This window comes from Ammospiza caudacuta, chromosome 4, assembly GCF_027887145.1.
Source record: "Ammospiza caudacuta isolate bAmmCau1 chromosome 4, bAmmCau1.pri, whole genome shotgun sequence".
NCBI lineage: Eukaryota > Metazoa > Chordata > Aves > Passeriformes > Passerellidae > Ammospiza > Ammospiza caudacuta.
This window is the reverse complement of record NC_080596.1, coordinates 60,474,274-61,617,791: the sequence shown is the minus strand read 5'-3', so window position 1 is coordinate 61,617,791 and position 1,143,518 is coordinate 60,474,274. Positions and strand designations below refer to the sequence as shown.

Here is a 1,143,518-nt window from a genome sequence, read left to right as displayed (position 1 = left end):
TAGAGCTGATTAATACATATTAACGCGATCTGCACTGCGATCTGGGGTAGGCGCTAGTGTGAGACTCCCCTAGGCAATGCCATCGGTGTGATCGGACACTGATCTCCCTGGTGGCAGGGACCGGACCCGAGGCAATGGCCTGAGGTTGTGTCGGGGAGGTTTAGGTGGGGTGTTAGAAAATGTTCTTCTCCCAGAGATGGGTACTGGCACAGGCTCCCCAGGGAAACAGCCACAGCCTGACAGAGATCAGGAAGAGTTTGGGCACACGCTGTGACTCTTGGAGTGTCCTGTGTGGGACCAGGAGTTGGACTCGATGATCCTTGTGGGTCCCTTCCAACGCAGAGTATTCTGTGTTTCTGTGATTCTGTGTATGTCCCATGATCACCTCTCCCTGTGTAGGCAGAGCAGCCTTGTTAGACCTGGGGTGTGCAGCGATGGTTTCCTCTGCAGAAGAGAAAGCTGAATTCCCAGGACCCCCAGGCTGCTGCCATCCTGCACTGGGACAGTGTCACATCAGTACCTGCAAGGTGTAGCACAATGTTTGTAATCTGATTCCAGAATAAACTTTGTGAAATGACCTTTGTTATAGATGCTATAACTTTATTATAATGTTCTGTACAGTGGCCTAGCTACATGAGATTACGTGGCACCGTGGGGAAAGCTTTTGACCAAATAACCTGTGGTGTTATTCATATAAATATTCTTATGCATACATATGTGCTGCCCAATGCTCCAGTATCCAGCAGACACCATGTAGTTTTTAACTGTCCTTTCACTGACCAGAAGCATGTTTATTCCCTGACACAGTCTCCAAAGAACACAATTTCAAAATGCTACTGCACCCCAGCAGACTGAAACTTAATCAACCAGAACTATTTTTCCCATCTATTCCAGGGTATCAGGCTTTCTTCTCATGTTGATTACTGCTCTGCTTTCAGTTCAGTTCCCATCAATTCAGCCTTAGCTGCATATTAGTGGTTCCCTCACAGTCATATTGTAATTAGCATTCATTCATACTTTGTTATTATTGTTCTATTTTAAATTGTGTTTTTATTGTGGTATGGATACATATTTCTAATTAAAGGAATAAACTGGTTTAAGTCTCTGTCCTCGGTGCTGGATTTACCACGAGAATATATTTATGGCATTAAATAAGTGGACAATGAAGGAGATTAGAGTTGTCATTCCAGGAATGCCAGCAGTACTTGATTGAACCCTGAGCCAAATGCTTTCTCTTTCAAGATTAAGAAATTCAGTATAATGATACTTCAGCAAAGGACATGTTTAATAAAGCTATGTGAAACACACACGTAGTAAATCAGATCCTTTCAGGTATGTTCCCAATATTGATGGATTTTCTTTTCCTTGCATTACCAAAACCTGAGCAGTCACATTTAATAAACTTTCAGGAGTGACTTGATCATGCTGACATCCTCAGTCTTAAACTTCTTGAAAACACTTCTGAGACATGTTCATGAATGCTACCTGTTAAGGTAATTTTCATGTGCTGTGGTTCTGCCATCCTTATCATAATTATTAACTCATTCCACGTGCACATTCTTTCACAGGCACTTGCACAGGTCAGTTTTTTTCAGTAGAAATAAGAAGGACACATCTTGGCCCATAGTAGTATGCTGCTGAAAGTGTAGGTGATAGCATTAACCTGTGGTTTTGTGCACATTCAACTGTATGGTTTGTTCCAATATTTAATGAAGCGAAGATTTACACTCCCTTAAGGTATTCTCACTGAAGTGGCCATTGGATAAGAATCTGCAGAGTTTTTCTATTAGAGTGCTGTTTTTATTATATTTAAACTGTAGAAATATGAAAGCTATTTTGAAATTTTGAACTTCACCTTCCCTTCCTTCTTTTAGAAAAAAACCAATGTTTTGGTGCCTGTGTCAAGTAATAGTTTAATTATTTTCTAATGAGATTTAAATTCTTTACAATAACTGGAATGCTCTATAGGTGTTTTGACCAAAAAAGGAATCTACAGTTCATTAAAGCAGAGTAAATTTTAACAGACATACTATATTTTACCTCCTAATTTTGCAAAGGTTTATACACACATTAAACTACTTTGAATACTTCCACTGAGGTCAATGGAACCTCACAAGGCACACACATAACTCTTTTACTAGATCAGGACCTTAGCTGGAAATTCTTTGGGCACAAGATCACGTCTTTATTTCTACTTTTACTTATTTATTTGTGCTTTATGCATGTGACCAATAGTTACTGAAAAACACCCCGAAACAGTAATAGTAATATTACACAACCAATTTTGAACCTCAACAGTCTTAAAACTTCCATTCCAGCCCAAGGAAATAAACAGAGACACATTTTAGGAGAAACAGAGTATTAAAATTCCATAAAGCTGATCTCATCTGTCAGAAATAGACTGAACAGTTAATCTGGCAAAAGAAAAACTTAAAGTGCCTTTTTAATGTGAAAGAAGGTTGCTCAAATGGACTGACTCATTAGGTATATAATACCCAGGGCCTCTGCTGTAGAGATAGATAGCTTTGGAGATTACAACTGCTTTAAAATCAGCTGCTAAGAACTGGTGCCCAGAGCTTTCATGCGAACTTGATCCCAGCTTCCTGTGTACAGTAACTGCATCTCCTCACTAGGCATTTGCACTTCCACAGCCACCTTCTTTTAAAAGCTTAGAGCTTACTTTGGAGCAGATATGTTTCAATAGTACATACTGGAGCTTCCTGTAATTGCTAAAAACACTCACCTTGAAATTTAAGATTTTAGGGTTGGAGTAAAATTCCAAAAACACTCACAAAGCACTACAGACCCACCTGGAGCAATGCAGGTAAATTGGTGAGACCACATGCACTGTGCACTCTGTTGTGCCCCAGCAGGAGCATGTCTGGAAGAGAAGAAATTAGGACATTGCAAACTACAACAGTTTTGTGTTCATTGTAAGGACAGCAAACTGATTATCAGGTCTTGGTATACCTTTCTGCTTAATAGGCAGTCTTAGGAAAATCTGCCAGTGAAAAGGAGTTCATGTTTCCCTGTGATTATCAATCAATGTGCCTGTTAAAGAGGGGCTGATGGGGTTGTCTCAGAGACAGGTAACTCCTCAAATTGTAATTTCCTTTGGTGTGAAAGACAGACAAAAGGGAAAAAGCTCCTGAACTTCCTCCCAATGTTACAAAGGTCCTAATTTGGCCCAGGCAATAGAAAACTACATGTGGTCCATTTTATTTTTTTTTTCTGGCATAAACCCAGTAACTTTCTTTATTAGATGCCAGTGTTGCAAACTGAAGAGAATATAATGAGGAAGGCAATTTGTTCACAGTGCACATTTGTAACCAAGACAAATCAGAAAGGGAGAAACTCCATTTGATGTCAGCTTGAACTTTTAAGCCAGTAGTGTACATACTTACTGGCTTACACTCAAAGTAAATACAACTTTGTTGATGTGCAGAGAAATTTTCTTCAGTGTTTAAAAGTGGGGCTGGAAGACAGTACAACCTGTACAAGGAAGTATGATCACTTAATTGAAACAGAGTTTTGTGGAAAGAATGGATGTTAACTGCAACTTGTGTTGTCTGTGGCCACAAATATTGGCTGCTAGAAACCAGTTCAACTGGCAGAAGAGTGATCTTCCATTGATTCCCTGTTAACAACATGGAAAAGTGATGGTAGGGTGGCCCTTACCAAAGGATGGGTAAAACAAAAATGCAAAAAGGGTAGAAAAATTAAAATGTAGAAAGAACCTATTTAAAGAATTATTGTAAAGGAGACCAGGGGAGGAAAAGGATAGCTTCTCTGAAGTTACTTACAGACAATGATAGGGGAAAGGATGTTATGAAATCTGGATCTTTTTTTTTAATTTTCTCATAAGAAACTCAAATCCTAATGTGTACATAACAAACCATCCAACATGATGGTTGGATGGGCATTGAATTGATGTTATTTTATGTGCTTTGAAAGAGGAAAAATTAAATTAGAATTTTAATTCTGTTTCAATTGATGTAAACAGCAGTGACCAAAAGATATGTCAGGGAAACAATGTCTTAATGCCTGAGTGCTTACCACATTTGCAGGGTCAGAAATAACAATAAGCCAAACCAAAGAAATTTCCAGTGCTGGGATTTGAGTCAGGCCCAGCATACGTCACTAGAAATCCTACAAGGTCTTTGCCAAACCCACAAAGGACTGGAGTGATTCCATAGCTCCATTTGGACATTTCTGAGGTTAGGCAATGGCTCACTATCTGCTGGATATCATGCAGATTAGCAGGAGTGGCTTGTCACAGTCGCCTGTACAGTAGCTGAAGGCAGCACCATTTTACACCAGTAAAGGCACCAAATTAATTGACATGGCAGTACTCAGAATTAAGTTATCCTTAGTTCTACTACTTATAACTTTAAGCTTCTGTATGTTCTCCAGATATTTCCCTGGTTTTGTTACAACAAAGCTCCCTGACCCTTTCCATGGCTCAGTTGCCCAAATCACTGCTGTGGGTAGTACAAGGGAAGGGGTGGGAACAAATAACTTGTGAAGAAGGTGTAGGAAGGCTCTGCAACAGTCTCAGCTCAGACTGGTTTATTCTGTCAGTGAACAAGCACTAAACACAAACCAGCAGAAATAAACCAGGCAGAGGAGCCTTACAGAGAATAATTTTATTCTTATTTGTTTAGTAACTCCACAAAGTCAGTGGAAGAGGCATGGAAATAAAGTGTTTTACTCTATTTTTGTTTATCTTGGTGGAAGCAGGAGTTGGAGTAGATGTAAATAGGTGTTAGAGCATTTTTGGCAGGTTTGTAGCCTGCATAACAGCTCTGTATAGAGATCCTGAGCTGGCTCCAAGCAGGCTGCCATGTCCACAGCATACTGGATTCAGTGCCCTGGCTGGCTTCTGCCAAAGTGTAATCATATCCCTTTTCAGCTTAGATTTATACAAAGGCATTATTATTGCAATATGGAATGTACCTTACCTGACAGGGTCTTTTCATGTTGATGACTGAGTCAGTGACCTGGTTTTCCTGGTCATTTTGTCTTTTCCAGCTGATGAACCTGCTGTTTAGAGGAGAAATTGTTTTTGTTAGTCCCTAGAGGAAAATAAGGAAGTAATTTATATTCTTTAACTCTAAACAATCTCAGAGTTTTACAGTCTCAGCTCATTGTCTAGTCACCTCTACAGCCAGCAGCCCTTTAGGTACATGTGCCATTCATTCTAAGGGACATCTGTGGTGGGTGAGAGGAATCTTATTCTTCCAGTGCCTGTTTTCACAACCAGGTTTAGATCAGACCTTTAGCTCAGACTGGGCATCCTTGGGGATTAGAATAGTATAATTTTTCGTATAATGATGATTCCTGTGATAAAAATATAATATACCAAAATGAAATGATTCAATACTTCCTTGAGAACACTGGAGGGAGCTCACAGAAAGAGACAGGAAAGAAAAAGAGAAAAGGTGGCAAGAAAGAGAAGTTGTTTCTGTTCTGTGAAAAGTTCAGACTTAAAAGATTGCATTTCATTTCAATACATGTACAAATGTAGGAAAGAGGTATTTTTGCTTATATTAAATTCTGGTGATTTTTCTCTGTATTTGTATCCTGGCATCATTGTAACTTTCTATTTTGAACACATTTACTCAGAAAACATGCTTAAGAGGCCTTTTCTTTTTCATTTAAATTATGTTTATTTGAGTTCTCTTGTTTCTGTTCACTTGGCTTCATGCTCTGCAGTCTGATATTTAATCTAAAATGAGGGAGAGGGACTTTGGCAGACTGTAGTTATACATCCCCTAGGAAAATACCATCATCTTCAGTGAACACAATATAATGAGGAGGTGTCCTATTACATAATTGAGGAGGCATTGTCTTTTATATGCATTCTGGTTCATTTTTCACACTAAATTAATCTTAATAAACATCTGCTTTGAGTAAAGAGAGTTTTGTGATATTTCAACCATGACCTCTCTGGAAGTCTAAATGATTTTGCTTTATGTTTCAGACTGGAGTATTCTTTTGAAACATTTCCCTTTACTATATGATAATCAGTGTGTTAACATGAGCTGATTAATCCCATCAGTCAACACTGATACCATGGCTCTTGTGCCCTTTCCCTAATAGACTTCTGCTTGCAAAATCACTGGCTTCCTAAATGAATTCAGGGCAATCTTGCAAAATATGGAGGTCAAATTTGATGATCACAATGGTCCACTCTGGCATATAATCTATGAATCTGTAACTCAAACTGTAAGAACTACAAATAACTGTACCATAGCAGTAAATTAAGAAATAAAACTATCTGTTTTTAAGAGAGATCTTCATATATTAATGAAAAAAGTTACATAAACTGGTTGTCTGAAATAGCTGGAACAAGGATTTGGTGGCTCTGTAGCACTTCCAGATCTATTTTACTGTGTTTCAATTGCTCATCAGCTTGCTCTCGTTTTTAATATTTGTTTTATAACAGTTTTTGATACAGTTACTAGGATAAGAAATTAAAGATGGATTTTAGCTTTTTAAAGAAAGGCTCTCTTTCATTTCAGATGACAGACTGAATTGAGGCCTATGAATAATGCTTGTGTTGACCTGCCAGAATATGTCTTCACAGCAATGAATTCTCAAATACCCAGGCTGAGCTTATTCATTTTGAAGTCAATGGGAGGGAAGGCAATACAGCCCAGTGCTGAATCAGGCTGCATTTTAGCATAACAGCAATCATATAGTGGGGTTTCTAAAAAATAAGAAAATACTTTGCAAAAGCCACATTTGGTTTTCTGTGCATGATTTTTGCTGTAGAGTTTATCTGTTCAAAATCCTGCCATACTGCCATACAGCATGTGTTCAATAAAAATGTTCAAAATGTATTGCAGAGTTCCAGAGCTACAGTTCTGTCCTGTCCTATGAGTTTGTAAGATTGGACAGAGTTGCAGCTCAGGGAAGAACTGAACTGAATGAATATGGGGTATGGAGACATTTCCGAGAAAAGTAGGAAGTGGGTTTGGTAATTTATTCGGTAACACACTAAGAATCTGGTCCAATTAAAATAATGGGCAAAGTTTACACTGGCTCAGAGGGAATAAATACAAAGCAAACAATTTTAAAAGCAAGCTTCTTACTCCAGAGATACATCTCAGATGAGACAAAAGTAGTGTGCCATTCCTTTTCGTCATTACCAGTTTCATGGCTGTTTATAACAGGATTGAGACTGGGAAAAGGATTGTAGACCATCATGTCTTGGCTAAATTTCATCTCCAGTAGCTGTTTAACTACCTTCATTTCAATCTGTGGTTTCCATTATTTATAGCGGTGCTAGATTTTACTACCCCTGCTGCATTTTCCTCAAAATGTACTTGCCTTCCACTAACAGGTGACTGGCTCCTGGTATGTTTTGCTGCCTCATGGAAAGGTTTATGGCATTTTGTAGGTATCTGTGAAACACTTAGAGCTACTTGTTTGAAAAAGACCTTGGAGATGCTAGTTTAAATTCATAATCTCTGGAAATCCCAATATGTAAATCAAAGGATTAAAGCAAAAACATAGTTTCTTTTTCCACATTTCCCCTGACTCTGTTTTATTAAAGGTTACTATTTATCGTGCTGTTTCTGTTTCTTGGGCGGCTCGCTGGCAGAGCCCCGGCAGGCTGGGGACAGGGCGGGAGGAGCCGGGAGCGCTTCCAGCGGCTCCGGGGCGCTGACAGAGCCGGCCCCGCTGCCCCGGGCTCTCATCGCCGCTGTGGGGCTGCCCAGAGCCGGGGCGGATCGCCTTGCACCTCCTGCAGCTTCATGTTTCCATCGCATTGGCTTGCTCACGAGTGCCAGCATATCTAATGCAGCGAGGGTGCGTAACCAGAGGCGACCCGGAGGTCAGGACTGCCTTTTCCAGCAGTGACCCCATGCAGGGGTGATGGAAGGAGAGAGAAACCATACCTGTGCAATGACTGCTGATCCTGGATGCCCTTGTTTCTGGGTGTCTAATTTGAGATATTTTTTTAGAACATGTGAAGATAAAAATCCTCTGATAATCAGACATCTCTATGGTTCTCAAATCTAGCTCACACACACACACACATATGCACACACACACACAATTTCTGAAAATCTTGGCTACAATTATTTTCCTTAGGGCTTTATCTCTAGAGAAATCTTTCAGACACGGATTATTTTCTTGTCACCTGTTTGGAGCTGAGCATCAAAACCCTCTTCTTTATGACTATGAAACCCTCTTCTTTATGACTATGCGACGCTATAATACAAATATGAGATAACAAAATAACTCTAAATTCATATTCTAAGGTTAGTATCAAAAGAGTGGATTTCAAAGATACATTAAAAGTCCTATTTTTTTGTTTTAAAACTTTTAGAAAAGTTTCTATTTTTTTAAAACAAAAAAATGGGAGTTTTAAAAGAATAGTTAGAAAAGAATATTTAGAAAGATATACCTTGCAGTGTCTCATGTCATGTGAATTTTAACATCTCTGCCTGTAATCCAAACTTTGAATTGAGATTGCGTGGGTATCAGCCATCATGCATCACCAAACCCATTATTCAGTTCATTGTCTCCTTTCCTTTCCAATTCATAATTGCTTGCAACACACATGCTTAAACTTGCAACTGTAATTCATTTGTCAGCACATTTCCATTAACTAATCACAAATTATCAGCTTCAGTTCTATAGGTCTGACTACAGGGAAGTTTTCCCTTAGTCCAACACACCTTAGAGATCAAATGGAGATTTTGAATGTGATAACAAGTGATAAAATATGTAATGATGGCAATATTTTGTGCTTGAAAGAGTATTTTTAGACTTCTATGCTTGTGAATGCATTTGTGTAGAACTAAATTACTATGAAACCATGTATGGTGTGCATATAGTCCAATGCATATGTCTATGGAATTATACAGTGATTTTATAAAACATGTTTAGCAACTTTATTGCTTAACAATTCACTTCAATCGTATAAACTATAAAGGTGTAAGTGAAGAGAATTTAAAAGGAATATTTTCTGTAGGAGAATTATAACTGTGGATTAGAATTTTCCTTGGAGAAGGATATTACTTAAGGGTGGTCTTTCCCAGCTGATTCACCAGGTGAGAAGGAACATGAGGTTCCTCCACAGCTCAAAACCACTTCCCAAAAGTTCTGATGTAGCATTGTTAGAGAAGTCTGGTTCTCTGGGGTGCTTTGAGAGCAGAGATGAACGGGCTGTAGGGAATGAGCCCACAGCTTCAATGCATGGAAAACTCTTGTGTTATTCCCAGCTGCCACTGAGGGAGCTGAGCAGAGCTGGGTTTGTTTGACTGCCGCAGGAGTGAGAGCAGGGCACTGGCAGGCACTCGTGTGTTTCCAGCTTTGTGAATTCAGGAACCTTAAACAACCTGTGTGATCACGGGCAGCTTGTGAGTGCTGAGGGACACATGCCTCAAAGCCCACTTACTAATTCCGTGAAGTATTTTCTTTCTCATGCTCTCTAGTAAAAGAAATTAAATTCTTCAGGTGCATTCAGTTTCAAATAGTGTTAGGTTGGGCTAATTGCTGATATTAGTTATAGCAGAGAGCTTAAAGACATAGGTTTTCATGTCAGCATGCAGCAAGTATTACCAGACATCGCTTACTGGAGAATGCTGTCTCAAAACAAAACTTCAAATCAGAAAACTATAAAGTCTTTCCACAGACACGTGTGTTATATTCATGCAAAAACTACACAAAATAAAAAGACTGTTTTTTCCTGTACTTTCAGATCCAAAAGATTGTACTTTTCTTACTGACTTGAAGAAAGGGCGCCAGGCAGATATAGACCTAGAAAAAATACAAAAATATCATTGGTTTTATTTGAAAGATGCCTCGTTCTGTAGTTTTTGAAATGACAGCAATAATCTTGCTCTTAGTATCAAAAGGTGGGTTTACTTCTATGAAAATTTCTGTTTCTCATTTGCTTTATTTCCTTATTTACATGATAGGTTTTACAAGTGAAATTGTTGACTACAAAATATTAAAACTTGACAACTTCTAATTAAAACAGTGTAAATCTTGAACACTCTTGTTCAGCTTTTTCACCACCTTTCCCCAAGTGACTACAGATTTGCCCCCAAAAGAATTTTAGGTTGTTACATCCAAATTGTTAAGCATGCTAACTCATTCATACATGTTTTTTCACATATATTTCCTTTATACTTAGAAGTCAAATCGGTGTAATCCTGCAGATTCCCAGTCCTTGTGAGTTGATTTTGAAGCAATGTCATTGGTCAGCTCTTGTCAAAATTTAGCTAAATTCCCAAAGGATTGTCAAATCAACGCAACCCTTTTACCTATTAGCACAAACATGGTCATAGACTATTTGTTCACACTTGACTGAATTTATGACAGTTTAACTATTTTAAATAGAAAATGTCTTTATGATAACATTACTGCATTCAGATTAAGGGATTATAGCAATTTAATTTGTCTTTTTGTTTGTTTATTTGTTTGTTGCTAGCTTTTTACAAATTATTGATTTGGTCAAATTGTTGGGCGCAAAAAATGCTGTAGATCAGGCCTCAGATCATGCTCTTATTAGCAAACCAAACACTGGTTTTGTTTTTGTTGCTGACGTTGTTTGTTTTCATTGCTGTCTGAATGAGCCTTTTATGGTCTCTGGCTCTGCCTGGCTGACTGCACCCGATTGTATTTAATTACATTTACTCAGTAGTTTTAGCCGGGATCCCCGGCCATTACCTATCAAGTCCGATCGCTATTATTTAAATCCAACGACTCGGAATCAGAGAATTTATCTTTTACACAGTTTTTGCCTAAACATCCAGCATAAACACGCCGGGATCTGGAGGACTTGTTCTGACTGCGCTGATTAAAGGCAAAGAGCAAGATGGATGGAGTCAGTTGTGATCAGCAGGCTGCAGCGTCCTGCTGCGCCCCAGTCTCTGCCATTGTGCGCGGCTCTGGGTACCAGACTCGCCATGGTCCTCTCAGGTCTAAAAGGAAAGCTGGCTTTGTTTGCCTGTAAGCATCTGCAAACTGTTCTGACACATGATCTACCCTCTCAGCAAGGCCACTCATTAGGCTGATTATCACTTCAAAGTTTGTATTATCATCCATCTCTAAAGGCAATTAGGAATGGGTGGCTTTGAGTATCAGACACTGGGTGACACTAAGTGACTCATCTTTATTGATTCTTTTGTGAGCAGAGACAGTGATTGAGATGATAGGATTGCAGCCTACCTGCCCCTTTGACTGGTAAATACTGAAGAAAAACGGTGTGTAATTAACTGACAGTTAATATAGGTTCTGTTTAGTGTTCAGAAAGCACAATAGTGGAAGCTGCCCAAAAGGAACAAAGTAATGAAACTCCTTTGACAACTTAAACTCTAAAGCCAACTGTGTAATTATCTGACAGTTAAAGGGGGGAGGGGAGGGCCGGGCTCAGTATTTATGAGACCAAAGGAATTCCTGCGCCCGAACAATGGGGACAGATACTGACAATAATCATAACAGCTATACAAAATATTTGTTTGTGCAAGCCTGCCTTTCAAGTGAATAATGATCGGTTTAGGGGTCAGAGGAAGCTTTGCCGTTTTGGATCTCCCGATTCCCGGGGCCAGTGCGTGGGGCTGGAGGTGGAGCTGGGGTTGGAGATGGGGATAGAGCTGGAGCTGGAGTTGGGGCTGGAGATGGGGATAGAGCTGGGGCTGGGGCTGGAGGTGGGGCTGGAGATGGGGACGGAACTGGGGCTGGGGATGGAGCTGGGGCTGGGAATGGGGATGGAGCTGGGGATGGAGCTGAGGCTGAGCCGGGGATGGAACTGGGGATGGAGCTGGGGCTGAGCTGAGGATGGAGCTGAGGATGGAGCTTGGGCTGGAGCTGGGAATGGAGCTTGGGCTGGGCTCAGTGCTGCCAGGGCGGTGGGACAGAAATCAGATTAACAAACTACTGCTGGGAAAGTCAGACTGGCACAAAAGGGCCAGAGCCTGGGCTGCATGAAGAATTGTATTGGCAAAACTTCACCCTGGCTGGCATTCATGTGTCATGTTGTCCCAGTAACAAACTCTTCACTTTTCCAGCACAGTTATAAACATTCCTGTTTACACAGTGGCACAAACCTGTCAGAACAAGCCTTCTGTCCATTACCACCAAGGCAATCTAGGTCTCACTCACTGGTCCTCTGCTGCAACACAATAAACTATTCTTATGAATTCATTCCCACCATGTAATGTTCTGGCATCATTTTGAAATCTGCATGAGGATCACAGTAAACAAGGAAGAAAATATCCAATTTATGTTCAAGTTTGACCCATATTGTTTTGGAAAAGGAAATACTCTGTCGTTTTCCTCCTGGAGGTGTCAAGGAGAGAGCCACTGACTCTTAAATTTCTCAAAGAGGGAGCTCAGTTACTGCAACAAGCCCTCTGGTTGTATTGAAGTCCTAAAGAGATGACCATGGTGTTGGAAATGTCAGAGTAGATCCTTTCAGTTTTTAGGGTGGCAATTTTTGGACTGAAGGCTGTGTAATATTACTTGTGATTTCATCACCCTGCGATTATGGGGACTTCTGTTTTAATATTGTATAAATTGTCAATGCATAAGTAATGCTTTATGGTTTTTTGTCAGCTGAGAACCACAAAGGATATGTCAGACTAAGTAAGCCTAAGAATGTCTCCATGAGATAGGCAAAAAAAGGAAACATGACAGCTCTGCAGATTTAAAAGGTATATGCATATACAGCATATAAATGAAGGTGAAGTAGCTTGAAAGAACACTGCTACATGTTTTTCTTTCCTCTTGTCTTCTGTTAATTTCCCATTGACCTTTCCTTTCTACAGAGTAAGGCTTTGGGGACACATAGCAATGATTGCCAGGGCTTCTCATTTGGGCTGCCTCTGATGTAAATGATTTCCCAACAGATAGCACTGATCACATCTTGTTGGACATGCTCACAGCAGGGAAGAAAAATGATCTGTGGAGTTTGTGTGGTTCAGGGAAGGCCCAGGCAAGGAAAGGATTAGGACATAGGGAGCTGTGAGGTTAGGCATGGGAGGGAAGGTAACTTGATGGGATTCAGTTCAATGGGGTGGTCAAAGCTTCAAGCAGCATCTGTAACTTGTGGCAGTGGGAGACGAGCAAATCTGTGTGGACAGAGGCATGTACAGGTTATCTACTTTTTGTCATCATGGTAAATAATGAGCTGAATATGGTATGGCTGGAAAATCTCTAGATGTGTCAGCAGAGGATTAGGCAAACACAAGCAAAATATTGCAACTGTACATGGTCTTTCTGAAACTGCTGCAGAAAGAGAATATTGTACTAAGTTTGGATACTCGTTTTGCCAAAGGAGAGTACTGGCAAGGTAGTAGTACAGAAAACAGCTATAAAGATGTGTGAATGACTAAAAATCCTAATTATTTAATTTATCTAAAAGAAGCTTAAGACCAGTCAAAATCATCAATTTAGTTGAGATATTTTAATCTCTCAGACAAATACTTAACAAGAATCAACATCTGGAAACTGAAAGTGTCCAAGTCCAGACAAAAGAATAAATCCTACATTTAAAAAAATGTACCATTGAAAGATGTTACACAAGAGTGCAAGGTTACATAGGAGTGGTGTGGCTTGGGTTTTGGTTTTAAATCAACAAGTCTGGAATAATTAAGAAATAGGCCAGAGGGAATGGAAGAAGAGTGCCACTATAAAATTATCCAGCTTGTAGGATGATGAAGGGGCATTGACTAGATAACTGTGTTTTCCCTTCAGCATTTATTTTTTATGAGAGTGAAGTAAAGAGGAGCTGAGGAGGGAGTGAGAAGTGGAAAGATGCATTTCTAGCAGCTTGCAGATTCTGCTGAAGCACGACAGATCTCTGGAATCCTGGCCCTGACGCTGTTGGCCTGCTGTGCCTTTGGCATGTCATGATGTCTTGCAAGGATTTTAATTCCCCAGGAATCCTGTGATTATCTTATCTACTTGAAATGAAGTCGTAAGAGTGCTGCTTCTGAAAAAAAACAGTTGAACTCTCACAAACAGGTTTTATTGCAATACAAAAAGAGAACAAATCCAAAGAACTTTAACGTGGTTAGTGTCTCACTTCCAAATCATATGCCAGTCACATTTCTGAGTCTTCTTGCAAAAAATTTAGGATCAATTTGAAAGACTTGCACTGATACAGCAATTAAAATTAATCAGCTGAGAAATGCAGAGCATTACAGAAAGTAGTAGCAGGCAGAAGAATTGTCAGCAGGCAACAGTGTGACAAAGGAACCGACTATGTTAACTTTAATTGTGTTAGATTATTCTATTATTCACAAGATATTTTCTTATTACAATACTGAGACATTTCAAATTCACATAATCTAAGGAATTTCCTTTGGACATGCTGTTATAGCTACCCTTTTCCACAAAGTGCATAGAAAAATCAGACAAGAGGAAGAGAAAGCTTCGAGCACGATGTTTGGTAATTCATTTTGACCTTCGCTACTCATTTGTAAGTGCGGTCTACTTTCTCTCTCACTTTTACCTTCTTTCCAATTTACTCTGATCCAAACAAATTATACACGAACAGTCAGTTTCATTCGCTGAGATACTTAGCAAACAATCAACTGACGAACAAGATAAGGGCAGAAAAAGAAAGCTAAGCTTTTGTTTAGATAGTGGGATCACAGATAAAGACTAAGCAGGCCTGCATAAACTCAAGAAGCAGTGATATTATCTTTGAAGTTGTGGCACTGTGCTTGCTCTTACTTGCTCATGAAGGCTAATTTAAAAATAATTGGAAATGTACACAGTCCAAATTTTATTTTCCCTTTTGGTTGAGAGAAAGGTTTATTATTTGCTTTTGAGTCTTTGTGGCTTTAGTCTGGAAAAAAGCAAAGTGAAAGGATCAACGCCTGCCCCCCCCAAATCATCACCTAAACTGACAGGACAAGAGGAAACAGAAAGAAAAAAAACCCCAAAATGTTACAGTGTAGAAACCACTCTTCTCACTGGGACTCAGTTTTATTAGTGACGTTGGAGAGCTGGTACCATGACTATAAATGTGTAGCAATTGTGCGGAAAAAAACAACACCATAGGAAAAATGCTTTGCTTTTGAGTCAAATATTTCAAAGTACTTCATGAACATTAGCAAAATAAGCTTATAACTGCCCTGTGGAGTAGGCAGGAAAGATTAAGCCCCCCTCACGGATGGGCAAACTGAGTTCCAGAGAGCTCAGGTGAGTGGCCTGAGGTGAAGCAGCAGGTCCTGCAGGGTGGGGAGTGGAGCCCTGACCTCCTGACACAGCCTCTGTGCCCTAAGCACAGGACCTGTAAAAGTCCTTCTGCAATTGTCATGTCAAGTAATAGTCTCTAGATGAAACCCCCAGGAGACTGCAGGCTCTGCAGACATTTCTTTGGCACTTTTCACTGGCACTGCAGTCATACAGTCTCGCTTTGGGAAAGCATGGCCTCATTTAAAATACATTGAAAACTTTAATTATTCATATATTATGTGAGGCAATACATATATACAGTTAGAATCCAACCAAATATTTAACTAGATGAAAGAAACAAATATTTAGTTTTGCTGAATATGAGCTTCACTAGCAGGTTTTGCTAAGATGTATTTGAATGTTGTTCTAACATATATACAATATGTATTTGCAAAAAGTGTTGCTGGAATATATGTTTTGTTATAAATTTGTCCTCAAATGATATTTAAATATTAATCTAAGGTTTTTTTTTGAAAATATGAGCAACTTCAAACTTGATCCTGCAGGTTCTCCATGTCAGAAAAACAGGCTTTTTGTAAAGTTTTATTGAGATGGCTTTGTGTATCTGAGGAGTTGTTTCTTTCCTTTAGTTTGTGTCATACAGAAGCTTTAAACCATCACTTCTGCAATTATCACTGTGCAATGAGAAAGCTGAATTTACCTACAGACAATCTAAAGAGTGGATACACATGCCTAGAACTCTACTGATTGAAGCCTTATGCTCCTGCAAAGAAACAGCTCCAGCCAAGGCACTGTGTGTGGACACAGGTGTTCACACGGTATTTAAACATCCATGAAAAGTGATGTTGTGCTTGTCTGCTCTTTTGCCTCCTCAGAAGATCAAAGCAGAAGCAAAAGTAAAACTTTCCCAATGTTTTGTGCCGCAAAACTCAAGGATGGAAAGGTGAAATTTGGCTGCTGGGGAGCAGAAGGGTGTGATTGATCAATATAACACAAAAACAGAGAGGCAAGGAAAAGGAAACGTTTAAGATATTATGAGGGGAATAAGGTGTGAATGTGGTGCAGTGGAATGAGAGAAACTAACAAAAAGATTCTATGTTAGGTAAAGACTATAACAGCCATGTTTTAAACAGGCAGGTTTAAAAGATGGGGACAGGAAAGGCAGAGAAGGAGAATCAGCTGAAAGTTAGAAGGAGGTGAAGGGAAATCTGAGCCATCAGAAAAATTCACACTGTGGAAATATTACAGGGAAAGCAGTAATTTATTTTATCTGTAGTTTGGAATTTTGGAACAAAGGACAGGGATGAACTGAGGAAGAAATGAAATTCCAAAGGAAAGAAAAAGTTCCTAAATCAGATCTAGATCTGGCTCCAGGTTTCACACATCCTCTGGAGTTTTGCTGAGCTTACAAAGGGAGGAGCCATTAAAGACTGGATTCAGATTCAGTCACACTGAAGATACAAGGTTTTGGTTTGATACCATCTTAAAAGAAAACCCCATATAAAACAGCTAGGAGTTAGCTCTCTATAGAGGTTAAAATATAGAGTATTATGGTGATTGATATTTGTTTGGGAGTCAAATTTGTTCTGCATGAAAAAGCCAGGGAAAGGGTTCCTCTTCTCTGATTCACTGAACAGAAGGTAATTGAAAGATCTCTTTATGGCAGGATTTACAACCCCCAGCCTCAGTCGTTTTGAGTCAAATAATAATGCATTTGCATCGTAAGTGTATCTAATTTGAATCTCACTTCCTGCCTAAACACTTTGAAAAGATGCATGCCTTGAGGTGTCTGCCTGAATAAAATTCCTGTGGAACTAAGGCTAACAAATAAAGTATGTCGTGGTGTGTTAGAATCTGCTCTGCCCTGGAGAATAGCTCCCCTGATAAACTGTCTGATTTATAATGACAACTGCTCCCACTGTTGTATACAAGTATACCTTACAGTAATGGGGAATTAAAGAGGCTTTCATGTGAAGCAAATATTTAGCTTTGAAGTCAGTGGGAGCTGAGAGAGCCCAGCACCTCACAGGATTAGTCCCTTGGGAATTAACCTTTTCACCTTACTATAGAAGAAGGATGAAATTTTAAGACAGGATTTTAATGGTGTGAGCCTACAAAGTAATAGGAAGGATGAGAATTCATAACAGTGAATTACCTTCAGCTGACACTGGATAGATCTATAAGACTACATGACTTTCTCAGCACCTTATCCCTGCTAAGACTTACACAGAATTAGTTTTCGTGGAAAATGTAGCCTATGGTCCTTTGTCATAAGCTTGATCACATAATATAAGAGCTTCAGGAGGGGACTTCGTGTTGTTAAAGTTGCTGTATTAACTCATCAGCACCACATCAACTGTGCAGAAGAAAGAGCAGTTTTTATGTTTTCCTGTGAGAAACTTTCCATCTGCTTTTTAGCTTCTGTTCAGTGTTTGAATTAGCAAAAGTGACCATGGAAATCCAACTCATTCTGCAGTTTCTGGGTCAAAAGTGAACACATTTTTTTCCAGGTATTTTTTTGTTGATGATGATATTAAAAGTGACTTTTAAATTGGCTGTTGTGAAACAAACAGAATCTGCCATTAAGGGAAAAGACAAACTGCTTATAATTAGTTCTGGCAGCTGGAGGATGGCACTCCTGCTGTTTCTGCTGCTGGCACTGTCAAGTACATCATGTCACAATGCATGAATTATCTGAGGTCAGCTCTTCAACACACCCAAATTGCTACCAATTATTAATTAATTAGTATCATTATGGGACTGCCTTAAGGACCTTATCAGTCCCCTTGAAACAAATAAAGTGACTAGAAAAGAAAAGGCAGTAGATGTGATTAGTGGTGAGTAAAAAAGTAATTCTACGGAAAATATCACATGAGTCTAATCTTGCAAGATACTTACTGATCCCCACCTGACCTCCAATGCCCTCCTCATCATGTGCAATGCATTTGAATTACATGGCAATATAAATCACCTGTTACACGTTAATGGCTTTTTCATTGCTAAAATATTTAAATGTTACTGTTCAGCTGTGTTCTTTTATCTTGCTTTACCTGCTCTTCCTCTGAAAGTTTCCCCATACCAGGAGCTGTGTCTCATAAGAGGTGTAGTTATGGTGCTAAATGGTGCTATAGCTAATATTTTGTTATCTGTCTTCTGAAATAACCTGAAGAACTTAATACTGCAAAGCTTCTAGTGCAATGCAAAAGTTAAATAACTTAGAATGGGGTTTAAAAGAAAAAAATGCAATGAGAGGGGAAGAAAGATGCAGTTTATTATCTGGTGATTACAGGTTAAGAATGGGTGAGAAGAAAGTTGCTAATTCTACCTGAGTGCCACTTATGAAGTAAAATCCCCTATTTATGGAAAAAAGCCTCCCCATCAGCATATACTGCAGTCATTGTAACTGTACACAAATCAATACACAAATCAATACACTAATCAATACACAAATCAATACACTAATCAATACACAAATCAATACATACCTAGAGCACATGCCTTCTGCCATGACACTGGGTTGGGCAGAGTGAAGGATGTGCAAACTTTGTCAGATTGTGATAGCTTGGTATCATCCAAGTGTTTCAGACTTCTCCAGGCATTGTAAAGTGCTAATTATAAAACTTCTAAAAATATGAGGTGATGATCACTAAAAATATAGTGAGTCAGGCAATATGGGCCCACAGAAATGCAGAGACTGTGGCTATATGCTGATTGTATTCTCCTTCTCTGCAGAAAAATCTGTCTGATAAAATGTCCATCAATTGACATAAAGGAAGATGAAAACATACTTGATTGATGGACATTAGTAAGGAGTCAGCAGACAGTTCTTTAGCTCAAGTAAGAGTTAAATGTGTTTTTAGGAGATGAACATCAGGATTTTTTCCTGAAAGTATGCTGTAGTCTAAGCCACAGGAAGCAGACATTTGTGACTTTTTCATTTTCCTGGAGTTCATCACTGGAATATCAGTGAACCAGCATTTCAGATAAACTCAGCACCCACCTAGAAGGAAAGTTTACCTACCAGGTAAGTGAGACTTACATTTCAAATGTTCTTGGCACAGAGCAGATCCCGTATTAGAGCTTATGGGGAGGGATTTTCTGTTAAGTGGTGCTGAATTATTGAAGATCAGGCACTTATTTTGGCACAGAAAGAATTCACATCTTCCTAAGAGCCTCAATTCTGCATAAGGGAATAAGCTGTTAAGAAATGAGAGCAATGCAGTCAGTGACTGTCATCTCTGTTTTTAGGTATTCTTTTTGTGTGTTTTGCCACAAAATTTTAATGACTACCCTGTGCTATTCTGTTTTAAATACTTTTCATAACATTTCTAGGAAATACGTAAGGCAAAAGAGCTAATCTCAGATACAAGTGATTTAAATCACGGGTGTTCATTATTGTCTCAAAGCTGTCTCAGCAAGGCTTTTAAAAATGTATTGCCAGTATTATATGTAATTGCTGTAATTGTATTTTGGGTCCATAATGAATGAGGAGGTTTATCAACATACTCTTTCTTCAAATGCACCACAATCATGATGAATATAGTAATAAGCAAAGAATGCCAAAGAAGAAAGGAGAAGAGAGTTCTGGAGACAATAAGAGAGAAAAAAAAGGAATTTTTCCAACTGAGAAAAGGCTATTTCTTGTGTGGATTACAGTTTTCAAAAATTTGGTCTGCTTTGTCATGTCCTTGAAAATGTGGCAGTTCTAATGCATGCAATAGTGAAAATATCAATTTTACTATTTATTCCCTCCATCCCCAAATCTACCTCCTTTGTCAGTTAATAATTTAATTATTACTTTTTGACTTGAATGACATTTTTGCTTAGGTAGGATAGTAAGGATTGAGTCAGGACTTCAGCATCTGGCCTGCTAAAGAGAGTAAATAAAAGGGCCTAATACATAATTTTGCCATTCTTCTATCCAGTTTTGCTTTTCCAGTTTTCAATTTAATTGCTATTCAGTCATGGATGCATTTTCAGGGAGGAGTTAAATTTACAAATGTGTGATTTGACCTGACTATTAGGAATTATATCACTTGAGACATTCAGCACAAAGAAATGTCCCAGTGGCTCCAGTTACTGCCTTGCAAAACAACATTTTCTATAACAAATTAATTAATTACTCTAAAGAACAGAGTTTCTATACTGCATTTGAATTTCTTCTGAAATGCATGTGTGAGAAGTTCAGAAGGTATCCTCCATCAGCAAAATTGCGCTGTCGTTCGTTCATATATACATATTAGACAAAAAAAGAGTAGATGTTTCTTAGAATTGGTGACATCAGGCTTGAAACAACAATGTCAACACAGTCTTCCCAAATGACCTGATCTCCTCTAGGGTGATGTGTCTCTAAATCTACTTTTTCCAATACTTTCAGTGGAAGAACACATTCTATTGTGAGTTTGCCCACAACACAAAAGAGTTTTCTACAAGCACTTGTTGCCCAAAAGCATTTTAAAGCGACTTTCATTATGTTGTGACAAACATCACAAGAGAATGAAGAGTTTTTTGGTAATTTCTGTAGAATCTGGACATTCATAATAAACTGTTCTAAACAGACTACCATCTTTGCCTTGTGTTGTTATATTACTGACAGTGGAAAAAACTCTATTAGCCTTTCCTGTGAATTAGAATTCCTTTTCCTCAGGTTCTCACTGTTTAGCTCCCTGAAGAAAGCACTTAATCTTTGTGCCCACTTTTGGGAGATGTTTCTGGAACAGCCTTTGGACACCGGTGTGATGCAGAATCTGCCAGCCTGCGCCTCACAGTGCCCATGTTTGGATGGGCACACTCAGGGCACTGGGATCCATGGCCAATTCCTTCAGACAGAGGTAGACTAAGGAAGAAATCTTTTGACATGCCTGTGGTTTTGATGTGACACATCAGGCATGCTTTGTCTTCTACAGCACTGTGTACATTGTACCACAAGTAACAGACCCAGACATGAGCGGTAACCTGCTACTGATAAGACCAGTATTAAATTACTTTCAGAGAAGACAGAAACATACTTCAAGTCCTGATTTATTTTTTTCCTGCATCTGTTGCAGTGAAGCCAGCTTATCAGAACCAGTATAAGGTCTTTTTCCTCAAGGCAAGAGCTTTCACATTATCCACAACTGAGTAGAAATTAAAAATATGGGATAACTTTCAGGAATAGTAACTAGTAGGCAAAACAGCTTTTTTTTTTTTTTCCAGATTATTTTTTTACCTCTATCAGGACTATGTCAAGCAGTTTGAGGCCTCAAATTACATTTCATGAAGTTGGTTTCTGAAAGACAGTAGGAATGGAAATATTGCCATGACCTCTGCTCATTATAAAGGGAAATGTTTTGCATTTGAACATTCTCTTTCAGTACTGTGAGCCCAGCTAACCCTCTGTGAGCTCCTGAGAACCAGACTATGAACCAGCCAGAAAACAGCTATAAAAAAAAGTAACATGGATGTCTCTGTTTTCCATTTTCCTTTAACTCAAGTGGAAGATAATAATAAGAAAATTGGATTAAAAAACATTTTGGTCTCAGTTCTGTCATTTGGGCTCCTTGTACAGGCATACACTAAATTGTAGCTTCCCCAAAATCTTCACAGACCACAGTCACCCTACAGAAGGTCATGAAACAATTCTGAGGCAGCAGACTAGGGTCAGAAATGTGCACTTTAGGGTGTGTATGGTCAGGTTTGTCTCAGCTCTATGTAGCCTTTTTATATTAGAGCCTTTTACACTAGAGTCTTTCCATGTCAGTGTGCATGGCCACACTGGGTAGAAGGCGTCCCTACAGCTGCTCCTGTGGGCTCAGTGCTCTCACAGAGGAGGCCTAAAATGGTACCAGCACGCTGACACCTGGAACTTTAATTCTTTAAGGCCTTTCAAACTCATTTTTGGGTGTCTCCAGCCAAAGAGAGTGATAAAAAGGATCTGCAACTGTGACCCAACTGCTGCACAGAGACAAAACACATCTGTGTTCTCCCTTTCAAATTAAGAAGGTTAATTTGGAAGGAAAATCACGGAGTCTAGAAATATGTGTCAAATAGTTATGAAGATACAAGGATTTATTAATAGAACTGGCTCATTTTCTTACCATGAAGTTTCTTCTTATCAGAAAGTGACATTTTTTTGATCAGTCTGGTATATTTTAATGAGAAAATGGTTGATTTAAAGTTTTTTATATTTCAATTAGAAATGTTTTACATCTTCTTTAGGAAAAAAATTAAACCCCAGTGTTATTTCCTGAAAAAATAAATATGTTGCTACTGCCTAGCAATGTATAGATTTTTTCCCCTGTAAATGCAGGAATACTGTGTTGACAACCTCCCTATAAACATTTATCCTTCTCTTATTTATACTGTCACACAAAAGTATTGGGACTGACAACTCTTAAATCTGAAAAGGGTTCAACAATGCAGGCTCAGACACATTTTTGAAATGCCAAGAAGATGAAATGCAGCCACATCCTGTTGAGCATCTCTGGGTAGTAATGACACTGTGCAAAACTTTGAGACAATGTGTCCCAATTAATTTACCTCTTTGGCCAGGTCCCCTTTGTTTGGTGCAAGTTGCCATATGGAACATCTAAACTCTTGCCTGACCGTGAGTGGAGAAGTTGCTAGATATGCTCCTGTTATTTAATTCACATGTAATTCTGAATATTTTTTGAGAAGGTTCTTTCAGGTCCTACCCATTACTAAAATGCATCTCTCAGTCATCAAGTTCCAAATAATTATCTATTGACAATAAAATGTAATGCATTTTACTGATGTGGGTGAACCAGAATAGTCTAAATAAGAATGTCTGGTGTTGGTGTTGGTTTTCTTTTTCCACAAAGCCAAACTGAATCAACTATTTTCTAAAGAAAATAAATACATGATAATGGTTTGCCACCAGAGATTTTCTTAGAGGATTTTTAAAGTCCTTTGAATTTTCACTTGTCCCATTTCTCCATGACTGGAGATTTGTCTTTTGACTAGTGTTCTGTCAGCCTTGTCCCCATCTCACCACAGTGCCAAACAATCTGTAAGTCACGCGAGAGCAAACCTGTTTGAGCCCCAGGGCCTGGTGGCCTCCCAGCTGAAGTCATGAGAGTCTGCTAATTGATTTCAAAGGGAGCTGGATGAAATCCCAGTGTCAGAGAGAACTGTTTGGAGAGTTTTGGGGGGATACGGTCTGGGTAAGCAGCTAAACATTTGATTCATTATCTGAACCCAATTGAATTGCCAATGCAGAAGGTTCATCCATCATTTCTTTCTGCTATCCAAGTTCAGAGCTCAGGGATTTATCTGCTCCTCTTTCATCAGTGAATCACATAACTAACATGATTATTTCAAGCTATGCAGAAGCAGAACACTCCCTAGTGCTTCAGTGAAGTCACTTGGAATACAGTGGATAGAGGATACTGTTAAAGGGGTTCTGAGCACATCTGACATAAAAGGAGCCACTGGCTTTTCCTCTGATTTAGCTGAACAGTCTGTGCTGTGTAATATCACCCCAGCAGTCTTGGCCAAGTATTTAGGCAAGGAGCTTCAGACAATCCCTAGTCTGGATCCCTTGGAGTCTTGAAAAGTTCAGGCTACGAAGTTTTTCCTTCAGCGTTTATACACAAGAGTTTTTCTAGCAAAGGAAATTCTGAATCCTATTGTTCTAGTTTTAGGAGCTAGATGAAGGAAGGACTACATTTAAATTCCACACTTGGTACTTTCTGATGAACTTTATGTGTTTGAAGCAGTTTAGATCACCTTTAACCACAACAGTATAATGCACAAGGATGCTGTTTCAGCTTCAGGGCTCAGGAGTCTTTGGGGACTGGGGGGTCTGGAGTTTTTTAGGTTGGACAAACCAACAATCTAGTGAGGCCAGAGTCCCCCATCCCCTGCCTCCCTACCTTCAAAGCATCTGTGGTGCTCTCACACTGCAATTTCCTCCTCCATAATCTGACAATGACAGTGTAGCCATGGGACTTTTTCTTTCTTTTCTTTCTCCGTTCTTGATGCTTCTTTCAGCTTTAAGGCTGCTACACTGTTGTCAGAAGTCTGGCTTCAATGGTCTGAAGGGAGACAGATACTGATAAATTTCCTTTTGATCTCTACTCTGCAAAACCACTCAGTCAGGAAAAAATAGAAGGGTCTGTGTGCGTAGGGGTTGGAGGATGTGAAAGGCAAAAAGCACCCTCTCATGCCAGAGTGAGTATAACTCCCACTTCACATTGGGTCTGAAAGATGGATATAAAGAGTTTTGTATACATTTTGCAAATCAGCACAATGCACTGTAAGAAAATGAAGCCAATGAGTAAAATGGGGATAATGATACTGATCTCCTTTCTAAAGTGCTCTGAGATCAGTTGATGAAAAGGACAGTACTAGGTATTATTATAGGTAGATCATTGCAATTGCTTTTCTCAAAACCCTTATCTTTTTGTTGCATACTCACCAAGATCAGTGTTGAAAGGTTGCAGTTTATAACAACTACTTTGTTATACTATAAATAAGGCTGAAAAAAAACTTTTTTATGGGCCTGCAGAAGTTTGCACATATAATTTGAGGATGCATATATAGAGCTGTAGCAGGTGTCACCCAACTTTCTGTATTTGCCCCTGTGTAAGGCTGGATGGATGTCGCAGACATTTTTTCACAGAAATCCTTTCTTTCAGATTTCTGCATTTTCTGGGAAGGAAGAGCCTCAGAAAGAGAATGTAAACAATTGTTATCAGCTGCTGTGGAATGCAATAGGATGCACCTATTTTGACCTGTGATTGGTTCATGTTCCCATGTTTATAATTAAGGGCCAATCACAGGAACAAGTTGGGGACAGAGTCCCTGGACACAACTTTGTTATAGATTCTTTCTTTCTATTCTTAGCTAGGAAGCCTCTGCAAACTTCTCTCTTTATTCTATTTAGCATAGTCATAATGTATTATATATCATATATCAATGAATCCAGCCTTCTGATCAAGAAACAAGATTCTCGTCTCTCTCTCACCTCCAGCGACCCACTCAGGACGCTGTAATAGGTGGAGACAATGCCCCAGTGATCTGAACACTGTCAGGTGAAGAACACAGAATATAAACCACAAAATGTTAACTGTGATTCTGCCTAGACAAGCTGCCATGAGCTTGGTGGGCACAATCCAGTGGGAGCCACACCACTGCTTTAGGGAGCCCTGCTCCCAAAACTCCCTTGTGACTGCTGAGACACCGTGTGGCACTGACACAAACCAGGTCTCTGACTAGAGCAGGCTTGGAGGAGCCCATCCCTGAAGCAGGGCAGGGCACACTGCTGTCTGCTGGGTCTGTGGAGGCCAATTCCTATGTTCCTAACATACAGGAACACAGTATGCTCCTGTACCCAGTGGAATGCAGCATTGGTAGAACTGACCCTTGTTTGTCAGATTTAGCAGAGGTGTAAAACTTGTAGATGAATAAAAAGGCCAAAATTACAATGCTACAGTAGATTACTAATGAAGCAAATGGTGTTTTAACATGAACTAAGACCCAAGGAAATTGCACAAAATATTGATACAAATCCCAAATTAGCTTTTTTACCCCACAGCTACTGGGAGACAGTAATTGCATGCAGGGTATGTACAGAAGATTATCCAAACAAATTTAGAATTGAAAGTACAAATCAATAACTAAGGCAATTTAAAAGGATTCTTCCTGACAGAAATACATTATGCATTCTTTAGCATGTCACAATATATTAGACTTTACAACATAGCTTTTAGTTAAAATGTGCTAATAAAAAAGTATTGCAAAATACTATTATGGGATGTGTGAGTGAAACTAACAGAGCCCTTACACATGGTTTGGCAAGGGCTGTACTACATTATTTACAGTTTATAATGAATTCTGTGACGTGCCTTTTAGTCACAACGCCACAGAATCACGTGACATAACCATGTAGCCACAAATGATTCTTCCAAATGCACACAAGCAGCAAAGCCTAAAGCTACATGCAAAGGTTCTGGCTGGGTTTCTGATAGGTTCTGAAATGGAGCTCAGTGAGTGCTAGCAAAAGACTTCTACTACTTTTGCTTCTCTTACTACATAAAAAATATTTCTCTTACAGCTTTAAAATGAAGATATCTCAATATCTCAACGTAAATGTTGCATTTCCAGTCATCTGTGAAAAATCCTTTATGTTTTTGAGTGAAACAGTTTTTCCAGATATTTACAAAGCAAAAATACAAACCCAGTTTTATTATATGTTGGGATTTTGCAGACCATGAAGCAAAAATCCATCGTCAAAGCATCTGCATGTAATTATTGAAAGAAACCTCAGTTTAATTGATGCATTCTTTTCATAGAGATGAACTTGCTGCTTATTTATAATATTTGTAAGAGGTCATTCAAGCCCTCCATGTAGGCAAGCAGGAGTTTCCAGATTCAAAACAGAAATCCAAATAAAAATAGTGAAGCAGTTTTGCTTAGCTTGGAACATGCAAGGAAATATATGTGTATGTAGAAGAGACTTCAAATTAAGAAGTGGAGTAAAGCTCAGTAATAACTGAATACATAAAAAGAATTAATGCTCATTTATGCCTTAGGAAAAGTCCACAGAGTGTATTATTGCTTGGGTACTGACTTGGAGATGCAAAATTTCTAGCAGCTTAAATCCTGATATTTTCAAGAAAAAAGTAATTTATTTCTCAGAAATAAACCTTTCCAGAAATAAAGAAAAATAAACATCAAAGAATACTTACTACCCCATCAATTTCTCAATCCCCTGGGAATAACCTATGAGATCTCAAAATATGGTTAATTGGTCAGATCAAAAAGAGTAACCATATGTTTCTCACTATTGCTAATTACAAAGAAGACTAAATTACTGAAAAAGGCCTTAAATTTCAACAATTCCAATAAAAATAAGAGCTGGTTTATTGACAATTATGTGCTTTTAGGTACAGCTGAAATTCAGTTAAGCCTTTAAAGTATGGCTGTTACTAACAAAATCAAGTGGTGCCTTAGTCATGGACTCCACTGTGGGAAGAGTTCTGTGAAGTTTGGATAAACCCCACAGTCCTGCCTCAAAAATCATCTAAGGATAAGACAAAGGAACTGATGCAGACAAATGAGTTCAGGGAAACTAGGCAATACCAAATTATTTTATCAAAAGTAGTGATAAAGGTCTCTGCAGGGCAGTAATCTAGCATTTGCCTAATCATCCCCAGAGATCAAGGCGAGAGGATTCTGACTGTAAAGCAACCACATCCTGTCAATGTTTGTCAATAGCTCCTCCCAAACATAACAAACAAAGCTGGAAGAGGAATGTAGATCCTTGTTTCAGAATTAGTGAGTATAAGCTGCAGAGAGCACCATTATGTTTCTGTTAATATCTGTGAGCCAATAATGGAAACTGAGGGAGAGATACTAAGCAGAATAAGGATACATCATCTAAAAGTTTAAAGACCTTGTCAATCAATGTTTTGTTAGAATTTGGCCCTGGATGGAACCAGAGGAGAGAAGCTCAATTTTTCATTCAGTGAACCTGTAAAGCAGGAGGTAAATAGGGCACTGGCTGGAGAGACAAGGGCAGGGAGGTGACTGTGGGGTAAAGTGTAGTGAGATTGTACTGAAAGGGGAAAGTGCCAAAAGCCACTGGAAGAGTAAAGGTTAAAATGGAAGAGTGAGATGAACAGCTATAAAAAAATGTAACATGGATGTCTCTGTTTTCCATTTTCCTTTAACTGAAGTGGAAGATGATGGGATTGCTGTGGAAAGCAGAGTTGTGAGAAGTGCTACAGCATCTCTGCCTCAAAGGTAAAGGAAAGTTGTGGAGAAGTGAAAGCAAGACAAAGCAGAAGCCTTTGCTGATTTCCTCCCCATAGATTTTAGTGAGATGCCACCTGAGTGGAGAGATGAGTGGATACAGGAAGATGGGGAGCTTAAAGAGTAAGTCAGAGATGTGGAAAAAATTGCTGTAATTAAGCAGATTTGCTCTGAACAGTGTTACTTAGGAAAATGGCAAAACTGGGAGAGAAAACACATCTATGACACAGGAAAGCTTCCAAATCCCCAAGTCACCCTGTGCTGTGCAAGATCAAGAAGAGAGGGAAAGAACATTGAGAGTGAGTTAGAGTTCTGCTGTCAGGGAAGGGATAGAAACAAAATGAAGAGTGGAAGACAGGGAATAACAGAGGCAGGAGTTATCAGATCAGAGGGAGAAGGGACCGGACTGTGAGCAGAGAGCTGTGAGTTTGCTAGTCAGGTTTACAGATTGTTCTGGCCTCAGCTCAAGTGTTTTATTTCTGTGCAGCTAATGACAAAGTCCTATCAATGCAACCCATCAGACCTTTAATTATCTTTCCCTGAACACCAAGTCCCAGGCATGATTTCTGTGCCACCTTTAGGAGGTCAAAGTTAAAGAACAATAGTTTGGTAAATGGCCATTTGACACTGTTTGCCTGGTCCAAAAATGTATCAAGTATTACAGTCGAGCTTAAATTTGGAAGAAAAATTCTTTCTTACATCAAAACTTTATAGAAGCACAGCAAAGCAAACATGCTTTAATAATAAACAGATAATTAAAACCACTTGAAACACATGTATGTGTTTTATTAGTGACTAAAATCAATGGCATGTTGCAATTTAGTTATGCAGGCTGATTTAGTATCATGTTATGTACCAGTTACATAGACATGTGCTATTGGCTTAGTCATAAAAGTGTGGAATGCACCACTAACAAATTCAATTTTTTGCCCTTAACTACTCACAAAACTCCTCTTCTTCTAAAGGGAAACCACACAACATCTCTTATAAAGGGTTCAGTCAAAAGGAAAGCCAAAATAAAGACAGTCCTTAACAGCCCACTGGACCCTCACTAAAACTATGTATTTTGGGGGAAAAAACAAAGAAAAGGAAAAGTAGTTACCAAAGTTCACCCCCATCCTTAGAAGAAACTGCTGTTCTTAACAGAGTTCAAATATTGCAATGGGATATCCATGTCATTTGGAAAAGCTGAATGTGTGAGTGTCTAAGAAAATGCTGACAGTTACTTTTCCTGTCATTCTGGTTAAAGAAGCAAAGCACGTGGCTGGCTCAAACAGTATATTAAGGATTTTGCTCTTTAGCTTTGTATTGGAAAGTGTATTTTCAAGTAACACATTTATTAGGGCAGGCATCTGAAGAAATAGGTCTTCCTTTGGAATGCAATGTCAGTAATGCCAAGAAAATTAAAGCTGAGGTATTTTTACAGACACAAGCCCAAGTGCCCAGCCTTGGCATGCTGCCCTAGGAATCCTTCAGCTGCCTGATGGGAATTGTAGCTTGAGTGACTCAAGCCTGGTACTCCTTCACTGGCTGAACATCCTTTATAAATGTCCTTGAATGCCCTGTGTCAGACAGTCCCTCTTGCACAGCAGCCAGAAAGGAGATGTGACCTTGCTGCATCAGGGATCCAGCTTCAGAGGAGAAAAAGGCCTCTGAATTTTAACCCTACTGAAGCATTATGGCAAATGTATGCTAACATTAAATTGATCCTGAAATAAAATATATAGCTAGAAGAGACCTTCTAAGTGTCTGTATACTGTTCCAACAGCATTTTATATAAAAACATTGACTGGCCCATTGTACTTCAGACATGATCAAACACTTAGATTAAATCAGATTCTTAATTCTACAATGATTGCACACTGGTCACTGGCCTTATCTTTCCCTGTAGACCACTTTTCCCCATGGGGGAAATCAAGCTGTAAGTTTATGAGCACTGTGTGAAACAAAAATGACTTTTATTTTGCTTTAAGAAATCCAATGGCTGTGAGAAATAAATTGCCCAGGAAGAGAACACCATGGAAACTATTCATCCAACTGATGCTGGCTTTTGGTGGAAAGTAATCCAGTGCTACCCACTACCCATGCATTTGGAGATCTATGGTGTCATCAGTTATTAAAATTTGCTCTGAGACTGGCCTACATACTCCATCTAATTCTAACCCTCACCGTGCAAAAGTCTGCATTGACCTGAGAAATGTCAGACCTGCTCTCTTATATTATTTATGATAAATAAGCTTATTTTAGTAACGGTTTGCACCAATGCAACTACATAAATGTTTAAATATTGTAATAAATTTAAATATATGTAGTTAATTTCTGATATAGGTAAGGCATTATCCTTACTCAAATCCACTTAAATTGGGATTCCTCAGACACATATAGGTGGTATTTCTGAAGAACCTTATAAATCATGCTTGCTCTGATGTGGATGATATGGACAGCTTCCCTGTAAGTATAACCTCTGTGGAGGCACAGTGTATTAATTAGAGCATAAGGAGAGTCAAAAATTAAAATATTTTGATTTAATGTATTCTAATGTGTGAGATGTGCTAACAAGGCAGTGTGTAAATAAAGCATATTTAGCATTTCCCTGTGCAAAATGCCTGAAGTTGATCTCACAGGAAGGTTGTGAGGAAGGGGCTGTAGCATTCCTGGGGAAAAGGAATAACATGAGTTGTTAGAACTGAGTTATAAACATTGTATTGCTGGTTTATTGCTTATTTAGGTGAAGGAAGGAGTGCCTCTAAGCACTAAAAAAAATTTGGCAGTCCCCTGTGAAGAAGTTGGAGTGTGACCTGTGTAGTACTGGCTCCTTTCAAAGCACAAGAATTATTGTTCTCTTTTTAAAGGGTTTTGTCCTTGAAATGATCATGTTTCAGGGGATGCCAGCAGTAACATAACTACAGCAACAATGACAAATCCTGATCAGTCCTTTTTTAAAGCTGTAAACAAATGTGTTACAATGAAAGTTATTTTAATGAGCTTCAGAAATTTATTGAGCCTAGAGGATTGGTCAAGTTACGCTTGTCATTTAGTTTGGTGTTTGGTTCCCAAATAATGGAATATGCTTAGAAGTTTTTCTTAGGCAGCTTTTAGTCAAATTTTAAGCATTTTGCAGTGCAGCAGCCATGGAAAGGATTGAATCCTGGAATATCTCACCTTTCTGCTCTTCAAGCCTTTCACTGTCAGCTTCTGAGACGTAAGGAACAACACTTCTTATCTCACAGCAGAAGAAAATGAGACAAACAGTAGTTAGGATCTAAGCCTGTGTTAGGAGAAGCCTTCATCATGGACTGTGTGAGAGGCAGAGGACGGGAATCTGGGGCAGTGGAGGTGGTTCCTCCAGCTCAAGCCACACCTACTGTGCATTATCTCATCTCTCTGCCAGCAGCAAGATGGGGGAAGAGTAACAAAAGCACTCTTTAGCCTGCACCAAACGACACCAAAACACCTACACTCACAGTTTAATTTAACTCTTTCTGAAGTAAAAGGAACATGATTCTTTCCTCCATCAGAGCTGTGGGGCAGTAATTTCCAGCCAAAAAGGAGTAGTCACAGTTTCAGCATGTCCTGCTGTAACTGTGCCTGCCTCAGGCTCCTGAATCCCACAAGAATGGCTCCATCTGCTTCATTTGAGGTGCATCTTCTCAGCCTTTATATAGGAACTGCTTTAAAAAATAAAGTTACTAGATATAAATCCTGAACTGTTTTCTCTCATATCCCTGATACCGACTAATGTGGGTTACTCTCCTCCTTATTGTGGACAAGAATCGCACCTTCATTAGAACTGGCGCAAATATCCCACTGAGAAGTTTTCATTTTGATTGGCATTGATGAAAATTACATGACAGGAGGTCCCTGATGAACTGTAGTTGTCACCTTTGCTTCAGAGGCACTGAGGATTCATGACTGAAAAGCAGACCAGCTCATAGGCTGCCTTCAGGATGTTGCCAGATGATAATTTTTTAAATTACTTCTGTAACATAAAAGGAGCTGGACTTCACACTCATGCACAGTGTACCTTCTGCGAAATTAACCCAGTGGTAAATAAGTTTCTATTAATTAATAAGGCATAAAACTCCCAAGCTATCTCAAGTGGTACACTATAGATCTTATACATTTCATAGAATACTTGGGGCTTACTTTTATGTAAAAAGCCTTGTGAACCTAAAGTGATGAGCAACAATATGAACTGGGTGTGAGTTTGGGAATCAGAGCACCGAAGATGGAACAGTTTTACACTAACAACATGAGGGAACAATCAAACACTGCAAAGCTTGGAGGGTTAACTTGAGTTGAAACTTGGATAGATTTGAAAAGGACTTTAAAATTATGAACTCTAGTAGTAGGTTTTGAAAAAACAGTAATTCCCCAATACTTGTGGCATAGAAATGAAAATACAGAAAATCTTTAAATGGGAAAAATAATAGACAGTATCAAATTAAAATGAAATTTATTCTACAACTCATGGCTACTATTCTTCAAAAATACTTTCAAAGATTCTACAAGTTAGGGTAACATCCACTGGTATTTGAATCAAAGTACATTTTAGTAATAATGTACATGTGTATAACCATCATAGTAAAAGAAGTTTATTTGAAAACACTGATTAACAGTTGAAGATCTGAAGGGCCACAGCGGCTGATACAGTTTTGTTTATATTTCACGCCAAAGAAAATTTGTTAGACTTAGTTGCCATGTTTTTTGCATCTGGATTTTATGATGTTTGTCTTTTTAATGGCTGTATATAGAACTGATTCCAGTACTTGAGATTCTGTCTAAATGTAATTAACTTAAGTGCTTAGAAGATGAAAGTTTATTTGCTTTATACTGGATTAAAGTGTAAGTAGCAAAGGTAGCTTGAACAGATTGTGTAAGTTACCTCCAGCTATTCAAGTTTCAGAGATCCACATGCCAGCAAAGGACAGTGGTGGCCAGAAAGTCTCAGGATGTTTGAAATTATTAAATTTGCTCTAAGAAAACTTCAAACATGTTCATGGACTAAAAAGGTTAAATGAAACCACAGCTTGTATAATGATTTTTCTGATCATATTTCTTCTCAGAAATGTTATCACATATCCACATCATGCATTGGTGCTTCCAGTCTGAGCAGCATTATAACTGCATAAACTTACTGCCAGATTTCTCTCACCTTCTGCAATGAAGAATGCAGCATAATTCTCACCATCATAAGAGTTGAAGGGTAAGAAGAGGGAAATGCTCAGGCAATTACTGGTATTAAATTCCAGTGATATATATGTACTATTAGAAAACAGGAAAGCAGACATAACTAAAATGATGGTTGAAACACAGACTTTGGCAACCTAATTTTGCTTTTTATGAATCATATGTTAAAGTGCTAAATGAAAATAAGATTAAAATGATCAAATGCCAAAGCAGTTCCACATGGCAGAGATCACTGTTGATCATGATCATTAGATATGGAAAATATGCAATAAGATAAACCCCAACCTTGTAGGCAGAGACTACTGGCAGATAGAACACTTATCTTTTCAAGAGATAAATATGCATGCTTGGATGTTAGTCTTTATTTAAAAAAAGCAAATTACATTAGCTTTAACATTCATGTAAAACACATAGTGTTTGATTTCTCTATAGTGCTAATAAATCTTGGCTGATTTATAACTTTTGATTTGTTTTCTCCCCACTTTGGTATTGGATTTTTACATCATACCAAATGACAAGTGATGTGACTACTAGAATCTTCTGGTTTGTTCTCCTTCTGATTGTCTACATAGACTTCTTATTTCCATTGAGGTATGATGCTGCTATTGCTCAAGGGCAAGAATTTGCTAATCACAAACATTTTTAAACAAACCACATTTCAATTTTTGATGAGTGTGATGCACATACTAGACAAGATTCTATTGATGATACAAGTCAGAAGATCAGTTTTTTAGCTCTTAAAGCAACATCCAGCATATATTTTTATCAAAAACAATGATATTATGATGAGATTTTAACAATGAAAATAATAAAACATGTCAACATGACATTAAGATACATTAAAGTGTATTTTTACATGACTAAATTTTTATGGAATGGTGTGTAATTGTAGCTGCCATGTGTAAGAATGTGGTAGTATCAGTCTTGGTTTCTTTAGCTGTATCAGAAAATACAGTTCCTCTTCTTTGACATCCTTAGATTATATCTGTAGCAATAAATAAAACAGGCCCCATGGTTAAGTGTTGTGACACTGCTCACATCTTCATGGTTGAATTCTCTTGGTATCAGGAAGCCAAATCCAGGCTCTGCCTTGATAATGTTCATTGCCTCAGATGCAATTTGGGAGATTAGGGGGTTTTTTTTGGCACAGACTAAAATTGTCCCAGGGATTGTGCTAAAAGTTTAACATCATGGCTGATCACATAGATCTGCAGCCTGGGCTTGTGTTTGTTCACAAACACAGCTATAATTCTGTAGTTTTCATTGTAAAAAGAATGGATACTTAAATATTTGTCAATCCTTTGTACTCTGAGGGTTCAGCAGAGTCAATGGAGATAGTAATATAATTATGTAAAAATGAAGAAATATAATGTTAATTCTCTGGGTGTTACACTGCACTGCAGATGAAGAGGTGTGAATATCCAGGTTGCTTCTAATTTTTCTCCACATTTTGTATTTTAGAGCTATTTTAGGGTGTTTTCTCAGAAGATGAAAGAGGCTGGGTAGTATCTTGCATCTTTTCTGTGGCAACTATGGACTGTGTACTTCTCTGTTAAATTAATGGCACCAGGGCAACCTCATTAACCACTTTCAAGCTCCATGTTTTCCCAAGAACCGTTTCACAATGAAAACCATGAAAGCTCATGAAGATGAAAGGCCCCACAACATTATTGTTTCATTTGTGAAAAATGGGAAGATGCTCGGCTAATGGAAGCTAAAAGTAACTCATTGCATGAAGTACCTTTCAGTGGTTTATGCGGTAGAGAATCTGCAGGTAAACTCCAAGTGTTGTATGTTACCCCTCTCTCCAGCTGCTGTAGAAAACAGACAGAATAACCTGAGACCAAGCATTTTTTAGAATGTGACCACATCACTGACATGGTGCTGAGCCTGGGTTCTGCTGAAAGCTGTGAGAGTGAGCACTGCACATCCCCAGGTTGCTCTAAGACATAAAAAAGAAAATCAGAGTTTCCTGTCTCATGGGCAGGATGAAGGAGTTAATAGTAAGCATAATTAGTAAAAATGCTAGTGATAAAATCCTCACCTTGTGGGAATCAATGGGAAACACCTGCTTTAAGGGTCAGAATTTCATCTTAGATATTTTTTTCCACTAAGACATTTCTATATCTTATTTTTTGTTCACAACAATTACTGATTTCCTGCTCTATTTTCTGAACAATTCTATAATGAAACAACTACTGTTCTCGTTATCTTCACCCTTGGAAAGTATTTTCATATTTTTAAAAAATGCAGGAGTTTTTTTCAGTATTGGCATATGCTTTTTTTCACAACAGGTTGTCACAGGAAGCAAAAACAAAGAAGTGTTAAGAGAACTGTATGCAAGGATCCCCCTTTAAAATGCCGAGTGATGATTATTATATTTACTAGATGGACTTAATTTTCAGGTTTTGGAAGGCAGACATCTGGCTGAAAATTAGAGGTCTGTTTTGTCTGCAAGCAACAACTAGAAGTGAGGAAGGTGCAGCAGACTGGAAGGTGAAGCCTCTCTGTCCCCTGAAGAGGTGGAAATTGCAAGATATGACATAGATGACTAGCAGGAAAGTCCTGAGAAGGTGCAAAGTAAGAAAAAAAACCCTTTTACATTAAGGAGCTCCCATATGTGTGCCTCATGAAAGAAGGAAGAAATACATGGTGTAAAAATCTATTATACAAAACAAACACAAAAATATATCATGGAGCTGTTGGCTTATAAGCCATATTTTGTGTACAGCTGAGTCCCCTGAGTATTCATGTTATACTGTGGATTTATGCACAGCATTTTTTTTAGCAGAGCAGAGTCTGTCTGGGCTGGTAAAAATGGCATTTTTTTTTACACAACACATATAATATATCCTTTCAGAAGTTAATTAAAGACACATTTTATTTGAATCAACAGATCAAAACCAGAAACCATATTCAGAATGTTGTGTAATATTGATTGATATTCAGAATAATGATTATAGCAGTATAGAAAACATTTGCTGAAAATGGTCTTAGAAGAACAGAATCCTAGAGTTGTAAAATGGTTGGGGTTGGAAGAGACTGTGAGATCAAATAGTTCCAATTTTCTGCCATGGGCAGGGAGAGTTCCCACTATCCCAGGCTGCTCAGAGCCCCATCCAGCCTGGCCTTGAGCACTGCCAGGGATGGGGCAGCCACAGCAGCTGCTGCAGAGAGGATGACCCCTAAAAGCATAAACCAGGCAACATTCACAAAAAGATGTAACAAAATTACAGCAGATGGTATTGCATGTACAGATGGTGTTTCTTCCTTTGTGTTTCAGAAATACACCTGATATCCATTGTGGCCTGGGTGTACTCTCACATCTCATGTTTGCTTTGAGGTGATGTAGGAATGAACTAATGAACTACCAAAGGGAGCTTTTTCTGCTCATAACTTGACATTTCCTCCTGTGCCAGATCTAGCAATTGGATAACTATCCAATGATCTAGACCAGGGAACTGACATACCTGAATTTCAATTTACTTATAAGAATTCAAAAAGTGAAGGTTTTTTAATTTGTGTTTTTGTTTGTTTGTTTTTGTTTTTGTTTTTTTTTTTTTTTTTTTTGGTTTTTTTTTTTTTTTTTTTTTTTTTTGGTTTTTTTTTTTTTGGTTTTTTTTGGTTTTTTTTGTCCAGTGGTTTGGGTTTACTGGTGCTGCAAAGCCCTTTTGCTGTACATGAGGTGCCTGGCCCAGGTATACTTAAATGCAATGTCAGCGCAGAGGATCATGTGAGAACATATTATTAGCAGCATGGAGATCTCCTATCAGATGAAATGAAAGCATTTGTAAGACTGAGATCTGAGGTTTGTTGTACTCAAAGCTCTGCATCCTCTGGAATGACTGGTCACATTCCCTTCCTGAATGTTTGCTTTTTCCCCTTCCTTTGTGACAGCTCTAGCAGAGTAGAAAATGGTCCAATGAACTGACAGAAGAGAATTTTATTTTTCTTTTCTTTTGGTGGATTACTTTTCCACTGGAACAGCATTTTAACCAATGTTCTGCTAACTCACACATAGTTCACTTGGTGGTTAGGTCCAAGCAAGTGAGATGGCAGGGAACGTATAAAAGAACCACTGCAAGATTAGAATAACCAACCCTATTTGAGGGTTGCAAGTGCAATTTCATGACATTAGATGTAACTTCAAACTACACAAGAATAATCAAACTCTCTTTCAACTCACAGTGAATAAGTACATGTCCTTTAATTTCAGCCTTATGTTGTTGCTTCCTGCCAATTTAGACAAACATCTTACTCAAATTATTTCTTCTAGATAATGTTGAAATAGTAGAACATATTCAAATAAATCCCTGATGATTCTACCACCCATCCTTACGTATATATTGCAGTAATTGCTCTTAAATATGAGAGCTGTTAACACTGGGAATTCCTGATTTCTTTTCTTTACAACAGCAACTGAAGACTCTAATCAAGCAAACAGGCTAGATGCTGCATGAGTAGGCAGTTTATGGAGTTTACCATGAAGATAAGATTGAGTAAAACAGCAGATTATATGGTCCCTTAAGACTGCAGTCTTTCAAGTCCTTTCTTCTTCTCAAAACATGTTTGCAAAAGCTGTGAATCCTCATTACATGAGGTAGAGAGACTACAAAACCATTTACTGATCTACAAGGAACAGAAGACTAAAATATCATATTTTGGGGAAGAAAAGTTTTCTGTTGAAGAATTTTTCTGCAGAAGAGCTTCAGTCTACCAGGGATAATGTCTTTACAAAGAGAAAGGTTTTCACTAGTATTAAAAAAATCAATTATATTATAATCCCCAAACTGGATTATGCTAATTTGTCTTTGTTTTTCCCATTTGGTGTTCACCAGGTAAGTCCTCATATACATATGTATTGGTTGCTCAGCCTTATCTGAGAAGTGGTAATTCACTACTGAAAGCAGAAAGGAACACATTCTTAAAGTACTTGCTTAACCTGATACTACCTTAAATTCTAAGAGTAATTTAGACTGTCAAGTTTGACTTGGCTTTGAAAACACAATCTTCATACAAAAATGGTTTGAGAGATGCCAATTTTCAGATAGTAGCTGCTCAGCTGAGAAATTTAGCATGTTCTGTGGTGTCTACAAGGCTGTTTAAGACAAAATCAAATTGAGAGGCCAGTTGACATCTCTGCTAAGGAGGAAGCTTTAAACTTGCCCATTTGTTATTTGAAATAGGATAAATTCTCCATACAGTCATAGCTACAGTGGAGAGATGAAGGAGGAAACTCCTGTGTGTGACCTCTCAGCAGTTTGGTCTTACACAAAATCTCAGCTCCCAAAAGCCTGGGCCATGGCTCTGCTCCACTGCCGCTGGAGCTGCTGCAGCCCCATGAGATCAGCGTTCTGCTGCAGCCTGTCCTTGCCCCCCTCAGCCATTTGTGTGTGTCTCTAGCTTAATCATCTCACAGCCTGCATCTGGTAGCAAAGAACATCAGCAGGGTTATTTTGAAGTCAGAGCATTTGTTGAAAAGAAAAGCCAGGTAGGAGAGACCATGCAGAGCTGCCCTCACAGACACAGCACTCCAGGAGCACCCTGGAGTGTTCTGCAGGCTGAGAGAAGTGGAAGGAACAGCCCATACTCCATGGTGATTTAGGAGAGCATAGCCATGGATTCATAGTGGTGCAGCTGGAACTGTAATAAAGCATCCAAGGCAGATGGAATGTATGGCATAAAATGACTGCAGTTTTTCTCTGGCCATGCAGGAAGTCTGGGTAATTGTCCAGACTAGACTGCTCACCTTAAGGCAGCTGTATTTAGGTAAGATAAATCCCATCCGCAGTTTCTCCATGGAGCTGAGTGAGGTTGCTAAGCTGGGGGTAAACTCAGTGCTTTTGAAGTGAGAAGAAAAGCTGCTGAGTCCATGAGCTTCAACTAAATAAAACAAACACAATTATCCAATGACTACTCCAGTCTGTACTGCATAGTAACCAAATGATAGTTATATGTGTAAAATAGCTAACAACTGTGTAGCTAGTAAGTAAAACAAGCTCGGCCACCACTTCAGAAAAATTATTGTATTACTGTCTGCTTCTTAGCTTAACTTGAATACTCATATTCTTGCCTTCTAGGGGTATATTTTAAGCTTTACTATCACTCTGAGAGCTTTCCCAGCGACTAGAAGTAACTGTGAGCTTCATGGAAAATATGTATTTATAAACAAAGTATTAATTTTAATACTCTTTTGTGAATGTCTGAATAATTATCCTGAACGGACTAGAAACTGCCAGAAGGCAGGGCCAGTCTTGGTCTCAGACAGGGCTTTGTTGCAGCACAGAGTATTGGATAGTCTCAGATTTTGGGTATAATCACGTGTTCAACCATATTGTGTGCCTCTGTGGGCATTCAATAAAAAATGCCCCAAAAACTGATGCTCAGTGTCCTGTCAGAGGAAGCAATAAACACATCGTGGAAGACTCTTGCAGAAACTTTAGGTGTAGGTGATATCCTAACTTAGAGCAAACTATGTTTACATAATCAGAAAAGAAAGGTTTCAAGTATTTTTTAGTTGTCAAAAAGTGCTGAAGGGAAGACAAAATGAGTGCCACAAACAGAGCAAATTGTTACTCATATAGTCATTGTTCTTCCTATTATGCAATTGCTTGTAACATGCTTCTGCCAAAATTAGATATTTCCCATATAGTGCAGTGAACTGTGTTTCCTTATTTAGAGCTTGACTGATTTTTCCCATCCCCCCTATAATGCTGAGATACTGCTTGGCTTTCTTTTTTGTTTAGTCCTCATTCACCAAAGCATTAAAGCAGGCATCACAATCAACTTCATATCAGGATGTAGATGGTGCCATTTGTCTAAATTTCAGTGGATTGAGGTTGAATTTCCCCTTTCCAAGCAATGGGAGCACAGAGAGTAAGGTGCCATTATCACCTGGTGGCATGGACTGAACCATACTGCACTGCCAACTGCATTGAAAGAGATTATGACAAAAAGGAAATCTGTATAAATGTTCTTGCTAGTAGCTGTCATTTTCATCTTCATTTTCTTCAAAGGGAGGCAGTGTTCTGTTGTATCAACTACTACCACAGCTCACCTGGCAGATCTGACTGCAGGGCTGCAATCACCCCTCTTGGCTGCAGCATCACCTGGGGCACTGAGTGAGTTAAACCTTAGCTTTTCATGTTTTCCTGCATTGACTGTGACTCCACAAATGCAGGAATTGCCACTGCCCAACATGTCTAGATTGCCAGATTTTGGTATAAAAACAAAAGTTTATCTGCAGCAGTTTTATGCATAAATGATTTGTCCTAAAAGTCCCACCTTTAATTTAATTTCTGCCTTTTCAAAGTGCAGTGCTTGGTCATTAGTAATTCAGCATCAATAGCAAGCAAGGATAGCACTCATGATTGTGACATGCAAAACACTCACTCTTAGTGTTTCCTGTGGATGATCCCATTCTTTAAACAGCAGCCCACTGATTTGTGGGTATCTTAGCTTTCAACCACATTCCAAACCTCAGGCTGTTGGTAACCTTTTATCTCTGCTCTTATCAGCATTTACTACTGAGTGGCTTGAAGAAATAGATATCACAATCAAAGGGTGGTGCTTCGCCCTAGATATTGATCAAAGGCATTTATTGACAGACCAATTTGTAGCAACATATGAAAAACTAACCTATTTACACCAGAGACAAGGTAATTCCAAGATAAAGATGTATAAACTGCAATGTTGCCTGCTAGAACTTACTTTTTGTGTTCTGCTATGACACTTTTGTGTTCTGCTTTAAGAACTGCACCTAGTGCAATACACCCTGGTATCAAATTCCAATAACATTGTAATACTAGGAAACATGTACAAAAATTAAATAATGTGAAAAACTGTTGAGATTTTTATTTAAAAGCAAATACATGAAGATATAACTACTGAGCTATAAAGTTAATACATTTCCTTGTGTTTCCTACTGCTAGTGTATTAAATTAAATCGAAGCAAAGTATTTTTCAACATGCTGTATAAATCTCTTGAAAAATTAGTTTTTCCATTGATGTAGGCTGATAGCTACTAATTTTATAAATTAATTACTTGGTATACCCTTATAAAAAACTAAATTAAGATGGCATTGGACCCAAGAAAACAATTAATTCAAGGAAAAATATTTTTCAGATTTGTTTCAATTGCATCAAATTCAAAGCTGGAAAACATGATTAAACTTAAAAATTACACACTCATTAAGGTGCTCAGCAAAGATTAAAGCTCTCACACATCTTTAACTCTGTGGTAATTATATTAATATAATGAAAGTGTTTAATATTTATAATTAATTTTTAAAAGAAGATGAGATTCTCCAATCCTATGTTTTTACTACTTGTGGTATCAGGGAAGGGCAGAGTTAAAGTTAGGTGCCAGACTGCCCTAATCTTAATATGTTTGGATTACCATTATGTGTAACCAGACTCAAAAAAAACACTGACACCGATACTAAATTTCTTGTAGGACCAACCAGTTTTAAACAAATTATGTCTAAATTAAGAAAATGCATTCACCAGGGGACTTAAAAAGGCTGACCCTGTGCTCCAAAATTGTTCTGTGAGTACAGGGTGGATTTGCTGGGTAATCCACTCTCTGCTTTGTGCTCTCAGTAACACCGAGCCCTTGTGGCAGAGGCACAGGTATCTCCTCTGCAGGGGGAACAGCATCAGCCTGCCCTGGCCTGGCTGAGATACTGCCCGTGGACACACACAGGGGGAATGCAGGGAGCTGAGGATCACCAAAGTGTGTCTGCCTCCTTCAGGGACTCTAGGCCGGGCCTGTGAGCAGAGACACTCCTTTGTCTAGAGGTCGTACGTTCTACACAGAATAACTTAAAAAATGCCGGGTAAAGGGAGGATTCCAGTTATGAGTAGAAAAGTTGCCCATTTTTTAAAAGCTTGAAGAGTTCACAGGTTGGGCCAGTTGCTGCCACGGTGGAGTTCTAACTGTTTGTTGTTGTGATCACCTGTTGTTAATAGTTTTTCATTAACTACCTGTGGTTGATGGTTGGGAATTCCCCTTTTTGTCCAGTAACAGCCTGCTGCTTCCTGGAGGATGGCACCAAGATGGTGAAGGGACAATGAAGTTGGCATGCAAATGAGGAAACTCCTCACCAAACCTAGGAAAAACCCCTAAAAACAACAAGCCAACATGCAATTAAGGGATCAAAGTGATGTCTAGACGTGAGGAACAGAATCCAGTGTCCGCTAAGACCCTTCTTACCCTCACCCTAACCCCAAAGATGTCAGCTAGACAGAGGAGACACTGAATGTCAAACCAAATAACAGGGACTCTACTGATTCTCTCCTGAGGACAGAATCCCCAGCTCTGGCCACAGACCAGTGGGCACAGCTGCACTTTTCTTCCTCCTCCTCCGAGTCTCTCCTGGGAGCAGCGGTGGTGTGAGCGCAGACCCGTCGGTTCTCCCACCTAAACTGATTTTTAATAAACACATTAAAAGGGAGAAAGATCTCTTGCCCTATTTATTTCAATTCCCATCAGCCCTTCATGCAGGGAAGCCTTCAGGACTCCTCTGCCTCCAGTCCTTCCCTGTGTCCTTTGGTTTAAGGGCCCATATGTGTTCAGCATGGCTGGTGGTGTGAAGGGCAGTTTAGCAACATTAAACTAGGCCAGAATGGCACAGGAAACACCTTCTGCAAGGCAAAGCTTTCTGAGGGCAAGCCTCTGGCTGCCTATGCAAAGAAAAAAGTCTGTGTGATACCCACCCAGCAAGCTGCAATATGAGGGCTTTGCAGCCATTCAAACACCTGCAAGAGAAGCAGTTCCTTAATACTAGTATTTATAAATTATTTTAACTGAGTCTGTTGGCATTATTGCGTGCTGCTGGCTCTTTCCCAAATGCCAGGGACTGTTTGTTCCATTGGCAAAATGTATAGCAGAGAGAATAACTTCCTCCCCAGTCAGCTTCCACAAAACCCCGCTGAAGCGATGTCCAGCCTCCCCGTGCTCTTGTTGCATTATACTCTGGATCTCATTTTGTTTCTTTCTGGCTTAATGCTTTTGTTTTGCACTTTCATTTAAAATGCAGTGCACTTCCAAACAGCATTTCCTTACAGCCCAACTAGTTTTAAAACTTGACAGAAGTTGTGCTTCTACTCCATTCTGCCAAAGACTAAAAGCAGTGTGAGAATGAAATTAAATCTCTGGATAAAGAGGGAGCTTACAAGGCAATATAAAATGGAGAAAATATGGACAGATGATCACAAGATAAAATCTCTTCCTAACTCCTTACCAGTTGGCAGTTTTTACAGTAATTACAGTGTTATAGAAATTCCTGATTTAAACTTTTCACCGAAGATTAAAACCCCAGTTTGCACTGACTTATGAAAATAATTTCAGTTGTTATTAGCAGACTTTAATTGCACCAATATGCTTTTCACTGCTTAAAAAGGCCTTTGTTCTTTACAAATAGTGATACAAAGGTAACAGCAGTACTTCAGGGGCTTTTATTGCTTGGATGCAAAATAGAAGTCCTTAAGCTTTAAAAATCTCTTCTCTCAGAGATACCATCTTTTGCCTGGAGGTAAAGGAATTAGGGGATATTTACATGATTTAAGGCTAATTTTATAGCATATTATGTTCCCTCTCTGCCATGGAATCAAATACTAGAGGATTTGATTTTCAAAAAATGTAAATATGGGTAAAATGTAATAAAACTATTGTTTGTATGGGAAAACTCCATGCTAATCTGCAATAAATATGCAATATTGGAATTGTGTAACTTGGTGGTCAGGAACAGGAAAAACAATAGCTGTGGGAAGATAAGTACACATGGTAATGCATGTGTAATTCATGTTAGATACTTGGAACAAAGTCAGAAATTACATTTTAGCTTTGAAACTTTGTTGTTTAGGTGACAGAGAAAAATAAAACAGTCATAAAAACATTTAATAGATATTAACGAGGCATTAGTAAAACCTCATAAATATAGCAGTTTTATTAAAACCACTGAACTCATAATTTCTAAAGACAGTTACAAAATCAAGTATTTCACCTATGAATTTCAAGAATACTCAGCAACATTTTGGTGATGGGCAATGTTCAGTCAGTACAGAGTTGAACAGTTGTTGCTTTTCTCTGAAGATAATGTTTAGCTTGAGGCAATTGTGGAGAAAGGCCAGGCTGCCAATGCATGGAACTGCTGGGAGATGTGGAGGGGAAAATGAGGCAATCTTCTAAAAAAGAAAAAAAAAGTCACAGATCTTTGAGAATATGATAAATGTGATAAATATTTGGAGCAGTGAGAGAGAGAGAGATGTGTTGAGAGAACTATTGAACAAGGAACTGTGGGAGGTCTGAGAAGAGCCAAATGCAGTGAATGGAGTGAAATCCCAGTGACCTGAGTGGGCAGAGTATGTGGTTAGGATGATGGAAGACAGACCAGAGAGGCTTATTTTGGACAGCCATCATTAGGAGTTTCAATCCTCAGGCCAATGAAGAACGTGGAAAGATAATATTGAGTAAGACCTAATTGCTCGTAATATGAATCACCATCAAAGGCAGAAATATGGATTTGGCTACACGAGGTAGGAGAAAATCCGCCAGACATTCTTGGGTCCACAGAGCTGGGGGATAATAGCACACAGATTCTAGGTTATTTCATGTGATTTCTCCCATCTTTAGCTCTGGAATAAATTCACAGAGAAATGATTGCCTTCATTCTTGCTGGAACTTCTCAGAGATCTTTCTTAAAGAAAGTTTTAAGGAAGGCAGCAATAAAATGGCTAGTGGTTCTCTATTCAGAGCCATGAACTCTTCCATGAGTGCTTAGGAATGATGCAGGAAGGGGATTTCATGTAGAGACAGAAAGGGGTCATTTTGTGCAAGAGTATAAATAGCAAAAGGATGCCAGAGCTTTCAAATTGCATTAAAACTGTTACCAATATTCTGGATAAGAAGAATCATATAAGTGACCATGTACCTCAACAGGGAAAACTCAAGTCTGAGTCTTTCAAAACTCTACTATTAGTAGTAGGGTTTTGCCTTTTTTCCCTTTTTTTTTTTTTTTTTTTTTTTTCTAATACAGTGGGGCAGACCACATTTGCAGAGGAATTCATATAAGTGAGGATTTCTAAGAACTAAGACTGGTCTGAGAATCTTGACAAAAGGCAGAAATATGTCTTATTTGTCCTTAGTTGAAATAGTCATTGAAATGAATGGAGAATTAATGAAAAATCTGCCAAGGCCTGCTGGAATTGTCTAAAACATGTCTGCCCTTGTATTCATTTTCTCAGAATTTCATCACAAGCAGATATTCTTCAAATAGTTAGAAGCTGAAAAATGATATGACATCTTGCAACAGATAACATGGAGTAGTTTATTGATTTCAGTTTAGATTTGACTGTCCAGTAGTGAGTCTCCCAATGTGTGGTTGTCCCTTATTTGTTCCAACCAATCTCCTATTTCTGTCAGGTACTTCTATGATGAAGTAAAGTATTTAGTCACTTCTGTGACAGAAAATGTTACAAAAGTAATATTTTATTGCCAAAAACAGTTGCACCCACTTTGTCAAATGAGAGTAGCGCATGACCAATAGTGCCACCAGCATCTAAATCAGCAAGTTTGCATCAGAGTAGTTTGTGGGGTCAGATTTTAAATAAACCTCAAATATGCAAGCTATAAACACCCATGCCAAAGCAGCTCTTACTTTTGCTTTAAAATTCTTGTACTTAATATTAATGCTTTCAAGCCACAGGCAGTAAACCTTTAACAAAATATACTGCACTTTCTGAGTGGTCAGATTTCCAGGCAAAATATAAAGTTGACACTATTCATACCAAATTTCTAGGCTGAGGTTGAAACAGCAACAGAACCTGTTACATATACTCCTTTTCTTTAGAAGCTTCACTAGCACATGGGCTTTTCTATGAACACTACCCTTAAAATCCTGTAATCTATGCTTGCTGTCCAACAAAATATCCTTTCACATTTGTTTACTTTGGGCTTCTACAATAACTTTTTTGTAAAATATAGAATGCACTCGAAAATGCAAGTGTCTTGTGTTTCCAAAGAGCAGCTGAGATTTCTCTGCAAGGAAAAGCATTTTTAGAACCTCAGGATACCTTCTACCTTTGTGGTAGGTGAGGTGACTTTATAACAGCAATGCATTTTTGCACATTGCAAGTTGATTTTTTACAAAAATCTTTACATGGTATTTGACTTTGTCTATACATTCAAAATTGGGATATGTTTTAAAGTCTTTTAGGTGTCACTAAGCATTGCTGTAAGGGGCTTGTCAACTAAAAAGCAGATTTCTCTTCTCCTACTGCCGACTGCCAAGCAAAATGTGCCGTTTTCAGAACAAACACAAGAGGGGGCGTTTAGATGATGTTGTGTCTGTTCTTTAAATGCTGCTCTATAATTTCTGTGTAAAACACTGGCCATGAGTCATGTACTTCTGGCTTTTGACTCATTCTTACTGAGTTCCTACCAGTGTCATCTCATAACTCCTCAGCTGAATGATGCTGGTTTTGCTTTGATGCATGATACTCTAGTTAATTTCCTGTACAAGAAAGCTGACACAAGGCAATGTATATTTAATTTTACTTCACACCCACACTCACACTGCAGACACGTGCACCAGATCTTCATAAGGTGTGAGAGAAGGCTCCTAATTTCACAGGCCACAAATGAGATCAAACTAGCAGTTAAATCATTCCACACCCCATTTACAGTCACTGTTCAATTTTTCCTCAACTACTTTCCTTCTGTGACCCACAAGCCCCACACTCCCACCTCAGCTCAGAGCCACCACCATGCAGCCTTGTACTTTAAACAACATTTATGGGTTGTAAGTTCCTACATTACAGTGATTATTCTAGGGTTGGTGTGGCTTTCATGAATTACACTTTAAGCAATTCGGTGTGTGGTTTTCTGTTGGGATGTGGAAGAAAGTGAGATACAGTGAAAAATGGTAGCTTCAAGTTGTGTTTTTCTAATATTCATGAAAATGTCTCAATAGCTGATCTATGATTGATTTTTTTCTACACTTGTATTTTTTTATGAAGGATTTGCAGAATTAGAATTTGCCAAAGTGCTTTGGTGTGTTACACTTATGGCTGCTGTGGCCAGGATGTGAGTGGGGATATATGGGTTGTAGGAGAGGTAACAGAATCCAAGGAGAGGGTCCAATTCATAGAGTATGGCTGGAGAGAACAGAACTACTTCTTGTCCTTTCATGGAGTGTAAACTCCAGCCATGGTAGCTAAATTTTACTCAAGGGGTTTTGCTGTCCTTGGGTTTTCTTGAGAGGGAAAACTTGATTATTTTAAAAGTGATGCAGCTCTGCTGACAGATGAACTATTCTCTAAGTCAGTGCTTTTGGAATTGTCTCCATCACCAGGTGTTCTTGAAAATGCCCCCAGGTCTGCTTTCTTTCATTCTCCCTATAATTTTGAAAGTATAAGGAATATCTGCATTTTCATACTAGGAGATATTGCTATTGCTTGTTGCAAGCCAGACCATGGCTCTGGCCCACTGTGAGATACAGGATAAGAGAGGACTGTGCACTGACCTGCAGTTGGGTAGTTTGCTATTTTGTGGAGCTCTTAACTTTAAAGTGACCTTACTTAATAAATGTATTTGTTCACTGGGTAGCAGGAAGCACCAGCCTACACAAACAACCCAGGTCTCCTCAGAAGGGGTGGGAGTGGAAGGATATATTTGTGTGTACTGTGCAAGAAATTCATGCTCATGACCAATTTAGCTTCCTGCACTGGTGTATTCCCAACTTGGGCTGAGCACAGCGCTGAGATGTGCACACTCTCTTGCTGCCATGCAGTGTTTTACACCTTTGGGTACCCTTCAGATGCACACAGGGGGGACCAGGATTGTTCAAGAGCAGCCACAGATAGTAAGATGAGACTAGTAAAGAAATTGGCAGTATGAATATTTGTAAGGAACTGGTCAGGCATGAAAATGAAAAAGAAGAGTAATGAGCAGGTGGACAGACTGCACTGAGGAAGCTCACTTCAAAATTAGTCAAGTTATTGCAATTGAATGCAGAGATTAATCATGAATGCACTGGGCTTTTATTTAGTAGAACAAAAGCAGGTAAAGGAAGCAGCCTCAGGATGCTGGAATTTTGCTCTAAAGTCTGCAATGGTATATGATCATAGCTATTATAGCTTTTCCTTCAAAACATTTATCCTCTTTTGGTGTTAGAATCAGGAATCTTGACCTGACTCACTACAGTTGCTACTGTGCAATATCAGTTTCTCTAAAATTATTTTAAAAAATCAAAATGTCCTGTTTGCCTTCATAATGGATAAACTGTGATGCAATGAGATGCGTGGATATCTCTGTACACATGACTTAGAGACAAAATAGTCTAAAGTCTCTTCACTGAATAAGTTTTTAAAGTAGTGCTTTTTAGAGCCAAAGAAATCAGAATACACAAATTATTCATAAAATTACTCTGAAATTCCTTATGCCTCCATTTATATTTTATAACGTGACACGGAGAGAAGCACCTCTAATTGGCAATTGTCTGATTCCCCTCATCAAATACAACCTTTGGCTGATTCTGATATCGTGATATCAGAATACTCTCACAGTTTTAAATATTTCCCCCCAAATAAAGACTCTCCAAAACAAAAATCCAAGTCCTTGTAGTAGGCCCAAATACTTTAGTTTTCATGTAGACTGATGGTTTCTTACACTATTCTACCCCCTTTAACCACTTGCACACTTACCTTGAAAATTCAGGTTTCCAACTCGTAGCTGAACATAGGATGTCTATTAAATACATCACCTGCTTAAAAAATGATGGATTTTGTCAGCAGCTTCTCTGTGTACTTGATAGCTGTTTCTACTTCTGAATTACTTCTTCTGATCTCATGGTAGCTTGTGGTCCTGAATTTCATCCCCTCTTTGCCTTGAACATTTTTTGGGTGAAAAGGAATTATTAAATTGCTGTCCAACATGTTCTCAAAGTCACTACAATTTGTCTTTAGATCTGTTTTTAAGAGCTACAGGAGTGTCACCCAGAAAGGATGCTTCACTAGTAGTGAGAGTGGGCATAAGCAGTAACAGCCAAAGAACCTTTTCAGTACAACAGGGAAATTTTAACAAGGGTCACCTGAGATCCTTCCTTTGCTCCTTTTTCAAAGCTCTCTGTGTTAAGCATTTTGCCTAAACATGTGTTTTCTTTTGGGTAAAGGCATAGCTTTGTCTAAAGGGTAAGGCTCTGGTAAAGCCTGGAGTGACCTGAAATGATGACATGATGCTTGCCGAGCATTCAGAGCAGACAGTTCTGAACAAAGCAGACATTTGAGGAAACAGCATGTGCCGTGAATCTTTGGGCTGCTAAGTATAATAACAAGCACTGCAGGCAAAGCTGGTAGAATAGGAAAATAAATTAATCTGTCCTCAGCCTAGTCTGGAGGAGGCTCAGCTGTGGAGCTCTGCAGGCACAGCCTCTCTGTGGCAGCTGATGGTGAAGTTGTCACACTGAAGGGACTGCAGCTGTGCTGAGACACTTACCAGACTGCAAGCTCCCCACAGGAGTTGTTCTAGTCTGTGAAATGTCTCTAGTTGTATTTCCTATGGTCAGATTCTGAGTGGGGGATATTTCTTAATCATGATTTTTTCCCCCAAGTTCACAGCCAGCAAATTCCTCATTCACATTGACATGAAACATGCCTTCCCATGGTGGATATTCATTCAGATCAGCCTAGAGGAACATGGTCTTCAGCTGGAAAAAACACACTTAAATTTCTTTGAAGTACTACAGGCTGAAAAATTATTTTCCTTTGATTACATAAAATTATCTCCTCTCACAGCTAAATAGCAGAGGAAGCTTTGGACTGTGGAGGTGCTGTTGGAACCAAGTCTGATGTTTGGACAATTTCTTCTGCTTATTTAGTAATAGACACAGTTGAATCAGTTCTTTACCTCATTAACCCTCCTTTGACAAAATTTACTTCACATACTCTGCTTAGTGTTGTGCTTTGTCCCTCTTATAAACTTTTATTTCAGACTCATCACGGGTTTTATGAGTGTGGAACATTAAAGCAAGCACATTTACAGTGTCTTGCTCCCATTGAGACCCTGCTGGCCTTAGTTTTCATATGTCCACTCCTGACTTCCTCTCAATGTCTCATAAGGCTGGATAGTAGATTCTTTTGAAACTCTTCTTTTACAGAGGAGAAGCAGGCTAGATGATCTATGAAACCTATCTCTACTTCAAAATATATCTTCACTTGAAAGTCTGTGCACTTCTGGACATTTTCCCAAGAATGTTTTTGATTTGTTCATGAGTGTTGTGCATTACAAACAAGTACACAATGTCAGTAAGCAATTTTTCCAATTAAATCCATGGAATTGTTTGGTGTATAGGAAATTATAACCAATTTTTTTGTTGGTTTGCTCGCCAGGGTCAACGTAGTGAAGATGGACATTTTTCTTCTGCATACTATATCTGTGTAATCCTGAGTTCTATCAGCTATGACAGAATGGTATTGTCAACCACAATTAATTTCCTTTACAATAGTGGGGATAACTTCACGGCTCATTAGACTGATGATTTCATTTGGAATTGTTGGACTTGTGTAATCTTGTTTTCTCTTCAGCTAGCTTCCCAGGGTCTCATTGTCATTGCTGTGAAGCTTCAGTAATTCAATAAAATTCTCCTCATCAATCTGATGGCCATGAATTACCAAGGCTTTTCTACTCCAGTAATGTACAGTGAGTACTATTTTGTACAGTGAGCAAAACTGATTTCCCAGCTAATATTTTAGCTTTCTTTATCCTTAAGACATGCTGGAAAATGTGGTATTTGATATTCCAAGCAAATAAAAACGATTTGGTAACAACTTAAACAAACTTTGGCTGGGAAGCATAGACATATAGTGGAACTTTGGCACAGAAGTGAATTTCTTTTCCTCCCCCCACCACTGCTGGCTCCATTCCTTCTGCTGCTGCTTTAGGTAAAGCTTTGTGTCAAGTGGTGCAGCTGTGACATCAGAGGTAAGGCACCCACTGCTCAGCTAACCCCTTATGGATGCTGAATTTGTGATATCACAGCAAAGGACATAACAGTTGTGGAGCTGTGCAAACCACTGAGGAATAAATATAAAAGTATTTTGAATATTTTTTGTAAGATAATGGTTACAGCCACTTCTGGTGATCAGAACTTTGAAGACTTTTTGCTTGCCTAAGTCTGTCAAGATACAATATTGTAATATTATTCTGGAGCTGTAGCAGAAAACAATAATTTCATGAATGACATTAAAGTGGTTTGCATTCAGATGTTTCCATCTCCAAGAAAACGGCATCAAAGATAAAGGGAAGAGTGAGGAAAAGGGAGAACCAGAAGAGACAATTTTCAAAATAAAGAATGGAAAATCACATATATACTGTTGTTCACTGCTGTTAGACATTCAGCTGAGAGGATATGTGAGTTTTTATTTCACAGCTCTCATCAGAAACACTGAACTGCAGCTGGTACATGGAGCTAAAAGCCTGTCATGCATACTTTTGTTAGGAATGGTAGGTCTGCTAATATGTGTAGATTTTAAATTAGAAGTGGAGAATAACACTTGCATTAGCTCTTTCATTTATGTCTCAGTTCTATGACTGGCCATTAATTTATGATTATCACAGAAACTTTTAACAAAGATAAATAAATCCAAGATTAAAAATATTTAGATATTGTAGTGAGGGGCTGCCTTGCATGTTTGGGGACAAGTTTAAAACCAACACCTCATTTCACTGTCACTTGTGAAGAGCAGAATAAAATAAATGCTTAATTACAAAAAGATTGATTTGACAATATTCGAACTAAAACATCTTCTTATATTATATGAGTTGTACAGGATTATGAAAATAATTTAAATCTGGTATGTTTCATGTTCTGACAAAACTGTATCCTAACATCACCTGTCTTTCACTGTCATATTTAAATACTGGAGAGTTTCCAGGAGAAGCTGGTCAAAAAAGAAATAATGATTGAGAAGTGAGAAGGGTTTGGGCCATACACTTTAAGCTTTTATGTCATAGAGCAGATCCTGAAAATATAGTCTATAATGCATAAAAAAACAACACTATACAGACATGATCTCTAGAGTATTTTGACATTGTGCTGTGTTGAGTAATTGTGACTAACTCTCAAATTTATACACTAAACATATAAATATATTACTGTATTTTCATATTTAATGCATATTTTAAAACCTGACTACAATAATAATAATGTTTATTGAGAATAAACATTCTATTTATAGAGCTTATTGGTAAATAAATTCTAAATATATAAAAATCCAACAAACCATAGAGTATAATTAGTAGATTTCGGTGTAATTGTAGCACTTCTTTACATATATCAGCAAAACTGACATCATTTAAATATTATTTTGAGCCATATCCAGTGTATACAGTGGCACCAGCAACATGGCACCATCAAGTTTATTACAGCACCTGAATTCTTCCAAACTCATTATTCCTGCCCCAAAAACCATGAGTACACAGTGAATGGCTTTATCTTCACCAAGACACAAATGGACAGCACAGAGCTGACTGGGTTAATGGAGGCAGGTTAATGATATCTACACAACACCAATATCTGCTCAGTGCTGTATGATGTGGTCTATGACCATTAATTGCAATATTCTACATGAAGGTGTGTACAAAATGCTCCCATGGAAGCTAAAAAGAGTTTGGGAGTTATAGCACATCCTAAGGATGGCTGGCCAGAAGAATGTAAAAGGCCTTTTTCAATTATTTATTTATTGCCCAGTAAATTGCTGGTATTTTAAATGTAAATACCCAAAGAAATTCTTCCCTTTATGTTTCATTGTGTGACAAATCCATCCCAGGCTTTTTATTTTTCATAGCAGGGAAGAGACTGAGATTTAGTGAAGAAGGTTTATATGCCAAAATATAGCCAAAAATGTAGGGGTTTATTTGCATTAGATCTTTTGTTGGAGCTGTCTTCTAATCATGCTCCAACACAGTATGTTTTATCTACTGAAAATCCAAGTATTTGACGGCACAAGACTTCTCAAAGGGCAGTGCAGGTCACTTGTGTTTCCCCACAGAAAACTGTATTTAAGGCAATACCCAACACTAATTTCTGGGTGAAGTTTAAATGTTTTTGACTTATAAAGCCTGTAGTGCTTAGTTTGTGATGGCTTGAGAAGCTGCCTCCTTGTTGTCCGTGCATAGTCTCACTCAATTGCCTGCTACCCACAGGGAAGAGAAGAGCTCTCCTATTTCTGAGCACCTTGACTTTCCATTCAACAATCAACCTGCTGGCTGCAAAAATCTCTTTGGCTGCTGCCTGTTCCTCTCTCAGTGCAAGCATGACCGTCATAAGTAATGACTTGTGCCTCCAGGGAAGCCCTCTAGGCTGTAGATGAGCAGCCCCTTGAGAACAGAGCTCCTTTCCTGTTAGCTGTGGGAAGCAATGCTCTGGGTGTGGTGGGAAGCTGAGCAGGATGACCCTCAGGTTGGGCTTGAAGGAAGATTGAGAAAAATTTGAACATGTTTACAGAAAATTTGAGCATGCTTACAGAAAATTTGAACATGCTTACAGAAAATTTCTCCCCAAGAAGGGAGAGATCATTGAAGTGCTTATTTGGGATTTGTACAACACAGTTCACAGGATGAGAGGTGGTGAGACTGGGTACTGCACAGGAATTATATGAGTGATGCAGTATGTTACAAAGGAAGGCCTTTGTAACTGAGGTAAAGCACCTATCTTGGATCTTTTAGGGATATGGGAACCAACTGAGAGATGCCATGGGATATGTAGTGTGATCAGTGTGACAAACAGGAACTTCTTGTGCCAACATCTATAAGGCAAAACTCTATCTGTTACAGTAAAAATAATCCAGATGTTACATAAGAACTTGGATGAGAAGTTATCAGTGTAGTTGTGTCTAAGAGGCAGCTGAGATGTGTAATGGTGGGTAGTTCACACTGGGATAGTGTGAGCCACACCTGCTCTATCACTGGCCTTGGACCAAGCTCCAGCAAAATCCATCTTTCTACAGCTGTTAATAACAGAACTGGGACACAGACTGTGGGTTCCAAGCTATACATACACAGGCATTGCCTTAGTGGGTCTTCTGTAACTATTGAAACAAAATGTGATACAGTGGAGCATTTCAGCAGAGACATCATTGCTATTAGCCACAATTTGTAATTCCCATAGCCCTACCAGAGGCATTTGTACTGGTTTTTGGAAAATTTACATCCACCAGGGAACAAGTAAACAGCACAAGTCAGCCTGTGCAGTAAGAGATAAAATTCCAAGGCTTGGAAGAGGTCTTTGATGTTCTACATGAATAGAGTATATGTGGAGACCAAATACATACTCTCCAAATTTGATTCAATAAAACTGAAACTCTCTGCCTTGCCCTTGGCCTCGGAGTACACCCCACATTAAAACCATTCAATAAAATTTGATATGTTGCCAACTGTTGCCTGCCTGAAGATTAAACTACTTAAGTTTTCAATTACCTATGATATAATACAACAAAGACACACAAGTAATGTCCTTAACCCTCTGGCTGAGCAATCAAAAAAAAAAAAAAGGCTATTTACACTAGAGAAAAGCCTGAATAAAGAGATGGGCTTTACACTGTGCCCCAAAGGTCCACAGAGAGGGACTTGGACTATACATGCAGCTTTCTAGTATAACTATGTCACTTTGGGGACTGATTTTAAACATATATAACCCTTGACACATGCACTTCTAACAGTGTGAAGAGGCTTGATCTTATTAGATCAGGCCCCAGATCAATTTCAGTGCAAGTGTATCTTGCTGATGAATGAACATGAAGAGCCTTGTCTGCAGTGTATTCTGTTGCAGAGATACCTGGGCTAGTTCCACCTTACAGAAGTCAACAATTGTGGCTTTGTTTGGACGGCACTGAGCAATCCTCGGGGTATTTACAGTAGGGCAACCACAGAACTGTGGTAACGTGGCTCTGGTGCTCCTGGGCTTTAACATTTGCTTAAAACCATTGCTGCCCTGTGCTCTGTGGACAAATCTGCACACTCAGAATTGATTGGTTCATCGTTACTGTTGTTCTGACTTACAGAATACAGACTCAACCACACATTCCCATTGTAGGATCCCTGTAGATCTGATCCTTAAAGTAATGAGTATAGTTTTCTTTCTGTTTCTCCGTACTGACTCCAAGGGAGGGCTGGATGATTTGTTCAGCTGGAAAATTTCACATTGTAGATATATTATTTCAGATGAATCCTATTTTTGGTGGTTTGAGTGTAAGAGTAATAAAGTAAAAATTGGACCTTAATTTCAAAATAGCTATATATCTATCACTAGGACAGCATTATTAAGTAAACAGAGCTAATTAATCAGTGCTACCACTTCCACATGCAGAAGATGCAGCTCCAGCTGCTGTTGTAATATGGGCATGAAAACTACAGCTGGGAAGTCTGGTGTGAATTTGATATCTTCATCTGCAGTTGAAATGCAACTAAATCCCTTGTTCTCAGCTGTCCTCAAAAGGCTTGCAGCAGTGCATGAGAGAAAGTGTGTCTCAGGTAAAGTCTCAGACCAGGTAAGGCTCCCAAATAGAAAGGAGCATGGTGATTTGCCTGTGGAGGGATGCAGTAACTAATGCCCCAGTGCAGTGTTTCCTCTGGCCAGGCTGACTGAAGGAGAGGGTCACTGCATCTGCACCAGCTGGAGCTTCTGGGGAGGCACTCTCAGGAGCATAATACAGTTAGCAAGCAGCACGGTAATCTAATCAGTGAATGGGAAAAGCATGACTGTAGGCAAAATGTGGCAGAATGCTAAGAACTTATAGTTAAAAGGGAAAACAAAGTAGACTTCCCTCGGTATCTTTGAACCTGCATTGTTTTTAATCTGTTTCCAGGGGTTGTAATTAATTTGATTGCTATGTAACAAATCTGGCTGCCAGACATCTTGGTATCATATCAACAGAAATCTTGAGTAGCATTGTATCTCACCAGTTGTAAACTGCTGCATTGTAAATTGCTGCTTCAATGTGGGTTGAAGGAGTGTGCAAAAACCTCTGGTCCTGTCTGCAGCCAACTCTAATCTGCAGCTCCTTGCTTTGGTAAGGATCCTAAAAGCAGCTCCTGCTGCAGTTATGCACTGGGACTGAACTTTGTACATTTTCTAAGCCACAACTAGTTTCTATTTAAGATGTCTGAAGTAGCAAGCTGACATCCCAAGGAAAAAGACCAGCCTTTTATGCAGTGGAGAAGCAACTACAACTGCAGAGTATGCTGATTTTCTTGAACAGTCCTTTTAAATGGCTCTGGTATGAGAACACCTGAATACTTAAACATAGACCATGACACTAAAATATGATATGAAATTACAGTAGATGAAAAATTGATTTATTAATTATATTAACTAAGATGTCTTCTCCTTGGGAAGCTATAAAATATCTTGTGTGAAGATGGTAGACTCTGCCCTTAAGGGCTCTTATTTAGCTTTTATCACATCAGGTCTAAGAGGAAAACCAACATTGACAATAATGTACTCTGTGTGTCACACATGAAATCCCATTATCCATCTCTCCAGTTATAGAGTGATTTATAGCAAATCAGAACTTCTTCTAAAGGACCAACTCCATGCTTGATTACACTGGTGAAAATTTGGAATTATTGCCTTAAGAGCAGAGAAACTTGAATGAATGGAATTTTGCACATACAAAATGTGTTTTGGCCCATTACCTTTTTGTAGCAAAAGGAAGTTTCATATAATTTCCATGTAAATTTCTAAATAGTTCTATAGATTTCAAAGGAGGACAGTATTTGGTATGTATTGGATCAAACTGGTGGTATAAACTACTTAGGTCAAAGGCAACGCTAACAATTGCTTTAAAGAAAAGTAAAAGAAACTGTGCAAAGAAGAGGTATGGAATAACCTGCCACAAGGGTAGAGGCATGGGGAAATATAGGAAAGGACTATATATATAAAATGAAAGAGAATAATGCAGAAAATGCATGCAATGAAATTAACTCCCTTTTCTAAAGTTGGTAGAAAATGCATCTCTGCTGTATAAAATATCAAGGGTTATCTCTTTTATTAAATATTTAGAGTAAAAATCTCTATCTAAAAAATGCAGGGTACTTCTTTTGCATCCAATGAATATTCATTGGGAAGTTCATTGGTGGGTGCCTATTCAAAACTGAAAGATCAAAAGGGAACTGTGTCAATTTTGTCCTTTTCTGGGTTGACTGCTATTTTTTGATGTAATAAATTGCCAATTTTAGAAGGGTAAAGAACAGAAATGGAAAGGAGTATGCCTTTCAGGAGACTTTTGACTGTGCCGTTATGAATAGTCCCCAAACAAACAGCAAGGCATTCACACAGCAGATAGACATCCAATTGTTAGCCATGCAAATAGCCATATCCAATGGTCAGACAGCTGTTAGCTGGCTCTCAGAATGATTGGTAACCAGACTGTTGTAGAACTTACTCCTGTCTACAGGCTGCTGGGTCTCATCTTTTTCTAAAATCTTATTAATAAATTGAACACGTTTTATGGGATCGCTGATGTCTATTGCCTCCCTTCTCACTGTTTCTCTCAGCAACGAGTAGGAGACAAAACAAAATAAAAGAACAAATGGGAAAAACAGGTTTATGGGCTATCTTTATAGACCAGGGTTTTATCCTCATAGGGATATTGTAGGTAAAATAAAAGCCTTTTTTGTGCAACCACTGCAACACTTTCATATTTGTAAGTGCAAGTATGTCATGCAGGCACACACAAACACACAGAGACACAGTCACACATGCTTGTTATACACTAATACAGCTTTTTCTTGGCCTCAAAGTCATATTCTGAAAATGCATACACCAGGAGAAAATTTAGACTTTTAAAAGTTATTGAAAACAGACATTATTACATAGTAAGTCTTTAATAGGTGCGTTTCTAGAACAGGTAATTGTTGCACTCTTTTGGTTGTGGATAGTTTTTCATGTCTTGATTAAGTTTTACATGTTGCAACAAAAAACTGTCTATTAAATTAACTAAAATACTTCAGATTAATTGAAAACAATGTGGAAGTTGAAAGCTCACTACACATGATGCTCCTGGCAGTGCCCAGGACTGCCCAATAGTGGTAGGTGGACTGTCCATGCTGTTTGCAGGATTTGATCCATAGGCCAAATGGTGGCTGATAGCAGGAGGAGGAGGAGGGTTTCTCTCATTTTAATTCAGAAATTTCAGATGTTTTGGTAAATGATACCCATTTAATAAAATTGTGGTGTCTGCATTTAGGCAATGCAGTTCATGGCTTCTTCCACCCATTCTTTTAGACTCTCATGACCTTCCTATTTCCCAGATGAGGCCTTCATGTGCTGCCTCTTCAGTCTGGTTTGCATTGCATGGGAGTGCTGGTGTCCCTTGAGTTCTCATATTGCCACCTCCCCTTCCTGCACTGGCAAACCCCAAACGTGTTGGCTGAACTCCATTAATTCCCCAAAGACCCTAATGTGTGTCTGCAATGTGTCACCTCCTCAGGCCTCTCGCTTCTGGAGGAGCAATGCATATTTTCCTGAAAAAGCTCTTGTGGAGCCAAGACAGCCTCAGTAAAATGTAGCTCCTTGGTTCTGTACTGAATGTTGTAATGATATCATAGCTGAAACCCACAGCCCTCAGCAGGAGCCACAACACAAGGGTTAGTGGTGACATGGGTGTGTTAAATTAAATTTCCTTTTCTTCATAAAACAATCTGAGCCCCTGCTCTCTGCTACCTGAGCACTTGAACTGCAAAGTTTTAAACTGAGATGGAACCCTGCTGAGCATCTTTTAAAACTGCTGATTTATATGAAAAATGGAAGCAAAAAGAGAGAGCATAATTAAATAATGTTCAGAGTCAGGATACTCAGTTTAGAAGATATAAATCAAGGTTTTAATCCTGCAAATGATTACTGAAGATGGTGTTTAGATTCAGAATTAATCAGACAGTAAGATTATGCAGATACATAATCCCATTACATCATGTTTCTTACCTACAGGGTTATGCTGTCTCTTTATTTATATATATTTTTTCTGTTTCTCCTCATATTTTTCTGGCCCAATAACATTTTAATTATGCCAAAGAAATAGAAACAGAAACAGACAAATAGAAGACACACACATATACAGCCATCTCATGCCCTTCACGAGGCTTTGTTTAACCACCAAAGGACATAATTCAGTGGGACAACAGAGTTTCTTTCTGGAGGGTAGGCAAGTCAGCATTTTTTCTGCATCTGAATGAATATTCAAACCAGACCATGTTCATGGCCTCTCAAATCTCCCATTGGAATGTAAACAGGATTGAAGGACTTATGTGTATGGGTACTGCATTACATGTCATCATGATACCTGAGTCCATTTGAGGATGACTCTCTGGGTAGCTGTTTTCCATATCTAAAATTAGGACAATTACTGTGCTGTAGCCCACAGAGGTGTTCAAGGTTAAGGATCATGACAGTAACAGAATGATAAAAATGAGGTCTAAGATTACACATCATTCTCCTAAAAATATGAGCAGTCAAAACACAATTCAGAAGAACTGAATTAGCTGACATTTGTAGCTGAACTACTTCTTTCTGAACATCATGGATGTATGCATTTATGAGCTTTTTGGTGAGAATTCCAAACATATTTGGAGACTAATAGATTTTCCCTCTCACCTAATACACGGAACTAATTGTCAGTGTTCATCTTCTATTTTCCATAATGATTTGGAACCTAGAAAATGCTTCCTCAATTTCAGTTACCTAAATATATCCATTAATCAAAGACCTCTAGCTGGTGTTTTCCAGGCCCTCCAGATTTCTTGACTCTGTATCTTTTATGAATCACCTCAAAACCTGCTTTAATACTCGCTACAAACTATCTGCTTTTCCTGTTGCCGGATGTGAATTCATTAGGTGAAAGTTACCATGAAACAATTTAATGGGAGCTTCCATCTCATTGTTTTTTACTAAGTATTATTTATGCATCCAGTGCCCCAGGTGTCTATGGACCTTAACAGGCAATTTAAAAAATAGGCCATAGCCCAATTAACTAAAACAGTAACTATTAAAAAAAGGTGCAAGCATTTGGGAAAAGGGCGAGATGACAGGAATTATTGCACGATTGAAAGGTCACAAATGTGCTTACTGTTAGAGGCAAAACTTGCCTGTTTACACAAAACTGAAATGGAAAAGCTGGAACAAAGACAAGTGCCTAGCACAGGGTGCCTAACTGGAAGCTGAGGGCTTTGGAGAGAGATCTGAAAAAGGGAGAATCATTGTGCAGGGATAAGAAGCATGAAGCAAACAAAGGCATGTGTCCTTTGTGAAACAAAGAGGGCAACGGAAGTAGAATCTGTCGGGCTGCAGGGAGGAAACAGGGTAAGTCAATAGGGGGGCTGGGGCAAACCTTTCCTTGGAAAGTGAGGATGGGAGACTGTTTGCTAACACTCCTTGCTGTGCTTGAAGCTGCACACTACACAGAGGACATTGCCCAAGGCACAAAAGAATTTGCTATCTGAAAAGCTGGTAGTTTAGTTTTACCCACTGTGGTTCTTGCAAGTTCCTGTGCCAAGCTGCAGTTATGCCAAAGCTTAAGAACAGCCTGACTTCCAGTGTAAGAAATGGATGGACTACCAAGGTGAGATCTAGACTGCAATTCACTAATTTCTTCACTGCAGTGACTATGCTTAGAAATTAAAGATTTTGCATAGAATTTATTACCCTTCTGCTTTACTTAGATAGGGCTCCCACAAAGCCACCTTTTCTCTTGACTGAAGAGGCACAAGAGTGAGGATTCAGTGCTGCTTTCCTGAACAACCCAGCACTTTGAATTTTAAAGTTGCAGCTTGTCCAAATATTTCTCTCAGTTTATTGTGCAGATTTTCTTTTTATGCAAATTACAGATTCACTGACATGGGGAATTTACACAACTCTCTATTCCAAATGTCTTAGTAGCAAGGGCAGAGATGGTGTCAGGTCTTCAGCTACTGGAAGTTAAAAGTACTTCTCTTTACTGTAATTACCTTGCTGAACAGGAGTTGAAAATGTGATTTTTACCTTGATTTTCTAGAATACGGCATTTTATTAGTCTTGCGTGTATTTTCTATAATGATATCTTGATTCTGAATTTTAGTTGAAACATCAACACTGAAGACAAAGTTCAATTACTGCATCAACTAATCTAAACTGAGAAAGACCATTAAGGTTACATTTTCTCACAGTGGCAAAACATCGTAAATATCCCTGTTGCTGCATCTATGCTGCCTATTCCTTCAATTATGTTTCCTCATATTCATAAGGACTGTAATATTTGTTTCAGTTAAACTGACAATGGAAAAACAAAGCAGTTCCTTGATTTTGGCTGCATACACTAGTAAGTAAGATACATTCCCTGACAAACAGGTTTGAAGGATGCAGGTGTAGGCTGATCCTTCATGACAATGGTGCTGCTTCTACAATCTGTGTCCAGAAGTAGGTGCCTGCAGGCCAGTATCCCTGCTTGACTTCCTGGATGCAAGGAAAAGCAAGCCAGCCATCTCCTTTATTTTAAATATACCTCTTTTTCTAAGTAGAACCATTAGTTTTTATCGATAGCACTAATGCTTTGCATTTAGACCAAATTACAATAAGAAAGGAGATGCTTAAGGGTAACTGGGTGATGAAAGGACTACATTAGAGTACAAGTCCAAGGGCTGCTGTTTCCTATTTGTAATGCTGAATCCACATGCAAGTCATATTTAAGCTATAAACAGTGGCGCCTAGGGAGTATGCACTCAGATTGCCTTGAGAAACTAAATACTTTTATCAAATCACCAGATGGACTTCTGCTCAAAAAACACTCTTGAACAACGTGCCTTTTCTATATTCACCTTTAGATAATCAAGCTCTCAGCCGACCTATACAACTTAATTACCATGTTGCTCTGATCTTTCATAATTTTACATAGAGATGTCTAATACACATAATTTCAGACCACAGATAATTTCACACACCATACATAATTTCAGCTAGCCTCCATTGATCTCCCTTGTTTTAATAATCACAGATATTGTAGAGTTTCAATATCTTCAACTTCTTACTCAGAGAGCTGTGAGACTATACCATCCATTTTCTTTCAAGACAGAAAATCTCATTTGCAGTTGGGCAAGTTTTATCATTTGATGCTATGAAGTTTTAGCCTCCAGAAGAACATCGTTTGGGCAGCGGTTTTGAGGAAATGTCAGAATAAAGAGAGGTCCCTGTTAAAGGGAGCAAACACATACATAGGGTGATTTTCATCATGGCAGTAGAAAGAGGCAGGTTTTTGATTCTCAGGATGTCTCAACGAGGCAATGGTCTGTTTGGGTGAAACAATTTCCATCGTGGTAGGAGGAGCACAGATAAACATGAAGATGTTATTGAATAGACTTCAAACCATAGCAGCTGCATGGAGTTCTGTTAACTCAGATGTCATTTCTTGCAAAGTAAAAGGAAAGATATGGTTTTCTGAAACAAGAGAAGAAGAATAGTAAGGATACATGAGTTTAATTACCTCCATGTCTGTATGTATATTTGAGGAATATGTCAAATGATCAAGAGGAATGATACAGCATCTGACAATAATTATGGCTTTGGGGGCATAATGAAAATTCTGGTGGGTGGATTGTGAAGTGAAATTTAACTTCAGCTATAAGAAAGAAATCTACAGAAAGATGAGATGCTCTTAGTGTCATAACTAAAACAAGCTCACAGCTATAATCTGACAATGCAAGTTGAATATAAGATATACAGCGGAATGTAAAGCTGAAAATAATCAGCAATAACTGTAAAATCTGGAGGCATCTGAAAACTGAACACTCTGTATATCCTTAGTAAATGTTGTATACCTCTTGTATGCTATTTTTGCAGCAGTATCCAGGGCCATGTGGCCACAGCCAAAGCCAAAACAATTTAATTATCAAGGCAGTTACAAAATCACTAAATCTGAACTGAAGAATGAATGTGTATAAGATCTGAGCTACTGTAAGCTTCAACAAATGTGACTCTCCTTGAACACGAAAAATTTGAAAATAGTAATTATCTAAGGTCAGATACAGATAAATATGGACAGTGATAGGAAGAAGAGGGATTGGGAAGGAGAAGTAAGTGCAGTCTAACAGGAGGCAATTAAAAACCTACAGATGGGAAGACAAAGTTTTTTTTAGAGGTATTCAGAAGAAAATACTTATCTTTTGCAAATATATGAGGAATGTTTCTATCTAAATGAAGAGAGGATAGGAATTGGTGATAATCTTCCCTACATCAGCAATGAAAGTCAGCTCCCTTGATAGATAATAAGAATAAAACCTACTGAGAATGGAAGTGCCATGAATTTTTAATTATACCTTGAAAATAATAAAGAAAACATTAAAAAAATTGAAAAAAATGTGGCAATAAAACTGCCAACATTACCCTAACTTTGCGCACTTTAACCCAGTGATAAAAATAACATGGATTTGGACAGAGTTTGGGTTAGGTTAGTGCTGAATTTTTCAATAAAATTCCTCTCTCAGAGGATAGCTGAACTATCAACCACAATTGCTTGGGGAAGAGTAATTCCTGCCAGATGAGTTTATTTGTTTTAAGCTTTTTTTCTTTATGGGAAAGCATAACAAAATTAGCAGCTGATGAGAAAAGGGGGGGAGGATGCTGTTGTCTCGGTCAGGGCAGCTCCCCAGTCACGGTCAGCTCGGTTTGGCAGGGAGAGCTCAGGGCTCCTCTGGCTGTGAGCGAGTCAGACAGGGGATTTACCTGGAGCAGGGCACATGGTGGCCTGGCAGAGGGACAGGGGGACAGTTCTGAAGCCAGCTGATCTTCCTGACATTTACTCACACACAGAATGGAGATTTCAGCACAGTTCTGCCTTGATGCCAAGGCTTTGTGCCGCACCTGCCCTGCTGTGGGCGCTTGTCAGGACCCAGAACATCCCTCTGGCTGTCCAGGATGGCCAAGACCCCTGCCAGGGGGCTCAGAGACCCTGGCACAGAGCCCAAAACATCTGTGGCTTTGATTATGACCCATGGAGCAAGTTACCAACCTTAGATGAAGATCTGCAAGCCATGACAAATTAAGTAGAATGATGGTGAATTTATCACAGGGTGAAAAAGTAGATTTTGGGGTTTTTGGCATGGAGGTTCAGGAGGCAAGATGGAGGAATCTGGGCATGTCCAGCCTTTCTCCTTCTTCTTCTTGGCCTCCATCTTCTGCTGTGATGTTGGTACTTACAGATTGGTTTAGAGTACAAGCTCACTGTCTGACATAGGTGATAGGTATTGGAAAGTAGTTATAAACATTGTATATGTAGTTTTTAGTATAAAGATATAACACTGCCCTGGGGGCAGGCAGAGTGCCTGGAACTATCTTGCTGAGCAGACCTCAGCAGGGCAGGAGAAATAATTTTATGCATAAGATACAATAAAGAACCTTGAGACCTAGAAATGAAGAGGCCTGACTCCTTCTTCGACCGCCAGGCTGGGAAAAGAGACTTTCCAACTTTTCTCGGGGTCACTCTGAGCAGCGAGAGATCCCGACAGGCACTTACCAACCTGCACTGAGTGCTGATGCTACTGCCAAAGGACTACATGCTGCTGGAGACTGAAAGGCTAGAAACAAAGCAAAACACCCATTTGCCATGAGAATGTGATATTGCCATCCAGTAATATGGGCATACCCAATTCTTATACTTGTTGGGAGCTCTGCTTTGAAAGGGGCAGTGCTGAGACTGTGGGTAGAAATAATACTGGACATCTCATCTGAGTTTCTAAGGCCGTATGTCAGCCAAAAGAAGAAATAATTAAATTAAGTCTTAAACTGTTAGAGAAATAACAATACTTGATAAAGAGTACAACAATAAGCCCCTATGTGATTATAAGACTATTAAACTCAATGAAACTCTGTTGTCAAAAAGATGCATCACCTGCATAGAGCACAAAGAAAAGAAGAATGATAGCTGAAGTAGAGCCATCTAGGCTACGTTTTACAGAATATAAACGTGCCAAGGAAATTAAATTTTTTATACTGGCATGCCAGAGATCAGGTATCTTAGAGAAATAATTGTGAAGTAAGGATTATTTAGCAATTTTGTTATTGTATTTGTTTATTTTTGTTAATTGTCTTTTTACCTAACAAGATAGTTTAAGATTCCAATTCAATTGAAAAAAAAAACCAAAACCTAAAACATTCCCTTGGAATAAAGAAAAGGTAAAATGTTCTAGAATATACCATGCTTAATGCCAAGGATGCAGTTAAGTCAAGAATGAACAGTTTTCTTTTTGATGATGAAATGAGAAAGGGAATTCCCTCATCTTTACCGTTGAGCTTGAGTAAATTCACATTCTCCGGGGTTTTTTCTGCTTGTTGCCTTCGTTTTGTCTGCTGAAAAGGGCAAAAAGGCACAAGCATTCCCTGGGCAGTAGGAGTTATCCCTGAATGTTATTGGGATACAAGATTTTTCCAGGACTTGATAAGCTGAGGGCCTTTACACATGACAGTAGCTGGTTCAAGTCACTGAGAGAATCTCAAAGGGTGTCTCTGTACTGCTTTAGCTGTGCCCAGATTTTCACCCATTGTGGGTTCAGTTGTATCCATACTGCTTAATCCATCCCTGAATCCACAATTTGCCAAGAGTTTCTCTGCTTGGCAAATTTTCTTTCTTGCTCCAGGTCTGAGCCAAAGTGTGAGACAACTCCTAGGAGCAGTATGGATGGCTGGGGAATTTAGTCCTGCATGCAGGCTTGAGCCATAACCCAGCAAGGCTGTATAGATTTACCTATAAAGATCAGGATTATGGTGTCAGTGAGCAGCTGGGGATGCTGGGCCAAATGACCTCATAGAGGACTGAGTCCTCACACCACAGACTCATAAATAATTGCCAATATTGTACAGAACACACAAACAGAGCAAGCTTTTTCCCACATGTATTTATGCCTTAGCCATGACAGGAATGGCTTAGTGACTACTGAAGGCAAGACTGTCAGTCAGATTTAATTTTCCCTCATCTCATCACCCACTAATTAGGAGTATTCCCTGTTCTTGGGATTTTTATCATGGCCATGATATTTGATACTTCTCTGCAAAACCCCTGTTTTGGAATCATGTGATTACATCAGACAAAAAATTTCCAGACCTTAAAACTGGGTTTGTGGTGTTTTGTTTTTAAAAAGAAAAGCTATAAACCAAAACAACAAATAAAAAGCCCCAAATTCTTAGTTTTCTAAGCATCATTATTTCTGTGGCCTGACATGACTTTAACATCTGAGGTTTACAATATGAAGTTAATGTCATGTAAAAAACAAACAAACAAGATGACTTTGTCCCCCAAGGAACCCAAACAAATTACTCTACAATTTGGTAACCACCAACAGAGTTTTGATCTGAAACAAGGACTTCCAGTCTATTCTTTTCCCCTTCTATTTCTAATTAACTCTTCTCTTAAAACTGTTTCCTTCTTAAAACAGTTCTCAAAATAATCCAGTCTTGTTGATGTTGTGTGGTATTTTCCATGAAAACAAAATTTCAATACAGACTAATGTTAAAAAGGGTAATTTAAAATATTTTATGGTGAGAAATATTTGAAACTTTTCTTGTTGGCTAGGAATATGCAGTTTCTAAGCCAAGGGTCCATTCTGGATTATGTAGTCAAACTCACTAATATGAAAGATGTGAAGGTCTTTGGGAAAACCATAGCCTATCATGTTGTTTTCTGAACAGACTGTCACTCTTCTTTGTTGCACAATTACTTTCAGTGATTCACCTTTTTAATGAGAGTAGAAGGGAAATAGCAAAGAAAACATTTCTCTAAAATGTTTTCAGAAAGGCCCACTGGAATTTGAAATGGGTCTTATTTGGTGTACTTTGCATAATTTGTTACACTAAATATGAAACAGATTTCAACTGCAGCTGCAGTGCATGTGTTATTGAGAAAAACTTGGGTCTCCCAGAACACAACCATTGGCTCATTCAGGGTTAGTCAGAGCTGTATCTCTGGGCAGAATGACACTGAGTAGAACGTGATGGCACCATCCACCGAGGATTCACACAGCATTTCCTCTCCCTCTCCTTTGTTTTTGGGAAACTGCATCGTTACTTCATGTTAAAAGTACTGAAGGAGCAATCAGCTGATAATTTACTGATCTGTCAGATCAGCATTATGATTATCCCAGGGGGACCTGTGCAGTGAGATAAACACACACCTTGTCCTGTGCAGGGGATTTCCCTGGTTATATCCAGCCACAACCACTGCTCCATCACTGCAGAGCTCCTCTGTAGCCAAGAAATGCCATGTGAACTTCAGTTTGAGCCAGTGAAATGGCTTCAATTAGGCATTACACGTCTCAGGTGCAAATGGTGACTTGCAGTGTGTCTGTTGTCTTTGTCAATGTGGTTTGAATTTATGACTCTAACAAGAAAAGTAACCAGAAATTGAATTGCTGGGTTGATGACAGCTTCCCAACATTCAGTGCTTGCCTCCTGAAGTGGAGGGTGATCATTGGTGACTGCAAGCACAACCCTGAGATAACAATCACAGCTGCTTCATGAGTGCATATATAATTATACACAGACACACACACACACACACATATATACATATATATATGCATGACCATATCAGCAATTTCACCTGAACAGTGAAAACCATAATCACACACGAGCTGTGATTGAAACAATTCTCTTATTACAAATATAGATTTAATTAAATAACAATAAAAAGAAGAGAACATTTGTAATGAAGCTATTATGAAAGAGGCATATTTTATCTCTGTGTTTTAATCTCAACAGTAGAATTCAGTAACAGATCAAGATGAATCTGCTCTATACTACCCCAAGGTAAGCACATGATAAAAGAAGTAGACTCATGAAACTTCTCACTGTTAAGGTGTCAGATATTTCATGCTACAAAAGCCTAACTTTAGTTGTCCAAATAATTATTATTTGGCTTAAGGTTAATTTTCAAGCAAAGTCTCCCTGTGATTTTCTCTGCAACAGCTCTTGTTCCATTACAGAGACCAATGCTCCTGTGCACAGGAGGTACAGAGGAATAATTAATACAATCATTTTCTAGATTCAAGAAATGCTACAGATAAAAATTTTACAATGGTTGACTCAAGCTTGAGGCATGGTTTCATAACTGCTTCATTTGTGTCCTTTAACTTCTATAAATTTAGTAGTTAAAGTCTGCAAAAAGTCTTGTTCTGAATGGATTTCTAGAGAGTCCTTTCTTTGATCTACTACTATGACACAGCTTGGGGTTTCACAGTACTTGAACCTACAGTCTTCCTTGTGTAAAAGGTGAAACTCAGCAGTTGGAACTAGTTATTGGTGACTGGTTAGTTAAGAATTGGCTAGCCCATAGGAAAGGACATATTGTTTTTGTTGACAAGGGTCCACTTTGTGAAGCATGAACTGGCATGCAGCTTGGGATGTAAATCCAAGAGCAGAAGCTTTTGTGGAACTTTGCTATGCCTTTTTCTTTGGTGTTTTGGGGCAAATAAGCATTCTGCTTTCTGAGAAATACTTAGGTAAGGCCTGATCTTAAACCAAAGGAATTCAATAATAATACTCCTGAGCAAAATCAAAATTTTAATTTCCAAGCCAAACCACTGATTTCCGGAAACACCTTCATCTCTTCTCCTGCTGGCAGTTGTTCCTCTTTAACCTCCCTTTATCCTTAAACAATCACAAACAGTTTCAGTCAGCATTATGGAAAATGACCTAGCCATTGCCAGGCAGGACCAGGTGACATGCAAAGCAGGATTCAGTCACCGAGATCCTAAGATCCCTAGTGGCTCTAGCAGAAAGGAAGCATTTCAAATGTTAGATCTTCAGGAAAATAATGAGGATGTAGTTCCTACATGCAACTACCCACATATAGTTGCAATCTTCCCACATCTAATGACAGAACTTGTCAAGTGTCAAGAGGGAAGACCTGTGAAGAAAGAGAGTAAAGCACTCACATGATCGTTGCATAATTATTCTCCATTTAAAAACTAGGTCTTTGATTCTTATTTGTGATTATTTTTCATGTTTTTCACATGTGAAGTATCTTTGATCAGTGGTCCTTATAAGAGCACAAGTCAGAACTTGGAACACTGGAAGTCTTTGAGGAAGGAAGGATGAGGTGATGAGAAACAAAAGGATTTATGAGACTCTTAAGGCCAGATGTCTGTCACATCATGCTAGTCCCCGGTGCCATGAAAATAGCAGGGCTCTAACTGGCTAGGGAGAGAAAAAGACTCAATAAGTAAAAAAATAGAAATATTGCCTTCTAAATGCAATTAAAAATTTTCTTCCAAGGCATAGAATACAACACAGATCTAGAGATTTACAGTATCATGCAAATGTAAATGTTTATATTTGCAAGCAATAAAGTCTGCTTTTCTCTTTGTTTTTCTTAGTTAAAACTTACAAGCTGCCGTGTGGCTGAGCATTTCCTGTCTGCCATTCCCAAATAGTTTTTAGTTGCCCAGGGGAAAGAGCCAAATCTACCTCATTTGGGCTGCTCTGTTATTATGGTAGAATCACCTGTCATATTTGTTCTTTGCAAAAGAACTGAAGGCAGTGTTATGTCTAGTGAATGCATGATAAAAATAACTGATTTTAAAGACATTAACATCTCAGCATATTCCTCTGACTTGGTACCTGTCTAGAAAATAGGTGGATAATTTAATCAAGTTTGCCATCTATGTAGTAAAAAGTAGGAGAAAATTGTAGAAAATGAATGATTCCTTCTTAAAATAGCTAGGGTGACTGACCTGCTGCAAATGCTCATCCATTTCAATTGATTCTATTATCATCATGATTAAGTACCTAACATTTAATCCCAAACTCAAAGAGCTCTTGATTACTAATAAACAGAATTATGTCCATGATGTGGAGAATGGGCAGATCACTGGTTTGAGCAGAGAGTTTCTGCTAAAGACAGTGCCTTCACTGACTTCAAAATCATCATGTGCCTTCTAGTTTTATTAGCAAGTATGAGGTATAAGGACAATCAAGAAGAACAAATGTCACAGAATTGTGTGTCTGCAGTTATAATCGGTAATATTTTCACTTGAAGTCAATGGAAGTGCATTCCTCAAAACCTTGTGGAAGCAAAGAGGAATTAAGAAGTGGGATCTGATCCAAAACTCTCTGAAACCCATGGAGACTTTTCTCTGATCCACTGAACCTTGGATCAAGCTCCCAGCTCCTTGGAAAACAGCAGCAGTCCTGCTTCTTAGCTGCCAACATTTCTGCAGTAGTTGCACTCCACTGCACCTGGCAGGGCATTGAAAGTAATGCTGCTCTGCTGAATTTATCTGTCCAAAACAAATCCACCATTTCCTTGGATATTTTCCTCTCTCTTTACCATATAAAAAGAGAGCCAGTCAGCAACTGTGACTATGACATGTCTTTTTGTCTGTCTCTTTCATGTTCCTAACATCATGTGTCACTATGCAGTAGAAATGATTAATCTGCCATTCTAAATGAGGGGCAATGATTTAGACCTTCCTTGTGGTTTTAGTATCCAGGGATCAGTTCACCTCTTCTAGCTTTAAGAGTTTATAAAATGAAATAAGATAGTGTCTGTATGAACAGGAGTTTTGCATTTCCTTTGCATTTATATTTAGGATTGGTCTCCTCTTTTTGCATCAAATTTATCATTGCCTTATTTCATGACTTTACTGTAAAGCTTGGAGTTCAAAAAACAGAAAACTTTATTTTAAAATTGGTGTTGACCTAGTTTGAGCTCAATGAGCACGCTAAAATATGTCATAATGTGTAAAGCTGGCAACAGCTATAGGAACAAATAAAACATTTTTTTTCACTTAAGGCTTGGAGAAGAGAATAAAAGACAAAAAGAGCTAGAAATTTCAATGGTTTAATGTTGTTTCAATGCTGAGTTTAAGTATAAAGGAATCTCTGAGGCTCTTCAGGATGTGCCAGCAGGTCAAAGCACTTTCCAGTTTGCTCTAACTACTTCTTAATAAAGTGGAACTGTTTGAGGATTTGACAAGTCCCATGGGTCAGGAAACACATATTAAACAGCCTTAGAGAATTTTTCTCTTTCAGTATTGAACCAATATTGTATGACATAAAGAGTGGTCCTCCATTCTCCTCTCTGCCTTACAGAGATCTCTTTCAATGTCTGTTCTGAGGGTGAGGGTAGAAGGACATTCCATTTTTAACAAAAATCCCACTCAGTTCCAAATTGAGAGGGGGGGAAAAAAAAGAAAGACCATCTGTAAGGAAAGAGAGTTAAAAAAAGAGGAAGGGAAGAGAAATAGAAAAGAGCAGGAATATTGAAAGAACAAGGATAGAAATCAAGTGAAGGAAAAAAAATTTTCCTCTTTCTTGCTTTCAGTATTAGTTTCTCCCTTCATTTTCTTTCATTCTCCAGTTGCATTGTTTCATCTTTTGGAATCTCTTTTCCTGCTCTGTAATCTCTCACTTTTTTCTATTAATTACTCATTTTACATAAATATCCTAAAACAACTGTATATGATGTTTTAAATACTTGCTATTTAAATGCAAAGACACCAACATGATGTTTATATTGTTTTCATGGGAGAGAAGATATTTTCCAATTTTCTATCCTCTCTACCTGCAAAAGGCAGCAGAGATCTACTAGGCTGTCATCTGAAGAACTTCGTCTCATCTCCAAGCCTGTGTGTCTCTCAACAATCATCTCAGCAGCTACAAAGCACCATCATTTGACCAAACTCTCATACACAGAGGTAAGGTAAAAACACAGACAGAGAAGTTTACTATCACCAGTACAAGTATTTACTTTATAAAGTAGCTGGGTAAGTGGAATCATTCCTCTTGCGTGTCATGTCCATTTTTCTCAACCATCTTATTTTGTTTACATTCAATATTTTATGTTTGTTCCCTTTTTCTCTCTTTTGCTATCAACATCTTTCCATTATGTTCTTACTGATTTTAACATTTCAAGAGATTCTTCTTCCTCTAAAATAAAAAGAATTCTCTTCCTATCAGTGTCTTTCTAGTCCATTTTCTCCAACACCCTCATCAAATAGCCCAGACATCAAATGAAATTATTTTGAAGTCATTTTGCTTTGCTGGTCACTAAGAAAATCTTAATTTCTGAACCAAAGTGGTTTCTATGCAGCTATGTGTCCTTTACCATTTGGCCAAACCTATTGCTTTGTTATATATACAGAATCATAGAATCAGTAAGGTCAGAAAAGACCTCCAGGATCATGGAGTCCAAACTTTGAAGACAACCCTGGCAGCTAAACCATGGCACTAAATGCCAATTATGTCCATATGTATAATTACATTCACAGGCCCTGCGCTCATTCCTTTCCCTAAATTCTGAAGCAAGAGTTTGTATGTCAAGAGGACTAGAACCAGATGAGTGTTGGAGTGGATGATCTAAATTCTTTCAGTTTTAAAATCTGTGAGTAAGTTGCCACAGATAGGGAAAAAATCCATTAATTTACTCTTTTGTTTTGTTTTTATTGCTGGAAAAGGCCGAATGTAGACATGTAGAGTACACATGTAAGATTATTTGTTGAGCTAGATTTAAAATAGATGTATTTTAAGAGGCATTCTTAGAAGGATCTTGAAAGCACTGATAGCTCATAGTTCTTTCAATTTTTACCCTGTGATATTTTGAATAATTTTATATTGCAAAGTAGCTGATTTTGGCTCATGCAACACTTTTTTAATATCATCAACTCCTGGAAAACAATGTCTTGTTTTGAAACCACTTTTTGTCCATTGGATGTAAACCTTGCTAAATTGCACAGTAAATGAGCTATTTCCATTGGAAAATCATAACTGCCTAAAGACTGAACTATATCATTATGTAATCTCTTTCAGTCTGTGTGCTGCAACTCTGCTAGTGTTAGTCTGCTTTTCCTTTTTTCACTATCAACATCAAAGATTTCCGTCTGAGGCTTGGTACATGGACCGGAATTTGGCCATTCAGGTTATGTTTCTGTTAATTTGTACTATTTCAGGCAATAAATTACTTCTGCAATTGATTAAAGGCTCAAGATCAGGGATCCATCCAATCTTCAATGCAATTAATTGTATGCAAGGCAGAACACAATGAAGGGTGCTCACAACTACATAAGATAGTTATATGATGAGTACTTAGAAAGTTTAATTGTTGTTTTCTGGTTAGGCTTTATGCTCTGTACAGCTTTGCATCAGATTCTAGGGGCAGAACATAGCTTAGTTCTGCTAAAATAAATGGTGTCAATGGTGTTACACATGAATAATCCACTAAGAACATGGCAAAGTAACTTTTAAAGGTATCATTCCACTCCTATGACTTCTATGGATGAATCCATTGGCATGATTACATATTGTGTGAATCATGATGGATTTACACCATCATTCCATTGAGCAGTCCTTTCTATGGGAACTCAATGCAACCGAAATAGCACAAATTACACTCATCCTGAATGACTATAAAGCTTGCGGTTTCATAACACAAGCAATTTTGAATTAACTAAGGAATAGGCAGAATGAATATATTGGCATCAGTTTTGTCATCTAAATCATGATGTTATCAGTTTGATTTAAATAATTATCAAGTACTTGCACAGGACATCTTAATCATGTCCCTTCTTGTGACATATCAGAGAATTGGGAAAAAAACAAACTAGTATTTTCATTAATTGGCTGTCAGATCAATGTGTTTCAATCAAAATCATCAAACAGTAATGCAATAGCTCTCTGTTGATATGATAGAGAGGAAACCATTATGGAAAAACCACAACAAAACCACAGAGAGACTTTTACGTGTGGTGTTATATCACAGACTGCTAACAATCCTATTAACAGATGATCTCACAAATAGCCTGCTCAGACCATACAAAACTTTATCCAATATACAAACACCTTAGACTGATCTAGGTAATTTTTTGACTTTTCATCTTTTCCCAAATTAACTAATTATTAGAAATTACCATTTAGCAAGACATCAGCTGCTGAGTGAGAGCCTTATGCTCACTTATTTTACTGTACTCAAGCCACTGAGTTTTTTCTGCTAAAGATGTCACTATTAAATGCAACTGTTCTTTATCTTTCTGAAAACAAAATCATTACCCCCATAAGAATGTAACTTCATGCTTCTCCCAATGTCACAAACAATCTCTTTTTCACACTTTTTTGAGCCTGACTCCCCAGTTCCTGACAGTCTGCTCTTACATCTCCCAAAGTAAGCTGCAAATATAACCCCAGAAAGCAATATTTTATTTTGACCTGTTCCTCTTTTCCTTTGGAAAAAACCTGAAGAACAGACAAGCAAGTGTAATATATTACCTCTGGTGGCTTAGCTGGACAGCAGCAGGGGCTTGTAATAAGGATGTGGTAATACACCACAAGGAATCTGTAGACTCATAAAACTTGACCTTATAAATCTCTGTGTTTATCAATTCCATACAGCAGCCACTCCCTGTGGTGGAAGTCTCAGACCAATAAACCTGCAGTTGATAACCATACAATTTATCCTCAATTTTTCCCTCCTGGCCAGCTAATCATGCTGCATTAATAATGCCTGTAAAAAATTGAAATGTCACCTTAAAATAAAGATACCATCTGATTCTTGTCATTACTTTGCATATAATTAATAAATTGAGCAAAAAACTTTACAGTGATAACCAGGAGTCTTACATTTTTTCTTGTTCATACTTCTTTGTTTAAAGTTCCTACTCTCTCACCTGAAAACTGCTTTCATGGTTTTGTTGGTTTGGGTTTTATGTTGGGGTTTTTTTTTGTATTTGTTTTTGGTTTTGTTTGTTTTTTGTATGTGTTTGTTTTTGGTTATTTTTTTAATTCATGTAGTAAATTACTCCCTTCTCTAGACAGTAAACCCTTCAACCACAAGAAAAGGTATTTCCACTTCAGGCACCTCTACATTGCTCTGCTGGGCAGAGATGTGTCATGGACACCCAGCTTCTGGGAGCTCACTTCATGTAGAGGGGACACAGATTTCATGCTAGATGATAGTCTGATTTTCTTTTCAACACAGTGTTTCTAAACCTGATTTACCTTTGCCTGTTAAAAGTGCCGGAACAAACACAATAATTCATTAATCTCATGCCTGTTTCCTCCACACAGCACTTCACACTCTGGATATACTTAGTGATGAGCAGCAAGAACGATTTCAGATTCATTCTGATTTTCAGTAAGAAAATTGATTTATAATACCCCCCCTCCCCCAAAAAAAAGACAAAATAAATTTAAGGTATCCTCTTTCATTCTCTGATGCAGTGTTTTTATCTTGGATGGAATGGCTGCATATCTCCACTTGATAGCTGACTCCAAAGAATATGGCAAAGTAAAATCAATGACAAAGTGAAAACTTTGCCCAACTGTGAGCAAATTAATTAGCGCTCTGCAAGGCAAAGTAGGAGAGGGTTAATCCTTAGAAGTTTCTAGGATAGGATTTAGAGAAGATAATAGAGCCACCAGCCACCAAAAGCTACTCAAAACTGCATGCTGTGCATTAAATATGAAATCTGAGGTCATCTACAGATTTAGCCTTACTGCATTTTGCAGGAAAATAGAGTTTATTCTTTGAAAACTGTGGCCAGAAGTATAAATCTGAACTAGATGCACGTTTGATCACCATGTCATCATGAGGCAGATCCCAGTTCATTTGACAATATCCCATATTTCCTGCCTCAGGAATATGTAGCCAAGGAAAAAACAGAAATGTTTGTTGCCCCACCAGCACTCCAGTGCACTTGAAGAAGAGAAAGGAAGTACTGCTGCACTGAACAGTAAAGAAATATAATTTATTTTCTCCAAGAAGTAACAGAGGAGAAAGAATGGAGAATAATTGGTCAAGAGATAAAACTTTGCTGTGACTTTGGTTACAGATGCATTCTTACATCTACTCTTGTTAAAAGTAAGACACAGCTCATAAATAAAAATCCAGAGAAATCAGTATATTTAGGGCTTGATTTTGTATTTAAGGAAACTTTGTTCTACATGCATGAACAAAGGCACATCAGACCAATAGTCACTTGGATTGCCAAAACATTAAACAAGACAATGCATTTGGAAGAAAATGTTTTGAGGGAAAACAAAAGGAAAAAAATAATTAAAATCCAAACATGATTGAATTTGTTCTCAGTTTATCCTGTTTGTTTTTGCTCAGGAAGAAAAACCCTTCTGTTTTCAGAAAATCAGTTCATCTTAAATATGTAGTCACCAGAAAGAACAACAAAAGGAGTAATAATGACAGCTTAACATAAGAGCTTTTTTTCCAGAGTTATCTTTTCACTAAAGGCAATGTAGAAAAACAAAACTAGGAAGACTCCTTTTTCCTACAGCTGGGCCATTTTAATATTTTTTTTCCAGGGCATACTTCCCTTCAATATGAATTTTTAGCAAGGATGCAATTATATTCTAATATTTTAATAATTTGTTAATCTAAAAATGTGTTTTAAATATATATTAAAAAATTCACAATTCTGCTTGCAAAAAGCAATGTTGTAATACCCTGGCTGCCTCAGTTACTGGCAATTATGCCAACAGACTTTACCACAGGCTAAAATTTTTCTCAAAGACTTTTCAGATACAGCACCATATGTAGCATAAAATGATTGATAGAAGTAGCAATTTTGATGGATCTCACAAATTATTTTGTTGTACAGCATGTACTGCATTTCAGACAAAAATGCTTGCTAGATTTTAAAAATATATTAATTCTATTCTATTCTATTCTATTCTATTCTATTCTATTCTATTCTATTCTATTCTGTTCTGTTCTGTTCTATTCTATTCTATTCTATTCTATTCTATTCTATTCTGTTCTATTTTGCCCTTTATCAAGATCAACACAAAAATAAGCCAGTATTTGAAATGTTTATTGAAGTTAGTATAGTTTTTTATTGCATATATGTATGTATAAAGGAAATGCTAAATTGCAAACTAGATCTGATTCTGCAGTGACCACTAACCACAGAAGTTACATCTCCTTTCTTTTATAGAAAGTTGATCTGCCAGTCCTTCAGGAAGTAATCATGCCTCATCAAACCAGTTCCAGGGAAGAATTTCATGTCCAATTATTTGAATGACTAGGATTACATATGTAAGATCCTCAAATTCAAATGCTTGCCACCATCATATAATTTTTGCCAGTCAATACACTCAAAATATGTCTATATCATATAAGGGAGAGCAGTGAAAAGATTCTGTGAGTACTACCAGCCAGCTCACCTACAAGGATTATTTTCCTTAGCAAAGTGCCTGGCAAATTGGGTAAGATGGTTTTTGTACCCAAGCTGGTTTATGCAGAAAGAGCCCAGGATCAGCCCACAGTGCTCAGCAGACATTGCAGAGCCCAGGTGAGCTGCCACTGATCCACCTCTGGCACCTCTGCATCACCTTGTGCTCAGACTGAGGCACCATAACCACTCAAGTATTTAAGCAGTCCTACTCTTTGGCAGGGTTTATGCCCTCCTGAATCACACTTTCCTCTCATGTGCACTTCTGCAAAGGCAGTCAGTGTGGAGTGCTGCCCCTGCCCTGAGAGCAGCTCCTGCAGGTCCTCAGGAGAGCTCAGGAGTGATCAGGTTAATTAGTTCCCACAGAGGGAAGAGGCAGAGGAAGGAATCTGGAAAGGACTCTTTCCTGAAGAGCCCCATACCATTGTAGCTGCAGCCTCATTTTCAGACAGCCCCTGTCTTAGTTTTTGCTCTGGAACCTCTCCAGTCCCCTGAACTCCACCAGGGCCTGTCTACAGAGGAAAACCACCGAAATAGTTATTTATGGTGAAATAGCCACTCAGGGATAGTCTGTTCTTGAAGAAAAGTGATTTAATCCTGCAACAATCACTACTTTTCCAAATGAGAGTCACCATTCTAGAAAGACACCACTTATCCCAGGAGAGAGTTCACATGGGAAATAATTTCACTATAAACAGTGATCAATAGATCATATGAGCAACCTCAAAATGTCACATCTAGAGAAATAAATGCCACCTCTAAAGGATTTGGAGATTTTTTTTCCTTGACATTCAGTTCATATTTTGATTTCTGCATTAGATGCTTCCTTAACAGATCTTGTAGTAAGGTTGGGACATAATGATGTGAATTTTTTTTGTGTAGTAAATTTTAAAAATCCTACTCAAAAGTGAAAGTGTTCAGGATTTTGTTTCTTTTTCCAGAGCAACTGGCCTATTCTCCACAAGTGAGAAGAAGGTTAAGCTTTCCTTGTCCATCATGATTCCTGAGTCGATTGGTACATGTGTGAGGTTCTGTTTCTTACAAAGGACACCATGAAATATGAAAATCATTCAGTGTAGACCAAGTTGCACAGGCACAAGGAAGCAGAGCTGCCTGGTAGAGGGATCAGTGGGCTGATGTTCTGTTTCTGATGTTCTGAAAACACTACTTCATTGAGTGCTGCGTAATAATTGCATTTGTAACATACTGAAAGACCTCATGTGGGATGAACAAGCTTGGTGTATCTCTGCAATTTGTATATTCAGCAAGTCTTAAACACAATATACATTAACTATTTTTAGGTCTGATTGTCTTTCCCTATGTCTGTATTCATTTCCCTATGTCAGTATTCATTCCCTATGTCTGAATACAGACAGGTATTCATGAATACATGTCTGTATTAACTGGCAAGTGCTTCAAGGTACCCTGAGCCTTCTCAGAGCAGAACACTTGGTTCATTCATGTCTGTGTGATGGAGATTATAGAAAGTCTTGACATTCACAAGTAATAACAACAGCAGAATCACTGTTTGTACAATCTCTTGGTTACCAGTTATAGTAAATACTATTTCCAAGTTATTTTGTTGATAAAATTACAGATTTGTAGGGAAAATAATCAACTGATTATTAATTTCAGGGTTCATTGGCTTCTGTGGTTGGGTGGGATAACAGCCTTGAACATAACTCCTTGTCACTGTTGTACAGAACTGGGATGTAATGATGCCTCAGGTTTTAGCTTTTACATTTTTCAGATTCTGTACTGCTTCAGTGTGTAGTTCTGAGCTTCTTATTAGGGGATAGTGAGCTCTCTTTACAGAGTAGGTAGACAAAACAAATTCCTCCTCTAGCGGGAGACAAAGGACAAATGATCCAAATCTCAAGCTGAGCAACATAAACAACAGTGGACTGAGGAGAGAGAAACAAGAAGGATGGGATTTCATAAGCTAAAGCTGTAATTGGACAATTAACTCCAATATGCAAATGGACCAGAACTTGAAAAAGTGTGAGACCCCATGACCAGGTGTCCATTTTGTGACCCTTTTGGGTTCACCTTGGGTGTAGCCCTGGTTGGGCTCTTGTGCTGCCCAAGGTGTATCCATTGAGGCTTTCTAATAAATACCCACTTTATTCCTTAGCTCTGCCTAGCCTCTGTTCTAGGTCAGCCTTCACAAGGCATCACTAGGTCAGCAGAGGATTTAATTATCTGTGAGGACCTGCTTTGGACCTCCGTGAAGAGAACAGAAAAGTCTTCTAAAAGTTAAACACATCCTTAGGAGACCAGCCTTCTAAATAGATGCTAATTCTGAGTTCCTTTATTAGTCTGTGGATAATCTGCAGAAAGGGGAACTATGCCACTTACCTGCATGAGGGGCAAGGTGGGAGAGACAAAATTGTTCTCTCCTTCTCCCTGGGAGGAATGAGGCAGTGGGGGAACATCCAACACCTGCTGCAGGCACGGGGAGGGGGCAGTGGCAGAGCAAGGGCTGCGTCTGCAGCTGGCACAGAGGAGCAGATCCCAGCACAGACAGCTTTGGCACGTTCTGGCCAGAGGATGAAGGGACTCTCCACATCCATATCCTAGAAGAGTGCACAGAGCTCTCAAACCTGCCTTTCTGTTAGCAGGCACGTTGGCTTGCTCTACAAGGTAAAAGTGCTGGCACTGCACTGTGCAAAATCTCCATGTTTTCTTCAGAGTTTCCTCTACAAAATGTAGAGAAAATGTGTAATTTTTTACTGAAACAGTTCTAAGGAAAGTGAATTGGTTTCTTTATTAGCACCAGGCTACAGAAGAATAATGTGTCAAAATGAAGGAGGCTGGGCACATTTGATGAAGGAAAGTATTTGTTTTGGGTGAATGTGAAGTCCTAATTTATTCAGCATATTTTTTGGGTCTTGCTCTTTATCCCTTTTTAATTAACTCATCTCTAAGCTTTAAATCTTGTACAAAAATATTTTATTGGAATTTCATTACCATTGTTTTCCTTGGGAAGGCAGCTTATAATCTTCATGATATTATTGTAAAGCCATTACTAAGCAACATGCTTTGGCATTTGTATAAGCCTTTGTCCACCTCCTTCCCTCTACCCAAATGCACACATTTGCATTTACTGTTAAAATATTATGGATGCTGACACCAGTTTAGCCCCAAGACCTGGTGTTAGACTGTCTCTAATTGATTTAATTATTCATAATTGCTCAGCTGGGGCTTATGTGTACTTCAGCATGATTAAGGAAGAACATACAAGTCTGCAGCTAATGATGTGTTCCATCATAATTTACAACCGTGAAGTCGCTAGAGCTAAATTGCATAGACATTGTAAATTTCTAATCCTGTTTAAAATGTTTTTTCAGATCTTGCCAAAAAAAAAAAAAAAGTAGAAGAAAGAAATAACCCAACCACACTTCTGATGTTTTTCATAAATGAGTTTCAAGGAAGGATTGAAACTAGTATGCTGTCTTTTGGTTTCTTTAAAATTATCAATAAAATCAGATCAACAGATACGAGTCCACTGCAAATGTGATGTAAATGTAGTGCACTTTTTTTGCTGCCTCCTTTCTAAGTGGACTTGCTCATCTCTCCTTTCTACTTGCTCAGCTTATGCTAATGAAATGAAATGAAATTTTCTTTGAAAAAATGTAATTTGTGATTATTAAAAAATAAAAGTCACTTCTGTCAATATGATGCATGAAAATGATCACACAGTGGCTTCCTTAATTGTCACCAAACATGTTTCTGTAATTAGTTCAAGACAAGCAATTCTGACAATACCATGTAGATTTTATGAGGCAACATCCCTGAATACTCTTACTGAGGGATGGTGCTTTTCTTGTCTTTCAGCAGTTCCTTACAGATGGTGAACACCATTGGGAAAAAAACCTCAAAACAACACAATAGCAAAAAAACTGAAAATGAGCAGAATTTCCAGTGTAACTGGCTAACTTCAGACAGGGTCTCTTTCTCTGCTTCTGATTGGGAGAAAAAAAAACCCTTATATTTTTCATGAGAGGAAAACAGAGTTGCAGTATCCTGTGAATGATAAATATTTCTGAGATTTCTGTAGCCTTACCATTGTTAGCATGGAGTTCAGCATTTCTTAAAAGTTCATTCAAACTTGGGCCATAACCAGAAAGAGAGAAAGCACAGTTTACAGGATTATATTCAGTTTAATCTTACATTAAATGGCAGGAAATGCAAACTAGAAACTGCAGCATCACTGCTGCGGTAGAAGGGCAGTGTGTCTTTGTGCGGAGCAAGTCTCAATTGCTGCTAACATGGCATTAACTGTCTGCAGTATTTTGGATGCTTCTGAACAAAGAAGGTTACAAAAAAGAAGGTTCTCCCCCAAGTCCTTGTTCCTAACACCCACTTTTCTGTTTTGGACCTTGGAGAGACACAACATCCAGCATTTAGGACTGCAATGCATTATCAGAAGGATGTAATTACAATTATTTATTTAAGCTGGTTCTGAACCAGAGAATCTTGATATGAAGCTGGAGCCAGTAAAGGCTTGAAAAACTACTGACAATAAGCAATTCTTCATGGAACAAAACTATTACAATAGAGGGTCTTTGATCTTGCCTGTCTCCTGTTGCCAATTGAACTTTGTCACCATGCACTGTCATCCACAAGGGAGCATTTTGAATTAAGCAGTCTACAGCAATTTAGTCTGTTCCAGCTTTGAAGTGCCAACATCAGTCAGGCTAGTACTAACTTTTTTCATTAAATTTTTTTTGAGTTCTCTTAGGAGTTTAGCAGTCCTGGCACTTAGATAACTAAAGTCAAGGAACCAAGGCACTAAGACTTCAAAAGCAAGAGGGGCCCCTAAAATACAAATGTGAACAATCATTAGGCTCTAATGGTGCACTTCATTAATGTCCACTTCAAAGCAAAAGTTTACTGACTTTGGGATTGACTAATTTACACATTGTGGGAAATTGCTGCCAGCCATGCATGTAACCACTAAATGTTTCTGGAATAAATAGAAACGCCCTCTTCCTTCAGAAATCAGGAACTGCAAACTGAGCCTTTAATTGCAAGATGGCCTTTCGTTTGAATGGGAATGGAAAACCTGTCTAGCACGTAAATCACTAAAGCTGTGTGTAGTTATCATACAGACACACAGATGTCAATCAGCAGCCTTTTGCAATTTTCTTTCCTTCCCCCACACTCTACAACCAAATAGGAATATTACAGCATAGTCTGGTTCATTTATTTAGTCTTTGCAAATTCTCATTTTACTTTGCAACTAGAGGAAGTAAGCAAAAATAAGTAAGTAAAGTTCTAAGTAAAACTGGTTACTACAACTGAGGCCGAGTGTCTTTGGGAGCAGGGAAAGAGCTGTAGTATTTAAAATCTTAGTGTTAACTCCTGTGTGAGTAAACAAGGTACCACTATGCCAACAAACTGCATTCACATTCAAAAGTGTACTGGTCCAGTTATATAAATTAAAAAAAAAATCATAAACTACACACCAGAGTTAAAATAATAACTCAGATAATCAGAATAGAAGCCTACCATGCTCAGAACATCTACAATACATGAACTGTCCAAGCAATACCCTTGTGCACAGATGCCTAAGATGAGGTGGGCCTGTTTGTAAAAGAACTGAGCACATGCAACTGTTCTTACCCTGTCAGTAAAGATTGCCTGCACTGCAAAATGTGGTTGTGTTTGAATGGAATTGTGATAGCTGAGTGAGAGGACGGGAGGCCAGTCACAAGTTAGAGGTCAATGGAAGCCAGGAAAAATTGTGTTCAGCTGATGCTATGGTGAAAATAATTTGTCCTTGTCTAAACACTAACCACTAGGAGATGGTAACATCCTGCCATCTAACTAGATTGCTTCCAATCTCGTTCCAGCACAATAAAATCTTTTATCTAGACAAGCCTCACAGTGACTGTAAAATCTCAGCCACTTTGAAAAGCCAAGATGTTGGCTCTTAATGCCTAAAAAAAGACTAAAAACCATTTTTCTTTAAACAGATCTGTATAGGATTGCCAGAAATCCACACTTTAGTGGGAAGTTTTTCAAAAAGAAAATTATTTTGGATATGCATTGGGCAAAATATGGAGAAATGGTTGCCAGGGATTATGACAAAAAATAGGAAAAATAGTTATAATGTCTCTGCTTTATATTTCGGCTAACTTTCTTAATTTTTAGCAATTACCTCCTTGTTGCAACATTTTAATAAAAGTCTGTGCCTTCATGCCTAGTAGGGAAGCTAACTTGCCATGGGCAAGAGTGGCCTTAAAAAAAAAAAATAAAGGGGGGGGGGGGAAAAACCACTTAGCAAACCACAAATTTCAGAGACCTAGTCACATCTGTGTTTTATCAGCTTTTTCCGGATAGTATTACACCAAACAATTGTCTGCAGATCGGTAGACAGCTGAGACTTTAAAGTGCTGAATTACTGAGAAAATGCTAGAGATAAAAAACAGCACATGTATCCTATCAGTGTAATGAAACCAACCTGCTGCTAGCGCCATCGTGCCTTAGTTCTAAGTACCCTGTAGAGGAACGGAAGGCTTTTATTTAACTCTTAAGAGGAAAGCAAGGGAAAGAAGAGTAAAGGTCATCTAATACCCGCCTTAATCACAAAACTGCAATGCTCTCAGATATATGAAGGGAGGAATGCTTGGTGTTCAAAATAAAACATCAAGTGCAGACAACAGGAGTGGGCCTGATCGCAGCGGGGGCAGCATTTCCTGCTGGGAATTCCCAAGACTTCGGCTGGTGTCAAGTGGAGTTACGGACACAGAGCATGGTAAAAAGCTGAAACTAAAATACCTGGACACTGAGGCACTGCCACATAAAGGCTGATTCAATCTAGCAGAAAACTCTCCAACAGAAGATAGATTCACTGAATCAGCCAGGAGGTACACTGGAAATGAATAATGGATATTTCCTGAATGGAGCATGGTTGTTAGGCATCGTAGCTACTACTCAATGACAGATGTACAAGTTGAAGTTATGTTTAGAACAAAAAAATATTCCACAGTGTTATTTGGTTTCTTGGGGATTTTGTTGGTTTTTTTTTTTAATATTGTGTTAAGTTTGCATGGCATTATAGATGCCAGGTTTACTTGGCAGATCATGATACTCAGGTGTTTGAGTTGAAAAACTCAGAAGGTACTTGACTTTCTGAGTCAAGTGATGAATTTGGTGGTATGAATGCAGTGATAAAACTTCAAGGATGGGGGCAGTTATTGTTCTTTGGGGTTCTTTTACTCCTTAAAAAAAGGAGAATCAATTGGATTTTGTGATTTGCTTCATAAAAGTTCAAATTTTAGTCTGTTGGCTTCTATTGGAATAAGAGCTTGCCTAAAATGACTGCATAACACTGGAAAAAACTTTAGTTTTACTGATCTTATACTTCCACTTAAGCAAAGCCCAGAAATTCCAATGAGAACTGATCTGTTGTACCAGACACTGTATAACAGAAACTAAACGTGGCCTCTTCCACAAAGAAACTGTAGAAAAAACCCAAAAGGTAATGAGTGAGGAAAAAAAGAGGTTGTCAATATAAACCTTTTTGTATTCATATACATTTTAATCAGGTTTTGATTAAATGTATGAAAGTAGTCTTTCTCCACTAGTCCCTCAGGCTCCAAATGACTCTCAATTAGCCATTTAAAGTTAGCTAATTTTTGTCTGTTTTGTGGTAGAACCATAGAAGAGACACATGAAAGAGGAAGAATATTTACTTCAGGCAAGAAATTCCTAGCTCTAGGAGCAGTGCAGAGAGAAATACAAAGGCAACAGTGACTTTTGTGAGAATATGGCAGCTGAAGTGGGCAGCGTGGGGAAGGTGTCAAAGATGAGAGTGGACAACCAGAAAAAAGCAAAAATATTATATTTTCTTATTAAAAAGTGACTGTAAAGCTTTTGCAGTAAAACATCTGAACATACCATCAATGCCACCACTGGACCAAAGGCCTACTATTTCAGTTGCATGAGTGTCTTCAGCTGAACTTTCTTACAGGAACACCATTTTTGTGTATATATGTATATATCTATATCATCCACATCTATATTCTTGCAACTGGGCATATCATGGACACACACTTGAACTACACTTGAACATGTGGCATAAAAGAAAAGATGCATTTCCAGTTAGTTCCATTTTAATTCACTCAATTATTCAATCAAGTGCAATATAAATTCACCTTATTGTCACCTAATTTAATACATTCTCCAGGGAAATATAGTGGAGAACAGAGTATCTTGTAATTTATTTTTAAAGCTCCTTAATTAAATGCCCAAATCCCCCAAAATTACATGGAAGTATATAAAATGGACTTTTATACACCAAAATTCTTACTAAGAATTGGATTATGAGATTAAGATGTAATGCATAAATTAATTCTAATGAATTACTGGGCTCAGTCCATCCTGGGTGTTCTCTTCCACAAGCCTGCAAGGACATTTCTACAATCCACTCCATAGGTTACTGTTAATCAACCAAGAGGTAAACAGAACTACTTACAAATGTTGAGCCAGATAGATATTCTCTGTTAAGAGAACAGAACATTTAGATATATAAAGACTATCCAAATATTAAAAGATCAGAGCAAATTTCAAACAGCTTTATGAACAGAATATGACTGGAGTCACCCGGTATATTATGGTTTTAGGGAATTTAAGTGATGAAATTAGTCCCATCAATACACAAATATAGAAGATTTTCTTTTGTTTACAAAGATAAGATTTCAAAAGTTTCCAAGCAATAGCGCATGTCATTCACTTATTATTCCAATTTCTTTCTTCTTTAATGTTGATTGATTTGAAGATTGTCTTTAATTTAAAAGCTGTTTTCATTTTAGTTTTCATCTTTCTGTCATGTTCTAAATGAGATGAAATTGAATTACCCTCAAGTATAAACAAAAGAGTTTTGATTTTCTTATTTGCTTTATCCCCCAAAGACTGCAAAGATTGCATATACGCATCTTTTAATTTCCCCCACCTCTAATCTAGAGACCGCTCACCATGAGCCGATGAAAATTCTGTAATATCAGTCATTTCTTACACTTTGTGCATCAAAATGACAATATTTCTTGCCTCTCACGAAACATCTATGGCTTACATATTTACAGTTGAATTACATTGCATCACAGTCTGTGTGCAGTGGGACTCTGCACCATGTGATATTTTTCTCCTTCTGACATGCAGAGGCTGTTCCTTCATTCAATTGGTGTAACTCAGGATTTATCCGTGAATTAGCTTAAATGTACATTGTTAAGGTTACTGGGCCAAAGAGTTGATCCACATCCTTTTGTCTGGATGGTTTGTGGCTCTACAGAGGATATTATTTTATTATTAATCAGTGTATAACATAGGAAAATGTAACTCCGTGGCCAAACGTGAATGAGATCCTTCTCTACAGATTTCATGGTTTCCTTTTTAAAGCAAAAGAAAGAAGGAAGAAATACAATTTTAAAAGCAAATTTTACTGACTTGTTTTTCCCATTTTTCTTTTTTTTTTTTTTGTTAGTTTAGTTGGTTGGTTTTTGGTTTTGGGTTTTTTTAAACAGAATAACTATGAGTGATGTGAAATATGAGAAAGCAAATTTTGGGAATTCTTAGATAAGGAGTAGGTCATGTCCAGCAAAGGGAAATATAATCATGCATGTGCACTTTTCCCAACTTCACAACAGGCTCTGTCATGGGAGATGATCAGAATGTTTGTACTTAATACACGAGGGTAAGTACTTTTAACCCAATCTCTTTTGGGGTCAGTGTCCCATGATTCTCTGTAACTGTCCCTGTTTTTGTGTTTTGTTACCCAGTTAATTTCACTGCCAAAACTCAGCTGCAGCTGCCTGGCCACTCTCCAAAGCTGTGCCAATCTCAGCATTACATTACCTCTGCATATGGCAGGGACTGGTCAGCTCTTTGATTTTATGGTATTTTCTTCCATCAGTCACATTGGCTGAACAGAGAAGTGCTTGGGTTTCTGCAAAAACAAATGCATATTAGTAGCTTCTGCCTAACAGAGTCAGACCCTGACTCAAGTAGTTTAATTTAAATGTTGGCTTGAAAAAAGAAAAGAAAGAAAAGGAAAGAAAATTTCAAATAAACCAAACATTTTAGTAGTTTTAAAGGTCAGTGCAAACCCATATGGATCAATATAAAGGTACTGTAGGTCAGCACTTCTGCATTTATAGACTTGAAAATATGTTTTACACACTACTGAAATACCTCAGTCATTCCTATTCTACATTTGAAGCAAACCTAGGAAAATATACATCAGCAAATAAGACTCAAGACACATGGCTCTTTCAAATATTTAGTTCATACAAAAACAATTGAAAATTCTCTGATTAGCACCTTTAACTTATGCACAGGGAGTAGATCCCAGCAATGATTTAGAGGGTCTGGCTCAATCACTGCACTGATGACATGCATTAGTTGTTACTTCAGCAAATTATTTCTCCTCCAAGCCAATTAATTCTATCCTGGTTGAATAGCATACACTGGCTGTCAAAAGCTTTTACAGTAGTTTTTCCCTTTTCAAATCATGCAAAGAGTCAAAATTAATCTGCAGGATTTTGAAGTTCCCATGTAAAATATGAATGATTTTATTCATTTTTCAGGCCTATGTTGACCAAGTACTGACCTAATGGTTTCTTGTTGGAATTTAGCTCAATTTTTTCCAGTGGAGGAAATATCCAAATATGTGTTCGCTTGTTTTCAGGATACATTATTTATGGGATTCATAGCCATTGATTCTGGAATACACTTTTATCCTCAAATGCTTCTACCTCTAAATGGAAGAGGTAGTCTAGAAAGCACAGAAGAGATTACTTATTGTCAAGGCTGTGAAAGTAAAAATTATTTTACAAAGAGTAATGTATATACATTATCTCCTACTGTACCATAATCCCTGTAAACAGAAATAGAAGGAATTTCTCTTTGATTGAAATGAAACCAAGGAACCCAAATAAACCATTCACAGTTCAGAGTGCTGTTCTATTCTACGATCAGTGCAGTACCATCAGGGAAAATGTTTCTGGAGCTTAATTCCCTGCCCATTTCAAAGACCTAAATGACAGAGAATTACAAACAGCAGGAGGAATGAAAATGAGGTAGTGGTGGCTTAAGTGACATGGTGTTACAGGGTGCACAAAGTCTCCGAGTCTAAGCATAACTATTTATGGGCTAAAACCCACACAAAGTAGTGGCTTCCATTGAGCATTAATAAGTATTGCAACAATGCAACAACTCTGAAGAGAAATTGCATAAGATAGGAAAGAATGTAATCAGTACTCTCCACCAAAGCTAGGAAGAAAATCTTACATAAGTAAACAATGAGGATAAACTCAGTAAATCGGGGTAAAATCTGCCTTTCTGTCCTGTTACATTGTTTGCAGAAGATATGAGCATTGCCATTGTTTTTAAATTCAAATATTATCAATCAAATAGGTGGTTTTTTCCTTATCCTTCAAAATAATTCAATTTTTTTCCAGATTTCCTGTAATGTGCCCAATGTGAATGACATTACCTTAATTTATCAAAAGCTCTAAGTACATTAGGTGAAAGGAAGAAGACAGCATCTTTACCAAAGTATTTAGGAACATTTTTTACAAACTGTTTGATATCACCAGTAAAGGGCTGGGATATTAGGACCGATCATAAAAATTAACAACTAATCTAGTTTTAGTACTGCCTCAAAAAATGAAACACTGGATTATGAACTCCATGCATTTACACTGAGGACTGCAGGAATCTATATCAATAGCTAATGCTGCCTCTCTGCATGTATACAGGGTCAGCACTGTCAGAAATATACTCAAATAAGATATTCTGTAGTTCTCAATACAGATACAGGTATGTTCTTTATAGTTCTATAATCATATGATTTTTAATTTTAAATGGTTAATGCTGCTTTTAACTTGTGTGATAACAAACACGCTTTTCATTGGTTTTCATAAGATTTTATCTTTTAAGATACTCTCACCTCCACAAAGTCCAGGATGAAAATGAGATAAGCATATTACAGGAAAGAAGGTAATAAAATTAGAGAATATACCAAATCTTTATCTTATAGTAATGGTAGTTACATTGAAATCCTTTCTGTGAGCAACCTGTGTTAAAATGAAGCAATATTTAAGGAAAGGACTGTAACTACAGGGATCTTTCTTGATTTTCTTGCTAATATCTGTTATCCTCTCTCCAATATCTTGCCTGCCATTTTATTATCAGCTAAATTGTTCCTGAGCTTTCTGGCATTGACTTAATTCTTCATTTTCACAACTATTTTTCAGATATTTTCCCTCAAACAGTCTTCTGGTTATTCCTTGAAAGCTGCTGTTCCCTTGAAATTGTAAATTGGTGGCAATTGACAAATCAAACCTTTGCAAACAATTGACTCTTGTAAGGTGTCAAATACAAATTTTAAATGTTGTCCCCTTCAATAATTTCATCCTGAATTAATGTGGAAGAAACCCTGCTTGAGGAATCCACAGCATTCACAAGTTTAAACCAAAAAGCCTTTTTTCAGGGAAATACTTAATTCAAGCACCTGAGCAAATATGGATGCCTACATTTCCTCCTCTGCAGCCAGCTCTGCACTATAAAGTTATGTTTTTTTAGTTTTTGCAGCAGTAACAAGGCCTCCTTCTGCTCAGTGGACATCAGTTGTGAATTAAAACATTGAAAGTAAGCAGCCTGCCAGTTTCACAGACCTTAACACATCACTCTCCATGACAACATGGAACTCAGAGGAAGGAAGACTGTTCCTGGGGGAAAGCTGAGAAGTGCAAACAATTTTTTTACCTTTTTTTTTTTCTTAATCTGGGATGTGGTGTTTGTTTTCGTTAGCTGAAAACTACTGTTTGAAGTCCATTTGTGTTGGTAGATTACTTTATCTACTCTTCCTCAGGGAACAAACACTACACTATCACTTTGTATACACTACACTGATAGTGCCTTTACATTGAGCATGGAATTGTAAGCCACTGTGTTCAAGTGCTTTATTTTCCCCTAGAAACACTAGAGGAATTTTTCCTGCAAATGGAGGAGAGCCTTGCTCTATTGTTTTTTCCTTTAAAATTTTGAGTTTCCATATTGAGGGCCCAAGGAGGCTTTTAAATATGCAGAGAATTTAAACATGCAAGAAGAAAAGGGGTAAGAAAAAAATTATTCAAATAACAGTAGAAAGCAAGATTTTCTAAATTACCACCGTTGAGATTTTCTAAACTATGCTGTAAAATGTGCCTTGACAGAAAGTTATAAGAGCACCACAGAAAAACTCCCTGTTGGGAAGCTAAAAATGTTAAAAAATGCATAACATTTTCAGGAGCAATGAAGTTGCATAAGAGCCTAAGTCCCCACAGCTGCCAAAACCATTGAAATATCCTTGAAAGTTGTACAGCAACTGCACCCAGGTAACTCCTTTCACAAGGAAGGGACTTTATCCTTTTTAAAGCATGAAGTGGTTCTCCAGGATAGCTTCAGCCACACTTTCCTCCTTGAGTGTTGATGTGTATGCTCAGGTACTCCTCCTAGTCCCAAAGAATGATCTTATTGTACCCTCTGTTGATGTTGCCAGACTTTACACATGAAAATAATAACATCAGAATTTGTAATATCTCACTTCCAATGGGAGGGAAGAAGGAGTTTCCCATTCTTGCTGTGCTGGCAAGCAGACAGACACCTCCATCTCTGTGCATTCCACTGGAATGGCCGCTGTCTAGTTCAGCTGCAGTTCAGATTCAGGGAGCAGGAGAAAAGGGGAGGAAAGATCAAGATATTTAAAGCTTGACAGGACAGACACGAACAAGGCAATAGGAACAGCAAGCACAGAGTAGCCCAGGTGTGGATTGGTGGTGGGAGGATTCCTTCCATAGAAGGGAAGACCCTGATTCGCACTGTGCAGCTGCTGCTGCAAAGATGTGCAGGGTCACAACCCAGGCTGAGGCATCAGGCCCTACCTCCCCTTGTCCAGGATACATAAAGTCCAAGTCAGGATAACACTTTAGAGAACTCAGGTTACTTTACAAATGTCCTCAGTTTCCCCAGTTGTAAGTGATGAAAAAGAAGTAGAGCCACATCCCATCTGCTTTTGGTAAGGGACATGGGATTTGGGATTGTATTATAGGAACTCCCGCCTCATGCTGGGCACCTAGCAGCCTCTACATGCAACTGAACATCATCCTCAGGAGTGAAATAGGACATTTTTTCACTGTCCAAGACAATATAAGTTAAAAAACAGCACAAGACAAACAGGGATGAAATGTATCAATGCATCTATTTTCATATGTGGTAGCTTTGGATACCTGTTGCGCAATTTAAGCAAAGCTTGAATCTGTGCTTGAGACCACACCTGTGTGTCTTGAAGTTATCACCATCCCAGTCATTATTTTGAAACAAAGAACAGATTTGCCCAAACCTGTAATGTGGAGGGACCTGGACCATGAATGACATTTGCTTTTGTGGCACCAACGTGTGGCTGTGGTCAGAAAAGTTGATGTGGGCCAAGACATGAAGTGGCAAGAGGAAGCATGGTGGCTGCAGGACTCAGAAAACTAAGGGTGCCAGTGAATGTTGAGAAGACCCTGTGAAGACGTCCTACACCCTTGTGACTGAGTCCAAAAAGCTGGGCTAGGTGCAAGCTGTAACCAGCTCTGCAAACGGCTCTGCTAGAACAGCACAGAACCTGGTGCTCACAAGTGCTTGGGAAGGCAGCTTTGCTAAAAGACTGTACTTCTACCACATTTCTGACATCACCATAGAGAAACACCTTTTTTTATCAGGTTTAACATATACAGCTGTCATAACATCTGAATTTATTATCAATAATGTAATTTAATTATTCCAGTAGTAAATTTTTAAGTATCTCTTTGCACAAGAGATCTCAAAACATCTTGAACGATAATATTCCTGTTTTACAGGTGCAGAAGCTGAAGTACACAATAATTAAAGTGGTCTCATCCATAAAGGTAGTGGTTCAGTCATGAAAATTATCCATGCTGCATCCCATCACAGAAGAAATTAAAGCAAGCCTCTAATTTCCTGTAGAAAAATGTTAGTCAGGTATGGAACTTAATCTTTTTTTACTAGAAATCAACTTTTAAATCAAATAAAATCAAATCTAGGTTTCTTCAATAATTTCCACAGGTGTAATAGTTTTAGCAGGTTTCATTTTGTAATAGTACAAGATTTCAGAGGCAAGAAAAGGGTAAATCAAATACAGAGCAAACTATCTACCAGGATATTAGAAATTTGCTAAAATTTATTTAACGGTTTTAGTTAGTTCTTGTTTCTTGGGGTTTTTTTTTTGGTTCTTTTAAAACGTTTTTTACATCCCTTTTCATTATAATACAAATTAGGTCATTTTAGGTCTCATCTTTGTAGAGAATACAGTTTTACTTCTGAGTGGAGTTGTTGAACAGGACTGGCTGCTAGAGGAGAGAATGAACTGCTGAGCCTTTTCAAGGTTTAGCACCTCCCTAGTGGCTTCTCTCTAGCTCTGCTTCCTGCAAGAATGAGAATAAGGGAGAAAGTAGTGACACAGGGAAGTACACATTTTTGTGAGACAAAAGCCATATCAACCTGTTGGGAGCTCCTAGAAGCCGCTTTTTACTACTGCAGAAACTCCAAGACTAAAAATGCTTTTGAGGTGAAGAATTATATTCAATACAGGTCCAATGGTCCAATAAATTTGTATTTACACCTAAAGAAGTCAATTCTGCCTTGCACTGCATCTCACTATATTCATATTGCTCCAATGGTGCTGGAGTGAAATTAGAGGGAGCTGAAATTGCAGGGTAACATGTCTGCTTGAATGGCAATATGTGTGCAGAAAGGATCAGATGTCCTGTTATATGACAGAAACACACCAGCACAAATCTCCACAACCCCAAACACAGTGATTATTTTTCTCTCAATACAGAGATGTCAGTCATCAATGTAAGCACTGCCCATGATCTTCAAAGAAGACAGAAATGTTTCTCACCAATTTGGGAGTTACCTGAGTTCTGGAAATTCAAGTGCCCTTACTTCAGCTTTACAGGCCTGTAACTGGACTCTGAATGTCAGCCTGAGTAATTTTCCTCCTGCCCTGTTTAACAAGCTGGCAGTAAATGCTTTGGTTTTTGTTTGTAGTAATCTACTGTAACAAGAATCTTTTCGCCCATTAGGATTTCCGGAGGGATTTTTGTCTGATCATTTTCATGCAAAGACCACTAAAATTTGCAGCAAAATGGGGAGTTTTTTTCCAACATAAATCTATTACATTGATCATCCCGCCTTTTAAAAATATTGATCCATACACTTTCTGGACATAAATGTTCACAGTGAATATCTTCTCTGTCAGCCTGTACATATAGGTCATATAACTAATTTTTTTTCAGAAACTGGATTAAAGCACTTGAAAGCAGAAAAGCTTGTATCATACAAGAGGACTCCTAGTAAGGTCCATGATCTCCTTTTGTAGGCCACAGCAAAATACACATAAAATATAACGTGTGATAAGTCACCCTAATATTCCTGATCTCATGACTTGCTGGCTGTTCCTTTCTCCTGGAGGATGATAGCTAGCTATCTCATCAAAATGCATAAGCAGTGTCTGTTCCTTCCACCCCCAGACCCATTCATTTTCCACTCAGAATCTCTGCTTGGGGTAGTATAATTGATTTTGACATAATTTACTGCTTACTTGGTAATGCAGCATTGCAGTCTCTGATAAAAACCGTATCAAGTCACAGCACCGGTCTGGAGCTTGAAAGGGAGGCAGTGTAATCACTTTCTTACCCTAATGCACCTCCATCTCATTTCTGCTGGGCAAAGAGCTGCAAAGTGATCACTGGTAAATGACTGGCTCCAAGAGAGGGTCTGTCACTTCTCTGCCTGACCACTTCTCTTTGTCTCTCTGCTTTATTTCAGGAGAAGGCAGCAGGGGAACTTTTCATTGCTGGATGGTCATGGAAATAAAAGACAATGGTTATACTTGCCAATCATCAGACATCTACCTCTAGTGCAAAGCAGATACCTGCTCCTGAATTGCTGTGGAAAGGAGAGGTATGGGAGAAGCATGTGAAAGAGCAAGTGCTGAAGGGGGAATATTTTGCACTGAGACCTTTGTTATTTAACACTTCTAAATATTTCTTACTGTTCTCAGTGCCACCTGAGTTTGGCAATGAAGCACGGGGACCACCACCTCTCACAAAGCCCCTGTACCACTGCAGGATGTGGGAACTGTGTGCAACAGCTCCTCCCTCACCCCTGACATTGCCTCAGCACTCCCACTTTGCCAGGGTGCCCAGAGCAGCCCTGGGACACAGCAGATGGAACCAGGCTGATCACAGCTTCTTGGGTCAGCTGAGGGCAGCCCTGTGCTCCCTGGGGTTGTGCTCTGTCTGCAGAGCCAGCCAGGCTCAGCTGCTCTCTTTGTGAGCGCATGAAGCTCTGGAAGCTCAGGAAGTTCTTCCTCCACCTCTGCTGCCTTCTCAGAGCCATCTCCTCCAGGGGCCAGGCTTCTTGCTGGAGAGCTCTCTGGGAATGGCTGCTCTCCTTGCCCTCCCCCTGCGTGGCACAGGTGGGCAGGTTCTCCCCTCAGCTCTGCATCCCTGGCCATGGTTTCTAAAGGGACAGAACAGCGGGGTCCCCAAATGGTTGCCATCCCCTGGCACACCCTGTCAGGGCTGGGATGGCTCTGTCTCCCTGCTGGGAACTCACCTGGGCTCAACAGCCTCTGCTGCAGGAGGAGGAAGCAGAGACCCAGGGAAGGGCAGAAACATCACTGGGCCGGCACAGGCCTCATCCAGCACACTGGGTGAACTGGTAGGGAGGTCAGGGATGAGAATGGGAAAGAACTATTTTATTCCAGTGCCTGGTTTGCCCAGGCTTGTTATTGTTTGCAGTGATTTATGCATCATTTGCATATGTGGCTAAGTGGGTTATGCAGTTCAGAGTGCCCAATTTCAGTGAGCGTCAGGCAGCCTGTGTCCTGGGATGCAAATGTCTGTCCCTTATCTGGGGACAGCCGGTCAGTTATCGTCTCCTGGCCACTCCTGCCACATGGCCAGATATGGCTTGCAGATCTGGGGAACTGCTGAGCCCTGTCCCTGCCAGCTGGATGTGTACAGGGCTTTACTGCCAGACCTCAGGCCTATGGGCATGCCATGAAAACAAAGGACAGGGAAAGTATCACTTTTTAAAAAAGATCTTACATTTCCTACTACAGCAGTTATTTTTGAAATGGGCAACAGTAAACACATTATCAAAGGTAACCTCATTTTGTTAAAAATTGAGATTTTTTATTAAATAATTAAGCTTTGGGAATGAGGTTTTAGAGTCACTTTTAAAGGCACAAAGTATTTTTCTTGCCATTGAGAAGACTGATTGATATATATTGTTTTTAAAAGTAATCGCTCAAATAGTCTATTAAAAAAAAAATCCTTCCCCACAGTATCATCCACTCAAACTCACTAATTGCAGTGATTCTCCCCACTCATCCACACCCTGTACTTATCTTTCGGTGAGTAAAATCTGATCTAAATGAGCCAGATGAGCCCAGTCCTGCAGACACTGAACGCCACTGATGACCAGCACTGAAGCTGGAGACACATGTGGGGGAAGTTGTGCGAGCACAGGCAAGGCTGCAATTTCTGATGGCCATGAACACAGGCACTGTACCAGAGGTGCTGGGTCTAACTGTTCTTCTGTCCTTGGTAAATATCTGAATTAAAGTAATGGGACTTTCTCACCCTGCAATAAATTGCTTAGAAACTGCATTTCACAATTGGATATCCAAAGTTTAACAGAGAAGGAGCTCCATGTGACTGTAGACAGGTAAGCACTCATGCCAGCTGGTTTTTACATGCTGGCAATCTAATCCAGACCAGCTGTATTCTTTTGATGTTGTAAAGCAGTTTACTTTTACTTTGACAACAAGCTACTACTGCAGGAAGGGACAAGACTGAAAACAGTGTTTATAGGGCATAAAACAGTAAAATAATAAGTATTATACAGCAGGTAATATTTTTAAAAATACATAAAGATAATGAAACAAATATTTGTTACAGCTGAAAATCAAAAAGTCAAGACACTTTACTTAACATGTACTTTTCTGTTACCCACTGAAAAATTTCTACTTGTAGACATAGCTCAAAAAATATGGGAAAACTTTGCCTATTTAAAGACATAATATTTTCCCTGGCTTTGGTCAGTACATCATTTCTATTCCTACCTGGGGAAAGAAACCCCAAGCACCCTGACAGACTAGTGGCAATCCTGAAGAAGCCAGAAAGCCAAGACCAAAACTCTTCCCCAGCTTACCCTGAGGGACTTAACAAAGCACCTCAAATGTTGGATATAATTACCCACTCTCTTAAGCCACCTTTGAGGCATATGCCAGAAGCATGCCAAAGAAGAACAAGGTGAATTCATGATGATTTTAGCCCTGCTTAGGACATCTTCATGAATCATCCTAAAGGTCATAGAATTTCTACTGACTTTTTTTACCTGAAAATGTTTTGTTTGTATTGCTTTGCTTTGGTTTTGTTTCCTTAAATTTTTGCCTTTCTTGCACATTTAACATAGAGATCAGGGCATATGTTTATCAATTTATTTTAACAAAAACCTGAACTCTTGATAATTTTTGCATTTGTCTAATATATTATAACAAGCTTGGATATTTTATTTCTCCTGAGACCTTAAAAGCACTAAATGATGGTAAAAATCTATGCTTGGGAATCTAATAAAAGGGAGACTTGTGTTTCGTGGTCTGGAGTGGAGGTGACAAGCAAAAGAATACCTGTCAAAGAGTACACAGGAGTTCAATGGATTGGACTGTGCTCCTTTGTATGCTCAGGTTCTAGCCTGGAGTTACTCATGTGCTTGATATTAAGCACACGCAGCAGCCTGTGCAGGACTGGAATCTATTATTGCCATGTTGACATACATTTGTTAAGGGTTTGATTCTGCTAACATTTCTATTGGCAACACAGGGAGATGCAGTCAGGTCCTGCAGTTCAGAGGGAGATGGAAGAGATTTCAGGGAGCTGCTAATACACTCAACTTTAGAGGCCATTCACAGTAAACCACATTTTAAATACATTTCCATGGTCATGTTTATTTCTAAAATACCTAAAGACCTCAATCAAGTTGTAGATTAAAGAGATATAAAAGTACCCATCCTAAGAACAAACCATTTGAAAAGATTTATTAACGGTTATTTATATATTTAAGTCTAGTTCTTGTAAGATCTCAGTATTGTGAATAAGTGGTTTAAAAACTGTTCCTTACTTATTGGCCTTTCAGCTACAAATACATATTTGGACTCTGCATTTTTTTGGTAGCTTTGAAATAGTTTTCCATATTTTTTTTTGGTCTGGATTGAGGCCTAACTACCCAAATTTTTGTCCAAAGAGTTTTGAGAAACACAGATTTCCTACCATATCTTCATTATGGCAGCTGCTGTTATTTAACTGATAACATTCTGGTAATTTAAAAAAACTTCAACCAGGAGCATAAACCCATACTTGTCTACTTTGTATTGGAACTTGAGCATTTTTTTCCTGGAGCGTTTGAACTATGTGCTCAGGCAATCTTAACCTTCTGGTTTAAATCCAAATGTACCAGCTGTGGGAAACACCATTTACACATCCATTACCCCTGGAGGATTTAATGTGCCGTTTCCATCAGAGTTAGACTTTTAGAAGCTGAACTTGAATTGCTTTCTTGGGCAATGAACTTGCACAAATTGCATTTATGAACTGAAGACCACAGTGGCTTTATTCGTTGTATCTTCTCATTTCAATACAATTCCCCTGTAGGGGAATGTAATGAAATATGATGGATGAAAGTGACAGAGTCAGTTTTCTTTCCCTGCACTGGAATCTGTTGCAGGGACAGGACACTGCCTCTGTCTTCTTCTCCATTTGCCCTCACATAGCTTTTGCTGAGTGAGCCGGCTGGCTTAAAGCAGTGTAGCACAAAGTTACAAAGAAAACAGCTTTTCTGGGGAAAATCATTACTGACTTAGGTACTAAAGTGGCTAATATTTTACTTAGGTACTAAAGTGGCTGATACTGCTAAAGTGGCTAATATTACTTATGTGGCTAATACTGCTAAAGTTGCTGATATTGCTAATGTGGCTAATGTTGCTAATGTGGCTGATATTACTAATGTGGCTAATACTGCTGAAGTGGCTAATATTACTAATGTGGCTAATGTTGCTGATGTGGCAAGGTAAAGCTCTCAAACTGCCTCTTCTGCAAGTCATGGTACAATGCTTCACCCACTTGGTCAGCAGCACCAAGGCTGCCCAGCCAAATACAGATGTGCAGAAAAACTGATATTCTGCATTTTCAGTAGGGTTGGCCAAACTTTTGAAATAGGTGCTATATTTCTAGAAAAAATCGCTTAGCAAACAAATATTTTTCTTGTGGAAAATCCTTGAAGAAAACTTTGGGGTTAGACACCCTTTGCTTGAGAGTGTATGGTCTGCTTATAAAGATTACCTTCACCCTCAAACTTCAAAATGCAGGAATTCTCAGTGCCTCCAATAGAGATTATACCTGTCTCTTCCTTTGAGCTTCAGCTGGGTGTGGTGATGAGCTGGAGCCTTTACACCATCCCTACCTGCACCACTTCCACATGGTTTACCACACAATTGAGCCCTGCAGCAGCATCTTCTCAAGACTGTGGTAAATCCTTAATTTCCTTCAAAATTTGTCATTCTTGAGAAGTCAATAATAAAAGCTAAAAAAAGCTAACTCAATGTCAGTTTGCTTTTGATTCTCTGCCAGGTAAGTATTATAGGTTTGACTATTCCTGCCAGAAAAGTTTTATGCAAGGAAAGTTGTTCCTCTTTGCAACCCTCCCTGTTTCCCATGCACCAAATTGTGATTGCTTTGGTCATTATTACAGTAGAAGAGGCAATCAAGGCCTATAATCTCTTTTCAGGAGCATTCTCCTAATATTCTTTTGTTTGGGAGGCAGGACAAATCTGAATAATTTTTTAAACTCCTTTTTCTTTGCTATATCTATCTGGCCATTGTGCTGGGAATCATAATGTAGACAGATTGCTTGTGGGAAAGGAATTGAATTCCTTAGATGTCTGCACAAGACAGAGCTAGAGAAAACCTTTATAATATCAAGTGTTATGGACAAATTATTTTCTGACATGATCTATTTGTAGAAACATCTCATATTGGCCAAGAAATTTTGTTTAGAGAAGGATAGTTGCTCGTCTTATCATGTGCTTCAGCTATCCTTGGCCCCACTTTTCTGCTGATTTGTTTCTTATCAATAACAGCTACATTGCATCATGTCTCAAGTGTCTGAGTTAAGGGCATGTGATTCTGGAATCCTACATTCATGGAATGGTTTCATTTGGAAGGCACCTTGAATATCATCCCCCCATGCCACAGGCAGGAGCACCTTCCACTAGACCAGAGTGTTGAAAGCCCCATCCAACCTGGTCTTCAACAATTCCAGGGATGGGGCATCCCCAATGTCCTTGGGCCACAGGTACCAGTGCCTCATCACACTCACAATGAAAATTTCTTTATAATATATCTTCTTTCTAAACCTGACCTGATAGTGTCCAGACAGCTCGTGAATATCTCCAGTGAGATATTGTCCGCATGGATGACTGGACAATCTGTCCCAGTCATCCATGCAGAATCACAGATGGGTCAGGCTGGAAGGGAGCACAGAGGATCATCTGATCAATACACCCTGCTCAGGCAGGGTCACCTGAGGCACATGGCGCAGGATTGTGTCCAGGGGGATCCATTCCTAAGGTCTCCTCTTGAAGAAATTGTCTTTTCTCGAGGCTGAACAGACACAGCTCCCTCAGCCTTTCCTCTCAAGAGAAATGTCCTAATCATGTTTGTCACTCAACCTAAAGAGATCTAATCCTCTTTGCCACTCCCCACTGGACCTGCTGCAGGAGCTCCATGTCTTTTGTGCTGAGGAGCTCAGAACTGGGCACAGCAGCCCCAGTGAGGCCCTACCAGGGCAGGGTAGGGGCAGGATCCTCTCCCATGACCAGCAGGGTCACTGCTCTTCTGAACACACCCCGTGGTACTTGAGCATCACTTGATGAGCCATAAGATACCAGCCCAACTCTGTCTGTGCTCCTTCATGAATCTGTGCAATTCAATACAGCAAAACAAAGCTATTAAAGCTTTTTATTTCCAGGGTCTATTAATTAGGTTCACCACAGCACTGAAGCAGATTCACAGATTTTGGAGTTGCTTCATTGTCAGTGAGCTTAAACATATCTGGCCAAAAATGTCAGGCCTATCAGCCACAAGCCACAGGTACCTCTCGGGCTTTTGTTTTGCATTAGTTTGTGGGGAATTGTGGTCATGAATGTATTTCAAATGTTAAAATACCTAGCTCATCCAATTCCTCCTTAAAGTGAGTTGAGAATTTTGATACCAAATGTATCATTTTTACTGGTATTAGCTGTAGGGTGCTATGATTCTCCTTCTTTGATATCTAATTTTATTTGTGAATAGTTTATTAACTCTACTGAAGAATTAAAGTAATGCTGAAAAGTGTTAATTCCCATGGGTAACAGCCCCTAACTATCTGCCTGAAAACACCTACCCGCATTTTAAATGAAGGCTTTGCAACAGGCGTTCACAGAGCATCAATAACTCAGAGTCCTGCTGGAAAACTCTTTCTCAATGTTCTTGCTGTTTAACTTGAAATTTGGGGACCTTTTTATTTTGATTTTTTTTAAATTTTGGGACAATTTTACATTTCAGATGCATGTCTTCAGAATTTCAGAAGATATGCATCTGAAATGTAAAGTTATTGGGAACTGTGGTCTGAACATAAGTATGCAGACATGACCATGAGAATGAAAGTATAATCTTTCCCCCTGTGTTGCTTTTTCCTCCAAATTCTGTTTGCAAAATGAAATAGAGACTTCATTCTGTTTCCCAGTCCTTTGAATGTGATATTCCAGAGATTTATTAGGAGCAAGTGTTAAATATTTTAGCCTCTTTATCTTGTTGCTACATCAATAATTTACTCACTCTAATATTATGACTAGATATTTGCTAAACTCTCTAACTTATCTAGTGATGAAAAAGTTGTTCCTAATAACCACAGTGCAGTTCAAGTACATGGCATGAATTTTTTTCTCATTTTTGTTCCAGATTTTGACCTTGTTACTTTCACTTACAGAATGTCAAGTAGTGTTGCCTTCTGCCAGGTCTTGTGCAGCACAATGTAGCCCATTGCCACCTGGCAGCTCACCTTTCTCACTAGTATTTATTCAGTGATTCTAAAGTAAATTTTACAGCACAAACTGATGTCAAACATATGATTTATGTTTTGCCTGGCACCATCTTTTAAGAAACCTGATTAATTTCACAGAATTTCCAAGATCCAAGTCTTGGAAAGCAGCTGAATTTCTTTTGAGGGTCTCATTTAAATTACAAGAAGAATAACAGTATTTGGTGTCTGCAGTTACTATTTGCTTAGTGGGAGTCTACCTGTGTGTTTACTTATTATCAATAAACACATTAGTCAGTTGTGAAAGGCATAGTTTTACTTTTAAAAAATATTTATTAAAATTAATGGTCACAAGTAAGGCTGGGACTGTGGAGGTATGTCGAAATATATTACCTTAGAATGCTAATCATTCTACTTTTAATGTCTGCTGAAACTATTGTTACAAAAAGTGCCTTTGAGTATTAAAACTGCCTCCAAAAAACTTAAATTTGAGGCTCTGCTGAGGTCCAGCCAAGACAGTGTCAAGTTCCAAACCATGGAACTCTGTGGTTATATGTAGCAGTTATGTACATAACTATTTAAAAACTACTCTATTACTTGTATGCAGGTGAAACAATTAGGTTGACATATAGAGTTTTATGAGCAGCAACATGTTCCATTTAGTGGTTAATCTATGGCTTCTTTCTTCTTCCAAGTATAAAGTCCTAGCTCTAGAGGACAGCAATTTCTGTGCTGAGCATGAAGATTGCCTCTTACCTCAAGCTGATAGAATCTTGTTTATTACTGCAGGCCTGTGATCTTGGTTAGCTGCAGAGTGATTCTCTGTAGAAATACAGACAATGCATCACTATCTTCTTCTTTGGGAGACACATACTCCAGTCCTGTGATCATCAGTGATATCAGTAGCAGACCACCCCAGCAAGTGGAAAATCCCTTCTCCTCTCTTTATAGTTGTCAAGTTTCCTCAGCTGGGCTCAGCTCAGTTACACTCGTTCAGAGATTAGCAAAAATTTTCTTCTTTGCAGGGAGAAAACCCAAGCAGTCATTTGCTGAAGTCACAAGCTACATTTAATTTCCTCAAGTAACATTATTTAAATGCTGTGGAAATTTACATTTACCAAAAAAAAGAAATTAAAAATCAGAAGACAGGCTCCTTATATGTTGCGTAGCATACACAACTTCTAGTGTAGCATACAGTCACCATTTTGTCCCTATTGTTTTTAGTCCATCCATCTGCCACATGCCTTTATTTGTAATTCCTCTCCTGAATGATGAATCAACACAGCATCAGGTTAATATCAGTATTATGACTGGTTTTTGAGCAGAACAGTTAACCTAGTGCACAGCTTCGTGAACTCTTTTCAGTAGGGGGAGGGATAATTGACTTTAGCATATCTGATGCAATCCTATTCCTTTACAATATACAAAGTCCTGTTTCCCTAAGCACAGAAGAAATCAAAGAAGAGACAAATTTTTCACAGATAGCTCTAAATGTCTATGATCCAGCCGCTGGCTAAGAAGTACTCTCATATTTTTACATTGCCTCTGTGGTTACATCTGGTATCTTCTTCTTGCCTTTTCTTTCACCTTCACCAGCCAATCTGGGTCTCACACCTTGCAATGTATATACATATTAATGTTATTTCTCCCACATACACACTTACAACCATCTTTGCTTTGCCTTTTGATCTGTGTTTATGTCTAATGCACAAAAAACAGTAGTTTTACCTCTTTGCTTCTAAAGAACAGCTGAGTGACTGTCTTCAGCTGTGCTAAATGATGGAATTTGGCACTCTAAATTTCATCTACATAACTTCCAGTGTCTACTAAATTGCAAGGCAAGTAAGAAATACTAGGTTTTGGGTATTAAGTAACAATTTGGTAGCTTTGTGGAAGAAAGTGATGTCTGTTGGCAAGGAGTGTCCAAAGCCCAGTCAATACAGCTGAAGTGATCAGATCTGCAGATGCCTGATTAGTTTCAGGCCAATCTTTACTAAATTCTAAAGTCTGTGTTTACCCTTGCAGTTTAAAAGTAGTAGCCTTTACCCTAATTTTTACCAAAAGAACTTTGAATGGCATTTGAAATACTATTTCTTCAGGCAGTAACTGAGTCTAGAGAAGTTTACTCAATGTTCAAAATGTGAACTCTGATTCATAATCTATTTGTCTTTTTTTCTTCCACTGGCATTATGTTTTACAACAGGGAATCATATGAGGTTGGGAAAGCATATTTGGTAACATGAAGCCAACATAGATCCAAAATATGTAAAGAGTGTGTTCTACCCCCATTGTGAAGGGTCAGTTTAGAAGTGTGTTGAAAGATTCCACATTATGGAACTGGTCAATAAAACCAAAACATTTCAACTTTCTTCCAGTTCCATGATTTATTTCTCAGAAATTATTTCTAGCTGTGATATTTTCTTTATATTTTATTTGACCACAGTTGTTCAGCTTGTCCTTGTAAAATAGTTTGTGGATCTGGATCTGCCTTTCATCATACAGACCTTGACATGCTTCCAAAGAAATACATGGATTCATATTTAATGGGGTTAGAAATGTCAACCCACTCATGTAGCCATGTAAGCACTGTACTTGAGCATTTACAGTTGTGAGGATATATTATAAACCAGAACCTTTTTAGAGAAATTTTGTCACAATTGAAGAAGAATTGTCACAATTTTAGGAAAAAACATACTGATTCCTTTCAAATATCCTATGAAAAGACTTATTTTGAAACTCTTTCTTGAAGGTCACCCCAGAGATTACTGCCCCTTTCATAACCACCACAGCGGGCTGTGGAGGAAATTGAGTGATTGATAGACAGATGGACAATTTTGCAGAGTATTGTGTGAGTTTTTAAGGCCATTGCTCTCTAATCTGAAAGTTTCTAAACAAAAAAAAAGGCAGTATCACATGACCCAGCCACAAGTATTCTCTCAGCCAAAGAAAATTTACATCTTATAGACCATACAGCCTTGTCCTCAGGGTGACCTTGATGTTTAGAGATGAGAAAAAATCCAGTGATGTGGAATGTATAACCAGGGGACAAAGGATTTAGAACAAAAAACCCCTAAAATCTATATATTTTAACAAACACTCAAAAAATGTCTTGGCTACATGCCAGTTGTACAACAATACAGAATGTCACTCTTTTTCTCTTCTCTAACTAGGTTGGTGGCTGTCTCATGTTGGGATTATTTTTTTCTTCTGTGAGGTCTGCATAGGGTTTTAAAGTGTGACTACATTCTCTCATTCTGAAACCTTCTTTCTGATCATCTCTTCCTCTGCCCCTACCATCCAATGACAAGGATGTTGTCTGATTCAAACTGGAAAGTCATTTCCACTGAGGATTTTCCAGTCATGGTCTTTGTGATGACAAACTTACTAACAAACAATTTGATGCTTACATCTGAGTTCTCCAAAATTATTAGGGCAGAGATAGCCATTCAAGAGCCTAATTCCTTATTGTCTTCTTTCCTTAGCCAAGGAGTGATTAAATGTTAAAAATGTTTTCTTCTCAGTACAGATCTTTGTGACTGTGTTCTACACTTGGGAAGGAGGATCATCTGACAAACTGCAGCCACACCACTGTGCTGGGCCCAGCAATCACACAGAAATCTTTGCAGGAGCAGTGCTTCATGTGGGCTGAAAAGCAACCAGATGATAGAGATCATTCAGTTTGCATTTGATCACCCTAGGAAGGCATCCATGGTCAGATAAGAGATGTTGGCCTGACATGCAAAAGTAAAACTTTGTAGTGGCTTGGTGATGGGGACAAATATGAACATTTGATGGTATAAACAGTCCAGCAATAAAATCAGAGAGATGTGGGCTGTTTAGGGGATGTATGTCCAAACCACAGGTGGGAGACATACATACTGCTTTCATATAGCTTGCTCTTGCAGAGAAGACTTAAATCCCACAGGGTCAGAGCACTTATCTTGGATTTAGAGTCTTGGATACGTACTCCTTGTTACGATATGAGACACCTCACTTTGCATCCCTCCACTTCAGTTCCATGATTTTTAAATAGGGGAAATTTAGTGCTATTCTTTCAGATTGTAATAACAGGGATCATCCAGACAGTTTTAATAGAAATCACTGAAAACCTGTATAAGAAAGTAAGGAATTAGATTCTGGGTTTTTCATCTTCAGGGGCAGAATTTCATTCCCCACAGAGAATTGAAGCCTGAGAAATCCTTTAGACTGTGAGAAATAATTGAATGAAAAAGCAGAGATTATGTTACTGCCCTTGATTGAGTGGCCATAGCTGCCATTTCCAATTCACATTCAAAAGTGCTTTGTAAGATATTCTACTACTTTTGGATAGGAAATGTGCAGTTGTTCCCAGCTTGTGTGTTCCATAAAGTCTTTACTACCTTTTCTTTTTGAAACATAACTCTCCACAATAGATGTTGTGTTTGATGCTCCAATATTGCACTTTCAGATTGCCCAGAAATTGCAGCTGTTGCAGTGTCTGGTCATGGAGTGCAGCTTCACACAAAGTGTGCTGCTGCTGCTTGCTGTGATGTTTATCAGCTCTCAAGTTTTAAAGTCTGTGTTTTTCCAGTAAAGCCTGGAGTAACTTTGACTTGGGCTGCTCTTACACACCGAGAACCTAATCCTCCAAAGTTTTTTGTGCTTAGTTTCCTTTGAAATCACAAGAACTTAGAAATACATTTGAGAATCAGGACCATTTTTTTTTAATCAAAGTTTCTGTGAATAGGATTTTTACACAAGGGAAATAGGAATATAAATCTAATTGAATACCATGAGTCTTGGACTTTTAACTCTTTTAGATTACTCCTTAGGATAGAATTTCCAAAATACTTGAGTTTTTGGCAGTTTGTAATAATTTATTACATTTATTAAGAAGCTGCTGGATGTTCAACATAGATGAAACTCAGGCCATGGCATGGATATATTAAAAAACTTCTCTCTATAGTTGATGTTCTTGGTGTCTCTTCTCACATGATACCATGATTAATTACTCCTATAAAACCGTGCCTTGAATTACAGGCTTTAAAAACCTGTTTAATCCTCTCTCCAAGTGATCCTTGAACTATTCAGAAGGGTATGGTTCCATTGTTAGCAGGGAAAGAAGTGTCCCTTTATTATTATATTATTGTATAATAAATTATTATTATAATAAATAATTATAATTTATTATATATCTATCTTATTATTATTTTATATATATATCTTATATATATGTGTTATATATCACATATGCTATATATAAAAAACATATATGTTTTATATATATTTACATAAATATATATATATAATATATATATATTTACATAAATTGCATGTATATAATGGAAGGACACTCTGGGCAGATGGGTCCTGATTTTGGAACTTGCATTTACTGCATTCAAAGAACATCAGACACATCCTTCCTTGGGGCTTTTCTTGTTGCAGAATAGATTAGAAACAGGGTGAGGAAGGGGAAAGGAATGAGATCTTGTTTTGACCAATTTTAGTGCTCAGAATCAGAGGCAGACATGAGGCAGCACTGGCGACATGAGTGAGAGGTTTTGGGGAAGGAGGATTGCCTCTATTCACATCACAAGTCTGGATCACTACTGGCACCCACAAGTTCTGGCACAATTGGAAAACTCTTGAGCTCTAAATGTCACTGTTCCAGAAGCTTCTCCTCTTCATTTACCTACTGACTCTCATTAGCTCACTGCTCCTGTTGCCTGGTAATCCTTTCAACAGCTGTATTGCCTTATTTTAAAGCTTAACTTGTTGTGTTATTGAACACACTCATTAATTTCCCTGCCAACTCACAGTTTGCTGTCTCTCAACTTCTCACTGAGCCATTGACCATATCCTTCTATCACTTTCTGTCAGATTCACTACTTCCTTCAGTTATAACTAACTCTCTTGTCTATCCCTTTCTACTCTTCTGTGTCCCTGCTATGTGGTTATTTTTTTAACTAGGTGGTTTATTTTTTGTACCACTTGACAGAGCTCTCTTTTGCTTTCTCTCAACTTTTTGATTTCACATCATCATCCCCTTATATGGTGGTTTTCTACTGCCCTTATTGTGGTAAATACTTAAAAAATTTGGTTTTGCCCGTTGCTTTCACCAATATCCTCAATCACTTTTCATCTATACTTAGCCTGTGTCTCCATTTAAATATAATATATTAAAACCTGTCGCTTGTTTTTGTCACAGATAATGACCACTATGTTATTGTTGTCACTATAAAAATGGAGGCCAACTGGAATTTAATTTCCTTTCTGGAAAGCCATTCTTGACTTCAATTTTTCATCTTTCACATTTCAAAAACCTTATTCTGCTTTCTCTGAAATTTTGTCTTTTCTTCTTCCAAAATCAACCAGAGGAACCTCATAACCGTAATCTTCTCATCTATGGCTTCCTTGGTGTCTACATCATCCTCCCACATCTGCCCAGGTGGTTTCTTTATAGCTGTAGATATGTTTAGCATTACATTCTGAGCATTTTGTCTCTCCCTTTGAATTCTCCTTCTCCTCCCATGTGTTATATACAACTTAATTACACTGCTCATGATCAGCTCTGGTGGCAGCTCAGCCTCAGTTCAGTATTGCCTGTGCTTCTTTCCTTCAATAGCATCATTTATGCACAGACCACATTGAACAGCTCAAAACTTGCTGCTTCTGGCAGGCCCAGGGGGAAACTGTGACTGGCAACTAAGGAGGTCCTCAGGAGAGACTGAAGATTTATTTTAGTCGTGCTACTCCTCATTATTTATTCTAGGTGGTTGTTGAATCCTGCCTTGATAGATAATGGGATCTTTGTCACAAGGTTTTCATTTATTTGGTTTTGTTTGCATCTTGGCATGATGGCTCTATTTTTCCTGAGTAACAACATGGGAACTATCATAGTATCAACCCTCGCTTTTTCCTTAAAATACAGATTCTTCTATCAGGGTGGAAAATAAGATGCCCGAAAGTCAATCACTTCACTTATTGTGAAGAATGTTTAGCAACAACAAAGTTTAAACTATGGCAAATCACTGCTTTTGTTTCTTATGCATATATCTGGTGCAATCCTTGAAAGCCTTCATAAAGAGGATAAACTTTTCCTAATCAGCAAAACATAGCTTTAGTTCTTAGACATTTAGTTTCTTAATCTATAAATCCATTCTCATTGATCAAAGTAATGGAAAATCATTCTCCAGAACATTTAGAAACTTTGAGAGAAAAAAAATTCATTACAGACTTTCTCCTGAATGAAACATTCTTTAAACATTGCAACTTAATCAGAAGCTTGTTATATTATATCCTGCAACATAATATCAGAAAAACAGAAGTTTTGCTTCATTGTAGTAGGAAATTTTGACTACTTCAGTAAATTCCCATGAAGGAGTATAATTCATCCAAGAAAATATGTCAGATGTAAAAAGTGCCATCAGTGAATCCTTGGCCAATCATTTGACATCATGGTTTTTGGCTAACTGCCCAAAGCTGTGCATTATATATAGCAATTCTCCAAACCATACTTTTTCATTCTTTTCCTTTTTTCCCTGAGTTTTGCATATGTAATTCTGATGTAATCCAGTCAAGTTATTTCCCATTAGATTAACCCACATACTCAAATTGTATTTCTCAGTTTCCAATATAAACACCCAGCTTTGCAGCCTGTACATTTAGCAGAACAAGGAATCCCAGTGGTGCCAATGCAAGTAAAACCCACTGAAAAGGTATATGGATGGCAGAATCAAGACCTCATAAAGTTGAAGACAACTACAGAGTTAACTAATCCCTGTGCTTGCTCTCTGCAGAGTTTAGAATCCTCCTGAGCAATCCCTCCGTATTGTAATACGCAATTCATTATAGAGACTCAAAGTTGGATTATTTTCCAGCCTTTCTTTTTCTTTAGCCCTAACAGGATTTGAATCTGCATTTCATTTCTCACTCATATCTTTCCTGCTTGCTTTCAGATTGCCCATTTGTTCTCTTTCACAAATGGATCTTTGGGTAAACATTTTGTATGTGGGATGGGTCGCCATGTTAAAAAGATTATCTCACCGTGGAGCCCATCAGCATTTAGCAACAACAGCACTTATATTTTTCTCAGGTTGCCTTTATCTCTTAATCATTATTAGCTGACCAAGATTTATGACATCTTCTTCATCTAGAGATAAAATCAATTAGTTGAAAAATCTTTAGCTTGTTAGCTACAGTCAGAACATTAACTGTGAACTTGGATGTGCATAATTGTATTTTCCAGTTCAGTGAGCATGTGCTCAGGAAAACAGCCCCAACCCCCAGCAGGGAATGGTCAGCTGGTCCCAGCCTATTCAGGACTCTTGGTGCCAGCTAGCTGTCAAAGAGGGAGGGATGGGCCCTAAGGAACCCAAAGGATTTTCCCGACCCTCTTGGGTAATTTACACCAATCTTAAACATGTATGTTTGTCTGAAGTCTCTTTTATCAGCGTGGTAATCCCATTACTGACAAATGAAGATGTAATCACAGTTTATTCAAATAGTTTGAAAGCTTTATCCCCTTTAGAGAGAAAGGAGAAAGTACAATTGGCTGCAACTGACTTCTTAAACTCCTACTGGGACACTAGCAAAGCAAAAATGATTTTTAAGTACATCATCAGCACTTGAGTGTAGGATGACAAGTATAGCCTACAGGGTCCCTGAAGTAAGGAATCTGTTCTTGCTTATGGGATTTACATCACACTCAGCACTGTTACTGCTAATTTGAATCAGTGATAGAGCAACAATGTGTCCTTGGTTGGTCCTACAGTGCTGTTTCCTACTGATGCCACCCCTGCTTATCTCCATCAGTAGTTGTGAGGGTAGAGATGCTGGCTGAGCTGTGTCTCCATCCCCAGGGTTACCACTTCTAATACGCAGAGATCCTCACCTTGGGAAATCTACACCAAGAACCAGAAAAATATTGTGAAAAATCTGGAGTAGACAACCTTGTGCATTTTCAAGGGGAGTATTGACAACTGTCACAATGTTTATCCATCATCCTTGTTTGTAGCAAAGGGGAAAAGTCTTGGTGCAGAAGTGAAGCCCTGAGCACTAACAGCCCTACTGAACTCTTCTAAGGTGATAAAATGCCAAAGAGGATCCTTGTGAGGCCCTAGAAACTCCTTGTTAAATCTTCTTTGTGTGTGGAACACCTTCCTTGTCTCAGGTATAATCCCTTCACACTGCTCTGATACATTAATATAAAGGTTATAAAAATAATCTGAAACTTATGTCTCCCTCTTGCTCCCCCCAGGTAACATCAAACTTCTAGTAATAGTTTTAGTAATTTACGATTAAATATACACTCAGATAGCCTAAACAGTTAAAATGAAAAAAAAAGTTTAGATTATTTTATCTTATGAACAAGAAAGAGAAGCCTGTAACATTCCAAGTGCCAAATATAATGCTATCTTTAAAGAGTTTGTATATAATGCAAATTCCTTTATTAGGTAGATATCTTTCCTGTGAATTTCTTGACTTTTTAATGAAATTTGATCTCACTGATAAACAGAATATCATGTCTGCAGTTTTCAGTATAGGACTGAAGTGCAGGAGGTTTACAATTCCATTAGCTTAACATGAGTCCGTTGAAAGTAAACTGCTTCTTCCTTTAGAAATCATTATTTTTATTTCTTTTTATTATGACAGCTCCCCAACATAGACTAGGAATTAATTGCATGAATACATAATGAGGGAACATTTCTGCTTTGAAGCATATATAGTTTAAATAGACTGAAATTGAGAAGAGAGAGACTTGGAGCAGCTTGCCATGCACCATACAGCAATTTAGTTTTGTAGCTGGGAGTAGTCTTCTAGAGCTCCATAGGATCATTTTCACTTAATAAAACCCAGCACTTCTAGTACAGTGGAACTTGCTTCTTTTTGCTGAGCCTTTACTTTTGCTGGAACAACTTTTCTTGTGACCACACAGTGAACCAGAGTTGAGAGAGGGTAGGAGTAACACTGCTAGAAAAAAAAAAAAAAAAAAGGAAAAAAAATTAAAAATCAATTTTCAGTTGGATCAGTTCCCCACTCTGAGTCATTGTTCAGCTGTACAAACTCTCATGTTGGCACAATGGAAGGAGTGATAAAGGCATGGAATGCCAGGACAAGGGAAGAGGATGCTCCACAGTGAGAATGGATGCTCCAGCAGTGTCAGCACCAGTGTTTGTTTCCCCAGCCTCGTGCAGCTGAAATGGTGGCCTGTGGTTCCTCATGAGTTTCACCTCAATTTCACACTGCACTGGGCTGCTTTGGTACTGGCAATGGCATCTTCTCTTGGCTCTGCACTGCATGCACAGGAATGAGCTTAGAAGGAAATGTTCAGGTGTGTGAGCAATGTCCTCCCCTGAAGGACCTGCAGCTGGAAACTCTGACTAATACAAGAGTCACAGAATCTGGGAGTAAGAGACCTCCACAGAGGTTTCTTCTGACACGGTTCATAAAAGCAACAGATTTTTTTTTTCTGTCTGTGGGGAGTATTCAGAGTCCAGAGGTACCAGGAGTCGTTGTCCAACTTCTATTTTGCTTTGTGGTTTATTTGGTTGGGTTCTCTGTTTCACTTGTGTGGGGGGATAGATTTCAACAGGTATTCGGAATACCAAACAACATCTGGTTGTAGATTGGTTTTCGTATGATGGAAAAGTCATTAAAACCAGCCAGTTGTGCTGAAGATATGGCTAATCCTTATTGCAGTTGTTCTTTGAGAGGATTTTAGTTCATACCAGGAAAATTCTGCCTGTTACTGATCATTTAGCAACGTGTCCAAAAATACTTGTAAAAGTGATCTGGTAAGGAAATTTTTGTGAGTCATTAACTAAAATTTGTAATTTCATTATATTTCATTATATACCCTAAAGAGTAACTTAAAAAAAAAAAAAAGTTAGAATAACCTCTGCTTGTTGGATGTTTCCAATTAAATATGAACATAAGCACTTCTTGCCCACTTTCTGCTTGATGCATCATGTCAGACTGTGTTTTGGCCCTGAGTGCATTTTCCTGCTCTCTGGGCAAAAAAAGGATATTTCCAAATTCTTCTTTTTCAACTGGGAGTTCCCTTCCAAAGCTATTGGATCTGCAGATTGAGACATGAAGCAGAGATCCAGCAGCAAGAGGTCCAGAATAGCACTGAGGCTGTGAAGGAGAAGCTTGTGCTGAAGCAGGACAAGCAAAACACAGGGCACAGCTCAGTGCAGTCACCTGTCAGACTGAATGTGAGGCGATGTGCAAGAAGCGACTGGCCCCATTTGAGTTTTAAAGTTGGATTCCAAAGCCCACTGCAATTTCTCAGTGCTCTTTGGATTAACTGTACTTGCACTTCAAAATATTTTCTTACACTTTCAGTAAACAACTTTACATTTTGAGGAATGTCTGTGTGTCTGGATCTTGTAGGTATTTATTGGTCCAAGTTACCGATCCCATCTTGAGCAGCAGCCTCCAGCATTACAGTTCCCTTCTTTTTTGTAGCGAGGCCCATTTGACCTCATAGTGTGATGGCACTTCCCTGTAAATGAATTACAGACAGATCTAAGCATCAGGAAAATCCAGTCTAGAGTCAGAGTATTGGCTTTATAATATTTGTACATTATGCTGCCGGAATATAACAGAAAATATCAATTTTTTCACTCTGTGATTTTTATGTTTGCTCCCTGATGTGTAATAATCACCTGGTGACTTAATGCTCACCCCAAAGTACATGTTAGGAATTCCAGGTAGAGACTTTTGCATTCCTTTCATCATATGCATACAAAAATCAATCTATTGTTTAATTTATTGCTGAACCATAATTTGATAGTAATTTATAAAGCAATTTAAATTTTTGTTTTCAAATAGAAGATGTCTTTTTCAGTCATTATTCTTTTCATTAAAATATATTATTTTGGCAAACATTCTAAGTGTTCTGGACTTGAGCATATATTTTTCAGAAAAAGGTTCACTTTGGTAGAAAGACATTTAATTTTAAATGTATATCCTTTTTAATACTTGTGAAAGGCAAAAAATATGAAAAAATTATATTTAATATGAAAGCATTTCCTGTTAAAAAAAATGGTACGTTGAAAAAAAATGCAACTTTTTGGGGGGAGTACTAAGTTTAAGTTAAATTGCTAAATTAATATATATTTGCCAAAGTAAAATGAAATTTTGAAAGTTTGAAAATACTGAAATGTACAATTTCAACAGTTCTCAAGCAAAGATACTTAATGATTTTATATTGAAATTACTTTATTTCTCTTTTAGTTAGCATACATAGACTGTATTTGACAAGTCATAATTGAAAAGAATAAAATTACTTACTTTTAATGCTGTGACCATAATAAAATTTTTAAGGATTTTATTTATGCATTTTGCTTCAATTTGTAGGACTTTCTGGGCAATCATGAAGGGAATTTACTGAAAATCTTATAAAATGGAAATTTTATCTTCTCTTTGATTCTAATGTTTACCTTTTCCTGCTACCACAGGGCTCAGAGGTCTGTCAAGTCCTGCACATGCAACCAGCCCAGTGTGGCTGTGACATTTCAGCTTTGCAGTTGATAACATACAGGCCACAATATCCATTAATATATCTACACTCACGCTGCCTGTAATGACTGCATTTAGGGACTCAGAAATGTAGAAATTTGTTCATGAGCAAGCTCATTAGTATACAAAGTTGCATGGAGGTTCAATCATGGAATCACAGAATGGTTTGGGTTGGAAGGCACCTGCAAGGTGATCTAGTTCCAAACCCCCTACCATGGGACATCTTCCTTTAGACCAAGCGCTCAAAGTCCCATCCACCCTGACCTTAAATGTTTTAAATGTTCTTTCTTTTATAAGTAATCAGCTCATGATGACTTAGAAAACCCATATATTTAGCTGTTGCGCTTCATGATACTCTCTTCTGCTCAGTACAGTTAATATTGCTACCAGGCTTAACTTTGCTTGAAAAGTTGATGATGGGCATCCAATTAAGTATGAAATAATGAAGCTTATTGTAAATGTTGAGAAACACGCTGACTCAGTTGATGGGATAATGTGCTCTAGCTGTATATAGTAGAACTTAAATTAATCCATTTTTACAATGTTGGATTATTGTTCCCTCCCCCTATGAACTATGCCATCAAATAAGAAAAATGTTATAAGCAGTGCAATTCCAATTTCCTAAATGAATATTTTCATTTTTTCACAACTTGCTACTTTTAAAATATTTACTAGAAAAATAGAGACTTTGTAATAGTAAATCTGAGATATAGTGAGTGAATTCCAGTTTGTATCTAAATGCCTCCCTGTTCAAAGCTGGAATGCAAAGGAGCCACATGTTGCCAATCCCTAAGCCTGCAAAGCAAGGAAGTGCTCAATTACGACTTTCTGGTTGTTCCTCTGTGTAAGTATCTTCTGTTTTAAGGCTCCTCAAAAGTTTTCCTTAATCTTTTGCATAAGCCTTATGACCTTCCTTGAAAATAAAGGGTATATTTGCTTCTCCAATCTAGGCAGCAGGGGTAAACGTGTCTGAATAGGTACAAAACCTGGTAATTCAGCTGTTGTTTTGCAGCCTTTTGAAGGGACGTGGAACAGAGTACCTGAAGTGTGCTGGGGAACCTGGAATCTGCAGGAGGGTGGGATCCTTGCTGACAGTCTGACATTCCTGGTGTGAGTGGGAAAACACCAAGTCCAGTTTTTCCTTCCTGTTTCTTATGATAGGACATGCATGGCTGTGGCTGTGCTGCTTTGGGCCATGAGCTCCTGACATGTTTTGCAGCATTCACAACTGTGTTTAGTCATTAGAATAAATACTGGGGCAGTAACGTGGCACACCACATTGTTAACTCTGCTTTGGGGAACACACCAGGTAGTTCTCAGTCTTACAAGCAGAGAATTCTGCAGCAATGCTGTTTCTAAAAGCACCTACAAACAAGATTGGGCAGCAGTGTTTGCAAGAATACAAGCCTGTTCCAACATTTTAGCTATATTTAATTTCTTGTATTTTATGGATCAGTTAAGAAGGGTACAGTGAAAGAAACCAGAATAAAACAATCAAGCTGGGAAAATGGTCTGTATTAAAACATTTTTTGTGTGTTTGGATATAGGATAGACCTTTTCTAGGCAAGAGGGAAAAATAACACTAACCCTGGAGATAGAAATATGCTATGGAATGGTAATATTAAAGATTTTCTGTGAGGAAAAAAAAGAGAGAAAAAAATATATAGATTATAGTTCATCAAGAAATCTGGAAGTTATCATGATTTAATAATGAAAGAGGAAAACTTGACACTGTGACCTAAAGGCCAAGAGTTTACACGGACCTAAGGAAAAATAAAAAAAATCTTTTCTTTCTCCCCTCCTGCAAGTGCAGAAATAGTGATTCTCCTGGGACAAAGGCAATGCCTTTATCTCCACGTTCTTCTCTTCCCCATCTAGATCTACCCCATCTAGATTGGCCACACCTGCCAATCAGCTGGGCCATGCAGGAGAGAAGCCACAGCATCATGTTCAAAGCAGAATCCCATCCCAAAGTTTTCCTTGTCACTGCACATCACTGAAGCCTCTGCTGTGTCCTCACCTTGTGACATGTGTGTCCCCTGGTACATCATCCAGTATGTCACTGGCTCATGCACCAGGATAGAAGAAATTTCAGCACTGAATAAAATTAATTTTTCAAGGCTAAGGTGCTAAATTCAGGAATTAGTAAAAATTGCCCATCTTGCAGTGGATTACAGCTTACAATGAAGATGCTGCAGCATCTATCTTAAATAGGTTGAGGAGTGCTTGGAAATGTATGGAAGGTTTTACTGGTATCCAGCATCACCTAAATATGGTGAAGACTTTGTAGCCTCCAGATTTTAGGTGTTTGGTGCCCAGGATGGAGTCTAGGCTTCATGAACTCAGCATGTAACCTGCCCATGAAGTCTCTCTGGACAATTAGGCAGCTCCTGTTCAGTCACCAGGCTGTAGATGTGTTCTCTCTGACTTTAGATGACTCTGACTGGAGTGTGCCACCTCAGTCCAGCAGCCACACAACCACCCCAGCACAGCACAGGGCTTGAGCTAATAAAGCTTCCAGACAGCACCACACAGAACAGGCAAAGCAAGGCCACATCTGCCTACAGCCAGCTGTGTGGCTCAAACTGTGAATGGATGGAACACTAAAGGAAAATTATGAGGTGAGGGAAAAGAGAGAAGAGGGAGGCACTGCTTTCACCTTGCTCTGAAGCGTAAATACTCTGCTGAGTACATTAATTTTACTAAGCATAAAATTCTGTGCTTGCATTTATAGAGAAGTGATTAAAGATCCACATTTCAAAAGTCAGTCCTGAGATAAGGGCTTGTTTTGGCTCAGAAGCCTCAGGCTTCTGTTTTGAAATGTGGCCAAATAAAGAAACACAAGTACCCCCCTCTGTTGATCTGCGCTGCAGTCAGCAAAGGATGCAAGATTAATGGGGCTGGAAATCAAGCACAAAAGGAATCCTCACCCTGTAATAATGGTTTGGGCACTCAGCAGGGATTGGAGAGACTTAGGTTCAGTGTTTGATGTTCTATAGTCTTGCATCCCTGGCTGGGTACTCATACTACCAGGCTGCTACACAGGCTGGAGGAGAGGAGAGGTGGGAGTGGAACCCACCTATCTACCCTCATCTAATTTTGTTTTTAAATTAAATTCTTCTATTGATGTCTGATCCATTTATTCTGAGAATGTCTAAGAAATCAGGCCCTGTGTCTTCACACAGGGAGAATTTATAGATCTGATAATCAGAGAACTTAGCAGGATGGAAAAATGAAGCAAGTGTTTTTGATTGTGACTTTATTGTCAGACACCTCAGTCCTGCTTCCATTCTGACTTAGGTACCTAAGATCTTTAATGGAGTTTTTTTTGTCTTGGTTTGTTTCTGTTTTTTTTTTTTTTAAATCATTGTTCCAAATTAATTAAATTATAGAAATTAAGTTTTTGACCAGTTCATTTGGAAGGCTGTGTTCATTGAAGCATTGGTCAGATTTCAAATACCATATCACATAAAAAGCAACAGAATCTTTTGGGAAATGAACACTAAAAGGAGAAAAATAATTTTTTCTTTTTTGGCTGCTTTTGGACTCAGCTATTGAATAATTTCTTTCAGAGGCTTCAAAGAAGGAGGTTTTGGGCTTTGCATTTGTACTCAGTGTGTGTTGGATCCAACCTTTATACTAACTGGTGTAAATCAGGAGCAGTTCCAATGAAATCAGTAGTTACACAATTGTAAAATCAGTTAGCGATCGTGGTCTGGCTACATAGACCTGTGGCATTAATCAGTTTTAAAGATCTGGTCCCTAAGTACTTAATTTCTAGGAAACAGCACAATGTGACATTACAAGGATCCTATTTAGAGACACACACTCTGTAGATCAAAGCAGGAACTACTGGAAATGCTTTCTGAAGGTATGTGTAACTATAAAATGTTTTGAGTGGCTGCCAGTATTTTGTAATCAGTGTTGTAAAGTTTTGTGATACTCTTGATGTCTGCAGATGTTATGTGGCCCGTGGCACAGAGCTGATGTTCTGAATTACCAATTATATACCTAATGGAGCCCTGAGAACTAACTCCTGCCCTCCTCTGGGTACTGAGGCAGTCTTCAAACACTGGCAAAGGACTGATGCTATAAATAAAACTCTGTCTCCATAGTGACAGGCAGTTCAGTGCTCAGCTTTCAACACTTTAAAAAGGTAATTACTGTCTTTTTTCTTTATATTTTTCTATTCTTGGTTTATAACAGCAGTAATAACCTCCTGAGTTGGGCATTTCCTGGCAATTAATGACTGACAGTGTTAAGAACACTTGGCTTTACCTCAAGCCTTCAAATCCTCCAGCCGGTCATTAACTGCCAGGAAATGCCCTTCCCCATAGTCATTATTGCTTAATTATGTAAACCTGGATTAGAAATTTAATTAGATTACTTTAACATTCTCTTATTCTCTCTCCACTTTCTTTGTCCATGTCCCAAGAACCAGAATTTGCCACAGTTGTTAGTTGGCACTGCTGATGTTTGCTGCAAAATGGTGCCAGTATAGCCCAGGCTACCCAGAGTCTCTGTGAAACAAGACTGATTCCCTTTTTAGGCCTTGGTTGATAGAATTAATCTGCATACCTGTTTGTGAATAATACATTGGATTAGGTTGGAAAGAACCTCCAAGTCCAATTTGGTACTGCTTTTTGGTGGTGGCCAAGAAGAGTTCCCATTGGGAGCTCACCAGTTTGAGGAATGAAGGAGAGCTTGTGATGGAGGGCAATGAATCTCTGCCTTAGCTTCCCAGCTCCAACTGTGCCTGCTGGAAGAAAGAATGTTCCAGGTACAGCTACGTGTTTCCCATTTCTCTTAAAAGTCCAAGCATAGAACTGCTGTAGCAAGTGCCTAAAGACAGGATTAGTGTCTGGCTCATTTCTAACCAGACAGCTGCTGAAGCTACTTTCACAGGTCTGTGTCCTCCACCTGAACATGGGGCCAGTAATAGTAATATAATAGCAGTATCCAAAGAAAGGTGCCAAATATATCTGTTTCTCCCTATTTAACATGCCCTTTATTTATTAATTGTTCTTAAAGTTCTCCTGCACAGCACAGTTGCTGTAATACTGACCCCATCATGCTACAAACAAGTTGTCTTTCAGAAGGCACCCCCTCTGTAGCCTCAGGGCCCCTGACCCACGTGGGTACTTGCACCACATTATTGTCACCATCAGTGTCTCATCAGTACATTGATAAAATCACCTGTCTATATTATTCTAATATATCTATCATTCTAATATATATCTTATATATTATTCTAATATATCTAATAACCCTATATTATGTCATTTTAGTCACAGAATATTTAATTGGCTAGAAAACAGAAATAAATACTAATATTTGCCATTTTCTTATCTTTGAATGAACCAGTGGCCAACCCCTAAAAACTGTAGCTGTGATTCTGAGAGATCTTCTGAAGTATGAATTTGCTTCTGACTTCCATGCAAGCTATTTGGCACACTTTTAATTTTAGAACCCCTTCCCCTTTTTAAAGAGTCTACAATTTCATAGAAAGTCCATTGAAACGCATATCTGTTAGAAAGGTTAACTATGGATGGTAAATCCAAAATATTTGCTTATTCTTTTAACTGAGCTATCAAATGATAATATTTCTTTTTGTGTAACATATTATAGTTACAGGGGTGTGTATATTTGTATTCTGTAATATTTTGGTGGTAAGTAACTAAATAAAGAAATAAAGGTAAGGCCTGACTGTTGTGCAGGTAGAGAAGCCTTTTACTCCTCAGTAAAAGAGGTAGACAAGGTAACTGATTTCTCTCTGCCTTTTTAAAAGCACATTAAGTGGAAAATGTGGTGTAAAATGGACTCCTAGTCCTTTACTTTTATGCTAGTGAAGAAATGGAGCAAGTACTCTAAGCTGAATACTTGCTGTTTGTGGTGGTGTTGTTTTTCTTTGTGTTCCCTGCCCAACCCTGCTTTTCTCCAAACCTGCCCTGCAGAGATCTAAAGCTGCGCTTGAGAGGAACCCCATTCATTTGCAGGGAACTGCAGGTACACAAAGCCAGGGACTCTCCACCCATCCAGCTATTTCTGGGAAAGCAATATAGAAAAAAACAGTGGCTTTAAGGGAGATCTTCTGGAATTCACTTATGATCACAGTGAATTGGTTCAATCTATGCTATTAAAATATATGAAAGAAATAAGGAAATATTCCTTCTTTTCTTAAGGTAGGGTGAACCAGAGGTTGGAATTAAAATCTGGAGGATGATAGATGTTTGTTCATATTTTGGCTCTACTAGTTACTTGATGCTTCGGTTCTGTGCCTCAGTTTCCCAAATATATGATTGCAGTTTCTTCCTGTGTAACAGTGATGTTGATATGTCCTGACAAACAGCACTAAATATGTGTTAATTGCAGAAATCTGACCAACTCAGCAAAAGGAATGAGAAGACAGAGAAAAACCTCACTTATTTTACACACCAAGAGGCAATACTTCATAACTGACAGCAGCTCAAGAGTTGACACCTTAGAAATACAAGCTCATCATCTTCATTGCAATGGTGTATATTTTTCAATTTGAAAGTTTCCTAAAGCAGCAGCACAAAAATGTGCAGTAACTCTTCTTATTATGGCTTTTATATACTTTATCTTAGTTCTTAAAGAAAATATTAATCCATGCACTTTAATTAGTGTATTTTGTGAAGCTTGAGTGGCTAAGAATGTTCAGTAAAAAGAAGGAAACTGAATAGTTAATACTAACAGGTCATTGCCAGGCATATCAGACTAGACAGACAAATTCAATTGCTAATGAGATTGCTAGTCTAACTTGCCACTTCAGAATTTAGAGTGAATAGCAAAGAATAGGGCTACAAGAAAAAGCTCTGAAATGTATTACAGAAAATGAAGGTTTCTTGATGAATGACATTCATAGGAAAAAAAAAGCTATAAATATTTAGAAATAGTTTTGCTTTCTATAGTGAAAGACTACTTTTTCCCTGTTTCCCTGGACAGGTTTTGAGTTCAATGGGAGCAAAGCATTGTTGATTTAGCCAGGATTACAAGACTGATCCTCACATTACACAACAGACTTTATCCACCTCAGGAATCACTTCAGACTCTCTGTTTCTGTGAGATTCAGTGAAGAATCAAAAGGCTATTAACTGCTGTAATTTATATAATCTACCTCTCTTGTGTTGCAAAAAAATGCATTCAGATAAGACAATTTAAGCATTTCTTTGCACAGAGAAGTATTGTCAGCATAAATTATATTGCTTTAGCTGAGTTGGTATTGCACCAATTAAACACATTCATGCTGTTGTGGCAATGTCCACAGAGCACTCTGCCATGATCCTTTCATTGCAGACAAGGTGCCTGAGCCCTGCTGGCATTCTGGCATTTCTCAGAGTTCATTGTGCTGTGGATAGTTTTGGTGATATACTGTGGGATACCTCTCTGTGTCTGAAGAAATGATGGTTGCAGTGGCCACTTGCTGATCTAAATCCATTTTTGGAATGTTATTCTGATTCCAAGTTGTCCTTCACTTGCATGGATGAAACACAGAAAAACACAACACTTGTCCTTTATCTCACAGGAAATTGAGCTCCTTCATCAGAAAGCTGAAATGTTCCTGGGTAGTCTAATCTCTCAATCACTCTTGAGATTCTGATAGTTTTAAAATTTTAAACTTTTGTTTTGCCTTCATTCCTGTGGTGTTTGATGTCCTCCACTGGCAAGCCCAGGTGCAACCACGATGAAGCCATGGAGCCTGGTTTCATGCCCTCTCCATAAAGAGGTATGAAGTATGTGCTCCCAATATGTGGAGCTAACCACAGAGCAGCAAGACCCCTGGAACAGCTTCTTCAACTTTGTTTATAAATGTCTGACTTGTATACTTTGGAAGAAAATTGGGAAAATATTTTATAGGATCCTAATTTTTTTAAAAAATTAAGTAACACTTTGAGTCAATTTTTCATTTTCTTATTTTCACTAGATAAGAGCAGACAGATTTCTGCAGTAGTTTATATGTGTTTTTCATCACGTCTTCATGGAAATGTTATTTAGTTTGTAGTTTTAGGGTCGTTTGGTTTTTTTTTTCCCAAAACCACCTCTAATTCTTGGCAAGCGTGTAACAGACATGGAATCTACAGTTTAAGCACCACCTTGAACTGCCAAAAAAGATTCAGGACTAACACTGACCTCTGTGTCTCTGAAATAAAAGAAAGCTTCCTATCTGTTGCCCTCCCTTTCAGCGTGAAGGAAGTTTTCTGTGAGATTCAGGAGAATGAATGGCTGATTGCACGAGGAGCAGCGCATGTGAGCAGGGCTGTGAGCTCCACAGGCAGGCACTGAGGGACACAGCCTGCCATGAATGGGGAGGGAGCAGCAATGCGCCAGCTGATTAAACTGATAGGAGCCAAACAGAGCTGTGGAGCCTTTGATGAGTGTCAGAGGTCACCTCCATACAGTTCCCCGAGTCCCCAGGACACACAACCTCGCTGACCCAGTCACTGGATCAGACAAGAGCGCTGAGACTTCATCAGCAAGCAACAACCTCACAGATTTAGGTAACTGATAGACTGCCAAGCACATGCTGTAAAAGCAGAAGCTGCTTGTTAAGAAGAAAAAACTGGGGGGGAGAGAGAGAGAAAGTGTTCCAAAAATGTGTTTTTCTTTGTCTCGACACCAGTACCAGGATGTATGAGACACTCAGCGTAAACACCATTGGCATAAAGATACCTAAGCTGCTGCAAATTGTTGAGGTCTGTACTGGTGCTAATTCTTCATCTGTTAAAGAATTTATGGAATTTTAGGTATTTCTTTAGCTGTCTGGGGGGTTTCAGTATTTACATACCATTTTTAAATGAATGAGGTATCAACTTTAAAATACAGTCAGCTGCATTGTAGGCACTCTCCCACCCTTTTATCCTTATTTTGTAGGGCTGGTTTGCTTTGGTTTTGGCAGCATGTTGCAAAAGAGACAAAAATCTACATCCAAGCAAATGTTTTAAGAGGTGGCAGCTTAGATTGCTAAAGCAATATGTCTCTAATATTATAGACTGTGCCAAGCTACTGAACTCCATCAGTCAGAATGGTTAGTCATTTTGAACCCAAAATTAATGTGGCTACACTGCTTTTCTGTGACACTTATGCATAGCATAAACACTCTTTGAGGCTTCAGTAAGTAACCTTGGTATGTGAGCCTTCCCATGTGTGTATGCAACATTCAGTGAAGTGTTCAGCTCTTTGGGCTGGTTTTGACATGACCATAATAATAAATAAAACTGATATCGGAAGTTCAGTATGGTAAAAGTGATAGAAAAGCAATAGCAACTCACCTTGAGCATTACATCCAACTCTGGGGTACCCAGCAAAGGAGAACATTGACCTGTTGGAGCAAGTGCAGAGGAGGCCACCAGGATGATCAGAGGGATGGAGCACCTCTCCTGAGAGGAAAAACTGGGAGAATTGGGATTTTCCGGGCTGGAGAAGAGAAGGTTTTGGGGTATCCTAATTGCAACCTTTCAGTACCTGAAGGAATACTACAAAAAGATGGAGAGGGACTTTTTTAAAAGGGCATGTAGTGACAGAACAAGGAGAAATGGCTTCAAACTGAGTAAGAGTAATAGGTTTAGATTAGATATTGGCAAGAAATTCTTCACTGTGAGAGTGGTGAGACAGTGGAACATGTTGTCCAGGAAGGCTGAGGTTGTGGATGCCCCATCCCTGGAAGTGTTCAGTGCCAGACTGGATGAAGCTCTGAGAAACCTGGCCCAGTGAAAGGTGTTCCTGCCCACTGCAGGGGAGTTGGAACTAAGTCATCTTCCAGGTCCCTTCTAAACCAGGCCATTCAATGATTCTGTGACCCTTATTTTTTTTTAGAAGCAGCTGGTATATTTCACTGAGGTGTACTCTGTATAGATAAAAATGTCAAGGGCTATGTGAGATGTCCTAGGGTGTTCAAGACTATCACATGAAGCTGGCAGATATAACATGGCACCTGGGTGAGACCCACAGCCACTCAGGTGCCACGAGCTGCCTCCCTCTCCCCTGTGAGCGGACATGCTGCAAAACAAATGTGAGGGGAAAGCCATTCAGGCAGGTTTGGGTCTTGCTGAAAGATAGCACAGTATCAAGAGGCAGGACTTATTTGCTGGACGCAGGACTGAGCTGACACCTCTGAAGATCTTCCAGAGTGCAGCTGGCTCCCCTGCCAGTCTGGCTGGCAACTGTTAGCATGTGGCAATGTGGCTGGAGCCCAAGAGGAAAAGATCAGCCCAGGCTCTGCTTCACCTTGTGTGTTGTCACCAGAATTATGTTCATGTGGCAGACTGTGGTCCTGAGCGAGACAGGAGGAACTGGACTTGCAAAACCTCAGCTGGAGTTTGTAAGGGTCTGTTGCAAGAAAGCAAAAATTCTGATATATAAATGAAAAATGGCTAAAACAGGCGTGGAAAGAAAATGAATGTGATCCTTTTTACACGTGCTCTTTATATTATAAGACACCATGTAAAAGGAAAATATGAAAAGGGTTACAAGTGACATTAAATGTACAGATGAGATACAGAACTTACCCTGCACAGTCCTCCCATTCACCATCACAGATAAAGTGATTTTTCAGGAGCTTATGTGGTGTGCTTAGTTAAACAAATTTCCTTAGAGACATAACTGACTGTTTTTAAGCTGAGCACTCACAGTAACAATTACCTGAGTTCTCAATGTCCATGAGCCTCAATAAACAGCCTATGGATTTATGTCTTAGTGAGAACCAACCTATTAGTTTCAGCCATAAATCTCTTGTGCCTTGTGTGCAAAGTGAATTTTAATAAAAATCATATAAGGAGCCAGACTTGCTAGGCAGGGTTTCACATGGCTGCCAACATTTGAAAACAATTAATAGAGACCTTTTGGGGGAGGGTAAATGGAACCATGTCTTTAGCTCCTGTTGAAATACAGTGGACTCAGTGAACTTGCCTGAAGGACAGAATAGAGAGGGTTTTTTCCCTATTAAAAAAAGGAAAAAAGAAATGGAGGCCATCACTTCTAAATAAGGGCAGATGAATGGAAAGGGTCATTCCTCTGAGTTTGGAATTCTTATCCTCTCTGACACCCTGCTGCCAGGGAAATGACAATAAGTATCTTAAAATTAAGAGCAAAATAAAATAAATATCCATTTGCACTCCCTGGTCTGGAAATAGATTCCTGCCCCTGGTGAGCAGAGGTGGTGTATGTGTTGAGTTTCCAAACCCTTGCCTTTGGTGCTCCTTGTGCACTCCCTGTCTGAGGGTACAGGGAGTGGAGCACAAAAGACAAAGCCAAGAGTCACTGCTCATTTTTATTCTGGTGGTCATGTTGGTTTTATAAGCAAATACTTCAGGCATAGAAAAATAAATTTGAAAAGTTCAAAGATAAAAGGTTAGGGCCCATGGTTCAGATGCTTTGTACAGTCTCCACAGTGGTGAGGGTGGAAAGGTTGCTCCGAAGGGGAGGTCAGGGGTTTCTGTAACACACAAGGAGCCTCCCAGGGTCGTGGTGTTGTGTCTGCCCAGCCTGTGCAGGACTAGTTCAGCTGGTGTAAATTAACCCAGCTCACAGGCTGTGATATACTGCTATGATACACTGAGGAATGGATGCCTTATCACCAGGCTGGTGAAGGAGCCCAGGATTGAAAGGTGCTGTTTATACCCAGTTTAACCAAACACAGCTGAGGGCAGGACCACTTCATGTACAACACCAATAAATATGGAGACTTGGTCCAGGTAGGGAACTCTGGTGGTGATAAGGGGGTAGCTACACTCTACCTGGCTGCTTTTCAGAAACATATGGCATATGTTTTGAGTTACTGACATGGCATGTACCAGTACTACATATATACTGTGTATACTGTGCTGCTATTCACATACTCAGGTTTAAATCCAGGCTGGAATGGTTATAATGAAAATAATCTTGTAATTGCAGATAGAGTCAATCTTTTCCCTTTGGAAGTTTTTGATGGAAGAAAATAATTGGCATTGGTTTTATGGCCAATTTTCTCAAGCAGTCAAGGTGTGGGTCCCCTTATCCTTATGTATCATTCATGTACACATATATAATTCACATATACGTATATCATTCATATATACTTATTCATATATGCATTTACTCTGAAGCTTGGGAAAATTATTCAGGATAAAAAGTTTAAACTCAAACAGATTGAATTTCATCCAATGATCAAACACAGAGAGCTAAATTCAGCTAATGTGCCACTGTGCCTGCAGGTATTGGTAGCCAAAAAGTGCCTGGAGTTTAGGTAGTCCCACCCAGAATATGGTAAGAAAGAAGCTGCTTTGCTCCCCAGATAACTCTTCTGCCACACTTTCCTGTTCTTCAAAAACAGGACAGGGTATTTGGTTGATTTTATATTTTCCAAGTTGCAATGAAGATGTCTTCACATCTTAAGGCAGTTTGAGGATTAATTTGACATTAATTTGACAGAAAATTTTTACCCCTTCTAGGAAGTATTAAATAATAGCTTCTGTCTTCAGATCTGGATACTCTTAGCTGATTTGAATTATTTCTTGCCAAGTGTATGAAGTGAAGCTCAGTCTAGACTGTAGTGGTGGACAAAGGGAAGACAGTGGGAGCAGAATGGTCAAGAGCAATAGAAAAGTTTGAGAGTTGAGCATTGAATCTAATTTCTGCCTCAGTACAGAGTTTGCTCAGTTCTCTAGCATATTCCTATTAAAATGTTGATCAAGAAAAAAGTGAGGTCTTTCCATCTACTTCTGTGGTCTTTTGGAGTTCAATCTTTTGCTATATTGCGGTAAATGCTCAGGTATGAGCTGAGACAACCTTCATTTTTTTTGCCTCTGGAGATTCTAAGGAGACTGCTCAAATTACCCAAGAGAGTTGTGGTAGTGTATTGTTTTCTTGGATTTAACTTTGTGTAATTACATACAGGTAATCCTGGTTTATTTCTGTTATCCCTTAATTGAGCTATAAGATTTTTTTTAAGCTTAAAAAATGCTACAGGCATTTTAGGGGCTCTAAATGAAAATGCAACAAACTGAAAAAACCCCTCCCCAGTTAATGCTATTGACCAGTAATCTGCCAAATTTAATTGCAAAAGAAGGATTTTTTTTTTTAATTACAAAATCCCAAAGAGATCCTTCAAAACACCTATGTGGATTTTATTAATTTTATTCCAACTGCCCTGGAGCGCTGTATCTTTATTTTCTCACTCTCAGCCTGTGGTATGCTTTTTATGACTAAAGTATCAAGACCCTGCAAACAGAGGTCCATAACAGAAACCCTGGTAGATCTTTAGCTGCATGGGTGGGCACAGCCCTGGCTATAATGTCTTTAGAAGCCTTACTCACCTTGTCACTGCTTGTGACAGTGGCACCTGTTAGCAGGGCTGCTGCAGCCTCTCGCTGGTCCCATTATGAACCTCTCTCTTCATGAGTTCATTTCTTGCTTAATGAGTTTCCTCACACTTGAAACTTGGCTAAAGGAAACTTTGCTGGGAACAATTATTAGTAATATTCTTATATAAATTCCCTTTTAAAAATCTTTCTGTTGTTTTTAAATTAAAAGAGAAAGAACTTTGTAGGGTTCAGATGCCTACTCCCTCCATATACTGCTGGGTCTGGTGGTTCTACTTAGAGTTGGATGCCAGCCAGAAATTACCAGATCTGATTGTCGTGTGAGTGACACAGCACAAAACCACTGAGCTGCTGTCAAGGGGTGATGACAAACTGCATGGAAGATCTTTTGCTCTTGTCTATTTGGATAATTCCAGTTCCTAGAAAGAGACCAGACCTTAGGCAAGGTGTTTTGGAAATAATATATCCAGGAATGTAAAGGTTGAGGGAAGACAGAGCGCAACAGCAGAAGGTTCACTACCTCAGAAGTGAGTGGTGCACCCTGAGTTGTTAGAGGAAAGTAACTTCAAGCAGCCCAAGGGCTGTAAACTCTGCCTGTGGTGCCCAGCAGGTGCCCGTGCTTTCACTGCATGGCTTACACCAAGCAGGGCCAAGCACTAAGTGTGTGCTGCTTTCCCATCACACATTACTCAAGGCTTGCTGATCTGTTTTCCCCCGGCTGTTCCCACACATCCTTATCAGAGGCTGAGTTTCCAGGAGCCCTCTTCTCCAGCCAAAGCACTGATTTCCTTTCCTGCCCTTGCACTCAGCCCTGGGGAGGTGCTGCCTGGTTCCCTGATTCCCCAGCTCCCTTGTTCCCTGGCTGCATATGATGCTGACAAAACTCCTGCATCCAGCGTTTCTCATGCTCTTATTGAAGGAAGGTATTCTCACTTTCCCTTCCAAAAAGCTGGGCAGGTGAAGATTGTCCTGTTCAATTGGTGATTGATGTAGAGTGTTTGGGAGTACTTGGGAAAACAGTACCTCCTGCTTCTGTTCCAAATAATTTTGAACTACAGAATACGCATGATGCTGAAATATTTAGCAATAGTGACCTGCCCTTCATTCCAGACAGGAAGAAATATGTAAATTAGAAGATTCCTACAAATACACAAGGGCAGGGTCCCCACCAAGGAATTTTGGACAAAGATACTTTGCTGAAATAAAAAATAGCCTCTGTTTGAATGGGGTATGCAAAAAAATCTTGGACATTGCTTTTTTTATACACAGGATTTGGTTAGTAAATAGATCTTGTGAGGATATGGGTGAATTTTATCCTTTTTAACAGCACAAGCTTTTTTTTTTTTAATTAAAAAGACCACTTACACTTTTACAGTAGTGGATGTGACCATTTTCTCAACAGTATTTCAGTTTATACATTTTCTGGTCCATAGCTACTGGACATGCTTTTGTCTCTGACCCATCTTTCCTTGATGCAGGTGCACCATCAGGCACAGCTTCAGCTCTCACTGGGCAGGAGCAGGGTCATCATTTGGATGCTTGGGCAGGGAATGTGGAGCAGCTCACACACACCCCTCCCAAACTCACACTGTGACCAGAGATCCCTGCCCTGGGGACATGTCCAGACCATACTCTAACACAGTGTGTCATGCTGGGACCCTGCCTGCCTGGCCAAGGACAGGTCTTAGAACCCACAAATTCTCCCATCACCTCCTCATACCCAAACTATGGACCTACAGCCCCCCAGCTTGCCCCTCAGCAGCAATGAGAAACTCGCCTTTCTTTCCTTTGCTTTTCATGCTCACCCCTAACATGCTGTGCATTGAGTGCAGCCTTTGAGAAAGGAAGGAAACTCAGTTTTCCTGGCTTTCATCTTGTCTAGAAAGAAGGTGGGTATTACTCAAATTTTTTATTCCATATTCTTTCCCATCCTCCTTCACCCTTCCTGTTCACTGTTCACTGTAAAATAGAAAAAAGCCAAAAACAAAACAAAGAACCAGCAGGCTGGCCTCACCTCACATGTGCCCTTTCAAATAAGCTGCTTCTCTGCCTTTGTTTTCCCATTGCTAAAATGAAGATTATGCTCATCATGGGGAAAACTGTAGTCTACATCCAGAGGACTTTGCTGATTTTTGCCTGCTGATGTCCTGGTCCCAAGGTAAATTGTGTATTACCTTTTTCTTGACAGAAAGGGGCTGAATTCTACAGTGCTGCCTAGAAGAATGATCAGCATTTTATAAAATCTCTACCAAATGGGGTCCTCTTCCTCTTACCCAGACATCTCTCCTGTTTCAGACACCTCTCCTGTTCCATGTTAAGGATATGGACTTCCTCAGACACGCTGATTTACAGTTCACTCTGCTAAAGGAAAGGAATCAGGCCCAGAGACTTCAGATTATGCTATTTTTAACCACCAACAATTAGATGTTATGCAGTTAACTAACAACAGGGTGGAAAAAACTAAGAGGAATTGTAAATATATCCTAATAATTGTATTGGAGCATAGGATTTATAATTACTAAATGTGTGATAACTGCTTCCTAAATGCCCATGCTCTTTAAACAACCTAATTTATAATTTAAAAAGCTGACAACTCTTAAAGTGTTTTATTTTATCTTGTCTGAAATAATTGAAGAGTAAGTTATTGAAAACCTTTATTTTTCATTAGCCTTAAATTCAACTACAATTAATGTGCCCAATTTGATTATAAACTGCACAAATTAAACAATAAAGAGCTGTCTAATGAGAAATTAATTATGAGGAACAGAAGAGGAGCTGGGCTGGATAAAAGCAATAAGTTATGGCCTATGGCAGGATGTGTCAGGTTTTAAAGGAGACAAAGGGCTTTTTCCTCAATGTGTGCCAGTGCTGATAGGGCTCATCACAGATCAGTAGATCCAGAAGCCATAACAGCACGGTAATTGAAACTGCCAAAATCAATAGTGCTGACAACCTTAATTAAATTAAATATGTCTCTGATGAGCTCAAACAGCATGGCAGCGGACCACTTGACCCTTTCTGGGAGCCCCAGCTGATAGAGTGCAGCATGCAGGATGATGGATTTCACCCCCAGGACCACTGGAGCCCTGGTGCTGCTGGAGGAAATTGCTCCGAGAGCGACGGAGTCCCCGGAGCAACTGGGGCTGGGCCAGCAAAGGGCAGCCCCGAGTTTGTCCCTGCTCTGGCCCTGCTTTGCCCACAAAGCACAGGGGCTGCTTTGCTGAGCACAGCCTGGGGAGCCCTGTCACTGTGTCAGCTTTCTGCCCTCCTCCCAGCAGAAATAACAGTTTTGTTTGCTAACAGGCAAACAACTCCATCGCAGCTGCCTGGCTGAGAAGCGGTTCTGAGTTTTTATTACAAGCAGCATAGTCAGGAAACCCACTTGGAATTGGGTTTGATTCAACCTGGGTTTCTAAGTTTTATCTTTTAAAATTAAGAGATTGGGCTGATATATCCTGGAATTATCCGAAAGATCATCATGGGATTCTAAGAGAGAAAAAAAAACAACTATAAATGGGCAGGAGACAAAGAAAAATTCTTGCTGCTCAAACCACAGGGCTGGAATCTCAGTTCGGCTTTACAGTCAGCAGTTGTTTTTCTCACTAGGAAATTGCATGAGTAAATATTTTTGAAGAGTGCTGTTCTCTTGAGCATGTAGTGCTCACTTCCTAAACAACATGAAATAATTGTACCTTTAAGTTTTCAAAATGTTTATGTCAGCATTAACAAACTGTTCCTTCATTATAGGCCTGTCAAAGATCAGAGGCTTAGATTATTGAAGTAGATTCCTTTCAAATGCTGAAGTTGTTGCTGTGACAACTGGGGGAGAGAAGAGATTGTTTGAGGTGGACAAACTGTGGGTTTTCCATACCAAAAGGTTTTAAATAATCCGCCTCTCTGTTTAGAAAAAATACCTCAGTCACAGTAAACACCCTCCAGCTAAGCACAAAGGTCTCAGAAAGGTAAAGAATTACATCTAAAAACCTATGGGTTTAAATCATGCTGTTGAGGTGCATATATAAAAATTACATTAATCTTAAATAAATGTGATCCACAAATTGTAGTTCTGTTCCAGGTATAACATTTTATGAAAGACACCTATTCAATATATGTTGGAGCAGTGCTATTCTGCTAGGAACTTCGGGCAGAAATTTATGATACTGGAAAAATTACCCAAAAGATGATATCCCTGAATCACGAGCAGGCCCTCCCTCCCTCGCAGGGCCGTTTATGGCATTGCTAATTTAAATGTGCTTCTGTGTCAGGCAAACTGTTTTATAGCAGTCTCTAATCCAGCCTCTAAAACTTCATAATCCACTGCATAAGAAAGCAGTTTGCAGAGAGTGGAAGGAGAGGTAGAGTTTGGATTTTGGAACTCTCAGTCCTTTTTCCCCTTTTCCCTTTTTTTTTTTCTTTTTTTGGTGGTTCTCCTTCCCCTTCTTCTTGTCATTCCCTTTCCATTCCTCCTCCCCTTAACCTTCCATTCCCCTTTCCTTTTTTAACTTGAAGTTAAATAAAAATAAAAATTGCCTTTTTATGTTCTAAGTACTGTGTATTGTTTTCATTATTATTAGTGGAGAATTATGACACTGTTGGGGTCAGATAGATGCCAGACTTGCCATAAAAATCTGTAGGGGCTGGTGCAAATTCTGCCTCTAAATGCTATTTGCCTTTCAGTGACAGCATCAAATAATAGCAAATTATTAGTAAAAAAATATATTAGTTACATTATCAGAAGTAAAAAATGCTTTTACAGTCATTTCTCCTTACAGCAGGATGAAGAACCTTTATGCCTGTGATGGAGCAGTTAATATTACTGGGAAGAGAATGGAGAAAAGGGCTTATAGAGCAAAAGAGACTTCCCAGAGAGTGAAAACTCCTCACGTAAAGAACTAGAGCTGTGATTGCATCCCTAGAAGAGCAGAATGGAAAAGAGAATTTTTCCAATGGTCTGACAGCCCAGAAAGCTGCTCACCCTCAGCAGAGAGCCAGTGTGAGGCCCAAAAGCCACTGAAGGACAGCTCCTCCTCTGTCACCCTCCACAGCAGGGCTGTTTTTCTGGCCAGCTGACTGATTATCTGCCTGTTGCCTGAAATGTCCTGCCAGCTCCATCCAATCCCTTAGAGCTCTCTCCATCTTCTCTCTTTTCCTTGTTTAACTCTCTTTTTGCCTCTTTTTTCCTGTTGTACCTGAGCCCCAACAGGTGCTTTTCCCCACCACTCCAGTGGTGAGCACAGCTTTAGGGATGCTGCTGTTGGGCTGCAGCGTGGCAGGGGGATGTGGGGGAGCAAATGCAGCCAGCACAACCCTCATTCCCCAGTGCTACTGGTGTTAGAAACCAACAGACTTTTACTGCCTGAAAAACAATTTACTGAGCCTGCACCCTTGGGATACTCTGCTTTTGTCACACTGATAATGCTTGGGAGGAGGGAGAGGAGCTGAGCCCACCAGTGCCTGTTCAGGGAGTCCTTCTGCAAGGAGACAGGAGCCTGAGGCTCGGTGGAATGAGCAGAAGGATTGTGTCCCCTGCTCCAGCATGATCCCTGTTTCACCTGATCCCACCATGTCAGTAAGTGCCTCAGCAACCCTCCCTTGGACACTGAGAGGATTGGGAAGAGAAGGTTGTTGGATATTTCTGGAAGGAGTCATGATAATGAAAGTCTCAAAGCTTGGATCAGAGAGCAGTGTCAAATTTGCATTTTTCTGGAAAGTCTGGGTGACAAAACATGAACTTAAAACTTAAATCCTTAAGGTTTTGTTCTTTTAGTATCTCTTGACCAGTACATCTGCAGCAAGCCAAACATTCAAGCTCACTCTGGTTGGGAAAACAGTTTAAAATAAGTGATTCTTAATCTGCTTATTCAAGATAGAGATACACTCTGGAGCCAAACTTTTCTGAATGTTCTGTTATTTTTGGCCAACCATACTATATCTCTCTAATCTTAAAGAACCCAAAGCATTTACTTGTTGCCAAAGAAACATTTCATGTTTAGGAGAGGTCTGTTTAGCTGCAGGCACCTTCGTCATTCAGTTTTCAACCCTCAGTTCTGTCTGGGGCAGCTGAGCTCCGAGTGACAATGGAGGCTGGCCCTTGCCACCAGGACTGGAGTGTAAAAACCCTCTGCTTGAAAGCAAAAAAAAGAAGAGCAGCATAAAGGTTTTGAATTGACTCTCAGTTTGCACATTCTACTAATAATTTGGTCTTTATCTCTTACATTGTTCTCCGTACTCCGAAGCTTCAGAATTATCTTGAGTGATGTGTCTGAGCTAGTCTTGTGTCACCAGCCTTTGCAGTGGGGAAGAAAACTGTGATAGCAAGACAGATAGCTGGGAAGGAGCAATTTGTATAAGGAGGAGAGTCACATTGATCATGTCATAGCATCACTACCAGTCACATGGACACTTCAGCTCGAAGTAGAAAAGATTCATTTCCACAAAAAGATCCTTGGCTTGAATAGCCAAAGAGTGAAAGCCATGCAAAGTAGTTTCCAAGAAGTACAGTTTCAAAGAAAAAGAAAGGAAAGAAGAAAATATTAAGGAGTGTATGGAATATCTTCTGCAAAGTGTATGTTGGGGTGGGTTTTCTGGGTGGCTGGAAAAGGAGACACTGTAAGGATGGTGGATCCTGGTCATGGTACTAGCACAAGTGCGGGTGTATTGCTGCACACCTCCTTTCATAAGTATTCCAGTTGCAGCTGGCCTTGCCAAAGTCACTTCATGGTCCCCAAAACTCATCTCTGCCTGGATATCAGCAAAATGTGAGCAGCTGCTGGCAGCTGCTCTTAGCTCTACTGATTTCAATCACTGTGTGTTGGCTGTACTTACCTTACTCATGAGTCTCATATCTAATTGTATGTATCCTATGTTCTACTAATCTATATTCTATATTCTATAATTTGTATTCTATATTCTACTTGTACAGGAACAAGTTCCTGAGTTACTGAGTTTCAAATCAGAGCCTTTTATATGCAGGCAGTGTTTAGATGCATTCATGTTTTGGGTGTAGCTGCACAAAAAGCAAAAACTTCTGTACTGGGCCTGATCATCAAATATGATGATCCATTAGCATTCCACTCTGAGCAAAATATGGTGGGAAATACAGCTTTAGGTGCTGAAGGCAAGTTGTGTAGTTGGAAGGGTGATCTCACAGTCTTGCACAGTTGAAAGAGGTGCTTCTGCATCACACACTGGATGTCATCAGGCTGAATCCATTTTCAGTATAGTCACAACTCCTTTGCACACTTCTAGCAGTTTGCATTCCTTTTGTGTACCAATATTAACAAAGTTTTTTTCCTGAAAAAATTCATATTTACTATATTTTGCTGAAGAATGTTATGATGTTGGATTATTTATTGTTTTGTTGAATAATGATGGAATGCAAAATTTTTTCCAAAGTTCTGAACTGAAATTTTTTTAATGCTTCTTCCTTTTTCTGCTTTGAAACTGCTAAATAGAAATGGCAGGAGTATTAATTGTCTTCTGCTAGTGCTAAGATATGCTTTTGTTTCACTCTCCCTAAATTAAGCTTGTTATTGTCTTTAGTTTTGTCTAAATATAGACACAGTGAAATAATGTCACTTTTGTCCTTCCATTTATTTTGATTTAAATTCTAGAAACTTTTGATACCTTGATACTATCTTTAGACAACACTGAAATGTAATGAACTGTGAATGCCCTAAAGCACAGACCTTCAAAATTTAGAATAACAAGAGTTCACACTGAAGGACATTTTATTGCCTTATTATTATACTATTATGGGAAACAGTCTTAGGAGAAATGGGAATATTAAGAAATTATTGTTCATTTGAGTCATAGGTCAAATCATGGACCTTATTGAAAATGCATAGAAATTATCTTTACAGCTTCTAGAAGGTTAGATGGAGTTCAAGGCCAAGCATTCATACAAGTAAGAAAGGTCAAATTATACATATGATAATACTTGGTGACAACAAAGCCAAAGGTCAAGTCTGAGGCATTATTGTGGCACATACAGAGAAAATTGCCATTCAGATATCATATGGCATTCCTGCTGGCTCCAGGGTCAGATTCTCATCTTGGTTCTGCTGCTGCAAAACGAAAGATTCCAGCTAAGCACCTGTGCATTTGAAAGACTGGGTTTATTCTTGAATATTTAGCTTTAGTTCAATGAAGTCTCCAGTAGAGAAAGTAAATAAGTTCCCCTTGATATTTTGCCATTATCATATTTTAAGATGTGTAGACTTCTTTTCAATAGATAAATTGGCTCCAAGGATTTCCACTTTGTTATTGCAATATTTATGTGTCCTGAATTCCTAGACAAAAAATAACCAAAGCACAGTCTTGCAAAATCTATATAGTGAATAATTGGGAGTTAGAATAACTCCCAATAGTGAGTAATTATAGTTAGAATAATTGGGAGAAAGTAAAGAAAGTATTATTTACTTTTTGTTGCACATTTTAGTAAATTAGGTTTTTTTTAGATATACTGTGAAAATGTTTTTGTCTGCTATCAGCATGAAACTTTTAAGTACAATAATTTTAAAAAGGTTTAATTTAGAGTTTGCTGTCTTGGATAAGTAGAAGAATGAATGAATGAATGAACGAATGAATGAATGAATGAATGAATGATTGTTTTTTCAAAGAATATGTTTTTCTAAGTTGCTTACAATCCCTTGAAAATGGGCCACTTAAGAAATTAGTTGTAGAATATGAGGAAAAAGAATCAGTTTTTAAAACAAACTTTTTTTGTTGTTGTTGCTGTAAAAGCTTTGTGTTGGCCCAGATCAAATAAAATGGTCTTCCACAAATCAACAGGAGAAAAATGTTACTGATACATCAGAGAAATGACTGTTTGGAGCATACTCAAGCAGTGGGATAACCTGTATATTTACTCTAATACACTGTTCTTGGTAATTGGAAGCAATATAACATTATCCCTACTGATACAGCTAATAAAGACCCAGAACAGTAATACAATGAAAAAAATATTTCTCTGCGTTGATTCTGTTTCATCATGTTCTGTATATGGTACCAGAATGTAAATGGTTAATAATAGTTATAATACAATGCAAAGAAATATTTCTGTTAAATGGAAACTGATTTCATACTAATCAGCTCATCATTTATTCAAATGTATTTCACATTAAACTGGGGAAAGCTTCAATCAGAACTAAAGACAGAAAAATTCCATTGCAAGACAAATGCGGCATTTTACTTCATGCTTGTTTGAGCGTAAACTGTTACCATTTAAAATTGCAACACAGAGCTGAATATTTAGAATCACTAAAAAAATTGTGTCTGCTATACACTTCATGGGGAAAACTATGGATGCAGAAAAAATTAAGCTACTATTTTTAGTATATCCATATACACACACCTGCACAAACCTATGCACATGTTATGGTTTTGGCCTGGCAAAGCCAGAGCCCCCATGAGTACACCTTCTCTCCGGTGTCTGCCGTGAGATGTGACCAGGAATAAGCAAAGCAGGCTCCAGCTTAAACATAAAGAAAAGTTTATTAACTAAACTACACACAAACAATTACTAAACTACACACAAAAGAAAAAAAGAAAACACGAGGAAAATGAAAACCTCACAAAAACACTCTCCCCCTTCTCCCCCCTAAATTCCCAATACAATACATCCTCCAAAATCACCAGTTCTGGGTCCAACACCACCCTTTAGATTGCTCAAACTTTCAGCTCCTCAAGAGGAGAGGGAGTCCTTCCGTGTGTCGTGGTGGCCTTTTCTGTCCTTGTTCCGGTGCTCTCACCACCGAACAGGGATCAGGACTGCTTCCAGGGTTGTCTTTTTAAGGATGCTTTGTCCAGTTCCAGAAAAGCACAGTATCTCACCTTTGGGACATCTGTCCGCCCCCATATTTTATATACCCCCTGGGGCCGAGGGGTACCCACACTGAATCTTCTTTGGCTCTGGGACATTTCTCCCCCTGGACTCAGTCTCTGTATCACACAGAAACATGGCTCTGTCCATGGCTACACGAAAGAGTCCAGCATAAAATGCCACTCCATCTTCTCCATCTTTCCAACATCTCTCACTCTCTCTCTCTCTGGTCCAGACCCCCATCACTCGTTCATGTCCTTCGTCCTCCTCCACTCTTATCACTCGTCTCCCATCTCTGTCCAGGCCCAGGCCTATCACATGGCTGCCCCTCCCCTGCCCAGCAGCAGCGGCTGGACGGGGAGATCCGACCTCCGTCTCTCGAAGTCCCAAGAGAGCCTCCCAAGCCCGAAGCTCTGCTTTTAACCCCTGGGTGTTCTCGGAGGTGTGTCCAAAATCCCACTGGCTACACCAGGTGCCAATATCAAAATCCAAGCACCCATTGGTTTGACCACAACATCCCAGAATTCCCACTTCTTCCTGGTCAAACCACCACAGCACATTATGTCAAAACCTGTTTGAGTGGCTTGTGTTCGTTTTAGTCATTGTATTTACAGTAAAATATGGTTGATGAGAAATAGAAGGACATTTCCTAAAAATTGAAAAAAAATTAGCATTAATGGAGTTGAATCTGACATTGTGAGTGGCTTTAGCAGTACCCATCACTGAATTTTTCAGCAGACCAGTCCATCTTGTTTGATATTTAGCTGCAGTATCAGTTGAGTTGTATGAGAATGGACCTTCTGTTCCACTGTCTATGAATATTTTTCCAATCCACCAACTGAATCCTCTATTCTTGTGGTGCTGTATAATTATCCAAGGACAATGATGATACAACACCACCCAGCAATTCTGCTACAGGGTGCCATCAGGAACCTTACCAACAGCATTCAAATCGCATGGGATGGTCACTCTTTGAGTAGGAGTGCAACTTTTACATCCAATGCTTAGAGCATCTTTGGGGAGGGAATTGGTACTACTCAAGTAAAACCAATATAACTCTGTAGAGACTTTAATCCTGCCATGTGAAGGAAGATTCACAGAAGAAGTAGTTTGTCACAAAGATGAGTTCAAGCATTCTGCATCTGAAGAAGTCATATTTTATTTGCCTAACACACTGGCCAGCTCTGCTGTTTGTACCCTGAATCTTTTTTAAACCTCACTATTGCTATTGATATCAGCCTCACATTATGTCAGCCTCACATTATGATACTCTCTATTGATAGAGAAAATCATATTCTGTATTGATATTCTCTATTGATAGAGAATATCAACCTCACAATAAATGTTAGAAACTATGATGTAATTAAAGCGTCAAGCTTCAGAAACATTATTTCATGATCTCTATATGAAGGAACACTTGCTGACTGATCTCCCAGTGCTTTAGATTGACAACACTATGTCAGCCTGTCTGCAGTCATTGCAGTCTGTTACACCTCCAGCTTTGATTTGCCTTAGTCCAGTTTCAAATACTGAGCTGACCTAGTGAGTTACTTGAGCCATGGCTCTGTATTTGTAGTGTGTTGGTACAAATGACTCAGTACCTGACCATCTTCTCCTCTGGTTGTTGAAGAAAAACCCCAGCCACCGTCTGGTGGTGTTGGCATGCACAAAGATCACAAGCACTTGGGATTTGAAAGTTATTAGTTATCTCAACCATGTTTCATTTCCCTGAAGGAACATAATTTGGATATGATTATCTATTCAACTTCTCCAAATGTAACTCAGGTTTAAACCGGGCGTTTCTCCAGGATTCTCCCTTAATTCCAGACCTGAAACGGGACTCGTTGCCGCTGGCTGTTGAGCAGTGTGAGCATCCTTCTCCCTCTCAGCCTGTCTGGCAGGAGAGGGAGATCAGAGGTGCAAACCAGCGCGAATGACCCCGCTTGTCCCTTGTGCCAGAGCAGCAGTCCCCTCTCAGGGACAGCCGGGATGTCGCTGCCGTCCGGGGCAGCCGAATGCCCGCGGGGCCGGGTCCCTCGGGGTCCCCGTGCTCGGGGCCGGGTCCCTCGGGGTCCCCGTGCTCGGGGCCGGGTCCCTCGGGGTCCCCGTGCTCGGGGCCGGGTCCCTCGGGGTCCCTGTGCTCGGGGCCGGCTCCGGCGGAGCTTCCCTTTCATCGGCGGTGCCGCTGCCCGGCCCACGCAGCCCCGCTCCCGCCGCCGCGCTGCCGCAGCTGTTTGTGCAGCTGTGCGCCCGGCCAGATGGGAGAAGCGATTCTGGCTGGAAAGAAAAACACGTTGCTTTTTGGAGGGTGTTTTAACTGTCTTTTTCCAGCCAGATCGGTTCCCTGCTCCGGTTCGCCGTGCAGGCACGGAGCAGTGCCTGGGCAGCTGCAGGACAGAAGGATGGGTGAGTCAAAAGCCTCTGCCCTGAGTGCTTTGAACCACTGGGGACAACACTCAAGGGACTGACCCTGCCCTTTGATAAGCGTTTAAACCGACGCTTAGGGAAAGCAATTTGCCTCCTGATTTCTCTTTCTTTCCCGTATGAGCATTTCCAGCTTCTGCTGTCATCAATGCATGGAGCTGCTCCTCCAGCCAAGCAGGCAAAAGGAAAATCAAGCTGGCTAACAGGTGGAAGTGAAAAGACAACTTTTCAAAGTCCGCCCTTATCCCATGGGAGGACTTCCTCTGCTAGGACAGCTACCCTAATCCTCTTCCTTGTCAGAGCAGCGCAAGCACTTTCCCCAACAGCAGGGAGGGCAGCCCAGGAAAGTTGAGAAAGCATTAGGTCTCTGCCTGCTGTTCCCTACCAGATGTGTTGCTCACCAGAAATGATGGAGATTACTAAAAACGGTGAATATACTTCCACTGATGGCTATAATTCAGCATTTTTACAGATTTTTCCACTTTTTTCCTTTTTTTTTCAAGACTTGGGACACTGATAAAAAGCGTTACCTCAGTCCTCTTGTGTTTAAGGCCATCAGAATCTGAGAAGAGCTGGTGGTGTGTGAAGAGCATTTTTGTGCCAACATGGACCATGAGTGTCAGCCACAATGCCATGGTCACCTGCCACCACAGTGTGGGACAGCCCTTCCCATGGTGAGTGACAGTCCTCTGTGAGGGATGAGCTGTGACCTGCAGCAGGAGCACCATGGCTCACTCATGCACTGGGCACAGTCAAGGCCAGTGTCAGACTGTCCTCTGCACACTGCTGCCCTACTAAATTTTCTGTTTTTTCTAAAACTGGAAGTATCAGTTTCAGAAATAATGTTGTTGGGCATTGGTCATAAAGAATATCCTCTCCCAAATCAGACTAGCTACTTATTTCACCACCAGCCCCATGTTTCTGTGCCTGGTTACATTGCTCTAAAAGCCCAGGGAGAAAACTGGGCTTTGTTTGACCCTGCCCATGGCCAGGAAGCTGTGGGTGATGTTTCATATTACAGACTTGTTCAATGGCAGTGAAATCAGCTAAAATTATTGCAGGGTTTAAAACAGGTTTAAATTAAATCCAAGTCAAACACAGAAGGAGCTTTGCTTCTCTTCTCATATCTGACATAATTATAGTTATAAAATAATTACAAAATCATCATGTGCTACCAGACCTCCTTACCCAATATTTAGCATTTTCAGCCTCCTTTGAAGCCAGTGACACAAAAACATCCCGGGTGGGGGCTGGGATGTTGGCCTGAGATCTGTAGTGATTTAGGCTTTCTGCACTCTTCAAGGCTAGGTAAGAAATACCTTACAGAGACCTCAGTATTGAGGAGATATTAAACACTTGCTGCCAGAAACTTTATTCTCTATAGTATGGATCAAGTCAAGTTCCCAAAATAAAAGTGCCCCCAAAATCACTCATGTGTTGCAGAAATGAAAAGGTTGGTTTCAAACAGCAAATAGCAGATCTTATGTAAAAGTAACAGAGAGGGGGGAAAAAAGTGTATTTTTTTTCCTGACTACTCTCATTTATTTCATGTGAAGAATTAAAATTTTGCTCATACTTTAACTCAATTTTACCTCTTTCTAACAGTAATAAACATTCAGTAAATACATCTGAAAGCTCTCTCCATCTTTCTTTATATGAGTATTTTGAAAGGGGCTTATCCTATATCTAGCAAATTCTAATCCCTATGAGCTAAACTTTGGAAGCGAGCAAGGAATGCAGGTAGAAAGCTTTTCTCTTTCAAAGGCAAGGGTAATAGCACGTCCTTTCTATTCCAAAGTCAGAGTGAAGACAAGTTCCTCTTGATGAAAGCGCCACAGTTAATCCGTCTCAGGACTGGTGTCTCCATGCAGCACCCTGGGGAACTAGAATAAAAAGAAGTGGCTTTTGCCTGGTGAGCTGTAGAGTTACAGTGCAGGAAAATCCTTGTTGTACAGTATGCTATATTGTTTCCCTAATGTATTTTCTCTGTGCTCTGAATGAAGCGTTTATATGCAGGGAAATTGGCTTTGAGGCAGGGATGAAATCGTAATGGTGACAATGATCTGCCTTGCAGCAGAACGAGCCATCAGCTGATGGATCATGTTAAACCACAGAGGATGCCATCCCACAACTCCTTCCCATGGCAGCAAAGCCATAAACATTGAAAGCTGCTCTGTTAACATCCAAGAGCTGCCTCCTAGAAAGGAGCATAATTCCAACACATTTATTAAAGAGTCAGCTTCCATTCTTGTTGATTAATTGTGATCATTTATTGAAGAGTCTGAGGCTTTTTTTTTCTGATCTGTATTTAAATATATTCCAAAATGCTTCCAGCCCCCATATATTTCAGTTCTTTCCATTTTTGAAAATGTCCAGGATGGAAAAAAGACAAGGTTGTTTTCTTTGGTGGAAGTTGTCTGATAGTGAATTTTCTTCCTTTTTTCCCTGTTACATATTTCAAAGAAGCTGCTTTTGAGGGTGTGATCTGGCATATTTACACAGTTCTGAACATGAAAGCTCTGTATTAATGGTGGACTTATAGAATGGTTTGGTTTGGAAGGGACCTTTAAAGACCATCCAGTTCCAGTCCCCTGCCATGGAAGTGATATGAACTGAGTGATGCAGAGCTCCAAAAGTTCCTTAGTCGACACACACAGGACCATGGTACAAGCAACTTGTGCTGACACACATCACAGGAGAGTTGCCTTTCACTGATTTTATCATTTTATTACACAATGTTATAATTCCTCTAAACCTCAAATCAAAGCTGACATTCTGTTGTGATTTTTTGTTGTTTGTTATTTGCTATTACAGAGCCGTTCACATGTAAGGAGTGAGACAGAACTACAGTTTTAAAAGACATAATTGCCACAAGGTATTTGTGTGGTCAGAGAATAAACAATAGCCAGGCTGTTTCTCCCAACTTCAGAAAAACATTTTCTTTGAATACCCCCTTTTGCTTTCTGAAGAGTCACCATTATATCTAAACCCAGACCATACACAAAAAGCTGAGCGCCAGATGATGAAAGATGTTCACAGTGCAGCTCTTGGCGACCAGTGGGAGAGTACTTCATCAGTGTTCATTGTTAAATCAGCCTCATCTGGCCTTGCAAATGGTATGATAGGGTTTCCAGTCAGCTGATGCCATGTATAATCACACTTCATGCAGGGCTCAAACTGTCAATACAAACTGAGCCCTTCCATGGCACAGACGGCACACAAAACCCCAAATTAATAGTCACATTTGACTAACCATCCTTAAATCAATTCACATTTTAAAAAGTGCTTGTGAGAACATCAATACAGTATAAGCAGGCCCACATTTCTGCATGCTGAAGGCTTATGGAAAGGCTGCTGTTTGCCTTATCACTTGATGATTCAAAAAGCAACAGTTGCTGGCCAATCTTATCTACCTTTCCATCCTCTTTAAGAACGTAAGTTTCCAGCTTTCCCATCAAATTGCAAGACTAGAATTCATTCTGACAGCAGAGAAAGTTTAGTGGCTTAATTTGTTCTTAAAAATGGGAAATTTCCTCATGTTCTGGGTCTGTCTTAGTAAACCTGGCTCCATCTCAGAAATATCAATGTTCTCTATTTTGAAAACCTCATCACATTCACCATTCAAAAGAGCAGTCTGTGTGATGGGTGGCGAAATCAGCTGCTCTTGCATTTCATTATTATAATAGAGCTGTTAAATCAATTCCTTTCTCTTCAAAGCTTTTTCTATCCTCTTGAGCTGAAACTTTCTGGAAAAAATGTTACAATTCCATTTATAGATGCCAATGAGCTGCTGTAATATACAATGCATTTCTTTTAATCACATACATTATCCTGAGGGCATGTTTGTTCTAACTCTCACCTGACAATTACTTGCTATACATTTATTGTTTTAGTAATTGTGTCCTCTTTATCTTATTATGCTTGTTATTCCAGACTAATTCTCAGCTGGTGTAAGTACATTTAGGGTGAGCAGTTAATAATGTTTTAGGATCAAGACCCTAGTGTTTCCAAGGATCTAAAAATGATGGGAAATATAAAATATGAAAATAATATAAATAAAATATAAAAAGTACCTACTGGTTTTGCTGAAGATATATCCTAACTTTTTCTAAGGTGCTCAGGCCTGAGAGTATTTGATAATCCCCTCACACAGCTTCCAAAGCTAGGCAAATATTCATAGTTATGTCATGTGAATAATTTAATTAATTAAATATTGTAAATCGCATATTTGAAAGGAGTAAATAATTTTGGTTTTATTATTTGCCTAATATTTAAGATTCCCCAAAATAGGAAGATATTACCTTAGAGATCAAGTCTCAATACTTCAAGCTCAAGCCTATTAATTTCCTTCTATTCTGCAAATGGGAATTGCTGTGAGAACAAAAAATTGGCTTGAACTGACTTCTACATTCTGGCATGTGTTATGAAAGCACTGTCTTATTCCATTTTTATCAACTATTTTTGGTTAAAAAGCAACTATTTGACTGATAATTAGCACGCCTGTGTCTTTACAGAGTCTCAGTCTTGAAGCAATATATGAAATGTCAAGGAGCTTAAGGCAAAGGTTAAAGATTCTTGGTGCCTTTCGGTTAAAACAGTGTCAGAATAAGTTTTGTATCTTTCTGAAGAGGAGGTTTCTACTTCTTTCAGTGCAGCTGTTTGATTTTCTTTTTTTTTCCATCATGACTCTGCATGCATTAGTCTCCTACAGGGCAAATTGCTTTATTTAACATGCCACAGAAAGCTACTGCTGTTGCATCAGGGAGATGGAATGCTTCTCTTAAACTGTAATGCCAATAATTGCCTTTGGACTTCCACACAAAGAAAGTTTTGGTCTTCAAACTGTCTGGAAGGGTTTGTCTGTAATTGCTGTAATGTACAATCACTCCTAGAATGAAAAGGAAAATGACATATATTTAGAAAGTTAAATAAGAACAGTGCAAACAAGCAAAGCTATTATCCGAGACAGTGAATGAGCCCCATGTTCTGAGCTGAGCCTCAGAAATTGTTTTATTGCACATGGTGAGCAGACACACTGTTAATATAAAAGTATAATAGAAGCAGTTGGAGTAACCACAAGAACACCCTCTGAAGCATCCATGTTTGGTTAAACATATTTGTCTGAATTCATACCAGGCAGCTGGGCTGACAGATTATTTATGTCTGCATTCTCCCCCTCCACACTGATTCACAGCAGAATAGGTATGTCCCATCTGCACATTGAGATCTTAATGTGGGATCATCTGGGATCTTAAAAAGCAAAATAATGAACATTTTCAAAGTTTCAAAATAGTTGAAACACTAAATTCCCTTTCTGAGACCTACTTTAGCCAAATCTCTTAATGTTTGTGAAGCTCATCATGGCTTTGACCTACTTCCCAGCACAGTCAGTCGTGGCTATGCCACTGACCTGCAACCCCAAAAACCTGCTGGTTTTCAGCTGTCTGAAATGCCAGAATAAGAAAGGCAGAGAAAGCAGTTTCTGGTATGGATGTAAGACAACAGTGACCTAAAATGTTCTCTATGGCTTAACAGGATTTATTTTCCCTTCCTCCAAGCAGTGGGAAGCTGGATTACTGGTCAGCCACAGTGTAGGGTAGACCTTAGCAGGCTCAATCTGCTGGAGTTAAAACCTGGGGAGGATGGAGACTTTCCTCTTGATACTATGTAGATGCAAGAATAAATATAAACTCCAAAAGGCAGAAGGAACAATTCACCATTTTAAATTGAAAATTTCACAGGCCATGGAAAGGATTGTTAAAACTCTCTGCAAAATAACCTTCTGGGCAGGGTACAAAATTCTAGATCAGATGTTTGCAGCAGCTTCTCCTATCTTCTGGTCTTCTACCCACACACTAATTATTGTCTTGTCATTCTATTCATTGCTAAGAAAAATAATGACTCTGTTGTCATAAATGACAAGCTATCTTCAAATATGGAATAATTGAGTGAAGCATATGAATTCCAAGATCGAGATCAATCATGTCTTTTCATGAAAAATATTCTTAGCATTAAAACTAAAGAGAGAAAAAAAAATATCCACAATCTGTCAACAAATTTCTGGTAGTGTCAAGGTACTTCTGAGTTTTTCTTCTGTGCCCCCTTCCAAACCTTTTCTATTTTTTTTTAATGGCTAATATTGCCTCAATTGTGTGTAATTCAGACTAGCTAATGAACAACTGTCTGCTAAGTAACCTTTTATTTCTTTAAATTTTCTGGGTTTGCTAAATCAAAACATTAAAAACAAAATATAGTCCTTATATATCTAGAAACAAATGGCACTTGCACCTATAAAAGAGTATTTTTTACTGGTCCTTCTGCAAGTGTATGATGGGGATTCATGTTGCAAAAAAGATTCTCAAAGCCACAGTATACAATATAGCTGCACCTTCATTTGAGATTATTAAAGACATCACAATAATCTGTATAAAAGTATTTTGGTCCTCAGTTTGAGGAGCTGCTGCCCCAGTAGTTTACATAGGAAAGTTACAACTCAAAAATACATTTACGGAAATGCTGTAGTTCATATCTATACGCATTCTTGAAATCATGACTTATCTAGGTCAGAAGCAAATGTTTTTTCTCCTTGCTTGGATGAAGCCTGTCCCACTGCACAGCAGTCCTGCAAAAGGATATGGAGTAGCAGGTGAAAAGTATTTTGGTAGTTCAGCTCTCCCTATTCCCATTTTGCAGTCCTCCTCCCCAGTACCCTCCATTGTCCAGTCCTGCTCTCCTGACACATCCCAGCATCCTCAGCCCCACAGCCAGAGGAGACCTTTGACCTCTGCCAGTGTTTATTGATAACAATCCAAGTGTTTTGGCAACTGATAAGGTCCATTGTGGTTTTTGTGGGTCCTACTGCAGGTAACTCTTGCAGTTTTGTCTTGCCAAGAATCCATGAGGTACAGGGTCAGATGGCAGATGGTGGCTTTGAAATATGTTGTTTTTTCAGCACCTTAAAACATGAGTTTCTGTGTGATCTCTGATAGAGGGACCATTCCAACAGCCTATGTTTGGTGTTTCATTACTGTAAGGACACTGAAATTGAAACATGTTGTGCTCCTTAATGATTTGAATGGTGAAAGATGTGCATAGAAATGTCAGCTATGCAGCAGAAGGAAGTGTCTAAGTTGTTGTGAATTTAATCAGAGGAGAATTAAGGATTTTAATTTAAAATTTCTCTTGGCATGAAGAAAAAAACGATTAAAACCTGCAATTTGTTCAAAGAGAAAACTGAGTTTAGTTTTTTTAGCTACTCATATTTTAAAAAGTGACAAGTGTTAGAGAATAGGTGTGAACAGGAAAAACAATCTGATATTTTTGAATTAGAGGGGAGTTTGACTGAATAAAAATAATCAAATTTGATAGCATTTGATTTTGTCTTATCTAGGTGTGCATTTTCCAGCAAAAAAATCTTTCAGACAGCAACTAGATCAGAGGGCTCAAAGGACTATTACCATATGTGATTCTTTCCAGCTCAGTTTCCTAATAAAAAAATAAATCAGTACCATCTAAATTTCCCTTTTCCTCTTTCTCCATGAAAGAAAACCTACAGCATATCCATATGAATCTCATATTGGTTTTTTTCCAGTGTTCTGCTGAGCCCATCCTAGCCCTGTCACAAACCCTCTTTGTCTGTCTACCACCTTCATTCCTTCAAACCATGCATCCCAATTTTCTCCAAATCCTTCCTCCCTTTTCCTAGTCACTCTGCTTCTCCATTCAAGCAGGGCATTTGGGAGAGTAGAAGAACAGAAGACAGGAAGGCAAACTTGGAAAACTGGAAACAATATACACATACAGCTGTTCCAAAAGGGCCACATTTTCATTTGGTTTAAAATGGGAAATGTCTGATCACACAATAAAATTAACAATAATTTAGAAGTTTTTCTACCACAATTCCAGCTGGCTCCCACATGGGAGGTGGACTGCATGTGTGTATGCAAGAAAGAAGAGATCTGGTACAACAAAGATTGTTGGTGCTTGTCTCTGAAACACAGGAAAAGTCTTATGCTGACAACATAGAATACTGAGCTTAGATTTTATCTGAGAATCCTACCTTCAAATAGGATTTTTTTGTCCTTCCTGCCATGGAAGAACAAAATATCAAACCAGAATAGAAAGCTCAAGGCCTAGTATGTATCTTTAGTCCCTCCTGGAAGGATGTCTCGGTGCATCCTGACTTGTGATGCTGTGGCTGACATGAAATCAGCTGCTGGGCATGGGCATGGGTATATTCACCTGCTGGCTTGGCTAAATGTCTGTATCTCACACGAGCTGTGATTGCCTGTGTAGCCGGGCTTGCAGCACCCAGTGGAGAGGAGAGCAGACTCGCTCTAGGCTTGAGTTGGAATAAGTCACAGTGTGGACCTAAAAACCCTTAACAGAGACCATACAGTGACAATGATTTCTGAAATTTGTGTGTTCCAAAAACACATTTTCACTTCTGCTTGCCTCTTTTGATTTGCTAAAAAATCTCAAGCCCTTTTAATTATTTATTATTTATTTAATTGTTTTTTCTACAAAATATTCAACATTTTGCAAGACTGCACCCATATTTGAAATTTTTCTCCCCATTAGGCCCCCTTCCCCCCCGCCCCCATAAATTGACACAGATCAAAGCTGATGAAAGAGTAGCAGTGGTAGTTCCACTGCTTGGTTAGGCACTCTGATCTGCTAAATTTTAGATGTAGAGCAAAGGAATCTAAAAAAAAAAAAAAATATTCCAAAGAGTAGTTCTCAGGCAGCTCTTTTGTGTGGGGATCATATACTTGACACCATGCCTTATGTGGAATGCACATCAAATCACCTGGAGACTCCACATCAATGGTAGTTATGTGCATGCATGTACCACAAAGAGAATAGACCTTTAAACCGGTTGGGTGCATGAGACAAAAAAAAAAAAAGTCTAAAGAGTATAAATCTGGAGGACTGTATCAACTTCTTTGATTTACTTCTCTGCTCTGCCTTATACCTTTTTTTTCATTGTTGTGTTTTAGTGTTTTAATAGACAGATAAAAAAAAAAAAAAAAAAAAGCCTTTCCCATTGCAGCCACTGCTTTATTTTATAAGGTTCTCTCCTTAATCTAACACATCTGTGTTATCTGAGCCGAGTGTGCCCATAGGATAGAGGGACAGATCCTCACCTCCCATGCATTCAGCTTGTAGACTTCAAGGGGGTTACATTAACTGCAAGGAGTCCATGACTTGCTCTTGCTTGTTGTTGAACTCTTAAGTGTTACCATATTTTTCTTTAACTGTTACTGAAGCCCATACCAAGTATCCCTCAGATAAAATTATTTCCTCTGTGCTGAACTGATTTTTGCTCCGGGCTGGCATTTTCTAATTTCAGGGAGGTTTTGCTATCACAGACAGGACCAAAACAAGCCTCTTATAGGAGTCAATGGACTTTGAGTCAATGGACTTCAATATTTAGAACAGAGTTTTTCACCTCAGAACTGAGTCCCAGGTTAAAGGTGCATCTGTCTCTTTCAGTCTAGAAATGTCAGACATGTTATAATCGAAACTGAAATAAAACAAACAAACAAAAAAATAGGAAACTGCCTGGTTTTGTTCCAGGATGAAGTGGTAAAAACTGAGTTTACCTTCCAGTTCATGCTCCCTGATCCTGCATATTCCTTCTTTGATGTGAATAAGTGCAATGGACCTGCTCACTAAAACCTCAGCGAAGCCAAACTTGTGCCAGGCTGCCTAGCTGCTGTGGCATCTCCTAAAGAGAAATTTCTAACCACATCAAGGAGGAATATTCCACAAGATTCCCTGTGGCATTAGAAACCAGACTCTGCTACTGCTGAATATGGCCTCCCCTCTCTGGGACTCTCCATCTTTTCCTCCCAATCCTCCTACCCCATATTTTTTTCTGACATGCAAAGAAATTAGGACAATAAGCAAAGACAACCAGTTCCAAAAATCATGCACTAAGCCCCAGTTTTCATCCCACATACTCAGCAGAATCTGTGGGATCACAGCCCATGTGTTTGCAGCACACCATGATGGCCTGGTTGGGAGCAAATGCCCAGCAAAGGACACTGTGCAGACAGAGTGAGGATAAGGTCCTCTGCTGCCACAGGACATATGCCTTCAAACAAGCCACTGCTCTCAAATGATGCGAGAAGTAAAGCAAAAGTTATGAGGCCTGCAGTAAATGTATGTTTCTACAGAAGTAACACATACATTGTATGCTGAATATTACAACCTGTTTAATGATTACTGTTAACCCAGTTGACAGGCACACCAAGCACAGAAAATGTACATAGGTGCTAAAAGAAGGAGGAAAAGTGATGGATAAGTCAGTGCAGGGTGTGAATTACATTGTAATAGATTATCTGTTGCCATTAGCTCAGATGTCTACTAAGCCCTTTCATGGATCTGCAAGCTATGGTGCATCCCATGAGATTTTTTAGGACATGCGTAAGAAGCAGAAGTGACTCCATATCCAAACACAGCTGACAGTTGTTACAGGGTTTTCCCTTTAAGGCTGCTGTAAAGGGCAGGGGGAAGGTTCATCTGTGGAGGGCTAGCGCCTCTTCACCTCTCATACCTTATGGAGGAGTGCAGGAAGCCCTGCAAACCCAGCTCCTGGTGTAAATGCTGAGAACACCTGAATAATTCACAAGTGCCATCTGTGTGGATGCTCCTGGTAGGTTGTGGTTGCTTTGGGCAGTAGGATAAGTGCTCAGTGACAGACCCAAAGTTCACTGGTGTTGAGACATGAGGAGCAGAAGGGTGGACAGGCTCAAGCACCTCAGCATACACCATCTGAGTGCACCCTGTAACAGCAAAGCCAGGCCTCAGTCTGCACTTGGAGAAAGGCACAATGCTGGAGTGAGTGTCAACAAGACTTACACAGATGGGACTAGAGACTGCAAACAAGGGCAGATAGATGGAGAAACAACTCCATCCAAGTGTTTCTTTACTTAAAGAAAACATGAGAAAGGGTTTCATCTCCTTACAGGAGGAAAGATCATTCACCACTTAATTTAGAAGTGCTAGTTGTATAGAACGACACAAAAAAGCTGAGAACAGAGAGTTATGCTGGAATTAAAACAGGCTTCTTACTGCTCAGGTAATTAACTGCTAAAACAATCTCTGACTTTCAGTGATGACTTCTTATATTTCCAGCTTAAGAGCAGCTACCTTTTTGGAAGCCATCTTTTATCCAAGTACACACCTTTGAACACAATGCTATTATGACTGGATAAAATGCAAAGGCCTGTTATGTATATAGGAGATCATTTTAAGGAATGTGATGTTTCCATCAGTCCTTATACACTATAAATGAACCCAGAAACTTCTCAGGGTGATGACAGGTGTGAAGACTGCAACTCCCAAAGTGCAATTCTCCATTTCAAGCGATGCAACCAGAATTCGGTGATCAAGCCTACAGTTGCATGGTTTCACTACGTTCTGCAAGGCAACATCATCTGCAAGATGGTCTCTTACATGTGAATCAAGAGCAGCCCTTGGTCCCTGGAGCTTTACCAGCTCAACCCTCCTTTAACCAAAGCCTGACTCTGGGTTGGGATAAACACCTGGCTTTGTGTGGAGTGGCCTTGGCTCTGTATGGAGTACTCTCAGTTATTCAGTCCCCCCTGATCCAGGCAGGAACTCAGAGTGCTCTGTGTTTAAGGATTGCAGCCTGCAGGAGAGATTTTTGTTTCATTTTCTATTTTATGCTTCAGTAATTGAGTATGTTCAACACTTCCCATAAAGATACCTGAAAAATGTTATTGCAAGCTATTCTTTAAATAGCACCCTGCCCTTACAGTGCTGAGCCAGGGAATGCTTCCCACCTGGTTCCAACATCCTTGTATCTGGAGAAGCCTCTGACTGGTTTGGCTACTCATATCTCTGACTTTACAGTCTGCTTCAACTTGTTCACAAGTTCCTTCCTCTCTCTGTAAGAAATTTGTCTTTCTCAAGTCTGCAAACTGATAGCACTGCTAAATAAAAGACTGAGCACTATGGCTCTTTTCAGCCATAACTTGATTTAAAGAATCACAGAGAAGCACACTGGAAGACCTAGTCAGCACTGTATGTCAGTCTTCCCAAATACAACAAAAACATAAACAAAATCAGATCAAAGCAAAAAGAGGTAATCTTCTTTATCAAATATAATTACTAAATATAGTTCTATTTCAAGAAAAAGTGAATTTTATTGCATCTTTACAATTGAGAATAAAAAGGAGTAAAAAAATGGTAAAAAGAAGGAAATTGGTAGAAAATATGATTTTTCAAAAGCAGTAACTTATTGTACATAATTTGGTTTTCTCAGTGTCTTACCAGTTCTGCATATGCCTTAACAGACAACCAATTTTGTCAAGTTACTAAAGACAGAATTATTGCAGATGCTTAGCAAGGGAAAGCATAAGAATACTTAAAATCCTCAAGACCTATTTTATATATTCAACTATAGTTGAGTTTTATATACTCAACTCAACTCTAATAACGTTATCAATGATTTCAATGAAACCTACTCCTATGAAATTATCAAAAAGTTGAAAAAATCCTTTACTGGGTGGGGAGTGGGATGCAGAGAGACCAGGCTGGGACAGGGGTTTCTGTGGGGCAGGGTGAGTACCAGTTTGGGAGCAGGGCCAGTCTGGGGGGCAGAGCTGGGGGAGGCTGCAGGGAGATGCCAGGTGCATTTCATGGCCAGAGGGCAGAGTCCTCAGCTGCAGGGGACATCCCTTTCTCACCCTCTCCCTGCCTTGCCTGACTGGGAGCTGGCTGGGGGTGGCCACCATCACCCATCTCAGGGCTTTCAAGGAGAAAACGCTTTTTGAACTCCTCCAAGATGACAGAAAAGTCTCACGGTGCCTGTTCAAACAAGTGTGTCTGAACAGGAAAATCCAACAGACAGGGAGCTACTTCAGTTTCTCCACTTTTACGATATTTGAAATGATAAGCAAGGATATATTTTCACATAATTGGACTGTGTCAGTGTACCAGCCATTTGATCAGATAGGGGCTCTCTATGTAGTCTCACATCTGAAGGCTAGTAAACTACAAATTAAGGCAGGCTTTAGATTTTGTCTATGAAGTAGCCAAATAAATTGAATTTTATTTCTAAAGGTCATAAAGAGGGCGGGGGGAAATACAAAAATAAAGGCAGAATAACTGGATAGCAGGATAACTGAATCTGAAAAAATAAATGAATAAATCTTTGGAAAGGTCTCAATCATGCGTGAAAACCCATAAGTATTGGAAAGATACCAATCAGCATCTTTGGATCTGGCAGGGAGATTTGAGAGCCCAGTTTTCATCACTCTAAAAGAGGTCTGCAGAAAGGGAGGCCTAGTGGGGCAAGGGAAATATAATGCTCCATGGGTCCAAAGCTTTTGGTTTTGTTCTGTTTGTTGGTAATTTATCATTTTATTTGGCATTTGCCTTTGCAACAATGTCTTGGGGAGGGTGAGACACCCTGGCACAACTTGCACAGGCCAGCTGGGTGAGGGCCAGAGAGCGTTGCTCACTCCCCTCCATCCCTCCATCACACCCCATTTGCTCCAGCATCTCAGGCCTGGAGACAGCCAGCCTGCATTTCCTCCTGCTCCCTAGTCCACACATCTCCCTGGAGAGTGCCCCCAAAGCAGGAAAAGCTCCCCTGCCCACCCACCAGCCCTGGGGGAAAATTTCCCAAAGGTCTGAGCACTGCAAACTCCCTTTCCTCTACGTGAGCACTGCCTAAGCCTACCCCTCCTGCAAATACAAGTCTGGTCCCCCCAGCCTTGTGCTCTAGACAGATTCCCAGGCTCCAGACAAAAAGGCCAGGGGGACTCCAGGGGACCCAGCTGGCTCCCAGCCAGCACTGCTGAAAGGGGATCACAAGAAGCCAGATTTATTCCTAAGAACAAAGCTTCCGGTGACTTTCCAAGATGCTCGTGCTACTCCTTTCCCCCTTTTTTCCTTCTCCTCCTTCCCTCCCACCCTTATTTTTCAAACTTTCTGCTGGAATAGAGGTGTTCCCTGTCACTATCAGTGAATGTACTGCTTCCATTTCTTGCCGAGTCTGTGTACACTCCTGTGGCATTTCTTTTTCAGTCCCTGGATTTATACGTCACTGGCATTTAGCTACTCGTGTTAGCTAGAGAGAAGGATTGAATTTACCTGTGAGGCTGCTGCACATGATTTTTTTCTGTAAATAGCTACTGCTGGGTCATGTGAGCTGTGAATTGCCCCCAGATTGAAGCCCCCATGACCACATGACCACAGTGTGGGAGTCAGGATGTGCAGTGTGTGTGTGTGTGTGTGTGTGTGTGTGTGTGTGTGTGTGTGTGCTTCTATGTCACCTATTGCCAGGGTTTGCAGCTGCACTTAGTAACTAGTAAAGGTTGGACTCTGATGGGAGATTTCTGCATAAAAAAGGTGATATGACTTGCAAAATAGCAGCAGCAAACCTCAGGGAGATAACTAATTCCGTGTGTTGAACGTGTCCCTGCTCTGCCTGCTGTCAGAGCCTCCTCCTTGTGTCTCTGTGTTATCTTAAGATTGCTTCAGAAGTAAAAATCAAACAGACCTAAATCCATCCAGGGGTAATCAGACCATTAACAGCAGGGGACAGACTGCACCTGGTGCCACTCCAAACCAGCCAAGCTCAGACCCAATGGCAGGACACCATCCCACTCCTCAGTGTGGTCTGTGCTGCTGGCAGGGTGGTGGGCAGCAGCTGGTGTGCTGCTCTGGGCACCCCACAGCCACCCATGGCCTGGGCTTGTCCTGCAGGGACTGGAGGGTACGTGGAGGCTGTTGTACCTTAAAGCCACGGATTGCAAGAAGTCTGACACTGTTTGAGAGGCTGAAATAAGTCCAGCTTTGAGAAACACAAAAAACCCCAGATGTTGAAAAGCAAAGTGACCCAACACCAAAAGAGACCCCACGCTCTCTACATAAATAATGTCAAAAGCACTCACACTGACAATAACATGAAGGCAGCACAAGACAGACCAATATCTAGAAAGGTTCTCTTCTGTTCCAAAAGCTAATCAGCCCAGAAGTGGGCAAGCCAAGAACATTTTAGATTATGTTTGTGGTTGATGGAAAGTCTAGAGGAACATAAGCTTTCTAAAAGCTGTGTTTCCCTACAAAATAGTTGGGATTTATTTTATTCCTCCTCTGGCAGTGAATTGGTTTGGATGTATTGATTTATTAGAATGATGTAGCTCCCAGTATCATATCTAGCCGTCAGCTGCCACTAAGCAAAATGATGTGGTGAGGTTACATCACTAAAATAAGGCAGTTCTGGAGGTTCTAAGCTGGGGTTGCATATCATGAGGACTTTCAAATACTTGAGGATGACTTTGATATTTGCAGGAGTGTGATGATGTTTTGTTTTTCAGTTGACAGAGTCTGGAAAATACCTGACACCAGTTACTCTGCTGTTTAGCTGTAGTTTCCTTTACACAAAAAATTAAAATCCTTCTATATGTATTTGCACAAATATATGTTTCCCTGAGGGGAAGGTTTTGGCTTAAGGCAATCTCTTTTGAAGCATCTTAGCAGAGGAAGAAAATAAACATTTTCCCCTAACTTATTCCTTGTGAGTTTAGAGGGATATTCTTGGGCCTGGGATTTTACCGATGCAAATTAAAGGTGGGGGAAGAAGCAGTCTGGCTTGGGATGCTGTGTGACACCAGCAGGAAGGTGGAAAAGGGGTGCTGGGAAGAAGAGATCTGCCAAGCTCCACTGCTGTGCCTCAGGCTGAGCCAGTGTCTGCCTGTGGGGCCGTGGCTCACGGCTCTCCTACAGCTCTGCAGCTGGAGGCAGCAGCTGGAGGAGAAATTCTTCTGCACAGGCAGCCCTGACACACACAGGCATTGCTTTCACTTCATTTTCCATTCTACAGACATTCTTTCCTCAGGAGCTGACTATTATAGAGCTGAAATGTACTTCCTTCTGAAAAGTGGGTTTGTTTTGTGTTTGGTCTCCCCTTCTTCTCCCTCCACTTGCACACACCTCTCTAGTGGGATCAGGCTTAGATGAGGATTGCAGAGTTTTTCAAAATGTGGTGACATGCATTTCTACTGTGCTGTATGTTTTCATGTGGTCCTTTGTGTCACATATTTTCCAGTAATTTAGAGAGATGTAAGAAATAGCTTTTACACAATAGACAAAGAAGTGGGAGGATTATTTCAAAGTCTTGCAACTTTGGGGTATTTCATCTTCTTCAAAAGGCGAGAGAAAAAAAACCTGTCCTTGTGAGCAAATGATTAGAAGAAGACTGGGAATACAATAATTACCCCAAATGGAAACCCAGACCTCAGACAAACAATACAGCTTTTGTAAACTGGCTCCGCCTGTAAAAAATGTAGGAAATCTCATAACTAGAACTGTTGAATCCCTTTCTTATGCAACAATATGTAAAAGACGCCTGAGAAATGAGGACTAAATATGGAAATGCTATAAAATAACATGATAATGGACTTGCTCTGAGCATTGGAGACTCCCTTGGCAGTACTGGCATGGATTCCTTCAACCACAAACTATTTTCTCATCTTAAAGAATTTGGGACAAATTACATGTTGTGATATTCCACCAATAAACAAGGACATGAAGACAAATAAACTGGGACTCTTCATAATCCACCTTGATGGTTGTGGAATTCGGGGGGACCAAAGCAATCGGAAGAGAGAGTGCAGTTTTGAATGAATGTCCTTTATGACAGAGCAGAGAGAAGATCATTTATATCCTTCATATTTTATACTTTTGCCTCTAAGAAATAAAGGGCTAGCAGAGCTCTGACTATCATTCACTCATAATAATCGCATTCAATATAGTGATTCACAGTGAATCATGTAATAAGCTTTCCATTTTGCACATGGGGAGAAGAAGGAGACACAGTTAAACTTTGTTTAGTTCGCATTCACATCGCCAGCCTCTATACCTTGAACTGCTTTACCGGTTTGGAACATTATTTTTTAAATTGTATTTATAATTTTTCTTCCCTTCAGTTATGCCCCAACAGTAAAAATTCCTGAAAGGAATGCTGACAGGCTAATTGTACAGCTAATAATTTTCCTTCGGCAGCGATTCGTGCGAGCACGACTCTGCACTAGCGGCTTCCCGGGGCCGCGCCGTGCCGCGCTGGGCAAAGGCTCCCGGCCCGCCCTGCGCCCGCGGCGGCCCCGCCGAGCGCCCGGCCCGGCCCGGCCCTGCGGAGCCCCGCGGAGCGCCCCGGGCCCAGCGCGGCTGTGGCGGGGAGCGGCTCTGCGGCTCCGGAGAACGGGCAGAAACTGCTTTTTGGCATTTCGGCCTAAACCCCAGCCACAGCCACCGGCCCTGGGCAGGGGGCAACAGCCCACTCTGCCCACCCCACTTGCGGGTTTGAGTCAGGATCAGGAGGGCCCTGGGCCGTGCTCTCCTGGAGGTGTTACTGCAGAGCCCCCTCACACACCCGGGCGGGCTCGGTGTTACTGCAGAGCCCTCTCTGCACACCCGGGCGGGCTCGGTGTTACTGCAGAGCCCCCTCACACACCCGGGCGGGCTCGGTGTTGCTGCAGAGCCCTCTCTGCACACCCGGGCGGGCTCGGTGTTACTGCAGAGCCCCCCTCATACACGGGCGGGCTCCGTGTTACTGCAGAGCCCCCTCACACACCCCGGCGGGCTCGGTGTTACTGCAGAGCCCTCTCACACACCCCGGCGGGCTCGGTGTTACTGCAGAGCTCCCTCACACACCCCGGCGGGCTCGGTGTTACTGCAGAGTCCCCTCTGCACACATTGAACGCAATGCCCTCGGGGCTCTCGACAGCGATCTTGCCATCTGCAAGCGCTTCAGCTAAAAATCGAGGCGAGGGCCGGGTAAAGCCCTGGGGCTGGAGGAGGCGCTGAGTCGGCAGGGAGGTCTGCACTGGGGCTGGAGACAGCGAATCCACTAGTGCGCCCCATCAGCGACTGCTCCTGCAGAACTCCGTGAGACATAGCAGGAACCACCCCGAAAAGCCAACGAGAGAAAGGTACCGAGTGGGGAAAGGCTCGGAGAGCACCAGCATCCCGGAGCAAGCCGCCGACGTGAGGCAGGTCGGCGATGGCTGGCAGGGGCAGAGGTGATGCCACACAGGCGCCGGCCCCAAACGCACCTGGAGGACGGTGCTCTTCTCCAGCAGAGTCGACACCTTTGCAAGAGCTTTAAAAGAATATATTAAATTAAATAGGGGTGTTGTCACTGAAGGGAAACCAGTGCCTTAGCCATGGGGCTTTCACCAAGGCAGCCAAGTTCCCTTTTGGACAGAGCAGAGTCTCGAAGTCTGCTTGACATCTTGAAGCTTAAATAACCGTAAGGCATTGTTACTCCCTGGCAGCAAAGTGCCTCGTTACGCCTGATTGAGCTAATTGCTTTGAAATATGATATATTATCTATAATTATAGAGATCTTAGCGGAGACGGCCAGCCTTTTCTTTCATCTTTTCCAAGTGCATCATAATGTCGCGATCAAATTAATTTAGGCCACTTGAAATAGTGCCTTCCTTTCAGCCCGACTCCTCCGACCCTCAAAGAGCCGGGGACGCCTCGGCGACTGGAGTTTGGCCATCCAAACAGCTCCTGGTGACCTCCCGAGGACCAGCCCAGGTCCCTGAAGCCTTGGAAGTAGTTTGGATTATGTTTAATCTGGACAGAAAGGATTAGGGAGAGAGAGAGAGGAAGAGAAAATGAAAATAAAGGGGGAGACGGAGTTGGGAAAGACAAAAAGCAAAGAACTGAGGTGTTTTCGCCTTTTGCCGACACTCGGAAACCAGCGACGGAATTAGGGAGGGCTTTGAGTACTTGAAGGGCTTTGAGGGCTTGTAAAGCCCGCGGGACATTTTAGCACTTGCGACAGTTCTGGCTCTCTGCCCCCAGGGCTGAGTCTCGCAGAGATGAAGCAAGGCGGCTGAAGGGCGCGCAGGGGGCGCGCAGGGAGCGCGCAGGGAGCGCGCAGGCGGTGCCCGGCGCGGCTGAACCGCCCCGGAGCTGCCCGTCCCCAGAGCCGGCCCGTGTCCTGCCGGACCGTCTGGTCTCCGAAGAGCTGCTGTCTCGGGAGAAATAAAGTAGAAACAAGGGAAACAACAACACCCCTCTCCTTTCTGAGTTCTGCCTTTAAGTCAAAGATAACGTTTACAAAAGTCAGACAATGCCCTGAATTGGCTTAGCTCTGCCTCCTGTCCTTTCTCCCCATCCCCCACGCACTCCTCCCAGCCCTTGTTGTATTCCCACCGAAATAAAATGCTATGGGTAATGGCTTTGCCTAGCACATTCATTATACTGAAACGGGACTGTTTAAGATGCTAATTGCCCAATATTGTTATCTAGCACAACTGCCTTCGGGGAAACGCCACGGCTCCCAATAAACACACCGGACTGGAACAAGCACCAATAAAGTCACCTATTTCCCTCTGCCCTTTCACTTCGATTTTTCTTGCAGCCCAGGGCGGAACATAAGAGAGGCACCTAAAAGCAAACCAGAGTATCAGCAACATGAAACAGGTATTAAAAATTTCCTAAAATCCGGTGGTGTTTTGGTCACCTAAACTGCAGCGAGCAAGGGAGGAAGAGTTTGGAAACTAAAAATTTCCCTCTGAACACAGAAGTCAATCTTGAGGGACATTTCGTTTTATAAATTTATTTTCTCCATTCCAAACTTAAAACTTGTAGATTTCATTAAGAAAGAAGGTAAATAAAAATGAGCAAGAAACGAAAGAAACTTTACTGGCATTTCGTTTCCAGCCAAACAGATGAAAAGCCAGCATGTAAATTAGAATCAAGTCCTTGCTGTAGTGATTGCTACAGTGATTGAAATACCAGCGAGTATGACAGAAATGTAAACACAAAGCGCTCATTGCTGAGAGATAAATAAAGAGCTAATTATCTCATTCTGTCAACTCTAAATGAGAGCGGGATCGCGCTCCCGGTATGGGACGCACACGCATCTCTTCAAACCTTAGCAACATCCCATTGCTCAAATCATTGTGCAAAAGAAAAGTGAGGAAGGGAGAAAAACCCAGCAGCTATAATTTTAATTTCCATATTGCCATCAAACAACCAGATTGAACTCAGCCCAGGGGCTTCCTCGAGGTCTAATAAATATATCACTTCTTCTTTTGCGTGGTGAAGTTAGGAATCAGGGGGAAAATAATAATAATTTAAAAACTCAAACAAAACAAGATCCTACCTGTAGGATCGGGTGGAGGGGACACCGTGACACGGGAAAACACGATGCATCGATATGTGTGCGTGTTTTCTTAGTCGGGGTGGGGGTGCATCTTCGAGACGAGTACCGGGCTTTGGGAAAATGTCCTGTGATTGGTAGAGCAAACTAATTTTGTCGGGCTGAATGTGCCGATGTCCCAGGGCTAAGGCGCCTTGCTCCCTTGATGCGGGTTAACGTCCTCAATAGTCCCCCTCCAGCTGAAGCCTTTGATCAGACCGCTGCTGGCGCCTAAAAACAACATCACTTGTCTGCCTATTAGAGGCACTGACTAATCGTGACAGATTGTTTATTCTCGCAATTAGCAATGCAGCCGCTTCTCCGAGCACCCCCACCCCCTCTCTCCGACGCGGCCCGACCCGGCACCCCGGCCCGATGGGGCGCGGGGGAGGCTGCGGGCAGCGCCGGCACCGGCACCGGCAGCGGCACCGGCGGGGCCCGGAGCCGGCCTGGGTTGGGCGGCGGCGCCGCTGCTCCCGCCGGGCAGGAGCGATCAGCGGGCGGCACGGAGCAGGAGGGCAGCTGGAGGTACCAGCGTGAGCTATATGTCTGTGCGAAGCGCGTTCACCTTCATGTACAGGAATCTGCGGGAGCAGCCCGCAAACCGCCTCCAGATCACCTCCACGGGTGAGAGGGACCCTCCGTGAGCCCAGCACACGCGGGACGGGGTGCGATGTATGTGCGGGACGCAGGAAACACCCCGCTAGGGCATGTGCTCACGCGTGTGTGAGATAAGTGTGTGGAACTGCGCGCAGGACAATTCATTTCAGTCAGATCCTGTTGCTTATCAGTTAGTAAAATGTCTATTATATCAATTCATTTCATAATCTATATGTTTCTAATCTACCATCTTTATAGGGTCCAGTTAAAAGGAAAGGGAATTCGCTGTCCCTCCCCGTTTAGATAATTGCCCTTAAATGACTGCAAGAGGCTCTTGTGTTCCGAGGAGATTAGAGCCCTGCAGCTATCAATAAACTTTTCTCAGCGAGCGGCCAATCCCGTTATTAGAGAGCGGCTCCGTTTTACTGCACATCCGTCCTGGGCGCGGGGATAAGAGATCGTAAAACGAATTAACAAAACAAAATAGCCGGGACTTTAAGGGCTCAGGGGCTTATATGTTCCTTTTTAAGTGAACGAACATTTCGTTATCTGCAGACACGCACACATCTATGCCATAAGAAGTCGCTCAATTTATGCGTTGTGTATGTGGGTACGGATATAAACGCGGTCACATCGAACACACTGCAGGGCCGGCGATCGTGTAAAAACCAAACCAACCAACCAACTAAACTAACAAAACCCCAAACAAAATAAAACAACAACAACAAAAAAAAAAAACCAACAAACAACCCCCCCAAAAAAAACTCAAAACGACAGCGGAACGGGTAGGGTCTTCTTCCCTTTGAGAGGTCACACTCGGGACAGCCCGGTATTTGCTAGTTTTGAAGAAGAACGGGCTCGGGCTCCCTCCCTTGTTCTTTACGAACAGAAAGGCCGGCATCTTTGCCCGAGTTTTGAGCCTTCCCATCTCCGCAGCGGAGGACTGCGCCGGCTCCCTTCTCTCCGTCCCGAGTCGAGAGCCGGGGCGTGGAGCGGGCCCGGGGGACGCGGAGCGGAACAGAGGGCTGAGGGGAGGGGCGGGGCGCGCGGGACGTTCCGACGGCAGTCCCGGCCCCGCCCCCCCGCGCGCCGCCGGGGCCGCAACCAATGGGGCGGTGTGGCCCCGCCCCCCGCGCGCCGGTTGGGCGGAGCCGCCCGCGCGCCGCTTTATGAGGCGGTGCCGGCGGCGCGGGGCTGGAGCGTGCTGTCGGCTGCCTGCGTCCCCCGGCCCCATGAGCGGCGGTGCCGATCGCTCCCGCCCGGCGCTGCGGTGGCATCGGTCGGCTGCCCCTGCATGGCCCCGGCTGTGGATATGACCGCCGCGCCCACCGGGGTCCGCAGCGACGAGCTGCCCGCATCCGCCTTCAGCAGTCCCGGCGGCGGCGCGCTCCCCGTCGTGGCGGCGATGGGCGGGGAGGAGGAAAGCGACAAGCCCAAGGTTTCCCCATCCCTCCTGCCGTTCAGCGTGGAGGCGCTCATGGCCGACCACAGGAAGCCGGGAGGCAGGGACGGACCCGAGGGCGCTGGGGCGGCCTCCCGCGCCAGTCTCAGCCCTCGGCTGGGCGCGCTGTCGGCGGAGGCGCCGCCTTCCCCGCTGCCCCTCGGCGGGCACTTCTCCGTCGGGGGGCTGGTCAAACTGCCCGAGGACACGCTCGTCAAGGCGGAGAGCCCCGAGAAGCAGGAGCGGAGCCCCTGGATGCAAACCCCACGGTTCTCGCCGCCTCCCCCGAGTAAGTAATGGGATGGGAACTCTGCGGGCTGGCTGCGACATTCCGCGGGGCCGGGCGGACCGAGGGCAAAGCTGCGCGGGTGACCGGGGTTTTCCTGTCGCTTTCGCCCTGCCTGCCTCTCCCGGTATATTTTTCCGTGCTGTTCGCACTTTTCTGGGCCACTTCGATCCGTCCAAAGTACTGGACGGATTCGAGAGTGTAGGATGGCTGCGAGCGCACAGGAAGAGCGGCCGTGCCAGGCTGACATCTCGTGCCAAATGTTAACGGGGGGGGGGGTTAGAAGAAAAAGCAACGCGGTCAGCCTGTTAATTTAACCTGGGGCTCGAACTAGCTATGTAAATTTCGACTCAACATCACTGAGCCTCTCGTCAGAAAGTGGCTCAAGTAATTCCTTAAGGATGCGCACAGACCGGGTTCTTAGAAGCGGCAGCTTTGCGGGCTTCAGCCCCACCGGGTGGTGTCTTAAATGGTGCACGTCCGAACACCGAAGAGTCATAATCAGTGATGTTTTCCTGCTTTAATGCAGAGAAAGTTAAATTAATACGAAAACAGCGTGAGAGCCGAGATCAGAGAAGGCCGGTAATTTCCAGTGGCTGCGCCGAGCCCGGGTCTGGGCAGTATGGGCCGGGTGCCCTCGGCCTGGCCGCGCTCCCTTCCTGCCAGGGATCCCGTGCAAAGGGATGACCTCGGTCTGAGGATCTCCAAGCGTTTGGGGTGCCCTTAGCAAAGCTGCAAACAGAGCTGCTTTCTCTGTCCCTTGGAAAACGGCAGGTTTTCCGACAGGACTTGTGTAGAGCAAAGCAGTGGTTTAATTTATTTAAATTGCGAAGTTAAATTTGCTGTTGCTAAGTAAACCGGGACAGATGGATGTTGGAGACCCTTAGAAATGTTAAATAAGAGAGGAGCAGGCCAGTGAAGAGTGGTAGATACAGCATGAGTGTCAATTCAGACCTCGTAATTAATTACATGCTTAATCCGGTTCCCAGGGGCCTAATGAAGAGGGTGTGAGACTGAGAAGCCAGCCCGTTTTATTTTTTTTCCTGTAATCCAATAAAAAAAACAGGAGTTTTTTCCTTCTTTTTGGAAGGCCATTCCCTTTATTTGCGTCTCCTGTGCATGAGCCAAGGTAGCCGTGAAGGCAGGAGGTGCAGGGTTTGTGGGTGTCTGATTCCTGCCCGTTGCCGGGCATTTTCAATGGAGTCAGAGCTTCCTGATGTGAAGCACAGCTCTCTTTTTTAGAAAGGGAGACGGCAATTTTCAGTGTGTCCCAGGCAACCCTGGTGATTTGGGGCACCTTACTTGAAGTGGGACCCTACCTCTCCCTTTCTCCACCTCAGCTTTGACAAGGGAGGGGGCTCTGCAGGCTGTGGGGTTTGGCCGCTGCTAACCGAGGTGTCTCCTTTCCCCTCTTCCCCGGCTGCTCCCGGGCACAGGACGGCTGAGCCCGCCCGCCTGCACCCTGCGCAAGCACAAGACAAACAGGAAGCCCCGGACACCCTTCACCACGGCGCAGCTGCTGGCCCTCGAGAGGAAGTTTCGGCAGAAGCAGTACCTGTCCATCGCCGAGCGCGCCGAGTTCTCCAGCTCGCTCAGCCTCACCGAGACCCAGGTGAAGATCTGGTTCCAGAACCGTCGCGCCAAGGCCAAGAGGCTTCAGGAGGCTGAGCTGGAGAAGCTGAAGATGGCAGCCAAGCCCATGCTCCCGCCTGCTGCTTTTGGCATCTCCTTCCCACTGGGCGGCCCGGCCGTGGCCGGTGCATCCCTGTACGGTGCCTCCAGCCCTTTTCAGCGGGCAGGGCTGCCCGTGGCTCCTGTGGGACTGTACACAGCACATGTGGGATACAGCATGTACCACCTCACATAGAGCCTGAGCCGAGCCCAGCCCTGCTGTCTGCTCCCGCTGGCTCCATACAAACTCCCTCCCTGCTCCTCTGGCTCTTTTCTGTGGACTTCCCCGTGGAGCCTATGGCAGAGACTCCTCCAGTTTGGCTCTGCTTGACCTCTCTGCTTCCCCCTCTGATGCTGAGCCCTTATCCCAGCACTGTTCTGGTCTCCTCAGCAGTCCTGGGGAGCTGGCAGACACCTGAGGCATTGCCCCAGCTTTTTCCAGATGCAGCGTGGTGATGGGCCGAATGTGTCCTGCTTTACTGGGTCCAGCTGGCAGCCTGCAGAGAGCCCCCTGACGCAGGGGAAGGAACTGTGGAAGAGATGGAAAAAGGGGACTGAAAGACAGGACATTTCTCTTACTTTCTGCAAGGCTGAGGTCAAGAGACAGAAGTGTACAACAGCCTTTCCCATTCCCGTGTAACAGTGTTGTCTGTTACCTTCTTTGCTCCTTCACCAGCTCCTTTGGAAGGGGCTCTGTGTACTATGTAATATACTGTATATTTGAAATTTTATTATCATTTATATTATAGCTATATTTGTTAAATAAATTAATTTTAAGCTACTGTTTGCAATTTATTTGCTCTTTGCCCTCTGGGGTGTGACAGAAGAAGATACTGAATGTGTGTTAGGGGATGAGAGATACTGAATGTGTATTAGGGGATGAGAGAGGGACCGGCTCTAAGCAGCCGTTTTCCCTCTTCTCCAGGAGACTTCAGCCTTGGATGGTGAGACAGCAGCTGAGTTTTCAATTTTCTGTGTATCCCGGAGCTACCCGGTCCTCACAGCTGTTTGAGGTTTTCTCCTTTCCCCCACTGCTCCTGGCCAGCAGTTCCCTCCGCATTCCTGCCCCGAAGGTGCATGTGATCGCTGCTGCTTCCCCCAGCGGCGCCGGGACCGGCCGTGTTTCCTTGGCCCTAGGAAAGAGAAAAGTTGTTCCTCTCCCTGCCCGGTCCCTGTGCCTGGGAGGGTCCCGGCCGCAGACCCTCTAGCCGTGAAGACTGGGGAGGGCCTGACGTGTCCCACGCCTCAGTGCCGAGCGTGGTGCGAGAGAAGGGGCTTTCCCCAGAGCTCCATTTGCCGGCCGATGTGACTCGGAGGGACGGAGTACCGGGATTTGGGGCGGTGGGGACGAGAGGGGCTGTCGCGGTTCGGCTGGTGCTGAAGATGGGGATAAAGGACGCTAATGGCGAGGCAGTGTCAGCACCGGAGCCGATGGGGCGTGGGGACCATGGCGCTGGGCAGGAGTGCGGGCCCGGCGGCACCCGCGGGACCGACGGTCGGGACCGCTCGGCGCCGTGTCTCCTGCTCACCCTCGGGTTTTCGAACACCCGCCGTTCTCAGCGGCTGGCTCCGCTAGAAACTCGTCCCGGCCGACCACGGCCCCGAGGAAGCCGCTGGCGACGTCTGAGAGCCCCGCGGAGGAAACCGGCGGACACGCAGCCCCGGCTCCGCGCCTGCCGCTCCCGCCAGCACCGGCGCCGCCGCCTCGCCGCGTCCCCGCCAGCTGCGCCCTGAGCCCCCTCAGTGCGCCGCTCCACCCGCTTTGGTTTGACGAATCCCTCGGGTAAGGGAGAGAGTTGGTTTCCTCATTTTCTTTTTTTTTTTTTTCCTTTTCCTTTTATTTTTTTTTCGTGCTTTATCTTTGTGCTCAAGGAATAGTCGCTGAGAAATCGGGACTCTATTTTTCTTTCTGTCTTTCCCCCTACCCCCCACCCCGCTGCTTTCATTTCCAGCAATTTAAAACGTTAAGGTTGAAGCAAAGTTAGAAGGAAAATAATTGCTGTAATGAGGCTCGGCAATCTTCTGCAGGCACTGTGGCTCCAGCGAGACTGTAGCTGGGGGCGAGGCAGGACTTTTATCATCTCCTAAGTATCAATGATGCTTTCAATAACTCAGCGAAACAACATACCTGAACACAGTCACTTTCTCCAGAGCTCGCTGCTCTAATCCCCCTTCTCTTCTCTCGCTCGGCTCTGGCCGCCCAGTCATTTTTGAGCTGGGGTGAGTTTGGGGCTTTTGTGGTTGTTTGTTTTCTTTTCTTGCCCTTTTTTTTTTTTCCCTGTACTTTTTTCCTAACCCTTTTCTTTTCCTATCATTTCTTTTCTCTGTGCAAATGACAGTGTCTGTGATCCCGACCCCAGCGCCCAACGCCGCGCCGGAGCGGGAAAGCTCTGTGCCGACTTTTTCCCACGTTGTGTCTCTGGCAGAAAAAGGCTGGGTATCTCCAGCTTATCTCTTTCTCTAACTTAGCCTCTGCGCGATTAGACAGCGGGTTTGGGGAGATCTAATCGCTCAGGAGGCCGGGTTTATCCTGTAAAGATGCCCTTAAAATCCGAGAGATTTTAAACAGGGAGGACAGCCTGGAGCTGCCTCCCCACAAGCGCTGCTCCCCTTTGCTGGCACCTTTGGGCGCTGCGGCTCGAGACTCCGGGCAAAGCAGCGGCACCCTTTAATCTCTCTAATCTCTCCGCTTTGTCTCTGTTTGCTTTGCTTTATTTTTTTTTTTTTTTTTTTTTTTTTTTTTTTTTTTTTTTACATTTTGTTAACTCGGGGTGGATATTCGAAGCGCAGGATTCCTATTGAACATGTCTTTGCTTTAAGTTTTCCCCCTGACCCTTGGGCTAAAGTCCTTGGTTGCTCAATTAAACCCAGATGAGAACAATTAATAACTAAGTAATGACAATAAGTTGGGAATCACACGGATGAACGCTCCATGTGAATAGGAAAAGCTCACACAAAAGAGCAAAAAGGATTTGTCGGCTCTTTTTAAGGGGGAATTGGCTTTTCTTTTTTCTTGCCTCTGGCTTACCAGCAAATAAAACTCACTTTTGTGTCTTTGTCGCCTTAAGGATCTCAGTGGGCAGTTGGAAGTGAGAATGGCTGTTTTCCTTTCAACTTGAGGGTGCTGGCGCCACGCAGCCCCAAGGATAGAGAGTAGCCAAAGCAAAGTTTCCTAATAACTCCCCTCTCCCCCGCCACCCCTCCCCAGCCACGGCGGTACCCCCCTCCCCTCCATGCATATCTCCACATGCACTCCTAGAGAGCCTCGGCAGACAGACGAGAGAAAGCGGAGGGGCCCCGAGCACATCCACGTCCCACCACGGGCTCTCAGCCGTGGGAAAGCGATGGTGCCTTGGTGCGACGCTTTCCACGGGGCGCAGCAAATACAGCTCACAGTAGCCAGAGCACGGAGAGGAAGCAAGCACGCGCAGAAACACATACAAATAAAAGCTATTTTTTCTACTCTTATTCCCACAAAGGAGCGGAACGGCTCCGTTACCCGCGCACGGGTGCAGCGCCCGGGCGCATCTTCCCGACACCGGCTCCAGAGCCCCGGCTGGGAGAGCGGCGGGATCGCGCCCGGCTCCGGTTGTGCCAGAAGGGCAGAGTGGCACACAGCGAGGGCCGGGAGCTTAAAAAGCACGGAAAGGATCCCCTTCAGTTTTAGCTACAGAGAAGGTGACTACCGGGTAAACCTGCTGCGCAAATCGTTGGTTAAACCGTACATTTGTCATCTGCTCTGAATTTCTTGTGGTTTGGGGGTTTCTTTCCGAATTCGCTCTTTCACTTGAAACACGAATTCGTGCCCCGTTGAATATTTTATCGAATGTTTTCCGTAGTGTTCAAGTAAAGTGGGAGCTTAAAATCTTGCTTTCTAAAGTTAGGGCAGGCTAAATTCAGCAAGTGAGTTAGGCGCAGCAGCAGCCTCCTGCTGCTCAGGATTGTGCCTGAGAACAGAATCTTAAGAAATCAGAGGCAAAACAGGGAAGCTGCCTAACTTAGCCATTGTAAAGGCCCGGGGAAGGGGAGGGGGCTGAGTACTTCTCAGTAGTGCTTATAAGCTTAAATCCAGGCTCATCATTTTGTGTGAATCTCCTGGGTCACATCAGACCTTTTTCCTAAAAATCTGGGAAGTGAAAGGTCCGTTGAACAAACTGGCTGGACACCTTCAGGAAGAAGTGGGATGTTTGGCACTAACTCCTTGGTACTGCCTGAATTTAAGTAAACAGATGAACTCAGATATTCTATATGCAAAGTGAAAATACCAATCACCAACTTATTAGAGACTCAGAGGTAATTGCTCTTTATCTCTTGTAATGATACATCTGATTTTATATTAGACACGGAGGTGGCCAGAGAGAGCAAGAAATGTGGCTACATAAGCAGTCTTGAGACCAGGACACTCCTCAGAGCAGTCATGGGGCTGTCCAAATTAAATCCAGCGGCATGGTGACTGGTGAGTAAGTCTCCCACTGCTTGGAATATAATATTCTGTACCCAAAGAGCTCCTGGATGCAATGAGGTAGTTCACTCACTCTGCATCGAACTGTGAGTGAATCTGTGGCAGAAAGAGATACCTTCTTCCTGTCTTTCATAGTTCTGGCCCCCACTATATAGCTATATCTATTTATATCCATATTATCTATATCTAAATGTATATCTGTATAATCTATACATATGTATCTGTAGTAGAATATATATATATTCTCACCCAAGGAGTATGTGAACCTCTGAAATTTTATTTTATTAGCTTTTAACTCTCTACACACCTTATGTGAAGCACAGTGGTGTCTGTCCCTGGCTGAGCAATCTGTTCCACAGCAGGGAGCCTAAAAATGAGGCATTGCGATAATGGGCATTGCAACACAGCTCCTTGGGGCTGGCCCGAGGCCCCTTCTGCAACACGGACCCATTGTCTGTCCAGCTATGTGGCAGGAGAAGCTGGAGGCAGAACCAGAAGCAACAGCTCTGACTCATTTAACTACTGAGTTGTAAATTTTAACATGGAGCACAGAGAGATGTGGCAGTGATTTGCTTACAGCAGTAAACCGATCGACATTAACTCTGCTCCATTGTACTTCTTCATCTCAGAGATCTTTTATCCCTCCAGTGGGATCCGGTTCCCACCCTGCAGTGATTAAAGGGAAAGCGAGGAGGCAGCTACCTGGACCCAGTCTCCCTCGTGCGACCAGGAATGTGCAATAAAACCCCGAGCAAAGCTGTTTTCATCTGGAAGTGGCGCTGCTGGGGATCCCCCTGCTCTGGAGCCGAGCTCCGGCTCACCCTGCGCTGCTGCCCGGGGTGCGATGGAGTCCCCATGGCCCACAACCCGTTCTGACTGCGATGTGAACAGCACCCTCTGCTTTTCTTCTAGCTCAGCAGAGAAAGAAATCTCCTGCGTGTGTCACAGAGCCACCAGAGCTACCCACTTCAATAGTACAGGCCTTGCCAGTGAGCCGTGAGACAAACCTTGGGGAGAGAGTTTTGTAAGAGCACAGTTTAAAATCCGAGATTGATTGTACATCTATGGTCCATTCTCATCAAAGCTGGGGCAGACAATGGGGTCACAGTAATTAGCATCCGACAGACCTGAGGTTCAGACAGGCACAAAAAGATGCAGCCCAAACTAAATATTAATTTCAGCCTAATTGAGCAATGCTTTTGTTGTGTTTGTATCGGGCACACAGCAACAGGCAGGGTGGGTGTGCATGTGATGTATATCAGAGAAAGAGGCACCTCATAACATCAAACACATTCCAGACCTTCTGACCACCACTGTCACTGCCCAGTGCAAGGGTACAAAGAGGAGAAGCACTCAGGTGAGGCAGTATTTAAAGGTTTTTCTAGAATTCAGGTTCCATTTGCATGTCAGAGAGAAAGGAAGTGGCAGCGTGAGGGAAAGAGATCTGGTGGCAAAGGATGGCAAAAATGTTAGCTGGAAGAATTCGGGTGGTGTGGGGAGGTCTCAGGAATGGAGCAAAAGAGAATTATTTCCAAAAAGACAAGCTGGAGGGAAGGAGCAACTTTCTTTTGATGCAATGTTTTGTGTGCATTGGGCATTATTATGCAAATATCAGCTAAGACAAACACCGAAGTAAGGATGCTTTAAAACTGGAGGGGTGATTGACTTACATTACACTGCATTTAGATGTAAGGCAATGGCCCTGTTCCCATTTACATCAGCAAGGGAGGCTCTGAGACTTGCCCTGCATTATGGCAAGCTTGTGTGCATTAGTCCTGGGAAGCATCTGCTCCTCACACTGTACTCACTAAAAGCCATAAATGCTTTTCTAAACCTCATAATGAGCTTTGGACTTACTGTGAAAACTGAGTCTGTGGTACACCACAAGAAGAGACAGTGGGATGTTGTAGATATTGTCAGTCTGACCAAAATTTTCTTTCTGTGACATTGTCAATCTTCTCTTTCGGTAGGAGGCTACATAAATAATACACACTAAATTCTATTTGCAAAACACAGTACATATGGCATGGGACTGGAATAAACATAGAAACAGGATTCAGTGGTTTTCAAAACAATTTAGAACTTTAAGCATTAATTGCCTCTCATTAAGGCTGTAGGCACCCACCTGAATATGCAGACTATATGTTACTGAGCAGAGATGTTCTCTGTTGCCTCTTATCAGGGAACCCAAACTCCAGTACCCTGTGAGATGCCCATCAGCTGAGACCCTACAGAGCCAGAAAGCAGCATGACGACTCCATATCAGTGATCATATCAGATATCACTGATATAAATAATAATCCAAATGTGAACTTACTTTAGTGATTAGCACAGCCACATTCTTTTTAAATACAGCTTAAGTGTTAACAGCATGTACAAAATCTACATTCAGAAAAATTAGTAATTAATTTGTAACTCAGCTTTTAAATTTATAGGTTACTCAAAGGAGGATTGGCAGTCAAAAGATTCTTCAAGACTAATTTCTTAAAATTACTTTACCACAACTACTTTTCTGTCAAGTGTGATACTTGAATTAGGATGAATTTAATGGCCTTAATAGCTCAGAGTTCAAATGTAGATCTTCAGATAGTGCTCCCTTTAGTTCAAGAAGACCTGTGCAAACATGTTAATTTTCCCTCTAAATAATTGCAAATTTCAAGTACATACTCAAATAAATCCATCTCGAAACATGTGGAAAGCACATAGAAAGTTGTAGAGAATGTTAAATAAAATGAGAAAGCTGAGATGGATTTGTAATCCTAAATTATTCTTACTCTCTAAAACAGCAGGCTGAATTTCTCCAAATGTGATTTTTTTACCCTTCCTCAAAGATGGCTTTAATACTAGCCAAGTTTGAAGTTGCTAATGACATTTATTTCTGAGCTATGTATGCATGAGAATTTCACTTTGCATAGTTGGAGACTGTGATCTTTTTCAAGCTTGCATAATGTTTAACATGACTGAATCAATTTTCAAAACGAAGAAACATGAAAACGTTGAAAAATGCCCAGAACTAGAATGGGCATTTCCATTCCATAAGGAATTTGTTTGGAAAAAATTATAGAGTTGTTGGAATTAGAATCTAAGTTTATCTTAAGTTTGCTGGAAGGGAAAGTTATATTATACGAGAGAATTAGCCATTGGTTTCAGACTGATCCAAAGCCCAATAAAGTCAGTGGCATCTTTCCATGGACTAACTAAGAGGCTTTGGGGCTGACTCATACACTGCAGAGCTCCTCAGAAGATAATAGTCCTGCATTGCTTATGTGAAAGTTAAATATAGCCCAATGTTTGTAAGTGTGTGTATGTATTACGATTAATTTAAACCCCTGGTTGAGATTGGGTTACAGTTTCCATTTCATGCATATGCATGTGTTTGTGTTTGTATGCGTGCACATGCAAAGACAGACATCTGTGTAAGCACACACACAGGGCTAGTGCCTCAGAGATGATTGAATCAAGAAAATGTACACGATGGCAAATTCCAGCCTTTACTACGGCAGATATCACCGCTGCCATGCACACACTTTGACAGATATGAACATATGCTTTCAAAACCAGCAGCATCTGTTTACACTGAACTGCAATAAAAACTGAAGGCGGCATCAGTTAGTATTAGAATTTTATCTTTTCAATGTCCAGAAACAGTTTCTGTGCCTTTGATGTAAGCTGTCAAGCACTACTGGAAAATTGCATCTCTCCGATTACTGCATTCAGGGCAGAGGAAAGGACACGAGTGCCTTGCAGCGTTTGTCGGCAGGGACCCTGCAGGGGCTTGCTTTTTGGGTACTGATAAGCAAAGTTAGCTCGCATTCAAAGAACAGTCGAGAAATTCTTGCGTAAAGGGGGAAATAACACACAAGGGGCACTATTTTGGATGATGCAGTAGAAACCTTTTCTCTGTTGCAGGTATGATTAACCCTTACTTTTACTGGCTGCTCCCTTCAGATGAAACTTCCTTGTGTTTAGCCCGAATATAAACTCAGTGGCAGCAGCACCGCTGATTATTCAGGTATGTGCACGTTCAGACCTGTTACGAGCACCTGATTACCTGCGAAGTGGTTGTAATGTGCCTGAAGATGTGGCTTCACATTTCCATGCTTTTAGAGGTGGTATTAGCTTATCTGTTCCTCGTTATCCCTATTCCCCGTTTCTTCCATTGCCCATAGCCCCATTCCCCTCGGCTATGTGTCACAAAACATGCCATGGCATTTTTAAGCCTGCATCAGTTGCCTGATGAGATTTAGAGCTGCGACCTTTGCTGATGGTTGCGCTGACAAAAAGGGTGTGGCAAGGGAGAAGTGGTTAGAAAGTCATAGCACACTGAACTCTGTAAGGTGACAATGACACCAGGGAAACTGTGGCACTTGCCCCATCACAAAACTCTGTGTTGATATGAAGAGGAATTTTTATTTTAAATTTTAATTGCAAATGAGAAGGAAGGGCTCATTAAGGTTTTTTTGTGGTTTTTTTTTTTTTTTTTTTTTTTTACCTTCTGTGTAAACAGAAAGGAAGCATTTGTATACTTTAGATATTATATATCTGAACAAAAGACCCAGTCACCAGCTGTGCATCCCGAGCATGCACCAGGAAGAAATGCTGGCAAAATAGCTTCACCTTTTGTAGTATTCCTACCACACTGGGGCAGCACCCAGCCTGGAAGGACTTTCAGGAGATGTGCAGGATATAAGACAGCAAAATTCAGCCAGAGAGGAGAGCAAACTCAGAGAAATGTGAACGGCAAAAAGCAATGCAAAAGAAAAACAGGCAATTAGCATGCAGTAGAACAAAAGTGAATGTCATGTCTGTAAAGAGAGCAAACACAGCCTCTTCCGTGTAGGGATTGCCAAAGTACAGCTGGGGGCAGGGAGGTGGACCGGTAGAAACACACCCCTAAAGATGCATTTTAGAGTGAGCAGCAGCAAGAGCACTGCAGAAGACATATGGTGCATTGTATTGTGGTTGGCAGCAGCAGTTATTTCATAGGGGCAAGGTAAGTGCAGGAACATAAACATTTGCAAGCCATCTATTTTACTGGCAATTCATAAGGAGAACTTGCAGAATGTTTAATGCTTCCACAGCCAGGCCCAGGGGGACTGAAGGTATTCACACACATTTTAATAAGGTGGACAGGCCAAAAATGAAATTATCCAGTCTCTCCCAGTTGTAAGGTTTTGGCTTTGTGGGAGAGCTGATAGCCATTTGGATTCTGCTTGTCCTGGGGCACAGGTAAGCCCCAGGTGCCTACATCTTGGAGAGAAATTTGGCATGCTTGCTGCTGTCTAGAACCAGCTGGTGCTCCTGTGCTCGAATACACAGCTTCCTGAAGGCATAACAGCACTTCCTAACAAGCAGAAACTCAGCAGCTACATGATGGTCTCTCTCAAGGAAGCGCAGCTCACAGAGAGGGTGTGAAGCTACTCAAACAACACTCCACTGCTGGGAAGTGCTGCCCTGCACATCAGACAGGTCAGTGGGCATCACTCGCTTAAAAATTTACAGCTGGAACAGAACACAGCAGCCTAGCTCAGAGCAAGCAGGGCTGCCCTCCACAAGGAGTTCAAAGCCAACACTCCCACCTCCCAGGGCAGTGGCCTTTTCCCCCTGAAGCCCCCTTCTCCTGTGGGAGCCATGTCCCTGTGCAGCACTCAGGGTACAGACAAGGGTTTCCCAGGAAGAATAAGGAACAGGAGGAACCTGGCTCAGCTTTAATGTTCTGGCTAGCAATTACCTGATAGAAAATGCATAGGTAATTTCTGTGTCAGGGCCCCGAGTGCAGCAGAAGGCTTTTTTAATCTTTAGAGATGCCTGCTTTTCACTTACAGACCACACTGAGCATCTGTAAAGCATCTGCCTTAGGTGCTCTAAAACACATTGAGAGACCAAAATAATTTCTCTTTAGACAACACCTTCATCCAGTGTCCAAAGATGGTAGTTGAGAGCAACTCCCTTTTATTTTGTCTGCATATGTCCTGTGTATACCTATTGCATCTATGAAACACCTAAATTAGAGAGACACTCAGACATGAAGAGAGTTACACTGTGTTCCTTTCACTTCTCCATTTCATTACATCTCTCCATTCATTATCCATCAGTTATGGGTGGGTCCTGAATATCTTCCAACCCATAATTGTGTTTGTGCACTTATTGTAGAATATATAGTTGTTAGAACATGCAATAGCATGTAATTGCTTTTTACTATGTATTCATTTGCCTTTTCTTCTAGATGGGAATTTGTAGAGGTGTTATACTTGGCTCCTGTCCTGCAAACAGTTGTGCCCACGAAAAACTTTACCCACACTAGGAGCTCCATGGATCACAGCTTCTCTCTCACCCACTGAATTATATGAAGTTACTCATGCAGCTAAATTACTCATAAGCATATGTGTTTGCTGGATCAGGGCTTCTCCGTGTAAGAGTGATTTTTATAATTAATTTAAGACACCTATACATTTATTTTTAGATAAAGGAAATAAAGAAAGGGGTAATAAACTTTGGAGCTGGACTTAGTGCAATAAAATGCATCTTGGTTTATTAATTAGTGTCTGTTTTTTTAATTTGACACTCTAAAACCAAAATAACTTGGCATACTACTAAACCATTTTATAAAACAATGTATTTAATACTTAATAATTTTATACAGTAAGGCAACTTGATTAGGGTTTCTTTAAACAGCATAACAAGGTAAGAACATTTTATTAAATGCTATATCAACAGAAGCTGCCATTTTTTGTTGCCTGTTGGCCTACTTAGACTTTGATCCCCAAACCTTTTCTAATTGGGCATCCTGCCTTGAATGCAGAGGACCTTAGAACAATGAATGGTCAGGACTTTGGATCTGAAGATCCACAAGGCTTAAAGTGCTGGCTTAAAGTAATTTTCTCTTTTCCTTTTCACTAAAATCATCTGTAACTCTCTTTGGATGGAACGCTAGTTCAAGCACCTGTAAAAACCTGTGACTGTTTGTTTGTAAAATCCTGTCACATAATTTGTTTTCTGGGTGGGAACAGCTTACCTTTTCAAAAGAGACCTCTGATCATTTTGTTTGAACCTCTACACCATTTTCCTTTCCATCATGAAATTGTAAAACAAACATTTCTACACATGTCTAGCTATCAGAAGGAGCAGAACTGTAAATATCCAAGCTGTGGAGCTTTTCTTTGCTGTGGGTCAAACAGTTTAGCATCCTCACAGAGGCAGATGGATGTTTTACTGTGAATCACAGTCCGGGTCCAGAGGACAGTTCTTGGTGATCTAATGACCTGTGAGTTCACTGCATCTCTCCTCTCCTGACCCTTGTCCTGATCCATGCCTCGTCTCGCTCCTCACCACCATCTCTTCCTGATCTTGGGCATTGCTCTTGGCTGCGTGTATGTGCTGGTTTAGTTTGGTTCTCCTTGGGGAGTTTTGCTGTCAAACTGGCCATGGGCATTGCCTGTTAAATAAGTGCATGTTCCCCTCTGCAGCCCAGCTCTGGTGAGGTTTGCAGAGAGCAGCCATGGCACTTGTCCAGCCACCCCCTCTGCTCACAGCTCATGGGCACCTCTCTGCCTGTGTGCCCAGCCTTACCATGTCCCTGTGCTGTGCTGTGTGCACTAACCAAGGCTGCACCCTCGACTAGAATGCACCTCCTGTCCCTGGCTTGTTGACCATTTTCTCTCCAGTTCTTCCTCTTCTCACGACCTTGTTCTTCTGCTGTCTGAATGCATCCACATGCAGGTGGCATTTGCCTCTGTCAGGGTGCAATTGGTGCTGCGGTGGCATGGCTGCTGCAGCTCCAGGCTTGGCCATCTGCCTCCTGCACCTGCTTGTCCTCAACCAGGCACCCCTCAGTTCTGCAGCATCCCTTGCTGTGCCAGATCAGACCTCCCTTAGCCATTCCAACCCTGGTAATGCCTGCTCCCATTTCAGCTCCTTTTCCTTTTCCTTTTCCTTTTCCTTTTCCTTTTCCTTTTCCTTTTCCTTTTCCTTTTCCTTTTCCTTTTCCTTTCCCTTCTCCTTTTCCTTTTCCTTTCCCTTCCCTTCCCTTCCCTTCCCTTCCCTTCCCTTCCCTTCCCTTCCCTTCCCTTCCCTTCCCTTCCCTTCCCTTCCCTTCCCTTCCCTTCCCTTCCCTTCCCTTCCCTTCCCTTCCCTTCCCTTCCCTTCCCTTCCCTTCCCTTCCCTTCCCTTCCCTTCCCTTCCCTTCCCTTCCCTTCCCTTCCCTTCCCTTCCCTTCCCTTCCCTTCCCTTCCCTTCCCTTCCCTTCCCTTCCCCTTAAAAGCACACTTCTGTCCCCAAAACTGACATTCCAGGACTGGCTTGCTCTCCTTTGCTGCCAGCTCTCATGTCTCACCAGTGTCCCAGACTCTCAAACACCTGGCATGGATTTCACTGGGGTTGTTTGGGAAAGAAGCTGGCCTAGGAGCCCTGCAGGAAAATCAGATGGAAACAAATGTTCACAGCTTTCTAGAAATTGGTGTCAGCTCCCTGATACAGAGAGTTTTACAGCTCTATAAATCAGGCTGAAAATGTAACCAGAAGCCCTGTTAGCTTTCTGTTTCTTTTAGCACATCCGTTTCTTGTAAAATTCCGATTAGAGGGACTGGTCTCTGTAGAAATCATTCACTCCAAACCCAACAGGGCTATAAATCAAAGCACTACAAATCACCACAATTTGCAGATTTTGGGTTTCATCATTTTATTGCTTTTGAAGAAGTTATATAAATGTTCTTGGAGAATACTGACTCCTGCATCCCCTGTCATATCTGGGATGAGAAAGAAAATGAAAGGATTTTTTGAAAACCAGGTATCTCATTTATACTGTTAGTCCTAACCTGTTTCTCTAAGGAACCAAGTCCAGAGTGCTTTCTCATGTGAAGAATCTCACCAAAATTTGTGAGATTGCTTTCATAACTTGGAGCTAGAGAAATAATATCTTTTTTTTCAGAAAGAAGTAAAAAGACAGTAGAATTTTACAAGAGTCTCTGTGTGGAAAAAATAAAAAAGATTCAGCGATGATTGGATGCGTAGCACCATTTATGATTCCCTGTCCCAGCCTGGGTTTGGCTGTACAGGATGATGATTATCTGCTCCAGCAGGCAAAGATTTCATCACCTCCCAGTATGAATGACAAAACTGTTCCCAACAAATGTTGCCCTCCCAGTGACAGTAAATCCAATCTAGGCTTGCAGACTCCAGATATCTCTGAGCTGAGTCACACTGGTCTGCTGCAATGCATCAGAGCCCACATTGACCACAGCTGTGATTTGCACATCTGGAGAAGGGTTTCCAGACCAGGCTCTCTCATGACTCAGGTTCTGTGCAGCACTTTGAAGGGCTCCTCAAAGTGGAAATCCTGCAAGGATCTCTCACTTTTACCTATCTACTTTCCTGAAGTCCAGGGGCTTCCACAGACTTGGAGTTTCTTAACACAACAGAAGTTGGAGCTTGGAGCTTCTTAACACAACAGGTTTCTTTTCACCACCCAGTTCACCTTATTAGTCACAAAGTTCTGGGAACATCTGCAGATTCCAAAGGCTGGGGAAAAAACCATACAAGGAAAAATATCTTTGGTCGCAGAGTGAAAGCATGAAATTATTCCTTTAGATTTATTATTACAAGAACAATATGTAATTTATCAGGAATAAATTTAATTCCTGTGGAGTTTTAATTGTACTGTTGGTCTCTGAGAGCTGCAATAGGGACCAGATGCCCACTGAACAAGTTGCTATACAGCACAAGATGCTATACAGCACAGAAAGAAAAAAATTGTCCTTTCCCATGAAGGCTCAGAAGCCTTTGCATTGCCTTTATTGGAACAGTGCATGTTTTGATTTCTCATTATTATATGGAGATGACTTATACTGTAAGGAGAGCATTTTCCAAGGCCCAGAGAATTGGGAGGCATTTGATTCCCTTGACATTCAATGGGATTCTTAATAGCTATTTGCATATGGTACCTTTGAAAAGAACTGCACAGGCATCTAAGTGGTATGATCACATTTTTTGAAAACTCATTTAAATACTGGAAAATACTCATAGAAATACGACATATATTTCAAAATCACTGGTTTTGACACACTAAACCTTTTAATTCAGCCTAGTGCTTAAACAGATCCATCATTTTTATTACATAGCCTATAAAGCCAATTAAAGTAATTAAATGGAAATTGGAGAGTATTTTAAAGGCTGGTTTAAGATTCCTCTTTGAGCACTGGAGCTTAGTGTTACAGTAGGACACCATCTGCTGTCCAAGCAGGGTCTGACTGCACTGCCTCAGCAGCCACATCCCAGCCATAAAAACAGCATGCACTGCATTATCTTAATAAAGCTTTTGCTAACCAAATTCTCTGTCAGATTTGTGAGTCTGTGTTGTATTTTATTTAGGAAATATGTTCAAATTTGATCTTTTTCACCCCCTTATGTGGTACAAATACATAAAATGAGGATTTCTTTGCAAAAATTATGTTTGCAGTAAAAATGTTGTGCAGGTACACAGGGTGTTGAGAAATAAATGCTGTAAAAGGAAATAAAACAAAAAACTTCAGATCTTGCATTTTAAAATAAGTTGTGTGGCCATCACTGGTTGTTATGCTGTAAGGCTAGCAAGGGTGCAAGCTATTTATCAGTGACTATAAACTGAAGGTGCTCTTCCCATTCCTGCCCAGCTCTCAGGGGACATGTGAGACCTTGCTGGCATAGCTGCCAAGTACAGTTAATTTTAATGGAGATTCCCACACTGTGGCCACCTTACATCTGGAAACTGAGCTGAGACCATCTACTTGTTTTGTACTGGTCACTGAAGTGATAGCCAGCTGGCAAAGTTTTTGGGTTACTGTCAACATGCAGAATTTCTGAGGTGACCTTGCTGTGGGAAATTCCATATTGCTTTACATGTCTTCTGCATGTAGTAAATAAGTCTTAGGCTTTGAAAGTAGATTCTCAGGCTAAATTATACTGGTTGACAATCTATAAAACTTGTTTCTTTGCTTACACAATTGTATGTCCTCATTTCTTCTCTACATTTCCTTCTAGAAAGACAGAAATTTTCTATAAAATTATTCCTGTTTTTCTTCATTTCAGAATTGTTTTTCTGCTCATGTTGCTCCAAATGCTAACACTTCTGTGGAAGAAAAAGCTTGGATTGTTGTATTTTATCATAAATACAATGTAGTAGAGATATCAGAGCAACTGGTTGCAGTTGGAGTCCGTATAGACAATCTATGGCCAGGAATCAGAGCAAGATATGCAGGAAAATGTTGTTGGTATCACTGTATGTAGGCTAGGGGCTCCAACAGTGTCTGTAAGAGATCATATTCCTCAAATTCCTCTCTTAGGCCTAGCCTACATAATTAGAGCTTTGGGTTGGCTAAGGTGACAAAGTTGGGAATAAAATTGCCTTTAATTCCTCAATTAAGCCAATGGGCAATTAGTGAATGATTTTCCTGCAGCTCTCTGGAGGGTCCTATATTTCTGTATTGCCTGTATAGGACCTCAGTTAGATGATTCAGTTAGAGAGGGTGAATTTAGGTCTCAGTGTGCAGTGAGACATAGACACATATGAGACTTTAAAAAGTCAAAATCAATATTGAAATGAATATTTTGCCTGTTTTGGGAATCCTCTGGATATTTTACATTTATAAAACACTGTTATGGAACAAAAGGCTTGGCCAATGTGCAAATCACCTCTTCCATTTTCACATCTGTCTCCAGCAAGAGTGGCATATACAAAATGGGTCATGGACCAGCAGTTTATCAGAACTAAGCACTGCCACTCCCAATCCCTTTAAGTTATGGAGTTATAACTTGAAGTTCTATAAAGTTATGGATCATATACTACTCTTTCGCTGACAACAAAAAGAGAAGCTCTGTAAATCACAATAAAGTCAGTTCTGGAGGACGGAGTTCAATAAAATGATTGGATTCTTCTAATATTTACTATTTGCTCAATTTCACCATTGAAATAATTGTTCCTAGTAGAGGGCTTCTTCCTGATGGATTACCTGTTATATCTGTGTTACATTAACAGACTTGGGTGCAATAGTCCAACACATAAGCTTCCTGTGTAAGTAATTTACCATCTGCCTGCCTTTCCCAGTCTGGAATTGAGGAGATGGGTTCTGGAAGATGTCCTTGGAGCCTCAAACATGTCAAGTGTTCCTCAGTGAGGAAGGGAAAAAGTGCTCCTCTGTCTGCTAAAATAAATGATGAGCATACATTTCATCGTTTAGTGGGCTATTGGGGAAAAATGTCTGATGGTAAAGACTAAAAAAAGACAAAAACAAATTACTAAGGAAATTAAGTAATGTCCATAACTAGAAATTCCTTCAGGACAGGGGAACCAGCACCTATCATGAGTTGATTTAAATTTGCTTCTGCATTTGAAAGGGGGAAAGGAGAGTGAACTAAATAACTTTTTAAGTTTCTTTTAATTTTTAGTGATCCTCAGATGATTCCTCTATGGTGACATTATCCAAGATGAGTGGAAGGAGAGGAGGACACTGTGCAGAGGCTGCCCCTTGCTTCTGCCTTTCCATGGGCCTCTCTCTGGAGTCTCCTGGTGTCTGCAGCTGTGAGAGCTCCAGAGGGAGCATCAAGCTGGGGGCTTGTCATCACGGGAAGGCTTCAGCAGTTGTTCCTGCAGCATGGCTCCAGTGTAACTGTGCTCTTGCACTGCTGTCTGGGGAGATGCTTGCCCTGTGATAAGAGTCAGTTTCTTTTGGCTTTGAAACCACTTAAATTCCAAAGTGACATTGGAGCACAGTGCTGTTCTGAACAGAGCCAGGGGTCTGCATGGGTCCAGCAACAACTGTGGGATTTGGCTCTTGTCACATCTCGTGGCTGTTGGCATTTTGCAGCTCTGGCATTTCACTCTTGGGTCAATGGCAGCTTTCAGCACAGGGCCCTGCTTTTGCCCCTCAGCTCTCACAGCATAACATAACACAGTCAGTCCTGGAAAAAAAGGCCCTTCCACAGTGCTGTGAAGCAATACAGCAATAGATGGCATCAGATAAAGGTATGGCTCTGAGTTCCTTCCTCAGTCCCCTTGTGCACACCCAGGCCATCACAGGGCTATCCCAGTGCCAGCAGCCCCTCAGACACCTCCCAGCTCTCCTCTCCATCTCCAGGGGAGCACAGGGAGTGTTCACACCCTCCAGGATTCACGCAGGAGGGTTGTCCTTGAGGCCTACCTGACACATTTTTACTTTGCTCCACTCTCTGATTCCTCTTGCTCCATCCTCACGGATTCCCTCCTGTGTTCCCCAGCCCGCAGCTTATTTTGAAGATTTAGCTGGAACTTCTGCAGTGCACTCGTTTCATATCAACCCTCCCTGTAGGGAGGAAGTCAGGTGATGAAGTCTAATGAATTCTGTCATTCTAGTGCTGTACAGCAAATGACACCTCTGCCATCCGTGTTAGAAGCAGCCCAGTTACCTTTACTGATGGTAAATCTCACAGATGAGGAATATGAATAACAAAAAGCAGGAATGGCCATGGAGTTTGAGCTTTGAGGATGATGTTTCCTCAGCAGGCATGCCTGACCACACAGTGCCTGAGCCCACAGCGAGGGCCCCCCACCTGGGCTCGTTACCATCACCAAGCACACACAAAGCTCAGAACCCACAGCCTCATTCTGCACAGCATCCACTACAGGTTATGTGAAATATTAAAATATGTAATTTTAAATGCATGCTTTTTATTGCTTTATAACTAAGAAACCAGATCTTTTCCCACTGACTTTCTCTGCAACTTTTCCCTGTTCTCATATCCCATGTGGCTCTTAAGTGAGCAAAGGCACCAGTATTAAAGTTTATAAGATATTTATATAAATCAGATGGTTGGTGAGTATTAAATCTGATTTTTCTCAATAACCCGAGGGGGAATATTAAAATATTAAGATTGTTTGAATTTTTAAAACACAATTGAGCTTTTGAATAGTTTAGTCCAAAGCCTCAACTCTTGTACTCAAATGTAAACTGGCTGAGGACAGAGCCCTTGAAGTTTTAATCTTGTTATTCACATCCAGTGAGACAAAAGGCAGGCTTAGTGGAAAGCCTATTCTCAAAAATCACAAACAGGCTAATAGGGAAAAAATAATTTTAACTTCTGTTTCCAGCATATGATTTTCATCTTGAGAAGAGCACATATTTAGTTATAAATAACTGATGGCATAATACAAAAATTACCATCAAAATTGCCTCATGGCATTGCTGGCTTAGGAACCATCTTTACTTTTGTATTCAACAACTTCAATAAAATTATGAGATTTTCCCATTTCAACAAACCTTCTCTCAGGCTCTTGGTATAGTACTTTTCATGATTTCCTCCTGATTCCATTTTCTGTCTTTGTCTGACTGTGTTGTGAACCAACATTTTTCATTGTGGATCAGTACAGCCAAAGTCTTCTTTTTGTTTTTTTTTTTTTTTTTTTTTTTTTTGGTTTTTTTTTTTTTTTTTTTTTTTTTTTTTTTAATACCAAATAACAGTTGCATTTTGGAGGACACATTATTGCTCCTGACTTGTGCAAGGGCATGCAGAAGGCAGCTGGATGACAGGGAGCTGTGTAGGCAAAAGAAATGTTTGCTCTTTGCTTTAGGCTCTGATTAGGTCAATTCTTGTGGCAAAGTTTTTCCCCCAAACCCACAATTACTGCTAGGCTGAGTTTTCTGGAAAAAGAGATTTCTTTGCGTGCTGTCTGACCATCCCATTGCAGGAGTGATGGGTGTTGGTATGTGTAGGTAAGCAAGGCAGGTTGCAAAAAGAATGTACTTAGATTCTATACTGCTATACTTAGTTTTTTCCACAGATGAGAAATCAGCCTCTGGCCCATATGTTTGTGCAGAGAAACAGATATACTGCTGTGGGAAATGAATACTGGGATCAGAAGAAGCAGGAAAGCATATACTGAGAAAGGTGACATTTTTGTTACAGTTGTGTTTCTTAATCTTTGTGCTTCAGGCTTCATTTCATACTTCATTTTACAAAATGAAAACCAAACATAGTAAGGATGAAAAGGACTTGAGTTCTTTGCATTTTTGAGCTGCTACTTAAATTAGTTCTTGTTATAACTTTTAAGAACTATATTTTAAGAATGTAGAGAACCAAAAAAAATAAACAAATACACTTTAAATCAAATAATTGCAATATTATTCCTGGTATTTACAATATCTTGACTTTAAATTTTATGCTAGAACAGCTGCAGAATTTTTGGGGTAAAGAGTAGTCAAATGGCTGAACAACTCACAAGAAGTTGTCTTCCTAAATAACAGATTTTTAAAAATAACCTCAGAACACATGAAATAAGGCTTAAATGCCATTATGACAAAAGACACTTAAGTGACTGATAATCATCCTGTACATATGTGCACTCCCCATGTTTACATGACAGGCAGATCTAGACTTGCTTCAATAACCTTTTCAGCATATTTTTGAATACTGTTAATGCTATGAAAATTGTTAAATATGTAAATAAAAAATCCCCTGTAACCAAAAAGGGTATGTCCTAATCATCATTATTGTTGGCCCTTGTCAAAACTCCCATCTTGTTAAAGTAGATAAGTGATTTTTAAAATTAGAGTTGAAAGAAACCTAATAAATTCTTTTGTTCATCATGACAAACTGGATATGCTGCCATTATATTTTATCTAGAAGAAAATGTTAATTCACTAGTTCATAACAGGTACTCTTTTTCCAGCCTGAAATGATGTTCTTTTCTCTAATGCTTTTAGTAACACTGTTGAGATCACAGTCTGATTTGATCACCTGGAAGGTGTTCTCAAGACACATTCTTAATAATACCCCTAATTATAATTATAGACCTCCCTAGATTACTTTTAAAACAAGATTTGGGCCTTCATGGTGATGAATAAGGAAGATCTTGTACAGAAGTTATTTGGCTCCCAGAGGTCTGTGTTTGAGAGCAGGTATGGCTACAAGCCCTCAGCGTGACTCTGAAGAGCTCATTGAATTTACCTGGTCTCTAGTTGGTTGTGTGGAGTCTCTAATTCTTTACCATGTAAAATCTGTTAAAATCTGATTCTTCATCCCCAAGAAGATGACTACTACAAAATAATTCTGTCTGAGCACAAAAGGTCTCCTTTCCTTCCCAAAGAAAGCAGGAAAGTTTGTTCATTCACAGTATGGATCTCTTCAGGGCTAAAAGAGGAAATGAAGTGATGGGAATTACATTAATTGTGTAGATTGAATCTAATATTTTGTTTCTAAAAGCCCAGGAAAAATTTTGGAAAAATGGTGTGTCTTATGCTCACAAAGATTTATAATTCTGTTTCCTCAGAAGAGGAATTCCTATCAGCACCATATTTACATTTGTAAAGAGACATGTGTGAACACCTGGGACAGTTTTTGATCTGTGCAGGACCTTGAACTGGCCCTGATGAATGACAGTTCATTCACCATCCCTTTGACAAAGAGATTCTAATTTCAGCTGAAATTCATATAGTCATAGAATGATTTGAGTTGGAACAAACCTTCAAGATGTTCTAGATCCTCAAGGTCCAGCACCCTGCCGTGAGCAGGAACACCATCCACTCAGGCAGGTTGCTCAGGACCTCATCCAGCCTGGCTTGGACACTTCCTGGGACGGGGATTCTACAACATCTCTGGGCAGCCTGCTCCAGTGCCTCACCATCCTTGAAGAATTTCCTACCTGTGTGTGCTAAAGAATATTAATGGATTAAAATGTCAGTGGCACACCATGTAATGATTTCTTCACAAACCTTAATCCTATACCACTAAACAGCAATTCAGTGGAATTGTTTTATATCATCAAACATTAACTTACTGCCAGTTTCCCAAGACAAAAAAAGGCTGTCATGATGGGCACTACTACAGACACAGACTATATGAACATGAAAAAGTATGGGGATAATTAAGCTACATTGGTGTTTTATCACTTTTTACTGGTGCTACCAGAATCAGCAGAAACTATTTTGCGAAAAGAAAGACTGAATAATTTTATGCTTTTCTGAAATTTAGGGTGTGTTAATTTTCATTTATGTCACTGTGGCTCTTGGCTTCTCTTTATTATTATATATTTAAGATTGTCATCACTGTCAGAGTAAACAAGTGACCCAATTCAGCTTGATCTTCACCTTTCACCCACGTAAAATTTCAAAAGGAGACTCATTGTTTTTGCATGTGTCGTAACCCTGTAATTATGTAGAAATTCGGTAGCAAATTACTTCCATGGCTTTTCCCCTCCATTCTCAGCAGTTGAAAGCATTCCTTCAAGAGACATTAAATAGTCTCAATTTCCCTGTTCTTCTGAGAATACCATACTAATGAAAATATACACTAAAGATTTTTTTTCTGAGAGAGAATATCTGTTAAAGTCAGTAGAAGTAAATAGCTGCACATTAATAGTTACAATTTAACATGAATTCCTTTTATTTCTCAACACCTTATTGATGTTGGAAAGGTGCACACTGGGGAACATCTCATAACTTTGAAGAAGACCCTGCAGGCACAAAAAGTGTCTAACCATGCATTACAGTAGTTTTTCTAGGTTCCTAGAGCCAAATTGTCATATATTGTAGTCGCTGTCATAGTGTGGGGAAATAGTGGGGAAAAAATAGTTGACCAAATTACAGAACATGTCAACATATGTCTTGTGAAATAAGTGGTGTGATAAAATGCTAGGAACTTGATTCCTGTCTCTACCATATTCTATCAACCACCAAAAGAAATTAACCTAACCTTGAATGTATAGGTTGGGAAATACTGTCACTGGTTATCCATATTGTGACATGGCTGTTCTGGCAATATGTGTAGAACAGGCTGTTGTCCAGCCTCTCAAACCAACTGCTAAAACACATAGTGGGCTCTGTGATATTTGTTGTCTCACTGAGCCTCAAGTAGCTGACTTGTGAATGCATAATCAGTATGACATTTTGGAAGGCTGCTTTTATTTGCAATATGTTTTCCTATACTTGCCAGTTCTGAAGATGAAAGACAAGCTGACAGTATTTTAGATAATAAGCTCTTTGATCAGAAAATATATGAAACAACCTTTTTCTCCTGACATGTTTTTGGTGAATTTGTCTGAATACCATAAACTGTGTATCTAAGAAACAGGCTTCAAGCAATTCCTTTGAGTTCCTGCTCTGTTAATAAAACCTACTTCTATTGACAGAATTGAAGCAAGTTAGCCAAATACTGGAAAGCTAGGATGACAGCTGATGTTCCTCTTTTCATAAATCTACAAGTTCAAGTCATTTTGCAGCGGGGCAGACAGAATAATCTGGAGTCTGACATTGTTCATGCGTTGGTTAGGCCTAGGAATACTGATCTAGAAACTTTGTGTTAGGGTTCTCTGACTTAACTGGTTTGAATCCAAAGAAGCAACATTAGAGGAGATAAATTATATAAACAAGGTCTGTCATACCTTATTGAATAGAATGTCCATTGTGTTCTACTAAATGTTAATATTTCTCTTACATTACACTGGAAGACTTTGCAGTTTTTAACAGCACTAGGCTTTGTCTTAGCTGACATGGCTGAACTTTAAGATTTCTGTTCTACTGCTGCCAAGAAGGGACTGTTTTAGAGCAAGCTATATTTCAAGTAATTGCTTTCTGATGAGGTATAATAATGGGATTATGCAATACAGGTAATTCAGATTCAGGCTGAATTAGCCTGAATGCCTTAGCCTTTTAAAACTAGCCTAATTAAACTCTATATAAAAACAACACCAGCAGAATTTCTTGAGTTGATCTCTCTTCTCGTACCTTTCATTTATATGCAATTAATTATATTGTGTTCACATACTGGCAGGAAAAAGTGTGCCATTTCAAGAATTCCAGCTGATCCAAAAGTATTCTCCAGCTTTCAAAAGTGCCAATGGGTTCTTGTTGCACCACTGACAGCAGAGAGGCTCTCTATCAGAAGCGCTGGTTTGCAAAGCTGTGAGGAAAAAGAGGTTGCAAGGAACCTTCCCTTCCTGAGAAATATTCTGCATGATGCTAATGAATGAGAAAAAATAAATAACTATGAAGAAGGAAGAAATGGGCAGAGGACCCAGCTCCAGGCTTTGATTGATAATCATAATTTTTTAGCCCTGTAGATGTTTCTTGGTGCTGCCTGACTTTGGCTCCTGATCCTCACCACACCCCTGGTTCTGTGACCATGGCACTGCTGGCAGTGGGGTACCTGCCCTGCTCGTGCCCGTAGCGCCACATGGATTTTATTACATTGAAACACAGTCATGTTCAATCCCTGCATGACCTGGGGCTCCGGTACTGGCTCCCAGACTGCTGCAGGGAGCACTCCTGACCTGAGATATTCCCATAAAAGTGCTTTGTTAGTAAAACAGACAGCAGTAAACCTCCACCCAGTCCCTGATCAGCCTGGGGATAGGACAGTCAGTAGGCTAAGCTGAAAACCATGGACTCTGGAATAATGTAAGCTTTTAGTTTTTTTCTTTCAGGATTATACAGACTGTTCAGTTGAAGGTTGAACTTGAAAGTCCATGATTTTAAGTAGGTTACAGTGCAAGCATGGATTTAATAAGGATGGCTAGGGGACTTTAAAATTCCTTAGATGTAAGGAGTGCTTGTAGGCTTGACTAGATGTAAGATCTGCTTGTGTTTCCTCAACCTCTCCACATTCCCCACCCATATGAAGATCACTTCTGCTCTTGTAATGGGACTCAGTCATCCCCAGAGATTAGGTTTAGGCTGTGTAGTTTTTTTGGCTGCAATTTCCTTGATGTCTCTACAAAATTCAGAGCCTTGGTTGTTTGTTCTTCCATGTCAGGTGTTTTCACTCTTCCCCATTCATTTGGTTTTGCAGAGCTCAGATGCATCAAATTCAAATCAGTCATGTGTAGCATTTTAGTATTATAAAGTTACCTAATTAACTTAAGAGAGATGCTAGAATCCAAAAATGCATATTTTGGCAAGGGTTAAAACTTAATCTCAAAAGCTACATGCCAATTCAAAGTGTATTTGTGTGCAGATTTATCTGAGAGTGGCTTGGCACTGAAGGATTTTCCATTGGCGCTAAAAGAGCCACTGCATGCCAAGAAAGTAAATATCAAACAGAAATGTGCCAGTATTTCCTGCCAGTCTCACATTTTTGAAACTTTTTCCATCCTCCATGCCATTGATTTTTGATATGCTCCCAGGCTTCCTAGGGAAAGGCTTTTCAGTTTCACCCCAGGATGCTGAAAGTCTTCTAATTTGAATACTAAAAATGTTAAATGAAAAAAGACCCCTCCCCCTTCTGACACCCCCAGGAAAAATCCCAGAATCTTTTCCTGTGAAATGTTGGAAGACTTCAAGGAGTTTTTCATCCATCCAAAATACACAGCAAATAGAATGTGACATTTTATCCAACATGTGCACAAACAAGTTGGTAAAGCCTCTCCGCCTCTTTTTGGGATCTCTCAACCATACACTTCTGATTGTATTGCATTACTGATTCCTGTGTCTCAGTTTCCCACATTTGGCATTTTGATTTTTTTTGTTACTCATTCCTACCCTTGGAGCTTTCTCCCTGCTCCTGCATGCCAAGTTCCACCTTTGAAACTCTGTCCTTTGAAGGCTCTTTCACAAGTTGTCCTTCCACCACTGACCACTCACTCCTGGGGCTGGACTACATTCCGAGAGTGCCTGTATTGCATTCTCAGACCAGGAGTTCTCTAGTCCTGGAAGCAGATGGCATTGATCAACCACCCAATCATTACAATTGTTGCAGGACACCCCTCAGTCACAATGGGATCGTGTTTAACATGTCCTGTACCAAAACGGCAATAAAAGTGACCAGACTTTACTTCTTGGCTAATTCATTGGATGAAAAGAGGAAATGTCATAAGCCACAATTTAACATGTTTTATAAAGCCTAGACTATTCTGTTTCTGTTTCTAGTTTGTTTGCTAGCCATAATAACATTTTTTTCACTATTGTTGATAATACTGTGTACAAAACTCCTATATTTCTTAGCAACCTTCTTGGCTTGCCTAACTGCCGGGTTCAAACATCTGTCAGATAGATTTTCTAGATTCTGGACATGGCACAACATGGAAAAATGCAGTGAAAATCAAAAATACTTTTGCTTTATTAATAAGGAACTTTGAAAAACATATTGCTTGAATTTGATGCTAGTATGAAGTGGTTTTGCCTCTTAAAAATTATTTGGTTCATTACAATTTGTTAAGTTCTCTGGTAACCAATAGAGCCTAAAGATGGGATGAGTTTCTTTAAATTGTTGTGTGATGGAGGCAGAAGTAATAACTGCTGTCATCATCCCTGAAGACCCTTCTCACCTGGCATCCCTATTGCCACAGGAAACATAATCAGAAATAATTCTCGTATGATGCAGGAAATTATTATTATTTAGAAGCAACTTACACATAAATAGAGAGAGCTCCAGCTCCAGAGATGCTGGAGCTGAGCAATAGGAAATGCCCAGCTTGGGAACCTCAATAGAGCACAGGGTTGAATGGAGGCTCTGTGTGTGCACATCTATCTGCACAACCACATGTACACATTTGAATTTACTAAGAGAAAGAAAGAGACAGGAAGGGTGTTGTGCAGTAGAAGCTGAAAAGAATTTTTAAAATTTAAAAACCCAACCGAAACAAATGAAATTATATGCATAAGTCTGTGTTGATACTAGGAAAATAGTATATGCACAAACAATACAAATCAGATTGAGGGTTCACTTTGTGTATACATTTTATAAATTAAAGACAGCATTCTGCTCCTGGGTCTGAACTGTAGATCTTGATTGCACATTCTTTTCTGCAGTGAACTCACATCACACAGGGGCAGGGGGCTGCACAGAGGGGTGGTGGCAGGGAAATGCCCTGCTACATCTGGAGGAAAAATGCTGCCTGAAATCCGGGGTGCTGCAGAGTACTCCTCAGGTCGTGGCATTGTGTGGCCTGAGATGGGGCTGGGCATGGTCCCTGTGTGGGGCTGGGCATGGTCCCTGTGTGGGGTTGGCCATGGTCTGTGTGTGGGGCTGGCCATGGTCCCTGTGTGGGGCTGGCCATGGTCCCTGTGTGGGGTTGGCCATGGTCTGTGTGTGGGGCTGGGCATGGTCCCTGTGTGGGGCTGGGCATGGTCCCTGTGTGGGGTTGGGCATGGTCCCTGTGTGGGGCTGGCCATGGTCCCTGTGTGGGGCTGGGCATGGTCCCTGTGTGGGGCTGGGCATGGTCTGTGTGTGGGGCTGGGCATGGTCTGTGTGGAGCTGGCCATGGTCCCTGTGTGGGGTTGGGCATGGTCCCTGTGTGGGGCTGAGCATGGTCTGTGTGTGGGGCTGGCCATGGTCCCTGTGTGGGGTTGGGCATGGTCTGTGTATGGGGCTGGCCATGGTCCCTGTGTGGGGTTGGGCATGGTCTGTGTGTGGGGCTGGCTATGGTCTGTGTGAGGGGCTGGGCATGGTCTGTGTGTGGGGCTGGGCATGGTCTGTGTGTGGGGCTGAGCATAGTCCCTGTGTAGGGCTGGGCATGGTCTCTGTGTGTGGGGCTGAGCATGGTCCCTGTGTAGGGCTGGGCATGGTCCCTGTGTGGAGCTGGGCATGGTCTGTGTGTGGGGCTGGGCATGGTCTGTGTGAGGGGCTGGGCATGGTCCCTGTGTGGGGCTAGCCATGGTCTGTGTGTGGGGCTGGCTATGGTCTGTGTGTGGGGCTGAGCATGGTCCCTGTGTAGGGCTGGGCATGGTCTGTGTGTGGGGCTGGCTATGGCCTGTGTGTGGGGCTGGGCATGGTCCCTGTGTAGGGCTGGGCATGGTCTCTGTGTGGGGCTGGGCATGGCCTGTTTGAGGGGCTGGGCATGGTCTGTGTGTGAGGCTGGGCATGGTCCCTGTGTGGGGCTGGCCATGGTCTGTGTGTGGGGCTGGGCATGGTCCCTGTGTAGGGCTGAGCATGGTCCCTGTGTGGGGCTGGCCATGGTCTCTGTGTGTGGGGCTGAGCATGGTCCCTGTGTAGGGCTGGCCATGGTCCCTGTGTAGGGCTGGGCATGGTCTGTGTGTGGGGCTGGGCATGGCCTGTTTGAGGGGCTGGGCATGGTCTGTGTGTGAGGCTGGGCATGGTCCCTGTGTGGGGCTGGCCATGGTCTGTGTGTGGGGCTGGCCATGGTCCCTGCGTGCTCCTGGCGCTGAAGGTGCTGCTCAGGTCAGGCCTTGCCTCTCAGAGGGTGCATGGCCAGATGCCATGGCTTGGGGCGGTTTGGGAATGCCAAAGTGCATCTCTGGGACTGCTAAAGAGCCACAGTCATTGGCCTCTTTCAGTGACCACTTACCCCGGAATACTTGAAGGCTCTGCGATCAGCTAAGTCTGTGAAAATAAGGCAATAAATGAAATGAAATAAAATGAAATAAAATGAAATGAAATAAAATGAAATAAAATGAAATAAAATAAAGTAAAATGAAGTAAAATAAAATATACCCCAGACTACTATTTTTACAAGCTTCTGGAGTGAGAAATGAGTAAAGTCTTTCTACTAGAACAGTCATATCTTTTTAATCTGTGCCCCTGGAAGAAGGCAAATTGAAAGACTGAAAGACTCCTTTTACTCTTGTGTTCTTTGTTGATTTTTATATAAAATTTCACCCCAAAATATTATCCAAGTACAAATCAGTGTTGGTGAATTAATTGTTTTTCTTAACTGTCCCACTGGGGACCTCCATCATTAGAAATCATCATCATAAAACTACTTTAGTTCAAATCCTTACCCTAAAAAGTCAGAACTGCTGTAAGCCACGTTTTATATATAGTGATTCCTTAGCCTTGCCTAAAATGGGAGCAAAGAGACTCACTGAAAGGCCAGGTCTCAGTGATGAATTTAATTTTTTTTAAAGCTATGTAATACGGAATAACAGCATGGAAAGAACCCCACCAACCATAAAAGGAAAAGAACCTGCAGCAAACCCCTTGACACAGGCACAGGGTGGTGTCACTGCACCTTGCCTGTGTGAGGCAGCTCTGCAGCTGGGCTCTCAGGGAGCCCTCTCCTCTCCTGTGATGCGCTGTGTTTTCACTATGGCTTTTAGAATGTAGGTGAGCAAAAAAGACAACAGCCCAAAGCCAGTCTGAGCTGCATCAGCTCAGGGTCTGTAGCAACTTACCCACACTGAGTTAATGCTGCTGACTGTGCCCATGAGAAAGCCCTTGGGGAGGCTTCTCTCCTAAAGGTAGATAGAGGAGAAAATCTGTGAGGAAACAGGCAGATTAATCCATGTATAAGCAATGTGTTCTCTCTTTTCCAATGGGTGCAACAAACTGATCAGGCATAGATTAAGCTTCTCCTCAACAGGAGACTATAGTAAAGAAAAGAAGAAATAGTTTTTTTGTTTTTTTTAAAAGTGATATTTTATATAAAAAATTGCAGGAAAACAATTATGCTGGTTTATATTCTGTTGGAATCATTCACTTGCTGCTACCCAGCTTGTTAACATAATTGGGCACACTGTAACTTATGGTCAGCCTCTGCTGCCAACCTCTGTTCTGTAATACATTAGTTTCAAGTTGCTGCCACAACATATTACTCATTAAAACTAGAGATCTTCTTAATTTTATTGGAGAAAAAGTACCCATGCTTATGAACTATAAAAGTTTTGAAGCCTTTATTCAAAATGGACTGAGATAAAGAGAAGTCATGCTGCGAGAGATGGCGATGGAAAGCAAAACCCTGTCTTCCCTCATTAAGGGACAGTGTTGCTGTGTGAGTGGCAATATTTTGGTCCCAGGCAGCATTTTGGTTCCAGAAATAGTGAACTCAGGCTGTCATGCTCAAACAGCCTCAGATAGTTATCAAGCAGACTGCTCTTGGGTGTAAAAGCTTTTCACATCAGAAGAGTTTCTGTGATTCAAACAGGTGTAGGTAGCCCCTGCCATGGTTTTGAATGTTTATATAAGAATCAGATGGGTTAATGCTCCATTTCCAGTCAAATATTGAGGGGCAGCCTCTGTCTGGGCCCTAGATTATATGTTAGGATGGACCTATGAATAGCATCACAGAAAGGTGTTTTATTCATGCAGGTGCTCAGGAAAGGATACAGTGCATGGCTGGAGCTGAGGAACGTGTCTCCAATGGTGCCTTTGAACAGGGGACCCCTGGCAGCCCTGCTGGCCCCAACCTTCCAAATCCATCATGCTGTATCAATTACTGCTCTTTAGCAGCTTCTGGACTACTCTGTTCCCAGGGGAAATGGGGGATAGTGCACTGTGTGGATACATCCCCAACCAGGGACCTTGGGGAGAAACCAGCAGGGTAAGTCCCATGCTCAGCATGAGAATTCACAGCTCTGATTATAGACTCTGTCTATAAGACAGACTGCTCTGGTTAAACACAGCTTTTCTCTTGGGCCTTGTAAATCTAGAAGTGCTGTTTCTGTTAAGAAATATTGAAGTCAGACACCTTCTCACCAGGACTAACTTGCTGGGAAAATTGAAGCTTGAGCTACCAGGAAAGATCTTTTGTCAAAACCTGGAAGAAAATGAGAGGGAGGCTGGAAGAACAGAGCTGGTACCTAGCAGAAAAAGCTATTAAGTGTCAGAGTCTGGGGCCATGGGCAGCTGCTCTCTGCTAACACTTTCTAGTTACGTCCTTGCTTTGGAGTTCAAAGGGGTAATTTAAAAAGATTTCTTAACAGCTTCTAGTTAAATATAAGCTAAAGCACTTTGCTTGCCCTTCTTCTCATTAAGTTACGATGCAAGGGTGATGATTTGGGGTGTTGGAATTAATTGCCACTGTGCACTCTCACTTTGTCCATGGTGAGTTAGTTTCCTAATATCAAACCAGGAGGAAAAAAAATGCTCATTTCAGCCACTGCTCACTTATATGAGCATGTCAGGAGGCAGGAGCCTATGTCTGCTGCTGGTTTTTCCTGCAGTAGCCTTTTGGAGAGCTATGGGAACTCCTGGGCAGCTGAAGCACTGCTCAGCACAAAGCTTTGCAATAGGACATTAAAAGGAGTTACCAATATCATAGAAGAAGAAAAAAATTCACTCATAAATCCACTTCAACACAAACTCAAGAAGTCATGGAGCTAGTTTATCCCACTAGATTTCCCTACAATGCTCACCCCTTTATGCTTGACAGTTACAGGGGTGGTAAGAAACAGCTGGGAAGGTGGCAATAGATCAATCTGACTGGTTTTACTCCAGAATTTTCATGAGGAAGTAGGGAAAGATTCAGGTCTCTACTAATTTGCTTATATATGCAATTTTATGGGTGCAGCTGCTAAAGTGAGATACTTCACAAGTCTGAAACCTCAGAAGACTTAGAGATCAGACATTTCATTTGGAATCAAACATCTATGAGGCAGAAATCCATATTCAAAGGCTTTAAAGCACTTTCTCTATGTTGTAGTAATGAACAGGAGAGCAAGCAGAGGGAAAATCAATCTGGGACCATGCCTGTGTTAAGCCAGGTGTTGATAGGAAACTGTGTAAATTTCCCCTCATATTTCCATAGCTAAAATACAACTTTATGTGAAAAATTGTGTATTAAATTATACCACCTTGTGTGGTCATATGGATTGTTATTATTATTATTATTATTAGTGTGTCTGTTGTGTTGCGGGGTTGCTTCTGTTTAGGTATATTTGTTTATGTATGTAAGGTATATGTATGTATGTAAGAACTTTGTCCCAGAATTAGGGTCCCACTGAACAGGGTAATGTATCAGCAAGAACACAACCTTTGCTGGCTGGGTACATCTTGTTAGCTGAGACAGCACTTGGCGCATTATGAGCTAACACCACTCAGTCATGTTATTTGTCCTACTGTAAATCACTCAGTGAGGTCAGAACAGCAGAACTCTGTGGACATGGATTCACAATTAAGTGTGATACAGGAAAAATGGGATAACAAATGGGAGTTCATCATGGGAGCTGCTGTAGCTCAGGGGTGTTCAGTCATGTGCTGTACCCTACTGTGTACTGTCTGCATTTTTTCTCTGTCTGTACTGCTTAACACCTTCCTACAGTATGTGTTGAAATTCAGGACAGTCCAAGGCAAACTTAGAGGTGTTGATACCCAAAAGCAAAGCAGTGTCATTCAAAACAAAAAGAATCTACACATCTTTAGCTGAATGGGAAATACTTGGAACAACACTGGCTTGAACTCTTAGGAAGAAGGAAAAAAGAAATATTATTGATCTGGAAAAAAAAAAGAAAGAAACTATCTGGCACTTCTTTCTCATTGCACACAAAAATAAGTCACAAAACTTGAAAAAACTTCAAAATATGTGAGCTTTTATTGTGGAAAAGACAGCACGTACTTCGATGTTTCAGGAACTTTGGTCTTCTCTTCAGTAAAACATTGTTAGCTTTGCCCTGTAGAAAATTTGGAACCCAGTCTGTCTCTGCATAATGATCTGTTATAGAGGGTTGCAGAATGCCAGAGTGCTTCTATTTTAGTACTTAATGCAAAGACTTCTCTTTCCAGCTAGAAAAGACCTTTGAATTTCTAACGAATGTCTCAGATGATCTGCGAACTAGTGGGTGTGTTAGTAATCACTTGAGTTTTTACAAGTGGAACAATTCTTTTAGCCAAACTGGATGAGGGATGAAGGGGAGGTGAAAAACCTTCTTAATCCCCTCACATTTATTCCCACCAAGAAAAGAGAGGGAAAATCTAATTTCCTAATCTCCCCCACCCTAGCCCCATGGAAGAAAGACAGAGATAAACAGGAACAGAAAGATCAAAAGTCTCTGAAGAAGTATTAAACAGTGATGCTGAAAATTTTTAGATGTTTCGTTCTTTGACTCATGGAAAAGAGCCAGAAAGACATGACCAGCCAGGTAAGTGACCACTGGATTTCAGGTACCCTCAAAAAGTCAAAACTCATTTCTTCTTCATCTCAGTATGGGTCCACCTTCCCTTGGCATTTCCATTCTGGCTTTGCCTTCCACACGTTCTCCCTTACCCACTGCAGGAAAGTCTGTACACCAAGAGGTTGTACCATGAAACAGAGTCTCATAAGGAGCTGGCATGAGAGATTTCTGCAGGAACAGCTGTCATTAACAGCAGCAATGTTGAAGACCCAAGGCAGCCTTTCTGTAGCAAACGAGATTTTTTAAAAAAATCTACAATTGAAAATGTTTTACTGTGTCTGGGAATAGTGAGATGTGGCTGCTACCAAGGTTGAAAAGCCAGACACTGCTGTTAAAATACTTTTAAGATTAGAAGTCCAAGAAGAGCACACACAAGTTTAGGCAACATTGAAATATAGATCTAATTTTTACTTTTCAGATAATAAAAGAAATTGTAAAAATGTTATTTCACAAGGAAAGAATGATCATTAATCACTTTGGCATTATCCAGACAGTAATTATACCCTAGCTATGCAAGGTAATTATAATTACACCAGGGGAAAGGTGTCTGTCAAAGCCATAATAACTGGCTCTCTGTTACACAGCTGTCCATCTCCATAAAACATAGCAGAAAGTACAAATACTTGTCCAGTTGACTTCTCTCTGTGGGGAAAGGGGAACAGCAAGAGGCAGGTCCTCACTGAGAAGGGGACAGAAAAAACCTCATGTGATACCTGCCTGGAGCAAAGCAGATTCTTTGATGCCCAAACTGCTGAGTTTTAGAACATAATAGGAAACAACAGATTTTGAGGCTGCAGTCATGGCTCAGGAGCACTTCTCTTGCTCAGAATGTTCTCAAGCTTTTTCTCAGTCAGAAAGCAGAGCCACACACATTTTTAAGGAAGGAAGGCTGAAACTGAAGAACAAATTTTAATGATAAAAGGTGGTCACATGTCAAATCCCCAGGCCCTCAGAGCACAGGGGCTCTGCTTCTCTTTTAAAATACTTCCCTAGTGTGGCTCTGGTGCAATGTGTCCTCTATGAGGTCTGGAGAGATCTTCAGGAAGGCTGCAGCATCCCTGTGACACTGCAGGAACTATTGGCACATTCCTGTGTGCCACAGGCCTCTCTCTGCAAGGTGGCTCATCGGCTTTTTGGGTGCCTAAAAGCTGAGATTCTTTTCTGAACTTACAAGGTCAGTCTTGTGCTACCTTACAGGACATCACTGGCTGGAGGTAAATAAATAAAATAAATACTGTATCTTAGGGAAAACACAATTCTTAGCAGTTCTCCCACCCTGTCCTCTGTCTCTTCCTGAGCTGAAGTCTGTTCTGGGGTGTGACCTAAAACTCTATAATAAAAACATGTATTACTACTGGCAAATTCCCTGTGAACAATCATAAGGATTGTGGGTGATTTTAGGCTTGTACTAGCAATGGGAGCTACTAGCAGAATTCAGTGACTGTTAAACCTTTCAAGCTTCATTATTTGCTGACCTGAATACATTTCTTTCCAGGCAATTAAAATTCTGCTGTAGAAACGGTTTCAAGTACCCCACTTCACCGTGATTTTTATTTGAATGGTCATGTTTGCAAAATACAAATGAAACCAGAAATATATATAACATATATAATATATAACCTTTGTAAAGCCACTAAGAAAAAGTACTATACAACAAAAGTGTCAGGCATTTTTAGTTGAGGAATATTATCAATTCCACAGCTGAATGAGTCTTCCAGAGAAGTTGCAATTATTTGGATTTGTGATGTTGCATTGGCTTAGCTTGTTCTATTGCATCTTGCTGTTTGTTTTCCACTTATCTTGAGAGTTTTGGTTTACAGCAATACTGGTAGAAGTAAAGAAAAAGTTAAGAATTCTTAAATGAATGGAGGTTTCCAACAAGATCTGCAGCAGACACATTTCTGTGGCCATAATGAAATTTCTCTGCAGTCTCTGCTCCTGTGTATGGGTGTTAAGATACCTGATTCAGGAGGGGTAGTTTTGCCAAATGTCTTGAGCACTGTTTCTAAGGCTGATGGCATTGGGTATTTTTCTAAGTTCATAAAACTGAAGAAATATTACAGCAGATTTGCAGTTTCTCTAAACTAAGTGGTTAACTCATTGTCCTGTTATTCACCAAGATTCAACAAGATAAACCTTTCTTGACATTACAGAAATCCAAGGACCAGCTCAAAACTAATAAACATATCCATCTTTAAATCAAAGATTGATCTGCTTTTTCTTTACCTAAGAATATTTGAGTACTTGGGGCTGACTGTACAACCTAAGTTACCAGAGGGAATGAAGAGGGAATAGCTGGGGGTACAAATTAAGCAAACGATAGCTTGGAGGCGAAGCACAATTTAAGATATATTTGCATCAAGGGTTCTGCATAAGGCAGCTGTTGAGCCTGGGAGACATCTATTTCTCCCTGAGGAAGAACATCTCCCAGGGTTTCCCAGGGGCAATGTGGCTCTGTGAGCCCTTGATGATGAGGATGGAGAGCTGGGGACAGCAGCGCTGACCACATTTGTGTCCTGTGTGATTTGAACCTGGTCAGTATTTTAAGCGTTTCTCAGTTCTCCATAATAACAGCAACAGCAGTGAGAGAGATTACCCCTTTAGCAATTTCTGGAGAAGGAAAGACATTTCCCTCTTTTGCTTCTGCACAGTGATAATCCTTTTTCATTTCTAATATATTCCTCTTTGTGTATTAAATTGAATAATGAGTGACAAACGATGGTAGACACATCTACTATGGAGATTAATAACATTATTAATAGTTTTTAGAATGACACCTTTGCATTCAAAACAGTTTATTATGTTAACGTGCCATGTCATGTTCCTTTCACTATTGTGCTCAGGCCTTCTTTCTCTTTATCTCTCAGTGTTTTTCACAACCTGTGAATTGCCCTAAGTAAGGCTTTGATCTTGCAAATGTGTGCAGATTATTTACCTAAAACGAGCCATCCTCTTACATCCAATTAGACTATTCTTTGGAGAAATTCTTTCCTAAGTATTTGCTGATCAACGTTTTAAATCTGCGCTGGAGGAAGGACAATGTCTCGCTATGTGTTTGCAAACCGAGTTGGATCCGGTTTCTGATTTTGTGTTTGTGACATATGCACAAATATGTATATACTAATATAATATACACATAATTAGTATATACTATATTCATAATAGTATATACTAATGATAAAATATCTGCCCATCCAATTGGCAGATATTCTAAAGTAGAATCTTTTTAAAAAAGGTTTTATGTAATCGCAGAACACACCTGATGTTTGCATTAACAAAATTAAGCATTTGCCTATATAAAATAAATAGTTACATTGGTCATAAAACCAAAGGCATGGATTGTCTTGAGGGGCTCTGCATAGGCTGATTCACTGTGAGTAAGCATCCCCTGCTGGTTTTCACCACGACTTTCCTTTGCTGGCAAATATACAAGATTTTCTTTGTCTCTTTGTTTCAAAGTTCACCATTTCCACTACTCACTGCTCACCCCTCACATACTGTCCCTCAATTCTAGTAGACAAGGTCCCTTATCTTTTTCCCTCTTTCCATTGCAGCTAGTGACAACCTCCAGGGGAAAACAATTAGCAGGTACAAGTCTGAGAAATTTGTGTATTTGCTTGGTGCCTTTATGGGTGCTAAAAGTGTGGCTGGAATGAAGTGCACCCTTTGCTGCTTACCTTTTCTACCCTTGCTGGATGTTTCTTGGCTCAGCAAAAGCAGCTGATGGGGACACAACAAATTTGTATTTGGAAGAACATAACTAATAGCAGCAAAACTTTCGTTCAGAGATCTGCCTTCAGTTTGTAACTAAGTGGAAACCAAGCACTCATGGAGGTGCTTATCAATATTTCTAAACTTATTTAGAAGCAATTTTTTCCAGTGTTGCTGTCCTGTGGAATGGGTTGTGTGAGGGAGAGATAAGAATGATCCTAGACAAAATTTCCTCGTGTTTACTTTAGGTGGTTATGACTCACAGGACGAGCACAGGTGATGCAGCTGTGCCTGCTCAGTCAGCTTTGGAAATAACCATTATTATTTATTGAATGATGGAAGTGCCCTGCTTCCCCTGTCATGGCTCAGCGCTCCACTGTGCTGGCTGCTGCACAAATACCCAACAAAGACTTGTTCCTTGCCTCAGGAGTTTCTTCCACAAATAATAACAAATAGATGTGAGTTATCTCCCTTACTATTGAAAACAATTTCACCTTTCACCAGCTGTCTCCTGTCACACACATTTGCTGGGGCCTCCATGGACCTACAAGCACTGGATTTTTGGAAAATACTCTAAGCATGCACAACACCTAACTAACAATTTCTTAGCAGACAGCTAATTTCAACTGTAAAATATTTGGAAAGTATTCAGCCAGGCTGCAGACCAGGTGCAGTGTGCAGACACAGGCACCCAGTCCATCCTTTCTGGGAGCCGTGGGTGTGAGCTGCAGCTCGTGGCACTTCCTGAAGGATCTCAAGGGGGAATATAAAAAACAGTCCAAGTATTCATACCAAGAGCTTTGTTTTCAGTTTCACTGCAATAACAATTAGCAGCTAGTTGGCTTTTGGCCACTGAAAATTATATAGCCAACTGGCAAAAAGCAAAATTTTTTCCTGGCTTGATGCTTGCAAGCTGGGTGGCATAGGAGGACTTTGGGAGTATATATAACACCAACCTCTGCAGAATTATGCAAGAACTAGTCAAAAGTGCTTTCTTCACACAGCCAAGGGCTAATTGCCAACCAGCTTCATTGACCTTCATCAAAACTGAGCTTTGTTGAACAGTGACATTTGCCACAGTCTTTCTTTTCTTGCCTGTTTTTCTCATGTTGCCTTTCTCTCTCTCTCAAGTTGGGTTTTATTTTGTTCCACGTGTATACACAAAACTCTTCCTGCTCTGAGAAAATTTTCAGGTAGATGCAAACCCCCAGCACCAGGGCACATTTTAACAGGATCTGGTTATGATGCCCACGGCCGGCGCTCTGGGGGATACAGAGGGAATTCCCTGGGCCCTGCAGTTCCCCTGTGCTGGCCACAGAGAGCTGAGAAGAGCTCACAGCTGGATCCTTCCCCCCGCAGGACTATCAGGTCCTCGGAGAAGCTGCTTTGATGGCAGCTGTCTCCTTGTGCAGTTGTACCTGTTTGCCCAGATTTCCCCTCCCCGGGGCGAGGCTGCCTCATTATCAGGCTGGCAGGTTTCAATCCATCATCCTCGGTTCCAGGCTGAGAGCTGAGAACACGTAACAAGCAAATAGAAGTTTACGACATTATAATTGCAAATATTTTCTGCTTTGTTTTCATCTCAAGAAGGAGAATTTTGGAATGAAAGGAGATCAGAGGCTTGCCAGTGCGTGAAGTTTTATGGGCTTAAGTCCCAAAATTATAGCACCAGTCAGTTAGGAGCTACCTCAGTGCTTTGAATGCTGCTTAAAACCAAAGAAAATTCCAAATAAAAATAATCTATTTCTTTAGTAAATAGCTAGTACTAGAATAGACCATATCAGAATTGCCATTATTAACATCCTTGTAAAATGCAGAAGCGACAGAAATTAAAACTATATGGAATCTATCCTTCAGTAGAAATGTGAACATTTACATATGTGTCTAAAATAACAGTCAAAAATTTGTTAAGTCAAACACTCAAAAATGAAAAAAGTCAGGTTGCCCATGACCCTCTAAGTATTCTCTAACTTTTTAAAATTCACTTAACTGTAAATAAAATAGCTCAGAGCTAGTTTCAGCAACCCCTGAGGCAGATTGAGTTGCAAGCTATACTGCTTTTGTCACAATTTTCTGTTTTCCTTTGAATTCCACAGCTCACATATTAAAGTACTGTGTAAGAACTTCAGCTGTCTTTTTTCTCCTCCTATTGAATATGGATAAAATTTTTGGAGTTTGAACCCAAAAGTCTTTAAAATGCACAGGTTCATTACTTCAAACCCCTTTCTTACTTATAAGCCAATATTTGAGGCACAGCTTTCACCTTTTAAAGATGAATATCACCTTAAGCACTGTGAAAATTAGATAGTAAATGCAGCAGGCACTATGTAGGCGCCAGAATAGAAGTGCTGGTTTTTCACACCAGTTTTTCAGTGTGGTGAGAATTTGTAACTTCCATTAACTCAGTAAGCTCATAAAGGAAGCTTGAAACTATGTTTTTTGTTTTAATGGAATACAGGTTGGTATCTTTATGTGGCAAGGTACATTAAATCTATTTAACACTGAGGCATTTTTAGCACTGAGATATCAAGACAGCTAACTGGAGAGTGGTAACCTTGTGAAAATACACCAATATTTGCAGCAAGGGCAGATACAGTAAGGTCAGGATGGGAGCTCAAATGTCCTGAGGCAGTAAACAAGGCTGCTTGCTATCGATTCAAGCTAAAACTTCCATGTTTTTATCACTAGTCCATGAGGTGAAACTTTGCAAACTGCCAAGTCAAATCTTTTCAAAGAAGCAACAAGTTAAGTTCAGAGGAACACAAATGATATTTATGTTAAATGCCTGATAGCTTCAGTAACCTCAGAATAACTTAGTTTGCATTCTGGGATCACTTTTCTGCAAGGGGGCAAAGTTGCAAACAGTATAAATTAAAAGTGGTAAAAATATTTATTGGCAACCTAAGTTTTTAGGAGCACAGTTTTATATGTCTCTGTTTGCATAGCTTCAGCATAAATGGGGCAATATTAATACCACAAGAAGGTCTGTTTGCATGCTGCTCCAAGAATTTTCATGCAAAGGAAAAATGCTTGCCTTTGCCATTATTCTTTATGACCAGAAATCCTGGTTAGCTTAAAAAATAAAGGTTTTTTTGAAAATGTGTTTTTTTTTTTTGGTTTTTTTTTTTTTTTTTTGAGGTCATGGAAAGGAAAGATAATTACTTGGAACATCTGCTAAAGCTTCATATTAGGATAATCACATGAATCCTCTTTATGTCTATAAGGGACATCATTCCTGAGCTCATTCTTTTTGTGGGACAGCACTTACCAAGTGTTACTATAAAACCAAAGCAAATTCCAAAAAAAAATAATCAGTGCAGCTGTGGGGCTCCTCTGGGCAGGAGAGGGATGGGGCTGTCTCCTGTTTGGACACAAAGCATGCATTTGTCCTTGACCAGCTAGAAACAGCCTATCCACCTCAGTCAGTCCCTGTCTTGCATCTTTCTCCCAGATCCACTTTTCCTCAATGGTGTTCACCTCTTCAGCCAAACCCAGCTGGCAGAAAGCAGCACCCACCAGGCTCTGCCACCTTGTACCAAGCTGCGCACAGGGGCTGCTTGCACTGAGCCAGCTTCCAACTCCAACTCTTCAGCAACACCTAAGTTCAGACTATGTGAAAGCAGGCAGAGATATTTGCAAACTTTTGGTGGGAGTTCTCCTTCCTGTGCAGTACCAGTACAAAGAAATGTACAACAAAACAGGGCTGCTGGGTCAGGAAATTGTAATTTTTGCCCCTCCACATCAGCATCTGCTCAGAAGTTGAAAGGATGGAAGAAGACTTACTGGCCCTTCTAACAGGCATGGTATTATCCACTCCCACAAGTGTTACCCAGTTTTCTGACATAAGACTGTCACTACTTAGCCAGAAAATATCATGGTTTGGCTTTGCTAAGTGCTGAGAACACATCACTCAATGATGCATCCAGACGAGCCTGTTGCAGCACTGATAATGACACACATGCAGCTGCACTGGCTGCTTTCAAACTTTCACCTCACCCATTTCACTGGCACTAAAAAAATGTATTTCTTCAGAATACACCATCATGTGACCCGAAAATAAAACTGTTCCGTTAAATGGCATTAGGATGTTCTTGGGGTAAAAGGTTGTGACACACCTGAGAGAGAGAAGGCAGAAAGAACAGCTGATGACAGGAAGAAAAAATGGGGGTGAAAGCACAAAGGTAAAACAGAAGGTGGAGAAATTCTGGAGCAAAGGTGATACAATACCAGTGGCTGAGAAACAAAAGCAGGAAAAGTCTTCGGAGGAAATGTCTTTGAGATCAGCCTTGCTTTGAGTTAATTCAATGTGTATGGTGGGCTGAGAGCCACAGCTAGGCTGTGATACTGCCACTGTGCAGATGGACTCAGAAAAGGAAATTGTATTGTAATCTACTCTGTATTGTCAGAGTAGATCTACCATGAAGTCCCAGTCAACCCCAAATCCATCACTCCTTGTCCTCTACATGTCCTCATGGTGAGCCAGGGAGGCAACACAAACGGCGTAGATACTTTGTTTTTGGAGCCCCTGTGTCTGAAATAAGGACAGGGAAAGGGGTGTTAATTAAGAAACTAAAAATATAAAAGCATCTGTCTGGAAGGTTGTCTGCTTTTTGACTAGATAAAATGTATAATGGCCAAGGTTACAGAGCAATTTAGTGTGTAGGTGGAGGGTTGATGTTTTGCTTTTTGCCCTCTTTACTGTGTCGTGGCCAAGAAGTGAGATGATGGATTTTCCTGAGCAGTGGAGACTGTGAAAGACTGGACCATTAAAGATTAATGACTCATTTACCCATTTGTGGAGGTTCCAAGGTGCTTAACTGAGGCCAGGTTTGCATCCCTCCAAGGAGGAGGTGAGTTTTTGGGTGTGTAATGACTGGTCTGCATAAGGCAGAGGGGTGAACTATCCCCACCTGGATGCTGCAAACTTATTTGGCTTTGAGGTTGATAAGGAGCGAGGGGAAGGTGCTTTTATCACGCTAATTGCTCTGCTTTGCACACTCACTGGGCTGAACACACCCCGGGAAGGTCTGATGGGGCATTGCAGGCTCAGCTGTGCTGAAGTGAGGGAGGCTGAGAAGGTGTCAGAAAGCACCAAAGAGCCCCCAGGCACCCCCTGACTCATTTCTGGAGCCTGCCACCACAGGACTGAAGGCTCCCCCCCAGGTGCCTTCCTGGGGGCTCCCAGCCAGCCTGAGCCATATTTTAGCCCATCGGACTTTGTGTTTTGGGGGTTTTTTCTAATTCCAACAGATGAAGATGGATAAAAACCATCACTTTGACCAGTGGACATCTAAACTGCAACAACCAAGCCTCATCAAAGATGCACTGGTGGTGATTATGTATCTTTCTACTCTTCCCCTTTCTTTCTTTTCTCTATCTTAAGTAATATTTTCATGCTTTCATATTCCTATATTACTGCAGATAATGCTAACTAAAACAGCTACATTCCTGCTTTCTATTGCAACCCTACATATACATTTTTACAAAAACCCATCTTTGGGCGTCTTTCCTCTCTAGTCCACCCCAAGGGAGCCTCTGATCCACAGCATGATGAAAAGCCTTAAAGCTACCTCTGACCTGGCTGCCAGGACCTTTGCTGGAGAAAACAGAGCTCAGATGCTAAAGAAATCATGCTGTGTGTCTATCCAGCTGTTTCTGTGTTATAGCAGCCATTTAATTCACTTCAGTTTTAAGGGTTTTAGGAGTGAAATTGCACAGGAAAAAATGGCATGGGAAGGATTATAGTTCTGACCAGTGAAGTTAACCTGTCATTACTCATACCCAAATAAATCAGACTGTTTTTCTATTGGTCACAAAAAGTAAACTGTACCTACGATGCAGTTACTTTAGCTGTCTTAATGTGATCTGTGTGGATTTTTCTTAGAACTTAGAAAAAAAAAGTGACCCCGTTTTGCTTTGGTCAAGATAAATCAATAGCCTTGAAATTTGGAAACAATATATATTCGACCACACAAACTAATAAGGCACCAGTGTTTTAGCAGACATTATAAAACATAAAATTAGATGGAAAATTGCCTTAAGCCCCTGTAAATTAAAATTGCTCTTTTTATAGCAAAAATGAACCTTATATAGCAACAAACAATTTTGTGATCTTCATTTAACTAGCCAATTTCATATGGCAAAGAGTATTTATTCATCCTGCTCCAGTGACCTAACCAGCAATTTACAACGTGATGCCTTGCATATTTTCACAGCACTGTAAAAAAATGGGGTTCTGTAGATTTATTTGATCCCTGTTGAAAAATTATTTTTTACCTCCTCCTAACCAGTGTAAACTGGAAATTGTTCTTAATGTAATTCTTTTGCTTACCATGCACTCATTAATCAGGAAACTAATTAGAGCCAGTTTGCTTACTCCAATTTGAAAAAGTGAAAGTAACATATGTTGACAGTTAATTTGGATTTTTTTTGTTAACAAGCACACAAGTTTTTATAATGAAATAATATTTGATATTGATACAGAAGAACATGGCCTAATAAATTGCAACAGGCTGGGAAAATGCAGTATGTTAATCACTATGGGAATAATAACATAGATCATTTAGTGCTCCAGCTTTTCTGTTGACAATTTTCCATTTTAGCTATTTTTATATGGTATTACAGTGACTTGATTTGGAACTTCTCAAACACACGTCAATACAAGTTTGCAGCATTTTGGAAGTTTGTACAGGCCCAGTGTGATTTCTGAGACCGATTTACAAGAAAAATATTATGCATCTAGACTCCATTTCAAAAACTTCTGTTGTCTTGGCTTTTTAAGAATGTCAATATGAATAAAAGAGTGCCAGTGACAGCCTGCAAGGGTCTCAGTTAAAGCTCACTTTGAAGCCCACCCAGGTCATTTGCAGGCTTTGTCCTGAGCTGCTTTGTCACCAGGGCAGGTGACTGTCAACAGCATCATGAGCAACCCCATCTGAGCCATCTGTGAGCCAGGCACTGACCTCGACCCAGCCGTGTGGGAGCTTTTTTGAAGTACAGATGTCCCAACATGTAAAATCTTCAGCCTAGTGACAGCAGCATTGGTGACCTCACCCAGAGAAATCGATCACCCCTCTGGAGGTCTCAAGGAATTCTAGACTTTATTCACAGCTCCCTGCCAGTGCCTAGAAAACATAAACCAAGTAGGGGGAAGTGTGCTACAATGGCAACTGGTAGAGCTGTAAGAAGCAGAGACACTCTTGAGCGCAGCAGCTTCTCAGCTGCTTGACTTACAGTAATTACCTTTTCCTTAAGAACATTGCTTCTATCCTCAGACCATCAGAGCCACACCACTGTGCTGATTGTTGGTCCAGCTGGGCATCAGAACACTTTGAGCACGGGTAGGTCCTTTGTGGTTTATTCAAAAATAATTTTTTGAAGTGCTTCTCCAAGCTGAGCCAGCCTTTGGTTTCCTGCCCACAACACGCTGGATAATGTGCATGGGCTCCCCTCTTGTGCCCCACACTCACACTCATGGCTCTGACACGCTGCAGTGATGGGAGCCATGGGCCCTGCTGAAGTACAAAAGGCAGACTGACCAAAAGCTCTCCACACAGGTATTTTCCAAAGAACAAAGGAAGTTTCAATGTAGACAGATGGGGGTCGGTCTCTTCCCCCGCGCAGCACTGACAGAACCAGAGGACACAGTCTCAAGCTATGTCAGGGGAGGTACATGTTGGATATTAGGAAGAAATTTTTCACTAAAAGAATAATTAAGTACTGGAACGCTCTTTCTAGGAAGGTGGTAGAATCACCATCTCTGGATGTGTTTAAAGAAAGACTGGACATGGCACTGGGTGCTACAGTCTAGTTGAGGTGTTAGGGCATGGATTGGACTTGTTGATCTTAGACGTGTCTTCCAACCTCATTATTCTGTGATTCTGTGTGATTCTGTGATCTGCAGGAAGAATAAAAACCCCAAAATCTTCAAGCACTTGAGACATCCCCACACCAATGTTGGAAGGATGATGTGTTCATGGCAGACTCCTCTGCCTGGCTGTGGTGGGGTGGGTAAGAGGAGAAGGCCATGGAGGAGGGATCCCAGAGGCTTCACACTGTGGGCATCACACCCAGCAGGCAGGTGAGTGTTGGAAAGCCAGGCAACCCCGATGAGGGAGAATGATGACTCCATCTTATCAGAAGGCTAATTAATAACTTTATCACACTATATTAGTTTATACAATATTACACTATATTACATTACATCTAAATTGAATCTGCACAAACACCCAATTGCACACACTGCACAGAATCTCATGACTGTCCCCTGACAGTTCTGACAGACACGCACACACTTCGCCCTGATAGGCCAAGAAAACAAAACACCCTCACTTTGGGTAAACAACCTCCATATTGCATTCTACTTTTGCACAAACACAGGAGCAGCAAATGAGATAAGAATTGTTTTGATCATTCTTTTCTTTGCTTCTCTCAGGTTCAGAGAATGTGAATCCCACAGGTGGGGGCAGCAAGAGAGGAGGAGGTACAAGAGCCACTTTTGGCCTCACTTGGGTAGGAGATGAAGCTCTTCCCAAGGCAGTGAGGCAATTGGGGTTCCTCCTTAAGCAGAGCCTCTGTGACTTGGTGCTCACACCATGCCCTTCCAGCCCTGTCCAGGACACATGCACGGACTTAACCAGCTGGGGTTTGGGATGGCTGCTTTAAAAGGCATAACTCCATTTCATTGTATGTTAAAAAAATGGAGCTGTTCCCACTTGATCCAATAGGCCTAGGATAACACATGAGGCAGAGGTATAAACGTGCTACCAAATTAATAAATTATTCAGCACAGGTATTTTTAAAAGTACGTTTTTCAAAAAAATATTTTAAAATGTGGAAAATGGAAATTTGCAGTTAAATTTTGCTTAAAAGGAACAAACATTTGAGTTTATCTTTTTTATCTTTCTTGTAAAACTCTAAGATGCTATCTGGAGGAGGCCTGGAATTGGGAAAGAAATGCATCAGGAAAAATGATACTTCCTAGAGAAATAGAGGAAAAAAGAATCTTTGAATCCATAATGAAGACTTAATCAGAAAAATGTGGTGATTTTTTTTCCAATTGGAGTTTTTCAACAACTTTAATTTTGACAAGCAGCCACTAGAGGTCAGTTGTGCTTTTATTTTAGCAAAATTATTTCCATGTTCCATTCTGTTTCATTCTATTATTGCTGTATTTTTTTGGTCAAAGTTAAACTCACAAACAAAATAATGACTGCCCTTCACTTTTGTAAATAAATCCCAGAGTCTACCATGTGAAGGAAATGATAGCAGGAGAATATTGTAGTCAAACAAGTTACTTTTACAGAGGTACTTTTCAACATTATGGTGGAAAATCTTCACAGCACAGTATGGCACACTGATGTAACTGTTGATCAACTGGCAGATATTAGCACAGATCCATTCACTTCAAACACAGGGCAGTAGCTGAAACTTTAACATGCAACACCAGTTTACTCTCTGCCAAGGATTTTGGTCTCTTTGGGGGTGACCTGGTTCTCTGAGAAATCTTCAAATTTCGGATCTTTATATTCTTCCTTTAATTCTTAATTAGTTGATGTTTTGAATGACCAGGTTTGAACATTTTAGGGCTTTCAGTTCAAACAAGATAAATTAATCCCCTTGCCTGCATTTCAAAGTCCAAGTGATTTTTCAGCTGTTCCACATGAATCCACAAACTGCCCATGCTTCCTCCCCCTCCACAAAGTCTCCCTTGCATTCAGAGGCATGCAAGATTCCTTTCTTACTGAGTGGGAAATCAAGCCAGTACTGGGATGCTGGAGTGCTATCTATGTGGTTCTCTCCATTACTGCTTGTAAAGATTTATCTTTTTAGCTGTCCATGCTGAAATCTCTTTTGAGTGCGTGCATGGCAGGGGAGCAAGTCACGAGTTTCTAATGAGCTGGCATGTTTTTCAAAGGATGGAAATACTGCTTCCTCTCTAGCTGGGAAACGTGGGTTTTTACTTTGGAGCAGCATCAGAGGGACCCCACACTGTACCATGCAGCACTACTCTAACTGACAATAGAATTTTGACTAAACTCTGTAAAATAAATTTTTACCATAACGTACTTTAGTCCTGAGCTCTTTAGTGTTAAGCACAGCAAGACTATGACTCAGCAAGGATTTAATGACGGCCCCCCTGGGAAGGGCAGGCAGGCAAGCCTGATACTGATTCATTTCCACTGGACATTGCTGTGTAACATCTTGCAGACAAAACTAGGGTGAATTACTGTACTTAAGATGGTTTGTGTAATTTATTCATTGCTCAGATGCATTACTCTGAATCTGTTCCCTGGCAGTTTTCCCAGGGAATTGGGCATGGCAGTAATTAGGATAACAGCACGTGCTCTCCTGCCTTTTTAGGCCAGAGAATTACCTGCCATTGCTGCCTTAATCCTCTGCTTTCCTACACTGGATGACAGATCCATGTTTCACAATGTGCACATGTAATTTAGAGGCTCCAAAGGATAAGTCTTCAGCAGGACAAATATGTGTAACATGCCAGCAAAGGGAGCAATAGCACCATATGCTCTTTCCATTTCAAATAATTCAACTGTGGTGAAGGTTTTGACTCCCTCAGCTTGCACTACTCAGTGTGTGGGGCCAGAGCTGATTGACTTGTTCATCAGTGACTTGGATGAAGGGGCAAATGCCTCCTCAGAAAGGTCACTGATGGCACAAAGCTCGGAGGAGCTTGGGCTGATTGCCCTGAGTGCTGTGCAGCCCTTCAGAAGGATCTGGGCAGGCTGGAAAAGTAGGCAGATGTGAACCACCTGAAATCCAACAAAGGCAAAGGCAGGGTCCTGCACCTGGGGAAGAATAACCCCAGGCACCAGCTGGGGGCAGCCTGATGGAGAGCATCTCTGCCAAGAAGGACCTGGGCAACCTGGTAGACAGCAAGCTGCACCAGTGTTTTCAGCAAAAGATCCAATCTAAAAAGGGCAATTAACAGCAAAATTGATTTTTTTTTTGTCTCAAAATCCTGAAGGGAGAACATAAAAGTCCTGGGAAAGCAGAAAAAAAGAAAATGAATCATTCCCTTTTCTGCCTCCTCTGTGCCCCTATGTGCAATGCTGCATCCAAAGACAATACACTAAACCAGATCCAAGCTGTTTTAATGCTTTTATGAAATTATTTTGTGACAAAAATTCAGGCCCAAGACTGGTGGTGTTTCAAGTGTGTGTGTTTTCCACATACCTGGATTCATATTGAGTTTTAAGAAGAAATGGGGCTCTGTTCAGCCCAGATACCCTGTAAGTACAGTGGTAAAATCATATGGTATGGAGCGCATTATTGTGGTGTGGTCAGCAGCAGCTTCAGCTGATAAAAGCTCAGGGACCAGGCTGTCTCTAGTTAAGGAGTGTCTGATCAAAGGGATCCTGTCACAATCACACAGTGCCACTGCAGCAGGGGTTGGAAAGTGTGAGTTGGAGGAAGGAGTAAGATATAGGTTGTTTTTTACCAGATAAGTTTGGTAGGACCCACAGTATCATCCATTAAAGCAAATGTGCTTTCACAACTCCTGTCTGAGCTTTTCTGGCAACTTTTTTCAAACTTCAAGGAGCTGAGCTTTCCCAGCCAGAGCTGCTTTCCACTCATATTGTCCCCTTCAGTCTTTGCTCAGGGCTGCTTTCCCATTTCCATTGGGTATGGCTGTGATGTAAGGTGAAAGGGCTGTAATTTGTTTGCCTCCAGAACAATCACTCTGCTGCTCATTATCTAACAGATGTTCATCCCAGACCTCAAATGTTTTTCTTCTGCTTAATCATTTCTCATGGCAGATTCAGTATCACAGAGCAGCTCATCTTCAGATGCACATTTTCAGCAGACAGATTAAGACATACTAGATTTCCAAACTATTTTCCTACCCAAGCATTGAAGCATGCAAAAGAAAGCAGCTTCTTTAGCTTCCCAGTGAAGCTACCCAGGGCAGGTTGGGCTACTCTCAGTCCACATCTCCCCTCTTCTTTTGTCATTCATTAAACTTTTTGTTTCATTTTGTTTTGAAGAGGTGGTGGTGGGTGCACTACAGATACCTGGCACCCAGAAAGTGGAGGGAGTTTTGTGGAGAAGTTCAGAGGAACTGAGGATATTGAGGGAAAATAGTTGTTCAAACAGGATTAGGCTCCACAAATTCAATTGTTTCATGAAACCATTTCTAAGCCATAATTACATCCTCATCATTTTCTATTACAGAGCAGGAGAAAGAAGAGCTTGTACAGAGTGATGGCTCATGCAGTATATTTAATACCCAAGGAAAAAGCAGAAATCTGTACTGAGGTTGTGGGATAATGTCTCCCTAGTGATTAGTGGCTGTTACAGTAGCAGATCAGGAGCCTGAACCCGTGTTTGAGAAATAACAGGGATCCAAATTTATGACAGATAATTCAATTTAAGAAGTCCTCATCTTTAAGACCTGACTACTAACTTAGCTCAATTAATGTCTTCTGCTTTTCAGAATATGTATGTGGGATGACTTGTCCACAGGCAACCCAATTGTTCTTGTCAGTTCAATAAAGATGAGGACCTCAAAGTGTATCACTTCATGATTATTAGCCACTGTTTTCTCCCTCTCTGAACTAGAGCCCAGAGGGGCTGTTCAGACACTCTTGCTGCTGGCAGTGCTTAGGCCCTGCAGTCACAGAGCAGAAACCATCTCCTCTGACACTAATTTTTTCTACTCTGAGGGTGACTGTGGACTGGCACAGAGTTGTTGTGGAATTCCTGTCCTTATTCAAAAGCCAGGACTGGTCCTTGACAACTGGCTGGCCCTGCTTGACCAGAGAGCTTGAATGTGGTGATTTCCAGAGGTTCCTTCTAACCTTAGCCACTCTTTTGTTCTTCTCCTCCAACACAGTTGTTCCCTCAGGGAGCAATAACTAAGGCAGAGATAACTGTAATTTCTCTTCTACAATACAACATCCCTTCCGAAGGGAAGGTAAGTTATCTTTTTAAACAACCCTTTTGTTTTCATCTTCCTTAATCATATGGGGCTAGACTCACCCATTGGTCTAAAAGAAAATAATTCCTTCACAAACAGTGAAATGTAGAGTATATGAAGCACGCTTTAGAATGGGTCTGTTTCAAGAAGTACATGCTTTTCACGTGTGCTGGCTATTTAAGGGGAATGAATATTTATAGGGTCATGGATTCTCTTGTCATAGCAGAGGCTTTTGCACTCTAAACATCTCTGCTATGACAAGAGAATCCCTGACCCTGTAAGTGGGGTGAGATCTGCTGGCCCTTCCTCCCCGACCATGTGCAGCTGCACCACTAGATAGCAGTGTGCAGCAATGAATGCTGGCTCCAGAGGGGCCCTGGAGTGCTGGCTGAACAAACACAGCCCCTGCTCCCAAACTCAGGGCAGACACGGGGAAAATGGCAGAAGGAGAAAGCAGAGAAAAGAATTCCCTATTACTTTAAAATCTCAGATGTTTCTCTCCTGTCTCAGTTTTTCGTTCATAAATGTTCCCTGCACTTGCTGAGAAACAAAGTACTCTCAAAATCAACCCACAAGGTAAAGGTAAAACTAAGTGTGTTTTGTTCTTTTCTTTTTCTTTTGGTGTAGAGAGGCTGCTCAGGTAGATCAGTATTTGCCCCAAAGGACACATGAGAGTTAACACTGATGCTGAATCCTAAAATGGTTTAGTGAAAGAAGGTGTTGATGCTGGAGATGGCAGAAACTTCAAAGGCTGCTGGTGGTGGCTGTGGCTGTTGCCAACATTGCTGCTATGCCCTGACATCTGCTGTGGCCCTGCTTCACTGTTTCCTCTGTCATAATCCCTTAAAGCTTGGTCCCCAGTGGAGAGAATGTAGCTGGGGTTTTTCACATAAATACAGTGACTTGCATCAGATGTGCATCTATCTTAATTTACATGTGACTAATTCATCTCATGTGACTAATTCATCTTGGCTAGGGATCAGGTTAGATTGATTGGTGAAATTTGTTTGTGTAGTGAAAATTGAGTGAGGATTTGAATTCAAAATGAAGTCAGTCTGTCAAAAGCTGCCAGACAGGGCAGCAACTAGTAAACAGCAGGACTGGTGAGTTGAAAAGCATGTCTTAAATCTAAGGAGGAAGACAAAGTGTGGTGCATGTAAGCTGATTATGTGTCTTTTTACAGAGGAAAAAAATTCTGTGTAAAGCTTGGAGGAAATAATTCAGAACTGTGCATGTGTTTTAAGTGCTCTTCCTGAGGGTAACCTTGTACAATACCTGATATTTACTGCCTTGCTGTCATCTTAAAACCAAAAAATGTGGTTAACATGTTTTCTCTTAAATGCTCTCTTTCTTTTCAGAAATTTTGTATTTCTGCAGAGCTCTCTGCCCTGTAAGTCATGTGTTTCGAGAGGTGTTGAAATTAGGAAGGACAAAAAAACCATGGAAGATGTGGGAATAAGTTGAGATATGGCTCTGCTTCGGATGTGTAGTGACATTGTAATGATCACCAAATTTCCTGGGAGGTGTCCCTTTCCCCCTGCTCCCTCTCCTGGGGGAATCCCTGTGTCCTTCCAGACACCCCAGAGACTGCAGCACATTCCTGTTCCTGTTCCTGTTCCACCCTGTCCTTGTGGCTGATCCTGGCAGTCCATGGAAGGGCAGGGCTGGATGTGATGCAGATCCTGAGTTACAGTTTTACATCTCCTGCTTGTCTGTCAGTGTGTCCTGAGATTCTTACCTCTGTCAGGTGCCAGAGTGGGTAACCCTGCTCACTCACAGCACACGAGGGCACTGCTGGAGATCTTCCCTTGCCGCAGTGATGAGAACGTCCATCATACTGAGGCTGGGTGGATTCTGTAGTCCTTTGCTAAGAAATACATTACTCCATTCTTTTTCATAAGATTTTAGGTAATGGTTATGATGCTGAATTGATTTTTGCCTTTTTCCTTTATATATTCTTTATATTCTTCATACATTTATATTTGTAGCTCTGTAGCTCATTATTGCATAACTACATAGATTTGTAGCCAGCATTTCTCTTACTCTATTGGACAGAAAGACAAATACATTCCCTAGAGCACCAAGCCCCTGGGTTAAGTTTTCTGGGAATGAAGGTTAAAACCATCTTCTTGAGACACTTCTTCACAAGCAAAGTTTAGTTTATGAATTTACTATCTAAAGGGGGAGTTTCAGAAAATGGTCAAACCAGGAGAATTATCTAATTACCCCTGTCTCTGATTGGTGATCCTTGTCAGTTATGCTAATTTGCTAAACATATTAAACGGTGCCCACTTTATGTCATGGTGTGCATCCTCATTGCTTTTCAGCGGTGTTCCAGGACGTTGTGCACCATAAAGATCCTTATAAAGGTAACTGCATGTTATCACCCAGCTGTGTCTGGCTCATGATTTTTAGGACCAGGGAAAAACGCATCTGTTATAAGAAACATTTTCCTCTTTTATCTCCTCTCTGAGTGAAAAAGCTTTGATGGAAAAAATGCGAGGTTTTAGCATTTCTAGCATGTTTTATAGAATACATAGATCCCACATGGATTATATTGTTAATTTCTCTAAGTATCCCTAAATTTGGCAGTGAGTTTAATAACTTTGTCAATGGAGATTTTGTAGACTTTTGGAGGAGGAACCACCAGGTTGCCCTGAGCTGGACTTAGACCCACACCACACAGTTCACATTCTTTATCTCTGTATGAACATGTCCAAGCTCTTGTTAGATGCTGTTCCAAAAGATAACAGTCCATGTATGTCCTGGCCCTGACAAGATTTTAGCAGTCATCATGTAAGAGTCCTCCTTGTTTCTTGCTGTTTGCAGGGTGAGGAAGGACAGGGAAGTTGCTCCCCAGAAGGGACACTAAGGGTGGCTGGTGAGGGCTCCAGGTTCCAGCAGGTGTTGCTCAGGAGTGGGCAATGTAAAATCCTTCTTCACTGAGAGACACCAAAATTTGTGCCTTGCACAAGAATGCCTCCTTCTGTTCCAAGGAGGAGAGTGGTAGGAGCTGGAGGGTGAGGATGCAACTCTCCATGGATAGGCCAGGTTTTCTCTGGTTTTGGAACTGATAGAATCCTTCCCACAGGGGGGAAATCCTGATTAATACTTATTTTCTTGCATAGTTCTGAGCTTACCATCACAGGGAAGCAGGTGGAGTCTCCAGTTCCTAAAGATATCATCTCACATTATCTGCAGACTCAAGGAGATATCTTGGTACTGTATAGTAGAGGTGGCCTTTGAGTCCTAGTAAAATATCTGTATTGTATTTGAATATCTGTATATAGGCCTTGCCCTGATAAGCCCCGGTTGTTCTGGAAGGGCTGCAGCTGTGATGTCCTTAATTGGGCTGCAGCTATAGCTAGTGAAGATAACTGAGATAAAAGGGGGTGGGCTTGGCCAGTCAGGGAGAGCCTGGAAGGAGCTCTGGCCAAGAAGAAGCAACAAACAGAAGAAGTCTGTGCTGTGAAGAACTGCCCCCAAGAAATATCGTCGAGAAGGTATGGGACTCTAGAAATATGAATACAGCCAGTGGTGACCCCGACGTGATAGGGGATAGGGCAGCCGAGAGCTGTGGCAGCCTGAGAGCTGGGACTCTAGAAATATAACAACAACAATAGAAGGCAGGACAGCTGGGAGCTGTGGCAGCCTGAGAGCTGTGGAGGTTAAGACAGCCAAGAGCTGTGAAGAATATGGCCTTTGAGCAAGGAGCCATCTGTGTTGTATGTGGCCTTTGAGTCACGGGAAAATGTGTGTATTGTAATATGGCCTTTGAGTCACAAGTAAAATATATGTATTGAGTTGGGGAAATATAGGTGGCCTTTGAGTCACAGTGAAAGATACGTATTGTAGAATATGTAAATATGTCTATGTAAAATCTGTTCCTGTAAGTAAATGAAAAGGCGGAACTATAGTAGAGGTGGCCTTTGAGTCCTAGTAAAATATCTGTATTGTATTTGAATATCTGTATATAGGCCTTGCCCTGATAAGCCCTAGTTGTTCTTGATGGGCTGCAGCTATAGCTAGTGAAGATAACTGAGATAAAAGGGGGTGGGCTTGGCCGGTCAGGGAGAGCTTGGAAGGAGCCCTGACTAAGAGCAGCAACAAGCAGAAGAAGAAGTCTATGCTGTGAAGTACTGCTCCCAAGAAATACCATTGAGAAGGTACGGGACTCTAGAAATATGAATACAACAGTACTGCTTAGCCTTTTACACTTTTGCTGGGTACAAAGATACTAAGATCTGGGATCTTGAGCCCATGTCTGTATTGCTGATGGTTTAACCTCTGTATGAGTTGCTGCATTACCATGTTTTCACTCTGGTCATAGTAATATGATTTCTAGCTAAGCAAGGATGAAAATGGGTTTTCCTATATTTTAACAAGTGGCATTAGGGGAAAAATATGTAGGGACACCTCAAAATCCCACAGTGCCCTCAGATCTATGGTTGTTGAACATCCTGGTCTTTGGCTCATTGGAGATCCTGGCTGGCACGAGGAAAGGGTAGCAGCTGATGACAGGCAAAGCAGAAGTCAGATGAGGTTTGATGTTGTGACCCTGGTGGATTTTTTAAAAAAACAAGGATTTAATCTCTGTGCAGCCAGGAAAATTGAACCCTTATGGAAAAAACTTCTTGTACTCACACAGAACACTATCAGGCTGCCTTTCTGTTTTCTGCACTAAAGTATGACTTGTAAAACAGACTACATCTGGGTGGGACTGCTGTGGAATAAAGTGGTTGCTTGTTTCTGAAAAAGGCAGGAGAGGGATTGCAGGTCTGAATGAAGCAGCTTTGAGAAGAAATATTTCTCATAGATATTTCTGTGAGATGGATTTCTCTCCCACCCCACAGAGAAAGGACACCTGGCTGCTGCAGGATGCACTAACTGCATTGACTCAGTCATGTTGAAAACTGGGGATAGAGGCAGAGTCTCTGTTGTTACTTGTGGTCACCCTTCTGCCTGGGAGAGGAATTAATGACAGACCTTCTGTTTAGCATGTTCTCAGTAAGAGCAGCTTATTTATTTCACTTTAAGTTCCTTTTAGCCTTATGTAGTTTATGCCTGTCAGGATAAATCTGAAGTGCTGTTCCAAAGGTCATTTAATACCAAAGACATGAGATATACTTGTGTTTGGACAGCATGGAACAGCTTCATGAATTCAGGTCGACTCTTCTCAGGAGCATCTGTCTTCTTAGATTGCTGCTGCCCCAGTGCATCAAGGAAGAGGAATTTCCTTAATGACTGAAGCAAAACTGTGTCATTGCTTTGTGGAGAACACTTGCTGCTCTCAGCCCCATTATGGGCTCCTGATAGCTCTGGGGACAGTTATATGACATAGAAGCACCAGAAAAATCCTGCAGTTTTAAATTTATATCTTTCATATTTTTCCTCCTTCTCAGTCCTGAATCATCCCTATGGATGACAAAGGATTTGTTGTAGTACTGATCCTAGAGCTTGGCAGAAGTACAAGGTGATAGTGATCCCTGCTACCTCTGCACAGGGCCAGGTTATCCAGCCCCTCCATCCTTGTCCTGGGGGTACAGGCAGTCCCATCAACACTGCCTAGCATGGGAAGAAGGAGGGAATTCCCTGCTTCCATAATTTTCCAGTTATGGAGTTCACTTCTATTGTGCTTGTATAGACAGTTGTGATGTTTAAGCTGAGCTTTGACTATTTGAACAAAAGTATAGAGGGAAAGCCCCTTGGGCCAGACCTTTCCTCCATAGGCAGAGGAATGGACTTTTGTCTCCAGCTGCCTTCACAAGCCCTGACATCTGGCACATAAGATAAGACCTGATTCCTGAGATGGGAACAGTTTGTATTATCAAATGCAATGCCATTAATGCCAAAAGAAATAAAGAATGATAGACTGGCCCTAAGACAGCAAAAGGCATTTTATGTCTAAGCATCTGCCACACTAAAATCAACAGACATGGAAGTGTCAAAGGGAGAAATACAAGGCTGTTTGAGCATTAAGTGGTTGTTTCTGTGTCTGGAGGTCTCTTCTATTTGCAGCATTGTGGATGGCTGTTCCTCTAAAGCGCAGGTTGAGAATTACCACCAAATGAAAGAGACCAGACCAGATGGACTAAAACTTAAACCAGTGTTTTAAATGTTTTGGTTGAGGTTTCCTAGGGTTGCTAATAAACAGTAGCCACAACAGCGACTCTGTTACTTAAGAACTGTTCACTTGTGTTTAATTTGGGCCTCAAATATGTATCTGCTTTTCTACTGACATATTATCCTCAAACAAATTTGTAAACTTTGTTTGATGAGGTGAGTTCCACTTTTCATTACTGGCAGTCTGCACATAGTACACATGGTAGCAAAGCCAATGTGCTGGCTGAAGTACTATTTTAAGTAGTTCTCTGGGTTTTTTTTCTTGCTTGGCTTGATGAATGAGCTATTGAGGAGAAAGGAAGTGAAAAACATGGGCAGACAAAACAGAAATTTGTTTGACTGTTTATTAGCTTTCTGTAGTGAGTTCATTACAGTTCGACTGATATGGAAGGGAGGACATCCTTGGGGAAAAATTTAGTCATAGCTATCAGGAATTTAGGTGGGATTCATGCAGATATGATCTGATCCACATCTTCTGCCTCAGGGGTTGCACAACTGCAAAAGTATCTAAATTCATACCTTCCTGGCCTGGTTAATTTAGTTACCCTCTGGAAATTCTCTTCCATGGAGAAAAACATGCTCAAAACAAAACCAAACCCTGCTACGAGATGAGAAGGCCAAAACTAAGAATTCTTCCTAAACAAGTGGTGTCAAACACCTAAAATGTGGAACAGTTAATGACTCAGTGACTTAAATTACTTTATCAACATTGGGCCCATTTCAAAGAAAAATAAATTACATTCTGAATGCAGAATTACTTCAAAATTTGTCACAAAAATATTGGTTGATTTGTTTCTCATGGGACTTTCCAGTTATTATCTAATGCTTTTAAAGTCTTTGGCTCAAGAAGTTCTGAAAAGCAGAACTCTCTTTGTTGCATGTACCAGAGAGAATAACCCCTACCCTTTTGGAACATGCTTTCTGTTCCTGTAGAGGCAGGAGGAAGATGAGTGGTGTTGTTCTTGTCCCTTGATCTCATGGATTTCTCTGTACAACCCTGGTGGGGTCTGTCTTTAGGTCTTGTTTTACCCAGGGGTTCTGTACCCTCAGGATCCATCTGGGCAGGATGGAGGCATGACAATGGCTTGTCTGTGAGAAAGACCTGCCGAGTGGGTGCAGCTTGGACACATAAAGCTGAGACATGAAAGTGCTTGGAGAGCAGGAGATGTGCTGTAAAAGGAAGGTACACTGTGGGTATGTGTGCACCAGCTTTGGCAAGCAGCCCGAGGGTGCTCTGCCAGAGTGGCACAATTGTCCTGACTGCACATCCTCATCTCCATTTGCTCAGCCTCAGTCAAGTCTCAATCTATTTTACCTTTCACTGGGGCTTGCTGCTGCCTCCTAAGTGCAGTTCCACATTTCCTGAGTAGAGGAAATGATCATGAATCATGATTTCCCAGCAGCTCATCCCAGTCTAGGTTGGACTCTTCTGCCCTCCACAGCTGTGTGATTCTGCCTCCTACCCTGCCACTACGACAGGCAATGGTGGGGTAAGGCAGTGCAGTAAAGGAGTTGTCTGAAAATCAACATCTTTTGTAAAGGATGGGGTGGGTGTGTGTGTCCAAGAGGAAAGCAGGAGTATAGCAGCCTCACTAGATCTGCTGAGACTGTTTTGAAACCTCTCATTTGTCTGAAATAGATGGAGAACATGGCTGCAGGGTATTTCTGCCTGCTCTGGCATGGTTGCAGGAGGAGTTGTGTACACCAATACAATTCTGACACCTAACCCCGGGGGAGAAGAAAGTAAGGATCATGTCAGTAGAACAGGTATGTAAGGTGAGACAGATGACTTACCTTAGAGATTGCTTTTTCAGTGCTTAACTCACTGCATCTGTCTCTAAAGCATGTGATAGGGAGGGGAAATGACTTAGGCAGCTAGCTGCTAGCCAGGAGGGTAGCCCCTGAATGAATCAAATATGGTTCAGCTTCTTGTTAAACACTGACCAGGTGGTGCAAAGTGCTGCCCTATAAATCCTTTCCCACAACAAAATCAACTCCAAGTGGAAGTATGTGTTTGTGAAAGGGGAAAATTGACAAGTCTGGTGCTCAGCTCCTGAATGGATGGGAAGCACAGGAGGCAGGGGATTAACACGTGGCTGTGTCAGCACCCACAGGGCTGCTGTCAATGAACCATGGGTGAAATGATGTGCTCCACCTGGTACCAGCAAGTAACCAGCCACTAGTCATATTCACCTCATATTCACTTGGATTTTAATAGCCCAGCATCTGTGCTGCCACCTTATTCCCCAGAGCCTGACAAGGAGTTCAATTAGTGCACGTCGTAAAACAAGGCAAGGCACCATGTCTGAGCTTCATACAGCATTCTTGCTCTAAGGTCTCAGAGTGGACTCACATTCCTGTGGGGAATGTACTCCATAAAGGCTTCTGGAAAGCTTTTCTCAGCTGTGAGGCTGTGAATCAGTCTGTGCTTCCTCTGGGTAAGGAAGCAGCTTCTCTTGCATGGTTACATTGCACCTCTGAGGAGGATTTTAGGAGTGCAATTTGCCACAATTCACAAAGTGGGGCCGTGTGGACTTGAGCAGTACTTTCCTCTATCCCATCTAGGAAATCCTCATTCCTGCATTGCTTATCAAACAGATCAGATACCTCAGCTTTCCAAAACTGAAGAGCCAGCTGCCCATGTGAGCATCAAGGAGATATTAAATCCTGACACAAAGCTGAGAGTATTGCACCTGAAATAACGTATCCATCCTTTGTGGCTGCATTTAATCAATCTCCTTTTGTCCCCCACAGAAGGAAGAATAAAGAAATTTATATCTGCTAAAGCTTTAACAAGCAGATTTATTGAGAAAAGAGGACAATATTAGAGTCACCACATAAACACTCCCATTGCCCACCCTAATATTCTTGCTGGGGCAAAACAGATCCTTGAGAGAGGGAGAGGAAACAGCAGGGAGCCAAACATAGGTGCTTCACTTGTGTCTGGCTGCCTGTGCTGCCACAAGATGGAACAAGTCACTGGGTTTGAAGGAAAAAATGCTGGAGCTTTTTATATAAGATCAAGTTTTCAATGGTATGTGCTACTGGTTGAAGATCTGAAATCCTAATTCCAAGGGAGCAGGAGTAAGTGACCTCTTTTACTTCACTGAGGCCTAAATATCGCCCCAACATTCACAAATATTGGAGAACTGCATTATTGTGAAGACACTGCCCTATTTCCATACATTTCAAATAGAAGAGCTGAGGAGTTCTTGATGCTAAAGGTCTGCATAGCACTGATTTCCCTTGAATCCTGATGCTGATTTCAGCCAGATATAAACTTTATAATACAATTTTGAGTATTAGAAAGTAGGAATTATTTACTGCAGCATGCTGATCACTCAGAGGATCCTTCCTCTAATTGAGTGCCCCAAGCATCAGGTAAACAGAGTTTTGATCATACACACTGATTACATGTCTATGCCCACTTAATTGATGTTTATATATTACTTTATTTTACACACTTATGCCCCTTATTGGAAGTCCTTATTTCATTCTTTGGGATCTGTCTTCAAAGTCTGGTGCTCTTTTTAGGTGGCTGTTCCTTGACCTCAACTTTTGAGTAAGCACAACATGGTGTTTTGTATAACTTCTGCTTTGTCAGCCTGGCAGAGCTGAGCTGGCATCCTGCTTGCGTTTTGCATGACTCCTCTTTGCCTGAGTTACATCCTTTATCTGCTGCTCCAAGGCTGTTCTGCTCTACTGTCCTTATCATCCTGCTCCAAACAAAGAAGTTCAGGGAAAGCTCAAATCCTTGCAATTTCAAAGAACTTTCTTCATCGATTGAAAAGTTAAGCTGTAAGAGGTGTGGGACAAGTACTGAGAACACAGACCTCTGAGCATCTTCAAAGATCAATTCAATAGGATGTAGTCATCAAACTGAAAAAATAAACACTCTTATGACTGAGAATGGAGTAGAATTCGTCTTTTATTTTTTTTCTTCATAATCTGAAGCCATCTTATGAATTGTGTAGTGCAGAAAGAACTGGATGTTCTTTGCAAGAGCTGGGTTAAACCTCAAAACAAGACTGGCTTGTGAATACAGCTAAAACAACTATTTCAGGTTTAATGGGATTCATTGTGTGTTTTCACATTTCTTTCTGGCCTGAATCCATTTTGAGAAAATGCAGTCTGAACCTAGTGATAACAGAAGGAAATAAATCTATTTTAATTAAAAATAGAATCACAATCCCCTAAAGCAAGATAATAAGCTATTCTCTTGCACTGAAAATAAGCTGGCCAGATTTCTGAATGACAAATCTAGGGTATTGTGAAGCAGGTGCTATGATGTCTTATCAGAAATTGGAGGAAGAATGTTACACTGACAAGAGAAAAATAATTTTTATGGTTTTACATACAAGTAAGTACTAACTGAACACAGCGTGGCTGTATGGTAAATAATTACATGTTTCTCTGATTGTAAAATCTAAGGGGAACAATAAGAAATTCCAGTTTCCACAGAAGTCTATCTGAACAGCTATAGAAGCGTAGCTTATTTAGAGATGTATTATTATTAATGTGTTTGATATAATATGCCAAATAAAAATCACTGTGAAAGCCACCCATGGTGTTATGTAATTTGGTGTGGTGGGAGTGTTGACAATGTATCCCAAGATAGAATCCCTCCACTCTTAAAACTCCATTAAGCAGGAAGGGATGTGGCTATTGTCCAGATCTGATTTTTCCATATCAGTGTTTTGTAAATTATCCTACTTGTAGCTCAAATGTTTTTGTGTCTGCACAGGATATTTCTGCAGGGAATGCTCTTTTCAGAAAACTGTGGTGTGTGCTGGTTTTGGCTGGGATAGAATTAATTTTCTTCACAGCAGCTAGTGTGTGGCTGTGTTTTGGATTTGTGATGGAAAGAGTGTTGGTGACACAGGGGTGCTGTAGCTGCTGCTGGGCAGTGCTTACACAGAGCCAAGGCCTTTCCCGCCCCCCATGAGGAGCTGGGGGCGCACAGGGGGCTGGGAGGGGACACAGCCAGGGCAGCTGACCCCAACTGACCACAGGGATATTCCAGACCATATGGTCAGCAATAAACTGGGGGGTGAAGTGGGAAGGGGGATGTTTGCGTCTCGGGGTCTCTAGCTGGTCAGAGTGACCCTGGGATATTTTAAAAAGTCTCTTTTCCCAGCCTGGCAGTTGAAGAAGGAGTCTGAGCTCTTCATTTCTTGATCTCAAGGTTGTTTATCTTATCTATAAATTTTTGTCTCCTGACCTGCTGAGGTCTGCTCAGCAAGACAGTCAGAGGCACTCTGCCTGTCCCTGGGGCAGTTTTATTTTTTATACTAAAAACTACATATACAATGTTTACAATTACTTTCCAATACCTATCACCTATGTTTGACAGTGATCTTCTACTCTAAACCAATCTGTAATTGCCAACATCACAGCAGAAGATGGAGGCTGAGAAGAAGAAGAAGAAAGGCTGCATACACCCAGATTCCTCCATCTTGCCTCCTGAACCCCCATTCTAAACAACTGCAAAATCTATTTTTTCACCCTGTGACAACTTCACTATCATTCTGCTTAAACTGTCATGGCTTGCAGATCTTCGTCTAAGGTTGGTAATTTGCTCCATGGGTCATAATCAAAACCACAGGCATTTTGGGCTCTGTGCCAGGGCTTCAGAGCCCCCTGGCAGGGGTCTTGGCTGCTCAGGACAGCCAGAGGGATGTCCTGAATTCCAACATTTGGGGTGATGGCTTTTGTCTTCCTAAGTCATTGTTATGTGTGATGGAGCCCTTCTTTCCCATTCATGAACACCAGCCTGCCCTTGGGATCAGAGGATGGACTCATTGTTTTGCTTTCCTTGCATTCAAAGCTTTTGCTTTCCTATTAAACTGCTTTTATCTCAACCCACCAGTTTTCTCCCTCTGTTGGATCTCTCCTCCATCCCAGAGGGGGGAAGTGAGCGAGTGGCTGTGTGGGGCTTTGTTGCCAGTTGGGGTTAAATCATGACAATATATATGAACTATGACAATATATATAAATCATGACGGGGAAATCTTGCCAACTCACATGCTGAATAGGCAGGTAGGTGTAGGGAGATCTGTTCAACATCCTTCCTGCCTATCTACTGCTGGTGTTGTCACAACAGAACAAAGCGACCATGTGGTTTTACTCTTTCCACCCTCAAACTCTGCCAACTTGTATTACATCCAGAGCTGCTCCTTGACTGCCTTCAGCAGCTGGTGGAAGTGGGAATGCAGATGTGTCAGGGTTGTTTGTGTTTGCTCTGGATCTGGTGGGCATTTGTACATGTACAGAAATGTGGTTGGTGGGAAATCCCACCAAAATCAGTTGGATGCATGTGATTAAAATCCATCACAAGCACAAATTCTCTCCCTTGGGACTGACACCGACTGATAAAAAAAATGCATCAGTTCCATTACTACTAAATATCAGCATACAGAAGTTCTCCTTCTGGCATTCCTGGAGAGCTGGATAGTGCCTCTGTATTTGTTATTATTGTCCCTGGAGCATGGTTTCTCCTGCAGAGCCTGCATGGGTTGTGCAGCAAAGAGGAGAAATGTGGGGCTGGGATGGGGAGGTGCAGGACACTTGCACAGGATGCTCTTCCCTCCATCCTTGGAAGGAGAGATAAAATAGCTTCAAGCCCTACAAGACCTGAGTGACAGCTGAGCATGCCAAACACTTACAAACATGTGTGTCCTGCCTCTCCTCTCTGCAGGGGTAGTGGGAAGTTTTGGTTCTCTCTATCAGTAGCGATTCCCTCGGCAGAAAAGGGATGACTAGAAAGTCAGGGAACAGATGGAGGATTTCTCCCCACCATCCCTGGTGGCTGTGAACTAGCAGGAATTTGTGGCTGGATCTAAAATTAGCTCCAAGCAAGCCTGGAAGGGAAATACTGTTGAGAGTTGCATTTTTTATATGAATGGGTTTTTTAAAGATTTCATTCATAAAACATGAGGCAAAAGACAATGCTTTATGGGACCATGGAAGTGGAGTCATCACATTCTAAGTGATTAAAGAACAGAATTTTTTGCATCAATTACTGTAAAAAATGTGGTTTTGCCTACATCCATGGGAGGTGCTTGAGGTAAGGAAGAAGAATTTTAAGGCTTTACAGCAACAGGGAGCAAAGCTGATATGGTCTATGAAGAGATATGGAAGGGGAATGGCGTGGCATTTGGAGGTAGAAGGACACTTTTGCCCAGTTTGAGCAGGACTGAGTCCTCAAAGGCTATTCAGGATCTGACTCATATCCACAAGAGTTTCTCCTCAGATCTTGCTGGCCTGAGTCAGTGCCACAGGAGGAGGCCAATGCTGGTCCATAGAGCCCATAAATGCCACTAAGAGCATCTTCTGCTTTCTCCACACACCAGGCAGAGAAGATTTGCAGACCCATTCCATGCAGGCCTGTCCATTTTCTGAGTTTAAGCCTGTCATGTTGGACAGATGATTGTTGGAATTGGTTCCCATCTCTCCTAATTTTTATTTTTAGAAAAGCCTTCCCTCTTCTCAATCTCAAGTTTTATCTCTATCATCCATTGCTTAGCACAAGGGTATTTCTAACACAACCTGCTCTGCTTTGCTTTGTCCAGCATTCGTCACTCTGAGCTACCCATAAATTATGGGTATTTTCCTTTTTCTGTCAGATCAGTGTATGTCAAAAAGTTTCACAAATGCAGCAAGTGAAGTCCTTAATGAGTGTCTGATTTCACAAGATCAGTAATTGGAATGGGATAGTTCAAATCACACTTTGGTATAAGAATGAAAAGGAAGCTTTAAGAGGCAGAACTACAGTAATTCAATAATCACTCTCTTTCCTAGAGTAGGATTTTCTATCTTGTCACTAATGTGCTGCCTCCAAAGCAGAATTAATCTCATCTTTATCTCAAGCCAAAACCAATTAGTGGAGGCAAGAGTAATAGTTTAACAGGGGGCCTGTGTGGTTCACAGGATTCTGTGAACTGTTCTCACTTCAGTTGTTGCAACTTAAATTTTGCAGAGTTTATCCTTAATAATTAGATTTGACAGAACTTCAAGTTACTTAGTGTTACATGGGTCAATTTGTTGGATTATAGGTCAAATATTTTTTCTTTCCTTTTTTTTTTTTTTTTGTTTTTGTTGCAGTTTGCTTGCTTTGTTTTGCTTCATTTTACTTTGTTTTGATTTGCTTTGTTTTAATGGAGCTTCTAATTCTCTCCATCTAAGCCATGATATTGCCAGGCTCATTTAGACTTTGACCTGGTCTTACTGTGGAGCTTTCAACATTGAACACCAGACTCAAAGCAAACAGGAGCACTCCAAGTTTTGTGGGTATAAACATGATGGCCACAGGAGGACAGCTCTGAAATGAACTAAACAAGGTGGAGTTGCCCCCTGGCTGTGACTTTTCATTGGCCTGTGCAGGTCTTGCCTCCTGTGATGCTGAATAAAACACATTTCTTTTCTGTTTTCTCTGCTGTGATAAGGCTTTATTTTCCTCTGTGGTGTCTACCACAGGAAAAAAAAAAAACCTGTATGAATCCTGGCTCATTGAGATGATTTGATGTTATGTTTATGGTTAAAGTAACAAACGGCAGGTTTTGGAGGAAAAAAAAATTAAAATGTACATATATGTAAGTATGCAATGTGTTCCTTGCAAAAGTTGGGCATTTATCAGCATCAATTAACTGAAACAAGTTTCTAGAATGGGGGAAGGTTGAAGAGGGAGCAAAAACTGTTACCCTTGTTCTTTAACAGCATTGAATTACCCTGTTCTTCTGGATGTGACCACACAAAGCTAGAATTTCTACTTTTCAGAAATCAAAGCTGTCTCAGAAATTTCTGAAATTGAAGCAAATATATCTTTTAGCTTTTTTTCTAGATATGTTATTTAGACCACAAGTAAATTTCATAGGCACAGCAGGACTCATCTCTGTTGGTGATTGCAGAAACTGTTTTATTTAGTAACAGTTGTGCAAACACCTTATTTCTTGCCTACACTTTTTTGCCTCAATGGTAGGAGACATAATAGTGTCTAAATCTTTTAAAGCTTTTTCTATTCTTTTACAGTGGGTATCAATTCTATCCACACTTTCCTGACAGCTTCTATTACTGTGATACAACTCTTGAGATGCTTGTACCAATCTTGCTCAAGGTATTTGTGTGTTTAACCTTTGGAAAGTTTAGTGTTGGGGTACTGGGTAACTTTTCAGAATAATCTCTTGAATTCAAAGGGATTGCTAAAAAGACGTTTTTCATGCCCATATATCTGCAAAGTATGTTCAGTTGCATGATTCCTCTAATTTATTGGTCTACAAGGTACTTCTAGAATTCATAAATGTTGACTTATTAATAGCTCCCTGGATGATCTCAACATTTATGTACTTGGAGAAAAGAGACTTTGATTTCCCTAGATACAAAAGGATTCATATCATTCAGGAGAATATGTTATGTAACCTTGCTATTGTTATTCTCTTACTGGAACAGCATAAAGCATTAGTTTTAATAAGAAGATTATGTAAAATAGGCCCACCTTATTTTGATGCATTGCCTGAGAACACATTTTCCTACAAAACTCTTCCAGTAATATCCAGTTAGAAGTTCATTCTATGCTGTGTTTTAAAATCCATTCCAAATAAGCAGAACATTTAAGTATAGGTTTAATTAATAACTGTCTATCTAATTTGTTGTGCTGAGCCCACAGTCCTTAAACAAGGTAGTAACTTGTCACCAAGGTGAGAATTGGTGGCAAGTGTTTTTGGTGGGCAATCCAGCCCTTGTGCTCACTATGGAACCACTTCAACACACTGTTCCTTTTATTGAGGGAAAGATACAGTGTGAGCTTTAGGGCCATCAGAAGGTTTTTCACATCTCTTCACATCATCCTATGCTGTCAAGAGGTGGTGATGGCTCTGCCTTTGATATCTTAAATCTCTTCTTTGTCAAGACTTGATTAGGAATTTAATTAAAAAGGGAGAGAAAAGGAAATAGTGTGTCCTCCCTAGAGGAATATTTCTAACACTGAGTATATGGTCAGAGAAAAGAAGGGAAAGGGAAGTGATGGAGCATGGCAAGGCAGCAACTCATGGAAGGAGCCCTATCAAGTGCTACTCACCTCTCTGCTCTTGAAGAGTAATTGTGGGTTTTTTCAGTTTGTTTTTCCATTCTCAAGGAAGATTTCTGTCCTCCAAACAAAGACATCATTCAGGTCTCCCCACCCTCTTCTCTTCTATGACAGAAGCAACTGTTTCTGCTATTCCAAGCTGGACTTAACAGAAAGGTATTTGCAAGTGTAAAAATTAGCAAAGAGTTCTTGTAAATGGAAAATCCCACATGAGCTGTTTAAATAGATTAGACTGCTGCAACTGTTCTTCTGACCAAGTCTATATTTAGTCCTTCTGTCAGAGAAACTAATAGTTTGAAGGAAAAGGTTCTAAGAAGAAAAGCTGCACTGGTGGAGTCTATTATATAAACTACCTTTTAATGGAGTCCTTTCTCTGCTGAGAACAGAATAAACCTTTCAGATAGTTTTGGTAAAGCTGCACTAACCCATATTCCTCAGAGACGTTCATCAGGAGCATGGGCCTGCAAAAACACATGGATGTCATTGCTGAATCACAGAAAGGTGCAGATTTGGGGAAAGTCTAATTCACCCCACATGCTCAAAGTAGAATCAGCTAGAAGAGGTTTCTGAGGGCCCTGCCCAGTTACACTTCAAATATCCACAGAGACAGAAACTCTTCAGTCTCTCTGGTCAGCCTGTCCCAGTGTCTGGCCACCCTCAGTAGGAGCGAGTGGGGGAAGCAGAGGGGAAGGGTCGCTTTCATCAGGCTGTTGGCAGCACTCCTTCCATTGCAGCCACAGCTGGGAATTGTTGGTGTGTGTATTTAATCTGGTGTCCAGCAGCATTTCCATGTCCTCTTCTACAAAGCTTCTTTCTAGACTCTTGGTCTCTGCTCATGTGCCTGGGGTTGCTTCTCTCCAGGTGTGGACCTTGTACAACAGACCAAAACTGTTGGCCCCAGCATCAACCCTTGAGGTATGTCACTAGTGGCCAGCCTCTAGCAGGACTTCATTCTGCCAATAACAGCCCTTTGAACCTGACAATTTATCCACTTTTCAATCTATCTTATTGTTTATTTTTCTAGGCTGTATGCCAGCTTGTTTTTGATGATATTAGGGGAAAGCCTTTTTGAGGTTGAGGTAAACAGAATCCTCTGTTTTCATCTCACCCACTGTTCTCATCAGCTGGTTGTAGAAGTCTGTCAGGCTGGTTAAACTTGATTTTCCCCTTCATTAATCCCAACCAACCATATCACCTACTTTCCCATTACATGTTTGGAAATAGTTTTCATGAGCACTTGCTCAGGGATGGAGGTTATGTTGACTGTTGACCAACCTGTAATTCCACAAATTCTTTTTGCCTATTAAAAGATACAATTTTTGCTTTCTTCTGGTCCTTGGAGACCTCCCACAAACACCATTACTTTACAAAGATAACTGAGAGTGGCCTTGCAATGACACTAACCCTCAGCACTCACAAGTGCAACCCATCACGCTGCACAGACTTAGGTCGGTCCAGATCATCTAAATGTTCCCCACATAACTCCTGTATCCCCAGAGTAAGTCTTCTTTGCTTAGGATGTTCCTAATGGTCTCTGGGGCCTGACATTTCTGAAGTCTGATCTTACCAGAGAAGATGAAAAAGGCAGTGAGCACCTTTGCTCCAGCTTTGCCTCCTGCTGTTCCTGCAGTGACCCCATGCTGCTGTAGAATGTAGCTCCATGGACTGTAGGGACCCTTACAATCCCTTGCCAGATTCAGGACGAGCTTTGTCTTGCCCAGCCCTGTCTCTGACTGCTCAGACAGTGCCTCTATATTCCTCCTCAGTCTTCTGACCCCAATGTCACCTCATGTGAGCTTTATTTTTATGTTTGAGTTTTGACAGGGTCTTCGTGGTCACCCATGCAGGCCTTTAGGTGCTCTTGCTTTAACATGGATGAAGATCCCCTCTTTGAAAAGTGTGGAGCACAGGGAATGTAATTTCAAGGGGAATAGATTTACAGTCTGCAACTTCCATTACATAATAGGATACTAATAAATCACATTTTTGGGATTTTATTTATGGGAATTGACTGAAAGGATAAATGAACTCAGCTTTTATGAGATTCTCTGTTTTCTGCACATTTGGGACAAATTTATCTCTTGGAGTTCATGTGTCTTCCAGCAAAGAGAAATGAAATATGGCAATAAACTTTCCATGCTCCAGACTTACAGAGACAAACCCGATCCTCATGCTTTCTTTTATTACAACAATCTTCCTCCAATTTGTCCAAAGCTATCTTCAGCATCAAGTAGCATCAGAATCTGTCTGGCTATTGTTAATAATAAACCCTGAGTCAGCTGTAGAGAGGCAGATTTCAAAATCAATGATGCTAAGTGGAGTGAAGAAGGCAAAAACAGCCCATGTAAGCAGCTATCTGACTTTGCAATCTGACTTGGTGAATTGAGTCATAAATTAACAAATGAAAAGCAAAAATGGTGAAATGCCAAAATCCTGATTGTAAAACCTGTTTGAACTGACCAGCATACTGGTTTTTAAGGGTGAGCTCAAGCTAAGGAAAAAAAACAGAGTTGAAAGGTGTGAGTTATTATTGCTAACCTCACTGTTTTCACTGCAAATGTGCTGTTAAAACTTATGCAGCACTCAGTTTCAAGAGTTGGTAGGAGTGTTTCTGCTGTGTTTTTTTCTTTTGAGTCCAGCTCAATGACTCAGATGCTGAGACACGGCATCCATTTTCCAGACTGAACAGGCAATGAACAAAGGTTACTTACAATTCAACATATTGACTGACTTCAAGTAGCAGTAGTAGAAAGCTATAAAGATTTTTTTAACAAATCTTTGACCATTGCAGACCCTTTGTGCTCCTTGCTTAAGTTTTAGCATAGTGCCAGCTCATGAAGGGTTTGTGTGATGGAGAAAGAACAGGATGTTTGTGGGTACATCCCCTCCTGGGGGTCTTCTTGATGTTTGTGGGTACATCCCCTCCTGGGGGTCTTCTTTTAGGTCCCACAGCAGCTGCAGTATGGCAGAACATCCCTTTAACTACACTGCATATTTGTGTAAGATCCTGGTATTGATTGCTCTGCACAGTTCATAAAAGGATATATTACTGCCTGCTAGAGCTTCCTGTTTACTGGGATCCAGTACTTGATCTGATCTCTACCCTAAATTCCCAATAACATATCATTACAGTCACTACAAATCACACTTAAAATATTAGTGCTAACTTACAGTAACATAGTTAACACCTCTTGTATGTGTTGATTCCTTTCCCTCATTTTTTAAGAGGATTTGTCAACCCTGATCCTGACTGGACTCCTGACTTTCACCCGCTGTACAGTGGCATTGTATGAAATTGCATTTGATTGCCCAGGTAAAAGAGAGAAGAGGTGTGGGGCTCTCTTGGTGTCTGACTCCAAACGTGCCACGTGTATGGAGACACATTATATGGTTTCAGTGGTGGGGGCTGCGGAATTGGCTTTTGAAGGCATTAATAATGAATTACTGTGCTTTTAGTGATCCAGCTTAAACAGTTTGTTATTGTTCTTCAGGATTTCAACATTTTTTAAGGAATCCAAGGCTGTTCTGAGATTGTTGTTTGCTGCTGAATTCTGGACTTTGTTCTTTGCAAAAGGCAATTTGTAAAGTGCATTTTGCTGTGACCATCAGGTCTTTGTTTTTCAGTAGCATGAGTCCCATGCAAGTCCCTGTGAGAGTATTACAGAGAATAGGCTGACCTTTCTTTGGCTTGAAAATAGTTTTAACAAGGACGAAATTTTTCTTCAGACTGGTTCTGGCACATATAATAATACATTTTAAATTTGGACCACAAACCTAGCTTTGATCAAAAGCTTGCCAAGAACAATAAAATAGCAATTTGTTTGATTGCCATGTAAAATACTGGTTGTGAGCCACACCCAGATGGTGTGAGGATATACTGGAGTTACTGCTCAGAGTGCTGGAGGAGAAAGCTCAAAAGGCATCTGTTTAATTTTTGTCACTGTCATCAATTTGCTGTCTGATTCTAGGCTAGCTGTTTGTGCTACAGTGTTCATGCACACATCCTCAAACCCACATTTAAATAACAAAATAAGCTGTCTGTTTAAAAGCCTCAATGCCTCAACTTAATAATCTTTTTCTGAGCTGTGAGAGGTATTATGAAATGTAATTAATGTAAATAAAACACTTCATGATCTTTTCTTCACCTGTCTACACTTCTATCCAGATTTTTATGCCATGCTGATAAAAAATTCTAAGTTGAAAGCAATTACTGTGTGAATGAAGAGATAACTGAGAAAGCCTAATAGTATAATTATCCTTATCAATAGATTTTTTTTGAAAGCAACTTTTTGTTGTCCTCCTTTGAAGACAGTGATGATTAGAAATGATTTTATTTGCATAATTTCTCTTCTGCATCAGCCTGCTTTATGAGGACATAAGTGATAAAATGCTATTACAGGAGACTGGAGCAAGACTGATGAATTTGCATTGATTGAAGAAAACAGTTTTGTGAAAATTTAAGTATCTTTCTTTGAAAAAACCAAGGAGGCAGGATATTATTTCCTAGTTTTTCTTCATTCCCATCCCCACTGTGTGCTCTCTGTTCAGCCAAAATGACAAAATGACCTTTAGGATCACGTGAAAATTTTTGACTCTGCAGGTCATGGCAAAATAACAAGGTTTATGTCAAGTTTGTTTCAGGCAGCTGGATCAGCCCATTTGTCCCCACAAGTGCTGAGCAGTGAGTGGGGTGTGGGAGAGGGGGAAGATGTGGCTCTGACCTTCTGTGTGCTCCTTGTGGCCATGGTGGAAGCTTGCCCAGCCATCCTCCTGCAAACACTGATCCTATATCATTCTTTCTTTCTCTTGTCTCACCTCATGGCATCTTTTACCTTTAATGCAGAAGATTTCAGGGATGACATATGCACCCCATGCTCCAAGTAATTTGGCCACAGACTTTCTCCTGATATCTGTACAAGCCTGGGAAAGCTCAGAACACACAGCTAGGTGCTCCAGGGCTAGGATGGACTCCTAGGAGTTCATCATGACACATTCAGATACTTAATGCAAATGAGACAGTAGTGGTTGAAGGGAATGAAAGAAGGAAATGAAGAATGTTATGGCTTCCCCAGCTCTGAACTGCACCAGCTGGATGTGGGTCAGGCCCAGGCTGTACAATCAGATGAGGGTAAAGGCTGAACAAAAGGTACCCAGGACATGTTTTAGTCAAGGACTGAGTTTGCAAAAAATTACTTAAAAATCAGTTAGGGCTGGTTATTAAGATTTCAGAGGAGGACACTAAGGCAAGCAGTGTATTTCACAGCAACTAAGAGACAGATTGTTCTGCTTCAGGGCATCAAATGTAAAAAATTCCTGGATGTATGGCTAGTGACCTCTTCACTAGAAGAGGGAGGCTATAGAACAGCCTGAGTGTATGTCTTTTCTTCCTTGACCTGGCCTCTGTGTCCTGATCAAGGAAAAATTTTTGATAAACAACATACTTTCCAAACCCACATCTTCTGACTGTCTAGCTGTCATAAGAAGACAGGAACAGCCAAGCACTTATGAACCTCAGAGAACACAGTGGGAAAAAAAAGTTTTAATTCTGCAATGGCAGGAAAAGATCCCTCTGTATTAAACAGTGAAAAACAAACAAACAAAATAGGTTGTGATGTTCAAATAACTTTTTTTTTTTTTTCCTTTCTAAGTCGTTAGTGTTCTGTCTGACCTTGGTTTGCTAAAAATGACATTCTTGCTTGCCTTTATCTCTCGGTAGGAGTAACATCTTTCTAACTCATTTATCTGGTACTTATCCAATGGCAAAGTCATCAGGAGACTGGGAAGATCTGGGGTCTGTTCCCTTCACTATTTCAGGGTTTGTGTTTGAACTCAATAACAATATGAAATGCATTAACCATTTGAAAAGCACAGCTGTTCCCAGGAGAACAACTGTAACACTGTGCTCCAAAATCAGTTATTTATTTGCTCAGTGTCAGGAGCATTCCAGGTACTGAAGCATGCTTGGCTACTTGGAAATTGTTATAGCAGTTCTGGGCACAGTTTTGACCTGGGACAGATGTCACTGCTCCAAACAAGTTTTGGATGTGTTCTAGGGGATAGCATGGACCAGAGACCATTGCCAAGGAGCAGCCTGACTGCAGCCACTCTGGTTAGGAAGGCAAGTGTTTACTAGTTAGGACAGGACAGCAAAAGGAGCAGCCACGGTATTTCATTATCCATTGCTTTTGTTTGTCTGTTTTCCCCCATGCATTTTCTTTTTTATGGAGCAGTGAGGACAACTTGTACTCTAACTTTTTATACTCATTTTAAAATTTAAATTAAAACGTGAAAATTGGTCTCCTAATACTTGGAGTTAATTTTTCCTTTGTAATATACTGTTTTCATGGCAATACCAATAAATCTTTCTTTCTACACTACTTGACATTGATAAAGCCTCAGCTGGATATCTATATTTAATGTCAGGCACTGTGCCCTAAAAAGATGGGAAACAAGTGAATAGAGATAAAAGAAAGGCAACAAGCAGTATTTTCTAGACCTCTGATCAATGAAGAAAGATTGAAAGAATCTTATTTGTATAGGTAATAGGGAGAATAGGGAGAGAGAGATGGAAGTCTTTCAACTAACATCTGTTGTAAAGACAAGAAATAACAATACAATCCCCATTTCTGTGATAAATAAATCTGAAAGCAAAGGGTTTAAATTTTTAGAGGGTAAATTGGGTTCCAGGTAAAACTTAGTAACAAAAGAAGGGTCTAGAATGGATTGATTTGAACTTCTGTGGGCATTCTAGATCAACTGTTTCATAAAGTCTTTCATCCCAGCTGCTACCAGAAAAGACCTGTGATAGTCAGGTTAGTCTTGGGCTTAAGGGATGCAGTAGGAGAATCTTGAGTTTCTTTCTTGTTCTATGACTTTGCTTTTTCCTTCTGTAAGGTTTGAGTATTAATGAAGTGATGCCAATGAAGTGATCATCACTAATGAAGTGATTCCAATCTATTGCAAAACAACTTTGGAGAAATTTCTTTCCCCCCCCAAATCAGTTTGGCTTCAAGATCCTCTTATCGGTCTGAACACATCCTCTTTACAGATCTGCAAATATGACACAAGATTTCAGGCTATATATCTATATAATTTTTTATATTAGAAAAATAAATATTTTTATAGGTTTTCTGCTCATTGCTATATTATTCATCTCAGGATATCCATTTGCCCTATGCTGAGGAAACTTAGACTATTAAAAATCCCTTGATAATAAGACCATGACTCTTCTCTGGATGTTGTCTCTGAATTTCGACTTAGTTACCAAGAGCTCCCTTGCAGACAGGTTTATTTACTCTGGATGGCACAGGGTTCCTGGCCATAGCAAAAGAAAATTGTGAACCCAAAAGATTGCACAAATAAAGTTGCTGGAGCTTGCCCATTGTAATTTTCACTTGCAGTGCCATACGCTCAAAAAATGAGAAGATTTTAATGAAGATAAAAGTACTGGTCCAAGTACAGTGGATAAATGTTTTTAAGGTAATACTATTTACCAGAATTTAACATTGTAGCAAATTTTTGGAAAATCTATGTCAAAATTTTCTTAAGGCAACCTGCAAACACCTCAAGCATTGGAAATGGTGCAATGGAAAAATGGGCACTTCCAAATGTGGTGTTTGGACAAAGCAATGCTCTTCTCAAAGTGTACAGCCTAAAAGATCAGATTCCTCTCCAATGCTGCATTAATGCTTTCCCTTCTCATAACAAAAAAAAAAAAAAAAAAGAAACAAAAAAAACCTCAACAAACAAACAAAACAAAACCAAACAAAAACCCCATAGTATTTGTACCACTTTAATTACTAGCAAATAACATTCTATCATCATCATCATGGAACTTCATCACCCTGAATGACCTAATTATTTGTTTGAAGTCTACCATCCTTCCTGATTTCACAAAACCCAGTGTATGAGGAGTTAAGTGATCAGAGTGCCCACTTAAGGAAAGCAAATTTGACTAGGAAAAAAAGAGAAGGGAAAGGAGCTGGTTCCAGTAAAATTGATCTGTGGGTTTTTTGCAAAATTGGAAATGGATATTTTTAATAGCTTTGCAAAGAGAGTACCCAGGATCTTGGGATTCCATATAATATAAGGGAGAGTTTAGCAGTCCTAGGGCAGGTCTTCAGTGAGGCTTCTTGCAGAGCCAGAGAAGTCTCCAAAAGAAAACCTATTCCTAGGATTGACTGCTCCTTCCAAAAAACTTCCTTCAGCAGGCAAGAAAACAGAACAGATGCTTTGTCTTTCTACAGTTCTTCCCTAATCACTGTACAAACTGAGTGCACTTTCTTAATGATGTGCTTATAGTAAAATTCTGCAATAACTAGGCAAGCTGCCAGTTGGCACATTACAACAAATATGTCCTTCTTAATCCCTCCACAGTCTCCCTTGTTGGCCAGAGCCCTAATGAGTCTGGACTGCTGTGTTGCAGGAATAAATGCTCAGCTGCATGAATGGCTCCAATGCTCCTTATATACCTGGTGACTTAAAAAGTTGATAAACTTATGTTGTACTGAAAGGGAGGGGTGGATGTTTTCTTGCCAAATTACAAGTGTATTATATCCCTTTATCAGTGGGGATTTTTTGTCGCTGGACTGTGAAAACAAAATACATTGTTCATAAAAAGGCTTCATCTAATCACAAATCTTATTAAGACAGTCTGAATGACAGGAGGTTACTGTGAACTGAAAGAGCAGGGCTTTGCTCTCAGCACACTTTCCATTAAAAATGTCATATGAGATGTAGAGAGAGTCACAGCATAAGCCATAGGGAATATACTTATCAAGGCCCACCAACGACCAGAAAAACCTGATTCTGGGAATAAAATATACAACACCTGCAAACAGGGATAGGCTTTTAAAATCCATTCAAATATATACAGTCCCCAAAGCACCAACTTGCTTTTTGCAGCTTCTGCAGAACGCGGATGTACCAGTGCCGAGCAGAGCTGTTGGTAAGCAGCCAGGCTGAGTGCACTGCAGAGTCTGTCCCTGTCAGTCATGAAAAAGCTAAACAGTGCAAATAAAACAATGATTTCTGTTCTGTTTCCAATTCCAAAGATTTCTTGCAAGATATTTAGTACTAAATAAATTAGGTTACATTTTCTTCACAGAAATAATCAGCCTGAAACAGGTGAAAACATATTTGGAAGATGGTTGTAGGAATGGGAACATCATGGGAGAAATCTGGAGTTATGCTCACATGTTTCATCAAAATGTCTAGGGAAGGCTTATTACCCTCGATAAAGAAAAAGAGGAGTTTTGAGAAGGTCCATGAGAAAATCCCCGTCAAATACTCAATTTCAGAGAGTGTGTGTCCCTGGGACAGGAAAGCGGCAGGGGCAGAAGTGCCACAGTTACCTACACGTTCACCCAGGGTCTGGTTCTAGGCACTATGATATGAGCTTCTGCAGGAGAGGAAACACATCCTCCTCTGCAGTTTGCTTGCCAAGTGACAACACAAGCTTTACAACAGGCCAGTGTTTAAAGCCTGTGACATCCGGGGGTGGAAAAAACAGCCCAAAATTAACAGCTTCTGCAGCCAGTTTCAGGCATGTGTACTGTGCAGTCCCTGGGTGAGCTTTGTAAGCACCACGGCCTGTGGTGACTGCACCACACTTTCTTGTAGGGTTCATCTCTGGCTGGCTTTGTACAAAGATATGAAAAACAGAGGCTGTGATGTGGTTTTGGTACTTTTGTGGAAATGGATAGAACTTCATGTTATTCCAGCACTGCTTGCTTCCCCAGGAGGAATCTCACTCCCTGGTTAGAGGGAGCAAAAATCTGAACGTGGAGTCTGACAGCAAATGGTTCAACTCTACCTTGATCCAGGGACCTGCCAGTGCTTACACACTCCTTCTGTGGGTACCAGGCTACCTGCCAATATGAGGTGTCCTTATTGCAGAATGTGGCTGTTGTGGAAGGAATTTGCCTTGGGCATGTCCAGGTCATGCAGAAAAACAGGTATTGGTATCTCTAGAGTGTGTTGGGTGTTGTACAGAGGCTGTTGGCTTGGAGAGAAGGGTTCTGAAAGGCAAACCAAGCAATGATTTTCCTGATAGTAGGGCTGTCTGAGCTGTGTAAGTTTTTGAGTTCAGCCTGGTACTAGATCAGATTTGCTGAGTTGCTACTGTCTCTTACCAGATGCTTGCAGAGACACTGGAGTGAAACCACTGCAGGCAGAATGGCTCATCTAAAGGATTAGTAGCGTTAGCATGTGATGACTTAATCTTCAAGAGGGAATTACGAAGTCTGATAGGCATTTTCCTTGAATGTACACTTAAAATTGAAATGAACTGGAAAGAAAAGTCCTTGTTTACTTTTCCCCCATGTACCTCTCCTGGTACAGGGGGAAGAAGATTTTCCCATCCTTATTCTATTCAAAGGCACAGTCAAAGTTTCTATTGCTAAAATCAGACTAGTAGTTTCAACAAAACAAGGTGATTCCATAATGAAGAAAAACCCTTTCCTGCCCTCCCCAGCACTCTTTTTGCTTTGAATTAATCTTGTTATTCACTTATTTACATAACAGTTGTCAAACATGTTGATTTGTACCATCAGGATGTCAAGTAGAGGAGCTGTGATTGTTGTGCAAACACCCAGTTATGGAAGATGAGGTTTTTATGAAACGTGGTGAGACCACTGACTAAGCCACCAGGGCTGGCGGTGCTGTATTTAAATGGTTAACAAATACTATTCTGGAGAGAGAGGAATTACTTGCACTGGGGAAAGGAAGGGATTCTCTGAGGTAACAACAGCTACTTCCAAGAATATGGGGAAGATATTTTCTATTCTTGATGCCAAAGACCTGTTGGTTGTGAAGGTCTCATGCGCTGCACATGCTGAAGACACCCATGACTTTGGAGTTACTGTCTGGAAATTTTATTAATCCTGCTGGCTCAACTATATGGGTTATGTCTCAAAAAACTATCTAAAATTTTAATAGGCTTTCTGAGCCTCTGGCTCAGAATTTATCTCACAACCCAGAAATACTATTAAAAACAAAGCACTAATTTCATCAAACAAATTGTTTCTATTATAGAAAAATTCTACTAGTAGAAACTTACAACTTGTTGTGTCAAAGCATGCAGACACAACAAAGTTTGCATTGCTATGGAAAAAAAGGTTATGCTGGGAAAAACAACTTGCAAGTGACTGTGAAAAGTAAGTTTATAAGAGTGACACTTTCAGCTTGATCTTGAAAGACATATTGCAACACAGGCATCTTGGATTAGAAGATTGTTTTTATTTAGTTTTCCACAGAGACATGTTTCTTTCACCTCTATTCTTACAAATCTGACATCAAAAACTATCAAGATATATATATACATATGAGCTATACAGGCAGAGAAATCTGTCAGTACAGCATTACTCTCCTTCTATCAAACATTCTAAGAAAAACAAATATGGTCCCTTCCATGCCCATCTAATACAAGAAAAACAGCTAAGTCAAGAGAGAATATATATATATATGAGTCTAGTTATTCATAAAAGAGTAAAAATAAAAAAAATCTAGTTTCTGATGTTTAAACAAAACATACTTTATACATTTGGCTGAGCTGCAATATTGTACCTTGCCAAACGAAAAACTGCTCCCTAATGGTAGGTTCCCTAGCAGCTCAGTAGGTATGCAAGGCATGCAATTCATTTCCTGCCAAGGCAGAGAAAAATGGGTAGGTCTGAGATTATATTGCTAGTGTGCTTGAAAAATATCTTAGTTGTTAATGCTACAGACTGCATATACATATTTTGATACTTTTGGTCTCCTTGAAACTTTCCCAGGTAAAACTTTTAGGTTAAGTGTCTTTTAGCTCTCAGTGATGGAGTGTTCAATGGGAGGTGAAATAGGAATTTCCAGAGCATTGCAGTCATCAGTGAGGAACACCAGGTCCTGAAGAAACAAAAAACAAAACAACAACAAAAAAAAAAAAAAAAAAAAAAAAAAAAAAAGAAAAAAAAGAAAAAAAAAGAAGAGTAAGATTTATAAGGAGGAAGGCAGAAGACAGCACAGTGAGAAGCCAGGGCCTGAGTTTTGGTGATCAGGGGACGGTGTGGAGACAGGCAGGGCTAAAAGCAGGGACTCTGTCCCTGTTGGTGCATCTTAACCTACCCTTCTGCAGTAGGAGATCAGGATGGTGTACAGGCTCCGGGCTTTTTCCTTCAGCTCATTCACCTCAGGCACTCTGTCACAGCCAGGGTAGGCCACAAAGTCACGGAGCTTTGCCAGCACACAGTAATTCTGCAAAGCACGCAAAAGAGGTCTGTGTAACCCTGCACAACACAGATTTATGTTAAGCCCACCACTTCCAAATTTCTTACTGCTGTGTGGGAACCTTGAATTCCTACCTCTATGTACATGTAATCTGTGCAACCTTTAGTCAGGCAAATTAATCATTAGTATTTTATAACAAAGATGTTTGGTCCAAATAAGTGCTTGGAAAATTGCATGTATACAGTCTTAGTCTGCCAGCTAATTTCTCACATGCAGCAGCTCCAAGGCAATCAAATCTGCTCCCATAGTAGGTGGAGTATTCTACAGAATAGGTGCACTCTCTCACTTTTTAGAGAGCACCTGATTTAGGAGATGAAGAGATTATCAAGGTCTCACAGACTGATTCCTCTGTTCCTGTACAATAGGAGGAACTGTGACCAATCCTGATTTTTTCGAAGCAATTTTTACCTCAGACTTTGTGTTATCAAACTAAAACACAGACAACATGAATTTCACAATGTCCTTGTGAAGCAGGCAAATAAATATTCCAGTTTTGCTTTAAAGCCAGGGAAACTGAGGCACTGGAATCACATTCCTTGGTCTTTGCCATGATGTGAGACACTAGCAGCTCTGGAATTGGGATCTAGAGAGTCCTGAATTACGAGACTTGGTGTAGTTGCTTATGAAAAAAAGTGTCAGAAATTTGTTTTGTCTGATATTTTCTATTTTTTATCTACTCTGTTGAACACTGGAAAAAGAAGCAAAATGTATCAAATACCCCACTGCAGAACACTAGGATACTAACTGTGTGTGCAGTATCTATTTTTTCTTAGCTGGGAGACAACTACTGGTTTGTTTTTTCCCTCAGTATCACACTTCCATATCCTCAGGCACACTTTTTCTTTCTGTATTTAACAAGTAGTTCTTTAAAAGAGAAAAAGCCAGCAAGGTATTCCTGCATTGCTTTTTATTAAAACTATCTGCCAAAAATCACTCAGGATATAAAATGATGTAGATTTATTGAGTGAAGAAAGTTAATTCTAAATTTCTTCTTTTACACTATTATTCAAAGTTTTGTTTGCACTTACTTAACTTCTGAAAAGGCTCTGTCACAGTAAATTAATTGTGTGCATATGGTAATAACTTAAAAAACATTAATTTCCTAATTTTAAAATTTTTAATCAAGTAAAATCTCAGAAAGTCCATTGGGACAATAATAAGATTCAAAATAACTTTTTTTTTGTTACTCATCTACCTAGTTAATTAAACTTTTAAACATCCTTTTAAATCACTCCTCTGAGGTATAATATTAAGAGTTATTCTCACTTTTTATTGACGGCTTTTCCTGCACAACAGTAAGAAAAGTGTGCAGACTTACGTGTATGTCCAAGTACAGCCTGGGCAGCGTCCCCACGCACGAGTCCTGCGGGAAGGAGGAAAAGCTCACTGAGATTTTGTTTGGAGAGAAGTCGCTCTCAAAAGTGGCAACCTGCAGCGTCTGTGCAGGAGCAGTTTTGAGGTGGGCTCACCACAGTTGTGGAGGTCTGCAGCTGCTTGAAGGACTCAGTGATTTCCTTGCTCAGAGACAGCACCCTGGAGTAGCAGGTCGGAGGGGCTGCGCTGGCAGTGGAGAGCAGAGCAACCAGCAGCAGCAGCATCTTCATGGTGGGCAGCTTGTCCAAAAGAGGAGGAAGGGAAGGAGGGAAAAAATCACTCCCACTGGTTAGGTAGGTACTGCTGAGTATCAATGAGTAAGCTGGACAAATCAGCCCTCAATTAAATAGTCTCCTGCATCAACAGGAAGAAAAGCCTGGGGGTGGTCCGAGCAGCGGCTCACTGCCGTCTTGAATTTCCTGCCAGCCTGTGAGGCAGAGCTGCAAGAGCTCTCCTGCCCAGAGCAGGGAAAGAGGGAATGAGGGTAACCAAAACAAACACCACTGGCTCTTTTCTTTCCAGAAGGAAAACAACCTAGTGAGCACCTCAAACAACAGAAATACGTGTAAGGAAAAGCACTGGGTTCTCAAAGTGTCATAGGTGCTAATTCTGTCTCTTCCCTGAATTGGCTGCAGAATGAGAGAAATCCTTCCAAAAAGCAAACTTCCCCAGCACAGGAAGGACGCAGACCTGTTGCAGTGAGTCCAGAGGAGGCCATCAAGTTGATTAAAGGAATGGAGCAGCTCTCCTATGAGGAAAGGCTAACAGAATTGGAATTTTTATGCCTGGAGAAGAGAAAACATCAGGGTGACCTAATTACAGCCTTCCAGTACTTGAAGGAAGCCTAGAAGAAATATAGAGAGGAACTTTTTACAAGGATTGGGAGTGACACAACAAGGAATGGCTTCAAACTGAAAATGAGTAGGTTTAGGCTAGATATTGGGAAGAAATTCTTTCCTGTGAGGTTGGTAAGACACTGGAACAGGTTACCTCTAGAATTTGTGGATGCCCCATCTGCAGAATTGTTGAAGGCTGGGTTGGGTTGCATTCTGAGCAAGCAACCTGGTCTGGTGAAAGGTGTCCCCATTTGTGACAGTGTGGTTGGAACAAGATGATTTTTAAAGTTGCTTCCAAAACAAGCCATTCTATGATTCTATTATTCCCAATTTGTCAATCAAACAGTAGTGCTTGTGATGGCTGCTTTGGAAGACCCATGTACATATATATTTGTAGTCTCAAGCAAAGTGAATACTTCTCTATATGGCTTTGATAAAAGTATAAAAGTTATTTTGCTTTCTGGCTTGAATTTATGAGGCTTTGTTCTTTTATTAGATTCCAGACGGAGCTGAGAAATCCAGATGCTGGGATACAAGCCTGAAGCTGAACCTATGTTGTTTTATATGTTAATTGTCCCGTAAAATGGAGGTACCCTTGAATGAAGAATTGGTTATTTTGAAAGTTATGCCACCCCCAAATTTTTAAATTCAGATTTTAATAAGGTATTAACTAAAACAAAAAAGTATCTGATGAAGTACTGCAGTCCCCTGACATTGTAGTACACCAGGAAGATTCATTTTAAGGTGGTAAAACTAGTTTTGGAGAAAAGACATACTCTATATGTTACAGAGAACTCTGAGTTAAATGCATCAAAACACCTGGGGGAAGCAGGAGAACAGGGCTGTATATTACTGTCTTGTTATGCACTTCTTTGCCTTCATAAAAACCAGCTGGTTTAGTAACAACATGTGCTCCTGAATGTTAAAGTGGTAGATCCTTGGAGCGGAAAGAAAAGTTGGGAGTCCTGGCTGTGGGAATTTTAGGAGTGCTGGATCCTATTTTTGGGAAGAGTTGTCTGGACAAGTCAGTGAAGAGGCCAGAGGGAGACAGGTAGGCTTTTGAGAGGGTCCCAAGCAGCCAGATCATCAATGTAAACAAGTCCAAGGAAAGGATCCTACTGCCTGGGAGCCTTGCAGGGGAAGAAACAGACTCTTAATCACCATCTCATTGCTGTGATTGTAAAGAATAGCTGAAGGTAGGAGTGAAATATTATCCTTCTATCACAGTCATGTTTGGCAAGCTGCTAAAATGTTCTGCTCTGCCAGAACAGCAGTTTTCTGAACAGCATAAATGGTCTCCCAGTACTACTAGTCAGCAACCCAGCTGCTGCCAAGGATGACTTAGGAAAGCAAAGACTGGATCCAGGCTTCACCAAAACACTTAATCAAATTTAAAAAATAAAAAATACCAACCAACCAACCAACAGCAACAACAAAAAAAAAACACCAAAAAAACCACCAAACCCCCCCTGCCCAAAACCCAACCAAACCAAAAGCACCAACAAAACAAGCAAACAAAAAAACCAAAAAAAAACCCAAATCAAGCAAACAAAAACCAAAACCAAACAAAAACACAAAAAAACCTCACCCCACAACAAAACCCTACCCCAAATAGCTATTTTGTTAAGGGGAAAAATTGCTGAGACAATTTGCTGTGAGAGTTTTGCTCAGCTACCCTCAGAAACAGTAGGGTTTTTTTTTTCCCCTGAAAAAACACAAAGTACTGGAATTTAATTTCCTCACCCACATCTTTTCCCTGGGCCAGATTTACTTGCATAGCTGACTCTGACCCAAATGAGTATTATCCAATATCCAGTATCTCATCAGCACTACTGCCTGTCTCAGCGTGCAGAATCTGCAACTCAGTTAAACAAATACTTTCTTCTCAGTTATTTCTATTTGTAGCTCATCAGCAAGATTATCCTTGATCTCTGAGTGCATTCCATTTATGATCCAGGTATGAGTAAATAATTTCTTCTTTCTCTAAGAAGTTCAGAGGTGTCTTCAGGAGAACTTGTAAGTGACACCAGGCACTGGCAGTCCTTTCAGTCTGGGGCACCTGGCACATCTGTGAGCCAGATACACAGCTACCAAAGCCCTCCAGAATCTTTTCAGTGACTGTTTTTATCCAGTCACTTATGCAAAGCCACTTATTAATTCTGGTGCATTCCCCGCCTTGGGCAGAGAAGGTCTTTAACAGGGAAACACAAGCTGTTCTTCACAAAGGCTAATAGCCTCTTACAGGCAATATTCAAAACGGACATGGAAATGGAATTTAGAGCTACGGGGGGGAAGGGGGAAAATATATTATAGTCAAAATTTGCCTAAGGATTGCCTCTATGGAGAAGCTGCTGTTTACAGCCCTTCCAGTCCATGGGACAATGCTCAGGCTGGCATTAGCGGGGAGCACAGCAGGAATCAGTCAGTGTCTCCATATTTGTTACAACCATCACTCTGGGGATATCTCCAGCACAGACACATCTTTATCATGCTCTTCTTTCAGTGAGCATGGGGCTTCAAGGGCTCGGGACCACTCTCACAGTTTTGCCTTAACCCTTGAGGCTGATGGTGTCACCACATCTCTGAGTGCTCTTCACAGTGCACTTATTTACTCTTATATCAGGAATATTCCATAGCAAAAGCAGACACATGGGATGAGAAGAAACTTAGAAGCCTACAATGACATAACTATCATTTTTATTAAAAATGACATATTTTTATTAAAAGAAAAATTTGACTATGTTGTCTTTTTGCTTCCAATTTACTGAAAACTCAACCAATAATATTATTCTAAAAGTCTAGGGACTCACTATGCAGCCAGAAATTCCTCCCATGTTTGAGCAGTCTACCAGGGTGTCCGCCAACTTTTGTTAGAAGCCCTTGCAAGTTGCTGATTTCTTAATACCAAAATCCAACTGCTTAATAAAAATGTTGATTTTAAGATTGTTGGAGGCTGTCATGAGACACCTCATGAAATGAATTTCTGATTATATTGAAAAATAGAAAAGGTAGAACATAAAAAGAGTAAAACAGAGAAATCCCCGTGTATTTAAGCAGCACCTCAAAGCCCAAAGTGACTCAGCTGTTTGCTGTGGTGAAGGTGTCACTTCTTGCTTCAGAGCAGGGATTAACTGCTCTGCAAGCTTCCAGCTCAGGACAAGACTTTTTGGAAAACTTGGCCTTTTGGTAAGGTCTCATCTGTTTGTCATGTTTTCCCTTGCTGTACAACAGCGAACTTTGCTGAGGCTTTCCATAAACATCAGCTGGAATTCAGTGCAGAGTTTGTGCAACCTCACATTTTCCTGAATCTGCGGGTGCTGGTGCACAGCACTGGCATTTTCCTGGCACAGAGGGAAGCCTGGTGTGGCAGCACTGTGAGCCTGCATTTGAAGCTGGGGTTCACCCCATCCATTGTTTTGTTTTCTCTTCCTTGACAGCAGTAAGATTCTGCTGGTGATCTGTGTGGTGTGGCCAAGCTGTGAGCAGTGGGCAAGGCAGGCAGGGTCTCAGAGCTGTCTCTGGGCTGGTGCTGCAATGCCCTTTCTCCATGATAATTAAGCAAAAGTCTTTTTCCTTACTCAGTGACAGAGGCTTCTTTTTTCTTTCCTGTTATTGTTATTTTAAAAAATTTACATATATATTGAGGAAACTAATGCTACTGCCCAATAGCCTTTTCTTACACAAAATAGTTATAGAAGCAGGTAAAGCCATCTGGGTCAGAAAAAGAAAGTAGGTGTCCTGAAATCTGTTGGTCTTGCTAGCACAAACCTTGCACTGGGTACATTCCCTGAAGGAAAACATCACTGAGTAAGGAAATGGGGAGTCCTGTGGGCCAGGGCAGAGACAGGACAGCCTAGCAGAGCTGAGAACAGGAATCACTTCCCTGTGCTGCCTCAGACCGGTTACATTTGCACAGTCTGTGCTGACCAGCCCTCTCTGCAGGCAGTGCCCAGCCCACATTTGCAACAGAGCAGGGGCTTGGGCAGCAGCAGCACCCAGAGGGCACAGGGTGCTCTGGAGGATGGCAGAGCCCAGGACAGCACAGAGATGTCCACACCAGTGTCTGTCACTGCAGTGCAGGCATTGCCTGGCTTGTCTCTGTGCTGGCTGCTGTCTCCATGATGGGATAATGGTATTTCCCAGAGACACTGTGGGAACTCGGCCATCAGCACCAGGGAGACGGAGATTATGTGGTTTAGCCTTGTCAGGGATACTCTTTTCAGTGACTGCAAGGCCTATTGATTCAAGTAATGCAGGATTTAGAGGCTTAAGCCTTCACCGCCTCGCTAAGAAAAGTCAATTTTAGGTTGGAGTAACTTGCAGACCTCTCCAGTGAAATAACAGTGGTGCTTTCAGCCTGCCTCTCTCCCTGGCCATGGCAGAGCTGCCTTGTCTAGGAACACACAAGTGCCTTGTCTGGACCCTGCCTGGGCTTTGGGACCACTCCTGTGTGAGTTACCCCAAGCTAACACCATTCTTTGTTAACACTGCAGTCAGGGTTACAATAGCAGGGTTTCAAGGAGGGAGCCTTGCTCATGTTTACAGCAGCAGTATTTCAAGTTATTCGCACTTTCCTGCTGTGCCTTGCTTTCCATCCTCCTCTCTCTCTCTCACAAGCAAATGTGGCAGATAGCTCCCGGTCTTATCATTGCTGGTCAGCTTCCCACCCTCCCTGATTACCCTCCTGATGAAAAATTATGTCAGCCACCAAGGAGTGTACTGGAGGTGATAGAAAGAAATGTATTCATCTACCAAATTTGTCCCTGATACGAGCCCCCTGGGGAATTCAGATGTTGAAAAATGCAGGGTCTAAGCTCTCTGCTGTCCCTCCAAGGAGCTCTTGTCTGCACTGTGGTTAATATGCAAGGAGATGAGGGACTATAATTTTTAGGACTGGTGTTGCAGCACCTTTCAGAACAATTATGTCACTGAAGGAAATAATTGATGAGACTGAAAGTGCAGCTCTGTATAACAATCCAATCCAAGCCAAACAAGAATGCAAAGAGACTTTGCTGAACCACTGCCTACACAAGAGCTTTTTAGTAGCTGCTTAGCATGCTAGCAGGCAGAGTTTTCTACTTTTTCTTGCCTAGAAAACTGCAAATGTCATATCTTATATTGTTGTGTGTACTGTTTCTGGATACAAACAGTACTCCCAGCAATTGCAAGGTAACATAAATTCTCGTCTCAGCTAGCTGAGAAGGCAAAGTACAAGTCCACACAATACATCAGGTTTCCTAGTTCTGCTTTCTTCCTGAACACGGCTTTCAGGTTTTATAACTAAGCATAGTGGAAGAAATCCTGCCATTTCTGAAATCAGTAACACAAGTCATAGACTCCTGTGGATCCACATTCTCACTTTAGATTAAAACTTGTTCAGTTCAGTTGGCCTTAGCAGCACAAAAGCCCTGAAGCCGAAGTAAGAGTAAATCAGTCACAATTTTTCTTGTTTCTCACAGAGAAACCTTTGGAGTCCTGTGAGTTGGTGACACAACACAGATTCAGAGCTTTGTCAGTCCCTTGAAACCAAATGATGTGATAAATACCTTGTACAGCTAAAATACTCTTCTAAGGAATATGAATGTATAAAATAGAGGGGAATAGCTGAGGATCTATTCTACTTGCTAATATCCAGAAGTGATGAAAATGAATGGAGGTTCATTTTATTAAAAAAGAAATCCATAAACTTAGTAATTGTATTTTTGTTCTGCCAGCTTGCCTTGAAACAAATGAAAAATAAATACCAGACAGTGTCAGAAACTGGTGTTAACAACAGACTGTGTTTCAGATGCAATTGCCACCTAAACCTGAACAGCATTTCTGTTTTAAATTCTTTTGATAAAAATAAAACAGAAAAAGGATCTCTTTTGCTTCTGAATCACATATTGGCTAAGTGTCCCTACAAGTATGGTTTTAGTTTGGTTTTGTTGAAGTGGGATGACTAAGGAGAGAATGAGTTGAGGGTACAAGGAATGTAGCTGCATACATACATGGTACAGCTGATAGTTTGCTATGAGAATAAGACTGCAGCTTGTGGTGGGTCTTGCTGGAGATTGTGGTGGGTACACCCAGAGATTGCCCTGTGTCTTGGTTTGGAAAGACAGGAGTCTGCTAAGGAAGGCAGGAGTCTCCCCTGAAATGGAGAATGTAAACCCTCCACACCCCTCCACATTGCTATAAATTTTAAATTAAGGGGCTCTCAGGCAAAAAATATGAGAGCAGAAAATAACTGTTCTTTAATAGGGAAAAGAAAAAAAATAAAGGATAAAATAAAACAATGCAGTACACTAGAACAGCACTGACAGAGTCAGAACCCAACCTGACACCCTGTGGGTCAGGGTGTTGGTGGCAGTCCAATTGGAAATGTGACTGCAGTCCTCCTGAAGTGCCAGGTGTGGTTCTGTTGGAGCAAGGGGGATCTGTAGAGAAGGACGTATTCTTCCTCTGAAGATCCTGTGGAAGAAGAGACAACTACTATTCCTCTGGGGAATCCAGTGGAGAAAAGCCAGTGTGGATGTTTCAAAAACCTCTGGATTATATCCAGTTAGGAATGCTTGGCTCCTCCCTCTGGGCGGAGCATCTCACAATGGGATGTTAGATCTTATAAGTCATGCAGTGACATTCAATATTCTGTTATCAGATGTCCCCTCCTGAGGGAGGAGTGATTGTGGTCACTCAAAGAGAGAGATAAGGCAAACTGCCCACTTGACAAAGGTAATCTGCCGTACAGATGGTAATCGAAAACATCTTGCATTACAATCTTCAACACCCTGTCATCCTCACAGGTAGTTTTGAGAACATTTGCAGGGATGAGGCGCTGGACAGGCCCCTCCTGACTGCAGGGCTGTTCTCAGGCAGCTTCCCAGAGAGAGCCCAGCTCTGGGTTAAGCCAGCCCTGGGATGGGCAGTGCCGTGGGGAGCCCAGGGCAGCAGGTGCCAGGCCAGGGATGTGTGCCCATGGTCACCAGCTGGGTGGTGGCCAAGCCAAGGCTACCTCAGGGGCCTTCCTCAGCAGAAGTGGTTACTTACTCTCACAGTTTTATAAACTTTTGGTTTATAATTATTCCCAAAAGAAACAAGAAGTAGTGACACAAGAGTTAGACAACATTACAGCTGGGTAATGTAGTGAGGAAAGCACTGAGGGATGGCACAAAGAGAAATATTTTGAATGAAGAATCACTCTAGTTGGAGAGACATATCTTTCATGAGTAGAACCAGCCAAAGTCTTGAACATCTACACCTTTAATTTTGGACCATTAAGCTAATTTCCATTGGAAGGCTAATCAAATTAACATTTATTTTCCTCCTTTCTATTTGGCTGCAGCTTTTCTTGTTTTGTTTTGTTTGTTTGTTTGATGTTTTGGAAGGGTTGTGGCTAGGGAAGAGAGAACTTGGCCTGATTTAAGATGTAAATGCAATTCTATCAATCTTTCCCTCTGCTAATGGTCTGCCTGGGCATTTTAAGGGCATATAGTGAAAAGGAAATTGTGACTGCTAAAGAAAAGCTACCCCCTGCTGTTCCTGTTCATATTTATTTCACAATCAGCCCATTCAAATGGTGTGATTCACATTCTGATGCTGTCGTTGTCTAGCTGGCAAAGTCACTGGAGAATTTAGAGAAGTTTCCCAAGCTGAAAACTAGGCAAACTGCATTTGGGCTAAAAGCAATCTTATCAGCAATGAGAGTTAGTTATATCATTGCAGTGATCTTTCTTGCTGAGAGCTGAGGCTACCCTTGCAAATGAGAAGCCCTCTTGAAATAAGCAGCTGTCTTCAAAAAACTGAGAACTGTTGCTTTTGAAATGTAAAGTGTCCTTCTGATATACATATATATAGAGCACACAAGAGTGAAGTCACGCTAAAGTCTGCAGGGAAAATTTAAATGTTCTTTGTTTCTCAGATAAATAGCCCAAAAAAGGTAAAAGCAGGAGTGAGTGCACAAGAGGGAAAGAGCATTCCCAATTCCCCAGTAATCCTGAGGAAATACTAAAGGAAAACCATGTCTGTTTGTCTTAAATTATCCAGACTTACTGTACTCATCACCTTATAACCAAGCAGCTTGTGTGAAATAATGACTTCCTGGTAATACAAAGACACACAGCTGAAGTTTTAATTTGTATTACTCACAATCTATCTTTGTGGCAAGTGTAACCATACACCCTTCCACTGACCTAATGTCAACATTTAGGAGTCTGTATCAACATAAATGATCAGAAATAAAAAGCAGATAGCTAGAGACTGGATTAATGGAAAGAATCAAATCCAATAACACTATGTGTTTGTCTATGAGATTTCACATAAAATTTCTACTGTAGTGCAAGAACTCATTATATGTTGACTATGGAGGATGTAAAAAAAAAGGTGCCAAGTTAATTACTACATACTTGCTCATTAATCATGGGATAAATGCTAGCCACTCGTTAGAATTGCCATGAAATAGGTGAATTTAGTCTTAGGATGTTTCAGAGGAGTTACAGCCAGCAGGGACAAGGAGATACTGGTGTCAGTATAAATGCAGGGATCTGCTCATCTGGCATGTTGGCCACTTTTGGCCACCCATAGCTGTGGAGGAGGAATTCAGATTGTGTGGGGTGCAGAAAGAAACAGTGAGAACATTCAGTGTATGGGAAAGTTGGGACAACACATCCATATTTCCCTTCTACCTCTCTTTCCTTGTCACCCCAGTTACTCTTCCATCAGCTGGGTCCTTGCCCTGCTCTCCTGCCAAGGCCAGCTCTGAGCACTCCATGCCCATCAGAGCCTGCCTTGCTCACAATCCATTTTGCCATGGCTGCTGCTGGGAATTCTGTAGTAGGGGATGGAAAGGGAGGTGTTCCTGCAGCCCACTATGCACATACATCCCAGCCTCCCAAGGTGAGGCACACTGAGGCTGTAGAGCCCAGGCAAAGCTGGAGCTCTGCTTCTGTGCCTTGGTGGCTGACCAGTAACTCTCACTTTGTCTGAGGTGAGAATTGAAGCTGCAGAGGCACAATGGTCCATGGCTTTCTAGGAGAGAGCTCACAGCTGCCTGAAATAGAAGCTGGAGGCCTTGGAGTCCAGCCCAGAGAAGGACGTGACAATGCCCTGGCCAGAGGAGGACAGTCGTCCCACCTGCTCCGAATGGAGCGTTTTCAGTGCTGTGCCAGCAGCGCTGTGCAGCTACAGGGTGCTCTCAGAAAGGCTGGTTCTGCTCCTGGGGAACATGAAAAGCACATGTACAGGCAGCAAAGCAGCTGCTACACACACAACATCAACCCGTTTTACTCATTAAATATAGGCTAACAAAAAAGATTGGCATCAACTTTGTTCACATCAAAAAGATACAGTTCCAATTCTCCCTACTGCATAATTTAGGTACATGAGCTTCTGTAATAATGCAACGGGCAGAGAATGATAGCATTGTCCACACCATTGTCTCTCTGACACCAAAGAGAAATGAAGCAAATGGAGTCAAAGAAACCAAACACATTCAGGAAAGTATCAAAGTGATCAAAGCAGACTCTTTGATTCTGCTTTACACACACTTTTCAAAGAAGTGTTACATTTCCAAACACACTCTGTCCGTTCTTGATGCCAATAAACTAGCTCTGTTTAGCTTTATGCTTTGATAGGAGTAGGAACAAAAAAACTCTTCAGTGAGCAGCATTTTCTAAGCCTTTCCATCAAATGTTGAACTTGCTAGGAAAAGGCTAAATGTATTTGTTGTTCTTTGAGGAAGCTGAACCTTCATTGAGGGAGACCTGGTGTCAGGCCTGAGTAGCCCTATAGACAAATCAGCATTTGCAAGCACAAGGAAAAGCTCTGAGCAGATTTTTTGTTCATCTGTATTTAATACACCTCTTTGTTAGCAGACCAAGCCTCAGGGAAAAAAAAAAAGAAAAAGCCAAACTTACAAGGCATATAAGAGCATTTTGGAAAAGGTGTCTGACCATAGTCCTTTTATAGCTGGAAAATATTGATTATTTTTATATAGCTATCTCCCATTATTTTCCCAAAGACATAGACAAGGTTTCAAGGCACCAGATCTAAATGCACTGAAGGAATATACTATTTTTTCGATGTTATCATTTGACCATTAATGATGTCAAGCATGACATTTTCTTATACCCTGGCAGGATGTACTCCATTTCTGTCTTTGTAAAATCAAATTTTCTCTCTGTGCTGCAGCAACCGTGAAGCCCAAGCTGCCCCCAGGGAGGTATTTTGTTTAGCTGTGTGGACACATTCCTCCAGGAAATATTGAAGCCAAACCACACACACACACACACACACACACACACACACACACACACACAGGCTCTCTATTAGAAGAATTCAAAGCTTGAAGAGAAAACAAACCAGTCCTTCCTGGGTCTGGAATCTGAACTTCAGCTCATGTTGAATTGTGTTTTCACATTCTTTGTTTTTACCAGCTGGGATGTGGACCAACATAGGCATTTTCTGAACACAGGTAGCACTGTCCAAGGACAGCCCTATATCCTCTGGTCATGTCAGAGTGGGAAAAAGAAAAAAAAACAACATGGAAAAAAATATTTGCATATCCAGCACTAACATGTTTCTGCCATGTGTGAGACAGACAGGGAGAGTGGTGATTGTTGTCATGAGTCAAGAGTTGGCTGCACAGTATGTGGTTCTGGAGGAAAATCATTCAAGCCAGGAGGTAAGAGAAGTCATATATGTATGTATGATTACTCTTTCATGCATTCTTCTCTTTTCACTCACCCAAGGCAGAGCTATGAGGAAAATCAAGTTCCATTTTATTCTTGAGTGGAGCCAGATGCTGGCATCCACCTTGGCAGCTGGTGTCAGGAACTGGACAACTGATACAGTAACTTGATTAAAACTATCAGGGTCTCACCCTCACTTAGGACTTGGCTTCAGCCCTGAAACAGAGCAGCTATTAGGCCAGAGCCTCTCTGAAATTCTATTATATTCTAGGGCTTTAATTTTTGGTTTATTTAACACTCTCTCTCACGTGCTATTAATTGAATCTTATTTGTCAAGATTTTTATTATTTAACTTTTTTTTTTTTTTTTTGGGTAGATTCTGATCACAGGAACTAAAATCACCAGGGATTTGTGGGCTGCTTCTATATGGTTCAGATGACCAAACATGAGGACAAACCATGAGGTATGCTTGTCCTGCCAGACCCAGGCAAAGTCCCAGAGGACCACAGCCCCTCATGGCACGGAGTTCAAGGACTCTCTCTCCTGGGGCTCCCTCCATTACAGCTTCCCCAAGTGCAGCAGAGGAAGAGTCAGAAGCTACATGGTCCTGTCTTAGGTGAACAAAGGCTAAGAGATGCCAGATGCTGCAATGATACAGAAAAAATTCTCCACTCATGGTGAAAATGTCACAAGCTCTGGAATGGATATTGCAGCTTCTTTTACTAAAAATCACTGCTAGATAGGCATAAAGTTTTTATAAGTATTTTGGGCAGTGTTGAACACACCATCATTTATTAGCAAATAAGTTTATTAGAATTCTATAAGTAATTAGAAAGCAGATACTTAAAAGTTAGGATAAGACTAAAGTAAATGAGGGTGTTTCTTTCCCTTTCAAATTATTCTGGTGCTTAAGCTAACATTAAACAGTAGATGTGAGAACTATATTCTTAGAAGAAATACAAAATAATTTTGGGTTAGGCTGCTGACCTTTAGAGATTCTTGGCACAGAATTGGTGTATAAATTACTTTAATTCCCAGTGCAATCCCTGAAAGACCTTCAGCTGTGTTAGAGACCAGCATCAGATGCTGACCTTTGTTTCAAAGAAAGTACTGATTAAAAGATGATGGTGTTCTTTTTGGGGCACAGCTCAAGGTTCACAGCCTGCTGGTGAATTCAGTAAGGGCACCCTCTGACTTAAAACTGTGTGCATGTGTGTGCCAAGAGCATAAAAAAGACCCAGAAGAAGTTATGGACAAAGACTTGTGTACAGCTACCTACTCAAGTGAGGAATGCTTAGGTGGACTCTGTGCTGGAGCTTTTAATGCATAATGCAGAATCTTCTTTAATAAATCATGTGGCCATTGGTCCTTCTGAAGCATAGATGCCTTAGGGACTATAATGATTTCTCACTTTTTTTTTTTGTTTATGCATGCTTTTTAAAAAAATTCCTTTTGCCTGTTGGCTCACAGCCTCCAGTGAGAGAACGAAATCTGCTGTTAGTGTAACTAGAGAATATCTGAAGCACAGAATAAGAAGACACTACATGTCATTATCTACTACACTGCTGAGGGTTGGAGACCAATTTCCAGATGACATATGCTGTTAGCACTGCTGTATGGATTACAGCTTAGGGGGCAAAGCCATAGATCAAGACTCCCACTGAGCTAGAAGCTGTGTAAACATGTGGTGAAAAGATGATCCCTGGGTCACAGAACTTTGCTGTAACCTCTGCACACTTCTCTGTTTAACCTACTGCCGTTTTTCTCCACAGGTTGTTTCCCTACAGTCCATTAGTAACGATGTATTTTCTTGTCTGGCAATTGCATGCCTGCTTAGCATTTGTTTCATGAAATCAATACATGAAAAATGTCTGTGTTAATATGGTGGATTTCTCACTGTTGTGTCTACTGGCATCAATGAATCATTCCCTCTTGAGGTAGCACACTGAGAAGGTTCTCCAATTTCTCTCCCTTCCAAGAGCACACACATCCACCTGAAAAAGTCTGTAACTGATTTGGGGGTTTTGTGTACATGGGATTTTCAGACTGGCCAGCTCCTCCTCCAACAGTTCTCCCTAGAAGAAGAAATGTTGCTTTTGGAGTTTATTTCACCTGACAATATTTGGGATGAATAGCACATTGACTATGTCAGTCTTTGTAAATAGTTTCTTCTGTTTGGGTTTAAACCCAAAAAGCAAACTCTTCCTTTGTGCTAGCGCATCACAGAGCAGAGAGCTTTCACAGCACCAAAAACTTGGCTATCCTGCTCCAGCTTGTGTATTCAGCTTCAGAAAGCCTCAGCTCAATTCCTGTCATTTTAATATCTATAGTTCTCTAATGGAGGCTCATTTGGCACTGGACAGAGGAGTCCAGTGCCAGCCACTGGGCTGTGTGTGCCATGTGCTTGAGAGTTGTTTGCTTCTCTATGGTGGCTTCAATCTTGGTGATGCTGAGGGCTGAAAATGAAATACTGTGAGCTGGTGTCTGCCTGGGAGTGAGGATGAAAACCCTGAGGGCATGGGAAGTGGGAGAGCACAGAATGAACCATGGACAAGCAATCATGATGGTAAATGACCAGCGAGTTCTGCACTGAATAAAGCAAGAGAGTAAACACAAGTTGTGTGTTCAAGCAAGCATGAGCTGTGTGTTCAATGCTGCCTAAAAATAATTTCTGGTCTTTTTGGCAAGAAAGTAAATGTTTTCACAAAATATAGGAAGAAAACACACATTCAGATGAATTTCAAGGATATACAATGCCACTGGCTTGGAATGTGTCTATTCACTAGCTGAACATACCACACCTCTTTAGGTACAGGTAGCATGTAAATCAAAACCAAGAAATAAATTCACAATTGTTTCACCATATTTCACTCCAACTTTTACAATTTTTCCTCCTTTTCTTTCCTGTGTAATATTTAATTTCAAAAGCAGCTTTTAAAGAACGTTTAAAAATTGGGTTACTGAATGCTTGAGTAACTACACACACATAGAGTCCACACACTAGAATAGATATTGCTGGAGACTCATTTTTCCCTTGGTCAGTGCTGTATAGGAGGTGTAGTCTGACTCCTCTGCACATACTATCTTCTAAACAGTCCTGTAATTCTTAAGAAAATGAGATGTTTTCTGGTCTATTAATTTTCAGTGATCAACTGAAACCAAATTGCTTTGAAACGAGCAAGAGCACATATTTACTCCCACATTGCTGCCATGACCACGGGCCACAGCAGATCAGCATGAGCTGGGGTGTTTGACCCCTAGCACTCTCATCCCATTCTTGGGAGATGACTCACAAGAAACTGCCTGGATTTCTGGAAAATCCTCATTAGCGAGCACACTCTCAAATACTTTCTCCTGGAACAAGCTCCAGCACCCTGTGTGAGAAAAGGTCACTTTTGGGCTCATAGCAGGAACAGTTAATAACAACAAACTTCACCACCAACATAATTTTACATCAACATTTTCCTTTCTGTGTTTTTTATCCCCCTCCAAGGGCTGTTGGTTGGTCTATTGAAGATTCCTGTAATTTTAGCAATAAGGCACAGCAGGATCCTTTCAATCAATAGCAGCAGCGTCGCAGCAAGAAACAGTAACACATTTCCCTCCAAGCAAGCACACTCTGACTTCATTCAGGCACACAAATGTGCTCCAAATCACAAATCACCCTCTCCCAGCCCAGCAAGACAAAGGCTACAAACAGAGTTGAAACAAAACACATAAGCAAGATAAAACATTTTCCTTCTGCAGAGAAAAGAACCCAACTATTTGCACTTTGCCTACCTGCAGAAGCTTCTGTTCCTTCCTATGGTCTTGCTGCAGTTTCTCCTCTCCAGGCTGAGGGGTAAAGCCCTTTGCAGGGTGAGCATCACACTTCTTTGACCTGAAAAGTTCTCATGCTTTTCAGGAGACATGAGGTGACTCCTGCTTTTGGGAACTGTGTTACCAAATGAAACAATTTTCACAAGCTGCCTTCAGTGACACTAATCAGATTTTGGCTGCAGAGTAATGGAAGCAGTAGCCATGTTTTCTTCAGCTTCAGATAATGGTGAATTATCAGTTCACCATTTGCATCACTACTTTAGTCTCATTTTCCATCTTGAAGATGCAGTGGGGTTTTCGTTATGGAAAATACACACAAAGGCAGAAGGATGGATGGGGCAGGTGGCAGTCACTGCTGAGCATCGACGTTTGTAACTCTGCTCACAAATGTTTGTTCAGAAGCAGAAGAGACAAACACCTTTATATGCACATAAAAAAAGGATCCTTCTGGAAGCTAGATCCATTTTTAAGGTTCTAACAGGAATTATAATTGTCTATAAATGTCACAATTCCCACAAATGTACTCTAAAGCTATTTTAAAACATCCTTAAAGGGAGGTAAAAATCATAAAACTCATATAAGAACCACATATTGTGTCACCAGTTGTAGAAAATTTTGTGTATTTGTTACTGTACTATTTCCTCTCTCTATTCCCTTTCATGAAAGAGTCCAGGAAGATAAAAAAGAATTCAGGAAAGATATAAAATAAACAGGCTTGAAGGGTGAAGAGCGCTGAAGGTTACAGTAGGTCTGAAAGGCCTTAAAGTCTAGACCAAGTTGTCATAAATCTCATTTCTGTATCAGGACAGGAGAAATTGGATCTCCATTCAGTGTTGGTTGTCTTTTTTCTCTTCTTTCCTGAGTGATGGTGTCCAGAAAAGTCAGAAAAACATCAGACATATAAAATGACACTAATAGACCTATACCTATTGAAAAGTTTAATTAATTTTTAATTATAAAATTATTTTTAAGGCATAAAAAGGCTAAAATTAAGCTATTTTAAAAGCATAATTTTACTGTAAATTTAACCTTTGACAGAAGTTTCTTTCCTGAATTTAACTATGCCATCACACAGATTTTTTTCAGAGGAAAACAGTGCTATAATATCTGAATAAAATAGACATGCAGAATAATAAGGAACTTCTTCACACTATAAGGACTCACAACTGCATCAAATCAATGGCATCTACAGAGCTGCATATACTTGGAATCCTAGAAGACCCCAGAGAGCATGAGCAGAGCAAATTTTCCCCTTCTGCCCTGACTACTCTGTGTAGAAAGAGCTCCTTCCCCTTCCTAACCAAGCGTGACTGAACCAAACCGGGTGTCCAATTCTACTTTAACAAGAAAAAAATTGTTGCTGTGAATGTGTGTTATCCTGCAGGATTCCCCCAGGAGCCCAACTCATTTCTCACAGCTGACTGGCTCCCAGGGACAGCTGATGTGTCTGCCTGTGGTCTGCTCATCCCCTGCACCCATGCACGGTTCTGAGGGCTCTAAATAGGCTGCCTCTCCTGGTACTTTTGCACATTTTTCTCCTTCAATCCTTGTTTGAATATAAATTGAGATAAACTGGAGTGCAACATGGAACTAAATGCTGTTGTGACTGTACATAGCAAAAGAGCTTTATTCACCACTATTTTCCATAAGATGCATTTTCACATTCTTTTGTGTTAATTTTTTTAGAGAAAGAATGAAGAAAGAAAGAATAGATAAACTCTGCAATTGGTCTGATGTATTGCTTCATGTTCATGATAATGACAGAAACATTGGGAGTAAGGGTTTGGAAGGGCCCAGGGAGGCAAAAAAGTAATGAAACAGGGGCTATAACATTTAGAGGCCTGGAACTGTCTTCTCTATCTATATTAGCAGACAGATCAGTGCTGTTGGAGCAGATCTGGAGTGGGAAAGGTTGGTGCTGAGGCTGTAATATCCATACTGTGCGTGTGTTTTGGGGTTCACTTGGATGACCTCCCTTGTGGTGCCCAGTACCATCAGGCTGCACAGGCTGCACTCCTGCAAGGCACCTTCTGGGTCTGGTGCCCCCCAGAGGAATCCAGGCTTGGACTGACTCAGCTGTGAGGTTTGCACTCCTGTGTCAAACCAAACCAGCAATGTCAATGCAGCCAGTGCTGAGGGATAAAAATGCATGTGGTCACAGTCCTAGGGACATGTTTGTCCAGGACATCTGCAGCAGTTTCACCTGAGGGACATACTAGGGCTGAGAAGACAAACATACATTCCATGAAAACTTTATTAGTCTCATTATTTTCATTGAACTAGTGCATGACTGCGGGGTAAAGGAGCTTAGTGGGTTCATGGAAGTATATTTTAGAGGGATTGGAGATGACTTTGCCTCTGTAACAAGGTTCTGACAGAGAGCTGGGCTCTTGTGTTAATTGGATATTATTCCAGTAAATGTAATAGCAATGAGCAGCAAAATGCTTTCCCATGCTTATGTGTGACCAAAGGTAAATTAAAAGGTGTCAGATACATAATTCCTGCTATTATTTATAAGGTGCAATTGCATAGCTCTAACTTTCCAAACCCATGTAGTTCTCAAGCACCACTGAGCCTCACTTGCACAGCACACTTAAGCCTATCCCTCCTACTTTGCCTCTTCCACAATCCTATTGCACAGATTAGAGTCTTGTATGCATGTACTGAATGTACATGCAGCAAATCTCTTTATGAGACAAGGGAAAAGAGAGATTTGATTAAATCTGAAGCAGAGTAAAGCAAACAAATCAGAGGAAAATATAGATATCTTTCTTAGGACTACTGTGTTGTTCTTCAGCTTTTTCTCCTGAAAATTATCAGCAAGTATTTATTTTCTACCCTCTAAGCAATTAAAGTAGTGCAAAATAATAAAATTGCTAATTGCAAGAACACTTATAAAATCTTAGATTCTCATTTATTTTTTCAGCAGACATGTGAAAACCTTTAAATTTTGTTCACTTGCTCTGTAAATTATAATGCGAATTTTCCCCTCCCTGCTGCAAACTTGAACAATTCATGAATGCATCTATCTAGGCTTTACTCTGACACGTTTTAGCAAATGGAATGGGTTGTTCAGCAACTAATGTTTTCCTTTATTTTATACATCCAATTATTGTTGATAACAGTTCATCCAGGTGCCACTTTTGTGAACAGTTGATTTTTCTTTTTCATTTCTCAGCTACCTGTGTTCAAAACCATCATGGTTCCTCAACTTGCATGGTTTTATCTTGTGAATTCAGCAGGGGACTTCAGTTTTCAAATAGCAATCTTTTATTTTCTTATCTCTGAGATGAGAATACACGTCTTGAGCAGCTTTGGATTTTTATGTCCAAATTAAAAAACAAAGCAACACAAAACCTAAATGAGAAGGTGTAGCTACACTCCTGAGAAGAAAAGAAACAAGAGGTGTAAGTCATCCTGGCTCGCCTATTTAAGTGTTTTGCTTTAATAGCCCAAATGTAATAGCTCTAAAAGAGCAGCACCTCAACTATTCTTCTAAGTAGGGGCTCTTCATCACTTGAGCTACTTTATGAGTTCTTGAAAGACACAGTGCAGGCTAGGAAAGATTGGGAAGTCTATAATTTTCCATCAATCAATGCCGCTGATAAATTACTAGTCACAAGAAAGGACGTTGACAAGACACAATAGGACAAGTTATTAACGGAGAATCCCCAGTGCTCCTGATACAGCTACATTACACGAAGAGAGGAAGGGAGAAATCGTTAAGCAATAAAGCTTATTAAACAGCTGAGACTGAGGGGAGCATAAAGCACACAGGGCTGGTGCAGGCTGTGAGGGAGAAGGGCTGAGCTGTTACAGGGCAATGGCAGCACTGCTGAGCAGCAGAACAGCAGAGCAGGCTGCCCTGGCCTCCTGGGGTGACGTTATGATGCTTGTATCCCCATTCATCTGTTCTGTGCCTTTAAGACCGGCTCTGAAGAGTGCAAGTTTTGCTTGGCTTTCTCTTATCAGGGACACAGAGACGGGCAGTACATAGGGCTGTTTTGGCTTCTTGCTTTCAGCTTGCTGCTTTGCTTGCTCTCTTTTTTGCTCTCGCTTCTGCTCTGCTTTGGCCTCTGCTTATTAGCTAGTTCTAGCTAAACAGTCCACATTCCTTCCTGGACTGTTTCTCCTCTCCTGTTTCTGTGACCATCTCGAACCTGCTCCGGACTGGGACCCGGGAACATCGAGAGTTTGCACCGTGTGGCTGCAGCAGCTGCCCCAGCGCCGGAGGGACTGGGAACAGAGCACCCACCCCCGAAAGAGACTTTCTGATTTTGTCATCTTTCTCAGAGCGGTGTCATCGGGTATTGTTCATTTTGTGTGCTGGGGGGTGCTGTGCCTGAAATAAACAGGTTCTTTCCACCTCTCTCCAAGGAATTTTTTCCCGAACCTGTTGGGGGGAGGGGCAGCGTGGGTTTTGCTTTCTGGAGGGGCCCTCCTTTGCAGATTCTTTAACAAATTTGCCCTAAACCAGGACACCTGGAAAGCACAGATCCAGTGTGACCTCCTTTGGAATACCCAGCTGTGGGGAGGGGCAGGAGCTGTGTTAGGTGCTGGAACCAGTTTGTCTCTCTAAAGCAAGGAAAGGAGCTCCAGAGGTTTTCATTTGCCCCTTCCCTAGGTTGCAAAAAGCCTACTTCAAAAAATATACCGTGCACATGAAAACACCTTGTGAAAAGACAAAGAAGAGTGCAGCAGTCACAGAGCATGAGCACTGGAACAGGGGGATCCCAAGTCACAGTTTCATGCCCAAGCTGAATATGCTGAAGTACATGGTGTTGCAGTAAGTAGATCAGAGCAATGTCCTGTGGTGTCCCAAGTCTTTTGTCCTACACCTGTTTGGACAACTTCAGAAGGCATAGAAAAATTCCTTTTTAACATCCCAAACACAAAACCAAAGGCTGTGACCAAAACTTGTACAGGCAGAAGATATTTTGTCCATGCTTCCTGCTCATGTTCCTGCATGGAATAAAGACCAATCTCTTGACTTTTTTGTTATACTTTTTTTTGATCTTACATCACTTGACTCTGTTCCACCACAGCTGTTTCAGACCAGAGTATTACCAGGGATCTTAAGAGGACAACCACACACAATCCTGCAGAGAGATGACACCAAGTTTCTCACCTTCCAGCTGTACCATTGGGGTTTGCTTTCTCACACCCTGGACTCCAAAACTTCAGCCATATCAAGGAAAATCTCTCACAAGTTTTCCATGGTCTTTCTGAGGGAAATAAATAGTGCATACCACATTGAATTCTAGAGAAAACAGGTAAAAGCTGCAAAGGAACAAAATGCTCTCTATTTTAAAGTGATTTCTGCTATATACTGCAGTGAAAATTGCTTAGGATTTATCAATCTGAGATTCAGTGTAAGAGTGTCAAATCACAAGATGGGCATAATGGACCTGATCAGGCTGTGACTGAAGCCAATTGCAAAACCACAGCTCAATAGTGATATGTCCAAACTGGGGCCAGCAATTCTGGACCTGTAATTATTTTTGATCTTAGATTCTGGTAACCATTTTCTTTTCACTCCTTGAAGAGGCACAGGAAGCTGACTTTCTTACTTTAGACAATCAGCTTCTGATGGACTCCAGTGGGTTGGAGACTCTTTTAAGAGAGCCAGGGCTGGAATGGTGTTTGCTGCGCAAGCAGGCAATTTAATCTTATTTGAATACTTGGCTGGTATCCCACTATTGTACAGATAAAGTATATATGACAAATAAGACTAGAACTTAACTAGATGCCCAGCCCTAAACCTACTGTTATTAAGACCCCAGTGCATTTGATATAGTACAGAACTGACTTCCCCCTCTTAACCTGTTTAGGATCTGTACAAACAAATTTTTCCAGTTTTGCTCTAATATATAGCTTATTCAGGTGTCCTTGTTCTTCTTGTCCTTTATGTCCTTTTAAAGGTGGTAAATTTTTCCTATGGTTTCCTAAGCTTACCTGTGACTAATCATTTTCTTTTTCTCCTGAAAGAAGGCTGAAGATACAGCAGGTCTGAGTAAATGGTCACTGTTGTGGTGTTGTGTTCACACTGATGCAATGAAAATGCAGGATCTGGCTGACAGCCTTTTATAAATAACCCTTAGTGAAATCTGTCAGCCTTCCTGTAAAATGGATGGTGGGAAAAGCAACACTCACATTCTAACCATGAGATTTGGTTGTGCAGGACTTGTCCATGAATTTATTCCATAATCCATTATCTTGGCAATAGGTGCTTGTAGCCTCACACAAATCCATGCCTGGTCACCCATACTGGCATTAGTCCAAAAGTCTGTTATGCTTTAAACTGGTGGGACTGTTTGGGGAATAGAGATGGGACTGCTGGGGAAGGAGCAGTTAGGAGAGCAGGTTGTGAAGCCAAACTAAGCCACTCTTTCCCAGCATTGTCTTAATCTTGGAAAAGTAAAGGAAACTTTGGTCTGTGCTTGGATCCTTTGTTGGACACTTTGATCTGATCTATGCTTCAACTTATACTCTGTCTCTCACATGGATATCCCAGACAATACCAGTTAGACTCACTGCTTTTCACAGTAAATCTCAATAAAACTCCAGGGGTTTAGCACTATTTTGATAGAGTCTTAGGAGAAACAGTTTTCTCTAAAATCTAAAAGGAATGAAATAGGAGTCAGTCAATTTGCAGAGTCTCTGGCCTTTGTTAGGAACAGCAAGCACTTGTGCCTGAAGAGGGAATAGAAGACTGTCAGACTGTACTTCAGGTTCTTGCTTGGTTCTTTAGCAAACACTCCCAATGCATAAGTTCTCTAAAACAAAAATAAATATGAGCAGAGGCCATGCTCTGAGAGCAAACCATGGAAAGACAAAGTTTTTCTTCTGATTTCAGCATGTTCTGCCTTTTAGCACATCCTACTGATCTGAAAGGGGTCAGAGGAGAGTATATGTGCTTTGGAAACAGGGTTTGAGCAGATTTACCACTGCTTCAGCTGACATAGTGAACAGCCAAAGTGAGCTTACTGCAGTCCTGTGCAAAGTTTAGAATAGAATAGAATAGAATAGAATAGAATAGAATAGAATAGAATAGAATAGAATAGGTGACCCTACTGGTTTCCAAAAAGGGGACTTTATAACCCATCATCTTTCCTTTTAAAGTAGTCATAATCATAAAGTCAAAAGATGCTATTTTAATATCTTCATTGTTAATTCCAGGATAGTATTCAAACACAAAAATGTCAGCGTAAACAGTCTGCAATTAAAAAATATTAGCATATCAACAAGGTGTGCTGTGAAATCAAGAATTGTAAGGTCACCCTCACCCCGTAAGTCTCATCAGAAGCATTTTAATACAAAAGCTGTAATCATAGAATTACTGGCTTTAAATCACTGAATTCCCTGAGGGAAGTTTTATAATGCAAAGGATTGTAATCATATTTGATTTTCTTTATAGCTAACGCTGCAGGGAGATCTGAAAAAATCACTGTTAATCTAAGCCAGACAACATAGGACTTAAATGAAAATGTAAAACAATATCTCAAAATGATGTTCATGCTGATTGCAGGAGGAAGGGGGAAAGAAAAGAGAGGGAAGAAAGGATCTCTATTTGACTGTCCTTTTTCCTTGCTGTGTTTTCTGCATAGGCTATGCAGCAGATACCTGCTAAAAATAAAATGTGTTTTTAAGTTTAGAACTTTGTTTATCTCAAGCAAAACCTGACTGTCTTTTCAGGGAAAGGATAAGCATGAGAAGTTTGATTTGGTTTTGGTCTTGCAAGACTTAGAAACTGCTTTTAGCTTAGAAATCTCTGTCCCAGAAGAGTAAACATTTAATTGTTCTGAGAATTCTCAGGCTTCAGAGAGCTGTACTGATATGCATGATGTTATGATAAAGAATTTCAGACTTATTTCTGGTTTACAAAAGCAATTGGAAAAACATATGAGTAATTGCTCTTGAAGAGTTGTTGCTAAATTTGAAGCAGACACAATGGAATTCAGATTGTTCTGAGTATTTTTAAGAAAAAAGATGCTGGAGTTATACCTCTGTTCAGAATTTAGCATGCATTCAGGGTTGCAAAGGACAAAGGGGAGCCCAGGACCATGTGAATAAGCAGCCCATGTGTCCAAGGCTGGACATTACTCATGTCAAAGGCACTGGAAACTGCCACTGGTTTCCTTGAGGCTTGGCTGGGCTCTGAGCACACATCCAAGCTTAGCACCATTGGACACCATTATAAACAACTTCTGATTTACTTGCAGAAACACTGACGCTCCCAGGAAGATGATGAGTATCATACAAACACATCTTAGTTCAGAGCACAGACACTGATGCAAAGAATACGTTACATTGCTTTCAGAACAGCAAACCCAACAATTCTTGTCAGACCATCTTTTTTTTTTTGTCTGTTTCAACAGAAAATTACTGTGAAGGATAATGTCTGCCACTACTCAAGTACAAGCATTATAGAGGAATATAATGTTATCAATTAAAAATAATGTCTCATCAATACTTTATTACTAAATGTTAATTTTTCACATTTCATATGAACACAGAATGCCATTTGTCTTAACCTCCTAGCTATGCTGAGGTTTAAACATAAACCTGAATTTTGCACAAATCAAGGGCAGATTTATTGCAAAGCTGTCAAAAAGGAGCCAAAATGACCCACCAGCCTATTTGGAGTGACTAATTAATGGATAGATACAACTCATTGTTAGAACTGCTTTGGTTCATGATGGGTCTTGTCATAAGAAATCAAGAAAGTAATATCAGGAAACTTGTTAGACTTATGGTCTATGTGAAGGAAGTCAGGCACAAAAAAGAAGTGGAACAACTCTTGGAGGCAGTTTTGAGTAGTTTTCAATGAATTTGTATTTTCTGCATGCAGTGGGATACCAAACTGCTCCTGCTCATCCCTCATGTCTATGTTCTATGGATGAGCTTCTCCTGTGTAAAATGATCAGCCTCGGGGCAAACCAGTTTCTCACGTTACTTGGAAGGCCGCTTTGAAACACTTCCACGTGAATTGAAGCAGTTAGATTGACTGGATGTAAGCCCTTAGCTCAGGCAGAAGGTAACTCTTGTCAGCTGAAACCTAAGTGCACTCCTCCTTATTCCTGCTAAAGAAAATGGATTAACATCAAGCACCACATTGGTTAGGTAACCCAAAAGAGAACTGAAGCTCTGTGATTTCTGAGTATTATTGCTGTCTTCTGGCTGAAGGAACACAAACTCAGTAACATGACGTTATTTCTGCTCCTGATTGGATGACTAAATCTTTGAATGGGTGAGTAATAAACAAAAGAATGACGAAGAGTATGTCATGCTTTCCAGACTCCATTTTAGAAGAATAATCACTGGTCAAAGTTTTGAAAGCTTCCTTATTTTGCAAACGTTTTCACATGGAAGTAATGATAACCCAAATAATTTAGGTAAAGGACGTCAGCAGGTGATACAATCTGTCCATGTCCACTTATTGAAAAAATATCACCATGTCTGAATTTATCCATTTTCTGGGTTTGTAGAGGCTGTAAGCTCTGAGTTCTCAGCCACACAGCTCAGGATCTTACTCACTTCATTTAAGTCTAATCAGCCTTTCCCAGAGAGGTTACAGCAGCATTACATAGGGTTCAAAGACAGGTCATGAGAGTAACTATGGCAGGTTAAAGTCATATACAAAGAGACTGAAAGTTCTTCTGCTTTGTAGTATTTGCTCCTGGGCTTTTCTAAACAGCTATACTGAAAGAAGGGTGATAAATATTATAGGAGAATGGTAAAGCCTTTCTGCCTCTATATGGAAATACATATACCCTGTTTCTGCCTTCTATTCCTTCTCCCTCTTCTCCCCATGTAACAGTGAAGAAGCAAAAATGCAACTTTCATTTGATTTTTTTTTCTGTCTGCAGGTTTCCTCTGGAGCAACTGCAAAGGCTTTGACCTGGATACAGTATTAATATAGATATTTAATTTTTTTACCTGTTTCCCTTTGGAGGAAGCGCTGAACACAATTGTTTCTACTTCACTCAGAGGTTGCTAACGGTAGAATTTTCGTAAGGGAGCGATACAGCTATTTCAGTCTATAAATATCAACAGCAAGCCTAGAAAGCTCTCATTGTTTGCTACATGGCAGGTGATCCGTGTAATCCCTTTCCAGTGCTGGCAGTTTTAGCTAATGCACTTTTAGAGGGGAGAGATTTCCAGACACACACGTGTATGCATTTACATGGACACATATTTACCCATGTCCACCTCCATCTCACACACATGGGTATGCATGCACACCTGTTTACCTGTGTCCATCTCCATCTCCACACACACACACACACACTCACACACATTCACCTGTCCCTCTCCGCACACACACACACTCACACACTCACACACATTCACCTGTCCATCTCCACACACACACACACTCACACTCACACACTCACACACACTCACCTGTCCCTCTCCACACACACACACACTCACACACATTCACCTGTCCCTCTCCACACACACACACACACACACACACACGCACACACACTCACCTGTCCCTCTCCGCACACACACACACTCACACACTCACACACTCACACACACTCACCTGTCCCTCTCCGCACACACACACACACACGCACACGCACACACTCACACACATTCACCTGTCCCTCTCCCCACACACACACAAACTCACACACATTCACCTGTCCCTCTCCACACACACACACACTCACACACACTCACCTGTCCCTCTCTGCACGCACACACACACACTCACACACATTCACCTGTCCCTCTCCACACACACACACACTCACACACACTCACCTGTCCCTCTCTGCACGCACACACACACACTCACACACATTCACCTGTCCCTCTCCACACACTCACACACACACACATTCACCTGTCCCTCTCCACACACTCACACTCACACACATTCACCTGTCCCTCTCCACACACTCACACACACACACACACACACACATTCACCTGTCCCTCTCCACACACTCACACACACACTCACACACACTCACCTGTCCCTCTCCACAGACTCACACACACTCACCTGTCCCTCTCCACACACTCACACTCACACACATTCACCTGTCCCTCTGCCTTCCCCCCCGCCCCGCAGGAGCCGCCGCCCTCCCGGTGCCCGCAGCCGCCCCGGCTCGGGGCTGCCCGGCGCGGCCGGCAGGTGGCGCTGCGGGGCCGCGCTCCCGGGGCGCGCTCTCGGGGCCGCCCCGCCCGGGGAACGGGGGAACGGGAGGGAGCGGGAGGGAAAGGAGCAGCTCCCTTTGGTTCTTTTTGCCGCTTCGTAAACTCAGCGAACTTCGGTCGGCCGGCCGCGTCCCTCCGGGTTGCCGGCGATGAACGCCCCCTCGCAGTTGGGAGGCAAAACAAAACCATCTGGAGCCCGGGCAGTGCTCGCCCTCCCGCCTCTGCCGCGCCTCGGGAGCGATGGCCCCCGTGGTGCCAGCGCGGCCGGGCGGCAGGAGCGGCTCTGCACACACTGCCCGTCAGACACCGCCGCCGGGGGCCGGGCAGGGCCGGGCAGGGCGCGGGGCCGGGGCAGGAGCGGGCACTCCGCGCTCCCCAGTGGAGGTCTGGGAGGAGGGAAAGCGGAGGAGGGAGGATCCGCGAGGATCCAGGTAGATCCAGCTTTTACCGCTTACCAAAAGCCACCGGCAGCAGGACCTCCGCCTCCTCCTCCCTCCCTCCCTCTCCATCCCTCCCTCCTCCCCTAACTCCGTCCCTCCCTCCCTCCCCTGCCCCTCCGCGATGAGAGAAGGGCCAAGTCGGTCTCTGCCAGGCAGCAGCGGTCTCTGCCAGGGGCAGACGGATCGCTTCCATGTCGCAGGGTGACTGCTAGCCCTGCGGAGCTCCCCCGGCCGGGCCGGGCCGGGCCGGGCGGGCAGGCGGCGGGCGGGCAGTGCCCCGCTCGGGGGGATGCTGGCGGCGGGGGATGCGGAGCCGGCCGCGGAATAACATGGGGGGCGGCCACTCCCACAGGGCGCCCGTCTTCGACGAGAATGAGGACGGTGAGTGCGGAGCTGTCCGCGGTACCGAGCCGCGCCTCTCCGGGCGCCGCGGCGGCCCCGGGCGGCTCCGGCCCCGCTCCGTGCGGGAGCCGCGGGCGCGGAGCCTCCCCCGGGCTGCGGGTGCGGGTGCGGGTGCGCTGCCCGCCTTTGTCCTGCCGTCCGCACCGGCAGAGCGGGAGGCTCGCGTCTAGCACATCGCCAGCCGGGCTTTAAGCACATGGCAGGTAGCTTCGAACCCGCGTTTATGAATGGGCATCGCGTGTGAGATGGATGCCCACGCTTTTGGTTTTGTTTATAGTTGTCGCTTTGCCCACCTGCCTGTTTTAAATGGTGATGTCTCTCGTACTCTATACTTATTCCATCACCTTTACTTTCTGAAACTTTTTTTTAGCATGTTCTATTACTACGAGGTTCTAGTCCCTACTTAGATAATGTGTCATAAGAAAGTATATCTTGTAAAGTTTGTGGAAGGCAATGGAAAAGTTTGCCTAAAATGTGGTGTTTCTTTGCTCTTTATGCATTTCAGTGTAATTTTCCAATGTAGACTGTATTTAATTAGAATTATGTGAATGCATTTCAGTTAAAATAATTTTGGTTCTCAAAGCAGAGAGAACACAGCACTCTCAGTGAGCAGATATTTGTACATTAATGTAGAAATGTTTTTAATGTTACTTATGGGATGGATGTTGCTGCCTATCTAGGCAATGGGTGCTTAATTTTGAGGAACTTCCCTGGAAGTTCCCAATATATTTTATTAGGAAGTGATTGTGCCCTAATAGACTCACATTGGTTTTCTGGGTTTTATAACAAGTAAAAACACATATGTTCTGCCCTGTATGTTCAGGGCACATGGAGATACTCGTATTGTTTTCCTAGTAGGGGGGAAATGTCTTAAATGCAGGTAAAGTGCTTGAAAGGGTGACTGCATCTTGCATTTAAGATGAGATTGCCATTTCCTATTCCTCGGCAAAGCGTGGTGAGGTGTGGTTTACAGCATTCCATTATTTGTGTGGGGAATGGGACAGATCATGTACAATTTGTGTGTTGTGGAGCCATAGCTGCCATTTCCTTGTACTGATAGAAAATTTCAGACCTTTACCATAGGTCAAGCTGCGCAAACATACAAGTGGGAAAGAGCCCCCCTCACCTCCCCCCAGGCAAAGTCTCAACCATGCTCAGGTGGGGCTGCAAACCTTGAGGAAACTCGCTGAGAAATACTCCAGAGTGAAAGCATGAAAAGTTAATCTTGTCCAGACACCCTAAGGTAAAAAGATACCCACAGTCCTGCCTTTGAAGACTTCTAATTGGACTCTCTGAGTTAGCAGTTTCCATGAACTATTACCATGTTAATTTTTTTCCCCATGCTACAAAACTGTGGTCAGTTTTTGAACAAAATCAACAAAGTTCAATAGCAAATTATTGCAGAAAAGACTTCAAGGCACTTTCTCTTTCTATCCAGAAAGCATTTCTGCAATGCAGCCATTATTAACAGCTAATAAAAAAAAAGAGCACATGAAATATTTATGGATTTCAATTAGGCCATTATTTATTCTTTGCATGGTTTTGTTTTGTTCTGAGGTGGTTTTCCCCATTATGAATGTTGCTAACATAATCTTTTAGTCCTCTTAATATATTTTGCTTGACACAACCATCTAGTTCAGAAGAGTCCATTGCTCTTGAAACAATAACCAATTTCCAATAGTACTTACAAAAGTACTTACATTCAGGATGGCATTTTCCCAAGTACCTAAACAATATGAGGAAATATCTCCTGTTTGAAACTGTATCTAACAGGATTTAATGCAAAATGAAGCTGTTTTTTCTTATTCCCACTAGTAGCTATAAAAGTCACCATTTCCCACAATATTGGACTCAACATATAATAATAATAAAAAAAAGCTAATGAAAAGTATAACAAGAAAAAGTGGATTTGTTTCTTGAAATGGTGTAATTGCTCAAGAAGAATAATCAATTCATAGAGAACTGAATAAGTAAGTTGTGTATGAATAGGAAGATGTAGGAATATTATAAACTAATCTATTTAGTGTATTGTGTATAATGTCACAGCTGCCTCTTAAAATTATAAAAATTAACAGTAAAAAAGTATTGCCATTTTATATCCATGCATGTTTATGATGAGCGTAGAATAAAACATGAATTTTGGAAGTAGAGGTTTAAAGCCATTTATCATCACTCTGGAAATCATAGAAAAACGTTACTTACTCAGTGTATTAGTTAATAAATAAATATATGAAAATAGTGTATGCAGAGCACCCAGACGCTGCCTGACAAGCTTATGGGGTTTCTGTTCCAGAGTTACCTCCTGCTTTCTGATGAGAACAGTTATTGAGCCCCTGAGCAGATCTAAAACCTGTAAGCTGAATGTAGACTCCCCTCCATGCTCAGAATAATAGAAAAAATATTCTGGAGAACCAGAAGCCTGAACTTCATGCTGTTAGTTCCCAGTTATTAGAGCCAGTACAACACATCATTATCATACACTAATCTTTTTAAAGGCAGTGATGCATACCATTTTTACCAGCTACATTAGTTCTCTGTGTTCCATTTTTATTAGAAAGATCTTCCAGAACTTCACTCTTTGAATGGTCAGAAGTATCTGTTTTCGTGACTAGGTTTCTTCACCTACGTACAAGATTTGTGTTGAATTCAAGTTTTGTTGGTTTAAAATGCTCTCCCCCTCCAGGATTATTCTGGGGCTTTGATAGACAGCAAAAATGTCCCCTCTCACGCTTTGATTTGCAGGGAAACCTTTTCTAATTTTCTATTATTTCTACTGCTTTCTCATTTCCTGTGTCCTGCATCTGTTTGCATTTGAACCTGTCTTGGTTTCACACAGATAACCCAAATTATACACAGAATTGTAGCTGAGTTTTCCCCAGGACCATGTGTTGGAAAGAATACATCCTGTTCTCTACTGGAAGTAAGTTCTAGCACAGTGTATAATTCCATGTGCCCTTTCCATGGACATACCGTGTGAATAGTTCCGTCACCCTGGGGTCAGTGCCCTCTCAGTAACTTCCACTGATGAACTCCAATCCACATTAGAAGATTTGGTGCTTCTATGTACATGGCCTTTTGCAGGACTGAATTTTGGTCCACTTCTGTTATTCATAGTCTCAAAGATGATCACTTACTTCTTTCCTTGCAACACTCTGATTCTTTTTAATACAATGTTTTAAATTATGACCACACTGTTCATGTCAATTATCAAGACCACTGAACACTTTGTGTGAGTATTCATCTGGATCATATCCAGACTTAATCTTCTTTGCTTTTAACCCCTGCCAGCCTCATATTTCCCTTTTCTAAATAATATTTTTTCCTTTGTTACTGCCGTGGTTTAACCCAAGCAGGACCTCACTCAGCCCCACACAGCCACTTGCTCACTCCCCAGGTGGGATGAGGGAGAGGATCAGAGGAACAAAAGTTACATGGGTTGATATAAAGACAGTTTAATAGGGAAAGCAAAAGCTGTGCACCCAAACAGTGCAAAACAAGGAATTTATTCACTGCTTCCCAGGGGCAGGCAGTGCTCAGCCATAACCAGGAGAGCCGGGCCAATAACGTGTGATGGTGACTTGGGAAGACAAATGGCATCACACTGAATGTTTCCCCCTTCTTCATCATCCAACTTTGCATACTGAGCATGAAGCCATAGGGATGAGGTGTGGGATGTGGGATATCCCTGGCTCAGCTGTCCTGGCTGTGTCCCCTCCCAGCCCCTTGTGCCCCCCCAGCCTCCTCTCTGCTGGGGTGGGATGATGGACAGGAAAGGCCTTGGCTCTGTGGAAGGGCTGCTCAGCAATAGCTAAAATATCCCTGAGCTCTGTTTCCAGCATGAATCCCAAGCACAGCCCCACACTTGGTGCTCTGAGAAAATTAACTTTATTCCAGCCAAAACCAGCACAGCTCCCCACCTTGCCTTTTGTCAGTTTATCCTGACCTTATTCAGCTTTGCTTATACCTTCTTACGTGTCATTCCACAGAAACTGAGAAAAATTAAATTTAAGCCAACTCTACCATCTACAAAATAAGTTTGTCATCAAGGAAAAATATCTGGTTACTCATGTGCAAAAAAACTTCTGGTAAAACCATGTTGTATTTATCTAATTTTCTCTTCTTAGACTAGGATAAGGCACAAGAACAGCTAGGAATAATCCAGGGAACAGAGCCCTTTGTTTGCCTAGACCTTGTACTCTGCCTAAAGATATAGAAAAATATGTTTCATTTCTTGATTTTTATTGCTGTATAGGTTGCATAGAGAACTACATCTGGTGTTGTTCAGCATCACTACCCCTTACCAAAGCAAGACCCTTATATGGTGTGTAATTATAAAATTTTTTCAGACTTTAAAAGGAGCTTTAAGCAAGATTCTACACAAATTATGTAGTCAATTCAGGTAAAAGGAAAACAGTTTTACTTTGGTTAATACCACTGAAGCAAAGGAACTTGACTCTCTCCACCTTGAATATTTCCTATTCCCATAACAACTACCCTCTCCTGCATATGGATATCCAGTGCTACTATCAGGAGAGCAAAGAAGTAAATTTTTCCTCATGTTCAACTCTTCAAAACCAGCAATATTCTCACAAGAATGGCAATAGAAGTGTAAGGCTAATATTCACCATTGGTAAATTCTCCTTGCAAATTCTCAGTAAATATCACAAGTAATGAATATATTAGCAATAACCTAGTGACTGTAAAGAGTGTCTTTCATGCTGGATTTGCTTGACTGTGTTCAGTTAAAATTTCAATCGTATTCAAAGTGTGAAAATTAAATAGTCAAAAAGAATAATTTAGAAAAGAGCTGACTCAGGAGAGATATTACTACTATCAAACAGGAATAATGTATTTGCCTACATTGTGGTGGAAGATACAGAGGAAAGGATAAGAAATAAAGCATTAGAAGCTAGAAGCTGGTCCTGCCAAGTGATATGGCAGTTGTATTTGATTATTTGGGGCTTAAAAAAGTCAACTTTGCTACAGTTACTTTTAGAAATAAGTATTCTGAACTTTTAAAGAGCTTGTTTTTGCTTTTGGTGTACATGACTTTACATTTAAGGTAAATATGTATTTCCAGTGAGCATCCTGAAGGTGCAGAGCTGGAGCACCCCTCTGTGGAGGTCACTGTGACAGCTGTCCCTCAGCAGTGTGGTCCTGTCTGTGGGGAATGAGGCACAGCCTTGGCTTATTCCCCATGGCCAGAGCCTGATTCTCTGCAGTGCTTTTTTATCTACTTCAGGGAAGTGCTCAAGTCCCACTTCCCTGCCTGAGCCACCAGGCTTTGTTCTGCTGCAGTGCCAGAGCTGCAGAGCTCAATGGAAATCTTATGTACTAGAGAATATAGCATCCATCCTCTGGAGTTAAACTTCCAATTTGAAGTTGTAATTTAAAATTGATTTCTACCTCTCCTCTGCAGAAAAGCCTTCAGCTTAAATGAATGATTTAAAATTGTTGGTGAGTGTCAGAAAACATCATTATTAAATGGCCAGCTGCTGCAAAGACTTGTACTAAAAGCCTAAAACCCAGATAAAGAGCCTAAGAAAAATGCCTGAAATTGGTATGGATTCAGGTAGCTAAATTCTGAACATAATGGCTGAGTTTATGTATAAGTGCAGTGAAAGCGGAAGAACCATAAAGTGACATAGGGAAAAATGACAAACAAGAGTTTTACTTAGAACCAATTTAAAGCAATGGTTAGATGTCAAAGTGAGTCAGATTGAGAACAGAGCATTCAGTGTCCAGTTATTGTCAGTGATCTGATGGTGCTCATCATCCTGCTGGCACACAGCTGTGATGGACAGTGCCTGATGCAGCCACAGAGCTGCTGCACAATGCTCAGATCATGAGGATAATAACACACTCTTTTCTAACTACTTGTTTCACAAGATAAAGCCCTAAAGAACAGTAAAAATAACGGGTTGGAACCTAAATACCTTCTGTTGGAGAGAGCAGCAAACATCATGTGGGATCAATATTTCTGCTGGATTTTTATTTGTTCATGAAAGTTCTGTGGTGTGTTACGTTGCATTTTATTTTTTTCCTTGCAAAGATGAATATTCCAGTTCCCTTTAGTACTGAATTGGATAAGAATACCAAAATGTGGTTTAAAAACTGCTCAAAGGCTTTTCTGTTAAAACTACAGCTGTCAAAGGCATTATTTTATGCTGAATATCAATATTTTGGATAGATTAGATACAGACCACTGGATTTTTTAAATACTTTGTTTTATGACCGTGTTGAATTTTATACAATTTTAGTTTGCATTTATTGAACTTTAGACAGGAATTCATCATTATGTGAAGTGAAAAACACTTCAGAAACCCTAATACCAGTGTCTGTACAATCACAGAGCAAAATAGATCAGTGTTGAGCTTACACTTACAGCATAATACACTTACAGCATAATATGAGACAGTGGGAGAATATAGACAAAAAGGAGAGCACAGAGCAATGTGATCATCTCAGGTAGCCACAGTGGTACTAAATGCCAAACTGTTGTTCACCGTTTACATGGTCTGTGTCCAAGGAGGTTCAGAAGGAATATTGTGATATTGCAATCACCATCAGCCCTTATCTTCCCAGCCTGGGCTTTGGTACAATGAACACAAATAAAATGTGCACCTCTTCAGACACTAAATGATAATTGGAGGTGAAGTTTAATACTGTATCAGTTTACCTCTTTTACAGGGAGCCCTAAAGATGAATCTGGCACTTTCATCTTAGCTTCTTGCTGTCTCAAATGAGCTGCATCTCTATTCCATTTGAATATCCTAAAAAGGTTGTGCAATATCAGATTTACATCACACTGTCAGGATTAGAGCAAAGATCCGTTCCAGGGACAGCTAAAGTATTTGTAATTGTAGTCAACTTTACATCATCCAGATTCAACAAAATCTCTGCCAGCAATATCTTAGAGATGGTCCAGATAAATTTTCAAGATCCTTCCTAATAATATTTATTACATTTCCAAGATTTACTTCTTCAGTGGAAACTTCCTTGTCAGGACCTCCATCTTAAACAAAGGCACCACGGGAATCATTGCTGCTGCATTTGTAGACTTCCAAAATTTGCAGAAGTGGTCGGCATGACACATAACTCTAAGAGTGTGAAGGAATTTCTTGTTGACTTGTTATTGAGGAAGTGCTCAGGAGAGGTAACATTTACCCTTGTTGCAATATGTGTTATGTGGTGTGCCTGGATATCAAGATAGGCTTTTTGTGAGTAAGTAAGTATAAATAATTCAAAGTTAATCAAGCATTGAGCAAGGTAAACTTAGAGACTTCTATTCAAGATCAAGGAAAAATTTGTGAAATAAACTCAGAAAACAAGATTATTGTCTCAATCTCAACACCATTGCTTTTACAATCCCTCCTTCACAAATTCAGCCATTGTCTCCCATCCCTGCCCACAGCTGTTGCTTAAAGTGAAAAGGCTTTGCTCCCTCAGGTGTGCTGTTGTTGTTTTCTGTGCCAAAGAGCAGACTTTCAGAGAGCTGGGCTCTGAAGGACTGGAAAAGCTGAATGGTGGAAGAGGTATCAATCTGAGAAGTAAATTATTGGTTGTATCCCAGGACAAATGGTTTTCAAATGCACAGAGATATTAAACTGACTCTACTGCTCAATACTGGTTTCACTTCCAGTGGAGTTCAAAAGATCAGACAGCTTCCCATAGAAAAGGGGGAACAGATCTACCTCACCCCACCTGGCAGCAGTGGGACAGACACTGAGCCCTGGACATGAAAGTGAAGGAGTTCCTTGATGTGGATGTGTGAATGTGGGTTACAAGGCCCGCAGTACCTACTAGGGGGCTTTTTGTGAACTGGGGTACCACACTGTCCAATGAATGAAGTTCAGCCTAGAATCAAATGTTGTACCTGACTGAATTAGAAAATCTTTGGGAAATAAACATGGTAAGGAATTATGGTCTTGTTCATAGATCCTCAGAGAACTGCCTCACCAGAACTGTCTTTGTACAGTACTTTCTGAACGTGTGCATCAATCCAAAGAAGGCAGGGTTTTGTTGGCCAAGCACAAGACTCACTCTTTTCTGCATTTCTCATTTAAAAAGCAAGTTTGAGAAGGCAGAAGTTGAAATCATCCTGAAGCAAAACCTGGTGGGCAGTGACACCTGTGACTAAACACTGAAGGGTGAGATAGAGGAAAGAATGTCAAGTTATTTTGGTGGTTTCACAACATTTTGACTTAGCCAGAGTGAGCTGATGGGAAAGGTGTGGAAGAGAAAAGGTTGCTACTGAGATCAATCAATACAAAGTAAAAATTCTTAGACAGTATTCAATTAAAAAGGAAAACTTCCAGTTCAGTCTGGTAGAGGAGCTCCACAGCATCCTGTCAGGGTAAAACATGTGAGGGGAAGGAGCAAGAGGTACAGGACACCCACCAAACTCAGCAGGAAAAGCCTGGACTTTTTGGAGGGGGAAGAGCAGCAGCAGTAAGCAGTGTGCACATCAAGGGTGTTATATCTCTCTTGAGCACAGTTCCACTTAGTTTCATGAGCTAGTTAAATTGATTACCTTGAATGACATTACTTACTGCCTAATGTAGGCCTATGCTGAGCTGTTGCCTAATTTGCTGTTGTACTTTTGAACACTGTGTATGTAAGCTTCCCTGCAACAGGAAAAAGATTATTATTATATAAACATGAAAAACTGAACAGATCAATAAAAGTTATTTCCTTAACTAAATCATATTCTGAGTTTCCTTGGACTCAATCAAAATCCAGCATGAGTAGCAAATACAGGGTCTTAGAAAAAACTAACAGGCAAATGTCTTTTTTTTTCCCCTGTGGTTAAAGAAGAACAAAGTTGGTTTGCTTTCTAGGGTCCAGTGTCTAATACACTGAATGTTTTGAAGAATAACACTGGTTTTTATTTGGCTGCGCTTGATCCCAGGAAACTATTTTCTTTATCAGAAATGTGTGTTCAAACCACACTGTATCTGCAGATGAGCACTGGTGGGGCCCAAGATGCCTCCACCTTCTCAGTGCAAGAGGATGTTGAGCATAAATATGTTCATCAGGACTTAGAACTGATTCTCTTAATGCAGTATTTGCTGGAATATCCTTGTATTTCATTTTAGAGCCTTAGAAATTAACATTATACTGTTTAAATTTTACAGTACATGTATACAGTACAGTTTTATAGTTAGGCCAAAATAGACTATTTATATGCTACAATATAGTACTGTACCTTTATAAAACACACATTTCTGGAGGAAAGAGGAGAGAAAGAAGGCATCTGTTCATTGTGAGTACTACCAGGCTTTCCCTTTCAGATTCCTCACTTACTAAAATCTGGCAAATAGAATGAAAGCACTGCCTGGGACGTGTGTTCAGCTTGTCCTCAAGAAAACCTGAATGTTATACATTGGTCTGTTCCCTTAGGCAGTCAGCATTCACCTCAAATATCCATCAACAAGGGGATGAGGAGGGTTGTACTTTGTATCACAGAAATGAGGCCTTCTTTCCTTTTGCTCCTAAATAAGTTATTTTCCACTCCAATAATTAGAAGACTTATTTACATGCAGCTCTCATATGCTCAATTTGACCTCATCTTTAACTCCTTAATTCCCACTTTGACTCTCATCAACCTGTATTTTAATAAGGAAATGAAACAGTCTGAATGGAAAGGCTAGGATTTGTGAAGTCACTGGACAGGTCTGGTTTTAATCACTGGAAATTGGAACTCTGCAAAAAGGTGTTTGTAAAAATCTTCTTAGTTCATCACCTCCCTTCTAAAGACTATCAGCTTTATGTATTTTCCAACCTGGCAAGGAAAGCTTACAGGAGATTGGGGCCTTATGGACATGGTTTAGTGGTGGACTTGGCAGCGTTAGGTTTATGGTTGGGCTTAAAGATCTTAAATGCCTTTTCCAACATAAAAAACATTGTATGATTCTTTGGTTTCAGTTTATTTTACTGGTAGTCAGTACCTCAAGGTTCTTGCTGTTTTGCATATGATTTATTTCTGCTATACCTAATGGAAGATTCTTTATAATCAATTTCTCTCCCACACCCTTTTCTATGATTGCTGTCACAGGTCTTGACACAAAAGTATCAATGCTTTTGTTCTTAGAAATGTTGCATTGTATTTTCTAATATGGATATTCAGTACAATGTAGACACCTAAGTTTCATTCTTCCTGTAATTAAGACAGAGATATTTTCCTTTTAAATTGAAGGATGAGTCTTAGAAAGCTTTACCAGGGTTGGTGGAAGCTTATTTAAACAGGTTTTTGAGGCTCTAGTGATAACTGAACATGGTTGATGAATCTGAAATTTATTTCCCAAATTTTATATTCCCATAAATATTTTCTTTATAATATCACAACATAGTATGAAAGTTCCTGTTCTATACTTCATTAAACTTTTTCTATTGTGAAAAAAGCTTGTTTAGATATATTAATGAAATCTACCCTACAGTTTGTTTATCTGACTCAAAATATGAATAAATCAATGCTTTTAACTTCTATCTGGTAATATTTTATTGATTTTGTGTTATTCCCACTTTCTTTCTCATTTTCTTTATTTTCTTTTCTTGTTCTTTAAGAAATAAATATCAATTCTAGTTTTTTGAAATTTAGAAACATTTAGATAAGTTCTACACCTGATGTATTTTTCTGTCCTGTCATTTTTTTGCTTGGTATGATCCTGAATAAAAAAGAGCAGTGATTTCATCATTCTACTGTTAACACTGTTCTGTGTAAGAAGGACTAAGTTGTATTTAGTAAGGTAAATACAGTACAAGGCAACCTGCTGCAGTGGACAAAAAATACTTTCCTTCTTTTTCCTATTTTTACAGCGATAAGGGAACGCCTTCTGTTCCTTATTTAAGATATAAAAATGCAAACTGAGTTAATCCTTCCAGTAATTATAATTTCCTTTTGAGATTGTTCCACCTCCCTTGCTGAGCAATGAGAACTGTTCTTAGCTCCCTTGTTAAAACAAAGATGCAATATAATCACAAAATCACTGTCAGCCTCCTGAGTGTCCTTCACACCTTTCTGAAACTATCTTCCACTTCCCCTGGACTGCTTTCACATTATGTTAGGAAGATTGATTTTGTGCCTTTTGGGGTGAGGTTTAGATAAATCTCTTTCCAAGCTGTAAAGCCTGCAAATGCTTTTGGGGCAATACCACATCTTAAGGACTGTGAACTGCTACGCAGAGCTTGAAGTCAAACAACAAGAGATCATCAAAAGATCACTTTGAGAAGTAGGAAAAGTCATTCTCTGAAGCCCAGATCATATTAGACTGTTTTAGCATGTGAAAACTACAGAAATACAATCTTATGTGTGGGGAATTGCTGTAAAACAAAGTTAGCTTTTATTGAGATTGGTTTGGACATAACACAAGGGACAGATTTGCCAGAAGTTTTATGCAGATTCATGAGATTCTTCTCTGCCCAGCCTTTTCATGTGATTTTTCAGTAACTGCATGCCAATTATGCCCTTATTGCCACATCTTTTCCTGCCCAGTGAGATGCCTTTGAGATCTCTTGCTCAAGTTTTTGAGCTAAGTTATTAAACTAGAGGTTTTTTGTATGGTGCAAATAATAATAGCAGATGAAAAGTACTTTAGAAGGAGAAATATATTTTTAGTGTGAAATTCTCCATAAAAATCTCAGTATTGAAAGACTTTCTGGAAGGATTTATTGACCTTTATTGAACAAAATTGTCAGCATTAAGTGCTGTGCAATTTTGCTGGAAAAGAGTCATAGTGTAGTTAACACTTGCTGTCAATCCAAATGTTCAGCAGGGCAATAATTTTTCTTTTTCTTTTGGATTTAGTGAGCTCTCTGTTGATAACAGGGGAAGAGAGCAGCTACAGTAAAGTTGCCTGGGCAGCTTCAAAATAGCAAAACAAACTTATTTACAATCATCCAGTCTATTTTGTCCTTTTTTTCCTTTTTTATTTTAAATCATAGTTTTGGAAAAGGACTGGGCATCAAGTTCACAGGTGCTGGCTGTGGCTGTGGGAGGCAGCACATCCAGGTAGAGGCAAATTCCAGCTGTTGCTGGGATAACATCTGCTCTCTGAATGGCTTCCACAAGGCTTTTCTGAGAGTGAGGAGAGGTCCTGTCTGCTGTTTAGAAAGGATTGAGTAGTGTGTGGCAGTGCAGAGACACCTTGTTTTCAGTGGTTTCAAGCACTTAGGCTGAGTGCTGCCTTGACTTCAGCTCCTTGATGCTCCCGAGCCAGGAGCCGTCGGTCTGTCCCAGCGGTGTCGGATGAAGCACAGTCCTGGATTCTAAACTGCCATAGCAGAAGGCAGCCCTTTCACTGTTGTAGCTGTCCATTTCAGAGAAAAGATTGTGGCATTCAGGTTTCTCACTTGTGAGATGCAGAGAATTTTAAGTGCTTCTCTGAGCATACAAATACTTGAGAGTCACTGCAGGCTGCTCTCAGCCCTCTAACCTTCCTCTGCTGATAGTGCATACACATCCTGTGATCCACAGACATATGTGGATCAATGACATCCTGGATTTTTGAATGACAGGATGTCCTGGATTTTGTAAAAATCTTCCTGAAGCACTGCATTCCAATTTGGAAAAGAAGAATACACCCCAGCAGATCACCCAAAAAATATTGCTGGCAACTGTTGTATACAAAATGTTTCTTCTAGTCTTTAATGATATGATTTCCAGTCCTTTTCACAACCTGTAAATAAAAAAAAAAAGCCGTGATATATATTTTTTTGCCATGTTGTAAGTTTTCCATTCTGTACTGTGAAGAAGCCAAGGTTGTTTAATGTTATTTTCATAGATAACCAGAAGAAGCTCTGATATATGATTTGCCATTTTATTCTAGTTAAGAAAATATAATATAAACACACATATATTTTAGAGGCTATCTCTCTCTCTCCCTCTTTTTCTCTATATATACACAGAGGTTTTTTTATATACTTTACTCTCATCAAAACAAACCCAGTGTATGCAGTAGGGAACTCTAGAACTGAGTCACCAATATTCATTATTTTCATCTAACATCTATAATTAAACTCATTTGAGGTTCTATTTCTGTGATTATACAGAACTGGTATGGCACATTTAGTGCCACTGAATGTTTTAGGCACTAAGCCTTCTGCTACATTGAGCAATTTTATCCTCTGCAGCTCACTATTTGTTTGTGCTTTGCACCTAATAACTTCTGTAGTTAAAATTAGAACTTGTGCTCTCTACATTAATATCTATCAGCTCCCCAACCTGCTTGCCAAGTGAATAGTTTTATTTTTGCCTGTTGTGAGATGATATGAGGTAAATCTAAGTTGTAGCTTAGAGTCTAATGACCTGCTGTTAATGCCAACACCCAGCCATAACCTGGATATTGTGGCTGGTCTGAAGTCCTCCTCCTCTCCTCAGTCACCTCTGTACCAGCTGACCTGAGGGGGATTTGGTTTGTTTCCCAAGTGTATCTATGTTTGCTTTGCTTGAAGTCTTTAATATTTCACTTCAGTTGTGGTTTTAATCTCAGATGGCAACAAAATACCACACACCTCCTTGCTCACTCTGCCCCCCTTCCCAGCTGGATAGAGAGGAGAATCAGAATAAGGTAAAACGCATGGGTTGAGATAAGAATATAATTGAAATAAAGTAAATTATAATAATGATTATAGCAATAATAATAAACAACACTATAATAGATACAAAGAAGAAAATTAACTCTATTCCAGCTGAAACAAGGACAACTCCTAATCTTAGCAGTGGGTAGATAAGATAAAGTGCCTGCTTTCTTTATTCATATTTACTCTTTTTACTCTTTTCTGCAGTGAACAGTCCTATCAGCTTTGGTGTAATTGCTTGTGGACTGTAAGTAAGCATATTTATAAATAACTTGTAAAATAAATATACAAGGATTTCCCAGAGGTAAAAAGCACAATGATGAGAAAATAAATCATCAGCACCAAGTATAAAACCTTCTACAGTTAGATGGTCATTTTATGTCGTCAGCCCATTTTTTTCAGTCTCCATAGAAAAATTACCCATTCCATCATCAAATATTCATCTGTAAACACTGAGATGAAGAACTATGTCTTGCACTGAAATGATGGAAGTTTTTATGAATTAAATATAGCTGTTATAATCGGTTTTTCCCCCTACCCTTTCTATACCACCCTGGATAGAAACAACCACAAAAAAGTGATGTATACAAAGGTGTTAATGATTATTAATAGGGCAGGATATCGCTTCATCTGAAGCTGGAAAAAATTGATCATATTTGATCAACAATAATTTAGTCTGGAGTATGTAGGTAAAAAAAAAAAAACCTTTTGTGAGACCTGCTTTCTTCCAAAATGGCAGAGAAGGTGGAGTGATTCTTATGCAAGTAGATGATTCACACAGAGAAATATTATGAACCCTAGCTAGAATCAAAAAGAAGCCTCTTCCTGGCTCCAGATAACTCTAAAAATCAGAACTGCCAAGATGAGTTCAGGTCAGTGCCTTTACAACCTCAGAGGCTGGGATTTGAGGTTCCATCTCTAAAATGGATTTTATTTTTCTAAGAAATATAACCTGGCTTGAAACACTTGGAACACCTACGAATAAAATGCAACTTGGGCACTGAAGTACACAGTGAAAGTCATTTAACTGCAGAGGATGGATAACTATGTGTAGGCTAACAGATAGAATTGATGGAGGAGGTCAGCCCTCTTAAAAGTGTGCTGTGTCTTTTATTTAAACAGTCAATAGAAATCTGGCCAGTTTAAGAGGTGTCTAGTATCTGCTGGACTCTGAGGTGCTACTTTGTGGTCAGCCAGTAATGGAATACTTGAAATTTTCTTTAATTCTCCTCTACTGGAGACCTGGCCCTTCAATGTACTCACTAGGTGTGCTGTGTATTTAATGAAATACTGCTTTTTTCCATGATGAGGAGCAGTTTTCCTGTTCACAATCCCCATTGTACCCCCATCTAACGCTGTGTGACCCCGCTGCCTGCAGCTGGATCCCCAGGCTGTGGCTGGGATGCACCGCAGCAGTGGAGCAGGCAGGGACACCCCAGACACACTTCTGCTGCCAGCTAGAACTGGTGTCATTTATTTGAAGCCCATGGTGATGGGTTTGGTTTAAACTCACCAAATCGGAAGCAATTCCAATTGAAATGGGAATAATTCTGATCTTTAGTGTCCTTTCCCACCCCAAGTGTTTAATTTGTAGCTGTGGTTAAAAATAGAAGAGATATTTTTTCAATATTCAGCTCTGGAGAGAGACTCCTCATGTCTTAGGTTCTGAATTCATAGGAGAAAGAGAACAGCTCATACTGTCTCTAGGTGTTTGAGTAAAATCTTCTTCACATGGGTCCCCAGCCTCCCATTAACATAGCACCAAGACTCATTTTATCTGCAAGAACAATTCCTTCAGAGGCACTGCCCGGAGGAGCTGAGAGCAAAGAGGTTTATTCACTTCCTCTGGCATGCTTGGAATTACAGAGACCTTTGCATGGATAAAATTGATGGATGTCTCACTGAGGATTTTGTTGTTAACTTAATTTAAAGAATTTTCCTTCACCTGGGGATCACTCTGATAAATTTTATTGCAGGAGAAAACAGTTTGGTACACTGATATTTGACATTTTATTCCCATAGCAACTTCCCTCAGAGAGCCTTCCAGTTCAGTTATTAATGAGGTTATTTTCATAGAAACTCTGAGGGAGGTGAATATTCCCACTTTCCAGCTGAAAAAGATGCTTCATAGTCCATTATGTGTATCCTGATCTCACAGGGAAGTCTATTACAGTAAAGTGAAATTTAGATTTTCTATATTGTAGCAATACATTTTCTCAAGGAGTATCTTTTCTGCTGCTTATAGCTGTCAACCTGTTTCTCCTTGCAATGATTTCAGAGATTGTTTTTGTCAGCTCATCCATAAGAGAACAACACGGTCGATCAGAATCTCTCTTTTCTCAACAAAAGGGTGCTGTGTTTTATCACTTAACAGAGGTCTCACATTTTATGTTGGAGCAGCTCCTGAAACTTTTCTCCTTAGTGTCAATGTCTTTTTGAAAGCATGGAGACTCTCAGAGGCTTCCCTGCTATTCAGTGGCTGTGATAAGGGCCAGGACATCAATCCAGCTGGTCCTTGATGACTTCTGATGTTTCCAGTGGTGCTGCTAAGTTAACAGCTTTTCTGCACCAAATCTCTGTCCTGTCACAAACCAGAACTGTTTTGATGGCAGCAAAAAGGGATCTTTAATTCACACTTTCACTGATCTAAAAAATAATTCACTGACTTGTGGGTTTATAATAGTAAAATTTTGTAGATTGCTGGCTATAGTAGGATATATGGATGAGAAGTTCCAATTACTTTCCACTGAACCAAATGAGTCAATGAAAAGAAACCTTTCTACTGGAAAATAGATTACCTGAATGCTATATGCTAACAGAACACAGAAGCAGCCAAAACATCTCTGTTATGACAAATTAACCTGTAGTTATACTGAAGATTTGACACTGCCTGAGTAAATCCTGTTTGTTTCTGTGCGACAGTGAGGTCAGGGCTATGGACTCTGTTAGCCAATGCATCAAACCTTATTATAGCATAATAATTCCAGTTATTCATGTCACTTAGCTTCAGTGCCAGCCTAAATAGAGAGAGAATCATGTTCTTTCATAGAATCATAGAATGGTGTGGCCATTTTCACTGGCCAGCTCCAGTGACCAGTGACACTGAGTCCTGTGCACAAGAAGTGAACACATCTGCCATGCTGTGTGCTGCTTTCAACTGCTACCAAATCTTTTCTGACTTCTGAAAAGTGTTAACTAGGCTCTGGTCATTTCCAGACATCAATATCAGTTATTTAGCAAAGGTGAGGATTGTTACCTTATTTCAGTCCATCCAGAGGAACATCTGACCTCTCATGATATTTTTCATAGCCCTGAGTTATACACCAATACGTAAAATCCCTGATCAGCTGCTACAGGCTTTTCACAACAATCTAGTGCTATTTGCTCTTTGTTGAAAAAGAGTCATAGATTTGGTACTCCAAATTCCTTTTGCTTTCCTGTTAAATCTAATAGTAAAAGCCAATGTGTTTGAAGTCCAATTGTTTTGGGTATTTTTTAGCTCAATTTATGGGTGTTTAACCAGACATCGTAGCAGAAGATAATGAGATGTTGAAAAGGTCTGCTTTAAAATTACGTTTCTGAAGGATTACAGCAAACTGACCCACACAATCAAGATCATCTGGGCTGACAGCCTATCACAAACATTCAAATTCTCATTCTCCATGATATCACATTGTCAGACTGATCAGATCAGTGACCCTCCACCTCCACGGGCATGGAAGTAATATTAAAAGAGTGTTATTAGTGGTTGCCCTGCACAGGGTCAGTTCTGCACAGATCTCTCTTCTTAGTCACAGTCTGAGTCTTTCCCACTTTGTGCCTTCGCTATGTGCTAGTTCTATCCCTTTCTGAACTTGCCTTTCAATTGATGACGTCCTGGGACAGGAATTATTATAAATTTAATTGACTTTTTGCAGTGTTATCCTCCATTCATGCTTGCCACTGTTGTATTTTGTCTCTTTTTCCTTTTAAAGCCATCTCAGCTGCTGCTGGTTTAAATCTGAAGTATTTGTCAAGGGAGCTTCACCTTGGTAATTGCCTGCACCATTAGTCATCATCAGGATTTCTGAAGATCCTTCATTATCTCAAAAAAAAAGACAACTAAAACACATCATTGCTTGTGCTAAATTTTTTGCAGCTGACATCATCAGTGGTGACGCTACACAGACAGTCATTCTTCCCTGTTTTGTACTGCACTGCCAATGAGGACATGCTATGAATTTAAGCTTGAGTCCTACTAGACTGTCCAGATTACTTTTTGCCATGATAATAAATATTTCATGTTCCTGATGTCTTCTGCCAAGCTCTGACAGCAATATTTGACCTCCTTTTTGTTGTTGTTTATTAATAAGAAACAATTTAAAATTCATTAATTATTAACTTTGCCATCAAATAATAGCAATTGAACTTCATATTAGCTTAAATTTTTCTCTCATAGGATGTTTACTACCATTTTTAATTATTTTCATAAAACTAATTGGTTGGCTTCCTGGAATTGCCATCAAAGTCAAAAGACATGCTCAGCAGATAGTTTTAAACTTGTCTTTATTGCCTGTGCTCACTTATGTGTGAGGGAGAATTGGTGTCAGGGTGTATTAACATGGCAGGGATCAGAGTTTGATCTCTACTTTGATATAAAGCAATTCCTGTTAAAGTAAAATACACAAATTCTGTACTGATAGGCATTATAACTTCCCTGTGGAGATGACCTTTCATTTCACTGCCCTTGCAGCCGGACTTGTAACCAAAGCAGCATCACATGTGTGTCACAGGGTGTCACAATCAGCTTAATCTAGTCCAAACACCCATCCTGCCATCAAAAGGGATGTGCTTGTGCTCTGCTCTGTTCCTGCTGCTGCAGCACGCCAGACATGGTGTCTCTCTGACTGCCTCATTTTCTTCTCAGTTTTTCAAAGAACAAGTCTTTTCCTGGATGATTGTGTGCTCTCATCATAGCATCACATGAAAAGGTTCATAAAAAGGGTTAAAATACAGTGGGTGAAGTGGACTGTGAGAGATCTTTGGTGTGGTGTAGGGCCCAAAGCATATGTTTCTGATGGTGGGAAATATAAATATTTTCTACTTTTCCTCATTTCAGGCTGTATGAAAATAGAAATCTTTCCTGTGAAAAGCCAAAAGCAAATAGAAAAGGAGAATTTCTTCAAATGTTCTCATTTTAGAAAAAAAAAAAGATCAAAAATGCACTCAGTCTAAATGGACACAGCAGTAATAGTGAAGGAGAAATCATCATGAGTCAATACTCAGAAATTTTTCATTTCAGCTGAGATCAGTGAAGACCATTTGATTTTGTAGTTCTTTCTATTCCTTCTCCAATAAAAAAAGATGAAAATGGAAACAAGGCACAAAGCAAAATTATGAGAAAGACTCCAAAACTAGGTAACTTTCTGTTTGCTTTCATTGGAGCTGAAGTCACTCATAGGGACAGAACTTTCATATTGCTTTGTGTCCTTCAGACTGAGATTATTTATTTATAATAATAGTTTTTTTCCCTCACCTCCTCCTGGATTTGCTCACACAAACCATCACAAGAATTGGCTTTTCATTTTCTCTATTTCCCCCCCAGCCACCTGAGAATGCTGCTGTATGCCTCTGAAACAGAGTAACCTGTCTGAAGATGGAGGCAGCGCACTAAAATCTCCAATGAGGAATTGTTAGGGTAAAAATTTGGTCTAGTTTTAAAGAGGCATAAAGATAAAAAAAAAATAACTTTATTTTTTAATCTATTGCTCCCAAGAAACACCATGGGAGAGAGATGCAGACACAAGAGCTCTTCTGATCAGTGCAACTAATCTTTGCCAGTAAACACCTATTTGTGCTCAATCCTTCAGAAAGAGCAGCTAATTTCATCCAATTTGTGCTAAAATTCTGTGGAGCAAAGCAGCAGCTAAACATCCCCACACCTTCCACAGAACAAGAAACTTTGGTTTTTCCACAGGATAATGATAACAGCAGCCCCTGGAGTCATTGGTGCTGCTGGTGAAGCCTTTTCTGGGCTACCATGGGGCAACCTGTCAGTAGATTTTAGGCAAAAACTGATTATTGTGTTCTTAGACCAAAACCCATCAAGGCAGGATGATCCCATCATGGTGAATAATGTGCTCTGACTCCATGGTTTCAGAAGGCTGAAGAAATGCTTTATTAGATATATTATATTAGACTAATACTATACCAGAACTGTACTAAAGAGATCCTAGACAAAACCCCGTGACTGTCTGGGGACAGCCACGACCCAGCTCTGGCCCAACTGGGCAGTGAATCCAAACAAGGCTCACCTTCAGTAAACAATCCCCATAACACATTCCACATGTGCCAAACAAAAGCAGCAGCAAGCGGAGATAAGAATTGTTTTCTCTTCTCCCTCTGTGCTGCCTTCCCCAGGAAAAATCCTGGGAGAGAGAATTAGGTCTCTCTCTGTTCAGAGAATGTGAAACCACAAAATCCTACTGCAGTTTAGAGCTGTAAGGCTCTGTCCTGACTCCAGTGGCTGGACAGACAAATCCCTCCCAGTGGCTCACAGAGGTTGACACCCACGTCCCTGAAAGCAGCAGATGTCCTTTCTTGATTATTGGTTTGGTGATAGACCTCCAGTTTCCTACTCAAGGTCTGGAGGTTGTGGGACAGCACTCAGGAGTTTCAGTTTCAACATACTTCAGAGAAAAGCTGTAACAATTTGCAGTCTGTTCTACTTTGTCCAAGGAGCAAACTTTGTTTTACAGGCTTCAGGTAGCTGCCTTAGACATTTTTCAGTATAGATGTATTTAATGGCAGTATCATTTTAATTTGGCTTATTGGCTTATTTAATAAGCAGCTCTGGAAAGACATTTTCATTCGATCCTAGGTTCAAACAGATTCTTGTTTACCAAAGACTCACAGTTTCCTTGTGAATGCAAAATCTCATCTTATCTTTTTTTTTTTTTTTTAGCTTTTATAGAATAGCATTAGAAATACAATTATGTTCTTTTACAGAGTTAAAAAGGAAGAAGAGTTTTGAGAATCAGTACTTAGATCTTTTTTACTTAGCAGCTTGGTTACTTTCAAATGCTAATTTTCTTTAGAATTGCAATTTTACTTCTGGTTGTGGCAACACATGCCTGTTCTGTAACAGTGTAAATTATTAGCTGATTCACCAAATTCTTCCAGTCTGTTTTATAGCATTTTGAAAAATGGAAGGCTCTTTTAGTTCTTTCCAGTATTCATTTTAACTAACACATTCAGAAAATTTCCCAGCCATTTAGGGAAAACCCCACTCATTTTAATGATGTGATGTGAGGTGGATTTCACTAATTACAGTGTAGAACCCCATGATGCTGGCACTGCTTTGGATGAACAAAGCATGCATGGTCTAAATATTCTGTGAATTTTATCAAATGTGTACTAAATTGCATGTGAAGTACTGCCTTGTAGGAGGATTGACATAAGGAAATCAGAATGTCTGTAATGCATCACAGCAGATGTTCTTTAGCCCACTCTTTTATCTATGGTATCAGCTATTTATTTATAGAATATAGAAATAAGAGAGGTATAAATAGAATCACATTGCTGCTTTTCCAGCGCCCTGGTACTGAGATTTTCCCCCCATTTTAATAAGGGAAAAGGTTACTTCTCCTATGTCTTGTTTGAAATGTGACATAGATGGAAGATAAGAACACTGTCATCCTGTTTTCTTTTTTCCTTTGAATCTGACTTTTCCTCTGAAAACAATTTTAATGGATAATTGAACTTGTTGCCAAATTAAAATGCTGTTACTTTCCCAGAAAAAAATTAAGCCTTATGTTGGGAAAATAAAACCGGTTTTGAAAGCTTGAATGGAATTCAAGTTTACCTTTTCAGATCTCCTTCTGTCCCAGTTCAAAGCTGGACTACATTTCTGTGGTGTGACACCTCTTCAAAGGCGTTGGGATCTGATCCTTGTATCCCTTGTGCAGACCCAGCCCCTGTTGACAGCTCCAGAGCCCAGCGCCGCCAGCCCAGGGCAGCAAACCCAGGCCAGGCCCAGGACAGCTCTGACAGGGACAGGCAGTCCAGCCACACACCCCAGCCTGCAGGTGCCTTCACAAGGAAGCAAAATACAGAAATGAACTGTTGTGAAAAAGCCACTTTCATTTCAGAGCTCTTGGCTGATCCAAAGTCTTTTGACATACAGAAATGTTTCACTTCCACTGAAGAAAGCGAAGTATGCAAACATGATCAGACTGAAATGCATTGTACAGTTCAAAACAAAATTAGCTGAATTCTAAGTAAAATTTGTTTTGCATACAAAGATCTAAAATTCTTTCTAATTGCAAATAAATTCTGAATAATTATAAAAGCATATTAACATAATTAGTTTATATTGAGACTAAAACACTTATTAATCATGAAGAATTGAGACATTGTTATGCAATTTAAATACAAAGGCCCTAAATATGATTGGAAACATCATGATTCATCATTAGTGAGATAAAACCCACTCTGAAACTTCTTTTTGGTTATGTATCTCTATCTAACTAGTAAGTTTCCCAGTCAAATAATGTATAGCAATGTTCTATTTTACTCAGAAACCTGTGGAGCTATGCAGATTTGTACTCTTTATTCACTTCAAAGGCATGCCTGGCTTTATCATTCTGTCAGCAGAAATTCATTTCTTCCTTTATTTAAGCAGAGTCTTTCTTCACTAATGCACTTATCATGAACAGAGCATGATGGGATGTGACTCCTCATGACTGCCCGAACCATTTTATCATCCTGAATTTAATTTTTAGTCTCTGTTCATGTTTCTCCTATCTATGTTCATTCAAGCAGGGGATTTTATTAGCAGTATTGAATATGTATGTCTGCATATACTTGGTTACTCCTCCTATGTGTTTTGTGTGGAAGGACAGCAACAATTTTAACAAGATCTGATAGCTGCTAGGATCTACTGAGGTTCTGTCAGCACAGCCTCTGGCTCTCCCTGGAAAAGGCTGGAGCATCTGAAAAGCAGACAGACATGGAAAGAGGACTGCAGAACTAGTTTGAGATCCTATCAGCAGAGTTATCCAGTGAGTCTCAGGTCAAACCATACAGGCCAAATCTAGCAGGACATTTGGTTTAGTTATTATTCTGTTTTCCTGATTCACAGAACAGGAAGCATTAATCCACCCCAAAACAGACTTGCAAGACAGGGGTCAGACTTAAATAAAAATCTATTTTCTTGGCTAATGGCCACATCATATCTCCTTGTTTCTATTTTCTCTTGAGATCAGTGAGAATGAATCTCAATGTGTTGAAAAGCTCATTGTGTTAAAAACATGGCTTTACTGTACACCTCCTAATGCCTAGTGCTCATGTCTGGTTTTGGCTACTCCCAGACAGTCCAAATAAATCAGTAGGACTCAACCAGGGAAGGAGAGTGTGAATTTAGCTTATCAAGTACTTCCAGAAAGGCCCCTACTTCATTTTTCATTCTGCAAAGCATGTGCATGCCAGTGTTTTGGCCACATTCAGTTGGATATTTTCTCTAGGGGAAACAAAGTTCTTTCAGGTAATGGTTATTGTGTATTTGGACTAATCACATATACATACAATAAATTGTCCTCAGGTGCAGTGAGAAAACAGATATCAGCTCTACCTAGAATCCACCCAATATTCATATTGCCTCTTTAGCTAAATGTAATTTACACTTGAACAAATATTGTACAACATGAGAATATTTTGAACAGTAAAACTGCAAGTGAAAGGGTCAAAATCTTATATTCCTTTGTAAGATCATAAATCAAACACATAATACATAATGGTGTGTTGCTGATGTAAATTCTTTGGGATTTTTTTTGTTCCAGAAAATATAGTATTTGTGAATAATGCAGCAGAGGTGAATGCATACACTTCATTGTTTTATTATGTATATATCATTATGTATATAGTGCTGATTAAAAAAAAGAATAGGCATTTCCACTAAAACTATGCAGTGTTTTTGCAGTGTGGTTATAAAAAAACAAGTCTGTGATGTGAATATTTTCTCCAAATTATACTTTATCCTCAGGAAGCAGTGGAGAAAGAAATAAGTATTTTATCTTTCACTAGAAAGTTTGATACCAAATACCTACACCACCAGGGCTTGTGCAGTTTGGAGGACATGCGTGAGAAGGTGTGGAGTGGAATGTGGGTTCTGTTCTCAGCTCTGCCACAACCTCATGGGTGGGGTTTGAATCAATCTCTACCTCTACTTCCATGGTGGTGTAGACACCTACATTTTAAAAATGGCTTTCAGTGTCCATGGTGCTTTTATGAAGCACTATCACCTGAATTGGCTTTCACTGCTCTCCCAATTACTTGTGTGTCTGAGCTCTAAGGTGCTTTCCATACCTAATTTTACAGCTGCCGGAGATGTAATAATTCATTTTTCTACAGACAGCAGCAGAAGATTTTGGAGCACTCACCTAAGGTCACGTGAGAAGACTGTGGCAGCAGAGATGCTCTTGTGTATAACTCAGTCACAAACCACAGCACCATGCTTCTAGATATTCCTGAGAGTTTTTGAGTACACTAATATATTTGACCAACTATCTAAAATGGTTAGGACCACATTTTTTTGCTTTTCATGGCAAGCAGGATGAAACCTTTAATTCAGTTGTGAATCCTGTTGCCATCATCTGGCTCTTATGTGTACAAGATCAAACTACAGGAAAATGCTCTGCGTGGGGCTAATTTGAAAATATCTAATATTCTAATCCAAGTAAAGTATACTTGCATTAATAGTTATTAATAGACAGTTGAATCTGCGCAAAGGAATGAATTGAAGGTTTATTTGAGTATGACTAAATGGAAAGAAACAATATTTATATGTATATATACAACACATTGCTGAAATTAACAGGCATCCATTGCTGTAATACCATAACATGAAAGAGGTGTCATAAATGCTGATTTGTTTTCTCTCTTAGTTAGCAAAATGTCTGGTTTATTCCATATTCCCTCTTAGTTTTGAATCAATGGTGACGTTTTAAGGGATGAAGGTGGGAGATGAGGGAGGGCAAATTATAATACTTGATTTTTCCAAACTGAGGGAAATCAAAGAAACTGGAAAGAAACTCTCTCGTGGTGCTGTTCATAAGTTTAACCATGGGTTTACTTGCATGAAAAATTACCTGAGGACAATACAAACAAATTTTGTTTTCTGAAAATAGTTCATATTCCTATACTCAAATTCTGAGACAATTATATTACCAAAGTATGATAATAAAATGAAAGAAGTGCTCAAAGAGTTGGAAAATATTTTTTTTCCTCTGTAAAAGAAAGTATTCTCTTGAGAATTGAAGTATTTTCTCTTGAGTAAAGGAAGCTATTTTCAAAAGAGTAATAGTCATATTACTGACACTGAAGAAAATGTCCTTCTGCCAGCCATACCATTATCTCAGTGGGGCTTTGCACTAGAAAAATGTCATTAGCTACAGCACCAGGCACCACAAGAAAAAGACATGCCATGTTTTGGAGGACAAGAATTTAATACTCCTGATGTCCTTGTTGCACAGAGGAAATGGCAGTGTTTGAACTTAATATTTTCAACATTGGAAAATGACAGAGGTCATAATGAGGTGTAATTCTTCTCAGAGTAAGTGGTGATATTTTGGCATTGAATTTTCACCAGAAAAGACACAAAAAGCACATACAGAACATGAAAAAAAAATTGAGATGAACAAAATTAGCCCCTAATTTTGAGAGTGTGAGATTAAGAACCTCTGAGGAAAACAGCTGGGGTGTATGGCTAATGTAGTACCAAGGTGGCAGTGAACTCAGCTCAGCCTTTCACTGTTATCAGGGAGGTGCTGCTCTGTCCTAGATGGAATGCTGCTTGAAGCACTTTAGTTTTACTCAGCAAATTTGGTATTAGTCTCAGCTGCAAAGTAGCCCATTTTTTATTCTGTCCTAATATTCCAAAGGAAGAACTTCCTCAGTTTGTGAATCTGCAGTGTTGGGAGTATGTTTGAATGATCAAAAGAGACTGAATTGTCTCTCTTCAGTGAATTATCCCTTTCCAGAGAGCCACAGTGGCTGCAAGCCTTGCTCATTTAGATGCAGGCTCAGGCATGTTTACATATTTCCTCAGTAATTTAAAATTTGCTTTATTTTCTCTTGCAAAAAATGCATTACAATAATTGTACCTTAATTTAAATAAGGCCCATGGGACTGTTAGTTATAGAAAAAAATTGGGTTTTTTTTAATGAAGATGTGAAAATGTAACATCTCAATTTCTATTCAAGTTAAACATAGAAACTAAGAAAATTTGATCAATTGTTGCATGTATGATTTTTAACCACTTATTTAGTTTACTAGTAATCCATCTTCAACTCCATGTTCCAGTGCTTCATTTGATAATATCATTTGTATGGAAGTCAAATTTACAAATAATCTAATTAAAAAATTAAGGTTGTTCTAGTCATACAGAGCAATAAACACAGGGAAGATGAAGTGTAGAGAAATAGAAGTTATGTGGACAATAAAAAATATCTTTTACATAGCTACAGATAAATGCTTAATCTTAGTTTTACAAAAACAAAATAATTCTTCAAACTGATGTATTTCAAAACATGTCAGATTTCAGAATATAATATAGTCAAGTATTACTGAAATGTGACTTGACTCAAATTGAGATAATTAGAGAATGATTCTACAATTTCTCACTTGTTTTGGCAGCTGGACTTAGCTGAATGACTGAAAGGTAAAGAACAAATTCAAAATAAGTTTTTTTAAGGAAGATTCATGTTAAGTCTTTAGCAAAATAAGCAGAAACATGAGAAAGTTTGAAACAGAGGAGTGACACAAAAACCCCCAGCATGCTGTGCTGAACTTTTAGGATTATTTTTTTCCCATCAAAGAAATTAATGAGATTAACATGTTGTTTAGGATATTTTCTGCACTGTGTTGAATTCCTACCTAAATTAAAGGTCGTCTTAGACAGCCCAGTCATGCATTTGGGAGGGATGAGTGGTAGGCACAGGATTTAAATGGATGTAAGTTTGTGTGGAAGGTGGTTTTGCTAAACTGACTATCTTGTTCATCTGACCTGTACTGGCCAGCAAGAACTACAAGGGATTTTACACTGTAAAGTCTCTCAGCAGAGACCCCAGCTGCAGGTTGCTGGCAGCAATTCTGCTTCTCAAACATCTGGGCAGCCCCAACTCTCACAGGATTCAGCTCAAAATTTTATTCCAAATTTCCACTTTCCAAGCAGGTTATAAATCCTTTCCAAGGTTATATGTTTTTATTTCAGTATCCGAATTCTAAAGCTGCTTTACTCACCATCTTTGTTTCCTGCAGAACAGAGTCTGCTGCTCTCAGCCCTGTCAGCTCTGGGCTTGATTTGTCTCCAGCAATTACCAGGAAGGTGGTTGCTATGCTGCACTAATGAAAGGAGCAACCATGTTTCCTTGAAGGCAATATAAGCAAGCATAAATAAACAAATTCTTTGTGGTGTTAATAGTGTAAATGAGATATTATTGCAACAGAGCAAGTAAGCTATTAACCCATTTTAGAGGCTTGATAGCTATCAACCTTTCAACTTTCTATGCAGAGCTTAGCTTGAGATGGATAACTCTTTTCCATAAATAATTATATTATGAGTTTTATAGAATTTTCTCCTTCATCTTGATGTATCACATTTTTTGCTGTGTTTGTTCTTGTTACCACATTTTTGGGTGGACATGGCCCAGGTTGCCCAGTGAGGCTGTGGCTGCCCCATCCCTGGAGAGCTCAAGGCCAGGTGGGATGAGGCTTTGAGAAACTGCTCCAGGAAAAGTGGCCCTGCCCATGGCAGGGGGGTTGGAATGAGATAATCTTTAAGGTCCCTTCCAACCCAAACCATTGTATGGTTCTGTGATTTTTCCAGTGATAGTCTGTCTCCACAATTTTGCTAGTTACTGTTACATCTATGACAGGTGCATAAATGAAGGTCCATGGCCAAAGCCAGGAGCATAAATTTTAATTTAAAAAAAATCCTCTTATGTTGCACTGAACCTTGTCTTCTCTGGTTCACTGAATTTAGCTCTAAGTGTGACTTTTTTTGAGAAGAGACTGTAAAAACTGTATCACACATTGTTGTGTTTGTATTTCAGTGACTTTGCATCAATTTTGTTCAGGATGTTAGAATTTTTTTAAAAACACCGGATATAACAATGAAGATTTGAAGGTCATGCTGTGTTTAAACTCATGTAACACTAATAAAATGGCATTTCTGAGAAGTGAAATCTCATTCACCCTACCACCAAAGCACTTCAGTGTCTGGAGCAGGCTGTGCTGTCAGATTTTCCCGAAGTGCAAGTAAATCCATTCCACTTCCAACCTAAAATGCAATCTCTCAAAACAAACTTATGCTAAAATTATGAAATAGTCTTACAATGTTAGCATTATGTATTGCATTAAGGTGGGAAACTTTGGTGATCATACTACCTCATCATGGGACAAACTTCCATCACTGTAACAAAATATAGGAATTATCCTGAACAGTGATAATATAAAAATACTAACCATATGTCATTACATATCTGTAGGTAGAGGGTGTTACTTACTTGAATTACTCAGTGTCCTTTTAATAGATCTCAATATTTCTGGAAAATGCTGAGCAGTTATTGCTACTGGCTGCAAAATGCTAACTTTTGCCTTGTTACTTGGTTAGGACAGAGATATATTTCTGTTTGGATATACTGGGCACTGAAGACATTGGTCCAAGTTGAATTGGGGAACAAAATGAATGCAACATATTTTAAAGCAAACTTCTTCTTTGCTAGCTATTAAGTATGTTTGGTGTTTAAAGAGGAAAAATGGAATACCACATTGTAAAAAGACATTAGTTGGACACACTGTAATTTCTTTTCCTATCTGATGTCTGATTCTGACTTAGCACACTACAAACTATTTTCCTTTTCTTCTCTCCTTTATTTTGCAGTTAACTTTGACCACTTTCAAATATTGCGGGCTATTGGGAAAGGGAGTTTTGGAAAGGTAAGAATCAACCTATTTTTAGCAGTTAAATGTCTAATAGGGAATACCTTTGTGTTTTGCTGGCTTGATTATGGTAAAAGAACATAGGTTTTGTAGCCTTTTCCTTCTTAAGGACATCTGACCACCAGTATGAACTGTCTCTTCATTAAATTATTTCTGTTATAATCTATTTGCTAAAATTAATTGAGCAAAAGTTATTATAATAATTAATTATCCCAAATGGACATTAACAGAATTTAGAAATCTCTCCTGGAATCAAAAATCAACAAAAAGGTAGGAGCAGACTACTTCTTTAGACAGTCCACCAAAGTGATCTTGTTCTTAATTCCCTGAGCTTGTGTCTTTAAAATAATTGCAGTATTTTAAAGGTATTTTACATAGAATAAATCCTCTTGGCACTGTGTAAACTGACATACAATATAATTATGAGCACCAAGTAAATGTTTGTTCAATTCAACAGGATTTTTCTGAAACAGAGAAGATTAATGGTTTGTTTACACTTGAGTAGACAACATTTCTTTCCTATAAATAGTGATTATAACAAGGTTTTACATTTATAATACAAAGCCACATAGCCACATATAATACAAATACAAAGCCACAAAGTCAGAGAAAATACTATTTAAAAAACTATTAGAAACCATTTCTCACAGGAATAGATCTGAGGGTGAAATATAACTGGTAGTTGATCAGGTGACTGATGGAACAACAGCTGTCTAAATCTTGATTTCAATGATTCCTGAGTAAATGCCAGCTCAGTGCTCGTGAGGCACTTCTGTAGCCATGCATTAAGAACACACAAAGGATTTTGCTGGTTCTTGGCCTCCGTGCAGAACAATGACTTTAATTTTAGAGAGGCCAGATATACTTGCAGAACAGCATGGTCCCTCATGGCACAGTCCTTTTTCAATTCAGTAGTTTTCAGCAGAAACTGTCTTTGAGGTCAATAGGAGTATATCCTGCTCGGGCAAAAAAGTGCTTATAAACCCCTTAAAATCAGGGCAGCAGAGATCTGTGATTGTTTATTATCACAGTACAGAGGTGGAATACTAAGTCAAACTAAATGAAGGTCAAGAGTGCAAGTTATGTACAGGAAAAAAAGTTAAAGACATGTCCAAATCATGTTGACCCTCACAAAGGAAAAGCTAGTTAGATCAGAGTTCAGCATTTTTGGTTTCAAACTGCCTACTTCTGAATTCACTTGGCAAATTTTTAATATTCAAATAAAACTTGTTTCATCAAAATTTCTAACTTGGCTTCTTCCAATGTACATGGAATCACTAGTAACTGGAATATGCTAAGCATAGCTAGTGTAAAGTTCTTCCACAAACAAACAAACCAACAATAAATAAAAAATCAATCAATCAAACAAACAAACAAACAAGCAATTTCCTGGTATTTATGAAGACCAAAGCATAAGCAAAGAGCTGCCTTTACCTGCTTGGCAAAGCAAGGTCACTGAAGCCAGAAGGGCTCCTTTCAGACTAGTGCCCTGCACGTCACTCGGGTACCACTGATCCGTGCCCTGTGTGTGCCTCTTTGGGAGTGCAGCAGACAGTGCACCAGCTCTGTGCCAGGTGTGTCTGCACAGGTAATGCTCCAGGCAGGTCTGCATGTGCCCAGGAGTGTGGGAACTCCATGTGCTCCATGACTGGCCACACACATTCTGCCACAGCCTGCCCATCAATTGGCTTGAACAAAAGAACAGCCAGCTCACACAGAAGCTGTGGCTGAGATGGTCCTGGCAGGCTCAGACCTCACCTCCTTCATCTGCCCCTAAAAAGGGGAACCTGAGCTCTCGAAGGACACCTTTGGAATGACCAAAGGTGCTCTTTGTTTCCAGAAAAAGGAGCATGCTGGTGGTTTCTCTTCTCTCCACAAGCATTTCCTACCCTCCTCAATACTGCTGTGGTGTATCTTTTCCTGAAAAATATTCAACAGTGTCTAGGAGACAGTACCTGCTGTTAAGACGTCCCTAAGAAGGATTGGGTACAGAGGCAGCAGCTGAAAGCAGGTGGCCACGTAGAAAAGACAAGAACTTGAGATACAAAATATTTGGTACCAAATGGCCTAGGAGTTCCTGTGACAGAAAATGTTGTGACTGTGGATTGAAAAGGCCAAAGGCAAGGCAGGGAGCTGATTTCTGACACCGGCTGTGGGGACAGATCCCAGGTGATGAGGAAGCCAGCCCCATGGAGGAGCTGAGGTGCTGAGCATCACCTTGAGCTCTGTGCACACGAGTGAGCTGAGCAGCACAGGGGCTCTGCCATACCAGAATCCTCCTGCAGCAATACCCTGCTCAGGTTGCCGCAGCAACCAGAGTAATTTAAGAAATATTGAGAGAGAGAGACACAGGGATATTGTACCAAGAGCAATAAAATAAAAAAATAGAGTATGTCTTAAAACATCCTATTTCTCTCAGAAAACAGAAAAGGCCACAGAGGAGCCATAAAGGAAGCAGGCAGTTTAGGAAAGCGTGGCACTGAACGTGGTGTTATACACTGCAAGGTGCTAAAGCACAGCAGACCCTGAGCAGTAAACACCCTGCAATAGAGATTAACAGCCTTGCATCCTTTTTGGACATTTTCTGCTGCCAGGTACTTCCAGAAGGACAATAATAGGAAAAGTTGCCAGCAACGAGGCTTCTAAATGAACAATAAAGGCAGGACTGACTCACAGAGACAGACATTTGAAATGGTGACTGATTTACCATGTTGTGCTTTTGGCTATGTTTTAATAGGTCATTTTAAAATGGGCTTCTTTCTTTCCCTTGCCCATGGAAGGAAAAACAACGTGATTTGTCAGAAGCCTGTACTCATTTGGGAAAAAGAAACCTGTTACACCAAGAGACTTTCCTGTTGCATTTGACAACTGTAAAAAAGGATTTAAGTTTGGAGGGAACTCATACTTTAAACATTTTCTCTCTCATACAACTCCATTTTCACCAATACAGATTCCCCAAAGCAGGGAACCATACTCATATAAACCTGAACCTTATAAACAAGAACCATACTCATGTAAACCTGTAAAAAACTAGATATTTCTAGAAATATCATAGAAACATTCACCAGTTTCCTGAGTGCCATGGAGAAGAGTGGATTAAAATCAACCGAGCCTTCATAAAACAGGCTTGTTTTATTTTCCTGCATGATGTGAAAGGCTGAGGACTCTTTTGCAAGGGCAGAGACAGTAGAAACAGGGATATATGATATGTTAGAAGTGCTGTCTCCTGCTTAATCTGGCTATTTTTTTTCAATATTGTTATCTGTAGAGCTATCACTCTTCTCAAACAAAATATTGCAAAAAATTATATATTTGAAGATCATCCAATAAGTACAAAGCCAATAAGGATTGAAATACAAGAATTCTCATTGTCCTTTACTGCAACAATAACCACATAATTGTAGGGTTACTGCTGCACAATAATTTGTATTCAGGTGCAACAACTAGTTCTCAGAGATATTATAGTACCAATTTTCTCTGACTTCTCTGTTCGTTGGAGCAGTTATGTTTAACTAACATCCTTAAATTGAATTCAAATTATAATTTCAAGGTACAAACTCTCTCCTGTTTGTCTAAGATGCTGAGACACAAGACTTAGTTCTGATGAATTTGGTTGAATAAAACAGTGACTTCCTGTGATGAAGTAAAATTGAAATTACAGTGGTGTAAACCAGATGGGAGCCCAGAATCATGTCAGCACTGATTGAGGGTACTTTAGTAAATAGTATGCAAAATACTTCAGAAAAAAATATGCTTCTACCCTAAAAGCAACATAACACACCACTGCAGAATATTAATATTGTTTGACAGTATTATGACCTGTTTTTTAGCTTGAGTTAATATGAAAGGATACTAAGCAGATGCTTTGGCTGCTCCAGATGTCATGCTTTGCTCAGGGGAATCTGGGAATGAATCTCCCTCTTTAAAGGAAACCCCCTGGCAGCCTAAAGACATCCATTCTCCAGCCTCTTTGAGTAAATCTTGCCAGCTCTTCTTGCAGGCTAAGACTATGAGAACCAATTTTTCAGAGCACATGGGTAGGACATACAAGGGAGCAATATTTCAGGCAGATGCTCCACAGCAGGTTCATCAATTCCCATCTGGAGTGCACCTGATTTCTGTCTTGTAGCCCTCTGTGTTGGGTGAGTGCCACAGCCCCTCTGCTGGGCTGGGGCTCCTCATGGCAGCCAAAGCCGCCCCATCTCATCCATGGTGTGAGATGTAAAATACCGTACAGCAGCATGGGTGAGGGAGCACCCCAGCTGCCAGCTCTCCACCCAGCAGTGGCCTCATGCAAACGTTCTTCTGGCTGTGGGTTTGCCTCCCTCCTCTTTCATCACCTGTTGTGAAACCGCATCTTGTGGCAGTCTGAGAGGTCTAAGTACTCCTGTGCCAAATTTAGACCAGAATTCACACTAAGTGCACCTTGTTCTTTCCACACCATGCACACAGCAGCTGTAAGTCTCTTCTAGTGGGAAACAGGAAAAATCTGTGTTTTGCAGCAAGTCTGGTATTTCAGCCGTCTCTATCTTTTCTCTGGGAAGAACTTTGTTGAAGCTACCCATGGTTGCTCTCTGCCAAGCATGATGCAGCTTCCTTCAGCAAGCTTCTCTGTTTTCTGCATGTGAAATCAGAGGAAATCCAAGAAGGTAGTTTAGAAGTGGGCCACAGCACATGTTGCTCTGGAAAAATGAAGCTTAGCCCTGCAGCCATAATCTATTGGTTTCCTTCCCCAGATTCTGAGGGAAAGTGGCCCCAAGTCACTGTCTGGTCAAATTTCTTCTAACCTGATAGGTTTTAAGGCAACTCACTGTTACCTTCTACCAGGAATAACAAAAGACACCACCCTGTGATAACAACTAAGTTACATTAAAAAAAAAAAAACTTTAGAAAGGGAAGTGAGATTTTTAAAAATAGCATTCTACCATTCCAGAGAAAATTAGTGGGGTTCATAATGCCTGCCTTTAAATATGTACCACACAGATGCCTATATCCAAACTGGTAATCTACAACATCTTTAGGGGACATTAGAGGGAAACCATTCCAGGTACAGAGATAGTCCCCTGTGCCTCTTTAGATCCACACCTTATGGAGGTGGCTGCCTGTCCTTCTCTACTGACTATGAAGCAGAATAGTTGAGTTCAGAACACATATTTGCTCTGAATCATCACACTGTCTGGCCTTTGGTAAATGATATTCACAGAAAAATGGAAAGAGTGTGAGTGTCACAGGCTTCCATACTGATACATGTAAATAAGGCATTTCTGCACAGAATTTCATCATAATGAGTCATCACAGAATTTTTTTGTTGAGGTTCCAGAGCACCTGTTTATCCCTATTTTAAATTGCTCCTTTGGAACAAAAAACCCCCCAGCTTAAACATTTCCCATTCAGACTGTACATATGACAAGGCTCAAGGACTTTTCCTTTCTTTCTTGCTTTAGTGGAAAGTTTCAATCCATTGCTGTCCTGCTCAGGAGAAGAGCTGACAGCCAGCAGGTAGAAGTGCCAGGGAGGATCTCCAATACCATCCAGCGCTGTCATAGCAATGTCAGGCATTTTTCACAATAACATCAACACGGATGCAGATTGTGTTTCTTGATTTTTAGTAGGAAGTAGCTTCATTACATTCATTAAAACCCTATTGATTTTGTAACCATGTTAAAGGATTTGTGTAGGTACACATTGCTAGAAAATGTTTACTATCATTCTGCTCTGAAGCTGTGTGTTAGGCAAGCTTCTACCAACAACAGAAGGTCTGTTTCAGCTGTGCTGAACACCCTTGTCTTTACTGCCAGGTAAGAGAGCTGAGTGCCTTCTGGAGTCCCAGCAGCATTGCAAAACTGGTTTACATTGCATATTTTGGTGCTGCATATGATCTTGATTTGCCACATTGGTCAAAGCTGTAATTCTCAAACCCATTCTCTCAGCAGTCTCTCACATCAATCCTTCAATAGGGAGGCTTTTAATGTAACGGACTAGGAGGTTTCTGCAAACACCTAACTCTTGGCCAAGTTGTACGTGAAAATCATGGTGCAAACTAATGTACATGGCTTAATTTATGGACTTAGGTTCTGAGCTAAAATCCCCAAATGTTGCACTTTATAATGTGACTTGCTAAATTGGACTCTCCACATATTCTAAGACAGGATGTCAGGATTTGCCCCTGAAAATTCTTCTTATGCTTTTGAAGGACCTGTGGGAGCTTGAAAAATTCGTTTTCATCCCTACTTTTCCCACTCAGTTTCAGCTCAATCCCATTTGCTGCTTTTTCTTCCCCCAAAAGGCCAAACATAATTCCCCATTGTTCCACAGCCAGGCTTCTTTCCATATAAATGTGAACCTTTAGTTATCTTAAGAGCATCAACAATTTTCAGATCTTTCGTAACAGTCCAAGGTGAAAAATGAAACAAAACTTCTGTACTCAGCATTGTGCAACAATTAATGGGCTCAAAACAAAATGTCACTATCCCTGATTTCCCTAATAGCAGAACATTTCCTGATACTAGGAAAGGTAATTAGAAACACTGCTTAATCATGCCTTATCATTATAGGTTAAAGGTACTCTATTAACTCCTCTATTTGGAGTAGATTTGTGCTCAAGGACACACTTTAGGAAAATAGAGTTTCAGAGAAATAAACATGGTTTGACTTCACTGGCCTTGTTCCTCCCAGTTTCAGCTGTGGGAAGTTGCCTTAGTTACTCCTGATTGTTCCTAAATATTGGGTGCATAAATTTCTTAAACTTTTGTCAGTCACAAAGGATTTCTTTTTGGCTGCCACTGTGTTGTAATCTGATACCTTAACATGAATTTATGAGGGCATAGTATAATTTTTTGTGTGTAAAATATGGGAGCATGTATGTGTATGTATTTAAATATACAAATAAAAAAATAATGCCCAGACCAAGTGAAACCTTTGAACTTAGACACTGCAGACCTGGGGTACCTAAACCAGATGTTTCCAGTACATTCAGAACAATTGTGTATTTCTCTGCTGCCAAAAATTGTACTTAACATGATACTTGGTTGTGGTGCTTGTGCCAGTCTCCAGCTCCATTCTCAAGGTAAAATACCATGACAAAAAGAAATCCAGAATTCCTATGGAAGTTCTCTTGACTAAGATTTTCTTCATGCATTTGCATTATTTGGCATTGGTGAAAAAAAAGAGAAAGTAAAAGCATAGACATTTACTGCCAGAGACTAAATCATTGTAATGGTCTCTTGTGAATTCAGAAATATTATGATGAATACCTGTATAAAAATTCTTTTCCTTTCAACAGTAATTAAGGGAGCATAATTCTGATATTTAGATGAAATATTGAGCCTTGGGAACACAGGCAAGGTTTATGATGCAATAATCAAGATGTGAGTATTGACTTGTGGGAATGAGGACAATGACTGAGCATTTTCCTAGGCAGGAGGCAGTAATTTCTCTGAATAATTAAATAGCCTGTGATTTCAGCCATTGCAGCATATTACTCTCAGCTTTACCATGTAAGTTCTGAAAGTTATGATATTTTTCTGGGTCCCCATTTCCTCTTATACAGGGTTGGGTTGGGTTTTTGTTAATTTTTAATTAGAATCTATTACAAAGAATCCTGCAGAGCTGTGAAGTGAACTTACTGAATGTGTTACTCAGTTGTAATATCCAGATCTGAATTATTGAAATATCATTAAAGACCTCTTTTTTCCAAAGTCACAATTGAATACACTTTCTCAAGGTGTCAAAATTTTTCTTTTACTTTGCTGCCAATTAGGTGTGCATTGTACAGAAGAGAGACACCAAGAAAATGTATGCCATGAAGTACATGAATAAACAGAAATGCATTGAGAGAGATGAAGTCCGCAATGTTTTCCGGGAGCTGCAGATAATGCAAGGCCTGGAACATCCCTTCCTGGTCAATCTGTGGTAAGAAAATCATTAAAATGCTTTCATAGAGCTCTCATTTTCTCCTTGTTGCTGAATCAGTTCAGAATATGGAAGGCTGGAAAGCTGAAAACAACAAAAGATTTTTGGTGACTTCCTTTGTTAAAGGTATTAGGTTTCACAGGGAGTTTTATTTTTCATTAATATTTTTAAGGTGTCTTTTTTAATTGAAATATTAAAATATCATATTCATCTGTTAATTTCTGCTTTGGTTTCTCTCCAAATTTTTACAATACTGTATTGAAATGTGTTGTCCTGTCCCATTTGTTTTTGACAATACCTGGACTAAATCTCTCTAATAAAGCTGTGGAATAGCAAATACAACCATTTCTTTTTTAAGTCGATTCAGAGAAAATTCAAAACTCAATTACTTTCTAAAAATTACTGCCACAGGACAACAGAAAAGTGCCTTTTTGTCACCTGGAATTTCCCTTATCTTCTCCATTCTAGACACTGAATCTTTTGGCCACACATGATTGTGAGAAAATGCTGGTCAAAAATTGACTGGCTTTGACTACACCAGCAGCTTAAAATATTTGCTGGCTCTTATGCAGTGTGATAATACTTGCTGCCTTCTGTAGTGATAGTAGTAATGGGATGCAGGGTTTTGCTCCTTATCTAATGACCTGCATCATTCAGAAAATGAAAAGGTGGAGGGGACATAAACCATTACAATATGAAAATTATTCAGTCCGTGAATAGCTTGATTGGCTGCAGATGGTTAGAGTGCACATTGATCTTGTGTTTTGTGAGTTTTAGCTGTCTTACTTGAGGTCACTGCCCAACTACAGTGTTCTGCCCATCCCTTAGCTCACTCCTGGTGCCAGGTTAGCACCTTTCACAAATTAAAAGCCAAATTGTGTTCTGTCTTGAGCGAAAACAGCTTTAGTATAATTGCACTCTGATAGAAAGCATTTAAACCCAAAATTGATTCCAGATTAGGTCCAAAAGGAGCTAATTATATAAATACATATGTGCTCTTCACTTTATATGAATGATCTGAGCTAATCTAATTCCTTGTTGAAGGCTTTAAAAAATACATCATTGTTACTGCAATACAAAACTTTCCCAGTATATTTTCCAAGGTTCCAGCAAGCTGTAGTCTTGGGATCTCTTTACCAAAGATATGGTGTGTGTATATATATATATATGTGTGTGTATATATATATATATATATATCTGTGCTTAGGAGGCTGTGGAGTTCTCTGTTATGTATTTATCTACCTTTTTTGAAATCCCACAAAGTTTTATTCTTCATCAGGAGCTGTGGAAGTTTCCACTGTGTAACTAGACACTGCACAGAAACAGTCATAGGTTAATGTGATCTGAGAGATAAACATAGCAGTGCTGAAAGACTGAAGATCAAATATTTATTGTGAAACAAAAAGAATGCTAGATTCCCATTACTGAGTAATACTCAGATGATATATATTCTTTTTCCTTTTCTTTTTCCATGCCGAAGATTAAACTTGAAATAAGCAATACCTTAAAATGCACTGGGCATTATGATGCCTTTTATCCTTCCTACACTTCTAAAATACCATCACAGGATATCAAGACTCAGATGTTATATTATATGTGTGTATGAGAAATGCAGAAAATGAAAGAGAAATATAGTACTCTAGAGTTACAAAACATTTCAGGCAAACAGGACACTATTCAAGATGCTTCAGTGAAATATATAAAACAATGTTTTATATTTGATGTCACTAGCAATGGTTGCAGTTGACCAATCCATCTACAAGCTCTGATCTCTTCACTCTCCTGACTGGGGACTGGACTGAGGAAATGTCATGAAGTTGAGGTAGAGAAGGTTGAGGTTGGGTATCAGGAAAAGGTTCCTCACCCAGAGAAAGGTTGGGCGCTGGAACAGCTCCCCAGGGAAGGGGTCACAGCTCCAGCCTGACAGAGCTCAAGAAGCATTTGGAAAATGCTCTCAGGCACATGGTGTGACTCTTGGGGTGTCCTGTGTAGGGCCTGGAGTTGGACTCATTGATCCCTGTTGACCCCTTCCAACTCAGGGTGTTCAGTGGCTCTACTGACATTTAGGAACTTGATACAATTTGAATTGTAGAAATTTAAAAAAAATACTTTCATTGACCCTTATTATTTTGACCTGAAGTGCTCACCTCAAACACTTCATATTCAAATGTCTGGTGATTCAAAGATCGGACTCCAGAGTGAGCTACTGAACTGCTGGAGAATCTGTATTTCACCCTGGGACAGCAAAGGGAAATCTTGAGCCCGAACCTTCCCAAATTAATCTAGTCTACCCTGAATAACTCTTTCCTTGTATCAGGCTTAAAATATGTTTCTATAAAAAATTACCCTTGAACAATCCTAAATTAATTTAAATTAACTTGTGATGTACTTTTGGAGTGTCTACACTTGCAGGCTACAGTAGAATTTTCCAGACCTCTGACTTCTCTGTCTCAAATTTCAGCTGAATTTCAGGATATTCTACACATTATCTTCAAATAATGACTTTAGTTATTGAGCTGCAACAAAGACAAAGAACAAAAATCATAAATGATCCATGAATAATGGTCACATCTGTTCAAGCCGTATGAAGCTTTTAAACATATTAATTATATTTCATTTATTTAATATTTGAAACTAAATTTTTATTTCTACCATGGGAAAAGGAACACTGCAAGTATGAATGGAATAGTCGTTAAATATGTTTTTCCCAGAAATAATTTCTTAAAATAACATTTTCATTGATTGTTGGTGAACTAGAAATCTGTTTAATGTATTTCTACTTGCAGTTTAGATACAATAATGATTTACATCAAATTACATTATATTTACAAGTTATATTAGATGATTGGCATGAATCTATGAGTTTTCCTTCTAAGAGTCAATTCCTGACGCACTAATGGAAGGAAACAGTTGAATCTGCATTTCTTCTGTAGTAGATGCAGCTAAATTAGTTTCATTTTTCAGAGTTGGATTTTGCTGTTTTGTTGATTGCACTGTAAATGTAACAGGGACTGTAACAGGAATGACTAAGCCTAGATTGTTTCAGAAAGTGGAATATCAATCTAAGAAGGAGCAGTATTGTCATGGTGTATGGGGAATATGACAACTTCAGCTTGTTTAAATGCCAAAGTTCTTTTGGCCTGGTCTCTCTTTCCAGGCTTTATCACACTTTCTTAGGGTTCATATCAGTTTTTAGAAATCCTGTCTAAGGTACGGTTTTGGTGACTAAAATCCTGAAATTAAAATATTTTTATTTTTCATGAAGTATCATTTTCTGTAATAAAAAAATTTCAGTGTCCTATTTTTTTCATTGTGGTGTTTCTGCAGTGATGAATTGAAATTAAACCCTACATCTTTCAATTTAAAATGTCAAATCCTAAATCAATATTGAAAATTATATTTGGAGGAAATTCCATCATGACAAGCTTTCCATGAGTTTGTGGTACTTTCCCTGATGTGAGCAGCTGATTTGCCATAGTTTATCATCTGGATTTCAAAATAAAATTAAAATAGTAATAAATATCCTAACAACTCCTTGAACATATTAATCTTTCTTTGAGAAATTACATCACCAAAAATAAAAGCTGGCAGTTTAAGAAACAAACATGAATACTGGAAAGTCCCTTCATTTTTCATGATGACTGAAGAAAGTAATGAGATGTGTGTATACAACCCTTCATCAGTTAAATTCTAGCGGAGATAAAAAGAAGAGGAAAGAAGGTAAATGTTCTGTGGTGGGTGGTTCTGCTGCATCTATCACTGACCACAGCCTACACAAGAATACAGAGAAGCTCATATAAAACAAGGGTAGCATCTCAACACTGAAAGATCTCTATTAAACCTTTTGAGGCTCATGCATCTTCTCTGAGCTTTATTAAATTTGACTTCACAATCTCAACTTATAAATTACATTATTTGAAGTATGAGCTGTCTTTCAAAACATCTGACACAGAAGGCATCATTCCTTTGTAAATGCTCATAAAAGCTTGGAGGATAACAGTGTTTTTCAGGAAGGGTTTTGGATTGATTTATAATCTTCATTTTAGAAATGAAATTGAATAAATGCTTAAAGCCACTTTTATCACCATTAGAGGCATTTCTGATAACAGAGAAGATGAATGGGCTGCAGAAATGTCAGCTGCCAACTTGGTCCCACCTTGAGTCTGTTCCTCTCTAATATTTAGCACTTTCTCCATGTTCATCCTTCCCCAGATATCTGAGTGTCCCCTGGCCAAGATGAGTGATGTTTCTGGACGTATTCATTTTTTAAATACATTTCTTACAACATGCATTAAGACTGAGCCAGGAGCAGGGTTACTTGCCAGGTACCAGTGCAGGCAGATTTGGCATCATGTGGCTTGTCCTCAATCATGGAGAGATATTTGAAGCATCCCCTGGCTGCTCTGAAAACAACATGGCTTACCACAAAAGACAGATTTTTTTTTTCTCAAAAAAATCATGTATCAAAGGGGTTTCTAAGCTGATGAGGACCTGAAAAACGTGAAAAAAAAAAAAAAATTGAACCCTTTCTCAAAAGTTTTGAAACATTGATCTTATTTTTAATAGCCTTGCAAAATTTTTTTAACCTGCCAGAACATTTTCTAAAGCAATGGAGGGAGAAGGATAACCATTTTCTTTTTTCAGCTTATAGGTAATTTTCCTGGTATAGACAAAATAGTATGTTTGATTTATTTAACAAGCCGTGAAGAAGTTTTAGCTGCATTCTCTGAGTGGCTATACACTGTGATGTATTTTTCTGTTCACTTATCAGTCTATGGAACTGCATGTGTTCCATGACAGAAGTACATTACTGTTGCAGCTACAGTAAGACTAAGTCTCAAATCCAGTGAAAACTGAAGAACACACATTGCAGTAAAAACGTTCATGCACTTCTCAGTTCATCTAATACCCCAACATATCTTCAAAAGAAAGAGGAAGTAAAAAAAAAAAAGGATTCTGGAGTCAAGAAATTCTTTGTTCCGTCTCAAGTGTTGGGTGGGTTGCTCAATGTACACATATATACAGACACACAACTGGAAATTAGCACTTCCCTGTGAAAGCTGCTCTTTCTAGAGTATTTTGGGAGCAAGGTCACCTTGGACTGCCCCATGGCATGGCTTTGCTCCTCAGGCTGGTATCAAAATGTGCATAAATCTACAAACTTAGGGAAGCAAGAACACCTCACCAAATGTGCTGGGTGGAAATGAAGATGAAGATGACCAACCAAGGAACACCAATTACCTATCAGAGACCAAGGCAATGAGAGAAGGTGGTTTAGGTCCATCTCAGGTGACCTTGTTTAGTGGCTGTGGTCTTGCGGCTGCTTAACTTGCCTTGAAATAGGTGGTCTAAAGACTCTATGAGGGGATTGAAAATTTCTTTTCTGACGTGTGTTGTGACTGGTTTTCTGACTTCATGAGACACTACAATAATGGTTGTGACTAAAGAGAATAATTGCACTGTTTTTGGAAGAGAAGAGTTGTGTTCTTTGGGCTAGACCAGGCTGGGTGTTTGCAATTGGCCTGACAGCCCTGTGGGCAGTAAGAAGTTCTGATGAAAAGGAAAGGTAAACTGTACTGATGTCCATCTGTCCCTGTCATATTTTCTGAAAAATCCCTTTGCCAGGATTTCTTCTCCGGGGAAGATGAGAAGCCTCAGGAAAAAATCAATATTATCTCATTTGCTTCTCCCTGTTTTGCTGCTTTGGAATGTGGCTGGGGATTGTTTACCAACAGGTGCATGTTTGATTGGTTTCATGGGAATTGTTTTTACTTAATGACCAATCACCATCAGCTGTGTCGGACTCTGAGAAGTCAAGCACAAGTTTCTTATGATCATTCTTATTAAGCCTTCTGATGTATCATTTATCTTTCTTTAGTATAGTTTTGGTAGAATAGAATAGAATAGAATAGAATAGAATAGAATAGAATAGAATAGATCAGCTTTCTGAGAACATGGAGATTCACTCATCTCTCACCTCATCCTGGGGACCTCGCAAACTCAACATCTGTCTTCATAGTATGTGTTGTATTCAAAAAATTCCTGACTCACATTTTCAGTTTTCCTGGAGAGTAATGAAGGTGCTTAATGATCTTTGCTCTCTGGTTTATGACTTGGAGCAGCTGGGTACAACCAGAGAGCAAAGACTTCAGTGTCATCCTCATTGGCTATGTCTATACCAGTAACTTAAAACTAGGCGTCCTCTCTGGGCTCTCAAACCCAATATTTCACATTACAAAGTGTTTCTAGGCTCACTCCCAGCCTCGCTGTGGATGGGGCATCAGCACCATCCCAGAGGAGCCCAGGTGCAGCCAGGCTGTTCCCAGCAGGAAGGAAACCTGCACACCCTGTGCCTGGGTTTGGGAGCTGACCAGGAACAGAATTTTCTGTGCTGCTTGGTCTCAGTGCATTTGGGCAACAGCCACTGCTGTGTTTATTGATGCAATTGTGTTTCTTTTGTGAATTTAGCTGAGGTCATGAATGCCAGGCTTGTAATCCTGGTCCTTTCCAGATATTTGACAGTGTCTAAGTTTCTTTTCCAGCCAAGAAAAGATTGTAAATCAAGGGGGGAAGATATATTTAGCATCTTGCACAGATCTTAGATGGGTGAATTATTTTTGCTAGAGATGAAGCAAAGGGTGAGTGGATTTCTCAAATAGCTAGATTAATTCATCACTGCATTAATGTAAATCTGAAATAGGTGAAGATATTGAAAAAGACTGAAAAAAATTTATGTTCTCCAGAGACTTAGAAGAGATAATGATGGAGGAAAAAGGGCAGAGAAAGGTGATGAGGCAGCAGGAAGGGTAAGATAATTGGAAGAAAAGAGTTTAGAATAGATTTGACTTGAGTTGTAAATGTTCAGGATATTATTTCTAGCTGTGGAAATTACATTGGACTCAACACTGCCAGCTGGTGACCTCTGGGTGTTTTTGCTAAATGAATGTTAGCTGTAACATCACCACCAACTGATGAAAGCATGATCCAGCAGTTATTTATTTTTTGTGCTGATTTTAATAACCTAAGATAACAATTGACAGTATTGGGACACTGTCTGGATAAGTTTTATTCTGGTGACTAATTGTTTCCTGTGAGAAATTGCTGTCACCTTGAAATAATATATCTTTGGGCCCAACTTTAATACATTCCTTTTAAAAGTGAGAATTGGCCTTTGGCACAGTTTAAGTTTTGATCTTTTTTGCATTAGAAACTGCTGCACGAGATATTTCATCTCCTGTGTGTCTCTCTGCATCCTGGGACCCTTCTTAGGATTGTGCCTTCTGCATCACTCTTACTGACACACACGCTTTATTTGCTGACCCTAATCAACTTTTCTCACAGAAAGCTTTCTTTGCAAGAGGAATCTTACTATAAATATTGATAAATATTGAACTGCTGGGAAAAATAATCCCTCCTGTTCTAAAAATTTTCATTTCCAGCCGTGTTCCTCTTATGAATTTGCAATTCCTACCTTGTTTGTCCTTTGCAGTGGGGCAGCTGCTACCCAAAGCAGACCCTCTTGAGCTTGGAGGGAGTCTTGGCCATGTCTCACATTTGTGGTATAGACAGAGGCAGAAATCCTGTGCACATTTATGTGGAATGAGTGGCAGGAATGAGTGTTATTCCTTTTAGGCAGATGCAGAGCTCCAGTGCTGTGGCAGGGGTATTCTCAAGAGAGCATGAGAGCAGGGTTTTGGTGCTGTCAATTTAATGCAATGTGAAATAAAGCAGAAAAGCACTTAGATATTGCTTCAGACTCCTCAATTGCCACTTTTAGCAAGTAGTGCTTTTTTTTATTTTTCTTTATTTTTTCCATTCTATACTTTAAAGGTTATGAATGCCAAACACAATAGCTAGAGTGTGCAATTAGACTGATAACCAAGGTCCTGTAGGTAAAGTGGTTTTTTTGACAGAGTAATGAGTACATCATGTAAATCTACAGTTTTCAGTCAGGATCAACTCTTACCTATGCTGTGGAAACTGGGACTGCAGTTAGCCTCTAGTAAAGGCTCTGCTAAATGTAGATTGCACAAGATGCAGCTCAGTGCTGTGTTAACAAAGCCCAACCACAGTGGAATGGCCTTCAGAGGGTAAAGCTGTCTCGGATGCACCTGTAAAATCATCTGAAGTAGGTGGTCATTGCAGAATAGGAATAAGTCCTTAACACTTGCACTGCAAAACCTTGGTACTGAACAGATCCTAAAGATACACAACTAGTCCAAAAATGTTACAACTGTAATATTTATAGAAACTTGTCCTGGTTTGCTTTTCCGTATATTTTTGGTTTTAGTGATGATGCTTTTTCATTCAAACCAGACAAAACACATAGGGGAATTCCTTTTTATTTATAACAGGCTGAAGTAAAAGTCAGAGTAGTGATACTAAAAACAAAACCAAAGCCCCAATGGAACTAGCAAGAAGTATCAAAATAAGGGTAATTGAATATCTATGTGCTTCAGGTGATATGTTATCTCTCCAAGTAATATTTCCTTTTTGTTCTGCAAGGATATCAAGGATATTTTTCAAGTTCCAAGTATTAAAAGTTGGGGATGATTTTTGCCAGCTGTTCTGAAGGACAGAACAGAAGCCAAAACCTTGCACATAAGGGTAAAAAAGATGTAAATACATTATTAAATAATAATAATAATAAATCCTGAGTGCAAGGCAATTTAAAATGTCCATTGTTAGAATTGTATCAGAGTGAATTTAAAATGGAAAATAGTGCAATTAAACCAAATCAGGAATTTCTGTAATGCATTAATTTTGCCTGCTTAGGAGAACCTTTGCTTTAACGCATTAAAATTTATCAAAGCTTTTATTAATTTAAAAGTCAACTACAAATTTTTACAGCATAAGTGCACTTTTAATTTCATTTTATTGAACAAAAATTATATTTATTGTACTTGTAAAGTGCAGTGAGAACCTGATACTAAGACTTCAGAAAATTATTAATGGCATCCTGTTTCAAGATTAATGGCAGTTGTGCAGTGTAAAGTTCTAATGAGAAGAAGATCACTCTCATGTTTCATAAGTACATGACACATAAGGGAGGATTTAAGGTTCCTTTTCTGTGTTGATGTACACTTTACAAATTAACATGCAGAACAAAGAAAGGTTATGAAGATGACTATTTAAATTCCTCTGTAAAATGGATATGGCCAGTAGGAAAATTACTTCTGCCCATCGAATTCTCTCTAACTACCTGAACCAGAATTTATCCAGGGTGCAGAGAGCAAATTCTTTCTTGCTGAGATGGTGGGATTGAACCTTGTTGACAAATGAGTAAGTGAAATAGACCTAACAGAGAAAATTCTTCTTCTTGACCATAGCTTTCAGAGTCTCATCAAGAGATGAGCTGGGAGGACAAGAGAAAATACAGGTGCAAAAAAAAAATGGCAATGAGCCTGGTGAGAATGTAAACTGTAGGCTGAAAGGAGAAGGCATTTTCAGTGGTACAAAATCTAACCTAATTAGAAAGTGTAACCAATATCATAAAACAGATTCTTCAAGATAGGGACTTCCTTTACTGATATTTGAAAAGAAAGCAGAAGAGAAAATCAGGTATTGTTTCTTGTCTCTCCAAAGAGAGATGAACTATAGATTTCTGAGCAGGTTGTTCTTTTTGTGGAAGTGGAAAACTCTGAAACCTTTTTTAAAAATAACCAAGTGTGTTATAATATTTGTTCATCTTAAACTAGAGCACTTGAAATTCTGTCTTGAGGAAAATGTTCTTTATTTGAAGAAAATATTAAAAACCTAGATATTCCTTCATAGAGAAAATGTGCTAATTGATAAATGATCAAATGATATGATAAAAAGGAACAGGAACTTTCCCATTTAAAAGGAATTTTAGGAGTTAAGCTTCGTAAGACACTAAAAATGTAGAGATATAATTAGAAGTGAAGATATTGACATCAAAGAAGAATAAAATATGTTATGCTGGTCTCAAGTATTATCCTTTTCATTATTGTTCATTGCTCAGTAAATGGTGACATCTGTAGCCTTGACAGTGCTGCATTCCTAAGGGAAGGATAAGCATGGCTTCCTTCCAGTCACTACAAACCAGCTCTGTGGAACTGACAGGTGGGACAATTTCCATTTCTTGTACCAGCTTTACTGATGATCCAGGTTCATGGGGTGAGCACCTGCCTGTTTTTGCTGGGTCTGGGAAGTCTGATGCAGCAACACCTTCCATCCATCTTCAGCCATGGTGGAGTTGCCTGCATTTCTGCAGTCTGTAGCAAATTATGGTTTGGACCAAGATACCTGCAGGGGTCCTTTCTCTCCCCTAAAAGTTTGTTGAATATGGTGCATAACAAAGTCCCTATGAAATAATAATGGCAAAACTCTGATTGTGATCCATATTTGGGATCACTAAATTGCAGAATGGCACTAATGAAGCATAGAGTTTTCCAGCATTTGTTCAAGTGGAAAGTGGAATTATAGTTGAATGAAAAATTGACACTAGCAATTAGCACACAAAGATATAAGAATTATAAGGCAGTCTTTTAAAAAGCAGTGACACATGAAAAAATATCACTGTGAGTATCTGGAATGCCAGAGCAGAGGGTGTCTTTATTACTGGCCTCATGCATGAGGTGAATGCCTCATGCATGAGTGCTACCAAGAAATGAACAGCCTTTCCTCCACACAGAAAATAAAAGTCTGTTTGACCATTGTGCACCTCAGCAGCCTGGGGCAGCTAAACAGCACAACAGGATCCATTTAGACTAACAGGGAAAAAAATAATACTCTTATGACTCTCTAACAAAGTTCAGTGCTAAAGAAGAGTTTTCACTTTTCTGTTGGCACTGCATTTTCAGCCAGCTTGTATTTAAATTTCCTTTGAGCTCTTAAAAGAACACCACACAGTGTCTGTCTGTTCCTAATCAATCATGATAGGCATTTTCCTGCTTGGCTAGGTCTGTCACTCACTTGTGACATACAGAGAAACACTTGCTCAGAGGTATCCCTGGGTTTATTCCGTGGCTGGAGGAACCACATATTTTTTAATACCTCTCTCCTTCTGTTTTCTTTTCTGTAGATAATGCAAGAAAATATTATGACCTTTTAATAGCGTTTGATTTGCCAGCTTCAGGATGGCCCATCAATAAATATAGAGCTGTCTGTGGTTCTTTCTTTAGTTGTCTATTTAGTACAATTGATGCCCCATGCACAGTATCTGCATAACTAGTGGCAATGGTTGATACTCCCAATTCAGAAGAAATTTATTTTTAATTATTATTATCACAACCTTTGACAAGTGCAGCCTGCTTTAATGGCATCCTATATTCATTTTTCTGTACCTGCTCTACTTGTGAGGCAACTGAAATTTTTTTGTCACCGAGGGTCTGGTGGTCTCCTTGTATGTCTGTGCTCTTTCCCAGGGACAAGAGAAAAACAAGACTCTCCAGATTGTTGTCCAGCTTTTGTCTAAGTAGGAAATCCTGGCTGCACAATGCCTCTAGAGCCTTGCAAGCATGACTTTGTAACAAACCATAGATCACAAGAAGCTAAGGATGCTGTCAGTGGCTTTGGAGTGGTGGGGCTGTCAGGCACGACGAGGCTGGGGAGCAGTGCTGAGCACAGGAGGGACCAGGAGTCATGGCTGAGCCTCCCAGCCAGGCTGACAGCATGAGGCAGCTGGAACCAGGCTCCTGTCACTGCCACTGACAGACAGCTTGGTGCACATCAGCAGAAATCAATATGCTCAAACACTTTTTTCCCTGTTTAATCAGTTGTGTGTGAAGTGATTCAGTTTAACATTGGGCAAAGTCTTTGTTTTATTCATTCATAACTCTCAGAAGAAGAGGATGGATAGTTATAATGAAATTAAATTACAATGTCCAACAAGCATCTCCTTCCCTGAGACATGATGGGTTTTGTTGCAGTCTAGAATTGTGGTAAAGAAAAAATTCTCTAACTATCCATTGTTTAATCTGGGGGAAAAAATCATTATTCTTAATCTCCTGTCTAACCTACTTGCAGAACTTCATTATGTAATAAATAAAAAGTTCCAATTAAGCTTACAGGACTTCCACCCATGCTATCCTCTCCCATATTCTCTGTGAATATTGAATTTGTAACATGAAGCTGCAGCAGGGAATGAAAGCATCATGTGCACCATCGTGTTTGCAGAGCCTTCTGCAAAGGACAAGACTGGAACAACAAGATGTGGTGGTTTGTACCACTTTAAATACAGAATCTTTGGGGAAAAAATGAGATCTGGAAGTGAAGTACAGGGGTACCACAGTGCACAGAAGACTGAAACCTGGCAGGTGACAAAGAAGAGAGATTCTTCTTTCTCAGTTATTGCTTTAACACTCTCTTGCCACCATCTTGATGCTGCCTCCCCCTGCCAGCACCCACACCCTGACATCTCTCATGGCAGCCTGACAGGCTCTTGCTTCCAACCCAAGGTGATCCTTTATCTTACACAGATAAAGGGTCTGAATGCAAAAACATTTCAAAGTGATGTTTCCTCCTCTAAATTTACTCTCAAAATGTATCTGGGGGAAGAGTGGTGGGACAGACTCTCCTTTATCTATATTATACTTCTGACTTACTTCTCTTTTGAAATATTTTTTATATCAAAACGTTTGTTTTGGCAGAAATCCTTTAACTATGCATTTGAACATCATGTTTATGTGCTGTCATAATGGAACCAAGTATTGCCCAATACATCTTCTGTACAGAAGAATGAGGAGACATGAATTAGGTTCCATTGTTTCTTTGCCTTTAATGCAGGTTTCCATGACAGCAGAGAGAGAGAAATCAGTCAAAGCCAGTAGTTAAAACTGATAATTTGCATTCTGGTCAGTAGTCCTAAAAATGCAATGTACATTTGAATAATTAGATTGTCTTGGTGTTTGGTCACATATTATACTGCTGTGTCTTTATTTACAGCAGTCTTCTGTAAAAATGTAAACTATTATGAGATGCTGATCTGCAATTTTGACTCTCTGCTATTTGCAGAATAGGCTATTCAAATACAATAAGGGATTTTATCCTAACTAATGCAGTAATAAGGAGTAATAAAACCAGGGTAGGAGTTGTTATGCTGTAGGCTAACTACATAGCTATATGAAAATCGTGCATAGAGATGCCTTAAAATAGTTTTAACAGAAAATGACATTCCAACTAAAATCTATTTTTTTTTTCTTATTCTAAATGTCTGTCTTCTACTAGAAAAAAACCCCTGAACTCCAGAAACATCTAGATTCTCCAATGTTGGCATCAGTTCTACTGCAAATTTTAGTCTGCTGCATTTTCTTACTGTTTCAATCTAGAGACAAAGATGAGAGGAGTTTAGGCACACACAGCAATCTAATCTGCACACATTGACTTAGGTATTTTTTAAAAAAAAGTTTGTATCTTGCTGTAAAAAGTGCTTAGGAAAAAATTCTGGAAATATATGATATCTATTCATGTTCTCAATCATCAATATTAACCTGTAGCACAGGTATTTAAAATAGCTGCAGATTTCCCCATGGAGAACTGCTAAGAGTGGAACTATGAAGTCATTGTAAATTTTCTTAAGTCCTGATAGACAAGAATTTTGATTTTAATATTCTTTCTGTCAAATTGATCTGATATGGGTCTACATAATGAATCAGTCAGTTGACTTTGGTGAACAGTGTTTCCCACCTTAAAATGCTCCTTCTTTTGTGTGTGATGGAAAGCACTGAAACATACACATACAATAATTCGTCTTTTTTCAGCTGTCTTTCTGGGGCATCAGGGTCTGAGGACAGTCCCAAATGTTGCATCTGTATTTCATTGGCACAAGCCAGAGACGTTTCCACTTTATCTAAGAGAAATTTCAAGCAGCAGAAACTTCTAAATACAAAAGCTGGGGTCAGATACCTGTGGGGCAGTTGTCACATTTTATGACAAGGTGAGCAAAGTGCCCAATTCAACTACTCAACATGTTCAGTGGAAATAAACTTGTTAGCAGCTGGGGACAGCTGGCTGAAGGGAATGTGACTTCATCAGACCCAGTTCTTAATGGTATGTAAATTATTAGATTATGAAAATTGTGTGCCGTGCTCCCTCCCCAAACACCCTCAGCCTCACCCTGGGTGCTTCTAGATGTCATCTTAGGGATGTCTCTGAAGGCCCAACCAACTGACTGCACTATTTATAGAGTGCAAGATACATCCCCACCCTGCTCCTCCAAAGGGGTAATGAGCTAGGCATGAGAAATCAGATTTTGTACCTTGCATCTCTTTCTGCAGATAAGGAAATATTGCATCACAAATGGTAGAAAACTGCACAATTTAAAATACTAAAGGACCAAACAGCTCAAAGATGGACACCCTGGAGGGAACTTGAGTAGTGGAAGGAGGAGTTGCTTGTTTAATCTGGACTTTTTAAAGGAAAACAAATATTGGAAATAGCTGCAATGGAAGAGAAGACAAACTATGCAAAGGATTTATGAGACAAATGGTCTCTAAAAAAGGTTATCAGGATGGACATTATAAACCTTATTGAGTAAGTAACAGTGGACTGGAGAAAGTGGTTTCTGTTATTACTTGCCTTTAAGGAAAAATTATTTCTATAAATTCTGCCTTTGACAATTGCAAGGTCTGCTTTGTAGGAGAAAAGTTTGCTTTGGCACACCTGTTACTTCTGGTAACATTTTAGAAATGCAAAGCTTGGCTGTTGGAGAAAACAATTCATTTGTAAAGCCCAAGGATGGCAGGTAGCTCTGTAAAAAGAAAGCTCTGAAAGTGGTTTGATGTGTAAAGATGTGGTGAGAGTGAAAAGGATCACAAATGAAACCCCAAATGGAACCTCCTGGTAGAGGATGCATTGGAGAATTAGGTCATTACAAAAATGACTGAGTTGAATGGAATCTGATTACAGTGGTGACAGCCTGCCTTCAAAGAGAAGGAATTACAGGGGAGGGTTTGAGATGGTTCAGTGCTTGTGGGAATACTCAAAACTCCCCTTTGGCTCATTTTATTTTGGAATAAATCTGCCTCTCCCTCTAAGTGCTGCTGATATAATTTGAGTACAGATAAATTAAAAGTAGAAATAATGACAGTGAGAATGGAAATGGGGGTTTCTGGAAAAGGTAAATGTATTGGGTTGACTCTGGCTGCACTGCAGGTGCCACTCTGTCACTGCCCACCTCAGCTGGATGGGGGAGAGAAAATAGAATAAAAGGCTCATGGGTTAAGATAAGGATAGGGGAGATCATTCACTGGTAACCATCACAGGCAAAACAGACTCAGCCTGGAGAAATTACCTTAATGCTCACAGAAGCCACACCTGCAGCAACCTGCTACCAAAACCTTGCTATGATAATCTACTGGAATAACTCTTGGAGATGAAGGCTGGAGTAACGTTTGGCCTGCAAGGGGATGTGAAAAGAGTGTCTGGAATCCTCTTTTGCTGTACTCATGAGACTCATCTGTAGAGGATGTGGTAGTGTGGTTCATCTATGAAATCCCCACAGAGAGCACAAACCTCAGAGGCAGAAAATAAAATGGAATAGAGCCTTTTAAAGAAGTAAATGCAATTCTAGAAACTTTTATGTTGTATGAGGCATAGCAGAGCAGTGTTGCAGGGGATTAGAAAAATGGGAATGGCTCACAAGTTAACCAGGAGCATATTTACTATGAGTAATTATGCTGCAGAAGGAAAGAAGTGTTCCCAAACATCTGGGAAGCAGCAGATACTTAAGCCCTTTGCCCTTGAAAGAGCCCAAATATTACAGTCATTTGGGGACAGGAACAATCATAATTCTTGTAAATGGTATCTTCCCTGCAGTGATGCTGCTTTTGCCTCTGACACAAGCCAATCTAAATGTCTCTTAAAGACTGTTTTGTCTCTGCCAGAGAGAGGGGAGAAGAAAAGACAACACAAGATGCTGTGTGGTGTGTGCCCATGCCTGTCACTTCAGCAGCTCCTAGTGCTTGAAGAGGCTGTTGGCAAGGAGGGCTCCTGTAACCCACCCTCTGTGGTGGGGCAGGCAGGAGGAGCGCTGAGGGAAGAACTTTTCTGGAGGAACAAAGTCCAGTCAGCCTCTTGACTTTGGCTGTATGACTGAGGGAGCAGGTGGAGCTGAAATCCAAATATGGAGAGAAAACTAAGGATTCTGTGCCAAAAAAATGGCTACAGGATGAAATATTTTATTTTTTAAAGCAGCTTTTTTCTATATCTTTTTTTTTCCAAGGTATGTTGACAGTCCTGACTTTTATTTCCCATACAAGGTCTACTTATCACAGCATCTCAGTAACTCACAGAGGAGCAACACCTTACACAGTTGAAAGTGGGGTCAGTTTGGGTAAAATACAGGGAGGACTCCTTTTGTAGGTGGGGTTTTCCCTGGTTTTTTTTTTTATTTTTATTATAAGATTGTTTGTTTCCTTGTTTGTTTTTAAGGGTATTGTAAAGCAAAAGATGCAGTAACTCTTCCTTCCACTTTTCTGAATTCTTAGCCTAGTAAGTGTTTTATATTCTGCCTTTTGGAAGACAATATTTTCTATCCACATATCCTTCTATACTCAATCAATTTTTTGTTTCATGGCTTCAAGAAAAGTAGTTAGAGCTCTTTCTTGTCTTTTGATTTTGTAGCTGTCTTACCATTTAAGTTGCAGCAAGTTGTTTATCAGATGAGCTTTTTCTAAACCAAGATGTCAACTGAGCTAGTTCTTTTGCCTAAAAAAATGTGAAAGGGAAAAAAATATCCAGTGTTTGAAACTACTGGAACATCATATTTTTAGTACAGACCCAAAGATTCAAGGTTTTGGTTTCCTGTAGCTCAGTTGGTCTTCTAGAACCTGTGGGCTCTTTGGTTCAGATCTATTTCAGTGGAAAATGAACTGTGATAACCCAAGCTGGGATGTATTTTTCTTATTACAGAAAATAAAAATGTTCATGAAGTGGTAAATGAATTTACATGTTTGTCCTTCTTGGAGAAAGATGAGAAATTGTTGCAACCAACCATCAGCAGCAGAGTGGTGGCTGGAAGGTCTGACTGTGTTTTATTTAGTTCTTTAGGCTGTGTCTGGGCAGCACAGTGCTTGCCCTCCAGGAATGGATTTCTGGAGAGGAGCAGTGGTTGCTGATGTTTGAAGACCAATGATCTACCCATTTCAGGATGTTTGGCTTCAGTCTGGGTTTGGGGACTGGGACCGTGGTGTTGGACATTGGCACTCTCTCAAACTCCCTGTCACTGGTTTTTTCTTGTTATTTCCAGGGCTGTAAAGTTGGAATCTTCAAGGGGAATATGAAGAGATAAAGCTATGAGGGCACTCCACAAACTCTGTGTTGAAGAATCAGGCAAAGGCACATGGGATGGTTTCCCTTCAGGCAGAGCCCTGCCCAGTGCCTTTGGGTGCACAGGAAGGGCAGGCAGGATGCTTGCCAACGAAAGGTCCTTCCTCAGTATCACAGTAATTTAACCACCATGCAACAAATACTGTTTTGGAATTGGTATTCAAGGCCCAGGTTGAGAGCAGTGAAAATCTTTAACCCTCATTAAGCAGTAAGAACCCTTTCATTTTGTAGATAACCCTCTCTGGCATTTCGGACATCCACTACTGATTTAAATGTCATTGTGTTCAGCAAAGTCTCCTGCTAATTGCTGGTCTTAAATATCCATATTATACTGCTTCCAACACTGTAAAGTTATGTGATCAATATTTTATGGTGGTAGCTTCTTTGGAGGCAGAACCATTGATTTTACTAGTTTAAATCAAAGATAGAGGACTGTCATAATTCAACAGCAGTAATTACCTCATAGTAATTAGATTTAGGTGTGTAGTGATAAGCAATAATGGGAGAATACAAAAATGATAACTGGAGGCTTTTATAATTAAAATTGCTAATGGTGAGTCATAAACAGCTGCTGAAAGGGAGGAAATGAAAGATGCTTTTGTGGAGCACTTTCAACAGCCAGATCTGCTTCTGCTTAAACAGGAAGCAGCCAGGTTACTGGAGCAAAGTTAGTTTCAGAGGAATAAATAGCTGAGAAGGAGCTGGTACCTGTCCATCCTTCAGTGAAGCATGTGTCTCTCTGATGAAGCTGCATGAACTCTCTTTTCAGATGAAGTTCTCAGCCATAAAAGAAAAAAGGATACATCTGTAATGCCAAAATTATTTATCCCTGCTGTAGATAAAAGATCAAGAGCTGGCTGTGGAGAGCAGAATCATTATTTACCCTTCATCTTCCTCTTTGAACTTCTTGAGTGTCAGGAGTCTGCAGCTGAGTGCTGTCACACGCACTGGCAGTGCATCACTGGCATTTGCCTTTCCTCTGGGTGTGTGCTCTTTGCTGGGAGCAACACACTCCTCCTAAACCTTCTGAAGAGTACTGCAAGGAAAACATAGCCCAGGAGTTATTTCACTCAGTTTCTATAACACTGAAGGACACATATATATGGAATAAAGATGAAAATTTCTTCCACTTCAGGGAGGGGCTCTTGAGATCCACTGAATTTACTACTAACAGTTTAAAAATTGTAATTTTTGTCTTCCACCTAAAGTTGTGAGCAGCAAGAATTAATTTAAATATGACAGACTTTTTCTGTTTTTGCAGAAGTCTCTGCTGTTTCAAGCTTTATATAAATTCCCATAGAGAATGAGTGTGAAATTATTTCATTCATTCGTGACAGCATTTTTATTGCAATTAGCAACATTCATCACTTCATAAGGGAAAGGCTTACAGCAGGTTAAAGGCAAGAAATTACCAGACATAGCTGTTATATATTTTTGGCGTTTGGTTTTGTTCTGGATATATGGATGAGAAGATTTGCATTAAGTCTGAATTGTATCACCAGTTTTATACCAGTGTAATTTTCTGAGTTAATAAGGCCACTGTAATTTTGCTCTTAGCCCAGAATACTTATTCTAATCTCTCTTTCCTTGAGATGAATATCTGAAAGTATAGCTTCTCACAGAGACAGTGTTTCTATGTGTTGAAAATCTGTTCTTACAGTTTTCTTCTTCAACATCTCTTGTTGTGATGTTGCTCACAAAGCAATTAAAATTTCTTGCTGTGGAAGCAAAGGTTTGACTCAGAATGACATCAGTTCCTGTCACCACAGAGCTCTTCTCCATTTTCAATAGGTTTTGAGACTTTTTGGCTGGGAATTTATGAAATTGAAAGCTGTGGAAGGCACAATTTCTCTTGTGTGCCAGTATCTGGACCAGTTATCAGAGGAGCCTCAGCTGATCCAAGGGCAACTGGTTCGTTCTCTAGACCTGACAATGTTCTGCCTTCTTGTCACCCATTTTATTTCCTCTCCCTGCCTTATTAATGTACATCTATTTGTATTATTAATGCAATACTTTCCAGAATAAAGGAAGTATAATCTCCCTTTCCCAAAGCTGCAAATGTCTTACCACTCATCCATCATCCTGTTATGCATATTTCCTATTATATAGGTGACTAAAATTGTTGTAGGTAGTCAATAATCAGCTCTGTTGCTAGCAAAGAACTTGCCAGATGTTGTTACAAGAAAGACACTTCAATACCTGAGAGATCATTATATAAATTTTTAAGGATCCATCCCTGTTCTTGCTGCTGGTTTCAGCCTGGTGTTGCTGTGGTTGACTCACAGGTACCGTGTACATGGATGGACTGTTGTTTCTGACTGTCCTTGCCTTGCAGGCAGCACGTGGCCTCTGAGAGCTGCACAACTCTGCCTTCCTCTGCCCCTTCCTCTGCCTCTTTCTCTGCCTTTCTCTGCCCCTTCCTCTGCCTTTCTCTGCCCCTTCCTCTGCCCCTTCCTCTGCCTCTTTCTCTGCCTTTCTCTGCCCCTTCCTCTGCCTTTCTCTGCCCCTTTCTTTGCCTCTAGCTGCACAACTCTGCCTTCCTCTGCCCCTTTCCAGCTAATTTACAGCCTTAAAGCTTGTCTGTAGGAATATTCAATGCTTCAGCAAAGGTCAGTATTAAAAACTCAGTTTGGCAGGTATTATTTCTTTTTTAATTTGTTCAGTTTTATTTTGGCTAAAACATTCTGAAGAGTTTTTTTTTTCCTCATTTAGGCTAGTGCTGGGACTGTCTCAGCAATGTGTAAGTGATCATAACAGACCAAACAGGAGGAGTGTATTTTCTCATGAGTATAAGAAAAATGTGTCCTGTAAGAGGAACATAGAGTGATTCACTGCTACTTAAATGGAAAATGACATCTGAAAAACTTGGTTGAATAAAATAAACAATTGATCAAATTAACTGTGATATTTAGCAATATTCCACTGTAAGCATGAAGGCTTTAAGGCTGTAGAAATGTTTCTGGGAATAAAATTTGGTCTTTTGTCTGATGTTGTCCGTAACATAGATTATGATAAATGCATGCAAGTTTTTGAAGTGCCTAAATGGTTTGCTTCCAGCAGACTCTACACAAACTTGGATTTTAAAACTGGTACATCTTTGTCATTATGTATATGCCATTCTATAGCCAGATGCTCTCTAAAATTTTCAGATCAGTGACTAGTTGGCACTGAATCTTTTTACAAGAGGAATGCATTGACAACACTTCCAATAACAAAATGTTAGGTCACAGTTTATTTTAATTTCCTTCATTGAGACATCATTATTTCCTTGCATTAACACTGCACAAAGAACACAGTGCTGCATAAGAGCAGTTTAATAACTCTGAGTCAGCTCCAAAGTGTCAATGGTGCTCTCTTATGACATATTAAATTTCTTTTTCCTGAGGGCTACAGCAATGATACTCTTCTTTGTTTTCTAGTAAGGCCATACTGATTTTGGGACACTCGCAATTATTGTATGCTCAAATCCCTGATTTTTGAAGATTTTGTCATACTACTGTTTTCTTATTTTTGTATTTTTTAGTAATTTTGATATTTATTTAGCAAATATTACTGTAGGTGTCTTCAACTCCACTGGAAGATGGAAAACAGTATCACTTTAATAAATAGTCATTGTTATTCTTATGTATTTAAATACATAATAGCACATCATCTAACAGTCTATATCACACAGTTCTCTATAACAACATCTAATATTTTGAAATATTTCATATTCAGTGAAGAAAATGTTTATATATTGAAAAATTGTTTAATATATAACATCACAATAAATACCTGAGTAGAACTCGGTGAGTCAAGTTAATTTTTGAGTAACTCTGTAAATATATAGTGAAAATAAAGATAGGAATGGGACAATACTGCTTTAATTCCACTGCCCAAGTATTCTGTTTGTTTCAGGAATGCCAGAGGAAAGCTAGTGTCATAATTGCTTTTTCTGTTCTTGTGAAGTCTGCCCTAAAGGGTTTTGTGCTGCTGACAAATATCCATGATGCTGGCAAAGTCACAATGGCCAAACGTGTTAATCCTTTCCAAATTCATGTTCTGGAGTAACTGCTAAAAAGAATTATTGGGGTCGAGTTGTTTGCATTTGTGGTATTTTGGTGTGTGATCTATCCCTGAGCCAGAATCTCTTTGGCATTCAGTCAAGTATTGACCATGTGGTGCACGGCCCCTTCATTGAGAGAGGGAGTCATTCTTCAAGGCAGCTCATTTTCTGGTTCCTTTCAGGAAAGGGTCACTATTCTGTAAAAATCTTTTAGCTTTAAGAAACTGTAAATCAAAAGCCTTTTTTCCTAGTGCAACAGATCTTTTTTTAGTAAGAGTATAAGAACAGTATTTATGTCTCACTGGGAAACAAATTACTGATATGGATCCTCTTATTTTATTTTCCCTGTAATTTTGCATCTTGAAAAATGGATAAACTGCCATTAGAAGCTGTTTGTTAAACCTTCTTTCAAAAAAACCTCTCAGGCCATCAGTAGAATATAAAATATAATCAAACACCCAGACCCCCTCTACCCTTCTATGAAAAGAAAGCACAGAGTACCATATAAATGAAAAAATGTGGTAGAATAAAAAGCGGAGCATTAGCAATGATAATGGTTGCCATTTCATATAAAAATATATTCTCTTTTTACCAGACAGAATCATAATTTTATGTTCCTCAGTTTTTTACTGGAAAACTTAAATATATTTCTTCGTGATAGATATATTTCTTTGTCAAAAGAAAAAAATATTAGTGAGAAACAATGAAAATTAAATATGGATATTTTGTCAGATTTTTCCTAGTTTACAATATATGCAGGTTGTAAAGAAATCCAATAATTTTAATATATTGTGCTACCAGTCAAAATGATTCATATTAGTTTCTTCTCAAAACATCTCACAGAATTCACAATCCCAGAATCCCAAATAAGAAAAAAACTTTTAACAACTTAAGATTGCATATTAAATGGAAAGCCGATTTTCCAAAAGTAATAGTACTCACTTGTTCCTCAGACCATGCTTATTTCTTCTGTCTTTATAACTGTATCCTGGCACCAGCAATTTCAAAGTTTGCTTTCACCCAGAAAACCCCCAAGCCTGTCTCAAAAACCATTCTGATGCAAGACATGGCTCTAAGCTAACCTGCAAGGATAAGGTAATCAGGGCTTCTGCTTGGAGCTTTTGTTTGTTTTCTTGCCATTCAAATACAAACATAAAGGAAACAGGAGCAAAAGTGACTTCATATGAATTTTAATCATAATCCTAGCTCAGTACTGTGACAAGTTTGCTTTTAATTAATGAAAATCTAATGACCCACATAATGAATAAATTAAATGGTTTTACTCACTTTGCACATGTTTCCTTACAAAAGTAATCAGAAATGGAGGAGCTTGTTAAGTGTCTTGCTGGTGGAGATGTTTATCAGTCTCCCAAATGTAATATTTGCTGTCAAAGCCTCAGCCCAGAATGTGTGTGTGTGTGTGTTTGGTTATCAGTGGAAGTCATTGTAACTGAGCCGACCCTTAATTAATGTTCCGTCACATCTCAGGCAATGTTTGTCTGGAAATCAGTTATTGCCATGCAGGGCACAAAGGTGTTTCAGTAAATATTTTTCAGAAAAACTGAGAATGTCATATTCTCACTGTATGAGTGAGTGCCCCACAGACCAGCCCTCTCCCCTAGAGGCCAGTGGCTGTGGAAGTGGTTGGAAAGTTGTCCTTGTCTATTCCTGACACTCCCTTTGCTTAGCAAACACTTCTGTAAGAGCTGAGAGATTTCACTCTGATGTTGAATGCAAAAATCAGGTGTATGTGTTACTAACTCCTACTGTTACTGTTATTTCAATCTTTTCAATTCTTTTTTCTCAAGTGTGTGTCCTTTGGATCAGCAGCAGGAAGAGGAGGGTGAAGTGAAATCTGACAGAAAAGTCCAACAATGTCTGTATAGACTTCAAAAGCTGAGGGGTTGATAATTTTGTCTTACATAGTTTGGGCCTTTAGCATACAAAAACATACAGTTACATTGCCTAATGTGGGCACTTTTTATTGCTGTGAAAGTTACTATTTTCTGAATGTTTCATATTAGTTACTCACTTATAAGTTTAGGATATCTGATTTTAGCACTTTGCTTTGGTCAGATTGGTCTAAATTTTCTGATGGGAAGCAGTTTCAGTAGGAATTGGAAAAAAAAGTTAACTTTAGTCAGAAAATTTTATTGATGTTTTTTGCCATACATACCTAACTTCAGGATTGACCAATTGGGCTGAAATGATCTTTAATTTTTATCTTCTTTTTAAAAAAATGCATATTGATCACAAAGTGTTGCATAATATAAACTATGGTAGCATGGTTTTCTTGAGATCTTCAAATATACAAAGTCCAGCTAGAGAGAGAATAATGTATTAAAAATTAAATTTTCTGGTTTCTTTATTGCATCCAGAATGACAAAAATAAGCATTGGTTTGCCCCTTTTGGTCTTAGATTATCTTGATTAGTTTTCATATTTACTTGTAATAGGTCTGTGTTGTAGTAAAATAGGGTATGAGCATTTTTAGGTCAGAATAAACTCCTATGTGTTTAGTTATCACATCTTGTAGCAAAAATCTAATGTCACTGATATTCTAAGAGAGGGATTTTAAAGAAAAAAAACATAAGATGGTTTTAATCATTGGGCAACTACCTTAAATTTCTTGCAAGACCTCAGCTTTTAATCATTTTAAGCCTGTTTGCACACACATGAAAATTTTCTGTGTTTTGTGAATACCAGCTAATGTGTGAACTCAATTTGTTTAAGTGACTTTAATTTATATAGTCAAATATATAGTCAAATACTGATTATTACTCTCAGTAAATGAAAGCTTGAGTAAAGTGCTTCAGAATTATGTTGAGCAGTGGGCGAGTGGAAACAACCCACTGGTTATTTCTAAATCCAAGATACATTCACAGTCCACAAAGAAAATAGGACACATATAATGAATTATGGCAACTATAATGGCAAGAGTAAGAAGCTGGGCATCTAGGATATTCTGTTTTCCCCTTGTGCAGCTCCTTAAATTGCAAAGAAGTTGGGAAGTGATTGATCAAAATCAGAATTAATTGAATTCTGAGATTCAATCCCCCAGACATTATGATAATTTTTCTGTATAGAAAACCTATCCATTTTTATTGATTGGGGACTTTAGGATGTAGGGAAATACTTTGTCTTGGAGACAAATTGAAATGTCTTAATGTCTTGCTCACAAAATTTAAAATACTCCAACAAACATGATGCAGCAAGCAGGACTTGAATCTAGCCTGCAAACATGAAAAACTAGAATTTCCATTCTGCTTTAAATGCACATCACAGCACAGCGATAGAAAGCAATCACTGCCCACTCTGCCTTGTTTGATACTTGCAAATGTTGCAGAAGGGCGCAGCAATAGAAAAGTAGCAAATGTGTCTGTGCCCTGGGCAGCTGTGGGTGTAGGATCCTGCGCTGGTTTTGGCTGTGGCAGGGTTAATTGCCTGCACAGTACAGACACAGGGCTGTGCTGGGATTTGGGCTGGAAACAGAGCTGGTGACCCAGGGGTTGAGCTGGCGCTGGGCAGTGCTCACACCTTTCTGCTCCTCACCATCCATCCCACCAGTGAGGAGGCTGGGCAGGGACACAGCCACGACAGCTGAGCCCAGGGATGCTCCAGATCTCATGGCTTCATGGCTGGAGCCATGCTCAGCACATGCAGCTGGGGAAGGAGAAGGAAGGGGATTACATTTGGAGTGATGGCGTTTGCCTTCCCTAGTCACTGTGATGTGTGATGGAGCCCTGCTTTCCTGGGGGTGGCTGAACACCAGCCTGCCCATGGTGAATAAATTCCTTCTTTTGCTATGCTTGGGCATGTGCCTTTTTCTTTTCCTGTTAAAATAACTTATCTCAACCCATTTTTCCCATTCTGGTTCGCTCCCCACTGTGCTGTGGGGGCAGTGAGTGGCTGAGCTGCCAGCTGGAGTTACCATGACAGGTACAGTCAGCACTGGCTGCAGGCGCAGTACACATCCTCCTCTGAGACAGAAGAATTAGCCCTGCAAAGCTTTTCAGCCAGGAAGCCCTGGATTTTTCTCACCATTAAATTATTTAGGGAATTTAAGAATTTCTAGTAAATTTCCAGCACCTCTGACTGGGTCTCAATCTGTGTCTCTGAGTCTGATGTGGTTCTATTGTTCCAGTATCACTGCTCTTTACAGAGGAATCCTGCTTAGTGATCACCAGCATTGTTTACCAATTACTCTGAGAACACAACACTCCATCCAATCTAGAGCAAAAAATTGCAATGAACAAGGACAAAATGTATTTGGAAATTATTTATTGACAACAAAAGGTCAAAATTAATTAAAAGGGCTACTCAAATGTCACCATCCCTGCTAGCAGAACACCCATAAGCATAATTATGTGTGTTAAAGTCTGGAAAGTAACAGTGAAATGACACAATGTCTTGTCTTACCTAGATTTTGCCACTGAGATAACATCATCAAATGGGTTTGTTAAAATCAGATCTGTAAGATGCAGATAAGTAGGGATTTAAAATTATTCCCATTATAAAGGAAGTCTATTGCAAAATCTTACTGTTGCTGGTGCAATTTCACTTCTCTGAAGGTGAAATATCACTGTTTCTGACATGGGTTGCAAAGTTTAGCCATCCAGCAGAGCTCTGTGCTTGTGGGTGTCACCAGGAGTAAGGCTGAGCACGTTTTCCCACCAGGCACATGTAAAGAAACCCTGCATCACACACATACTTGTGCCAAGCACAGGACTGGCACAGGCAGAACACACAAGCACCACCAGGGGCCTTATCCAGGATGACAGCCTCCTACTGGGAGGTAACATACATGGAAATGTGCATACACAGTGTAGATCCCTTTGGAAATGGGGCTCAGACTTGGGTGGTCCATCAGTGATTGTATTTCCTGTGCTGTAGATCTGGGAGAAGCCAGGTGAAGGGACAGTTCAGTTCTCCCCTGTCCTGTTGCTCCACTGGACTCCTTTGGCTCCATACGTGTGGAGATCACTCCACAGAATTTCATGGCTACCTTATCAGTTGGATGAACTTGTGAGAAAAGGTTTGGGTTTTCTACTGAATATTAGTTCAAGCCTAAAAAAATACAGCTTGAATCCTGCTTCACATGTGGGCCATCAGTGATGTTTCAGCCCCAGGATCACTTTAAAAGTGTGTCACTTTGTGCTGACTCCATTCAGAATGGCTGGGCATGGAGGGGATGCCAGGATCATGCAGCATGCCAAGGGGATTGATGGAAAATCATTCGTACATGGGTAGAATGTGGATGAATCCTCCTGCTCTATAAGGCACAAGCACAGGAAAGGTCTTTAGGCATGGCAGCACAGTGCAGGCTGATTTCTATTCTACAGAAAGAGTCAGCACCTGCTCTCCTGACTATTAATGCAAAACAGATGCTGTCTACCCAATGTACACAGCTGCCTACATTTGGAAATTAAATGCTCCTTTTACTCAATGGACCAGAACCTCACAAATTGCCCTTTCTCTGTATGTCAGATCTCACAGGAAGGTCAAATATCAAAGTGACAACATCAACAGACAGTGCATGAAGAGCTGCTTTTGGCTTGCCTTTTTTTTGTTAGTTTGTAGGCTTTATTTTTGTAACCGTTTGTTTGTTTTGTGGGGAGGGGTTTTCCTTTTTTAAGCACTGACAAGTCTACTATGAGAACCTTCTTCCAAGAGAGGAATCTTCATCTCTTCTCTTTTAGATAATCTATGAATTTAGCACATTAAGCAGGTCTGAAAGCAATTAAAAAAAAAACCCCAAACCCAGAAGCAATTTTCCCGACTGGAGGTAATACATACTGTATGTATCTGCAGTGTCTGTCATCTCAGGCTTCACTGCCTATGATGTGGGATGCAAGCACGGTTTGCTGAAGATCAGCTCACATATTCTGTGGCTACCAGTGGCATCTCCAGCTGTTATCTTATTTATAAACTGAGAGATCTGAAGTTCATTTAAATGCATACAAAATGACTTGTTGTGGTGCTGTTCTTGCAAAAGTGTTCTCCTTGTGCTCTGGTCTTTGTTTGGGAACGTCTTCCAGTTGTTAGGAAATTGTTGACTTGTTTCATACATCACTATCTGCCTAGCTTTGACAAATAACCGAAGAATTCCCTGCTGAGAGATTTTTCTCCCTCACTGCCCTCCCTTTATGTATTTTCATGTGCTTTTCTCTTCAAAATATTCTTCTAACATATAAATTAATCTTGCTTGCTAGATTTTGTTTTTCAGTCTTCCATAAAAATTGAAAAGCATGCAAATTATCTTCTCTTCTCTTGTGTATGTTGATTCTGTTGCAGATTATGAGCTACTACTTTGCCTTTCTCTTGGTGCAAAGATAATACAGCCATTTGTAATTCAAAAGCCAGATTTGAGCTTGAATCACATTCTGCCTCCTGCTACAATTCTATTTCATTCCATTAAGTGAATAGTCAAGTAGAAAGTTCAGAACTAATAGTGCAACTGCTGCTCTGAAATGAGGATATACCCCAGAGTTTTATACTTTTCTTTGATTCATGTATGTTTGTCCTCCAAATGGAGGCTTAGATGTTCAGATCAAAGTCAGAATATGCAGTACTTCATCGTACATTTTCCTTGGCAAGTGGAAATCAAGTTTCAGGGGTTGGTGACTGGCAAATTAGACATATTGACTGCAAAAACTGCATCTGTAAAAGCAGCAACCACTTAAATCAAATATAGTTCAGGGATATTTCTGGTGTTTTTTAAGTAAAACAATAGAGCCAAGAGACATTTATTGACTAAACTGTGTTTTGGACAAAATACATTTTCACCAGGGGGAACAAAAAGTTGAGTGACATGTGTCACTCAGCTTTTCTGAACTATCCAAGTGCTTATAGGAGAAGAAATTAAATATTGTGGAAAAAGGGAGCATGAACCCTGATAAAGTATTCATAAAATATGAAAGATTTTTTTTCCATGCATTGTTTTTATTTATTTATAAAAACCTGCAGTTGAGGAGCTGTGGAAAATTGACTCACGTCTGAAGCACATCACTTAATGTGTGACTATCATGTAGTGGTGAAGAGCTCAAATATACTAATTAAAAGCTTCAAAAACGAGAAGTCTGAAAAGATTTCTTTGTATTTAAGATCACAATGTTTTTCTACAAATATAATGGCTCAAAAGCATAAGTGTCTCTGGTTTTATCAATATTGTCAGTATTCCCTACTGCCTACAGAGGAAAAATACTGCTGATCAATTAATGAAATTAACCCTGGAATTTTTTCTTACTAAATTTTATTCCAATAGTTAAATTCTTTGGGCAGCTTCAAACAGCTTAGTTCTGAGACAGAACAAGTGTGAGTAAAAAGTGAACGTGGTACCATCAACCATCCCTTCTCAAATGTGAAAATGGGACCTTGCAATCATTTATGCTGCAGGGAAGCTCACCTAATTGATTCCTCACAATCAAAATACCTACTTTTGTCTTTGGTGGCCTGAAAATATTAGGCTTTTTTGTATAAATGGGTGATTTAGATCACTTGAATATCTTAGTTAATGGCCTACAGGTGGACTGATGTTTTGTTTCTTTGACAGATTCATACACTTTACCCAAAAGTTCTACATTTTTTGAAATTTTTACATTAAACTTCCAGGTACGCTCTCTCTAAATTATGTGAAACATGATGTATATGTCATCATAATGATGGATATCCATCTTAATTTATTTTTTGTACTGGCTTGGAATAATTTTCCTGAATAAACTTCTATTTTGACAACATTGACTCTGTTTCCCATGCTATAAAATCGCTTACAGGTCAGTTGAGAGGTAAGAAGTAGCACAAAGTGTTTGTTCAGCTAAAGGGATGTGCCAAGGTTGACCAGTCATGATTCAAAATGAACATCCCAACAACTGTAGAGAATCACATTTGCAGATGCAATAGCCCAGAAACTATTCTGTCAGAGCAACATTCATATTTCTATAAGCAGTAGCTGGTAATTATTGACTCTGCTGATTAAAATCCAACACTCATTGAAAACAGCAACACCTTTTTTGGATTATTAAATCTAAAAAATCTCCATTAGACTTTCAAACTCATTTGTTGGCCACATCACCTCTTTCACCAGTGAATTACAAATGTCCTGACTCTTATATCACATCAGTCTTTTAGAAATTTGATATAATATGAACACTAAAAACCACAGCATTACAGCATAGAATCAGATCATCTTTCTGCAATAATTGCCAAAATCTGAAGTTTTCATCATGAAATTTCCCTCTTTTTCTTTTGAAACACCTGAAATACCAATAAAGATATTTGCTACCAGATTATTTAAAGAAGAGCTGTGCCATACTAATGAGCTGCTGCCTAATTAAACCAACCATTAGAAATAAAGGCAATTACAGTTACTGAGTATTAAATATAATTGAAAGATACACACCAAGACACTGAACATCGTTTCATTGCATTTGATGTTAGAGCTGACCTGATCTCTTCTGGCCATGCTCCCACAAATAGAGGAATTGAGAAATTCTTTCAATATTGGATTCCACTTACAAGATGAACAGTTCTCAGCAGCTTTAGGTTATCTTATTATTGCAAATGTATTAGTAGAATGGAGACATGAGTGTTACCCATGTAATTCACAGGGATGCTGTGAAACCCATTAAAAGTCACTAATCAGTATTGTACTTGAGGCCTATTAATTCTTTAATTCATATCAATGTGATACTCCTCTTTAAAGGCTTTGAAGATTTCTCCCTTTCCTGCATAAAGATGATTGCTGGGAGGAGACTTGCTTCATACATTTAATTTTAAGAATCTCTGTGTATTTGTGCTGTATCTCATGACTCCTGAGGTACAGGATCTAAACCCTGGACATGGAAATAGAGGGTTAAGCAAGGAGTGGATTTACACATCAGATTTTCTGCTGATGGCATCAACTCCTGCCCTGGAAAAAACAGCAACCCTGATGATTCTATATGAACAAACTGCTCCTAAAACTGACACAGGTTGCCTCTGTGGGTAGTGTGGGATGTGGAGAGAGGAAAGAGCAGATAGAGCAGGCTGCCCATGTGTCTCATCCTAAGGGCATACTGTGGTTAGCTGACCTTGAACAGGGGAACTTGAAGAGCAAGGGAAAAGAAGGATATTACTAAAGATGAAAAATTAGTATTTGGAACCACACAGATAAGTGTGGGGAAGAGCTGGTAAGAGATGAGAACCCTTGACAAGAAATGGGTCTGTTCTGGGAGAGGTGACAATTATGATGATTTAATAGACAAGATCAGTGCTAATGAGTTGTGAACACTTCAGTTTCCTTTTAATGAAGGGATTGATTCTCTGTGCTGGCACAGTCCCTGAAACTGGGTGTTCTCATTTGGAGCAGGAGAGGTTGGAAAATGAGATGGGTTTGAAATTGCTTGAATTCATGTCTTTTAAAGTTTGGAACCAATGTAAAAGTCACTGGTGTACTGATGTAGTAAAAGCAGTTTATTGTGAACTTAACATGGCACTTTGAAGAAATGGTATTTCTTACTAATTTGACTTCAGGAAATAAACTCTCAGTTAACATTATCTCTCTTTCCTCTGCTTCTTACTATGCTTCATTTTGACACTTGTAGGATAGTAATTGATATGACTGTGAAAAAAGGAAGAAGTAGAAGGTCCTAGAGAGTTTTACCATTCAGAATTCCCCAAAATTAAAAAAATTCAGGGTTTGACCCATTATCTTAAAATGCAGAAGCTGAGAGAGCAAAAATGAAACAAAACCAATCAATGTCTTCTTGTGAATTACTGGTCAAATACACACAAATTTCTGTTAGTAAGCAAATGAATAAATACCCAGTATTCTGTAATTATATATAAGAAAAGTTATAAAATGCCAAAGTGGATATTCACCAATTGTTTAAAAGCATTTGAGTAATTTTTTTGTTGCACAGTGCAATTAAACACCAAAAAGCAAGGCCAATCCACCTGTTAGAGGTAAAATTATTAACCATCTAAACCACTTTTTAATTGCGTCCCAAATCTTAGCTCTTGATAGCTATAAAAATTCAATTTGCTTTAGGTGGGAAGAAAGCGCATATTTCAGAATATTTGTAAAATTCAAACCTACATGTCAACAGATCTGATAAATGTATGAACTGCATCAATCCTACAAAGGTTTTGCTACAGAGAATTTAGTTATAACCCTGATGTGGAAAATGGCTGAGGACCTGGAGAAAGTACTGAATGGCTTTCCCAGCTGTTGAGCTGTTTTTCTGGAAATATTTAGTTCAAGGTGTCTACTGCCCTTTTTGTGTGCTCTCTGATGAAACCCTGGTGCTTCAGAGGACTTCCTTCCTGCCTTTTAAATATTAATTTCATACACAATTTATGACATTGTCATGGAGACCAAACTTCAGTTCTGCTGGTACCTTGATGGCCTCATGCTGCCATCAGCTGATTTTACAGTTTTCACCCTATTAACATTCCACTAAATGCTGATGTTCTTCTGTTCTCTTTCCAGTTCCCACTAGATCATGCTTCTGAGAATTGTCACCAGTTCTGTGCATCAGCAGATGATGCACTTTCTGCCAAAAACAAAAGTAGCAAGTTGTAATGGTAGCAAAGGAACAAACAAATTGTTTATCCTCCCTTGTAGATATCTAAATGAGCCTTTTAAATGTACATTTTTTTACTTCTGTAGTAATTGCTTTGTTTGCTTTTATTCAGTTCTTTGGGGTTTTGTGTGGTGAGTGTGAATGCATATTTTTGTTATTAAATATTTTTCTGCCACATTGTGAGAGAGGACTTGAGGCTGTCAGATAAGGTGATTTTCAGTCTGGCATTTGGGAAAATGATTGTATTAACCCTTTTTAATTTTTAATATTATTCTCTTGTTATTCATTTGAGGTGATTTTTTATCTCATACTCTGGTCTTATCTTTCTGAGCACAGACCATCATCACATCCACCTCACTATAAATGTTATGTTACAGATGAGACCACTTTTGAGCTTTTCTGATTAAATAGTGTTTTTCTTTCCTCATTTCATAAGTAAGAAAGTGGCAGTCACTTCTATGCAAAAACCAGTGGGCTTCTTTTTGAATGCCCTGCCTCCCAGCAGGTGAGAAGGATTGCTTAAAGGTTCTGGATCTGCTTTTGTACATGAACTATATGCACTTAATGACTGAACTAAATCACTGCTCAGTAATTAAGTCAGAGGTGCTTCACTGGAAAACAATTTGTGTGGAAGTGATTTGGTGCAGAGCCAAAATGGAAGGGAGATTCTTTAGTACAATGTAAATCTCTACAAGCAATGACCTGGGGTGGAGATCTTGGGACCCAAGTTGAGGGCAGCAGGGAAACAAAAGGAGAATGTGTAGTCCACAGGCTGGGTGTGAATGAACACATCCAGCAGTGTCACAGCCCAGACTCCCCTCCTCCCTGCTGGCAAATGGAATCCTTTACCAGGAGTGAAACAGGGATAACCAGGGATAATGACATTGGTCCATGGGGCATTTGTTCTGTCCCTTCTACGTAATAAGCTGCTGTGTAAGGACAAAGAAATTTCATATTGGTTTTCTCATAAGTATCCATTGAAACAGACTGTTTCATCTCCAACCAGGGCTGTCTGGTTGTTCCTGCACTGGGAAGTCAGAGTGAAAAACCTCTGACCTGGGAATCTGGCCAGGAACAACAAAGATCTGTGCTCCTGTTAAAGTGGGATGCTGTTGACAAAATGCAGGGCAGTGACAGAAGGCAGTGTGTGCCTTGCCCATTGTTAAAAACCTTCCTTTCTTTTCATTTCTTTGCAGAGCAACCAGTCCTACATCTTGCAATACAATTTCCTTTCCTGGGGCAGAACCACAAACCAGAACAGTGGGGCAGCAGCCTCAGTAGGATGTGCAGGATGCTCTGCACTCATTTCCTCCTAAGGACAAGTTGCGAGGGTGCTGAATATTGAAAACTAGAAAAGAAAAGAGAGATGACAGATTTATCACACTGGTGTAGTGCTCAGGGATGTGTACAGGTGATTCCATATTTGCACACAGATGAACTTATAGATACAAACAATTTCCTGCTTCTTTCCTGCCTATTTAAAGATGTGGCCTAAGAATTCAGAAGAATATGAGACCAAGAAAAAAAAAAAAAGGTCCCTGCTAGTTTTGGTTTTAGGCTCTTACCCAACTTCATTCTCAGAATTTCAGTTTTCTTGACTGCTTCCACTGCATTACCATGCCTGTACTCGAGATTGTAGTTAATACATCAATTCAAAAGGAAACATCCTTTTTCTGCAGCTATTTGCCTCCTTCTGTCAGAGGATAAATTTACATCTTCAGTCTACATATTTGAATGCTAAAAGTATCTTGCCACTTTCTGCTATTGTGTGTAAATTGCTATCAGCCTCTGCTAGAAGCTTGGTTAATGTGTTCAACAAAGTGATGTTTCTCTCTTGGTCCCAGTCCCAAATGCAAACGTTTTTCAGACTCAATGAGCTTATTAAAGGAATATATTTTTTCCATTGTCCCATTCAATTTAGCTATAGCTGCCAGCCTTTGCACTGAGAGACAGATCCAGTTCAATTATTGCTTCAAATTAAGACAAATACTACTTGGGGGCACAGCTTATAATAATTTTCTCTTCATGTGGAGTAAGATAAATTTGCCATTTGTTTGAATCTGGCTGAGACTTTTACAGAAAAATGAGAAGATCCTCAATTAAAGCGAATCAAATGTTCAGAAGACATGTCAATTAAGAAAAAAATTTGTTGGAAACTTGCCACCTACATGTCTTGCCTGGAGCCAGACTCTTGACTCCCTTGCTAGTGGGTTGTGAAGAAGAAAGAGCTCCCAGGTTGGATTTCTGCCTTCTCCCATATGCAGGCTGCTGGATTGCCTGAGCCAGAAGATCTACACCCACTTCAGTTTCTGGACTGCCCTGCTCTGAAGTTGTCATGTCACCAGGCTGGTGCCTTTCCCAGCTTTTGTATTGTTTGGGCACACGTTAAAAATGAAAGTAAAAATCTGATATTTCTATGGACATTTATAAGTATCAGTGAAACTAATTTTGAAGCACAGTTGCTTAAATTTCCTTTATTTTCTTTATAAGGAAACAGGCTAAGAGAGATTCAAGGTAAGATCAGGACATAGTCGTGCAGAGGCAGGACAGGTCAGGAGGGGAAGCAACATCCCATCCTGTCTGGAGTCCCTGGAAACAGCATCTGCCCAGCCATTTGCTCATCAATACAGAGAATGGGCTGTAGCTCTTCAGCTGTACATTTGGCCATCCACAGCCATTGCATCCAGTTTACTCCTTTTCTCATCTGTAGCCAATAGCACAGCCTGTCTCTGGCAGGTGGCCGGCAGTAGTGCAGAACATCCAGTCAGGGGAGTCCTCCTGATAGACACCATTAAGGCCATTTAAATCTACTGTATTTAATTAATAACTGCTGCGTTTTGTTCCATTCTTGACGCAGAAATTGTGGTTCAAGACGCCCTGTATGTGGAAGCTGGGAAGTAATGCCTATGAGGCAGCTTTTAGTATTGCTCCTTCATGTCTGTTTCTGTTTGCATCTGGAAAAAAAGGTGTCTGATGGCAAAGGCCCTCTGTGCACCTAAATGAGGATTTAGCTCATGATCCCTCCTCAGTGCAATGGTGCTTTTTGAAGGTGATGTTTGCGTCCATTGGGGTCTCTCCCTTGCTCCTGAGAGTTTGACATGCTCCTCCTCTCTGCACCTCTACTAACCTAAGCAATGTTTCCACAAATAACATGACTCTGACATGTTAAATTTAAAAAATGAGGAAGCACTGAAGGCTTGACAGACAATTTTGCAGAATAATTTAAATGTCTGGGGTGAGATAGAATGACAGAAGTTGACATATGAAGTTGCTTCTTTTTGATTGCTCTGAATCAACTTGATAAACTCAACTATAAATTAGAAAGGCAAGAGTTATCTCAGTTTTGTAACAAATCTTAACATTTATTGTGCCTATAATTGGAATTGAAAAAACAAGATGCTGAATCTAAAGGTGACAGTAAGGTTTGATTATTCATATTCTGAAATAAATTTCTGCAATGACAAAGATATTTCTTTTTGGCAGCAGTTACAATGAATAAAGTGAATCGAGATCCATTCCCAGAAAATTTAAACAAAGAGAATACAGGCAGAACTAGAGTTTGGGTTTGGGTTTTTTTTCCACTTGATGAGATCATAAATTCCCATTCAGCACATCCTCTCTGAAAAATATATTTGTGCTCAGAGATTTGCTAATTCATGGATAAAATAAAGCAGTAAAAGGGTTTCCTCCCTTTTATTTCTTTAGAGCTATAGTTCTAACCATGATCTAAGAACTGTGTTAAACAACTTCTCTATCTGCTGGGCGCACCAAAGAATGTTCCTAACAGTACTCACATTTCAGAAAATAAGAAGACCCAAGAGGTCTACCAAGGGAAGATGTCCCACTCCTCATGCTGGGAAAAGGAGGGGACAGGAAGATGTGGCACACACACAAAATATAAATGGGAGCCTCATTGCCTCCTGTGGCAGTAACCATGGCATGAGCATGGCAAAGAGCTGCCATGAAACAGGACACCAACAATCATGGGCGTTGATTATCTGAGTGCTCATGCTCAAATTAATGAGCACAAGGTGCTGCTGGCTGAGAAATAACCACAGAGATGTGCTGGTCTGGATCCTCACACTGCTGTGGGCCTGTGCAGGTCACTTTGGGACCAGCTGTGTCACTGATCACTGCTGAATCTGGAAAAAATCAATTGCTTATCATTATGTGGGAGTAAGATGTATTAAACAGAAGAGATTTTTGAGCAGCTTTTCTTCCTTTGAGTTTCACTGATATGCTGGCGTTAATGTAGAGATAGCAATATAAAAAAAAATTTTAAAAAGCACAGAAGAATTGCCTATGTTTATTTAATTTACTTATTCCTATAACTGCCGAAAAGAATCTCCTTAATTCAGGATCCCTAACCTGAAGGGCTCCTTACGCTTTCCATACGCTTCACGCTGTCAAGCCTTCAGTGTTTCTCTTTTTTTAAATGTAACATTTTACTAAATCTTGTTCTTATTAAAGAACAAGGTGCCCTTTACGTGGAATTGAACATTAACAAAAAGCTTCTTAAGATGAGGTTGAGCAACATAGATAGAAAATTAGGGAAATTTTCATTATTTGCCTTTTTTCCTGGCCTATGCATCATAATGTTGTGTTTGCAAGTTAATGACTTTCCTGTCTTTTTAACCTGAATAGATGAAGGTTTATCTTCCTGGAGTTAAATGTAAAATCAATTAAGTGATCAGAAGCAAGGTATGCACCACAGTTATGGAAGGAACTCAGAATTTTTTAAGACCAGCATAATTCAGAAAATCTGTCTTATACTTTTCTCTGCTGATCAAACAAAAACCAGTCATAATTTCTCTGACAGTCATAATTATCAACCTTTCTGTACCAGTGAAAATGTACATGTGACTGTGATGTGCTGAGCATATTAGGCACTTCCCAAAACAAGAAAAAACAAGTTCTAGAGAACTTGAATTCTTCCTAGCTCACTTCAAACATCAGCCTCATCACCTTGGTCTGCCTCTGTAATCAGTGGGAAAAAGAGAAATTCCATAGGGCAGTTACCACAGCTGTGAGTAGGACCACAGTTGTCCTACTTACTGCACAGTGACCGTAGAGAAACCACTTTTCTAACCCAAAGTACATTAATCATGTACCCAAAGGTAGTCTGGACAAAACTGGGTCGAAGAAACTCAGTTCTAGTAAGCTGTTGAGCACGTGCCCATTTGGATTTTTAAGGTTTCTCCTAGGTTTGGTGTATGGGTGAGAAACAACAATAAAAAGAAAAGGTTATTTCATGCATGCTCATGCTGCTTGAAGGATCATTTGAATCACACTGTAATTTTACATTCCTTCCAGAAGAATTGGGTTTTACATGGAAATTGAATTTTGTAAGGAAATTTTTGTATGAAAGAAATCGTCTTTCAATTTAAACTGAAAACAGCTTTCTGTCCTTGCTTAAAATGACAGAGAAACAATAAGCCTAATTTGTTTTGCACTACATTCTTCACATTACTATTCAGATTTTTGCTTCATCTTTTGGGTTTGGAAAGCTAGCAAAATAACTTGCATGCCAATTAAGAGGGTAAGTCTGAAATGAGCTAGTGAAGATTTGACAGAGTGAGATGTGTTTTGGTCCATCATGTTTAATTTATCTTAACATTTTAGAAATATCCACAATTAAGAAATAAGGTACATCATACGAAGAGGAATGTCTGAAAATGTTTGTAGGCATCTACACATGATTGGAAGCATCATACATTGGCACCACAGTTTTAAATTAACTATTTTATTGACAAATATTAAGAGAAACTGTTTGAGTGAAACCTTTTGAGTAGCTGGCTTTATTCACCAGGATTATACTGGAGTGGAGGAGATTCTCTGGAAGCTGATTGAAGAGTGTTTGTATATTTTTAACAAAACCAAAACAAGATGAACATTTATTTCATTAGCAGTGAGAAATTTTCCTTTATAGTGAAGTCAGGAAGAGGGAAGGGATAATAGGAAATTTGTCCAATTGGAGTGAGTAAATTAACCACAGAAGGTTTTATGCATGCAAGGAAAGACTGATCTGCCTTTTCTAGCTTCCATACTAGGAAAATTAAGGGCTTTGTGTAGCTCAGAGGAAAATCTCGTTCATGCCTAAATAAATGAAAAAGAAAAGCACTATTTTAAGCCTCTCAACCCGTGCAGGGTGCCAAACACACAGAGATACACCTACACAATCTGTGCAGTGTCTAAGGTTACACTGTGTGGATCTTAAGGACATGGTTTAGTAGTAGGCTTAACAGTCCTGGGTTAATGGTGGGACTTGATCTTGCAGGTCTTTTCCAACCTAAAGGATTCTGTTATTCCATAATTTATGTATATATCAATCTCTGCAAGTTACAGACTGAGATCTTCACCTGCATCTCAAATGGGGTACAAGTTTTCAGTCCATTATTCCCCATGAGTTTTTCCTCACCCACAAATTTCTCAGGCACCTATTTTCCTAGGTGAGCAGTTTCCTGTATTGGTAGTGGGGCCCTTGTTTGTGTGAGCAGTTTCCCTGAGTTCGTCACACAAGCTGTCTGTTGCCTGCTTTAATTGGAAGTGTTTGAGACGAGCCAGAGACAAGAGAGACTCGTTGGCACTGCAGACATAATTGCTACTGCTGTAGTGCCACGTGCACATGAAGTGCTATAAATTGGCAGTGATAATAACACAAAGTGATAATGAAGAACTCGGTGAACATTGGCCAAGCCACTGCAAATCTCCAACACAGCTGAATGGAGTTCAGAGGCTGCATTCAGATGAGAGTATCAACAAATCCCAAGTGCCTTCTATATATATATGTTCTAATTCACTCAAACAAAATTGAGGTCTCATGTATAATTGTGATGTATCTATTTTAAAGACTATAAATAGAACAGAAGATAGTGGAGACTTTTCTTTATTCTACTCAACAAAAGATAGATGAAAGATAAAACACTTGGAAAACAATTGATGAAGAATGAAGCAGACTTTGGTTGCAGGGAGTAAAACTGAGTGAGCTTGGTGAAAGCTGCCATGCTTTTCATGAGAGCAGAACAATTAAAATGAGCTTTGAGGATATTGCATCCAAGTCTGCTAAAAATCCCAAACAAATAGACTGAGAAATGAGCTTATTTTGCATTCATTTGCAAGTCTTACTTTATCATTGGTCTAATAATATTTGAGAAAACACAGACTTTATCATGAGACTGTGTCATTAAGTCTACAAGAATATGAGCAAATGAGCCAGAAAAGTAATTAATTTTCTCCTGAAAAACAAATTATGAGAAAACACTTTTAGAGACCAGCCTTTTGCAAAAACAGAGCTCTTAATATGTGGAAATAAAAATGTTTCCAGAGTCACAGTAATTGATAGCAGTGTGATTTTTTCCCTCCGATTCATTGTTCATAATGTACCAAAAATTCATCCTATTTGTCTGAAACTTTCTAGGCTTTAAACAAGTATTCATGAAAAGTTCAACTAATGCCACTTATTTTCTCAAAGTTTACCTACGGCAGTGGTCTTCCTTGGAATAAGTTCATCCAGCCCTTTTCTACAAGATCTGAGGAAGCATCATTGTTCTTGGGTTGGAGAGGAAAGCAGGGACATGACACTGCTGAGCTGAGGGAGGGAACTAATTATGGCCATTACCCAAAGGTGTGGTGGTGATGACATGAAGATGGAGAAAAACTCATGTACACTGAAAGCATGAGTGACACAAGTGACATAGGTCAGCAAGAGAAATCCTAACTAGATAAAAGCAAAATGCCTCTTCAAGACTAAATGAGGCTGGAACGTGCTTCCCTGAGAGGCTGTGGAATTCTGATCCCTGGAGACTTTCAAAACTGCCCTGGGTCAGGTTCCAGGAAATCTGACTTAATTTGAAATTAGCCCTGCTTTGAGGAGGTTGGAATTTGGAATTCCTGACATCTGAAGGGATTTTCCATCCAAAATTATTCTGTGTGTCTCTTCTAATGTTCAGTGAACACTGTTTAATCACAGTGTAAGAGATCTCACATGACCATGGGTCATATGCAAACCCTGCATCTAAGCTCTTTAGTCCCAGCCTAAAAGGAACAGAAAATTGTAAGAACTCTTTCTCATGTAGTAGATGATCACCTACATTTAATCATATGGTTTGTCTCATGGTTTCTCTACCATATCACCATGATGAAAGACAAACAAAATACCATGTTTTCATAGAATATGAAAGGTCAGGGTTGGGAAAGACTTTAAGGATCATCTACTTTCAATGGGCAGGGACACCTCCCACTAGATCAGGCTGCTCAAAGCCCCATCCAACCTGGCCTTGAACATTTCCATGAATGGGTCATGCTCAGCTTCTCTGGGCAACATGTTCCAGTGCCTCTGAGTAAAGAAGTTCTTCCTAACATCAAATATTAGCCTGCCCTTTTTCACAATCTACAATTATTACCATAACCCACATCTCAAATGACCTCTTACTCCCCTAGCATTTGGAAAATCAGAGGCAGAAATAAAGAAGCTTCTTTTAGGTGGAGCAAAACATTCGTTGATTAGAACCAGGTGAAGGAGTGAAAGAAAATGTGTTCTAAAACAAACCATCTCAAATAATCAGGACTCAGAAAGAACTGAAACACTTCCAAAGAGCATCGATCAATAACTGTATTTTGTGAATGCAAAAATATAGAAATGAGGTTTATTTCATCAGCTGAAAGCAAAGTGCATAGTAATAGAGCAAGCGACAAGTATTTTGCATTTTGCTTTTTCCTGTTTAGCTCATTATCACTTGCTGCCAGCCCATGGCGTGGTTGTGTGACTTGGGTATCTCAACTGATCCAAATGTTGACAGTGCATATGGAAATGATCACAAAATCACAGAGAGGCATGGGTTGCAAGGGACTTACCTCAAGTTTCATCTAGTTCCAGCTGCCCTGGACATGGATGCCTTTCACTAGACCAGGTTGATCAGAACCTCACCAGACCTGGCCTTGAACACTTTCTGGGTAGGGGCATCCACAACTTTTCTGGGAAACCTGTTCCAGGGCCTCAGCACCCTCACAGTAAAGAATTTCTTCCTAATATCTAATCTAAACTTGTCTTCAGTTTAAAGCTATTTCTTGTCTTGTCCCTACATGCTTTGTTTCTTGTAGGCTCCCTTCAGGTATTAGAAGGCCCCAGTTAGGTCACCCCAAAGCCTTTTGTTTTCCAGGCTGAACAATCCCAATTCTCTCAGCATTTCCTCACAGAAGAGGGGCTCCATCCCTCTGATCACCTTGGTGGCCTCCTCTGGGCTTGCTGCATCAGGTCCCTGTCCCCCCTGTGCTGGAGGCCCCAGAGCTGGATGAGCCCTGCCGGTGGGGTCTCAGCAGAGCAGAGCAGAGGGGCAGAATCCCCTCCCTGCCCTGCTGCCCACTCTGCCTTGGATGCAGCCCAGGACAGCTTTGGCTCTCTGGGCTGGCAGTGCACATGGCCAGCTCATGTCCAGACAATGAACAGTTCTTTCCCAGATCAAAGAGGATTTGTGGTCTTCTCAACCTCCTGGAGAGAGAAAATTTTCTTCCTTGTGAGGATAAATACTAAGCTGTCTCTAATTAATAATATTTGCCTGCATTGGAGCTAATGGTAAATATTTACTATGCTAATAAGTCTCTTGCTATCTTTGTTGAAAAAAATTCTAGTAATCTTTCAACCTAATTTCAGGCTACTTTTTATTTAGGCATTTTTCTTACCAGTTTTATTTGGTTACTTCATCACTAAATAGACTTTGAGAAAGTATAAGCATGAACATCCAAATTCCTTATAGAAGAAATTCCCTATTCTCAGGAGTTTTCTTAGAGAATATTAAAAGATATTTTCATAACTTTATAAAGAAATATAGGAAGAATAAAGGAAGTAATTGTCCTTTGTTCTTAACAACATTTGTAGAAATGACTCTTGTCCCTCTGAGTTTGGAAACAGCGTATTTCCTTTTTTTTTTCCAACAATGGACTTCTATTAAAGACTTTGCAAGCACAAATCTCAAATTCCAATAAATTCCAAATTCCAGTAATGTTTATCCATTTTCCAAAATAACAAAGAAATCTATAGAAATGTAAACAAAACTGACATTATGAAGGAACATTTCCAACATTCCTTCAAAATACTTGCATATTTGTATTTACAAAGTTAATAAATCTTGAGGCTTTGTCTCTTGAGGCTTGTCCTTGGCTGGCAGAACACACAAACTTCAACAAAAACATTAATTTGGTTGGCTTGGACACTTCATTTTATGAAAAATGTAATTCAAAGGTAAGTATTTGCTATTTGCAGTCTCAGTGGGTGTAACAGTTTTCAGCACACCTTTTCAGCCTAGGGCAGTTTGAAATGATTTGATGTTTGACTGATGAAAGTTGCTATTTTTGACACCTATATTATATCCTATACTTATGGCACCTTATATTACAGCTATATTTTATTCTACCATACAAGAGAGCCCTGGACTGTTATTTTTCCACTCTGTTCTTTGGCAAATGTCAAATTATTCAGGCCTTTAAGTGACCCGTTCTTTTTCAATGCAGTAAATCTTGGTTAACCTGTTGCTGCTTTACAGTGGGTGAGGAGTATTCTGTAACATAATTGCACAAATTGGACTGGTAAGAAAAAAAAAGCAAGGTAACCACATCATGAAATGCCATCTACACTGGGAAAATCTGCAGTTACTAGTGGGGGGTTTCTGTCATTGAAAAAATTCCCATGTCCCTTTGATGTTACCAGGAAAGCTGGAAAAGAATCCCTCTTTAATTTCGTAGTTAGGAGACACCAAGGATCAATCATCTGTCATATTCAGGGGAAAGCAGAAGTGTTATCTGAATATATGAACTGTGCATACCTTGCTTTAACTGATTAGCTCAAGATTATGAAGTTAGGTTTAGTCTTAATGATGAAATTTTTCTAATCTGCTTCTAATCTTTAATTTAAGTAGTATATAAAATATCCATCACTATGTCATTTTCCCCAGGTAATTCATATGAAACAAGATATATTAATACTGGGTGCCTCAACTGGAAGGATTTAAATGAAAAATTACCCTGGTTAACTAAAAAGAAGGAATGAAAGGAGGAAAAATTATCTTAATAATTCATCTGTAATTGCTTTTATGAAGACAGAGTTACAAATACTAAATAAATATATGATATAAATACTAAAAATTAGATATTATTAAAACAAATATACAGATATAAATGTGGAAACAGATACAACTTATTCAGACTACTTTATTTAAATGTGTTTCCATCAAGGACTATGTTCAATAATACTTTATCTTCCAGTCTGAAGATAATCAAAAATTCAATTCCCTGTTTGCTATGGGAATTATATAATTTTATCTTAATTTGGAGAAAGATGATTATAATGCATTCAAACTTTTCTCCAACCAAGTGAAAGCAGAGGCTGGATCTGTGTTTAGAACTGTTTTCCTATAATTGGAGAATGACACTACTTAGGAAAAAAACAAGAACAATTATTTCAAGTAATTTACTCTTTCATTTCAAGAAGGATTAGAACATTGTCTTTAGTATAACTAATAATGTATTATTGGTATTCAGTATCAATTGATTAATATTCAACATAAGTCACAATGTTACAATTCATTTGGAAGGTATTTCTCAGCTACCTGGTTAACATAAAAATCCCAAACAACCCCTGAATTCATTCCAAAAACCAATCAACCCTTTTCTGTGTCATTTCCCTTTGAACAGATAAGAAGCTTACAAAAGTAAAATTACAGTGTTTGCTTGAAAACTAATCTTCACTGCTCTGATTTGCCACCAGCCCCTCCCCAACCAGTACCAATATTTTCAAAGATTCCTTTCTCCCATGGCAAGTATTTCACTTGTCTATTTCAATTCTTAGATCAATATATAAAAACCTCCTTTTTCTTAAAATACTGCAATAGAATAAAAAAGATAAAGGTAATATTTCATTTCTTATGTAAAGGCAGAATACTGGATTTGTGGGAGGGAGAGAGGCATAGGACTAGATTGCTTGTGACCATGACAAACCAAATTTGTCTAAGCTGGTACACAAAGTCCTGTTAGTCCTTAAAGCTGGGTAGGAGGAAAATAACACCATTTGTTACCCAGCTGCACAGCAGGACCTGGAGAAACTCCTGCTCTGCATTCAGTAGCTTAGAAATTGGTAGCTGCAAGATCTGCTTAGCGGAGTGCCTGACAACTCCAGAGATCTTCCCCTGTTTGCCATGCCCAAGCTGTCCTCCAGGTCAAAGACACACAGTCTCACTAGGGTGAATTTCTTTACCTTCCAGGAAATGTCTTGGAGTGTTCCTAATCACTCTGTGGTCTGATCCAGACAGGGAACCACACCCATGAAGGTTTGACCCAGCTGGATCAACTGCGTGGGGAAGACACCGCTGCCCATGAGAAGAGGTGTAAGAGTAGCACAGTGACGGGTGTCAGGTGTGAGAGAATTTAGAGGGGGTGGAAAAACCTGGTGATACCATGCTGAACATGTGCATTCCTTCAAACTGTGCCTTTACAGCTTTTGTCTTAACTGAGCCAGTATACTGAACTGTATTCAGAACTGGCAGTTAGCAGTTATCAGAGACACATATTAATACAAAACAAAAAGAATAACGCTGAGTGCAAGAGCAGAACATCAGAGAGGATTTGGGAGCTTCACAACCTCTGTGTCTTGGTGTACATCATTCTACCTTCAGCATCTATATAAAACTGACTTGTGCTCCCTCCACAGGTCATGAAAGATCACAGAACCATAGAATAAAAGGGTAGGAGGGTGTCAAGGATCATCTGCTTCAATCTTTCTTAGCAAATCAAGATCTAGTCAAGATGGCCCAGACAAATCTGAGAAGTGTTCTATGTGGGAAGGCTGCCTAGTGCAAACATTAGCTGTACTTCTGAATGTCTCCCAGTTTAGTTTTGGTGTTGTTGGGGGTATTTTTGGTTTTGTTGAGGGTTTTCTTTGTTTGGATTTTGTGATTGGGTTTAAAGTATTTTGTTCTAGAGGTACAGTTATTCTGGAATGCCTTGTAGCTCTGTCCTTAGGAATTGCACTTCATGTCCTTACCTGAGAGGCAAGGCACAGTAGCAGGAGATTGATTCACTAGCAGATCTGTTGTCATCTGTTGTCATCCCAGCCTGGATTCCCAGAAATTCCCTGAGGGTCCCAAGGCAGTGAATGGGTGCAGGTTGGTTGAGCCCAGTAGGAAAGCTTTGTTTGATATCTTTCTAAAATCATTAATAATTACAAATGCACAAAAGCTTCCCTGGCAGGTGACAGAAAACCATCATTCCCCGCTCACAAGCACAGAAAGCCAGAGTACATCAGCCTAAAAACGTTTGGAGTGAAAATCGTGTTCCACAAAGTGTTAGCATTTATCTGGATGTGAAAAGGACTGCACATTCCATAGATGATTCTCATGGGTCTTTTGTCTAGACTGGACATTCACCTTAAAACATACTCATAATTAAAAAAAAAAAAAAAGGGAATAATCATTGAATTTAAAGTTCACAGCAGTCACTCTTTACCCTGCTTTCACACTCTGCCCAAAAAAAAGACTAAGGACATTTATATCTCAAAACTAGAGGTGCATCACTACCATTCTACTGACATGTCATCATATGACTTTAGACACCAAGGGTACTCTTTAGTCCCAGACAAAACACAATATTTCACTTACTATTGAAGTAGAGTTTTCAATCTGCATTTTTTTTCCAAAAATTATTTTAATAATATAAAAAAGAAAGAAAGAAAATCTGTGCCTTACTTAAGTGGTAACTGAAGAGAAAAATTAACATTTTTCAGAGGATTGTGAGGCACTGGAACAGGTTGCCCAGAGCAGCTGTGGCTGCCCTGTCCTTGGAAGTGTTCAAGGCCAGGCTGGATGGACTTTGAGCAGCCTGGTCCAATGTGTGCAAGGTGTGCCCACACATGGCGGGGGGCTTGGAAGCAGATTATTTTTAAGACCCCTTCCAACCAAAGCCATTCTATGATGATGATTTTACCACTGCTAATTGCTACAATTTCTTCACCTAAAACAACAAGTGTCAAAAAATAAAAAAAATCTTAAATGTAACTACACTTTTAAGCTTCGCTTCTGCAATTGCTTCAGGCTCAGTAATGCACAATGCTTGGAAGAATTTGAATATACTTGAAGCCTTCTGTTTTGTTATCCTGTTTATATGTTTGTGTGTTACAAAATTCTGGCTCTCTAGAGGTGAGCAGACACCATGTGCCACCTACTTTGCCATTTTGCTTCAGAGGTTTCACTTATTGAGAAGTAAGCTTCATGCAAATAAAATGACTTTCCCCTCCTGGCATTTGGCAGTCACACGGAAATGCAAGAGCAGAGTATGAAAGAAAGTCACTTCTCAGAAGTGTGTTCAGAAAGAATAACAAGCATTAAATTCAAAATGAACCATCTGTGACAACCCCTGAGCAGTGCTTCATTTCAGTAAGTGCAAGCCTGGGAATGAAAGTGAAACCGTACATAACTGTCAATTAAAATAATCTAATATAGACTTTTCTGCCTCTGGGGGGAGGGTGTGCACAGATTTTTTGCAAACCCTCTCTTTTCCATTTTCTTGGCATAAATTTTAAAGTTCAGGAGAACAGAATCACATCTGCAGCCAACATACATTACACACCTCATGGGAGCAAAGGTGCTGGAAGAGGCACTATCATTGTGGATCACCTCTCAGTACTCCATATATATCTGCTATAATATAACTTCACATCAAAATCAATTCTAAAACAATTTATAAGAAAAGAGTGATTTCACATCAGAAATAAGGTATTTACCATACCCCATTTGGGGAATCTTATACAGTTGCATTTAGAAACTAAATCCAGAGGTTTCTGTCACTTCACTCAGAGCACAAAAGCCCAGAGCAATGGCAGCATAGCCAAGGTAAGTAGAAACACATGGAAATTCCTGCTTGCCCAAACACTATATATGTGTATATATATACTCTACATTGACTGGCTATACCTTCAGATTTACAGGATTTAAATCACATCAAAATTTGCTCCTCAGAGTGTTCAGCAGGCAGTTCTGGGAAAGGGTCCAGAAGAATTCAGTCAGTAACCATGAAGACTCTGTCATTTTACAAGATATAGGTTGCTGACTGAAAAGAAAAAGTATTGTTAGGCAGTAAAATTGCAGTTTTAATCCTTATTGAATTTGGACCTACACTGCAAGCTGTAAAAAATACTCAGCTAATAGAATATTGTGTATTTTTATTGAATATGGAAAATACTCCTGAGACAGCAGCTCTCAATGCTACCAGGATACTTTCCATAAGCACTGAACTAGAGTTGTATGTGTGTAAATACTAAGTGTGTTTCAAGGCCTTCCATTTTATTGGTACTACTTTGTAAGGTATTTTGTCACCTGAATGAGTATATGGTTATTTAAGAATGTTAAAATCTTAAAGGTATTTTAAATTCTGTTTTATCAACATTCAGGTGTTAATTCATGTTTCAAATAAGACAGTAGTATGGCAGTAGCTCAAGCTCTGCTTGCCTTCATGTTCTGGTTTCAGCTGGGATAAAATTAGTTTTGTTCTTACTAGAAGAGTGCTGTGTTTTGGATTTGGGATGAGAATAATGCTGATCACACTCTGATGTTTTGGCTGCTGCTCAGCAGTGCTCACCCTGTGTCAAGGACTCTTCAGTGGCTCCTGTCTGCCAGTGAGGAGCTGCACCAGGAGCTGGGGGGAGCACAGCTGGGACAGCTGGTCCAAACTGTCCAAAGGGATATTCCACACCATCAAGTATCATGCTCATATAAACTGGGGGATTCAGAAGGGAAGGGCTGATAGCCCCTGGGGGACAGGCTTGACATTCAGGGAATCGTGAGCACTGGTGTTGTCCATCACTTGTTCTTCTCAGGTTTTCTTTCTTTCTCTCCTTTTCATTACAATTATTACTGGTTTTATCCTCAGTACTGTTATTATACTTTCCTTTTTTTCAGTTACTAAACTGTTCTTATCTCAACCCACAAGTTTTTACTTTTTTCTGGTTCTCCTCCCCAGCTCACTGGGGGAAAAAGGAGTGAGAGAGCATCTGCATGGTACTTAGCTGTCACTGGGGTTAAAGCACAACATTTAAACATTCGGAGTCCCACCACAATCCAAGACTGTTTGCAGGACTGACCTCAGCAGTGAGAAAGCCTCTCTGCGTGCCTTTTGAGCAAATCAGGGACATACCAGGATCTCATTAATGAGAGCCAGCCCAAGGCATGGCTGTGACTGCACCATCTGCCCTGAGATCTCAGCTGTAACTCTTTCCTGCAGGTATTCCTTTCAAGATGAAGAGGACATGTTCATGGTGGTGGATCTCTTACTCGGAGGGGACCTGCGCTACCATCTGCAGCAGAACGTGCACTTCAATGAAGGAACTGTAAAACTCTACATTTGTGAGCTGGCCCTTTCCCTGGATTATTTGCAGAGATACCACATCATTCACAGGTAAGTGCATTTCATTTGAAGAGTGGGCTGCTTGCTTTTGGCAAAGCAGAGGAACTTTATCATATATCTGACTTTATAGTTCTGTTTATTCAAAACCCCTGTAAAGTTCCCATTGCTTATTCAAGGGTGAAATTTGGGTCTGGAACGTTTTCTTTTTAAGTGCTTTCTTTCAGTCCACAGCCATTCAGTAGCCTTGTATCCTTCTCATACTGCCCTTTTCCCCTGATCTCTTACTATGATCTACATTTTTCACTATGGTCTTCAAACACTAAATACAACCCATAATAGCAGCCTGATTGCTTTCAATTTATTTTTAATTCTCCAGTGCCCCAATGTTACTGAACACAAAAATGTTGTTGTAATCCAGTACCAGAGCTTCCCACAACAAGATCAGGGAGCAGTTATGGAACCTAAAGCTGAGAATAATTCATTTACTGGCAGCATCTGCATGAAGGTCAGGAGGAAGAGAGGTGGGGAAGTAGGAATAATAGTACAAATCAATTGGAACAATGATAGATGCTGCATCCTTTTTGTACTTTTTATATCACAGCAATCTGTTAGGTTTTCTGCCATACAGTAGCAAAGATAGTATTCATTTCAAAAAATGTGTCAGGAATCAGGGTCTGTTTCCCTTAAACATTTTGGCATTTAACTGAATTATCAGGGATAACTTCTATTTCTATGTCAACACAGTAACTATGAAATTATAAAATTATGGCTTGAACCTTTTCTTAACTCTTTTTTAGGCCAAATTCAGGGCTCTCTTTTCTGATTTGAGTGGTATGAATGCAAAAATACAGTTTTGTATATACAAAATCTGGATGTGGCTTTCAGAGATCAAACTAAACTAAGCTGTGCCATAGATCTCCCAAAGTCCAGTATGAACAAATTCCTTCAAATACATTAATGGAGAGTTTTCACCCCATCCACTTGCCAGAGCTGCCCCCTGATTTTGTAATAAAGATACAATAAAAAATATGGTCAGACTTTCAGAGGAGGAATGGCCAGCATGAAATCTATCTGAGCAGAGATGCAGTGGTAGGTGGGTATTTCATGTTACTGAAACTGTGCAAAATTCCAGTAAACATTGCAACACTTGCTTTGCTTGCAGTTAGAACTTCAAATATAATAAAACTTGCAAATATTGCAAGAGAATTCTTTAGTACACTGTTACAATTTTAGTATATTTCCATGAATTTTGCAGAAGTTTTATTTTCTCAGTGAGTATTTTAAAAGTGGAGCTCAGAATTATAGCTGACCTTTGTTTCTAATCCCTTAAGGAATGCTCTTGGTGGAAAACAGATTGGTGAGATCTTTTATGCAAATAGGCTGGCAAAATATTCCTCAGATAATCCAGTTTGCAGCCAAAACTTGTATTTTGCTAGAAGTCTGTAGCTTAAAAATGTATCACAGAAAAGCCTGAGAAAGGTGACAGATGTCTTGAAAGAATGAAGGACTGGATTGAAGTCATTGTGCTTGTTCATGGCTTTTTGTGACAATGTCTGCCTTGTCATGGTCCCACTATGAAACTGGCTTGACACTTCGATCTCTTTTGTATTACTTAATCAAGTGAACACTCGATTTTTTTTTTTTCTTTTTTTTCTTTTTTTGAGTCATAGTGGTTCAACACTTGCTGATTCGCACTGAGGTGGGGGAAGGCATGGCCATCCAGAGCTGGTTGTTGGCTCCGTTTGGGAGCAAGTTCTGGGATTTGGATTTGGCTTTCACTCTGCATCAAAAGTTTTGACAGAAAGATTGGACAAAATAGCTTTCTCTCAGGCTGCAGAGTGTCACTGACTGGTTGGCTAGGATTGTTGTCTAGGGATCTGCTTCAGGACCCTCCTGTGTTATGGAAGAGATGTTTATTTTGAAGCTTGCAGTCCTGAGAGCTGCGTGTGTCTGTCCCACTTCACTGCTCACTGCCCAAATGATACAACTGTGGCATGAGGAGTCTTTTGCCTCTCATCTTCTCACAAGTTACAGCAAAATCCCAAATGATCCACTTGTCCATGGTCATGTTATTTAGCCAGGTGAAACCCAGAGTACTCTGCCTTCTGTCTCACCACCACCTGGAGCTGCAGTCTGTGGGATGGGTCTTCAGCTGCCTTAAATCTCTGTAGCATATCCGGCATCAAGAGTGCAATGCTGACTCAATTTGGTGCAGGATCAGAGCCAGCAGTGATGCATGGTGAGGGCACATCTAGTCATTCCTTTATCACTGCAAACACGCCATCTCATTTGGAGATGAAACCAGTGATCTGCTTGGTGTTTATACCTTGTGGTAGCAGGCCTCAGCAATATCATTGTGTTTCCAGTCAGCATTCACATGCTAACCTATATAAGATCTTTCATTTTAAAATGAATGTGTTAGCAGCAAAAAGGAAAAAATGTTAGTAAGTCAGAGAGTCATTGAGAGAGCCTCTGAGAGACAACATATCCTAGATGTTGTCTTGGCTACAAAGAAAGAATAGTAAAAGGACTTATCAGACCGAGTTGGTGGATTTTCAAACTGCAGCATCACAAAGAACTGAATATATGGGGTGTGAATTAGGAGTTTAATTCCTCCTAATATACCATATTTGTATGAAATATGTTGAGATTTCCATTACTATTGCATCCAGCACCATGACAAAATCGGTTCTTCTAGGTTAGCCTGTGGCCCCAGAAGTTTGCTAGAAAAGGAGATGGTACTGAAGGGGACAGGAATTCCCAGCATGTGACAATGGATGCGGGAGTGCAGAGATCAGTACTGTGCCCATTCCCCTTGGGGATGCCTTGCAGTGCCTCTGTGTTTGTTGATGTGGTTAGTGGCGTGTACTTTGAAAGTGGCAATCATTTCAGCAATAGGACTGTTGTTACTGCAGGGAAAAATTTAGCTATAAATAGAATAAAACTGTTCTGGTGTATTTATGAAACTTGCAATTTTTATTAATCACATCCATGTGTATAAAATCTGTATTTGTCATGCATAATTCTGCTATAGTGGATTTATTTATTATGGTACAATAATGAATGCTGCTCTGTGTCTTGCAGCTCTATTGTAAATGTTTGCATTTGCATGGATGTTCACCCAGAATTATAAAAACTTTAAAAAGAAAATATCTAAGTTTCCAGCTATTATTAGAAGGCTATTCTGAGTAAATTTTTCACTTATACAACAGCTAACTTAATATTGAGATTGCTGGTCACAGACAAGAGTTACACCAAAACCCCTTATTTTCTCACAGCCTTGCTGTAATTATACTTTATCCACATTTCTCACATGAAAAAATTACTATTTTAAAGCTAGATGGGTGGCATTTCTTATAGACCCTTGGATCCCAGTACACCCAGAAAGGCTTCTTACAGTATACATCATCTCAAACATTGTCAAATTTTGGATCAAATCCGGAATTCTGCCATTTCAAGATGGTATGACTAAACACATTCCTTCCAGAACTTGTATAATGCCAGTGAATAATGTATTGGACAAAAGTTTTCTCATCAAAGGCTGAATAAATTTATTTCAGCCATGAGTAACTCAACTTTCTCCTTTCACAAATGTTGCTGTTCATACATTTCAATAAAACCACCTGCCCCCTCACCAAAGCAGGCTGCCTGTTTCCGTTCAGAGAGTTCTTCCTGCAGTAGCTCCAGTGTTGTCTCTTCCAGGATGCTCTTGCAGCTACAGCCTTGGCTCAGAGCAGTGCTGGCCCTGCAGTGCTGTGGCTGCTGCCCTGGTAACATGCTCATGCTGAAAAAAAATCACATTTTCTCTTTCTAAGGGACAAGTGTTAACTGCATTGCCCTCACAACTTTTCATCATCGTCTGGCTCCACTGGTTTTCATCTGCTTAGAGAGGAGGCTGGATGTGGCAGATGTCTGGAATGGAAATTGCAGTAACCTTCCAGCACAATTTGAGGATACTGGACTAGCTCTTTGATCAGTGTGCCCAGGACACTTTTATTTTAGTGGGGTTTATTTAATGCAAAACTGTTTGTGTGTGTGTGTGTACATATGTAAGTACACATATAAAATTTTTTTGAGCACAATATGACTGGAATCAGCCTGGCTTGGCAGGTCTGTGCTGTGTGATCACCAATCTGTTTTCCATTTCTCCAAGTGCTGCTTCCAACGGAGAACAGCACCAGGAGTTATTCCAGCTCTGAATAGCAGTGCAGGGTGGGCCAAACTCAATAACTCAATAGCAGAGCAGGGTGGGCCAAAGCTAATGGAAAATGGTGGCAAATTGAGCATTGCAGTTTCCTCTGCCAGATGATCCACTGCAGGCTAAGGCTGTCTTGCTGCCACCAACTAGACAAGAGTTACTCTGTGTTCAGAACTGCTCATTATCATTGAGCCTGCCAAGTTGTTTGACAGTCTGGTGAAAGAAGATGCTACATCTAAATGATTAGACACTTTAAAAATGGGCCTTCCCTGTCTCACTTGTGACAACATACAGCAAAAGAACAAACTCAATTTAAAACAGTGCCCTTCATGCATTTTCCATTTATCATGTAAGCAGTAAATAGTTTTGAAAATTACTTGGAGATGGAAAATTTGCCCCTAGATTTTCACAGGTTTCACAGGCAGAATAGTGCCAACCTGAGATTTAGCTGGATATACTAAATGAAACACAGTTCCTTACAGATTTCTGCTCATACTAATAGTCTTTTACTTTCTGGCAAGTGTGTGTAGATGGAGAAAAAATGTAGTAGGGTCTGAAGTAGATGACCTAGGGAAAAAATAACCATAATACAGCTACAGTTTATAAGGACTATCAAAGATCACAGCAGATCAAGAGGCTCATCCACTGAATTTTCTTAGTTTGTGTTCCCATGTCTCTTCCATGGCATTGTATCATGTCCTTTAAACAAGTGCTAGCCCACATTATTCCAAGGAAAAATTGCAGGAACTGAGCAATGAGCTGCGTAAGAGAAGTAAATCAGAAAACATATCAAAACCAGTCAAAAAATAAGCACCATGCAAGCCATAGCACCTGCTGAATGCTTATGTGCCAGCAAAGATGAATAAAGAAAGTGATTCATAAATTCTAGGCACAAAAGGTATTTAAATTTCAGTCATGCATTTAACAAAGAATTAGATACCACAAGACACAAATACACAGAGAACAAGCCTTTTGACTTCTGAACAGAGTTCTCTCCCTACAAGAACAAATTAATTTTACTTCTGTTTAGCTACAGAAAAAGTTATTTGATATACCAGATAAGATACTGCTAATAAATGAAGCTAGTTTGGAAATACAGAGAATTCCACACACAGAGTATATAAACTACAAATAAAGTAATGCAGGCTGTATTGGGATGGAGACACAGGGAACACTCTGAGATGCAGGATGTCCCATCAGGTGCTCCAGTTCCTCCCACTGGCACAGATATAATCTTTTATTGTGGGCCTGATATGTTCTCCCTTCCTTACTGAGGTGAAATACCACAAGGTGCCCATCGATCTTTCAATTCCCCATGGCTGAGACGCCTTCACTGAAGCCAGCAGGGAATTGCTCTTTCCTTACAGTTTTCAAGTGAGTAGATTAAGTCACCACTTGTCCCTAATTTCATCTTCCCTCTCTCATTATTAGGAATAATAATAGGAACGTGCTTATATGAAATCTTTTGTTTAGCCAAAGAAAACTCATCTCACAAACCCTAAATAATTTAGAGTTTACATGTCTGGTCAATAGTGGGAGATGGACCATGTGACTTATAGACTGAGCTTGGCTGACCATCTTGCATTAGGTAACAAAACTAGTGGCTAAAGATAACCTAAATCAAGGCCATCTTAAGTGTGTGTTTGTGACATGCACAGCACAATAACTGGCTTTCTTATTGATTGCATCTCTGTCTGAAATCAGACAGCCAGGCAAGGGTAGATATGATCTAGACATGTAGAAGTCCTCAATACCCTAGTGATGGCATTGTGATTTTAGAGATTTCTAATGGGTTTTCTGCTGGTTGAAGCTAAATGACAATGAAGTGGGGGAGGATTCAGGGAAACCTTGAAATCAGTGTAAAAAAATTATGATTTAGACAACATTGTTTGAAATTTCTAGAAGAAATTTCTAGAAGAATCAATAACTCTTTCTTCTAGATTTGTCATACACTTCTTTGTGTCTAGATTATATCTACACTTGTCTGGGTCTCTGTTTTTAAACAGAGAAGCAATCAATAAGAAAATCATCTAATGTGCTGTGTACATCACAAACACAAACACTGGTTGCACCCCCATGTAAAGCAGCTTCCATCACCTGCCTTTATTCCTGCTTTTCCCTTCCTGGTTTTCTTCAATAATCCCTTTACATGAACTTTTAGGAAAAGCAGGCTCTAAGGCTCATGATATGTATTAAAATGCTACATATCCCTCATCTCCATAATTTAGCATCCTATTGATGGATAATAAAATTTAATGCTTTGTTTCCTTCCTTCCTCCCCCCACTTCTCAGTATTGAAATTTCAATCATGAATCATTTTTAGACATTCAGACACTGAAGCAGAAGATGCTGAAAGAATTAAAGCAGAGTTTTATATTCAAGATTATCTCAGATCTCCACCCACCAATCTGATCTGGTTAATGCCAGTTTTCTGCTTTAGCATATTGCTAGTTTCTTTGTGACCAATTATAAGAGATACCTTTTTTCACACAAGTCCATTAAAATTGTTGGTTTTGCTTTAAAGCTTCAAGCGATTTTAGTATGGGTGTCTGCTCCAAGCTGATTTATGCCAGCAAAACCCACCACATTAATAGCATGTTGATACTGTTATGCTAAATATAATAATCAAGAGTATGAATAAATATATGCAAATAATTTTTATTAATAACTAAAATGATTAGGCACTCTTTCTACAGAGGCATAACAGTATCCACTGTCTCATATGGCATTGCCTGGCTTACCCTGGTTTTTGGCCTTCCACCTCCTACCCCAACCCCTCCATGCATCTGAAAGTGGATGAAAGGCTGATCCAGAGAGATCAAATGAGCAATGATGTGAAGTCCTAACTAACAGAGGAGAGAACAGAGCTAACCATATGTGATACAACAGTAATCCCTTTTTCCCCAAAGCTTTAGTGTTAGCATTGTAAATATTCTGATATTTGTATCTTTGTATCTTGGAAATTTCGCACCACCATGACTCTGAGCAGGCATATTCTCTCCACTGAAATGGCAGATTTGCAGGCAGTGTGCTTGAATCTTTTCTGTTTGCAGTAAGTGAAGAAATCTAAAATTTTTGATTAAAGTACGTAGATGGAAAATGGAATATGGAAAAAGACTGTAAATTTAATGCTAAGCAAAGTATGAACCAAGAGCAACATATGGACAATTGTTTCCTTCTCCTGTTTCTGCTTCAGTGGTGGCAACATATTTTTCAATTTGGATGAGTAACACGTACATAAAGTATTCTATCATTCCCTTGGAGATTTCCTTACAATGCAAGTTTTTCCAATATATGGCAAAATAAAAAAGACTTAAGAAAAAAGTGCACTTTTACTTGATTTCTCCATGCTTGCAGTAGTCTTCTGTATCTCCGCTGTTGAGTGAACTGTTCATTGTATGGCAAAAGATATTTCATTAATGGATATTGCAATTTGAGCTTCCTTCATGCCTTGGAAATGCATTCAGAAGCTTTCAGTATGGCTTTGATATTTTGGGTGAGATGCGGTCTCCTTTGCACAACTTTTGATTCCACAGATATACTGAGAGATGAGAAAGAGTGAGAGTTGTAATTGTGATCATCTGACAGTTTCTTCTTTAAAAATAAATTATCTTATTAGCAGGGACTGCAATTAAGACACAAATTGCCATCAGCTTTGTTATGCTGAAGTTGCCTTTTCAATTTTTTCCCTTGCATTTCTTCTCTCTACCTCTCCTTGAATGCTCCTCATGACACTCCCTCAAGGTTATTTTCAACCATTTCTATATTCTCTGTTAAATCCTGTCCCAACTCCCCTGGATGGGTTTTAGAGAGGGGAAAGCACAGCAGCTCAAAGCTTTGATGTTGTATGACAGACAGTGCTACTGATGAGCCTCTGCTTCTCCCAACATGTGCACACACAGCTTACATTTATCCCAGGGGAATTTCCCAGGATAATGCAGGGTGGATAATTGTGCTTTCCTGCAGCAGAGGAGACAAGGCAAACCTGCAATTCAGCAGCTGTGGTGCTCTTGCACATGAAGAAATACTGTCAGTGGGGAAAGACATTAAAACACTAGGTCAAACTGGGACCTTGTAAGGTGGGAACAGCACTTGGTAGGCAGTGCATTTTCAATAAACCAAAATTTATTAAATTGAGTTCAGATTAATTGGGTCATTCTTTATAGTGATGATCAAAATCATCTCCACAGTCTGACTAATAATAATGAGAAATAGCCTCTATCCAGTGGCTACCCATTTTAATGCAGGCATTTAGCTCTTCATTTTGTTATAAATGTGAAACTTTTGTAGTGTTCTGAATGCAGAGGAGTTCCTTTCTAGCCCAAGAAAAACACAATACAAAAGCAGAGCATTTCTCTTTTTTTGCCTTTCAGAGTGACTATTCTGTGTCTAATCCCATTAGAGTCTCAAATTTTATTTCAGTGATATTCTTAGTGCACATGTCACAATTTTTAAGGTTTGGAGTTTTAGTTATGGACACAGATACATTAGAAGATAAATGTGAGGGTTTTATGATAAACCTGTAGGCCCCCTTTCTATACTCAGATACTGTCTTTACTGTACTATCAGGCTGAGTTTAGATTGCAAATATTTTGGACATTACTCTTTGGACAGACAGTAGCAATAAAGAGAAATTGGAGGTAAAATAGATTAATTTGAGGGCACCAAAGCAAGGACATCATCTACCTGCATCAAGTGGGGCAGAGACGTCCAGAGGGGAACCAGGATGGCTGGGGGAAAGACCAGGGAGTGCAGAGTGTGGTGTAGGAATGGGCAAGAGAAAACTGCTGTGGAAAGAGTCAGACCCAAAAAGCCAAAGTTAGGAGTGAGCAGAGAGAGTGAACACAGGGGTGCAGTAACAGAGGAAATAGGGGCTTGGTGGCTTGTGTGAATTCCCAGTCAGTGGGATAAGATTTACTGAAGGCTCAGTGGTTTTGAGTATGTCTTTCTTTGTCATTGTAGGGGTCAAACAGCTTTATTTACCAGCTGTGAAAACCTCTGCTCAGAACTCTGCAGATAAAAATTAATACACAGACATAAAGATCAATCTGTCTGTGTATTTCTAGAAAAGATGATGATGTGGGGAAATGCAGTTTTACATTTCCTATGTTTCTCCCCCAGGTTGCTACAACAATTAAGATATGATCTTCATTAAAATCTCAGGCCAACAGGACTACTCAATGACTGTCAGACATCTATTTTGAATGAAATCCAATAAAAAATAATGGATGTATTTTCAATAATCAGTAACAATTACTAATATAGTCACTTAACAAGACTTGCTGAGTGGAAAAGCTATTGCCAGGATGCTGCATTTCTCAGCTTTTATGCTAATTAAATGTATTAGTTATCTAGAGTTCTGCCTTTAAAACCCACAGAGAGTCACAGCTTGCCTCTTAATTTCAGACTGCAGAATTTTTCCCTGGTGGTGCTCCTTCAACTGTCTTCTGCAAATCTCCTAAGCCACAGAAATGTTTTACAGATGCACCCCAATGCAAACACATGCACTGACATATGTAAAGAGAGTTAACACTAATTAAAGTACCAGCTTATTTCCCTGAGTCCCAGAGTACCTCTGCTGCTGAAACTAAGAACTATGAGTATGTATTTAAGGAAGTACATTTCCAGCAAACAGTCTTTTATCCTGTCATTATTGTTTAATATTTGCTTTTGGAAGAGACAGTGTCAAAAAGAAATAGCATATGAGATCTGCAGCTGAGAAATGGAATTATTAGGCTTTAGTTGTCTAGATTTTTGAACCTATACATCAGATCACTGTAACTCTTCAGTTAATGGGGTCAGTAATTCCTGTTGTTGTTCCCTCCTATGAAACACTTGGTCACAAGTTTCCTTACATGAGACAAGATCTTAACTCCCCAAGCAGAGGTGTGGCTTCAGTTGTACACAAACAATAAAAAGTTGTACCACTGTGTGGTATTTCCAGGTTCCCTGCATGCCACAAACAGCTGAGCTTGTGAAGTCCACCTGCCTTGGAGGGAAGCAAGGAACCCCCGGGCTTCTTCCACAGACATCTCCCTCCAAGCCTCACACAGATGGAAGACAATACAGAACTTCAGAAGGTTCATGCTGCTGATGAGAAGTATGGGGTTTTTTTAAGGCAGCAACTAAAAAAATTCTGAAGTGTGCAAGGTGTTTTAAATACAGCACAATTAACCATGTATGAGGGATTGCGTTGTTCATGGTGTGAGATGACGTCAAACAAGACAATGAGAGCTCGGAGTGTGACTCCTGCAAGAGGCTTAAACACCTGCCTGCACTTCTGTGATAACACCTTACAATAATTTGACTTGAGAACATCCCCAGTTGTTTTCATAATTTCACACAGCATGCAAGATTTTTCTTATGTCTTAAAAAACTTAGTCCACAGCTCACCAAGACTTAAATGAGGGAGTCTGTACTTTTTAATTGTCTGTTCAAAGAAGCCAACCAAGCCAAAAACATCTATAAAGCTAAAATAATCTATAAAGTTTTCAGTTCATCTAAAAATAGACAGTCATATGAATGGCTTCTGCACTCCAAAGACTGTGATGTTTATACATCTGAAGGCAATAAATGGGTATATAGATGTCTAATTCACAACAGAACCTAATCCAAGTGTTTTAACCTGAGATCAGAATCCCATATCTGTTTTCACTTGAATAAATAGCAAGAATAATCCTCATAATCATTTCAGTGCAAGTAGTTACCGTAGCAGCAGTTTCTCTGCACAGAGCCTAAACTCACCTTAAACCCTGCTGCATTCTTGCCTAGCTAATCCAGTTAACCAGGCACTGTGGGCTCTAACAGTATTGCCAATTCCTGATTCCTCATCCAGATTCTTCAAGGGGAGTTAGAATACGTGGCTGCTTGATTTCAGGCAACAAGCAATATGTTGTTGACATCTCCTAGAATAGGGAAATTTCTTAGAAGGGTGGTGTGCTGAACTAGGAGTTGGGTTTGGGTCAAATGTGGCCTGCCATGTCTCATGTACTCTAAACAGCAACATGCATTAATACACATATTTATTGCTGTGTGGGTTTGTTTGCAAATGTTCCTTCTTAAAAGCATACAAAACTATCCTTACAAATAGCTTATTACTAAGATACGTGAAGCTCAACATAGAAAGGTGTCATGGGACATGCTACTGATGTTTCAGGTAGTAGCAGGTCAGTTTTTTAACCATTTATGAAATTCACTTTTCTTTTCTGGAATAGACTGCACCTCCCTTCCTGGTGTACCGCAGCAAACTTCTGCATACATTAAATCCATAAAATTACCCAGAAGGGGAAGAATATGCAGGACATCAAAGTTCACTTGTCTGTGGAAAACATTCAATATCCTCTTGGTGATATGTTCTGGTTGTGTATATTGTGGGATGCCAGGTGGTCAGTTTGAGGAATAAAGGTCCAAATCCCCATACCCATGTCAGAGGCACAAGCCAGCAGGAGATGCTGTCAGTGGTGAGGGTGATTTGGGGCTTCAGATCAGAGTGAACCACCCAGATTCACATGGCCCTTCTCTTGCTGCTGAAACTGCTGCTGAAACTCAGATCAGCAGAAAATGTGCCTATTGGGAATTTTCACCTCTGCATTGAGCCCAGGCACTTTGTGAAAGCCTGGAACCTTCAGAAGTTGCTGTTTCTTTGTTTGCCCTGCACATGAAGAGCACCATGCTGAGACACACTTTAGTTGCCAGCCCTGTTGACCATAACTGGTTGTACTGTGGTATGGATGAAGGAAACAGCTGTTAAATAATGTGATAATATTACTGTGGGCACTGTTGTTCTAACAGGTGTCACATGAACTTTTAGGTATAGAAGCTGGTAGAGTGTTTAAGGTAAATATTAGGGATATTATACAGTAATTACGCACTTAAGAACAGTGGCTGAAAATCACACCTGTGTGCTTGGAATTTTGTAAATTTTCTTTTTGAATTTGCCTGATAAGCTGAGCATACTCTTGGGGATGCAATACATCTGAATGGATTTTTCCATATTTCATGCAGAGAAAAACAAAGGAGCAGCTATATGAATTTCAGTCATTACAAAACACCACACTTATGATGCTGGCTTTTTACAACAGATGAAGCCAAATGTGCCTATCAGTAACAATGTTCTCCTGATTTGTCTTTAGGCAGAGGGCAAATGTCATCAATTTCTTCTGTCATTTAGTTTCACACATGGACTTCTGCCTGTGAAAATTGGAAGACAGCCTATGCCTTCTACTGGAAGGAGTCTGATAGTCTTGCAATTGCTGGCAGAGTACACACCAAGTACATTCTCCCTTATTTCTAGTCAGAAGCTCTCTACACAGGGCCATGGAAGAAAGCAGCACCATTGCAATGCAGACACTTTCCTGCTGTACCAGACAATTCCCTCCCAGTGCCACGCTCCAGTTAATGCCTAATGAGTCGTGCCCTTCCCATGGTTATCAGAGGTGTCACCTGCTCTTAAAAGCTGATTCACTCAGAGTGGTTTGACCCTTGGACATGTACACACAGAAGGTCCCAGTAATACTTGACTCTATAACACAGAAAATGTTGAAGTCATCAGCTGTGAGATTATCAAAAATTACTGCCCTGTGGTGATTTTTCATGACTCCTCCACGTGCTCTGAAGAAGGATTTGGCTGAAGAAGCTTTTTATTTGCAATGCAGCGATGCTTGGCATCATCAGTGTTGACAGCTGTCCCAGGGTCCCTTCAGCACTGCGTGGAATTCCAAGACCTGTACCTGTGTAACATTAACTCTAGAAAACAGCTCCAGCAAAGGATTTGTAACATTTGTCATTACTTTAAGTCCTTCAGGCAAAATGAAAACTAAGCATTAGATTGCCTGCAAGTTGCTTGTGCTTATAAATGTTTAGGAGAAAAAGAACCATTGTGTCAGGAAGATATAAAAGCTCAGTTTATAAGGCTGCAGTGGTACTTTCCAGTCCCATTCTCTGAGATATCAGCACACAGGAGACAAAGTACAAATTCACAGACTCCTTTGGGCAAATCTTTCTAGCTTTTATAACATTTAAGAATCTTTGTCTATTTTTCTTGCTACTGCAGTATATAATTACCTCTATGGTAAAGTAATTTTGGGTTATTCAATAAGAACAATATGATGAAACACTCTGTTTAATATTTTTATTTTAATTTGACATCTGTGCAAATTCAGAAGTTGAACATAGCTAAAGAAGACTATTATCTGGCTATATATATCCAGATATTTGAAAGGTTAGCTATAGGATTCCTTTATTGTAAAAAGGTAATTTCCTTCAACCTGGGATAACAACATATATTACAACTATTTATCCAAGCTAAAACTGACAAATACAGTGTTTCCAAAGCCCACTGGCCATCCAGACAAATATAGATATCATTACTGCCACCTATTGCTACAAGGAAGGAATTGATGTTTTCATATTTGTATATTTCCACATGGGGATAAAATTGGAAAATAACAAGCTTGTTCGAGTTCAGGCATTTGTAAGTGAACGTGTTTTGATATCTTCTTTGACAGTTTTATTTTCAGAGATATATAAAATTGGCTAGAACAAGTGTTAAGTAAATCCAGCATTGTCATGGACACCTGGTAAAAAATAGTACTAAACTAGAAAGGAACCACACAACTCAGCACCACAGTAACTTGTTTCTATATAATTGCACTACAATCCCAAGCCTTGAGCCAGGTGTTCAGACATTCTTTAAATGCACTTGGGGAGAGGTAGGGCCTCCAGTCATGGGTGAGAGCTTTTTCACTTGTGAAAATTACTACAGCAGTTATGTTTCATACAGGCTAGACAATGGTCTTGCACACAGGTTGTCCCACAGAAGGAAAAGGCTCCAAAATGTGATAATGGACTGGATGGTGGGAGTTTGATTATAAATATGTAAATGCTTGCTACCAGACAAGTAGTTGGAAGTAGTTATGGATTTTTTTTTTTTATTTCTGCATTAAAGACCAGGAAGGGAAATTGCAGAGAAAAACAGAATACTCTTATACCTCATCTTCTCAGCTTATTTTCGGTTTTACTGAATTGTTTAAATTTCAAAATTACAGTGATGCACAGGGTCATATACTGTCACAACATTCATTTGAGCAGGAACAGAAGACTCTGAAGATCTTTTTATGAAAGGACCGTAAGTGGCAGCAATTACCGCTGAAATCTAAGTGAGTGGTTTGTGAACAGGCAATCAGAGGCCTGGAGCTGTCAAAGTCTTTCATTCCCATTCATCTAATTGTAAATAACAGTAAAGAATTCAGAGATTCTTACTATGATCTTTTTTTAAAACCATTGAGCAGTTCTGGAAACTAGGAACAATGTTGGTCAGGACAGAAAAATAAAAAGATAAATGAGTGATGAGGTGTTGACAAAGGGAATAAAAGATTCATCTCATTTCATTAAGGCTTTTTCTTGAGCAAGTCCTCCTGGTAGGTGCCCTGCACAGTTCAGCTCTGGAAGATACCTCAGTTCTGGGCTACCCTCACTGAAGCAAAACATGTTAGGAAAAATTAATCTCTGGGTGTACAGTAGCTACTATATATTGAATTTTCCTTTCTCCAAAGTGTCAATAAATTCAGCTACAGAAAACCTCAATATCTATGCAGTCACTTCTTTTATGAGCTGTATGCCTTGGATATTGGTATTATTTGTGAGTGTAATAAAAAAATAGGAAGGAAATAAGGTGCCTCTCTGTGAAAATCAGAATTTGTTTACATTTCTTTCCATAACTAGGAGAAAACCCTTTATCACACATTATATGGTTCACTTCATGCTCTGATCCAGTGATGTCTCATGTGAACTCAAATAATCCATAGCTGAAGCTTATATTTCCCAACTCATTGCCCTTTTTATGGCTGTTGAGAACTGCTATGCACCTAGTATTAATCTTAATGCCTATTTCTATTTAAGGAAAAAAATGTTATCATCGGACACAAACTGCATGATAAAGAGAAAACCTTTAACTCAATACTTTAAGGTTTATCCTACACAACAGTTCAGTTGTTAGCACTAAAGAGAAAAATGTACTAGAAAATCTTGTATAGAGTGGAAACAATGTTGGCTGAAGCCAGTGTAATCCTTCCACTGACCTCAAGGGCCTTTGTCTGAATCCTTACCCTTTGTTTGAATCCTAATCCTTCTTTTGCATCCTTATGAGAATGCAAAATCCATCTAATTTGATTTCTCTGTGATGTGTTGAAGCTATCTTTGAGAAAATAAACCCTTAGTGTTCTGCAAGGACATGGGTTGCCTTCACTGCCAGCCAATGAATTTTCAGTGATTCACACGTGAATTTTGGGTCACTACACCCAGACTGAGACAAACATGTCTTGTGACCCATGGAGTTTGGCTGTCCATGGGCTCAAGGCATCACCATTGCCCTGGAGGAGGAGGTAGACGTGTCTGCATTTGGTGTAGAAGTGCTTTCCTCAATCAATTAGATTAATCTTAGCTGAAATATCTCTAGCTGGTAGTTCTGTTATTCACATCAGAAGAATTTTATGAAATTATGTCTTGTAGTAATCAACTTGAGTTTAATTCTCTGTTGTAAAAATAAAACAATGTTTGTTTATCTTACCTTGGTTTTATGGAATATGAATCACATTCATGTTCCAAAAGCAAATAGAGAAGTTTTTTTGACCATGTAGATACTATTATTTGTCTCATCGCACCTTACAGGTCTCTGCTGCTGACTAAGAAATCAAACCTATTTGTTCTTTATTCACAAGGAATTTTTTTGTTTAGCCTTAGATCTTTTCTTTTTTGTCTGTTTTCTTACAGATCCTAAGAAATTGTATAACCAGAAGGACTGATGTTATTTAAAATTACTGCATAGTACCTTTTAAAAATAATTTTCTGTAACCTACCCAAAGTTAGTTGTTTTCAATGTGAGGTGGTAGCCACTGAACCAGCCGTCAATGTTTTCTTGAGAAAAATGGGCAAATAATGGTTGAATTCACCAGAGGTACTCCTTTCTTTTGTAGATGGATATTTCAAGTCCAGTCAGTAAAAACAGAGACAAAAAGTTATGAAGCCCTGACTGATCACATCACATGAAACTTTTTTTGAGATTGTATTGAATTTCAAGCTTTAGAGCAAGTGGCATCATCCCATGTTTTTCAGTCTTTTTATTATAATTATTTAATCTAATAAGGAACACGAAAGTGTGACCTCTGGAAGGTTATTTATGGTCATTAATTCAATTGAGCAATTCAGATTCTTCTTTTGATGTATATATATACATATATATATATATATAGTTCCCGTCATTTTATCTGACACTAACAATGCAGTCATCTAGATTTAGTCATTCCTACTGAGATTTCTCAGAATCGTCTTTAGGTGATATAATCCTCATTCTTTTACCACTTACATAGATAATAAATACTGTGTTACACCTCTCCAGTGATGAACTGCCGGGCATTTCAATTTTAACCTCATTTCAGGATGAAGATAGGCTATTTATTCCTACCATTTTCTTCATGAGCATTCAAGCCCCATGATAGAATTTAAGAGGTGAAAGCTCTCACTAGCTGCCAGCTGTTATGGACTATATCAAAGACTCACTAAATTCCCCATATGCAGTTTTCTCACCGCTTTCTTCAATTTTTCATGAACTTCCTAGTAGTCAAAAGGAGGAGAAGTAAGACAGTCTTTGAACTTGGATACATTATTTTTCATAGACTCAGACTAATTCAGAGTGGAAGAGACCTCCAGACACCTCTGGCATAATGATTTTCCCAAAGCAGGGTCAGCCTTCAGATCAGAACAGGTTATTTGGGATTTATCCAGTCAGGTCTTGAAAACCAACAAGGATGAAGTCTGCATGACTTCTCCACCTCTTGACTTAGAAACCCACTTCTACTTCATAACATCAAAAGGAAACTGATGGAAAAGGTAATTAAGACTGCAGATTCTTGAACCCAAGTCCTTTATAACCGTTGTGAGCCTTTCCAGGGAGGATATTCTGACTAGCAGATTCAGTGAACATGAATTGAGCCATGTGCATGGTTTTACTCCATGCAGAGAGAAAATCATCAAGCACATGGGATGCACACAGAGTCTAGATGTTATAAAAGATACAAGTAGATTATTAATCATTCTTTCCTACTTGGAAATTATATGCAGCATCTTCTAACTCAACTTCCATCCTTCAGGCAGTTTTATTTTGCTATTTGTAGCTAAGGCAATTGAAGAAATCTAGAAACGCTTTCATGGGCAATATCAAGAAATGGCAATTAAATTGTGGGATTTTTATCTTTTTTTCTATATTGTTCGCACCTTTGAGTTTCTTGAGCCAGTTTTGATGTTACTTATGCCTTGTCCTGTCACTGAGCAAAACACTTTGAAGGTTTCTCCACTCTCATTTCTATGTGGGTCTGATATTTCTCCATACAAAAGGAGTTGGAGTAGTAGTGATACAGACAGACAAAGTTGTATTTTTGAGATCAGTGTCAAGGATGCTTCCATAGCTCTGCTGGTCATTGTTTGATGAATGGTGAGAGAGAAGCCCAGGGCATGTCTGAATCCAAGCTATGGTGAATGTGATCCTTGCAAAAGTCCTTCAATTTCTCCTATGAGCTGGTTCAAAGTACTTGGATTATGAAATGAGTGTTTCAATTAATTCTCTTAACTAGGGATATGTGTAACAGGGAAATCCTAAAGTGAAGGTGCTGCATTTCGCATCCTGCTGTTTAAACATCTTGCTAATGGGAATTTTTTTCAGGAAAATTGATGTGTAATCAAACCAAAATTTCACTTACACAGTATGTTTGAATTTAAACTGCTTAACTAAAGAGGATTTATCTTTTAAATTCACTAAAACAGTGGTTTAGTGAATTTAATTAGAGTATTTATCTAGAGAAATTAAATATAACAGAGTCCAGAAGACCTCAGTCCTGAATACATCCAGTAACTTGTGATGCACCTGGCCTGCCAAGTCTTTCCCTGGACCCCACTGAACCTTCTGTGCCCTGCTCCCAGCTGGCAGTGCTCAGTGCAAGGGCAGAGCAGTGCCCCTGCTCCTCTGCACTCTTTAGAGCTCTCAACAAGCTGCCTCTGGAGAGCAGAGCTTTTGGTGCTCGCTGCAAACTGGGGCCAATCACGCAGCAGGGAGCTGCTGGAAGGCACACTTTGTGTGCAGGGTGACACCCTGTGTGTGCATGGTGACACTCTGCGTGCGCAGTGACACTCTGTGTGTGCATGGTGACACTCTGTGTGCGCGGTGACACCCTGTGTGCATGGTGACACTCTGTGTGCATGGTGACACTGTGTGTGCGCAGTGACACTGTGTGCAGGGTGACACTCTGTGTGCATGGTGACACTGTGTGTGCATGGTGACACTCTGTGTGCGCAGTGACACTCTGTGTGCATGGTGACACTCTGTGTGCGCAGTGACACTCTGTGTGCATGGTGGCACTCTGTGTGCGCAGTGACACTCTGTGTGCATGGTGGCACTCTGTGTGCGCAGTGACACTCTGTGTGCATGGTGACACTCTGTGTGCGCGGTGACACCCTGTGTGCATGGTGACACTCTGTGTGCGCAGTGACACTCTGTGTGCATGGTGGCACTCTGTGTGCGCAGTGACACTCTGTGTGCATGGTGGCACTCTGTGTGTGCGGTGACACCCTGTGTGCGCAGTGACACCCTGTGTGTGCATGGTGGCACTCTGTGTGCATGGTGACACTCTGTGTGTATGGTGACACCCTATATGCATGGTGACACTGTGTGTGCATGGTGACACTGTGTGCATAGTGACACTGTGTGTGCATGGTGACACTCTGTGTGCATGGTGACCCTGTGTGCATGGTAGCACTCTGTGTGCATGGTGGCACTCTGTGTGCATGGTGACACTGTGTGTGCACCGTGACACTGTGTGTGCAGGGTGACACTGTGTACATGGTGACACTCTGTGTGCGCAGTGACACTCTGTGTGCACAGTGACACTCTGTGTGTGCAGGGTGACACTGTGTACATGGTGACACTCTGTGTGCGCAGTGACACTCTGTGTGCACAGTGACACTCATTCTGTGTGCGCAGTGACACTCTGTGTGTGCAGGGTGACACTGTGTACATGGTGACACTGTGTGCGCAGTGACACTCTGTGTGCACAGTGACACTCTGTGTGTGCAGGGTGACACTGTGTACATGGTGACACTCTGTGTGCGCAGTGACACTCTGTGTGCACAGTGACACTCACTCTGTGTGCGCAGTGACACTCTGTGTGTGCAGGGTGACACTGTGTACATGGTGACACTGTGTGCGCAGTGACACTGTGTGTGCATGGTGACACTCTGTGTGTGCACTGACACTGTGTGTGCACAGTGGCACTCTGTGTGCACGGTGACACTGTGTACGCAGGGACACTCTGTGTGCATGGTGACACCCTGTGTGCATGGTGACACTGTGCGCATGGTGACACTGTGTGTGCATGGTGACGCTGTGTGCATGGTGGCAGTCTGTGTGCAGGGTGGCACTCTGTGTGTGCATGGTGACACTCTGTGTGTGCACCGTGACACTGTGTACATGGTGACACTCTGTGTGCACGGTGACACTCTGTGTGTGCATGGTGACACTCTGTGTGCACAGTGACCCTGTGCTTGTCCTCACCCGCCTCGTGAATCGGCGCACCTCACGCATCTCCCAGCGTGACCCCAGAGCAGCAGTGTCTGACTTAATAAACTTGTTTACCTTCTGGCTTAAAATAGCCCAGGACTTTCACTCGCTGTTAGACCAGTTTAAAATACCCTGTTTGAGGTCTGAGGCAGGGCTGTGAGTCCAGCAGGTTGCCTCAGGGAGTGAGGGGTTGTGCTGCTGTGTGCAAGGCCATACGCCCTGTGGTGCCTGCCCCCAGTTACAGCCTGCCCCTGAGCAAAATGAGCAAAGCCAACAGTGAGGAACATCCCTCAGGTGGGAAAGGCTTTGTGGTTTGTGCACATCTGTATCAAGTATCAGCCTCTGCCTGAATTAGTCATGGAAGGGTAAGCACGGATCTAATTTTACCACTGAACTTTCTGAACATTACGGACACCAACTGAATGAAGAATATATTTGATGATACATACAGTTGTCAAGTGGATTTGTCAATGTCTTTTCTGGTGGCTATAAAAATGTATAGACTGTTTAATGATGAAATACCATAGCAGATATTCATATTGTTTGAACTGATCTTCTTTAAAAAAAATGACAAAAAAGGCACTGTCCTGTAATGAGCAATCTTTGGGTGCTGTATTGTCATACACATGGCAGTAGCTCATAAAGATGAATTTATCCTTTTGATCAGTTTTGTTCTTGGTGGACTGGACTTGATGATCTTATAGGTCTCTTCCAGTCTTGAACTTCTGTGATTCTGTGATTCTGTGAAATGCTAATCACTGTACAATTCTAATTCTTCATTTTCTTAAACTGGGGAAAAGAGTTTGGAGTGCTGTTGAATGTATCACTGATTTCAGGAAGCCACAAGAAGACCCAAATGTACATGTGTATGACTCCAATCTTTTTACCCACATGAGAAGTGCAGAGTCAGTTTGTGCTTGCTAAAATTTGGGAAGGCAAAGTTTAAAATATTCAATTCAGCTGTCAAAACTATTACTTACTTACTTACTTACTTCCATGGAAAGTTATTGCTGTATTTTCAAGTCATGAATCAACCACAAAGACTATTCAACAGGAAATCACAATTCCAGCTCTTATCACAAAACTGTTATCAGAAACCAAAGACAAAATTGCCACTGGAAAATATAGAAAGCATCTGAGCAGTAACTCCTTCAAAAACCCTCTCATCACTTGAGAGATTAGATAAAACATTACATCTAGAATTGCATAGGACCTCCTATGCTAATTTAACCAAATTCAACAAAATACAAAATTCCAATTTTAAACAAAACACAGACATGTTTCATAATATAAACAAATATATTTATCCCTACAGTTTTTCTCACAACTTCACCCATATGAAATCAGGGAAGGAAATATTATAGTCTTGCAAATGATATGCCAAGTGATTACAGGGGAAAGGAAAGAGAACTCAGAGTCTGGAAGATTTTGGGTGAAATAGGCTCTAGGACTGATGTTCTTTTTATTACACAAATAGCCAGAACTGCTGCTGAATCAGACAATTATATGTAGCCAGTATTTCACACTGAAATATTGGTATAACTTTAAATTTCCATGCCAGATAGTTCTTCATAATGAGATCCTGTTCCTTACACAGACTTATATATGCATATATATATGCATTCTACATTATTTACAAATATGCAGAGAATATTCAAACTAATTTCTTATTCATACTGTTTCCTCAGCTTCCACTACACAAATTATAAAAATAATTTTACAATACTTCATGATTTCATATGAATCTCAGCAAGGGCTAGAAAGCATGGAATCCAGAATGCTAAGGAAAGTGTAGGTTTCCTTCTTCTGTCAATAAAGATGTGAAACTTAGATGATGTCTGAGTTCATATCATGCAATCAATAAATATATTGTAATTGCTTTTGCTATCTTATTCCTGTGTAATGTTGACTTTAGAAGTCCTTCTACTTTATATTTAGAAAAAAAAAATATGGTGCAACACATTTTCCTTTTGTGACACTTCACTTTTTTGATTATTTCATTTATGGGCACATTGGGGAAAAAACTTTCCTAAGAAATGTTTAAATTGGAATAATCAAGCCATCTCTTATCTAAAAGAGATTACAGAGGTGGGAGTGTTTGCAGTCCATTTGCAGACATTCAACAGCTTATTTTGCCAATTTACGGTTCCTTGCCTTTTGAGGTTAAGTGGAAAGTTCAGCCCAAGGGCCAAAACTGTTGCTCAAGTTGCTCAGCTGTTGCTCTGCCACTCTGGCAATGCCTCACTGAGAACAAAGGGTTTCAAACCTGCATGAAGTGCTGGCTGCCAGTGACGAGGCAGTGCCACCCAGCACTGTCCCATCGGGCTCACCCCAAGTGCCAGTGACGAGGCAGTGCCACCCAGCACTGTCCCATCAGGCTCACCCAGCCCCAGCTGAGCCTCACGAGGGCCATTCTGGCCAACAAAGCCAGGACATGAATTTTCCCTGAGCAGCTCCACACCAGTGGCAGTAATTCTGGGCCAAGGAAAGAGAAAGGGAATGCCTGAAAGTGGTGGGGAAAAGTTGTTTCCATCCCTCCTCACAGCAGCATGAATTTGGGTGAACAGAAAATAATCGTGAAAGTGCAACTCTCTAGGGCATATTGTTCTCTTGTGCCAAGAATGGCAGAGTTGAGCTGATGCTTTAGCCTGTCACAATCTCCACTTTCCCTTATACATGCTCCTTTCCCCAGCATGGTATTTGGTCACAGACAGCCAAGTGGGGATCTGGGAGTGACAGCAGTGCTGCTGGACATACTCAATTAGCACAAGACAGATCACAGGGCTCTGCTGTGTGTGAGTGAGGATGCATGGCAGATTAGCAGGGTCTGGCAGACGGGGTAAACCACCTATGCTTCCAATTAAATTATTTCTGTCAAATGTGGAGTCCCTGAAGCAATCGGGCACCTTCTAGATGCAAGTCTGCCTTCTCATTTTACTGCTGCTATAAAGAACAAAGCACACAGTCTTAAAAACCAGACCCATGTCAATGCTAAACATATGAAAACAAAACTACAATAAATGGAAACCCAGAGAGACTCTTTAGTATGCATGTTTTCTCAGGGAAGCAAAAATATGTAGATAAAAATAATTTGCCTTTATGTATTATATAGTTTTCATTGGGTTTGTAATGATTTAAGTGATTTAGTCCTCACACCCAAATGGGGAAAACTTTAAAATTGCAGATTTTCTTTGGGTACAAAATGTAATGTTTTCCTTTCCTTATTTTCCAGGGACATCAAACCTGACAATATACTGCTGGATGAACATGGTAAGTGAGTATTGCTTTCCCTCAAAATCTCTAATTCCTGAGATCTCAGTGGCATGCTCATGACACACTTCGTAAATCAACCTCCAATGTTGAATTCCTACCTAAATCTGGGCTTTCTCAAAAAACTCCCCCAGACCACCTTGTAGATTTTGTAGTTTTCCCTCCCATTGCCAAAGAAACATGCAGATCAGAAATTTTCAAGGTCTGAATTCAAAGGAATTCAATACGAATTGAGATAAGCAAGGACATTTAGTAAAAAGAAATTTGTATTTTATTAACAGGATTATGTGGATCATCATAACCCCTTTTAAGGTGCTTACCAATAGAACAGTACCAAGTACTTTATCTTCTCTTTTAGAACTTCTGAAGGGCTAAGAAATTCTACATAGCAAATTATTTCTCATGTGGATTTCTAAAATTATCTTTCTAGAATCTAGATAGGGATTTTGGAAATTTGACTGCAAAGTTTCTCTCCACACATATAGCTCTGGCTTAAATAGCATAAAAAGGAATAGACAAGAATAAATAGCTTTGAACTTTTACTACTAATTCCAGGTTCGTAAAAATAAAAGATATGGTATGAAAGAAAAGCAGCTGATTCTTTTAAACTTAAAATTTAAACATATACTATCTCCAAGAAGTATTTAGTTAAAATGTCATATATCTTCTTGCAACAGTTTATAGGGAAAACATGAGAAATGTAGGTAAAGAGGGCACTGATCTTGTATCAGTTAGAACAGAAATACATAGAGGAAAAAGCCTAGCTAGAAAAAGGAGATGTGTGCTTGCTACTGTGGGAAAGTTTACTTCCAAAACTGATTAAAAGCAGAAAACCTCTGAGAAAATATAATATTGAAATTATGCCAATGATGGCATTATGTTTCAAAATCTGTTGTAGAGCTGCTGGGTACACAAGTAAAAGTTGATTAAAGTAACATTCAGCATAGATGATGTTTGTTCCTGGGAACACAAAAGCTAATAAAGCTAAGTGATACTGGAGTTTTAAACCATCTAGAACTTCAGCAATTTAATGCTTCAGACCCATAAGTGCTAATGTTCCCAAGACTCTGGTATCAGCAAACAAGCATGAAATAGAAATATCTTGCCTTTAAGTCCTGGTAAATTAAAGATGTCAACAGCAAAACAAAATGAGTATGAGTATGTTAAATCTCTGATTGACAGCCTTGGAAGCACAGTCACCTTTATCTCTCCCTGCCCCTCATCAAGGTCAATTAGTGCACAAACCCAGCCTCTTGTGGCTAAAAAACAAACTCTCTTGTGAGAGCTTTCCTATGGGAACTCAGGCATCACAAAGAAGAACCTACACCAGAGTGAGCACTTGATGCAAAATGAAGGGGATTTTTTGTGATTACAAACTATTCAGCAACAAAGTTATCCGCAGGCAGCTTGGAAATTTTGGGGGGGATGGCCTCTCTTCTGCAGAGCAGCAGAGTGCTGCTCCCTCATTGCACACCTGCAGACAAGGGGTGAAAGAACAGACCTCTCCAGACAAGCACACCAGTCTTGGTCAGCAGAATTTATCAATTCATGGGTTCAAACAGGTTCAAAGAGCTCTCACACATTTGGGGAAGGAATTCCCTTAAGCCTGTAAAGGGTCTATACACTTCAACTCACTAATGTGGACAGTGTCTGTTCCATGCTAATTACCTCGGGCTTACCTTACAGAAGTGAAGCTCTTCTGCAAGAAGAAAGCTATTCTTGATGTCTTTAACAGCTCTGATTAAGCTGCAACGTAGCAATGTCATTTTAACAAAATCATCAGATTTCACTCAATGGAAAAATATGCTGAATTTATGCACCACAAATATATTTGGCTGCAGAGTAAGCGTAACAAATTCACCTAACATGAGCCTAACCAGGTGTACAGGAAGGAACTTTATTTTAGCCTGTGGCCTCTAAGATGGCACAACAGTTTCCTATGTGCTTGACTTTACCCCTAGGCCTTTCTTACAGTTCATTAAACAAATTATGCTTACACAAAGTATCAAGTAATTGGATATGCACAACATTTCTGACTGAGACTTTGTCTCAGTGACTCAGATTTCTTTGGCCTCACTGAAGAAACCTATTCTGGCTGAAATAAAAATTTAGGGTTACACCATTCACATTACTTTACATCTCCAAGCAGTCAAATTGACTAACTTTCATAGCATATACCAAGAATACATATTATAGATATTTGTGCTCAGTAAAACTAGTTTCACTGCAATTTATCTGTAGGGCTTAGGGGACATACCTCAGGAGTACACAAGTAATGAAAACAAAAGATTTTTCTTAAAAGTAATCAATCTAATTTACAAATTAAAAAGAAAAAAAAATAAAAACCCATCACACAAAAACATATACAACCTATTCAAAATCATTCTGGCAGATGAATCCTGAATTTTTCCCTATCCTTTTCATCAAAGCCAAATCTCAGCACTGCTGATCACATGTTCTGATGCATCAGTGGAAATAAATGTTTGATGATCCTGAAAAGCAAAATGGTATGTGAGAATGGGATAACCAGCCATTAAAAGTGGTGTTCAGCCCCTGTGAGGGGATGATTGCATGGTCTCCTGGAGAGAATTCACATCCAATCTCTGAGAGAGAAAGTAGGGATGGTTTAAGGGTTCATTCTCTGAACCAGAATCAGACCCTCTAAGGAAATTAATTCAATCAATAAAGCTCCTTTTTAATGTTTTTTTTTCTCAGCTTTACCAGAAAGCTCTTCCTCTTATGACTAACACTAATCTCTAATATTAGTAGTAATTCTCTGTTCTGCTAACATATATCTAAAATAGAATTATTCCAGTGACAGCTGAAGGGACTGGCTCGTGTTTCATGGGAGCTATTACAACTGTATTGTACAGAAAAAAGCATTTTAGAATTCTCTGAGTGATAGAATTCTGGTTCCTCTTCTATTCCCTTCATTTTAATGCTTTAGAACAATATAACTGAAGTGACAGCACTTAGATCTGGAATCTAAGTTTGGTCCATGTTGTATTTTTGTCTAAATATCAAAGAAATTAAAAATATCTTTAAAAGTTTGCATGATCTATTAACTATGATGTCAAAGAGACATAGAATTTCTTAAATGCAGTAAAACAAGCAGTGGTAAACAGAGTAATAAACTGACTTTTTCAAGAGATGATAACATTATTCCTACAGCTCTTTGGTAGCACCGTTGAAATTAACATTGCTGGTGGTTCTGCAGAAATTACAGGCTCTACTTTTGCATCCAGGCTTAGCCTTTTGCTAAGTGACCACACCATCAATACAATCTGTTTACAAAGAGCCTGTAAGGGTTTGAACACCTCTCAGGCAAGCTTTCCCCAACATGGTTTCGTTCAGCAAAATCCATGCTTGGTTTACTGAGCAAGGACTCCCTGCTAGGTCAGATCCAAGACCTTGGCCAGCATTTTGTTGCAACTGGTGATAAGAGGAAACATTTCTGGAACATGATTTTTGCCACTTTGCCATCAGTGTTGCCTATCACCCACAATTTTTTTGTGGTAGAATTTTAGAGCATCTTTGCATATTCCATTTAGAATGTGAAGAAAGTCTTGTTACTGAGTTAGCTGCCTTCTTGAAGCTGCAGCTGATATTGGCCTTTACAATCCCCTGGAGCAACAAATTGTAGAAGTTTACCATCCTTTAAGAAAGAAAATGTTTTCTTTAATATGTTTTAAAAGATTCTTAAAAAAAAACCAAAACAAAAAACAAAAAAAAAAAAAACCAAAACCAAAAACCCAAAACAAAAACAAAAAACCCCAAACATCTAGAATTCTAGGATTTGATGAATAATAACTTGCAATCACCAGACTGAAGATATTCAAAGACTCCTTCAGCACCCTCCTGTCAGCAGAAGACCCTCAGCTTTTTCAGTGTCTCCCTACTGGGGAGATGTTTTCTCTGTCTCTCTCTTGCCGTAGGTGGAGCAGCTCAGTGATGGGGAAAAGCAAAGGGGCAGCTTTTCCAGCAGTAAACTCTGCCCTGCCTCATGCACAGGAGCTGCCTGTTGCTCTACGGGTAGCAGGATGCAGAGGAGGTGTTCAGAATCTACCTTCATGATCCATACTTTACCTTCCAAAAAGGCATTTTAAACAAAAAAACCCAAAATGAATACAACATTTCATGTGTGCTATTTTGATTTTGCTACACGAAATCTAATTAAAGGGAGAGAAAATAATGCACTGCAGGAGAGGCAATTTTCATTGCAAATCACCTGTTTGGATCAGTCTGAATGGATGTGATGCAGTAGATGTTTTGCAATGGACAGTGACACTGGCACTCCAATGGAGCATCACTTGCAAACACTTGCAATGCTGTCATTTAAGTGGCAGAACTTCATATATATTTCTATTTCTATTATCTGTCAAAAAAAGAGAGATAATATTAGGCTACCAAGATCCTTGCAACCTTTCATTCTAAAGTGTACATAGAATTGCTTTAAACTACTGCCATGAGGTGGATTTATTTATTTTTCAGTTATGATTTTTCAAGAAGCCTTCAGCCACAGTGTTTTATGATGGCAGAAATAAACTGCAAATATGCTACACTCCAGCCAGCAGGGAGTAGGATACCACCTTGGAATTGCTTTGTCAAGCTGGGCTGTGAGCACTGATTCTTGTCATGGCAGCCTAACACTTCCCACCTTGAATAAAGAGATGCCTTTCCTTGGCTCGTACTTTTTCTCTGCCATGTGTAGAGGGCTTCCTGGCCTGGGCATCTTAGGAAAAAAGTGTTAATAAAATCCAGGCAAGATTTTCAAAAAAATTGTGGAGAAGTGGGCAAACCATTTCATTGAAGAGTTCTACTGTGTCTCTCATTTGGAGAAACAGCTTAAAGTTTAGCAGTGGGAAGTACCTTCTGAAGTACTTCCCCCTTCAAAATCAGCTCAGATCTAACCAAATTAGGGTCCTCTGAGAATTTCAGTTCACACATGCACAGCTGCACAGTTAGAGGTTGGCTGATACCTTTCCTGTGGTCTTTGAGCAGGATCTGGGTTAGATTGTTGGAGCAGCATGACATTTTGTTGAGACTGCTCTTCCTCCGTCAGGCACCAGGGTAAAATCCATCAGTCAATTGTTACACTCTTCTCATCTCTGGCAGCAAACATGATTAAAAACCTCCCTTGCTTAACATGCCCAAAGCCTGATCCACTCTGTGGATTGAATGAGACTGAGACCTTGATAAAAAAAACCCCACACAAATTTGTCACTCAGAAGTGTATCTCAACACATGATATATTAATCCTGATCTGAGTGCAGAGCTAAGATGGGGAAGGGAGTTCCATGTCCTCCATGGCACTGTCAGATGTAATCACAGCAAGGATGGCATCTGCATCACTCCACAACACCAGTCCTTGAGCAAAGATGCAAAACCTAACAGAAGACTTGTCAAATTAAAGCTTTACATATTTTCAAGCTGGATTTCTATTCAGTTTACCTGCATATAACAAACCAGGATTAACAGCTATTACTTCACAGTGGTGGAGCTATTGAACCCATGCTTATCATAAACTATCCCAGGAAAGGAGTAATAGAAGGTTTGGGCCATTCAGCCTCATTAGTGCAATTTGAATCATGTCTGGCTGGTCAGGCAGCACATTCTCAGGCTGACTTCTGCCACTTACTGTTCATCTTGCAACCTGCTGTCAAATAAGTGATGATTTGGGATCTGCTCCTGTTATATGCACATCTTCTGTTACTGTGGATCTAATATTATACTTATTGTGTGATAAAAATGCCATTTGTTTTCTCCTCTCCCTCTTTTCCTTGAGAAGACTCAAAAAAGGCTGATGGTGACCTGTAGTGGATGCAATTGCAGGCAGTGTCACAAGTACCTGAGATGTGAGGGATGACTGTAGCTGGGGATGAGGCAAATTTCACACCCAGCTTCACATCTGCCTCTGCATGTTACTTCTGAGAAGACAAGGAGAATTACAGAATAACAGAATAGTTCTGGTTGGAAGGGACCTTCAAGATCATCATGTTCCAACCCTCCTGCTGTGGGCAGGAGCACCTTCAATCATACCAGGGCTCAGAGCCCAGTCCAGCCTGGCCTGAACACTGCCAGGGATGGGCATCCACAACCCCCTGGGCAACCTGGGCCAGTGTCTCACCACCCTCCAGAGGGGTCTCTCAAGGGCAGAGAGAGAGAAATCACCTCCCTCAGCCTGCTGGCTGTGTGTCGGAGAATTTTGCTCAGACATGGCTTATAGAGTTTTGTTCAGACATGCCATAATCATATACGGCTGATTGAAAAGTAAAAGGCAGCTGTAAGCAGCAAATTCTCAAGCCTGTTCCTGTAAACAACAAAATTCTCAGGCATGTTTCTGTAAACAGCAGAATTCTCAGGCCTTGTTTTTTAATAACAAGTAAATATCTTGTTCTTGGATAGTTATGGGAAAGCAGAGTGACAAACATAGAGGCCTTGAGAACCGTTCATAACAGGATGAGAAAAACAAGCCTTGGTCTCAATAACAAACCACAGGTATTGAAAATAAAAGGAGGGGTTGGTGTGTAATCTGTAACCAATGATGAGCTCGGGTTTTGCAATATGTATGAACTTAATTAACACGGTTATAAAATGTGCATGTTGGATCAATAAATGGAAGTTCGATGCTGATCAAAGGATGGGTCGTCTCCCTTCGCTTTTACAGCTGTGCCTCCTTTGATGCAGTCCAGGAGAGGGTCAGCCTTCTGCAAATGCACACTGCTGGGGCATTTCCAGGTTTTCATCCACCAGAAACCCCCAGTTCTTCCCCCCAGGGCTGCCCTCAATGAGTTACCATACCTCCCAATGTGTGCTCAGGTCTGAGATTGCCCCCATCCAGTACCCTACACTTGGACTTGCTAAACTTCAAGTTAAACTTGCTAAACCCAGCTTCAATGGGTTCTTGTGGGCCATTTCTTATCTTTATTCATTGCATGAGAAGATTCAGGGGTGATCAGCAAAAACAGTTCAGGAGCACAGACAGGGAGTGGGTGACAAGAAAACTATTCCATCACTGTGCTTCCAAATTGTTTTTCCTAGTTCAGAATAACATTCAATATTAAGTTTCTATTAATGTAACATATCTTTCAAATCATGGTTTTTTCCATTATTCCTTAAATGTTTGATAAAGTGAGGAATATTTGTATGATGTGCTATTTTAACTTCTGTTTTTACTTTGGTAATTGTAGGACACGTTCATATCACTGACTTTAATGTAGCAACCATAGTGAAAGGCTCAGAAAAAGCTTCTTCTATGGCTGGCACAAAACCCTACATGGGTAAGTTCTCAATACATTTAAAAATGTAAGAAAAGTTGCATATTAAGTCTTACTAATGATATAGAAAAAGGATTTCAAGTTGTAAAAGCATAAAATAGATGTGATCAACTTCTTTTTTTGACAGTATATATGTGCGTCAACAGTGAAAATCTTCAGAGATGAAGGATGTTGTTTGGATGTTCTTTTATACAGGAGCTTGATCTCTACACTCTTCTAGTCAGTTTCTGTTAGGTTTTGTGAATTCAAATTCAGGAGAATTTGTGTATTACTTTCTGTAAATCCCCACACCTTGAGACAAGAATATATGATATATTTGCACCACAAGAATATATGGTATATCTGCTTAGGTGAAATGTGCATGACATACAGAGCATTAGGAGGTCAAGGGAAAGATGGGAGATGGAAAAGATTTTACCTTTTCACACTGATGGATCTGGTCTAAACTCACCTCAGCTCACGTAGTTGTTTCACTCCTGAAGCCTCCTCCCCACTCATCAGATCTCCACCATATCCATCAACCTCACAAGAAGAAACAGTACCAAAATATTCTCTCCTTTCCTTTATGAAGGCTATCACACCATCCACCAACTTACTTTCTCTTCATTGCACCTTCCTCACCTCCTGGAAATGTAAAGATGCTGCAAAAGCCCCAGTTGCAGTCTTTACCATTCAGAAAGAGCCAAAAGAGTCACCCTTGCATTTATTTGGAGCTGTAAGAAGACAGAAAAGCTTTAAGAGCTGTAAAAATCCTCTGTTTCAGATGAAAAGTGATGGGTAAGGATTCTCTGTTGCACAGTTTGGACACCAAAGCTTCAACAAACCAAATATTAAGTGTGTGACAGATATGGTCAGACATTCATTGGTGCTGCTTTCCTCCTTTAGTTTATATCTTTTACTTTGTGAGGAATTCTAACTTCAGTGCAATTCTACAAGGAATTTTCAGTTTGCAGTGACTTCTGATTGTAAGGCAGTACCACTTTCCGTGTGGCTTCTCCTGAGATGTTTAGACTATGAGACAAATAGAAAAAAACAAAACTGTATTAGGGAAGTTGGCTTTATGGTTGCTGGCAAGCTTCTATTACCAGGAATTCAAACCACAATTTAACCTTGGTGTAACAAGACAAAGTAACTTCAAGCATGGTACCTGCTGAGCACCAGAACCAAGGAAACTTAGCAGTTTCTATAAGACATGCCTTATGCTATGCTGATTTTCACAATGATGACAGTATGAGATGTGATGAAAGCTATTTCCCCCTCTTGAAGTTTTATAAAGTCTTACTTTCATGCGGAGCCTGTTGTGTTTAATCAGATATGAGGGGACTCTCCAGCCTTTCCCTTAGCAGAGGCACTCACAGGATTTCTCACTTCTTGCTATGGGAAATTTAAGGAAATAAACAGAAAAACTTTATCTCTAAAGCCTCCATTTTTCTTTGAAATCTGATTGAAATAGGCTGAGGAATTGCTAGGGAGAGATTTGTTCACATGCAGCATGACAAAATAAAAATGGTTTCCAGGAAAAAAACTGAGTGAATTGATATTGTGTTATAAAAATGCCCTAGCTGTTCTGATTAAGATGACTATCTTGTAATGCTAAGCATGGTGTGAGTCAGCTCCTGCAGCCTTTGCTTAATCTCACTTCACATCAACCTTTTAGCCCCAAACTCTTTGCTTAATCCCACTTCACATTAGCCCCAAATATTTCAGCCTGAAATGTTCCTTGCCTATTTCCCTACTTATTAAAAGTTTATGCAGAATGCACTGTACCTGAACCAGAGTGTTTCTCTAGAAACTGTCAGTTTACATGTTACCCCTTCCCAGCCCATTCATTCAGACAAGTGAAATGCCCACCCCACATAGGAACAAAGACTGGGACAGCAGTATGTGTGAAAGGAGCAAGGCCAGCAGGCTGGCAATGCAGAACAAGGCAGTGCAGGGCAAGAAAATGCAGGACAAGGCAATGCAGGACAAGGCAGTGCAGGACAAGGCAGTGCAGGACAAGAAAATGCAGGGCATTTCCAGCTGCTTCTACTGCTTCTGCAGCCTTGCCTTGTGGGAATCCATAATATCAGAAAGTTTTGGGAAAGTTGCAAAAGGCAGACATCAGAGACAGCAGAACTGGGATTAGAGCTAAGCAGCAGCCATGAGATAGGTCAGCAGAAAAATTATTTAAAAAGTAGAAAAGCAAGGACAAATAGAACAATGGTCTCTGTATTAATGCTTGTCTAGAATAACTCTCCAAGCTATGGAAAAGTTTATCTAGCAAGATATTAGGAAGTTTTAAACTTAATAATGGAGCTTTGTCCATTGTGTTTTAAAGCTTAGAAGCAGATACTGTATTCAAAATAAGCAGGCATTATTTTAACCAAAGGTATGTGCTTATAGTGGTTGGATAGACCTACTGTCAATGTGCTTTTGCTTTGTGTGATTGGTTAAACAGCTTATAAAGTAAGTTGTAACATAAAGTTCTTGGTCTGCTGCCTGGGATGTGAGCTGATAGCATCTTCCCATTGTCATAACCATGTAATGAGACTGATGCTGGAAAATAAAACAGCTCAAGGCATGTTCCAAGCAGTCCCGGCCAGTGATATTCCTCTCAAAGCCAGTGACCTGAAAAGCTGAAATGAGTTCAACTTCTTAGAGTTTGGGGGTCCTCCGAGTTTGTCTTGTGTTTTCAGGTGGTTGGGACTGTGGAAGGCAATGTGTGCCCTCTGCTGATTTGGGAAACCTCTGTGCCACCTGTGCCTGATTTTACCTTCTCAAATTCACGGCTCAAACCTTTTACAATGCCTGTGACTGAGGGTGTTGTCACACCCTTTGCTATAGGAAGAACTTTGTTGTAGGAAGAGCTTTTTGTAAACTTGTAGAGTTTCAGGCTGTCATCCTGCCCTGGCAAGCAATGCAAAATGTCCTTTGGGACCAGGCTGGCTTTAGGCAGGCACAGCTGCTGCCAGCAAAGCACCTCAAGCACTGTGGAGGATCCCTCCATTGTGCAGGGGATGTGGGGCAGGAGAGCCAGGGCAGGCAGGACGTGGTCCCTGTTGCACGGGCTGCTCTGTGCAGCTGGGACTCCTTCTGCCTGCAGAGGGATTTTACTCTGGCCTCTGTGAGAAAGGGAATTATGTGTTTGCTGGCTGGAAGCACCTCTGTAAGGCCTTGCTACTTTCAACACTGTTCCATCTTTACGAGTGAAAAAAACCCCCAAAAACCAAATAAAAGGAAATTTCTTCAATTTCTCCCTTGTGAACAAGGGTGCAAGAAATATCTGTGTGTCTCAAATATGCTCTGTGCTGGGCACCCATCTGCAGTGATGGCCCTCTATCCTGCAATAGAGTGCTCAGAACCCAAAAGTTAAACAGTAAAACACATCTAGAAAACATGACAGATGCCACCTTTCTTTTATTCCTCACTCTGGCAAATTTATGTGTGTTTGAGTCTTACAGCATATGCTTTTTCCTTATTGAAATATTTTGGAATGCTCAATTTCTATAGATCTGTGTATGATTTCTGTGTTGCAAAACCTTTCCATTCACAAGTTATATTTTGGAGGGGCTTAAGGTTCTTTGTTTTGGGTTTTTTTAAAATGTGTGGGTTTTGTATGGTTTTGTTGCTGTTGTTGCTTTTTTTTTTGTTTTTGTTTTTGGGGGTTTTTTTGTTTTCTTTTTTTTTTTGGGGGGGGGGGAACTTTTGATTTAGTGGTAGGAGGGTTTGGGGGGGACTAGGTAGAGCCTTTGATGTTTTTCACAGCCAGAGACTGAGGATATTCAAATGATGCACTGTGACTTAACCTGAAATTGAACCAATAAAATACATTTTATTACACAAATACACCTGACAAAAATCCAAAGTCAATAAAATCAGTCATAAATTATGTGAAAGGTTTCAGCTACCCCATTCCTATCTCACAGGCCTGTTATCTCAGGTTTTCACAGCTCCTTTCATAGGCTGCTGTCATGGTGAAGAATGACTGTATGCCTGAGATTACCAAAGTATTGTGGATTTACACTGGTTCACTGAACTTCTAAAATGTCTGAGTCATCCATATTTATTAATTAATCCTCTGTAGGTGTACAATTGTACTCAGAGGAAAGCCAGTGGATGTCCTGGTATAAACCTTTCACATGGAAAAAATTATCCCGTTGAACTAAATTTGTTTCTCGGATGCTTAAAATATAGCAGGGAAAATTTTGAGTTGAGTTTTCAAAAGTCATCATTCTTTGGTCTTTCTTGAACTCATAATAAACAGTGCTCTGAAATTAAATACTGTTTTTCAGCGCATTGCATTTTGAATGCAGTTAAGGCAGTGTTTAGGTTTTTAAAAATCCTACTTTTATCCTACAGGGGGTTTGACTGCCTGTCTGCAGAGTTTCTCTGGTGAGATCATTACCTGACCTTCTGATCCCAGGGAGATCTCATGATGTCAGTATGACAAGGGAGGCTTCTCTTTGTTCTGAGTAGCAAGAACTAAGAGTGGCTGTGTGAGACTCTGAGGTGCTGAAATAAATATTCCCCACACTGATGGGATTTTCAGCTCGTGCTAGGAGCTATGTGGCTGAGGGGATTAAACACACATCAACATTTAATCCCTTAAACCCTGTGATGTTTACACACATGTAAACATGTGTGATTAAACATAGTCAGGTTTTGGTTCCACTCTGACACTAATGAGTAGGAACATAAGCAGATGAGGAACCCCAGGAGGAAAGAAGTTATTACCTATTACCCCCAGCTGCTCTTCACCTCCTTGTGCTCTCTGACCTGCTATGATCCTTTAAGATCTTCCAACAGAACTACTAATATAATAATTTTTTTACTATTTCAGTTAATAATTACCTCACTCAGAGTTCAAGAGGTAGTTTTGGTTTGGGTTTTTTTTTTTTGTTAATTTGTTTGTTTGTTTATTCATTGCCAGCCTAAAAGGGCCTGGTGTGCTGTGGAGCTCTGCAGGCAGATCTGAGCGGAGCAGAGGTGGAAAATGCCCAGCAGGGCCCTTCTGCCCCCTGTTTAACTCCTGGTTAACCCCCAGGTTTTTGCATGCAAAAACTGGTGCAAAGATATTTTCTAACCTGCTGGGAGAATGTGATGCAGGAGCATGGAACAGCCCTTCTGGTGTGTCAGGTACAGTCTGTCCTGAAAATCCCATTACGCAGACCCACTAATTTCAGTACTGGGCAGAACAGCTGCTGGCTATACTCTGAAACAATCTTCCAAACACCAAATGGATACTTTTGGACAAAACCCCTTCTAAAAATTGCTAGAAAAACTGGCCCTGCAGCCACTGTGAGCTTTTTGTATGGAGTAACAAAGGTGCTTGTGTACAATTTCATGTTCAATAATGGGAGAACATGACTTGCTCTTTGCTGCTGGGCTTTCTTTCAGCAGGGGCAGCAGCTCAAGGTTGTTTCTCTGGGGCTGATCCAGATGTTCAGCCACCAAGGGCTTCTCTGTGCAAGGTCAAGAAGTGAGCTCTGTTCAGTGGTTGAGTAAAGCAGGGGGTTGTGTGAGGATAGAGGCTGAATAAGGGCAGGAGAGGTTATATAGCCATATGGAAAACTAATAAGGCATTCTAAATGCCATGTCTGTTTTCAGGTAATGGTATCTAAATTATTTACTTTGATTGAATAATTTCATTAAGTATGAGTATTAAAACTATTGAGGTGTATAATGTGAATAATGTTGCAAAATCAGTTACATGGCTGTAACAAGTAAAAATCTCATGCTAGAAAATTGCCATCCCAGCATGCCCAGGCTTTAAGCAGCATTTTGCCTTATAAAATAGAAGTTAGCAGCTGGCTAGTCTAAAGCTCTGAGTCAGAAGGCTGACCACTATAATTTAGACCTTTTTAGCACATAAGAAGTAAACACTAGGAGCTAAATTGATAGTTTACCAAATCCACATTTCTATTCAGGGAGAGGGAAATTGTTTTCTTCCATTTTGCTCTTGAAACAGCTTCTACTCTGGATAGAAGATCACTGGTTATTATTGTAGTTTGATTTCTGTTTTTCATTTAAACCATGATCCAGAAAAATTACTGACCCCTGAATTTACTTCTCAGGGGAAAGTGAAAATTACATTATCATCACAGTGCTGTGAAAGCAATTAATATTTCACTGAAACATCTCAGTTCAAGGTTCTTGGAATATTATTCCAAAAATCAAGTTCATTTTTTATTCAGCTCAATCTGTCATGCCTTAAGCCTGATTCAACAAGGTGAAACTATAAATGTGTTCTATACATCATCATTCACAAGTTTGTTAGATGTAAACATCCAACCTTTTAACAGCTTGTCCTGTGCTAGTCAATCAAAATATTGCTTATGCTGTGTGTATTGTATACATGGGCACATATCAATTTGGGCATATATCAATGGGCATATATCAATGGACATACATCAATACACACAATTTTTTCCCCAAGATCAGGGACTAAGATGTGGAAGGAGAGTGATAACTGGCAGTGTGATATTACTCTGAATCTCAGTTAATGACTCTGGAATGTATTTTCATAATCTGAAATCTCAGGCACTGCAGTAAGACCCACACCACTGAAATATGGTTTTTTGCAATGGCTACACCAGAGTGTGTTGCTTTGCAACACCCCCAGTGAGCCACAAACCTCTGATTCCCCTCACTGACATGCAGAGTCTCTGCTGATCTGGAAATAGACATCAGAGAGCTGTAGCTCAACAACTGGATGAGCAGTGTCAGGGATTTCATTCTTAAGAAATGTTTTGGACATATCCACCTGAACAGGATCACTTAAAACAAACAAACAAACAAACAAAAAACAAAAACACTTGGGTTTTCTGTTTGTTTGTTTCATTTTCAGTTTCTCATATTGATTACATAACTGGCACAGGGCATTGTGCAGGAAGTGATGACCAGAAGTCATTGGCAATATTTAGCTTTTCAGTGACAGTCAGCTCCTTACAGTAATCCCTCTTGCAAGACCGACTTACAAGTTATGGCTTAAAGAGACTGATTTGTTAGTCTGTAGATGCTCCATCAGAAATAACAGCAGCTTTTCTTTTGGCCAACCAAGAGATAGACCTCAAATTGATCATTCTATCATGGACAGCATTTTCAAACTCACCTTTGAGCATCAAATTAAAAATAGTCTGAATTTCACAGACCTAGACCACTTTCAATTTATGAAGTTGTGATACCAATGAATACTCAGCAGATTTTCAGAAACCCTACTTAAAACATTTTAATCTTTGTACAAAATGGACTTTTACAATAGGAATAAAGAGTGAAAAATTTTTTTAGCATTATTTGCATTTACATTGATATTCTAATGTATTTCAAGCTTGTGAATCACATTATTAGATACTAATATCTTTCCACAAATAAAGGTAGATAATTACCAACCAGCTACATAAAATTTCCTTTTTTATAACTTTATTTTTATTGCAGATCCCTAGGAAAATATGTATGCAATATGAGATGCATCATCTACATAATTCACATTGCAGATCATATGACTGGTATGAAAATTCCAGTGGATAATTAAATACATGAATGGATTTGTCAGAAATTACTCCCTTTTGCACAAAACTACAGAACAGGAGTGAGGATATCTCAGTATGCCATTGCTTCTGAGATGGATGCAGACCCACTAGATTTGCTCTCACATTCAATTTGTTCATAGGTTTCATAGGTTGTCCTCTAGTATGGTTTCGTTTTAGAGAGAAATAACCATTTATTTACTTCCTACACTCTGCAGTAGTATGGCATTATTAAAAAGATACAGTGCAAAAGCATCAGAAGATACATGCCTGAAGAGGATTTATTTCAATTTATCAATTGGAAAAAAGTATTGACTGGAAATTTTTATTGGGAACAACCAAGAAATGCACTGAAGCACACAATACATTACAAATGTGGATTATTTATATAACTTTTCAAGAAAGCAAAGCAGGTAAACAGTAAAATAATGAAAGTGTATTATTAACAGAAAAACATAGATGTGGCAAAGAAACAATAGAAGGACTTCTAGCTTGGCTAGTTGCCAAAGTTAATATGTGCAATTACTTGTTATTATATAAGACAGAGACATTCCTGATTTTCTTTGCTCTGTTAAACTTAGTCCAGGTGTCCCATCTTGGAATGGCATTGATATTTAAATGGTGTTTCTTTGTCATTTTCAAAAAGTTGCATGAAAGGTGTCAGATCACACTTTGCTATTACTTGACTTACCCTCACTGTTTAACAGTTGAGCTCCTGCCATGCAAACATCAGCTGCCTTTCCCCCAAGTGTGTGTGATTGCAACTACAGCTCTTGGCCACAACAAACTGCAGGATCACACCCAATATTAAACCCATTTATTTTCCTGAAAAGCCTTTGCTTAGTGGAAACTTCTAGAGGAAAAGATATGAAACTCTTGTTCTTGCAGGTACTCTCACACTTGTTCACACAAACTCTTGAAGGCAGAATACTTCTGCCTATGGGATAAAAGATGAAGTATTCTTCTCATCCTATATCTGTTATCAATAGAGGATATGTTCACAACAGGCATATATAGCAGAGCTGTTGCCTTTGCTCCAAGCTGGCAAACTCAAATTTGATCATCCTCTGGAAGAATCTACCCAGAGCAGGCTACAGGATGGCTGTCCAAGCTGATCCTGGAATCAAGTTCAAATTTTAAAAGATTACAGATATTAAAGCAACGGTGTAAAAGAAAATCAATGCAGAATTTAATCTTTCCTTATAGAGTTTTTATTTGCTTTTATCCTAACCAGTTTGCACTCTGAATTGGTTCCCCAGGCATAGTTATTTCTTACAGAAAAATCTAATATTATGTCCTGTATTTCGTGGCTCTAGTTCTTCAGAGCTTGGTTAATTCCATGACTTGGAGGGTCTGCTGTCTATCTGTAAGATCATGCTCTGTTTCTGAATGAGCAGGCAAACTCCAGCAGTCTGCACACAGCCTGGAACCCTCTGTTCGCACCTAATGTCTCAGTTCAAAATGACTTTTAGACACATTAAGCACAAGCTAAGTGTGAAATGGGTATTCAACAGCCTTGTCAAACTAGAGAAAGGTCTTTTGGCTTCAACATGGTTGAGATTTCACCCTGAGAAAAAACCTGAGTGTAGGATACTGCAAATCATATTGCACCCTCTGCCAGTGCCCCCACCATGGAAAGAGAGTGTTTACAACCATTTCACTGGAGCTAATGGAATGCAGAGAGGCATTCCAGCTGGACTGAAAATAATGCTGTTGAAGTGGGCAAAAAGAGGCTTTAAAAATCAGGACCTTAACTGCTCAGATTCTGTCCTCAGAATGCCAACAGCTTAAGGTGAGAAAACAGCTTTAAAACTCCAGGGCAAAATAAAGTACTTGCTGCAGATCTGCATAATGTAGGATGAGATGACCTTGAGAATTTTAGAACAATAAAATAAAATAAAAGTCAATAGCTCTGTCACTAAATTAGCAAAACAGCTGCACCATTCTGTCAATGTCATAGGTTACATCAATAAAGTACTTTCACCTCTATCTCACAGAAATCAGATAGTGATGTGTCTCATTAATAAAATGTTAAAGCTATAAAAGAAATAGTGAAACCAGCATTATACCTGCATAGTTCAGTAAAAATGCCAAAAGGCTATTTTCTGTAATGAGATATTGTACATCATCTAGGCACAGTGGGCAAAAACCATAACAAATGGGGCTAAGTCAAGCAAACCTTCACTACAAGGTTCCTGTGGTGATATTCAAAATGTAAGTTTGGTGCCTGATGTGCAATTTAGGTGCATTGATCCACTAAAGTAACAAAAAGAATCCTTCTTATGCTCTCACCACCTATGTGATACAATGCACACCTGTAGGATGTGCCTGCACACCAGCAGCACACAAATAAGAGCTAAAATACACATGAAGATATAGCATGCCCGGGGAAGCTGTGTCATCTAGAGGTGAGAAAGAGTTAAGTCAGTGTCCTGGTTTAGGACAAATTAGGGGAAATCTCCAAAAGGGAGCCCCCCAAAACAAAACAAACCTCCAACCACCCCTCCCCCAATACCGGGTTCGGGAAGGAATTTCTCGGAGGAGCAAAGTGGAAAACAAAACCTATTTATTTACAAGTAACAAAAGAACACTCCCCAACACAAGAAAAGAAAAGAAAACAAAAAACAGACTGTGTTGAGAGGGCGCCGCTCTTCTTTGCAAGCTTCGGGTGTCCTGGAGCTCTCAGGTCAGGTCCGGAGCCGGTCCAGTATCTTCAGGGGAGGGTAAGAAAGAGGGAACAAGAGAAAAGAAAAAAAACAGTGCAAAAAGCAGAAAGCAAGCAAGCAAAGCGGCTAGCCAAGCCAAGCAGCAAAACAAAAAGCCAAAGAGGCCTGGTCAAACCCTCCCTCCTCTCTTCCCCGCCCCGCCGCGGCAAGACGGCTGCGGGGGGGGGGGGGGGGGGGGGAAGAGAAAAGGCACAGCTGCCAGACACAACACATGATATTGGGATAAAGGCTGTCAACCCACGACAGTCAGTGTAATGACTCATGGCATTTCTGTTTTATGTCATACTGGATCACAGCACTTCCTCTGCCAGAGATCCATGGTCACCTATTCTCCAAACACATGTATTCCAGAAAAAAAGTTTATTTGCGTGCCTGCAGATCTCATACCAAACATGTTTAGACATGATCCTGCTGGTCAAAGAGTATAAGAACACTTTCATATATTCACTGTTTTTATTCTACAGATCAGAGTTTTGCCATAACTAATGAATGGATGCTGAAACCTTCTATTATATTTGGCACTTGAAGACTTTCTGAAGTCAGGTCTGGAGCTGTAAATTATTAGGTTGTCATCCATAATGCAAGGACTGCCAAAACTCCTCTAAGAGGAATGCCTTTCCATTTATTAAAGGAGCTTCTCTAAATGCCATAAATAGTCAAATCCCAAGCTGCCAGTCAGAAGTGTGACCAGACTGCAGCATTCACTGCAGTGTGCACACCACAAAGTGAGGCTGTGGAAATAAGTGGTGATGTGGTAAATTAGCCTCAGTATCATTCATGGTCAGGAGAGGCTCACATGGTGATTGTAATCTAGCATGATGTTACTGCTGGGGACAGTGCTGTTTAGAAAATCTCCAGTGAAAATGTTGCTTTACCAAAGTGTACTGAGATTCTGCTGTTAAATCATTGTAAAAGCATGACCAAGTTCTCTTTTCACTTCATTTCATTTCATTTCATTTCATTTCATTTCATTTCACATGCACTCTTATTTATATCTGGTTTTTTGAAGAAATTACCGTAACATTACATACAGTATAGGTTTTTTTCATAAAAGTAAGATAAAGTGGATCCTTGTATTGAAAATACCTTTTCTTTTCATCCACAGAAGTTTATGGAAGTCATTACTTCATTGACAGAGTGTTTGCTTCCAGTTGTGACAGTTTCTCACATCATAAAATCAGTGTCAGGATTTCTCTATCTACCATTTTTCTGTGTTGAATACCTTTAAAACCTGTCTGATTAGTTCTATCCAAATGTAGAATAAGGATGAGATTTACCATATTCAACACCTTCATCAATCACGAAGAATCACCTCACTTGCAGATATTTCTCCCATAAAATGTTTACATTATCCTAAGTGCACTAAGTCACACTTCAGACCTAGAATTCTCCTCCTATTACTTATTTTTATTCACATAACTTAAAACTTAAATGAACCAAGTAAGAATTAACATATGAAATTACTGACTTTTGAAATACCCTGCCTGGCAAAGGTTGCTTGTTATGAGTAAAACAAGGCACTGAAACTTCACCCTGAAGATGCTGTGCTTCTTAATCTATTTAATTCCAGTTTGTTGAGTCCTTATTCATTTTTCAGCTGTGAAATATTACCCATAGTCTAACCTTAATGAAATGCTTTTTTGTTCAATTTGATTTACTATTTCAGCTCCAGAAGTGTTCCAGGCTTTTATGGATGGAGGTCCAGGATACTCGTACCCAGTAGACTGGTGGTCCCTAGGAATTACAGCATATGAATTGCTGAGGGGCTGGGTAAGAATGATGGAATTTGTTGTTATCTAACAAAAATCTCAGGTTTGCAGTGGCCCTGAGTGCACTCTTCAGGATAAAATTTGAGTGTGCAAGGCCCAGGTCAGGAATGCTGCCCTGGTTCTTTCCCAGCTGAAAACACTCTTGGGAAAGTTTCACCCCATACTCAAATTATGGAAACTTGCCTCAGTTTGGCAAAGGAAAGGCCTAATGTTTAACAGCTTCTTTATAATGCTGAATTGCAAACAATGGTATTTTTTTTCAAATAGAAGTTGAGTTACTTCACACTCTATTTTCTCTTTGATTCTCTTGGCTAATACCGTAAGAGATCTAATCTAATTTCCTAAGATGCTTGGCCCAACTACAGGAAATGCTTAGTGCCAGTGCATTTGTTTCTTATCTAATCAATTATGTGAATAAGCTTAATGAAAAATCTTCCTGAGCATGGTTGAATATCACAGAAGATAATGGAAAACTCTTTTCCATTTTGGTTCAAAGGATTTCAGTCAGTTGCTTAAATATTTACTATTCCCCACAGAAAACAGTAATTTAGATACTATTTCAGGATGATGACATAGCTAAAGCAGCTGTTTGGGGTTTTTAAAATTATTTTTCATGCCTGTTTTGGAAAGTGGATGTTATTGCATTGCAGTATGTTTTTTTATATTATGACACTAATAGAGTTTGGCTACCTTGTCTTGCTAGACAATTCATCCCACAAAGATCTCACAGTTTCATGTAGGAAAACAGATAAAGGAAAATAGAAATAAGAAATAATTATTATTCTTACTTTTAAATAGAAAATTTAATTTCAGAGTGTCTGCATATTGTTACTTCAGAAGCGACTTTTTCCAAAGGCCTAAAATTTGGCCAATCTATTTTGTATTTCCATAGGAATAACAAAAGTCATGCTCCTGAGACAAAGATCTCTCCCATGCTAAGACTGTTTCATCCCTCAAAATAGAGGAGTATTAAAACCTTTCTTAACAAAAACAACAAACTGACAATTATTATCAATTTTTCTCTACCATAATTCTCAAACCTTAGGGAGTTTTTAGACTGACATTATTTCTGGAATGGAGGAGTTAAAGTCTGGCAATGATAAGCATAATACATCCTCAGTCCTAGTACAGACAGTAGTTCTAGCTGCACTTACAGTAAATTAAGAGAACATTTCTGATGGTTTTATATCAACCCTTTCACCACTGACTGTCTCCAAGAAAGGAGAGCAATGATAGATTGCTAATGAAAGCTGAACTCCCAAGACTAATCACAAAAGATCACTTTGATGTGACAATTCAATTAAAAAATAAAAAATTATATATGATATCCATTTGCCGAGACCCATACAGTCTTTCCTGAATAAGCCAGTCTGGCTACAAACAAAGCACAGTTGAGACTGAATCAATTTCTTGTTAGGTTTTTTATAAAATGAAAATGTTGCCATCTGAACCTGCTCAAGCTACCCAAGCCAGCTGCTTGTTTTCTCCTGACGAGCAGCCCTTGGCTACTGAGCCAGCCAGAGGATGGCTTGGCAGCTCACATCACTGTATGGACAAGGAAAAGGTGTGTATTTTCCAAATTTTTGTAGTCTAAACAAGGCCCAAACTGACCCGAGTGATGACAAGAGGAGTAGCAGTGGGTTGAGGAGATGTGCTTAACCCGAGGCACGTTGCCGTCTCAACAACTGCGAGCTCCGGAGCCCCATCTGCCACAGCAGCAGATGGCTCTGGAGGCACAGTTTGCACACAAGGCTGAGAGCTAAACCTGCAGGCATGCAGTCCTGCTCCTCCAGGCTCCCACAGCTCTGTCCAGCAGAGGAACAGCCAGAGGGAACAGCCCCATGCCCCCTGAACACGGGCAGGCTCTCGGAGCAGCCCACCCGCGCCCGCAGCAGCAGCCCTGGGCAAGGAGGAGCTGTGGCACGGGGCAGAGCCACAGGACACAGGGCTTTCTGCAGCTGGAGCCTGCTTCGTGCTGCTGCATGGGAAAGGCAGGAGCCAAAGAAGGACAGAGCGTTAGAAATAAGAAACATCGCAAATTTGATTTTCCACCTCGGAGCTGTGCGTAGCGTATGATGCTGACCGCCTGAATTCAAGAGGTGATAAGGAAAAGAAAAATGAGTAAAAATTAGTTGTTTTTCATTGAGTTGAATTTTTGGTTTTATTTGCATCTGCTGCTCAGGGTGATCAAGGCATTCCAGCCATTCTCATTTCTGGTTTCCCACTGCTGGGCAGCCAAAACCATGTTCTGCTTAAAATGAGCCTGCAGATATAGAAGCATGTCCAGTACAGATCTTTCTGCACCATTTTTTAGTTATCTATAGTATAACTAACATTTCTTAATAAGTTATAGGTACATTTTTCTCCTTATCCAGCTGCTGGTAAAAAAGCTAGCAAGAAAAATACAAATTCATACAGCTTTGCATCAAATATCGATCTTCTCACAAAGTACAAGAAATTAAACTATAATTAAACTGTATGATGCAAACCATGCCGTGTGCCAGTCTGTTCTTGAGCTATAGACAACTGATAAAATGCTACAATAAATGTATATACCATGAATTCAGTAGAGACAAAGTGAAGGAATGAGTAGTAGGTAGGATTCCCAGATTCTGACTTTCACTGCAGTGTGAACAACTAACAACAAACCTTGACAAAAAATCCTCAACAAAAGCAAACCAGATTTCTTTCCTTTTTCTGCAAAATATAACTGAAGGAATCCTTGAGTGGATTGAACAGCTGAAAAACGGGGGAGATAGAGGTATGAAGGGCCTCAAAAGACTAAACTTATAATGGCCATTTATAGTTTGAATTAACTAATAAAAACATTTTAAATGTCTGCAAATCTCAAAAATTCAAGATTTTAAAATGCCAATAATCTTGAAAATAAGGCAAATTTTAGGGATTTTTGTGTCAGGAAAAATGCATGGGCAGAAATATCCTTAACAGAAAAACTTTTGATGATTTGTAATTCCTTATAATTGCCAATTTTTGAGTTAATTGCCATTTTCAACAATTGATGTACATTCTGACTCAATGATCCTATTGATCATGTTGTTAGATCAAGTTAACTCAGCAGTACATTGCTTTTTGGTGACAGAAAACATGCAAAAGTCTCATTTTTAATAACTGTTTCATGGCAACATTACCACATGTAGAGGAAAGCATATAACAGACTATTTCTACTGAAAATTTTGAACCCAGTTCAGGAAAATTATGCATTTAAAGTGATGTTTAAGTTCTGTTGAATTTATATGGACATGGTATAGCTAAATGATAATGGGCTAACTGAATGTGAATCAAAACAAAAAGATTTAGACACTCCTTGAATGTATTTTTAGAGCACCTGAGTACCTTGGAATGCACTTGGTTTCATGCATATGAAAGTTAAATATATGCATGAATTGTCCCAGAATAAGAACATGTCCTGGGTATTTATGAGGAGTTACTCCAATTCCTAAACAGATTAGATAACTAATGCCTAGAAATATTCTTAAATTATAATCTTCTACCAGTACATACTAGCAAAAGTCAAGGGATGATTCATTTCTTAGTCAAGGTAATGAGTGTCTGCCCTTTGCTGTTCAGGATATTGGATTAATAGGTAACTCTATGTTGATTATGAATTATGATGCATTAATTTGCACACTGCTGCTAGGATGGCATTTAGCTGCAGATCTCATATCACATATTTATCACCTGCTGGCTAAAACTTAATTCACTAACAATCCACTCTCTGCACTTGTTTACAAAAATACATTAAGTATAATTATAACAACTTGCTTCAAATACACAAGTGTGTGCACAGAAAATAACAAGAATATAAAATTATATGTAGTATTTTATTTCCAAATTCTGCATGTAATAAAAGATAAATCATAGAAAACTTAATGAACAAAGCACTGCAAAGATCAGAGCTTTTCTTCATCTATAGAAGAAATTAGGCACTGCAAACACATGACAGCAGATCCATGTAGTGTGTTAATTTTGGATTTTAAAAAAATCAAACAAGAAAAATTGGGATTTGGAGTCCTCTTTTTTTATTGTGATTCTGACACAGACTTTTGTAAGCATTTTTTAGTTTCTTTCTCTACTATAGTAGAGTAAAATAAGGACGACAAAGCTCCTTTTGTCATCAGCTTTGTTGGTTTAGGTTGCAAGAACTGATCACTAGGATTACAAGCAAAAAGTAGTAAACAATCCACATTTCACATGGAACGCCCAAGGAACAAAATTATTTATTCATCTCATTTGAACTGATACTACCTTTCATGAGAGAAAAATTTGCAGAGGAAATGCATCTATGAGTAATTATATTCATTGCAACCAAAGAAGAGCACACACACAAAAGATTAGACTTAAAATTGTTATGCAATATTTTCGTGGTTTTGATATTTTCAAGACACACAATACTGAGCTCAGGAAAATGTGACTAGTCTGCACTCTTTTATCCATTCTTTTTGACTTGATGTTGATTTTATTTTATCCCAGAGGCCCTATGAAATCCATTCAGCCACCCCCATCGATGAGATACTCAACATGTTCAAGATTGAAAGAGTTCACTACTCATCCGCATGGTGCAAGGGCATGATAGCACTACTGAAAAGGGTAAGAAAGCACAAATACCTTCTGTCCTCTGTTCTCTCCTCTTCCTGAAGCCTCTCCAGCTCTTGAAAAGGCATCAGACAAGCACACACATTAGGAAGCCAACATCTCAAGGATAAGAGAGCAGAGCTTATTTCTAGCTGCTCTGAATGTGAGCGGTGTGGTATTTTCAGAAGGTGCAGTGTTCTTAGGCTTAGAATCAGGCTTTTCATGGCTTCAAAGTAAAAATTTAAAATTTCTTTTATTTTAAAGCTGATTCACTAGAGATAGTAAAAGTTTGGGGATCAGTAATTCCTCTTTGTGCCCTGGCCTCATTACCCCCCCAGCTATGAATATACAAGTGGGACAGGGAAGGAAGGACCACTCTGCCCTCTGAATTTCTGCTGCAGTTTCCAGACAGGGAGATTAGAAATTAGAATGGCTGTATCTCTTACTGTCCCATGTTGCTATAGTTGCAATAACAAAAGTCGAGCCTCTTTGCTGTAAACATCACTAAACCACAAGGCAGGGCTCTTTCTGAATGCATCTGAACCTAAAAATTGTTTTCTTCCTAAAATCTAAGTTTTTTGTTTGCTTTAATTGCCTGACTACCCACAAAGATAATCTCTCTCTTTTAGGTATTTCAAATCATCAATACTGATTATTGAACAGGAAATATTTGTGAATGTCTGAATAGAGTAATAAAAAATATGTCTTTAGCAGCAATTATCAATGTAGTCTTGAATAGATAGAGCACTGAGGTGGATAATTTTAATTGCTGTCAGGATTCTCAGTGTAACTGTGTTTTCCAAAAAATTAAAGAGAGAATACAAATTGTTGGGTGGCATTGATCTGTGATGTTTCATTTCATGAGGACTCTTGTGTATTTGTAAGCAGACTTTTGTTGCTGATACATTTATACACTTCATGCCTGCAACAGCCATCTGGTGGCAATTAAACTGTACTCATATCCTGTGACTTATTACTTTTAATTTTTTTCAAAGCTGGGACTTCTAGCATCTGTTAGAAGATTCCCTAGCCATTTTCTTATTTATAAATATGTATCATAAAATTCATGTGTGTGATACATTTGCTGTTCTATATGACATGCAGTTCCTTAGAAAATGCCTTGTGCTTGATCACAGCTTCTCATTAAGGACCCAGAGTGTCGCCTTTCAAGCCTTGCAGACATCCAGAACTCTCCATACCTGGCTGATGTCAACTGGGATGCTGTTCTAGAGAAAGCTGTTACCCCAGGCTTCGTTCCTAACGTAAGTCAATATTCCAGGTGAACAGTGTTTGTAAATTCTGACTTTAATTATCACTGATGTTTTACTTGTTTATGCTTGTATTTATTGCTCTTCAGTGATTTACTTTGGTTTCTGCTTTCATTTACTCAGTCACAGCTAAGGGAAAATTTGTCCCATTCCAATAGATCACAACAAAAACTAGTTAACCTTGGTTCACTTTTCGTTCCTTTTCAAATAAAAGAAAACCTTTTCCAGACTTTGCATTTCAGCTGTTATAGTAAATGATTGTCAGAGTTAACTCTGAGACAAAGAATACCAAGAAGACTTTGTGGCTGTGAAAGTTAGACATTTGAATAACATTTGGAAAACTTTTTAACATCCCAGTATGCTGTTAGTTTTTCACTTAAAAAATAGTATTCCAAAAGTCTGACCTCTTTTCTTTGTGGCAATTTCTTACAAATAAAACATTCAGATTCTGTGAGGGAATCTGGTGGTTTCTTTTTTACTGTGGTCCCATTTTGTCAGTATTTTCTGGATATTTCCTTTTTGCTCATTTTCAAGTTAAATGTATTTGAAGGCCGTGAATAAAAAGCAATGACTGTAGTGTTAATATGCTGCTTCACTTTTTTCAGCCATGTTGCACTATAATTGTTGTCCAAACAACATATTTGTAGCATACCAAGGTTTGTTTCTGGGTTTTTATATTATGCATATATTTTTATATCATGCAAGTAAAGATGAGGAAAGTGGAATAGGTGGACCCTGTCTTATCCAGGCGTGCATCAGAGCTCATGACAAACGTGATGGGGACAGGATCCAGCCCTTCAGAAGCTGAAGGTGAGAGAGCATTGCCTAATGGAGCAAAGGTAGCCAGGTGTGTTGCCAAGACACTGTTCTCTGTGATTGCTGGGCTCCTTGGCACCTGACCAGAGCCTCTCTGGAAACAACATCCTGCAGGAGAAGAGAGCTGTGGGTGGGCAGGCAGGGTCTCCCTCAGGGAACGGGAGAAAGACCAGGAACACAGCAGGTAACAAGCACACAGGAGAAAGGAAAGGCAGGTCCCTCTTACAGGCACTCCAGAGCAATGTTCATTTGTGGGGAAATTCCTTCCTTTCACTTGCTCAATCCTAGTGCAAGAGAGAAGCTGGAGAGGTGAATGTCATATCTACCAGGCCATGACTCTTTCACTCTTACTTGATGCCCATGCACCCGGAATAATTGCTGTGCCAGGCCAGGATCCTCCTCTACACCCTCTCAGGTCACTGTCCTAAGCAAAGCAATGCAGAACAAATCCCCTTCTTATCCTCCATTCTCCTGGTGTGTGGATCTACAAGATGAGTGGAGACTGACTTTCTTCCTTTTTTCAAGTTAGAGCTGCTTTTAGAGACATCCGAGGTGTGGACTTGCTCCTCAGGCAAAACTCAACCAATTATTTACTTCCTACTCCCAGCTAAATGTTTAATCCAGAAGTGTCAGCATACAGAAAACTTCACAACATAGTATTTCATAAGGGAGATCCAGTTCCCAATACCCAGAGATGCAATGTAGGTGGGGTTCCAGGAGTCTCAGACTCTGCAAAGACAGCTTTTCTTTTCACATTTGGATTCACTTTATTTGTGTTTTGGCAGCATCTATAAAACTGAAGGAGAAATCCATAATATGTGAAGCAAAATAATATTCTACACTTAAAAGGAAATAAAGTGTTTCATTTATCTATCCAGAATTATCTGAAAGTCCCATTACAAGCTCAACCAGACTCTTCCATGGAGAGTCTGATACTGCAGGGCTTGTTCCACCTGGTTGATCAAGTGCGTCAGGAAGAGCAGTGAGGTGAGAACCAAAGTGTCTTTTCCAGCCCAACATTTCTTTTCATAGAAATTTTGTTGTTTCATGAGACCAAGCTTGGTCACACATTTTCCAGGAGCTTTTTATTTGTAGCATCTGCAAAACGTTCACTGATTAATTGAGGCCACACAACAGAATATTTCTTGTTTTTCAGCCTTTGATGAGAAGGTGAACTGAGGCCTCTGTGACATGTGTTTTGAAACCAGAGGGTTTTATAAATTTTGACAGCTTACCTGGACTGTCAGGAGCTTGTCTGTCCTCTACAGCTAGGAGGGCACACAGGAGGCGCATAGCTTAATTTCTAACAGCTTAATTTGATTCCATAAACATAGCTCTTACTTAACTAGCACATGTGTTTCTTTATGGCTTAGTTAGTTTCTTCATTTTCAGCTTAGAGTCATAAATTGTTGTAGGGTTTCTTAAAATACAATTTGCTTTTATTTTTAAAGCTTTGGAATTAAAGTGATATAATTTTTAAGTACTGAATCAAATCTAAAATCTATGTTCTACTAAAGCTGACTGGATAATATGCAGGAAAAGGCATCAGATATCTAAATATCATGCTCTGACTATAGAGAGTTTGCTAGGAACAAAAATGATGGAGTGATCTGTAAACCAAATGTTTCATTGTAGGACACCACAAATTATACAAGTAGTTTCTGATGTGATTTTGCTGCTTAGTGTCTTTGCTTACTATAAATATCTGTCATTTATGTATGACTTATTTTAGTACTTCCACCTTGACAGTGACAATGATGTGATTGAAATCTCAGAAGTCCCAGAGGAAAATAGGTTAACATCTTCCACTACACAATTCAAATTGTTTGCAAAGTTTTTGTGAAGGACTTTCTGGTATAACAAAGAATCTTAAAATTTGAGTCAAGCATCAGAAATTAGCATGGCATTTTTTAAATAAAGAATCCAAAATATTTAAGTAATATGTGTAATGGATAAGGAAAACCTCAATAAAGCGGATAGAATAGAAAAAGAATAATAGATTAGAATGAAGCACCTGATTGGGAAAAGCCAGCAATGATTCACCAAGGACAAATGGGATTTTCCAAACTTTATCATGACAAGTAACCTGCTCAGCTGATATGGGGCAAGTGGTTCTCATTGTTTACCTGGATTTCTCTAAGGCTTTTGAAACAGTTTCCCACTGCCTCCTTTGTGAGATATTTATGTGTTATGGTATAGAAAAGTGATCCATTTAATGGGTGGGGAACTGGTGATGGGGCTGCACCTGGGGGAGTTGGAAAAAGCTGCTCCTCAAACTGGGAGCCTGTCACAAGTGGGGTCCCAGGGATCAATATTGGGTCCAACACTGCTTAAAACCCTAACAAATGATGTGGATCAAGGGATCAAGTGTACCCTGAGGAAGACACTGATGATACCAAACTGAGTGAGAAAGTGGACACCTTGGGAGAACTACCCTGCAGGAAGGCCCTTTAGGAGTGGGCTAACAAGAACCTTATGAACTTCAGCAAGTATAAGGTCTTAAACCTGGGAAAATATAGTCCAGGGTGGGATCTGTCCAGCTGAGGAACAGCTCCAGCAGCTCTGGAGGTCTAGGTGAACAGCAAGCTCAGTGTGGGGGACCAGGGTGCTGCCATGGCAAAGAAAGCCAAGGGGATGTTGATTTGCATCAACAAGTGCATCACCAACAGAGACAAAGAAGTCATTGACCCAATCTACTCAGCACTTGCCAGGCCACACCTGAAATACTGTGCTCAGTTTTGGTCCCCACTACACAAAGAAGATGTGGACAGGCTGGAGAGGGTCCAGAGAAGGGCCACAGAGATGATCAGAGGAGTGAGAAATAGGCCATAAGAGGAAAGGCTGAGAGAACAGGGCTTGTAGAGCCTTGAGAAAAGAAGGATTAAGGGAGACCTTATCACCATGCCCCACTATCTAAAGGTTAGCTACCAAGATGGAAGCTCCCTTTTACAGGGGGTCACATGGAAAAGACAAGGGGCATTGGGTACAAGTAACTCCTGGGAAGATTCCAGTTGGACACAAGAGCAAAATCTTTTGTAACAACAATCAGCCATTTCAAGAATCTGTCCACAAAAACAGTGGAGTCTCTAAAACTGGACTCTGAAGATTCAGCTGGACAGGTTGCTGGGCTATCTTGTCCAGACTGGGGACTGTGGTTTTGCCCAAAAAAGTTGGGTCAGATGATCCTTGACACCCTTTCCAACCTGGGATTCTATAAGGCTCTGAACTCTTTTTTATATGAATGCTGCTAACCTAAACAGGCCTGCTCCTTCCTTTGTTCTCATGGACAGCATCTAAGTAAATGAATCCACTGCAACACTTCGGCAAATCAGATTTCAGCAAGGTCTTAGAGGTACTCCCCAGCTCTTCTGCACTATTGCTGGTGTCACTATTACTCTTCAGCACTAACTGATATTCTGATGAAGACCCTGGGCCAGATTAATCTCTCCCCGGGTAACATAACTTTTGTCACTGTAGGAATCTATCTGTTTATAACCAGGAAGAGAATCTAACTCTTTATAATTGCTTTATAATATGATTTTTATTTTCTCTCCCTTATTTAAACTTTGAGCATCACTTCAGACCTAAAAAGACAGTTTTCATTTTACAGATGTGATTTAGGAGCTGGTTCATTATTACTGCTGTTAACACTTGCCAAGCAAATTAAAAAAACACAACGATGCTTCAAAGATTAACTTTGAATCCTTTTTTACCAGAAAGGAAGACTGAACTGTGATCCCACATTTGAACTTGAAGAAATGATTTTAGAGTCCAAGCCTCTCCATAAAAAGAAAAAGCGACTTGCCAAAAACAAATCCAAAGATGGAGCTAAGGAAACCTGCCCACTGGTAAGATGGGGACTGTGACTGCGGTCAGTGGCATTTTGCTTACACTCTAATAGTGTAATAATAATTGTAAACTCAGTTATGTTCAGCTTTATCACCTCTGAAAATATACTCAACCTCTCTGTCATTTTATACATTGCATAAATCACCTCCAAAGCAAGATGAAAAGCAACCATTTATTTCAGTCAAATAGTAACATATCTTTAAGCTAGAATAATTTTTAAGATTATCACAGATGCTCATTTAAAGTATAAAAAACTGTACCAGTTGCGAAAAACACTTCCCACACATGCACAGATAGTTACAAAGAGTATTTATTTGCTACTACTACCCAAAACTGAAAAGGCTTGTTATTTATAAATATGTTAAAGCTGTCTCTTCCACTCTTGACTAATGTGTGCCACGTAGAAAGATGCATTATTTGAACAGTCAAGAGTACCAAGAAGATTAATAATAATTTCCAGACTTGAATTATCATCCCAGTGAGGTTTTATAAATTATGCTGCTACTCCTAATGATTTTGAATGTTCATAAAAGCTGTTCTTCCTAGAGCTATCAGATGTAAAAATCCTCAGGAACTCTTTGTGAGGAACTTCTTCCAAAAGAATGGGATTGATTGTGCTATCACAGCCCAATTTAATGAGTCTTCGAAATGCCTCTTGATAGCATTCATTCATAAGCATTTTGTTCAGTGTTGTTTGTGTTGTTGTGATTTTTGTCTATGATTCCTCATCTTTTTTAATCAACCTATTCATGCTGTTTTTTAAAGAACGTACACCTGCAGCAGTGCTTGGAAACCGTTAGGAAAGAATTCATCATATTCAACAGAGAGAAGTAAGTGCATTTCTTAATGCCTCTTTAGCATTCAGTACTAAAATTAAATTGAGAACTATTTTTTTTGTCACAGTGTAAGGGAAGGTGATTAATGATCACAGCAGCAGAGCCTAAAAGACTGGATTTCCATTGATTTCTTCCTCTTATAGTCTCTGGTGTGATGGTTTTGTAGTTCTTGCATCTCTGAAAGCAAGCAGAAGACCTTGTGATGAAAGTATGTTAGAAATGTGAGGTAAATGTTACTGGAACTCCCCAGAGAAACTGTCAGTAATTAAGCAGAGGAATGCAATAAAAGGTACTGCTTTTTCACAACTCAAACAAAACCAAGGGAAGTCATAACTCATGAAATTTTAATGCTATGGACAGCACTGTTCTGACTTGGAAAAGCTGTTCATACTTACCCACTATTAAAAAAAAAGTGTATTCCAACATGAACTATTTCAACAAAGCTAAGTATTACACCTCTACCAAACATGAAGCAAGAACTTCTAATCTAAGGGTCAGCCAGGGTTGCCAGAAGCACAAGACTGATTCCCAAGGATATCAATAAACTTCCTGCTTCAATTAATGCACTACCTTTCTTGTAATTACTGCCCCTGAGTCATTGTGGACCTATTTGTATTAGCAGATGCAAGTCATAACAATGGATTTGTTTGTGTTTTTGGTCAAATTATTGCATTTCATTCAAGTGAATTCCATGTTTTTATTTGATCTAATTATACATGCAAGCCTTTCTAATAGAGTTGTGAGATGTTAAAAAGTAATTTAAAAGTTGTGACTATTTTATTTAATGCATACAGTGCAGGTAATTACTGTCTCTGTAATTAAAACTGAAAAGGAACTGTCAGCTTTGCACAGTTCACACAATAGCACACAGGAAATTATGCCACGATCTACCTTTCTTCCTGTTACAATCCATGGCACATTTCTGACTGATACAGCCTCCTCACAGAAAATACAAGGTCTTAGAAAGAAAAGGAAGGTCCAGCAGATTCTTCACGTTATTTTGCATGATCTATAGTACAAGGAAGCCATTGGTTTCTGTAAAAGCCATAAAGAAGAGAACCCAGACCAAGTCAGCCCATAGAAAGTTTCAAGAAGCATCTTGGTGGGTTGGGTTCCTTGAATCAGTTGAACTAGTGAATGTTTGAACTTTGTAGTTTAACCCACAAAATTAAAAATTATTAAGATCATAGTAACAAGATTAGAAAAATATGACATTGGTTAATCAATTTAATGAGTTTCCTAGAAGCTGTTCATACAAGTAATTCATTTCCAGGTGTGAGTCTCCCACTTACCCTAGAGTCATATATGAGGCATATCCAATATGCAGCAATTTTTGGAAGCCAGAACACCAGATTTTGTAAGACACTCAAAATCTCATTGGTGCGTTCACTACCTTGAACAAAGTTTCTTGTCATGATTTTACTGCGTTATTCTTAAATCTTTTTATGCATAGAAAATTTTTTCATTTGTTCCATATTGCACAATAACAACACAATCTATAAAGAACTCTGAAATCAAGAGAAATGGAGTACAAGTAAAATGGAAGCAAAAGATAAACCACATGCACTTCAACCAGAAAAGCATGTGTTTTGGTCATTGCTTGATTGGCTTTGACAAGGTAAAGGAAGAATATTTAGTTTTGACCTATAGCAGATCCTGCACCAGATCACAACCATTTCTCTTTTCAATTGCATCATAGCTTAAGAAAGTCATGGAGAGATTCCTGTAATATTTTTCAAGGAAAAAATGTTAAGAAGGGGGAAGCAGGAGTCGAATGTTTGAAGTGCAAAGTGAATTCAAGTTAATGAGAACAAAACAGGAGCAGTGGCAGGCACAGCTGCCATCAAACCAGAAGCTACACAGCATACACCAGAGGAACTCAGGGTGGGTTTCCTCAGACCTTCTGTGCCCTCAGGACTGGATGAACAAGCTGAGGCTGTGCTTACATGTGTTTCCAAAGCCACATGGCCAACAAGTTTCTAGGAACAACTGAAAATGCTGAAAGATGTGAACTATTTCTTTCTACAAATATAATACATATTAAAATGTGATTGTATTATTAGGTGAGGTGTCAATCCCAAACAGGCCTTTAAATCACTCTCAGATTAATGCAGCCAGACATTCTGATATTCTTCCATGTTCCTCTATATAGAAACTGTTGAAAGTATCTGCTTATTTCCTTAGATCTTCATTAAATTCAGCAGCAAAAAATCTACATTTTATTGTCACTTAAGCCTTCTGCTCAGTTTACTTCCGTGTCACAGAAAACTACATAAATACTAATAAAGGATGGGAAAAAAAATAGCATGTCTTTCAAGGGAAGAAAAGAGACTCCCCAAACTACAAGGATGCAAGAAAAAAATTCAGATACTTCTAACTGAGCAACATAAAGTCAGTTGTTAATACATAGTTAATTTTGTGGTGTTAGCCATCACAGTTACACAACATCCTGCAATCCAATACTTGCAAAATATCTGCTGTGAAAAGCAAAATCTGGTATTTTTGAATGCCTTGCTGGTAGTTCTACACTGTGCCTCTGTTCCACTGTGTGTCTTTCATGCTTCAACAGACACTGCAAATCTTGCAATGTGTCATACTGGCTTTCTTCTCAAGGAGCTCAGGAGATTATCAGAAACTCTTTGATTGTAGGCAAGAGGAGCAGGGGAGGTAGAGAAAAGGCCCACTATGCTAAAAAGAATTTAAACACAGTGAAAGGGACTGGAGTATGTTAAAAATTTTGGTTAATGCAGACAAAGACAGAATGTGCACATTTATTCTGTTGCTTTCTGTATTTAAGTAATGGAAAACTGATATTTGTAGGGATGTTTTAAGCAAGGGTTTCATGGACAAAGACATGAAGTTAGTGATAGTCAGCAGTGGGTAAAAAGTTAGATTTGTATCCCTTACATAATCCTGATTAGAGGGCATCTTCTGTTGAATATTTCAGTGGATGTGAGCTACAAATTAAAATAACTGTGTGTGTTATTTTAACATACACAGTTATTTGTAAAACACACACAGTGTGTGTGTTTTGATGTGACATGGGGGTATGGCATCTGTCCACAGTGACATTATCTTCCAGTACCTACAAGAGAGGGGCACACGCTGCCCTGATCCAAAGTAAAATAACATAGGAAAATCCTTTTGCAGGATTTGTTTTCTATTGTAAAAAGTGTCAGTATAGCCTCTTAGTTTTGAACACATAAACTAAATAAACTCTGATATACAAATGATCTACATACTGATTAGCTTGAAAATAGTATCTAAAGTAGTTTTCAAGGATCTGTTTGTCTCCTTTTTGTGGCAAAATAATTAGTTTTTAAATTTAATTTCTGTATTTTTTATTTTTTTTTTTTATATCCAGAAACCAAACATTTTGCAGCATCTTAATGTGTATTCCCATAGAATTGCCAGCAATTTTTCCAGAATTTGATATAATTTAGAAGCTGTAGGCTACATTTTCAAGTTTTCTTTTTTGAATTTTGTGTGTGTGTCTGTGGTGGGGGAGATTGTACAGATAAAGCCACACTGTTTGCTTGTAGTTTTATTAAAAAGCTGAGCAGAGATTATTTTGCTATTTTTGTACTGTTATCACTAAACAGATCTTCACATACAACTACATCTCTTCAAGAATATCTAAAATATGGAATGACCAGAAATTAAGAAAAAGACCCAATATTTGCATGTGATGAAATCATATTTCTTACCCTTTAAGGTCCTGAGTCTCTTCTTCTCCCTGAAAGATGCCTTTTAGATTGAAGATGTGAGAATTCAAAGAAGAGAGAAGAAAACACAAGAAATATTTACTTATCAGGCAGAATAATCCTTCAGTTAGATGCTTCACAAACTTAATCAAAATAATCAGCCTGCTAAAGAAAGCAAAATCAAACATCCACATTTTACTGAGTAGAATATATATTTCATATATCCAATGTACAAGAAAATGGGTTAGAATTCTGCAAAACTATTTTAACAAATGCAATGAACAGATTAGAAAAATATCCATGTTTTTAATAATTCCAGCAAGAACTTTCAAATCATTGCTAGTGATTTTGAATTTGGAGATTTTTAACTTAATACTAATATGCTGCAATAGCATTGTTATGATATTCACCTGTCTTGTCCCTGCTGATCTGAACAGATTTGTCTCTGCCCTAAGTACTGATACACCTTATTCCTCTGCTCAGTATTTGTTCAATGCTAGCACACTAAAAAATGTGCCATAAATTGAAGCACATTATTCTGTCTTTTCCTGCTATCATTCTTTCCATTTGAGCATATCTCATTCTCTTATAAATGAACCTGAACAGCTCGAGGTGAACAGACAGCTCTCTGTTCCCAGAATAAACACCAAAACTTGAGGGAGCATATTTAAAGCATATTAAGATGCATAAAATCCTCTTGTCTGATTTTTTCCATATTATAGATTAAAAGCTTACTTAATATTCTCTGCATTTTTTATAAGATCAAATTTATTATCTCTCTCATTTTTGTTCTTTTTCTTTCCTTTTAATTGTCTTTTAAGATTCAAATTCAGAGTCTCTGAGTACTCTCATTTCAATTTGATTGAAATTGAATATTCATAATGATTTGCAGTGTAACTCATTGAATGTATTTTTCTTAATATGTATTTTATGTCTCTGAGTGTCTCTGGAGATATTTATCATAATCCTTCAAATATCTGAATGCTTTTTGGATGATGCTGCAGTCCTTTTCTTGCCCCTTCTGCTGACCTTAATTCAGTTCAAATCCATTTCTTTCTGAGTGTTTCTAGTGGTTACACTGCTCTTCACTGAACCTTTCTTCTCCCTTTTGTAATGGATCTATCTGTTTTTGGAGATTGCTCTTGCAATTGGAAAGATGCTTTTCTGAATGTGATGATTGAACCTGGTTTGTGTTTGGGCAGTAATAACTGTTGCTTGCCCACAGGACCCCTTTCACTTCTGCCTCTGATTCCTGCCTGTTATTACTGGTTTAGAATTACCAATCCAAATGTCACTGTCTTCTTAGTGAGCCAAGCTACCTAAAAGTTTGAACATAGCAATCCCAAACTGGTAATTTTTCTATAGGCATACCTTCATATTCACTTTTTTTGGAGAAAGGAGTGGTCATAAAAATGCCAGTTTCAATAATGTGTTCCCTTCACAGTTTCATGGAGGGAAAAAAAAAAAAACCAAAAACTACAAAGGATAGTCACTATCTGGAACCTCATTTTAAAAGTCTTCCAGTCTTCTAACATAAATTTTCCCTTATTATGAGTCTCCATAAACTGAGTCATGAAGACTGAACTCCTTGTCCTGTTTTAAGGCAGAAATGTGTGTCCAATTGCTGAAGCAATGCAGAAACAAGCCAGTAATGAGATAACATTATTACTGCCAGTCACTCTGATGTCCATGTGTCTGTGGAACACATTCATAGATGAGTTGGAAAGGAAGGTGAATGCTGAGGTCACAAAGTTCACTTATGATACCAGACCAGTCACAGCTAAATCTGAGTGAAAAGAACTGCAGTAGATAATGATAGCCATGGTTCTGAGTTACAGAAAATGGCAGCTCAAATGGGTGAGAAAATGGCAGCTCAAATTCAGTGCTGATAAATGCAAATACAGTCAGAAGAAGAAAATCTAAATTTTATATCAAAATTAGCTTCAGTTATGAAGGAGGGAGAGTTTGAAAATACTGTGGATAGCACAATGCTTAGTGTAAGACTGAAAGATATTGAAATGTTCCTGCAAAAACCAGCCACAGATAAATGTATGTTCAATACATACACCTGCATGTTCCATTCTGTGTGCTGCTCTGCTTCCTCATCTCAAAAAGGTTAAAAAAGACTTAGAAAGTTTTTAAGAAAAACTGAATTGGCCAGGGGGGTGACATGGGTCATGTTGAAGGGTTTAATAAACTTGAACTTATTTAAACTCAGAGAAGAGGCAACTGAAAAGACAGAAACAGGATAAATAATAACATGGTCTGAAACTTATTGAGAAGATGACTAAGCAATGATTATTCACTCTTTGTAGTTACCCAAGGTCACAAAGTTATCAGGCAGCAGGGTAATAAGAAAATCAACCATGCTTTTTTGTGAAATGCAGCATGTTGCTCAGTGGTGATTTGGATGTTAAACATAGAAAAAGATTCATAAGAGAATTAGAGAAATTCATGAGAAAAAATCCATCAAGATGTTTGAGATGTGAGGCTTCTGATGCAGTCATTGGTTCAGGAAATATGGAAATGTCAAAAGTGAGGGGAATAAACCACAGCAGACATTTATCTCCACTCAGCTTATTTGTCAACAGCATGCCCTGGTGTCTGAAATGGGCCACTATGAGAAAGGGGAATCTTTGTTAGCTGGAATTGCTGGGCACGTGCATTTATGGCTTCTCACAGCTTCCAAGATTTCCATTTTCATATAGTCTTCACAACGGCACAAAGGTTGAACAATAAAATATACATATTTATGCATACAAGTATGGATATATTGTATATATGCAAGTATGCATGTATATATATAAATGTGTGTGTGTATATATATGTGTGTGTGTGTGTGTGTGTGTGTGTGTGTGTATGTGTATGTGTTATACATATATCTAACCTTTTGGAAATAGGAAAATAAATGCAGACTTAGGTCAGTAAGAGATTTAGGTAAGATTCAAACTGTCCATTGCTATGTTCCAGGACACATCCCCCATCCTTTGGGAAGACCTCACATTTGCAGGTAATTTTCCTGTGTCCCTCCTGGTGCTCAGTCCATGCTCCTGTTGTGGGTACACCTCACTGACTGACCTGGGGGATGTGGTGTTCAGTGGAGTGAAATCTTGTCAAATAATTAGGCAGAGCCAGACTGACTTTAGAGGTGTGTTGGCTCTGTCTGAGTGCCAGGTGCCCACCAAAGTCACTCAATCATGGCCCTCGTCAGCTGGGCAGGGGAAAGAAATTATCACAAAAGGGTCATGGAGTGAGGAAAGGACAGGGAGGGAGAGATCACTCACCTGTTATGTTATGTTATGTTTATGTTATGTTATGTTATGTTATGTTATGTTATGTTATGTTATGTTACATCACTCACCAGTTACTGTCATGGGTAAAACAGGCTCGGCTTGGGGAAGGTTAATTTAATTTATTGCCAATAACTAAAAGACCAGGACAGTAATAAGTAAACTCCAAATCTTAAACCCACCATCCCTCTACCCCTCCCTTCTCCTGGTCCCAAAACCTCTGCCTCCTCCATGCCAGGGGCACATGGGATGGGGAATGCAGCCAGTTCACTGCATGTTGTCTCTGCTGCTGCTTCCTCCTCACACTCTTCCCCTGCTCAGATATGGGTTTCCTCATACAGACTGCATTTCTTCATGAACTGCTACAGAGTGGGTCCCTTGACTTCCCTGTGATCTATCCATCTGCAGGTACCTGAACAAAAGGGTGAGCCTACACCTATGGGGTTGAAGGGTAGATAGAGGTCCAATTGTGTCAGGAACCCACGTCTTAAAAAAGGAACCCACTTGCCGTGGCAGTTACTTCCAAATATGGACAACACTGGACAAATCAGACCAGTGAAGAGCCTTTTTTTATTGTTGGCACATCAGTCTCAGAACATTGTTACAATGGAGACAGGATGTTAACAGCTCGCTGATCCACCAAAAATGTCCCAAGAGGGTGGGGTAATACAGAAAGACATAAAACCATCTCAGTCTAGATTTCAGCCAATCATACATAGAAAAACACATATTGACAAGCATTCTATCCAATCTTATAAAACACACATAATGGTAGTTAAAACAAAGACTGGTTCATAAGAGACAAAGAACAGAGCTCTATTCATGCTAACCTTCTAAAGATATACATTAAATAACCTTGTTGCCATCCTAAAGCCAATTCTACAGAGGCCTATTGTTATTTGTCACCTATGCTCTACTGCTTGGGAAACTTTTCTGCTTGCTTGGGAAACTTTTCTGCTGTATCTGCAATGCTAACAGAACTTCAGTCTGAGGCCTATACTTTTTTAACCATTTTAACCATTTCCCAAAAACCCTCTAATTTTATGGATTCCAACAACACCCTGCAGGATACACACCAAAGACAGGCTAGGAAATTAATGTATTTTAAAAAAATGATGGTTGGCCCACACTGCTGAGAAATATCCTCATTTATGGACAGGTGACTATAGTCTTAAAACTGGGTTTTGACTAACTAGAAAGAAAATTTTTCCCCTGTCATCCCAAAAGGTCTGAAACACAGTAAGTTATCGGGAAATTTCATAGCTACTCTCCTGTTCCTTGTAGATGTGGATCTGCAAACACTTTAAACTAGAAATTTTGTGCACATTTTAAAATGTGCCTGAACAAGACAAGCATTGGTTAGGATGCACCTGGTCTTGAAGAGACAATAGCCCACTTCTAAGAAACACCTATTTTACCAATCTGAACTTGGCTTTAATGTTAGAGTTAATCACTTGGTTTAGTCACGATTTCTTAAATGACTGCACATAATTTGAAGGCTTCATTTATTTATTTCATGTCTACTTATTTTGCTTTATCAAATCCCAGGATAAACCTCAGATCTCCATACAGTACAGGTCAGTATACCATAGGACACAGCACAGTTTTTCACTTGCCTTCTGCATAGTGACAGTATTTCACATGTCACTCACACTGTGTGCACCTGAGCCTGCTAGGTTTGATTATAAATTGCTGGCTGATAGAAAATTATATTCACAGCCATTTACTGAGTGTAATTACTCAGCAGGAACCATCAACCTGAATCAATTATCCAAACTCTAAGAATGTTTCCCCAAGGATTTTTGGAAAGAGTGGGAGTAAATGCCATGAATGTCAGTGGTAAAAGAAGACATATGTGTTACATGCGAATACTGCCCCCAAAATTTTACTTTTCACATTAAGCTGTAATGAAGCATAACTTTTCATCTGAAAATCATTAATTTAAATTTAAATGGAGTTAAAATATAATTATTTGAATAATTAGTTGGTAGTCTTCTGAGCTATCCAAACACATACATCACAGTGTGTTAGGAAAACAGACCTGAGATTTTGGCTGTTTCTATTAAATCACTCAGTACCAGGAGAGCATGTCTGGGGCCAAAGACAGCCTGAGCGAAATAATGGTTGGACAGAGAACAACTCCTATACACTAGGTTTTACAGAGATATCTGAATTAAATGGGAAGTAGATGGCCAAGTATTTTTCAAGATATAGACCAAGTCCTGCAGAAGAGCCACTCCTGGCAGAGCCAGAGCCTGAATATGCTACAGGCACATCTGCATGGATGAACAGGCAATGGCAGCCCTGTTCTTGTTGGTGATTTCATTGTCCAGCTCTTGGCAGAGCTCATCACCTTGTGTTGGGTTACAGACTGATGGGACCATTCCATTCCTGCTCACCTGAACTGTGTGGGCACAAATGAGCTTTAATACAGCAGTAAATTGGCTCTGCTAAGCAGTTCAGTCTGTGCAGAGCTTGGAGGGCCACTAAACAGGAAGGGCCTTGAATCTGTTTCTCAAAGAGGGAAGGCGTATAAGTTTTCCTAGAGATGCAACAAGACTGCATCCCTTTAAATTAATATATCTAAAAATAATTTCTTTAGTTTAAGCTCCTTTAGTACTCAGTGAGGAGAGACTTGATTCTCTCAAGACTGATCTGTGACACATATATGACACAGGTAGCTTAGACCTGAAGAAATTAATCTAGGTTGGTGACTCTATTTACCCTGTAGAGAGAGCCTGAACTAATCTTTCAGTTGTCTGCAGTTAGCTGGCATAAAATCCATCCCATATTTGTGCACTCAGATAATTTCTAAGTGTCGGTTCTGCAGGCGCAGGTGCTCTGTGGTCTGACCCCCTCTCTGTGTCAGGTAGTCAGGGGCATCTCATGCAGCACAAAGCATCACTTGGGAGGCAGCTGCATTTGGCTGTATATTGGGATTGTATGCCCACAGCCATGGGGGCAGGAGACCAAGAACAAGCAAGCCATGGGTGGAAACATTTTCAAGGAAGTGCCAAAGATTCATGACATCCACTCTTGGCTACTGGTGAGATGGAGTTACTGCTTGGACCCAGGTTTCCCAAAACACTCACCTTCTATAAAACAGGTGGTGGGGAGGATGGAGGATTGTGTTCCATTTAAAGCTGCTCTGCACACATTGGTTCTCTACACCAGCTCCAGATCAAGGGGAAATTATCTACATTTACAGACTGATTTTCACTTTGGAGCTGTGTGACTCAGCTCTGATGTTGCTGACTGATGAGTGCTGTCTCTGCTCCAGCAGCTCCTTGATTCTGTCCTGGTCTGCCTCAGGCTTCCTCTGGCACAGAGGAGGATTGTGCCTTCCTTGTTTACTCAGAAATGCTTAGAAAATTCATACACTTTTAGTGATTTCTGTTTTCCTGAAAAGACTTCTGAGATCACTCTGTGCAGAGACTGAAGAAAAGAAAAGCCCACTATTAACTCTCCCATGCTTTCTGTTCCTCTGCTCGGTGTAAAGTGGGATTTTTAATAAACAAACCAAAAAAGAAATTATCTATATACAGCTGTCTTTTGAGATAGTTTTAATTAGCTATATAATTATTTAGTTTAATTAATTAGATCTACATGGTTGGGATTCTTTTGAATCCTTCATAATTTAAAAAGTGTTTAACTCTCCTTCCTTCATTTCTACTCCTTTTTCTTCCCCTGCATTTTCCACCTTCACTGCTGTTTTCTACCTATTTTTCAGAGGCAGTCTTCCATACTGCTTCATTGTTAACGTGGTCCCTGGCATAAATTTTTCCCAGGCCAAAATGACTCTCTGAAGCAAATCCCTTCATGTTTCAGGGGTTATCCTAGACCAAAGGCTGCCCAACAAGCAGCTGGAATACAGCAGCTCTGGTTTGCAGGTTAGAGATCAGCCAGAAGGATGGGAGGCAGTCTGTGCCACTCACTCAGCTCCCAGGCATTGATCCCTACCTAAATGCAGGAATTGCTTTTCCATGCAGTGCTCTGTTTGCTGCCTGTCATGAGAGCCCTCCCAGATCCCACTGGGGAATAGGAAATGCATGAATAATTTGTCAGATGTTCAGGATTAACAATTATTTCTGCTATATGAAATTAAAGCACATCTTTTCAAACTGGAGGATTTCATTGTATTTGGACAAACTTGTCTCTGTTCCTTAAGATTTACACTGAGCAAAGTAACTATTTTCTTCTTTATGAATGAAAGTGTAAATTAAGCAACTTGTCTGAATTTCTGATCAACTCATAGGCTCATTTTTGCTAACTTTTTTTTTTTAATCTAGGAATTTTCAGTGCTTTATGACAAATTTTATGGCTATTTTGTTTCGAAAAGTAAAAATACTCTTTCCAAGATACTTATTCATTTAAAAAATAACTTGATTGGAACTCCTTGCTCACTTCTTCCTTCTTTATTTCACCTTTTCACTGAAAGCTATAGCTGAATGAAAACCTGGCACAAGAGAACTAGTGAGCAGAATAAAGGAGATATAAGAGAAAGAGTGGCACTCATTTACAATTGTAAAATACTGCCAGCTTCTTCCATTTTCCCAAAAATAGAACACAGCAAGGACCAATTTTTAAGGGAAACCTTAAAACATGCAGGCAGAAAATTATGAAGTGACTGTGTATCAAAGTCCATTCTTATTCTTGACAGAGGAAAGCAGATGACAATCCAAGCTGCTCATTGTCCCAGAAGCCATGCTCCCTTATCAGTATTTCCACAATCATTGCCTGTAGTCGATATTAAAATGATGGCAGAGAATTAATGGGTGAAGTTTTCAAAGTGGAGTGTGAGATGCACGTGCACACAGCCCATTATTTTTGAAAAGACATTGTGCACTGCAGGGCCTACATTTTATTTGCCCTGTTTTTGCAGTGTCTGCTTTACAGAAGTGCATGAAGTGCTATAAAGGTTAGACAGGGGTTTTATAAATGATCAGGTTTTGTATGATTTTGGGGAAGTGACTCTTCTGGCTAAAACATGAGAGATTGTGGGTGCTGTGAACATTTATCCTCGGTGCCAAGCCAAGGGAAGAGTCTTTTGGGGCTGCTGGGTGAGCTGATGCAGAAAATGAGCCGGTATGACCAACATCATTAATTTCCACCTGTCAACCACCCACTTACCTCTGAATACTTATTATTTAGGACTGAGATGTAAACCAAAACTTATCCCTTTTCATGAGAGATATACCAACATGTACAGTTCAAACCACCCAGCAGCTTTGTTATAATTTTTATCACACTCAATGTGAATCCTTTTGAATCCTTACAGTCCAAATATTTCTGTTCTTTCTAGAACATGTTTCTCTGCATAAAGCCACTTAAAAATGTGACTAACACAGAGATATAGTCTGAACTTGTTCCACAATAAGGAAATCTTATTGCCACAGTTAGACTCCAAAGTTCCATTAAGTTTTCCTTTTTATACCTTTTGACTGGAAATAATGGAGATGGATGGGGATATAGTTTGTGGAGCTCCAGACTGCCACAAATGTTACAAACTACTTGGGCTAAGCATTTCATCTTTCTTTTGTGTGGAACTAAGCCTTGAAGCCAGTTTCAATAACCAGCTGCTAACAACTTTTATTTCCTTAGGAAGCAATTTCTGGACCATTTGGTAAAAGTGCTTAGTTATCAGTCAAACAAATTAGTTGTGTTCAGGGACAGGCAGTGGTGGTGTGGGAATAGTAAAGAGTCACCAGCTTGATGAAGAAATTGTGTTGACCAGTTGTGATTTATTCATCCAGGCATTTTCTTGGTTCTGTTTGTACACAAATTTGGATGAATCAATACCACACGGAATAAAAATTAAAATTGGAAACAAACAGTGGGAAAGGGCAGTGGTTACCAAACTTACCTGCCCTCAGTGCCAAGAAATCTCTCACTCCATCCTTGGCTATCTTAGCAACTTGCTCCCATCTTGGCTGGACATGCTGGGTGTCCCAGCTCTGGCAGGATCCCTGTGAGACGTTGCTGCTGTGGGGATCTTCTTACTTTGTGGAGTCCCTCTACAGAATTACACCACTCTGTAAAAATTATTTGTATGCAAGTTTTTCAGCATGACAATATCCAGCAATTTTAGCTATATGGCATAACTTCAAGGTTTCTATTTTTTATGGCTGGGATATAAAAAATAGTGCCTATCTCTGTCCCTTTCCAGCTTCTTCTAAGTCCTTCACAAAATGTCATTGCTAGATTTTTATATTGAGAATGAAAAGTTTCTAGTGCTGTGTTAGTTGCCAGCTAATCCCAAAATGGCCATTAGGAAATTTACTCCTTTTTAAAAATCCCCTTGTGACTTTGCATCTCTGGTCCAGTAGCCAAAACACATGGCATGGTCAGAGACATGTAGTTCTTTCCTGAGAACAGTCATCCCCATGCCTGATCAGTCATTTTTTTTCCTCTGATTCTGACATGTTCAGAATTAGCTTTACAGCAAGGCCATCTGCACAAGCCACCAGCATTACTTCTGTGTAGCTGCTAAATCATACAGCTGAAATGGGTTTCTGATTATTTAGCAAACTGTCAGGACTCATGAATTTCAAAAAGCCAACATAGACATGCCTCATCTATTCAAATCTCAGTCCCCATCCCTTGAGAAAAATAACTGGGATAAATATTCCACAGATTTATTTATTTATTGGGACTTATCCCAAGGGATGTAAAAGTTTTCATTAATAGGCTTTTGTTTCCTACAATAAAACTAGTTTCTATAATTCATTTTACTAAGCTCTTCTTTTCCCCAAACCAAAAGCAAAAGCATCTGTTTTCTCCAGCAAAGTGAAATATCAAGAAGCCAAGGTAAAATGCTAAATCTAGAAATAGCAAAGCAAATCCACTGCCCACTCAGACTGTTCAGTTTCCTCCACACTCGGGACACTTGATTTGCAACTTTGGCAAACTCACTTGCAGATTTTTCATAATAAAAAGAGTTTCCTTTAGGAGGTGATGAGTGTGGGAGTCTCAGGGGAGGGGCAGCTCTGCTGGCTTGAGTTCTCTTTTGTCAGTAGAAAGTTTCTTTTGTACTCTCATGGCTGCAGAGAGCAGGCCCACAGTTTGAAACAACTCCTGGCATTTCTGAGGCTTCAGTTTCACCCTGAAAGGTGCAGCCTGGCAGGACCCCCTGAGGAATGCATCAGCTGCCCAAAGGTGGTACCACACTCCAGGCAGTGTAACATTCTCCACATGGCTCTCAAACACAGCAAGTACATTTTGCAAAGCCTGATGCCAATGCTCTCTACTGCTGTAATGGGTTTGGACCCCTCTCCACTGAATTCCCTTCCACTGACTGATATCAGATTCAAGATCCAGTATCAGAAATCAATGCTGCAGGAATGCTATTATAGTATCAGAGTATTGAGAAAATAAGAACCTTGCAAACCAAGTTATGGCTCACACAGCTCTTTCTCTCTGTCAGAAATACTGACAAAACCAAGATTTGACTGGAGGTTCAGTTACTGTTGTTGATGCATTCCTGTAGTGGCTGGAACAGCCTCTTTCCTCCTCACTGCTGGAGAGGAGTCTGCAATGCTCAGTGTCACACACTGTCAATACTGCATGGATCAATAGTGAAGAGAAGGAAAACTCTTTGTTGGTTCAGCAGAACCACTCTTAGTTCCCAGCATAATTGCCTCTGAGACTCCTTATGTATTTGTACAGAACTGTCATGAAATAAATGCAACAGACACTGTTCAAATTCATTTTCATCCTCTTTTCCCTGCAGGATTTTTTTTTTTATTCCATATGACTATATCCACTAGAACCACTTGTTCACTTTTTCATCCATAGCTGGCCATTTTATTATTTATTCTTAGCCAACAGTATTCAGCACAGGAACAGGTACCTGCTTCAGATCCACCACATCAATCCATCCATTCTCCCTGGGCCCTTATAAAGTTACCACAGGCTGTAGCTGCACCAGCTTAAAGGCAAGATAAGTCATTCACTGGAGAGCAGCTTCCTACAAATGATTTATTGCACTAGTGTCATTTTTGAACAGAATGGCCCAGACTGCATTTATTTTGCCATGATTACAGGAAACATGTCAAGGTACTCGTATTTTTTAAGACCTTAGAACATCTGACAGAAAAGTGCTCTGGGTTTGACATCGAGGAACCAAGAATGCACCAAAAAGAGAGAAATTTCACTTCTGTAACAGTCCAATATTTTGACTGAAGAGACTGTGCACGCATATTTCTTTGTGTCTTGACCTGAGTCTGCAGTTTTGAGGTAAAGAGAAATACAAACCAATTGCTTTATTTTATTTTTTCTGAAACTGCTGTGCTGTTGGGAGGAGGGCTTATTCTTAGCAAATCTGCACTTTTGACAGTTATGTTGAATCTGCAACTTTTTCATTCTTTGTCATTGAACTTATCCTACTACGCAGTCTAAAGACAAACTTCAAAATTCTTCTTCATCTAGAGAACAAAGCTGAGCTGCAAGCAATTCCCTGCTGGTCCCAAGTTTTCTCTGTCTTTCATTAAATGTTTGTGATTTTCTTTTTGTCCTGCCATAGTTGTTGCAGTCTTTTTCTGTTCAATATTTTATTTTCCATGCTAGCTTTTAGCCAGTCTGTTCTCTTTACTTTTGTATTTTTACATATTCAATAATGCATACAGGCATAATTATATATGCCACATAATTACATTTTGGTTGCTTATACATGCCACCTTCTTTTCTAATTATCACAGACACCAGACTGTAATTCCTTGTTTCACTCAGGCCTGTGAGACACAGAGCAGCACTTAGAGACACAGAGTTCTCAGCTTCCATCATTCTTGACAGCAGCTGCTTGGCCTCTGATGAGAGAAGCTGAGACACAGAAATGTGCTGCAGTTTGTGCAAAGGGTGACAGACATGGAAACAGAATCAGCATCTCCTGGTTCTTAGTCCAGTTTCCCAGCCCCAAGGGTACACTGGTGAGCAGGTTCTGGTATGCCTGTAATAAATAAACCCCTAGAGTGAAATCCTTAATGTAATTTTAATAACTATATACAGTCATTAATAAATTATCAAAGAGTTAAATAGCAGTTATTTTTTACCTCATCATCAGGTTAATAACCCATTGCTTACTTTGATAGTTTGAAATATGCATAGTGAATCTAGCTACAGAAAAAGTGTCTGAAAAGAGACTATAGTGAAGCATTGCTAAAACAATATATTTCTTTAAGACTTACAAATCCTCATATTCTGTTTCAATAGTAGACCTGGGAGTAGGACCAGGATAAAAGAAAATAATGGAAATGAATCAGTGTTGTTAACCACCTCTGTAGAGAGTGAAAAAATTGAAGCTGGCCAGAGGTATCCTTTGAACTCAGCATGGGCTTTATTTCTCTCCTTTTTCCACTGTCCTCCTTACATGCATCCTGCCTTTGTGCCAGTTCGAGTGGTTCTCAAAAAAAAAATTAAATTGGTGTTTTCTTGCTTCATGTTGAGAGAATTCTTATTTTCCTTTTAAATTGAGCAGTGCAGTAAATGCCTTCTTTTTCAGCATTTTACAAAGGAAATAGACAATTCCAGGAAGAAAGCACTTATATGTCTTAGCCCAATGCAGTGATTCCTCAGATCTCTATGGACCCAAAGTTTTTCTCACTGCACTGTTCAGCAGTTTGCAAGGTTTGCCACCCACACTTTGCAACATGAGTTTCCAAGCACTGCAGTCTTTTCTCTTGATGCCTACAAGCCATTATTCTTGTGCCAGTAGCTCAGATCCTGAGATGTTTCAAGTCTCAAGTTGAAGTCTATTGCTCTCCTGGTAGTCTCTTGGATCTTTTTTGAAGATCTTGTTAAAAAAACCCCAAACAAACAAGCAAACAAAAAACACCCCAAACCAGCTAACGACCAACATCATCACATATGCTGTCTTCCATGGATGCTAAGACACTTTGAAGAGCTACACTCTCCATTCAGCTGTGCAAAAATTGCAATTTTCTTAAAGTGCTTAGGGTGAAAATCCATTGTCTTGATGCTTTGTCAACATTAATTTAAGCAACTGGTTTTAAAGCTGTTTCACTGAAATTTTAACTGGAGACAATGGACAAATTTCTCTTAAGGAAAGGAATCTCCCTCAGCTCGTTTGTCATGAACATTGGTGAAGATAATTAATTGGCTTTTCAGCTGGGGACTCATATTTTCTGTGATGTTCTCTAATAATTCACTCATACACTGACCTACAGATTCAATGGTATCCATTGAATTTCTTCTGCACTTAGAAAACTGCACCAAAAATTCTTTTGGCAATTTGTTCCTCTAATTTGTTGTTTTCAATCTGCCTTGAAGCTTTTCATTTAATGTGTCTGCCCTTTTACACAGTGTTCCCTTTTTTTTTTTTTTTTTTGCTTTAATAGCCTCCCCTATTCATGTGTTTAATTACAGTATTTTCATGTCCCATCACATTCTCTTCTGAGTGTTCAGTATGGTGTCTCCATATTGTTTATGCCACCTGGAAGTATTTAAGGCTTTGAAATTGACCCTTTAAATTTGATTTTTGCACGCTTTTCCTCTAATGACTATTTCCTAGGTATTCTATATTATTTGCAAAGTTGGGATTTTTTTGGGGTATAGCATATATACCTTTTATAATTGCTGTAGCAAAGAGCTCTTCCATAATGTCTCTGGTGCCAAGTCTTGGTGTCTTTTTGAGGAATACTATTTCCCATTTTGAGGAAAAAAAAAAAAAAAACAAACAAACAAAAAAAAAAAAAACAGAGAAAAAAATCCTTCAAAAAAGTAGCTGTTCCTGTTTCAAAAAAAAAAAAAGTTTTCCATCGCATAGCATAGCTTTCCCATGAATCTTTACATCATTTCTGAAAGTTACATCTTTACACAGTGTTTGGAAGAAAATATTGAATATGACATGAATCATAGTAAAATCACAGAGATTGCTGTTGAGCAGAAATGCTGAGAAGTTCTTTGATAACACAGTTCATGGGGACTGCAGGTGATTCTAGGACTGTTGCTGTTCTCCAGAAAATTAAGTAAAAAGAGGAGAACTTTGCAGTCTTGGAGCATAGGATTTTGTTGCTGATGTTCCTCGACGCCAGTCATGAGGTTTGGATAACATGAAGTAATAACAAGAGGAATACTGAAAATACTTTTATCTCATGCTTTTTTTCTCCTTTACTGATGAAGGTTACTGATCATTTTGTAGGACAACAGAGAGGAGCAGCTGTTGTGTGCCCAGTCAGCAGCTTCCATCAGCCTCCAGCTAGCTGGAGGTTTTACCAAGCTGCAGCCTGAGCAGAGGTGCTAAAGCCAGCACAATTCTCTGCTGGCTCTTTATGGCAGGCATTAAGGGCAGCAGGATTTGTCCAAGACCTAATTGCACGTATTTAAGGGGAAGCAATCATCAGTGTTTAGAGGAAATGGCAGCTGTAAAGCTCAAGCATTGAATAAGGGTGAAATGATGCAGGAATGCTTAGTACCAGGAGGATGTGGCTGTCCACAGGGCAGGCAGCAGCTGTCCTTGCAGTACAGCTACCTGCACATGACAGCTCTGTCTGTGTTTTTAACCTCTGGCAGGTTAAGAAGACAGCAGGATCAAAGTGGGCAGACTTCCAGCATTGACAGCCGAGCATCTCTCCAGAGCCACGAGAAGCTCCAAGACGGGAGGAACAACAATTTGCTGGGGCAGGGCTGCACCAGGGGCTGCAGCAGCTAGTGAGCCCAGCCTGCTCCCACACAGGCAGGGAGGGGGGATCCGCCCTGCACCCCTTCCTCTGCATCCCTGCATCCATCCTGGCCCACCCAAAACAGCATCCCTGGCCAAGGACAAACCCGCACAGCACACAGGCTGAGGTTCTCCACCTACAACTCTGCTCTTGACTCTGCCACTGGAAAAATGACCATCAGCAGCAAAATACAGTTTTTTAAGTAAGTGTGACTTTTGTTTTCAAAATCCTGGAAGAAAACTTGAAGCAATTCATTGGGCAGCCTCTCAAAGATTGCCACATTCCTGGATATTTGCAAGAGACAACTGGAGCCAGCTTTATCTTGAAGGCTTTAATATTACCCCAATCTCTCTGTTAATTAAAATGGTCCAGTTTGAAATTTTGTGAAACTGCTGGACACAGCTGTCTCTAAGCATCTGCTGTTGAGTTTATAACAGATGTACATGATGTAAATACATTAATGTAGTGTCAAATAGGCCAAACACTGAATAATTTCATTTAAATACCTGAAACTCATTGAGAAAGTTGCAGTGTAAGTGTATTCACATTGTTCTTTAACATCCTGTGTTCTGCTTTGTAATAACAGGTGTGACCCTGGCCAAGTCAAAGTTTTGCTAGTGACTTTAGTGGATGCAGGACCAGAAACACCTTTTTATTTGTAACAATAGGCTGACCGAGCCAGAGCTGAAAGGCAGCTTAGTAAGGAGAGCTAAAAACATTAAGAATTTGCTCAGATCCATAGCTAGGTGTTATAAAATGTTAAAAAGTTACATGTGTCTCTGTTTTCATTGATCTATTCTGGATGAAACTATCTTGAATAGAAAGAAACCTATTTTAGTCAAAATATTGCTGACATGAAATCCTTTTATTTTAAACAGCACTCAAAATTCCAAACATTTATGATATTTTACAACTTGTACATCCACATTTTGATAATAAATGCATGTTTATTCTGTCCCATTGTGCTTTTGTTTTGAAAGGTTACCACCTGTAAGCAAATTTCATTTCAACTTTTTAAAACAATTAGGTTAGGTTTTTGGAAGTGAGAAACATTTTATTTGAAATAATCTATTTTTACAGCATCATTTTCATTCTTTAAAAAAAAAGTTCTTTGTAATTGAATCTATTGTAAATTTTGGTTTATGTTATATGTAATTTTGGTCACAACTTTTTCACAAATACAGATTTTTATCACTCCATGAAATGATACAGTGTTCCATATCATCAACAACAAACAGTTTACAAATGTACAAAGGTAAAGATTTTATGTCTGTCACACGTATGGTGTTGGTCTTCTTTCTTAATTTGGTCACAGACTGAAATAATCATACAATCAAACAAAGGACCAAAATTTTTCTGGTCATAAGAGGATAAATTTCATCACCCAGAATAAATTATTTCCCATCCATCCTTTCTTTATTTTTTTTTCTTTTACTTGATATTCGTTTCCCTTGGGAAGGACCAAATTAGATAAGATTTCAGATTATTTCTGGAAACACCTATTGTTCTGTTCCAAACAAAATGTATGGTGATCTTGAACCTTGATCTGGATCTGAAAGAAAATCTTTATTTTGAGCAAGAAGAGCTGCTCTGGGTGATTTTATACATCAACCACATATGATGCCACAGTGCTAGCACCTTAACTGAGGCTGGGAAGGCAATTTTGAAGTAAATGCCCTAACCTTACACCCTTACTGCATTTTGATACACATTTTAGCACCCAAATCAGATGCTTTTTGGATGATACAACACCAGAAGATGTGTTCCATGAGAGCACTTATTGCCATCTTTCCAGTGTTGAGCCTGTAGACAACTGGAACAGGTGAGGGAAAATCTGAGATGGAACTTCCCCAGATGTTTCTCATGTGGATGTCAGGTCAGCAGAGCCTCTCCTGTCCAGCTGCACTGTCAGCCAATGCACACATAGCCCCCAAGAAGCCTGGATTTTTAGGATGGGAAGTGGTGAAATGAAAGAGCTACGTAGTGCAAGATCATCAGTGACTGCATTAAAAATCGGAGGAGTTTATTGCAGATAGAATTTAATTAGCAGCATGATTCTACCAAATATTTGCAGCCTGATCTGTCTCTTGTTGGGTGTATTTGCCAGTGCTTTACTGAGCTGGTTTTGAGAGGAGATTGGCTATTCAATAAATTGCATCTACTTAAATATATTTGCACAGAGCATTGTGCATGAATGCAAGCTCACTCAGACACTTTAATTTCACGCTTGTTGCCACACAATCATTTCCCAAACTGTACTGCTTGCAAAAAAAATGAAATCATGGCACCAATCAGCTTTATCCATAGTCCATTGCACTTCCTCTGACTGAAGCTCTACCTTATGCTGCATATAATTATCTGTGTCAACTTATTACACAGATCAGTGAATGCCCTCAGTTATACCATGGAGACCCAATATTGAATCAAAGAATTGGGGAATGGTTGGGGTTGGAAGAGACATTTAAAGGTCACCCAGTCCAACTCCCCTGCCATGAGCAGGGACACCTTCACCTAGATCAGGTGCTCAGAGCCCCATCCAATATGCCCCATATGCTTCTAGGGATGGACCCCCATCTCTCTGGAACACCCACACTCTTATTTCATCTTTCCTTTCAACCAGCCTAGCTATAAGGATCTGTCTTGCCATGGGAAGCTCTGATAATGGTGTAGAAGATAACTGAGAGGTTATTTTTAATAGAATATTATTTGTGGGGACAGAACACATGCAACAAGGAAAGTCACAAAGCCCGGGAACATGCCGGAGAGAAATGCTTGGTTTAGACTTGTTTCTCTTATTTAGACAAAAGAAAAATGAATTATCCAGATCCAGGCTCAAAAGTAGAGATGAAAAAGGGAAAAAAAAAGCTTTTAGGATGTGATGCACTTTCCCTGTCTTGATTGTCTGTTTTAGCAGATGGTTCTCCCTGTAGCTCTGCCTCCATGGAGTAAACATGAGTGCACACAGCTCAGATGTGGACATGCACATTGTGCACTGACATTTAGTCAGATGAATCTGGTTTGTGATGACACAGGCAATTTGTCAAGTTGCAGTCTAATCCTTATGAAAAAATGGGATAATTTCTGATCTATTCAATGGGAGTAAGAGACATTAAACAGTTTTCATCTTTAAGTGCAGAAGTGGTATTAGAGTGATTAGAAAATACACAAACATACTTTCATCTGGTGTTCCACCAGAAATGAAAATAGGGAAGTCCTAAATAAGACATAGAAGGTTTTTACAATAAACTCAGCAAGATGGAGGACAAAAGGAAAGCAGGGCAGGCATAAATCCAGAAGAAACTCTTTGGGACTCATTTATTCTATACAGCTTTCTTGCCTTGCAAAAGTGGACAGTGATCTTGACTCCCAAAATCTCACCTGGTTTCTCTAAGTCATTTAAAAGATAAAAATATTTTTCTCCTTTCTGCTCCAGGGAAGAGATAAAGAAGTCTAACACAGCTGGAAAAGCAGTTTGCTGCTGCCACAGTTTATTGCAGTGCCTCTTGCTCTGTGGTGTTGCAGTTCTGATCCCACATGCAGATTCCCACAGCATCACTCCACGTTTAAACTCTGCCAGATTTACCTTCTGTTCCATTTGCTCCTTCTATCTTGTGTATTAAATATTGGCACAGTACTGTAAATGCTTAATTACCAACTGTCATAAAGTACAAATGGCTCCTTTTATCTGTAGTCTTGACAAAAATGATTACTGTAATATTTCCAGAAGATTTTCCTGTAAATCTGGGGGAAGAGGAGGGTTAGTTGTAGGTCTTGGCACAATATTAAAGTGACAGCTAAGTACATTACAGAGGAAATAATAGGCACTGATCCATCCATTCCAGTCATTGAGATGTTTTCTGCTTGTAGGAACATGTGATCACAATTTCAAACTTATTTCTGACTGTTCAAACTAAAGCTAAATAATGCTGTAATGGGGTGTACTGGGAAGCTGAACGAGGCTGAATTAGACCCAAAGCATTCTTCTGTTTTCCACATGGATAGGTGTGCCAATACTTCTGCTACTAAAAATGTGGATGCCAGCGAAGGAGAAGCTTAGAGGTTTTGAACAGGAACATTTACAGTTTTGGTGGGAGCTGGGAAGCAAGGATATACTGAAAGTGCATTAATAAAAAAAGCTACAGATTTAATAGGCTGTCTCTGGTAGCTTCACTGCTCTGGCACTGGCCCCAAGAGGAGACCTGGAACAAACCACTGCCCTGCAAGTGATCTCCATTATTTCCTTATTTGACCCAGATTTCATCCATGAAGAAGTGAGTCCATCTATGCAGACTCTAAATAAGAAGCAAAGGAAGGAAAAACTCCCCTGTCAGCAGTGCTGGGCTGCTCAGATTCTCCCTTCCAGTGCAGCAAAAGGGACAAACAACAATTTATGCCGCTTGCTGCAGCTGCTATCAGTCCTGCTGGGGACAGCAGGAATTGCTTTCTCTTACACATCCATTGCAGTTCAGTCCCTTAGCACATGCTACCAACATGTCAGTGATGAATTTTGAATGAGGGATAATGTAAAGCTTTTAGAGATCCTTCTGCTGCCACACAAGAACTTCCATGATAGACTGATGTGATTTTTAAAGAGGAGCTTTGTGGTTCTTCTCCTGGAGAGCATGCTACCAGCTCAATGACTGATTTCTCATGCACACTGTGCTTCATCATCTCAGCCTTCATCAGAGTAGTTACTTCTGTTTATCTGTATTTTAGTGATTGAATCAGCTATGCTCTGGCCAGCAGGGAAAAATGTTTTGGTATTTTTAGCCTTCATTTAGTGATGCAAATGAGCTTCCTATAATCTTGTTTGTGAGAAAACACATGCTACAATCAGGACCTCAATAATGACAGATATTAGCTATGCTCCATACATCAATGAAATTGGCTCAGAGTCACAACCTCCCTTTTTTGTCCTTTTTAATTGGAAAGGAGCAATGTATCTAATCAATTAAACAATTTTTTGTACAATATTGCCCAACTGTCCTTGTGAGTCATTCCAAAGAATCAAAATTGTAATATAGGGCAGAGAGCTTTGCTGTTCCATGTTTGTGGGTTTCTTTAAGTCTATTAAAAACAACAAAGCAGGCATAAATAAACTACTGTAACTTTCTATATCCATTAAAGGAAACACAACTAAGAACAATCATAAAATGCAAGTCCTTCTAAAATGTATGCCAAGAACACACAGTTATGTAAAACCAGTGTCCTTTAAATGGAATTAGATTTAGCCACAGACACTTTCACGGGCAAAACTATGTTAGAACTAGTGCTCTTGAGAATTTTTTGTTTCTTACTATCCATTGTTTTGATGTGTGCTATAATACAGCCCTGGAATTTTCTCACAGTGATAATTTTGTACTTGAAAAATCCCTCTTGGAAGAGTACTATACAATTTAATTATGACTTTTCTACACAGAAAAGTCGTGTTTTGTCGTGACTATAATATTCTCCACCCTCTGTGCAAAAGTATTGAGGCAATTTTGTTGTGTTAATTAGTAATGAGAGAATACTCTAAGTCTGCTCCAAGTCCTGAGTCCTACAATAATAAATAGTTTATCCACACATTAAGGTAAGTCAGACACTGTCACAGCCATCTTTTATAAAAAATCCTTTCCTTAGAATTTTTCCTCCTGAGAAGCTGAGAGGCCTCAGGAACAAAATGTAAACAATGATTATCTGCTGCTGTGGAATGCAACAGGTGCATCTGTGGTTGGCCCATGTTGAATGTTTGTAATTAATGGCCAATCACAGTGAGCTGGCTCGGACTCTCTGTCTGAGACAGAGCCATTGTTATCATTCTTTTTTTTGCTATTCTTAGCTAGCCTTCTGAGGAACTCCTTTCTTCTATTCTTTTAGTATAGTTTTAATATAATATATAGTTTTAATATAATATATAAATATCATAAAATAATAAATCAAGCCTTCTGAAACATGGAGTCAGATCCTCGTCTCTTCCCTCATACTAAGACCCCTGCAAACACCATCACAAGACACTACTGCAATGAATTTACAATTGGAACCAGCTTTGTGAGATATACCTTGAAACCAGATATAAACTAGAAAAAGTGTTCAGGGCAGCAGGCAACAATGAAATCAGCTTAACAAATGTAACAGGCACTCATATAATGCAGACTTATGGATTATTTTCTACATTTAGTTGCGTTCAATATCTCCTTTAGTGCCATAAATTTCCCATTTATATCCAAACCCTCAGGCATTATAATCTTGGAGAGTACAAGGGCTCACAGAGCCTGCTGCAGTGACACCAGCAGCTGCAACCTGTGCCTCATCCTCAGGGCAGCAGGAGCACACCAGGCTCCTTCTGCTGAGCAGATCACTGCATCTGCAGAATCCAGCTGAAGGCAGATGTGGAGAGCTGAAATGAAGTATGTAAACATGATGAGAGCTGCAACAGAGATGGCTTGCTGCTTCTGCACCCCTTGTCAAGACCTCGTGTGGTTCCAAATCTAAAAGACCCCTAAATCCTGTCATCCCCAGGGTCTGTCACTGCTCCAGGTGTGGGGTGAAAACCTCTGCATGTTTGTGCACAGAAACACCCCCTGCATGTTAGTGTACAGAAACAGACCCCTGCATGTTTGTGAGAGAAACAAACCTCTGCATGTTTGTGCACAGAAACCTCTGCATGTTTGTGCAGAGAAACAAACCCCTGCATGTTAGTGAGAGAAACAAACCCCTGCATGTTTGTGCAGAGAAACAAACCCCTGCATGTTAGTGAGAGAAACAAACCCCTGCATGTTTGTGCAGAGAAACAAACCTCTACATGTTTGTGCAGACAAACTCCTGCATGTTTGTGAGAGAAACAAACCCCTGCATGTTTGTGCAGAGAAACAAAGCCCTGCATGTTTGTGCAGACAAACTCCTGCATGTTTGTGAGAGAAACAAACCCCTGCATGTTTGTGCAGAGAAACAAACCCCTGCATGTGAGCACTGCCGCACAGAAATCCATCCCTGCTCAACAGCATTCTGACTGACACACACAATTCCTGCCCTTCCAAAGCCCAGCCAAACTACACCCCCAGACACATCCCCACCTCAGCCATGCCTGTCATCCAAAACACCTTGCCTCCCACCTACTCTGCTACTGCTGAGTCACAAACTCCAGGAATTAAAGGTCTTGGAAATGCTTAGAGTCTTCTGATGCCCCATCAAGTCCACCAGTGTTTCAAAGTGTTTCCTGTGGCCAGAACTCCTCTTTCTTCAACTCCTCTTTCTTCAATGTTGAGCTTAATGTTACATTTTTCAGAGGTACACATTAATACTGAACAGCCAGTAAAATAAAAGTAAGGTAAGGCTCCTTGTCTTGTGTTTCAACATATATTTTAAAGAGATTTCTGAAATGTTTTCCCCATCTTATAGGCACAGCTATTTAAGTAAGTGTCATAGCTTCTTTCTTTTTTGCAAATGGGAGGCATAAGCGCACAGTGTGGGCAGAGAAATCAGAGAAAATGTGACTGACAGTGTACTCTCAGACCACAGCACTAACTTTCCTTACTTTCTTCTCATTATTTTCTTCAAGATAAAGTATCTGCTAAAGCTTGTAGCAGCAATATTGAACCCTACAGGTCAAATTGTGGGAACTGTATTTTAAAAATAATACCATATCATATTAACAGTCTTTTATTCCACTTTTTGTTTTTATTTGGAAGACTAATAGGTGCAGACAATAAGCCTTTTCTGGATCCTTCATTGCTTCATATTACCCTCACTGTAATTTATCCCCTCTATAAAAACAAATATTCCCCTGGCAACACACACCACAAACATATTTCTGTGTTTTCCCCTCACAGTATTTTCAGTTTTCCCACACAAATGAAGATTTCTGTGTCTCTCAGACATTGTGCTGTCCCTTTCTGGGAAAATCTTCTCTGTGAATCATGCTGACAGTTTGCAATTGCCCTGTAAACTGGAAGTTATTGATATGAGGCTGCATTATCATATTTAAGATGCATGAAGTTGCTAATACTTCACACTATCATGTTCCATAATACTGTAGGGTCTTGGAGAAAAGGGACTTAAAGCTTTTTGTTTTGTTTTGTTTTTAAGTGTGGGTATGCACAGCAGCTGAACGTACAGCAAAACTCTGGGCATTTTATTGCATAGCTTCAGCATGTTTGTACTACAGCAATGTGTTTAACTCCCTGAGCCTGCTCCTTCCCACCTTGAGTGTGTCAATACTGATTTTCACCTTCCACTCCATAGTGCTGCCACTCTTCTTGGTAGGACCAAGATTATTGGTTTACTGAGTCAGTATGTATAGCAGGGACACAGCCCTGCTGTTTTTGAAGAGCATACATATGTATGAACCAATTATTTGACTCTATTTTTCTCTTTGAGGAAGGAATATTTATTTGTACTAGCTGAGAAGACCAAATTAAATATTTTCCATTTAGTACACTTGAAAAATAATTTTCTCACTTCCTATCAACTGTTTAAATCTCTTCCTAAATGAATGCTATGAGATTTAAAAGGTGCTGAAAATATGCTTCTGTTTATCTTGAAGACATTTATTCCAAAACCCTGTCCATTTAAATAAAGCAGCCATCCTTCTGATCTTTATCTATGATATGCTCATTATGTAGCATATACATATTAATCTATAATTAAAAGGGGTGGCTGTAGTTCATTTTCCCCATGTTCATCAACAGATTTGGAATACATAACCCTTTACAAGTCGTAAGCCACACCTACATGAAAACATACACATGATAACAGTTATAACATAGATAACAGATTTTTCCTGTCCATGGATGGCAGAAGCCTCAATCTTCCAAGCTAAATAATGTGCTGAAGTATAATGAGACGTAATGCAGACACATCTACAAGTGTGTTAAAAAATAAAATCTTGCTTTCTCTCTAGGGATTTGAGAGCTGCAGATTTCCTGCCAGAAAAGTTAGAATTTTTTTTAGAGTGGGCTGGAGAGAAGGCAGTGCTTCTAGGAGACAGAAAAAATGCACTGGCCCAATATTTGGAAGCTGACAATGTTTTCTTGTTAAGTCATGTCTTCCCAAATAAGGGTGTTTTGCTTAACATAAACCAGCAAGACTAGACATAGAAAAATAATTTAAATACATTTGTGTTGCTCCAGCCATAGCTTATTGTTACCTAGAGATACTGTATTAATAGCAAAAGGTTTTTTGCAAAAAGCTTGCACATGATGAGCTTTCTCTCATGCTATCAGATAAATTTCTGTCTGTTTATGTCAGAATTTAACAAAGTTTTTTTAAACTTCCCTTCTGCACCTCTCCATTTCTGCCCACTTTCAATGCCCAAGTGCTAAAGACCCTATTCCTCTCAAGAATTTCCACTCTGATCTGCATATCTCTGCTTCCCACCATGTCTTCAAGTAAAATAATTTAATGACAGTAATATTTTGTACTACAAAGAAAGGTCTTCATTAACCATGCTGGATGCCATTTCTGCTGTGGGGATGTGAGATCATCTTTGGCAGCCCCTCCTAGAAACAGGCTTTGCTGGGTCCTTCTCTAATGAGGGATTTGAGTGGCTGAAATATTCAAGTGCCATAAATGTAGATGCCTGAGGCTCAGAACACAGGGAAATCCAGGACCATGAGCTTAGAGCCTGCCCTTTTCTTTTAGTTCAGATGGAGACCTCACAGCCCTGCAGCTGTGTCAGGCATGCAGAGCTCACCAGCACCATGTCCAGGGCTCTGGGACGAGTCTGGAATTCCTGCCTTTCCTGGGGAGTGAGGTCTCCATCCAGCTCAGCCCTGCAGCTGTCCTGGATAATGCACTCCTACACCAGCAACTACCTTGACAGCTGCACACCGAGAAAATGAATCCAGAAAATTCAAAACCTCCAGTTTGAAACTTTCCAAAGCTCAGGGAATTTAAAATATGTCCTTTCAGGACAGGGGGCCACAAAGTAGAAATAAATAACTTGTTTTGTTGTTGTTTTTTTCCCAGTCTCTGAGGAATCCCAGATTATTTCACAAATCTTCAATTCAGGGGGGAAATGCTATGAAAGAAAACACAATGTCCTTATATAGAGAACTGTGCAGAAGAGCACAACGAGTGCTGTACACAACACAAAATTAAGGAAAAATCTCTCTTCAATCATTCTGTTCAAGTATCACATCTATATTACTTGCTCTCAAGATCAACTACAGGACAAAAAGTTGCTGGTCTCTAATCAGTATTCATATGAAAGTGTTCAAACTGTAACTCAGAATCCTGAGAGACTGGAACGCTTCTCAGTTCCATCTTTTTAAAATGAGAATGAATTCAATTTCAGTGGTAGCTTTGATGTATTTCAGGCTTTTTTTCCACATCAGTTAGGAGAAAATTATTTGCTTCAACAAATCTTAATGCCTGTATGTTCTTGGTTTGGTCTTTCATTAGATGACAAACATTTTCTTAGATGGCAAACAATTTTTTTAAACCATTTTATGAAAGCACATTTAAAACATATCCTGAAAGGAGGCTTGGTTTTGAATTTATATTATTCAAAACACAACCACATTGAATGACCCCTTTTCTTGGCTGAAGAATATGGCATAGTGAATGGAGTAAGTTTGAAAATAGGCGTTTTTAACAAAAAATGCAATTGGCAAGATCCTTCATTAACATTCATGCAGAATTTTGTTTTGCAAAAAGAACAGAAGTGTGTATCAGAGCTAAGATGGGGTGCATAAGGCCAAGAAAATTCATTTCATTTGCTGCAAAAACAAATTGACAAGTAAACACCATTCAACCAGGCTGTGAAGTAGTCCATCCACAAAATTTAGAGGAACAAGAGGAATGTGCAGTGACCCAAAATAAGGAGCACTATGTGCTTTTCCTTTTATCAAGAAATCATGTTACTGAAAAGGTCTCTCCACTGTAAAGGACACAAGGGAAGTCACTGGTGCCATTATACATCCATTTCCATTGGAAGATCAAAGCAACAACATAAAAACAAGTGTCAGCTGAAGCATTTTCTTCTACTTTCAAGGTAAATGGTAAAAGCTGCTGAATGGAAATCTATCAAAATCTTTTCTCCTGACATGTTGATGGCAATTTTCCTGACTGATATTAACCTCATTAAGTAGCCATCAGTGTCTGCTACAAAAGTGAAGAGTCCCTTCCCACAGTCCCTCTGAAGAAAGATGGCCAGTAATGAAAAATTCAAGTCTTTTACTTTCTGCTAAGCATGAACAGGTGTATAGACAAATTGGACATGAACAAATGCATAGAAAAACATCACTTATATTGGAAATAGTTTTGGTCTCTTGCCTACTACTTCATATTTTAACCACTCAGTGATTTATGTTCTGTCCAAGTCTGGTATATGACTGCAGCTGACTTATTTTTGAGATACAACTTTCTCCATTCTCCCCTTACTGAGAAGGAAGATACAGAATTGTATTTTGCTATACTTCTCTTTTAAGGAATGTAGTTTCACTCTAACAACTTTCTCACCTGCTCTCCCCAACGCTGCAAATTGATGTAAAGGAATCATCAGCCCAGTTTGGGCTTTTTTGCAAAGACCCAGTCCAACACACATGGCGCATGAGCACAACCCCAAGTTTATAGTCTAAAGATTTCTGTAAAATCCAGGCCAAGTGCTCCACAGCCTCATCCACAAGCAGCTCTCAGGATCCCAGTTTATCCAATTCCTGTGACATTTCTGCACCCAATTGCAAACAAGCTGCCACAAGCTACCTGGGCAGAAGCACACAGGTCACAGAATCCTGCCTGATCCTCTCCCACTGGCATTTAGCATCAAATTCAGTAAAACCCTAGGAAACGTAAACCCAGAAGTCTATCCAAACATTCTTTGTTTTGTGGTTCACTGAATGCTGCTGTGGTGTGTTTGTGAACAGAAAGAGCTGGAGCAGTACCTGGAGAAGTAGCAAAAGTGGTGGTGGTGAAGCAGAACAGAAAATACCTGGGCTGAAAAGCTGAAAAGAGGAAGAGAAAAGCAAGGAATGAGGCAAAAGTCTGAGATTACACGAGGAGATTGGGCTGGAGGTTAAGGCTGAGACACTCCAAGAGATGTGGAGCCTGGAACTGCTGGCAGAGTTTGGCCAGGAAGAGACACCCGGTCTCAAAAAACCCAACAGAAACCATTTGTAAAAACCAACAATTCCCAACTGTAAATGCTATGGGACTTGGGACTCTGCAATAGAGCAACATTCCACTTCATTAATGTATACTGATGGGAAAAAGAAACTGCAAGCAACAGCAGAGCCCTGCATCCCTCCCAAGGCAGCAGATGGGACAAGAAAACTACACTCGCAGAATCCCACAGACCTAGTGCACAATGAGGTGTGAGGGCCCTGTGTCTTGTGAAAACAAGCAGTTGATGGACAGTGATTTGGAGCAATTTTCTCCTGAGTAATCACCAATCACTTCACCATAGGGAGAGGCTGCTGCTGTGCCTCTGCTCAGGGAGAAGTGGCTCCAGAAGGGATCAGCACCCAGCTCTGGTGCACCAGGAAATGAGCACTGTGCTGGCTGATGCCATCAGACCCCGAGAAAAGCAGGAGTACAGGATTTTTCATTCTCATACTGTTCTAATCAATGTCTGGATTCAGCAGGATGGGAAGTGAAAGAAATCCCAATTTCCTAATCTTCCTTCAAGGTGATTTCATAAGGTTTAATGTGTAAGTTTTGATAGTCTTTTAAGTATATCCATGCTAAGATTAACTATATTTTATACAAGTATTCAGCACTTGTCTTCCTCTAATTTTGATTCAATTTCTGAAAAGATATCCCACCTTTTAATCTTGCTTTATTACACAGTTTTATCAAAGGCAAGATGTTCACATGGAAAGTAGCCCACAAGGAAGAAACACTCCTGGGCACTGCCAGTGTCCCAGAGGAAGCTGAAGTGGACAATTGCATGACCAGATAATTTTAATGTCTCAGTTGGGATTCAGGAGCAAGCATGGGAGGTCCTTGTTTGTGAACAGAATTGGTCACTTGTAACAGGAGCCCCCCAGCAAACACACAAATACATGTGCAGTGCTGCGCAGCAGATCCTGCTCATAAACATTTAGAGGTGCAAAAAATAAGGAACAGCTAATCACTAATGTTTTATTCTGACATTATATATTATATTATTTATTCTGACATTACACTGTCACTTTAAGCCAATATTATTATTACTTTCTTACCTGTGTGCCCGCTAATTAATTGCTCTGATTTCCTGAGTTTGCAAGAATTCATTCTTGTCCTGTGTTCAGTTACACTTGGAAATTCAGCTACAAAGGAATCTTTAAGCTCCTAGGAAAAGGTTAATGACTGAGAAGTAGTTTTCTATTTTTAATATTTTCCTGGGGTCATAATTTAGGATAGCAGAGGATATTTTGTCAGAATCACACGTGCCTGCTAATGTCAGCAAAGGGAACAGATGGAGTTTTGAACTCTCAGATGTGTAGGTTTCTAGGACACAACTCTCAAGTCCTTCCACGTACTCGAAAGACTTTCATACTTGCCTAGATCAAATAGTATTTCTAGTCTTTGGCTTTCTTGTAAAGTGCATAAATGGAAGATTAAAGCAATGACTATTTTATTCCCCTGTACTGTTAATGTCAAGACATTGTCTTTACTATTTTTGATTCTTCCTTTTAAAATCCTACCCTTTTCATATTACCATTTTTGTTATGTGTCTTCCTTCCAAACAATACAGCTATGTTGCTGTTGACTTTTCCTCCTAGCTTATTAGGGTCGCAGGAGCCTAATACATTCTACTGGAACTGCTCTCTTTAAATGGAATTAAAATTCAGCTGTCATTGAAGATCTTTTGGTATTTACATCGAAAGAAGTCAACATAAAGCTGTAGAGAAAGTTGTAATCGTTTTGAAATCCATTAAAGTTTTACCACTGATTCCCATGGAAGCAGGATTTCACTCTCCCTATGTCCTGGTTTAGGACAAATTAGGGGAAATCTCCAAAAGGGAGCCCCCCAAAAAAATACAAACCTCCAACCACCCCTCCTCCAATACCGGGTTTGGGAAGGAACTCCTCAAAGGAGCAAAGTGGAAAACAAGACCTATTTATTGACAAGTAAAAAAAGAACACTCCCCAACACAAGAAAAGAAAAGAAACCAGGCAGTGTTGTGGAGGGCGCTGACCTTCTCTCGCAGACTCCGGGGGTTCTGGACGTGCCAGGTCAGGTCCGGAGCTGGTCCAGTATCTTCAGGGGAGGGTAAGAAAGAGGGAACAAAAGAAAAGAAAAAAACAGCGCAGAAAGCAGGAAAAAAAAAAAAAAAAAAAGCTATCAGCTAGGGGCCGAGGTAGGAGCAAGCAAGCGGGCAAGCAAGCAAGCAAGCAGCGGCAAGCCCAGCCAAGCAGCCCAAAAGTGAAAGTGTCTGGTCACACTCACTCCTCCCGCCCCGCCCCGACGGCCGGGGGGGGAAGAGAGAGAAAAGGCACAGCTGCCAGACACAGCACATGATATTGGGATAAAGGCTGTCACCCCACGACACCCTAGAAACTGTGTTCTGTCCTAGTAACCTCCTCCCTGAAGTTTGAGAGCCCTGAGATGCTCCAGCATTCCCTGGGAGAGAGTGAACTGCAGCACTGCTAGAGACTGGGAGCAGCTAAGGACAAAAGGGTCACCTGGAGATCAGACACATAAGGAGCCAGAGCCCTTTTAGAGCTCAGTATTAGGAACAGAAAGCCCTTTGTTGCTTCAGGTCCAGGCACTGTGGTCAAAGAGAAACAGGTCACCTACACAGAGAGACTACAGCAGCATCTCCATTTCACTCTGTGAAAATCCAGTTCAAGCACCACTTGTGAAATCCAATTGCATGTAATTTGAAATTGCCCATTTCCTATGGGATAGAGAGATAGAGATTTTTAGTTTTATCAACTATAACGTGTCTCCTATAGGAATCTTATCTAGATAGTCTTATCTAGACATTTAGTTTACGTTCCATAAGAGTTATGTGGTAGATGGCAAAAATTCAGATGAGTCAGGTTATATTGAGCATGAAACCCATGCAGAGCCAAGAGTCATCACTGGGCTAGTTTGTTCTGGGAGTGGATTCTATGAGACAATATCATAATTTTTTTAATTGCATCTTCTCTAACGAATTCTTGGAATAGATGTCTAGTTATCAAAATTGTTCTTGAAATTTAAATAAATGTGCCATATTCTAATAATATTCATCCTTAGGCTTCATTGGAACCAATTCTGCATTAATATTTTATTTCCTAGTAATAAAATTCACAATTTTTCCACTATAAATGGAGATGAAAAGGTGGGGGCGAAAACCAGTTACAGAATGTGTGGCAGCCTATGGCAAATATAATGATTCTGAACTAAATCTCTGCATTTCAGTAAAAATACCAAGTACATTATAGCTCAGAAAATTCACAGAAGAACACTGGCAGATTCAAAAATCAAAATTTCTCAGAAAAAAGTTCATTTATACTTAATTTTCATGATTCTTTATTCTATTTAGTAAAGAAAAAAAAACCTATCTTCTGTCTTTTGGGAATAAGGAAAATCAAACCTAGGCAATTTTAACTGGGTTTTTTGCAGCGTTTTTCAAAATTAAAACCAAAAAGTTATTGAAGTAGAAGAATCTCCCATAAGATGTAAACTATGGTTAGAAATTTTTCTACCTAATTTCACTGTATAATCTCAATAGTTACAAAACTCCAACTCTTTTAAAATCATTTTACACATTTAGCATGCTGAGATTTAACTGTTGCTTAACAATGGTCCACAGGTTCCATAAGCACCTATGTCACAGACACATTTTATGAAAAATCCTTTCCTTAGGATTTTTTCTCCTGAGAAGCTGGGAGGCCTCAGGAACAAAATGTAAACAATGGTTATCTGCTGCTGTGGAATGCAACAGGTGCCACTGTGATTGGTCTCATGTGGTTGTTTCTAATTAATGGCCAATCACAGTCAGCTGGCTCGGACAAAGAGTCCAAGACACAAGCTGTTGTTATCATTCTTTCCTATTCTATCCTTAGCTAGCCTTCTGATGAAATCCTTTCTTCTATTCTTTTAGTATAGATTTAATATAATATATTTAATAAAATAATAAATGAAGCCTTCTGAAACATAGAGTCAACATTCTCATCTCTTCCCTCATCCTAGGACCCCTGTGAAGACCTTCACACACCTATACTTCTGAAAAAAGAGGTTCATTTTCTGTATTTCACTCCTTCAAATGGCTCTGTCTCAGCCAGCTGATGACAATAATAGCCAATATTGTGGTACAATTTCAGGGGCTGTGTTACGCAAACCCTACAGCAAACATGGGGAAAAGGTCTGGTATCAGACTGAGTCATCAGCTGAACAATTTACAGAGTGTGCAGGACAGCAGCTGAACAGTCCCTTGGGTATTTAAGACACACATTCTTTTTTTTTTTCAACTGCAAAATACCTCTCCCATTAGAAAGTAATGAAAGGAAGGTTAGAAATATCTCCAAAACTTGGTTTTGTATTCTGTTCTGTATCATGTAGTCTCCTCCAGAGATGCCACCCAAATCTGCTGCACTGCTGACCTTGCTTAGGTGAATGCAGCCTCAGCCCAAGCTGGCCTTGGGAGAGAACACAGTTCTTGTTATCAACATATTTAGTGCTAACGGGGAAAAATTCAGAATGTCAACATTTTTCTTTAGGGACATATTAATCTGGAAGTTTGTCAGTGTTCCTTTTGGATCCTCCAATTGCTGTTAAGTGACACTTGGTTTCAGCCATTTCGCCATATTTTATGGGGACCTTGGGAAAAAAAGAAAGAAAAAAATTAACTTTTAGTTACTGAGAAAATCAGAAAAAAATCTTGATTGTTCAGCCCAGGAACATAAGTCTATATGGGATAAATAGAAAAATGAGAGATGCAAGACTTACACTGAGTAGCCTGTGTCAAAGTTTAATGAAATTACTACTTACACAACTTTGGAATTTGGGACCTGGAAGAAATAGAGAATGACAGAAATAAAATATATGGACCTGGAGATTCAGTCCTCAGATCAGGGTTTTAAAATAAGCCTAAACTAATTGAATTAGGTCACTTAACTAAATTAATTGAAGAACTGAAATTAATTTCCTGCTGTACTAGATTTTATAATAGCTTCAGCTGAGCAATTTATTTGCTCTGTTTGAGGTTTTTATGCAATTGATTGATTAGTGAATAATTTTTCAGTTTAACACTAAATATCTCTAGTGGTTTGCATGATTTAATAGCCGAAGAATTCAGTGCTAATTTACTATGAGACCAAGAAGGACAGAAAAACATTGTGTTTCAGTTGTTGGCAGTGGCTGAGTTACATAAACACAGGGCCCAGCATCTCTCCAGGAGCAGTGGCAGCAGTTAGAACACTCCTCCGTGCCAGGCCCTTCAGACTGGCTGACAAACTGAGCCTCCAAAAGATCAGAACCCAAATTCTCTGAACTGCATGGAGAACCTCCCAATGCCATTAGGAAATTTTGAATCAGGGTCTTTGTTTCACTATTACATTTCAGGCAATGTCTGTTTCCCATCACATTTCAGAAGACAGTAATTCTTGGTAAACACTGATTTTGTTTCATTACGACTATTTTTGTTCAGGATTCACTCTGCCTAGATTTTAGCACAGCTAACTGGCATAAATGTAGTTTGGGTTAAATTAGTTCTGTCCTACTCTCACAGTCATTTGAAAATACATGGGCTCTGTCATTTAAACCCACAGTGCCATTTAACAGCAATAGCTGCTCTGCTGAGAGTCGTGATCCCTCTGTCCATGATTGCTATTATTCCTAGCAAGTTCTGAGTGTTTCCTATGACTGCTTCAGCAAAATTCACCCAGGAATCCATCACTCTTGCTCATATTCCTCATTGTTTCTGCTTCTCTGAAACTGCATCCAGTTTTTAAAAGGAATTCAGGAATATATCTATGCTACTAAAATTTTTTTTCACTGAATATAAATGTAGTAATGGATTATTTAATTGAATCAGGAAGAAAAAAGGATAAAATAACTAAATTCACAGTAACCTTGTGGAATATTTTTGGGGGAAGTTAATGAAATTTTAAAAGTGACATCTCATGCAGTATCCCAGAAAAAATAAACTGATTACCCTGCAAAGAAAATAAGCCACAATAAGAACTTTGGAAATATAACTTTCTCTGTTTGAAAAACCAAAATCATAGAACAATGGAATAGTTCAGGCTTGAAGGGGCCTTTTAAGTTCATCTGCCCAAGACCCCTGCAATGAGCAAGATCATCTTTAGCTTGATCAAGTTGCTAAAAGCTCCATCCAAAATAAGAGTTAGAATAAGAACAAGAGGACAACTATTCTAAGACATTTCTTGACCACATATAAGCCTCAATTTTACAGGGCTTGTTGTCACACAAAGCAAATGGTTTGAGGATTATTTATCAATGGAGAAAACCTGTAACAAACTTAGGATATATGAGCAGAGCCAAATACAGCAGCCTACCCTACCTGATCTACTTCAAGAAAAGAAAGTAACAGTCTGATATTATATTCTTTATATTGATATACAATACTTTATATTCCCACAGAAAATTAATCACTCCTTCTTCACCCACTGATATCTCCTTTTGGAAACTGCACTTTCTATCTGATTGCAAATATTAAGCAGAACATACATACCAAGTGCCAAAATATTTCAATAATACATCATCTTAGAGATGTAGGTGTATGAGTGAATTCTGACAAGTGAGAACACTCCAAAAAACTGCAGAGATATTGAAAAAGAGGGAGAGAAATGGTCCAGAGGTGAAAGTACTGAGCTGTTATTCTGTTCTCAGCTCTACCAGACTCCTGCTCTGACCTTTAGCAAACAGGTTTGCCACCAGCTTTCTCAGGTGCTAAACCAGACCTCAAATGTCTCAGCTCTCCCTCCAAAGCAGGAGAATGATCCTTCTCTAGAAAGTGGTTGTGAGGATGCATTGTGAAAGGTTTAGACGCCGTGGTGATAAGCACTGTACAAAACCAAACTGTAGCGAGATAAAACTTGTACTGTCAGTCACCAAACTGTGAGGAGGTGTTTTTGAAAGAGACATTTTCATATTATTTTCTCTAAAAATAGGAAATTTTTACTTTTCTCTTCAACCATACAACAGTTGCACAGTAAGCACAGTAAACACAGCCAGCTTAGAAAGTAGACAGGCACAAGTCAATGTGTAAACCCTGAGTGATGTCACACGGTGCTCCCATTCAGACCTTTCGTTTGGCACACGTGTGCTGAGGAGGAATGTGACTCCAGGAGAACAGCTCTGGCCTGTTGTCACTGCATTAGAAGAGTTCTATTGCCATTGCATTGCAAAGGTTTCATATTGGTAGAGATTTGTACCTCCTTGATGTTTCTCATAGCCAGCTCCTCTAAGCACTGACTCTTCCTTATCCTCACAGCACCCAAATGACTCCAGTTCCTCTTCAACTAACCAACCCACTCTTTTATAACACTCTTCTTATTGGCTACAGCTGTGGCCTGTTAAAATCAGGCCTGCTCCTAATCTTTAATAATTAACCCAGCTGCAACTCTTTAGGGCTTAAGATTATTTTCTATTCTACCTTTATTTACTTATGTTCTACCCCCTCTACACTGGCCAGAGTAGGAGACAAAGGTGGACAGACTACAGAAAAAACTAATTTTGAAGCAACTTGGCACGCTTATTTATATCCTAGGTAAACCACTGTTTATAGAAAATAGACAAATTTTGCTGTACTTAGGAAGTACACCTGTGGATCTCATTGCCAAAGAGTGCTATAAGTCTCAACATTACATGGGTACAAGGGTGGAGAAACAGATGAAAGAGAAACTCACTGAAAACACAGAAAACACATCACACTGTCAGATACTTAAACTAGCTGCAAAGTGGGAAAGGGTGAGACCTGCTGACCCTGTTCTTGGTTTTCCCTTAGCACCAAAGCTGGGGACACAACACTGACTTCAAAAGACTTTCAACTGGACCACTTAAAGCCTTTCTTGAGGCATTTCAGAATAAACTTCCAAGGACACAAACACACTTTCTTGTTGCCAAGACCCAAACCCCCCAAGGAGAACATTAGTAGTGATGAGCTTAGGCTGCACCACCCAGGCCAAGAGACCTCCATCCCCACTGATGATGTTCTGCTCTTTCTCCTCTAATACAGAAGCCCCCATTTATGATGCCACCCTCTTCTTTGAAATGGGGACACATTTTTTAAAGCAATCAATAGGAAACAGCCTGTATTTTAGAACAGGTATGATTAGCCAGTGATGAAAATATCCATGTCACAGACAAAAATGCTGCCAGGTCACATCAGAACAAATGCACATATCACAGAACCCCTCTTGAGTTGTATTTCTCCAGATTTACCTCAGGAGAGAGGACGACAAATATACAAGATAAATCCACTGGTATCAACTAATCAAATCACACTGCCATCAGCTCACAAATGGAGGAAGAGTAGAGAACTATGTAAAATATATAGAGGTACAGCTGTCAAAAACACAAGTTCTTGGAGTTTGTGGCATTCACTCGTATATTGGTGTAGCTCGACACATCCTGTAGAAAACAGCAGCACCTTTTAATTCCTCTGCAGTTCATTAATGCTAATTTGAGCCCTGGCCTGATGGTGTGTTTGGAAACATATCCATCTTATGCTGTGATTTCAGTTGAAAGTTTCAAATGCTATTAAAATTAATTAATTATTAAAATAACCTAATTTGTCCCGATTTGCAAACATTGCCAAGTAAAGCATCTCTCATGTCGCTCTGCACATGCATATTTTGAGTTTACAGAAGACTTGAGAAGTGTTATAAAAAGGCCTGCAGACCTTTCACTTTGCATTTATTCTGCATCTTCTCAAGGCAAAACCAAGCACACATTCTTTACCAGCTGGGGTGCACTGTGTTAATTTTGATAGAGCAAATAGATCCAGACAGACAAAGATGTAAACATGTACAAGAACTAACCAAGGTTCAGAGGAATGAATGCAGATACCTTGATATGAGCACCATAGCAACAGCCTCCAGGAAATCTTTTTAACACTCTCTTAAAGATATAAAGGAGAAGAAGAAAACTCTTAAAGCATTTGAAAGGTAAAAGCCAAAGTGAAATTAAATTTTACAATGCCACTTACCACTTTCCTTTGACCTGTACAAAGAATCCTATTGAATGAAAAATACATTTATTTGCCACTCTTTTCAAGGGCATTAAAGCATTTAGCTGTCTCTTCTGCAAAAAGAGAGGAATTAGAATTGTCACTGCTCTTTGAGGCTGCTTTTGTTTCCTAAAGGACAAAATGGGAGCAGACAAAAGACTAACAGAGATGCTCAGTGCTTGTCCAGACCTGATAAATCTCAGACTAGGGGAGCACTGCAGGGAGACCTGGTTTTGCTGCCTCTCTGGTGTACAGCTGCTAAATACCTGGCCTTTTTCCTTCCTTCCTTCCTTCCTTCCTTCCTTCCTTCCTTCCTTCCTTCCTTCCTTCCTTCCGACACTTCCTTCCGACACTTCCTTCCGACACTTCCTTCCGACACTTCCTTCCGACACTTCCTTCCTTCCTTCCGACACTTCCTTCCTTCCTTCCTTCCTTCCTTCCTTCCTTCCTTCCTTCCTTCCTTCCTTCCTTCCTTCCGACACTTCCTTCCTTCCGACACTTCCTTCCTTCCTTCCGACACTTCCTTCCTTCCGACACTTCCTTCCGACACTTCCTTCCGACACTTCCTTCCTTCCTTCCTTCCTTCCTTCCTTCCTTCCTTCCTTCCTTCCTTCCTTCCTTCCGACACTTCCTTCCGACACTTCCTTCCGACACTTCCTTCCGACACTTCCTTCCTTCCGACACTTCCTTCCTTCCTTCCTTCCTTCCTTCCTTCCTTCCTTCCTTCCGACACTTCCTTCCTTCCTTCCGACACTTCCTTCCTTCCGACACTTCCGACACTTCCTTCCGACACTTCCTTCCTTCCTTCCTTCCTTCCTTCCTTCCTTCCTTCCTTCCTTCCGACACTTCCTTCCGACACTTCCTTCCTTCCTTCCTTCCTTCCTTCCTTCCTTCCTTCCTTCCTTCCTTCCTTCCTTCCTTCCGACACTTCCTTCCGACACTTCCTTCCGACACTTCCTTCCGACACTTCCTTCCGACACTTCCTTCCGACACTTCCTTCCGACACTTCCTTCCTTCCTTCCGACACTTCCTTCCGACACTTCCTTCCGACACTTCCTTCCGACACTTCCTTCCTTCCTTCCGACACTTCCTTCCGACACTTCCTTCCGACACTTCCTTCCGACACTTCCTTCCCCCAACCCTCTTTCCTAAAAGAAACCAAAGAGAGGTGGATGCTGCAAGCAGGGAATGGACAGTATATGAAACAGGGATGATCCAGGTAAGCAGAGTTCCAGGGCTGGGGCCAGGGTGCAGGTGATGGCACACACAGCCTCAAACACACCCTGCCTGTTTCAGTCACTGCTGAGGAGCAAAACGAAGGTGTGGAGATGTTTCACAGTGGTGATCACCAAATATATCCCAGAGATGGGCTTGCTCCTGCCAGCCCACCTGCCTTCTTCACACCACCTGAAAGATTATGGACCAAGGGAAGGAACTGAGACAGGGAACAATATATTTTCTCAATTTTTCTGTCAGTTGAGCATGAATCAAAGCTTGATTCTTTTTTCATGTTGTCTTCCAGGTAACTTTTGATCATAGCTGGAGCAGTAACCTTTTGGGTTTTTTTTTCTGACAGGTTCAGAAGTTTATACTGCTTGCAAAAACATTTATAGAAAAAGGAATCACATTTTGGACAGCTTGGGTTTTAAGTCTCTCTATGTCTTATCTTCCCATAAAATTCTTTTGTCTCACTTTGGTGATATGCACAGCCCAGCAGTGAAATGCAATGCAAATGCTAAAGTGAGGGAATCCTTAAAATTAGAGGGCTTTGGGAAAGCTGCAAAAGGTAGGATTTAGAGAGAGAGATTGCTTTTCCCTGTTGCCAAGTCAGTGAGCCCTGCACAGAGCACAGGACAATGACTGCAGCCCTGAGGAACAGCCCCAGGGCTGCAAGTAGACCTATTTTTAATAAAAGCACTTGCAATTTGAGCAAACGCTACTTTTGTGATCTTTCTGGAAACTAATCAAAACTTGATTCAAGAAAAGGCAACCAGAATAGCTATTTTCCCACTATCAGCCACAGCCAACAATTATGTTCAGAGAAAACATGAAGTGACTAATCCAAACCTCTGTAGGCAGTAACTCTGAACCCATTCCCTGCTCCTGCCTCAGGACTACTCCTGCCAGGCCAAGACTTTCATTGGTATTCAGGAGCTGCTGTGTGAAAGAGAGCTCCAGGAGGGCTGTATCCACACACATATTTTTCAAGCTGTTATACTCTCTGCATGCTGATTGAAACCCTTCCTGATGAGTCTATCCATGCTCCTGAATTTTACATCTGACATTATATTCCATTAACCTCATGGCAACGTGAATAGGTTTCTATTCACTGAAAAGAAACTGGAATCTCATCCCCAGCTCTTTCTCCACACTATTTCGCTGAAATAGTAGTGGTAGAATTGGATGGATAGTCCTTAAGTCCACACTAACTACTTTGCAATCATATTCTTTTTTAAAGTGATTACTTCCACAATAGAATCGAAAATAAACCACTTTTGAAATGAAAATTATTCTCAAGAAATAACTAAAAACCTGAGCAATAAAGGAATTTTTTAAAATGACAACTCTGTGTTATTTGAAGTGAAAGACTTTTAGTCCCTCATTTAAACTGTTGCAAGCTCAAGAAATACATGCTGCTGCTTTTTCCCCTCAATTGTTCTCCCAGCCCTTTGTGTTCAGGGCACTTGTGAAATAGCATCAGCTGTTTTTTACCCCTCGCTGGGAAGCAATGGCATCATTTACTCCTAACAAAAGTTCATGGAATAAATGCCACGTGGCAGCATCTGCTGGAAAGACCACTCTCCTTAAATCTAGTTATTCTGTGCTTCATTTCCCCCTCGGTGAAATGAGAGTAGTGATAGTAATTTCCTTACTATTTATAATCAAAACAAATGCTGGAGGAATGGAAATATTAGAAGTTTGTATTGCTAAAACACAAACAGTTGTTTTATAAAAGAATAGCAATCACTGAAAGTGAGTAAAAGGAAGAGATGGAAATTATGTTTTGATGTACTTGCCCACAGTGTGCAGCACTAGGCTGTGGTTGTCATCTGGGAGTTGTCATTCCACCTGAAATTCTGTACACCTGCAAGGCTGCTCAGTGTTACCAGACAGGCTGAACACAAAGCAGTTAGAATTATGCATTTTAGCTGTGGTGGGAATCAAATGGAATGAAAATTCCCTAGTCACTGGGAGGGCATGCAAAGATGAATAGGGCAGACATGGACTTCAGATTTAGGGATTTGTTTCCAGTTAAAATGCAGAAAGTATGCACAGATGTATTTATTGCTTGTATTTATATGTTTAGGCTAAAGCAGAAATAGAATTTTTTAAAAAACCAACAATGCAGCAGAAATGTATGAATCAACAAAAGAACTTCAAGGGGTACCAATCAGGAGACATCTGTTGACATTGGTAGATCTGTGCTCGAGATCTGGCTCCAAGTGAAACTTTCACAGACGTGTAATTAAACACCAGTGTTTCACCAAGCACATCCACATTCTTAGCTTGCTGGTTTTTAATTCAAGCACCAGGAAGCACTAAGGAAAAAAACAAAACATAAAATTTCCTCTTGGGACTGATGGAAAGATATGATCAACTCTTAATTTGTCATGCAATTGCATGGCACATGGGTAACTATTTGCATTTCAGCTCATGGCAGTTCCTGCACACAATGGCATCATCCTCAACCAGAGGGAGCAGATTTCTTGTGTCTTTTCAGCTACAGAGCCATGCATTCTCCCAGCCAAATCTATCTCCAAAATAGCTTTGCAGGCTCTGTAGATATTAATTGTCATGAGTCTAAAAATTTGTTGGTATTCATTTTAATTAACACAATCTCTAGCAATAAAACCAGGAATATCTCCTCTTGTATTTACGAGGTTCCCAGATGAAGGGAGGAATGATGCATCTGACTCCATGTTCTTAGAAGGTTAATTTATTATTTTATGATACTAGAATATATTAAAGAATATTTTTTACTATACTACACTACTAATTACTATACTAAACTATACTAAAGTATAGAGAAAGGATAGTTACAGAAAGCTAAAAGATAATAATGAAAACTCGTGACTCCTTCCAGAGTCCCAACACAGCTTGGCCATGATTGGCCATTAAGTCAAAACAATTCACATTAAACCAATGAAACAACCATCCATTGGTAAACAATCTCCAAACACATTCCAAAGCAGCAAAACACAGGGGAACCAAACCAGATAATTATTGTTTCCTTTTTCTCTGAGGCTTCTCAACTTCCCAGGAGCAAAATCCTGAGTGAAGGGATTTTTCCAGAAAATATGGCAGTGACACTCTCCCAGCATGGTGAGTTACAGCTGAGCATGGCAGCGTCCTGAGCATATTGGCCTCATAATATCCTTCAATCTCTAGTAAAGTGTCTGTACCTGACTGTTGGGACCCAGGACATTCCTCTGGTTGCCCTGGGTGATTTGAGACCCTGGCAGGGGGCTCAGAGACCCTGGCACAGAGTCAAAAACACCTGTACTTTCAATTTTAGTCCATAGAAAAAACTACCAACTTTGTGCAAAGCTTTACAAGCCACAAGAGTTTGAGAAGAATGATACCTAATTTGTCACAGGGTGAAAAAGTAAAATTTTGGGGTTTTAGAATGGAGGTTCGGGAAGAAAAATAGAAGAATCTAAGCATGCTCTGTCCTTCTCCTTCTTCTTGTCCTCCATCTTCTACTCTAAACTTTTGATTAGTTTAGAGTAGAGACAAACTGTCTAACATAGGTGATAAATATTGGAAAATTATTGTAAATAAAGTACACGTAGTTCATAGTACTAAAAGTTAACACCACCCCAAGGGTGGTCACTGTGCCACAACCCAACCTGCTGGACTGATCTCAGCAGGTCAAAGAATGTCATAAATAAGAAAAAATAAACAACCTTGAAAAGCAGAACTGATGAATCTCGACTTCTTCTTCAGTCACAAGGCTGAGAAAAAAGACTTTCTAATACCTCAGAGGTTATCTCAACCACAAAAACCCAAACCTGACTCCCCCAGGGCTCAGCCCCAGTCCTCACTCAGAGTAGCTAGAAAAGGAGCAAGAGCTGTTGGGCATGACAACTGGCAGCAATCAGCTAAATGCTTTCATAAAATATGTATTTCTCAGTGTGACAATGCCAAAATTCAACTGTTTGCCAGAAATCTTTCATTCACCCAAAAATCTTGTCGTATGGTTATAAAGTGATAGGCTAAAGTGTTGCTTAACACCAGCAGGTATAGAGCACAGGGGTTACTCAGCTTCCCTTCAGACTGACTGCTCCAAGGATCCAGACCAAACCCCAGATGACTCTGCTGCCTCACTTTCTCCACCCACTGAAATTAAGGCACTTGAATTACTGGATTTTCAGATTTCATACAACTACAGTAAGGATTTTGGATAATTTACATTTTAAAGGCTACCTCTCTGGCAATAACATAACATAACTCCTCTCTGGTGGGTAGGAACACCTCTGCTTTCAAGCTTACAGTGAGTGCCTCCATTCATATAGGCAGGAAAGGGCTATCAAATTGCATCTTTACATGATTTCTAGGACTGTTTTTAATATATCTGACTGTTTCTGGAGGATGAAACATTAAAATAACTTGTTAAAAACACTCACCTTGTAAAGCCCCAATGACTCATTAAGAAGGAATTAGAAAGTAAAAACCTAACTCTTAACTAAGAAAATACATGTACATCTATGATTTCTCTAGCAAGTGTGATCTGTGCCAGCCAGTCAGTCACCCCTTGGCCATCCCAGCCCCTCAAATGCTCACACATGAAATGCTGCTCTGGGAGCAGCACACAGCTGGAGAGCCTCCACTGAGCCAGCCTCACCTAATTTCCAGATGACAAAGATACTTCAGGATCAATCAGACACTAAGTTATGTAGTTCCACTGAGACTGGAATACTTTGGGACCACTGGCACATAACTGCTAATTAACATTTAGGTAACTGGGAAAATAACAGTTCAAGGCTTCTGAAATGTAGGTGTCTTTAGAGAATTCATTGAAGATCATATTTTGGATGTTGGATCCCTAAATACATCTCCTACTATTAGTACTAATACAAGGTCACATGATTGTGGATTTAGCCATGAAGAACTGGTTTAAAATGAACAACTCTTTTATCCAAGCATTTTGTAATATGTTTTGCTTCTAATAAAAAGACCAAAACAAGTCCTAATTAAATAAAATCAGGGGAAAGGGAAAAAGATATTCAGTTATTTAAAAGAATTGAGTATAAGAGGGAAAAGGAAAGTGGAAACAAACCAGCCTAAATATTTTTATTTCATTTTGTTTACTGTGTGCTAAATGAGTTTTGTTTTTAAATGAAAGACACTCCTTCATTATAAACATTGACCAGTTCTAATACCATTTTTGTTTGAAATTGTTCCCACAGCAACTGCCAAGAGCGGAAAAGTTCTGGTTTTCTTTGAAAAACAATAGCAGTAAAGCTGCTCTGCTTTGCCCAAATGTATTTGTTAGTCTAATAAAACATAGTTGTTCTTTCTCCTAACCATGATGTCTGGAACTTAGTGTCTCTTCTACAAAGAGGTTCTGAGGTGCACAATGAAAATGCTCCTCTGCCTTGCAGAAGCCATACGCAGCAAAAAGGTCCAAGAGAAGGAGAAACCATTCCAGGGTGGCGCCTGTACCTGTCTTTCAGTTATGAGGAAAGCCCCAACATTTTGCTTTGATTAGACACATTTAGATGGTCAAAATGTAGCAAAACAAATTGCAGCATGTACCCTGTGCCCAGAGCTCTGACAGACAGAACACGCTAGCAGGATTTTGTGCCACTCTGAATTACTTTCTAGAGGTACATGACACTGAATCACTGTCTGCAGGGGCTGCATTAACCAAACCCTGACATCCTTATTTATGTAAATAGGACCACATTTAAGGAACTATTCATACACATAAAAATTGGAGGAGCCAGGAAGATGCCCAGTCATTTCTGCAGAGTTTTTTTTCTCCCCCAAATCTATAGGGTTTTTCATATAATAATTTTCTTATCGCATATTCTTGGCAAATATTACTTCCAAATGAATGCTCTCTTCATACACTTCAATTAGGAAGAAAACCTCTCAAACACAGACAAAAGGGCAGAAATACAGTTACCCTCAGAAAAAAAGTAATTTCATAACCTCATTGTATTCCTTCCTCAGTCTGGGCTTGGTATAAGAAATTAACTTTTCTCTTAAAAGACACATACAAGATGCATTCAAAGATCTTTTTCAGCACATGCACCATTAGTGCTACAACTTACTGCTTTGCATCAAAACCTCAGAGGAAATCTGCTGACCCCACAGCTTTTCTATGCCTGCTTCAGAGAAGAGAGCTCACAAATCCCCTTTCCACCACTGCACTGCTGTTTGGGAGTGAATTTCCATGAAGGGCCATGCTGCATATTCAACAGCTGGCTGCAAACTGCCTTATTCCACTACCGGTAGGATTTTTCACTGGTTGTTCTATTTACAAGTGAAATGAAGTGCATCAGGGCCTCAGTTCCCAGATCTTTATTCATCCACCACTGGGATTCACACAGGCTTCTTGTTTAACCCTCTCATGACAGAAAACTAAAACTGAATGAAAGGAGTTGACAAAAAATACCAGAGCTTTTCTTAAGTTTTTGTATTCCAGTACGTGTGACAAATTGTCATAACTCCAGCCAAAATGTCAGAGACTCTAGAGGGCAAGGTAGGAGCTGATCTGTAGGGAACCACTTCGTCCTGGGTGCTTTCTGAGCAGAGATGACACAGAATGACTCTTTGGGTTTGCAGACACCAAAGATAAAACCCAGTGTGTATAAGCAGATTCTTAGCACTGACAAAGCTTGGACTATTTTCAGAGATTGCAAAGTAAATCTACATTTATATATTGTCTCCTAGAACTCATTAAAAAAAAAAAAACAAAAAGCAAAACCAAACACATCCCCAAGGATTACCTTCTTCAACTGGGAACACACAAGGGTTTCTTGAAAGCTACAGACTTCACTGGCTGCTGCACAGAAATATTTTATTTCTTTTGGATCACTATATAGGGATATCTTTGCGCAGCTGAGTAACTATAAAACCATTACACATTGTAACCAGATGTCATTCTCAACTACACAGTATTAAGAACCAAATTCAATCAGCAATGCTCAAATCTGCCAAGTTCTGAGTGCTACTATGGCTTGGAATGATACGTGCCACTTCCAGGTTTTAATTATTTTCTTATTTGGTCATTTTTTTTCAAACAAAAGTGGTCGAAAATACACAGCCTCTTTTGTGAGATAATTTCTCTGGCATAATTGAAGAAGATGCTCCAACAATGTTGACTTCTTCAAAATTCAGTTCCCTGCAAGTATCTGTATTCTGCTCTCCAGAGGAATCTCTGAACCTTGGAGAAAGCAAATTGCTTTTGGTCACTTGACAGCTGAGGTGAGAAAAGTAACTAGTGGTTTTAGATAACAAGACTGCTCAAATACAGAGGTGGACATTACCAGTTGTCATGGAACATATTAATGAGATTAACATTAAATATAGGTCACAGTTTGTCTGCACACAAAGGCAAACAGTGAGCCTGCTGTATACTCTTCCACAAGGGTGGAGTACTGACTTTCCCTGCCCTGCTCCCTGTGAATAACAAAAGAACAAATAGGAAGACAGTACTAAAGACCTGAGCTGGTGGCCTTTTTCAGTCATTTTTACAAGAGACCTTGAGTGGAGAAGCAGACTGTGGAAAAGGCTAGATCCTTCCTGGAACACTCAGATAGAAGGACAATGTTCCTCACTTGCACAGCATTGCTATTCATGTGAACTCACACAGCTCTCAACAGCCTGTGACAGCACAGCTTCACAGCTCAGCAAGGAAAACAAGCTGTATGCTGCTACACCTGAGGCTGCACCAGCTACACAAGCACAGCATGGGGCAACAGATGAGTGAACCTGGCATTTGATGCTTTGCAAATCCCACTGTCAGTCTCTTGGGAAGCTGGAGCTGTTGACAAAAGGCAGTGTAATTATTGGAACTGGGTTGTACAAAGGTAACAGCATAAAAACTTAACATTCCCCAGAAGAAATGAAGGTGTTAAAATAGCAGCTGGGTAAATACCACATAATGAAAGAAAGCAGCATGAGTTCCCCAGGTTCAAAAAAGGCAGACAAGTACTTTGTAGAACTGACCTTATTAAAGAGACATTATCTGTTTAAAAATTCATCTAAACCTGAAACAGTTACAGTAATCAGCGAAGATAAAAGTTACCTATAAAATATAACAATTATTACTGCTAAAGTGTCAATCCTTTTACTTCCATTTACATTTTTTTGTAGTGAAGTGCCAGGTCCATATAGGTATTCCCACTTTTGTTTACAACAGATTGACTTTGACACAGATAGTCTCTTCCAGAACATCCAGTTATTCACTCTTGGTATGAATTATTCTTCATTAGGCCTAGCATGTGTATTCGACTTCATAATAAATTAATACGCAACACCAAGGTTAAAGAAATTTAATATAAATTTATGATAAGAAATCTCAACCCACTTGTTTCACAGAAGCATTTTCACCTCAATCACTGCAGGACATTTTTAGTACATCTTTCCTGAAATATTTTTCATCATGTGGGATCCTTTTTATTAAAAAAACCACCAATCTTCAAAATGTATTCTTTTAAATAAAAACTTGACAGCGTGGGGAAAATGTATTGCATGCTAATCCAGTATCCAGGTATCCCAAGCCAAAAATACAGCAAGGTGAGCAGAAAGTGGGTTGTTGTTAATGCTGAAGAGCCTGGGCATAACTAAGCCTCCTGAAAATCCTGAACCCTGGGCACAAGGGCTGTTTGCTGCAAGCTGACATTACTGAAGCACATGTTGAAAAAATCGTAACAAAGCTACAGTTTATTTGTCTAGCATGGAGAATAATTTCTTCAATAAAATTTACCATGGCCAGTAAGTTGTTATTTACTGTATGGATTAAATCATTGACCAAGGACAGTTACATTTGCTTGTTCTTTGTATGCTTTGGCTCCTTGTGCAATGGCTTCATGTTGAGGGAGGACAACAGTGCAATGGATATGGGAGTACACAGGGAACTGTCAAGGGCAACAGGAGAAGCAATGAACTTCCAGGGGAACACAACTGATTTGGATAATGTTTCAAACACTGAAGAAGTTGGCCTTCTATTACTTCTTGTATTGATGACTGTGAAACCAAATGGGATGAATTTGAATGGCTTGTCCAGCACACACATTCTTTGGGAGACTTCAGCTGTGAAACAAGGACGGCAATACCTGTGGCACACACACAAAGCTGCACAATCAACAGCTGGCCCTCTGTCCTCTGGCGTGACTCAAAGCTGAATGCAAGCCAACTCTTCACTGAAGTGGGCTATTTCCTAGTTAGTACTTCTTTCACAAGGCACAAGAGATGTCAAGATCTGGATGTTTCTTTGGATATGTACTGCATGATATGAGAGTGACTCATAGCAGGGAGTGACTTTCCCTGCTACAAAGTTATGGTCACTGAACTGCTTCAAATTTGTAATGAGGTGTGAGAGAGTTACAAATCAGGTTTCTATTGCTAGACAGTGAGATTATTTATTAAGGATAATAAATTGATATTGTAATCAATATTCAGATGTTGCATTTTATTATTGTAACCTAGTACAGCTATTGGGCTCCATGTCATATCTATGATGAGTTAATGTCATTTCCCTCTTATACTGTAACAGTGAGGAGCCTGGGCTTGCAAAGACATCCTGAAGGGACTGACATTCAAGAAGGTACTTCAGCTTTCAAGTGCTCCTTGCAGCCATGAGCTGTCCAAATTTTCCAATTGCTTAATTGCTTTCTTGCCTTTTCTGAAACACCTGAGGCTCCTCCTGTACAGCTCTGGCCCACTTCCAAGGCAGGACAGACCCTTCTCTTTACCCACTCATGCCTTGGGGATGAAATACCAGACCCAGTTAAAACAGCAGCTTTGAACTCCCACAACCCTGACAGACTCCTCTTCCTGTGACAGCAAATACTTCCATGAAAAGACTGAAGAATGCAATCAAATAATAATTAGGACTGTCATTCTAATTACTGCATACAATTTCTAATGCTAGTAGTGATAGGAAACACTAATTGTCTTCTGTGGAACGAATATTTAAACTTGTCAGAGAAGTGGGGAAAAAAAAGCCAACTGTAGATACATGTATAACATTTTAATTTTCAAATAATATGGCACCCTATTAATAAAAAGGCACTGAAGATCTGTACAAGAAAAAACAGAAAAGATGTGATCACAGTGGCCTCAGAGCACAGCATTCAAATACAGTTACAACACCTTCAAAACAGGCTTGAATAATATAAGATATTAATAATTGCATGTGGTTATTTTAATTAGCTTTTCCTGTTCCTCTTTTTGGGATTCATGTTTATTGGACTCTTCAAGTCAACCAGACAGGTTTAAAAATTAACTCTTTCTGAAGTATAAAATTATATTTTTATCAACTTAGAGAAATTCAGGAATAAAAACTTCAAAAATATCTAAAATTGCAAAAATTGGCAGCACTGCAATCAAAAGAGCTCCTGAAGGCATTACATGCCCATTTACATTTTTCACTTTTCTACTGAGCAAATGTGATGACACTGCTTCACCAAGGAAAAGACTGCAACAGGTTGTAAATATGTAACATTGTACATGTTACATATTTACATGAAATGTAGCCACAGTCACAGTTCAACAGAAGCAAGTTTAGAAACAGAGAAACGCTGAAGTTACTCCAGGATGAAAGGCTCAGTACACAGTATATGCTAAAGATCTGGACTACCAGCTGTCATTGCAGAACACAGACTGCAGAAGTAACATGCAAAGCCTATTAGGAACACAGTGTTAAACAGTAAATTAACTAGAATAATATAAAATCAGAGAACAGAGGACATGTGGTTCTTCTACCACATCTCTTCACGTCATCTGCTATACTGCAGCTTACCACAAAAATATAAATACAAAAATAGTAAATCAGTACCTACTATATACAATAAATAACCTTTCTGTATAAATTATGAAAATACAACTATGGTAAAATCAGTGCAAAAATGACCAAAATGTAGTGAAGGAACACAGAGTCCTGCCTGCTAGAATGTGCATCATGGAAAACCCATATTTACCTAGTACAACAAAGCACTGACAGGAATTAAAAAATGCAAGATGCACACCACCAACTGTGCCATTCTAAAATTACATCTATTTCCAATATCAGACAAATCAGATTAAAACAACCCATATGTTATTTGAACTGTACACTTCATTCTTCATCATTTTACTGAATTTGAAATAACTTCCTCTTCCCTAAGTGATACTCTAAATGGAAATTGCTCTTGTGAATCCACGTTTGCACGAGCAGCCTTTTTAGAATTAAGAAAGTTCTTCTTCTTTTTCCTTGGAAAACTATGCAAAGCAAGTTTTGGATCACTTGGTTCACGGAACAGAAGTATCTTCTCCCCTGTGTCAAAGAGCTCTATGGCTTCAGCAGCTGCAGAGCTCAGAGAAGCTGGTGGATCATTTGGATCAGGCTGTTCCGCAGGAGGGTGTGCAGCTGAACATCCCAGATGAATGAACACTGCTTTTTCCAAGACAGCAAGTTGCTTCTTCTTTATCAAACTACATTAATGAGAAAAATTGAGGTGAAAAGTGAAAACTGAGGCAAAAAATGCACAACGTCCTATACCACACCTAGCCACAGAAGTGGTGAAGCTACTTGGAAGCTAAAGAAAATCATATTTCAACAGAGAGAATTGTAGTTTTCATTCTAATTCCCAATAATTCACGTGTCATTTTCTGAGATATAAAATTGCAAAAGGAAAGGCAACCTCATAATAAATAAACATAGGGAAGATGAGCAATGTATGTGAAAAATGTGAGAATTTTGTGTGTAGGTACAGAAAAATCTTTTTAGGTATTTACTATCTTGCTTATTATGTGTAAATATGTTGTAGGAACCATAGGCACTAGATAGAGAAGTGTTAAAAAATGCATATTATGAACTAATTCTAAAAGCTGTAAGAACAATCTTGGCCCATTAAATAAACTATAAAGAAAAAAAAAAAAACACCCAGTATGATTATTCTGGTTTTTTCCTTACCTGCCTTTTCTCTTGTTTAGAGAAGGGATCTTTTCTAAACTTCTGTTTATCAGATCTTGCCTTATTTTGCTCTCCAGCGCTTGCCACAACTCTTGGCTCTTCCTGAAGGAGAAGGAAAAAAAATCCCCAAATATACACATTTTTGTTCCTTCTCTGACTTTAGCTAACAAACCCATGACAGCAACAGCACAAACGCAGTCAGAGTGTTCAAGAACTCTTGCTGCCCTGCCAAAAATCATTTAAATCAGTTAAGATCAGACCTCAGGGCATGGTACCAAGGACTCTTATCTGCTCCTTGAGAACGCACAGCTGCCAAGGACTGGGCTCAGTGCCACAACATCTGCTTTTGTCTCCTGCCCAGGTCAGGGCAGGGAGTTGGGAGAGCAGATCCTGAGCATCCCTTGGTGTTACTGCACAGATTTCAGCTCATGTTAATGGGGCTAAAGGGAGTGACAAAGGCCCTGAGATTCTACCCGTGTCTGTGAGAAAAGGGAAACTCAGTGCCCACCTCCAACTTCAGTAATTAACTACAAAGGGACAGACATCTGCAAGGCTGCAACTTTCACTATTAGGAAGGACAATCTCCTTTACCTCTTTAAGAGCTATAGACACCTAAAACACAGTGTGTCATGAACATTATTAAAAAAAAAAGTGTAAGGAAAATATTTTAACAAACTCCAATTCAGGCATTAGAAAGAAAATGATCAGAACAGGATTTATAAATCTATGAAATAACTGTTTAATTAATGAACTTATAAAATTACTTTAAGTTTTTATCAATAAATTTATTATAGTTAAAACATTTCACAAAATAAGGTAGTAGTTTTAAAGTACTTTTACCCCAGAAAAATAGCTCAAAAGGAAATTTAGGCACCTGTGATTTTTTTCTATAGCTCTCAATCTCATTGTCCAGCAAACAGACATACACATAAAACAACAATCTTGTCTTGCAGTGGTCTACCAGAAAACACCACACCTACCTTTTCTTACAGCTGCCAGACTCATCTGCATTACTTTCACTTTCAACAGCACCATCTGAATATTTACTGATGGAATCAAGGACAGAAAGAACCTCACTTTGTGAGCTGGATGGCAGCAGCAAGTTCAGGACCCTGTGCAACACCCCCACTGGCACCCTCGTCAGTTTAGCTAAATAACCTGCCAGACGGAGCTCCTAGAGGATAAATGAGTAAAAGAAAGATAAATTCAGCACTGAAAATAAATGTTAGCCAATCTTAGTTAATGTTTTAAATAAATAGTCATTATGGAAGCAAAAAATATTACTGAAGATTATTTTAGTAGTGACAATTTTGGCATCAAGTGCTCACACTTCCATGTCTGCTGTTTCTACCCACAGTGGCCCATGTATATCATGGCTGTCCATTTCATTTGGGATTTTGGCAATGTAAATGCTAAATAATCAGTTGATCTTGGCATATCTGCTCAGGGCATGTACTTGATGCCCTTTGGTTTGAAAAATCACAAGACAATTACATTCTAATATGTAAGGCTTAACTAATTTATGGATTCTTCTACTATAAGGAAATAAATTCAAGATAGCAAGGAAGCAATGTGGCATTCCTTGGTCTGTAAAATTATGGAGGGAAAAATAGCCTTGAAAAATTTTACACGTTGTCATGGTTGATCACATCATTGTTCAGCTTCTCTTAACACAAGTTTCTGCGATAAGCTCAGAGAACAGCTTGTAACACTTGTTAAGGGGTGAAGTGAAGAACTGCTTTTCTTTTGGTAGTATTTTTTTATTTCCAAACATCCTGCCTATTTTTTGCCCAAAGGTCAATGGTAAAGCACGTTCATATAATGTTCAAGTAGACTGAATTCAAATTTAGTTTTTCCATAGACACTCAGCCAGCCCCATCTCCTGCCCCACTCCAAACACCAAATTTCCATTGCTATTTTCTGCTCTGTTGTCATAAATACACTGTCCCTAGGGTATTTCTGCAGCTCTCTTGTGTGTATCAAATATAAAAAGTCTACAAAATATTAAGGAGTATGTGGAAAGGAAAGAGTAAGGCAAGTGAAAACAAGTTAAAGGTCTCAAAGAATGCCAGATAAAAGCTGCTGTTGTCTATTCAAGCCATACATGTAACTCAGGTAGCTGAAGTTAGGTAAGACATGCCAAATGCAATGCCTCATGACAGCTGAGTTATCAGCACTCTGCAGACCCTCTTGTAAGTGCTGATGGAGGAGATGACTACAAAGCCCATGTCACATAAAACCCCACAAGATCCCAGGAAGACAGCCAGGTTCTTTGTCCACAGTAGTTTCAAAAAGTCACAGCAAATGTTTGCCTTCTTTTCTGTATGACAACTTTTCAGAGGAGTAAATTCGCCTAGGAGATTCCTGAATTACCTGAATCCTCTTTGAAAGAAACAAAACATCACCAGCAAAGCAGTCTTAAGTCAAATTTAGACAGCCACACAAAATAAAGAAATCAATCAACCTCCTTCCCCCTTAATTGTCCTTCAAGCAGAGAATTCTCTCTGAAAGGTAAGAAAACACTTTTCAAAGTTTTCTGGCCTCTTCAGTGTTGTTATAGATTTTACATGGAAATCACTGAGATCACACAGAATTAAAAAGACAAAATTCTAAGACTGATGAGAGATTAGTAAATTCGTACAGTTCTTAAAATATTTTCATAATGACTGGGCACCAAAGTTGAACACCAAAGAGATGTTTGCTCAGGCTACTTAGTGAAAGAAATTATTTGATTCTTCTTTGGAGAGGAATGCAAATAAGAGCATAAGTCTTAATACAGACACCTAAGTCTAATTTCTATAGTACTGTCATGTACTTCTGGTCTTTAAACACTGCTCTGAACTTACAAAATGCAACATTAAATGAGAATAAACATGACAGATCTCTGAGACCTATTCTGCTCTCTTTGGCTAAATGTTCTCAGGATCTTTAAACCAGTTTTGAAAACAAGTAGGAGTAATGATACTAGAAAATTTAACTAGCAGTCCTGCTATCATTTAATTTTGAAACATATTAAATGCAAATCATTCTTAACACTCATCAAAATCTAAACAAGATCCTTTTTTCATTACATGAAGATTCAACTGTAAATCTGTCTGTTAACCAGTAAAACAGGCACTTCAGCTCTCTATAGAATGAAATGCAACAGGACAAACCCTGAAAGGATTTGTAAATGAATAAATAGAAGTATAACTCAGTAAAATTCAAAAGGCTGAAAGTAGCCCAGAATTAACTGAAGTGACTGATAATATAGGCTGCAAACTGATAGCAACTACTAACAGAGAGTAACTCTAAATACATCTAATGGTTCCCAAAAAAGAAGAAAAGCTGATATCCAGATACAGCTGTAATTTAAACTTGGAACTTTGTTCAATTTCATGCTTACCTGACTATAAATTGCCAAAAACACATTCGTTTCTATATTTTCCAGGAGATCTTCAAGCACCACACAATTCCATTGCTCATCTCTCAAGCTGAAGTGAAAGACAGAATTAACATTGAAATCTTCCCAGGTGCAATGACTGCATTATAGGAAACAAAACTGGAAGGTCACCCATTCAGGAAGCATATCTGTCTGTCAGCAAATCTGCTGTGAGCAGCCTAACTGCTAAAACATGCCAAATTCTCTTCCCTGCTTCCCTGAACCCCCAGGCAAACACCAGAATCTAAGGCTATGCTCTTGCACACAATTCAAATCTGGAATCACTCCAAAGCAATGTGATTCAAACAGTCTCCATCTTCTTCCCTCTTTTTTAAATTTCATCACACTTTAAGGCAAGCTGTGGGTCTTTTTGCAGCTGAAATATGACATTAAACAGTAAACTTCCTCATTGCTGGTGATTATATTTTTTTCTAGACTAAAACATGATGACATCATGTACAAATCCTGCAATGTACAAAAGTACAAAACTTGTTCCTTCCAGTAATTTTTCAAGTAAAGCCTAGCTGCAGTTTCTTTGAAGGTTTTTCTGATAGGTTACCAGCTTGTGGATACTGGTGCAGAGATTTATCTGATCCTCTACTGACTCCTCACTTCTGCAACAGGAAAGATGTTCATCTAAACTGAGCAATGCTCTAGCTTTTTCAGAATTAAAACAGACTTACCACTATCACAGCCATTTTTAATATATCAGTGGTTTTTATGGAAAACCACTTTCTAATGGTAAGCACACTTTGAGGACATTACATGAAGCTTGAAATGTGCTAGGCTTTTAATACTGTGCAATACACATGGAAATGTCATTTCTACCTCCTGTAACCCTAATAATAGTAATACAATAGGCTGCAATTTTGCAAATTATCACCCATTTTTGCTAGGCAGCCATTATGACAAGACAGATATTTCTATATACCTCCCAAGAGGCATTTTATTTGTCGCTGATATTTTTACTTAAAAACTGGCCAGGGAAAATTGAAATTGAAGAGGAGTTTATACATCTCATCAAAAATAATTGTGTGCCAGGGAATTCAGTCTACAGTATGACAATGGAGATGGAAATTCAATTTAAATTGTCTCAGCTATTTCCTCTGACCCCAGCAGATCATGCTGCACTGAAGTCCCCCCCTATCTTCCTGGGAGACAAAGCAATAGGAATAAAATGATTTTCCTCCTTAATGCTAAGGAGTATCATTATTTTTCCACTATCCCTGTCAAAAAAATGGTGACTGCCATGCAACACACAGCACTATTTATATGCTACTAAGTTATTATTATTTCATGTTTCTCATTTCAATATTCCCAACTTCTCAGTTGTGCTCTGGGCCACAGTACAAGAAGGCAGAGATCAAATACAGATGTATGGTCCCTCTCCAGTAGAGCAGAATATTCCTCCTGCTACTTCTCCAGAGTCCATAAGAACTGCAGTAACATAGTAAAACCTGAGACCAAAGAACTTACCATTGCTGGTACAGGTTTATAAATTGTTTACATTTATTCATGGCCTGTCTTAACAGAACTGTCACATGTCTTTCTGCATTCGTGTCCACAACTTCATTTGAGAGTCCCAAACCATCCAGAATCCACCTCTGCCTACTCATTAGATGCTGCTGCACTGACTCCTTATGCAACATCTCATACTCCAGCTTCTTTTCAAGTTCTTCAATCTCCTAGAGGTTGAAAATGCATGATGATAAGAAGTTATAATTTAACTTGAAAGAAAGAATTTCATTTGGAGTGAAGAAAAAAGATGATGGTATCAGATTTTCTGATATTACTTTATTCATTTCTTATTCTACCCAGCCACTTGCAGTCATTACACTTTTCAATTCATTGCACAGCTTCAGTAAACATGACTGGCACGTTATGAATATCAGAACAATGAGGAAAGCTATGACTCAATTTTCATTGTGTTAAAAGTCAATGCTCTCTGAAACCTTCCACTGGAGAGGACCTCCAGCAACTAGACTGTTAGCATGGCTGAGATCAAAACTAAGGAACCATTCAAATTCATTTGTAAGCTGCATAAATCCACTGAAACAGCTTGAGAAACTCAGACTAACTAATTTTATTTATACCAAATTTACAGCTAATATCAAAGGGATTTAAGTTAAAAGACAGTAATTCATAATTAGTCTGATAAAGTCAGGGTTAAAATAAAATGCTCAGAAAATCAAAAGGTTAAAATCCAAAGTCTTCAGGGGACTGGATCCTCCATGCTAAAAATCTCACTTTGATCAAAAAGTCAAACTAGACACCAGAAGGAAGGCTCCATATTCCTATTTCCAATGTCACTGTTGTCTTACCTCAACTTTTACATTGCTTACTATCTCAAAGCCCCACTTCCTAACCTGTACCTTGGAGAAAATGCTGAATTTTAATCCATCCCTCTGCCTCACCAGCTGTATTTAACCCAGTGTTAGCTATTCTAGGTCTAAATTCTGCCCCTTCTTCAATCTTTTTCTTCACCTGCTCAAGAACAGAGAAGGTAAAAGCAACTTCTCTGAAAAGCCCCCTCACACTTAAGGCACAAAAGGCAAAAAATACACTTCCTACATTCAACTTTCACTATTTCCTACAGCTCTAATACAAATTCAAGAAAAACTGGAGGCATATAAGCATTCTAACTGTCACTCTCTGAAAAACTCTTTAGAGATGACCACATTAAAATTAAACAAGGAATTTTCACAGCAGTAGTTGTCTAATGATGCCCTCTAGCAAAGAGGTTTTTCTCAAAAACCCATTTTGCTTGTTCTACTCCAGTGCTCTCCCCAAGCCTCACTTGGATGGTTTCAAATAGCAGATGCAGAAAAAAAAGTCCTTGTGAAAACGGAGCACTGAAGTATTAAAAAAGGATTAGAAAATTGGCAGATATCAAATATGTAATAAATATGGTGAAGGGAAGAGGTTTTTCCTAGATTTTCTGCTATTTAAGCTGCATGAGTGTGCCTGGAGTGAGACAGGTAGGAGGCTGTATAGGCAATCTCTAAAAACTTGGCAACTGAAGCATATCATGTGGTTATGGATTTAGCATACGGACAGCATTATAACAGGAGTAATTCTGTAAGACAGACACAACAATTTACTCTTCTGTCATGAGTCCAAATCACTTCTAAACTGTCTTTCTTTCAATCAATAAATACTAAGTAGCCACCGAAATACTGCCCTTTCTGCCTGCATGCAACTGTAACAAAATAAAAAATAATAACACACAATCTTCCTTGGTTCTCCTTCTCTTTATGTCTTTTACTGAATGCAGTGAAGTGCACATACTCACAGAAATTAAAGTCTGGACAACCAGAAGCTGCAAAACAGCAGCTAATCAAAGATACTCTAATAGTGGCTGTTTCCTAACAGGATTTTTTATTTTAACAACTACATTACTTACAGGATTATGTGCTTCTAAAATTTGAATACATTCCAGCTTTGACAGGGTTTTTGATGTGTTCAGTTGTTCAAAGAGAAAAGCTTGCACATTTATGATAGCAGTATACAGCTCCAGCATTTTGGATTTTTTAACAGTCTTTTGAAAGGCTAAAGAAGCACTGTACTCTCCAAGTTTATTTTCCAGATTGCGCAGGTGACATTCTTTCTCAAGCTGCAACTCATACTTAATCTAAAAAAAAACAAAACAAAACAAAACCACAAAAGATAGATTAACAGAAACTCTTACATGCACACTTATGATTTTAGTACTCTGTAATTAAGCAGTATTATGACAGCAAAGACATCAGTGCTGTTATCTTATAATGCAATATACTGTTTCAAGAATTGCTTTTAACCTTCAATTCCAAGTTTTTACTGTAATCCAAATTAAAAATTACAGTACAGTCAAATACTTTAAAGAGATCAGGCTTTCTTTTCAGGTAGTCAAAACTGAAATATTAAACACTAACCTAAAACAGAGGATCAATATAATTTTTATTATAATAAAATTAAAAGCTAGAAACACAAATAAATCTATGGTTAAATGGAAAGATAAAATATGTCCTTTTGCTTGGAAAAAACATGGAACTTATAGAAAGACTGTATTTAGTTTCAAATTGGCAAGTGTCAGTTAATGCTGACTGATGACATTCAACTATTCTTTGAGCAAATAATGAAAAACCTTCTTATATAAAACAGAGTTAAACTGTAAATCAAAAGTCTATTGGCAATAGATTTCAAATAAGATTAGAACTGGATTGGATCAACATCAAACAGCATAAAATCAAAGTGATTTAACTCAATAGCTGTGTTGCTGCCACACATTTGATGGAACATCCCTAGGAACTATTGAGGGGTGAAAGGCAAGTGCAGCATGTGCAGGCACACGATCCAATGTGTGTGAGTGATGAGCTCTCCATGCTGTGCCACTGAGAGCCAAGGACACTGCACTGTGACTGTTCTCCTGTGGGACAATGTCCAGAGCAGCCAGCTGCCATTACCTTCTTCAGGTGCTTCCATCTCAGCTTGTCACTCTAAGCTCCCTTCATACTCAAAGAAAACACACTTCTCAGTAGGTTTCCTATCCTAAAATATGGATTTCCACTGACATGTACCGTGGATGTCTAGGTTAGACACTGATGGCTCCACTGCGTATCTAACATTTAGGTAGCTGAATCTTCAAAAGACTACAGTAAACAATTACCAGTTAGTTTGTTTTCTCTACCCCTGCACTATTCACTTGGGCCCAGAGAGCTGGATTGTAAGAGAGAAAAAACACAGATAGAGAAAGCACATGCGACCCTGACAGCTCCAACTCCACTACTTGGTGTTTTAGAATAGTTAGAAATATTTAATCTTTTAAACATAATGCATCCTTTAAATTAGTATACAATTAATATAAATATTTTAAAATAGGAAGAAATAATTCACAGTATTTTACAATGAGGGTGGTGAGACATCTTCAACATTATACAGCAAATGAACTCCTCTTAAACAAACAAAATGCTGCATCACTCAATTGGTATTGCTATCTACTCCCAGCCACACAGTTTCTTTCTGACTCTTGCCAGCTCTGAAACCAGCCATACAATTAGAATGACAACAGCTATGCCAGATGGTGCATATAAAACTGGAGCAAGGAGGTTTAGAGAAGCTAAATTTCCAATTTTAAAATTAAGATTCTAATAAAAATGTAAGACAGCATTTGCTGCCTTATATTTACTAAACTATTCAGTACTTTTTTGCCTCTAAAGCTTAGCCCATAATCTGATGTACATGCAAGGAAGAGTACTAAAACCACCGAAATTTTGAATATCAGGGCATTAGGTATTGAAGTCAAAATTTTAATGCCTCTATTAAAGGATTAGAACATTCTCAGACCACAGTTATTAAACTCGTGAACAGTGCTAGAACATACTTGCCTTCTTGTTGCAGTCTTCCCCAAGCACCTGCTCTCACTTTCAAAGATTGGGTGCTAGACTAGATAAAAAATTCACTTTTATCATCTGCAACCAAATCAAACAATGTGTTTGATGTGTTGGTCTCACATAAAAGTGAAATTATTTCTGAATTAACACATTGACCCAGTATTTTTCATTTTTCAGGACAGAGGTATAAAAAGCTAAGAAATAGGTATAGAAACAGCTTTTTGTCCCAGTTGGTACAAAAAATGATCTTGCAATCACTTTTGAAACTATTTTTTTATCTACTAATTTTAATTACCAATGACAGCTGCTTGTCATGCATAGTTTCTACAGCTGTGTACCACCTTTGTTTAACAAACTTAATGTCCTTGCAATGTCCTCCTGACATGCAAACCCAATATTATCCATATCATATACATGTGAAAGATCTCTTGGAACGTCTACTAGCAGGGAAGTAAAAAGCCTTCAAAATCCCATATTAAGATTGGCCCCACTCATTTCTCAAGGATTAACTTTAGACTGGGGCTGTGTGTTTTTAAAAGGTACCCACCAGAATCAGGACTTCCTTTCAATTAGTTCTGTACAAATAAACTCAGACCCCATCCAAAAAACTTCTGGATCTAGGAATCCACTTCTGTATTTCCAGCAGCATTAGCAGATGTCCAGGAACTAAATGCTGCTCAGCTGAAGCATGCATTGAAGCACCTTCCATGTTTTGAAAGCCTTCCTAGAAAACCACAGGATCTAGGGGAGCCTTGCAATCTTGCACACACCAAGCCCCAGAAACATTGGAAGAAAAAGGGGTGAGACATGAAACGAGTTCTGTAACTAAGACGCAAAAATTAAAACAAAGCAAAAACTATTATGTGTGAAATGCAACACCTTGATAAAGGCAGGCAATAGTAGGGAGATGCATCATGCCACTATACCTTACACCTTTTTTCTCTGGCTCTTATTCACATTGATAGAATGCTGTCAATCTTTAATTACTAAAGATCTAGGTTTCAGCTTCAGTCCAGAAAAGATTGTACTTACCCTATTCAAATTTTCACCTTTCACTGAGTCTTCATAAATTAAAATTTTGTCCTGTAAAGATTTCTTCAGAATATCTAACTTATGTTTATTCCTGGATCCTGTTTTTCCCATTTTAGAATGCTGCTGTAACAAGATGAGCAAAAATGCTTTATTTGTAAGAGGTATATGAAGATATTAATGTTAAAATTATTACTTATAATCAAAAACTTGGAAAATATGACTTTCACTGAGAAAGTACATCTGAAATTAAGGTGCTGCCTATTCATTCAGAACATTCATTTTGGACATTCAGACAAAGTTAGAATTTAAAAAAAAATTCTTTTAAGTAGAATTATATATTCATCCTTCCCATGAAAACTCATAGCATATAAATTTGATTTTAAACAAGCTTTAGCAGTGATAATAAGAGAAGATTTTAACTGATACATTGTCTCCTCAGCTCAGTTAAAAATGAACATGGAATATTAATTTAAGATCTACATTGTTTTCAACACACAGTCTGTGAATCACAAATGAACCATGATAATATTAAGAAGCACCGTTCCATGTAATCAAATTACTCTTGACCTTTCTATTTCTTTACAAGAATACCAACTAAGTATATGCACTCCTGGGGAAATGATAACATCTGTTCAACTGTATGGTTTTGCAAAGTCATTTCTCTCCTTTAGTACTTTAGAAACTATTAAGGCTTTGAACTAGGTTAATTCCTAGCTCAATTAACCCAGCATAGTTTACATGTTTAGAAAACATAATTGAACCAAAACAAAGCAAGGGCAAGTCCTCCTTTTTACGATGGCATCAGACACAACTAATACAGGAAATATTTTTGGCTCCCATATTTTATAAGAACTGAAAACAATTTATAATTCCAGAGCTTTTACACTTTACTGAAGGAATTAAACACCCCTCACATGGTTCTTTATAAAGGGCTAGATTCAATAGGCAGATAGACTTCTTGTTGGAAATATTTCTCTAACTTTGAGTAAGCCTCATCTTCCACATATTTAGATTTTGGAAAATAACACCAAACTGTCTGCATACACTTAAATATTTTGCAAACAGAAAACATAAATAATTCCAAATTTCTTGCCAAGAAAGGCCATCTAACTCAGGAACTTTAATTTTGTAAACAGACAAAACAATGTAGAAGGGTCTTATTCAGAAATTCCCATAATTTTCATGAAAGCAACAGAAATACATAGGTGTATGTGAAAAGCATCTATTTATCCAACGGCTGCCCAAACAATTATCTTCAAGCCCACAGGTCCATGCAGACAGGAGAAGTGTACACTGCTGTTGTACCTGTGAAGAAGCTACAGATCCAGATCTGCAGCCAATGCCAGCAGCCACAGGTACCCCAGGATCCCCTTCCGCATCCCCACGCTGATCCCACACTGTTCTCACCTGTTCATTGGTCACTGCTAAATTCTGCTCAACTTTCAGCACCTCAGTGTCCCTCTGCTCCACTTCAAAAGCCTGAAGCAAGGTTCTTGCTCTTATCTTGGGCCAAGCCAAGCTGCTGTCCACCTGGGAGAAGCAGCAGTGCAACTCTTGCCTCATTCTAAGCAACTCCTCTTCTGAGAGTGAGAGAGGTAAACATAGAAGCTTCCTGTTAAAAAACACAAGAGCCATTTGCTGTTTAGTGATTTAGGCAATATTGCATAAAATGTAAGAGACATGCACGCAAACACTTTACACAGAGCAATAATCCTTTTTTGATCTATTTCATATATCAGTTAGTGATTCCACACACAGCAATGAACTGCTCACCATGTAAAAAATACTCCTGAGGTTACCTTAAATTCTGCATACAGAAGAGCTTCCTGGACTGTAAAACTTCATTTTCAAAGGAAAACAGCTTTTGAATATTTTAAAAATAAATAATATTTTTAGTACATTTCCTATGCATAGAATCCTTCCACCTCTTCAGACAATACACTGAGCATCAGCTGAAATCAAGATAAAAGCTTCCCATAAAGCCTACCTGAGCTGTTTCCCACTACTTAGCATCCACAGCTACTGAGAAAGAAAAAATAAAATCTCTATTATAAATGCATATGCCATTGCTTTGATCAACTTATAACAATGGTTACAGCTGTCAATTGTAAAAAGCCACTTTGCAGTTTGAAAAACACAATATATTTTAAGCATAATTTGATTTACTCAAAGTTCTCATTTTGCAGAATTAAGGTTCTCAACACAGATCTCTAAGGAACTGATCATTGGGTCAAGCTGAAGTTGACTTAAAAATAAAGCATGCAAAGTTTTCATTAACCATAGACTACACTCATTTTCTCACCTTGTGTATCTTATTTCCTTAAGGATATTTCACAAAAAATAACATACTTTTATTTGTTTGGCAATCTCTTTTATTCCACAAAAATGTTTGTATTAAAAATATGAACAGCATGTTTTTCAAAAAGGACTTTTCATTGAAAACAGTATTATGCTGCATGTTTCATTAGTACTGATACTTTTATTTAATGTATACCAGGCCTATACTGCCTGGTATTCACTAAAATATCTGAGTTTAGAAATCCTTTTTTCTTTCTACTGAATCAGCAAAGAACAGTTAAAAACTTCTAATGCATGAGGTTTTTCCTTTCAAAAAGTTGTTTACTTTAAGACAAGACTACTCCTAACTAGTCCAGATCATTTGTAGCATACTTAGCCATTTGTCATCTTGTCTTAGACTCATGGAAGAAAAACCATGCCATAAATCCGCATACATAGATATATAGAGAAAGATAGGAAATTAAATACAGCAAATAGAGTTTTGCTATATGTCTATATTTAAAAAGGACTATAAGCACTAAAAATCTTCACAAATATTTTGGACTAATCCATGGTCTCTTGAATAAGCAACAAAAATGAAAAGTATCGTTCAAAATAATGCTTTTTGCAAACTAGACAGTAGATGAGAACATAAACATGAGAGCTGGCATCTGTCATCAAAATACCATAACTGACAGACACTGGACTGCAAAATGACCATGACAGATTCTAAGGGGCTATTGGTAGGAAAGTTTTTGCTGCATTTTCTGTATATATTTTCCTGCATTTTACTGAAAAAAAACCCAAACAGATTACTGCTGCTACAAATAATGATAGCATCTAATAAATATGACAGGCACACTGCAGGTTGGAATGGAGTTATTATGGAATACTAAGATAGAAACAGTAAAGTCCTGCTGGGTCATACAATCTACCTCCATATTTCTGCAGGTCTGCTCTTGGCAATGTAAGTGAGAGATAGTTAAGACAAGCTCGAAAATGCATACAAATGACTCACAGAAAAGTATTTAAAATGCTGAATAAAATACAAAGCCCTTGAAATTAGAACCAAAACAATGGGAAAAAATGGAATTTTCTTCTTCAGCAAAGCAAATGCAATGGGTAAAGTTTCTTTTTATACTCCTGTTATATGGTTTTACAATATGTGGCAGGAAAACTTATTCTGTCTGGATAAAACTGCCCATACAAATCTATTTTGCTTTAAAGAAGAGGTATGAAGGAGAAACTTGTACCAGTGCCTTTTTTTTTTCTTTTTTTTTTCTCCCTCCCTGTTCAATCTCTTATGCCTGGTACATTTTCTTCAGAGCCACACACCTTATTATAGGTTTGCCTGTTCCAGCTGCTTCCCCTAAAGCTGCAATTTTATTTTTTCATGTTCCCATGTCTCTAACAATGTCTCTTATTAAATAGACATTGTATAGGAAATGTAGTACTGGAAATATTCAGGCAATCAAACAACCAGACATAAATGTACTTGAAAGCTAACAAGAAATGCTCACCAACATCCCCTGATCTCTCAGGGACCTTTCTGCCCACTGTGAGAGGCACAACCACTCCTGGCCACAGCCATGGGCTCTCCCTGTGCAAGGTCTCCCAGCTGTGGCAAGGCCACCCCCTGCTTTCCCACCTCCCCAGGGTCACATTGTAGCAGGCAGCAATGGCCCTAACACTTTCTAACAAGGGGCCAGAACTCCTCTCTGCAGCTCTGCCTGGGCCATGACGCCTGTCCGGGACACGCTGTCCCCAGGCCACAGCAGCCCAGTCTGACACATGGAGCCATGAGCAGGACAGGCAGATACTGCACTGTGTACTTTGTGCCAAAGCTTAAACCAAACCTGATGAGTAAGGCTTGACTTGTGGCTAGAAGAAATATATTCAACTTAGACTTGGGGCCAATTAGGTCTGACATGCTAATTGGCATTTCCAAAGTGTGGGAACTCAAAGAACAGACTGAGAATAACAATGAAAGATGTCTAAATGATACCTCCCATGGAATGAATGGAAGTATAAAACCTTTATTTCACATTTTTAGCTTCAAGACTGCTGCTTCCTAGGATTTCCACTGCAGCGTTCACCCACTGGTACTGCATGGGCTGAGCACTTAAAATCAATTCTTAAGTGCCCAACAGAGAACTATCATTAGGAATAACAAGTGAACAGGTGTGAAAACTCACAGTTCTATTCTACTTGCCATAGTAACTAAGAAAAGAGTGCAGAGAGATACTTGCATGAATATTGACTGTTCCCAGCTCCTTATTTTCTTTTGTTCTGAGATGCCTGTTTCCAGCTCTTGGCTTAGCTTCTGCCTGGTGAGCTGAAGCAGCTCTTCAGCAGCCATGCTCTTGTCATGTTCTTCCCTTTCAAGCTGTGCATGTTTAACCACCATCTCTTTTTTGTGCTCCTCCACAACTTCTAGTAGGAACAACTTTGGCACATTGAGCTTGACCAGCTCTTGCACAACCACTCCACACTGAACACGTTTAAGCTCCTCAATGGCTTTCTCTGCTAGGCTAAATAGAAGCTCCTTCAGCTCTTCGTTGGCCTCATTGTCAAGCTTTTCAGTAAGTTCTTCAAATTCAATGGTGTGATCACTCAGAAGATTTTTCCAGTGTCTCAGGTAGTGAGAGATCTCATCAGTAGTTTTGAAGGGGTCTCCAAGTGACAGCTGCTCCTTCTGATGCTCTTTCTGCTGATTCATTTACCAAAAGGAGGAACAAAGTTATGAAAAAAGAACATTTTGAATTCTAGCTCCTCAAGTATGAATTTCATAGCAATGCAAAATTTCATATTTTTTCTTTTTCATGTTCTTGAAACTGCTTTTCAGTGTCCAGAGGATCACCTAGCCCTCAACAGATCAGCTTTGTGAGCACCTAGGAGGTCTGTGATAACTCTGACTATTGTTAGATACAAAGGCTGTGATAATATGGACTGTTGCTAGATAAAAGAGCTAACATCTAAATAAATGCATCATCATGTGGTTTCACAGCTATGAATATCTGCATGACTAATACAGAATATGATGGTACACAGTTAAAACCAACTGGCACTTATTTTAAACCATGCTCCTGGCAGTGCTGACCTCTGCTATAAGAACTACATCTTATTTTCAAGTCATTCAGTGTCTAATTAATGAGAAGCCCTATGAAAATAAAAACATGGAAAATAATTACCTTTTTCAGCATTTCCTGCCTTCGCTTGGTAATGAGTTTCTGGCAAAGCTTCTGCTTTTCTTGTTTTAAATCATGATCAAATTTCTGTTTAACAAAATTAATTTCAGCCTCAGCTCGGTCCAGCAGGATTCCCAAATGACTTTCAGGTAGATGACCCGCTCTGTAATAACAGTGTTTGAAGGCTGTTATCCCAAATTCTTAAGAGCAAAAGGATATATGAGGCAATTAGCACCATAAAAGGCTCAGCAAAATAGACACAAAGAATGATCTTTGTTTCTTTAGCAGTGATACCCAGGAGAATCAAACAAGGAAGTGGATAATCAGAGGACAATCTCAGAGATGAGCACAGAATTGAGGCAGTTTGTGAAGATGTATAAAAAGAAACAAGAAGAAGGATGGATAGACAGGAAGGATAGACAGAAATGACAGATGGGAAGGACAGGCAAGTGCAAAATCAATTACACATCAGTTTGTAATGTGATATTCAAATTTTAAACCTTATATATTATTCATATTTAATTTTTTTCATTTAATGCCCCTGAAATGCCATTTTATGTTTTTTATAATTCCTTCTCCTTATTAAAACAAAACTCTCTTTAAAGTATGTAATCAAGTAAAAAAACCTTATTTTTAATAGACAAAGCAATCATATCCACAAAATAGTTATAGTCACACTTTCTACTAATTTTACATCAGAAGAATTATAAAAAAATCAAAATAAGAGCAAAATTCACTTATCTGAAACAGCAAATTGTCAGTCATAAGCCCACAGTGCTTTCAAGTGGAAGTTCAACACTATGGTCTACCTCCAGTTGCTACAGTATTTAATGTCAAAGAGAAAACAAGATCTCAACAGTGGCTGCAACAGTTAAAAAAAATCTCCACCTCCACAAACTCAAATTGAATTTCAGGACTTACCTGCTATTACACTTACACTGCAAGTTCCCCAAATCTTTCTTATTCAACAGAAGAGTAAAAGAACATCTTAATTCTGACCAGGCTGTTAGATATTTGTGAGTTATAATTTCTATTAAGCACAGTGGACTTACAAAATGTGGTGTTGTAAGGTTAACACAAAACTTTGAATTGAAAGCACCAATTCCTGACCTGAAATTGGATGTTATACAGATACCTTCTAATTTACCTATCCAGTCCCCATTTCTCAAAGATTACAGTCAGGACTCAGATGAATCCAAGGCTTTCAAGGTTTCATTCCAGTGTAATACCTGGCCCAATTCCTGAATTAAGGTTGTATCTAAATGTGGTAAGCAAGCCCTTCTCCAGAAAGGAGAACCTTATTTTGGTTTATTAGGATTTATTGCTACTGTGACAACTCAATTCCAACCAAAATCCTCAAAATAAGTGCCAAAATAAAGCAGATTAACAAATTAGCTTATTTGCACCCACTGCACTGTAACCAGGGTTGCCAGAACCCATAATTCACACCTCCCCATCTTCTGCTCAAGCATCCACAACTATCTGAGCAAGCCATGAAACATCACTCTATAACTTAGATGCTGGATAGAAACTCAGATGTGCTTTATCACAGTTATGGCAACAAAACAGATCCTCCTTTTGCAGAGCTTTTTCAAAGTCTATCTATTGCATTTCTTTAATCTGCAAAGAGGATTAAAATACCTTTCAGTATTTTTTGGGTAATCCACCAAGCATCATTCTTGGCCAGGTAATTTCTGCCTTGAAACTAATCAATCTTAAAATTGAGTGTTATGTCAAAATCTCACTAAAAGCACCAAGGTTTTTTTTCTAACTCTAAGTCCTCCACCTCCTTTTTGACTGAATCCAAGGCAAAAGATATGTGAATAAAGGTAATTAATTATGGTGAGAAAGTGCAGAAAGATAATAACCAAGATATTATTTTTAACACCTTCATCTTTTTTTGTACTGAGGAAATAAACCCAGGCTTGCTACAGCCAATTAAAATCCCTGTGCAGAGCACTGAAGAGTGTGCAAAAGAAAAAGATAGATGTGCTGGAGCCACACAGCAAATGAAAGTTTAAGAAAAGTCATGCAACACAGAATGATAGGAAGATGATATATAGCTACCTATTTTTAGGATTTAAAAAAAAAGGTCTACAGTGTTTCAGTTGGTTTATTTAGAGATCCAGTATGTCCATAGCTAAAATTGCAGGTGATGCAGTATCCCATCACAGAAGCTCTATGTCTGTTTATGTGCCAACTCATATTAATTGGTGCTATGGTAACTCCTAAAAGGCTCAGTCCTGGCAAGACACCTTCATTTCTGGTTTCATAAAAATACAATATAAAACAATTACAGTATTAGGAATAAAAGATGTCTCAAAGGAATCCAAATAGAAATGCAAAACAAAAGGAGTGAAGAAAGGTAATGAGATAGTATAGACTGTATGATAAAACTGCCTGGTCTCAGCATAGTGGAAATTTAATCACTGAAGAAATGTGCAGGTACATATCTTTGAACAAAGAGAATTTTAATGAAGGAGAATACTGTGATAATACCAAGGATGTTTAAAGTACAGAGGTGAAGTGTGGAGCCGACAGCAGCAGCATCACAGGTCAATCAGAGAGAGACCTTGACTCCTCTGTATTGAATGAAAGTCAACAAATTAAGGAGCAAATACAGAGAGCACTGAAGTAAAAAGCAGGACTTTGTATTTGATGTTACAGGGAATCAATGTTCTGGGATGCTGGACCCCAGCAAAGGAAAATTGTTTCATGAAAGCTAGAAGAGGAACAGGAGCATCACTAAAGCAAAAGCGAGATCGATACGAAGCAGAAAAGCTGCACAGGCCTGAATGTACATGGAGGCTGAGTCACATCACCATACAGAAACCACAGAGAGACAGCCTGCATGGCTCTGCCCATGCTACTCCAGCTACATCAGGATTTCACCTGCTGAATTGGCATCTTGCTGTTGTCCAGAACACAATTCATGTTAAAAATTTAGGGCAATAAATGCCTCCCCTATATAGCAGAGTGCTACAAGCAGAAAAGGCTTTAAGAGATTATTAGAAAACTTCACACTGATGGATAACTGCTGACTTCCACAAATGTCCAGTCAAGACATTGCTGGAAAACTACTTTCTATGGACAAGGTCCATATAAATAGTGATTATTAAGAAGAACGAGACCAGCATAAGGTGCTTGCTTTAATCTTTTGACCATTTTAGAAACACAGTACACAAGAAATCCTTGAGGTCTTAAAAAATTTAAGTTTTAGGGAGAAATTTACGAACAAGTTTGCAACCATTTGTATCTAATGAGTCAGAAGAACTGAATTCAATTTTTAAGAGACTGAAGAAAAAAGACATTTCTTGTGAACAAGAAGATACTGGCAAAAGAATAACACAGTGTTTTACCAATATTATAGTTTAAAACCATCAAGAACCTTGCACCTCTGTTGATAGCAAGAACAACCCAAGATAAACACTGCCTCAAGTATTGCCCTTTTGCCCATTACACTTTAAGAAAAAACATAAAGAGCCTATGTAGCCATCCCTCAAATCCATGAGGGATGGCTACATAGGTGATAATTACAGATTATATTTTAAATTCTCCTTTCCTGCTTTTTGGCACTGCAGTCCAGACACTTGACTTTCAAATGACACTGAGTACTGAAATACTAGTCCAGACAAATGGGACACTTTATTTAAATACAACATGAAAACTCTGGCTGCTGTATTTCATTTAAAATCTTCACAGCCCTCCCTAGAACAGGTTTGGATTTATTTTTCTTTTTATAACATTCATTTCTAGCCACACAGAATCCTTTTCACAATAATTTGAAATTGCCTTGCTATTTGATAAATTTTAAACATACCAATCAAGCTTCATTTTAAAAAGACTTCTCCCCTCAATATCTACCTGCTGGTTTATCACTGCATCTATCTGTGGTATATCTAATCTATATCTTTTCTCTCTTCTCCATTTAAGTTTTGTATTTTAGAATTCCATTTATAACACTAAGTTTAAGGCACTCTGTTATAAAGCTGGACAAAACAGATTGAGACAGAGCTGTATCTATATTTAGCAAGCAGATTCAATCATAAAGTGAAAAATAAAAGGATACTATGGTTACAAATTTAAAGTACTGTTTAGACCTGACTGCTCTTGCTGCTCAAATTTTAGTGCTCCAACTTGTAAACATTTTCAAAATCACCTTCTAGTTAGAAACTGAAATAAAAGCCTATCTTATGTAATTATGAATTTCTCGTGAGTTATACTAGGCTATTCCAGTTTACCTGTAGACAACAAAACAGTAGCAAATAAACTGAGATACTACATTCTGGAGTTTTATAATCACACCAGATAAAGAATGAATTATAAGAGTTTAGCCAACATTTGTCTGAGAGGAATTACTGCAGCAGCAGGTGTGGGAAGTTACAGGAAAATAACTAGTTCTAAGCCCAGAAAACCACATGGGATTGCTGCCCTCCAAATGATATCTCCAACTATTGGCACATGTCCTTTCTCCACAGACAACCAACAAATACATACTCTGCAAGTTTTATAGGAGAGTGCTAGAAAAATTAATTTTTCATCTTGGTAATAATACTTGCTGCTTTTGGAAGTTTGGGGGGTTTTGGAAAGTTTTTTAATACATTTAATACATTTAATTCATTTTTGGGGATGAGATCCATAATTAACTAACACTATGCCTTTCCTTTCTGCTTAATAGCTGATGTTTTGTGACTGGTAAATGCAATAACAGGCATTAAACAATGGGTGAAACTGATTTTTCCAGCTCAAAAAGTCCCATTTGTTCACTGCAATGGTCACATAGTGAGGTTCTCACAAAGGCTTTTGACATAACCAAATCACCAGAGAAAACATCTCAGACCTTATAATACAATTCCAAAGAGAGGCATGAACTGATGGAAGGGAACTCTCTGTGAAAGACATGTCTGATCTATATTTCTGATTCCAGGACATTTTGTCTTTGAGCCACACAGCTGCAGACCTTAGCAAAACAGTGCAAGACTACTGGAAGAAGCTCTCTGCTCAATGAATCTGGGGGCTAAACTCAGGGTGATTCAAGATAAACTTAGCATTTTATGATTCCAATGAGGCAGAACACAGGACAACCAAAAAGAAAAGCAAGGAAAAGATACCTAAACACCCTGATAAATTATTTTGTCACATCAACAGATGCAATCTTTGATAGCTTTGAACAGACTTCCTGCTTCCTAATACTATATTACTTTTAAATTAAATTGACATTATGGAAGAAAAAAAACACACCTGAAAGACCAGTGTTCATCTAGTTCTCTTAATGCACATTTCACATATTGTCAGTGACTGACATCAATACAGACATCTCAAATATACAAATAAAGCTGCATGCACAGGACCAACAGCAGCAGTGTTAGGTTGTTTATCATTACACTGACATATTTTACTGCCCTGGCAGGCTCCTCACTAATCTCTCCATATGCCAAACTAACACCGTTCCCTGGGTTGCAGCACAATATCTCCCTCAGTGCTCCTTACAGCCACACAATTCTAAATAACTACATCTCTGTGTGTCTGCTGGGTCACCATTTCTACCTCTGTACCTTGATTCTGAGTATCCCATCACAGAGTACTCAGTCTGCCTGGGTCTGGTATGATATCCCAAATAAATTAAATGTGTGTATTACAACAGTACATTTCCAGGTCTACTTTTTACTTCCCTGACATCTACCTCTTAATTTTCTGCAACAGGTGTATTCTCTGCTAGTCAAAATCCTCCAAATTATTTATAAACTTCATCTATTTTCTTTAGAAAATATTCAAGAATTTCAGCTCAAAAGGAGAAACTATATGTCCAGCTCCTCAAACACATTCAATCACAAGTGAATCAAAATTGTTCTTTGCCATTAAATCCAGATATTTGTGTATAAAGCATGCAGACAAATGGTCTTCACCAGTACATGTTGCAATGGACTCTGGCATGAGTTTTCACATGACTGACAAGTATTTACACAAATAATGGATGTATAAAGACATTGAGAATCTTAGATGAGTTTGGTTCCCACTGAACTCAGAATTACAACCAGGTACTACATATGTTTCCAGCAATTCATCTCTGTGCTGTACAAAGTGGACACAGACAACAAAACGTCACCTTAGCACCTGCTGGGATTTAACTAACAAAGGCAATCAGTTACAAAATATTTCCTTAGAATTAACTAAAAGATAACATTTTATGCATCTTTCCTGCTAGGTAACACAGAAAAAAGACTTTTGAAGAGTCTGTTGTCTGTAAGATAACGTAGTCAAATGGCTGACAAGGAAACAGCTGAGTTCTTTACCTTTCTGTTTTGTTAATGAGGCTCCGTATCTGGGCTGCTGTGGCATTTATAAGAGCAGAGACACGAGAATCCCTTGACTGTATCTTACTTATAAGATATTCTCTGTAAGAAAACCTTTTACTCAGATGATATTTCTTGCAAGCTTGCAAAAAATCCATTAGCTCTTCAATGTCACCCTACAGGAAAGAATATGAACAAATGTGAACATTTAATTAGATGTAACGCTAATTTTGGCTAAAACCTGTGAGTGTCAGAGCAGATTTGTTCATTAATAGGGCAAAGTTTAAAAACTCCTACAAGTGTAAAATAATAAGCTTGTATCAACTAAACTCTAATGATCACATCAAATTACTATGGTTATTTCAACAACAACAAAAAAAAAAAAAAAAAAGAAAAGTTCAAAGCTTTTGGCCTGATAACTTCAATACTGTGTGCACTTTCATGAACAGTTGGTGCATGTCCTAAGTGCCCTGAGTTAACAGGCCATTTGATCAGATATTCACTACTACATACTATTACATACACAAGCAACCCTGCCAGTGTTAGCAGAACTGTTCTTTACAATGAACTGTATAATTACATAAAGGGTCACATTTTCAAAGATAATGTCTACAAGTTGGCTTCAAAGCCAACTCTTCCATGTATGTAGAGTACAGCATAGGGAAAGCCAAGCCCACTGCACACAGGCTGGCTTAGAAGTTCCCCCTTCCAACAGTGGCAAACAGAAAGGGTTTAAATACCTACAGATGGGTGTGGGCAGAGACCAGAGTTAGACACACAGTGCTTTACAGCAGACATTCTGCCAGCATAAATGGCCAAGGTCTGCACGTTACCTGAGCCATGTCTGAGCAGCCAAAACCGTCAAACCTTTTTTCACTTGCTCTACCTCTTTGATCTAGATGCTTAACTATCTTCTGCACAAAGTGCTTGCTGCATCTCCCTCTGACAGTGGGCCATGTGCAGCTCCTGTATACAAGGTTGTGCATCAGGTTTTAGGAGTGGGCCTACATGCTCTGACACCTACTTTTCAGATACTGTTTTTTAACCTCCTCCCTCAACCTACAGGACCACAACAATCACACTCTTCCTCAAGAAGCAGCCAGAAGAAAAATGCCCAGAACTTTTGTAATCCAGAGCACTAACTTTCAATACAAATGGAGTAAAAACAACAAAACAAAAAAAAGCAAACCATGAGGAAATAACTTCAGCTACTCTATTGCAAGAGGTTTAAAATGTAGACGAAAGCAAAACTTAAGTCCTGAACATACTCTCCATCAGCACCCCTTGATAACAGAACCTGGAGATACTCAACCTCTCTAAGTACATAATCATGGTACTTCAGACACACCACAATTTCAATAATGTACATATTTAGACTGGGCAGCTCAGTACATCTTCTGAAGTATATAAGACCACTTGGTGCCTAGGGGATTTTGAACATGTGAATATACCTCAAGATTACAGTTGTGTAGATGTCTAGATGTGCATAATGAATGCATTATAATTTTTTAAAATACTTTCTACAAAAGCTTGTTATGAAAGTGATAACATTAATCCTGAAACAATTCTCGAAAGTTACTGCAGGTTTATATTCTGTCTTTAGGTTAGGAGTATAGATATCATCCTATTACCTGTACTTTAGAGTAACCTTCAACTAATGTTTTAGCTGCTTCCACCTTCAGTTCTCCCTTTGAAGTGGCATTTATTATTTGTGTAAAAAAGATGGTATGGAGCTCCTTTCTTTGGGTAACAGCCAGCTCTCTATAAGCCTTTGCAAAATATTCCTCTTGCTTTACGAAAAGGAACCTCTTCAGGCAGTCCTGCTCCAGCCTGTGAAGTTTGTCCAGAAGGCTTCTGCATTCTATAGCAGGCTGCAGAAAAGAAAGAAATAAATGCATCAGAAGTGATTTTCAGAATTCAACATATTTTAAAATATCAGTGCTACTAGCTCATATAAATTTTATAAATACTTTAGTCACTGTCATTTCAGGTTTATGTGAAGGCTAATATTGAATCAGTGTACGCTTTGTATAGTTTTCACCTGTTTGGATGGCAGGGCTGTACAGCTGCCAGTTTCTAATCCAGATATCACTTCCAAGGCATAATAAAGTCCTTTTAAAATTCACAAGTCTTATAAAACATAAATTATATAAAATGCCATGAAATTCAACACAAAGATAATATATTAAATTAATTTTTAGGTTTCACCAATCCTGAAATCCTATTAAAATTAAACAGACTCAGACTCATAACACATACCAGTTAAATAATAATAAGCATAATTTTAAAAACAACATAAATTAGAAAAAAACCCCTGTTCTACTAAAAATCCCGAGAAGTTTTTTATTATTGGTGACCTACTTTAACCATCAGTTTCTACAAATTAATCCAAGTGCATTGCTTTAGATTTACATTTACAAACCATGGAGTAGTATTAAATGTCAATTACTTTCAAAGCTTCCTTGCCAGAAATATTTCCTCTTAGTTCTCTAGTAAGACTTACATATTCATAGTTTTAATCTCAGATGGCATAAAGTCATTATAGAATCAAAACATACATGTCCCACAGAGCAAAGAATGCTTCTTATGCCAACAGAGCTACCTAAAAGTCACAATGTCAGTCTTGTTCTAAATTTCATACCAGTTATCTTGAGGAGAACTGCCCTCTGCACTTCATTTCTCTTTCCCAAGAGACACACTGCAGGCAGCAAATAATTAATCAAAAAGGAATGGAAATTCTATGTCTTGGCTGAGAAGGGGAGGAGGTTCATGCTCTAGTTGTTTCCCACTGCCATCCCTTGGGTGTCAGTACACCTGCTGCCCAGGAGAATGGGCTGAGGCAACCCTCACACTCAGAATGTCCTTCTGCACTGGGGCACATATAAAACCAGGTCCTTCTGTAGACAGAAAAGTCAACAGCAATGATAGGATATGGTGAATGCATCAGGACAGATACTGGACTAGCCTTAATTGCTTGCTTGATTCCTACTATTCAGGATTTTCAGTACTAATCAGACAGCCCCAACACCAATACATTTCATACAAATCAAAGCCACTTTGTGAAAGTATATTTACTGTGAGTTCATACACTGAGTTTCAGTCAGGGCCCTCTCTCTGCAAAGGCAGGACTTATCTCAGTGAGGTGCAGGCTCCTTCTATGTCCAACTGAAGGAGAAAGCCTCCAGCAGAGTACAGTTCAACTCATCCTTAAGAAGGTGCCCACAAGTATCTCTTCCTTCCCACCTTTTGTGTTTCTAGCACCTCTAGGTGCTAGGTCTAGACAGGCATGGAAAGTTCCACAGAGTCACAATTTAAAATCCACCTGAAATTGGATTTCAGAGAAATTCTACTGGCTCACTAGCCTTGTGCCATTAATTTTATCTATGCCACAGCCTGATAAAGCAAAGTACTTCCTGAGAGCCTCAGCATACTGGAGTACATTTAATGGGTCACACTCTGCAAAAAAAACTTCTTATGTCAAAACTTTAATCATGAATTGTCATAAATGACCTAAACAATTATGGGTATGTGATATGCACATACCACTTGTGATCCAGAAGCAAAGCCCCACCAGTAACAAACTGTACTATTTGTTCCCACCAAGTCACCCTCTTAACAAATATGAAACAACAACTTGGGGCATTTTGGCATTTTAAGCTTACAGAGATGAAATATTCAAAACTTACCAGAATCCTTCCAAGCCACAGGAAGTTGTTAAAAATAATAATAAAGGGTGGGGAAAAATCAGTTTTATTGTAAACATCCAATATACTCAAAAAAAGACATGGGTAACGAGCATTATAAGGAATCTTACTCTGACTTCAGTTATTTATTTATTACAAAAAGGCTATTTCCAAGAAAAGTCCACTCCTCGCTCTATAATACAGATTGTTCTGCTTGCCTTCACTCATTTCAGAGGGAAATCAGCCCTTGGTTGTGCTTATATTCTAATTTTCTTCAAAAACAGAACATAAATATTGGAAGCGTTTTACCTAGACTGTAAGGCTTATGATGGAGTTTGTTCTGCTCTGAATGCACAAAATTTACCTCAGTGTCTGAAATCTCAGAAAGTGCTGCAATAAAATACAGTAAATAAAAGTACACCACTTTACAATAATATAAGTAATTATAAAAAAAACCCAAAACAAAAAGGGTAATGACAACCCTTTGTCTGCAGATGTCATAGATTGTCTTGAGAAAAAATCATTTTCTGGTGAATTAAACACAATTTCTTTCAATAACTACCCTGATTATGATATCTGAATTTCTGAACCCATTTAATTGTAGATCTTTACTCTTCTAGGAGGACAACTAAGCTGTTCTAGCCTAAAAGAGAAAACATCTCCATAAAACTACCTATGATGCAAAATATCTTGGCTTAAAACCAGATTTACCTTTTCATTAATTTTCTTCATTAACTCCTCAGCCTCTTCACTTGCAGCTCGTGCTTTCTGGCATTGAGCCTCCATTGTCTTCCTAGTTTCCAGATTACATTCAGCTGTTAAAGCCACCATCTTCCTTTCATACTCCTCTTGAATCTCTTCCTCCATTGCAAGAAACTGCTTTTTGAAAACTGAACTTATCTTCTTCTCCACATGAGAAAAGAGGCTGTGATTTAAGACCATGTTCTTCAACATCATAGCAATCACCTCCTTACAGATCTGTGTTCGACCGGCCTCCAGATCGGCATCTGCCCGTGTCAGGCTGGCAACCTCCAAACTGCAAAGTAATCAGGACTGTTAGAAACCACAGATTATGGGAAATTTCTGTCAGAAAACAAGATCTTGGTATCTAGAGCATTCAATCTCCAGATTGCATCTAGATTCACTCAATATTGGGTAGTGAAATGGCAGTCAGAGATGTGCAGGAATATCATAGTATATGAGTTTATTAATCATGATAGTAATTATTCATTCAACAACAGGGTGAGTCAACTTCTACTACAGCAACTTTAATTAAGTATGTCCACACTTCCATTTCAGACAGAAAAAGAAAAACCTTTTCTTTACTAATACTCAAAACATTCCCTCAGATAAAAGCCAATAGAAATGTCTGACACCCTCCCCGCCAAAAAAAATAAAGGAACAAAACCAACCTGCTATCTCTGTTGGGAAGCAGATCAAATGGGCACCTGAATAGACTATAAATTTTACTGACTGTAAAATAGTTCTAAACTCACTGACCCATCTAGATTGATACATCACTGTTTCATATTCTTGGCTGGTGTACTCCCTTCTCTGCAGGGAAGAAGGGACAGTTTCAATTTTATGCTAATACAAATAAAATAGCTGGTATCTGTCTCTCATGAACATTAATAGAGCTCTAGAAAAGAGATTAAAATCATATAGAAATACAAGAACTTTTAGAAAATGCAATACATCATGTTGCATATAAATACATTCTCATTTATCTATAGAGTTAAATTGGAATTATAATTATTCTAATTTCATATACAATGTAACTACTCTAAATTCTACACCTGAACTCAATTTCACACTGGAAAATTCAGTGGATGCTCCTGCATGTCAAATTACATGAATACACAACACTGTATACTTCCGTGTGTGGACCACGTATACACAAATTTCTTTGTGACCTAAAAACATACTTTTAGGGGCTTAAACTCATTCATTTTTTTTGCTTACACTAAATTATTGGCCTAATTTTTCTGCAGAAAAATCTCAGAATAAATTTCAAATCCATAGCAAAGATCTTGGAAAGACTTGCAAGAGAGTGGAATGATACTACATTCAGAATTGTATAAATGAAGATATGAAAATCTAGAAATACTGTGAATTTTGGTCAAACTTTCCTTTCTTTATGAAAGCAAGTAAAGTTTAATTAAAAGTAAACAACTGACATACCATCACTGCCTCCCTGACAGCACAAGAGATGTATTCTCCCCATCCTGAAATTGATGGGGTGGAATTGTTTTCTTACAATGACTCAAATACTTGAAGAGTATTTGGGAGACTGGCTTTGAAATGTAATCATCTACCACAGACTGATTTTCTGTTGCAATTTCCTCCACACCACAGAAACACACTGGTGATGGCTGTCCTCATCATGGCAATCTGCTGCAAGGCTGGCTGGTTGGCTGCAGCTGCTAAACCTCCTCTATTTTACCCCCCCTTCCTCATATACAGGAACAGAAATTCCTGCAATTGAAGTACCATGAGCCTGAAACATTTCTCACAGTAACCTGAAGATCCTCTAAGAGCTAATATTTGCTATAATATCCCCAGGGCAACACAAGCATCCAGCTTCTCTGTCCTGTCTACAGATGGACACTGCAGCTGGAGGCACATGGCTTTCTTGGGGAACATTCATCTACACTCACGGTAAAGTACCTCAGGGCACTGATCCCTGGGCAGAGTCCTTCTTGCTCCAGGAAAGAGGGCAAGTGATGGCAGGATCAAGGTAACAGGATGTGTGTTTTCTCTTAAGTAATTTCGCTTACAGTCTCAGGACTTCTGCTGACGCAGCCAGCAATTATCAAGCTGTTTTTGACAACTTGAAAAAAACAGTTGTGTAAATGCACTTGAACAAAAACAAGGCATCAGAGAATGGGAGCTTTTTGCTATATTATTTCTCTAATGACTGTAAGGCAGTTGTAGGAGGCTTTCCTTCATAGATTCACAAATTCATTACTAGCCTGTAAAATCCAAGCCACCAGATTTATTTTTCTTTTTTACTTCCTGCTTTAAGTTCAGCAGCTCTAATTTAATTGAAGCATATTTGTCTTCTGTGAGAAACATCCTGGCTTTCAAGCATCCCCTAACAAAGAACTAAACATTTTAATCAATTGTTCCACTAGGTAATTTCTCCAAAGAATGCCTCATCCTCAGAATTTTATTAGTTACAACTTTCAACTCTCTTTGTTTGCTGGAACAACAAGTTGCTTAGTCATTGTTTTTCTGTTCTTCAAGCATACAATGATAGATGGCTGCCCCAGCACCCTCTAACCCTTTCTTACTGAGATGTGAAAGACTGAATTCTTCACATCTCCTTGGAAAGTAACACTTCACAGCTCTACCACATTGTTACATAGTTCATAACACATCATTTATTCCTCATCACAAATACAGGAGTTTTTTAAAGCATGCCTCAAAGAAGATTAAGGCTGTTCCTCACCCACTTCCCTGTTATTTTTCCACTGTTCTTCATCAGTGACACCAAGAACGAAAACCAAAATGAAGCACCATCAGAACATTTCCTGTTCTTTCCCTCAGTCTTCCCACAGCACTTCTTCCTACTTGCTGCAAGTCATTACAGACTCAACCTGATTCCATTTCCAGCAAGATTCCCATGCTCCTTTTCACCCTCAAGAACTACAGTACCCCAGTAACTCCACATGATGCAAAATGCAGGAGGAGCAATGGTAATAATCACCTGCTGCTGCTGTCTCAGCAAGTGAATAATGAGGCTCTGGGGATCTCAGGTGTATTTAACCTGCAACTCACACTCTTCATTTTCCTGACAGCACACTGGTGAAGAAGGCAATGGAAGGGAAATTTATGAACTGTTCCACCAAACCAAGGGTATCAGCAGAGAGAAAAATCATTACAAGCCATAGCTCTCCCAGGTCACATCTTTGAAGACAGCACCCACACTATCACCTTTTGGCAGTGGCAGCTGAAGAAAGGTTGTGGCTGGCTCCCTTCATCTGATGTGCCCTGCTTCTGGTCTGTGGGCTTCATACAGCAGCCAGCAGAAATGAGGCAAGCTCATCACACAGATCAGAAACCCTGCTTCAAGCTCTTTACTCAAAACAGAGAGGCTGAGGGCACCCCTTTCATGCTGCTTCACACCAATGGTCAGTAAAGCAGGAATCCTGTACATATAATAAACTGAATGCTTTCATTTGGTTTCATTCAAGTCCCTCAGAAGAACAATATTTACAATCAACCAGATTAAACGTTTCACGCACATAGGGAAAAAAATTCCAGGCTGACACTCGGTCTCCTCCAGCCAAGGTACATTTAATAATTTGCTTTAAATGCTCTGCACTCTGCTTGCTACAGTAATTCATGTTTAAAAGGTCTTGCCTCACTTCCTGAGCATATTCAGCATCATAGAAACATGAAAGCTAATGAAGTACGGGTAGCTGATGGCAACCTATTGATGAAAAAGTTGAAAGCTTTTGTTGGACAAAGCATGCAGAGAAAGGATGAGAACAGTAAGAAAGCAGGTAACACAAAAGGGCAGGGAAGGGAAAGCTGGACTGACACATAGAAAATGAAACTTCAAACAGCAAGTGCAAAGCTTTTTCACTCACTTGAAGAGAAAGAGGTTTTAAAAATCTATTAGAGGGATCTGGAAGGGGAGAATCCCAGACGCCAAACACAGAGAAGTAGAGAGAATTCCTGAGAAAGTGATGTCCTCCACAGACCTAATGAAAGAATACAGGAAAGCAGCTGAGGTCAGGAAACCAAATATAGTTAATTCAAAAAAAGACAGACCAAAACACAACACACTACAAAAAATTGAAACCTCTCATTAATGACCATGTATTTGTGGCTTTAAGTCTTATTATTCAAATTACTTATTATTCAAATCACAGAGAGAATTTTTGAATAGGAGAACTTACAGCTGCTGAATTTAACAGCCCTAAAAATAATTAATGGCTTTCAAACACATTTTAAAAACTAATTCTGAATTTATAAAGTTAAGAAGCTACTGTAATGCAACTTTCTGAAGTCTAAAAGGAAGAGAAGCATTAAACAAATTTCCCTTCGATGACATTTTCTCATGAAAACAGAAAAGCCCGTCATTCTCAGAATGCTCATCTCTCCTCTGCCAATGGAAGCTAATTAGTAGCACACGTATTACAAAAGTATCCAGAGCAGAGTGGAGCTCTGTTGAAGCTGTTTCTGTAAAAGTACTGCTTCAAATACACAAGGCTCCTGAAAAGCATGTAATTAAGTAATTTAGAGACATTTGTGGACACTTTGTCTCCACTGTTTCCACTTCAGCAGTGACTCAGAGCCCTAAGGCACAGCAGCTGGACCAACTCGGGATGGAGAGGAGAAAGGGAAGAGGGAAGGACAGACAGACAGACAAGCACCCCAGCACTGTGGCATCCACTCTTACAGCCAGAGCAGCACATGTCCTGTACCCGTGGGCACAGTGGGTGACGATGAGACAGCTGCAATGAGGAAAGAAATGGGAGGACAATATCCAGACATTATGGGCTATGTTGCCTTGTCACACTTCAGAGGAGTGAAGATGGAGAAAGAGTCAGACAAGAAGAATCACAAAGAAACCAGTTCCTGCAGTGCTGGCTTTAGTCACAGTAAATAAAGAAAGCCAATTTGAGCGTAATGGGCATTAGTGGTCTTCAAAAGCTGTTGATGTGCTGTTTCACAAATTATCCATTTATTGAGGGATTAGTAATACAGTATCAGTAAGCTGGGCTGTCTTTTGGTTTTTAGTCTGTTGTTGTGTTTTCTTGGTGGCTTTTTAAAGAATGTCAATGTGACCCCTCTGTGCAGTCCCATACCTTCCTCCCTTCAACACCTCCCTTCTTTTTCCTTCCTTTGCATTCCATGTTCTTCTGCTGGCTCCAGGCTCAACAGAGGCTGTAAACAATTTAGGGCTGGGATTTACAGAGCTGCAGCACAACAGGGCACAAACCTCTGCAGGAGACTCAAACTGCACTAAAGTAGAAGCAGAGGCAATGGCATGAGGTCTGAACACCCACCCACAGCTACTGACTGCCCAAACCCAAATTCTTCTGGCACTCCTGGGCCACAGTGGGATGTGCTGCATTTCCCTGGTCCCTGCCTGCTGCCAGGCTGTGTTAGCACAGGTCTGAAGAATATTCTGTCATACACCAGAAGCTGAACTGGCCTGCTGCCAGCTCTGAACTGGGGGAGTTCATCCATCAGTCCTGCAGCACTTACACAGCCAAGTGTGAACTCAGCACAGCCCCTGCAGCAGCCTAACAGAGAACACAAACATCAGAGCAGTAAATGAAATTGCTAAGAAAGGTACATGAGCACTATCTAAGGATGATTTCACATGGGTGAGTCACAGGTTAAGTTTAGCTTTCCAGAGGTCAGAATGCTGACAAAAACAAAACCAGGGTTCCTGATATACAGCCAAGAAATAATAACTAAATAAAAAACAGAAAAAGATGAAAAATTGAGCTGAGAGACCAGAAGCTCTTCAGAAAACAAAGGTTCATGAAAACCTGATAGAAAGTCTAAGAATTAGCTCTGGCACCAGTTTCACCTACCAAATTCCTTTAATTCTCCACAGCAATATAAAGAGAGTATTTCAATTCTTACAATTATCTGTTTAGAAAACATTTTTAAAATACAGCATTTAAGAGACTGAGAACCTCTGCATTGCTTGCAGAAAATAAGAAATATGACAAATTGGCGATCTTCAGAAAATCAATTTAAAAAATACATCTACCTATAAATAGTGCTGCTGCAACACAGTTCAGAAAATGGTTATTTCACTCTTTTGCTCAGAAAAGATACTATACAAAAAGAGTGTATGAAAGATTCCAATTCTGCTTCTGCTGAAGTCATTCACACATTTCACCACTGATTTCACAAACACCAACTTCAGCCTGGATACTCAAAAAATAATAAATAAATATTATTGCTATATGCATTATGCATGAATGCCTGAGGAGCTTCCAGCTCTGCTATGATTTCCTCAGATTCTTCTGATCTATCCACACAGGGTGAGTATTCAGATGACAGAAATGGTAGGACATATCAATCTTTATTAAAAATAATATGGAATAAAGCATTAGGAATAGCATAACTCTAAGACTCTCTTCTGGATGAGATAAATTGTTCCAGGTAGACAGCAGAAATGACCCACATAATTCTAAACACTTCATAGTTAGCCAACATCAAAGAAAAGTGGCATTTTTAAGATGAAGAAAGATATGCATTCATCAATTTTAAATTACTTGTTTTCTTCAGCTCCCTAGTCTTACAGGCTCCCATAATATATTAAGCAGTTGATTTCTGATAAAAAAAAAAGTATGGTTTACACACTTGTGAAGTTTCTAGCAGCATTCATAACACAGAACCACAAATGCAGGGTTTGGAGTTCATACCGTGAGCATTCACTGCATCTTATATCAACATGATCACTATTTAGTTCTATTCCTGCATTGTACACATTTCACAAAAAGAGAATACTGAATATGCTCTCCCTTCAAAAATTCTAAAACTTTTAATTATATTCTTTCCAAGTTATGAAAACCAGAAATTTAGCTCCTCGTATTTTTTTTGTACTAACCATGCAACTATTTCTCACCATTTTCAGTGTAGGAATAGTCAAGTCTAGGTGCTATGATCATTTATTCCCCATCCCTGGCAGTGTTCCAAGCCAGGCTGGATAAGCCCTTGAGCAACCTGGTCTGGTGGGAGTTGTCCTTGCTTATGGTGGGGGGCTGGGACTAGAGGATCTCTAAGGTCACTTCCAATCCCTTAATATTCTTAATTCTTACTTTCTATTTAAATTCAAGGTTTAAAAAAATAGAACATTTGTTCCATAGCAAATCAAACTGGTGTGTTCAGCAAGAAAATTAGATTTTAAAAGAAAAAGTGAACTTCTAAGATCATGGTAAATTGGTTTTATTTTTCTATCAAGGCTTTTTGGAGACAGTTTGATACTATTCTCTAGTACATTGGGCTCAGTGTCCTCTACCACAGGAAAAAATCAGCTACAATATACACATATTACTTACTAATTTACTAAAACAATTGGCAGTATGTAGTGTGTACCAGCAAACAGGTACATATTCAGCTAAAGCTTTGACAAGCTCAAGGAAGCACAGCTTACAAAATGAAGATTTAAAAGAAAAGGTGTAGTAGTGAAAAGCCATTTAAAGAAATTAAGTTCTCTTTAACACATTTGTATCTTTTGAGACTATGAGAATGGTCAAGCTCCATCACACTGGACACAAACCCAAATTGCTCAGCTTTCTTCTCATTCTCCTGAAGTCATACAGAAAAAGAGACTCACAAAATTTTTGAGCATGATCTTCTAGTATGCCAGTCAAATATCCAAGTCATATAGCTTCCCCTCATTAGTACTCACTGCCCAGAAACCAATATTCAGTAACACACACAGCAAGGAACCTACTGAGAATAAAAGCCAAGCTATTTTGCTGCATAATGTACATCAAGGATATGACTTATTAAGACAAAATTCACAAAATGAGTAACCAAGAAGCTTCCTTATGAAACATTAAAAGTATGTTTTGTTCTCTAGCCAATCCTCCTGACACTGCAAACTGTCTACACTCCAAAGCTGTCCCTGTTCATAAATACTGAACACATGTTCCTGATGTATCTCCTAAACAATTTGGCACTGTCACTTCTTAGAAGACAGAACACCTTTATGTTGCAAAGAATAAAACAACATGTGGCTCTTACTTTTCAGAGTATTTTTCTCATTTGTATCTGAAAGACTAGAATAATTCCAACCATGAGAGCACAATGAAAAGGATGCTATCAATTATGCTGGCAAGCTTGTATGTGTGTCACATAGACAAAAATGAAACATACCTGCACCAGAACACACAGAAGGGATTACCAAGCTAGCATACAAGCAAGATGATGTTGGTTGGCTGAAAATACCTAACACCCTTTCCATCATCTTTCATTAGCAGGAATCACTCTGACTGTGGACACCTTTGTGGTCTATCTACTATCCTCACCCTGGAAAAGGAAAATATAGCTTAGAAGGTAAAGCAGGTTAGTGAGTGTTGACTAATGGGCATCTACTTTATTCACTGCAATGCTCTACCTCTTTAGAGGTAAACAAAATAGAAACTGAGGAAAGAAAAGGAAGCAAGAGACATATGCACTAACTTTATAAAAACATTAAAAAGCTTCAGCCCCAGACACATATTCAAACAAGATGACAAATCCTGTTTTATAGGTTTAGAAATAAACCTGTTTTATAGGTTTAGAAATAAATAATATTATAAAAATAAACCTTTAGAAAGGTCTGCAAGAATATTTACCTTTTTAATCCATAATGTATCTGAAAATAGTCCAGCCAATTTTTTCAACCTAGCTAGATACTAACTATCCCTGAAATAAATTAATGCTGAAGTGAGCTTAAAAAAATCTTTGATCCTGTTCTTCTTAACAGTCACAAAATTATTTTCAGGATAAGCCTTCTCAAAGCCTGAGTTGCTATACAGTTATAAAAGCAAGCACCTATGTGCAATTTATAGAGATAAGTTCCCAATTAACAGGGAAAGGCAGAAAATAATAATGCTGTTAGTTACCCTTCAAGAAAGAAAATTCCATCCATGGTTCTGTAACTTTTTGGCTTCTACGGACTTTATAGTTGTATATTACTGCCTTTAGCCTCCCTTACCAGGAGGTAATGATAAGACTGCATAAACAACATTTGCTCATCCTCTCATAAGACCTTTTTATAAAACTCAGCTGAAGAACAGATGACCTTTAGCAGTGGCATGTTTCTGTCAAAAAGCCTTTCAACAGTAGCAGGAGTGTTTCTTTGCTCTAGCAAGTGGTCCCAGCAATCATAGGTACATGGTATCTTTCTGGCAGCACTACAAACTGTCACACCTTAGACTCTGATCCAGCTGTTTTCAAAATACTCTGCTGAACAGTAATGCTGGCACTCAGCAGGGGCTCTCTTTTCTAGGACAAAAGCCACCCTTTTGAAAGCAGAATGTGTTAAGCAATAGTAGAGTACTGGGTTTCAGTATTTTCTTGCACACCAAGAAGTTTCCTTTCACATAGTGAACCACAGAGAGACAAAGCAGGGTGTTCATTTGCATTGGAAAACTTGCATGTCTAAGGCCTAGATGGTGTGACTTCTACAAGTGGATCAATATGAAACATAATGGCTCTCCCTTCACATAGATCATTGTCTAAAATAGTTCAAAAACCTAAGGTAGCTCAGTAATATGTGTAAACAAACACCATAAAAAAAAACAATAAAGAGGAGATACTCAAAACATATTCAAAGGTTTGGCTGATGATAAAATAATAAATGTGATGTAATGGCAGTGAATTCTTACTCTTCTAAAGCCTGATGCATGTTCCCAGGTTCTTCAAAGGACAGAATATCAATGATTTGGTCATTCATAATTATATCTTCACTAAAGAGATCACCTGAATTAAATTGAGAAGGCTCCAGTTTGTGATTTTGGCTTAGATCAGGCTGTGTCTCCTACAAAAGAGAAAAAAAGGGAGAAAAAGTAGCAAACTTTAGATTATAAAAGAATGTATAATGAGTGTCTGATCTAATTTTATTGCAGTTTACCTCTGGGTGAGAAGGTTTCTATTTATCATCAAACTGTAAAGCTGCAAAGAGTAGAAAGAGGTGCAATCAGATATGTATCTGAAATCAAATATACTACTTTTGTCTCAGACTGATCTTTGTTAGTATACATCTGATCTGGAATACAGATTAAGAAATGAAGAACACAGAACACTTGTGAAAGTCATCTAGGAAGTTGTCTTCCACTTCAAACTTTCTAGGTAATTAAAAAAATTGCCACACTATACAAATTACCTATGGCAACATTACAGTATTATTAGGTGAACAAGATGGAAAAATGAATCCTATCCATGATGGAAGTGATTTAGTTCACAGAGACTTCAGATTGAGGGCTAACACTATTGTGTAAAAACCCCACTATAAATATCTGCTGCTAGACCAAGATGGACCTTTTTTACTAATTCATTATCACTATTTCTTTTGTATCCTTTTAATTTAAAGAGATTTATTTTTCAAACCTAAAATAAATAAAAGTTACTGATGGTGTGATTTTCAACAGCAGAAAGGCTGTAAGTGATTTGTGAGCTACTCTGGTCAGTCCAGAGGGATGAGAGATCACCACCCTTTTGGCAAATGAGGGGTTCAAAGCTCTCAGCACACCTCTCTTAGGACTGCTCCAATCACTGCAATAGTCTCACTAAGGTCTCTAGCTCCCTCCCAATGAAGTTGTTATACTTTACATAAACACAAAAATAACAGTAAGAATGGCTGGAATTGCACCAACTTGATTAATATCTATCGGATTCTGTATTTTCTTTCTCTGGTGCAATATATACTGAAATACTTAAAAATGGAACAGAGCAATGAAAATACTTCATTCTTAATCCTATCTGCTTTGCTTAATCACTGAAGATATATATTATTGCACATTGAAGAAACTAAGACCAAAACTCAAATCCCTATTCCTGATAATCAGAAAAAAATTGCACCAAAGTTGTTGTGTTCAAATTAAGTTGTCTACTCCCTTGGCAACTTCTTATAACCCATAGACATCCTGCTTCTTATTCTGAGGGATGGAGGGGAGGAAGAGAGAAATATGGAAAGACATGAAAAGGCATAGGGTAATCCCCCTCTGATCTAGAGCCAATATCCAGGTACTGACAGCAGTTTTTTTTTGATCTGGGTATCATTCTTACACTCACCTCTAAACCTGACTGCACTGAAGTTTAGAGGATGTAGAGATTACATTATCTGTGAGCCAAATTCATCACTTGGTGGCTTCTTATTCATCTTCAAAAACTCTTCAGACAATCTTAGCAAGTTAAATCATCACATATGATCAGTGAAAAAAATTAAATAACCTACCCTGACAGACAGTACAACTCACCTGGTTTTTACAACAGAAACTCCATTTTAATATTTGGGTTCGGTAAATGATGAAAAAGACAGCACATGTCAACACAAGGGAAATGAAAAAAGCAATGAAGAATGCTGAAGCACTGATGGCATGGCTGTATAAAATCTGAAATTAAAAGATCATTTATTAAAATGCTATCTTTAATATGTAAAAAGGTCAGATCATAACTGTAATTCAAACACTGTAACTGTAAGCAAACTGTAAATGATTTTTAAATGGCTTCACACAACTTCAGGAATTCTCAGCTCTATGCTCTTACTACATTTTGATGAATATTTTCAAAGAAGTGTGTATTTTCAATAGGTTTCCAAGTCAGCACAGTTTGCTATGTTCACCTTGTCCAAATTCCTGTGAATTTCAAGCAAGAGAACCCCACAGACTAAATTTTTTTGCTTTGACTTTTGGGTGCCCTGTACTTAATAGCTTATTTTCCAAAGCTGCCACTTTCCTAAGAAGTCTCATTGAAATTTCTGGCATTTGATGTTGCTCACAGGCTCTGGAAAGTCAGTCAGATGTTGGCTACTTTAATTAATGGCCATTTATTGATTCAATGAAACTGAGAAAAACCATAGGGAGAAAGTACCAATATGAGTTCAGAATAAACATGCAACTGACACCCACCCAATCAGTGTGCAACCTTGCAGCTTCTGCATTAGCCTGAGTCAGAAAAAGCTGGCATAACCATAAGCCACAAACAACTTTTTAGACCTTTCACTTTAACTCTTAACTTAATCTTTAAACTGAATTGCATTAAAAATTAATTTTTACTTCATGCTCTACGTAGCAAAAGTTAATTCAGTGTTTGTTTAGTTCTATGAGATCTTCCAATGAAAAACATAGCACAGCTATTGGTATAATGTTTCACCACTGATCATTCTGCTGGGGCTAGGAACTGTAAATAATTAACATGCTGCTTGTAAGCTGGGTTTGTTTTTTTCTTGGAACAGAAACCTGACAGCATTCCACAGAGTCAATGGTAATTCTGCATAGGAAATGATATTCAAACATGGCCCACAATTTGAAAATAATTTATTGTAATTTGACACCTCTGTCACATCAGGACTCTGACTGAGATCCCTCCACTTTCAGGGAACAGGAGATGCCACAGATAATACTTAGGAAAAAAAAGCTGCTTTGAAACTCCATCATTTTGTCTGAACCCACTTGCATTTGTCTAATTTCCATGCACTCTGTGAAATTTAAGGATCTCTTGAGGCTTCTGGAGAAAGCAAGGATCTGGTGAGGCTATGGATTTGTGAAGCTGGAAAGAAGCTGCTTTTCTTTTGGTGAAGAAAAAGCACTGGCTCTGGAATGACTGTGCTTCCTAAGAGGTGAGACCCATGGTGGGACAGTCAGTTTGCATGAGGGAAGGCAGTTTGGTCTGTGCTTTCATATTTGAAGAAAATGGGCTCTGGAAGGACAGTCCATGTCATTGGGGGGCTGTCAGTCCAAGCAGAACACAGCAGGTGCTTTAATGCCATCTGAAAGCACCACAGCAGATGGTGCAGGGGAGGTGCCAGAGCCCTGGCTCAAGTCAAGCCCAGTGTTGGCCCTGCAGAATGACCTTCAAACCACAGACACATCAGCAGGCCTGAAAAGCCATTCCTGAAGCCAGCCTCTAAAGCCATCCCAGCAGTGGGAAGAGGCATTACAGGCCCAAGAACTGATATGATCCCACTGCTTTGCATGGTGCTGAGAGAAGCAAGCCTCATGAAAATCAGTGTAAAGGAATTACCATCATCTCTCCCATGCAACAGGCTTAGATGGGAGAGCTTCCCTTTTCACCAGTGTCCCATTCAGCATCAAAGTCCCCCAGCCAAGGGCAGAGGCACAAAGTACTGACAGGCCCTGAAGCACTGTGGCACGGACACTCAGATGAGCAATACTCATATTTTTTTCATAACCCACAAAATTACCTTGTTCCAGGCAAGCAAGCACTTTCTTCCAGTGGCACAGAAGAGAAAGGGTTTGTAAAACTTTAAAGAACAGCATAGTATCTAAGTGTTCAAACAAATCATGTGAAAGCTGATGGGACCAATGTAGCATGACACTGTCATGACCATGTAATTAATTCTTCACTTGTCATTCCCAAATACTGCCCACTTAGTCACATATGTGCCTTGGCTTTAACATATCCATGAACAGGCTTAAATAATTACTTTTAATAAATACATCTGAGATGGAGAGCATTTATGACAGCTGACAATATGAATGAAATAAAATATATCACACCTTCTCCAGCTAATCCTAATTTTCTTGCACAAACTGGTTTCATTCCAAAACACCTCATGTTTGGCCACAGCCCAAAGTCAAATATTATGCATGTGAAACATCATGTTTTAAATAATTCCTAAGCTTTATTTTTTAAAAATTTATGGTATTTTCCACACACTTTTACCACACGTTTTAGTTACAAAGCCTGTTGATTTACTAAGTTCAAATGCAGCTGAGCTAATTTTACTGACCTACAGAAAAGTTCACAAGAACTTTTTGAGGTCCAATATCAAGTTCAAATTGGAAAAAATAACAAGCACAGTAAAAAGGCTTTATTATAATAACAGTTTACAGAAATTTTCATGGTCAGTTGAGATCAATGTAGCTTACAGCCTTGGCTTTAGACATTAGCAACTGCTGCAAATCAATTCATAGCAAATTTTACATGAATTTTACAAATTCATGAGGTTATTTTTCTAACCCAGTCAGCTGCCTCATGGTTTACACCTCTAAGAGTTTCCAAAAAATAGATTTATGGCAAGTCCATTTGTAATTCTTAGCTATACAAATGTCCAATCCTTTTAAATATTACTAGATCTTTACCCAGGGACTATGAGTTCTCTAGCTTATGTATAGTTTTAGTTCCTACCATGTTTAATCATGGCTTTCATTTTAACAGAATGGGCACTTGATCTTCAGTTACAAGAAAGCCAGGTCTGGACACGTTATCTATTACAATAATAAAAGCTGAGAAGGCAGAGATCCCAGCAGAAGAGAATACTGGAACAAGAGGCCCCTGTGCCCAATCTCCCAAAAGATTGCTTATTCTAAAGGCAGAGAGAAGCTCATGGGACAGGTCCATGGAAGGAATGAGTGCTCTAGTCTTCAGGACCTATTCAGGCAAGCCCTATCCACATGCACAGCTACAGCAAAATGTTCTGTGGTGAAACAAACTGTTTGCTTCTGCCTGAACACAAATAATCCCAATACTCTTGCCAACCAAGCCACAGCTTCTTTAAAAACAACCCCTTGCAACAGCAGCCTGTCAAATTAATGAGAGGCTGGGGGAGAGAAACAAGTTCGGGGAAGGGATTACTCTAGCAATAAAACTGATGGATGAAGTAGAGAGTTTTTTAATAAAAAAACTATCTCAAAGAATAATAGTGCTGCAATCAATGTAATTTTGAAGGTTTATTTGGCCTGTTAAAACCTATGTTTCAGAAATACTTCAAAAGCCAAGAACAGAAAGTCATATTGGAAGAATGACTAGTTAAAAAATGAAAGTAAGCATAAACTATGCCACTCTTTCCACAGTTTTATTTGTCAGGCTTGAGTATCAGCATCATACAGAAACCTTTCCTCAACAAGTGGAGGACACTTTTAATCTTTTGTAAAAAAACCCGTTTTCTCATGGTGGTTAGGCACAGCAGCAGGTGAGCATAATCCCCATCACAGTTTCCGATGCCTGGACAATTCTTCAAATGAAAGAACATGGCAAGAAGCATAATGGCATAATGGGATTTTTAGATTTTCTGTACTAAATATTGCTGGTTTAAGACAATAAAAAAGACCCCTTATGTTTAGTCCTGTTTTCTTCTCAAAATCTGAGAAGGCAGAACCTGTGTGTAATTACTAGCCAATAGCTGAGTGATGAGACACAAGTACACATGTACATCCTTAGCTCCTAGGATTTACTTTAGATTGTGCAGAAGTATCAGCAGGAGAGTCAATCTAATATCAAATCATAGAATTTACCTTGGTCTTTTCTTCTTCTGTTATGGTAAGTGATGCTGTCAATGACACAAGATGTGTTTTATTCTGAGAGAGATACAAAAAAATTACCTGTATTAAAAAAAAAAGCAGCAGAATCCACTGGCAAACAGCCTAGAGTCTCTAGAAAAGCTTCTCCTTAGAAGGTTAGCTATACTTCTCATTAAGCTTAAAGCTGAAATAAATCTGATAGGAAAACGCAGTGTACTTAGGGGTAACACTAAAAGACATGAAGCAGCTGCTCTGTGGAATTCACTCCCCCATATCCCAATGCACAAAGTATTACATTTTTCTTTGCCTATAACATCTGGGCTGGCTGAGAATGTACAGAACAGGAGCCACAGTCTCCATAAATCTCTACTTTTACCATGCCATGCCCTGTTTTTTAAAGTTTTCCTCTCTACCGCTCTAGCACCACTCCCATTCACGCAGAACACCTTTTCCTCCAAAACCAAGGAGAAAGGCAATTGAAATGAAAATATAACTGCAGTTTATAATTACATGTAATTATGAAAACTACAGAAAAACCATCAAGTCATATTTAAGAACTGAAAATTTTTACTTTGGCAGAAACCACTTGTCCTGTCTCCTACTCAAAGCCAGGCTAATTCCAGCATTAGAACCAGTTGTTTCAGAACCTGATGCAACAGAATTCTCCAAAGTCAGCAAGGATGGAGATTTGTCAGCTTCTCTGAAAAATCTTTCAGACACAGAAAACTCTTTAAAAGGTGTCTTATGAGCAATGAGATTTTTCCATGGCTGCAACTTTTTTTTTCAGTTATTATAAAAATATGGCAAAACTTTCAATCTCTCTGAGACTTCAGCAATATACATGTAAGTCTGTGGGACATTTATTTCCAGGGCAAATTAATAATCTGCAGAGAAATATGAAAAGTATAAAGAAAGGCTACAAGACAACACACAAAAATACTTTACTTAAGGAGATCTAGGACTTCTTAAGCTATGAAGAATAATTAATGCATTTATAAATTCGTAGTAAACAATCAGAGAGCCCAAGAGTTTCATTTCATTACATGATGGCTTCGTTGTTTAGGGAGTCTAGAACCACCTTGGAGACTAGTTTTTTTACAAAACTTGTGAGGAGCAGAATAAAATTGTGAATAAAATACCTGTGATGAACTGAAAGTTAGCTTCGCAGGCAGTGTCAGGACCCTGCCGTGCCACATTTCTTCTGAATCAAGAAGTGCAGAGTAGTTGATTGCAAAGTGTTCTCCACCTATTAAAACAGGGATATGGAGAGATTTGCTTTCTTCCATGAAGATTTCTCAAAGATCCCTAGGGAAGGCTTGGAACAGCACTGGAGCTTCTCCTTTATGTCACAGCAGATGCCACACATCCAAAGTAGACAGTACACGGCCACCTGAGCTCACCAACATCCTTCATATCTGCTGCCTCTTAAGAATTCAAGCAAATTCAGCCCAGGATCTGGAAACTGCATTAAATGATGCCCTGACCTACCCAAAACCATTAATTTTTGATACCAAAAGTCACATGAGGTTATTTTAAAATATTTTTATTACAAAATGGACTGCCTAAATTTTAACTACTAACTTGTTGATTCTCTCCTTATTGAAACCAAAGAGAAATATGACAGAATTCAGCTGAATTTTCATTCACAATGCACTGAAGTATGGAAAAATTATTATGGCCAAAATTGAGCATGACAAGGTACACACGCAAGGTATGGGCTGACTTCAGCATTAATATAGTCATGACGAAACTTCAAACTATGCAGAAATCTAGTCTGCTGGGGTTTTTTCCACTTCAGTATTTTTCACACTGATTTGTCTGGAAAATCTAGTTTCAACTCCAGATTCAGTAATTATAAATAAATTATTTAGCAGCTCCAATTTGGCTTATCAGATATGAAAGCCATTTTTCTATTCGTTTTCAGGGATAATATATAGTTTCCAGGAAATCTCTGTAGAAAGCCATCAATTTCTTCCCATTTCCAAAAAGACCAGTCCTACAACCTCTGCTCAAACTGCTGTTAACAGGAATGGAGTTTGGCTATCCAATTGCAACCAGACAGCAGCCTCAGGTCTATTTATTTTCCTTTTCTACGTGGAAATCTTTCACCATAAAACTATCATAACCAGAGATACTTCCATCATAAAGAGAAATCAGTGAACACTTCTGAAGCAACTGGAGAAATGCTGTGACTCCCTAAAGAAAGCTGCTAATTTTCAACATGCTTGTGATTAGGAAAATGGAGATGAAGAAATCAAGAAAGAGAAAATTTAATGCATGTGCACTGATTGAACTGCTACCAATTAGAAAAGGAACAATCTGACTTCACAACTGGAAGAGGTTTATTTCTCTATTACTTGCTTTGACTTCATAATTTGTTCAGTTTGGAGAGAACCCATACTGAGAAGAGCTGCCTTATTTCTGGTGAATCATCTTCCCAGTTTGTATGGCCTTTTACAATTCCAATGCACCTCAATACCTGAGCAAGTTGAGCTGCTACACTTGTCTAAAAATGCCTCAAAAATATGATTAAAATGCCTTTTGCAGAAACTTTTAAAAATACCCAAAATTAACACATACAATTGTGAAAGACTCTCTTTCATTTTTGATGGCAACTTTTAAAAAGTAAAGAAGGCTCAGTTCTGTGCCTGGAAGACTGGAAGCAGTTCAAAGGTGGGAGTCAAAATAGCTAACAGTGAGCTGACAGAATTGGAAACTGCAGCCTAAAACCTTTCCCAGACTTTTTCACCTGTATTAACTCATAATCAAACAATTTACACCACTGTAATTAATTCATTAAATAAATAAATACATAAAGAAATACTGTGATTTTAACAGATGCACTCTGACATATTTTATGAGGGGTATTTTACTGCAGATTTTGTTACCTTGCAAGAAACTTTTCCTGTAAATCTGTATGCCATTTGTGGTCTTATTCCCACTGTTTTTTTGAACATGTAGACCAGTGATGTTGTCCATGATGATAAGATCTGTGATGTTTGTTGAGAGCAATGTGTTGGTGTTATTAATCACAAGTGTAATGTATGCAGTTTGAGGGTCATGTTCAACATCCACCTGAAATCAGAAATATTAGTATTAATGGTGCAAGATAGCTGTATGGACATCTTAACAGTAAAATTCATAGCCTTGATTACAAATAAAACTTCATTATTTGTGCAGACTTATTTTTTGAAGGTATTCTGAGTGATTTGCAAATGAAACTACACTCAGTTTGATCTCACATTCCCAGTGAGATTTTAATCTTTGGTATGTCAAGCTGTTGCTTGGAGACAGCGGCAGAAAGCCAGAAGGTGGAAACTCAGCTCATACAGGACCAGAAGCATAATCAAATTCTGAATATCCCCATGATACTGCATACAACACAAAACTGGATCACAACTTTATAACTAGAGTTTGGAAAATTCTTAAATTTTTACCTTTGTACCACAAGGATGTTTTTTTGCAAGCTTCTTCACTGCAAAGTAATTCTCTCCATGCAGTTTTGGGTTCTATTTTCCTTTCTTTCACAGCAACCCCATTCTCTGAAGGACACTGGCTGTCTTGACTTGCCCTTCTCACATGAGGACAGATGGAGCCCCCAGTGAACTTGGGAGTCCATGGCTCTGCTTCCAGTTAGCAGTGATGGTCATACACTAATTACCAATCTCTAGCAACATGCACTCATGTGATTTATTTATTCCACTAAGCCCTTAAGTCTCATTGAGCAAATTATACCCTCTAAATGAAATTATTCAGAGTTGCTTATTGACCTCTCACCTCCCAAACTGCCTTCCTCTGTAACTCATATTAAATTAGAATTGTCTAAATCTTTATAGGATCTATAATACTATGGTGATCTATAGTATATTCATGATGATTTATGAGGTTTAAATAATGACACTAAATTAATAGTCCTTTAACTGACAGAATTATGATTCAGGCCGAACTTTTCTCTTTTTAGATCTTCCTTTGAAGGAAACATCTACACTGTATACGGACACCCGCAAATATAAAATAATAAAGCAGTCCTCATGAAAAATTAGTTCTAAAAATAAGAATTGTGAAAGACTTCATGGTATCCAGAGTCCATGGTATCCATAGGGTTCAATACATGCAGCTATGGTCTCACTGTGCACTGATCTCTGCATTTCTTACTAATTCAGCATAGAACCAGATGACAGTTTTAGAAATTAAGGGATGAAATTCCCAACTATTTATTGTACTAGAAGCTGTAAGCAATGTATAAAAATGTATATATTAATGTATGTGTAAAAATTATTATTATATATTATTAGTTATCTTCCTGAGGAAACCATTGCCGATATCATATGCTTGTATATCATGAGTTACACCCCAGCTTCTGAGAGTTAAAATCAACAAGTATTAAAAATATGCTTTGGTCAGATTTTCTCTCTCCTGGTTTCTGAACTGGCATGATGCAGCCAAGATGCCTTTCAACATTTCATGTGCAATCACAAAGTCTAGATACCTGCTTTAAAAAGCAAAATCAAAATGAAACAAGAAAAAAGTCTCAAAACCCCATTTCTCATTAATATTAAATCCATGTTTTTCATTCCTTATTTTTGACTGGTAATCAGACCTCAGCTCAATTGCAAAGGGGTTGAAAAAATTTGGATTTTTTCCCCTGAAATCAGCAGATGAGAATTAAGCAACAGGTATGGTTTGGCAGTTCACTTCAGGTACCTGGGAGAGTGGTATGAAAGACCACAGCAAGAGCATGGACACGACAAGAGAAAAGAGAGGAGGAAGGAACTGACACAGAAATTGAAAGGAATGGAGGATCCTTGTTAGGAGTAAGTTAGAACAACTAGAAACAGGAAAGAAAGGAGAAAAAAGATTAGGCCTTCCAATGCACGAAGACTTAGGAGATTAAGAAACAAGCCAGGTAAAAGTGTTAGAAGACAATCAATTAAATTTAAAGATTTATTTCAGCTCTGTTAAAGATTATTGTCACTGTGTAGTACTGTTACAGAAAAGTTCACATCATACCATGGAATGAAGCTCTTGAAGAAACACATTTCTGGAAAGAAGGAAGACAATGGGTGCTGGAAGCACTGGTAAAACTTAAACACTTCAGTTTCAATAAGGCTATTTCTACATCAAGATGTTGGAAAGATTCTGATTCCAAGAAGCAAACATGAGACACCTCCATGCTCTGAGGAGCGATTCATTGCAGGAGGAGGAAAATGTGCAAAATGCACTTTTCTCTATTTTAAACAGCTGAAGAGCACCATATGGCCAGTCTGTCTCTTAGCATGAAAGCATTTGTTCACTCAAAATAGGACTGAAGCAGAAGACAATGTAAGCCAAGGAAAATTAAATGTGAACTGCATTTGCAGGTGGAAGACAATCACATATAATTGTACAGTTTTCAGTAATTTACAACTAATAGCACCACAAAAGTATTTTCTGATAAAGACAGCATCTATAACACATTACCTTTAATCTCCTACAGCAGTTATTTTGCAGCTTTTAATGAGCCTGTGTGAGGCTGTTGTAAACAGCAGAAAAAAAGAGATGGGACTGTTTCAAGGCCTGTTCCTGAGAGGCTTTGCCATAAAAACTGGAGATGCACAGACAGAAAAGCAGAAGATTCTTTGTTACTACTTCTATGTCTGAAATGCTTACTTCTCAGCCTCATTAATCATGATATGCTGCCATTTCAATAACAACATCAGAGGTAATTAGCACCATGAGATGTGATGCATATTCAGTCTTCTCTACACAGCTGATCTGGTGAAGGTTATAATGTCACCTCCTCTGTACTGGTTACTGAATCCTCTACCCTCAGGCACCATTTCAGGGGCTGAATTCAGATTGGTCCTAAAGTTGGATGTGTTCTCTCTCTCTCTCCAGGAGACAGCTAAGATGAACTGACTGTAATTATAAAAATTCATACCTGCTTCATCAAGTGCAAAGAAAGAGAAAATAAAAAAGGGGAAAAAAAAGGAAAAATAACAGGAAAAAAAATGAAATGGAAAGTTAAAAAAAACACACAATGGGCCACAGAGGGGTCAGGGCTTCATCCTTCAAAGTCCACACTTGACCCAGGTAGGGCACCAATGGCTGGGCTAGGGGAATATCTCAGAAGGTTTATCTCATCTTGTAAAATTTGTCTATCTCTACCCAGTCTCTTGGCTGATTACTCTGGAGTTATTGGGGTTTGCTCATTTGCAGTTTTAGAAATTGACAGTCAGGTTTTTACTTCATTTTACCACAATCCAAAATGCCCTGAAGCCTGAGATTTCACTGACTTCTGTTTTGAATCAACATTGCAAAAACAATGCCTCTCAGAGAGTGGGACCATTGTAACATCAAAATGCACATATGGCCAAAAACTCAGCATGGGCACAATCAGGTTCCCACTTTTGAAAGATCATTTGGACACAAACTTCCTACCAACAAGAGAAATGTAAGAAAACTTACCATGCCACATTTCTGAAGGGTTATTCCAAATTCAGAAGACACTGACATATTGGACACATCTTCAGGCTAAGGAAGAAGGGGAAAAATCTACATAGTGTATGAAAACACAATTCACAAACTTCAGCAACAAGTTAAATTATGTAAATAAATAAATAATAAAAAAAAATATAGAGGTACCAATTGGCTTCCAATTTAGGAGTTTTGTTATCCCAACAGTTTAATCTTTTTCCTAGTCTAAATGTGTAAAAACTACTTGTTCCCATAAGTATTAGATTAGAATCTTATTGATATATTCATCTTTTGACTATCATGATTCACAAAAAAAACACACTATGCACAAAGTTCATCAGACTATACAGCTTCTTTTCACTACTAAGTTTCCATCAGAATTTACACAGCAATCACACAGCTGTACCTGTCACAGGAATTCTTTGGAAATCCCAAAACTATCTGATGCTGCTGAAGTCAGGTCAAATGAACACAATCATCTGAGACAGAACTAGAAATGTACTAACTGGATAGTAAATTCCCAACATTCAGTTTTACAGAGTTGCTACAACCCTGACAAACACTGAAACTGGCAAAGCATCTGCTACTGACCGGGAGGCGGCTGAGGTCAGACTCCCGTTTGAACAGCACCTTCTTGGTCCAGGAGGGGATCAGGGCGAACAGCGAATGGCTCCAGGGGCTGTCCGGGGCTGCCGAGCTCAGCACCTGGGCAGGGGCTCTGCTGGCCTGAATGGCCTCAGGCAAGGGCACTGCTGAAAACCAAGGCAACATCCAGCATCAGAGCTCAGGCTGGGTCCTGCATGGCAGCCACTTGGTGCAGAGGCCAGCCAGGGAGAGGGCTCAGGCACCAGTGCTCCGTGCGCCTCTCCCAAGGCACTCAAAATCACGACAAGCAACAGAGACTGAGGCCAGCCAGGAAACAGAGATGGGATTTGTCCTGCAAAACCCAGCAGGAGTCAGAAGAAAACTCTTTCCTCCCATATACCCAACAGAAAACTTCCTGCCCTTTAAATGTAAAGTATTTAATGCATGAATTAAAAGGTTTAAGCCATAAATCAACTGTTAATGTTTTCAACACAAACTTTCAGCAAAGCATAAAGAATTCAAATAATCCACAGTGTGAGGGGCATCAGTGCTAAAGGTGTTCTGCTTTAAAAATGCTGTCTTCCAATTAAGCATTGACCTTGCCAATACACATTCAGAACTGAAATACTTCTCAGCTGAAGATGGGTCTCAGTTACATTTCAGTTGAAGTGCCATCAAATCAAATGCTCATAAATTTAGTAATAAGCAATATAAATGCTAGCTTATACTCTTAAATTTTTATGAAAGATTAGTCAGTGATATTACACAAAGTAACAGGCATAGTTTTGAAATCATATCACTTTGATCTAAGAGAGTAAAGCACATATGACATTAATAAAATAAGCTTATACTAAAAATAAATAATTTAATATGTTAAATTGCCAAAAGGTAAAGCTGCTGAATTAAGAGAAATATTTTATGAAAATTTAAAAAGATAGCTGGTTGCCTATGTTCAAATAAGTTATTTTTTTCATTTTTTGCTTAATATTATTCTCATTTATTACTTATTTTTAAATTAATTTTCAGCAATATACATTAAAATGAACAAAAACTCCCATTAAAAAGGCAAGTAATTTTTTGAAATTACTTTTCTATGAAAAAGCCTATTACATATTAATAAAATATGAAAAGCTGAAGACACTAAAATCTCACCAATATGAGTAGCAGCAGTTTTTCTGAAAAGCCACTGCTCTATAAGAAGAACAATATAGGGAAATACAATTAGTTGCAAATAGAAAAGCATGGACAGAGCATTCAGAACTGGACCCTTAAAAGGAGCCTTAAAGCATCAATGCACACGAATCACTAAAAATAATTCTGTTAACAGAATGAATGAGATGCAATCCTGTTGCTTACAAAACCCAGGTGGACAAGCACTTGGGAAGTTTTCCTGTCTTCCCAATGTTTGTTTGGAAGGGAGTATACTCAACAAAATTGTGAATATATTGGCCAGGGAAAGTTGGTGTCTATATTTTATGACCAGTTTTAATTCACTTCTCTAAGTTTTACTTAAGTATTTAAACCACTGTTAAACAATGTGACAGATTTGGACTAATTTGGGGACTTTAAAAACAACATGGCAAACTTGGTGAGAACAGGAACATGTAGAATTATAACAAATGTCCACATATCTTTGGGGTTGGAATTTTTTCAAGACAGTCATGCATGGCTTATTTCAATTTCAAGACTAAGCAATGCTGCAAATCACTCAGAATGAAACCGGTGCTGAATTTTCAGTGCAGTACAAATCTGCTTGATATGAATTTGAGCTCACCTAGCCATGACACTCCCCAGCAGATCCAAATACATTGTATCTCACCTCCAGTGGTTTTAAACCTGTTTCTGACTACTGAATCAAGCCTCTTTGCAGTTTTATAAAAATATATTCACACACCGAAAAAGATTAATTTTATATATGCTGTGTCTCTCATATATTAATGCAACTGTCACCCCATTCCTATGAAGGAGGGCACCAATTCTCCTTTTGTTTTCTTGACTACAGGAACTTTCCTTTACCATAAACAGAAACCCTGAATGAGCTTCTTTGTAGGGCTTTGTAAGTCAAAGTGACAAAAATGTATTGATTCTGTTGAGCAGCTACTACCTTTAAGGTGCTTCTTGTTTTGCAGTTCATTTACTTCTGAATTTGGGATAAGGGTCGTCAGCCAATAAGAAGCGTGCTATTGCTTCATAGGGTATCTTTTGACCTTGTGTCCTGTGTAGTATAACATTTCCATGAGCACACCCAGCTGCACTCTACATGTGACAGCAAAGCCTGACACTCTCCCTCTAAAGAGTATCAAATCCACAGTAACCAATTTAATTAACTGATCATGTTCCCTGACTGGGAATGAATCTCTGTATTACTAATTACACAGATGAGTCTGTTTTCAAGTCGTGCTTTGCCACCACTTACAATCCCAAGATAATGTTCCCCATTCCCAGCAGAAGTCTCCAGCATGTTATTTAGCTGCTCCATCATCAGTAGCTGAAGTAGTTGAACTTTTTATGTTAAGCAGCTCAACATTGATGATGATGACAGGGATGTTTCTGCAAATCCACTTGTATATTCCCAGTGGAAGGTTTTGCTTTAACAGATTCACCCAGTATGATGCATGTCCATACAGCAACTTGTGCCACTGCTTTTCTCTAGAATTTTTCTCATCCTGCCTATTAATTTTTAACATTATAGTCTGTTCTACAATACTCTAGATCCACTGTCATTAAAGCTGCACTTTTCTGTGGCATTCTTGTTTCAAGTATTGACTGCCAATTAAATAAGTTTTTTCTGATCCACAGATATTTAACTGTCACTGCAACAGCTAATCTACAAGAATTTAACTGCTTTGCCACATAACTTGCTGCATATTCAACATCAGCCAACATAATTGTATTTATCAATTCACCTTCTGTCTCTTTTCAGGTAAGTTCCTATTGTAGATGTGGGATTGTAGATGTCTGCTGGATGCTTGAAAAGCTAGACTCTAAATATGTGAGAAAGGATGGTGGTACAGGCATAATACATTCTGTCTTCTTCACATACATTCTAGATTTCTGTTCTGAAACGTTTGTTGTTTTTTTTTTTTAACAAATAGATTAATCAGACTCGGGAAAATACTAACATTTGACTGCTGAACCCTTTCACTGAAAAGCACTGGGCTTTCTTTTGGAAGCTGCTCAGAGGTGCAATTTGTTTCCACGGTGCCATCAACACTGCCCTTTCAGAGATGCATCCCAGTGCTGACAGTGACTCTGAGGTCTCTTTGTTCCTTCCACTCTTTTCTTCCTACAGCTTCAATCTTCATAATTTTCTGGCTGTTTTCGGAAAAGCCATTATCAGGCTGCAAGGTCATAATTTTCATTGGTTTCTAAATGGCAACTATTCCCACCCCTTTTTGGAAGAAAATCTCTGCAACGCGGGGGAACAGTTTCAGCTTTGCACCAAGCAGCCCCTCTCAGCTGGGCTGGCCAGGCTGCCACCAGGCACTCCCTGACTACAGGGCCTCAGGCAAAAACATTTCCCAGCAAGCAAACTACCAGAGCATGGGGCTTCAACTGGGGCTTTCCTGTAAACATCTCCAAAGATGCCAAATCAAACAGTTCATCAAAGAAAGACAGAAATTTCACTTTCTTTTGAGCTGTGAGACAATATCACAATCTTTAAGAACAATTTTTTGGTTTTTTTTTTTTTTTAATTAAAAATTCCCCTGTTTTACAAGGCATCATCAAGCTGTTAAATATTTTATCTTACTTTTAATTAGCACATTAATAAAACGTTTTCCCATTATTTAATTCTACATAAATCCAATATAAGTGGATAGATCAGAACCCTGTCTTAGGTAGACCTTGAATTGAATTTCAAAATGAAAACACAAAAAACATATTAATATAGCTGCAACAGCTGGAATGCTGGTGTAACATTTTACCTCTCACATTCCCGCAGGATTCACTCAGTTCCCCACGTGAGCATTCCACCACCATATGAAATAACAAATGCACAGTTGATCAGAGCATCCTCTGCTACTTAATGTTCAATTTTCTTTGCTGTTCTCCCTAGGTTGCTACTTGCCACTCCAGCTCTGTGCACTATTGCCTTCTGGGCAATATGGCTCTTCTGGGCTTCCAGCTGCCACTCAAGGCGCAGGCACTACACTTAGGAAGGAGAGCACCCACTGCCAGCCCTCACTGCACTCACTTGATGCTCAGGGAGTGCAAATACTGAGGATCCAACCTTGTACAAAAGGCACCTGCAGTGTAGAGAATGTGATGAAAGTGGATCTGTGTTCATACAGGCTGGGGGTAGAAGGATGGGTGTTGTAAGAAAAGGTTTTTTCCCCTGATTGTGGACAGCACACTGTCCTTTACTCTGAAATTAGTTCTGTGTAAGGACATGGACCTGGCACAGCAGAAGCCTTGACCACTGGACTCAGGGGGCTGAGTCCTGAACTTGTCAGTGGCATCGACCACCCACCTTTAGAACTGCACACACAACATCACAACAGAAGTTAAGCTGAAGGTTACTCCTGGCTACAGCAATTAGATAGGATAAGAGAAAATCAAAATCATCCTACAATATATTTACATCAAAAACTCCAGTATGTCCTTAAGGCTTCTATACCTTTACAGCCCATTCTAAGCAGTAGAATGCCAAATTACAGGAGGAAAGCAAAGACACTGACAAGTTTGTGAAATTTCAAGTTCAGAATTAAAAATGAGAAAAAAAGCCCAACAATTTAACTAAGACATTAATTCTAATTTATGGTTCTCAAGGGCTAAATATTTCAATTCAGATTCCAGAGTCTCACTTGCTTACCCACCACAAATTTATCAGCAAAGCTTTGAATAATTTTGCTTTATTTCAGTGGGTAAGACAGGAGTTAAATATACTCACTTGCTATATTTTTGTTGTTGTTGTTCTAAATTACTCCCTGTCTTGAAAACCATCCAGGATACAAGATCCAATTTGAAGTCCTTTCAATTACACACAACAATGAACAGGCAAAGGTAGCAATTTACGGTATTCAGTTTTGAATGTTGCCATTAGCTTTTCTTGTTACAATGTCAAAGAAACTACGGGCATCAACAAGAAAAAACAAATCTACTTTCCAGGTCTGTTTTGAATAAATCAGAGCAGACTCAAAATATAGCTCTGAAAAATCCACTGTGTTCCTCAGTCACAGGAATATTCTGGGGTTGTCTTTTCTCATCTTATGCAGAAACAACTCAAAAAAGCTTCCAAAAGAAACACTGAGATCAGTGTGCCATCACAAACCATTTCACACTTCAGCACACTGCCAGTCTCAATGACAAAGGTTTTATGCATCTCTTAGCTTTCATCAAGTACTTCTTCAGTAAAACCTAAAGAGTGTAATACTCTGATTAGGCAAATCACTAAAATCTTAAGTCTTAAATATATGAAAAATTTATATTTACTAGAATGGGACAGTTTTCAGTTATAAAATCAAGCATATAATTCAGTGCATGTAGCACTCAACATATATATTTACCTACTAACAAAATGCCAGAATTTCACAGAATCACAATAATTGAGTTTGGAAATTACTCTTGAGATTAAGTCCAATTGCAAACCTAGCACTGTGAAGTTCACCAGTAGACCATGTCTCAAAGCACACATCTTTTAAATGCCTCCAGGTATGGCACAGCGACCCAACCACTTCCTTGGGCAGCCTTTTCCAATGCCTGGTAACCCTTCCCATGAAGGCATTTCTCCTAATATCCAAACTAAATCTCCTCTGGCACAACCTGAGGCCGTTTTGTGTCATCCTGTCACCTGTTACCTGAGAGAAGAGGCCGATCCCCACTTCACTACAACCCCCTTTCAGGTAGTACAGAAAGTGAGAGGGTCCCCCCCGAGGCTCCTCTCCAGGTTCATCAAGCCCAGCTTCCCCAGCTGCTCCCCTTAAGACTCATTCTCCAGAGCCTTCACCAACTTTGTTGCCTTCCTCTAGACACACACCAGTATTTTAATGTCTTTCTTGCTGGCTGAAGACAAGATTTGAGGTGCAGCCTCCCCAGTGTCCAGTTCAAAGGGATACCAGTTCCTTCATCCTGCTGGCCACACTGTTTTAACTATTAACAAAATGATACTGCATATCAAAATCCTCCTTTTTTTTAGGGCTAGAAGGTTTTTCTTAAGTATAAAACCATACTCATTTCCTCTCTTGGTGGATGCTACATGAATAATTTGCAATCCATCACAAAGCAGGATGCACACAGTAAAGATGACATTGAATAAACACTGGGAAAAAACAAGCTCAGCAAATCTGAATTACTTGCTTTCATATTTAAATTAATAAACTCATTTGTGAATTAGCCATGGCACAGGGCAGAGAAATTAGAGGTATCTCACTTGATAACTGCTTCAAAGCATGTAATTTCAAGGCAAACACATGTCATGAAATAATCTCTTGGGGAACCATAGTGATGGAGATGTTTATTTAACCCAGTGTTACCCTGTTAATGTGCTATATGAGGACATCCTAACCTTACAGGATATACTCATCTCTACCATGCTCAGGTGAAATAGAACACTATTTATAATACATACATAGAAATTAAAGAAGACACTCAGAGAAACAGTGTTTTTCTCAAATTTACATAAAGAGCCTGTGGCAGTCAGCCCTCAGATGCAGCTACACCAAGCTCAAAGTGACTTACTCTAAGTTTTAATTAGATTAGGCAACTACCACTGGAGACACTGACCACACCTGAGATCACTGACAAGAATACTTGTTATCTGCTGTGAAGATTTACCAGCATCCCAGCAGTACCTCTAAACCCACTACATCTATCAGTCTCTAACCAACAACATCTAACAGTCTTTAACAATCAGTCTTTGGTCCAGGACAAAGTGGTCCAGCCATTGCAGTTCCAGAGGTCTATAAAAATAGCTTCAAGAACAGGCACTGCAACACTGCTGGTAAATGCACAAGGGTTAAGCTAGCTTCTGAACATCTTGATCAGCTTTAAGTAGTTTGGGTTTTTCACAAACCTGGGAACTCTGGACATCAGAGGGTGCTCCCCCATAGCACTATGTTTAATACTGAAAAAGGGCTCCTCCTGAAAATGATTCAGAGCAGGGTATGAAATGAAGCGTCTTCACAAGGGCTTCATTCTAGATGAGCCATTTAGGGAACCTAAAGCACCCTTGTTCCTAACTTCTGTGCAAACACTCTCCTGTAGCTCAAGACTGACAGTCTCACTGGTGTCAGCAGGCCACCAGGGTGCAGTTCCAGGCCCCCAGTCACCTTCACACACATGCCCTGTGAGTCCTGGGACCCTACAATGCTGAAAAGAGAGAGGAAACAGTTGCATACCTGCCATTCCTAGGCATCCCATCTCTTTCTGAAGCCACAGATTATGTTCAAAAACCTGGAAGAGAGCAATTATTATAAAAGCACTTTTCATAAATATCTATTATTGAACTTTTATGCTGAATTTATACTTCAATTACACAATTACACAGAAGCCTATCCTACAAAGCCTCGAGTGTCTCCAAAATTAACTATAAGAGACACAGCTTGGCTCTAGAGTTCTCCCACAGCTTGATAAGCAGTATGAGGCTCTGCTGCCCAGTGTGGATATGCACACTTGGGGCTCAAATTGTACTTACACTCCATATTATCAGGATGAGTCCCTGCACAATAGTGGAGCTGGGCTGGCTATTAGTTTACTTTCATTAAATAATCTTTCTTTGTCCTTTTCACAGGCCTATTTGAGGACACAGGAAAATCTGATCACTGGGAGGCAGCAGGAATGTGTCAATATGAGATATCAAGCCCAATGACATTACACTCATTTTTCCTCCAGAGAACTCCACAGAGCCTTTCAAAGGGGCCACATGCTAAAATTGCAGCTTGCAAGGCAATCTGTGACAGCCTCCTGCCTGTGCCTAGACACTGCGATAGAAATCACTGCTCAAAACATCAGTGGAAGAAACCAATGTTTTTAAGGAGTTTTGTTGCCCAGTGTTTTGATCAAGATGTAGTAGTCATACAAGCAAGTTCTTGTTTATCAAAGATTCTTCCTTGCAGGAGCTAATAGAGAGGTAGGGATGTGGGTAATCAACAGGGATCTAACTCAGCCTCATGACATCAGCCACATTCACTGTTTCTGTTTGCTACCAAGCACTGCATGTGAGTAATGTTAAATACTGACTTATGTCAACACCACGGTTACAGCACAGCATGTTAGGGGCAATTTTCTTCATTGTGTTCTTCTGGTAAAGTAATTTGGTGTGCTGTTTGTTGGTTTTGGGGAAGGTCCTGGGTTTGGGAGGGTTTTGTTTGTTTGTTTTCCTGCAATACTATTTCCTGTTTATTAGTCTTTCTGTAATCCTACCAACAAACTACATTTGTAACTCACTCTAATCCCCACTGTACAGTAAGGGCAAAAGATAACAATGTCAACACATTTTGAGATGGCTTGACAGACACAAACCTAGATAAGGAGAAAGAATGAACATAAAAGCTCCATCCTAAAAGCTACTGCACTCCTCACTGGAGACTGACACTACAGAGCCGAGGTGCTGTGACTAGATAAACACCAAGGGGCTCTGCTCAGAAGCACAGCAAAGCACAGACACAGCATCATTAGGGTTGGAAGGGAACTCTGGAGATCATCCAGCCCAATCCCCTGCCAAGGCAGGTGACAGGGACACCTCCAGGTGGGTCTGCAATGTGCCCAGAGAGGGAGACTCCAAGACCTCTTTGGGCAGCTGTCCCAATGCTCTGCCACCGTCAATGAAAAGAAGTTCTTCATGTTGAGGTGAAACTCCTTGTGTTTTACTTTATGGGCACTGCTCCTTGTCTTGTCCCCGGCTATCACTGAAAAGAGTCTGGCACCATCCTCTTGACGCCCACCTTTGAAATATTTCTATGTATTAACGAGATCCCCTCTCAGTTTTCTCTTCTATAGAATAAGCAGGCCCAGCTCCGCTAATCGCTTCTCGTAACGGAGATGTCCCACACCCCTCATCGCTTCCGTGGCCCTCTGCTGGACCCTCTCCAGCGTACTGAGGACCCTGTCCAGAACCTGTCGTCTGTCTCACCACGCCGGTGCCCGGCAGCTTCCCGGGCCGTTCTCCCAGCCGCAGTGCCGGGGAAGCGGCCGCTGCCGGGCCGGGTCCCGCTCCCGAGCACGGCCCGGCCGCGGGGGCTGCGGCACCGTCCCGCGGCCTGCCCGGAGCCCGGCACCGTCCCGCCGCGCCGGGGGCCGCTCACAGCCGCGCACCGCGGGCACCGCGCTTACCCCAGCCGCCGTCCGAGCGCAGGGCTGCCGGGCCGGGCCCCGCCCGGTGCCCGCTGCGAGGGGCTGAGCGGGCGCGGAGGGGAGCAGCGCCAGCAGCAGCCCGGCCAGCGGCCACCCCATGGCAGCGGGCGGACCCTCCGCGGGTGCGGACGGCGCCGCGGAGATTTCTCCAGGCGTTGCCCCGAATCAGGCCGGGCCTCAGCCGCTGCATCCACCCGCCATCGGTCTCCTCCCACCGCGGCGAGGGCGGAGGGGAGAGGGCCCCCGAGCAGCGGGACCTCCCCTCATGCCCGGCCCTCTCCTCGCCGCGGGCTGGGCCCGTACGATGGCGGCGGTGGAGGGCTGCCTGCGGGCCGTGGGGCTGCAGTTCTGGGCGGACTCGCTGCAGGCCCTGCCCGCGCTGCTGGCTCCCGCCGCGCTGCTGGGGCTGCTGCTGGGCGCCGCCGCCGCCGCCCTGCTCTGCCGCTGCGCGCTCGGGCCGCGCCGGGGCGGAGAGGTACGCGGGACCGGCGGGGACGGGGCGCGGGAGAACGGCTCGGGGGAGCAGGAGGGGTTTGCCGAGGTTTGAGGGCCCGGGAGGAGTCGCCTGCCGGCTTTGCCCGCTGCACGGGACAGCCGGGAACGGCTTTGCCCGCTGCACGGGACAGCCGCGGCTGCCTCGGGGCGAGCGGCGCGGCGCGGTGCGCGCTGCAGCGGGCGTGGGTGCAGAGCCCCGTAATTCCTGCCACGCCTCTGCTGGAAAAGATTTCACTACTTCCTTTTAAAAGTTGCTGAAAGAAGTGGACTAACTCTAAAAGGAGGCCGGTGAAAGTGTTGAAGTGTTCTGAGTGTTGTCCCCCTGCCTGTATCTCTAACATTTGTGACCTGCAAGTTGCCTCTTGCAACCGTCGCTTCGTGTACGAGGCAGTGTTGCTTTTGAGGATAATGGAAGATATACCTAGTTTGCAGAAGCTGTGTGAGATAATTGAAAATAAACGAGTAATTTTATTTCCAGAGTATTTTACAGACTTTACCAAAGTTCATGTTACAACACAGCACTGAGTATTAGTACTAACCCACTGCAATACCTTTGCACTGAGAGTATGCACATAGATACCTGAAGAAATAAAGGACCATGAGCACTGCTGATGGTTTGCTTGATGCCAAACTAACATGGTTTTCTAAAGTGTGCGATTTTGTTAATAACATACTTGCTATTCTCTTTTAAGTACTGTGGTTCCTATCTATTTCATAATGTTTCTTTGGACTCAAAGATTGTAGAAGGTGTAGCATGCACTCACTGAACCAGGCAGGCACCCATCTACCAGGCAGGTATATTTTCTGAGAATTGTTATTGATTTATGCTTTATTCTCCCATCCCACTTAGGCCCAGGCCATGCTGGACTGACAGGATGTAGCAGTGGTTGGTGTTGGCACAGCAGTGGGATTTGGAGTTCTGCAGAGTTCTGCCAGCCTGCAGGTGCAGGGTCTGGTCCAGCTTGGTTTATTACCATACCTTTTCTCAGCTATAACAGCTCTGCTGCATGTGTGTATCTGCTGGTGTTGATCATCATTAAACATGACATAGGAGACAAACTCTCTAGTTCCCAACTGCTTTTAAGTTGGAGGATTGAAGTTCTGTTTGAAGCCAGACATTAGTGTAGTAATGGAGGCACTTCAAATGCTGGATCAATGCATCCTGTGCAAGTACAAGCCCTTCTGATTCAAATCCTCATTTTCCATGCCTTAATGGGTATATCTTTATTGTACTGCCACTACCAACTCAAATGTAGTCATGTGCAATTTTTTCCTTTTTATCCTTTATGCCATATATGTCAATAGGGAATAGAAGCTGTCAGTTCTCCCTGGTCTGGATCTTCAGATGCATTTAGATGTTTAAATGCTAAAAAAATAATGCTGCTGCCCTAAAAGGGTTATTTCTTTTGAAGGAAAAATAAACTGCTTGCTGGTGCATACAGAGCACATTGCAGGGTGGGAAGGTTGCATCCTGTGGGTCTGATTTCCCCAATTGAACAGGACAACTTTAGGCTGTTCCTCCTTCCCACTATCTGCCCCAGCAATGCTATGGAGCAAGCAGGTGCTGAACTGCACATATTGCAGCCTTCTGTATCCAAAGTAAAAGCAGGGATAGCTTTCCTGAGTATATGTTCCATCCCACGCAGCTAAATTATCCTTAGTGTGTTAGCAGGGCAAGTACCTGGAGCCTGAAGCATCTTTAAGCACACTGTAAGCCAATACATTTGTCACTCAGCCCCAGTAAATCTCATTCAGCCCGAATTATAGCCTAAGTTATAATAATTACAACTATTTTATAGATCACAGCCTGAATCTGTGGGACTTGGATGCATGGAGGATGCATAACTCTCTTATTTGTTGGTTTGTACATAGGATACGCTGGGATAGTTTTAAGAAGAGCTCTTTACTGTGGTAACAAGTAAATTACAAGATTGCTGAGGGAGATTTTTTGCTGTTCTTTTCTCATCAGTAGATTTTGAGGAACCAGCGTCTGCACTTCAGCACATCTAAAAGGCTAACCCAAAAATATAATCTGAATTATTGCACCATCTAAGATGCAGAGAGGTGTCAGAGGCAAGTCATACAGGACTGAGTGTGTTCCAAAGCTGGGCTGTTCTCTGTGTTCTGGGCAAATGGACTGCTTTACCTACCAAATGGCCAAATCATTTATGGTGAACCTTTCCATAAGAGGGCAACATGCATAGTCACTGCAGCTGTATCATTAGTCTACATCCAGAAGTAGTCAGTGGATTGAAAACCTGAAAAAGAATTTTAAAAGTCATCCATGTAGTGTGGCTGCTATCTTTTGCTTCATTAAAAAAGAAAACAAACTTTGCAATGCTGTCTTTGGAGGGAGGCACATTAGTGTTGTTTTCTGATCTCTGTAGTGTGTAGGGCAGATCATGTGTAGCAGGGGGTTTCATTGCCACAGTATCTGTGTCCCTACCTGTGGCTTTTTGTGTTTGTGAAGTGATGGGCTGCTTTTGGGGAAGGAAGGTGATGAACATTTTCTGATAGTTACTTCTCCCTGGCAGGAACTTCCACACACATAAAGCTTCATTTAGGAAATTTGTCTTGTGGCCAGGGATAAATAATACTTGGCATTCTCTTTATTGCTGGTTATTATAGACAATTTTACTTAACTTGCTGTAATTGAGATGTTTGAGCTCAGACCATGAGGTTGACTACCAAGTCTGTAGTATGACATTTTGAGAGCAGATGGATTGATTTGACAGGTTCACGGCCTCTTAAAACATTTTTAGATTAAAATTCTACTCCTGGAATGGCAAATTTAAAAGTTCATTAATTTTAATTATTCCTTTCTGAATATGTAACATTTTCATCCATTTTTAGAGTGTATTTTTCCAAAATTTTCAACTAATACTGGAATAATTCTCATGATGGAGACATGAATGTATCCAGGCTGCCATGGAAGATGTTTCCAGTTAACCTGCCTGATCTCAAGTGTTACATTTTATGTTTTCTCTTGGAATTTCAGAAAGATGATTCTCAGAGACTTCTGGAAAGCTTCAATGCTGATGAAAAAGAGCACACGCTCACGAAAAGTAAAGCAGAACCCTATACAGCAAAAGAGGAGATGGTGCTGGAGGTAAAGCTCTGCTCTTACAGGTGGATCTCCATTTTGCTGCATGTAGCAGTAAGCATGTTCAGGGCCTGCTCCAAATTGTCTCAATTTTAGTGGATTTGGAGAGAGACTTTTAAAAGTGTTCAGAAAAAGTGTAAGATGGAGAGTGGGAGTTGGTTGCTGCTTATGAATGCAACCATTTCGAGCACTTATTCCCCTTATGAATTCCATTTCTCCCGGGGCACTCTTTGGATATTTTAATCAAGATCCCGAGTTCTTTTTGGACAGAGACTTCTTTGCTTTCATCTCTATGTTTTCCTTAGTTTCAAAAGGCTGATGGGATAAATTAACACTATTAACATAAGAAAAAGTTTGTAAGTGCTGAAAGACCACTGTGGTGAGCTGGGATTCAAAGACAATTAGAGAATTTGTGAAAAAAAGTAGAAATATAAAACTAACAACCCACTCTCCATGGAAACATCAAGTAACTTAACTTTTTTTTTAATAATCCCAAAATAAATGGAGAATCAGTCCTACTGTGTAGTCACTATCTTTCACCCAAAGCTGATTTGACTGGTCTTGCTGGAGCTAAAGATTGTGATTTAAGCCTGCTCGTTTAAATACGTGCAGTTCAGCTGACTCATTCAGTCTATTATACATAAATTAAATACATGGGTAAAATGTCAGTCAGAACCAGCCAGTCTAGTGCTTAGCTTGTAACAAGAACTGGTTTCAAGAAAATGTTATTGTTAATATTGAAATTGTTGGTTTAAATCCTGACAGGTAATGAATCTTCATTTCACCTTTGTGATCAGGAGTGGTGACACAACATGCTTGGTCACGTGGCTTGAGTTAAAGTAGAATATTAAAAGAGAGCATGGATTAGGTTATTTTTTGAAGTGTAAATGTTGTGGGAGAGCTTACACAATTTTGCATCTTCATGCTTGTTGCCAGTGTTTTTGAAATGGGATCACAGTCTTTTAAAGGTGATAATTCACAACTCTATCCATTTCCATAACATGGCTCATTTATAAGACATTAAGAGGTAACCTTGTTATTTGAGGGGACTTTCTCCCATCTGTCTGTCTAACTACTGAAATTATATGTATTTTTTTCTACTAATTTATTCTGATTTCCAGAGGCTTTTGCTGTTACTAGCATCAAATTGACATTTTATGAAGAAGCATAAATGGAAAATGCTTTTAATTAGGTTAGAGCACTTCAGAAAAACAGGTATTTTCATTCTGAGACTTTTCACATTACAATAAAACCATAATTACTGTATTAATAATAATTGTGTGTTACTTATGCCTGCTGAGAAGCAGGATGTGTTAGTTCTAGCACTCTGCAATACAGCTTTGCAGCTTTGCCTCCAGTCACTGCAGAGCAGTAGCTCTGTCCACTCCTGTCCCTGCCGGAACTGCTCACCAGGGCAACTTTATCAGAAAACTTTATCAGTAAACCCAAAAAAATGAAAATAAATGGAGATGAAAAAGTGCAATGGTAAAAGTTCAGTGAATTGCATAGTTTGCTCTTCTCTTTCCATTTCCATTTTTAGACTCTATTAGTGCTTTGATATTTCCTAGAAAAAGCTTTATGAAAAACCCTGTGTTTTGACAAATCAGTCTTTCATATGAGAAAACCAAAGGAGATAAAATAGGAAGTCCTAGTGCTTGGATTTACACACATTATCTGCTATTTATAGCCAAACTTTTATTATGCCATACCTAACCTCTCAAAAAAAATTATGATCTCATTGTTCCAGCATATAGAAAAAGGCAGTAGCAGAAAGTCAGATTGTGATACAGAAAATTGTGTGAAAAGAATTCAATATCTATTAAAAGTTATTTGGAAAAACGTTGTTATTTTCTCTAGATTTTGGGTAAGGGTTGTATTATAGAAGTTTTTCCTGGGAAAAAATAATGACTATGTTTTTTTAATTTATTGTTTCTTTATTTAAATTGAAAGACAGAATTTATGGCCATGATGATATCTGTGGAGTTTATTATCCTTCAGTAGTTTTTATTATTAGTCTCATTTGTAAAATCTTTAGCTGTTGCTAATGGTGTGGAGGTAGTGACAAGACACGAAATGAAAATACCTTGCAAATACCAGATACTACCTATTTTCTCCTGGAGAATTAGAAATATTTTGTAGCAGTGATAATGACAAGAGTTCCCTTTTTAAGTTTTCCTGCTTGGAATGAGCCTTATGAGAAGACTTCTTGCACCAAAGCAGGGACAATCAATAAACAGTTATTAATAGGAGCATTTAAGTTGTGTAACAAAAAGGAGCACACAATACTTAAAGTGAATAATTGCCAGATCTGCTGCTGTTCTCAAATGATTTTCTGTTCTTTTCCATACAGGAAGGTGAGTCTCCTCTGAACAGTAACATTGCAGCATTTGCATTAAAGGCAAAAGTGATCTATCCCATCAACCAGAAATTTAGGGTAAGGTTGTAGATTCTACTTGTAAAAATTAATGGCAATCATTCTGTGTCAGAGTAAATTGCAGAGTCAAGTAATGGAAGAAAATTTACTGCCAATCTGCTTAATAGGGACCTTTCCTTTTTTTATAGTCCATTGACTCAGGGCTTATTCTGTAAAGTGTCAGCTGCTTTCAGCTACCCTTCATTGCTGGAACCTGCAATCTTTACATGGTCCAGTCAATTTTCACTGTATTTAAGGGAGCTTGTCTTCCCCTTAACATTAATGGGAGTTGGATCTGTCTAAGGAGCCATAAGAAAAACACCACAAGGATCGGAAAGAGAAAGCATGCACCAAGCAGCTAACTACAACAGAAGAATGCTTTCCTGGGCAATGCAAAAGCCTCTCATGTACATGGAAACACTTTTGCTGTGTATACTGTTTAATTTTTCCCCTAAAAGTAAACACTGAAAATTGATGTGATGTTTATTTCCTTATTGTGTTATATTAATTGACCTTGTGAATTTCCTTTGACTTGTAGCCTCTGGCAGATGGCTCATCCAATCCATCTTTGCATGAGAATCCAAAACAAGCAGTTCTGCCTAATCAAGTGGTGGAAACATCTATGTCAGGCAGCCTGGGATCCCTGAGCCAGGGAGACAAAGAGGACTGCAGCTCCTCCACAACAATCCATTCCACAACAAGTGATGACAGGTTTCAGGCCCGAGCCTTTCTAAAGGTGGCCAGCTTCCCTGAAGTGCTGACATGTGAGAGGTAAGCAGTAAACCTGCCCTTGCTTGGTCAATTCCTGTGTTTTTAGGACAGTCACTAAAGGTGAAAGGCTGGGTATGAATGCACACAGTCACCACATCAGGACAGGATTATCTGCTTATAATTCTAAAAACGTTGTTGGGAGATTAATACATTAAGTTGTTGGAAGTCATCCTGTTCTTTGTGAAATTTTGGGAGTCGGAGCTGGCCAAAAGCTGTCTCATAAAAGGTGTGTCACTGTTAGGATAAGGAGATGTCTTTGTTATGTCTCGTATGCTCTTTCACGTGTGCTGGGGATGGAGCTCTGTGCCCTGTACAATGACATCTCACACTGCAGGTGCCTTGAGAACACTCAGTGTTCTGTTCTCTCTGTTTTAATGGGAACTACTCATGTCTTACTCTGGGAGAACAGTTCCTCTCTGACACTGCTGATGAGCAGGTAGAGTTAATTGAAATGGACTGTACGCTCTGATTTCCTTTCAGCTGCACCAGGGCAAGGTACTCCTAGACGAATACATGTGTCTGCACTCTCATTAGCAAGAGTAACAAAATCATGTTTGTGTCCCAGGAACTGGGAAAGATACCAGCAATGAAGAATGTTTACAAAATATCCACTCTTGCTATGGCTGTTTCAATTTAGAGCCCTGCTTTCCCTGGTTGAATCCACTCATGCCTGTGTTCACCTTGTCTTTTTCTAGAGGAAACTGCAGCGCCAACTTTATTGAAAGCTCTATGTTTGTTTACTTTTACATACAGAAATATTTTCTTAAAAAGGAGGCAATGTAGAAATAAAGTAACTTTACTTCTCTTTTGGGGAAGTGTTTTTTAGGAGGATCTAGTGGTTAAATGAAACATATTATGTTGTCTTTTTGTGTAACTGTCATTTAGATTGCTATAAATGCATTTTTAATCTTTGTTTTAGTTTCGATGTTAAGCTCTGCCTTTGCAGTCTTACTTTACAAGATCTCATGCTTCTTGATACTGAACTCAGAAAAGAAAAAAATGTGGTAGGTACTGATATCTCATTTATAGCTCATTGTTTTGAACATCTTAGTTGAATATTAGCTTAGGAAATAACATAAACAGCTGGCTAGGTGAGATATAGTGCAGCTGAGTTGCTTTTCCACATTATTGACTTTTCTTTCCTCCTACTCTGCATATATATGAGCTTCCTAAGGAAGTGAAATATGATGAAGTATACTGGTCTGGGAAATACCAATATAGCAAATACAAAAAATTGGTTTTAAACATTACTCCAGAGATTAACATACAGCACTTGAGGCTCATAAGAAGAGGTAATAAATTATTTAGTAGGTGAGTTGTCTTAAGGACAAACTTGCTTGTTTGTGTGTTGTGACTCTAAAGACTTAAAGCTTTTGGAATAAAATGGAAAATTCAGTTCATCTCCATCAGTACCATTGTGGTAAGTACAATAGTTCTGAATTTTTATAATTGTAGGATTAAGGTACCATTTAAACCATAGGTAACTACCTGCATCAAGTCACAGCATCCAAAACTGACAAGGAAAAGAAAAGAAAAATAAAATACAATTAAGGTTTTGGGATATTATGGGATATTCAGTAATGATTGTTTGTGGTGCCTAGCCATGATCAGCACCATTACTGCTACTGAGGTTTAGCTACAAATCTGGTAACTACAAATCTGGACATAAAGTCTATAACTTTTCCCCCCACTCTTTTCTTGAGCTTTGTTTAAACAAAATTGGTAATTTCTGTTAGAATTTAATAAATCCACTGAGAATATTTCAAAGGGTGGGATTTTCTGAAGAAATTTCTACACAACCCAAAGGAGGAAACAGGAAAGTAACCCTGGGAAGCAGTTTCTCATCTGATGGATTATCCATATCTAGTTAGATGAGAAAGGGAACTTGTGATCAGATTCCAGAAGGAAATTTAGCTTGATTATAGAAGGTTGAATTTGATATCAAGGTTAATAATCAATTTCTAAGGAAGGTCAGTAGCAACATAGTGATGTAATCACAGAAACACAGAGAAAATGAGCACTTAACATACTTTGTGGCCCGCTAGAAATACCCACAAAGGACTTAGACCTTTAGCTGAATATGTAAATAGCTTTATATTTTTGTCAGAGGCTAAAGCAGGGAAAAAATAAATCAGTCTGAGAATAATTGCTTTCTTTCCCATTCTGCTTTCTCTGATTTCAGTTTTTCTTGGCATGAAGTCTAAGGAAATACATCTTTTTCTATCAGTCTTCTCCCGAACCCTCTTTTTTCTTTCTACTGTATATGATATCTTGGTCCAAAACATTTGCAAGTGAGATCCAAAACATGACTGCCATATGTTTTCCTCTTCTATTGGGCTCTAATTATATTTCCCAGATTTCCCACCTGACATGAGCTTCAATAACTGTTTCTATATGTAAATATGTATGCATTTATGTTTTTATATGTTTTACACAGGGAAGTTCTGCATCATCTTGTTTTCAAGATTATAATGAACAGGCAGGTGGCTGTTAAATTTCATGTATTTTGATTTCCACACTGCAAAATGCTGCAGCAGTTACTAATGAAGTGAATTAACCTTACACTGAAACTCTAATTGAGGGAAGAGGGGAAAAGGTTAAGCAAAAGTTTTCCCAGTGTTAAAAAATCTAAAATGTCTTTTTGAAGACACTAGTATTACAGTTTAAAAAAAGGCGCACAAATGGAAAATAAGTTATTTTCTTGCAAGAGAAGCTAGATAGAACTTGAGATAGTTTCTTTTGTGTCGTATATAAAAATGTTTGATGTATTATGTGGCTGACTACAGTGTAAGTCAGATTAATGAGTCTTTAGTATCTTTTGAATAGTTAATATCTTCCAGTTTAGGGGTTCATTAAACTTTAGAAAAATGGGCTTTGTATTTTCAAGTGATCTGCATTTTATCCAGTCAAGGATAGTTTAAAATGTGTCTGTCTGGTTACAAGGATATATGAGATTATGTGTAACACCATCTTCCAGTATCCCACTGGAGCCAAAACCAGAGAATTTTTACAGTGGAAGTACTGGAGAATTGCTGGTGATAAATCTGTTAATTTATCTGTTGTTTCACTTATGATTCGCTATAATCTCCCTGATTGATTTAAATCAGCAAAAGTTATCACAAAGATGTCCTTACAATGATGAACAGACACTTAACCTGGGTGTTGTTTTCTTCCTTTTAAACAGATGTTTATTCAGATTTTCAAGATATACCTCACAGACTTCCATCGTAAAAAGAAGATTACTGATGGTTTGTTGAAGAAGATCCTTTTAAATCAGGAAAATGTAAGTGGGTTTGTTGGTTAGTACTTAAGACCATACAAAATAAGAGTTAATTTTATTACTACAGCAGGCCATTTCACCTACTCCTTTTTAACAGCCATGTCATTGTAATCCATTTCTGAAGAAAATGCAAAGAAACTCCCTTGTTAGTTGATTTTCTACATTAGCTTGTATGCTTTTCCTCCTTGTTGCTGTATGAAGTGATCTACGTAATCTGCTAAAGATAAACTGTTTTGTAGTTGAATCCATTTAAACAGAACATTTTGAACCCTATTCACTCAGATTTAATAATTTCTAATTACCAGGGGCTTTGTTTGGTCCCAGGTATCTTGCTGATAATAAAATAGCAGGAAATAAAGTAGCAGTATGACGCTCAAGGCTTTCATCAGGGAAAAATATACTTATTTTCCTCATCATGCTTTTTTCTTTCATGTACTTGGATCATAGTCTGTATGCCACTTCTGAACTGGAAGATATATATTGACAGTCAATGTGTTTCAGGTAGAGTCACAGGACTATTGTCAAGGTTATTAGAAGGAGCAAAAAGCTTTACAAATCTATAGAAAATAGGAGAGCTATTGGTTCTACTTTCCAGTTTAGAGTCACAGAAAAATCTGGATTGAGAAGCCTATCTTGAGATTGGCCCAGCCTTCTGTAGGAAGCTTTGTCTTAGGTAAGGTTATCCAGTGCCCTGCCAGTCCAAGTCTTGAATGTTTGAACTGAGAGCAGCCTAATCAAGCAGCAATTATGCTTTTCTTACATGTAGATGGAATTTCCCATCTGGGCATTTGTCTATCAGCTCATAAGCTTTAGTTGTTGTGCAGTCTCACAATCTGTGAATTACTATAAGAATTTCTGTAGTTGTACCCTGTGATTTATATCAGAAGGTATTTTGCCTTAAAGCACTCTTCTGCCTTAAATCCTCAGGTTTAGTATTAAAGCTTATTGTATTTACTGGATGAAAAGTGAGATTAGATGAGCAAAATCCTTTTACTGGTGGTCTTCTGGTAATGATTTCAAATTATAAACAGAGCTGATCTAGAATAGGCATGTTTCCTGATAGAACCTAATCCTCAGTGAAGTTTGATGGCATCAGTGTCCTCATGCTCCTAAGATGCTGCAAGACAAGGACTAAATCCAAATAATTAGATGCAATAATTGCCAGAGAAGTCCAGTTGTTTAAGGGCCAGTATGGGTTTTCTGTGTCCTATATGATGGAGAGGAAGATCTTGTAAACCTGACAGTCTTAGAGGGGAGATATCATGCAAGGAAAAAGGCTGGTTATGACCACCATGTAAAAGAGATGTTGCAAGTTTTATTGCAGACAGCCTTTTCCACTTTTAATTCTGCATCATAAAAATTCATGGGATTTTGATGAAATTGTTAGTGAAGCTTGTCAAACTCTACTTACATTTATTTAAGGCATAAAGGTATCAAGCTAATGCATTGATAGCCAAAAGTGGATGGTGTTAGAAGTCAGTGCTTGCTATGTAAGGCACGTTGCAGTGAAGGAAGAGTCACCCTTTTCACTATCAGCTTACTAGGCAATGGCAGCAGACTAGTCAGCAACATCAGCTTTCTTAACAAATCACCCTGGTTTCTAAAGGACTGAAAAAATGTGCATCCTCATGTAATTATGTATAATTTGTCCCTTATGAGCATTACAGGTGTGTTCATCCATGTGTGTTCATCCAGCACTCTGCAGGAATCACTATCTGATTATCACCTGGATACTTACCTGAGCTTTTAAACACAGCCTGTACACTCATAGCTGCCATTTAAGATGGGGCACATGCATTAAAATAAAAATATTGCTAGATAGATTGTAGGGATTGTTAGTGTAAAAGCTCTTGAAGCAGTGTTTACTAATGAATTCAGCAGAGATGGATTATGGTCTTGACTGTACTTCCATCCTAGTGGAAATGTATGTATTTGTATTAAGTTTATTTCAGAGCTGCCATATATCTGGAGATATCCTTGCTTGCTACAGAGCGTGCATTACCATGAACAGAACTTTCTGAACACTCCTGTTCAGCTTCTTAGCCATGAGCCAGAACTGCCATACAGATTCACTCCCAAATTTAGAAGTTATGTCTGTTTTTCTGCTTAAGAAATCACTTGAATTTTTTTTCCCCCAGGATTTTGAAGAATTACAGAAACAACTTGACTCTAGACTCCAGAATACTGAAATGTCAGGAGCCCATAACTCAGAGTTCCAAACTCTGGAAGACCTGGAAAGGAGGGAAAGGGAATATTCCGAGCATGTAATAGATAATGTAACTATCTAATTTTTTCTAAAATTTTATTTTAATGTTATTCTTTTGGTGGGGAGTTCTTTAGGGCAATGGTTTTGTTGAGTAGTCCCCAGTTAGTATTTTATATGTGTCCTGAAAATATTTTTACTTTGCCCCAGCAAAATATTTCCAGCTCCCTTTGGGTGTCAGTATGTTTTTATAAATAAAACATTTTTATGCTTTTTTAAAACACTACTGTTTTATCAGCTGAGAAACCTCTGGAGCTTGTATGAGGATAAGATTTATTTCAAGCCTATATATAGCCTGACTTTTAGGAATGTTATCCTCTCCCCTTGCTTTTGTCAATCCCTGTAACTGAGTAAGGGAGTAATAAGAGCCTACAATATTTTTCCAGCAGAAAGAAGTACTAAAACTGTAGTTGCTGGGCAATGTTTTAGTATGTTTTGTGCATTTGCTAAAGCAAAGCCTTTTTTTTTAGCAGCTTTCCACATGAGAATATATTTACATTTTTTGATGTGAAAATACCATTTGATAGCAGGCATATGTTTTTTTTTTTCTCTAAAGTAGGTTCACTGTGTCAGTCTAGATTCAGGCTAGAAAACTGGAGGTTAAGAACATTCTATGTCCTATTCTCCAGTAAACTGAGTAATATTCTTCCCATTCCTGTTTTTGAAGTTTGAGCAAATTGACTGCTGATGAAAATGAGAGAGTGACAGCTCTGTGAGCTGCCTGTGCTGATTGACTGTGGCACTTCAGCCCTGGACCAAACAGCCCATCACCTCAGCCTTGGGCCCATTTCATACAGGAGTTAACATTTTTTAATGCCTGGTGCTTAAGTGCTTCACTGGGAATTTTCTCTGCTTTCCCTGAGCCCTTCACTTTATAGTGGAAATCCTGGTAACATTGGAACATCTGTGTCAACTTTCTTTTGTACTTTAACTTTGCTCAGAGGAAAAATGCTTGTTTAGAGTTTTCCAGCGTTAGTCATGTAAAAATAATTGCTGGCAACCTTGCTGAGGAACATGAGGCATTTATTCACCAGCAGTGATCATCCTTCAGTGGCTCTGTCACTCTTGTGCCTGCAGATGCTTTTCGTTGTACTGAAAATAGTTTCCCTCTATGCAGATTTGTATAGCTCAGTACCTTGAACTAATCCAGTCTTCCTCTGAGAATATAAAGGGATTTTTGCCATACTCACAGATGCCATAATCACGTTTTTCCCCCCAGAATTCATGGGTACTTAATAGAAATTGTGGTGATGGATGCATTTTTTACCTTCATGTGTACGAGTAATCCCACAGAGCACAGAATATTGACAGTGTGCACAGTCTTGTTTATTGAATCAGAACCTAAAACTAGGGATTGTCCATATAATAATCTATTAGAATTGGCACATACACTGTGCTGACATAAAGTATTTAATTCAGCAAAGTGCTTATGTAGCATCTAGCTGTGAAAGGCTTTGATGGTGTAAAACAGTAATAATTTTCAGTTTTTCTTTTTTTTAATAAAAATGTTGTTTGACTAGAATACCTGTTCCTACAGCTAAATAAACTTCCCAGAATGAAAGGGATGCAGTTTGTCTTCTAGGTTTTTACCATCAATACTAAGAACATTATAGGCTCTTATAGATGCAATATGTAGAGAATTAACAAATTCTTAGCTAGTTAAAAAGAATTACTACAGTTATTTTAAATAGTCAGGTTTGACCTAAGGGTTAGGTGCCACCACCAATATATTATGTATATTTTTTATATATATAAAATACCTATTAGTCTCTTTATCTTTGCAAATTGTTCAATATAACTAATACTGAGAGCTGTCTGTGACTTGTCTTTCAGTAGACTCATATGTATGCCTCTTTCTGGAATGAAATACCAGATGATTAATGAGGGAACATGGGTTGTTTTTTGATTCATATTCCACAGATGGAAGCCTTCTGGAAGCAGACTGACAAAGCCCAGCAGGATTTTTTGGACCAATCAAAATGCTCAAGTGCCAAAGCCACAAAGATAATGATGGATCTGACTGAGAAGATGATTGCAGTAGAAAGCTTGTTAAGTGAATCTCAAGACTTGCAGGCGATGGTAAAGTAAAAAAGAAATAAAAGTTGAAACAGATTTAGTCAATATGAGCAGAAAGAATTATGTCAGTGCAGAGTCTGTCAGTCCTGCCTCAGAAGTGATGTAGACTGCTTAATCCAGTTGTCTCTTTGAGCTTTATTGCTGAGAGCTCAACTTCCATTGCACTTTAGGAAGATTCATAGGAGGGTGACCTCTCTGTATTTGAGTTCTAACTCTCAGAATACCATTTAGGTAGTCATAAGGACAAAGTATTATTAATGCAGATGGTGAATCAGGAGTGAGAGCTTAAGATCCAATGGATGGAGAATTGTTACTGTGGGCATTACAAAATTTCATTTTCTTTAAAAATATGTATTTCACTTTGACTGACAAATCCTAATTTAAATTTGAGGGTGATTCTGTGTGTTCAGTGACTTCAGTTTGAATTGAAAATTCTTATCAGCTCTTAGGAATATGGTCTGAAGAGGGAAAACTGCGTTCATAAATGCACCCACACTGTGCTTTATGTTGTGTTAAATCTTAACAGATCCTTCCTTGTTTATTGCACAGGATGTGCTGAAAGAGTTATATGTAATTTATAGATTAACATACAATTGGAATCACTGCATTTATTAGTAATTTGGTGTATAAACAGATGCAGTAATTATTAGCTTGTTTGTTTTGCATTGGAGCAGCTCAGTAGACTGAGCTGGCCAGGTATGAAAAAGCCTTTGCTGGTTGTCACACATGACCCAAACTGGGCTGCTGCACAGTAAGTTCCTCAGATGGGAAAACTGCAGATAAGATAATCTGGATACAGATACAGGAGATATTCCTGCCTGAAGTCACTACTGATGATGCTCAAATCTCATTGCAGAGGTCATTGTAGGTACATCTCTATTAATTACAGTAAGTCAGAGAATCATAGAATCATTTGGTTTGGAAAAGAGCCCTGAGATCGAGTCCAGCTGTTAACTTAGTACAGCATTGTCAAACTCTTTCTAACCTTGCAGCATTGCTTAAAACAGCTGCACTTTCACCCAGGAAATCTTTCCTTACTGTGATCTAGGGCTACTTCTTTAATAGTGCAATGAAAGCTGCTGGGCAGTAGGCAATTATAGTAATTTTTAGTATATGTATTGAACTCTGTCTGACTGTGTATTTGAAGGAATCACAGCATTATCTGAATCAGGTATGTGTCCTCATTTCAAAATGAGAACCTTTACTGGTGTGCCATATAGTATCTTGAAAAGAGGTCCAGGACTTCCATATTGTCTTCTGTCCATCTATCCTCCTTGAGTATTTAACTTTTTTTCTGCAAAGCTGTTATTATCTTTTCCAGACTTAATGTCTTCTTGACAGCTGCAAGTAATGAAAAGCACCAATAATTTTAGATTAGCTCTTGCAACTGCACATGCAATAAACCTACTGCTAGCCTGCACTGATCAAGACTTTCAGAAGTATTTAAGTACATGAAGATGGTTATTCACATGGTTTTGAGAAGCCTCAGTGGTTTTCTTTGTGATTTGGGAATCAATAGTTCAATGAAAGGAAAGCACAACCAAAGATACAATCTTGGTTTCTAAGCAAGACTTTATGTTTGGTTTAGGACATTCAGAAAAGGTTATTCAGCTGGGAGCTTATGGTGAAAATGATTGATTCACTGAAGTCCTCTATACCAGAAGAGTGTAAGGGCAGATTAAATACTGTGTCAAACATTCTGGACCACTTAACTGTAAAGAACAATCTTTCAGTCCGACAAAAGGAAGAGCTTCTAACAGACCTGCACAAGGCCTTCTGGGAACAGCTGGCACATTACAGTAATGGTGAGTACCTAGACTGGAGCTCGTGACTTACATGAATTCTCATGTTTTAAAGAGTAAAAAAAAAGGGCAACTTCAGCTGTATATACCTCTCTATTTTACAAAGATACTAATGAATTGACCAGGATCAGTTTTATCTGGAGGGTGAATGTTTGGAATGGGAACTTTGACTTCAGGCCTTTTATGTCTTGTTCCAGGTATTACTAGGTACTTACTCCATAGTTCACATAATCTAATTCCATTAATTTGTGATATTTCTCCATTTACTATTCACTTGGCATTGCTGGTCATACTGGATGACATAAGACACTGTCTTAGGATTCCTTGGTAGCATGTAAAGCCAGAAGCAGTTGTGCTATATACAAAGCAGTTGTGCTATCACTTTTCTGAAAAGATAGTGTTAAAGCTTAAGATCTTCCTATAAATCTCTCTTTTCTTATCAGACTATAATACTTCCAAAATGAAGTATTTCCTCTTCCTTTCACACCTCTTCATATTGCCTATCTGAAAAGTATACAGTCATATTAAAGTCTCAGCTGACTGACCCACTGATTTAAGGTTCTCCCTGTGCCATTTTGTATGTTACCTAACGCCCAGTGTTGAAAAATATAGTCCTATCTTCTCTGATAGGTGCTGTTTCAGGGCTCAGTGCCTCCCTTCAGCACTCACAGCAAATAATGGTAAACATTTAGTCAGAAGGAAAATAATGAAAACCAACACAATTTCCAGAACCATTTCTGCTATTTTTGAACGCATTTAAAGAAAATTGTCATAGCAAAATGGCATTAGGTTTAGAGTTCAGTGAACTGAATAGTCAGAATGAATGCAGTCTTGTTGCAGTACATTCTTGCTGCAGTGCTGTTCACTCACTTTGGGCCCAGTGGTGATAATTTGTGCCTTATCTCACGGTTATAAATTCACAGAATCCCAAAATGGTTAAGGTTGAAAGAACTTCTGGGGGTTGTATGGTCCACCCTGTCTGCTTAAGCAGGTTGAGCTGCTGTTGGTTGCCCAGGATCATGTTCAGACAGTTTCTCTCTCCAAGAATGGAGACTCCACCTGGGCCACCTGTCCCAGTGCTCAGTCATCCTCATGGTAAAAGGAACCTCCTGAGTTTCAGTTTCTGGCAGCTGTCTTTGGTCCTTTTGTTGGGCACAACAGAAAAGAATGGCTCTGTCTTCTTTGTACCCACTCTACAGGTGTTTCTATACTCAGGTTTATATACTTAATATGCTGAGATGCCCCCTAAGCCTTCTCTTCTCCAGGCTGAGCAGCCCCAGCTCTCTGAGCTTTGTCTCATAGGGGACATGCTCCAGTCCATTCACCCTTGTGGCCCTTTGTTGAATTCTCTTCAGGATCTCCATGTCTCCCTTGTACTTGGCTGTGGAGCGCAGAACTCAACACAGCACTCCAGGTGTGGCCTAGCCAGAGCTGAATGGAGGGAAAGGATCCCCTCCCTTTAGCTGCTGGTTTATGTTCAACCTGGTGTCCACCAGAACCCCAGGTCCTTTCCTGCCAAGCTGCTTTCCATCTGGACAGTCCCCATCATGTGCTTGTGCCTGGGGTTTTTCCTCCCCAAGGGCAGCACTTTTCATTTCCCATTGTTAAACTGCAGGAGATTTGCATCTGCCCATTTCTCCAGCTTGACAAGTGCCCTGTGGATGGAGGTACAAGCATGTGTGGTGTATCAGCCACTCCTCCCATTTTTTGTGACCTCTGCAGACTTGCTAAATTTGCACTCTGCTCCATCATCCAGGTTATTAATGAACCTACTGAGCAGAATTGCATTCAGTATTGAGCCCTGTAAGTGCTGGCTTCCAGGTGGACTTTGAGCAAGTTTTCAGTCCATCTTCCTGCTCATCCATCCTCTTCTCTGTGAGGATCTGTCAGGAGACTGCATTGAAAACCTGCCTGAAGTCAGGGTAGCCAATATCTACCACTCTCCTGTCATCTACTGAGCCAATTATTTAATCACAGAAAGTGCTGCAGACTTGATCCTCTTTCAGAGCATCTAGCTGTGTGAACAGTTTGCTGATATTCACAAATACATGCATATTGTGATATAGTTTCTTTCATGGATACTTGTTTCTAAAACTGTCTGTGCCTAGTTCATAGTTTTCACATAGGTTCAGCCACCAACATTCTTTAAGCATAAATGGTTGTCTCTGGATGATTTTTTTCCTTCTTTTTGTCAATTTTCCCTTTTTCCTAAGCAAAAATACCTCTGTCAAGGTCTTTAATTTATGCAAAGTAGGTTTTTATAGTTATATATAGCTACATATTACAGCTGGTATGGCCTGTGCAGAAGAACATTATCAACCTCCTGGTTTTAGATAGAAATGAAATGTGCTTTAAAAAAAATTATCTGGAGTGCAGCATTTATTCCAATAGAGCCTTATGTTGACCTTTCTTATGAGCTTCTAAATACAAAATTTAAACTGTACCTATAATTCACAGAGTACAAAGCCAGCAAGACTGTGCTCCTAGGGTGCAAAATAAGGAAGTATTAAAGAATCAATAGTGTTTAAAAGTAAAACACTGCTACATTTATTTAAGTGATATTTTCATTACAGGCTTTTGGTGCACCTTCAAGTGTTCTGTCAGTGCATCATCAGCCTGTGGATAAACACAATAAATTAGCATGGAGAATAAATAACATTCCTGGTGCTGCAGTACTGTGCTCCTTTTGTTTCTCTACAAAATAATTTCTTGTAGTTAAAGCAGCTTGGTGTAGTGGCAGCACAGCAGCCACAGGTAACAGGTTCATTTGCATCCCCTTTTAGCTGCTTGTGTCAGGAGTGAAGTACTGCTCTGGGGCAAGGTAACTGAGGGAAATTAGTAAAATTTTTCTTAGGTGGACGGGCAATGAGACATGAAGTGGCAGAACATTTAAAGCAGTGATGGCACTCAGCAACCCAGGATGCAAATAGCCTTGTTAATATATGTATCACTTGGAGCTACAGGGGGAATGAAGTGGGGAGGAATTTGGTCCCAAATAGGTCCCATTAGTAGCACAAAATTGGAGGGACCTTGACAACTTTTACTGCAGGTTCTTGCATGAGTCACTTTAGAAGTCTGGTGTTTATGGGCTGCATGCCAGTTCAAACTAATCTGAACTAGCACTGCTTTAGACCTTTTCTCCCCACCATATGTTACTGCCCCTGTCCTTGCAGCAGCATTTGCATATCTTCAATTAGGTAATGAGACACTTACTGACCTTCCTGAAGCAGGAGGGGGAGGTTTGGGGTGCTGCATGAGGCAATCTGTTTCTTGGACTAACACACTGCCTTTGCATAAACAGCAGCACCAGTGAAAGGGAGGGTGCAGGATGGTAGCAGTCCAAAAACCTGATAGATTTAAGTGCCATGTAACAATTTAGAAGTTCACATGTAAAAAGGCTATCGGAGTAAGAAGCAAATTTCAAATCTTGCATGGTGATTACTTGCCTATTTCGCTCACTAACAGATCTCCACGAGCTTATGTTGTGTGACAGCAGCAGATGCTGCTTTCTCCCTGTGGAGTTGTGGTGCCTAATTGTTTGTGGTTGATGTTCCAGAGTGCATGCAGCAAAGTAAAGAGCTGATCTGGAAACGCCTGGAGTGCCGTGCCAAGAAGAAGGAAGAGTTCAAACGCAGACAGGAAGCTGAACAAAGGAGTCTCCTTAGCAAAACTTTTCTTACTGAAGATGTTCATCATTTTCTCAAGGTGAACAAGTAAAAGCTTATTTTCCCTGTTCTGTTAGTTTTTAAAGCCAAATGTATTGCAGATTTCTCCCAGTTCTGTAAAATTGGGAATTTTGTGTCCTTGTGAGAATCCTGTGTGGTAGCATAGGTGAACAGGGTCAGAGCCCCTGTTGCCATGGCTGTTCCTGCAGTGTTGGTGGTGTTGCTTTGGAAGAGAATGCCAATGGGGTTAATGCAAAATTATATGTTTCCTGGAAAACATGTTTTGCTTTGCTCTACTGTGTGTTTGCTTCAAGATAGGAAATACCTGGAGGAAAGTACCTAGCCTGCATTACAGAAGAAAACAGTCTGCACTGATCTAATTGCTTTTCTATGAGTGAGGTTACTGAGGCTCAAAAGATTTACCAAATTTCAGGGAAGTAGAGGAAAAACTAATTATGATCTCTGGCAGGATGCCTTAGAGAAGGTTTGCAGCTGATAATTTAATATGGTACACAATGGCCAGTGTAATGTTTTCGTGCTCATATTTTCTATAGAGATTTGTTGTTATTGTTCCAAATGAATATACAAAATCAGAGTTCTTAGCTGTAAATGCTGAGAGCTGCAGAATTCAAGTAACTGCTGAGAATTGCAAACCCAGGTTATTAAGAATTAAAAAAAAAATCAATACTCAATTTTCATGAAAATAAATAATTTAAGGTGAAAGTGGTTACATCCAGCAGCATTAAACTTTTGATGAAATCTAATAACTTAGATAAAATTATTGTATGAGAAGACCCAGATTCCAACTGCAGCAATCTATCAGAATTTATTGGTCTTAACATTGCAATTTTGCACCATGGGGCCATATTCTTTAATTATATTGTATGACTTGGATAAAGCAGTTACTATTTCTGTATGCACTCCTGCCTGGCACCACCCCACTCCAAAACAAGTAGAGCATTTTTTACACCTTTGACTTTACATAAAACCAAACTTGAGACAAATAATTCTGTCACACATTTTTGTAGCCAGTGTGCACTTGTGAATGTATTTTCCTTTTAGACATCATTGGACACTCTTGCACACATCCAAGATTCATTGAACAAAGCTTAAAAATTTTGCTGTAAGACCTCTTCCCTACAAAGGTAGAGCCACACAGCTTTCTGTAAGAGATGCTCTGTTCTGTACACCTGATGGGCAGATCATTAGTCTAGAGTTTAACTAAGCATGCTCAACAGCTTTCTGATAGGCTGAGCAGGGAGGGGCAGCTTGCACTTCATGCTCCAGGACAGAACACAGCTAAGTTTTAGGATTATGAAATGCCTATGTACAAATTAAGAAAGTCAGAAATGTAATTCTTTCTGCTACACAGTGGGAGAGTCTTTTGTCCCAGAACAGATGGGGTCTTAAGTGCAGAAACTCTTCAAAGAAAAAGAAAAATTTGTACCTGCAGCTCCCATGATTTGACTTAAATAGTTAAAAATAACTTAAATAGTCCAGTAATTATTTTGTGAGAACAATCCATTTGGCTCTGAGGAGCTATTTTAAGTTTGTTTCATAATTTCACAGCCATCCCAACAGTGAAGGAATTGGTTGCAAAGCCTCACCATGAGCCCAGAGCTCAAAAACACTTCTTTCCTCTCCGCCTTCACCTCATCAAGGGCTCACACCACCATGGTAGCAGCCTTGCCACTAACTGACCTTTCTGCTGAATTTTAAGTGGTTGCCGATTATGATGGTGGATTTTGCAATAAGCTTCATTCACATCAGATTGCTCTGAACACAAGTGTGGTGGTAACAATTGAGTTGCTGCAAATCTGATTTTTTTATGACAGAATGAGATATATAGTAAAAGTTAGAGTTCCTATATCATTCTTTCTCCATCTATGTTTCTGTTGGAAAAGGAGTTTAATTTTGTCTTTTACTGCAGAGAATACAGGAATGATCAATGAAGAACACAAACCATAAAGCGTCAGTTACAGTAATCAGTAATGGCTCTGCCTACCCATGGTGGAAATACAAGTTATAGCAGTTAATTGGTCAACTTCTTTCATAAAGTGTGACTCCATGAAATGTGTGAACTTTCAAGTCTATCTCTACAAGAATGCTGAAGCATTTATGGGCCCTTTGGTCCTCTTTAGAAGAGCTCTATTGACATACCTAATGAAAAAAGACATATTTACCATGGGAGTTATAGGGAGCACTTGGCAGATTAAATCAAAATATGGAATATTTATGTATAATGCTATTCATTAGTCTATAGATTGAGGCAGTCTCTGTCTGTGAAATATAATTTTCCATGAGCCTGCCAACACGGTCACCGTCCTTACATGAAGAAAAAAATTACTTCTCTCTTAAAACTCTGACCAAGGACTAAGTCAGGGCCAAATCATAGATCAGCCTTTTAGGAACCACCATGGGACATGGTGACCAACCCCAGTGCAAAATCCCTGCACAGTGTGATACAGCTGCCACTCAGGTGTCTCAGGATGACGTCAGATGGCTGTTCTGCACCTTGTAGTAATGGCTATGATGTAGTGATATTCATACACTGGAAAGCAGGTTTCAAGTCAGATCATTTCACATATTTTGTAGTAGTATTTACATACTATTTAACCCCATATTGCTGAGGCTAAGAAATTTTATACTCAAGACTGGAAAAGCTCAAATTAAGGTGGTAAGGCAAGTTCCATTTCCCTCTGAGCTGCGGTTCCAGGTAAACAATTACTGTTGTAGTGATACGTGGGAAGAACATCAAGGAGGAAAAGGGAAGGATCATAAGGAAACTATTAAGATCTTTTCAGCTATTTAAATACACCTACTGTGTTTCTTTTTAGGCTTACCATGGGCTGCTGGAGAAACACAGGCAAGCACTGTGGAATCTGGAGGAGGAGGATGACTGTGAGAGCACAGAGGCTGTTGCTAATGTCTACAAGGTGCCACTTCTAATGATAAATGTCATTTGCTAAATTAATTTTGAAGATTACCTAACCCCACTAAAGGCCTTGGGGTAAGATTGGGGAATTGCAGGAAGGATCACCTCCAGGAATTACAGCTCCAGAAGGCTAGGCTGACAAAGCAGAAGATGGAGTCAGGACAGTCTTCCATATTAGCTTACCTTTTCCATTATCTTCCCAAAACACTGTTTCCTAACTTCTTATTAGTCAGAAAATGTCTGCATGGTCTGCCAAAACATGCTGCCCAGGTGGCTGACAAGGCTGCAGTAGTGTTGAGAGCATACAATGTCATTACTACGGGAGGGAGATTTCATTTATGTGGCATAATTATCTTTTCTGCACTGTTGCTGGATGATACTGTTCTAAGTGAACTTCACTACATCTCCAAACACAATCTTTTCATTCATTTCTCACAGAAATTTTTTTTTAATTCTAGTTAGTTCCCTGAAATAGGTTCAGATATTTGGTGTAAGTAATATTTTTATGCTTCCTTTTCTTACTGATTTGGAAAATTCCAGATGCTTCATGCTTTTGCATCATCTTTAATTATTTTCTGTCTATGCAGAATAAATATGATAATATGACCTGTCTGGTGAAGCTCAAAACCATGGTCAGTAGTGACCCTTAATTAGGCTGGAACTAATCACTTTCAGCTCAACAGGATCCTTGTCATGATTAATTATGACCAGATAGGGATATTCTGGAAACTTGTGGTCCCTATCACATACAGCTAATATAACCATACAATCTCAGTTAGCAGTAGTCCACATGCACTTTTTCAAATTCATTTGATAAAAAAATAAAGCCAGTGAATCAGAGGAGATAAATGTACAAAGCTGTGTAATATAAGAAAAATCAACATATTTGCTGATATTACTGTACTCAGTTCATGATCCATAGTTACTAACTTCTCCATCCCCTTCCTCAATTCATGTGAAGTCTGTAGACTAAACAATTTTTTTTGTTTTATCTTACAGAGTTCCTCCTCATTTGTGAAATTATATTGCTTTCCTTTATTTTGTACTCTAGTTACACTAAGACAGGACTGAAAATCTTATTTCTTTCAGTAATAAGCTAAGTTTTCTTTCCCACTAAAGAAAAATAGGTTTGGATAAAATAAGTTTTTCTAGAATTGCCAGGTTGCCAGGAGAACTGCACAAACTTGAACTCTGCCAGTTCACCGAGCTCTAGGCCATTATATTCCATATTACAGCTGCTCTCCTATGACTGGACCCAAACACTGCCAGACATGAAAAACTGCAGATACTGTGATCCAACTGGCATCTGTTAAATGAGCATCCACAAATCTTTATTCCACTTTCTTTTTTCTGCAATAAAACATTTTTACTGTGATATTTCATATAATGAGTAACTACACTTTCTCCCCTTAACCCCAAATACAGATCCTATGAACTGTTTTAAGAGAGGAGGCTGCTTTTGAATATACCTAATAAGCTAGGAAGAAGAGATAATACAAATGGGCATAGCCCCACTGAAGTTAAATGGGGCTGTGCTGACTTCTGCAGCTAAGGGCATTGCAGTGGTTGCATGTTTTCCATAACCAGGGGCATAAAAGCAAAAGTGGGCTTGCTGTTTTAGGAAGTGCAGCATGTACAAGCACAAATCTTTCCCTGGGCAGCAGAACTTTGCCTCTTCACTTATTTGCTCCAGGTTTGTTATAGGAAGAAGCTGCTGCTGCTGTTGGGAGAGGCAAGGCAGCGATGGGAAGATGAGAGGGATTTGGGATCCTCCCCAGTGCAGTTGTGTGGCTGCAGCTCAAGTAGAGTTGAATAAGTAGGCATTAACTAATTCTCATTGCTTGGGTACCAGCCAGCCTCACATGGGAGCAGTCAGCTCTGTGCTACACACCTATGTCCCCACTGGGTTTGCACCATAGTCCTGTGTAGAACCAGCTAGTTTGGGCATTTGTGTAAACACTGCAAAGCCTGATGTTGCCTTTCCACTGGATCTGCACTCCCTGAAGCTTAACTGACAGTCATTTGCCTTGCAAATGGAGAAGCTGAAACATGATCTCAATGCAAAAGGTGATGTTAAAATATAAGAAAGAGGTCACCATGTGGCTGGGGAGCCAGTGAGTACTCTCAGGACAGAAGAAAAGTCGCTACTAACCTCTAAGTGCCACTCCCTTGTGGAAGATGCTTAGCTTGTTCTCACAGTGCTCTTCTAAGCCCTTATCAAATTTCTATGCCTTTTCCATTTTTTCATTTTTCGCCCTTTAAACAGATCAAGATAGATTTATATAACCCCCTAGCACTAGGGAAGTCTGTAGTGCTACAGTACATGGAAGAATTATCCAAATTGGTGAATAAATATGTAAAAATTCAATGATCTGGAAGCTGAGTGTGTTTGCATAGAATAATTGAGTAGGTTTGTTTTGTGTATGCATGAATAAATCAATTAAAATGATTTAACCAAGGTCAGTGGAATCTGTTGATGCCTGAGTGAATGAATGAGTTACATTTGGAGGATAGTGTAGGACTTTTCAGCCACACTAGTGGATTAAAAGAGTGTGCTGTAGGTGAATAGTCAGTGTCGAGACACAGGTTCCATAACTAGTTTTTGAAATGTGTGTTGAAGAATGAGGGGAAATGATTTTGATTATCGCAGTATATCATAACTGAAGGAAAAATTGTGCAAAGATAATTGAATGGATCAGTTTAATATTTTCATGAACAGGATCTGCACAGTTATCCTGTATGCAAGAGATTTTGTGCTGTTTTAACCATAATTTTCCATTACATGTTAGCAATAACACACCACCCACCCCACTCCCTGCCCCCTATGTCAATCCAGTCTCAAGTTTAACATATCAGATAATCACCAACATTTAATATTTTCCCTCTTTTTTCTTTTGGCTGTTGTTGTTGTTTTTGTGTGAACGACCTGTGTATTTCAGTAGGGAAAAGAGAAGTGAAGAGGTTGGGGGATAACACTACTATTAAGAAAATAGACATGCAGATTGCACAAAGGAAATCAATTTACAGCTAGTAATGTACTAGTAATTAACCATTACATAGTACATGGTAAGATAGGTCTTTTTCTTCTGCCTTAATTTCAAAACCATAAAAGCACTATTTATTGTCATTTATAATTCCCCTTTGCTGATAGCCATTCACCAGAATGTTATTTAATTTGGCTTGGGAATAAAATGCATAAAAATTTAGACCAAAAGCTATTGAGTCATGAGTGTTATCAATGAGCAAGGCAGTAGATATTTTTTGTATAAGTAGACATAAATGTGACTTTGAGGAAAAGGGTTTGATTTTGTCTGCTGTTAATAAAAGGGAGAAAAAATATTTTTGACAAGATAAAAAGCGGAGATTCTCAGAGACTTACTCTTTCAATAGTTTCCTTATGTAATTTTGTTAATATGAGATATGGTTGGGGATGCTGGACTGCATTTTTGGGTACCAAGAGCTGGCATCTTTTTAGAGGGAATCAGTCAGTTTGTCTCAGGTGGAAATCCCTATCAAGAGACCTCCACCTCAAAAGCTCACTTTTGAAATTTTTGCCCTGTAACTTACTCCAAAAATACAGGATCATCTGATAGATTAAATCTCTGAGCTCATACCATGGGAGCCCATTCTGATACTGGGTTTGGGCACTATTAGTTTTGTTTTGTTTGCTTCAGTCAAAGCTGATACAAGGCATCTGATAGGGGTAGCCTTCATTCTGAAGTCTTCCTCTTGCCTTACTGCATAAGAAAATGGATTCTACCACTATACAGATTCACAATTGGCTAATAGTTAGATCTCATGAGGGACATAACCTTACCCACAAAGGCATATTTCTAAAAAAGGAGTACCAAAAGAGAAGATTGAAACTGCCTCCTGAATAAATCAAAGACCAGTGAGGGGGCAAGACTGAAATTTCAATAGACCTCCATTTTAAATGTGTGGAAATCAAGCAGTGGATCTTTTTTATTAACTTGTGCAAAGGATGACTTCAATGTCACTGTGCTTTTTTGATGTTAGGATGCTTAAAAGCAGGTAGAGTTTTCATTGTCCAATTGACTTTCCAGAATTCTTCACAAGGAAGAGAGAAGTACATGCATCAGCTTTTCCCTGTTTTGAGTGGTGTATCTTCTGAGACTGTACTGAGTCTCAGTATCTTCTGAGTGATGTGAAGTATCTTCTAGTGGCCAGTGGTGTGTGTGTCCAGTGTCCCAGAATTTTTGATGTATTTATGGGATGTATGATCCGAGTAACAAATCTCTGTCCCTTGTAAGACACAATATGGTTTGGGAGATGAATCTTTTACCTCCTAACCAAGTGTCCTAGCCCCTGAGCTTCTGGGGGCACATGCAGCAGTGGTCCACAGCTTTGACCAGATACTTGATTCCTTCAATAAAATGTTCTATCACAAGTTAACAAGTAGTTGTGCAGTTGCCTCTTTGAGATAATATATAGTTTTCAGTGGCTGGCATGTAAAAGAAACTACAACCAACCTTTCTAAATACATTTTCCTGCTTCACAATTTCACTATTTACTCATCTATATGTAGGAACCTTTTAATCTTTTAGGTTTAAGGGGGAGAATTAATATTGTTCTTTGAGTGAAATCTGATAAGCTATTTATTTCCCCTGGTTTTTGAAAAAATTATATATTCAATGCCTTATTTAAAATACAGATGCACTCAGCATTCTAATCTAAGCCCATTTTATTTCCATGTGTACCCCATGGTATTTCTTTATGCTTGATGTATTTCTCTGGGGATTTTTTGAAAAGCTTTGAGATTGACTGCCAGGTACTACAAACAGGTTCATTCAATACTGCAATCAGCTATTCTATTAATAGAATCAATTTGAATAAATTTCACCAAGTCAAAACTCTAAAAACATGAGATGGCATATCAGGAAGCTTGTAAAAATATTTGTAGAGGCTCTAGTCCAAAATAAGATCCTGGAAGCAGTACTGATTTTCCTTTTCTTTCCTGTGGAAAATAACTTTTGCAATACATAGTGTGCCATCCCTGCTCACAGACAGACTTCATGCAGTTTGAAATCAAGTACATTCCTTAGAGTACAAACAGTTTTGAACTATTTTGTTAGCTTGAGTCGCTGGGTAGAATTCAATCACATTTGCAATCTTTCCTAAATGTAGACTTAGTATTTCCTCTCCCAAATTTTTAAAGGCCATTTTGCCATATTTTTTAAGTGCTGCATTAAACAGCATGGCCACTGTGTTGTCCCTGTGGTGTGGCCTCTGGGTGCAGCATGCTGTCCTCTTAGGTCTGGCATGCAAAGGGCTGCCTGGGCTCTGATGTCCATGTGCTTGTCATTAATGAGGTGATATAGATAAGTAATTCTGTTGGAACATGACCTAACCACATTTTTCTTCAGTCCCTGTCCCCACTGTGGTAGTGCCAAAGGTGAGCCTACAGTATAATTTGAAGGTGCAAGGGGTACAGGCAGAACAAAATGTCATTGACAACAAGGAACAAAATACCATATTTTTGTTCTGTGCAAAATATTTCATAGCAAATAATAACACAGAGCTGTGAGCGTGCCAGGGAAACGCTCAGTTCCTCAGCAAAATATGTTTAAAAGGGATTTAGCTGCCATTGTTTGAGAATAGAATTCCTTAACACCCTGCCTGAGATCTTTTGATCTACTGCAGTAGAAATGCCACAGACTCCTCTAGACTCCTTCTGAACTGTTTCAGACCAAATAGAAATTCTTATATCACTGAACACCCAGTAAAGGCAGGAGAATTAATATGTCCTGAAAGGCTGGTAAAGCTCAGAGGAGAGATTACAAAGATAGAGCCATTATTCTTTAAATGTTGTATGGGATATTTAGATTAGAAGTGCAGTATCTTTGAGTTTATGTTAAACCTGAGAACTTGGAGTCTTGGATTTTAAAATAACAGCAGAAGAGAGAATTCAAGTAAATCATTTGGCACTGCTTTTGGCAAATTAAGCCAGGCCTACAACTTCACAGATTATTAAGATGGTATAAATCATGCCTCTTGTTGTAATAGGAACTTGTAATATAATAATTAAGGAGTAGGGGCAGTAATCCTTCAGCACAGGATACACCTGTGTAGCAAATGCTCCCCTAATGATGTGGTCATGTCTAGATTGTGAGCAATCACTAGAAATGGGAAAAGTATTATCAGAAGTTACATATTATGTTGGGTCTTTGACTAGTAATTCTCATACTTACATCCATCAATAATTTCCAAAAAGCTGTAGTCCAATTTGCAAGAATTTAGAATACTTTGAGATTAAAGAAAGCCAGTGGGAGCTGGATTCTGAAAATTCTTCCTTCTTTAAACAGGTAAGAGAGTGGAAAGAGCTGAGACAGCTCATTTCAAAGGTGCAGTGAGCATGTTTTTTAGTGTTGTGCCTCACTTTTATCCATAAGAAGAGGTTACTGCAGGGAGCTGTTAAGCTATTTATTGTTTGTGAAACAGCTAATTAATATGATGATTAGCATCCTAGAGGGATCATAGGAGGAAAATAATAATTTAGTACTCAGTGCACAGCTTGTATATTTTACAATAAATTAGAAATATTAAAATATTTTTCAGAAATCAATCAGTTCAAAGGATATTTACAAAGCTAAACATGGAACAGATAAAGGTGCTGTGAAAACATTACATCAACCCCAAATGTATCATTATGGGGGCACAGAACTATATTTCATATTCAACCTAAGTTCTGGTCTTTATTTCTTGAGTTCTTGTCCTTGCACTTTTTTATTATTATTTTTTAGTATTTTGTATTTTATAATTCAATATCTAGCAGTTGGAATGGGCTCTTACACAATAGTACATTATAGCAGTATATGCCCTCCCCCGAAAAAAATTCCACTAGAACTTCTGTTGTCTGTGAGCTGCAGACAAGCATATTTCACATCTAGATAAATATCTCTGCGTTTCTGTTGAGAGGTTCTATATTTTGATCATCTAAGAAACTGTAATTCAACCTGTATTTAAAAGAAGGCAGCATCTAGAAGACCTGACTTATTCTTTTAACAAGAAACCTTCAGAGAGTTTTAAAAACATGATCAGTATTTTAAAGAAAATAAAGAAAGATCTGTGTTTCCAAGAGGGTTAACACTGGTTTGCAATGAAAGCAAGCCCAGCTAGGCATTAAGGCTTCTTGGACTGGTAGGGTCAGGAATACTGCTCATCATATATACATGAAATAGAAATAGCTCATCATCCTGCAGGAATACTGCAGTGCCTGTGTGACTTTCCAGTGTGGTTTTGTTCCCTTTTCAGCTGGGAAAGCTACCTGTCCCCACTCCTGCCCAGAAATGATCTCAAATGGCCTAGTTTGCCAGCACAGCTCCTGTCACCACTGTGCATTTGACAGTGAAACTAGAGCTGAGTTTTTAGCTTGGATGCCATCTGACTAAATCACCCCAACACTTCTTGTGAGTGAAACAGTCTCAGCAACTTAAAACTATTCATATGGGACTGGTTTCATTAAAACCTCCAGAAGATGTTAGTTTTCCTAGGCTTGAAACTATTCTGCATCAGGATGAATTTGACTAATTCTATTCTTCAAGCATTAAAGAGTGTCATACATTGAAGTACCAACTACTGACATGGCTAATGTCACTTTTGTCTAGCTAAATCCATACCATCCTTTTTAACTCTTCCCTCTTTCTTCATTCATTTCATATCAGCACCTGAGAAAATGTGCCTACGAGGTGTTGTGCTACACCAGATTGTTTCCACAGCCACTTGCAAAATAGGTGTTTTTATAACACATCTCAATAGTAAAACAAGATATTCTTTTCTACTGCAGTCATATGTGAGCAACAATTAGGGCACAGGGACTCATGTGCTCTTGCCACTGTTGCATTTTAAATGCCTTGTGCAGCTTGAACCAAAACATTTTGTTGTTCCATTTACAAAATCTGGTCCTTTTAACTCAAGCCTTAGGGGCATTGGATTTTAGCTCTAGGATTTGGACACCAGCCCAGTGTATTCACATGGTTCCCTCACTGGCATCAATTGTGGAACATGCAGGGGAACAGCTCCAAAGGGCTGAGGGTTCACTTTGTCACCTGTTTCTCTCTGTCCTCTCTGTGCCTCTCTTAGGAGCTGTACTCTAAGGCTTCCCATGCTTTAACAGAGTTGGTGACAGAGCTATTTCTTCAGACCCTTCCTGTGGTGACCAGCCTCTCTGTAAAAGAATGTGAGCTTCTGAAGGAGGAATGGCAGGAGAATTTGGTCCCTCAGCTGGAGAAATGGGAGAATCACCGCCAGAGACACTGGAAGCTTTTCCAGGAGCAGCTACTGCAAGAAAAAGAAGTAAGATCCATGTTATGCTTTGAGATCTCAGTGTCTTGAAAATGGGATACAGGAAAAAATGATCAAGATACTTATCTGTGGAAGTGTTTAGTGTATAATTATATAGCCTGGTCCAGACACAACTCTAGGCTGAGGAGGAGCAGTCTTATCTGTAGCATGGAGTGAATATGTATGCTGTGCATGTAGGCTTGCATAGAGGAGTCAGAGAGTAATTACTGAACATCTGTCCACAGTGTTTGACAGCTTTGTCAGCACATAAACACTTTCTGGCAAGCCTGCTCTCTGATGTCCTCAGCTCTTGGCATCTACAGAAACACTTCAAAAAAAGCTTCACCGGGTCTGTTTGGAGAGGGTACATATAAATACAGTTTACAGGCAAGAAAGCCTTGCAATTATAAAGATTTCTTACTTATTTTTATGTATTAATACTGTAATAACTGGAAACATATGACATGTCCTTTTATAAACTTACTCTCTCTGCAAAGGTGGAAAAAAACACATTCAGCTTTCCTGCTCTGTGTGTGTGCCCACCATACGGGGCATTGACACCAGAGGAGAAAACAAGGGTAGGGTGAGACAGGTGTCTTTAGCATCAGACTGGGGCTCAAATATGCCTTCAGGTTATTCATGCAGTCCTGTGTCACTGTTAACACTGCTTCTAACACAGCTTTGTCAAAGAAAGACCTCCTCTATTCAAAAGTGTGTCCTTTCCTAAATGTTAAGTGTGTGCTGCAACGTACAGAGTAATTGGATGTTCTTAAATAAAAGGTTGGCAGTTTTCTTTAACACTGGCAGAATCATACTTTCCCTTGCCCTCATTCTGCAAAGCGTCTAGACAATCCAGTACATTGTTAATGAGGTACTGAGCAAGGCTCTAATTATTGCAAACTGCATTAAGGTGTTCAACATTTTCACCCACTCACATTTAGGATTCTGCTGTAAAACACTGTGATTCAGGAAACTGTGGGCTCCCTACTAAATCTGGTAGGGTTGTTTCTAACCAGTAGGTTTAAAAACACCCTTGGTGATACAAAAGTAAAATTTTTCATTGAAAACATTGAGACATTTTCTTTTTTTCTTCTATATTTTACTTAATCTGGAGTTATGCAACATGCACCTTGCTGATCTTTTAATATTTCCATTATTCTAACTGACCTACTTTGAAAAACAATTCTGTTTTTCTGGTTTGGTGTCACAGGGCTATATAACAAGCTAAACTAAATTGTGCTTGGGAGCAACCACTGATGGCAGTGAGTCTGCTCACATGCTCAGTTACATTGATATGTACAGGTGTGCCAAAACTGTTGGTTGGCATTTACTGTTTGATTTTGGCATACCTGTAGCTTCGGTGATTAATGAAACAATGCCTGACCTCAATTTTTTTAGTTCAACTCCAGCACTCAGCTGCTAGATAATAGGTCTCTGGGCAGCACTGTGTGGTGGATTCATTGTATGTGAATTCAGGTGTTCTGGTCATGCCCAAGCACAGCTTGTTTAAATTATTAAATTGACTTTCCCTCACTTTGTGTACCCTAGCATGCATAATGTAAAGGAGATGACTTCCTAGCTGGGAAAAAAAAATTAAAATAATAAAGGGTTTGCTGACATCATTAACAGTAATTACTGAGATATAGAGCTATAGAGGAATTAACTTAGCAGTGACAGAGCTCTCCCATTGGTCTCTGAGTCATCAGCACTGCAGCTGGGCTTTATTCAATACAAAAATTCAATACAAAAAGTGACAGACAGAGCTGTCCTAAGAACAAGTGATTTGCAGGATAAATTCCAAGAAGAGATAAGAGTTTCTTATAGTGAGAAATTCGTCTTAGGATTCCGCGAGACAATATTCTGTGCAGGAGCCTAAGTGCCTTTTTTAACTTAATGCTTGTGGCTTTTTGGAAGGGATTTGAACTGGAAAAAAATCTGCTTTATCTCCAAAGAGAGCATGCAGGGAGATAACTATTCCACCAAAGCTAGGCTGGCAAATTTTCATGAGTCTGAAAAACATAATAATGCATTATATTGTGTTCAAATGCAATGTGCATTTCTTGTCCCTTTCCTACTATAAAACAGCAGCATGAACATTTTAGCAATAAGCTGACATTTGCATCCTACAAAAAGGAACACTTGGTTTCTACCTTAAGAAGAGATATTGGACACTTGTGCCAGATGATTATGTCATTTGGGAGAGCCCATAGATGTTAGAGTTCTGGGTTTGACAAAAGATCCATAAATCCACAGTCATATTGTCAGGCCTTTTAAGTTGTCAGGCATTTTGCAGCAGAAGATATGTCTTTCATTTGCCTCTTGATAAATGTGCTGTGCTGGGAGTTACAGTTACCTGCTTTACAGGCAGTCTTAACACCAGAAAACTTTTCACTAGGAAATTTATGTGTGCTTTCCAAAGTGGCTCTAAAAGACATTTTTCCCTTTTACTCGAACCACTTTTTTTAAATTATTTTTCCTAGCATTTATACGTGTCTGGAATATGATGTCCTTTGGGTGAAAAGAAATACCTTTACAACTGATAAGAAAAAAAATCAGTTTCATATACAGCTTTGCCTTCTAGGCTTGAGGATATGAGTGAGGCAAATGGGAGTAAATGACTAGTGAAAATAAATTTTAAGCATTTTCCCGCATAGTCCCTAATTCATGATTTCTGTAGAGAGCAGTTCCAGGGAGCAGCCTCCTGCGCCAGGCTGACTCACTTGGCAGTCAGTGTGCATCGCACCCCATCTACAGGCCGAGACAGGGAAATCACTTTCCTTTCATTCCCTGAATAATCTGTGCTAAAGGTGTCAAAACAGAAAGGAGAGGCATATTCCTCACCTTTATTGCCAGAGAGTAATACTTAACTTCAGCAGCGCTTCAGAAGATCTTGTAATGCACCTATGACTGAGAAGCAAAATATTTGGAAGCCTACAGAATAAAAATGGGATGAGATTTCCATCCATTCCCAAATCCTTGCTTGTTACCCAGAAAGTTGAACTGTCCCCTGATTACCAGTTTTGACAGGGTGGGCATTTTATCACTTCTCTGGTTAATTTTTTCATAGCTACTGGAATAACACTTCAAGAAGCCAGACATTCCTTAAAGCTTTACTCCCTCAATTACCATACTTTTGTCACTGTTTTTTCTGGTTGAATACAGGGATCAGAGAGCCTGAGCCACTAAGTTTGTGCAGCAGCATGGGTTTTTCCCCTCCATCCAACCTATCTCTGAGCAAAGTGAGGCTGTTCCCAAGAACAGGAAGCTTGGAGATGTGCCTGCTGACTTGATCCAACAGTGGAGTATGGGTGCAAGCACAAAGCCTGACCGTGACACCTGACCTGAAGAAGTTTTGAAAAAGTTTCTCTTTTGCTGGTTTTCAGCCATATGCCAGCTGCCTCAACATTCCCAGAGAATCTTTGCTGTCACATTTCTGCCTCTGTGTGAGGTGTTCCTGTATTTTGGAGGTGGAAAATACCCAGCTCTGCTAGCCCCATCCCTGTGAGCTGCCTAGGTGTTGTTTCCAATTAAACATACAATGTCCTGTTTATCCCAGCTGATCCTTTCTATCTTAATCATCTTCCTAATGGTCTTTTTGAGACAAAACACTGGTTTAGTATTTATCTAATTCTCAGTCTTCCTTGTTAATCCTCTCATCATAAATGTCTAATGATTCCCCTTCCTTTCCTCTTGTTCTCTTACTACTTACATGACTGAGGTACTTATAGTGTTCAGCTTAATAACTGTGTGCTGGAGGAATTTCTGCTGTATTCTCAGTTTCCCATTGGTCTCAGGGAGGTGCAGAATCATTTTATAAATTCTACATATGGACTACCTCAAATGCAGTCTTAATGGAAAAGGTGACTTATTCTTTATAAGGAACTCCTCACTACTACAGAACTAGGCTGTTTCTTCGTAAACAGAAATAGAGAACAACTGCAAGAAGCACTGGCATTGTTATCACTGACAGTGATAGGATTTACTTTTGGATAGGATATATTTTGATAGCAAATGAGCTGCTATATTTTGAGTTCTTGGCTGCAATATTATATCATTTACCATTCCAACTGCAATTCAAGTATCAATTCCTGAAGGCATTCTGTCTCTTGGTGATATGTACCCTCATGCTGTTTTACTTGCCCTTCAAGAGCAACTTCTCAGTAAATAATCAGGTCTCCAAAAATGATGGAAACCCACAGCTGAACCACAGCCAGCCTCTCACTGGAAATAAAATTACTTCTGGAAAGTAAAAGGTCATTTTCAGACTTTCTTTGAACTGCTGAAAGAGACATTAAAGTACACAATGGATCTACAAGGTGTGTACAGAGAGGTGTGAAACCCTAGGAGCTAAATCTATAGAGTTGCTAAAGGGAAATGCTGATAACAATTATTACTTCAAGCACATCTTTGCCATCTGTCATGATGATACCTGAAGACCTGATAGACCTTAATTTGATGCTTGCAGCATGCAGTCAGAGAAGACAGTGTGCTCAGCTGTGCTCTGTGATTATCAGACTCACCTAGCCTCAGATCAGTTGAGATCTGGCTACACAGGTACATCTGAGGCTCTTGCCAAGAGCAGCCTGGTGGGTCTCCAGTGCCATGCAGTCTTTGGGGCTGTGCTACTCATGCTCAGCTGCACTCTTCCCATCTGTCACTTGTTGACTGCCTGCCCTCCCATCCTTGTCAGGCATCCTGCTCAGGAACATGTGTTTTGGTAAGGTTTTCTACATGAAGAGAGGTCAGTTAGCTGTGTCACTGTGTATTCCACAGGGAAGGCACTAGCCATGAAAGAAATACATTTTTATTTTGAAGCCAAAACAAAGTTTCTGATGTTCTCTGCACTTCCCAGGGGAGTTCATTCTGTGCTCACAGAGAAAGCCTCTCTCCTGCACAGATCATTGCTTCTCAATGAAAAAACTCATATCCAGCTGAGATGCCCAGTAGCACTCCTAATTTCTAACACTAACAATTGTGCAATTATACATTTGTGCTGGCTTTAGCACCAGATGGAAACTAAACTGCAAATGAACCACTCCCCTTCCCCTGCCTGTTTCACTAAGGGAATGGCAAAAGCAGAAAGTATGGGTTGAGATAACACTTTACTGAAAGCACAAAGCCATGGAGTAAGAAATTCACAATAACAACAGCAATATTAATAGCAAAGGTGTACAAAAAGAGAAGGGGTTTTACCCAGCAAAAAGGAGTTCACCACTGGGAAAAAACAGATGGCAGATGCTCCCTATAGGTTGTGTCCACTTGGTTTCCCAGACAAAGGTGATATGGAGACCATTCCCACTCGCTACCTACATGGTCAGCAGGAACAAAGGCAGGATGGCAAGGGAACTCCCATGGCTAACATTTCCCACACCCCCCAGCCTGGAAACCAGTGACAGATAAATCCCCTGAGTCAGGCTGTGCTGCTGCTCTGCTGGGCTCCCTTCTGCACAGGTGTCTGAGCTGCTGTTTCTCCCGCTGTGCTGGTCCTGCAGGTCACTGCCATTTTCCAACCATTCTGCCACCTCCTTTCAGCTCAGCTCAGCTCAGCTGGCCCAGCCTCAGCTCAGCTGTTATCAATGGGTCTCCTCTCAACTGGACTAGGGTTCAGTCCCACCAGTCCTTCCCCCATGGCAGCCTCTGCACAGGCTCTGTCAGTTCAGCCCTGCTATTTGCTGTTATACTGAATAGTACCTCTCAGAACTTCTAGGTAAAATGGTTGTTATATTTAGATGCAGAAAACACACAAAATATTGTCAGGATCTGCTGGCCTCTCTCTCTCTCTGTTAAAAAAAATTTACAGAAATAGCTGTTCCAGATGTATCAGTTGTACAATTTGCTGATGTTTTGTGTAATACTCAGGTATATATCCAGTAGTTATGAGCACTGGTGCCGCTGTCCTTTCAGCACCAAGTGCTGGAGCTGCATTCTGGAGAAAACAGGAGGGGGGAGCAGGAGTGCAGTGGGGGCTGGATCTGCAGGGGCTGATGCTGACACCTTCCTTCTCTAGAGAGAGGCAAAATGGTGCCCACTTCTGAAGAGTGTGCTCATTTTCACCCCAAAACCACTCCCACGTGTATGATGTGGGTGGGATAGAATCACAACTTGGATGTGCCCACACTGCACTAAGCTTCACCCCCTCCTGCAGCCAGGACAACATCTAATCCTTTGCTGGACATACTGATCTAGTGAAACCTGCCTGTCTGCCATAATTGAAAATTTAGTCCCTCGTGTTCTGAATGATGCTGGAACACAAAGTGAAATTGTCAGACATCCTTGGTATTATATTTAATTTGGGTCTCTGAATACATCATCAGGTAACGTACTTTTATTCATCTGTCAGTAGCGTAAATTACACTCTTCATCTTACAGTAAGAGTTGGAGCCTTGCAAATATTTCAGTTTATGACTTAAATACCAGCAACATACTAAACTAAATCTTAACTCCATGTCTCCGGAAGTTTACAGTCTAATGGCAAATCCATCAAAATTCATTTGAAGATTAAATTCTTCAATCTAAATATCACTGTGAAGGAGCTGTAAACTTGCAGTCCATATACTTGTCTAATCACTTAATCTCCATTTCCAATTATTAGCACTGTTTACTGTGACAGAAGTGTGATGGAAGATGATACCTGTATTTTTTTTCAGTGAAAATAAAAACTATATTCTCTACTAGTGAAAAGAAAAAATAAATAAAAAGCCTGCTGAAACCTGCTGATGAGAGTCAATGCAGTATTTTGTGCTGTATTGTTATTTTTTTCTTGTTCCTCTGTAACTGAAACCAAAAAATCTGTAGGAAACACAGTTCAGGGCTGATCCAAACCAGTGCAAAGCTTTTATTTTCAGTGAGTTTTGTTTAGGATTTTGATAATTGGAAAAAAACAGTAGAATGATTTTAATCCAGAATGAGTTTGTTTTTGAAAGCAAAGGATGATTTTTCTAGCAAAATAAACAGTTGTTTCTTTATGTAGTGACTGCTGAAATCAGAGTATCTTATATTTGTAATTCTTTTCTCTGCTTTTAGCTCTGGATAAGAGAATATGCTCTGTCTGCTGTGATGCAAAAGCACCTGTCTGAGAAACAAGAGAAGATAATTCAAGGCGTCGTGAGCAGGCTAGGATGCCTCAGTGATGAGTAAGCACAGTTTCATCCATGAGCAGTGGGGTAAAACTTCACTGCTGCATGCCCAGATAAAAACTTGTGTACATTACATTGTGGAAAGCAGTGTTGAGGGATTATTAGCACTTCAGACAGAGAGCCATTTGGTCTTGTTTTTTTGTCAGGGTATCAAAAGTAAATTTTAAAATGTAGACATATCAGGACTCCTAGAAATTAGAAAAGATAGTCTTATGTGATTTGTCACTGGTGTGCTTTGTGAGTATCTGCTGTGTTTGTGGGGGGTTTCTAGTCTTGAACCAGCCTCTGTCTGCACTCTCTGCGTCATGGTGGAGTTGCATTTTCTGCAAGATTAAGTGTTTGTTCCAGTAACATGTAGATAGTTATTTAGCTATTTTATTTCTGTTTTCATTTTAATTTAACTTCAGTGTGACAGAACTAGAAGTGTAACACAGCAGTACCCATTCTCTACACCTGAGCAGCTTTCCAAGGCATGCTTTGTACAAAAAGGCATTTCGCAGAGTGAAGAATAACTCTTCCACCTTTAGGGAATGACTTTGCTGAACACAGGTGTGCAAGCAGCTTCACTGATGGATTTTTAACGGTCCTTTTTACAGGTCTGTTAGCTACATCTTGCAAAAGCACCAGCTTCTGCTGTGCTCAGTGCTCAGCAGGTTCAGCTTGCGGAGAGCTGGGCTGGCAGCCCTGGCGCGCATGCGGCTGGCCAGAAAGAAGAGCTCCCTTCAGGAGCTGAGAGAGCAGCACACCCTGCAGAAGGGATCCTCCCCGTGCCAAGATGAGGACCAGTGGCAGCTGCAGAAGGCAGTGGTAGGTACAGTGTCCAGGTGGGTTATCTCCAGAGGTCTCACATGCTGTGATATTTGGCATTAGAAGTGGCCACTGCACACCTAAACTACAAAAAAAAACAAAACAAAAAAAAAAGCAACAACAAAAAAAGTTCAAGCTCCAATGAGAAAGAAAAGTATTCTCTGTCAAAAATGTGCACATTGCTGGTATAGGACGTCTTTGAGTATGCCTGTTGTAGTTTGGGCAGACATTTTAATCCCTTATACTTTATTGAGTGTCCTAGCAAGCTTATTTGGCAATTTATTTATATGAAAATGCTAATGCATGAAGGCAAGGATGCCAGCATGTATAAAGGACTTCTGCAAAGCTACTGCTTCAGGGTAAGAGAGCCTCCTACTAATTCTGCTGGGGATCGTAATATGCACTTGAGAAGTTTTTACTGGAGCATTAGGAGAAATTCTTACTCCTACCACACAAATCAAGTTCTTCTATACTGTCATAATTTTTCATAATTTTTTTCTCTCTCTGTCCATAAGAAGATCAGCATCCATTCTCAATCCTCCCAAATTATCTGGCTACTGTAGGTCATGAAGACAAAAGAAAGTTTAAGAGATTTTTAGACATGATGTTCCCATAGGTCACTTTCACATCTGTTTGTGACTGGTTTTTAGTGTTGATCTATTAAGTGTTGTTGGTTATTTAATTACATGCATTGGATATTTATGTAGAGCAATACCACATTTCATATTTCAACTTCAGACAACCCTCCCAGCAGGTGTCAGTGATAGCTCTGCCCAGCCCACTGCTGCTGCACATATGGCTTGAACCCATCAAACACTTTGCAGCTCTGTGCTCCACGCTGTTGCTGTGTAATTAGCTGAGAGGTAAAATTCTGTACCCCTCTAATTTCAATTTGCATCATACAAACCCTCAATCTCCACATGGAAGAAGAATAAGGAAAGTCTGTGTCCTGCTGTTTTCATATTTGAAAAATATCAATTGAAGCAGTTTCTTTTAAGTTTGAAAATCTGAGAAACTCATTAACTTTCAAAAGAAATAAAATATAAAATAATAAAATACAAATGTATATCACTGCATTCCTCTTGCTTTCCGTTACTCCCTCTCACTTAGCTCACATGGAGATGTTAATTGATGCAATCACTACCTTCCCTAATGAAAATGAAATGTCCTCAGGTATTAGTGTTCCTATGGCATCTCTCCATTACAGCCTCTTTCAAATTCCAGCTAAAACCCATCTCACAAGGAAGTGTCTAAAAATAAACTTGCTAGATTCTTGCTGCTGAAAAAGTAGAGCATAGGAATTGGGAAAAGTCAAGAGAGAAAAAACATGTTACAAACATCCTCCAAAACCAGGAACAGTCTATAAGGAGCTCAGGAAGAGGTTAATTTACACACATTCAACCAGATTCTTAGATATATTGTTTTGTTTTACCCAAACTTAAATTTTGCTTGGGCCAGTTTTATACTGGTGGACAATGTCATGTCTATCTATTGATTTCATATAGAATGTAAAATGACTAATGAATCCTAGCTTGGGCATAATCACAGGACATTAGGTCTCTAAAAAAATGAGAAACAGTTTTTAATGACATTCCAACTTTCTCAGAAACCTCAAAAATATAAGTCTTAGCTCTAAGTATAACATGTCAGAACATTAATAAGAGTATTAATAAGCATTAATAAGAATATTTCTACAGATGAATGTTCCTTTTCTACTTGCAGGCATCAAATAGGTACTGTCACATCTTCCAGAATATTTTCAAGTTATTTAGCCTTAACTGAGTGTGTAAATATAAGAAAGACATCAGCAACAGAATATTAGGCCATCTATGGCAGAGTACTACACTTAGGGATGACAGAACAGACCATGCTGGTAAGCAGATACCACTGTTCACTAAAGAGAGCTTAGATGAAAAGTGGGCACTTTTCATGCACAAAAATGGAGGCAAGGATGGTCCAAAGACCTCAAAGGACTTGAACTCTTCAGCCTAAAACATAGGTGTCTTCTGGAATATCATAGGTTTTAAAACTGGCATCAAATATGTGAATAGAGAACCATTTTTCACATTTCTAATGAAAGAATAGAGCACCTAGCAAAGTTACCAGATGGCAGGTTCAAAATTAAGAAATATGTGGAGAAACTTTAGAACTCACCAGCAGAGGATGTTGTGCAAATGGTTTTCAAGTGTTATTACCCACCTTTGTGACCTGTCCCAAGGGCCATTGGTACTCCCAAGGGTATTGGTACTCCTAAGTACCAGCAAACCAAGTTTTCCTCAGGTAGACCATGCAGGCTGTGGATGCATTCCTGGTGCATAACTGTCCTTGCCTTGCCCCTGTGCAGTTTGTCAAGGCATCCACTATTGTCCCTTACTGGACTCAGGATATTTCACATACATGGGAATACATCACTTAGGAGTGACTAATAGGACAGGATGCAGTTTTACTCAATGTCAGTGTCATATTTGCTGAAAAATCACTTTGCCCAGGATTTTTCTCTTGGGAAGCTGAGAAGCCTCCGAGAAAAATGAAAACAATATTATCTCCTTGCTTCTCCTGTGTTTGCTGCTTTGTAATGTGCTTTGGAGATTATTTAGCCAACATGTGAATTGTTTTTACTTAATGACCAATCACCATCCAGACTCAGAGGAGTCAGTCACAAGTTTTTAATTAATATCTTGTTATGCCTTCTGTAAGATCCTTTCTCTATTCTTTAGTATGGTTTTAGTATAGCATTATATCATATCATATCGTATCATATCATATCGTATCATATCATATATCATAATAAATTAGCCTTCTAAGAACATAGAGTCAGATTCTCAATTCCTCCTCCATCCTGGGGACCCAGCAAATACCACAACTGTACATATCAGTGGCAAATGTGTTAAATGACTGTACAAACTTCCTCTGTAAATTATGTTATTATAATTACTAAAACTATAACATTCTGAATGGGTGCAGGACTTTATTTCAAAGTGAAGCTGACTACAATTGTTAACATATTTAAATGGCAGTGCTCTCTTGTTGTCTGATTACCAGGAGTCCCACATCCGTGAAGAGGAGGAGAAGCTTGAGGAAGAAACACAAGAAATCAATTTAGAATTCCACCAGCAGCTAGTCACAGAAATCCAGGAAGCTCTTCAGTTTCTTCAGCAGCACATGGAGCAGGTGATTGGGCAGACTCTGCTGCAGTATGCCCGAGGGGAAGCTGGAAAAAAGAGTTCAGATCATGAACAGGACTTCAAGGTATGGAAATGGTCAATAGCAATTTTCAAACAAAACAAGGGCTACCTTGCACAGATGGAAAGCAATTTAATGTATGCAGTAATCTATGCCTGGAAGTATTAGCAGAAAACCCTTCGGAGCTGTGTTTAAACTGAGCATAATTTGCAACGTATTTGCAAGCTAGTTTATGTAGCAGTACAGTATTTGCTACAGCAGCCAAAACAGGTTTTAAGTCAAACACTGGAACAGGAAAAAAATTATCACAACTCTTAATGACAGAGAATAACAAAAAGAAGAAAAAAATGAGATTATTATCTCTTGATAAAGGGTTTTTGACTAATTAATAGTTTGCATTCTACCAGCTTAATATTAATTCAAAGATAAATCATTAAATAAAATTAAAATTAAAACTTACATCATAGATCAATAATTTTTTTCCAAAGTAAATATTTGGATTTTCTCTGTAGTGGAAGCTCACAGCAGATCTACACATAGATTAGCTTGCTTTGCTGGCAATTGGCTTGACTGTTAAAATGGGCTGTAGAGATTGAGTGGGTAGGGGAATGACCACTTCCCAGATGGAGATGGAGATTAGAAAGGTTTTGCTGCAATTTTTCATGTTGAAATGTTGCATGGTTTTCAGTGTCTCAGTCTTCCCCATTTTTAAAGCCACATTTTAAATTCACAATTTTGTGTGCATATACCAAATTAGGTATAAGGTTTTTTTAAACAGATCAAAACACTTTTGGGCTTGGAAATTAATTGTGACTTGTACTGTGTGATACAGGAGAGACTGGTGGAATCTGCTGTTGAAAGTGTATATGGGACCAGCAATAATATCAGTAGACTGGTGCAAAACTACTACCAGCAATTAGGAAAAATCACAGAAGAGTATGAAGGAAAAAAGCTTCAACATCTGAAATCCTTACAAGGTTTGTATGGTACTGACAACTTTAAGACAGTTTTGCTTCCCAGTAATTGTGCTTAGTGTAAGGTTAGAGGATTTTACTTCTTCTGGCATCCCTTGGCCTAGTAAATCTGAATTTAGTCTGCCAGGCAGAGTCACAAGAGGAAAGGTGGGGAGTACCTCCCCTCTCACAGCCAGCCCAGCCCTGGGTACATTCAGTAACTGCTCCCTGATGGTGCAGGTGGAAGGAAAGGTACCTGTCAGCCTCTCTCAGTGTTCAGAAAAGGTTGGACACTCCCCAGATGAAGGTTTTGTACCCTGATCTGTTACAAACCCATCCATCTCCCTCCTGTTTAATTTAAATAGGGTAGTGCAAGGTCTTGTCTGTCAGATGTGCCCAAGCCTTGCTGCCAGGCAGTTCAGGGGCAGAGTCAGGAGCCTGGTCAGCAAATAAGCCCTCAGTCACAGAGTGTGAGCATTTGCAAAAGTAACCAGAGTAGTTTCCTGTCAGTTGAGGGACATCTTGTGAAGCTGGGCATACCCAGGAATTAGTCACATCTGAGTGGAGGGTTTTCTCTATAATGCATTTTTTGTTTAGGTAATACAGTCCTTGCTTAAGGCATCAAGGTCTTTTTAGAAAATTTCTGCTTCGAATTCCATGTTAATCAGTTAGCCTAGTGGGAGAAGTAAGTAAAAAGGAATTCCATGACATTCCTATCTCAGCTAAATGATGCACAAAGTATTCTCTTTGCAGCAGATCACAGTGGCAGAGTGTGTAAGAAGTACTTGATATCCCTAAGGAGCAGTAACTTTGGAAAGGCTACCTAGAATCATTATTAATTTGTGATGAAGGTTGTCACAATGCACAGTTTTTAATTTTGAGCAGAAAATTTTTCAAAAACTATTTCAACAGAAGGAAATGATAGGATCAGACTGAAGAATAAAGAGAATGAACTGGCATTGAAAGAAAAACACACCAAAGGCCTCCTAAATGTGTCATCCACGGTCCACCAAAGGTTAGACCAGGCAGCAGCACTGCTGTCCATTTAAACTTTGTGAGTGATTGCAGATCTGCATGGATGTCTAGCTGAATGAATGTCTTGAGTTTGCATTTTATACTTCTCTTTGATGGAAAAGAAATACCTATTGCCAAATGATGTCTGCCCTTTGATCTCAGAGAATTACTTTCTTATTAAATAAACTTTTTGATGGTCATTAGTTACAGATTGGAGAACTATACTTAGGCAGTTTGAAAAGAGAGAATGAAATACAATGCCAAAACATATGCCAGATTTTAAAAGAAATTTAACATAAATGTGGATGGGAACCAGTGCTGAATGTAATTCATTACATTCCATACTTTTTACTTTGAACATCAAAAGTGTTTGTTAGTTTACTGTGGAGAAAACATACACCATAATGAGGAGAAAATGCTTGAAGCCCAAAAAATACTCAAAGTGGAAAGAAGGCTTCAGTGAATGCCTTGGAAAATCAAGATTACTTGCACTAAATTTAGAGTGGAATCTCTCAAATGTTAGTTAAATAAAAATAATATTTAATTAATTACTGATTAAATGAAAATTAAGTCCAGACAAAAAGCACTGCATATAAAAAGGCATAAGTTGTCATAAAAAGGTCTGTGGCTTGTCATGTACATTATACATTTTTGTAATCATTTTATGTCTTTACTCTTGGTTTATTATTCAGCAAAATACAACAGCTTCAATTTAGGCATTGTAAAGAGGTAAATCTTTTTTCAGACATTCTGTTTCTTCTAAACTGAAAGATATCATTGCCCACTTTTTTATCCCTGTTTGAGTTAGTAAAGAAATGGATTTATGTAATAAAGGATTTCATAAAAGATGTTAGTTATTCATTATCAAATTTATCATTTATTGTGACATACAAATTCACTTTCCAGCTATTTTCTCATTTGTTTTTTCTCCTGTAATCTATTCTAGTATCTTTAAACAAAATACAGTAAAATTTGCCTTCCCAGAAGCAGAAATGTGGGATTGAAGAATGTAGCTATGCAGCATCTAAGCTGATACCATAATAATCAGTAATCAAACCCATTTTCCTATTGCCATTATGATTTATTTTATGGTCTAGTGCTTTGTAAATTAAATGTAAAGTTTACATTAATTTTTCTAATTCCTATAAACTCGACATTGTTTTGTTGTTTTATTTCTTTTTGCCCTTGGTGCGAGGTTAGGAGTGTGAGTTCAAAAAGCAAATGTTGCAAGGTAACCTCTGTAAGCAGTGAGCATTACAGTAGCAACTTCATTAAGTGTAAATGTCAGAAAGGATTTGTGTCACCTCCTTCCTTAAGGAATTTGATGGATGATTGGCAGCATTGCTTTAAGGTAGATCAGGCAAGAAAACAGGAGATATACAGATGCAGCAAAGTTGCAGCCATTCAGGTTGTACTGTAATAATAATAATAATCTTTAACCAGAAATGTAAAACAAGTGAAGAATACAGCAGTTAATGCTTTTAATTCCCAAGTTGTCAATTACCATGTTAATGGCTCAGTCTGGTTCTGATGATGGCTCAGTACTGAAGAGGCCTGGATAAAATGCCTAATTCTTAATTCCTTGTTCTCACACCTGATCTTTGAACAGATCTTTGAACATTGTTTGCCTTGGCCCTTTGGGAAGCAGGCAGTAAAACTAAATCCTAGAAAGATACAGTGGTTTTGAAAGCAGGCTTCAACTTTAGAGCTGAATTCCAGTTCCAAAAATCCAGGCATGGACACTGCAAACTCCTGTAATTCCTACCCTCCAGAAGGACCTTGTATTCTATAGACAGCCAAGGCAGGTTACTAAAATAAGTAAATCTAAAAATCTACCCCAAAATTTCCTGTCCCAGCAGAAGTTGGTTGGGCCAATACTGTTAATGAGCCTTTCTCTCTACAAAACCTTCTAAATAGACTTAGACAGGATTGTATTCCTCCCTTGCACTGAACAGCATCTCTACATTTACATTTCTCTGACCAGGATAGGGCTCCAGCAGAACAAGATTTTGGCTCAGTTTGAACTGCAGCAGCAAATTCGTCTGGAGTGTCTGAAACAGAAGCTGCTGGGATTGCACCACCTGGGAGCTGAGCTGGAGAATCAGCTAAGGGTAAAATGGTTCAGGGATCTAAGTATTCAATGGAGAAACACGGCACAGATTGTAGGGGTCTCTTTGCTACCCTAGTTGGAATGAGTGCTGAGATTCATCTCTGTCTTGTAGGAGCATTTCCCTGATAGTTTCCCATATTGTTTCCTGTGTTTCCGCAGTGATGTGCCTGTTTTGTAGTGCCACGTGTAATAAAATAACACAGAACTGAGCTGTGTTGTGTTGAGTGATTGCTGCTCTGTCCTTGCATGCAGGAAGCAGAGCAGGACTTTGTGAGGGAGTTGGCTGTGCTGACCCGAGTTCCACTGACTGTGAAGAAGAAGCCTTCCAAAAGGAGCAAGCCAGCAGGTTGGTACTATCCTGAATTGTTCAGAAAAAACCCAACTTAATTCCTCAAATTTTGCAGTATAACACATTGGAGTTTCAGGAGAGATTTTTCATCAGTGCCATTTCCCTAACTGGGATGTAGAAAAGTAATGGAACCTTTCAAGGTCACCCAGTTCTCCAGCAGCACAGCCACAAACAAGTGTCACCTTTCCTCACTTCAGAGCAGCCTTTAACCTGTAGATTACATTGTGTCCCCTCAGGTGAGGCCTTGCCCTGCTGAAACCAAAACATTTTTCGTGTCTTTGTCGTGTCCTTTAGAAACAACTCTGTTCAAGTCGATTGCTAAATCCATGGCAGAACAGCAGAGTTGAATCATCCAGATTTCATTGTCCTGGAAGAATGGAAGAATTGCCTCCTACACATGTACTCAAAACAGGAAGCTTGATCTATTTTTATGAATTTACTGTAGTTTTGACAAATGATACTAATTCATTCTTCAAGAGATACTTAGGGACAAGTTTTCAGAATAGCAGTCATGTTTCCTAGTCCACATTTCAGATTCAGTGTACAAGTGCCATCCTTTGAGCCGTGCACTCTTTCTGTCATTATCAGAACTAAACATATGGTGTTGCATTTGAAGGATGCTGAAAGGCAGGATGGGTGCCTGAAAGGGAAAAGCAGGTCACACCCTGCACACTTTTGAAGTCTTTCTCCCCAGCTGTTGTTTCTCAGGTGTGCAGAATTGTTTGCCTTGGTAGGCACTGTGACTGAACAGTCAGGGCCCTCAAAGCGGCAAATTTTTAACATCATGTTCTGATTCAAATCACTCAAAATATGAACTGGCTTTTCTTCTACTTGGTGGTAATAAAAAGCCATTTTCAGTTACTTGCTAAGAAAATATATGATAGGGCTTTCAACTGTTGCACCACATGGAAACTCACTTCAGTGTTCTGCAAATCTGGCAGTTCACAGTCTGCTGTGTGAGAACTAACCAGTGGTAAAAAAGCTGTATGCTGGGCTAATGTAAAGTGAACTGATTTCCTTGGAATAATAGTAGGTATGGATGAAAAGTTAATGTAACTTTTTGCTTCAGGTTAATCAAAACCTAACAAGCTCTACTATTTGTGATTCCTTTTTTTTTTTCTTTTTTTTTTTTTTTTTAATCTACTGCATTTGGCAATTCAGGTGTAAAAGCAAATTCCAAAAGACAGACCTTTCAGTCACCTGAACCAGCAGAAAAAGATGATTCTCATGAAAATATTCAAGAACCCTATGGAATAACTTCTGGCTTATGCAGGTATGTTACAGACTAAAAATAATGGTATGTGGAAAGCTATTTATAAAAGAATCCTTTTTTAATACAAAAACTGCAAAACCTACTTTTTAAGGAGGTATGTCAATCAAACTGAAAACATAATGCCTGCATTGGCTGAGTTTCCTTAGTATTTACTTTCCACATGTACTTAAGCTTTTTTACCTCATAATCTTTTTTAAACTTCGGAAATTCATCTGTATTTGCCTGTCTGTACAGCTATGTATTTTATAAATAGCTTTGATCAAAGGTAGAGAAATGAGAAATACTGTTTCCAAATTTCCTTTATTTAGTTTTATTTAAACCTTAGTCACAGACAGCATAAATCAGCAGAGACAAGTGAATTCAATGGAACTAGGCTGAAATGTAGCAACCAAAATATGGTCTGTGGTATTTAGGCTTTCAACTTCCACCTTTATTCCAGGAACAAAGGCAAGCTCCAGTCTTTGGCTGATGAGGGTAGCAGCTCTAACAATGATTTTCTTGATAGATGTTTCAGTTGGCTTGTGCTGGGGTGCTGACTGGAGGAGAAGTGGCTGCAAACCTGAAAGGTGCCAGCTGATTAGCACGGGCAGATCAAACCAGCCAGCTGGTTGCTGCGGCTTGATATATTGAGCAGAGAAAATCCTGCTGACAGGCAGAGCAAACAGTTGGTTCTCAGGAGCCACAGGCCTTTGGGGAAAAGTATTTATCCCCTGAGTGACCTCAGCCTGGGACTGACTTCAGGAGATGGCTCCCTTCCCTGATGGCATCAGCCCTTTTCACACACTCCTTTCCCACAGCCGACCAGGGATGCGTGCGCAGGGAGCAGGCAGCCAACAAAAGAACCTTTATGGGTTTGCAACTTTGGCAGCCCCAGCAGAGGCACTGAAACCAGTGACTGCAGAAGTTATATAGCAAGAGCCTTTCTTTTACCAAAATTAATTTACTTGAGGAGAGAAGTAGAGTGTTTTAAAGTAGAGTGTTTTAAAAACTGTCTGCAATTTTGTTTTCTTTTTCTTACTTACTCTTTCAGAGAGATGCCACAGAGTTCACATGAAGAGGAGACTGAGCCAAGGAAAAACTCAAAGATGTTAAAAAAGAAAGGCAGCAGGTAGTAAAAGCTTTTGTCTGAGCTGTCTGAACACAGTGTACCAAGGCATCCTTCTGGGGAATCTCAGCAGCTCTAGGTACTTACTGAGCTGCTTTGCTGAGGAACAATGAAGAAAATCAATAATAACTCATAAATCTTTTTTAGCTGCAGACCAAGAATCAATCCCAACTTCCTTTAGCTGTTAATAAAACATTCCCTCTTGGTTTTTGTAAGGGGGAACAAGGAAGTCTTTAATACAAGCTCTTTGAGACTGCTTGGGTAATGTGCTGGGGAGAGAGTGTTAGACTTGGAATAAACCTGAGGATCGTGCACCTGTAGGAGAGCAGGTGCACACTGGGCCCAGGTCAGTGTGACTCAGTAAGGTTTCATAACAAGAGTGATGCACTGTTTACTTTTGAGCCTGAGATGTGGTACACAGTAGCATTCTTTTTTGTGAATGCTACTTTGACTTAAGGAAAGGAGATAAAATGTAGAGAATATGTAAACAGGCTTCAGATGGTACTGAGAGATCAAAAGATGACATTTGGTCTCTCTTTTGTTATATTTTTGTGCTTCCAGTCCTATGTATGCTTTTTAAAATTTATACAAAGATGTTTATATACCTACTTCTCTGCCTTTGTCTAAGAATTCAGATTGTCACTTTTAAAGGAAATGAGAGAAAGCTGGTTAACTTTTACTTTTTATGCTTCAGTTTCTAGTCTTCTTCCTTAAGTGCACCCTTTTGTTTCCAATGTACTTTGTTATGCTCATTACATTTCCTATGGGAAATTCTTGTTATGCAAAGCAGTGAATTCTTACTGGCTGTACAGAGCACCTGTGTTGTGTAATAAATTGCCCCATTTAAGCAATCCTACAGCTTTCACGAAGTGGGAGTATTCTGCCTTTTCAAAAATAAACATATATTTTGCTAATGAAAAGGTTGTCCTTTGGTGGAAGATGGAAAGTCCTACATCAGTTTGCCTCAGACAAATGTGCTGCTGTACAAACGAGTTCACCAGGCCAGTTACACACGTGTGTTACATGGTTCATTTTCATCTCAGCTGTAAAAAAAACTTGTGAATTGTACCATTTCAAGCATTTGATTCTGGTATTTCAGCACTTCAGCTCTATGGTATCTCTCTGCCCTCACAGTCTGGATTTTAACATTTTAGTTGCTGCTTGTTCTTTTTTGGTTGGTATTTTTTTGGGTGGGGTTTTTTGGAGTGGGGGGAGGTTTTTTTGGGTTTTTTGTTTTGTTTTGTTTTCTTTGGTAACAGAATGAATGCATTCACATAGGATTTTTGAACATGTTTCACTCTGAGTGCTCTCTGTACAGATGATGCTCCAAACCCCTCAGGGCAGCAGAGCTCCTGCCACACTCAGGGTGCAGCAGAATCACTCGAGAGGGTTCCTGGTTACCCAGGTGGGATCTACCCTGTGCTGTGCTTTGGCCAGCCCGGCTGGAAGCGGCTTTTTCTCTGAATTAGGAACGGGATTGTCCCAAAAGCGGGGCAGCAGTGCCCTCTCCCGGGCAGCCCGCGGTGCTCACAGCCCCTCGCAGGTGGAGCAGGCTGGCAGGGAGCGCCGGGAGGGACCAGGGAGGGTCCCTGCGCTCGGTGCCATCCCTGCCAGTCCCCTGTGCTCGGTGCCATCCCTGCCAGTCCCCTGTGCTCGGTGCCACCCCTGCCAGTCCCCAGGGATGTCCCTGTGCTCGGTGCCATCCCTGCCAGTCCCTCCAGGTCTGGGTGCAGGCACCTTCCAATCTTCCATCTGTCTGGCTCTCCTGGGAGGGAGTTTCTGCAGACCTTTCTTCTCTCCCACAGTCACATTGGCAATCTCCTGTCAAAACACCCACTGGTCCTGTCCCTGTTAGTGACTTCAGTCCCCTTGAGTTTCCCCATGGATACCCCAAGTTCAATGTTATGTGCAGATGGGCACAGTGTGACACTTGCCATCACTGTCTGTCAGTGAGGCAGATATTGGACAAGAAGGGTTTAACTGGACCAAGAAACAAGTGCAGAAAATGCCAAACAAAACTCAGAGCAGACGCTTTGTAGTAAATATTGTTGAACTTTTATGTTAAGTTAGAGAATCATAGACTCGGACTAGGGGAAAATGGGATACCTAGGCACCAGTCACAGCTCAAAACAGTCAGTTTATAGGGTAAATCTATAGAGAACCCTCTCTTTATTCTGGAAGGTTTGATCATGCTTTACAGGTATATATCAAAAACACTGCAGAAATTTAGGGGAAATGTCATGCCTTTTCCCTCCTATTTTTAAACATGGAGGGTAATATTATTCCATCTCCCATATACCCCTCTCCCAACAGCCTTACTGCCATCACTGAAATTTATCTGGAAAGTTTGTGGAAAGTTCATCACAACCGTGATCCTAAAGTCGGTTTGTTTAGATGAGTGAGATTTATTTTTTTTACCAAGAGTAGATGAACAAGGATTGGTAGCTTAGTAGTCAGAGGGAAAGTAATAAGGAACAGAGCATGGTGCACTCAGACATCCCTGATATTTTAAGGGAGGTGAAAACTCAGATGTAAGCACTGTATTCATGGACACTTCCTGACCCAAAATATAAAAAATGCAAAATCCAGTGTTCTATTGAGCCTGAAATAAAAACACACTTTTTTTTTGAGTGTGGAGCTCCTTGACAATTATGCAGGATTAAGATACAACTTGAATTAAATCACTGTTATTCCAGAATGATGTTCTAATTATGCAGATTTGAGATATTTTTAATATTTAGTTTTAAAAAATCTAACACCTACAGTGCTATTAGTGCCATTGTACATTTAGATACACTGATAGATGAATATGTCTGTAGATTTTTTCTTACCCCAAAGAGTTTTCCTTTGACAAATGTTTATGTCAAGAAGACGAAATCATGGCAAACTAGTGAATTCTTCCCTTGGGTCTGTAAGGCTGTTGCCATGTGAGGTCTTTGAGAACCATGCTAGGTCTAAATGGCAAGAAATAGCTGGTGCCAAGAGGACTAGATCAGCACTCTGCCATTGTGCATTAAGCTGTGCATTTCCTGGCTCCAGGAAGGCATTAATGGCAGGATTTCACATGGGTTTAAACACACCTTGGCAAATGCATGGCAGACAAATTCACTGAGACCTACAGGTACATGATGCTGCTGCTTCTCAAGAATTTACAGAGCACTGGAAATGAAGCAGGCACTCAGAGGAGGATTAGCATTGTATGCTTGCTCTTCTGACCTCCTTCAAGCTTGTGGTTTTGGCTACTGGGACCCAGAGCAGATGGTCATCTGACCTGGTCTAGTCTGAGATCTTAGTTCTTGAGGACAAAGACCAGTATATTGCCAAGAGAAACACTCAAAGGCTGGGACAGCTGTCAGTTTTCATACAGTCTTAGCATCATAATTAGCAGGCTTTGCTATGAACACTAGAATTTAAACATGTAACTGCATTGCTCTGGTAGCAGACAAACTGTAGCACAAGACAAACTGGTCCAACATATGCTCAGAAATCAATCTGTGGATCCAGCCTTCCCTTCCACATCACTTTTTTAACAAAGATAGTTCCCAGGCTGGTCACAGGGACTAATTTTAAGCTGACCATTGCAAAAGCAATAGGGAAGAGCAGCTTTACATCGTTAGAGCTGTATCAGGTATTGAAAGGTCATAGCCTGCAGCAGATTTTTATAAGTTTGACTATTCAGAAAGCCTGAAAGCTCTGCACTGCTTCCCACCTGTGGCTGAGATAACAGCAGCTCCTCACCAAGTTCACATCTCCCAGCCTGGTGTTCCTGCAAGGGAGCAAACACAAGTGCAGTTTCTTGTGCAGCGTGCACTCAGGAGCACCAGCTAATGCATGTTTCATTTTCTTAAGGACACGTGAGTGATGTAGGGGCAGAGACATTGCTATGAGATAGACTCCAGGAGGTAAGAGAAGCACCCCTTGCCTTGTTTTCCATCCATGGGAAACAGCAGGTGCCATCTCTCTGGTGGAATCACAGGAACCATCCAGGTGAGGCCTCCTCCACCTCAGCTGCTGAGGAGCAGCTCAGGATCCACAGCTTCCTGCAGGCTGCCCCTCAGCAGTGCCATGGCAGGAGCAGCCAGGCTGCAGGGATTAGGCTGCTTCTTCTTGGAGCCATCACAGGAGAGGCACACTGACCTGACAGGCACAGCCTTGTTCACAGAGGAGCACCGAACCATGAAATGCCTCTCAAAACACCCACACGTATTTATTCACAGACACTTCACAGTGAAAAAATAAATGCATGTTACCAGTGAATCTTTGACCAGCTTGTAGGCAAAGGGCTTTTGGTTTAAGATGCTGTTAAGTGGGTAGGAAAAGTGGAATCTAAACATGAGTTACACAATGATCATTTCTGTTACCTCAAGCGTGACAAGCCTCATACATTGAGTGGATTTTTTATTTGGAGGTGAGCAACCATTGCTACTTGCACAAAAACGTGCATGAAATACAACAGGGAAATTGTAACAGCAGTTTGGAAATTTTCACACTGTCAGATTTGCCACATAGCTTCACAAAGCAGCTGTATTTCCACTGTCAGGGTTACATCAAAACTGTTGCTGGCTGTCAACACTCACAGCAAATGGGCTGGAACAGGACAAGGCAGATGGAGACTTGGCATTTCAGGACTGCCTTACCTGCTAGGCTGTAGGTCATTCCAGGTACACTGTCCTCAGGCTTCTCTGCTAGTGTTATTTTACTTCCTATAAAAAACCTGAACCACCAAATGAGCAATTTATTTTAATTCATATAATGTAAAATATCTGAACCACCAAATGAGCAAGAAAGCCTGAGGATGAGGGCATGCTCCAAGCAGTATGAAATGTGAATTTGAATTCTTTGCAGAAAGGATTGTTCATGAAAAGCTTTATTTTCCTTTTTTTGGGAGCAAGCAATTCAGTTCACTGCAGACTGAATTGCAATGTTTCTGCACTGGTTCAGCTCAAAGCCAAAGGAAAAGCTGGCTCTTCAGACCAGCTCTGCTGCCAGGTTTCAGACCAAGCTGACGAAATAGATTTTTCCAGGGTAGTGGTTCCTTTCCCAGGCAAGCTGGAGGTGACAGTGTACCTGTTTCAGAATGACAGGCTTCAGGGGGGCTACTTCCCAAACTGCTATGGCTCACGTGCAGTTGGCATGCCCCACAGGAGCTGTGCCAACCCGAGTGACTGATGCATGGCTGGGATGGATGGGTGCTCCGTGGGTGCAGCACAGCTGGTTAAACCACTCCAGTGGCACCCCACGGCTGCAAGAGTGCTCCTGGTGCAGCTCTGTAGTGTGGCTAAAGGCAAAGCAGCACAAGGGGAGGGGTTTGTTGACCTGCTAATCTTACAGCACCCCACTTCCACTGCAGCCCACACCTCCCACAGCATCTGTAACACTGTCACACAAGCACAAAGTGACAGAAAACAAGGTTTCTTTACATAATTTGTGAGAGAGTCAGAAAGACAAAGAGAAATATTTGCTTCACTCTCAGAGAATTAAAGTCCACATCTCTCACCTTACCTGCAGCATGTTCTTTTCCTGCCATGCCTGGACACAGCTCAGTCAGCAGAGAAAACCACAATGAAGTCAAATATAGCTTAGGTCAAAGTGCAGCACTGGGTACTGGTTCTGTACTAAGATGAAGATGATAGCAGTGAATTGCCCCCTTTTTAGGCAAATAAAATGTAGATCTAAGGTCTTTGGCAGAAAGTTATTTCGTGTCTCATTTTGGTAAAACTGAGGCAGCTGCAATGTCACAGAATCACAGACTTGTTAAGTCTGTGAAAAGACTTGTTAAGTCTCGTTAAGTCTTTCTCTTGGAAAAGCACTCTAAGATTGAATCCAACCATTAGTAAGTACATTTTACTCAATAGTAAGTGCAATTGTTAATAAGTACATTTTTACTGTGAGCCTGTTTAATAAGACATACTATATCTTGCTATAGTATGCATATACAGACCTATACACTTCTCAACCCTTGTAATCTAAGGAGGTTCCTTCTCTTGCATGATGTCAACCTGAAAGACAATTTCTCTTGAGTTCCTCCATTCCAAATTTTCAGTCATTGAGTCACAGCACAGAGCAAGAGGCTTACCCATCAATTAATTTCCTTTATTTCACAAGCTTTGAATTCAGAAATTGAACCACGACTAGTAGATCTTGATACGGTAGAGTAAGTAAAAATGCGTGTGATTACAAAGGAAAAAATTTGTACAAAAAACTTTAAAAATCCGACAGCAACTTGGATTATCTGTAAGTACCAAAAATCTCATGCAGAAGGAGAGCACTACTGCCCAGGTGGAGAAATCCCTGCAGGGGTGGCAATGGCATTGGTATGTAAAACTGATGGCTCTGTCTGAAATGGAAACAAGAAGGACACAGACTTGGAATGTACCGAGTGGGAACAGACAGGTGCTACAGAGACCATTTGTCATTACGTGTCCCAGTGAGTTTCTGTGTCTTGAGAGAAGTGCTTCTTGGGTTTATAATAAATTAAAGATTAAACAGAAGCTGCCTATACTACTCTACTGCTTACTTTCCAGATGGCCATTTTCTTCCTTCATTAGTGTTTTTGGTGGTGTTTCTCAAATACAGACATTAATCTTGGCATTGTGTCTAGTCAGTTGTTGGCAATGTGTTCTAAAGGGACTCACTCACAGAATGCAACTTGCATAAATAACTCAGTAACATGCATTAACTACTCTAATACAGCGAGAGGGTGCAAAGGAACCATCATTCAGTTACGAGACAAAGCTAAAACCTGTAGTCACTAAAGGGGCAATGGAAGCACCATGCTTTAAGGTGACTATGGCATGAAAGCACAATTGTGAGGCAAGTAGTTCCAAGCAAACACACCACACTATTATCACCTCTTTCTATACAAAAAAAAAAAGAAAAAAAAGAAAAAAAAAAAAAGGACATTTTGTTTTTTTATTTCCGTTAGTACCAAATAAAACTGTGGGCTCGATAACACAGATACTGAAGGGAATGGACATTATTCCCATGATCCTTCATCCTTGTGTTTCTGTCCATCATCATTTCTCAGCCAAGACTGGTAATATTGGAGCGCCCACCAGGAGGTGCCACGATGCGGTGGCCGGTACGACGTGGGTTGTTGTCATCAATCTGAGCTCCTGCAACAACAGAAAATGAGGAAACAAAGCTATGAAAGGGATTAAAACATCAGTAGTGAGGTTTTACCTGGCTGTGCTTCCCTCACACCACCATCAGCTAGTTTCTCTTGAGCCTGAAGTGCTGAACAGATCTTCAAGGCACATTTCTGTCTTCAATGAGAAGTACGAAATTATATGTTTAGGATCAGACTAATGCTCACCCTACATGGAGAATTGTTTTCCACTGACTTGAAGGGACTTTTCAAACCTGCCTCACTGACTTAGAACATATGTCACTACCGAGTCCATGGGACAACAGTTCAGTAAATCTGATGTTAGCAATCATAGAGGAAACGGGCACTGAGCTGATGTAAACGTCATACTGCATTTTAAATGCTGAAAGGTTAAGCTTAAGTGGACAACAAGCTTTCTGACAGGCTAAATATTGCCTGATCACACTCCATTTCCTAAAGGCAATGCAATAAATGTGTGGGATCATTTAAAAATCATTAAAATCTACTTCTGCTTAATTTTCTGTTCGCATCACCCCGATCAAATCTGTACCACTAGATGCCTTGGTAGTACCCAGATCCAGCACTGCACTGTGAAACCACAGCTTCAGATGCTTATGAAAATCCCAATTATTGGTTGTTACTAAGATGTGAACTTTCTAAGCACTTGTTTTTGTATTGTATAGCTTCATAGATATCTGTATATGCTCACCATGGCCCCAAGTATATGGGCAAAAATATACTTCACCCCATTAGAAGGGTTTTTAAAATATTTGCTCTCCTAGGACTTTCTTACACAAGTTTAATTTAGTTTCTGAAGAGAGGATCTGTAAAGTAGGAAAACTCTACCATCAGCTCCCACAAGGGGAAAATCCAGTGACTTTCACATCATATGAATGTATTATTCACCACTGGGGCTGTAGACTTTTGAAGAATAAGGATTTGACATGCTTGTAATTGTCTTCAGACAACAAGAATTATTTCCAGCAACCCCAAAGGATGATTTTCCAGTCTGTTTCCTATGTACCATGGAAAATGTTTTGGGCACCAAGAGCAGAGGATAAGAAATACTCCAATCTGCTTATGAACAACTTCTGCACGTGGTTTATGACCATGGACAAGAACAGTTGAGTTTTCCACGTCTAGCAGTTGCTGGTGATGCAGCCTGTGAGATGTCTGAGACTCACAGGTTGCATCAGACCCAAGTCCCATCAGCTGCGCACACCACCAAGGGGCTTCAGTCACACCAGAGAATTCATCTAATTGCAATGGGCCAGGCAAATAATAGTGAAAGACTGACACAGAAAAAAATTCAGATTGAAAACATTTTGAATATTTGGCAATATGTAAAATATCACTAGGCAATGAATGAGTAAAAACATGTATATACTTATATATATGTAAGTATATGCATGTACATGACTATATACAGTTCTTTTACATTTGACTAAAGAAGTAATTGTAATTGAAATTCATCACCAGTAATCCATACTCACAGCTTTAAATAGTTTCCCATTAGTCAGGCTGACTTACCTGATAAGCTGAAATTGGATTGATGGAGGTTTCTGATTGGTGGGGGCTGGTTTTTGGCAGGGGAGGATTTAGTTGAGGGTGCAGGAGTTGCATATTTTGGCGTAGCTGGGATTTCATACACAGGTCCATCATACATTCCTCTGGAGACTCCTTGCAGTCCTCCCACCTAAAACAAGAGAAGAGTAAAAATCCAGACACTGAATGCTCAGATGATGCTGCCTATTGATCCTGTAGGAAGAGAGCAGTGAGCACAGAGCTATATTCTGCACTGGCTGAATTTACAATGCATCTACACTTTATATATAAAGCAAAGTGCAGTCTGCTTTATATATAAAGGAAATTTTAAAGCTTGCTCCCTCCATTTATATATATGAATGACAAAAGAGTTCCTTACCAAGCTTCCTTCAAAATCAAAGGGGAGAAGTGAGATTCAAAAGAACAGGTGTGACCTGTTTATTTTACATAAGATCAGTCTCAATCACCTCCCTCCATTCAGCTGCCAAGTCACACTTGGGTTGTAGCACAGCTGATACCCACTATAGCAATAACTGCAGCAATTTCTCTCCTACCTGTATTTCCTCTGCTCCTCCCCTTTGTAGATCTCATTCTCTTTATTAGAACTCATTGAAAAGGAGTGGCAATTTTTAAATTAAATTTCAAAAGTTTCTGCTACCTGTCATCAACTAGAAAACCGATTGTACAGTGGACTGTGGCAGGGGATGTAGCTTACAATATTTGCCAATAAAGTATCTGTTATTTGAGCTCTGATTTCAGTTTGAGGTCTCTAGATTTTTTCCCTGTATGCTTCTTACAAGGAATATTAGAAAAGACAATCAAAAAAAACTTCATTGGCCTTAAAATAATAGGAACCTAGGAAATAATATTTTAATAAGAACAGTTCCAGTTTTCAGAAAGAGCCTGAAGCCACTGAATTCAGAATGCAAAGCTCATCAGAGATCAGAATTCTGTGTCTTACAAGATTATAGTTTCACAGAATTTCCCCCAACAGGTTAAAAGTGAAATTAAAATACTGTATAGAAAGACACTATTCACAGGGGTTTGATCCAGCTCTCAAAGCAATCAGTGCATTTTCCTTGCTTTTGATGACAGGGACATCAGGTTCAGAAGAGCCACTGTCTTGCAGACTAATGCCCAGAAGAGAGCAGCTGCCAATCACAGCAATGAATCCATCTTCCAGGGACCCACAAAGGCATGAATTTATACTGCTATCCCTGCTCCTGGGATAAGTTTATACTGCCAACCTGTGCCACTTCAGTTCTGCAGTCCCTTGCTTGAAAAGTTTTTCCATATTCCTCTGTTGTGCATGGACATGTTCATACAGCAGCTGATAAAACCATCAATGGGTGCTTCTGAATACTTCCAGTGAATAAAATTTGTTAGTGGGAAAAGAAATTTGGGCATGAATCTGCTCTCCCTCTTGGCAGGCAGCAGAGGGAGCTGCAGGAGCAATAATATCAATCCCTTTGTCTGTGGACCTTGCCCAAGGATCAAAGGTCTCCCAAAATCTAGACCCACTGGCAAAACACAGGTTACCTAGCCCAGGTAATTTTGTTCAAACTCCTGCTACAAGACACTAATCTGTGATATTTGTTTCTGAAGTGCTGGTTTCACTTTTTGGATGGTTTTGTCACTAATTTATGTCACACTCACAGGCACTGAAGCCTTAAGCAGTGAATGTAAAGACCTGTATCATCTGCATGGATAATGTAAAAAAAATGCAACACTGATTGGTATTTTGCAAAATTTGTGGGTGCATTTGCTTTTTACAATGCCTTTTCTTCTAAGAAGTGCAGACCCTTCTTCTGCAGCTTGATATAATTTGTATAATAAATGATGAAAGATCAAAGCTATCAACCTGCTAGTAGGCTTAATTTCAGCTGCCAGTATCACAGCCTGTGGTATATGCTTGGCTGAAGAAAAAACAAGGTTTAGTCAATTTTTTCTCATTACCTGTGCTCACACAATGACTTTCCTGCTCAGCGACAAAGAGCAATTTCTAAACTCCAAACTGGTGTCCAGCCAATTGGTTTTCAACAGATAAGTATTGATATAATTCAAAACCAGAGGTGACACAGAGGTGAAATCCTGGTCATTTCCCAAACTTTTTATTAAACAAAAGAGGAAAGTTTTCTGAGCCATTAATGCTGCTAATACACAGCTCAGCAAATGCACTAACAATAGTTCAGTAATGCCCAATATAATGAGAATCTCTGGCTGACATGCTTTTCTTCTCTGCAGTGTAGCAGTCCAGTATGCAATTTAAAATTCCGTTTTTACTCTGCCTAACCCTCCCTCACAAAAATCTTTTTCTTTTCCTGAATTTTTAACTGAAAGTAATTCTATCACTATTCCACCTCTCTTCAAAGAGGTGGAATAAGGCATTGCTGGACATAAGGCAATTCTGTCAGCTGGTAATTATATTTCTACCTGCTGAAGCTCACAGTGTTAATACTGAGTTAGGTAAGTTCACAATTGCAACCAGTTTTGAGCCAGTCATATACAGTCCACCTGATATGGACTCATAATAGCACTACAATATTAAAAATAAATGCTACAGTGCTTCCAGGAGGGTTCAACAGGATGTGACATTACCTTATTCCTGATTTTGATGCGCTGGTACAGATACTCAGGGAAAGGTTTGCGAGGGATGAAGCGGCCCATGCCTTTATTGACGTGCAGATTTCCATCTTCAAACACAATCTTCCCTTGGCTTATGACCACAAGAGGGGCACCATGGCACTCCATTCCTTCAAAGATGTTGTACTCGATGGCCTGAGGATCAACCAACATATTCACTGCCAAGTCCTCTTTCCATGAGTAACTTAGAATATGTACATTTGTAGTCATAGTTTTAGACAATTGCCATTAAAAGTGTGTAAAATTGTTTTGTATAAAGGAAAAGCAATGCATTTTGATATGAAATTATTTTAAAGGATCTTTCTGATCCACCTTTCCTGGATGAGACATTTCCTTCCAGTTTTTCATTTTCCAGCAAGGATTTTCACTGTTTTGGAAAATTTGCTTTATCTAACCAGAACATTTAAAATAATGATTGCCCTAATAAGAAGGAAAATTGTGATTCAGGTGCTGGATAACCAGAGGACGTGGTCCCACTGTGCATCTCCTGTTACTGTGTAAGCAAATTTCAAAGAGGCCAGCACACATGTTTCTGTCTGAAAAAGCCCAGAAAAGCCCAGGAAGGTCTGAATCTAAATGGGAATGACAGGGCAGGTTGTTATTATTTTCTTGAAAATACAGAAAGATCCCAAGACAGAGAGACAGAAACTGAATCACCCAAATTTACTTTTTAAGGGTTTGTAAATGCTTTGGTCTTTTAATGTGCTTTGGTCTTTTAATATAAAAATGCAATACTGGATTTTCAGTAAAACTTTTGGAAGAATTCCCCAATACAAAGGGCCAAAGCACCAAACAGCAAGATAACAACTTTGGGATACACAACACAAAACCTATCAGAGTCAAAATGAAAGCAACTGTGAGTCACTGGTTCTCTGCACTGAGGGCAAAGAAACATGCAGCAAAACTCTGGCATTAAACAGAAAATTCCATCCCTGAAGCTGATTAGAGCTGTACTAACAAAACATTTAATAATCTGTCATAGTTTAGAATACTGTTAATTTAATCATACCACTTATAATTTCAGGTGCTTTTTAGGTAAGAAAAAAAATTAAGCTGGTTTTAAATTTATTCTCCCTTATTAACCTCAGCTGCAGAGCTGCTGATTCACACCTGTTTATAGGTCTGCCACAAGCATGCAAAAAGTAAACATGCAAGGGTATATGCAGAGAGAAAATAAATCCTTCCTGATCACAATGGTTCCAACAAAGGACTTCAATACTCTCATGTCCTGAAACATTTACCCATTTCAGAACACGAGTAGGCAGTTACCCCCCCCCCCATGTATCCTGTGCTATTGGTGTTCACATGATTTAGGTCAACAGCTGAAAAACAACAGTGACATTTCTTTTTTCTTGCTGGTTTTCATTTCCTCCTTACCGATTTATGGCTTTTGGCTGTTATAGTCTTCACCTTATCAGGGTCCCAAATCACAACATCAGCATCGGACCCTACAGCAATCCGGCCTTTCCTTGGGTACAGATTAAAGATTTTGGCAGCATTGGTGCTGGTGACAGCTACAAACTGGCTCTCATCCATCTTGCCTGTGGCCTAAAAAACAATATTATTTGAGCAAAACATGCTTATGAAATAAGGATTTACTATTCAGAGTACTGAAAGGTTGGGGAGATATTGGAAGGCATCCCTTTATAGATGTGGTGATGTTGCATGAAACAGAGATTGTATCACACAGGACTTTCTGTACAGCTCTTTAACTGAAGTTTCAAATACATGTGTTACTCCAGGCACCGCAAAGGACAGCCAGTGAAACTTTAGTGCACATGATACCACCAAGGTGCTCAGCTATCTGGGATCCCTTTCTCTACACACTGAGGCTGAAGAGTTTTGTTGCTAGTCCTAGTAATTTCTATTTAAATATTTAAGCAAATTTAAATCAGAGAAACTCATATGAGTATTATGATATATAACAAAAGATCAAGATTCCAACACTTTTGGGAACACTTCTTGCAAATTAAGTCCATTCTGTTACCATTATTATCAGATCTATACATCTAAGTAATACAACCAATTATAAAGTCTTTGCCTGGAGAAATGTCATCACCAATAGAACTTGGCATACAGTCAGTGATGGTAATTGCAACTGTACAGAACAGCATTTTGATTTCTCAGTAGAGTATTTTAGGGTCTTCCCTGACAATGAGCAAGAACAATGTTCTAAGGAAGAACAACAGTGCCAAGCCTTTTAATATTAGATAAACACTTATTTCCTGCCTGGTAAAATATAAGGTTTGTAAAGTAGTGGTGCAGGATTGAATGCTACCACCTATAAATCCCATGTTGCAGCCCTTCCTGCAGTTCCTTCCCACTGAGGGAGTAAAAAAAGAAAATATCAGCAGCTGGCTGTGCTTTGCTTGCTTCCCTACTTTTCTCCTACATGGCAGGTATCTGAAGCTGCTTCTGTGCTTGGAATCTCAATTTTTTCCAATGTATCTGTCACTATATTCAGCTGTCCCTGAATAAAGTGGTTATGACATAGAGTCTGGGAGAAGTGCTCATCACAGCACTGTAAATAAATACTGCCACTTCCCAGCCCGCAATGTGCATTTGAGCACAATGCAGTGAGTGTGTGTGAGTATGCAGGGTGTGCACATGGAGACAGACACTAGAGGGAGAATATCATTATACATGAAATCCATGGAACCATCAAAAAATTCCTGACTTATACCGGCACTCCCCTGCAAAGTATGCCAGTATGAATTAGGTGCAATGCTCTCCTTCAAAGCATTTCATCATTTAGCCTCAGGCTCAGCTGCCATCCATTTGTAATTTTTCAAAAACGATGAGACACTTCCCGAATTCAAACAATTCATTCATCACATTTATATGAGGTCCACTTCAAATTGCTCCAGATACCACATCTCTCAGAAGCATCCGCTCTGACACTAAGGGAAAATAGAGCAATGGAGCCTGGGAAGCCTCAGGTCTAATGAAACACAAAACTATTGCAGTGTCAGAAGTGAAACATAGCCCTGAGTTTAAAAAACTGGAAGAGGTTTTTGAAATAAGCAATTCACCTCACAGTAGCATTCTCTCAGGGAATTCTCAGAAATATAGCAGAAAGTCACTTAAGCAATGGCCAAGAGTCTCTTGGCTTTCATTATTCAGCCAACACTCAATTTCCTTTTAGTCAATAAAAGTGAGTTATTACTTACTACAGCCTTGTCCCAGACAACAGTCATCCTTTCCTCAATTCCATTGACCCCTTCAGGAATCATAGTGAAGTTGTCCTTTCCAATGGCTTTCTGGGCAGTGCTATAGGGGCAATGTCCACTTCCCGTCACCTGCAGGTCCCCACTGCGGAGTTAACACACAGAAGGTTTAGACCAGGCATCACCAAGGTGACCTTGGTCTCGGGCAGGCTGTCAATGGACCTTTCAAGCCACCAGAGGCACAGGCTGTAAATCATGCCAGCAGCCTTTCAGTGCTGGCTACAGATCACTGAGAGCCACAATGGCACAGGACATCTCCACTTTCCCCCAGGAGCACCCCGGACTCCTGGATTACAGCCCCCTCCAGCTCCAGGCTGCTTATCAACAGAGATCAGGCAAAAGCCCTCTAACCAGGACAAAGGATTACTCTAGGATTAAGGAAATGATCAGAAGCTTGTATGAAATGTCTGCCACTCTCAAGATAAATTAATTCAAAACCACATTAAAAAATGATGGCAAATTTCACAGTGCACAAAGTCATGAGCTTCAAATGTGTTCCCCTGCATTTCTCTCCTACACGTGTATTTTTCTTGCAAAACTTACATGAATACTTTTCATCTGACCTTCCAAAACAGAACCAAGAAAATAAAAATATTTTCATCAGGTAGTTTTCTAATTAAACAACAAAAGGCATAGGTCAAGTCAAACACATGTGCTGGATTTATCTAACTGAAGAGTCTTACACAGAAAAAGGCATGGAGAAAAATGCAATAAGAGCTACCATTTGTAATGCTTTTATTTAAGAGCTTGGGTTTTTCAGCCTAGAGAATTTTTTTTTTTTTGGCAGAGAGCAGAAGTGGATCACAGCTGCTCCTGGAAATAAGGAGGAAGAACATAATCAATATGCAGAATCTTGCCAAAATAGAAAGTCAAAAAAGAAGGTTCTCCAATATCCACAGGAAATGTGTTATTTTTAGCTCTTGATTAAACTTACAGGAGGCAAGCACATTAGAACTCACTATGATTTCCCTTCTATGACTCCTTAAGTCCCCAAGAGCCCGTCATCTTTTTCTTTAACTGATAATGTAAATTGCAGCTCTGAAACAACTGCATTATTCTGGTCTACAAATCTAGATCCAACAAGCTAACAAATAGTCAAGTACAGAAGAAAAAAGTATCACACGTGAGTAATTCTAATGCCATTTTCTAGGCTGCCAGCCCTAATGATTGCTGACAGAGAGAAAAGTCCTTGGCCTCTTTTCTAGTTCTTCACCACACTCACAAGCCATCCATCCAGATTTTAGCAGAAGCCAAACTCATGAATTCAGTACAGAAAAGGCTGCTGTGCTTTAGCTGCTCCTGATTGTAATGACTGCCTGGTTTTATGCCATAGGATTAAGCCAATTTCATCAGTTAAACATTCATTTATTTTAACACAACAATAAAGTCAGAAGGTTGCAATGCCATTTCTTCCTTTCTGATGCTTCTCTAATCAGCAAAACTTCCTGTGGCATCTCTCCTTTCCACACACTGATATAACAATGAAAACCTGACTGTCACAGCCAGGCCTGTGACACTGCCCACTTCCCCGAGGTCACGCTGTGCCTCTGACACCACACTACAAATTCCTACACCTGAAAGATAACAAGGGCTTGCTTTCTTAATTCCATACTCCCTCTTCTCTGACATTTAAAGACATTATTGATATGAACTGCACTCCCCAGTCAAATGAATAGAAGACTTCCAAAACTAAAGTGTGTCACTTGAGATCCTTCCATTCCTGGTTAATCCATGAGCACTGTTACTGTCTGGACACACTCTACTGTCAAATGGGGGATAAGCATTACAGCAACTAAAAAACTGAGAGACAGGAGGGGTCATCATGAAATAAATGCCAGATCATCTAATTCTTCCCCTTAAACAAGGTTTTCATGGCAAGTCACATCATCTGTGTAGCACCAAGATCTCACATCTCTGGCTCACAAGAGGTGGCACATCCCAGCTGCAGTAATGCAGCAGCACACCATGCAAGATCAAAGCTAACTCAAGTGCATGGCCCACAGATGACACAAGGACCTAATCTCATGAGGGAAATTCAATCTGCAAATCCCATGAGACATGATGGGGTTTTACACATTCAGCTTTTCAGTGGAAAACCAACAAATCAAATCATTCAGCTTTCTGTGGAGAAGAGCACAAGCAGTATGCTGCATGGTTGTTAAGGAAGGATGTTGTAGGGATTTAAAAATGAATGTAAAATATTGGTATCCAAATCAACAGTGCAATAGAAACATGAAATACTGTCTTTACCATCATACTTGCATAAAATTCCCCATGAATGCAGAGCAGACCAATACAGTATACACTTCTTTTTAGTTCCACAGTATGGATTTGAAGTATTAAAACTGAAAGCAGGCTAAGCTGCTGTCATTTAAGATCTAGGACTTTAAGCCACTAGGAAAAAAAAAAAAGCCATTTTTGCATGCAGAATAATGAAAACTTCTGTAAGTCCTCAGTTTGTCTTTCTGATGTTAGTTTTAAAAAGTCATTATTGTATTCCAATTCTAAAAATGTTCTTGCTAATCTGCTTTGACCCACATACTCTTATTTTGGGACTCTCTCCTAGAAAGCATATATAGCCACCCTAACAGAGTAAGGAGTAAAACATTTTGATACACATTTACACGTGCTGGCTAAGAGCCTTACCCACACACACTGAACTTCACCCTTTACAGTGCTGATAGTGATGAATCAGACCACGAAAGTAATTTTTTTCTGGGTCTTTCTTTGGAACAAGAATCTCAGTTATGGAAAAAACATTTTTGCCATCAGACTGTCAGAAGAGAACTGCTGTGAATTCTTACCAGAGCCACACATTACTCATAGGCCAACTGCAGCATCTTTAGAGCAGTTGAGTTAAAGCCTGGGTGGGCTCTGGGCTGCAGAGCCTGACCCATTCATGTGCAAGGGGAGACGTGGCACTGACTGATGGCATCTTCCTGTCACATGTGTGTGCCCACCCAGCTCCCTGGCAGCTCTGAAGATGGTCATTTTTAAGGTTCAGATTTCACTGCTCTGTCTAGGGCATTAGAAACCCCAGAAAAGGGAGGCTGGGTTAGCTGGGTGCCACCACATGAAGGTAAATGAGGATGTGAATGGTGAGTTGAGTTCCTCACTCCAGCCCTAGCAATCTGTCCTGGTGGGGCTTCAGCTGTTAATTTCTATATCATTTCAGAGCAGATGGTCTTTTGCTTAAGCTAAAGACCCACAGTTGGCTACAGGCAGGAAATACTTTCAGAGATGGGTTTTACAGTCTGGGTTTCTGGCAAGGCATTGCTATCTTCTTTTCTATATAAGACACTTCTTCCTCTACTGTCCACATTCCTTTCACCTACCTAGTGATTAAAGTCTCCCTGCCAACCTGAAGGCAGTCAGCTCACATCCCTATCCTGTCAAGAGATGGCCTTCAGTCTCCAGCTGTCTCCACCCAAACCCCCCAGTCTTCTTTGTAATTCACTCTGGCCTCTTTCTCCTGACACTCCTGCCCTACATGTACCACTTATCTTTGCCTTCTTCCAGCTGGAGGACCCCAGAGCCCATAAAGACACAAAGCAAGCTAAAATTAGAAGCCTGGACACAAAGAAATTTCTATTATTTTGGTCCCTTCCCAGATGAAGGCAAACTACCAAGTCAGAATTTTTTAATATGCAGGAGATAAACTCCCCAAACTCTGCCACTCACACAAGTTAGTTAGGACAAGCCAATTTTCAGAACTCACAGCTGAGAGCCCTGCACCAGCTTTGACAAAAATTGCCCTAAGAAATTTTTCTTGGTTCTAGGTACCTCTGCATTCAGGAACAGCCCTGATTTCTGGAGGTGTGCTTGTCAAATATGACTGGGGCTTAAAACTGAGTCCAGTCTCAAAGATGGGGATGTATCCACCAGGCTTTTGCTTATGGTGGACAATGAGGATGCCATCCCATCATATAGAAACAATTCAGCTACAGAAAACTGAAAACTAGGGAGAAGGTCAGTTTGAAATCCTGACAATCTAGTTTTACAGCTAGGAATCACTTGAAAAGCAGAAAGAAAAATAATTAACTCCTGAATAGCCAGCAATTGCCTCTCTATCAAGCCAACCAGCAACTGGAGTGTCCATGGCTGCTCACTTGACTGCAGCCTAAGCAAAAGGATAGAACTATTCCAGGTTTTCTATGTCCTTTCTCTGCTGTTGCATGTGTGAGACTGTTCTAAAGGAAACCAGGCTGATCCCTAGACGCTTCATGCCATATGGCTTTTGCACTTGCCTCACCAGCATCCTGTTAAAAAAAAAAAAAAGGAAGTCTTACCATGCTAAGAGCGAATTTAAGTGATCTGGAGTGGTAGGGTCAGGGCTCAGAGGTGGTGAGGTCACAAAAGCTGCAGCCTTGGCCCAGTTTTTGCTCCAGTAATGTGTCCCATCTGTCCCCAAGCTGGCAGTGATCGGCTCTCCAAAAACAAGGGGACCTTGGAGAAAGCAAGGATAGACAGGAACTCAGTACAACCACTCTCTCTTCAGCACATGGCACTGCTTGCTGCATGCAGCCATGTATAATTCACACATTGCTACATGGCTAGCACAGCTCCCAAGAAATTAAACAGCCCTGGCTTTGTCTGTATGATAAAAAATTAACCAGGAGTCTCCCTGAGCTCTACATGCTTTTGATCAGCCTATTTACAAATCTTTCTTTCTAATCCAGAAGGAGACAGTTCAGACCCACTTTTAATTTGTACTGTTTTAATCACAGGCACGTTGTTCCAATTTGGAGTGCACTGGATGGTGGATCACTCCAGCAGGCAAATGCCTTTTTACTACTCCCAGGTTGGGCACAGCACCAGCAGACAGCAGCATATGGTCCCCTGCAGCACACTCCAAGTCTCCAAGAATACAAACATCAAGACAATAATTTGCTCTTTGGCTTTTCCATATTGCTCAGTAAGCTTTGTAGTCCCAACCAGCAGAACAGTTCTGACTTGCAAACACAGCTTCAGAAGCAGCTGCCTTCAAGCTCACAAGGCCCTTTTGGGTGCTTTGTAACCTGGATCCCACCACAGCCCCAGCAAGCAGGGCTGACCTGCAGCACCCATCAGGGGGGCTCAGCTCCCAGCAGCAAGGCCAGGAGCAAGCTCCAAGCATCTCTAACAGCAGCGGCACTGCCCAAGCCATCTCTCAGAAAAGCTGAAATACTGGCATGGAGGATGTGCCATTAGGAATAAAATACCTCCTTCCCATCAACAGAGATATAGCAGTCTAAGGGAAAAGTAAAAGGGAAAACAGGATAGGGAAGAGTTACAATTCAGTCATCGAGAGGGCAGTTTGTGGGAAGAGCGTCTCAACTTAAAAATACAAAAAGATTTCCCCTCATCCTTCCCAGACACAAATATTTAGTCTGGAATGGTGCTGCCATTCTTTGATAATCTCTCCCTATAGCCTGTCATTTGGGTCAAGACATACAGGTTTTTTCACAGAGCTTCTATTCAACAAAAAAAAAGTTTAGGGAAGCAAAGGAAGTCACTTACCTCTCTTCCTGGCCTGTGCAATGATATCAGCTGCACTCTTACTCATCACCTTGGTGATGTACACTGGGCAGTTTATTCGACTGGCAATTGTGATGGCACGGAAAACTGCTTCTGCTTCAAGCTGAGCAAAACAAGGAGGGAAAAGTTAACTGCAAATGCAGTCTGAAGAAAAAAATCAGCTGAAGGACTGTGACATATTTCTAACTGTTCAGCAACAACTCTTCAGGGGTTGATTCTGCTTTTTCCATAGAGACAGTGCTAGGAAAGAGGGAGCTAACCCAACCCCAAACACTTGGCACTAGCAGTAACCACAGCCAGGTTGTACTCATAAGCAGGGTACAGCTGCCCCAGCACAAACACAGCTCCCTGGCTCCCTGCACCCCAGAAAAGGTCATGGCCAAGCAGCTGATGCAGCTCCTCCTTACCTTCCTCCCACCTTCCTGTTTAAGACTCCTACCCTGCAGCTGAAAGGAGAACAAAGCAAGAAAACTTTGCTCCTGCTTGGAGACAACCTCTGAGCTCCCCCAGCAGCCTTCCCTAATCTTTACACAATGGTGACAGTGAACGTAAAGAATTCTCAAACAGCAACTTCAGCACTATGGACTGAATTTAGCCCATAATCCACAGAAGCCTTTGAAGCAGTGCCCAGTAAGTCCCCTCTGTCAGCAAGCATAAAAGCAACCTCCTCCCAGGGAGCCAGCTGGGACGTAGGCACACAAAGAAAGCATCTTCAGATGGAGGAGCAGTGTTTCCCAGCAGCCCTGGAGACTCCTTTCCCCAACCATCAGTTTTATACCAGATCCTTCCCATATGGACTCACAGCATTGGCATTTTAATACGAAAAACTCTGTTGTAACTGAAAATAGTGACTCGGTGGTACAGAAATTTCTGTGTGAGAGTTTTGCTAGAAAAGTTGAGCTTCTTAGACTTTTGAAAACTACATGGCTTAATCCTTTACAGTTTTGTAAAATATTTTTACTTAAATCAGACTGCTTCAGCTTGTCCTAGGACTTGAATCAAAACATTTGCTCTGGAAACCCCAAATGCACCTTTAGAGAGCAGGGAAGGAGGCATGGCCCCTGCACTGCAGCACTAGAGCTGAGCAAAATTCCTTTCTGGAAACTGCAAATGCAGATTTTCCTTAGGCTCTTGTTCTCATTAAAAGGAAACAACTCAGTCATTTTAGAATAATTTTAGTAGAAGTTGAACAGCAAAATGAAAAAGTACATAAACAGTTCAATAGAAGAATGTGACCAATTAAGCTGATTCCTTTTGCCTTGGGGAGAAGTTAAATAAAGATCTGCAAACCACAACAATCTCTTCAAGTTCAGCCTCAAACCCTAGGGACATCGTCTCTTTAGTCTTCTAGGAAAGCAGTCACTTCCCACTACTGCCCTCCACATCCCATTAACAGTCTGAGCTGTGTACTTTAGGGGGCATTCTCATGTCTCCACATTTTCCTTGGCATTAAATAAACCCTTTCCAGATGCCTGAGATGATCCACACCAGAGCTCAGATTTTATTATAAGGGGGTTGCTTAAAACAAGCTGCCTCACAGCAACTTTCCATTCTCATGTATTTGCATCTCTACAGCCTGCATTTCTGACACCAATATATCTGCCAGCATGAAAGCAGATCTATATGTGGGTGTATGCCTATGCACAGTATAGATGTGCACATGCATCTTATAGGAGGTTTTCAGCCAAAGCATTTTAACAAATGCAGTTACTCTTGAGGATTAACCCTCAAGCACTGATGATTTTTAGCCTGATAAGCCCATTTTCTTTGTCATCACAAATCAAAACACAAAGGTCACACTTAAAAAAATACATGGACATCCATGCCCAGGGCAGCAGGAGTGAGACTCCTGAGTGTACAAGGAGTGTACACACTCATCTCTGGACTCATGGAATGTACCTGCTGCAGCAAGAACTTTTCAGGCAAATAAACAAGTTGAAAGGACCTGGACTTTTCAGACTTTGAATAATTCTGGAAAAGGCAAAGGGAGAAGCAGATGTCTGGCCTTACCTCTTCTGGCCTGCTCAGGGCATGTCCCTCAGGGCCAGTGATTCCCATCTCCAGAATACGCTTTTGTTCCTGCAATGGAAGGGATAAATGCTGACCCAGCTGCAGGATGAGACCTGTGCACCCAGCACCCTCAGGGAGATGAGCAGCCACATGGTCTGACAGTCCCTTTCCTCCCCTCATCCTCAGGGAGATGAGCAGCCACATGGTCTGACTGTCCCTTTCAGTGGCAGTGTAAATGCAGCTGCAAAGCCCACTGAACACTGAAAACACTGGCTCTGAACTGCTCCCATGCCACACCAGCACAGCCAGCAGTGCTCTTTGTTGTGTGATTGAGCATATTTGTGTCCCAAGCCATTGATCTGCACCATCAGAAACCTCCTCTGCCCCCCAGAAGTCCTACTTAACAGCACGACACCAGCCCAGGAAATGGGCTTCAACCAACACACTAAATGGTAATTATGGGAACTTACAGCCTGCCATTCCCTATTTACTTGCTCAAGTTCCTCTGTGGTTGCAATGCACAAAGCACTTTCTTAAACCTTCAGCATTGCCAACACTTTCATTTTCTGTAACACTTTCTTCCTAACAGTGAATCACTAAAATTATGCTTTTATGAAACAGAACAGTGGTCTCCAGTTACAAGGGCACTGTGTTCTCATCAAAGACCCCATCTCAGGATCCATGGGGGCTTGTCAAAACATAATCTGCACTATCCTGCTTCATAGCAGTAGAATATTTTTTTAAATATAAAATTAAGGCCAAGCAGTGTTACTGGAATTTATTTCCCATTTTGCAAAAACTGGTTGTCAACCCCTTTTCATCTGAGGTTGGTCCAGGCCTGACAGCGGTGCAGAAGTGGGACCAGAGCTGCTACTGGACCTCTGGCCCTGACCTGGCCTGCCCACAGGGCTCTAATGAGCTAAGCTCAGTGATGTAATGGCTCTGTGACACAGAGAAATGTCCCCTAGAGACCAGGATGAAGTTACTGAACATACTTGAATGTGTCAACTAATAAATATCTGATCCCAGATCTCTGAAGGTGAAAAGCTCACACATTACCAACATACTCTGGTAAAACTGGAAAAGTCAACATTCATATATACTTTAGCCTTCACTGCAATCAATCAAGGCTGAAGAGGCATTAACAGGAATGCATTAATCTGACTGTGTAAGAACATTTTGGTTAGAAAAACATAAGGTTTCATAGGTATTATTAAAAACAGCTGCTCTGGATCATTAATGCACTGACTCTGAACAGTGCCAGTTAAAGACTTCAGATAATTAAAATACAGCAATAAAATGAAGTTACAGCCATGTGAAAAAATAGCACATTGGCACAGAATAGATACCCAAAGTAGGACAGATTTGCATCTTGAAGGAAGTATAAAATCAGATCATATGATAAATTACCCCCTATAAGAGGACTTGATAGTGCTAATTAACTATCATATAGATAATTCACTAGAATATTTGTTTCACAAGATCAAATTTGTATTTTCACAGGACAGTCCTAAAAACCTATGTGCAGGAAGTTTTCATTATCCAAACAATTCTTCTACATAAAAGCATAGAGAAAGACTGATTTTATGAAACATGGCAATGGTGAACAAATATATTGATGTATAACATAACTTACATTTATTTACTACTTCCTCTTTTCCTAGTAATTTTTCTGTCCTAGTTGTTCATATTTGATGGCCATATATTAAGGCTGATCAGAGAAAAACGAAATAGAAAAATAGAAATCTGAAATAGATTTCTATGAAATATGCAATACCATGAGTGCGCCTTGATTTTAATGGGCAATGTATCAAAACACCAGAGATGCCATTTGATTTGTTTTATTTTGCCATTCCTACAGTAATATTGACTTAATCATGTTTATTAATAGTCATTTTAAGTCTACTAGATATTTTATGTTGTATTAAAGCTATAAATTATGTATTTAGTAGTTTTTATTCATGCTAAACTCTATGAGAAATCAGCTTTTTCCTCTCTTTAACTCAAATGAGGGTTGTCACCTAGTCTCAGTGGGGGAAGGACACAACCACACTGTATGTGCCTGCTGACTCCTCACTAGTAACTTTTGATCCCAGTGGTTATTCTGGTCAAAGTTAAAATGAAAGGCAGATCTCAAAGGGGGTAAATTCTAATCAGGCAGATGGAGATGTGCTTTTTCCCCAGAAGAAAAAACAAAATACACCCAAGGCAAGAGTTCTTACACACTGCCCAACAGCTCAAACATTCCCTTGACGTTCTCCCTTAGATGTGAGACAAGGTGGGTTGCCTTGTCCAGATCTCAAAGACAGCTTTAGCTGCTCTAATTTCCTTGTCAGCTCTGCAGCCCAGTCCTTAGCAGATAAGCCAGCAGATAAGCAGCTCAGCAGATAAATAAGATGGCTCACTCAGAGCCTCACTGACCTAAGAGGGGCTCGACGCATGTAGGAGATCAGGGCAGTGAGACATCTCTGCAACAGCCTTCAAAGATTCATCTGTCACAATGCAGCATCAAAACAACACCCACCCAAACCTGCCCCTTCTGTTTCAGAGGGGGATCCTGGCCTCTGAAAGCCCAGTGGGAGGTCTACCATCAGCTGCTGTCCTTGGGTTGCCTCTTTCCATGTTTCAGTGTGTTGTGGCACTGATCAGAGCCATGGTACAGCCCAGTGGGAGGACAGCAGCTCCCACGGCACCGACCTGCAAGGACTGTACTGGAGATGCAGGGCACTCTAATGAAACATTCTGAACTTGAACCCAGCTTCCTGATCCCGAGATGCATCTTCTAAGAGCATGGATTATACTTAAACACACATTTTTGAAATGTCTACAAGATCACAGTAGTTCTTATTTTCAAACTTCAGAGATTTATAAGAATATTCTCAAAAATAAATAGGTCTGTGAGCTTTAATACCTGCTCCAAACTCACTGTGTTGCTTATGCTGATAGCTGCAGCAAAAGACTTTAATATAACTCTTTCAGATCCTCTTTTTGTACCCAAAATCTCTGAACAAGGCTTTACATTATTCTGCTTCACTTGTATCTGCTGGATTCAGAAGAAATCTTCTTGCTTCCTTCTGCCCTCCTTATCTAGTCCTCATTTGCTCCTCCAAGGCAAGGAGCTGCCTGGATCATTGCCCTATCTCAGGGATGCTCTGGCAATTATTGCAAAAGGACTCCCATTCTCTTATCCCAAGCTTTATACCAACAGTGTGCAAGGCATCAGGTTCAATTAAAGCTCTTTCCAGGAAGTTCCCCTCTTCCTACCCATTCTCTGACTGGCCTATTTAACTTCTCCTCTCTAATATCTATCATCTCACAAAGTGAAGCAAAAACGATGGTTCACTCACCTGAGCTATCAAGTCTCCATTTTCAGCATGGACCAGGATAACAGCCCCAAGACTCTTTAGAAAGGTAAAGGCTTCATAAAGCTGCAGGTAGTACAAAGAAGGAAACACTGCTGAATAAGGAAAACACATTACTTAACACTCAGACCTCTCTCTTCACCTCAGTTTTGTACCTTCTGTGCTGGTAATTATATTGGTGAATAGCAAATTATCTCTTTTCTACACAGAACCTGAGCTTCACTGATTGGTGCTGTACCCACCCCTGTACACACCAGCTGTACCAAGAAAGGGTTAGCAGCAGGGCTGGATTTCCCTGGGACAAGAGTTTGCCCCAGCCCCTGCACTGCAGGGCCACCTCCCCCTGCCCTCCCATGCAGGGCTAAGTTTAGCAGCCCTGTAGTTCTGCAGCTTTAGCAAATGTAAAATAGAATTATTGCCATGTACTATAGGCACTTTTAGTAAGGCTAAAACATCTCTTTTCTGAAGTGCAGGCATTTTGCACCATCTTCTTAGAGCCATCATTGCTGAGCTTTCAGCAACATCATTAATTCAGATATTAAAAGTTGCAATATTTTCTCTAGAGCATGCTTGGTTTTAATTGCTTTCTAAGATTCAACAGCCATCTCTAAAGAAGGGCAGTAGTTGATCCTTTTACTGGTAATTTCTGAGCACACATCTACTGAGACAGTTTCCTTTCCAAAAGCTATTCAGCTTATATGTCCCTTTTTTAAACCAGACTTCAGTAACTGGAAGCCCAGTTTTCAAACACAGATTAAATATGGAGGACAAAGGTTCTTCAGTGTCTACTTTTGCACTAGGGCACTTCAGGCAGCATTGAATGGCCTGCAATATATAGCTTGCAACATGGGCATTTAAACAAGGTAACAGCCATTAGTCCAGCCACACATTAAACATTTTGATGTATTCCTCTTGGCAATTCCAACAGGGAGTTGAAATTAATAGGCACTGCCTGTCAGAGAATATTTATAAATTATTATGTCCAAAATTCCAATTAAAACCACATGTATTGGAGGTGTAACAACAGTTATTTAAGAGACCAAGAGCAGTAGCTCTGGGAATAAGTAAGAAAGAAACATTTTATCAACTGAATAAGCAAACATTATTATTACTAACAGATGCCATTGTCCATTTACAGTGGCCTGATATGTATGGATGGGAAAGCTGAAGAGTCTGGAATCTGTAATGAGCTCTGGACAAACAAGCTCATTGTTATCTCCAGCCCTAATGAGGAAAGGCCACCTCCCCCAAAGAGCAACTCCATTTAGCTGCTTACACAACCAAGAAACTCTTGAAGCCTCAGAACTGCCACTGCCTTGAGTGCTTCATCTTTTTCTCCCTCTCTGACCTAGAGTCCTCAAAAGGTTACTGCAAAATAAAATGAGTGAAATCCTGAGCAGAGCTGAGTGGCTGCAATGTTGGGAGACACCAGAAGATCTCTACACAAGGTGAATATCATACACTTGAGGAAACACATACAGGTGTTCTGCATAGCTCAGAACTAACCCTCCAGAGAGTAAACCACCTCTACACATTCCTCCCAGAGCCAATCAAGCCAGTGAGAGTGTTTCTCTGGGACTCAACCTCAGCAACTCCTCAAATGTTGGGAGATGAGGAGAGAGAGGACAGATCACAGGAAAGAAAAGCATTCAGAGCAATACCTGGCTGTCGGACATTTGGTAGAGATCTTTGTAGGCCATGTAGACTTGAAAAGAGTTCACACCTGTTCCAAGACAAAATTCAAAGGTGTTGCCATGTAAGCGTATTCTTACATTGTATTTGAACAAGAACTTAAGGAAAAGTAAGTAATAGAGTATGTCTGGACTAGGCTTTTCACTAGTGATTGCCAAAAATCAAGCAGGGCTTCACAGCCGTATTACAGCTGCTAGGACTAGAAGCCTGGATGCCCTCTACACTGGGGGAATTTTTTGGATGCTGTGGGTAGCCTGTGTTCATCCCTGGAGTAACCCAGCCACCACTGCAAAGAGGATTGCTTGTAGCCAAGCAATGGTGGCTAAAGCAAGCATATAAAGTTTGTGAAGTTTAAAAAACCTTGTGTAAGGTTCTGTGAATCAGTGTTTTTCTTTTACAGTTTCCTTAGCTATTCAGGAAAATATTTCAGCTTGATCTAAACTGTGATTTTTGGTAGACAAAACTTCTGGTTAGGTTCCCCCAAACTGCTGAGAAGGTGTAGGAAATGTGTATCTGAATGGGCATACAGGCTTGCTTTTTCTTGACCTTACACTCCAAAGTGCCTAGCTTAGCTGATGGTAGACAGTGGGAAGGAGTAGAAACAAAGCCTGAAACCAGTTTTATAGGCAGCTCACCACACCTCTTCTTCTGCCTTCCAAAGAAGGAAGGATTTATGCTGGCAGCCATAAAAAGCCAAGAAAGACAACAGTTTCAAATTTCAGAAATCCCTAAGAAATGCTACTGTTGAGTGTCAGTTGTCAATAACCTCCTGTATTCAAATTCCCATAAGCGTTGCTATTTATTTCAAAGATTTGGTTATTTACACAGCTTTGTATTCTTAAAGAATGCAACTTACAAATGTCTTCTGTTCATAATTTCTGTACATATGAATTCATATTAAGTGTCATATCACTTTCTAGTCTACTGGCAAGATCCCCAGCTTGGTCCAAGGAACAGAATCATAGTTTTCTAGCTTAAAAAAAAAAGTAAATTCTAAGCTACCTAAGTTCTGTATGCTGCATTTCAAAATGGCTGTGATGAAAACTGTGCTTCCTGGGCAAGAAGAAAATATTCCTATTGTTCATGTTGTCTACATTAATGAATAAAATGAATAAATATCTCTGATGAAGATATAACTTCTTCCTGAGTCTAAAATTAACAAATACATCCTTAAGCAGAGGGTATGACTGCTCACACACACACAGAATTCATTTATTTACAATTACAGGACTAAAATACCCCAGGATGCATGCAAGATAAAACACTGAAATGATGCCTGGCATTATGTCCTCCTGCTAACTCCAGGCAGCTCAGAGAGAAACACAAAGCAGGAGCTGGCCCCTCCTTGCTGACTTCCACACTGAGCAAATCCAGCCTGAACGGTGGAACTCTGTCAGCCTGTAAACCCATCCTTTTTTCCCATTTCCTATTTATCATGTTCAGAAAACACATATAGCCTTTACTAACTGTAATCCCTCCATCTACTCCTCATTACAATTTCAGAGTACTCATTACATTCTTATTTTAAAACCTAAGCTTGGCTGGGCCTTGCCTGGGGCCAATGCTTGCAGCCTCATGCCCGGAGCAAGGCCCAGCACACCCATCCCACCTGCCTTAGAGCAAAGCTCAATTTTCTCCCCAAAAACCCACCCCACGTGTCAGATGTCAGCTGCAGCCAGGAGCCACCTTCCTGCAGGGGTGCCTGAGCCCACACAAAGCAAGGAGGACATGTTGGGCCTGCTCCAAGGCAAGCTGACTGCCTCAGTGATGGCACAGGACTGACACCTCACAGGGATTTCTCTGGGAGCCAGGGCTGGGGTACCCATTGCTCTCCCTTATCCACCACCATTCATTGCATCACAGTCCTGCAGGAGGTAAGGCAGCTTTCCCTGACTGCTGGGGGGAGAAAACACATACCCTGACCCAAGTAATATATATTCTCATCCTTTCTCTTTTATTGCCTTGCTATCTTCTTGGGCCCTCTTCTGACCTTGATAAAATGACTGCGTTTTGCTCTCACTCTGTTTAATGTTCTCCCTGAAATTAATGGAAGCAGAAGGGAGCCCAGTAGGGAACCTGCCATAGGATCTTGAGCCTGCTCCTTACTACAGGGCAGAAGCAGAGCTCTCCCATGTAAACACACATTCCCACCCTCAGCTGCCACCAGACACACACACACAGCAGGAGAGCATTTCAGGGGCTGCCTTTACAGCTAACAGGAGAGAGGGTGTGAACAATCCTGCCTTGCAAAGAGAGCACCTACACCAGATACCAAGATAAATTACACAAATTTACATACACAGGTATCCAAGATTAGACTCCTTGCCCTGGCCTGGCTCCTTGACCTACTCATTGGAATTATGCAGCTTTTCAAAAGCCCTGGTCTGTGGCCTATTGACCTGAATACTTCACATCTGTTACACACTACGTTCTTGTTAATGTCCTATTTGCTCTCACACCAGTACTCAACAGAATCCTCTCCAAATTTTAGGCAGGACTACAGTGTACTCCTGAACTTTCTGAACAGTGACAAAGTCAAAGTAACCAGTGAGGCTCATGTCAGCAATTTTAGGCTCCTGCTCCTTTGCATATACTGAAGAAGCTCAATCCCAAAATAGCTGCTGAAATTATCCAAGTTGGAGTGTTTATAATCAATATTTGGCTCTATAAAATCTTCAGGCACTTCCAAAGGCTGTGTCTCCTTAAATTAGCATTGTATTGATTTAAAACTGATTAATTGTTCAATTATACCTCATGACAAGGCACCTCAACAGCCACTCTCTGAGCTCCCCTGTTACTCATGCTGATTGCATTAGGCACATGCAGCTCTGAAACACAATGAGCTGAGCCCTGTCACTCAGCTCACTCACCCACAATCAGCCAAGAACCAATTCAATCCAGATTCCAGCTGATGAAAACCAGGGTCACTCCACTGACATCAAGTCTATTTGCACCAGCTGGCTTAAATGTTTCCAATTATCAGGAAATATTACCCATTAATTTGAAAGGCCTTGCCATGCTGAATTATTTCCTATTGTGCTTGTGAGTTCATACTCAACCTTACCTTGTGTCTCCAACATGTGAGAGTAACTCACACTGCCTGCCTGAGATATACATGAGAACAAAGGTGACCTCCTAATGCTCCCACCACCGAAGAGGCCACCAAGGCTCCATCATAAATCTCAGTTCAGGAACCAATGAACAGATTTCTGTTTCCCCTGATGACTCAAAGGCAGGTCAGATTTACATAGAAAACTCACATTTCAATAGTTGGAGAAAACTATTAACCTAACTGTCTGCACCAGGCTTTTAATGTAAACCCTTGGGCAAATTTGGGAGTGCTGAGCCATCTGTGGTCAGGGAGCTCTGGAAAATAATATCCAACCTTTGAAACAAGGCACAATATACTTGTCTTGAGAGCACAGTCAGCTAAAGCACAGCAGCAGATTCATGTTAATGCTGATAGCAGGGAAACAGCACAGATTTAGCACAGCCTGTGTTGACAGATGTCATCACCTTGTAAAAATCCCCTATACTAGAGACCTATGTAAGACCAGCTGCAGTTTCTCTAATTATGTGCAGCTTTGCTGATGGAAGTGTTTTGTTGCCTAAAATCTGGTTATACAACACATGTACTGTTAGCACCCTGTGACATGGAATAAACTCCCCCAGGTGACTGCACCTCCACGGCATCTCAGCAAACAACACTCAAAAATAGCATTTTGCTTTTTTTCTACTTTGATAGTACCTTTCCCTATAAAGAGAACTTTTCACATCCAAGTCAACACTAGCTCTACAAATTGCAAAGGGTGCTGCATATACACATCACTTAGGTTTCCCAAGAGAAGAGTCATTCTGATTTGCCCATGGAAATCACATTCTATTTCAGAAAATATTTCAATTAATATCCATATGTTTTCAAGGAATGTAGAAAATGAAAAATATGTGAAAATATATGATTCTGAAAAGAAAATACAAGCTGTCAGGCACAATTTCAAGGAACAATATCTAAGTTAGGATCTTCTGAAGGCTAGATTCCATTGCCCACACAGAGGTATCTGGTGCCACAAAGGTGCCCTCCTTATATGAGACTGCCACATTGAGCCTGCATGTGTGGAAATGCATTTAGGAGAGGTCTCATCTGTGCTATTCTGAATTGGTAGCTGGAGTCCAGGTAAGGCAACCTATAGCATCTCACAGGATAGCAGGCCTGTTAACTGAACACAGTCAAACCCATAGAAGTGTCTTAGATTCCTAAATAAGTGAGCTTTTTTTTTTTTTTTTTTGCAAGTGTTGAAATTTTGGCATCTTCTAGTAACTAGTAACTTCAGGGAAAGCCAGCAGAGAGAAGCACTTGAGAAAATCAGGGCATTTTTTCAATATTAGATACCTAACTTTAGCATCTCTTTTTAACTGGAATCTTCTAAAAATACAGGCATGTCTTATTTTACAAAATCAAATCTCAGCAAGTAAATTATTCCAATTCACTGCTGCAAAATGAGATCTAGCCTGTAGTGACATTTTCACAGCCCCATGTGCTCTTCATATTTGGATTTAATTGGAGGCACCTGAATCAAATTTTTCAGTCTAGTTAAAACCTGAACCACTGCTTTGAAACGTTTCACTTTCCTCATTCATTAAATAGAGGATATAAGGTGACTGGGGTGATTATCCTAAGTACTGGTCTTAACCTTAAAAAAACCCCCCTACCTATGCAATGTCTGAGCCTATTTCCACATATACAAGCAAGGATAAAGTGATAAATTTCTTTATGACAATGTAAGCATCTTAATGTTCCATGTCTGTACTGGACAAAGTCATATATATGCACAAAGTTTTAGGTCTATTTTACACAGCAGCAAGTGAAAATACAAGTTCAAGGTAGTGAAGAATCTTAGCCAGCTAGTGCCTATGCATTCATTAAAATATTCCAAAATTTCACCTTTATATGATATTTCGATAAAACCAAAAAATATTACTGCATTTCACTCACTAACCTTTGTCTTGCACAAGTACTTCCAGCTCTTCTCGAATCCCATCATACCAGCTGGTGATGTCCACATGGAGAGCATAATCACAACAGGATTTGGTATCAGCTGCCTCATGCCACTTCTCAAAGGAGGTCAGTAAACTAGTTCCAGGTTCTGGAAGCACATGATCAACTGAAAAAGAGATTGAGTGTGTGTTAGCAGGACAGTAGGCACACTGTTCAGATTTCCCTGTGAGCAGCCTTCCAGCACCTCAGCCAGAGGAGCAGCCTTGGAGGCAGTCTGTGTGCTGACTGTAACTCTGGGCTGTCAGCCAGGTCCTGCTGCCCCAGGTGCAGCAGACTTTGTGAACAGTCTATACTAAAGATGAGTCTGGCAACCTGCTTGGTGCAGCATCAATAGACACACAAAGGGGGACCCAAACACCTCACAGTTTAGGAAACATTTGTCTTTCCCCTTACTGTATTGTAAGAGACCCCAGGTTCTGGCCTTCAGTGTAGCTCTTGTCTGATATGTCCATTTCTGTGTATTTCACAGTAAGCACAACAATTAACCAGTGCCTCACAGTCTCTGAACTGGCCCACTCTGCCCCATCAACACATCAGTGCAGATGTTCAATGTTTTCTCAGCAGCCAAAACTGGGAATACAGCCAAAGGTTTGAACAGGGGTGACGTTGAGCACAAACACTGTCACACTATGCAGTCCATTGAATGCCCTGCCTCTAATGGTGCCACACCACCCACTGACACAAAGACATGACTATTTATGCATAGGTACTTCTCTCTGCAGGGCCAGTTAGTACAAAAACAAACCAGGATGGGCTTACCAATGCCATCTGCAAGCCTAACTCTGCACAGGAATACTCAACTGAAGAACACAGACTGAAAAAAATTAATAACTAAAGGAATGAACAACAGTGCATTTTGTGCCTATGGCCAAAGAGTCTTTCAGCAGATGCCTGAATATGGGTAACAGGCAACACCATAAAAAAAAAATCCACATCCCAATTCAGTGGGAATAAAACTCCACTGGGAAACTCCACTCCACAAGGAAGCTAAGACACTTTATGGCACCTGAACAATTGCCTCACAACATCTAACCAAAGTCAAGTCACAGCCAGAAGGAAAGAGATAAACCTTGTCCCACCATCTGTAGACAGAAGAAGGGTCTTTAACAACTAGAAACACCTCTTCTTTTCACCAACAAAGATGTTCTTCTGGGACATCTCTGTTAAGGTCTTTCTGAATTCCTGCTGCCAAATCCAAGTTCATACATAAGCATATCTTCTTATTTCCAAAGCTCTTGAAATGGTAGTAGGTGGGAACAGCAGATTTTCTGTGCCATATACTTACAGCGCTACCTACACTGCTTTCTAAAAATCCCAAGATTACATGCATTATACCTCAATGCTTGTTCTGTATTTCAGAGGAAAATCCAAGAGACAATTCCACATGCTTGTATTTCTTTCTGAGGATAGGCTCATTTTCAGGCCAACCCTGGTTAACAATGATGAATGGATCTCAAACACAGTGCCCAGAAATTTGAAGATTCATTCCAGAAGATCTCAGAAAATTAGAATGAAGCCTCTGGTAGCTATCTCCACACAGAGACAGCTCTGCTGGTACTCACTGATCATGGTGGTGCCCCCTGCTAGTGCTGCTTTTGTGCCTTGATAGAAGTCATCAACAGCAGTCATCCCCTGGTAGGGCTTCTGTAGATAAGTGTTGACATCTATTCCCCCAGGAATAACCATGCGCCCATTAGCCTCTATGGTCTTGACTCCTCCAGGAACAATCAGATTCTCTCCTATTTGCCTGCACAGCAAGGAAAGCCAGTATTACTTTACTGGAACAAACACAGAGGACCAAGCTCTTTGAGGCATGTAGGGAGAGGGAGCCTGGGCCCATACAGCAGGAGGTGGGTCCCCAAAGGCAAGGTGAAGCTCAAGCACACGCTCCCTCTGCCCTGCCCAGCACAGCAGAACAAAGCAGAGGAGAGCTGACTCACTGAGCCATGAGCTCTGTTTGCTTTGCATGGCTCTAGTGGCCAATAAAGGAGCTGTAATGCACCAGCATTAAAAATTGATTATTTTTATATGATTTCTATCTTTAAACAATTCAAATTATGTACACTTAATGCTCTCTTGGGAGCTGCAGTTTTGTATACTAGGTTCTTAAATGAAAATAGGAAAACATAGATCAAATACAGGAGCAAGCTGGAATTGTAAAAATACATGGCAGAAGGAAAAGGCAGAAAATTTTATAATTACTTTGTCATCATGCAATGCAAATGTATCCTTAAAAAGAAATCTAAATAACCTAAGATACAGAAATACATATCTAAGAGACCTAAACATGTTTAATCTACCATGTCCCATATTCTTCATCCTCCTCTTGAAGTTAAAAGCCAGTGAAACATTCTGCATAACTGTGTGGAAAAATTATAATTAGCTGCTGCTGTATTTTTCCCTTCAGGTCTTCAAAGCAGGATTTTTTTTTCACTATTCAAAATATTAATCTGTCCCCCATACCAATATCAAACTCCAGATACTTATGATCAAAATACTTTTATTATTCATGGACTCAATTACAAATAAATTAAACTTTAACTTTTAAAGCCAGACTAGAATTTATTGTCTACTTTGCATGGCACCAAACAGGGAGAGGGGTCTATGTGGAAGCCATGTCTCTGCACTGTTCCACCACAATATATTTGGGCTTAGAGGTAACTGTAAGGTAGTTAAGGTTCATTTAGTTTACCTTATATTACAGACACAGAGTCCTTGGTCCTAATTTTCTTTTGTCTGGATAAAATAGCTTTTATCCACAGCTAAATAAATACCTCAGACATCTGAGCTGCTGAATCTGTATCCTCATATTAAAAGGCAACTCCCACCTACAGTTCAAAACACAGCAACTGATTAACAGCCAACTGTGATAAGGTAGAACCAGAAGTGAATACAACTCTTCATTAAAACCAGTGGGAACAAATTAAAAAAGGAGGATAATTATTCACATTGGAATCTGGCCAAACTGGCAGAGTTAATAAATAGCCCCAAGAGGTCAAGAATTTGTTTCATATGCTATGCAAAAAAGTCACCTCCAGCAACTCATCTCCTGCAGCGCCCTGGGCTCTGGTTGGAGGGAAGCACAGCCATTCCACGGGCAAACTCCTCTTGGGCATCCCAGGATGGGGTCACAGCACTGAACAAATCCAGGAGGGCTTACTCATGAGAGCTGGCACTTAACAGTCATCAACATGTGCAGCACTGCCATAGCCTGTGTGCAGTGCAGTGTGAAGAACACCCTGACAAACAGGGAACCAACCTGGATGCAAACACCAGCAGCTGCCCAGCACATCCAATTGCACAAACAACAGCTGCAAGCAGCTCCTCTGTTTTAAAATGTGCCTCACAAAGGCATACCATAAAGCACTGCACCCATGAGCAGATTCAATGCCTGTATAAAATTAGGAAGATCCATGTGTAGCAATGGTGTTGCACTATTTCGTTAGTCAAATCTATCCCCAGGATTTTAATCAGAACAACCCTCCACCTTTGTAGAGCATTTATGTGGCTAAGAAATTGAACTGGGAAAAAAAAATTAACTATGACCCATCTCCTTTGAGTACATCCAAGGAGCAACTGCACTTCAAGTACTAACACACCTTCCAAGAAGGTGAAAACCTTCACAGAAAAGGCAATTTATTTTTATTTTCTTCCACAATCAGTATCTACCAATTTCCTCTTCAAGAAGACACATGTCCTAACAAAGTGAAAGTGTGCTACCTATATATTGAAGTTTTTTGATGACTCAATGCTCATTATTTTCATTGTATGGTTGAGTAACATCTTATTCAGCTGAAATCATCCATGTTGAAGTGACATGGGACCAAACGGCCTTTGTGGATGATGCTGCACTTCTGTCAGAAACCTGTCTCATCTATTGCCCTGGCATCAAGATTAAGGCTGGGAGAAGTCTGATCTTCACTACTGCTCAAGGTTATTTTTATTCTGTCCAAGTAGAACAGAGAGTAGGAGATAATGTGACAGGATTCCTGAATTGCTCACTCATTAATGCAAAGGACATGTGAGTAAGAATGGAGTTCTATTACTTGTGGGTGAAAAAATACAACTGGGCAGATAACTGCATTCTAGACACTGTACAAATGACTGAGCTGGTTTCCTCATATGTCAACAACCAGAAAACTCAGACCCACAAGAAGCTGATGCTGTCTGCCATTTTCAGTCGAACAAGTTGGGAAATTCTGTTGTACAGTGAGCTGATTAAAGCACAACAAAAACCAGCAGGCTTCAGCTCTTCCTAAGCTTCATCCAAGGAAGCTGAAAACCTCTCCCAGAACTCTGTGGTGATGCTTCTGCAGTTATCAAGCCCTGACCTTTTTTAGGCATCTGAGGTTCCCCCTAACTTGACTCACCACTTGCCCAGCTCTGGAGACCATGCCCCCAGTCCCCCACCCTGCCACTGTTTGTCCCTCCAGCCCAGAGGGACCCAACCCTTCCCCTTGGGAGGGATGGAGCAGCAAGCACCAGACCATGACCTGTCACTTGGCACAGGGCTCACTTCCTCATGTGATTACCCAGGCAGGCAAGATGTAGGCAAAATACATTATTTATATGTCAATTTAAATTACCAAATATTTAAAATACTATTTAGATAATGGAGAACTGCCTCTCAGCTGCCATCTGAGTGTGCAGGGCTTAAGTTTCAGGTAGGAAAAATCCACATGCACTGCTGCTCCTTGTACCTACGGAGCCAGTTTGAGCATTGATTGGCAGGAAGAAACATCGACCATCCTCCAAACTATAGCTGATCTTCAAACACACTCAAGGTTACATCTGCTCTCCTCTATGCAGAATGATCTGCATTAAAAGACCCAAATCTTTTCAGTAGGCTGCAAGAGAAACCCAACCCTCTCTTTTCCAATCATTTTTCATTTCAGAGTGAGAAAAATAACCCAGATCTTTTATAGCCTGGTAAAACCAGGACACTACTGCCTATTCTGGGCTGAGTAGTTTGGTGTCTGCTCCATTCTGTGTTAGAATTCTGTGTTATCAGCAGGATCTGCAGCTGGAAAGTTGTAGCATCAACTGAAATGCAGATGACTGAGTTTTAAGGTCCAGCTCCAAACAAGCTTGAGCCACATTTAACAATGATGTCAAATATTCAGACACAATGGGCAGTTCCATCTAAAGAAGCTGGGAGATCAGACAAACCCAGAGCTTTCTTAGATTGCAAAATTTATCATCTGAACACAGTAAGAACCCAACCCCATCTCACAGCAGGCTGCCCTCACAAATTACTTCAGAGCAGGACTTCTTGCACACTTTACAAAGAAAAATCTTGGATTGTCTAAATCTAGGGCATCAGGCATAACTCAGGGTGCTAAACAGAGAACTTGCCTCCTTGGGCAAAGATAAATACTTCTTAAAAATTAAGATCTTGCCTGTCTATTCATCATTAACCCTAATTAGCTTGGGCAGCTGAGATACTTCCTGGAGGTAGGGATCCACACTCGGATTTCAGAGGGAGTCCATGTACTTAATAAGGGCAGGTGAAAGCTTGGCATTGCTAACCTGCCCACTAACTACCATTGCATTTCTGGAATCAAAGCCAAAAACTCAGCAGTTTCAGGCTCTCAGCATCTCATGCATTTAGTTATTTAAATAGTTCTGACGCTTACAAGTGTTAATAGGAGATTTGTATCTGAACTAACAAAACCACAGAAAAACCTCAACAAAAACACCCATCAAAGAGAGCACAACTTGGATAACTGTTGCTTTAAAAATAGATGCATGTTCAAAATTTCGTGTCCTCTCCACTTTTACCACTTCAATTAACACTACAAATAGAAAGGTAAAGTATTAAAAAAAAAATTTCACAGTCCACGGATGAAAGTATTCAGACTTTTTTCTCTTTTAATAACCTGAATCATAATAGCATATGCAGTCACAGATATATAAAGAATTGGACTTTTAATCTGATGTTGCATTCTTAAGGAGCTCTGAAAACAAGAAAACAAGTAGGCAATTAATTATTTACCAGATAACCATAATTATATTTCTGTGCATCAAATTGTAGCCACTGGAGACCAAGTTTCTCAGGTCACTAGTGAAAGTGTTTAGCAACCATGAAAAAGACTTTGATCCTTGTGCACATCAGAATGCTCATACACCACATAACTTTGCAAACCTTAGAGACCCTCATCTCCACTAAGCCAAGGCAGGACCTACAGAGAACATGGACATCTCTGGTAAAGTTTCCCAGGCTATCAATAACACATATTTCAAGTTTTTCACCTAACAACTACTTTCCCAGTTCCTGTATTTTATAGCCTGATAAATCAGGACTTTCTTTCTAATTGTGTAACAATGCATAACAACATTATAGGAACAGAACATACTGTGGTTCAGCATTAATTAACAGGCAACTGAAACACAGCAGATCCTCATTTGCACATGGAACATGGGGCATATTTCAGATTTCTGTGCCCTACAATCCTGAAGAGCATGGCTGCACTTGCACTGACTAGGTACAGGGAGAAAAGCTGTTGAGAGCTTTCTGCCATTCATGGACTCAAAAGGTTTCCATTGTCCTTACCATTACTTCATTTCTTGAGAGTGCCTACTTGCCTTAACTATTTCAGAAGAAACTGTGATGTGATTGAACTTTTTGAAAAGCAAATATCTTCAATTTACAGCAAAGAAATTTTCTACTTATCTAATCTTAGTAAAGATAAAATGATAGAATTTAATAATTAAACACTCCTCAACTACAGTCTCACATTTAGAGGTCACTGAGATCCTGCCCACAAGAGATTTTAAGTCAGCACTACCAAGACATCACAGTAGTCTATGTTAACATGCATGCAAAAAAAATAATATTTAATAAAAACCAACTTTATAAGTCCATCTTCAAGGTACAGGTCTGCATAGAAGGAGTGGTCATCATTGATAATTCTTCCACCTTTAATGAGCAGTCTGTCACTCTGGAGGAAAAAAATAGAAAATATAGGTTTGTCAAAAGAAATAAACATAATAACATATATATGATAACAAATATGCTCATTTATAAAGAAAGCCATTAATATCAAACACTACTTATATAAAGGTGGGTTCCTGTGGATACACAGACAGTGGACAGGATAGTTTCATTGATAGTTTCAGTGGACATGATAGTTTCATCCTATTTCAGGAGGGTTTCAGTTTATTCCTGACTTTTGGAACATGAGACATTATCATCACAGTTCATTTTGCTCAAAGTAGCAATCACTGCACACAGAAACACCTGAAATGCCACTACACCCCCTTTTACCACCTCACTGCGCAAGGGCCAAAAGGGAAAGAGAAGCCCCCAGAAGAAACTGCCCAACACTGCAATGGCCAAGCTGAGCTCACTTGGCACTCTTGGCACCTCTGGAAAAGAAACAAAGCTTTGATTGAATGGGGAGGCACAAGGTCCTAAGAGGCTGCTTAGCTCTTCCACTTAGAAATTCCTCACCAGGGAAGCTCCTTCAACACCAGCTCAGCAGGAGCAACTCCCAAGCAGCAGCCAAGGGACACAGCCCGCAGTTCGTGGCTCCTGTACTGTGGAACACAGCTGAACAGAGTTTCTAGTGGGCATGAAGAATTCATTGTAATCAACTTGTGATTTCTGCAGGGCAAAGGCTGTTGATGAATTGGGGCACTCTGTGCTGAGACTGCCCATGTCATATCTCACTCACTCCATGCATGAGAACAGAATGCAGCCCCCAAAGTTTGGTTCACCTGAAAAATCCTACAAACAGCACGAAGACCCACCACCTCCTGGTATTTTCTAAAGTGCCAGGAAGAAGACTTTTTTTTTCCAAGAAGGACTGTTCAAAATATCAAGTCTGCAAGAGTTACTGTTCACAACAACTGTCTGCTTATATTCTTCTCTATTCAAATGGTTATATTCTGTTCTCAAAAACTACATTTTATAGAAAACAGATTTTACCATTTTCCAGAGAACCAGTACTTAAACTCTCTCATTGAAGAGGTCATACTAGAAATGCCAGCCCCTTACCACCTACCCAAAGACAGGGCAAGTCCAGTGCTCCTCTGACTTTAGCTGGGGTAATTAATATTCCTCACAGCAGCTTGTATGGGGCTGCTTTGGAATTGTGCTGGAAACAGTGCTGACAGCACAAGGATGTTTTAGCTATTGCTGTGCAGAGTTTAGAGAGTGAATGTCTCCTCTGCTCAGCACCAGGAAAGAAAGAGGCTGGGTGAGCACAAGGAATTGGGAGGGGGGATAGCTGGGACAGCTGACCCCAAGTGACCCAAGGGATGTTCCACACCATATGCCATCATGCTCAGCAATAAAAATTGAGGGGGAGGATGACTGGGGGAGCACTGCCTCCGGACTGGCTGGGCATCAATAGGTGCTGGTGACCAATTGCATTGTGCATCACTTGTCCTTCTTTGGTTTTATTAATCTTTTTTATTTTCCTACCAATTGTATTATCATCATTACTATTATGATTATTCTATTTCCATTATCAAAGTGTTTCCATCTCAACCCAAGAGTTTTTTCACTTTTACTCTTCCAATTCTCTCCCCTATCCCACAGTGGGGTGGGGGAGAATTGGTTGTGTGAGGCTGAGCTGCCAGCTAGGGTTAAACCATGACAAGTACATAACACTTTTGGAAAGAATTTTGCCAAGCAACTGTGAATGCTGGAAAACTCTTAAAGCAGTCAGAACCATTTTTTTTTCCCATTCATACATAAAAATAGCCATTTAAAATAAATTATTTCCTTGGCTCACCAGACAATAACTCAGAATCTCCAGTTTGTCCATGTTTTATACTACTCAGTCCAGATTCAATTCCTGATTTAATTACAGCATGACTCAGGCATATAAACTATGAATGTCCTGAGTTCCCACTTTAGAAAGCAAACAAGTTGATATATTGTTAATCTATAAAACCAGGACAACAAAACCAATAGATTTCTAAAAAAAACTGTTCATTAAAAAGCGCTAAGGCAGAGTTGGGGTGTTACAATGTAATTTCCGTTACACAGTGCACATTTACTTTTTAGTTTGCACTTGAACAATTTTGCAGGTTCAAAACTTTTATAGCCCTCTGTATCATTCTAGAAAAAGGAAAAAGGGAGAAGAATATCTTCCCCCACTTCTTCCTTTTAAAAGAGGAAGAAGTGGGGGAAGATATTTTAAATACAGTGCACAACAAAAGAGTACATACACAGCAGGTCTGAAGCTCTTCTCCATGTGCTGCAGCAGCAGCCTTGGGGGTTGGGGGTAACCAAGGCACAGAACCATGATGACATATGTCCCCAGGACCTGCCTCAGACTTTGTCACCCTCTCATTAGAGAATGGAGATGAATGCAAGTCCTCCATCTGGAATTTGCCAGAGCAGGCTCCCTGCTTTCTCCCCAGCCTCTCTACTGTCACTTGTAATTGCAGCAGGACTTGTGAATCAGCAGCCAGAATAATAATAAGTTATTTTGCCACGTGCTGGCAGTTGCACCTCCTCACTGTGATGATTTACTGTGCTGCCTGCTGACCTGCAGGGACCACCATCTTGTGAGCTCTTTTTAAGCTCATTCAATTGCCTTCCTAAACATTAATACTGCCCAATTACAAGAAGCACAAGCTTACTAATAGAGGCAGGCAGTTTTCCCAGAGCACTGCATCTGTCACTGCTAAGGAGTGAAAAAATCTGCACCCTCATCAAGAAAGTCTACATTTCATTTCTTTTAAAACAGGAGAAGATGCATAATAAGTAGAAAGAAATGTAACAGGCAAGGAAAATAAAACAGACTAAAAGCTGAAATGCAGCTCCAGAAAAATAACTGTAGACATAAGGATTTTAAATGTTTTTATATATAGCTATAAATATGTAAGTAACAAAATTAGGAATTAGAATAAGCTAATCTAAAAAAGATACAAATTCAGTCTTAAGAAAGAACTCAATTATGGAGTCAGCCATTAAATCAGGCCTCATATCCTATAAAGGATTACTGAAAATTCAGCTACAAAGCATCTCCTTGTTCAGAATTTTGGAAGGTGGAAGAAATTCTGGTAGAGAATAAATAACCTGCACATCATGGAGAATTTGATTCTTTACATCTCAGAAGAAAATACAAACAATTCAGAATTGTTGTAAGAGCAGTCCTGCACCTGAGGCTAAGGTTCCCTTAGCTGGGTATAGGAAGTCATGCAAGACTGGGCTGCCAAAAACCACACAACCCCAGGCAGCCATTGGGGACAGTGCTGTGGAGCCTTGCCCAGCTCTCATCAGAATCTGAGAGCTGTGGAAGCATCTCTAGCATGCTTCCATTCCAGTATAGCAGCAAATTCAGAAGAAAAAGAGTTCTGTTGGAACATCTCCAACCAGCCTGATCTGCCAAGTGTAGGACACGTTACAGACTGCTGCAAAGCAGAGCACCTTGAGGCAGATGGTGTTGATGGGCACCAGCAGCCCAGGTGAGGTTTTGTGCCCTGTGGACACCTCAGCAGCACACTGTATCCAAGCAAACCAGCGCTGCCTCAAACACCCTGCTCCAGATCAGGGCTGGCATGTCCTTAGCCAAAGCAGCAGTACCCAATGCCTGGATGCACAGATCACAGCGATGCACTTCCATGAATAGGCTGGAAAAATTACACAAAAATAAATTACTAGAAAGGAGATACAGATTAATGTTGACAAGCAATTTGTTGTATTCTTCATGAAACAAGATTTCATACAAATGGTTGGTTCACTTGCAGTATTCATTCTCTGCTACAGCCCAAGCACAGGCTTCAGGGCCAGCCACTGGAGCCTGGGTGATCCTGCACTGGTTTAGGTCACTGGTCCTTGCCACAGGGAAATCCTGAACAGAAATCTGGGCACACACAGGCTCTGTGAAGTGGGTTAGCCCTCTTGGGCATGCAGAAGGCTGTGTGTGACCAGGGGCTATTTATTAATTACCAGGGGCATGTTGTCAGGCAGATTGCTCGCAATTTTCTTACCAAGTGACAAATGTCCAGGTAAACTAGGGACCAGAGTCCCCTTCTCCCTGTTTCAGGCTGGAGGAGAGACACACTCTGCAGTGCCCTGAGGAAAGCAACGAAGGAAGGGAGGAGTGACCTGAAGTTCCTGAACTAATCCTGGCAGTGCTGGCCTGTATTTCTCCTTCCCAGCTGTAATCTCCATGAGGAAGAACACCCAGCTCCCAGAGGTACCCTCAGCCAGTCAATGAGCCTCAGGTGCTCTCACAATGCAAACAGCAATGGGCTCATCCCTCAGCTCAGGAGGTGACAGCACTGTCAGCCTTTCTAGGGTGGCTGCCACTTTTGTGTTCAGCTGACAGGTGCCTCAGGCACTGGTGCCCTGCCTGCTGAGCTCCAAGGGCTCCACACCAAGTCTCCAGTGCACTGCCTGGCACAAGAAGCTGCCAGCCCACCTCTTCCCACTGCAAGCCAAAAGAAGCTGCCGGGGCCCTCTCCTCCCTCCAGGTTGCCAAGGACAGACAACAGGAACATGGCAAAACAGAGAGGGAGTACTACCTAGAACAGTTCATGGGATGCCAAGATGCAAGGGGTAAAAAGCCCTGCTCTCATTGACAAGGGAGGGGCAGAAAGCACACCATAAAACCATGCTCTGCAGTCACTGCTGGGTGTGGGAGCCAAGGTGTTTCTTCTCCACCCATCACTATTGCAATGATGCAACTGCATTGCTGCAATGCTGTTTGCCTCTGAGTTGTGTGCCTGGCCATGACACAGCACCAGCTGAGCCACGATGCACATCTGCTGTGTCCCCTGCAGCTCCATTTCACAGGCGCTCTGGCACCTGCCAGCTCAGCCCACTGCTGAGTGTGACACAGCCACTCCTGCTCCTCCCAGCCCTTCACCCTCAAACCCTGCACGCTGCTTCCCTGGGGATCTCCTCCTAATCACAGCCTAGCTTCTCCTGCTTAACCTGGCAGCAAAGCTGCAGAGCTTAGTCTGTGACATGACAGCAATTTTCATGGCAGAAGGAGATGGCACAAACGCTTGCTGCAGGAGGAGGGGCTGCCTGCTCAGACTGGAGGCGGCGGCTGTCGCTCCCTCACAACCATTGTTTCCACTAGAGCAGGAGCAACACCAAACATCTGTAAGCTGGTGACTGGCACACTTTGTACTGACTGCCTGTTTTGCTGGGGTTTGAATCAGCTTGGCTCAGCTCTTGTGAAGCGTGTCCACATTTTCATGCACACCGATGGCAAAAGGCCAGCACAGAGGAGCAGCATCTGACCAAGCTTCAAGACCACCAGCCTAAGCCCTGCCATGGTCCCCATGGCTCCATGCAAATATACATGAAACCAAATTCCCTTGGGTGGAAAATCGCTTTGCTGTGGATTATTCGAAATTACAAACCAAATGTTAGAGCAAGAACAGTTGCAAAGAAATTTAAAATTAGCCTTTTCCCATTCACCCACTCCCCTCAGAGCTAGTGGTATCTAAAAATACACAACAAAATTCAAATAGCTTTTAGACATGCAGTTCTCAAATCTGCTTCTTGGGACTTCTAAAACACAGTAACAGAAAAAATAAAACTGCCATAAGATTTACCAAACATTATTTCAAATTGGTGCAGTGTGTCAAAATACAATGCAGCACAAGTCATAGAAACCACACACTTCTCTACAGCATCAATACCTATGCAATGCATCTGCAGGAACCTTTCAGAGAAAACCACACTTCTGTGATACAAGATGGAGTTTAAAAAAAAAAGCCATTATGTATTCTAGCCACACAAGAAAAATCCAACAAATTCCAAGAGTAGTGTTTCCATCAAATAGCAGCATCTCTCCAGACTGCAATTCCAACACATGCTATTACATTTTTGCTTTTCTTCCACAAATGGAACATCTTCCTATTATATCTTCATCTCTAAATCAAGTAAGCCATATATTTTTAACTATTTACAGTTTGCTTTACTATTTATATACAATTAACTTCAGATAACTTATCCAGCATACAGGTCTAAGTGCTGTGCTGCTTAATCATTGGTTTGGACCTTTACAATTGCTGCATTGCAGCTTTTGCCAACCAAAAAAGTCTTTGCAAACACTCAAACGCAGATTTTCCACACTTAGAGGATGAGGAAACACTCAGCAGTGATTTCACCCTCTGTGTAATTGTAAGGACTTACTAGAATATAACATTGTCTATACATCTCCAGAGCAACAATGGCTGTTTTCTCTAAAACCCAGATTAGTCAAGAGCCCTGAAGATGACTAAGGATTTTATGCTAAATAGCCATTTGAAAACAGTTTAAATTCTAAATCCACCTGCACTTTAGTTCTCTATAATGTCATGTGGTTTAAAAGACATCAGAACAAATGCAATAGACATAAAAAGGCATTAAGCTATGTTATCACACTTGCAGCCAAGACATTACTTTTTAGCATTTGAGAGGCAGAATTCCTTGTTACTAAGGTTTTAAAGAGTCCACTGAGAGTTACAGAAGACACAGAATTCAGTTCAGAGGAAAGGTACAAGAAAAACAGGCTGATATTTGTGCTCTCCATGATTAGCTAAATCTCCACAAGATGACTATGTGCATGGAATACATTTCTCAAAGGCTGAAGACCCCGTCTGGCAAACAGTGGAAGGAGACACTCAGAGCTCCTCTGTGCTTCCATGCATTCATTCTTGCAGATTTATTTCCCACAATATACAAGAGATTTACTTTTTTTTTGAGTGTGTGTGGATATATTTGGTGGTCTTTTGTTAGAGCTGCTCAGATTCAGACCCAGCTGTGATACAATACAGTTAAATTACCTCACTTTAGGCAAAGTACTTACAAATAAGGAACATTTTTAAACTTAATGGCAAAAGAAGAAAGAGATCTTTCCCTACAGGAATGTTTGCTTAAAATCCTTTCATAAGGATCAAAGAGCTGTAAATGGGATTTCATGAAGTACTGTCTGCTTATAAAAGATCTGCTTTTAATCAGCAGTATCCCTCCTTTCAAATTCACATCTAGACTACCCTCCATAGGAAGTGGCTTTTAGTTAGGGTGAACCCTGAATCAACTCTGGGAATTCCTTGTAAAACACTCCATCCTTGAGGCATCATTTCCGATAGGCCACTAATGGAGAATCCTGCTTTTAAGGTTCTTTTCTTAACAGATGCACTCTACTATATGGCAATTAATTTAGGAAGGATTATGCTGATGGTAATAGTGCTGTATTTTGGTCTGTAGCCAATGTATTCATTCATCTTTATTCATTTAAGAGATCTGATGTTCTTTTGTTTCCCCTTTTGAGACCTGGCTTCCTATTCAGCTAGCAGTTTCATTGCTTAATCACCCACTCTAAAGGGGCTACTCCTACAGCTACCAACTCCATGGGGATTTCTTCACTGAAAATGTCATCTTTGCTTTGCTTTTAGAAGGGAAGCACAACAAACATCTTATTGATGACAATATTCATTGGCATCAGCAGGGGTTTCATCTAAGTAGGGGCTGGAGGGCTGAAACCATTGCATTGTATGTTGCTATACCCATCCCTTCGGTTACACACAGGTTATGTCAATTAAAGGGCATCTCAAAATCCCAGCAAGCCATTGATAGGAAAGCTTAAACTTGGGAAGAAAATAACAGTCATTTACATCATTGCTGACTTCTCTAGGCCACTAGAAATGTGCAGAAATGAACTGAAAATGTGTTTTATCTAATTCTAATCAGAAACCTGCATCAGGTTACTGGGATATATCTGACTTGGCACCAACCACAGTCAAAATGCAACTAAGACCATATAGAATCCCTTCTCTGACAGAGCAGGTGGATGCAAGGGAAACAGAATAGTAAAAAATGCCTTTAAGATGATGTTAGCAATGACAATTCATGATCAGCTAAATGCAGTGGATGCCATGTTTATTGTTTGCACTCAGACACTTTGTGCTGTCATGTTGTGTACCTACTATTTCTGCCAGCGAGAGCAAGGTGTGATGCTTGCTGCCTCACCTCACATGCTATCAGCCCTGATTTCCCTTCCACAGCCTCTGAGCACTGCCTCCTCCTCTAGCCAGCCACCTGGGTGCTCACTATTACACAGAGGAGATTTTACAGAGTGTAGACTTCACTGAAGTCAGCAGGAACATTTATTATTCATAAACAATACCTTACATCTTAAAACTCATTAGGACATGCACTACAGATGAAAACTTTTGTCTTTTGACAAGCAAACATAATCCCAAAGTATCTCTGCTTCAGGGGACAAGGCCAACATCTGCACATGTAGCAAGATTAGAAACCTGCAAATTATTTTGCTCCTCAACTCTATTCCCTCTTTTTCATACATACAAAAGCATTTATCTCACTCATATGTACAAACCCCAAGTTTATCTCAACTAACTTCCAAGTGCTTTACAAGCCAGTGGTCTCTGCTGGCTCCTTCAAATGAAAATGGAAGTTTCACACTTTTACCACTCAACTAATTCTTGATTCTGAAAGAAATGGCAGCAAAGCAGACAACAGATCCTGATCTCTCATCAGAAAAGTGGTTCATTGGCAGCAGTTGCCTTCAGCACTTGCAAGAAGACTCAGATAAGCACCCCACTGGATCAGATGTCTTCCCAGACAGCCACTGTCCCCTTTCCAAACCTGCCCAGCTTCCAGCAAAGCACAGCTCAGTTCTCTGAGGTGGCACCAGCTATGATGCTGAGGGCACTGACTGATGAACTTGCTGTGGCAGTTAAAGGAATCACTGCCCCAAACCCTTCCTTCTGTCCCTGTGCCAAAGGTTTCAGTCTCCATAGAAATGTCCCCAGAAGGACCTACTCTGAATGTAATTTAAGTCACCATATGGAACTAACATATGAAAAAGTAGCCACTTTTTCTCCTATAGAAAAAAAGAAAGGAAAAGATATGTCACAGAATCATGGAAATGGTGGTTCGAAGTCCAAAAACTTACAGTGAAGCAGCTAAAGCATCCCCAGAGCTGCCAGGCTGAAGTCCAGTCCACTACACAATGTGAATTCTTATATGTTCACTGACAGATGAGTAAACTGAGAGGGGACAAGTCTGTTAAACAGACACACATGGGAACATGTAATTTTGAGGATTAAGAGTTCAAGAGTAAGGAGGCATCCAGAAGTCCCAGGCCTTGGTGTTTTAAAACAGGACAAAAAGTGCTGTCTAAATCACCCAAAATCTTGCACCAAGAGCAGATATTAACATGAGGCAGTGTTCCCATGGCCAGCACTCAGCAGGCTTTTCAAACACTTCTGGCAAGTAACAGAGCAATCTGAGTGTAGCTTTTATGCAGCTATGTTAAACAAACGTTAGTGGTAAAAAACCACAGTCAGGGGAGATACAGAATAGATCCAAACCTAGACAAGGACTTTGGTCCTCCATCCCAGGTACTCACCATGTCCTGCATCTGTAGGGTATGTCCCCTCTGGTGTTCAAAATGAATTGGCTGGCAGCTCTCACACTGCTGCTGTCTCACATCAGAACACCACACATTATCCCAGCACTTTGTTCAGACCAAACAGAAAGTTTCCATCCTGAACCAGTGTGTCACACAGCAGAAATCCTGATGAATGGATTTTTTTCTCTCTCAAAGTATTCTGCCATCTTCAACTGAAGCCTACTTGCTTCTCATCTCTCTTCATACCAATTCTAAATGTAACAACTATAATTATTCTTTCTGCCCACTCCTCTGAATTTCTTCAGTCTCCCCATTTTTCTGCATCTGTTTTTTTTTTCCCTCATGTAGTGGCAGATCTTTTCTTTTCTTGTTATGCTCAGTAGTGAGATCCTTCCTCTGTAACACCACATTTTTGTGCTCTCTATCTCCCTGTGCCTTACAGTCTGTCAGCTCAGGACCAGCAGTGCGTTTTCCCCAGTCATATGTCAGCCCTTGGACCACACCCAGAAAGATGATTCCCTTTTTTTTTTTTCCCAAGGGATTTGGGCACCATTTTCCTCTCCCAAATGCCTCCTTGCATTTGCTTTGGTGACTAGCTATTCTGCCTTTGCTCAGTGGAATTGTGTTCACACCTCCTCTTCACTGAGCTCACACAGATTATGTTTTAATGGGTGCAGTTGCTGCTGGAACAAACACGTCCTGTCACAGGCATTTAACATGCCACATGCCTTTTTTAAACCCTGGTACAATTCTGAGTTCATCTAAGCTCAGGCCTTGCTTGAAAATTGCCAACTGCTACCAAAACACAGAAGCCAAAATAATGTGTAATAGGTATTTCTGTGTCATCATCTCCATTGATTCCCTGTAATAAGTTGCACAAGAGAAGTATCATAGTGATGTTAAAAGCAGTGGGCTGGGGGGTATATCCTGAAAAATCTGGTGTGCATGAGAACATCCTGCACAACCAAAGCACAAAAGATTGCCACCTCATGCAGAAAAACACCTCAGCAATGGATGTGGTGGCTGTCCATACCATAAAGGCTGGGAAAAGTGCTCCTGCACTCTTGGCCACCCTTACATCATGCACCATCCCCTGGTCCATCCCAGCTAACACTCCTGAACCAGGGGTCTGAAACCCACCTGCCAAGGACTTCAACACAGTGCAGAAGACATGACTGAAGTGCTTACACTTACTGGTTCAATGCATTTCTATTATACATCCCCAGACTGGTCTGGTGATTCAAACACAGAGGTCCTTCCCCTCCCACTGCAGTTGCCCAAAAGGGCCCAGTTTCTCCAGTCTGACTCACAACTGAATGGCACCTTACACTGGCACAGTGCTGCTGCTCCACTAACAGCAAGCCTGGATGCTGCATGGGATGCATAACAGGCAGCAGGACAGCCGCAAATTAGATAAAATGCAAGAAGCATGAATGTTCACAAGCTGAAATGGAAAGGAAAAAAAAGACAGAAATAAAAAAAAAAAAAAAAAAAAAAAAAGTGCAGATTGGTAAATGAGAGCAGGGAGATGCCCAGTGCCAAAGAGAGCTGTGTGCAACAGTGTACCATGAGCAGGGGCAGAAGGGCAAGCAGGAATAAAGCTGCTTTGGGTGAAAGAGGTGCAGGGGCTGCCAGCCAGGCCCTGCTGTCGGAAGGAGTCAGGAGAGAAGGCTCAGTCACACCAAGCACAAGGAGGAAGTTAAGGCCACGTGCACCAAGAGCAGTAACCCAGGCAGGACACCGCCGAGTCGTCTTCCCAAGATTGGTATCTGCTTCCACACCAGTCAGAGGTGAAACCAGCTGCTGCCTCCTCCTTCCCAGCTCCAGATGCTGCAGACCTGATCCCAGAGGGAAGTTTTGGCCAGGTACTAACTGCTGTCTGCAGTGCCTGTGGCTGGATGCTGTTGCTGGGTGTTGCTGTTGTGTGCTCAGGACAGCTCCTGGTCCATGCAAGCAACACAGACTTGGTACTGGAAAATCCACACAAAGTATCAGCACCCAGGACACCATCAGAAATTAGTTTCTCACTTCTCCAATAAGCCCAGGAGCCAGTGTAGCTCCAAAGAGCAGAAATGTGAGTAGGGGAAATATTAAGAACAGTAACAGATGACATTTTTATATATTTCATCATCACTGTTGTTGCATACTTCTACAGAGCTGTCACATTTCCTTAGAGCCCAGAGGACTTGAAGCTACAATGTATTTCCTTAGTGGACGGATGAAACATCTAATTTACCACACTGGAGTGGGGCCTCAGAAGAGACACACTGATAGACCCTGTGGGTTCTTGTGGGACGGCCAGTGTGTACAAGGTCTAACACAAAGTGCCTGACTTGCTTTGCTGGAGGACAACGGCCAGAAGTGTAAAAAAGCCAAAAACAGTCCAGCCCTGATGCCTGCCAAGTTCACTAATGTTAATTTATGCCTTTGATTTGGTCACAAAACTCAACAGTAATGTTAATGAATATTCATTTATAGAAGCTTCAGCACATCCAGTTTCAAAGAGAAAAGGCTGAGGTTTGGGCTTTCTTTTTCACAGCATTCCTCTCCACAGCACAGAGAAAAAAATTCTGTGAGAAGTGATGAAATTAAAAGGAACTGTTGATTCTAAGGCAAAGACTTATAATTCTTCCAGTTTCTCATTCTACTCCGAAATGGAGAGCAAAGAACTAGCTATGGGTGTGACCCTTTACACTCCAGTTTCAAATGAAGACTGAGCCCTACACAAAGCACCTGACACTCACCCAGAGGGTAACCGATTTCTCCCTTGACCCAGCCATGCCCTGAGTAAGTCACACAACGCACTGAGGAACGAGGCAAGAGGAGCCATCACCCAAAAAGCCACTGCAGCACCCAGGTTCAGCCCTGGCCACCAGGCACTGCAGCCTGTTGATAGCTGAGACCTGCATAAATGCGGCACCTCGGTATCATGAAACTCAGCTTTTAGAAGGATGCTGCTTCTCTCCCGAGAAAATATTTTGACGGAAGGATGCTTTTATTGGTTTTATTACAGGGAGAAAACCGCGAGGAGCTTACAAGCTTTGTAACACTGGCTCCGCTAATGCCGATAAGCGCCGGGTTTGCTGGGGAGGTGCCACACCCACCGGCACCGCTCCTTCAGACACCGAAACTTGCCCGCATCACACCGTGCCAGCTTTCCAGGGAAAGCTCCACGAACCCAAGGAACCTGGGAGCTTCCCCGCTCATCCCCGCCCCAGGTGCCACAGCAACAGTGACCCCATCATCCACTGATCCAGTCCACCAAGAGGAAAGCATCAACCTGGAGACCAACACCGGCGCTGGGGAAAACCTCTGCCGTGTGAGCAAGCTCCGGGTGCTTGTGCCCACCACACCCCTATCCGCCAGCTCTGCCTGTTCTTCATCTCAGCCCCTATATCCCCCGATCGTGTATATTAAGGGAAAGCATATACTCTATGAAAGAACCCAAGTCCTTTCTTTCTAGCACGGAAAGCACACCCTATTGTAGCTCTGGCTGCTCGGGTACAAAAGCATCTAGCGGGAGACAGGCACCGATAGGAAGAGGGCGGTTATGATTAACTCTTTGATTTCTGATTCCCACCACGCCTGGTGTATTAATAGCGCGCAGAGGTGTTGGTGCTGGCATCATGGCGCTCTTTGATTTTCCACGCTTCCCCCCACGCCCACGCTCGCCCACCTCCCATTTCTCCGCACCCCGAGCCTCCCCCTGCCCACCGCCCGTGCCCCGTCGAGGCTGCGCTGCCCCTGCCCGCTGCGGGGGGCGGTGGCACGGGCACGCTGTGCTGCGGTGGTCCCCTCCCTCTTTTGTTCTGCCTCGCCCGGCGGCCGAGCCTCCCCGGGCCCGGCTCCTCGGGAGGGCGGTACCCCGACCCCGGCCCCGCAGCGCCGGGACGAGCCCCCCGCCGGCCCTCCCTCCCTCCCCGCCCCGGGCTGGAGCGAGCACACAGCGCTGAGCCCCGGCTGGGCGGCGGGCGAGCAAGGGGAGGCAGAATACAATAAAGAAATGAAATAAAAATGTAATAATGAAATTCTAAAATAAAATCAAATGAAATCGGTCCTCGCCCAGAGCTCCGGCGGGAGGAGGACGGGCGGCGGCGCCCGCATCCGCCGCTCCGGGGAGCCCCGGCCCCGCAGTCTGGGGCTGCCCCGGCCCCGGGCACGGCGCTCCCGCCGCTCGCCCTTCCCCGCCCCGCGAACAAAGGAGCGCGGGCAGCGCTTACCGGGGCCGCTTACCGTAATGTGCGGGATGCTCTTCTTGCCCTGGTAAGACATGTCGGCTCTCCCTAGCGCCGGGAGCACGCAACGAACCCGAGGAGCGAGCCGAGCCCAGCGGAACAACACCGGCGGTGCTGAGACGAATAATAATGCGGAGCCCGGTCGGGTGATGGGGCGGGGCGGGGGCGACCCGGCACAGCGGTGGAATGGGGGCGAAGTTCCGTCGCCCAGAGGAAGGGGAGCCCGGCAAACCCGGCACCTTTTTTCCGGCTGCAATCAAACGGGGACGCGGCTCCCGGGGGGGTCGGCGAGCGCTGCCTCTGCCGGCGGCAGCAGCGCCCTCCCGGCTGCAGGTCGGAGCAGGATTCGCTCAGCGCAACCCAGGAAGCGTTTCCTTCCCTCCTGTCCCCCACCCCTCCGCCTGGCCCCCCTTCACAGCCCATCAATCCAGCCGGAGGCTCCCTCCCTCCCTCCGCACCGGCGCTGGGAAACGCCGCCCCGCCAGCTCCGCCGCCGCCCCGCTCGCACGCTGAGGTCACCGGTAGGATCCCACGCGTGGGCTGCCGCAGGGTGGTGACGGGGGATAAAACCTCCGCCGGTGGGTCCTGCTGTGCTGCACATGGCAATGGCACTGCCTGCCCGTCCCCACGGCGTGAAGTCTGATGGCAATGCTCTGCGCTGTCCCCACGGCGCTGTCCCCATAGCACTGACCCTGATGGCACTGCCCTGCGCTGTCCCCAGACCACTGATCCTGATGGCATTGCCTCGCACTGCCCCAATGACCCTGCCTGCTCTCTCCCTGATGGCACTGACCCAGGTGGCACTGCCTGCTCTGTGCTCACCAGCATCTCTGACCCCAACAGCCCTGTCATGCTCTGCCCTCCTCACCGCCCAGTTGTCACACACCTGCTCTGTCCTGTGCCCATGGAGCTCATGGGGATAACACAACCAGGCAGGCCAGGCAGATGCTATATCAGCAGCTGCTGGAGAGGTAAAATGGTTAGTTGAAATTCTTCTGTCTTTTCTGTGTCTCACAGAATGCCTCCCTACACCCATGGTGCTTGAGGGTAAAAGGCACCGCAAAGCTGTGCCCAAATTAATCCCCTCAAGGACAGGAACTCTGGGGCTCTTAGCACACCCATCCTTGTGATACACACATAGATAAAAGCCACTGAGCACCCAGGCCACATCCCCAACACATCTGCCCAGAAATCATTGTTTGAAAAAACTCTGGGTGTCACTGCACAGGGGTCACATGTATTTGCTGCTTACAGTACACCTTCCTAAGCCAGTGGCCAAATCTTGCCTGCTTTACCTCTAAGCCTCATCCTCACCTCGCTTTGGTCAACTTTGCAAGCACAGTGGGATCCAGAGAGGTAGTGTGCAGTGTGTGCTCACTATCCTGAGTCCCAGGGTGAACTAGGGAGCAGGGAAAATGGGAGTGCAGCACCATGGATGTGCTGGAAGATGAGGTGTGCTGTGCCCTCCCACTGCCCCAGGGTCCTGACCAAAAATCTCAGGAGTTCAGGTGAGCTAGAGAAGACTGCACTGCAGCTGGCAGCCTCTGAAGGCAACCCTGGGGTCGTTGCAGAGAAAGCAGCAGCATCCCAGGCACAGCGTCCCACCAAGCCCTGCCTGCTCGCTGCAGTGTCCCACCACAGCAGACACCCCCTGGGCTGCACGGGAGGCCATGTGCCACCTGCACACAATCTCTAGGCCAGAGCAAACCAGCACCCCATTCATGCTCAAATTGAAGAGGGGTGAAGAGAATGGAAACTCTCAGTTCAGCCTGTAGAAAGAGCAGAGTGCGGACAAGCCACAGAGGCTCTAGGCTGGGTACTCAGGAACAGGGTGTATCCATGCAGAAGCATCACTGCAAGGCCGCATTTCTTTCTAAGGCGAAATCAATGACAGCCCGGGATCCCATGAGAGCCATCCCCCCGGGTCTGCCTCCAGCCTGCATGCCACCGACAGGGCTAAGATGGAGATGCACAGCCGTCAGGGGCCGGCCAGCCCCCCGGCTCACTTCTTCCTTGAGCCACCAATATGAGTCCAGCTGCAGAGCCAGGGAAGGGGAGCCCAGGGCTGAGGTTTGGGCCGATCCTCCCGCCTTCCGCGCTCCCTGCCGGACAGACAATGCAGGCGCACAGGGAGCCGGGGGGAGCAGGGGCAGAGGCAGGGCGGGGGGTCGGGGCAGATCCTGGAGCTGTGCCTGGGACAGGCTCCGCGGAGTTTCCCCGGCGAGTTCGGGAGTGCAGCGGGCCCAGCTTTGTTCCGGGGGCGGCCGGAGGCGCTGAGGGACCCGAGCTGCCCTCCAGCCCCCGGCACGGGCAGGAATGGAAACGGAGAAAACTCATCGCCATCGCTTACAAAGGAAAACGATTCTGGGGTCGCTCTCTCCCGCCCCCGCTAAGCCCTGCCAAGTGAGGTAGTTCGGGGACCAGCCGGGCTCTTCCCAGAGCATCAGCGTGCCCGGGAGGAGGGGGCCGTGTCTCCCCGACCTGCCGTGCCGAAACTCCCCCGCGAAGGCGGCCCCAGCCCCTGCACCGGCGAGCGGGGCTCTGCGGCACGGCTCAGCTCGGCTCCGCTCGGCACAGCAATCTCGGCTCGGCTCGCCCAGCGAGCGGGGGCGGCGGCTCCCACCTCCCCAGCCCGGGCCCCGCTCACCTGTCCATTGTCCTGGCCCTGCAGCAGCTCCTTCCCCGTGGGGTATTTGATCTCCACGCCCGGGGTCTTGTCCTCCCGGTCTCCCGGGGAGCTGATGACGGAGCCGGAGATCTCGCTGATGTCGCTGGCGGTCTCGCTGTAGTTGTCCCCTCCGTCCAGCATGTCGTGCCGGCTGCCGCTCCGCGGGGTCCGGGACCCCTTCTTCCCCACGCTGTAGGCATCGAAGTCGATGGTTTTGTTCTCATAGGCCCCCTCCACGGAGGCGAACATTCCCCCGTATTTCTGTCGCGGTGTCTGGGCTGTCGTGCCCGGCCTAGCTAGATACACAGGCAGGTCATCTTCTTTATTCCAGTTCCTCTTTCTCTCGGCCATTCTCGCTGTCCGGATCTCTCTCTCTCTATCTCTCTCCCTGCCTCCCACTTCTTTGCACCTTCCACTACCGGGATAGGCTGTTAGAGACCATAAAAATGAATGGATAGATGCAGCAGTGGCGGAGCTGGGTTGGCTGGTGGGATCTCTTCTGCAAACGTTAGAGACCTGCAAACGTTAACCTCCCTCCCCCACCCACCCCCCCCGGAAAAAAAATTTAAAAAAGGAAAAAATTAAAAAAAGGAAAATAAGAGAGAAAGAAAGAAAGAGAGAGAAATAAATCCGAGCGGGATTTAAAAATAGCCGTGTTAGTAAAGAGCACGTGAAAATAAAGTACAAAGAGCGGAGCGGAGAGGGTGGCAGAGGCAGGTGATTGGAAAGCCCCTGACGAATGGGAAGAGCAGCAGCGATTCCCGAGCAGGGACCGCAGTGCACAGCTCCCTCGGTATAGAATGATCCGGGGGGCGGGAGGCAGGGGGCGGAGGCAGGGAGGGAGCCCGCCGCCCGCATGCACACGCGGCCCGAGCCAACGGGGTCCTGCCCTGCGGGCGGGCGGGCGCCGGTTACCACTGGTGCGCGGCTTCGGGGTGGAATAAAAGGGAGGCGAAAAGAAAAAGAGAAAAAGAAGAGAAAAACTCCGCACCTCCCCAGCCCCCCCGGGCGAGCCGCAGGGAGTTTCTCCCACTTTGCTCGCTCACATTCCCCCGCCCCCCTCCGCGGGAGAGGCTGCGGCGGTGCCCGGGCGGGGCGGGGGGCGCGGCCGCAGCAGCCCCCGGGACGGGCCGGCGCGGCTCGGGGTCGGTCTGCGGCCGCAGGGGACAAGAGCGAGGGGTGGCCGGAGACTGAGGGGAAGCAGAACCAGCCTCAGGGCAGGGGGCTGGCGCTGTCCCTGCCGCAGCAGCTGGCGCCCGCGGGGGTGGTGGCGGCTCCGCTCCGCCCCGCCGCCCCCGGCTGCCGCTCCCCCGCTGCGACGGCCCGGAGGTGCCCGACCCCTTCGCACGCCGCGGGGGCCGGGGCTGCAGGCGGGGGCTACAGGCGGAGGTGCAGGCAGGGGGCTGTAGGCAGGAGGCTACAGGCAGGGGTACAGGCAGGAGCTGCAGGCGGGGGGCTGCAGGCAGCCGGCGCCGGCCCTGACACGGAAGTGATCGCGCCGAGCGCTGCCTGAGCCGCCGGCCCCGCCACGGGCATGAGGAGCCGGCTCCGCGGGCCTGGGGGTGCGGCCCGCGGCCCCTGAGTGTCCGCCGGGCCCCGAGGAAAGCGGGGAGCCGAGCGAGTCCCCGCGGATCCCCCTCAGGGCGGCTGCAGCGCGGCTCGCCCCCCGGAGCTGTCCCTTCAGCACCCCGGAGGCTCCCGGGCCCGCATGGTTCTTGCCTGACTTGGCCTCGGCAGAAAGAGACAAACCAGGGAGGGCTTCGTTTCACTGGGAGGGATCCGAGTTGCCAAAAGCAAGGGCAGGAGGAGTGGAGAGTGTGCTCCCCTCAGCTCCCCGCACAGCCCGCTTCAGGAAGTCCGTCCTTACAGCCCTGCCTTACAAACATCCTGAGATTTGATGCCTGAGATCATCCACCAAATTCCCAAGTCCTTGGACGCTCCTCTCCTGCACCTGCTGACAATCTCTGCAATTGTCACAGGCTTTGACTACGCCAGTAGTTACATAAGGGACATTTTCCGTTGCTCTGAAATAATATATTGAAACAAACTGGTCTGAGATTGATTATGTGACTAAGCAAGTTTGAAGTAGTGGATCAATCACGTGGCCTGTTTACTGCTCATGTACAAAGTGATGTTTGAATACAAACCCAGCCCCACTGCACTGTTGTCTTTGGTCCCCGGGCATACCTGGTGGTCCCAGCATGAGAAAAATTGCAAGTAACTAATTGCAAATCAGGAAAAGTGGGAGGTTAAAGAGAGAGGTCCCTGGGATTTCATCAGAAATGAGTCCAGATAATCATCTTTCTTATTAACCCATGGACGCAAACTGTGTGAAAAAGCAGTGATGTGACATACCTGAGCAATGCCAAAATACATCCAAGGAAAACTGTATTTTCTGCATTTATAATTCAGTGGGACCAGCTGTTTTAAATGCTGCATGTGCATTCAACACTATAGGTGTTCACATGAGGGGTTAGTAAGATAGTCAACATTTCTTTTATTATTGTTTATCAGCACACTGATTTTAGTCAACTGACATTTCTGAGCATATATCACCCAGGATTCTACAGCTCACTTTATAAACCGAATTTCCAGATTAACACGTTAATATCATAGAGAGGCTTCACTGGTGCATGTGAAAAATAATAATTATAGCTTGTAGGATATTGCTTCATTGCTTCCTTGAAGTCTTCTCCTGTATGGGCAAATATTGCTTTTTTGCAGCTGATGGTAACATTGAGATTTATTGATCAGGCTGGGGGAAAAAAAATCAATTTTTTCCTACACAGGACAGCAAACCCTGTCAGTTAGTGAAATATGGAATGTGGTACATGGAGGGAGTGTGATGTGTGACTTGCCTGTCTTTGCAAGTATTGGAAAAATATTCAATTTATGAGTTATTTCTTTGTAATCAAGAGATTAATTTGACTTTCCAGAATAAAAACTTTTGAAGGTCCCATAGTAGGTCCGATATGCTGCATATTGCATACATCTGCTAAAAGAAGAGCATTTTTATTTATCATCTATAAAGCTAAGAAAGATGGACTCTGTTTACACTTGGGATCTAGTTAGATAACACTGTTCTGGTTTCCAGAGCACTCAAGATTTTTAAAATAATAATAATTAAAAAAAGAATAATGCTATTTTTAAGTATTAAGTCAGGAGATTCGTATTAATTCTGATACATAAGGAGATCACAAGACTCAGAGAACATGTCAGATCAATGCTTTAGAAAATAGCATTAAACTTTCTAGCTAGAAATAAGCATAAAATAACACCAGAGTCTGTCTTTGCTTTTAAATGTTTTGTGTTTTCTTCATACCATAGCCCTTAGTTTACTAAAAACTATTCTCAGTCACCAGATGCATGCCATTCCTTTGTTAGGTAAGAGATCAAATTGCAGTTTAAGGTGCTACAGAAGCAGATTCAGATGCATCCTGATGCCCTGGCATCCTGAGTGAGTTTGCCTAAAAGCAAGTATCCAGCTTTGCAGAAATATATTGCTTTGGTATATTCTCTGCAGACAGTGCATCTCATCCTATTTTGACATTGCTTGATGAAAAGAGGACTGAACTTGATTGAAAGTGCACCATCTTCTATGGGACCTTTATTCCAAATAAACTAGATGAGTGATAGCAGCAAACCTAGAGACATACCTGCTTCACACTGCAAATCCTACAACATCTTGCTGGATAAAACCCCAAAAAGAAGGGTGTCACATACCTTGGCTTTGTTTGTAGCTGAGCTCTTCCTCCAACAGCGTGAACATCATGAGCTAGAACAGGACTTCCCTGGTGCAGGGCCTCAGAGAATGTAAAATGTACATTTTGTGTCACTGACATATTTTCTGAAAAATCCCTTTGCCAGGATCTTTTCTCCTGAGAAGCTGGGAAGCATCAGCTTCTCCATGTTTTGCTTCTCTTTGGAGAATTGTTTACCCAGCATGTGAATTGTTTTTAATGAATGGCCAACCACAGCCAGCTGTGTCAGACTCTCTGAGTCAGTCATGAGATTTTATTACTCGTTCTTTGCTAGCCTTCTGATGTCTCCTTTCTCTTTCTTTAGTATAGTTTTAGTATATAATTTTCTTTTAATATAATATATATAATAAAATAATAAATCAGCCTTCTGAAACACGGAGTCAAGATTCTCATCTCTTCCCTCAATCCTGGGGACCCTCAAACACCACCACAATTTTGCACCTATTTTTTGCTATTGTGCATTTTACAACAGAATCATCGGACCAAAAAAGGCACAAACAGTCCAAAGGGAATGCACGTGAGAGACACGAGTTCTCCTTCTTCCAGAGGAGTGACTGGAGTTGCCAAGTCACAGAGCCTGTGTGCTCTGTGGGACTGCTGTGTCTCTGCCAGCAGGATCCTCCGCCCCCCACACAACCCCATCCCACGGATTGGTGATTTGAACTGAATCCAAAACACAGCTACGAGCTGGGGATGGCTCAGGTTACCCATGAGCAGTGATACAGCCCATAGTATTCTGCCAACTCATATTAATTCCACTAACTCAGCAGAAGCTGAATGGCAGCTCCTCCACCAAAAGGAGCAAGAGCTCGGGTGTAACAATTTCCTTACCCTGTTAAAAGATCAGGTGGCCCCTTCCTCAAAACTGAGACTTCCTGGGTTGCTACCCATGGATACAGTTGTATATAAAACTGTATTTCAGAAGCTCTGTCACCATTTTAAAATTAAAATAATAAAATTATAATGTTTTTAATTTAAAATATGCATACATTTAATATACAAAATTATACAAATTATACATTTAGCTAACATAGAAAAATACATCTTGTTAACAAGATAAAATGTCAACATATCTTACATAATTTGTGAGAGTTACAAATCTGTGATCATCAAGTAGACTTTGTGACTTCATTACAATTCTGTATCCTCCTAGTTACACTGAGTATTAATACATATGTACAGTTGATATCAATGGCAAATGTCTTAGAGTGGAAATCTTTGCTGAAGAGTTATCCAGAAGGCTTTAATGAAACAGTTAAAATATGAGTGGCCTCTTTTATACTATTGAAGCTTCTCACATAGCCAGAACTAATGTGACACCCAGTGACAGGGTAGTCATGGGTGAGAGTTAAAACTTTTTGCATTTATTTACAAACACCCCTCCCTCCCCAGTCTAACTGCTACACCTGCTTAGTAAGTGTCACAACATAAATCCCAGCTTTTTTGTGCATTCTTTGGTACCTCTTCAAATCCAAATTTGTGGCCCTAACAACTGCCCTTCATGACTTCTGGTTACCACTCCTCTGTTGGCTGTGCAAAAGTGTTAAACAGTTGTACAGCACTAGAGCTCAAAAGGCAAGATCTCCGTACATTATTCATCCCAGATTAGTCATAAATACCTCAGGAGGTGGGGAGATACTTTTGTTTCAGTCAATAAATATGTGCAGTAAGTCTTCACTCCTTATTTAATTTACATGGTTTCCTTTTTCAAGTTCCAAACAAAAGACAGAAGTGTAAAGTTATAAATAACCTATAAAAATCTTTTTCATGCTGGGCCTTGTCTTACATACTGTGAGCCACATAATGATTTTCTTTTAACTATTTACAAATTCTTTTAAACTTGCTTGTCATCACAGGGAGCAAAACAGAAGACCACCACCAGTCTGATTTTCAGGCCTTCTTTTTTTTTTTTTCTTTTTTTTTTTAATTTAGCTCTGTACCAATAAATTGTTCTTAATTCCTAGAAGATAAAATTCACTCACGAGTTAAAAGCTTATTCAGCTTTTCCTAAGAGCTGCTTAGGACCATCAGTGAGTGGTACATGAATTGCCTCATGCAGGCTTTTTTGGCACTGGAGTGGCTTTCATCTGTTAGTTACATTTTCCCTCTTTTTGAATAAGACCACAGTTCAGAGAGTAGAGAAATGTAGTTGTTTGGCATCAGTTGGCACACTGCACAGTAACCTCTCACATTGGAATTTACATTTGCATATTCATATTCCCAAAGCAAGAGTCCACGTTACAGAGAAACAATAGTGAACAGAAGTTTATACCACAGACCCCAGCAACTCCAAATCAAGGCAGGTGTCCAAAACTACTAATCTCTCTTTTCCTCTCCTACAACATTAAAGAGAACATGATACCCACATATCTACCACATCTGAGAATTTCTAAAGCCAAGTAGAAGCGAGCATGAAATCTTGGTCCCAAGAAACCCTGTGGAAATTTGCCAGTAAATGACACAAGCATTTAGTCCAGTATATTTAAACTTTCTCCTTTTTTTTTTTTCCCTCTTTTTTTTCCTGCCTTTAACTGCAACTTGCAACTTTCCTAGTATGGACCCCAACTGTAGAATTTAAGTTAGTTATATTTTTAGATTATATCCTATACAAGAAATAGTATACTCTCTTTCCTAACATTTCTACAGGGGCAGAAATTCCTGTCCATAATCCCATGGCTACTGATTTCTAATGCAAATATATTTAGAGCCAAAGGCACAATATATTTTAAAGGAATTCTTCTAAAGCAGGAAAGAGGTTTGAACAAGTTTCTGTAATCCTAGGGCCTGTTACCCCTCTGCCTCCTTAAGGCACTAAAGGATTTCCAAAGGATTAGTGGCAAAACCCAGCCTGCACATGTCCCTCCCTCCACCCCATAACCACAGTAAATTCAAATATTAAAAACCTTCATCTGCAAGTGAGAAATACAGGTAGATTTATGAAACACAAAAATCAGTTTCTACTTCTCAAAAGGCCACAAGGACAAACATCAGCCATGCTTTAGCAGGCAGCTTATCCTGGGAACTCTGCTGTGTATGTGACACACTTCCCGGCAACTGCATTATTCTGAATATAATGTGATTATCACGCCAGAGTCAATCATTGTACTTGCAGCATTTGCCAACCATAGTGGTGTGAAGAACAGAATTTGGGATTTAAAGGTCACTTAAGGAGCAACCTGTAACCTCTATTTTCAATATCCTCCAATGGTCTGTACAGTAAAGTATACATAAATAAGTGAACTGCCAAAGAAACCATATTTTCCATGTAACATTGCCCATCTTGTCTAATTAGGGTGACAGAAGGAGATTGCATTTACTCATAGAACTTAGCAGCATCTTAATTTTGACTAAAGAATTTGGCCAAAACAATGTTGTGCATAGAAAGCAATCAGAAAAAAGCGCCCAATTTTTCATTCTCTGAAGGTTTACCATGAAATGACAATACATGTAAAGCATGTCCTGGTAACTCTACCATAGACAGCATGTTAAACAAGTTAACTTCTGCTTAGTGAAAGAAACTCAGACTCACTAACAAGTAGACAACACACTTCTCACTGTAAGGCAACTAGAAAATAATATCTAGGCTTTCTGTCTTAGCTAGCAATCTCACATGAAAAGTTTACTGCTTTCTTCCAGTGATTTGAGGTAAAGTTGGGCTTTTACTTCCCAATCCTCGGCCACATGAAACACATCCACTGGTCTATCAATGTAATTAATAAGCAGACTTTTCCTATATTGGTTGGACAATTTTTGTATGAGGAGGCAGTAGAATTTCAAGAGCAATGTGGTACAAACCACAAAGAGTGAAGAGTGCTCTACATTCCTTACTCTAATTGTTCTAAAATGAAACCAAAAGGCAGAAAGCTTAAGATGTTACAAAATGGATGACTTCATCATAAACATTTATAATTGACAGTGGGAGATTTTGCATAAATACTAGGAAAGAGGCCTGATATTTTAGTTCAACACTTAATTCAGAAGAAAGAAGTAGGGTTTAATTGCCTGAGTGTTGTAGAAATTATGTATGTTTTCATGTGGATAGTATGCAAATGGATAGAAACCTACACATATGTCATTGCTTTATTTTAGGAACTTGTAGTTAAGCTTCACATGTTACCATGACAACATATCATCTTGTTACTAATTGTAATCTAGAAATGCACATTACATTAATATGATTTGGGATTCCACGGTTTATTCTTCTGCTTCTTTTCAGAGGATATCTGTAATTACTGGGCAACTACACATTGTAAAGACAGCACGTCCTAGCAGCTAGCTCAATGTTAAAAAAGCAAAAGAGAAATACAAGACATAAAACAGTTTTCAAAACTGAAAGTGCATCCCAATGTAAGAGTTTGAGAGCAGCTGCTGCCGTTCAGGTCAGCACAAGTATTGCCACTGACTCAATAGTGCTCTGTGCCTCTAGTCACAGAACGGATGGAGGCATCCCCAGGACTCCTCAGGCACAGCTCTGGTGCCTGCACTCACATCTCCCTGCCTTCCCAAAGGGCTCCCAGAGGTGAATAGTGGGGGTTGTGGTGTGTAGGTCTGGCGCCTGCACTCACATCTCCCTGCCTTCCCAAGGGGCTCCCAGAGGTGAAGAGTGGGGGGTTGTGGTGTGTAATCTGTATTGGGCAGCATGGCTGCAAAATGTGTTTGTGTCATACGTGCTGCTGCCAGCCAGAGTGCACAAAAGGGCCTCTTTCAGGAGAAGCATGTGTGCCTGCAAGTGTTTTATCTGAAAGTTAAATTCAGTGTGGTCTATTCATGTGGTTGAAATACTCAGAGTATCAGGACAGAGCACTTTGATGTTCCAAGTGCCTCTCAGCACACACAAAGATCATTCCCAATGCCAACTTAGCCTTGTGAAAAATGCCATTCTGTCTCATTTGCTAAACAGTTTGTACCCTCAAGTACCACATTCTCAGATATACTAAACATCCCAACTCAGATCAAAGGCTCTTTCAGGAATGCTCAAAGCCACACAAGGCTGAAGATACTGCATATCCACATAAGCAGACCCATGAAGATGGAGATTGTGCTTGGTAATTGCTTTAAAATGCAAATGCTGAGATCCCAAGAAAACAAAACAAAACTCAGATTCAAACCACACTTTGGGCTGGTGTGTATGGCCAGCTTCCACTACAGCAGGTGGCTGAAATGGTGCAGATGGCAACTTAGGGCAACTTCTCACTTTTTCCCATAACGGAGCAGCTGCAGTCACCTTCAGGACAAACCACATTTTATGCATCCTTCAGAGCTCTACTGCTTCTTCTGTGTGACTGATACATTCTTCCCTGGACAAGAGGAAGGAGGAGAAATAGAAAAGGAAGGGAAAAAAAGACAAAAACATAAGGTAAGTATCTGTATTTTCACAATTTAGGGAATTGTGTGTGTTATTCATCCAAGGTGAAAATAAAGCATTTGGGAAACAGTGTGCCCAGGTGCTTCCATATAAATACAGCAAAATGGCAGCATATTGTAGAAACTGAACTGTTCAAAACATGTTGAGACATTCTCCCATGATTTACTGATTAGGAGAAAAGCACATTCCATGCCTTTCCGTTTTGCTAGTCCTTCTTGTCCACAAGACAAAATTCCATTCATCAATATGGAAATAAACATTCCCTGCCATCTTCCCAACCATAACCCACTTGGCAGGAATCTACAGAAGTATCATGGATAAAGTTCAACTCATGGGATGACAGCCATCACAAATCCAACTTTCCAAGTAAGTCCTGTTTCTATGACTCTTCTCAGAGAAATAATCAACATTTGTGTCCTTCCTCAGATATTAAATTTCAAAGCCTACAAAACATTTTCTCAGGCTTTACAATTTCCAGTGAAGCTGTCATTATTAAACATCACCAGTGATGCACTGCCTGCAAACTTAACTCTGGCTAAAATTTGATATGTACTGTAGAAACACACATATTAGTACATCAGGAGTACAGGAGATGATAATAGCATAGAAAATTTTGTTAAAAATATTATATTGCAATTATTATTATAATAAATGGCTGGTAATTAACTGTCAATACTAAAATGCATCCCAGTCACCAACATGCCCCTCAAAAGAGAAAAATTAAAAATCAGGAAAGAAAAGAGCCTTCATGGCTTATACTTCAGGGTGGAAAGATTTTTCCAAGCATGAAGAACAGAAATGAAGAAAAATTCTGAGGAGCAAGGGAAAGTAATAAAGGGGAAGACATTATTTTTTGAGAAGCAGCTGGATTGATTATTGTAGGACATAAAACCAGTGAGATATGCAAGAGTCAGTCACTGATCCAGGAGAGTGTCAGCTGGGCAGGAGGACATCAATGATTCTGAGTGATGAGAGGCATTTAGAGCCCTTGCATACTCCCTAGTTAAGCTCTCCATCCTGGATCAGAAACTGGTAAATATTCAGACTTGCTTTTCATTCAAAACAACACCAGAAGTTTCTGCAGCCTTCCTAAGACATCATACATTAGTTCTGCTTCTGCTGTAGGTGCATCCAAACAAAATTTGGTTTGGAATTCCTTCTCTTTGCATCATTTAGGAAAGTCCAGGCTGTACTGCAAACAAAGAAAATCCATTGCAGTTCATTCTTATTTCCAGGCAAAGAAAGGGAACACTACTAGTGTCTCCATAGATCACCTTCTTTTTGATTAATGTCTTTGTAGCCTAAGTGCAATCAAAACAACACTCAACAGAACCCACTTCCAGCCTTTGCTATCCACACCTTCCAAGGATTTTTCAGGACATCAGGTACTTTTTAATTTCTAACTAACATTACAAAGAGAAGTATGACTTAGTACCAGCAGAGCTGGCCTTGCATTTTGGGACAGTCTGAAACACGTCCCTGTCTCTTCCAGTCATACATGAAGTCTCTTTTCCCTGACCCTGTCACTGTGCATAAGCTCTGGGGAGGATCAGGAGGGTGAGTCTCTAGATTCTCCTAAAATTTAACTTTATTTTAGAAGACAGAGAGGTTGCAATTTTAGTTCCTCAACTGGTTGCAGAGGAGCTACCCACTGTTACCAGTTGTCAGTTTATTGTTCAAAAGGAAGAATGTCTCTAAAGTATCAGGGATAGTTGTAATGGAAAACTATCCTTGAAAAACTATCACTGAAAACTGGTGTGGCTAGAATAATGGAAGTCTGTTTCAAACTTCATTAATTCAGTGAACCTACATTTGTTTGCACTTTAGTGATCATTACTTTTGTTATCCATCAATTTAAATTTAAACTAAGTTCTCTAATTTTCCAAAATTGGGTTCAAAGAATATTTGTCAAACATGCAGTGCTAGACTAAGAAAATTGACAAATGTAAAATCATTATTTGCATAATATTTCCTTCCATTTTTATTATATTTTCCTCAAAACATTAGCTGCGAATTATTCAGTCTCTTTTGTCAGACTCTTCACTTTCTCATTCATTCTTTTCATCCTCTTTGTCTATCCTTGTGCCTTCTTATGTGAATTATCCACCCCCTTCTTTCATTGTCCACAAGAAGTCTTTATGAAACCTTTTGTTCCTTGCAGTTTTATTTCTCTGACAAATTTATCCTCCACCCTTCTCTTATACTTTTTTTTTCATACCACTTATCTAACTAAGAAGTGTGGAACATAAACCACTACTGAATTGTTTTGTAATTACTCTGGTCAGGGAGAAATTCTCTCTTGTGAAATGCTTGAGGAAAATAAGAAAGGTCTTCATGATGTTACTTTACCAAAGAAAAATATCGACCAAGCATTTCCAGGGCTCAAGCACAAAGGTGCAGTTTCTAACCATGCATCACAGAGATTAAAATCCAGTTGAGTATTTATCAATACTGTACCTAAGAGTTTTAGCATGGGTATTTCTGATGCTCAGAAATTTGCTGGCCTCCTATTCTTTGGCAGGACTAAAGCACATGGTTGAGCAGTGATACGGAGGCTGGGTTTGTGCTCCTTCACATCACTAGCAAAATCAATTTTAGTCACCAACACAAAAAGCTGCTAATATAGAAGGTCATTAAACAAAACTGATTCCTCTGTGACACTGGAATCTCAAAGGAAACCTTGAAACATGAAAGTGATGACTGTGCACTACTCTCTAAGCCAGGACCAAATAACTTCCAGCATAACAAAGATCAGTGATCCATATTCATGCACTCACTTGATGTTCTCCAACCTTTTACCACCTCTGGGAGGCACCAGCATTTCTTTGTTCTAGCTGCTCCCAATCCATCATATCTGTACTTGTTCATCCTGTGCTAAGTGTCAGGAAATTGTAAGACCACAGGACAAACCTCAGAAGGTGATTTAGATCAACCTACTCAGAGCAGAGTCATTCCAAAGTCAGAACAGTTTGCTCAGGGTTTACCTAATCAAAGGTTGAATAACTCCTGGGGTGGAGTGCACAGCCTTCCTGGGCAGCCTGTCCCACTGCTGGGGTGCCCTCATGAGGGAAATGCTTTTCCTATGTCCAGTCTGAACTTCTCTTGTTTCATCTTGTGCCCACTGTGTCTCACCCTCTCACCATGCATCACTGTGAAGGGCCTGGCTCTCTCTGCTCTGTGATTCTGTGTTTCTCAAAGCTGGCTCTTCCCCAGGTGAACCAGCCTAGACCCCTTAGTCTCTTCTCACAGGACAAGCAGTCTGCTCCCTCAAGTATCTAAAATATCATTTTTAAGGAATCTTAGAGAGCTCATAATGGTGGAAGAAAACTAGTGCTGACCATCTCCTAAAGACAGCTATCCTGCTGGACTCCTCCACTTCAGCTGCCTGGAGAGTAGAGCTCTGTGCCCCTGCCAGGGTCCATGGTCTCCATCCTCTGCAGAGCACAAGGTGGATGGATGTCATCTTCTTCCCATTAAGAAGGTACAGCAGTAAAAGCTTTGCTAAAACTTTCAGAGTGTGCACCAAAGTCAGAAATGAACGAGCCAATATAGAGACTTTAAATACAAACAACATCTGGAAGGAAGAACACTAAGAGCTGCAGGACTGTACACACAATCCTGAAATCTCAGAGAGTGTCTGTGCTCATTTAGATTGGAAAAGACTTTTCAGATCATTGAGCCCACCTGGAATGAATGCACACAAAAAATTTGAAGTTAAATAGTTCCTTCCATTTAGAAGACAGAAATAGTAAAAGGAGGGTGTTATTTTATTTTGGTCATCTGAAAGAAGACATGAGACATGGTGATACCACTGTAAAAACACGTTCAAATAATGCCTGATATCTGAAGTTTGGGTTTGGGTGGAGGACCATCATGCACTTCCAACTGCCCAAGTGTGACTTCAGAATATCAGTCAATGCATACTGGGGACATTTCCCCAGTGTGTAGCTCAGCTTTAAACATCTCAAATCAGCAGTGGCTGCTCAATACCTCAGCCCTGATGTACAGGGCCAGAAACACCACATTTCCATTGGTTTGCAGCACTAGAGGTATTTAAAGTAAAAGAAACTGCAAAATTCAAGGAAATAATAAATTTTCTTTCTATCCAACAAAGAAATCCATATTTTTGCTATTTGTAAAAAAATATTTGACGAGGATCCTATGCAACACCTAAAAAGAGTTTCTGCTGTAAATATAAAAAAGTACTGTGCTGTGCCTCTGCCCTTAGCAAGGGTCACAAATTATCCTTTCTTTAGAACCACTGAAGCACCACTGGTTTCTATCACTGTGTAGGAGCTATAGTCGCAAAATGAAAGAAAATGTCAGGCAAGAGGACTTGTGCTATTCTTTAATATATTATAATGTAAGAACAGATATTTTACTTGGTCTAAATTATATCATCATTAGAATCCAGTCATTTTATAATTTCTATTAATTACAGAAAATCAATGTGTCTGTGGCAAGCACACACTTTAACAGGAAATTATCTACCATAAATTGTTTAATATGTGTTTTATGGTACCTTACTTTAAAATAGAAACATCTTCATTTAGAAAAAAACTGATTACTTGCAAATAGGAAAACTATAAAAAACGAAAGTGATTACAAAAAGGAAAGGTTGGAAAGCTGCATTTTGCAATAATACACATGGGATGCCTCAGCTGTTTGGTAAAGAAATGCTATATAACTAAGAGCATGGTCTTTACAAAAACATTTGATTTCTGTGCTTGATAAAAAAAAAGAAGATCAAGTAGTATTCAGTGCAGTCTTCTCATTCACAAATTGCTGCTTCTAAAATGCATTTCTATTTGAAGGATTCACTTTGCAGCTCAAGAGGTGTGAATCTCATTAAACTCTCAATGAAGACATATTGATCCCAAGCATAACCAATGGCCAACAGAGCTTGCCTATATCTCGGAGGAAAAGAATTGCAGCCAAGGGGAAAAAACCCAACAACCAACTAACCAACCATGAATACTGAAAACCCCAAATAAATTATGTTCTCTTCTGTTAGAAAATTGTATTATGTATTTCTACATTCTTGTGCTTAATAAAGGTATAAAATACTAGAAAAGGTTACATATATAGATCTCATTCAATGTAATTTCTCTGGCTTTATGTCAGTTTCTTTCATATCAAACTAATGGTGTAATTCTGGAAAAATGCATTCATGAATGATAAATGAGCCTTGTCTTACTCAACTCTATGGAAAATGCATTATTTTCATCAACAGTAGAATATGGGCAATATACAACAATACAAGCAGTGCTGCTATTTAATGCTACAGAGCTCTTAATAAAAATGTAACACACACAGACTCATTTTCACACTGCTTGGAGAAGAACAACTTAGGAGTCTTAATTAAGGTTGGGTGACCATAGTGAAGAGGATCTGCAAATGTGAATCTTAGAGACGTGCAGGGACAGTTGAACTCACTGCTGTGCTGAATGTCATTCTGGGAGTTAATATCTTCTGTTAATGGCCTATCAATATACATATAATATATTCACTTTCAAAAAATGTATTCTAGAACAATATCCCTGCAATCCTTTGCAGCTCTGAGACACAAATGCTTGCAGAAAATCCCTGATGTCTAACCTCCAACTCATCAAATATTCCACAACTTTGCAGGCAGTAACAGCAGTAACATACACACACTTCTGAGATCAATTGCTAACCCAAAATCCCCAACAAGCAGCCAAGGATAGCTAGCCTGCCAAGAGGCTCAGGGTGAAATGTGCTGATATGAGGCAGTTCAGCAATTTAAAATGACACACTAGGAAACCTTGAAGATTGATCACAGATTGTTGGAACACACACATAAAAAAGGAAAAACCATCTGGATTTTTTTTAAAGATAGTCTTCATCCAGTGCTAGTCCTTATCAAAGAGTGGCCTTATTCCAATTTAAAATAAGAAACAATTAAAACACCTTTGTATTCAAGGGAACTTCCACAGGACTCCATTTGCTGATTTGATTTTCCTATAATGGCACTGCCTCATTTAGACAACTCCAAGCCTTTATTAGCCTTGTAAACATAACAGCATTTATTAAATGCAGGAGTTTTTTGTGGTAAATTATGCACATGAACTTAATGTTATTTACATTTATCCCATTAAGACAATCATAACAGATTTAAAAGCTAATGTAAATGAGTTAACATCATACTACAGAGACAGTAACAGTGTGACATGTCCAAATATGATGGCAGAGTGGTACCTTCTGTGTATCAGGCACATTGCTTTTGAGAAGCATCTCACAACAATAATGCAACCCAGTACAATGAAAAAGCAAATTCCAGAAGGATTATCTTATCAAGTTAAAAATGAAGAAAACCTCCATCATGTGCATGTTTTGCTGAAGTTAAAGAAGTGAGTATTATCAAGAAATTACCTGCAATAACAGACAGCAGGAACAACCCACAACAAATACTTCAAATTTAATATAATTCACTGTGTGCTTTAGTACTGTAATGCACCCAGTTAAAGACGGTGCTCCTTCCAGTGCTGAAAATGTAACAGACAGATTGACCCACAAAAGTCCCACAGCCTCCCTCCCCTGCAAAAAAATGCAATAAAAGTGTGTTCAACTTGGTTAATTTCACATTCTTCCCCTTTCAGTTTCTCAGGGAGGCACCCTTAACATAGAAATCATCATGGTAAAATGTGTACAACACATCTTGTGGTCCTATTCCCCAAATATACAGACTGTAGCATCAGTCAGCAGACTGATCTTGCACCATATTAACTGCCTCCTTTCCTATCTGCTGGCAGTGTGCAGTGTCATGCTCACAGAGCAGCTGTAGAACACCACTGGAACAGATAAATTTGCAATAGGTAGCAGCCATGAACCTTCTAAGTACAGCCATGGTAATATGAAAAACCTGCTGGGATTGAAGAGCACAAATTGTGAGCAGAACAAAATAAGGCCCTTGGAAGTGGAGGCTGTTTGAGCCCTTCAGTCTCTGGAACATGCTGCCTCCTTCCTAGATGAGCCTCCCAGGCACTTCTGCTTCCATCTGCATGGTAAAACTGCACACAAGTCTGAGGGCTGTATTCATCTAAGGCACAGCACCCTTTAGGCCAGACGGGCTTTGTCCTGGGGACACCAGTGATGCCTGCAAATGCAGACCTGCCCATTGTCCTTCAGGAATTTTAATTATCTGAAAAGCACTTCAAATATCCTACAGAAAACCATTAATTTAAATTATTTGACTTAGGGGAAGTCACAGGCTTTTTTTTTTTTAAGTCAAGGTCATTAAGAATAGCTCACTCAATATGAGACAAGATTTTATGACTCACAGGAGACTGGAAAAATCAGCAGCAACACTGCATATTTAAAGTATAATGTTTAGTCATCAAAGACACTTTCAGAGTTATTGCCTCCTCCTTAGACACATTTTTTTTTAATTGCTACAACAGAGCTGCATCAGTAACAAAGATATATCTTCCCCTAAAATGCACAGTCATAGGAGGAAGTGATCAGCAGGTCTGCCTTGCTGCTATCAGCCTAAGAAAAACAGGCAAGTGAATTCACATTTCAACAAAGCATTTTTCATCTTACAGCCTGGCCTCTCCAACCATGCAGGGAATAATGATGTATATGCATCCAGAGCAGATTAAGCAGCATCTGAAGAAGAGGATTTCTAGATGCTCTGCACCCCAAAGCGAAATAGGAAGACACAAATATTTGAACTTCACTGTTTTGCTTTGTTTTCCTTCCCTGATCTTTATAAAGTCCTGAAAAATGCCGGAATAACTGCTAGAGTAGGTCAGATTTTAATTTTTTAAAATAATAACCAAAGCAGTATCATTACAAGTCTGTGCGCAATCATAAGCTTTCTGTTCCCAGATGAACCCATGCAGATTCGTGTGTCAGCCCTGTCAGACAGGCACAGAGGATGCACAGCTGTGGTTCCAGGATCAGGAGGGTGATGGTACTTTTGAACATTCCATGGCAGAGCCAGACACACCACTTGTCACTTCCAAAGCCTCCTGACCATCAGTGAACCAAGCCCAGCCACAGAAATCTAAACACTGCAGAGTTTGATGACTGCAACACATTGCAGTTAAGTTGCAGTTACTGCATCGTATTTTAATACATCACCCACAGCAAAAGCCTAGATGGTTTTATCACTAATTAAACTTCCTGGAAATTATTCAGTAAAAGAAAAACATCTGCTACTCCCATTGATATTTACAGATGCAAATCAAGCTTCCCTGGTCCAGCTTTATCCCTGTGATGGAGGATTCAGCATGCAGCATATGACCTACATAGCAGGAATTCGAACTTTGTTATAATGCTGTCCCCCTGAGCACTGAAAAATTTGGAAATCAGATAAGATGAACACAGTGGCCCAGATTCTCTCTGTCATTTGGGCAATTTTGTATTGCATCATTAGTACTAATTCACCCTGCAGGGGCCACAGTCATGACAGTGAGCCACAGGGCCCATCATCCTCCAGCTCTATGTCTAGGAAAAGCAAGAGGATGCTCACCTTCCAGGGCTCCCCAGCTGCTGAAACATCCCTCTGTAGCTGCAGATTATAAATATAAATTACAGCAACCTTTAGGATGCTATAACTCACATTGGCAATACCTACTGAATTTTGAGTACACGCTTGGGGCTCATGTGTGCCCAGAAAATTCTCCTGTGCACACTGTTTGGACCAGTATCTCTACTCAGACACAAACCTCTGGGTCAATCCTAAAGCAAGCATGGGAAGAAAGGAAAAAACACAGGATACCAACATGTATTTCTTCTACTTTGCCAGCATCATCATTTTAGCCACTATGTCAGTCAAGAGCCTTCCTGGAATAATCACATCTTGCAATACCTTCAGGACATCTGGGGTTTGTAGGCCATCTGACTGCAGGCAGGCTGGTGCTGTGTGAAGAGCTGCAGGTGACCCACATCCCAACTTCAAAGATACTGGAATAGAGGAATTATTTCTTTGTCCTCTATTCTGCCTCACTGAGCTTTGTACCACAATATCAACAGCAAAGGGCTGCAGGACCTCCAGAATCAGGTGACATATTAGGATTTCTGTGTTGGATTACTAAAAGTGGTCAGAAACATTTTTAATGGTGCATTTGACTTTGATGACACTGCAGAAATCACACTCAATTTCCTGCCAGGTCCTCTTCAAGTGTATTCCTGACAAGTTGACAGAGAGTGGGAGTTAGAAAGAAGTTATTGCTCCAGGATTATCTCAGAGATTGCAGAGTTCCTAAGCTGCTGGCTCCCCTACAGATCTCATTAGGCAGGATGCCAAGAAACTCAGAGCAGAGTATCTCTGCCCATCAACTCCAAGGCTGCCAGCTCTCTGTTAGCTCACCAGGCAGAAAGAAAAGAAGAGAGCCTGGAAGCCCTGGAAATGTGTAACTCCTTGGCACCCTAGGCAGCCAGAGGATCCAGACAGAATTCCTCAAGCTGGGGATCGCAGAGCCTCATGTCTCTAGTTCTAGATATCAGTACCTTCAGACTAGGTGATTGTCATAGGTCCCCTCCAACAGAAAAAAAATCTATTTTATTCACTAAGAATGGAAAAAAAACACTAATTTTCATTTCAAATCAGAATACAATCAAATTAAACAAATCCATCAAAATCCTCTGCAAATTGGCATTAACTTTTTTCATGCTGCACCACTTGAATAATAGGCTGTTATGGCTGGTGTACAACACAACTTGTGGTCCCATTCTCCAAAAATCCAGACTGTAGCATTAGTCAGCAGACTGATCTTGCATCATATTCACTGTGTCCTCTCCTATCCTCTTTGTCCCAAGTATTTGAGCCCTCCCAATTTAAATTTAAAAACCAAGCCCCTTAGGGAATAACATGTTTTGTGGAGTTTCCCATTGTAAATATGCCTGGATTTTCTATCTTTGTGTAAACTAAATTGGATAGGATTTATTTTTCTGAAACTCCTATTACCACAAAGCTCTATATGCAGGTCAGCAGGCTTATGTAACAATGATGCATCTGGCTCTCTGTCCCACATAAGTAAGGCAGAATATGCTGTGACTGCTACCTAACCTTGTGCACTGCTCATCAAAGGCTCACATCCATCTTTTTTTTTCCTGTTAAGGGAGACCCACAGAAACCACATTTGTCCAAAGATCAGCTTTTCCAAAGACCTCTAATCATTACATGTTCTCCACAGAGTGCTTCCAAACAGACACACTGGATCATTTTCATAAAGCTTTAAAATTTTTTTTTAATTCACTAGTGCTCATCTATTCAAGTTAGTTTTGTTTCTGGAAATAAGGTATTTTGATTTAATTCATATTAGTTGTATTTTAATATAATCTTTTAAACTTAGTTGTTATCTTGTGAGTTCACTCCAGCAAATATTCTTGCAGCTGCTTCTTGCTCTGCATTTTCCTTAGACCTTTTCCATTTTGTCACACATCCACCAGTCACCCCAATGAAATGTTCATGGAAGTGGTCAGGGATTCATACATGTATGTCCAGAGAGCACAGCATGAAACAGTCCATCCACTCTCAGATGTTGTAAAAATCTTCTCTCCATTAAAACTAGGTCAAGGTATCTTGCAGGGATAGATACACAAGGGAACAGCAAGTGCCCAGCTCTCATGCTGAGAGGAAGCATGCACAGATCCATGACACACTCATACATACATACATACATACCTGAGAACAGCAATTTTGCCCTGCTGCAGCAGGCACAGTGATGTGCTTTATTCAGCTATCAAATACACGTAGACATCTATGCATATCCCAGATCTAGATCAAGCACATAACTCTAACTTGTAATTCTAGCCTCCAGCTAGTGTGGAAATGAAATCACTGACTTTCTATAAGGATGCAAATATGGTTACAATGAAAGGTGATCTACCAGGAACAGGGAGTGCAGCCATCTCCTGCAGAATGGTGGATGTGTCCAGAATGACCCTAAAGAAAGATCAGAGGCTGTTCTCACAGACAAGTCAGCACATCTAACAAGGACAAACCAGAAAGAACAAATAGGACTTGGCACATAAACCAGCAGGCTGACTGACAGACAAGCCTTTGACACCTCTCAGGGGTACTGATGCTGAGGAGCATATGTGAAGAAGAATTCCCCTCCCATTACTCCCAAGTCTGAGACTTTTCAGAAGAAATAGTGGATTATGCAGATATTACTTCATACTTGTTTTTTTGTTTGCTTGTTTGGATTTTTTGTTTGTTTTTTGTCTAATTCCATTTTTACAAATAAAAAATTGGCACTAGGCCAGGTCAATAATTCAATACCTAGTTCACCAAAACCAATGGTTTTCTCTGCAGAAGTGTAACACCAAAACTCCCTAAATCCACCTCTGTATTAATATCCAGAGCATGGCCTGTTTAGTTCATGCACAGAGCAGGCTCATCCATGAGCACTTGGATGCTTAGTTAATATATGCAGTGCTATACTGAGCCCAGTTAATCAACGCTGTCTATTCTAAAAGCAGAAAAAAAATTCTGTGTGTCTATCACACTCCATCAGCTTTCCCCACTCACTTTAAGCAATTAGTTTCAAAGACTTCCTGACTAAATTTACATAAAATGTATCCTTCCCACCTACACTTTGTTAAAGCATTAGGCTATAATTTTATAAGGGGTTCTTGGAGATCAACAATGGCAGACAAGTACCAGAGATTACACTATGCCTCGAGCACAGACACTGGAATTTATGAGAGCAGCAATTTCCTAGATCACCTCATCACCTTCAATCGACTTAAATGCTTGTGGAGCAAGAATGTTATTTATTGTCAGAGACTTTCTGGGTCTGTCTGCAGGGAGAGATGCCTGTGGTTGCAGATGGAAGAGACAGATGAGAACAGCTATCAGTGGACATAAAGGTACAGTTGAAAGGTCAGGAAGACTCATTGGAAAACCTCTGAAAGAATGAACTTCAGTCATTTGCAAGGGGAGAGGGTGGAATGACCTATCTGGGTTTGAGGTCTATGCTTCTGAGGGTCAAAATGTTTGGTTACCAGGGTTTTGGTTTTTTTTAGCCAGGACTCCAGCTGGCACAACTTCATGAGCTAGCTCAGTTCTAGACTGATGAATTAAGCAGGTGGTGATGTATTTGTGGCTTTCAGTTAATGACTTGGCCTTGCAAAACCTCCTCACATGGATCTGTTCAAAGTATTGTAATGGGAACAGCATATTCAGGAGACTTAGAAGATGAAGCCCAAAGTACTGGGACACAACAGTTGTGTTGGCAACAAGCTCCTGCAAACAGTTGCATAAGCTGAAGAGAAGCAAGAGCAATAGTTCCAAGCGTCTGCTTTTAGCATTATATTTACAGCTTCTCCCTGACTGTGCATATATTAAGCAGATTGTGAACTTGTAGTGAGTAGAGGGAACAATCTGGGTACTTAGAAGGCAGTTAACCTTTGGCAATGGCCTTTGTATTAACATTAAACAGGTCTGCTTCACTTTCAGAGGACCAGGGTTTTCATCATTTGGAAAAATGAGAAAATATCTCATAGCTACCTGTGGAGACAGCCAAAAAGATTTATCCTTGCACTGTGAAAGTTCTTGGCTGATACAGACCACATGAAGTCAATGCAAACTTGGGACAGCAATGAAGTACAGACATTGGCAGGGAGCAGTGACTCCAGAACACATGCCAGCCTGAGGAACACTTTTCACCATCTAATATTCCCACTGACCTTCTTCTCATCAAAAGAAATATGCCACACCTATCTTTGTTCAGAAGCCACCTGCCAGCATCAACTGTCAGCTGGACTTCTCAGCCACATAATTTGTCCAATATTATGATGGAACCAAAGAAACCAAAACAACAATGGCTGGCGTGACACTTATTTTTCTGACCTAACTTCAGTGTTTTCTTGTTTCTAGGGCAACTCACAAAACCCATGTAAGAAAATCCCTGCCATGATGGGAAAATAAGATTTTATTTTTAGATTCGGAAACTCATCCATCAAGAAAAGGAAACAAAATGAAATGAGAGCTGCAGTAACACATAGGATAAACACAATGTTGTCATTGACTACATCTGTGGAAACAATTAACTGTAAGTACAACCCACTGCTGTTTACAGAGGTCCAGGGCTGATTTACTTGGGTTATTTCCAGCTTGGCAAGTAATTTCATAAAACTATTTCAAATATACTGTGCATACTATACTCTTGAGATACATACTTTAGTTTTATTGGCTGATTCAAAATTTTCTTTCTGATGAAGGACCACAGAAGCCAGAACCTGCCTTCCCCTCACCTTCAAATACACAAAACTAGGAAAGCAACTTTTGGTTTTCTCCAGAGAGAACTTATGATGGTCCCTAATTGCATGTTAATACTGTGAATTATTCAAGATCACAGCAGGTAACAACAAACATTCTGTTAAGCGTAATGATACAGCTAAACATGAAAAACCATACAAGGAGTATAATTAACAGCTAGAAAAGCAGAGTTCAATTAAATAGCAAACCTCACTGCTGCTTATGCACTTCACTGGTGGATGGTTAATGCCACTAACTTCAGAAGTGCCAATCTGCTGCAGCCCCAGGAGACACAAGGCTTCAAAGATTCCCTCCTGCTCCGTGGGAAGACAGACCAGGAGGTTTACAAGGACACCCACTAGAATGACTCCCAGTTCCCCTCAGCAAGACAGAGAAGTCTCCATCTGCTTTCGGTTTGCTGCTCTCATTGGGAATATTTGGAGGGGAATTTGAGGCAGACCATACTCCTCTCCATCCAGCACATTTGTCCAGTAAATCTTGCCCCAGATGAGCAGAATTCACCACATTATTCACTGTTACCATCAGTAATACCTGCCCTGTTTTCTAAACGTTAAAAATGAGGCTCAGGTTTAAGACACACATCCTCTGCCATTCAGCAAAGCACAAGGGGTACTTTATGGGACCAGTTAGTACCCCTTCTACCCTGCTGCCTGACTCAGTGTAATTTAAGGGGAGTTGTAAAGACACATCTAGAAAAAAAGTAAAAATCAGTTCTAATCCAGGAACTTAAAAATGAGGCATAATATTTTCATGGTTTGAATTGTTCAGATACAAATTGTAGATAGTGAGATTTTTCAGAAAAACAAAGCAAAGGGAAAAATCTCACATTTCCAGAAAACTACTGAAGTTCAGTCATTTGGCAAAGTACAGATCCCCTGCATCGTCTGTCTCATAAACTACAACAAAAGAATGTAATTTAGGCAATCTAAGAAGTCATGGCACATGCTTCCACAGAAGAGTGTTGCAGTAGTTATGAGGAGAAAATTCAACTCAAAAAAGAGGAAAAGTTAAGTACCTGCTGCAGTGCTCTTTAATGATTACAGATGACCTTCTCTTTTTACTGAAGGTCTCAGGTTGGAGATAATGCATCTAACATATTACCAGCTATACCTCATTCATTTTCAATTTACATTTCCTATCTCCCCAAGCAATCATTATTTAGTGATCAGAAAAGACAATTCAAACCTTTCTTACACCCAGAAGTCATTTTATTCTAAGTAATATGAATTAAGGGATGCTGGCAAGCTCACAGGGAAAACCAGAACTTCGCTGAAAGCATGAACAAATTTTTAAATAAATGGTTTGTTCACACTTTATTTCTTCCCACCCTTCCTCACTCCACTATAAATAGATTTTTATGTGATGTCTTTTGAAGATTCAGCAGCAGCCCTGGGATGAACTAGTCCAACTGGTATGTTCCTCTGATGGAAAGCAGCTCCCCAGACCACAGCTCCTTCTGTTTCTCACATCTGTGCACAATGAGGAACAAAACGACTGTGATTTCTCTCCAGTCATCCCCAAGCCAGTATTTAACTTGCAGTATTGGACACCATGTTCAAATGTCAGCTCTCGGAGCCATTTTTAGCCAAAAAGCCAGAAGTAAATTGTCCCAGCTAATTATGCAGACATTCTGTATCCCACACCTTTGCTTGAACATACCAAGTCATTGGGATTATGTGGCTGATTATCCTGTAAATTCCATAGACCTGAGACTGAGAAAGGGCACCAAGCCCATAAAGAATGACAGTGGACAACTTCTAGGAACCCTTACTTCACCAACATTTCTTATGGAGGGTTACACATTCTGTCTTCACTTCAAAATATGTAAAACCACCCACTTCTGCAGAAGGAAAAGGAAATAAACAAATTCCTTCAAGCTTCCTCAATCATTGCTAAGGGATTTAGGCACAGAGTCAGACACTCAGTTACCCATCTGATTTAGTGCCCAAATACCTTGGATGTAGGGGCCATATCTATCCTCTTCTCTCTGGAGCCTAAACCCTGAAATGTGCTCAGCAGTGCTTGGTGCAAGGCTACATTTATGTAAGACTAATACACAAAAAACTCCCTAGTCTCTGACAGGAGGAAAAACAATGTGGATACTTCCCTAATCCTGCAAATCCTTGGTTACACAAGCAACATGGAAAAGATCTTTTCAGGGGCAGGACCTATTTTATCAGCAGAGATTGATACACTATACACTGTAAGAGTGTACACTGGGGTGTACACCAGTGGGAACTGCTGGGAGAATTTTTATTTCCAGGAGTCTAACATTATTCTACTGAAGTAATGCCCACCTTGAGAAGCCTAAGTGAGTGTCAGGGGAAGTGCTTTTCTTCTCTCACACTTTTGGCAGCAGCAAATACTCTGAACTGAAAAAAATACCCATGTGAGCAAATTAAAAATACCCAAATATTCCCTGTGTCCCACCAACAAGGAGGAAGTGCTTTTTTTGGTCAAGTTTTCTCCTATCTAATTATATTGTAGAATAAGAATAAAATATTTGAGCTTATTAAATTACTTCTTCAAGGATTCAAAACAGCAACTGCTGTCTCATGAGCTGCCCTGCAGCTGTGTGCAGTAACACAACAACCAGCTAATACAACAGCCATCTCTAGCCCATGACTGGAGGAGAGAGTGGGCTCAAGTTTGTGTCTCAGGCTGCATGCCACATGTTCCACCCCTTCCCCTTTCTCCAGAGGAGAGCTCATTTCACGGCCAGACTTTTTTAGTTCGTTCTTGAGCACAAACAAAAGCACCTTTGTGCTGGGAAGGAGGCAAGGAGAGCAGCACAAGTGGAATTTCTGATGCAGAATCTTTCTTTCCCTTGTTCCCCTGCAGAAAGCTGCCTGGCCAGCAGCAGCCTCTCGGCAGGAGCGGGCTGACAGTCTCAATAAAGCCAGCAGCAAAACTGATCTGCCTTTTCAGGGCCACACAAAAAGGAAAAGAGTTGGGACCCCTCTAAAGCAATGAGAGGTTTCCTTTGTAGGACTGAAGGCTGAACAAAGGCTCACAGGAGACCAGAATTTTAACTCTTCCCTTATTTCACTGGTTTAGGCTCAAGTGGTATTTTACAGGCTTAGCCAGCAAATTCCATTGGTAGCACAGATGAGCTGTGGCTACAGGAGTATTTTTAGGCTTGGTTTCCAATGAAAATGGAGTAATCATTATTACTCCATCATGTCTACACTCACTATTGCCTCTATTTATCCACATTCTTGCATTACTTTTGAACCCAGTGGCCATACTTAACTAAAACCCAAAAACAGTCTCAAACTTCCTACAAGAATTTCTTACAAGAAGGAAGTGCTCTCTGAAAACTCAGAGGCAAGGTAAAAGCAAACAACTCTCACAGGGAGCTTCCTCACTCTACAAGGAAAGAACACAAGTTAGGATTTTCCTCCCCTTAGAGCTCACATGGGTCCTCTACGTACCAAAATACTGCAAAGCTTCTTTGGGGGCTCAAGCCCACAGAGTAACTATCAGAAAGATTCAATTCAGAGGCAAATCTGATTCAGAGTTTTGTTGCTTCTCAGTTGAAAATCTTCATTCCTTTGTCATCAAGACAGTCTCCATGACAGACCAGCACTAGCATTTAAGGATGCCTGTAACAAACCACTCTGTCATCAGGTTGTTTCTCCTGTAAGAGACAAAGTGTCTGGTCCTCACTAGCACTGGGCTGTGTCTTCAACAACTGCATTCAACAACATGGACTTACTTCAGCTTCACAGAAAACACCTTTTCTTGGTTTTCAAAACATCTAAACAACATCTGCATCCAGGGAGCAGGTTCCACACCGAGGATCCATGGCAGTCTGCTTCTGACAATGTGACTGACAACTGGAACAAATGAACATCAGCTGTGACACAAATCCTGGGCCTTCCCAGGGAAGAGCATCTCTCTAATTACTGACCTGTTTCACAGGAAATTGCCTTCAAGAGCCAGCCTTTCTCATACTCCTCAAGGCAAGGCCCTAATCCATGCAGGACCAAGTGCTCATTCAATGGAGCTAAGCATTACATTAAGCAGAATGCTGTTGCAAGCATCCCTCAATAATTTTATTTATCTAGATAGCCAGATCCTTCACTGTCTTTGCATTGGTAATGCAAGGTTACTATAGCAACATCTGTGACCTGCATGATCAAGATAGCAAAGAGCTGATGCCTGGATTAATGTATTTGTAGGCTTAAATAGAAGTCTAAAGAATAAAGATTAATAGTCTATGAAATTCATATGTACTCTACACATGATGTTACATTTATCCCATTTCCTCTCCTTTTCCACAAACACTTATCTCTAAATACTAGAGTATGCCATGTAATATATTGTGACAACACTATTTAAACTTGCTGTTTATTTTCTGTTTTCAGTTTAGTGCACAATTAATCTTCTTCATGAGGTCCTAAGACTAATGTATATTTTGTACTATGGTTGGCCAATTTATTAGCATCTTGGAGAAACTAGAGTTCTTGACCAGATTTGTAGATGAATTAGAGCTCCACAATATTTCAAAAAGAAGAACATTCAGAACAAGTTATCCAGCTAATGCAACACTAAACACAGAGAAATCTTCAATTTGCTTTTTATTTTCCTGCATTTAATAGGTTATTTTGAAGTCAATGACTTTCATTCAACTAGGGATCTGCTTGCTAGCAGTCTGCCACAAGTTTATAAGAGATCAACACACATTTAGATGCCTCCTTGAGAGCTCTTCTGTAGACAAGAGAAGACATTGCTCCTGAATCCAAGGCTGGATGAAAGTTGCTCCCACAACCAGGATGGTGACATGAAGGTTAGGCATGGAGGGAGGTACTGGGGAACTGAGGTAATTATTTTCTTTTTCTGGTTTCTCATTAAAATACAGGATTAGCTCCTGTAAGAATTTCAGCCAAAAAATAAAGTTTTACTCTTAATGTTTCATCCATTAATGCTGCACAAACTGCCTGAGAGGGCACACATGATCACAGATCAGAAAAACATGAGTAGTTCTATCCAGTTTTAATTGCTTCAGGTGCAGGACAGGCAAAGAATTCTCATTCTAAGTAATCATTCAAGCAAAAGAGACAAAACAGTGGCCCTCAAGGGAGACTTCAGCAGCATCCAAGTCATGTGGTGATCTTCCACAGAGTCACAAAATGTCTCCATGAGACAGCAAAGGAGTGTTCACTGTTCTCTCTCAAGCAAGTTTCTTCTTTATTTTTATATTTTTTAATATTGCATGCTAATATAATTCTTCTCTGAGCCAACTTCTTCTCCCAAAGGCAGCAGGATTACTATTCTATTTTCAGGAAGGAGGGGAACAGAGCTTCAAAGTACAGTGCCCCAAAGCCATGCACTATAAAAACCTCCACCAGCATCAGTGGAAGAACTGTGGGGATGAACTAAATCCACGGTAAGAATATTCCATCACTGCAGTCTTGACACAAAATGCAGAATCTGTTATGGCCTTGGAGTGTCACATGGCAGAAAGTTTAAGGGATTCTGGGACTGGAAAGCTCTATCATCACATGGTCAGTTGCATTTGGGGTTTTTTTTTTTGTTGCTTTGTGGGTTTTCCAGCTTTGATTTCTTACTGTTGATGATTTAGCTTTTGTGTCTCCTGGATTTGGCCTTTTCTTTCTCATTGTTTCAATTGCAGTCTGTAAACAGAATAGGAAAGATAGGCCCTCACAAATCCAGTAAAAATTTTTCAGTCCACAGCCATTTTCCAACAGAAACACTTATTTCAAAGACATCCAGCTGAGGCTGCAGAGGGAAGAAGCTGATTACAGTGGGGCCATCCACCTGCTTTCCCAGTATTGTTAGAGTTCTATTTCATTCCAATCAACCTGCATAATTGACACCAACCCAAGAATCATTGCACCATATGTCAACTTCACACTTCTAACTTTTACATTTACTTCCCTTTGATATTTTAAGGCTTTTGGCTAAGATTTTTAAAACTCACCTTCCCTAACCTCCCGGCTATAATTAAATGGCCTGGTTTTATAAAAGTGCTGAGTGTGTCACACCTTCCCAGAGGCCTGAATGGTACCTAATGTTTCATGGTTTCAGTCTCACACGTCACAAGTTAATCTTCAAAAAGTCTTAACTGCATTTTCCAACCACCAAGGAAAAATCTTCCTATCCCCCCAGCATAACAGAGGAGAGGAGATTTTTTGTCCCATCATCATTGCATTCCCTTGTGTATTTGCAAATGAATATTACACCTCTCCAGCTAATATGACCATACATCATTTCTTCTCACCTCTTTGCACCCTCCTGTGTGCTAAGCCTTTTATTTTAATTGACTTAAGAAAAGGTTTTATCAAAGAGGACAGCACACTGGCTAGCAATTAAAATCTATCAACATCATTTCTGCAACCTCCCTTAAAATCCTAGCCTGTCTTTCTCATCTTTTGCAGAAAAGGGTCAAGTAGTCTTGAAAAACAACACAAAAACAAGGAAAAATATACATAGATATATCAAAGGCATGACTGAAAATTTTTAAATGTATTTTTGTTTCAAAACTTTCCGATAAAACTGGCCTAAACTATCTTATCCAAAACATCCATCTAAAAAGATGCTTAGTAAAAGCCCCTCGTGGTACAAAAACTGGATTTTTTTCCCTTCTACCAGGATCAGCACCAACAAATACCAACGTTGACATCATCTACATTTTAGGGTGATTTTGTAGGTCACTCTTGAGTCTAATCTGGCATTAAAAGCACAAGAAAATTTGGTTCAGGTGTTTTCTTACCCCCAGACTTCTAGGAAACGGTTGGAGGAATCACTCAGGCCATGTCTTGACTGTCTTGTATAAACAATGATGTAACAACTGCTCCAATGTTTAAACACCTGCCCAACCCCTCAATTTATCTACACCTTTAGTGAACTGTCTTCTGCTATTGAAGTTCATGAGATTTCCCTAAACCTACACTTAAGCAGTTTTGCTGATAAGGCACTGTAGTGTACAGAGCATTCCCATCTCTGTGGAGATGTTAAAAATATCTGAAGTTATAAAATAATGTATATTTTATACTCATGAATCAAGACAATATTTTCTTTCTTAAATCCCAGGCAATCATGTTCTGCCTTTGTTAAAGAATCCATGTGGCTCTGTGTGCCCAAATTGAAGCCATTAATTTCTCCTGTTTGTCACCTCCAGATTAAAGGAACCAGAGACAGTGTAGTGTGCTCCTGATGCTGGAACAAAGATCTCTCTCAGGAGCCTCTACTTATGCACAAAGGGTGAAAATTGAATGTTTTATGAAGAATATCACAAGTAAGAAGGAAATTGTGTATTCCTTCAGGTTTGATCCTGCCTAACTGAACTGCATTTTCACTATTGACTTGAACAAGAGCTATTCTGTGCTACTAAAAGCACACAAACTTATTTGTCTTATAAATAAGTTTTATTTAAACTTATTTAAGTTACAACAGCTTTTTCAAGATTGTGTTATTATCACAAAGATCATCAAGGACCATATGTTTGCAACTGTATAAAAAGTATCTGATTATGAAATTCTGGTTGTTTTTCTTTTCTTAGCAAATGTCTGCTTTTAAAGTTCTTTCCTGTTTTGTGAAAAACATTTGGGAGAAAGGAAATTTTCTCCTTTGGCAATTTTAAAATATTTTGGTATAGAGCATTGAAAACAAGATTGTTGTCATATAGCCTGACCTACTGAGGTGTTTGAAGTTACCTTTAGTGACTACAAAAACAGCCAAAGCATAGTAAAAATGTAAAATTACCATTAATATGTTGTTCTTTGTCTAACTTAGGAATTAATGAAATGCAATAGGAGCACAGAGAAGAGAAAGCTGGGATAAAGGACTCAGTAGACACACTGGACAAGTTTCGGGGCTTGATTTTGGAATAGTTTTAGTCTGGTCTGATGAACTGAAAACCATCAGCACCTGGAAAGCATTTTTCAGTACAGAGTCACTTAGAAGAAATTAGTTTTGCTACTGCACTATTTTATCTATACTGCAGCAGAGGGAATGAGCAGGGGATTAATTTCAAAAGTGTGAAGTAAACACTCAGGCCAACACATGCAATCTGAGTGCAATTTAAGGATTAGAATGTGAGTCAAATACTTCTCATTAAAAAAAAAAGGAAGTAGTGTCCATCAGCAGTTACAGAATTTTTGATTTTATCCAAGACAACTATAGTTTTCTTCATCACTAGCTTTCTCTTCTATGACTACATTATGGTATTTCCAAGGCAGTTTTCCATTTTACCAGAGGTAGATCAAAAGACACCTCTGTCAGAATAGGTAGGTTGTTAAATTTAATTAAAGATGTTTTAAGAATATTAAATTTCCATCTGTTGAATAAGATATCGAATATAATCAGAGACTAAAGATTTTGTGTGAAAAATTTCAATTTAAGTTTTACATGCATTAATTAAAAATAAACCAGCAAACATTCAGAATCTACTGTATGGCAATAAACACATAAGAATCACTTCTTTGTCATTTAAAAGAGTAAAATTATTTTGCGTTGACTAAAATACAGCATAAGCAAGGAAGATACTCTCATTTGTCTAGATCAAGATTATTTCCTTTTACTTTTTTCATATCTGTCATCAAGACTAATTCTTCCAGAAGTTGTGTGAAATCAAGATTTTCCAATTTTTATTTCAAATGTAAAAAAAATCCCAAATCAAACAAAGTTTTATCTCAAATGAGTAAATTTGTGTTGTCTTTGTCATCCAAGAGGCTGAGTGACTGCATTTTTGTGGCAATGGACAGCACAGCCTCTGCCCTCCCTTGGACATGTACTGTGCAGGGACACCTGATGTGGGAGGGATATCCTGGGGAAATGGACTGACAGAACAGCAAAAAGGGAACATCACCAAGCATGTTCACACATGAACATTTGTCACTCTGATCTGGGTTAAAAAGCCACTTTTAGACCTAAGTACTTGTGTTATAATATCATATTTATTATTTTAAGATGAAGGATCTGCCACAGCTCCAGTGCTGAAGGGCCGCCTTGGTGGTTTGTTAAAACCACTACAAAACATGTCTAAAGCTGAACCAGTAACAGCATTTAAACAACTATAATTTCTTACTGAGGTCAGCCTGGGCATGCAGGGGCCCAAAACAGCAGGAATTTATAATTTCCACTTGCATTCTAGGATGTGTACAGCACAGAACTGCTCATGTCAGGGAAACCTCTGGGCAGCCAGCACTGTCTCATGCCTCACCCAACCAAACCCAAACTCAGCTGTCACACCTTGCAGAACACAGTTTTGGTGAGAAACTCTTTTCCTTCATGCAGTGCAGGAACCTGCCTTTAAATCCTGCATATGGATTACCATAGAAAATCTAATTTAAATTTTTTTATCAGAGACTCTCTCTACCAGGCCAGCATTTTTCTTCACTCTTCACCAAGATAAGTCTGCCTCTTACTTTCTTCAGTAAGAGAAATTTTAACTTTCTTAACCAAGCTTCAGAAGACCCTCCAAACTTTGAATTCCAAGCAAACTTTGCCATAGCTGAGTACTCTTTCACTGTGTTCTTACTAACATTTTTTCATATTACAGTGAATAAAATCAGGTCCTAAACAGGTGATCTGAGGTTGCTCTTTATCTCAGCTACAGTAATCTCTTTATCAATCTGTATCAAAACCAAGTATCTCAGAGTTAACTAGGGCAGGAAGTTTGATTCTTAAAACTGAAACAAAACACCCTCAGCTCTCACTTTCCTTAACAATTAATCCCAGCTCCTACTCCATCTGCTGTCACTTGGAATTTGGCTTTAATGAGGAAATGAAACTCTGTTCTTCTCTGATACATGATATCTACTCAGCAATCACAAATAGATGCTTCAGTTAAAAAAAAAGGCAGTAAAATAATTTGTGCATTTCTGCTGAATAACTAATTAATTAATGTAATACTGACCCTTTATGGGTTCTCTGGCATAAAAGTGTCTCTGTATTAGAATGTGCCTATATTTAAATTAGAGGTTTTTGACACAAAGACAATAGCATGGGCTCAGCACAGAGATGTTGTGGGGTTAAACACTAGCATTAACTTTCCCATGAAGAGCAAAACTGCTGCCTTACAGGAGCTGGTGACAGGCTGGTGCTTTTCAGAGCAAAACAACTTCAAATCATGGGGCTGCTCTCCTACAACTGCACTGGACATTTGTCTGCTCAGACAGCAAGGCAGAAACACCAGCAGTCTGAACACTGATTTGCAACGGACACAGAGACTGAGCTTTCTAAGGCAGCCTGGAAAAAAGAAGAAATGTTAATGGCAAAATGAATTAGTTTTGTACAGCCTTTTTAGCAATACTACTCACTGCAAAAATTTTTCTGATACAATGCTAGACCAAGCTAGTAAGTGAGCACTGATCCTTTACCCTGAAAGGAGTTTTACTTGATTGCAGCAGCAGAGATTGCAGTACTTTGTGTGCTACATAGCGCATATATATAATATATATATATATATGTATGTATGTATGTCATATGTGGTATATGAAATGAGAAAGGAATTGCACTGAGTTTTCTTTTAATCTGCAACAAAAGAGTGTCAGAACACTTGTAAGTAATTCAGCTTTGCTTAACTCTTTACCACTTAAAGATTTCATTATCTTCTTTAGAATTTTTTGGAATATATTTTTGGCAAAGTACTTCACTGCACTATGCTTTGACATCTGGACTTCTGCTAAAGAACTCACTAAAAGTCAATAAATTGTTTATAAACTAAATTAGTTATTTCATGCTAAACATTATCATGGTTTCAAGTCTATGATTTCAATCTTTTAGGGAACTAAGTGTTAATGGCATTGAAAAAAGTTCTCTCTTTCCTGTGGGAGAGAACACTATAATATCCTTGACATAAAAATGCTTGTATTTAACAGCCCCTGAGTCAATCCTACTCCCCTCACACCACCTGCAGGGGAGCAATCAGTATCTGTGAGAATTTCACATGGCACAGAAAGAAATGATCTTGCCTGTTGTAATTTTTATTGGCAGCTCCTAGGTCACTGGTGTGGGGTGTTGGAAGACACCCCTGCAGCAGAGATCAGATGGACTGGGGGCAAAGGGACAAGATAAACCCATTTGTCACACAGCCACACAGTTTTTCCTACTTTTTCTCATACTTGTATCACCCCCACATACAGCTGACAGAGAAAGGAACCAGTCTCTGCAGTGGAAGAAGGTACTGAATTTCCAAGGACAGATGCAGGGTGGTGACATGAGAAACAAAGGGTCAAATGAGCATTTTTAGATCACAAACTGAATCAAATAATTCCAGATGATTAAGACATCTGGGATAAAGGACACACAGGCAAAGCAGCACAGATATTTTGTTTCAAAGAATTTGTTTCAAATAATATTCAGAGTTAACTCTAGCTCAGAGAAATTAACCTAATCTTCAAATACTTAGAGTAATAACTGCAGATGTGCTCTTAAAGAGCTGCTGTAACAGACTCAGAAGCTGCCCCAGCATTCAGAGCCCACAAAAGATGGATAGGGCTGAGCAGAAGCAATACCACCAAGGGCAACCCCACTGAGCCTCATCCCACTGCTCAGGATGAGTAACTTGGTGTCTGCAGGGGCTTACTGGGGAGGGAACCACAAATCCCAGCAGAAGAAAATGTGTGTCTGAGAAGGCACATCACATTCTGTGTGCTGGAATCCACCTCAGTGTGCCAGGAGAGTCCCTGAGCAGCCAGCCAGCTCAGAGACACTGATGAGCACCCAGAGGAATTTCAGAAAAACAGACAGGAACATTTATGTGCAATACCAAGTACTCTTGGCTTGTTTCACCTTTTTTCCACAGTTCAGTATTTGGCATTTATTTATTTACACTCCTTCTATAAAATGAAGAAAGCATGAGAGCATTAGAGGTGTTCAGGGAGCAGCTTACCCATCTCTAGCAAATTATGCATGTCAGTGGTTGCTCCAGATTAAACATTAATAGAATAAATAATGTCTTTCAGCAAAGACTTGGGTTACATTAGCACTTGCTGAACTCATGGCAGACTTCCTCAGTTCCTCATCTTGGTACAACCATAGCAGAAAACAAAAACAGTTAAAAAGGGGATGTGAAAAGCACATGTTTATGTGATTTAATATAGGAGAGATTGCTACCTTTGGTAGTCATGAAGCTGTAGCTGATTATTAAAGGTTGATATATGTTTCATAGCACTTACTTTATTATGATTTGATTAGATGGACTCGAGGGCAAGTATATCTTCTGTCAGACTTGGAGACAAACATAGCAGTCCCTCTGACCCTAGCACAGCTGTGGTATTCACATGGCTGACTAGAAATGGTCCTATTAAAGCTTTCTAATATCTGGTTTCTAGCTTATCCTCTGATTCACATCCACCAATTACTGCAGGAAGGCTATGAAGTAAGTAATATATATGTAAACAAAGGCAGTAATATATATGTAAAAATTGAAAAAGCCAGGCTAGGTATATTAGGCCAAATCCTAAAGTCTTTATTCTTCTTCCCCTCCTCCCCACATACATATTTAGGTAACTGACTTGCTTAAGCATCTTTAAATAATTAAACATCTTTAGCATTCAGGTAATTCTCAGGCTAATTCAAACAAAAGATATGTTTCCAGGCTTTCACAGGAAGCTACTAGCTTGGTCTGCCTGTACCTGTGCTACAGAAAGCCAAAGGAATCTCTCCAACTTGACCCAGTGTTCACTGCATAAATGAAGTTGCACAAATTCATGCCAGCTCCCCCCTGCTTGGGACTGTGCAGATATATCCAAATTCTCTTTCAAGTTGGTGTGGACATCTTCAGTCCATACAGCTAATTTGGATAATTTGGATTTAATTTCAGCTTTGCATGGCAAAGTGCAACTTAATCATCAAGAAGCAGTGGATTTCAAAAGGACTGCTCAAAGAATCTACTCTTAGTTGGTGCTGAGCAAGGGCTTCAGCCATGAAACTGAAATTTAACTGACATTAACTGACAGTATAAACATTGACCAAAAAATTAGATACAAACATATAGCAACTGTGAGTAAAAAAATTCTTCAATTACTCTCTTAGTCTGTTGGAACAAAAACAATTTAAACAGCCTAAAGATCTGTTCCTAAATGCACATCTATACTGACATCTTAACCCAGAAATTATTGTATGAATACCACATATAATTGTATAACAATAAAGAAAATAGGACTACTATTATAATTAATGACACAGGACCAAGGCCTTGATAAGAAGATGGAAAGAACATCCCTTTGAAAGTTTCCAAGTCCTTTCAGATAACACTGGAATAAATCCAAATGAGAGGATGACTAGGAGTAGTGATGTTACACTCATGTGGACTGTGTTTAGAGTACTGGCAAGGGCAGCAAAGACACATATTTAAAATTAATTGCACAGGAAGATGTTGAAGAATTGCAAAGAGTACATAATTTTAAACTAGAGATAACAGCAGCCAAACACCCTGTGTACCCTTAATACTGCATCTATACCAAAATAGTATAAAGAGGAGAGAATGTATTAAATTTCTATATTGATATTAGAATGCATTTTCAACAATAAATAGGAAAGTAATTTAAATTTTCATAACAAAAAGAGAGTCAAGTGATCCTTTGTCTGCCTGTATGTGTGGTTAAAATGAGGACATACTGAGACCCAAGTGAGCTGCAGCAACCATTGCCTCCTGTCCTGCCAGTTGGCAGGAGCTGTGAAAAATGGTTAACAGCATTGCAGGTCTCCAGAGGGAGTGAAATGTGGAAGGGGCATAATGGAGCAGGCAAAGGAAACCCTGAAAGAGAGGAAACTCTGATTTGTGGAAGGGGAAGATGGAACAGCAGGTAAGTGTCTGGAATCTCATGAGGAATCCAGTAACATTTCCTCCATGAACAGTGATATAAGCGTTCAGGCAACCAAAGGACCAAAATACAGACTGTGAACTCTCATTTTTGTAGAAAAGTATCTCTTTTGAGCCCACACAAGCTTTCAGTAGCTGGATCAATGCAAATTATTGTGTCTGTTAATGAATATAGGACTTCTGCATGTCCCAGGGAATCAGCATAGCACCATTCACAAGCACTGCATCTATTCAGAATCACAGAATCATTTAGGTTGGAAAAGACCTTTAGGATCATGAAGTTCAACTCTTAACCCAGCACTGCCAAGTCCACCAGCAAACAAACCACGCTTCTAAGTGTCACATCCCTACATTTTTAAAATACTTTCTTACTCCACCATTTCCCAGAGCAGCATGTCCTTGACAACCCTTTCCGTGTAGAAATTTTTCCTAATATCCAATCTAAACCTCCTCTGGTGCAACTTTGAGGCCATTCCCTTTCTCTTGTCACTTGTTACCCAGGAGGAGAGGCCATCCCCCACCTGGCTACAACCTCCTTTCAGGCAGGTGTAGAGAGTGACAAGATCCCCTCAAGTCGCCTTTCTCCAGACAGAAATTCTTCTGTATTTAGTTAATACATAAATTAATCTCCCATTAAAATTACATCTCAGATTTTCATACATTTATTTGTCTTGGGTAAAAATGTGTCAGCTCTTCCTTCTTGATGTAAAAGGATCCATTGCTTAGTGCACTGCCCTTGGATTTAGACCAGATTTTGATACCCTGTTTTGCTACAGACTGTGCATGGCTTTGGATTTAATCTCTCTGTGCCTCAGTAAAGGATAAAGCTGCTGTATTTCAAGGGCATGGTGAAGTGTGTTAGGTTAAGATTGTGTGGATCTTGAATGCAATCAAAGCAAGCCTTACACAGCTCAGAGAGGCAGGTAAATTGTTTATACAAACTGGCTGACTCAGCAACATTGCACAACCCAAGTCCTGGCCAAGTCCAAGTGAGGGACCAGAACCAGTGAGAGCAAGAAACACAGACTTCTAAAATGAATAGGAAATATGGAAATAAACATGGTATTTCAGCTAAAAATATAATAATTTAATTAAGACCAATTTAAAATAGTTTATTTTAAAACTATTATGATATATATTTCTACTTAGTTTGCTGGCCTTATTTTTTTTTATTTTTTTTGGTAAGGCAACACAATAGATTATATGTCAGTGACCATTGTGCAAAAAATGACAGATGTGCCTTTGTCACCAAAAATGGTTCTATTGACTTTATTGAGTGTTTCAAGATCAATGTGCTTATTTGAAATTTAACACTCCTAAAAATTAGCATAGAGGGTTTTCTCGATGTAAAAAAAAAAGCATGAAATTTAAATAAAACTTATTTGCTGTTGAGATTGAACTTTAAATGTTCATTTTTGTTGAGCCTACCTTGCATTCTGCATTGTAAGTTACTGCAACATCCTAGTTCATCCTCATCTCTGAATTGAACATCAGGATGCCTCTCTCAACTGTTAAATAATACAGACGGAATCAAGTGGTAAACACATCTCTGGAGAGAAAACAAAAATCATACATCAAGAAGAGTATTCCCATTAGCTTTTTCAATCACTCACACAGTGTAAAAGTAGGCACTGGAGCTTTTGTTTCAGTGAGGAAAGTCAATTTAACAGTGTTCCCAGTTCAGCACAATATTTCATCTGAGCTGGTGCTATTAAGTCAATTGTTTCCCCCCCTGGCCAATACAGCATTCCAGTTACAATGCAGTTTCAGAAAATGCTTTAAATGCTTTGGTTCAACAGGGACACAGCTTTCTAGTATCAACCACTCCTGATCAACACTGTGATTTTTCCCTATTAATTAATTAATTCCCTATTAATAATTTATTAATTCCAATAAATTTTGGAGATTAGGAAAACATTACTCGTCTCAGTCCCTATCCTTAGCATTAGCTAGGCAGTCTGCATAAAATTTGCATTAAAATATGTGGTGGTACAATTACTTTAATAAAAGAGGACTAAACAGACAAAATAGTGAATTAAAAGAAGCAGGTGTAATAGAATAGGATGGAATTAAAAAGACAATATATGAAATTAATAGTAGCTAAATTCACAAGGCAGGAATGTGAGAAACACAACACCTCAAGCAGAAAAAGCTGTCTTCCTTAATATTCAACAGTAGAACAAGTGAAAATTTGGGGTAGAAATTCTTAATGACATTAAGAATTTGGTTTTAAAAGTCTTTAAAATCCTTCTATCAGGATGTGTAGCAACTGAAAAGGCAAGAGGAAGTCTGGAGGTGTTTATTGTGCATACACAGCTGAAAAGGGTTGACAAGAAAAGACTCATTCTGTTTTTTCCTGTTTACTTTGCCCTGGACTGTAGTAACAGAAAATATGTGATACTGAGGATTTCCAGAGTGCAAAATATTTTGCAGCTGTACAGGACACAGAACATGAGAAATACCAAGTACATCAAATGGAATTAAAAAAGAAAAAAAAGAAAAAAAAGAAAAAAGTGTTTATTTTGTAATTTAGTTCAGCAACCCCAGACTTCTACATTCCTATCACAGGAAACACAGGTTACAGTATTAGTTATATCTCCAAAATTTTCCTGTGGTCTGGAATTGGCCCAGTGAGTACTCTCCCTTAAAAAAAAAGAAAAAGTAGTAAGCTCCATTTAAAATAAAGACTGTAATTCTGGAAGAGAGAGGTTTTAGGACTTTTCAAAAATGTTTACCTTATATATGACATGAAATGGCTTTGGAAATTTGATTCCAAAAGATAAGAGAGAGCTAAGATGTTGTTTGCTAGATAGATTCTTGTGCAAACTTTATATTCTTGGGTAAGACTATACCTAAGTGGAGAAGGAAACCAGGAATGACAAGATCTGGATGCACTGACTGGTAACAAGTTTCTACCAAAGTGGTTTTTAACACATAACTAAGTGGTGGGACTCCTTTCCATGGAATACTGCTAAGAGAAAAAGTTCATATGGGTTCAAGAGACAACTTAAAATCCATCAAGGTTTGCTGAACAAACAGAAACCAACTCTGCTCCAGGAAATCCTTGAGCAGAAAATGATGAAAGCCCTGGAGAGAACCAGTCTGCCCCCATCTCTTCCCCAAGGTATCTACTCTCAGCTGCTGGCTCATTTTTTATGGATCTTCCTTTTCTGACAATAAACATATTTCTATCCTATCCACAAACAAGTTTCCTTTCTCTAAGCATAAGAAATAACACAACAATCTGGCTATTTGACTTCACTAGTTGTGCTCTACTGTATGCCTATGAAACCCATGAGGAGGTAACTTTGCAAGTAAGAATGAAGTCAGTTTTTAGGACATAATGCCCTACAGTAATTTGAATGCTGTACCTTATTTGCTCACAGGATGTCCATGCCACAGTGCCAGCAGGTGTGGGGGTACCACACAGGCACAATAGGCACAAGCCCTGTCCTGCCACAACTCAGCAACAGCAAAACCACTTTTGGCAGCAGCAGCCACTGCTGTCTCATAACTAAAAGGTCTGGAATAGGGCTAAAATAAATTTTAATGATGATGCCCACTTTAATAACTCATTAAGGATGGAGGTATTAGCCAGATCCAACTCATCAGCAGGAGACTGAAAAAGCCATGATCTGTCTGGATAAAATCTTAGAGTGCACAAAGAGAGCTCAAAGTGCTCTGGCAAAGGAAGGAAATTTCAGCTGGCTGTTAAACTTGTGTTAGCTAACCAGACACTACTTCTGCCTCATTTAAAGACACTTTCAGAAAAAAAAAAAAAAGGAAATCCACAACTGCAACTGAAAATGACACGGAAGTAACCACCATCAGCTCTCTCTATGGGAAACCAGGAGTTGCATTTGTCACAGCTGATCTAATGACAAGGCTCTCAGCTGCAAACACATTGTCATAGGGTTTCCATAGGTGACCAAACAAAATGAATGGGAATTCCAGCCTAGACAACATCTGTTTCTTCATCCTGACCCACTCTCTCCCTCCCCCAAGAAGTCCTTCAGCACCTGGGCTCAGCCAGGCACACGTGCTTTCCCATCTGAGCCAACCCACCTGAGGATTTCCAATTCTGGCCGTTTGCTGTGGAGGGACAAATGCCTCCAGCATGGCGAGACTGAACTTCATATGAAAATATTTACTGTCTACTATTTATTGTATCAGCCATCAATTCTTGAAACTCTGGGCAACAGAAGGAGGCTCCACTCTTCCTCCTGTTCTCCCCATTTTGAAGAATAGCCTAATGCATCACATGACATTTTATTCCTCAAATGCCTCTCTAAGAAATCTAATAAAAACTTGGTTTTCTCCCTTTAATTATTCTATGAGCAACATATAACAGGACTAGGATTCACCCTGAATCCTATCCAGAACTAGGATTCACCCTGAATATTATTTCACTTATTTTTTTGAAAATGCTTAATGCAAACACCAGTTTGGAGAAAGACAAGCAATGACAGTACCTATCTTTTTTCTGATATAGGTCATTTAGCAGTATATAAAGCTTTCCACCCCTGAAAGAAGCTGTTCATATTCTCATCAGAAATCATAATGTTTCTGGGTTTAACTATGCTTTATTGAAGAATTAAATGTGTAATTATGGAATTAGGTATTTATATGATTTATAAAGCATAACCATCAGAATTGAGAAATAAGGATTCACATGTAAATTTTGTCCTTCCTAAGACACATTGCCTGTTTATCTCTCAGTGCTTCTGCCTCAACACAACTTCATCTCTTTTTCCACCAGCTTCCGCTTCTGTTCCTGGACAGACTCTTGTTACCGTTGTTTCCTCTCTTAAATCTTTTTCCTCTCCCTCCTCACCTCCTTTAAAATGAGTAGGAAAGAAACCTCTACCCAACCCAGCCCACTAACCTTAAATCCTTAATCATTTCACTGTGGTTTGTGGACTCCATGAATAATGAGGCTCTCTGTCACCACAAACCTGACCAACACTCTCTGCCATCACCTCCTGGCACACAACAGTTATGAACACCCTTGAAGGAGACAGACAGCCAAGCCAGCATGGAATCCTTTCCTTCCAGCTTAATCCTTTGTTTCCAACCACAAGAAATTTCTAAACTTCTCAGCAGAGAGAAGATTTGTATCGCCTCAGTGGGAAAACCTTGTTTTTGGGACACTGGTGGGTGAGGCCTGGCAGGATCCCCCTTCAGACATCAGATGCAGACTGTGAAAGAGGCAGGAGCCTTCCCACCAGCTGCCTGGAACATGGCTCTGCTCACTGGTGCAGATTGCTAAAGGTCAGAACATGGAAAAAAATCCAATTTTCTGGAAGTTAGGAGCTGTGTTTTGGATTGCATATCCCAAACATGAGTGTTATGGCCTGGACCCACTTCAAGTTCACCATATAAGCAGGCAGAGCTTGCTCTCTTTCAGGTCACCAACAACCAGACAGGACAAGGGAAATTAAGGAAAAAAAAAAAAGGCAAGCATTGGAATCCAAAAGCCATAACTCACTAATTAAATATGTGACTGACAAGGCACTGAAATCCTCTGAGGACCAGACCCTAACTCCTAACTGAACTTCAACTGAATCAGGGGAAGCCTCTGTTGAAATGGGAGTGTAATCATCCTCATACTTCTTAGATCACAAGAACCTGCAAGCTGGAAGTCTCAATTTACAGCTGTTTAATAAATATGAAAATTAGTTAAAATTCCAGGTGCAAAATGCTAAGAAGCAATTGCTGCTAAAATCACAGCTCTGCTACTGAATCAGTGCATTTGGAAGACATCTGTGCTCTTACAGATCTGATTACAGGTGGCAATTTTGCTGATAGTGGCATATGATTATCAGTGGCAGCAAAAAAAGGCTGTTTTAACTCTGAACTGTTCTGTGGATGAATCTGCAATCAAGCAGTCTGGGCACAGCCACAGCAGACCAAAAAAGAGAGAATAAACAGTATCCATGGCCTACTAGTAAGAAGAGGATGAAGGAAGTGCCTAAACCACCAGGCACTGATTCATACCCTTTTCCTAAGTTTTGCACCTTTCCTTGGCTCCAGGCACACACAATATCCCATTTCTGCAGGATTCCATCACATGAGTTTGGCAAAGGGAAAAAACCCTTCACATTGGCTTTTCATGAAGAAAATGGGGTTTTCCTTTTAAACTACAAATGTTCCTTCATGCTTTTATGTGCAGGGATATTGGAAAGGGATTTCCACACTTTTCCAAAGGTTGAAAATGCTTAATGTGTCCGAAACAAAATATGATCCAGAGAACAGAGTCAATTTTCAAATAAAAATATTCCAAGGAAAAAGCACCAATGCCTGTGTGCTTACAGCACTTGGGTATCTCAGGACATTTTGGGAGGGAGGAATTCCTGCTGGAATTATTTTGCTCAGCCAGGGCAGCAGGCACAGACCTGTCTGCCTGCCCAGGGTGCTGAAGAGAAGCAGCTCTGAAGTTTTGCCTCTGATATATGAGTCTTATCGAATCTAGTAAAAAATTATACAAATGCACAAGATCCAGTAGTCCCAGGGCAGTGGCAAAACCACAGCATTAACCATTTGTCACCTCATTGTACTAAGAAAACTGTTTCTCTTTGCTTAGCCAAGATGACATTATGATTATAATGATCCTCTCAATGTTTAGGGTACTTCACTGTTCCAGAGGGAGAATCCTGAGGTGGAACTTGCTAAATTTATGACCAAGATTTCATCACTTGGATCCTACAATAACCTGGAGTCACGTTTGCAGACTTCCATTCCTCCAGCATGGTCAGGCCCAGAGGAACAATGATAATTCCAGCCCCATTACAGCTAACTTGCTTTCTGCTCCAACTAGCAAGGTTTCTTTTGGCTTAGTAAATTAATTAGTACCTGTCTATACAGAATAATGGGAATCTTTCCCCTCTCTTACTGATTTCTGGGGAAAAATAAAAACGAAACCAAGAATATTTGACCCACATCCCAGCCCACCTAAGAATTAAGGCTTCTTAGAGGATCTAAAAAAAAAAAGAAAGATGAACAACATGTTTGTAAATGCAATAATATATGTCCATATGGAAGGAAAAGCTAAACTGTCCTTTTCTGTGAAAGAAACTCAACAGATTGCCTAGAAATAGGCAGCTCCCATTCCCCTTATAAGGGAAGCAAATGCCATCCAGATGGAAATTATCAAATGGATCAAACAACTACATTTTATTCCCAAATGATCTTTGTTCTACTTACCACTCATTACACCAGGAAAATTATTTTTCCTGCAGCCCAAATATAGTAAAAAGAGTATTATTTATCGTATGCTTGTTCAAAATACTCTGTATTGAAGGTTTCCCTGATGAGATATTGATCTTGACACACAAGAAGGGTGAGAAGAAAAGTGTCCTTCCTAATGAGAACATTCCTTTAAGATCTGTGGAATCTTTTAATTCCCATTAAACCCACACTGTCCTGGCAGCAGTTGGATCTGAAGCCACTTTCTGATGCCCAGGGTGATGAAATGCCCCTTCAGCAGCCCTGTCACTTGCCAGGTTTTAAAAAGGGGAACGCCACCAAGTCCCAGTGAAACCACAGTGAGGTTCTTCTGCTACCTTCACTTATACTGTCCAAAGGGTAAATACTTCAATTGTAAATTTGCACCGAATAAAGTCTAAATTTAGAAATCACAAAGAATACTCATCTTTGACCCTAAGTGATTATGTAGGGCATGTATAATCAAATTCAATATTTTAGGGGGCATTTTCAAGGACAAAAGCGGCATTTGTTACCACCTCAAAGAAAGGCAATGAAATCTGAACTCCTAATTTTTTTATTATGACTTTGAAAAATATCTGTAGCATTTTATGTGCATGTCCTCCCATTAATTTATGATTATATATATGGATAATTACCCTATTCTCTTATATAAGCTGTAGTTATTTAATTATAATATGATCTTTTAGCCAGAAAACCGACAGCAGCACAAGTACAGTTTTATATGAGGACATGAAATGTTTAACAGCTGTGGCTGACTGACAGGACCAGATCAAGAGAATCTAATCTAACTGGGCCATGTAACACTACCTTTTATTTCACATTAATCATTGAACACAAGTTCAACAGTGTCATAGATCAATCAAGTGGGCCTATAAATTAGGCAATAAATTAGAAGTTGATTTTTTAGTGGTGTGGTCACTAACAGATAGCACTGGGTTCAGGTGCAGCAATCCAAAAGCACAAAGGATCCCACAGCTCCATGAGTACTGATAATCAAGGAGGAATTCAACAAGCAGTGTCAGATATTTTGTACAATTCTGTGACTTGGAAATTAGTCCCAAAACAGTCATTCTGAAGTGGGAAGAAGCCCCCAGTATTAAGCTTCCAGAGTATGCAGCTGAGACATGCATAACAATGTATTGCTACACCCTCTGTTCAACTGAGAGCTCAAAAGTAGTAATTCATAATAAGCTGTATATCATGACATCTCTAATAAAACTTACAGACAGGACAACCTCTTCTAAGGGGAAAGCTAGGCTGGAATAATAAAATAGGAATGTTTTTACATTTTAAAAGGGTCAGATTTATCCACAACAGAAGTTATTGCTCTAATAATACTGCTAAGGCAATTGTCTTACTCATAACCTATTTATCTATAAAATTTACAGGGCAGCCCAGTACTGCAGAAGACAGTAAGACAGTATGTTTATTTCAAAACAGACAAGGAGTGTTTGCTTTCATGCTAGAGTTTAGATTTTTTTCCCCCCAAGGACCACTATTAAATCGAAGCAAAGCCTTTTTTTCAAAATGGTTTATTAAAGTGAAAGATGTGTCTTGACAATAGCATTATTCTTTCCCCAGTATCCAGTCTGCCAGTGCAGAGAGCAGCACTCCCTCTTAGCTGACATGTCATCTTCCCTGGACCTGCAGGACTCTGAGAAATCACTTTTCATTCAGGAGCAGCAGAAACCACTTCCCTCCTTCACTCTGCAAAGCTCCCAAGGAAGCATTCCAACAAGGAACAGCTTTAATATCACCTTACTTAGGACACAGAAATTAAGAAGAACAACACAAAGGAGGTCAGAAGCCCTCTGTAGGAAACACTTGTGCTTAGCTGATTTCCCAGGAGAATGGCAGTGCTGCAGCCACTAATCCACTGCAGAGAACTGCCCCCAGCTCAGGCTGAATCCATGCTTGAATACATTGTTTTATAAGCTGCTGTGTCTGTTCTGCATTGTCCTCTTTTAAACTACTCAAGAGGAAGCATGCACAAGTGCAGAGTGCACAGTTCACATATAAAGAACAATGAATCTGGCTTATTACCATACAAAAGCTCCTGAGCATCAGCACTACACCTGGCACATGCTCAATACCTCACTTGATGGATGCTGCTTCTGATCTCCTGGGGCCATGAGAGAATCTGTCAGGTCAACAAGGCTTCAGGTATACATGCTCATTTCATTTCCTGTTTAATCTATTCATAAACTGGTACCTAAACATTTTACAGGGAATCCAGAGTTTGGGACTATAAATTAAGACAAAACTATACAGCTAATCCAAGCCATAAGTACAGAGGAAAAGTCCTCAGGCAGAACACAAAAAAAAACCCCAAACAACAAAACCAGAACAGATAGAACAACACAAAAGAGAGGTTCCCAAGTATTAATGTCCCTTTTCTTTTCTGTGAAGACTACTCTGGTGTTCAGAGCAGTCACCTTGAACTCAGGAGGAAGACTGCAAGTCTTTGTCCTGCTAAGCACAACCAGGTCACCACCACGAGACCTTGGTCACTTCACTGCTGAAGTACCTTGGGTGGGAATCACCTCCCTTTTTTCCTGCAGTGCGGTTTTGACACCTGAGGTAGCTCCATTCCACTCATCTTTATAGTCAGTGAGTTGAAAAGGCACCTGTAGAGTGCAGATCATCTTGCCTATTTTAGACCTACATTAGGATGAGATGAATCCCATCCTGTAGATCAAGAGATGATTTCTCTTCATGGTGGCAGGGACACCAGGAGACTAACTTAGACTTATACATGTCCCAAGGAATCCCACTCCTTGGAGCATGACTTCAGTTTAGCTCTTAAACACATGGTAGGTAACAAAATCCTTGCCAGGGAGAGAGACACCTGACAACCACTGCTCGGGGGTCTGCAGTGTTGGCTGAGCTGTAAGCAATAAAGAGCTAAATTCTGTAGCCTAATAAAGAAATCTTGTCACCAAAGAAGACCAGGAAAGGTTGAATCAATTGTCTGTCCACATAAAAAGTCAGTGCAGATGGCAGTCTCAGAGTCATCTCTAAGGGGACAACAGGAAATGTTGTTCTGGGAAAGATGCAGATGTCAGATATAACAGAATCACATAATTACACAACATTTTGAATTGGAAGGGACCCAGCAGGATCACAGAAGTCCAACTCCTGGCCCAGCACAGAACAGTTCCAAGAATCACACCACATGTCTGAGAGCACTGTCCAGGTACCTCGAGCTCTGTCAGGCTGGTGCTGTGACCCCTTCCCTGGGGAGCTGTTCCAGTGCCCAACCATTCTGGATAACAAACCCTTTCCTGACATGCAGTCCTAACCCTCCTCTGACACAACTTCAGGCCATTCCCTTGGCTCCTGTCACTGTCACCACAAAGACATCTGTGCCTGCCCATCCTCTTCCCCTGACAGAGAAGCTCAGTCTCCTACAGGCTGAACAGAACAACAGAACAAGAGACCTCAGCTGCTCCCCTCGCACAGCTTCTCCTCGAGGCCCTTCATCATCTCCACTGCCCTCCTTTGGACACTCTAATTGCTTTATTTCTTTCTAATATTGTGATGCCCAAAGCTGTACACAGGATGTCACCTGATCTTGCTTCCACTGCTCATACATCCTCCTTTGTTTGCTTTATCTCCAAAGGAAAATCCCTGCTCACCCAAGACAGCATTCTGCCTCATCTGATAGACTGGAGACATTTAGGAATGGCATGCTCCTGTGCCCTTAGGAGGTGCTGCTTAAAAACTGATCAGCACAGATGGACTCCAGCATCTGAAAAAGCTTTTTCTCAGGGAACCTTACTAGTTCCCTGAGCAGTCAGGAGTCTGCTCTCCTTATGTCCAGGACTGAAGTTTTGCTGCACTATTCCTGCTGTTTAAAACAAGTGATTTTATACTCAACCCCTTAATGGCTGCTGTGGCCAAGACAGCCACCAACCTCCACCTCACTCAAGACCTTCTGTTAACAAACAGCAAATCAAGGAGAGCATCTTTCTTAGTTGCCTTTCTTATGATTTAGAGGAACCTCTTTGTTGCTCAAAGAACAATTTATCAGTGTCATTGGCCTGGCTAGGCAGCCTATAGCAGAGTCCTACAATGATATCCGCATTATTTCTTAGCAGGTAGTGCTTTTTTCTGGCTCTCCTGAGCACCATCACACAAGGTACTTTCTGAATGAGCCTGATTCAGTCCATGTAACAGACCATGATTCCTGTCCACACCAGCTGCAGCTTGCTTTCTTAGGTTTCAAAACCCTGAAGAGGTCATGGCCTTCAACATGCTCTCCAACACTCACTCAGGGCCAGCCACCTGCTACCCACCACTAACTCTCCAGAATTACTGCACAGCTCCTTCTGTGGCTCCTCATCTGCTCATTGTGACAGAATTGGTTTCTGGTTGTGCTCACCAGGATATGTATGCTCATAGGATACAGACATTATACTTCTGCCTTGCAAAATGATGAGGCATCAGATCATCTGGAGCTATATAGAGTTATTATTTATTTCTGCCAAGCTCTGGTGCTTTAAATGAGCCTGTCTGCTCATTCATAAACAGTCATTTGCAAAAGATCTACCATCCACAAAAGGTGTCTAATTAACTGTTAATTCAGGACCCACATCATATTGGTGATTATAACCAGCACAGGAAAGGCAAATAAAATTGTAAGGGTGGCAGGGATAAGCAGGGCCCAGTCCTTTGCTATCTACGGAGTACCTAAATTATGGAGTACACTTTCTCCTACAAATCAGCTCCTCTGAGAGACAAGAACTGCATTGTGTCCCCAAGCAAAGCTCTCTGTGCAAACAGTCACAAATTATCAATACCTTTCAGCTAGGCAACCTCACCCTGAGATTTTAAAGCCCATTTACCAGAAGGGACTGTCTGTAGCCAGCTGGAAATGGAGATGTGACTGCTGAGAGACAGTCCCCAGCCCACAGAGGGAAAGCAGGGAGGCAGCACTCAGCAGATGGTGGGGGCAAGGGACAGCCACATCCCCCGTTTTTAGCTGCAGCTTTCAGTAAGGGTGAGAAAGAGTCACTCTCAATTTTCAGCCTTGCAGCCACATTATAAAAACCAGCAATGTGCTCCAGGTGCTTCCCCTTCAAGGAGGCTTTGCCAGCCAGCCAGCCATCCACTGACAAGCCACAGCACTTCCAATTCCAAATTTCCCAACTGCAATTAATACAAGTCCAACACAAACAAACTCCCAGCAATACTTTACTGAAATGCCCTTTTGCTCCATGTTCTCACACCATAATCAAAAACCAGAGGCTAGGCAGAACAGGTAGCATCTTAATTTCTGAGTAATCACTGATTAAATACTCCGAGAAACCCATGAAAAAAAGAACTCTCCAGCCTTAGATATTTGACCTGGCTCACTAATGGCTTGAACACACGGTGTCAGTGCCTGGGAACCAGGCTCACAGCTGCTCTGGCCCACCAGGCTGAAACTGAGCTGCTCCTGCACCCAGCTGAACCTGACCCACCATCTGTAACAGGATCCTCTGGCTCTTTTTCCTTTCTTTTGCTTTTTTCTCTCTTTTTTTAAAGACCTGCTTCCTTCTCAAGTCATAGCTTTTTCTCTCAAGAACGTTCCATACTACATTAAGATTTCCAATGGCAGATAGTTTACATTACATTAAATATGACAGTGGCCACAGTCCAAGAGCCCTTTAACAAGGGTGCAAGTCAGTCTGGCTCTCACCACAGGAGTGTGACACTTTTCCTAGGGGTGCCTCACTCCCACTCCAGGAAAGGCTCAATGGTTTATGCAGATAAAAGCAAAACTGTGCTAACAATATTTTATGCAACCACTTATTTTTTCCCTCTCTTTCAGCAAAAGAGACAACAGGGAGCTGAACTGATGTAAGACAAAGTGTCCTCTGCTGGCCTGGTCCCAATGTCAGCTGCATTAAGGCTGGCATGTGGAGCACACAAGTGAGTGTCCTTCCCATGGAATCTAGTTTATTTGGGAAGGAGAAGACAGATTGATACATACCTGGATTTTTAATCTGCAGTGTAGTCAAGGTACAACAAGAAATGCCACTGCATAGTCTTAGTTCTCTCTTAAAACAAAGTGATTTTAAACTCAATCACTTACTAGCTGCTAATTCTTATTTTAAAGACTGAATTTAAACCTTAAATTTAAGGTTTAAATTCAGTCTTTAAAATAAGAATTAAAGAAATCAGTCTCTACCCTTGTCCTTACTTGTACACTTATACTTGCAAATCCCAAGACAGAGGAGAAAACAAAGCAACAAAAAAAAAATGATCTGCAGAAAATCACTTCTCCCTATTATTTTAAACCATATTTATTTATGCCAAACTGCATGCAATTATACACATATATATGTGTATATATATGCACATAAATATTTTATGCACATTTATATGTAAATCAACACATTGTTCTATGGTTCACCATTACCCTGACTGATAGGATGATCAGACCCAGATAGACTGCTGACAGTCTCTATTCCTAGCTAAATGTAATAGGCCCTTCTTTCTGAAATATCTGATTTTCTGTCCCAGCCTTTGTTGTTCTCCTCATTCCCAAGAACAGGCATTGTGAGAAGGATGGACCTAAGTCAGTGCTTCCAGGTGCCTGACCTGATGAGAATACTTTTGGGCAAAGAGATATGTGAGGTCTTTTTGTTTAGTCAGGCCTTAAGAGAAAGGTTTGCACTGTAGAAATCTTTCATGCATTATCTGGTTTTAATTAGGGGCTTTAATATCCATCAGCTTACAGGCTCAGTGAAAAGGCTGTTACTGAGAAGGTACCAGATAGTGCTCTCACAAATCAGAATTGCTACTGAAAAAAAAATATAAAGAGGGATTCTTAGGGATTTAATCATAGGCAACTTGGTTCTGTTCTCACTCCTACAAATACCAGTCCTGAGGATGAAGCTGAGTGACCACAGACTGAACATAAGACCTGATTCCCAAATTTCCCATGGGAATGAAAGCTTCCCATAGCACAAGGCAAGCAATACATGGGGAGTGGCAGGCTTCATGAGCAGCCCTTCTGCAAAAATTAAATATACAGAACAACCTAGGATCCTGGCATCTTTTACCTGAAAGAAATTGAGTTTTGTCATCTTCCCTACTTCCCAGCCTTCTCCAGCATATCAGCTCTCACAGAGGAACGGAGAACATGTTCCTTCCACTGATTCTGATCAAACCATTTCTGTTGTACACATTTGTAAGATGCAATGGGCAACTTTACCTTTTTAACTTGCAGGATGAATTCTTTCTAGTTAAGTGAGACTGCATGCACAGCTGAGTGCAGACAAAATACAGGGCAACTTACCATTTAAAAAAAAATACCATGAATGCTATTTTCCTGAAAAATCAGAGAAGTAGTCTAACACAGGAATTGCACTGACTAAAGAGAACTCTTTAAAATATGCATGACCTGTCATTCCAGGTGTTCTTTGCATTTGAACATAAAAAACTGGCATTACATTCCCTGTTTATGACTTCACCTACCAGTGAAGAGCAAAACAGCTAAAGCCAACTGCAGAAGGATTATTAGTTTTCTTTAATTTCAGGAAAATGCTCATTCAGAGTTGGAAGAAAGTGATGGAGATTTTTTCACCTCTTACAGGAGAAAGGCTATTCTTTCCAGTGGTTTTTGATCCTCAGATTCTAATTCCTCCCCCATGTGGGTACAGGCTACACCACAGTGGATTTTTAGTCTCAGCTACACAATGAGTTTCCTTTTTATGTTTATCTCTCACACAGCCTTTAGAAAGTACCATGCACTATTTCAGGTTGCTACTTCTATGTAATTCTATTTCTAAATAATACTTCTGCTGAAACTAGAGACAAAAGATATAACTTTGTTGCTAAAAGAGATATTTAGATTTCAGTATTAGGTAACTCAAATCTAGAAAAAAGAAATGGGTAAATATTGCCTGTATATATTAATAAACATTCATTTGACACTAACTATTGATCCCAGAAAATTGTTTCCTGTACTGTTTCAAACAATATCTTTGGGAAAGGAAGAGTCTGAATGGGGAGCAGGCTCAGTGAGCACCAGTCAATAGGCAGCATTCTGTCATCCATCTTCCATCCAAGTGTCTTCCTCATCCAGCCCAGTGCAGATAATGCCATTCCACTCATGCAGGTCCATGGATGGCAAACAGCAGAGCACAGGTGGCTCAACACAGGCCAATTCAGATTTGCTCTGCAAGCACATGGCTACTGATCCCCCTCAATATAGAAAAAACCCAGCAAATAGTTCACAGAATAAGGGCCAAAATTAATTATCCTGTATAACTCACTGAGCAAGCTGAGACTCCCACAGGACCTCAGCTCAGCAGGACACCAATAAAGGAACCATCTGCTCTGACACTGCACATTTTGGGTCGGGTTCCTATAAATGACCATGTTTAAATAATTCGAAGTTCCTTGTTTGATGGTGCAATGTACCCTCTCATCTTCTTGTAAATCAAATAGTGCATAATTATTTGGTATGATCTTACCATCACTTCTCATTTGTCCGTTCAGGAGTGGGAAAAACTGAGTAAGACAGAGGTTTAAAAGAGGAAACCTTTAGCTGACTCACCTTTTCCAGTGCTGCTGCATGCAGCTCTCCAAACTGATTGCTGCTAAATTATTGCCATTCCTGCAATGTAGTGTCCAAACTTCTGCATTTTTAATTAAGTGAAATGAAAAGCAGATGAAACAGCTGGCCAAATGGTAACTGTGGTATCTGCACATCTTTAAACAATGCTTTGTAGTAGGAAGAATGGATGTCTTAAAAAATTAAAACCACAAGGGGCTACAGGATTTTAACTGAAATCTGTGACTTGTGAAGCAAAGCAGCAAAGTGCCAGCACAGAATCCATTTGCTGGATGAATTGCTTGAGTCCATTTTGAATTACTGTGCTTCAATGCAGGTAATATCCTTGCAAATGTCTGTTCTTCTCTGTGTCTGCAGCCCTTGTTTAGGAAATTATTAGTTCCAGCAGGAGGAAGAATGGGGCCAAATAACCTAATTAGCTTAAAGTGAAGCTTGAACACTTAAAATAAACCACACTTATCTGTGATAGAAAGAGATTGGACTGACAAAGGCTTAATTTCATGGAAAGTCACCATAGCCCCAAACAAAGTAGATTGCTTCACTAGGGTAACAAAGACTTATTATCATAGTATCACAGAATATTATTATTAATATCCTTATTATTAGCACCCTTCATGCATTATGATCTGACCTCAGACTGAACTGGCAGGCCCTGTATTTCACTGTCAGCAAGATAAAGCTCCAAGAAGTTCTCACAGTGGCTAATTCTTAAAGCATCCTTTTATCAATGTAACAGTTACCATGTTCAATATTTACAAGAGGTTTTGCATATCAAAATATCTTAATACTTGACAAGGCAGCTGATGGCTGGATAGCAGGTATATCTGTCTTCAGAAGTTCTGGCCAGGCATCAGGAAGAAGTGAAAGACACACAAAAGCAAAGCCCACATTTTGGAATCTCACTGGAACCTCCTGCTTGGGCAGCACTCAACAGCATCACTTGCAGGGACTATTTCCTTTGGCATCTGGGGTGTGCTTTCTAAAGCTGGGTTGGATGAAGTGCAATTCAGTTCCTGCTGTACTGCTACCTTACTGAGCAACTGAAGGCAGCTTTCCACAATAAAGTGTGAGTGTGGGCATTAATATTTCATCAAAACAAGGCATTTTATTTCTGGCTCCTGAAAAACAAGTAGTAACACACTATGAACCAGCTGGGGTAATCAATGGAGGCAGAGGAAAAGCACAGCAACTGTGACAAGCACTACAGTGTGTGAATGCCCTTTCCTAATAAAAGTGACGCAAAATACAAAATAATGAAAAAGATGTAGGAATAATGGATGTTTTCCAAACGTGTTAACTCTGGAGATCGCAATATAAATCAGTATTTTGCAGAATTTACAATCATGCTCAGTTAAAGTTCCCAGAGCCAGCCAGCATCAGTGCACTCCTGCACCTGCACAGACACACTGCTCCCTCCTCCTTTTCACAGCCAGGATGCACCCAAGGCTCCTGCAGCCCAGACCACAACTATTCTGAGCCACTGTGAGGAAGTGCTGTCCTGGCAGCGCCAGCACTGCTGGCCTGGCACTCCACACACTTCTCCCTGTGGCAGGGGTCTGGCAGCACAGGGTGCAGCCTGCATCCTCCATCCTCTAAACTCAGATATTTTTGTGCGCACAATGCCCATGCAGTGCCCTAAAGAAACTGGCTGTGGACACGACCAGTAAAGCTACTCAAGCTAAGCTACAAGTTTTTACTTAAAAGCAGCAATTGAAGGATGCTATTTTACAGATACTAGCTCCTACAGCAGTACACTGAATGTCCTGCTCTAGTTGGGCCTATAAAAAGAAAAAGGAAATTTTTTTTAAAATATCCCAGTAGTAAAGAAACACAGCAAATCTACCCCCTAATTTTTGTAAAATTAATTTCTAGGAAGTCTATGACACTACATTTCCTGAAATTCCAAAGGAAACAGTCACACAAGGGAGATATTCTTTTAGAACTTGCCACTGCACACTGAAGAAATAGGTTATACATAAAAGTAAAAGTGATTTAATAGATTTGTTTCACAGTTTGGGTTAAAAGAAAATCAAATCACCAACAAAAGGTAAAAAGAAAATTAGGAGGTGGCCTGGCTAATTAAAAATCCATGTATTTCAGTGATCTCAAATGTTCTATGAAATTTTGATCATAAAAACTATCACAGCTCTTTTCCATATATTTTCCAGTCATCGCAAACTACTTACTAGGCCGTGCTAACTAGTAAAATATCTGTGATTTTAAAAAAAAATTGTGCTTTTGTATCAATGGGGAAAATGCCATTGCTAAGATGTTTACCTTATTTTATTTCTGCAGGTTTTATTCTTTCCCATGCAGCTGATTTCTCCCCATAGGATATCGACCTTTATTACTTGCTGACAACATGTCTGGCAAATAGCTTTCTGCTGTGGTAGCTGAGGTTGAGCCATCTGTTTTTTCTCCAGAGAGCCATGCCTTATTCATAATGGCATTTTTGTGTTTCACTCCCTGGGCAATCGCACCTGCAGGCTGGTTCCCCATTATCTGAGCCCAGAATTTATCATCGGGTTCCGATCCCGCCCCTCCGCAGCCCAGAGCACAGCACGGTCCAGGGGCACCACAGCATCCTTCATCCCTGGCAGCAGAGCCCAGGGGCTGCCCCAGGGATCAGGGCAGGCTGGGAACAGCCCATGGGTCTGAGCTGGAGGGGACAGCTGGAGGTATCTGAGGAGGGAAGGAGAACAGGAACTCTGCATGTCCCAGTGTGCTGCTGTATGTTTTTATGGAAACAGGATGCTCTATGCACTGAGGCTGATTTCAACTGTGGCCTCCCAGATAATTGTACAAGAGGCCCATATCCTCTTTCATTGGGATTTAATTAAAGCTCATATGATTTATATAAAAAAAATAACCTCTGAGTTCACAAAGATCAATCAAAGAGCTACTTGCATTTTGCTGTTCATAATAGTTTTCTTTCGTGGCCATATTTTCATTGGTCTTTTTTCTGTGTGAGTGGGAGAGAGAAAAGGACCAGGAAACTTGATTTGAACTGTTACATATATCCCCTGTTATATCAGGATAACATATTATCAGAATTCTGAGTCACCATTTCATTGCATAATAAATTACTTAACTAAAAGAAAATCTCAGTATCTTCCATGTTCTTTTCATTAATGCCAAAAGCAAAAACTATGCTTTTAATTGTTTCATGGCATTTATTTTAATCCAAGATCATAAAGGAAATTCACTGGAATAATATTTTTAACTACTCTACCTAACTGGCTGCAGTAATTGCATATTTGACTTTTGTTCCCATACAAGCATGGAGAGGTTATGTTGTCTGGGAGAGGCTGAAATCTCTTGCGTGTTTAGTTTAGCAGCAGACTGTCACAAATGCAATTGCAATTGATCAGCTCTGTTCTTAACAGGATTCCTGCAGTTAATGGAAATTACTATAAAGAGCTTCAGGGCATAGGAATAATTGGATCACTAAAAAAAAAAAAAAAAAAAAAAAAAAAGAATTGGAGGGGAAAAAAGGTAGGACAAGATCAACATAACAACTTTTTTTTAAAACATCCAACAATTTGCAAAGATTATCATAACATAGAGTAAGATACACCATGATGAAATCAAAATCTTTTATTTTTGTAAGCCCCATGCCCCTCTTAAACAATGGGAAAGAAATGCATAATGAAAAACATGAAACTGTCAGCTTGTCTAAACTAACAATCAACTGTTCATCTCTGGAAGGAATCATTTAAACATCTGTATCTTCTGCCAAGAATAAGAGATTTCACTGAACTAAAACCAGTGAAAAAACTTTTACTGACCTGGCAGTTTTTGGGGTGGTTTTCTCTCAGCTCTCAGTGCAAGGCTGTGATCCTCTCTGGGCTTGCTACTGTGACAGAAGAACCAGCACACAGGTTTGGGGTGAGGGGAGAGCTGTGGGGGCCACCCATCCCTGGCTGAGAGTCACCAGATGCTGACCCAATCCTCCTGTTCCCTTTGGCACCTGCCACACGACCCTCTGGCTGTCCCTTAGCCTGTGAAACATCTGTGGAGGAAGGCAGCATCTGCAAGAGAAAATAGCATTTTAACAAATTCAAGACTGATTAAGTTTTCCAATGCTGCTCGTTTTGGATTAGTGGAAGCCATTTGGATGAGTTCAGTAAAAGAAGTATTCACAGAAATTACCTGTAAATAAACTACATTCAGCAAAATAAGGGAAAAGATAACATACTAATTATTTCAGATGTTGAGCATTCCTGCACCTCTCAAATAAAGAATCCTATATTCAACAAGTCATCCTCAAAACAAAACAAAAAAGATCTCTAAGCTTTAGCTACAGCTGAAAATTTGCCTTGGGCCATTAAGAAAACATAGATTAAAACTAGAAAAAAATACCTAGTTTTAAAAATTATCTCAGTTCTCCTGAAGGATTTAAAAATTTCTAACAGGATTCTTTTACAAACATATTTTTTCACTCCACACTGCACAACTAATTTAGGTTTGTCTACCTATGAATGTTCAAAAAAGTAAAGCTGAACAGTCTCTAGAAGTTGACTGCATGAACTCTTATCCAGACCCTACTATTCAAAACAAAAAATAAAATAATTAATTCAGTTGATTATTTCACATCCAAATCAACTTTAACACCAGAGCAAACTATCCTTTTAGAATATTGTCACTGAGCTGCAGACAAATTTAAGAGAGAAATGGCAGTTTAATTATGCACATTTTCATAACAGTTGCAAGCAAATCTCCCTGAATACCAATGACTACTACAATGCAGTACATTTTATCATTCAAAGCCAAATTTATTATACCTACCATATCACTGTTGCATTGTTTCTTGAGATTGCAAGCCTTGTCATTTCAGCCTTTCAGTTTTTGAAGATTTATTTATTTCTTTCTAAAATTATTTTACCTCATTATGCATTAACATCTCATTGCCATTAGGCCTCCTGCAAAAGCTCCAGAAATGCAATACATATATATGCCAGGTCAGGAAGAATTACTTAAAAGAAAAACCATTTTTACTTAAAATAATATACAATTTTTACTTAAAATAATATATTGTTTTGCTTTGTGCATCTTTACTGAGTCTTAGCTACATCACTTGTGTCCATTAAAAAACCAAAAAAATCAAAGGACTCTGAAATGCAATAGCAGTGTAAGATTGCTCTGAAATGACCCAACAGAAAGATGAGCATATATTGACAAGTTTCTGCATCTAAATATAGTTCTATTATGACATAAAGAAGAACACATGGTGTTTTTGTTGTTGCCATTTCACTCCTGTTCTTGGCTCCCCACCATGAGCAGAGGGAACCAGTTCTGATGAATTGTGGCCACTGGTCCCCTTAAAGTGCCCAACACAAGCACATGTGGCCAGCTGAGACACTGCCCAGCAGCAGCTCCCACCTGGATCCTTGATTTCAGGCTGAAAAACAGGCCAGGGAACAAGGCAGGCACATCAGGAATGGAAGGAACACTCACATTGGTCAGTTTGGGGCACAGAATTTAGATTGCTGCTCTTCCCTAAAATGTTTGTTTTCTCTATGCTGATTACAGAGGGGGCCTGTGATGCCATCTGGATATTGCATTTATTTAGGCAAGGTGGCATGAATACCCAAACATGTCCTAGCTTTGCAGGCATAGATCAGCTGGAAAATGAAAGCTTTACATTTGGACGTTCCCCTCTAGACACAGGAGCCCAAGGCAGCTCCAGAAGTCCTTGGTTTCTAACCAAGGTTACAAGTGCAGTATCTCTCCCCATCACTCAAAAAAATGCCAGCTGGCTTAAAGCAATGAAAGGTCAGCCCTGAAATGTTTTGAGGCATGAAGATATCAGATCTAAAAATATTTGATGAGAATTTCCTCACTACAGGAAGCACAGTTAGAGGCATTTGTGGTGATAGATGAGAGTGAGCAGGAGCAGAACAAGTTCTGGAGCTCAATGACCCATGAAAAGGCAAATCACTGATCTGCTCATAGGCAGGGGAGTTGGTAAAGCTGCCAGAAAAAAACACAACACCAAATGAAAGCTGTGACACTGGCACAAGTCATTTCTAGAAAAATAACCTCCTTGCAGGGTCATTCCTTCAACTCTTTAACCCACAAACATTTTGCCTCTTGAATTAGCAAATTCTTCTGCTGCCAAAGTAGTGACACTCAGCAGAAAGCAGGGTTAATGCAACCCCAGTGAGTGAAGATGCTACTCCCTTAATGAAGATTTCACAGTATAGTCTGCACTATATTGGAAAATTGGTATGATTCTCAAAAGACTCATCTCTGCTGTGTCATAACACTGGCACTAAAGCTTACATCTCCTATAGCACTAAGGATGCAGCTAAGCAAAAGTTCTGTGTTTTGTCTCAATGCTCAGACATTAACTTGTCCTTTTTCAGGTTGCTTCTTTTTTATTATTGTTTTTTTACTATATTTATTCTATTTTCCTATATTTTTTTGCTTTCCTTTCAATTTTCCACAAAATATCCTACCTAGGAAGAAATGAAAATATTGTGATATTTGACCAAACTGAGAAGAGTGTAAACTTGCATAATGACAAGTTCTAGGAAGGATTACTATTGAAACCAAAAAACATCAGCTTACCCCAACACTACAAAAAAAAAAATAAAACAGTGGTGTCAGAGAGAAGATGAAAATCTTTTAATTTATCTGTATATTTTTAATTGTACATTTTATGATAACCTAAATTCTATAATTTATCAGAAAATAAAGGAAGGTTAGTTTTTAAAGCTTTTTTGTTTTAGTCATGGCTATTCCTGTACTGGCATGTGCTGCTCTAGAGAAACACATGCTGTTGTCCATGAACTGCAGCAAAAAAAAATTGCTAAAATATCTGTATTATGCAGTCAGGAAATAGATCTAAATCTTATCAGCTAAACCAAATTTTACTTTCAAAGGGCACTAACCTTGAGTAAGAACCTTCTCCTCAGCCAGCACAAATTCTTGACATCCTCTCTATCCAAACAACCACTTATGTAATTATTTAACAGCTTTATCAGGTATTTTATTGCAAAGGCCAGGCTGCCCCTAACTTTTTTAAACCTGTATTTCATGTCTCTCAGTATTTGTAATAATTTCTCTAAAAGTCAAAAATAACATATCTCTCAGCAATGGAGTTCACCCTTCTTTAAAAAAAAATTACTAAATAACTAATTCCACTCCTTCATCCACTTGCAATTCCAATGATTCAAGGCATGTTTTTGTAACGTCAGGTAAAAAAAAAAACCTTTCTGCAAAGAAAACTTGGTCTTGAAAGATTCCTTGCTCTTGATCAGCCTTGTCCCAAAAAGGCTGAAAGCCCAAAGTTAAATTCTTTCTCCCTTCTGAGGGTGGTATTTATCAAACCAAAGTCTATCTCCCCCTGGCCCTCTTGACCACCACTGGAGCCCAACTTCCACAGCTCTTCCGACCTTATCCCAGAATCCCAGCATGGGTCAGGCTGGAAGGGACCACACGGGGTCATCTGCTCCACCCTCCCAGCTCAAGCAGGGCCATCCCAGAGCACATGGCACAGAATTGTGTCCAGATGGTTCTTGAAGATCTCCAGTGAGGGAGACTCCACTCCCTCTCTGGGCAGCCTGTCAGTGCTCAGTCATCTGCACTTATCTGAAGCAGGTACATAAAATGGGCAGCATAATTCCTTGGCAGGATGTTTTTCTCTGGTTTAACTATGAAAATAAATAGATAAACTACCACAGATGACTGTCAGAAGTACAGACATCATATAGGAAATGTATCTCACCCTCAGTGACAGAAAAGCCTCTGGCCTTCACAGCCACACACAAACCATTTTAAGGAAAACATCAGAGAATTTATTTCAGGCCTATTATCTTCAAATACAGTTCACTGAAAACTTGCAAAATAATGAGTAGAAATACAAACCAATAAACAAACAAAAAGCATTGTTCTATCAAAACATATCTCAGAAGAAATCCCTTGACAGAAAGAAGAATTAAGCTATGCTGTTCTGAGCATTTAATCCCTATTCTGTAAAACAATTCACTGCACTGGACACATTCCTTGCCTGGAGCTTTCCATCCATAACGTTTAAGATGACTGCATGAAAAGCATTAAAAAGCACTACCATTTATCCCTACATCCCTTGCACAAATTCCCTTTCAGCCCCAAGAAATGAGGGCAAACAGCCACAATAGTTTCAGATCCACTATGGAAAGAAAATATAAAATATATATCATCAGGTCAAAGTGCTCCAGCACAAGAGAAATTGGATGAGCAGCATTTTCCATTACAGACATCCAGACAGAGGCAGTTTGCTCAATCATTTGAAGGAAAGAATTAAACATACTCTTTTTTCTTCTCACCTAGCCCAAAAGAGAGAGAAAAGGCCCTAAATATTGCACAACAGTAGTGGCTGGGCTGAGTCCACATGAAAGGGGAGCCAAGCTCACTTGCTCCTCTGCGTGGCTCTCTGATCCACCAAAAGCAGCATGGACACTGCCTCCTGTTCAAACCAGCCAGACCGGGTAAATCCTGGCCCTTAAACTGCAAGAAGACACCTAAACTCAGGAAAAAAATCAAGCCTCCTCTTTCACATGTCCTATTACTCATCTGGAACATCTCCTCTTGCTTCCTACTTTTACCATCCCAAGTAAAGCAGCTGTAGCAAAGCCAAGTCTTTTATTGTTAGATGTTTTGTGAACATGAATGTCCAAGATCAGTTGATGAATGCTATCCTGTGCTCTCTTCACTGGGAGAGGCAGAAAAACAATAACTGTTAATAATGTCCACAAATTAATTCTACAAAGGCAAGAAAAAAGAGATGAGGCCAAGGTTCTTCCAATTAAAAAAAAATCAGCATTGAAAAGGAGGTGATTAAAATGGGACATGACAAAAGGCCAAACGTGGACACACATTTTGTGTCTGACATTGGGGATGTGACTCCCAGCCAGGACACTGTGCCCAGTGCCCCATGTACCTGCTGGAGGCAGCCCTTGTCCCAGCAATGTGTCCTCTTCAGCCACATGCTTTTTGTTTTCCAGACACAAAACAAGACAAGGTTTTAAAATATTCCTATTGCCAAAATTTATTATCGCTCCACTCCAATGGGCTGCAATGGTTTTTCAAGTCTTTTAAAGAGAGAATATATTACAAAGCCTTAGAAATTACCTTCTTCATGCCTCCAAAAATTTCAAGTTCATATTAGACATACATTGTCATTTCCATGCCTGCCCAAAAGATGACCTTTTTCAAAGCTGAGAGTCAGCATTTATTCACCATCCCACACAGAATTTTTGCTTTCACCAAAGTGACATAGATGCTGGATGAAAAAGAATTGAAATAAAACCCCTTCCTTGCAATCATATATGTTTATGATGATAAAAAACAACTAAAATTAAATTAAATTATACTAAATTGCTTAATTAAGCTAAATTACAAATAAATAGCTTCATGGTGTACAGTTTTATCATGAGGGAAAGTAATTCAAAACCTAGTCCTCTTTACAGTGACTTATTAAGATAAGGAAAACTGTCTTGTGTGAACATAATACTCTAGCATGTATCTGACCTCAATGAAGAGTGCACCGCTCAAACAAAATTACGAGATACTACATGATTCAAGCAAATTTTATTTTTCACTAACAAACATTTGAATGTAACACTGAGCTGTGAAAATAATTAAGAATGACAAGCCTCAAATTTATGCAGCTCTGTTGAACTGAACTGATGGAAGTCTTGAGTTAGTCAGCAAAATAAAGTCACAGGGACAACAGAGATTTATCATGTCTGAGAGCAGAGCCTTGAAAGTCTGAAGAGAAGCTCCAAAGACAGTGGGCTTTGCATAATACCATCTTTGTGGTTTAGTATTTTAATTGGGATTAAAATTTGGGAGAAAATACTTCTGGCAAACAGAAGGAAATGACTAACCATCCATCATGTCCTGAATGAGCAAAGAACTGGATTTTGCCTTGGTCTGTGAGCAGGAGTAACTTGGTGGTGCCCATAAGTGCCCCACCAAAGCTGGGGCATCCCAGCACCCAGCTGAAGCAGCTCTATCCCCTCCACTTGCAATTTCATGTACAGACCAAAAAAAAAAAAAAAAAAAAAAGAGTTCTTGATAGAACTATGAACCAATAATTTTTTCTCTGAGAACATGACTCAAAGATTTTTACTGAAGTACAAAAGGTCAGGCCCTGAATTGAGTACAGAGTCCTCTTTCCCTTCAAAAGGCTCTGGATCAGTTCTTCATTCATCAGGGCAAACTTTGAGCTGAAATTCATCAGTAAGTCAAGGCACAGAGGTTTGCTGCCAATGTGTGACAGGGCTCCACTTGTTACTGGGTCCAGTAATGAATAAAGACAATTGCAAATCTTTAATTTAAGAAGGAAAATAAAACAAAAACCTCCCCAAAAAACAGCAATCCAGCAGGTTTTGTATAGTAGAATTCTAATATTATGAATGCTGTAGGAGTGAAAAACTGAGGGGAAGGAAGGAATGAGCTTTCAAAGGAATTTTATGTAAGTGCGTGTTTGGTATAGCTCTGGAATATTAGATGTGAAGTCCAGGGAGAATAAGAATTGAAAGCAAGAAATAAAATTTCCAAGATGAAAAGTTAGTTCACTTAAACATATGTCCACAGAATTCAGTACAAGATCTTTTAAACCAAAGGAATGTGTCACATGAATATGAAACAGTCTCTCTCCTTTTTTTTTTTTTTAATTTTTATTGTAATCATCATTAAATTAGTAGTGGTGAAACTTGGACATTTTTTCATTGAAAGTGTCTTCCATTGGAAACCTGATAGAATAGACATTTTTCATGAGAACACGCAACTCTTCCTTGATAGGAAAGTTTCCCCCTGTCGTATGTGGAAGGATTTATCACAGACCAGAGGAGCCTTCAGGTCAGTGTGAGCACACCCAGCAAGAGCCAGTCTGTTCCTCGCATGACAAAAGCCCCAGGCTTGAATCCTATTTGGGCCTGAGCCTAAGGGGCCACTGCAGTGCTAGACACCATGGAAGGGGCTTGTGCTCCACTTAATATGGACAGCTAAATATTTGTCAAAGCAGGGGATTTAATGTGGGGCTCTATGCTGCAGATAAGTTCACTGGCTATCAGAATAAATATTTAATCTAATTCTCTCTTGCTGAACCTAGAAGTTGAACCTGCTAAGTTTTGTGGTAATTGAACATTTAGGGAGACAGTGTGAGTGTGAACAGTATTTTGATATTTATTGCGTTGGCAAGCTTTATTAATGCTTATCTATCACAGCAGTGTCTGAGAAAAGCCTGAAGGCAGGGGAGTACTATCTCCCTTCTGACAGATGAGTGCCATAGCTTGGGTGAGGCACTGCTGGACCCACACTTGAGGTATTCAAGGAGACACAGCCAGACTCAGAGTCCTGTCCCATCCTGCAGCCAGGAATCAATCCACCTTCTCCTTAACATGCAGTTAAATTGCTTTTTGCTACAAAAACAAGCAGGACTGAGTGATAGCTTGCAAGACATAGTAACACTGTAAGAATAAGCACTATCAACACGATACAGAATGCCACTCGGTGTGTAAAAGTGCAAAATCATCACAAAAATAAGCCTGTGGATTTACTATACTATATGCCAATTTTGATCATCTTCTGCTGGTGAAAATGTCAAGTGTCATTAAGATAAATTCTTTTTATGTATTCATTTTGCAGTGCATTGTGTCAGCTGAAGTACAATATATAGTATGAACCAATATTCTGTGTGTTGTTTTGACAAGCACACAAAATTATACAAATGTGTAGTACACAGTACTCCTTTCCCATATCCCACTTTTAACCAAAAAGATTCTACTCAAGTGTACTTGACACAAACATTATCAAATATTGTCTGGGTACTTTTACAGGCTTTAAAAAAAAAAACACGAAACAGACATCAAAAGGAAAAAGAACTTCTTGATGGACACTGAAGTACTGCAAGGGAATTCCTGTTTTTTCAGGTTGCCAGATTGAGATTCCTGTCCTTAAGAAAGTCCTCAAGTAGGTGTAACTCCAAAATTAGGAAGTTTATTCCCAGTATCCAAGATATTAATAACAATATTGAATATAACCAGGTGTGAAACTTCCTTTCCCACTTTTGCTTTGCCAGAGAAACACAAGTGACCAACTCCCTTTTGAATACAAATGTTCACTGAGTTAAGTCTTTAAATATTCACAGTTGACCTTTTTTTCCCAGACTTCTTCAGAAATCTGAAACAATGCATTATGCAGAAAAGAAATGCAAAATTTATATTTAAAATGTAATTGGGTAATACATGCTGCATTATCCATCAGATACTTAGTCAAAATACCAGGGGAGTGTTTCTTGCATGGAACACTGATGCACTTTGCTTTAAGCTCCTGAAATTTAGACCCTGCCAACAGCAACAGTAAAATGGCCAACTCCATGATTTGTCTGAAGCAATACTTACATTAAGCAATTAAATATGTTTTACAATTGCACATTAAGTCTCCCTAAACACTTTGAAAACCACCACTTAATTCAATAGTGTACACATGAGGATACTGCAAGGAAGTAGGAGCACTTACCACTTGATTACACATTGGTGTAAAAGCAACCATGTACTCTGCCAGGGTCATGTCATTCACCAGGCTCTTCATCTCTTCATCCAATGCAGAGTTAATAAATCCTTGCCTGTGGAATTCATCATGCATCCTCCTAATGAAGCTGTTCCTTTCCTGGCACTTTTGGGTGAGGCAAGCCAGCTTAGCCTGTGTGGCATGAACACACAAACATCCCATGGCTCTGTCATTTCACTCCCTTCTGAGACTGCAAGATTACATTTTGTGTCTAATCTGTAATTCCACATTTTGACCCAAAGCTACAGACTATATTTCTATGTCTCTACATTATTAGATGCCTCCACAGCTTCAATATATATGCACAGATAAACTGGAAAGAGATGTTCCCTTTCCATGTGCAAGGGTCCCCCTTTTGAGAGGCTGAAAGTCACCTTGCAATGATGTCAGTGAGCCCTTGCTCACTAAGGAAAAGGCAGCAGCACCCAGAAAAACAGGGACAGTTGTAGAGGAAGGCACAGAGCCTGTAAGCAAAGGGATTCCCCTGTGCAGGTCCTGAATCAGGCTTCAGGGAAACACAGTACCTTCAGAGGAGCTAATGTCAACTTCACTTCAGACTTGCTCTTCTGCAGCTCTTTCTCCTGAAAGGTTGAATTATATCCTGCATCAATTTATTAAAAAATTACTTTGAAATACTCCAGTGGTTTTTTGATATGTGTTTTAGACCTGACTCTGAGGTGTACACTTTGCACACCTGTGTGACCCTGTATCACAAACAGGATGAATCAGTGCAAGGCACTGGCTGCACACAAATAGGCTCCAGCATACAAACACTGCCCTACATTAGCATTAGTCTAAAAATTATCAAAGGCTTTTGGATGTTCTTAGATGGAGCCTTAGATCAGTGAGGTTATTTGATCAAAGCAGCATCACAGTAGACTTGGTATCCTTCATTATGCACTCAGGTTCATATTTACTCTGTGAATCTTCCAAAATATTCGTTGGGGAAAAATTTTCCTTTTCCTTATCAATATTATAACTTAGAGAAAAGAGAAAGGATTTTCTGCATGTATATTCTACTCTGGAAGGAAACATCAACAGCCTTTTACTCTGACACAGATGATACGTGTCTCTATTAGGAGGTGAAGCAGGGTGGGCCAGATTACTTAGTCTGTACCTTATGATTAAAATCTATTGATGGTAACCCTCCTTTCTGATTATGCAGAAAAAACACAGTATCTTGCCACAAAAAATCCATTACCATTATGAATAAATACAGTACTTTTGACAATAAAGTACAGACTCCTTTGCATTTATCTTGCCTGACAATTTATATTTCTATAAAGTTTACAGTAAGCATATTATATTCATCATTAAAAAACCCTCCTTTATGAGAAATCAATTATGCTGGAAAAGGTCACATTGTCCTCAGCTAATAAGTTGTGGGCTTGGGAGGAATCAGAGCAGGCAGGACAGGGGAAACTCTTGATGAGGCAGGCAGCAACACATCTTGCTGATGCAAGAGAACAATTAAGATTTGTCCATTTATATGGAAAGCACATCTCACCCTTTACTCACTTACCACCTGATGTGACACTACACAACAGTTTCATTTTACCAGCACTGCTCTTCTAAGAGGCCTCCCCCAACCCATGCCTGGACAAGCCACTAACCCTCTTCACAGGACTGGTTTAGAGCAAACCACAGCACAGGATGAGGCTAGGAAAAACAAAACAGAGCTACCACCACCAAAAAAACAGACAAAAAACAACAAAACAGAAACAAAAGTTGTAGAAAGATGGGTTTACTGTGGAGAAAGTAGAATGAAACCTGTTCCCAGTAGGGAGAAGACAATAATCTCTTGTATTGCAGAGTAGAAGCATGTTCTACTCGTTGTGTCAGGCTATGAAGAACAAAGAGCACTATTGAGAACATGCCATTTAGTGGCTGTTTCAGAGCCTGGTGGGCAATTCCAATTTGGCTCACACTGTAGCTATTATCCTATTCCAAAATATAGTTCCCAATAAGAAACAAAATCTAAGGGAAAGAAGTCCTAGGAGGAATTTGTTTCCACCCAAGAGTTCAGTAGCTGTAGTCACACTTACAGCAGCAGCTTTGCTGTAACACTGTAAGGCAGCAGCTTTGCAAATCTTAATGTACCTGCTCTGGTTTGCCAGGTGAAAAATAATGCACAAATGTAGAAACTGCTTGTCTCAGTGCATTTGTGAATACATGGGGCTTCTCATCAGAATAACTATGACAAAAATCCAAACCACACACCTTTCTGAAAATACTGAAACTCTTTATGTGCAACCCCAGCAGATGAACCATAACAGTTAGGAAAACTCTATCAAAATTCTACTATTAGCTTGGAGTTTCATAATCTGATATAGTGGAAAAAGAGAGTTGTGAATGTTAAAAAATCCTGACAATTTAAGCCAAGGAGGTGGCTCTATAAAGAATTTCAGCATCATTGTGCTTGCATTACACTCTGGGAATTAATCAGAGCAGAGACTGAATTTTCATGATCATCTATCATTTTTCCATAACATGGATCACTTAGGTAGTTTACATCTTTTCCCTATTTCTCTGAAGTTAGGAGTACTTGTATATGCCTGGAAACCATTTAACTATCCTCAGATTCATTCCCAGGAAAGAAGACTATTTTGTTTCTCCCCTTTGAAAAGAGAGATGTAGAATCTGACATCTAAGCTCACATTTAAGCACAAAGAGAACAATTTTATACCTTTTCACGTAGCTGAGCCTGAAGGAGTTCCACTTCATTCTGCAAGTCATGAAACTGATTTTGTAAAGCAGCCTGGTCCCTGAGCTGGGCTTTCAAAGTCAACACTTGCTGCTCTAATCTCTTACTGGCTATTTTATTCACCTCTTTTTCCTGGGCATCCTTCAATGTGTGCACAGGCTAGAGAGAAAATACACAGCTTTTCAATTTAGGTGTATAAAACAACAAAAATATTCTTAATCATGTCTTATACCACCGCAAAAATTCCCAATCAATATAACTACTTACCTTGTACATCAAAAAGAAGCAAGCTGTTAAAAAATGCATAATCTCAAAACTTCATGAACATATTAACACTTATATTCTTGCACTAATCTTAAACTCTTTATATGTAAAGAGTACTTGAGCCCTGTGAGAAGAGGTATAGAAATGGACTTCTACAACATTTCTTCAAGGTAAATATATGTATTGTAATGATTTAATAAATGGGGAAACTGGGCAAAGACAGATGAAGTGACCAATCTGTGGTCACATAGCGAGTAAGGAAAAAACTCAGATGTTCCCAGTCTCCTGCTTCAACAAGAAGTAATATGTCCCTTGTTTTTCTATGTATATTTATCTCAGAGAGATAATTCCCCTCTCCCAAATATTTATTTGTTGTGGAAGATCATTAATAAACTAATTAGATCTTAAGTAAAAATTTCTAAAAATAAAATTTGTTACATTAAATGTAATAATCATGATACAGAGCAAGTGGAAAGAGAAGCTTCTGAATTTAACTCCTCCTCCCCCACCCTTAAATTTCTTTTCTCCCCGATTTCATGCACTTAGATTGAAAGGATTAGTGAGAGCTTTAGATTGAGGGTCAGCATCATAAGGTCAGCTCCTACAAGTGACGCTGCCTGATGAAACATATAGATTTAGAATGAGGCAAATCTGAAGGAGAAGGAAATATCCTGAAAAACACTTATGCTATTATATGTATTTATTAAAATATAATAAAAGAAAATACTGAGTTGATACACAGCTGGTCAAGATTTCTGACAATGTAAGTATCAGTATATAAGCAAGTCTAAAAGATTAAGCTAAAAATGATAGTCTGACCCATGATATACTGTGGCAAAACTGTATCACTTTCTGGCAAAACAGAATGATGGTTTGATTTTAATGGTTACAAACATTGATACAACTGAGAGAGAAGTTCGTACTCAGCCCTGATGCACAACACCACAGTAAAATTTTCCCAGCCTTTATGGCTTTGGCACCCCTGACTACAACACACTGAAGGCACCATTCCACAGGGAACAGCAAACTGAGCTGGCAGATCCCATTGCAGCCCATCAGTGCAACACAGATTAAACCAGAAATACGTCACTGTCACAGGGCTCCTCCTCCTGAAGCCAGTCCTCTGTGCACAGCACTGGAGCAGGTTGGATGCCTTGTACTAAACTTTTTGGCTCCCTCTTGTGTCAAGAGAACAATAGGAACAGCTGGACACATCACCATGGATTAGACCAGGGCTAAAAAGGGACAAAAGCCTGAGGATGAGTCCATGACATGGTACTTCCCTTATCTTCTCTCCCTCATTAAAAGTATGTTAAAGCCAAAAGGGAAACGCTCCCTAACTGAAGATGCTTTATGGAAAAAAAGGTGGGGAAATAAAACAACTGTGTGGAGGTTAGAGACAGAGAGAAGTTCCCTCTTTCCTTTTGCATTTGGCTGAACCACCAGCAGTTTTCTGTAGTTCCCACACACAAATGAGGCATACAAGATTTATGATGAGCCCTCTGTCAGATGTCCCAGTTTGCAGTGACCATGGGTTATGTAGTCAAGCTCCAGAAGGATGAAGGATGCGGCAGCTGGGACTGGAAATCAACCAAAGGATAACTAAGCCTAAAACACAGCATTTATTCTTGTAAAACGTGGCAAGATCACTACTTTTTGAAGTTGGTACCTAAACATTAAAAATAAAACCAGTATCTTCCTCTTCTTATGTGAATTGTGCTTTTCTGAAAACTCAGTGAGAAAATGAGAAGGAATATGACCTTTTTTGCTACAGGCCTTTTTTGCAGAGAGTCATCAGGAGTTCACTGGGGAAGCCTTGTGACTTATTTATTGTCTGCATTTCATGCAAAATTCTTCTATTAATTTTTAAAGCTGTAAATATTACCCTGCCCCCTTCCTGCTCACCCCCATATTTCTCTTAAATTCAACCACAGCACCACCTCAGCATCTCAGAAAAACTCACCCAAATGCTTCTAGGCTAAAATGTATTTCACCTGTTAGCAACTTCACTGAAATAGAGTCCTAGCAGTAAGCTTCAAAGATATGATCTTATCTCTCTTTTACTTGCAATGAATAATACCATGACAGCCTTATGGAATCTCAGGTGACAAGTAGGATCCCTGGGCAGCAGGGGCTGGAGAACATAAGAAATGCAAAAAGCTCTACAAGACACACTCAAAACACAGCATATTTCAAACACTTTGGGTTCTAGGCTCAGAGTGCTCACATCTTCACTCTTTCAGGCATTGCAGCAAGAGGTGTTCCAGAAAAATAAAGTTTAGAACAGGAAAAAGCATAAATTACTGTGATTTACTGTATAAGAGATTATTAGTAACTTTGAGTAATGAAAAAGAATTTTGGTCAAGGGTGAAAAGTAACTGAAAACAAAAACTGGATCACCAGTCAACAAAACTGCCTTCAGGAAGTAACTTGATGCTAGAAAAGTAGATAATGATCTTTTCTCTGACAAAGTGTCTTTTTTTTTAATCGAGACAAACTTATATTTTAAGGTCTCACACAAACCCTCTACCAACAGCTTGGTGTATATTAAGAAGTTTATTTTAAAGGTGAATTATTGAAATAAAGTTGACCTTTCTTAAGATGTACTAGTCTATTTTCTATTTGACTACTTGCTAAATTGTGCCAACAAAATAAATATTATTTGGTTAAAACATAATGGACTTGAGTTATGCAGAGAATTAGTTCTGCCATCAAAAACTGAAGGATATACCCAGTTCTGTGGAGTGCATGAACTGCATCTTTGACCCTGGAATGAGACACCTGTATTACAAAATTTGGCACTAAACCATGACAGCCGACAAGAAGTCAGACCTAAACAGCATCACAGTATTGCATAAATCTATCCTACTGACCAATATACACTAATTTGAAAACATAAGTTGTTGGAGGGATTTAAAAGTAGCAGGGTTCTATAGTGCAAGGCTGACCTGCTCTTTTTCCAGTGTAAAAATATTCTGTCAAGGCCCATGAATTTTATTTCCATGTGAGTCATAATTAACATCTTACTTCACTGACCAACATAATAAACACTAATTGCCCTAGACGGTCCCTAAAAAAAGGATTAAAGCTTCATTTCCCAAAAATGCACCCAAAATCTTATCTGCTGGCTTAAACAAAACATGTTACACATTTCTTTTTATTTTCAAACAATTTGGGCATTTCTTCTTGCCTGAAATAGATTCTGTTGTATTAGGATGCTACATGCCAACACATCAGAATGACATGAAAAATATTTTAAATTTTTCATCTAAAAGTCTGAATTCAGCTGTCTAAACACCGGCCCATAGTACCATGTAGGGTGTACAAGCTAACATGAAATAACTGCCTAAGATTTCCTGGCTACCTACACCTTCAGCCAGGATGCCCTAAGGCTTTTAACTGGGATAAACAGTGACATTTAGGCAACTGAATTGATCTCAGAATCCTTATGCTTTCCAGAATGTTTCTATTTTCTTCTAAAGCCATATCTATCCAACCTGTTCAAAACAAATCTGCAAATGTCTGTAGATTGCTACAAATGTGCTTTTCCACCTAGTAGAAATGAAATATTTCCTCTTTGCAGCTCACCAGTTAAGGAGGGCAAAAATAATTACAGGGTTAGCTGAAAAGTCTTTATAAAAGCTGCTTCCAGAAGATTATTCAGTAATTAACAATGTTTCTGTAAAACAATTTATTTTGGTGGAAAACATAAACCTCTATGAAGACAGAGAACCACCTGAAAATTAAAAAAAGTTTAATTTACAGTAAACCCAGAATTTCTGTGATATAAACACATTCCAGTGAGATAGAAAGATTGCCTGGATTTTGGAGACACATATCTGGGCCACATGCCTCCATTAAAGACTCTGACTTTAATCCACACCATCTGTCCAGAGTGTCATTTTGCCTGCCCAAATCCAGCAATCAGGGCTACAAGGCCTGAAATCAGGGCAGAAAGGCCAAATACTGCAAAATACTGCAGACTCCTGCAAGACCTTTCATTTAGGCCATCTGAAAATGACTTTGGCTAAAGAGAGCAGAACAAGAGCCCTCCTAGACAAAACAGTGAGGTGTTCACATTGCCCATGCAGAGCCCCGAACCTGGGCTACTCTGCAGACAGATGGTCTACCTTGCACAACATCTGCTCTCTTTTAAGTTTTCAGTGCCTGGAGAGGCTCTTTAAATCTATTCCCAACACCAAAAATGGGTATTTCTGCAGCCAGAACCCTCCTCCCAAGGCCCATGCTTTCCTCCATGCCATTTACATACATACCATTAATTTGCAGTGCTGCTTTCCCTGCATTTTGTCCCCAGCTTCTTGTTTAAGGCGGTCTAATTCTGAGAGAGCCTGCCTCAAACGAGTTTTGGTTTCTTCATGCCTTGTTTCAGCAAAACCAAGCTCTCTGTACCACTTCTGAGCCTAACAGGAAGAACAAAAATTCCTGAGTATAATTCCAGCAATGGGATCCTTTCTCAATACCAGCTTAAAACCATGGATGTGAGGCTGCTCTCTACATCATAACTTTTGAATTGTTATAAATTCATTAAAATAAATGAACTTACACAATACACTACAATCTTATCATAAGACATTAATGGAGCTCTAGAAGTATGCCCTATAGAATATCTCACTAGAGCTGTGTCAAAAATATTATTTAAATTTGTTTCTAAACATGAAGCTACCATGAATATTCTGAATAAAGTTTAAAAAAAGCTGTGGTGTATGCACACATGATTTCAGAGATTATATCTTTGAAAGTCCTCAGAGCAAAGTAAAAACAAGTTTTTTATTAGCTGGGCAGGGGGAAAAGGTTTTCTTGAGGAATGTGCCCTGGTTTCAACTGGGACAGAGTTAATTTTCTCCTTAGTAGCTGGCACAATAATTCAGTATAAGAATCAAAACAAAAATATCAAAAATGAAGAATGCAAAGAAGGGGAAAGAAAAGCCCTCCATAAACTCAACTTTTAATTTTTTTCTAGGCTGCCTTCATTCCACTTACACACATTAACTGTAGTTTTGAAAACAAAAGTAAACCTAAACCAAAAACCACCAAAAAGCCCCTCAATAGCTCAGCTGGTTGCCTGACAGCAAGCTCTTTCCTTTGTATGATATATCATTTTTTCTCCCTTCTGGAAGCAAAGGTTTCACATTATTTTAAGTAAATTGAGGAAAGTATTTTAACACACAACTTCCTTATAACACACAAAAGGATTAGAATGACCCAAGTTAATCAGATTTTACAAAAGAAATAAAAATAAAACTGTCTCTTTATGTTCAAAATATAAGGTCAGAAGTCTTTGTCTAACCATCCAACAGTCATCTAAATCCATCCCTTCATTCTACTTGCCTCACTTGAAAGCTGGGAATCTTATAAAGCTGCTTTCAAAGGACAATAAATTCATATAACCACCACAAAAACCTCATTGCTATTTTTCTTTTACACGCTCAACACACCTGCTGCTGCCAATGGTTTGTCCACAGGGCATGTGAGCGATGCCTGTTACAACCCCATAAATGTATTCCTGCCACAAAACCAAAACATTCTGCTTAGATGTGCATGGAGTGGAGATTGACTAATAAAAAACAGAAATGTGACTATCTGGTGCATTTGGAAAGGCACAACACTGAAAGCTTCCTTGGACGGTGTCAAAAGCGCAGATTTGCTTCACACAGACAGAGAACTAGCCTTCCACATTTGGAAGTCTCCAAGAAGGTGTTGCTGGACTTGGTGTTGGCTACACAGCTGTGGGAGAAGGGGCAGCACACCTGGCAATGCCTCTGGATCAGCAAACCCCTGACAGTGATCTGGCTTCTCACTCAAAAACTGCTTTCAGTTCAGTCTTGCAGTAACCCTCAGTGCTTCCTCTACCTTCTCCTTCTCCTCATTCCCAGTGATGTGGAGGGCAGCAGCTGCCCAGAGATGCCAGAGTGAGCAGGTTGTTGTGTGTGCCTCTATCAGGGCACCCAGCCTGTGGCACGGCGTGCTGCAGGAACGCAGCTTCACCTGATGTTCTGGCCAACCGAGGGTGACTGTGACATTCATCACTCAAAGATCAGAGGAACATTTAGGTTCTCTAGATCAGAGACTTCCCTGTTTTGTGAAAGTGTTAGAGCCTGGCAAAAAGCCATGTAAGAAAACACAATTAAAACCAAATTTGGTCCTCAGAAGTACATCAGAGTAGGTTACCTCTTTTTTTGATTTTTCTAATTCCTTTTGCTGTATTTTTAGTTGCTCTTCCACCTTTCTGACTTGCTCTTTCATCATATTGTAGTTTTCAAACATGCTGCCCTGGGTAGACAAAAAGACAGGATGACTCCTCTCACCTGTACCAAATGGCACTCAGTCTTTCATAGAACAATAGATGGTTTCCTGTTAAACTACTACCAAAAATTGCATAAAATCAAGGTATTGCATATAAATATTTTCCTCTTGACTATTCTCAAGTGAAGTAGTAATTCTGCCTTTATAAGTACATAATAATCTCCACAGAAATTCACTGTGGTGTAAGATACATGGTTACAGAGGAAAAACAAGGATAAGAAATCTACCACAAGTAAAGATCCTGTCTTTAGAGATATGCGTCATATACATCAAAACAATAAAAAAAATTAAACCAAATTAAAAATTAAATTAGTACATGATCATGTGCAACTTTTCACCAAAACATGATATTTTCACCATTATAAAAAGTTACCTTCTGTTAGAACTTGTAGTAGAATAAAAGCTTATTGTAAAAGCTTTTACTCTTGCAATGGCATAAATAATTTTTTAAAAGCCTGAACAGTGCAGTCTTTTAAGTATTATTTTTAACTTTCTAGCTTGCTGTATCACTTTAACCTTCTCTAATACAACATTACAAAAAAAAACCCCTCTCTGGCATTTTGCCTTCTATTTCGAAGTTAACTTTAGCACCTCAGCTCATGTGACAGGTTACAGTTTCCTCCATCACTCAGCTTTGCCCTCCAAATGACATTTGTATCTCCCTTTCTTCAGAAGATCCTGATCAATAACATTTCTTATTTAACTGTTATTATTTACCTTACTTATTAACTGTTATTATTTACCTTTTTGCCAGGGGAATAATCTGAAGCATCTTTAGCCAGAACTCCCTGTTCTTCGGTTTGTGTCACACTACATGCTGTTTCAACTTTCTTTGGCTTAAGACCAGCTTGTTGACTTTCTTCTTTTAGTTTTACTATATTTTTGTTTGTTCCTATACTTTTCTCTTTTCTCAGCTCTTCATAGGTGAAACCCAAAGAAGACATTAACTCTTTTAAATTTTTATTTTCTAAAATAAAGTTCTCATTTGCTTTCTGAAGTTCACCGAGCTGTTCTGAAGTTTTTTGCTTGATTCTGTCAATCTCTCTTTCCAGCACACATTTTTCCTCCTGTAAGTCAGAAATGGTTTGATAACAGTTAGTTTTGCAGTCTCGGAGCTCTGAAACTAAAGCCCTGTATTTGTCTTGCTCACGCTTTATCTCTGACAATTGTGCCAACAAAGTTTCTTTTTCACCTTCTGAAAGAGCTATTCTTTGTAAATTTCTCTTTCTCTCTTGCAGTAATTCATTATATTTTGCTACACAGCTCTCCTTGTCTTGTAATAATTTAGCCATTTCTTTGAAGCACCTGCTTCTTTCTTCTTTCAGGTAAGAAAGCAGCTGGAAGTATCTCATTTTCCTTCCATTCAGGGATAGAACACTCCCATGAAGTTTATTTGAAGCAAATGTCCATGAGTCTTTTTCAGAATTCCTGTTTTTCTCTTCAGCATACGAGAGATTCTTAGAAAAAGTTTCAACTGAAGATGTTCCTGGGGTCATGGTGCTTTCTTCTGTAAAGTTATCATAACATCCACCAGCAATTTCTTTCTCATTAAGTAAGTTTTGGAATGAAACGATGTTAGCTTCATCTGTTGCTAAAACATATTGAAAATATGCATCCATCTCCTCTTCCAGGGCACACATCATCTGGGCATATCTTTCTTTCTCCTGTTGTAACATACTGACTTTTTTGGCATAATTCTCATTCTCTTGCATCAGCAGAAATATCCTCTGAGAACACGCAGCCACTGCTTTTTCCAGTACAGACATTCTCACATCACATTCATTTCCAGCTTTCCAGGTTGATAGAGGACAGAAACACCTATAAAAACTGTTTCCTGGCTGGAATAGTTTGCTTAAGCACACAGGCCTCTCTTGCAGAGGAAACAGCAAGTTTAGCAGATATCTCTCTTCATCTGATGAAAAAAAAAAGTGAGAGTATTCATGCTGCACATTTTTAGCAGCTATTTTTTGACATGAGAAATCCTTATCTGGTTCATGGAGTTTCAAGGTCTGGTCTTTCCTTTTTTTCAGGCCAATATTGCTGGAGGGGCTTGTTTGGTGAGTTGGTTTCTGAGCCTGCTTTCCTTTCTCTTCCATTTCAATCATGTCTTCTCCATTATGTTCACTATTCACATCAGGGATGCAGTTTTCTGAAATATTTTCTTCTTTCTCCATTCGTTCAGGACTCCCTTCAAAACACTTTTGAAAGACTTTGAAATCAATAGGTAAACTCTGGGCACCCTGTGTGCTATGTAGACTCTCTCTGGCTTCCACTCCTTGCTTCCCAGGACTGAATAATTCATTTCTGTAGGAAACTTTAGAACTTTGCTCAAGATCACAGGTCACCTGTTCATGTTTGGCTTCATCATTCTGTATTTCCTCTCTTTCAGCTCTCCCTGTAAAGACTTTTTGGTGATACTTTTCATCATCCACATCTTTATCCAGACATTTTTTCTCACTCACACTTCCTGGCAGAATTTGCTTGTTTCCCCAATGTTTTTCCACGTTGCATTCTTCTAGAGATGTTGTGAAAATTTCAGCCACAGTGGAAGGCAATGTCCCATGAAGAAATTCAGTAGCTCTGTCATAAAATCCTCCTTTTGCAACAATGCAAAGTCCATCAGACCAAAGATTAGTATTTGTCTCACAGAAACTCAAATTCCTCACTTTCTTTTCAGCAGTGAAGGCTGTTATGTGACATCTTCCAGGCTCAAACAAAGTCAGTTGGAGCTTCTTCCTCATTAAGATTTCAACCACAGAAGCAGGGAATGCCTTCACTGATGGAGTTATGGTGTGTTCCTTCAAGAGAAAAAAAGTTTCTTCATCTTTGGTTTCCTTACTTGTCTCATCACTGGGTAACTTCTCAGAACAAGGGGGAAGCAGTCCTGCTGCATGATGACTTGGGGTACACCTCAAACTGTCCTTTAGAGTATTTGCCCTCTGTGGTCCAAGGGTGACCTGATGACAGCAAATGAGAAATGTTTCAAGTTGAAAAATATATGCTACAGTCTGTTACTAATCATAATTTGTTTTTCCCTTGATCCACAAAGTACTTGGTTACAGATTGATGAGAAAAAATATTTCCATACAAAGGGTTTTCAAATGATTTAAAGACTTGCAACGAGTGTAATGTTACAAATTAGGTATGAGTAAATCAACCATTGTCTTAGTGCACATCTGTATTCACCTTGTAAAGCATCTGTAGTTGCTATAATCTAAAGCTACTTTTATATTCACCTTTAAATACACCAACTCTTCATTTTCTCTCCAATTTCACATGCTCCCAGTGCACAAAGATAGCAAGAACAGCAGTAACTTTTCTTCTCACCTGCTCAGTCTCGGCTACACCAGCAACTTTCACAAAGGCACTGGAACTGCATTCCAAAACTAGTACAAGGTCTTCTGGAAGCTCCTCCATCTGCTTTAGTCCTTCACAATTACAGGCTGGTGTTTCTGTTATGGTGAAGCACAGGTAAATATAATGTCACTCCCAGATAGTTACCCAAAACCATCAGAGCAGATGTTCTGAATAGAAAAATATTTTAGTGAGTATCCTCAAAATTACCTTTTCTATCAGCAGCATTCATCAGCACTGAGACAGCACGAAGCACGAAGTTAGACACGAAAATGAGCTTCAGAAAAACCCCATAAATATTGAGGTCTAAACCAAGGTGTATTTAGGGTTCAGAGTTCCCAGTTCCCAAAGCATTTAGGAACAGAAAATACATTTCATTACAGTGGGCAGGTAAAAACTTAGGGATTAAATTTACAGGTTAAAATTACTCAGTGCAGGTGTGGATTTACATACACTAAAATTTGCTATAAAATTCCCATTAATTTATGTTGGAAGAATTTACCTGATATAATCTGCCAACAAAAGAGCTTTCATGTTGTTTGGTCTGAAGAGCAAATCTGTCTGCTGCATGGCATTCCCAAATACTATACTTCATCCAGGACATACAAAGTACCTCCTCACCTCTGTAGTTTCTTGAAAGTTCTAGGATTTCTTGTGAAAGCTCATATCCAAATAGTGGCAAACAGTTATCATTTCACCTTCCCCAAATGCAGTTTACAGATTAGGAGGATTTTAAAGGGTTTACACCTTTTAAGTCATACGCACCCCATGAATGAAATAATTTTCACTTAAATGGCACAGAAATGAAAGCAAAAAGTCAGATTTCTTTGCATACCAGACTCTTTATCATGTAGCAGCACAACTGGAGTTTGAGTAGCTCTGCTTTTGAGTGAATCCAAGACTGCCCTCCATTTCAGATGCTGAACTTCATCCTGGGAAAAGGGGGGGAGAAGGAAAAAAACTCACAGGTTATATACATATACAGGTGTTTGTGATATGAAAAATAGGCAAATAAATTTCCTTTGCTATTTTACATTCAAAAGACAAATTATTTCCTTAGAACCGCTATTATTTCATACGATTTTCTTATTTCAACATTTTCCAGTAAATGCTGTAATTGTAGACTTTACTTTAGTTTTCCCTTCATACTTTACAAAGCATTAAGGAAGGAAATCTGAGGCACAAGCATGTAATATGTCAGGTCACAGGTGGAACAGTGACTAAATTATATGGTCATCAACAAAGATAAAAGAAAGTCCAATCAAGAAGGGAATAAGACTAATAGTTCAGTGCCCAGCTACAAAGACAATTGTTCCTAGGTTGGAAGAATCCAAGTGGAATAACCATTCTGAACAAAATTTTGTTTTTCCATTGATAATTTAATTGCATCTTTCATATTCTGTTCTTGACATTTATGTTGAGTCCATGGCTGAATTTGAAAATTTTGACGCTTCCTGATGCAAAGCAGATACCCCTATTGCTTGATTACAGCAGGTCACATTTCACATGCACTGTGCTCATTTTCAGTGAACAGAAGAATCAGATTTGACTGTCTCAACAAAACACAGCATTGAGACAGTAACCAAAACAGCTGCACCACAGAAAGCACGCCAACACAGGCCCTTTTGTCTTCCTGCAGTACCCTGCATCAAACACCAGCAGAAAATAAATCTGAGCCCTTTGCACTGAGCTACAATTTTAAAATTACATATGGATGGGAAAGGTAATGACTTCCAAGTCTTCAGTTCCTAGTGAGTCAGAAAAGGCTGCTGATTTTCCACAGGACCACCAGTGAGAATCATTTTTATTTCAACCCGAGTCAGGTGCCTCATTGTTGTGCTCTATCAAAAAATCTTGACTGGGAGGCACAACTAAAGTGGAAACCACAACACTTCCAAGATATCTTCCCTTATTTTCTTAGTAATATCAACTGATAGAAAGGTTTGGGTGGAAAGGTACCTAAAAGGTCACCCAGTTTCAACCCCCCTGCCATGAGCAGGGACACCTTCCACCAGACCAGGTTGCTCAGGCCCCATCCAGCTTGGTCTTGAACACCCCCAGGGGCAGGACATCTAAAACCTCTCTGGGCAACCCATTTGAAACTAATGCCAATTCCCTGAAACACAATCATTCCTTTCCTGCACCTTTTTGTTTATTTCTTTACAGATATCAACACTTGATTTATACTGTCAAAAGAGGTTACACAAAATGATGAATAAGACACAAGGCTCAGGTGGCAGAACATCACACTGAGAAATCAAGACCTCAGCTGCCACGTGGAAGCTGCAGAAAGATGCATTGCTTGGTTTTTTCATACTTTTCCCTCACCTTCAACAGACCCCCCTAATGCTCACAGGTAGAAACTGATAAGTGAACACACAGCCACAGGTAACAAGCTGCTTTTTTTGGTGCATGTTCATTTATCATTTCTCATTCAGGCAGGTACTGCAACTGGAATACTGCAGATAGGATGCTAAGTTTGGAAATTCAATTTTTCTACAAGATTTACCTGGAGACTACACTCCACCATGAGATGCAGTTTACCTCTCAGTCCTCAGTCTACTTGGATCTTGTATGGCACACAATTTCTCATTTTTATAACTGTTGATGGAGTATGATGAGATCAAATAGGATTTTTCTTGTAACTATTTTGGCTTAAATACTACAAGATGGAGGTGCTGAGACTGAGAAATTCTATTTTAATACATGCTGGTAAAACTCCAGATAAGGGGGAAAACCCTTTTCAGTTTTACAGGAAAAACACCAGATGTCTCCCTCCTCCTTTTATCATAGATACTGATTTTTTTTTCCTTGCTATGTCAAGTAATTTTCTACTAGAAAAATGCAAGTGTACTTGTAGTACCAAAAGAGGAGGAAGAGACAATCAGAAATGCAGAAGGCACAGGATTTGATGCTGCTGATTCTATACACAGTATTTAAAGAACACTATCCACTCTGCAGCAGAGTAAAGTAAACACAAATTATGGCCTTTTCACTTATACCAAAGACTGGATAACTGAGACTCTAGTCTCCTATGACACCAAAAATGTAAATTAATATTTCAAAACTAAATGATTAGAAAGCTTCCTGTAAAGAAAAAAAAAAATAGGTTTTTATTAGAGTACAAAATAGAAAGAATCCTGTTTCTTGAAGACTTCTGGATTGGTCTCAGGCAATTAGTCTTTTGTGTATCTCACTTTCTCATCTTTAAATAACTCATTTTTTTCCTCCTTTTCTCAATTTCATCAAACCAATAGTAATACTTCACTACTTCTTCTCTGGCTCTGAAAGCCCTCACTCTTCTTGACTTTAGCTGTGCAGTACCCTCATTGTACATTTGTTTGTTATACCTGCTTATGACTCAGTGCAAGTCCCTCAAAAAGTATCTTAAAATATTTTTAAACTGTATTCTTCATTCCCAAGGAAAAGTGAATACACCAGTTAAAGCGATCATAGCAATGGGTCATGGTAAGCAGCTGGTTTTTCTGCCACCTTGGGGCAGCTCCACAGGCATGTGGGGTATGCTGCAGCTCCTGAGCTCAACACGACGTGCTGCTGGTTACTGCAGGATGATCTCACCACTCTCTCACAGAGACCTCCTGGAGCTCACTGCTTTGGGATCTAGAATCACTGATGGGATAAAATCACCAGGCCTGCAAAAGTGCATGTCACTAACAGGTTAAAAAAAAAAGTCCATATTTCCTCTAGCTTTATGGATACAAGATCCTTTCTAGCTTCTCCCAGTTCTGGAAGCACTCACAGTCTGACTGACCTTCAAGATGAAATGGTTTTGCTCATGCCCATTGCCTCCTAGTTAGCTGCAGTTAAAATCAGGAGAGGTCCTGGAATATCAGGTCACAATCTGAATGAGTGTGAGGCATAGCTGATTTCACTTTAAATAAAGTCTCAATAAAAATACCCTGCATCTCAGTGCATGAAGAATAAAACTTTGTTTGAGTCCACGCTGTGAAAATAATTGTTCCTTGTCAGCAAAATGAATTGGCAGAAGCTGAATGCCATATTACAGCACGAGCAGAGCTTTCCCATGCAGGGCTGGGGCAAAGTGCTCAAAGCAAACAAGTCCCATTCAGTGTATTCAGGGCATATCACAATGCTGCAGAGCCACAAACCACTGACGGGCTCAGCTCATTTGTCATGAACGCTGCTTCCATCTTCCCTTGTTTATAATTATCCAGAAAATCTCAGAGACAACATTTATTGTCAAGAGTGCTTTTTGCTCCAGCATTTGGGCAATAATGAATAACATGCAAAAACTCATCCAACCATTTGTGTCCTCCTCCACTGAGGGGTGTCCACAAGGCAAGTCTCAGAAGTTCTGGGTTCGACTTTTAGTGCCAATCTCATTCACATTGAGACCTTTTGCTGTGAGCACAGCACTTCAAAGGTTAAGAAAAAAAGGTTTGTTGAGTGTCCTCAATGAGCACCTAGCAAAAGCTCAGATGCAATGAAGCTCCAGCTACTGATTCTCCTGGGTGTGAAAGAGACACTGGGAAGTACTAATGGATAAACAATAAGAAGAAAAAAAATCAGGCAGGATAAAGCCTCACACTTGCATCATGACTGTACCTCTAATGACAGGTATAATCCAGGGTGATACAAAGATAAAAACTAATTACATTTTGCATTATTTTTACTTACCAGTTGACTTACCAGGTAAACACTGCTGTCCCCATCCACCAATCTTGTAAGTTCTGAGTATTTTTCTTTCTTCTTTTTCAACTTCATAGTACTTCGATCTTTTAAAGTTCTGTTTTCATCTAAAAGCTCTTCTACTTTTTCCTGTAGTTTGATTTCAGATAATTTTAAGCTATAGATCTGATGGTGAGATTCTTCCAATTTTGTTCTGAGAAAGTCTTCAGTGTTCTGAGAGCACTGCAGTTCAGTCAGCAGGTGTGCCTGTTCTCTGCTAGTGTTCTCTTCTTTTTCCCTCAAGAACTTCAGGTTTTGCTGAAATGCCTTAAGGTAGCTTTTCACATCATGCTCCACATTTTCAATACAAGCCTTCCATTCCATTTCTTCCCTGCCAGGGTGTTTACAGCCCTGAGTCCCACTGAACACTGACTGCTGGAGGTGCTGCACCATTCCCTCTCCTAACTTGGATGTCAAAAGAGCAATATGGGCATTAAGATCCAAGACTTGCTTTTCCAGCCTAAATACTTCACCCTGAAGGTAACAGTCCCTTTTCCTCAGTACTGCTATCTGTTGTCTCTGCCTTTGTTTGTAGTGCTCAAAATATTCTGACTGGCTTTTTATTTCATCCTCTTTTGTCTTCAGCTGCTCCTGAAGCCAACGCAACTTTTCCTTGTTCTTCTTCTCTGACTTCTTTTGGTTTTCAACCTATCATTTCAGTGAGATATACAGTTAACAACTGTTAATAACTGTTTACTTATAATTTTTCTTAATTTAGTGATAATTCTGCCTTTGTTTTCTGAAAGCTCAGGAATAACACAAGTAGAATTTTTTCAAGGAAGTAAAATGCTGGATTTAGAGCAAAAATAACCTGCTTTGTCATTTCAGCCATCACCAAAACATCTCAGTAGGAACCAAATAAAACAAACTCATCCACATCTGCTATTACATGACATACAAGAACCTTTTAAACACATTTTTGAATGTTCTAAAGTACATATTAAACCAAAATAAACCTTTGAACTGTAATTCATATATCCAGCTCTGATTTATACAGTAACAGATCCTTAACACTGACAGTACTGTAGCACTGGGGTGTTACAGGGAGTGGAGCTGTGGTTCTGTTATAGAAAACAGGACACACACTTTCCAGAGCCCAGGAATTTTCCCACTGCTCTTCACTGTACCTGTCACCTGTCAGCTCCTGCTTATGAGACTGCTGAAAAAGGAGAAAGGAATAGATGCCTTTTGAAACACATTGAGAAAGGCTTTGGTATTTTCCTTTGCACTGCAGTGTGTTTGAACACAGACTTGGAGGTGAAAGATGCCAGTTAAAGGCAGGAGAGGCTTTCATGAGTCCAGTACTGCCCCAGCTTTGAGCAGAGTAAGAGCCACCAGAATCACAGGGACACAGCAGCAACTTTGAAGCAAGACTGAAGGCACAGAGACATGAAGGAATGACTTTGTTTTTTTTAAGGACTTCTTTAGATCAGTCATTTTGATCATCAGTACTTTCCTAGCACTGGTCAGAAGGAAAAGTCAGGTAGATGTGGACTAATATTTTGGTTTGTTAACTCTTGATGGGAATATATGTCTAAGCTTCTCGAGTCTTGAAAAATACATTTCACTTTTAATTACAAAAGCAGAGACTATTCCTCATTCTTGTGAATCTTGCCACATAATACTGGTGTCCTGTTAGAGTACTCATCTTTGACCTAAAATGCTGATAAAATGAAAGGATATCTTATGACAAACAGAATTGAAAGACATTGTTTTACTGAAGCCTGTTCCTGAAAACCTTTCACTCATTCTCCACTTTCATGAATCCATCGAATGAGCAAACTAGGTAAAAATGCCTGTTGTATGGGGCTAGGAAGATAAAGTCTGACCTAAGGAATACACTGAGCAGGTCCTAGGGAGAAAGTAAGAAGGGGGAGCATAAATTTGATCAAGGGCCTGAATTAGAGAAGTAACAGCAGCGCTGTCAAAAACAACAGAGAAATAAAAGGCTGGGAGGCAAAAAAAAAAAAAAAAAATCCAAAAATTCTTCTGATTTCTCTTTGGTTGTAGCAAAAGAGAAGAGCTGAGACCATTTATTTCTTTAAAACAGAGGTCATTGGAGATGAGCTTGACTTACAAATTACTATCACAAAGAGGAAATAAACAAGGTCATTTGAAACAACATCCCCTCACCAAGTGGATCAGGTCCTCCTGAATGCTTTGCAGTTTCCCTTTAACGCGCAGATTGGCATTTTCAACCTGGCCCAGCTTCACACAAAGTTGATCAATCCTCACAAGAAGTGTTTGGTGTGACAGCTCCAGCTCTCTCATCCTGTGATAGTGAGAATGAACATTTTTGCTAAGTAAATACCACAGCATGGTTCCAGATGGATAAGCAGTCACAAGCAATGCATCAATTTATCTTTTTTTTTGTATTTTTCTCACAAAAATAAAATAGTAACAAATTTTTGATCACTAATATAACAAATACTTAATTCTTAACACGTCTACTGGGGTTTGCACATTAGGCTGGAGAGTGTCAAAATTGTTGAAGAGTACCTTTCTGCTGACTTAATAAGAATACCATAAGAAAACACAAGATTTACAAGATTTTTGTTCAATGGAGTTTACCATGCTATATGAAGTAACAACTCACCATAAAGACAACCACAACACTTCAGTCTCTGCATGTACCTGATCATAGGATTTTGGCAGGTTCACAGTCAGTGAAATTCAATTTTTATGCCAGTAAATGTTTCCCATCAAAGCTTACATTACAGGCAACCTACAAGTACCTCTGTTTTGGGGGCTGAAGTGAAAATATCTTACTTGTAACATGCCTTCAGTGGGTACCAAACCCTACAGTGCATAATTGTCTTTGTCCACAAAGATGGATTTTGACAAAATACAGGTTTGCTTTGCCTGTTGCTAGCCAAATGGTATGAAGTGTGATATAAAAATCTTTTTTAAAAGATTATTATTTTGGAAAAAGTCCCATTATTAAAATATTTCTGACAGAGTTCCTTGATGAAGTCAAAGCAATTAAAAATTATACAAATAAATGTTTTAATGTCATTTATATTTCCTATTCTTTTTAACCTTTATATTCTTTAGAACAGTGCTGACTATCAAAACCTTATTATTCTAGTCAAATGTATAACTAATGCATAATGGCACCTTCATCTACTGTAATGGTTTTATAATTGACACACTTAATTAGATGAAGCTTTCTAAAAAAAGGGACTTTTTTTACAACACAAAATTCCAAATTAAATCTTATTTTAAAAGGAAAGAAATATACTTGACAAACAGAATTTGCATCATACAAATATTTAAGAATGAAACATCCTGAGAAATCTGCCTGGTTATTTGCAAAAATATGCTAGACCATGCTGTAAATCTTACTTAAATAATAATTCTTAAAAAATTATTATTGCATTTCTATTCTGACAGATATACAAAATATACATTAATCTTCTCCAACACACTAAAACCAGAGAAAGACTTTCTTTCTGCTGGTTCTGCATGTATCATTTGACAACCAGTACACAGGGCAAAGTGAAGAGTACATTTGTCACATAACAATAAATTTTAATGCAACCCCCCTCTTCCATTTACCTATTTCTCAGGATGGAATTTGACTCCACGCAGTCCTCCAGAACACCTTTCAGTTTTTCCCTTGACTTTTCCAGCTCTTTTATTCTGAGAGTCAAATTCTCTTCTCCAGCACTGTTTACTTTTTCATCAGGTGTGCCTGCTTCTTCTAATTCCTGCAAAACCAAGGGAGTAGCAATTTTAACACTGAAATTCAGGATAGCAAATTCTTCATTACTGGGCATTCTAATACAGTAACAAAATTCTGGTTCTCTTCCAGATGAAGGATTCATGATGAAAAAGAGCCCAAATTAGGTTCTCAGTGTTCTACAGTCTAAGCCTGCAGTAACAGAGTCTAAGCCTCTGATGATCAAATGAACTGTGCTTCTTGATTCTGAATACATTTATTATTTATGAGAAAGTCTCATTTCATTAGCCTTATTAGCATGTGTGAAGGGAGTTGCCATTCACAACCCAAGATCCCCATAAAAGATTCAGTTAGACTAATTAATAAAGGAATTAGTCATCAAAGTTTTGAAAAGAGAATAATTTTCTACTAAACATGGGAGTTCATAAACTGAGTGTGTTTACTTTGGATAAATATATTACATTATTATTGTTTTAAGACAGCAGACTAAAAAAAAATATTTCCTATTCAAAAGGCATTCCATAACTATTTCAGAGAAAACATTCTGTTTATTTAATTGGTATTTTGGAATTCTGCATGCAGTATTTTATTTGTATCTACTTCACTTCTGACAGGTAATGAAACCATAGCTGAAAGAAACTTTCAAATTTGGGCTTGAGAAGGCAAACTAAGGTTGGTTCTTTTCTTCTGCCTCTTTCAGTCATAGGTCTAAAAATTCTTCAGAAACTCACTTCAGTAAGTTTAGTCTTAGAACTGTGTCCTGGTTTCTGCTGGGACAGAGATAATTTTCTCCTTAGAAGCTGGCACAGCGCTGTGTTTTGGATTTGGGATGAGAATAATGCTGATCACACTCTGATGTTTTGGCTGCTGCTCAGCAGTGCTCACCCTGTGTCAAGGACTCTTCAGTGGCTCCTGTCTGCCAGTGAGGAGCTGCACCAGGAGCTGGGGGGAGCACAGCTGGGACAGCTGGTCCAAACTGTCCAAAGGGATATTCCACACCACAGAGCTTCATTATACAAACTGAAGGGAATTACCCAGGGAGGGACGGATTGCTGTCCAGGAACTCGGAGGCTGTTGGTCAGCAGGTGTAGTGCAAAGCACACTTGCTTGAGTCCTGTTAAATTCTTCCTCTTTCTCCTTATAATTACAATTATTAGCATCAGCATAATATTATAGCAATATTTTTTCTCAGTTATTAAATTGTTTCTCAACCCAAGAGATCTACCTTTTCTTTCTGATTCTCCTCCCCACCAGTGGAGGGAGGGTGTGGAGGGACCAAGGCTGCATGGTGCTGGCTGTCAGCTGGGTTAAACCTCAACCAGCTGCCACCTGTGAAATGCCTGTGAAATGATTAAATGATTTTGCTACATTTGTGTTGCTATGGAATTGGATCTGTTACTGGAATTCAACCAGATTTTGGATTTATTATAAGGAAATAATGCAATTACTGTTGGGTTTTTTTGGATTTTTTTTTTGGCGGACAAATGCTGAATCTACAGTGCAAACAAGAACATAAAAGTAACTTTTAATATTGATGAATAGAAAATGGCACAAAATCAGTTCAAAAGAATAAAAAAACCCAGTTCTCTTATCAGCTCATGTTTTGATGTTTTGTTATGTGCTATTCACAGGTTCAGTCAACAAAGTTACATAGAGTAACTTTGGTCAATTGTATGAACTCACTGGCCTTGTGTCAGCTGTAAAAGGACGTAGAACTGAAACAACTCAGGCACCCCTCAGCCTCTTAAGAAGACATGATATTGAAAAGCTTCAAGTATGGATAGACATCAAAGAATAAATCCATGTGGACAACAAAGTTCACACTTTTTGTGATACCAAGTCCCATCACTTCCCAGAGACCATGCACCCCTGAGACATGTTAACATAATTATGGCTCTCCCCTGGATGGTATCATTTCCCAAATGGAACAGTGTCTTCAATTTAGACTTCCTTGAGAAATCAGTATTTTGTTTTTACTTGTTATTTGTAAATTGAATAGACACCCTGTTCTGTGACAATGGTTATATCTGAACAGCACTGCAAAAGGCGCATATAATAACACTGAACATTGTTACTTTTCTCATTAATAATTTACAGTGGAAGCCAAATAAATATCATTTGCAACTCTAGCATGAAACCAGAAAAGCTGTTACAAGTGACACAAGCAATGAGAAAGTTACCGTTTCCTTCTTCACTTATACAGTTGGGACAGATGATTTGAAAGCTGTGTCACAAAAAGGGAAAATCAGGCCCAAATTCTGTGATTCAGTCCATCTTGTATGGAACTGAATCACAAATAATAGAATCACTAAGATTGGAAAAGATCTCTAACAGCACCAAGACCAACCACCAACACAGCAGTGCCAAGTCCAGCATTAAAGCATGTCCCCAAGTGCCACAGCCACACCTTTGAACATTTCCAGGGATGGTGATACCTCCCTGGATAGCCTACTCCAAAGCCTGAACATCCTGTTAACACACTGTACCCATTCTCAGCTCTACAGTAAATACCAATATACAACAGATAGTAAGACTGTAATGATCTGTTTTCCCAAAGTACAAATCCTGCTAGTTCCATGCAGAAAAAAAACATCATAAATGCAATGGAAAATGTCAATTTTCAATCAGCCAGTTTTCTTGAGAAAACTGTCACATGTAAATGACAATGTAATGACAAAACACATACCAAAGTAAGGAAATGAAACTGCTCATACCTTCTCTGCCTTTAAGAACACCCTCTCCTGTCCGTGCAGCACGCTTATCGTGGCAGCCATGGGCTCTGACCATCCCATCTTTGTGCTTGCAGTTCCTTATTCAAAACAGAGATGAGCAAATCTGTGTCTATGAGAAGTGTTGCTTTGCCAAGAAAATCCTTGTTCCTTCACTGGCACCAGGTTTGATTATCTAAGCTCTGTTGTGGTCCTTTGCTTTTGAGTCATGCCAGGACTCTCTCTTGCAGTGAAGGCCTTATTTTCCCACATTCTGTCATCACACTGCTAAAAACCATAACTAAAACATGAAAAATTTCTATTTGAAAACAGATTCCCTAAATGCTTGTTCCTTTTGAACAATATATTGTGAGCAACACATTCTTTTGGGGACTGAGATTCCAGACTTATGCATGATCCTTGTTTCCAAGGTAAATTGTGCTTTCTACCAGGGTTATTCCAACCCTGACGTCAGCCACAATTTGCTGCATGTGACTGAATTAATCTTGTGGAGTGTCTCAGCTCCTTCTGTAGGTAAATGCTCTTGTCCAGTGATTCTCTGTGCAAAGTACTTCTCTTCAGAGCCTGATAATTATCTGAGAAAACAGGCTGCTTCTGAGGCTGATTCCAGAACCTTCAACAGTTTCCTCTGTCCTTCATAGTTCCTCTGTCCTTCATAGTTGTTCATTGCCTTATGTTATCTTTCTCAATCATAATTTCCACTTCATGTGATGTGTTATTTTTTATTTTTTTATTTTTTTATATTGTAACCAGCTACTTCATGTTGGAGTTCAGTGTGTCTATGGGAGTAGATTTGTTTCACAAATATGATTTTCAAGAAAACGTGATGGAGGAGAAAGTTATCTTCTAATATTGTGCTCTTAATGTTTGCATCTTGCCTCAACACTTCAGAAATAATTAAAATTATCTATTTATTCATATTGCCTTTACAGTTCTGAAGCATTTATTTGCTTTTCCTTCTTTGAAAGAGTAATATTTTTTCATTTTCTAACCATTCTCTTAAAAGGTCTTTGCAACTTCCTTTTTTTTCCAGCGTGTGCTTCACCCCAAATTTTTCTTGCAGTTCAGGTGGTCAATGATTGTTTATCTACCTCTGCTGGTAGAGGTTGTGCCATTTTTGCTAATGATGATGTTTTTTCATTTTACCTGAGAGGATGCCATGATTTCCAAATATTCACATTCAACTATTTCTCTGCTTATCACATTTATCTACATTATCATTTCTCCAAGTCCTTTCTTCTTGAAGAGATCACTGAGCACAGCACATCATGCATTCTCTTTTCCTGACCTCTCAGGCCACCATGGAATCTGTCATTTTCCCAGTGCTGTCTTTACAAGACATTGCCATTCTTTTCAATAAACATTCAAAGAATCATATTTCCCACACAGTTCTCACCCACTTTAAAGTTTTCATACTTCAATCTACCATCTTGCCTTTCTCCAAAACACTTCCATTCTGCACCTGTGGATTTCCAACTTAGGAGTTTAATATGAATTTGACCACTGCAGGGATGTAAACCTTTATTTGTTTCCAAGTTTGAACAGTTTGCTTCCTTTCAGCTATTTACTACAGACAACTTATTGTCAAACACTTAGCTTTTTTAATACAGATATTAAAAAGGAGATCCTGTGTTTCTTGGGTGAAATGCAAACCACATTTGTTGAAAGCATGCAGTATGGAGACAAAGATCTCAGTACTGTAAGAAAACCATTTGGTAGATAACAGTTCACATAGCAGCCAGTAATTGCACTTGTATTTTTCTGCTGTTTGGTTGGTGGGAGAGTCTAAGTCCTGTTTGTAATTTTTTTCAGTGTTTATGATGTGCTGGTCTTTATTTGATTGTGAAATCATTCCAGCTTGAAGCCATATCTTTTAAAAAGTCTCTAATTTTAATTTTGCAGCTTCAAGTATTATGCAAACTGATTTATGAAAAAAAATGCACCAATTTAAAGCTGCTTGATAAATATTTTCCGTGTTTTTGCATGTGGACTCAGCTTTTCACTCCATAGCTTCTTTTAATAGCCTGCAAACAAAATGAAACAAAAACAGAAAACAAAAATAACAAAGAAAAGAAAAAGTCTGCTAAGCTTTAGATAAAAAACATTACTTTAGAAATATGTGTTGGTATCAACCCTAAATTGACAGACAGCTCAATACCTGAATGTTTTATATTACCTTCAGAATAACTAGAACCAAAATTACTATCAGTAAATCACCTGGTTTGCCTTGAAATAATTAACATCGTTGACAAGTCCAACTATAATTAAGTCTCTTAAAATTGGCTTTTTTGTGTTAGATTAACCAGAGACAGATTCATTTCTGGCAAGATAAATTAAAGAACATTGCCCTTCAAACCAGCACCACAATGTGATGTGCACTCCTAGAAATGTCAAAAGCTGAGTAGTTATGTGGCTGCACAGTCATTATCCCTGTGTTATCTCCTCAAAATGCTTGTCACCAAGCTTGAATTTAATTACTTGAGTGCTCATTGTTGACAGGAAGAGTAGTACATTATATCAGCATAATGCATTTTTTGAAGACTATAAAAATTTTCAATTTATTTTATTTTTTTTCTCTTTTAATCTAAGAGGAATCCAGAATACTATCAGGTAATATCAGAATGGAAACCTATAAATCCCTTGAATGCATAGCATGACAAAATATTTTAAATGGAATTTTAAAAATGCTGGTGATTTCACTGTTTATTGAATGTTTATAAAGTATTTCTAGATTTGGCCAGTACATCTTTCAACATATTTAAAAACATATATATTCCTCCAGCTGTTAGCACCTCTTACTGGGACTGGTATAAAAAACGTGGAGGAAATTCCAAAGGCAATAGTTTGATAACTCTTTTAACATTACTCTTTCCAGCTTATCTTAACCAAAATATCATCTGTCTTATCCAAAAATTCATTTCAGAATGTGGAAAGGTGAACAGGTTACTAGAAGGCTTCACCTTTCTTCAAACACCTTTCTATAAGCATATGCTCAATCTTTACAAAATTAACAAAATTTCAGAAGCAATCCTGAAAATACTGAAAAATTTTGTTCCATTTCAACTACTTTTCAACTTCTAACAATCAAAAGAAAGCTCCTGCACTTTTAAGAAAACAATAATATCTGAGAATTACATTCTACCCATCTGCATTTGTTACCATTTTATTGAAAAAATTATTGAAAAGTAAAAAGCATATGCAGCCATGCTTGTAATAAAAGCCCAGAGCAAGTTCAAAAAAGCATCAACAGAAAGATGATAACTGAACATACTGGACCTGAAAACCCTAGAAAAAGCCCATAATAATACAGGTCTGATTTCTCAAAAGTATTTGAGATCTGGGCAGTAGAAAGTATTGTTTCATGCTAACAATATTGTTTCATGCTCATAATAGGGGCTTAGGGTAATGATTGTCACCATTCTTTTTCAGTTACAGTACTGAGAGCAGTTTCAAAAATGTTGATTAAACTCCCACTATAAGGAGATTCCTTGAAAATAATTCACAACAGGTTACAAAGAAAAAAAAGCTTAGAAATTTTGTAAAGGTAAAAGCATTGTGTATTATTGGGTTAAAAACAAAAAAACCCCAAAAACCAGAACCCAACAACAGTAACAATACAAATACTGTATAATATTCAATAGCTTTAAAGCATAGTTTAATCCTCAGTTAGGCTGCTGAGTTACCATCCTTCCTGAAAGGCAGTGTGGAACTTGCACCGCTCCAGGGAACAGGACTGGGACTGATTTTCTAAAATGCATTTCCCTCTTGCTCTCTGTGAAAGGTGAGTATGGCTCCTGCCACAGCTGAAGAAATTCACTGCCTTTAGCACTGGGCTGAAAGGACCAGGGCACTGGGAAAGGACAGTGAGAGTGATGCCAATGTCTCAAGGGAGAGGCACAGAGGATTTTTATCCTCACCCTTTCCATGTTGTGTCATTCACATTGCAAGCCTCCAATCACCTCATAAAAGGGAAAATTTGCTATTATTTCCTAAGTTATTTCATGGCCTCAAGGATCTGGAGGAAGTGAAATCAACTCTTTATTTTGCATGGGTGGTTATGCTCACAGGGCTACTTAGAAAGCAAAACTTGGGCCAAGTGATTCTTTGCCTCCTCTCCATCCAGCATGACAGAAGGCAGGAACCTACAGCAATAACTGAACTTTGAGACAAAATGTAACTGCTCTGCAAGAATGGAAAGCACTCACTGCAGCTATGGCACTCAGTATCTTTGAATACAAAATCATTTCTCATTGAAAAGCCAATCACTTTCTGCAGAAATCTAGGAAGGAAAGAATCCAAGCTGGACTTTATAGATGGCTCTTCCTCTCTGTGCAGGTGCAACCAGTATGCCCTTCCTCATGGTTTCAGGGTCTTACAAACAATCCCCAAAACATGGCAAAATCTAGGAGTCAAAAACTGAGTACAAAGAAATACAAAGAATACCAACCACACGTCTCAGCTCAGTTGTGTCATCAAGGCCACAGAATGAATGCTAGTGAAAAAAACAAAAAAAGGAACAAAAACTATAACATAAGATCAAAAGAAAATGAGGAAAAAAGAAAAGAAAGAAGATGTAAGATATGCAATATGAAATCCATTCACATTACAGCAGTTAGTCTTACATCATTAATTGAGTTCATCTGAAAGAAAGACACAGTATACCAATCTTACTCTAAAAGCAGTAAAAAAATCAGTATTTGAGGGCAGTTTTACAATGGCAAAATCTGTGGATTTTTTAACTTCATATATATTTGGCTTGATTTTGTGATTCACTTAAAGAAGTACTTTTAATTACACACACTAAATCTTTCCTGAATCAAGGCTTACCAATCCAAGGACACAACCTAAATGCAACTGACACAGCAGAGAATCAGCTTTGAGAAGAGCACAGCGTGTTTAAACAGCATTTGTTCCTAATATATCAACCCACAGATTAAAACTGAGATTTTATATTATTCTTCTGTACAGGACAGTTTGCTGAAGAATTTATAGGGAAGAAATACTGTAATACTTATGTTTTGATTTTACACAAAACTTAAAAACTGAATCCACTCCTAAAGGAAAATGAAAAGTCATACTCAGACACAGTAAGTGGTGCATCCCTTAGCTACCACCAGCTATAAATGCTGCTGTTCCTTCAAAAGCATAAGGATCTTCTGCCCACAAGAAATTATTGTGCTCAGCATCAGTAGCATGCAAGTGTCAGTCTGCACATTAACACATTAAACCTTGAGAAGAACAATGAGATAAAATGATACCATCCATTGCTTCCCTGAAAACACAATCTTCCTTTGGGCCATCAGAATGGGATTTAATCCCAGGGAAAAAATAATTCAAATGTAATAGGTATAGAAGGAAGCCCTAAGCCCATCCAGAAGCTGAAGGTCAATAGAAAGAGATGAAGCTTTTTTGAGGTCTCTTGCTAATGTAACATTAAAGCAAAGAGGATGTTAATCATTTTAACTCATTACCAGCTTTCTGCTAAGTTTGTGATTAAGCTCTTTCTTTTCCAATGCTTTTCCACATCCATCCGGCTGATGAACCAGCAGAGATAATGCTATTTTCCATTTCCAAAATTATCAGTCTGGCTAATCCTATACCTGCTCTGTAAACTCTAATGGCAATGCCTTAAAGGCCTGCATTTTGGCAAGAGCAACATCTAGAGATGTTTTATTTTTTAGAACAGGTGGATAAACAGTAATATTTGAAATAATTAATATGTACAAGTATTGTCTATCCCTCAACGTTTCTCTGCTTTGAGGAGTTAAGTGCAGCACCTTAGACATCACTGGCTGCTAGGCAGGAACAGCTTCAGGCACAGACATGGTCTGGGGCAGAAGAGGGCAAAGGCAGCACAAGAGCCCTTTTAAGGGTGAAAAGAGCCCTTTTAAGGGTGAATAGTGCCCGTGTTTCTCTGTCAGTGCCAACATGGAGCACTGCCCTCCCAACACATGCAGACAGAGCAGCTCCAGCCATGTCATTGTGGGGGTGATGTAAAGCATTAATTAGCAACAGCAGCAGACAGCCCGGCTCCTGCAGGCTCTTCTGCTCTTCCACAAACCCAGACAGGTATCACAGTCTCAAAAGTGCAGGATAAGTACAGCAGAGCGGAGACAACTACTGTGGGAGCAGAAGGGGCTGAGGAAGATGCTGAGGGAATTGGAATAGTTGCTGGAAGTGCAACTGGGAGGACTGCCACATCCTGGAAGCAGATGAAGGGATGCTGGATCAGAGAAGGGTGAGGAAGAAACTTTTCCACATCCAGTGAGCTGCTCCCTGAATCCTCCCTCTTTTATGCCAACCCCACTGAGCCCTTTCAACTCCCTCCAGAGTCCTGCAAAAGCTTTCCTTTTGCCCTTTTACCCATTCTCATCCCAAGAGAAAAATACAATGAGAACTGCACTAGGGTCTCCATTCTGCCCAGCAGTAGGTTTATATAGGATCACATGCCCATAAATGCTGAAGAAATTGAACCTGGGACATGACTCTTGTTGGCATCTAGGCAGTGGTTCAGCAAAGGTAACATTACTAAAACACTCTGCTGGGGCTGGAGAAAAACCCATTGTCAGTCCATGCTCTCTGCAGAGCAGCCTAAACTCCACAGACCTGGGAAAACCTGAGCCCACACTCCACAAACCTTGCACCATCCCTTGCTTGGGAGCCACAGTGACACAAATTCATTTGCTGTCTGAAGCCTTGGTCAGAGCTTCTTTCAAAAAAAAATCAGATCCATTATATCAACCTTTTTCTATATTAAAACAAGAAATACTCCTTAATTGTAGCGTTTCACAGGCGCTTCCCTAATTTTGTTCCATTTTTCAGTATTTGAAAGTTTTGCAAGGCAATGCTGCCAAATATGGCTGAGCTAACCAATTTTTTCAGAGAAAAAAAGAATCTTTGTTCTTTTTTGTTCTAAACCACAGCAAATCCTCCTTCTACTAGTCTAGAGTCTCCCCAGGCTCCTTGATTCCTTCCTGTAATTGACAGAAATCCTGGATAGGAAATAATTTTGAGCAGATTAGGGACAGAGCTGCATTTCATGCTGCAATGACTCAAACTCAAATTTTTATCTCATTTTAAAATAGATTTTGTGATATTAGATTAAGTACTATTAACATCAGTGCAGCAGAAAAAAACAATTTTCTGTGGAAAAAAAAATTGTTGGTACTGCCCAGATATAAATTTACCTTTTCCTCAATTTCTTTGAGTTGCCTCTTTTGAAGTTCTATTTTATCTTCTAGATCTCGAATTCTCTGGAACAGAAAAAGCAAAATAGACATTATTATACCTAATTTGAAAAGGATGTGAATAAAAAAGATGAGAAATAGGTTAAAAATAAAGAGAACAAATGCCCATTATTACTGTAACACTTCCTTTACAGCTATATTAGGCATTTCCATGGCAGAATTTTCCACATTTCCATGAAACCATGGCAATTCAAACAAGCTGCATGTTCAGAATGTCATGTTTATACCAGGAAGTCTACTCACCACCACTCATAATTCATAATTTTAACATATACACACAGACAATTCCATTTTGCATCAAAATTCTTTTTTTTTTTTTGTCCAACTGCCAGTTTTTCTGCTTACCTAGACAGTCAGCTTACCTAGACTATCACCTTTTAACCTTTAATTTTCTTTTCCTATGAAACATAACCATGCTTCTAGCATAGTCAGGCTATACCACAGGAAAGAGAATGCACAGATTTTCAGTTTACCACAAAGACACCATCCAGAGACTCAGCTCTGTCCTATTACCAGTCACCTCCCACCAGAGCCAGATGGAATGTTTCCTTCACTGTAGCTCCCCATATTTTTAAGGATTTTTCTTGTTCAGTTTCACAAAGATTCTTCAAAAACATGACTGCTGCTGGGTCCACTACCTTATTCTTTTCTGTATCACATATCTCCTTATTTCCTTTCTGTAAGTCACACTTCTTTTTTATTATTTTTATTTTTATTTTTATTTTGATGTTGAGGGTCTTATACAATTTAGATGCTTTTTATTACACTTTTATATTGTACTTGTTACAGATAAAGTAGGTTATAAGTAATTTTTTCTATAGGCAGAAACCTGAAATCTTCTACTAATAGTCACTGGTGATCAAGAAACAACTTCATACAATGAGTTTTTTTTGGGATTACCCAATCTCAGCCTGGCCTACACCTGCTAGGGGTGTTAACAGTTCCTGACCTTGGAAAGACAAATTATCACCTCCTCTAACATGGATGGCATAGGTGAGTGCAATTAATGCAGCTGCTGCTGCCTCACTCCCAAATTATTTCATGCCTCTCAAACCGATGCAAACAACAGTACCTGTTTCAAAACAACAGCCAGTCATCACTCACAAACCTGTGTGTATCAGCTGCTGCTGGTAGTTGTTACCTGCATTCAGCCCTAAGACCTCAACCAGGGTAAATGCTCCACACTCATAGCCCAGGACAGCTGCAGCAAGGCAGCAGTGAGCCACTGACCAAACTGCTTTGGAGAAACATGGAGTTTGGCCTGAAAACCACAAATCTAACCTGGAACTATTCCAAAAATGAGGTACACACGACCCTGCAGTTCACTTTTCCTCAGGCATGCTCCTCCACACAAATGTTGAAGACAAGCCATGAGAAAAAAGCTTTGTTATCATTGCTCCTGTTTCAAAATTGAAGATTTAACTTAAAGCCTGTTTTGAATATTATACATGTAGTGTAAGTCAATCAAAACCTACACTATATCATACTGCAGTGCTCAAAGATTTCCCCAGATAATGCTCAAACCAGCATGAGCCAGATTACCCTCAGGTGATATAAGTGAATGCACCTTTGCTGACAATCACAAATGCCCCAAGCACAGCTGTATTAATTCCACTTTTCCTCTATTCCATTTAAATTGATTTACAGCTCATCTACACCCTGTTCAAGGCAAGCCTATCTCCCAAGTGATCATCTTCATGTACTGCATGTAGCAGGAATGTTACAATACTGTGAAAAACCATGGGATGAGAACAGGCAGTTGGAATCAGCCCCAACATCTCTAATCCATCAGGTTAGACTCCTGTTTCTCTCCAGCTCATTACAGTTATGCTGATTCCTGCTTCTAACCACATCCCAGACCTGACTGACAGAATTCAATTCTCTGGGGGTTGTGCTCTGATGCTATCAGATAAAATTTGACCACAGTGAGATAAGTGGAGAGAAACAATTTTTTAAAATATCATTTCCCTCTTCAAGATTTATCATGTGAAGATATTTTTCAATAACTCCTGAGACTCTGCCTTTAGGAAAAAAAAAAAAAGAATATAAAGAAAAAAAAAAAATATAAAATAATTTAAAGCCACCCAACATCTGGTGGCTTTCTCACCTCAGGGTTTAGAGCAAGTGTTCCTCCCTAAAAGAACAAGTTAATTAGGATAAGATGGCATTTTTAGGATTTGGGAATTCTGTTAATCAAGTAAAAATCGAGATGTTATTACTCCCTCATGAATTTTTCATCTTTTCAAGATTATAGCTATCCAGCTTTTTTCTCCAACTATTCAGAGCAGTTCTAAAAAAAGGGCTGAGGCTTCCATTTTCCAATTCCTTCCCATAATAACTGTTAAATTTTGGGAGATGGAAGATAGATAATAGTTTTAAGGTGCAAAAACATATACTTTCTTAAAAATCACTTAAAATACAAAGACAACCTACCAGCTGAAAGGGAATACACAAAGGACTGAATCTCTGAGAACTGAAAAATCTACAAAAACCCCTCAAAACAACTATATTGGTAACAGTAAGGCAGATTGTGCTGGTTTTGGCTGGGGTAGATTTAACTTTCTTCACAGTGGCTGGTATGTTGGTGTGTTTTGGATTTGTGCTGAACACAAGGTTGATAACACAGATATGTTTTTGCTGTTGCTGAGCAGAGCTTACACAGAGCCAAGGTCTTTCTGCTTTCCACCCTCCACTCTGGCAGGGGAGTTGGAGGTCAGTGGGAGGCTGGGAGGAGACACAGCCAGGACAGGTGACCCAAAGTGACAAATGGGATATTCCAGACCATGTGACATCATGCTCAGTGTATAAAGTGGGAGGAAGGAGGCGGAAAGGGGAATATTTGGAATGGTGGTGTTTGTTGGCTCCAGTCCCTGTTACATGTGATGGTCCTTGCTCCTCTGGAGATGGCTGAACCCCTGCCTGCCCATGGGAAGTGGTGAATTGATGTCTTATTTTGTTTGGCTTCTCTGTGCAGCTTTTGCTTTCCCTATCAAACTGTCTTTAGCTCAACCCATGAGTTTTCTAGTTTACACCTCCAATTCCTTCCTGATCCTACTGGGGAGGGAGGGAGAGAGGGAGTGGCTGTGTGGGGCTTGGCTGCCAGAGGGGGTGAAAGCACAGGAGCTCTCTTTGGTGCCCAGTGCTCTGTTTGGTGGCCAGTGTGGGGCTGAATAGTTTGAAATAACAGCAGGTTTAATTGGGATGCACTAGATTGAATTTACAGCTCTCAGTGCTGTTCAACCTAGGATCAGCGGGCTCCTGTTCCTGCCCTGGGGCTTGATTACCTGATTGTGTGTTAGAATCTACTGCTCATTAGTGGCCACTTTGTGCTTTTCCTGCCTGCTGCAGTGCTGTACTGCTTATCACCTCACTGAATTGTGCCTGGGAAGGTTCTGATAACAGCCATGGTGCAGGGCCTGGGCTGGCAGGTGCCCAGGGCACTGCTGCTGCCCTGCACAGGGTGGGCACAGCTGCAGGGCAGGCACTGATGGGTATAAATGTGTGCTCAGAGCCGCGCCACACTTGGTGCTGAAGGCAGCTGAATGTTTAAACAGCTTGTATTCCTCTCATATGAGTGCAAATCATAGTGACAGAATACTTTTGCTGCCAATAAGTAAAATTTTGTAACTAAGTTCTTTGCTGCAGAAATGAAAGAGTCCAAATCTAGACAGGTCAAAATTTGTTTTAAAACACAACCTTGGGCTGGAATTGTTCATCAGGTACCAAAGCTTGGAGTTGTTTGCTCCTAGCTGTTTCCTTGCTTCCCCTGGAGGATTATCCAGGAGGATGAAGTGGGTGTAGCTATTCCCATTAATATCCTCTGATTGCTCAGGGACAGACCTGGCAGATAACCAGCATAGTTCGGCTATTAATATATCCTGAAAAATATGATTTAATAATTTATTTCTATTTAACTGTAGAGAAAGCCTTAGTATTTAACACATAAAAAGAATAATTTTCTCTTGTTGTACCTATCTGCATTTACTGCATTATCTTGATCACAAAGATGGCAATTTCCAAAAACAACTTTAAAAAATACATGTATGATAAATGACCATAGCTGTAACAAAAAGGTATCTCCTAGAAGTAGCAAGACATGTTCATCAGTCAAATGCTATATTTAATTACTGAGAAGGAAATTACACAAAAGTTAGAGCTACCAATTAAGACCAAGTCAGGACTGTTTGAGATTCAGTATAAGCCTTTACATCTTTACCTACTGTTCGTTTAATTTGCAAGAATTACCAATCAACAAGCTGTGGACTCTCAGATTCCAACACTTGATTAAATGCTTTTAGTATATTCTGATTTATGTTTGCAGAAGTGTGACTAGGACAACAAATCATGCAGAACTATTTCATTGTTATCACGAAATTCTACATATTTTTATGCTTCAGTGTATAAATTGACGATCATTAAGTTGAGCTTTTCCTGCCATGTGGTATAGAGTGGTAACAATTGTGCTATAAAAGATGAATCCAGTTCTACCCATGACATGGCTTGCAGGAACTTTGCAAATCCAATATATTTTCAACAGTACAAAAAAAGTGTGAGGAAGCAACAAAATTGACTCTATTTTGCTCTCAGAACCTTGATAAGTCTCAGCTAAAAAGAAAGGCACAGGCTGTTCTTCATTTCATTTTTTTAAAAGAGAGGGTAGGAATTATTGGTAGGCAGCCTGAGTCCAGCAGAGTGTTTGTGTTTCCTTTGGAGCCCCTAGCTTGGTCACAGTCAGAGAAAGGATTAGGGACAATGCAGGGCAGTGCTCTGCTGGGTTCCAGCAATTCCTGTCTTCCTGCAGCTAATAGCTGCCCCTCAGTCACAGGAGTGCACCTTTTTTGGGACTGACAGGATTCATGAGAACAACCCTGTGTAGTCAAATCATACAATGGAGTTACTGTAGGCAAACAAAGAGCCAAAGTCAGGCAAAAACAGGGCAATGGGAGTGCAACCATGCCAGAGAGGAGAGTAAACAAAAGGGATGGACTCCTAACACTGTCCACCTTGCCCGCATTCAAAACCAAAATGACAAAATAATGAATACATGTTTCTCATTGATTTTATTACAATAGTAAATAAAATCTCCTCACAAAATAATATAGATGGTGCCTTTGCAAATATTCCCTGCATGCAGCTTCCCTGAGTTTTGAAAGAGGGCTGGACCAGCCCCTATTTCAGCATGGCAGGCACCTGCTCGATAAATAAATCATTCCTGCACTAGCAGCGAGTTTGCTGCCTCTCCTGAGTGAGTGCTCCTAGGCAGGCACGGCACAGCCAGGGCTGAGCACTCCCTGGGCAGAGCGATCAGCAGATGGCTCTGCTGGCCAGGCTATGCTCAGCAGAGCTGCAGCTCTGCCAGGAGGGGGGCTCAGCTCACACATCCACCCCACTGCCAGACAGCCACAGAAAAAACTATGCTCAAGATTCCTTACTTATTATTTAGTTGCAATTTGAACAGACTTTTAAGTTGCATTATAAAACTTTTCTTCATAGTCATTACACATGCAGCACATGTACCAAAGTGGGAGGCACAGATTAACAGCCTAAAAATGCTAACAATTAGGTAAAGGAGAGCACACCCAGAAGGGTCAGGCAGCTGAAGAACACATTTCCTCTGGAAGTCTGCAATGCCAAGACAGGCAAAGACTGCTCCTAATGGAGGCACTACATATGACAATGTTACTAACAGTCACAAAAGGGACATTTACCATCAGTCAACCACATTACATAAATTGTATGTTCACTGACTGCAGGCTTCTCCAGTTTAGTTCCTGGAGAGATCCCAAACACAAAGGGCTGTCCAACTGCCCCAAAAGCAAGAAATTTGACAATTTTTTCAGCAGTAGAATTAATGTGCAGAAGATTATAGTCATAAATGCTCATTAACCCTCCATTTCCTTTCACCTCATGATGGAAACTTCATTTTTCTGGGAAACAGGATGCACTTCTTGAAATCCAATGACTCACTTAAGCAATTCTTTTTGGTAAACTTGGATGACAAGTACCTTCCAGTACTGTCAGGGAAATTAAGATAGGTCAGCTCTTGAGTAGCAGAGAACTGAGCCACCAAGATGGGACCTCCCAGCAGGTCTGACCTTCCTACAGAGTGGGAGTGTCTAAGTCTGACAGAAGCATTGCTTTATAGGCAGTATGTACCTGATCTGGCCTTGGTAGACCAATTCAGGTATCCCTGCACCTACAGCTCAATTTTCCTGATAGCTGGAAAATTTCCAGCATCCTTGCTGCACTCTTGTACAAGGGAGTCATGACAATAATCAATCTGCATCCAAACTGAGCACAAGGCTAGATAACCCTGGATGCAGATTGATTCTTGTCATGACTCCCTTGTACAAGGATGCAACAAAAAGGATAAAACAGTATTTAGAACTGAATTGAAGACAAAGAGTCCAATGAAATCATATTAGTACGCTTCCAGTAAAGAGCCAGCCAGCTACTGATTTCTAAAGGCAAATTTCTGTCATTTGTAGCATGCTTTGGTTCCTGCAGCTACACTGCAACCCCAAGATTGCAAGCCACACCTCTGGGAAGTCTGAGGAATCAAAGTTTAGGCAAAATGCAAGCAGCATGATGGTGGATGTGTGCCTGGAAATATTACTCTTCTTTCACTAATAGAGACATTTCAGTAACAGGCTTAGAAGACTCAGCTTGTGCTTTAGCCAAAACGACAGTATTGCTCCATTTAAAAAGAAGAAGGTTAATGGCATTCCCACACAGAACAAATGAAGTATGAGTGCTCAGCATGTGTTTTAATAGCAATCCATCTACATTAAGTACCATTCCCATTAATACTGCTCCCCTTGTAAAGGAGCACTGAAATGAACGGAAATCCTTAGTCTGAGTTCAGTGAGCCCTAGATTGCAGCCTCAGAGCTATCATTCTTATACTGGAGGCAACATTTCAGCCCAGTAATGATTCCTCATAAATTTAGACATGGGAGGAACTTCAGCAATACAAAGAAAGAAAATTGATCTGAGATGGTCACAAGTGCCCCACTGCACTTAAATGCCAGGTCCAGATTTCCTCCCCTAAGCAGCCAAAATGTGTGCACTTCCTCATGTGATTAAACTTGTCTTTCAAGCTACCTCAAGTTCTGATGAGAAATGGGCTGTGTCACTCCATGGTGCCTTTCACAGATTCCTTTTTTTTTTTTTTAATTGATGTGCCAGCTGCCTTTTTAGTTACACAGATGGACAGAATTTTTGCATTTTCTCTACATTGGGCAGTGTTGCAGGCTACATGAAGTGGACTTCTTCATCCAAGCCTTCTGTCCAGTTTACCCACAGGGCTAGTCAGACATTCACAGTCCTGAACCACACCTTGGGTGGCTTCAAATCCTCAAGAAGCTTTGGGAAATGGGGAAAAATCTATCGGAAAAAAAACTTTTGTGACAAATTTTGTCTTTCAGACAATGATCACCACATCATCCTTCATTTAGGTGTCAAACTGTAGAACTGATGTTCATGTTCCCTAAACAGGTAAGTAAAGAGCCCACCCATATGAATGTACTGTTTTTACAGACAGCAACACCAAGAAGATCAATTAATCTAGACTCAAAATATGCTCCTTGCCATGCTACTGCACTTGTGAAAATACAGAATGTACTAATCAGGGGGGTTAGAAATCACCTTAACAGTTCCTGTGACACACTCTTATTGGATTTACATTCACCAGCAAATCCAAGAAAACAATTTGATAATTTTAGCACAAAGCAGACAAAGAAGGATTTGCTAAGCTGCTTAGAGCCTGGCCCTGAAATGTTGGAAAGGTTCAGGTTAATGTCCTTTCACAGGACAGGCTACATCTGACATGAAACGTTTTGAAACTCTGAAGCCATCTTATGATCAAGAAGGTATCTCATTCTACAGCAAAATTTAGCATGGGAAATATTTTATCAGTCTGACAGAGGGAAGAATCAATATTGTTTCATTACAACTTTATTTTAAGAAGATTCTGCTCACTGTTAAGACACAGGTATGTAAGATCTTCAGCAGTGTGAATGGCATAACTATGTTACATGTACAAATTTAAACAAAGATGAATATAAACTGACTTGCCTTTAGCTATTATTCAAATCACTAAAGTGATGGATATACACATTCTTTTCTTGGGCTTTTTTTGAAATCCAATGCATTTTAACAGCTGTTTAAAAGCATGTAGTGTTTTAACAATACAATTTGCATAGGCAATTGTAACATGCATTACTCAAGCTGTTGGATCTGCTGCTGGAAGGGGTGTGTAATTCAGAAATCCAAATGTTCCCTTTAATCCCATGTTCCTAGAATGTGATTTTGCATAATGGTCATAAGGAAACAGAAATGCCACTGCAACAGCATTAGCTTAAGCATTATTGGTTTTATTGACATCTTATTTTACTTCATGAATGAAAACTTAGTGTAAATTTCAGCCAGTTGCATATGATAATAATAGATCATTTTGGATGGACTGTACCTCTCTGATTCTCAATCATTATTTTGTTGTTTGCATAGCAGGTAAAAATTTCATTCTTTTCTCTGTTCCGCAGTCTAATTATAATCCAATTAATAGTTACTGATGTAGGAAAATTGTTCTTTTCAATCTTTATTATGCATCTGTAGTTTCTTTATTTGCCTTTCTTTGGAGAATGAACCTTTTAGCAGCTGCACTGATGCATTTCTCAGCATATGTATTCAGTCACATTTGTAGATGTAAGGCAGTGAATTTTATAAATGCATTCAGCCCCAAATAACTATCTGTTATAATCTGATACAAATTACTATATGTATGTAGTATTTATTACAAAACCTGATTCATCTTTTTTAACACTGAGAATCTTTGAATTTATGCAACAACATATTTTGGTATCTAACAGAAGAATATCAACAGTCCTATTGCTTTTTCATTAGGGAAAAACAATAATTTAAGTCATATTAGATTTATATTTACACAGAATGGCTATGCTAAGTCTATGTGAGCTCAGAAGACAAAACCCATTCTACATGTTAAAACTGACTCTGTGACAGCCCAGACACATTACGAGGCAGGAAAAAAAAACAAACAGAAGCATAATGTAATATTTATCATTACATTTAGATTCTTTTACATTCAGATATTTAAATAACAAATTCCTATGTAGGTAATTATAACGGTGTTTGTATGCATTGGGCATATGAAAATACACTCATCCTTAGCTTCTGTAACAAACTTCACAAACTTTCCCTTTTAGCCTTGCCTTTCCTCAGCACCCACTGGCTTTTCCTAAGAATCAGGGTATTCAGGATATCAGATGAGAAGATTTCAGCATTCAAATTTCAGATAAGAGTTTTCTTGATACTAATATTATTGCAAGGCATACAGTTGTTCTTACTTGGAGTAGAACCTCAGTCAAACATTGTTTAGGACAAATAGAGCAGACCTTTCAGATGTATTTTTTTAGGTATTACAGCAGTCCTGCTATCACCACTTATTCATACAAGTAGCATCACTAAAGCAATAAGCAAAGCAGACACAGTTGAAGACTATATAAAGAAAACATACACAGGGAAATACTGTAAGATGAACATGTAGAAATTACTAAAATTAACCCTCATCTGCCATGCATGTCTGCTGTGGGAAATTACATAAGTTTATTGTGATATTGTCATTATAGCAGCAATAATGTGCTGAGAGACTACATGCTCACTCCTGCATGACAAATCAATACCACAGGTCAACCATGATTAGCCTAGTCATGATGTGCTTGATGAATATTGATGACAGTTATACAGCTGTGGTATATCAGATGCTTTCAACAGCGATTCATGAAGATAAAAATTGCATTATCAACAGTAATCTATTACATTTTTAACAACAAACTGCAGACCATTAATACTGTGGAAAAAAAAAAAATCAGTGGTTACCCTAGGTGTACCTCTTCATATTGTATGCAAACAGCTAGCACCTTAACATTTCAGATTCAAAATAAAATCATTAAACCAATAAATCTAGGTAGATTTGGAAGAAAAATAATCTGAGCCTCCCCCTTTATTATTATAGCAAGGTTCATAGTAATAATTCGCCTAATTTCTAAATAGTGTGACACAGCTGTGAGTTTTTGACCAAGCCAGACTCTCTGGGACAAGGCAACATGGCAGAGGAGAGGTTGTCTTTAACTTGTCCTCTCTTTCACAAAGCATTGTGCCAGAGAGGACAGATTTAATACAACACCTCCTCATGCCTATCAATGCCTATATTTTTATATATCAATGAGGTACACTGAGCACAGCATCCTCTCTCCCTCCCCAAAAGTTTTCCCATCAAACATTAAACCTTAATAATATTCCTTGGGTGAGAAATAAACACCAACCACACCCCTTCCCACACAAATATCTATTATAAATGGCCAAGCCTATATGTTCACATAGATGTGGTGACATCCAACCCTATGGATTTGTAAACAAATTGCTCTCCCAGTATGGAAAAGTTGTCCATATAGAAGAGAGCAGGAAGAACTCACAGAGCAATGGCATTTGCCATAGCTTTGTTTGGCCTTTAAGCCAGAAGAGCTGTGCCCTCAGAAAAAAACTGCTGGTCAGAAGAAGAAGGAACTTAGTGAAGAAAATTAGTTGTTGTATCTCAATTTCAAGTGATATTTTGACATTTCAGGATGAAAAAGGACATTGGTGCCTCTCTCTGACTTTTCCTTGGTGTCCCTAAGAAGCAGGCACCACACCAGCAGTGAAATCCTTCTCTGCAGAGTGGCCCTTGGAGGTCAGTACCTGCTCTGTCCTAAGGCTTTGCCTCCTTCCAGTAAAACATGCAAATAAAGTGCTCATTTCTGCTCCTCTTACTTTTGAATAATCCAATCTGGTCACGAGAGTAAATGCCCTAGTTTAATGAAAACATAGTTAAAATTTTTACAGCTATGTTCTAACTATTTAAAGCTGGAATTGGATGAGTTCAGCAGTTCATAGATATTTTATATTCAGGTCTAGAAGTAATGTAATGATTTCTTTTACTCTGTAAAACTGAGCTTCACCCAAGAATATTCTAACTCAAGTTAAAAGACAACACACTCAGCTTAGTACAGTACTACAGTACAATTTAGGGGGAAAAAATCACACTTTTTGATGACACAATAAACTAAACTATCTTTTATCTTTCTTTTTTTCCCCTAACAATTTTATACAAAGATAAGACTGCTCTAGGAAATTATTGGACTACATTAATAAAATCTGTCTTTCATATACCTTCTGACTGGCAGCAGCCATTTTTGGAATTGTGTGTCAATCTGCTGTTCTTCAAGGATTTTCTATCTTCTCTTTGGATTTAAAATAACTTCAGATGAAATCAGAATAAATTACTTTTCTATTATAAATTTTCTTCATGTTTGGATACTGCCAACAGGGCAATTTGAATAAATCTATCCTAATTTTAAACCTGCTTCTGCTGACTTTCCCCAGTTTCATACTCCAGAAGCAGCTACAGTAAAACCAACAAGAATATATTTTGGTTTTTAATTTTTTTGATTTATATAAAGCATAATTTGACATTTAAATAGTTACTAGTTTTAGAAGACAAGACGATTACAATATATTTTGAAGGTGAACTAAGCATAATGTTGTGTGGATTTTCTGTACTGGGATTTTTTGGGCTGCTGCTTTTTTTTGGGGGGGGGTTCTGTTTTATGGGGTTTTTTTACTTTGCTTAACTGGGAAGTTGATATCACTTCTTCAGAAACATGTTGCTCTGTTTAAAATATCTTTTCTCTGAGATGGATTTTAAAGCTACACAACACATTTTTCTCTCCCTCTAGAAATGATTCAAAGTATATGCATAAAAAAATTACTCTTCTTAACAGAGCTTGCTAGTAATGACCTTCAGATTTTCAAAAAAAGCAGTAAAGTCATTCTACTGCACTGACTATAGCACAAATGTTACTTTTAAATAAAGTCCTGCTAAAAATAAACCAGACATTGATTTCCAAAAGGTTGTAAGAGCAGTGTAACACAATGAGACTTTTCTGATGGTAACATAGCACATGCCCTATTGCTGGAAGCAAATAGCACAAGCTGCTCATGACAGATTTTTAATTAACAAGTTTTACCTCCTCCAAATAGAGAGTATGGTGTAAATCAGAGCACCCTCTCTGACTTAGAGGGAGTACTGCCAACATATTTCAGCTGAGGATCCATCCCCCAGACCTGCATGTTGCACTCTGGGTTTAATAAAAGTGTTGTGTGCCTTAGCAAGCAGATCTAATCACACAGCATGTCTAATTTGGCTCCACAGAGGCCTGCTTTCCTTAATGCACAATGGGTATACATGAATGGTTCCATTTATACACTAATGAACAGTAATCATGTGGGGCTGTACACACCCAAGAAGAACAGACCTACCAATGTAATACAGAGCCCAACTTTCTAAGATATATTTATTTCACTGTAACAAAGTCAATACCCAGTGGCCAATAACTCAAGCTTTACATCTGGACAAAGAAAAACAAATAAAGCAACTCACACCTGGGCAGCCATTTACCCATTTCCTTATGCCCATCCCTGTCCCTCTCAGACAGTCATTCCCCAGGAAGGACATTTACCAGCTCTATAACACCAGCACCTCACACGCTGAATCCTCAGAGTCCCTGCATGAAGCAATTAACCTCTAAGGAAACCTTGCATTCCAACCTATAGCTTTCACCATGTGCTCTCCCATTTCTGCACCATGCATGTCTGGTCAAGGAGCATTTATAGGCAGAAGGAGGGAACTCTTTCTTCATCACCAGACCTCCTTGAACCCCCACTCTATGACACAGAAACTCTGACTCAGAGAAGACTGTTACCAGGCTGCCAGATAAGCAGAGTTGTTCTTTTGAAGCCCTTGTATCCGGCAGACCAGAAGGTAATGAAGGCAAAGTAACAGGCCTTCTGAAGTGATTGTAATTCAAAAATTTCATAGAATTTGGAGTCTTTAATACATTATTTCTGTTTCAGGGAAAGTTTGAGGGTGTTTGCAACAAAGAGACTCTGTATTAAGCCATGCAGGTCCATCATGTTGTCCTATCATTCTCTGTAACCTCCACTCCAGCAGAGGAAAAAGTGTTGCACGTACTGTGTAGGCACTGCAGACTGTAAAATCTGGCCAGGTCTAGACAACTGTTTTGCCAGAACAAAGTGCAGTGGGTGCTTCCTGATGTCACAGCATCAGCAAAACTCCCCCTGGATGTAAATACATGAGGAAAGGAGGGTACTTATCAGAGATGTATTTCACTTAGTGCAGTTTCATCCATTCATTCGGATTCTCTCAGCACAAGTGGGGTTTCATTTGTGTAACACTCAGCTTCTGGCACTTGCTAGTGAGATGAAAGTAATCCCGTGAGAATTAGCCATCCAATATCCCAGGCAAATTAACTAGCATCTTTGCCTTTGTTTTTCCTGTTTAATAGGGAATGTGTAGGGGGGAGGGCATGTGTGTGTGAGTTAAAAATAGATTACTAAAATGCTTAGATGCTTATTAAGCAGTGGAATTCAGTTTAACATGTCCTGCAGGGCTGTAACATTAGCATGTCTAATGAGATGGGCACAACATGAAACTCTAATGACATCCTATAAAAGGGGTCTGGAGACAGGTACATAAACATCCATGGCTAATGAAGCTATGTTTATGCTGGCATTTTTGTTTTCTTATGCACTCACCATATTTAACCTTATGTTGTGAAGCAATCTGTGAATGCATGAGTTGGACTAACAGAAGATATGCTCCAGATGTGCATATAAAATGCTCTAATTGACAGTAAGCAGGGCATGGAACAAATTGGAAAAAAAATCTAAATTAAACCCCAGATATACATAAAATATGTATTTTGAGTCCTCTGGGACAACTGTTTCACTTTACAAATCTACTCTTATTTTTTCCTTTCTATTTGCCACTATTACATGAGCTCAACTTAAAGGCTCTGCCCAGGTCCCCAAAAACTACACTCTAACAAGGGACACAAAATATGTCAAACCACATTCATGGTGAAAACAAAAGACCAAACTATATCTAGTCCGATATTAAAATCTGAAATTGTCAATTATTTAGGTGTAGAGGCATTACTCAACAGACAATATCATTCATACCCATTAAATATCACCAACAACAATATTTACCCTACTGAAAAGAAGTAGGGTATGTTATTGTTTTGAATAAAACATCAACAGTCTGGCTAGGAAATTGGACTGCCTAAGAGACTAACCATTCTCACTAATTTTCAGCTACATTAATAACATTAAACTAATATCTTCTGGCTCCATCTTTATTTACCCAATTTAATATATCTACTCTCTCTTTCTGACGCTTTTGGTGGCAGCTGGTGCCTACCCTCTCCAGCTTTCTGTACACCATTTCTGATGACTAAAACTAGGTGACAACCCATTAAACAAGTTCATCTCCTGCTCTCAATGTTACACATTCCAAACCAACACAACAGAGTCAAGGAGCAGAGAAAGGAAACTTTTTGAAACTCAGAGGTCAGGTCTAGCACTGCCGCCATAAGCACTTCCCACCACTACAGGATGACAGGAGATGATCACAACAGTGCTGGGTCACATTACACCAGTTTCATCTATACTCATCTATAAGCCAACTGGAACAGAGAGAGGCTTGGACTAAACTGAAAGCAGTTCTTGCCCCAGCTCCTGAATCAGCACCTGAAATAGCAACATTGTTCTGGACACATCTGCACAGCACATTTTGGCATTTGCAATATGTGATTTCAGACTTGCACAGAAAGTAGCCAAGCAGTCCACAAGATCTAGGACATCTGCCTACAACGTCCACAGTCTACTATAAAGGAGAGCCAAAATCCTTGGAAACAATTATTTCTGCTGTAGTAATTAATTAACACCCTGAGACATGCAGCTCTCTTCTTTCTCTGAATATTTGCACAAAAACACTAGCAATGCTACCAACACTAAATAATTACCGCACTTCAAGGCCAGGACCTTGCCAAATTCAAGTTGTCAATAGTTGTGCTTCAGGAAGAAGTTTGGACAGACAAGGCTTCCTGAATGAATTTAAAGGAGTGAAAGCTTGTAAGTAGCCTCTTAAAAGACTTCCTGAGATTTCCTTTTTTATTTTATTTAAAAGAGTTCATAAATAGCTAAAATAAGTTAAAAGGGGAATCTCAGGACCTTTCTGTGTCGCTGCAACCCCGAGATTGTTAAAAGTCTCTTTTCCCAGCCCAGTGCTTGAAGAATGAGTTGGAGTTCTTCAGTTCTTGGTCTCAAGGTTGTTTATTGTGTCTTATCTATAAAAATTTTCTCCTGCCCTGCCGAGGTCCGTCCAGCAGGACAGTTCCAGGCACTCTGCCTGCCCCCCCTTCATACTAAAAACTACGTATACAATGTTTACAATTACTTTCCAATACCTATCACCTATGTTAGACAGTGAGCTTCTAGTCTAAACCAATCTGTACGTGCCACCTCAGCAAAAGATGGAGGCCAAGAAGAAGAAGGAGAAAGGCTGCACACACCCAGTTTCCTCCATCTTGCTCCCTGAACCTCCATACCAAAAACCCTAAAATCTACTTTTCCACCCCGTGATAACTTCACTAATATTCTACCTAAACTGTTGTGGCTTGCTGATCTTCATATAAGGTTGGTAATTTGCTCCACAGGTCATATTCAAAACCACAGGTGTTTTGGGCTCTGTGCCAGGGCTTCTGAGCCCCCTGGCAGGGATCTTGGCCGTCCTGGACAGCCAGAGGGATGTTCTGGGTTCCCACAGGGGAAAAAATAAAAAACTCGGATTCCTGTAACTGTTTCTGCCTTTACTCCTTTCATATTGTTACATTAACAACCTTCCATTCTGACTTTTTCTACTTTAAGCCTCAAACCTGCAACAAGCTCCCATTGGAGTCCTGTGGAAGACTGTGTGGTTGCTCACGCACGAAAGGTTGTGCAACAGCACCTTGCGGTGAGACAGTGCCTTGTTCTGAGTGTGCACCATGCCCAGCACACCCAGGTGCTGACACCACACGCTCCTTGGCACGGGAGCTGCACAGAGACCAGACTGAACACAACTCCACGAGGTGAGGGTGAAGCGATGCTGTCGTACGGGCAGTGGCGGCAACCACAGAGGTAACACCAACACCAAGGGGGAGGAGAGAGAACCACCGGGATTACCTGCTGGGCCTGCTGCAGCAGCTCCATCCTCTCGTGCAGGATCTGGCTGTCAAACTCCCGGCTCTGCCTCAGGATCTGCCGCCGCACCTTCTCCACCGCCGCGCGCAGATCCTCCCGCTGCGCCTCCGTCAGCGACTCGCTGGCCCGCCGGCCGGGATCCTGCTGCAGGGCGTTATACAGCGTGGCCTCCAGCTCCTGGATTTTCTAGTGCAACCCAAAGCACACACAGACAGGCTGGCGTTTGAATCCAGCAGGCAAACGACCCACCAAGAGTTAGAGAAGGAGGCTAGCAAGGCAGGAGGGCAGGATGGACACAGACAGACAGACAGAAAGCAGCAAGCGTGAGCGGTGAGGAGCATTCCACACAGAGTGCACGCAGCCTCCTGGCACGGATGGACACCCGGGAGATGGGTCCTGCTCTAGCAAATCATTGATTCTTCCATTTAAGAAAGATTCAGAAGATAGGTCTGCATTCAGTACCTGATAAAACTCCAAATCTTGCTGCTCAACATTACAAATTTAATTCAGACTAACAGATTTCCTTCAACTGCAGCTGAATTATTAAGCCATCCTATAAAATAAAAAGACCCCAGGAAAAACTGTGAACAGAAATCTCGCTCTCCCTCTCTGTGGCCCTAGTGACCTGATAGCCACGGCTCACAGTCTGTGTCACTGGCTTAGCTCCAAGCTGCCATAAGCAATGAAGGAAGGAACACTTGTATACACTAATCCCTCATCCATCTCTTGCTGTCTGCCAGATTCCTAACATGATTCTCATGCACTGACCAAAACTGCAGTACTTTGCAACGCCCACAACACAGGAGAACTTCAGATTCACATGGATAATTGTACTCCCAAGAGGAAAGGCAGGAATCATGGCAGTGTTTCCTCGATTACTGGGGCTAGCATGATCCTATCAAAAGCCAGCATCCAGACTAACAATATTTGGATCAAGAGCATCTGACCACATCCCTTTGGCCCTCAGAACACCTTTGTGAGGTAGGTAATTCCATCCATATTAGTGATGCATAAACAGCTGCACAGAGAGGTTAAATGGCTTGCCCAAGGTCACAGTGCTAGAAATAGTGCCTGCTTGCTTTATCTCTGTTATCTGCTCTGAGCACTAGACCTTGCTTCTTCTCTGAAAACATTTTCCACTCAAGAAATATTTACAATGTATAAATAGTGCTTCAGGCCATTATATTTTTGATTCTTTGATTTCCCAAAGTCTCACTATTTGCAAAGTTGTGCGTGTAGTTTTACCAATTCCTGGATAATTCCTGATTGTTGTTTAGCCTGAGAAAAGGCAAGGTTGCAGCTTCCCTTTTGAAAATGAGGAAGGATAAGGTTGGATAGGATCGCACAGGAAAGAATCGCAGAGGAAGAACAGGCATTCCTGGTTTAGGATAGGTTAGCAGCAGTAATACTTACAAATGCTTCAGGAAAAGAAATAATGGAAAAGTTCTAAAGTAATTTCTGGTGTATTTTAGCAGCCATGGTTTTTTTTTCATACATAAACCAGCTTCCAGATGTACTAACAAGATGTTTGCATATCATAGAATAAAAAATGCAATGCAAAAATGTTACACTTGTAAGTACTATAATCCATTCCTAAACTTTTGTTTAAGAAATACTTGATTTCTAGTCTGGCAGGAAAAAATAGATAATAAAGTAAAAAACAGTCCTATTTATAATTAAAAAAAAAAAAAACAAAACAAAAAAAACCCAAAAAAAAACAAACCCTGCATTTTATCATATCTGTTCAAACAAAAAAATTTAATGACTGTTCTTTTCCTACCATGTATGCCTGGTCCAGAGCTTGCTTCCTGTAGTCGAGTTCTTCCTCTAAATAACCCTTCTGTTTACTGAACAGGTCCTGAGCAATAATAAAAACAAGGGAGTGTTTGTTCTTTATCCTAATTCATGAAGAATCATAAATGCCATCATTTTTATGCAAGCTTTCCACTTGGAAGCAAAAGAAAACCCATAGCAAATGACCACGTTCATCCTAAGGATATTTGGAATATCAAATTTACAATATTAGCACTTCAAATCTGTGTATCATATTAACAAGCTGTACCTAGAAAGCATTGACCTCTACACCAGTGCACAAACCTGTCTGGACCTGACAGACGTGCAGCAAAAGGTGAGTGGGGATGTACATGCATGTGGTCCAATAGCTTACACAGGGCCAAGGGAGGGAAAAGAGAAACACAGGAGAGGGCACTTTATGAAAATATCCCCTGGAAATATTACCCTTAAGGAAATCATGGGGCAAGCCCTAATTGCTATTGTCTGATGTGCTCTTCTAGGGAGGAAACCTGAGCATGCAGGGTTATCCACAGGTGGATTCTGCAGCACCATCCTGTGATGTGTTACTGAAGCTGAAGTAACAACTCAGTCCTCAGCTTGTACAGGCAGGAGGCCAAACTGAAACAGGTGAAGTGATGCCCAGAGAGGTTGAGTGAGTAGCTGAAGAGCTGAAGAAGTTTTCAAGATACTTAAGATTTACAGGGATTGTTTACTTTTGTTCTTAAAAATCAAACTCCTCAACTTTCACAGCTTATATATTTATATATATTATATATAAACCCCATAGACTGGGGTTTCAGGGGAACTCAGTATCCAAAAAATGCTTCAAGCAAGTTGTGGACATTGAAATGGTTGCCTGATTAGACAAGCCTTTAGAGTGTTTTGATTCATAGAATCATAGAATGGTTTGGGTTGGAAGGGATCTCAAAGATCATCTTGATCCAACCCCCTGCCATGGGCAGGGACACCTTCCCCTAGACCAGGTTTGATGATAGCAAGTAAAATATCAAAGAGTTACTTAATTTTATTAGCTTTTCTTTCAAAGCAGGTTTTCACACTCAAAAGAATTAGTAATAGAACAAAAAGCAGAAAAGCCCTTTGACTGAATTTCATATTTTCTATCATTCTTTTTTCTAATCAACAAACATTTGCATTTCCTCCACATATAGAATTAATGCCAAATTAAATACATAGGGGTCTTAAGATGAGTAATTGCAGCTTTTATTAACAGTATTAAAAAATTCAAATATTGTTGCTCTGGTTAGTTTTATTGGATATGGGATTGCCTCAAAGTCACTTACTTGGCCAAATTTTGCTATCAGACATAAATGTGGACTTCTGACAACTTTTCTGTCAGTTTCTAGTGGTAACAGTAGCAACATACAGGACCAGTATTAGAGGATTCAGAGGAACAAGGTGCCATTTGTTCTCTGTATAAAAAGTATAATGTTTACTATTAATTTATTTTGTAAACTTGGAATTCTTTTTATTAACTATTAATTAATATTCAAGGCAAACCCAAAGTAATAGTCAGGGCTTGGTCTTGGGGCTGGAATTTGATTGGGAACAGAGGGGCATCTATTGCCATGATAGCCATTTTATAATTTTCTGCTCCAGCATATTCTAAAGATGCTCCTGGTCCTGAGAGGAAAGGGCCTCCAACAACTCCTGTAGCACATATTTTTCAGCCATTATTGGGCATCTCCAGAACTCTGAGTTCAGAACTCTGGAGAATGTGATATGGTATTAGACACCACATTTATGCAACTGAATGCCACCATGGTTACCCAGGTGGCTCCTTTTTTGACATGGAAGAATAACAGCAACTGCAAGGCTGTTGTACAGGATGAAACACCACCAAGCACTGTCCTGGGAGTGCACAGCAAAGGACAGGCCTGCTCCTGACTTTCTTACAAGTGTCTGACACCACAGAGGTAGATTCACTTGTCTGAGACTATAAAATGGGTCAGAGCTACCACCAGAGCCCAGAATAGCAATGCAGCTGCCCTGGTCATGTTACTGCTCAAAAGGGAAAGCAAAGGCTGCCCACAGAAAACCAGAGGGAAGGAAGCAAGAATAGGGCCTCAAACCCTTAACATGGGTTTCAAGGACAACTACACAAGTGCTCAGTCTTTCTAAAAGTATCATGCTAGAATATAATTTTTCAACTCATTGAGTCAATCACATTCTCAGATTGCTGTACTAAACAAATAGATGCAAGGGCTATCCATGGTAAGACTTGAAAACATCACAGATAATAAGGGAGAAGGTAATATATCGAGTTACAAACTCCCTATTTTTTCCATTTTTCTTTACAAAAGAATCTTGTATTTGTGGCCACTTTCCCATCCCCGAGCCTTTGTATTTTTCCATAACAAGACTTAAAAATAAACAAATACTAAATGTGGTAAGTTTCTTATCTGTGTTAAAGTACAATCAGTATGACAGGTTAAACTCAACAGAGAACACGGTCTGAGCACTTCTATTTTTGTTTGTGGTTCAAACACACAATTCTTCAGTGGTCCTGGGCAAATCACTTAACCTCCCTGTCTCATTGTCCCATTCTTTAGGATGAATGCAGTGCTGCTTATTTATCTACCTGTAAAAGGTGTGGTGAGGATTAATCAGTGTTTGGATTGCCATTTGAAGATGTGAAGCACAGCATGCATGGTAAACCAATAAAACCAAACACTCCTTCTAAAACTGTTCAACATATGGAAAAATAAGGTCAGTTTGTTCTTTAAGACAGAACTGCTTTTTGAGAAAACATTCTGTCTTTAGGCATGAAGGCCATGGGGCAAGAAAGGTCACCTGGAGTAAGAGGTCTTGACAGCTTGTCCAGAAGCTGAGTACAAGAGAGCAAAGAAATACCCTTGCCAATTCTACTAGCATGACCCCAACATTAAAAACATGATACTGCTGCCTGACAAATTAATATACAAAGAAAGCACAAAGACAATTTCACACTGGTTAATGTGCTCTCCAGTTATGCCTTTGTGCCCTAATTCATATATATTTTTGCTATTTTTGTTCTATATAGATTTGAAAATTCTCTCTCAACCCAAAGAATACAAGGAATAGATTGTTCTAGAAACCACTTGCCTATTTTACCATGAAGCCATCTCTGTCAAGCAGAGAAAGGCAGCAAACCCGCCTGGGATGAAATATATGCACAATACCTTACATGAACTTTAGCTAAATGAATTTTTAGCTATTGTTTCTTACCTTCTCATTCTCCAGGTCTAACATCTTCTGTGTCAGTGCAGCTTCTGTCCCCTCTATCTGCTTCAACCACTACAGCAGTGTGAAGAGAAAAAAAAAAAAAAGAAATGAACAGAGATTTTGAAAAAGGTTCTACCAAACATTTTTCAAGTTTGTTGCCAGCACTTCCAGGCATATACTCTTCCCATACTATCTGATCACTCTGGAGACACACATGAATAAACAGGTTGTGGAACACGGGCAGAATGAAGGACTGCAGAGACACACTAAAGACTCACAAGTGGAGGTTGCTTTCCTACAGAAAATAAAATAGGGTTTTCCCCTGTAAAGTTCAAGAAACAAAATAGATTTGGGGCAAGAATGCAAAATCAACCTGGTTGTTTCTTACTCAAATGCTTGTTGGCCTGATTTGTGAAACCATCATCTCACTTCAGGCCTCCAGTCCTTCATTTTTCCAGACGGCAATTAAAAAAAGACAAGGTGGAAAACTCAACACTTAATTCTGCACAGTTTGCTGCACTCTTTGTGGGAAAAGGATGACTTGCAAAACATTGGTAATGTAGAGGGAAAAATAAAACAGACAGACATTTGGAAACTCTTGTCGTTGCTACTATGAATCCCTTGCCATTATGGGAACATTCAAAACAATCAGAACGAAAAACAGCCATTGCATTCCAAAGGTAAAAATTACACATCATAATAGCTAAATGCATGAACACAAGGTTCTTGCTTAATTAATAACTGTCACCAGGATTATGTTAATATTTCCATTTAAGTTTATTGGAATGGATGGAAATGGTCAGTTCTGAATTATTTAATTTAATTCCCCTACTGGTCTTCAATAAGGACCCATGATTAGCTTACAGAGAGCAGATTTGCCACTGATAATTCTTGCTTTCCTCAACTGCCTTGTTTACTAACACTGGACTACTCATATCTTCTTTAAGTCTTTTGGTAACCTTTGCACATCAACTCTTTTAATTTAGTGCTTTGCTGAATTCATTAGGCCTCAGTCTCAAAGGAATTAATGACATACTAGCTTTTTTTCCCCAAGATTTGCACAGAAAATTTCAAACATAAGTTTACAAGTTATGAAATGTGAATTCATTACTTCATCCTTTTGAACTTTCCACTATTTAAGAGATTGATGGAAGAATGAAAATTTGTTTTATCTGCTTAGCAGGTTAGCTTTCTACAGAAAAAAAAAATTAACAGGAACACCATATTCCCCAGAGATTCTATTTTCACCATATTTGTTTTCTTCATTTCAAAGGTGACAAGCTGAAGATGTTCCTAAGGAAAGCCTCACCATGGATATTCAAGCATTCTCAACCTTTGAAATCAATGGAAATAGGAAATCCTGAGCATCTCTCACAGCTACCCTCAATCAAGTGAAGGGCTATTTGCAAAAATTAGAGGTCTAATTTTTTTTTAAGGTATGCAAATGATATGCAAAACGAAATGTTGATTCTGAACGTTCTATGCCTGTTACCCTTTCATAAACCATGGGGCACAGGAGACACAAACAGTATTTTTGGGAGTCTATGTCTTAGCCTTTTATAGTGGGGTTCTTCTCCTTTCATTTTTTGGATATAAAGTGCTAAATTTCCTTTTCTTTTAATGCCACAGCACAGTGAAAAAACATAGGGATTTTAGCCCTTTCCCCATTTTTATTTTGCTTATAGCAATTACTCTTTTAAATTAATGATTATTAAATTACCTAATGTAGATTATTTACTTTAAGGTATTTAGTTAAGTAGATTATCAAAATTATATCAATTAAGGCAATTATTAAAATTGCTCAAATTTTAATTTAAAATATCTGATTCTGAATTTCAACAATACATCAGGAAAGATTTAATGGAACCATATTAAAGGGATGCACAGAGCTTCTTCAGAGAAATATGCAGTCTTTCTTAGTTCTAAATGCCACCCTTTTCATATACAGGTTATATTCCCTGGAAGTAAAGAACTAGCCATACAGAAATGAGAGACCTGACTGTCTTGTGCAAACTACTTTTTGTCTATGTCCATTAATTTGCAGAGGAGAGGACCAATGACTACTCTGAGCTCTTTCCATCACCCACAGGAATGAGCCCAGAAGGGACCATGGGCACCTCACAGAGGGCACTTTACACCTGCTCCCAGAGCAATGAGGACACAGCACTGCTGGGAATGGAGTCTCTTCTGTTAAGTGGATTTTTAGTACTTTATGCTAAAGGAATATCTCCAAAACATGTTTTTTATTTTTAAACTGGGTTTCTTTCCCAAGTTTGGCTTTACCTCAAGACAATCCCAACCTTCATGTAAGGATGAACACATGCTCCAATGCAGATGACCTGAACAGAAAAGCCATGCTTCCCTGGCAATGTTATGAGGTATCTTACAAGACATGGCCACTTTTTAGCAGAGAAAAATATTTACTGAATTCTACCTTTTCACAGAGGGAAAGCACAGTCCCAGCTTGGATTATTGCAACCTGCTCTTCATTTCTCAAATTCTAAAATACAAAAAGATACACTTTAAATTGAATTAAAAATTCATTCTTTAACATGAGCAGTAAGTTTTAACCATACTTCAAAAAGTAAATCAATTATAACATTTAGAATTATAGACATGCCCAAAAATGATCCCATGACTGAAAGTATTGAAAATTAAACCAAGGGTGCTTAGTTCCACTCTATTTCAGCATACCAGCCCCACAACACTTTTTCAACAGATCATTCAATGAAACAGATCATTCAATTAAAATTAAGTGCTTTCAGTCAGGGATTTTGCAATTTTTTGCCTGTTTTTGCCAGTTCACTGGACTAAGCCTTGCAGCAAGTGAATCTCACCTTCATGCACTTCAGACTTCCAATTAAAGAAAACAATGCAAAGAGTAAGTGCCATAGAATCCTCCACAGGACTTGCAACATAACATGCCAATCTAGAACTTAAAACTAGTATTAAAAAGACCTCAATCTGTTAAATCTAGCTATAAACTGGACTCAGCTCCCTGGATGTTTCTGCCCCAAATGTGTGACTAAGATTTCATACTGTACTTAGCAATAAAGAGGGAAAAGGGGAGACAGTTTTCCTTGCCTTTCTCCCAGAAAATCCACTCCTAGCAGTGACAGCCTTCACAGCAGAAGGTGCTACTATAACTACTCAAGTGGGATAAATCGCAGCTTGGTCTGGCTTTGACTTCTGTTTTGCATCTTTTCACTTTGCCTATTACAGTGCCTGTTTTCTGTATCATTTGGTAAAGACCAAATCCTACCTTGAAAAAATACTCTTTTCACTACCTTCAGTTTAACTAAAAAAATTCATGTAAAAGCCATTCCTAACCATTCATATTCTTCATACAAACACAGGCATATAAAAATCACCCTATGCACTGTCTTGGATGTTAGTACCTGCTCTGGGAAAAAAAATCTTTAAATTAACCATGGAACTGGAAATACATTTAAAAGTAAAAAAGTGTTACCCCATTATCTCCAAGAATATCTAGCTTCTTCATAAGTTCAGATATGTTCACGTCCTGAAAAAGATGTTTGACACTTATTTTTTATGAAGTAGGTGAGAAACAGTTTTTATATGCTACATTTTATGTACCCCTTATTCTCTTCTGTGTGTGAAAAGACTTCAAATGTAAATAAGTGAAACATAATTTTGCATCACAATTACAAAAGTAATTACTGGTACTTTAAGACAAAACCAAAAGTCACTCTCAATTATAATAAGCAACCTGGATGTCTGTGCATGAGGGCAGAATGTTCCTATATCGTTCACACTTCTCATCCTGCTAATGTATGTAGAGGAAAGATCAAAACTGATAAACAGGTTTAAAAGATGTAAAGAGAAAGGGCTTAAAAGACATTTTTTTTGTTTGTTTGGAGTGGAGCTTCAGCCACATCAAGCTACAGAAGTCACAAGGACAGAGAGCATGGCATGAACAAGTAATTATTAAGAAGGTTTGCTTGGTGAATTGCTTTTTATTTTCTTTGTTAAAGAAAACCATGAAGTTTCAAATCAGCCTTACAGTGGCAGAAGGGAATGTGCACAGTGGGCAGAACATCCTCCTCCAAACAGCTTATCAGTTCACAATCATCTTTCTGATTAGAAAGCCACATTTCTCTGCCACTCAGCTCTCATATACTGAGCTGAACAGCCCATTCTTATTAAGGCTCAGCCACTGAAATAAAGAAAACTACTCCTCTGATTCAAAAAAGAGAGGAATAAATTCATGGAATCACATAATCATTGAATATGCTGAGCTGGAAGGGATGCATTAGGATCACTGAGTCCAACTCCTGGCCCTATACATCATCATCCCCAAGAGTCACACCATGTGCCTGAGAGCATTGTCCTAACACTTCCTGAGCTCTGTCAGGCTGGAGCTGTGGCCCCTTCCCTGGGGAGCTGTTCCAGTGCCCAATCACCCTCAGGGTAAAGAACCTTTTCCTGGTAAAATTCACATGATGTCTGTATTTCACACTGTGCCAGTGAAATACAGGATCCATTCCTAGGCCCCAGAACTCTATTTATAAACTTGTTGGAAAGGGTCATGGAACTGTTCAACTAGAGTTAATCACATTCTCCTGAACTATCCCAAGTTTGCTCTGCAAGTTAACCCATCCAAGTTAACATGCACCAGGGATCGCTTCCACTGACAGGCTGGAATGTGTGCTAGCTATTTGAAGGCAGGAAGCCTTGAGAGCATGGGAATGGACCAGTCCATTTTAGTCCAAAATGCTTAATACACATACATAAAGCAGAAGAGCCTTGTTAAGTGCTGCCACCATCAACTCTTACTCAGTACTTACTAAAAGGCCAGCATGCCACAGGGCCATGTGCAGTTTTCAGGTTTTTCTATCCTGAGGTCCCCTCCATCTCTTCCAAAAAACTTCAAGGGTGTTCCTGAATGTTACATGAGCTATTTAACTGTGCACATCATTAACTCTGGAATGGTGCAGATCCTAATACACTTGTGTTTGGATGGATGTTAAAAACAAAACTATTGATTATGATCAGCATTGACAATGCTGAACAGAAACTTCTTTAGCCATGAGTTGCACTAGTGCAAAGTGGAATTTACTTGCATCTATTGAGCCAGAAATAATCATCCTAATAATTTATTTCCATATGATGCATAAAGAAAGAATCAGAAACCAAATCAGATTTTGCATCATTCTGGAATCTACATTGATACTGATGGCTAATAATTTTTAAAAGCACTGAAAACAGATAAAAGGTCAACTATTACAGTCTGCCCATTTTAGGTCTGCCCATTTTAAGTCACCATCTTCCAGGTAAGCAAAATGAAAGGCAGATTGAAAAGAATCTACCTGTTAAAGCATATCATAGATGACAATGGAAAAAAGGGAATTATGGATTCTGGTACACTGCTACAGCCAACATGTAGATTAGAACAACAGGTAAGCTAAAAGTGGATCTGGCTCTATTTGTAGGTGATATGCTAACTGATGATTCTTGGTGTGCTTTGAGAGATGAGAATCCAACCAAATCTATAGGTAAGAAGCAGATTTTAACTCTTTTCTTTCAGACTACTCAACTTCCTAAAAATATGCAGGGACAATTTCTGTTTACTTCCTCTAGCGATCATACTGTGCTCATTAAAGCACTGAATAGCAACAAGCCTCAGAAGAGGAGTTGTAAACACAACTGAAAATTCAACCATAAGTCACCACTAAAAATTCAATCATAAATAGTGAGTGGCACAGAGATTATGCTTTAATTACTTTTAGAAAAGTTGCCCAGCCCTATTGTGTAACATTAGTGACAAGTCTGAATTCAATCTTAAGTGAACCAGCATGCAAATCAAGTTGCAGAAATAGTCTGTTCATGGGAGAACAGGAGTGAAAAGAGCAATTCTTGCTTCCTTATATCAGAAGGTAAAAAATGGAGATCCTGACATTTATCTTGTTCTTGTTCTAAAAGAGTCCCACCTATCTGAATGAGTTCTGAGTCCGGCACTTTACATTTCAAGGCCCTGGCCTTAGCAAATAACTTAAGAATGTTAATTCAACAAATAAAATCCTTCACTAAATTGAGTGTAATAAGGACTGAATGTCATATTTCTGAACTCAGATGAAGACATTTAATATAATGAACCATGTACTGTAGCAAACCTGACAAGGAATCACTTCAACATCCACATTCTTCCCTAGACTAAATGTAAATTATCTTAATTGACCAGCCTTCAGTTTCACGGAGGAACTCCTGATATGACCAGATCATATTCTTATGAAACCGCTTCCCCAGATAAAAATGTCTTTTCCAATTTTTTTTTTTTTTTCATTTTCTTCCCTGGTAAGTGTCAAACCACTTGTTTGGATATTAGACTGGTCATTCAAGAAAGGTTCCTAGCCATCCAACTGTTTCTGGTGTTTCTCTCATATACCTTTATTCCTTCCTGATGGCAGAACAGCTGAAGTGCACTTCCATTGTTTTCAGGGAAGGTGGTTATATGAAGATTAAATGCTGGTGACCTTCTCTCTCTCTCCTGAGGAAAGATTTGTTTAAGAACAACATTTGTGAATATACATTAACATTTATTCCCCACCTTTACAAAACATACTTGTACATTAAAAAGGCAGATCCCTGCTCTCATTCCAAATCTATTCTATTTCCTCTTACTTTTACCATATTTGAAGAATTTTGGCTAAATACAACCATAGCGTTAGCTGCCAGCTGATTCCATGCACACAGTTTCTGCAAAGCTACCTGACACTCCTCAGCTGCAGAACCCTTGCAACACAGGCCCTAATTGACTGGAGCCCTGAAATACTCTGCAGGTTTTTATGTGGATTATAACCTTATTCAACTCCTCTTTTCTTTCACGGAACAATAAAAAAAAAAAATAGAAAGAAAAATCTGCAGAAAAAAAAATCAAACTCTATCATAAAATATTATTATTGAATATTTTCTCACTAAAATTAAACCTGTGTGTCTGGTCCCTGTTTATTCTAAAGTCTACCTTCCTATTAGACCATTTAAAATCCCCATTCATATTCAGTCCAGAAGCAAAGATGTCAGAATATGTTGGAAGGCAGCACTATTCTACAGTTATGATGTTCTTTGTGACAAAACAAAAAAATATAAGTTCCTGTCTATCTAAAGATATTTAGTATATCTAAAACTTAACTGGTCCATGTACATAACTTCCATCCCTTTTTTCAAAATATCAACCTATTATTTCTTCAGAAGGCAGATATAACATAACAAAAAAGCAATTTTAAGCTAAACTAAATTTTCATGTGCCTGTGAAAAAATGACTGGACTGAAGGCTCTGGGCAACCAAGGCATTGGGTCTTACTCTGAATTCTCTCTGGCCATGAGAACATGAGCAAGAAACACCAGATTTCATCTCCATGTTACAAGGGGATGCTTTGGCAACATGAGCTTCATTTTCTCAGAGAGACCACTACTACAAATACTTCAGTTCCTATGACCATCCATGTATTACTCCATTTCCTAAATCACAAATGAGGTGCTTTAATTGATATGGCAGGCAGTGAATGCATCCATTCACTTAAACATGTTACAAAGCATGGCAAATCTTGTCCATTAATTAGGTTAAACCTAATTTGAAAGTACAATGTAGAGAGAAAAATCTCTGTACTCTATGCAGTTTTCCTCCTCTGAAGCTTTTTAAAAATAATATTTACATCAACAGTCTATTTAACCCATTCTGATGGGCTTAAATAATGTCTTAGCTATAGACATTATTTACCAAAGCCAGAACTTTAATTCCTATCCAAATTCAGTTATGATTTTGGATATTGTTAAAAATTCATCAGTTGCTATTGCATTCATCTCATCTAAACTTGCTTGCTCTAATTCATAAATAAATGATTGTGTTTTATGCTTTACCTAATTTCTGTCTGAAATAACTGCACTAAAAAATACTGTCCTGATCACCAGTAGAACTGATGGTTTTCCTAAAGCATTGCATTGTCAGTCACATTGGTACCTACGTGCTTGTCTACTAAGGAAAAAATCTTTTCTTGCAATCACACAAAAATACTTCCATTGTTATTCTGTGAAAGAATTTTTCCAAGCTTTGGCACATGACAAAGCCTTACATGACATACTGAGCTGTTTTTGATGTGATTCTTCCATGGGAAAAATACATTCATGGAGGATGTATTGAAGAATATTTGTTCGTTCCTTAAGAAATTTTTTTGGACGATTTTACTTCTAAGAACCCTCACACTTTAGGAAGCAATTTCTAGTGCAACAGCCAAGTAAAATCCTAAATTGTTCTCTATTTTTCTTTACAGTCCTTCCATAAAATATAAAGATATCTATTAGAAAGCATATCTTCCTCTGAACATCTACTGAAATTCTAGTAACCTAAATTCATAATTTTTAATATAATGGGCTATGACACCATAACATATGGTTGATAAAGGATGAAGAAAAGATAAAGAAATGTCAGACAAAAAGAACATCCACATAACAGGGAGACATGACTTTTTCATCTTTATCAGAGAAGTTACACATGCCGAGGTTTTTGGTGAAACGTGCTGGGTGATAAAAATGGAGCAGTGACAATGACAGGTTTGTCAGAGAGTTTATTCTAAGCAGTGTTAAGAATGCTGGTGATCTTTGAAACTGAACAATGTGTCATCAGGCAATTCAACCATGTGACAAGTGTGCATCACACACAGATATTTCAGTGTTGCTAAATTCCACATGAGCCCAGTTTGGGAGGGGATGAATAAGAACCATTGCTTTCAGCTGTAACCACAGGCTACATGCTCAGTGCTAAAAACAAATAATTTTGCTTATTTCATTTATGCAAAGTATGGAATTTGTTTGGTATAGGCAACATATTAGTTTAACAGAAAGAAGTTATATTTCTGCTTTACTACTTTTATTTGGCATTGCCAGAGGTTTGGGGTTTTTTTCATTTTTCATTGACTGAAGCCAATTATTTCCAGTCCATGACCACTTTAAACCATGAGAAAATGGATTTAAGGTAAGAGGAATTCTTTGGAAGCTGCTATCAAAAAGTGTTCTTTTTAAGATAAATTTACTTCGTGTGAATGTTGTCAACATTAAATTAATGTAATTTAAAGGAATTCTACATTGATGTGATGGATGTGTCAGCTCTTTAGTCAGATCACTGCATGCAAGACGTGAGAAGGTGTGTTAATTTAATCAATGCCAGCCAAGGCTGTAGAATACATACCAGGTGATTTTACATGCAGGAAAGGAGCAGTTATGGAAATGAAACAAATAAAAAAGGCAAAATATTGCAAAACAAAATATTTTATTAGATGAAAACAAAACTATATGCAATTTATATTAGCTATATTACATCTTTATAAACATTAGTGAGCATTCTCTCCAAAACATATTAAGGCAGTGGCATCAATTTCATTATCCCAAGATACAACATTTAAAAAATAGATACCTAAGTGACTTCCCTTAAACATGCACCAGACATCAGTAATCTTTACAGGAATTTCAGCTTGGGTTCAAACATAATTTCTGCTCCATTTGAGAGTTTGCAACAGAGAGAATCTCTTACTTCAAGCTCTAGCACTCTGAATTCTAACAGCTCATTCTGGTCTTTTGCATCTTGCATTTCATTCTTCAGCTGATGCTCTTCTTGTTCCATTCTGTAAATCTGTGAGACAAACACAACATGGTAACACCCTGTAAGCCCTAGAAAAAATACTGCTTACAGTAGTAAGCAGGGGTTTAGACAAAATTGTTAATTATTTCCATTTTTCATTGTACATCAGGCTGTGTCATAGAGAAAAGAAAGTATTTTGTCAGAAAGTATTTCTGAGAGCTGTCAGCAGAAAATGGTCAATGTTCTCTTGGAACATAGCATAAAAGTGATATGAATATTGTATATAAATAAGTTAAGCAGTACAAGTTTTCTTTTAAAATCCAGCAAATGAAACTGAATTACATTAACATTTGGGTAGGCTGTTCTCATTGTCTTTGCCAAATTAGACATCTAATTTTTTTAAGTATATGAAAGACAATAATGGTATGGTTTTAATGACTAATTTTAATTTGCCAGAATTTTGCCTTGGGGTACTAACAATGACAAAACAGAAATTCAATACTGGCTATTAATTATGCCAACTAATAGCTTTGGCTGTCTAGTTTAACTGGGTGGTTTTTTCCTTTGTACAAATCTAAACAGAAGTGTAACATCTGGCATAATGTACTTTAACATTTATAGTACCCACCTAAGTGTCCAAGTAAATTAAACCTGTCTTTAACTACTTTTAATCATGATATTTTATTTGGTTATTGTATTTGTATTATATTAATATTAAGCTACCAATTAACAACATCAGTTATTTGTCTTCCTAAGTTGACTAGCCAACTTTCCCACCACTATCAACAAAGAACAATGCAGATGCTCAGCTCTGAGTAGCTCAGAGAGTTAATATAATAAACCTTAAATCAATCAGTATTACTTAATGTGTGTAAAAACTATAAAAACATTGAAGGGAGCAGGCAATGTTGCTAGTGGTCAGGACAATAACAATCTTTGTGCATCTGTATATCTTATTGGACACTAGAAACCTCAGCCAGCTTGTGCTGCACTGGTGACTATCCATGTAACTCCACAATAAAAAACAGCTTTGATTCCTGAAGAATATAAAAAGCATGTTTGTACTTTAATCAGAGATTTTTACTTAAATTTCTGTTTCTGATGAGAAATAAGGCAATTTCATGCTGATTTTATAGTACTTAGTGCATTCAATTTCTTCTATGATAAAGGGCAGCAATGGTGAAAATATTCCCACATACCTTCTCTAGCAACTCCTGATTTGTTCTAATTAACAGCTGCTTTTCTTCTACCCATTTTGAATCCTGTGAGGAAGATACATATGTTTTGTTAAAGAAGAAAAATGAATGCCTCCAGTAATTAGATTTCAGACGTCATTTTACATTCAAGTATAAAATGGTCACACACTGAACAATAAAGCCATCATAAATGTTTCAAGGATGTACAGCATTTATACAGTGAAAATAAAAGTTCTTTCCTGTAGCAGTCTTTTGTTTCCTAGCATGTTTCAGCTAGCGTGTACTTTAAAATCTTTACATGTAGCAATTGTGGGTTACCACAGTTATATGCTTTACGTTCTTTTAAAAACATTTATTTACTCAGCTGAACTCAAAACTATTGCTTTCCATTGCAAAGGTTTGGAAGCTTTCTTGCAAAATCATCCCATTTTAAGTAGTGCAATAAAAATACAAAGGGAGAAAGGGATGAAAATTATTTTACTAACCCAAATGACCAAAAAGAAGCTTCAGCAATATGAAGTTAATTACCCTCTGCTAAAAATCTGAGAATCTGGCTAAATACACAGTGCTTGTGACAAGAAATTCAATGCTGTGGAGGAAGGGAAGCGATGCAAGACATTGTATACTCCATTTAGAAACTGTATTTCCAATTAATCACTTGTTCCAAAACACATCTTTCCTTTTAGGTTTTCCCATGGCTACAAAAGGCCTCATCAAATATCCCTTTAAAGAGCCAAGCTACAAAAACTTATGGCCAGCCATAGCCAGACATTCAGATTTAATGGATTATAAAAGCCAAATTTGTTCTTGTTTTTCCTACAGAGAAATCTATTTACATAACCTTTCTTATGCTGTTCTAAAAGGTCTATTAAAACAATATCCAACACTTAATATGCCATACTAACTCTAGATCAAATTATCTTCTAGGTTCAAGGCATGATTTATTTAAAATCTAAATGCCTTTACTAAAGTATTAAGGACAATGAATTATTTTTCAGGAAGATATTTGCACACTGATGTTGCATAAGGAATCAATGACATCTGGATATCCCAGCCCATCAAATATCCTTGAAATGTCAATCTAAAATATTATGATATTATATTGATTCCAATTGGTATTTTTTAAAACATTTTAGTTTTTCTACTTACTGTCTGCTACAATTTCATGTTGTACTGTTCTCTCTACCTTTTTCCATTCATGCACAAAAATGCATTTCATGTAATAAACAAGCTCTTCATGGTTGTGATGTTATAAGAATAACATACTAAAATGAGTACTGAGAGGCATTACACTTGTGAAGACTTTTTGAGGCAAGTGAAAGAAATGTTGAAAATAAAATCTGGTATCTGGTTTAGTATTTAACTAGCATTTTACTGAGGTCAAGGAATGAAGAGTTGCATGCGCAGACTTAGGGTGGACATCCCAATGCATGGATATGGTAAACATACCCACATGGTAAGGTTCAACAGCTACATCACACTGCAGCTTCAACTGCTTCAGTTCACAGAGGTAGAAAAAACAGAACAATCTGCTCTATTGATAACGAATTTTGCATCTTTCTTGATGGAGTCCAACTACACTTCCTGAGAAAACCTGAACTCCAGCAGAACTGCATTTACACACCAGACCATTGAGACAGTTGGGGATTCATGCATCTGGCATATTGCATATTCCAATAATTTTAGATGTATTATTTGCCACTATTTAAATATATTTAATATTAGTTAAATATATTTAATATTATTTAAATATTTGCCATTATATGTTTTAGGATTTCTTAACTTAATATAAAATTTCTCATGCATGCACCTCAATGTACCATGCAGAAATGGATGATGAGTTTTGTGTTACTTCTGGGGGAATACTGACAGGTCCAGCCAGAAGAGAGATTAACAAAAGCCACTGGCAGTTACTTTGAAATTCCACATAAGTTGTTACAAACCAAGCTTCACATAATTTTTTAACAATAAGCTTCTAATCTCATGCTCTGAAATAGACTTCAGGAAATTTTCTGGAATAATACACTTGGATCTTTTGATTCATTATTTTGTTTACAAACACACTTCAGGGGCTGGCTCCCAGAATGAGCATTCCACAATTATTATTAAATCATCATCACTACCATGACATCTAAATGACCAAGTAGTAATAAAATAATTTTTAAAAAAATCACATAGTGCACAAAGAATTCAGTTCATCATACAACCATTTATTTTGTTGACTGTAAATACTAAGAGCTCAGGAGAACCAAGCAGGGGCTAGAGCTCCCAGGAAGACATTGTGATCCCCTCTAAGGAAAGCTAATGCTCAGTGTACAAACCAGCCCGCTACAAACAACATCATAGTGCTCCTTGTCACATCCCTGTTCAACCTCTCAGGATTACTAAAGTACAAAGTGGAAAATTTGGTTCTGAATTTCAAAGCAGTAATTGACTAAATTCCAATTTCCAGATATTTTTGACATAACTCTCTTGCAGAAAAATCACAGAAGTAACTCCTTACATGGGTATCCAAATTCATTTATCTTGTTTACATACACAGTACTTACATTATACACTGTACAGTCAACTATCTTGTTAGTGTTTTCAACTACACAGCAGTTTGCCCACAACATCTTTCTTATCAACAAACCAAAATAGCAGCAGTAGATGCTTGGGAGGTCTTTGGTTTCATTTATTCTTCCAGAAGTTCAGTGGGCCATCATTTTTAGATTGATAACATATTCTCAGTTTTTTAGTAATATTGTATTTATATGAAATTCACTGAGCAAATTGCAATTTGTGTGGAAGCTAGCATAAATTATTTTTGTCCTTAATTTGAATATGGTCCCCAAACCTTTGCATTGATACAGAATCTTACAGAAAATTTTAATTTCAAAGAATAAACCACAAAAATAGTGTTATCATTCATTTAGCATTATATGTAAGTTGTGTCTACTGCTGCAGGATCATCAGTCTTTGAAATGCATAACTACAGCTAGCTCTATCTTATTACTATAAGCTACCTGCAAACTTAAATTCTTGTTTCAAACAATAAAGCATAAAATAACATCTCCCCAATTTCTACTGTGTGTTCTAGCAGTCACACAACTGAACGACTTGCAAATGCATGCTCATAAGTCTTAATCAGACTTCCCGAGGGCCCTAGACAATATTAAATATGCATCAGTAGACACATCTTTGATGAGTATTTACATATATTATATATACTGAAGCACAGGGCCTGATTTTACTTTGTGTTATGGTTTGGGAATGTGAAAGCAGCTGAGCCCTCTGAGACTTTAAACCCAGGAGAGTAATACCTCAAGTGGCTCCCATTAACCTGACAGGCTCAGTGTTTATCTCTCTAGTGTGCTTAGAAGCTGGGGTTTTAAAAAATTTTTCTTTGGTACACACCAAAAATATTCTCCAGTAGAAATATAGAATATTTATGTTATTAGAGTTTATAACAAATACTAACAAAATTGAAAAGAGGAGAAAGCCCTTCATCAAATGACAAGGGGAACAGAATGTGTAAGTACATGTGATTATTTTAATAGAATGCTGTAGTGTATTATGTGTTAGAAAATGAGTCTGTAATGACATTTTCTTAGACTGCAAAATCCTTTGCTTTATTTGAGTGATGTAATGCTGCAGTAGCAATTAAGCTGCATCGTTGACACCAACACACCAGTAAGCAACGAAGATGGCAAGGGCACCACTGCACGCAGAGAACATGATGTGGGAGAGCACATTTAGAGAGCCTTTTACCTGTCCCTTCTCCATCAGAGCTTTCTCCAGGTCCTCAATTTTTGCCTGACACCTGAGAAGATCAGCTTGCAGTTGTTCACGAGTCTGGGGGGAAGAAGGGGGGAGGGGGGGGGAAGGAAAAATCAAAAGTAAATATATTTTCTACTATTTTATGGGCTGTCCCATCAGTTTTTAATGTTTTTCAATTAAAATTTTAAACAATTAAAATAATTGTTATTTACATATATAAAATAATTGTTAATTAATATTTTAAACAAGGAAAATAATTGTTTTTGTGTTTATGCTCCATGATGTTTGAAGCAGCCAGTTTAACAGCATTTTTCCTTCCCAGCCTAAAAAGATGTTAACATTCCATAATCAGTGACAAAGTTCTTACCAGGAGAAGAAAAAAAATAAATTTAGAAACTGAAAGAGCTCTAAGAAGCTATTCATAAACTTTAGTAACTTAAGGCAACTGGGGAAAAAGGGACAAGGGAGAAAGAGAATTGCATTAACACTGAAAAAGCCCTTTAGGTAAATGAATTATATTGACCAAAAATAAATTACATATCCCATAAACAGCACATGTTGGTCAGTTTTCCTCATTTATACAATTATTACACTCAGCACTACACTACAGTGGGTATTACCCCCTATGTCCAGTGAGGCACCAAAAGGCACTGGATCATACAAGGCACTAAACAAAACAGGATATAAAACACATGTTTCTGGAGACCCCAACCACTGAGGCTCCTTGATCTACCACAAGTATTTTTTTTCCACCCTACTTCAGGTACTTTTCCACCCAAGTAGTTTAAATATACCTACAGGGATTTTTTTTTTCCCTGCATCTGTGCATCTTTGGGTCCTTTCTTACCTTAAGCCTCATCTATAAGTAATAGGAAATGTTCATCCCACCAAAATAAACTATGCAAAAAGCTAATTTCTGACTCACTCAAGAGATGGATTTGCAGGGACGTATCAAAAAACCCAAAATGCCATTAAAAACAAATAGCAACAATTTCCAAGACTACAAAAAGTACAGTCTGCAAATGCCTGCAAAATAAAATTTAAAAAACCCCATGAAGGCAAAGAAAATATATAATTGTCTCTCATAGGTGGCAAATAGATGACTGCCCCTGAAATCCTTTTTTTAATAGTAGATCGAATTATGCCCCCTATCCTAATTCTATCTTGAGAAGTGATCTTCAAAGTCTGTATAGCTTTCATTGGCTAAGTGTCCTACTTAAAAAGAGAGTGTCAAAATTGACTAGGCTTTTGTAAGATGCTAAGAACTCTAATAAATAAAGCCATAAAGCAGTAATTCTACTATTATAAGAACTATATTTCACAGGAAAAAATAAAAAAGGAGTGTAGGTTGGTTGAGTCCTTTTCCATCAGTAATTTTTAAACACATTAAAATCATTTTCCTTCTGCATTCTTAGCAACACACTGCAGTGGCCCAGTACAGCAGTGGCCACATGTAGCAAAGCAGTAACATGTAATAATCACAGTATTTAATATGTTTCTCCATTTTTGAGGTTTGGAGAAGTTGCTGAGGGAAGACACACAGGGGTTTCTTAACTGTCCAACTTGGTGTCCATCAGGGGTCCCCACTTCCTGTTGTGCAAAACTGCTTCCCCGTCAGTCAGAACCAAGGTTTGGGTCAGATTTTTGATTCTGATTTGGGAGATTTTTAATATAATCATATTATGGAAATACCTATGCCTTTGTAACAACCTACCCTGTGATTAATTTAAAATCCATCATGTCACTATCCAAACTACAGGTTCAAATGGGTTGTCACTCTTATAGCATAGAAATCTTTAATTCATTATACATGCTAGAATAAAGTATACTAACATCTTTGTTCTGATTGCACCAGATGAATCTAAATTATCTCCCTACTTATGACATCCTCTAATCCTCAAAAACATTGGGCTCTGCATTTCAGTGACCTGCAAAGATACCTCCTGCTATTACAAATTGTTTCAGCTTTTTCTATTATTTCAGAGTTAAAAGAATTTCAGTTAAAAATTACCCTTGCTTCTCTCTCTGCATCCAGGGTTCCACCAACTTGTTCTTGGAGCAATGCATAAGCTCTTTGCAAAGCTTGATACTCTCTTGTTAGCTGGCAAAACCTGAGTTCAGCTTCTTCTTTAGGCGTGCTCTTAATGAAAAGGTGTGGGGGGGAAGTGGGTTAGTAAAAATGTATTTAATAATGGGTTTGTCTGTACAGAAGACAGACTCACAAACAAGCAACAAATCTCATACAAAGTCTCAAAGTTTAATAAAGGTATGAAATCCTAAAACAAGAGGAAAGGAAAGGAAAGAGGAAAGGAAAGGAAAGGGGAAAGGAAAGGAAAGGGGAAAGGGGAAAGGGGAAAGGGGAAAGGGGAAAAGGAAAAGGAAAAGGAAAAGGAAAAGGAAAAGGAAAAGGAAAAGGAAAAGGAAAAGGAAAAGGAAAAGGAAAAGGAAAAGGAAAAGGAAAAGGAAAAGGAAAAGGAAAAGGAAAAGGAAAAGGAAAAGGAAAAGGAAAAGGAAAAGGAAAAATGATGAGTAACTATCTACCACACAATTCAAGGGCAGTGTAAGTTGCCATGTAAGACAACAATGTGCAGAAATGGAAAAACTATCTGGGGAAAGGTGAGGGGAAACAGTCTTGTGCAACACTGTCGTCAGCAATTCCAGAGCCAGAGGGGTCTCAGAAGGTATTTGTTCTATTTCTCATGCTGTCCACCCTTCCCTCCTTACACTTGTTCTCTACAATGCCAGGGCAAAGCACACTGACACAGAAGTTACATTTCAAAATTATTTCAAATATATTTTCTTAAATTTATTCTTTTAATACAAAATTTTCAAAGTCTTTATTTTCCTTGAATGTTAAGCCACTAACTTTAAGACTTATAAAGTCTTTCCTATAGAGCTGAGGACAAGAAATGTCCTTCACTTCCATTAATTTTTGCTCCAGGAACTTGAGTTTTAAAGAAAAGAGATTACTAGATATTATTAGACATTAAACCTAGGAAAAAAGGCAGCTTCTTCTGAGGAGTATAAGGCAGAAGTTGGTGAAAAAGAAAGAAAGATGAAAAAGAGCATCTAATTCGTGCTTTGTGCTCCAAAGCAGGCCAGCAGGAGTGAGTATCACAGAGCTGGGACAAAACATGTCACTGGGTATTTACTACCTATGATCATCTAAGCTTTTACGAATTGCAAAGGGCTCTCTGAGTATTGTGAGCAGAGAAAGAAAATCCTGATTGTATCAAAACAGTCAAATAAATGATAAGGTTGAAAGGCAGACTATTGTCTAGTAAGTATTGACTTTTGGCAAAGCAATATGCCTCTTCATTTTCTTTAGACTAATAAGAAAGAGTTTGAGGAAAAAATATTTCTCACACCAATATCTGCCAAATCTGTCAGATAGATTATTATCTTATTAATTTTCTTGTATATGTTACCAGACTTAACAAAACCCAAAGGAATTCTCTGCCAAATCTTTCACAGTTCATTGGGTACAATGGCTGAAAGTTTGTATTTATACTTCAAGAAGTAGAAAGAAGAACAAATCAGTTACCACTTACATCTTCCAGATCTTCTTCTGGTGTTGCCGGTGTCCTGTCTGTTTTATCTGTGTTGTATGAAGTTACAGATGAAGTTTCTGAATCAAGAGACTCTTCATCAAATCCAAAAAATGTCTCCACAACATGCCTCTGAAAAATTAGGTTTTTTTAGCTAGTAGCAAAACAGATTAAAATCCCCAATGACCCAGTAAGTAGTAACCAAGGTCTTCTCTGATGATTATTTTAGTATTTGGCAAGAAAGAAAGGTTCCAGTGCAAACTCTTCTCTGATAAGTTACTTTTTCAGCATCATTTGTGGAAGAACCTCCAAGAACACATCTGGACGTGGAACAGAGATGAGGTAAATACCAAAAGAATAATGCTTTAGCAAAACTATAAAACCTAATTACCAAAATCACAAAAGTCCTTACAAGATTCACAGCAGATAAATCCAATATCTATTCAGAAGAAAAGTAAGCCAGTACAATGTAACATATAAGATGTGCAACCAAAAGGAAAAAAAGTATTCTGGAGACCAAGGTGGAACAAATTTAATTTCTCATACTAATTGCAAAAAGAAAAAATCCTATTTTGGAAAACCCTACTTAAAAGTATAAATTAATGTTTATCATTTATTTTTTTCAGTATCATCATTCTCATTTTTTTTTTCAAAAAGTTTGCTCCAATACTATGTCTAACCAAAAAGACATGTCCTAGGGAAAAGCAGCATTGCACTGCAGATGTTAAAAATTTCACACAACATTATCAATTAAATGCATGCTTAGAGAAAATGAGTAGCTAGTGAAAATGAGTACAATATCATTTTTGAAAAATGTGAATTTTTTTTCTTATAAACATAGTCACAGAAAGCAGCTTTTAAACTCAACTGTTAAATTTTTTTTTTATAAATTTAACTAGAAAAAAAGGTTTTTAACTGTTATTTATCAATAGAAAGCAAACTTCTTACACCACATAAGTCCAACATAATTTCAGAGAAGCAAGAAAACTGAAAATATTTTTTTAAGAGTGTTGCTGAAAAATGGATTCAGGTTATGAAGCAGCCTAGACAGAGAGGGTAGTGGAGGAAGGTGGCTGTAAGAAGATGAAGAAACATCTCTACATGCTTTGCCATTGCTTGATACTGAAGCACAGATCCTGATGTCACAGTTTGCTGTTTGGATCCTTTTCAAATACATGTCAGAGGTTGTCTATGAGAAGATAATAGCTTGTTCATTAAAACAGCCATAAGGATATAAAAAGTTATCAGTTGTTATTAATTCCGAACATCATGAATCCTACATTTCAGCAAAGAATTGTAATCAATCAATTTAATTCCAGGCACTGAAAAGTTTTAAGTATAATGTCCTCTCTCAGGATGATTTCCAAATATTTATCTTTCCTTGCAGTTTTCCAGACTTACCTAACCTTCGAGATTTTTTTCAAGTATATTTACATAAGTCTTCTCTTTCTCACAAAGCCCCTAATGCTCACTGTATTCTTTTGGTTTAGCACAGCTCTCATCAGCAGTCAAAATACTCTGTTTTGATTTAAGGGGTACCAAAAAAATCAAGCCTGCAGGTGTGACTTTTTGCCTGAATGAATGACACCATGTGCTCCATTGCCTGGTCACCACAGTCCACCAGGTCACAACCTCATCACTCATAAGCTGAACAAGTCCATAATAGTTTCACAGTACAGCTAATTCCACTCAAATTGCCAAATACAGCTCCAAGGTCATGTCCTGAAACACTCAACTGCCTCACTTAAGGAGACCCCTTCAAACAGTACTTAAAAATTTTCACTCAGAAACCCAAAAAGCCATATCTTTTCTAAACAGACTGTGTGTATCCATATGCATGCAGATAAACGCATAAAAGGCAAAGAGCTTCCAAACAACCTTGAGAAACAAATTTCCTTTTGCAAGCTACTAGACCACTACTTTGTGAATTCATGGGATCACAGTTACAATGCCACAGTGCTGGAAGGACATTACTCTATCCTCACTTGTGCAGGAAGCACTGTGATCTTCCATCAGGCAGAGTCATGTCCAAGGTGCTTAAGACAAACAGTTCCCTGGGATAATCCAATCCTTTCCTGCAGCATTCACCAGTTCACCTTTCTGCCTTACTTAACAAAACAAAGGGCACAAGGAATAGGTTTAAGCTCTAGTCTAAAAATACAAAGACTTATCCAGAAAGCTAATGTATTTACTCACATTTGAATTAAAACCATTTCAGACTTCTCCTCTAAATTCAAAGGTCTACCACAAAACACAGGAGGTCACTAGTCCTTGGGAGAGGGCCCATCCATCCCATGGCTTTCCTCCCCCACAGAATACTGGTTGCAGCTTACAACCATGTAACAGCAATAGTACAAATAAATATTGGCAGTTGAAAACAGAGTTAAAGAAATGGTGCTACTTCAAGTTGTAAGGAAGACAAATTTACAATCTGAGTAGCCAGCTCAACTCACTTTCCTGACTCCAAACTGACATGCAGACACAGTTTCATAGACAAGAAGGTACATTTTATGGAACTAAAGAAGATGGTGGCAAGTAAACAAAGTGCCAAGTCTTTGCAAAGGGTAGCAGAAGGGACTTATAAAAGATGGAGAACAAATCTCCACTTTATTATCACATGGCACAGAGATCACACTACCGTATGGGTCAGCAGCAGCTGAACTAAAGTGACAATAAAACCTACCTACCTATGGGATTTTTTTGCTACATCTCTGCTGCACAGTCACTTTTAGATAATTCAGGTCAAATACATGTCTTCCTTTAACCCTGCATGCACACACCCACCCATGCCATTTCAAGAAATGAAGATAAATTAGCAAAACAACAGTGCTTTTGATTTTAAATAAAGGTACATAGGCTGGAGAAAATATTTAAAGCAATTTCATTATTGTGAAAAATAATTTGAACATTTCACTTTTAGCAAATGTAAGGGAAAAATATATATGTATCAATAAATAAACCACTTGATTATTAGATATGAGGGAATTCTGAAAAAAACCCTTAGTACTTCCCATCACATGAAAAAAACCCAACACTTAAAGGAGAGTTAAAAGTCAAAAACTTTTAAATGCTATAAAGACTCCCTGTAATATTTGAAGTTAACAAGTGAACGATTTATTTTTAAGACTCCTTCATTTTTAGAAAAGTTGAATATTTATCATTTTGTAGAGCAGATCCATTCCATAGCAATAGAGATAATGTATTGAATTACTGTATATGTATGAATGACTGCATATGCATGTATATATTGAATTACTGCACATGCATGAGTTGCTTCATGACATAATTACAAAATAGCCAGTTTGACTGTTGATCATCTAGCATCTGAAACAACCAACTACGAGAACTGATTCACAGCAAAACCAAAACAAATAAATTCACAAGGGAACAAATGTATAGAGAGAAAAAAAATACTCGAATAAAAGACATGTGAGTCATAAAGTTGTAGTTAATAAATAATAAATAAAGCATCAATAAATATATCAACTCCAAGGGAGACTCCACACATGCCTCAAAAGCTGAACCACAATTGTTTCTGAAAAGTATACAGAAATGCACAATATCACTGGACTTTTGTAAAGATATAAACCAAGTTATTCAAGTTTCATTTAAACTTTTCTTGAAAATGGAAACATTCTGAATTAACAACTTAGAGACTGTTTTATATTTGTTTGCACATTTCTTATTTCTAAACCGCAACTTTTTAACTGAGAAAACAGTAATGTAAATTGCAGAAAAATTCTGATTTGAAATCTAATTTCCACTGACTACTATTAAATGCCATGCATTTAATAGCAAGTATTTTTCATGTGGATTTATAGCTATGTTTTCATATAAATTTAAAATAAAATTATGCATTAGGTCTTTATAACTCAAGTATTAATACTTCTACTGAATTATGGTGCTCAGTAAACATAAAAGTTTAGACTACTATAAATCAATAGTGACACAAACTACATTATATGCAAATTTCAATATAACCTGATTTCTCTGTTGGTAAAGTAGTTTCATTTTACATTTAAATATCTCATTTTAAGGGATATAATCAAACATGATGAAAAAGATCCAAGATATATTTCCTTGTAATGCAATCAGATGTGCTCATCAGTAACTTCTTACCTTCATGCTTATATGTCATTTCTTGGCAGCCAGAAAAATAAAGGCACACCAAGGCACAGAGGCAGAGAAAAAAAGAAAAATATAAAACAAGAAATATGAACTCCATCACACCAGTGTGCAGGCTTTCCACCACTGCAAATACAGTTCATTTATTAAAGTTTAAAAAAGGCACAATCCATAGAGTCCTGCAGTTACCAAATAAACTGGGTAAATATGTCTTACTTTTAAATGCATGACTCTATCCATCATGGAATGATTGTACCTCCATTCCACATGTCAAAAATAAACAAAATATAAAAAATATTGCTTCTGAAGTGTCTTAGTTATTTCACAACAAAAAATTGAAAAAAAAAATTAAACCACCTTGGAAAAAATCAGGTGTCTGAATATATAGAGTCCCTAATCACTTCTCTGAAGACCCTGCAAGCACAGAGGTTATAAAGCCCATCCCACTTTGCTGCTCCTTTCCTTGGGGAGCCTGAACCAGTTGTCAGCATTGTTCCATGAACTCCTTGGGAATTAAAAGAGTGTTCAGTGAAAGCTCCAGTAGCAACAGTAACCTAGTGCACCTACAGAGCTCCAGAAATAACACTCATAGCTAATTACAAAAACACAGAGCTGTCAGAAGCTTCTCAGCTGAACTGATGTTCAGGGCTGTAAAGGCTACTGGCAAATCATTCACACAATATGTCTCAAAGATGGAGAAAGGCATTCCATGGATTCTGTTCCAGATAACACAAGAACTGTCAGAAAATACTCTTTAGAAAACAACCACAGACTCATTAGAAAACCACCACAGACTCTGCACTCAGACCATCTCAGGAATGAAGGAAGCTGCAGTCTAAAATCACCCATTTAGGAACATCTGCAACTGATGAGTGTAAATCTTCACCCTGTGCATCGCATTCCTGGTTGTTAGAACAAAAAAAAAAACTCATTCTGGAAAGTATAGAATGATTCATCTGACTATTTTCATGAAACCTCTTTCTCATTAGTCATTTCCTCCTTCACTTTGTCACAAGGAATGGGACACATTTGGAAATAGATACAACCTACCAGCCAAACTTGTTAATTCACTGTGTTAACCCTAATTTTACATTTAACAAACCTTAGAAAAGCAAAGCCAAAGACTTAGATCAGCAGTTTCTTTTTCCACGTGTTTGGTTACGACCGAGGTTAACACATAATTTCACTACTATGCTCTACAGGGTGTATGGTCTATATGAGATATAAAATCTTGCACAGATAATAGTCAGAAATACACTTAAGTTGTGCATGTCTACATATAAAACAACTCATCTTAGACTGCCTTTATAGTCTGTGGAGAGAACCAGGCAATTTTAGGCCAAAACTCCTATGTCCTATTTAGATATCTACTTCCAACCACTTTATGTTACCATACAGATGTTTGTATCTCATGTCCATTACTGACATCTAACCAACATTTGCAACAGTTGGATAAATAAATTCCACTATTTTCTTCTGGATTCCTGACATAGGCTGTAAAAACAGAGGTGATGAAATGGCAAAATCCGAACTCATCTGAGTGAGCAACTCATTCCACTTAGATTGTTTCAATTAACTGTGGGAAACACAGCTCCTTTTAGCATTTTGATCCTCACAGGACCACACAGGTGGCCTGGAAGGAAATCAGCCAGGATTGGGTTTTTAGAAGTTAACACCAACTGCAGCTAAACTGTGAGTCAATGCTGCATATAAATGTAAATATTCTACAAGTTTATCCATTGCCAGGTAATGGCACAGTAGTATTACTGATTACTTCTTTCATTCCTTAAGGAATCAGCTAATTTAGAAAGTTTAAATACAATTATAAATTAACTATATTAACTAGTGTGTATATATGGTGTAACTACTACAGTACATAAAATCCCATTTGCTCTTCTCTCATAACCTTCTCTTTTTTCACTCAGCAGAATTCCCCATATTATAGCACTCAGCAAACAGAAAATAGCATTGACACAAAATTTTAATGGTTAATGCCCATTCTCTCCCATCCTCAGTTTGGTTGATAAGGAAAAGAAGAAGAGACCACAAAAGTATCAGGTTGCTCAAGACACATCAGGTGGCACCTGTGTCAGCTGAAGTTCTACTAACACAGAGCACTTTCAAGACATAAATACATATTTATTGAAGTTCTCAGCCTACAGAAATTCTCATCACCAGTTACTGACATCTAAAAATTGACTTAACTAGCTTTGCTTCATGAGGAATTTACAATTTAGCAAATGATCTTACACATTTGACTTACAATCAGATAAAGGCTGATAATTAGAGAAAACTATAAAAAATACAGTATAAGTTAAATACATCTATATATATTTACTTTTGCATTTGTTTTTAAAAACTCCTCTCAAAACACAAATTTCCAGTTACACTATACCAAGAAAGAATGGTTTACAGTTGCTGCAAATATATTTGGCAGGATCTATTGTTACTTCTGAATTTTTTTCTTTTTTCCTATGTAAAATACACATCATTATTAGAAACAGAATTTGAAGAAACTACCAGTGAAATAGAGAGTCCCCAAGGATAAATTTTTCAGAATATAGGCATTAGAGTGCAGAGCAATATAAAAGCACCACCTGGAGGTTAACAGGAATAGACTGTGCAGAACACACTGACACAAGGCACCCATTTAAGACAGAATATATCTTAAGCTACTATATAGATGATAATGATAACTCCACTCTTCATTTCCATTTTTTCCCTCTTACTCCATTTCCCACCTCCCACACACATGCTCCAGGCTGCTAATGTTCAACTTCACAAAAAACATTATTCAGCAAATTACTTTTAGTGCATTACAAGAAACTTTAAGGGTACTTTCTGAAGCAAAACTTCTCTCTTTTTATGATCTGAATTTTTGTCTTGAACCTTGTATTAGTTATTAACGCATAACAGTTGGAATTGTCTTGCTACTTATGTATCACATACAGAAATATTATTTCAGTAACATTCCCAGCAGGAGTTATTCTTTAATTGTGATTTAGCTCTGTGTTGGTACAAGTAGTTTAAAGGGGGTATGTTCTTTAAAGCAGCCTGAATATCTGTCCATTGAAATAGTAGTTGCTTCAAGCCATTAAATCGTTATGCCTCGAGCCACTTGAATATTTAGGCTACAGTGGCTAAAAATGTAATTTTACTGTTTATTTAAAACAAACCGCAAAAATAACATTACTTGTGTGAAGTACAAAATTCTTGAATTACCCTAAAAAATGAAGCACTTACCAGTAAGTGTAAGCAAAAGAATGATTGAATTTTTCTCATTAAGCAGAGCTTCAAATTTGGGCAGTATTTAAATTCAGTATTTATTAAAAGTATTCAATTCAGGCAGAAAGAGATGTTCACAGCAACAGAAATGTATGAAAAACCGAAGGTTTGCTCACCTTTGGAGGCTTCAGACTTTTCCTCCTCTGTTTTTTAGAGCGCAATAACCGTTCTCTTTCCTAGAAGGAAAGAGAACATTTTGGTATGGGTTTGTTTTAAAACTATACTTAGGTATGTCTAACACAGAGAAATACCATTAACATTTTCTTTAAGCCTCTGGTAAAGCCAACACAATGTCTTTATCCTTTTGATTAACACCATGTCACACCACACTGCACTGCAGCTTTGTGCCTTTAGCAAACAAACCTTCAGCCACGTACTTCACACATCTGATGGGAAGTTGGCAAGAAAAGGCTTTGTTAAATACTGAGCACAGATTTCTGACAGTTCTTTTGACTCTTTTACCAAGAAGCTCACTATGGAAACAGAATTCAGAGTGTCACTCCAGTGTTCAACCATCCTGAAGCAGCAGGTCGGTAGCCAAAAATTAGTCCAGTCTCAGTAATTAGAAGTTGTTATTATATCAGACACACTCTGATATACATGCGTGCATATGCAGATACAGTGTTACATCTGACTTATCCTTGTAGGGCAAAAGTCTCAAATCCAAAGGCACTCTCAGTCTCTGTCAGTTTAGTCGCTGTCTTTGTTCTACTCCAGTTTTGGTGCAAGATCACAATAAACTATACCATGGCATGAGGAGGCCATGACTGCAAATGCAAGATTTCTGTTTGTCTAAGTCCAAGAATACTGCCTCAAATTCCAAAGGAGAAGAAGAGGAAGAGAAGGTAAAAAATGTGAAGGAGCAAGCCAAAAAACCCAACAACACAGGAGGCAGGTGCTCTGTCTTCTTGCTTTTTTCTGATTCTTTCCTTAGCTCTGCATCTTTGTTTGCAGCACCTCTATTTTTAAAAGACAGACTGCAGTTCCAAGTGCTTCTTTAGCAGTTATTGCTCACTGCATGGTATTATTCTATTCAGTTATTTGCTTTGCATTCAGTTGAGAAACTGGAAAAATAGGAAGCTCACAGTAGAAATCACAACAAAATTATTTATCAGCACATTGTTCCAGGAAATAAGTGTTGGAAAATGTAAAATAGCTGAGAGAAGTACAACAATTTACACAGCACCTTGAATACATGTGGTTTGAAAAATAAGGAAAAGTAATGACTGCCAAGATAGAATGCTGCAGGTATTTCAAGCTGCAGAATAATACAACATTTTAAGCTTAAAAAACCGGACAGCAGAATTTAATACTTTTAAAGAAGAGTGCTGTCTTCTCAGATGTCCATTTAAGACACATTTCCTGCTTTAAGTGGGGTATTCTGCCTCCCAAGCAGGTGTCCAAACAAATGCAGTGCAGAATGAACAAACATTTCCAAAATCTCAGTCCTCCTGTTTCTAGTCTTGTTTGTAAGAAGACTGCTTAATTTACTTCTTCAACATAAATCAAGCTACAAGAACAATAATAACGCCAATTGAATCCACTAGCATCTTTTGCAGTCATCTGAGTTTACCTTGACAGCTTTCCTTTTAAGAACTGACCAGAACACCCTGCTGCGAGAGAAGTCATGTTGACAAGGCTTTAACAGCGTCAAAGATACCCTACAGATGACACTGTTAATCAGTTCACACAACCCTACTGCCCAAGACTACTGCTCTTATTTCCATGTATCATATTGCTCTCAGCTGGAGTTAAGCTGATTATTTTTATATTAATCAGATATGGGACATTTGGGTCGTTCTTGGTAACTATGATAGATCTGTAGTCTACAGAGGTGTGGGTTGGGCCAGAAAAGAGAGCTCAAAAGCAACAATGTGCAGAATTCCACTGCATTCACATCGAAGGCAAAGGCTCAGTTACTTTGTACTGGAATCAAAGAAGATTCCTAGTTAAAAATTTAAGTAATTTCTGCAAGTGGAATAGTATCTGTAAGTAGGAAAAAAAGCAAAAATGAAACAATATTTTAAAATATTTATTTATTTTACTTTTACACTAAACACAAGTTAATATTATTTGACCAAAGTCAGGATACAATATATTTCCTCACATCACTAGCTGAGACAGTAAAAAGAGAGCCCTCTCATACCCACTTTGCACTGAAATATAAGTGAGGTTTTATCTGCCATATACTGCACATCTAATGTCATATCACCATCCCTTCCTACGCAGTTTTACTTGGAAGTTAAAGCAGCATCACTCTGTGGACCAGACCCTACATCATAGCATCTGAGAAACATCCTACTGCTTGGAACACTGGGACACTGGGGAATGCACACAGACATCCAACCTTGGCACTGATTTCAGAGAAAAATCCTGGGCCAAAATCTCAGAGGAACTGCCAGGAACTGAGACAGTGTTCCACATACAGTAATAACACACCTTCTTCTTTCTCCTTTTTGGAGCTTCTATTTTTATTTTCAATGATGTATACAATTATTTTATTTTCTATTTAGACAGAAGGCTCTTAAATTCTTTTTATCATCTTTTAGCAGTCAGTAGTGCCATTTGAGATGTCTGAGTTTGCCTGAGTTCTAGATGCTGCTCCAGAATGGCAAGGGTCTCTCAGAGATTATGTGCAAATTTCTGCCAGCACCAGAAGGGTTTATCACAAATTGCACTAAATAGCACTAGACACCTTTAACACAACTTGAAATATTCCTCATCAAACACAACTTGCAGAGTTCCTGTGAACATCAAACACTGCAAACATCCATGAGCATCACCTTCAGAAGCCTTCCAAGTCAGAGGGCAGCAGCTGGGCAATTCTAATCCTAAGCCATGCTGCTACCTTTGGTTTGAGGAACCACACAGCGTTCTCCCCATCTTTTTAAATACAGCTTGTATGGCCAGCTCAGCTGGAGATGCTTAGCCAGGTGAAATTAATGACACCATGTTTCTCACTTTTAGGAGAACTTCTAGATCAGGGGAGTGCTTGGGTTTGCACCCAACACATTTTAGTCATTAAGTTTTGGAAAGTCTCCTTTACTCAAGTTCCTTTTTTGTTGACAGCCAGTTCTGTAAGTAAGGCTGATCATGCACTTTTTTTCACAAGCAGCTCATAATAGGTAAATATTTTTAATACAAAGATTCATACACATTCCAAAAAATTCATTCACTACCTGAGAAAAACAACGACCCTTTGACACCAAAGAAGTATTTCTATATCACTACTACAACTGCAGTTAAAACATTCCTCTCAAATCTTTAGCTTGCCTATAGGTGTGTGTGCATGCACATGTGTATACCAGTCATAAACATTACCACTGTGAGATCATCAATAACATGCTGTTGTTCTTTGACTTGCAGTCTAAGGAATTCAATTTCTTGTTCCTCTCGTGTGCTGCTGAGATCATTCAGAGATGTGTGCCTCTTCAGTGCTGGTTGTGCAGATAACTTTTCTTTCTACAAAAATAAAAAACATAAAGAATGTTTTAAACTGCCTTGCTGCAACAGGAGAAAAACTCTCATGTGCCATGTAGCAACCAAGAATTCTTTGAACCCATCAATGCATACTCCACTACAACACAAGGCTTCTTTCAACAAAAAAACCCTCACATTCTATATGCCTCTGTTAATCTCTCACATAAGATATTTTAGAACAGAATCAAAGAACAGTCTGGGAAAAAAAAATTTGCAGACAAGTGAACTCAGTGATCTAGCATAGTGCATGCAGTCAAATTCAGTTCTGACTTCTAATCATAAAAGCAGTATTTATTAAAGCTGATTTTTAGTCACAGCTTTTTACAGCCGGCAAAAACATTTTATCTATCTGGGCTCCATTCCCTTAATCAGTGTGAATTGATACAACACAAAGCACATGCCACTCTGAATTTAGAATATGAGTTTTCAGCTGTATTGTCTGCATTTGACAGTTGCCCCATCCCACTGTGGAGACTGATGTGTTTGTTAGAATAAAAGCCTCTCAAGCACTTCCAGCTCAAAGTTACTGTGTGCAATGTTCTCTCATAACACAGCGTTGGAGATGATTACTTACCAGAGGTGGTTACTTACCAGCTCTACATTTTCCCTCGATAAATTCTTTATTTTCTCTTCCATTCTCTGGATACATTGTAACATATCATCATTTTTTTTGCTCATCCTCTTATTTTTTTCTACCAAAGGCTTCAGCTGACTTTCTGTCTCCCGAGAACGTTTCAGCTGCAAATGGCAAAGGAACAAAGTTAGCTGGGCTTTAGTTTACCTTGGAAGGAAAATAAAAAAAGGTGTGTTTCCACTTGCTTTTCTTAATTCAGAAAGTTCAGCTCTTCTGCTGAATGGCATCTGTCATACACCACTGCTGAACTAAGAACTACAGCAGCCCAAGCAAGTAAGATGCAGCATTTTTGTATTGTCTGCCAAAAAAACTAAATCTGGTCACTGGATTTTGCTCTTGGCAAACACTTATGATGATCCATAGTGATTTCTTTATAAACTAATCTCAATAGATATAAACTTCTTGTGACCAACTAGGTCTCTAGACAAGTTGTTTTCACCAATTTAGCCATCCCTTAAGAAGAGGACACTCTTCCTCCTCTTAATGCACAATTAGAGCCATGAGAAAGTCAGCCAGAGGGCACAGATTCAATCTCAGCATTCTGCTGACATTTTCAAGCTGCTCAATTTTGCTCCTGTGGTTTTATAATGTTAGACAATTACATGAAGCAAATTACTGCTCTTCCTTGCATTTGTGTGTATTTAATATTTCACTGTTTTTACTCCATGAGTCATTTTGTTTGGGGAAAAAAAATCTATGTTTCTCAGTTAAAAGACTTTTCAATTTGCTAAGTTTTATCTGGAAAGGACAAAGAGATCACATTTGCTTTTCTGAGATAAATTCACTGATAAATTTGTTTTCTGTTTCATTCTTGAGAAAACTATTTTTCACAATTTTTAATCCCATGGCCTTGCTGATACTACTGATTTTATGTGTACTCTTGTCTCATAATATAAAACCGGCTCTACATCTCTTTCAAAATACTTTTCTTATGCAACTGAATCTAGAATCAAGAAGAGCACTTGACTGAGTCATACATCCCCCCTCCATCTAGAGGGACACTGAAGGATACATTGAAATACTTCTGCATTCTTCAGGGATGTTTTGAATTATTTAGGCCCACAGAAAGGATTAACAAGGAGGGCGATGTCAATGTGTCACAAAGCCATCAATGTTTCACTCATCTGTAGGACTGACACATGGCACCACTTCAGCCCTCAACATAATTTTAGAATCGGATATAGGTTCCATCTTTTTAGAATGAAAAATCTTTTCCTCTGCCACTAGAATTAAGGCATTAAGGCACAAGTGTAAAAAGTCCCGTTGTGAAACTCACCTCCATTGCAGTCAATGAGAGCTTTAACCATTAACCTCAGCACAAGTACTGATAAAGGCTGATAAAATTCATTCTTAAAATTCATGTCATATCCTTTTCTGTGTAAGTTACTATCCCTCTTCTAGGATAATTTCACCTACTTAAGAGACTTCCCTTGAGAAATGGCAGATTTTTCATCACTACCACAAGAAAGCTTTTTTAACTCCTAGCTAGCACAAGCATGTCACAGAGACAAATTTCAAAAGGATGAATACAGCAATTTAAGTGCATGGATTATGCATGTTTTACACAACACCATTACACAGTGCCACAGGCAACATACCAGTTAATTTGATTACTATGACCCCAAAACAAATCTGTAAATTTTTATTTTTGTGGGACAGGAAAGATTCCATCCATGTCTTCTATGGTCACAAGATTAATTTCTATAGAAATCTCTGTTACATTTAGATATAATTGACTGAGGCCAACCAGCACTAATTTGTAAATTATTTATAACACTGACTTTCCAGCATTAAATCTTTTGCCATAAAGATGCCCTCCCAGTCACCATCTGTGTTATTACTAATTAATTTACCAGTTCATTTCTTTCATCTGCTAGGAGAGTATTCCTGTCTTCCAGCTTTCTTATTACAGCATTCAGTTCAGCAATTTTTAACTGAAATCTCCGCACATCTCGTTCATCCAGGTGCTGCTCCTTTACATCAAAAACATATAGATTTATAAAATTACTTTAAAAAAATATTTTACTGTCCATAGTTTACTATCATAGCTTAGCAACCGTATTATGTAAGTTTAAAACGGACTTGTACATCAGTGTCTGGAAAACTTACTATAATTAACTGAAATACCAAATAATAACATCCTGGGAAAATGCTTCATGAACAGCATCTTGTGAAATGCATGTAAAGTTTAACAATTAAACAAACTATCTAGGTAAATAATATTTCATATACAGCAGGTTACTTCTCACCAGATTTCTTATTCTCAGCTAAAACAGTTCTAGTGTAAAGGACATAGATTAAAATCACATGGCTCAGTTTTTGAGTAGTACCTATTTTCTAATAATAGTGAGAAAATACTGAGGTTCACAGATCAAGATGAGAGTGTAAATTCTGCAAGTTCTATATCCATATATTTCTCAATATTCTTTGCAATTTAAGAGGTCCAAGGAGTTTTTAAATCATTAGTAAAACAGCAGAGTGCAGCACCAGGCCATTTACCATTAGCAGGTCCTAATAGTAGCCACAAAATTACTGTGAACACCCTGGCAGTTCTCCAGAGCAGAAATTCAGAGAAAACTCCATTTTCTTACCGGACTTCCCATCAGTTCACTGATATCTCCTACTCCTGCAGGAAGCTCCCTCTTAGGACTGCTGTGGTATCGTTCTGCCTCCTTCACCTGGACAAGCTGCTCATCCAAAGCTTCTTTCTGAAGGAGAAGTTTCTGGGTATGGCCTGCCTGGACACCAAGGTCCTTCTCCAGAGCCAGAATCACCCTGTCCTTGCCTTTTATCTCGTCCATCTGGAAAGAAATAACGCATGAAGGAAGTTTCTGTAATATCCCCAAGTGCTCACTGCATGCAAACATACAAATTTGCAAAAACAAAGTTGTGTTTCTCTCAGGATTACACCAGCACTGAAACCGTGGCTGCCAAAAAGAAAATATATCTTCTCTGTGGTCTTTTTCTCTGTCCTTAAAAAAGGTTCAGCCTTCACTTGATCAAGAGTTTCCTTGGTCCAGTCTCAACTCAAGAGACAAACAAAACCAGAGGCAAACATGCAGTAAAACAGAATACAAGCCACTGAAAACATCCACTTCACCTGAGGATACACAATTCTATACAGAGAAGAAAAATCTGCTTTCACTATGTTTCAGCAAAGAAACACAATTAGTACAAGATATGACAAACACACCCTTTAAAACTCACCTGGGCTTTGTTTCAAAGCTTGAGCCACAGACATTTGCCCCATGATGACTCCCTCTTTATTAGTGAATATCATGTGTGGTGGATCTCTTCACAGACATTTAAAATTAGTAGCATATACATGCACAATATTTAAACTTAAAATCTTAAGCATACCTATGTATTTTATGTGCCCTTGTTATAAGATTCAAATGAGGACTGGTCTTTGTGTAGAAGGAAAAAAAAGTAAGTGCACACAGACCATTAAAATAAAGGGTAGGAAGAAAGAGTTCTTAAACAGCCTCTCTGGTTACTGAACTGTGTGTTCATACATCTCCATACCAAATAAAGCTCACTGCTCACAGTGATCCACTGCAGCTCTCATAGGATTTGTCCCTTGCAGCATCAGTGTTAAATTCACTTTGGTACTATTCCAAATGCTAGAGGAAGTGACAATCTGCAGCAGTTACTATAGAAACAGATTTCTTAACAAGAACATTAACCATTAACAATGTATTTATTGGAACTGTGCTGTATCTCCTCCAGTTTACAAAACTGCTTTCTTGGTCAACATAAATGCATGGAATTTTGGAAGTCAATTTTATTTTGAAAAAATAAAATAATGAAGTAGTTAAATCATATGTTTGTTGTTTATTGTACTCCTACATCCATACAAGTCCTTTATGTCAAGTTACACCTAAAGAAAAAAGAAGGAAAAGAAAAAAAAAGACATACTAGAAGTAATTTATAGTTCAAAGTGATTTACAGGATTAAACACAATGAGATTACATGATCAGATGCAATTTGCTTCTTCAGGATTCTTGTCTTAATCCTTTCACAATCTACAAAGCACATGAAATTAGTTTGTGTAAAGAACCTGACTGGCAGGGGATGGCTTGGCTGAACCATGATCAAAGATAAAAAGGTCAGATTGAAGTGAATAAGCTGCTCTAGACTACTCTGAAGTTCTAACTGGAACTGATGAAGATTGGCTCAGATGGAGATTTCTTCCCTGATTTAGAAAAGTTGCTGTGTCTCAACTCCTTGTACAACAAATAAAAACAAACTTCCCAGCATTTCAACTTCCATTTGTGAGACTTCCAAGTATGCCAAAAAAAGACATGCAGGAAAGAATGCAGTTTTTATTAATGGAAGAATTTGCAACATGCAGGATTTCAGAGGGACTGTGCAGTGAACAACAATGACAAAAATTAAGCAGCTGCCTCATTTAATGAATGCTATCTGTCAGGCACACTGATCTATAAGGGAGCCCTTGGGAGGAAAAAATGTCATGTAACTAAATCCTGTGGACAGTTTAGCTTTCAGCTTCACAGGTGTTCACACTGAACATCCACATAACTGACACAGGAATCTGCCCAGGCAAGGCACACATTCAGTAAGAAGACCCAAGCTTAAATATGCAGCCCTAATTCAAGGTACCCAATTAGTAGTGTATTTCATACTCTTCCTGTTCTCACAACTTAATGGTAAAGGCAATGATTTAGGCTTTAAGTTGGAAGGAAAAAGGAAAGCAACTATCTTGGTACTTGCTGAACTGACACAGAACTGATCCTTTGAAACAGATGCGACCAGTGCAGTCACAGCCACGTCACCCTCCTCTCACACTTCCATTGATCAAAGCACACAGGCTCACACAAATTAGAAAGAAATGCCACAAAAGAGCATGGTTTTGAGGTGGGGGTTAAGGGAAGGCATAATTCTCCTCTGCTTTTCCTACTACTCTTTTCCTATCACAAAGATCTACATGATGAATCTTTCAGATAAAAACAAATGCCTCAAGTTTAAGTCAAGTTAAAAGTCTTTGAAACACTGATATAATGAAATAGCAATGACTGCAGAGCCTTTTTTATTTTGGGTTTCCATTTAAAGTTACAGGTATGCACTCGAGAACCTCTTACTCATGTAAACCTGGGCACACACACACAAATACACAGAACACTGCAATAGTGCTTAGTTTTTAATAAGCACAAATCACCAGAACAAAAAATTTCTAAGGAACTAACTTACCACAAATTGATAAAGATGATTAGAATTGCATCAAGAATGCCTCCAGATTTTGCTTCAGAAGCATGGGGGTCAGTACAGTTGTGCTCTCTTCAAGGGAATGGTTACACCCTTTGTTCATCCAATGTAACTGCACTGACCTAGTTAATGTCTCAATTTTCTTATATCTACAGCAATTTCACCCAAAGACTTATTATCTTTTTCAGCCTTCCATGGTGCAGAGCAAATCTATAGAGCAAATCAAATCATCTTCCTTGCCTGTTTTCCCAACAGAGAGCACAAACTGGTCCAGAGTGGCGAAAAAAAGGGAAGAGAAGTATTTTACAGCACTGCAACCTCCCTCAGTTCCATGTGGAAGAGATGGAGAGATGGTATGTCGGGGCCCAGGAGGCAATGAAAGAGGAGTCACACGACTAGGAAAGAGAGAGATAGTTTAGGTTTAAACTGAACATAAGCTGCCACAAAAGAAGACTTCAGTTTAGCCTAGCCTATATTCTAATAGTTGTTAAAGCTCAAAGTCTCCATGTCAGTTCTGTCCCACTGGGAAACAGCTAGAGCCACAGTTTGTTACATGAAGGAAAAAAAAGTTGGCAGCATAAAGGCCAACCAACTAATGTAATTAGGCATGAATTAAGTATGTATTTTAGACATATGTATTATGGTCTCTGTTTTAGTAGGGAGAAGCATATCTTCCATTAGGCAAATGAAAATCAAAATGGATTAATCCAGTTTCCCTGCTGCCTCTATTTTAATCCATCACATGTTGTGGAAGCAACTCGGTCGTGCCAAGACTCTCTAAGAATCTACATGGTCTTAAAGAGAAGGAGTATTTTTTATTAGACTAAGTGACAGAGTTGATAAGAAAGCTTTCAGGCACAGAAGCTCTTCAGCAGATCAGGTTAAGAAGTGTTTTCATGTTTTCTACCATGGCATTGCACTTGAAGGACCAAGATTTGACAACTGGAAGCTGCATGCACAAACTCCCACCATGGCTTTCACAGATCCCTGCCTGTTCTGCAACTCATCTGAGACCTCTCAATAAGATACAGAGGACAGATACCATCTCTGCTACCAACATATTTAGCACAATGACATCCCAATCATGCACTGTGCTCACACATATTGTATAAATCAAATATATAATCCCAGAAATCCCCTCCAAGTGTTGTTTTGGTTTCAAATTTGTTTTCAGTTTAAAACAAATTTACCCACTTTCTGCAGCTACCAAGTAAACAGGGTCACATGAACTCTTCTCTATTCTCTTTTGCATGGATTTTAAAGTATTTTAGAACAGTGATTATTCTTTATGCATTTAAGGGTGGTAAAAGTCAGTGCAAAAAGTCTGTGGTAGGAGGACAGTGGAGCAACATGAGGTTAGAATGTATTTTCAATTATAGGCCTTGAGAAGAAAAGTAGCAGAAATACCCTCTGAAAGAGGATTTAAAGAAAATAAGATCATTCACAAGCAGCTGCAGAGGCAAATTACTGAGAAATCACCTTGAGTAGCATAAGTAACTCTGGAGCTCTTGGTTAAAATTAGAGTTTTATAAATATAATTTCTTCAGGGGTTTTGTGCTGTCAAATGTTAGTTGCTGAATACAGACACTACCTGCATTATGTAAATGAAGGGATAGCATTTACAGCCTGTGTCAAAATTACCCAGGTTCCTAAGAACATGTATCTAACTGCCCACTAACAGCTAAGAGAAATGAGCATAAATGAGTCTTTTAATAATATTTATGAAACATGAAAGAGAACCAAGCCAGTCATTAGAAAAAGCATCCCCTGCCAATTATGCCACACTTCAATGACTACAGTGAAAGAAAGTCAGAGACCTTTGGGGGAACTTTAGTCTCTCATGAAGTTGAAAGAGAAATTCCCAGGGAATTAAAAGCCACATCTATCAAGGCATTGACATATTCAGTTTCCAAAGTGGAAAAAGCCAGCTGCTGCATTGGCAACTGTAAGACCTTCCTCTTCACCCATTCTTGACAAAGTTATCTCCTAGCCAACTGCAGAACAAATTTCTACAGTGCTCTTCTCCAGCAGAAATTTAATTAACCTTTACACAAAGTGCCTGACACTGAAAATAGGGCTATCATGACAGAGGGATTGCTGGTTACTCTGAAGAACTAAAAGAAGATTCTACTCAAAAAATCCAGGTAAAGATTGAACCAAAAAGAATTAACATCTTTTATAGTTTTAAAGGGACACTAAGAACTAACAACAATATCCCAAGCTGAAAGCTCATGTGGAGAAAAGAATTAAAATATTCCAGAGCTGTGTACAGTATTCCCTACAACATACATGGCCAGCTATTAAAATAAATGTTTGCTGCTTATTTGGGACACTTAGAGGGAAAAAGGACTAGAGATGCCAATCATTCAGTGGAATAATAAGCATCACAGACAGAAGTGGATAGGATTTATTTTTAATTTCATGTGTAATTTTTCAAAACCAACAGTCAATTATTTCCTCCAGTAGCTCTTCTCACATATTTTTCTGAAGTGTGTAAATCTCATTAGAAGTTCTGATAAATTATACAAGAAACACCACATGGGCAGAAAATTCCAGAACTGATAAGAGGTTTCTCATATCTTTCTCAAAAGCCAGTTACAATCTCTACTACTGGATTTCTCCTATTACCTATCCCAAGTGTTCATTGACAGAACTGTAATGAAAAAGTAGTCAAAAGGATAAAAATGTAGCAAAACTAAGTAATACAAATTTTAGTTTTTTTTTTACCAGGTGCTACACCATACATAACTTTTGTCTGTTTTTAATACTGTTCCAAATTTTGTAAGGAGAGATAGAAGTCAAATTTGTGACCTTCCTAACTTTTTAGAAAATATTAAGAACAAACACAAAATGCTGAACCTGCACTATGAAAAAGGTTTGATTAGATCTGCTTGATCCAAGGAAAAACAACATCTGGCTGGAATGCTGCCCTGTGAGCTCCTAAAAGAAGAAGCATAAATCTTGGGAGGACAGAAAGCCAAGTATTATTTGCAGTCCTACAAAGCTGGAGGTGCTGGGTCTGTGCTGCAGCTTAGCTCAGCCTTGGAATGCAGCTGGAGCACGTGTCTCAAGCAGATGGCACGATCCAGGAGCAGCTGTGTGTGAAACGCAGGCGCGGCTGAGCGGCCCAAGCTGCAGCTCTGCCCAGCCAGGCACGACTGCCTGGCATGATTCAAAGCTCAGCTTTCCCGGCTCGAAATCCGACACTGCTTCAGAGGCAAAACTCACACAGGGCACAAGTGAAGTGGGAAAAGCCAGGCTCCTCCCCCGGCCAGCAGGGAGTGCCCCTGCCAACAGCCAGCCGTCCCTCTGCTCCAGAATTTTCAGACAAATGTCTCTGCATTGCCCCCAGTGATGAAAGCAGCACAAAGATACAAATTGCACTGCCTCAAAATGACAAAATCCTAGTAATGGTAAATGCGGGAGAACATGAATGCTATTAGACAGCTGTTCCCATCAATAGATAATTGGGGTTTGGTGGAGCATTAAACTTTTTCTTCTATTACTTTTCATGTCAACTGCTCACATGAAGAAATGGAATGCACTGTTCCTCAAATTTGTAGATGATACCAAATTCAGGGGAGCTGTTACCACACAAGAGGATAGGAAAAACATTCCGAGGAACTTTTCAACATGTTGGAGAAATGAGCCAAGAAACCCTCATAAAGTTTGCCTAAGAAAGGTACAATGAATGTCCTGCCCTGGGAGAGCTCAAGTGCCTGCTAGATGCCAACTGAAGTTGGCAGTTTTGCAATGGGAAGAAAAAAAAAAGGAAAAATAGACAAAAGGAAAGGTCTTTGCATCCTGTAAGGCAAGTTGGATATGGGTCAGTGGTGAGAGATTGCAATGATTGAAGTTAACTTGATATTGGGCCAAACCAGGATGTACCAAAAGAGATTTAGCTTTTTATTAAGCATATGGGAAACCACACCAGGAGCACCAGAGCCACTTCTGGGCTCCCCAGCACAAAAAATAAGGTATTGACACACTGGCCTAAGTGCCATAGAACTGGAGGAAAGCCAGTAAGATCACTATGGGGCTGCAGCATCCAGCATTGCAGGAATGGTGAAGGTGCCAGGCTCACTCAGCCAGCCAAAGGAAGCAGGCAGGATGAGTTAAAACAGCAGATATTCTGGATATCCATTCTGAATATCCATTTATCCAAAGGGGAATTACAGCCATGAACAAAGTACATGCTTCTCCAAGATACACAGCAAAAGGACAATACTGACAATCAAAAGAAGAACAAGAAAGAAATGTCACAGTGACTGGGCTTTAGGGCAGGCTGTCACTGCTGAACTCCATCTTGGGAGGTTTTCAGACTGGACTGGAAGAGGCCCAGAGCAACCTTATCCAACCTTGAAAGCAGCTCTGCTTCAAGCAGGATGCTGGACCTGGAGAACACCCTCACCATCTAAATTTCCCATGATTGTATTACACTCCCAATGCTAAACCATACTGAAGACAGACACCATCTTAATATAACCCATACTAAAGACAGACAGACAAACCACCATATTAAGAGTTGTGCAAGGTTAGAAAATATGAATTAGTGAAGGATGTGAGTTGAAATTTTGGGCTGTCCTAAACTGGAGCAACCTAATTCTTAATTCTAAAAAAAACTTTTCCGAAGCCTTCACTTAGAACGTGAGATGCTCTGTTACACACACACACAAAAACTGAAATACTGGTTTTAAAAAATCAGTATAAATGATACATGAGCTCATTCCATAACATGTTTTTTGTCTTGAAGAGAAGTTTCAGTGAAACTGCCTGGACTTCTACCTTTAAAAACTGTTTCATCTATTATTTTGAATTATATTCTTTCATGTCCTGCATTATATTTATTTGGGAAACACCAGAGAGAAGCAGCGTTCCACACTGGAAGGAGTTTTTTATTCATGCAGCAATATCATTTGGACTAAGGAGATTAAGGACACTTAAACAGTGCATCTGTCTCCATAAATCATTGCTGATCAGGAATTTCTAAAAATTGCCCCTTGAAAACAATTTCTTTTACTTTGATGCTCTTAACAGCAAAAGGATTTTTTGCCTTGCAAGTATGAATCAGCAGTACTGTCACACTGCTCTTTAACCAATTTTTATAAGGCTACTTGAAAATACAATTGAAATATGGAAATTTAATTCATCTGGTGTACTGTGTTCCGTCTTAAACAGGAACCTTATTGTGCATCTAATACAATCAGTGGACTCTTAATGATTTTGTGGCTAAGAAAATCTGGTCTATTTTATATTGAAGTCTTTCAGGTAATTTCAATCCAAGCTGTTAAAGAATATTTAGGAAGACCATATGTGTAAAGACTTGAACAGGGTAGAATGATATTTAGCTGGAAAATAAGTGAAAAGCTTGGTGTTAAAGACATTTCTAATAAAAGAAACAGTGTTTACTAAAACATACACCACAAAACGCAGGGTGCAAGTGTCATTTGTTCGTTCCAAAGTTTAAATATTATATTAAGTGTTCACAAAATAAGCATTCCGTTTTTTTCATATTCAACCAATATTAAAAATTAGTAGATCAGTGATGTCATAATTCAATATCCTTTTAATGATTGGGCGTTTGCATACATTTTCCAAGGCATGAACTACAAAATGTCCATTAATCTTGCCACTGCAAAAACAGTACCTAGAGAAATGTGCCTTGCAAGGTAAGGGCCTGCTTAAAAACAGTGTCCAAGTGGTCCCAGAATGAATGGAGCCTTGAACTAACATGGTCAATGGCCATGGCCTCCTTCCCACCTGTGCTGGCAGAGTAAGGCTGGGCTCTTTCCCAGGATCCCAAACAACGCAAGCAGCTGTTTCAGGATTGCCAGGCAAAAGAGAGCAATTTTACTTACCTCTGAAAACTAACTGCAAACATGATTATCAAACCAAGTCAGTTAAATGGCAAACTTAATCAAGGGCTAAGAAAAATTGGCTGAAATTGCTATTTTGTGTACTATTGTACAGTTTTCATTCTGTGGAACAATACAACTGTTCAGACTCAACCACTCAGAAAATATGGGCTGAACAAAATAAATAATAACTGCTATTTTTTTCTAATCTTATTCTCCAAGGTGCCTCTTTACTTTCAAGACATCTGTTTCATCTGTCCCTCCAGTTTGTTACTTGCTATTTTTACTTCTGGTTTCATAGCTGCCAGCACATTGTGCTGATGCATATATACAACAAGGATGTATTTTCTTGGAGGGTGAGGGAATAAAATCCACAGCAATTAGCATTCCTTAAATTAATGGAAAAATTTGTATCACTGTTACATTTTCAATTACAGGAACATAAAACTTCCAGCATAATTTCTTACTGCACATAGAAAAAGTGTGTTTTATGTTTTGCCAAATAGATATTTTACTTTCTCTTATTAAGCACTAGGTCCTTAGCCATCCAGTCTTGTTTCTGTTGAGGTTTGTCGGGTACTTTTCATGGCTCAATTCAAAACTATGAAAACACTCCCCAAATTGATCAATCATATGTTTTAAAAATATAGTAAATAAAATTGTATCCATAGACAATGGATTTTTCTTTCTCATAACTTATTTTTTAATAGCAGCCAATAATTTTAAGATTTTAGTCAGATTAGTTGTGGGTGTTAATGGCAAAATACAGATTTTTTCTAGCTGCAATATCTAAGAGAAAAATATTCACAAAATTAATCTCTGATCTGAAATGCAAAATAAATCAGACAAGTCTGTCAAGGCAATCAGACTGCATCCTGAATTACTCTACCTGAACTGAATTACAGTATGGCCAGCCCATTTAGGTGGTTAATCCCAATGATGCTGGTTTCTTAATAATGCCACAAAATACTGCACACATACAAAAGAGCACATTAATTGAAACTCAGTTACAGAACTGTGCTAATATTATTAACACTTCTTTTCACATACTGATCATTTAATCTCACAGAACAGTACAAACCAACGAAGAGACCCAAATCCAGGGTTGATAGGGTTAATCTGAAATTGAAGGCAAGCATCCCTTGAACTAATTAAATGGAGGGGAGAGGAGAGAGGGGAATATCCCAGTGATCAGATTCTGTAATCCCACGTGCTTCCTCAAAGGAAAAGAGAACCTATCTAGGAACCCTGCAGTATTTTTTACCTCATCCCAGATTTAAAGACTGCCCTGTGCAATAAATACCTAAATTCCTAAGAATCTAGAAGAAACTCTTTCTAAAAACCCCACAAACCATTTAATTTTAATTTAAGGAATTCAATTAAAATTAAAAGGAATTTAAGGAAAAAACTGAAATTCATTATATGAAAGGAAGGGAAGCACTAGAAGGCAGCACAAGACTCTTGGAGGAAGATATAAACATTTCCTAAGAAAGCCATGAGAACAGTGGCAGGCTTCCTCTGGTGCTGGAAAAAGGAAACAAGAGTTACCTACACACTCTTCCAGTATATTCACCTTTTTAGATGTACGGAAAAACACAGGCCCAGCAAGGCTATAATTAAAATTTTGAATGACTTCACAGAATTTTTCTTTGTACCAGACAGAAAACAGAGTGCCCTTCTTCATCACCTTTGCCAACAGTAGGCTGAAAACCTCTTCTCTTGAAAGTGAAGAGTTAAATATTTCCTTTGAAACCCTTCTTGGAGGAGGTTAAATTCATTTAGAAAATGTCCTCCAGAAAAACATATGATAGAATGTATCAACCCTCTCTTCTTCTTTAATACTTTTTATAATTGTCTGCACTTCATAGCCATAATTTTAGAATTTTACATGTGTAATAGAGAACCGAATATGAAAGAAGCCACATTTGCAGGAACTCTGCATTGTCGGTCTTTGCAGTGGTCTTAATTAATGAACAAAATGATACCCCTGAGACTGGATTGACTTCCAATTAATTCAAAGCATAAATATTTACTGCATTAAAAGCTTTCATTGTCTCAGACAGAAAATCAGCAGCATTAAATAGATATTACAGTTTGTAGCTTGTCCTCATAATTTTTCCTGAGGAATACAAGAAATAAGAGGTCATTTCTGCACAAATTCAAGCCCACAAGATGTTTTCCTAAGGAAACTGATGTTTCATTCTATTAAAAGTCTGTACTACTTGACATAATATAAATATTATGCTTCTTTTTTTTTTTTTTATTTGCATAGCTATCATACTGCTAGTTTGTGCAGATAAGCCATTAGGTATACACACACATATAGAAAATATCAAACAGAAGTGTCACTTGATGAAGATCTCTTTAAATGTATAACTGTGTACAGCCCATCTTAGATTCTGTACATTTTACAAAGCTGAATAATTTGGGGCACCCACTGTCAGGAAATACTGCCTGGATTTTGATTTTATACCAACAGCATAGTCTGCCATCTGTGCTGAAGTCCTAGGGTTTATGAAGCGTGAAAAAAGCCTGCTGTCCTAGGCCCTAACTTTTCTGCTGCTATAGAAAAAACACAGAAATTCTGAAAGGGCAACAGTGCTTCATACTGAATGACCTGGATAAAGATGCAAAAGAAGCAAAGAGACTGTCTTGTTTCAGCACAACTAGTGCCTCCCATTTAAATATAAAGCTCTACATGAATTTAATGTTGCCATCTCATAAGGTATTCTTACTGTCCAATGAACAATCCCCAACTTCTTTTGGTCACCAGGGGTATAGTTGTACAGCTAGGAAGGGGAAGTGTATTTCTTTGATCTGTTGAGAAAACTCATTCTGGAAACTCTTGCATGACTTTTATTCTATTTGGAGGGACATAAAGCTTTGGGCTGTGCTGGATAGTCTACAGAGCCAAGGTTCACCTTTGCTGTAAGGAGGAGAAACAGTGGCCCATTGTAGCAATCAGCACTGATGGATATCACTGCTTTGATATTTATGGGCACATACAGCAATATATCAATACCTGCTACAAACTGAAATAAGCAGCATTACTCAGGGAACTCACCAGCCTGCGGATTTCCCTCTCACACTCCCGCTTTATTCTGTTGATCTCATCCTGGTGGGACTGATAAGCCGTGCGCAGGTCCGCAGCCTTCATCTTATCTGCCTGCATGATGTTGTTCAGAGCTTCTTCAAGCTGCTTTTTGCCAGATTTCAGCTCCAAGATCTCTTGCTGCAGTTTCATTCGTTCCCCATCGAAGGCCTTGCGAGCCTCCTCCTTCGCCTCGCTCAGCAGCGCCGTCTTCACCTTGTCAGCCGCCCCGTCCCGCAGCACGTTGACTGTCGACTGCAAACGCTGAATTTCACCGTCCTTGATTTTCACCATTCGTGCCACCTCCTGCTCGTGCTGCCGGATCAGTAGCTCCCTGACACTCTGAAGTTCCTTCATTTTCTCCTCGTGGAGCTTGGCTTTCAGTTCAGAAATATAGGCAGTGTGCTTATGCTGCTCCTGCTCCCTTTCTTGCTTAACCTCTTGGATTTTTTCCCTCAGTTTGCCCACCTGGAACAAAATAAAAAATACTGATTAACAAGCACCACTCCACTTTTTAAAGTCACCAAGGAAGCTGCCTCTAAACTGTTCGTAAAAACCTATCCTGAATGTTCCAAAGCAAACACTGCACACCTCTCTCCAGTAAACAAATGGAGAAGCAGGGCTGGAAAAAGGCCATGTGCATGTTAAGGAATCTGCTGTAGGGATATGCAACTGGTAATGAGCTCTCATAGATCTTGGGAATAAAATAAAACTGACCAACATACAATCTAGTTATCTCCTTATTTCCTGTACCAACCACACCAGACTATTCTCACCCATAACTCCTCTACTGCGCTCTACAAGCAAATGGAAAATCACTCAAACAGGGAAAAGACTTTATGTTTATGCTGGAAATGCTTTTATTTTGTATTTCTTAATTCCTTAGCTATTTTAATGGGAAAGTCCTTATTATATAGGCCAAAAGAATTGGCCTTTTGAAAAACCAAGTCTACTCAATGGACTTCAGATCTCATCCCAAAACTGAGACTATTCATGTCCCCAGATATTTCAGAAAATATAGGCCAGTGAGTCTAAGGGCTGGAGAGGGAGCAGTGGAAAAATGTTATAGACTATTATAGTAATATCCACTGTGATGAAACCTCATTATAAATGATGCTCAGCAGGCTGCATGGAAAGCAATGCTTTTTTCCATGTGGGATTAGATGTTAATTTAGAATAAACGGGGAAAAAAGAGAAAGGCTCACTTGTCTATTGCAGTATACCAGAAAGGTTATAATGTATTTCATCATTCATAGTTTCAGTGACATCTTTCAACTATCCCCATCACTGAGACTGCCAAAACCTCTATCAGAGGCAGAGGTTTCAAAAATTGTATTTTAACCTTCAGTGACAATACAAACAAACATAGCAAATGGAGCTTCATGTTAAAAGGAGGCTACCAAGCAGCAAAATGTTATTCACTTGCACATCTGCTTCTATCTGTGCAACACAAAGCTGTGATCTGTAGTCATATGATGCATTTAATTTACACTAAATTAAGCCAGATTTGCAACTTGATCAGATAGGTGTCCAGTCAGGATCAACCCACCACATCTTGACCTGAGGTCTTCACACAGCTGGGACAGCAGACTTTTCCGGTGCAGAAAATGTTACAATCCTCTTATTTTGAACAGTAGCTTTGAAAATTAACCAGCTCAAACTTATCCTTGATTTAAAGAAAGGAAGAGATTGGAGCAAGAAAGGAAGGAAAGGTATAATACATTTTTATGAAAGTAACCTAGATGCACTGTTGACTGTACACCACCCGGGAGAGCACTGCAATTAGAGTTGTTCAAAAGGTAATAGATCTGAGTCAGACACTGTCACACACAGATTTTATAGCTATTGTCACTCTGTTCCAGGATGATTCTGAGAATGTGTCTTTATTAAGAGAGACAGAGGTTGGGTTTCTTCCCCAAATGGTAAATCTGGCTATTGGAAATTATCGGCAGGATATATCCATGTATTATTTTTTTGGTGGGATGACATCAGTTCCAAGCCTACAGTGGATAGCAGTGATGTTCAGTGCTTGCATTAGGATGCCCAATTCCATAGGAGAGTCCATTGCAGGGAGGCTGGAATAGATGATCTTTAAAGGTCCCTTCCAAGCCATAGCATTCCATGATGCTGTAACAAAACTAAGTCACTTACACACCTATCCACCATCAGAAGTAAACAGATTGGTTTATAGATAAATTTGAAAATGAAACAACACTCATTATTTACTTATTGCCTTACTGATGAGCCAAGAAAATTGAAATTAAATTGAGCAATGAAACCTACTAATGACAACACAGGGAAACAAACTGCATAATGGCACTTACAAACACAGATAATATACCTCCAGAACCACAGTAATTTTAAATTAGTCATATCGTACATAAAGCATACAACTGAAAGGCAGTTTTCAATACAACACATTCATGAGTTTAACTTCCTACAAGATTTTTTAATAAATGAGAAATGGCTTTTGACATTTTGGAGGAGCACTGAGTCACCAAATTAGCATACTTGCTCAATTTTTCTCATCTTTCACTGAAGTAAGGGAAAGCAAAACAAAACCTATATGCACCTATATGCTGTCTGTGAGAACAGATATTAACCACTCCGAGTAACTGAGTACTAGCATATATCACTACTAATTTTACATAAAAGCTTCAGTAAGAGGAATTTAAACAAGAAGAATTTTAATCCTCAAAAAACCTCTAGAAATCCATCAAAATCCACAAAAAAAATCCTTCAAAAAACACAGCATATTAAATGCTTATTACACCTCATGATCCAGAAAAAAAAACAACAATGCATCCCAGTTCTCAAGGTATTTAAAAAATCTTTTCTTATTACTGCTTTTGGTCAGAGAAGATGGAAAGTTAGATCTGTCTGTTGTATCTTCTCTGAAAGCCATAATCTGTCCTTCCCACACCCCTCAGTCCCTCTCTCCTGCACACTGTGCAGTTTTGTACTTGTCTGGCTTCCAGAACAAGAATAAAATGAAAATATAGTGTGGCATTTTCCCATATGCCTGAGTCTCACTTTTTCTTGTATTATTTGTTTTTAATATGATGAAAGCTATCTCAGTGGGAATAGGTACTTTGGCATACTTGTTCCTAAATATTCATCGATCTCATCACAAGCATTTATAAAACCACTGAGCTGACTGCAAAGACCATGCTCATTCACTACAGCTCCTTGTGCTCATAGCACTGGACTTTAAAGTTCAGTTAGAATGAGTTCTGTCCTCATTCATGTCAACATAAGTAAAATTTTTGTGCTTTGGTCAGCTCCTTTCATTACTCATTACCCAACATTTGGATGTTTTCCAACAAAGCTGTTTCCCTTGCAGAGTGAGGGTATGTGATCCCTGTTCAGTTCATGCATTTCCTTCTCCAGGCTCTCCATAGATGGCAGCAAACCTACAGTCCAGGAGGACATCCTGTATCCAACAGGGCCCCCAAAGCCAGCAAGCAGGTGTTCCCAAAACAAGACACAGTACAGGGGAACTCAGGCAGGGCCACAACTTTTGCTTCACCCCTCAGGCAGCATAAATGAACCCAAGTTACTCATGTGTCCAAAGGTCAGAACACCACCTGCAAGATCAACAATGATGCACATCCAAAAATGTGCAAACATATCAATTTTGGATCAGGCATTGCATAAGCATGCAGTAAGCAACTTGTCAGAAAAAATTTCTTTACATGGATCAACAAGCAATGAAACAAGATGTACCAAGAAAATATGTACAAAGTTTTGAATGTCTCTTGGATAAAATTTTATTTCAGTGAAAGCAGAATTTTTCAGGCAAAAGTACAGTAAGGCTAATTTCCATTTGTGGTGTCTCTCATCAATTAGAAGGTTCCTTCTCAGATAAATCATTAAAATGGGCATATACATGAGGGAAAAAATAGTTTAGGAAAATTAAATTGAATAAATTGGCCCCACAACAGTTTGTTACCTTTCCTAATACAGTTTATATCCCACGGGCCACAGAGCTGTCTCTTTAGCAGCTTCAGTACTTCTCCCTTACCTATTTTTACACCAGTAAATATATTTAATTTATTTAGAATTCTCTAGGTACAGTTTTTTTACTTCTCTGATACCAAGAAATAATTTTTCCTGGATTTGTTACTATTTTTGAACTACAGTCTAAACAGGAAGAATCTCTATGGCTTTGATTTACTCATCTTGTCAGTCAAGGCTTCCTGTAACTGCTGCACAGACCGGGAGTAGGCTGGGAAATAAACTACACAGTTCCAGTTAAATGATTTACAGCAAGCACCACAGCAAAGATGAGGGAGAGGGGTTGAAGATCTCCTCCCCCAGCTGCATCCTCACAGAAATGCACTCCAACACACTGCAGAATTTACTTCAGACTGCAGTGCACACTTGGTAGGATTTTAGAGCACTCTGCCTGTACTTTCCTCTTTCCTAGATTTCATTTGAGAGCTCACCCATTTCTCTCCGCTCATATGTGCACAGCACACATTCTGTCTCCAGTAACAACCTCAATACACTAGAAAATATTAAATTTCAAAGCTGAAGAAAGGTAAATTAGAAACCAAGCTGAAGCAAATTCTATACTGAATATAGTGTAAGAAGACTAGTTATTTAAAATATTCCTGCAGCTGTCATGGTCATGTACTTACACCTCGTTCTTAGTTGAATCAAGAGTTAAACTTGATGCTCTTACAGGTGAAGACTGGAAGTGTATCAAGGCTAAACTCTTCCCAGTGTTCATGTAATTTTTTTTTAAACAGAGTTATTTAATGAGTCAAATTTAATTCATTCTTCTGTCCAAGGTATAAGATAACTTTATGTGCTCTTTTTAATGCAATTTTTAAAATCATAATAAAATTCACATCTACATTTCCACATATAAAGTTCTACAGAACAAAATAGGAAATAAGATAACTAAAACCAGAAATTTACTAGTGTAAATGTAATCTACCATCAACTCAAGTCTCCAAGCAGAAACAATGAGACATTAAAAACAGTGAAATAATGCAATTTACTTACCTGTAAGTTATAAAGGGTATTGGCCACTACTAAATTTCATGGTGTGTATTTTTAAAAAGCTTAAGTAGTTTGTGGAACTTGTTTTAAAATTTGTTGTCATTATACCAATCAACAGCAAGAGAAGGTGGATGAGAAAGTGAAAAGCAAAACCCCTGACTTATCTGTTAATTCATCAACACTCCTGACCTGTAAGAGATTTGACTTCTTGCTTTAGTCTGTGAAGAAAAATTTCCAAGGCAACACAAATTTAGTTGGCTGATATTTTCTGAACCTATTGCATCATTCAAACACAAATTAAGGCCTTATGATTTATTTTTCCTCTGTAAAAAAAAAAAAAAAAACAAATTTGAGGATTACATTTGTGATAGGTTTTGGTGTTTACTTTGTAAATTAAAATGCAAAAAATAAACCCTTCAAAGCTGAGTATCACACAAAGATGTTAATGAAACTGGAATGTACAGAAATGTTTTTATTCAGGTGTTCCACATTTTACACTGATAAAAAGAAAAAAGGCTAGAACAAAGATCCTCTATATAAAAGAGAACACATTTTCAGTGCATATTTCCCCACTTGGTAAGTCTTTGAGACTCTTGCCACAGTATCCCCAGTCAAATACAGATAAATCCACCTGCACATGGATTATTCTCCAGAACTGCCTTGTGCAAAGTCAAATGCACTAACTGATTTTAAAAAATAACTAAATAAAAAAAGCCTTACTGGCTTATCCATATTTTAAACAACCTACAGAAATATATAAAAGTAACTGCTAATCTTCATAAATACAAATGTATTTGATGAATTAATATTTGATGAATCCTATGTGCCCTCTTGATTACCTAAATACCAGGTGAACATATGCTAGGTAGACAAATAGTGATGAATTTGTTTCATCAGCAATCAGAAGCATCATTGAATAGCTCAGAGCAATGCCACACACAAACTCAGCAAATCAAATTAGGACTCCTACACAGACAGTTTCCAGTTAATTGATATTCTTTATAGGCATTTAAAGTGGCATGCCTTGAATAAAGTGCTGATATTTGGTTTTGAAGATAATTCTATTTACAACATACAATTTTCAGTAAGGTCAAATACAAAACTCCCTTGTCAGTAAGCTATTGCCATTTGTATTGCTGTGATTGCAAATTTCAGTGACTGGATGTTTGGGTATATTTAGTCCCTTTTGCACAATATTTAAAAGAATTGTCACCAATTTTAGTTTATCAGTTGTTCTTCTGATTTCACTTCTCTGTCGTGTTTTTCTTTTACAATTAACACATTTTAGTATCAAACTCAGCTGGTTTCTAACAGTGCTGCTGTTTAAAGAATGATCACAAAATAGAGACAAATACCTTGGTTTTTTCTTGCTGAAATTCTATCTGGATGTTGGTCAGTTTAGTCCTCAGCTCCTCATTAGCAGCTTGCAGGGCTTCAGTCTCCATGTCGGGCTTCTCTCCCTTGGCACGACTTTTCTTTGACATAATTGTTTTTGAAGTTTAAAATAAAATGTTTGCTCCACACTGAGCTACCAGTTAGTGCTTTCTGCTTTTAGCATTTGAGAGTCATGCAGTGGTCAACAAAACCCCTCATACAAGGCTCTGCCATCATGGGAGCAGTCTCTCATGGCCTGGAAGAAGCACAGTGGTAGGAACAAAATTAGGCTACAGCATCGAGCAGAATCAAACATCAGACTTAACATCCATTTTTAAAGCACACTGGACTTCCTTGAATTACACTATACTGCATAGTGTATCAGAGTTTGAATGAAACAGATAAGAAGTTACATAATATATCACCATCTCTAAACTCTATCCAGTGTATTCTGATGTTCACAGAAATAAAAGTATTAACAGTTCTGATGACTATAGCATATAAACAGAAATTATATCTTATTCATATAAACAGAAATTATATCTTATTCAAGACTTGACTAGAATTCCCAAGAGGCACAGAGAAAACCATAAATTAATTGAGGTAGTGCTTCAGTGGGAATCGTTTATTTTCTATAGTAAGAAGAAAGTATTTCTCTCCCTAATGTATCAGTTATAATGCATAATTGTATTATTCATAATTATCATCGAGTTTTGCATCATCAGCATCTATTAAAAAGGTATCAGAAAACTGGAAAAACATTTAAAAATGTTTATAAAATATCCAGTCTATAACCTGCTTATGTTCAGGGCTGATACTGTTTGAAAAGCTACAATGGAAACAAGAAAGTATTTAACTTCAATTTCATTTCCCAGTATGCTCTAAGCTTAAAAATTATTCAGTTATTTAAATCAGCTTTATGTAATTTTCAAGGAGAATACCAATAGCAGACAAAGAACCCTAATTCCAATAATTAGGAAATCCCATGATTATTTTGTTTCATGAGCAGTCAGGATAGAAGTTTAATCTGTGATTTTTTTCCACCCTGCTCTTCTCTAAGCATAACCCAGTGCTCCACAAGACCAAACTGTGGAACAAGCGCTATCAATGCTGAACTACTTTCCAAATCCATGTTCTCTGCACATTTTTAAATATTCACATAATTTTATCTTTTAATTTTTGACAAAGCAGAAAAGTTCCTACTTTAAAACTGCATGACATTAATAGAGTATTATATTTCCAATAAAATCTTTATCTAATTGCCGACAAAAAATAAGCTGCTCTTTCCAACATACTACAGATGGGGAGTTATTTTTAAATTGTATTAGAATGAAAATCCCATGCATTCCTTAGCACATATTTTCTAAAGGGTTAGTGACTAATGCCTCAGGTGTGTAGAGAAAAACTGAACACCTCAGTTTAATGCTCCTTTTCAAGCACTGCAGAACAGGTGGTGAGTTAAATATCTTGCTTAGAATGATAAGCCAAATCAGATGAAAAGTGAACAGAACTCAGGACACCAAGTCTCAGTCTGTTTGATGATATTCCTATTGAGTTCTTTCATTAGTAAAAAGCAATTGAAAAAAAACATGATCATCACCAATTATTTGCTGAAGTAACTTAAGAGAAATAGTTGTTTTGCTTTGTAATATAAGATATCCTTCCTTTGAAGTATAATGATTTATCAAGTTATCCTATTCAATAATTTTTTTTTGTTCCTTATATTCATTATATGAAGCATTTTCATATACAATCCATGAAAAAACCAGGAACTTAAATACATTTTAATTTTGTTATGTACTAGACCTACCTTACAAAACAAATAAACACTGGTGCTATTGTGATTTTACACATAGTAGTTGATTCAAGAGAAACAAATCAGCAATATTCTCTCAGTAAATTTTTAAAAAAGGAACTCTTTGGTGAGTAGAAGAAATGGGAGGAATTACTGTTGTTAATAAAGGAATTTCATGCTATTAATTATGGAGTTTCTACGATGCTCAAATTGCATTTAATACTCAAATTAGCCTTAAAACTAGAGAGTTCAGCATTATTCTTTGAAGTACTCTTCAGAATTAAAAAAAACCTCTCAAGGCGTTGCTCTCAATTTTTTTCCTTTAGCTCTCAACATTTGAAAATTGTACTTTTCAAGCAAAATAAAAGCTTATACCCAGAACCTGAAGAAAATCACCCTCTTGTCTTATAGGCAATGAGGGAAGGAGAGTGGCAAGGGGAGCAAAAGCACTACCTCCCAACCAAACTAAACATAATATAAAACCACAAAACAAAACAAAAGAAATAACCAAAAAGCCAAACAAAACCAAACAAAAAAAAAAAAAAAACACACAAAAAAAACCACACCAGGAAACAACCACCCATCAAACTGCATTGGTGGGCATAAAAAGAAAATTTCCATTTTTACATTTTTACTCTTCCCTGGATACATCTTCCAGCCTACCTATTTCAAAAGCAGGAACTATGGCAACACAAAGCCTATCTATATACTCAGAGAGGCACACAGCCCAGACACACAAGGGCTGGAGCAGAGACTGCATCCTGATTCCCAAATGAATTGCACAGAGCCAGTGAGTGCCCAGATTCCCTCCTAGCTGAATTCCCACATTTGATATTTGGATAAAGGTCAGCACAAGAAAAAACCCCAAAAAATACCAAACAACTTGTAAATACAGTGAGAAGAAATGAAGGAGAAAACATTCCACTCTAACAAAATTTTACTGACGCAGATGCTTCAACGACCAACCTATTTATTAACTCCCCATATGTCTGCTGAGAGGCAAATTTATGATGTCACCAGGATACAGTCCCACAACTACCCCATGACTAAAAATAGCCAATTTCTGCACTCTGAGTTCTACACACTTCTTGCAAACCTTGGAATCATTTGAATTTTTTTTATATTTCACATCAAGAAAAAAAGATAGGAAAGAGTAATGGATTCTAAAGCACAAGTCACATTTTCAGCAGTCTCTGGAATATACCAAGTTTCTGACTTTACTTCATAGGTAAAAGGGCAATTATTATTGAAGAAAAAAAACCAAAATAAATAAATTTGACTGAATTTGAATCAACTACACATAGTTTGAGGGATTTTTCTGTGAAGGATCAAAATATTTAACATGATTCATCTTGCAGATGTTTTGGGAAATCCATTAAATTCTTAACACACTAGAAAATCAATCAGCTGAACAATGCCCTAACTTCCAATTTTTCTTCTATTTGCTTAGCAGATTTAAAGGATGATTTTTATAACCACCTCAATCTATCCCTGGTTTTATCAAACAAGACCTCAAACTCTGTAATGAATTACTATATTATTATTCTAGATAGTAAATATCAATAAAACGTAATAGAAAATAGAAAAATCAGTTACTGCAGAAACGTGAAAGCGTAGCATCAATAAATTTTGATTACATAAGGGTAAGGAAAAAAAGGAACCCAATATTTTCTATTGAAAAGTAAGTCAATTTAAAGAAATTAAAATCTTTAAACATGATCCTGTATGAACTACACAAAAATATGGGGAGAATTATATCTTTAGAGAGTGAGTCTTTCAGTAACAAACAGTAATCAACAGGGAAAGTAAGAAAACCCATAACATCAAGTAATAAATATGGATAACATTACAACGAGATTAACAAGAAATTTACTAAATTATATCAACCAAAATTCTGCATTCCAGCCCTATTTCAGACTTCAACAACATTACTCAGCTGCAGCACAATTTTTGGAAGGTGAACTTGTCAATGAGTCATCTCAGCTGAAACACCAAGCCATAACTCAGTTACTGGAGGGAAATAATAAAGCTTCTTCATCTCTCCACTGCACCCCCACATAAATAGTGCGCCATTCCACTTCAACTTTTTTTATTTCAACCTTTATCTTTTAATTCTGCAAAGTCTACTGCAGCTACCCATAACCCTCACTGTGCTTGTGAACATGAGATATAAGTACATTCTCAACATAGCCTAATTCTGTACCCTGAAGAAGTTTAAAACAAATTTTATTACCATAGCATCTGACAATAGTAAATGCAGTGGACACAGGTACAATGTTAACTTCAGAAGTAACTTGCAGTTCACCTATGCTATATTATAGTTTTAAAAAACAGTGATAATCCACCCCAGTGACTGTATGGGAAAGACAACATTCATAGCTGCCGATGCCCAGGGCACATTTCTCACAAGGTTCAGATGACCTACATTTACTGCTTCTATTCTCAGTTCTGTGTAATAAAACATGACTGAATGGATAAAAGCAGAAGAACCTCTACAGGATTGTAAAATAATACTCGTCCCACCAATAAATCTAAATGTAAATGATCAATACAGTTTTCTAAGTATATTGTAGACGGGCCACCTTTCTGATACCCCTTTGTAGCTCCCTACAAAGACAAATCTATTTCTGTAACAATAGAACCTTTGAGGGTTACTGTAAATCACAGCCTGCTTAGGGAAATACAGAGTTTCCTTACAGTGGAACACTTTATAAATGTCACTTGATTTTTTGATGGATAAAACCAGAAACATCTTTGTTATTAAATAACAGCCCACATTCCTTTTTTCAGATTCACAGCCTAAAGTCCTGAGCCATTCTTGCTTTAATAATATGCATTATAGGGCCACACTATACAGAAAGCAATCACCAAGAAACTATAAGCATTTTTTCATTGCTTTTTTTGGCCAGAAGACCTCAAAGGAACAATCCTGCAGAGCCATGTGGAACAGAGTTTTCCTTGGTGGAGATTACAGTGTAGCATGAGTCAGGCTTTTATGACACTCAGATTTTCGCAGCAGGTGACACATCCCACGGATGAGCACAGGATGTGTAAAGCACTGAACTCTTCAGGCCAGGTTAGTAATTGCTTCCATATTCTTTTCAATGGCATCTCAGCAAAGGTGATCTGTGATTCTGTCACACTGCATCTTTCAGCAAATTCCCAATGCCCTCAGGAATCAGTACCCAGGTTTTAACTTCTCACCACTAATCCCTGCCTTCCAGGTCCTTATACAGCAGTTAGTAGAACTAATTGGCAAGTTCCTAAATGAATTTCACCAATGTATTCATTTTCTCTTTAGTGAATTGGTTGCCTGTGACGTGTGCATCTATTAAAATATATGCAACTAAAATATGCACCCATGTCACTGGACACCAACAAAAAAAAACAAAAAAAAAAAAAAAAAGAAGAAAATAAAAAAAAAGAATAAGCATATCAAACTCATTTAGATGCTATGCACACACAAATGCGTAAATGTGTGTGTATATGCTAGTAACAACCATGTGACACTGAATTTTTATTTTTGATTGGTACTACTCCATGCCACTGGATAGCATCCAGCATATTAGTGGCTTCATTCTAGTGAAAGAACATAACAGCCCACCAAAAACAACCCAAAAACTAGCTCTTAGTTTAAAAGGAATTATCACAAGTAAAAAGGAATGTCTGAGCCAAAGAGGACACAGCATGAGGAGGAAGGGAAGGGATCCTGCACCTCCCTTCTGCTACTCAACATTTTCATACACTCAGAGTAACTGAAAACTTAACCTGAATCCCTTCTCAGAAAGCTATGTGCTTGATTACAGGACTTTTTTTATTTTAAGTGAATAAAAAATATTCACTGACTTCAATGAATGTACATTATTAATATTTACCCAATTTCACTTATAGCACTGTTTCAAGGATTTACCAAATCATTAACCATTAATATCACTCTATCAGCTCTCTTAAAAGACAAAATGCTACAAAGAGAAGTCCTGTGACACACATAAAATAAGAGACACTAGCACAGAAAGGCAAAGTTTAAATGCAACTAAAAATGGTAAAACAGAACCCTCCCTCCACAGCCTTCACAACTCAGCTCTGTTACACAAGCCCAGTGCTTTAGGGTGCTGGGTTCACTGCAGCTGAGAGAGGCAGCTCTAGGCAGAGCTGCTCCCCTGATCTCTGGGCCAATTCCCTCCTTCCCAGCACAGACAGGAGACCTGACCTGATGGCTGCAGTCTGGCACAGTGCATCAGCCTCTGCACCTTCTCACCGTGCCCTGGGTATGAGCAGGGGATCCCTGTGCTCCCAGCGAGGAGCAGAACCATGGCCACTAAAGCTGAACATTTAAGAGTAAAAGCAGAAGGAGGAAGAAAGGGCAAGTTACAGCATTTCTCAGTTAGGGCTAGATAAATGGCAAATAGAGAGACAGATTCTAATATCTTTGCTGGCTATCACTGAAATCCCACAAATGTAATCAGCCTGTCAAATTTGGGATTTGGATTATACTGGACCAGTTTTGTTTAGCTACTCACCTGATTTTTGCAGGAAGTTTCCTTCGAGTATTTTTTTAAAGCCATCACTATTATTATTTTTATTTTATTATAAAGAGATAGAATAAAATCTGAAACTAGAAAAATTTAAAACTCAGGGGTGACCATGTGTAGAAAATGTGCAAGGCAACTGAAAGGTTTAGGGGGAGAGGTTCAGATTCCCAATCTGATGACTCAAGAGAGAGGAGGAACCTCAATGAGAGAAAACCTGGGGTTGTCTAACAGTTAACTGCATCTTGAATATTTATTATTTGGCAAATCAATAGGGCAGACTTGAGAGGTCAGGCAAATGTAGGGAGGAGAAAAGGTGCTTCTGGATGTGATATTAGTTACCAGCTGAACAGTAAAGCAGAAGGGATATGATTTCATTTCACTGTCTCTGATCTCAATAATTATTTTGTGCTGTTGACCACCTTTACTATGTCTGTAAGCTGCCTCATGCTGTGCCAGACAGCTCGTCACACCCTCACCCCACTGCTCCAGCACAGCAGAGTCACACAGCTCTGTGCAGAGCAGCACCAGCCCATCAGTCAGCACAAACAAAGAATTACAAAACTTCTTCACCCACCAAGGGATGGCTCAACTTCTACACAACTTCTCATTAAAATCAGGATTCTTAGCCAAAATGAAGGTATCAGCCTAGTCCAGTAATACAGGAAGACTGACAAAAGAACACGCTGCATTTTTTCCAAATTTCCCATCATGGTCCATTTTTTAAGTCAAGTTCCTCAGTTCCTGAGATCAAAGCAAGGATATACCCTACAGAATTGGCAGTGCTATTGCCTTATTTTGAAGACTCATAGAATTCCCAAAAAGCTGCTCAAGAATTTAGGACCTCAACCTTGTGTTTGTTTACTGCATCAAGGACTCTGCTCAGCTTCAGCGTTCTTGAAGCCCACATGCAAATCTCATTTCAAATCCAACTAGATAATTATTATTATTATTATTACCACCTTATTGGCAACACACAGGCTAAGGCTTGATGGATTTTGGTTCCATCTACAGTTCTGTCAGAGATGCCTTGTATTTTCTCTACCAAATCACTTATCTCTCAGTAAAGTAGGCATTCCACTTCCAGAAAGACTATCAGAAATGTATTCTGAGGACAATATTATGAAATAAGAGACTAGATACATGTAATGTAAATTCCTACATTTTTGCAGGAATAATCAAATTCAGTGTCCAACAAAACTGCAAGTCCCTTGGAAGATCTGTTAACTTTCTCACAGCAGTGCTCTGATAATCAGCCAGCTAAAACTGGTATTTCAAACACTGTTATTTGAGTGAATGGTCATTGCAGTGAACAGACTTTAAGTCACTCTGGGAACTGGCTGATGCAACTGCATCACCTGGGATAAAATATTTAAGCTGGGTGTTTCAGCCAGACAGGAGCTTCTTTCCCCCCTCAGCTCTCTGAAAGGGAGTGAGGCAATAGCTTCAAACTACAGGCAGTGAAAAGCACAGCTAGATACCAACACAGCAAGAGCCTGGAGACAAACTTTTGCTTCTCTCTCTGGTTAAACAGGACAGAGACAAACATGACAAAGCACAAGAAAAGCACAGAACAGAAACTGTGAACTGTAAACTCTTTGTTCAACCATCTTCCAATATCCACAAATAGAGAACGCTTCACCACCGTGAGAAGACTACAAATAAAATTCCCTTCTGCTAACTGCCAGCAAATTTGATTCAAACCATTCCAGACTTGTTGGAAATGTTGTTGGCAAGTTGGCCACCAGAAATACAAATGTGCTCTCTGATGAAAGTAGAAGTTGAATGTGGCAGCCATGAACAGTTGCATAAATTATATTTATCCAGATACATGTATCAACATCATCATTTTAAGGAGGGTGTCCCTCAGAATGTTAAAAAAAAGATGCATTCAGTCATGGTTCACCTTAAAAAGAGGGAAGCGGGCAAGTAGATATAAAACTCCAGAAATACTCTGTGACACACCACTACAGACTGTGACACTTTCTGTTGTCCAGATTAGACTGTCCCAAAGTATTCTGAAGCTCAGAAATTCATCAGTGCACAAACACACACACATACATATATACAAATGGAAATAAAGCTTCCTAAAATCTTCCTAAATTAGTGATAATGTTAGACAGAACCAGACTACTTGAATATACAACTTTGAGTGCTTTAGTATGCAAGTTGTGCATGCAGCTTATGGGGACACAGCACTGCTAGCAGTGTACCCCAAACTGCTGAGTGGTGTCATAGCTGATTTGGACATTTAGGGGGACTAAAAAGTGATCTGTTATTCACTCCAAAGAAAACATCCTGTTTACCTATATAATGTCTCTCCTTCACTGAGAATCAAGATTGCATTTCACTACACTGTTTCAGAGAGCAAATTGTGAAGGTGGTTACAGTGTTTTGCAGAAAGTTGAGGCCAAGACATTTCACCTAAAGCTTACAAAAGTCCCAGCGGTTAAATGAAAAATGCTTATGCTTCATTGCTTCAGAACACAACCTCCTTCTTGCCATGGTGCCTGCAAAAAAGGCTATTCTCTGGAAGGTCTAAATGGCTGTAAATCATCTGTGACCATAGACAAAAATTTTTATTCAAGTTGTATTATCATGTAAATCTGACACAGTTGCAATCCTATCTATGAATCCGGTTGTGTAGAAATATCTTCAAATAGTTTCTGCTATTAATTGATGTTCTTGGTGTTCAGTTCTGTTCCTCTTCCCCCTTCATCCCTTAGAAGAGGTGGCAGAGGGAAGCCTCAAATTTAGGGTGCTGGCAGTGACTTTACAAACTTAGTCTTAATGAAGAATTGGTGGAAAAATATGGAAATAGGTTTTGCCAAGAACTACTCTTTCTACATCATCTCCCTAAACTTTAGGTGAAAGGACGAATAATATTTTACTTTAAGGTTATCATAGCTATGGCAATAACACTGTAATTTTTCACCTCCTACATAGCAAACCCTTACTAGAAAAACTAAAAGCTTCATGTAAATCAAGACTTGGATGTTACCTGTGTACATTGCCCTTGCACATGAAAGGGGAAATGCTGAACAATGTGAAAACTAGGAGCTCTTAAGTGAAACCACGCTTATTCCCCTCCCAGGGCATAGATATTCAAATGGCTACACTACAAACACATACTACTTATTAATTTTTTGCAGTAAAGACATCTGGAAACATCACAAAGGTCTTAACTAACACTTCCCAATGTTGTAAAGGATTGAAAATTGAAAATTCCTAGGTGTTTGCTTTGAAATACGCAAGTCTTCACCAGTAAATAAGAAGGCTATATGTTTCCATTCATTGCCTCAGAGTACGCATTTTTAATTCTTACACATATTGTTGGAAGTTAATTGAAATGCCCAAATACCATTTGCCTTCCTTGTAGTACAAAATCTCACATTTTTGTCTTGTGTTGTAATAAGATGCAGCACAACTGTATAAATGTAGTATGTGCAGATGTGCACAGATTGGGTTTCCTTCAGAAAGGATAAGTTGCAGGTGTTGAGATTAAATTTACTGTCCTTCAAGATTTTTCTCCTAGAAATCACTGTTTACACAATGCTATGCATAAAACAGGATTTTGCCCTCGTGCATACATATATTGCTGTAATAAAATCCCAATATCAAAACCACTTAATATTCAAAACACCATTTGGAGCTGTTGACATTACAAACTAATTGAATCAAAGAGCTGAGAAAAACACAAAAAGCTAAAAGAAAGACAACCATAACTAAGAGAGAACCTATTTATCAAGAAAAAGCAGCAGGTGCTGTAAAACTGGTATATCCTAAGGAATTCTCAGAACGGTCAAGTTTATGGCCTCTCACATATGTTTATTGAATGCACAACACATAGGCTACAGGCTTCTCACAGTTCATACCTTTTTTTCCCATTCATACTCAGTTCTGAACATACAAGGAGCTCCAGAAAAGTCTGAAGATCTGCTGTGCTTTAATACTGGACAGCAAGCCTGACATATTTGAGAGCATTTTCCATGGTGTCAGAAAAGTCTGTTTAGTTTTCTTTTTAAGACCTCTTGCAAACACTCAGCACATAGATGATTACTTTTAGATGACTAAGTGCAACGTCCCTTATCTTATCTCAACACAACCATAACCAACCACAGACTTATCTAGTGGCAAAACCTGTGTGGGAATTCTGCCAGCAGCTGCACAGCCACCAGTCACCCAAGTGTACTACCTTGTTACATTTGCAAGTAAGAAAACCTCTTTAGACACAAGCATGTTATAGTACTTGTTTTCTGTGTTTGGAAAACAATGGATCTGTAATCACGTGGCGGAGAACATAAGTAATATTTGTATAGAGGATTAGTCAGCACAGGTTGTTTGTTCAAAGGATGTTAAGAAAAAATAGAAACACGAGAGCAATACCAAAGTTTATCTCAATTTAATTTTCAGTATTCAGAGAAAGAAGGAAAATATCAATCTTTGATAGATTTCATGATCAGTCAGCAAAAGAAAGAGCCACTTAAAAAAATGTGCCTGGCCCCATTGCAGGGCAGGCATGCTGCAGCAATCCTAAATTTTCACAGAAGCAGCCAGCCATTCTCTAAAGCAAAGTGCCAGCTCACAGCTGCATGAGAGCAGCATGATATAGCAGCACCATTCCTGCATGAATGCTTGGGTTTGCACTTCCAGCCTGAGGAGACACTGGGAACAGATCAGGAATAGTCTAGACAAATAACAAGACATTGACATGCAAGAAATACAATCAAAAAGAAAAACAGGGACCACATAGGCAAGATTTTTTCCCATAGCATTGGGAAAATGTGCATAAGCAATGCAGAAGATGAAAACCCACTGTGCAAATTTTCATCAGCTAGTTCCAACTGTTAGGAAAGATAATTGGCACATGATGAAATCACTTTCCAAAACACACTGGCTGTTGAAGACTCATGTTTAGAACACTTCATCTTTATCAGATGAGTCAGCTAAACAAACTATTAAGTCTAAATAAACTTTTAATCTGTGTTCCACTCTCTGGATATACAGGAACAGAGCAGTCTAAAGGACAACAGGGGGATAATAATCTTTAAAGAGCATCCTTTTGAAATTTAAAAATTAAAATACATTTACCTTCATAGAAAGCCAAGTGATAATATCCATCAGCTAGGTTTAGAGTTCAGCATTTTAATTCTTTCTAAAATCAGCAACAATAACTTTCTGTTATGATTAAGTACATGTGTAAATAATCTTTTTAGACAAATCTATAACTGAAGTTTCTCATGCATTTACCATGAAGTGTTAAATCCAGTCAGAAGAAGAAGATGAACTACCCTCCTAGGTACAGAAGAGAGACTTTAGTAGTCACATCAGTTTATCTGTTACCCCCCCAAAAAATTTAGTTACAGATTAGAAATTACAAATGAAAATAATTATTCTCTATAAAAGTTAATTCCATTAGCAAATATTAAATTATTTTAGACAATCTTTTTCACTTTGTTTCTTTATAATGACTACACTTTAATGAAATTCTGTAAAGTGTTAAAATGAAAGATACTACAATGAAACAGTAGCTGTATTTGAGCGTCATAGAAAACAGATTGACCCTAAGACTCATTTTATATCCTATATTTTTTTACTTTATTCTTTCCTTCATGACTTTTTTATTAACAATCATGCATTCTACAGCTGTCAGTTCCCACAGCACTTGTCTTATTTAGTGTCATACTTTTCTATTCAGAGAAGGAAGAATTTACCATGCAGTACACGAAATATAAAAAGGTATATTTCAAATCAAGCAAAGTTTGTGAATAGCAAAGAAGCAACAATTTCAATATGCAAACTAAAAAATAGCCATTGGGAAAGAATGTTTCCTGGGTTACTGCTGCTTTTGTTTTCTTTCTGTACTATAGTTTCCTGGCAAACCTCAATTATATTCTCAATATCTTTCTCGATAAAAATGTCTTTTTCTAGGGATCAACAGCATTTTGCTGCAGAAAGAGCAGTTACACAGAGCAGGGGTTTACTATTTCCTAATGTTTCTAAGCCTAATTACTCTGTCATCACTGCAGGACTACCACAAGATGAAAATACCAAAAATTGGGCGTGGAGTTAAACTGTCATCCTTACCACACTTCTGTAAGGGGAGGAACAGGTAATTTCAGATACCAGATCCTTGAAGAAAACAAAATATTTTGCTGGGGTTTATGCGTGGCATGCATATCTGCCTGCTGAATACCCAGACATGCACACATTATAAACACATAAAACTCAGCAGAAGGTTGGAAAAGTCTGTCAAAGGAGCTTAGCTCTCCTGAGTGAGACCAAAGCAACTCAAGCCTTTCTTCTTTACTAATGGTGACAAATACAGGTGAGGCAACACAGCGCTCAAGTTAGCAAGCATATGATAAATACAGGACACTAAGCACCCTTCTGTACTGCACATCTTAGATGCCATGGGTGGTGGTGGTGGGGAAACAACTTAAAAAATAATAAAGAAAAGAAATCACAAGTGAGAAAATATTTATATCAAGAATCTGTTCAGTGAATCCATAAAACTTCTCTATAAAGAGAATGAAAGCACCTCAAAAAGACAAAAGCTTCATACAGATTTGGTTTATTTTATTGCCTGTGAAATCTGGTTGTGTTTAGAAGTCTCTCTCAGTACAAAAAGAGCCTCAAACTTGAGGCTTCAAATGATATTGTCTCTAATAAAATGATAGCATCATCTCTGTATGGCAGATTTATTCTCTTCCTACCCAACCAACATGCTGGCAATACACAGTACCTTTCTCTTGTCCACAGCTTTCTGAGGCAGTTGTGTTTGATTTTAATTTAAAGAGGTGAAGACTGAGCAGCACCAGCAGCTGAGTCTCAAGCTTGCTTTGTTCTGGGATTTTCCACACCACAGCTCCTAGTCCTGTTGGAACGTTCTCCTTTTCACCACCAAGGAGGGCTTCCAGAGCAGTATTAGTGACATCATCTGTTAAACAAACGAGATTTAATACAAATCAGATTTCATTAAAAGCTTCGATGATAGCAATGCAATGGAAATTTATTTACACGGGGTAACAAAACGCAGCAGAATAAGGTATCTGTGAAATTGCAAGTGTGGCATCTTCTCTCCATTAAGAACAGATAAGGAATGGTGGCCTTTCCTAGATAGCCCTCAGTGAAAGCAGCATTGAAGCTGCTAAGCTCCTTGGCAACTAGATGAGGTCAATCCAGAATGTTACCTCTGTCTAGCTAACACTAAATTTGTATTCCATTTCAACACAAGTTATTGGGTTTTGGGATACCAAAATGGTCATGGTGGCCACCTATAAATTGTCATGTACGGATTGTCCACTGCCATGAATCTTTATAAATACCAAGAGTATACCAACATAAGGGAGCTATCATGTGTCATATTGAAAGGAGGAAAAGCCTAAATTTTAGAAATTAGTACCATTTTTGAAGGCAATTATCACAATTTCCTTTCTGAAAACAAACAATCAAAAGACAATGGACGGGGCCTTGATATTGTCTTATTTCATATTTCTTTTTAATACTGCAATGTACTTTGATCACAAGGGGAAACAACAGAAGCATTTGACTTTCTTGTTGATGTTCACAGCATGTTAATTTGAATTGGTATTTCCCATGCACAGAAAACTATAGAAATAAAATTATCATTACGGGGTATCTTCATGGAAAATATCACGCTGAAAGCTTTATGACTGAAAGCAATACAAGTTCCTTAATGAGTATCATTTACCTCAGTTTTCCTAGTGTCTCTAAACACCTTTAACTCCACCTTTCACAGCAGAGTGAAAAAAAGAAAAAAAGTACCAAGTGTTCCAGCTAAAAGTATTAAATCTTCTCTTCTGTTAGAGACTGACAAGGGAATTGAACAAGCCAAACAGATTTCAGCGATGTCTTAAGCAGACATGGCCATATGGGGTCTCCAAAGCAGAGAGCTGGCAGACACGTCACAGAACAGGTCAAACTCTTTGCCTTTTGGGCAAGAGAGCTGGAAGCCAGACAGAATTCCACATATGAGCTGTGCTAAAAGATGATGGATATAACTACTATCATGTACAATGTTCAAATCTTCACAAAAAATATATATTTCACATAAATTACATCAGGATTGCATCCAAGAGTATCAGTCCCAAATACATAATTTCAAAACCACTTCTCTTGCTGGGAAATCCTGCATTTCTCTCTAGGGGTTTATTCAAGGCAACACCATGTATTCTGTTTTTAGTGGTTTAAAACCATAATCCTTTATTTGTTCAATAAAGACAGGCATCTAGGTAGTGTTTAATGGAGAAAGGAAATCTGCACACTCATTTCCTTAGGGCCAAATTCACTGCTGTGATAGAATACTTTGAAAAGGATGAAAGTACAGCTAGGGCCAGATCATGGCAGAAGATCAAAGTGCTGAAACAGCTTAGTTGGCATATTTAAGTAGCACAAAACACTGGAAAAAAGGAATTCAATTTATATAGTAACAAAGCTCCTCAGGCCAAGCACCTCTATTTTTTTATGATGCAGATATGTCTCACTTTACTGCATCTTCATCATCCTTTTTGAGTTGCCCTATTCTTAAATATTCCAATCTTGTTACTCCACATAAAAAATTTTGCTGTTTTATTCTGGCCTTCAGTTAGCAATCTGAATACATTTGAATAAAAGGGAAAGAGAAGGTTTCCCCATATTGATATGCAATATAGAAACACCTAAGACAAAGCAAGAACTTCCTTGTGAAAGGCCAAAAGACAGCAATAAGGCCAATAAGATGATAACAAAACAGACCAATACCCACAAGACTCACATGGGAAAAAACCCCAGCAAACCACAGCTCCAAATTCCAAAGTTACCTGGGTAATTTTTCTACATTGAAAAACTTACATATTTTTAGAATATCTACTAATTCTGTACTACTAGTTCTTCTAAAAAGTAAGTTATTTAATCCTAAAAAGCTTATTGTTAAGATTAATTTTTTTTTAATTCTCTAGTAAACTTGGAAATAAAAATATCTTATTTTTGGCCAACTGTCCTCACTATATTTACAAGAGTAGTGTTCACAAAAGCTTTGAGAGAAGAATGAAACAGATATCTAGAATGTGGGTAAGTTACAGTCATAAGAGCAAATAAAAGAAGTAGCAGAGTAATTTGACAATATCTGCTTCTGAAAGTGGATGTTTCAGTAGCATAGCATATGAGTGAGATTAAAAAAGAAGATTAATTGGCAATAAGTCTCGCAAAAACTGAGGCAAATTTGAAACATTTAATTATGCCAGTCAGTACAAATTGTTAGAGTGCTATTCACAGCGAATTACCAGCAACCACTGGAAAACTACAACCTAATAATCCTTCAGTAATCTTCCTCTAGCTTCTTAAAAGCTATGGTAATACAAAAATAACTTAAAATAATTGGATACTTAATTTCTCATTTCCAGAAACTGCTAAACTAAATCTATTTCTAATGGTGAAGAGAAAGGATAAAGAGGGGAATCTATTACTGTGGAAATATATCTGTTAATCTACAAACAAACAGCATAAACTACTGCTGTTCAAATTCATTCAGAATATACCACACACACCAAAAGCCCCTCCAAGAACCAAAACTATTATAGAAATAATTTGACAGATGAGCTATGTTTGATACATTACTAATTTCACTCAGTGCAGTGAAATCACCAACATGCTCATATCCTGTAGTTATGGCAGCAGATGCTAAATAAACAAAGTTGATTCAGTTATGTTCTTTGTCATATTATGGCTCTCTAGACAAAATACAGTGTTATAAAAATGAAGGGTTTTCTCTGTTTATATGGAAATAACTAGCAAAACTTGTCAACATTTCCCAAATAGTTAGGAAAGGATGGAAGGTATTCGAGATTGCTCAGGTTTTTAATCACAAACTGCAATACACAGAATCTCTGGTCAAAGTTCTGTTTCTCACACTTTTACCTCCATCATTTCAGGCAGCATTGCATCTTGAAAGCAAGAGAAGTTTAAAGGTAAGAGAGTAAACACTGATGCCATCCTCCATCCTTTTCCTGAGATTCCCAAAATAGGCAAAACACTCAGGTTCTCAGAGATTTTAGCCAGATCTGTTAACACGGGACATCTTAGTCCACTTTAACTCCTAAACAGATTGAATTACTTACAGAGATCTACAAAAATAACTACTAAGGTGGACATTGTTTAGATTTCTTCTTGGAAATCAGAACAGCTGAGGACAATTCCTCTGACAGCTGGGGTAATGTTGTGTACAGTCCATATATGCAGGGTCTGTGGTCTATAAGGGGTGGGGATCTCAAAAGAAAACCTTGTTCTGTAGAAGGGTGGTACAAAACCTTCCTTCTGCCCAACACACCTCACACAGAAACAGGCAGGGTCCAAGTATAATCCCCAGAGCAGAAAAAAGAGCAATCATCCTTGACATATGGTAAGAGAAAAACAGTTTCCCTGAATGTTTTGGAAGCCCTTCCTATGTATTTTTACAGCTGATCCACATTTTGAAGACTTTTTGAAAACAAGGCCTTTTTGCTTTAAAATGACTAAGCATAAAACAATACTGACCCAAATAAAAGGCAATTTCTTTGGGAAAACAGTGCTGAACGCATCTGTGAGTTCTCTGCAGTAGTTGCTAGAAATTTAAGATGGCAAATGTTTTGTAATGAGAATATGTACATTACCACTGGCTTTTTGTCAGAAGTTATTCTAACTGACAGCTAGAGGAGTGGAGGGAAGGAGTTCCTTCATACAACCAAATGTTAAAGGATTAAAAAAGCATATTTCTTTCAAAAAACCTATGACATTTTCCTATGGTGCCTTATAATCTACTCTAAAGCTTTCTATCCATAATATTAATTTGATTTACAGCTTTTTAAGAGATTTATTTGTCAGGCATAAAAAAATACATTCAAGGAGACTGCATCTTCCCCTTCCTGCCCCTGCTCTTGGATTTCTGACTGTGACACCTTGGTACCAGATTCCCTGGGATTTCCAACAGACCAAAAACTTTATTTACACATAAATAAGTGGCACAGATGCACCATTCATGAACAACTTAACATTCTGACGGCCAGAACCTGTCAGCAAGAAACACTTATGCCCAAAATACATCCCTTGCTCTGTCCTTTACCCATTCAGTGTCTGCCTAGTACACAGTATTACAACCAGAAATGTGCTGCCTTCTGCTGTGGCTGCACCAAAAGCAGATTGGGAGGAAAGAAAAGAAAAAAAGAGACAATAAAAATATAAAGAAAAAAAAGAGATATTTAAAACAATCCCCTGAAAGCAAAGACAATCTAAAGAGAGGCTTCAATGTGAATGCATCATGCCCAAGGAAGAAATAGCACAGATCATGCCAGAGTCACCCCCTTTCAACACAAAGACTTTTCAGCAGGAAAATACTGTGGCATGACCTTTATAGACCACTCTACATACGAGCAAAATGCACTTGGAAAAATGTGCAACCACTTCTTTACATGGTGAACAAACCATGGTGGTTTGTTCACTATGTAAAGAAGTCTATTTTTTACATAGTGAACAAACTTAAAGGGCACAAAAAGACTTCAGAAAAAGAGCACATAAAAAACCTCTCTTCTTATTTTTAATACCAACTTTGAAATTAATACAGCTAAAATCCAACATGATAAGCAGCAAGTTCTTGGCTACAAATACATCTGTCATTACTACCAGGGAATACTGTTGAAAACTTTCCTGATCTGTTTTAAACTCTTGTTTTTATTGCAAAATACATCTTTGGTGGACAAACCACAGAACTTTTATTTGGATACTAGAAGCAATGACAGATATAGAAGTAGGCATTCACTTTCCTGCCTCCCTTATGTTACATGTTTCTGTTTTGGTATCCCCATGATAGGGAACCCTTTGGGATCATTTGAACTTCTGTCAGCAATGATGGACTACCAAAATTAGGTCAACAATTCAAATTTATTTCCATGTTATTCTTTTTGCCTTGCTGCAGATTACTAGGCCACAATTCCCAGATGGAGAGCCTACCAATGACTGAAACAGTGCTTTCAGAGGAATTGGTATCATTCCTGACACCTTGCTGCTTTAATTGGATTGTCAAGGCAAAGAAAAATCTTCCTATTCTTTCTTTTTTTCTCTGAAGTAAGGGGCAACAGGGATTCTTCAGCATGTGTTTCAGAGGATTCTGACTTGCTTCTACAGTTGATTTAAACCATAAAACACATTTAGAAAGTAAGCTAATTACAATGTTTACCCAGATTTTATATGACAAATACTGTGTGCAAACTGCAGGACAGGGTTGCTTTTGCATGCAGAATTAGGCAAATCTGTATTCTCTATGTTACATAGTGCTTATGTTTAATAGTCATACAAAAACTTTTTCAGTAATTAAGATGAAGGGGATGAAGTACAATTGGAGGGAAAGCTATCCACATGAAATTATGTCCTTGAAGCCTACCAATAATTAACTAATAAAGTAATGAATGGCATTCTGTATTCATTACATATCAAAATGCACTAAGGCTTTTAAAAAACACATTCAATGGGCTTTCAGTGGGCATGGCCAGAGACTGGTTCTAACTAAGAACCAGCCTTTTTATACTTTTTTAAAAAAGGATAAAAATAATCAGTCAACATAAAATGTTTTCTCCAACACAGATTTCTTTGCTCAAGGCTAAGACTGGTGACACCTTTCAGCCTGTTTACAAATGTTTGTGGGCTCTTTTGGCTTCCAGGTCTGTCAAAGGAGCCAACCTACTCCCTGGAAGCTCTGACATCCAAGACCCTTTCTCTCACACAAAATAAGCTTATGAACATGTTCCATACAGAAAAGTTGTCTTAGGCTACTCAGACATTACAAAGGAGACAATTCTTTTTGGTTAACATTCATTTTTATGTTACCATAGGATTTATACAAATGCAACAAAGATGGGAACACACACCAGAGTTTTATATAACCATCCATAAAGCATAATCTTAAAAAGTATAAAACTGAGGGGTCTAACACTTCAGTAGGAGCGTGTTGAGTGTATTAAGAGACTTGAAGGAATATTCTTTTCTTTATACACTCTTAAACACCAGTGAGTTTTGAGAACTTTCAAGAACAAAATAAATAATGTTCTTCAACACACTCTCTTTAGTCTTTTCTGCCTGATGAACAGATCCAGAGAGAATTTCCAGCCATGCACAGGCTTCAGCATTAGTTCTGTGTAAGTCTCATCCCCTGGCAGGACACCTCTTGCTCTGCCTGCGCTGCACCAGGAGGGAGCCCAGCTCTGTAGGCTCCCCACTGCAAAGGGACAAGAATTAATGTTGTGCCATTGCTCTGCTTTGCTGGCAATGCTTTGCTTCCAGATCAGTTTCAAGTTGATGAGTAACAATTTTTGTCCTCTGGACTTACCCAGCAACCAAAGTTATTTTGTCTTGCTGCTACCCAGCTTACTCACAGCCACAGGCTGGCGCAGTGAAGGTTTAGGAGACCATTTTTCTTCCCTACTCCCACACAGAGTGTCCAGTGGTGCTTTATCAAAGTGATGTAAGATCACCAACTCACTCTCTTCTTCAATATTTTAGATACTTGAGATTTTTCAGTTTTAAAGCCTGAACAAGGATTCCTGCCACTGGTAAAACAACTTCATGTATTTGCATTTTCCTTCACACAATGGAAAAGTAAAGGTTTCACCCTCCAAAAAGAACTCCTATTTGTACAATGGTGCTCCAGAGGGCCTAGTATATATAAAATGTAAGTCTAATGCAAGATTTATTAGGCTATTCAGGTCTTTTAGCTTCTCTCACACACAGCTTGTTTATTTGCTGTTTATTTGCTCAGCAGTTCATGCAGTATATAAACATGCATGACACTCATCTTACATTTATATGAGTACAAGCAAAAACATACAATGGCCTCATAAAGAAACAAATTAATCCCTAAATCTGAACAACCTGAAATCTCTTTCCTATATCTTAACGGAAAATCTTTTATGCAAATGCTATTCAATTATCAAACTTAACTTTAACATGATTAATTTTAAAATAACCAATTTTCACATCAGCATTTGTAATCAGTTTGAAAATTGCTAAATGTGGTCATTGCTACAAGTAATAGTATTCAATTTTAATTTCCTTGTGCACTTTAAGAAATCTGCACTGTGTCATAACAGTGATGCTTCATGGTATGTGTATTTTTTTTCAGTTTTTGACAAACTATCACAAAACTCTTCTTTGCAGCTCTGTGGTAGTCCTTCCCTCTATAAGCCAGATCCTTAAAGCTGCAAGAAATCTTAAAATATGTTTTTCAATAAGGGAAGATTTGAAATTAGTACATTTCAAATTTCAACCCAAATGAAAGCCAAGTGCTGTGCCAAGGATCTTTGCCAGCTGGAATTTGGTATCATGTGAAAAACTGGAACAGTGTAAGCTTTTGCTTTACAGTGTTACAAAGATCTCATAGGATCACAGTCTTTCCTTTAATTTTTTTCATTCATTTGAAACAAATTCCTGGCTTTAGGGGATGGTCTGTATACAGACACTTGTAATGCGATGATTTTTGGGAATTCAGTTTAAAAAAGGCAGATCAGTATATAAACAGATCAAATAGCTGTAAATCTAAAATATATAGAACAGCATAAAACTATCTGTCAGGAGGGGGGAGATAGGACATCAAAGACTCATTACAGAGATATTCCACCATAGTGCCACTATTTCTATATGTGTATTCCTAAGGACAGACTTGTATGTATGAACACAAGAAGCCATATTAAAGGCTAAAAGGAACATCAGGCTGAAAGAAATTTCATTTTCAAATTTCAGTACCAGCTTTTCCTATTACTCTTTTTGTTTTTCAAACAGAGGCCTCTTAATTTTGAATCAGTGTTGCAGGATCAACTGGAATATGCTCTAAAATCCAGAAAGGTCTTCAGACAAGTTATCAACCCTCCACCCCCATTCTAGAAACCTCAAAAATCTATTTTTCACCCTATGACAAATTAACTATTATTCTACTTAAACTCTCTTGCCTTGAAATTCTTCATATAAAGGTGGTAATTTGTTTCATGGGTCAAAATCAAAGTCACAGGTGTCTTGGACTCTGTACCAAGGTCTCTGAGCCCCCTGGCAGGGGCTTGAGCCATCCAGGACAGCCAGAGGATGTCCTGGGATCCGACATCTCCTCTTTGTCCCTTAACACGAATATCCTCATCCCCTTTTTTATTACCAACACACAGCGCCTGTCATAAGATTAATAAAGCAAGAAACAAAGGAAATCATTTACACCGAATCTGCAGCTTCACTGAACTCCTCACCCAAGAGTGAGTGAGCAGGTCATTGCTGGTGCTGCTCCCTTGCAGGCAGCGTGTGCCAAGGGAGGAGGTTTACACCAGGTCACCCAGTGACTCAGCAGCAAGCTCTGGAGAAGGATTGGGGCAGCCCAGCCCTGTGCCCAGCCTCAGCAGCAAACCTGAGCACCCAGACCCGACAGCATCCATCAGCTCTGCTCAGGCACCAACTCAGTGACCTCAGCTTTGCAGCCTACCAGCAGTAATGCCTCAGTTCCAACAGCAAAGTTAAAATACTTGTGTTTTCTCTGTAAAGCACACAGCTGCTGTGCTCACAATACAGATTTCAGAATAATAATCAAAATGACATGAGCTTGTACGCCTGCAAATTCTGCGCTCTCTTGCAGATTTTGACAAAGACTTACCATTTAATAAGTATCAGAATCCAGATAGCCTATTATTCCACCTACTCAAAAATGGGATATTTTTCTGTTCAGAAACAGCAAGTTAAAGTGATCTGCAGGAGATGGTAAAAGTTTCCTTCTCCCAGAAACCTCAGCAAGTTCAATTAAACAATGACAAGCGTAACAGCTTGAAACAGGCACTGTTTGATACAAAGACATCACTATCTTTCAGTAAAGGACCTCACGCTAGTTTTACATGAACAAAGAGCTGCTTCTAATTAAAATCATAGTAGCGGGGGATGGGAGGAAAAAAAGCAACCCAAATACTCTCCATGTACTTGCCTTTATGGAACAATTACCCAGCAACAAAGTGACATCCTTCTCCAGCCATTTTGCCAAAAAGCACTGTAAGGGAGTGCTGTAATGTGTGAGCATGATGGCTGCTAAATTCTACTTCTCTGCTAATTCCAGTCCAGCTATTTACCCAGCTGAATCCTCACTGTGTGGTCTCTACTGTGAAGATTTCATATCCGATAATGGCACAGTTCGCAACATACATATTTTACAGCTATTATTGAAAAGGAATGCCTACTTTCAGTCAAGAAGTATTTAGATATATCTCATACCACAAAGATGCAAAGAAATAGTGTGATTTCTTAAACTAGGCAACCAATATATGCTTATAAGTGCAATTTATCTACCATAGATTTTTCAGTCCCTAAGACTGAATACTACCTGTCTCAGTTACTCCTATGCACAGAAACAGCAAAGGCTTTTGGCATTCTCAGATCAAAACATTCAGCGCTTCACTAGTAGCACCAAAGCCACACCTCACATGTATAAAGGAAAGCCCGACTATTGATACCAAAACTGCAAACTCAATGTAAGTTTCTTTTAACATACTAGATTATTTTCTTCCTCTGCTCCATCTTCCCATTCTACAGAGAATGAACTCTCTTTGTCCTGATGGAACAATATCTCACCACTTCTTCCTATCCTCCTCATCTCATTTTTGTTTGCCAGGAGTACTAAATAAGTTTTCTTCTAGAGACGTTCTGGTTGACATATATCTAAATAAAGTCAGAACAGGTCTTCCTAGCTCAGAATAAGCTGGTCTTTAAAGGTGGCCCCTTGTGTTTCAGACATAATTAAGAGGCTGTTATGCCCAAAACCTTGTGTAACTCTTCTGCTGACATCAGCTGGATTTAACAAAGGCTAGGTGAGTGCCCCTGCCTGCAGACATTGCCTTGCCAGTATAAAGAGTCAATGATCTCTTGAGGAGTAAACATCTACAATCAGAATCAGGAAAAATATATTGGAGCAATTCTTGTCATCATTGAACAGAAAGACAGGAAACTACTGTATTTTGACAGAGTTTTGCCTTCACTACTGCATCATGAAGTTCTGCTTCTAGCCTTCTCAGCAAGAGCTGAAAATACCAGCTGTGAAAATCTTCGCTGTGTCCTAAAAATCTGGCTGCCACGGCCTTCTCAAGAAACATTAGAGAAACTAATCTAGTTCCCCTAAGTAAATTAAAGGTAGAAACACATCTCCCAAAGCCTGGTGTCTGAAATCCTTTTTCCTTCCTCTCCTCACACATTTTTCTCCTGTATATATATATAAATTCACATACACACAGCAATACATATGCTGTACACCAAAACAGAATGCTGTCATTAAATGACATAGCCAGAAATGGCTACAGATTTGGCAAGAGAAGTTCATTTCTGGGATGCATAACAGCCTGGTCTGAGCCTCAGATGCAGCAACTCCACCAAGCATTAGCTGGTGCTCACTAAGGTGAGGAAGAACTTGAGCTGGAATGTGCATTATCCTGATAAAACATCCATTTTCCACAGCAGTGACACGGGGAGGAAGCAGCCTGAGGGGCTTTGGGCACAGGAAACATACCCTGGGAGGGCGGGGTTTTCTGTGTTTGTCACCTTCCTGCAGCACTTCAGAGATCTGTTCACACAAACCTGCAAAATGCCCACCTTTCAAGAACACGAGTAGGGAGACCAGGAACAGACACAAAACTGCTTCCAGCTCTCCCACAAGGGAGTTCTCATTATTGTGACATATGCTGAGCTTAAAATCCTTGCTGTGCTGACTGCACTAACACAGCTCAGCTTGTTTCACTTTGCCAGCTCATAAAGTTCAAACTCAGCATCCCTAACTGCAGCCCTGTGCTGTTCTGACATTTCCACACCTGTGCAGTTCCAAGAGAAATTTGCTTCAAACTTGTTTGCTCCATAACAAGCTAATTTTGGCATTAATATTCTAATATTATGTTAGGAAATATCAAGTGAAATTCTTTGCAATAGCAATGTACTGTACCAAGTATTTTTTATTTGCAATTCAGTTAAGACAATTTATGTCATACAAAGTTATCTGCAATACTATCACCTCATTTGTTATTTCTGACAGTTAAAAAAATAATCTATTTTTCACTTTTTGTATAATATCACCTTTAATGAGAAGCCTAAAATAACCATAGAATCATAAAGCACTTAGGGTTGGAAGGGACCTGAGAGATCATCTTGGTCTAACCCTCCTGTCATGGGCAGGGACACCTCTCACTAGACCAAGCTGCTCAAAAAATTGTGCACTTACTTACTAACTCTAACTTATATACTGAACAGAAATATTTTAAAAAGCTTCTTTGTCCAGTTTCAGGTTTGTTTTTTGGGGGTTTCTTTCTTTGGTTTTCCCACACCAGATAAATAATTTGGCTTTATACCACTCTCTTTTTACTGTGTATTTAAATAAACACCTCCCAGTAAATAAAGTTTCAGATGAAACAGACTGCTGCTGGAGTCAGCAAAGATATGTTAGAAAAAGAGAAATAACATATGCATGCTACTACATCAAAGTATCCATATTTATTAGGCACAATGGAACAGTAAAGGCAAGGAAAGTGCAACCATCAGCAGAAGTGCATGCTTCTGATAAAATATATTGAAGAAGCCACGTAAAAGCTGGCTTATATTTAGTCCTTATCTACACAGCAGTAATTTATATATCTTTATATATACAAAGATATATATATTTAAATGTATACATACACACATCCAAGATTTTTCTTTTACCAACATGGCAGTACTTACACATTTTCTCTCTAAAACATTATTAATAACACGTCACTTAGAAGTCCTTTAGGGGGTTAAAATGGGAAGATGTATACTTTGAACTTTTATTTCTGGCACAGATTTCCTTTGTTGCAAGGCAGGCACACAGTCTGAATGCTGTGGACATTACCATTTATGTAGTGCTGTCCTAATTACCCCTCTCTGCCTACGCTCCAAAGGTCACAGTGCTGGGTTTGCTCTTTTTGGTTCAGCACAGCCCAAAGGCTTCTAAGGAAGCTGTTCACTAGGTTGCATGCATCCATTATGATTTAAAATCCAACAGACACTGCAGTTCTTCATTTCCACACATATCACTTTAGGCAAACCTGCACTAAATTTATTCTATCATGTGGCAAACATTCACCTTTTTTTAAATCCTTGTGGGATTCCTCACAATACTCTTTAACTAATGCAATTTGTTTGCTGAAGGCACAGCAGCTGCTGTAAAACAAACAAAATTCAATTAAACTTTATACTAAAATATTCCTAAGTATGAAATGCCACTGTAATTCAGATTTGATGAGTTCAAATCTAGTTTCAGAGCACTGAATACCTAACACAAAGGAGAAATAGTTTTTTTAATTTAACAAAGTAACTTGAATGAGCTTTATTAGATATGATATGTGTGAGATAGCCATCTAATTATCATCAATTTTTACATACCAACCCTAGCCATAGCATTTGGGGAAAAAATAAAATTAACCTATAAGGTGATTGATGCTTGGTACTACTGGTGCTATTTCACCCAGAGGGTTACAGAAAGTAAATTATCACCTTATTCCACGAGATCCTCCATCTGCAGTACAGCAATAGGATAAATTATCCCTTCCCATTTGGTTTTGATGTTTATAAAATATTACTTGGTACAGATACAAGCAAGCCATCAGCATGTTTGCAGAGGGAGGAAAATGATTTACACAGACACAGCTAGATCCTCCAATGCATACACTACTTGTTACTCTAAGCTCCATGAAACTTTGCAACTATATTTGGAAATTTTAGAGCAATCTGCTTTAATTCAACAGGCTAGAGGCATGAAATAAAATGGAAGTCCCCTAAAACTGCTCTTTAGGATTGCATTAAACCTGAAGAATATCTCCAATTATTTCTTTAAAGAAACAGATGCATTGAAAACTTTCCAAGTACTATTTACATAATCCCAATAACAAATTGTTGAAATTGAAAAAATGATGATTGAACATTTAGAACTGAGGTCTTTATTCAGAACCAGCTCCACAGATTTCTAAGATACAAAAAGACAACTGATGTATCAGTAACATGAATGTGTAAACCAAAAAAAAAAAATTCTATTACAGCACAAAATGAATCTTTACAAAACATACTATAAATATAGCCTTTTGAAATAATTAATGGTCTCCAAAATGAGGCAAGGATTAAAACATCATGAGCAAGTGATTTTTTTTAACAACAAACATGAGCAGATAGAACAACTTTTATTCAAGTCAGATCTTGTCTAATCTACAAAAGCAGGATAACAAGTTATAAAACAGCTGGCTCCTGCTAATTGCTATTTCTAGATTTATTGGATTTTGGCCTAATTAAGAAATTTAATTAAAATCCGATCTGCAGCACAGATGATAGCTGTATTAAGCACAGCAGCTTGCTGCCTTTGTTGGATCATTAGCGCCTCTCGGTGAGTGTCACTGCAGGGCACAGCCCTGGGCAAACACCCTGGGCCTCAGCCCCGTGCCCAGGGAGCACCCCCAATGCCTTCCCAACCCAGAAACCACCACCACTGCTCACAGCATCACACACAACAGGCCACTGCCTAGAGAATTCAGGTGACTGCAAACCCACAAACACATCAAGCAAAGGCATTAAATGTTTTTCATGAGTCCTGACACCAGGTTCCCCCTTTCTCATCTGACTGCCAGTAGGGGCAGAGACAAAAATCTGAAACCCCCTTTAAAAAAAGCCAAAATGAAGCCATGCATCAGTATTCCTAGACTTCAGAGAAGTGCTTGACACTGTCATATCAGAGCATTCTGCTGGAGAAACAGGCTGCTCCTGGCTTGGGTGGGTGCACTGGAATAGCTGTCTGGGCCCAGACTGGGGTGGTGAATGGAGCTACACCCGAGCTCTTGGTGTTCCCCAGGACTCAGTACTGGGGCCAGCCCTGTTTAATCTTTATCAACAATCTCGACAAGATCACGTGCACCCTCAGTCACTCCACAAAGGACACTAAATTGGGCAGGAGTGTTGATCTGCTGGAGGGCAGGAGGGCTCTGCAGAGGGATCTGCACAGCCTGGAGGCCAGAGGTAGAAGGTTCAACAAGGCCAAGTGCTGGATGCTGTGCTTGGGTCACAACAACCCCAGGCAGTTCCACAGGCTGGGGCAGAGTGGCTGGAAAGCAGACTGGTGGAAAAGGACCTGGGGGCCCTGGTGACAGTGACTGAATGTGAGCCAGAGTGTGTCCAGGTGGCCAAGAAGGCCAATGGCACCTGGCTTGGATCAAAAACACAGCAGAACCAGGGCAGTGATTGTCACTCTGGCACTGCTAAGGTCATATCTCGAGTTCTGTGCTCAGTTCTGGGCCACTCAAAACAAGAAAGACACTGAGGTGCTGGAGAGTGTGCAGAGAAGGGAAACAGAGCTGGTGAATGGTCTGGAGCACAAGTCTCACGAGCAGCATTGAAGGAGCTGAGGGTGTTTCATCTGGAGAACAGGAGGCTCAGAGAGAGACCTTATCACTCTCTACAATTACCTGAAAGAAGGTTATATCCAGGTGAGGATCGGTTTCTTCTCCCAGGTAACCAGTGACAGGATAAGAGAAAATGGCCTCAAGTTGGAAATGGCCAGGGGAAATTTACATAGAAAAAATTTCTTCACTGAAAGGGTTGTAAAGCATTGGAACAGGTTACCCAGAGAAGTGGTGAAGTCACTATCGCTGGAAGCACTGCAAAGATGAATAGGTGTGGCACTTAAGGACATGGTTTAGCAGTGGACTTGGTGGTGCTGGATCCACAGTTGGTCTCAGTGACCTTAAAGGCCATTTTCAACCTAAACAAGTCTGTAATTCTATCTATATATAATGTTCTGTATCACTTCAAACCATGGTGCATGGTGTGTAATAAAACACTTTATCTGAAAAAAAAAAATCAGTATTAAAAATGAATGAGCTTGAAACACCAAAGCCTAGAATTATGTCTAGAAGAGTTCAACAGAGAAGCTCCAAGAAGGGATTCTATGTTACCACATCCTTCCCAAACTATGTAGAAGGTCCCAAGTAGCACCACAGTGGGCTGGCCCTGGCTAGATACCAGACACACACACTATCACCATCATTCACTATCACTCCCCTCCACAAGTCAACAGGGAAGAGAAAACATACTGACTGAGACAGGAGATGAAATATGAGCAGGGAGAGATAACTCACTGAGTGCCATCACAGAACAGACTCACCTTGGAATATTAACTGAATTTTCGCTAACAAAATCAAACCAAGACAATGAGAAGTAAAATAAATCTTAAGAACAGCTTCTTCCTCCTCCCCCCTCCCTCCTTTCCAGCTCTACCTCCTCCCTTCAGTGGTGCAGGGAGACATAAATGCCTTTAAGAGCTTAACAAGATACTGTGCATCTATCTCAAAAAGGAGACAAAATGCAAACAGGCAGGTATATTCAATATGAGGTATATTCAAGAACAAACCTCATACGTGAGGTGATTCCCTTCATTACCTTCGGTCTCAAGTACTGCACCCAATTTTGTGCAGAAATAGGCCAATTAAGGTATCTAGAGAGAGGCCACAAGAAACAACCTAAACTGCATGGCTGAAAATAACTGGAATTGTTAACCTTGAATAAAAGAAGAGAGTGAAGGGTTAAGAGTCTTCATATCTGTAGAAGGCTGTAACCAAGAAAAAAAAATAATAAAATTCTCACTGCGTTCACTGTGAAGCAGATGATAAAGGAGCAAGAAGAGATTGATACTGTGAGGGAGAGAGGGAAACCACTGAGACTGCCTAACCAGGAAGGGATAACCTAGAAAGAAGCAGCCTAAAAAGACCTATTAAATCTTTCCGAGAAGCCATCTCCATCAGGCAGGCTATTAAGAACAAGTTGAACAAATATATAGTGGTGCTTTGTCTATCCATCCTACTGCTAAGAACAATGAACGAAGTAATGTCCAAATTCATTTTTTTATTCCTTTAAAGATTTTTTTGGGGGGGGGGCCGGAAGCAGTATGGATATATAAATTTATTTCTGCATGGCATGTCAGTTCTGTAGAAGTATTTCTCAAATGTCTCTCCAGTAATTTAAGGGTCACGTAAATGCCAGGCTAAGATAATTTCATTATTTAGAGGACTCTCAAGGCCTTCCAAAAGGGCCATGATCTAATGTTCACTACACTGGCCTTATTACCATACTTGCAATATTTTTTGTAGATGCTTTAAACACTACATTGCAGAGTAGGGCTTCTGTCTTCTTAAGGGGAGAAGTCAGCCAGAGTAACAGCTCCAAGCTAAACCCCACACTGTCTCCTCAATGGTTTTAACAGATTACTTTATGACCAGATATCTTCAGTCACCTGGGCTTGCATATCTCACACAAGAAATAAAATCTTGCTTTCCTAAAACAAGCCATCTAGCAGTATACATTGAATTCAAAATGTTAGGAATGTCTCAAAAACCAAACACTCCAAGCAACTAAAAATCCTTGTTTTTCCACTGAACTGTTTTTAATAATTTCTGATTAAGGTTCATCAAGAACTAAAAAGAAAATGTCATCATGTACCTCACAGCTACAGAACTAAACTCTAAATCAGATTTAAATTTACCCCCTGAAGTGACTGTCAAATGAGGCAGAAAATCCACCATGTTTTCCTATCCTTGCATATGCTTCTTTGAATTCTATTAACATAAAAATGACAGAACTCCAGAACAATTGAGAACTACTTATTTATATTTTGATGGGCTGCCAATCAAGATGAAAACAGTAAAGGTAATACATGAATGACAAAAACTTATTAACTCAATGCCTTCTGAAAACAGCTGTACATGATTCACAAAATACATGCAAACAGATGTGCTCACACATCGTGGCACATTTTTAAGGAACCACTGAGTAATCAGTTAGATGGGTGGGATCATTGTCTCTTTTTCCCTTCCTTTTCTTTTCCCCACATTTTTAATTCTAGTTCTGGCAGTACACCTTGCTCTGATACAACACACGGACAGGTAGTAGGACTATTGCATTTTTGCTTTCCAGGAAGTCTCTGGCAAGACTAAGCCTCCCTAATGTGACAGGTGACCACCTCAAAGCTCATAGCAGGCTGGTGTTGAATATCTGCAGTGGGAAGCTACTAAATGAAACCAAAACGTTGACAATTCTGACTTTGTAACAAATGTACTTTTTATTCGTAAGCCATTGCTCTTCACAGAAATATGCATAAAAACCCCATTTTTTCCCACTGAACTTCAGAATGCATGTCACAGTTGTTAACCTCATTTTAGTATTTTGTTTTAGATACCACCAGTCCCGCCAGGCCAAAACAGCTCCAGTGGGCAGATCAAGAAGAATGCTCCTGGGGTAAGTGCTGGATGTCTGTATAGGCTCCATCTTAACAAACCAGGTCTGGGTCAACTTATTTCAGTGTGAGGGTCTGGGTAGGAAGGAAAAGTCAAGTTTGCTATTATAGAATCAGTTTAATGGTTAAAAGTTGGGGGTTTTTTAATACTTCCCGTAGTACCATTGTTTGCATGCTTGGATAACCATAAGGGTTACTAGTGCGCAGTGTTGTAGGACAGAATTCCTGGTTATCCAGCTGACAGGGTAGGGGGACAGCATGGCTTGTCAGCACCTCAAGGGTTCTCTATTTCACCTTCCTGCTCAGGGGGGCAGCTCTGAGATCCGACCATGTGGCTCAGGACTTTATTCTGTCTGGAAAACCTCCAAGGAGGCATCCTGCAAGCCTTCTACAACGTACCCTCCAGGACAACACAGACTGTATCTGCCCTTCCTATACTCCTCATTAATCTACTGGACACTGGACCTGAAGTTACTACAATCTAGCCCAAGATAACACCCACAGACCAAACACAAATCACTTTGTTTCACTGATCTTTTCATGATTACACTTGAACATGTAATCCTTCCATTTCAATTTCTAATTTAGTCAAAGGGGAGATGAGAGGAGAAATTAAACTATTTGTGTAAACACACAGGTGTTGAAAACTATCACTTTTCATGCACTTCTGAAATACACCATACCCATTTTAACAAATGTTATAACATTTCTACAGTTTTATTGCTGAAAAAAACCACGACTTTGCCACAGGTCTTAGGGCAGAAGGGTCAGAAGTAGTTGCCACATCCTTCATCTGAGTCAAAAAAAAAATCAAATACAGATGAAGCAGAAAAAACCCCTGCTCCAGTGTAGCCACTTGAGAGATGTTATTCTAAGCCCTTGCAGATTAGCACAGACAAAAGAGCTCATGAACATTTAACAGTTGGGCATACATGGGCACAGTGCAATGAGGAGCAGATAATCACCCCACCAAAACAACTGCCACAAATTTATTCCATCTCAATATGTAGTTCAACTCAAAAAGCATCTGAGTTATCACCTCAGATCTTGAACCATGGTGGGCCTCTTGGCACAAACATCAGCAGTGATTTTTCCTTATGTGTTCAAGGACAAAACAGAAAATCTGCTCTGTAAGTATCAGTTCATTATACAATAAATAATTGATCAGTATTCTACTGACTCCTCCATAATTATTCAATCTGGTAGGCAGCATAACTTCTAAGAAAAAATAAAAAAGACAAAAAGAAAGACACACACACTAAGAGCTTTGATTTAACTGGCATTGCTCTGGAAATGGCAAACTTCCACTGGCTGAACAGAATACTTAAATGCTGTGTTTATTCAACTAACTGCAAGTTTCTACATTCCAGCCACAGAAGCTTTGATACGGCAAAACACAGAACACAAACTCGTGTTCACTACAAAAGACTTGATGATACTCAAGACCTTCCAAAACCAAATCCTTCAGCACCCAGAACTGACTTGACATCTTCAGAAGTAGCACATTTGCTTGACAGGTCTGCCTTTAAAAAGTGCATTTTATAAGTGGATTAAGGACTTGAGAATTGTTGGTACTTTCACAGGTCATGCATTTTATCATGACAAAAAATGAAAACAAAGATGCCATTGAAAGATCTGATTTTGTATCTTACCTGCTTTGTTCATTATTGAAACAGAAAATTAACACCAGCTTTGCACTTCCTATGCTTCTTATGTATCTGTATTATTTACTGGTATTAGAAGGAAACACTGAATTCCAAACAGTTTTTGCATGTTTTATGACACAGCTTGACTATGGTGTATCAGTCAGGTCACCGCATTGACTTCTTTTTCATCTTTTATTATATTTTACAAGAATGTGTTATGATCACACTGCATTTCTGCCCGGATGAAAGGATCTTTATTAAAGAAACCCATACTGTAAAACTGTTAATCAACGAACATGTTTCTCTATTAATATACATGAGGGAGAAAGGGGGATTTTTAAGACACACTTGGAATCAGACACCCAACTGAAAAGAACCAGGTAAATAATTCAGTCTTCAAAGCTATCTCCCCACTTACAAAAACATTACACAAGTTAAGCCCCTGATCTTGTGTTCAACAAGGATCTACCACATGCAAGAGAAATTGCAGGACTTACTACTGACATTAATGCTTCCTCACTGCTCAAAGCTACGATTTGGGTTAATGAAATGTCTGTAGTTGGATATTAAAATAACTTGGATATGGAGAAGCTGGACAAATACTGTAAATAATGTTGGCAGCACTTTGGTCCTTCTTAGTCTCTGAAACGCAGGGCCAAAAAAAATAAAAAAGCAATCAAGCTCTGCTTCTTTCTTATGTAGATAGAATAGCAGAAAACTGTACCACCTCTACAAAGACTGCAGCAGATAAAACCATTTTGCCCTGACCAAAAAGGTAAATAATGTATAAGAATAGACACATGAGAAATAAAATGTCCACATCCAGTATCTGCAAGATCATCACACACTGGTACCAACTGTGCTATGCAGCATTGTAGTGAAAACAACTGAAAGGACCTGTTGCTTTAGAAATACGTATGGTTTGAGGGAGAATGGACAGATTTCTGCAGAAAAACAATGCAATGATGGTTACTAATTACAAATAAAGCACATTCAGTACACAAAACCACTAAGCTGCAACAGCCAGGGAGTGGAAGAGTCAGTGGGAAGTGTCTCATATTCTTGACCTGCCTTTAATTCTTACCCCAGACTCAGCTTAACAATGCTCAGGATACAGCATCTATTGTCTTGAGATAAAATTGATTATTACACAGCATCACTTCTCTTGGCCACAAAAACACATAAAATGGGTCAGGTCAAGATTACAATAGACTTTACTTAAGGTTTTTGCTTCTTTCTCCCCAACATTTTGGTTCTGTTCATTATTTGAGAGCAGATATTAGTCTAAGGATCTGTGCATTACAGCCAGTACTAAAAGAGCAGGCTTTCAGTATTGCAGTGGTTCAGCTGCAAACATTAGGTGTTTTACTACAGGAAAAAAAAAACAAGAAAAAAAACGAACAAAAACCAAACAAAAAACCCCATCAGCCTCACCTTAATTTATATCTTCTTTTTCATAAATCTGATCATTTTAATAAGATACAAGTTATTGAATGACAGATTAGGAGAAGACCATTTATGAGTTTTGTTTTAGAACATCTCTTAGAAATATGAGTTTCACCAAGTTTTAATGATTTTCTTTTAAAAGTACAACTTAAAAAAATTTTGCTGTCAGTTTCTTTCTGTTTCCAAGCAAACTCTTTATGCAGGTTTTATCATTGGGTAAGAATAGAGAATAAGCCTATTTCTAGCTATAAAAGAAAATAATGGACAGTAAAGCAGACTTTAGGAAGAGGAGGGATGAAATGCAGACTTTAGGAAGAGGAGGGATGAAATAACTACCTAAAGACTGGTTACAATCTTTGAATTATCACGTCGAGTTGTCATGTTGAAACACACAGAAAAAAAAAAACACAAAAGGGAAAAGGAAAAGCAGTCTGACAGTAATTTATACAGCAGATTTCTTAAAGCTGTAGGAATAACAAGTCCTGTTTGATACACCTTTTTTTTTCCACTCATACCTTGAGGCCCCTTTCTGAAGATCACTGGAACTACTTCTTAGTGAAGGCTTAAGAAGATCCTTAACTAAGGTATGGCATGATTTTTCTTACTCCATGACATTTAACAGAGCTGTAGAATTTTCTGAAAAATTCAGAAAAGTTTAAAACTCATATTGCCAGAGCTGATGGAGGAAAAAAAAATATGAAAACAGTAAGGTGAGTAACAATTCACATAACTTGATAATTAGAATCAGAAAAATTATCACCTTTCACCCAAAAATACAAGTTTTTTATATATATCACACTACTTCTATTGAAATAATAAGCCCTAACACCTTGAAACTTCACTAGAAGAGAATTGAAGTGAGAAAAGCTGTGAGAAATTGTTCAGTGTTTGGTTTTTTAAATATACATATATATGTAAATATATATACATTTTCATGAATGGTTACACAAAAACAAAATAAAGAGGACATTGCTTACATGTTCTGTAAGGAATCCTCTGAACAGGGAACTGAGGCAAAGAAAGAATTTAAAACCTCTCCAAGATTACACAAGTAGTCTGTGAAAGAACAAACTAGGACAATCCCTTTAAATCTCATCACCAACAACTGTTACTAATCTTGTTATGAAATCCTTAGTTCTGCTTGAGGTAAGGCACAAATTTCTTATTTGTCTCAACTTTCCTATCTTAATATCCCATTAGACTTTACAGCAAATACTGTATGAGCGTAAAGGTACTCAATCTGTCTCAGAAGTTGGCAGGTTGAGGTTTTTTTGTCTGAAGATATCAACATACTTTATTTCTAACTACTTTTTCACATTATGAATAAAGTCACACAATGACCATATATTCTGTCCTTGGGACCAAAGGAAAATCCCAAGGTATATATTGGGATGAAGTAGTATAACTCAATGTCAAAAATAAAGAACACTATTAGCTCTCAAATCATTTTCATAGCAAAGAAATCCAAACTTCAGAACACATCTTAGGTTTACTCTACTCTTCTCTAATTTTAACAATTAATTACAAAGATTTCATTTTCTTTACAGAGCAGGATTATAGGCTACAAATGAAAAACAAATTACTTGTATTTTCAACTCCACACCTGCTGACTTATCATTAGATCATATTCCTTTTTCATAGAAGTCTAGCTGCTTCTTCAATATCATCTTTGCTAATACTTCTGCTTGCAGAATTGTGCTTTTCAAAAAATACAAGTCCAAATCCTCATGCACAACTTGCATCAACATTAAATAGACCAAAAAGTAATAGAGATGCAGCTTTTTTGCTAAGTTGCCATTTAAGTCTTTGATAAATTGATTTACAGGAGGTGTACCTCCGGCTATGTAAAAGACTCCTGAATCTACAGCAGTGCTTAGAAGAAAATGTGGGGTTGATCAAATAGCTAAAAATTAAGGAGAACAGCACAAGAGAAAGCAGGCAAGGGTGTGAAGGCATCTATTTAGAAAGGAAAGAAAGGAGAAAGGCCTCCCGGACAATCCTGTGAGAGCCAGCAGAACCACTGCTAGTATTTGCAGCTGCCAGTGGTACCCAGCAAACTTTAATGCACTGGCACACATTCCTGCAGTGTACTTAAGTTATTGGTTTCATACAGATCCACAACACCATATTCAGCTTTCATCCTCATGTCCAGCAGAATTAAAAAAAAAAAGCTAGAAAAACTAAAGCTGATCTCTTTGCTGAAGTTGCAAACCAATTCAGCTGGCTGTAGAGTTAGGAGACTGCAGAATTCCCTACAAGGCTATAGATATGATATAAAAGAGTCATAACATTGCTAAGTAGCAAGGCACTGCATCAAAATCTTCCCTCTTCAAAGGAATCTTAGGCATATGAATAATCCCCCAAACAAAAGGAATATGAACCTCATTTTCAGGAGTTCCAATTGCTATCTGCAGTTGCTGTGCAGGTGATTCCTTGTGTAGGATGCTCAATTTAAAGCACCAGAATTGCATGACTGAAGGAGAATTAGGTCACAATTACTCTGGAGAAAAATAGAACTGATACTTTGATCACTTGCCCTTCATACACTGCAAACATAAATCACAAACACAGCTTTTCACATAAAAAGCCTGAAATCTTTGAATTACACTTGAACACATATGCACTTATCCTGACCCCAGATATTAAGTTCCTGAAGGTCTTTTAAAGTGGTAGCATTTAAGAATACATAACATCTTTTCATTAGAGGCCAGTAACAAAACCTGAAATCTTTTTCCCCAAATAATTTATTTCATCTATTTCCTCTTATACACATAACACACCTTGTACCTCCTGCTGTCCCTAACTAGCTACCAGCCCTGAAAAGAGAATAAAAGCAAAAAAAACACATCACAAAACAATTCCCTCTTTTTATTACAAGAAAAAAAAAGTGCATTTCTGTGTGCACACATGAAAAAAAATTCCCTTGGTGTAGGAAACATTATAAAGAGTGGACTTCTGAAATAATAAAATAGCAAAGTGTTCCAAACTTACAAAAAGCTTAAGGAGATTGACCCCTCACCTTGAGGATTATTTATTGCCCAGGATCTTACCAACCAGTATTTCTCCAATTCAGGATGGACTTGGTTTCTTAGATTTCCACAGTATTTCTAACTAGAATCCCTTTGATGAAGAAAACAGTTTAGGGGAGGACATTTTTTGTTGATTTTCTTAGTGGAGAAGACAGACAGCTGTCATGAACATAAGGATTTTTCTAACTGGAATGATGGGCAGCCCAAAGGCAAAGAAACTACAATAACCCACCACTTAGGTCAATTCTTTGCTTTAAAAATTGCTCCAAAAGGGCCAGAAGAGGTGCTGATGAATTTGGTTAATAATTTTCAGTCTGCTTTTTCACTGGCAGGCTGCCCCCTGACATGGTGAGTTCTTTTTATTTTACAATAGCACCATAAGAATCAAGTCACACATTTAAGACCTCCTGCAGTGCCTGACATGCATTCATCTCACAACTCTTCAGAAGCTCCACTTTACAGCAGAAACTAATTTTCAATTAAGTTTTTGCATTACTGATCCCAATAGTGTATAATACACTTATATTTGCAGCATTTCCTATTTTTCACCTATTGCAAGATGTAAAAGGGAATTCTATTAAATATATACTTTTTCTAATTAGCTAGAGAGTACAGTTTTATTCCTATTTTCCTATAACCATCTACACAGAGTTGTTGGGTTAAGGCTGCTGTAAATAAGAGTTGATAATTGTTTTCTGCATGTAAATTACCTCTTTTGGTAGAGATGGATAAATAAAACAATCCTAAGTAACAAAGTCTAAAATAAGTTATGGGGTTTCTAGTGTCTCCCGACAAGTTTACTTTGCTTGACTGACTAGTATTTGCTTAGTTACTACTTTCCAATGTCTTGAATTATTTCTCACTATATTAGGTCTTGCTGAGAAACCTCCAGAAAATACATCTAAATGTGAGTAAAAAAGGTTCTCAATCTTTCTTAAAACCTGTGAAGATCTGGAGAATATTCTCAGCTCTGGAAAAGACCCTGTTCTGGTACTGGACACTTACATTATAAGCTAACAGGAGACTAAGAAAAAACCCAAGGAGAAAAATCAAAGTTTCCAAATATTTGAAGATCAGTGGGCTTTCCTAACAACAGCAACAAAATAATATAATTTTTAATATTAATTTTTATATTATTGATGATTTATGGTGGAGATAATTATTGTCAGTAGTGTTGTTCCAGCTTTGCTCTTGCCAAGTTTCCTTTCTACTCCTCTGTGTAATTGAACAGTTCACATATGACAGCACAACCAGGAAGGCTCTCTAAGCTTCCCATAAGTGTGAACTAATCTGATGAAACCCTGAGAAGCATCCTGGGCTATCATCAGACATCCTCTGTCCAAATAAATTGCAACCATTATGTACAATGGAAACAGGAATTCTCTCAGGCAAGGGGAGGCATCAGCAGTTCTCTGGTCTGGTATTTCCAGGCGCACTTTACTGGCCTTGCCATTACCAACTCACATCCCTGCAGCCTTCCCTTACCCTCTCAAAAATCAACTGAGGTGACTGGTGTAAAACTCTATCAAACCTCAGTACTACAAAAACATCACACATTTTTTTGGCAAGTCACTCTTGAGCAGCAGCACGGAGCTGAGATGCAGAATGCACTGCTGCCACACCCTACAACCCTCCTCCCCCAAAAGCCTCCTCAGTATTTCAACAGGACATAATCCATGCTAATGCTTTTTAAGTGCAGGAGGAATAAAAACTTAAGCACTCCTGAGAAATATCTTGACTGCAAAAAATGAAACACTTAAATGGTAATAGGTTATAAAAGCAGAATTACAATACAGCATTTCTGTAAAATGATTTCCTTCTTATCAAAAGTATACTTTAGAAAGAAAAATAAATGGTTCCTGAACTACAAAGTACCAGAGAGAAGTAAAAAAACCAGTCCTTTGCCATGTAAAATCATACTGGTAATCGGAATAAGTAACTCAATTCCTACAGTAAAGGGTATTTAAAAGCCAAACACCTGATTCACAATGTTTCTTATTTTAACTTAAAATATTCTTACAGACACAACCCAGACAGGAGGAAGAAACTACTGAAGACCCTATTTTCTCTCCTGGTTACACTGCTATCTTTGGAAAATATACAATTCCTGTTTTGAAGAACTTTATTAATTTCCTGGCTCCATCAAGAACATTAAAAACTTTGCTATTGACTTCCATGATAGTTTATTGCACAAGTGTCATTGTAGAACATCACAGAGGAAACTCAGAGCAGTTGGGTTTTGCTGTTTTTAAACAGTTACACTTCATTTAATCTGAAGCACTACTTAAGAGAGCAACCTTCTGCCTTCCTAGAAATTGCCTGCTTTAGATCTGGTGATCTGCAAGATAACAATCTTAGAAATCTGTCAGCAAAACACTGTGATTATAGTTCAACCATCAGGCTGGGAAGAGATCTGAACTATTAGGATATGTATGTATTGGGACAAAAAAATATTTGGGAGTGGTGCTTTTGCTTTGAATTATCTTTAAAAGTAGAAAGGAGCACTTTCTGTCAGAAGAGGGAATTGCATTTCATCCTTTGTGGAATAGTATGTTTCCTTCTTGGTGAGAGCCATGAGCAGGAACCGAATCCCTGCTGCATCTCAGAGCACTCAGTGACTGACACAAACCTGGACCAGGCTGGATTGCTCCCCTTTGACTGGGTATGAGAAACACCAGAACCACACTGAAAAGCTGCTCTCTGCTTTTCAAGAATAGCAAAGTTATTTTTAAAAAAATAGTGTTTTGAAGAACACAAATCCAATACAACCCTAGGAGATGTAAATAATGCCTGGAATCATTCAATATCTGGGACAAACTTTCCTGTTACACAACTCAAGAGAACAGAGCAGCTACTACAGGACCCAAGGGCATTATGCAAAAGCAACTACAACAGAGTCCATTTAAGAATTAGATGGAATATCTGACTAATTTTGATCTTAGGAGGCACTTTATTTCTTCACAAACTGAAGAGGTGCGAAAAGATCTGAGAGATGCAAAGACACTGGGCAGTTAATTGGGAAACTTAAAAATACTAGGAGGATATAATGCAAGCAGATGAACAAAATGCTGTTGTACTTCTTTCATTTTGGTTATTGGCAGCTGCTGTTAGGTACAGGATGGAATATTTGTGAGGGACTAACACTGTGCATTGCACAGAACGCTTTGGGTTAAATGGACCTTTAAAGGTCATCCAGCCCAAACCCCTTGCAATGAGCAGGGCCATCTCCAGCCAGGACAGGTCACTCAGAGCCTCCTCCAGCTTGGCCTTGAATGTTTCCAGGGATGGGGCATCTACCACCCCTGGAGGAACCCTGTTCTGGTGTTTCACCACCCTTACTGCAAAAAAAAAAAAAAATTCCTTATATTTAGTCTGAATGTACCCTTTTTTAGTTTAAAACAATTACCTATGAAATAGCTTAAACTGAATATATATTTATTTATTTATTATAAAAAAATAAAAGCATATTTCATTTGCCTTACAAAACCAGTAAAATCACTATGAAATTTTTGTGTTATGAACTATAAGGGCTACACTTCTTACCTAAAATGTTTTATTGTCACAAAATCGATATATTTGCACAAACTGTCCTTTAAACTCCTGGAAACCACAGAACAAAAAGCAAACTCATTTTGCTTTTTCTTCATTATGAATTAGAGTATACATCAATGTTCCAGCATTGATAGTCACAAGAATAACCAGAGTTCTTCAGCAATTTTTTTTTAAATGCTAATCTACGTATCTGAGATCTGAGAGCTTACTACTCTGCCAGAATGTCATCACAGCAGAAGATACTCTCTCCTGCATTAATTCAGGTGTAGAAGGAGAGTAAAACTTACTATGGGACAAATATCTGTATATTCATGCCCCACAGCCAACAACTTAACCCATTGAAAAATGCTTCAAATCAAAAGAACAATGTCCCAGGCAGATGAATAAGCAGTATAAGAAGTAATATGGTATGATCTTTCTCATCTAAATCAAATCCTGCTACGTGATAATGTGATTTCATCTAAAAAAATTTAAAAGAATTTTTTTCATTCCTTTAGCAACAGCATTAATGCATCTGTGTCAAAAAGTATTAAAAATCTGTCATTTATCATCCTGCAGAAAGACTATTTGCTGTGGTGCACTGACAGAACAGTTCTGCCCTTGTGACAACACAAAGCACCAGCAGAGCCTTGCACAACCAGATGTGCTGGTTTGCTGGGGTGGTGTTCACAGGAGGTCCCAGGACAAGGGAAGGGATGAGAATCTTGGCTCCATGTTTCACAAGGTCAATTTATTATTTTATGATACATATTAAAAGAAAATGATATATTAAAACTACACTAAAAGTATAGAAGAAATTATTTCATCAGATGTCTAGCTAAGAATAGAAAAAGAAAGAATGATAACAAAGGCTTGTGGCTCTGACAGAGAGTCCCAGACAGGTGACTGTGATTGGCCATTACTTAGAAACGACCACACGAGACCAATCACAGATGCACCTGTTGCATTCCACAGCAGCAGACAACCATTGTTTACATTTTGTTCCTGAGGCCTCTCGGCTTCTCAGGAGAAAAATCTGAGCAAAAAGATTTTTGCTAAACTATGTCTCTGACAGTTTTATCAGGGATGTCCTGACCCTGCACGGCATTCCCACCCCCAGGCATCCACCTGCAAGTCCTGCCTTGCTTTCCAATGGCCTCTGGGGACATTGGCCTGCACCAGAAGAGAGAGGTATCACAGCACCACTTCTACCTCCCACTCCTCTGCACACTATTGCTGCCTATGGGAAGATACATTCAGGAGGAGGAAGGACAAGAATTATTCTAACAATCATTAAATAATACAATTTAATTTTGTAGTACATCATAGATGGGTTAAACTATGTACTGATACAACATTATCATGAGACAGTATAAATCAAAATATTTTTAGAACTCAAATTAAGTAATAATTTTTATTCTATAAGAAAAGTTACTTAGGAGCCTGTTTGTAGTCTTCCTCCTAACAGCAAAAGATGAATTTTAATATCAGCACCGTCTTAAGCATACCTGGTAACTTTAAACCCTTACCATCTAGAGTTCTATACACAACTGATATTTCTTCTTAAATCTGCCTACTTTAGAAAAAAGTTTAAAATCATAGAATTACAGAATGGTTTAGCTTGGAAGGGACTTAAAGGTGATCTGGTTCCAACCACCCTCTCATGGGCAGGGATCAGGCTGCACAGGACCCCCTTCAACCTGACCTTGAACACTTGCAGGGATAAGGCATCCACAAGTTCTCAGGGCAAGCTATGCCAGTGTCTCACCACCCTCACAGTGACTAATTTCTTCCTAACATCTAATTTAAATCTTCTTTTAGCTTTAAAATGGGTTTTCTGCATTTTAGAAAGCTAACTTGAATCAGTTACTCAATTGGGTCAACTAGCTTTGCAGGTAAAAATGTGAGATATTCCCAGCTAGAGGGAAAACCCCCCTCCATAGTAATCCTAAAATAAATTCTTTCATGCACACAGAGAAAGTATTTGATGCTGACATACATAGGTACCTCCATTAATTTGAAATTAGACAACAAAAAGAAAATAAATTAATTGTTCCACTGTTTGGGGTAGAAAGAAAACTTTACAATTTATTATAGAATAAATTCCTCTCTTAACAACAGCATCACACTGCTTTGTTTTACTTTCCGAGGTTCTGCTACAGTTGAGAACCATCACCATCTGCTGTCACTTAGCAGACTGTCTTTTTAAATAAGGTTAATATGAAACACTTCAAATTAATGATTGAATGAATGAGGAGCACTTGATAAAGAAGCTGCCATTAAAATCTACACCATTTTTTGATACAACTCATGAGGTTTTGTTTCAATTATGGCTCTGCTATTCCAGTGTTGTAAAATGGGGAATGTGTAAACTTTTTTTAAGAAGAGTATTCTTTGATGTTTGAACTTCATATACTTTCCAGCCTAGTCAGCAAGGAGGAAGATTTAATCTGTGAAACAGAGAGCAGCCACTAAGCAAGCCCTAAGTGATGTCCAGGTGTTGGAAAGACAAATTACATGTGGGTAGAATTGCCTTGTTAAGGTCCAGGGCTTGACATGTTTCAGTGACCTCAGACCTAGAGGGAAGTTAACAAAGCCTGGGAAGACAGATGTACCACTGATAGTGGACACAAAGAATGCAGGATTTACAGGCTGCAAGGATATTGGCAGAACTCCCAAGATAAGGGAGAAACTAATAAAGACAACTCAGCAACTGTGCTGCATCAGCTCCAGCCAGGTAATTCTGGCAGGGGCAGATCCTGAGCACCAACTCACAAACCACTGAGCCAAGAAACACCCCTGACCCAGAAGGGAAAGACTGAGTATGTGAACTAATCAGCATGAGAAGGGAGAGAATCATTAACCAACAGAAGACAGAATAGTAATTAATAACAGAACTATACAACTTGCAGCCAATGAATATTAACGCCTTTGTTTGCCAAAATGTACGAAGAGTAAAAGGTTTTGAGAGCCGTTGTGTTTGATTTGTGGAACACCAGTGAGCACCCAGGCTTGTGAAACTCTGGAATAAATAGCCACTGTCTCTCTCAAGTGTGTAATTATTGGTTTGTTTCACATCTGGTAACAAACAAACACAATTTTTCTGGATAACACCAGTTGCCCAGGGAATTAAGATTAGTCAAAAGGTTATAAGTACTCCCAGTATTCAAGCTGCTGTCATTTAAGCAGATTTTGGAGATAAACAGTAATGGTTTTCAACACTGTCTAGAAGCTCTTACTGAGAAGGAAAAAATAGACATGGCTACTAATGGAAAGAATATTGTGAATATTTCAGGTGGCAGGACACTGGACTGCTGGAAGGTGCACCATGTGATAATGGCGATTCTGTTAAATTTCAGTTAATGATTTCAGAGTAGATCTGCAGAGGGTTTGGCAACTGCAGCATCACAAAACATCCAAAATATGCAGCCTCTAGCCTCTCCTCTGCCTTTACAGTAAGGGGGAAAGTCTACTTTTTCCTCCCTATACAATCCTCAGCAGAAAACAGACAGTAAGCTGTGTTTCTGTGGCTAAGACTTCCTACAGCAGGCATCTCCACTTAATACAGCTCTAAATCCCCTTTTGTGGTTCAGATCCCCTTTTCTTAAAAAATAAAGCAGGTGAAGACTTTTTTTTAGGTGCAATTGAAAGACTGTGTTGTAAAAGCCCTTCACACAATGATAATGACTGCAATGCTTTTCCAGCAAATGACTGATTCATTTTTCTCCACTGAGAGCTGCAAACATTAGTCTAGAGATCTAGGACCTTCCCTAAGGACCAATAAATCTTTAATTATTTTATACAAAGTGACCTAGTTTCAATAGAAAACTGGCATCCTGCAATATTTTTAATGGTAGTTCAATGGTTAGCTCTGATTTGAACAAAAGACTTCTACAGACACAGAAAAGGCCTCTCCTGTCTTTCTCTGATGGTATTTGTGAGCAAAAATCCAGTAATAGCATTTCTTAAGGCAACCAATTTGCCAGCATATATGAGTAAGAAACACCTACTGATTTCATTCCCTGTGGTGATACAGATTAAGTTAAAAGCAGATGAACAGCAACTACTTTAGCAATAAATAAAGTCTCTATTAACTTGGAAAAATTCAACACCTGAGCTAAGGACACACAAACTCAGACCCTTCAGAGTGGAAGTTACTATGCAGACATTAAGAATTTCACCTTTAGGTCTGTGTAATTCAATGTGTCTGTGAATCCAGCCTTCCCCACCACCTCACTGGAGCAGAAGCTGCTGATGGCTGTGTTGGCACAACCCAAGGCTGAGGCTGCAGCCAGCCAGGCAGTCCCACAAGGTACCACTGGAATTCACAGGAGCCCACCCTGTCACAGCTGTGCAGAACGCAGCACAGGATCAGTGAAAATTGTTAAACACAGCCAGGGCTGTTGTGGAGCAGCAATGATTAGGCCACCTACCTCTGTTCTTGTGAAAAGTTGGTCATGATCAACACCAGAAAAGGGCAGAAGAATAGGATACAAGAGATGAGTGCTAAGGCACCTGAAGAAAATATCTTGGTATGTATTTTTAATAGAAATATATATATCCTAAATTTTGGGTCAGCAATATTCAGAGGCAATCCCTAGAAGGATGCACAGTGACAGGCACTCATTCCCTTCCTTGCCATTTGCTGCAATTAAGGCTATAGTTTCATGGACATTTTAAGCCAATGAAAACCTTAAAAAGAAAGAATTCTGCCCCACCTTGAGCCACCACAGCAGTGGTAAATCAAAAGAGAGAACAAACTGTAGCTAAAAGTGAGGCATTTTCCCTTCTCCATATCTTAAACATTTATTGCTTTCTTTCCGAGCCAATTCTTCTCGTAATCTGTAAAATGCTGGAGCCAACACAAGGGAGAGCTTGGCAGAGAAAAAGAAACTGGCTATGGCAGGGGAGGAGGAAAACCTCTTCATCACAGTGTTGGTTTCAAAAACTTTTATAAAATTAAGTCCTAAACTGTATCAGCAGCCACTTACAGCTTTTTCATCCAGTTCTGCCTACTAAACATGTAATGACATTTTAATGTCCTACAGCCCACACAGGTTTTTTTATTTAAAAACTCATAGTTCAGTAGACGTGATCATTTTTCTGTATTTATAAATACCATATTGATCTAGCTGAAAATATAAAATTAGACAAAAAAATATAAGAAATACAATTAATTGTACTTTACAACTTGCTGCAAATAGACCCAAGAAGCAATTTTGACATTATTTTGATTTTACATGCAGTTCCTACCTAACATGTGACATTTTCTATTCACCATTCTTGTTTGATGGAAGAAATTAAGACCATTTAACTTACTCCCTGTGCCAAAACACTGCTAACAACTGTGTCCTCAGCCTTTTACATTTGCAATAAATGGATGCATTTGGCAAATGGATTTTTAAATCACCTGAAGTGGATAGACCATTTTGAGAATTCCCACTGTCATCAGTTACTAGAAACACTACAGAGATTTCTAGAAAGAGGAGAGATTAAAGAAAGAGGGACAATGTAACTTGTTTGGGCATTAGATGATATTATCACAGAATCATAGCCTAGGCTGAGTTGCGAGGGACCCCTAAGGATCATTGAGTTTAACTCCTGCCCCTACACAGGGCACCCCAAGAGTCACACCATGTGCCTGAGAGCATTGTCCAAATGCTTCTTGAGCTCTGTCAGGCTGGAGCTGTGACCCCTTCCCTGGGGAGCTGTTCCAGCGCCCAACCACTCTCTGAGTGAGGAACCTTTTCCTGATACCCAACCTCAACCTCCCCTGACACAACTCCAGGCCATTCCCTGGGGTCAGTTTCACCACACGGCAGAGATCAGTGTCTGTCCTGCCCCTTCCCCTCATGAGGAAGCTGTAACTGCAGTGAGGTCTCCCTTCAATGCCATCTTCCAGGCTGGCCAGACCAAGTGCCCCCAGCCACTCCTCACAGAGCTTCCCCCGAGGCCCTCCAGCATCCTCACTGCCCTCCTCTGCCAGGGCTCTGCACACACTGCTGGATTTTCCAACACCAGCCAGACCTTCATGCAGTAATGCAAATGAAAACTCACAGGATATTTGAAAAAGCAGTAGCATGACTTGGTAAGATATAATAAGGACAGAAATGGATGGATTCTAGGGCTAAGTAGGATAACCCAAAAAAAAGACAATTTGCATCATAAAAATTAACTTGGTTTTTTTATCCTTCTGAACCATGGCAGAGGAATGGAGGAACTCAGAATGATGATGATGAAACACACTGGGGGGTGCAAACCTTTCAGTCATTAGTTCAGCATCAATGTGCTGGGAGCTACAGAATGATGACATCACGCTACAAAGTTAACACAAAATGCTAAGCCCCTTACATATTTTGTTTGCTGCTCTTTTTGGCTCTCCTTTTTACATAAATCCAAATTCCATAACATGCTGTAATATTGCTGTTCTTTTCCTGCTCTCTGGCCCAATAAAGTCACCATGATCTGGGAATTTTAACAAAGAATATCCAGCTTGGCTACAAGTGAAGGGAACATCCAGCTTGGTTTCAAGTCAAGGGAAGACAAATTGATATTCAGGCCACAATCCAAACATGCCCACTGACCCAGTATATTTACAAATATTACATAACCTGAAGTCAGAAAACAAGATGAAGTAACAAACACACTGAGATCTTTTCAACAGATATCTTAGCAATAAACTTAGAGATACAGATACACACACATTATTTAAATTTAGATGATCTTGAGATAACTAATATAAATAAAATTTATTTCACACTAAGGGGCTTCAGTTCAGTGGAATTCTAATTATACCACCAAGAGCAAGAGACACGTGAAACAGTCAGCAAAAAGCATTAGAGAAGGTCTGTCTCACAGCAAGGACTATTTTGAACTAGAGATACAAAACACAAAGCAAGGCAGCTGTGACCTGGATTTCACCTGCGTATTTTCACTTTTCCTGCCTAGAAAGAATTTGCATATTAGCCAATAATGTAAAAAATTATAAACAGCAAGCAAGCCAAGACTTCTAAGAAATAGAAATTACTGCTCATGGACAGTAAATCTGATGCATTTAGTAACCACCTAGGGCATGCAATAGCAATTCAATGCAGTTCATTTGCAAATTCTTCTGCCTAACAAATTCTAGAAAGAAAAACAGCTACCCTGTGGCTGCTGGCCTTGCAAACCACTCTCTTACAGCTTCTGTCCACATTTTCTAACTTAAATATGAAACTTGTAACTTTGCAACCAATTATTACTAACGCATGTGTCACATTTCAGGCAAATACTATACTCTAAATAATTTCAAATGTAAATTAGATACGTTGACTGCTGATAGAAGGTATTTTTGTAGTAACACCTGCAAAATATCCTGATAATAAGACATTCCTCCCAGACTATAGAGGGCAATTTGTGTTCATTCACCCACTCCAAAGTCAAAATTGTTTAGCACTAATTTTGCTATTATGGTACTTATTTCTAGAGCATCAATCAAAATATTAAACACACACCCAAATATACCAAGAGCATCAATTACTGTGTGAGTTGAAAAGCAATCAATTTCAGAGTTCATCTGGACAACGCAGTTCACTTACACCATTAACAATCATTATAACTTGAAATTCCAGAAACACAAGGAGAACCTAGCTGAAAATATGACTGCTTGTCACATAAACACTGTCTTTATCTAGGGATCAAAAACACAGCTGGGAAAATACTGGAAGTCTTGTCCAGATGAAAAAAACCCAACCTGGCACAGATAAAAAGCTCAAGGAAAGACAGACTCAAACTAGCAAAGCCCCATCTTGTTAAAGCATATGTCACATGTCTAAAATACTTTTAACACATGCTAGAACACACTGGATGCATTATCACATTTATTTCCTTAACAACAAAGCTAGAATTAATAGTACAGGGTAGTCCTTGTTCAAAAGACCTAAAATTCAAGAGGAAGCAATGGAAGTATCAGCTGTATTTTCAGATGCAATCTGAGAAGCTTTTCTGGTAAGCTAACAAAAAGCCAGAATTGTTTAAAATTTACTGGTTGTCTAGAAGTCCTTCCTAAATGCTGTTCTGTGCCTGGGAAAATAATTCAAATAAAGCAAAAATAAAGAAATCTACTTTGAATAAAAAGTATTTGTCAAAAAAAATTTCTATTTTTCAGGTTTCTTTTTTTTCCTTATATCTGAGGATTAAAAAAGAATTTCAAAGCCAAAGGAAACAGAATGTGTTGCAATAGCTAAGTATATTTGTCTCCTGCAAGTTTTTTGAAAACACCACATTTTCTCCAGTACTGATCTTGGATACTGGATTTATGAGAGTTCTCCTGCAAATCCCTTACATCAAGCTGTGCTTGGTCTCAAGTACTAAATTCTCATTGTGATATAGAAGAAAGGCAAATTTTTTTACTATTGTTCCATATCTAAGCTTCCCTCTACCAGAAAACCCCTGAGGTACACCAAAAATATTGCCCTTGCTTTTTACATTTCTAATGCATGCCATAAAACAAGGTTATATCTCTATTTAGAAGACTGTAATAAAAAACAGTGAGATGTTTCTAAAGGAAATACTCCTGTGAGAATTTGGTTTATTCCACATGTATGACTTCCACAGCTCCTAGACTTTAAAATAAAGACTTAGGGCCAATAAATAATTTTCCTTTTCTTTAGCAAATGAAGATAATTTAATTAATTAATTTATGTTCTCATTAACTTATTAATTTAAACAATCTGTTTAGGATGCAATAATATATAAAACCCAGAGAATTTACTTGCAGCAGTGAATTAAAAGAAGGACTGAGATTCCCAGCTACTCAGATTTTGTTTTATAGAAATAAATTTACTGCTATGACTTGAACTTATAACTGGACTGTACTTGGTGGACATGGACCTTATCAGACTTGTCCACGTTTATCTGAGAAAAAAAAAATTTCAACAGCAATGATGAATATGAATTATGCTCATCATGTCTTCAGCTAAGGCTCCCCCTCATTTCACGCCATGCTCTGTGCTGGATGTGCACACGCACCTGCAGCGGGTGTGGCACTGACAACACACCTGGAAGAGAGCAGAACTGCAGCTCTGGTGTGCCCACACACTCTCAGATAAAATGCAAGGCTGCACTAAGAAATGCAGCTCAGGCTGTAACAGGGAGAAGCTGGAGAGCTCAGCACTGAAATGGAGCCCTGCTCACAATGCCAGGCTGGTTTGGGTTGGAAGGGACCATGAAGATCATTCCTACCCCTTGCCACGGGCAGGGACACCTCCCCCTGAGCTGGTGCCCAGAGCGCCAGCAGAAGGAAACTCACAGTGCCAACAAAAGGCTTTTTGAGAACCAAATGGTAAATCAAGGCACTGGCAAGAATATTTTCAGTCTATGTGACTGCTGTGTATAACCACTAACACATACAGGCCCATCTAAATGAACACACACAAATATGCATCCTGACAACTACATGAAAAAAAATGTCATTTTTGACTGCAGGTCAAGGTAAGCCCCTACAAAGAAATTGATAAAGATGCTTAAAATCTACCTGAACTCTAATGTTAGAAAAAGGGCATTTGTGGGGTTTTTAAGGGGGGAGGTTATCAACCTTTTGAATGGAAACCAAAAATGAGAATAATGTCCCTAGAAAATTGTGTTTAAAAATAATTATAGAAGTACAGAGCAGCAATATAAAATAAAAATATTCCAAATCTCACTAAGGAACACTGCTTCTATAAACTATGTCATCAACTTCTAATTTTAATGTAAATCTAGCAGTTCAAAAAAAGATGCCAAAGGAATCTATCTATTCCTATAGAATGAATACATTTACTTTGCTCTATTTGTGATTGTGATATAACGCAAAATTATGTATTTTATAGATTTTTATAACTAACATCAGCTCTACTTTTGCTGAAATAAGATTCAAGATTATATCCTAAATCAAGAAAAGTAATTTTTTTATAACTTAAGATACAATCAATTAGTGAAAATTGTGATGTAGATATTTCAAGTTTATTCCAGTCTGACTTGTTAATTAATATTTTCATTTTTATAAAACCCACCCCATATAACAGCAATAAATTTACACTGAATTCCATTAAAGATGGAATCTTATGTTTTGGGTGTCTTGTTTTAAGTATATCACTGAAAAGGTGGACAGATCAGACTGCTGCTGCCAGTCAACACAAATTTTACTGCAGCCACATATTAGATTAAACTACAGAACTATATTTAACCTGAGAAGATAGGGTCCCATTTATGTAATCCTGCTTCAGGAGCTTCTAATGAGTTAGTGCAGCCTAACCCAGATATGCCTGCCAGCAAGTTCCCTGCTCTTTCATGTCAACTCAATGATGAGAGCACCATTTCATTGTAAAAATTGCTGCATGGCACAAAGAGTACTCCTGTTAAATATGGCAATCATCAATGTAACCAGTAACCTAAAATAAACTTCTGCCTAATTTATCCCATATTTATAACACAGACTCTTTATTTGTATTATATTTGCTATATAACTATAGTCAGTGTTATTAAAGAAGAGATTCCTAAGGCAGGGGAATATGCAGTCAATGGAATTAGGTAAGTCAAAAGATTGGTGAGTTCTTTGACACTAGAGCATTCACTAGAGAGAGCAGATGCCTGCATTTACAAGTCAATGAACACACAAAGAAATTACTGAAAGATGCTTTAGCACTCAAATTATACATTAGGCGAGTTATTATCACAGTGGCCCCTTTTTCCCTTGAAAATCTACTGACAAGGATGCTCATCCATCTCAGAGAGGTCTTCATCTTTCAGAGAGCATCCTCTGAGAGTCGTGCTTCCCCAGCTGAGGGTCCTGCATCCCACCAGCTGCCCAGCAGGCACATATGGCACATGGGGATCAGCGGGGCTGGGGTGCGTGGCAACATCTGCCAGCTGATCAAGAGTGGCATTAATGAAATGCTAAAAGCAGTTTAGATCACCCCTGCATGCTGAAAGACAGCTGTAGTGACAAAAGGTGTACGGGAAGAGCACCACATTAAGATTACAGATGGGAAAAGGAGCAGGGAAAAGGATGAAGCTGTTCAAAACATGCCCTCTGACCCAAGTCATCTACTGTAAATGCCCTGCCAAACACAATCACACTGCTCCTTGAAATCAAGCACAGCATGAAATGCAAAGCTGTGATGTAAGAAACAAAGACAGGAAAAATACTACTAAAAACAGAAGAAATAGTTAAGAAATCATCATTACAATTTGTCATTGTGTCACACAACTTCAGTTCCTGTCATTTACAGAATTGGCTGCGTTTAAAGGGTTCTTCACTTGAAGTTCATCTCAACAAATGATCCCAACACAAAAAATGTATACGTATGAAAAGAGTTTGAATTTCAGTGTCACTAGTTGCTTTCTGTACACTGTGTCTGCTGATACTGCATATACAGGAAAAGCACTAAAAACACAGCTCAAAGACATGTAATTTCTGAACATCACATTTTCTCTGGGACACTCAGAGGTCTTTATCTATTACTGTATCAGGTCCACAGATTTCAATATTCAGAGCAGAGCAACTATACTAGGCATGGAAACTCGGCATTCCCAAAACCAAACAAGACCAATAGACCATAAACATGGTATCTTGGCTTCAAATGCTAATTATTCACTGCAAAGCTAAAGCTGAAGTCCAGTGGGAAGTGCTTTTACCAATTTAGCTCTTCACAAAGGAAACAGCGGAGGTGCCTCAAAGATAAACAGTTTACATTTGTTTTACCTAAATATTTTATTTAAAAAACTTGATGACAGGAAAACAACAAATAATGGCCACCAATCTAGCAGAAATTTCATCATTGGCTTGGCTGTTCACATGAAATCATTAATCCTAACGCAGCTCTCTGGGAGAGAGGGAGGTGTGAACCCTCCTGCAGCAACCCGGTCATTCAGATGAAGTGCAGAAAAGGGGAAGGCACTGAACCATCTCACAAGCAGCTGCATCTTTATGTGCATCATATTCCGACAATGAGGTGAAAGATCAGGAAGGGAAAGTCCAAAAGGTAATTTTCTGTGAATGTGGCTTCAGTAAACTGAAAGATTGATTTTTAGCATTCTTCTCAAGCTCAAGAAAGTTAATCTGCATGTCCAAGAAGAAAACAATACAATCAGTAGAAAGCCTGGCATTAAACAATGACTCAGCATGCTGACTGAGCCTCAAGCTCTGAATAAGGCGTTTATAACATATTCAAAATTTAGAAGGGTGGTTGCACTCACTCAAAGAGAAAAAGAAAAAGTATTGGTGAGCCAAGTCGTAAGCTAACAAAAAGCAAAAACCAGAAATTAGAAAATAAGTAGCTTGCTACTTAAAAAAAACAAAAAGGTCACTTTTCTTAATGTAAGGGCAATTCAGAAAAAAATCATTTAACAAAAACACTAAATACTCTAGAAATTTAAAGTCATCCAACATGACATGCTCTTGAAGTAAAAATTGATGTTGAATTCAGAAATATAAACTCCACGCTTAGCGCCAGTAAAATTTACTATAAAATAGATTTCTTTGACATTACAAAGGCAAATTTGAATCTGATTACTAACATTTATTATTACAAATGCACAAGATAAAGACATATTATGAATATTCATTAAAATGTCGTACACAAATGCAAGATGATCAGTGCAGACTGAAATATATATATTCTATCCTACAAAGAAAGAAAATCTCAATGGAAGAAAAGAAGCAATTATGTAAAAAGGAAATGCAGAATGAAACATACCAGAAGGAGCTGAAATTCAAGTTACACAGGAGGCTTAGGGGCTTCATGAATAAAGAAGGAAGAAAACCTCTCTAAGTGAGAAATCATGCTATGAAGAAAAAAGAGGAAGTTTATCAACTAGCTATACAATAATATGCAGATTATGGTACAGCCATATGAAACATCAGCATATAAATTCTACTTATCAGAAATAGAATGACTCTTAGCCAACTTAGAAAATGCAAAGCTGGACTCCAGCTTCCAGATCAACACTCTGAATGAGGCATCTTCCTACTGGCTCAGTATCTTGTCCAGAAGGATGACCAAGGAATTTATTGCTTTCCTGCCATGCGGATAGGCAGAACAATAACTAAACAACCACCAGTTTTGAGTACACTGCTTTCTGCCTTATCAGGAACAGGATGATAGTTTTGTCTCCTTGACATACTTCCATAGCCAGCACTCCAAACACAGATGCAGGAAATGAAATTCCCTTGGCATTAAAAGATGAAATAAATCTCTGCACAGAGACTATTATTCCCCACACATCTACTCAGGAACAGAAGCAGAGTCAAATTCTAATCCAACTGCCAGATTGTCTCTCTGCTAGCACAGTGATGTAGACATCAATTCTGAACTGTATTGCTCAGCATCACTACAGGAATATCCAAGGCAAAAAGCACTCAAATACACAAGTGTAACCACATACTGCAAGTTAAGGCCCCTGTGAAACCCAATGTTCTTAGAAACGCTTTCCTATTGTGTTTTTTTTTCTTGTAGTAAAAAATATGTGATTGTTTACCTCATTTTCAACACAAACATCACATCAATCTACTCCAACATTACAAAACCAGAGAAAGAAACACAAAATTTAATGGAACTTCTTAACTAATGAAGCTTTGATATGTAATTGATTTGCTTGAAACTATGAATTTCCAAAATCAAAACACTGTTTTAACCTGACAGTCCCATTAACAGCAATATTGCATACTCCACAGCAGCTTTATTCTAAGCTGTTTATTAGCAAAAACACTACTGACAGCATGCAGAAAAGATATTGCCAACACAGAGCTACCTTTGAACCTCTGCTTGCCATGGTTGTAGGACAAAGCTTCCTTTTCACATCTGTATAGGTACTACCCAGTCTAGTTTGAAGCCCAGGTGACAGAACCAAGGTGTTCACAGTCTTCAGTGCCATTCTACAGCTCTACAAGTCAAGATTTCCTGCAACTCATTTCCAACATTCCCCTTGGACTCAGGTGTTTATTAGTTTATATTTATTTAAACAGCACTTAAGTCTTCAGCCACCATTTCTCCAACATCTTGCTCACCTAAGTCAAGCAACCCTAAATACCACAATGCAGAATATCAGTTAACAAGAGTCACAGAACATACTGCTCCAATGGGATCTATAACCTTCCTACAGCACAGAAGATGGTGCTGGGACATACTTTAAAATATCTGAAAAAATAAGTACTCCTTAATCAATGGGATGAAATGTCCGTAAAGGGGTATCAAGCTAGAGTGCATGTGGTCTCATTTAACCAGGTGTAAGTCAAAAGGATAGAAGCAGCCAAGGAAAGAAGACCAGGAACAAATCAGGGGATGTGCAGCCAGAATGTGCAGGACCAGGTGTTGTCATTACATTGCAAGTGTTCCATATTGCTAGAGTTTCATACCTCCCTTCCTTGATGCTTCTTGTAGGCATGTCCTCCAGGCACTGACTCTTCCTTGTCCTCACAGCACCCAACTGACTCCAGTTCCCCTCAGGCAACCAATCCACTCTTTTATAACACTCTCCTTATTGACTACAGCTGTGGCCTGTTAAAGTCAGGCCTGCACCTAATCCTTAATAAGTAACCCAGCTGCAACTCTTTAGGGGGTAAGATTACTTGCTATACTACCTTTATTTACCTATATTCTATTCCCTTACAACCAGGTTCCAAAGGGAATGATTTTTGCTGTCAATGAGTCATAACATCTCAGTGGAGCACACTGAAAATATTTACCTGAAAAAGAAAACAAAAAAACAAAAAAAAATCCAGAACTACTTGACAGTTTTCCATAGAGGAGAAATTATTAATAGTCACAGAAGCCTTGCTCAGGAACTTTAACACATGTGCTTCAAGCCATCTCTCAGCTCTTGATGTTTTGTTTGACAAGTCTAGTACAATTTTATGTGTTACCCCAGAAGAGTCACAAGACAGAGTTCCTGTGTACCACAGTTCTCTATGCTGATATCCAGCTAAAGCAGATGTAGAGGACAGGCCTGCCGTTTACTACAACAGATTAAGAACACAATCAGGTTCACTCTGACCTCTCCCAAATTTATGTTAAAATTAAATGTTTCTCATCTCTGTAACAGTGGCCTTTATAAAGACATAGAGTGAGCTCTTTTTTCCTCTGGAGTTGCATATGTGCTCTTTTCACAGCAAGTTACAATGAGAACAGCAATGGCCATGATCCCATACTAATGGTGTTTGGACCTAAATTAATGGGACATGCAGCATTTTCACCAAACACCTTGGAGCCAAGCCCGGTTTTAAAAGCCACAGCAAAAATTAACAAAGTTCTCAAAACATTAAGAAAGACAATCTAATATGTTACTTAGAGAAAGTTAAATCCTATCTGGCAAAAACAGGTAAGACCTTTGCACCCAATGCACAACATCTGAGGATTTCCACACTGATGTAGGTATGCTGAGAGCTACCAAAGCACAAGGATTATTTACCCTGCTTATGTGCTCCATGAAACATGGAAGCTGCAGGGATACACATTACTGACAGAATCAGTCTCAAAACTGATCTCTTCATTTTTTCAGTAGGCAGGAGCACCCACCACCTGCACAACTCACTGCAACCAAACACTCACTTTCAAATACCCAACTAGAGGCTCACAGACCTGTAGTGAGCTGATAAACCAGCACTCTCAGGGCAATAGTGACTGCCTTCTTTATTGCTTTATCCTTCTCACTGGCTACAGTGAGGGAAATACTGCATGTACACACTGCAAGAACTCCCCTGCTTCAAAGGCACAACCATTTATTGTCATCCAAAACCTACTGGGAGGGATTGGGAGGCTGTAAGAATATACCCCCTGTCCTGCACCCAAAGTGTCAGTCTATCAAGAGCCTACAGCAATTATCAACACAGGCAAAACCACATAGCCAGGAACTGTGGTCTGCCAGGTTAGCACACAGGAGATCTCCTTCATGACCAGTCAACAACTCTAAGTTCAGAAACAAACACAGAATTATTGCTGGTGCATCTCCAGTGCCTTCTACATGTTATCTCCACCTACTGGGAAACTTCATCCAGGTCTGAGGTCTGCCACCAAATAGAACAGACTCAGAGAGCTCATGCCGTTGGAGGTCAAATGCATCAGTGGATGAAGAATACAGCTCCTGAACATGAAACCTACGGAAAAATTCTAAGAAATGGGTTTTGGGAAGTTCAAATGAAAGGGCTTGGCACATGAACTAAAAACAAAACTAAGGACAACCACTGAAGTCCTAAAAACGCAGGTATGGATGATACAAAGCTTTGTTACATGGATTTTCACAGGTAGGTTTAATGAGTCTCAGAACTACAATACAACCTGATTATATTTATTGACATTGTAATTAGTAAGTGTACTGTGTTAGTTTTATACTAATATAGAGAGTTAACATCACAGAAGAAGGTCTGTATACTTTTTCAATCATTTAAGTTTTCTTCTGTGGCTCCAAAGGCACATTTGTCTACTAAAATCCTTGGAATACATACAAGCAATTTACAGTCCTACTTTTCAGGGCAGGTTTCATCAGTCAGAAACACCTGCAGCATGGGCCATGCTAAAAGCTGGGGAAAAAATCCAAACTTTAGACTTTACTTCAGATTATTTCCTGCTGATTGAAGAATGATATATTTGTAATCAAAGCCCCAAAACTGTAGCAGCTCTTCCCATGCACAGAGGTCAAGGCCACAATGAGTGTAACTCCTACTGTCAATCTCACTGCCTAGACTGGGTGTTATTTACATCCAGTGCAAGTTCAGAACTCATGCAATAAAGGTGATGAATGTATGGATGATGGATCCATGTTATAGAAACTGCAGCTGAGATCAGAATCAAATGAGTCAGTGTCAAGAGGGTTCTTATTTTTCTACTTTAAAATCTACAGCCTTTGCAAAGAAGAAGCCATGACAACATTTCTATCACCCACAGGGTGGGGTACATCTCAGGCAATATGAAACAGGAAAAAGAAAAAATGCTTTGTGTAATTCAAAAGCCCCCAAAATAAGAGTTTCAGCTTCATTGTTAAAGAATGTATCTCAGACTTAATGGCTCCTTCCACAGTAAAAAAAAATATTTCAGAAAACAGAATGACATGGCTTAATCTGTGCAGAACATGTACTCCTCCATCACGACAAAGCACAACAAAATAAGAACATGCAGCATTTTGACATCAACAAAGCTGCCTACATAGACGCCCACTCTTTCTTATTTTCTCTGCAGCATATTTTTTTTAAATCACTCATTTCCTCCTGCATCTTTCTCACCATTCTTGACTTGTCTACTCCCCATACAGCTTCTTCAGACTTGTTTTCACATGAAGACTGACCATGGAAATAGTCACTCCCTTACAGACAGTTCAAAATATAGCATCCATTTTAATTCTTCCTTCTCCCTCTTTATTTATATACCAATAAAAATAATTTCCTTGAGAAACAGAGATGTTATTCCAGAGTATCTGAAATAACTAGAGCAGGAGAGTTATTCCACAGAGCTAAGCTTCATGGTGTGATAGATTCACACATTTGGTCCCACTTCCCAGTAAGGAGCTGGCAATTACTGCATTCCAGTTCAGGACCATGGATTTTTTCCAGCTCCCGTAGCCCACACGCTATTTACAGCTGATTATGGCAGCTGAAGCAGCAATGCATTTTTGCATCAGATGTGCAAAGGCTAGACAAACTGGACTGGGTATGAAAGAGCAAACCTGCAGTATATTTTGGGGAGGTTTTCTGCAGATTAAAATTATTGTTCTTGACAATCATGATATTCACAGCTCTGCTTTACTGATTTTATACTTACATCTAAATCTCAAAAAATGCACTCTATTTATTACCTCAAGTGATAAGGGAAAGCATCCCTCTAAAGGTTTTAGATTTTTCTGTACTTTTTGTAAAGAAACAGCAAATAATTGGAATCCTGTGTTGCTTTTGTGCTATTTGAAGGATTAGCCTCTCCTCAGTTCCTGGACAATACATATATTAAGTACACTAAGTGCTGTGATTAGAGCTTAAACACTGTTTAAATAACACACATCTCCAACACATCCCCTTGTAAAGCATAATTTATCATTATTATGCAATTATGTTAAAGTGCTAGTGTACAGGAATCTTCTATTTCACCCAGTTCATCAGATAGGCTGATGAAACAGATTTATCTCTATATTCATTCTTGGAGTGTTTTCTGAGTACACACAAAATTCTCAGCATTTAAAATTATACTCCTGAAAAGCACTGCTTTTTTACCCAATACCTGCATTCCTAATAGCTCACTAAATAAACACACTAATCTAGCTCAGGTATACCTAACCATGGCTATGGTCACAGTTCCCTTTTTGATGGAGAAGTAGGCATCTACTTTTTAGACTATACATAATCTAGGAAAGGCTAAGGTGAAAAGATGGGGTAAAAATGACAAAAAATCCTATAAATATTTCAGGCTTTCTTACACAGTGGACAGTAGGAAAAAAAATCTGCAAGCAATAATATCTACTCAAAATATTTGTTATTGACATAAAGACAGGGTTGGTAGTTAGCTGAATGCAGAAAAGCTTTGTATTTTTGCTGCAAGAGACAGTAACAGCTCCAGCCTCCCAGCTGGTCAAATATAGAATCTAAAAAATTCTGAGAAATTTCAGCATATGATGGCAATCTACCAAAAAAATCCAAACAAAGCCAGACAAAACTCAAACTAAACAAGCAAACAAAAACCTCACCACCAAACCAAAGTAGAAAACATTAATAAAGGGATATAATGAGCTTAGAGGGATATAATGAGTTGTCAGGAACACAGTCGTCCAAAAGATTCATTTTTCAAGGTGACTCATTGCAAAGAATGCAAGTTCATGCCATTCATCAGTGAAACTTGACCAAAAATACAAAGAAAAAGGTTCATCTAATCTCTGCAATCAAGCACTTATGTCTTAAGCTCTGGAGCAGGAGATTTATCTTCAAGACTTCAACCATTTCACACATGTTTTTTGAAATTGTCCAACAAATGCAAAAATTACTCATAGGGGACTCAGAGGCAGCAGAAGCATTTAAGGCTCATTTCTGTAGGAAGCCAGGCTGCAGCAAATTTAATTAAAGTTTTTAGTAAGACTTTGGCATTTTACTAAAAAAACACAGAATTACCAGAACAGACAGTAAGTGCTGGGGCACAGCATCCCATCCTCCCTCCCATCCTACGTGGTAGAGGCCAAAGCCTCATGCAGAAGCTAACAGGATGATTATCTTGAGGAGGATTATGCTGCACAGAGAAGCTGAAGTCTGCCTTGGTGAGAATTAAGTCCATCATCCTTACTGGTCAGCTGAACTGTTTTCTTCTGCCATACTTCAGATAAATTATCAATTGGTCTTCCTTAAAATGAGTGCATCTCAAAGAACATTGATATAAGAAGATGGCATTAAATGTATTTCAAGATTTATTTTTTTTAAGAACTAGGGAGTCAAGAAAAGGAATCAAGAGGAAAAAGTAATTAATTCTCTTATAAGAAATAAAAGTCTGCCACACTAAATTAGCAGAGTATGATTATAATATAGTCTATATCTGACAATCTTCGCAATAAATGATTGAGCCATGATCTGTTCTACAGGAAATGCCAAGATGTGACTCAAGAAGCTCAACACAAGGTAAAAACATTGTGAAAGTACTGCTTTACACCTTGATATGGAAATAAAAGTCCGTTCTTGGGGTTTAATTTCTCATTTCTAAGTAATATAGAGAAGGAGCACCCCCCAACACATTCTCTCCATTCTGACAGGATGCAGATAATGCAGAAACTACTACAGGAAGCAGTTACTCCAAAATCAGAGAAGTACTTGCATCTTAGGGACTCAAACAGAATGAGAATCACTGTCTCACAAAGTAAAACCTTCACCCTGGAAACATGTCCTGATTAGACTCAGGGCAGACATGCATCACATCACCACGAGTATTTATAAAAATGGATAATAAGCTTGTTCAGAGAATTAGCAGATCACAAGAAAACAAGGCTTGTATCTTTGGGTGGTAGTTCAAATGCAAGCTAGTGAGAAGAAATGTAAAATATTGGACACTTTTTGCACAAACAGAAGCATTACAGAGCAGTAAATAAAAAGCTACCAGATGCTGCATACTGCTCTGGATAGAAAACAGGAAAAGAAAATAAAATCTCAGCCTCATAATCACTGACATTTTGGAACGTCTAAGTAAAATAGTGTACTTTAGTTAGATAAGATGTTCCTTGTTCTGTTGAAGAAGAGAAATAAGATCATTTTGGAAGAATCCACAGAGTATTGTTCTGCAATGGCTCACTCTTACTCTCATCATACAAACAATAATAACAACAATGGTAGCACCTCAGTTTCAACTGCACCAACATACCCCTTGGCTCACCTCATTTTAAAATAAATAGATAATGTTAGGGTTAAATTTTAGTTATACTCACAAGGGAAAACAAAAAAAATCACCTCATCACCTACACAGCAAAGTCAAAGCAATCAGATCTGCAGACAGTGCCCACAATGAAGGCTGAAAATGGTGCTGACCATGGCCAAAGGGACACCATTGATTGAGGTTACACCCAGGAAGCCAAACATTTCATCTGCAGCACATGCTGAGCATCAGTGCTGAATCAAAAGTGAAACTGCAGAATGCAGCGGTGTGACTCTACTGACGCTTCCTTCCTGGGTGGAAAGGTAACAGCTGTCACAAGGGCAACTCAAAGCTTTCAGTCATAATGCCTTTTCAAATGCAAGTCAAATTTAAATGGACTAGGAAATATGAAAAAACATACTTTCTGAAACAGCTTTCATTTCCCTTAATGTCAAGGGAGGGTGCTAGATAATGGGGTTAAGATGGGCTAAAAGTGAGAAGAAAAACTGAACAGAAACTTCAAAGAGTTGGGAGAGACATCCTATAGTTGTGGCTACATTCAGCAGGCAGTAAGGAACAAATAAGCAACACATGAACAAAAACATTTAATATAAATAGTTCCTCTCTTAATTTTACACTGGTTACAGAATGCCAGATTGCAGATTAAATATATAGGTTTTTTAAAACATCTGCAACAAACAAATTAACTAATATTTACATCAAAGTTCTCTTATTATCAGAACAAAGCAAAGATGTCCTTCAGCCATCTTCCACTAAAAACAAAGTAAAGTCAAAGCAAAGCAAACCAATGTTGTATGTGCTTTTTGAGGATGACATAAAAAATATTTTATAAGTCTATTCATTACTTCTAAACATTACACAATTTAAGTGATTTTTACTTCAATTTCACTTTTACCTCCAGAAGCTGGTTTCAGTTAATTGGATTATTCAGCATGTTAACAGGAAAGAACCAGAATAACTTCATGTGTATGCATGTTTATGTTTTTATAAAATGTGCATTAGGTAACCCTCTCTTAAAACCAAGGATTTGAAGATAAATTAGAAATTACCACTCTATACCTTTGTCTTTATCAACATGTAATTTCCCATTGTGAACAAGACACAGACTGAGTACAAGTTTCTGTGAACTAACAGAAGAAAAATAATGAAATTCCCACTGTATTCCTCACTACATCAAGCATTATCCATTCCTGTCCAACTTAACAGCCCAAGGTGGCAGCTTCCCAAATACATCTGGCTCTTCATGTGCATTTATGCATGTGTTTGAGAGCCTATATGGTAAAGAAAGAATGCATCAAATCCAAAGGCAGCTGTGGAATTAAATTCCAGATCTATGAGCCTGGATTGTGTTGGGAGGAAAAGGGGAAGACCTCACCCACCCAGCACATGGCAGAAGCTTCTCTTCAGCTGCCATTCTAATCAGACCGACAAAGTGATAAAATATTGCAAGTAAGAAAGTTACCAACCAAGTTTTAGTGATTTCTAAGAAAGGCCTACAAAAGCATTCCATCTGCCAAAGACAAAGTTCTATCATTTACAATAATATGCAAAGGATGGAAGAATCATGAAAAAAGAATGAATGAAAAATTAGTTTAAACTACTACTGTGGTTCTATTTTGCCCCACTGACAATGAATCTGCATCACTTTGGTGGAAGTACTATAGATTTTTCCCTATTACTGAAGTTAGGGCTGATAAAGTTTGCTATTTTAAAAGACCTGAGCAAAAACTAAACGGAAGAAACAAAATTTGCATACAGGAGTAAAACTTCCCAAGATGGAATAAACCCCACATTTTTAGATCATTAACTCAAGATATTTTATTGTAATATGTGGAGAAAACAATGATCATGAAATGGATTTTCCTTGCTAATGCTGAGTAACATTGCAATAAGTACCCTAAATTAACAATTGTTCTAAATATGGAATATTTTTTAATGAGAAACAAGAGATGGAATGTGTTTGTGCATATCAGTACACAAAGCTGCAATTAAGGCTTTGTGTCTGTTCTGAATATTGTGCCTTCAAAATGAAGCAGAACAGACTTAATGAAAGTTGAGAGAAAAAAAAAATCAGGACTACAGACAAGGACATGAAGAAGGGTTTGATGGTTCCTTTGATGGCAGACCAACTTTGGTTCAACATTAATAAATGGAGACGCAATAATCAGTTGTACCTGATCAAATATCCTCTTACACAGAGGCAGCATGCAAGCAACTTTGCTTTTATACAAAGGGGCAATCCAATTTCACATTCTTCAGTATTTTCTGCTCCCTGACACGTATTTGTGCCAGCTCCATCTGGCCTTGCACAATGCAGAAATACAGCCCAGGCCCCTTTTCTTCTTCATATACTTGCTACTCCTACATCTCCCATCTTCTATCATAATCCAACCAAAATGTTCTACAAGAAAAAATCTATACATGGAATTAACTATAAACATTTGCATACAGACAAATTTTACTTAAAGGCAGAAACTGACAGCAGAGCTGTGGTGAGCTGCAATGAAGATGGGGCTGTGGACATAAAGGTACTAATTATGGAAAACAAAACATGAGCTTGAATGAGATGGACCTCTAAGAGAAGAATCTTAAGAAACCTCTGCTCCATCACTGTGTCCTGGAATTAACATTTTAACAGAGCACATCTCTTTCAGTTCAAGCCTCATTTATACCTCAGTTACAACACATGGCCTCTTTTGAGGATATTTCCAAGTCCTGCATTCCCGTTACAACAATCTAAGGCACTACAGGAGCATTCATTTAAGTGGAGAGTGAGCATAGCTCAGAGCAGAGCACTTCCAAAAAGCAAATGGAAATAAAAAGCTTCATCTACATGCAGGAGAACTTAAACCTGTTAGGCCAATCTCTACACCAATGGCCTCTTAAAGTACTTGTGTCAGCCTGCAGCAGACAAGCCCCAGTGGCTCAGTGAAGGAGTCCCAGGAGTGACCTCCTTGAACTTGTAGAGCTCCTCTCCCAACTCATGGGTCTCTCCACCCATGAGAAGAATCACCTTTTCCATGAGATCCAAGATTCTGGGCCCTTCTGTTTGAATCTCCAATATATCTATTCAAAGATTAGATTAGCATTAACAACCTAACCATGTGCACCCATCCAGAAACAAAAAGCTCAAACCTCAAAAGACCCCACACTACCTCAGGTGCAAGAAACAAAGTCATCCCAGTAAACCGAGAAGTACAAACAGAGCAGAGACAGAAAACAAATGTTCTAAGCCATACACAGTATCCCAGATTTTGTATCACAGTAACTAATTTTAGCATTATTAACGAAAAGGCATGGGTTTTTTTTCAATGAAGAACAAAAACACCGTGTCAAAAGATAATTAAGGCAGAATTTAAAGGTCTTTAGAAAAACCTTCTTGCCTAAATGCACCATGAATTAGTGTGTCTTACAATCACAGAACACTTATTTTCAGCAAGTTTTGGAAAACCAACACAAAGATATTCACCCTTTGCCATATAAAACCTGAAACTGAAGCTGGCATCTCACAGAGATGAAAGACAGTAGACCCTAATAAGCATTACAGAATCCAACTCCTGGTTAAATATACAGGCACATCAAGCTTGCTGTCAGTGAGGCCAACAGTGTAAGAAGAGACAATACTGTTTACATGATGGGTTCTAAGCACAGGGTAGGGATCTCATTGAGCAAAAGGAATCTCTGAATGAAGTGGGTCTCAATTCCTTCCCCCTTATAAAATTTGCCAGGATTTATTTTCTTCCTTCTTCTAATAAATCTATTAATTTTAAAATAAATAATTACAGTCAGTTATCATTCATATAATTTCTTTTTGTTTTGATTAAGCAGTGTGGTGCATGGAAATAATTTGTAAGGCTAGTAAATTTATAAATACCTAACAAAAATAATTATTGCTAGTTAGTTAAGCCTGTGTTCATCGTCCTCTAATTTAGAGATCCCACAAACCTGCAGTGACTTGCAGGCCTAGACACTGCTTTAAGGGCTGATGGAAAGAACTTTTTTTTTAAAATCTCACCTATCCACTAGAACAAATCAATCTTTATGGGGAACCAAGAGAGAAAAATTACAGTGTGTGCAGGTACTCCTGTGATCCAGCCCAGTGGAGTGATCCCATAGAAAATGCAAAGGAAGCCTCCAATTAAGGACGAGGTCACACTTAAGCAGAGATATTATGTAAATATCAGCCAGGCAGCACCCTGCAAAAAAAAAAAAAAAAAATAAAGGCCTCATCCTGCCAGCCCTCCAAGGGCAGGCCTCGGGTGCTCTCCTCGAGCATCGCTGCCGGCAGGACCCGGCTTGCAGGAGCAGGTGCCAGCGCCGGAGGCTGCCCGTGGACCCCCGGCACCGCAGGTACGGCCCGGGCGGGGGCGGTCAGTCCGGGATGCTCCGGGCCGTCCTGCCGCCGTGCCGCGGCTACCGGCGGGGCTGGGGGAGCACGGGGAGCCCGGAGCTGTCCCGGCCCCTCCGCGGCCGCGCCCCGGCCCGTTGATGGCTGCGGGGGAGTTGCGGGAGGGCGGGGACCGGCAGGGACCGGAGGGTCGGAGCCGCCTCGCTCCGCCTGGGGACGCGCAGCCCCTGCCCTGCCAGGACCGGCCTCCCTTCCCGGGGCTTCCTCGCCCGTCGGGTCACCGGCACGGACGGGCGAGCGGAGAGGGGCACAGCCTCGCCCCGCCCCGGGATGCACTTTTTTCCCTTAGGCATCTCGCACGACCAAAGTCTCCGAGCGCGCCAGCATCCTCCCTCCCTCCATCCCTCCATCCATCCTTGCATCCCTCCGTCCTCCCTCCCCTGCCACGCCGTGCCCGCGCCGCCCCCGCATCGCCCACTCGTGCCCGCCGCCACTCACCCACTGCGCGGCCGGCGACGGCGGCAGGGCCCGGCCGATCCCTGCCCGCTCCTTCCCGGGGCTCCGCGGGCGCGATGCGGAGCAGCAGCGGCGCAGCAGCCGCACCTCGCTGCTGCCGGGTCCCTCCCCAGCTGTCACCGGCGGCCCGCCCTCGGGGGCGGCGGCGGCCGGGCCCTCCCGCGGCCCCGCCCCGCGCCCGCCGCCGCTCGGGGCGCGATGGATCCGCGATGGAGCCGCGATGGAGCCGCGATGGAGCCGCGATGGAGCCGCGATGGAGCCGCGGTGGAGCCGCGGTGGAGCCGCGATGGAGCCGCGATGGAGTCGCGGTGGATCCGCGGTGGTGGAGCCGCGATGATGGAGCCGCGATGGGATCCGCGGTAGATCCGCGATGGATCCGCGGTGGTGGAGCCGCGATGGAGCCGCTATAGATCCGCGATGGGATCCGCGATGGATCCGCGGGGCTGCGGCGCCGGGAGAGCCGCCCCGCACGCCACGGGCACCGCGTCCCCTCGCTCGGTCCCCGCTTCAGCAGGTGCGGGCACGTCCGGCACGGAGTGCCCAGGGGAGGGACCCATTTAATTTTTTATGTCACGCAAGAATTAGACACGGAGTTGTCAGATCAGCTCAGCTGCCGAACGCCTGTAAATCCTGATGCCATTTAAAACCTCGTTCTTTTGTCAGAATGGAAGAGAATATCCGCTCGAAGCTCCCGGGCCCAGGCTTTGCTGGGGGTTTCAATCCAAACTGACTTCTCCATGCATCGGCTGTAAATGCACCTTTACTAAAATGCTGCTCGTGGTTATATTTCTGTTGATCCAGATTCAGTGATGATCCAGTGATCAGCAGAAATGTGTTTCTGTGAGCCAAGCACCAAGACCTCAGAGATTGGGAATGGTCATGATAACTGGCTCAGTATTATATTGATGGTTCATACAGAATTGGTGTAAACTGGCCTCAAATCAAGGAGAAAATAAACCAGTTTACCACTCCATTTGTTCTGCTGTTGTTGCAGCTGCTGCTGTAGTGCTAGGTTTGTACTTATTTTAAAAAGACAAGATGGCAATGGGAAAAGAGATTTGAACAGGAAACACAATATACAAGAAACGTGTATCAGCCTCAGAACATGCTGAAAGAAGTAGGTTTGGTGGAGTTCAGCACAGACACAGCTCAGGGCAGCATCACAGACACAGAAATTTGAGAGGGGAACGCTTCAGTATTGCAGATAAAACTAACTCTATTGATGGCCACACTGAATGACTGAAATCCAAATTGGAATGCACATTTTAACAGTCAAGTCAATTAAACAGAAACACCTTATGAGACTAAAAGGGAATATGCATTGCTGGGTGATGTGAAGCATCACTTAAATCTCTTTCCAAAGGGAGGCTTTTCAAACAAGACCTAAAGGAATTCTTGTAGCCAGAATAGCCCCAAAAGTTCCTTCTCTGTAAGAGAAAATGCTGCTTTTGATTTTAAAAGCAATATAAGTTGAATGTCCCAGTTGTTGTTAATTATTTCATATAGTTGATTTTTACCATTTTCTCAGAAAATTTCAGGTATAAATGTTGTATACTTCGGCTTTTAAAAAATGCCAATACATTTATTAGTGGTTGTGTTCCAAGTCTGGATTAATGAAAGCAGAATAAGCAGCTTGTTATGCTTTAGCTGCTATCTAAGTGTTCTTCATAAGAGTAGGAATCTGGGGCCTGAGTTCTAGCTCTGGTCAGGGAGAGAGGAAATTGGAGCTCATAAATAATATATGCATGGGTTCATATTAGTGTTATGTCTTGTGCAAGGATGGACTGTTGTATTCTGAAAAAAAGCAGGATGTTCTGTATAGGATTTGCTTGGTATGGGTTGGTGCATAGGGTTGATACAGGCAAAATATTTTCTTAATAAATAATTTTCACTTGAACTTACTTGAAAATAAAGAAGAAAGTATAGTTTATATCTTAGTTAGCACTTTGTTTCTCAGTATTTTTCATTAATAAAAATGTTTCAGCTTTTTTTTTAATTAACATGAATTTTATTTAATTTAAAAGTGAGGTGATTATCTTGTCTGCACAGAGTCAAAAATATTACCTACCTGTCAGACATGGCTCTAATACCTGCTGTTCCGTTCATTTGGAGAGCAACCATCAGTCCATGAACTCTAAAGCATTCTTTCGAGAGCTTGGACTTTGATATCCACTAATATCTAGAAGCTGAGGGACACACTGCACTGTCTGTGCTGCACAGATTTATTGTAAAGATGGTCCTATCCCCAAAGAACAAGTGCTGTTAGTGGTCATGGAATATCCAAGAGACTGGCGTATTAGATGAAAGTGAAGATTCATCATCTGGCCTGGTTTTTGTTTGCCTGCTTATTTACAGCAGTGTTGTATCTTACTGGAAGAAAACTACTGGGTCAAGCCCAAGTTCACACTGGAATTCAGTGGGTCGGCCAAAAATTAATCCTGATATATCCTGGTGACTGTGGTGTCCCTGCTGATGTGGGAAGGTTCTGAACAACACAAAGAGTGTGGAGCTGTGAAATCCAGAAGATATCTGCAAAGGAAGAGAAGTATTTTGCCCAGCTATCAGCTGATTTATTACTACTGATTATTTGGCCAGTGTGTTACCAGCTTCCTACCTCTGCTATTAGTGACTGCTAAAGCAGACTGAAGTATTGGATCTGAAAAGTGGTGTGTGAGACATCAGCAAGAAAATACTTGCCTCTGTTCTGAATTCCTTAAAAATCAATGCAAATTCTTCATTTATTTCAGGAGGAATAAAACTGACTCCTCAAAACTACACTTAAAAATGCCCTAAAAACCTTCTGGTAACTTTACAACTATGCAATTTAGAATTAGAAGCACTTTGCTTTTATTGCACTCATAATGCAGTAACTATATTAAGTAGAAAGCAAAATAAAATTTCAAGGACAGGCCATAATTGAAAAGTTAATTCATTGTTAATATTGATATTCTCATTTTAAAGAGCTTTAATCCTGCAGACTAGCAGAAGAATATCAGACTCCTTGCTCTAAATTTGCCTTTTAATCCTAATAAAAATCTCTTATAAACAGAGGTGGTGCTCCTGTTCAGTTAAAGATCAAAGCATGAGAAGTTTTTAAAACTTCAGTTCTTTTTGTAATGCCTTAAGCTTTTACATTCTTTTATTTTAAAAAAATCCTAGAGCACATTTGAAACTGATTTACACAGAGGGGACCAGCCTATTTGCTGCTGTAAATGTAAAAGTAGTGCCTTGATTTTTTTTTTATTATTGTTGTTATTATTGCTAATATTATCAATTCTATTATTTAGAAATCAGAAATACACACTCAAAGAACAGGGTTTTTTAAACAGTGTGTTTTTTCCCATTGAAATGCAGCCATCTGCAGGCAGTTATATAATAGTGCATAGCAACAGTACAACAATTATGTACAATATATGGCTATATTTAAAACTTCTTACAGCATTGAATGTTAATACTGCTCAGGACAAGAAAGAGAAAATTTCTTTTAGGGGGAACCTTGATTTTACTGACTATAATTATGCACTTTAAAGGATTTGGGTGTGATCTTTTATGGAAATGATTTTTCTAGAAAAGTTGGATTCAAGAACATCTCCTTCAGAAAGCCTGGGAGATTCAGAGTCATTGAAATGGAATGAGGTTTATTCTTCTAAGTTATTGTGGCATTGTAAAACTTGCAGTGGATTTGCATTTAAAACAGTCATGTTTTAGCATTCGTTTAAGTTTTTTTAAGAAACACTATTTTCAGATTCAAGTGTCTGGCTGCTAAGTGTCTGTGTATGGGGTGCCTGGGCTCTCTGCATTGTGGGTGAATCTCTGGCAAGGCTGCCCTGGCCCTGGAGCAGAGGTGCCTTTTATACACCCCAAGAGAATCTGTCTTGCTGTGCAGTTGTTACAAAATTCACAGTGGCACCAACACATGCCAAAAAAAAAAAAAATCACCTGCCATGCTGCTGAATTTCAAAACACAGGATGCGTGTCTGCTGTTCCAAAGGGGAAGTGGTGCTGGAGTGTCCCACAGCTCACAAGGTGGGACCAATAAAGATTTGGCCAAGGTCAGAACCTGCCCACACCTGCCAAGAGTTGTGTGTGCATTGTATCAATTCTTTCAACAACACATAGTCAGAATCTAATTTTCTTTTACAAATGGTCAAAACACTGATATGACAAGTTGCAGTGTACGTTCTTGGAGGCGTTCTCCCATCTCCCATTCTCACCCTAGTGATGGGTTCTGCCTTAGGTGGGTGAAGGTATAATACCCAGAAATAGCATGTGTCACAAAATCCTGCTTTTAATAATTAACATGCACAGGTAAAAATAGTGGCCTAAGGAAGTAGACTGCAATTAAGAGTTGAAATATGTAGTTTAACAATCATAACTTGTGTTTCTGTATTGTACTGGATAGATTGTACAACATTCCTTTCTTTTGTGTGTCAGCACGTGTCTGAGCAGATATGTATGCACTTTTAATGTTTCCTTGCACCTGTTTTAGAGAAGTCACTTATTCCTTAATAGAGGGGGAAGAGTCTTCTGGGGATATACATCCTGAAATTAGGATTTATTATAGGCTTTATGTACAGCTGACTTGGTTAAAAGCTGCCTTGCTGTGCAGTCACCTATCAAATTAAAAATGACAATATAAATCGATGAAGTTAATGACTATGCTGTGGAATATGGGAATAAACATTTGACTCGTTAAAACAAAAGGGAAAATGGAAGATTCACAATATATTAACCCATTTGTGGTCAAAGATACTGCTATAGAAGGAAGCACTAGTGCTTTGGATGGCAATTGATTTCTCATGCTACACTACCTGCAGAGCCCTCTTTAATGCGTTGCTGAGATGATTAGCTGTAATAAGGAGAGGCTAGGGATTAAAAGTGTAAAAATAACAGCCATTATACTTCTTAGAAGGAATTCTCTGAGGATGTGTGCCCGTGGCTCACTCACGCTTGCTTTACTACGTGATGTACTGAGCTAGTCAGAGCTTTGATGGAAAAAGGCTTCTAAATATGACTTTAAAATCATGACATTTTGGTGGACCAGTTTTTCTCTTCACGATTATTTTTTCTTTCTTTTTAAGAATGAGTTGCTAATGACCACCTTGACTTTCTGAAGACAGGTCTTCTAATATAGTATATATTGATAATATTACATAAGTTCATCAACTCTCGGGATGTAGCATCGTTCTTATAGAAACTTAACATGCAATGGGAAAAAGAAATGAAAATACCCTTTACTGATCTTCTAATTAATATCAGAATTTTATCAGACAGAATATTTAAGTACTGCTACAGCAGTTTATATGTTTAGAGCATAAGTGAACTTTTCTTGCACCTATGGACTCAAAACTGCTGGTTCAGGACATGATACAAGGTTATGCATCATTTCAAAGGATAGCAGCTAGCTGGAAATGCCCTTTAAGATCTACCACAGTTTCTGTTATGCACACTGATGTAAATCTTCAATCGGTATTCAAAATCAATAAATGCTCTACTGCTGTCATGTAAGGTCTTTGTTTGAGGGGAACATTGAGGAATTCCCCTGGATGTAGCTTTCTTAGAGAATGAAAAAAGGTTGCTCTCATAAAGTTGACCTTTGAGAACAAATAAAGGTTGATAGTAGGAAGTGAACAGATAGTCTGATAAATTCCTTCCCTTTTCCATATTAAAAGAGAAAATGAGCCGAAGTTTTGTTTATCTTTGGAAAGCAGTATGTAACTGAGCAGAGATGTGAAACATCTGCTGTTTCTCACTTGGAAGCAGGTCTCTTCAAAGACAGAGCAGGACTTTGAATGCTGAATGTGGTTTTTTCTTTAGAGGTAGAAACTGTGTAAGACCAGTTACTAACCAAAGGTACTGGAATCAGGGAGTTTACCTTGTGGAAGATGAAATGAGCCCTTTCATTACTCATCCTAGAGATGCATTACCATACTCAGTGAAGATACCAAAACTCCTCCTGTACTATCATATTCTTGTAAATGCTCAGAAGCAAAATAACTTAAATTATTCCTTGCTGTCTGGTTTCTGGTGGCGCAGAACTTGGATGCTTTTGTGTGTAATAAAAGTATATTTAATCTCTCTTAAGTGTATTTAATTTCTGTTAAATGGCAGCTTAATATGCAACAGAGAAAAAAGAAAATATTTCTCAAGTTTAAAAATCAATTGCCTTGGGTATAATTAATATTAAGGAAAAAAATTGTATCAATTGCCCATATAGTTTTGGTCTCCTTTTACCACTTTAAAGGCAATGTCACTAAGTTCAATAAAACAGGCTGCAATAAGCAGAAAGTTTAGACAGGATTAATGACATTCGTTCTGTCTTTACAATGTTTATCTTTAGGAAAGGTACCAAATTGATTATTGCTTTAGAGTACACTGCTCAGAGTTCAGAAACAACTTGAGTAATTAAGAGTGTATAAACATAGACTTCTATCCAAATAACATGGAGTGCACTTACATTTTCTTGTGGCCCCCTTTTTTCTTTAAAAAAATAATTGGGACTAGAATAGAGCAGTTCAGTTGGAAGGGACCTACACCAGCCCTCTAGGCCAACAGCAATGTATGCTGATGGAGATTGCCAGTACCATTTTGTGATGGAGGGTGGAGTCCCATGGCAAATAAAGACTAAGAAAAAATGGGGATGCATGTCAAACAAAATTTAATTAAACTGTGTAATTGCAGGCTCAGATAAACAGTAACACTATGAAAGTGTTGTGAGTACTGCCATAAGATGGTATTATACATACACCAGCTTGGAAAAGGCTCTCAGTTGCTGTCTAGCCACAGTAATGTCATAGTGGGTTCAAACAGATCAAGGGGGAAGCTGACAGCAGACGGTATCAGTGAGTTAGGTACAAGGGATGTACAATGGAGGAAAGGGCAGTCAGCAGTAGAGGTGACCACACTGCTGAGGTCCCACAGCTCACACTGTGCACAAGCTCTGGTTGTTCACAGCCCAGGGGCTCGTGGCTGTGCTGCTTCCAGAGGCACCATGGCCAGTCTCCATGGGGGCTCTCAAAGGCTGGCTCCAGCCACAGTACTTTGTAACATGGACTTCATCCTCTGTGCCTCTTCCCTTGGTGATGATTCATGATTTACTTCAAAAAGAGAAGGCTGCCAGGATGACAAATTTAGGCTGCAGATCCTGTGTGCAAATTAATTCTCCCTCTGTGCAGTCTTTCCAATTTCCCAAAGCTCATCTAAGGAGGCTGCAGGGCAAAAAGAAGCAAAGAGAACACAATTCATACCCCAGAACTCAGTGTATGAAATGTGTTTAATCTGCTAAAAAAGGTAAAGCTCATAAAGCAACCGGATGTGCTTGGAATTTCTGCATTATTTCCCTAGCCTATTATTTTTATTTATTTAAGATGTCAATGCAACTGCATTTGGAATATAGTCTGCTTATCTCCTACAGAAGCCTTTCTTGCTCACATGGAATGAGTCAAACACAGTGTGTATAAAACACTTTGTGGTGCAAGACATGAGGCAGTGTAAGGCAAAGTATTTCTCTGCTTCAAAAAAGGAATATTCTCTTGCCTAAAGTGAAAATGAAACGGAACCTCCAAAGGCATTCTCTGTTCCTCATGTACCTATCAAAGGGCATAACAGTATTGAATTATTTAGGTAACTTTCCCTATTAGACTGTGTTCTTTTATGAATCATTTCAAGTGGCTTGGGCCCTAACCAGAAAAAGTCTTTGCATATTCTAAAGACTTTAAGAATTACCCAAAGGAAGGATTTTAGGAGAGTTAAAAATTTATAGCCAAAAAAAACTTATGAACCTCAAATTGCATTTTTATAAAATAATCTTTTTAATCTTAAGGATGTGCTGGTTTTGGCTGGGGTAGATTTAACTTTCTTCACAGTGGCAGGTGTGGGGCTATGTTGTGGATTTGTGCTGAATAAAAGGTTGATAACACAGAGATGTTTTTGTTATTGCTGAGCAGAGCTTACACAGAGCCAAGGTCTTTTCTGCTTTTCACCCTCCACTCTGGCAGCAAAGTTGGAGGTGAATGGGGGGCTGGGAGGAGACACAGCCAGGACAGGTGACCCAAAGTGACAAAATGGGATAATGCAGACCATGTGACATCATGCTCAGTGTATGAAGTGGGGTGAGGAAGAAGTAGGTGAGGAGGAATATTTGGGGTGATGGTGTTTGCCTTTGTTTCTCTTTCCAAATCACCAGTACGTGTGATGGGTCCTGCTGTACTGGAGATGGCTGAGCACCTGCCTGCCCATGGGAAGCAGGGAATTAATTCTTCATTTTCTTTCCTTGTGTGTGTGGTTTTTGTTTTCCCTGTTACTCTGTCTTTATCTCAACTCATGAGTTTTCCAGCTTTTACTTTTCCAATTCACTTCCTGATCCTGCTGACTGGGGGAGTGAGCAAGCAGCTGCCTGGGGTGAAAACACATCACATAACTTAAAAAAAACAACCCTCCCTGCCCTCTCTCACTCCACTAAAATGCCAGGCTAGACAACTGAAGGGAGTCTAACTCAAGAATTAAATTGGTCAATTTTTTTTTATCCTGTGCCCCAAGAGCTTCTTGAAGATTTGTTTCTTATTCCCACTTTGCTATTGAAAGTTTTATCTTAAGACCAGATGACACCTTGATGTGTAAAGAGCAGATCTGTATTATGAAGCTTAATTAATGCAATGATTCACATAAGTATGTCAACAAAACCACAAAAAATAAAAGGCAAATGTATCACTGTGAATATTGTCAACCTTGTGTTAGCAAAGCATTATGCTGATTGGATATCTAAATTTGGCTCTTTCTAAATAAGTCTCTGATCAGTAGTCTTAGCTGTGTCCAGCAGAAAAAGCTTTTTAGGTTTTCTCACCAATCTTAGTGAGATTTACAGAAGTAGGAAGTAATAAGGGAATATTCTAAATAACATGCATTTTAAAAGTGATATATTGCAACATGCAGTTGGAATTGAGTACTTATCAATGTTCTGAAGCTCCTCAAAACTTCTTTAAAAGAAGAGTGATTCACAAAGTGTAGTAATCTGAGTAATAAAGAAATGTTGATAAAAATCTCAAAGCTGGACAAAATGTTGATACATTATCTGAACTATCTTGTTCTCTGAAGCATTATTCCTAATACCTGGATATCCCTTTAGCAGTTTGTATTGCCTCCTCTCAAAAAAACCCTCTGATGATGGTTGTAGAGATGGCCTGCTACAGTGTTCTTGTAAAGTTTTAATATCTAATCTAAATCTCATATGCTGCAAGTTATTACTTCCTGTTCTAACCCCTTTGAGTACTAAAAAAAATTCTCTTTGCAAAATATTTTGCATATTTTGGAGTATCTTCTTTGCCAAGGCTAAAAGACCAATTTTCCCACTTTTTTTTTTCCTAAATTCCATCTAGGTTTCTGACTCACTGCTCTCCACTAGATTTTATCCATGTAATTTACCCCTTTCCAAAGTTTGGACCTGGATTTTGAAGTGTGGCAGCTGTGGCCTTACAAGCCTGAGTAGTGAAGGGATTACCTCCTGTATGCCTTGCATGCCACAATGGCACTTGCTTTTATCTGAAATAGAATGACATTCCTGATTTATCATTTTTTAATCTGCTGTAATCCCCTGTGTATTAGTACACAGCCAGTTATTCTTCATCTTTCTTTGGCTTCTTGATCCATCCTGTTATTGACCTATCCTGGATCATAGATTAGCTCTATAAAATGCAACACACTGTGTAAAATTCTTGGGTGGTTTGGGGTTTTTTTTTCCCCAATTTATTTGAATTGTTGTAATGATAAAATAAGTAAAGAACTGTAACAGATTGTCTTTGAATATCCAGAGTAATTTTATTTGATCATTCCTGCATCAATTACAGTAAAGTGGATCCTGAAGTAGTGTAGGGAGACAAGTAGTGGAGAAATGGGTTTGAATCTCCTCCAGTACTGTTTTTGTAATCATAGAGTGATTTTTTCATTACTGTCCTTTTCTGTTAACAAAGTCACTAGGAGACTGACTGAAGATAATTATCAGTAGTGAAATGTGGGAAATGTCATAATTTGTTTGTTTTAAACTGTGTTGATAAATTCTAATTCCATTCAGAAATCTAGGTTATCTCCTTCAGAGAAATGTACCTATGAATTCTGACTTCAATACAAAATATAATGGCATCTTCTGATTAGTATGTTGGGGAAAACAGAGAAATGGAAACAGAGAACTGCAGATCTTGTCATATGTTGAAAATATGCTGGTATTTCTTTTATGAAAGACAGAATTACATTATTTATTTGTTCATCAGGAGCAGTATTTCTAGGAAGAGTATCTCAGAAGTGTATCTCTTGCTGTACGTGTGACTGATGTAAATGTATTATAAATGCATTTATCACTAGAGAGGAACAAATGGCCCATACCAAAAGCCAGATGCTGTCTGCAGAGCTGTTTGGTTTGAGGGGTTTTGGTGACATTTTTGTGGGGGGAGGAGGAGATAAAAAAAAATATTACTGTAGCCTTTAATGTCAAATTCTGTGTTCTTAACTGTGAACAATCTAAGTGGGGACAGATGTAAGTACAAGTAACTAAGCATAACTAAGAACATGAGGTTAATTTTTAGATGGGTTTTTGCTAGTATTTAATATACTACAAATTTTGTAATGTTTCATAATACCTGAAATGTTTGTGCGTCCACAAGCTTGGATGGCCTTTTTTTCAGGTATATCATTTTGCCTAAAGAGCAATAGTAACTTTTGCTAAATTTTTGCCTTATTTAACAATTTGTGAAGTCCTTCTGAAGTTAAGTAGCTCTTACAGATAAAGAAAGAGAGCTACAGAAAAGGGCAAATGTGTGGACTGAGTCAAGGCAGCAATTCAGTCCTGATCCCAGGCACCCTATGGGAAGGACTCATGTTGGAGAAGTTCATGGAGGACTGTCCTGCAGGAAGGACCCCACACTGCAGCAGAGGAAGACTGTGAGGAATGCTTCTGAGGAGGAAGGAGCAGCAGGGATGACCTGTGATAAACTGACCGCAGTCCCCCAACCCCTGTCCCCCTGTGCTGCTGTGGGGAGGAGGTGGAGAATATGTGAGTGAAGTTGAGCCCAAGAAGAGAGCTTTTTTCATTGTCCCTCTCTCATTTGATAGGTAATAAATTAAAATAATTTTTCCCCTAGTTGAGTCGGTTCTGCCCATGAGAGCAACTGGTGAGTGATCTCTCCCTGCCCTTATCTGAACCCATGAGCCTTTCCTTTTGTCTCCCCTGCCCAGCTGAGTGCAGTGATGGAGTGACTGTAGCCAGCACCTGGCATTTAGCCAGGGTCAACTCAACACACTGAGTTTGTTAATCTGCATTATACATTAACTGTTTCAAAATTAAAAAGAAAATTTGCACCAGAAAGTGTGTAAAATTTCAGGCCAAAGTTACATCAGTGTCCTACTCATCATACTAAGGCCTGCTTGGGTCCAGAAATGATGTAGAGACATATTTCTGCATGCATGCCTGTGCTGGAAAAAAATCAAGGGTGATGTAGTACATAAAACAGAAAAATATCATTGATCATTAAGAAATAAGGGAAAAAGAGATTTTGGCAAGGAATTAGGATGAATGGGGGGAGAAATATATGTAAGAAACTACCAAAGAAAAGGAGGGGGAAAATCAGCGCATCTTCACGCCAGTTATGCTACTGGCACTTCACCACTAGTGGCAGTCGACTAAAACTGTATGTGTGCAGAGTTTTTTTCCTTCAATAATAAGATAGGAATAGGAATATAGCAGCTGTACAACACTTACAGAAACACACCTGAGTGACAGTGTTCACAGGGGTTCTTGGATGAGGGAAGAGACAAAGGATCTGACTCCATGTTTCAGAAGGCTTGATTTATTATTTTATAATATATATTACATTAAAACTGTACTAAAAGAATAGAAGAAATTGTTCTCATCAGAAGGCTAGCTAAGAGTAGCAAGCAAAGAATGATAACAAAGGTTTGTGGTTCGGGCTGAGAGCCCGAGCCAGCTGACTGTGATTGGCCATTAATTACAAACAACTCTATGAGACCAATCACAGATGCACCTGTTGCATTCCACAGCAGCAGATAACCATTGTTTACATTTTGTTCCTGAGGCCTCTCAGCTTCTCAGGACGAAAAATCCTAAGTAAAGGATTTTTCATGAAAAGATGTCTGTGACACACCTGGATTAAGTCTAAAAAGAGTACTTTTTTTGTAGCTGAAGATATGAATTTGATCAGTCTAAATACGAACTATAATTGTGAGACTTCTGTGGGGTTTAAGCTCCCACTAGTAAATTAGCATTTCACACTGTCTTCTCTCTACAGTTTCATCAAAAGACAAAATTATTTCAGTTACTCAGGAACCAAGAGGCATATATTATTTGTATTTACCTTGAAGTGGCTGTTAAGAACAAAACAGTGACTATTGCCCAGCATGCTGCTGTCTGTTCCCAGACTTCTTGTAAGCACTCGTACCTTGAGAGTTCAGAAAAATAATTTTTTGTCACCTTATTAGAAATCACGATTTCCCCCGTCTAATTAGTACACAACAGACGTTTTTACCATCTAAAATAATTGCAAATGCTTTAAAGAATGAAGAGGTTTTATTGCCACCTGGTGGGAGTCCTGTGTGTGACACGTCCTAATTGCAGACGAGATTGGGAAGACGTTGAAATACTTCAAGCTGACCAACACCATCCTGCAAGAATATAGTCTAACTACATCTGGCATCATGACAATAATTAGATGACTAGCTAAGAAAAATCATTATTAAAAAATCATTATTAAAGAGTTCTGTTGATGCTAATCAACACAACTGGAGTACTGGCATGTATAAATAAAATCTGAACAAGCTTTTAAATGTGAAACATAGTTTGAAGAATCTGTACATTTTACGGCAGTTCTTACAGAAATTGTTGCATCACTGCCTTCTGATTCATATCTTTCAGACCAAGGCAAGTGCAAGGTTTCAGAAAGTAACAGCAATCTCTAGCACTTGGCAATGCTGAAAATTACCTGAACCTGTTACCAAATGTATCAAACCATGCATGGAGTTTTTGATAAACAAAAATCTGATCAAAATGCCACAAGAATGAAGAAATCTTTAAATTCTTTATTTGGTATGGCTGAAGGAATGTTTTTAGGTTCATGGTTTCCTGTTTATGTTTTGCATGCTCAATGCAGTGTGTCTTACAGTAAAGCAGATGACACAGACACGTGTCCCCCATCCTGGTAACAGGATGAACACGTCTGTAGTTCTTTGTGCACTGCCTCGGATGCACTGCATTGTCTCACCCAGCCACACTAGAGGTCACTGTGAGCAAAGAATAAGCTTGAAAAGGCAGGAACACTGATGGATCAATTTGCAGGCCGAAATTTGTGGCATACCTTCCAATTTCAAAGGTTGACACAAACCAATCCATGTTAAATATGTTATTTGAGAGGGGCCATGGTACTTCATGTAACCTCATTTACCGAGAAACTACTTACAAACTGTTGAAGAAGTTATTCCTATGAAGAAATCCTTAGTGCTTGAATATGTCCAGTTCAATTTTAGACCAAATTTAATCTCTGGCAACACCAAACTGAATAATGATAAAGGTTCCAGACTTTGTTGATACTTGTTCCTGTTTCTTCATATATAAATTTTAAGGTACTATTCTTTCCCCCTAGGAAAACAACCCTTCTTTCTCTAGACTGTAGCAGAACAGTGCAACTTTGATTCAGGTGCTGCTTCCAGAGTTAAGGAAGCTGAGTCCTGTTTGTATTGTGGATTAGGAACGACATCAGTAGTTGTCTCAGACTGAAGTCATGAACAGAACAAATCTAGAAAATTCAAGGAACTGGAAGAGGAGTGGACTGCCCTTTACCTGTTCCAGGGAATGCATCCAGCCCAGGGCTTACCTCCCAACAGCTGCTGTGCCAGACCTTCAGAGTCTCACCTGCACATGGTTGTACCTGCACCCAGTTTTAAAAACTTGTCCTCTTTTACAGTGCCTGTCCACAATTTGAAAAGATGGCTGAGCAGTAAATTCAAAACTGAACATCTGGTGCCACCTATGGCTTCCTTTAGTGCAGGTATTCACTTGAAAAGGAAAATGTTAACCCTTTCCTCATGGCTGAGAGAGCCAATGGGAGAGTGAGAGTGGTGCTTTTCTATATAAAGCAGTGATGATGAACAATACTTTTGTGCTGCCAGCCAGAGTAGAACAGTGGAATACAGAGAGATTAAAAGAACAGTGGACAGGGAATGATGCTCACATCACCCTACATGCTGTAGTGCATGAAAACAGTACTTATGTGGAAGCTACTCCAACCCTGAGGTAACAGAGGCAAATTTAATATGCAGATCAGGGAAGAAGAGTCTTCATCATAATCTTCACAAAACTCCTCAATTCCTGTTTTTACCTACTTTTTGTGCCCATTTCTTGTGGTTTTCCTTCCGTTTCCTCCCACCCTTTTATTAATTCTTTCTACTGAATGTCCATCCAAATGGCACTAACATCTTAATTGTTCCCATCAAATTGTTGATTCTCTGATTTCAGTGTCCTTTTTCTATGCTTAAATTATTGTGCTCCTTCTGACAGAAAATACCTCCCACTTTAAATTATACACTGCTTTAAAAACATAAAAAGAAATCTGGTTTTGTGGTTCTTAGTCTAAGGAAACAGTATTATCCAGATGCTCATGAGGGATGCTGCAGCTTTTATTGCACTAATATTACGGTGATGTAATGCTTCCATCAATTAAATTATACTGTTAAAATGGGTAAACAGAGTAAACAACTAAACCCATTATTTTGAAATAACAGCCTTGTCTTAATTGGTAAGGTGTGGCAAGAAAAGAAGTGATTATTTTTGAGACAGGTTTTAGGATAGTTTACTTAGCATCACTCAGACATTTTCATTTCCATAATGTACTTCCTTTCATAACTACTGAAGATACACATGGCATTTTTCTATGAATTTTTCACCTCTTCTTACTGGCACAAGAGCACTGCCGATAAGGTTTTTGCTAGGATTAATGTATTCCAAAACCATCAAGAGTAACTATGTCAAATCTGTGTCTGAGCATACCATGGACTAAAGGAATTAATTTTCAGAGGCACTATGAAAAACATATGGAGCTGAAGGCTATTCATTGGAATGAATCACACTTCATGCAGGTCTATTTTCTTGGATGATCATCGCTTTCTCTCTTACTTTTAGGAAGTGAGGCTAGTTTTCCCTCTGGACTGATAAGAAACTATTTGTATGCCAGCAATGCTATAAGCATTATCTCATCTCAGTAATATAGGTAAATCAGTTTGAGTTGAGGGATTTAATAAAAAAATTTATTTAAATGTTGCTTAGCATAATCTTTTGCTGTTACAAATTCATTTTCTAGAAGACAGACTTAAACATTTCAATACTAAACACATGCCTATATACAGAAATACAAACTTCACAACAGAATGTGAAAAAGTCAGTTTATATTACATGCAGTTTAACAGAGGCAACATAAGAGTTGCTCAGATTATTAGCTATCTCAAGTATATTTCTACAACTCAGTGATAATTATATGGAAAAGCTGTTAATTTCAGCCTGTATCTCAGTAGTGCACATCCAGTGTTCAGACAGCCATTACTATTACATTTCATCATCTCAAGTAAAAAATGTTTACAGAATTCGGCTGAAGTCCAACATCACTCTTTAAACCTTCAAAATACATGTAAAAGGATTATTGATTCTCTAGTAAAGAAAGTATTGCTTTTTTAGATTTTGTCCTTTTTTTTAAATCTGGGCTGACAGCAACCTCATGCAGTTAAGCAAGTGTGTAGTTCTGGACTCCTTCATGCAAGGAGCATGAAGGCACTGGAGTCAGTCCAACAAAGGCCACTAAGATGATGAATGCACTGGAGCATCTCTCCTGTGAGGAAAAGCCAAATGAGCTGGGCCTGTTGTCAGAGACTGAAATGTTCTGGTTAATGGCTGCAACATTGTTATGAAGGAGCTTTGCCCATTATGGGAACACTGTATACAGAAGCTGTGACCATCACACCCCACTGTGATTACGCCTCTTGAGAGCAACCTTGGACTGTGGGTTAAGCCACCTAAGGGAACCTGAGATAAGATAAGGTGACAGTGAAAAGCAAACAAGGCTGAGGGAGAAGAACACATCCACAAGATAACCAAACCCAGCAGCTGTCCTGAAAACCATTCCTGGCTGGGTTCAGGCTGGGGAGGCCACAGCCACAGGCTCATCTGCTGAGGCCAGGCTTGTTCAGACTGCCCCCAGCCAAAGCAGAGCAGAGTTTTGGGTGCATGGCCCAACTCTGGTCAGAGACACTGAACACCCACCCTCCCTCACACAAACTGGCTCAGCTGTGAAACCTCCGCCCCAGGAAGGCCACATCCATGGGACATCCATGTGAGGAGCAGCTGAGGGGGTGTCATAATCCATCAAAGACCCCCAAAGTGCTCCCCAGACTGATTGCTGAGGCCTTGCAGCAGCGCACTGCATGCAATGCAAAGGGATGCAACAGATCCAGAGTCTGTTGTGAGACTGTGTAAAATTGTCCCCCACCAGTCAGGGGAGATACCTGGGCATTCGCACCTGGCACAAATGTAAATCAATCCATTGAACCCTGTCTTTTCAGGGGACCCTCGCTACCAATAAAACCAGAAGGACAGGACCAACAGGACACTACTGAGATCCACAGAGTGGTGGTCTTTTCTACTTAAACTGTCTCTGTCATCATCTTTCTCTTCCCCCACTTCTTTGTTCTATTTCTTCCTTTCTCTTTTCTCTCATTTACTGTTAAATAAAATCCATACTACTGACTTTGGCATATGGTCACATTTGCACCTTAATTCAGGCAGGGGCATCTCATTCTAAAAATTTTAAGGACCTGATCATAATACCTGTTCAGCCTGGAATAGAGAAGGCTCAGAGGGATCTATCAATGTACATAAAGACCTGAAAGGAGAATGCAAACAGGATGGAGCCAGGATCTTTCCAGTGGTGTCCAGTTAGTTACAAGAGCAGAGGAGTGAACACAAACTGGAACACAGGAGGCTCCCTCTGAACATCAGGAAGTGCTTTCTTAACTGGGAGGGTGACCGAGCACTGGCACAGGTTGCCCAAGAAGGTGATGGAGTCTCCATCCCTAGAGATCCTCCTAAGGTCATCTGGACACAGTCCTGGGCAACCAGCCCTAGGTGGCCCTGCATGAGCAGGAGGGAAGAGCAGCTGACCTCAGGATGTCCCTTCCAACTACAACCATTCTACTGATGCCATGAGTCATAACTGAAATTGAAACAGGTGCTGTGCCCTGTTATTACAGGACTTCCATGTTTCTTTTCTGCAGCTGTAATAACTACTGCAACAATTTGCAACTGTGATAATGCCAGATGGGAACTCATCGTTTGTGATAAAGTAATGCCAAAGTGAAATCAGTGGAATTGATAATGGAAGTTGTCATTATGTCTGAGTTTGGTTTACTCTCAGTGTTACTTTAGTGTTACAGTATTCATATAACACATGTGAGTATAAAAGGTGTGCATGACAATTCATTTACTGAAAAGGTTTTGTTGGCTTTAATTGAGGACCTGATCAAATTCAGCAATGTGCATCTTCAGTGTAAGATCAGACATAAGCAACCAAAGAATATTTTACACCGAGCCTTGTTGTTAGGAGGGTTAGTAGCCAGTGTGGCAATTGCACCCTTGAACTTGGCTTCTGCCATGTGTGACTCTGCCTGTGCTGGAAAGCAGCAGGGGAGGCTTTATTTAACACTTCCTTTATAGTTGGTTTTCTAGCTACCACCCTCATTTCCACCTGTTCCCTAAGCATGTTACATCCTTTAAGCACACCCACTAAATACCAAATCAATTGTATAAAATAATATCTTGAAGGAAATGTGAACAGCAGGGGGAGCAGATTGCAGAAATTTGTCATATCAGAGTTAAGTCATACTGTCAGTCTAAGGAAACAACAGGTAACACATGGCTGGCATTGCATATTCCTGATGAAACCACATTACACTCAGACTACAAGTAATCTTCTTAAATGTAGGGTTTTTTCAAATTTATTTTGAAGTAAACAGAAGTTTAGTCATGTTTGTTTAAACTTGTTTTGTGTAGGAAAAAAAAAAGTCTTATGCCTTCCAAGGCAAGGAAATAACAACACTGGGGACCACATTCTTATGTGAGGATTAAAAAGAACTCAGCTGGCAGTGACCCAAAGAATTTAACTGACATTTTAAAAAATGAAAGCATCCCATGATCTGCAAACTGGGAACTTGTGAAAATCAACAAAGTAACTTATATGAATGACTGAAATTTAAACTTAATCTCCTACTTTGAATTTGTAGCTTGTTTTTTTATTGGGGTTTTAAATAGAAGCTATTCAAAGTACAATATAGGGACTTTGATTTATTTAAAGAGCTCGAAAATAAAACATATTTCTAAAACGTGCTAAGTTCACCATCATAACAACAGCAACGTAAGTTTACAGTTCGCTTCCTGCCCAGAAGCCTTCCACCTATGCGGCAGAAATGCTAAGAGATGTAGCAGCAGTAACTTGGAGGGGATTTAGAAAAAAATCAGCTACTGGGTTACCGCCCTTTTTTCCCATTCCCTTCGCTCCTGTACCGAGAAACCCCACGATAGGACGGTGCGGCCTCACCCCGGGCTGGCTCACACCGACACTGCCGCCGCTGCACCGCTGGAGCGGAGCTGAACCCTCAGCCCGGGCTGGCTCACACCGACACTGCCGCCGCTGCGCCGCTGGAGCGGAGCTGAACCCTCAGCCCGGGCTGGCTCACACCGACACTGCCGCCGCTGCGCCGCTGGAGCGGAGCTGAACCCTCAGCCCGGGCTGGCTCACACCGACACTGCCGCCGCTGCACCGCTGGAGCGCAGCTGCGGCCTCACCCCGGACCCGCCGGCCTCCGCCCGCCTCACCCGGCACCGCCCTTTTGCAGCGGCCCCACCCTGGCACCCCTGGGCCCCCCGTGCGGGCGGTCAGCCCCCGCCCGCTGTCACCGCCCGCTGTCACCGCCCGCTGCTCCACCCCGCCTGCCCTGCGCGGCCGCCATCGCCATCACCTCCGCCTCCTGCCGCCGGCCCCGCCCGGCCTCGGCGGGGCCTCGCCGGAGCCCTCCCCGCGGGCGGAGGGCGGTGAGTGGCAGCGGAGAGGGGAGGAGGCCGCGGCCGATGGGCGGGGCAGCGCCGCCCCCCAGGGCTGCGGGCTGCCGGCGGAGCCCCAGTCGGCGTCCGGCCGCCTCCGGAGCTGCGGGCAGGTTCGTCGTCGGGGGTGCGCGGTGCTGACTTCGCCCGGCCGGGCTCGGTGAGCGTCTGGGGCGGGACCCCGCGGAGGACGGCCCGAGCTGCCGGCCTCGGCCCCCCGCTGGGGCTCCCTGGCCTTCCGGAAAGGCAGGGCCGCCCGGGCACTCGCGGACCCCCGGGGAACGAGGCCGAACGAGCTCCGGTGCTCCCGACTGGGAGCGGCTGGCGGCGGTGGGTGCGGAGTCACCGCCATGGGTGCGGAGTCAGCGCTCGCTGGCTTGTGAACAGCCCGGAGGAAAAGTTGGTGTTGTCCTTTGTAGGATAAGCGCAGAGTGACTTTTGGGGCGGGAGTGTTTTTGCGAGCTGGCTGATAGCGAGGTGAGCTCCTGCTCACGGCTGTGCTGGGGAGGCTGTGCCGGCGCTGCCCGCTCTGGAAGGAGCCGGACCCGTCCGAGCCGCGCATCCCCCGCGGGGCGCCTCGGGCGCGGCCTGGCCGCGCTCGCCGACCCTCGTACAAAGCACTAAGGTCAAGTTAAAACTGGAGGCACAGTAACTTTTGTGATTGTATAATGGTTAAAAATACTCATGCTAGTTTACCGGGAAGGTATTTTAATCTCTGTGTTTTCCGAGGACTGTTTGAAGGTTGAACTGAACTATGTTGGTTTATTTATAACTTGATGTAGAAACATAATACACAAGCGCATTTAGGTGTATCAGTAAAATATTTTCTGGTTTAGGGTAGCCTAATTTTTGCATCCAAGTTGTTAAATTAGAAGTAGTATGTTTGGCAGTGGAGACATTGCTAGTACTCTTAGCACCCTGTTGTGATTTTTGTGTCCTTTGAGTGGAAAAAGTTGTTGGTTAAGTGGTGTCTGTGGTTTTGGCTATACTACTTTAATCTTTACAAGGACAACTTTAGGTTGGTTTTCTGAATTAGTTCTGTGCTTATACAGAATTAAAAAATATTGTTTACTGCCAGAAATATTCTAAAATGCTCCTTAAATACTTAACTTCAGGAAAGTTGTTCTTAAGGAGCAAGAATTGCTATGTGTTACGCTGTGGTAGTACATGCATATCTTGCTACTTTTGTGTTGTGAAAGCCAAACTTTCAGTAGGCATTTTTATGCAAGTTTACTTATTTAGGGAACTTTTTACTATAGAGCAGAGACCCCCTCTTATTTTTGAGAGGACTTATAGTTAAAAGGCCGTCTCGTGTAAGGCCTTTGCCTCCCTGCCAAGTATGATTTTTCTTTTTGAGTGGGACATAAAGGTATTTAAAGTAAGCTCATTTTGAATCATGGGCATTTAAGTTGATAATGTCTAAAAACAGCATCCTTGGTTATTTCCCATACAGAGTTCTACATCTCCTGCTTTGCCTTCTTATCATGATTCTCTGTCTCCTTATTAGGTGATGACAGTTAACCAGGCCTTTGATAAAAGTTTTTTTATTATTACAGGCTTGTCCCTAAAAAGTTTGGGGCTAATCTTTATTTCTGGCATATATAAGCAGAACATTAAATTCAAAGAAGAAATTTATATGCAGCATTTACAGGATTGATTATTAGTTTTAGCATTTGTTTACACTTGTAACCCTATTATTATTAGTTAGGAAAAAAAGCAGTCACTGTTCTGGCACAGTGTTGTATGTGTGATCAGACTCAGCTATAGCTGCTCATGCTGGGAGTTACTGAAGAATGTATAGATAAATCTTGAGGTTCCTATGAGCCTTCTTGCCATTTTCTAGGCTTTTTGTTTACCTAAATTATACAAATGCATTCAGATTTCAAGTTTTTATTCATTGTAAATGAATACAAATTCACTCAGTTTTACAGTTTTCTGATAACTTTTCATTATTTTCTTCTTTGGCAGCTAAAATGAATTCAGTTCCTGATCCCACCTCAAGTCCCTCTCACCCCCAGCAGCATCTTGGAAGGTCCCAGCTAAATGCTGCTCCTGTGGCCCATAGTGGGAACAGTCAGAGACCTGGAACCTCTTCAGGAGATTCTGCAGCTTCTTCAGTTCCTGGCTACTCCCGTAGCAGGGAGAAAACAGAAAAAAAGGGTAAGTATGAAAGCAATTCTTATGCAAAATGGGCTTACACACAATAATCTCCCAATGTTTCATGTATATGTACTCCAAACTCTGTTTAAAGACATTGTAAAGTAGGAAAATAAATTTCTTCAATTTCTTTTAACCTGTTGTTGTGGAAGAGTCTTTTCTACTTCAGCTTCCTTTGTGCATATTTTTGAGTTTTCCTATCTAATTTTTCAGGTTTGTACAAAGCAATAGGAAAGAACTTTATTTGAAAAATTGGCAGGGAGATTTAATTAAATTTAGCATTATAATGTTTCAATTGAATTTCTTTGTTTGGCTAGAATACATACTATAACTGTAGCTTTACTATGAATTCTAATGTGAATGCATAAGATACTACTGTAATGTAGACTGATGGAATAATAAATTGGTACATGAAGCCAAAATTGAAGTTAATATTAGCAGTAAGATAAGAATTTGGATTTACAGTCATGGTACACTGTGAAAGGCAGAATTATATGGTTCTTTTCCCCCACTTGCTGTGAAACTATTGAGTTTCAAAGATTGTGGAAACTGATAGGATAAGAGTAAGGTCTTGTGCAAAATGTAGAACAAAAACCACCTGGCTCCTGTATTCACCTGCTGGTTCCAGTTTTAATTCAGTTTGTAATCTAAAACTTGTGCAAGATGGTCTTGTGCTCAAGGTCTAACTCATCCCTTGCTCTTTAACTTTAAAATTGGACTTTTGATTGTGAAACTGCTTATGTACATGCCCTTATGTTCACAAATATAAGTCTCTCTATTGAAGACAGTAAGGCATCCAAGAGTTTAAAATTATTAAATGTGTGACTTTGTGCATGGCACATACCAGATGCAGCTGAGCTTTGCACGTAATTCAGGCCAATATTACGACTGTTGTCAGCAAATCTATTGTTTGCATCTAATTCATAATTGACTGTTGGAACCTTCTGGGTTCCCTGTTCCCAATGAAGGGGAATTTCTGTTTGGATATCCTACTTTCTATCCTGTGTCAGTATTCAGAACCAATTTTGTCATCTAGCCCACTTGTAAAAGAATTGAGAGATTATGGAGATTTAAGACTTCTAACATTACCTACGTGGTTGCTAATTTAGAATTAGTGCTAACATATATGTTTTCTTTCTTAATATTCTAGTTTCTTAGTATGCCTCAACAAGGAAAGAATATTAACTGTAATAGGAATATGGTATGAACTTATCTTGGCCTTAGTTACAGTATGATTTGAAAAAGAAATACATAGGTTTCTGTTGTTGGTGTCCACATTCATGCAAGATTCTGGAAATCAACACAATCTGTCTAGTGGTATTTTGCACATGGGTTCTGTCAGATATTCTTTTCTTATTTTGGATATTTTCTTACTCTACACAAATGCTGGACTTTTAAAATCACACTGATTTTTATCTTAGTTCTCTTTACAGTCCTGTGTATTTGCTAATGAGCCCTAGCTATGCAGCACTGTATTAGAGATGCTGCTCATTAAAGAGGGCTTTTGAGCATTGATGTATTTCTCCTTTTCAGTTCTCACTCATTCCTGATTGCTTTAAGTCTCTTCCCATTAAAATATTATGGGTGCCTGGTGCCACTGTCATTCCCCTTCCCATACCCTTCTTAATATACTCAAGTATTTAATGCAGCAGAATGAGCTACCATTGCCATAGTGTTGTGTTGGAATCTCTAACAACCAAGATTTTAGTGAGTTTAGATAGAAAATGTCTTCAATAATATATAATACAGTATTTTCTTATATGGCTTATGGTTTTAGAGTTATGCTGTTTGTCATAGTGCTAACAGTTTCTAGAACTGAAAACTTTTTTAAAAGAAAGGAAGTTCGGGTCATCAGAACTTAAAAATGGGCATTTCAGTAGGACTTTATTTATAAAGAACTGGAAATAAGAAATACAAATTCAAAAATGTATATATGAAAATAAATACAAAATAGACTGATATGTCAAACATAACATTGGCACTTCAGAAGTTCTCAAAATATTTGAACTGACATGAAGGTGTTCCTTGGAATCACCAGAGCCCTTACGATAAATAACATTTGAGTTTCTCACAGGTCTAGGAAAAGTGAAGGATTTGGACTCTCAGCCAGGGCATGTTGTGCTTGGTTGTATGAAAGGAAATATGCTTCAGCCCAGATGCTCTGGACCACTCTGACTTCTTTCTTAGAAGATTAAGAAGTTGGGTAATTTTCAATAGTCACTATGATTATGAAGAAGAGGACAGAAAAGACCAGCACACTAATATACAGAAAGCTCTCTCAAATCTTACTAAATATGTAGAACACTCCTCTTTGATTATGACTTAAATATCTTGCTCAAAATTTCAATTACTGTAACAAATTTAAGTTATATAGTTTTTAATGAATCTGCTATAATTTCTGTTGAAGAAGGGGAAATGTACTGTGTATATCTCAATTATTTGGAAGGGCAGTTTCAGCTCAGGACTATCTACCACATGCCCGTGTGTCCTTCCCCCACAGAAGGTCACTGGTATACTGGGCAGCAATAGTTGAAACATTGCCCAACAGGTGGAAGGAGATCCTTCCCCTCCAGTCAGCACTGGAGTGCTTCATCCTGTTCTGGACTTCTCAGTGCATGGAGAGAGACATGGAGAGAGTTCAGCACAGGGCCACAGAGATGGTGAATGAGCTGCTGCATCTCCCCTGGGGGAGACAGCTGAGAGAGTTGGGGCTATTCAGCCTGGGGGAGAGAAGTCTCAGGGGGATCTATCAATGTGCATAAATAGCTGAAGGTAGGGTGCAAAAAGAATGGAGCCATGATCTTTGCAGAAGTCTCCAACACAAAGATCAGAGACAGCTGGCACAGACAGGAGGTTCCCTTTTACCATCAGTAAACACTTTCTTTGTTTTTCCTGTGCGGGTGACTGAGCACTGGCATAGGTTGTCCAGAGGTGATGGAGTCTGCATCCATTGAGGTATTCAAAAACCATGTGGACACTGTCCTGGGCAGCCAACTTAGGTGGACCTGCATGAACAGAGGGGTTGCAACAGGTGATTTCCAGTGGTCCTTTCTAACCTCAACCATTTTACTAATTCTTGTAATATTCTTGACACCATATCTGTATTTCCGATCTGTCATTTTTCTTCCAGTTTTTGTTAATATACTCTGTGTTTAAGGCTATAGCATCAAAGTGAATGTTAAGTAATTTGTTTCCTGGAAGCACACATCACATCATCTATTCCTGCAGCATTATCCGTATCTTGCAGTGTAATGCAACAAATTAATGAATGCCTTGGCTCTCTGTCAGTAAAGCACTTAAATACACACAATATCCTCAGCAGAACAGGTACTTCCTTTGGATCAAACTCTTATACTGCCATTTTTTTTCTTAGCAATTTTTCAGTCTCTATTCTGCTAATGTATCATTAGGTAATGTTTATGTTATTCCTTAAATAATTTCTTTCACAATGGGAGGTAATAGTGTTTTGAGAATTTATGGAGCAAATTGAATCTGGATTTAATGAAAAAATCAATCATTAAGATAATTTATAGATACAGGTTTTGTTGTGTTAAAAAAGAAAAGGAAGGCATTCCTATTTCTACTCAAAACTCTTGCATTCTGCTTATGTATGGTTTTGGTTTTCCATTCCTTGTGTATGTAGGAATGGAGAGAATGTCAATATGTCAGCTTTCCTGTATGAAAATAAATGAGACAAAAAAAATGGTTACTCTTTCAAGGATGTTCATGGACAGGGAGCTTATTAGTGAGCCAAGCATATACACTACTAATTAGGGCTCCTGAAATTTTAAAGCCATGGAGTCATCAGTATTCATGTGAGCAAATTACAGGAGAGTTCGTGTATAGCAAGGAAGACCAGTAGCTGCTTCCTAGTGAAGTCTTTTGAAACAGACTAAGATTCTAATCTCATAAGACACTTTTATGCCTCTCAGGTGCAAGGCCCTCAGTTTCTGGTCCAGATGCTACATATCCCTTTCTGGCTTCTGTGTTTCATTCACTCTGTAGAGTCTCCTTCTTTCAAATGCAGCCTTAAAGCAATGTGAAAAGACAGAGCTTGAGTGAGAGCGCTGGAGCTCCCAACACCAAATTCTCCAAGTAGGCTTAAAAATATCATTCTTGCTAGAGAAACCATTTCCTCTCCTTACACACAGAACAGAGCTTGGAAAAAAGCACTTTCAATGTGGTGACTTAGTTAGCATGTGAGTATCTGTACTGCTGCTGCTATTAATGTTTTTTGAAAGAGATGCCTGAGTCTGCAGTTGAGGTAAGTGCCCTGTATTGCTGAGTTAGAAGGTAGATCTGAATGTCCCAGGAGATGGCTTGATTCAGATGAAAGAAAAGCAGAATTGAGAGACACTTCCCACAATACAGTCATGATTGGGTCCTTGACTGTCATTCAATTCAGCCACAGTGATAACTTGAACTGGATGACTCTCACCCCAGGTGAGCATTTATTGTGCTGGAGGTTATCTGGAGGAGTTACCATTTATTGTACTGCTTAGATATATTCAAGCATGTAAAGTGTCTTTCGTCAAAATTGGCTGTCTGCCAGTCAACAGGTAAAAGAGGTCATGCTAGGATACTGGAGAACTAGCATGGGGAAAAGAGGGCAATTTTTCATATGTGCATGAAAAAGATTGTTACTGGTTTATTTCATCATTCATGCACATTTACTAGTCAATAAGGTTGGAAAGGAGAAATTGCAAAGCTAAGTTGCAGTGCTTGAAGAAAGGTCTCTGGTTAAATAACTAGATGGGGTTTTTCGTCCATGGTTTTGCTGTAATCTCTTGTTCTAGAATTGAGAACATATGGGAAGGTGTTTGTACAGAGAGCTTTGCAGACAGAAATCAATTTATTATATTTGGGTTTTAGATATATAGAGTTCTGTGTGTACTTAGGTTATGAAAGTTTTTTGTACCTCTAGGAAGAGAATTATTTTATTAATTGACTGACTTCAAATTCATAAATAGTTAAAAATCTTTTAAACAGTTTACAATGCATTGCAACAATTTATCACAGTGTGTCTCCAAGGCATTGCTAAATGATAGCTAAGAAATAGGGAACCTTTCTAATTTACAAATATTTTCCAAGTGTTACCTTCTTCCACTTAAGGTTACAAAACCTTTGCTTCAGAGCTCTATTTTAGCACTTCTATGTCTTTACTTTTTGGCAGTCAGCTATCACAGACTAACTCTTGAGGCAAACTGAAGTGTTTGCGCAAAGCTTGAAGAAATCTCAGAAAAACCTTTGATTATTTGAAGGGGAGGATTATGCCTTGAAGTATTAATTACTTAACAATTTATCTCTCAGTTTATTAATGCCCATCAAACTTTACCTTTAAATACTCATGCTCCTAGAAAGCTCATTTGCCAGGCTTTGCTGTGGGAGAGAAAGGATTCTATCCAAACAAAAGTTAATGACTGTATTTTTTGATAAAATTTTGGGACATCATCATTGTTGGTGCAGAACAATGAAGCAGGCCTTTTTGTGTCTGCTGCTATTGTCAGTAACATGCTGGTATTTTTACCACATATGGGAGGAGGATTGAACACCCATTTATTGGAGGAAACATTCTCCATCTTTCCCTCTACCACCATTTGAAATACATTAATGGATTTTCTGGTTGATAACAAAGATACTATTACTGCTGTCAAATTTTTGACATTCATGTGATGAACCAGATTATGGAAGATACCCTAGCTTAGTCTTCATCCATTATTTTCCAGGTGGATCAATTTCCTAATCTGTTTATGATAACAAAATTTCTAGCATAGTCCCAGGGTGCTGAAAGAAAGGAGGGTAGGAAGGGAAGAGCTGTACACATATTAGTGAATTATGTAATGAAATGGGAGTGGCCCTATAAATTCTTTGGTGTGAAGGACTTAACATCCCTTTTGTGCAAATTTAAGAATTTAATCTAGTGGTTGGAATCTTCCAATTCAGTTTTCTTCAGAAGAGATCCAGTATGTGTGTTCCACTGTGCAGACAAATCCCTGTTCCAGTACAGTAGTCAAGGAGAGATTTGGAGCTGTTGTGTTGCTGAAGGGCCCCTTGCAGCAGCAGCAGCAGCCCTGCTTCACTGTGAAAGTTAGAAGGTGAGACTGGGAGCAGTAAACTGGCAAGTAAAGCTAATCCTTTGAAAAGTTAATTACTAGAAATGCTTACGTCACTGGATTTGTGGTTTTGCTAAAAAGTTGGAATGTTCCTTTTTTAAGGGCCCCTCTATTTTGACAGTGAATAGACTGCTGGAGTGTCAATGTGAAGTACTCTTAACTGCAGAATTGCTGAAATTCCATGTGCATTGTGCAGGTTGTTATGATAACTTTCTGCTCTCTGCACCTACAAAAATATGTGGGCTTGGCGAGCTCTGTGGTCTCATCTTCTCATATTGTTTTTCATTGCTTTCCCCTTTCTTCTTTTTAGTGGAAATGGTTAATATTGATGATTATCAACTAAGAAACGACAAGATGGGGATTTATTTTTAACTCTACAGTTTTGGAACTGAAAATTTATGTTAGGTTTATCCCAGCTCATCCATAAAGGATTCAATCAGAGATGCCTGCATAGGAAAAAGCAGCAGGACTGGCTCATTAGTTACATATAAAATTGTTTTAATGACTTTAAAAGATCATTGTACAGTAATAGCTACACTAGAAAAATACAGATTTGAAGAATGGTTTTTCCTCCACTTTTAAAATTTATAGTCTATAATATCACTCTTTATCTTCCACCTACATGCTTTTTTTTATTGCTCTCTTGACAATTTACATTCATTTTGTGGGGGTGCAGAAGTTGTTCCCAGTTCAATTTAACGCTATTTGATGACTTGCAATTGTGAAGTGACTAAGACTGTTACCATATCTACAAATGCATTGCTCCTCCCAGAGAAAGTAGAGTTGAGTCCTAGACTTGAACAGCCCTGTCAACAAATGTTATTCCCTTTTCTCCCATCACTGTTATCACTTTTTAAAGTCGAATGCCTGCCAAAGTACGGTAGTATAAGAACTTGGAATTGTTCTTGGGACAAGTAGACTTGTCTTGAGATCTCACCATGGAGGTTAAAGGCATAAAAGAAAAACGTGCAATGTACTCTTAATTGTACCAAGCCCTTACTATGCAGTTAAGAATTCAGGAGGCTTCTGAATGGATGAAAGAATTCAACACTCATAGATGAGCAGCTAAGCATCCAGAGTTAATAAAACCTTTTTTCAAATTGTTGATGTTTGTTGAGCAAAGTATTTCTTCTTCTCCTCCAGTCAGTTCCTCTGTCACTATAATTGATATGTGCAAATCATGTTTATGACATGATGCTCTATGCCAGCTTTTAAGTGGAATGTCAGTCTTTCCAGAAACTTCACTCCTACACAGTTACTGCACACAGTACCACTGAGCTTTTGGAACTTGTGGAAAGTGAGTAGGAGGATTTCTCTAGAGACTGAGGCTGGCTCTCCTGAACACTGAAGGCTCAACAATACAATCCAGTGACACAAAAAAGCTGTTAGAACCTGTGTTTACTGTTATAAAATGTAAAGATCAAATATTCTAAAAGTACCTATTCTACCTGTGGACAAATGGAGGCGATCTAACATCTTTCACTTAGGAAATGAGCTTACATAGCCTCTTCTAACAAAATAAATTATTTTAATTTTCCATTAATTGTGTTATGCCTTTACTCCTAAGAGTGTCTGAAATTCAAGAAAGCTTGTTTCATACTAAAAATCTGCAATAAAAAGCTGTGTGCTGTCCTTTGAAATTGTTGAATTTGTTTGATTTTTTTTTATTAACTTACCAGATTTGTGCTTACAGAAAGAAGCATAAAATCCAGTGTTACACTATCAGAATTACCACCATGCACTTCCAGAAGGAACTGGATGTATTATGTAGGACACGACTCCAAAAGAAATACCTTGTGGGCAGATTGTGCACAAAATGTGTTGCTCTGCCTGTTTTGGTTGATATCCATGGACAGGCACCCCCATCAGCTTTCATTTTCCTACTTTTTCTTGATTATTTATTTATTGACAAAGAGACTTTGATTATTTACTTTGTAGGTACATGCATTCTTGTTGCCTGCTCCCTCTCCCATGTTATAAAGTTTCCTTCATACTAGCAAATGAGCTATTACTGACAATCCACCACAAAAGGATTTCCTATAGATAGTATATTTAATTTTTGAAAAGTGTGCAAGCAAGTTCATTCACTCTTCTAACATGAATTAACTGCTTCATGTTTGCGACAGGGTGTTTTTATGATGGCTCAGTCATGCTTTAGGGTTTGGGTTTTGTTGTTATTGTTTTTTTGCTTTCTGTTTTTTTTAAGTACCACAATAAAACCAGATGATTACAATACAATCCTGTCATAGTTTTGAACAGTGCAATAAGACATCTGCTGACTTCATGAGAAGCTGTAACATTTTCTGACTGTGCTAGGTAAATACTGGATGAATAGAGAACAAGGCATGAAAACTGAGCCATAGGAGAAGGATTCCCTTTCAACAGTTGTCTGAGAACCACATTCAGTCATGCAAAGCTGAAAGATGCCAGTGCCTCAAAGTAGTCTGCAAATACAGAGGTTCTGCAGGTGGGTTGTCTTCAGCAGCTGGATGCTTGGTTTGTAAGAAACCAAATGATGCTTTTTCATCTTATTCATTTTGGGTTATTTCTACCAAAGGCGTTGAAATCTAGGGAACAGAACACATTTCAGCGCTGTTGAATGCAAACTGATGAAAAATTACTATTAAAAACTGATTGGCTTCCAGCAAACTGATCATCTTTGTAAATATTTATGGTAATAGTTAAGATGATGTAGGTCTTTTGGTGCACCACCCTAAATTCTGTTGGCACAGGATTCATAGCGCATTTTTGACCTTTTACTGGCTATTTCTTTTCAGCCTAATCCAATGCTGGGTTATATAGCTGCATTTTAATTTTTTCGCTGATGAAACTTGTGGCAAAGACTGCTTTTGTGGTTCTAAACTTAATTGTAGAACAGTTAGAACCTATCTGGAAGTACTACTTAAGCACTTTTATTAATACTAAGAATGGGATAAGCTTTGCATGTTGCACTTCAGAGGCATATTTTTATGGAAATTCCTAAACAGAAAAAAGGTTAAGTAAAAATCCAGCTTCAAGTCTTGATAATGGAAGTCATAGAAGAGGCTTTTTCAAATACAAATAATTCTATATCTGTTTTTTCTCTGCCATATCAATCTCCACCTACACATTCATTTGTTCATCTTACCTTGTGGAGCATGGTGGGAGGAGTGGGGTTTAGCAGTGAATATAGTTTATTCATACTAGTATCCACTCACTGTAGAAGTAAGTAATTTTCCTTGTGATTGAGACAGTACTCCCTTTCAGATTCAATTACAGTAAAGCCTTCTTGCTAAAGCAGTAAAGTGATATATGCCTGAACCTCCAAGTAAGTACAGTGCTGTGCAATGTGACAAAGTTCAGTTCAGACATCAGTGCTCTTAATGGTATATAGAGAATTTCTTCATATGTGGGAGAAGATCTAATGTCAAAGAAGACATTCTTCACTCCCTGCTCCCACCCCAGTAATTTAGCTGGTAGAAATGCCTGGGAATGAAATCTTGTTCCATACTACTCCATCAAACATCTCAATTACTCTGTCAGTTAATAACGTGACACTGAGGGAGATGCCTGACATCCTGTGACTTCTTATAAGTAGAAAACCCACTGAAGTTCAGTAGTGAGCTTTTGGAATAAAGCTAATGAAAACACGAAGTGCAGTTTTTCTTCCTCTGGATGCAATCCAGCTTTTTCTTACATCTGAATTAGCATAGGTGTGTTCCAGTTCAGGAAGGCTCACAGAAGCTGCTTTCAATACTCAGTGCTAATAACTAGAGATTGGTAACAGGCTTTGTCAGGTTCAAGATTCTTGCTGCCTTTGTCCTGAGAATCATTTACAGCACACCTGTTAGAGCCAAGGGGCTTTTTCTAAATGCAGTGCTACTGCTGTCCTTTATTTTATTCAGAATGTTCTTTAGCTACTTGCAGCATAAACATTTTTAAAAGCCTTTTTAAACTCATAGAAATATTTGGCATTGGCCAAATACTTTTAATCTGTTCATGCCCTTGAGTTCTTGTGCTAGAAAGACGCTTAGAAAGTCTCTCTATTTACCTTCTCCATTTCATTCTCCTCATTTTCTTCCCCAAGTTATAAAGCTCTGATAATAGTGTCTTATTAGCACTGAACTGTGTTTTTCATAAACCACTGCTACAACTCTAAGGTGTTACACTGAGTGATAACAGTTCAGAGCTTATCACTGGGTGCAGTGATAGAGTACCTTCCTGGTTTGCTGCATTTCATCTAGCCTTTTATCACTTAATTAGTCATTAAATCCTTCTGCTGGTTTTGCTTGACTTTTTTTGTTGTTTTTTTTTTCCTGAATAGCACAGAATCATCAACAGATTTTGGCATCTTGGTATTAGCCCTTTTCCTTTCGCTCATATAAATGTATTGAGCGATTTAGACCTTATTTTACATCCCTCTGTGTCTAAACTGATAATCTTTCCCCTGGGAAAATGAAAGCTGTGTTTTTCTAATCTTCATTCCTATTCTGTTTCTTAATCTCTCACTTTTCTATGTAACCTGCATTCTAATTTGTTTAGAGGACTTAAGTGAGAAGCCTTGTTCCCTATCTTTAGAGATGTAAAATGAGCTGGATCCACCTGTCCAACCCAGTAGATCTATTTTTCTTAATTAGGGAAAAAATAGGTTTGTAAATGTCTTTTTTGTATCTTCCTTAGTTGGAGAAGCTACTTAACCTATAAAGTTATTTATTAAATGTATTTAAAATCATATCCTGTTTTTGAATGCATAATTTTCTCAGATGTAGTTGAGGTTGTTATTGTTGTTGCTTTCTCACCTTTTTGCTGCTCTGTTTTTTTGTCTTAATTACATTTATTCAAACAAAAGTATAACGAAACTACCTCTAAAATTCTATACCTAAACCTAAAATTTGCAAGATCATTTGTAAGACTGCTTGGCTCACTTTGCTGGGCCACCTTGATAACAATTTTCTCCTGTGTCAACTGTCAGATCTTCTTATGGAATAGTGAAAATGGTTATGTATTTTCCTAGGTGTGTGCTCAGTGAGCTTGGAGGAGTGTTCCCCCTGGATAGGACTGAAGCTATTTTGTTGTGCATATGCTCAGCTGTTCCTGACTGTTTTCAGTCACTTCAGGAATACTTCCTGTACTATAAAATGGGAGGGCCAATCCAGTAATCTTGTTTTGTATCTTGTCATCTCGGATCCTTTATTCTTCCCAGCACATGAGTTATATCCTCCTCCTACTGCACATTCCTGTCAATTCTTTTTCTGAGCCCAAATGAATGCATAAAGTCATGATCATATAAAGTGTGTATGCCATACAGGCTTCCTTCATACTCTTTGTGTGGGTGTTGCTTAATGCATTAATCTTTTGTTCAGTAGAGTTTCCATGAGCTTTAATATTCACTTGTAAAACCTGTAATTTCTTTTAAACTTACATATTTTGTATGAATGCTTCATTGTTGCTTCCTGTCTGAGAAGGTGCTTTCAGTTTTCCTTTTATCCTGTTCTCACTAGGTTTTCACCTTTTCATTCAAAGCACTTAGAAGTCTGCAGCTTGTGTTTGTTTAAAAAAATTATTTGTTGTGCATGATAGCATGACTGTCATAGGGCTGGCCTCCAATAACTGTGTAAACAAATAAAACCTCAAGCTCAAAAGGCATAAGAAATTGTGATCCTTGAAAATACCTTTGTTTTTTCTTAGTTGTTCCTTGTTCAGGGTCTTTAACCTCTTGCTTAATCTGGAATTCAGGGGCTGTAGCTGTGACCTAAGAAGAAAGCTGTGTGCACCTGGCCAGGGGTGATATTAGCAGGCAAGGGGCTAAAACTCCCTTGAGCTGAGTAAATCCACTGCTGAGAGCTTTAATGTGTTTGTGTTGGTAGGAAAGTAAATCGACAAACACTTTTATTATTCAGCATGCACTCTATTGATTCTTTCTGCCTGAAATAACTTTAGTAGATTTTTTGGAAGGAAGGCAGTGATTCTTAGTGGTTAGAAGAGCACTGAGAAAATTGAGGGTGTCTATCTGATGGGTGTGTGTGTATGATCCACTTTGTGTGCCTATATATACAACTTATATATAAAAATCTTCCTTTATGTGAAAGGACTATTATGTGCCTTTAAAGATTTCAGAATTCAAGAATGGAAGTGTCACACGCAATGTCACTTAAAATGCTGAGGTTTTGGAAGCAGTGTTTGTCTAAAATGTGTGTAAAAGGTTTTGTTAAGTATGTGATCAGACACTGCAGCAAGCCAGCCAACTACAGTGATGCTCACATTATGTGATTCGGTTGTGTATGTTAAGGGTGTTAAAATTGTTGGGAATCTATTGCATCTATTACTGATTTGTATTAGAATACTGGGAAGGAAATCTTGTGTCAACCCCAGTTTACTTTATTTGTCTTTAAAGTCTTTTGCATTGAACATATTTCTTATCCAGATTGTGTAAGTCCATTCTTCAAAACTTTGTATGAATGTTGAAGAGTTGTTGGGTTTTAGTCTTCAATATAGTCCAAAGATGAGGTTTAGATATGTTATTTAATCTTTAACCTGTAATGGCATCTTCCTTTTGTGATTTGAAATTATGAGCATTGGTATCTTACAATTCATTTGGACTAATCCCCTACTGTGGATTGACTGCCTTTTTGTCAATTAAATGGTTAAATTTCAGAGGTAAGGGACAATAATTGCATCCCAGCAAAGTTTTTAAGAAACTGAAATGTTTCCTTTTTAAACATTTCCTATTTCTAATCAAAACCTAGTAGAAATAGTAAAAATGCCTGCCTGTGACAGAATGAATGCTAAATTCCCATTTGAGCTTACAGCAACAAAGCTGGAATCTTACTTTATATGGTCAATGTGACAAGTAGTGTGTAAAGCTTCAAAAAGTAAGTAGCTGTCTTTCTGTACCATGATTACATTGATGCAGCAAAGTATGATCTGGATCTGCATCTGCATCATACTTTGCAGATCACAAATATTTTTTTTCCATTTTTTTAATGAAACAGAAAAATTAAAGTATGCAATGTCATTTTATATCTTAAACCTAAGATTTTATCACACAGAATAAAAAATCCAAAACAAATAAAATTTTATTAATAATATTATTGTTACAATATCTGTTAACTAGTTTGTGTTGAATGATCTATCTCTAGGAAAGTAGAACTAACTATATTGGGAACTGATTTATAGAGCAGCCTGATGATGAGCTAAGCTTTACACATTTCTGAGTTCTTGGTGGCAGAGTTGGAACTACAGCAAATATTAAGTACTAACCACCCTTCTACACCCCTGGTCTTAATTTCTTTTATTAATTATGTGCTGTCTTAAACTTTTCTGCTTTCTCTCGCCTGCTTTCATTTGAACATTTGAATGGCTGCACTGCTTGTGAACCTTGAACTTCATTGGCTTGCATTAACACACGACACAAAACAGCTAGTGAAGTCAATTTTAATTGTCATAAAAGATTTATGAAGTCTTGCAAGTTGAGTGTTCCTGTCTTGTGGAAATTTTTATATTCAAGACAGAGTTAAATTTGACATTTAAAAGGTATGAGTTCTAAGCAAAGCTGGAAAATAAAAGCTTCCACTGACAGCATTTCCATTGCACTACTCTTATGTGGGAGGAATACACAAGATATTTTCTGACTAAAAACATGCTTAAGAACAAGAGTGATAAGTTACAGTCACCACTTCTTATGGTATTGTTATGTGGGATGCACATACTCTTGTGTAGTTGTTTGTTCAGTGCTGAGCTGAATTGCAAGAATGTGTTGGCCATCCTTGTTCTAAAACACACCTTGACTGTGCTTTGGACCTTTTACCATCAGAGACTGACTGGTATACCCTATGAAAAAGTAGGCTGATAATGGCAGCCGTGAAACTAGAGTCATTCATGCTTGGCCTGTTTAATTATCCTCTTTCCTAAGCAGAGGAAAAAACATTGCTGGTTACATGAACTGCATATACTAAGATATTCTAAATTTGATCTCCACAGTGTGTTCATCCACCTTTACCCTACAACTACAGAATCAACCCACAGGCATATTTTTAATTAACTGTTATTTATGTTCATAGGTCACATGTGCAAGTACATAGAATTGATAATTGGGTGGGAGAGATTGGGCAGTAGGTTGAAAATAACTGCAGAAAGTGTTTCTTTCCCCTGGCAGTCAGCTCTGTTAGAACAAACAAGTTCAACTAGTTTACTGCAACCTTTTTGTTTTTCTCATTCAAGGAGGCAGTTCACCATAAGGCCGCACATATTTAATTTTTTCTTTTCTCCCCCCATCTTTGCAAATACTGTTATGTACATGTTAATCTGCAATGTAATTGCAATAAAGTAACTATAGCCTGGTGTTGTAAAACTTTCCCATTTTGTTTCTTCAGCTTTCTTTTGAAGTAGGTTTTCTTTTCTAACACATTCTACTGAGCAAAAAGAGCTAAAAGGGGTCAGAGCTGTGCCATGCTCTTGTGTGTGTCAAGTGGATGGAAAGGAGGAGATTTTGCCATATAAGCTGCCAGACAACTGCCTTTCTTTTTAGAGCTTTTATCAGTTTAGCAAACTGCTTTCTGTAGTTTGTTGTTTTTCTTATGTGTGTAAATTCCACTTTATCATTTAACACTGACTAGGAGGCACGAATGGTGCCTCCTATATTATCCAGAATATCACTGAAATATCTGTGGGGTTTTCAACATGTAGAAAACCCTGAACAGAAAAAACAAAAGGCATTCCTAAGTCCTCTAGCACAGAAATTTTGATGCAAAAGGGTTTAATGAATTTGAAAGCACAAGAGGAAACAAGAAAAGTACTGCCTTGCCCAGCTTGTTTCATTTGAGTGGGGTAGGTAGATAAATATTTTGTTTCTTTCAAACACTGTGCTCTTTCCTGTAACTTCCTGTTTATTGTGAGCAGAGAGCCCCTGAGTGATGTTTGCTGGTGTTAATGGTGCCATCTGGAAAACAGGCTTCTGACTTGTTTAGAGTTCAAATTATGTTGGTTATATATCAGGGCAAGGAGATTAGGTAGTTAATTTTGCTGGGATGATGTTTGCCTATTTTGCAATAATATTTTTACAGCTTTTTGAAAAGACCAAGTACTAAATGAAAATTATTTTTCATTATGTGCCTTGTTTAGCCAGACAACATGTTATAATCTGGCATTAGAACTTTTCCAAGTAGAACTTGGCAGACAAAACTGTGGCATGGTGAAGAAGAAATCTTACTTCTTTATGTACTCTTGTTAAATACATCTATTTTAATTAAAGTGTTGGCTTGTAGCCTGTTCTTCTTTAAAAATGGTCCCAGTACCAGGGGTGTTAAAGAATGCAAGTGACCCTGTTGTTGAGGAGATCATGTGGGATGGGGTTGATTTCTTCCTTCCTGCCATTTCATGAAGAAGAGCTGGTAGTGCCTGGCCCCTGAGCTGGCAGGGCTCACATTGATGTGCCCCAGTCAGGTAGGGACTCTGACTTCAGTGGTGCCTGAAAGTCACTTTCCTGCACCTGGAAACTGCTTCCCAAGCACACTTTTCATGCTGCCACTGCCCTCAGGATGTAGCTACAAAGTGCCACAGAGTGTTTGTGTGGAGTAATGTCAGTAGGGGTCAGACTTTGGTGCTTAGTGTGGAATTTGGGTCTGTCTTTCTAACTATAATTTTAGATTGCTTGGTTACTAAAGCTGTAACTCTGACTCAGTGGTCAGTTGTCCATTCTGACCCAACTTAAAACATGCAAGTTGTATTGATTTTTCTCTTTAAAATTTTTCCAAACTAATTTATGAGAAATCATCTCATAAAAGAGTAGCAGTCCTGGCCTTCATCAGCTTTGCTATTAACTAATTCTTTATTCATCAAGTAGCACGCAGCATGACGTTGCTTGCAAATACTGGTTATCAGATAAAGCTCTCAAGTTTTTCATTCTGATTGACTGGTGGAGCAGTATGATGCTTTTGAAGGAAACCAATTGTTTAAGTGTGTAAGTGTTCAGTAGATGGGAAAGAAATAAAATACAAGGTGCAGTGTGGAGAAAAATTTAAAAAAACAAGGTTTAACAGTGTAATTGTTGTTAGTTTTTGTATGCTCTAGAGCCTGAGGGACTGAGCTTTCAAATACACTGTTTGAAAGGCTGATTAATTTTTCAAAATCCTAGAAAAGGTTCCAGTGCTAAAGAGACTGACAGGTGAAAGACTGAATAGATATCAGCAAAGGAATAGTAATAGTACAAAAGCTGATCCACATTACATGTTCCACATGTGCTCATATTTATTGTAAGGAATATTGTATTGAGAAACAAATTTTGTGTAAGTAAATGAGAAACTGTAAACTGTGGCATCCTGTGGTATGTGGCAAATAACAAGGTAAATATGCTGAAGTACAATACTGAGATGGAGAGTCAATATTGTAATAAGTTAATTTCCATTGTTCTTGAAAACCCTTATGTTGCATTTTTGAGTTATGATCATCTAATTCTTCAACCACATACAGCAACAATTTTAAAAATACTTTAAACTATTGCAACTAAACAATTTTCTTTATCTAATTTATAGAGGGCATGAAGGAAGAACCTGAAGTGCTCTTTGAAGACCTGCTTGAGAGGGCCAAAGCTGGAGAGCCAAAAGCACAAACAGAGGTAATTATATAATTATATATGGTTTTTGTCCAGTCTTGTTTGCTCTTCATTCCAAAAATAGCACTGCCTGCTGCAGAACTATTATCTCTTCCTCAGCTGAACTGTGTCTGCTTAGATGCTAAACTATTCAAAGGAAGGTGATGCCAGATGGTTCCTCTGCCTTGAGAGAGGCTGCTTCCTTGACAGTGTGAGTGGCTTCAGGTCCAACTCTTAAGCATGGAAAAGGTACAGACCTGATTTTGCTTTTCTTTTTGTTAAAGAAGCATGTGGAGAGCTGTGCAGACAGGGACTGTTAAATGCTGTTGGTTCAGCACTACACTGTATACAAAGATACCAGGGCTCTTAGGCTGCACTCTGGAGGAAGCTGCCATTGAGCTGCTTTAGCAGGAACAGAGGTTGGTTGTTGATGTTTTGCTCATATACCATTTCTCTGTTGAATTACACATTTTAGAAAAGAACCCCCATGTAAATCTTTTACTTATTTAATGGCAGATAAAATTGAATTAATAGTATCAGTTCTGTCCTGCATTTGTTAGCACTTCAGGTTTTCCCTTAGGTTTTAGAAAAATTGTACCAGTTTTCCACTGCATTCTATTGCCTGGTATAGTGGTCTAGTATAAATAGCTTAACATTTTCTGGAAGGATTTTAATTTGTGTTTAACCTGGTTAGTGTTTTACTTGAGCATTCTTTTCAAAATTCAGCTTTGATGCTAAATAGGAATGGTTGCAGTCTCCTACATGCTCATTGCTGATTTGGATTTTTCCCCAACAATCCTATTGTAAATAAAAATCAGAGGTGAGGATGGGAAAATAATTCTTTTAAAGCTGGTAAAAAAAAAAAAAAGGCATTGCTGGCTTGTTCTCCCTCCCTTATCAACTTGTTTGAGGGGCAAGCCGACCTTGGAGTTGTAACCTGAGATAGTAGCAAATTCCTCACTTTGAAACAGCTGGTGGCTTTGTGGAGGATGAAACATTATCCTTGAGGGAACCATTGCTGTAAAATCCATCTTTTGGCTCTATTCCTCCACATGTAAGAAAGCAAAGTCCATAATATTCTTTCAGGCTATAATTTCCAGTTGAGTAAGAATACTCAGAAATACTTACATAATCTAAGTCTGTGATGCATACATATGTATATATAAATGATGGGGGTTTTCTCCTTCACTATTAATTTCACTTTCATTCTCTTCCTTTATCTCTATAACTGTGTACATTTTCTACTCCCACAGAATAATAGGGTTCTTACCATAAAAAGATACAGCATACAATTTTTCTTCAGTATGCACTCAGGATGAATTGACTGCCTGAAATGGAGCCTAAAATACAGTAATTTCTTTTTTTTTAATGCAGTCACATTTCTTGTTACTTGTGGAGAGAGAATTAGCTTTTTGTTTTTAAAACCCAAAAAGAAATTTATTTCTTCTCTATGTTGAATACATTCCTTTAGAATCAATTAGAAAAATGTATTTTCATTTCTCATATTTGTAGGAGCATGAATGAGATGCTGAGATGCCACTTTTGTGCTGTTTGTTAACCACTACAAAGTCAAACACAAGAAATCAGCTGGTTCAATGGCTTGTAGTTATTTTATTATTCTGTGTTTATTCAAAAATAATTCTGCAATGCCTGTGGAAATAAATGTACTCTGAGTGGCTGTCAACATTAATTACTGTAACAATATATATATATATATATATATTTAAATTGAGAAGTAACTGTATGGCAGTTGCATCAATGAAACACCCACAGCAGGAATTCTGTAATGGAGAAAAGGCAGTTCTGTGTCTTTAATCAGAGGATGTCTGCAAGGGGACATCTTGCTTGAGATGACCACCTCACTTAGCAAAGCCAGAGATGGGAGCAACCTTTAGACAAGTACAGTGTGTCTGTGTTAAGCTGTTACCAAGTATGACTTTATTTCACACTCTCAGCTCATGAGAAAGAGAGAACCCCAGACTACTTAAATGACAGATTTGAGGTTAACACTGTTTCCCATCCATTCTTTCTCCTTTGACTGCTACAGGCCAGAGCTTTGCAGCCATTTTCAGGTGGTTTGATGTAGGAGCATTGCTGTTAGAACCACAGACAAGCCAAAAAGCATTTCAGACATAAAACAGGTTATGCTATTATTTTGCTTGTGCTATGTGCCTTCTGTGCTATGACTAGTCACACAAACTGTTAGTTGATGTTGCAATACATGTTTCTGTATATAAAAGGTCCTTAGAAACTTAAAAGCTGTGTGATTAAGTGTTGCTACTCTTGAGGTTTTGCTCAAAATCTCAATGGCTATAAATATAAACCTGCTTAAGAAACAGCTGTTCTTGTCAGATAGATGTTATTTGCCATGTAACTTGTTCAACCAATTCCTTTCTGAAATAAATAGCTGTAGGTACATCTGCAGTTGAATGACAGATTGCCATGCAATTGCTGAAAGATATTTTTTTTTTGTCTTGTACACTCTTGGTGTGCACCTCCCATTGAACTCAGGCATGACTTTGTAATCAATGTTTGGATTATCTAGTCCAATTTTCTCCTTATTTCTGTATAGTTTTGGATAGCTTCACTGTATGTGCTATGGATTTAATGTCTACCCAATAACTCTCTGTGTGGAAGTTGTTGAAACACTCACTGAAGTGTATGAAAACAGTTAAATGGCTGGAGAAATAAACTTTAGTGGAAGAAGAAAGACCTTTCTGTCTTATATGATATTATATATAGTGTATGTGTGTGTATATATATATGTATATATATACACACATTTTATATATATATATATATATATATATATATATATATAATTATTATATCTATTATGTCACTGCATTTAATCTACATAAGGGTAACGTGATTTATTAATCTTTCAACAGTATTTCTTTAGTCACCTTTAGTGGCTGTAACAAATACTGCAGTAGCAAATGAAAGTTTCAGAGAACCTTTCAAACAGGGTTTTTTGTTCCAGCAGATAATATTGTGGATTTTAAAAGCTATTAAGGTATTGCATTAATTGCTTCTAGAAGGTAGCTGAATGAAGTAACATTACAGAGAGAGGGAGGAGTGCAGTGAGCCAAGCAAAAATATTTTCCACATTCTTGAGGTATGCAGATAAAATGTCCAGTAGTTCTGGTAATTTTCTGCCCTTTCACTTCTTAAGGCCTTGTCTTGTGATAAGCAGAAGTGTTTCATGCTGTTGCATAAATATATTTACTAGTACATTTTCCTATATTTTAATTTTTAGAAGGAAGAAAAAAGGTGATGGTTTTTTCTTACCTGTAAAACAGTAATATAGACACCTGCTTCGTAATTTCTGTAATCTTGAGTAGGAGAAATTGTATAAGCTTTTTCACTGAATTTGTTTGATACTTAAGCAGTATTAGTTTTATTTCATTCACCAAATAATCATGAGTTTGCTTTGATCTTTAGTGACTGAACTGGAGTGAGTCAGGGATTGCCCTTCTTGAAGCCTGCTTCCATGCCAAGGCCTTGTCAATAGCTTCATCTGAATTTCTGATTATATTACACTTACTTTGTCTCTAAAAGGAAATTAGCAGTATTGTCTGGTCACTGTTGTAGGAGGAAAAGAATTCAAGAAAACTTTAAACACTCTGAGCTTCACTTGATTCTGCCAGATGCCTGAACACCAACAGCAACTGATTCACTGACCTGGCCAAATGTGTTGCAATTCCTTCTTGCTTCCAGTTCTTCCAGATCTTTCCAATCAGAAGATCAGCTTACAACTATGTTCTTTAGTGCTAGGAGCAAATGTTCTGACCTTTTGTTCAGAGAGAATTTATCTTAGCTGAGTTCTAGGAGGTGAGAAGGAAGAAGGGAGAAAGACATAAAGACAAAGTAGAGTATATTTCAGTAATTGAAGCAATTTTGTTTCCTATTTGTTATAGGTGGGGAAGCACTTCCTGAAATTAGCAGAAGAGGAGGATGAAGAACTCAACAATTGTAGTGCAGTTGACTGGTTCATCCTTGCTGCTAAGCAAGGTCGAAGAGAAGCTGTCAAACTCTTGCGTAGATGCCTGGAAGACAGAAGAGGTATGGGCTCTCTGAGGCTTCCTGCTTGCACTTCCCACATTATCTGAAACAATATTGTACTCCTTTTAACTCTGAAAAGAGTGGTTAAGGTATGATGGAAATTATCATGGCAAAGTGGCGTGAGTAGTTGCTAACAGACTGTTCCAACAGGTAATTTAAAAACCACTAATTATCAATACTGCTTATTAAAGCATTTTTGTTAGTTATTTGCTTGAATTTCTTCATGAAATCTGTGCATGTTCTTCTCGTCCTAACCTTTCATGGAAGCTTCTTTTCTTTGACTCTGAAGAGCATATGTAACCACACACCAGCTACATATCTGCTGTTGTTTCATTCTTTTACCCCCCTCCAACCTCTCTTCTAATTGGTCTTGTTCACTGTCTTCTCCCACTTTAAGATTCTCATCTTCCTTCATGTTACTTCTCATGCTTGGAATGGTCTCTTCTGGTCCACCAACTATCTGAACTCTTATGAGGGGGGAAAAAACCCAACAAAACAAAAAAGAAAACCAACTTTTATTCAGTTCTTGGTGCCCTTGCATGTCACCCATGCCTGTCTGCACTACCTTTTGCCTGATCCACTGTACTTCAAAAGTTGAAGCAAGACATAGTATAATGCATGTCTTGCACATCTTTGAAGTACAGTTTAAACCTAGATTTTGATAAGCAATGGACACAGAAGGACATTTGAGTAATTTACTTGGTGGTCAGAATGTGACTGAAACTTGAGAAGTTTCAGACTAAACTGCGAAAAATAAATTATGAGAAAATCTATCATTTCTGCATGGGTGTGGGATGAGTGTGTAATGTATTTTTTCTTTTCTTGAGGCATAACTTCTGAGAATGAGGAAGAAGTGAAAAAGTTAACATCTGAGACTGACTTGGAGAGGGCTGTTCGAAAAGCTGCCTTGGTCATGTATTGGAAATTAAATCCAAAAAAGAAGAAGCAATTAGCTGTTTCTGAGCTGCTGGAAAATGTTGGGCAAGTTGACAATGAAGGTTTGTTCATGAATTGAATTATGGTATTGGTAAAATACAAACTTATAGGCACAGTACAGCTTGAAACCTAAAGGGCTTTATGAACAATCAGGAATGAGACAATAGTAAATGTACAATCCACTTAAGATAATGTAACTCTCTCAAAGACTAATTCTCTTTTAATAACTGTACTCTCTGGACCAACACTTGCTGTAGATTGTGGGTCATTGAGCACTTGTTCAATTGATCATATATTTAAAATATATTTATTTATCACTCATTGTCTTTGGAAAATAGATATTTTATGGCTCTGCTCTATTTGATTTTTTTTTCTCTAACAGTCATCTTGATGATACCTCACTAGATGTTTCAATTTACAGATTCAGTCTTCAAGACATTCTGCCACTACAGCTCTAAATGTTAGCTGTGGCAGTCCTGTTTCTTTTTCTAGTACAGTAACGGGAATATAGAAAACTAGCCACTTATCTGTTTCTCTGTAAGTTTGTCTTTTCCTTACTTTCTGGAAATATCATTCCCCAGATGTTTGATCACTTTAATTGACTCCTTTGACTTCTGTTATTGAAACAGATGGTGAGAAGCATCCTGGCCCAGTCCCAAAGTCCGTGCAGAAGCAGAGAAGGATGCTGGAGCGATTGGTGAACAGTGAATGTGAGTGCATGCTGCTGCTTTCAGTCTTGGCCAGGGATTTTAGTTTCTAGTTTGCTTTGGTAAACAATTTTGTGTTGCCAGAGTAAGAATGTATAGAAGGTTTGGATTGCAGATAGTGTCAGTTTATTCTGTGTGGAAAACAAATAACTGATCTGCATGTGAACTCACAGAAGACATCATCATTGCAGTCAACTACTAAAGGCAGTTTGCCTGTCATTTGTTATTTTCATATTCTTGCCCTTTCAGCACTCAAAATGCTATTCAGCAAAGAAAATTCTCACCTTCAATATTTTTTTACTTTAGTTCTAAATGCAGTAGTGTTTCTGATTACAGTGAGGGAATGAATTATGCACCAATTTAGTGCAGACAGATCCTTCATTCTGTTTGCCTTGTTTCCGTTTGCTCTTCCCTTATAATTAATATTTGTCTTTTCATATTTGTTCAATGAATGAATTAGGAAAGATGCACCAAGATACTTCTTTCATTATTTACAGCAGCTTAATTAATGTATTTTGAAGAATTAAACCCCTTAACACACACAGGGTCAGATTTGTAGACCTAAGTCTGTGAGTTTTGTAAGGTTTGATAAGGTGGGAATTGGAAATTAAAGTTCTTAGTCTGGCATAACTGTTAGAAATACTGATGTGCTTTTGGGCTTTTAGGAGGAAAGTGTTATATTAAGAAAATGAATTATCAACAATGCAGCATGTGTAATTTTTCAAGAATAATATTTAACGTAAGGTTCAATTACTCATTGTCAGAAAAACCTCAATTTCTTGAAATGCACTAAGTCATATGGAATAGGTCCCGTGCAATCTAGATCAATATTTGAAGAGCAGTTTTAAATGTCACACAGCATGTTATTTACTAATACATCTGTAGTTAAAATTATGTGGAACAGAAGCGTCATACATGGAATAGAGAGTCAGATCTCGAGCTTTGGAGGTTTAAACTCCTTGAAAGATTAGATTTACATTTCATTCGGTAAATTTGGCTTTTACCTTCAAGGATTGTGTTTGTTACACAGGTGACTTGAAAAATAGCACTCCTAAGAAGGGTAGAGTATTTTAGTTTTCATTAGCTTTCACAGAAGTAAAAGAGCAACAGGAGCATGTGTCTGTGTGAGAATAAGGGATTAAGGGATGTGAGAAATAATATTTTGGCAAGCAAGCTTGTGGTCCTATCAAACCTTCTGTGAGACTATGTCAGCTGTTTTTGTGACTTGGCTGCCACCTCTGGCAAGCTAGAAGTAGTCCTTCAAGGACAAGACTGTTGAATTTCATTGTCCAGTCATTGTATCATAATGCAGATGTATTTGGGCTCATAGGAGCTATGTTGAATTGGGGTTCTTTCCACCCCTTTAGGCGAACTGGCATGCGCTGCTACAAGCGAGTGCACAGCAAGTCATTTTGTTCTGGATTCTTCAGTAATTCAGAGTTATCAGTAAAGGAACTGGAAAATATAAATTTATTTTTTAAGGCTTAAATTGCAGATAAAATAGCAGGGCAGCAAATGAACCTATATGTAAGTGTAGGCAGAAATTGATGTGAATTGATTCCTTTTCCTAGGATGGATGGGGGAGGCAGGGAAATTTGTCATAAATATTATAGGTAAAAGTTATGTTAAATTAGGGTATAGTTCAATTATATTGTATTAATTATGTTATCATAATTGTATTATGTTAAGAGTGGGGGGGGTAATTAGAAGGTTCTAGGAGAAGGGTCCAGGGTTTGGTGGAAGGGCGGTCTGGCGGGGCAAGGCGAGGTCGAAGACGGATTGGATGGAAGATCTGACCAATCATTCGAAGCCCTGCAGAAACGATTGGTCCAGAATGAGCGGCGTTAAAGACCAATGAGAAGCCTGGAAATGGACCAATCACCGTGCGGATCCAAAAGGGACCAATCCTGGACTCGAAGGGGGCTCTAAATGGGGGGGAGTTCCGTGGGGTCAGGGTTGTTCTTTTTGGAAACTTGTTCTGTGGGGAGAGCCCAGTGCCCTTGGGAATAGCGTACTGTTCTGGTTTTGGTTCACTTTGTGGGTGCTTGGGCTTATCCTAGGTACTCTGTTCCTAGCAGCTGTTTTAATAAATGAGAACCTTTTTCTCTAGAGAAAGTTTGCCCTCGTTCGTATTCATAGCAATAACCAAATTGAAAAAATCTATGAATAATAAAGTGGAATCTACAAAATACGCTTCTTATATCAATTTAAAGGACATTTGGGTGACAAAATACTAGTGACATTTAAAAATGAAAAATTTTCACCAAACAGTTAAAGTAGGAGGTAAGATATTACTTCTTCTCTAAAGAGCTTTTGCCTTTTCATGGAGGAACAAGAAAACTATGACTCTTGAGCATTTACTTCTCTGACTCATTTTCTTCATTTATTTTGCCAGAGGGAATTTTTTCTTTCAGTGTTACTGTATTGCCAATACTTGGAAGGTAATTTTTAAGCCAGATACGTGCTTGCAGATATTTGATCTGGGTTGTCCTTAATGGAGGTATAGACAGAAAATTATAGGTGACATTGTCAATGGGCAGTTGTTGCATGCCTGAGAGGGTGCATGTCATTGCAGTGGATAGGCCATCTATACATAGTAAGTTAATAACTCCTTCCTTCTCAGGATGTCCCGTGATCCTGTAAAAGTGCTGTTAAGGTATTTTTATGAGGTTCTAATGTGCCTGCTTGCTGATTCTACATGAATAAGACTATTTCAGCATTGTGTATTTTTTCCCAGTAAGACATTAAATTTAGATGACCTTTCATAGTAGGCTTAATCTGAAGCCCACCAAAACACCTAAAAAGTCTCACAGATTTCTTGATGCAAGTGAAGTTGCCTTACAGTCTGTGAATAATAAGAATGGTTAGCAAAAATAAATCTTTTCTCGTTTCTTGGGAGACATGTCAGATGGTATTTGTGGGACATAAGGGTTCATGCATGGAGGAGGAGAAGTAGTAAAAGCCCAAACTATAGACAGCATCTATATTTTGAGATTAAACCAAAAGATAGACTGTAAGATGATTATTTTCTGTTGAACTCCTTAACATTCCTCTTCCTCTAGTATGTATCTTGAGACAAATACTTTATTTTGCTCTATATCTCTAGTGTTTTCAGTCTTAAATATGGACGTATTTATGTGTTGCTTCTATAAATGTAGCATATTTAAATTAAAAAATTTCTGGGCCCAAACACATTAATCCTCTGATTTTTAATTTAATGAAGCAGTTATCTGTTTCTTTAAAATCTCGAACTAGTAAGCAAGCCAGCTTTCATATCTTTGCATCAGAAAACTAGTTAAATTTATTGCGTAGGAGGTGTGTTACAGATTTTTGTAATTCAGTTATTTCAAGTATACACCAATGTTATTTGCTTTAGTTTATGGGAAAGAAATTGCTGTTATTTATTCTCCTTTACAAACTTGCATCAAGCTTGTCTGTCATAGAAACTAGTTAATTCATGCTAATGTAGAGAACTGGGTGCAAAGAGTTTGAACCAGCATATAAATCATCTTCTGTCCTGCCATTTCCCTGTTTTCAGTAGTAGCCCCATGCCTCCCTTATACTCACTGAAGTGAATAAGGATCTTCCAGGGCAGACGGATGATTTTTGTCTCTGTGTAAACAGAGCAAAATCTGTTGTTGCTGGTAGCTGTTTTAGATCACAGTTGATACAGTTTGGAGGAGGCCTGCTGTATAGTCATATAGCACATTAAATTAATACAGTTTAGGTAATCCATATTTAGTCTCATAGATGTCATAATTGTGTATTTCCCATAATTATGTCTGTAACTTCTGAACTCAGAAAAATGACTGCTAAATAAGAAATCAGAAGTCCATGTTTCAGTTGATGACATGCAGATAATTCATTACTGCTTCTGTACAATCTCTTTCCAATGCAGCTGTTGAATATTTCTCTTAAGTGGATACAATAGTCTTATGATTTAAACTGTGGCCTAAGCCAGTAGTCTCTTTTCCTGTGGAATCCTTGCAGATAAGCTACATTCACTCACTCTGTTATTCTACTTATCAGTATAATAAACTTATCTGCTGATCTGACAAGATGTTGAGTATTATACATGTTGCTGTCACAAGGAGATTTTTGTTTTCAGCAGAAATCTCAGGATAAGTTGTAATGTAAACCTATGTTGTCAGTAGTTCAGTTTTTGTAGACTAGATTCTGGCAGGAAAGCAAATTAATATTCCAATTCATAATCAATACAGTGTTGTGATAAAATTTACTCCAAATTTTTATTTTATCTTTTTAGCTAAAAAATTTATTGCTTTGGATGACTTTGTTGAAATTACCAAGAAGTACGCAAAGGGAATCATCCCATCCAACCTGATTATGCAGGAGGAGGAAGATGATGAGTTGGCAGGGAAGAGTCCTGAAGAGCTACCCCTACGACTGAAGGTAAAAAGGCAATATGGAACAGCTTATGTTGAATGGCCTCTTAAGCATCACAGACAAAACCAGGAGTGACTTGCACTTCTCTCTCAATGCTGATGTTTAGTCTGTATAGAACACCACAAGAATTGTGGCTGTAATTTCTTTTTGGACTTGACTTCATATATATGTTTCAAGATTGGTGTATATGAGTCATGTATTTAAAAGAAAGGAACAACAGTTTTCCCTGTAAAGGGTCAAAATACCTTTGTTACATCTTCAGTGAGGATTTAACCTGTCATCACTGCCCTATTTTTATTATAGATGTTGTTATACGCTTCATATCTTTCTAATTTAAACAGGAGCAAGCAGGTGGGAAAAATTATCCATAGCATGAAAAGGTTCTGTTATGATGGAATTCAAGAAAGATGAAACTTGCTGTTAGCTTCTACACTGATACTTCTCTAGACAGTGAAAGGAGAAGGGGAAATAAAGGTGCATGCCTTCAATACTGGCATACAAATTTTAGGCAAGGTAGAGGGTGTGTGGTTGCTGACCTGAGTTTTTACTGTAAGTTTGTTGCCCATTACCATATTGCAGGGGTGGGGAAAAAGGAGGGAATGAGTGAAAGGTGTCTCTTTCCAAGCATTTGCATGGCTAATAGTCTGAAAGAGATGCTTTTATGAAGAACAGAGATGCCTTCACAAATAAACAAACTTTTGGCCAAATCACTGGGGCATGTGCTGTCCCAGTTCATCACAGTGCTACAGGTATTTGCTGGAACATTCTTGGCTTTTCCCCTTGAACTAATTAATATAAAAATATACAGTCTGAGAAAACATAAAAACTGTCCTTTTATGGGGGAAGGAGGATTGACTGCAGCATCTCATGTCCCTATGCAATATTTGAATGCGTGTTTAAAAAAATCCAGGACTTTTTAATTCATCTCTTGTAAAAGTATGGTTGGTTATAGGGAGATTATTCAATCCAGCAGTTTCTCTGTTGTCCAGTGACTGTGTTGAAAATGCCACATAAAATAGGCAGAATTTTAAGATCCTCTACAGATACTGTTGTGGAGTTAAAAGAATCTGTAAATGTGTAGTAATTGAATTTAACATACTGCTGCTGCTTCCAAAACAGGTTTTGACAACTGCATCCCTAGATGCTTGGCAAGGATTCTTTAAAGATAAAACCACAGCTGTAAAGACTTGCTGTATGTCTATATGAATCACAGGCACTACTTCCTGCAGTGTATCTGCATAGAATGTATAACATAATCCTTCCAGAATGTGGCAGTTACATGCTTTAAAGTCAAGTAATGACTTAAGATAGTGCAGGGCTGTAGCCATGTAGTTTATCTTCAGTGTGAAGTTAGCAGAGCAGAATATTTGACTAGGAAGCCATTTAATTATATGTGTCAAAGGTAATGAAATACATCTTGCCTGAAATCAAAATTGTCTCTGAGCTTCGTGTGACTGAGTTAATAAAAATCGAGCTAATAATCTCAGGCACAGTAATCTTTTTTTATTGGCAACATTGATCTGAAATATAAATCTTTTCATGTTAGCTGAGGTTAGACAACTGGCTGCTACTGCTTCAGCTAGGAGTGTCTGTGATGTAAAGATACAAAACTGCTTGTTAATAAAATGCTTCTTTCTCTTTTTCCAGGTTTTTAAATATCCACTTCATGCCATTATGGAAATTAAAGAATACCTTATAGATATTGCATCAAAGGCAGGAATGCATTGGCTGTCTACCATTGTTCCAACACACCATATCAATGCTCTCATCTTTTTCTTCATCATCAGTAATCTGACAATTGATTTTTTTGCCTTCATTATTCCATTAGTCATATTCTATTTGTCCTTTATTTCTATGGTGATTTGCACACTGAAAGTTTTTCAGGACAGTAAGGCTTGGGAAAACTTCCGTGCTTTGACTGACTTATTGCTTCGTTTTGAACCAAACCTAGATGTTGAGCAAGCTGAGGTGAACTTTGGATGGAATCACTTAGAGCCGTACTTTTATTTTTTACTGTCAGTATTCTTTGTAATTTTTTCCTTCCCCATAGCAAGCAAAGACTGTATACCATGCTCAGAGTTAGCTACTGTCTCAGTTTTCTTCACAGTGACAAGTTACATGAGTTTAAGCACGTGTGCAGAACCTTACACACGAAGGGCATTAATGACTGAGACAGCTGCAGGTTGCTTATCCCTGCTGCAGGTATTACCTGGGAATTTTGGCTACTTGAAATTCTTAGGGAAAACGTTCTTTACAGTTCCTGTAGGCCATTTCTTTGTGATCAATGTAAGCATCCCCTGCCTTCTGTTTTTGTACTTGTTCTATCTTTTCTTTAGAATGGCCCAACTACGGAATTTTAAAGGCACCTACTGCTACCTGGTCCCATACCTGGTGTGCTTTATGTGGTGTGAGCTCTCTGTGGTCATTCTGCGGGAGTCCTCTGGCATTGGGCTCGTTCGTGCATCCATTGGTTACTTCCTGTTCCTCTTTGCCCTGCCAGTGCTGGGTGTAGGCATTGCACTGATGTGTCTTGTCCACTTCATTAAGTGGTTTTTGTCTTTGGAGCTCATGAAAATTGTAGTGACCCTGGTTTTGTGTGCTGTTCCTTTGCTGTTTCGATGGTGGACAAAGGTTAACTTCTCTGTAGTTGAAGTGGTGAAATCGCTCACTCGGAGCTCCATTGTGAAACTCATTCTGGTGTGGATTACAGCCGTGGTGCTGTTCTGTTGGTTCTATGTGTATCGGTCTGAAGGCATGAAAGTTTACAACTCCACCCTGACGTGGAATCAGTATGGTTTCCTCTGTGGACCCCGGGCCTGGAAGGAGACCAACATGGCACGTACTCAGATTTTGTGCAGTCACCTGGAAGGACACCGAGTGACGTGGACCGGGCGGTTCAAATATGTGCGCGTGACAGAAATCGACAATAGTGCAGAATCTGCAATAAATATGCTTCCATTTTTTATTGGTGATTGGATGAGATGCTTGTATGGTGAAACCTACCCTCTCTGTGATCCCAAAAATGTTACACTGGAGGAGGAAGAATTGTGTCGTCTGAAGTTTTTGACAAAGCATAAATGCCACATGAAAATGTTTGATCGGTACAAATTTGAAATAACTGTGGGCATGCCTTTCAGTAGCAAAAATGGAAGCAAGCCTATAGAGGAGGATGATATAACCAAAGATATTGTGCTGAAGGCAAGCAATGAGTTTAAAAAGGTGTTGCTGAACTTGAGGCAAGGGAGTATAATTGAATTCAGCACAATTCTGGAGGGTCGTCTTGGCAGTAAATGGCCTGTCTTTGAACTGAAAGCAATCACTTGCTTGAATTGCATGTCTAAACTCTTACCTGCAGGGAGGCACGTGAAAATAGAGCAGGACTGGAGGAGCACAGTGCATAAAGCCATTAAATTTGCTTTTGATTTTTTCTTCTTCCCATTCCTGTCAGCTGCATAATGTGCTCGCACATTGGTTCAGTGGTATTTTCAGCATCCACTGCATTTACACTACCAAAGGTTTGGCTCCTTATGAGAAAAAAAAAAAACCAACAAAAATCTACCTTGCTGTAGCAATGCTCAAACAGTGTGCTAATATAGAGCACTGGTTGAGTTTTGCCAGTGTACACACCGTATCCTGACCTTAAACCCTGTATGACTGAAGGAATATATAGTACTTTAATATTGTAAATGAATACAGGGGATCACTGCTGACTAATTGCATGGAAACTGTTTTGTCCAAAATGGATATATTGCCTGTGGTACAACACTAGATGCATTCACTTGCTCAATGTTAAAAGCACTTTACTCTTTTAAGTATTCACAATGTGCCCGTTTGTATTTTCACAGGTATGGTTTAGACTAGGTAGCTGACAATAGCTTTTGTTGCATTTATTACTTGTATTTATTTGGTGTTTTCTAGAAAAGCTTGATCTTAGAGTCAGTACCTGGTGGTAATATTTGCGTACAGCAATCACTGTTTCACTATTTGTCCAGAAGATAGTGACCACTGTTTTTTGAAAGGGCACAACATTTCACACCCCAGCAAGGTTTTATGAAGTTCCCAGGCTTCTACTTAGCATTAAATACTGTGTATGAAATTTGCTATTTGTTCTGATTGGTTACACTAAGGTAGAGTCCATGCTGGTGTGTGAAAGGCAAATACCAGGGCTGGTATTGAGATATTGGTACCAGTAATGTACAAGCCACAGCAACTGAAATTATACCGAAAAGTCTCTAGTGGAAATGAAAATAGAATGTTTGTTTAATTACTTGTATTTTGCAAATAAACATGAAGTGCAAACTTGAATTAAATGGGTACAACATTTGTTCATTATGCTTTGACATTGTGACCAGTTGTTTGTGTTGTGCTGATAGCAGCTTGCACTGAAAAGTACCATTTAGAATGTTTAAAATATTCTAATGTGAGATACTTGTAGTTGCACTTGACAGTTTTGAAGTCAACAGTAAAATCTGGTGTGGCAGGTGAAGTTCTTGTAGCTGTGCAGTCTGCACATAGTGCTTCCCCCTGCTTTTGGTGTGACTTTGGACCTTTTCTGGCCACTGTGTATCACAGTATCACATCACAGATCCATCCTGCCATTTCCCTGACTCCTCCACTGAGGCTGCTTTAGATTCCTTTGTGCCTTTGTGTGCCAGTCATCACCAGGACCAGGGAGAAGGGTTAGCAGTGAAAACCTTTTGGGGGCAGTGAGGCAATGGCTGCATGCCAGCTATGAGCACCCTCTTGAGCATTACCCAGGGCTGCAGCTGGGAGGGAGGAACCAAAGGCACCCCCAGATGTGCTGCCCAGTGCCTATGGCAGAAGCCCCCACCATCCAAAGCCCCACAGTCATGCTTCAGCCCATCAGAAATCTGTGAAGTAAAACCAAATCTTCAGGGTGCTTCTAGCTTTGAAAACTTGCCAAGTATCTCTCTTTCCACCCGGGGAAAAACAAAAAGGCATAAGATAGAAAGTACATGCAAGTTTTGACAGCTTCCCTTACCCAGGCCCATTTTGGCTGGAAATAAGCCAAACTTCGGCCTTTCTCCTCTTTTTTTTAGAACATCCATAGGCTCTTTTTAGATACCCAAACATTCTTCCTGGCTCTGAAATATAAGCACAAAAGATTTTAAGTTTTTTAACTTTTTCCCTTACTTACATACACAATTGTGAAACTTCTATTCACGTGTTTGTCAGGAGGAAAAAAAGGCAACAGTCTTGGGATTCAGAACTAATGTTAAAATTTCTCCTTTTAGCTTTTACCCTTTGTATGGATGTCAACTTAGTGACTTAGTGTGGTGCATTTTGAAGGAGTTGTTACATGTCTTGAAAATGTAAAAGTGACTCAAGTCAGATGTGGGAAGTTTTGCAAGAGGAGGGAGAGTACTTGATTTCTTTGTAACGAGTTGATTTTTAAGAGACAAAAGGCTTAATTTTTTTAGTTGCCATCTCTATCATAATAACTCTGAAACTTGTATTGCAGCCTTTTTTGTGGAAGTTGTTAGAGGATATTGGCATATAACTGTTACTAAATTTGAAAACTTTGAATTATTTGTTAAAAAGCTCTGGTTCCTCAGAGGGGGAGAGCTCCTTCAAAAATACTCATATCAATATTGGTCAGATTCAGTATGGAATAATTCCCCTTTATGCACTTATATGAAGGAAAAAAAGCACCCAAAGCCAAAGTCTGAAATAGCTAGGTCCTAGGAAAAATAATCCATGTGCTCTGTAGTGATGGATTGATGGGGATACTTGAATTTGTCAAGCGCCTCCTTTCAGCACAAGCGGGAAGTTTTGCACAGTAGTACATTGAAGGTCATTTTCCGTCTATTTCCAGTTTTTCAGTGCAGCCACAAGGGACAGAGGAAGCAAATTTTACTTCAGGACCTCTAAATAGTGCATTTTAATGCTATTTCTTAAGTGTTTCTCTGCGATGTTTTTAAATTTTTATGGAAAAAGAGGGCACATTAATGACTTTGATGGAGCTTGTCAATCTAGTGTTCAGTGCTCTGAAACCTTTACCAAATAAATCTTTCCTTTCTAAAGTGTATCTTAGCTGACAATCACAAAATTGCTGGAATTTAATAATCAAGGTGTTTTTGCAAAGGGTGCCTCTATTTGCTTTACACCTTGCAAGTAAACAGAGCACAAAATAACTTTGTTCCATTCCTGCTACAGCTCTGTGTTCCAACCCAGTCCATCTTCTAGGCTGGAGAGGCACAGAATCTGGCAGCTGCTCTTAATAATTCAATTATTATTTTCTTACTCAGTTTTCAATATATGATGAATTATAAACAGTTCCAAAGGCAGGTGTCTTTCTCTAGGCTGGTAATTCAGTCTTTTGAATTAGTATTAATTAATGAAAGAGGAGGAGGATATTACATGGCTATTGACAATTCTAAATTAGGTTCAGCTGTTCTGTAAGTTCAGCTTTAGCATTTAGAATATAAAGAATTTTTTAAAAATATTCATTTGAATTTCATCTTCAATGTCACATGAGAAAGTACTGCTTGTTCTCCAAACTGGTACATTCTTCCATAAGCACAGAAAAACAACACAACACATATAGAGATTCTGAATAACTTAAGAGCCCACTCTGTAATGACTAACAGCATCTTGCAGAAGGCAAGAATGCAGAGTTTTTCCTTGTTCTCCCAAAGACAAAAATGGCAGATCTGTAGGAATTAACATGTGGTTTTATTTCTTAGAACAAATGGAATTTTAAGTGCTATACAATAGGTGGTGTTAATGGTAAATTTGTTCCAATTTTTTTGTAACACAGGGTAATAAGAATGTTGCCCAGAGGTGCTGTGGCTGCCCCGTCCTTGCAGGTGTTTAAGGCCAGGCTGGGTGAGGCTCTGAGCAGTCTGGCCCAGTGGAAGGTGTCCCTGTCCATGGCAGGGGTCTGGCAGTCCCTTCCATCCCAAACCATTCTGTGTTAGTGCTTTCCTATGTTCTTACACTGAGCTACTCCTTTGCCTTCTGGCTTCTCTGTTTCCACTGGAAAAGGCAAAAGAAATTTCCAGATAGTGAATACCTTTTCAATGCTTTTGAAACCCATTGCAGCCTCTCAGGCTAAGGCTCACATCCAGTAACCCCTGAAAGAGGTTGAAAGAAGCTGCACTCCCTCAGCTTCACAGCTGCAATTGTTTGAACAGCAGATGGATATGAAGGAAAACCAACAACTATGCCATTGAGTTAGAAATATACTAATCCATGCAGCAAAAATTAGGTGCAATTTGCTAACTTGTAAGGAGATAACATACCTGCTCCTGGCACCTACATACAAGCAAGTGTTGCATGCAAATAGAATGCCTGGAAACCAAACACCAAATCACAGCCTTGTTTATATGCATTAAGATGGTTCATTTATTTTCATATTATTACTCAAAAGCTTTAATTACCTTTTACTCTAGGAAAAAAAAATCATTAGGATCCTGCAGTTCCTCTTGTAAATCATAGCCTGATGTAGAAAATATGAGAGTCACCTTCCCCTTAAGGGGAAGTGTTAAGCACTGAGAAAACTTGTGTTTTCGTCCCCTCTAACTAAGCTTGAACTTCAAGTTTTGAAGCAGAACAGGACCATGGAAACACTGCTTATAGCTTTCCTTTAAAAAATACGTGAGTATGCTCTTTAAAAAGTCGGGAAGCCAGTCCTAGGGCATCCAGCAGGTCGTGTCCTCACGCAGGGGCATTGACCTCCAGAGAGAGCACATCTCTGCCTGGAGCCTCGCTCTACTGGTTGCTGTTCAGGGCTTTTTGCTAGAAAATGGCACGTTTGCTAGTTTGGCAGAGGGCAGGTGTCCCCTGGCTGCAGAGGGCAGGTGTCCCCAGCTGGCAGAGCGCAGGTGTCCCCTGGCTGCAGAGGGCAGCTGTCCCCAGATGGCAGAGCTCGCCTGGCGCTTTGGCTCCCGGGCCATCAGGTGGCACTCCAGGCTCACGCTGCGCTTTGCTCCCTCTGCCGCTGTCTCCAGAGGGCACCGCCAAGGAACAAAAGACTCGGGATCTGGTTTTACTCCATTTCCAAGAGGAAATGCAGTTAGAAACAAAACCTCTTATGAAAAATAGATAACCATTTGTGAAGCCGATTCCCTGCCAGATGCAAGTGAAGTTAAACAAATGCCAAGCAAAGGCATCATTGTGGAGTGTGCCTGCAGTCCGAGACTATGGAAAGGGAGGGAAAAGATCTGGTTCTCTGTGTGATAAAAAAACTACACAGTGATAAATGAACAGCATATGAAACTTATGGAAAGTGCAGCCTAGCTGATTTGCAGCTTAGCAGGTTCTGAGAATGTTCCTGTCTCTAAGATCTCATAAGCCTGTCAGCATCAATCTGCATTGTCTGCTTCTGTAGTAAAGTCAGTAGTGACAAAACAGCCCTGATGGTGCTGCTGGTGGAAACCCTGTTTTCTTCCTGCATCTTCACGTCTCAGAAGCAAAATAATAATAATAATCATGGTTTATCAGAGCTTAAGCCTTTTTATTAACTCTCTGTTATCTGCACAAGAAGAAACAGAGAAAATCTGTGGCAGAGTTTAATAAAAACCTAGAATTTCCCTTAAATCAACATTGCTTCTACCTAACTGCAACTCTTTCCTGAGATGCCTGTGGACATTAGTTAACACAAGGATTTGGGAATGTAGAAAACTTGTGTCAAGATCACATACCAGGTAAAGGCCAGTAAGAGAAACTCTGCAATGCTGATTTTTCATCTTTTACAGATCAAATAGATAGATGACAGCAGGTTTCTAGAGATGTTTTGTTCTGTATTTGTAGATGGCGGGATTTTGTGCAATAATAGCAAGTTTGGCAACAGAAAGGGCCCTGCAAATGTTGCTGTTAACCACGGGAGATGGCAGTGCCTGACAGCAGGAGCAGTGTCATGCTAAATTAGAAAGGGCTTGAACCAAGCCCACAGAGCCCATAATATCCCAGGAATCAGTGTTTGTCGATCTCAGCATGGCCTGTCTTTATCTGAAATAATTTAATCACTTTAAAGAGCAAGCCATTTCAACAAAGCATCTCCTCTGCAGCTCCTCTCCTGCTCCTCCCTCCCTGTTCATCGCGGGTGACAGCAGAGATGTTTCTACGACAACAAGCCATGCTGTTGCCTCAGGTGACAGACTATAACTTCAATAAACAATCACTGAAAACAGTTTCAAACAATTAATTAGGTAATGGAAATGTTATTTTAATAGGGCTTAGATGCTTTGGAAGTAGTCTACAGACGAAGTTCTGATCAAGAATTTGTCTAGAATCAAAGCCAAAGATGCCATGCGAAGGTCAGGATGGATATCACTGTCTGAATACTCTAAGAACTATCTTTTTAAAAAATCTTTCAAGATCAAAACATATTCAATCCAGAAGATGCAATGCAAAACAATTCAGAGTGGGTTTTTTTCTTTGCTTTTGGTTTTGTTTCTAAATTTTGTCCAAAGCACATACTGGCAGGGATTTACCAACTTGCTCACTGAAGGCAGTCCATGGCTGACACACTCCCCATATGTGTGCCCTTGCACCAGTGTGACAGACAGATGATGAGCCCAGCAATTGGTTTTGCAATAAATGGATTTTTCAGTTTTCTCTTTACAGAAGATGCTTTCCTACTGTTATAAATGGATGATTCATAAATCTCTCCTAATACTGCTTCTAGTAACAGTTCAATTGATCTTCAATCATTGTTTAAAAAGTGAATCTCCATGGAGTGCTTCAGTCCTACAGCCTGAAGTTTCTCTAGCCCAGAGCAGCTCTTCCGTCTAAGCTTAGGGGTACACAGTCTTTAAGTGCAGGTGGATACACTGAGTATATGCCTGTGCCTTATATCACAGTCCTCAGTAGCATGGACACTCTTTGGGGCTGGTAGTTGCTCAGGCAGAATTTCTCTTTTTGCTTTTTTTTATGATATTAAGTTTCTCCAGAATGGTGCATCTATGAAGCAAGAGCAAGAAAGACAAGGGGTGCCACCTTTCCTATCCCTCCTAAGGTGACTTTATGATGCTCATATCCCCATTTGTCTGTTTAGCCCAGAAATAAATTTTACACCTAGAAGATTAGTTATAAGAGTGAAGGAGGGGAAGAAGCAGTTTGTGGGCTGTGCAAAGACCTGCCTATGCAGTGCTGGATGTGCTCCTACTGCCCTCAGAGGCTGCTTATGGATTGTGCTTATGGATTGAGTCCTACCTTTCTGCACAAAACATTTTCAGTCTGTGGATGAGGGACTCTGCACCACCCCTGCTGTGTGTTCTTCTCAGGCAGCTCCCTTTGGAGGGATTAACAACAGTCCTTGGAGCTCCCTTTGCAGGGCAATGGGTTCACCCCTGTGTGCCGTCACACAGCTGGGATCCAGCCATTGAGAACCATGTAGAATGGAACAGAATGTGCACTAAATACTGGCAATAAAGTTTTTGAGGCAGAAAATTGTGAATTTTTTAAACTAGCTTTTGCAGATGCCCTGTTGTTTTTGTTATGTTTGTCAGGTCAAGGATGAAATCCAGGTTTGCTGCAGGCATGGTAAGGAAGCCTTGAAACAGCTTTTACACGGGGTGTCCACATAAAGCAGAGAGGCCTGACTCCAGTTGCACAAACCCTTGGAAGAAAAGAACAGAGCGAAATGTGTATCTGAGGGCTGATAACTAAGGTACTACCCAGGAAGGGAAAAGACTGGGATTCTAAGCTGTACAAATCAGGGTATAACTCCTGCATCACAGCACCTCTTGTGAAGTGATCACAACCCTATGCCTGTTTCACTCTGAGTTTTCATTGTGGGACTCCTTTATTTCCCCTTGGAAGATTTTGAAGATTTTGCTTTGGTCCTATGGGCATAAGAGCAATATACAAAACCTCAGGGTTTCTCAGCAAAAAGATGCCTTTCCTCCACTTCTCTTCCTGCAGGAGAGCAAAGGATGTGGGTGTGGGCCATGACAGCACCCTCCTATTTGTGCAGGGAAGGGAGAAGGATCACCCAGGTGCCTTTGGCAGGTGCATGTGCATAGGGCAGTTTTGTCCCTCATGGGGAGCCACTGCACAGGCTTTGTGTCTCGTGCACAGCAGCTGCCTCTTTCTGGTGGATTTTATAATTGAAGGTTTAAACAGTTAAACTGCTTTCTTAATGCATTTGTGGTTGCTAAGATACAACCTCTTCAATTCTGTAGATCTTCCACTTGAAATAGAGCTCACTGGCAAATGGGGCTTTCCCCTCTGACAGCCAGGAGAGGGGGAGCTGACAGGGCACTTCCCCTTGGGCCAGTGAGGAGCTGCTCCTGCAGCTGCCTGAGCAGGCTGGGCTTGGTCCACTGGTGAGAATAACTGGTGGGTTTTACTGACTTCTGGCCACTGTATGAGGCTGAAGGAGAAGGCAGAAGGGGGGATGTGGGGAGCCACAGGATGTGGTAGAAGGAAAAGCACAGAGAGAACAGGCAGCACAACAGGCTAGGAGAGTGTGTGGGGTAAGACCAGGGACTGACTGTAGAGGAAGCAAGGGAAATCTTTCTTTCCCCTTCTTTAGATAGCCTCAGGCTTCAATTGTCCTTCACAAGCAGGAATCATCTTCTCTGCTCTGTGATAATGAAGAGTGGATCTCAGGAGAATCTGGTTTTGGGACAGGTTTGACAAGACCTTGGGGATAAATTGTGCAGCGAGAGATTTCTTGCAGTTCTAGAAAGAGATTAGGAGATACAGATTTAAAAGCAGCACTTGACTGCTCAAAATTCATTAGCAATATTATAATAGCAGCTCAAAATAGCAAAATATTTTAAAAGGAAGCCTTAAAAATATGTGGAGGAAGGTGGTATAAAATAGTGCAGCTTATCTCTCATTTCATGCTAAAGTAAGTCTTTACCTGAGAGGGTTGCAGAGAATATTTTGAACATGTTGACAGAGCTCAATTGATGCAGCAACATCTCTCTGGATTTGCAGATCAATAGCTGTGAGAAACAGAGAGTGCAGCTGTTCATCCTGGAAAGGTGTTAGCAGAGATGTCAGAGGATGATAATTGAACCAGCAATGTTTTCCTCCCCACCTCTTCCACAAGGCAGTCCAAGACGTGCATAAATTTTCTGTGAGCATTACCTTCTGTATTGCAAATAGATCACAATGGTGGGATCTTTCCTATCTGTGGGAAACCTCTGCTTCTTTCTGCACCTTCACACTAAAGTGAGGACCAGCATGGTCCACAGCACCATGCAGAGCTGCTGGAGGTGTTCAAGCCTCACCAAAGGGAAATGAAACCAAGAACCTGCCAGAGCTGGGGTGTCAGCAGAAGTTTTTGATAGTGGGGGTATCACTCTGGTGTCTTGCTTGGGCAGCATTTAGGTTACAGGTATAGAATGAAGGAATATCAACCTATTTTCTCCCAATCTGACACCCAAATACCAATTTCAGTTACTTATTTTTTTTTAAATAATGTACAGTGATTTCTCCCCTGCCCCAAAATTGTTTCTCCTCTTTGGCAAATGATGATGAAGCCAAAGAAGGTGGTGATGAGGTTTCTGGAGTTCTCTGAGCTAAGTACTCTTCTCCTTGAAAGACAGACACAGTGCCATATTCACATACCTATTGCCAGCTGAAGAATTTGGTCCTGTATTTAAAGCTGATCTGCTTGGATCAGGCCATTGCATGGGACATGCATGTTAGCAGTATGATTAGTACTAGTTTTATAGCAAGGACTGGCTGTCCAGGAAACCACCCTGCATACTTTGATTGAGTCACTGCTGTAGAGTTTATTTGTTTCAGCAGCCATGTTATAAAAACAATTTGCAGCATTGTCATGATACTTGAAATAACTGCTTAATGGAATTGTTGGTTTAAGGACCTTGTCCTGCTCATTGACTGCCTCAATGGGCAAATGGAAAGACAACTAATTAGCTGTACCCTGCCTAGCTGATCCATACTCATGGCAGCTTTCAGAGCTAAGGGAACTGAGGGGATTACACAGTCAAGTTCTCCACATAAATTGCTTTGTGTCATGGGCCAGATTTAGGATCTACAACTGCCTGAAGAGTTGTGTTCACTTTCACATGAGTAAAAGTTTGATTCTCATCCAGCTTAGAGAGAAGAAAAATAAAATTTCACTGCTAAGAAATGCTTTTCCATGGTGCACTCTGAGAGCAAACCTTTTCAGAGCTGGCCTGTACAGAATTTCCAGAAATCATTTAATGGTTTCACAAAGCCTAAGAAACATAAACCATCCCTATAAAATTAGGCCCATTCCAGTAATCCTGGTTCTGCCACATGAGCAAGGCAAGTGCCTTTATGCTCTAATTTTAGACTCAATACAATTTGCTGACAAGACTGCAAATGGAAAATAATTCCTATTGGGAGCGGGAGCAAATTGATAATAATGTTACTGAAAATTGGATATAAAGGCAAACAATCCTTCTCCTTGCCCTCTCATCAGGGACAACCAAAGGCTCCAACTGACTTAAAGCAGGACAACTTCCTGGCTGCAAACAGCAGGAGCAGGTGGCTCATGCCAGTATCTCCCCCAAGCCACAAAGGGTTAAATTGCCTTATGTAGCTGCTAAGTATGCGTGCGAAAATCTCAAAAGCATGCGAGTGAGCCATCTGGCTCCTGCTCCTACTGGGTATTTGGGGAGGAAAAGAGAAACTGGAAAGGTAAATAGTGTATTGTTTGATGAGATTCCTCTCTTCAGTGCCTAGTCATATTTGTCCATCTAAATGAGTGGGATTGACTGTGTCTTCCCAAAAAGGGGTAAAAAAGATTAGCATGTAAGCTCTGGGAGAGCTGTGCAAAGCCAGGCTCTGCCTCATGTAACAGCTGAGGCAAATTTGTTCTGGTCTGCATCCAGAAAAAGGCCTCAGCCTCTCAGTGTCTAACTTGTGTGTAGGGATGGAGGGAGGCTTCTCACCTCGGGTACAAGCAAGATCAGCTGCCTTGGACTGAGATTCCAGATCTGGGGCAAGAGTCAGGATCACCACGGAGAGTCAGGCATCAGCTCGGACTGGAAAGAGAATGGTTTCCTACCTTAAGTGTGTGTGCCAAGCCAGCATTTTTTGGTTTTTATTATTATATTTTATTTTCCCCTGTGGTAGAGATCTAGTGGTGGGAGAAAGCAGGATGCTGCTCTGCTGGTAGCACTCTGGTTTGTCACCTGGGCCAGTCTCACTTGGGAGATTGACCTGGCCACATCCCTGATGCACTGCCGTGGTTGGAAGGTCTCAAACCTGGCCAGTGATGACACTGTTGGAAAATATACCAATTTTGATTTTTTATTTTATTTTATAACTTTAGCCAGTTTTCACAGAATCACAAACTAGGTTGGAAAAGACCTTTGATATCATTGAGTGCAACCTGTATTCATCTTTGCCCCAGGGGAAGGGAATTGGAGTTTCTTTCCAGGGCATTGTTCCACCAGGTGAAGGCCTGATGAGGTTAACATCTCAACAGACTGTGAATAGCTCAAATAGTACCCAAAAAGATAATGACCACCAGCAGAACATCAACAGATGTCTACCTCAGACATATGCCCCCTGGCAAGGTTGGAGACACCTGGTCCAGAAAAGACTGATGAGGAAATCAAGGAGTGAGGACGTAATTAATCAGAGGTGAAGAAATCCAAAGCCAGTAGGAAGCCAAATACTAAGATCTACATAACTTGGAGCCAATGAACATCGAACCAATGAATCTCTATGGGTCTTGACTGTAAAAAGTCTGTGAAAAATCTGGTAAAATTCATGTGTCATGGAATTTTTTCTCTGCACGCCAGAACAACATCCTGATCAGAAATAAAGTAATGCCTTAATTCTCTAACACTAAAAATGTTGGAGGGCTTTTGGTCCTCCTACAGTCTTGGTGACAACACCAATGCCATTTTTTACCTGTGACTTCATGTGTCAATTCACACTGCACACCTCTGATTCCATCAGCAGGCGACAGAGACTCAAGACTCCTGAAGTCCAGGTTGGGCTATGAGCAAAAGAAAAAGCTGGTCCCAGGACTGAACCTAAATCATGTCTCCAGCTCTGCTAGAGCTGCCCACACTCTTCACCATACAACACCCTCATCCCACTCATGGCATGTGTTCCCTCCTCCACCTGCCACAACACTTGAAGTTCCCACAGTAGCTTGCCCTCCGTGTCCTGATCCCTGTGACTCTTCCTCCTCTGTAGAATGAGCTAAAACAGCTCTTTCTTGCCTAGCTTAAAAATAAGCTGTGCCTTGAAGTCATCTATTTATGCCTTTTTTGGTTGTAGTTTTATTGAAAAAGCTGGTATTAACATATTTATATTTTTATTCAACAACAGTTAGCTAATTTGTGCAACACAAAAAATGCAGCCATGAACAATAGCTTTCAAAACAATCAGATTTACCAACTTTACCATCACTTACTCTACACCACTGAAAGCTCAAACTAAAAAGAGAAAGTTAGTTGGAAACGTTCACAATGACAATGTTGACTTTCATACATTCAAGAAACCAGTTACCGACCTGTAACAGTGATGTCAAAGACAGGAACGGAATACTGGTCTTTGAAAGGTTTCTATTTATTTCCTCTAGAATTACTTAATGGTATTTTGGTTGGGTATTTAATTAGTTTTATAAAGCTCCAAAGATATATTTGTTTATTTAATTTTAACACGTTCTTTTTGGTACCCAAAGCTGTAACAGAGTAAGGTACTTCAAATTAAAAAAAAAAAAAGGTTGCTTTAAGATCTGCTTTATAATAAGTTATCTATAGAATCTTACTTGAGAATGTTCAAAGGTAAATATATGTTTTACAGTATCTCTAGCTGTAAATGCCAATATGAGCTGATAGCAATTTTTTTTTCTTTTTGAGCTGCAAAGATTAATGTAGGGGTCCAAAAGTCAAAGAAATTGTATGACACCCTTGAAGCAGTAGTTTGGCATTAACAAGTTCTCTATACAATTTACCACACTCTTAAACCTTTTTACAAGGAAAAAGAAAAGGAAAAAGCAATTTTGTTAAATTCCGTTAGAATAAATATGTACATATACTGTCCGTGCCTGCTACAGCAAACAGTATTTTATAAACAAACATTCTTTGTTCCCTTTAAAATCACCCTACACATTTCATACTGTATGTGTTCGTGTGGCTGGAAACTGGTGCACATGTGTTTGTGCTTCTACACACAAAATATACAGCATTGATCTAGAAAACTTCAAACAGACAGATTTCGGGTGTGTTGTTGAGATGTCATATAAAAGCTCTAGACTTTGTTTTTTCATTTCTTGTATGCAGATTTTCACCCACCCTTCCCACAAACCAAAATACAAAAGCATGCAGATCCCTTCATCAGTACATTCTCCACTTACCAAGAAATCAGTGCATAATGGCTTAAAGACTCTTTTTTTCTGAGGAGTTTTAATATGGGCAGGTTAACAGGTCATGTGAGTTGTGCTCTTTTATTCATGGTTAGAGTAGGAATCCTTTGGGATATTGAATTTTCTGCCAGAGCTATTGAGGGTGCAGCAGAACTTTCTTTTCCTGGATTAAGAGGACTTCCTGCCCGTTCGGGTACCATTCCTGCATGCCCCACTTTGTGTGTACTTCCCTTTTCCATTTATCTCACTCATCATTACAGAACAGAGATCTAACAGCATTTCTGTGGAGGAAGGTTTTGTTAGGTTTGGATTTTTCAAATTTTCGTGTTTCTCCAGGACTAACTTTGTCTCCCAGAAGTGGCCTCATTTCAAAGCGTTAAAATTCACTGAGTGGTGCTGCCTCTCACAGCACCTCTTCCTTTATTCCCCAAAGGCCAGGATTAACACAACCATCCTGCAAACAACAAAGGGACTTTATCAAGCGTCTAGCAGGGATGTAACTTTGTTCCCACTCAAGTTGGTTGCTGCTTTCAAGGAGAGCACTTCTAGCCAAGGTTTCCAGAACTCCAACCCCAAATTGTAGCACGGGTTTGTGTGTGAATTGCCAGGCTGTGTCTGACCAGCCAGTCTCTCCAGAGTTGCAATGCCAAGATTTGTAATAGTCCTCACACAATGAAGATACTACTTATTGTTTTAAATTGAGCAAGAGAACCATGGAGAATAAACTTCTTAAAATAAGCTGGCTGAGTAACTGTACCAGTCTGTCACTTAGTCACTTGGGAAGGTGAAGCACAAAATAATGTGTTAAATAAACAAATAAATAAATAAATAAGAGGGTATTGTAAAGAAAGGATTGGGATGGGTGAGATGGGGCAGCTTTTCACCAGCAGGATTCTGCTTCCAGCTCTAGCTCTCATGAGGTCCCTCCAATGTGCCACATGCACTAAAGGGATGTGGCTATTCATTGCTTCAAACAGGCTCAGCCTAACTGAAAGACAGGAAAACAGCACTGGGAAAAAAAAAAACAAACAAGAGACTGAGGCAAAAAGCTCTAACAATGTGGTAAATGCTGTGCACTGCAAAAGCAGGAAGGGCACCAGAGCACCACAAACCACTGAGACCCTCAAAAGGATGGACGGGGGCTGAGGAGCCTCAGCCCTCCTCAAGAACACTCCTAAACTGAATAAATATCCCTGTTTGTTTAAAGGAACTGATACAGACCACAGTACTGGATTTGCACTCGTGCCTTTTACTCATACAGTTGCAGTGATGGAAAAGAATTGGCTTGCCACCAATAATGATACAGGCTGAGGGATGAAAGGATGCAACCTACAAATCCCACCACAGAAGCCACAATTTTTGTGAAGATTACATCCTTCTACAACTCTCAAGAGGCTGGTTTGTAAATATAGAGGGATATTGATAAATCTAGTGCATTTCTGAGTTCACTTTATCCTGAAATATGTACAGATTGTTTGTCGCTGCTATAGCAATGATGTTCTCGGTTGGGTGCCATGCTGTGTGCAAGATCTTCTTAGTAAAGTCCAAACTGTCAACACTGATGTCATCTTTCCTCCTCTTGCCTCCCACGCAGACTCTGCGGGGCTTGAGGATGGCTCGTGGTTTGCTGCTCTCCCGGGAGGCCTCCAGGGTCACGTCCCGCTTGGTGTTGCGGTCAAACATTCGGAAGAAGTTGTTGTATGCACCTGTCATTATCACACTGCAGAGAGACAGACAGAGAGACACAACAAAGGCACTTAAACTGCAGCCTGTGCAAAGCCTACCAACATGCCTGGATCAGGACAGCCAGCTTTGACCTTAGGGTCAGCTGTCTTCTGGTTTCAGATGGGAAAGAGTAAGGTAAAAAAAGGGGTTTTCCCAGTGCTCCCCAGAATGAAGAGTTTTCTTCTACCAATGCCTTCCCCTCCCACATTATTCAATGAAAATTACAGTTCATCAAGTAATGTCTGCTCCCTGACATCATCAGAATCGCATCAGAAGATAATAAAAGCAACATGTTTCAATAAGTTATTTTTAATTACCCTCCAGCTTTTTATGAGTGCTTAAGGATCATACATTTCAGAATTTTTCCCTTTCTCTAGAACCTTATCTTTAATGGTGGCTGAGTTTAACCATGATTCCAGAAAGAGTTGTAAAATTTCCCACATAGTTCAAAATCTTTTGATACAAGAGTAAGGTTTAGTACATAATTATGTATTTTAAAGAAGGGTGTTTTGAAAGGTTCTGAAAAAAACACACTGAATTTGCACATGTAAATTCTTTACAGATGAAACTCTTTTTCGTGCTGATGCCACAGATCTTGCAAGCCAAACATCATGAAAATTTTTTATCTACAATGCTCCTTAGAAATAAATACACTGGTGTCAGGATTCTGGCATCTCTTATATGAAGTTTGAATGAAACATCAAGTCAGGATATATTTCTGGGTCTGGGAGAAAGGGACAAAAACCATACCTCGATCTGTATAAAAATTACCTCATTAGTCAGCTTGCAGTTTGAAATAATAGATTGCCAGTTGCTTCATTCCTCTATCCCTAGGGGAGGATATTTTGTCACTAACTTTAATGAATTCAGGATTTCATCCATGGCCCCCAGGTTATTGGATTAGCATAATCATGGGTTTCAGAGCCTTGTTTGAAAGCTCATCCCCTGTGAACTTTTTCCATATGTGAAACCAGGGCTGTTCTCTACTCTCCTATCTCAGCCCCAAACAGGGTGGTTTTATTCTGAATTTCCATTCTGTAAGAGGGTACCACCCCAAATGGTCAAGTCTCCATGGAAAAAGCTGCACAGTTTTAAGACTCAGGCAATCAGTAACTATTTGCCTTTCTAATAGAGCCCAAAAGAACATATTTGACATGCATGGCATTAATAAACAAACCTCCATCTCAAATAAATGACAGCTGCTTTCACACTTTGCTGTTGGGGGGGGATATCTGTGTTGAGCAGCAGACTGGCCAGGGAAACGTGGAGCATATGGGAGAACACTGGAGAGCTCACAGGCACAGGAGAGCCCCACTCTCCAGCACACAGACACTCCCCAGCTGACAGGATTAGATGCTCCTGCATTCAGGAGTGCCTTACAGTGCGTGCACAGCCTCCAGCCAGAGCTGCCTTGATCTCATTTGGGGCCATTAGGAGTGACTGTAATACAAACGAATGATGCACTGGAAAAGCACAAATGTGAGCTGTGACTACAGCTGGGGATGGGAGCAGAGCTGGCTCCAGAGCTGCTAAAGGGTACCTGGAGTGGCTGTGCTGGGTTTGCACACTGGGATCACCCAGCTCCCCCCTGCTTCCAGGGCTGCTGGTGCCATGCTGCAGCCTGAAGGCAGCTGATCGCACACCGAGCTCAGTGCAGCCCCTGGAGTGCCAAAGGGAACTGCTGCAAAGCAGAGAGTGCAGCACAGAGACCCAGCACACACTGCCCTGGGCAGGAGCTCACCCGCAGCCTTCATCCCATGGAGAGGAACTGCTGGGGGAGGCACAGGGGCACTTGTCCACATCCAGCCCCACCCAGCCCTGGCAGGGAGCTCCTTGCTGCTCTCCAGCAGCAGCACCTGCCCCTGGTTGCCTGCAGAGATGTTTCCCTTTCCTTCTGCACCCACTAAAGGCTGGGTGCAATCCTGCCTAGCAAGGCACAAGTTAACAACCTCACAAGCTAAAAAACAGGAGTCAGTGTGACAGCTTGATAAAATGTATCCCAGAAGCTGCAGAAAGCCTATTGATCAAGATTAGTGCCCATTTCAGAAATTGAATCAACAGCAGTAAATCAAATGTTTCATTCCTTCAAAATCACCATGTCTTGTCATTACAGCTCCTGCTGTAATGGTTAATCGCAACATGAAAAAGTCGAGGTTATTTCATAGCTCAGCACTAGCACACACAATTTGTGATGCAGTCCATCTGTATATTTTCCCCCAGGCAAAATTGTGAAATGGGTTCATGAGGCTGGGGCACCCCTGCGCCCCGGGCTGCAGAGCTGTGGCTCCCAGGGGAAAGAGGAGCATCCCTCCCGGTGGCAGTGGGAACTGTCAGGGAAGCAGCTTTCATGCTGGCAGAGTACCAGTGCACCAAATGCAGAGAGAGGTGTTTGTTAAAGGTCTTATTTTAGAAGGTTTTGCTTGCAGTAAAACTGCCTTTACAGTCCATTTGCTTTTTAATTTCTTGAACTCTTGCATATTTTTAAAAGTCTGCTTTCTTCAGTTGGATTTACTGCAGTTATTTTTTAACATATGTAGATGACTACTTTTCATGCTGGCCCTATTTTCTGCAGTTTAATGGCTCAGTAAAAAACAGCATTATGTAAATGAGAAAGTGTCCATTCTCGTTCAAGGTCACAAACACAGATGGATTATAACCTTACCTGCTGCTTAAAGTAATAAAAGAGAGTGAAAACTAGATGTAAGCCTGCAATTTTTTCCTGTTCAGGAAAATACAATGTACAATAATGGAATTTATGTGATAAACAGATTTTTTTTTTTTAATAATGGAATATAAATTGTAGCTCAATGTAGTATTCCCAGACACTGCTCTGCACAGCAGTGTTATGACAAGGACTTGCACAAAACCCTTGCAGGAGAGGCTGGTCCAAGAAGCCAAAGTTCCTCATTCAAAACAGCCCATGCTACTTCATAGGTGTGTAAGGCAGCAGCCCAGAAAAGCTCTGTCTAATTTTCCACCTTTAATTCTCATTAGAAGGCAGGTTAACAAGCTGTGCTGCACAAGGTCAGAGGTACCATCATCTCTGCCCTGCAGAGATATTTTGGAATCAGAACACACCCCAGTGCACCCTGAGGAGCACTGATAGCTGGAGCTGAGCTGCAGCCTGACTGCACCAGCTCAAAACACCACAGCCACAGGCAGCATGATTACAAAAAAACACCCAAATAAAATAACACCACACCTCATCTCCTCCCAATCAAACCCCGCAAACCAACCAAACAAAAAAACCGGGAAAGACCCCAATGGGTGCACCATGACTACCACTACCTGCATTTCCCCCTCTGCAGCCCAGCCAGTAGAGAAGGAGAAACACCCCACACCTGCAGGCCAGGAATGCATTCACACAGCCCCAGTTCACCCTCCTGGGCTGCCCAGAGCAGCACAGGGCTGCTCTGCAGAGCACCTCGAGTATTCTCTGCTCCCTCTGCCTGATCTGCTCCAAGCAAGGTCCTGGCAATTCTTCAGGTATGTGTGTTTGGAGTGACACCACAAAATGCTACTGATTCCTCCTGCCTGCACTGACACTTGTTGCTTATCAGTGATGTGATCTGAGGCACCTCACTGCCAAACTTCAGCCCTCATGTGGGGTCACTGCAGCCCAGTCTTACCCCTCCTTTTTCTTTAACAGAACTAACAAATATATTTTTACAGAAGGTAAAAGGTGAAAGGGAAAACTCCAGTGCAAGAGCAATCCTTTTATTGACTTTTCACTCCCTCCCTAGACACGGTTCTGTTCTTTTTTTCTTTTTCTTCCCTCCAATTCTGATTTGCCTTTACCACATTTTCCAGATAGGTTTCCCTTTCCCCTCTCCTCATTCTCCCCTCTTTTTTCATTTCCATCAGTCCTGCTCTACAGCTTTAAAATAAAAACCTGCCTTATCTGCTTCCCTCTTCCTTTCCCCACCCCTTTCAAGTCTTTGTTTGACTTCTGCAAGTCTCATTGCTCACCCTTTCTGCTCATCCCCTACCCTCCAGTCTTGCAGACAACTTGCTTGGCTCTCCAGGTGTTTTGGCTTGCATCCCTGCCTTCTTTGGGCTGAAAGCTTGGGAAACAGCAAATCCCCAAGAACCAAAGCTCATTTGGGCAGGAGAGGTAGTTCCCAAATTAGCAGAACATTAACTCTACACCTCCCACTCAGTTCAGGCTTCTTCACTCTATGCTGCATTGATCTGGTACCCAGCAATAATTCAGGTAGGGTTGTTTTTTCTAAAAATAAAATTTCAATCTGTAAAATTGTCTGAAATAAAGAATTTGAGAGAATAGAGTTCTTCCTGTTTGCACTGTAACAGTAATACCCAAAAGGAGCAGATGTTTATCTATGGATAATGATTTTATTAAATATAACACCAACATTGTACCAGTGGAGTTTAATTTAGGGCCAGAGTTATAGGGTCTACAGAAGCAGCCTCTCAACTACTGATGGCTTCAGCATCTTTAATTATTTTAATACTTTTAAGCATCTGAGTCTCAATATTTTGGTTTTGTTAGTGACTTTTTTAAATGAAATAATTCAGTATGGGATTTTCCCTGCTAAAAAGTTCTGCTTCTCTTGGGTGGTCAACAAATTCTCTACTTCATCAGCTTCAAAGGCATTTGAATAGAATTTTCACCATTTTACTAACCTGCAATGAAATATTCCATAATACTTTTTAGGCAATGAGATTTTATCAAACATGTCAGTCACTAAGAACTGGCATATCTCGGTATTTCTCAGATTTGTTATTCCCATACTTCAAGCCAACCTCTTAAATGTTATCCATGTTGCAGCCATCCTTGCACTCAAGGGCCTTCATCAAAATGGCTCCATTCAGCTGCATTCCTGGATGCCAGGGATTACCCTGAAGATTTGGGGTATCTGCTGGAATTAAGGCTTGCTTAAAAACCAAACCGTTACTTGCTCCACATTGCTTTGTGTTGCTTTTCTTGTTTAGGGTTTTTTGTTTATGGTTTTTTTGTGGGTTTATTTAGCTCTTTGAAAATTTTTGGGCTACCTCTGGCCCAAACTAGTCTTCCCAGATGCAGAGAAGTTTTTATTCACCTGCAGATTCCTACTGTCTGGAGAAATTCAGCTCGTTTCATAGCTCCCCTCTTTCACTGTTGCTCACGAGACCATGGAGGCCATGGGATGGTGTGACAGGACAGAGCAAGGCTCAGCAGGGCTTCAAGGACCCCCACACACCCTGCTTAAGGGTGATAGAAAAACAAAACCAGCCCAGCTGCCCTGACCCTCAGTGCAGGTGTGGCAGCAGAACATCATTCCTTGGGGCAAGAGGCAGAGCTTGGACTTTGCAGGTGAGAGGGGAGGAGACTCAGAGAGCAGCTCCCACCAGAGCCTGCCCCACACTTGCAAATATCAGCAAAGATGTCCCTCAGGCACCCAGCATGAAAAGAGACCTTTTCTTTGACCTGAAACTGTCTCCCAATTATATTTTGAGCCCCTAAATTTTCAGTATTTCACTGCCACATGTACCAGTGCAGAGCAGAACATCTGCAGCCTCTTAGGATTAACATGTGAAGTCCACCAGATCTGGTTTCATGACAAGCTGACCCAATGAAGGAAGAGCTGATTCCAGAAAAACTCTCAAAGAACATTTTTAATAAGAATAAGATGGAGGATTTATTATAGCAAAAGGAAAGGAGGAAGGATTGTTGCAAGCAATGAACTCCTGAAATACTGGGAAATTTTCCTGTATGCTTTGCTGTAAAGTCACTGACTCCCCATCACAAAGAGGGGAATTTATTTAAACCTGCTAGAAAAACTTGGGACACTTGACTTGGATTCAGGGTTGTGGCACCCTGGTACAGCTGGCTGACATAAGACTGAGAATATGAACAAGGGATCCCCAAGTACTTCCAAGCTCTTATTTGACATGCCAAGCTTTGAAAACAAAATGATGTCTTCTAGCTCTCCAGCATGGAGTGTGCTGCCAGACAGGAATAGACTCTTAACATGTCATCCAATGTGATCTGCCAACTCCTGATTAGAGTGAAGGCTGATGGATATTCAGGGGGATGAATGACAGTTCAGTAGGAAAGGACTGACTGAACAGTTGTATGTGACTTCACTCATCTGCTTGCAGCATATCACTTATCATGATGGTAGTTAGAAGTCTCCCTGGCAGGGGTCCTATACACCCATTCATTTGAAATCTTGAGAAAAAAAGCAGTTAACTAAGGTATTATTCACTTGCTATTACAACGAATTGGGTTTTATTTGGGGTTTTTTCCTGCTTCTTTACCACACAAAAAGCTACAAAAGTGTTTCTTTTTTAAGGTAAAACTGAAAGCTGTTGACAGTGGGAAGAAAACTGTGTCCTCCAGGTCCTTATTAAAAGACTTGACTTTGGATGTGAATGGAAGAGCTAAATTAAACTGCTGTATAAGTAGAACTCACGTATTCTACATAGTCATGTAATGATGTATACACAATAAAGATAGCATGATTTTTGTGTAATATACTCAACTACAGATAATACATGCTCATCTGGATGAATTAGTGTGAGACCCCTGCTTGGCTCCCTCCCCTGACCACTGTTGCCAAAGTACACAGTGATTAATGTGCCCTTCAGCAGATGAGATCAGCTCTGTCTGATTGTATTAGTTCCTGCTCATTGGAGTAACTGAGCATCAATCACGTTCTAATCAGAGCTCATGTATGTTGATTATTTTTGTGAACAGCCTCACCATCAGGTTCTATCACAGCAGAGATTAACTTCTTAGTAATGACAAAACTTAATACAAAGTATTTTCACCTAAATAATAAACACACTTTCATTTTTAACTGAACAATCCAGTCAGTATAAATTGTCATTATAGCTTTGAAGTCTCCAAAAGATAAAACCAATACATTTAGAACTACAGTCATTACTGTTATGTAGATGGATTAATAATCTACGTACTGCAGCATCTCTATGGAGTGCAATTATCAATATGGAATTTTTACCTTTAGTAATAGTCCTTTTTTAAAAACTGCATAGGAAGAGACTCAAATTAAGTAACCTTACTGTTCAAATGAACTGTTTTTTAAGAGGTACCAGTACCTAAGTATTATTTACACTATGATCCTCCAATAAAAAATGTCCTGGTAACATATAGAAATACTTATCATATTCATAAAGCAAGGAGCTCAGAGGAGTGAATCAAAAAATGAGCATCAATTCTCATACATCTGACTCCTAAAAAGAAATAACTAAATTAAAGAGAGCCCTTTTCTTTTGTCAAATGTTTCCAGTGCCAACTCTTTACTTGAGAGTTTCTTACAATCAAGAGCAGCACATTGTGCTTGGTGACGGGTTTGGTAATTGTGCATGACTAATAACGCCTCAGTGTCTGGGCAGTACAATAAATGAAGCCCTCACCATCTAATGTTCCCACTTAATAATTACTCCCTGCATTGATCTTTCTGATCTGTCAAGTAGGAATGAAAATATTACACTCACTTTAAACCCTGATATTGAACAAGAATTCCATTACTAGCAGGCAGCTATCCAGAGAGTGGTCTTACCACACTAATGAGGACAGCAGCACTTCATCTGCCCAGAGGAGAGAGACTCTAGGCCTGGGAGTAACTGGCTGCCCAACCTGTAAAATGCACTAGGAATTCCCATCAAGGATAAGCAAAATGGTTTGTAAATACCTGAAAAGTCCTAGATCTTTTTCAAAGTTCCCCAATATCTACATTATTTGAATGCACTGCTGTTCTGTGCCAGACTTAGGCAGGAATGAGCACTGTCTGTTTTCCAATAAATGCATTAAATTTTGTATTTCTAGTAGGGCCAAACTCAAGCCATGACAACAATGAGAAAATCCTCTGCTAAAACAACCATTCATGCATTGGTTTGGGAGTTTCAGAGAAAAGCCCCAAAACCTGGATCTTCCACTAAACTTTCTGTGAGTCATTCCCAGTCTTTGACCATACCAAAGCCACAACAGCTGGTCCCCAAGCTTCAGTGACAGCAATCTGGGAAGTATTTTGCTCAGTGTGGTCCATCTATGTAATTTTAAATGGCCAGCAGTTGGTATCACAAGGGACACTCAGTGCTGAGTTAACTTTTGTCAAAAAACAAATCATTCTGGCATGCAGGCATTAGAGATAATGGAATATATATGTATTTTCATTTGCATAATGAATGATACAAGGGTAAAGTTTCATTTTTTAGCAAAGACAGAATCTTTCCATTGGGCAGGCAGAGGAACTGAGCAAAGGAAAGTACTCCAAAGAGAAGGTGCCCCTTACCAGTGTACAGCATAATACTGATCTGCATTTGTGGAGCACAGGATTAGATGAGACTTTGTTCTGCACTTTCAAATTCAGACCTGTAATTTTGACCAAAGTTACATATAACTGCTTTCACAAATTTCCTGAGCACCACCACCAGAACAGTTGGGTTTCTTGTATCTGCACCACTGAGGACGGGAAGGCAGCTTGTCGCTGTTTGGACAGGTATGAACTACCTCTAATTTCCAGGTTATAACCTGTTGACTCTCAACACCTACCTGCTGTTGTGCCATTATCACTCACATTTATCTTAGCTAGATATCTCCTTGGTATACTTACTACAAGCAAGTAAAATCTTGGCTTCTCTTTTGCTAAGCTGATGAAAACCAAAGTCCTGGCCTCTCTCCTTTAGAGCAACTGTCCATCTGCTCAATTAGTTCATCCACCTTGGAGATGAGGGACAGGAAATGTGTAAATGCAGTTCAAAGGTCTTTGAATAAGAGCCCAACACAATGTCACCACGACTCCTTTCTCTGCTGGATAGCCCAGTCTTGCCCATTCAAGCAAGTATCATATTTGTCTTTCACAGATGTCTCAGACTGCCTGTTTCACAGCCCTTGCCCACTCCAGGGTGGGTAGGCCTGCTTCAATACAATGAGACAGACTGTTTTCCAAAATGAGAGGCTGAGCTGAAGGAGCAGTTCTAGGCTCAGTGCCAAACTTCTGCCTCTTGGCTCCTAACTCTGATGAACCAGGAGTCACTGTGTGTCACTCAATATTGGCTCCTGTGCTCTCTTTCACATGCATTTTGCAGACTGCTAATCCCTTCCAAAGTCACCTAGCATATGAATGTCCCTGGGAGTTATTTCCAACTGCTAAGATCAAGATTGTGCTCTTTTTTTAACTAAAATCCTCACCTTGCATTATACTCTTGGATTTTATCCATTTTTATTAACCCAGTCCTCTTGGCTGCTCAGCTATTCCTGTACCTTATTCCTACTCCACAAAGCACTGCCACCATTTTCCAGCATTAGGGCATTAACCCACTCCATCCTTGCTCAAGCTCTCTGACTTGCTCTAGCATTTCTCATTAAAATGTTCAACAAGATACAATGTCCAAGATAAAGAGAACCTCTCCATCAGTACATAGGGAAAGGGACTGCTCTGATGGAGGGAGATATCAGAAGTGTCATTGGGCAGCAGTTTGTAGAGAATCAGTGGGTGCCTGTGATGGTCCTTCCTCACACCCATTTCCAGTAAGGGAACTGAATTTCTGAGGTAGCTCACGTGCAAATACAGGATCATGTAAGTTTCCTTAGTGTGTTGGTGGGATTTTGTGAGTTGGCATCAGTCTTTTTAGCTTTTGCAGCCTATTTATGATTTGGATGAAGATGGACATAATTTGAAGGGTTTTTTTCCCTTAAGGCCCGAGCCAATGTTATTAAGGCACACATCATTTCTAAGGCAGATACACAACGGCACAAACATCCAAATCGTCTATCTTCCCAAACACTGGAATGTGATTTTGCACATTGATGTGGAAAATAATCACCTGTAACTGCTTTTGGTTTGCTCCCCATCATATGGGAGGTGTTTTGCCAAAGGAGGACAGTGGTGGAGAGAAGGATGGATTGATTACCTGTCTGATCCATTCCATGCACATTCAAACTTGTCAAAGATGCAGTCGTTTTCATAGAGGGAACATAACTTGCTTCTAAGGTAATCATGGACCTGTTTTAAAGAAAATAGCTGTTATTCTTGAAATCAAAGAAAATATAAAACTCCACAACCAGCCTTTCACTTTTTGCATAATCTCCCAGGTTCTCTTTCAAAATATGCTGCATAGATTGGTAGCTCTGCAGAAGATGCTGCATTTAAGCTCCAAAGAAGCTAACTGTACTTTTCCACAGCCCAGTTAACCAGGTGCTACAGAATTACTGTTGTAGGAAGGCACAAAACAGGCTTCCCTCAGCAGGCTGCAGACCACCCCTCTTCAACATATTTGTTTCCTGCTTGGGTGATTTTCTCAGTGCTAGCCTAATTCCCAGAGACATTTCACCAGCTGATACCCTAGATGGGCTAATTAATGTGAAAGAAATCTAATTTAAATAGTAACAAAAATGCCATATTCCAAGATAAGTGGGTTCTCACTTATGGCAGAAATAACTTGGCTCTATTAAAAGAACCTTTATGGTATGACATTTATTTTTGAAAGGTATTTTAGAAGTCAAATACAGCATAAGGTTGCAGTTGCACAGGTTGCAAATAAGAACACTAATTTAGCCCAAGTATTTCTCCTATTTGGCTGAGACTTAAAAGCAACATTGCAAATTCTCACTTACTAACTATAAAAGTGAGAGTAGCCGGCAGATCTCTCTCCTCTAGGCCACACATCTCTGAATAAGGATTATCATAAAGAGATCTCATACAAACTGTTTCAGTCTTTTGCTTAATTTGATTTGTTTTTCTTTTGGATTATTTGGTTTATTTCATAAGGAAATAATAAGGTACAAAATCCCTGCCTAGATCAATTTACTAACGCACTTCCACTCCTGATATTTTCTTCAGCTGTTGTAGAAAGTGTAAAACAAAGATGTGTAGGTGACCTCCTGGAGAAATACACCGATCCAATGGCCCACGGGTAATTTAGCTCTGTCATTCTGAAGTTACAGGTTCTTGCAAGTCCAGTTCCTGCTCATGGATGCCCAGCATCCTCCTCTGGCCTGAGGGCACAAACATTTCTTCTAGTAACATAGCTTCTGCCAAGACCAGATGAGGGACAATGAACTTTCACTTAGATTTTCTTTAAACTTACCCATTTTTGATAGTCAAATTGTACAGTATCCAAAGAATATTTGTAATGTAAGATTACTAAGGATTATAAATTTTAGTTATGGATCAATTTTCATTAATAAATGAACACTGAACTGCTCATTAACAGATGTCTTATACAGGAATTAATTGGCAAATGGCAGATAGAACATTCCACAATTAAATGCACCATCACAGTGAGCAATAGGTCAGAACACCTACTATTGATGCAGTCTCCTACACTCTCTAATTAAATCCTTTCCCTTTCTCTTTACTTAAAACCTTTTTGTGTTAGCAGTGTAATTTGTTACAGAACTGGAATTCTTTCCTTTGTCATGTTTGTGAGCTCCCAACATTTGGAAGAAATAGAAAGGTTGGGTAAGGCAGAAGGAAGTCGATCACATTTCCCTCCCTGACTGTCATTTCTAGGTTTTTCTCTTGTTACCATTTCCAGCAGCCATCTGTCATGACCACTGTCATGTACACACCCTTTGCAAAGTGTGTCCAAGTCCACAGCTTGGAGCTGTGCCTTTCTATCAGCTTTGTCAAAAAGGATTTTGCAATGCCTCTCTCAGATGTCTTACCTTGTCAAGACTGTCAGACTCACCCTACTGCCCTGGACAACCACCTCGTTCTTTGTGTGGACCTTTTGAGTTCCACATTTGAGCACATTCAGACCCTCAGAGAGACTGGGAAAAACTAATTGTAAGGAACACTTAATTTTCACTGTTTGCATATTCATCTGCTTCTACCAGCTGAGGGGAAGATCAGATTTGCCTTGTCTGTTACACCTTGTTCTTACCACATATCAATAATACTTGAAAGCAAACCAAACTCATTCCTCACTAATTACTAAGGACCTTTTCTTCACTGCAACATCTGACCCTCATGGAATTATCCAACAATTCTGTGCTCTGGACTAACACAGCAACACAGCTACACAGGGACCTGTTTTATTGGGACTGAATACACACAACCAGGAATTCCACTGGCAGGTGACACACTGGTCCAAATCCCTGTGCTACAGACCCTGCCTGAAGTGGATCAAGCTATTTCCAGCTATGAATGTGCTCACCTTGCTGCTCCCAAGGTTTCTGCTGGCGTAATTCACCTGGTAGTATCAGGAGAGTAACCTGTCAGGCAGGGCTGCCTTGCAACAACACTCAAGCTCTGACCATTCCACTGCACTGCTCTCTTAGTGCTGTCCACTGACCATACCCTGCCCTTTTTGCTTTTGTGTGAAACAAACAGGAGAAAATCTTGTTGAAACACTGTCAGCAGATAATGTGTTCAGCAGGGCTGCAGCAGCTGCTCTATGCAATAGCATTGTTTGAGCCACAGCACTGATATGAAAAAGAACCTGTATGAGGAATTAATTCTTGTGTGTCAGGTTTTTGATATTAAAACTGGAAGCTAATAATGAAGCAGTACAGTTATGGACTCTGCTCTTTATTACAACTCTGTGTGAAATCTCCTGTTGTGACCCTCACTATTGCAGCTAGGCAATATCCTACCATGCAGTGGATGAAATGAGAAAATCAATCTTTTAATGAACAGCTTTTAATCTTTTTATGAGGTATTGTCATCGTAATTATGTGAATACATAACTGAAAACGTTAGGTTTATTTGCTGCCTTAAAGTGATCTACCCCAAAAAAACCTTTTGAGAAATTGCCAAGTTTGTAGATGAGATTTAGGTTTGTGAAAGAGAGAGATATCTCTAAGACAAATTATTTGAGAGAGTAATTTAAACCACTTTTTCTCAGGAAAGAATTCTCTACTCTCTGCAGCTTAAAAACATGAAAGGTTCTCGGAAGATTTGGATCACATGAATCCTATGGAATCCTGTGCTATTGGCTTCCACGGCCCCTAGCTCCAGATTCTCCTTCAGTCTAGTGCAATGCCCAGCAACACATCTGTATATTCTTTACAAGGATAAATATTTGAAACTGAAAGGCAATCAAATATTTAAGAAGACTGTTATATTTTTCTGTATTTTTTTAATATTATATCAGGGCTTTTGTTGTTGTGGGTCTTGGTTTTTGTTTTTTTTTCTATAAACTTCTGACTGCAATTATCAGTACTCATTTTTCCCCATCTCAGCATGAAGAAATAAAACTTTTTAATTGGCCCTCCTGTTGGGTGCCAGACTGATTTAAAAGTGACCAGCTTGTTTCACAGCTGCCTGCATGAGGAAATAAAAGCAGGTGTCAAAATCAAGACAAACAGGTTGGCTTGACCAGCTATTCCTCCCCAGGGACAGGGCTGCCTACTAAATTAGCATAGGTATGAAGTAATGTATTACCTAAGCTCTCCAAAACTGGGATTCTATTCTATTCTATAAAACATAGTCTCACCCATACCCTCCCACTCCACTTTCACAGCATATCAACATTTCTAACACATTCAGCATTTAAAGCCATTTTAAGAGAAAACCCGGTTCTGTAGACTTAAAGGTAAACAGGCTCAGACTTTCCAATGTTAACACATTGAGCAGTGAACAGTGAACATTATCCACCAAAATGTTATGGATGCATTGAAAAACACTGGGGCCCACTCTGTCTACTAAATGCTAGCTAAAAAATACTGGAAAACTTTGCTTTTTTTGACAAGAAATGCTACCAAATTCTCATCATAGTTTTTTAAAACCAATCTTAATTATAATTACTGTGAATTACTGTATGCCACCTGCTATTGTTTAGACACAGAAAACAAGGGACCTATTCAGCACTGTCACAGGATTGTCTCTCAGTAAGCAGCACAAGCTGGATGAATGGCATTTTTCCTACTTTGCATACACTTTTTTAGGTAACTTAACAGGTTTTTTTTCTTACTGCATTTTCATAACAAACAGTTTCTGTGTCACAGACATATTTTCCTTCTTCAAGCCAGAGTCAAAAAATGTAAGCTCAGCCCTCTATTGCCAAACATAACAGATGTCAGAGTACAAACTTAGCTCTGGCTGGAGCCACTGGCATTTTGTCTGGATAATATCTCAATGAATTCAGGCAAGCAGATGTGTCTGTCTGGCATTTGTGAGCTGCTGTGTCAGTGGTGATGCCAGGGTTTAACAGGGAGCACTTCTAGAGCTGGGCACAGGGGAGAAACACACAGATCAAGTTGTAAAAAGTAATTCTGAAATGCCAAAGGTGTAAACTTTCAGTAGTCCCACCAGGAGCAGAGTGCTAAGCAACACACAAAATCTCTTCCTCGGTTCCTTTTAAATGTTAGTAGTGAAATACATCATTTGAAAGCAGATGCCAAAATGAAGGGATGATTTCTCTTGTTAGAATAATAATTTCTTTCAAGAGCCCAATCCACAGGGAGTGCTACCTTGACTCCCCAGGCTTTACACCTCCTTACTAATGCTGCAATTGCCCTTTTCCTGCTATAAGGATGCCACTGTGAGGGTTTTAACCACCTTGACTAATTCTCTTAGCTTGCTGCTTCTTAGATAAGGTTATGAGAAGTTTACAGAAACATTCACTTTTTGAACACTGACATCCTTTTATAATGTTGCATTTTAAGAGTAGGAGATTCTTACCTGGTATGTTTCTACAGGCTTTGTTTCCATGTTCAGATCCCAAACCTTGACAGTGAGGTAATCTCTTGTAAGCATGTATCTACCACTGTGACTGAATTTGACATCTGACACTGAAGAGATAATTTCTGAAAAAAATGATCTGTTACTGGGGTCTTCTGGTTCTTCATAAACTGTTCAAAGAAAAAGAAGCAAGAGACAGAAATCAGAATTGTAGAAAAAATGTTATGTTTTAAAATCTGAAGTGTGCATTTCTCATGAAACATGTAATTCAATCTACCAAGGAAGATGATATAGAATTAATTGTATATCCAGCACTTAATTTATTCTTTTAACTTTATATAAAAATGCAAACTGTAAGCTTTAAACATTACAATAATTTATGTTACAGCTATGGACTCAAAGCATGACTTTGGGAGATTATGCAAATACACTGGTTAGTTGATTACAGATACCTATAGCAAGGCATTTCATGCCTTCATTCTTTCTGGGGTCTGCATACCCCATTTCCCAACATAACCAAAATCCAGATGTCCCTGTCCATGAGAGGTGTGTACATGGGGTGTCACACGTCCTGGCATCCCTGGGAGGGCTGGTTGCTCAAAGCCTGCCCTGCTTGCCAGAACCAGCTGCCCTGGCTGCCCTGGTCATGAATGAAGGCATCCAAGACTAAGGACAAGAATTTTAAAAATCAACTGCAAATTGCAATCACCTCTTCCTGAGAAGTGAGCGTAAAATAGACAGGGGTGTACCATAGTTGGTGTGCAATTGCTGACAGTTCTGGAAAGCTCTGAACTCCCTGAATGTGATGGTCAGCAGTTCCGTGAGATCTGACAAGGCAGCAGTTATGAAATATTGCTCACACGATGTTCAGACATAAAAATCCAGATCCTGTAGCTGTGAGATTGGTCATCCCTGTTCGGCTGTACATAATAATGACAGTGGATGACTCTACCCCTGCCTCAGGGGTGCCTAGAGCAATTGTCTTTCTGCAGGTATCTGTGGTCCTGTGATCCAACTGACCTCTGTGGTGAACTTCAGTAGAAAGTTGGGCTTTCAGGGTCTTTTAACTCTCACAAAATTACTGGGTTTTGGGACCTATGCCTAGAATATTCTTTGAAAATTGGCATTTTAGTGAACTTCATTTTTAAGTTTCAAAAGCAGGTGAAGAAAAGCCATGTGATGAAACAGGAAAGCATGCTGAAAGCAGAAAAACTTTTTACTGTCATTCAAAATGAAGTTTTTTGTACAGTCCACTGGAACATTTCTCTCTCAATTATTTTATCCACGACTATGATGATTCAGACTGTTGGAAGTAACAAGGTTAGTTTCCATTAGGTGAAATAATGTTCTGCTGAAAGTTAAGGGTGAGTACGTGGGTGAAGTATGTGGGGTAATGCAAAAAATTATGGGCAATTTTCTTTGGGGGTGGGCAGTGGAATGCAGCCAGGCGGGCACATGAGAATAAGGTCTATATTTAAACATGCACCACACATCTGAATGGCAATGAACTAGTTCAAAAAGAGTAAAAAACTTTTCAGATAGACTGTAAATTAACAACTTTAAATAGCTCTTTAAAATTTTGCCTAGACATTCTGCAAAGCAGGTATTTTGTAATTATCCTGTCAGATTTTCAAGAGAAGTCTGATGAGCACAAAGCAATTATCATTTCTCATACCTCTTCCCTTTAATCTGTCCAAACTACAGACTTGGCTGGCAGGAATTTCATCCTCCTAATTATGTTGGGAAGCTGCTATTAAAACCAGGAAAGAAAAAACCAAAACCCACTCTAACTGAATTACACCTTCATTTATAGCTTAGATATATTTTCTTGGCTCTATGTGGCTCATCCAACTCCCAGTGATTAGAAGAGGAGAGATATTTGTACCTGAATGTTCTGAATTTTGTTAATTAATGAGATTAAACAATTTCATTTGTTATCTGCCCCATTTATTGCTTTTCTATGCTTACTGTATAAAGTATTAGAAGGACTTAGATTAATTAACTATGGAACTAACAGAGGCATGAAAGTCTCATATCACTACAGAAAGAAAAACAGCAGCAGAAATTTTAGCAGCAGCAATTCTTTGGAGATAGTTCCTCTAGTCAGCATAACCAACACAGGAAAATTGCTACAGGAAATTGAGGAGCAGCTCCCAGTGAAAAGAAGAGAAAACTCAGCAACCACCAGCATCTGCCTGAGCAACCAGAACAAGGCATCAGCCTCAGGAAATGAAGGTGAGAGGATGTTCTTGGGGCTGGGCTATTTCTGGTTTAGCATCAACATAAGGTTATGCACATACTGCAGAAAAGCACAACCTTCCTTCAGTTTGCCCAATACAAGTGGAGTAATTGGAGACAGAGCAGCAGTGAAGTGATAGCCTTGTGACTCAGACTTCAGGCAAGCAATTCAAATTCAGCCCTGACCTCTCCAAGCTGATGGAAAAAGCCACAGGTCTAGCCCATGGCTTCCAAAACACATTTTCTGTTTATTACTGTTCAGACTTATCTTTTGGAGGCAGCAATCAGCACCTGAAACATGAGATTTCAAAGCTAGCTTACTTCTTTGGATCTAACTCTTGTTAGATCCGAACTTTACTGACATTTGATTACAGATTCTATCATATTCTTTAATTCATTTCATCATTAATTTAGTAATAACAAACATCTGCCATAAAAAAGGGGTATTTAACTTTCATTGCTCTTGTTCTTGATAATGGTCACAGTGCTAATTACATGAAAGACACAAAGTTATCTGCCTAACTACCTAATGAACACAGGAATCATAAATGACGTGAGTGCTGAGTTCTCACGTGACACTTGCTCAGACTTAAATGTGACAGGACTCTGGCACAGAGAAATATCATGGAATTACAGAGGAAAGCAGAGAATATCTCTGAGTACAGCCAGTGTTTCAAGAGGAGCCTGCCAGGAAGACACTGTTCCTGCCCCTTATGCCACCAGCAGTCACATGGATAAACTGGGAAGGCTGCTCAGGGAAATAAAAATGCTCAATTCCTTTCTGCACAGCTCACAAGCTAAAAACCACAGTAGCTTCTTATAGAAGTCCAGATTTTGCAGAGAAGGATGGGTTCATAGAAGGATACTTGCCAGAGTGCTGTTTTCCTGAATCCTGAAGAAAATCTGTAGCATAAAAATACGCTGCTTCTTTCTTAAAAGGAAATACCATCTGCTGAAAAACAAACTCTTATCTCTCATGAAAAATATTCTTGTTTCCTTGTGGATTTCTCTGATCTAATGCAGAATGGAGACTCTCCTTTTCCAGTGGATAGGAAAGGCATCTCTAATATGGAGATATCTAAAGTTAAATAAATAAAATGGCCAGGAACAGCAAGAGTAGCTGGAAAAGTCCATTTCCCAGCTTCCCTCCCAGACACTGGCCAGGAAGAAAAAAGAAAGCAGGAGCCTCAGGCAGTAACCAAAAGAAGTGTGGTGCACAACACTTGTGGCTCTCATCTGCACTCTGGGGGTCACAGGCGCTGCCACCTCAACTTCCCATTAATATGGGCCTGATTCTGATAGTAAAAGGTTTTAAAATCATAAAATTCAGGAATTAGAAAGAAGCTACTTAGTGGGGCCCTGGAAAAATGTTAAAAATAGACTCTGAAAATGTTAGGCTTTGTGTTTGCCAGATCATGTGAAATTGCACCTGCCTAAGCAGTATATGATAAATGATATAACTGTTAGATATGATGATTGCTTATTAATTAAACATAATTATTGTTTAATCGTAAGAGGAATCATGAGAAACTATGTTAGAAGTTTGAGGGGGACCATGAGGAGCCCATGCTTGGCTGAAATGTATATACAATAGAACAATAAAAGTTTAATAATTAACATGAAAGTTATGTAACAATAGAATATAAAAACATGATCATCCTGAACCCATGATGGAGTCACATTTGGGTTTGTACCCCTGACACCCAGAGCTCTTCAATAAAAGCACCTGCATATAATCATTCTCGTGATTATGTGTTCCTGAACGCTAACAATTCCACACGCCTGAATCTGCTATTTATTGGGAAGATACATCCAATAAGGAAAACCAAAATCTAACCCAAAGTAATTTTCAAGTTCAATTCTAAACAAGCAGCTGGGCAGAGCTTTAATCGTTGCAGGGTGTAAATTCTGGCATATGTGAACTTTAAGAAATATTAAAAATAATGCTAAAATTGTCTTATATGGTGGGTGCAGTGTCACAATCTGATATAGTATAGAAAATTCTGTATTCCTCCTGAAATCATCACAAGAAGGAAAACTTGAAAATGAACAGAAATCTGCTCCACAGATCTTGTAAGAAATTCCATCAGTCATAGGATAAAAGTATAAACAGCTTTAAAGGCTCATTCTCTCTAGGAGAAAAAAAACCCACTGCTTTCCTTCTACTTACAAACAAATAATAACTTATTAAGGCTTTCTTTTTTTTTTTTTAACAGGATACTGTTTATAGTTTGTATCCTGTTCTGGAAATTTCTGATTTTATAGTACTTGTTGTTACTTGGTGGAACATGACAAGAAAAACATTTTTTTCATTTTTAATTTTTATTATATAAGCAAGTAAACATTCTGCAGCTAGACTAAATTAAGAATTATTACAGATAAACCCCTGGGTTATACTGGTACACAAACAACAGGTGAATTTCAACTGCACCTGAAAATACCAGTGGTGGATCAGGTAATCCCTCACTGGGCTTTAATTTCATAAACACACCAAATGGGCTCAGTCCCAGGCCAAATAATTTATCATTTGAACTAAATCCCTATTTAATTCCAGATCCCAAATGAAAAAATGAAAATGGCTCCAATCCCTGATTAGAATGTATTGGAAAACAGTACTTTGAAATGTATGGGATTTCACTGGTCATGACAGACTAGCTACAGGAAGAAAAGAAGCAAGAACCAATATGTTTTCCTAATGGATGATAAATAAAAAAATTTAACCAAAATGACAAATTATTTAACTATACTTTATTATTTTAAATGTCAAATTACCATTATTCCCAGGTCATCTGTGACTTGCTCTATCACATATTTCATCATAAAAAAACCTGAAATAAATTTCATTTGAGCTTCTATGAAAATACAAATATTCTTTCTTTTTTTAAGTACATGACACTTGTTACTAATGTTCCACACAGAAACCATTTTTTTGGTGCTGTTAAATTCAACAAATGCCGCATCTTGAGCTAAACATAGTTCTGGGCTTATCTCTGATATGGTACAGATCTCAAGACATAAAAAAGGGCAATGAAAATGACCAGAAGTACCAAATGACTTCCATGCAAGGAATGGCTAAACAGACTGGGGTCTCTCAGCCTAGGAAAGACTGAGGGGTGGTAATTAAGAGTGGCATGGAAAGGATGAACAGGGAATGACAGTTCACTTTGTACTCTGTCTCTTCCAATCCACAAGTCGAGGTCACCATGAGAAACCAGGACAGGGTAAGCAGAGAGAAGATGGTTTTTCATTCTACACCTAATTAAGCTACTAAAGACTTTCTGAAAGATATTGTGAATGGGAAAAAGTACACACAGGTTCAAGAGTAACTGCACAACTTCAAGGAAAGGAAAAACCCCAAACATCCATTTCAGTATTGCTGAATGCAGTAACTTCATTTCCACTAAGGTCCCTGAACCTCAAGTTTCCAGCTGCAAATTGCAGAGGATAAAGATTATACTTGGTCTGCTCTTACATTTTCTATTGATGTTGCTACTTAAAATCTATTTTAGAATTTAATGCAAAAGAGTAGTTGAGTTCATTCTAAGTGAGTCAAGCCCAACTGCAAGCTCCCATTGAAATTCATGGTCTCTTTATACATTTTAGCTTCATTATTCATGATAATAATTTGATTTACCAGTATTATTTACTCTATCTTTCACTATCTCTGAATGTTTTATTGTTTTGTATTAAGCCAATCCACTCATACATTCATCTCCCTTGGAAATTCTTTTTCAATAATAGAATATTCTGCTAATGTGACAACCTTGCCTTCTTGGCCTACACTGATTGATATGGTTATACATGGGAGGGAGTTTTTGAATCTGCTTTCATCAGCAATCTAAAACACAATTATTTTTTGTGAGACACATTTGTTTAACATTTTCCATTACCATAGCCTGTAGCTGTTTATCCTGCTTTAAACTAAAAAGAAGTATTGTTTTATATTTCAATTTTCTACTCACTTTTATGTAATTCAGAGGGCACCTCTTTGTGCCCTGGTCACTTACACATCTCATTTTCCTCCTTTTACTCAAAGCAAATTTCTGACCCTACCTCCACACCACGAGTCTGAAATTTCACCTCCCATCCAGCATTCCTTATCCAATGACCCAATATCAAAACCAGGCTTCTCATCAATACCTCTGGAGAGCATGGCTTTTAAAAGTGGAGCCTCAAATCAATATTTAAGAATCTGTTTTACCATCTGCACTGAGTTGCTGCAGCTTGTCACAAACCACAAGGGAGGGTGCATTAGTGCTGAAAGGCAAAGCCAGATCAATCGCTAAAGATCAGTGGGTGGGAGCTTCACTACAGAGTTGCTCAGATTGATATAACTTTGCCACTGAGTTTGTTAATAAAGAGAAATGGTGCTAAAGAGTGAAAAGGAATTGAAAAAACACAAAGCCAATCTAGAAGATCAAGCCTCTTTGAACTGGGTCTCACAAAGACTTATGTGCATGCCTAATGCCACGTGTTGTGAGCAATCCCAAGGAGTTAATGGGACACAAAACTACTGCTGCTCTACACAGTGAAATATGATCTTGAAAGCTGGTTTCATGAGACATTAAAAAGCAGTATTTGCTGCTATTAAAAAAAATTAAGCAAACAAGACAGGAATTTTAATAGACTGAATAATTAAATCAATCTTCCAGCAATTATTTGCTTTATCTCTGTGTGGCTGGGGGAGATGGGGTTAATGAAACACCTCTTCAATCATAAATCATTTACCATTGCTTCAGGCTTTTCTCTTTCCTCCTAGTATTTGATAGCTAGAAGTACATAAATCAGGTTTTTTCTTCCTCTGATTTAATTTTAACATCTCTTGCACAACTGGAGGAAACAATATATAGACATAATTGCATTTCTGTAGAAACATTTTTGAATTTTCATTACCATGTTTTAAATGTCTTTATACATTCATCCAAACTGAGCAGAATGCAAGCTTTGGAGCCCATGCTAAAGGCAATCTGTTACCAAATTTCAGTGGGATTCCTGTACAAGGAAGGATCCATTCTGGGGTCTAGTTTAGCATGCATGAAATTGTAGTAACAGACCTTTAGTGACAGTCATAATTACAATATTATCAGGATATGGGCACATTTTTTTTATTGGGGATATAAAATCAGCAATGCATACATGCCTTTGTAGTGCATGTCTAAAAATAAATCCAGAATTAGGATAAAGAGAACAAGCCTTCATCAAGCATGGGGTCAAATCATTTCAGAAGCTCAGATAAGTTTCACTCCTGTCACAAGAAAACTTGCAGATTTTGCCTGAAGTGGACATCATTTTGACAGGGGCCTCTCTATGCACAAAGGGAGAGTAATGACTGTCTCTCTCTCAGATGACATGAGACCTGACATGAGACCAGATGCAGAAATAAAAAGCGTATTTTAGATGTAAAGCTCACACAGAAGAAAAACAAGTTGTCTCTTTTTCAGCCAGACAATAAGCATCATTCATTTGGAAAGGTCAATATTAATTAGCAAATCCAGCAGGGATAGTCTGTCACAGGCTTTTTTGTGCATCTGGTTGTTCTCTGTTGCAAATGAAAGATAATCCATATTCAGTCAGAGGTCTGAAAGGTGTCTTGTCTCTGAAATTCCAACCTGCTTTAAACAACTGGTAAATATAACTAATTTAATTTTAAAAATTCAACATGGTTAAGTAGATTATCCTTGATTTGTGTCTTGGCTGTTTCCACGATTCTGAATTCTTTAAAATCAAAGGTAATTTCAAAAAAGCCCAGCAGATAACCCAACTGAATTACATCCCTGACTGACAGGACAGTGGCATTTATCCTTGGGGAAAGACTGGCACTTCTTTCAGGCCTGGATTTCAAATAAAAATGCGGAAAAGGACTCTCAATGGAAAAACCACCCTCTTCATCTTTGGGTGGCATCTCTGAGTCACAAACCAAACCTGGAAACCATTTTACACTTTTAAGATCCTGCTTGTCCAGCCCATCGGTTGTGATGCACCAGCTGAGAGCTTTGCTCTGCTCAGGGAAGATGGGTTGGCATTGCCTGACACCTACAAACCCTCCTGCGCTCACAGGGAGGAGGGCTCTGAACGGCTCCTGCTACAGACCCAGGGGACACGAGCCTCAGCAGTCTGTCTGGAGGTGAGAAAGCACCAACTCATGGTGACAGAGGCTAATGCTATACAATCCCAAAATTTGTGGTTTTAAGATCACTGTAGCACACAGAGCAATAAACTTGAAACTGCAGCTCCTCTTTCCTTGAAGTATTTTGCTGTAAACTTTACACATGGGTAATGGATAATTAGAAATAGGGTTTTAGTCTACAAATACGTATTAAGAAATGAATACTAAAAATCCCTTAAAGCAACATACAGAATTTAAATAAATTACTACAGCTTCTGAAGTATGCAATGGCTTTAAGATGTTAAGGCTATTACATGAAATATCAATAGGAGTTATACTCTTGAGTGGCTTAAATTTCCATATTGCATAACTATACAGTTTGTATTTACCATTTAATGATAGTTTTAATAATTCTGATGAACTACTGAAAAAGCACTTAATTTTTTTTCTGACTTCACATGCTCAGTTTTCTTCAGCTGACTGCTTTATTGCATGATTTGTTGAAACAGCCATATGTACCCATCTAGCCTACCAGCTGTTTGGAAGAATGATATTAACTCCATGCACATTTATGAGGATCTCTGAACATAATATTAACCATAAAAAATTAAAAACCAAATTAGCAACTATTCGTTAACTGAACAAATGCTGCTGTAAGTATATTTTCAGTTAGGATGATCTTACTGCAACAGTATTCATACGCTTGCCTTCCTTGACACCTAAACCTCTTGCATAAAAATTTATGGAATTTGAGGTGGGGGTTAATTCTTTTATTTCTTCAATGTTCCCAGCTGACTGCTCTAACAACAGTACTCTTGCTGCTGACACTGATTTCCATATACTGCCATTTTTCTACACTGCACTGCCATGCATGTTGCCTGATGACATCTCAAAGGCAATCTTTGGATGCTTTGGCAAGTACACTATTCATGTGAAAGGTTCCATATTATTTAAATTAATTCCCTATCTGCTGCTGCTTGAGTCTGACTTTCATAATTTTAATCTTTACCTATAACACTGTGGGCTGCAAGAACACCTTCCTCAGTCCCACTCCTCTAATATTCTAAACAAGCAGGGACATTCATCTCTTTGGCACCTCCTCTCCAGAGCATTTTTGGTGGCATCCTCTCCCACTACTTGCAAAGTCTGACAATAACAGGGAACAGCATTATGTATGTACCTGCTCTGGGGTTACAGAGTGGTCTTTCCCCTGATAAACATTTGCAATAACTATGTAAGATTTTCTTGTGATCCTCACTCAGCACCGCACAATCTGTTACAGAGCTGTTATAAGAAGGAGTTTCAGGTAGTCTATTAGAGACACAACACATTTTATCACACCTTATCTGAATCTCAATGACCATTTAAAATTCAGCTACTGACCTGGTATTTTTTCACTGCCTTATAAACAGATTTGGTGGTCTGAGATAATTTTTTAAGGGACAGATATCCTCCCATTACAACTCATCACACAAATTGGCAGTTTGCTATTAAATCTCAGCATAGGCATCAAGGATGAGTACATATGGAAGTAGTCTCATCTTGTCCATGTCAAAGTCACGAGGATTTATAAGGAAAGCCTTGTCGTGCTGCTGTCACTAATGCAGAAAAGAGAGATTCTGCCACTAAGCTCAGAAAACCAGAAATCTTCATGACATTATAATTTATTAACATCCTATGATGGTTGACTTACACTACAGACATTAATATGTAATTTATTTTTACAGTATGGCACAGTAATTATTCATGGCACTCTCTAAACCTGTACAAATGGAAGGCTCTCCCCCCAGAACTGCAATGGACTTTGTGAGAGCTACAGAGATTTGAATAAATAAAGGGAAAAGGAGCAAATGAAAAAGTTCACAACATATGCTCATTATCCAGGTGTTTTTGTTAAGTGTTACATTTCATCTTTTATCCCTAAGAATGTGTACATCCATTACAATCTTGGAATAGCATCTGAAATACAGCACACTACTAGACTGTGCTGAGAAAGCAGGGATGTATGGCACATTGTGAGGGTTTACTGAGACTCCAGTTGTGGTGTTTTGTTTGAAAAATGAAGCAATTTATGGGGAAGGACTGAAAGACAAGGCAAGCTAGGAGAGCAGGGTACTGATCATGCATATGCACCAGCTGTAAATTTAGCAACTGTAAAGAAGAATAAGATTCACAGTCAAGGTACCAGAGAGACAATCATGCAAATAACTTGATTTTGCAGGCTGTTTTTGGACATATCCTTTTTGGCTGCTATGGGCTGTATATAATTCACTTTTCTTGTCTCTGAGAGCTATACTGAAACCACTCCAATCAGCAGTACATGGGCCTGCTCCCTTTAACACTTTGGAAGTTCTACCATTGCTGTATCAATTTTGTACTGTACCCACTCAGATTCTCAATGAGCTTGACTCGACTTCAGTGCAGCAATGCTACATTAAATGGCTATTTTCTAACTCATAGATCTGGAAAATGGGGTTTAATCAATGACCATTAGACCTTGCACTCCCCTCTGACATAAAATGCCTTCTTTCATCCAGTGTTGCTGTATTGTGGCTGTAATAAGTTCTGATTGGCATTTGGCATTGAGTTACAGGGCCATGGAGGCCTTATTAGCAGGAAGAAATGGAAGTATTACAGAACAAAACAATTAAGGGGGACAGGATAACTCACAGCATTGTGTCATGCTTACATTTCACTTCATGGTATTGAATTCCCACTACAAGTACAAGAGATACAGCTAACAAAGGTAAAGCACTTCTCTGCTTGGGAAATTGTCCTTGAAGGTTATTTTTTTATAATTGCACACCACATTCTAAGAGATTCTGAGCATGTGCATTTCTCCTTGCACTCAAAAGGCCTAGTCATATGCTTTTTACTAAATTCACTTCAGTTTTAAAACAGCATATGTATGAAATCTGTGCACCACTTATGTCTCATTTAAATCTTTGCTTACTTTTTCCTCCCCTCTTGCCCCTACTAATAAGATCTGCTATCTCAGGTTCAAGTAGGCACTGAATGGCATAAAACCTCTTATGTGCTCTGGTACTAAAAGAATTTCTCTTGAATTTTCTTCCAATGTTTCAGCATGGCAAAAGAGGCTGATGACCCAGTTCGGTGAGATGGAGGTGTCCTGGAAGAGCCCTCGTCCTGAAGGTGGCTAAAGCAGAGCCACCCCAGCTCATTCATGAGGTTTTCAGCCTCTCACCAACCACCACATGATTCCTTTGTCTGGGCATTGTCAGCCTCAGGAGATTAGGAACAAACAGGTGGTTTGCACAGGGCAAAGTGCCCGGGCTTGCCAGATTACTGGTGGGAAGAACCACAGTCTGTCATCTTTAGACCCCAAAGAGCTGGTAGTAAGACAATATAAACATGCATTCTTCTTCAAGTTTTACTTTGAGTACAAAGATAGTCACATATTTTAAAATTTTACTTCCTTTTGCTTATGTACATTTCAGATATGAACTATCATGATTTGGTGGTTCACCTAGGCTACATAATATCATGTAGGATGGATGACAATTTCTGTACCAACACAATTTTTTTTCTTCCCCTCCTTCCTCCCTTCCCTACCACATCCTGTTTACTTATTGCATTTCCTCTGAGTTTTTCCAGATGTAATGTTGAAAAAATACATATAGGGAATGTGAGACTACATTTTTAGGAAGGATACTGAGATTTCCTAATTCAGAAAATGGATTCAAAATTTGAAGACAGTCTGACAATCAAAATTTACTTGCTCTAGCACTGAGAAGAGTACTTGTGTATTCAAACCAGCACGATCATCTACTTAAATACTCCCTCATCCTCCTTCATTTGTTAGGAATTCTCTTTATTTTATTAGAGTTCTGGGTTCTTCACTGATCCCTGCAATAAGAACTGTAAGGGCAACCAGTCACAGACACAACTGTTACAAAGTTCATAGCTAATACTTACACAGGTGAAAAAAATTCTTCTTTATGCTATTTTCTTTTTCTTTTGCCTGCAAGTGAGAAACTAATACACTGGGGTATGCACCCATCTATGTGCTGTGTGTGAATAAGACTTTAATGTTAGACTTTAATGACATCTGGGGCTCAGTGGACTTACGCTTGGAATGTTTGTCACAGAGGGCTGATGCCCTCATGTCGCAGAGTCTCAGGGATCCTTTGCTGCTGCTGTAGACAAAGAGGTTGCAGTGGTGGGGATGGAACTCAGAGGCTGTAATCACTTCTGTCAGGTCCTCCATATTGGCTGGCTTTATATCTACAATGTCTGAATGGTAGTTTCATCAAGAAAAATGCAGGTAAACCATAACTCTTACTTGAAGGAAGCATGCAAATGTATACACACATAATGCTTTTAAAGATATACTCAATTTTTTGGTAGTAGTAAAGTTTTCAGTTTCCATATCTGACCCACTTAATACAAACACAAAGAGCAATGTAAAACTCAAAGTCTGCAGAGTTTTACTGCAGATGCCATTAGCAGGTCACCATTTACCCATGCTGTGCAAAGACATCAAAGAAACAGTGTTGCAGGGACACAGAAATCTCACTTCAATTCTTCATTGAAGCTAATAGAGAACAGGTAGCTATATCTCCTGTACTTGTTACTGAAACCAGTGCTCTACCCCAGATAATGCTGATTGAGAGGGAACAATGCACAGATCAGATCTGCTCACTCCAGTCAGGCTCACTGGCTTTTATGATTATGCAACTTAAGCTAAAAATACAAGCAGATTAAGGTAAAAGATCTCCCTCCAGAAAAAAAAGGTGCCTTATTTTTTTTTTTGCAAAGGTATGTGTGGCAAACACAGAAGTATTTATGCAAACAATTTTGGGTGAATATATACTAATAAAATTTCCTTTAGAAAAAACATGTGCAGTATTAGCTAAGCTATTTGAATATTTACAAAGTAGTATCTGAAATGGCATTCTTGTGTTTTTTATGTAAATGACATCCACTACCAAAATCAGGACAAATTTCTGTGACTGAGAATTGTACACCTGAATCATTTAAGTGAACATCATCTGGAAGAAAAATATATCAAATATCTAGTTTCCCAAGCAGAAACTTGTCAGCTGGATCACCAAAAATTATCCACATGAGGTGTAACTCACGTGGTGCCTCTCCAACACTTACATATCCACTTGTACACATTACCTGCCTTAAAGCCCAGGACTTACACTGAGCCCATGTTTGGAGAAAAAGACCAGTCTGTGAAAGATTGCTTACAGAGAAAATAAAGTAGAAGTGTCATTAGGGGGCTGGAAGAAAGCAATAGATACACAAGCATAAAATGAAAGATGGATATATATATATATATATGTAAAGCAGTACATTTAAATAAGATTGTGCATTTTCACATGGCCCTCAGCAGTCTGCTGCAGATAAGCCATCCAAATGTTAACAAATCCTTCGAACAGGAAGAGTAACATTACCCTGGTTTACTGATGAGTTTGTGCGAGAAGCAGTAAAGGATTTGCATAAGATCACTTGGGAAATGCATGACAGAACAAACCCAGCTCTAACTGAGTCCCAGGGCAGAGCCCTAAACACAAATCATCTCAGTGCCTGCATTCCCTGAACATAAAATTTGAATCAGCTGATGTTCAAAATTTAAACATCTCAGAGGATAAGATAAATGAGAAAATCTGTTTTATTGATGGTGAGAGGAATCATATATCATGGTACTAAGCCTCTTTCTGTTCCCACTGTGACCACTTCCCAAATGGAAGACCAATCAAAGACCTTTGATTGATTTCTGTGGGAATGGGATACAGTCCATCACAACCTTAACACACCATACTTTGATCTTTCCCAAAAATATAGGTCTGGAATTTCACTACAGTGAAATAGTACAAAAGATTCAGAGATAATTATCTTGATGACTGCGCATATATCACACTGTTGTCGTTTTGGTTTTTTTCTTCTTTTTTTCCCCATGTGGTTTAGAAAGGAAAATATCAGCAAAACTATTAATATCTTGTGACATTTAATAACAACTGGGAATGAATTAATGCTGCATTTTAACTGCATTCCTACTTACTTGTACTATCACATTTGCATCCATCTCCAAGAATCCATCATGATTAATAAAAGTGTAATGAATGTTAAGATTTAGAAGCATTGATTTAGCTATTTTATAAAGCATCACTAAATAATCCTGAAAATCAACAAAAAAAATAACCTTTATTCAGTTATGTGTATTTGGTGAATTTGTCTCAAGAAACACCTTTAAGTACAAGCAGTTGCTTTCAGGGATTGAATTGCTTTGTGGAGTTCAGAGAAATTATGGTTACTCAATAGAAGAATTCTACCTCTCAACAGAGAGATGAATAATTGCTGAGTGATGAGAAAGATATAAAATATAAATGGAGTATATGAAACAGTCATGGTAAGTATAATGCTGAAGACACTATTGATGAATTTCCTTTCATTGTGTAAAATGAATAAACCTATAACAAATAATGAAATTAAATATTCCATCCTCCTGCCAGAAAAGCAAAAAATACTTATAACATACTGCATTTCCAGACATGATCTAAATCTCCACTGAGAAAGAATCTCATTTGCCTACTGAGGACCATAGCAAAAATGAAAATTCATCATTCCACTACATGTAGAAAAATTAAAACAGTAACAATATATTGAAGTAAACAACCAAGGGACTAGAGAGTTGCAGATGAGATTTACCCCAAATGCATTTGTAATAATAGATGGAAAAACAGCCTTTGTTTTGACAGCTACAGAACCCAATATATCAAAAGAAGAATATGTTACACAAAAGAACATTTTCCTCCTCTCATGATTTTTGCCATCTATTTGAAAACAATCAAGTACAGCTTGACATGTGCTGTGTGGGAACTGTATTTAAACTAGCATGAAATGGTAAGGGCAAGCATCTCCCATGAGACATTTCTCATTTCTAGTTTCTATCTTCCTTTTGTGTGTCTTGTCTTCCTTTTAAGCACAGCATTGCACAGTAGGAAAAAATAATAAAAAAAAAAAAAAACAAAAAAAACCAAAAAAAACAACAAAAAAAAAAAACACACCCCAAAACTGGACCAGACAGTGTGCTTCAGAAACGGGGCCTTTGGTGAACTTGAAAAGCATGAAACAGTGGGAATCTGGCAGAAACTGATTAAATGAAAATTCCACTGCTAAAGAGAAAACTATGGTAATAGCACAAACCTGTAGTTGTCTCCTACACTGCTGCCTTCCCCTGCAATCAGATCTTGTGGAGGGCTGTCTTGAGTGGGGCTCTGTCATTCTCCCCCACTGCACTCACCTCTGAAATACCGATCACATCTGACTCTGGCTATACCACATGTGATCTGTTTCATTTTCAGAGAATGCAAAAAACACCTAGGACCAAAGGCATCTAAGACAGAAAGAACAGAGAGTTCAGTTCACCATTGGCAGAGTACTTAGATAGAATTCTGTCGTCCTAAAAAAGTCAGTGTTTCTGTGCCTTAGCAGGGTAGAAATTTCCCCTAAGAAAATGAAAAACATGTTCATATTGCTTTGAGTCCCACACATGCTTGACAAGAACAAGACATTTTGATCCATGGCAGATACTTACACTAAGGGAAGGCTGAACTTGCACCTTACCAGTGATGGGCTAGAATGCACTGGCAGTCTTTTAATTCATTAACATTCAAAGAAGGAATGGAAAATATCTTCTTGCTTGCAAAAAAAGAGAACAGGTCCTTCTCCCTTAACTATTTGCTATCTTATATACCATGTCCTCCACTGCTTGGCTCCATAGAACAGGATAAAGCTATGAAGATGCCAGCAGACTTTATAGATGCTGTCCACAGCAAAATGGAAATAAAAATAAATGGAAATAAAATAAATAAATGGAAAGAAAATGTCGAATACACTCAGCAACTACAATGGTGAGAGATGATGTTCTCACAGCTGGGTTAGGAGAACTACAAGATCAAGAAAGGGAATTTTGGGAAAGGCAACAAAGCTACTCTAAGGCAATGTAGCCTTTACTTTGTCTGAGCTGCCTTCCCCAAAATATTCAAGAACAGAAGTATAACAAAGGAGAGTGAGCAGGGCAGGGCCTGGCTGCAAGGAGGCTTTAGGGAAAGATCTGAGGGAAGGGGGAGGGGGAGAGAAGAAAAACTCTAAGAGAGGAGAAAGGAAAGAGCATAAGGAAAGGCATGATTAACAACCTGCAATGATATGCAGTGTGAGGAATGTGATCTGAGTACACGATTCAGTTTGTGGTATGTTTAGTTCTAATCCAGCATTGTATGCTGCTGCTGTGCAGCTGATAGCAAAATGAGGATAACAGGAGGAAGGAAATTTGTTCCATTGCCTCTGGGCCACTGATCTAACATAAATATTTCCCTCTGGGAGAAGTCACTCCAGAAAGTTTCTTTTATTGAAGGTTACAAAGTTGACCCTCACCTTGATCCAAAATTCATATTAATCAGACTTCTACTCTTGATCAGCTAGAATATAAATGAGTATGCCTGCTTTATGCTCATACCAAAACATGTATAATAAGAATATGGAAAATACACAGAGTTCCTGCTGAGCAAAAAAGGTCCCGGAATAAGTTTTCTTGTATGATAATGGAAACATAGCAGCCTCCTCAAAACAGATTAAATTCCCTTTGAAGTGAACAGTATGCATAAAGAAATAGCTGCTTCATCTTCTTCAAACCATCAAGGAATTCTACAAGAAACTGAATTTTGTAGAGAACAAATTTGTAGCTCACAAGCTATGGCATATAAAGGATTAAATCTTCTACCACTATTTTGGAATAATTTTTAAATTACTTGTGTGTTAACTGCAGGAAAGAAATTGTTTCAATGGTCAGAAGAAGGCTTGAGAAAAAAAAATTACCTGCCCCCCTTCCCCCTTTATTCAACTGCAATGGAGGAGGAGAGTCTTTCTTTAGAAAGCCAGACAAAATTTTCCATAATAACTTCACAAGAAAAACAAAATTCTCATCTTTCTTATTTCAATATATGCTGATATGACACTTCATTTTTATCCCTGCGTGGGACTTAGGTTTTTGCAAATTTAAGCACTTTCAAAAAATAACCTTCAGCATAGCATATCTTACCAAACCTGGCAGTTCCCAGTGTTTTCCACAGAGGTTTGTTCAGGTTACTAATTTTGTCTGCATCTCACACCTACATTTCTGCCTAGCCTGAGAAAGATTCACTGACTAGCAGTTGAAATCAATAGCAATTCATGGAAGCTGCCAGGGCTTGAGTTTAGAGTAATTGATTACTGTGGTCCTGCAGAGGCTCTACACTTTTAATACAAGCATTTCTCTGAGTGGTTTCCCCTGCAAGTCATTTACTGCACACTATTTTCATTACAAGGAGGGAACTGTGATGCCTACAAATCAAGCTCTACCAGTTTTACACTTCCTACATGATGGTTATAACATTCCTACACCATGTGCCAGTTGGGAAAAAAAATTCCAAATGGCTCCAGCTTTCTTCCAGGCTGGGTATGTTAGGCCTCAGTGTGCTTGACAACATCGTGATGTGACTACATCAATCTTATTATCAACAAAAGAACCAAGCCCTAACTTTTAAATAACCATCAACTCACTCCTTTCTTCCCATTTCTTACAGATACACTGTATGTTTTCACTGTTGAATGACAATTCTACAACAGGCATCACTTGGCAGTATGGACAGCACTGGATAGGGTCCAGCTTCCCCAGCTCTGTATTTCAGGCCTGTTGTCCAGGAGTCAGGGGGTCAGAAATGAACTGTCAATCGGTTAATAGATGTGACCTTTCTTCAGATTCCACTGTTTTACCTTAGGCAAAGAGAGTATTTATATTCCAAGTATTCCTAACAGCCACAGTGCCAATGTTTTTCATTGCACAGCATTTGCCCAGTGCTCCACTAAAAGCATGTACTATATGGGTTTTATTAGAAGCCCAGAGAATTGCAATTACATTTTCTGTATCATTTGACTGTTCTGGACCACAAAAGCATGAATTGCATAAGTGTGTGCTCCTCCCAGCTGACTTGAACCTAATACCTGTTAATGTAAGATATCAATCCATACTAAGTTGTGCAATGTCCGCCTAATTCTATTTTTAACTCTGTGGTATTTATAACAGTGATTCTTCAGACATCATACTGCAGTTGGGAACTTTGGTAACAGTCTAACACTGGTGGTGACTTGCTGAAAATATCAATTTAAAGGACTTGATTTTGTCTGGAAATAAAATGTCTTTATCAAAGGCTTTCTGACAGTGCCATTACAATAGTAGAAAGGCTTCTGTAGTTTTCCTCATATCAGGATTATGAGATACAGAAAGAGTAAAAACCACTATGAGGCTTGTTAGCTCTATGTGGAAGGCCAAACCATAGCCAATTATGTCAGGTGCTGTGCAAACACAAAGTATAGGGACTGCTCACAACACAAAGAACACGTACAAAGAGCATACAAAGAAGAGATTAAGTAATGTTAACACAGTTCTGTGGAGTTCTGAGGTTTCTTAAGTCAAGGATTACAGGCTAAGCTAGTTGAGAAAGAGCTGTTAGCAGAAGAAGGAAAGTCATGGTCATAGCAAAAGGCTGCAGTAGCAATAAACTTTCCACCCATTCAGCTAGAACTAGCCACAAAAGAGAATTTGGCCGTGTTAGCTAAACAAGAGGTTGAGATTCAGTTCATCCAGAGACAGGATGACATATTCAGTGCATCCTCCTGTATTATTGGCAGTGCACTTTTATCCAGTGTGGGTAACAAGAGGTCTGCATGCTGGAATGATGCTTCCTGGGCAATGGCCTCACATTTACCCTCAGCACACCACTGTCACTACAGGATGGCCCACGTCTCCTCACAGTCTAGTATGCAATGCTCAGCCACAGTCATGCCTGTTTTGCTCTCTCTTTCTGCCTTCTAACACCATAACACTTACAACAAATGAGGATCACAAAGGTGAACACTCAGACCCTTTCTATGTGTTTAGGAACCAAGATGTTACTGATTTATCTGGCAGCTGATAGAAACCAGAGAGCCTCAGGATGATGGGACAACAGTTGTTCAGGAATGTAACCTAAATATCCAACTTCTGAGCCAAAGCTGAAACTTGTGGAATTCCTGTCTCAAGTTTCATTTGGAACTGGAGATATATAGCAAGAAATTCAAAGTAGTACTAGAAACATCTTCCCTTCATTAGGCTTAAAGCAAAGTAGAGTCAGTATTAGTGCTAATGTTTTACAGAAAATTAAACTGAGGGAGGAAGTGGCAAAGGCTTGGCAAAGTTAAGAGCCAGCAAGACTGGATTCTGATCTAGTGGCTCTCTCCTCGCTACCTGCAGCTGTCCAGTCATGGCAGTATTCCCTCAGTTCTCTTCTTGATTCATTGGTTTTGAGAGGTTATTATTCTTCTCATTATTACATTTGTCTTTTGCAACTTTCTCCCAGAATGCATGCTGGTCTGAAGACTCATTCTGAATTTGGGAGACCTCACTCTGATCTTTGCAACATCAGAATTACTTTGCACTCCTGTTATCTTGGTAGGATAAAAAGAGACAGCAGCAAGAAAACCCTGAATCTCCATTACACAAATATTACTTGAAAAAAGAATCAACATCTTTTATGTGTACTTAGTAAAATTTTAGGAAATTGCTTTTACTGCCATAAATTCAGTAAACATCAGACTTTGCAGAACGCAAGTTGCAGAAAAACTACTCTACTATATAAGAGAAACTGCCTATGGAGTAGCTGGAACATTTGACCAAGTGTTGCAAGCAGAGAATTGTAGAGTAGCACTGCTAGAAAAGAGACCACTTTAAATGGTGCAGGTCACATCCACACTTTATCATAGATAAGCCTGTTCCTACACATTGCAACCAGTGATTTACTCAGAGAATAATGAATTTAGAAGTAGATAATGGAAAACTTTAATTTATTTAGGAATGGAATTTTTGGCTTTTTGTTTGAAAAGAGCACCCACATTTTCAACTGTAAACACAGTCACATGCCTGCTTTAGCAAAAACCATATGCAGATTGAAATTTTCAAGAGCAACGACATCATTATCTGCGTATACACAGCTGAAAGAAAAGTTAAGTGGATGAATCAGCAAAGGAAGACCTGCCTTCAAAATACACACCTGCAGACAGTCACTGAAAGATTACAAACTCATATTTAGTTCATATATTTGCATATTAATTGATTATGATTTGTCTGAAACTACTGTGGCACGCTTGATGTTACACTTGGAACACAAATACCGGAAGGGCCTCAGGTACAAATAAATTATTAATGGAAGAGCACTATGAAGCCCCTGAGCTGAGCTCCTCTTAGGCAGTGCTGTTCTACGTGGTGTGGTTAAGTGGCATCGTGTACTACACACTGGCAAAGGTTCCAAGAAAAGAGTGATTCAACATTAATAAGGCAAGGATAATTTATAAACAAAAGCAGTATAATCTCATTGCTCACAAACCTTTCCTGGAACACATTAACAGAAAACTGAGAGGGATCTACTTAGTTTACTGAATAGAATCCCTGGTAGTACAGAGAAATATGACATATAAAATTCTCCAAATTCCATCTTAAAAACAGCCAGGGATTTTTTTCCCACATAACTTGGAAATAAGAAATGAAATGTCTTCCTTTTCTTCTTTTTTTCTTTCTTTTTTTTTTTTTAAGTGAATAACCTATATGCTAACACACAATTCCTATCAAGAAATTTCTTTTTGGTAATTGCTAAAATCCCATGCAACTGAGGAAGATCTGTCTCAAATAAAAGCACACACAGAAGTTCCAGCTGGAGGGTATAGACTCTTTAGAACATTTGGGTGGTGACTTTTCTTTCACAATATGCAACTTAATCTTTTATATAGATTTCAGCTAACCCCAATACAGTAGTATTTGTACCACACTAGGCTGGAGAATTTTTCTGATTTTTCAATTTGAATCACAAACTATACATTTTTGCAAACTTTAGCTAGCTGCAAGTGTCCTTCAGAGCATAAATCTCTCCCCTTCTCTGCATGCTTCTTATGGAAGTAGTGAAATAAAACTATCTTCAAAAATAGCCAGATACTTCTGAAAAAATAGCTACTTTGAAACACTAATAAAATTTACATTCAAATCACCTATACTGCATTGCAAAAGATACCTGAATAAAATCTGGTGGCAGGACTTATTATCTGGTCACTCAATTCACTTGAAAGGATTTTCAAAAATGCCCATCAGCATGCAGTATGCCAACACATCAAAATCAACTTACTCTTAAGACTGGTGCTATACCTTTGTGAAAGTTTATATGGCCTTGATTTACAGAGCATTTCTATTCCAAAGGTGCAAACCACTGCAATTCCACATGCAGTCCTTACCAATGTGTATTATTACAACACAAAATGAAGTAATGTGTGCATTAATGAGAGTGTCCCAGCTCTTTTAAGAGTGAGAAAAGCTTCCAGTGTCTCGTGTTCTGGCAGCTCACACAGGTACAGACTTCAGGCTTGACACAATACCTGAGATGATCCCATGAGAATTTTTGTGACATCTTTGTATGAGTATTCTTCAAGCTAAAGATTTTTTTAGCTAATGAGCAAAACAAGTTATAGTTTCTTCTTTTTTTATGTTAATACTCTGAGAAAGACTGAGCTTTGCAAGGTTAATTTCAAGTCCAAACTCACATGGGAATTAGAATAATTAGACTCATTTAAGAGAATTCTCCCCTCTGGCAGAGCTGATTAAATTATTTATACATTATCTTTTCATATAATTGTACCTAGAACTGTGTAAATGGGGTTTTTTGTCTAACTTTCAATAAATTCATAATACACGTTTTTCAAGTTGGATACACCGACTGCACCTGTGACAACAGAGAATGGCTCATTTTCAAAAAGCTTCAATGAGAAATTAATCCAGAGGGAAACAGAAGCATGCAATTTAAAAGCTTCTACAATGACAACACACTGATTAAAACTCATCAGCTGAAGAAATAAAATTAGTAAAGACAATAAATCTTGGACTGAATCCTGTTACCCATTTCTACAAGAATAACTTCACTGACTGCAGTCACATTACACTAAAATAGGAGTGCTGCTTAGATGAGGATCAGTTCCATGAAGTGACCCTTTATCTGTAATTTAATATTCTTTGACATAGTTCCCAAATCCCTCTCTGCTAAGGATCTCAGATTCTGGATAACACCTGAAATTTCTTTGCTGAAAAAGGAAATCCTGTAGTTGATGCTAACATTCATTTCAGCTCTATTATATGCTCTTTCTCTCTTCCACACCAATAAACCTGAGAAAGGTTGAGATAACGATATTTTAGAGGCCATCCCTGATACAAAATGGTAACTTGTTTGCTATCGTCCCTATTACATTGGAAATCAGTTGGCTCTGTGGAGATCTGTGAGAAGATATCTTTGCACCTATTGTAAAATTTTAAGTATCTCCTAGAGTCACATTTCCTAGATTGCTCTACAAACACATGAATTCAGTGAAATCTCAATTGTGTTCTTTAATGCACTATTAAGGAATTCTGAAATGGTTTTTACGGGCTCAGAATTTCACACTATTCTCTATCATTTGCTACAACTCCAGTCAATTTTCTTTTTCCTTTTTACAATTCACTATACATTTTCAAAAACCAAGATTATTCTAATGCCTCAGGCTATGTTTTTCCTTACCTCTGCAGAAATGAAATCACAGGTATGGGTGCCTATTTGGGGACAACGGCATTAGAGAAGACAGAGGGCTAGATAAAAAAATCCATTAAAAGAATAACATAATCACATACCTCAAGTTGCGTATGGACAGGAGTGATAACTAAGAAAATGATGTATTCTGATTAACAAATTCATATTTCTATTAAACAATAAATCTACAGTGCAGTAATTATCACAAGGGTATAGCTATGCTCAAATCACCTTAAATTAACTTCCTTAAAAGCAACTGTGGAAAAAGGAACAGACTGGTCATTGCCAAGAATGCAAAGGCCTCAGCTGTAATTGGTTTTTCACAGCCAGATTCAACTACTCCAATTTATTTATTCTGGAGGATGGCTAGCTAGGCAATATTTCCATAATGCCCTCCCCTGCCCTGATGGCACTGGTATCACACACTCAGGCCATGCACTGTTTGCTCTCACTGCAATGCACATTTCAGCTGCATGGCCAGGAGGATCTCACTCAGGGATTCAGTGCTAAGATCCTGCTTAACTAGCTCTGATATTGCTCCTTTGGCTATCAGTCATGCTCTGCCATCAAATTCCCTCTGACTGGCTGACAGGCAAATTCCTAAGATAGGAGTCAATTTAAGGTAATCAGAATAGTTAAAAGCAATTGTTTCTGACAGGGATCACAAAGTGTCCTCTGGCAAGAAGCAAAACCAAACTTATTGAAAGACCCCTTCTGCAGATTTAGTCATGGTTTTCAGAGCTCCCTAAATATGAACTTAGAGATCCTTAAGAGATTTCTGAAAAGATGCTGAGACTTCTCTGGACTTCTTGAAAACAAATAATCTGCAAGGTGCACATTATAGTGCCCATTCACACAGCCTCACTGCTGTAATTATTAGCTAGTATTTGAATTACACAGCTAGTGATAAAGACTGCAATTTGCATGAGCTCACATATAAACATGCCATTTTTCTTACTCTGAAAAGCTTAAAAGCTGTACTCAATTAAGATATTCTAAATAATGATGACCACATCAGAAATAATTTTGTATCTGAACTGAATGTAGCTTTACCTCAACAGAAGCAGAAGAGAATTCAGTGCCTTTTTCAGAAGCTGTATCTACATTAGTGCCTACTAGGCAAAGTTGTTTAAGTGATCCTAGAAATGCAGTTCTCTCTTGGTACTTTGCACTGGGGACACACAGAATTTTTCTTACAAATTAGTCTTTTGAGAGTTCATGAAAGGCTTCATTTACTATTGGGATTCTCTGCAGTTCAGAGAAGATGACAACTTACATTTACAAATACTATTTACCTATCACCATCACTTATTTATTAATTTCACCCCTAGACTGACACTAAAAACATTTCTTGTCTGATTTTAATAAAAGAATCCCTACTGCATTTTTCCTAACATGCAGATAAAAACACACACCAAGGACTTCCCCAGAGGGACCTGGACAAGCTCAAGAAGTGAGGCCAAGAGAATCTCATGAGGTTCAACAGTACCAAGGACAAGGTGCTGCACCTGGGTCAGGGCAAGCCCTGGTACCAACTCAGGCTGGGGGATGAAGGGATCAAGAGCAGCCCTGTGAGAAGAACTTGGGGATGCTGCTGGATGAGAGGCTGGATGCACTCACAGCCCAGACACCAACTGTGCCCTGGTTGCACCCAAAGCAGTGTGGGCAGCAGGCCAAGGGAGGCGATCCTGCCCCTCTACTCCACTCTGGTCAGACTCCACCCGGAGTGCTGTGTCCAGTTCTGGAGATGATCTGAATTGCTTATGCTTTCTGCTTACTTAATTAAAAGAATCTTTCCAAAAATAAGGGGCTATTTTTCATTATTTCAAGAATTCCTTTAAGTACCCTTAATACATATCTATACAGCACTTTGTTGTGGTCCCATCAGCAGCACTTTATGGAGCTTTATGTTGGAGTTTGTGCCTATCCTAAGCCTCAGTATATGATCTATGACCTGGTGCCCTTCATACATACCTTTGCTGACACAGAAATAACAAGCATTAGGAATAAAACCTATATAAGAACCACAGCACACGCTGCTAATCTATTAATTACATCTTAACAAAAGTTATTACTGAACTACACCAGTGTAAATAATCCTCAAGTTACCAAGTGATATGGTATCTGTAGTTTCATAGCCAATTTCAAAATAATTTATTTTTCATAAGCTGAAAAGATCTCAAACCCAGAAAATTAAAAGGCAAATCGATGGAAACTGCCATTTTGCAGAGCTTTGAGAATCAGATCACTTCAAAACAAGCTGAAATAGACTGTGAATCATCGCTAAATGGGTCACAATCAATTTCCCTCTACTACAGTAATTTTTCCCATGCAAAACTTTTCCATTGCTTCAGATAAGAGTAACATAAATGGAAAATTCTTGGGAAAGACAAGGGTCTACAAGGCTTAAGAACTACAACTCAGATATGAAAATCTTTGGGTTTGCCACTGCCAACTCTTAGTAGAAGACTCTTTTACTAGACAGTATTCTGTTCTGAAAAAGTGGAGTCTAGCAAGGGAATCCCATCAACCCAGAATCTAATCAGCTCATTGAAAAAGCTTATTTCCCCCCCTCAGTTGTTCACATAGGAGTGTTTTAATGAGAAAGGCAAAGCAATCCTTTCTCAAGAGTTAGAATCAGAGAGCTCTCAAAACCATGAGATCAGTGTACATGGTACCTCTGCAATCCTCTAACTTACAGACCTGATTTTAGCTTTGCAGGCATCTTCATTCTCCTTTACCAGAGAGAGAGACACACAGTGCATGTGGGAGAGGGAGGGACTCTAGGAAGTAAATAACAAAAGAAGAACACAATTTTGAGGAGAAGCTACTCAAACATTGCTAGTAGCAACTCAGCTGGAATATGACTCCATGGTATAATATTCACTTTTTAAATACCTGACAGAGACTGACACACTCTTCTTGACAGAATAGGAAGTGCTAACATGGCTTAGACAGAGCTCTCCAAAGAGAATACGGTCTGCCATCTCCCAAACAGTGCAGTGGGTGGGGGTGGCAGCAGTTTCTCACACAGTGCAGACACACTTCTGAGAGCACAGAAAGTGCATCCTTTGCACAGAGCTTGTGCACAGTCATCCTCACTCAGGCATTTTTACACAAACAGCCTTATCTCACTCAAGGGGGTAAACTTCCTCCAAAAAAAACAAGACAATACTGCAGATCTGCTTCAGTTTAGCTTTCACATACTTAGCACTGAGGCAAGGACAGGGATTTTGTAAGGCTGGCTATTTCCCCCAGGCTAGGCTGCTCCCAGAGCTCTGGATTTGCCCTATACATGCACTACATTCAAATGAACAGTAGGCTGCCACAAACTTGGTCTCCATCAATGTACCAAGTTATTTTGGTTTTTTCTATTTTTTTCCTGTTGTTTACTTCTTAAGTAAATTCATTTTCCCAAGATATGGTGCCTAACAAACTGACTATCCAAGATATGCCTCAAATACCAGAATACATTAGACTGCAAGAAGGCCCTATGGTGTTTTGCTAATTAGCTTTACCCTTTTGGGACACAGAAGAAGGAATTTTTTATTAAAACAGGATAACCCTGGACTATATTGATCTGACTGAGAAATGAGTATTTTAGTCAAGATGAGTCTCAAGATGAGCACATGCTGGAAACAGCAATGTTGTTTCCATAGCAATGCCATGACAGCCTCTAGAGTGAAATAGTGCTACCAGGAAATGAAGGGAGTTCAAGTGCTATGAGTTACATAGTTCTGTGAGCAATCCAAATACATTCTCATAAAGAATATTTAGTGCAGCTAGATAGTCCAAAGATTGCTGCTAATGGCAAGTAAGCCTTATCAGTATGCTCCTGGCAGTCCTTTTTTCTCATTCATTTCACCCAAGATGATTATCTAAAGACTTAAGCTATGGGCAACACTGCTAAACCATTTCAGACCAAACATTAACAAATACAGCAACCCTTACCTTACTCCTTTGCCAGTGCAGAATATCGCCCACAATTAAGGTCACTGACTCACTCTCCATAACACAACGAAACACACGAAACCTTTTACTGAAGAAAATCCTAGTATGTGCAATTATTTACCAGGCTGACCTTCTCCCTTCCTTTTCTCTCACCTCCTCCTCTCCCTTGTCTCCTCCTGCCCAAACAATACTGAGCAGATCTGTTTGCAATTTGCAAGTGGGCAGCAATGTACAGAAGTCTTGCATACTCCTCATTAAATTTACATAGGCACAGCATAAACTCACTTTGTCTGCTTTTCACCCCAGTTAGTGCTTACACTAATACAAAAGCAAACCAGAAAAGTACCAGTTGTATTTTATCTGTCTAAGGCTTTACCTAAGGTAAATATTCTGGTCAAATTCTGCAAAGCTGATTTAAAATATTTTCCCAGAGACTACAGAAAGATAATTACTTTAAGATCTCCATTGTTCTGTATTTTCAAAGAAATGAAAAATCATCAGTGATTTGTAAAACTGTTAAAAAGATGCTTATAACCAAGCTGTTCTCAAATTAAATTCCACAGGGCACAGTATTTTACTTGTAAAATACCTAAACACACTGTTGCTGATTCTGTCTTTCTCCAGCATTTCTCGTGCAGCTTGTAAAGATGTTCAGACATGAAGTGAATGTCCAGAAACTCTCCCACTGTATTTCTTGTTTGTGTCATTGTCACAACCAGCCTCTTGGGTAAACAGATTGGAGGTCATTATATGTAGCAGGGCTGCCTCTGAGGGAAAATTGAAAGACAAATACTCATCCCTGCCAGATCCCTTATTAACAAAATCCACTTCAAACCAAAATGTTTTCTATTTATTGTTTTAAACATGCATTTCAAGGAATCAAGCCTTGAATGTAAAACAGCAAGATGCTTCATTTCCCATTTGCATTCAGTAAAAAGATGTGAAAGAAGCATTTTTAAAGCAGGCTCAGCCTCCTCCTGCCTATCCCTGTAAATGTGTTACAGAAGGCACCAAGCCCAGCAACATTCATTTATAATTTCAAGTGTGTGTTTGGCAGAATTTTCCACCTTTATATATCTAGTCTTACTTGTAACTGGCACATCCACTGATTTTACCAGAAAGTCATCCACTTCCAGGAGATTTTTATATAAGTTGTTTTTCTGTAGGACAGAAATTCAGTTTCAGGGACAGATCTTATCCAGGGAAAAACAGATCCCTGCAATTTTACAAGATGTGCAGGGTTCTGTATGGACAAAAAGATCCCTGTCAGGAGATTGATATACATTTAACTTATCCTATTCTTTCAGTTATCATGGCCTCCCAGTTAATTCTCCAATATGAGCAATATTCTGTAACTATCTCATCTTTTCTTGGAGTACCCATGTCAAAAATTCTGTTTATCAAAGAATTAGGTAAAAGTAATCTGCCTGATGACCTGGTTTTGACAACTGAGTACAGACAGGTGCAGCTTATAGTGTCTGTACTCAGTCAAAACCAGTCAAAACTCAGTCAAACCCAACAGCAGTGGGTACAGGCTCTGTAACTCAGCCTGCTCTCCTGAATTCATACAGGTATCCAGCCACAAAAGCCAACCTGCTGCCACCATGGGCACCTTAGCAGGAACATTTTGCCCCTAGAAATTATTATCCCATTACCTTGTGTTATCTCCTGTCACTGCTTGAACTCTCTCATCACAGTCCTCACATGTTTTCATTAAGTGGAAAAGAACCAGCAATATTTATATCCCAATCCAAGACAGAAATCCAAGTATCCCAAAGCCACTGTCTCAGACACAGGAAAATTGTCCTATCCTAAAACTCTAAAACACACTCTTAACTTCCCTCTCATGGTCATTCTTAGAACATACTCAGAAAATGAGTGTGTCATTACAAACTTTATCATGTTTTAAGACCTAAATCAATGAATCAATCAGAAATCTTCAAAGACATTTTATCACTAAATACTCAACCACAGGAGTGGGCTAATGCTTGAAACAAAGTCCACACAGCTATTCATTTACTGCTATTTCTTTCTTAGTGTGGCACTAATGACACTAAAAATTCATGTTGTCCTCATGAACTATAATAACAACTATTCACTTGGTTTTCAAAACTTTTCTTTTGTCTTGGAACATTTGTCTTGGCAATCCAAGATTATTAAATAGCTTTAATACAACAAAAGGACTTGCCAAAGGCAAAGCCTTATCTTGCATAAGCACTCTGGAATGTGATCTGGTGGTCACACAAAGGCATACAGGGGTTACTGTGCTTGGTCTGACCACTGCTCTGCCTTGGAAGAGGAGGACACACAGAAGAGGAGGACACAGAGCAGAGTCACATGGAAAAGTGTCCAGGACAGAGAGAAGTCTGGAGGGTAAAGCTGCTGGGAGGAGAGCACTGTCAGAGCCACACTGCTATTCCAAATAGCTGTGCTGGAAAATAATCAAATTAAATCATTATGATATGTCTTATTGAAGAATGGAAGTACAGTTGCTTGGATATCAAGGCAGACATAGCTGGGCTTTGAAGTACCACATATAAATTGTTCCTAAATATACAGTCATATTAAAGAGAGAACCTATTAAGCTTGCTTAATCTACACAGGTGAAGGACAGAAAAACAGTATGAGTCTGGAAACAAATTGAGGAAATATTCAGATATGCAATCCCCAGGGTAAGGGCACCTGTCACTTGACCCTGCAAAAGTAATTCTTTAAGGACATCAAATGTTGTTTGATTTAAAGATCATTGTTTCCTGTGACATTAGCAAAGTATGGGTTAAATTTCAAAGATGACCTGGCCTACAAAGGAAGAAATACAATCACCAGAGACAGGGAGAAGACTCCATCACATTGGTGCCTCCTCTGAGGAAATCTACCCCAACAGGACAACTTCACTTTGACATCTAATAGTCCCTCATATAAACCCACAGAGACACACTCTTCTAGCTCCTTTTTGATATGCTCAAAAAGAAATCACCAAAGGAATACAACATTCTGACCTGGCCCCATAACCTATTTCTCTTCTTACCAGTTTATTTATGTTCTGCAAAACACAGAATCACTTTTCTTTGCTACATTCTCTTTTGCTCCCCCTCCAAGCCACCCAGTTTTAGTGCAAGGGGCAGCCTGACAGATGGCCAGAATGACTCCACAACAGAGCTTTCAGGACAACACCAGCACTCAAAACATCAATGCCTGCATTAATCACAGACACAACTCACCCAAAGCAGCTGAGCCTCACCCCCAAACTGTGCATCTTGGGCATTAGGGCTCTGGGAAGCAGGATGATGGAGAATGGGGGGCAGGGACAGGATAAGGACTGACCTTGCAGCAAAGCAAGGTGCAGTATCTCAGCATCAAATGTCCTCAGGGTATGACAGTACAGAGTATTATAGTCAGGTGGATAGTTACCATTCAGCTGGCATCTGTTTCTTTTTTAAATGTCTTTGAACAACACCATTACTTTTTATATAAAATTCCCTGATTTTTTCAATCTCTTAGCTGTCTCTTACAATATCTCAGCATTTTCTGTTACAAATACTGCAGGGATTCTGGTAAGTAAAGGTATATTTTAAAACCCACAGAAAGAATATTTTTAAATAGTCCTCTTAAGCCCACTAATAACATGAACACTGAGCAGGGAATCAGAATGAAGGATACTGAAGCTCCTGTCTGTGATGGCTAAATGCCAGAGGTTAATCCTGAGATCATCCGCTGACATGTACGTCTCACAGTCACTGTTGACAGATATTGAGTTGACATGATAGGTGTGACCATTAGCAAAGATTCTCCTGGGAGTGACTTCTACCATCAAATCCATGGGTTTCAATACAGGCACCTGCCAAAAAAACACAAAACACAAACCAGAAAGAGAGTAAGACCTGAAATACTGTTTTGCTGGGATGATGAGAATTCCAATAGAAAGAAAGCATTCAAAGACTGTGATATTATAAAACTTCTTGACAGTGTACACAGCTGAACTTCCCCATGGATCAACTGCTGGGCAAGGCCTTCCCTACCAAGGAAGAAGAGAGAGACCAGAGGCAGAGTGATGGAAACCTGGACTGTGGGAAGGGAGGGATTGTCAGCTGCCACAGAACAGCTCAGTATGAGCTACTGTCCCACATCTGCAGAGGCTCTGGCAGGCAGTGAAGCACTTATATTTTCCTTTTGCTAAAGGGTTTGCCCTTAGTTGTGAATCACTTAATTCTATTTGTTTTGCTACTTGATGTTTCTCTTTCCAGAAACTCACATGGTGAAAAGGCTGTAATCTCAGAGAAACATAATAAATAAAGGCTTGCAAAGCAAAGCCAACATGACATACTGTACATACACATGTATCCTTGAAAAGCCAATATCATAGATCATCACTTGTCAATGTGCCCTTGTTACTACTCTGTGTGTCACTTCAAAGTCATGCTTCAACAAGTAGACACAATTTTTTCCTTATCAATAAAGCATTAATCACTGTAAAGCTGTGGTCCATGACTGGGACTATTCCATGTTTTTGAACATGCATCAGAAACAATCATACATCAACCCACAAGGTAATCTAAAAAGAGGAACACAGAGTTTGAGTTTGAAACATTTGAGTTTCACTTTCTACTAAAGGAACAGAACAAAACTCAACCTTTGAATTACAGAATCACAGAATATGTCAAGTTGGAATGGACTCACATGGATCACAGAGTTCAGCTCCCTGAACAGCACCATCCCCAAGAGTCACACCATGTGCCTGAGAGCAGAGTCCAAATGTTTCTTGAACTCTGCCAGGCTGGAGCTGTGATCCCTTCCCTGGGGAGCTGTTCCAGCGCCCAACCACCCTCTGGGTGAAGAATCTTTTGCTAATATCCAACCTAAACCTCCCCTGACATAACTTCAGGCAATTCCCTGGGATCCTGTCACTGTCACCCCAGAGAAGAGATCAGGGCCTGTCCCTCCTCTTCCCCTCAAGAGGATGCTGAGTTCTCAGGGAATTCTCATACTATAAGCAATCTGGAATAGTTTTGTTTGCCTATTCATACAGAATAGATAAATATTCCATTAATGTAGTCATATTTTACATTTTGGAAGCTTTTTTTCCCAACAGACTTGTTGGGTTGTTTTGTTTTCAATAATGAAGACATTCTAGTGTTTATGCAACACAGACTTCCAGTTCTAACCTTTAGCCACTTCCTTTGACAAAACATCTGGAGTGAATTCAGCCAAAAAAGTCTGAGAGCAAAAATCTACATTAACATGTGGATAATGGGTCTCCTCTCCAAGAAACAAGTGACAGGAGAAAAGGAAATGGCTTTTAGTTGCACTGGGAAGGTTATTGTATTATAATTGGATTATATTGATTATTGTATTATAATTGGATATTAGGAAAGATTTGTTCACTGAAATTTTTGTCAAGCAATGGAAGGGGCTGCCCAGGGAAGTGGTTGAGTCAGCACACCTGGAGGTATTTAAAAGATGTGTAGAAGTGACACCTGGGGACATGGTTTATTGAGTCTGGCAGTGCTGGGTTCATGGCTGGACTTGATCTCAACAGTATTTTCCAAACTGAAAAATTCTATGGTCACATATGCTTATATGAGTTTCATTATTGCATCTTTTCAGCAATTCAGAATCTCAGGTTTACCAGAGCACAGACTACTGCAAATCCCACTCTTAAAATAATTATTTGATAAAACAGAAAAAAGATAAAACTGAAATTTGGTGTACTGTCTTTAACTCAGTCGCTCTGAATGTGGCAAATTAACTGTTCAAAATTAACTACAAATACAATGCTTCCAGCACAAGAGGTTAAAGAACCTTTTATGAAAGTACATTAAGTCACAATAAGAGAATTTTGAAACAAAGTCCACACAGCTATTCATTTACTGCTATTTCTTTCTTAGTGTGGCACTAATGACACTAAAAATTCATGTTGTCCTCATGAACTATAGGAAAAATAAAACCAACATGAACTCTCAAAAATACTTATTTTGGTCAGTAAATCTTAAAGGATTTGGGACTTGTAAATATGTGGCAGATTCAATACAGTTAGCAGTTAGCTAAAGCTTCAGTTAGAATTATCATATAAATACTTAGCATTGGGTACATATTTAAATCTTTTACTGACTTAGCACTGCCTTTTTCATATAGAAACAACTGAATTTTGGACATGGACAGAAGCTTACCTGCAGTGATGTTACTGTAGAAAGATCTTTAAGCTTTCCTTCTTCATCTTTTAAGTTGTACCCCTCTGGTCTCTTATCTCTTTCAGTAATTTTCCACAATTTGATTGTTTTATCTTTAAAAGAAAAGACAAGCAACTGTCAGCATAGGAATTCTGAATGCAGTCACTCACCTTTCACAATATATTCCTTAAAGAAGATTTTACACCTTGGTTTAGACAAGTCCTGTGCTGAAATAGTCCGGGTGACTTCACTCTGCACATCCAGAAAATGTTGCCCACAGACAAAATACTCACAAAGCACATCCCAGATCTTCACTCTGAGTCAGGGGTTCCTGGCAGCTGACACACCGTGTGGAGCATGTAGAACACCTGCTGCTCATGAATCCAACCTGGCAGACTGCAGGTGGAACAAACCCAAACTACTCAATGCTCACTGCTGAAGCTCAGTTTATCAATGTGACTTGGCAAGGAAATAATGTCAATATTAAAACCAGTTTGGCATTAATGCTAGTTTGCTAGGTTACTTATAAACAGCAGGGAGTACACAGCCACACCAATGACCCCTTCCTGGCCCACTGTGGGAATGGGCAGTGGTGCATTGGTGTAGCATCAGGAGCTCCTGAAAATGAAAGGCTGTGTAAAAAATGAGGCATTTCTCCCTCCTAATGGAGAGCAGCTGAGAAATAATAGAGGAAAAATAAAAAGACCCAACCAAACTAAGAGAAATGTGTTGCAATGGCAAGAGAGAGAAGTAATAAGAAACTTGTATTAATACTAGGCACTTCCTTTCTCATGACGGGTGAAGCACATGATGAGACAGTAATGATGACTCAGTTAGCAAAGAGCCTCTGAGACCAACAAACTTTTTTTAAACATTTCAAATTGCATTTGTCTATGGGGTTTTTTTTGTTCAAGCTGAAGCTCCAGATTTCCTAATGCTGATTGTCCACTCCCACTGTGGTTGTGCTCCTAACCTGCCAATCCTAAAGCTTCTCGGATTCAAAGATCAATGCCAACTCTTCTTAAAATATCTGTCCACGAGATTCTAATGGCCGCTTCACTCATCTGCTTGTGCAGCAGCCAAAGTCTTTCCAAAGCTTCTGCCCTTCAGCTGCCAGCACAGATTTATTAACCTCAGTTCCTGCATCATTTCTGATTTCATCCCACTTTCTTCATTTACCTTTCTTCCCCCAAGTACATAGCAGAGCATAATAATTTCCCCAGTGTGACTGATCCAAATACTACTTCTAAATGCCTGTACAAACCACTTTAAAGATAGGATATATGAAAAACATGAATTGATTTACATTTCTGTAGCAACTTTTAACTTTGAACTTTCTTTGTTTCAAAATCAATCCCTCCATCAATCCCTCATTTTTTGCTATTATGTATCTCTTAATGATATTGATATGCTAATATGCAAGCAAAAAAAAATCACAATACAATTACAGTCAATCTAGAGAACAAGAGGTTAGTTCAAACTGCAACTAAAAGGCTCTTTTTAAATATTCAATAAATATAATTTGTGCTGTATATCATGTTAATTAATTATTAAAAATATACATAGGTCATGTCATGCCCTTGGATATTTTATTACATGTAAATAGTGCATTCCTGTTATCTAGTAAAAAATTATAAATACAGCAATTGTAAAATTAATTATAATAAAAAACAAAAAAAAATTTCCATTGTTAGATTTGATTCCTATTAATAAGTCTACCTCTTTCCCGAGTGAAAACTGTTTTATTAGCAGGTAAGGTTATCATGTATTGGGTTCCTTCTCCTTTATCTACCTCTGGAATTTAAATACTCCTTAGAAGTTTTAAGTATGCTTATATTTTGCAAAATATAGAAAAAACAAAAACATTTCTGTAAGGTTAAGCATTCAGTCTCAAGGGTGTTGTGAAGTTAAAATTAATTAATGTCTGGTAAGCAGCCTGAAATCCTCAGATGAAATAATCTGTGTAAATTCTGATCCACCTTATGTAGCTCACACTGAAAGTGGCCAAATATATTCTGGTACAGAAGACACCAATGAATCATAATAAGTTGTTACTATTATACTACTAAATCAGTTCATTTTACAGTGAAAACTACAAATTTGCTAACTGCAAGCACTGTAAATCCACAGTGGGATTTGAAAGCCTTGGTGATTCCCTTCTGTCTCCATTAATTAAGATGCCACAATCAAAGCTTAGCTGATAACACGAACTGGAAAGGAACCAAGACTGTCTCTGAGGGAGGTGACCTGTGCAGAAACTTCAGACAAAAGTCCTCCTCAGAATGAGAGAAACAGATTTGGGCAGGTGCAGACCTGCCAAGTCTCATTTACTGAGGGTCAGATTTAGACTGACTCTCCCCTCAAGCTCCTTCCAGCACATTCAGTGGGCACTGTCTGCCTGAGCACATGGAAAGGATGCTGTTTCACAACTCCCATTTTTCTGTAAAAAACATGCATTAGATCCTAAATTATCAGAGAGCAAAATATCAAAAATTGCATTAAAATAGCAGGCTTGGAATTTAGTAAGCAAAAAACAGTACTCAAGATATTTCTACAATCTGTCCAATATGAGCATGTGTGACAGGTAGTGCCTTCAAGTTAGGAAACATATTATTATCCCTTTTTATAGGCATGGAATTGATATATATTGTCAAAGGCTTCTCCCAGCTAATCTGTGAGACAGTGAATAATTCAACGTGGGCTGTCTGCACCCTGACGCTAAAACCATCTTTAAGAATATGCCAGGAGGTGAATCTTGATACTTCAACCCTGCTGTGCCAGGAAGCTTGGAATCCTCCCTGGCACATGCAAATGTTTTGCAATTCAAAGCCAAAATCCAAGGCTTGTAGCAGTGGAACCATTTCTGTTCTCCTCACCATGAAGGGATCTGCTGAGATGCTCCAAATTAAGAGAGGGAAACAGAAGCCAAAGTATTTTTCCAGGTCCTAGGCTTGCTCATTGTTGGTGGAAACTGGATTAACCACAGCAGCACTAGGACTGGTTATTTCTTCCTTTCTCCCCTCTCATGACAGTACAAACCAGAAAACTCATGTAGTAATCTATCATCTATAACTGCAAAAGCTGAAAATATGAGGATTCTGCTGCATTCCTCTGTGCTTCTAAAAACAAACTTTAAAATAAAAAGGGAAAGGTTCACTTTCAGTAATCTGCTTTTGTATCACACACTCAGAAGAAGCTGTTCGTAGTTATCTGAAGGGGTGAGGGATATTTTAACCAAGGGGGAAGAGTAGAAATAAACTTCATAAAGTGACTAGTCATTAAATTAGCATAAATCACCTCTCTGTAACAGGTGTATTTCATTTTGAATAAGTAAACGTGACCCCAAAAAATCAAAGTCAACTTCAGGTAGAACAAACTACAAAATCCTAAAAATTTATCATCTACTTTGAATTAATGTAAACATTATTTAATGCTATATATTTTAATGCAAAGCAATCCTTTACATTGTGTCAGTTCCCAAAGATGAGATTTCCCTGTTTCTCATCAGCAACTCCCAATTACACTCAAACTTCTACAACAAAAAAATTTCTTTTCTGATTACCATTAGATCTAAAATTTAAAACCATTTTTGTGGTATTTTGTGTCATGCATCATCTGCAATAATGAAGTTTGTGGGTGTCTAAATGCTTCCTAAATGATGCCTATTCATGTTAGGTTACATTCAGTTTTTTTCCCCTTACTTCATATCTGATTATTCCCTCTTGGTAATAATACTGCCTTTTTTCATCAATAGGCTTTACACATGTCAGAAATATGAGTCAATACCCTAGTATTATTCCTTCTGTCTCCTTAGATTTGTGTACCTTTTTATAATTGAAATAAACTATTCTGATGATAATGAATAAAAAGAAAAATAAATTAATCTCTCTCACCAACCTTCATCTATGCATCTGCAAATAATAAAAATTATGACAAATACAGCAGAAAAAATTCTAAATTCCCCATGAAACACAAGCTGCTGAGTAAAGTGATGCCTTTGTCACATGATCTATTTCAGCACAGCATTGCATATTGATAGAAAAATGGACAGCTCTTTAAATGTCTATGAATATTCAACTGGAAACACCTCATGATTCTATGAATAAAATATACAAACAACAGACATCAGAGGCAGTATGACAGTCTTGGTAAACTCTGAAAGAGGAAATTACTAAAACAGTAGATTAAAATGAGCAAATATATACATCAGCACTAAAACACACAGAGGAAATACTGCAAATACTGCTATGTCCTGCATACTCTCATTAATCTCACCATTTGTTGATAGAAGTGAATGAGCTGCATTTTGCTGTGGTAACCACTTGATCTTGTTTATTTTTTCCTCTATCTCCAAACTCTTCAAATAATCAAATTCAGGTTCATGGCTCTGGAAAGTGCTGTAAACATTGTACTCCCCCTGATTGTAAGGCTCATTTTTACTCTGTGGGGAATAAGAACAACAGAAACATTGTTTATGACAGCAATATATCTTCATCTCTTAGGAAAGGTGTATAAACGACCTTATAAATATAAAAAATATTGGAAATTTATTTTAATTTCTCATTTGAAACATGATATTGACAGATTTGTTTCAGCAAGAATGAAATTTCCTGTGAGTATTGAAACACTTAATATTAGAATTTTTGATGAAATATCAGCTATTCGGGAAAGAATTCTATACAAAATACTGCAGATGAATGGAATTTACAAGTGGAACATGTAAGTGAAGGTATTGTTTTAAATAGAATAGGGTTCCATCATCAGGAAAAAGCTATTAAAACAAGGCAAAAGTAAAACAAAAATAATCTTCTTTTTTCTTATATCAGAATTTTGGAGCTTTGAAGCATTTTTGTTTGGGACAGCAAACTTATGAGTTAAAAATCCTTACCCTATTTCACTTCCTCTCTGAACAAGTGACACTGTTTTAATAAATCTTGAGATTATAAACAAGTAAATTCAGTTAAATAAAGTGTTAAAAATTAAGGTTTAGGTTTTAGACTGGTTAAAAATTTAAGCCAGGCTTTTCAGACTATTGAGGATGACACTGGTAACCCACATACCTCAGGCTCCCTTTGGAATATAACCACTCGGCCCCCCTTGTCACCAGTAGCCAGCAGTTCTCCAGTGTGGTTGAACTCAACTGTAGAAATAATATCAGCTGGAGGAAGAAAGAAAAAAAAGGCAGATTTTAGACTGCTGCTACAACACAAAGTCACTAGAAATATCAGGCACTCCACAAAAAAGGCAACAAATGAGGGATTTGAAGGAATACTGATGAATTCACTAATGCAAACAGGCTGCATGCCATTACAATCTAATGAAACAAGTGCAAACATTAAAGAGGCAAATTTGTGTTTCCAGCACATCTGCAGTTTGGGGGAGGAGAAGCTCTCTGGAGAGGTTATGCTCCAAGAAGAGCCATCTTGGGTGGCTATAAAGCTTTTTTTCAGTCCTGGCAAGGAACAGAATTGGCCTCCTACTATATGCTCTAGCAAGGACCAATATAACATCAGTTCTCTTGCATGTTTTATTTATTCTATGAGCTTTCTGTTGATTTTAATATAAACCCCTAGCAACAGTTTTCTCAAATATGTATTGGAGTCAAAAGTGCAAAAGCAAAGTACGTGCAGCCTGTCCTACCACTGAGGAGTGAAGGCAAAACCAGAACTGTTCACTGTGCAGGGCTGGCAAGAGCCCATTCTAATCACTGTTTTCAAAAAATCATTTCAGCACCATAAAAATGTGTCATCAGAAGACAAAAAGAATCTCAGTCTCTCTTTTCCTGATTTTCAACAACTGCCTTCCCTAAGCAATATCATCAGCTTAAACAAGAAACCTCATCAAAACCTGTGGCCAGTCTTGAGCACAAATTACTAGACATGAGGATGAGAGGGAGAAGAGGCTGTAGCAGCTAAAGAACAGGTTCTTCTGTTTGAATGACAGTACATGCTAGAATCATAATCCACAGTTAATCCTACACTATTAGCATAATTTGAATTAAAATGCCTAGTGCAATAGTAAATTAAGAAACCATCATATATACAATCACAGGCAAATGCAGGCTATTACTCAGAGACTGCATGTATGAATCCTCTACAATGATCAGTATTCACTCATCAGAAACATGGGCCAGATTTTAGAAGTGTCAGTAGACAGGAGCTCCCCTTTAGGCATAAAAAGCTGCAGCTCCCAAACACGTTCATCATCCATCAGTTTATGGGGAGAACAATGAAGTGACAGTGGGCTAAGCTCTTTTGAGAACCTAGCCCAAATGAGTTCACAGAAATTCAAAGGAATTGAAATAACAAGTGGATGTACCATTTACTTGATACATTTTATGAATTGAAAACATCTGTTCCTATTATTCTTTTAATAAACTAGCAGTTTAGTGTTACAAAGTGTCTGTTGCCAGTAGCTCTCATCAGCTACACAGCCATCCAAAAGCCAGATTCTTACTCAAACATTATAAACTATTTACCATCTAAAAAAGGAAAACTTTGCTCCAATCACAGTAAAGAAAGATATCTTTTCATTTTTTAAACAAATATTCACCATCAAATTCTTCTAAATCAAACCAACATTCCTCCATCTTTTTTCCTCCACTACTCCAATATATAAAGGAGAAAAGGGGATCATAAATGGATGTGTAGACTTTGAGAAAAATGGCACATGAAAATTTAGAGTATTTTTGGTCTGAACCCAAAGCTTCTCAAAGGTAATGGCATTTGATTTTTCTGTGGACTTCGACAGACTGCATATTTAATAGATAATAACTACAAAAGCCCAAGATTTACCAAAGTATGGGGAAAGGACAGAGACTCTGGTTATGTTTCATGATGCTCTGGGGTTTGCAATGGGTTGAGTTTGCTGTCAATAATAAAAAGGGTTGTTTTCTAAAACCTAAAATCCTAATCAACTTTTCTGGCATGTAAATTTCATTCAGACTGCTTTCAATGGAAGAACACTTCTTGCTATTTTCTTCTTACCCTGCAGAATTCATACTGATGTAATTGTGGTCACCTGCTTATAAAATGACAGCTGCATGATTTTACTCATTCAAAGCTGTATCTCACCCCAGTCACACAGGCACAACTGCAGAAGCCTCATGCTGCTACTCCTTTTAAACTGTGCCTTATATTAAGTGTGCAATGGGCAAGAAGGAGAAATGCAGAGGGAGAAATGCAGTGTAAAATATGTGTATATGTATGAGCCATGTACATGAGACTTTCTCAACAGGTCACAAACGAATAAGATAAAGTGGAAGAGGAATGAATTGCAATTGGACATATATGTGTGAATACATTTGCTATTGGCCTGAGATAATTCCACAACTTCACAAAATATTCTTCTCTACAGTGGCAGTGGTCATAAAATATATTGCACTTTACAGAGGGCATCTGTCACTGCCCAGTAAAATCGCTACCCACAGCAGTATTTGCACATAATAACTGAACCAGGATTGTAATAAAACAGCTCTGCATTTTCTCATTATATTGCATTTGTCATTAAAATATAATGCACAGTTAAATGATTACTGTTCAAAGAAAAGGACTGTGGGCAGTGTGCAACAACATTGTTCTGTGGCAAAATTCTCACCCCCTTCCAAGGTGTATCTTCCAGATACATCTCTCCTTTCTATTAGAAAAACTAATCCTGAGCTGGAAACTACCTACCATTTTTAAATTAAGTTGTTCTGAAAAAGAGCAGATCCAATATTATGACCTTATAGGCTCCGTAGCTTGTTGGTAAAAAATTATCCTTGAATTGGAAAATCAGTTTTATTGATCCTGTAAATAACAGCTGAAAACAACATCTATCTGTCTCCTGCACAGCCACCACCACCCCCCCCAAACACATCCAGCATATCTGTTCAGCAGGTGAACATCAGTCATTGCTGTTGTCTTACAAAGGGTTTGCCAGGCTGGCTTTTCCTAAAACAGAAGAGGTAAGGACAGAATCAATCAACAAAGCTCTTCATACGCTTCTGCAGGACACTGCCCCAACTATTTATGAATGCTGTAGCAACATCAGCCACTGCTGTCCCAATCCTGCAGATTCTCCCACTGCAGAGTGGCCCCCTGAGCACACAGAGCAATTAATTCCCAGATTTCAGCATCTCCAGGATATATAAATACACCACAATAGAAAAGCTGATGAATTTGCATGTACAGTAAGCCCTTGGCAAAGGATGGCAGAGATGAAAGACTCCTTCCAGCCTTCTCCCACACTACACCTTCCATATCTCTGCTGGCAGCGCCAAGCTTTGCACCGAGAATTAGGATTATCAGAGACAGAGATAATTTACCTATTAAGAATAATTATGGGTAACTTCAATGCCAAATACTTACAATCAAACTGTAAATCCCATCTTTTAAAGAACATAAATCTTCCTACTCCAATTTTAAATTTTCCATTTTGTCTATGCAGAAATGTATAAAAACTTGGATTTAAAAGTCAAGATATTCAGTATTTTCCCTCAATATACAGGTGCTGACTGAGAAAAGCAGACCCAAAACTTTCAAAAGATGACAATACTCCAGGGGCATAAACACCTGATTATCTGGTCCACATCCAGCCACAGCAAATTGTCCCAGTATGCAAAATGCATTACAGACTTGAATCCTGAAACTTATTTTACATATTCACAGAAAGAAACCACATTACTCTACACAGAAAGACATCACACTACTTTACAGCTTAAACTGACAAAAAGCTTTTCCTGATCCAGCCTGTGAAGTATTTCATTTACTGACACCGAGTCACCCCTGCCCTTTCACACCTCACTAATTCCTCTGCAGATTCACAATTTACACTCCTTAAATGTTCTTAATGTCTATGCTGTTAATGGTACATCATTACACCTGGGCACATCAAGGTAAATCAAGCTGGCTGCACTGTTCTTTCCACTACTTCATGAGTATTGTTCCAACATAGATGCAGGCAAATGAACCCTCCAGCAGCCCTCCCTAGGCTGAGAGCAGGGATGAAACAAGGTTGGTACACATAACCCAGGTTAATTTTGGCCTTTATTTCACCATTACATACTTTTCTATGTTCACCTTCTAGCCTCTCACAGTTTTATTTAAAGGAATAAGCTATTAAAAACCATACAGAACACCAACAGGCCCAAATACCTCTACAATAAATGAGAAAAGCTTTACCTATATATTCAATCTTTCTATCATTTTGGGGCACTCAAGTGTAACAGCATGCTATTTTCCACCTAATATGCACTCAGTGAAGCTAACTCTGAACATACTTACACATCCTTATACAGTCTTTTGGTCAGAAACTTCAAGTAATTCTAAGAACAGCTCAACTGTAATTTTCATGTGGTTTTTTTACTAAAAATCTCTACTTTTCTGGAGCCTTCAATCTGAAAACTGTGGTTTGTTTTGGTTTGTTTGTTTGTTTGTTTGTTTGTTTTGCTTCAGAAGATCAGCAAAGCAGAGAATTTTGTAATTATTTCATCCAGCACACAAATGCAGCTTTTTGAACAGCACAGCAAGTTTCAAGGGCAATCATCATGCAACAGTACAGGGAAAAGAAGATCAGAGAATATAATCTTCAACTGAATTCCAGTGTAATCCAAATAGAGAATTAAAGGATTTGGAATGGGTCACAACACTGGAATTAACTACAGTACTCTTCTCTAAGAAAAAAGCTGTGAAATCCTACCAGCCAGAACAGGTCAGAACTCGGCATTAGTACCACACCCAGCACAGTCAGCATGGCCAGCCTGAGCTGACTGATCCAACATCTGGGTCAGGTTTTTGTTGTGTGTGCTCCCAGTGGCTAGCAGAAAATCTTGTAGTCTACGTTATTTCAACCAAGTTCTGACCTGGCCTAACCTTGGTTTGTGAAATCCAATAAGATCACAGCACAATCTGGCATGGCTGCAAGCAATGTTCAGTCACACTGATACAGAAGTCCCTGAGGAGAATAATCTGGAAGAAACAACAAAGAAGCTTGCAACAAAGAGAAACATAAAACAAAATGACAAATGGCAAATAAAAGAGGAGCAGTATTACAGTATCTCGAATGAAGGGACAGCCAATACAAAGAGCTGTGCTGTCAGAATTTAGTCTAGACTAAGAAAACAAAAAAAAAGGAGGGGAAAAAAAAAGAAAAGAAAAAGCCTGCTATCTTTTTAAAAGCTGAAGTTTCAAAGGTTTCCTCAAACAGCTAGAAAATAAAGTATGCAAAACCTCAAATGTATGAAGGCCTTCTTTTCTGAAATAGCTGGCAGAGGGATCCTTGACAACTGAAACATTTCCTGCCTGAAGCAGCAGTCTCTGTAAAGGGCACTCACTTTGGGCCACAGTAGTATTATTCACCATCTTGGATCCAGGGATTGTAGGACATTAGAAGCACCCTCAAATTTAAAGCCAGCACAATGCAAACTCCCACATCACACCATCCACCCTGGCTGGGTTAGATACTTAACACCCATAACCAACTCACCAGAAAGCCAACTCCACTCTTGGGCAGACAAGACACAGCATTACAGAACCACAACCATCAGGGCTGGAAGAGACCTTTAAGATCATCGAGTCTAACCATCAACCCAGCACCACCATTGTAACCCCTAAACCACATCACCCAGATGCAGGTTCCTTGTCCTACACACAAACTGCCTGATCACCTCTCCAAGGCACCAAATCAACACTGGTTATGTGCACAAGCTGGGTGGTCAGATGAGGAAAATAATAAAAAGGAGAGCACAAGGATGCATGAGATGGCAAGAGAAAGAGAGAGCATGCAAATGTTAAAAGAGCATGAGGATGGAAGCAAATGAGCACACCTGAGAAACTACATGGACATATGAGAGCTTAAGAAAGCATGAAAAAGTACAAGGAAATGCTGCAACAGAAAAGAAGTAGTTTAAAAAGAAGGATCTATTTGCTCCTTCACCCCTAGGATTATTTGTCATCCTGGCAAAACTTTAATATTGCTTTTTTCCTCATTTATTATGGCTCTAAAGTGTGATGAGTTTGTGCTAAAATATGGCAAATGTTTGCACCATGTCAGATGTAGGGACAAGGAAAAACACAACATGAAGCAGATTTTGGCCAAAGCAAACTTTGAACACAGATGTTGCTAACAGTGGAAAACCTTGAGGGATCGCTGAAACAAGGTGATCAATTCAAATGAAATCCAGAGATGGGTGTCCACTACACTTCAGGTGGTTATTTTGTTAACTGCCACCTTGCCTGGCTTCTTTGCTAACACAGGCAAATATATCAAAGGCAAAAACCAAACAGCCCTATTTAATCTTGTCATGCAAGAGCAAGGTTTATCAGGCTAAATATCACCTTTTTTTCCTGAGTACAATCCACACAGTTGAATGCTGACCAGGTCTTGAAAGGTTCCTTGAAACAGGAGCACTTTAGCTAGGTATGATTGTAAATAAAAGTTAAAAAATCCCAAAGAATGGAAGCAACAAATTTTTCTTACTTCAAATCGTGGCAAGTACTGTGCTAATATTTCCCTTTTCTTAATCTTTAATCTCCAGCTTTTGGATTTTAGAAATGCTACACATACACACCTTGGTGGCTTAGGTGACCATAAGATCAGTATGAGACTGCTGAATTTCACAGGTCCATGCATCCCTATCCTCAGGGACCAAGGAAAACACCTTCTCATGCAGAACATCTGAACATATGTTCAGTGCTCACTCAAAGAGAAAATTCACTTAAGATAGAATCTAAAAAAACAAACCCAAAGTCTTTAGCCCTCTATGAGTACTTAGGACCACTGTGATTTATTCTTTCTAGCCTGGAGATTTAATGGAGTTGGGTTTTTCCTCCACTATTTTTGTATGTGTTTATTTTAAGAGCCTAGAAATTTTTTTCAACAGCTTCTTAATCACATGTGAATTTCTAGCTGTATTTCTCAAATTAGAAAAATCAACTATTAGAGCACAGTCAATGTAGAAAAGGACTGCTTACAGGACATATATGTAAAATAGATTATCTGGGTTCAGTGTTCTATGCTAAAACAACACTTTATACTGAACACAAGTCACTGAGATTCAGTGTTTCACAAACTGACCCTCCCACATATGAATTCCTCATTCAAAAGCTTAAAGTCCTGATTTCAGAGGTTCTGGCACCCATCTCCTGCCTGCAGAGTACAAGGCCTCCAGGAAAAGAGGCCCAAGAGACTTGACCTTCTGCCCACTGAGGTAAATGCAAAGTTTCCCACCACTTAAGTAGCAAATAAGGTCAAGGAACATTTGTCAGATGTAGTGTAGCTGAAAATTAGGACACATTTCTCAAAAATTTGGCTACAGCTTTCATGAACTTCAGTGTCTTCATTTTCAAGGTGACCTGCTTAGACCAGCAAGGCTGCAAAGGCAGAATGGCTAATTGACATTATTAATATTATCCTTTAACATTATTAATATTATCCTTGCTGAAGTCACCAGGTGCAGTGCTTTGTGCCTTCCTAATCTGAACCATGCAGTGGACTGATAAAAACCTTCCCAGGACTCCTTTTAATGCCTATTTAGGGCCCCCAGCAGCCCAGCAGTGCAGGCACTGCACCCCTGCAGCCCCTGAGCATCCTCTCTGTGCTGGGAGCCTGCAGCCCTCCCTGAGCACCAACAGGCAATGCAGGGGCAGCTCCAGCCCTGCTTCCAGCAGGTACCTCAGCCCCTGGGAATGCCAAAGAGGGGAACAGCAATCCCTCTGTCACCCTATTATATCCTGTTCAGCAATCCCTCCATCCTGAACAAGACCAAAAAAAAAAGGTTGCAAAGCCTTTTGCTCTCAGTAAATCAAAGTTACCATTTGGTAACTCTGCTTGTATCTATTCTTACAAGCAACACTTAAAACTAAGAAAACACTGCAGATCAGTGTCTATTTTAGCATAAAGATATGCACAGAAAGCTTCTAAATTTCACATTCCCTCAAATCTTCTTCACAGCTTACATTGTGTAACACATGCTAGTCATTTACTCTTCTGAGATTTTGGGGAGGGGCAGGGGGGAGAGGTAAAAAAAAAAAAAAAAGGAAAAACAGAATTGCAGCCAGATCTTTCTTTCTTTGCTGACAGATGAGACCCTCATCTAAGCAAAGGACTCAGTAACAGGCTTGAAACACTCTGCTTGATAAACATGCACATATTTAGAAAATGTGCCAGTCCACTCCTCTTACCAACCCACGCTGAAGGACAAAAGAGAAAAAATTGCCATGGGCATCACATCATGCATTTACAATTTCCAGAGAGAGGTTTAAACTGGCAGCCACAGAAGGAAGGCTGCCTGAGCTGGGAGTGGGGCTCAGCTCCATGTTACTTCCCACTGAGGAGCTGCACAGCCTGGCTGCCAGCTCCACACAGATTAGAAATGGTGCTGCCAAGTGTTAAAAATGCTAGGCAACCAGGCTTTATGGAGAGCACAGAAAGACCTTGAACCTCGCCCTCCATCTCAGAGCAAACAGAAGCCAAAAATGGGAAGCACACAAATTATTAATATACACTAATTCTGCTTTTACTGTCGGAAGTGATTATGCTTGTGCATAGTAATTGCAATGATCTACAATAAGAAAACATCAAGTTCTGTTAAAAGCCTATTTTAAAACAAAGACCAAAAAAAAAATCCCACCCATATTTAGAATTTTAAGGAAGAATAATTAATTTCAAATATATGAAAGACTAATGAAAAATCATCCAAAATTTAAAATACAATTTTCAATAACCAGATTCCATATGAATGCTATATCCATATATTACATAAAAACTTCAATAGAATTTCACTGCCAGCTGGTTCTGAACTTTTCTTCCCCCCTCCTCGCCACCCTTAACTAAGCAATTAAATTCCAGAAGCAAAGCTCTCAGTAATTCTGTCACAGCAGCTCTCATGTTCAAAGCACTTTCTGGGCATTAAACTCCACAGCAACCCAAGGAAGTCAGCAAAGAAATGTCAGCATTCCCATTTTACACAAAAGAAAAAAAATGAAACAGATACTCCAGAGTTTTTATCCAAGATCAGAGAACCAGTTTTGATTATACACATAGTAAGGGACAGATAATCCATGCTGTGGCTTAGCAAAACATTTCCATTTAATAAAGCCCTTAATCACTTGTCGAGAGACTTAAATGTTCCTATATTCAGCTCAAATGAGTATGCATGTTGCTAAATGAACATACTGGTGGAGTCCCAACAAACAAAGCCTCACAACAGCATGCACCCAGGGAGAAAAAGCCCAGTGAGCACGATTTTGGGTGAAGAAAGGGGCATATGATCTTAAAAATCATGAAGGGCTGGAGCTGGACTAGAGCCAGAGTCTTTAAGCACAGAGACAAGGCAGGCAGAGACACAACAGCCCTGTCTGTGCTAGCAAATGAAGAGCTCCAGGATGTTCCTGGGCTGTGCAGTGCTATGATTCACACTGCTCAACTGATAGAGAGGGGACCTTGAGAGGCTTTTGGCTGCAATAAATTGCACTCCCCCAAACACCACCCTGGCATGGCTCAGAGGCTACGAGGCAGGGCCACTTCTCAGCAGCAGCACACACATGGCCACCATGGTTTGCAAGCTGCACAATGTCACCCCCATGGGCCTCTCTGTGCCAGCTGGTCCCAGGGCTCCCAAACACCCAGTTTGCCCAGGCAGATGCACTCAGTGAGTGAGTGCAGCTCACAGGAATCAGTGTGGCACACACTCAGCAACATTCACACACTGCCATGCCAGATTATATTAGAGTTTCCTACTGCACCTGGCAGAGGCTGGGGTTTCCCATCATACAGGGGGCTTTGGAGCTGTAGAACCAGCACAAGGAAAATAAACTGTGTTTGCTTTCTCAATTGTAACCCAAGAGGGTGGATGGCAGTGTTTAAATCTCATCAGAGACTGACTACAGCATCCAAATAAACTCTATTCAAACCATGAGCAGCGGCCAGCTCTAACTCACACATCACTAGACATCTCCTCTGTGACTCCCAGCAGTGGACCAGCAAGCTAAGGTCACACACAGGGCTGGCTGCCTGTCATGGGAGCTCCATGCCAAGCCATGTAGACACTCATCTAACATTAGCATCTGTTTGCTTGGCAGGCTCCAAAGGCAACTCAGCTGACAACTCTGAATTTGCCTCTGGGTCTGTCACAAGATCATATAACTCTGGGACTTCTGGGAATGCCTAATACTTCTTTGATGAAGATCATGAATATCATAATAAATTAGCTTCATTCTAAGCATCCCTTGAAATCAGTGTTTGTCACCTCCCAGAATTATTCAGGTTGTGTGGCTGGTTTAAGTGTGTAAACTAAAGCCAAGTTCAAAGATCATGCAAGTAGCTCTTGTTTACATCAAGATCTCTTCAGCAACTTTACATGATGATCCTAAGAAGATAAAAAACAGATTTTTCAATGTTAATATGGGTTGCTGTTGACCAAAGTCTGCTCCCAAGCTTGTCTAAAATGAACAGGATAACTGAATCAGCTTTACCATCACCCTACTGTTTTAAAGATTGATATGCGTGTGAAAATGATACTAATAAAAGGCTTACATAACTTTAGATTGGTCTAAAAGCTTGTTTCATAAGATTCAGTTCATAAAAGGTCAAAGTAATCTATGTATCTATCTATCTAGCTATACACACACGTATGTATCCAACTGAATAAATGTGAGGAAAGATGGGATTGCTCACATGCTTGAAATTAAAAGCATGCTAAATCACCCTATTATGTCAGGAAATAGATGAACTCTTGGCCCTGAAACACTGAATTCCAGACAGCTGCAGTGTGAAAACCCAATGTTAAATTTGCCCTCAAGTTTAAATGCATTGTATTTCTATAATTACACACTTTAAAAAATTACTTAAAGAGCAGAAGACACTAAAAATCAATTCACCTTTCCCCAGTCTGTGTCTGATAAAGAAACTTCAAACACTGTTAACAGCCTCAGGAAATAAACATCCCTGTTTTGGGATATTCCCAACGGACATCAATTACATAACAGGACTAGAGCAGCAAATATTACAAATGCTATGGACAATGTCTAAAACAGGAACCATTTGCTGGTCGGGCAGTTTCGGGTTTTTTTAATTCATTTCTGAATATTGCAGCATGCAGGGAACCCAGTCATTATGTAAAACAGCCCTAAAAGCTCTTTCCAGTTTAATAATGCCATATTGCAAGTGAGAAATCAGACCATTCCCACTGTGTTTACACCTATGGAACAGAGATTTCAAAGCTTCACACCTATGTTTTAACACTAAGAAAAACCAGTCCTTCTTCATCAAAAGGGTAAATGCAAAATGTATTTTTTTTCATCCGATCAATAAAATTGAAAAGTAAAAAAACAAAATCATCTGGAAAAATAAACATTACTAATCAGGTTTCTGTCTCCTGTACAAAAACAGACCTAGAGGAATTTCCTTAGGAGGCTCCCCAAATCAGGGGGGGCTTCAAAGCAAATTGTGGTGGCTCACAAGTCTGCAGGCACCCTCCCCAAGGCCATGCCTCCTGAAGCCATACTGCTTGAGAATGCTAATTTGCAGCCCACACAGATAACATTTAGACACCTAAGCCCTTGACAGAAGCACAAGGTTTCCAAACTCCCCCAATATCCTTGAAGCTGTGCCTTGCAATCATCATTGGCTGTTAAAATGCAGTCCACAGTAATTATTGCTGTGCTCTCAAGGCAGAGCAGCCTCTGCTCCAACACAGCAGCTCTGAGACATGAGGCCAACTGAAGCCTCAAGTCTATTTTAGTCTCACTACAATTATAAATTATGGATATGTAGTTGAGATGCTCCTGAATTGTTTGCATGAGGGAGTACTTGTGCAGTGCAGAGGAATATCTGAGCTTGATCTGACTGAAGTGGCACCAGAGCCAATGGAACAGCAGCACGAGGCTGTGCCCCAGACATCACTGTTGTCAGGACTCACTGCCTGCTCAGAGCTAACAACAAAACATACCTTTTCACCATCCTCCATTAAGCAATGTTGACACATCCATTAAATACAGAATGAAGAGAAAATGTGTTGACAGGTTTCTCCAAGGCAAAACAGAGGAGAAACACGCTGGTTAGTTGTTCAAAGGACCATGATAAGGGAAAGTATTATTACCCAAGTCACAACCACAGAGTAGATGCTGGTAAATTTTCCAAAGCCTAGTTGAGTGGAGAGAGACATTATCTTATCCATGCCTGCACCAGCTCACAGCTGCCATCAGGCCTCACACTGCAGTGAAGAGGACAGATGCAGACCTTGGCATCATTTCCTAACCCTGGAAGAAGCTAGCTGTCTACAACAATGCAACAATGTTTTTATTTCACATTGCTATCCCTTAGTGATGCAATATTTATAAGTAACAAAAACTCCTCTTTTACTTCAGTGCATCACTGTACTTTTCTGGGAATACCACCTCAGATCAAGTACCTGGTGTTTTTAGTTTGATAGCCTCCTATGCATAATTAGCAACTAATTATTTGGAGAAAGAGGTTTACCTCTACACATGCTCTGCACTAACTGGGAAGTCCACCATAAAGCAGTACCATATTGAGTAGACTGGGGATTAAGTACAATTTCTACCACAAACAATACGGAGGATTTCTGCAATCGGCCTTGCAGAGGGATCTAGATAGATTGGAGCATTGCTCTCTGATGAATGGGATGGAATTTCTAAAGTCAAAATGTCAGATTCTGTACGAAGGACAGAGTAATAAATGGGGACAGGAGCAGCTGGAGAGCTGCCCTGCAGGAAGGGTCTGGGGGTGCTGCTGGCCAACAGCATCTCAGTGGGAGCCAGCAGTGGCCCTGGGGCAAACCCCACCCTGGGGTGCATCAAACACAGCACAACATCCAGGAAAAACAGGTCACTGTCCTGCTGGGTGACACACAGGTCACTGTCCTGCTGGGTAACACAACAGCTCACTGTCCTGCTGGGTGACACAGGTCACTGTCCTGCTGGGTGACACAACAGGACACTGTCCTGCTGGGTGACACAGGTCACTGTCTTGCTGGGTGACACAGGTCACTGTCCTGCTGGGTGACACACAGGTCACTGTCCTGCTGGGTGACACAACAGTCACTGTCCTGCTGGGTGACACACAGGTCACTGTCCTGCTGGGTGACACAACAGTCACTGTCCTGCTGGGTGACACACAGGTCACTGTCCTGCTGGGTGACACAGGTCACTGTCCTGCTGGGTGACACACAGGTCACTGTCCTGCTGGGTGACACAGGTCACTGTCCTGCTGTGCTCAGCCCTGCGGTGGCCTCACCTGAGCACTGTGTGCTGTGCTGGGCCCCACAAGTCAAGAAGGATGTTCAGGTCTCTGAATGCATCCAGAGGAGGGTAACAAAGCTGGTGACAGGGCTGGAAGGAATGTCCTGTGACGGATGACTCCTCAGTCATCAGGGCTTGTCTAGTTTGGAGAAAAGGAGGCTGAGAGGTGACCTCGGTGCTCTCTGCACCTTCCTGAGAGAATTGCTGATCTCCTCTCCCTGGTATCCTGTGACAGGCCATGGGGAAATGGATCAAAGCTGCATCTGGGCAGGCTCAGACTGGACAACAGGGAAAATTTCTTGACTGAGAAGGTGGGCAAATATCAGAACAGGCTTCCCAGAGAGTTGGTAGATGCCCGAAGCCTGTCAGTGTTTAAGAGGCAATGCCCTCAACAACATTGTCTAACTTTTGGTCAGCCTGGATCAGCCAGGCAGTTGGACTGCATGGTCATTACAGATCCCTTCCAAGTTAAGTACTGCATTCTATTTCAATTATTTCACTGTAGATCTTCTCCAGATCACAGCAGTCATGTACTTTTTTTTCCCCCAAACACTAAAAAGAACCTAGACATGAAGAAAGAGATGTATCACATTATCATTCACAACTAAAAAACAAAGATTGGAAGACAGAAAATAATTTCCTCAGGATGCTGTCATTCAGAGAGAATCAAGTCAGCCTCCTAAATCTTAGTCTGATGCCTCAGAATACACAACAAATTCTTGTCTGTTAGCTGTTCATGAGAGTGTTCTTGAACCTCCTCAATCTTCAAACAAAGTGTGGCCTTGTATTATGAGTGAACTTCCACTGAAAAATCAACGGGAAATTGTTTAAATAATGCACCATGCCAAATTTTGTATGTGCTTCCTGAATATTCAGAAAAGGTGTTCACTGCATGCAAAGGAAAATGATATATTTTACCTTAAAGAAAACCAAAAAGCATGGGTCCTGCCTCAGAGTCTTATGAAGACAACTAGCTGTTTTTCATTCCTCCATGCTTAGAATGGAGGTCTGAAGAAAGCAGTCAAGGCCTGAAAATTCTATAAATCTGTCTCTCTTTTTAAGTCCTATAAACTCCCAGAATACTTGATGTAACAGTAAGAAAAGACATAAGGAAATACAGGGCCATTACTTTAAGCTAAATTAACCTACCAGAGGGAAGTACTTACCAGAGCTTTAAAAGCACAATCCAACACTCCCTAAAAGAACTGCAGAGCCTGACCTGTACCCAAGTACACTCACATAGGGAAGCTGAAACAGGCAGCAAAGCTTCTTTTCCAGTAATTTTGCACATAATTTGGAGCTCCTTTCAACAAAAGAGACCCTTTTATCTGCCACTTCCATCGCACTGCTGATTGTATACCCTGAGAAACTGTCTGCAATAAACATCCAACCATCAAGCAGTCACTAAAATATTCCATTTTCAGAAAGTAGACAAATGACAATCATTATCATAAATGCCCTATTATGAGAAAAGAAATTTATTGTCATACTAATGTTTCTCCTGATGATGTGAGATAGAGTCTTTCAAAAGATGTCAGAGTGGTACCTGGCCTGCTGGAGCTAAAAGCTTACTGATAGCTTCAGAAAGTCAGAATCAAACCATACAAAAATCTGTATTTTTCTGGTAAAGGAAGGCAGAACACTATGAAGCATGCAGAAAAAATTCCAACTCTGTATTTTTTTCTTAGTAACTGACAAGATTTATTTGCCAGCTGGTAAAATAATGAAGGAAAGAGGCCAGTAAAACTATACAAAGCTTAGAGAAACTGCCTTGTACTAATTAGAAACAATGTGCAGCCCGATGACACTTTATAGACTTCAATTAGCATACTCTGCAGGAAGGAGCTTTCAAACATCTGTATGATGATTATTGTCCACTGGGATGTCATTTACAGTGCAAAGTATTAAAAACAGGGACAAAAATCAATTACAATCTTTGTAAATGAGCATATTCTTTATCTTAGGGATTTGAACTTGTATGTGGAAATCTGCTTTAAAAGGAAAGACAGAATCTGATTTGACAGTGAAAAACAGGCAGCAGCACAACCTCCATCTGATTTGCACAAAATTAAACTTAAGCATCATTAGGATAATAATCTGTATATAAAGTGCTGGAACAAAATATTATATGAAGTCAAGCCTAACAAAGCAATGACTAACCCCATGTCAGATTCAAAGAGAGAGGTAAACATCCAGAAATACAGTCCATTAACCAAGATTACTTGGATGATTAAAGATATGTACATACTAGACAGGAAGACACAAATCTGCAAAAGCAATAGGGAGAGAAGAAAGCAACCAATACCCAGTGAAAATGCTATTTCAACTACTCCCTATTAATACAATAGAGTTGAGAATTAAGGATTTTAGCCTATAATCAAAGGAAGACAAAATAATGTGTAAAAACATAAATTACCAGACAAAAATATATATAAATTTAAAATTTACCAAGTAAAATTAAAAGGAAAAAAAACTCACAAACAAATAAAAAAGGTTGTTTGAATGGACTGAGGGTTTCTTTTCCCATTTACTGATTTTCAGACATCCCATTTATCTCAGAGAACATGCTCAGAAGGTATGTGAAAGTAATGCTGACTTTCATTCAAGAGCAATGACCAAGTGCAGAAAATGGCAAGAACATTTACCAGATATTTTATCAGAGTTTTTAATCATGGCAGAAAAATCTGGCAGCCTTAACCTGACTCTGCAGATCACTGATGACCAAGCACCATGAGTATTTTGTACAGGAAGTTAAGATGAATATAACTATTCTCTTGGAGGCAAAACTTATTTTTCTTTGTAAGGGCAGATTAATGACCCACGAATACACAGCCATACTTCAAGAATGTATGAAAGCATGAACTAATGGAGAGTGCAGACACTTGCTGAGTAAAGCCAAAAGTGTGCCCTTCCCGTGCTGTAAAGATTGTCTTCTCATAATTAAGGAGGCACTAACCTAAGGCGTTGCATTTGACCTTTAAAGCCCTAAGCAACCTGAAAATCTAGCCAAGAGATCAGGCTTTCTGTGCTCTTTACCTCTCTTTCCTTCTTCCTTTTGCTTTTACAGCAATGATTAGAGAGAAGCTGTCAGTCCCCCTCAGCCACAGTGTCATTTGGTCAGACAGGACTGGACCTATTAAACTTTCACTCAAACTTCACAGCTCATTTCTCCCAGTGGGCACCTGGGGAGAAACTAAAAGGATCCCCTGGAAGAGTTGTTTTATGAAGCTACCCTTCAGTTTTGTAGTGGGTTACCTGGCAGATGAGCAATTTTAAAATGTTAGTGGGATTTTTATGGTTAAGGCAGTTCAGAGCAGGATGAGATGCCAATCAGCTGTGGATAATCAAAGCTAAGAGGATGGAGGATGCTGCCATGATGCCTGGGCCTCTTCACTGGCATGGAACATCATGGCTGTCGCTGGTGTTCTGGAAAAAGCAACTGCACAAGCTATTTAATACCATGTGCTCTGCAGAATTAAAGTAAGTCTGAATTTCACAAGAAAATTCAAGATAACTAGGTTAATGCAGGATGTCTGCAGTAGAATTTCAGCTGCACAGCAGTCTCAAGCTATTTTGAGCAGCAGCAACTACTTACTTAAGTGGAAGCAGCAAGAGGCCACATTCCCTATTGTTTGGGAATAACAAAGCTAGAACACCTCTAACAGGCTACCTAGGGATTACTTCAGCTAAATGCAGCTTTGTTATCAAAAAAGAAAAGATTTTTTTTCAGCCTGACAGCACCATAAAAACTCTTGTTCATAGTGAATGACACATGAACAGAGACTGGTGTTTATAATTTTCTGCTGGTTAAAGCCTCATTCTTGCTCCCATTGAACTAAATGAGGCAAAACTGCCATTGATTTCAATCAGATTGTCAGTAGACCTTAAAGATACTAACCATCAGCATTATTAATATGGAATTATCAGCAGAAAACATATTGACTAGTTGATCTAAATACTTTATCTTCATTCATCAAAACACTTAATCCAAATGAACAGAGACAGAAAACATAACCCAGACCAAAGGTCAGGCTGAACTTACAAATTGCAATGACTGCTGATGCACATTACCAGCAGCAGCATAATGTGTATTGTATCCAATCAAACCAATGGACAGAATATTAAATGGGAAACACACAGCATGCACACACCCCTAGACATCCACCTTGCTTTCCTAGCAGTTCAAATTCTGCCTCAATCACAAACAACCTCTACCTTTTCAAATAAAACATGAAAAAAACATAAAAAAATCATAAAACTATCTCCTTATTTGCTGAAGCTTTTCATTATAAAAGCCAAAAATCAACTTTTGTCACTATAAATGCTACAATTCTCATAAAAAGCTCTTAAACTCCACTGGTATTATTTTTACTTCAAAGAAATAATTGATGCACTATAAAAGAGAAAAAGAGTGGTAAAAAAATCTGAATTTAATTATATGAATGGTATTCTGTATACACTTAATTGCATAGCAGTAACACAACCACTTTCATTACTCTTTATAGCTTCAGATGCCCATTAGCACAATCCCCAAGGTTCCTTATGAATAATTAGATTAGAAGAGGGGGACTCTGATGAAATGCAATAGGATGCAATGCTTATGAAACAGCACATCTTGAATCCAGATGCTGACATGACAACATCATGAAGAGCTAATTTGCACATCCAAATTAATACCATCATGATGATAACATAAAAGAAAGATATGCATATGAAACGAGCTACAGAAAATAATGTCAAAAAGAATTGAGGCACTTATATTACAAAAATACATCTTTTTGACATTTTAAGCCAGTTGGAAAGGTGTAAATAGATGAAATGTCATATTCATGAGCAAGGAGATACTTAAACATACTTAGAAGAATTTAATCCATTACTTGGCAACACATGGACAAGCTGTTTAATAAGTAGTTATACCCATCAAACATGTGCAGCACTCAAATTAACAGGTGAATAAATTTCATTATATTCTATTACATATCTGTTTCTATTTGATATACCGAATGATTTTGTATTGCTTGGTGCTTCTTAGGTATATACCACTAACTAAATCAGTGGTGATACATTTTGGAAGGATCTCTGCATGGGGCCAGGAAAGAGAGTCAATATTTCTGCAGCTGTCCTGAGTTGCATGTCTGTGTATTTACATGTCTGAATGGATCTCCCTCAAATACACTTAGCAGAAAATAATGGCATTTCTGTAGAGAGACAAACAGTTCCACTTCCACTTCCATGTCTCTGCTTCATGGACAGATTAAAACACCAGTCCACATTACAAGACAGACTCTGCCATTTGCTACTCAGACACTGATGGCAAAGACAGCTCCTCTATCCACATTTTACTGCTTGTAATGTACATGGATCCTGTTTGCCCTATGCATTTGAGAATGTGTTCTGGCAAGGCTAGCACACAGCTTTCAAGGAAAGCTCACATCAAGAGGATCGGATCTCTTTAGAGTGCAGAAACATTATTGTAAACTCAGAAGAAATGATAACATTACTGAAAAATATGGCAGAAACAAGAAGGATAAATGTAGATAGGTGAGACACAAGCAAGAGGCATAAAACTGGAGACATTATAGATATGGTAAAACAACAATTTGAAACATAATGACTAGAAAATTTCTTATGATGCAAAGGTAAGGAAAACCTCACTAGATTAAAAACACACCATACATAAGGCTAATAATAACAGTGTTCTTCACAAAGCATTTAGGAAACTGCTACAAAGTATCACTGAAACAAGGAGATCAATAGGATTGAACTGATATATGTAAAGTCATGCACTTATCCACAAAAAAAATTATGACAGTACTGACAACAAGTGAAAATAACTTATGACAAAATTTTACAAACCGATAGGCATATAAAAGAGAAAGTTATATCAAGAAAAATTTAAAAAAAGAACCACAAACCCAAAACAATTCCATATCTTTAAAACAATCACGACAACACTGTGGAAAAGTAAACATTTTTCTGTAAACATCAACTTATAACAGGATAACAACAGGGAAAGAACAGCAAATCTTTCAATTTTGTGCTTGTGTAGCTATGAGGAAGAATGCATTATTTTTGTATGTAATATTACACTTACTACATGCACAACAAAAATTACAGGTACTTCATTATCCATTCTCACAAAACACTTCCTTTTAACAGAAGTCTGAAGTGCAAGCTTCTTCATTAACCCATCCCTACAGTCTTTGCTTACTGAGATTGATCCAGCACTGTTTAAATCACTAGGAGTTCCTTCCAAGGACTTCAAGAGAAACAGTATCAGGACCAAAATCTATGAGTAGAATACGTTAACAAAACCAAAAATCAAAAAACCAGCAAGACACAGAGGCAACATGCAGTGAGGAAACGTATGTGATGCATAAGTGAAAGCTTTTATTGGTATATGAAAGCATTTTCATGAGCTCTTGCCACTGTAATCCTGACGCTTCCTGTATTTATCTGCCTTTTTTTGTTGCCCCTTGCTGTGCACTGTGTAAGTTACAAACTTCTAATGGCATGTTCATTTTAATCACCTATAAGGCATCATGCACTCCTGTGGCACTGAAGTGAATAAATAACATTAGGCTTTTTATTTTGAGAACACACAAAGTGCTCTTAGTCATGACATATGTCGAAATAAAAGCCTCAAATCAATGCAGTCCCTCCTTTGAAAGGCAGAATACTAAAAAGTACATCTATTTTACAAGCTCCTATGCATCATCCTAAAGCTGAAGTTGTTGACAGACACCAAATGCATAAATTCACAAGACACCATGCTTAAAGCCAGAGCTGGCACACTCCTCTGCTCCCCTCATAGTGTTCCTGCCACAGCTCGTGCTTTGCAGCAGCCCTGAGACCCATTCTGGACTTACATGGTGCACATGGATGACATTTTAGTTCATTTGTTCCCTCATTTGTTTTCCTATAATTCTTCATTTTCTGCACAAAGGTTGAAGTTCTGCCCCAAAACATGCTATTCCTGAAACACTGTCAGATGATTTAGGGTGGTTTTGGCAGACACTGGTTTCTAAGTATATCAGCCCAAGTATGTGCAGTAATTTATATCCTGTTAGGATCTAATTAAGTCCATGTACAGTTTCAGACATGTTTTAGTGCTAACTTTTCTTGTGGAATGGCCTTACATGAAATGTATGATACAATATTAGACCCCATTTAAGCAGGAGATACACACAATCTATCAAAAACCTAGAGAACACAGATACTAACTCAGGATGTCATCTCAAAACTGAACACCAATTTCTGGCACGAGAAAATTTAGGCAGGCAATTTCTATGAAATATTTTAATATTTAATTTACTTGACACCAAAAAATTATAATAGTTAACAAAGGGTAAAACAGTTCTGGAACAGGCCCGAAGCTTTTCAGTGTTTTCAGACTGCAGTCAGAGAACTGATGACAGATCACAACCACCCTGGCAGCTGCCACGGCTTGGCAGAGCTGGGACACCACATGGCATGGATGTAACATCCCAGAATTCCCACTTCTTCCTGGTCAAACCACCACACATGTATTGTCTTAATATAGTAGTTCTAAACATAAATTTTTAAAATATATTCAAACATATTAGTAGGATAACAAGAGCACAGAAGGTTGGGTTTACCATTACCTCTGCTATATCCATGCTGTATTCTCTTCTCACATTAGTCTAGCAAACTTGCAGAAGAACATTTATGCAGGTTTTTTTAATATAAAGAAACTACATGCAGATAAGATTTGCAATAAAGCTCATCATTCACCCCTCCTTGGTAGTCTCTTTATTACCCTCATTAATATTGCTTTTCTGTCTCCAGACCTGCGCCTCCAAGTGCTTCCCCAATTTCTCTCACCTGAATAGGACTGTGGGATTTATCTCAAGAGTAATATTAAGTTGTGTTCACGTATTTCCAAGATTTTTATGTATGCATCCAGCCTCTGACTTTCAGAGATCATAACTGCAGCTTCAATTCTCCTTCTCTTGGAATCAACTAAATGCATAATTTGCCTGAACTTGTGATAACACTTCAGTCTATTTAAGTGCATTCACAGTACTCAATAGCATAAATTGTTATTAGAAGAAACTCTTGGGATCAATATGGTTAAACTTTCACTGAAGCCCCCATATCTTCACAGCCACCTGGATATTATACTTGCCTAAACACTATGCACATTAAAGAGAGGTTTATATTAAAGACTGCATCTTCAGGTTGTCATTATATCCTGCTCTGCAATAAAAATGAATGAACTTTAATTAAAAATGTGCCCAGACAAAAAACAAACTACTAGCAGTGGGGGAAGGGAATTATTGTTTTCCCATTTAAAGCAAAAAAACCCCCCGCAACAACAACAACAAAGTAAGAAAAAGCCTACAAGAAGAGCCATTGCACAAGTCTTTAGCTAGATCTGTAGTCTGAGAAATAAAAATGTGCCAGTTGATGAATTACAAGCTTAATTACATCTGGGATAAGACATTTTAGAACCCAAAGGAAAAATGATTTGCTGAATGTCAGCATGCTCAGATGCCCACCAGCGAGCAGTCCCTCCTCTATCCCAGGGTTTCAGTGAAGACAACATACATGTCAAGCACAGCAGAAGAAACACAAACTAACGAAACTGTGTGTAAGCTGTAATTACACTGTCTCAGTGAATGGCACTTGGGGTATTGTGAACAGATTGTACATGTTACTTCACACAGGGCCTAATGAAGCGTTCCCTGTTCTACAAACTTCACCTCTTGATTTAATTAACCTTCATACCTATACATGCACTACCTACCAATCATAAATGTTGGAAACCCCTTAAATCAACTACGGTGCTTTTGAGCTACATTAGAAAAGTAACTGAGGTTTGGTTTGTGTTCAGTTTGGCAGCTCAAAAGTGAGCAGCAAGGAAATTTTAAGGTTCTTAGAAAATAAAAACTCATATGGTGAATTTGGCCCTAAATCACCGCTCCTAAACATAACATCTAATCCTGTAAATGAAATAGCAATGAAGCAGAATTGATTCATTCACAACAATAAATAGCAACTAATATTTTACTAGAAGAAAAATAAACATGAAAATAATCTAGGAGACCTAACTTTATAGAAGACCTCTAGATATGAAAACGTGTTCTGTTTTGCAGAACCAAATAGATGGCGAACTCACATCTTAGGTTTGAAGGCATGACTTTGCCCAGTGCAAATATATAAATATATAAAACTACATCATTTTCACCAACCTTTAAAAATAGAAAGAACACTCATTGTTTTTGTCCAAAACAAAAAAGTCATCTCACAGACCACAGCCGTTAATCTTTTCCAAGTTTAGGACAGAGCAGGCTGCCTACAGCAGCCCTCCAGACCTCCCATTAGCCTTCATCTTCATGTTTGCCAGATCAAAATGTTCCTCCTGTATAAATTCAAGGACAGATCTGTACAAATGCAAAGGGAAGCTCTCTCTGTTCCACTGGCAGGAACAAACCCAAGGAAGGAAAGCAGCAAGCCCTCATTTTCTCCGCTAACAAAGGGCAGCATCTTCTACTGCCCTGTATTTTGAAGGAACAAAGAGAAAGAACTGCACCTCAGAGAGGCACCTCAATGACACAGGAGCTACCAGGGCTGCTCCTGGCAGGCAAGGCTCAGCTGAGGGTCCTTCATGAAGACTTGGTAGCTGTGTAAACAAGAAAGCAAAACTGACACACTTTCTCTGCTTCCCTTCCCCCAGGACTGAAGTTTGCATAAGATACTTAATATTTTACTTCATTAAAAAATCAAGTTGAAATTACTTAATGCACAAATTAGAAAAACACTCAGAGTTGATTTAGAAACTACAGGCTGCATTGGAGAAATATTAGTAAATTCTACACAAAAACAAAGAGCAAGTGAAAGCTGCAGAGATAATTTATGTGATTCTCCAAAGTCATTTTAATAGTACCTCTCATAAAAAATTAATCTGTGAAAGTTAGCAAGCATGACGCAGAGGAGGAGAGCCAGTGGACTGGATAGAAGTTGGCTGAGGGATAAAAGAGAAAGTTTGCCAGGCACAGAAAATGAGGACTCTCCTTGCATTTTAAAATTGAATCTTCTGTTTTTATATCCAGCTCTGGAGACCTACATTACAAGCAAAAAGAAGTACAAAGACCTCCCTAAAAGCCTATGAAGCCACACAATTTCTGCTTTAAAAAGAACAAAACCAAAACCACATAGAATAAAGCAGAAAAAACCTCAAGAAAATGCAACATTTATGGTTACATTCATCACCCCAGAAGAGAGATTTCAAGGAGAGAGCAGAAACCTGTGTAATAGAGGCCATAAAGCAGGGTTTTAAATTAACTGAGAATTCAGCCAACCTTAACAACTTAAGCAGAAGGTATCAGGTCTGTCCTTTTCCTTCACTGGAGCTCTGCTATTCATGAGAATATCAACCAATGTCAATGTCATTTTGGCATAAAGGATAATAATTGTATTTATGATATATCCCTCCAAGGCAGCATGTGAGATCACTCAAGAAAGCTAAAATATACCATAATACATGAAAATATTTCATATATTTTAAACCTGTACTTACTACTTTTCACTTCAGTAGAAAATTTGCAGCTACTGTAAAACAATATCATGCTTTGCCTTGTACCATTTTATTGAATAAATAAACAAGTATGTTGCTCAATAATGTAACAAGAGGAGTAGCTCAGCACACTTGCTTATCTCCCTACACTGCAGCTACTTACTCAAAGGCCATCCTTCACCTTTTTTATTTTCTTCCTGACTCAGTTCTTGGGCCCTGGGTGCATGGAAGTAATTTGAACTTTAAGGTACCAAGATGGAAAAATATTGCAATGCCACAAAGTGCCACACTCCAGTGAGGCCAGGGACACAGAGCATGACAAACGACTGCAATTGGTGTGAAATGGCTGGGAGAGCATTTGGTACAGGACATTAGAGCTGCTATGGTGGTAGCACAGACCCTGTTGGCAGATGGTCCATCACTACCAGGCTGGGGTCTCAGCTGACAGCAGGGATGCTCAAAGTCCCAGGTTAGCTTTGAAGCCTGAAACCGAAGGCTCTCAGTTTCCAAGGTGCCTCATCACAGGCAGAGTGTTCACTTCACTCCCGGCCATTTTCTTCCCTTCTTCTATAGCATTAGCAAACAAGGTGGACACTCACAAGTCATCTCCACACACAGCTCAGCAAACGTTCAGGAATTCACAAGGAATCTGAACACATCTATAGCTCAGGATGCTCCACAGATTCGCTCAGAGTCTGAGTCCACATAAACCAGAATTAAGTCAAAACTAGATGACTTCAGGCGAAGGAACTTATGACTTGCATACTGAAGCACTCTGTGACCCTGTGTTTCAAATCAGAAGCTGCATCACATGTTTTTGGAAACCTCTATGTGTCATTTGGCACAGGCATTCCCATATTTTTGAGGTTTAAACAGCTAACACTGACCCATTAACTGTGCACACACCAAAGAGGACTAAAAAATTATACATTACTGAGGACCTAGCAATACTGGAAGCCACAGGTCAGCAGCTGAATCTTTTGGGGATGTCTCCTTGCACAATTGACTCACAAACTCCTCTCACCTTATGTGAAAGTCACTGCTACCCAAAAGAGAAGGCAAGGCTGCTGCTGCTGAACACACCCAGACCCTTCACCTGATGTTCACAACTCCAAGGGCAGTATGAGCAGCCTGGCTGCCATGCCAGAGCCTGCCACAGAACCTTTCACTGCTGTAGTCTACACTAACACAACTATCAATAGTCCTGGAAGACCTAAAAAATTCAAGAAAATGCTCAAAACATGGTGAAAAGTGTTTTTGTTCAAATTGTTATTTCCAGCATTGAAAAAAAGTAGCTATAGCTTTTATAAACATCAACATGGAGTTTCCTTACAGTGATCCCTTTCCTATCTGGAATAGTGAAAGAGTAACACATAGGGTATAATCCTGGATTTCTGTGGATTTTGAATGAAAAGGTAGAGAACAAAGCTCGTGGCAATTTTAACACCCTCACATTCTGGTAACTGCAAGGAGCTGTCCTGGGCAGACCATTGGGTTTGTTAATGTAAAAGTAGGGTAGGTTTTATGCAAGGACAGTGGCCTTACTTCTTACAAAAGAAACCTCAGGATGAACAATGTGCCAGAATTCATGTAGCACAAAGAAGAGCACAGGCTTCTGGGTTTATAATCACACTGTTTTTCAAAGTCCAAAGCTGTGAACTAATTTATGGTGCCAGTTCATTTGTACTTGCTACTATAGCAAAGCTTAAAGCCAATATCTGGCTTCCCAGGAAGGGCTTTTCACAGACCTAAGTAAAAAGCCATTTTGCACCCTAACCAATGCTATTATAGATCTTACCCAAAAAGTAAACGTAGATTCTCCCTTGTTGTGATTGGCAACAATCGGATGTAATAGAAACAACAGGTGTTTTGTTTTGCCTGGGATTCTGAAAAATGAGGGGTTAGTGAATGAAGGGAGTCCTCTGTTTCTTGTGTACCACAAAAATAAATAAACCTTGATCTGCAAAATCCGAAACTGTATTATGTGCACTGCTTCAGACTGCAGCTGAATGGAGGCATTTTACTCTGGTCTCTCTGGTCTTGAATTTCAGAATACAGAGCAGAGCAGAATAAAGCCACAGGCTTGGAAAAGCTATTTATAGTGCACATGCCCCAAGGAGATATAGCTAATAACTAATTCATTTCACATCACACATTTGAATGCAATATGAAAACTTCTCAGTTTCTTATCAGCGCAGGAGAAAGGACCCTCTGGCTTTCTTTAAAATAATTAAGGATTCTTTACCAAAACATTTTAATCAACTACATCTCCACAGCAGTCTTTTCTTTCCCTGCCTATAGCTATTCTATTGGGAGGTCCATACCTATTAGGTTTGATAAAAGTGCTGATAAAAGTTTTGATAAAATGAGGCTCATTTTCCTAGATAACACATTGGTTTATCAAATGGTTTTCCACAAGCTGGATTAAAATCCAATATAATACTGGTCATATCAGCAGGAAACAAACAGAAAAATCTGCTGAAGAATTCAGTGAGCTATGTAACTGTAATATCTGCATATGATGAGGTTTGGGATTGGGTTAGTTTTCTGCTGCAGAGAAAACAGATCAGCTAAGTATTGTTCCATGGACCAGATTGCTGAATATTTTATTACAAATGATTAAGAATTAAACAACAGACACGGAAGATAGGGATTTGTAGTCCTTGAAAGACATCAATAAGCATATTGAGCTTCTGTTCTGCTGCAAGTGCAGCAGCAACAAAGCAGCAAGCTGACACAGTGCTCAGTGTAATGACTGCCTTCTTGTTTCTCCACACCCACAATTTATGTTTTCTTTTGCTTTTCTTCCACATACTGACACCAGGTGTTAGAACAGCTTGACTCAAGGAGAGTGTCCCAAGAACAGTGTGGCTTCAGCCAGCTCTGGTGCCAAGAAGGTATCAGAAAAAAGCCAGCAGGGGAGGCTGTGAGGAGCCCCAGCTGGTGCTCCACAGGAGCTACTATTGCCATGGGACTCTGGAAACTCGAAGAGAAGAGCAAGAACCCTTGGAAACAAAAAGGAATTGAAAAAGTCCATAAAAACCCCCACAAATACCACAGAGTATCCAATGGCTCAGACTTAGCACTGACCCACTATTTAACCTGGTCCTTCTGTTACTTCTTAATTAAAAGGCAAGTTTTTGTTAGCAGGTTTTATGCTTAAATTAGAATTAATTGATACACAGAGCAATGTGAATGAACATCAATCTGTAATTCAGTGCCCCTAGGGCACCCAGTTTTTTCTGAGTAGGATGACAACATCCCAATTTTACCACAGCAGAAGCAGCATGAAAATTGTTTGCAACACACAGTAAACATAGACTGTTACAGGATATTGTGAGCTTATACAGCCTTTTACTGATGTTGTAGGATCAGTGAAAATGCTGGCAAACACTGAAGAATATATGCATAGACATCCTAATGATTTAAACATAGCCCTTTCTGTTCAGCAGGCTTAACAAAAGCAGTTACCTTGTACACAAAATGCTTGTTTGCAAATTTATCAGTCATGAAGGTCAGTGGGTAAAACTTGAATAAACATATCCTAAATCTCTAAATAAATTTAACAGAAAGAATGCAGATCTCCTTCAACAATCCTTTTAGGGTTTGGAGTTTTTCTTCCTTTCAGCAGAATATTCTGATAGCATTAGAAAGTAGAGCTCAGTGACCCCTGAACACCCATTTCCAGAATCAGACCTTTTATAGAAAGGATACACTACTTCATCTGTGTGCATTGATTTTGTTTAGGAAATGGAGAGAAGCTGACCTGAGGTTTTTTTCAATTTTAGATTGAGAGAGGGCTTTTGGTTTGGGGTTTTTTTCTGTTCTGTTTTCACTTCTGTTGTTTGTTCATTTCACTTTATTTATTACCTGTTTATTGATCATATGCTTTAGTCTGAATCTCTGTAATATTCAGAAAATAAATATATCCTCATTGCAATCGAGCAACAATATATTAACTATGATTATTAAAGCAAACAAGGTAAATTATACTGACAAATATCTGACCAAAAAAATTCAAAGTGGGATTAAAAATAACTGCAAAATACATAATCTGCTCATTTTTTCATATTTTAGTCTGAGCCAGAGCATGTCCAGACTACCTGCAACACAAAATGTGCAAAGACCCTACACAACTTGTGAAGGCAGATATCAGCTTTGTTGCTCAGAATTCTAACTATATTGAGGGTACATCAGCTATTGAAACCAACTGTCACTTTTAAAATTTTTCTCATACAGTATTTAAAACTTTGAAAAGCACAAGTACTATCTAGTCATCACATTAATTCTTCAATTGTTACTTCTCCCATCAAGTAAGTGGCAGATAACTTTTTATATGCTAATATGTAAACTAATTTTTATTAATTGCTGTTCCAAGGTAAACTTTCTAATGACTTCATTACATCAATAGGTGAAGAAATACAACCCTAACAGAAAAAAAACCCACTAAAATCAAGTATAGCAATATAATTTAATATAAATAATACTATACTGGTTATAAGCTTTTCTGTGTTTTCTTCAAAGGTCAGAAATATCTACTTTCCCCAGGAAATTCCAAGTATTTCACTTTTAAAACAAAGGAGAAGTGCAAAGCTTGTAAATTGCCAGAAATGTAAATTCATTAGTTATCAAATCAGTACATTTGAATGGCAAAACCCACAGCACTGCAGATGCAAGACATGTGACAGCACACTGGGTTCTTGGAATCTTTAAATGTACATTACAACACTGAGTCAGCACCCTCTCTGCTGACTCCTGTAACACAGGAAAGTGAAAAGGTCTTTTTGAAAGAGCAAGAGAGGGCTAAGCAGTGATCTCCTCCTGAACTGGATTTATAACCACAGCCCTGCAAAGGTGCAGTGGTGTCCTCTGAAGTGTATTTATAACCCCTAATTTATAATTTATTTATTTACAGCCCTGCAAAGGAGTGTGGTCACTGATCACACTGTCTCCTGGGGATGCAGCAATGCAGGGTGCTGCTGTGCCAGTACATCAGGAGATGAACTCCTGTACTCCTGCACCCTGTCAGGAGAGCTCAGCAGCCTGAACAGCAGCACAGGGAGAAGTGCTCAGGGATGGTTCCATGCTAGTACCATGCTAGTATCTCCCATCCATGAGCTGCTGCTAAAGAACCAGCCCCTGAGCTGCTATCCATGTTTGTTCTGCTTCCAGACAGGCATGCAGGCAGAGAAAATGAACCAGTACCAAAGCAAACACCACAAAACACTGTGCTATATTCACTGCTTTTATAGAGCAAAGCAGAATAACAGCAACACAAAATTTCTCTCCTTTACACTCTAAGATGTGTCTCAGTGTGTGCTTATTACATCAGAACAGCCAATCCTCTCCCAAATCAACCTAGAAATTTCTTCCAATGAACACCTGAAATCTGCATCCTCTCCTACTTGATTCCCATGGTATTTATCAACACTGAAGAACTGGAGCCAATAACATGATGTGTGTATAATCACATTTTAACTCCAGCTAATACGCAGCTGGAGCATCTTGAGCTTCATTTTAAAAGCTCAGTTATATTGAAGACCTTTCAAATAAAGGGAAACCTTGTGGATCAAGCTCTGAAAAACAATCACAGAAAAAAACTGCCATTGATACTTTTCAACACATCTTTCTATAATTAATTCATTTAGTGACTACAAAGCTAACATAAAATCAGTCTGTGATTATCCAGCCAAATGCAAAAGCAGATGACAAAAAACATGAGCAAATTTCCAACTTTTCACTGCTTAACTTCATTAAACATGTTTTTCATTTAAAAGTAGCAATGTTGCTGGGTCTCAGGTATTTCTAAGTCCTGCAATTAGTGACTATTAAAATTTTCACTTATTAGCTGGATTTTAAAACCACCTTCAGCATTTCACTACTGCTGTAGTACTATCTATGCTAACAGAAATTCTTCATGCTTGAGTCTTGGTGCAATATGGGGTAAAGGAGAACCTCAGCCATCCTCTCTTCTCTCATTTATCAGGGGCTGGAGAACAGCCTGTCCATATCCAGCACGTCCAGACCAGGCATTCAAACTCCAGAGCCTCATGACAAAGCACATAGTTAGCTTTCCTTTTCTTGCCAGCTCCCACATATTTCCAATGTGGTACCCACTTTTTCTCTTAAAAAGGAACTTTTCTCATGGCCTTTTCTGTTCTGAAAATATTTTATTGACAGTCAGAAATTTCCTAAGGATTGCAAATAAAGATAGAAGCCATATTATTCATAAACCCACTGTAAAATACCATCCGAATTTCCTAGAACTAAAACTAATTTACCTCATTCACCTTTTAATGGAAGGTGTCCATGCCCATGACAAGAGGGTTGGAACTAGATGATCTTTAGGGTCCCTTCCAACCCAAACCATTCTGTGATTCTATGATTCAAATGTTTTGCCCAGATGTTGGATAGATAGATATAAAACAGACATAAAGACTTATCACAAAAACCTGGCAGTGGACAAGGTAAGGAAGCATTTGACACAGACCACTACAGCCATCTGTATTTCAACGAAGACTGCATCACAACCCAGCAAAAAAAAAAAAATTTAGTCATCTTCCTGTCCACTAATGATACACACATAAAATTTATTAATTATCTGTGTGCCAAAGTGTGATCTGTTGCTGTCAGTTGAAAAGATAGGCATATTCTCCAATTATTTCCTGTATGGTACGAATTAAACAGCACAACTATTGAAACCTTTCATTAACCTCCCAGCAAGTACATGTCTTTCAAAACAATTACAGTCAAAACAACAATGATCTACAGACCAATTTTACAAGGCTGAACACCAGAGATACCCATCCTTTAAATCTAATGTTATTTGGCCAGACAACCGACCACAGACATTATACAGCAAATTCCAAGCTGTATGCAACTCGCAAATTGAGCATGACCTTTTACTGTGCCCAGCTGATGGTTCAGGCTGTGCTGCTATGGGACAAGACAGGGACATTCACAGGGGCCAAAGGCACCAGCCTGTCTGATCAGGCATTCACTGGAGAGCCCAGATTCTCTCTCTAGTCCTTAGTGCACTAGGAAGAAGCCTCTGGAAGCATTTGTTCTCTGAGAACAACACCAAAATAAGGATAAAGCCCAGCATTTAAAGGTGAAGGCAGCAAACAGCTGCAGCCCAACAAGGAGCACAAAAGAACCAGGAAGGTACACACAGAAAACATATCCTGTCTTTGGGCAAAAGAAAAGACAGCTTTGAACTCTACCAACTCAATACCTAAACTAGACAAAAATCAAAATTGTAATAGTCTGTGCAACTGGATTAATATTCAACCAATGTCATTCTCATTTAAAACATTTAAACCCCCCCCTTAATCAGTCTTAATTTTTAGATGTGATGGAAAATCCGAATAGAGGGATATACTCTATTGGATACCAAAGTCTTAAAATGTGAACTAATAGTACCACTCCAAAAACATCTTTAAACATTCTGTATTATGAAAGTTATGTCACTGTAGTGCAGGAAAGACCCACTTAGGAGACAGAATATTTTCCCACCTAAAACAAAAAAGCAAAGAGAAGTTCTGACCTCATAAAGCAGCCAGTTGGCACTAAGATTTCTTTTTCATTCCAACAGCTAGCTGAGATACCAGAGCAGATCTAGAAACCTAATTATTAACTATCATTTAGAATAGTACTTACTGATCTATTTTTTCCTTTGGATAATAGAGGTGTTATTTTATACTCAAAATCTATGCTTGGTTAGAACATAGTCTGTTTTCATTGTACAACTGTTGAGTATACAGACTAAAATGACACTATGTGTCAAAAAGGAAGCTTTGATTTACGTTTGCACATTTCCGTGGGTAGTAAAACCAAATAAAGTTGTGTTGGCAACAATCCCATTATTTGGCCACTGAAGGCAAGTTTGTGAACCTCAGGAGAGACTGAGTTTCCCACCAAGCTGCAGACTCATAAAAAGCTGTCAACATCAAATGCCAGAACCAGGCCAGAAGTCTCTTTTAATATTTTTTTTAAGAGCACTGGTGAAAAGATAGTCCACAAGAGTGGGGAGAGATTGTAGTGTCACAGCTACCCAAAAAGCAACAGAATCAAGAGTCAAATGACATCAAAAATGGTTAGTATACATGACTGTACCTTGGTCTATCATTTGGAAGATATAATTTATCAGTGCAAGCAGTGCAGCTTGTCTACTATATTTAGGGCTAAACCCAGATGGATTCAGTCAAGGAAATCTGAGGATTCTAGATGCCACCAGAGTCGCCTTGCGCACAAGCTTCCTTATAGCTTTCCCTAAAAAACAAAGAAATTCAAGACAAAAATGGTGAAAACTTTCCTCATCTAAGGACAATTTTTCAAGCAGGAACAAAACTGCTGACCCTGTAAGCAAGCAAGCACCTTGTTCTCCCAATCACTTTCAGTAATAGAAAAATCCTTCCTCAGTGGACATTCCCAGACTTACAAACCACAGCCCAGATCTTTCTAGCTCCTACATTGACCTACATCAGTGCAATTAGCTGAGAGGCAAGAGAGTTTCCTCTCTCATACTCATAATCCCAAAGAAGTAGAAACTAACTTTAGAATTACCAGCCCTGATCTAAGTCACTGAAATAATTAAGTACCTTGAAAATTCTTCAATGTGAAACCCATTGTATAGCTGTTGAAAGGATTAAACTCAGATTAATCAATTTACCCTCCACCAACAGTTCAACAGAATAACTGTTGAAGCAGTTTCAAGAAGCATTAGCTGCCTCAGTCAATAAAATTTAAAATGGAGCCCATAAAATCATTCTACAGGATCTAGAGAAGAGGTGCACTTTCCCTTTTAAAGGCAGGATCTTCCTATTGAGAAAGAAAAAAGGAAAAATAAAATCACATAAGCATATAAATAAAATTCTCCATTTCATAGAAATAAATATATTTCCATTATCTGGATATGAGGAGAGGAAATTAGGGAACTGGATTTTATAGTAATATTGGTATTCAAAAGGAAACAGTCTGAAGTAGCAGCCTCATTCCAGGTTTGTATAACATCAAAGAAAAAAACCTTATGGACCCATGAAGAAATATCTTCTCCATTTTAATTCACATCTTTCATTTTCCAAAAGCCTTCTTTTCTAGGAGTTACATCAGAAAGGAAATACATGCAATCACTGACTAGGAAAAAAAAGAATCTTTATTATACATTCCAGGTAGATTTCTGTGGTTATTTACACATGTGTATACTCAAATTTGCAGTGCTTTGAAATTCAGAAAGATGAAGTGCTGTATCAAAGCATTTCTTTTTATTAAGGCATTTGTCATTATGTGAATCTAGTTCAGACAGCAACAATCCATTCAAGTTAGTTACTCAGGTGTGTATTTGTATGCACCAAGCTCTCATGAGAGAGTTTTCTTTCAACTATATTTGCAGTTTTAAAAAGCAGTACTGAATGTGAGTCAAGCCCACAGTATTCCTTTGGTGGAAATGAGGCAAGTTCTCTGGGTATGCAGACACCACATCTCTAATACATAATTTCCAAAATCAGTGGAGGTGCAATACTTACACCAGCACTTGCAGATTCAGTTTGAGCAGTGCAGAATTATCGGCCTGTGGCTGATGTGGGAATTGTTAGAAAGCAACATGGAACAAGCCTTGGCTTTGACCAACCAATCAGAGCACAGAGGATTCTTTATATAACCAAATTTAAGGACACTTCCCATTTCTCACATCACACTTCCCTTAAAAAGGCAGAGCTCTATTAAATGTAATGCCACTCTTTATGACTTGCCTTGCAAGCTGGCTGGCAAGTAGACATGAGGAATTATTAGCCAAGACAATTTCCAAGTGAAGTCATATAGGGATATACATGTACTTTAGGGATGACCCAAAACCCAAGCAAAATTAGTATCTTGCATAAATGTTCTTGAAAAAGAAATTAAAATGCAAGGGACACTGCAGAAATTGCTTTCAAGACCTTGAGTACTCTTGTCTGCTTTCTGGCTTAAGAATTTTAGATGCTCAACCCATTTTTAATTATATAATTGATTTTTCTTGAATCAAAACCAAATTAAGTTATTTCTAGATCATCTATGCCACCACTGGAAGCACTAATCTAAGTATTGATTTACTGCAAACAATTATATAAAAACTCTGATAAGTTATATTTCTATTATTTCTCTGGAAGCCATTTGTTGAGGTTTTCCACAATTACATTCTCAAACCATTGTCCGTTAATGAAGTCGCTATATATGATACCAAGTGGAAACCCAGACCAGAGACAATAATTGTCACTTAAATACTGGCAGTGCACTTATGAAATTTTGGTTTTATAATTACCTTCAGGATGTCTTCCATGGTGTGTTGATATCCAGAATGGTTACAAACTAGTGCCCTCCATGCATTTTAAATGCATGCCACCAAAAGGCTAAGTCCAAGAAAAACAAATTCTCATTCTTGCTCTCCCTCTTGCATCTACAAATTTATTTATAGCCAAAAAATCAATATCATATGTCCCATGTTTATTAGAATGCAACAGTATCTGCCGTACTCTAATACTATAATGCCATAATGACTGCTGGTCATTTGTATGTATCTTGCAACTTAGAATACAGTTCTCTAAAGTAAGTTAAAAACCACTAATAAACAATTAAAAGGTCATATGACAATAAAAATCTCAACTGTAAATATCAGAAGATAAAATATCAGTGAACTCAGTCACTAAAAACACATTTGTAAAAAGTGGGCATGCTTAAAAACTGTCTCCTGGGTGTAGGGTTTTATGTACTCATGCATCCAATGGCAAGAAACAAATGTGAAACACCACATGTGTTAAATTTGACCATCCAAACCCATACACTCAAAATATATTTGCTGATCCACCCAGACTTTTCTAGGGTTTTTGCTTCACTCAAAAACATTAGGAGACTGTCCCATGAATATTTTTTAAAGCATAGATTTGACACAAGAATAACATATACAAATAACATATACATGTATATATAAATATATATTTATTTATGTTTATTTTGTTCTTTGTTCTTAATGATGTTATTATATATGTTATATGTAATAACATATAACAATGAATAACATATAAATATAAATTACTAACAGACCCAAAAATACTTAAGCCTGCTTAGCTACACAATCAGTGAGGATCAATCCACATTCTACTTATTAGGACAGAAGAATCCCAGTGCAATAGACTAACACTTACTCCATATTATAAGCAAAGAAGAGTTTCACTTTTCCTTTTAGTTTGCTATAACATGACTGGTTTAAGCTCTGCTGGTTTTCAGTTTGTTTTGGTTTTGCTTTGGGGTTTTTGGTACTATCTTGGGAGCTGGATTTTTCGTTGTTTGTTCAGCTGATGCAAATCTTCATCTTGATCTCTTGCCAAGTCATGTACCACATGCTTGGAAACTTGTGTTTCCTGAACATCATGATGGCTTTACCACTCTGCTTTACTATTCTGGTGGCTGGACAATGAGGTTTAGCTGAGTGTCCAGTGACAGTGAGGAATTCAAATACTGAAATGGAGCTATTACAGATGTCTACAAGCTCACAGTCTCTACCAGCATCGTTTAAAGCCCCTCCAAGACTCAATTTCATCCCTTAGTTATTTTTCTTAGTCAAACCCTTGATAACTAGGAGGTGGTTTTGTTCACAGCAAGAGCAGAGATATCATTATTCATTGCCAGCATTTTACTCCACAGTGGGACATTATTACCTGCATACAGAAATGAAGGGGTAGCGTGTAAGGCTCTGGGAGAGCAAACAAAAGCTCTCATGACATTTCTGGGAGCAAAAGGCAAAGGCTTCTTCAGAATATCCTGCTATCCACAGGGACTGTGCCCCTCTATTGTACAGAGCACACAGGGAAAAAAAACCATTCCTAGAAGAAACCCCTTCTGTGTCCAGTTATTTCCACATTTAAATACATGTTTCCACATACTCATCACACAGAAGTCCTTGATGGACTTTTAGTATGCAGTACCATCTTTTACAAATGTAATTTCTAAACTGAAATCTGAAAGTTTCATTTTGGATATAGGTATGAGTTCAGCAGTAAGTTGCTTTGTATAAAACAAGCTCTGTCTTTTATTTGTCCTACTGATACAATAGCAGCCTGGGTGGGTAGGAAAACTACCTCACCTTCAAACCAAGAAGCTCAAAACCTTCAGAAGACCAGCAAAAGTCTACCTTCCCTTTTTCAATAGTTCAACTATCACAATATCTCCCTCTCTAGCTTGTCTTTCTTTTATTTTTGTAGCATTGCCAGCTACATGTCAGCATCATTAGAACTTTAAGATTCTTACAGGTTACCTAGCAGTTGTCCAGAATTTTCTGATTAGCCAAACAGCAACACTAAAACTGAGCAGACAAGCAGCAGTCTGGTAATTCTCTATGAGCAAACAATACCCTGTCAGAAACACGCTACCACTTAGTAACACAATGAAAAGCAGCCAAACATGGACACAGAATTTTAAAAACTAATAGATTTTTAGCTAGGAATTACTGACACCTTTGGGTGATAAAACAATAAAGAGAAATTATAAAAATTATGATAAAACAATATAGAGAAATTAGTTCAGTCATTCAATTTTTACCATCCTCCTGGAAAAGAACAAATGCCTTTTATTCCCATTGCAAGCATTTAGTTACACATGACAATATATACCATAAACATAGACTGTGATATTTTCTTGAAACTCAAATTCTGCCATTCTCCCAACCTCTTGATTCTTCAAGCCAAAAATACCTGCTCTTTTGATACAGCTCCAGCCTATGTGACCAATTTCTTATTCTGGGCTGAGTCATTACAAAAGCCAGCCGATTGGTTAAAAATAAAAAAGGAATGCTGAATACCATAGCAACTGGCTTGCAGCCTTGCTAATATGCTGGAAGGATTTTTTACTTGAACAAGAGCTACAAGTGAAAACACCAGGCCAAAATCAGATCTGGCATAATATCAACAACACAATAGAAACACAGAAATTACCCCTCCCCAGTCTCCTCCCTGTAATATCTTTTTTTGCAGCAGCAAATCTTCAGGTTCTTATTAAAATACAATTCAAACAGCAAATTAAAACGTGTGCCATGGTATTGATTCCCCATATACATCAATACGTGGCAGAATCTTTGGCAAAACAAATAGGATTAAATGTTGAAAAATCAAGTAATGGAAGTAGAGCAATAACAGAGCTTGATCTTCAGTTTAATTAATGGTCACATCACTCCATAACTAAAAGGATTAAAGACTTCTAAAGAAACACCTCTAAATACAGATAATTTTACAATGCTTAATTTAGTGATCACTTTTAGGAATGTATCAAAGTAGTCACTTAACGTCAATACCCTCTAAGAACTGCATCAAATCCATAAGGAATATATTTGAAGAAGTATATTGCTCTGGAATTACTGCAAGAGTATGTGTTCAGGGCAAGGTTTTGGCAGAGGGGGACTCTGTGGGAAGAGACCAGAAGCTGCCCTGTGTTGGACAGACCCACTGCTGTCCCAGGCTGCACCCACAAGTGACACCAGTGCACCTCTGTGGTAACATATTTAGGAAAGGGTAAAAAACCTGTTTGGCAGCTGTGAGAGAGAAATGAGAGAACCAGCCCTGCAGATGCCAAAGTCACTGAAGAAAGAAGGGGCAAAGATTCGGCAGGCACCTTTGCAGAAATTCTATTGCAGCCAACAGAGAAGATTGTGACAATGCAGCTTGTCCTCCTGCAGCTGATGAAGTCCACAGTGGAGCAAATATCCACGCTGCAAGCACATGGAGAACACCAAACCAGAGCATGAGGAGATGCCCTAAAGGAAACTGCAGCCCATGGAGAGCTAGGCTGGAGCAGGCTCCTGACAGGACACATGGCCCATGCAGGGAGCCCACACAGAAGCAGATTTTCAGGCCAGAACTGTAGCCTGGAGGAGCAGCACACTCCTGATGGACTGTACCCCATGGAAAGGATTCATACTGAAGCAGTGGAGAAGGGCCTGTGTTGGACAAGCTCATGAGGGACTGTATTCCTTAAATGGGACCTCATAGTGGATGGAGCATGGGAAGAGCAAAAGCAGAAGGAGCAGCAGAGATGACGTGACAGACGAGAGTAACTCATTCCCCATTCCCCCTGCTCTGTTCAGAAGGGCAGAAAGTGGCAGGCAAGTAGGAAGGAAAGAGGGAAGTTGAGTCTGGGAAAAGAGAGGAGGACCAGAATACAAAACTGTCAGTGACCTCAGCTCTGAAACAATTCCTCCATTCTCAAATTGGCATGAAAGCCATGACAAAGATGCAGCAGAGGTCCTAAACTAGTGCTCAAGAGTAACCAGCAGAACAATGGCCTCAGCTTCTTCCAAAACTTGGGAGAGGGCAACATAAATGGCTCAGAATGTTGAAGTCAATGCCAAGATTCTGTTAACCTTCATTTGCCTAGCAGAAAGGCATCATTTGAGCCTAAATACTTCCACTGCTCTTATTACAATTTATTCTGACAAAATTATTATTATAACAAAATAATTATTTAATAATATTATCAGAAATATTAAAACTAACTTGAACCATCAGTTTCTTTATTAAAAAAAAAAAAAAGGTAAACTGTTTAGGAATACATATCTGCATGTCAGCCTAACTGAGGGGTGTCTGGAAGCAACTCATTTGTGTGAAGGAAACTCAGTGGTAACACTCTGGAAACTGCTCCTCCTACTAAACAGTACTGCTGATACATCAAGGGCCCAGGAAAAAATTACAGAAGTATTAAACACAAAAAAAGGCATCTTAGCACAAGCAGAGTACACTCATACAAAAAATAATCTCCATGATTATAATGCAGTTACAGAAAAACATCTAAACAAATAAACAGATGTGCAGCATGCTGAGTCTTATGTTATTACAACCTTTTAATGTAGAGCCTCATTCTTTCCTGTAATATTTAGATTTCTGAGTTCAACAGCGAGTTGACCTAGGCAGTTCAAGGTTTTCTGCAAACTAAAGATGTTTGCTTGGTTAGTCTCAGAAGAAGCTGTGTTAAACCAGGAATTTAAAACAGACAAGTCTATCCAAACACCTTGTCAAAGATCCCCTGCATTATACACAAATATATTTCCCCTGCAGAAATATTTCTCAGAGAAGTTTGTCACCCTACTATGAAAATTATAAACCATGGCAATGAAGTGAGCTAATTTACAAAAGGACACCTGTAGAACTTGTAGCTAAATAAGAACAAAGACTATTTTAGATCAGTGAAAAGTCTACATGTACACATGGGTCACTAGTATAGAGGATAGATTCAGTATCATGTAATTCAGTTTCCTGTAGTCCAGTTAAAAAACACAAACAAAACAGTGCGTGCAATACAGTTAGTGCAGGAGACACAAAAAAGGAGAAACAAAGAAAGAGAAAAAAAGTTTCACTTTTATTCTAGGTATTTAGGGTTTGTATTATTTCTGGGACATCTCAGACTAAATAACAACACTCACAACATGGATTGTCTATATGTACCACTTCCTCTAAGACACAGCTCTTTTGAAAAACTTTTATTCACTGCTTGTAAAGTGACAAAATACAATCAATGAACTGTAGACAGCTTTATCACATTTGCTTTTTTGTAAATTCCAAGGTCCATTGTCATAAGGGATTTGTGTAACCAGCCATCTGGGTTGAACACAAAAATAAGTGACAGGAATCCCTACCTCCCAGTCCATCTCCAGAATCAACTTCACAGATGCTCTCGCCTTCCATATTGTCTTTGGGATGCAGCAGAAAGCAAGATCTTCCTCAAGTGATTTGCTCAGGCTCCAGAAGGAAGATGAATCCACCCACTCTGCAGCCAGCAAGTGATATCTTTCAAATAAAAACAAAAACAAAGCTATTGAGCCACCTCCGGTATACAACAGATTAATTTAATTTCATTTAATTTCTCCCTTAAAAATTCAACTTTTCAAGACTGTGTGTCAGCTAGTTCTACATCCAATATTGCAGCTCCTTATATCAATACTGTCTCTTCGGGGGTATCTGAGCTCCTTTTCCTTTGTAAATTCAATGGTGATTTACAGATCAAACCCTCCACCCAATATAAAGAGGTTACATCAGCCCAAATCAGGACTGTTAAGGTGGAAAGCCTCAGCACAGATTCATGCTCATCCACATGGCCTGACAGGACTAGGAGAAATATACTAAATATCCACATGATTAGCTCTTCTCTGGCACACTGTGAGTACTGTAAAACTAAATTACATGCAGTTTGCAAACAACTACACAGACTGAAAACACACAGTTCATGTGGGTACATCTTCTTAAACTCCTAGGGTTATTTTAAGTAACGGCAGAGAGAGCATCTCAGTTTAGCAATGGATTTGATTTACAGATGAGTATAACAAAGGAAAGTGTAAAGATGGGTATAGACAAAAGAATAAACCCATCTCATGCTTTATTTAAGAGAAGGACAATAAGGGAGCAAAATTCCTTTCCCTTAAATAGAACCCAAATAGCTGATTGTTTTGCTATTACTGTCCTTTGCTATTACTGTCCTTTGTAGTAGTTTTTACCAGCACCTTCTCTTTCTGAATAAAAAAGAAATAATTGTCAATTAATTAAAACAAGTATTAAGGAGTCAGAAAACACCCTCACATTAGTGCCTTTGAGAGGCAAAAACCGACAAAAAGCAATCAGAACAGCATGGAGTTACTAGATTAGTTTTGCAGCAAGTGAAGAACTGTCATGTATCAGATGTTCATGATCTAGACAGCAAAGCAAGAATGAGCTCCAATGCTCGTCTAAATGTAAGATTTACAGTATGGTTATTTTTAAAACAAAGGAAAACAGGAACCAAAATGCATCCAAAAAGAGTTCTCTGCCACAAATGAACTCAGGCTAAGAACAGAAAACACATGAGAGAACAATGATCAAGTATATGAATGACGTGATACATAAAACTGTTCAGGTATCATTAGTAACTCTATGAGCCAGTCATGGAGCAATGTATTAGCTGTTTCCTTACCAGTTCTGAATGAGCAAATAACAACTAATTTCTATTTGCAAGTCTGTGGCCTTCTCTTGCTTTTCCATATCACTAGGAAAGCATTCAAACTGCCCCATGCAACTGTGTCTTATTGAAAGCGTAGAAAAGGGAAAAAAAAATTTTATTAACATCAACTGCCCTACATTCAACATGAATTGCCTCCTTCAGCTTCCTATCACAAGAAAACAAGAAATACTATAAACAAATCTGTATTCAGACATCAAGTAAAAGAAAATCAATAGTTCAAGCACTATGTCATTGTGTTGATAAAAAGAAGAGCATACCTAGAAGTCTCACACCAGAAGAACTCTGTTTCTTCAGCTTCTTCAAGCATCTCTCTCAGCATCTCTGTGTTTTTGTTGATTTTCTGCTGCTTGAGCCAGTGTAGGTGTAGGCCATGTCACAGAGCATGCATGGCACTGTGAAACACTGAGCAGAATTCCAACGGAGGGAAAACTGTAGCACAGCCATCCTACGCTGCTGCTGCCTCTTCTTCACCTTGAATTCAAGGTGTTCTTCTAAACCCACCTGTGTGTTCTTCAGAAGGTGGGCTACTGCAGTTTGCCAAAGAGCACAGACTCAGAAAGGATCCACCATCATGCAGATTTCCAGTGATGAAGTATCCGTAGCAAAAATTTGGTAAAAAAGAAATCCATGCTCCTTATTTTAAAAATATTAAAATACTTATTTATAAGAGCAAATGCCCTCAAGCAATGAATATTGGATTCCCGTGATCAAAGTTCTAGTGCCAATGTCACAGGATTTAGTACTACTTTTTCTAGACAAATAGGTCAGATGAACAATTAACCATCATTTTAAAAAGTCAACCACAGCCCTTCAAATGTAAGAACTTTTCTTGCAAGTTTGCTTTTGGAAAGGTCATCTTATTCTGCTCAGATCTGGGGTTTTATGATGAATTACAGTCCTCCTGCACAGTAATACAGAAACATGTATAAACTAACTGACCACAGGACATTTTGCACTGTCTAGAAACTAAACAATACATTTTTACCTCAGCCTTATGCCTGCATATGTGGAGAAAAAATTAATCTATGCTCAGCATAAATGCCTACTTCTACATCTACTTAGATACAGCTGTTGCACAACCTAATGTGTTCACATGTCTGTAAACAAAAATGTGTGTCCTTATGAAAAATCCATCAAGTGTCTTATCCCTTTCTGCCTTATACTGATTAACTAAATGAAGTCTGCATGCCAATAAACTTGTACATGTAGAAAAGACTCAATTCCAAGCAGTCAAGGCATAAGGACTGATTACTAAAATTAAGTATCAGCACTGAAAAATACAAGCATTTTAGTGCAAGATTACTAACACAGTAACTGAAAATGAATTTCAATTCAAAAGAAAAAATTACTGTTATTATTTTTATGGAAAACCAATATTAAAAGAAGATAAACAGAAGAAAACCTGTTTTTAAATAATTTATTATTTTATATACATTTCATTGTGAAACAAATTAATTGTTCTTTATTACATGCTAGCTGTCTAGCAATATTTGCACCAATATTGCTTTTAACAGCCTTTCACTCATAGCTGAACCTTTGGGTGGTGGGGGAAGGCACTGTTAGTAAATAGCAAACCCCTATTGTTCTGTTCTCTGGCTATGAAAACTTTTAATTAAAATCTGAAAGCAAAAGGATGCAACAGTACTGGAATGCAGAGCTGCTGAAATGTAATCACAGCAATGGGGTAACCACAGAGGTGGAATTCTTAGTAAAGAACTGCTTCATGCTTGGCCATTTACCCCTAATACAACAGAGAGAAAAACCTGAAATGTTTTAAGTCAGCCCTTCCACAAGGGAAAAACTCCACAGCAGAGAAGCACAGAAGAATGAGGTATGAGTAAAGTTGTTTTAGAACAATGCAGCAACAAGTTTGCTACTTTTTAAGTACATAGCATTTGAAACCTACATTACAGGGCTCCTTTGGTCACGTAGTTTCATTGTTTGATCATCTTGCTCATTCAAATCCTTCTCCCTACTAAGATCATACAGTATGTCCCATTTCCCACCATCAAAGCAGAACAAAGCTACATGTGAGCCAACCATCACTTGGTGATGTCATCTGGTCCTTGATGAAAATTTTGTCATGAGAGGGGAAAAAAAACAATTAACATGTCTACCTAAGTCTTAGGGAAGACATTTCTGGTGTTGAGGGAACTTGACATAGAAGGAGGCTCAGGAAGAGTCTCAGCAAGACCAGTTGTGCACAATTTCCACCTCAGTGTGGTTTACAGAACCACCCATGTCAGAGCAAGGCACAGGTGGCAGAAACATGAAGTGGGGAATGCATAAATCCTTGCATGACACATATTTTTTCCCTCAGAGTAGTTAAAAAAGCTTCAGCACTGTTTTAACCCAAGCCAAGGAGTTATGTTGCCAAGCAGATGTGCAGAAGAAAGAGCAATAGATAATTACTGTCATTAGTCACCTTCTGCAGACCAGAGCCTGGCTCCAAGTGCTGTACAGTGGGGTGCAGAGAAATTGCATATGCATCCAAGAAAGCCCAATGAAATGTAAATGACTGCAGTCCCTTGATCTTTCTGAAATGATGTGGTTCACCCTCTGGCTGCAGAGATTGGATTTTGCAGCATTAATCCCCACTAATGTAACATAATACTACCACTGGAGTGTATGTACATTTTGATAACAGCATATGAATGTGTTGCAAAAATCAGAGTATGATAAGAATATTTATACTTGCACACATTAAATCTTCAGGGAACTTGACAAGTTTAATTCTCCAATTAAAGTCAGAAAGACCACAGTTTTCTACATTTCAAATCAAGTGCTGAGATAACAAATATGCCAGAATTAAAATGTGAAAGGAAGATTCAAGTCACAGAATCTCTGAATGGTATGGATCGGAAGGGACCTTGAAAATCACCTCCTTGCCATGGCTAGGGAAACCTTCTACTAGACCAGGTTGCTCAGGGCCCTATCCCTGTATTTGAATGCTTCCAAGGGATGAGGCAACCACAACTTCTAGGGGCACTGTTTCAGTGTCTCACCACCCCCACAGAGAATAATTTCTTTGTAATATTCCACCTAAATCTTCCCTCTTTCATTTTAAGGCCATTACCCCTTGTCCTGTCAATATACAGCCTTGCCAGAACGCTCTCTCCAGCTCCCCTGCAGCCCCCTTCAAGTACTGGAAGGACACAATGAGGTCACCCCAGAGCCTTCTTTCTTCCAAACTGCACAGAAGGCCACCTTTTGGTGCCTAAGTCACTACAGCAGCACACTTCTCTGCTAACTCAAAGACCCCAGTAGTCTCAAATACATGTGGTGGGTGCACTTTTTCAAACAGAATTTTTCACAAGGGATTCCTACATAAGCCAAACTCCTAGGCTGCTGCTAGACAGACATTCCTCAGGTGCACACAGTCAACTCCTGCCCATAAATCTCTCAGAGGATAGTGTCGTATCTGCTCCTGAAAAGGTTATGTTTGTAAAAGTTTACCACCAAATGGATCTACAATGAATTATCAGTGACCTCTCTTTATAAGTCCTGTGTCTCTACAGGCAGCCAACCTCACACAAGGAGTCCTGTTAAGCTAGTTATTTTTCCTTTCTCTTCATTTTACTCATTTGTTGTAGGAATTTATTCAAAGTTAATGAATCAGACCAAAATTCTTCATACATATTTCAGTGTTCTTTAAAATAAAAGAGAGATCTACAATTTAGAAATGGGCATAAATCTTGCATTCAGTCAGGCATGACCATGCTTGAGTTGTCCTGCAGTAATACACTAACAACAAGCCTCCCTGACTTGATAATCGTAATTCCTGCCTAACAAGGCTTTCAGTGAGACTTTATTATTCTGAGAAAGTCTGATTTGAATTGATTCACTGTATTTCACCACAAAGCTGCATTTTTTGAGGTATCTCCATATGGAAATCTCAACAAAGTCAAAAGGAAGTTTGTTATAGACATGGATATTCTAAAAACTGACAAAATCCTCCCTTTCCAATACATTCAAATAAGCTGCCACTCAACATTTTGCAAAATATGGTCAAGTGCTAAGCAGTTTGCTGGGATCAGCCATGAAAGGAGATCTGACTATTCTAATCCTGCAAAATACAGTTCAGGGAGGGGATAAATATCGTTAAAGATCTGATTAATTTCACAGCCTCATTCCTCAAAAATATCCATCTGAATTGGCAAGAGGATTGATTTCTGAGGTACTTCATTTCCACACACGTTTTCCTTAATAAATTTTGTATTTCATAATATATATAATCCTTACCTATTTTACTCACCAGTGTTTTACTGCTCCTATCACACAGTACTTCACTTTCCAACTGCTTTTCTTTACAAGCATATTGTGATCACTGTGAAAAAAGTTAGTTCAAGCACTAATGTGCAAAAGCATTTGCAATTCAGCCATTGTTTCAGCACAAGAGAGCTCCACAAAACCTTGGCCACACCACTCCCTTGTGGGCCAGTCCCACAAGGTAAAGCGAGGGCTGTGCACTGCAAAACAATTCCCATCAAGCTGACACAATATCCTCTGTAATCTTAGAAAAATAATCTTGGTTCCTCTGCTAGCAGCAGAAGCAGTAGCTATGGCATGTGCAGAAACAGCAGAGGCCAAGATAGTGTTTTTTAAAGCCACCTGATGATGTTGACAGTGATCTGGAAACAAACTGCATATTATTGTTTGTGTTCTAGGCATACTAATTCAAAAACAGAGGGCAAGACATTATATCAGAAATATTTTCTTTACAGATGTGTCTAAAAAGACAATTTCTCCAACTTGAGATTTACTGCATAGTCAGTAGGAACCTGTGTATTGCTGCAAAAATTCATGAAAGAGCGAATTGGACATTTACACAAGTTGATTTCTGCATACAGTTAAGCTCTACTACTGTTACCAACACAAAGCACACCTTAAAAGCAAAATCCAACACAACAACCTACAAAGAAAACCATAAAAACATCCCCAGAACACATCTCCTTGATAAGGTGAATTTTCAGTTCAGTCTAAATACAGTCTTCAGTTTAAAAAATCACGTGTTTCACATTAGAGACAATGCTAATAAAACAGCAGGATTTTTCTACTTCTTCTAGAACTGTTTCCAAAGAAGATAAGCTAAATTTAATTTTGAAACCCACATTCCTATTGCAATTAGCAATGGCTGTAGAAGCATATAGTGAAAAAAAGGACTAATCAAGATATTGATCAAAATATGATTTGACGGAAACTGTACAGGAAATCTGAATTAAAAAATAAAGTCATAACAAGAAAAAATAAGTGAAATAAAAAACCCACTGTCTTTATTATTGGCATAGTTTTACTTAGCAGTTTGCAGCACAAAACCAATTTGTTTTCCTTAAGTTCTAGCTGAAGGTCTAAATGAAACATGCAATACATACAGAGTATTTTCTCATTTGTTTTAACATTAATTTTCAAGACAGTGTTGAAAAGCTGAATTTATACCCAGCTGTAGTGTTTATAACTAACCAAGAGAAATTTAGTTTGTATGCTAGAGCAACTGTGGAAATCAATTCTTAATCTATGACCTTGCTTACCACAGCTTGAAGCCTTGCAATAAATAAATGCCTTGAGCCACACATAAGAAACATTTGGTGAATTAGAGAAAAATAACACAAATCTATATGTGTATATATAGTATTAGAAAGGTCATATAAAATACAATATAGGCTTTTTTCTTGCTCTAACATAATAATATTTGAAAGGCAAGACCTGGTAATTGCCTACATTAATATCCAGGTGGTGAACAGTCACTAGAACCTATTTTCTTTTCAAATTACAGTGTTCATCCTTCAAGACAACTTCTTGTAACCCATCTTTTCTTTTAGTGTGGAAAAAGCCAGAATGATTATAAATCCCTGAAAAGAACAATTTTCTTTGTCCTAGCATATGAAAATTGTTTCTCTAAAGCACATTTAAGCTTCCTTGTGAACATGGTACAGTATTTCATCACTAACAACAGTAAAACAAATGCCAGTGCTCATGTGTTAACCTGCACTTAGTCACAATTATCCACTTTTACAAGCTGAACCTCTCAAATCCTCACCCCACATGAAATTATTTATTTCTCACTGGAGTATATGCTAAAAGAAAAAAAGAACCTATAGTGCTGTCTCCTTATTGATACTGCATCATTAAAATTCACCAAAAAATCCTGTAAACAAATCTGTACCTCCTTAAAAACACACCTTCCATTCTTGATGTATTTGATTGACTGTAGATTTTAAAATCAAGCAGTACAACATAGCACTAGTTCAGCTAATTTCCCTCCCTTGATTGTCTCCTTCCTGAAACACTGAAATTCAAATGTGACTGTGACTGACAGTCCTTTTGAGATTAGCACGGCATTATTAGTTTGCACAGCAGGTGACCAAAGTAACTGCTGGAAAGGTTTCCCTTATTTTAACCCTAAAGGATGTAATCTAATATGAAAAGAAAGAATTTGGAGGCTTACAATTACCCTTGAATTGGAATTGTACAAAGAAACCAAAGCAGAAAAAAGACTTGTTTTCTTAAAGTAAAAGTTACAGCCGAGGTCCTTAGGTGCTTTCCAATGTTACATTTTCACAGGTCCTGTTACACTTGATATTCAGAAGAAAAGCTAGATTTACACTGAAATTATCAGGCTCATCCTGCTTCATTCTACCTGTGAGCATAAGCACACCTAATTAAAATCCACAAAACAACTCAGGAGACTTCTGAACTTCTGTTCTCAAGGTATGGATTTATTCCCATGAAAGGGCAAGTTTTACAAATATGATGCCAACTACATATTGCTCAGAACTGATGCCTGGAAATAGAGAAACTTTCTGGAGTACCACAATTGTTTTCATACTGAAAATTAAGCTGTATTTGACCCTACCTCAGAAGAGACTATTCCTACCAACAGCTAAAGAAGACCAGGAAGAAGTACAGTCTCATGCATGCTTTTCTCAAAAGCACTGATTTTTGTTTGGCAATGACTTTTTTAATACTCAGCTGGAGTGACACTGGCACTCTGAACTGAAGCCCCTCAGCTAACAGCCACATTCGGCAGATATAAAAGCACATTCAGTTCTCAGCTTCCCAAATATCTTGCAAATGACAGCAACCAGAGCTCTCCCCAGTGGTTTGTGGGAATGGGCAGCTGTCAGCACAAGTGGGGAAGCCCACCCAGCCTTGCTGGGCAGCACAGCCTGCAGCCCCCATTGACCTGAGACCCTCAGCACCAGTTACCCCCACACCTGCCCAGCCCCACCTGCTGTGTCCCACTGGGCATTTGAAATCAGTCTGCAGGCTACAGACTTAAAGGCAGGTTCTTCCAACTGCAGGAGAGTTGCTTGGTGTATTAACTTGCGTTGGCAGAAACCACTTCCCCACTAACAAAGCAACAAATTTACATCACAATGTGGAGCTGTTTATAACCAACGACCCTTACAAAACAAGTTAAGATTTAATATTTGTGAAACAAAGCAAAGAATTCACTGGTGGCTTTGTATCAGCATAAATGACTAATTACTTTAATCAGGAAGCTCAAAAGATAATGAACTTGATTTATTATAAACACAGGGGCTTGCCCTCTAATAAAAATTACTTGCTCTGCAGTTCAGGACACATATTGATTAATGACACTACTTGCAATTCTCTTATTTTTAAATTTAATAATGGGTGAAAATGAATTAAAAGCAAACTGGAAAAATACACATACATAATTTTAGTCAATTCCACAATATTCATATGTTATGTATATGTGCACCCATTCCACACTCCCAGTATTTCACTAACAATAAAAATACAAAACTATTTTGAAAAATATGCAGCAGGTAAAAGATTAATTTGGTCAAGGTTACAGAAAGAGCGAACATTTTTGGCTTTCTCCTACATGACCCCTCATTATTTGATGATACCTGACATCTGTTGCTGAGACCAGCTGAACTCAATTCAAACACAGTTTAGCTAGGAATAACTGAGAGAGTCATAAAAAATCTCTGAGGATAGATTATGAACCAGTTATGGATTAGAATTCCATCAGAGAGAGGGAGGGAGAGAGACTGAGTCTGCCTGGAATGTGGTAGTAGACAAGATAATAACATCTTTGCAGAAAAGCCACTTTGGAGAGCACTTTACTCTGTCCTGACCCCTGCATCACCAGCCCTTTCCCTCACTAAAGGGCCATTTGTGGACAGAGAGAGCACTTAAGGCATGTCAGGTCCCCATGACAAGGTTTATAGATTTACTGCATTACATTCAAACTACACATCACAGTGACAAATTTTACTGTACATACCTCTTAAATAAACATAAAAACATTCATGTCAAATCCTCTCACATTAAAATGGACTCTGTCACCCATGTGAAGCCCTCTAAGTTTCTCAAAGAAGATGACTGCCATGAATTTTCTCTTTCTGCATATTTATGTTGTAGATTTCTGAGGACCCCTCATGTGCATTTCTACATATTTTGCTGAAATGTTTTCATAGCTCACTGGTAACCAGCAAAGCTCTCTGGCTTAAGTTTTTTGAAGAAATCACTGGAGTGCCAGGGTATTCAAGGACACTGTCACACATCTGAGTATGAGTACAGCAGCTCAGTTATTACAGAGGTTATTATTATTATTATTGCATCATTATTTGCAGAAAATAATGACAAAGAGCAACGTAAGAATATTTTCAATGTGAAGAATGTTTTCAGAGACTGGATGATCAGCTTGATCCACATTCCACTCCAGAGCTCAGCTAAAACAAACCATATTCCTCAGGGCATTGCAACAAATGAATTACCATAAAATAAAGACACTTGGCAGCCAGGTTCCTATTACAGCTGCTCCTTGTGCTGACCAGTCATCATGACCTCATGTTCCCCCCGTTTTAATATATCCTCACACTGTCTCTTTCTTGTCTCATACTTAACACCACATTCCTCTGGGCAGAAAGCACCTCCCTCTGTGTTTATGGAGCCAGCTGTGCCTAGTGACTCCCTGCTATCACAACTTAAATAACAAGCAAGATATGCATCTGATACCGATTCAGGGCAGAGCTGAACAACACATTTAATTAAATCTTGGCATTATCAAAGTCCATGGAAATTTTTATTCTTGAGGTTAAGGTTTTTCATGGTTGGTAAAAAGGAAGAACCTTTTTCAAAGAAAAAAACTTTAGTTGCCCATCAGTTCTGATACACTGCAAGTATAAACATACCCATATCAAATGTGACTAAGAGCAGTATTTTCACCAGCAATTCTGTAAAATAATCTCTTCTTTATCTCCAGCACTTCTTCCAAGCCTGGTCATAGACAGAGAAAGCCCCAGAATTCAGACTGGAATTCTGCAGTTTGAAGGATACTCATCATCCTAAGATCACAAAAAGATCCCTGCTTTGGTCCATGGGGGCACACAGGGCACAGACCTCTGGTGTGCTCTGTAACTCCTCACTGAAAAGCAGATACCAAACCCCACTTCTGCAGAGCTGCAGAAAACCACCTGCTACTGCAGCAAGTACAACAGAGACCAGGAGGCACGGGATACACACCAGTGTGAGACAGAGGTTTGGATCAGGCTCTTCAGGCTTGGGTAGCCACGTTGGCTCTGACAGGCTGTGGGAGCTCCGGCAGATACTTATCCAATGTTACGCCACAATCATGGCTGTCAGAAACTGCAGACATCATTTTTAAGGACCACTGATTAAGACAGTTTATTTTCTTTGCTGGATTTTTAACTCATGCAAATGCCTTACAAATAAAAGTGCCCTCATTCTATGAAGTGAACCATCTGGAGTTCTTTTTTTTTTTCTTTCTAATCCACAGTGTTAGAGGTCAGGAGGAGAGCAAGTGTTCAGGGGAGGATTTGGAACAACTGAAAAGGAATGTGAAATATGAATAAAAAAAGAATTAATACAAAAGAGGAATTCTCATCCACAAAATAAAGTTTCACTATTTTACACAAAAAGAAGCCATTAATTATTAAATACATATTTGCTGGTTAAATCTGGGTTAATGTGCTGATTTTGGCTGGGGTAATTTTCTTCACAGTGGCTATTATGGGGCCATATTTTGGATTTGTGCTGAACACAGGGTTGATAACATAAAAATGTTTTTGTTATTGCTGAACAACACTTACAAAGAGCCAGGGCCTTTTCTGCTTTAGGTATATGGCCAGGCTGGCCAGGATGTGGGGGGTGCATGGGAAGTTGAGAGGAACCCCAGCCAGGACAGGTGACCCAAAGGGACCAAAGGGATATCCCAGACCATGTGACACCATGCTCAGTCCATAAAAGGGGGGAAAAGAGGAAGGAAGGGACATTTGGAGTGATCATGTTTGTCTTCCCAAGTCACTGTTATACATGATGGGCTCTCCTGCAGATGGCTGAACACCTGCCTGCCCATGGGAAGAAGTAATTCATTCCTTGCTGTGCTTCTGTGTGTGGCTCTTGCTTCCCCTATTAACCTGTCTTTATCTCAACCCATGAGTTTTCCAGCTTTTACTCTTTGAATTCTTTCCCTGATCCTGCTGGTGGGGGAGTGAGCAAGCAGCTGCCTGGGGCTTGGCTGCCAGAGGGGGTGAAACCACAACAGTTCTGTACAAAACTATTATGGCAGTGAGAGTGATGCTACAGAGCAACATTTACTGGCACCCTGAAGATTGTCCCAACCTGCAAAACTGTCTTAATTGTGCTTTTTTTCAGAAAGAAACGTTTTGAACAAAAAAAAAATATGTAAAGCTTATAGTTTAAAAAGTACTTCTGTTATTGCAGCATTGAGACTGGAAACTCACTCTCCCAAGCATTTACTTTGTATCAATCATTCAATTTCATATTTGGTTATGTTTGACAACTCTAATGGGGAGCTAAACACTCTGATCTGTTGCTACTGTGATTTCTGAGACAAAAAATATGAAATAACTTTGAAATGACAGATCAGGTTCACTGGCAGGCTTGTTCTGCTGAGCTCAGCAAGAGGGAAAGGCTGCCTGCTATCAGTCACTCCTAGGGGCTGGTCTGACTTGCACTTGCTGGCAAAAGTCCTTCAAGGACCATCTGCCAGCAAGAACAGTGGGGGTGGGCAGGGGGAGGAAATCATTCATGTGCACACTCAGGTTCTGCCAAGTCCTTCCCTATCCTCAAAAACTTCAAACAGTAGAAGCTACCACAAGCAATATTTAAGATGTCAGTATATGAGGTTTTTTTATTCTGTGGAGTCCTCAAAATAGAAGCACTTCATCAGAAGAGACACAGAGAAGCTACATGGAAAGAGAAGATAAAAACTGAACAGATAAAAGAATTTATCTTTTATAAATATCTTCAAAATATTATGCTTGTCATCACAGAACCATGGTCAGCATTATCAAGCACTGCAGGATAACTGCACTGAAAAGAGACATCTCAAAAGGCTTATTGGAAAGGCAGGGAGACACATCAAATATATACAACAGATGTTTGCACACTAAGCTCATGTCCTCAAAATTGCTGATACAGGTCTATTTATTTAACTTACTACTATAAAAACACATAACAAGCTCAAAGCATTCAAAATAGAAGTGCATAGCAGAGCTGCTTATGTTCCAATAAGAGAACATTCTGCTCCCCTCAATCAGATTTAAAGAGGAAGATCAAAGAGAAAACATTTAAAATTAAATGCAAAACCTTATTCTGATTTGAGAAAAGAAAATCATATACTAGAATTACACAGATATACACCCTTTACATATATGTGCTCATATACATATTGCAAAGTTAGGGATTAATTGGCTTAGCCTGCCCTGTTATGTGTACCCATTCCATGCTCCCAGTTCTGTTTTTCTGTAAATGCACCCTTGAAAGCATCAGCTTATACAGAAAGGCAACAGCTGTTCATCTCTTGGCATGATTATGATTTTCTCTCTCTGTGGTACTGGACAAAGAGTATGGTGATCATAAATGAGCACACCCTACAGTTTTCCTATTAAAGCCTTCTCTTCCTTCCCACCATGCATTTCTGTCTCTATCCCACTATTCATCACATCTTTTAGACATCTAACATTTAGATTATGCTTGGTCTTAGACACAGCCCATGGAAACCTTCACTTGAAATTAGCAATACTGACTTCACTGAAATGTTTTGATTTCATACCACTGCGCTCTGTGCCCTCTAGCACAGTACCAGTGTGAGCAACAGTACCAGTTTAAAAGTGTGAGCAACAGCAGAGGTTCTTCCCTATCATCAAATCTTCAGTTTAAGTTTTATGTTTACTTGGCTCATGGAAAGAAAGAAAGAAAGAGGCATATTTGGTTGTCCAGACAGTGGCACTGGTGACACACTGTCTGCAGACAATGTAAAACAAGTTCATCTTCTGCACAGAAAATTCTAAGCTAACCTGTAAGCCCCAGTCAGGTGAGAAGCAGATGTCCTTGCTGACACCATTTATAAATCTCTCCAGGATGGAAGAGGCTTTAGGTTGGTTTTATGATGGCTTTTCCTGATTTGTTGGTATCAGACACTCCTCCACCCACATTTCCATGCAGTTCTACAGCCAACTGCCTGAAACCTCAGTTCAGCTGTTTCTGTTTCTTTTGCACATCAATACTACAACACTGATGCTGTGAACAGAGAGAAGATTTGATGTACTTAACATTTAACACAGTAGCATTTTCTTCATTCATATCCTGTTCCTGTGAAGGGAAGTCAAGGGCAGAATCAATGTGTGGAACAGATCTCTACGACACAGCCTCATCTCTAAGCAGTTTCAGCATGCAGACTCTATGTAACCAAGCTAATAGCATCAGCAGAGTATAAATAATACCATCATTAGGAAGGTACTAGAAAATAATAATCTCTATCAGTGTGAAACCAGCAGCACTACAGATAAAAAAACGTTATTACTTGCAGGCAAGGCTCAACTCAATTTTCTCCCCAGCTTCCTTTACTTTGTGAAGTGCTCAGCTCAAAATCAGCATGAGATCTGCTCAGAATTTGTGTCAGATTCCAGTCCAAGTTACAAGAAAACACACACTTGCACTATCCCCAGCAGAGATCACTCCACACAAGAAATCCCTGTACACTTATTAACAGGTTCAATGGTAGAAGCAACAAACTCACAGTTCACTCATCACAGTCACTGCACTGCCAGCTGTAAAACCGGGAAAAGCAAAGTACAAAGGCCATAACATCAGTTTTCTTCTGCACAAGCATTTAGCCAAGAAGTTATTTTATGGGGAGGGAGATGCAGAAGAAAGCAGGGGAGGGAAGGAGGCAGTAGCATCAGCAGTAACCTTGCAGCACCCACCCTCCAGGGCTCCCAAAGCTCTCCCAGTATCCCCTACACTGCTGGGGACAGCACAAGACATCAGCCACCAGGAAGGAGTGGGGCAGGAGACAATACTGAATCAATTACCTCCAAACAGATCTTCAAACTCTTCCCAACCATTCAGAAATTGACTGCCAAACCTCAATTAAAATAAAGAAAAATAACACCTACCCAAAATTCTAAGAGAAACATGATGCCAGAAACCTATTTACAATTAAAGTTTCCTTTCCAATTACACATCAATTCTTCTGAATGTTTTTTTCATAGTTCTGGAGTTTAAAGAACACCGTCCCATTGTGCTCTACCTGACATAAACAGGCAGCCTTCACTCCAGAACTCTTACAAAATTAAGTAAACTAGCACAGAGACTCTTTTCTCAAAAATCAACAATGTTGGTGTAAACACTAGCAAAAAAAAAAAAAAAAACAACAAAAACCCCTCAGAACTAAAAAAAACCAAAATCTTAAAAAAGCAATTGCTATCCAGAATAAATGTAATTAAGTAATCTCCACAGCTTCCAACATAAAGAACAAACAGGACATTGCTCTCCCAACCTAGTCACACACTGCCAGAATACAGTTTTCATTTTCTCCTACTTAATTATCAAATTAAGCTCTTTTTCTTTTGAGCAATATAAATGGCACAAGGTCATTCAGCACTTAGCACACAGATAGGATCTGATAGATTGTTACAGCAAAACCTCTAAATTCCATCTAACAACTCAGCTTGTAAATTCCAATCAATTTCCTGGGATTTTAATCACTGGGGTTTTTTTCATTACAGATTAATAAAAATTAAGGAATTGATTAAAATTTAGGTGCCTTTTAAGATGCATCTGTCCTTTAAAACAAATTAAGTTCTCTTTTTCCTGAAGCATGCTCTTAAGTATTTTTTATAAAAGAACATATTTCCTAATTTGCTTCATTTCCCTGTAAGAGCCTAGAGTATTTGATCAAGCAAAAGAAAACACACAAAAATCCACAGCCTCCTGGCACAACAGCCATTTAAGTGCAGAAGAAATTCACTATCAACTCCAAATGCACAGTACATGAGCCTAAGAAAGAAACTGCAAACAAACCTTCCTTTTGTCCCAGAAAATCTCACAATTCTGAGTCTCTGTATTTACTCTGCTAATTTTTCATTTGCTGCATACTAAAGTAGAAAAAACTTATGGAAAATTTAGATTTCACCAGCCTCAATGCTCTTGAGCTGTTAGGTCTCATCAGGCTTCCTAGAAACTGAAGAATGACAAAAACAAAAACCATGGGATTTTGTAGTTGATCTTGTAGCTTGACTTTGTGAGTCAGGATTTTATGGAATGCCGAGAATGATGAGTGTTGTCATTATGATAACCAGATGGCATTCTCAGAAGGGTCCTGAAAGAGGATTTACATTCTGTATCACCTTTTCATTTTTGGTCTGCACGTCTCTTCCTGCGTAAGCGGCATTTGTTTGGTAGAACTGTTTTCAACATCTGACTTCAAATACTCTGCTACAAGATTAAAGGTCACACTCCCAAAAGCAATTTCAGTAGGCCTAAATTTTCTAGGCACTCAAAAGAAAGTAATTAAATGGGTGAAATAGTTATTGTGGGACTTGGGGGACTATTTGCTTGTTTTTTCCTTGCACTGAGTCTGCTATAAATACTTATTACCTGCATCACAGGAATACCCAAGATCTAGGGAGGGTTGGCTTTATGTGTGCGCAGAAAAATGTATTCCTTGCCCTGTAAGAGCTCACAGCAATGGTTCTGCAATGAGTTCCATGTGTGGCAACACTTAAACCTTTACAGATGCCATAGCATTGCTGTAGAATACTAAACAAATTTAAAACCAAGCATTTTTCATATCCTCTGTTATGCAGCTGCTCATTGCTAATGGTATCTTGTCACAAACTGCTGGACTAAAACTGTGAACGTAAAGACTAATAGACAGTAAAAACAGTCCTTCATGAAACCTAGAGAGACAAGTAACAAATTCCTTCCTACAGTCCCAATAATTCTGAACAATAACCTGATAGAAGCCTGTGATAACCATATGATAAGTCTGTGAAAGCAGTTGTACAGCCTGATAGTTGAGCAATGAGATTTCATTTCTGATAGCTTTGGTACTTTAGTCTTCCTCTTACTTACACATGCCAGTGGCATAAAGCTTTGATTAGAAGGCATTTCTTCCTGCTTTATCTCAGTAATTTCTAGGTGCCTCAAATAAACACTGCCTTTTGAACAACCTAAGATTACACAACTCTTTCGAGATCATCACAAACAGAGTAATGTACTTCACTCTAACTCCAAACCTATAGGGAAACACTTTTCAAGTATCTCCAGAAGACTGGGAATAAGCAAAGTCCTTCCTGCATCTATTATCAACACAGATCTATATTATCTTCACAGACAGAAAGTCAAAAAAGGAACAACAGTTTAGCATGGGGGTTTCCCAACTGTTCAAAGACCACACATTATTCAATGTGAACCTAAAGTGTTTCTTATCCCTTGTTTTGCAGCCTGTTTCTGACACTTAAACTCTGTCATCTAGTGGTTGGTGATAAAAAAGTTTGTAAATTGAGCCTGAAGCCTCAAACCAATTTACTGTATCTTCAGGAAAATATTTATATACATTCTTGAAAGACTGGTTTAACCTTCCTCCACTCCCAGTCCCTGGGCAGAAGCTCTGAGAGGCTGTACAATCACTAGCATATAACTGGACGTAAAGACAAATTGATAAAGTTATTGTTGATGCTTTTAAGATAGGGACCTGTAACTATGAACGTCATGCAAAGCCTCTTCCCTTGTAAGCAGTCCCAGCAGCAAGAACAGATTTGTTTAAGTCAGGACTCCAGGATGAGGAGCTCTGGATACTCTGGGCCCTTTGCTGGTTTACACATGTGCTACTGTAGATCACCACCATTCAATGTAAATGTGCCAAAAAAATCAAACTGTATTAATTAGTATTCACAGAAAGCAGATGCAGAGACAGATGAATATGTGGTCTGAATAAATACTGTTTGAAGAAACAGTCTCTATGACCATTCTTGTGTTTGTCCTAAAAATGCATTTTTGTACTTGAATTTAAAATTATGTCTATTATAAAAAAGGTTTAATTGTGACAAGGTATAGCATTATCTTCAAAGGTTTACATGGCAGAGAGGGAGGTTGGAGCTGAATTCTGGGCTTCAGATGTGAGGGAGGCCAACTCTGGACCTCTCTACATCTTTGTCAACATCAGTAAGAGATTAGCACTCTGCACTGCATTCAAAAGAGCTGAAAAAAATCAAATCCACATGATTTAATGGCACCATACAAACATTAAATAAGGTGACTTATCAGCAAATGCCCTAATGCCATGTGTTCTCATGACAAGGATCCTCAAACTGTTTTCCACTTCATGGATCAATCTCAAATGACTTCTCAATAGGACTTTGTCATTAATTTTAATTATGAAGAGAAGTCTGTAGCCCCTGCTACCTGATAAAAATTTTTAAAAAATTTAAAAGTCAGGAACTGTTTTAGCTGTACATGGAATGAATACTACTCTGATTCATATCCTTTAAAGTTAAAAAATTAAGAAATCCCTTCAGGAAGTCTACTTTGAGTAGGAAAATTAACTCTTCTTACTCTATGACCTCATGGAAACAAACAGGAACAATGTTAAATTTATACAATTATTGAATTGTGCTATAGTCTCTTGTTATCACTCCTGTTTACAAACAGCCATAGAAACAGAGTTAAACAGTCTTAAGGGCTTCAACTACAAATTACAATCAAGGCATTGCAAATCCTTCACACAGCATTTGAAATTAGAAAAGTAATTCACCATGACCTAACAGCCTAGCTAAGCCTCTGTTTCCCATTTTCTCAGATTTATTTCTGTGTTGAAGAGATGTAAATTTGGCTGAAAACAGAGTATCTCTCACCGTATTTGAAGTATGTAGTGCTTAACTCCAGGAATGTATAGGGGAATTAATTTGCCCAAGTGGTAAGCATTCATTAGTGTTGTTCTGAAAACCTGCATCAGTCATTAATTCCTCTCACAAAATTTATCACATATTTGTGGTTTGGATGACTACTCCCTTCTGTAACTGCAATACACACTCTTTATTTTCATATAGCGTAGAATGTTGCATGTCTAGCTTTAGATAGGCAGATTTCATTAATTGTAAAATAATCTAAAAAGGAACATTAGTTTACCAGCTTAATTGATGTTAATATCTAAATTACATAGTAATTATGTAAAGAGAAATGGTTAAGATACGGCTTTGCAACAGAAACCTAATCATTCATTTAGATACTGGAAACCAACATACACTTTCTTATCTATTTCTGGTGCATTTCAAAGCATGCCTCTTGGTCTAATGCCTTACAGCTCCTCTTGCACACAGGACTGCCACCAGTGACTGCTTTTCTGTGCCACATTTACAACCAGGCTGCATTCAGTTATTCACATGCCACTTCCCAGACGTGTACATAAAGCATTGACAAAGCCTTTAGCAACAAAACAGTGCAAAAAAGAAAAAAAAATGTACAGGTGCCATCCAGCCACAAAGAAATATGAAAATGTGACAACAGTCAAGCAGAATAATGCAACCTCAACGAATCCAGCCCACGCTGCTTTATGACACATGAAGTGATTATCTGTTCAAGACTGGTGGCTCACTCAGGACAGGGGCCAGCCTCCATCCACAGCCCATCCTGCAGGAACCACTGCCCTGCAGCAGCCTCTGCAGACACAGAGACTCTTCCACCCACTCACCTCCAGAAGTGACTTCTTCAGAACTGGGCTGAGGAGCATTGGCAGGACAGTGTGGGGAAGCTTGCATTGCTGCTGCCCTTGCTATACCTGTCCTGTGGAGAAATAGAGGACTTAATTTCCAGGGCTGTCAGACAGCACCTTCCACGTTACAAGTGACGGAAAAATAAATTAATTTGAAAATGCCTGATTTGAGCAAGTACATTCTGGGGTGTGGTGAAGAACTCCCACTTCCTACAGAAGTATTTGGATTACTTTCACATCTTGCTGGAGCTCCATTTGCAGCAAGCTGGATTCTTTGGTTCATGAGCTGATGATGCTGAAGCTGAGATACGGTCATTGAGAGCCAACGTAACTAGACAGCCTAAATAAAATAATTAAGGAAATAATATTTAACATAATTTCTCAACTCTGACATGAACAAATAACCATTGAGTAGCTCTCCCTTCTACCTCCTTTTCAAAATGGCAGTTTTCTGCTCTTTATATGTTTCCTTTACAGAAACCATTACTACATGAATTACCTAATAGAGGAATAGTTATTTTGCTTCTCCTGTCCAACCCATTTCATAGAGATACTTTATTTTACTTCCACATTAATCTACATAGGCTTACCACAAGAATCAATCCTAACAGAGACCTGGTTCTTTTCTAAAGGAGAAAAAGAAATTTTCCACAGTTTTCATGGTTTCCAGCTGGGGCAACAGTTTTCAGCCACCAGTTTTTAGTATGACACATTCAAATGATTTGTATATCCCAAAGTGCAGTCCATTAGAGAGAGAGAGAGAGACAAAAATAACTCTATCTGAAACACATGAAGAAATTATTTTTTTGAGCATGGTGATGAATGCAATGTTTTTTCATTTCCAAACCAACTCTTTAAAGCCCTACTAAAACAAGTGTGTTTGTTCCAAAAGTGATCCCTCTATCTTTCAGGAGTGCCGTGATGGTTTTTGGTTTTGTTTTTCTTTTGAGGAAATGTCAAGTTTAGACACCAAGGACTGGAAGATAATGATCAACCACTTTTTTTTCTGGTATGAGTGTGCTCTGAATACTGATGTGCACAGGCAGGAACAATTTCCAATAATTAATTGCAAAAATATCAGCCTTCATTGCATTTGCTTAACTTTGGTCAACAGCAACGTTAATCTTGCAAGTGAATTGAAAGACAAGACAAAGCCTGTATATGTGAGGTTTATACATTATTCAGAACTGCTGAAAAGCATGGAAAGCAAGACAAGAAAAATGTGATTATAATATAGCAGAACAACTCTACTAAGGAAAAAAAAATAACCCCAAAACCCCACCCATTCATGTATTTCATCTACTACTTCAACTGAAGAGTAAATGTAGGGGTAAATAGAATTGTTCACTTTTTATTTGGGCAAAAAGACTCATGCATCAATGACTTAAAAAAATTCCAGACAGCTTGTTTTCTTCTTTTTTTTTTTTAATTTGCAACTGCATACTGTTTTTCTCTGAAGTTCCCAGTTTCCAACATACTAACCCATTCAAAGCAATGAAACAGTTTGTGTCTCTCAATATCTGCTAATTGGAGTATAATTATAGATGTCTATGAGCTATGACTATAAACAGACTTTGCCAAAATATTTGAAAGAAATCTCCAGGAGAAATAATAACTGGTCACATATATAATACCATATCTAATAAATCCAGTATATTTAAATATAAAATAAGATACAGCAGGTTGGCTCAAATAAATATGATTGATTAATTCTGTTCTGGGCACTACACATCAATGTCCTGTTCATCTTCTAAGAGAGTGATTATTTTCATCAGTAACAGGAATTTTAATAAATCTGCTCCTCTCCTTTGTGTGACAAAAACAATGAGTATCAGAAAGAAGCAAAATGAGAAGAAACTGACAACCTTAGGTTTTATGTGTTGCCTAAAGCCCTCTCAGAGTCCCCAGAAGTTCATGACACATAAATGATCTAAATATTACGGTAACAATGCATTGATAGCACTGATCAGATCTCCAGAGAAAAGATTTCAAATACTTTGAAATATTTGCCAATATCTTCTAATAATCATTGAAAGGACTAGAACTACTAATTCATCTACTCTCCTGAAATGCAAACTGGTAAATTCTAAAACTGTGGGGAGGGGAACCACTACAATTGAAAGCAAGAGCTGAATTGGTCACAGTGTGGATTTTGGTTTCTTTACTTCAGTAATCTACAAAGATATCCATGCCATGGTTTTCACACTTTGAGGGTACCATACATTTATTTCAGAAAAAAGTCTTAAGTCTTCAAAAACAAACACCTTATGCTTAAATACTTCAAGAAGCCTTTCCTTTGCTTACATCATCCTGATTTTCTCCCCACAAATTACTCCTACAGTCTACATTGACCTATGTACACCAAGCACTTCAAGAGGCACTTTAACCATATGGGAAATTTCTAATAGGCAGGATCACTTTCACTGTCTGGGAGAGTAATTCATGGAATAAAAAAAGAGAACAACTTTGTCTCAAGGAAGATACATTCCAGAGATTAGTCCAATTCAAATAGAAAGCTCTTCCATGACAGAAAACTATTTTTAGGATGAATATGCATCCTGCCACCAAATCCAAGCCAGAACACTTCTTCTCCCTCAGTGTTTAAATCTTATGTAGAACCTATCATGCATATAAGAACGAATACAACCCTCAGACTGACTTATCACCTCCACAAGAAATTTTCCTGTGAGTCCTATAGAAATCATTTGGTTTTTTTAGAGTTCATCTTCCCTTTGAAAAATAAAGAAAACCCACCTTTCAGTCTCCATGACCTGGACAAAGAAATGGTGAGCAGTACATTTTGTGGGCCTTTACATGAATGAATCCGTGCATCTACAGCTACAGCAGTGGATTCCCAAGTGACAACATTCAGGTGGTGCTTGAACATAACCTTTCCCATTCCCTGCAGGTGTGAGAGGACTCTAGTCCCACCTGGTTGTCTGCAACCAACCTACAGCTGGTGAAATAAAATAAAACCTACAGCTGAATCATGTCAGTCATCACTGTTACAGAGCCCATACCTAAATCCCAACATCCAGAAATGATACTGCTGGTCCTTGAACTTTAATTGATAGTCTCTACAGAGAAAGTAAAATGGCAGTTTCAATATATACTACATGGTATGGTTTTGCTAAGAACCTATTATTTTTTTTAATGCAAACTAAGAAGAATATTAATTTCTTTCAAGTCCACTGCACACTAAATATAATTTTCATCATTGCTATTTGAGTTACCAGATTAAAATGCCCTCTTTCTCACTAAGAAAAGAATCAACAAGTCTTTCTTGAATCAGAAATGCCTAATGGCTATTTGGTATAAATGTCATTTGGTATAAATAGCCACTTGGCATAAATTGCCAATTGGTATAAATTGCCAATTGCCAAATGGCTATTTGGTATACTTCAAACAATCTTGGTGGTAACCAAAAACATACACTGATTCATGAAAAAACATACAGAAAATTCACTCTAGTGCCAGCCAAGCTTAGGGTATACTCAGTATGCACTATGGACTGCAAGACATCTAAAGCATCCACAGTGATAACTAACATTACAAACTCAGTGCTTCACTTCCAAGTTACAAACTAAGGGAAGGCAAGAAATGTCCAAAAAATAAAATCTATATAGACTCTGAGTAACTTCAGGAGGTTCAGCAAGAAGTGCAAAATTCTGCACTTGGAGCAGATGATCTCCAGACATCTGGCTGAAAAGCAACTGTCTGGAAAGGACCTGTGGTCATCCTGGATGCTGGGTCAAAGAGCCAACAGTGGCCTGACATCAGCAAACCATGCTGGCCCAACACTAGGAAGAAAGTGACCAGAATAAAGGGAAATCATGCTCCACTCACCCCTAATGGGGCTACATGTTGAGCAGTGAGCAAGAGTTGAATGCTCTTCCACAAGTGACTGAACCAGGTTATGATGAAGTTAACCATTTTTTAAAGACTGATAAAGTGAAGCAAGTAATTCTACACGGGGCACACAATTTTTCTTCCAAAAAGTTCAACTGTGCAAATTCTTCAGCCATAGTCTGTTCCTTTATAGTGGGTTAATCTTTCAGGTTTGTCCTCAACCAGGGAACTCTGGGATGCTCTTAACAGGAATCACCAGCTACAGAAAGTCCCCTCATCAGCTTAAGTGTTTACCTAAATGTTCTGCACATAGCTCAAAACCCCCCCCTCTCTCATTATGACACTGTGAACTTTCTGGAATCTGTAAAAGCATAACTTAGGAGGATAATAGGAACCTAACAAATTAGCACAAACCCAAATGGACAAATGAAGGGGAAAATTACTGTTTTCTTAAGACACATTTTTAAGGTTCTACTAGACACAACCCTAAAAATTATCTCTAGCAAAGAAAAATTATTTAAGGGCTAAAACTATGGTACTGACATTTATGAAATATCCTGCAATTTTTTTCAGAGAGATTTAATTATACCTTTCATACTACTCATGCATTTAAAGATCTTAGAGTTAGCATTAATTTGAATTCTATTGCCACATAAATTAATACAACTTAGACACATTTATCAGCCCTTTAAATAACAAAGTGATGTGTCCAGGCAGCATATCCTTGAAAAGAGGAAAAGACATGCAATTAAAACCTGAACTGCAACTGCTTTACATTTCAGAAAGTTAAAAAGTAGCCTGGAGCAAATTACCTCCAAGAGAAAATCTGGAGAGCAGTTTTGCTTCAAGCAAAGACTTAACAGTATTTAAAAGAAAACAATATGCAGCATGAGTAAAACATATAGCAGACAAAAGGGGCAAAGAAAAATAAATGGGTTGTACTCAAGTTAGTATAAATCTGAATGCATTAAGCTCCTAAGGAAACTTGCAAAGACAGTATTAAGGTCACAGCATTCAACCTTTAATTTTAACCCTGATTTTAACCTTAAATTTAATAAATCATATTGTGTATGAGAATTTCCAAGTAGATTTCCTAACTCATTATGCAAATGAACAAAATGATAACTAAATAGCTACAGCACAGCAGCTACAGAAAACCTGTTCCTTTGGCTAAAGGACAGCATATGGTTTACTAATGAACAGAATTGCAGTAAATCCTAAGAAAAGTAACAAATCCATATAATTTTAAGTCCCAGAATTTTTTGTGCTAAACTGCAGAATGTACTTACATTTCCTGACAGTAGTAAGAAAATACAGGCTTTGTAGATTCTAACAATTCAGAATATGGTAGATGGAGTTCAGCCACATTTTCATCTTTACCTACTGCTGTCCTAAAAACAAAGCCAGCAATGGTTCTGAATATCTGAAGATTTAGCACACTCAATTTCCAGAAAGGCTTTTGGTGAGCTCTGAGATAAACTCTTCAAAAAAACCTCTTCCAGTACCAGGGGTTATAAACTACATCCCCACACGATATTATGTAGTACTGACTAAGGTTACTGTACAAAGTAGCAAGCACAAACAGATGCAGAGATTAAGGCAGATGAATATAGATGCAGAATAGATGAATAGATGTTATAGATGCAGACTAGGTGTGGAGGTGAGACACTGGAACAGGCTGCCCAGAGAAGCTGAGTATCTTCCTTTAAAGTGTTCAAGGCCAGGTTGGACAGGGCTTTGAGCAACCTGATCTAGTGGAAGGTGTCTTTAAGGTCTCTTCCAACCCAAGAGATTCTATGATTCTGTAAGATTAAAATCATGATTCAAAACACAAACAAAATATGTGGTTCGTATATACATATATTTTTCTGGACTTACAACATGTACATAGAGCACAGCCAAGTAAAGCCTGGATCCCATCCTGCTCCAGCCAGTGGCAAGTTCTCAATAGACTTCATTAGATACTAAATTACAATTACCCAAAGGCTGTTAAAAACCTGTCAGGATATTAAAGATGACTTTTAGAAACATGTACGGTAACCTGAGTGTCCCAACAAACCTAGGTAATGCGTTTCTGTTTTTAAAACTTACCAGAGTAAAAAAATAAAATTAAATTAAAATAAAAAATTCTGTAATTTAGTCACTATCATTTCTACAGTAGGATGGCATAGGGGACTGAAATGTTAATGGTTAGTGACTCAATCAACCATTTGCAATAGCTGAGGGTGCTTTGCCAAGGTTGGGTTTGCAGGGTCCCAGCCCGGGAGCAGAGGGGGTGAGCACACACCAACAGAGGCCACAGGCTGGGGTTTGAGCCATGTGAGGGAGAAGGCAGGTAAGAAGCAGAGGTCAGAAAATGCTTTTTATCACCCTTAGATAACAGGCTCAGTTGTACAGCCTCTCCCTGGGAAGGACCAGGGCATTCACAGACAGGTCTGAAGGTTTCCATCCCTTCTGATGGGGCACAACTGGCTCAACCACTCTGTCATGAGAGGCAGCTGCTCTGTCTTTGAAGGTGTCATAAACCATCAAAGACCCCCAGAGTGCCCCCTGCCTCATTTTTGGGGCCTTCCACCAGAGGACATGTGATCCACAGTGTTACATCAGACAGTGTAAAACAACCCCTCCTGTAAGGGAGAGATGTCTGACATAAACCTGAACATTTATTAACCCATTGAACTTTGTGTTTTGGGGGCTTCCCCCACTCCCAGCTGATAAAGATAGAGATCATCACTTCAACTAACAGACACCAAATAACAAAAATCAAATCTCCTTGCTAGATGGGTGGTGATATCTTTCCTCTCCACTTATCCAATCTTATAATTTTCTTCTCATTCTTTCTTTCCCTTATGTATTTTCTGAAGTGGTACCTTTATACTTTTCTAATGTTATATTACTACAGGTAGACAATAACCAAAATAGCTACATACCTCCTTTCCAAGGCAAGCCCATTATTCTAAAATAATCCATACATAAATATATCTATAATATATATTAAAAAACAGTCATTCCGTGTCATTTCATTCTAATCTGCTGCAGGAGATCTATTAACAAGAACCTCGGCCACCCTCACCTTCAGGGGTGAGTAATAACAAAGAGAAAATGCCATTAGCTTTTCCCTTATCATAACATGATAAAATCTTGACCCTGTCCTTCAGCCAGGTCTGTTGATATGAATATTTTTAACTGGGATCTTAACCAAGAAGGATGCCAGACTTCCCCCCAAAAACTCCTTTTCAGTAAAATGGTGCAGAAGAAGGGACTCTTCACATTTTAAAAAGACCTTCCCCCTCCACCCGAGGGTCATCTACAGATCAATTAATCAGGTCCAAGATGATTCTGAGTCACATCTGTGTCCTTGAATGACAGTAAAAGAATAGTACTAAGCGACACTTCCAGGTCTTGTCCTCACAAGATTCAATGGATATACATACAGAGAGCAGAAATAACTTGGCAGAGAGTACTAAATGAGTCGTGGTTTTGGCTGGACTCCCCTTTTATTTTAAATAAAGCTTCTTGGAACTCAAACAGTAGCAAGCACTGCAGATAAAAGCCAAGTATCATTACAATCAAGTCAAGCAGCAAATGGAAACGGAGTAACTGTAGTCAAGGAAGGAATACTGTGTCCTTATTTCTCTCCCCAGCAGTGCTTGGATCTACATATTATTGATGTCTCTGAAGTCTGAGCAGGGAGTATGACTTCCAGAGAGAGAAAATCTGATAATTTAAAGCCTTAGGGTCCTGCTTGAACAGAGATGCAACAGTTGCCTTATGGCAGGAATTAAAGCTGACATGGAAATTTCACAAAAGGAATTAAAAGATGTTCTGGAAAGCAGCCAAAAGGAAATCAAAAGAACTTCAGCAGTATGAAGACATATACCAGAAGCACATGAAAAGGAACTTCAAGACAGACCATTAGGTTTAAGAGTTAAGGTTACCCATCTGTTGCCTGGGTAGAAGGTTGTGTGAACCAGGGGAAAATGTTAATTATTCATGTGAGATATTTAGTCCAAAAATATTCATGCTCTCTTACATAATTTCCAGTCTTGACCACATGTCAGCTGTCAAGGGGAACAGATGTATTTTAGATTCAGCCCAAATTCTGACCTACAGGAACTGATCAACGTAGGCTCCTTTCTGTTCTTCAAGTGTGGTATGTTACTGGATCTGAGAATCAGTCTGGGAAAAAAGAGTACCTGATAGCCAGTCTGACAGCTATCTGTGAGTTAAAATATCTTAAATACAGATAAACTATAGTTCATGCCTTATATCACAGTAATTGTTGTAAATATCTGATATAGGCATGAGTAATCAGTTATTTTACAGAAACATAACATAAAAAGTGGACAGTTTTTAAAGCAGCTATTTTTGAAAACAGAAATGGAAATCCATGGAAATTATCTGAGTAGCCCCACAGCTGAAGAGATGAGCTCTGGGAGTTTTTATTTGTAGAAATGTTGAAGGGATCTTTTGGACTACTGCTTTTAAGAGCTATTATGATGAACAGGTGTTTCACCCCATCTCTACTTTAACCTGATGAGCTACTATTGAACTCTTTCAATAAACTCTGCTTATGCTTCCATTAATAAAAGCATGTTTTGAATAAAGGAAAATCTTTCTGTGTTCCATCAGAAGGTTTCTCAGCAGGGCAAAAAACAAGGAAAAGAAAAAAAAACACTCTTTAGATAAGCTCACAAGAACCAACACTTATAAGCTAAAAGACAAGATTTTAACAAGTTCCTTGTCCTTCCTTGCATATGTAAAGTAGTGAAGTTACTGTTTTTATATGAAAAAATTGTGCTCAAGTTTGCTTGGAGTGTGCAGCAGCTCTCCTAGTGGCAGGTTCCACCTATAATGGCATGTCCTAGTTAAAATGTTTAGGTAACTCTTGCTGTCACGTGTAGTCAAGTCTCTTCTAGTTACTTGTATTTATTTTAAACTTGCAGGTAATTGGCACTATTTCCCCAATATCTGGACTGCAAAAACTCTAAAGGCAAAGTATAGGAGACTCTGGCCAGCTCTTTTATTCTTTTCTTTAATTTCAATTATTTGGATTCTACTTTTGTGTTAGATTATGTCTGTGCCCATATGCACAAATTTCTCAATGAAGATTTTTGGATCAAAGGTGACTTAGCAAGAGGTTCATTAAAGGCTTTGAAATATTTGCAACATTTCAGAAAAGAAGACTGCCAAAATGAGGAGTTTTCAAGAAAACTGTATAAATTCAGCTGCTAAAAAGAAAATGACTGAGTTCAGTCATTAAAATGTAAAATATAGGAATAGTTTCCTGTGCTAACCTCAATATAACTATATTCATCAAGTCTCATCTGTAATAACCAGGCTGGTGTTTGCTCTGTGGAATCCAGACTGCTAATTCTTCCCATTTACAACAACTCCCTGGCTTTCAGGAACAAAAATAATTTTCTGTCTAAATATACTTACACTTAACAATCAGAAATGAATCCCTCTGCAAACAACTCTCCACACTGGCAATCACCTTTGTTAGTAATTATTTATAGTGCAGAAGCATCAAAGCTTTCTGCTTTCACTTTTAACATTACTACATTACTACCATTTCCCGGGATAGCTGTCAGACATTTTTCTAGTGTACTTATAGTTTTTGTTTCCTCCCTTCCTTCCACTGTGCATAAATACTGCAAAAGCCTTCCAAGAAGGTGGTTTTGAAGGAGCACAGCAGTAAGCTTCACTCCTCTGGAAGTCTTCACCATGCTGACCAAGCTGGTGCCCACTGAGCAGGTCACAGGGAGCAGCAATGGGACTCTGGTGCCAAATTTGCACTGGACAAGACAGCACTGACCATGGCCCCTGTGCTCTCAGGAGCAGGCTGCTGTGGTGGTTCCCTCCCTGCCAGCAAGGAACAAATGTCAACCAGGCCAATCTTGCTGACATTTTCTGAAGAGGCTGGTGGGGTAACCAGAGCCTCTCCCCCTCTGCTCTGATACTTCCCATGCAATGGGAGTGGCTCCAAAGCAGCAGGGAAGGAAAGATGGGCGTCCCAGGCTACTGATTCCTCTGGAGAATGGGCAATTTGCTGACAAAAATGGCATCCATGTCAATTTCAAACCTCGATTTTAAATGCCTTGAAATAATTTAAAAGTCGGAAAAAGTAAAAGATATTCTCAATCTCAATTGTTTGGTTTAAAACAATTTTAAACCAAAAAGCTGGGAAAAACCAACACAACAAAGAGCTGGTTGTTTCTACTCTGTACAAATCACATTCAGCAGTAATTTCTGCACCACAGTTCAAAGTTAAGGCAACTAAAACCCTATATTTGGATGTAGAGTGAATTCTTGTAGCTAGTAAATATTGAAGTTTTAATATAATTGGCTGATTTGCAACATCATAACTGCTAACAGATGCGACTTGTTTGTTTTAAAACTAGCACCTTTTGTAACATTTGCACAGTAACACAGAAGGCCTGTACTCTGTTTCCCTCATTTTTTGAAATGCATGCGGAAGCACAGAAATGTCTACTCTATCAAATAAGGCCACACTTAATCATGGGAAATAAAATCCATGTTCAAGGAAACAGATTTTCAGAAAGCTGCAGCTCATCAGCTCATCACCACCACGGGTGAAAACCAGAAGTTCAAGGACACTGCTGTCACACCATGGTGGAAGAAAAGTTCTGCCCCAGTCAGAGACAAGTGTCACTCCCCTGAGCAGCCCTGTCACACATCAACCAACAGGTCTGTGAGTCATTTGGGACTTGAAGGACAGTGCCCTACACACCAGCTCCTACTGCCTCCCAGTGCTGAAACTTCTCCATGGCCATTCCAGGACATCCAGATTCACATTTCAAGCAGAGCAGCTGGGAGGAACACAGGCACACCAGAAACATGCAGTAGCAGTGATCCACAAACCTGTGAGTGTAGCATACTCTTGTGTACCAACATGCACAAAATGTTATTCGTATTGTACCTGAGCAATGAAAATAACCATCATCCATATGACTTTACTGCACTCTTAGTAAGGCATTCCAGGAAATTCTGTAAGATGTAATAATTCACATCTACCTATTTCAAAGAGGCTGCATATGGGAATTCCACTTTGATCTTCACTGCTGATTAAAGAGAATATACTTGACCTAAATCTTCCATTCAAAAGAAGACTATAGAATACACATCTGACTCCATCTTGTACTGGTTATTCCCATATCACAGATCTGCACGCAGCAATAACAGAGATCAAATCAAGCAGGGTGTCAAATTAACATGTAGCATGATGAAGAGTCTCATGTGCTACCTTGGCAGTCAATTCAGGCCTACACTCACCAGTCCACTGTGCCTATTTGTTGAATTTATCTGATTTATTATTATTGATGTTATTAGTTGAAATTTTATTTTTATCACAGAACAATGTAGAAATAAAGACATTCTATCAGAAATAATTTATGAAATAATAACAGACAGATTCTGATTTACAGCTATACACTTATTGAAGACTTTGTGCCAGGTTCTATCATAAACTGAAACCTCTCAAACAGTCCAACACAACTGGATGAAAGTCTAAAAATAAATTATTGCTAATTGGTGACCAGCTTGTTGCTTGAAAACTATTTTTTTGTTTCTATTTTTAACATCTTAGAATAAGGAGAAAAAATATGGAGTCATTAAAATCTGAGATAATGAAATAAACAATCATTTAATTCAACTCAGATGATCTTTATTTCTACTACAAACTGGCAGAGCAGGTTTGTGCCAGTTATGGTTATCGTTAATGCAAACGGCATTACCACAGGCAGCATTAGCCTCAAAATTTACGTAAATGATGTTATTTTGTACAGTCACTGATTATTTGCAAAACTTGAGTCACAGGAACAACAAAAGCACTGCAAACAGGAAGAAGTATGGTAACAGTAACTAAGTTCTAATCAGACCTGCACTGAACTGGAGAAAAATAAACCAACCCTCAGTCTTTTACTTTTTTCTGTACTCTACATAAAACACATAAATGTCATTATAATACAGATGTTTGCATCCTTTTCTTCTTTTTTTTGTAAGAGATGGATCCATGAATATGAAAGAGACAAACACTGCTATATTTAACAATACAGATCCCAAACCCTGTCATATTAATAATTCACAAAAGTCACTGAACTGCATGGCATATTGTGCTGAAGTTTTATTAGGAATCAAATCTCTTAATGTACATTTTTATTATTTGTCTTTCACTGGCAAAATACAGTCTGCTTTTATTTGCATTGATGCAATAATAAAACAGGAAAAAGAGCTTTTCAGCAAGGTAACACTCCTGAGAATAGGAACTCTCCTACCATATATATGGCTGCTTTGCTCAGTGGGGCTTTTGTTCTTGGTAAAGATTTGGGGAACTTTCACCAGGAATAAGTAAAATATACCACACTCATGACTAAGGGCAAACTCAGCATTAACCTGAGAACCTTGGAAATAGTTGATCAGGAAGGTGCCTCAACATGGCTAGAAGTTAATTTAAAACCCTTTCTTGTTTTAAAAATCCAAAAAGTGCCCATATTAACTTTATCTAATTTTTTGAGATTACCACCTTTCCCTGGCTACAGGGAAATTAGCCTGAAATTACACTGAGATTACACTTTGAGCCAAAAATTTGTGTTCTCTAAGCAGACAGTCCTTGGGACAAAGCCTTGCAATGGTGATTAAATAAACTGTGGATGGGAAGTTCCAAGGATACAACTAGTAATGATGTAGTAACACAGGGTAAATAGTGAGGATGGATTACCTTTTTATGGCTGTAATAAAAGATAGTCAGTTCTTCATTATAAAATATTCAGTGTTATTGTATAGTGCTTCATATTTTAAACTGATACAAGAGCAACATCTACCATTCTCTAAATTCACCATCTAAATATATGATGTATTGCTGAAATGCCTAAGGTTTACATGGAAAACATATAGAAAATATATTGCTAAGTATGGTTTTCATAATAATAAATACACTAAATAAACTTCTCCCACAGTGAACAATGACACTGACTCTACCTGTACAACATTGTTTACTTTTACATCATTCAATACTTTTAAACTGTCAGTTTCAATTAGAAAAAAATTGAGCTTCCATGGATTGTATGTCTATGCCCATGGTTATCTTACATACACATTGCAGAGCTGATGTCCTGAACTTCTGGTTTTAAGGTTTATATGTAGCTCAGTCTATTGCATATAACAGCTATATAGTTAAATATTCTATAAACATTTCTATTTATAATGTTTCTAGTCTGCTGGCACCTGGAAAAGCTCCAGATTGCTGCAATTATCCTCTTTTTCAGCTCCTTGTTGTCGCTGTCATGAAAGGAGCTCGGCTTTAGCTAATATTTCACATGGTCCTTTTCTTCTGTTAATACATCTTATTCACTTCTCCAGGACCTCTACCACTATACAGCAACCAAATACATTTATTATTTAGATGGTGAGTGCAAGATCATCTGCTGATTACATATGCATGCAGAGAGAGCCAAGGCTGCCATCAGTCCCTAAGGGCAATCCACCAAAACCACTGATCCAGCATCAGAGATTTATTCCTTGGCAAACAGGAAGATTGCAGCCCAGCCTAATCACACTTGGTAAAGCTTTAAGGGTACATGTGACACTGGTGAATAACTGCTGTGTGGAGAACATGACATTAAATGAAGAGCCAAACCCAGTTAACTGCACACCTTTGAAACGCCTCCTGCAGCTCAGAGTGGCTTGAGTGCCCTCTCAGGATGGTCTAACAACCAGTCCTTAAAACTCCTTGAAGAGGCAGATCTTCTGAGGAGGCAGTAACAAGTCACCACTAGCACACTCCTGCTCTTTGGGAAAGCTGGGAACAGCAAACTGAGAAACTGCAAAATCCCAGCCTAGGATCAACATCCTAACCCCAATCCTGATTTATGATTTCTTCATCAAGTACATTTGGCAAGCAAGATAGAGACAACAATATTATGAGCCTAATAAATGTAGCATGAATGGAGTACTTTGAATGTGTAGCTGGTGCTGCATCATGGCAAGCTGACAGGGTAATTCGCTCTGGCTAAATCCATCCTCCCTTTTCTGGCGGTCAGAGAATTGCAGGCCCATGTCACCCGTGCAGACATTGCCTTAAATATCTGTGCTGTGCAGATCCAAGCTTCAGGCAGTACCAATGTTTGGTTTTCCTGGATGCTGAACCCCACATCCAGCTGCAGGTTTTCATGAGTGAGCAAAGGGACAGGACTGCAGTGCAAGCCAGAGTGGCAGCAATGCTCCAGCTCTGCCTCTGTGGCTGCACCCAACTAAGCTGCATAAATCAAGATTACAAAGTCAGCAACATCACTTGGATGGAATAAACCTTACTAATCCAAATCTTCAAGGCTACTCACAACATTCATCTGAATATCACTGTGAATAAAAGAACCAAATCCATGCACAGAAAGACATAACTATATCCTGTTTAACAAGGGGCAAAGTCATGCTTTGACAAGGTTTACCCCTATTCACCCTCAATTCAAGGAAAAAAAATAACACAAGTGACTACACTAAGAATGAGTAATAATTTCCAGGGTAATTCTAAAACTGTTTCAAAATTATTTCTGTAAAAAGATTAAATATCATCAATATTCACAACATAAATCCTGAATTGCTGGAGGTTCAGAAGAAGAGTTACCTCTTATACTTTTCTTAATAAGGAGAAATCGGTGAACTAGACTGACCAATGGAGAGCCTGAGCCACAGAGTGTTACGTGTTTGCTATATTCATCCAATTAATACCTCAGGTATTCAGGTCTGATTCAAATTATATTTGAGATATTTATGAAAGAAAAGATCATAAATAAATTTCTTTTTGGCAGATGAAAATTGATAATTTCCTCTATTTTTGATTACTGAAGAAGAGAGATACTTTTTTCATTAAAGCAAAAAAAAAGAAAAGCCCTCAAATCTGTTTTTATTATCTACACAGGACTTTTCTCTACAATAATTAAGAAAAAAAGGGTTCCTTTATCCTCTATAATAAACATTTCTCATTTTATGATTCAATATATTTTGTACTGCACTGCTAATTCTCATAATTCTTCAAATATCATATTTTAGGGTATTAATACACCATTAACATGATTAATTTTTTCACAGAAGTTAAGCCATATGGAACCAAATGGAACAATTTGGCCATATAATTGTATAGATAGTGCAGGTCACCTTCTGCCCCACTGCACCAGTGCAACTCCACTGGCTCCACTTGCATTTGCAGGCCTAGACCAGGGGAGGAACCTATGTCTCTCCAGAAACTGGATGTATAAACATCTTTTTATTCCTTCCCAAAACAGAGATACTCCATAAAAAGGCAGGGATCAATTCATAGCTAGACTTGTCTGGATGCAAACTGCAATATGTCTTCATTGCCAGAGAAAAATTTCTCCAAATAAATTAGGGATCATGGAGGTGAAACACATCCTTTAACACAGTTTGGCAAGAATAGCAAATTTTGCTCATTATTTCTGTAAATCGTTAAATCAGTAAAATACAGAGTCATGGGATTAATCTAACAGTTGAGTAGGAGTGGCACCATGGATTCCTGCAACTTTTTGTCCCTACCAGGAGCACAGCAAGCACACCAGGCAATTCACTGCTCAGAATCAGATCCTGTGCGGCTGATCCCAAGGCCCTGTGACAGCCCAGTGTATCAGCAGTCCTGTCAGTTTTACCATTAATCTTATGCACAGGTAACACCAAGGGAACTCTAAGACTGAAGGACATCCTCTGCCCTCTAAAGCACAGAAGCCTCCTTTATCCCCCTTCCCCCAGCTCACAATTTTCTTGCTCTCTCCCCCACAGACTCTGTCTGTACAGTAATGAAGGATCATGTTTCTCCCATCCAACCCATCTTCTCTTCCTGTGCCTCCTCTCTCCTCAGTGCTCCTGCAGTTGCTGTGGAAATAACACATTTTACTGACCCAACACCTCCTGGGCAACTGGTTCCCACAGCTGTGGTGCAAAAGCAATTAAGATAAAACACAGCTCTGCAATGAATCACAAGCCTGAACAGATCTCAGAGGTCATCTAGTCCATTCCTCTGCCCCACGGGAGGCTCAGCTATCCCCATGTCATTTCTTACAGACATCTATGTCACCTGCTTTTAAAAACTTCAGCGATAAAAATTACTCAAGCTCCCTAGGCAATATATCCCAGTGTTTCACCACCTTTGCAAAGAAGTTCGATCTTTCCTCACAGCTCATTTTTTCTAAGCCTCAGATATTTTTTCTCTCTTTCTTTACAAGCCATACCAGATCTTTTCTATTTTCCTCACACAAACAACTCCAATTAAAGCAGTTTGCTTCAAAAGCTACTTTTGAAAGTGATCATTGAAAAATTTGCTGTATACTGCAGCTGGAATTAAATCACCTTTTTCCATTGTGCCACCATAACATAATTTTAAAGACTTTAAATGACAAAATTATTCAAGTTCTGCTTGCTTTAATGCCACATTGTAGTTGTGCACATGTAAGAGGAGAAACAGGACCAGGTACTCACTGTTGTCATATGTGTGCCTATAATGTCTATTATAGCATAACAGTTACAGTATAACAACAAATCAAAAAATTGTTGAGATTTAAAAACCAATTCAATTTTCCATAGTCAAGGTAAAGCCAAATTTGTTACAGATAATCCCAATGTCAGAAAATAATGACCTATCAAAGAGATGAAATTTGACTTTGCTCAAGCAAGCAGTTTTGTTAGGAACACCTTCAGTCCACAAGTGAGAGCAGAGCAAATCAGATTTGGCTCACAGCTTTCCTATACCCTGAATTCATATGTCATCTGACTGTCTGGGCTTTTTTAAATCACTGAAAAAGTAAACCAGGTAGAGAAGTAAAGCAGTGCTATAGTTAACCTACATCTTCATGATTTATTGCTGCCTTTACTTTCCTCAGTGAGTAGTTACAGGAAGAAAGTACATATAAGGGCTAGAAATACCTCCTTTTGTAAATTAATGTAGTCTGCTGCATGGAATAACAAGGACAGAGAACACCACTTACCAAGACTTTAAAACTGTGAAAATGAGATAAAATTTTGATTATTCACAAACAACAAGGAATTGTAACTTCTCTAACACACTGGACACCACATAAAGCATTTCTTCATTTTAAATGGTGGATTACAAAAGCCAAAGAAAATCTTGGATTGGACCCCAAAGAAGTATAACAAGGTAACACAATACTGCCTTTCTATTGTTGCTACATACTGCACTTAAAATGTCCAGGACCAAATATAAGGCCTGTGAAAGGACTGCACACCTTTACAGTTGAGAAGTCTTAAAGTTCTTTCAAGGAGCGAAATCTTTAAACAAAAAAATACAAAATCCCACAGAAGAACAAACAAAGCATATTTAAAGCAGCAGTTTAACTAATATATTCATTATGCATTTTTAACTAAGTGTATCAATGAGAAATTAAAATTCGTGATGCTCCTCTTCGAGCATCTGAAGGTCTCCTTGGAAAAATTTCACAGATAAACCCATTCCCTCATGATTTCCAAGAGCTTTTAAAAGGTGTGGCAATGTCAGAAATAACAGCTGTGAAGAATTCTATTACACCTGACAAACTCTGCATTCCCAACAAGAATTACACTAGTCAGAGATGAAAAACTAATATTTTGCTACTGAAGATTTCAAGAACAGATGCCAACATATTTCATGATGACTTCTGATCACAGGAAAAATATAAAACAGGTCAGCATTGATATTCAAATTGTATTTTTACCCATTTCAGACAAGCCCCTCCATGTGCAATGACAGAAGAACATCCAGTCCTTATGATGCAAGTATCAAGTGAAGATAAAACATTAGAAAAATCTAACACTTGTCCCAGCAGTGTCACAAAAACTACTAAAAATCTCCATCTAATTTTTAGAACAGTCATGACATATAAAAGAAGATGTGTTTGAAAAATCCACCATTAATTATTTTCCTCAGATCACAAAACAAGAGAGACTTGAAAATTCAATTTTTAACATTGCTGCACATCTGAAATTCACCATGTATCAAGTACACTGCAGTAATTATACTGAGCATTTTGCAGAATCCAAGGCATGAATTTACAAATTTAAACAAAGTTTAAAGTTCCTTCAAACAGGTGACCACATCTCAAAACATAAATCATCATTCTGAAAAAAAAACCCCAAAACTTCAAAACAAATTTGAAAATGCACCAAAACATGAACCAGAGTGCAAAGAATGTCCTAGAGGCAAGATTAGCAAGCAATTACACCAGTCACTGGTAACAGTTACAGTACACAGCATTTTTAATTTTTCTTCTGAAAAATCTGCCTTGTGGTCCTCGCACGACAAAAATCATCTACTATTTTCTCCAATCTAAAACAATTCAAATCATCAATAATCAAGAGAGCATCAGCTGATCACGTTTCAGGATGCAGCATGGGAGTATTAAGTGACTGAGCATTGATCAAATGACAACAGAATCTGGAGACTGTGTCTCAAGGAGTATTGGCTGACCCTGATGTTAAGTATGTTCATATTATATAAGCCTACAGTGAGTTACTGTTTCTGCTGCTGAAAAGTGCTGTTAAAACTGCACATACAGATATATTTGCAAAGTCAAACACCTACAAACACATTTCTCCTGTTCAATCAATCTTAAAATGGCCTACTCTTAAACCAACTTTCTGGCAAGGAAATACAGACCAGTACCTGACCCAACCATTTCACGTTCTCAAGGTAAATTCTCTCAGCATTTAAGGTATGTCACCTGCAGGAAAATTCCTTTTTATGTAATAACCTACAAGTCACTGAATGATTTAAAATGAAGGTGCCTTTTCTTTTCTCGTGTACTTTGCACAAGGAACAGAAAGCAAGCAGCAGCATTTCAAAGGATGATGCTTACATATCCCTTCTAAATGCCTTCTAAATGTATACAGTTCTCTAGGGAACAATCAACTGAGCAATGTCTGTAATGCTCAGGATATAATTACCAAAATGAGATGCATAACCTTCATTACACCAGCAAACAGTTAACTTTACAGATTATTTCTCTTACTTTGGTGCTCTCAAACCTTTTTTTTATTATTATTTTTTAGTAATGAAGTGCTTCCAATCTTCTACATTGCAGCTAGTGAGCATTCAATGCCAGGTGCTGCACACCTCACTAGCAGAAACTCAGCACAATGCAAGACCTTCTCCAGCCCGTGTACTTTCATACGCTGCTGTAGCATGACAGAATGTCTTCGGGATTCAGCAAATTCAGACAGATTCTGTTGCTACATCCCACAGAAAAAACGCCCTAAAATCCCCCCGTTTAAAAAAGCAAAAAAAAAAAAAAAAAAAAAAAAAAAAAAAGGAACAGCTTGCATCTCCAAACATGACAGTGCATTCCCAGCATAGAATATGCAATGCAAGAAGAGAAAAATGACAATATTTACGTTACCTTCAGTCACATAGTTGTGGTCTCGCAGAAAGCTGTGGTTAATTTTCCGTGTGTCCGTGTCCTCGCCCATTTACAGCAGGATTACTCAGCATGCCTATCCGCAGTGGACTGATAGCATCAGCAGAGGTCGTCACAAGAGCACCATCCATGCTGCCACTGCCTAGCAGAGGCGGGGAACACACCGGGCCACTGAGCACAGCATAATGAGGGCTATTGAGACAGCACACATTGGGAGGGGGGCGAACAACGAGCGGGAAAAGAAAAAAAAAAAAATAGAAGAAGGAAAAAAAGGGGGAGAAAGGGAAAAAGAAGAAGGAGGGGAAAGAACGGCTCCGAGAAATTACGGATGCAGAAAGCCAGCAGGGAGCTTGCGTGAAGGGAATACTTCTCGCACAGTTAAAGAATAGCCCAGTTGTGTCGCAGGTACTCCGAGCACGAGTGGCCCCGCAGCGGCTGCAGCAGCGGGAGCCGCCCGCAGCCGAGCGGTGCCGAGCGGTGCCGAGCCGAGCCGAGCGGTGCCGAGCCGCCCGCAGCCGAGCCGAGCCGTGCCGAGCCGGGCCGCGCCGCTGTCACACGCCCGTGCTGCATCACCCTGGCCCCTCCCCGCCCGCGGCCCAACCGCACCGCATCTGCATGGAGCAAAGTGAAAAATGACACTGCAGGTAATTATTTCAGCTCCTCCGCCGCGGAGATGGGCAAGGAGAAGAGCTGAGGGAGGGGATGAGGGAGAAGAAACTTCAAGCTGATGAAAGGCGTTTGCATGGACACGTACTGCACACGGAGATGCGGCCGCGGTTTTGTGCTAGTCTCACTGACATCTGCAGCAAGAGCAACAGTCGTTCAATGTCAGCCTCTACAAATATTACCGAAACTGCCAAGTATCTGCCTGTGCAAAAGGATTCGTCAGAGGCAACCGTTCAGAGGACATAAGACAAAATAGCTGTTACTCATCTTTTTTTACCCTCAGTTTTGTAGATAAATGTAAAATTACAAAGTATTTAAGAACCACCTCTCTGGCTTCCCTGTACAGGAAAGAAAAGCTGGACAAAGGGAATGTTTGCAGGTCATTGGTTTTCTTAAACCTGCTACTCTCTCAGTTCATTATCCCATCACCTTGGAAAAGCAGTGTTGAAATGCATATATGCAGAAATATGAAAATAAGTACAAGAGGAAAATTACTCACTTGATTTATAAAAGAAAGCTTTCTCTTTATTCCAAATGCTTAATGGTTTATATTACAGCAAAATTCTTTCAAGTGAACAGACAAACAGTTTCCTTTAGCTTTTGGTATCTATTCAAGAAACCACAAGCTGTTTGCTGCAGAAAATATGTATTCAGAAAAGGTAAGCACCACTGAAGTTTAAATATTTGAAGAGAAAGCAAATGGCTGTATACCAAAACCACCACTACAGCATGATAAGAGTGTGCACAACCACAAAACCAACAGAGATTAATCTTGTGCTTTAGGCCCTGGAATTGAATATGGAAAGTACAATTCAGTTTTTACCATTACTATATTATTTTGTGTAACACTGGATCAATTTTTATCTTTTATTTGTATTTGTTTTTCTTCCTTTCTAATGACCTAGGACATACAGTTCTTGAAGGAAAATTCAAGTACCCTGCTATTCCTACAAACTGGCACGTGACTTTGAAAAAAGTAGAGAACTACATAAAAACCTGCTCAGGAATAAACATCTAATTTCAGGATTAAGCAAGGCTGGAATGGAAAGAAGAATAGCAACAGAATGACCTCCATCTTTTTCTCAGTAATAAAGCAAAACAAAGCAGAACCATCTCCAGCCTAACAATATTGTAAAACCTTTGCATTTGAGCAGGTGGGAAAGTAAGAGAAGTTATTCTGTACTTGCACCTATACAGAACACATTTTACAATACTAGGAATGTTATTTCTGCATTTAGAGCATCAGTCACTACTGTGGCAGTACTCATCGCTCTCCAGCATCTGCCCTGTCCTCTTCAGAACAGAGGAAGGAAGCCTTGCAAATGCTGATCTTTAGTTTGGACAACATGGTTCTAATCTATGTGATGATTTATTTAGCCCTTCCCTGACACATTATGTTCTTACCTTGGATTTGTTTCTCCAAAGGCAAAGGGGTCTATGAGCATAACACAGTGCACACAAAATCCCACCTCTGCCGAAGTCCTTGGCAAAGAGTGCAACAGTTTACTCTCAACTATTTAATAGTTACACCAGTCTGGGTCAAAAGTCACCTCCCTTCAGCATCTCTGCAAACTGCCTGCCCTTCCAGAAGTCTGTCCAGATCCCTTTGGAAAGCTGCCCTGCCCTGCAGCAAATCAAAGCCTCCAGTGGAGACCAGCTGCCAGCTAGCTCTAACTCCATTTACCACCACTCCCTGGGCTCAGCCATCCAGCCGGTTTTTACCCAGCAAAGAACACACCCATCCAAGCAAAGAGCTGCCAGTTTCTCCAGGAGAATGTTGTGGCAAACTGTGTCAAAGGCTTTACTAAAGATCATGTAAGCAACATCCACAGCCTTTCCCTCACCCAGCAAGGTCCCTTCACCACAGAATGAGGTGAGCTGGGTCAAGCAGGACCTGCCTTTCATGAACCTGGGCTGGCTGGGTGTGATCCTGTACGTGCAGCTTGAGGCTGCTCAGGACAATCTGCTCCATGACCTTCCTTGGCACTGAGGTCAGGATGACAGGCCTCTAGTTCCCTGAACCCATTTGATAGATGGGTTCTATCACACTTCACACCTGCTGCCCTCCAGGCAGTTGGGACCCACTCCTCCCTGTTACCCAGAGCTGCTGGTGGGTGATGGAAGGCGCCTCATGAGCACCCTCACCAGCTCCCTCAGTTCCCTCAGATCCCTCAGGATCCCATAGATTTGTGTGTGTCTCAGTGGTGTAGCAGGGCACTGATCATTTCCCCTTGGATTATGGTGGCTCCATTCTGCTCCCCATCCTTGTCTTTCAGCTCAAGGGACTGGGTACCAACAAACAATTTGCCTTGCTCTTAAAGACTGAGGCAAAGAAGGCATTAGGTACTTGATCTATTTCCTCATTCTTTGTCACTATTATTTCCCCCTGCATGCAATATGGAATGGAGGTTCTCCTTAGCCTTCCTTTTGTCCCTGATGTATTACAGAGCATGGATTCCCTTGTGAAGGTAACACTGAGAAGCTTCCTCCTATTACTGTAATGATTCCTGAAACTGAAAGAAATGTCACCCTGCAGGGCATTTGATCCCAAAAATCAAGCAGCACTTTTGAGTAAAAATGCATAGGAACAACTTCTATCTTCAAATACACAGAAAATGAGCATGTGTTCTGTCCTTTCTGAGAAAAAGAATCACATGGAAAGATTATTATTGAAAATAAATAGATAATATATTATGCAAATGATGAGTAAAACATCAAAAAAGTCACACTGACAGTCTGTAAAAAAAATACTGGAACCATTTTCTTTGTAAATACCTCTCCATTTATGTGACCAAGGTGGTTGAGAAAATTCTGGCTTTCTTGTTGTTCCTGCTCTTCCAGGAAAACTCACTAATAACTTTTATTTGTCCTCAATCACTTCAAACATTACTATTTCTATGGTGTGTTATTTACAGCCTACACTGGTTATTTTTTAGGTGTAATTTAAGCAGATAGAGGTGTTTTCATTTTTCCTAGGAGCAAAGTGGACATTTTTTTGTGAAGTCAAAATTGTAACTTTCATCCAGAGATAATTTTCTCTACTCACCATTGGAGAGGTTCATGGACAACTGGGTAAAATCACATTCACCTGGTTCTTCTTATTTTTAAGTTAAAAACAATCTCATAAAGAGAAATGGAATGAGGAGGAAGCCTTTAACAAAAACCCTAGACAATATTCCCAGCGTGCATGCAAATGCCTTCCCTAAGATTATGAGCCAAATCCTTACTGTGTGGCAAATATTAGCACTCCACTGACTTAAGTAGGTCAGTTCACATGAGAAAGATTAGCAAAACTCTGCTCTAAATTTGTAGCACAATGCAAATTTGTGAGCCAACATTTGCAGATAACTAGATGTGCCATTTTAAAATGCTACTTATTATCAATCCCACCTATAACCTACGTAATTTGATCTGGTCAAATACCCAGGGAGAAGGTGGTGAGGAAGGAAGCTTTAATCAAAAGTGTATCAGTTATTTGGAATTTCATAATAGTCCACAATGCCACTCATGAAACAACTCTCTAATTGAGCTAAATACAGTACAAACAGAGAAATAACAGTGTCCTATACTAAAGAATTTATAAGTAAACTAAAAAAATAGAAAAGCTACAAGCAGATCAGCAGTGACATTTAGGTAAACAGGGAGTCAGTAATGAGGATGGAGTCCTGGTTTAGAACTTTCTTCAAAAGAAGGTCATTAGAGACTGTGCAAAGAAGCAATAAACTGGATTCAAGAGGTTGAAAAATAACTGCATAACAAGAATAAAACAAACTTAGACATAAAAGGAGGAGAACTGGCCAGCAGGTCAAGTAGGAAAGTAAAAGGCAAGAGCAGGCATGACACAGATGCCAATACAGACTGTGAGTGTCAGTAAAGGAAGAGTTAAACAGCAAAACAAACAAAAATGGATCTGTGCCAGAAGGAGAAAAATCTCATAGGACAGGGAAAGAAAATATTTAAAGAGAGGAATAAACCTATATTTCCCTTTGTTGTTTTGGGCAGAAGAATCAGAGAAAGGGGAAGGTAGAAGGGAAAAACCAAAAAAAGTCAACCAACCAACAAAAAAAAAAAAAAAAAAAACACCCTAAAACAAACAAACAAAAAAAAAACCAAAAACAAACAAACAAAAAAAACCAGAAATGGTAGCCAGAGGTAGCCAGTACCCCGAGGCAGAAATCAAAACCAATTTATGATACAAATGGAGCTGAGAAGGTAAGGATTGGAAACAGTGTAGTCTGTAGTCTAACAGTAAGGAATTGAAGAAGATGAGAACAAATCTTTGGCTGAATGGCTGTTGATCATGTTTGCTCATTGCATTTCCAGCAAGAAGCTCTACAGCAGAAGAGAGGGAGGAAGGAGGCATTAGAAGGCAGTTTGTCTTAAAGGCTGCTGTGTAATCCTGTTTATAAACACCTGTTGAATACGGCCATCCTGTTTTGCTCCTGCAGAACATTTATGTTCTTCTCTTAAACACATTTTCTTGAAGAGCCCCTGTTTAGCTTTGTCAGACACTAAGAGCACAACCTTTAGTAACTAATAATATCTGAAATAAAACATCATCAGGTACTCCAAGTCTCCATTTTACCCCTGAATTACTCCATTTTACCCCCAAATTCATCACTCCATCTGAATTAGAATAACTAAGCTTGAACTGCAATTGAAAAAAATAGTAGTGGAATATTAAGTATTTTCTTCATCTAACAGTGGCTTTAAATGAAATGAAACTGAATTTTCAATTGGCACAGAACTTTAATTATTTGTAAAGCACAAGAGATTTAAAGACTGTGATGGTAAAAAAAAACCCCTTAGAAGTTGCACAAATTTCACCAAAAGCAGACTACTTTAAAATATTACTTTAATTTAATGTTTGTGACATCAGAGGAGGGTTTTAAGAGCTTTGACAGCATTTGCTTCTAACCATATCTTAGTATCAGCAAACTGCGCAAAACAGTGCAAAGTTTCTTCAAATAAGCTAACACATACAATCAGTCAGCCACAAAAAAAAAAATACAACAAAATGTTTAGCCAACCCTTGACAATCACAGCTCATTGAATCTGAATTTGCTTACCAACAAAACATGTTTATAAGACAGATATTGTCTCCCTTTGATACATTTACAGAGATGTAAAACACCCTGCTACTGACTTCTCCAGTTAGGACATTGGCAAATTAGTTTTGCTGTTCATTTGTTTATTCATAATGTCCACAAAAATAAGATTGTATAGCACAGTCGTACTTCTGTAAAAATACTTTCATTTAAAAGGAAAAAGCAACAAGGAATTAAAATGTGATAAAAACCTATCACATTTTAACCTTAGCCTTCCTACAGATCTACTCAGCTTAACAGAGAAGTACTCATCTCTCAGGGAGGTATAAGACAGCAAATTCACTCCCTTGAGTTTGTGTAGTTTTCCTTCTCAAGTCCTTCTGAAGTCCTTTTTGTATTTGTTTTGTATTGCCAATACAATATACATTATATTTACTACCATGCAGTTCCTTTTTTGATTATTTCTGACAGCTAAACAAAAGCAAATAGATACTGCCAAAAGCTAACGTAAAAAGCAATAGAACAAAAATTATATCAATCACAGCTCTCAAGTAAAAATTGATTTTGTTTCTTTTAACACCTTATAAGTAATCATTTGGAATCTTTACATTTACAGCATTTAATTCATATTTTGCTACAGTCTTCAGTTACATTTAATATTTATTTAAAATTATGATGCAGCCCAACAATTTTGAAAAAAACTAATGGCTGCTATCACAATTGGAAAAATATGTCATTATTCAAAAAGGGGAAATATCTTCAACACACTACCTTTTGCTGTGTTAAATCTAAAAATAACACCTGCCCAGAAGAAGTAATTTATTTTCAGCCTACATACTCCAGACACAGAGTAAAACTAATGCCTCCCAGCAGCTGGTGATTCTGGAAAGCAAGCAATTAAAAGTTATCATTGAGTAATTTAGATTACAGAAGCCAATTTCTGTCAATGTCTTTCACCCTCTCTGTTCAGGTGAACATTGCATAAGGATCCTGGGCTGAGTCAGAGCCACTTCAAGGTTTGCACAAAGTCAGAGCATGGGATGAGCTGAATACACCCCACACTCACAGCTTTTCACAGAGGAGCCAGCAGTTTTGCTCTTATTTTTTTGTGATGTGCTGATGACAGTGGTGAAACTCAACAATCTGAAGAGCTCTGGGCCTGATTTAATGATTTTTACTAACTGAGAGAATGCAGCCAGGATATTTGGACATAAGGATCTTGCAAGAAGGCTCCCTGAAGGAAATCAGAGCTATGACACCCCTGTGGCCCCAGGATGCCCCTCTGCTCCTCTCTGGGGCCACTGCATCATTCTGGCTGCAGTGGAGGTTTCCCATCCTAGCACAGCAGCTGCACACCGAGCCCCCTCTGTGCTCCATAATGATGTGTTAATCCAGTCTGGGCACTGCACACAGGTGCCCACAATACAGAAAGGAAGAATTTGGAAACAGGAACAGCTCCCTACCGACTGCCTGAGCAAGCCTGCAGCCAAAGACCTGGAACTGTACTACAAACAGCAACTGCTCCTTTTGTGGTTTAAAAACACACCTAAAACAAGTTCTGCAAACTATCAGCTAGTGAGCTCAAGGAAGCAGGTAACCAGAGCATGAACAAATTCCAGGAGTGAGTTCTGCACACTCTAGGAGCAAGTTTTAATTTGGCAAATTTCAGAATACTGTAGCAGGTTTCAGTGGGATCTAGGTTTAGCAAGAGATGGAATGCAAAGATGCAAAACCATAGGGAAAGAAAAAGCAGAAAGAACAGACAAGATGCCAAAAGGAGACACTGGAAGTTTTCCCAGAACTTACTAATTTGAAAGTTAGGCCAATTCAACAACTGCAGCAGGAATGGGAAGAGTGGTCTAAGGGAAAGAGCACAGGATGAAGAATTAAAGACCAAGCATTAATGCCATCTGTGAGGCTTTAGCCACATCATTTATCTTAATTATTCTTTTTCCCTCTTCCACTGCCTTGCCTATTTAAACCAAAAATTACAAGAGCATAAACACTGTCTTCTCTACTGCAGTCATCACATGGAGACTGATGCAGGACCCTTGGGCAATGCTGATACTTATGAGACACTGCTCCTAGCTAAAGAAGCTCATCTGTTTCTAAAACAAGCTTCTGTGTCCTCTAAAACACAAGGCAGATTATTTACTCCACTGCAAACACCGCCACAGTAAAAGAAAAAAAAAGAACAAACATAGGAGAATGGCTCAAGATGAGTTTCACATAGAAAATCTCTCAGTGACAGTCTGTCACTGTGCCAAGTAAGCCAGGGACCTTGGTGGGCAAAGGAATACAAAGCCTGAGGAAGACAGTAGGCTTGGGGACAAGTGTTTAAACAAATGGTTCCAAATTATCCTTTTACTTTCTACAGAGGTTACTCTGCTCCCAAGTTTCTCAAACTGAAATGCTACTACAAATATAAATATATTCCAAACAAGAAATAGTATGTTAGGTTTCATATCATTGCATTGGTGGAGAAAGCCTACTACTAATTTTGCTAATTTAATTTAGTTTTAAAAATACTTTATACAGGTATTAATTAACTTAAATACAGCATCACTTGCATGTTGCCTCATACATAATGTATGATACAGCTTATCCTTTGTTACTGCTGTCTGGTGTGTATGGGTCACTTTTTCTCTAAAGGCACACCCTATGACAGCATCCTCTCTCCAAATTGCCCTGCAACTTCAGTAAAGCTCACTACCATGTTCTCCTGCTGTGCAGGGGAGAAAACCTCTTTAAATGCATGTCTCTACAAGCAAGCCTTTAAAATCATGCTGCATATAGTTTATTCAAACTACAATTTTTATGTTATGGCCTTTCTTGCTCACAAAAAACAAAAAACCAACCCACACTACCAAAAAATTATGAATTCGTAAAGCAGAAGCAGATCCTAAGAGGATAGTTAAAGTTCTGCTGGAAAGGGCTGGAAATCATGAAGGAAATGTTTCAGTGGCTGTTCATGATGAACAGATCTCAGGCATCAGAGCACACAGTGCCAGAGGCTGCTGATGGGGCTGTCACAAGAGAGGAGCTTCAGGCCAGAGCTGTGTGCTGCCTCCCCAGCAAGTCACCCAGCACACTGCCGGAAATGATCTCCAGACAGGACCTGTCACTGCACAGCCAGGCAAGGCTGCAATTACAAAACTAACTTCATACCCTAAGACAAGATGACCCACATCCCAAATAACTTCTGTAGATGTCAGGCTCTGGAGTGGGGCATAAAGCCTGCTGAGACTGAAAATCCTGGAAAGAAATTAAATAAAAACCTACACATATATACACGGTGCAAAATAATTATAAAGTTGTCACTTGAAGGTACCGGACAATCCAAAGAAATGTTGCTTAAAATACAGATCAGAAAGGGGCCTGATAAAGGAATTTATAGCAGGGATACAGGCACTGTCAGAACTTCCTTACACTGTGTAGATATATTTGTGTGCATATTTATCTAAGAAAGGGACTGGGAAGAGAGGGAGAAAAGCGAGTGAGAGCAGTTTCCAACCCATGCTAAGGGTTATATTCCTCCTTCCTGAACAGCAATGGACCAAAACACATTTCAGCAGTACCCTGGTGTGGCATCTGGGTGGTCAGGCTACTACACAGTCAATCCACAGAGAAAGGAAAACACTTGCTAAGACAGCTTCCAAAACTCAGCATTCTTAAAAGATTAAGCCAATAAGATACAGAAATCTCGAGAGATAGAGCTTGAACAACTTCAACAGAAAAAAAAATCCAGAGGAAAGAGATCAAAGCAAATACAAAGAAACAAACTTTCCACACAAAATCAAGTAAGGAAAAAGGAAATTCTTTTAAATAATATGGCCTATCATAAAATATCAGAAGCTGAGAATTTGTAACACCTCTAAAAAGTTTGTTAGGAACTATAGTGAAAGGACAAGGAGTAATTGCATGTGCAATTTGGTGCAACTGAAAAGGGTGCAAATTGAAAGAGGAGAAATTTAGGTCAGATATTACAAAGAAATTGTTACTGTGAGGGTGGTTAAGCATTGGAACAGGTTTCCCAGGGAGAAACTGCCCTGGCTATCCCTGGCAGTGTCCAAGGCCAGGCTGGATAAGGCCTTGAGCAGCCTGGTCTAGTGGCAGGTGTCCCTGCCCATGGCAGGAGGGGCTGGGACTATGATCTGTAAGTCCCATTCCAGCCCCCTGACATTCTGATTCTATGACTTTTCAGACTAAAAAAAATAATTAAAAATCAAATCAAACTAGCAGCTTATATTCACACTTGGGGTAAAATGCAAACCACAGGCACTCTTCATAACATTTTGCTAATTCAGACCTCAAAATATTTCAGGTAATAATAGTTCAGGAACAATTCCTGCCCATGGCAATTCTATGAAATAAAATCAACATACAGGATCATTTATTACTGGTTTTGAATTCTATACACAGTCATACAAAGATGTCAGTTTGAAAGGGACTTAGCCCAAAAGACTTTGTTATTCACAGGTCTGCAGAATAATTACATGGCATCTGACAGGGCATTCAACTTGACTCCTTCCTTTCAGCAGTGTAATTAATTAATTCAGATAGGTATAATGCAAGCAGATTTTTCTCCAGCATTACTTTGCACCACAAAAAATAGTTGCATATTTTTGTATTCTCCAATAGCTAAGGTGACATGCAAATCCAGCCATCTGAAGCACCTGCAGATCCTGGCCATCCTGGGCCACAGAGGCAAACAAAAAAGCAAAACAAAAAGCTGCTCTAAAAAGGATACAGCGCTAGATTTCTTTTCTTGTACATAATATTTACTGCAATATTGCTAAAACAGCCTCAAGAGAGAGGAAAAAAACTAGTTGTGTCAATATAAACAATGGTTTTGCTGTTAGCCTTTCCTCCAGATCATCCAAATATTTAAACTGCTGGACCATCAAATGTACAATAACAAATGCTGCACCTGCTGTAAGAGCTGAGAGAGAATTCTGAAATAATACTTAGTTGGCAAAACAAAAGCTAAAAATAAATACAAGTAATTTAAAATGGGAAAAAAAACACCAACCCACAGGAAACAAACACATAAGGACTCAATGGTGTGAGGAAAAAAAAAAGTAATTTGTATGCAGAAATGTAGAAAGAAATCTGGTACTGGACAACATTAAAAGTTTGCAAGTCATTGCAGAATTTTGAGGAGTATGAAATCCCAAAGTACATTGCAGTAAACAGAAAATGCACCTAAGCTCTGTTCCACTTCTGGCCACCTTCATACCAACAGCAGCAATCAGAATTCAGAAAAACTGAACAAATCACAGAGGTGATCTGACATTGAAATTTGAGAATTCCAAAGTAAACAACGACTGAGAAGACTCCTGTAGGAACCAGCTGAAAGGAATAGAAGCTCAAACATCAAATTAAATCATTTTTATTTTGGCTCAAGACGTAGTTAAGTGGAAATTAAATTACAGGAAAACTTACAAGAGAGAGTACAAGTGGAAAGCTATTAATTGATTTTGCAACCTAATGAAGGACTAAGCACCTACAAATTAGGTGCTGCAATGAAAACAACAGTGGTGCCTGGCCCCAAGGAGAATTTGGAAATGTGGGGTGAAGTGCTTTGCCTACCCAGCGTGGAAACCTCCCACCCAGGGGAGCTCCCTAGAACCAGCACCCAGGAACACTAAACACAAATGCTCAAACATCCTTTTCAGAGCTTAGAGATCTCAAATAAGGTCACAAAAGAGACATGCTTGCTGATATAAGATCTAGACCGTGCGTAGGAATATACATATTATATAATTATATACATTTTAGATATATATATATATATATTTATATAATTGTGTGCTGCTAAGTAATATGGGAAATACAGTATCATTTCCCTTAGTTCAAGGGAAAAAAAAAAAAATCTGAGTATGGACATTTGTTGCAGACATCTTTTCATTAAAATCCTTTCATTAAGATGAATTTTTTCTGCTGAAACTGAGAAGTTTCAGCAACAAATATAAACAATATATATAAATATATAACATCATCATAAACAGTGATGATGGTTATCTGCTGCTGTGGAATGCAGCAGGTGGATCCTGTGGATGTTTGCATTTACTGACCACTCACGGCAGAGCTGCTCTCGCTCTCTGCCGAGACGCAGATCTTTGTTGTCATAGTTCTCTATTCTATTCTTAGCTAGCCTTCTGAGAACCTTTTCTTTCTACTCTTTTTAGTATAGTCATAGTGTTATATATATCTCATAAAATAATAAATCAAGCCTTCTCATCATGGAGCCAACAATCTCGTCTCTCTCTCATCCTGCAAACCCCTGTGACCACGGTCACAGACATTCACCATATTTCCTGCTTAAGTTGCCCCAGGCAACAATTAAATACAAAAAAAAATTATTATTTGTAGAACCAGAAATTATCCCAAGCAAAATGAGCACGTCTGTGTCTTTGTGATGGAGATGCTCACCATGGCCAGGAAATCTCAAATTTTTGAGCCAAACCTGAGGTCAGTTTCAAGTTTTCATACTGGCAATTACTTTATGTAACAGAAAAAGTCACCTGAATGGGATCTGGAACCACAACTGCATGCAACAGTGTGTAAGAGAAAATTCAACTTGGCAAAGGGGAAAACAGGAGCCCTCACCAAACAGAGGCCAATAACTGCTGCTGGAGAAGGAAGGTCTGCTAAGGAAAACCAGGACCCAGTGCCTCACTAACCACTTAAACAAAAAGGAAGGGAAGGGGTGGCCACTTAATAGTATAACTTTTGCTGAACTCTGCAAAATTATATTTAACCTTACTTACAGCTAGACAGGGATTAACACAGTTGCTGAGCAAGCATAAATGCTAGGCCTTAGCACATCTGTAGTCTGTAAGAGAATGAACTAATTTCCACTAATGAACTGCTGAGCCAGCGCAAGGCAAGGACCAAAGCATGGGAAACATAATGAAATAACGGTATATTTGAGACAATTATAAATCAAGGAAAAGAGAATGATTTCTCTTGAATGAAGCTTCATGGAGCAGCTACCTGGGGAGGCATGAAGAAAGCTATCTTCATGATACAATACTTAAGGGCACAGTGACCAGCAATCCGAGGACAGAACAGAAGCACTAAAACAAGTGAGTAGTCCAGTAAAGCAGGGAAGTGAGCTGTGTTTATGGCAGTTTGGCAGAAATAAAGGCAAATTCAAAAGTCAACACTGTGGGAACAGCAGAAGAGGATAAACACTGCAGACTCCAGCAGCAGAAAACTGACCCTTTGTAGAGACATTAAGGTTTTTCAGAGAAAAAACTTGATACACCAGGAGGGATATACTTTGATCCCTCAGGCCACGACCGCAGGTTGTAAGAGAGGGGGTTGGTGTATCTTATGGGTTGGGAGGGCATAAACCTTAAAGTAAAGGTGTCTACCATAATCACAAAATTACAGAGTCACAGAATGGTTAAGGTTGGAAGGGAGCACTGGAGGTCACCTGGTCTGACCTCCCTGCTCAAGCAGGGTCCCCAGGAGCACATTACTTGGGATTGCATCCAGACAGCTTTTGAGGATCTCCAGAGGAGATGAAATTACATATGCTAATGACTATAGGCTGTTCCTCATACCCACTGTCATTTATGTAATCTCTTTAGTTACAGAATTCCTCTGTCAACACCCCCACTGCCATCCTTACCTCACACCCTGCCTCACTGATTGCTGACACTGCTTGTGATCCTGACTTGTTCTGATTATCCCATAGCTAAGTGCCACTGATTTTTAGTTGTCATTGCTTTGCTTTGCCCATAAACACTGTTGAACTGTATAAACTGTTAAAAAATCCTATCTCCCTGTAAAATGATTCTTCCTTGCCAGATAATACTGCTGCACACCCCCTCCATCAAAGCTAACCCACATTAACACGGTGTCAAAAACATAACAAAAAGGAAATACAGTTGCATTTTCTGTTACAATAAATATATGCATGAAAGAAATACTCTAAGCCTGGCTTGAGCTTTCGAGGTAATTTCTTCGTTTCAGAAATGCAGTGGAGAAATGAGAGCAACATGGTAAATTTAGCCATTTCCATGAAGTGGCACCCTATGAGCTGACTCCATGTATTCCAGTATATTTAAGCATACAGCTAAGCACTGTGTAGTATCTAACCATAAATCTCATCCTCATATCAGTTAAACCTTTTACAAATTTGAACATGCAGCCATAGGATAAAAAAATTCTTTCAAATATGATGTGGCTGAAACATCTGGTAGTATGCAATTTGCATAGTTCTATTTAAAGAAATTTAATCCAAAGATTTCAGCAGTAGCACTCTTAGAAGTGTAATTTCTATAACTCCTTGGGACAGTAATTAAGAGTAGCTTCTTAATTGTTCAATTAATCTGTAATAAACCAGGAAGATTTATCTTTTATTTGTACCAATGATGGGAGCTTTTCAATTTTACCAGAAAACATATTAATAGACCAGTAATTTTATACAGTATCATTTCAGAGGAAGCACAGTAAACTATATATTCTATAATATCACATTATTACATTCTCAAGAAAGAAACAAGCAGGTCAACATATTTCAACAATAGTTGAAATAATAACAAATGAATAAAAGTAGATTTTTAAAATTGCAATTTTACAATGCATTTAACTGTTCAATTCTCCCTCTGACACTCCAACATCTCACACATATTTTGTGAATACAGTAAATTTGCCCCAACCTCCACTGTGCAGCTGAGTTGTCCTGCATCTTGTTGGTGTGGGCAAACATCAGCACTGCTGGGTCCTGTGAGACAGCTCTGGCCAGCACAGGCAGCAGGGCTGGCTCAGGGCTTTCAGACCATGCATTGCCACATTCCACAGCACTGAGGACTCACATGAGCTACCAGAGGATGAACAGTCACTCCCTTCCCTTTCCCTTCCCCTTCCCTTCCCTTGGGTATTCCTGAACTAGAACATTCTTTCAGCTTCAAGATAATTTTGCTTGTTTCTCTCTTACAATACCATTGAAACCCCTGAAAACTTTTACAGTCACATATACAGTCACATATAATGAGAAATACTTGTTGCCACAGCAATTTTTCCAAATTCTATTCCTGCCACCACCAGTAGAGGTTCTGCCATTAACAAGAGCCTGACTCACCTCTACATTTTGTGGCCAAGAGCTGATGCTGTTGCACTGCCTTTATTCTGTTTGGGAAAAAATGCAATTAGAATGGATTCATGACAAGCTAGACCCTGACCTTTAGTTTTGACTTTGGCTGCCTTTTGTTTGTTTGTGAGGCCCTGTAATTGTTTACACACAATATAAATTGAATCTGTGGCATGTGAAATCCAGGCTCTGCAGCCTCTGTAGGTAACCTAGGGTTAGAGGTTAAAAAACATTGACATTATGACAAATTGCTGTAATTTGAGGAATAATCTGAAATCCTGCTGGGACACAATTGAGCCTGTGAGCCTAGTTGTTAATGATAATAAAAGCTGACACAGTAAAAATGATAAAATTAAAGAGAACACCCAGTAATATAAGTACCTCCAACATATGACATTGACGATCCAGTTAAGGGGGCCAGTAAAAATATCACTGGTGAGTAACTCAATACTCCATTTCCAGTTACAGAACTCTCCACTCATTTGTGGAAATGCTTTGGTCTTTTCTGCTTACAAGCTATCTGTTTTTCATAATTTTTAGACCACACAGTTTTCATAATATCCTCAGTAATGTAAGGTCATAATTTCACTTTCTGATTAGTTTGTGTCTATGTAACAGTAGCTAAAACCTGTATTTTTCATATAGTACACCCATGGTACCTTTCTCTGTCTCTCTGACATATCATAAACCAGCTGGCAACATAAAATATAAATTGGCTAGCTGTAAGAACAGATGATTCATTAATTACTTATTCTGTACCAAAATAAGAGAGACCAATTCTACAGTATCAAATGGCAAATGTAGCTGCTAATAAAAATTATATTTCAAAAAAATCCCCAAACTCAATGAGTATTATTTAAGGTTGGATTGAAAATGATCTTTAAAGGTCATCTAGTAGCCCCTATATATATATATATTACTGTTTTAGAATATTACCATTTCTCGGAATTTAGAAACATCAGTACTGAATTTTGCTCTGGCTTTGATTCTGTATTTTCATTCTCCAGCAATACTTATATATTATGGATTAGTGCATTCCATTACAAGAATCTTAATATTTTTATTCTCTCATATTAAATTGTACCTTTCACAGGCCTCACACTTCAGATTATTATTCTCAGCTTTGCAGGATAAGGGAATAGTGTCTTCTCACAAATACAACTTACAAGACATATGCTGCTAATGTGAAAAAAAATCACAAAAATCCCAAAACTAAAGCTAACCAGTTTCTGATAATATGACCATCTGTGAGTCAAGAGTTTCACAAGAGAAGCTGGCTGCATGATGAAGAAAAAGAAGGAATACTACAACAGACAAGGTAGACTGACAAAACGTGAGAAACCACTTGGATTTGTTTTAAAAGTGCAAGAAGACAGATCCATTCTTCGTACTGGGTGCTGTGATAAAGTCTATAACAGTAACACCACTGACACTTGGCTTGCTTCCAAACCTCTTCCAGTTTAATCCCTAAAATAAACACTCAAACCCGAAGACTATGAGGATAAAAAAATGCTATGTCTTTATTCATACTTAGCAGCCAACTGCCCCACTTTGTTATAGTATAGAAAATTAATGCAATCAATCTGCCTTTTAATGGCAAAGTGCATTTACAATTATTTCCAGGGGTTTTTTTTACACCACTGAAAGCTATGCATGAGGATCCAAAGCTGCACCTGCAGCCCATAATCTTCATGCAGTGGAGTTTGAAGATAAGGATTGTTACACAGAATATTCAGTGCCTTTTGGCACGTTTTCTGTTGCCTGGCATGTAGGTGTTCAAAGTTTTATATTGCTATATATTAAAACATTCTGAAATTGCTACATCTTTGTAAGCCATTTATCTTTTTCTCATATTACCTTATTTTTCATAAGATCTTGTATTTTCTCTACTCCTTTCCCTATCCAGCAGCTTCTTACTGACACCTGCCAAAGAGAGCACCAGGGACAGACCAATCAATTTTCTTCTTTGTAGGATTTTCTTTTGTTGAGGTGGGTGCCTTATCTAAGGAAACAGCTTTCAAGAGCCCATCCACACAACAGAAAGGGGAAATACTGCCCAACTGACAATAATGTGCAAATTAGGTTTTCATTCAGGGCACACTATTTAACCACTTCACAACTGATAAGGAAAAACAGCATGAAACCCTTCACTGGTGTGAAGCACATTGAAGCAACAGCTCTAAGACAACTTCTTCAAAAGCCAAGGGTGCCTAGGATAAGTTGATTGATTTGGTCATTTCTTCACCCAAAGTGCTGTCACTGATCTCTGTGTTGCTTGGTAGGCTTCTGTCAAGTTTTGCAGGCTCTTCATAAATGTCTTCAGATCAAACAGTTTAAAAGTTACAAACATAATTATAAACTACATTTAAATGTAAACATTCGAACTGTAACTGAAGACACAGCTGATTAGTATGAGAACTGAGATTGTTCTAAACACTCTTGCATATGGGAAATAGCCCTAATTATTTGATTAGGGTTATTTAAAAAAGAATTTTTAAAAATTTGATTTTAATTTTGTGTAAGAATTAAATATTTTAAATATAAATATAAATATAAATAAATTTTCAAACTGAACTATAACAAGGCAACTGTAATTATACAAAACAGAGTGCTTTGTTCTACTTTTTACATCAGATTTTTTATCAAGGCTTTTATCCCTTCTTGATCACAACAAAGCAGCTTGATCACAAACAAATCAAGGCTCCACATCATGGACTGATCCCTTTACTAATTTCCCAAGGACCTTCACAGATTTCAGGAAGGACTCCCTCTGGAAGCAGGCTGATTTTACAGGAACTTTTGCATGGATTGTGCAAGATTGGGGCCCTTCTTGCTTTGTTCTTGTACAAACGAGCATCCAATTTGGCACACTTGGCACCAACCCCACATTTCTAAAATTCAAGTGTTTTTATGAGCCTGTGCCCAGCCCTAGAAGAGAACAAAAGATAGACTCAAACTACAAAAGTTGCATAACTTCTTATTTTGACAGTATCATTTTGAAAATTCTTACACATCATAAAGTGCCAAATTTGCAATTTTACTCCCTGTAAAAACAGGAAACAAAAACTGCAGTAAACCCTGAAACACAAACTATGCACAATTTGACCATGCTACACAAACTAAAGGAGAATACCTGGTACCTAAATGAAAGAACTTTTTCCAAGATCTTTTTTGTTGAAGAAAAGACTGGATGTGGCACTTAGTGCCATAGTCTAGTTAACAAGGTGGAGTTAGGTCATGGGGTGGACTCGATGAGCTCAAATGTATTTTCAAACTTAGTTAATTCTGTGATTCTTTGATTCTTTCAGGCACTGAATCACAACTTATGATGGAAGACAGAAAAATTCTGGTAAAGTTGCACCATATTTCTACAGAGTCTGACAGGGACAAGTCTTAAAAAATAATATTAAAAATATTATAAAAGGTCTCTTTATATATTTGTCTTTAAGCTATCTAAAGAAACAGCTGAGCTTTACCATATGAACATATTCTCTCAAATCAAGTCTTCTCAGCTTCCAAATACATTTCCAGATACCAGTGATTAGAGAAATATCTATATTGAAGAAAATAGATAATATAATTTATATTAATATATAAATATATGTGTATCATAATGACAAAATTAAAAAATGAAATAGAGTTTAAAGCTTGTTAAAATTTGCAGAAGAAACAGCTGAATGTATCTAGCAGTTTCCAAAGACAATTTGGAATGAACAATGGAAACCTGTTTCTTAGTAAGAGAACTTAGGTATTCTAGCATTCATTGCAAAGATGAAGATAAATTTAGATTTTATAACTAACTCAATAACACATTTGAACAGAGATTTAGAGCTCCCCTTGGGAACTTCAAGAACAAAAAAGAAGTCAGAGCAAACCATGACATGGTTGCACAGCTATAAAATGTTAACAGCTAAACAGAAGAACAAAAGTTATTTTCCCTTCTTAAGGAAGCACCATAGTTTAACAAAGTCATTGCCTCTAGATTTCACAGTAAGTGTAAGGACTCAGAGCCTTGGGAGCAGCCTCTGCAGCTATTAATCTCAGTAACACACTTTGCATGAAGATATTTTTAAGGGCAAAAGATGCAGAATTTAATATTAAATAAAGATAAAACATGAATTACTATTGAAAGGACAGAGAGGACACTGATCTTACTAATACTATTTATATATAGCATCTTTCATTAACTTAGTATATTTAGAACACACTATTTTATCTGTAAAACACTCGTTTCAAATCAGCTACACTTTTGGAACATTATGGAGATTATGGAGAATTCCTTAGAACAGCACCATCAATATTAAACATTCTATGGAGGATTATCTTAAAGTAGCATTTAAGCTAGGTGTATAAAATTGCACATTACATAACTGGACATATTGTAGAAAATCTGAGTATTTACTACATGCACAGATTTGGGAGATGGCTTTCATGTCACTTCAGCTAAATAACAGCTGCAGTAATATTACTTGGAAATGCTGTCGCAGGGAGAAAGCAGAAATAACAGACCCTCATTTAACTGTCATGACTAAAAATACTTTTATGTAATTTTTAAATTGACAGTGCAATTATAGGTGTATTTCTCACTTTCATATCATGAGGGGAGGCCTTTGTTTCTCATTTTTAAAAATACACTGAACTTTACATAAACTTTACTTGGGACTACAGGACATGACCCATTTTGAAGATGCACCTTGCTTTCTACTGAAAATATGTATTATCTAACACAATACAAATAGGTCAGTGCTTCTGTTCTAGTTCTTTTTGTTATAGCTAAAATCAGTACAGACTAAAATTAATACACACAGCAGATAAAGAAAATGGAAGTTATTACCATAGCAATACTCAAGAGATACAATTAGGTCAAAAAACTGGGGGGAAAAGAGCAGAAGCATCACTTCAAAATCAACAGGCATTATGAAAAGATGAGTTTAGCAAAAACAATCGTGCATTAAGCAAATAACCACTAGAGGAAGAAAGAAAAAGGTGTTCAGCAAGGGTTCAAAAATACAAAATCAGTAATTCTCATCACCATAGCATTACCAAAGCATAAGGTGGTATGCCAGCAAGCCTTGGAATTTTAAGCAGAAAACCATTTCAGCAGAAAATCATAACTTATGTCCATAAAATTTCAATAACAGAAAGGAAAGAGACTGACAAAGCAGTTTATATTTAAATCTGCAAGTGTAACTCAAATGCAACTTCCTTCTGAAGTTACAACATGCTCAATACAAGGTACAAAGCGTTTTTCATCATATTTATGATGCAGCACAAGTCAAATAGCAAAGTTTTGCCACAATTCTGTTTTCTTGCGGTCATAACTGATGGTTGTAAAAAAAAAAAAAAAAAACAACAAAAATCAACAATTGCAGTTAGAAGCCAGAATTCCTGGTGCTACAATTGGTGTCATGTACAAAGCACAGGGGTGGTGAAAGCCATGGGATGTCCTTTCTGTTCCTCATGGAAATTCCTCAGGCTTCTAGTGCTGGCCCATTCCCCCTCCTGCCTCCTTCCTCACTTACTCAGCTCTGGACACAAAGCCTCTGTTTTAAAGAGCCAATATATCAAACATATAAATTAACATTATAAAACCTCCTTACCTTATAGTTTTATATAAAAAACATGCAAAAAGAAGAAAATGCCAATACCACCACTTGAATACAACCCATATGTGCCAATTATTTATTATGCACTGTATAGGTTACATTCTCATTCCACAGTCATCTTTTGTTTGTGTCTTTCAGAAGATCAGCCCTAAGGGACAAGGGTACATATTTGTATGCTTAGCAGCAACATTTGTGCACCATAATTCTCTTACATAATACTGCTTGGTATGACAAAGTTTCCAGCTCTGTAAAAGACAATGTCAACAAGATGCAGATTCAGAAACTGCTTTTCATTTACAGCAGTTTCTTTTTTAAACAGCTGCTGTTCGGTTTAGAAAAATGAGACTGAATATATTTGAGCATGAAGAAGAGTGAATATTCAACACTTGCAAAAGCAAATATTATTGGAACTGCAAATAAGAGCATCAAATCAGCAGTATGTGCTCAAAGATCCCTCTATCTCAGTACCCTGACAAGAACAGCAGTCTCAGGAGGAATATGAAAAACAGGGACAGCATAGAAAAGCCTTTCCTGGGCTCCAGCAATTTGTAGGTCAGGGACTACCTCAGAATACAGTTTTTGGACTTCTGCCAGTCTCTCCCAGATCTTTCTTCCATGAATGTATCCAATTGTTCTTGAGCATATGAGAACTATTGGATGTCCCCGTGGCAGGAACGTTCCACAAAGTGCTGTGTGTCGGGGCATTTTTAGTATGTAAAGGGACACTTCTGCCTGAGCAATTGTAGCCCAACTTCCATTTATTTTAATCAGAAAATATAAAATCTGGGGTTGCATTTTTTTGAAATGAAATGCTTTCTAATTAGAGTATATCAGAGTTTAATGCAGTGCTTTTTAAATTCAAGATCAGTTAGGGCTTTTAAGTCTAAACATTAGTATGTTGCAACTTTTGGTAAGGAATGGCAGCATTCAGAACAGCTGCTGGCTATTAACAAGAACAGTTTGCCCCATACAGAACCATGCTATGACCAGCAGCATCCTTCTAGGGTGCCTGTGGACCAGAAATGGAGACAGTCTAGTGTCCTACTCCAGTTAAAGCTGACTGGTTCCCATCCACACTGCCGTGAACAAGCACAGATCAGATCATTTCACATCCACCTTGCACAGCACCTGGCTCATAACCCTTCTGGGCTATATATGGTGCCTCAAGATGCAATGACTGTTCTGCTGGGTTTGGTTCATTTTTTTTTCAGATCAAAGTCCTTAAAATTATGAAAGCTATGTTGCACAACCCCAGAATAAGAGCATGCTGCCAAAGGCACATGCACAGAAGTAGGTCAGGTTAGGGCATACAAAGATGCAAGTACTGCAGGGGCAGAGCTCAAGCACAGCCAAGGCTGGCACAGTTCACATCTACACTGCCCAGAGCACATCCTGAATACACTCCACCTCTTGTGTCTGGGCTTTCTCTTCAAGGGAACAACTTCAAAAGGAAGGGCAGGAGCTGAATTACCACATCAAGTGAGCAAAGTGTGGGGTCAAGCCAAGCTGGCACCATGGAGACACTGTGGCTTTGTCTACATTGCTAAGCTAGAGACAGAGCATGGGGCTGGGTGCTGGCATGCAATTGATATTCCATTAAGCTGTTACAACAGCCCCCTGAACAGCTTTTGTCCTGTCAGCTAGTGCTCTCCTGCACTGTCTGGGAATGGATTGAGGACAGCCCAGACCAAGGACCAAACCAGCGGGTAGTTCAGATGTATCATGCAACTTTGCTCTGGAGAGGAAAAAAGTTTAGCCATTAAGATGCAAATTTTTATGTTTCTAGGCTTCAGAGCCAAAGAAAAAATCCTGGTCCCTTTTATTTACTGGTACTGACACTTTACCACAGCTCCATCTGCATTCCCAGCTCAGCATCATCTAGGAGCTCAAGGCAAGCTCATACACCTTCCAACACCTTCCTTCCTTTCACAGAAGGTCAAAGCATACACACACATTGATAACAGCTTCATTAAAAGTAAACGTAAGATCTTCATTGCCTATACTAGGTTAATGAATTAATTATATGAGGAAAAAGCCCCTTTATGTTTCAGTAGAGAGCACTGTAAAATTCTGCTTTGTCGGGCTTTGAGCTCCTGCCCAAAGACACCTCAAACTCAGAACACATTTTATTGTACATAAAACAGGCAACAAGTAAAAACCAAGAATTTAACACCTTTCCTTACACATACATGGCCAGAAAACTGAGTTTTCAGTAGTTGCAAAGATCATGTGAGTACAGGCCCATTAAGGAAAATGCTGTAGCTAGTAGAAAGCAGGTTTGTCTCCCCAGTGACAACAAAACTGTAGTAAAGAATGGAATCAACACTACTTGCTGTTAATCAAAAATATCCTGTTTTAAACAAGACTGAATCAGTTATCAGTGAATAAGTAGTCTCAAGATATTAAAGGAACTTTACGTTCCAGACAAATCCATCTAGAATTTGCTTTTAATTAAAAAAAGAAAATACTCACTGCTTTTAAATTCATCCCTAACCTCTGGTTGGTCTTTTTGCCTATTTGATTATTATTACTCTTCTCACTTTGCCAAGGCACTGCCCAAAGGCTTGCCCAGATTGATGTTTGAACTTACATTTTCTGAAGCATAAATAACATTAGCATTTACCAAAACCAGTCATATTCAAAAGTCATAATAAAAGACACAGAAAAGTAATTATAAAAATAGACAGACCAAAGAATTCAAATGAACAGGCTCAATATCCTGGAAGAACATCACACTGGATACTAATCCTGGATTTTGATCAATGCAATGTATCAAAACAATACAGAAAATTTACTGGGCGATTTATCTTTGAACATATACCACATTATTAAGCAACTTTCTCCTAATACAGTGGAGAAATATAAATATGTTTTCAATTCTTGTGTTTTACCACATACAGAAGGCCAACATGATACCTCTTCTTCCAACAGAGAAATTACCTGCTGAGCTATCTGAAACCAAATCCTGCATGGTTTCAGAAAACAACCATCAAAGTCTGAAAATATAGGCCTGTAAAACTTTAGAACAGAAAAACTTGATAAAGAAGAATCTCTACTTTGAAAACTTATTTGCACCACACTTTATTTTGATTTAATTGTAAAAGTTTAAAAAAAAGGAGGAAGGAATAGAAATGAAAAATTAAAACAGTTATAAATCAAAGAAAAGTAGCACAAGTATTCATAAAGAAATATGGAGGTGTTCACATCCAGATCTGGATCTGACTGTTGAACACCAACAGTACTTGAGAGCTGAATGTAATGTTATGTAATCTGGAAAATTCACAAACTCAGACCAGATGCTGACGGACCCAGATTGTACATCACACCCAAACCATCTGAAGAGTGGGTATCTCTCAGCCCAGCCACAGCAGAAAACCAGAGACTGAAAGGGGAAGCAGAGTGACTAGTTATGTAAACTGTACAAGCCTCCAGAGACACAGCCATACATCTAGTCATATCTACTAAGGGAATCTGTACAGTTTTAATTCACAGCTGTTCTGGGAGCCTGGTAAATGTAGCCTCTTCTCAGGGAAGCCATTTTCCAGAATTATTTCCCCCACTATAAGCCATAGGTTGAGGTAGGTAGAGTGGCAATTGATAGTTGCAAACTCCTGCAAAAAGCTTTAATTGGAGTCTGTTATCTGAGGTGAACTCCTACCCAGCATAGAAAATTAGTGGTAAAATTAGCAGTGAACAAGGCAGGAAGATATTCAACTCTGCTACTGAAGACGAAAGTCTCCTCTGCTATTACAGAGGGGAAATAAAATCACAAAGGTCTGTTTTGTTATGCTGTACAGGACAACAGACTACCACCTTTGTCTTATTTTATTTGTTTTTTGGTATCTGCAAAACTCATACCACTATTTTTGTTTATATACAGATACAACTTTCAGGGATGTTGTTATTTTAACCATTTATCAAAACTGAAGTTCATTAACAAATACTTTCCAAAATCTCTCCTCTGTACCACGTACTGTGCAGACATTTACTATTGACTTTAACCATTTTGGCACTGATCTTTTCAGCAGGAAGAGCTGTGGGGAGCTGCAAGAGGAAGGAGAGAAATGGCTGAAGAAAGCCAGACTCGGGGGAAAGAAAAAGATGATGGAGACATAAAGGACAGGAATTACAATTCCAGAGATGCAACTTACAAAAAAACCTTTTAAAATAAAAGTTCACACAGATAAAGAAAAAAAATATAAATTTGACCTAGGGCAAACACTGCAACTTGGTTCTACAAGTGTAAAAATGTCAGCATTGGAATAAAATTAATCACTTCTTCATTTGACTCCCAAAGGCTGAAACGGAAGCCGAGTAAGTTCATTTAAAAATGGGTAACAACAAAAAAATATTTCTGCAGAAAAACCCTCATTTCCTTTAATACTCCCTGTCCATGACCTCCACAAAGAAGAGCATGTGAAACACACAGGCCTCCTGTTTCAGTTTATTTGCCAGTGTTGGTGAAATAAATACAGGGTAGCATTCCATTCTCCTCAGCCTCCACTCACCATTAGAGAGATTTGTATGTCCATGCACAGGCTAAACAATCAACATTTATTTCCAATCAAGAAGCTCAGCTCTTCAGGTTCAGCCTTGTCTTCAGCAATCTCAGTACTTACCCCCAGCACCACACTTACAGCTGATGGCACCAATTACTGAGCTAATGCTTACAGTAAAAGCAGGAACATGGCTCCTCTCCAAAACAGCAAGAGGGAAGATTATAAAGTCATAATTTCTGATTGTCTCATAAAATAACTGCCCAGGCATCCTATGCTCCATCTGGTCTGTGGTTATCAATCTGTGCTACCCCACCTCACAGCAAGGACTCAGGCTGTGAGGGAGGTGCCATGTCAGATGAAAACACACAGACAGACTATCTGCACAGGGCAGTAAGACTGAAACTGCTGATGCTTTTTTAAACTTCTTTGAAGAGAACTGACTACATCTGAACTAAAAGGATGAAAATTGATGCAATTTTAATCACTTAAAATAACTTCAGAATATTTAAAAGCTGTATTCCTTGCAAGATTAACCTGAATTACATTAGATTATTTTGTTCTGATTATATCTCCACTCAACACTACAGGTGAAGCCAGATCCTGTAATATTAGCATTCACCATTTTATATTGCTCCCAGCTTTCAAGCATGTTGGCACACCAACATTTTTGTTTCAGAAAGACTTTTTGTGACTCAATAGGTCTCATTTTGCCTTGGTTAAATTCTTCATGCTTCTTTTCAGCTGGCACAGTAGAGACATAGCTGCCGTTTGTTTCATTATGCAGGCTGAAGCCCTGCAGTCTGGGCTTTTGTTTTGTAATCACCGAAACCAGAGAATGAGAGGGCAGATTTCATTATAAATATTAGAAAAATACTTTAATTTGTGCTTTCAAAGCTAAATAGGCCATAAAAATAAAGACCCCAGTTAGTCCCCATTTCCTCCAGAACCTTCTAATTAACTTTCCATAATAAAAGGAAGGTTACAGATAGGGTAATTGGCAAAAACTTTACTGCTGAAAGACAGAGTGGTCTATTATGCCCCCAGAAAACACACCTTGCATGACCCCTTATGAAGTAAAAAAAGACCTATAAACAACCAATATTTCCTTTTAATTGGAGCTTTCTATGTAATATTGCCTTACTCATCTTAGTTTTGTGTTTTTAAGCTTCTGAAAACATCAAGCTTTCTAATAAGCAATGCAGAAGCTAGTCAGCATTTGTCTGAGCTCTGAATTCAGTGTTTTCAGCCAAGCATTGCAGCTCATTCATAGCAACACTCATATTTTGTTTTGATTTTTTCCAGAGATTCAAACCTAAGCCCTCAGAAGAAGAAAAAAAAAAAGAAATTTACAACTTTAAAAATATTCGGCAAGAGGACTCTGAAAGCTAGCTGGACTAAATGTATCTAATATCTGGAAGGTGCTTCCTAAAAGGGCACAAAAGACTGGAAAATGTGGCTAACTTTTATTTTTCTGATTCTGTAAAGATCAATGGAAGAAAGATATAGACTCTGAGTTTCAGAGATTCCAAGGCCCAGGTGACTGACCTCCTTATCACACCACACAATCCCTGGCCAAGTAAACCAAACTGGGCAGGGTGTCAGGTTAATGCGTCCCTTCAGCTTCCAGTGCCCTTACATGGCTCTTCCATTAAATCTTTCTAACAAATTGCTTTTTTATCCCCAGTTACTCAAAGAAACAAACCATCCATCATTCACTTTCCAATTACAAAATACTTTTGTTGTTGTTGTTTTGCCATTAAAATTGTCATAGATAGCAATGTTTAGACTCATCTCTGTGTCAGCTTAGGCACCCAATTCTACTGAAGCTACTTGAGAGTCCCTCATTTTTCATATTTTATGGCCTATTATCACATTTAGTTCCATTTTACAAAACTAAAACTATTGCTCATCCACGCTGATTTAAATATTTTATTGGGGGGTTCTTTGATCATTTTAAGGAACTGTGGCCAACCTTGTCTTATTCAGTCAGGCTATTTCTTGAAACCAAATATGTCTACTAAAATATCACCTCATATTTTTAAAGTTCTATGTCAACTTCTTTCATTCAGAAATTGTGCAAACCTCTTTATTTTCATATAAATAAACAAAAATGCATTTATTTAAAATACTGCTTTGCTATGTTCATCGTCAAGGCCATGACACTGTAGCTACTAGGTCTGTAAGTATTACAATTTAATTTATTGCCTTTCAAGTAGTTCCAAAAAGCCTTTCACACAGACAATAAAAAATTATGCAAGCAACTTCAACAAAAGAATTTATTATCTTTTCCCATCTGCGAGGGAAAATATTTCAGGCAGATAAGGATAATTTGAACATCATCTTATTTAAACAGGTTTTTTAATCTTTGTGACAGCGCAGGCTGAATTCACATATTGCCAAAAAAGCAAATAAGTTTACAGGATTGTGTGTTGTTATAAAATATTTAAAGAAGCAGGCTGAACTTTCAATTCATAATCAGGGAAACATCTTTAGATCACAACCAAAAGCCACACTTGAATTCTAAAACTTCCAGAGTCTTACACAGGGGAGTTTCTGAAAGGCTTCAAGAGGTCTCTAGAACACTGTTGAACACTCCAATGAGTGAAGTAAAGCTGAAACACTTTGTGAGCAAAGAAAAGCTGAAATCTACCCTGTATAATGGTGACTTTTAGCACTGCTACTTTATCAGTGCCTAGAGATTCATGTGACAGATTATAGTGTGTGCTAGGCACCACACAAAAGCAGCTCTGTAAATTCTCATAAATTTATCCTCTAAACTCATTGGAATGATACTCCAGTCCAGCTCAGTCACTATAGCTGAGCAAAGCTTTTAAATGGAGGTTGCTTTTTCCAGTTCTGACAGGGAAACATGCAGACTCTATGCTACACCCTGGCAGCCCCAACCTGCCAGCAGACCTATGAGAAAACTAGTACATTCCTGGAAAACACAGCCAGATGATAATCACAACAGCAAAACAGACCATAAGAGCCTGAGATTGGTTCCACAGGCCAAACTCCAAGAAGGAAATAAGAGAGAAGATGAGATAAATACAGACAAACTGATCTCTGCTAGGCAGATCAGCTTGAAGGGATGTTGTACTCCTAACTCAGTGCTCTGCAAACAATCCAGTTTAGTACAAAGCAGTCTGCTCAAAACAGCACAATGATGGAAAAGGAAAACAAAGCCAAAACAGACTAAAATGCTCTCTTCTCCTGCAGGACTCAGCTCTCCCTGCAGGTCACAGTCCTGCCCTTTGCAGCCAAACCTCAGATGTCCCCATGCTGTTTTACATCTAACAAATCCTTACCAAAGAAGGGACACAAGTAGCAGCAAATACATCCATGAGTCATCTGCAGTGTTCAGAGGGGATGTCACCAGCAGGGACTTGGTTTCTTAAATCACCACACATCTTGTCTGAGGACAGGAACCACTGCTGGGGAGAGGCAGAATGCACCTAACCTGGACCAGAGAGAACACATTTGCACACAGGCTCACTAAATCCTGCTTTGGAGTTGTTTGTTTGGGGTTTTTTTCCTACGAAATAGAGACCAAAGCCATGAGCAAGACAGAAACACCTTTCATTGCTGTGGGTAGGGATGTCCTACAGATATCCTGACCAAGCAAGGGGAGGGGTTTTAAGCATGTGGACATCTGCTGAAAGGACAGCACAGCACCACACTGGCAGCGCAGGCTGTGGGACTGCATTGGTGACAACTTCCTATCCCAAACTCTAAAGGGGCTCAGTAGCAGTAATGCAGTAGCAGTAAGCTGCCACTCCCAAACAGGGGTGAACTGGTTGGGGATCCTTGTCCAGCGGCCTGGGTTGCAATGACCTCAAGATGACTGGCTTGAGGACATGGAAAAAGGCTGGAAAGTTAAGCAGGAGGGAGAAGAGGGATTTCAGAACTACAGATTGAGGTTTATTCAAGGAACAGCTGAAAAGCTGTTTTAAAAGCTAAAATTCAAAAAGAAAAAGGAAGATGAAAACCAGGATGGGCAAATAAGAAAGAGTACGAAAGCACTGCTCAGAAACTTGGGCACAAAACCAGGGAGACCAGAGGTCACCTGAAGACAGGTCTAGGAAGGGACATTTCAGGAATGCAGGGAAGCCATGAGTGTGACAACTGTAAAAGGAACTTCAGAAAACGTTTGGGTGACAGACGAGGGAGGGAACACAGTGACAGACAATGAGAGAAAGACTCAATGTCTTTTTTAGTCCCCATCTTTACATAAAAAGCTTCTGCACATAGCAGCACACTACATGTGGGAGTCTGGACCATGTAATGTGAACATCCCTTCAAACTACCATTCCTGGGACTAAACCATAAAGTCAAATAACCAAAAATACTGCAGAACTTAGGTACACTAAAGGATTTATCTTGTAATCACTGTGCATTCCCTGTTTGTCTTATGATTCTCCATACTTGAAGCTACATATATTCTTTAAAGAAATATTCTTGGGGGATTTGAAATGTAATTTACTTGTTCCAATTACATCTGCCTATTGAGTGTGAGCAAGTAATTCTGAAACAGTTTTGAGTTTGTTATTCTCTGCAAATTACAACCAGAGAAACACAGACTGTCTCATCAATCAAGACAAAATTGAAGAGACATGTTTCCACTGGATTTTAACTGCTCCTAAGTGCTGATAATTTTATCCTGTTGTACTCCTACTGCCCTCCATCAGTGCTGTGAAGGACAATCAAGCAAGCTAGAGAGAACTGGGGAAACAAGGTGGAAAGCACTGTTCCCTTAATCTGTAGAGGTCATCTTCTACCCTCCCCACCAAAGCATCTGAAACACCTCTCTATATTGTGTTTCTAGATCCTTTGTCATTTCAGGTGATGTTTGCTCTCTTACTCTCTCCCCTGGGTAAGAAGAAATGTGTTTTTACCACAAGCAATTGTCTGTGACTGTTAGTATTCTTTATGTAAGGAAAAACAAGCAAAAATGTTTTAGGAACAAAATGTACTTTTGTTGTGTTTAGAGGGAATAATAATAATAATTTTTCCTCTTTTTCTTTTTTTAAGTGAGAAATCATAAAACATTCTCATGCTACAGAAAACATGAGAAGATTACCTAAAATTATCTTTTAACTCCTCATGGTTGCCAAGATATCACAGGTATAAGAACTTATGTACAACATACTTACTTGTTTGTGTTCTCACCTAAACTGAACCCTGGAATACTGTGCACACCCTCATCCCTTCCCCCAAAACAGTCCTGCAACACTTGTTTCACACGATCCTGAACAGAATGGTGAGCACCACAGCTGACAACACTGTTCCTTTAACTTGACAGTTACTTTCTAAAATTAACCTTTCATGCTTAAATCTTAATCTTCCTACAGTCCAATTATGAAGGCATTTCTTAGTGAGCACAGTATTAACCTATAAATATTAATGAAATCATAAGCCTTGTCTATTGAGCATGGAATTGATCTGTTATTCTCCTGATAATCATTTAAATCTATATAGAGAAAATATAAACTCTCAATTAAACAGTCAAAATCGTGCAAAAATTCCTGCATCTCTTTTATAAACTGAAGAACATAGGAGCAAGAAAATAAGTAATATAGGATTATACTGGAAAAAAATTCTTCACCAAAGAGGGTTGTAAAGGGCTGGAATGAACTGGGTGAGTCACCACCCCTGGAGGTATTTAAAAGATGAGTGGATGTGGTGCCTGGGACATGGTTTAGTGGTGGACTTGGCAGTGTTTGTATTCGGACTCTATGATCGTAAGGCTCTTTTCTAACCTAAATGATTATATAATATTTTTTTATTTACTTTCAAGGCAAAATATATATCTGCTATAGTTCAGAATTAAATTCTATGAAAAAGAAACTAGTCTGGAGATGGAACTTATGTTTCCACTTGCTTTTAGAGCTCTATTTGATAGTTCCCATTACTTTGTATTTTTGTAAGTTACTAAGCTGGATAAAGTTTTTAACACTGTCATAGTCATTGCTATATTTTCAGTTTCTTAAATAAGTATATATATTCAGAATCTCACATTGGACTAAATAAATAAAAGCAAGCAAAAATACATAACTATATCTGTGAATAAATCAAATAAACACAGACAATAGTGACAACATCTGTCACTAGCCAAAATCACTCAGTATCCAAATAAAAGTCAGGTTTCTGCTTCTATGAACATCATATAAACTCTGAGGCAGCTGTGAAAAGCAGTCCTACAGAAACTTAGATTCAAACTGGCTAAAAATTGACCTTTTTCCCCCTCAAAGTAAAAAGAAGACCACATGACCCACAAACCAAGTCTTGGCTGCAAAACCAAATCTATGAGGTCAATTCTTTAAAAACTAAAGCTTCAACTCAGTGAAAAAAGGTCTTGAGAATTCAGGGAAGCCACACCCTTACAAAGGAGATCTTTACATAAATCAGATCTTAACATTTTTATTTAATACTTGTTCTGAGAGAATAACTCACAGCTTCAACTTGACAACTTAACTAGGCACTGCAGAACATTTTAAGACATGCTTTCTCCAAAGGGATCATGGTACAAGTTAATTTTAAACTAGTTAAAAAGTTAAATTTGGGCTTTAGAAAAACCACAGGTTTGATGTATTGTATCAATACACTTATCACAGGTCTCAATTCTGCACTATATTTAAAAAGACAGCATTTGGATACTTAGCTAAATGGAAAGAACTCAAATTATGAAATACAGCTGTAAAAATAATACCTGCTCTACTCATTCTTCTTTGAGGATCTGGTTAGATTAACACATATGTAATACTTATGATTTATTCATTGGTTTCTGAGTAGAAACATAAAGTAGCTAGACTGAGCTATAAAAAACAAGTTAGTATCATTTCTCCTTTTATCACGCTTGAGGAATATCAATATGAGCCCTGTCAGATTGTACATGGCTTTTTTTCCCCTTGTTTTAGAACAGCTAATTTAAGCACATGATTCAGTTATCACAGCACTGATAGATTAGGCCAGGAAAAATACAGCCAACACTACTTCAAGAAAACTTGATTCTCAGATTCTAAAATTCAAATACAGAACTGTAAGCTCTAAACACAAACTAACAGTTATAGAAACACAACAGGAAGACTGGTCTTCTCTAAGCACACATCCTCTAAAAAGTTAATTAAAAAACATTTAGGAGTCTGATGGTTAATACCTAATACATTGAAGTAGTTACTATGAGGAAAACAGCACAGTTCTCCCTTAATACCCTACTGGCCCACTGTGGCTTCAACATTAGCTAGACCAAACTTTGATAAATCCTGACAGATGTTTCATTCACGTGGTATTTCTAAAACTTTTATACTCTAATGCATGGAATTGGAATCTGAAGTGAAAAACTTCTGCAATAGAAATGAGACTGGTAAAGGCATTTTCCATGCCATAAAAATCATCCCACACTTCAGTAAGTTGCTTTAAGGCAAGGGCAAAGGGCTTCAGTGCACAGTAATTAAATATCTCATTGATTTAGTGATCATTTGGTAAGGAAAAAAAAAAAGTAAATCAGCACTGATTTGTGGAAGCACTCAGGCTGTGGACAACAGCCTCTGAAAAAAGGACTTTTATGACCTTCCTAGCAAAGACATGATGGTTTCAGCTGATAATCAGAGATACCTGGCAGAGGCACCAGCTTTGTTTAGGCTTTTTTTTTTTTTTTTGGAAGATGATAACTTGTAGTTTCATGTTCTATTGACTGAGATCTGACAGATTTTCCAAATAAACATGTATGATCCACAGCCTAGGTTTTACAAATTGGCTTCAAACATATTCAAAAATCACATGACATTTTCGCAAAGTCTTCAGCACAAACCTGTGTTGTACATGTGTCCCAAATTTCAACTCAATCCCTATGGAACTAAAACCCATTTTTATTATGTTTTATTAGAACAGTATTTCAAATTAACTTCATGACCACAACACAGTTGTATGAGTTACATTTTTAACTTTTCAACTACATAAGAAAAGAGCAATGGGATGAAGAAAAGCAGGCAACCATAATGCAGCCAGGCTGTGTCCACAAGGATGTGGTGTGCAATAAATAGAAACAGAGTATGGCATATGGGGACTGTCCATCACTATTTACACACTGTACCAGCTGGCATTACAGCAGAAGAAATTTTTAAGAATTCTTTCCTTCTTCAGAAGGAGTTTCTAAGAATTTTTAATTCTGTGGTATTCTTGATTTATGAAACACAATTTCTCCTTTTATGAATGAAAATTTGTAATTCAAGTAAAAGATCACTGATTTCTAACATGTGTTAAATCAGGCTCAGCCATCCAGGATGTGCAATTGTACTGAACAGATGTGCATGTAATAAAAAGAAAGGATAAAAGCATCTTAGTACATGAAAAATTATGTCCTTACATTTGGGTTTGGAAGGTAAATAACCCAAATCCCTTAAATTTTTACCCATCAAATTACTAATAAAGCCAACAACAGTTTACTCCTCAAAGTCCTTAGTTATAAAAATTAAAACTTACAGGAGGACTACTGCTCCCCACAGAGGCCCTCTCATAAAATTAAGATCCCTATTTCTTACTGAAAGTAGAAAGAATAAAAGACTTTGGGACCTAAAAGCTGTCTTCATAAAAAGATAACTATCCCCTAGTTCTGTCAAAAATTATTCATTCAATTCTGGAATCACTGTGAGGAAATCCACAGTTTATGTTATGAAGCAGGCCAAACTAAATTGCTGAAATCACCTCCTTTTTTTGATCAACACTGTCTCTCTGAGTGCTTCATGCTGTGACATCAAAAGTGACAACATTTGCCAACAGCTTTCATAAACAAAATAATGAAACAAAATCAATAAATATTGCAAATATTAACTATTTTTAAACTAACTTAGTATTGACTTAATAGAGATCAAATAGATCAATTGCACACCAGCTTTCACAAAAAAATCTAGGTATAGTCTCTAATTTATCAATGGTCACGCACTGCACATACCCTAAAATGTCAGCAAGACTTTACACAGAAGTATCAGAGAAACAGGTATTTCCTAAATAAGTGTTTTCTCTAGCAGACAATGGCAACAGCATGTGGGTTTTTTTGATTTTCCTGGAAGTTTCCCTGCACCAGTGAGTTAATATCATCTCATGTTGTTTTTTCAGCATGTCTAACAAAAAACATTAATCTTCCAGTAGTGACAATTTGTAATTACTCTCAGTACAATGTTTCCAACTGTAATTTTACATGTATCTCCCCCAGGTAGACTAACAAGTGATTTCCTAAATTATATATATGAAATCTAAATTACACAAAATCAAAACTGTAAAATAGGTTTCAATTCTTCTCATACTCTACATCTGATCTATACTTATAGCATATTTTCTACATTTTCCCCATGAGTATTCCTATAGAAAAACTGCCATCAATGAAGTAAAATACTGCATGTCTAGTCAAGCTACAAGAGACGGAACTAGGAGAAAAAAGTAAAAGACTGTACAATTAAATATATATTCAGAAGATTACTATGCTGTACAAAAGGAATGATAAAAAGCAATAAAAAAGCATGTCACAAATTAGTGTAAGACTTGGGTAATGCCTACAGACAGTGTTACAATACTGCTATAAAGACTGTTAGCCCTGAGAGAGGAACTGCTTTGTTTTTTACATGGGAAGAAATGTACACATCCACAAAGGGCCGGGGTTTCTGTCAACATCTTCATCTGCCTGATCTCTGATATTCTGTCAGACATTTCAGTGCCAAGGCAAGGCACGGTGAGCACAACAAATAAGCAGACCTAAAAGACTCCTCAAGCTAGACATAGCTAGAGTTTTCCCTAAAGAATGAAGGGTTCACCTTCTCCTTGCCAGCATAAAAGGGAAACACTTTCTTTTCTTCAGTGTAAAACCAAGAAAAGCTGAAGGTGGATGCCACTTCTTTAAACAAACAAAACACTGTACAGTTGCAGAGGTGTACAGTACACAGAAAAAAGGTGTAAAATAAGGACTGTGTTATTTCTTTTTAAAATCAGTAACTGGTTTGGAACTACTAAAGGCTGTTGTTGATTTTTAGAACACCATGATAGCAAATGCAGACAATTTGCAGTGTATTCAGAAATGTTGGGAGACTTAAACCTTGAGTTTTTACATAAAATCTAATATGTTTACATACTGTATTTGCATATGTCTCTATACACTAGTATATTTACACAGTATCATGCTGAAAGGAAAATTTTAAATAATGTCAGAATGGTGCTCATTAAAGTTACAATTGGTCTAGACTTTGCTGCACATGATTCCGTCCGGAACTTGAATCACACTGAAGAGCTGGAGGTCACTGGGTGGTGAGTTTGCACAGCTGCCTCACATCTCTGCAGGGCCATGTGCACAAAGCCCATCTCACCTGGCCACAGCTGTCATTGACTGACAAGAACAAAACCCTGCCTCTGACTGGATCCACAGACTGACAGGACTTCACACAGCTGGATGAATTTCTGTGGGTGTTATGATGTATGTTTTTAATCACCGTCTTCCTGCCAAAAAGTCCTGTCTTCAAGGAAAGTTTAAATATTTTTATAGTAAGTTAAAATGTGTAATAATTGAAGCAGTTTCCACCTTGTGTAAGACCTCTACCACTGAAAATGTACTTCCAACGCTTTTGGAATAAAGAAAAGAAAACATGTTGAATGTTGAGCAGAATCAGGCATTTAAGAAAATTATTACATGACAACATGAAAAAAAGAAGTGGCTACAGGCACAGTTCTAATCATCTTAAATAAAGAATGAAGAAGATGGAGAAATAAAAAAAAAAAGGTAAGATTCTAGAAAAATATTTATATAATTCAGAAGATAAATGCTTTGAGGAATTCAAAATTCTAACAGCATATGTGAACAAAAAACAAATGCTTTATCAAAAGGTATTTGTAGAAGATCAAACTTTTGCTGATTAAGACATTGTAAAAATGTCATTTTAATTATCTGTTTGTGTCTACAGGACTGGAATAATAACCAGTTTAAATCCTGCACATCTGTTGCTGTATTTTCTCAGTATTTCAAGGACACAGACTTGAACCCTACTCCATACTGGCCACCTACCAGTTAGATTTTCCTTCTATACATGACATGTTGTTACTCTGCTAAAAGGCAAATTACTGGGCCTGATCTCAGCAACACAATCCCACACCAGGTGAGGAACTGCACCAGAGCGGGGTGGCAGAGGGGCCCAGGGGCCAGCACACCAACGCAGATTGTCCTGCGCTTGGAGCCGCTCGCGCTGTGTCACACTCCAGCCACCCCAGCTCCTTCCCCATCAGCACATCCCATAATTAAATCCATGATATGCCTGGCACGTTAGGAGTCATCTGAGCTGCAGCAGTCAGAATTCCCGTTTGAATAACGTAAATCACCATAATGTAACCTCAGCCCCCTCTCTACACTCACAGCACAACCAGCCCTTCCTTCCCCGGCGCTCTCTCGCTGACCCCTGGGGCTGCAGGCAATGCTGACCACCCACTGACAGCTCTGCAGATGGGAGATGACAGACTCAACCAGAAAAATACAACAAATAACCCTCCTGGTTTTATTACTTGTCATCTACTGGATGTATTAAAAGAAAAATCCGGAGCAAATCTCCTCTGGGAGGATTTGAAAAGCTGTGATTTAGCAGACGTTTCAGGATTTTCAGAAAGGAGAGGTATCTACGTTCTATATCCCCAAATCCCACCTGCAGGAGGGGAACAAAGCCAGCAGCTACGACTTCATGGTTTCAAGCAATACTTTACAACTGATCCCTGTAGAAAAACAGCTATCACCTCATCAGCAAAAATTGATATGAAAAGTCACATTTCTGCTCCTCCTGAAGTCAATGAAAGTTTTACTGTAGCATTCAGTAGATTCTAAATTGAGTCCCATTAGGATAGAATTCATTTTTTAATGATTTTCTCCTCTTCTTAAAAAGAGCAAAGTAACTGCATTTTAAAATATTAATTATTATCACCTGCAGACAATTACAGTAAAGCCTTGTGACTTTGTAACAATGATAGAGACACTTGATGAGATTTTCTGATTTTGCAAATTAACCAACTGAAAAAACACAATAGGAAAGCAACACAAATTTACTAAGTTTAGTTAAAATTGTTTATACAACTTCATAATCTATTAGTCAACCTGATATATTGCATCTTAGTTTTCAGATCCCTCACTTGCATTCCTGGATGTATTAAGCATCATTATTGCAAAATTGTACTTAAGGGTAAGAATACAAAGGAAGTATGGCAGTATCCTGAACCTAGTAATAAGTTTTATTTCTCACCAAATCCACAGATTCCTTGCTCACATAATTTTCATTTTGCAGCTAATTAGAACTTCAATGCCACAAGAATGTCACAGCAGTTAAACTTTCACAAATTTTATTTTTTTTTAACTTTAAATACTACATATAATTATTATTTTATATATATTATTATTATTATTGTTAAATATAGTTTCCTAGTGAAATATGGCTTCTGAATTTGACTTTCTTTTTCACAACTACTGCTTTAAGGCTAATACCCTATAAAATTATGACATAACATAATTACATTTGAAATCTGTGAAAATTGTATCCTTTTCATTTAATTTTGTCATTTATAGCAACTTGTATTTATCCAAAACATTCGGCCCCTTTAATTTTCATTTTCTATGTTCACACAATTGTTTTTCTGCACTTATACATACCCTTGAAGCAGCTAAAGGTAACTGGGAAAAAGATGCCAAAACATTATTTTTTTAATTAGCAAGAGACTATGATAAGATACTGTAATTACTTCAGCTTATTTTCTTAATGTACGCTTTTTCATGCTAAATATAAAGCAAGCCATTTTCATCCAAAGCTATTTTTTATTTTCTGTAGTTTTTTTTTTGTATTTTTTTTTTTTATTTTCTGTAGTTACATGAAGTCTCTCCTTCTCCCTCATACACATAATTCTTAAAAAGTTATTTGCCAGCAGTGCAAATGCAAATAACCAGAAATTTAAAACTGCAGCATGTAACTTGATGACAGCCACATGCTGGGATCACCAAAATTTTAACCTTACTTTACTCAACACTCTAAAAGGATATAACTCACTTAATGTCATACCTGTAGTTGTCTTGTTTTCTCCATACTACTCATTCTGTGGCCCAATCCTTTGTATTTTCTATAGTTTATAGCTTTCTGTACAGGATTTCTACTGACCAAATGCAAGAGGGCCTAACCAGCAATTCAGCATCCCAACCTAGATACCTAAAAATCAAAACCACACAATTAGGGACAACACATTATAAAGTGCACTGCTTCTTACCTTGCACATAAACCTCACCACAGGGAAGGAGATTCCAGCTCTCCAGAATGCTAACAACAAGTCTTCCAATTTTTGCAATAGATCAGACACGGCTCATAGAACAGTATTCTGCATTTCACTACTCTGATTCATCTGCTCAACCGGGTGAAAATTAAACCAGCATCATAATATAATTATTATACTACAATGCAAACATGTCAGGCATTTAAATAAGGCTCCACAGGCAATTGCACACTTCAGATGGCAATTTGGAAGTGATTCTGAGGTTTTCAAAGGTAAAAAAAATTCCAAGTTCTTAAAAAAAGGAAACATACTCCATTACATGACAGGAAACTTATACCTTCACAAATTTTACAGTCATAACGTCTACTGGAAAATTTCCTGCTTCTTGAACCAAGTAGGTCACTATTTGCTCTAGAAACTTACCAGTCTGTGCTTTTAATGAAGAGCTAGTTGAAAAGTACACACCAAAACTCCCTTGGTGGAGTACAGCTTCCCTGCCAATGCCAGCAATGATGCCAGGCAGCCTTCTGGCACCAGAAGTGAAGCAACTCTCCAGTAAGCTGTGTTACTGTCTAGGCCCTGCAGGAGGCTCATCTCCATGCCTCTCCTCCTCTCCTCATAATGCCTCTTCCTATGTTTCCACCTCATTCCCAGTCTGTTCAGGCAGCTTCAGCATGTCACTGTGATTACCAGGTACTACCAGCGTCCTCCACACACTCGGAGTTGTGATTTCCTGTGCACCTGAGCTCCACACTGCCAGAACCTGTGCCAGTTCCTTCAAGCCCAGCATCCTTTTCCAAGGTACTCTGGATGGCCAGCACCTGCTCTAGGTCAAATCAAACAGTGATTCCTCCTCTACTCAGCCCCTTTCCAGCAGACAGAGAATGCATTTCAAAGAAGAGAACAGAAAACTGTAATATTTCAACACCAAAAAACATCTCTTATTTCAATCAAACCAGAAGTGCAATTACACAAAGGTCAATTCAGCTTTGCATCAGGGTACAATCCCTATATGCTGAGCTGACAGAAAAGGGGGGAAAAATTCTATCAAGCCATTTCTACCAACACTTACATGAGATTATTTAAACAATCATTTTTCAGAAGTTTATAAATTGGTCAAAGAAGAGTAGGTATTCACAGGGACAGTCAAAGACACTCTTCAATATAGTCAAATTGATTATATTCACCTTGTCAATTTGAAGTTCCTCCTTCAATGCATGCAAGTACTAGAGTTTTTTCAAGGAGAGGTTCATGGAATTCTTTCTTTTTCTAATGGGCAAAAGGATACCAGGAATTTTCTTGTGAAGCTTAGGGTCAAAGCTAAATTGGCAGTTTTAACTAGATTTTTCTGTGAAAAATCAGCCTGAAGCCAATCCATGGGGAAAAAACCTGTTAGGCTCAATGGTTAGGAGTTTGTCAAAGTTGGAAACTGGAAATATAATCCTGCAAAAGGAACTGTATTGCCTTCAATAAGAGAGAACGGTCAACTTCTATCAGAGTTTAAAAACACAATTCAAATATATTTGTGGTAATTTTGACAGGATGTCCAAAGAAATGTTTGCAGATAAATGGAAAATACTGCAAACACTTTAAAAATTAAACTTAAAAATTTTAAAAATTGCCTCTTTCCAGCTCATTGTAATTGACAAGGATACCTATTTTCAAATGAAGAGAAAGGACAAAAATCTTTAACATATGGCACAGTATATTCTACATACCAACCCTCCATCTACTAAGAGTGACTAACATATTTAACATCAAATTCTATCTCATAGCTGACTAACATATTTAACACCAAATTCTATCTCATAGCTAACAGTCCATGATGCAAGCAGATGGTTTTAATCCCACCAAGGAAATTTTATTCTCCTTTGAGAACTGTGAGGTGACATGGCCATCCACTTGCATCAAAGTCCTGTGTTCCATTAGGAAATCTGTATCTCTGGGGTCACATGCACACACAGGAAGTGACATGCTGGAGGAAAACACCTGCATAAGTAGAGTTACACCAACTTTCTCCTCTGATGGCAGTAAGTGTTGAAACTATGACCTTGTTCCCAACACCAGGCACTTTTGCCTCTACACAGAAAGCAATTTCCCATATAAGTATTTTTGTCCCACAGGACCCCCATCACCTCAAAACAAATTTAGCTTATCATGATTACCAGCAATCCCTGGCAGTATTGACTGCACATTTCTCTTCCCTGGGCCTGTATGCACAGTAATTAATTGTATAAAATAACTACATCTAGTCATCCAGCAACAGTTATTGATCGGCTTGTAATGAACACAAATGTAAACTTGGTGTTTACACAAATCTGTATCTATTTATGCATTTCTATTTACTACAAATAGATCAATTTCAAGTGTAACATTTTGCTGTTTTCCAGTTATCTCAAATCATCCCTCTGCAGTTCTTAGTTTCCACTGAAGTTTGCCATAACTCATTCACTTCAAATATTTTCCACAAATAAAACCACAACTACTACATGTAAGAGGACAGAAAGAAGAAAACAAAAGCATCCTTGTAACTATTCACACCATAGAGAAGCTATATTACCTATATATATTGGAAAAAGAAATGTTGTAAGGATGTTGATGGAAGCTTATGATCACAACACAGCTCTTACCCAAAACCTACACCCAGAGTATTCATCTTCTTGTTTCAGCAGGACATAGAGCCTTATGAATCAAGTGTTATCCAGAACTTCACTCAAACACCATGACACTACCTGCTCCTTGAAGAATTGCCATGATTCACAATTCCCAGTCCCTTTCCTCAATTCATAGAATTCAGACACAGTGAAGTCACTGTGGAAAGACTAGACCAACTCTTGATCAGACAGCAGCCAGAATTTAATTAATCTTCATGTGTTTACCTAGTAAGAAATTGTTAAGCCACTGTGAATGTTTTAATTTTCAGATGGGGTTCAAATTTCAGGTTATAAATTCTTACACAAGAAAACCTGCATTTCATACACACAAACTATTTTAGACACATGTACAGTACAGTGTACAGTTCCGAACTAGCTTTTCAACACAATTAAACAGAACAATAAAGCTCTGGGAAGGCACTGGGCTGCAGAGTGAATTCCCCTAACCCTGGCTTTGGGGGAGGCAGGGGTGGTCCCTATAGGACTCTGCTGAGCAGAGATAACAGGCACTGTCAAAACAGGCTTCCTAGAGCAGATTGCCTGACAATCTGGAAGGGCAGGATCCAAAGATTTCCCAAGGAGAACATTTTCACATCCTATCAGCCTTTCAGCTCTGCCCAGACTGCCCATAAAAAGGCTCATATAGCAGGCTAAGATGTGATGGAGGGCTGAGAAAAATCAGTCTGGTAGAAACTAGATGAAGTCTAAATTAATTTTTTTGTAGTTTACTGAAGAGGAACTCTTACTATGAACCTTCTTTTTCTTGTGTCATTTCCTTTTTTACCATTTATTTTAAATGACGGGTGAGATACAATGATTTTATTCCATATAAATTATGAGGTATTAGCATATGCCACAGTCAAAGGGAATTTTTTTAAAATAATCATGAATACTCAATCCAGCTTACAGATATAATAATCACCCATGGAAATGGGACTTAATATAACAATATTCAGACATCATCGTCTCTTTCTCCACTGGCCATATCTGAAAGGCTAAGAAAGTTCATATAGATATTTCAGCCAACCAGCTTCTAGAAATCCTGTAGATATTATTTACAAACATTTGCTGTGCTCATTAAGTATTATAATTGAAATATTTACATTTTCCTCAATAAAAATATTTACATTTTCCTCATTAAAAATATAAATTCAAAACAAGTACTCTTCCACCTCTTCACCAACCGTGATAATAACTAAACATGTCTAAGATGACCAAATCAGGAGACTTAGCAGGCAAACAAAGAAACTAAAAGTACCCTATAAGATACTGAAAATAAATATATTCCATGTGCTTTGGGATATTTTATCATGGAGCCTTAAGGGACAGATGAAGCTGAATAGCAAGATGCATGGCTACATGCAGGTAAATATCTGATTTATTTATCCTTGGTAGGCAAACAAGTAGACCCCATTAGCTGCAGGTTTAGTAATAGGGGTAAACAAAGAGAAAAAATAGAGTTAGATAAGGAAGTAGACCAGATTATATTTCACATTCAATATTACTCCCACTCCCTTAAAAATAAAAGTAAACAGAAAGAGACAGTAGAGTAATCAATTGTACATTACAAGAAAGAAAAAGATACACTAATCCAAATGGCCTCTATTCCATTTCTTCATTTCTGCACTGTTTCAAAAAATACAGATTTTAATTCTAAGAGATATAAAATGTGAATGTAAATACCTCTAGAAATTAAAATTTATGGCTCTCCTAGCAACTGTGTCTCATAAACTTGCATGCATGCAGTATTCTGCATGGTATTTGGTGTGAGCTTTTGTGCTTTCACAGCAACAAGGCTGAATTATGGTTGCTGTGGGAACTATATCTTTGAATTTCTTGACTTGTGCTCGCATCTGAACTCAAATGTTACATTTACATAGGTAAGCATTTGCTGGTGGAAAAGGAATCTATGTGAATGGTTACACACTTCAGTATTCTTACCAAAGAAACAACACAGCTCTGTGTCTGGAGAAGCACAGAGCTCCAATCACTCACACTGCATACACAAAAAGTAAAATAGAGACACATAAAACCTGGCAGTCAAAAGCACAGGGTACCTACAGAAACAGAATTATGGGATGATGTCACTGAAAGTTTGGGGTTTGCAATCCTCCTTCAATCGTTCAGCTTTTTAACCACAGGGTTTGAATACATGCTTTCTTTCAACCATTTGATGAGAGGATACAGAGAGAGAGAGAGGGAGAGAAAGACACGAAGGATACACAGTTGTCAGATGCTCTGGAGCTTTGTGAGTGAGTGATCTTTGCAAGTGCAGGGGGGTCAGTACTGCCCAGGTCAGCATTGCCCAGCCCCAACAGCACAGGCTTTGCTCTGGGTACTTTCTGAACCTGCAGCTAAAGCAAGCAATGAGTACACAGTTCTAACATTTGATGTGTAATATAGGCCACAAGCTGCTCTAGAGACTCAGCATAGGGGGAAAACAGAGACAGATCTTCTTGCTTCTAGAGATGTTCTCTAGCAGAGGTGATTTGTCCCATTGCAGAATCAAGATTAAACCTTGAGATCTGTTTTCTTGACACAAAATATTCTATTCCCCCATGGATACATTTTATGATTTGACATCATCTAGAAAAGGGAATTCAAGTCCTTCAACAAAGCTCTGTGCATTTTTGGAATTATCATTGAACAAGTATGCCTCTAAAATCATCAGACTAGGAATCAGATGTTAATATTGCAATATTCTTAAATTGAAATAAATTTCAATGCACAGTTGCTACTTCCAGAAGTCAACACAGGTATCATGCTTTAAGGAAGATTTTTGATTAATGTGGAGGCGCATGAGGAGAGGGAGAAGTCAAAAAGCAACATAAAATCACAGATTCGGAGGCATGGTATCACCTTTCTGAAGAAACACCAATGCACAGCTACACTCTCAATGCACTCAGCAGACTCTCAAGGTCCCTCTAGCTTTCACTTAGGAAAGGTGGACATTCCACTAGGGCAAGTATTCTTAGGGAGAAAAAACTAAACCCAGAAAAAGCAATCAAACTGAAATATAGCTGTGATGCCTTCGTTTAGAATAAAGGAATCAGCACACACTGAAATTAACAGACTTTAAAAAAAAAAAAAAAACAGCATTAAAAGCTCAAGGGAAAAAACCCCCACAATTTTAAGATGTAGCACATGAAAAATAAGAATTCTTCTTACTTTAAAATTATTACATCTACTTTGTATACCATTACAAACACACCAAGTTAGTACTTCTTGCAAATAAATACAATCTGAAGCATGGGGTATTTCCACAATAAACAATCAATTTCAAAGCAGAGCTTACAATGTTAACACAAGAACTTACCAGAGAAACTTAAAAAATAAGAGTTACCTGACAAACAAAACCATATATTGACGAAAACTAGTCTGTATTAAAAATGTCAAAGATCATGAAGATTACTCAGTAAGTCAGATTTAACAAGAAACCATCAAGTCTTGCAAGGATAACACTTCTACTTTGCATCTTTGAGTCTAGTCATAACACAGAAGTTTATTCTGGGTATAAAGAGAAAGAATAATAATATAATTTGTATCTCTCAAAGAAACTGTGGGTGATTTTCATTTCAGGATCTCAAGATCACTAAATATAGTAATTAGTTATAGTAGTCATGTGAAGTGGAAAGGCCCATCACTAACAATGCAGCCATGCTGAGGAGTTTTAGAACTCACTTTTGAATGACACGTGCCCTCTCTATGAATAGAATGTCAAATCAACAGCCCCTGTTAGTGTCTAGACATAATTGTCTTTGAATTGAATACATCAGCATTAACTGCAATACCAAAATGGTCCCAACTAAAATAATGGAACTGTCTCTTGCACCATACTTCTGCATATTTTGTAAAAATTACACAATACAATAGGTGGAGAAAGATTTATGAGGTTAACATCTTGCATATTCCTGCAATCAGCCCAACTGTCAACTCTATTCACTGTGACATGAGCCACTACAAAATGTGCTTACAAATAAACATTACCAGAACATGTGAGGAGTGTATGCATACTGAAAAGAAACTGTATTTGATGGAAGACTTTAATACTTACAAAAAAACCATCAGTTTTTTGAGCATACAAATATTTTTAAATATTATATATTTCAACTGTAATAGCCATGGGCAAAATATTAGGTTTATAAAAAACCACTATTTATTTATGTACCTATTCCAAAGCCTCCTGGAGAAAAAGTCAAACACATCTACACTGATCTTAGAGAATTTTCTTTTGATTTTTGTGTTAACCTTGCACAGATATAAGAAAAAAGTATATGTATATACATCTGTGAGCATGTAAAAACTACAGAAATTTCAAAACTATTTTACAAAATAACTAAAAATAAGCCACAGAGTTCTTCATGTTGGCACATTCCAATATTAGAATGTTATGCACAACTTCACAATGTAATGTCTAAACTGTCTAACAGAGCAGCTTGCATATGTAATCTGAAGGCCACATGATGATACCACATAGAGGTATGAATGGAATCCAGTGGTAACTTCTGTGAAAGCATTCATATTTATAGATTTACTAATTGGGAATATGAAGTAAGTGAACAGCAGGATACTATCACATGCAGGAATATTCAAGGTTGATAACAAAGGAAATGCTCCATTCTCACTCTTCACTGGAACCACAAGGACTTTTACTGTCCTGTACTTACCTCCAGAAAGAGAATCACAGGATCTCTTAGGCTGGAAGACAGCCTTAAGATCATCCATTTCACTACTAACACCCCACTGCCAAGTCCTCCACTAAACCACACCCTGAAGTGGCACATCTAGGTATCTTCAGCAATGGTGACTCCACCACTTCCCCCCCAGCAGCCTGTTCCAGTGCTTGAACACCCTTTCAGTAAAAAAAAAATTCCTACTATCCAATCTAAACCTCCTCTGGTGCATCTTGAGGCCATTTTGCTTGTCCTATTACTTGTTACTTGGCAGAAGAGACCAATCCCCACTTCTCTGCAATCTTCTCTCAGGTAGCTGTAGAGAGCAATAAGGTCCACCCTGGGCCTCCTCTTCCCCTGACTAAACAACCCCTGTTCCCTCCACAAACCTTGTGCTCCAGACCCTTCATCAGCCTAATTTCCCTTCTCTGAAAATGTTTCAGCTCCTCAAAATTTGCACAAAATATAAAACATGATGACCCACAAACATATCATCAACACTGTGCTGTATTCACTCTTCTTTGTGAGAAACAAATAAAAGCTTCCTAATACTGAGTATCCTCTTAACCTTTTAATGACAAAAGACCCAAGGAATATATTAGGCAGTTGGAAAAAAGTCTCACTCGTTTCTCAATACTCCAGTTACCTCATGAAACAAAGTCATATCACTGCATCAGTTTTTAACACAAAATGACTAACAATGAATCTGAAGATACAATAACTGTGATAAGATCTATCATTACAAGTAGCAACGTAGGATTCCACCCACCAATATCAGAACCCAGGTTAAATCATGCACTTGAAAATATGCTCAGGATGCTCAGGAAGTCTGATTTCCTTCCTGACCATAAGTTCAAGTATGTGTTTTAATGCCTTCTCCCAGTACCTCATTGTTCTTTTGTTTTATAACCCACAAATTATAGATAGGATCATTGTAAATTGCTCTGCAGTGCTAAAAAAAAAAAAAAGCACATTAGAAGCACATTGAAGTGTGCACATTGGTTTTGCTATTTTACATATATATTGCTATTTTCAAAATACCAATTGTATGTTCTTACTGTGACAGAAAAGCCACTCCTTATACAGAAAAAAAAACTACAATGATTCAGAAGCCACGTCTGTCTCACATGAGGAAGGCCAGCCACCACAAAGTTCTTCCTGCATGCTACAGAAAACATCTCTAAAAAATTCATGGTGTGCTAGTCAGAAACATCTATGTACAAAAAGACTTTGCATATTAAGTAAAAAGGGCCACATTCATCATGTCAACCAAAGGTTTTAGCACGGTATTCAAGCAGAATGTTTAAAAACATACACTGAACTCATACTGAAAAATAAAGGAAATTAAAGCACTAAGTCTCTAATGCTGTCCTTAGAAATCAGCAAACTATGAACTGAGTGACCAAAAAAGCATCACATGAAACCCCTGGTGTCAGTATTAAAATTAAAAAATAAAAAAATTCCATGATGGGGGGTTAAAAGAGACTTTGCTAAGTTCAAAACTGCTAGAAATTTATGTGGCAGCTCCCTCTTCTGGATCGCCAAACCCTGACAATTCAGCTGAGATGGCAACATCTAGAATTTGACTAGTAAATAACATATTTTCACTGTTGGTGGGTTTTTATGTACCGTTAGGCAATCACACAAAGACTTCTGGGCTATTGCCCATTATTTTAAATTAGTTTATATTCAAGTAGCACACTGTGAGGAAAAGGTAGTTTAAAATACCTGAAAAGTTTGAAATACTTTTGGAATTTTCTCATCAGACAATAAAAATATGCAAGGAAAAAAACTATATTGACCTTTACTTTCAATCTCTCAGAATTTTACTAACAAATTGCATTTTACAGAAAAGAACTGATTAATGAAAATATTACAGTTCAAACTGTGTGGCCTGCAGTATGACTTCTGAATCCATATTTGCAGAAGTTAGGTGTCTGGGCTGAAACAGAATAATCTGATCTTGAAATTTCTTCCAGCTTTGAGAGGTTCATACATTAAAAATCCTTGTACAGTAGAAAAAACTTACCTGCGCATCAGCTCTTCAGACAGTCTGCAAGACAGCTTGGGCAATTTCTGCAAACATTTCTAAACTGGAATTGGAAAAATCAGAAAATTGGTACTCTCTGCCCCTATATAAAATTAATCTCCATAAAGGTACCCTGGATTTCTGACTCGACCTATAATTGAAGAGGAGGCTTTGTGAAGACCTGGTGATTTTTATGTATCTCAGCTGGAACCACAGGCAGTTCTATACTCTCTAAATTGTCCATAACTATTCAAGCTGAATAGCAATGTTTGACTTAAATATAAAAAATTACTCTAAATGGAAAATTTACAGATCAAATGAAATCCCTGTTTACTTCATCAGTTTAATTATTGATAACAAAATTATTACCTGAATTAAATTATTGAGTGTTTAATGCAGAAGAGGGTGCATAAAAGATGCCCTTGTTAAATTCTGGACCAGGTAACTTGAAAGCATGATTTTTGACTTGCTAATAATTGCATCATCAGGCCCACAACAGTGTGATTTCACCTTTCATGAGATATAAGAGGCACACTGAGTGCCTCATAAAGTATATGGCAAACTGAAATACCAAGGAAATTTTCGTCATTCAAGCATGAATAAAACTAAAATTGCCAGGAGTTATTTGGATGGAACTGAGGGGATCATATAAAATGGAAAGCCTTATGGACCTGGAAAGAGTGAGAGAGGGAAAAGAGCTCAGATTTGCTATGCAGGCACCTGCTGCAAATGGCAAACTTTCAATGACACAAAGGAGAGACATCTTTGTCACACTGCACAACAGTGAGTGGGCTGAAACCACCCAAAATTCCCTTGGTGGAGGGGAGAGTTACAGAGAACAAAGGAAAAGTAAAACAAACAGAACCCAGGAAATCCAAGCAGGTGTGTAGAGGGGCAGCCTGGAAAGCAGTGCCCCACTAGACCTGCTGCTTACAAGCAGAGAAGGTTTGGTGAGAGATGTGGTGGTCAGAGGCCATCTTGGGTACAGTGACCACTAAATGATAAAAAGTTTTGGATTCTTGGTGAAATCAGGGAGATGATCAACAAAACTTCCAGCCAGCAGGAGCAGAGCAGTGACTGAGCCCCTGCACTCAGACTGTTCCCCTGTACTGGTGAGGTCAGACCTCAAGCTCTGTCTCCTGCTCTGGGCCCCTCACTGCAAGACAGACACTGAGGTGCTGAAGTGAGTTCAGAGAAGGGAAACAGAGCTACTGAAGCATCTGGAGAGTGAATCTTAGGAGGAGTGGCTGATGCAGCTGAGTGTGTTTAGTCTGGAGAACAGGAAAAACTACCCAAAAGGAGGTTGTAGCCAGGTGGAGTCAGTCTCTTCCCCTAGGTAACCAAAGACAGGACAAGAGGAAATGGCCTCAAGACACACCAGGGGAGGTCCATGTGGAGATTCACAGTTCAGTCAGAGAAAGAACACAGATAATTTCTCCCAGGCTGAGCCTGGGAATCTTAGAAGAAGAAATATAAACAATTACTATCTTTCTGTAACCACTGTTTATAGCTATAGTTATTCACAGTGTACTATTCATAGCCACCAACAGTGTGAAATGTTTCTACTTTGAGACCATTTAAGTATCACTTTAGTGAGTCACATTATAAAAGACCTGCTACTTTCATTAAAGTTAGCCTTCTGATCCATCTGAAGACTGGAGTCTTTCCTTCCATCCCTAACTCAACAACATCAGGTCCAGACTAGACATTAAGAAGAATTTCTTCACTGAAAGAGTGGTTAAGCATTATTATGGGTTGCCCAGAGAAGTGGTGGCATCACCATCACTGCCAGTATTCAAGAAAGGACTGGATGTGGAATTTAGTGCCATGGTTTAGCTAACATGGCTATGTTTGATCAAATATTACATTCAATGATCCTAGAGGTCATTTTTAACCTAAATGAGTCTGCCAGTCTATGGCTAGAAAGCAAAAAGGAAACTGGCTGAAGACCACATTCTGGAAACTGAGAGGATGAAGGCTGCAACTTATGGCATTTAAGATCCAGAGAATTAAACAAGTATGTTAGAAGAATGTTAGAGGAGTGTGTGAAGTCCTTGAAAAAGGAAAATCAGAAAGCCTGGTTAAAAAAAAAAGACTTAGTCTGTTTTTCAAGCTTAATCCAAACAAGCATACCACTTTTCAGGTTACTGAACAGGAGCTAATGTCTTTGGTCAGACATTTGCAAAATAAAATAATTAACAAGTATTTGTTTTATGGTCAAATGACATTTAATGACTCAAAAGAGAAAACACACTCTAGCACTCATATTAAGTTCCAATGGAAACACTATGCAAGCAAGGATTTTATGAATCATTGTAATTAAATCATCTTAATGTACTTTAAAAAATTAATTTATTCCATAAATTCAAACCAGCTCTTAATCAAAACACCAAAATAGAAAACCTCAAATAAAAAATGTAAATAAATCACTCACCTTTTCTTTTTCATAACAAGTACATGTACTTTCCAGTATTTTATTGTCAGTCTTTTTTATAACAGTCTACAGAAATACCTGAATTAATGATTTTTACAAAACCTATGCCATGTATAAACCACATATTAAAATATCACACATGGACCACTGTAGAAAATATCACTAGAAGTAAAGCTATCATAAATACAATTTCAACATATCCTAACCCTTCCTCTTTGCCTATCACGTTGAATTTTTCATATTGAAACTCAATGTCAGATTGTGCAGGAACAACTAGAAGTATAATCAAATACCCACATTTTCTTGTAATGAGTCATTTACCAGGTCTGGTCTTACAGAATCACATTCAACATTATAATGGGAATAAATTATGATGACACCACTTCAAACAGAAGCCCTTTCCCTGTGCTGCAGCAGCTCTCTGACATCAGTGATAGTTAACCAACCAAATACCAATATAAGTCAGTGCAAAATAAAGGAGGGATGAAATACAGGGACTTGCTGAATGAATAAACAGGAGTGTGTGAGGTAGGACTGGAACTGTATTATCCATGTACATGGCACGAGAGGGGCTATCAGGATACACACAGCCCTGTGACACACTTCACAGCACTGTATGGACACTGGCAGCATCCTAAGCTGTTTAAGACTGTATGTGGCACTTTGTGCCATGTTCCAGGTGACACTGAGGTGTTCAGTCATAGCTTGGGCCCAATTTCAGAGGTCTTTCCCAACCTAATTGATACTGTGATTCTTTAAATACGCACTGAGGTGAGGTGAGGGGAATATCAGTCTCTTCCAAGCATTTTGATTTCCTTTGAATTAAAACAGAATTGTGGTCTGCAGAAAAATCACAGTTCAGCTCACTAATCTCACAGTCATCAGCCACAGCCAGCAGGGTTTCACAAGAGGGAAGTCCTGCTTAGCAACCCTGATTCCCTTTTATGATAAAGTAACCCCCTTAGTTGATCAAGGGAAGCCAGTTGATGTCTTCTTTTTGGATTTCAGTAAAGTTTTCAATACTGTCTCTCACAGGATCCTGCTGGACAAAATGTCCAGCACACAGCTGGATCAACACATCCTGATGGCTGAGCAACTGGCTCATGGGTGGGGCATGATGGGGGGACATCACGCCAGGGACCTGTCACTAGTGGGGTTCCACAGGGCTCCATCCTTGTCCCTGTGCTCTTCAACATCTTCATAAATTATGTGGATGCAGGACTGAAGTGATACTGAGCAAGTCTGCAGATGATACAAAACTGGGAAGAGCTGTTGACTCCCTCAAAGGCAGGGATGCCCTGCAGAAGGACCTCAGCAAATGAGAGGGCTGGGCCATCACCAACCATATGAAGGGAACATGGGGAAGTGTCAGATTCTGCACCTGGGGTGGGCAACCCTGAATGTACAGACATAGTGAAGAATGAGATGCTGGAGAGCAGTGCCAGGGAAAGGCACCTGGAGGCCTGGTCAACAGAAAGCTGAATATGAATCAACAGTGTCTGGCAGCCAGGAGGGCCAGCCCTGTCCTGGGGACATCAATAAATGCTCAGCATTGTCAGCCAGGAAAAGGAGGGGATTGTCTCACTCTGCTCTGCACTGGGGAGGCCTCACCTCGAGTGCTGAGGGCAGTTTGGGGCACTGCCATGTAAGAAAGATCTAAAGGTCTTAGAAAGCCTCCGAAGGAGGGCAACAAAGATGGTGAAAGGCCTTGAGGGGCAGCTCTGTGAGGAGTGGCTGAGGTCACTTGGTCTGGTCAGCCTGGGGGAAAAGGACACTGAGGGGAGGCCTCACTGCAGGTACAGCTTCCTCATGAGGGGAAGAGCAGGGGCAGACATTGATCTCTTCTCTCTAGTAACACTGACAGGACTCCAGGGAATGGCCTGAAGTTGTATCAGGGTAGGTTTAAGTTGGATATTAGGGAAAGATTCCTCGTCCAGATGGTGGTTGGGCACTTGAACAGGCTCTCCAGGGCAGTGCTCCAAGCCTGACGGAGTTCAGGAATTGTTTGGACAATGCTACCAAGCACAGACCGTGATTCTTGAGGATGTTGCAGTGCAGGGCCAGGAGTTGGACTCAGTGATCCTTGTGGGTCTCTTCCTTCCAACTTGGCATATTCTGTGATTCTGTGATCTCCAAACTGGACATCTAGAAGCCCAGTTCTGTAAAGCATACCATCCAACTAAGATGGAAATATAACACCCATTCACGGTGAAGATCCTTTGAAAGAAATCTTGGCAAACTGTGAAGCACTAGGAAAAGGACTGCTACCATGCCTTTTTGTAAAAGACTAAGGAAAAATAACTTATTTGGATCTGCCAGAAAAGGACTGGGACATGAAAACATCTACAGATGAGACTTCCTATTTAATTAGACCTTGATAATGAACACATGATTCACAAGAACATTACTTTAGTTGTAAGCTTGTGCAATCACATTGCTTTCTATTTCTATTGGTGAAATAATGGAAAAGACAGCATTGAACCAAATCCAGAGTTACTGTCTTTGATTGAAAACTACAGTAAACAAAAAGCTATTGGAGATAAACCTAACAGTGATTAAACTCATATTAATCAGTTCACAAGTCTTCTAGTTCCTTAAAATGACACACTGATCAATTGTACTTTCACAACAAAACACTATATTACCCGTCTTCTCAATAAATCTCACTTCAAATTACTCATAAATGAAAGAGAATGTTACAGCAGCATAAGGTAAGTAATAGGAAAGTTCACATTGAAATTCACAAAGCTAACAGATGCTAAAAGTGCTTTCAACCTCTCAAGAGCACAGTTACAAAATAGATGAAAATAAAATTTACACTGTAAACCAATCTCAAGTCTTTAATGAGGTAATTTTAAGAGTGAAAACTAAAAATATGATTTGTGACTGAATCTTTTCATTAAACATATTATCATTCATATCTAGAATAACAGAATGCCAGATTAGAATTCACAGCCTAAAATACTTCAAACATGATTTAACTCACAGAGTTTGCAAGAAGTTATTGTAATTTGGAGCTTAAAGCAAAGGCTCTAGATTAAGCAATCCTGATAACAGTCCAGTAGATCACTGGACACAGAGCAAAAGATTTGACTTTTTAGAAGTCCCATGTTGCTATCTGCTTAATAGTTAACATTCAGTTTCTAAAAAAAAACCACATCCTTAACTTCTATATTTCATTCTTGAAGCCTGTAAATGGATACACTAATATTCTTCTTCATACAGCTTTTGTGAGGCTGCACTTAGTGTGAGCAAAGTGCTTTGAGATTTTCAGCATGAATAAAATATATTTTGCACTTAGACGTTAATTATAGAAGTAGCAATATTTGAAATAGGATTTTGTTTCAAGACAGCAAGACTAAATCAAACATGATTATCTTGGCTTTGATTGTGATATTTCACTTACTATGCTCTATTTTCCTTGCATTTGAAATATGCAATTTTTCTTTTCTGTTATGTAAATGAATGTTTTTCATCTAACACATCTATTTTTGGGAAAAAAAAATTTCCTTCCTAGGCTAAGACAGAAATGTTGCAGAACACAACTCTGAAGTCTGAGAGAGTACCACAAGGTCAATGCAAGCATTCAATAGCAAAAGCAGCAAGAGATGCCCAGAAGACAAGCTGAGCTTATAACATTAATATGCAAATGTTTAGATATCTATCTAGATATATAAATCACACTACAATATTGAATATAGATAAACTTGTCCTTCTGTCCATCAGCTAGGTCGACAATGCAGCTAACCAATGCAGCTGCAATTACAAGTTGTGGCCTTTCTGAAAAATAAAAAGAACTGGGATAAAGAGAGAAAAGAAAGTCTGTGATGGGAGTCCAAGAAACAATCAATTTAAAACTAAATATTCTGTCTAGCTCTGTGTAACTTATTTTAGAGGCATACTTCAGCAAAGAAAAAGGTTTGGACTTCATCAAACAACACTGTCAAGCAAAAGAGGTCAAGTCACTTGTCATCATGGACTTTTCTTTGAACTATTTTTCACTTCTGCAAAGTGTGCTGAATATATTGCTCTATGTGTTCCTAGATATGTGGCATTAATACCCAGCATGTACTCTGGAAAATACATGTCATATTTATATACAATATATATGTATATAAATGTATACATGTATTTATATACACTATATTAACATAAACAGGGTTTACTACCTGCAGATGACTTTGATTCTACCGTTTTTGTGATCAAATTACATTGCTTCATCTTGTTTCCTGGTCTCAGAATTTCACATATTTCCATGTTGAGTTAAGAGAAAACATGTAAGATTCCTATTTAAGCTGGGGAATAAAATTGGGAACCCAAAAATTGGCAGCATTAAAGAGAACTGAAGTCAGGGTTAGCAAAGTAATTTTAAAAATATGCCCTGTGAAAAGAGATGACCCAATAAATCAAAGAAATAAAACACCTGTTGAGAAAAAACATTATCATCTCAAAGCAGTGCTGAAACACTGGTATTTACCCAGACAAATGAGGTTAAGAAGCATATTCTACTCATTCAAATCTTTAAATGAAAGTAAATGCCAACCTAAAGCTCATTTTCAGCATTCTGTGATGCCTAAGAAATGCTGTCACTCACTCATTACACTCCCTCACACGGATATAATTTCCACCCCCATCTATCGTCATCACATCTGGTTTGATATGCAGTTTCACCCAAAAAATCACGTAGGCAAAAAAAAATAAAAAAATTCACAACATCTTTTGATAAATGCTTTAGTATGCAATTGTGTGTAATTACACACATTCTTAAGTACACCTCAAAATATAAATCACCATGGAATAACTGGAAAGAAGAACTTAGTCCAAAACTTTGGGGAAGCTATGGCTTACTATTAGTACACTGTGGTTAAATAATTTCTCCAAACAGCAAAACACAAGACACAAAACTTCAATTCCCAAAAGATCACAGATAATAGCTGAAGAGACACCAAACAGGTAATCTTTCTGCCTGCCCCAAGGTAAGATCTGTAGCTTTATCTCTTCAATGTATGTTTGTGAAACAAACATTAAATAGCCCAAATGAATGGGATTTTATTATCTACCTAATTCCTATCTTCCAGTGCTCCCCTGTTGTCAAGTTTTCCTTAATGTTGAATCTGAAGCCAATCTACTACAGCGTGCCACCTTCCCCAGTACTGCAAAGATTTTTAGTCTAACTCAGCTTCTGATGCATTTTAAACGTTTAGAAAGAGTAATAAATACACTCTTCTTAGAAAGCCATAACCCCAGCAGACCAAAAACATTGAGATGAGGTCTTAGTTCCACTTAGCTCACAGACAACAGCCACTGGAAGATGCTCATGAGCACAGCACAGTACACATCTGATATCCTGGAGAACACAGGTTCACTCCTAAATTTAGATACTCCGCATGTTCAAAACCATACACTGTTTGGTATGGCTGGTATGAGAGACTTTCCTGCCCTGACACCCAAAGACTGTTCTTCTGGTCACAGAACGTCAATAAATAAAACTTTCCAGGTGACTTCTTTCTTCGAAGTTAAGGAGTGAAAAAAGGCCAGAAAACTTTCCAGCCCACCTTGCACCAGCACCCACTGATGCCAAGGTCAAAAGGACTCATGCCACCTAAACTGCTACACGCAAAACAAACTTTTTCCCACACAAAAAAAGCCAAAGCAAAACCAGCCAAGACACTTTCGCAAGGCCTGGGATACACAAACCACCGGCAGATATCCCTTTGCCCGCCCACCTCCACACCTGCCCTAGGGCACACGCCGGGGCGGCTGCCACGGTCTCTCCCAGCAGTGAGCCCCGTTTCTCCACACGCTGCCGGCCGGGACAGCGGGCGAGGGGACGCTTCCCCTCAGCATCCCGTACTCACCTTCAGAGACCTCGAACTCGGCCGCTCCATTGAGCTGGTACAGACACCAGTCAGCCGCGCTCTCGCCCGGGGGGCCGCCGGCTGGGCAGGAGCAAAGGAAAGGCACAGTCAGTCAGGGCACGGGGCCAGCGGAGGAAGGGACGAGGGAAAGTGGCGGCGAGGGGAAGAAGCAGAGAGCGGGGAGGAGAGATGGAGGGGGCTGAGGAGAGAACGGAGGGATGAGAGGGGACAGCGAGCACCGGGGGAAGGCGCGCGGTTGCAGATACCCTGTTTGTGGGACATGGGTGTTGCCCTCCGGAATGCGCCCACAGCTCTGAACTGCTCTTAGCTTGGCTCCCAGCGCCCGCGGCTCGGGGCGCCTCCTCCTCCTCCCAGCCGAGCGGGGGCAGGCAGCCGCCGCTTCCTCGGGGTGCTCGGGGAGCCGGGGGAGGGAGCACGGGAAGGAGGGAAGGCTCCGCCCGGAGCTCCCGGCGGAGGCGGCGCCGCCTCGCCAGCACGCGCCGCGCCCGACAGCGCCAGCGCCGGCCCCGCCGGGCCCGGGAGGTGCGAGGGAGCCCCGGCACCGCCGGGCCCGGGAGGTGCGAGGGAGCCCGGGCAGACCCGGCACCGCCGGGCCCGGGAGGTGCGAGGGAGCCCCGGCCCCACCGGGCCCGGGAGGTGCAAGGGAGCCCCGGCAGCGCCGGGCGGCAGCGCGGTCCGAGGCGAGCCCGGCCACGGCGGCTTTGGCGGGATGCGGTGCCCCAGCCTGGCCCTGCCCCGGCCAGGAGAGCCCTCCCTGCTGCCCGTCCCGTTTCCATGTGCGCTCCCGTCCGATGCCGCCTGTGTCTGGGGTGCCGGCAGCCTGGAGAGCATGGGCGCGCATCCCGGCTGACCCCGAAGCCTGGACGCGCATCCCTGAGGGAGGACACCGCACCCCAGGCACCCACTGCCAGTGGCACTCACCTCCAGTGGCACCCACCTTCAGTGGCACCCACTGCTAGTGCCCTGCCACCACGGCTGCGTTCGTCCCAAAACATTCACTTCAGTTCTCTTACCCTAGGCCACTTGGGCTATCTTACTGATTAGAGCTACAAATGCCACATAAACTGTCAGGTTATATATGCGCTGCAAGGCTGGAGTGGTTTTCATCTGAGCCTCTGTGGATACACAAACTGTTAATAAGAAAGCAAACCTGTTACCAAATAAGTCTAAAGGGCCCTTTGCCTTCAGTGGGAAATGGCAAATTATAAAACACTGAAACAGTCAGCTAGAGCAAATATATGTTAATAAATGCCTTTATTCTTAGAGACTTCCACCCAAAAAACATGTCAGGAGGGAAATGTAAAGGTGCATTAATTGTTCGTTCACCAGGTGACTTTCTTGATACCTAATTTAAGACAATTGTTACTGCCTAGCTTGTAGTTGGCAGCATCCTGCCTACGGCTTCTGTCTTATCAAGGTAACAGTTTCAGAGGCCCATGTATGGCACAGTTTGTGTCAAAAAGAGCAGCCACACTTCGTATAGGCAAATGAGAAAAGCTTAAGAAAGAAGAAAGGAAGACTATAATCAAGTCATGCTATGAGATTAGGAGCCAACAAGAAGGTAAAGTATTGACGTAGGCAGCTGTCATGGCATGATTACACTGGCTCCTCCATCTACCTTTTTGCTGTTTGTGAAACGGTGTGTAAGTGGCAGGGAAGAATTGTTTTTGGCATAAATTCCATCTAACATACCTACATTCACCCCTTTGTAGCCCCACATTTCTCTTCACAGAGAAAAGCAAGGCACAATTTTTCCCAAGAATATTCTTATCATCTGCTGTGCCTGTGTTTGTGCAAAAGTACAATGCAATATGGAGATTGTTTACCCAGAGTGAGGGTGTTTTGTTTCCTTGGCCTATCAGGGCCAAGCGTGTGTGTGTCAGGACTGTGTGACAGTCACAAGATTCAGTGTTGAGTGCAGAGTTGAGTGCTTGACAGATTCAGTTTAGATGTAATGTAATATAATATAGAATAATATAGTATTATAAAGTAATTAATTAGTCTTCTGATAAGATGGAGTCCTCCTCATCATTTTCTCTCCCCCTTGTCGGGGGCTCCCTGAAAATTCTATTCCCTTTCTTGCAGCAAGTAGACACCCTCCTAATACCTTCAGGTGTGTAAACTGAGGGCAGTTTGATTCACTTTTTCCTGATAAAAGTATTCTGTTTAAATATTTACATTCTTCTCCACTGCATCCAAGACAGTGGCACACTGCGGCCTCTGTGAAAGAATAAGGAGGACATTACAGTTTCTGAAGGAAATAGGTTTAAAACGGGAGTAACATTCAGCAAATATTCCCAGTTACTTTTAGAAACAAAGCAAAACACTTAAGCTTTCCTGGGAACTTCACCTAAATTACAAAGATAATAAATGCCTTCTGAGGTAAAAGCACCAGTTTGTTTAGACAGTGTGTGTATATATATCCCCAAGCCATATGCTTGCTGGATGTGCACTAACATTCCTGGAACTGAACAGGTTTATGCTGATGATTTGAGGGGAAAAAATGTATTGTAGAGCTGTGTTAAAGTAAAGCTCCATACAGCTGCTTATGTGCACTAACTTTTCCTAAAAATTACCTATAGACCTTGATTGCTCTTCATGACAATGGATTATAAAAAATAAAACTGATCTTAACATTCCAGTGTTAACCTCTTCTTTTTGCATAAAAGCCATATGAATTAGCAAACAAAGGCCCTGTTCTGGGAGAATCTATTAATATTAAATTTAAGTTTTATGGAATGTGGCAATTTTATTGTGTTCAACTCATTACTCTTGATCTGCATTTATTAATTTACATTTTATTTACTGATTTATATTTCATTCCTGACTTCAATCATTTACAAACTTTTTATGTTAAAAAAAAATCACCAAGTTTGGTGTGTAAAGCAGTACATGTTTCTTTCTTTCTAAATGAGGAGGTCAATACAAATTGTGTGATCCTTTTTTACAGGTGTCTTGAATATTGAGGTGGTTTTATTTGCACCCAGGAGCCAGCTAGTCCAGAATGAATTAATCTTTTATTTTTATGAAAATCTGCAAATAGACACTACTAGGCTATTTGTGATTGCTTCCTTCCATCACAGAGGGATGACTGGTTTAACTGGGTTTGGGATCTAGTAATGCTAAATCCATACCAAACTTGAAGGTGGGAGCAGTTACCCTCCTTCATGTGATGTTCTTTACTTTTGCACTGTTGGAAATGAGCGAGGACTTTGACAGGATATATTGCATCATTTCAGAATTGAAATGTTGTTAAAAGCATATGATTTAGTCAAAAGAAAACTTAAGGAAGATAGTTGATCTATACTATGGTGTATGTTTTTTAAAGAGTCAAAGTTTTAAATAGTAATAGTTTAAATAGTTTAATCTGTTTTTTGGCTTTCTATATCACAATTATTTAATAGGCAGAAAGTGGTGCAACTGCTTACAAAAAACTTCTGAGGAGACTGGACTATATTACACGACAATACTTTTTAGTTTGGGGTTGGATTTTTTCCTTTTTCACTAGAACTTTATGCAGTTTAAATAGAAATGTTTGCCTTTCCAGTTCTCAGCACAGGGTCGACCTGTTCCTAGCAGTGATAAAACAAGTGACAAAACCTATTTCAACGGGATCAGAAGGTCAGCCACACAAAATTTAATCCTTCTTCAATTTCAAAACTTCAGAGATGCAGACAATAATCCGTAATGAAGTAGTATACTGTGAAATAAAGTACTCGCGCTCAATTCAAAGGAATTTCCAAAAACCGAAAAGGATTTATAGGTGTCCAAGGTGCAGAAGTCAGCCTGTCCCTGGGCAGCGCAGGGTTATCGGAAATCCAGCTCGGGAATCAAGGGCTGCGCTTTCTGCCCCTCACCCCCGGCCCTGGCGCTCTCCAGCCCCCGCAGCGCCGCTCGGGACTGAGGCGGAGCCACCCTCAGGCCCCAGGGCCCTCCCGCTCAGAGGAGACTCCTTCCCCTCATTTTATTTATTTATTTATTTCGTTCCGCTCGGGGAGGCGGTGCTGCGGGACGCGGAAGTGCGGCGGGAGCGCCGCAGCAGCCATGGCCGCCCCGCGCCTCCTGCTCCTGCCGCTGCTCCCGCTGCTCGCCCTCCTGCCGCGGGCCGCCGGCGACCTGCGCGCCTTCGTGGTGGCCCACAGCCACATGGACGTCGGCTGGGTGTACACGGTGCAGGTCGGCGGGGGCGCCGCACGGGCGGGGAGGGATCGCTGCGGCCGGGGCTGAGCCGCAGGCAGGGCTGCCCGGAGCCGCCTAACGGGGCCGGGCGCCGCCGCTCTGCACCGGCTCCCGGGGCGCGCAAATAAATCCTTGTCCGGTGCAGCTCCTGCCCCGAGTCCGGCCTGGTGTCTCCGCCGTCCCCTGGTTTTCGGGATCCTCCTTTGGAGGAGGCATGGTTAGCCTAGGAGCCGTGCCCTTGGGCTGTGGGTTTGTGTGCGCCTGTGTTCAGCAGGATGCTCCTGATTTTTTGGGTGGTTTTTTTCTTCTTAAGGAAAGTCTTAATTCTGTTTGATGGGGCTTTGATTATGTGGCAGATTTTCATGGTCTTTACGTTTATCTTGTTACAAAGCCAAAACCCTAGGAAAGCCTTCTGTCATTTCTTCAGAGAGGAGAGCAGGAGCCCAGGTCCTCGATGGCTGGGTGGGCTTGGAGCCTAGCGCCTCTGAACTAATTTTTGCTAAATATATGAAATGCAGAGCAAGATAAATCAGGTGGGGCCTGATACCTTTTACCTTTGTTAATCAAAATCCTAATCCTGAATTCTTCTTCATTACTATGAATTATTTTCCTTTATGTGTGAAAGATGCTGCAGATACTTCACTCATTAGAGAGAAATGACATTAGGCCTAACTAATGAAAAAGAGCTAGTGGCTCACCCACTATCTCTGCTGTGCATGTATTTTGTCTTCCCTTTTTAGGAAAGATGAGTGAATTTCTCCTTTAATACTTCAAACTCATACTCAGAAATTACGTAAGAGAACACAAAACTAAAACTTCAAATCCTTAGTTAAAATTTCACATTGTTTTAAGTATCTAATACTCTTGATTTCGAGAAACTCTTATGAGCCAATGGAAAAATAATTGAGGAAGAAATTATTTAGCTAAACCAAACAGTATCTTAAGCCATTCATCCTACACTCAAATTCTTTCCTTTTTCTAGTGGCATGAGCATTTTTACAATGGTGTGTTTCTGTTGTGGAAAGCAAGGGGCTAGGAATTTCTGAAGTCAATTTCTGATTTGGATTACCTCATCTCCTTGTTTCAAATGGTAATTTTCATGTTGGAAATTTACCTAAACTGAAACTCTGCATTCATGTTTTACATATCATGTCCATTAGTTTCTCAGTGGGGAGAGAGCTATATGTCAACCACTTTAGGATGTACATTTTGTGGTGCATCTTCTTAAGTACCCGTAGTTTAAGTAGGTAAGTGTTAACTATCCAATAACGTGCAGATAACTTTGTTACAAGGAAAGACAGACATCTCAGGAAATCCTAGGCTATTGTCTTTAGGCATTCTCTATCCCTTTAAAATTAAGTAAAAGCTGGAAGATGATCTGGTCAACAAAAGTTTTTCTGGTCAAGGTAAGTGTACAGAAAGTATCTCCTTGTGTGCACAACTTCAAAATTAACATGGTGGTGTTAATTTGATACCATATCATAGGATATAACACTGTGGTAGATTATTTGATGGGTACAGCTGTCAAATTTGCATTGCAATAAAGGTCTGTAGGCCTCATTCTGGAATAGAGGTGTTTTTAGGAGCAAGATAGGGTAGATGCATAAAATCTCACACTTTCTCTGTCAACAGTTGAACTCATTCTAAGATTCTTTTACCAGCTTGGTTTTACTCTATCCTAAAACATCAAGAAAAATAGAGTTATTTTTCATAATAGTATAATTTACAGTAGATGCATCACTGCATTGTACTGGTAATGCACAGCACAGAGTCACACTTGCTCTGAAGAAGCAATTCTGGTAACTCAGGCCGTCAAAAGAAGAGCTGGAATGGGAGAATGAAGTGTGCATGTGGGGTCTATATGGTGCTGCAAAATACTGTCAGTGATTTAAGGTGAACACTGAGGAACAGAATAAGCCATTCCTAGTGTGTCCAAAAGATAGCTGATATTGGTGCTGGTCTTGGGAGAAGCTACACCTTGATCTAGTCAGGTGCCCAGTCAGGAGGATGTTTTCTGAAGCAGAAGGGCCAAAGGCTGTATGTAGACAGCACTCAATTTTTCTGAAGCTACAAGGCAAGTGTGCAGCAAATGTGAGGTTTTTGGTATCTCTCTTTTCAAGTCCAATGAGTGCTTAAAACAGCCCTTTTAATTTAGGTAAAACAGAGCTTATTTACTTTTTTTTTCTTTCAGGAAAGCATGCACGCTTACGCAGCAAATGTGTACACTACCGTTATAGAAGAGCTGATGAAAGGAAAACAGCGCAAATTTATTGCAGTGGAGCAGGAATTCTTTCGACTCTGGTGGGATATGGTAGCCACAGATACACAGAAGCAGCAGGTAAATTGCACTGGAGCCATGCTTCCTGCTAACAAAGAATTCACACTCTTTTCAGGGGATAAATAGGGGCAAAGTACCTTCACCATTTGCTTTTTACCCAGATCCTATGTAAGCTGCCTCTGAATCTAGTACTTACAGGACTTTAAAGGCAGTTGCAAGAGGTTAAACCCCAGCTATAGATTAGAGCAGTAGGAGGTAGTAACCTTTGCACTGAAGATTTTTTTACACTTTACATTTCTTGTTTCATGGCAACTTACTTATCTGGGGCCGTGCTACTTTGAGATGTGGGTGAACCTGAAACAGGCTGCACCAATATCCATTAAATCATCTGATACCTATCACTGCTCACAAGAAGGAACGTTTTGTTCTTTGCAGTTAAGTACTGCTCGAAAACCTGCCACTTGTAAGCACAGATAGTACTGCAAAGAAGTGACTGCACATTTAATGGCACTGATTTTTTTTCTAGTAACGTCATTGTGGAGTTTTATTTGTCACTTCTTCTTTCCTCTGACATGAAACAAACATGCTGAATCAAAGACTGGACTGATAGGCTAGCAGCTGGTTGTTTATTTTAGATCCTAAAATCAAAGGGTGTACAGGTGCAACTTCCCATGGGCACTTAGAAATCCATGGTCTGTTTTGTTACCAGGATCCTATCAACAGTTCTTTACATTTCAGTTTGTTTAAAGTTCTGGATGTTTGAAGCATTGTGCTAAAACCACACCTCTTGTCTGGTTTTCTTCACATAGTTCTTCACTATTCTGAATCTTCTGTTATGTTCTGTATTCAAATAACAGCCTGTGCACAGCTGATCTTTGCAGGAGAGATTTTGCTGGGTTTAGGCAGTTTACAGTGTTTGTAAACTCTGCCCATATTCACCTGTTGTAGGACAATTTCCTTGTGGGTTTGTTAAATTAGAAAACTGTACTGTAAGTGGGGAAGAAAACAGCATAGGAGCTGCTTTGTAGAGGGACAGGGAAGTGCTCCAACTTTCAAAAGTGAGTTGATGTTATTTCAAGTATGTTCTGCTGCTGTAAGCCAAATATGAAGTCAAGACCCATGTTTCTAATATCTATTCCTGCTATTATGTGGAATCCAGAATGATGTGTATCATGTTTGACCTTGGTAGTGCAAAATTAGTACCTATGAATCAGGCTTTACTTTCTTTGCCTAATTATTTGTAATTGTTGCTTTTATGCATTGTGTAGCCAGTTCTCTAGTTACTTTATAGTTTCTTCTCTCAAAATTAAAATATTTAAAACTAAATTCCTCTTAAACCTGTGTGTCTAACTTTGGAACTCTAATTTGCAGATAAATTATATGTTTTTAACATTAGCAAGTTTCAAATATTGGTCCCTGAAATTAGGTCACTCTGGTTACTGGCCTGCTTTTTCCACTTGAACTCTAGCATTAATGATTTTCTGTGGTATAGGCACTCTGGTTTTAATTTTCCTTTTTTTTTTTGTTATTTAGCAGTTTGCTTGGAATACAAGATGTAATTCTAGTGTTGTTTTGAAATGTCTAGGATTTAATTCTAGTGTTGGTTTGAAGCTTTGTATTGGAGCTATAGCATTAAAGACTAGTAAAAGGTACAGCCCGGGTGTCATAGTTGAGATGGTCACAATACAAAGCAACACACTCCATTTTCAGAAGGCTTCAAACCTGTTTTTATTCTAGCATGCATGTTTTTTATACATTCTTGCAACATAAGTTTACACTTTACTCATTGGTCATGAAAGATAAAGAAGGTGCTTATTGGAACAGACAGTTGCAGTTTTCTCTTATTTATCCTTCTTTCTTTCTTGATTTCTATGTCAACGACCTTGGTAGAAAAATCTTTCAGGGGTAAACATGGATCCTCTTCTCAAACTTCTCTCTGGCTCACAGAAGTTGCTGTAAAATATCTTCCACACCTGGATACAGAAGTTGTTTTTTCAATTCAGACAAGAGAATGTGTAAGAGTGAAATGCACTGCAGCAGTATTCAGCCTGATGGGAACCTTGTAGTTCTTAGCACGTGTTATTTACACTGAATTTTCTTGTGTGAACCATTCCTACCTCCTTACTGTGGGTTGGTGTCTGGGTGCTTTAACTAGGGGAAAAAAAAGATGTATAGCCACTTCTGTCTGGTTTGTAGGCGTGAGTTGATGGTAGTATGGTCCCAAGGATCACAGATATGTTCTAACACCATAGCATTCTGCTGTTTATAGTACTACTGCTTCTGTTTCCTCCATTCCTCCTTCCTTTTGCCTCCTTCTGATCAGAAAAAGTGCTTCTCTTGTACAGATACTGTTTTATTTTCTTTTTTGGGGAGACAGAAGATTGGATATTACTTAAATAATTTGAATTATTTTTGTTGTTTTTCCAGCCACTCAGTGGTTCCACAAAACTTACATTAAAAACACATTTTTGTGGCCCCAAGTTTGGATCAGAGGTATATTTTGGTATTTGCCCCATCCAAGTGGGGAATAATAATTACAGATTCTTTTCATGTAGGTCAGGGCCAGTTCTGTGCTGACACCAGATATCAGTTATCTGGTCTCCCAGCATGCTAATCAGTCACCACAGTCGGCTGGAACTAATTTAGGAATGCTGAGCCCTGAAGCGTTTTCACAACATTGTGAAGGAGAGAAATGATTATAATCAAAATTGACAATCTGGCATCCTATCTGAGTAGACACTGAAGGTTCCTGGGAAAATAAACATAATAGCTCTAAAAATGGCATCCTACATGACGGATTTAAAAAAAAATGTTGAGGATTAAAATACGTATTTGCATAAACTTTACTTATTGGAAGTTTGAGATATCGCTGAATTTCTACAGTAACTAAAATAAAACCAGAAGACTCCTGATGCTTTTAGAAAGGGACATAGACTATTCCTTTCTCCCTCCAAGCACCACCCTCTCTTCATGTAGCATTTGCTGAAGGCTGTACTTGTCAGCATATCTGTTGTTTCTAGGAGTTGAAATTAAACTACCCCCTCCCCCACCAAGAAAAAAACAACCCCTCCCAAAAAAGCCACCATCAAAAGTTGAGCAGGTTGTAACATATTGAAATTTTTTAAACTAGGAAAAATACCAGAAATTGGGGTTATCAGTGGGTTATTCAGGCAGACAAACCTGTGGAATAACTATTTCTTAATAAAGCATTCTGTCAGTCACAAGTTGAGCAACTTGTCTGTGCCCCAAAGGCAAGGTAGATGCATATGGAGCAAGATGTTTATGGCCATGGTGTGATGGCACTGTCTGTCTCCTGGATCCCAGAGATCTAGTTTCCAGTTAAAACCCTGAGTATTACTGCTTGCCTGGGGCTCCATTGCTGCTTGCAAGGAATTGCATATTGCTCCCTCATCGAGCCACCAAGTGCCTTCCCTAAGCCAAGCTGGATGCAGCAGGAGGAGGATTTTGGGAGAAGCATTAGCATCTTCTGGTTTAATCCTCCAGCTCTAGCTGCCTTGAGGCAGCATTTACAGGCTGCTGCCAGTGCAGTGTCTGGTGTTCAGGCAGTATAAAAAGGCACAGTAACAGCACCAAAAAGTCAATGTCTACCTGGCATCCTTTGTTCCTGTTACCTGGATAAATCAGTACACTGTGCAGCACATTGAAATCCTTTTTTTACTCTGTTACTCTCCTTTAGATAGCCTCAGTACAGACAGCCCTGGATCTCACTTTTATCGCACTTTTTCTCCTAGATGCCTTCTTGACAAATGTTGTGTCTAGGTAATGTGCTAGCAAATGAATTTGCAGCCTTTTTGGATAAGACTGAAATGATGCTTATGTTCTGTGTCTTAATTTCAATATCTTAGGTCCATCAGTTGCTTCAGGAGGGACGACTGGAATTTGTCATTGGAGGGCAAGTGATGCATGATGAAGCTGTGACACTAATTGATGATCAGATTATACAGTTGACGGGTATGGGTATTTGCATTTAACTTTTATTTTTCATTGTAATGACCTTGGAGGCTTTTTTTTGTTTTCATTTTTTCCCCTCCAAAATTGCTATTAATTTCTGACTTCTTAAGAACTAATTAAAGTGTTTCTTATTTTTACTAGCCAAAGTGTTATTTGTATAAAAATTGTTGCTTAAACAAAACACATTAGTTTTTACATGACAGTTCTGCAGCAGGCACAAAGGTTACCAAAAGCTGGTTTGTCAGGTAGAAACTTGTTTGGAGCAGAGGCCTTTTGTGTGTGTATCTGTGTGTTTGAGAGCAAAGTTCCTGGGAAGACAGTAATGGTGAAATTGAGGGTATGAAACACTCCTCAAGAAAATACGTGGTAGCAATTCAGAGTGTGGGGAAGTATTGTTTAGGCAAGGTCTTCTACAGAAAGGGGCACTGGGAATGTCACTGAAGTCAGATAAAATTAGTTGAAATTCTTCTTTGATGAAGAAACCCTCATTTGTAATCATCGTCATTTTCTGTTAGAAAATATTTCCAAGAGATGCACTATTTGCCATTTTAATCTTCTAACTTTTTCATTTAACATTTGTATGTTACACCTGTCCATCTGATGGTTCAAAGAGTGTTTTAGTACATGGGTTTGTTTGCATTGGTCAGTGCAAACAGAAACAGGGTAACTGATGCCACCTCTGTGCTAGAGATGTCTGCTCTATGCCAGGAGGAAGGGGATGTGTTAGCACCAGCTGCCATGGCTTATGGAAACTGTGCCAGGGCTGTGGTGTTTCTACATGGGACCCCAAAGGGACAGAAAACACTGCTGTTATTTCTGCATCTGACTGCACAGCACCACTGGCCCTGCTCCTTGTCTGTGTTTATCAGGAGCTCAGGATTAGCAGCTGCTTCTGCACCTCAGTACACTCTGGCCGAGAGGAGGACAGGATATGAACTTTTTTTCTCTCATCTGACTCCCATGTTTAAAGGTTTCTTTATGGGCTTTAAAGCACTGACCCTAGGACTTCTTAAATAAAATATTAAAATGATTGAAGAGTCTTTTTGTTAAACACAAACACAGCTTTTCTATACATTGTAGTTAGCTGAAAAAGACATTCTCTCTAATTTAACATTTCATTCTGTGTAAACATAATCTTTATTTTTAAAAAACAAATTTCAGTTTTGGTAATTTATTAACCAGGAACAAAAGTATTAATGTATTTCAAAATTCTCATTTGTTTGTCCTGAGCCATCTATTCAGTTTGAGTACAAACAAAGAAAATTGATTATGTGGAGTTCAAGTTGAGAGGACAAAGCCAGTGCAGACATTAGTGGTCTAGATTTCATGTCTTCTATTGTCTGTCCAGAATTCCAGTGTTTTGGAGAAGCCTAGAAAACCGTTTCAAATATGTCTCTATCAGAATACTGAAACACATTGTGAATATTTTAGCTAGGGAAGATATTAACCATGGGAAAGATGAAGTGGAAAGAGGCCTTGCAGCCTCACTTATTCAAATGTGCTATTAAAATTTGAAATAGAGTTATTCCAGGGAAGATATGATTGTATTTTCAGATATTTCTGAGCATAATTCTATAACTATAAAATAATGATCTGCAATTTCTTTTTCCTTTTTTTGCTTTTTTTTTTTTTAATGATGAGTATCCAAGTGCAATATACCTGAGTTCCAAATAAAATCTACTGCTTTCCTGGTAGTTTTTCTTTGATTCAAATGATTTTTCTGGGTTCATGCTGTTGTCTGGGCTTTCCTAGTTCGGGTTTCTTTCTTCAAAACTCATTTCTATATTAGTAACATTAGTAACTCAATTAGTAACATTACTTGTAAATAACATCAAGTATCGAGTTCACTATTAACCTTTGTCTTTTTTAGTTTCATATGACTGATAATCATATTCATGCTAGTTTTGTTTAGTGGATGACTTGCTTCCCTGTCCCTTTGTCATTAATATGAGACTAAAATTTTCTGAGAATGGGTTTTATGGTTTTTAAGCAAACTTAAACTTAGCCCCAGGTTGTTGTTTTCATGCAGACTCCAACCTGGCTATTAGCTTTAACCTAATCTGTAGCTATGTACTTTTTCTGAGACCTGTCTCTAATCATAATTCTTTTTTGTTGTAATCTTTCATAATGTCAATAAGTTATACTTGGCATAACAATGTAAACATTTTCAGTATGAAACTATTTGGTGTGAATGAATAAATTCCCAAAACTTTGAATGCTTTGGGAAACAGCAACAAGAAGCCCTTGAAGGATACTTCAAGTGCTTACCTGTATCGCAATATGCCTATTAGATTTACAAAGTTAACTTTAGAAGTGTTCCTAACCTAAACAAATTTTGCTTTGCAGAAGGTCATGGGTTTTTGTATGAAACTTTTGGCTTCAGGCCTCAGTTTTCTTGGCATGTTGATCCTTTTGGAGCTTCAGCTACAACACCAACTCTTTTTGCTCTGGCTGGTTTCAATGCTCATCTTATTTCTCGTATTGACTATGATCTGAAGGCTGACATGCAGAAAAACAAGGTAAAAATACCCTTAGGAATGCAGCCCTTGCTGGCCTCTACTTACAGTAATCTAAACTATGACATTAAGATAAGAATCTCTGTCATCTGGGCAAGAAAATGTTGATATTTCTTGTTGAAATGGGACGTGCTGATTGCATATGATAATGGTGAAACATATTAAATCTGTGTTATACAGTCAATTAATGTCTTCATGACTTCTGGTCAGTGATAAAATGTAATCTAGCTTGAAGAAGGCACCACATTTGGGCAAATAGGCAAGTCTAAAAGGTCACTGAATTAGGAGTGTTTGAGGCAGAGACATCCAGGACTTCCAGCTTTCCCTGAGAGAATCTTGTATCTGTTGGGTTTTATGTGAGCAGGTTTTTTTGTAACCTTTGGGCACAGTGTTGTCAGGCTTGGGACATATTTTGTGCCTGTAAAATTAATGATACTAGGTCAGTTAAAGTGGCAGCTAGTCATGGTTTTGCTGAATTCAGGTTTTCTTTCATGTTCTGCCATCTCTTGCAGTGTCCCATACACAATAAATGCTTTTCATATCACTGTGCTGGACCCTGATCTGTCATCAGTTTTGCTCACTACATTATGAGAAAATATGGGGCTTTCACCACTGTGTTCTGGGCACTAGGCAGTTTTTATGAATCTTGGATAAAACTCAAGTGTCTCTGAAGAAAACAGAATTCATGTTGAATTTAGTGAAGCCTGGACCAACCACCTTGTGTTTGTAATGGTTTGCAGTTCTTTCTGTTAAAATCTTTTATGACCTTTTGACAATCTTTGCCCAGCTATTTTTTTTCTGGCCCTTAAGAATCTCAAGGCTTCCAAAACAGTAATAGAATTTAAACATTAGCATCAGTTAAACGTTGATTTCCACTGACTACAGTGCAGTCAGATTACATCTGGATCTTTTCTAGCTTATAGATGTTCAGCTTCTATTGAAACAGCTGAGGTGTAATGGCTGTGATAAGCCAGGCTTATCTCTGGATTTTAATGTGCTGGCACTGTGCTGCCTCCTCTCCTTCTGCATCGATTCTAATGGAAAGAGGCACTGATGTGGCCTCCTGTATATAGTGTGGGACCTTGCCTGGGGTACCACTGGCATTGGCTCTTCAGAAAAAACACTTAAAAGTATTACAAGTGGTGGAAGGGAAGATGGGAATTCTGAAGTCTTAAGTTGTTAATTATGTATTTCTGTGAATGCCATCAAGGGTAATGGTTTCTTACATTTTTTGTTTTCCAGAAGCTTCAGTTTGTATGGCAGGGCTCTCCTTCCTTATCTGCAAGACAGGAGATCTTCACCCATGTTATGGATCAGTACAGCTACTGCACTCCATCACAATTACCTTTTTCAAACAGGTCCAAAGATTTCCCAAATATCCAGAATGTTGACTTTGGAGAGTTTATCTTATTGGGGTTTAAGCATTTTCTTTGACTGTTTTCTTTCAATAGTATCCTGCTGCTTTCTCCTGACCTGTGGTAGGTCAAGGAGATGTCTAGACTCTGTAGGTCTGAGTAAGGGTTATTAAGCATCCTCAGCTTTCCACCACAGTAAAGAAGTTTGCTCAGTACCTAACAGTTGAATTCTCAAAAGTGACACTTGGTACTGACAGGCATTAAAAATACCTCTAAATATTGACAGACTTGTTTTCTTACACCAGGAGGCTTGAAACATAGGTATGGCTTTCATCTACTTATTATACAGTGACTTACTTACAATGTCAGTTTTGATTAAAAAAAATAGAATAAAAATGTGGAACAAATTAATTACTGTAAATAGAAAGTGTCCAAAGCAGAACTGGGGTCTTTTTTCTCTGCCTGGAAGTAAAGATTTGAAAGCTCCAGGAAGCTCAGTAGGGAATTGGCTATTGCTAATTGATTTTCTATGGGAGATTTTCAGCATTATCTTGAGCTGAGGTTGTGTGTATTGTCCCGGTAGAAACTAGAGCAACAAAAAATTGCCATTAATTTTGTGAAGAAATTTGAGAACTTATGAAAAATTTATTTTGCTTACTGGCTTATCCAGTAAAATACTCTTTGAAAACCAAGTCTACTTGGGGGAACATCCTCATTGTTACAAAGCTTGCTGGTTTGTTCTATGGTTTCTTCATTGGATGCCAGCAAGCAGCAGTGACTTGAAAAGTTGCAGTGTTGAAAGAAAACTGGAGACTCTTCTCCCTACCTCCATCCCCAAATAAATACTTAAATCTAAATGGTAGCAATGAATATAAACTGATTTTTTTGCCTCTTATTCCCATTTTATACCAGCACCGTTTGATGTGTTTTTCGCAGTTGAGTAAATCCTGTTTACAGCTTACTGCTTTCTACTTCTCCTTAGGTCAGGATTTTTTTGGAATGGATTTGCAACTTTCCCAGATCCACCAAAAGATGGTATTTATCCAAACATGAGTCTCCCTGTCACAGATGCCAACCTCCACCTGTATGCACAAACCATGGTGGCAAACATCAAGCAGAGAGCAGACTGGTTCCGGACAGGGGACGTCTTGTGGCCATGGGTGAGTGCCTGGTCAGTGTTTGCTTTAGGAGGGACAGGTACACACCAGAGTGTAAGTGGATGGTTCTTGCTGCAGCAGGTACTGTAGAAATGCTGGTACAAACCACGTGACATGAAGTGTTTTTCTAATAATTGTGGTCTAAATGACTGTCTAGTGATGATATTTAAAATTTCCTTGTATAGCCTACCAGTTGTCTATCAAGTCTTCCACCCTACTCAAGATAGAAAAAAAGTGACAAAACTGTAAAATAACCTCTTGCATAACTATATATTACAGTATTGCTTCTTTTTTTTACCCCTTGCTTTGTCTATTTAAATGATCTTTTTTCTTAACTAACTTAGCCCAACATAACTCGGTGTTAACAAAATTATAGCATTATAGGAAAGTGTGTGACACTTAGGTAGACATGGTCTTTCCTAACAGATGCATAATAATTTTCTTTTAGAGTCTTTGTATTTTAGCTAGAGCCATAGGCAAGCATATCCCAGTTTGGTCATCCAAACACTTTCTTCAGCAATATGCTGTGTTAATTACATCCTGCATGTACATATAGCACTGATGTGCTGTTTTCAAGTTCTTAGGAAAGAATAACTTTGCCTAAACTGAATGTACAGTCTGGTTTCTAATTCTGATGGATGCTTCTGGTCTCATAATTACAATATTAGATTATGTGTGTTCTTTATGGACTATTTCCCCACAATATCTGTTGTTACAAAGAAAAACTTTTTCTGACTGATGAGTCACTGATTTGTTTTTCTCCTGTGTTTATGACACTGTTGCTTGTATTGAATTTATTATTTTTGTAGAGAGTGAGAAGTAGAATATAATACTCAGTAGTTGTGCTGTAGTGAAAATTGTGCTGGAATGAGAAGTTTTTAACAGTACAAATAAACCCCTAACTTCTAGATGCAAGCCCACAATTTTGCTGTAATGTAAGAAAAGTTATGGGTTTCTGTGCTTGTGATAATGGTATGTAAAAGACTAGAAAGAATATATGTTTCTAAAACTCTGTGCATTTTCATGATTTTTTCATAATTACAGACAATCTGTGTGAATAACCCTGCCCAGTCTTGGTAGTTTTGTAACTAGTATCAGTTATATGGGCAGTCAAAATCAAAATAAATACTCCTGGAACATAGACTAGTGTTAAAAATGATCCTCCCTAATTGTCTGACCAAAGTGATTTGGCTGTTCTGTGTTTGGAATTTCAGGGCTGTGACAAACAGTTCTTTAATGCATCTGTTCAGTACTCTAACATGGACCTGTTGGTGGATTATATTAACAAGCATTCTGCTGAGTTTGGAGTGACTGTCCAGTATGCCACTGTCAGTGATTACTTCCAAGCAGTCTATAGCAGGAATCTTACATGGGAAATTCGGGACTCTCAAGACTTTCTTCCATATTCAACAGGTAATGAAGTTCACAGTGCCTAATATCTGCCTCAAATGTGTACATATGTAAAATTTTAATAAGGGAAAATGAGCAATAAAGAAGAAAAATGCCTCCTGGTAAGATTTGCTCACTCTATGAGGTGTCATCAACAGACTAGGTCATCCCAACTTAGTTGTGTAAAAAAGGTGGATGTGTGGCCAAATAGAAAAATGTCTCATTTTTACTGTTTAAAAGAACTGGATTATGCATAGCTTAGACCAGATGTGGAAAATGTGATGTGGAGTGATCTGTGAATGTCTGGAGAAACTACAGGTAACCAAGGGGCCAAGGCAATCTGAAAACTCTTGGGGTAGTTCTGTGTTACTACAGTGGAAGGGGGTTCCCACAGTAAAACAGTCAATATTGAGGATTTGATGTCCACACTCTAAGTAATTGCAGGAAATTTATAATTAAGTCATATATGGCCTCAGCTCTCTTCACAGAGAGCAGCAGGCACAAGTTCTCCAAGGATTTTTCCTGGGAAAGGCAGTGAGAAGTTCAGAGAAGAAGAGAAAACAATTCTTATCTCTATTCACTGCTCCTGTTGTTTTGCACATGTGGAATGTGTTATGGAGATCGTTTACCCAAAGTGAATTGTTAATTGGACACCAGTGAAGGTTGTTGTGATTCCTTGACCCATTGGGTCAAAACTGTGTCCTGGCTGTCTCAGACACTCACAGGCTTTTCTTTAGTATCTCTTTTATTATAGTATTCTTTAGTATTCTTCATATGTTTTTAGTATGTAATTTAGTATAGTATTAGTGTAATATATTATAGCTTAATAAAGCAATTGTTCAGCCTTCCTAATCAGGGAGTCAGAACACATTATTCCCTGGCTGGGGGATTGCCTGTTTCTACTATAGCCATATAGACTTGAATGCCCATTAATGCTTATTGCATCCATCAGGAATCCAGTTTTTGAGCTCCAAATCCAATCTTTTCTATAAACTAAAGCATATAAGGTAAGGATGGCCTGATCCAAACAAAATACTAATGTAGATGAACCCCTAAAGTCTCCTTTTTCATTAAAGTAAACAGTTTGAAATTCTGGGGTGGGAAAGAATTCTCTTACAACTGAAGTCTAAACAAGTAAAAATATGGTCAGTATTTCTGAAATTTTGTAATACAGTGTTACAAAATTTCTTTGCAGCTCCTTGTTGCTTACATGCTGCACTGACTTAGCTTTTCAAGCAGAGCTGAAAAGTACTAGAAAAGTAGAAAAAAAATCATGGTATACCCAACATCCCTTTAATTCTTTTCCCCAATAAATTTACCCTTTTAGACCTCATATCAAAGTATGCAGAGAGAAGACACAGCCAATTTCTCAATTTCTAAACTCATCAATTTATTTTATTGCCTGGTTTATTATTCAAATCCCATTGATTTCATTAAAACACCTTTCTGTATAATTGTAGCTACCACTGCTCCATCACATTTTTGGCTGTGTACATCTATTTCAGACTGTTCTGTAATGTGTCTGTTAACTTTTCAATGAATAAAAATAACCATTGCTTCCTGTGAATCATGGCATGGGCTGATCCCTGACTCCCTCACCTCCCTCTAGGGATTGTACCTAACACTTACTGATAAAAGCATTGCCAGTTCTAACTGCTAATATCCTTTCACATCTGGGCTCTTTCTTTTATCTTTTGGCATAATTTACCTGCAGGATTCAATTGTTATTAGCTTGCATAATAGCAGCACCTTCAGAGTTCCAGCTGGGTGCCCACACAGAGATGTAGTTTTTTCCCCAAATGACTTTGTGTGCCTGGCAATTGCAGTATAGATTTGAGTGCACTTTCTCCCACATGCTGTTTTGCTTCTTGATGATTAATCCTCTCTTATTCTTGCTATGCCCTTTTTTTGTGAGTCACATATTGGGCTCAGTGTCACTTATGATATATGGAAACTCAAGTTTTAAGTCCCAGATAAGTATTTCCTTCTGCTCTGCATTCATTGTACTGTGCTGATACATATAGGTGGTTCTTCTGCTTGTAATGTCTAAAGCTAAAATTGAAACTTCTAGCACCTTTCAGTCCAAAAATAAGTTTTTTGAGCAAAAGATCCTATTTTCTAATAGGCAATCTAATTTGCCTTTGATTTTGGGCTGATAGCAGATTATTACACTTGCATGTATGCTCTTTGGAAAACACTTTCTGCAACTTCTTTTTGTAAAACCTATATATCACTAGTGTATTTTAAAAGAAATTTCCCCCCAAAAAAACACACACTCCCACCCCTAAGGACAGTTTTGAAGGCTTTAAAAACAAATACTTGTTTTCCTATTTCACTCTGTGGGCTACTGAAACATTAACACAAATACAATGTTGAAATACTTTCCAGTAACCACTTGAGGGCATCTTTTGATGTAGTTTGAAGTGCTGCAGTAGTTTGGAGTCATTACATCACTACTCCAGTTTGAAGAAATAAATCCCTTTGACTGAAAGGTTGAAATTTAGTGTGTGTATGAAGCAATTACCATAGATTATAATGTATTTTATTAACAACTAATAATAATATATGCTTCAGTGAAACTTCAAAAATTCTTTTGTGCAGATCCACAAGGAAGAAATTTCCATAAACACAGGTTAACTTGGTTGCTACTGTCTTTGTATCAAACTTGCATGTTACTAGGCCTGTAGGAGAGATGATAGTTTTTCAAAATGCATGTTCCTGGCTGAGTTTCTTTGTATGCTTTGTGACCTTTCTACCTTGATGGCTGCTGTGTAAATACCCAGTAGGATTCATGTAAGAAGCTGAACAGTTGTAGTAGTAGTGGTAGTAGTAGTAGTAGCATAACTGAAGTGGTGTTTTGATGTGTATTGGATCTGTTCCTCTCTAAACAGAGCCCTTCCAAGCATGGACTGGGTTTTATACTTCTCGGAGCACGTTAAAAGGAATTGCAAGGAGAGCAAGTTCATTGCTTTATGCTGGAGAATCCTTTTTCACACAGTATGTCCAGAAACACCCAGAAGGTTCTATTTGCAAATGTAAAGCCCTAAAGCAACTTCAGAGTCTTAGATGGGCAGTTTCAGAGGTAAGGATTGATTTATTTTCTGCTTTGAATGAAATTGTTTATTTTCCAAATGAAAAGTTCACATAGGCATTTCACCTGGATTGTCTCAAAGTTGCTTTTATATTTTTGGAAATAACTTCCCCCCACTTTTGCAAGCCATAAGTAGAAATAAAGCCATTTTTCAAAAAAAACTGTCTTTCTCAAAAAAACTGAAGCATGACTTCAGCCTCTTAACCATGCATCATGGTTACTGGCAAATGTTTTCTTCAACCAGTGAAAGAGTATGTGGTTTCAAACTTTGCATATGAAGTTCCTTTTCTTGGTGTTAGTTTTGTTATTTACAAACTTGTTCTTAAAAGTAAACAAAAAACAAAAATGGAACTAATTTAAAATTACTGATAATCTCTACTTCTGCAATTTAGAACAGGAAGGACAGATTTGTTTCTCTGAAGTTCAGCAGTTAAGTGATTAGCCTTGTATCATTACCATTTGCAGTCCTCAGTACTTTTGCTGTTAATAATTATTTGGTTTGCTAAGTTGATGACCAGATCTAAGTATGAAATGAAAAACCTGTCTTGTTACAGTATATTTGCTGCATTCTTGGTTTTTGTAACTTGTTTGGTTTTTGCCTCTGAATGTAGCTGTTATCTCTTATTGTGTGTAAGACGTTTCGTTGACTATCATGTTAACACAAATGCAAGCCTGAAGTTGTCATTCTTTCAAATTACTTTGCACCTTTCAAATTACTTTTAAATACAAGGTCCAGCACCATGATGGTATAACAGGCACAGAGTCTCCCAAGGTGAAGGACATGTACATGAATAACCTGATGTATGGAATGCTCAACGTGAAGAAGCTAATGGCTTCCATAATCTTTGATATCAACAATGCAAAGAAGAATGGAGAGGTCTATTCTTCTGTTTACACTAAAGACTCAGGAGAACCAGGTACTTTTTGCACAGCTTTTTCAATTTTGAAGCTACCTTTTGAAAGCTATCATGTTTTCCTCCAAAATAATCAACATATGGTATACATCTAATTTCTGTGAACCATGGCTAGAAAATTGTATTTGCCTTCTGAGACCCAGGATTTCTCAGCTAATGTTAGACAGAACTCTACCTCAGTGCATTTATTAGACCTGGCTCTCAGTTTCAGACTTCAGTGTAATACAAGGAAGAGGTGCTGGGTCAGAGTAGTCACTAAGCTAACTTTACTCTGCAACAGAACATTACATGATAAGGACCACAGTCAGAGTCAAGAAATGTTCTTGCTATAATGTACTGCCAGCTTGTGTAAAAAAGTGTAAAAGGATTTTTAAGAAGTTTGTTCTAAATACTGTGCACTCCCTTTTATCTGACTTTGGAAACTTTTTAAACAGTCAGATGTAAGCAGTGCCGTGGGCTGTGCAACAGACCCATTTGGATTTTTACTAGGCTGTTTTTAAATGAGGCTTCTCATTTGATCTCCTGTATAACTCTGATAAAGTTAATACTGCATGACAATGAGTTCTAAGCAGCTTATCTTCACTAAATGCATTTACATTCAACTCAGGTGTCATTTTCTGAATACATGGTCTTTTTTGATTGGGCAGAGAATAGAAGAATAAAGCAGAAGAGGTTTTAATGAAGGACTGTAAAAAATTTTCCTTTTTTCAATCATGAAGTTTTACTGCAGGGTTTTATGTTAAAATTTTGTAAGATAGTTGTACCTAGACAGATTTCCTAAATACATTTTAATACCACGTTTTAAAAATACATAATGTAGTGACTGCAAGTTTTGTTTGTTTGCACAAAGGTGCTGCAGATGTTGACCTGTATGTGGTTGTCTATAACCCACTGGCATGGAACATCACTACCTTTGTCACAGTTTCTGTCAGCAGTGAGGCAATGAGTGTGTATGATGAGCTGGGACGTTCTGTGCCAGCACAGGTACTTCAACTTTGTTTCTTTCTGTTACTTTGTTCTCATTTGTCAGTTTTTATTGACTGGATTCTACCTCCTGTTGAAGTGGAATTTTCCTACTTGTCCTTCAAGGGTTGTTTTTGCTTGTCTGTTGTCTCAACAGAGACTTTTTTTACTCTCTACAAGGACTTGCTGCTCTTGTAGTGTGTTTGTCCTTTGCATGTCTGTGTGACCTGGTGCTTCTTACCTTATTTTTATATCTGTGAAAAAACACTGTTTCAAAGAAATACTTTTATGTTGAAGCACTGCCTTACAGTTGACAGCCCTGTTTGAACAATTGACAGATTGCCTTGGGGAGGGAGTAGAAGAGAATTAAGAAATGTAGGTCTTAGAAACTGGTGTCAGTCAGCTGCCATTTGGTGGCTCATTCTGTCACAGCCAAGCTCCAAGACACAGCCAGCTGTTCCAGGGGAGAGAAGTGGCCCCAAGTGAGAGCTGGTACTGGCCTTTCTCAGGAGCATCTCCTGTACAGAATGCATCATCATCACTGGCTTGATAAATCTCCAGGAATGCTTCCTGCACATGAGGCCTGAAGAGGCCTGACACAATTGCAGATGCTCCCCTCTGTCCCTGAGATGCCAGATAGCTCAGCAGATTCTGCCCGCTGCAGTTTCTGTGACCTGTGGCTTACCACTGTGGCCATGCACGAAGGCACATTGTAGTCAGTAGTGAGGCACAGCAGCTGTCCCTTGTTCCTGCACATGTGGTGCCATGAGACCACACTGCCTTTATCTGCAAACCATCAGTCTCTGTGGCTTGGCACGTGGTCATGCTGCGCCAGAAAGGCTCAGCTTAATCCAAGTTCACCAGGCTCCCAATTAAAAGCAGCGTGGATCTACATTATAATTTAGAATTATAAGAATGGCATGTTTAAAAACTTATTAAAGTAGAAGCTATTTTTTTATAATTTAGGGCTTACAGCACATGAGGGTAATTGCCTTGCTAATTAATTTTCTGTAATGAAGCATTTTTGTGTATGCTATTATACAGGTTCAAAGCTCCGTGGAGTCCCAGTCTACCTATGACCTGTATATTCTAGTTGCAATAAGTGGTCTGAGCTACAGAAAATACAGTATTAAACCCTTGGATGGTCAGCAGGCTGCCTTTGTTGGGAGCTCAGTCAAGTACAAACGGAGAGACCTGGCTGGTGCAGGGCAGCAAAGGCAGCAGTTGTTTCCTGTGGTTAACAGCTGCTACCAGATCGTGTTTGACCAAAACACAAACCTGATGCACAGCATTACTGACAGGTGAGACTGCCTGCTTCTTTCAGTAAACACGAGATAAAATGTTTAGCTGTATAAATTTATATGCTAGATGAAGTGATTTCAGATTTTTTTAAAACAATCCATAAAAATAAGTGCAAGGATTTGTATTATGTGTCGTAATTCCAAGACTCAACAAAATGTTCTTTATGGTCTTTAAAGTTCTTTTTTATCCCCACTTCACATGCCCTCTTTTTACAGGACACTTCAGCACTAGCACAGGCATGATTCCCTACTAGTTCTGTGATGTTGCCCTGTTTAACTTTGCAGTTGGTCTGAGATGACATATCATAGTAATAACTAGTATATCAGCAGAGTTCCAGTGTACTTTAGACCAAAATAGGGTTGTGAATGTGCATTTTTATTAAAAATTAGTAAAAAGCACATACACTATGGCTGCACAATGAGCCTTAAGTGATAAAGTAAGGGCTTACTCACACTAAGTAGTGTTTTGCAAGTCCCATATCACTCTTTCTGTAGTAGAAAGCTACAAAGCTCTTCGAAAGGAAACTTTTAATTAAGGAATTTTCATTTAATCAGGTAGGAAAAATGGAAGAATTATCAAGATTTAGGTGAGATTTGAGGTTTTCAGGTGTTCTCTCTCAGCTGATGCAAATTGGCCCAATTTCTTCAGCTTCAGTGCAGTTGTGCTGCATTTTGCCTGCTCAGGATTCAGATTGTCACCTATTATATACTGATGGAATATTTGACCCCTTTTACACTGGCATGGTGATGGCTAGATCTCTTTCACCTTTGAAGTTTTGTTCATAATTCTGCCTCCTAGAGCAAGAACTTGTTGTCCAGTATCATTAAAATCATCTTTAGAAGTATAGCTGGACCTTAACTAAGAGCCCTGGAGTAAGTATTTTCTCAGAGTGCCTCCAGATCATAACTGCCTCCAGATTCTATGAGAAATATAGTGTGGAAGAACAAAAATCTAAATTCAGATTCCAGTTTTTCCATCCTGTTCTGGCAAGCAGCAAGAACTGGAATTCAGCATGCAGGGGAAATTAAATACTCACTTTCTTCACAAGCCTTCAGACAAGCTCAAAATGCTTGAGTTTCGCAAGGTTTGCACTGGGATAATGGGAAAGAATGAGGTCTCACAGGTCAGAATGGGAGGAAAGGTTGAAAAAAATTGGGATCTTCAATTGGGAAGCCCTTTACATTCAACTGCAACAGTTAGAAGTTCTAGATCCTGCCCCTGCACTGAAAGTGCCTCATAAGAGAAGTAGTAGAAAACACTTGGATATTCTCCTCAGTTAATACAAATGATGGGTAGCTACATTAACATGAGATAAAATGTTTAGCTGTATAAATTTATATGCTAGATGAAGTGATTTTTCCTGTTTTCACAGCAAGTTGCCAAAAGCAGAGCAGGTAGCTGAGAGCAGCATCTTAAATTGCCTTCAAATGACTTTCTAAAAATTGTGATAATAAGTCAAGAATAGCAAACTGTAAGCTTCAGTGGAGAGAGGAGGAGATGCAGTAGGTAGTGAGTGATGGTAAATGTTGATATCCTGTTGATTTCATTGTTACCAGTGTTAGACATGAAAACTTGCATCATGCTGATTTTACCTAGCTACAAAGTTCAGTGAACCTAATTATTCAGTGGAGCAGTGCAGTGTACCTCATTCCTGTGAGATGGGTAGTTTTAATCCTGGAGCCACTCTGGCATCAAAACAGTGACATAATATAGATGATGTTTAATCTTAAGATGTTTCTCTTCTACAAAAATAGAAAATTACACAGAAACTCCATTTGCTTACAAACTGACATGTATCTTAATGGGAAGCACTTTAGTTCTTTGCTGTCCTCATTTATTCAGTCTCACAAAATCAATCCACTGTGAAGAAAGTTTTTTTTGTCCTTACATTTCCTGCCTCGTTTCTGTTGCTGTTCAGCTTTGCATTTATCATGTACAAAATGTGTTTGTAAGTTATATAATTTTTACTCTTCTCAGGGAGACCAACCAGACTGTCCAGTTCACCCAGGAGTTCCTTGAGTACCACGTAAATGGAGACACCAAGAAAGGACCCATTTCAGATAACTACTTGTTTGCTCCAAATACATCAGCTGTTCCAGTATCAAAAGCAGTGGTGTTGGAAGTGATGTCTGGAAGCTTGATGACAGAGATCAGGCAGTATTTCTACAGGTACAGCACCATTACAGCTTCACTGGAATGTTAGGATATGTATGAGGTTACTTCTGTACAGTTACCCCTAAACAGTGAGCTCTGTACTGTTTAGGATTTAGACAAAAGAACTATTATACATCTGCTGAATGTGCTGCTGAGGAAGCACCTTTTGTAAATCACAGAATTAGAAGTGTAAGTGTAAATCATAGTGTTAGAAGGACTGTGAAGATCCAGTTCCAAACCCTCTGCAGGGACACCATCTCTAGACCAGGTTCATCAAAGCCCCATCCAACCTTCAGGGCCAGAGCCAGAGCCTTCAGCACCTCCAGGAATGGAGCATACACAGTTTCTCTGTGACTGTCCCACTACCCTCAGAGCAAGGACTTGCTTTCTAACATCTTATCTAAACCTACTCTTTTTAAGTTTAAAGCCATTTCCCTTTTCCTGTCGCTACATGCCCTCGTCAAAAGTGCCTCTCCAGCTCCCCTGTAGGTCCCCTTCAGGCACTGGAAGGCTGCCCTAAGATCTCTCCAGAGCCTTCTCTTCTCCAGGCTGAGCAATCTTAAACTGTCTTCATAGGAGAGTGCTCCAGACCTCTGATCATCTTTGTAGCCCTCCTCTGGACTCATTCCAGCAGGTCCTTGTGCTTCCCACGTTGATGGCCCCAGAGCTGGATTCTCTGGGTAGGGTCACATGAGGGGGAAGCAGAGGGACAGAATGACCCCCTTGACCTGCTGGCTGTGCTGCTTTGGAGGCAGCCCTGGACAGGTTTGGGTTTCTGGGCTGTGAGCACACATTTGCCAGCTCACGTTGAGTTCCTTATTAGTCAACTCCCCCAGTTCCTTCTCTCCCGGGCTGCTCTCCAGCGCTGCTCTGCCCAGCTTGTGTTTGTGCTTGGTATTGCCCTGACACAGGTGCAGGACCTTGCACTTGGTGTTGTTGAACTTCCTGAGGTTCGCATGGGCCCACTTCTGAAGCAAATACTGCTGCAGGAGGGAGGGATGGATGTGGAGGTTGTTTAGGGTGATCCTTTGTGGTGCATTTTTTAATGCAACTTCTGTTGAGAAGCTGGTTCTATACAACTCAATGAGTATTGCTGCTAATATCTTACATGGATGGAAATTGGACATAATGATACATTTTCATAACTGTGAATATCTATCTTGAAAGCAAATCAGAGAATGGAGGAATGAATCTTTTATAAGGTCACTCTGACCCCTGATGAACTAACTGTTCTCTGTCGTAAAATTGTATCAGTCTATAAATCCTTCACCCCCTTTTAAATCTGGTTGTTTGGTTGAAGTCTTTTGCTTTTCATGGCATTGCTCAAGGATTGTAGTTAAGGACCTTTGGAAAGTAGTGTGGAATTCTTGCATCAAAGCTTATGTCACCCAGATTGAAAAAAATGCATCTATTCTGTACAATGTAAATATGTTGCTTAGAGAGTCATAATAATTTTTAGATTTGTTGTTAATTTTGAGACAACAGCATTTGAGTCCTCATTTGTAATCAAATGAGGAATCCTCCTGACACTTGAAATGTGAAGGAAACTTACAGGATATCACTTACTCTGGTTGAATATCTGTATATTTGAAAGTTAAATTGAAATTAAAAATAACTGTACTTCAAATAAATAGAAAATGGGTAAGAAAGTTGTCTGTGTAGGGTGACATCATGAGTGCCTTGCAAGTTGTGTCATAACCAGTCAAGTGCTTCACCTTATAAACTCTGCATCCTTCCTCTCATTTTTGCAGCAATATTACCTCTCAGGACTATATTTATGCAGTGTACACCAGGCTGTATTCAGTCCCAGAAGGCTACGATGGGAAGCTGCTCTGCCGTAGGATAGAGCAAGAATACAGTGTTGGGCCTTTGGAATTCAATCGTGAAGCAATCTTGAGAACAAGCACAAGTTTGAACACCAAACAAGTTCTCTACACTGACAACAATGGGTATCAGATGCAGAAAAGACCATTCAAGGCATATGTAAATAACACAGTGGCTCGGGTAGGCACTAAGGTGTAATCCAGAGTCAGCTGTGTCTTATCTGTGCTCTCTGTTACTGTTTCCTGTGTTAATATTATCTCTGCATGGTTTACTGTGTGGTTACAGAACTATTACCCTATGGTCCAGACTGCCTACATAGAAGATGACAGCACAAGGCTGATGCTGCTTGCAGAAAGAGCTCATGGTGTGTCAAGTCAAGGGAATGGACAAGTTGAGGTAAAGTTTGAATTTGTGTTTCTTTTTCTAGGTGGGCATAATTTCATGGCTGCTTACTTCAATGTAAGTAAAGCCTGATGGCTCATTCCTGAGGATTGCTCATTCCTCATTCCTGTGACATTTACCTTCCCAATACAGGTGATGCTACACAGGAGACTGTGGAACAACCTTGAGTGGGACCTGAACAACAATCTCACTTTGAATGACTCTTCAGTGGTTCGCCCTGTAATCTGGCTTATTTTAGGGAGCAAGGCTGTCACCAACACTTTGTATCGGACAAGTGGCCTGGCATTAGAGCATAGGCCAGTAGTGATGTTTGGAGCATTATCAGGTAATCATTCAGTCCCCTGCGCTGCCTTTAGCATCTGAATGGCTTGTTTATGTTGCTTTCATTTATGCTGTTGAGTTTTTAAATGCAGGCTTCAAGCCTCCTGTGAGGCAAAGTTAGCATGTAGTGAGTTAGGAGACAGATTTAGAGACTGCTAATTACTTTGCATTAATTTCAAACATGGATGTTGTCCAAATAGATGTAATGTTTCTCTTGTTATATAATTATCTCTACTTTGAGAGGAAAATAAATTTTAAAGCATGTAATGAGAACAAAGTGTTCACACAGGGAATTAGTGCAAAGTAGGTAGTGCACCATATATCAGCTTCCTGGATGCTGAGTCCTTAATGGCCATTTTTGGGTTATTCTTTTAAAAATATTTTTTTGTCTTATCAACTAAAACTGAAGCGTGGTATTGAAATAGCAATTTCAAACTGAAGTGAAATTTGTTTTATGGAAAGCTCTGATACAGTTTTCTAGCAGTTAAAATCATGCTGCTTTCTGCTTAGTATCTTGGAAGGCCTTGGAGGAGAAGGCATATCATCTACTTTGCCTCTGCCTTGGTAGAATAAGCAAAAAGCCCTTTACCCTTCCACAGTGCCCTAGCCAGGCTTGTGTGTGTGATGGATGTTTAATGTCTGTTTTGTTTTATTTTGCATAAAGGAGAAGATAAACCAAAGCTACCCAGACAACTTCAGGAGAATTCAGTCCATGATTTGCCAGTAACTGTGCCACCTAATCTTCATCTCCAGACCCTGAGCATTCCAGGGTGGAGGTACAGCTCTAATCATGCAGAACAGGTCCACAGCATCCACATGGGTAGGTGCCTTCCAAAAGGTGGCTGGATGTTACACTTAAATAAGCTGGTTTTCTTTTTTCTCTGTTCTCTGTGGCTAGTATTTTTATTTATTCAAAGCATTAAATTCCTCAATCAAGGAATTGTGCTGTATTATTTCTCTGCCCAAGTAGTAAAATATTTCTCCTGCGTGAGTTTGTTATGCCTGTTAGTGACATTCCTGTCAAAGTGGGAGCTGGCTATTTGCTGATATTAGTCCTCTTGCTAATTTAAAAAAAAATAGGAACTAAGTTCAAATGATGGGAGTTAAAAGTTTAAAAAAATTAAAGTTTAAAACTTGGGTTTAATTTTAAAGTAAGAAAATATATGCATTTTAATTTCTTTTGAAGGTGAACAGAAGCAAGGTGATCCAGATTTCAGTCGTGTCCTGCTGAGAATTAGACACTTGTATGAAGTTGGAGAGGATCCTGTGCTGTCTCAGCCTGTGGTGGTAGATCTAAAGGTAAATGTAACCCTTCTAAAGGTAAAAGTAACCCACCAAGTGAGGTGTTTTTATTCCAGAGAGAAATGGTTGGGGAATGCCACATCCTGTGTACTATGAAGTATACAAAAGATGAATATAAATGTGTTAGTAGAACTTTACCTCAGAGGGAAGTGAACCTTTTTTTTTCTTACTTGGCTTTGCAACACAGAAGCCATCACTGCAGATGGAGTTGCCATAGGCACAGCATGAAGATCTGCTAAATGTGGGGTAGGACTGGTTCTGCTGAGCTGTTGGTAGTGTAACACTTCCTGCAGTACCTTAACCAGTGCACAGAGTAGGATTCTGTTTTGTTGATTCTTTAGTTATTGAAAATTTTACCTGTAATTAATGAAACTTGGACAGGATTAAAAGAAAACTTTTTTTCTCTACAGTTTATTTCTGTGAGTTGTTCAAACTTTGTCACTTCCATCATGTACTCCGTTTTTTTTCAGTTTCATGTTTATTTGATCTTTCCTATGGAAATAGATAACTTTATACTCCATGGCAGGGGTTTATTACTTCTACATGATAGAAACATGGGAAACAATGTGTAGAATTCTCTGGTTTAGACAAAAGGGGAGTGTGAGTTTCAGCCCTTTTAATAGACTCTGTACTGCAATGCAGAGGAAGCTTTCAGCACCTCAGCTTCTTGGTGTGAAACCTGGTGAATCTGAATTTGCCCTTGTGCTGCACAACCTTGCAGATTTTCAAAGTCTCTCTGCTCCAATTAACAGGCCAATGCTAGAGTTGAAAATTCTTTCTGGTCTTACTGTGTGCTAGGCTGGTGAGTTGATACTCTTGTCTATGAACCCTCCTTTGATTTCTGGTGTTCTCTTTACTCAGTCTTTGCTGAAGGGATTGGGATCAGTGGTGGCAGTGGAGGAGCGATCCCTCACAGGCACCTGGGATGTGAACACTTTGGAGCGCTGGAAATGGAAGACTGCACAATATCCAGGCAAAAGTAGGTGGATTAAGGTGCTTGGTGTCCATTGACTGTTCAAGCTTGATGATTAGTCTAGTTAAAAATATTTTTTAAAATTGTAAGATTAGAAATGTTTTGTATGACAGGCCTGGTACCTGTCACAGCCTGCAGGTAGGAACATTCCCTGCAAGCTAAGATTCCCTGCAAGGACCAGACTGTTGTATTTATCTGGTAGCTTGTTTTGCCTAGAGGTGTTAAAAAGCTTGGAATCTTTCTGGAGTTTTCTTTGTCCAGATGGAAGTGGCTACTTTATGAATTCACACTTGTGACACAGATTGATTTTGTCAGATGCTGATGAGTTGTGTTTCTCTAAGTTGAAGCCTGTGCTGCAGAAAAACACAGCTGCAGTAAAAAATCTCTGCTGTAATCAGCTTAAAGGACTCTATGGATATGATTCAAGTTAGAGCTGACACTCAGATCCAATGCTGTGGGTGACCTCATTTTATTTCTCATTCCAGTTAGCTGCTTGGACAATGTCCTTACTGTCACTTGCATACATATTGTGCCTTGTAAAAAGCTTGCAGAGGTTTTGGAATGGGCTGGGTGAGAGTTTAGAGCTCTATTTGACCTGCAGCTCTGAGCTTGCTTGCTCTTTATTCATGATGAAGAAAAGGTGCATGACTGGAAAAGTCATTTCACATTTTCTGTGAGTCAGTGTGTGAAAAGAAGAGAAATTGTTGTATATTTTAATATTATGAATGAGTACATCTTGGGCTCTATAATACTTTGAGTTCTAGGGAGGAGAAGCTGCTCACACACTAGTTTTAGGGAAGGGATGAGTTAAAACTGATGTGATAGAACAACATGTCCACTTGCGTAAAGCTGCTTTAATAAATTACCAATGCTTTTGTGTTTTACAGGGTTCTTCAACAGCACAGAGACCTCAGAAGACTTTACAGTAACTGTTCACCCAAAGGAAATAAGGACTTTCTTTGTATACTTTCAGGTTCAATAATGTTTGATGATGTATTTCAGGTGGATATGTAATATCTTTGAAATTTTGTTTCAAGATACAAGTGATAATCTTGAAAAACATCCTATTGCTGTTAATGAAAGAAAAATTAATTTTGAAATAAACTTTGAATTTAATTGAGTTGCTGGCCTGAGCTGTGGGTGTTTTTGTTGGTTAATTATTTACAACTTTTCTTTTCTGAAACTTGCTCAATGCAAAAAAAAGACCTGTGTTGCAGAGTCAGCATATTGAACATTATTTTGCTTGCTATTGATGGTTTTGAAGTGATTGCTTCTGTGATGCTTCACTGTGGAGCACTAACAAAATCATATTAGTCCTGCAGTCTTGAATTGTCTTTCTAATTAATAGTGCTGCCAAGAGTCTTCTCTTAAGGTTTTTACTGTTAGGGAAGATGAGTTCCAAATCACAGAGTAGTCATTGGTCTGTTCCTGCATGCAAGGAGAAATGCCTGCTGTGTTTCAGCTACTTTGTCTTCTGGGCAAAAACTGCAAGGTTTCTGCTTTGCTGTAAACTGAAATGGAATGTACTGTTTACTCTTTGTATTCCTTAGCCCCAGGTTCATTTAACTTGTGTCTCTTTAAGATTCAGAACTGATGAATTTTGCCTGACAGAATCCTGGTCCTGGATGTTTGCTTGTGGTCAGGGTAGACTGAAGCCAGTTTGACAGCAGAAGGTGTGTCCTGTCCCATGGCCAGGAACTGACTCATCCTGTAACCTGAAGGAGGAACACTGTTTTTGTGATGCTGTGAACTTTCTTACTTCTCAGGCTCAGAGAACGTGCACAGTGGTAGCAGGAAATGTTTTAATAGCAGCAAGTCAAAATTAACTTTGGAGTGGAGAAGATAAACTGGCAATGAGGGCAAATTCTAAGCAGATCTGATTGAACAGCAGAAGGAAACTCAGATAGTGACTAACTTTCCCAAGAGCTGGTATTGATTTTTGTCCAAAATCTGCATTTTTTTTTTATATTTTGGTTCTTAGCTCTAGACAACCTGGATGTGTAGAATGTTACTCTGTTCTCATGCCATTGGGCATCTCTACTTGTTTTGCTTATTCACCAGGAAAATGCCCACAGCTGAGATGAGAATCAAGTCAGTCACTTCACTGCAGTAGCAATGATGAATTATGCTTGGTGCAACACTGTACAAAGCTGTATTTCTGATGAGTGAAGCATAAAACTGAAAGAGGAAATAGAGAGGTTTAAAAGAGAATAGGTGCATTTTCAGCCACTTAATAGTCCCAGATCTAGAATAATGTAAAAATGACATTTTACTGTGGTAATTGTTCTAATTTACTTTGGCTGTTCAGCAGTAATTTTCTCCACATGGAGACATTGTTCAAGAGCAAAAGAAAAAAGAGTGGAAAAGGCCCTTCCAGAATGTTGTCATCTTATTGCAGGGGTTCCATACTGTTGTCTCCTATCACAAAAGTTTCATACCTTCTTGATGCTTTCATGTGGGCTGCTCCTCAGAGCTCTGCTGCTTTCTTCTTCACAAAGCAGCCAACTGACTGCAGGTCCCTTCTCACCCAGCCACCCCACTCTTTTATAGCACTCTTCTCCTTGGTTACAGCTGTGGCCTGTTAAAGTCAGGCCTGTTCCTAATCTTTGGTAATTGGCCCAGCTGCAACTCCTTAGGGGTAAGATTACTTTCTACACTATTTTCTTGTATTCTATCCCTCAACACCAGAATACTACTGGGAAATAGTTTTGCTGAAGACTTGCACTGGTGGTCAACTTTTCTGTGCAGACAGCCTGTTTTGCACCTCACTGAAATCACTGCAGAAACTGTCACATTCAGTTATTGGATGAAGAGAGGTTGTTTCATATTTTCTGATGGTCATTTTTCATCCATGGCTGTAAATATTTAGTGATGTGCCAATCAAACCTGTCCTACATCTGGGGAAACCATTTTCCTGCAACATCAGAAGGGGAAGCACATAAAAAGTTACTGTGGTACAGTAAAGCATGATGGCAGTACCGGTTTTCATTGTGCTTTGTGTATATACTTGGGAAATGAAATGTGTTCAACTAAGAAATTTTCACTGATACTACACCTTCCTTCATGCCCTGCTTAGTTCTGCTGTGGAATATAATGGGTTACACAGAGATATGATTGAAATGGTGTTTGCTAATACAAGTGATGGTAACAGCGAGTCATATTGATAGATTTTAAAAAATTGAGCTGTTCCTTTAGTGAGCAATTGCATGGTCAGTCCTGGCCAAGCAGCAAGGGATCCTACAGCTGCTACCTTGGATGCTGCTTTCCCGGGTGGCAGATTGAAGTAGATCTACAAAAACCCTCTTACACAGGATAATACAAGAAGGAATACCTCATTACCAGCTGATTCATCTCTTTGAGGGAATTTCTGTTTTGATTAGTGGAAGCTTTCTGATTTAAAGGAAGAAAAATAACATAAAAAGGAATATTTTATCTGGAGTTAATTCAATGCAATTGGCCGTCAGGGAATAATTTGCCAGAGTCAAATCTTGTATTGCACCAGAGGCATCCCAGACTGTGGTCTGTAAAAAGCCTGGCATTCCTGCTAGAAGATGTCATTCCATATTCTATCTTCTTTTTCCTGAGAAGTCTCAGCCTAAGCAAATGGAAGCCTGCAGGCATTCGAATCTCAGTAGAGTGACCTGTTTACTAATGATCCTTTTTCTTCCCTCACATATATGAATCTAGTGAGGAGGAATACTGCATTGCTACATAAAAAATTGATAGAAGTCAAGCCACTCAAATACTACTTCAAACCATAGATCAGACAGGACCTGCAAAAGGCAGAGGGTTGATGTGATGTTCTCACCAGAGGACAAAGTCACACATGTGCAGCATGTTTGTGCTATGGGAAGCCTTGGTGTTAGTTTCAGTTCCACACACATTCTCACTGTTTCTCTCTATTAATAAATTTTTCCAGCTGACAGTTGCACCTCAAAAAATCTGCTGTCTCATTAATGCTTGTATGACAAGCTCTCAAACAAGTCTGACATATAGGTAAGGAGAAGGAAGAGGGTTTAGATCCTCTTTGTTTAAAAGTTTCAGGTAATTTTCAGTATGTCCCAAGTGGTGCTCTTTGAAAGTGACAGAAAAGTTTTAGGAAGAGAGATTGGTGGAAAGTGTTTGGAGGAGACTGACTCTGCACTGAGCAGCTGCTCTTCAATCATCTCCAGCACACGGGTGAGTTTACACGTTTAGAGAATCCAAATTCATCAGTGCAATTTCCAAGGTTAAATATGATAGAGTTGCAGAAAGATCCCATTAGTATTTCTTTTCTTTCTGTTGTAGATGCTTTCCTGACCCACATAGTTATTTTGTGTGCTACACTTCTTCTGGCAGCAAAGGTCACTTAAGAAATTTTTACACCATATTTTTCCACCCACTCAGTAGTGCTGTCATGAGAATTTGAGAGGTTGTGTTGTAAAATGGTACAGAGAAGTTACCAGGGTTAAAAATAAACCTTTCAGCCAACCTCTTTTTCTTTGTGTGCTAGTTCATTTAATCTCTGACAGTAGATGCTTTGGACTAGAACCAAAGTATCACTTAGAGTAAATACAAGCTGCTATCAGCACTATGGAAAAAGCTGCACCTAGTTTCTTGACAAATTATTCTGCATGTTGGAGCTGCCAGCTGAGCGACTCAACACTAAATTCACAAATGCAGTAATTTAAATAAAAATAAAATAGTTTTTCCTTTGGATTTACACATGCATCTTTGTGTATGTAAATTTTTAGTGCAATCTATATCTTTGATCAGTACCACCAAAGCATGGATGCAAGGAGAAATATTTACATAATGAAATAATACCCTTAAATATAAATTATTTCCTTTAATAAATCCCTTTATTCATTTGAATTTAAAGGTATTTATGTACTCACTAGTTCTAAAAGATGATAAACAGGTCAGCTGGATACCATCAGAAATGGGGTTAGCCTGTAGCATTTTGTGACATTTATCTTTGCTATCTTCTTCCTCTTAATTTTGCATGGCAATCTCAATATCACTGAAATGATATCTGTAAGGTAGATACGAAGAAGTAGCTGAGCTGGTGCACTGTGCTTTTGTTACTGATAACTGGAAAGGAACAGTCAGTGCCT

At 39.4% G+C, this 1,143,518-nt stretch overlaps 12 protein-coding genes and 1 long non-coding RNA gene across 20 annotated transcripts; 5 read left to right on the top strand and 8 right to left on the bottom strand.

The window, feature by feature from the left end:
* The first annotated feature begins 161,632 nt into the window (after positions 1 to 161,632).
* On the top strand, positions 161,633 to 164,480 carry MSX1 (msh homeobox 1). Its single transcript, XM_058804074.1, has 2 exons — positions 161,633 to 162,103; positions 163,537 to 164,480. The coding sequence occupies exons 1-2, from the start codon at positions 161,668 to 161,670 to the stop codon at positions 163,965 to 163,967; spliced, it is 867 nt and encodes a 288-aa protein (XP_058660057.1). The 5' UTR covers positions 161,633 to 161,667; the 3' UTR covers positions 163,968 to 164,480.
* Positions 164,481 to 240,126: 75,646 nt separating this feature from the next.
* CYTL1 (cytokine like 1) lies at positions 240,127 to 242,838 on the bottom strand. Its single transcript, XM_058804123.1, has 4 exons — positions 242,604 to 242,838; positions 242,453 to 242,497; positions 240,973 to 241,101; positions 240,127 to 240,753 (listed from the first exon to the last, which is right to left on the bottom strand). Exons 1-4 carry the CDS (start codon positions 242,736 to 242,738, stop codon positions 240,670 to 240,672), a joined length of 393 nt encoding a protein of 130 aa, XP_058660106.1. The 5' UTR covers positions 242,739 to 242,838; the 3' UTR covers positions 240,127 to 240,669.
* Positions 242,839 to 269,753: 26,915 nt separating this feature from the next.
* Positions 269,754 to 428,051, top strand: STK32B (serine/threonine kinase 32B). Of its 2 annotated transcripts, XM_058803490.1 has the most exons (13): positions 269,754 to 269,829; positions 298,349 to 298,404; positions 304,962 to 305,090; positions 306,167 to 306,318; positions 354,474 to 354,647; positions 377,631 to 377,668; positions 384,859 to 384,948; positions 396,846 to 396,949; positions 401,440 to 401,556; positions 402,678 to 402,803; positions 407,342 to 407,473; positions 408,240 to 408,304; positions 426,831 to 428,051. In XM_058803490.1, exons 1-13 carry the CDS (start codon positions 269,754 to 269,756, stop codon positions 426,967 to 426,969), a joined length of 1,398 nt encoding a protein of 465 aa, XP_058659473.1. In that variant the 3' UTR covers positions 426,970 to 428,051. The 2 variants fall into 2 exon arrangements, with proteins under 2 accessions (XP_058659473.1, XP_058659474.1); XM_058803491.1 differs by lacking the exon at positions 304,962 to 305,090 and having other exon boundaries at positions 269,781 to 269,829.
* Positions 407,960 to 421,299, bottom strand: LOC131556689 (uncharacterized). Its single transcript, XR_009274653.1, has 3 exons — positions 421,168 to 421,299; positions 412,018 to 412,057; positions 407,960 to 408,487 (listed from the first exon to the last, which is right to left on the bottom strand). It is a non-coding gene; the product is annotated as an uncharacterized LOC131556689 (long non-coding RNA).
* A 29,583-nt stretch (positions 428,052 to 457,634) lies between the features above and the next one.
* EVC2 (EvC ciliary complex subunit 2) lies at positions 457,635 to 509,637 on the bottom strand. Its single transcript, XM_058804339.1, has 20 exons — positions 509,458 to 509,637; positions 508,858 to 508,923; positions 505,299 to 505,485; positions 503,550 to 503,656; positions 502,405 to 502,467; positions 498,406 to 498,540; positions 496,816 to 496,967; positions 487,172 to 487,496; positions 484,409 to 484,648; positions 482,778 to 482,953; positions 476,488 to 476,647; positions 475,542 to 476,006; positions 472,427 to 472,627; positions 471,020 to 471,142; positions 468,022 to 468,249; positions 466,095 to 466,303; positions 464,583 to 464,670; positions 462,178 to 462,371; positions 461,198 to 461,299; positions 457,635 to 460,716 (listed from the first exon to the last, which is right to left on the bottom strand). Exons 1-20 carry the CDS (start codon positions 509,635 to 509,637, stop codon positions 460,371 to 460,373), a joined length of 3,747 nt encoding a protein of 1,248 aa, XP_058660322.1. The 3' UTR covers positions 457,635 to 460,370.
* A 12,625-nt stretch (positions 509,638 to 522,262) lies between these two features.
* On the top strand, positions 522,263 to 568,609 carry EVC (EvC ciliary complex subunit 1). Its single transcript, XM_058803994.1, has 20 exons — positions 522,263 to 522,346; positions 524,691 to 524,774; positions 525,292 to 525,524; positions 526,444 to 526,528; positions 528,709 to 528,807; positions 530,943 to 531,080; positions 532,988 to 533,146; positions 534,732 to 534,948; positions 538,502 to 538,650; positions 541,448 to 541,546; positions 549,646 to 549,858; positions 556,870 to 556,979; positions 557,579 to 557,789; positions 560,832 to 561,038; positions 561,805 to 561,949; positions 562,838 to 562,940; positions 564,924 to 565,050; positions 565,302 to 565,395; positions 566,560 to 566,671; positions 567,702 to 568,609. The coding sequence occupies exons 1-20, from the start codon at positions 522,335 to 522,337 to the stop codon at positions 567,781 to 567,783; spliced, it is 2,679 nt and encodes an 892-aa protein (XP_058659977.1). The 5' UTR covers positions 522,263 to 522,334; the 3' UTR covers positions 567,784 to 568,609.
* A 5,250-nt stretch (positions 568,610 to 573,859) lies between these two features.
* On the bottom strand, positions 573,860 to 623,652 carry CRMP1 (collapsin response mediator protein 1). 2 transcript variants are annotated; one of them, XM_058802966.1, is made up of 14 exons: positions 623,159 to 623,652; positions 606,789 to 606,877; positions 601,499 to 601,683; positions 599,878 to 600,042; positions 594,850 to 594,911; positions 593,174 to 593,254; positions 589,827 to 589,895; positions 587,799 to 587,919; positions 586,589 to 586,745; positions 582,243 to 582,384; positions 580,450 to 580,620; positions 579,028 to 579,207; positions 576,415 to 576,580; positions 573,860 to 574,891 (listed from the first exon to the last, which is right to left on the bottom strand). In XM_058802966.1, exons 1-14 carry the CDS (start codon positions 623,528 to 623,530, stop codon positions 574,800 to 574,802), a joined length of 2,052 nt encoding a protein of 683 aa, XP_058658949.1. In that variant the 5' UTR covers positions 623,531 to 623,652; the 3' UTR covers positions 573,860 to 574,799. The 2 variants fall into 2 exon arrangements, with proteins under 2 accessions (XP_058658949.1, XP_058658950.1); XM_058802967.1 differs by lacking the exon at positions 623,159 to 623,652 and adding an exon at positions 620,510 to 620,765.
* An 8,169-nt stretch (positions 623,653 to 631,821) lies between these two features.
* On the bottom strand, positions 631,822 to 699,318 carry C4H4orf50 (chromosome 4 C4orf50 homolog). Of its 3 annotated transcripts, none has more exons than XM_058804227.1 (7): positions 697,754 to 699,318; positions 696,876 to 696,977; positions 694,961 to 695,107; positions 690,405 to 690,581; positions 687,668 to 687,850; positions 678,943 to 679,185; positions 631,822 to 632,237 (listed from the first exon to the last, which is right to left on the bottom strand). In XM_058804227.1, the coding sequence occupies exons 1-6, from the start codon at positions 699,182 to 699,184 to the stop codon at positions 678,976 to 678,978; spliced, it is 2,250 nt and encodes a 749-aa protein (XP_058660210.1). In that variant the 5' UTR covers positions 699,185 to 699,318; the 3' UTR covers positions 631,822 to 632,237; positions 678,943 to 678,975. The 3 variants fall into 3 exon arrangements, with proteins under 3 accessions (XP_058660210.1, XP_058660212.1, XP_058660211.1); XM_058804228.1 differs by lacking the exon at positions 631,822 to 632,237 and adding an exon at positions 678,472 to 678,601; XM_058804229.1 differs by lacking the exons at positions 687,668 to 687,850; positions 690,405 to 690,581.
* LOC131557267 (nucleoprotein TPR-like) lies at positions 699,258 to 711,920 on the bottom strand. The gene is made up of 8 exons (XM_058804338.1): positions 711,471 to 711,920; positions 708,633 to 708,784; positions 707,208 to 707,346; positions 705,036 to 705,722; positions 701,200 to 701,296; positions 700,338 to 700,462; positions 699,356 to 699,967; positions 699,258 to 699,299 (listed from the first exon to the last, which is right to left on the bottom strand). Exons 1-8 carry the CDS (start codon positions 711,546 to 711,548, stop codon positions 699,258 to 699,260), a joined length of 1,932 nt encoding a protein of 643 aa, XP_058660321.1. The 5' UTR covers positions 711,549 to 711,920.
* A 1,356-nt stretch (positions 711,921 to 713,276) lies between these two features.
* Positions 713,277 to 855,606, bottom strand: JAKMIP1 (janus kinase and microtubule interacting protein 1). The gene is made up of 24 exons (XM_058802913.1): positions 855,555 to 855,606; positions 854,776 to 854,904; positions 803,153 to 803,347; positions 790,065 to 790,339; positions 783,673 to 784,167; positions 772,119 to 772,328; positions 771,381 to 771,500; positions 769,485 to 769,631; positions 768,735 to 768,875; positions 765,530 to 765,589; positions 758,007 to 758,135; positions 756,467 to 756,595; positions 754,447 to 754,530; positions 750,700 to 750,762; positions 749,453 to 749,551; positions 746,315 to 746,416; positions 743,378 to 743,431; positions 742,343 to 742,408; positions 739,912 to 739,980; positions 736,673 to 736,750; positions 734,875 to 735,078; positions 718,673 to 718,738; positions 715,933 to 715,977; positions 713,277 to 713,509 (listed from the first exon to the last, which is right to left on the bottom strand). Exons 4-24 carry the CDS (start codon positions 790,191 to 790,193, stop codon positions 713,477 to 713,479), a joined length of 2,523 nt encoding a protein of 840 aa, XP_058658896.1. The 5' UTR covers positions 790,194 to 790,339; positions 803,153 to 803,347; positions 854,776 to 854,904; positions 855,555 to 855,606; the 3' UTR covers positions 713,277 to 713,476.
* Positions 855,607 to 874,797: 19,191 nt separating this feature from the next.
* Positions 874,798 to 907,951, top strand: WFS1 (wolframin ER transmembrane glycoprotein). Its single transcript, XM_058803387.1, has 8 exons — positions 874,798 to 874,870; positions 876,679 to 876,870; positions 893,489 to 893,571; positions 897,468 to 897,612; positions 898,440 to 898,610; positions 899,178 to 899,258; positions 903,520 to 903,665; positions 905,307 to 907,951. The coding sequence occupies exons 2-8, from the start codon at positions 876,684 to 876,686 to the stop codon at positions 907,113 to 907,115; spliced, it is 2,622 nt and encodes an 873-aa protein (XP_058659370.1). The 5' UTR covers positions 874,798 to 874,870; positions 876,679 to 876,683; the 3' UTR covers positions 907,116 to 907,951.
* Positions 907,952 to 918,878: 10,927 nt separating this feature from the next.
* PPP2R2C (protein phosphatase 2 regulatory subunit Bgamma) lies at positions 918,879 to 1,108,608 on the bottom strand. 4 transcript variants are annotated; one of them, XM_058803030.1, is made up of 10 exons: positions 1,108,576 to 1,108,608; positions 1,108,310 to 1,108,390; positions 974,443 to 974,540; positions 973,658 to 973,823; positions 969,383 to 969,495; positions 966,876 to 967,053; positions 948,712 to 948,876; positions 936,279 to 936,448; positions 931,564 to 931,655; positions 918,879 to 921,679 (listed from the first exon to the last, which is right to left on the bottom strand). In XM_058803030.1, the coding sequence occupies exons 1-10, from the start codon at positions 1,108,589 to 1,108,591 to the stop codon at positions 921,388 to 921,390; spliced, it is 1,371 nt and encodes a 456-aa protein (XP_058659013.1). In that variant the 5' UTR covers positions 1,108,592 to 1,108,608; the 3' UTR covers positions 918,879 to 921,387. The 4 variants fall into 4 exon arrangements, with proteins under 4 accessions (XP_058659013.1, XP_058659015.1, XP_058659014.1 ...); XM_058803032.1 differs by lacking the exons at positions 1,108,310 to 1,108,390; positions 1,108,576 to 1,108,608 and adding exons at positions 1,006,277 to 1,006,432; positions 1,052,447 to 1,052,931; XM_058803031.1 differs by lacking the exons at positions 1,108,310 to 1,108,390; positions 1,108,576 to 1,108,608 and adding an exon at positions 1,052,447 to 1,052,931.
* Positions 1,108,609 to 1,112,349: 3,741 nt separating this feature from the next.
* MAN2B2 (mannosidase alpha class 2B member 2) lies at positions 1,112,350 to 1,139,542 on the top strand. The gene is made up of 19 exons (XM_058803509.1): positions 1,112,350 to 1,112,506; positions 1,114,701 to 1,114,847; positions 1,118,654 to 1,118,759; positions 1,121,106 to 1,121,278; positions 1,122,518 to 1,122,633; positions 1,123,613 to 1,123,790; positions 1,125,002 to 1,125,200; positions 1,128,068 to 1,128,258; positions 1,128,998 to 1,129,184; positions 1,130,032 to 1,130,165; positions 1,131,189 to 1,131,445; positions 1,133,424 to 1,133,615; positions 1,135,352 to 1,135,604; positions 1,135,710 to 1,135,820; positions 1,135,959 to 1,136,151; positions 1,136,812 to 1,136,967; positions 1,137,334 to 1,137,446; positions 1,138,311 to 1,138,428; positions 1,139,310 to 1,139,542. The coding sequence occupies exons 1-19, from the start codon at positions 1,112,375 to 1,112,377 to the stop codon at positions 1,139,402 to 1,139,404; spliced, it is 3,051 nt and encodes a 1,016-aa protein (XP_058659492.1). The 5' UTR covers positions 1,112,350 to 1,112,374; the 3' UTR covers positions 1,139,405 to 1,139,542.
* Positions 1,139,543 to 1,143,518: the final 3,976 nt, after the last annotated feature.

Bases quoted from the DNA above. Each gene is read 5' to 3' on its own strand.
- MSX1 (XM_058804074.1), top strand. From the start codon at position 161,668: ATGGCCCCGGCTGTGGATATGACCGCCGCGCCCACCGGGGTCCGCAGC. The intron at 162,104-163,536 runs GTAAGTAATGGG...TCCCGGGCACAG, and splicing joins GTTCTCGCCGCCTCCCCCGA to GACGGCTGAGCCCGCCCGCC.
- JAKMIP1 (XM_058802913.1), bottom strand. From the start codon at position 790,193: ATGTCAAAGAAAAGTCGTGCCAAGGGAGAGAAGCCCGACATGGAGACT. The intron at 756,596-758,006 runs GTAAGTGGTAAC...CTTTTCATTAAG, and splicing joins CAGAAGAAGATCTGGAAGAT to AGCACGCCTAAAGAAGAAGC. The intron at 735,079-736,672 runs GTAGGAAAAGAA...GGGTTGCACTAG, and splicing joins CTCTGGACCAGGCATACATG to AAAATCCAGGAGCTGGAGGC.
- EVC2 (XM_058804339.1), bottom strand. From the start codon at position 509,637: ATGTTGCCTTGGTTTTCAGCAGTGCCCTTGCCTGAGGCCATTCAGGCC. The intron at 496,968-498,405 runs GTGAGTTGTACT...TCTCTTTTGTAG, and splicing joins GTTTCTGTTGTAAAAACCAG to GAGACACAGCCTGATCTAAG. The intron at 487,497-496,815 runs GTAAGAATTCAC...ATTACTTTGCAG, and splicing joins ATGCATCAGGCTTTAGAAGA to TTTGGAGGTTGCCAGCCTGA.
- STK32B (XM_058803490.1), top strand. From the start codon at position 269,754: ATGCGGAGCCGGCCGCGGAATAACATGGGGGGCGGCCACTCCCACAGG. The intron at 306,319-354,473 runs GTAAGAAAATCA...TCTTTCCTGCAG, and splicing joins CCCTTCCTGGTCAATCTGTG to GTATTCCTTTCAAGATGAAG. The intron at 384,949-396,845 runs GTAAGTTCTCAA...TTACTATTTCAG, and splicing joins TGGCACAAAACCCTACATGG to CTCCAGAAGTGTTCCAGGCT.
- MAN2B2 (XM_058803509.1), top strand. From the start codon at position 1,112,375: ATGGCCGCCCCGCGCCTCCTGCTCCTGCCGCTGCTCCCGCTGCTCGCC. The intron at 1,118,760-1,121,105 runs GTATGGGTATTT...TTTGCTTTGCAG, and splicing joins TCAGATTATACAGTTGACGG to AAGGTCATGGGTTTTTGTAT. The intron at 1,125,201-1,128,067 runs GTAATGAAGTTC...CTCTCTAAACAG, and splicing joins CTTTCTTCCATATTCAACAG to AGCCCTTCCAAGCATGGACT.
- EVC (XM_058803994.1), top strand. The intron at 549,859-556,869 runs GTAAGATCCATG...CTCTGCTTTTAG, and splicing joins AGCTACTGCAAGAAAAAGAA to CTCTGGATAAGAGAATATGC. The intron at 561,950-562,837 runs GTTTGTATGGTA...CTATTTCAACAG, and splicing joins ACATCTGAAATCCTTACAAG to AAGGAAATGATAGGATCAGA.
- LOC131557267 (XM_058804338.1), bottom strand. From the start codon at position 711,548: ATGGGATGGTCAGAGCCCATGGCTGCCACGATAAGCGTGCTGCACGGA. The intron at 708,785-711,470 runs GTATGAGCAGTT...TTGGTTTTGCAG, and splicing joins TGTTCTTAAAGGCAGAGAAG to GAATTAGAAGAAGCAGGCAC. The intron at 699,300-699,355 runs GTGACCTGTGAT...TGAATTATTCAG, and splicing joins ATGAAGCCAAACATGAACAG to TCCTGGGAAGCAAGGAGTGG.
- WFS1 (XM_058803387.1), top strand. From the start codon at position 876,684: ATGAATTCAGTTCCTGATCCCACCTCAAGTCCCTCTCACCCCCAGCAG. The intron at 893,572-897,467 runs GTAATTATATAA...TATTTGTTATAG, and splicing joins AGCCAAAAGCACAAACAGAG to GTGGGGAAGCACTTCCTGAA. The intron at 897,613-898,439 runs GTATGGGCTCTC...TCTTTTCTTGAG, and splicing joins ATGCCTGGAAGACAGAAGAG to GCATAACTTCTGAGAATGAG.
- PPP2R2C (XM_058803030.1), bottom strand. The intron at 974,541-1,108,309 runs GTGAGTACGGGA...TTCTTCCTCCAG, and splicing joins CGAGTTCGAGGTCTCTGAAG to CTGATATTATTTCTACAGTT. The intron at 936,449-948,711 runs GTAAGTCCACTG...TTCTTTGAACAG, and splicing joins CTGTGACAAACATTCCAAGC to TTTATGAAGAACCAGAAGAC.
- CYTL1 (XM_058804123.1), bottom strand. From the start codon at position 242,738: ATGAAGATGCTGCTGCTGCTGGTTGCTCTGCTCTCCACTGCCAGCGCA. The intron at 242,498-242,603 runs GTGAGCCCACCT...TCCTTCCCGCAG, and splicing joins TGCAGACCTCCACAACTGTG to GACTCGTGCGTGGGGACGCT. The intron at 240,754-240,972 runs GTAGGTTAAGAT...TTGTTTCTTCAG, and splicing joins TGATCTCCTACTGCAGAAGG to GACCTGGTGTTCCTCACTGA.
- C4H4orf50 (XM_058804227.1), bottom strand. From the start codon at position 699,184: ATGGAGAAAGAAGAAAATATTTCAGAAAACTGCATCCCTGATGTGAAT. The intron at 687,851-690,404 runs GTATAAAATTGT...CATGCCACACAG, and splicing joins AGGCTCAGCTACGTGAAAAG to GCTAAGCTGGCTTGCCTCAC. The intron at 679,186-687,667 runs GTAAGTGCTCCT...TTTCTCTTGCAG, and splicing joins CACCAATGTGTAATCAAGTG to ATGCTGCCTTCCTCCACAGA.
- CRMP1 (XM_058802966.1), bottom strand. From the start codon at position 623,530: ATGGCCGAGAGAAAGAGGAACTGGAATAAAGAAGATGACCTGCCTGTG. The intron at 586,746-587,798 runs GTAAGTGACTTC...GCTTTCTCCAAG, and splicing joins TGCACAGGCCAGGAAGAGAG to GTCCCCTTGTTTTTGGAGAG. The intron at 580,621-582,242 runs GTAAGTAATAAC...ATTGTTTTTTAG, and splicing joins TTGTCTGGGACAAGGCTGTA to GCCACAGGCAAGATGGATGA.